At 39.2% G+C, this 975,811-nt stretch overlaps 39 protein-coding genes, 8 long non-coding RNA genes and 2 pseudogenes across 105 annotated transcripts; 27 read left to right on the top strand and 22 right to left on the bottom strand.

The window, feature by feature from the left end:
• Positions 1-8,977: 8,977 nt before the first annotated feature.
• Positions 8,978-11,650, top strand: CPR22 (cuticular protein 22). The gene is made up of 2 exons (XM_033336574.2): positions 8,978-9,122; positions 10,934-11,650. Exons 1-2 carry the CDS (start codon positions 9,108-9,110, stop codon positions 11,312-11,314), a joined length of 396 nt encoding a protein of 131 aa, XP_033192465.1. The 5' UTR covers positions 8,978-9,107; the 3' UTR covers positions 11,315-11,650.
• Positions 11,651-14,456: 2,806 nt separating this feature from the next.
• Positions 14,457-15,964, bottom strand: LOC117158006 (endocuticle structural glycoprotein SgAbd-8). Its single transcript, XM_033336429.2, has 2 exons — positions 15,873-15,964; positions 14,457-15,361 (listed from the first exon to the last, which is right to left on the bottom strand). The coding sequence occupies exon 2, from the start codon at positions 15,333-15,335 to the stop codon at positions 14,937-14,939; it is 399 nt and encodes a 132-aa protein (XP_033192320.1). The 5' UTR covers positions 15,336-15,361; positions 15,873-15,964; the 3' UTR covers positions 14,457-14,936.
• A 3,398-nt stretch (positions 15,965-19,362) lies between these two features.
• On the bottom strand, positions 19,363-26,718 carry CPR14 (cuticular protein 14). Its single transcript, XM_033336537.2, has 4 exons — positions 26,611-26,718; positions 21,721-21,854; positions 20,129-20,406; positions 19,363-19,773 (listed from the first exon to the last, which is right to left on the bottom strand). Exons 1-4 carry the CDS (start codon positions 26,623-26,625, stop codon positions 19,769-19,771), a joined length of 432 nt encoding a protein of 143 aa, XP_033192428.1. The 5' UTR covers positions 26,626-26,718; the 3' UTR covers positions 19,363-19,768.
• A 4,236-nt stretch (positions 26,719-30,954) lies between these two features.
• LOC117158052 (uncharacterized) lies at positions 30,955-37,029 on the top strand. The gene is made up of 3 exons (XR_004464348.2): positions 30,955-31,187; positions 32,784-32,890; positions 33,389-37,029. It is a non-coding gene; the product is annotated as an uncharacterized LOC117158052 (long non-coding RNA).
• A 418-nt stretch (positions 37,030-37,447) lies between these two features.
• Positions 37,448-38,826, top strand: LOC117157933 (dTTP/UTP pyrophosphatase). Its single transcript, XM_033336288.2, has 4 exons — positions 37,448-37,830; positions 38,074-38,315; positions 38,393-38,539; positions 38,621-38,826. Exons 1-4 carry the CDS (start codon positions 37,741-37,743, stop codon positions 38,757-38,759), a joined length of 618 nt encoding a protein of 205 aa, XP_033192179.1. The 5' UTR covers positions 37,448-37,740; the 3' UTR covers positions 38,760-38,826.
• Positions 38,827-39,250: 424 nt separating this feature from the next.
• On the top strand, positions 39,251-41,852 carry Fis1 (Mitochondrial fission 1 protein). The gene is made up of 4 exons (XM_033336289.2): positions 39,251-39,501; positions 39,958-40,167; positions 40,248-40,353; positions 41,138-41,852. The coding sequence occupies exons 1-4, from the start codon at positions 39,457-39,459 to the stop codon at positions 41,227-41,229; spliced, it is 453 nt and encodes a 150-aa protein (XP_033192180.1). The 5' UTR covers positions 39,251-39,456; the 3' UTR covers positions 41,230-41,852.
• Positions 41,853-42,153: 301 nt separating this feature from the next.
• Positions 42,154-324,163, bottom strand: LOC117157932 (uncharacterized). The gene is made up of 6 exons (XM_033336287.2): positions 323,502-324,163; positions 253,997-254,062; positions 140,780-140,863; positions 89,694-89,762; positions 52,492-54,161; positions 42,154-52,428 (listed from the first exon to the last, which is right to left on the bottom strand). The coding sequence occupies exons 1-6, from the start codon at positions 323,592-323,594 to the stop codon at positions 51,858-51,860; spliced, it is 2,553 nt and encodes an 850-aa protein (XP_033192178.1). The 5' UTR covers positions 323,595-324,163; the 3' UTR covers positions 42,154-51,857.
• Positions 167,487-168,781, bottom strand: LOC143302877 (uncharacterized). Its single transcript, XR_013058712.1, has 3 exons — positions 168,572-168,781; positions 167,927-168,154; positions 167,487-167,719 (listed from the first exon to the last, which is right to left on the bottom strand). It is a non-coding gene; the product is annotated as an uncharacterized LOC143302877 (long non-coding RNA).
• Positions 324,164-337,611: 13,448 nt separating the features above from the next.
• Positions 337,612-606,958, top strand: nAChRalpha6 (nicotinic acetylcholine receptor alpha6). Its single transcript, XM_076619170.1, has 16 exons — positions 337,612-338,043; positions 340,142-340,736; positions 410,847-410,986; positions 421,798-421,842; positions 467,252-467,361; positions 484,745-484,925; positions 507,583-507,658; positions 511,623-511,817; positions 528,524-528,610; positions 546,777-546,863; positions 594,406-594,515; positions 596,130-596,310; positions 596,477-596,492; positions 597,887-598,087; positions 598,278-598,412; positions 599,616-606,958. Exons 2-15 carry the CDS (start codon positions 340,601-340,603, stop codon positions 598,360-598,362), a joined length of 1,650 nt encoding a protein of 549 aa, XP_076475285.1. The 5' UTR covers positions 337,612-338,043; positions 340,142-340,600; the 3' UTR covers positions 598,363-598,412; positions 599,616-606,958.
• Positions 464,740-465,465, top strand: LOC143302780 (DNA-directed RNA polymerase II subunit RPB2 pseudogene; annotated as a pseudogene).
• Positions 606,959-628,728: 21,770 nt separating the features above from the next.
• LOC143302861 (uncharacterized) lies at positions 628,729-632,672 on the top strand. Its single transcript, XR_013058687.1, has 2 exons — positions 628,729-629,977; positions 630,065-632,672. It is a non-coding gene; the product is annotated as an uncharacterized LOC143302861 (long non-coding RNA).
• Positions 632,673-649,527: 16,855 nt separating this feature from the next.
• Pka-C1 (Protein kinase, cAMP-dependent, catalytic subunit 1) lies at positions 649,528-681,009 on the bottom strand. The gene has a single exon (XM_033336404.2). The coding sequence runs from the start codon at positions 679,889-679,891 to the stop codon at positions 678,830-678,832; it is 1,062 nt and encodes a 353-aa protein (XP_033192295.1). The 5' UTR covers positions 679,892-681,009; the 3' UTR covers positions 649,528-678,829.
• A 3,590-nt stretch (positions 681,010-684,599) lies between these two features.
• LOC117158036 (Decondensation factor 31) lies at positions 684,600-686,776 on the top strand. Its single transcript, XM_033336533.2, has 3 exons — positions 684,600-684,791; positions 686,102-686,292; positions 686,482-686,776. The coding sequence occupies exons 1-3, from the start codon at positions 684,772-684,774 to the stop codon at positions 686,640-686,642; spliced, it is 372 nt and encodes a 123-aa protein (XP_033192424.1). The 5' UTR covers positions 684,600-684,771; the 3' UTR covers positions 686,643-686,776.
• Positions 686,777-688,680: 1,904 nt separating this feature from the next.
• On the top strand, positions 688,681-697,771 carry LOC117157991 (putative ATP-dependent RNA helicase DHX35). 2 transcript variants are annotated; one of them, XM_033336398.2, is made up of 12 exons: positions 688,681-689,014; positions 689,314-689,528; positions 694,809-694,988; positions 695,125-695,265; positions 695,359-695,521; positions 695,794-695,955; positions 696,060-696,206; positions 696,347-696,488; positions 696,590-696,876; positions 696,980-697,285; positions 697,365-697,518; positions 697,610-697,771. In XM_033336398.2, the coding sequence occupies exons 1-12, from the start codon at positions 688,984-688,986 to the stop codon at positions 697,734-697,736; spliced, it is 2,055 nt and encodes a 684-aa protein (XP_033192289.1). In that variant the 5' UTR covers positions 688,681-688,983; the 3' UTR covers positions 697,737-697,771. The 2 variants fall into 2 exon arrangements, with proteins under 2 accessions (XP_033192289.1, XP_033192291.1); XM_033336400.2 differs by lacking the exons at positions 688,681-689,014; positions 689,314-689,528 and adding an exon at positions 694,050-694,185.
• On the top strand, positions 689,586-694,118 carry LOC117157992 (Ceramide phosphoethanolamine synthase). Its single transcript, XM_033336401.2, has one exon. It carries the CDS (start codon positions 691,833-691,835, stop codon positions 692,907-692,909), a length of 1,077 nt encoding a protein of 358 aa, XP_033192292.2. The 5' UTR covers positions 689,586-691,832; the 3' UTR covers positions 692,910-694,118.
• Positions 697,772-697,928: 157 nt separating the features above from the next.
• On the top strand, positions 697,929-700,438 carry LOC117157965 (WD repeat-containing protein 89). Its single transcript, XM_033336344.1, has 7 exons — positions 697,929-698,355; positions 698,853-699,079; positions 699,143-699,477; positions 699,558-699,683; positions 699,767-699,861; positions 700,018-700,120; positions 700,196-700,438. The coding sequence occupies exons 1-7, from the start codon at positions 698,192-698,194 to the stop codon at positions 700,349-700,351; spliced, it is 1,206 nt and encodes a 401-aa protein (XP_033192235.1). The 5' UTR covers positions 697,929-698,191; the 3' UTR covers positions 700,352-700,438.
• On the bottom strand, positions 700,393-716,294 carry cyst (rho guanine nucleotide exchange factor 18 cysts). Of its 5 annotated transcripts, XM_033336340.2 has the most exons (17): positions 716,146-716,294; positions 715,740-715,831; positions 713,308-713,643; positions 712,808-713,184; positions 712,501-712,650; positions 712,230-712,423; positions 711,285-711,422; positions 710,387-710,462; positions 710,200-710,312; positions 706,923-706,976; positions 706,284-706,836; positions 705,957-706,186; positions 705,328-705,872; positions 705,036-705,241; positions 704,599-704,778; positions 703,829-704,535; positions 700,393-703,740 (listed from the first exon to the last, which is right to left on the bottom strand). In XM_033336340.2, exons 2-17 carry the CDS (start codon positions 715,777-715,779, stop codon positions 703,497-703,499), a joined length of 4,143 nt encoding a protein of 1,380 aa, XP_033192231.1. In that variant the 5' UTR covers positions 715,780-715,831; positions 716,146-716,294; the 3' UTR covers positions 700,393-703,496. The 5 variants fall into 5 exon arrangements, with proteins under 5 accessions (XP_033192231.1, XP_076475182.1, XP_076475183.1 ...); XM_076619067.1 differs by lacking the exon at positions 711,285-711,422; XM_076619068.1 differs by lacking the exons at positions 715,740-715,831; positions 716,146-716,294 and adding an exon at positions 714,438-714,551.
• LOC117158070 (uncharacterized) lies at positions 716,035-721,924 on the top strand. 2 transcript variants are annotated; one of them, XM_033336591.2, is made up of 10 exons: positions 716,035-716,079; positions 716,834-717,327; positions 717,478-719,288; positions 719,395-719,734; positions 719,825-719,991; positions 720,061-720,531; positions 720,610-720,907; positions 720,994-721,156; positions 721,277-721,536; positions 721,690-721,924. In XM_033336591.2, exons 2-10 carry the CDS (start codon positions 717,228-717,230, stop codon positions 721,773-721,775), a joined length of 3,696 nt encoding a protein of 1,231 aa, XP_033192482.2. In that variant the 5' UTR covers positions 716,035-716,079; positions 716,834-717,227; the 3' UTR covers positions 721,776-721,924. The 2 variants fall into 2 exon arrangements, with proteins under 2 accessions (XP_033192482.2, XP_033192483.2); XM_033336592.2 differs by lacking the exon at positions 716,035-716,079 and having other exon boundaries at positions 716,799-717,327; positions 717,481-719,288.
• A 1,897-nt stretch (positions 721,925-723,821) lies between these two features.
• LOC117158071 (solute carrier family 41 member 1) lies at positions 723,822-733,226 on the bottom strand. 8 transcript variants are annotated; one of them, XM_076619074.1, is made up of 8 exons: positions 732,982-733,226; positions 730,157-730,259; positions 729,166-729,306; positions 728,404-728,854; positions 728,113-728,292; positions 726,551-726,990; positions 726,199-726,419; positions 723,822-725,696 (listed from the first exon to the last, which is right to left on the bottom strand). In XM_076619074.1, the coding sequence occupies exons 3-8, from the start codon at positions 729,252-729,254 to the stop codon at positions 725,356-725,358; spliced, it is 1,722 nt and encodes a 573-aa protein (XP_076475189.1). In that variant the 5' UTR covers positions 729,255-729,306; positions 730,157-730,259; positions 732,982-733,226; the 3' UTR covers positions 723,822-725,355. The 8 variants fall into 8 exon arrangements, with proteins under 8 accessions (XP_076475189.1, XP_076475192.1, XP_033192484.1 ...); XM_076619077.1 differs by lacking the exon at positions 732,982-733,226 and adding an exon at positions 732,556-732,746 and having other exon boundaries at positions 729,166-729,303; XM_033336593.2 differs by lacking the exon at positions 732,982-733,226 and adding an exon at positions 732,556-732,746.
• Positions 733,227-733,783: 557 nt separating this feature from the next.
• Positions 733,784-738,009, bottom strand: LOC117158075 (solute carrier family 41 member 1-like). 2 transcript variants are annotated; one of them, XM_033336614.2, is made up of 7 exons: positions 737,876-738,009; positions 736,039-736,468; positions 735,472-735,943; positions 735,217-735,364; positions 734,920-735,122; positions 734,709-734,857; positions 733,784-734,609 (listed from the first exon to the last, which is right to left on the bottom strand). In XM_033336614.2, the coding sequence occupies exons 2-7, from the start codon at positions 736,429-736,431 to the stop codon at positions 734,424-734,426; spliced, it is 1,551 nt and encodes a 516-aa protein (XP_033192505.1). In that variant the 5' UTR covers positions 736,432-736,468; positions 737,876-738,009; the 3' UTR covers positions 733,784-734,423. The 2 variants fall into 2 exon arrangements, with proteins under 2 accessions (XP_033192505.1, XP_033192506.1); XM_033336615.2 differs by lacking the exon at positions 737,876-738,009 and adding an exon at positions 737,731-737,864.
• A 158-nt stretch (positions 738,010-738,167) lies between these two features.
• On the top strand, positions 738,168-741,774 carry LOC117158074 (uncharacterized). The gene is made up of 2 exons (XM_033336611.2): positions 738,168-739,145; positions 739,739-741,774. Exon 2 carries the CDS (start codon positions 739,769-739,771, stop codon positions 741,383-741,385), a length of 1,617 nt encoding a protein of 538 aa, XP_033192502.1. The 5' UTR covers positions 738,168-739,145; positions 739,739-739,768; the 3' UTR covers positions 741,386-741,774.
• Positions 741,775-742,185: 411 nt separating this feature from the next.
• LOC117158073 (alkaline phosphatase 4) lies at positions 742,186-748,855 on the bottom strand. Of its 2 annotated transcripts, none has more exons than XM_033336609.2 (8): positions 748,722-748,855; positions 747,644-747,750; positions 746,696-746,916; positions 746,422-746,614; positions 745,236-745,402; positions 744,572-744,883; positions 744,050-744,479; positions 742,186-743,578 (listed from the first exon to the last, which is right to left on the bottom strand). In XM_033336609.2, the coding sequence occupies exons 1-8, from the start codon at positions 748,748-748,750 to the stop codon at positions 743,385-743,387; spliced, it is 1,653 nt and encodes a 550-aa protein (XP_033192500.1). In that variant the 5' UTR covers positions 748,751-748,855; the 3' UTR covers positions 742,186-743,384. The 2 variants fall into 2 exon arrangements, with proteins under 2 accessions (XP_033192500.1, XP_076475193.1); XM_076619078.1 differs by lacking the exon at positions 748,722-748,855 and adding an exon at positions 748,034-748,057.
• A 402-nt stretch (positions 748,856-749,257) lies between these two features.
• LOC143302790 (uncharacterized) lies at positions 749,258-751,929 on the top strand. Its single transcript, XR_013058581.1, has 3 exons — positions 749,258-749,834; positions 749,899-750,056; positions 751,336-751,929. It is a non-coding gene; the product is annotated as an uncharacterized LOC143302790 (long non-coding RNA).
• Positions 751,930-752,064: 135 nt separating this feature from the next.
• Positions 752,065-754,033, bottom strand: LOC117158060 (small ribosomal subunit protein uS15-like; annotated as a pseudogene). Its single transcript, XR_013058592.1, has 3 exons — positions 753,924-754,033; positions 752,762-752,879; positions 752,065-752,372 (listed from the first exon to the last, which is right to left on the bottom strand). The product of XR_013058592.1 is annotated as a small ribosomal subunit protein uS15-like (transcript).
• On the bottom strand, positions 753,619-771,041 carry Mitf (transcription factor Mitf). 5 transcript variants are annotated; one of them, XM_033336559.2, is made up of 8 exons: positions 768,904-769,739; positions 766,552-766,759; positions 765,602-765,949; positions 759,075-759,264; positions 758,388-758,463; positions 756,976-757,255; positions 756,669-756,760; positions 755,072-755,210 (listed from the first exon to the last, which is right to left on the bottom strand). In XM_033336559.2, the coding sequence occupies exons 1-7, from the start codon at positions 769,593-769,595 to the stop codon at positions 756,680-756,682; spliced, it is 1,875 nt and encodes a 624-aa protein (XP_033192450.1). In that variant the 5' UTR covers positions 769,596-769,739; the 3' UTR covers positions 755,072-755,210; positions 756,669-756,679. The 5 variants fall into 5 exon arrangements, with proteins under 5 accessions (XP_033192451.1, XP_033192448.1, XP_033192450.1 ...); XM_033336560.2 differs by lacking the exons at positions 756,669-756,760; positions 768,904-769,739 and adding an exon at positions 770,430-771,041 and having other exon boundaries at positions 753,619-755,210; XM_033336557.2 differs by lacking the exon at positions 756,669-756,760 and having other exon boundaries at positions 753,619-755,210.
• A 317-nt stretch (positions 771,042-771,358) lies between these two features.
• On the top strand, positions 771,359-775,459 carry CtsL4 (Cathepsin L4). 3 transcript variants are annotated; one of them, XM_076619080.1, is made up of 5 exons: positions 771,359-772,293; positions 772,536-772,712; positions 772,984-773,343; positions 773,908-774,068; positions 774,577-775,459. In XM_076619080.1, the coding sequence occupies exons 1-5, from the start codon at positions 772,156-772,158 to the stop codon at positions 774,800-774,802; spliced, it is 1,062 nt and encodes a 353-aa protein (XP_076475195.1). In that variant the 5' UTR covers positions 771,359-772,155; the 3' UTR covers positions 774,803-775,459. The 3 variants fall into 3 exon arrangements, with proteins under 3 accessions (XP_076475195.1, XP_076475196.1, XP_033192459.1); XM_076619081.1 differs by having other exon boundaries at positions 774,607-775,459; XM_033336568.2 differs by having other exon boundaries at positions 774,612-774,768.
• A 183-nt stretch (positions 775,460-775,642) lies between these two features.
• Positions 775,643-781,450, top strand: daw (activin beta chain dawdle). The gene is made up of 4 exons (XM_033336562.2): positions 775,643-776,694; positions 777,210-777,467; positions 779,124-779,506; positions 780,189-781,450. The coding sequence occupies exons 1-4, from the start codon at positions 776,211-776,213 to the stop codon at positions 780,354-780,356; spliced, it is 1,293 nt and encodes a 430-aa protein (XP_033192453.1). The 5' UTR covers positions 775,643-776,210; the 3' UTR covers positions 780,357-781,450.
• LOC143302789 (uncharacterized) lies at positions 781,301-783,832 on the bottom strand. 3 transcript variants are annotated; one of them, XR_013058579.1, is made up of 3 exons: positions 783,736-783,823; positions 783,163-783,373; positions 781,301-782,356 (listed from the first exon to the last, which is right to left on the bottom strand). It is a non-coding gene; the product is annotated as an uncharacterized LOC143302789 (long non-coding RNA). The 3 variants fall into 3 exon arrangements; XR_013058580.1 differs by having other exon boundaries at positions 783,163-783,360; positions 783,736-783,806; XR_013058578.1 differs by lacking the exon at positions 783,163-783,373 and having other exon boundaries at positions 783,736-783,832.
• A 265-nt stretch (positions 783,833-784,097) lies between these two features.
• Positions 784,098-785,818, top strand: Fibp (acidic fibroblast growth factor intracellular-binding protein). The gene is made up of 6 exons (XM_033336564.2): positions 784,098-784,232; positions 784,356-784,557; positions 784,642-784,869; positions 784,955-785,182; positions 785,250-785,504; positions 785,594-785,818. Exons 1-6 carry the CDS (start codon positions 784,148-784,150, stop codon positions 785,670-785,672), a joined length of 1,077 nt encoding a protein of 358 aa, XP_033192455.1. The 5' UTR covers positions 784,098-784,147; the 3' UTR covers positions 785,673-785,818.
• Pdhb (Pyruvate dehydrogenase E1 beta subunit) lies at positions 785,765-788,264 on the bottom strand. 2 transcript variants are annotated; one of them, XM_033336566.2, is made up of 5 exons: positions 788,101-788,264; positions 787,923-787,985; positions 787,313-787,519; positions 786,579-787,209; positions 785,765-786,496 (listed from the first exon to the last, which is right to left on the bottom strand). In XM_033336566.2, the coding sequence occupies exons 1-5, from the start codon at positions 788,107-788,109 to the stop codon at positions 786,348-786,350; spliced, it is 1,059 nt and encodes a 352-aa protein (XP_033192457.1). In that variant the 5' UTR covers positions 788,110-788,264; the 3' UTR covers positions 785,765-786,347. The 2 variants fall into 2 exon arrangements, with proteins under 2 accessions (XP_033192457.1, XP_076475197.1); XM_076619082.1 differs by lacking the exons at positions 787,923-787,985; positions 788,101-788,264 and adding an exon at positions 787,577-787,705.
• Positions 788,265-792,577: 4,313 nt separating this feature from the next.
• On the bottom strand, positions 792,578-803,746 carry Cadps (calcium-dependent secretion activator 1). Of its 5 annotated transcripts, XM_076619677.1 has the most exons (16): positions 803,643-803,744; positions 803,344-803,504; positions 801,188-801,710; positions 800,931-801,098; positions 799,756-800,247; positions 799,164-799,570; positions 798,509-798,973; positions 797,543-797,899; positions 797,215-797,454; positions 796,796-797,098; positions 796,161-796,327; positions 795,425-795,876; positions 794,865-795,023; positions 794,642-794,758; positions 794,332-794,567; positions 792,578-794,238 (listed from the first exon to the last, which is right to left on the bottom strand). In XM_076619677.1, exons 3-16 carry the CDS (start codon positions 801,608-801,610, stop codon positions 794,043-794,045), a joined length of 4,182 nt encoding a protein of 1,393 aa, XP_076475792.1. In that variant the 5' UTR covers positions 801,611-801,710; positions 803,344-803,504; positions 803,643-803,744; the 3' UTR covers positions 792,578-794,042. The 5 variants fall into 5 exon arrangements, with proteins under 5 accessions (XP_076475792.1, XP_033192444.1, XP_033192447.1 ...); XM_033336553.2 differs by having other exon boundaries at positions 794,642-794,755; positions 803,344-803,746; XM_033336556.2 differs by having other exon boundaries at positions 794,642-794,755; positions 796,161-796,317; positions 796,798-797,098; positions 803,344-803,743.
• A 1,120-nt stretch (positions 803,747-804,866) lies between these two features.
• LOC143302886 (uncharacterized) lies at positions 804,867-806,344 on the bottom strand. The gene is made up of 2 exons (XR_013058740.1): positions 806,248-806,344; positions 804,867-805,220 (listed from the first exon to the last, which is right to left on the bottom strand). It is a non-coding gene; the product is annotated as an uncharacterized LOC143302886 (long non-coding RNA).
• Positions 806,345-806,505: 161 nt separating this feature from the next.
• On the top strand, positions 806,506-810,117 carry LOC117158021 (beta-1,3-galactosyltransferase 5). Its single transcript, XM_033336480.2, has 2 exons — positions 806,506-807,247; positions 807,416-810,117. The coding sequence occupies exons 1-2, from the start codon at positions 807,106-807,108 to the stop codon at positions 808,519-808,521; spliced, it is 1,248 nt and encodes a 415-aa protein (XP_033192371.1). The 5' UTR covers positions 806,506-807,105; the 3' UTR covers positions 808,522-810,117.
• Positions 810,118-811,276: 1,159 nt separating this feature from the next.
• On the top strand, positions 811,277-815,979 carry su(w[a]) (suppressor of white-apricot). 2 transcript variants are annotated; one of them, XM_033336706.2, is made up of 8 exons: positions 811,277-811,568; positions 812,457-812,626; positions 812,710-812,912; positions 813,004-813,226; positions 813,490-813,572; positions 813,713-813,883; positions 813,973-815,384; positions 815,570-815,979. In XM_033336706.2, the coding sequence occupies exons 1-8, from the start codon at positions 811,372-811,374 to the stop codon at positions 815,730-815,732; spliced, it is 2,622 nt and encodes an 873-aa protein (XP_033192597.2). In that variant the 5' UTR covers positions 811,277-811,371; the 3' UTR covers positions 815,733-815,979. The 2 variants fall into 2 exon arrangements, with proteins under 2 accessions (XP_033192597.2, XP_033192598.2); XM_033336707.2 differs by having other exon boundaries at positions 811,429-811,874.
• Positions 815,980-818,311: 2,332 nt separating this feature from the next.
• LOC117158133 (uncharacterized) lies at positions 818,312-833,881 on the bottom strand. The gene is made up of 3 exons (XR_013058639.1): positions 832,201-833,881; positions 830,854-830,980; positions 818,312-818,792 (listed from the first exon to the last, which is right to left on the bottom strand). It is a non-coding gene; the product is annotated as an uncharacterized LOC117158133 (long non-coding RNA).
• Positions 818,418-821,700, top strand: Miox (Myo-inositol oxygenase). The gene is made up of 6 exons (XM_033336732.2): positions 818,418-818,556; positions 819,039-819,222; positions 819,619-819,827; positions 819,964-820,100; positions 820,174-820,404; positions 820,677-821,700. Exons 1-6 carry the CDS (start codon positions 818,539-818,541, stop codon positions 820,783-820,785), a joined length of 888 nt encoding a protein of 295 aa, XP_033192623.1. The 5' UTR covers positions 818,418-818,538; the 3' UTR covers positions 820,786-821,700.
• On the top strand, positions 825,382-837,255 carry mav (TGF-beta domain-containing family member maverick). The gene is made up of 3 exons (XM_033336723.2): positions 825,382-826,733; positions 831,927-832,047; positions 834,918-837,255. Exons 1-3 carry the CDS (start codon positions 825,801-825,803, stop codon positions 835,748-835,750), a joined length of 1,887 nt encoding a protein of 628 aa, XP_033192614.1. The 5' UTR covers positions 825,382-825,800; the 3' UTR covers positions 835,751-837,255.
• Non1 (nucleolar GTP-binding protein 1) lies at positions 836,763-840,521 on the bottom strand. The gene is made up of 9 exons (XM_076619335.1): positions 840,391-840,521; positions 840,208-840,299; positions 839,846-840,120; positions 839,535-839,772; positions 839,206-839,448; positions 838,881-839,132; positions 838,502-838,780; positions 838,144-838,422; positions 836,763-838,032 (listed from the first exon to the last, which is right to left on the bottom strand). The coding sequence occupies exons 2-9, from the start codon at positions 840,253-840,255 to the stop codon at positions 837,733-837,735; spliced, it is 1,914 nt and encodes a 637-aa protein (XP_076475450.1). The 5' UTR covers positions 840,256-840,299; positions 840,391-840,521; the 3' UTR covers positions 836,763-837,732.
• ova (ovaries absent) lies at positions 840,454-845,322 on the top strand. Of its 5 annotated transcripts, none has more exons than XM_033336721.2 (8): positions 840,454-840,518; positions 842,518-842,797; positions 842,925-843,065; positions 843,157-843,354; positions 843,444-843,617; positions 843,699-844,206; positions 844,328-844,584; positions 844,682-844,849. In XM_033336721.2, exons 1-8 carry the CDS (start codon positions 840,469-840,471, stop codon positions 844,697-844,699), a joined length of 1,626 nt encoding a protein of 541 aa, XP_033192612.1. In that variant the 5' UTR covers positions 840,454-840,468; the 3' UTR covers positions 844,700-844,849. The 5 variants fall into 5 exon arrangements, with proteins under 5 accessions (XP_033192612.1, XP_033192607.1, XP_033192608.1 ...); XM_076619333.1 differs by lacking the exon at positions 840,454-840,518 and adding exons at positions 840,900-841,809; positions 841,903-842,066 and having other exon boundaries at positions 844,328-845,322; XM_076619334.1 differs by lacking the exon at positions 840,454-840,518 and adding exons at positions 840,900-841,809; positions 841,906-842,066 and having other exon boundaries at positions 844,328-845,322.
• On the bottom strand, positions 845,323-848,091 carry PIG-T (phosphatidylinositol glycan anchor biosynthesis class T). 2 transcript variants are annotated; one of them, XM_076619336.1, is made up of 9 exons: positions 847,892-848,091; positions 847,597-847,813; positions 847,351-847,528; positions 847,026-847,257; positions 846,788-846,955; positions 846,424-846,721; positions 846,197-846,349; positions 845,810-846,056; positions 845,323-845,720 (listed from the first exon to the last, which is right to left on the bottom strand). In XM_076619336.1, the coding sequence occupies exons 2-9, from the start codon at positions 847,772-847,774 to the stop codon at positions 845,465-845,467; spliced, it is 1,710 nt and encodes a 569-aa protein (XP_076475451.1). In that variant the 5' UTR covers positions 847,775-847,813; positions 847,892-848,091; the 3' UTR covers positions 845,323-845,464. The 2 variants fall into 2 exon arrangements, with proteins under 2 accessions (XP_076475451.1, XP_076475452.1); XM_076619337.1 differs by lacking the exon at positions 847,892-848,091 and having other exon boundaries at positions 847,351-847,503; positions 847,597-847,767.
• A 145-nt stretch (positions 848,092-848,236) lies between these two features.
• On the top strand, positions 848,237-850,309 carry BORCS6 (BLOC-1 related complex subunit 6). 2 transcript variants are annotated; one of them, XM_033336734.2, is made up of 4 exons: positions 848,237-848,525; positions 848,636-849,163; positions 849,263-849,423; positions 849,513-850,309. In XM_033336734.2, the coding sequence occupies exons 1-4, from the start codon at positions 848,436-848,438 to the stop codon at positions 849,562-849,564; spliced, it is 831 nt and encodes a 276-aa protein (XP_033192625.1). In that variant the 5' UTR covers positions 848,237-848,435; the 3' UTR covers positions 849,565-850,309. The 2 variants fall into 2 exon arrangements, with proteins under 2 accessions (XP_033192625.1, XP_033192626.1); XM_033336735.2 differs by having other exon boundaries at positions 848,239-848,530.
• A 3,311-nt stretch (positions 850,310-853,620) lies between these two features.
• On the top strand, positions 853,621-912,426 carry Slip1 (SLo interacting protein 1). 2 transcript variants are annotated; one of them, XM_033336711.2, is made up of 7 exons: positions 853,621-854,406; positions 907,375-907,755; positions 908,540-908,710; positions 909,219-909,317; positions 909,656-909,691; positions 909,766-911,217; positions 911,313-912,426. In XM_033336711.2, exons 1-7 carry the CDS (start codon positions 854,386-854,388, stop codon positions 911,691-911,693), a joined length of 2,541 nt encoding a protein of 846 aa, XP_033192602.1. In that variant the 5' UTR covers positions 853,621-854,385; the 3' UTR covers positions 911,694-912,426. The 2 variants fall into 2 exon arrangements, with proteins under 2 accessions (XP_033192602.1, XP_033192603.1); XM_033336712.2 differs by lacking the exon at positions 909,656-909,691.
• On the bottom strand, positions 879,160-884,159 carry LOC117158135 (uncharacterized). The gene is made up of 2 exons (XR_013058638.1): positions 881,965-884,159; positions 879,160-881,875 (listed from the first exon to the last, which is right to left on the bottom strand). It is a non-coding gene; the product is annotated as an uncharacterized LOC117158135 (long non-coding RNA).
• On the bottom strand, positions 912,411-917,643 carry Ipo9 (Importin 9). 10 transcript variants are annotated; one of them, XM_076619331.1, is made up of 14 exons: positions 917,513-917,643; positions 916,862-916,957; positions 916,411-916,667; positions 916,096-916,329; positions 915,651-916,020; positions 915,330-915,574; positions 914,965-915,226; positions 914,561-914,880; positions 914,269-914,488; positions 913,906-914,177; positions 913,374-913,782; positions 913,001-913,149; positions 912,855-912,921; positions 912,411-912,729 (listed from the first exon to the last, which is right to left on the bottom strand). In XM_076619331.1, exons 2-14 carry the CDS (start codon positions 916,869-916,871, stop codon positions 912,515-912,517), a joined length of 3,030 nt encoding a protein of 1,009 aa, XP_076475446.1. In that variant the 5' UTR covers positions 916,872-916,957; positions 917,513-917,643; the 3' UTR covers positions 912,411-912,514. The 10 variants fall into 10 exon arrangements, with proteins under 10 accessions (XP_076475446.1, XP_076475440.1, XP_076475439.1 ...); XM_076619325.1 differs by having other exon boundaries at positions 916,411-916,792; XM_076619324.1 differs by having other exon boundaries at positions 916,411-916,795.
• A 1,051-nt stretch (positions 917,644-918,694) lies between these two features.
• LOC117158126 (tetratricopeptide repeat protein 39B) lies at positions 918,695-924,691 on the bottom strand. Of its 9 annotated transcripts, none has more exons than XM_076619627.1 (13): positions 924,551-924,691; positions 922,692-922,790; positions 922,207-922,413; positions 922,049-922,118; positions 921,942-921,970; positions 921,690-921,870; positions 921,483-921,615; positions 920,902-921,034; positions 920,715-920,814; positions 920,582-920,647; positions 919,778-920,499; positions 919,462-919,695; positions 918,695-919,387 (listed from the first exon to the last, which is right to left on the bottom strand). In XM_076619627.1, the coding sequence occupies exons 4-13, from the start codon at positions 922,070-922,072 to the stop codon at positions 919,285-919,287; spliced, it is 1,725 nt and encodes a 574-aa protein (XP_076475742.1). In that variant the 5' UTR covers positions 922,073-922,118; positions 922,207-922,413; positions 922,692-922,790; positions 924,551-924,691; the 3' UTR covers positions 918,695-919,284. The 9 variants fall into 9 exon arrangements, with proteins under 9 accessions (XP_076475742.1, XP_033192618.2, XP_076475741.1 ...); XM_033336727.2 differs by having other exon boundaries at positions 922,670-922,790; XM_076619626.1 differs by lacking the exon at positions 924,551-924,691 and adding an exon at positions 923,322-923,557.
• Tbc1d22 (TBC1 domain family member 22) lies at positions 924,594-929,063 on the top strand. 4 transcript variants are annotated; one of them, XM_033336730.2, is made up of 8 exons: positions 924,594-924,682; positions 925,466-925,639; positions 925,754-926,313; positions 926,387-926,517; positions 926,607-926,861; positions 926,953-927,202; positions 927,295-927,518; positions 927,622-929,063. In XM_033336730.2, exons 2-8 carry the CDS (start codon positions 925,557-925,559, stop codon positions 927,760-927,762), a joined length of 1,644 nt encoding a protein of 547 aa, XP_033192621.1. In that variant the 5' UTR covers positions 924,594-924,682; positions 925,466-925,556; the 3' UTR covers positions 927,763-929,063. The 4 variants fall into 4 exon arrangements, with proteins under 4 accessions (XP_033192621.1, XP_033192620.1, XP_076475749.1 ...); XM_033336729.2 differs by having other exon boundaries at positions 924,662-924,739; XM_076619634.1 differs by lacking the exon at positions 924,594-924,682 and adding an exon at positions 924,753-924,958.
• Apoltp (Apolipoprotein lipid transfer particle) lies at positions 928,453-946,160 on the bottom strand. Its single transcript, XM_033336694.2, has 23 exons — positions 945,980-946,160; positions 945,487-945,750; positions 945,145-945,189; positions 943,928-945,062; positions 943,168-943,531; positions 942,632-942,941; positions 942,054-942,556; positions 941,631-941,926; positions 941,003-941,510; positions 940,711-940,852; positions 940,474-940,647; positions 939,848-940,393; positions 938,687-939,614; positions 935,553-938,502; positions 934,952-935,301; positions 933,431-934,818; positions 933,133-933,317; positions 932,867-933,021; positions 931,496-932,667; positions 931,203-931,414; positions 930,059-931,087; positions 929,497-929,940; positions 928,453-929,413 (listed from the first exon to the last, which is right to left on the bottom strand). The coding sequence occupies exons 2-23, from the start codon at positions 945,572-945,574 to the stop codon at positions 929,330-929,332; spliced, it is 13,008 nt and encodes a 4,335-aa protein (XP_033192585.2). The 5' UTR covers positions 945,575-945,750; positions 945,980-946,160; the 3' UTR covers positions 928,453-929,329.
• Positions 946,161-947,271: 1,111 nt separating this feature from the next.
• On the top strand, positions 947,272-950,277 carry Rnf11 (Ring finger protein 11). Of its 2 annotated transcripts, XM_033336737.2 has the most exons (3): positions 947,272-947,909; positions 948,222-948,612; positions 948,834-950,277. In XM_033336737.2, exons 1-2 carry the CDS (start codon positions 947,778-947,780, stop codon positions 948,573-948,575), a joined length of 486 nt encoding a protein of 161 aa, XP_033192628.1. In that variant the 5' UTR covers positions 947,272-947,777; the 3' UTR covers positions 948,576-948,612; positions 948,834-950,277. The 2 variants fall into 2 exon arrangements, with proteins under 2 accessions (XP_033192628.1, XP_033192627.1); XM_033336736.2 differs by having other exon boundaries at positions 947,275-947,909; positions 948,222-950,277.
• A 446-nt stretch (positions 950,278-950,723) lies between these two features.
• Positions 950,724-958,867, top strand: LOC117158115 (leucine-rich repeats and immunoglobulin-like domains protein 3). Its single transcript, XM_033336700.2, has 14 exons — positions 950,724-951,318; positions 952,448-952,519; positions 952,630-952,773; positions 952,862-952,999; positions 953,096-953,236; positions 953,322-953,609; positions 953,682-953,825; positions 953,908-954,146; positions 954,250-954,396; positions 954,483-954,797; positions 954,883-955,164; positions 955,260-955,535; positions 955,615-955,920; positions 956,021-958,867. Exons 1-14 carry the CDS (start codon positions 951,023-951,025, stop codon positions 956,146-956,148), a joined length of 2,916 nt encoding a protein of 971 aa, XP_033192591.1. The 5' UTR covers positions 950,724-951,022; the 3' UTR covers positions 956,149-958,867.
• Positions 958,868-975,811: the final 16,944 nt, after the last annotated feature.

The following is a 975,811-nucleotide window of genomic DNA, read 5'->3' on the forward strand; positions in this document are numbered from 1 at the left end:
CATTCGTCGTGTTCCTCGAAAGCGAAACAGCGTAAATTCGGCTTTATGGAGTTGCGGGTTACGAGTATCTTTGCACGAATCTCCAGTCGTCGGGAACACGCTGAACGCGGAACAGTGGAGAACTGGAAATATCTAATCGGCGCGGCGATCATGCCGCATCCTCTTCGTGGTTAGGGGTCGCGTCATTGCACGGACAGAATAGTCCCAAAGGTCGTGCAACAAGCTGGATGGCCAGATTTCGCAACCGCAACTAGACCGGCAAATCTAATTGCTCGTATCGAGCGAGCTCTTCGATCCTAGCAAAGACACATAGCAACGGAGAAAGTCTTCTATTTATCGTCTGCATGCCCGAGATGCGGCCCGTTCTTCGCTTCCTCGTCACGACACCCGCGGAATTCCACTGACAAGAAAACGTCGCAAGAATAGCGTCGTGGATATCGGTCGAACGACTCACGTCGAATTTTTCTACTCTGATCATGATGGCGTGACTGCGTATTGTTTTGAGGCTTACGTAAATATCGTGATATAAGCGTAAATACACGAGTTAATTCTATGCGTTAGGAAATATGGTAGAGTAATTGAAATTAACATGGAATAGAATCGATCGATTACATGGATCAGGGTATAATTAAGTTTGTCTTAGGTTCGAGCCCACAGATTACGTAAAAAGGAGTATCGTTCGCGCGATTAACGTTGCTCGCACAACTGTGAGCATTGTTATCGCAACCGACACGCGATAAAAACTTATTCAGCGAATCATTTCTTAAATATCATCTGTTCGTTGAAGTGAGTCGTATGAGGGGAAGAGCCGAAATTTCTTTGACAATCTCGAGTTATAAATCTCGATGGCTTATGAGCCTGAGGTAGATGTACAAGACGAAACCCGATAGACTTTACGACTTCATCTACGAAGTGATTAAATTTTAGAAAAAAAACGAAAACGACGGAAATAGTATGAAAAGGAGAGAACATAAAGAGAAAGAAGGAAAAAGAAAGATATTTCTGATTTCTCCTCAAATAAATTATTGGGTTTCGATATAAAAGAAGATAAGGATATAGTAAAGGAAGAACGAGTAAGAAGGAATAATGAAAGATCTTTTCAACTGCTTATTAAGGGAATTGTTAGGTTTCGATTATAAAGAAGGAAACAATACACGAGAGAGGAAGAGAGGTAGAGAACGAAGGAGCAAAGAAAGCCTTCTCCCGCTCTCTCAAATTTTCCTACACGCGCAAACACATTTGAAATATAATGACACAGTGGCTCGTGGCTCGTCCATCGTATTATGTAACGGGAGGTGCGTGGAAAATCATTGTCATGTTATGCAACAAAGTAAATAACGCGACACTTTAAAGATACGAAGCCTTTAAGCGAACTCCTGCTAGCTGCTCGTCATGCCTTCAAGCTGAATAACTCTCAGCCAAAGACGAGGACGAAGGGTAGCTGAAATTTCAGAGTAATTTTATGCGAGAGCAGAATTTTCGGATTTATGCGCTTAAATGCGGAACACGTAGTAAAGCTGATAGCGCATACGTGTTCCGTTCGGATAAGAACGTATTAAGTAAAATACACATACTCCGGTATACTAGCCAGCGGCGGCCCGAAATATTATTTTAATGGTAGAAATAACATTTAGAAACAACTTGTTACGAACGCGTTACGCTTCCTATTCCCTTTGTTCCAGCCATAATGAACGTGTACCCTGAAATATCTGTTTCCCTAACAGCTTTAATATTCTAATACATCTTTTATGATATACGTGAAAATGTGAAGCGGATGTTTGAGAATAAGAGCTAGGTATTTTTTTAAATTTCAAAAACTACAAATTAGAGGAAAAACGAACGAGCACAGGGGAAGAGGGGAATTTTGCGTATCTTCATTTTCGAGAACCGAAATATTTCTAGTCATTCAACTATCCTCTGTTCGTGTACATTGCTTTTTTATAATTAGTAGGTAGATAATTCCTGCTGTTTCCGGATCTTGAACTTCTTGCACCTTTCAAGGCATGGCTCGTTAAAACGAGAGACGCGAAATGAATCGTATTTCTGCCCGTAATCTTTGACTAATTATAGCGAAAATAAACAGTCGCGCGAGTTAGCAGTATCGGATTATATAAAGCGGTTTTAATTAATAAAACGTTGTTAATATACTCTACTCGAGAGCCGTTAATTATCGACTGTGTGACATCTTTTCGTAGACGTTTCCTCCATAATGCTTAGTTAAGAGAATCCGCGAGATTTTCTCGATTATGGCGTTCCAGAGTCGCGAACATGGCTTCGCGATTTAATTCACGATGAAAGAGACGCTTTAAATCGACCGATAAAATAAAATGTTGCATCAGGAATTTCTAAAGGAGATGATCGATAGCGACTTCGCGCGAGTATGTCGAGCCTCGGGGAATCGAAGACGGTAATGAGCGCGCAACGCAAATAAATCGTAAAACTGACGAAGAAGTTATGGTAGAAGACGACCTTGACATATAAGCGTATACCGCGAGCATTCTAAGAGAGCGCCTAGCCGCAGGCTAGAAGACGTAACCCGTGCCAAAATCAATTTCACTTTCATCCATGGTGCAGGTAGTGCGACGTACGCACGTGTGTCTTTGTATACTTTGCCTCGAGGACGATTCTCATAAAAAATCCTGTTGGGAAAGTCGTCGATCGACCTGTGTTTGCTCTCGTGGGCCTAGGCTCCGCGAGAAAGTGATTCGATCGATCGTTACATGGCAATCGTCGGTCCAGCGCTCCGTAATTCAGCAGTTGACGATGCTTGAAATTGAAGAATCGACTGGTGCCGCCTTTCGACCGTATTTTTCTAACTTCAACGAGCCTCTGTGTACATGACCGATATAGACATTTCCTCCTATCGTTCCACCTATCGTTCTGAGAGCATTCTTTCTTTCTTTATCTTTCCTGAAACCTCGACCATTTGACAATTTAAAAAATGCTAGAATTTAGAATAAAAGAGGGGAATAAATTTTGTTCTTAGGTGTTGTAACTTATGTATACAGTTTCGATATTACAGCTACGAAATAGTTTAGGGTACGTGTGAACATTAGTGAAGTAATCGACGATGAATCAGGCGTCAAATTGAAAGTGTTAAAGTTCCTTTCTAAGTTCTTAAAACACTTGTTTCTCGTTGACTTTTCTATGTATTAATCTACTATGTACTATAATATTTTATGTACCAATCATAGCGTGTATTCTACGTACTATGATTTAGTGGGGTAATTGTCTGAAACGTACGAAACTGAATAAATCAATTAATCATTTTTTCAAAATTAAAATCTCAAGAATTGGTATCTCCTTCTATTGGAATTCTATTTCGTTGAATAAGCAAAAGTGTAATGTGGAAAGAATGTAATTTGCGTAAAATATTCCATTTCTAAGCTACTCTATCTGCAAGTATTTATGAATGTAAATTGCTAATTTATGTATAAGTACCATAATCTATCTGAAACGTAAAATTACGTTTTTATCTTAAGTAGATACGCTTTTACGCTACCTTTTGGTATTTCACATGCGAAAGGTATGAAAGTATAAAAGTTAAGAAAAAGTATACAGGCTGGTCCGGGTAAATCGTCGTCAAATTACGTTTCTTTTAAAGAGTTCACGCTCCGTTACAAAGGAAGACCCGCTAACTCATGAGAATAAGTACAACGAGTGCCAAAGAGATTGTTGTCAAGGGTTCGATCGCACGACTCCAAGAGTCTGAAACTACCGCGCAGACTGCTTTCGAAAGTTCGCAAAGGAAGAACAGCGAGGAAATTTAAAATATCAGATGGCAAGGTAATGCATTTCCAACGGCCTTATAAGTACGATACGCGGCACGGTTGTTGCAATAGACGGTTTTATATTTACAGAAAGGTTACACGCGGATGCACTTACGAGCCCTGCGCATTCCGAAGAATGCGTACTTGAATGAAAACCCCACGCGAATGTAGACGGATAGAACGAGAGGGGGAGTGGGATGAACGTTGAAACGGAGATGGAGATACCGGCTTGGCGAACATTGTACGTGACACGAAAAAGGATGAAAGGAGAACAAGACACAGAGAAAGAAGCAAGGAGATGAATTAAAATATGTATGAGCGCATAAGGTGAAATTTATAAATGTTGATGAGAGGCAGAGAGAGGGGGAGAAGGAAGATGGAATAAGTGAAGATTATGAATCAGAATGCGAAAGAATGTGAAAGAGAGGAAGGGAGAGGGAGAAAGTCAGAGTGTATCAGCGGGATCGAACAAGCGAGTCAATGAAAGCAACGAACGATCGAAGAGAATCATCGACTTTATTGCTGGTCTGTCATACGATTACCTTTTTTCGGAGAGTCGAACGACTTGGTCCAACGAACATCGGAGTTTCTATGTTCCGTAAATATGGTCGGCTCTTGACTCTCGGGCAGTTCTCGTATTCATCGTTGACATTTTAACGATGATCAATGCCTTCGTTTATTTCCTCCGAGGAATTTTTTAAGCCAGGCAATCGCCTAAAGTAAGAAAGAGGTTCAAATTGTTCGACCATCTGCTTCGTAACATCAGGAATTTGTTTCTTTTTTTTTTTTTTTCTCATCGGAAAGGACTATCATAAATCGTCGTTATCGTTCATAGATCGAATCACTTTACTTCCCTCTATTACAAAATACAAATATCGATTCGATTCTTACCTTCGCGCATTTATCGTGGAGATACTTTCTGCCATAGGAACGCAATTTTACTTTGCAAGAAAGGGCATCGTAACAAACATCGTAATAGGATAAGGAGCTAACAGATCTGTCTACCGAGCTATAGCACTTTATAATAGTGACAAATAACACTCGTTATTGTTTTTAAACTCAGTTTTGTCATTCGCTTAATCGATCGCTTCAGGCCATAGAACGTTATTAATCGGGTTTGTACCAAAGTGTAAGCAAGATGCCGTGACGCAAGTACATTTGATTACTCTATACATGTTGGTTATTCCCTCGGAAGACAAGATAATGCTCGAGCTATTGCATCACTAAACTATTATATGTTTAAGTGTATACGTATAACCTTTCGATCTACCGTTGACTCTTAAATTTTAATCTCGCATTTAGTAAATATTTTGCGTAATATTGCTGAGCGAGGCAGGATATAAAAAGAACGTTGAAAGAGAACGGCATACTAATGAATAATGGAAAGTGAAAATAAGTGTATGGTAGGAAACGAAAACAATGTGTGTAAATATCGTTGGTTCGCTAGGAAGATAACTTGTTTACAAAATCGAACAGATCCTTATTAAAGATTTCCAAGGTAGCGATCGGTTCTCGCAAATTCTCGATGAGTCAGTTATTTCGAAACGAATTTTGACAAGGGACAGAGAAAAAAAAAACAAGATAAAAATGAGGGAACGCGAAAGCCTTCGCCGCAGCGAAATAACGAGAGACTACCGAGCATGTTTAATCACCAATTAAAAAAAAAGAATCGCAGCGCTTCGTTAGGGAAACGAAAATTCACGATTCCTTCGCATCGATGGGTTTCGTGTCGTTCAGTCTGTGGCTGTTGCTTGCGTGGGCTGGCATTCAAAGCGGTATAATTTACAAACCGTGAATTCAGCTCCCCGAAGTCCGGGTATTAATCTCGAGGAAGAAGTTATTCCGCGAACGAGTCACGGACGCGGTGTACCGAATACAGAATAGTTTGCCACGATGCTTTTTGCTCGGAAATTATAGTGGTATAATTTTCGATGCTGCCTTTGTTATTCCTCAACGTTTCATAATACGTATCGTGTGAAAGCAGCAATTGATTTTCAATCTCATCGAGGTGTTTTATCGTCGTAAAGTGGAAATCTAGCTACTTTTCTAATTTATCTATCCGCTACCCGCTACTTTATCGCGTCTCCCACATCTGTGTTGTACGATATCCGCGAATATAAGATCGAACGATTAAGATTGTAGTATCAATTTACTGTATTCATCGTACAGCAAACGTTCCGTGTAAAGTTATTTTTACATCGATGCGTTGTTACAAGCAGACCTGCTTGCTAGAAAGTTTCTTAACTTCGTACGAGAAAAAGTAAGCTACGGAAAGTGAATTTTCGTAACGAAGTAAGAATGTAGAAGAACGTAGATGTAGAGGCGACTCGGTTCAACCCCTCGAGCGACGCTCCGGTCAATACAACGATATATTCTCGAAAGATGGTACCTAGTCCGCTACTTTCACGAGTGATATTTATGCACGTATCTTTTGTTTGCACTGGTCATATTACGTAACCCAGCTAATTAAAACTTCAAACATATCGTGACAGACTTTCCCCTATATTTACCACGCTACTATCTGGTATCTGGTGAACCGGTGACTGTTTGTTTTGCATCTTAACGTGTCAATCGGTAAATCATGAGCGTACGGTGATTTACAGCTTTCCTTGTTTGTTTTGTTTAGAGTGTCACACCGAAAGACTACGAAGTACGAAGATTATGATACTTTACGATTATAAATTACAATAAATCGCAAAGAAAAGTATTCTTATTTCTCTAGCATATAAATTCCACTTTACCTCCAGTCACATTACCGTACATAGAAATTCTCTGGCTACAACAGAGCAGCCGTAACTTGTAGTATTTTTTGCGTTGCTATATCTATTTTGTACTTGAAGTTTTTCCGCAAACAACCACATGTAAACCTTAGCGATTTAGTTTTACGAAACTTTCATAGAAACGGAACAAAATTGTTCTCGTAAGGCATATCATGTTAATTATGCGCGATGGACTGTAAAAGTTAGTTTCTTCTGATTTCAAAGGGTTAACGAAATAGAAAAACGTACGAAAAGGCGTTTCTATTAGTTAAGAGGCTGCAAGTTATTTTTTCTCGTAGTTGCTACCTCGTGTGGTTAAAAATGCCTGTATCCGGACAGAAGCATTGCTCGAAGAAGATTGTCCATAGATATCGATGACGTGCCTCAGTGAATCACGCACTATCACAACTGACGTTTCCAGCAGGGTACTTGACATTCCTAAGAAAACGAGAATTTATTACAGCTTCGCGTATTCCTTGTATTTTCCATAAAAGAAGCGGAATAACGTCTTCTGGTATATAATTCATCGTTCTTTGGACGATTTAGCCGAGTGATTTATCAGTTGATTCGATTATAGTCAGGTCTAGCGATCGTAGAAGGAAGATGAAAACTCTTCTTCTACAAGTGGAAATATGATTAATATCATCGAACACGATTATACGCTAGTTTTTAAACCGTATTTACGGTTTAGTACACGTCATTAGAGACAATCGCTCATTTTTCTCTCGAGACCACCTCCGAGGCATCGCAGAAAATTAATCGTAAAGGTAAACATTCGATCGGATTACGACCTTTTGTATTTCATCGCGTAGCTTACATATATCGTTGATTAAATGCAGATTTTAAATGCCACGTTCCATTATAACGTGTACGGCAAGTACCACGGTCAGGTTAGATTAACAGAAATTTTTTTTTATGCAAAGCAAATTTGTATGGAAAAGTATTATGATTAATATACGATCGATTAATATCTATCGATGATCAACTCTTGACGTTCCAATCGGGTAACATTGATTAAACAAATGCACGCCCATACTTAATTCAAGGTAATGGTGATGCAGCTGGTATGTTTCAAATAGAATAGAAAGATACACAGAAAGTGTTGCAAAGTGCCTTCACTTTGTCCAGAAGGAACGAAAGTGAAATGCATGGAATAATGCCGAAGAAACTAAATACGACGTAAACGCGAGACATAAGAATTATAGAATGTAATTGCGCGTTAAACGCTATTTAAATAAAATAGCACAACGATATATGCTTATTACGTGTCGCGTAATTATCGTCATTGACGCAAAATTCTATCTACGCATTACGTGTTCGATTTAGGAGTTTTATTCCTAAGGAGGAAATTAACGACGATGTAAATAGTTGGAACATCGACCAGATATCTTACGTATTATTGCGTATAATTAAGCGCAACCAACGAAAGACCACCGCTGAACAGTTCGTGGTATGATATTATATAATATTCAGATGAGTAAGATTTATTCGTGATATTCAGACTCCTTCGATGGTATCGGTAACGTAGTCCCGACTTTATAATTAAATCAAAAATACGAATAAGACAAATTTACACGATCGTCAGAGTGCGAATCGTCTCATCAGTTTGTCGGTAATAATAAGTTATAAGTAATAAAGTCGGTATTGATTGTGTCGATAATCGTTATACGATAAATTTGCATAGTTTCGATTTTCAGGATAAATGGAAAATATTTTCCTCGTTGAAAAAGATAAACTCCCTCCTTTTTCAATGTCAGTATAAATGGTAAAGTAAATTTTTCACAGATTATATATGAGTATGAGATGCGTCATGCGTCAGCCTTACTTTAGAAACTAAACTATATACATCGGTATCTTCGGACAGTTATCGTTGTTACTCGTTAGTTGTACAGCATCAAATTGTACGATCGAATCTTAAGCTGCACGATTTCCGGCTCGACTATGGCAAATTATCTCGGTATAAGACAAAGCCGATATAAATCATTATCCAACGTACTCCTATTAGAGCTCTCGTCTTCTATTACGCGTCTCGGTTACCAACTCGTAACCCTGTCCGAATCGGTTTGACGCGAATCGATAGATGGCAAGTCAACCCTCGAACTCGTCTGATAAACGTCGACCTAAAGGGCCTCGATGGCATGGTGGCGCGTCGTTAAAGAAATTATGACAATTGAGCAAGCATCCTTTAACGGGGACCCGATGACATTTAGCGTAATGTGACATGCTGATCCCCGGCAAGGTAATCTCTCTCCAGGTGATGTACAATGTGTTGCTGTCCCTGTACGTTTCCTCGCATAGATACACACGAACGCGTATCGCGCGCGCGTTAAACGAGGATCCGTGTAACCCCTCTTAAGGTACCTCTACCTCTGTGTCACTATCGTTCCCTCTCTGTTCGTCTCGATCGTGCCTCTCTGTCTGTCGCCGTGTCGTCGTGTCCCATGTGCGTCCTCCTAGGTGCACGGTGGCTATCGTTACTTGGCCAAACGATCGTATTGGTGATGCCTCCAGGGGTATATATACGACGAGCGCTGCGGGGCTTGATAAACACTTGCCCATCAGCGATTACTGCTGCAGCATGTATACGTCACTGGTAAGCGTAATTAAGAGAAAAATCGCCAGCGGGAAGATCTCGGGACGAGGAAACCTAGGGTGAAACTCGCGGAAACGAAAATCCGGACCAATCGGAACGTCGTCAGAGTGAGCTCTCTGATCCACAGAGATTCGTCGAGTGATCCGTCGAGACCACGATTTTTTCGTTTCTGTGCGTGATACATTCCGGGATATTGTGATACGCGTTGCCTGTGCCGTTTGATTCGCTCGATTCGGGGACGTATTGCGATTTCCTACGCAAGTCTAACGAGACGAATGGTCGAGAGGTGAGTAGGGTGGAATGTAGAGAGGCCTGCAGTTTTAACAAGGATCGTGTGCGCTTGGTGTATATCCGTCTCGGGCTTCAAGATCTCTAAATTATCTCGTTGGATAGTCGATCGAAATTTTGTAACTCACCGCACAATGTAGATAAACACGTACGTTCTTGGCACGCGATTAATCCTTTAGTATTCTTGTTATAGGTAATATTCTACTTGTTTCGTTATATGTTCGTTATCAACTCGAAAGCAGTTTCGATTAATCTTTGCTTATACAGGGTGGTTGGTAACTGGTGGTAAAAGCGGAAAGGAGGTGATTCTACGCGAAAAAAGAAGTCGAAAATGTAGAATAAAAATTTTTTTTTTTAATCTTTCCATCGAGACAACGATCTACAGTGAGATCCGTTATAACGAGACGTGATAAAGTGCACGCGTACCGAGCGAAAATTCAAAGTCGATTTTCTCGAAAACAAAGCCTCAAACGGAAAATTTTTGTTCTATATTTTCGACCTCTTTTTTCGCGTAGAATCACCCCCTTTACGCTTGTACCGCCAGTTACCAACCACCCTGTATATTTCTCTAATTATGTAAACAGTTAGCAGCTTCGATGTTTACGCGGAAAGGTATCGATAGCAGAAAATGTTATTAACGCGATAAACGTTCTAACAGTTACGAAACGCCAGCGACTACGTCTGACTTAATAAACGTCATACTACCATTCGAGTAGTGGCTGACTCGAAACGGTATCACTACTGCGGCAAGCTTCCCGCTGTTTTCGACAATACGAGCCACTCGTAGTGCACACGGCCGGATCAAACGACGGGTAATCTCGCAATCGATTTCTCGAATCGATACGTGATCCGTTCTACCGTTTAAATCGCGCTTCACCGGCTCGTAATTACGTGAAAATCGATCTTTCGCGACGTAATTTATAGGTGTTTAAACGCAATAACGTAAACACTGAGCGAGTATATGTATACATAGGCGCGCGCGTTCACGACAGCATTCCACCCCGATCCATTTGTCCTGACGTCTTTACGCGAAATTGCGTGTCGCGTTTGTTTTACCGCTCAGCTATAACGACCATCATTGCGTTAAGGACTCTAGCAAACTTTGAAATCGCTTCAATTAAATGCGTGTCTGCCGGTTCGATGCAGGTGCTAAAGCTAGACGCGTCATTTGCGAGCTAGAGAGTGATTCGCGCGGGACGTTCGAACGTTGTTTCGTAATTTTGTTCAAATTGGGGCAACGTAAACGTACGCAAGTTGATAGCGTGTTGGACGAATCAGATATTGCATTCGCTCTACCGAAACCGTATAGATTCGATTTGGAAATAACAAAAGTCGGTTTCCTTGTTCCGAGTAGTGCTCCAACGCGAAAACGTCGGAACGTGCGATTTATCGTACTGTTCGAAATAGAAGATAAGAGAAGAGAGTCGAAGAACAATACGGCGCGATCTGACGACTCGATGTTAGGCGACGTCGAGAACGACAAAGGCAAAGTCGCGACTTATTTCTGTTTTTCGGATGTTCAGGTAGTCGTGATCGCACTGGCAAGCTGCGTGGCAGCTGCCCCAGCGGAGGACGTGATACCAATTGTCAGCCAAAGTCAAGAGGGTCCAAATCCGGACGGCTCGTACAAATGGAGCTACGAGTCCGGCAATGGGATCAAAGCGCAAGAGGAGGGTCATCTGGAGAACGCTGGCCAAGAGAACGAGGCGATGAACGCTCAGGGTAGCTTCAGTTATCCGAGCGACGACGGTCAACAAATCTCGTTGACGTATGTTGCGAACGAGGAAGGTTTCCAACCACAGGGCGCTCACCTACCCACTACACCAGAAATACCGCCGCTCATTCAAAAGGCGCTCGAATGGATAGCGGCGCACCCAAGCAAGGAGGACCAGAATCAGGTATAAAGGATGAGACGTGTACCGTCAGTGATCTCAAAACGAGCTACGTTCAATTTTCTTCTAACGTGAATTACGATGAATCGCCCCGTCGTCACCTCTTGCAGTCCAAGCTCTAACGAAACGCGTACTACTCTGGTTCAATCTGTTGTAAATATTTATTGTATACTTTTACGGACGTATATGTGTATTGTATATCGATATATTATATCGTATTATATATGTATCGTGTATTGTAACACATGCAGACGCGAGTATGTACCACGGGCAGCGAACATGTACACAATCGTTGCCAGGTACGTACACATTACGATGCATACGAAATAAATGTTGCAATTCAACACACACCCTCGTCTTATCTCTTTGCCTGTCGTATTTACGTATTTTTATTCCCGTACATTACGTATACGAGAATGATACAGTGATATCGAGACTGATTTTTACGTTAACCAAGATTATTACAAAATAGAAACGACTAACGTTACCTACGTTATTGCGTCAAGTTGTACGAAACGTTTCTCTGATTGCCGAGACGTCTCGCTTACCGGACGCAGCTTGAAAATTTGACGACAATTTGCTTCTCCGCTTGGCAAAACAAACTTGTCGAACTGTCAACGTTAACTTCAATCGTAACTTTGTATCAAAACAGTATTTATTCTTTGGCCCCGAATTTGTCCACTTTGGCCGGAACTGTTAGCTGGATCGAATGTAAACGCAGATTGAATTAAGGCTAGTTTACAGTCGCTTTAGGAAAGGCTAGGACAGAACGGGTCAGCTACGGGTGCAGCCTGCAACTACAGAGTCACGTTGTAAATGCACGCGAAATTCTCTTCTCTGTTGACACTTCCTTGTCATCATTTACGATTCCGCTCCAATTATTCATATCAGCGCCGGCTCGTTTCGACGAAATAATCCCGCGGCACTGCAATCGTAAATACAAAATACAAATTCCGAGCGCAATCTGAAAGAGGAGCGTAGTTTCTTCGAGGAATTTGATTCGTTCTCGTTTGATCCGTGCTCTCTAAGGTACGCGCTGATTTACGATAGAAAGTTTCAGCACGACGCGACGTAGTACAACGTTTTAAGCACGTGCTCGCTGTAGAATTGCCTCGACATCGTTAATCAATCGCGATACCGCGGACATAAAGGACGTCCTCCGGTAATTTATTCGAAGACGACGGTCTTGTGGATAACGCGGTCTCGTTTGCCTTTTGTTGCATTCCCTTGCAAATGAAACAGCAAATTGTCGTAACTTAAGAATTATATCCCACGCAAAGTTCAACCAACATAGTAGTAGTAGAATTGATAAGAATCAACATTTTTATGAACAGAATACTATTCTATATGCTTGTATCGGTATTTGTTCTCTTAACGCGTTCGCGTCGTTTCATTTAAATCAACGGTACGATATTATAAATATAAAATGTTAAAAAATAGGAAGAACAATAAAATAACATTAGCATATTTCGCAAATAGCATTAGCATAAATAACATATTTCGTTCTCTATTTTCTTAAATTTCGTCAAGTTTGATAGACGTGAAATGTCATGGAACGATCTTAATTATTACTAATTGCTGACTTGATCTAAACACGTGTTAGTCAATTAGCCAGACGTAACGCCAAACTTTCTCAACGAATCGTCTTATATCAGTCTCGTGTGTCAACGTCTCTTCGATGACGCGACGAAGGATTATCGATTGTGTCTGAAACTTTCGTTGAACTTTCACGAACGACAGCGTTATACACTTCTATTTTAGTATACCTGAGATATGTTCCACGTTTACAATGGAATTACATAATGCTTGGCCGTTCCAACTTCTGTCATCTATGCAAAACCATCGGTGAAACTTTTATCTTTAGTATATACGATAGCTTTCCGAGGGCATCATTAGAGTACGTGTCAAGAGTCATAAATCACGTCTTAAACAAAGATGAATTACCGAATATATTTTCATACCTTCCTTCATGATATCGAATAATCAGCTTCATTTACGATATCTTAGAATATCGCTAAGTTCGAGCTAATAAACTTTATATATTCAAAGTCTATTAAACTTTAGTGTCGGGTATACTAAGAAACTTTTCACCGAATCTACCGTTTGCATCGTTAGGAAATCAAGATTTTCTAATAAATGCAACAGGACATTTTGCCATCTATAGCATAATGCAGTTCGATAGCATTGGATGACATTTTATTACTTGTCGATGGATACATAAATTATTTCTATATTTTTCGTTTCGAGACAAAATTTGATAAAGATAGCATTTATTCTTCTTCTCCTCATAAGTATCTCTTCCGACATGAATTATCTTCTTTTCACCCTTGCCTTCTTTGTATCAAGTTTCAATTTATTGCTACTTATTTAGTCGTCGATTAATTTTAATTAGGAATTATGGCAAGTGATAAAATATTAACGATGGAGAGGCGTTTTCTTATAACGCTGAAAACATGACAACAATATCAACCTTTTGATCGAAACGAATCAAATGTTCAAATACTTATAAACGCTAGTGTACCTACTGTACTTTTGTCGCTGTAACCACAATACATAAGACGTAAGAAGAAATGGACACCACTTATTACACTTCGACCGAATGACATTTTCGTATTACAACGCGCATGAGTCTATATTATTTTCATTGTCGCCATGCTAGCGCAAACAATTCAACGAAATAATCCGTAAATAGGCGTAACGATGGGCGCGTGCTATTTACACGGTTAAACGGTTTTCTGCGTCTACCAAGGCGTGTGTAATCCAAACGAACGAGGACAACATCGTTGACAGCAGCGATGCAGGTGCTGCAACGAGCAACTTTCGTACTCTGACACTTATGCCATATTTCTCTGTCTCCTTCGCCGCAACGGCAACCTTCGACCTCGACTTCCGTGTTATCGCGTTGCACCTGTCGCGAGCTATTTTGCTTGCAAATAGATCGCCTACGAAATCCGCGTGTTGTTTCGCCGAGATTCCAGTGCCACGACAATTCGCAGGACCGACGTTCGCCTTTTTCTTTTCAGTTCGTCATTTATCGTACACCGAGCTAGCATTATAATTCGGAATGTTGTTAATTGCAGCGTATGGATTTTACTGCCATATTTTTGTCAAAGTGTTTCATTTAAATGGAATTAAGTAACAACGATAGATCATCTTGTTTGATTATCCTTTATATTTTTAGTCCATTTTCCACTTAATTTTACACGAACACGATTTGTTTCTTCATTACCGTTGAATACTCGTCGCGCGAGCACAAACGACTTTATTGTAATATAAATCGACTGTAAAAGTACTATATTACTTAGGTTATTTACAAAGCAATCTTTTAATTAATCGATAGCGAGGTACGAATATATTATGGCGATCAATTAACAACGTCGGTTCATCGATCTACAATACGTTTAATCTAAAGGTTTTACATCTTAGTTCTTACGAAATGCTTTTCTTCGTCGCATACTCTTCGAACAATTTACACACGGATAGCGTGATTCGGTGAATTCCAGGCAAGAGAATTCAAATTTCCAGAGAGACGTACGTACATAAAGTCAAATTCTTTAAATCATTCGGAGAAAAAAGCACGCGGTCGACTTCTTCGCGCGATACTGTCCTTTTGAGAACGAAACATAACGGAAAACTACAATCCGTTTTTCGCGTCTTTGGAGGGATGTGCGGCTATCCAGTCGAGGGCACGCTGGATGAGAACGGGTATTGGTTGCGTGGGTGGTGGCGTTGGCAGATGCGGCCCTTGAAATGTGGCACCGTTTTCGTTAGCTAACCAGCCGAGGTTGATTTTCGTACCATCCGGCGCGGTCCACGAGGCCGAGCCGCGAACTTCTTCGGCTTCCGCGTCCTTTTGACCACGATTCTTCAAAACACCCTCTTCCTCGACGGCAATGCCATTAGCGGTTTCCCATTTCGAGTAAAAACTTCCATCCGGACTGATATCTTGACTTTGACTGACGATGGCGATCGGTTTGTCCGCGGCTAGCGCCATAACTACCACATTCAGCAGGCAAATTGTCCGGAAGTGCATGATGCAAGTAACGGGTGGAAAAATGTCTGAAAAAAGTCATTACGTGTAATCGTAACGTGTTAAGGTATATTATTCTAACTTGACTCAACAGCAGAGCTTTGTTCGTCCGAATTCTATTTATTGGAATTTTAATTAAAATTAATTAAAAAATTAATAAAAAATCCACTAAAATTCACTAAAATTAGAAAATAAACGATGACGTATATATGAACAGCTATGTGTTGATCTTTTTCATATGCACTGTATCCCCGACGTGTAGATACGCGTAATTCTATCTGTATTACGTATTATACTTTCGTACCGGTTAATTATCGCGTATCTCGTTAAAACCGTGACAAGTGTCCGATCATAAATCTAAGTAACGAAGTAGTTATCCGTTTAGGCCGGTTAATTCAATTAAGTCGTTTTACGAACGTGATGATTAAGTTAAGCGTTGAAATGTGGCGTAAGTAGTCGCAACGATACGCCTGTTAATCGGTAATCGATGGAACGTGTGCGCGCCAAGATAACGATCGAAAGTCTATCTATCGATCATACTTGGTTATTGACGGTGTCCACGCGATCGTCCAACCTCGGTTTCTGAATTTCCAGATAGCGCGTGCAAAACCCTACTGGCGAGTGCACATCTATCGCATGCACCTTTTATAGTTTGAAATACTCTCCGCTATCACCGACATTTTCCGTCAAATGTCACTCGGTGATACCGGTTCAGCCTTCGTATGACCGGTATCGCGTAATAAAGAAAACCTTCCCGGCTGGGTTATGGCACGGGCAACCTGCAATCAATCCACGCCTAGATCGTCAATTATAGTAACCGTTACCGTGGATACACACTTGCTATAAATATACAAATTGCTTGGAACTTGTGTTTACTTCTGGAGCTTCCTTCGAGGAGATTGGACAACGCGCATAAGCACCGTGTCAACGAGTTCGCGTCTCTTCTCTTTAAAGAGCGTGAGAAGTCACTTTTATGTAGTTTATTTGTTGTTTATGTATCCCCTATTACTTTTATCAACGATCAGTTTCATGTTTTCTTACGCAATATACGAACAAAACAGATGCCTGTTTTCACGTTTCCATGTTTCCTTTTATTTCGCTTGTTTTTATACAATACAAAAGTAAAAATTTATGCGTTGGACTAGCTTGAAAAAACAAAAAACCCTCGCTTTCCGATCGTACGATACATATACGTATGTCAGTTTTAAATGTATACGCTAAGAGTATCGAAGTACGAGAAGTAGCAAAAAGTGTTTCAAATGAAAGTTGTTTGACTTCATGGGCCAAACTCAACAGGATATCTTGATTTCTCTTTATATTCGTCTTTAAAGAGGCTTCAATGCCAATGTAACGTTTTTTAATTCCCTGCAAAAAAGTATCAAGGTACTTCGATTTGGGTCGAAAAATGATCAGTTTAAAAGATATTTTAGTTTTCATCTTGCAAAACTTGTCGTACGAACGACAAGGAAAGACAACGTGGTACTTTTATGTTTACGTTTTTCTTGTAACATTATAAACAGAAGGTTATCTTCATGCGTCTGAATACAAAAATCAATTACTCGCTACATCAAGAAGGGAGAGAAGGACATTTATTTCGAATTTATAAGAATTAGCAACAGCTAAGAAACAAAAGTTGTCGAAGAAAAGAATCAAGCTAGATGGTATATGTGCTTATCAGGAAGAATATGTTGCGGGGCACTTGCAACAAAGTTGAGTACAGTGTACGTATAGGGTGTAATAGAGGGGCGCTCGAAAACTGTAGAACAGAACAGAAGAACTTAACTATTTTCGATTTTATCGTTGTTAATTTACTTTAATCGCCAATACCGTACAGTGTATACGGTTTTACCCATTGCAGAGCTACAAAATCGGGGAAAATAGAGCTTTCGTTTTATTCTTATTTCAAGTACTAAAACGCAATTTGTTAGTTCTATTTTCTTTTTTCTTTTTCTCTGTTTCTTGCTCGTTATAAAAGTATCTAATAAATACAGGTTTGCCCTATAGTAAAATAAAGTACAGTATGCTATATGACACTTTCCTCGTTATTGACGTATTGTTATTGACGTTATCAATCGTATCGATAATGCTGTTACGTTTTGACAAATACTCGCTGTCAGCTACCTCCAGATTCGAAAGAGGAGTATTACGTCATAACGATATATATCTGACTTCGTCGACCGTTAATTTTTTAGCAACGGTACGCCTACGTAATGGTTCGGAACGAACCTGGATGTAGAAACATTTTTTATAAAAGAAAGGCATATTTGGTAAAGGTATACTTGTGAGAAAAAAGAATGAGATTTTAGCAACAACGAAAGTTTAAGAAGCGTGTCTGAACAAACAATGATACATACTTGAAAATAATTAATCTCGTGATTTACAGTGATGTTACGCACACCGTGGACTGGTTCTTTTAAAAAATGATCTGTCAGAGAAAGCACAATTCTAATGAGCGGAAACAGTGGCTTTTGAATATTTCGTACAAGGTATTATACTGTCCGACAGCACTACCCGGGACTTTTCATTGCGACAAGTGCAATTAGTCATCTCTTTATTTAAATATTCGAAGCACTTTAGAGACCGCGTAACTTGTAGAAGGAAAGAAGAAGATTTAAGAAATACGCGTTTCTTTTTTTCTTTTTTTCCAAGTCTGTGAGGCAACGATGGGTCAATGTCGAATGAGTCACGGTTCAACCATGGTTATTAGAAATTTTGTAATTGTTTCACGACCTTTCTCATTCTAACTATCAGTTTGCGTGCTTCGAGCGGTTTCAAGCGGTCTTTCGAAACTTCTGACAAACCTAAATTACACGAGGACCTAGGGAGAAAAGAATTCTCGATGAGCTAGAATTAGGAATTCCACTAAAAGATATTAGCAAAAGTGAGGATGTGTTGCTTCGAACGTAACAAGCTAGAAATATTTGAAGGATAAGATGATTAATTCTACGAAGAAGACTTATGATTTATAATTTTAAATCGAGTTTGGAGGACAACATGTCTCCGGCACGAATAACTCGTATTTATGCGATCGTTGCTCTCTCCCAAAGTTAACGGAAGATTTTACAAACTCGCTATTTCGGTTCTACCAGGTATACGCTGTTATATAATTTCATTTAGGTTCCTAACAATAACTAATTGATATAAGCATTGACACGCGTTCAAAGTTGTTACTGTAATTAATTAATAGCTTGTACCATTAATGGCATCGACAATGTCTTTCGCTACCTTTCACAAAGTTACTGCTTCGGATCTTCGTTGAAGCTTCCATCGCGTTTGCCGCAGAGTTTCGACATGCCCGCTGTCTTGTAATCGATACCCTTCGAACGATAACATTTTCTTCCCGTGATAATTCCCGTGTTTTACTCCTGGGCAAGAAGCAAAATTACGCCTGACTTTCGTAACTCGCGGCTCTGAAATGATGTAAAACGAGCGTGCTACTGTAAAATTTGGGGCGATGATTGGGAACTATTAAATCTTACGTAGCAATTAACTTTAAATATGAGAAGAAAATTTGAAATAATTTTCCTATTTTTTTTCAATTTTCAAGTACATAACGAGAAAAGGTACGTGACTATAAAATTTAGAATAATATCACCACGAGAGATTTATAATTTATAGTATGTTATCGCTTTCGGAGCCAAGTCACAGCAAAATATTATATAAAAATTTATTCGATGTACGTGTTTCTTCAATTAGATATAACGATAGTGTAAAATTACGTATAACTAGGCTTTGTTGTCTTCTTTTCCTTTTTATTTCTCATATTTTACAGCGATTTAACTATTTTACACGTTTTATTTCCGTTTACTATACAATTTGAAAACACGCAATAAAATTGTATAAAAACTACCTGTAGAAGTTGCCAAGATACAATAATTCAGACCGATTAATTGTTTTCGTGATAATCTGGATTAATTATCACCGCACGATGTGACGATGCAGGCCGTTTAATACGTATAAACGAGGGCCATAACACGCTTCAAGAGAAGGAGAAAGGGAAAGTGTGACAGTCAGACAGACGGACAGAAGATTCTTCGGCAAAACGTTTTTATTTATATACAAAAATCACAAGTTAAAGTATACGTATATTATTATGTACTATCGACGCTCGATACGCGTCTTCGCAGCTGCGGTGGCGTCGTCGTTTTTTCGCGTTTTACGTTTGTGAAAGCAGCGTGCGCGCATCGGCACGATCCTGTCGTAAACTGCTGAACAGTGCGCATTACTTTCATCTATACAGGTAAGATAAAGAATCTCGAAGTATACAGTTATTATATACCGGCTGGCTCGCGCCTTATTTTTTTCTGTTATGTATAATCCTAGATTAATATACCACACTATATTTATTTTTATGGTCGCATCGAAGGCTCAGGGTCGGTTCTGTCCATGGCAAGCTGGCTCGAAATCAGGTCACGTTTGAGGTATAGTTGGGCTGATTAACCTACGGGACGAGAAACCTGTTAGACTCGATCGTTGGAAAACATATATTTTGACTGTTATAGCCGTACGTCACTGCGTATACCATCACCGAGAAATTTCATTTTAGTCCACGTATCGTTACGATTTATTTCATTCGATTACGAAGTAGAAAATGTAAAAACATGCCAAAGGATAAGAAATGCTTTTTTCTGTAAAATTGACATTCAAAGAAATAAATGAACTACGCAACGTACAAATTCGAAGCGAATGTAAAATGTGAAAATCGATCGTACAGACTCGTTGCGCGCGAAAACGAACAATTTAACCGGAGAACGTAAAAGCGTCGTTAATCATTAGGGTAGGAAAAGAAGACGTACCTCGGCCAGGTGGTCGTGGTTGACCACCGTCGTCTTCTTCTGGGTGAGCCGCGTTCCACTCGAGCGCCCTTTGAATCTCTGGCGGTATCGGTGGTGCCGTGGGGATGTGAGATCCTTGCACTTGGAAGCCATTCTCGTCCGCCACGTACGTGATACTGACTTGCTGACCATCCGGCGCCGTGTAAGAATCAGAGCCTTGCGAAACAACTGGTGTCTCGTTGTCTACTTGTTTAGGTTGTCCTGATTCTTGGTGACTGATTCCGTTGCTTGTCTCGAAGCTGAACAATAATTTGTAGTTTGATTAACGCTTCACGCTGCTTAATGTCTGCAGCGAAGGCTACGTCCTTTCGGAACAGCAGATTAATGTTTCATCGGTACTACATTTAGCTTCATTAACACGATACCGATGCTGTACTGATGCCGCGTCCAGACGTCGAGCGAAGCTAAATACAACGCTGACGTAACGCTAAAACACTCTTCCAAAGAGACACTTTAAACTTTCATAACTTGGGCGGTATTCGTTTACGACATTTTAAAGAATGACGCTTTAATTATTTTATCAAACGCTTGTGTAAATATAATGTTATTTACATATCCGACTAACGAATAACATATATAAATGTTGAGTAGAAAATCGTTGAAATAAAAAATTTATTCAGCAAAATATCTTAATCGAATTTTGAACGAACGAATTTGACAAATTGAACGAATTCGATAAAGAGAAGCTGAGGTTTTTTTTTATCGAATTCATCGATCTTGAGTATAAAGATGCATGAGAGTAATCGATAATAATTATCATATCAAGAATCCAATGGCGTTAAAAAAAGAAAGAGACACAGCATTCTAATTGAAAGAAAAACATTCAGCTCGGTAGCCAGTCACTCCTACCTATGGATAGCTACGTATTTATGCAAAATAGAGATTGCAGTTGGCGACAATGCGAATCGTGTGAATAAACCAGTGCCATTGGACTCAAATACCTGTTATCCTCCGTCTATTGTCTTCGACGTCTGTGATTACTTTGTTCGTTACACGTTCGCGTTCTAGCAATGATCAAAGGTCTTGTCTTGACTCGTTACATGGCAAAGTGTCCGGCAGACAATTCAACTTTGAACTCGATTTTCTTTACGCTTTCCGCAAGTTGATCGTTTGTAATCCATGCAACTGGTCTGGTATGAAATTCTCTCGAAAAAATAGAAGCTAACTTCGTATGAAATCCTTTAAGTTTTAAGAAACGGCACACGACATTTGTCTTATACAAAATATGTTAATGAAGTTGAAACTTAAATTTCTAAAAAGAAATCTACCTAAGAAAATTTCATTTATTATATTTACATGTTGCGTATTTGTTTGTAGAAAGCAAAAAATATCGTCTCATTTAAATTAAAAACCTACTATATAATTTCTCTTATACAGATGCTACACCTTTCTATATTTCCTGCGTTGCCCTGACCTACTTTTCTTCTGTAAAACTAGTGTCCTACATTAAGAAATAAAACGACGAGGTAAGTTTGCCGTTAGTTGTAAACCTTTTTGTAAGAAATCAGTTGCAACAAACTACTTCTTTCGATGATGTTCTCCCATGAACTTACTTATTGACGTAAGTGCCGTCAAAGTTGACTTCGAGCTGCTGAGATGTAATTATCGCATCTTTGTCAGCGCCTCCGCTAGGTCGTTGAGGAAGAGCTAATATCGCCGTCGTACAAAGTACGACCGCCACTAACGCCTGAAACAATCATGTTTCTCGTTAATATATTTTTCAATTTCGAAGAACTTGTATATATATATACATATAAAATAATCGGACAAAGAAGGAATATGTAGTTAATCGCTGTATCGATAGAAAAGGAAGCGTCGCATCTACTCAAAATATGAATTTTGTAAAAAGAGGCAAGAATAAAAGCTGTTTTGTGAAAAAATAAAGGCTGTTTTGTGAAAAAATAATTGCGAAGCAAAGTGATCGCAGCTACACTGACCACGCTACGAACGGAATATACAAATCTACAACCTGCAATTGTCTTAATTCGATGAATAATCGTATTACGAGCACTCGCGTTACACGTTACACGGTGTACATTACAACAAAGCCATCGTAAATAAGCGCGATCGAGTGAGCGTCGTTCTTGAATTGGCGTCGAAATGGGATTCGCACCAATTAAGTTTAATTGGAATACGAGTTTTTAACTTGCATTGTCTCTCGTGACTGGCAAAGTGGAGTAGCGCCTGGGAAATCCGTAGACCATGAGAAATGCCGATCGCTAACACCATTTGTAAAACCTTTCGTTCAAATATTCATAGAATTCGTGAAAGTAGCGCTTGGCGACGATGGCGTGGCACTGTGTGGTGCGGCTGCAAAGGGCAAGCGAAGACGATAATGTCTAGAGACTGCACGACGCGGTTACATCAGTTGCAAATGACATTATGAAATACAACGTAATGGCAGGACGAAAGCGGTACCCGTGTAATGTGCCCGTTTTTCTCCGCACGACCGTGGAACGTGTAATTTCATTCAAGAATTCCGTCAACCGTGAATCTGCTCGAGGAAAAATTCGCGAATTAAATGTCAGCCCGATCGGATCGCTTTTCATCGTTGACTCTTGTCTTCTACAAGTATGCACGGCCATCTTCATAGATCGCACTCTATACCGGTCTTCCAACACGATGAAACATTTTCACTTCTATTCACCGTTAAACGTACGATCCGACGAACTTTCACAAAATTGTTTCGCGAAATACAGAAATTTTTGCCGACGTCCGTCTGCGACTGTTTAAACTTCCACTCGTGAATGACGCCGACAAATGACAAGATGCTAGTCGTCCAGCACGATCGAAGATCGAATTACGGACTCGTGGCTCTTATTCCAGTCCATAACGCGTTTCTAATTACCAATCCCGAGCAACAGCGCCACATCAATGAAACGCTATCCAAGACGAGATTTCATTCTCGTAACAATGTAATCGATATTTCGATTCTCCTTGACCGTATGACCGAGCTGAAACAAGCGATCGCTTCCTACGTGTCGTGTTCACCGCTTAGACAATGGAACGCGCGGAAGGCCAAGCGAAGCCAGTCACCAAGGGGGAGAGGACAAGGAAGGAAATCGAAGAGGTATGCCGGAGTGTACAAGCGGACGTAGCCTGTCTTGATTTTCCTCTCTTTCTCTCGATCGATATCGGCCGTTTTTCGCTCGCGATCCCTTATCACGGCGCGCGATAGAAAGATCTCGATACGAACGAATCGCTACTTGAAATGTTAATTGCACTGGACCCCGTTGTTACGTGGTTCAGTCGCGAAAATGACAAGGCGTGGAAAGTTTCACAAGTGTCGCGCGGAATGAAGGAGGAATTACCAGTGGCGGTAATGATGCGCCGCGTAACGTGCAATCACACGGATTATGAAAGAACCGGAGAGACGCGAAGGCGCTTCTTCTTCTCATTCATAAGGTCAAACGATCACCGAGGGGACCCTGTCTGAGAGGTGCACCGACGCGTTTCGATACGTTCGTTGATTGTCAATTTCGCTCCGCCATCGCTCCGCCATCCGTCGTAGTTGTGCAGTAACGATATTGGTATTGGATTTCGAATCGAAAAACTAATTCAAAACCATTTTTGATCTTCGACGGTGGTACCTTTTTCGTATTTACTTTTATATGCAATCGATGTTTTTGATACGGATGCATATATCTGTCTGTCGAATTTTATTCCTTGTTTTTCATCGAACATTTTCCCTTACATTTTCTTTCCCTTCTTTTTCTTTTGGAAGTTGTGTTTTACGATAAACAATAAAAAACAACGAGAATAACGAGAATCTATTGTTTCTTTCTAATCAATTTTAGCTATTCAAAACTTACAAATAATACTACTTTGCATTACTTTTTCTGCTTTTTCGTTGATACTTTGTTTCATACTTTACTTACTTGGTAGTCGTTCGTATAGTTATCTATACATTATACATATATAAATGTGTGTGTGTATGTATATGCGCATATTAAAACTAGTTAAGTCGCCTTCGAAATTAGCTATTATTTTCTTGTCACGACTGCAATAAGCAATCATTTGTAACCTCGATAATGCGGAAGAACGATTTTGCACTATTGAGACACGCGAGAAATTTTATCGTCAACGTGGAAAACGTACATAAGATACAAAAGATTTTAGTTAGAATAGCGGCGATTGTTTTTTTTCATAAAAACTATGAATAATATTCCTTTCATTGTTCGATACCCGTTTGTTGAGCGTATTACCTGGCCCAGTTAAATGGCAAAGTGGCGCGAGAAATGACACAATTGGAACGCACGCGTGTGTGCACGCGTACACGAAAGTATTCGGGATGTTCGTTGGTGTCATGCTTTATTCCATCGCAATTGTCCTACCTCGAAGAAAAAGGTGTCGACACGAGTGTAACGTGACGCAATCGTGCTAGTCGTTCGTCGTTCGTAATTGTTATGATAATTCTATTCTTAATTTCACGCCTGTCCTCTGTTCCCTCGTTCGAATTCCGTTAATTTTGATTGTATGCAATCGCAACAGCGATTGCTAATGAAGATCTTCGAACGCCTCCTTTTAAATCCTGCATCGAGAACGAATCGTTGATTTGAAAAAAAAGATACGCATGCAGCGTAAGAGAAGAATAACGAGCTTAACTTGCCGAGTATGAATATTTTTCGTATCATTCGCAGAGTATTATTTGTACATGTTTGACTACGAGTTCTATTAATAAAATATATTTTCAGCTCAATTCGATTAACAGGTTCGTTTCAACTATCGTTGTGTACATATGTTATGTACAATTTCTACAATTTGTTGAGTAAATGAAAAGGAAGGACGATTCTGTTACGAAAAAATGTTTCGAGTGGAATACTTGTGCGTAGAATATTCCTGACAATGTATGTAAAAATATCTTTAGCTCGATGCTAATAAGGCAACAGCGATGCGACGAAGATACTGCTATACGAACAAAAGAGAAAAGTCGTATCCGTATATAAGTGACATAACGACAGTATCAAAGTCGCACGAGCAAGTAATCGGCTTTAAAGTTATCCTGATGTAACACCTATCTAATTCGAAAGCTACATACACGGAGCGAAAGGATACGACTTCTGTCAATAAGCCAGATTCGTACATGAATTCAAGTTTCAAAATTCGATAACGGCGGATATTTCGAACGTGAAAATATCGTGACTCGGTATTTTTTTTCTACAGAAAACCATAGATATTAAGGCTTGTCAATGACCATTTGTTTGTCTCGTTATTTCTATAATAGAACAGTATCGATTAAAATATTTTAGGTATACGTGCAATTCCATTTGCGCGGCACGAAGAATTGCAATCACCGAAATGAAGAACAAATTAATACAAAGATTAATAAAATGAGCACGTAAGAAATGTGATCCACGTTGCGTGTATTGGTATTGTATTACCGTGGTTATTGTACGATATAATAGGAAATATTTCAAGAATTATAAAAATTAATCGGATCGATACACGCGGAAGAGCTTTCGTTATCAGCAAACTCAATTCTTACCATATAAATATACAATATTAACATTTATAACACGAATATCGAATTTCGCGGGAACTTCGATGTTACAGGTACATATCCCACTAGTACCGTCGCGTTTCAAGCTTTCTATCCCTTTTATTTTTTAGAAACATATATCGATTGAGAAAACCGTTTCGTTACATGCGCGTTCTGTGTTTGTCCTTCGTGTTTTGTTTCACAATACGTAGATAATTTTGATAGCAACGCGTTATGGCGAGTCATTGTCGCGTTAATGGAAGGCGACACAACAAAAAAAAAATTACAAAAAATTATACGATTCAAAATACGATATTATATCATTCGGAATAAACGCGAAGGGTTTTCGTTGCTTCTGTTCTGAAATAACCCTGTTTATCGCTGGCACAACTATTTCATGACGGAATACTCGTTCATTGATCAATCCTATTAATTCAACATTGATTATTCGCATGTACATCGCCGACGTATTTCAAGAATAAAATAAGAATAATTGCGTAATTCTATCGAAAGTAAAGTCCAAAATTCCAAATAATCAAGAAAGAAAAAAATGATTGCTACACCTACTTGAATATTATTTCAGGCTTGTCAAACTACAAAGGAATGAAAGAAGGATATGTAATAGTTATTTCATAGATACAAGTAACAACGAACAGTGACTTGAAATCAAGTTGTAACCACGTTTAAGCGATATCTCGATATCCATAGATCTTCCTCTGTGCTTATCGTTAGAGTATCACACCGATCGCGGGAAATGTATGCGTGACGAGGGACACGCTACCAACGAGAGTAGCCAATTTTTCCCCATAGCCAACGTAAATCAAAGCTTCGACCCGTGTACCTAACACCGATGGTAATTCACGGCCAAGTTGGTGGCGTTCAAGTCAGAAGACTTATCTCGCCGTATGAAAACCGTGTATCGCGGACAACTGTCGGGCGCGTGTATTACGGACTGAGTACCTACCTTGATAGTGAACATAATCTCTCTGTCACACGGACACCGGCGATGAAGCGGTTAGGATGCAGATGGGTTGGTACTTGTGCTTCTTCGTCAGATGCTTCGCCTCTTTATATACACGACCGTAGCAACGTGGTACAGTGAAAGGGGTCATCCCTGCCCTCTTCACAATGCACTTCTTCTGACCAGTGCATCTTCGGAAAAATGTGCTCGGATGAATCGAGGAATTGGAATTTTTTATCTTGACGCTCGATACGTACAACGATGGTCCATGGCCCGTCTATTAATTTTGGTACAGAGAAATTATCCATTGTATGACTCGTGACTATGGATGATATCATCCTCATGGCGGATTTATTCTTCGCTCATCCTCCGGAAGAGCAGCGCGTCCAAGAATTTCGGACGTTTCGAGAAACACACGAGGTCCAGAAATCAAGTGACGGCTGTCGCCTTATACATCGGCGAAAGATTTTTTAAAAGTTGCTTTACGGATAAATGATTTACGGATGAAACATTTAAGGATTTAAATACCAGACAAAACAAGGTGATCATTAAAATGTGAAAGCAAATTGAAGAAACTTTTTGTGCGTATGGAGCAAGCCGTAAAATTAATTAAATGAAAGATGTCAAATATAACGACGAAAATATAAAAAAGGAAAAATCTTTTTATCAATCAAAAAAAAAAAAAAAATGTATTAAAGAATAAATTATTTTATGAACGAAATAAGAAACGAAACATTATTCAAAAGTGATAAAACTTACGCGTATTTCCGTAATAAATCCGTATAAACGTATAATACAAAGAATAGGTTATTAAACGAAATCGAAATTTTAAGTAATTACTGGAAACAATAAAGAAATAAGGCAGAAGGTGAAAATTCAGAATTAAATAACGTACGGTAAAAAATTACCGTGAAAACTATGTTTCAATGAACAAATCCGAGTGTATGATTCATAGCACAGAATTTTAATTTCAATTTCAATTTCGTCGATAGCATCAATTGTGAAATGCAGTAATATAACAGAGAAATACAAACAAGAAATACAAAAGATACGAGAGAAGTAGGAAGATAATTGCCATTTGTTGCAAGGTTCTACCGGATATTTGTTCAGAATTTTTATAAAGTCGAACAAAACAGGCTATGATTGAATGTATGAAGGGATGCAGTGTCTAGGTCACGTACAATTGTGTTAGCTGCGATTATAGAAGAGGAAATCTTCGTTTCCTTGAATCGTTTCTGCACGCACGGCTCATGACACGTTTATACGTATAGATGTACGAGTTATATACATATAGCGTCATTTATTAACATTGCATTTACCTGACGCAATATTAATTTCATTTCGATTACTTTTAAAAGCAATTTCGATATAGAGTTCGCGCTTTGTCATTGCTTTTAGTAAAATTAACACGAATAACAGCGTACTTTAATGTTTGAATAGTAATTAAGAGTTTAAAAATGTTGCAAAAAATAACGAATTGTTATTATAATCTATTTAGCAATTTTTTAATAAAAATATCCATTTCATAATAAATTGCATATTTGAAATAATATGATATTCAAAAAAATTTTGGCTTCTTTTCCTTAGTGAATTTATTTAGCAAAAATCTTCGATAATCCAACAAGTGAAAGTCTTTTAGTATCTAAATAAGTAGAAACGACGTAGTCTTTTCACTAGAACTATTTATATCTACTACCTAGATTCTCAGAATTAAAACTTCTTTCTGAGACTTCGCCGATTTAAAATAATATTTAGAAACCTTCTCCCAATCAATCGAAGCGACTTTTAACGACAACGAGATTTAAAAATTGGCAGAAATCAACGTAAAGGGTCAACGCAACTCTTTTCCCTATCGTTGCACTTTGAAGCTTGTTACTTTTGCCGTTTCTTCGTCTTAATTATAAAATATTTTCAATAAGTACATGCTGACATTTAACAACTACCTATCAGCTCTACTATTAACATATTTGCAACGTTTCAAGCACGCGATACCGAAACAAAACTCGGACGAAACAAAAAAAGTAAATTACCCAGAATTTCCCGCGATATTGGAATATCGGTGTTCTAATGCAACGGTCTTTTGCTTAACCCTGACATTTGCGGCGTAAGTTACAATCGGCGATAATGCATCGACGACTATTTGAACGTAATTTTCATAAATTCGCCAATAATCGTTTTTCTTGCCTCATCAAGTAGATACGATAATAATTACAAATACTTTTTCCTTTAATAGAATCGTAACTTTTCTTGCTTTATAAGTTGCCAAATACAAATCTTCCTTCTTTCTCTATGCGAAGTGAAAATTACATCTAACACAACAATATTTTCTAAATAATATCAAGCAAATTTGGATAAACGTAGCCGAATTATTTATTTGTTTGTTAATCGAAAATATACTAACTGATAGAAGATCGATTACGCTTGGATAATGAGAAATTTACCTAATATCGTTAAAAACTGTAATATCGCTTTTAATTATGCTTTTAATAGAGATTGATTTCCCTTCAAGAATCACGGTGATTAACGGCATTAATTTAAGTAAACAACGTTCGTAGTTAAAAAATTACAACTTTACTCTTATCTTAAAAATAGCCGCATGTTATCTTAGATCAAAGTCCCCACCCGCATGTTATTAAGATGTAATTTCACGTATTCTGTGCATCGGTTTTTTTTTTCGTCGCCTTGAATAGCACGAGTAATCTGTATGATGCTTCTTCGATTTCTTGTTACGTGATAGATTTGATCTCGTAATGATTAACCGCAACGGATTTTTATTAGTCTTCGTTTCCTGCGGCAGGCATGAACATATCTACATGGCAGTACGCCACGAAACAAGAGAAAGGTACATACACACTAGATATATTGTTTTGTGAACATGAAAATTAATGGTTCGACCATCGATTCGTAACTTAATTATTAGAATTCGCATGAATCCAAGTATAACGAACCGAATTGTCGGTTCCATGGATATATGTAAACGTGGTGAATATGGTATGATCGTACGAATGCCCTGTTTGATTGGGAATTGTAGCGAATTCTTAATAAAAGAAATTCACTTTGTAGACACCTTTTTCATTCGTGTAATCTTTTACTTTGTTAATTATTTGCATAGAAATGAAACGTGGGACGGAACATTGAGAACAATGTAAAATATTACGTGTTTGATGACGTCGTAGTAATACCACATTTTTTATGTACATATAAAATCCGATTTTATGTTCAATATTGTATTATTAGGCGATTAAATTGAACGATGTAAAGTTTATTAGCTTTTGCGTCATAATTTAAAGAATAAATTCTAATACGAGATTAACTAACTGTTTTATTTATATCGTTAGCAATCATCGACGACTTCGCATTATGAATCACTGTTATATCGTTCAGTGATTCGAGGATCGACTCTCGCGACAAAGGCGCATTTTACTTGTATCCGCTTTCGTATCTCTTATCTCGACATGTAAAACCATCTTACCTCGTACAGGCATTTTATATGGGTAATTAACATGCTCGGATAATGCTAATAACGTGTATATAAATATTGTAATATATATTTTCAAAATCGTTGGTAAATAGATTTGAGCAATTATCGTGTTTATTTTATTATCATTCGATGGATATTTCGCTAACATACTTCAGATTTAGAAAACAAGCACGAAATAAATTATAAAATAAAGAGGAGAAATTATCATGCGCTATTTAACTACAGACAATTTGTTTAATATTTTCAAATGGTAATAGTTTATTATGTAAGTACATTGAGATTTTCTTAATCTGCGTATACGTGAAACTTCGCCGCTATGCTGTTGTTTAAAAATCTTTGAATACAAGTTGCTAAAAATATCATACAAAACTTTAAATAATGAAAACAATAAAACAAATTATATCTTCCATTTCTATTGCTCGTATCTTTCCTGTTTTAATTAAATCGGGAACGATCGCAGCTACCAAAGTTGTTCGTTAAATTGTTCGATAGAGTCAACGATCAATCACTTTCATTTCTCGTTAGATACATGTTTCGCTGATATCTTACACACTTGTCTTCGTCGTACAACTTTATGCTTTTAAAAATTCAACGCGCGATCAACGTTGATCGCATAAGGTCAAAACGGGAGCATTCGTTACATAATTTGTCACTGAAATATGTACGGTACGAAATCATCGCGTGGAGGTTTTCGGTGAAATTCATTTGTGACGTTAATGCTGATCGGAGATCTTGATTTGTTATTAATGTTCGGCTCGAATGTACCAGCCTTTCTCGTAGGATTCCACGGCCATATACCGACATTTACATCGTGTCATTCATGTGGCGCGACACGACGTCCTACACTATACAGTGTAGTCGTACAGTATGCACGATCCTTTGGAAAACAATCTGCTTCCACGAACTAGGGAAATCGTGTACGCTTAATAAATGTAACAAGTTCATCTATTCAGCTGTTAGACGCAACTAGGTTCCTGGAATGTATACGTCTTTTGAGTGGAAATCATCGGAGCGACAAACGAGGACGCGCAATACCGTGCGCTACTGTTCAGGATGAAAAGCGAAATTAGCTCGCCTCATAAGCAATACGATTTTTACGGTATGTACATATATTAAGTGCAAATAAACAATTAATCCTTGAAAATCGAGAAGCTTCGCTGTTAATACATCTCACTTGCGTTATAGAAAACAAAAGAAACGGAAACGCATGAAGAATTTCTTATATTTCGGTACATTTTATTTATCACGACTGTAACTTGGAATAATATTTTGCATTATATTATATTACATTATTATAATGCCAGTCACTAATCAGATAATATTAATCACTATCCAGATCAGCAATTGCCGATCGTTAAGAGTTAATAGCTATTTGTATTGGTATTATCTTATCGTTTTAAATTCAGTTCTAAAAACAAGAGCGTTACTTATGGGATGACCTAATAGAATGGTAGGACCTTTTCCTTGAATCGTTGGAGAAACAAATGGGAACGAAGGGTAGACAGAGTATATCTGTTTGAAGATTGAAATGCCAGTGTTTTCAGTCCTTCGCGGCGGTCGACCGCTGCTTTGAAACTAGTCGAACCGCAATTCCGTTTCACGTCAGCCGAGCTTCTTCTTTCTTTTTAATGACAACTGAAAGGTCAGAAAAATACTCGCTATTGTGACAGAAGGTGTGTCATGTAGATGCTCGGGAAGTCTGCGAATGCGCCTTTGATGTTCGACCTATCTATCCATCTATCAGAAACAATGGTGATAATGTGAAACGTATTTATTTATTCATTTAATCTTGAAATTTTCGGAAGAATCATAGTACATTAGATATATAGAATACATGTACACGTATATTTAATATCACAATTATCGGGATCGTAAAAGTAAAGAAATTAGTCAATAAATATTTGGCGGTTATCTTAGTTGCGAATGCAAAGAAGTTAATGAATATTAAGAAAGAAAGAGAGGAAATATACGTGATATCATTGATGATGAAACTCAGGTACAAAGAGGAGGCGCGGGCCGTTGACGCATAAGCGAGGGAAGATTCTTCTATCTAACAACCCTAGAAAGATTAGGTTACCAACTACGACGAAAAGAAGGCTGATGCTGCTTAAGTTACATGTTATAGAGGAAAAGGCAGTAATAAATTTATGTGTGACGCTTAATATCTCGTGACTCTGAATATTTTCGACAATAGGTAACTTGTATCGCAATAATTCGTTGCAACAAATCATTCGTGATTTCAATTTTTGCGCTCCTTTTTCATTAATTCCCATCGGTCTGCTGCCGATGACAGTCAAAAGAAGCAACATCCATCGATTGGATGATCCGCTCAAAGGCTCTTTGGTCACAGTAGCGTTTAACAATCAGAGTTAGACTAATTAAAAGTCATAATGTGCTTTGAAATGTTAGGTCACGTAGAAAGGGAAGTGGTGAATTCTTTCAATTCGTTTCATATAACAAAATTATAACAGATATAGCAAGCGTATGCAGCACCTCTGTAAACGAATATTTTTAAACAAATAATTATTTTTCAAATCCATTTTACATCACTTCGTAATTATTTTGTAATATTACCCAATCATATGACTACAGAATTTCTTTAATGGCTATATTACATTCTTCGCTTGGAGATATTTTAATCCATCTTCCCGTATTCGAAAAGTGCAATTTACATTCCATTTCTATTTCAAAGTAGGTATCGATCAAGCGCAACTGCCTAACGAGACTGTACACGCAAGTATGGACAAATCATGCAGCTGTCTATAGCCTGTAGAGTCAGCTGAGAGAAGATGAGACGATCAGGTAAGTTATATACGAATAGATCTTTCGTATACATCATGCAAGTACTAGTATCGACGGATAGGAGCGGATTAATAACAATTATTTCTTATAATACTTTCGTTAATCTCTGTTTGAACAAAATGCCATTAACTAATAACTATAAATCCGCAAATAATTCTCGGCTTATGGTAGATTTAATTATTTTTATTTCGTTTCGTTTATTTAAATTCATTCTGTGCGATGTATTTCGAAAGATTATCTCGTTACACTTTATAAAGTATATCTAAAAATTATTAGTAAAATAGATACAACATATCGTTTATTTGTTCTCCTTCGTTCGTAACGTTACGGATACATTGTATGTATATACGTTAATTAGCACCTTGTTCGTCCTACGTTAATTCTTACATCGTTAAACTTTAAACCAATAATTTTCGGACACAAGTATTTTATATATACGTTTTCCATACAAAATTAGGAGATACTTTAATTGATATACGAAAAAATTCCATTCCTCAGTTCCGTTAAAAAAATTTGACGTCCTTCAAATATTTGAAACGCCTCCACTTCCGGAGCAAACATACCTACACTGCGTAATCCATCATTTGGAAGAAAGAAGTTATTAATACACAGTTTTCATATTGAAAATATGAAATATTGAACATAACATTATACATAACATTACATACATAACATAACATAACATTATACATAACATTACATACATAACATAACATAACATTACACATAACATAACATAAGATTATACATATGAAATATTGTACATATTAAAAATAACTTAAAAATTATAATTCTGATGAACTACTATATATGTGTAAACTATAACTCTCCGGAACTATCTACGGTATCAAATTCTACTGGAAAACTTATACGAAAATAAAAAACGACGCAATAGTATCCAACCTAACAAAGTGATTTTATTATCCGCGAGGTATAATCGCGGTACAGAAAAAAAAAGGATCACCGTGTTCCGGGATCGAATTCCGTCTGAATACGCCCCTGTTCGCAGGCGTATTAGCTGTAATGCTAAACGCAGACACCTCGAGGCATGACGTAGCGCCCCATAGAAACGGCTACGTGCCATAGTGTCATAATGCGCGTCCTTTGAAGCCACTTTTCGAGTTGCGTAATCACATTTAATAACGACAGCCTGGCGATTACCGCTGCATCTCGACTCACCAGCCACGATTTTACCTGATTTTACCATACGACGCCTTAAGGCTTAAGGGATGTCGGGAAGGTGAATCTTTACTGCTTCAACGTCGAATTAAATAATCATAAATTGCTACGAAAAAGCACGTTTCAAAATGTGCTGACCGATGTCAGTAACTCACAGACGGGATGAGCAGTAAGCGAATTCGTAGTAACGATTAAACAAACGAGCAATTAATGAAACGAGCAATGAAATTTTTGAGAATCACCTTTTTAGGTAATAACGAGATTTTTGTACAATTATTTTGAAAAAAGTTAATTTTGCTTCGATAAAATTATCTTTTTCCACGATTGAACTAGTATCATCAGCGAAGTTTTACAAGTGACAAGGTATAAATTAGCAATGCTGATAAATTTGCTTATATAATAGTAACTTTCGTAATAAAATATGCGAAATTCTACGAATGAATTTTACGAATTGCAAGTTGATTGTCGACGTAAAATTGCCGTACAATCGACGATAGAATGGCGATCGATGGAAGAAAAAATTAATAATTTTAGAGATAAAACATTTAATAACTTTAGTCTAAGCGTAGGACGATGTCTAAATGTGAAGAGATAAAACGAGAGGAGAAGAAGAGCAATAAGACCAACACAAGTTGTTGCAAATTTGTATCAATAGAATTCGTTATTTGTATTCGATAACGTTCCAAACTCGATATATATAATACTGTTATGTAATGTCCAATGCAGAAATGCGGTGCAGCATGGTGATAATTAATTACTCAAACGATTTTTACGATATCCACGCAATGTTTCATCATACGCGTAGAAATAGAGGTTGACCTATACCAGTAATTTCACTTATTAGCTAATTCACTAATTTCACCACATTTAGTATACGACTTCGCAAATCCGCCAAACTGGACGAGCCAGAACATCTCACTTTCTTTTCCAATTGTCGGCTCAAGGATTGCATACCACATACTTATGATGCAATTCTTGTCATCGTTTCATAGTTTTTAACCAAAATTGTCTCATTTAACTTAATTTTCCTATTAACCTTGATTATATGGTAAGGAACAACTTCAGGATACGGATGAGGCAAATTCAGACTCGGCAGAGATAAGAAGGATATGTAAAGTTAGTGAAAGTACGAGAAGACGCTTCGTGCTTATTAACGTAATTTATTTCTCCGTGGGACCGAGAATACTTTCATAATTTTTAATTTTCATAATATCTTACGATCATTGGTCATTCATTGGAAGTTCCAATATTCAGAAAATAAATATATGAAAAAGGAAAAAAAGAAAGCGACATGTACCTATCATATTTTCTTGTTCCTTTCTCCTTCTCTTTTAATATACATATATTTGGTTGTATTGCAGTATATTAGTATCATATGATATATATTAGTATATATCTTATATAGATATAGGTATAGATCCTATATCTTATTGTTACGCGTTTCCTTAACTAAAAGTAATAAAGAACAAAAGGATTCTAAAGGTTCTTCGTTTTGTTCCTTTTTTTTCAAAGATTTACCTCAGATTTGATTATTAGGAGCTACTAAGTTTCACTGTTTTTACAAAAATTGCAACAAATTTCCTCTTACTGAAGAATGTTCCCCGCTGTCCTAAGATCTTTGTTTCCATTTACAATTCCGTAAAGAGGCAAACGTATGAAGTAACAATAGCGTACATCATCTACGTTTATCTTGGCATTCTGTCTATGAATACTCTTTAATAACTGGTTTTTAATATCCTGCTCGTCATAGTCTTTGATTATGTAGATCTTCAGATAACCAATGTTGTTTTCATGAAATCATCTTCGAGAATTCCGGGTAATTTGCATCTTCAGCTGCAATCAATACGTTTCCGCAGATTTCAATTTCTTTGAAATTATAGTAGTCTTTATGCAAAGAAAGTACATATTTTAATCGGTTCGAATCTTTTCCGTAAACTATATAACTGAAAGTTTCTTAATGACTTCAAATTCAACAGCAATATGATTCTAGACAGAATTAAGTACGCAAGTAATTTATTCACAATGAACTCAATTTTATGATATTATCTCAAGTACGGTCAATCAAATGTCGCCATGAAATGTCCATTGTACAATAAAAATCATAATGAAATAAAATAACACAACAGATAAGCATCACAGATGCTGTTAGAAGTAAGGCTAATTATAAGAATCGTGACAACCCCCCTCCCCCCTCCCACCACTCAAAAAATCGTTTTGAATTAATTAATGTAACTGTTAAGATCGTTGCACCGTCGAAACAATGCGAGGTATGGCGAAAAAATGCCACGAAATCTTTGTTCAGTTGGAAGGCTACGGCGTAAAGATGGGTCAACCTTTCGCCTTGCGATTATGTAAGACCTCGGACTGACTGACCTTTAGGTTCGTTCATGGCATGCGGCATTTACGTAATTTACCGATTACGATGTATTAGAATCTTCTGTGTCTAGAAAATAGTTCTCCTTCCCGCTCTAATATTTTTAAGCTGCGCTATATATTCACCCTATTCCCCTTTTACTTACCCTTTACGCCTTTAATCGTCTTCTCTTTTGTCATCCACATTCAATTATCATCCCAACTTCTAGATGATTCCATTAAAACACGTAGGCTTAACACTACGTGTACTCGATGTTAGTTTTAAAAAAATTCCATCCATTTTTTATGACAGTATATTTGATTTACAAATTAAGTATGTAACACTGAAAATACGTCTTATGATAGCAAGTAATAAAAAGGTATAGTAAGGTATAAAAGACTAAGTTTGAACGATATGAACCGTCCGCTTATCCTCCACTTCGCTTTCTCGTAACAGCCGTTAATGAATATCACGAGTGCGTGTTGCCATGCCCGTCGCTTTTACGCACTTTTAGTCGATTTTAATTTCATCGAACTGACAAAACGGTTACACGATATCTTGTTATATGCCACCTCGTTTGTATTTCTGAAATTGTTTTAATGCAACCGACGATTTTGTGTACTTTTATTTATTTATGTAGATATATGTTTAATTAAACATATGTTCCTCCAATTATTACTGATTAAATTTCAAATTTCCAATAGGAATATAATTTTTTATAAACATAGTCTACTTAGTAATAAATAATATATTTTTATTTTTCTATGAATGCTATAAATATATATATATATATATAAATACTACTAAACCAAACTTAGATAAGTGATAGACGTAATCTCTGTAATCATATTAAAATAGATAAAGAAATAAAGATCTTAAAATCGAAAATTAAATCTGATTTGTTACAGTGAAAAATAAAATGTTCCTTTCAACTCAAAATGCCAAATAGTTTCCTATGGAGTATTAAACTCGTTAGCAGAAAACTTCGTAACTAGCGACATCTGGAAACATTGTATTTATCTTATCATGTAACAATAATGTGACAGCATTGACTAATTGTAAGGACAGTTCTGTACGTCTGTAATCTGTGAGTTGTACCTCGTCGGTTGACCCATACAATGATAGGCCTATGTATTCTGTATTCTGTACCTTATGAGTGATTATATAATCATCTTGATTGAATAATAAATTAATTTGTATTCTTAAAAATGATAAAAAGATATAGATAGAAAGATTACATAGGAAACCTTAATATTGAACTTTTGCAAGACTTTATTCCTAAAGCTACTTCATTAATGCAATCTGAAAAGAAAAAATAATGTTTGAACAAGTAGTGCAAGTCTTGACAGCAGGTAGAGTTGTATTAGCCAGTGGATCTCCTAGACGATATGAAATAATGAAGCAATTGGTAACTTCTTTATAACATTCATAAACACAGTTACTATAATATCAGAAAATATTTATGTATTATTGTAACCTTAGTAAATGACATAATAACCTATTTAAAAAAGCAAACTTTACATAAGTCTAATTTGTCATAAGCCTTAATATACATATAATTAAATATTACTAATTTGCGACAGTACTATAACTATACTAATATAACTATACTAGTACTGTAGTACATGGATATATCTATTTTGTATGTTAGGGTATAAATATAGAAGTAGTATCATCTACGTATGATGAAAATTTAGATAGATCGGCATATAAAAATTCTGGTGACTATGTACAAGACTTGGCAAAATATAAAGTGCAAGAAGTATATGATAGATTAAAGGAAGATGTAACACCACCTTCCTTAATAATTGGTGCAGATACTTTGGTTACAATGGGTGATGTCATTTATGGTAAACCAAAGAATAACTTACATGCATTTGAAATGTTATCAAGGTAAAATATAACTATATATTACTTTATACATAAGTAATATTAACGTCAACTTAATTTAAGTAAAAATATGATTTTAGTTTAGCAAATAAGGAACACATAGTTTATACCGGAGTATGTTTAAAAACGCCAAAGAAAGAAGTCAATTTTTATGAATCTACAAAAGTAAAATTTGGTGACATATCGGAAGAACAGATATGGGCATATATAAAATCAGGGGAACCACTGTGAGTAAAATATTTCATCTTTTTGTAAATGTTATAATCTTAATAATGTGAAAATATTGCTAATTATTTCTTTTTTTGCAGAGATAAAGCTGGAGGTTACGGCGTACAAGGTCTTGGCGGTTGTTTAATTGAAAAAATAGACGGTGATTTTTATACAGTAATGGGCTTGCCATTGTATTCATTGACAAAACGATTAAATGAAATGTTTGGTAATAACTAACATGAAAAAATATATATTGTTAATGAACTACGAGTAATTGATTTCATAATAAATGTTTGAAAAACAGGATAGTTTGTGTTATTTGTATCTTCTTTCGCTCAGTCTTCCATTTCCTTACTTATATTAATTTTAACACAAAATATACATTAGGATTTTATCTGCTGCAGCAGCGTATATTTCTTTTTATATCATTTTTTATTTTTTACATGAAACATTTTTTACATATAACTTATGAAAAATAGATTAATTTATTTATTTTTAAATCAATTGTTAATATTTTTGAGTTACCACCACAGCGCATGATTAAACGAACTTTTTCTTTCCTTTATTTTAAGATTAAACATATACTTATTGTGTTAAGCGAAAAGTTGTATTTTTTAATCTAGAGACGTTTGGTTTAGTTTGGCACTGCCAACATCATAAAATCAAAATGATTTTGTTAAAAGAACAAAGTCCAATATACATGTATATCTTTATGGTCGTTTAAACCATACATATAATGGCGCCTTGCTATTCTTACCAATAAGTAGTGACTGTAAGTAGAAGCGCATATGTGAACTTGCTTGTTTCTTTGCCTTTGACAGCTCAATTGCCGGACCGAAGTTGGTAGTTTTGTAATGAGTTCTTTGCTTTTAAGGTAGAATTTAGAACAGGATAAATTGTTTTTCGTAGTTTTCTTGCGAATTTGTATTAGAAGATGGAGGACGTTCTTGAAGAGGTTGTTTCTTCTGATGATTTAAAGGTACACTCTTTTAATAACGAATACACGAAAACCATTCTTACTTGTCGACTCCTTAATGTTTCAATCACATATTTTAAATATATAATAAGTAATATAATAATATATAATTAATGTATGTAGTATGAAATATTTTTAAATATTTGATTATTAAATTTGCAAAATAAAATTTCCATTTGCTTATACTGTAAAATAACACTGAATGTGTCTATATAGCAATAAAGGTTATGCGATTTCTATTCATTTTTCTTTTGATATAAAATTATGGTAGGCTTTCTAAGGAATTTTGCAATTATATTTAATACATAATGTCTTTGTACGAAGCTTGTAATAAGTCTATATATTAAGCTCTAATCAAAATAAAATGACAACATTATTCATCGGTTACTCATACTTCAGAGATACACAAAAGTATTACATCATAAACCGAGAGATTAAAAAATGATTTTTCTGTTTCAGAAATTTGAACGTATATATAACGAACAATTACGTTCATCTGTTATAACACAAAAAGCACAATTTGAATATGCTTGGTGTCTTGTTAGAAGCAAATATCCTGCAGACATCAGAAAGGGAATAATGTTATTGGAAGATTTATATTGCAATCATAACGATAGTGAGAAACGAGATTGTCTCTATTATTTAGCTATTGGAAATGCTAGAATAAAGGTATGGACTTTTACGAGCCTGCTGAAATTTTTCAAAATAAACAGCACTGTTTAATTAGTATTTATTTATTTTCTTTATAGGAATATACGAAAGCTTTAGCATATGTCAGATCGTTTCTTCAAGTTGAACCCGGAAATCAACAAGTACAACATCTGGAAACATTGATCAAGAAAAAAATGGAAAAAGGTTTCTTTTTTATAAATTATTATTGCTTTAGACAGATAAAGTTTGTTATTCGTTTGATGCTTCGTCGTCAGTTTGATGCTTTTACAGTCAGCATGTAGTATAAATCAATCATTTTATCTTTATTTTTTACAATAGTAATACTTTCATGGGTTAGTAGTTATTACATTTCCTTTAGTCAAAGTTAACTGATATTAATTTCATTTAATATCTTATACCTGTAAATAACTTAGATGTTATATCATGAATGAATCAAAAAGTCTGCACATTACTAACATGATAATTTCATTATGTTCTCTATACTAGGAAAGTACAAATGCTCTGTACCTGTGTATATATGTATACATGTTTATATTAAATGATATAGAAATTGCATTTTGCATATCTTTGATCTGAATTATTTTAATGAAACGAATAAAGAACGGACTTGCGTACTTCTAAAATGATAGCAGTATTTATCACATAGGTCTTAATACAATTTTATTAGGAGTATTCATTTCACACTGTTGACCTTTCCTTATTAATATAATTATATTAGCTCTTCGTGTTAATACTAGAAAATTGTGTTTGCTACTCTTTCTGTGTGTATATTTTACATGTTTAATAAAAGTAGTATTATATATGAAATTTTTTCAATACCTTTACAGTATTCAACTTGTGTTTGTTTCATATACTTTAATTCTAGTCACAAGCATATCTTTTTCTTTATGGCATTTTGTAATATGAATGAAGCAAAAAAGACAAAAATGTTAATTTTTAAATTATTACGAGGATTTTTTTTTTACAGAAGGTCTATACGGTATGGCCATTGCAGGAGGGGTTATTATCGGTATTGCAAGTATTCTCGGCCTCAGCTTTGCTATGGTCAAAAGAAACTAATTTATTCACGTGAAAAAGCTTATGACTATTGTGTGATATGAAATAGTTACTTTGTACAATGTGTTATATACAATTTGTTAATTAATATCACCAAAGATTTTATTTAAAAAAAAAGAGACAGGACAATAGAAATAGTCTTGTGTTGAAATTAAGTAAACTGCAATGCGATTCGTAATGTAGAATGTCAAATTTATTTTTACAGAAAAGCAAATAATACGTCATATAAGCAATACACGGTAATAAATATATATGTGTATTATTTTTTAGATTTTCGTAAACTCAATTACACTCTCTCATGTATCATAAAATCATATGTATCCTCTTTTTAGATTGTCAAAAATAATTTTTTAATAATATATACGTTAATTTATAAAAGAAAGACATTCCGAATGTTTCGTGTTTTGTTCTGTGTTTAGTTGTTTATAAATAAGATATATATATGTATCAATGATTTAAAGATTTATTTAATTTAAATCCACGTACGTCAAAAAAATATATTTATGCCGAAACCGCAGTGCAGATAAACGTAGCTTTTGTATATAAAAATAAAAGTATTGTATTGTCTTATTTATGTGTATTGTTACTTAAATCTTTGATGAAATAAATATATTACGTCTATATTACATCTTATGTTCACTGATCTATATTCCATAACTATGCCCAATGCCTACATTATGCCTTAAATATTTAAATAAATATTGTATTATTTGTATAATACGATCAACATATTCTCACACATGAGACACATCACAAACTATATGCCAATTTTTCTACAATATATGTTTGTTAATAAATTTAATAGGTTTAAAACGGATCAATCTAACACTTTAACGATCTCATTTTATTAATCCGATGTATGGAGCGAGTATATTTGAGAAAATATATAAAATAGGGGAATAGATATCGGAAAGAAAATTATACGGATTGTCTTTTTATATGTAGATTTATTGATGACTTCTTAATATCCGTTGATAAAGTTGTTTATGTACAAAATAACGCTGAGATATTCCTATAATATTATTATATTTAGTGACCTATGTTATGGCCCAAGGGACTCGCTAAAACCACTTTCTCCCCGTTTGGTTTTACGAGTTTGCACGTTCGCTTAATTTTTACGCCAAAATATGGAGCGCCGCTACTATTTTTCTCGAGCACCGTCGTGTTTCCCTCGGCCTCCTCTTTATTTTGTCTTTTCACGACACATATTTACATGTTTGACGGTGTTGAGCCGCGGCAAAAGCGGTGAAGAGGAAGCTGGTGGAACCGGGACTGCACTCACGTTTTTATTATATACTTCAATAAAGATTCAATAAGTAGGAGAAAATTGTATCGTATAGGCGATGAATAATTTTTATACGTACTATTTTCGGTAGTGTATTTACATACGGGGTGGAGAGGGCTCTGACTGCCGCCCACGGTAGCGAAAAATATGTATATGTATGCAAATATTATATTGCGCGATATGATATAATTTTCGTTTGGTACGTTCGAAAAGAAATATAAAATTTGGTAATTTTTTGTAAAAGTAAATACATAAATAGTGAAAAAATTAGGTGGCAGTGTGAACGATCGAAGCGACCAGTTGGCTGTGAAAAAGACAATGTACGTATAAAGTTTGAAGTGCTATCCGTGGGTTACATCGGTGGTCCTCCAAAAAGGTGATCTTCTTCAGTGAGTTTCGCGATGACGAAGCCGCAGAAGACGATCCCCATTTTTCGAGAATCCAGATTGCCTCGATATTACTTAGCATAGGAATTAATTATTCAAGTAGAATTAGCAGCTTGAAAATACTTTAAGCAGTTTTTTTTAAAGGATGCATATTGCTTTCTCAATAAGGCTCCGCTATGCTTTACACGAATGTACAGTGTGTCCGCGTGCATGTTAGATTTCGTTTGCCGGCTGATCCTCTAACGCGTTTCCTCGCTCCTTCCTTCCCATGTTGACAGTTTCGTGAAGCCTCGCGAGTCCTTTAGTCTTTTCTGTTTGAAATTGGAAACGATTCAGAGTGCACGTGGTCGAAGAATTGGGATGGACATCGAAGTCAGCCGCTACTGCATAGATAAACTAGCGAGAGTTCTTACTTGTTCCAGTGTATTATATCTTCCTTTAATTCTATTAATTGCGGTTTTAATGATAATACCATCTTCGTGTATAAAAAGTACTTACGAATGTTTATACGAAGATGTACTTGAAGAAATCTTGCTAAATATAGTCAAAATTTATCTATTTACGTATTAAAAAAAAAAAAAAAAAGAGAGAGAGAAGAAAGGAAAAAGAATTTGGTATTTGGTGGAAATATTGTCACCGATCGTGATTTTTAAAAAATGGTCGGTAATAAAATACATTGATATAATCCTGTCTTACGATTTTTTAAAAGCTACTTAAGTCAACTTTAGCTATTCGCTGTTTCAACACCATGTTAGATATAAAATATGGATAAATTATCGTCAAATTATAATTCAAAGTACATTCTGTTTCAAATATTATATTATCTGCGTTTGTTGAATCGGAATCATAATGCGTAGGATAGTTAAAGAAACTTGGGAACCAGTCAGAACTCCAGCTTGTCTCTCGTACGCGAAAGGAACGTGAATAAATCGTGTGCATAGATACGAGTTTACGCGCCATTCAACTTAGCACGATAGTATCGAATAGATCGTACGTTATAAACATAAATGGATCTCGTACAAGTAAAACGATAGGCCTTACAAACTATCGGCATTAAATTTTGTACAATAATTTAATATTTCTGAGATGATTAACTTACTCGATCTTGCTCTTTACACCACTCTCGCCGAATCGTCGTCTATTCGTCTTTATTTTTCAACACGTGTCGATTGACTAGCAACACGATACGATACGACGCAATTCGTTTACGTAATTATTTCTTCTTTCTGCTTAACACAACAGCCATATCCTAAAATATACAATTTTCTTCGCCCATTTTTTTCTTTTTTTTTTTTATCATGATAGAGTAATACTCTGTTTTTCTACATATTTCCCCGTCTATCTACGACATTTGACCCGACATTTACAATATATTTAATTACAATCGGACATTCTACTTAGGGTTCTTCCAATGCATTCGCAGATTCGATCGTGGAAAACACAGGTGAACAGTGTCAAGGAATGAAATTCAGACATCGATTCCCTGTGTTTTCTTACATTCGCTCTCAGGGCGTCACACCTATGCGCCCGCAAACTCTTGCGTTGCTTAAAAAATAAGATCTGATATATTTAATGCTGGCTTACCACTACATTAATTTTTGAGTTACTTGAATTCGATCCCGACCATTCCGTCGGAATACATTGGATAGGATATCAGCAGTTTCTCCCTCGTACAGAACAGACGTTAGGGACGTTTTGCGAACACGTTTCGTCATTTCTTCCACGCCTGTTACGCGATCTTTGCGAAGAAATTTCACGAATTTATGAGCGAATTTTTACTATATTTTCGATAACGGAGACGATCGATAAGATTCACATTCGCGATTCTATACGTTTCACACGACATATCGCGCTCAAACGAATTTCAGTACGTAGATAAATGTTAGATAATAATGCGCTCGACATATAGAAAAGAACGTTCGAGATAAATATTATTCCGCTAACGTGATGTAGACATATATATCCGATATTAGGTATAAAGGGAAAATGATTACGAATCAGGTAAAAAACAACGGTTTAACACGCTCACAGATCATGTCTCGGATTCAAATCGGCATGGAGTTCTTCGCAATGCGTATGCAAAATTTTGTACGAAAGGAAGATATAATTTTATGACGTAAGATTATAATTTGGCGAACAGTGGCATCGACAATGGAAATTGATCAACGGTGGACGTGTTCATGCCGATTTCTCGATACGATACTCTTTTACCGGTGTTAGCGAACTTCAACCACTGAAAAGCTACGCGCGATAAGATTTGTGCGAGTATTTTGGAAAGCGTCCAACTTACGAAACTAGATGCATCGTTACTCACGGTTGATCGCTTTTATATGGATCTAACGGGTATGACGATCCATTTGACAGTTCGAACGCGAATCACCTTCGATTTGCTGTTTTTCGTATTTAATCTCTTGATTTGTCAGACGAGAATCGACAATGAATAACGAGAAACAGTCGACGCTCGAGATTCTGTTTACGTTCGAATGACAATGGCGATTCGATTTCGCGTTAAAATTATTTCTAAAATGTCGCGGAACGATGATTCTTATGAACACAGAGGGTGTCGGATATTCCGGTTAAGTGGCAGTACAGTGATGATACAAAATTGAAAGCGAACGGAGCAAAACGATATAACTTGCAGTTTTTCGTGTAAACTTCATTTATCTTTATTGTTGCTTCAACTAAAAATGCTATTTTCCCGTTAGGATATAACGGAAGGAAATTTTTGTAAAATCTTAAATATCAAAGGCTCTTGCCTCGAGATAAAATTTATATCTACTTTTGTGTGTGCACGTGTAAAGGCGATCTGTACTCGATTGGCACGGATTCCAGATTAAGTACGAAAATTAAAATACGAACGTTTCTACAAAAAAAAAAAAAAAAAAAAAAAAAAAATAGTTTCTTAAAGTACGCATGTCCGCATAATAGATGCTTATGAATATTTTATTACAGATATTAGGTTGCTTCGTAAAATATGCCGCAACTTTGATTACTTATTCCGTTTTCAATTATCTCTTAACCACTTGTTGAAAACACGTCTTGATCGAGGTTTTGTATACGCATATCTTTTTCTTTTATATTTCTATCGTCCGTTCCGTCTTAATAAAATAAAGTTTTAAGATGCTCAATATTTCCGGAGACACATTAGCATTTAATTGCTGATTTATAACAGCGAACAACTGATCATAACGCTTCTCGAGACATCGATCGAACATATTTTTGAAGAAATAGTCGAAATTTTAATAATTACGTTGGAGATTTAAATGGTTACGTTAAAAGAAATATATATTGCAACAAAAAAAATACCAATTTATTATAAGATAAAAAATTTTAATTAGAATAAATAAATTAGTAGGTAAAAAAATATAGAATAGTACGAAAGACTGGTAATCTACGAAACGTATGTTTCGAATACGTTGGTAAATTGCAATGGCACTCGATTTCTAGTATCATATTTAAATTTATAATTTAAAGGATCACGCAAGAGAATCGAAGCCGATTAATTTGATAAATGTTTGTTCTAGCATAATAGAACGAAGTATATGACATATACGTTCGTTTTACAAAATACAAAATTTAATATATCCGTTACTTAATCTCGATTATTCGAGAATATAGAATTATCGCCTGATAATTTAATCCATGCGCTTAATTCAATTGTCTTCGGTTGTAGAAGCGAAACGTTTGTAATTTTAGATTATTAGTTCAACGAGATCTATGGGATAACTTTTTCAATTGCTTAATCATTTTTACCATTTTGTCGCAAGTTAAAGCAAATGGATACCGGTCGCGATTAAACGAAATATGAAACGTATCAGGTACTCATATCGGTGAGCAATTTTTTCTCTCTCGTGTACAGAATTGGGAATCCTTTAACAGTCATCGATTTAACGTTCCCAACAAACAAAATGTAAAATACTACGTACACGCGTGTTAATCCATTTTCGAGTTAATAAATGTTTTTCACTGACGTTTATGAATGAAAACTTTCCCAAACACGATAGTGCGATCGAAACGGATGGGTCAGACTGACATGTACCGGATAGATACTGAATTTTTAAAAGCTACTTGTTGCGAACACAGATACTATACTGACATATTCTGTCGGACAAAGTTTGTTCAATTCTGAATGAAGCGTTGAATGCTGAACTGTTTGAATTGCTCTTTGCATTTACCAGCATCGACGCAGCTGATTGTACCGCGCGCCTATCGCTGTATTATCGCTATCCGATTACGGATTTTCGACGAATGCTCGATGATTCCTAAAACGAAATTATTAAATATCGTGAATTTAGAGTGACACGTCCGAAGAAGTAAAGTTCTTTCAAAATGTCCGTTTGAAGTAAAAAAATCTTAAATAGGGAATTTGCACGCGCGTTTTCCCGCATGAAAACCAGCGATTAGGAAACGCGCACAGGACTTTCTCGTTCTTCTTCGAAACAATAACTGGCGAATGGCTGCTCGAAACCTATTCCGGAATCGAAGCTCGTTCAAAGGCCTGAACTGGAATTTAGCTTCTCCACGGTTGGGATCCGCGCGCGAGAGCCGATTCAAGGTGCAGTCACCTTTCTCGACCGGGGTGACCGTGGAATTCCACAGGGTACACTCGGCCGGAAAAATAATCTCGTCGCGCGAGCTTCTCATCTTTTCCAACCGAGCTCCGCCGAGTTGCAGCGCGATACACATGCGCAAAACCGCGTACAATGTGCAATCAACTAGACCAGCTAAACCGGCTAAATATATCTTTTGTACGATTTCTATGTTCTTTCACGCTACCCATGTTATTATAACGAGATTTTAAGTAATTTCACTCTCGACGAGCCCGTCTATCGGTTGTAAATGTCAGTATAGCGTTTTTGCGTTCCATAACGTAAAATTCATTCATTGCATGTATCTTATCATAAATTTGCCTTTCTGTGTTTTCGTAAGAGAGGAAATGTGTTTTTTAACGTCAGCAACTGACATTGTTGACACGAATTATTAATTTTAGTATACGAGCGTCGGCCAAAAAGTTTGCTCGCTTACTTTAGAGAGCATTATATATATAGTCATCGATTATTATCTCAAAGTTGGCATTTCTTTTCCGTTTTATATCCTGAATAGGAAAAAGTTTGCGTAGACTCGAACTGGATAAAGAATGTCTCGAGTATCGTGTCACCAACGAGAATGCTTAACGTTGTTGGTTGGCCGATCGAAAGAGAGATATCGTTCGTGCTGTTTGAAACAGGATTTTGATGGTATCGAGGGACGAATTTAAGACGTCTCTCAGTCACGGAACGTCGGTTACTTTCGATAACGAGCCGAACTATGGATCGTGGTTTTTCTCGTCGAAAGTTTGACTTTAGAAATTAGAACGACGTTTCTGACAACGTTCGATCGAATACCGATAAGCTGTTTTTATCGTATTGTAGTCACGTAATTGCAGTCGCGTAATTAGCAAACGGCGAGGCAGCAACAAACCCGAGACGAGGAAATACCAGTAAACTGAGTTATCCGAATGATACTCTGTACTTGACGAAGATACACTGTATTCCGACCGCGTGAAAAATGCATATACACCTGTTACAACCAAAGGAAATCTTTGTAAACGATATAGGTAATGTTATTTACAATCTCGAGATATATAATATCGCAGATATTCTTTTATACTTTTCAGTTTGATTCTAAAAACCAGCGGACGAACGAACGTGTCCGAAAAGAAATCGGGAGCTATTCGAATATCGTTAGCTTACGATCGTTTTTCAATGCCTGTGGCTCTGTCTCACCGCGGCCTATCATTGTTCACGATATTCCGTATCTACACGGAACCAATAATTTTGCATCGAGATACCGAACACCCTACACCTTTAATGTCCACCTATGTCCCAGTGGGATAAAAACGACCGCCAGCTATTCTGAAATGTACACGGTTCTGAATAACAACGGAAAAGTCTGCTCGAGCTTCGATCGCTATCGAGTTGGCGGTGAAACGATCGCGGTTAAAGTACGAGTACACGTAAATCGTAAAATACGTTTCAATACGTTGATAAGTTTTTGCTTCTAGTCGGTTAACAGCTGGCCGGGCGACCAGAATCGTGTATAGGTATCGTGTCTTGCCAATCGATTTTCACGACGGGTACAGCATTGCACGACAACCGAAATTTCTAGCTTTATCGTAAAATTCTTTACACTCTGAGGTATTTCCTTGCCTTTTTCCCTTTCTCCTCTTTTTTTTCTGGTCGTCGCAGTGAAATAGTGAGTTTAAAAAGCAAAAGTTTAGCAGCCAGGGAAGCTTACAGGCTGTCGAGACACTTTGATTAGCGATACAGCAGCTTCGAACGGTTATCTTTATAGCAGGAATTTCGACGTTGGCAATGATATACGTATCTGCATCGACGAGACGCTACAAATTAATTCTTAAATTTTAACGATCGAAGAGCTACGACTTGTACGGTTCGCTGAACTATGTCACGCGTCTACATATTCACGCTTCGTTTGGAAAATAAAATTCGCTCCATTAAAATATACTATATATAGTTACGATTCTACGTCGAACGAGAATACATCTCTTACGATACACATTTTATTCTCCACAAATGAAAGCGTCTTCTAATAGTTCGATTTGTTAATGCAGCCATTGTTCGATGCCAGAAAATCGAAGGATCTTTCGATGAACGTTCGACAGCACACGTGTAGCTTTAGCTATCAACTAGAACGTCGACTCGTTGTTGAACCGGAGCGAGGTTGAAACGAATAAGCGAAATGTACGTTCTATCGAATGAAACGCATGGAAATTAACATAGAAATTTCTTCTGTTCTGCAGTTCAAACTTTTCTTTAGAAGTAGAGAATAGAATAATAACGGTAGTACGAGTCAAAGACACACGGACTTAAATAGAAAATTGTTTCAAGCGCTTGTTTTAAGTACAATTGGATGGCGATCCGAAAGAGCGTGAGACAGTGTTGTCGTCCTGAATAGTTGAAGCCTAAGTTCACGATCAAGTTCCAGTTTCACGAAAGTTCCTTCCGGTCCAAGAAAGTTCGTTATACATTTATGTTCCAGATTCGCGAAGGAGAATATTCCAGTCGAGCGATTATTCTCGGTAGTCAACTTCGTCCAAGTTACTTTCGATCTTGAAGGTTCCTTTGATTTCATCACGTAGGTTGTGAACTTGAGACCGTCCTTTGTTGTGATATTTCACGGTTTAGGTATAATTAAGCGGTCGACTTTTTATTATATCTGAAAGTACACGAGCACATGCAGCGGAGTTTCGTGCGAGCGTTCATTTATTACGAATCGTACTCAGAAAATAGGTGTTCTATTACAAATTCGTACATTTTTTCTTTGTACACGACTAAATTTAAAAAATATCTTTACAATAATTTACAAGGTTAATCAGCTCGACTCTTCTGGGAGAAAAAATGTACAAATCTCAAGGAAATGTAAAAAAGCAGTCGGTTGTTTCCTTAAATAATACAGAAAATACAAAGATAGATATAAAGTTATCTAAAACCACGCCAATAAATACGAAATATATGATACATACGTATAACGTATGATACCAGCCGGGCATATACGATACAACGAATGATCGAAACGCTTAGTAGAGCATTCCGAATACGACTCGGCGTCTTTCTTCTCAAGTTATTCGCTTTCTAAGGCGCTTGAAAATTCACCGCGATTCTCACCATGAGCGCGGTATGATTCCCGAAATGATTTCGTCGGATCGTTCGCGAGCGACAGCGACGAGAAGGGAGCGTAACCGACGAGTCTCGTTTCTTTGGATTTCGATTCGGTTGTTTCGCTCTACGAACTTTTCAGAATTACGTTTACAAACGAGGTGCTTTTACGGTTCGAACATTGGCACGTTCGTCGAACGTCGTTCTCAGCAAGTTCGTCTGGAACTTTCATCTTCCTTCAACCTTCTTCTCTTCTGCTTTCGCCTTTACGAATTCTTCGCGAAAGATCTTCAAAGTCATCGATGTGTCGAACATGCGATTTTCTTTCTGTTCACGACGAAGACGACCGTTCTATAGTTGCGCGTAAAACCATTGCGGTAACGTACACTGAACTCGTCTTCCGTCGGTCTTTTCGACACAGTTCTTCACGGACGTTTCACACGCGCGCGTTTCAATCTGATCCATCTTGCCTCGTAGAGTCGGTTTCCTTTTACCGTGAAGTCCTTGGAGCGCTCTTAGAGTCACTGAACTATCGTGAGGCGAACGTAACGTCCACGTCTAACCAAACGTATCGATACCTTCTGATAATTCTCGATAGCCGGTCGGCCTTTCTTCCTATCGACCAATTTTCTTCGGCATCGTGACGTTTTCATTATCGACTCTCTCGTTTGATTCGCATGCGCGATTAATCCTTCTTTCTCTTCTTATTTCCATCGGATATACTCTTGTTCTTCGTATTCCTGACGCGAAGCATCGTTTCCGTTAAAATAACTCGCGTATCTTTCTATACGTTCCTTTCGGTTGTTCTTTGCAGCAAAAATTGGAGATTTCTCGTTGAGCCGTTACAACGACACGGTACAATCGACGTTCAGAGAAACTGCATCGACCAAAACGTTGTAATTTGATTGAAATTGGTGTTGGCCGATCCCAGCGAAGACTGGCAGACAGGTGATTGGAATGTACCGGTATCGGTTAATTACTTGTCGATATTGTTCACCGATGTCCGTCGTAATCAGTCTTCGATTTGATTTAGTCGTGAGTTGGCCAATTCCATCGCGATTGCATCGATATCGTTTGCTGGCTAACGCTTCGATGCATCTTTGCCTCTTCGACCGTATCACGTGCGTGCGCGAAAATCGGACGGAGACGCGTAAACTGCGGTCTATTTGAATCTCGTTCACCCGCCAGATAGTCTCTATTCGACGTTCGAATTCAGTCTTCGATTCAATTCGCTCGGCCTATCCGCGCTCTGGCCTTCTCCGAAACGAGTTCACCTTGTTCCCGTTTTCGTGCTGCGTATCTTTACGCTCGATAAGTTCCTATTTCGCCCATGTCCAGCCCGTCGCGTATCTCCATCTCCATCTGAAGATCTCGGTGCTTGTCGGACCGATGAGGGACGGATTGCAGGCCTACGTCCCGATCGCGACTCCTCTCGCGAGCCGACGATCTGTCTTTCTCGCGTGGGAAATGATGGAACTGATGAGTCGCGTGGCCGTTCATAGGCAGGGTAGGGTAGGAAGATTGGCTGCAGGACGATTGGTGTCTGGAAGGAAGGGGCGGAGGCGCACGATGGTGTCCGGGTATACCGTTTTGAAGCCTCGAGTCGTTCTGCGTTCTTTCCGAGGAGCTGTCGGTGTCGCGAGGTGGCAGATGGGGCGGTTGCGGCGTGCGGCGTAAAGAGTGATTGGAGTAATGTAACCTGGCGCCGGTCGACGAGCAATTATCGCCGGCGACGCTCAATGGCGTGGAGCCGTCCTCTATAGCGGCGGCAGCACGATGTCCGGACGTGCCGGAATTGGGCAGCGTTCCCGGACGGCGCATTTGACGCGCCGTCTCCCCGTCGATGTAGGTGAAGCCTTCAGCGAGAGTAGTGCTGCCATGGGGCAAGAACCACACACCGCCGGTTCCAGGGCTCGCCGCCCGAAGTTCTAGCTACAGTTCCGTTACAGGTATAGGTTTAATACCCGCCGCTATCTGCGAATGCTGTTGCTGTTGTTGTTGTTGTTGCTGTTGTTGCAGCTGCTGCTGTTGAAGATGGTGATGGTGATGATGAGAAGGGATCTGTTGCGACTGAGGTTGATGATGATGGTGGTGATGGTGAGTGGACGCGGATCTGACCATGTACTCGTCCTCGGAGAAAGTTTTTTGATACTCGTGTTCCTTGCGGGAAATGCCGCGATTCTTCCATTTGTAGTCCTTCAAGGCGTCCCTGACGTGTCTACGACATCTGTAGTAGAGGATCAGAGCCAAGCCGGTGAGCAAGGCAAGGCCAGCGACGCTTAAAGTCGCTAACAATGCTTGTTTCCGGGGATCGGAGAAGGCGCAGCCTAGTTCGTCAGGTGTCATACCCTTGATGGGTTTCCCTTTTGATTCAGGAGGTTCCGCGCATAATACCGGACTAGAGTTTCTCGGGACGAGAACCTCGGCTAGCCAGAGCAAGCTACAATCGCAGACCAAGGGATTCTCGCTTAAATCCAGTCGACGCAGTTCGTTCCAGGCTACCAAAGACTCTGAGAAGCCGGTGAACGCGTTGTCACGTAGCATTAAATGCCTCAAGTTGGGTAAACCGGCCAGAGAACCGTCCTCCATTGTAGTCAACCGTTTGTTGCTGTTCAACACCAGGGTCTCTAAATTGGCGTTGTCCGAGAATGCACCCCGTTCGACGGTGATTAACAATTTCGCCGCGGATATATCCAGCTTCTTCAACTTGGATAGACCTTGAAAGGCACCGGATCTCAGAGTCGTGAAGAAGTTTTGACCCAAGGTGAGTTCTTCGAGGCGAGGCAGAACCGCCAACTGTTTCGTCGGTACTTCTCGTAACTTGTTTCCATCCAGTTCCAACGTACGCAAAGCGTTTAAGCCTCGAAAAGCACCGTCGCTGATGTTATCTAAACCAGCACCGGTAATATCCAGCACGGTCAACTGTTCCAATCCCTTGAACGCGTCATCCGGAAGCGACGAGAAGGCGTTCCAACCTATATGCAACTCAGCCAAGGCGTTCAACGGCGCGAGAGCTGGCGACGGGATGGTTCTCAACTGATTATCGTCCAGATGCAACACTCTCAGCGTACCCAATTTTTGAAAAGCTCCTGGCTCTACCTTCGATATGCGATTCTTTCCCAAGTCTAGTTCCTCCAACTTTGATAACGAGGCAAACAGACCGTTCTTCAGACTTTCCAAGTAGTTGTCCCGTAGATTCAGTACCGTCAGAGATTTCAAACCTTGAAACGTCTTCTCGGTCAACGCTGAGATCTTGTTGTGTCTGAGATGAAGCTCCACCAGTTGCTTTTGCGCGTCGAAACTCCCGTTGGGAATGGTAAACAGGTGATTGCTCGATAGATCGACGTTTTTCAGGTCCCCGTAGAATTGAAACGCCGCCGCGTCCACTATCTTTATCCGATTTTCCTTCAACACTATCCGCTGGATACTCGGGTTCAGGGCGATCGGTATGACGTCCAAATTCGCGCCTATACAGGATACCACGAGGTTGTCGTCGTCGCAGATGCAGCCGTTTGGACAGATCGCAGCCGTTCCGAGCGCGAACGTGACAGCCAGGACGAGCAGGTGCAACAGCGTAGCCGATACGGTCACACGGCAGCGTGGCGTCTGCGAACGATAAACAAGAAACTTTTTATTAAGTAGGTTCACTGACTACGGCTTATCGTCGAACGTGATTTAATTTAATTTATCGTCGAGTTTTCTACCAAGACTTGGTCAAACTATCGTAGACCCGCGATCATCGACTACCGTGATCGACGCAAACGAGCAAAGTTATCTTTGCTTCGGTTTAAGTTTAGTAGATCAACTTCTATACGTTATGCCTTCCACTTATTCCTTCGTACGGAGTTATTCGTTTTTCGACTATACAGGCCAGCCTGAACATAATTACGAAGATCACGGATATTTTTTGATCCATCCAATCCTATCGGAACTTGAAATCTATTTCGAAAGATTGGAAGTTTCTCAGAGAGGATAACGCGTAGTAGAAACGAATCCTAGAGAAGATTCGTCCGAAAAGCTAGGTGGGTTGGGTTCAACCGCGATGAACGTCCCGTGAAATTAGGCTCGCTGTTCTGCGTACGTATGTTAATCTGTACATGAAATGCGCGGAAAACACGAGAGGGCTTGCTTTTAACGGTGCTGTACGATTGCGACGTGTCAGCCGCATTTAAGGCTAAAAACGGGTGCGTCATTAGGAAAGGATTATACGCTCGCAATACCGAACTTACTTGCGAGGTCACCGCGGCACTCGACTCCATTACTCATTTCCCATTTCAGCCGTATCACGAGATTCAGCCGCCATTTAATAAATCGAGGTCCTCGAACGTGCTCTGATATTATTTATTTGAGCATTTCTGCATACTTGCTGGCAGCACGCACGTGTTTCGTGTGCAAATCTTTAGCGGCGTGTGTGCTGAATAAATCGACGGCACGCTCGCAGATGCCGAGTATGATTAGGCGACGTTGTAATTTCATGAAAATATCGCCGAGACTCATAACCTAAGTGACCATATTCGACCTCTTTGTTATCGTTTCTAATCAAATGTAATATGCAAATGTCATCGCTTTTTGGTTTTTATTTAACGAGCCTTGCTAGCGTTATTCGATTGTTGGTTGGTGTCGGTTAAATTTGATCATGATTTTTATAAAAATAAAATATCATAAATTCGATTGATTTACCGGGATCGTGGGTCTACTATCCACATCTACCCTATCCCTATCTATCGTGGGCTCCATGCGTAAATAAATCATGCAAATGCGTAAATAACGTAACGTAATTCTAACGAGATATAATTAACGAAAAATTTATCGCTGCTTGTGACTTGTATTATTTCCAAACACGTGATATCCGTAACGTTACAAACACACGTTTATCGCAATACGTATAACTTCCTTTCAATATTTTCAATTTAACACGGACCGAATTGCTTCTATTCGTGTATTATTTACTGTTCAGCAATCAGTCGACCGTATTCCATGATTCAACATGATTAAAATTAATACCATACTTGTAACTACAATTATAACATAAAGTAATATAATATCGGTAAAATGTATCATATTCGTAAACATTTTTAGGTGTTAAATAAAGGACATAAAAGAGATGGGAACATTTCGAAATAATTAATTTCAGTACTGTTTTCTGTGCTACGAGTTTTAAAAAAAGCAGCGCAGTAGCAGCTACGAGTCGAGAGCAACTCGTTAATTTAGAAACAGAGCTTCCCTCTTTCATTAAAAAAAAAAAAGTAAATGGAAAATAACGCTCTGGATTTATATTCATATAAATAAAGCGCTAAACGTATTGGCTCTCAAATTCGAAAGAAGCTCTTCGAACGGCTGACTTTTCGTATTCTGACGCGATCGAAAGTTGCACGGGATCGAACTCGCAAAATGGACACAAGTTTTGATTACTTTAAGACCGGTAGACAGCTTTCTCCCTTTGAGGTCAGCTGTATTCGAATGGGAAGGAAAACAGCACTTCGACGCTGCGGCAGGTCGATACAATTATAAACTCGACAACGAACAAGGGGCAAAAGAAATTATGCAGTGTGTATGGAAGAAACGAAAGCGTTTCGTATTCGTGGAAACTTCGGCCGACAGGTTGTTCGCCGTGGTGATTATTAGGAACGCCGCATTGCTCAAGTTATACGTAGAGTTAACGACATCGCTGTCGCGTTAATCGCGTGAACGACGTGTTAATCAATCACAACGACAATAATAATAGCGACGTTTAATAGCGATAGGGGAGACGGGCTTTTATCGCGGCGAGAAACGAGCCAATAAAAATGTGACACCTGCTAAAACAGGATGAGAGCCTCCGCTAAAAGCGGCTTTGCAGTCTGACCTAATACGAATTATAATAGGGTTAGCCAGAGATAACGGTGCGGTTACTCGGTGTTGCGTGAGTTCACGAGCATATAATTACGATTGCGTTGAGATGCTAATGGCGTATTGTTTCAGTCACGGAAGCAACCGGCAATATTATCGCGGTATGTTTGGTTAAATTATCTTGTGTTAATCCAAAGTCACGTACAGTGATGATTTGAATTTCTATTCAAGAATCATGTTTATCGATGATCGTGACAACGTGCACGTCGAAATATTACTTATTTCTACTGATATTTCTATCAGTCTATCAGACTATCGAAAGTTGCGTCTTGGCAAAGTTAATAAAACTTGCTACAAAAAGAGAAGAAAATACGTAATGTTCGTTAACGCCTATGGATAGCGTATGGCAGGTTATATGCTACAAAACAACCTGTTATATAACATTGTTTTACTATGTGCGTAGATATATCGCAGCATAGATGTATTAGCTTAACAGATGTTTTGTTATTGTGGCTTATCGTGGCACGTGTTTGATCCTCGTTGTTGGTTGTATTAATGTAAAATCATATGGTTGAATGAGTCCGGTAAATTATTATGGATATCAGATGAGCAATTAATCAGAGTAAAAATAATAAGCGTGCACGAGGTTGTATGAACTTGCATTGCTCTTGTCACTGCTGGCAAACAACGGCAGCGATCGTTAATTCTGTTGCGTGAAATTACCATAAATGCGGTGCCGGAGTGTCATCGAGATTTTATCCGACTGTCACTGTTTTCTCACATGGAAATTTAATCGCACGTTACAAGTAATTTATCGTTTTCCAAGATTTATCGAACGTTTTCGTTCCGAAGTTAATGAACAGAACGATAAAATTTGCAGCAGACTCGAGAAGTTTTTACTAACGTAGGCAATCGTAAAAAGCCAATCACACGAATTCTCTCGATAAGATGAATTTTACGAGTAGCGATATGATCTATACACTCTTAAAGATATCTCATTTTTTTATCATAGATTACTTCTCCTTCCTGAAATTTATTAATTTTTTTACGCGGTAGGAATATCGCATGTTGTATCACGTTTTAAGCACACCTGCTGTATTTTGCCCATTCTTCATAATAATGTTCATACCGATATAACACTATTAATCTGTATTAACTAAATATCTATGATCTAATTAGAGTATCGTATTAGATTGGTGTATATGAAATTTGTATACGTATTTGTACATGTAATTTGCCCGTATCGTGTATTTAATAAATATGACTTTATACGCATTAACGACGAAATAAGTTCAAATGGCTTCGTCCTTCTTAACTTTTATCACTATATATATTACGTATGTATACGTTACAAAATAACGAAACCGTCATATTCTAATGACAGTTTAAAAAAAAAAAAAATTACTCTGGTAGAAACATTAAAGACTAGAAACCAATGTTGATTTCGATCGATCGCGTCTAACATATGTTTACTTCTCAAAATTCCTCCATCTAATAGCTACTAATTACGCTATACTCCGATCGTTTCCGTACGTCGATCACCAACACACCAAAGGACCCGATGCTAACTAATCGAGCAAATGGTCGATCAACAGCGAACCGAACGCAGACGCTGGACTCCTCGTGGATCTCGTCAGCCGCTTTAATTCGCGCAGTCTGTTGGAGAATAACGTGGCCACGCGTTTGTACCATTCTATCGCGATAAAATCTTGGGTCTCGTAACGAGCACGCTTTTCCAAGACGCGCCCCAGGGTCCATCGGGCAACGGCTCTTCGGACGAAGAACATCGCGCGTCGATATCGCGTATAACGTGACACTTAGACGAGAGGTTTTTGTCTTAATTACTGCGCAACTAATTGCAGCCAGATAACAGCGCTGAGAATACGTCAGACGTCTCGACTTATCGTTCGTACTAATCATACCGACCTCGGACGGCGGCAGGGTGAAAGGGCTGGAACGGAGGGTGGCTGCGAATCGGTGTTCGGGAGAGGGATAACGTCACGCGTACCACCGCTTTCGGGGTGAACACGTCAGATTTAACTGGATGTAATTAGCGATTACAAATTACCCTTTTGTCCATTAGCGCGACCGCGATACACGCGGCAGATTTGCACAGCTGCCGCTGCGAATGAACATGCTCTATGGACAGGAGCTTCTGCAGCCCTCTCCCTCTTCGTCTGTCTCTTTATCTCGCACATACACACCAACTGTCTTTTTCCGTTTAGATGCTCGCGAACGTACAACGTTCTCCAAGTTACCGAAAACAAGAGTCGGAGTTGTGAAATCCGTGGGAGCTTTTCGAAACGTCAGTCATTTAGCACAACGTTTTCATCCCTCTGTGTTCCTCTTTTTCTGTTCGACGGTTGGATCGTGGAGAAGATGAACGGAAAATTGCGAAAACCGAACGAACTCATCCGTAAACTGTGACCATTTAACGCGTTCGCGAAACAGTTGAAAAGTAGGCCAGCGGTAGCACCGTGTAAAGCTGAAAGCGCGGAAAACGTGTGTTTGAGTTCCTTTTTATCGCGATAAAGCGAGGGCGGCTATGGCACAGGTAGAGCACGGAAGGTGATACTTTATACACGTGTACCTTTTGAGATATCGAAGGTGAAAACTTTCAATTTGATGAAATTCCGTCTTCCGCCTTTCCTGTTTCTCCGTAACAAATGTTTTCAAAGCAACTTTATAACGTTATGGAAGAGAAGGGAGCGTTTATGTTACCCTCACCGTAGCAACTCGCGCGAGTACGAGGGTTTGCTTTAACTCTTTGCCTTTAAATCACATGTGATTTATAGCGTAGCCATTCTTCTTGACGTCCGAATTGGTATCACCCATCGCAATTAACTAAATCGTATCGAGCTTCGTAGAAGGTGTTCAAAGTGCCGTTATTATTCGGCTAAAATTATGTATTCGCATAGAGAAAACATTTACTTTCGCGTAATATCTTCACCCCTATACTTTGGCAAACACGAAATCGTAGTTTCGCGAAGCCGAAATATTCGTCCGTCGTATTGTTTTTCAAAAACAGGAGAAAAAAGCGAGATGCGGAGGATGGTAAAGCAGAGTTGAACATTGATTTTCTGACTGGACAATGGATACACGTCCAAGTAACAAGCATCGACGATTTTTTGAAGATACTGCTTACAAACGAATTCCGTCAGCTTTGTCCGCATTTCATTTTTGTTTCGACTCTTTCGAATTTTCCAAGCGACCGTTTAAAACATTCTGTAACATCCGACGTATTTGCTGTGACAAGCGAAATGTTATCGAATCGACGATTTTCCAGGCATGGATAAAAGTTTTCAGGAACGGATCGCAAATCGGTTTATCGAACAATTTGTTGTTATTTGTAGGTTTTCACCACGAGAATCGAGCGTTGTTGAAAAACTTTTGAATATCAACGCGTGTCAGCACGCTCCAGTGTTTCATTGGTTTTTAAGTGAGAGCATATGTAACCTTCGCAGGTGTAGACTAGTTTTTATCTACATTTAGAAAACTCAGACGAAATACCGCAAAAGAATATTAGAATAATTCTATCAATTGCGATTCGGTTTGAATTTTGATGGATTTTCAGCCTCTGTTAGCGTTAGGCAAATACGACAAAGAACGGATGATTTATTCGCACAACAGGTGACTTATCCCAATTACGTAAACAAACAGATTGGAGTAAGCGTATCGATCTACAGCTTCTTCCATTTATCGATTATTGAGTGAATTTTTAATAAAAATAAATGAATAGATACAAGAAATTCAAGTTGTATAATTGTCGATGTTCGATTGATTGTAAGCAGTAAGTTTCTTATGTAATAAAACCATATAGATAATAGATCTGATAGTAGACCTGTTGTCCATATTTTCCAAAGAAAGTTAATATAATTTAAGTAACGTTTTACCTTCAATCGCAAATTCTGCTATTTCTATTAGTTCATCTTCGCCACTTCAATTATATCATTTCTCTCGCAGAAACTACGTATCGCGGTGGCAGCTCCTGTCTAAGCTCGTGTTTCATTCGTGTGGAAATTAGAGTGACCCGGCCTGTATCGTAGAATTAAATAAAACCAGGTTTCACAATATATCCTGATTACGTTTCATCGAGCTGGTGTTCGTGTTGCTCGGTTGGTTTTTAGCAATTCGCAGTCTTCTTCTTTTCACCAGAAATGTACAAAACCTGTATGTCAGCTACGTCGACGGCTCAGTTATTTGCCATAATCAACTTAACATTTTTGAAAAATAAAAGCTGAAGTTCTCCTGTATCGTGGCCAAAAATGGGCAACTCGCGGATGATACAAATTTTTCGCATTACTTTTCTGAAAGTACAGACGGTAGATATCGCGGTCACAGTCGCTAATCCTCATACGTCCGTACATTTTACACATTTTATATGGTTTGACTGATAAACTGATTAAATATACCTAAAACTACGAAAAGTAGGATTCGTGTCGTGTAACAGGGACGACGCGTGTACCACTGACTGCATCGTTTCGTTTCGTTTCAAACATCCAGTCAAAAACGATATATCGCTAGTCTGCGCTTCTTGGATTCATACGAGGTTCGTCGTAGAAACAACTGGAATTTCATTCCTCCCATAACAACGCCGTGCGACATATTTCTCTCTAGAATTGGGTTCGAAGTTTTCAATTTCGTTTCCCGGCAAGTTTCGAATTCACAATCGTTGCTAGACGAGTCACCATGTAAATGACGACATAAAGTTTTCCACGCGAATTTTTATGATTTTTAAGCTTTATACAATGAAACTAAGTTTGCCGAATTCCGAAATGTTCACAATATTGCAAGTTGGAGAGTTGCGCAACTTTGAGTTATAAGATTCGAATCGTTTTAGATTTCGAAGGCGAGCGAGTTCGACAAGTTTGATCGTATGGGATTAAAGCGGGTTCTACTTTAAAAATTAATCTAAAATCAGTTTCAGACTTTTGACACTTTTCACCGAGATATTCTTGAAGAATTTCTAGGTGAGACAGCAGTGCGAAAATATCGATAAAGGCTTTCGGCAGCAGTTCCTGAATCTTGTATACGCCCTGCATAAGCCTGGTACACGGTCATAGAATCTATACAATGCAGCAACGTTGCTCATACCCCTGACTTGGGCGACTGGTCAGCGGTGCCACAATCCTTGTCCCAAGTTCCACGTTCTCGCGGGCTTACAATATGTAAATTGTCGTATAAAGTCAAAAGATTGTATATCCTTCGAGTTTCCAAAAGTATTTTAAAGATATATAAAAGCGAAATTACGCTTACGTCCAAATAGATCGAAGGGTACTATTAGAGATTTAACGAAAAATTATTTTTATGACGCGACATTTGCCTCTTCGTTAAAGGTATTTTCCACGTTCAACATTTTCTCTTCTTTCTCTAATTCAAGATAAGGAAGAGTAATTTGGATCCTGACGTTAAGCGTTAGGAAGTTTATCCTGTACAATTTAATCAAAGAGAACCATAGGTAATGAACACATAGGTAAGGAATTGTGGTAATAAGAAGATAACGTAGTCATTTTATACGTTAATTTCATACATCGACGATATCGCTTCGGTTTAGAAGAAAAAAAGGAAATTCTTTAGAACGGATGCTACCTTCTTGCAGACACATGTACGTAAATCTAATTGACACGACGATGAAATAATCCTGATACACACTGTATATCGCATTTTAATAGATACTATAATTAACAATGGCGCGCGATACAATTGCTAACGAAGTGTTAACCTATCGAGGTCGAGAAGGATATTAATTCTTAAATAGGTCGTAATGTACCAACGTACAGTTAAATGATCACAACTGCTGTATGACTGCTATAATAGCAGTAATGCATTTTCAGTAGTAGTTACGAATGCTTACCCAATACTATTATATTAATCACTGTACATTAATTTGACAGAAAATTTGTATATTTCCTGCTTAATGGAACGAGAATGATTAGCGAGTATTAATCGTTATTTCTATTATCAAACAAGTAATTTCACGATATCTTCCACTATCATAACAATGCGTACGAGTGAAAAATATGCGATCGTTGCAAAAATTTGTACACATTTTGTAATACGTACACGCATCATAGACACCTACTTGCAAGCACAAGATTCTACGTTTTTAGCCGGTTAGATGGAAAAATGTTGTCCGTTGAGGGGTTAATTTTCATGCTGCGCACAGGAATCATTATGTAATGAAAGAGTGGCTGCTCGTGCTTAGTTGAGAGGAGCCTGGCCGTCCGGCGTTCAATCGTGCACCCCTTATACACGAGTCGTGCACACCGACTGTTATTCACTGTTCTGTCGGCAATGATACAGCCGAGCTGTTCCACGGCTGTCTCCCGCTCCATTGGATAACGCACCGTCTGCTTCGGAAATCAGCCAGGGTTGATGGCATTTCACTGTTTTCTCGTTGTTGCGTCGTCTCCTTTTCCCTGATACGAATGAGACGCGTAATGAGGCTAACGGAATCGCGGAAAAATAACAAACGCGGAAAAGCACGCAACCACTTGTTCAGACTTCCGGCTGACTTGCTCGAAAATCGTCTTGTATTTCCTACTGGATATCCACGAATACGGCATGGAACTTCGTTGCGGTTGTAAAGGGATTTATTTGGCGAATTTTGCTTGCATTCTGCCGTAGACGTTACTAGTTTAGTAGGAGTTGAGTACTACTTTTAACATAGTTTTAGAAGTAGAATGGTGTTGGGAGCAGAACTGCTTTACAGCTAGAATAGCTTAGGTGCCGGAGAGCCGCGGCACAAAGGTCAAATCGTGAGTTGAGAGTAATTTTCATAATTTATGTTTCATAGCATCTATCTCTTTGAAGGAACATTTTCAAAGGTGAAATGTGTACGAAAAATCTCATTACAGATCGCTAAATCGCGTTCCAATTAAAGCGAAACAGGCGAATTAGCCGGTTAAACCTGGGATTTACAATCACATATTTTTGTTAACCGATTCTAAATGAATTTTTATAAGATTGCGTATTTCACCATACAATTGCTGGCATATAGCGCCTACCTGTAGTAGATAAAACATAGAAACAAAGAATTTAATATTCATTTCATTTCATTCGAAAGTAATGAAGAAGATTCGTCTTGTGCTATTTTATTGAAAGGCGAAAAAGCGAATATTTCATAAATATCCTGTGTTCACATGCTATAAAATCTTCTTCCCAGTCATACATTGCAGATCTTTGCATTTCGTTTTTCTAACGCGTATGAATAGTCGAGAATAATTTGTCTCGCTATTATTCAGGGGGATGCACTATATTCTCAGTTCTCTTTTGCATATGCCCATTTAATACTCTAAATAGCACGAGCACTTTAAATTAATCTAACGCACGGATATATTTTATCAAAATATTCTGCCGTGTTTTGACAGCTAAAAGCGGCCAAGGAAGATTATTAGTCCTGGCGTTTTCGCATCCCTTACAAAAATAAATGATAAAGTTGTTTTACGTTTTAATGAATTTATTCATAATTTTTTCACAGCAAAAGGATAGTTTAGACATACTTTCCCTGCAGATACAGCACTAGTAAATATGTATAATGTAAAGCATAAAATAGTGGCCCAAGTAATATACCCTGTTGTATTTTCAGCTTAGCATTTAAAAGCTAATTTATATAGATTAGACGGATTAAGATTAAAACACAGATGATTATTACTTCCTCTATTTGAGAGTATTATATAGTCATCATTTCTATTTAAATAACATTCGACACAAATAAACAGTATATTTACCTTCGTTATCCTAAATCAGAAAGGGAAGCTATGATATCTAACTACCGAATGAAAAGAGTATGCTGCTTTTAAATCCTTAAGGTACTTTAGTTCAATACGAAACGATCATAAAACTAATCTGGACGTACGGAATGCCACTATGGAGAACAGCAGCAATGAGCCATATAAGCAAAATGGAGACAATGCAAGCTAAAGTTCTTAGAACAATAGTAAACGCCCCATGGTACGTTAGAAACGAGGACATTCGGAAAGACCTGGGAATACCAACGGTCAAGGAGGAGATTAGCAGGTGCGTAAGAAGGTACAGAGAAAGAATAGCAACGCACCCGAGCCGGCTGGCAGCGAAAACGATCAACACATCAAGCATAAAAAGAAGATTAAAAAGGGAACACCCAGCAGATCTCATAAAGGATATAACCTAATAAATACGAAGATGGTACCCCGCTGAGGGTAGCCACCCACATGATAATCAAACAGATAAAAAATTCTACCAAATGTCCAAATTGGACAAATTGTGAATGTGAAATATTAAATAAAAAAAAAACTTTAGTTCAAAAATATTTATGAAGAAATATCATAAAAGTAAGCATTAAAGTAATAAAAGTCATAAATTAATAGCATATATGTAAACTCCCTAAGAGTTCAAACGCGGATAAACAAATGGACTTTCTCTGTTTAACGGAAAGTGTGGCCTTATTTGTTGTTACGGACAACCGATTTGCCAAACAGTCATTACACAGACAGACGGTTAGAGAAGAAGAAGGATTTCGAGCGATCATAAGAAAGAAACTATTATTTAAAGTATTGAAGATTGACAGAGGGAGAGTGGTAGTTTAGGACGTGGAAAATCGATTCTCGATTTTCAGGTAGACCTTGTAGAAAGCTTTGTTATTTATTATTATTTATTGTTATTAATTATCGTTAATTGTTATTTACCACTGTATTTTATTTAAGTATTGTTACAATGAACTCGATTTTCAGATTTTCAGAATCGATCCCTGAATTATACTAGTATTGAACTTTATATATATTATAAACAAAAACTTTCATATTTTAATATTGAAATTTTGTTTCATCCCTTATAACTATCTCAACGAATAAAAGAGAAGAACGATATTTGGAACTTTCACGTAACGGTAAACCATATTTCAAAGCTATTCAAATTTAAATATAAAACACGATTTGTGCGGCTTCGCTATTATTCTCAACTTTCTATCAAAATTGTCCATTTAGTTAATCGCCTCGCTTTTTCTCAATCCTGTAGTTTTTGAAGAAAATCTTTAAAAACTTTAGCTCGCACAGGTCGGTACCAATTAATGTAGCTGTAAAACCTTTTCCTTTTTTCCTACCTAACTGTATGTAGTCAGACTACATGTTTAAATGCTATTACGCTTTTAAAGAGGCAAAAAAGGAAAAAAAAAGAAAAAAAAAATAATAATAATAATAAAATCCTACTACCATTTAAATTTTTAATGAAAGTAGCTAAAAGTTATTTTAATACCTCTATTATTAACCCTTACGCCATTAATAAGACATACGTGTGATTTATATAATTTTCAAAAATTAACAAAAAAAGTACTACATCTTCGCCTCGAGTTTTCTCTTCAGTCGATTACTCGTCAATATTCTCTTGCCCACCATGAAAATCAATTCGGTTCCATTATTCGTTGTTTACTCATATCCGTTTCCGAATTCAACTCGAGACTATGGATCGGTAGACTAAGGAAATCGACAAAAATTAACAAGTGGAAAACAGGAATGGCAATCGAATTAAGTATTTATCGTTAATCACTCGACGGAATTCCCCCGTTAACGAGAATAATTATCGTTATCCAACGATCATAATAACACGCCTACTTGAGTAACACGGCCCGATTGTTCCCGATACTCTTTTGGTCGATTGGTTAACGATACTCCTTGTCTCTCTTCCGGAAATCGGCTCCTTTTAACGGATGGAGTTTTCTTGTTTGCTCGCCACTCTGTTTACGTTTTTATCACATCGAACCAATTGAAACGTCGAATTTATGGAAACCGGTTAGCGAAATGTTTAATTATTATATACACATTGAAACCGGAGGAAGTTGATTTATATTTTCCTGCCCATCGACATTTCGCTCTCTGTTGCAAGCGAATACGAGGAATTGAACGAGAGACACAAAGAGACATTATTGACATATTTCATTGAAATATGTCGAAGAAAAACAATTGAGCAAATTGAAAAGATAAAAGGTTGGTAGCCTAACGAAATGGTAAATTTTGTGCTATTATTTGTTTATAACTTTGACTTTTCGAAATATCTATATATGATTTTGAAGCTGCTCTTCGTATTTCTTCAATATTATTCAATAAAGTTATTAACGTCGTGATAATCGTAATTATTATTTAATTATTTAATTATTTTTTAAAGACTCACGCGGTAATCAAACGAAGTATCTTAGTTTTCGAAATATTTGTTATCATACACGGTATAAATATCGTTTCACGATATTAAGTTACTTAGCACGTCGTTTTTATCATTTCATGCCTGTTACGTCGCGTGAGATGGTCTGTGCGACGCCCTTCATTGTCTGACCGTTAAGGCCCAAGCACCATTCTACAGACCCCCAATAAACCTAAGGCCCTACCATAAACCGAATCTTATTAGCTTGCAGGAACCTTTAATCCTGCAAGTATTTTCGGTTTAAAACTGGTAAACAGTCCTTGGGTTCATTGCACATTCTTACAAATTACGGAGAAAGCGGATATTTGTCTAACAGAAAAGAAGGTTTTTCCTGTAAACAATGTCGCCCATGAGTCACGCCGGTAAGAGGCTTCTTCCTCCTCTCTTCATTCCTAACGTTGGTCATAACCAATCGGCATTGCGGATCGTTACCCTCACTTTCCTGACGAAAAGTGTGAGCAACGAATCCACGTTCTTCGTTCAAAGTACACACCCTTACCGAGCTTTCCTCCGTGATCACATGAGAACGAATTTCACATCCTCTACGACATCAGGAGGGTCAACACAACTTCCACTTGTGCTCTAGACTTGTTTCACAGTAACATTCACGTAACAGTTAAATCTCATCAGTTAGTCTACATCAACTCGAGTGAAAGGACAGTGCAAGGAACAGCAGGAGTCGGAAGTCAAGCAGAATCTACAAGTCGAAGACAGTCAATCGACAGAAGATATATCATCACCGTCGTCAACACGAAAGCAGTCTCAGGTAATACTCGTTCGCAGTTGTTATTTCACCTACTCAATCTTGTATTACATTGAAGTCGTACCGTCCCATTGTCGTTCCACATTCTGCTAGTACTCTCGATTGGTAGAATCGTATCTTCTTGCTATCCCATCACCACCGTACTCTCTTCCACGCATTGGTTGTTCTCGCAATTCATAATACAGTCGGGTTCACCAGGCAGTTTTGGTACGATCGTCGAATTGATCCATTCGATCGGCCTGAGAAGTACCGCTGCGCAATGCATGGCCGAAAAGACGCTGTGCACGAATTGACCAACTCGATTCACGTTCGAATTGGACGATTCGCGCCCGGTGTTCTGGCGGCCATACACATTGCGCACCGGAACCCTTAGGCCGATCGGATGGGTCACTTCGACGATCGTACCCAAACGGCCTGGTGAACCTTACTGTATGATGAATTGCGAGAACAATCAATGCAGTGAAGAGAGTACGGGTGTTAATGGGAGAGCAGGAAGATACTATTCCACCAATCGAGCGTACCAGCAGAATGTGTAAGAAAGCTTGGCAAGGGTGTGCGCTTTGAACGAAGAACGTGAATTCGTTGCTCACACTTTTCGTCAGGAAAGTGAGGGTAACGATCCGCGATGCCGATTAGTTATGACCAACGTTAGGAATAAAGATAAGAGGAAGAAGCCTCCCACCGACGTGACTCATGGGCGACATTGTTTATGGAAAAAACCTGCTTCTATGTTAGAAAAATATCCGCTTTCTTCATAATTTGTAAGAACGTACAGTAAACCTAAGGACTGTTTTAAGTACCAGATATAAACCGAAAAGGATTAAAGGATCTTATTAGCTTGTAAGATTAAAGGTTCCTGGGCCTTAGGTTTATTGAGGGTCTGTATAATGGTGCTTGGGCCTTGATGGTTAATGAAGGACGGTTAATCTCACGCGACGTAACAACGCCATTTAATTTCACGTGACAAATAACGAGAAGATTCAAAACGACGGTTTTCTTTTCGTGCCTGTTAGAACCATGACCTAATAATTTTACCAATTACGTTTTTCTCCTCTATAACTCCAGGACTATATCGACCCTTATACTTTTGCCATTCGTATTATGAAGTCCTTTATTATGCCGATTGTTATTTGATTCTATAGATGCTGCAAATGAAAATGTACAAAATACAATCCCGATATTACATTTAAACGTTTGTTTGCTTTATAATTGAAAATATTGATTTCCAAGTTCGATAATTCCAAAAAATAAAAGGAATATTATAAAAATGATATAAACGGTGCAGAATAAAACGTCGATATACGATTCTGCGATGTGACTGCGGCTAACTCAAAAATTTGATAAAAGCACAAAGTGATAAAAAGTCGGAACTATATCCTCGTACATTTTGAATTTTTAAGTAAATGAAGATCACTTTGTCGCTTTGGCCGAAGCGAACCCAGCTGGAGCCGTAAAATCGAAGCGCGTAATAATTCAAATTGAAGAGATATTGGAAATTAAAATGTATTATGAATTACGTTTCCTTTCCATTAATTTTTTAAGCGCATTAGTCCGTTATGGATCCGGACAAATATTTACGTTAAACAATATAACGTTAACCGAATCGACCCTTGTATATCTTTTTGAATGTTTATCTTGTTTGCATTACATTAATCTCTTGCAGAATAACTATCAAGTAGCATAAGAAAATGGAGAGACAGTATCGTTTTAGCAAGTACTTTAATTAATTTAGTTTTTCATGTTATCCATAAATCCTTTATACGTAAATCTTATATTTCAAGCGATTGTCGCTTGCAAAACGTTCCATTTACGGAATATACTGCTTTATACGTCGAGTTTAAAGTTCGGACTGACATGAAATAAGCGTCAAAGCGGTAAGAGTGATTACGAAAAGTATATAACGATTGGAATATCGGTCGACTGGGTTTCAAAACCGAGATTTAATTTATTTGGTCCGTACAAAGTACTTCTAAAGTAACATTTTAAATACGTAAAGTCCTTTAAAATATCATACATTTGATTAACGTAATTTTCATGCGATTCCGTTTCGATAATTAACTAATTTCATTATTTGAAATTCAAAAATTATCGCAAAACTGTCTTCATAATTACATTATTACGAAACAATTTGTTTAGCTCTTTGAAGTAACAAAAGGCAGTTTCCAGAAAATCTTGAAACGCGTCATTCTTGAAATTTAATTATCAAGTACCTACGCTTCGTATACGGGCCGATCTAATATTCCTCGCTTTTTATTCGTTCAAGCATTCCGGTCAATCAAGCTATTTAATCTGTTAGATATAAATTCTTCTCCTCTAGTTATCTATCTCGCGAAGAATAGCTATTCGCCTCGTAAATAAAACGGTACAGTTCGCAGCTGAAGAGAACGAAGGACGCTTTGAAGCGATTAAAGGCAACCGTACCTACATATTCCAATAAATACGCATAATAAATGGAGCATGTTGCCTTTATTTCCAACTATGTGTCCGTACCGCGTATTGAAAATAGCTACATGTTTCAGTAATCGCATGAACGATCGGAAAAAGAGGAAAAGGGTCGCGAGACTCTCGGCGAAATCTGGCGTTCGTGAAATTCTTTTCGCTCGGACGACTGCTTCGCTTCCCGACGGTTCCTGTCTTTCAATCTTTCAGTCATTTATATTCATCGACGATTATCGTCGTCGGGCATCGATTTTCAGCAAAAGCAAATCGCGTTCGTTCGTCCGAAACGTATTTAAATCTTTGAACGGTTTCCGTACCCTGAGTATTCAAAAATTATCTTGTCACGTGTACATTTTTCCTTTTCTTTCTTTTTTCTGTCAGCCTTCTGGTATCGTTTTTTCCATTTATATTACTCGCATTAAGTATTATTCGTAGCTTCGAACAACAGACGCGCATTCGAATCGCGGTTAGTCCAATTACGATTCGATCGTTGTTCCGTTTTCCACAACGACAGTTTTTTCTCTCCTTCTTTATTTAACTTTCAATAGAAAAATCGCCGCGTCGCGAATTTACCTTGAACGAACGAGCAACGTGAATATTTTTCTCTTGTATGAATGTTTCAATGTTCGAGGAGCTACGTTTTCCTTGTACCCATGGGTATCGTTCGTTATTCTGACAACGATAATGGCGTTTCGATTCAAGAATTTGTAGATCCTTAAATGGTATTTTTGGAATAACGAGAGCGTGGTGTAAACAGGAAAAATTGGTTTCACGGCAAAATTTAGCAAGTACACGTGTATGTAGTTGTGGCTTGAAAACAGAGAGAGTCAGAGGGAATGGGGGTGGGAGGGATAGAGGGAGGGAGGAGGAGGGAGGGAGGGAGAGACAGAATGAGGGAGGGAGAATAAGAGAGAGGGAGGGAGGGAGGGAGAGGGAGAATGAGGGAGGGAGGGAGGGAGAATGAGGGAGGGAGAATGAGGGAGGGAGAATGAGGGAGGGAGGGAGGGAGAATGAGGGAGGGAAGGAGAGAGAGAGAGATAGGGAGGGAGAGAGATAGGGGGGGAGAGAGATAGGGAGGGAGGGAGTGAGAGAGGTAGGGAGGGAGGGAGTGAGAGAGGTAGGGAGGGAGGGAGGGAGGGAGAGAGATAGAGAGAGAATGAGGGTGGGAGGGAGGGAGAGAGATAGGGAGAGAATGAGGGTGGGAGGGAGGGAGGGAGATAGGGAGGGAAGGAGGGAGAGAATGAGGGAGGGAGGGAGGGAGAATGAGGGAGGGAGGGAGGGAGAGAGAGAGATGGGGAGGGAGGGAGGGAGATAGAGAGAGAATGAGGGTGGGAGGGAGGGAGAGAGATAGGGAGAGAATGAGGGAGGGAGGGAGGGAGGGAGAATGAGTGAGGGAGGGAGGGAGAGAGAGAGATGGGGAGGGAGGGAGGGAGAGAGAGAGATGGGGAGGGAGGGAGGGAGGGAGATAGAGAGAGAATGAGGGTGGGAGGGAGGGAGAGAGATAGGGAGAGAATGAGGGTGGGAGGGAGGGAGAGAATGAGGGAGGGAGGGAGGGAGAGAGAGATGGGGAGGGAGGGAGGGAGAGAGATAGAGGGAGAATGAGGGTGGGAGGGAGGGAGAGAGATAGAGAGAGAATGAGGGTGGGAGGGAGGGAGAGAGATAGGGAGAGAATGAGGGTGGGAGGGAGGGAGAGAGATAGGGAGGGAAGGAGGGAGAGAGGGAGAGAATGAGGGAGGGAGGGAGGGAGGGAGAGAGAGATGGGGAGGGAGAGAGATAGGGAGGGAGGGAGGGAGGATGAGGGAGGGAGGGAGGGAGGGAGGGAAGGAGAATGAGGGAGGGAGGGAGAGAGAGAATAAGGGAGGGAGAGAATAAGGGAGGGAGGGAGGGAGAGTGAGGGAGGGAGAATGAGGGAGGGAGGGTAGGAGGGAGAGGGAGAGAGGGGGAAGGAGGGAGGGAGAAAGGGAGAGAGAGGGAGAGAGAGAGGGCGGGAGAAAAGGAGGTATAGAGGGAGAGGGTGGGAGAGAGGGGGGAGGGAGGGAGAGAGGGGGAGAGGGGGAGGGTGGGAGAGAGAGAGAGAGAGTAATAGAAAATTACATAATTTTAATGCATCTTACATATATGTATAATTAAATGACAGGTAGGTAACGTATGTGACCGACGATTGCTTGCTCCTTGATGCTGTGTAATTTGACTCTAATCTAATGGAAGCATAAGACGTTAACTGATTAGCTGGAGATTATTCGAAACCTGGTTACTGCTAATGAGGGCGAATGCACAACGTTCGAGCTACTGATTTGGCACAAATTTAGCACGCGGTTAATGTACGCCACGTCTACCAATATTACGCAGAGGTGCGAGGTTCGTTATTTATATTGTCGTAAGAACATACCGTTTAATATAATACAGTGTTTTCTGTACAAATCTAATTGATTCTTACTCATAAAAAAGGAATCGTTCGAATCGATAACCAGCAAATAACGCTTAAAACGCATCTTTTGTCTTTTTATTTTCACCTTATATTCAGTTGCGGAAGTAGCTTTCTAACTATTTGTTAATTACGGTACACTTTGCATATTTAATATCACACTGATCCACAAGATTCGCGTTAACAATGTGCAAAGTTTAAACCATATTGCTGACGCGGACGTTGCGTATTCTCATAAAGCTGACTTTAGAAGCTTAATTGCTCGTGTAAATAATTCTGTCCTATGTCTAATTACTCAGTTACCAGCTAATTAGGTTCTAATCCTCTCCGACAGAACTCAAACCTTACCCGTGTCATACCCTTGGTACATTTTTCGCGAGAAGGGAACGTACACCTATTGTAGCATGTTAAACCGTGCATGAAACTTTGGCAACGACGCAAACTTTCTTTTAGACTTTAAACTCCCCGTCGAACGTATCGATTCCAGCAACTGTTAAAAAGTAATTTCTATTTTAGCCTACGGAGACTGCCGAGTTTATCACACCTCTGTTAGCTATCGATGTTGGCAAAAACGAAAATTCTACGTTTCAAGCGGTTGAATTTTGCTTTCCGTCGCCGGCCAATGATTTTCATTTCGTTAAACATTTACGTCGATCGTAAATAAAAAATTGTTGCACTCCTAGATACCTATATAACGTTAGTTCGGTAATTTCGCTGGAAGAAAAATTTGTTGCTATGTAAAAGAAAAACATGAAAAGTGTGACGCCGAGGAAAAAATTTAATTAAAAGTAGAACGACGAGCTTTATTAAAAAAAAATATCTGCAGCCGATTAAATATCAAAAGCAAGTCTCGCGTCTTTGCCGGCGTTTATATTTCGCGTTCAACCGCGTACGATCGAATGAAAATACGACCGATATCATTGGTTTCGTTAAACAATTAAGTGTCTGCGTGCACAGTTTCGACTTTCGTTCGATCAAGTTCAATGTATTCTTCCCAACCGAACGATTCAACCAACCAACCAACGTCTCGAAACGTTAAAAAGCTTTGCATTTACAATGACAACAATCGCCCGGCGAATCATAACAATTTTGACCCATTTTCCCGGCTGTTTCTCTCGTTGCAGATCGCCTGAAACATTAATGCGTTCGTTGATTGAAAGCCACGTCGATAGTTCGGCTCGGATTTTCGTTTTAGCCAAACCATTCGGGTGTAACAGTTCCCGGAGCACGTATAACTTCGCGAGATCGCCAGAAATCTGCTAACGTTCGTCTATAAAACGTGATTTGAACGAAGTGTTCGCGAATGATGAGGGCTATTTAGCTCCGCAGTAATCGAACTACCCGTGTTTCGTGGAAATTTTAACCACGCTTTGATACTGTTCGATAAACGACGAATCGTGTTAGTTACTCGCGTTAATTATTAGATCTTTCGAGTTTTCTTGAATTTCCAGTTACCTGCGAAGCAATTTTAAGCAATTGATGAAATTAATTTGCATCGCTTAGAGAAAGAAACGAGACAAGAAAAGGGCATTGTCAACTGTTAACAGTTAAGTTTTTTAAAGATGTAAGAATTGCTCTAACATCTTTATATCGCTAGCCGAGATCTCGTCATATGTACATATTACATTCAATGTATAATCATGTAAGATTAAGGTGACGCGTGACGTGTATGCTGCTATTGCAATCTACGTTTGCTATTGCAAACGGGGCAGAAATTATAAGCAGGTATCTTGTACGTTATTCGCATTCTTAAAACACGAATAAATAATAATAACGCGAAATATATCTACCGACGATGTATTAATTATAGCAGGACGTTTCTTACTAAAAGCTTTTGACGCGAAGATGAACGCGAAAGCTCGAACTTGCATCGGTCAGTGATAGCAAAACGACAAACATCGACATCTAAATGTCCTACTAAATGAAAAGACGTTACATTCAAGGGGACAACTTTTTTTCGGAGCTTTTACAAAAAAAAAGCCACGCACTTGGACCGGAGTTTAATTAACCTAATTTGCAACTTATTTGCCGGTGTCGAGGAAAGCAAAGCTGTTGAAACTTTTGCAATCTCGCATAAACTTTCTAACCAAACTACGCGTTTCGATTGGCGGGAAAAAAGGAAATCAAAGTGTCGTTTTTAATTACCGGTTAAAACACGGTTTCTCTGTTGCGCTTTCGATGCATCCGTTATTCCACGAGGATTCGATCTGTCAAACACAAGTCGAAAATTTTTTGGAAATCTCGAATCTCGGCAATTATTCACGATGAAACACAGGGAAGAAGGAACCAGCGTAGGAAAGCGAAACGGCACGTGTTTTCGTGTATGTGCGCGAGAGAATGATAAAAGGGGAAAATAGAAGAAAAAGTAAGGAGAGGCTTTGTACACGAGTACCGGTATTTTTATGGCAATATCGTCGCCCCGTTTGTATTCCGACTGTCAGGCAACAGTCTATCGACATTTGGCCGATAGTCGAGCCAAGCGTCCGGATATGGATTCGAGGGAAATGGCACGTTGCTTCTTTTCCGATGAGAATGAAAAACAACGTCACGAATCCGTTTTGTGCCGCTAAAAGCGATACATTTCGCCTGGCTTCGCTGAATCGCCGCCCGTTACTCCACCAATCTGGCCCTCGGATTTCCCTCTTTTTTCGTCCCGGATTTGCCATTTTATAATCGCGATCAAAGGGGGTGTAATTGCATTTGCCGCGAATGCGGTACCCTACGTTCATGCTACGAATCCTCCAGTCTGACCTAATGTAATTTGACCTTGACGAATTTATTCGGTTGAGACGCGACCGGCCGGTATTTATTTGTTAAAGCTGCCTACCCCTCGAACTGTCGCACGTGCGACGCCGTATGTCCGATATTGCCCTTGTTACGTCATTTTCAAAAATTTGTACGCAAGTATATTTGGGATCGGGCTTGCGTAAGAAGTTGTACAAACTTGGACGCAATTTGTACATGAGTATCGTGTAGAATGATACTAACAGAATCGAATGAAATTTATTTTTATACATTTTCGCAAATGCAAAGTTCAACGAATGTCGTGCAAGTTCGTTCCTTTATTTCTAATAAAATTTTATGCCAATGCTTCAAGCGCAGAAGAAAAGGGAAAACGTAGATGTCGTATCAAAGCGTTAATATTTCTCAATCTTCGCGTTATTGCGATTCAGGGACAGTAGGTTGTTACGGAAAAATTAGGAAAAATAAGTAAGAGACGTACGACCGACAATTCCGTATTCCTAATTTATTATATATCGACATTTAGAATTTTAATGCTCCCCTCCTCGACATATTTCTATATAAAATTTATTTACATTGACGCAAGAATTAAACGAATGATTTAAATGCAAATGTATCAGATTTGCCCTCGCAGGTTTTACGATATATGAAACGTCTAAAATATCGTTGCACGGATCAGGAGAACTGCGAAACTGGTCGACGAAAAACCGTTCATGCTTACGAGAAGGTTGGACGTGTGACATTTCGGCGAAGGAAGCACCGAAAAACGGTCGATACGAAAGTATCGGTAGCTCACGCCAAGCGAAATATGCGACGACACACATCGCACCCCACGCTTCTATCCTGAGGAAACGCTAGACAATAAACCGAGGAAATCCATTGCAGCTGCTTCGATCGTACATAAATATTTCCGAGTCGTGACTCGGGACGAAATTAAATTTCGCTTTCGTAGAAGTTGAATCACTTTGGCGGCTAGGTTGGGTACACGTCAATTAATTCAGCCTGATACTTGATATAATTCAAGCTAGAAGCGAACCGCCCTGCATATCTGTCCCTCCGCGGCCGCAAATTCCGTTCAATTCCGTGAATTATATTTCCAACGTGCGTCACGCGTTTAGAATATTATTCGGATTCTCCTGTCTCTAGCGATTGCACGTTGTTTTAGCGGGATCATGTTTGTCCACGGATGAGATTTGCCGAATGGAATGTTTGAATACGCGTTTCTTTTTTCCTAACTGTTGGATGTATGCGGAAGTAATGATCGTTATATAATATTTGTGTTGGTATCGTTGACTCAAGATTTAGCTCAAACACGGGAAAACGTTAGTCAACAAGGTCGGACAAGCACCAGTAACCAGATACGTGGAAGAAAATTTTAACAAGGGAGAAGGTGTGCCTGATCGCGATACCGGATCACAACGAGTAAGCACATGCTTGTCGTTACAAAGCACGGAAAAAGTTTCTGTGAAAAGTTGTAACAAGCGACGGGGGACGGATGTATTCTAAGTCAAATGTCTATATTTATGCCGATGTAATACGCAATAATATAGAAAATGTATGTAGGGACTATATAGGAGATATGCTATATGCATACGCGTTGTGGTGTTTTATTTATCTCGATTTATTATCATTTAATATTACAATACGTGCGTTAGCGATATAACATGTATCCTAATGATGTAAGCCGATACCACTTGTTCCTTAATTCTTTCATTCTCAAATTATCGATTATTCAATATTTATTATTTATTTTTCGTCGTAAATGAAAAATGTATGCGATTCGTTCTCTGTGAGAAAATCAGAGTAACGAAATAGGAAGCTAACAAAAATTGTGCGAACATCTCGTATCGTAACATGACGAAAAATGTTACGCAAAGTATAATATTTCGTGAAATTAAATTTTTCCACTTATTATTTAAAAATATTGCATCACGGGAACGCCATCGCTTCGTACTTTCTATGCACGAATATTTGCAGACAAATAGCACCGGCACGAGGAATTTATTAAACAGGCTAACGAGACGATGCTACCAAAACAAAGTAATTAGCAAGGTAGAGAAAAAAGAAAGGGACGATTTTTGCAACCTCGACGATTCGAACCTCCAAGCTACGCCGAATATTTCTTTCCATCGCGTGACTTCGCATTTTCGCCCCTCTCACCTTTTCTCATTGTTTCGATGTACCCTTCCTTCGCTGGTCGGAACTGGACCCTCGTAAGAAATTATCTCTCCTTGTATCTCGTTATGACAGGTCGCTGTCACGCACGAAGTCGCATTTCCCTCTTCCACCCACGAAAGCGATGCTCTTCCACAATTTTCCCGCTTATCGGCTCGTACGTCACCAACTTTCGACGATTAATTCACCGACAAGTTGAAACCGCCTCGTTTCCGGCTTGTCTTTCGGACCGGTTTTTTCCCTCTGCGTCAACGATTTCCTCTGTCCTTTGTAATTCAACGTAAAGCAACGCTTAGCGCGGAAGGATTTTTCTGCTCGTCCGGTTATATCGTTTGCTCGATGTATTCTATTGATAGAAGCCGTAATTACCGAGGCGAATGCCATGACATAGTATCGACAGGCGGCATTGTTGCAAACTCTATTTATTATGCAATTAACCTGCAAACTAGATTTATAAGTGAACGTGCCACGGTAGTGTAATGGAGTTATCAATCGTGCGATTGTAATTACGACTATCGAATAATCGTGGCATCGTTTTCACGGATTTCCGACAGGGCGCTATTTTATTTTTCGCTTTAAATCATTTTTCCAACAGTCTCTTAAAGTCCTTTATGCGCTCGTTCCGAGTTAATATGTTACACGGTTTGCGTAGAATTCGAATACAGTGTTTGGCAGGAAGTAGATCGTCGTAACGTTATTTTCTCGAATCGATTCCGGATATAAAAACTAGTTTATTAAATATACGTCTGAAGAAAGTGGGGCATGGGGTCAGAAATAGAAACCGCAGACTGTTATTTCGCAATTTGCAATTTTGTTTAATCTCTTCACCGCGATACTCGTTTCTCATATTCCGAGTGTTCATTTCTCGGTCCACGCTGGTAACGTCACGCGCAGAAATATATTTTCGCTTCGCTTCAGCGAAACGAGTTAACGAATCGGGAAAATAGCGCTGTGCGAATAGTGTTACGAATTTAAGCGTTAATCGCTTGGATATTTCCACCAAACATGCGCTATATTTAATCTTTGTTTTTATTAAATATAATGCGTTATAAAAATATACGATTAAATTAAAAAAAAAAAAAAGGAAAGAAACTATCTATCTCGTGCTTCTCTCTCTAGCTTATAGAATGCTTTAAGTTCATCAGTGAACTGAATTCATTCGTAAAAGAATTTTACCGAGAGAAATTAGTACACCTTCTTAGTACGGCGGAATAGAAATATTCGATTGACAAAAAATCGCAAGTCAATGTGTTTCGACACATTAACTAATGCAAATTTTCAAACAAATTAAGGATATTATTTCCGTCATACCGAAAGTAGGTACGAGTTTGTAAAGATAAGAACGCGCGTAAAGGTATATTTTCAGCGTATTATCGGTATACATGCTTCGTTTATGATCTTGTTATATATATATATATACGAAGGAGTGAAATTCTCACCAGAACGAGGAAGGGAGTGACGAATAAACGGGGTGATAAATTCTTTGGTAAAAAGGGCGGCAAGTTTGAAAGGAAACAGAGCGAGAGGCGAGAAGTGGGCGAAAGGAAAACGAGAAGGAAGAGGTTATCGACAACTCGTCACTCCCAAGGACCAGGGGGAGTACGGTGATAAAACAAACGACGAAACACCGTAGCTTCGCGGGGCGAAATATCGTTTCAACAGCCAACGAGAGGCTGTTCAATATTTCGAGAAGTTCTGGCTACGAGGAGCAAGAATTTGGCAGGTCGTCTTCGCTTCCAAGTGGTATACAAAACGTATCAACGAGGGCTTTTGAAACTTTTTTTCGAAAAATTACATATGTATGAAAATAGAGATATATAACTCTATCGATCTGCGCCATTTTTATCCCATAAAAGTACATTAATTGCGAGTGCTGATAATCACAGACATCATAAATAAATAAGATAAATAATAACTTGTATCAACGCGCACAGATATGTATACTTCGTAATATTAAATTAGCCAAAGTACACCCTGATTATTCGTTTGATAGTCCTTTTTTCTTTTACAAACAGTCTTTAACAAAAGTGCAAAGCGACGAACCTTTCTTTCACATTGCCGATGAAGATAATTCGCCGTAACGAAATTACAACGTTCTGTGAAACATCCTGTACATCGCGATTCGCTTCTTACCAGCTGTTTGTCAAAGTGTGACAGAATATGTGACGGTAGGATTGCATTTCGTAGAGCGTCTCGTGGAAAGCGAGAAAACAAGAAGAAAGAAACGCTCTGTCGACGAACACGGAATATACATACGTTGCTTCGTGACGTCAACCAAAACGCATGAACGCTCTTTTCCCTCTTTGCTACGAGAGCCGAGAGTTACTTTTTCTCTTCTTTTATGCTTTTTGTAAATGTTCTACATAAAATATCGGCCATGCTGCAGCCTCGTAAATTCGTAACTCTATATCTACGTACAGTTGAACGGGATCGAAGATTTTAGCGGTATTTTGTTAAAAAATGAACTTGGTCATATCGATACCTATTCAATCGCTACTACTGTTCTTTAAATCTTTTAGATGTCATCGACGTCTAAAGCGAAATAATTAATAAAATTTTATATTTATTTTATCGTCTGATTATTTATACTTTTATTCGAATAAAATCAACAGAAATTTTCCACAGAATCCAATTAAATGCACCTTTCGTACCGAAAACATGTTACGTTTCCTTTGCTAGCGGCTGTTTCTTTCCGTCGGCAGGAAACGTTTCAATCAGCTTAAGAAGGATTACTTTCCTGATTCGAAGGCGGTGGAAAAAAAAAGAGGGTCGTATCTTCCCGTCTGTGACAAAAAAGTAGCTAGATACGGCCATAAACGGGACACTATATCTTGATACAAGTCCTCGGGCTTGTATCAGTAACTGAAAGGGATAAGGGATAAATTATGCTCGCAACATTGCTAAAAGATATCTATCGGCGATAATAAAAATAGTATACTTTCCGTATCTAAGAGATCTCGATAAAGAATACTCGCAACTTGTTCGACTGTGGAGAACGTATTTTTCACTCTTTTCCGTTCGCTCGCTTCTTTCGTATTCCCGTTGCCGTTCTACGCGAGAAACGCTACAGCGGCATATATGATATTCCGTTACGATTTGATAAGTCACTACCGCTATATTGCACGCTGCTGTATTTTTCAACGTGCACGAGCAGATAAGCACTCGATCCGTGATTGTGGCCATTTATTCGAATCGATGTTAGTACCACGTACCAATTAGTCTACGTGCATTTAAAAGGGTGTCTCTTTTATTTTGGAAATTTCATATCGTTGCTCGTTTTGCGCTAAACGGATAGCAGTTAGGTTACTTAGCAGTTAACGTAATCACCTGAAGACCAAGAGACACGTAAACTATAACGGTACACATAGCATGTAGATATTTTCCGTAATATTGAAAGAAAAATTGCCAAAATCGTTTGTACAATTTCACATTATAGTATAAAACAACACCGAAGGTGTATAACAAAGAAAAATTGTCTTCTTTCGAGGTATGGAAAATATTAAATCTTCTCTTAAAATTCTGTATTTGCCTGTGAAAAGACATAAACACGATGTTAATTTCGTTACGTTTTCGTTCGATATTTAGTGGCTTTTTCTTTATTTTCGATTACTTCCATTAAACTGTTAGGTGCACTATCCACCAACTTATTCACAGTTTCGTTTTGAATAAAGAATATTCGCGTATCTTATTCCCCTTTTAAGTTCACCGATATTTTCTATAGGTGACTTCTCCTGACCGTAAACTTTTCTTGCTAAAATTTCCTATAGGTTCTCGATCGAGTTCGGGTCAATGGTTCAGGACTCAATACTAGCCATGGTAATAATCCTATTCCGAAATCTTAAAAGCACATCTTGTAGTGGCAGCTGTATGAAGGGAGAAAAATGGTCTTTTATTTCAATTGCAAAAGGCAATAATTCGCCATGTACCATCTCCTGATATTCTATAGCGTTCAATTTACCCTTTACAAAAACAATTTTACTTAACATGTTCAGGCATGATCAGTGGTTTCTTGGAAATATCGAGCAAATAATGCGGAAAATGTGTTTGAATCGATAATTATTCACAGCGCCGTATATCGATACAACTTCCACGAAATATGGCTTTAATAAAATAATTCCAATCAAATAGAAGAAATATTGTTCGAGTAACGGAAACTTTCTACAGGCTCGCCTGCGAGTAAAGAAATCGTTTATAAACATAAATTTACGGTTTGATGAAAATGAAATCGCATACAGTGAAATTATAGAAAATTCGTGTTCTATTCAAAGGCTACGAAACGCTACGAAACCACGACGTTCTTGTAAGTTGCTCCTCCTTGGAAGGAACGGGAACAAGAGAATTTTTCGAATTTCCATCGGTTTCCTTAACTTGCGATTCTCGTTTCCAGGCGAAATTCCGGTTAGCAGAGTTGTAGTGGCGCGTGAAGATCCATCCCCGTTGCACCTTCGACAAAGCGTTTGACGAATTTCACCGAGATTGAAACGTGCTTTATTCCTTCGTCGATTCATCGACGCGCCGTTTGGTTTAGCGGCGTACAAGTAGCAAAAAGGTATCAAAGTCGTCGCGAGAAAGGATAGCTTAACGTTTCACGGGCAGATCCGCGCCATCCAAGCCAGTGCCCTCTCTACAATCGGACGGTTTTATTCCGTTTCGCGGTACGATCGATTGAAAATTAACCGTCGTGTAAGTTTCGCCCGAACTCGAGTAGAGCAACGGACTGAATTCAATATCGGCTTTTAATCGTTCTGAAAGCGTCTGAGCTTTTCAAGAGCTGGCGTTCGCGGTCAATCGAGTTGTACGCGAGTCGAAGATCGATGGTGTTTAGCGAAATCTCGCGATAAATAACTTGCCGGAGGCAATTTGGAAGATCGACGAGCGCGAAAAAGGATGGGAAAGCGACGTTACGTGACGACAGTTCCGCTCGTAAGAAATGTATCAAAGCGTTTGCAACGGTTACATCGTTTCGCCGAGATCTCGCTTGGAACAAATTCGCCGACTGGCTGGAATTTTACGTATACGAGTTAAAGTTTTGAACGTTCGGTTAGCAGCGTTAATCCTCCGCGACAGGGACGATTGCGCTGAAAAATAAAGGCGAGGGGGGCAAAAGAAAGCGGAAGTTTTCGCGAAAAGGGGAAAAAGTCGGGCGAGCGTCAACGGCGAGTCGCTGAATTTAAGAGCCTCGCAAGATAGAAGAAGCTTTGATAAAAACTCGTCCGGTCGACAGGAAAGTTCGCATCGCCGATAAAGGCAGACTGTATTAAAATAGTGTATAATTAAAACGAAGTTTCCCGGGGATGGTGCGATGCTTATCCGCGGCTTAAACCGAATTTAAGCAGCTGGCTTGTCAAACTCAAAAAAAAGAAGAAGAAAAAAGAAAAAAAGAAAACGTCTGAGTGGAATACCCGGAGTCTCGGTCTCTTTTCAATTTGCTCTCTGTCGGTAAAAACAGCGGATATAACTGAAAAGGCGATTTATAACTGGAAGTTTCTTTTTCGTTTTAGAGAACGGTTTGGCGATTTGGATAGAATTCAACCGATTCTCTGTCGTTGAGCGATTCTAAACCGAAATAAAGATTTTTCTTTATAGAAATACAGTTTCTTTTTTTCGTATTTCTCCTCTTAACTGCATAAGTGTAATCATTACACGTATTCGAGAAATAGAAATATTGTATTCGTCGTATCTTGTACGTTATTCGAATATTTGCGAATGATAATATAAAATAGTTCTGGTTGTATAATATGTTTGTTTCTTATTGGACACGAGTGACTGAGTTTTCCTTCATTTTTATAGTTATTCGAATATTCGCGAGTTTTTAGTTCGCCTCATAGCGATCAAAGTTTTAGCAAAATTGAGAGTAAGTCTGTCGAAATCCGTAGTGTACAGAATTACGAATAGAAGAAATCTAGGCTTTTGAGTTGGAAGATTCGGACGTTTACCAAGTTTCGTATTAGATGAGTTTAGCAAGTTCAGCAACCGAAGTTTAAAACGCATCTGACCCTAAAAACTGATCTAAGATTGTGCATAACTTTTGATGATTTCCTTCGAGATATTCTTGAAGGGCTGCCGCTAAAAATAGAATCGCGAAGAACGTAGATCGTGCGATCTGTCGTTTTTCTTACATTTTATACGCATTCTGTGCAAACTCTTCGATGAAACACGTATATTTGAAACGAAAGCACGGATCTTTTATTTACGATTTTGTATGTATATGCATCTGCCATGATATAAAACCTCATGTAATTAATTCCAAACAAAACCACTAAAAGATATTTTTAGCTAAATAAATATGTATGTACTGTGACACGGTTTCTCGTTACAATAATTATTTTATAACGAAATCGTAACAAAGATTAATATTAACGGAGAATATTTATGCAGAAAATATTCTTGAAAAGCTTTTGAAACAGAAAAATGGAAAGTTCTAAACCATTGATAAAATGAAATATAGTCACGTAGTATCAAAATTTCAAATTTCGAGGCGAATCCCTCATTCGGAATATGTAGGTATATCATTTTTTATCTCGTCTCACACCTGTCAGCATTCTCAATATATGTATACACATTAATCGAACATTTTTCACCCAGCTTCACGAGGATCGCACACTGCTTTATTCGTTAATCGCAAAACGAAATAAATAAGTCAATTTCACTGTCTATTTTAAAACAGCCGGTAATTTGGAAGTGTACAAGGGAAATATTTATTGGTTTAATGTGTCAGTTCTTATTTACAGAACAACGCGATAAATATTTTTGTTAGATGCAAGTTGTTTGACGGAACGTAGGACTCGAATAAGAAACTGACTGTTTTCTCTCTGCTCTCGACACTTCCGTGTTTCCTATCCGCGAAACGTTTCGTGAAAATGCAATCGTGTCGTATCTCGCTTTGTAGACGTCACAGTTTGACAGCTGTCACGAGATTCGGCAATATTATAGCTTATATTTTTCAGCCGAGAACACCGATTCGTCGCAGTTTCATCGATCCGGCGCGGCGTTTCCATTACCAGAGTAATACGCGTTTATTTGCACGCGTCGTTTTCGCGCACAACCATTACGCTGAAAATTTACGACATATTTCGAGCCCTTCAATCGATATGCCCCTTTGTTGTACTTTCGCGTTAATAATAAATGATCGCGTTGGTAGCGCATGGTTTTACAGCATCGTGAAATCAAGTATTGGTACATACATCACGAGACGTCCAGATATAAGGTCTATTATAGAAATTTGTAGTCAAAATTATTTTGCTTTTTATTTAAACTGCAACCAACTGTATGGGAAATTTTAAAGATTGACGTTATCGACATATAATCAATAGTAAGATCGTATAGTACGTATAATATTTTTCGGTAGCGTCGATAAAAGTTCCGCGGTATACACGTACTTCTTATTTGTTAGTAACGGAAGATTAAATTACGGCGTGATGCGAAGATTACTGAAAGCAACGTAACGCTAAAAACATTAAACTCGCACGATCCTCAAGAGTACATGACGCGAAAACAAGTTTGAACCTTGCCGTACTCTCTTGAGACTGACTGCGTTGCAACGTAGTGAACTGCACCACTCTTGCTCGGACTTTGATGCCGTGTGCAATAAAGGAAAGTTCTGAGCGATGATGTACAACGACGATAGACAGATACTTATTTAGAAACAATTTCGAGATCGGTAACAAAAATGTTTATTCGAATAGGCGTCTTTCAATACGTGTTCTCCGAATGCAAGAAGACGAAGAGCATCGACTGAGAAAAGAGGCAAAAGTTCTGACGAAAAGACATTACGTAAATTTCTAACGTGTAATTCCCCCTTTCTGTGTAGGATATTAAACGAATTATTTTTTATTACCACTGTCCTTGGAATTTATATTCAAAACAACGCACACGCAGATCCGCACAATTATTACAGCGGCAATTCTACGTAATTTATACGTTCCGTGTAATCGTTACAATCGTTGCAATACGATTGTTACAAATGTTACGTATTACTCAGAGCATATTGGTATTAACTCGTGCAACCACTTGTTTACACGGATCTGTGTTATCAAATATATTTATTTATGTTTGAAAACATAAGTTTTACTTGTATGTGTAATCTGTCAAATTATATTATTTGCAAAGGGAATTTAATTACTCGTGACGTCGAATCGTACAAATACCGACACATGTAAGCGATGTATTTTCAGCAAAATATCATGTACAGTAAAATCGACGATTGTTTTTGGTATTTGGAGACGATCACCAATATAAAACGATAAATGACACTCCACCGGCACAAACGATTCAACAGAATATCGTTATGAAGTTCATACAATTTCGCTGTGTAATTAAATTAATCGTATGATATTTCATTTACTCTGAACAAGTTTTAGAAAGTGGTGAGAAAGTCTGCCTCTCGAATTAACAAATACATAATGGACAGGTCGAATATTTTGTTTGAATATTTGCAAGTTTTTACGCGTCATTTTGCGAACCATCGTGTTTTGTAAAGTGCATTAAATCCAGTAAATTTCAAAGTTCCGGAGTAGCAAGTTTGAAAATTGTAGAGTTCAGAAGTTGCAGGTTCCAGAATGTAAAGTTCAAATAGCACGGGTTCGTAACAGGCAAGTTCAAAAAATATGAAACTCACTTTTGCTGTTACGATGCTGTAAACGAAATAGGTACACAGACTCGCTTTGCACAATACACGTGACAAATCGCTGCATAATGCACATAACACGACCGATGGATAAATTTCTAAAAATTCGTATAAACAGTTAATGAATTTTCCTGAAGTGCAATTTTCATTCGGAACTAAATATACAATTGCTTATAAAATATACGTTTTTAATTTTCTCCCTTATACACGACAGGTTTCATAGATATTCGTGTGAATTTTACCGGGGCTTCGTTAATTCAGGAAAAATTGGAACGTTAAACACTGGAAATGTTTGATTACTTTAGAAAACGGGAAACAAGCGAAGCATAGTTTTATTTAAAAGGATTGACAAACGCTCGGTTTCATCGAAACCGAGGGAAATTTGGGATAGAATCTGCAAGTGATTCGATGGCGAATTCTGCTGCAACGCCTCTCTCTCTCTTTCACTCTCTCTGTTTCTCTCTGTATCTCGCCCGCGTCTCCGTTTTCATGCTTTTGTGAAACGCAATTCCGCTCATATGAGACGACCGTGCTTTGACAAGCCGCAGATACCAGAATGAAAAGTGTGAAATTTTTTAACAATACCCTTTACGTTGTTTACTCGTGTTAACGGAACTTTATAATGCACAACGTATCAAGGAAATGGTCGATGTCAATGTTGCAAACGTTAAAGTGATTGTACAATTAAAAAAAAAAAAAAAAAAGGAAAAAAAGAAGAATGAAGGAAGCGAAGAAAAGGAAAAACGCAAGCAGTTCCCTTTATTCGACAAATACTATGACAAGAATAAAATGAATCGAGTAACAAGGATGAGAGATCTAAAATTGAACGATAGTATAAAACTGTTCTTATATATTGTATTATTACACTTACTGATATCTGTAATTGTTTATGGCTATTTATATATTGGATAGCAAAATATTTTTTTACAATAATTTTTACTGTAACGTATTACGAACCAAAAAACTTAACCGCAGCGACTTTTCGTTATATCGTATAAAATTTTAAAAGGCGTGTAATATCGCAGACTTAAAATAGATTCAGAATTTGAAAATTCTTTGTTTCGTTGCATTTTAAAATAAAACGTAATATCATCGCATGATAAATATCTCAACATGGAGAACAATTCCTGATCATATTTATTAAGAAAATACATTAATGCGGTAAAAATGAATTGAAATTCTTGATGTATCTTTTCTTTTATTAAATAATCGTGTTGTATTTTAATAAAATTTGTCGTGTACGTTATGATCGTAAAAGAAAGAGAAGTATCGCACAGAATGCTCTACATTAATGTTAAATGAAATGGAACAGAATTAAATCACAGCGGTATGTTTTTAACACCGAAAAAGCGCGTGCAGGACGTGGTTTTACGTTATTACGAACTTTCATAATTATTCAGCACGCGGTAAAGGTAAAAAGATGAAATGTAATGGAACATAAATATAAAATGGATAAATATTTGAAACAGAGGAACATTTCAATTAGAAATTTCTAAAGAAAATAACTCTTTACATTGTGTTTCTTTCGATGGGACAGTGCGATGAAATATGAATATATCATTTTATAAAACGTGTTATTGTCCTTACCGTGTAAATTTCACAATGATAATAATCATTTTTATGATACGCTTTATAATCAAGCGAATACTTACGTACATAAGGTACAACAAAAATTTAAACGAGAATGAAATATATACTTCGATTCGATATTCCAATAATTTCATATGCAGCAATGCGAAAAGTTGATACTCACAAAATAAACGTAAGCCAGTGATAGTGCTATAAAAAATCAAGAAGAAACATAAATGCGAGAGATGAGTGAAAAAGTTGAATAAAATATAATGGCCTCTCGATAACAAAATACTCGCAGAAACCATATTTGACGGTAACAGAATTTTTCGAACACCGGGTACATCCACTCACGGGTCCTTTTGTGCAAAACGAATAAAGTGGCCAACAACGGCAGCTGTTCTGAATTTATCCGGACCTAAAAACGCCCCTCGTTATTCTATGTCGGCCCTAACAAGCACGTAACGAAACATTAAAATGTAAAAACTATCAGAAACGTAACCATAATTCGTGGCACGGTATTCATCATGGTAATCAAACCGCTCCTATCCGTAAACCTTTCACAAGAAGAACGAATCTAAACCTCCCTTTTGTCCCTACTGCGAGGTTCTAATATACGTTGTGGTAACAGTGTAATTAGCTCGTTTTTTTATTTTTTTATTTTTTTTTTGCAAAAGTATTCAGGAATAGTAATATTATCAAATGGAAAAGGCAGTAAATTGCAAAGAGTAAAACAATCTTTGAATAATTGTGATCATTGATTTCCCATGTGCGCATTGTGCAAATGTATCGTTGCCTTTGTACTCCGCATTTTTATTATATATAACATTTTTTTTTTAAATCTTTAAATCGCCTCCTATGTTCGTATAATATCTTTCGTTTCGTTATCTACATTCTACGAAACGCAACTACAAAATTTAACTGTTAGACCCTATGTACTTACATCCTCACTGTGACATTCACATACAGTCAGCGTAAAAAAGTATTCGTGCGTTTTTCAAAGCGGAATAAGTTTTTCTGAAATTGGACCAAACGACATGATTTCCCTTTTTCTTTTTGAGAACTTTGAAAAATAAGATAACCGGTTGATTTGATCTGCGAGCGTTTAAGAATGGCGAATATTACAATTTCTCACGAGTTCTGGCCTATAACTCTAAAAATCTAAAAATTTCAACATTTACCGCTGTCAATTGCTTTCTTCTGCATCGACCGGTTTCGATAAAGTTTCCGGCACTGATATAAATGTACAGAACGTACTGTATAAATTTTCATTTTATAGACTCAGACGAGAAAGTTATAACGAACGATCTTTACTATTATCTTTACGATTCGGATCAACTGCCATTTTTTTAGAATTTAGACTAGACTAATCTAGACTAATCTTTCTATCATCTTGCGAAAGACTCGAGTCGTTTGGTCGAGTTTCAAAATTGTTATCCCACTTTAAAGGGCTTGCAAATACTTTCTTCATTGACCGTATAGTATCCGTGCACACGCAATTTCGCAACTGTTAGATCGTACTTTGACGAATTTCGAGTAGAAAGAGATGTGACAGAGAAGATAGAGGATGGATGGGGGTCGGAAGAGATATCTCGGAACGTGTTACATTTTTTAAACGATGACAAGGCACACCGCAGTCTTTGGGTCGGTCGGGCACGCTTTTCGCGAGAGACAGCCCGCACACCAACCGGAAAATCGGATTACGTGCAAACGCCAGCACCGGGTTAAAGCCTGGCCGAAGTTGAACGGGGCGCATCGCCCGGTGAATCGGCATCGCTTCAAAGTAACGTCTGTAACTAATTACGAGCCTTATCTATAGGCCATCTAAAAGGCGCTGATTAAACGTAGATTCTCGTTTCACCAAGACGATTCGATTAGACAGCTGGCCTTTTTTCACCTGCTCGAAAGGACCTTGCCCGCAATCTACGAGGAAAGATATCTTTCGAGCGAGCCGCTGTTTGAAAGAAAAGCTGCGATACACGATCTGTTGATGTTTGCTAGGAGATTTACGTGTTTTCAGTTTCGTGAATGGAAAGCAGACTCTCTTCTTTCCCTTTTTAGCCGATAATGACAAGGGCAAGCAAGGGGTAAAGTCTGTAAACGAGTTGAAATTTAGTCGTCAAAGAGAATCTCTCTTTTCCAAGGAAGAAAAAATGCAAATAATGTCTCGATCTGCTTGCGACAAAAGCGTACCGCTTGAAGTGTTTTAAAAGGATATTCGCTTGATTATACACGCGTTATTTCTCGCAGAGACGATTAATAAGCATATAATACATCGTTAAATCCGATCTTCCTTTTTCGTGCCTTATCGCTGTCAAATAACCGAACGAAATAATAATATATGCGCGATTATCTATGATCAAAGCGTATACGCGTACATATTAAAATCGAAATATTTACCTGTGAATGAATGTCCGACAATCGACTTGATCGCTTGACACCATGATACGTCGTAGTATCTGACACAGCCTGAAAAATAACGCAAACAATTATTTGTAAGGAACGTGACTTTGAATTTTACGAGTATATATTCGGTACTTAAATTTTGAAGCACAAGTTTCCGTTTGTTAAAGAATCCATGATTGTTCGACAAAAGAAACACGTCCATTTTTAATCGCAGAAAGTTATAAATTGAATTATAAAATAACATTTACTGTGACAAATAATCCGATATTACTACCGGCTGCTAATAATAATATTACAATGTATTAAATTGCACCATTAATGTTATTATAAAAGACTCAAAATTGGATTATATTTGTTAAATCGAACAAAGTAAACGTTACTTAAATTTGCGTGACATAGCTGACCATCGATAAAATAAAAGTTGAACGATTATTCTGGAACATGTGCGCAATGTAAACAATTCAGTGGAGTGAATCAATAATTTTGTAATAAACGTAGGAATAAATTACATTTCTATGAGGTTCGTTTAATGAAATCGACAATTACATCTGTACCGATATAAATTACTTTCGTTCTTACCAGAGGTATACTACATTTAAGTCAAAGATGATACATAATAGATTTAAATTAAAGATATGCCAATTCGCGATGCCGCGCGTTCTGTGCCTTGCGGAAATTGAATAAAATATTCAGGCCCGTTAAATGATATTTGACTGCAGGCAATTTCCCCAAACAATATTTAGAGAGGGAGATAGTATCCTCCCTTTTGAGCACATCCGGCCCAGCGATGTTTAACTGTTGACTGCTGACTGTACGCTGACTACTAGTAGCTGCTTGTTTGTCCTACTTATGTACTCTAACTTGTTTACATTTTGACATTCCGTCTGTTATATAGGATTTCAGGAAATTGCTTTTTACTCGTTTTTTAGATACACTTTTTACGTATTCCATTACTTTTAAAATATAACGTAGAAGGCAATACATACACATATAGAAGAATAGCTTTTTTCCTTTTCCAATAAAATATATCTACTTTCTCGTCCTACTTTTCTTTTTAAAGAAAGCGATGCGTTCGCTTCGTTCTTCCCCTTTCAGAAAAATTAATGTATTTTATTTGTTCCTTTCTTTTACGTAACGATATACAGTTTCTGTACTTTGAAAGAAGAAGAATGAGAAGGAGAGGAACAAGAGATATTTCATATTCTATTTTCCAATTAGAAAAAATAATGTTTAACTTACTTTCTGTACGATATACGAAATGGCTGTGTAGAAATAGCGATATTAAGATTTTTCCAAAAAGCTGCACTATTCGATGCAATAGATAATTAATAGATAATTTCGATCTGATTATTGTAATACTCGAATAATCAAATAGATATTACTATTAATTCCGATATGATGTCCTAAAATTTACACAAGGTACAGGTCCTTTGTCATCGTAATTATGCTTTATAGATTATCCAGTAGAAAATCTAAAATCGCAATATCAATTGCAATCATGTACCTACATAACAAATTACTTAGATCCCTATTATATTGTTAGAAAAATATATGAAAAATTAAATTCATCGTTTGTATCCCGATTATTTAATCAGTCCAATCGATAATTATTATACCAAACATACGTTTTTACCACGTTGATAATATTCATCTATTACATTCTCGCATACATATTACGTACATTTATCCATTGTACCTATCAATTGTAACTTCCTTATTGTAAAACCATGATGTCTTTTCCGTACAGTTGATTTTCCATTTTTTTGTTCGCTGTAAATAGGTACGTGAAGCGTATGTTATAAGTTTCAAGACGCAAAAGATAAAAAACAACGACGTAATATGATCGTCAAGCGTACATCGAGTAGCAACGATAGCAACAATAACAACAATATCGGTGTACATCTGCGTTTTTAAACAAAGATGGAGCACCTACTTTCATTGGTATAGCTTAATTATCACGAGCTTAATTGCATTATGGTCGCTCGCCACGAAAACTGACAATAAGTCAAGCGTTCTCAAACTGTTGGCCAGCGGGATGCACGAACGATGCGCCGTAATTTCGTGCTCGCTTAAAGTGTTTATTCGCAAACGGCTTGAAGCCCGTGAAGGGTTCCTATGCAGAAAACACGAACACGCCGATACATCGACGATTTACTTTCGCAGAGCAACTGCAAACGAGAACGCAACTTTCAAGCTGAAACTGGCTTTACTGCTCGCTTCACTATGTGGGTTAATCGGCTTTCATGCACCAACATACGTATAAATACGATTTCGCGGTAGACCTTCGACAACGCAATTAACAAAATATTCGAAAATATTGTCAAAGTTTATACTACGAAAATGGAGATTTACTATTTCGCAGACTTTTCGCATATCGTAAGGAAGTACTACGGAAGTGACAGGATTTCGTCGAGCGGGCTAAGAGTCTTCGGAACAGAGCGACGAACGTTTAAACGGTGCGTAACAATCGATCAAAATCTATCTCTTGAATCATCGATATTTGCCTAAACTTGAATACTTTGGGAAAAATGTTCGTGACACTATAGCGATGAAAATAAATAAATCCTGACAAATGAAATTAGTTGTTGAAAGTTGAATATTGTACGCTACAATGTATATACCATACAGACAATTCCGAAGAGGAACTCAGAGGATGGACAATGCGGATATAACGGTACCGAGTTGTCATGAAAAGCCACCACCTTTGTTGAAATTCCATACATCAACTGTGAGGCTGATCGGTCAACGTGTACAAAAAGGATCCACTAATCGTAGCTAAAGAAACCGTACTCTCAAGAGATGCAAATTTCAACGTCAGCGTCTAATCAAGTCTGAAGACTAGAGGCGGCTGATAGTAGTAACACGATTAGTTTCTTCATTTTGTTTCGGTCAAGAGAGAATTCTTTGGAAAGAATTACAACAAGTACAGTTACGCTTATGATTGTACATTTTTTTAAAACCAAATATTTGGCAGGAAAAAATTTCGACTCGGTTCGTTGGAAGAAACGAAATTTTTGTCACGAGTTTGCCGTGTCGTCGACAGAAGAGAGTCCGGTAATCGTTTGTTTCGATTGTACCGCGTTTAGCGTCGACGGAAAATCGAGAAACAGAGTAAAGAAAAAAGGTCGGGAAGAACGTGTAGCCTAGCCGTGGCGAGGCAATTCGGCGCCTGGCGTGGAACGAAACAGGCATCCGTGTAATCTGGAAGCAAGCAAGGAAAAAAAGTTCAATTTGGCGCACACCTCGAGACTTGGCGAGGAATCACCGACCTAGCCATTCGGAGCGGTCCTAAAAATCTGAAACAGCATTCGCGTCAGAATCTGGTGGAGATGGAAGATGCGTGGAAATTAGAAGTGTCAAGTCGATCGTGTCGGTAAATTGAAACTACTTCTCTTGAATTTTCAGGCGTGTCGAGAATCGAATGTTTTCCTTTAAATAAACGTAAAAAAAAGAAGAAAAGAAGGGAGGAAAAGAGAAAGAAAGGAAGAGGGAAAGGGAAGAAGAAAGGAAGTAATACATACAGAAGAGAAGGGAATTGGGAAGCGTGTCGGCAGATATTGAAAGTATTAGCATGTTAAGAAGTTTTAAAGAGAGATCACGGAATCACGAGCGCCGACATCCCACGCCCAAGGATAATGAAAATCTCTTCCTCTTCTGCTTTTTTCAATTTGTTCAAATTGATGCTTGAACTCGCTCCTTCAGTATCGCCCGTACGAATCGAAGTGGGAAATCGGATTACAGAGATGGACGAACCGGAACAAAATTTGACATCGTTGTGAACGCGGATGTAGGTAGTACTTACATAATTTGCTTCGGTTCGTTCAATTTGTGCGAAAAGTGTTCGAGAGATTGGCAATCGAAACGAAGAGGTAAGCCGTAAGTCGTAAGTCGACGTAGGTGCTGATCAATGGATTAATACTAGTTCCAGTCCCGTCATAATTCGTAACAACATCGTAGCAACGGTATAGAACGTTTTGAAATTATAACATTTTATATAAACGCTGTATCACGTACTTTAATACAGAATGTTATCATAATTATCTTCAAACAATTCATCGTCGATTTATAAAAGTCGTCTAGACGGTGCGTAAAGCAGATTATACCGTTTCACGAAACTCTGTATACAGCAAGTCTTAGATCTAAACCTGTCGCAGAAATTACTAGGACATTTTGGTTGAAAATCGAACTACGAATACTATTTTCTCCTTTGTTAACGAAATGTTTCTCAAGATTTAACAGGCAATGATGAGACTCGTTTATATCTTCGAACATTAATCGTCATTAACAACAGAAAACAAATTTTTTCTCTGAAAAGAATCAGCGACGATTTCGATATTTAGAATATTGACGAGATAAAACGAAAATATGATATATTATTATAACGGAAATGAAAGAAGTATTATCGAATATGTTTATCGAAAAATCTGATTAGCGTACCGTCTTTCTACGGAAATATAACGACTATATGAGAATATAAGAACTACGGTTTTATGGTACAGCATAAAAATGCAACGGAATCTAGAAAAAAATTTAGAAAGAGACTTTATTTAATGGAATTACGTGATGTTATGGTAGAATCACATTTTACACGGGAAACGATTACCATATGGTAGACCAACTAACAGCATTATGCAAAAGGTTCAACAAAATTATACGAATGGCTCGGCAACTCTATGTCCTCTAAAATTACGAAAACGGGCCCGCTGTTTTTTTTGTCTATAAACAAAAAATGCAAACAACGTTGCTGAAAAATGTAGGTAATGGATTTACGTAGAACATCACGAACAATGTGTCACGTATGTTAGAATTTACAAAGGAAACAAAAAACGGGTATTATCTACTTAAAATTATACGTATATTACATAAGTTTCGTGTCCCAAAAGCGTAGCGGATATTTTGATCTTTATGACAAATTAAGGATCGTCATTGATCCTAAACAACGAGAAGGCTGTGACAACAGCTATGATAAACATTCTTTCAAGCGCCTACGATACTGGCTGAATAACACCGTGAAATACTAATCGCGCAATGAATTTCTTGTAACCGACCTTATAAAATTGAAACGATATGACACTGGGATCAAAATTACGTGCGCTTCGAGCGTCGACGCAGAGGCATAAACTTTTCCAATTATTATGGCAAGCGAAGCTCGGTCGAAAAATATCGCCGTGTCCTTTACGCGAGCACTTGGCGAAGGCATTCATCGCGTAACGCAAACCTATATTTCCTTGCTTTTTAGAGCGTCGGTTACCCAACACCAGTCGGAGTAGCACGTAGTCGGAGGTTGGTCGAAAGCGGGCAGGATAAGAAAAGGGCTAAGAAAGGAGAGGAGGAGAGAAGGAGCGAAAAGAAAGAGAGAAAAGGAAACGATATAGGCAAGCAGAAAAATTGTGTAGGTTTTCGTGCAGGCATCTGGGCGCAGCTCAAATTTTATTACATACAGGCCGGGTCTTTGGTGATTTACATAAATGAATTTCCTTTTGCAACAACATCGCTACCCTCCACTTCGTTACGCACTCGCCCGAAAAAAAGAAGGTCGACTATACGAAGCGAGTTTCGACACTCGTTACACGCTAAGATGAGATCAGCTACTTATATTGCAAATAGCTTGAAATTTGACTGAAAAGTTTCGAATACCTCGGGGGAGTGAAAGAATTACCAAATAGCTGGAAGATAACCAAAAACAACGACAAACATTATACTAAATACTATTTAATAGAAATTTCATATTCTTTAACGGAATAATAAAGACAAAGACGGAACGTTCCGATCGATTCAATTATATAAATACATTCTCGAACGTCGCAGGTATCGTTTGCGTAATGCGAGCAACGAAACGTCACCTTTTAACGATAGTAATCGAATTCTATAAAGTGAAATTTTTGGATATACTGGAACAACTTGGGATAGTAAGCGTGTATTGCATTCGAACTCGTTTCTACTTCTCGTCTTTAAACGTCTTCCTTACAAACGAGCTTTTACACGGCGTTGCCGACAGCTACGATCAAGATGAACATGGAAGAAAAACCGTCCAAAATACGGGGGCGAAGGTGCGTAGTAGAGGAGAATAAGGTGGAATATTTCCCCGCTGTCGATTAATGGCTTCCATTCGAGGCGTGGGATTCGATTATTCCGCGACGTCCGCTGTCAAGCAGAAAATCGGATTACAGCTTGCTGACGGACGGGACGGGGTTTAGAAGAGTGGGACAACTAATTACGGCTAATTACTCGCCTTATCCCGGTAAAATGCGCCCGCTAAAAGACTATCCGTTGTGGAGGTGTCGATCGAGCGTCGAGTTTGACGCTCGAGTTTCGTCGATAAGGCTTTTGAAGGGGAAAAACGAGACTCGAGAATCGTACGCGTGCGGCAGTTCCCAGTGTGACCGATAAGCAATCTCGCCAGAAACGACCGAGACATATCTCTTCTTTGACGCACGAACGGCCCGCGATTGGAGAGAATCGGGCGAAAAAATCAAATTTTCAAGCGATCGAAGCGATTCGATCGGCAAGCTGTAAAGAATTCCAACGATTGTCTTGGTATAAATTTTTCTGACGATAAATAAGCGCAGGAAGCAATCTGCATCTTTCGCAAACGTACGATCAACTGTATAACACCTTTTTGTTTGTTGTAATTCTTTCTTTCATTTTAGTTGCTCTATTAAACGACGCTTGAGGATCTAAACTACGTGTTAAATTATTTATTTTAGAAAAGATATATCGTATCCAAATTATTTTCCTATTTGCAGAGAGAGTTGGAAAGAGGAAGATAAAAATAAGACAAGATCGTTCGAATATTTCTTATACGCATCAACACATAAGTGAGAAAAGTTCAAACTGTAGTAAGCTTTCGGTACTTTTGAGATACATGTACGTGTACTATAGAGAATGAAAAGTTTCACTCAGATTAGTACGTATAATCAGAAGTATAAAGTTTCATTAAAAAAAGAAAGAAATTAGAATTACACTTTTAAAATGTAGCGATGCGTTAATAAATGCCAAATGTATATTTCATATCCGTTTCGAAGATACAGTCTGCCCCAGTTGCGCGAATCACGCTGTGGTTTAACTTTTATTCGTTTATAAAGTTTTTAACAAATGTATTATATTTATCTGCGAAATATGTAACACGATGAGAGGATCAACGTTTTCCAGCTGATGCACGGTACTCCACTATTCTATGCCAGATAGCGAAATTTCGGTACAGTGCCGTTAATCTACCGGCAAAAGTCACGGTATTTTTACATGTAAGCTTTTCCATCGCCATTGAGAGAAACGTACCGGCGTGTTTTTATTTTCTCGACAAAAACGTTCTAGTGACATTCGACTGGTAATGCATCCCGACACGTTCCTCCATTGTTACCAACCCTAAACCTTTCCATCGTCGAAATGTTCTAACGGTTCCGCCTACGTGTCAGCCAACGAGTTAATCTTTCGGAATTTGACGGAAAGAAGATCAACGTTTCAATTCTGACCTACTTGCTATCTATCGGTTTGCATATTGGCAAACGTCGACGCGCGCTTCATCGACCTGCTTTTTCTCGTTTTGCCTTTCGAGAGTGCTCCAGGTTACTGTATTATTATCGAGACGAAGCGTTATTTCGCCTTGGAGAAGAAAAACGCAAAAGGGAACGGGAATTTTTAATTAATAGAAAAGGGGCACGTTTGCCCGAGTGGAGGCAAAACATTTGCATTTTATTGCTTCCGATTCAGTCCGTTAATATCGATAATTAAAAGGAAAATGCTGTCAACCATGGCAAATTGTTTGAACTTTTCAGTTTTCAAAAGGATAGCATCGAAAATAAACTCGGCCGAATAATATATTTGGCCATCCGATCTAGTTATATGCAATGTACGGAGAAGACGGAAAGATTCTATTTCTGCGTCCTTTATATACGATGTTGAACGATATACTCGATGAAATATCAGGGAGAAAAATTAAATATCTGTTTGACCTGATTTTCTTTAATGTTGCGAAGCTTTTCATCAAGATCGTAATTTTAATTTCGATCCGGGAAACCGCGTATCATTTGGAGCGCGTTTCTTCCTTCCATGCTTCGCCATATATAAATATACTTTCCGCGTTAGTTTCGTGTTCACCTTTCAAACGAGTCTTTTGCATTATATGTGACGCCAGATTTACTAACTTTTCTACTATGATAAAACATCGTTTCGAATAATAAAATGTCTAATCTAGGTAACGTGATAAACGTCAGAGATACGCAAATAAGATCTTGAGAACTTTTCTTTTCTTAAAGTTTTCTTCCTGGCATCGTAAATTTATAGCCTGTTAGTTAAGAAAGATGCTGATCGCCAATATTCGAATTTAATAGCCTTTCGATGCCTATTATCGTTTTATCATGTACCGTCTGTGTTGCGTTTAATCATTATATTGACATACATCGTACGTCCACAGAGATTGCTACCTAATTTTTCACAGTATAACGATCATTCTTACAAACAAACAAATATTTCAGATATCTGTTACGTAATCGAAGAAAAAGCTTCGGCAACTATCAACCGTTTCCATTACCGTGAAATTACTCTAATATTAAGATACGTCGATACAGTTACTGGAAAATTAATTCACCATCTACTGAAAACTAATTACGTCAGGCTCGTGAAACTAAAATACATCGATACAAAATTCGTTACCTCTACTATACTACTAACTACGCGTTTCATATACCACAATTGTAACTTTCCCTTTTGAGTCTGACAGCTAGTCGATTCGAATCATTATTTCCTGCGATACGTTTCTCTCTCACCAGTGGAGACATATCGTTGAAACGAAACCGCGGAAACTTAATTACAATTTTATTATCGTCTTTCAACTTCGTTATCATGCAACGAGATACACGGGGAAATGGATACAACGAAAAAAGGAAGGGGCGATCGATAGAAATTTTTTCCTACTTTATTTAAGACAGCTGTAAAGCTCGTCGATTAAACGAATATTCGTTTCTTTCGTGTCATCGTAGTATCGATACAGGTAGCTAACTTTGCTACGTTCCTTCGCCCTTTTTCAGGTATTAATTTCCAATCACTTCTCTCTGACGAAATGAGAATGCGCGGTCCCTGAATCCCATTGGAACCGGACATCGTAAGCAATAAAGGTAACAAGCAAATATTTACCCGTACTATGTATTGCGACCAAGTTACGGCAATTCGATTTTAAGGAGTATCTGCGTGCCCTTCTAAAGACGATTCCTCGTGCAGCTATACCGTTTATTTGATACCCTTATACCGAGGCAAGTCAAAGCTTCCTGCGGTGAAATATGCTGCAAAAATATTGACTGTTGACCTGTTTTCCTCTGTATTTGATCTCATGTTTCGGATAAAGAAATTTGACAAAAAGGTCGGTCGGGGTTTGTCCATCGGAGAAGGCACATAAAATAATCTATTGGAGCGAACCTTTTGCCCATAAAACGACTTACACGTGTTCTAATAAAGGTTTTATTCTGATCCTTGGACGTATCGCGGCATTGCGAAAGCATCGTTTTTATTCGATCGCCGAAAAGTCATCTTTGGTCTTCCTACAGAATTTGATGGAGAGATTTTGCGATACTCGTTGAGATGTGTATGTGCGCGTGGAAATCACTTGCTGCGAATTTTATAAAGCAGATAGTTGCTTTACATGAGTTGCTCTGAGAACGGAGAATTTTTCGCGAATAGCGGTGCTATCGAATAAGATTTACTTTTTTGTCGTTTTATATTTTCGCATTCTCCAGAGTGTCAAGTATTGTACTTACACGTTGATTATATTTATTCGAATTTTACGTGTCTTTAAAAATACTCGGTGCATTACAATTTACTTTTAGTATTAAGTTTGAAGCAAAGAGCTTGAATAGGTGTTTTACAAAAATATGTTAACTGAATTCTTTTCCTATCGTTCAGATTACCGAATAGATCACCGGAAGTAAATCTACCAAAGTTCTAAGATATAGCAGAATTTTTTAAGCATCGCTCGTATTAATATTTTGTATTTCGATATTTTGATATTCAATTTTCCGAGATAGATGTACGTAAACTTCAATTCCTATTTGCGAATGAAATATAATGTGTTGACGATAAAGTTGCCCGTGGAGTTTGCAGTTAATTTTGTGTCACAGATTTCAGATTATTAATGTACATTTAATTTCCCACGAGGAAGATTGTGTTAAGAAAAAGTGAAAACTAATTTAAGTTTATGGGAGCTTTTGGTCGGGATTACTCGAAGACTAATTTGCGTGGCTGCATAAAACCGATACTGGGTAAGAGATACGTATTTATCTAAGGCGTAAGTTTCCGTCGATGAAACATTTTAATGTAATTTCACTGAATCGTATAGAAACAAAAGATCTGAAGATCAATAATTCGATGTGCGAAAATCGATTGGAGAACGATACAAAGAGATGCGGTAAATTGAAAAAATTGAACGAAGGCGGCGTTCTAAGGAAATTTTACAAATTCGACGAGCAATTTGCGACGACACGCGAACGCGAAAGAAACGTAGATTTAACGAGTAGTAAGAAAAGTAAATCTAATAAAAGAACTAGTTTTTGCCGGTGAGAAACCAGCAACGAAACGACGTGGATTTATAATCGCTACTCTTTCGGAGGATGTAAAACGTTACCGTGTGATGTAATCCCGGAAACGACAGGGATAACGGAGCCTTCTATACCCTCGTATTTTCCCCATTTACGGCTTTAAATTTATCTCGACCTGCGTCGCTTAAATCGGATTACAAAACGTCATACCTGAATCGAGCGGAGATTTCGTCGCCAGCACGATAAATAATAATCACGTGTAATTATGTATTTCGTGTTTGCACAAACCGTTTGCAGGAGAGCGATCTTTAGAACGAGAAAATGATTCGATCGAACGATTGTTTTTCTAAATTAACTTTCGCTTAATGCCACATTTTATTGGTATAAAATGCAGATGAAGCGAAGCTCGAGTGTTTTCTTAAACATCTTGTGATATTAATCTATATTTTCTCTTCAAAGAAGATGACAGACTCGAGAAAAAATGTATCGTATAACGCGTATCTCGCAATAGAAGTTTTATGCCGGTTAAGAGCGTAAGATATCACTGTATTTCGTACAATATACACATTTTACAAACGTTAATAATTTATCAATAAAATAATCTTCAGCTTTCTATTATTTCTTGTTGTTATCGCAATCGTATTTAGAGATAATTAATACAAGAAATGGTTTTGCCTCTTATTATGAACTTTATTTCTTTTTAATTTATTCCATTTATTTAATTAGAAGTTATATCGCGTACTTTCTTAGGAAATATATTGTCAAGGACGTTATAACAAGTTATAGAGTACGTAACTAGATTTCATTCCTTGCAGAATCACGAAGTCTATAAATCCGTAAAGGTAGAGTTCAGTATTTCGTGATAAGTGAAATATGACCTGCGTGGAGAAACTGCCTGAATTTGTCAGATAGATACATCAAGAAATGGATTTTTCTCACAGACGTTTGAAAATTATTCCATCTAAGAATGATATACGTTCGTGAGAAATATTACAAGTTATCGACAATTCTATTAAACACGTTCAGATGAAAATCTACGGTCGATGGTATTCGGATAAGTTGGTACAACAGCTTTTACGTAAGGGAAATGTAATCGACCTTTTATTACTTGCTAACGACTTGGGACAGACATGGTGAGGGTATATTTTATATCGTAGAAGCATTTCTTCGAAAGAAAGTATTTATATAATTGAGAGTTTTCATTTATCCATATAAGAAAATTGAATAAAAATGATAAAAAGGCAAACTTTTAAATTTCAAATTTAAATTTAAAAAATTCAGTAATAATAATTTTATAATAATATTATAATTATATAATAATATTATCAGTTCGAACAGCAGACCTACCAGAGTAGTGTAGTGTACTGTGTGGAATATTAAATTGCTTTACTGTTATTATTTAAAATATAAACAACTTTACAAATATAACTCTATAAATATCCGTAAATAATTTCAAAACAACACGATAAAATAATATTATTGTAACATGTACTTTAAAGAAAGGCATTTAGCAATCCCATAATCCTTGTTAGATGAAAACACAACTTAGAAAATAACCTCAACTACAGCCTGATTACATAATATACGTAGATAAGAGAAATAAAGTTATTTGCATAATAGGGTACTCACTTTTAATAGGGTTACACACTATGATAAAACTAGGCGAACGATATATGTACGTACCCATTATTTGTGGCAACTTGTACTGCCTGTAAATCATTCTAATAAAAATATAGATTTATAAATACCGTAATTATGGAAAAATGATATCCATAATAACATTTTTTATCGTTATTTTTCAGACAAAATTTCAACGATATTCCTTATAAATTTGCAACTTAAAACGATACAAAAACAGTTTTCTCGAAGGATTTTATTATTTCTAAAACACAGAAATTTCATTCGATCGAGAGGAATGTATAACGAGGATCTTTTAAAATCTTATTGCACAAATTAAGTTACGTTAGCGGATAAGACATATTCTAAACAAGCTTGGACTAAATCCAAGCAGAACGAACAAAACATGATGAAAACTCATCTCTAACTTCGAAATGCTGCTAATTTCTTCATTTTGAACTTCTTGCAACGGATTTAGATCCATTTTCGCATAAATTTAATAAACTACGAATTTATACCTTCATCTGCTTAATGCTATTCTTACTGTTACATTCTTCTTTTTCATCATAGGTACCGTTTAATCAAAATTCCCGAAAATAATGAAAATTAAGTTTTTCTTTACTAACAAAAATATAATTTAACATTCGATATATTAATTTCGTAGCGCAAACCGCTCCGTGAATATCGTTCTTCGGTTTTATTTTAAACGGTGTCCGTTCAGGTCAAGACTTCTCTTTGAATCGTAGTAACAATGGCTAACGTCAACCGTCCTATGCTATATCGTTGTTGTTTCTATACTTGCGCCTATTATAAAAGCTATCCCATGAAGTTTAGTAGGTATAATTCTCTATAATCGTGGCAGATTATTCCACGCGAGAAAACCAATTGAACCGCGTATTTCCAATAAGTAATCTTGGAGGCTATAAAAGCTTAGACCGTTTGAAAGAATAGTCACAAAGGGCTCTCGGCAACTAATCATTTCGATTGGAGGTAGAAGCGGCAAAGAATCGAGGCAGAGAAGCGTTGTTAGTGCCACGGGAAACATGAATATTCCAGCGGAGAGCGAACGAAAAGGGCGGGGACGGGAGGGAAACCGCTTTCGTAAATTTCAAAGCGCACCGGAGCCACGGACGTTTCGCATCATCGTAGGAGGCGAAACTTATCCCGTTCGATCGATTGCCGGCACACGTCGGTGGCCGGCTTCCAAAAGGTAAAAATCATTTGGACCAACTGGTGGCGCCGACATGCCACCAAGGAAAAGGGTTTTCCACGATCGAGCGCCACGGCAACCGATTTATGGAACCGTCGTAGCCATAAAGCGGCGCCGATAAATATTTACGAGACTTTCGAGGAATCGAACAACGGCCGGCGAGCTCGCAATATCGGTTTAATTAATTAATCCTCAGGCTGCGCCGCGGCGTGCCATTCGATCACCAGTCGCGTTCTTTCAATCGTGCCGATTTAATTTATTTCGTCCTCCTTTTCCGAGCCTTCGCCTACTCCCTTCCCCCCTCTCACTTCCCCTGCCCCTAACCAGCCCTTGTGCCGCTGCACCCGCTCTTTATTCCCATTATGGACCCCCACCAGTTCGTGAACCGTAGACCAACTTCTATCCATTTGCTTTACCGTTTCTACATCGAAACACCACGGTATTACGCCTGGAGATGCCGTTGCTGCACAATTGCAAGCGGGCCAATTACGCATTTCGAAAACACGCGTGTCACTACGAGACAAGAACGTGGTAAAATAAATCCAAGATCCGATTACGTTCACCTATCGCTACCAATCGGTCTAAACGATCGATTGCGGGTTATCGAAAGTTTTTTGGAGAACGACGAATGTAGTGGATCGTTTGCTATCCGATCGCTTCGCGTTCTTTCGTTGTACGTTTGATTCGATGATTCGTTCGAAACGATATGAATCTTTTAAAATGTTCATCGTAGATGCGGCTTTCAATCCGTTAGGGTGAATAAATGGTGTTGGTAGGTATGGTCGACTTAAATGGACGAGAGATATGAATAAGACCTTTATACAGCATGAATTATGCAACTGGGACAGGTGATATCGATATTATCCCTTTTTCGGATACACATAGGAGAAGAACGAACCGAAGAAAAAGTTGAATTTTCAAGAGGCGAATCCCTGAAGGACATTTTCCGATCTTACTTTTCCACACTGACACACATACATAGATTTAATGAAAATACAAGTTGCTTTGCATAAATCGATATTTACCACTCTATCAAATAGTCGCTTAAGTCGCGATCGTCGTCCCAGTTTTCTTATTTCAGACCGACTATTGCTTATCTGTAACTAAGAACTTTTCGAAATGCCAAAGAAGAGCAACATGAACGAAAATACCAACAAACGTTGAATAACACGGTTAAAAGTTCCGTGTTATCGCAAATCGTACTATACGAGACTTGGAATTCATACAAATGTGATTTCTTGATATACTAACGTGTTACTTGATATGCTATTTGATATCCATTTATACGTCCTTTCTCGTTTTATCAAAAATAATTTTAGAAAATTAATTGCCCTTTTCCACGAACAACGTGATAGCTTAACATATTTTACACACGTATACGTACATCTGACAGAATGTCCAAAGTATTATCTACGAACTATACGAAATTTATAGTTTAGGAATTAACAGCGACAGCGTTAATAACAGCTATGATTACATACTATGACATTCTGCCGCTATTTCATTAGCATAGTATTATCATTAATTACTGGAATCAAACCTCATTTATTATCGTTATGATCATCATTTATGCTTCATCCCTATTACTACGCTGAATCTATAAATCCAACTTCCTCTCATTTACTTTCAGTCGAACGACGTACAAAGAATGGAAACAGATAAGAACATTCTCATTCTTGTACTTCTTTCATCGAATATTACAAAGACACTGGACGAAATGTGCACAGAGAATAAGTCGCAAGTTTTCCCTACTCGTAAGCAGAAACGGTGATAAGTAGAGGAAGAAATAAAAACAAAATAGAACGGACGTAAGGGGTCCGCGAAATTGAAAACACGAGCACGGTTTTCGACTCTCTCTCTCTCTCTCTCTCTGTTCGCAAGGCAATTTCACTCTCTCGTGCACAAAAACCGTCCAGTAATTTCACAAAGCTCGGTACTTGACCTGTTACCGCTAGATACGATCCGCGTTTCTGGTTGCGCGGACTAGAAAGTGGTACGGCGTGATCCGGATCCGCAAATTGCCGCGTTCATTCGACTCATTAAACGCAAACGAGGTGTAAAAGAATAATGCAGAAAAGAGCGGTCGAACGGACTATACACGACCAAGTACTTGATTCACCTTGAGTTGCCCAGACACTTTTTCCCTGAACCGTTCACCGAAATTCCCAAGCACCAACGCCATCGTAGTATTTTCGCGTTTGCATTAACGCGGACGTAGCTCGCCGAGGATACAGCAATAATATAGATTTCTCCCAGCAAACTATCACAGGTTGGGATTAGGTTGGGTTTAAGTATCCTGATATCTGACGAATAACCACACGGGGAAAAACAGGCTCTGTATACACAGGTTGTTTCTAAATGTCCCAGCTGGAGAATCGAATCGACGTCGAGATTAGACGACTCACGACGTCTCTACGCGTGTACGGTTACGTTTATTATCAAAATTGTAAATATTTTGCAATAATTCCGCGCTATCGCGTTTACGCGCAATTGAAGTTTATGCAACTTTTACTCGCTCTGTTACGGTTATCGGAGTCATAATGTAAGCAGCGAAAACTCATAAATCTGTAACTTTTCGTAGTAGCTCAGTTAAACTGGCTTTGAACGGAAGAAAAAAGAAAAAGAAAAGTGTTACCTAAAATTTTATTGCGCGAACTTATCAGAATCATGTTTAGGAACAAATCCGACGTGTTTTCCTCTCGAAAAAGAGAAGCGACTGAAAAAATTGTACGGGCACGTACAGGTCGATGTTTAACAATAAAGACGGTATTAAAAAAAATAGTTGGTCTTCTTTACTTCAGCGAACTTTATTATCCATTATTATCAATTTTCCTGGTCTATCAAATACTTGGAAAATAGCAGGATTCTTTCGTGAAATACTCGTATTACGCAACGTTGAAACGTTGGAAGTTAAAAATTTATTTACCTTACTTATCAGCACTGTCGTTGACAATAACTTTCAGACAATGCAGCTACAAATCTTCTATATAATATAAAAACGCTGAAAGATGCATGAAGCCATTTTTTACGTTTTAACAATCGGACATTGAATATATATAATCCAAAGAATTGAGCAAAAATCACGCGCTATTGTAATATATATTCAAAGTAGTTTTAATAAATGATCGAAAAAAAGATAAATAAAAGGACAGAAACACAAGGGAAAAGAATAAAATTATGCACTGCGCGAGAAGTTATCGTGCATCGAATGATTTATATTTCCGCAACACTCCGTTCCACGGTCTTAACATACATATATCGTCGAAAACACGCAGTATTTTAAAGAAAGTCGTCCTTTCGCGCGGTTCAGTTGTATTTAGACTAATAATAAAGGAAACTTAGTAGGGCTCCTTCGTCAGAGGCAATCCATTGAATGCAACGCAATATCTTTATAATGTACATTACTCGCGGAACCTGTTTATTTACGAAGTGAAAATAAAAGTAGCACAATTTATAAAGTAAGAGTACCAGTGACATTTTGCAATTAATCTTATTTCTTCGATGCTTTTTAAAACTAACAAATATCAACTATTTCGTTTTCGTACTACCTTTTGCAAGAGAAACTACGCTTATTTGGTACATAACATTTTATATAACTTCGATATTTTTCGTTTCATATTTATATCTTGTATTTACAACTGTAACATTGATACGTAAGAATAAACGAAAACATTTTTATGCTATATTGATACTAAAATAAAAACTGGCGACTAACGATCATTTCATGGTATCATAGCCACTTACTTTCATCTCCAACTATTATATTATATTATATCTGCGATCTCGTTTAGTAAAATTTCGGAAACGAATCAGCAGTAGTCTCCGACATTGTTCGTGAGAATAAGTTGCAACGATCTTTCATGGAATAAACTTAAGGTAAAAGAGACTCGGTAACGAGTGTGTATTAGTTCTTTATCTGTACCAAAGAACATCGCTCCAAACAATGGATTTAATTCTTCAAAAGCACACCTTTGTCGCCCTTTTAGTAAACGGCTCTCTAATTTCCAAATAATGAAACGTTGCAAGTCTCGTTTACACGCACGTACTATCAATTACTACAGCACGGAATAGGTCGGCAATTTCGCACAACCGAATTCGCTAAAGTTTCGATCGAAAGTCAATAATTGCGCAAGCGGATTTGAACTCCGTGTAATTCGACGATGAATCGGATGACCGCTTTCGTACTACATTTTCGCTTTATCTTCGCGTTACTCGACCTTATACGATCCCACTGTCTGTCACCGGACCGATTAAAGCTATTACCTTAACGCGGTATAGATAAACGCAGACTCCTACCACAACCGTTGTATCTGCATTCGAATCAAAGAATCTGTAAAACGATCAGCATTTTTATATCTCGCATACGTGATCCGATGATTCGACGTGTAGTCGGTTCGTCGATTCAACCCGTTTCCGTTCTTTCTTCGAAACATGTGTACAGGCATGAGAAGTTTCTATGATCCGTAACGTTTAGTTGTAGCTTCGTGAATGCCTGCAACGCAAAATTGCGGCACATAAACCAAATAAAAGTACCGAACGTGAAGCGAATGAAATCGAAATTGAAAGTTTATTGTTTATCCGTGATGCGTTCAGTTGGATCCCATTTACGGTACCGGAGATGTTATGTGTCGGACGTTTGTATTATCCGGTCTGTTGGCAGTTTGACGCAGGCGCTAATCAGTCGACGCTGGTAACAACTTACACGTCTTTAATGTCAATTAATGAAAGCCGTGATTGGTAAAAAATATCCACTTCAAAAATCTTTACACGCGACAATTTTTATTGTTTTTCTCACTTATCAGAAAAGAACATCTCAATAGCGTTAAATCTGTTACGGACAGATACTTAATCGCGTCTTTATGCCAACGAACGATCCAAGATGAACACGTATTCTCGTATAAGTAATGAAATCAATGGAATACGATATTACCAGAGTACCAAAAATCTGTTTTTATTAGTATCTACGTTTTACATACTTTTTGTACATTTAAATGAGTTTTATTTGCATAAACGCAAATTACCTCGGAATTTACCGACCGGTGATTGCTAACACTGAAATAATTTTTCATTTTTATTGCTCGGTGCATGCAATTACTTGCGTAATAACGTTTAATGCATTATAGAGAATTAACTGCATTTAAAAATATTGTCGTTTTCAAGAATATATTTTCGAATTATTTTGAATCTGAATCTGAGCAACGGAATAAAATGTAAAATAGGTTTTCTACGATGTATAATATTAATAAACGTGTCATGATAAAAATGAAAAGGGTTAATAGCATTATATAATTGAAAGCGTGTAGCATAAACTGCTCTTTAGTAACGCGATCGCATCTGATTTTAACCATGTTGTAAAAGAAACGTAGAACAAGCTAACAGCGCATTTGCCAAACATTCTCCTTTATATAAAAATACATCTGTATAAAAAAAAATATCTGCGAGTGTACTTTGAGCTCGATGAATGGTTACGTTTTACGCGATCTTCAAAGAAAAAGGTATAATCGCTTTTTAACGAAAGTTTTCGCAACGTTTTAGAAATCACCTCTTCAATCGCTCGTAATAACTGAATGGGATCATCGGTGAATTACCATTCGCTTAACGATAAAATGGTTTCTTTTTGAGGTAACCTGTCGTTTATGGACGTGACACGGCAAAAATGGGGGACACCGAGGCCGCGGGAATTGTTCCCTGAACCCCGAGGTCTTCGTTATCGAGCTCTTTCTTCGGGACGTTCTGATATATGCTTCTGAAAAGTCTCGAAGTCGGTCAAGCGAGAAAGGAGAGCCGTAAAAAGCCCCGGTTCATTTACTCGGTTCATCTCTGTCCGTAATTTTTCCACTGCGAAGATCGACCAGTTTGCTTTCGTCCAACGTTCACCCCGTTCGCTTCCTGACACTTTTTCGAAAGTTTCGACCGCTCAAGCTCTCTCCCCCTTCTCTATCCCTTCGTCCTCCTCGTTCTTTCCTTTTCCGAAAAAACTGTCTCGAAACGTTTTCGAAACTGTTCCAGGATCATCGGTCTGCTTCTCGCGTAACCGTCCAACTTTGCACTGCACCCTTTTTCTTTCTAGTCAAGTACAAGAATCATCGATCCATACCCTTGACGCTCGCCTTGATTTACGAGACGAAATGATAAAAAATATATAGACGGAGATTTAATTTACGCTGATTCGTGACGACTAATAAGAGACAACACTCGAGAAAAGACATTTTAAATCAAGTAAATGACTGCGTTCTTAAAGGTTATTAGGTGCTTAAAAATTCAGATAATTCGACTGACGCGTGGACGACGTTTCGTCGGAAAATATCTTGTCTGAAGACATAGACGCGAAAAGATTTCAAAATACAAAAATACAAAAATACAAAAAGACGTGGCGAGTAAATTTTGTATTCCCGACGTCATCAGGCGTTCTCGGCTATCCACGTTAATGATATTAATCGATCAACCCATCCCTTACTCTATGTTACTCTTCTTAATTCAATACGCTTTAATTCCGGCAACGGGCAGGAAGAACTATCGTAAGCGGATCAGGGCCCGTCAAAATCGCATTACGCTCGGCTTAAATAATGATAAAATAGGCTCACAGCTTGTACCATCGCTTCGTCATTCATAAACGGCCAACAAGATTATGTATTTTCGATAAACTATATTCGATGTAGATTTCATCAGGATCGAGGATTAAGCTGGAAGTTAGTCGCGACCCGGAAAACAAAGAGACGAGTATGTTTCTCGACTGGAAAACCGCATCGATTATAATAGACAAACCTTGTCGAGGCGACGAGCCGATGAGCTTATTCGACAGCTATTTGTCATCCCTTCTGATAGACGGTTACCTCCGCTTAATCCATAGTCGCTAAGATTAATTTCGACCATTTGCTCCGTTAATCGTGAGATACACAGGACGTAAGACGTTGCAAAAAGAAAAAAGAACGGGTCTAAGACTTAGCGAGTTTAATATTTCTTCCATACCTCGTATCTTATATAATTTATCGGCGATGAATCTATCGAGTAGCGTTTGTGCTTGGATGGTATTCGGTGATGATGGCTGTACTTTGTTATCCGCCAAATTAATATTGGATGATTAGTTCACGAGTGAGAGTAACGGATTCTCGACTGCTATACCATCAAACGACTAACGGGCGATTTTACGATTCCTGCTACACGAATAATTTTATTTCAATCTTGGACAAGATGTTGAAAAAATCAGACGATTTTTGATGACCATCGACCATTCCGGATGTTGAAACGATTCTTTTCGTTCAACTGCTCGAACGATTCTCCCCGAACGTCGAGAGATGTTAACAATTTGAGAACTGGAACGATTCCTATAAGATTATTCGTTTAAGCGGCCATTATTTGCTTGATTGTTGGCGCAAATTCAGGTTCGTTGTAACCGTAGCCTCACCTTTTCCGACATAGCTCATTATCGATGACTTTGAATAAATAATTGATCAAAAAGCGGGAACAACGTATTCACCTGTATTCTGTCTTATAAATATACAAAATAATACAATTTAAATTTAAATGCTCTGGATGGGCGCTATAATCTCACTAAATCATAGATTCTCTTTTTGTAACACTTTGTGTGAAAGCGGGGTAGGTACTCGTAAATCGCGTTCCACCGGCGCCTAATTGCAATTCACACTCGACCATATACGCTAAAGATGTCATTTACACGGACGCGGTATAATTTGCCAGCATTAATAACAGCTCGACGCGGCATGTCGAGATACAAAACGAGAGACGACTGTATAAGAAGTATCAACGGCTGCGCATGTTAATTAGTTGGCTCGTGGATCATCAAATATTGTTATCACGATGATTACGATTTAATCCAGCCATGGGTTTGTCGTATGTTATCGTTCCTTTGTTTGTTTCACAGATGAAATTGATAACATCGATAGAATGTTATATCGTGTAACTCTGAGTAATTTGGAACGAACACGAGATGGTTATTTATAATATTAATTGATCGTAGCAATCTTATCGTTCTATCGATAAAATTCAATTTCCCCTATATCAGCTATGCGATATCGACTTTAATTTCGATATGTGAACATATTCATAATGGAACTTTTTACCTTACGTTTCATTTATTCCTAATTTTAACTTTAAGCGTGGAATCAAATATCAACTGACTTTAAAATCACTGCGCTGTGCAATTCAAATATATTTGTAAATTTGCATACGTTCAATAAATTGAAATTACTTTATATAAAAATATCGTTCAAATATCGTGTTATTCAAAATATAAAATCGAAAATTACATTTGGAAATATACGTATTCGCGAAAAACAGGGAATCACGTCACAGAGTATATGTCTAAAAGTAAATAAAAAGAGATATCTGCGAATGCGATAAAAAAAATTGTTGGCCGGTAATTATAGGATATAGGCATGCCTTTCAACACACGATGTAAAATAAAAATTTCCCAACTCAAAAATTGCAAAAGTTATGAAACGATAGAAATGCGTGGAAATTGTTATCACAGTCTAGATAAAATAAATTCCATTATGTAGGTAAAATAATACATTTACAGAATGAAAAATGAAATCGGCTGAATGTGAATTACGATAACAGGTAAATATATCCCTGAAAGCGTGTTATAACATGTACAAATCAAAAAGAGATCAAATATTTATATTTACAAAATATTATCTGGCATTTCAAGAAACACAAAACTTCATTTTTAACTTTCTTTGTAACGAAAAAAAAAAAAAAGATTTCATGCATTTCGTACGCATCACTTGATAACAGTATTAAACGAGAAGATAAAAATTATTAGACTAAAAATTATCAGTTTGTATACAAAATTTACATATATTTGATATTCCTCTCTTTTCCTCTCCATTCGCTTCTTATACTTTCACTATAAATTTTATATGACTCACCTCTTCCAATACTCTGCACGTGACATGTTAATAAAATTCAATATTTCCACGAAATATCGAACTCCATAAATTCTCAATGCCTTTGAGACGTCTTTTCTATATTCTCGAAAATCGCAAAACTTTTGATTTTTCAAAACGGCGATCTTTCTTTTCGCATAACAGTCGTTTTCGGAATTAAAAAATGTTAATTATTTCGAAGTTCTTTCTTGCTACGTGACACGTCGTTCAAGTGAAAAATCAGTCTTTATATATTTTTCGAAATGTTTCGGAAAAATGAGAAACGTTCTTTCATAACGTTTGACGATTGGCGTGTGCTGGTCACAACGTCGAAATCGTTCGAAAAACGTGACTGTGCGCGACGCGATTCGTATCGTGAAAGATGAGCGGATTGGAAGGCTCGCGGCCAAAAAACAACCGAGCTTTTAGAACAGCGAAAGATGCGTACGTAATAAACACAGAAACGTCCGTTCAAAGCTTTCCGCGGCTTCTGAATCGTGCGAACGAGCACAAAGCTGCACGCCGATCAAAAGACTGCGAGATCGATCGGAATACACGAAAACCAACTGAAACTCGTCCGACTCCTTGCATCTACGCGACCATCTAAACGGCAAAGCCTCTTCACGAGCACCGTTTCATCCTAAAACGTATACTATGTAAGCATAGAGGTCTGTGGAAATTTGATTAAAAACTTGACCAAAGATAACATATGAAAAAGATCGCGATAACAATCGAAAATAGTTTCGTGCTGTTAGTAGCAGAAGATGTAACGATATATGTATATACAAGGCCAAATACGTCCGTCTTGCTTCTTTCGTGGAAAATTCTCGAAAATGAAGAGATCGTCGTCGGATGCGGGTCGATAAAGTCAAAGTGTTTTCATCGCCAGTAGTTTGTCTTTGTACTTTCAACGACCAAAGTTTAATCGTTCTAGCGCTGACCATTCCGCAGAAATGTAATCGCAAAGATACAAGTACGCCAACAGGACAAATAATCGCAGTTAATGCGAATTCATATTATGAAAACGTTAAAACGCTTCTGAAAAAATAGAGGATATTCGTACATGAACTAACAGACGGAGCACATATATCACGTTGTTGACTATTTGCAGCTAGAGAGCAGCTTTTGTTTTTTCGCATAAAGCAGCTATCTTTTATTTCTAGGAATATAAAACGTCGCGTCGCTGGCAAAAGCTCGTGTAATTTCAGTTTACCTGAAACGACGAATCTATATTTCACTTTTTCCTTCCCTTATTCTTTCGTTTTATCCGTTCGCGATATTTTATCTTAATTGAAATAAAATTAATCTTCGTCCTTTATTGCGTCAATTTGACACGTCACGACAAATTTAAAATAGCGATATACCCTGCAGATTCTTTTACTATTCGCCAATACCGTGAACAATTTTATGCCTGAACGTACAGAAACCTCGTTCCTTGCCTTGCGATAAAAAAAATTTGCGTATTTAGATATTTACCTTCTCGCTGTGTCGATCTTCTCTCGTTGCGTAAGTGTTGAAATCGAGGAACAAATTAAATCTGGCAAATGAAGGTTGCGTGAGAGACGAGTGCGATGGAAAGATACGATTCATTTGGCGTGGAACTTCGATTCGAGTTTCAAATTGTTTCAAAGAAACAGCTTATCTCGGATAAGACACAAGAGCCTATCGAATCGAACGATGCACTTCTTTCGTTATTTGCCAACTGCTTTCGGAATTATCCTCGATTATAGATCATTCTTAGAAACGTAATCGATAAAACGAGTTCGTCGAAAGAAACTCTTCGAATTTAAGACTCTCCGATCCCAAGAAATCCTTGATACAAACGTCGCTCTTTTCCTCCTTCCTAAACCACTTGTACGATATGAAGGAAATTAAGCGGAAGACGCTTAAGAGAGAACATAGATCGACCTGGTGTTTCGACTGGAATTTGCATCCCATCTGGTGATCGCTACGCCGCCTTTCCCTCTCAGTTCTCTGGGGAACAATTTCCTCGGGAAACATTCGCGGAACGGTGGACCCTGGTCTCCGAGTGACACTTTCGCGTTATCCCGTGCTTTCTGCGGAACGAGCTGGTGAATAGCCGCGAAACGGAACGGGGGAAAAAGCTAACAACGTCGGAGAGAAAAGGAGGTGGAACGCGACAGCGAACGAAGCAGGGAAGAGACAAAGGCAAGGTGGAAAAAGCCAGACCGAGTAGCATACTCGCGGTGAGTTTTCACGCGAACGTCGCGACCGTCGCGACCCTGTCCCCTGCGTCGACGTCGCGACGCATTTTTCTCTTCAGACCTGTAGCAGGGAGCTGCTATCCGCAATAACGATCAGAGCCGCACACGAGCGTATATACGTGTCAGTTTAGTTGCCATGGGAAACCGGGGTCGGGGCTATCGAGCAAGAGATAGACCTCGGGAGGCGTCGTGGCGCCAAGACCAGGGGCATCCTCTGTTCCGTCACCGGCAGGCTTTGAATTTTCCCGGAGACGCGGATGAGAAGTGACTGGTGCAGGCGCGACTCCGAAGGGCCGTTACTGTTATCCCCGATGAAGCCCGGCTACCAAGGGAATAACGCGTTAAAGCTCCGGAGGAAGTCGACTGGAAGTACAACGAGAGCGGCGGAGTAGAGGAGCTGCTTTTGACTTTCCAGTTTCTCCCACTCTCTACTCTAGCCATTGGCGAACGAAATCGTTTCATGCTGAGTGCATCTAATTTTATGTATTATTAAAGTTAAAGGTTGGACCGTACGATTCGTCGGATGAATCCTGCTGCAGGGGCTTCTCCCTTCTTTCGGCGTTCACCACGATCCGAGTGTTCCTTTGCAAACCTTTTGTGCCAGGGAATAGAACGTTACCGTGGGGTGTCTCGAAAATGCAAGTCTGAAATTGAACGGATGAGTCGAAGAGATCGTGACGTGGGTAAAAATGTGTTCGTTGTTCGCTATCTGTCTGTGCAAACTCTCAGTTGTATGGACCGAAATAATCTGGATCTTTAGGATTCGTGTAATCTTGTACGGCTAGCGCAAATGAAATATATATGTTGGAATACAACATAGACACATAGACACAAACAGTCTTATACAGACACCTACACAGGCACTACTGTATAGAGAGTGGGGTTCAAAATCTTTTAAGGGACCATGGGTCACTACGTACAGTCAGTCTGAGAGTAACTGGCCAACTGTCAACAATCCATAAATTCTTTATCTGCACACTTCTTTAATCATACCATATCACTCACTTATATTTTAAATACATTTGGTTCTGTAATTCTGTTTAATAAATATCACCTAATATTATTTCAACACAAACATTGTGTCTTCCACAGATTATTTATCTTGACTTTAAGATTAAATTCTAACAATATATATAGCGGAGTCTTGCTTTCGAGACATCGTACGAGGGCGTTTAAATAGCGTAATTACCATCGCCGTGTACTTTCTTATCGAGATTCGTTTCAGACAAATCTCGGGACCGTCTTTTGAAAACGAGCTGATCTTATCAACCTTTGATCAACTACTGATCGGAACATAGGGTAAGGAAGAAAAAAGACGCAGCGTGAAAGTACACGAGATAAGTCATCGTCGATTAATACTTTTATCAGAATTGAAAACGACTATTAACAGTGACATAATTCGTAAAACGGTATTATATCTAGTAGTTGTAACTACCGATATACTGGAATATGCATCGCAGCGCAGCTTCAATCTTTGTATAGTTAATAACGAAATACGGCATGGTTCGGTCTTAAGCAAGTTTGGTGTCTCTTTGGCTAGTCACCTTCGCGACCTAATTACGTTTTAGCTTCCTGACAATTTCGTCACGCCTTTAAGAGAATCTCCATTCCTTTCGATGGAGTTGGTTACAGGGGATTTGCATTTTCTCGTCCATATATTTTCATCCACAGCTACGTTATTCCAATTAAGAGGTTCTTCAAGCATAAGATTCATCGAAAAATAAGCGTACGTTTTATAATATAGACTCGAGTTACAATAAATGCAATATATCAGAGCGTATTGCTGTTACTGATATTATCTAATTCTATTCTATGAATACTTTTACAAGATTAGGTACCAGATATTGCGCGATAGAATAGTATAAGATATTTAGATTTCTTATATTTTTTCTTATAACGTTTCCTAGTAAATAAGTTCGTATTTCCGACTTTCAAACGCTGCAGTCGCATTGATCGAAACTATCGTTTATTGCGAATTGCTTTCGTAGCCAATTCTGCAAACTTGTTATAGAGAACACGTCAGTTGCAAATACTGCATAACGCATAATATGTATGTAATTGTAGAAAGTGGATTTTACTGTTCGTGTGAAATTCGATAGTACCGCGCGAGGATTACACGACGTATATAAGACAATTTTAATATTCGCAAACTCACCGATACAGGTAACGCTGACGGTTAATGCTTTTGGGAAACAGGTTCCGTAATAGAATCGGCTATCTCAATTTCTCCAATTTCCCTATCAAAATTTCTCCTAACCCTTATATCAATGGCACACAATCGCACGTAGAAATCAGTTCCATATGTACCGTTCCGAGCACATTGTACGTGTATTTGATTGGAATTGATCCGATCATATAACTCCACTAAAATATAAAACGAAAGATAAAGCGAAATCGTTACTTGCGTTATTTGTAACGTTCTACAGCTTCCAATTAACTTTACAGAGAGCATATAACAATATTTTACACTTGGCAACTGACAATTTCACAGCTAAGTTGTACGAGGAAAATTGCAAGAGCAAGTGAAAATTTTATCTCGATTACCTGTTACTTTGGTTCAAGAGAATCGTTTATCACCCAAAAACTCCTTGTAACTCGAAATTAAAAATTAACGAGGCAAAATTACTTTCAGCCAGTTTAGTTTTCTTTAAAATTTCTATTCTTGCTTATACAAGTGAGATTTTTCTAGCGAGTAAGATTCTTTCCAGCTATACCTTTGATATTAAATTGATAACAGCGAAGTTTATTAAAACGATCTTTCGTGTGAAAATGCCGAAATATTTCGATCGATCGAACATACGGTATTTTAATAAGATTAAGATTTTCATGTACTCGGAGGAGTATTTAAATCGATATATCTCTCGAATACACCGCGAGTTTGTACGAAACTTTCATGCCACGAACTCGGTGGAATTAATTTTAGCTAACTAAGAACTCCGTTTTATAGAATTTAGATGTTACTACGAGCAAACGACATTATATAATTTATCCAATTAAAACGTAAAATTCCAAATAATTGTTTCCTCGAATCAACGAAGCTTAAGAAATATACGTATTTGTCGAGCAACATGATCCAAAGAGCGCAAAGTCTCGTCGAATTTCCATGAGTTACTTTAATCCTCCTAATTGTTCTTGCAACCGAGCAAGAACTGCAACTTTTCAGCTCCGATGTACAGAATCATTGGCGGCGGAACAGCGATGGAAACGGCAAACAACAAGCTAGTGCGTGCAGCCAAACCATGTATACGTTTCAATTTCAACGTACGCTCGTTACGAGGAAAATTAGCTTCGTTAAAACGGCAACGCCCGAAGAAACAACGCTTCCGTCCGGGCTGGGGCGTAAGATTAATTGAGAATAGAGCTTTGAGACTGCAAAACTGACTCGGTGATTCGCGCGAGTTGCAGCTAATACAGAAAGCAGACTTGGAAAGGCCGCCAGAGTTGCATTATCCCCTGGCAAATGGAATCTGAAGGAGTCGGTGGGAATAACACAAGCCAACTAACGAGTCGAACGTATTGTTATTTCGTTAGTTCGTGTCAATCGTTGTTCTATACGTACATCGACATTTGGATCAACGTTTGAAACATATACGTAAGCTTCGTGAAACGAAAAAGGACGTAAAAGGGTTCCACGAGCGTTTAAATACTTTCCTCAGCCACTGTACGTGTACCTGTATCGCATCGTGGTACACGCTTTTAAGATAAACCAATAAATACCTTAGCTTTCCTTCGTCGTTAATAATTCCGTATTTTCCTTCCTGAAAGATATCGGATAAAACGGTCCCAAAGTACGAGTTGGTCGGGTCACTGTCCAAGCGTGGATTCGTCCGTGGTAAGTTTTAAATTTGAATCGATGTCCTAATGGTCGTATAAACATGGCGCAAATATGGATTGTCGGCCGACCGTAGTTGGAACACGTGGCGCGCTTTATTACCAGTTTAATCTGAAAACGCGGTTACCGCTCGAAAGAGACTGCCTGATAAATTCGTTGTGAAGCATAGTGCCTATTTACCGGAGCAACGAATAAATATACATATCGAGGGCAAATAATAAGGCTACGGAGGGCAGAGAGCGAAAGACCGTGGCTGGTTGGAAAAATCCTGGCGAGAAATCGAATATCTCTCACGGATATTCCGGTACGCGGTAATAAACGACAAACGAGCAACGCCCAAACCCCAAGAGATATCTGCTTCTTACACGAGATCGAATCAGAGTGATTAAAAAGCGGCGGATAACACTCTTATTTATTTACCTTTCCTTCTGACTTTTTCCATCTTTCTTACTACCGTTCTGCTAGTGGAAGCGAGAAAGGCAGGTCGAGGCAGGGTTGCTCGTAATTTTCGACGCGCATTTCCGATAATACACGTGATTTTAATAAATTACCCGAAGGGGATACGTAGGAAATTACATCGTGCACCGTCACCCCGGATTTACGGAGCGCGTTTAATTTACAAATTTAATTTCAGGACAGGAGGGATACTCTTAAAAACAGGGAAAAACGATACCGGCAGACAAGATATTGCTGACGATGGAGTAGCATTTCAGCGATAAATCTACGGCCACCGCCAACTATGGAAATTAAACTCTCCGAGTAGGAAGGAAACGTTTCAATTATTTCAATCTTCAGAATGAGAACGCTGGTAAACCTATTAAGTTCTAAGTGTTCTAACAAGCCTGTCAAATTGTAACACGTACAACATCAGAGTAGCGATGTGCCGCTGAATTCATAACAGGAAATATTACGTTGTTATATACAAAAATAGTATGCTCCTAGGAAACGCCTTCGAATCTTTAATATCCCTCAGCTTGTTTTACTCCGTGTTCTACCATTACTCATTATCGCTAAGCGTATCGTATCAAAAACTCAATCGAAACGCTATATCGTAAAATAATAACTATAACGATAACAGTAACGATAACAATAACAGTAACAATAGCAGTAACAATAGTAATAGTAATAATAATGAAAATATTCATATTTTATTTATACCAGTCTGCTGGAAAAAATATTCTCCTTTCGTATCTTTCAAAAGGGACATTTTCAAATAGAGAAATGAAAGCAATTTAAGATCAGCCACGCAAAATATCCAATGCTTAACGTTCCACGGAGGCTGTTCGTTCTTTCATTTTCTCGTTGCACGTGAATCTCCGACCAACCACGCTCCACAGACTCGAAGATGATTAATTAGAAATTTAAGAGTTCCGTGCGATGTTCCCGGTAGTCTGGAGGCATTATTGAATCACAGCAAGTAGTCTTTGAAGCAGTTGCAAGAGGATACATTCCCAAGAGGAATGAGCACCACGCCCCTGCCGCGGGCTAACTTGAACCAGAATAAACGGGGGAGATTCTCCGTGGATTACGGAAACACGCCTTACCCGTATATCGAGATCTGTGATGAAATTGCGAAAGAAAGTATGAAGTAAGTAAGTACAATCGAGTCTATGATAAGAACGAGTTACGACGCCTAACGAGCTGTAATAACAGTTCGACCGTATCCTCGCGCGTTTCGTTCCTCCTCTTCTGTCGTCCCATTTATCCCATTCCAATTCCACGTCATTACATAAAACACGATAACAACGAATCAACGAGAAGCACCGGTTATTTACGCAAAATAAGATACGATCGGTATTATGGTCGCGTTCCGTTCGATTGATCTCCGTAGTAAAAGAGTCATGAAAGTCAAGATTGAAAACATAATCGTGCACCGCTCAAGTTTCCGAGAACGTCGTCTAGCTCGGTAAAAAAGCGGTCAATAATGTGTTAATATTATCGGCGGAAAGGAGGTATCGCGTTGCTCGAAAAGCACATTTCCGGGAAAGTGATGAGCCAAGTTCACCAAGTCAAATAGAAGCCGGCTAGATTGCGGTTTCGTCTGGCGGCAACTTTCTTAAAACCGTAGAAATGAAGGTTTTCCACGGGAACGATACCTGTCTGTGCGAAAACGTTTAATCGCGTTTCACGGCAAGTTGTCATGGTGCGAGTAATTTCGTGAAACTATCGCCGAACCTGGCAAACGAGAAACAAAAGAAAGAGGGAGAAAAGGACGGCAAGAAAAAACAAAATTTCCATGGTCGAACCGTAAAATGGTCGGTTTTGATACTCGAGAAGGCAACCACGTAAACGAGAAGCAACGTAGCTTAATTCGATCCCTTTTCAACGGCGATCGTTCTTAGGAAACTGACGAGTATTAACATTATTAAATTCTTACGGTTCGCGTGGCGCGTGGCGAATCGCGTTTACATTCGCAACGATCATCTGACCGGAAAAGAATTAATTGGTAAACTTGGGATCTTGTAAACCGAAAGATATTATTATTGGATCGCTGTAAGTCGCGTACCTACACTTCGAAGGATCTACAACTTATCATTCCCCAAGGCAATAGGTACTACGAGAGTAACATGGCATGCGGAGAAGTCGAACTGAAATAAACGACGGAGACTCGGACATGGGACACGAGAACAAGGTTCAGTTCTTGGATATCAGTGGCGAAATGGTAAGGTAGAGAACAAAGCGTATTACTACCTCTAGGAATTCCTAGTGACCTCTATTATTACGTGACTGTATTCTACCAAATTGGACCGGGTATTTCGATGTATTCTATTCAGTCGTGTTGTCAGACGATGTCAGACATTTTTTAACAATCCCGCGTTTCATACGATACTATTAGCTATTCGCCTTTCGTTTCTCCTTTTCGATTAAAGGGCATTCTTGTATCCGTTTTTTAATAAATTTATTTTAAACTTCTTCTCTTGTTAGATTTTTAACTACATTTAAGATCAAACGATATTTACGCGATAAATAAATTACACAGTTAGAAGGTGCTCGTACTATGTAAAGATTAACGCAATTAGTGATTTCAGCCAGGTATATAGAATCACTGAATACGAATATCCGAGTTTTATCAATTATAAAATACTATTCATACGGATAATAAAGGATATTATTTAAACATAGATAATTTAATTCTAAAATAATATGCGTACGTATAATTTCGTTTGGATATGGTGTAATATACATAGTTGATAATGAGAGGTAAAATTTCAGTTGAAACGCTCCGCAACCGTTCTATCCAATTTCACTTCCATTATTTTGCAAGTACAATAATTTGAAGTTTTAAGAAAAATAACGTTATACGATACGAATCGGAAAAACGTTCGCATTAGATTGGGCGAATTTCTACATATTTGTAATTTCTAGAAATCACATACAATGCTCTATATTTTCTTTAAAATTGCCGAGATTTCAAAAGCGGAAGCCGATTTCTGTCTCTTGTTATTCTTATATCTCCATAACCGCAATACCGAGCAAATACGGTTCGCAACCATTTTTTCTCACTATTATTTGTCACGCATATAATGTTAAAAATTTTAATATCCCTTTTCCCTATCAATTTATCCCTCTTATTATTTTTCTCTGTGCATACGCGGCGGACTAATTGCACATTATGTTCGATAAAGCCGGGAATCGTTTTAGACCGGCGGAAAAAGGACATCCATGAGCATTACGAGCAGCGATGACGGTGGTGGCGCAGCGCCGCAATTTTACCGATCGGTATGGTTCGCTTTTAAAAGTGGTTCCGTCGTTAGTTCGGACGTCCCGTCGAGATTCGACGAAATTTTCATATTTAGAAGAAGGCTGTAATTAATTTCATTCCAGATGTCGATCAATAGCGGAGCAGTTATTAAAAGCGCTAATGAGGGTCTGAAAAACCGAGTGACACGGTAACTCCGTTATCGCATTATCCAAGGTTTATCGCGACGTAGCGAAGCGAATTTAAGGTGGCCGAAAAAGTAATTATCGGTTCCCATTAGCGGTGGAGTAATATTAAGTTCTGTGGTACGGCGCGCTTTCACTCTGTCGCCGTTATTGGAAGATAATGGCAAAGAAAAACGAGAGAGAAAGAGAGAAAGAGAGAGAGCGGGGGTGGTAGAAAGGGGAAGCAAAAAGAAAAAAAGGCGCGATGCTATAGCTTGCAGGAAAAAACAAAGGGAAAAAAGTTATTTTCCAGGTATTCTCGTCGTGTGATAACCGGAAATATCTCCGTTGGTCTGCAGAAGCATCATGTTCCATCGTGCGAGTTGCTTCGTGATATATCTGGTTTGTTGGCGTAGTACGAAGTATAACACAACGTTTGTCAGACGTAACGCAGAATTCGAGATTTCCGACCTATGCAGTGACCGAAAAGCATGGAAACTCGAGTAACGTCCGCGGATTAGCATAAACGGTATTGTCTTTGGAGGATCAAATAACAGCTATAGTCAGCAAAGGACTCGATAGGATTCGGGGACTCGGTTGAAATAAGCAAGCAAGCAAGCTTCCATCTAACCCTGTGGAAATACAGTTGTACGAAAGGTCCTGGACGTACGATGAATCACGGAAAAACAACACCAAACGGATCACCGCTCGTATTATATATAACCGCTGTATTTCGCCCCACAATCCTTTGCCTTTTGCCAGGATTGCTGTTAGAGAAAAGGAAGTTTTGATTAACAAGAATAACTGATGGATGGCGGTACTGTCGATATTGGCCGAACTTTCTTCGGCGATACTTTTTTCGGATGAACTAACCCAACCAACAATAAAGATCTATAGCTTGTTTAACGTTGGGGTTAAAACAATTCGCGGATTACTATATTCTTACTGTTAAAATAGTATAATGCGATCGTATCAGATGGAAAGGCGGTACTCTGATGCTAGAAAATAGTTCTCGACAGAAGGAGTGTGTTGAACGTGCCATCGGGTTTAAACATAAGGCACAACGCGGAAGAGACAGCAGAGGTCCCAGGTATTTCCATATTGCTTTTATATTACTACAATTTTCTAACCGAGAATCTCGTAGACGCGGGAGCACCAAGCTCTTAGCAGAACTCCTTAACAAAACTGGAAAGTCTCGCGGAATATGGCAGCATCCGAGGTGCTCCTTTCGAGAAGGATATACAATGTATCAGCTGCGACGTTCGTACAGATATTGCCTGTTGTAATCCAATAGTTCGGATCCTGTGTGACGTATAGCGTACGTATTGTAAAACTCATGATGCGAACGGAATATGGGTTGGAGACACTCGCAGATCCCTGGGAATTCTGAGATTTATATAGCGTACCTATGTACAGAGGTATTTTCCCTCTTTCACTCTTCCCACGTCAAAAGTCGAATCGAGTCTCATGAAATATTCCATGGAGAGCTACGTGGTAAACAGGATTAATACAACGACGATATTTATTCCATAAATTCTATCGCTCGTTTCACGGAAAAACACGGTAGTTAATCGATCGAACGAACGGATTTTGTCTCCGAATGTGAACACGTGTTTTGACGCTTTCGTCAACGAGGACGCCAGGTATCGGCGAAAAATTTTTCTCGTTTCCTTCGATCGAGAAAAAAGAAAATTATCGTGACACAGGATAAAAGCTTCGAGGACTTACAAACAGTCGGGCTCCCGAGAGACGCGAACGCCACGGGATCCTGCGTGTCTGGAAAGTTGAGCGAAAATAAACGAGAGACCTTCGATGTAGGTTGAGGGAATGAGGTTAAGTTCTAGGATACCGGAATCCACGATGGAGGAACAGGTAGAATACAGACTTGGACGAAATTTATGCCTCAGACTTCGTCCAAATTTATGCGTCAGACCTCGATGAAATTTAGCCTTCAAACGGAACGACGTTCGATGTCCTGAGGTGGTCGATTAACAAGTAATGGAATTGTAAAAACAACTTTTAACATTCCCTAATATGTTGCTCGTTGTCGGGTGTATTTTTTACAAAGTATTTCTGGAGAAAAAAGATGTGGAAACATAAACCTATATACTTATCGTACACCTTCTACTCTACATGCTAATACACGCATACCGTGGTAAGTGTGTAAAAACAAAGCTATGCATTTTTTCGTAGTCAAAACGATATCGTTCCATTTACAAACCTTATACCATAGAACGCGTGTATCTTAGTCTGAAAGCATCATAATGTTAGATATAGCATTCAAAGGATCGCCATGGTTTACGACCCAAGTCTCGCGACGCGTGTATAGCATTTCTTAGCGCACAATTTACAATTTCTATCTTCTCCTTCTTTGCGATCTCCAAGTTGTTACATTTGTTTGAGACGCGCGCAATGGATCTCTTGTTGCGCAGAGTTTATTTGAACGTGGTTAACGATCATCCGACAGTCCATAAAATGTATTCTTGTTTCTTATTCTCATTGTCGACAATTCGACGAAATTTACAAATGCACATGTAGGTATCTGCTATGTTTCCTTTTAACGAATGGCAAATCTTTTGAAGCACATAAACATTTAAATAGCTGCTATAAGAACACACGTTCTTCAAATTTGCGGTCGTTTTAACAATTTTTCAGAAAAGTTTGAAGAAGAAGATTCAGAAAAGATTATTTTTTTCTTGCTTCCTCGTTTGACGTGCTTCTATTTTGACGAACAGCTAGCTCTCTTCCCCTTCGAGAAAACACAAAAATAGTCGATAGCGGCTTACACACTCAACGTCCGTTTTATTCGCAAACGACACCAGAGGGAAAGTGCAGCAATCACCGATTATCGGTTAATCGAAACTTTCACGATGAAACTGGAAGAACTTATCGAGGAATTGGATCGAAACTCGATCAAAAATATATTTGACAGACGATGTGTTCCTCGGAGTTGGGAATTGACCCGCTCTATTCACCTCGCGAGGCTCGTTGAGAAAAGAGAGGAACTTTCCGTGATTTAATTCATAACGAGCTTATACAACAAGCTTATTATTCGGTTGCTGGATGACGCGTTTCTTCCTCTCGAATTTTTCCTCTCGGGGAGACATTTTCGGACGGTTGATACACGTTATCGGATTAGAGGGCGAGGCAAAGCGAGCTGTCGACATGGACGTGTCGCGCCGAATATATACGTATTATCTGGGAAAAGTGCAGCGGTCTAGTCACCAGGCTGGAAACTAGACGAGAATAAACTGGAGAGCCGTGAAATGGATCACGGCAACAGGGTCAAGTTTTCGCTTGTATCGGGATTCACGGCAAGGTGGAATCGAAACGAGTACCGAGCACCGGGTACCTACCAGTGCAAAGGAAATGATATTTTTAGAATAATCGGAAAAAACGCGGCAGCTGGAGGCGATACACGACGTACGGATGAAACGTACCAGGGACGAGGAAAAACAAGAAAAAAAGTTACGACACAATCGTACAAACAATTTTGATGCGAGTATTCGTTTAGAACGGTATTTCCCTTAAATACCATGACCACCTGTTTAAAAGTAGGAAACTTGTAGGAACAATAGGGTTTTATCGAAACGCTAGAAAGTATCGCGAAATTAATTCAGCTGTAAATCTGGTACATTTGTTCAAGCTGTACAATAACTTCGTTAACGCAGATCTGTTTTAATGAAAAAAGAGAATCTCGATATTCCCAGAGACGATGTCTTTGAACACGTGTCCATTATCCCAACGTAAAATCGATTTATCCATTCTACGTATATACTCTGCATTGAAAGCATTAATCAAACGGAGCACGATTAACAGTCGCGTGTTCCTGCGTGTCGTGCATCTCGGAATGAAGGGAACAGTCGTTTCACCGCGCTACACAATACCGCAACGTGGACACCCAGAAGCTAGGACGTATTCCCGTGGAAAAACCAGCCTGTGTGAAGGTAAATGTCAAGCTGGTATCGGGTAAAGCGACTGGGAATAAAGTAGGAAAAGGGACACGGGAGACAGGGAAAGGGTGCTTTGAAACGGGGCTGCGGGTACAAGGTTAAGTACTGAGATATCGGAACGACTGCGTCGGTAGAAAAGGGACACCGTTTGAATACCAGATGGTGGCCGAGCCGAAGCGAGCGAAAACATCGAACGAAACTGAAATCGCGCATGTTCAAACTGCGGAATTTAACATTCAAATCTCAGACCATGATATAGGGTAAATGTACACAATGCATACGATGATTGTCGATAAAAGAAGGAGGAATAAATAAATAACAAGGAATAAAATAATTGTCATTGTAAATATTTTGTTTTACGGTGATATGTAAGTAATTTCCCTTATGCGTTTCTGTGCCATTAATACACGTTTAAAGAATCCGGAAAGCAAGTTCTTCTGATTCATTTTCGATTCGGTATGGAACAGCGAATGGCGGCTGAATTGAAATTTCACTTAATCGCTACGATTAACGTTCGAACGTAAAAGGGTGGAACGTTGCTGAAACTTATGCAGACTTGCAAATGCCTTTCGAGCGTAACTGTGTTGAAAGACGACGGGAAGAGCGGTAAATGAAGAAAGTTGCGCAAAGATTGGTGGGTACAAGGAACAGGGCCAATATACAAATTAGTTTAATAACACATTCCATCGATTCGTAATTTACTTCCATCTGTCGATATAGGACACGAATTGCTAATATCTTTCGATGGGAACACCTCGTTGGCTTTCGCTGCGAATTATAACGCGCGACAAACCGTGATATTCAGATTTTGGAGAGAATTCAAGAACGTGATTTGCTCGATTGCAGATATTGCGGCAAGAGTGTCGTGTAACGTACAATAACAAGACTCGTGGAATTAATGCCAGCTGAACTGCACTTTACTGTTTAAAAAGATACAACGGCAATTAAAGCGTTATCGTTACTGCACGTCTTATTCTATACCTTGAAGGTTTATGGGTTAACTAAGTAAAGACTCTGCGTTGTCTTTTACTTAGCAGACGTTTCTGTAAATTGCAAGTCATCTTGTGATAGAAAACGTGCCCTTGGAAGGCGATCCTTTTCTATCGTTAAAGTACACATGTACGTATTTACCTTGACAACTATTTTTAAAGGTACCAGGAGATAGAATTATTACGCGTCACCTGTACTTACGTTGTTGTACCGCTATTTTAATCTCGCCGATAATTCAACGTTAATTTTTGTTAACCGATTCTATCTCTTCTGGCATAAAAACCTTATACCTGACTTGATATAATTTCTTCGAACAATTACGTACAAAAAACGTCGGTCTTAGGAAAGAAGAGAAGAGAATAAAAACGAAGCCGAATTCGTATATTTCAATATCGTTAATTCCATATTTCGTACGTATATTTCAATATCGTTAATTCCATACGATTCGATCGGCGAAAGAATTTGCCCGAACCAATTCCCAGACTCGAATGTAATTACCGAATCAGGAATACTTAAAGTTCCCGAACAAGAACGCGAAGACAAAGACATTGAACGGCATGCCGCAATTCTATTATCCTGCCGTGAACAACTGGCACGAGAACTCGCGGCAGCCAGTGAAAACCATAAGACAGTGAATAAACAAGCAAATAGATAGAGAGGGAACCGGATCGATAGAACGGTAACGATGTAAGGAATTCTCGTCGGAGATTTTTGGTTAAGTTGATGCTCGAAGCAAATACGTTTCCAAAGGATAGAGCGGTGCAGCCGCGAATATCGGAATTCACAATACACGTATAGCCGGGTGAACCAAAGTAACCGCGAGAGTGCTTTGAAATGGGTTGCGGGAACAAGGTTGAGTTCTAGGATATCAGAATATACGGCCGAGTAACGGTGCAAAGTACGTGGCACGATGAAATTTATGATACGAACGGGAAGAGCTCTCTTTCTCTCTCTCTCTTTCTCTCTCTCTTTCTCTTTCTTGCTCTCGTTCAACCGGCGCACTCCGTTCTCCAACGCCTCCGAACAAAATTTTTCGGTCTTCGTTGCATTTCTGCCGTATAAAATCTAGGATCTTTACATGCCACGATCGTAACTTCTTCGTTGAACTGCTCCTCCTCGTCGACGGATATAAATTTGTGCCGGTCGAAACGAGAAAAATCTCGATACTCTTGCTCTCCCGCGAGAATCTCACGAGCAACGCGCCGATCGTCGAGATAATTCATTTTAGAATATAGAAGACGATAACATCGCGCGAGCAAAAATTATCTTTTACGTTCTTCCGCGCTTTCATCTGGATCTGAGAGATCCACGCAAAGACAAAGTGTCAAAGTCTTCGACTAATCGAATCATATTCTTCCTGTGAAATACGTTTTCCGATACTTTAGTTGCTGCTGAGCTTTTTTTCAGATGCGCTATACATGTTTCTCTTATCTATACGTTTATCTTATTGTATAGTATCAACGTGTACGTTTGCCCCTTAGAATCTATTACCATTGCTCGCATAGTTAAGGTAATTACGAACCGACATATAAATTTGCAAAAAATTATTCGTATAGACGATAACTAGATATTCGTGTATATCTGATACCGGATAATATCAACGTGCCTATTAGAAACCTACTCAGATATCGATTATTTCGAACCGTCTATCTTTCAAGCTTCGAAACGAATAAATATTTCATTCGACATCTATGCGGCAAGATCGAACACATTTATTACGTAGTCAATACCGAACGCATCAAAATGAATAAATACTTCAATCAGAATGTGTATAATAAGCGTTCGAAAAGTTTCCCTGTTTAAGCGGAAACGCAAAACGAGCTTCCAGTGGAAATGGAATATACGCGTGCGTCGAGAACTCTTCAAAAAAAAAAAAAAAAAAAAAAAAAAATGTTGAATCACATGAAACTTTCAAAGCAATCGTTGCATAAGGGCAAACGAAATGATAAATATATGAAAATTAAAAATGTTAATAGATATCAGCGGAAAAGAAATTGTCAAAAATTCATATTGCACGAGTTATAAAGATTTTGATTTATAAAATGAACAACGTACGAAGATTAAAGTATTCTTAACCGATTAGCATCGCTGTGTTACCTAATTAAAAAGCTAAATTATAAAGAAAACTATCGAGTCGTTGATTACCGAATAACAGGCTACACATAAACTTTGTAATCGAACTGTTCTTCCCAGAATTACCGTTAATAGACTCGTGTATGTTCGTGAAATGTTCAAACTGTCCATAAAATGACACGGCAAACCCTGCGTTTTCCTAAGATATTCGTGTCTCCGAAAAGAGATTTCCTTCGAACGAACCAACAGTCTCGTGGGAAACAATGGGCAAGTTGCACCAGACAGGTTTTCGGAAGTTCTCCAATAACAGCCAAGTATTCGGTATAAATATTTGACGAACGCCACGTTCGTTATACCAGGCAAGTTCTATTTAAACTCGAACGCGACACAGCCTGCTTCCTGCGGAGCAAAGACCGGAGCAGACTACGGAAATTTCCATTTCAGAATATCATGGTTCTTATTACATATTTGAGTATTTGAGTAGACGCAGACAGCTTGAGACTTTCCAGATAATGTTTGATCCTCGCGGCAACGACGGAATATTTCCTTAGCGTCATGTATTCGTGCGGCTGAAAAGCGTTCGCGATAGTCGAGTTCGAGTAACCAATTATCCTATTAATGACCAACGAAACGACACTCTGAATTAACAAAATCTCCCACTTTATCCTGTCCGTTATTTTTTTCCGCCCCCGTGTAGATCTATTTTCACCCCTCTGAACTTTTCTTCCTGAAAACCCCGTAACTCGTTCCTCTGCGAAATAAAAACCGAGGGATTTCAATCAAAAAGCGTTACTGTACCGAGGTGATTCCATAATCGATTATCCAGCCATTCGCTCGTACGCTTTGATAAAATTAACATACTACTACTACTACTACTACAAGTCGTAGAAAGCGTTTGGACGCTTACGAGCAGTTATGAGTGATAGCTTAAATTCTAAGGAGACGAGGAAAGCGACAACTTTCGTCGGATATTTTGCGGAAGAAAAAGTTCCAAAAGCATCGGTCACGAGTAACGGTGGAACTTTGCACGTGCAATTTTACTCTCACACTCGATTACGTACACGAACGCGCGAATATGCTAGACACATGATAACAATTTCATCGTGGCACCATGTACAGTTCTGTAATTTCAGCGTAGCATAAAATATACGTGATAAAACGTGACGAAAAACGGGAGTCTCGTGAGTGGAGGCAATTATAATTATTTTTACAAGAATTGCTCCACTCACTATCCACTTACTGGACAATTTTGCGCGCGCTGTTCGACTATTATGGACGGGTATTAAAATGCTTTATTTTCGCGAGCCCCGAGAATTATTCGATATGTACCACGCGTTCAAAAGCAACTTACAGCGCGTTTAATGAACGCTTATCCCACCTTCAAGATACTCGCAAATACGCGATAAGGATAAAGAAAAAAAAAAGGTTGGACGTTTGAATCGGAGTGACGGAGTTTGAACGGTAGTTTCAGAGAAGAAAGCTTCGAACTGATTCCGATCCACCGCAGGCCGATTCCGTTGAAACGCGACCAACTTGCAACTATTCGAAAGTATCGATCAACATCTATCAATGGTATCCGAGTACCATTTTGCAGGTTCTACTTACACGATTTCTCGATTATTCAAACACTAGGCATCGCACAGCTCGCGCGCAAGATCAGTAAATTTGATAGAAACTATCCAGTAAAAAAAAAAAACAAAAAAAAAAAAAAAAAAGAAAAACAGCGGAACTGCTATCTGGAATTACTGCTTCGTCGAAATAAAAAGCAGGTTTGATTGAAAATGGTCAATTTTATGTAGCTCGGGCACGAAAAATATTTATAGGACATCGATATATAGATTTGTACATGTAAAGAATTGTACAAGTACGATATTTTGCTGGAAATATGATGGAAAAGTTGGAAAAAGCAGTTGAATTATGAAGCAAACAGAGCGAAAAATTGGTAGTCGGTAACTTCAGATGATCGTAACTTCGTAACAAATAGATGAAATTCAAAAACACAAATTCCGCTGGTATCGTACGTCAAATATAATTGACAAAAATATTTCTTAACGTTCCTAGAAAGCGAACTTAGTGTCTTTATAATTCCCTGGAGTCTACGGAATAATGTCCTATAAATATTTTTGGTGCCTGAACGACACAAAAATTCAGCATTTTCTATCATCCTCCTTTTTGTCTGCGAACGAAATACGTAGTTCGTTAATATTACATTTAAAGCTATTCCAATGGAAATTCGTATAATAAGACAGAGAAAGATTGAAACTTGATAATTTTGGTCTATTTTAGCTAAGACACGTGTTATGGTTTTTAATATTGTCCGCTTGCAACGAGACGTTTCTTCCAACTATATGATACACTAGCAAAACGTGATCCCACCGGAGGATACGAAATTACACGCTACGTTTCAAATAACACGTTTCGAATAGCAATAAAAAGTCTACTTTATGCGATTCTTGCTTCCACTCGATGTTTCTTCTGCGAGTAAACCTTTCAGACGAAACAGAACGTATTTATCTCGTCGCTCCGTTTATTAACAACTATTTTCAATTAGTAACGATATATCGAATTAATGTCTGTATTCCTGTATTTCGTGCTGATCTGTATTAACATTTTCTGCAGTTTTTAATCATTTATCGAACAACGAAATTTCTTCGACTAGCAACTTCCAAACTTGCAATCTAACAGATATAAAATTTCGAAAGCTTTCGTTTTACATTTAAATACAAATCGATTAGCCAAGTAGCATTATTAGTAAGTATTTTTGACCACATAAAACAATTTAAGGAAAGATAGCTAGTACTAGTACGTACAGTACGACGTACCAGTCTTAAAAGGATAACGATTGACAGATCGATCGGTAGAATCTGCGCATGTAAATCGTTTTCCATTGGATTTTCCAAACCTACGTAAAAATTATTGTAAAAAAAAATACACCAACGCTTTAACATCAACGAATATTTTATACAAATTTTTGGTATCGTTACCTTAATGTAATCGTTACCTTCGGTCAACAGGAATCGGTAATCTTCCTTCTTTCCATTTTACATTTGCATTGCATGCAATGGTAAATACATTTCTATTTATGTATTTTATATGGAATACTTCGTTTCGTATCTAAATACAGCATGATTGGAAAAGAGGAGCAAGCAGCTGAATAAAGCAAAGAAGAGCAGCCAAGGAAGCTTTACTAGTGTTCGTTGCCCTAATCGAGGAGCAAACAATGATCCTCGATTCGATCTGACGGCTTTCTAAAAACGCGTGAACTCCTTTAAAACAATGTTTCCCGACTCTCTGCACGGTGGCGGCGCAACAAGAAGATTGCCGTAAATTGCCGTAACGATCCTCCTTACGACGGCTCGGATGGCTAGTCGTTCTAAAGAGGTGAGCGAAGTACCGCGAATTGGCTCTGGTTCAAGTTGAAACTCGAAACCGACACGACGAAAAATGCACGTGAGGGCGCCGTCGAAACCGTTGATAAACGCTTTGACCGCGTTCGAGAAGAGCGAGCACGATTCTCCAGATGCAGTTCGCCAGATTTCTTTTGCCTCCGTGTGTCTGGCTATTTCTCGTCGAGGCGAACGATCAGAGCAACCGGATTCACTCGTTTATTCGGCTGAATGTTACATATTCCGTGACTAGCCACATTTTTTTAACCGATACATACTGTATTAAGGGAATATTGTAAAAGATAGCGTCGTTTCAAAACGATCGATTTTGCTCGAGATATAGGTTTTCTCGTTTTCTAACAGAAAGTTCACGTATCTATGAAACGGAGAAACTGAGATTTAATGGTTGCAGTTTGGCGCTTGCGCTCCTTCTACGCTCGAAGAGAAAGCAAATATGTCAGAAAGCTAACACTACCGGAGGGCAAAGCAAATTAGTTTTTAATGATTGTTGGAATCGATATGTCTGGTGCTGGGAAACTGAAGTTCCACATCGTTATCAAAGTTTCGTCACCACAGAACTAAGGACAAGTACTACTGCGATCCATCCTCGGCAAAGACATGATATCGGTACGGTTGCAGACAAGGTGTCCTCGAAACCAAGAATCAGTTAGATCGGTAACAAACTGAGCAATTTACCTGCTCAACGATGATCACCGAACGATCGTGATTTGTTCCGTAGCGATAACATTTCAATTGCAGTTAAAATAATTGAACAATTTGAGCAATCCGTTCTTAGTGATCTGCTATTCGCGTTAACTCGCCGGGATATCAACTTATTGTCAGACTCATTTTCGCCGACTGGTCTCGAAGACTAAACAGGTTTCCCTGCAACGATAACTAAGATATTACAATCTTAGTTATCGTTGCATGTAATAATTTAAAGCCACTTCGTTTCTTGAAAAGGCACTTCGCTTACCAACCGGTAGCTGGGATTGATTTTTTCGCGGTCAGAATTGAAATGTCTTTCAAGAAGAACTGTGTTCCCTTCACGGATCGAGGTAACTCTCGACGAAATCGTAAATTCTCGCATTTCGCATGGAAATAAGAGGGGAAACAAAAAAAAAAAAAGAAAAAAGAATTTAACTCATTCTAGTTCCGGAACCGACAACTTCAGACTTTAGGGAGAAAGTTTTCCATTATGGACCCATAATTTCGACTTTATCGGTATTCGGAAGCGAATCGCAACTCCGGCAAACTGAAAGTGGAATCAAAACCCTAATTTTTCTCCGCTATAAGCTTTATCTTAATCGTGAACTTTTACGGAGAATAGAGAAAACCACTTTGCAGCGTTCTACTTCAACCACGTGCACATACATTGGAGCGATCATCCACGAACGTGTCAGGATCACAGCAAAGAAGCTTGCGATTAGTAAATTCTTTTTTATTGATTTCGTATGCTATGTATCGAGGTAGACCAATACTACTACCATTTAGTACTACATTCGCTAATACTATCGATGAATACTGTCAGCGACTTTTGCAAGTCAGAAACCAGACCAACGCGGAGGATACTTTTTGACTTTCGCGAAGCAAAACTTCTGTCTTCGAATAAGAAACACCGCGATTGATTTCACCGTGTAAAGAAAAAGATTTTCTTCGATATGTTTCGACAACCCTCGAGCGAATAACTGTGAGGCAGTATGCACCGATAACAACGTTATTTTTCGCGAGCGTAAACGCTGGTTCGCGTTTCATTTCGGTGTATCGTTCCGAAATTGCTTCAGCGATTACAGAAGATGGATCATTTGCATCGGGGTTGTCGTTATCTTTCAAATTGACAGGAAGTGGAAAAACGAAAAAAAAAGAAAAACTCTTTCGAGAATCGAGTATAACGTTTACAACGGAACGTCGATTATCTAGATATATCGATTGTCTCGACAACTACTATTCAGAACGTCGATTATACGGAAATTGATTCTCTGATTATCGATTATTGGGGCATGTAAATTGGAATTCCAAATCAGCACCAACTGTACACAAACCAATAACAATATACAATCGTAGCAATACAAGATTACGTGCGAACATTTTTCCCCTATCGAAATGATTCGATAATATCACAGATTAAACGTTCGTTAGATAGTCGACTGTTTGTTTCCTTGTACCAGTGCCCGCTCTATCATTAGCCCATGATACAAACGTATGAATCCTCTGTATTGCAGTATGAGCAATGATAATATCTATTTATTACAAAGCCTACTTATTAGTCCGTTTGATGAGCCGACTTTGTAATATTAGACACAATTTGCAATATCGATAATACAGACAATTTTTGTAAATTAAAAGGAAAGCAAACAGAAGGAGAACGGAAACGTCCATCGATTGTTTTCAGTTACGGAATTGTTCCCGGAAACCGATAATTGACTGTGACACGAGATATTGGCTGGGTAATACGAGTTGATTGACAGAATAATGATATTCTTGTGTCGTCGAAAAATTAGTTTCGTCCGAGCAACGAAATTTTATACCCGTGAAACGAGAAGCGTGGTTGTCATTTTATTAGGAACTGCAATTCCCGTTAAAAAAAAAAGCATCGCACCAGACATCCTTGCCACGTGTGGTATTAAGGAGATATTAACGTGTCTCGTATGTAGGCTACATTATCGCTAAAGGAACATTTTTTACATCACTCTTTTCTTTTTTAAATCTTTTTCTACTACATTTAGCATGAAATTTATCTACTAAAACATATTTTATAAAAAATAATGTATTTTAAAAATAGGAATATTCTATTTTGAGCGTAATCTGTTAGAAGAAACACTGTGACTAATTCATTCATACCAAAATAAGGACCGTTCCGTTGTCTTCAATAACCTTTCGTTTCCATTCTGACGAAACGCTTCTTTCAATTTCATAGACTCGCTCCAATAGCGAAACTTAGCATCCCAGGTCTTTGCAGAAACTTGAGCTTCACAATGAGAATGCATGACGTTCGTGGCAAAAAATAAACATAGTTATAATATCACAGTTATCATAGCAATATCGTAGTAATATCATATAAGATATCATAATTATATCACAATTGTAAACACGAAACAGCGTTGTATACCCTTCCTCTGGTAAACGTAAAATGAAGCTTCGAACGAAAACACAAACATCTCCATTGTACACACAGCGTGTTCAAAAAACAGCGTATCGATGGGCAAAAATAAAAGAGAACCAAATGAATCTTAATGAGCAAAGATTAAATATACCGATGAAAATTTGCGTCGCGGGGGTACGGGTGCGCGTGAGTCTGCAAATAATCGACTAATTATCGGGCCGATATATTCTGTTTCACGAACCGCGTAAATTTGAACAGGAAAACGTTAATAAAACAACTAATGCGATTAATCATACGCGCGTAGACCCCCGGCACTGTCGACCTAATTCCAGCCACCTCTTTTTCGTTTTTCGATCATGCTCGGCCTGTGTTATTTAACGTCATGGAGAGGACAGTGAGCGTATAAATAACAGGAGGATTTTGTAAAATCGTACGATAAAACATCGTTTTCGTTGCAGTGGAAAAACTTCCTAAACATAGATACGGTTTCTGTGACGAATGTTCCGTACGTTTATCGATGTAACGATCGAGGTACACGCGTTCTATAAAATATCATTTTCAATCAAAGATAATGAAAGACTTGCAAGAAATATTCACAAGAAAGGCGATTAATTCTTGTCAGAGATAAAAAAAAAGTGAACCACTCGACAAATAAATTGAAACGTTAAAATAAATTATCTATATAGAATGTTCAGTACCACGATTGGTCTACTTAGATTATCGATAAATAATATTGTTCGAAACTGAATGTTCGACATGTAAAAAATATTTCCTGATGGATAGAATAGTTATTACATAGCTTGTAACTGGATTTTTTATTCGATTCGTTACATCTCGCAACAAATTACAGTTTTGACCGATGTAACCTGCCATCCATAATTGACGATAAAATTATTACTGCCAATAATAATACTTTAGTAAAAATTAAAGATTCGATATTTCTATGTTTTCTACAATTTTGCATGGAACATTTTCTAACCGTTAAATTACAAATTAATAGCAGCATCGTTTTTACAGAAAGTGTTTGTCTATTAACGTACGCTCGCTAATCACTTTTATCGGAATAATATACGATTTTTCTGTTTCAGTAATACAAATTATACATGTGCTTTGCTTGCCAATCCCACAGCTATAAATCAAGAAAAATAATGATTTGTTGCATGAAACTCTTTTGCTGTTTTCTACGTCTGTTTGTACGATTGTTTTCACACGACTTTTGTTAGAACACGATTGTTACTTCCTACCGCTTTCGTTTCTCATAACAAAAGAGGAAACGAATGCCCTTTTCTTTTATCGAACAAAGAATAGTGCTTTGAAAGACTATATTGTATTTATAGATTTTCTGATTAACTACATAAGATCCTACGATCTTTAAAAATTTCATTCGTAAAACCTTAAAAACTTTCTTCTTAACGTTATATATCTATTTTCCATAACATACTACAAGGTATTTGCACGTAAATCTAACAAATCTAGTTTCTTTCAACTGTCAAATAATAATAATAAAATATCGAAATTTCTTAGCTAATTTCGCAAGATTCCCATACTCTCAAACCTTCATGGATAAAACTTTAAAAACCATCTTTTTAATATTTTATGGATTTACCGTGATTCCTCCTGTTTCTCTTTCTATAAAAAAGATCATAATAAAGCACAGAAATGAGGTTCTGTCGAGACAGGACATTAGCCAAATTAATTGGCAGTCCCCACCGCGTTGACACGGTTCGTTTCTTCGCAAAAACGAAACCAGAGGTTAATAAGCAGTTACGTACCGCCGAAATTGGCATGCGTTCAGCATAAAACTCTAAGGACTCTGCGAAACGAGTACTCGAGTCATCGAGAACACTACGCTTTCGTTGCGATTGGCGTGCTTTCCCCCAAGCATTCTCGAACGCAAATTTCTCCTATTTATAAATTTTTTTCTTCGTTTTTCTTTCCTCTCTTTTTCACCCCGTATCGCGGACATTATCGACTAATTTAACACGTTGACTGCCATGCGTGTTTTCAAAGGAATCTCCGTCAGGCTACGCGTACAACAGTACCAAGCGTTCTCTGCTAGGTGCTCCCATCGATATTTTAGTAATGCGAGTCGCTCAAGTGGTGGTCTCAAGAATGATCTTTCGTTTCGTTTGTTCGCAACATTGAAACCACTAGCTGTTGTTGAATATAATGAAGGACAGCGTGGTATAGATTATTGCAACCAAATGATTTCTTATGCCACCATAATTAAAAAAGGAGTCAAATGGTACAGAAAACTTGGCGTTCAATTCCTTCTGGGAATTTCTGTTGTAAACGCTTTGACGGTTTACGAAATTGCAACAAGGAAAAATATAAATATTAGAATATTTAGACAATTATTAGTTGCAAAATTATTAGAGTTGTTTGAAAATACAAAAAATCCTTATCTTCGACGGAGTCAGCGTAATATCGCCGTTCGGAAAAACGATTCCGGAAGAAGCATTAGACACGCATGCAAACTATGTTATGCAAATAAAAGACGTCGAATGAACCGAACAAAAATACAAAAGAATTTGAAGAAAACAACAACTTATTGTCCAAATTGTCCCGACCAACTTCAGCTATGCATAGAATGCTTTAAAGTTCTACATTCTAAATAATTTTTTTAATAAACCATTTCCGTATTTTTATGTTATAACAATTCAACAGTTTTATTATTATGGAATATCTGTTCAAATACCTACGACGATCCTTCGCAAGTAGTCAAATAAGCGAGACCCGAATATGAGTTACGCGGCCTGACCAGAAACTTTACTGACACCCGAATGCGGGTGTCGTGGCAGTCAACGTGTTAATACGACGACAACCTGGCGCGTTGTTAATCGAACCGAATGCGATAGTAACCTATGTGACGATTTATGATGTATTATTCACGCGATCACGCATCGTATCGTTTTTTCCCCAACGACGATAACGTAATCCAATGGATCCGACAGGATTATTAACGTTCGTAAAATTGCCGATTTACAGTTTTGTTCGAATTCAATGTACCCCGCGATGTGCATTTGCGTCGTGTAGCTCTATCCAGCTGAAGTATTTCCGTTATTGCAAAGAATACGCGAGAATGTACGCGAGAGTGTTTAAAGTTCAGATAAGCAAAATCGTATCTCCTGTACGTATCCACTTTCAAGAAACCGCTATCGCTATATTATGTATTCCGTTCAAATTTCTAACTTTTATTCGACACATTTTCGCGTATTGCTTGAAACAACGAAGATATTTCAGGCGAACGAAGTTGTTGCGACACGCTGTATGCATATTTTACCCTCCAGACAATCGGAAAACCTTTTCCTTTTCTCTTAATTCAAGTTAATCGTACGATATCGATGTCAATCAACGCCTTTCCCCCTATCGACGGTTAAGATTTTCTCAGGATTCACTGGTGTTACGTTATTGGTAAATATGGCACTATTGCGGTCTAATCGACATGGCTCGTTTACCTCATCAAGGAGAAACTAGCAGCTGACATGCAGTTACACGTATACCAGAAATTGGCCAGCGTTCAAGTCAGGACTCGAAACAATATGCCCGGGAACATGGCACGCGAGATCATTCGACGACATGATTAACTTACTCGCGTGTATTTTCGTCGCTGTTCGTTCGGCGAAGTCGAAAGCGACTTCTAGACAAATACGAAGAAATTATCAACCTGTACGCCTGACGACGAACATTTTATTACCACACTAGGAGGAATAATCGTGCGTTGTGAAAAGAATTAATATCGCAATCCGCAGATAGAGAAGATGAGAGAATGCGATTAACGATAGATTCGTGAAACGAAAGACGCGATGAAAGATGCAACGGTTGTTGATTTAGCAAATTTAGTCATTTCTTTCGAAACGTCTTCTCGCGATCCTGCAAAAGGTCGTCCTCGTTGATTAAACCCAACGCGGAAAATACAATTATCTGGAAAACAATTGCGAAAATTAATTAAAAGCCACTTCGTCGATAAAGCATTATTTTCGTCAAAATTTTAACGTTCTGTAACGTTAATTAAGTTAATTGGACGGCCCCGGCCGAGCCATTTTATCCTCGCGTCTCCGTTTATTGCGAATCGCGCCGCCACGTAAATGAGATCGACTCCTGAAGATACAACTTCGACGGAGGCTTTCGTTAATTTCCAATTAAATCAGCTGCCTCCCCTACCTCTTACCCTTCTATCATCGATAGAATAATAATTCCACAACGCCGTCGAGGACGATGAAGGCGATATTCAACGTTTAAACGAGCCACAGCGACAAACTGAACTGCCGACGATTTCCTCGAGTCTTCTATTGTTCCACGCATCTTCTGTTTATACCGTCGGCAAGTCGCTTACGGAAATGGCGACCCCACTGAGCTAACTCGGACAGATTTACGATAACGTTTCGACTTTCCGCGAAATCCTTTCAACCCCTTATAAATTTCCTTTTGCGATCACCGCTGCAGCTTATGGTGGTAAATATACAGAATTTCCAACGACGCCATCTAGTCGTGTGCCATTATGGTTTCCTATGTATGATTTAAATCCGCGAGATATTCTCATAAAAGCATAAACTCGCGGTTCGATAAATTTCAGTACACTATGAATATCATGAATACAATTATGGAAGACACAAGTCAAGTCGCATGTAAAGATGAAATCCTGTATTACCTTTGTATTAACGAGTACGAAGAGCGCACCAAGTTTCGCAAGATATCGTACAATGGAGATATCGCGTAACTATTGTTCTTGGATTAATCGTCCAACTCGGAAAGAAAGGAGAATTATTTAAAAAATTTGCAAATTTATAGATCTGTTACGAGTTCGTTCTAATAAAAGCTGAGCCAAGTGTCGAAAGAATAACCGTAAGAATAAGAAAATTCTTCCGCCGTACATATACGTAATTAGCTTAGATTAAAAGATTATTTCAAATCAATTTTGAATACATCTTCCCAATCATTTTTTTTTCTTTTTCAATGCGACCATAACGTATAAATCGCGATCTATATTGAAATTTTGTAACGTTAGTAAATTTACTCGATCCTTGAACTATTTCGATAAACAGAGCGATTAAAAATAGGGACGAAATATCGACTATTGGATTCAACGATCAAAACACAGATGGAAATCTTTATCGACTATCTCGTGGCGTAATGTATCGAATCCTTGATAAGCGATAAGTCGATGTTTAAAAAAAAAAAAAAGAATTGTGACATTTAACGATCCGCGACTTGAAATTGCCGACATTGTTTCTTCTTTTTAAGAATACGCTACTGGGAAAGCATACTCTCACGTTGTAACGGTTAACTGAAATATTTATAATATTGCGGCGTTTTCTATTCACGCGAGTAGAGAGACAATCCTCCGTAAACGCGATAAAACGTTGTAAAAGACTCTTTGAAAGCGCGATACAACATTCCGAGCTCGTCTTACCCTTTCTCGACACAGTCGAAGAAATCCTTTCATCCCTGTTACCTCGGTTCGACTCTCTGTGTTTATTCCGCAGAATGCGGGCATCTAAAACAAAAAGAGAAGAAACTGTTAGCTTCTATCCCATATGAGGCCGTATTGTGCAACAACGAGACGATAAATAACGCAATTCCCTATCGTTTACAGGTTCGTAAAGAGCGAACAACAAAGACGATGATATTCAAATTTTATGTTATTTTTATCCATCCCACTCTAGCTATTTTTCAGCTGAAAACGGCGAAGCAAATCTCTTTATTTTCCTCGCCGTTCCCTGCCCTTCCCGCTGTTCTTATATTCGTTCTCTGAAACGTTTCCGTTAAACAGCAAAGGCGACACTAAGCTTTATTTCGTTCAAATCACAAACGGGCCGTATATCCGCGATATTTGTTATCGAACGCTTGTCACAGCGATCTTTTATTTTTATTCGATCCCCCTCTCGTGAAACACAAAATAACATATACGCTTTAAGCTGTCCCGTTCCTGCGTCCTTTTCTCTGTACACTTGGAGGAATCCGAACGATCAAAGTTGCGAGTTCTTCTCCCCCGTTCCTTTCCCGATAACGGAACGAGACGATTTGTCACTTTCGTTGAAGAAATAGGCCAGCCCGGTACTTTGGCAATTTACAAACGTTGTTTTAAGCTATCCTTAGAATTTGCTTTTAAAACGATTGAAACCTGTAGAGAACGCCAGACGTAGCGTATTAAATGAAATGCTGAAAAATGAAAATTGCTGAAAACGCCACTGTTCGCTCGCAACTCTCGTTTGCCCTTTAATTCTATTACGTTCGACACGGCGTGATTCTAAGTTCGCAGGAAAAATTAAACACAATACGGAAAATACGAGGATACGAACGTTTTCGTGAGCACGCGCTCGCAACGATTAAAAACACTAGTTCTCGTATGAAACTGTTATCGACGCAACATACTTATTTCGGTAATTATTATTAGGACCGCCGCGTTCAAATTTCTACAGCTTATTTTCGTCGACAAAGTTTGTAACAAACCGGCGAAACAAAAAAAAAAAAAAAAAGAAAAATTGCCGCGCGTTAAACGTCCGCCGTTCAAAATTATTTACTCGCTAATTTTCAACATGGTCGGAAACTAGTCAAAAATAATTACAGCCACGCGAGCAGCAACGCATAGAGGAAAATATCCGTTCTGCGAGCAACAAACGCGCGTGCATACTTCCAGGCAATATTTAGCTCGGCGTCTAATGACTATTTATACAACGATTAAGGTACAAAGTATCCTCTAACCTAACCGCTATCACGACGCCCTCGTCCTACCGAACTCTGTCAAGGCAACAACGACGATATTCAAATTTCATCCAGCTCCCACCCTCCCGCTCCTTCTACCCTCGGTCTCTAGAAAGCTCCAAAACAAATCCTTTTATCCTTCGCGTTCCCTCGACGCTGCGTCTAACCATTCTGTAGGATGTGTTGGTAGGAGCAAAAGGAAGCGCTGTTGCATTTCCGTGCCGAGAGAACACTTCGTCAACCGCCGGGAGGAAGCGTACGTACGTATGTTGCGCAACAACACGGTAGATACATCCAAGCAGCAGCGTGTTCCATTGCGATCCGATCCGTTCCGTTCGCGACCACGAGCAGGCAGGTAGAGCGAAATGGCGTGAAAGCCAGACGATACGTAAGTCGAAGGTTACCATTCACCTGCGGCACGCTGGTAAATCACGCATAAACAAAGTACTCGTCGTTGTTTCATCGAACGGTCACTGGATGGTTCAACAGGTACGTTCCTCGGAACGATACGCGCGTTTCGAAACTGGAGGAAGCGGCGAGAAGCGAGTAACGAGAATTAAAAGAAAGGCGAGAAGAAACGAAAGAGGGAAGAAGAGGTTACTTAGTAGCAATGTGCGCGCACACTCGCTGGCCCTTATTCGCCATCTTTTTCTTCAACGATACTGGAACGAAACAAGAGGGGTTGAACATCGAGAGCCTTCAGCGGAACTGGCCCCAGGCCAAGGCATTATTTTTCGAGTGAACGGCAGAGAGAAAAGGAAGGAGAACGATGAAGGTACAAAGCAGGGCGCGTGACAGGCGCGCGCGCGCGAGAGAGAGAGAGAGAGAGGGAGAGAGAGAGGAAAATGCAGGAGACTAGGGTTGGTAGCCCAAATGAATATTTAATTTCTGCATATCTCACCCCGACTAAAGTTTAGCACGACGAAGCAGCCGTCTCTCCCAAGGGGGTGAAAGGAAGCTACGTATCCCTTGTACCCGTGGCGCAACCCCATCTCGTGATATAGGGTAAAGTCCTTGCGGAAATCGTGTGCTCCTTCGTTTCAGTTTAGGAGACCCGTGCACTGCCTATTTTTCTTTATCGCGTGTTTACTTATTTTGCTTTCTTTGTTCTTTGCACGACCACCCTGGTTTCTCTCCTAGTTTACATTTTTTAACCACTTCCTCTAGCTCGCTGTGCTTGTCTTTCGCGCAGTTTCTTTTCCTTATTTTTAACCCGTCTTTCTACCCGTACGCCTTTCTTGCCGATACAGTTTGCGTTTTTACGTCTCTTTCTCCGACAGCTCTTTGGTTCTCTTCCGTTACTCTTTTATAGACGCAGTTTCCACTTTCTTTAATTCTTCATTCTCGTCGCTGCTCACGTACTTTCTCGATTTTTTACTTTCCCCCACCGCCCGCTTTTCCTCTTTTTCGCACATAATTTCTCTTGTCCCATATTTCTCTCTTCACCCTCTCGAAGTTGGCCATTTCTTCGTCCCTTGCTTCTCCCTCTCTCCCACTCGCTCTGGTTTCTTCTTTTTCCATTCCCCTGTCCCCCTCTTGGTCCGGCTTTTAGCTCCCTGTTTCTCCATTCCCACCCCTCCCCCCTCACCCGCACCCTGCTCTCGTTCCGTTTCACCATTTCTCTATTTCAAACTCTCCTTATTTTTCCCTACTTTTTTCCCCGCCAACACGAACTTCTTTTTGCACCCCTTTCTTTACCCGCTCCCATTTGTCCACATAGTTCTCCATTCCCTGCTTTTCCTTTTACTCTTTTCCTTTCCTAATTACAGTTTGTTGTTGCCCTATTTTTCTCTTCACTTTCTCCCTCTTCCTCTCCGTCTCGAACCGCAGTTTTCCTACTTCCACCGTCGTATTACGCCTCCGTGTTCTTCCTCCGTTGATGCAAATCTTTCTGCCTGTGCCACCATTCCCTGTTTCAGTTCCCGTCCTCGCCTACTCGTTTCTTGCTTTTCTTCCTCCCTTGTCTCCCATCCTCCACCTTCCATTCACAGCCCGTCCCCTTTCTCCGATTTATACACTTTCTTTCTCGCTCTATACCGATGCTTTTCTCCTCGTATCTGTCCTTTCGGCTTCTTACTTCTCCGTTCGTCTACCCCCTAAACACGGGCAGCTTCTTCGACTGCTACCCTCGGCTCGTTCGACCCTTACCCATTCGCCGCTCCCTTTTCGACTTGCCCTGAAGGCCGGTCGCGGTCCAAGGGCCAATTACGAGGTTCCTTGCGATAGAACGTGGCAATGTCGAGGGCGGAAGAGCGCGATGGGGAGCGAGAAAAAAGGACCAAAGGAGAGGAAAGGTCGGAAGATGAGACGGTGGCAAGATTCGCAAAGATGGAGCTCCCCGCTTTGCCAAGAACCAACGAAAGTGGAGTACAATTGCGAGGGGACGGTCGATTCGAGTAGTCGAAGGTCGGGCAAAGGTACGACGAGAGGACGTTGTTGCTACTGAAATCCGTGGTCTGAGACTCACGCTGTCCGAGTTAAGCTTCGGCTTAGGAAGCTTCGCCCGTTCTCTATCTTCGTTATCGCGATATAGGAACGCTGCGCCGTTTTATAGAAGAAATACGTATTATCCAGTGAACGTGTTTGCTTGCCGTAAGAACGCGTTGGTGCTACTAATGACAAGTGGAACGAGTCATTCTTCTTCGATGAAATATTTCTCTGTTTAACTACTTATTCGTTCGTGCTATTTAATTTATTTATTTCGTTTAAGTTACGCGAAATAACGGTTTCCTTTAACAGATTTCCGATTCAAAGTTGAACCATTAATTACGCGCAGAGAAGCTGTATCGTTACTCTCGGTACCGCGACCACCATAGCGTCGTTTAAAGAAACGCGGTTACGCTGGCGCGCGAAAGCATTTCCTTATAAGATAAATAGCATTTCGTAGAATGAAACGCGTTGACATAACACGCCTGCATGGTCGGGATGAAAAGTGGAAGAAAGATTAAAACGGTGAACGAGCGCATAAAATTTAAACAGGCAGATTGAAACACGAAATATTCTCCGTTCAGTCCCCTTACGTTTGTTCGGAGATTAAATAAAGAAGGGGCGGGGGCAGGGGTGACGAGAGAGCTGGTGAAGCCAGAGAGAATACAAAATATGCATCACCGTGAGACGAAGTTGGGCGATAGATATAAACCAGCAATGGAATTAAAAAGTCCAAAGAAAGAAACACGGAAAAAGGCGAGAAGATAAGATTGGATGAATGGACACACGGGGAATTTTTTTTTATGTGTACCTACAGGGAATAACAAAAGTCAGACAAGAAACGAAGAGAAATGATAACGAGTTGATCGAGGGTCGATAGAGAATAGTTGCTATGAAAAGAAAACGGCAGATATGCCGAAGTTTAACAAAAATACGACACTGTCAAAGATAATGAAAGTACATATATATGTATGTATACGGGTATTGACTCAAAAAGAAAACAAAATAAGAAATATAAAATCTGAAGGGAAACGATCGTACGTTTCGATCGAAGGTCTCTCGACGTTATGCCATTCGCTGGTCAATCTCGTCGAAACTTTCAGGGAAACGAAACTGTATCTGTATAAACATCGTGTTATACTAAAATGGAAGTGGGGTAAAAATCATCGAGAAGGATTAAAACTTATACCAGGGAAGATGAGAACGTATTTCACTGAAAGCAAGAGAAACGTAGAAGAATCGAAGAATGCCGGTGAAAGGGAAAAAGAGAAAGGAGAAACCCCGTGGTGGGTAATCCGGATTTAGTCGTCTATTCGCTCGAATCCAAGACGATATTAACGGCAACCCGCATACATTCGTTTTTTATCAAAGTCTACGTTAATAATCCAAGATGTTGTATCAAAAGTTTCGTGATTCCATTGCGTTTCTTTGTGCGAGACACGTTTCGCTGTATCTTTTACATGACAATGGACACACGAAGTAATATAAAAGATGGAAATGTAAAATATATTGTTGAAAACTATCACAAAGAATATAACATTGATATCTAATATAACGTATTACATTCTTGATACTCGAACGAGTCTCTATCCTATTTTAGTTAAAGGATAGTAGATTGATCATAGTATTTAAGAAACCCAAGTTCGAGCAATGAAATTTTATGTAAGAGAATGTTCCGAAAAGCAATAAAATCTTTATATCGTATCGTAAAATACTATACTATAGTGTACTAGACAAATTTCTATATTACGCTATAAATTTTTATAAATTTATTTTAATATTTCACGTTTAGTATGTTATCAAAATTCGTATATACTATGCTGTATAAAAGTTTATACCTCTATAAAGAGTGAGACATACGTAAGAGGAAGGTAAATTGTTAAATTGCAATTATTAAATTGTTTCAAATTGCTGCATTTACTTATCGATCCTAGATAAGACAAGATAAGAATAAGAGAAAGATAAATAAATATCATCGGACACTGGAACTTACGTAAAAATATTTAAAAAGTATTTTTAAAATACTTCGCGATGACTAAATACAATGAAGGTAACAACGATAATCGATTTCTTATTCGCGAGTGGATCTGCGTGAAAAGCGATAAGCAGCGTAAACTGGCATATTAGAGCAGCGCGTAAATGTCGTCGATCGATAAATCGTTGTTTCTCGGTCAAAAATGCTGACAGTTCCTGTGCTGGCCAGATACAGAAATCTTCCTCGGATATGCCAATCCACGATCATCGATGCCCATGTCGTGTAACATTAAACGCATGAAAACGTGTAACACCGTTATACAACGCGTATGTACGTAAATTTCCAAAGGGCCAGTGAAGTGAAATTCAAATAAAGAATACTAACGGCGAGGCGGTATTCCCAGGTAGCGCGCAAGAGGGACGAGAAGTTAGACAAAAGGAGGTGGGCGGGCTGTAGCAGACTGGAGGAAAGGCGATACGATGGTCGAGAGAAAGTAAAGAAGAAATCTGGTAAAAAGAAGGACAGGGTTAAAAGAAAAAACGCAGACGGCGAGAGGGAAGAACGAAGAAGAGAAAATGGAGACCGGTAATACTGGCCAAGTCGACCGGTTTAATTCAAGTTGCCGGTGGAATTTAACGTGACCGTAGTACTGCGACTAAAGCCTGTATACTAATCTGTGTAAGCAGACACTTCGAAGGAAGTGACACGAGTATAATCTGAGCACCTGTATCCGCGCGTATGTATGTATCGCAGAGTCACGTATAGATGTGTCTCGGGTACAATGTCTTCTTTCTTTCGGTAACGTAGTCGAACGACGCCAGTCGATAAGACGGAACGTATTCAAAAAGTACGGGAAAAAGGTAAAAGTTGGTAAGAGCGGAGTGGAGTGGCGCGTACCGGATGAAATGAAATCCGAACGAGCAAAAGAGGAACAAAACGACGGGTATATGGTAACTCAAAGAGAGTAAGGGATCGTGGTAAGCAACGGTAAGAACGGCCTAATGAAAATAACTAAAGAGATAGATCCTACGTCCGGCCAAATTACCTTGTAAAGTAAAACCATACGATAAAATTAGTCGAGGAATTAGTATTCCCTAGGAAAAAGACGAATATTTCGTAAAGCTGTCTGACAGGATTATACGCGGAGATAGAGATATCCGGCGAGACCAGGGGCTATATAACCGTACGTTCAATTATAAAAATTATAGAAACGTTCTAAGAAGAAGGAGCGTAATTATCGAGCAAGAAATACAAATAGCTCTGAATAGAGAAAGAGCGTCAAAAGGAAAGAGCTTCTGGAAAAAAAAAGACGAAGACGAGCAACGATAAGACTCGAGAAGAAATAGAGGAAAGGATGAGAATGGAGAAAAGGTAGAAAGTGGAGCCTAGTAATTCGGACTGAAGCGACCATCTACTTTGAATCCAGGCTACTACCGAAACCGGGCTACTATCTACGGGGAACCATTCTTGTGCTCCTTCGTCCTTTCATCACGATATGCCACTGGCACATCTCCGTCCTCGTCGACGTCGTCGTATTTCCAAGTACCCTAGCTCCCATGAGAAGCCCCGGAAATTGGAATCTTAAATCGATCTAAATCTTCTTTATCGCCGAAGGAGTCAGCGGCCGATCACGGACGAATTTTCTACGGTTCCAGGATTGCCTATATCGTCGCCTGCTACTCGACCTGTAAATTTAACGCCGATTGCGTCCTTCGATCTTTTATTAAAAGGGCTGCTGCAACGTGCGCAACGATTCCTCCGTTGCGTCTGTCAAGCTGCGGGAATTTAAGGAATGCAACGCAAACGTTCTTATAATTCAATTTCCTTGCCGATCGATCGTCGTCCAACGCATCCATTTGCGTTGATTGTCCGCTCGCAGCATAACGAAAAAGTGATTGAATTTATGCAAGCGTTCTAAAACTGTCTCTCACCATCTAAATTTTCAGCACAAAGTAGGTTAAATCGCTGGAACGATTGGGCAATTCGGAGCGATAATTCGATCGATCTCGATCACAGTCTGTTTTCAAGTTAGACAACGTGATACCAACTTTGGAAAACTTTCACATTTGTACGGGGATATCCAGGCGTTATCCGCCACAGTTATAACAAGTTGATATTTCAATGTATGAGAGGTTTACTTCAGTGATTTTCGCGTTTCATCTGAAATCCCATACTCTGCTATCCAGTAACAGATGTTTACAGTTGCCAATTTCTTTGTAAAAGTGAAAATATACTCCAAAATTTATACTTACGAAGAAGTATCCTCTCTTGAAACTATCTTCGAGTTGGTCTCTCACTACGAGCAAACAAATAATAGTTGAACTTGGCTCGTTATATTCAATTTTGTACGTTTACCTCGGAATAAGAGATATGAAGCGTAAGTGAAACAGAGTGTCTTGATATCTACAATCGCGTCCTATAAATATTGCCTATTTTTTCATTTTCTTTATAGCAGCTAAAAAATGTTATCATTAAGCGCCACTTAAATTTTTATTCCGGAACAATATCGTCAATAACGCGTCGTAAATAAATAACTTTTAGATGGAATTTAACGAGACTTTTTTTTACAATTGACCGGAGCTAATTAAAGATCAACTAATTAAAAATGACTAGGGGAATTGCGTTTGAATTACGCTTATCAAGCAGAAACACGGTGAAACGCAGGGACTAGAGATTCGCTGCAAGATTTGCAACGTGTTCCTTCGTAAATTAATATCGATATTTCGTCTAATACTTCGTATTTCCCTATATTACTCGCAACACGCATCCATTTGCCTCGTTGCGGTCCTCGTAACCTTGGCGTCTGCCACATTCTCGTCTAGTACACATTCCCCGTTCCTTCAGCCAGTAAAATCATCACGAAACAATCTACAGTACCGGTACACATCGCATCAAAATACGGAACTGAATTAGGTACGAGTTTAGGCTTCGCAACACCAAGATACTTGCTTTCCTCCAAATTACACTAGTATCTGCGTTGGCTTTCGTTGGCAAACTAATCGAACTTTTCAAAGACAGTTTGTCAACTCGTCAAACCCCGAGGTCGTTTGACAAGAGGAGGACAAAACGAGAGCATTTTGGATAAAATTGGATTCGATCCGTGTAGATCAGTTTAATTATGAAATAGCAGCCGCATACCAGATACATTCTCATCTTACGATACCTGTTTGTCTCCTTATATCGGGCCAATGCGTTTTCACGTGTAATGTGATCACACCCTTGCCCTCTTAAGCCGGAACCACCAACACTATACACGGAAACAACCACAAACACGGGTCGAGGGTGAATCGATCCACGTGAAATGTATCCGCGCGTCTCGCGTCACGCTCGAAATTTCGAGCACCGCTATCGACACGTCCCGTACCTTGAACACCGATAATGTGATAGATTTGCCGATAGAGAGCCGAGCTTCGTACGTATCGCGAGCGTGTAGGGCACCGAACAATACGATCGATTAATCGTTCTTAAAGACAACGTCTCGTCGTTGCGATTGCTTGCCATTCACGGGACGATACCGTACCACTTTGGAATCGTTGCTCTGGGAGCCTCTCGCTTCCATTAATCGATCAATCCACGTATCGTCTTTTTTCTCTTCTTTCCTTGTTTCATTTTCTTTTTCTATCGATTCTATCGGTTTTGCCACTGATTGCTAAACGACGCTCTTTACTACCGTGATTTTTACTCGAAGGTTTGTATTAAGCGCGAATATAAACGTCTACGTATATTCTAAAAGCATTCGTTTTAATCGAATTATCAAAGACACGCTTCGAGCAATTATCGACTTCGTACGTCGAGTTCCGATAAAAATATACTGTACGGATCGAGCCGACTTACGGGCATCCCTGTTATTTCACCTATGTATTCAGTTCGGGCCTTTTCCCAATGCAAATAAGCTTGAGCTAGAGACTGTATTGTCCACGCTGTTTGACGCAAATATCGTCAGAAACCGTTTGCTTACATTGTTGTTGTTCCTCTCTCGTGGTTAAACCGTGTTTCGCGATCAAACGAAACTAACCCCGTGAACTAACCTCGCGTAACAGAGTTAAAATAAAAGTAACGCGGTCGAAAGAGATAAAAGGAAATAGGCCGACCACGTGGATATTTAAACAATTGCGATAGAAGGTGCTGGAGGATGAACGAACTGAACCGAAACGCAGTGCGATGAACGCTGTAATATCGAAAATAAGTATTATATCGATCGACAGTTTGGGTAACTGGATGATGGAATCAGGACAATCGGGCATGATGCAAGGTGTCGAAGTAGATGCCAATCGTGTCTAACATCGCGTGTCGCGTTGTAAGCGTCGAGGATCACGATCGACGCGTCAAGCATCTTGAAGGCTGACAATGTCACGAGAGAGTTACACGTTACAGAGCAAACAATATACGGTCGAGTTTGAACAGCCCCGCATATGATGTATCTTATAATTTTCTACCGTATCTAGACGCTTCGTTTTATTTCACTCCGGTGAAGGTCTGATAATATTTGCGCGTGTGCTGCGATGCATATAAAACGCGATTACCGCCTGACAAAAATATCGATTTATCGTCGTGCACCACAAATACATTTGCCAGCAAAATCATGCGAATATTTCGCGACGGATACTCACACGCGAGCGCCTGTTTTTTCCTTTCTCTTTTTCAAAAATATCGGATCGCTAAATGAGAATCCATTTCGATCGAACGCAGTGCGTCAGTGGTTATTCGAACATTGCGAGCCAATTTCAGCAGAAGTCGTGAATCGTTTCCTCGATAACGGACGAAGGCTAATATTTCAAATATCATCCATACATGTAGATACGATATACCTATCTTTTTGCTCTTTATCGTCGCACGAGAGAAAATTGCAACTTACATCTATCTTATTGTTCAAAGAATAAATAGAATCGACGATATTGCCAGACTTTATTATTTTTATCTCAGGATATTCTAATTTCGCAGAAGATAAAATAAAAAGTAAAATACAGCGGAATGTCTAATGTTTCTGACAAAAAAACGCTGCTCTGCTCTCGTCTACGTTTTCAAAGCTTATTGAAGTCTCATGCCCGCTGCACGAATAAATTTGCATAGCAACTTGCGACAATTTCGAAATCGAATTTCCTGTCGCGAGAAACTTGTTTTCCAGTGATTCGTTTAATTAAAAACACCTCGGTCTCGTAGCTAATTACGCGGAATGCAGCTATAAATTGCCAGGCCGAATGGATATAAGCGCGTTTCTATTATTTTCATAATCAACTGACTCGCTTCCATCGCTGTTTCGTCTATTCGAGATCTTCCCGTCGTGTTGAGCCGTTCGATCGATAGAATTTCGCCGATTAAGCTTTATCAGACTTTCTTTTAAAAACACGCTCGATATTTTCGTTCTGTCATCGAAACTCAGTAGGTTTTTCTGCTCGAATACGTAACAGATCCACCATCCTATCGAGTAATCGGATTGAATCGGTCGCGTATCGAACCACGCTTCCGAGAATAATACACGTTCCTTGGACCATTCATTAGGCGATATTAAATATTCTTGAAAAATCAGGAATCTCATATCTTTTGGCATATGATTTAGTTATTGAAAATGAAACGCGTATATCGCGTTTATATCTGCAAGGAATAAAACCGACCAAACTGAAATTTACTTGTCTTTGTCAATTTTTAATTCTCCGATTATAAAAGCTTCTGATTAAGAAACGACACGGATTAACAAATTGAAACTGTGTCGGTTCCTCTACTTTCATCGCTTTTACTTTTAACCTTGTCCACGCGACGAGATTTCGTTCTTCCTTGGAATTCGCGTGGACGAACGATTCCTCGTCTTCGTACCCATGTTATCACGCGTAGTTACCTTCTACAACCGGACTTAATAAATTAGTCTACTCCGCCCACGCTCCTTCCTCGTATTGGCTCCATCAATTCCGATGTCGAGTTTTATGCGCTGGAGATGTGCATACACGCACGCCTTGGCAATATCTAGTAGTCTGTGCCGAGATCAAATAAATTACAGCCTTCCAGGGAAGCTATACCGGACTAGGTAATTGGCTAATTACTGTTACAACTCTCCTCTGCACAGTGTCAATCAGACACTTGGCAGAATTTGTGATCGTTAGAGGCAGACGCTTCCTTGCGTTAAGAAACGTGTCCCTTGTTGAACTATACCGTTTAATGTAACGAAAGTCGGTACCTAAGCAAGTTAATTTTTAATAACAAACTGCTACGATCGGTAACATTGTTGGAGGATATCTCACCGATTTCGATGATCTTGAAACACGTTGTCAAGATGAACGTTCTGAGTATTTCTTCCTATACGTATAATCGTCGCACAGCTTCAGTTTCCAAGATATTGAAAATAAAAAACTTCAATTGTTTAAATTACGATTACGCACGAATAGCCAATATATTATTCCGATTGTTAAGGTGTCGTTCATACTAACTTGTACGTAATGAAATACGTAACGACGTGACAAAATTAGCTCCGAATGAACGGAAACAAATCACGTAGTTAATTTGTTTGTTAATCTTCCGTCGTAAATATTCTTAATCGCTGTATGAAAAACTATTTTAAGCGTGAAACTTTTAATTACTATTTGACTTAACGCACGATAAACTTGATGATCGATTCGAAAACATTCGTGTCGCTTCATACAGCTGTTGCGAATAAAATATTTGTATCGAACTACGACAGTCAGGTACTGACGGCGGATTTTTACCACTGCTGCAAACGAATCGCGTTAAACGAGATGCGTGCAGTATGAAAATCCTGTACCAAAACCAGGCAAACTACTCAACTAATTTTCCTCGAAATTGCGAGTTAACGAGCTTTGCCTGTGCAACAACCGAATCTCTTTCTACGACCCGAAATACCAAATTTGCTTCTCAGCACGACGACGCCTTTATGATGTCTATAGACGTCAAAGCAGGAGTGCGAAGTTTTAATATTTAACCTTTTCGCATGTATGAACGAAACAACCTCACGATGAAATGTCATTTATGCGAGACTAGGGATAAAATATTTCGCATAGGCATCTAGCTTTTTCCTGAAAAAATGATTTTACAGACTAAATTTTGCAGAAACCTACAGAGTTTCCCAGCAAATCTACCGATCCTTTTTTCTTTTTGCGAGCTTTGTACACAGCGTACAATCAATGTTTCAAGTAATTTTATGCCAACATAGAAACATACGGTAGAAATATATGTATATGTAACGGGTGAACGTAAAGGTTAGCGTATCTATAGGTAAAAGCTTCCACAATATGTAATATCGTAATTTATATTTAATATAATTGTTGAAACTTTTTCTCAAAACATTACAAATACCTTTTTGTTCGCTGAAATAAGAGCAAGACCGAAATGTAAAAATTCAAGTATATCTCATCGAAATATCCCTCGTTCGTTCAAAGCATCGCGTTAACGACATCGTTGCGACGTATTTCGTTCGTGGATGCAAGGTAATTAAAAACTCGTCTATCTCGGTGTGTAGTTATTTAATCCGTATAAAATGTAGTAATATATAGTTCGGTATAAAATGGGATTAACGTCGTCTGTAAAATGTAAAACCACAACAGAGAATTCGATTTTGATAGCAGAATTTATTCAAATAGATTTGTTCGAGTATTAAACTCGTCTCATCGAGATTACAAAGTCTCGTTAAATATTTCTGTTTATTTGCGAGTGTTCGAAGAAAAGGGCTTTCTGCCCTTGAACGTAACAATTTTCTTCCGCGAACGAGGTTTGTTACAAGGAATACACGGCTGCTTGAAAATTGCTTAATTTTCTTTATCAGACGATAATTATCAAAATATTTTCCTACTTTGCATTTGATAATTCTCCATGAAATTGGGTGATAGTTTACTTTAGATAGGATGTGAATATGTTATAATATGTGCATTAAGAAAATAACGAGACAGTGTTTCGGATGTTGTCGTTCGATACCGAAAACACGTCGAGAATAAAATTCACCGTGTCAATTACTTTCTCTTCTGGAATCATCTTTCTATGCGTTCCAGACACCTGATTCGAAATTCCTTGTAATCAAACACGTAGTAGCAACGAACGCACGAAGCGCAACGGTTTGCAACAGCGAATCGAGTTTCAAACGACTACCAAATGTTAAAACACGTTCAGCACCGGTTGGTGCTGTTGTTACACCAACAAAATCTCCTTGTTTTCCAACATCAACTACGTATGTCGGAGAAGAATGTCAGACGCAGTAATCCGGTATCGGGTTTGTTTAATCCAGGACATTAGGTAAAATCGTAAATGCGAAGGACATAATATACCGTCGATGAATCGATACTGTATTTTACTCTAAAAACTTTTATTTCTTACGATGCAACAATCCTAACCAAGTATTCAATGTACCACCTTGTTCGATCGGCGAAACCTTATCGTCCAAGTTATAAAATTCCCTTTTCATCGACCCAAAGAGGATCGATCACGTCGCGTGCATACATACGTTCAATTCGTATAACAAAGAAGCTCTTTGAGAAGATGGGGACACATTTTTCCGTGATTTCCGACGTTTTATCCGCAGCCGCTTAAGAATTGCAGCTCGAAAAGGTTTCGAGCGTGAATCAACCCGACAGCATACGCGATGACAACGCGACCGGTAATCGTCGAGCATAACAGAAAGAGAGAGAGAGAGAGAGAGAGAGAGAGAAGTATAACAGAGTCGGAATTCGGTGGTAACCGAGGCTCGATACGGGCACAGACACCGACCATGTACATTCGCCACACAGGATTTACTGCCAGATAGTCGATTACATGGTTCGCTTGCTTATTGCGCTTTGAACGGGCGAACCTTGCCGTCTACGCGTATAAATGCTGTCTCCGCCCCCTTGATGTTGGCAGAACTAAAAGATTCCGCGACTTTTCCGAAAAGGGGAGATAAAAAACGCGACTGTGCACGAATTTCGACGCTGCGATACGTCTCCTCCGCCCCGCTACCGTGTCTACGTTCCCCATTGTGTTTCCTGCTCCTTTTCATCCCGTGATTCCCTCCACAGCAAGAAGAAAACTTGAATTTTTCTTTTGTCCTTAATTTCCTGCCGCTTTTTCTTCGTTTCTATGTACTTTTTCTTCCCCTTTTTATCTTCTTTTCTTTTCTCTCCTGTCTAGTTTTCACGAGAATGCACGGACAGACGCAACGGACGTATCGAAGTCGAGGATCGTCCCTTTCATTTTCGAACGCCGAATGACACGTGGCTGGGACAAACGTTTAATCGATCGAAGATCAATCAAGATTGTCAACCTAGAGTGAATCTAGTTTCAGGACCGTCGAAATTCCGTTAAATGCGTCCATCGTGGTACCTCGTTATTCCGCGTTCCCGCGTCGAAAATTCGTTCGTTTGGTCTTTCTTTGATTCACCGCCATCCGCTTGAAGTTGCGAATTAAGGACAGGTTAACGAGCTAATGCAGTACTCGCGAGCGTTCCACCGAAAGAAACAAAAGCATATGCGCTTGGCTTTGCATCGGACAGCTTTCACAGCGAGCGAAAAACTCTTGCGTTCAAAGTAAATTTTAATTACGTGGATAAACCTGCTGAAAAGAGGCCTGTATAATCTGCGATACGAAACGAGAAAGGTATCACCGTTCTAGTTGGTCGTACATAAATGTTGAGAACCTGATTCAAAGTAAAATCGATCAAACGCTTCTTTTCGCTCGTAAATATCCCCGATTCGGTTTTCGATCGACCATTTTAAAGCATGGAATTCGTTAATTTTTCTTCTAACATTTCTCGACACTGTCTCTATCGCGTTATGCCAGGCAAATTCAAAGACGACGAAATAGAGAGTATGGCTGAAGCCGATTTCATTTGCTAGAAGGGACGAGTTAAAAGTGTCCCTCGAGCCGAGCGAAATCAGTACTCTTAGCAACCAGAAATTCACTTTAAAAGTCGACCATAAAAATTCTCTAACCGAAGAAAGAAAAAAAGAAACAGAGAGACGCCGTTTAATCCTTTATCCTTAGGTTACTACAGTAACTTTAGAGGCGGCCACTGCGGTGCAACATCGTGCACTTATTGCAATTCCGAGGGACGGAAAGATGGCCGTTCAGGAAGATATGCAAATTGCTCGCTACAGGGGTGGTTAAACGTTCGTGAATTTGAACGTAATAGGATTGCATCGATTGCCTTTGGCCAGCAGTGTACTTCCTCTCTCCGTTTGCTATCCGTCGGATAGAAAAAAGGGGACGCATCGAATTGGTGGCGATTGTAATAAAGTTGGCGTGCGTCTGGCAGCTCTAACGATTTACGTGCAAGTATTGCGAATTTATCGGCCGTCTGGCCGGTAGATGGTCAGATTTTCAGAATCGCCGGTTTAAAATCACACGCTGTATCGATGCGGCTGATCTTATCCGGCTTTTAACGAAATCCAACCGTTCGTCCATGCGGGAATCGGCCAAAAATTGATAATTAAAGTATCACGGAAATTGAACCATTCTGTGCGTATTTCCTCCGATGTATTTAAATTGAAAACAAAAATCGCACCATGAACTTTAGCGAAAGAGTTCGCGGAATTTATTAACATATATGTGTATTAATTTTTCGATATCGATCGAATCCGTTTCTAAAAGAGATTTAAAAAACGAAAACTAGTTTTGCTCTGGTATCTTACCTTAGATTCCTTAGGTAGATTTTAAGATACCTTAGATTCCTTCAACGTATAATATTTGCAAACTTAGTCTCTTTATTCGCGTAAATTGGTTTTAAGTATAAAATTCTAAATCCTAAGCTGCGAGTTGCGTGACCAATCTTTATCGTGCTTCTCCTCCTACGTATTAGAAGCGCTTAAAGCTTTAGGTTCTTATTGTCTGAACATCTTATATCCTTTTTCAGGACGATACCGTATCCGCTATTAATCACGTGCAGGAAGCCCGGTGTTTTATTCACGAGTTCCAGCCGTCGCTTTAAAAGTATTATGTTTTGCGATTTGTCAAACGTTGTAAGGGGAACAAGATTACGGCCGAATCTAGGGGAAGCTCGAACGAAGCAATCCAGATTGGTAGCTCGGTCAAAGTAATGCGACGGACGCGAGGATCGGCAAGTTTCGTAGAGCCGCGACTAACCAGACAGGGGACAAATAGTTTTCGCGTTGCACCGCCGGTAATCCTGTTTACAATAGCTGATTGCAATAAAATTTACATGCACCCGTCCACTTTGCCCTTCCCTTGGTCCACCATGGCCGGTGCGCCTCTCAAAATTTACATGCTGCCCGGTTAAATTCATGCGCGTCCAATCCTCCACGATTTACATTCGCCATACGCGGTTGCGAATTTTATGCTACGCGTACCGTTCACACGTGCTTTATTTTCCCTGCTTCTGGCCAGGTTCAACGCATTTTCCCTCCCCCGCCTTGTTCGCACTACGTCCTGCTACCCAAACGGATAACACATACACGTGCGTGCATTGCACAAAAAAAAAAAAAAGAAGAAAAATAGGTTTCGAATCGGAGGGAAACAATTCGCGATACCGATACACACGCGACGAAACAACGTCCAACGTGACACGAAAGTGTCGTCGACGATTCGTTTGCGTCCATCAACAATGACGTTTATTACTCTTTTTAAGAGCGCGAGAATCGCGTGAACGGTATACGCTTAATGGATCGCAATTAAATCGACCTGCTGTCTGTCGATGCTCTTCTAACACGTGTGCGTTAGATATAAAGCGTTCTCGATATATTTTTGTTTTTCTTTCATTATTTTCCCGGTCGTGTACACGTACGCACGAGTCGCGAGGAGGTGGCGGTAAAGCATGGAATGGATATCGATTGGGTGATATGTTAATTCAGGAAAAAACACGAGCCGTCAAGCTTTTACGGCGAGATTTCCGTAGAACGACGGTGGAAAATGTTTGCCTCGCGTTTTGTTGACTCAACATAAACGCATTTAAATTTCGACCGTAATAAAAAATGGCGCAGGTGTGCCGAATGAAAATTTCAAGCGGGCTTTATAATTTCCTGGCCGGTGTACGACTATCAAGGGAAAAAGGTAGCTGGAAACGTTGGAAAATTGAACACGCGGGTACCCCGTGTTTATTCATCGTCGAATATTAGACAAACCGGCGTTGTAATCGAATAAACTATTAATTCCGTCGAGAGACTAATTTGAGTAAAATACATGATTAAACGGTTAACGATGCCGAAATAAGAGAGAATCGAATCGAGTTGATAATTTTGCAGCGGAGAATGCTTTTTTCAACGTTGCAGCTTCCATCTACAGAAACTAGACGGAAATAGAGATATTACGATTATTATTATTTAGAATTTCTATTTAGAACTCGTGTTATGAAATAAGAACGATAGATTCTATATCTAAGCTACGTTAAATTCTATTACGAGCAAAATTCGTTCAAAGTTTCGGATAAGCTTTACCTCGATCATAGATAAATGTGGAATGAAACTTTTCGCTTTCAATTTTATACTTTCTTGCTTCAAATTCATCGCTTTAATGTATCTATGGTGCAAAAAATTCAATTTCTAGCATAACGTATCGTCCAACATACCGAAGTAACGGTAGATAATTAAAAATATCCCCATATTCACGTAACGTACAAAAGCTGGCGTTCTAAGAAACTCGGCTACAAGAATCACGCTCGAAGCGTATAAATTCAAGCGTCGATTCATTCTGCTCGCAGCTAGGTACAAGGAATTTTTTCCATTGCAGAATCATAAATCATAAGTAACGATCGTCCCTTTATTTCCTTTCAATTATTTCCAACGGACCATTCTTAGACGATCCACTTCCTTAAGAATACATCCATCCTTTGATACATTCATGGCCTCGATATAACCGATATCCGTGCAAGAAATTTTATTATTTCTGCCATAAAGTTTACCGTTTGAGACACGTAGTGACTAGGTGAGCCAGGTCTATTCGGCGTCAGGAATATCGTCGTTAGAATGGTCACTGCGGAACCGTGTCAAAATTGCGTCCTATACTTGTAAAATTTATTATCAAAATTTTACTGCCATCGATACGATGTCAACCTTATCCGTATCTCTGGATAGAAGACAGAACGTTCGCACGCATCTTTGTTATTGGTTTCCCCGTGGATAAAGCGATACCGTCTCTTTCTAGTTTCCTTTGTATTATCGAGTACATTCGTTTCACATAGCCAAAGAAAAATTACCAAAGTACTTAGAAGGGAGGATGAAGTGGAAGAACAGAAGAATACTGGCAAGGTTCAGATGCGGAAACGAGACCAAAGCAAGGGAATACTGGAAAAGGATGCAGACTATGCAGAAGGAAAGAAGGAGACGTAAGACACGTAATAGAAGAATGTGAAATAACGGGAGGAGCAAAGGACACGGGGAAAACGCTAAACGAGACTGGAGAAGGTTTAGCAGAACTGAAAGCAATAATAGAGAGGAGAAGGGCAAACGACATGAAGGAGGCTAAAGACCAAAGTTGCAATAGCTTTTAGTCATTAGTTGCTAATTTAGAGTTTCTAATTTTTAGTTTTTAGAGGTAGAATAAGTAAGGTAGTGCGATAGAATAGAGTGGAAAAGAGGGGAAAAACCGAAAGTTCGTCCAAAGCCGAAAGGGACGGACTAAGCAATAAAAATACATTCGTTTCAGACAATTCGAAAATTTAATCGAAAGAACGACCATAACGCGGGAAAGGAGAATAAGAATGCCAGTAAATTAAAACAGAGAGAAAATAGCATTTGCAGAGCACAAACAGCTTTTTAATGTGTAAATTCCATTTAATCGTGCCGGATACAGAAATCTAAACGAGTCACAATTGTTTCGCGTAGTCGTGGCTATATGGAACATCGTGATTCAATGTACACTAGTATCGATTCTTTTTCCGGCAAACACGAGTAACCTTCTTTTCTATTTGTATTTAAAAGAACCAATTTTAAGAAATATATTTATATATGCAGTAATTTCTTTAATTATGCTACTATAAATGTTAAAAAACGATATTATACAAAGTTATAAAACGAATTATAGAATACAAAGACTGAATACAATGACCTGTACGGCAATCTGGAAACATACGAGAAGAAAAGCAGACGAAGAACAATCGTGCAAACGCACGCTAGAAAGAAGCTTACGTTCTTTCTTTCGTCACACGCCAAATTAATATTATGGGAGTACTTTAATGGTAGGTAGGAGGACACGTTCGTGTTTCAAACGAGACTAACGCACGCGAGAAGTTACTTCTTTCCTACAAACTTATTTGAGGTATAACTGCGTTAATTTAAAGGATAAGATGCAAATAACTTGTTGAAAATTAAAATGTAACTGGAGTCAACGCGTGCTCGAAAGAGACTAATTTGCTTACAAAGTAGGATAAAGGATAAATTTTCTAAAATTTCAAAGATCAATTGTTGTTACGTTGCCATAGCAGAGCAAAAAGTCATCCCTTCGTACATTACATACATTCTCGCAAGTTATTCGCGCACGAAGTTCTACTATTTAACTAGGAATTACGTCTACTTTTAAAACACCCACTGCATACTTGACTAAATGTAAATAAATAAATAAATACAGTACTAATTTGACTACAGAATTCTATACTTGTTTCGTTGAACAAATTCGTGAGAATAAAATCTAAGAATTTCTAATACAAAACTGAAGCAAAGAGAAGCTCGAGTATTAAGAACTTGTAGAAACGATTCGACGACTACAGCGCGATTAGTCCTTTAAATCTCTTTTCGTAATCAGTGGCATTTCGTAAAAAATGGCATTTGCGTAAAAGTCCGAGCGAAGCGCGAGTTTTGAAAAGCAACGAATATCGTTGGAATACACAATCGAAAGAATAACAGCGATTATGGACTTATCGCGATCGTATTAATCGCGGCAGCGCATCGATCATCCATCGACCTCTGTTGATCGCATTTCGGTGACGGAAAATGAACAGTCCCGTGACAGAATTGGAAGCTCCGTTGGAAGGAATCGCTCGAGCTTTCGAAAGACAATCCCGTACAGTCTCGTATCTCCGCGACGGACAAGGTGGAAGAGAAGCGAAAGATGGCGAGAGAAGGGAAAATTGGGCAAGCAAGGCGAAACAAACTACTCCGTGGAGAAAATAGAAACGCTTCGAACGTTCCTACTGCTGACTGTTACTGCTAATAGGTAGCTATACGGGCGCGCGGCAACGACAGGATTTCTTCTATTTACTCGGAGGATTAAAAGTAACTCGCGAAAGGGGAGCAAAGACATCGACAGCCTCTCTCTCTCCCTTTTGGCCCTCCGTCGTCAACTTTAGCGAAAACAGGCGAAACATGCGCAAGAACCGGCCGAAGAAGCTAACAGGGCATACTGGAGAATACGTTGTTTTCACGCAGGCCACAGACACAACGAAAGTGAACAGCGCGATACAGGATGCGAATCCTATATTACGACCACCAGGCTGTTGCCTCTACTTCTTGCGCAACGTGCATAGAAGCATAATGGGCGCATAGTGGTTGGCTGACTGTTACATTATTAAGTAGTTGAGTTCGCGTTAGCTGCGAAGTGCTGTCAGCTTCGATCGAGATGCGAGCCAAGCAAAACCAGTAATTTCACGCCAACCACATACTCGCGCCTTCCCGATTGTCTCGCATCGGTCGCCGACTTTTATTTTCGGTGTTTTCCTGCCCCGGCCGAGAAGTTTCGAGTTTCCACGCATCGCGTACGAAACAAACCACTTGGCTTATCTCAACTAATCCTTACTTATCCACGTCGGAAACGCCACTTAGCGTATTACAACGAAACAATCATATCGCGATATACGTACGTATCGTATAAACGTTCAAATCGCCTTGGCCCTGGCAAAATTGTAAAAGCGTATGACAAATAATTGCTGTCTATGAACTGTCCGGTATTTAGTCAAAAGTGTCTCGTCGATAGAACGTTAAGTTCCCTGCAATCGTGTGTAGTATTACTAGAATATTATTTTCTCTTTAAATTATATCTTTTTTTTCAGGTAAAGGCAAACTCTTGCAAATTTGTAAATTTGTCAATTCCACCTACGCGTATATCGTTCTATCGATTCTCGTCTTGAAACGGCAGTCAGAGAATTTCGTAACGAACTTTCTTCCTTTATCGCTTGCGTTCTATCGTAGATCGTTGGAAACAGGCAAGCGTAACCGACTGCCAATTATAAAAATTATATTTGTCTTCCAACGATTATTCACATCCCTCGCGCTGGAGGAGTAACAATCATTTTCCTTTACGTTGAATAACATTGGTTTGATTGAATTATTTCACGCCTAAACGACGTTCTTTTCGCAATATCGTCCGCGACATAATCCCTTTGAAAAGAACGCTGAATATAACGGATGCATTAGAGAGCCCTCTGTCCTTAATAATAATTCTAAAAAGTGGGCATCTACTAATAACTCGACGCTAGTAAAAGACAGCATTTCCGCAAAGAAAAAATGAAAACCTTCGAGCTTTATTAAGCTTTATGAGTGATATTGGAGAGCTTTTAATTGTCCCTGTATCCGTGAATTTTTACTTCGAAACCGGAGTTCGATGAATATCTTCTTTCCAGTAGATTTTACGCGTAAATTAACAATATTATGGAACGGCGTATAAAAGAAATATTGCAATTATTTGATAATAAATTATTCTTCTTAAATTACAACTTGAAAGAACAACACAACTACAAATAAAAATATTAGCATCGAATTATACGAAGAGAATAATTTTTTCCCATGTTTCCCTCGCAAAATGTTGATTATAACGTGTAATATTTGAAGCGGTAGAAGTATATGTGTACTGTCTGTTGCAGAAGAAAGGTGTAAAAGCATAATAATGTATCGATATTTTTTCTTTTTTTTTTTTTGTTTTGTTTTTAATTAATCAATATCGCATGAACAACGTGGTTAGTAGCGACACCTTAGGGAGCGCGGTGCGGAATAGCGTTTTACATTAAACTAATTTATTGACCAACCCTGTTTCCTTCAAGAATTATAGTTAAGTCGTAGATTGTTTCATCCCCTAAGTTTTCCTTGAGGCAAGACTTCCACAAATGTTTCTCGCAGAGTGTGTTATGTTTGCGACAGTTCAAGATTAAGCGTTTTATCGTGATTCGTGTACCGTATTCTTTTGCTAGGGAGTGGAGTTTGCTAGGCGTCTAGGCGTCGGTGATCTTGGAGCGCCGTATTCGCATTCGGCTGATAACTGTTTGATCTCTTCTCGGCCGTACAGTAGTCGCCTCGTATTTTGCCATCGATTATTACCGAGGACGTGAAAATACCTCCAATTAGGTACTTGCCTCGGAGGCTGCGACGTTGTTCTATCGGTGATGATTGGCGAAGCACGTGAAAAGATCCCATCGTACCTTATTAAATACTAATTATTCTCTTCGCCGTCTGTTCCTCGTAAAGGGGTATGGGACGCGAAGAAACGAAAGGAAGCATCGACGTACTCGACGACTTCCTAAACGAATTCGCGACAATCAAGACACGGATAATGGAACATCGAGGGTCTGTGTCGTTCGAAACAATCGTGGAAAGCGATTAATCCTGTCCACGACTCGGGTAACCTGAATACAACAGCTTCTACGTTGCTATCCTTCCTCCCTCCTTTTCGACGTCCCTTTTTACACGTAGTCGAAACGCGATAATTTCTCTGCCAATGCACGTACGTACTTACATGAACGTACAGCTATGCACGAGTGTTCAAGTTGTCGCCGACGACGATAGAAACAAAGTTGGTTATCGATTTAGCGACTGCTGACTTAACTCGTTCGTTGCGCAACGTAGAGACATCGAACTACGACCAAGCTTATCTCTCGCTCGTATTATACCAGCCCAGATATGTTTACGCGTCGTGGATTCCATTATGTTCCCCTTAAGTACGTTGCATTAAAGTTCCTTGCCCCGTCTTGTCGCGCAGAACGTCTCATCTCGTAAACGCAGGGTTCTCTTGGTCTGGTCGGGCAGGTGGATACGCGAACGTACAACAAACGTACGTACCGACATATTGGAGGATCTTGCTTCAAGAAGGAACCGCAACTTTTTAAAGGCGTTCCTTGACGGGTATTTAAGTGGACGACGTGACACGCTTCTTCCACCAGAGAAGATTCCTCCGATTTAACGCAGGGATCCAGCAAGCATCGGAAGAAACTACGCCGTCGAGGCTTTTCAATGGAAATTCAATCTCGCGCAGCAGCTGGAAAATAGTTCCATGAGCAGAGCTTTTTGCCGTTCTTGCAGCAGCGTTCTTGAGACGCGGGGATTAATCCTTTGCTGCTTGGCAAGCTGAAAGCGACAGTCTATGGTATTCGAGTATAATGTTTAAATGACATGCTTATAGGCTCGGCTAGAGGGAAACCGAAGTCCGAATGACCTAATTTAACGTGCAGAATTTTTATTAATTTAACGCGCTGCGAACGCTTTAAAATATCATTTTCATTAAAAATGTACCTACTACCGTATCGTTAGGTTCGTAGTACCGTTGTTTGCATCCTGTAACTGCATAAAAATGCAAACAATTCTAAAATCTGCGTTTTGGCATTTCCGCGAACGTTGCGAAATACTGTCAGAAATGAAATCAAAATATTTGTTAAAACGAATATTGTTTCGTGAAAACGGTAGGAAAGAAAATAGAGAATAATTAACGACCGATCATGTTGAAATTTGCCGATAACTTGTGTTCCTGTCGTTGATTGAACGAAAACCATCAGAATCGTCCGAACGTTTCTATTTCCTTTACGAGGGAAACTGTTGTGCACGAAGCGGTTTCTATGTCGCGTTGAATCATACCGCGTGCTAAAATTAGATGCGGTTCGCGCGGTTTAACTGTGGTTCGCACAGTGGATGGAAAATATGTTCCACCTGAACGAACAATCGACATGGTTAAGACGTTAATACGATTCGATGAAGCAAAAATAATCTTCTTTCTTACGGAAATCGACTATCCTTACGGAAGTACAGACTTTTCGTGAATGAATGAATATTCTACGGTTGGAAAACCTAATCTTCCGCAAATGTTCCACCTAAATTCACGAGTAATATTATTACGAAGAAGATTTAAAGCACCCTTCAACTTTCCAATTTCGTGCAGCGCTGTTCTTCGAGTGTATATGATCTTTAGGCATGCAGTATGAGAGAATAACAATGTCTTTGAAGCGATGTATAAGACGAAAAAGCATCGAAATCCAACGAGTATCCCCTAAAGCCCAGGCAGTAGGGAACAAAGAAATCTTTCCGGGGTTTTGAAACGCCGCTTTCAAATTCCATTCCAATCGATTAGCCGCAATTACATGGTAGCCTATCGAAGGGCCAGCAACTCAAACCGATATTTATCATGGCCCACCTATCCACCTATCGACGAACGAATGTCACGAACAGCAGAAAACGGTGGATCGCCGGTGGACAGTCTCGTTGCATCAATTACGGATATCCATTAGCTTAATTAAGCTCCGTGACACCCGTGTAGAGCGATTCGGTCAAAGCGAACAGAAGCGATAGAAAGAGTGAATGACCGTCGAAAAGGGAAGGGAGGAGAGGCGGAGAAAAATGCATTTTCGATTGCCGCATCGAGATCCACGCTAACGGACAACTCGATGCTACTTTAAGAGATGTAACGACGTAGACGCTGCGCTCGTACGAAACACACAGATACAAATACGTTTGACAAAAGCGAAGTACAAGCTCTCGATCGGTCTTATGGGAAATTACACGACGAGCTTTGCGGATTACTCTAACCTCGTCTTCGTAACCTATCTCCGTTCCACGGCTTCTTCTTCACCCTTCAACGAGCGGCACTCCTACCGTCTAACCTCTCCCTTACTCCCTACTTATAAGCTATTCCATATCCTTCCAGTTCTATCATCTCTTAACGCCCGCCACGACTTCTCGCTAAGCATATTCGAAAGGTATTGATGCGATGCTTAAGTAAAAGTGATAGCGGGAGGAAGTGAGGAAGGAAGAGGGAGAAAGAGAGAGAGGGAGATGGAACGAAGATGATAAATTCGGAGATCAAGCCAAGACGATGGCTATCCCGAAGCGGTTGTCTAATTCGAAGTAAGGCTTTAGGCCGCGAGGCTGAAGTTCTCTTTCTTTCCTTTTATCTAGGCAATTTACTTGGGGATAAATCGAAATATGTTTAATTGTAAACAAAGCTCTTCTCAATCACAGAAATTCTATAAAGTGTTTAAGTCTAAAATGTAACTGAGAAACGATGGAATTAATACGAAGTAAAATATCGGAATAACCTTATTCACATAGAGATATACACTCGTATGTTTAATCGATTAATTAACCGATTTTGGACATTTTACTGGAAAGTGCAATCAATTTCCGCATCGGATATTAGTGAAATTCTCTTTTCTCTGCAGTGAATCTCCAACCAATGGCACTTGATTAAACGTACTTTCTGCTCGGATACGAAGCTAGTCGAGTAGTTTGAACATCTCCGATGCTTAACCTCAGTCATTTCAAGCATCCTGCATCCCGTAGTATTGTCCCCATGAAGCATCGATCGTGAAGTGAGATTCGGTCAGCACAACACACGCTTCGAGTTCGATGTTTGGGCGAGGTAAATGCACCGTTTTCGCGACATCGAAATGAAAATACCGAAAAAACGTAGCACGTCGCAGTTTCAACGAACAATCGTTAAAATATTTAAAAATAATACGTATTCATTTAAAAACAGAAAAATTAAACAGTAGTGTTTAATCGCTAACAAGGAAAACAAAAAATTTAATTTTATTGGCGAAATCCTCCTGTCCAAAATATCTTCAATATTTTCATAAAATGATGAAATTACACGTGTACACATTCACTTTGTTAATGACATGATACCAAATCCAATATCCGAATCTTTTTAACAACAACCTCAGTTTGTCAAAATTTAATCTTATTAAAACATATCGTACTACGCATAACTCGATGATGTCGAATATTTGGCGTTATATTTAAAAAATTACACGATTCGGAGGGATCGTTCTAACGGGAAGAAGAGACGATTCTTCGTGATATAATATCTTTTTCAGACGATAATCGTTCTTATAATTGGACGTGCACTTTCGACAGACAAATTGCGAAAAGAGGAAACAAGGGAATATCTAATGACACACGTAATCAAAACGACAATCGGAAGAGAAAGAAAGCGTAGGTCCCGCGTGCACGTAATTAGAAGCGCCACACGATGGCAGACGCCCTCGCCGATGAAACTTACGCGAAATCAGACGATGATCCTCCGTTAAACCCTCTTCCGCTTTTGCGACGAAGCTGGTCGAGCAGTTCGACGATCCTCGATGTTTGAACTCGCTTAGTCCAACTGGCATCCTACATTCACAGTGCTTGTGCAGCCTAGGGCGTGGCGGACGAGTAAAACAGAGGCGGGATGAAAAAGAGGAGAGATAACAGAAAATCCGTGAAAAAGAAATGAGGAAAACAAATAAAGGCAAGAAGAAGAAAAATTGTGTGTGTGTGTGTGTGTGTGTGAGACGAGGCAAAATGTGTTAGGTATAGGTACTCTTCTCTCCGAATTCGATCTGTGGTCTAAGCCCTTAATACCTGCTTATTCGCTCGCCTGGAAGAGGATCCCGAAGAGGTATCTAAACTTTTCGAATGTTCCTCCGAAGAGAGCTAAACGGCGAACGATTTTGTAGCTGCGAAGGCGGAGGAAATACTTCTTTTGATCCATTGACTAAGTCACGGCAATCGTCCGAGTCGACGGTACATTTTTCCCAGGGCTTCCGAGGACTTGGTATACTGGCGTTTCTGTTTGATGCGTTCACCGAACTAAAAACGTAAGTAAAGTAGATTTTTGACCTTGTTTGACCGAATTTTAGGAACTGGGAAAAGCAACTTGGAAAGATTTCCAACGAGTTTATCGTATTGATACGCGCCGATGTGTTTGTCGAACGAGGATTATACGTAGAAAACGCGCGCTAACTTGCGTGTCCAACTGCGATTTTCACGAAAACAACGTACGCGGAACGATATGCATCGAAGCTGGAACGATAATTCCGCTTCTCATCCTCGAACAACGCTAGTTTCTTTTATTTGTTAGTCATTATATCACGATAGATCAAATATGAGACTACGATCCGGTATAAATGTCAAAATAATGGACAAGTAAGCCGATTACGTCCGCAAAAAGAACGTTTATTTTCTCTATAATTTACTATTCCGTTGACATAGTATAACTGCTTTTACCTAGTTTTTTACCGACTGCAGTAGCACGCCGCAAAACTGGCGCATTTTTCACTACTACAAAGACAAACGGTAGAAACGTCCAATAATATACAACGCTCACACGATAATAACACGACGGCATATTTGTTTCGAGTTTATCTAGCGCCACGATAATGCGACGACTTAGAACGTTAAATGGTGTTATACATTGAAAAAAATTTCTCGAGTATTTTCCGCTACGTGTTTTTTTCCGATAAAACTCGAAACTGGGATCGTCTCTTTTGTCGGAGGTCGACGTTGGACGTTGTTGAATAATGGGAACGCAAGTGGGAATAGGGCATTTAAAAAAAGAAACGAACAAGATTGCAGTAGTACTGCTAATGAAAATGCTTCTTGCTGGATGAATTTTTTTTCGCATCGCAAAAATATCATTGGAATTAGAATATTTCTACCAAACAACGGAAAACTGTTTTGCGTCGCAACGAGTATTTTGATTAAATTGCATCTCCTGTATCAACAACTCCGTCGAACGAAAGGGTTATTTTTTTGATCATCACGCGACACGAAAATTATGATCGAACGAAATAATAATACAATTTTTCCTCAAAACTGTAGCATTCTTATACCGTCGAATAATGTCGTGTTAAAAAATGATGGATAATACGAGACAGCATTTATACTGTAAACATCGCAACTTTCGATTATCTACCTCTATGTTTACTCAATTAATATATATCGATAAATGAAAGCAAATATAAACAAATAAAGATAAACATATTTTTTTGACGTTTTTTAAATTGTAGCGAACAAATAGAATCTTCGTCGAATTCGTTCGAACAAAACGGAATTATCGTTATCTCTAACCCGGAGCTCGATCATCCCCCGAAACTCTCCAACTCCTATCAAATCTTATCACGCTAATTAAGATGAAACAATCAACATCCCCAAAACTTGGTTACTCTGATCTAATCGTTACACGCGTCCACCATTCGCCAATGATCGGGATACCAAAGCGGCAACTTGTAAGCAAGAAAGATTCAGAGCCGGTTCTACGCTCCGTCCCATCCGAAACGACACGTCGATTGCCGTTTCCCCTACCCGTCCCCTTCTCCTTTTTTTTTCTTCTTCTTTTTATCAAAGATCCGTAGCACACTGGTGTTCACCTACACAGCCGCGCTTTGACGTTCGGCCGAACGCTTATCGATCGTGGAATTTATTTCTTTTCGTATCTCTCGAGTCTACCGCTATTGTCCGCCTCTATCACTCGCAGGTTATTCCGTTTCTCTTGCTTTAACCCCAGCATCCGCACCACCGTCGTTCTTCCCTCTCTCGTTTTCTCCTTCTCAAATGCTCCGTTTCTCTCCGGAACGACCTCTCATCCAGCCACTATCACCGATCCCGCTCTTTATCCCGAATCACCGAGAGCCCGGTCGGTCTCTCATTCCCATTTTGTTTCCCACTCCCCCATGACTGTACAGATAGGTGAGATTAAGCTCCACAATGACGCCGCTGCGGTTATCAGGAGATTGCATTTTAGCATAATAGGTACGAGGCTGCATTGCAGCCGTTTCGAGCGACGCGCGTCGCGAGAGTGATGTGCGTCGGGCATTTATCATGGTCAGGTATTCCACGTTTCCAACCGCTCTCTTTCTCTCTTTCGTCCCTTCACCGAACCGGGATTACCGCCACGCATACGCGCAACTCTATGCAGAGGGGCACCTGACGCGTTCATCCCCGATGCATGGCTGCTCTTCGTATTCGATGCATTTTGAGAGCATAATACCTGATGGAACACCGGTGTACGCCTTATTTATGCAAATCGACCGGTGTGACGTAGTGCCGCGCAAATCTTGCGTTATCTTGCCGGTATCTCCCGGTTCGAGCCAAGTCGCGTCAACCTCGAGTCACGGGACGCATTCCTGTAGAATTTCGAATTCGTAAATATAGAAAAATCGAAATTTTCATTCCATACGAATTTACGCCATATTTCCCTTTCTACGTTAAAGAATCTCGCTGTACTCGAGATTCGAAATGGTCATCTTATCGCAGTCGAGAAAGAGAATATCTCACGTTCCTTCATTTTAGTTAGAGCAAAATAAACAATGAGGTATTCGTATTACGTCAAAGTTTCCATTCGCTCATCCACGTTAAAACCGTTGTGACATCCATATCGCTATAAAATTCTCTTATTCTATTTTGCTTTATTTCGCTTCATCGGGTAATTAACTACATTCAATGTGCACACGTGCCACCGGAACGACACAATTTTCGCACTTTAAAAGCTCGCTTTGGTTACGAGCATAGCCCGATGACATGATAATACGTATGTAAATAAATCGTGTGCAACGTTTTAACTTATTTACACATCCCATAACTTTCATGCGTGTATTATTAAGCGGTAAACTATCTATCAAATGGCAAATCTCACTTTCTCTTTAACATAAAATATTTCCACTTATTAAATTGTACATTATTAATAAAAAAAAACTCGTTTAAATCATCAGTAGTCTATAAAGCAAATCAGATCAAATATTGTCCTATTTAGTAGTAAGCAAACCCTGTCTAAAATATCTTATCCAAGATCGTCTAAAATACAAACAAATTAAGATCCACCGAAGAACGATATCGACGAGCTGAATTTTTCCACCATTTTTACACCGGTACTCGATATTTTTCCACACATTCGACAAGCATCCGTGCCTCTCGTCGTCGAAAAAGATATCATCGACTCGTTGATATCTACGTATCGTATACCTGAGTTTAATTAACTCTCATACGTATAGCAGAGACTGATATTTTTTACTGGCGGCATAATAAATTTCTTTCTGTATCCCATATATACACGACCGTACAGAGAGACACACGCGCGGCACAGTCGCGAATATGTATACACGATGAAACAAGAGTGGCCTCGCCGCGCTTCGTTTGCCTTTGTCTAGTTAGGGCGCACTCTCTCCTTGCAGGCTCCATGAGAACTTCACTTCGGCGGTGGAAACAGCCGTGTTTCATCGTTATGTAAGCTTAACTTGGATTAATATTTCTTCCTTTTAAAGCCTCCGTCGAGGTCCGTGAATTCTCGGGGCCATCAGGAGACTACGTGACAACGACGTCTTTCGTGCCGCACCCTCATCTTGATTCTCCGAAAGCACTCGTATTCGCATCCATATCGCGACGACTTTCCATTTACCTCGCTGCCTTCCAATTTCTTTCCTCCGCGATACACTCTTATTAGCCGGGAAACAGACACGTTGCCGGCCAACAGTTCGTGACTCGACTTTTTTCTCTATCCTTATCGTCGGATATTTTTAACGCCGAACGATAATCGTAAAATGGGTTGCGTTGCGATCGCATGGTATCAAGGTGTTTGCAACTTCCTACGGATCGGTCCGTTCCGGGTTAAAGTTACAACGTACAATTTTTATACAATTTGTGCTGCCACTTCTCTGACGAGTCTAAAAACAATATGTTTATCGTTGTAGTTTGGATAGTAATGACTGTTTATACCTGCCAATGCACGTTTACGACGATATCGTGAAAATGATAAAATTTTGAGAAGTGCAGATGCTGGGAAGAGAACGACGGATGTGCGAGCGATAAGTCCGTATCGGATCTTGCAGTTGCTGTAAGCTTTTAAGTAAGTAAGAAGCAGTATATCGTTCGTGTGCGTTTATAGAGATTCGCTTGTAGCAAATTATTGGAACATCGCTTATAAGAAAGTGGCACGAACTTTCCGGATAATCGAGTACCTGGTACATGTAGAGTGGAGAAAGATAGACAGATAACGCAGAGAGAGTTAGTTAGAAAAGTTACCGAAAAATTAGAGGTGGAATCCGAGTTAAGAATACAGCGTTAGTTTGAGAGAGTGGAGAGTAAGAGTTTTGCGCGATCGTATCTTTTACTATTTTATTTAACGTCTCGCGAATAAATGCCTGTCCGCGCGCAGCTCAATCTTTCTATTCTGCAAAAATGAAAAAGTTTTTATGACTTCGCGAGTAAGCTTCTTATTTTTCTTCAAACCTATTTCATACTACTTAACTTTCTATCTATTCGTTAATCTCTGCCTTCAGACTCTAATTAAACTTACTGCTTCCATCTGTGAAGCTATTCACGACTCAACCTCGTTCAAATGCAAGCAGTCGTTCAACTTTTTCAACTCGTTATTTGAAAAATTCAGTTTACGCCTGCTCGAATACATTCACCTAAGGCATTAAACTAGGCTAGTAAATTCATCGATGTTTTTTTACTTTTTTTACAGCACGCGCACCTATCTTTTATGTTAATGAACCGTGTTATTATTGCTCTCAGAGAAACCGTAATTGTCGCTCGACGCGCCATTTCTATTTCAGAACGATCAGCACGTAACATAACGATCGCAAGAAGCTATTGAAATCCGTATCTGTGGCAGAGCCTTCGTTTATCCGACTTGACGTCTGCCGACTGTTTTTCGCGATGTCGCGTCGCATCGCGCCGCGATAATTTGCTTAATCGCCAGTGACTGTTAATCATCTTGGTCGGAGTAAACCCAGATTTCGAGTGCCGCGGCACGATCATTTCCCTGCTTCGTTTAACGATATTAATTTATTAACCATAAATACAACGAAATAAAGCTACTTTCTATAATATCCTCTGGACGCGACTCGAATCAGCACACATTGACAAGCGATAGGATAACAAGACGAAATAAAAGGCTAAACCTGGACGCCTTGGTGCCGAGCGTCCGAGGAAAGTAAGATTTTCGAAGGACGAAAGAAACGCGGTAAGAAAAACGAAACTCGATAAACCGCGCGTAACCAGACGTGTATATCTAGAAGAGTCACGTTCCTCACGTACCTCAAACACCGACACTGACGTTCATCTCTCTGTCTGCAATTTCAACCTCAAAAGACTTGTAAAGCAATCCCCGAGCCTTCGTAACCCGTGCGAAACAATCTCTACTTCCAACGCTTGAAACGCTGCGGGAACCGGCCTCTGAGCATTCCCAGACTTGATACTTGCGACGTTTGATTCTTTACACCCGCGTAGCGAACGAGCGACAAACGAAACTGCGAAGAATCGGCCAATTTACTCGCAAATCTTTTTTCCACCGGCAGCAACGATGCGGATAGCTGCAGGTGGTATTAGAATAACATCGGGAAATTGCAATTTTTCTAGAAAAGTAATAAAATCTTCTGCCTGAAATTAGATTCGAAGTCTAATTTTACGGATAATGAGTTTTGAAAACCGAGAATATCGATCGGCACGTAAGCCGCGACTGACGAACGTGAAACGCAGCGTAGACTGGATTTACTCGTGATCGGTATACGCGTTAATTGTACGTTTCGAAACACAGGGTATGCGAATAAAAGAATTTTACTGAAACGACCGTACGATTCGTTTCTGCTTTTTCCGTCCCGCTTGGATAGAACGGCGAAGCAAACGCTATAAATAATGAAAATCGCGCGTCGATAAGGCCGTGCGACGATTGCTTTGCATCCCTAATCTTCGTGGCTCATTACCGCTTTTATTAAGTCCTGGAATTAATTTCCGCTCGAAGCTTTTTCCATAAGATTCCTTGCGAGTTCCCGATTCGACCAGGTGCAAAAATTTAACACCCATTTGCAACGGAAAATGAAATTTTACGACCGATGCCGCTTGATAATTGCTAGAAATTTAATTAGATATACGAGATGCAACTTACACTAGGACAAAGTGTTAGGAAATTCAGAGGATCTAGTGGAATTCGTAATTTTGCAGTTAACGGAACAGGCAACGTAGATACAAGTCGATACACGCAATTACGTTAACTAAACAAGCAACCTTGCAAAAAGAATATTTATCTTCTACGTTTACCTCTTCTGCTCTCATTACGAAACTGGTAGTGTAAGTTAGAACTACCACTTCATACAATCTACTTTTACTATGACAAACTTAGAAAGCTAAGTTTTATGAGAAAATGTGTTTATTCTTACTGTAATTTCTCAAACAACGCGTAAAAGTGACAGAGAAGAAATGTTCTTCTTTTCTATTTTATGCTTAATTATAATCCGCTGTCTTTTACATATCTCATTAAAAAAATGTTAAAGAAACTTTTAATACGCAAGAAAACAAGGTTATTTTCTCAAAGTTCCAATGTTACGAATAAAACAAATAACAAACGTCCGATAATAAGCTCATAACTGATTTAGGAAATTTGCAACTTTATCCGATGTGGTAATTAGCACGATGGAACTTTGAATAGATAAGGCAACTACTAATGCTATTGTAGATGCTACAACAATTATCCGCCTCTCCACTTCTTCTTAATCACACTGAAATATCATTTTCTATTATATACGTATCTAGAGCGAAATCTTTAAAATTTATGGCATCGGAACAGATTGCGATAAACACCAGAGCGGTCTGCAATTTCTCAGCCAGTTGCCCTTTCGTTATATCGCCGAAAGAATAATCGAATAGTCACTGATTACAGCCGTTTTCCAACGATATTTACCCTATTAGAGGTTTCATTGCCGTGCCGAACTTTCAAACGACATCAAATATTCGTTAACCGGTGAACCTCGATGAACGCTAAATATCTTACACAGCTAGAGATACGGGAGGGCCCAAAGGGAAGCAAGCGCGACAGCAAACATAATAAACTAATTACCGCATGGCCCCGTCGAATTCAGTATCGAAATTAATCCGAATGTCCCGGTCGGTAAAGTCAGATATCATCGATAATTACCGGACACGCATTATTCGTTGACATCCTAATTACAACAAACACAGAAGCGTTATAAGCGGCACGTTCCGACGAATGCACGCTGATTGGCCGAAACCAATTACCCTCCGCTGCTCGTTCGCGTGCGCGCGTGAGCGAGCTAGCGAGCAAGGAAGGGAAGCTTTCGGTTAATCGGTATTGCCGGGGTGCGTACACGGCGCGCCAGTCCGTGTTTCCAGCTAAATAAATAACGCGAAATCTACTTCTGTAGCTTGTCGTCAAGCAAACACCGGAAAACATTTCGAAACGATCGGTGACAAGAGAGCGCGCGGTATTGTATCGCTCGCAACCGTAAGAGGAAACCACCAACCCAGTCTCTCTTCTCCTAGGCGTCGCTCGGGGCTTTCTGTCTGGAGGTGCAGGAAGTCTGTAAATTTGATTCAAGCCATCTTTCTCCGTCCGTCGAAGGGGGTAAAGCGTTCCTTTCCGTCTCATCTCTTTGCTCCTCGGCCGTATATCGTATCCTGCAAAGTTACGGTTGCGTGGTTCCCGGCTCTCGGTTATAACGAATTCGGGGATCGCCGGACGAGGGAGTGTACGAAAGGGTAGATTGGGCTGCGGAAAGAGAAAGAGAGAAGGGGAACGAGAGAGAAGAGAGCAAGAGACCGATAGGCGGAGCGGGACGATGATTCGAGGATATAATATGCCTCGACGGACTTGAAAACGATTCGCGCGATTCGCACGAACGACGGAGGAACGGGGAACGGAAATTAATCGGCGGAAATCTCTTCTTTTTCCCTGGCGACCCTCGGTATTTTATTCTCCAAGATAGTTTGGGGGCTTTGATAGAAGAAACAGAGAAAAAAGGGGAGGAAAGAGGGTGGGAGGACGGGCTGGATGCGCCATTTCAATATTCGAATAGCAAGAAACTGAGGGAATGTGACCGACTTCGAAGATGTATTGACCTGCTGCGGCTTTGAGTAACGTACATAATGCATGCGGTATTCGACGAAAGCGATTTCAAGCAATAAAACGTTATAGACTTTTTTCCTGGGTAAGCATGCAACGTACGTTTTAGACTGTGCTATCTGCTCGTCGTATTTTATTAACAATGTGACTACCTTTTAGCTAATTCCTCCATAGTAGGTATTCGTATGGAACTGACAGCTCTCTTTTTTTCTTTTTTCTTCGTATTTCTTTTTAATGGCTTTTATAATATTCATTTACATATTAAACGAATATCTATTAAATTATGCCGGAAAGTAGTACATACGAAATATTTTTTCAAATTTATGTCGCTAGAAATAACGTTAGAGAGGAATACATGTCCCCATAATGTACCTCTTGAATATTATAACAACATCGTGGAAATTCCATTATTTAACAGTACATTACTTCCTGAATTTCAATTCCATTATTTTCATGAATCATCGCGCAGGAATATTCGCGTAACCTTTTTATGAGTTTAAACGTTGAAAAGGCATCGTAATAGCTACAGAGAGTATGAATTTAGCATTTGAAGAAGCTTATGTAAATGTTAGGATAGTTTAATGTTCGTTTGTAGAATTCAACGCTGATCATCTCTTACTGCGAAGATCCAAAGAAAGATCAGGAAATGCTATTGATAATATCGATAAGGAAAACAACGATATTTTAATAAAAAAGACTATAGTCACAGGTAGGATCACAGGTAGGATATTCGATCACTTTTCCTCTTCTATTGCTCCAGTTTCGTATTTTCGAACTGCGAATTTCTCAAACATCAAGAAATGTACTATTTATATGAACGTAACATTCACCTACTCAAAAACGTTTCAGGGTCGTCGTACATCAAACAGAGGCCAACTCGCTGTACGTTAATAACTTACGAAGAGTTAAACAGACAGTTTCCTGGATGCTGGATCGAACGAAGTGCAGACATTTGATGGTTTACGCGTTCACCAGATCAAATACTAAACCTTTCTCTGCGAGGTATCATAAAAGAGGAAACTCTTTGCTTTATTTTACGTCGGCCGAAAACATATGAAGCTACATTAAAAACCGCATGCGCCAATATTTATATAAAGAGCTATTGATTTTAGCTACACAGTTAAAAGGAATGTAAACTGCATAATATTTTTTCGATTAGAGGTGCAAAGATATATTTGTTGATCAATTCTTATAGAAGCATCGAAGTGAAATTGGTGCGAATAAAGCTCAAAGGATGGAAATGATTTCGAATTCAACATATTGCAAAATATGCAAAAACGCGTGGTGAACAGCATGAGTTCAAGAATAATGCGATTAACAGGACAAATGAAACAACACGAGTGATAAAATAATCCATAAAAGTGTCGCATTTGAAACTCCTTGAAATCGATAATTCAACGGAACCATCGAACCACCTCCCTTTCCGAGGTATAAATAATTAATCTCGAGAAAAATGTAATTTATAAACTATGTCCGAGCTGAATCACGAAAATTACGACATCGTCTACTGTCAGGCGGAAACAGCTTTAAATATCCGATCAGCAGGGTGCCCGTTAATAAAGAGCCTCGAATGATTTAATATCAGAGCGGTAGGTCGAGACAAAACGCAATAGTGTGCCTAGGATATAATACGCCTGAGCGGGCCCGAAAACAGTCGAGCACGATTCGCACGAACGGCGGGCGAAAGAGAAACGGAAATTAATCGGCGGCAACCTTTCTTTCTTTCTTTCTCTCTCTCTCTCTCTCTTTCTCTCCCTCCACCTCCCTGGACACGACAACTCGCAGCATTTTGTCCGGGTAGATAGAGATCGTTCGAAGGACGACCACGATGACTAGAAAATGTATCCATATGGTAGGAAAATCGCACGAGAAATCTGCGATTTTGTTCCCAAAGGGGAACGGGAACGTGAAATCGCTTACCATCGAGGTGAGGCGACGTTCGATTTTCCAACCCGAGGAAATGACGCGTCTCTCGAAACTCTCACCCGTCAGGGAGATTACACGGTACGCGCGATATTCGAAACGCAGCTCGGCTTAATTACGAATCAATTAACGCGAAACTTTCCGCCCTTCGACGATAGTCGAATTCGAAACCGTTCGAACGTAGAGAAAAACACGTTCGATCGAACGAATGAGAAAACAAGAGAGTGAAAAATACGAGGAGTGAAATTTTACCACGGTGAGTCGATTTGCCAGAGTGCGGGGCAACTTCCATCGCCATTAATACGTATTTTTATAACGAAGTATTCAGAATCCACATTTTTATATCTGCATGCATCCGATTCGTTCTGAGAGACGGAAATGAGTGTGAAAATTAATAATGTACGTATCTGCGGCGCACTCTATGGCGAAAAGGGCGAATGTAACTTAATCAACGATAATCCAAACTCCGAGATTTCGTTCCGAGAAAGTTCATTCGAGGAATATTCCTGAATAAGAAAGAAAGAATTCGCATGGCCGAGAGATAAATTATACATTGATATTAGCGCACATATCTGTCCGTAAAAGACCCGTGGAATTCGCGTGGAAATCTCAGCTGTTAGTGTAACGATGCTGCGAGTGCTTGTTGAATACATATCATGTGAAGAAGAGAATTACAAAACTGTTAACGTGAATATATCGATTGCCAATCAATACGAATTCTTAATGTGTTTCCTTATAGTATTACGATATCGTATATCGGAAGGTATTATTGCAGCACATAAAGACAAATTCTCTTTTTGTGCCGGTAATAAATAATATACAAGTGGCAACTTGTTACGATAATTAATTAATTTCATAATTCAACTTTTCGAGCCCTAAGCGCAACAGGAGAATGCATTTTGAACATTCCACGTAGTAATTATCGTAATTATTATTATCCGCTATATCTTTAGTAGGTTTATAGATTCCATAACTTTTGTGACACAATCTATAGTTTTCACGTTTTTTTTTTTTCATAACTTTATTGTTTTATGATTTTCATTACATGGTACCATATATCGTTATACATGGGAAAGTTAAATCAAAGAGTTGGAATTGGTTGGACCCGACAAATAGTAGGAGTATAGTAGAAAATTACGAGCTCGTTGCAGACGCGCATTTATAAACAGGCAACGACACGGCCGAATGTTAAAGTAATCAAGAAACACACGTCGGATGAGGGAATAGAGAGGAAGGCAATAATGAATCCCGAGTACAGTTCTGTGGACTCGAAAATAGACGTTTTACACGAACGACCGTGCACAAGAGAGAACCGGAAATAATGGACGAGAATCACTTTTTTTATTTTCGCGTTTAAGTCCGCCGAGGGATAAAAATCATCGAAGAATGGTATCGATGGCCAGACTAACGAGACAGGTGTAATACGTGTGCACACACGCGGCTACGTAACTGCCCGATGACCAAGTGCTAAGCTACGGTCGCGGTGCTAGCAAGCATAAATTACATTTGCATCTTGTACCGTATTTTCTATCTGGGGATAACCGCGCCAAGGGATATGCAGATCAGGGTATGAATAATATATTACATTCTGAAATTAAGCGGATCGCCTAATCCCGCGACTTTTGTAATTCAGATAGAGGCTGGGAACGCGGTCGAAACGTTGGCAGACGGAAAGGGACGACAGGTCACGTTTAACTTGCAACAACGATTATTCCACGCTTGGCCGAATTTTACGATTCATGATCAATTTTTCATCCAATCATTCATCGAATGATTCCATCTGGTTATTCAATTAGCGATCGGCTCGACGATGGGGGATTTAATTCGAACATTAAACGAACAATTCCCGTGCTATTCGTATTATAATTTCAGTACAATCGCATTTGTTCTTTATTATACCCAGTTCGCTGTCTGATCCGTTTCTGACGATTTTGCGCTACGAATGCACAGAATCGAATCGAGGAGAAACGAGAAGATATTTGGTCAATCCAAGATTCCATCTGGATATTCTATTTCAGCCGATCGCTCGAATACTACGTAGCTACATTTCCAACTAATCAATGGAAAATAATTTGAAAATTTGTTTAAAAACGGCAATAAAATACCTAAGCATTTTATTCAAAACATGGCAACTTTTGTACTTCTTAAATTTAAGAAACGTAACATCACGAATAAAAGTTAATGTCTAACTGTTATTTAACGAACCATGATCTTTTCGACTGTTGCAATAATAAATTCAACGTGAACCCCTACGTTTAAAACATTAGCGCCAATGTAACAATTTAAGGCGTACAAAAGAGCAATCCAACGCAATTATGAGCGTTCAAGAGAACGCTGTGCGACAACGGACGCGAAAATGGAGGCGAATTTAACGCGAATAGTAGACGATAGAGCAGCGAAAATTAATCCCAGAGGAACTCCGTTCTATCGAGCTTCGACATTTTCCACCAAGTGATGAAAGCCATACAATAAGAGATAACGAAGCTTTCCGATGAAAAGTACGAAGAATAGATTAGTCACTTCCGAAATGCATAATCGACGACAAGCAGCGTAGAATTAAAATTGAATCTAAATTAGTCCTAAGTTGATAGCAAACGTGTTAAGCTATTTAAATATGTATAAAAAATTGCAACTCTTGCTACAATTGTACAAAAATCAAGATTAACATAGAATACATTAAAGTTTATCAAATTAGATACTACAAATTACGGTGTAACATGCTTCGAAGCTATGGAATATGTGACAATTATGAGAATACATTAATAATGAATTTAAAATATGTATTATCAAAAATTCGTAGTTTAATTTAATCTTCTACAAAGCCAGAAAATGCAAGTAATAAAATCGCTAATGTACATAACGTTTTAATCGATGAAGGTTAAATCGTTTTATAATAATCGGTTTCAGTAATAATAGCAGAAATTAAATTGCACGTATGTAATATTTTCTCTAAGTGTAGGTTATAAAATACCTGTTACAAACTAAGTAATTAATAGCCACTGAAATCATACCGGTGCTTATTTCATAATATTCGATCTATGTGTAGCAAAAAAAAGAAAAAAAGAAAAGAAAAGAAACAAAACTCCAATTACATATGTATTTACAATATCGTCTTAAAAGCGGCTTAACACTTAGGGAACGGTTTTAAAGATAAAAATATGGAATTCGGATATACTCGACCTCTGCAATAAAACACGCAGTTACTTATCATAAAAAGAAAAAACGATACACTATTCCAGAAAATCAGCTTTCGTAAATTTTTCATCATCGAATACCTTTGAAGACGTACCACGATATAATATAAATGTAAATACACGTGCGGCGTAACTTTAGAACTGCTTTCCATTACTGTATAGCCCAGCAAGACTATTATCCGCGAATTGCTCGCGGTCACGAGATAAAAGTTCACAAGGTGAAGGAAAAGATCACGTAGATAGATAAATCATATTACGTCGCAAGATGCATGAAATGGTGAGCAAGTTTCAAGTAGGTGATGCACTTATAAATAATTAATAACTCATAATGCATAATACAGGAGGCAGGAGAAAGATGGAACAGCGGTTGAATAAAGGGAAATGATGCGATCGAGGATATAATACGGCTCGGAAGGATGCAAAAGGTGCAGTTCGCGTACAACAGTAAAAGAAACGAAGATTAATCGACGAGAATCGTTGTTCCTTTCTTTTTTCTTCTCCTGCTCTTCCCTTTTTTCTTCCTCGCTCGTTCTTAAGCGCGCTTTTTCGCCCAAAGTAGAAACATTCGAGGATCCGACCACGAAATAGCAAACCTTTACCAGGAAAATTTATCGAGATATCGAGGAAATCTGGCGCCGCGGAAACGGTTAGTCGCTTCAGGTAAAAAGCTTCGTTAGAAAAAAAGAAAAAGGAGAGAGCGACCCGATGTTAGATACTCTTGCGCCAGGTGAGTATTCGCGAACAAAAAAATTAATCGACGGTACGGAAAGTGAAAAATATGGTCGACGATCGTTATGCGTCTTGAAAAACCAGACCGAGCTCCGGCCCATTCGCTTTGATATAAAATATCGTGTCATTTCCTTCTTTCGTTTTTGGTACATTTGACCGGTTTGAACCTTCCTTAATATCACACGCGAGAGTAGCGGCACGGTACGACTCTTTATCGATATTTAAAATTATTGCAATAAGACGTATCGCACGGTGTCCCTCCATGTATCGAATGGTCAAAATCAACTTGAACCATCAGATTTTACAACTGGAAATAAAGTTTGGAAGTTCGTAGAGAGATGAACTTCCGTAAAGGCATTTCGGAATGTTAGCCGGAGTCTCACGTTCACGACATTAAATTGATCCGATCCGTGCGTGCATCGCTCAAAAACCCATATTTTTCCGAGCGTGTTTGTAAATCGCTTTATTTCCGAAAGTTAAATTCCGAGTTTCTGAGTGAACGTACCGGAGATATCGAACTTGAAACATCGAACAAAGTGAAAGGCAAGGGAACTCCGCACGGCAATGTTCGATAAACGTTCCGCTTGCTTTACCTGACGATGCATTCAAAGTAGCGTCACACTACCTGCATCTTCTCAGGTAGTTGGAAAATTCCTATGGTAAGCTGTATTTACGGTCCGGATAAGCCCTAAAAATGGTTTGAACAGGTGGTACCTGCACCAAACATTGACGATTTACAGTGATTTATAAAACGCCATTTAGAAGCTGGACGAAATTAGATTAAAAAAGTACACACACGCGCGTGCACCTTTATTTCCTTTATCGCGAAGTAGACACATTCGTAGAACTTGTACAATTTTCGTATCCTGTACGTAATCATGTAGTATTTTTACATTTGTCGTGTCTCGTTTTATAATAAATTCCACATCATTCAGAATAACGGTATAAATGAACAAGTTAAAGAGGAAGAAATTTGATCATAATTTAGTCATTTATATCACTTTTGCTTCAAGATTTTGAATTTCGTAATAGAGTCAGGCCATCTTTCGCCAGACAAACCAGAGAAGCATCGTTCGAGTCTCACATCAACAGACCCATCGACCAATTTATCTTTTTTCTTTTTCTTTCACAAAGTAACTTCACAGTGGGTATCAAGTTTTTGTCACATCTTCGCCTAGGAGTTTGGGAATAGAGAAGAGTGACTTTCACTTTCGAATAAAATATTCTATTCACTACCATTACAACTCTAACTCGTTCGAAACATTTCAAAATGCATGTACTTGTCTCTGAGAGAAAAAGCGTGTCTTGCTGAGAAAATAACAGTTTTTTGTGAACAAATATCGAAAGTATGAAACGTTTATTAATCATTTTTAACACATGTCCCATACATTTTAAATATTCGTGATTTCTTAAACTCTCGTGCCTCAGCTAATTTTTCATTCTTCGAATATACATTGGCTACATCCAGTATATTTCCCTATGATTGTAAAACTTTACAAAGAAGAAAGAAACGAGTTCAATGCGTTCTCGATAAAAAGTCAATAAATTCACCGATAAGCGAACGTAATGTTACAAAGTGACATCTGTCTCCGTTTGTGGAGTACACTGATCTACGCGCTCGAATGACAGGCAAAGAACGACCAGATAAACGACAAGACTGGAATAACTATACTGCGAGATCCTATTCTGTTCTCGTTGATTATGTATTCCTTTACGCCTGTGTATTTTTTTCTTGCACGCTTATCTGATAAATTTGGAAACAGCCGGCTGTCGGGAAATTCTGCCGCGACGATGATACCCGTCCGTTGTTCCATCGCCATAACTTCTTTACCCTGTTTCGTGCTTTTTAAAGGACCGATGCACGGGACGACGGAACGTCGCAGGTAAGAGTCTCGACGAGAACTCTTCTCGTCGCGCCACTTTACGGCGAACGAAGTTTGATTCGGTTAGCAATAAAAAGAAATTGAAAAATCAAGCAACCCTTGACATGGAAATTGAATTTCGCGAAATCCACGCTGGCAATTTTTATAGACTGACAAAAATTGGACATTTGGTGAGATACACGTGCGAGAACGAATCAACTTAGTCGAAAATTTTCTTAGAGTTCTTAGTGTCGTGTACGTTAAAAACGTGCTAATTCGTTGCGTAAATATGTAAATCGTAATGTCTATATTTGCGTTTTTAATGAAATAGACAGAATACACACTCACCGCGAATCACCGAGGAATCGACGAATATCAGTTGTCGCACGAGGCACGTATTCCACAATTTCGCTATATTCATTGTCCGCACTCACTTTGAAAAGGAACTTAACCTCGTATGAAAATATCGCTCGAAACATCGCTCGCGCTGGAAAACACAGGGGCCGAATACCGCTGTCATCGTCTGGCTGCGTCCTAATTTCTGCTTGAATTAACGACTCCTTAGATAAAAGGTTCGTTCTGTAACGTACACGAGCAAGAAACTACAAGCGACGGACGCCAATCGCCAACGTAAAATAGAAAATCACGACTAAAGTGCACTAAAACGAACGGTTTATTAGAGGTAAACAAGCGTAGACTTCTGCAATCGCATTCCGAGTAACGGTCCATGGCAGCGTACGATGCAATGCGATCGTTAGACGGCAGAGCCATCTATCGATGCGAAGGATCGACTATGATCGACGCATCTCGGTCGTCGTCGTGTCGAACGCCGCGCAAACAATCAAACGAATGCCATATCGATATGCTCGTCGCTATCCTTGATCGTTCGTTAAATTCTACGGTCGAAGATCGCTTAAATACATCGAATGCTGACCGTTTCGCGAATCTTTCCGTTCGATCGTATCGAAACAACCATATCGCAGATATTCGACTTCGCGGATATCCGAGTACTCAAAGCCTCACCAAAGTACCGTTCCAGATGATCCGCTACTATTCCTCTGGCTCGCGATCCACAGACAAAAGCGTAGCGGAAGTTAATCGACGGGAATCCCTTTTTATCCGCTGCCAGCGTTTTGCTCGGCGAGATAAAATCATTTAAAGAACGACGCTGGATTCACAGTTATCGATGGAATTCCGTTTTCTCCCCGTTTCTCTGGAAAAACGTTCGAGGAATCGAGCGGCTATTCGCAGAAACGGAATGAAACAAAGCGCGAGGCCGTGAAGCGAAAAAGAACAAGAGAGACAGAGATATATATACATATATACAATAAGTACATACGTGTATAGAGAGAGCGAAAGCGGATGAGTGTACGAGCAGGTTAGTACATACGTCGACTTTAAAAGAGAAAAGCCAGGAAAATGGAAGACCGGCGAGATCGATGGGTGCCAGAAAAATGTGCACCGAAATTTATATAACGAGGAATTCCATTATGCCAGGCCTCGATACCCTTGGAGCCAACGGTGATGGCGATGGTTGCCTAGTATCGGAATATCGAACGACGTGTTTCATCGACCGAGATAAGATCCGTTTACATTTCGAACCCCCCTCCACCCCACCGACCAGCCACTTCGTCCGTTCTCATGCATGAATCACGTCAATGTCGTAATTTAACGGAAAACTAATTTTTCGTCTCGCCAGTGTTCACCAACACCCCTTCAAGCGGATCCTCGTAGTCGGTGTTCGGTCGACCCAACGATTCCACTAGATAATGGAGGGCGGTTGACGGTCAAAGTAGAACAATGTGTAATACGACCAAAAGCAGATCCCCCCGGCATTAGAGTAACGTTTAGAAGCCGATTTCAGACGAAGAAGAATAGTCGGAACTCGTACTCGTTGCTTTGTACACGATAAACGGAGGACAATGGGGATTCGCCGGAAATGTACAGTCTACGGAATGCTGATGAAAACCCCTACTAAGTGGACGGGGAGGAAAGAAAGAGCGTAGTGGCGGTATTACGAAGAGCACTGACCGTATAATTACCGGCCTATTTGAATTAAACGTTCCAACGAAGTTTCTGATTTGCGCTCGACTATGACGAACGACACATCTAAGTTATATCGATTTTATACAGGGTAGTTGGTAACTGGTGGTACAAGCGGAAAGGGGGTGATTCTACGCGAAAAAAGAAGTCGAAAATATAGAACAAAAATTTTTTTTTTTAATTTTTTCCATCGAGACAACGATCTACAGTGAGATCCGTTATAACGAGACGTGATAAAGTGCACGCGTACCGAGCGAAAATTCAAAGTCGATTTTCTCGAAAACAAAGCTTCAAACGAAAAATTTTTATTCTATATTTTCAACTTCTTTTTTCGAGTAGAATCACCCCCTTTCCGCTTGTACCACCAGTTACCAACCACCCTGTATATTTATGTATGTACATGACGTGTCGCTCAACTAGTGGCGCACTGTGCAAGAAACCGATTCTACGTAAAAAAAAATAAGAAATATCTATCACGCAGTTCATTTCGTTCGAAGTATAAAATTTACGGCGTAAAATTGAAAGAGAGAAAAGAATGCTCGAAAGGGGAAATTATTTACAAAAGCGAAAAACAGAATCCTTAACAATGTTTTTACCGAAGAAAAATACGCAAGCCATTGTTATACCGGCGAAAGATAATTTGTTAGCAAAATTTATCGTGGTTTTATTATTTTCTGCAATATTTATCGTTTGTCTATAGAACGTTGCCCGAAAATGCCCATATTCGATAAATGTACGATAAACGTACAACGAATCTTTGATTTATTTGAAACCGTAGCTTAGATTGAAAACAGCGTTATTCTACATCTCTGTTCTAATTTTCTCACGTAGAATCATCAGCCTTCGATGATATTCCACGTGTTTATAGGATTACCACCGCCGTTAAAACTTGTTTAAGCAAAAATCCGCAACTTTCCGTATTTCGGTACTCCGAGTCTAAATTACGAAAGAAAAAGAAAAGCCGACATTGCGAAACTAGTGATGAAAACAGATGTTTACAGCGAAGTAGAGACGAATGCATTAATCTGGAATTAAATCGCATTAGACCAGACAGCTGAGAAGTAATCGTGGAAAGAAAGGAGTAATTTGGATAAACGAAAGTCATTGTAAAGGACGCGAGGTGTTATTATTTTAATGGAACCATTAGAATTCTATTGAAACAGAAATAATGTCAATACGCATATTTGAAAACGACAAACTAAAGGTTCCGCGATAAGAGATAAAACGAACACACAGAAATTCGCTAAATTAATGTTATATGGAATATTCGGCGACTCTTCGGAAGTGAGTTCAATTTGACAGATGCACCGTGAGTTTTGGGAGCAGCGGCGTCAAATTGAATTTTAACTCGAATCGTCCGCCTGTCGTGAGCAGTTTTCCCTCTCTCGTCGTTGAAACCAGTTTTCCAGTTCGAAAACGAGCGAGCCTAAATCACTTTTAATTAGAAACGATCATCGAGTCGCATCAAGTTGCACTTTTGTCCGCCTTTCGAGCGCTTATTCCACTTGAGGTGCAGTTCACGTCGATTTTCGAGGTGCGTGCCGCCAGCTTTCGGAACGCTTGCAAATAAAAACGACAGCTCCGGATAAAATTTGCAGAATCAAATATCGAAGGTTTGGCGAAAAAACAATGCGGTGGACCGATTTAGATTTCATTTCCTTTCTGGCTTTTTTCTCTCCTTGTTTCCTCTTTGTCTTTTTTCATCGTCGATAACTCTACGATTATCAACATTCGCGAAATAACTTGAATTACGAATTATCTAGTTGCTCCCCTGCGATCACTGCTATTTTGTCACCGGATTAATCCTGCGTCTATAATTAACAAGTTTACAAATACAATGCTTAAGCCATATTTAACTGAAACTGAATTTTCGATGGGTACACCCGTTAATATTCAACGTGTTTAAATCCATATTACGATAATACCCTGTCGTATATAATTTTCGTTTGCGCATACGATTGCGCCACCGGCTAATTTATTCGGCTGCGGCAGATTCAACCAATTTCAATCAAAAGAGGAATACTTAATCCAGTATTAACTCTATGAGCTGTTACAATATCGCTGGTGCGTATTTTCTATAGATCCTTTCTGCAAGTATCCGGGTCATATCGATTATCGGAATTAAACGTAATGCTAGTAATGGCTATCAGCTTACATACTACGTAACTTCGTATTTCGGAAGAAATTCACGCTGTCAAAGATAGTCTGACGAATTAAGATGATTAACAAGGCGTCGCTTTTATGAGGTAGTTTATCTCCGTTGATCGTGTTTATTTGGAAATTTGAAAGCCAATTTATAATAAAATAGAGGAGATTCTTTAAGCATTTATATACAAGTCATATATAAATTATAAACAATAAGACAAAGAACGTTTCAGGGAAATTTGAAAACCGTAAAATCCCCGTAGGATTGATGTTAGCAAGCTTCGTCTCGTCGAATCAACGAACTTCTCGATAACATTTTTCTTCGCATGATCCACAATCACAACGTACGCGTTGATTGCGTACATTGATTGATGAATATTCTTGCGCTCGCGCTAGTTTTTCCCGCGGACATTTCAATGTCCGGTTCGTCAAGTATTCCACGACGCCAATAAATTTTATAAACATCAACCAATGTAATAGAAATTTCCCATCCACAAGCAGTAGCAGCCCCGCGGAATGGTTTGAATCGAACGAAAACTGCACGACGATACGCTTTCAGGATGCGCGCATTAATGTTAAATATGTGCGTGTAAATTGATACGTATATGCTTGGTCGGCAAACGTGTGCGCTCATTTGGACGATTTAAATAATTCGTATAATATCGAGCGATGGAAAGCGTGGCAGCGGCAAAAGGAAAAAGAAACGAACGCATATCGTTGCGATCCTCGAGAAATATTCATAACGTTTAACGCGCATCTCGTATTTCCGTTCAATCGACGAGTTAATAATGACACCTCGTTGGAGCAGAACAGATTAAAATGTTTCGATCTCGCGTTTGAACGTCGGATTTCAGGCGTAAAATTTCACTGGTTAAATCCGACGACCATAGTTCGTACGACGGAGGGAATTGGACCGATCGAAACGGAGAGTAAAGGAAGAGCGGCCGAATCGAGCGTTAAGCAACCACCAACCATAAGCAGCGGACCAAGGGCGGCAGATTGTATTTTAACGCGAATCGATATTTAGCCCGGCGTGGCGCGAGCCGACGATTTTTCCTTCATTTCGATGGCCACAGATGTAGTTCTTGGTAGCGCGTCGCGTACGAGCTACGATGTGGTCGTTGCACGAAGACGAGCATCACTGCTTCGTATATCTCTCTTTTCCTCTATTTTTGGTATCGAGTGCCCTAGATGAAGATTCTTTGAACGCGCTTACTTCGTCGTACATTTTCATTTCTGTGTCCACGAGTGTCGAGTCAAACTCGTTTGGTTCAGAGAAGAAGAAAAAAGGAAAGAAGGAAAAAGCAGCGAATGAAAGGGGAGAAGAAAAACGCTACAATCGGCATTTTACTAAATTTAATTGAAGCATGGATATTGTTCCGTATCGCGTTTGAAGTTGAATCGAACGCGATTTAATTTCGGCGCGACCGATTCATCGAATTCTATGATTGAATTTCCTAGTTGGATGGAGCTACTTGCGTATTTAGATGTAAAAAGGTGCACGTTGGCGTCCTTTCTTTCTCTCTTTCCATATCGACGTTCGTCCTCCGTATATTTAGAAAACGAAGGAGGATGTTGAATTTTTTATTGCATTCACGTTTAAATGCATACATCGATGCCTGAGAGCTTAACGCAAGCATAATTTGTTTTATATGCTTTTAAAAGCATGACGGAGTAACTAATTGTGTTACATAAAGTAATAAAAGATGTAAAAGCTACTATGTAAAGTGAACGAAATGACGTTGTATCGTTATTTAATTAAAAATTTCAATAGATTACGAGGTAAACAAATTAATTAGGTTTTCCCTCTATGCTCAAGTAGTTAATTTCATCGCAATTTACCGTAAACTAGGTTTACATAGGATCTCTGTCACATTTATCTTAGGCAACATCGTTCGGCGCAGTTGTCTATGGTACAATTAATAGCGAGCGTAACGGAGAAAGTTACAAACTTACTCGACCACGTTACGTCGAATAATAAATCTATTATTTATTCCAATAGTCGTAATTCCAAAATTGCTCGAGTTTTAACTGTACGAAAATGTCTAAATATAAATCATAGTTTCTAAATTAATATTTCCAATGGAAAAGTAGTGCTTTTTACGAGAAAGTCGATCCTTAACGAGGCTAAGTACAAAAAGGAAGTAGAAAGTCCGCAAGCACTCCTTGACCCTCCTAAACTTTCCAAGCAAAAAAAAAAAAAAAAAAAAAGAAAAAGAAAAAGAAAAAAAAGGAAGAAAAAGAAAAAAAGAATTTTACAAGATTCCTACGAAAATGTGGTGAATTAAAAACAGATCTTTGCAAAATAGCAAACGGTATTTGAAAAATGTTGTACAAAGAATTTAACGCTTCGTTGTAGGGGACTGTTTCTCGAAGAACCGGTGATATTTCGAAAATGAGTTCTACTCGTCGACGGAAGTGCTTCCGTTGCAAGCCGAGGAACTTTATATTTCTAAAAAAAAGTAGATAAAAAAAATACGCCTCTCAGCTAATTAGTAGCTGCACAAACGTGACTTTGTCAACCCCGTTTCCGGAATGATTTTTTAATTTCGTTCGTTTACTAGTTCTGCCGACGAGCGTTCCTCTCTAAATCTTCTGAAATGGCACACGCGATTACATGCCGCATTACCTGCACAGAATTTTCGTAGCAGCATTTTTGACGTAGAGATTATGTCTAACGATAATTTGTTAGTTTACTCTATAAGTATGGGATGAATTGGTAGTCGTTGTACGAAACTTCTATACAAGGTTACATACGTACTACGAAAGCGCAAGCTAAATTAAACGAAATTAAAAAGAGATTTCTTAAAATTAGAGTTACGTAGTAACATCATAAAACTAAACTACTTATGCTCTTTTCACTAATGATTTTGCTTGGAGGTTGGTAGCAGTCGAGGTTTACAGCGACGAAATTAATGTTTCCTGGACGATCGCCGAAAAATGCTTTCCCAGATCGTCGTCCCTTCCAACGAGACCATCGCCCTAACCACTTGACACGCGGTCATGGGGCTACGTCGGGATTGCATGTGGATGCGTCGAGGGCAGACACATAGAGACGGTGGAGGAGATGACCAGAGGTGAAAGGATCGAGTGCCATGTCCATGGTATGGTACGTGGTATACGCTCACGTAGGCCATGAACTGTGGGCGACACGACATGTCTGAGGGATGCAACGAACGGCACAGCATGGAAAATGTAAGGCGATAATAACGCGCTTTAGCGCTCGATCAATCGGATTAGCCGATATATACGCTATAGCCGACTATTATTACGGGCGCGCTCGTACCTCGAAACGCTGTCACGCTTCGTTTTATAGAAAGGTATTTTCCATGGTAGTGGGTGTGCACACGTGCGACACGGGAACTCGCATACCGTCTCTCGGCACTCTGCGCGCAGACTATTTCGACCCTGTCGGTTTTATTGTCCGTTATGGAAAAGCGTATCCGGGACCGAACGATTACATCGATCAGGTAAAATAGATCAGAAGAAAAACTGGTTCGATCACACGGTGGTTGCGTCTCGAAATTCCTCGTGTTTCGGCGCGCTTGGATTTTGGCACGAACGGAAGCGAGTTATTCTCAAGAAATGATCGATCTTTCGCCCTTTGGCATGGGCAGGTACGCGTACGATTAACATTGAATACAACGACCGGAAAGTGTGAAATTGTGGCAATAACTTTAATTAGGATTTTACATGGCTTGAAGTTGCCTCCTTCTCTCGTTATAAATTATAACAAAATATTTTATAAGCCGCTTTTATATCGACGAAATTACTTAACGCCTGTCCTGTAACATTTTCATTCTGTATGCGTCCTTTACGTCCTTTGTAGAATAAAGTAAATATTGCATAATAGAATGTACAAGTACGAGAAACACGTTTCAATATTACGATGGAAACGAGAACAAAGGATAAATATAACAAGTGAAAGAGGACGACCGTACAATATGTATGCGTCCTTGCGAAGCAACGAAATTAAAAATAATAGAAAGTTGACAATTTCGATAAGAAAATATCTTCGAATCTCAGATGTTTGATTAAAGACTAGCAACACACGGCTGCTACACTCGAAAACGATAAAAATAGTAAGAATTTTTCGTCTTCAATGGTAAAAACCATATAACGTCACAGGAAATGCTTACTACGAAGAAAGAAGAAAAACGCGCGTTAAATATCAACGATCTGAAATACCCAACGCGTTTAACGTTGAAACGCGAATGAAATGCGCCAAGGAACGGTTGTATATAGATCTTTATGGTGTTAACACGGTTTCAATTTTCCGGACGATCCCTGTGGGAACGAGCAAATTTTGTTTTCATACGCGTTCGTACTTGCACTTCCCCTGTGATATAAAGAAGAAACATAACGACGCGTGCTCTGAATATTATAGTAACAAAGGGGACGTAGGTGTAACGTCGGAAATGTCAACGAAAGGAGGAAGAAAAAAGAAAAGAAAAGCGGAAGAGGAAAAAAGGAGAAAAGGTGGTCCCGCGAGTGGATCAATCGTAAGCAATCGTTACAACAGCACTTCCCTTTAATTTATAGCATGATTCGCCTGAATTTCCCTCTTGTTGTACCCACATGCACAAGGAGAATTGAATTCGTTCGTTCCCCGAGTAGTCATGGATTTATCTTTTTGGGGGCGAAAGGGGAGTAGAGGGGATGGTAACAAAGCAATTGCGAGAGTCGAGAATTTTAACGATCGGTGGTAGATTATCGTGGAAACCGCTTGAGCGTTTCGGAAATCGCAAACTGCTTCGACGTTTCTGAAATGTTTTTTCCACGAGACTCGCTAACGAATCTTTGTTTATCGGAACAACGTCCCGTCTCGGCATTTAAAAAATTGACCGTGTGAATATATAGTTGTCTACATACCGTTTTAAAAATACCGATATCCCCATTTCAGTTTCCATAAGGAACGCGAATTATCGGCATTTACAACGTTCGAAACAGATGAATTTTCGCAATACTTATGTGTATATCCATTGATCGTTTGATCTGTATCGTCACAAATGGGCCGCAGAAAGTAAGACAAATAGCACCGCCTATCTTACCGTTATCTCGCTCCCCCGGACGATTTTCTGAGAATATCCGTTTCCAGAAATTCCGTGAATTCAGCCTCTCGATGTAATCCCTGTCGTTTCCACGTGGTCTCATTCACCACGCGCAAACTGTTCTTCGTTTACGAGCAGATTGGCGGCGAAGCGGGGATTGGTGGCGGTTTAACAATTCCGGTCATATTTCGAGAGTAACGAGCCGTTATCCATCATGCGATCGCGAGTCAATAAATTAATCGCGTGCCGTGTGCGCCCTCGCACACACATAAACCGACACAGTGAAAGCCTGTTATCCGCGAGATTCACCGCGAATTCACCGGCTGATTTTCTGTAATTGCCACGAGCGGCAAAATATAGTTTCTCTTGAGCTGCTTTCCGCGTGCATCTAGCCCTCGATCCATTTCCTCCCCTGTCCGGCTAAAATCCAGTTACCTGGCGGCGTCGATCGAAGTGTACCTATCGACGATTGTGTGTCCCTAGCCTTACCTAGCCTTTAATGCGACTAATGAAATTTCAGAGACGTAATTGCCGCGGTAATTAGATAATTGTGTACCAGACTTTACGACCGCTCGACGGTGAATTCGTAACGAAATAATCGTCCTATAAAAGTCGGCCTCTGTAAATGCATTTACCAGCCGGCGCCGGGAGAGAAGAGGGCTTTCGCCGTGTCGATTGGTTCTTACATTGTTCCCCAGAAGTGGCAACCCGTTTGAAACCGAGAACCAGCAAATCATACACAATTCATCGCGCCGCACCGATCCGTCGCTTGGACGCGATTGATTGAATTCGCCTGGTTGCTTCGCCGAACACGGGGCCCTGTCAATTTCCGACTCGTTGTTTTTATTAAGCTGCCCCTAGTGGCTGCTTTAAGCGGTGGCACGCGTTTGTTGGCGTTGCTTCTTTCAATGCCCGCCTCTTGGCCCGTTCCAATTCACGGCCAATCGGTCAACGAATTTTGTTCTAGGACTACCGAATTTCTTCGTCTTCAGGTAATACAATCTGTTCCGTTTTGAGAAAATAACGAAATCGAAACTTTCAAATTTCGAAGATTCTCCCGCGATAGAATCGAAATTTTACACTTGATATAACCATCTTAACGCATGCTCTTGCCCCGATGAAACGTGATTTTACTCGACAGTTAACCGAACCACTACAATATTTTTACGTTTTCGCCAGAAATATACTTTTGCATATTTTACTTCGCAAGTGGATAATTTCGGAATTGCTCCATTAACGTCGACCTCTTTGTTTTATAAGGCTGAGAATCTCGTTCGAAGTTCGCCAAGTGCAAAGTTCAAAACTATTTTTCGCGAATCTCAAGAATGTGTGCAGATAAAATTCATATTGGACGCTTCGTAATTCCATCGAGGAAAACTATATCACGACCGCAGAAATGTAACAATTTTCACGCAAACGATAAAAAAAAAAGAAAAAATACGCAAAAGCGTATGGGAATTATGCGATAAACGGTACCTGCTACTATTTCGAAGATATCGTAATTCGATCCTAGCGAAAATAAGCTGCCCGCGAAAGGATAAATAAGCGAAAGAACAAGTAATCGGGGAGTCTTCTTCTTTGAAAGAATTACTTTCGCATCAACCTAATAAGCTGCGAATAAGTAAAAATGGAATTCTAATTATGCGAACGAGGGAGTTGGAGAAAAACGAAATTATTCCCAACTAATTACATCGCACTTCTTCCAATCCCAATTCTCCTCAGCGTGCACTTCTCTGTCGTCGGCTTCCCTTCTTCTTTCCCGATCCATTTCTAACGAAAGGTTCTTTTCATTAACTCAAGCCGGACGAACGAACCGCGTTCGCACGATTAAAAAGCCGCAAGATTCCGTAATATGCTTCGAATCGTGTGGAGTTTGCGCGACAATAAGGAAATTTATCGAAAAGAAATAGCGCGCATTCTTTCTTTTTCTTACATCTGTCTTGTCAGGCCTCGACTCGAGCTCCGTTGACTGAATCTCGATCAAAGGGGAGGAAATTTTAAACAGATTCGATAGATCGACGATTCTCGTCTGAAAAACGGATATTCGATTACTCGTATGATTTGTTCCATCGTTCGTTCGACTCGTACGTCACGTTGAAACAGAAGGAACAACTAATTTCTACTGGTAAACGTATTTTTGATAGCTGAAGCGTATATCTTGCAAATGGAAAAAAATGAATTTTGGAAATGGAAAAAAAAATGAAAATATTAAACTTCGGCTCCTGTATAATGGCGTCGCGCTTCGATCAAAAGAAGGAAGGAAGGCATTTTATTGTTTTAGATAAAAAAAAGCATCGGAAGTATGGCTCCTTCGAAGCATTTTTACAAGATTTTGTTGGTTGGCATCCTTCCACGATGTTCGATGTTATATTCTATGTATAGAATACTATAATGTAATTCTTCTCTGTATTTTTCTCTTTTACCGTGGAGTATTTTCCATGTTACCAAAAAATAATGGAAATTACGATCCTACTACAGAGTAATTTCGATGTCGTACAGATACCTTTGCTGAAACATCGCGAAAGATACAATTTTTCAATAGATCTTCGATATATTTTAAAATTCAACCACACAAGCTTGCATCGAGATTGTAATAAAATAAACTTTTATTTCAAACAATCGGAATATGCGATTTAGTTCTGTAATGTAACACCGAATTATTGCCCATGGTATATAAGCGCATATTTCTTTTCCATTTTTTCTCTCTATCACGATTATTTCAATTTATTTGCGATATAATAAACAATTAGGGATCGCAAGCTACAAAGTTACGTTATTAGCGATTAAATCGCAGAGAAGCCTTATCGGGATTAACTGGATAGGTCTGGCGGTCGACGAAGCTTCGATCAAAACTCTTCGATCGGATGATCCCCGTTATTCCTTGCTTCAGCCATTAATCACCTCGTCGAGCACGCTCATAGGAACGGCATAAATACGAAGAGGTAATTAACGTGTCTAGACACCGTCTCGCAATATCGTGTCAACGAATTTTCGGAGATCATTCAGCACGTGAAAGAGTGGGGGCACAATGGGCGTACTGCGCGGATAGCGCAAACTCGCGATCCAAACCGTTGCAAGATCAATACCTTAGCGAGAACCGGTTGAACATTTTCGCGCTAACGAATATGTTTCTCTCGCGGTTGCACCGCACGATCTTTCTTGATGACCTTTCATCTGGATCTTGGCGGTGAAAAATTACTAAGCCGCCTCGGTCCTAAGTACTTTTTGTTCCACGCTGTTCTGTATCCAGTTATATATGATGTATGCATGTCGCGAAATACGTTAGAAAAATAACAGCATCGTTATTGTTACGTTATCGACGCGAACGAGAGTGCCACGGCAGACGGATAAGGTTTAACGAAGTCGTTTTAGAAACAAATAACGCAGTTTGGAAGATTCGATGTTCGGTCGGATGCATTTTATCGCGAAAACCTTGCTTCAAATGTCTTTCTTTCTCGGCACGACTTCTGGAAGCTAGGTAATTTTGCTCCGAGAATTTCATCCTTATCTTAATTAGAACGAAGGATAAGAATTTCGATCTGATGTGTATTCTCTATCTAGATTGCTTTAAATAGATTACGAAGCAGCAAAATGTTTTCTAATAAAAAGCAAACTACCGGGGGAGCCATGTATGATATTACGCACCGATTACAATGGAAATTTCGCAAATGGGTAGAAATTCAACGAATGTTTATTTCTGCTTGTTCGCGTAGAAATTCGATGATTTTAGCATATGCAATAATAAGCATTGCGGCCACGAAACGTTTCGAACACAATTTTACCAGTTTTCTCGTATCTTTAATTCATGCAATAGCTTACAAACGATAATTTAAATGTTTTACAAACAGCTGAATATTTACGGAAACAATTACATATTTTTTAATCCTACATTTGATCCATCACTTTCTTAGAATTATCCTTCTCCTTTATAGATGTTCTAAACGTTTCTATCGTGTACTTTTTTTCCTACGTGACGAAAGTAAATCTTCCGCCCTTGCTATGCGCAATAATAATATATTAGTAGGTTCTTTAATTGTACACATAGCTTCTCGATCGATCCTCGAACAGGTACAGCTACTTGAATTATCGAGGAATATTTTGCAAAGCTAGCAATATTTCTCAAAAATTAGGGGAAAGTCCCGTTGTAATCGTTACGGGCCATCGCGTGAAATATTACGCTAACATTCTATGCATACAGAATATTAGTGCAAAATAGACAGAACGTAATCGATGCAACGATAAATCATGGCAATTTACGATGTATCGTAATGCATTTCTATCAGGTAAAATGACCAAATAGATAGCTATTTCTGCGCTATCATTTTACATATATCTATATACATTCGTCCTTTCTCTTTTTTTTTTTTTTTTTGTATTCGAATAAATAGCTTCAGTCCGAGAAGATAAAGCAACGCCAAATTCAATTAAGATCTTCAGGAAGGCTTCGGTTAAAAAAGAGGGAAACGCCAATGGTTATTACTACGTTAATGGTTTAACTTCGCGGAAAATCCTTCGATTTATTTCGTCATGATTTAAGAAGTATAGGAAAAAGAAGAATGGTACAGGTGCGTTATCCGGTCCGTAAACGATCTTGTTTACTTTTTCCACGCGTTACACGCAATTACACGCAAGGATATATCTTGGTCGAGGAAAGCAAGTGGTAGAAAAACCACCCTTGATCTATTTCCTTGCCTCCGATTCACTCTCCACCCACGCACTTTCCCCGCCTACGACCACGTTTCTGTCCATTCCACTGTTATATTTCTTCCTTTTCTTAAGACGTTCTACAGTGTGGTCATCATGGCTCGCCGTCCTCGTAGAGAGATGTAAAGAAATTCAATTTCGTTTTTTTTCCATTATCTCCGTTTTTTTTCTATTTTCCTAAAGGAAGGCAGACAAATGAAACGAACGGTATCAGTAATTACGCCATCGATCAGCGCGGGTGAACGTTCTTGAGCCACGAACTTGCCATTTTTCATTATTTTTGAAAATTACGAAACGCTGAAATATCGTTCATATCGAGCGGGCAATATATTTTTGCACGAGAAAGAAAATATTTTTTCGACGGTACGATTCCATTCATTTTCTCTTGAGCTCGTGTTTTCTCTTTTCTCTCGATTTAAAAACCGAGTCAAAGAATCGAATTGGTATAAAAACCTTCTTTAGGATAGATACGTAACGAGAAAGCAAACCAGAAGCGTTTCCGATAAGTCGGTTAAGCGATGCCCGTTCCAAATAAATACATCAACGACGAGAGCGTTCGTTTGCGAAAAAAAATGGAACAAGAAGCAAGTAAAAAAGCTATGCAAATGACGCTATTGTAAAACATAGTCAAAGCAATTAACTGAGCTTAAAATATTACGATAGACTAACTCGATACGCGAGTGCTCGTATCGTCGAACGGTTTGTTCGTGAATTAACAAACGTTGTTCTCGTAATCGTCACACGTTTCGGTTCTTTACGAAAGCCAGAAATTTACGTGTCAAACGTACGGAACCATCCGACGTGACGTTTGACTTACGGTACTGTGATTTCTCGCATCGTTCACGGTCTTGTTCACCTAGTTTAGAAAACAAAGCGAAACATCACAGCCACATCCGACTGTATTTTCAACCGTTCTTCGCTTCATCGCGCATTAACATGCGCCTTTTTGGCCCCTACTCTCGAAATCTTGTCTTTCCTTCGCTCTTTCTGCACTGTTTTAAGTCCACTTCACTTCCTCCTCTCCTCCCGCACTCGACTCTTTTCAACCTCCTTTCCTTTCATTCGTCCCTTCCAAATGGTTCCTCCATGTTTATTTCATGCTTTTCCACAATTTCCCCTCCTATTATTCCAATCCACATTCGTCCCTTTCGATCTTTTTCGTTTTTTCTATTTGTTTATCGCGATCTATTACCATTTTATCGTCTCCATTCTAAATTCTACCCCTTGTTTCTACCCTAATCCTCGTGCAGCTTTGCTACCCCGCCCCCCTCTTTCCCTCTCTCATTATTCTTTACACCATATCAAGCTCCGCCAACTCCCCTCGATCTCTCATATCCATTCGTTCAACTCTTCCTCCGTGACGAATCTCTCGTACTTCTCCTCGCTTTTATTCGCCGTTTTCCAGGTTCCGCACGTCCTCCTCCTCTGCACCACCGTTTCCCTCGGTATGTTCCTCGCGCATCCGCGCTTCCGCTTTCCTCTCGGAGCACCCCACGATGCAGAGTACAGGCGAAAAAAGCGCGTTTCGCGTTGTCACTGGAGCTTTCAGCGTCCACGGAAGCAAGGACAGGAGAGGCTTCGGGAAACGAGCGTAGCTGCGAGCTTCGTGGGGGTGGTTTTAGGGAGCGTCTCTTTCATCCTTTGCCCAGCCATTCGTATCTATCGAGGTATAAACAGAAACGTACAACCAGCCCCCTATTTTGCGAATGTAGCACCAGCAGCAGCGAGTCGTCGAGTGTCGAGCATTAATGTCGAATGCATCGCACTCGAAGAGGGAGACAGAGAGACAGAGACAGAGAGAGAGAGAGAGAGAGTAAGATCGGCAGCGAGCAGAGCTAGTGTGAAACATTGATGGAGGGAGACACAGATGGGCAGACGAGAGAGCACATGACAGAATGCCAGGAGAGGGCAGATGCAGCGGTAATGCACCGCGTCGGTGCACGTGATTGCATTTATGCGCAGTTGATAACCGAGGGATGTGTAGGGAGATGCGAAGGGCGAACGAAACCGTGCGACCGTTTCCCTTCGTCCGCCACTCGAACGTGTATTGTATAGGTAAAGGAGAGTGTTTTCCCAGGTTGGTGATAAATCGTTTAATTATTGGCCGTTTTCTCGAGAAAACCGCGGACGAACGAGGATGCACGGCTGGCGGACGCGTGTCTCCGTTGATCACCGCAATCCACTTGTCTGGACGGGACGACGATCGTTTGTCTTCCAATTTCGTTGGCCGACCAGTGCGCCACGATGTTCCGTGGGGCGATCGTGTCGATAAAATCGAAGCGTATCAATGAGGAGAATTTTACCAAAGGACAGGGACAAACGACTGTACGCTATGACGCAACTGACGCGTGATTTTCAGATAAACGGATTATGTGCGCGAATCGATCGGCCATTGAAAGCTTCGTGTAAAGGCTAGTTCAGATACGTTCAGTAATTTAGTCAAGTGGCGAGTAGCCGCTTAATATGAAACGGTTTAGTGCGTAGAAAGTGTCCGAATTAATACGGTTGAACTCTGGAAATCACGAGAGATGGACAGACGACGTAATCGTGCGGCGTAACTAAATAGCGCCATCAGAAGCGTTGCTCAGATTTTATTAGACGGAACGAACCGTGTATGGGTTAGAAAATGGACAAGTGGAAGAGATTCGTTGAAAACTTCGAGTAGTCTGCTCGAAGAATTGGAATTAGAAGATGCTACGGGATGATACTTGGACACACTGAGAACGTCGAAAAACTCTTTTCATTTATTATCGAACAGAATCGAAGCTCGAATTCAACTGAGAGATAGAACACGTGTTCGAAGTACGATTTCAGCAAAGACGAAACTGCAAATTAAAGGATTAACAAGCCTTCTCGACCAGAAAAATCTAGCAAAATGGATCTACTCGACTAAATCGTTTTACTAAAATGTTCGATTAAATTTTATCGTCCGCGCGCACGATAAGTTACTAAATTACTCGCTACTCCACTAAATTAGCGGACGCGTCTAAACGAGCCTCGATAGCGAAGTCACATTAGGACGCGTGTGATTCGATTAATAATGCGCGCTTGTGTAAATTTAGGTGAAAGTTTCGGATTAGGCGGGGAGGCTGGCATGGTTAATTGAAAACAGATATAATCGAATCGCATGAAATAATACGTTAAATGGAACGTGCGCGTTCGATGAGCCGGGTAAACGATCGATTTTTACGCACAGCTAATTCGCTTGGTTATTTGACGAGGTTAAAAGGCTCGCGATCGAATCATCCAGCAGGTCCCAGTTCAACCAGCTACCTGTTCAACCTTTGCACGGATGTTTATTTTCAGCGGAGACACGTTAATGGAGCTGCTTCAAGGCATGCCTCTCAGCTTTGCGGCGTTCATAAAATTACAGGCCGCTCTTATACAAAGAAACGAAGGACATTTCCATTTGTCTTGGAAGAAAACGACGACCTATAAAGAGCTTTGGTGAGCGACTGAAATCCCAAGAGCTGCTCGACTGCATTACTTTCTTTGCTGCCTTCCAACGAGTCGTCGAGAAAAACCTTTCGACGTGCCCGTTTTACTTTTTGTCATCGCTATGATAATACGCGGTCCTCTTCACGGATATTAGAATCGAACGCGCGCATTAAGGATACATCTACGGCTGGATTCGAAATAATGCTCGCGTATAGTTTTATAACTCGACAATGGATATTTTCGCATTTATCGATTTAAACATTTTTGCACGTAATATGCGCCAACGTATAAAATATCCGAAGTAGAGTAACCCTGCCATAAATATTTATAAAACGTGAAATATATAGATTTAAAAAATTAAAAGCGAAATGGTTTTTGTTCAAAAATGTACTAAAAAGAAGATGATTTTCTCCGTCACGTGTTATTAGCGATCGACTGTGACGATAATACGCAGCGAAAACTGTATGTTATGTCGAACGCACGCGATAATTATATACACAACAAGGTATCGCCCGATCGTTGAACTCTTACTACTAAAAGTAAAAACCTGCCTAATTTGTTGCTATTTTATTGGATGAACTTTTTGGATGAAAAAATTCCTAACGAATTTCTTCGACGATTACAAGGAAAAAAAAAATGGAAAACTCGAAGAATTTTCGCTTAAATCACGAATCCGAGATTTATCCCGTCAAATAGAGAGTCTTTGAAAGCGTAAAAATTCGGAGAACATTGGAATTAAACTAATGAGCCTGCCAACTTCTTATTTTTAGTCATATGAATTGGACGATCGAGCGATACTCTGTTATGCGATTACCGCGTGTGCTTAACGTGTGCAGATTTCCCTGTATACTGCTATCACATTCAATTACTTAACGATACCGGATTAAGAAAATTACTTTCTTCTTTTCACTATATTTTTAAATAAAAACCATTTTCTTTGTCATTTCTTTAATTTATATATTTTATTGTTTACTTTTTAGTTCTTAAATGTCATCCGATAATATACATTGGGCCCTATTGTGGGATGAAGAGAGTTTTTCAATTTCGCCTCGGCTAACCAGACAATTATCTCCAATAAAAAAGTTGTCAATTTTTTGAAATTATGTCGCATTGTCATGGAAAATAAGCATGCGTTCCAAATTTCAGCTTTCTAGCTGGTCGGGAAGTGGGTGAAATTTCAATTACAAAATTATACACGGACAGACAAACAAGCAAAAGAGTAAGCTGAAAAACGTTATCAGTTTTTCCAAACTATATTTTATCGTCGTCGAAAATGAGCTTGCGTTTGAAATTTTAGTCTTCTAGCTGTTCCTGAAGCGAATGAAACTTCGATTACAAAATTACACCCAGAGACAGACAGACAAACAGGTAGACAAATAGAAAAGTAAGCTAGATAAAAATCTTCGAAATTTATATGTCTCGTACAACTTCTTGTATGTATTTTAGAATATTATATTCCTTTGCAAAAGAATCGTTGCCTGTTTCATAAAAATGTTGTTTGTCAACATCGGTTCTCGATATTGCGCAAGATACTTTTATACAAATATCAGTTCAAAAATTCACGAATACGCGATTAATAATTATCATCGAGACCGCACGTGCAACCTATAGATTAATAATTTCCATCGAATTTAAACACAAGGCGTGGTCGATATACGCGATATATGCCAATGCGCAAAACGCTTCGAGCACACTTTTCTGTTAAAATAAAGAGACGTGATATCGGAAAATATAAATGTTTTTTACCACACGCATGGACAGGCGGAAATGTTCGATCGTGTGTGTTGCCGGGAACGCGAAATTTCTTCAGAACTCTAGGAAATGGAAACTCGAAACGTACATACCTACATGAAATCCTCGAATACCTTAGTTAGATCAAGCTCAGTTACACTCGAATGAAATCATGGGACGGATTCGCTGGCGCATTTCCTCCCAAGTTCCGGCGTTCGTTGTTTTCCCGTACTTCGATTCGCTGCGTCGTAGTTTAAATAAAATGTACAAATTCGCGTGAACGAGAGATGCCGGCGATTCGCCGACTATTCCAACTATCCGCTAGAAGACGAAAAAACGAGAAAGATCGGCAGAACGCGGGAATAATTACTGGCGAGAAGTATTTGCTCATTAAGGAAAGAAGGCATTCCTTCGTTTTGCATCTAATATCGATCTCGGACGTTTCTCATCGTTATACATTCCTTTCGTCGAGGTAACGAGAAACGTACGAAAGAATTGCTGACTCCTTCGTGTAAATTACTTGCAATTCCGTCGACCTTTCACCTGCGTTTGTCTGTTCGACAAATATTACCGACCAGCTGGATTCGATCGTTCGAAGAAGGGTATCGAGCTTTCTATCGACCATTAAACCCTCTTCTCTCTCGTCAAATACATCCCGATACCTATCACCTTATGTTACCCCGGATTTACGCGAATAAACGAGACGTAGCGCGCGTACGTGTACGATCCACCGAACACACGTGCGAAGGGAACGAAGGGGCGCGCTGGGACATGGGGTTAGTCTACGGATCTCGCTGGTTCGATGCCATTTTTTATTTGGTCACTCCACAATTGGTTCACCCTTTCAACGATCCCGCGGCTGTCACTGTACAAGTCAAATTTTGACGTTGACAAACGATTAGCAGACTATAAGCGTATTAATATCTCGCCGTTTATTTTCTTCCATATATAGACTACGCGTCGGTATTTAGTTACGGTGACATTCGTGATAACTGTGTTAATTCACCCTGATGTACGATCAAATTCAAGGAAATTCTTCATACAAGTATAATTTAATTTCCTTCGTTCTTGCTTGATATTCGCGAATAGTGAACATTTCAGCGAAAAACGAGTTAGAAAGAGTAAAATTAAAATATTTCTTGTTGGTGACAAGCGTCATTCAACTCCTTGGTGCCAAATGACGTTTCTGGTACGTCCTTGTATACTTGGATGATATAAAAAGCGCAAGATATACCAGATGTTGCGTGTCATCGCTACTACCCTAACGCTACGATGTTAGTTTCGATTAGATATTTTGTGGCAAATATGGGATAGACGGCGGGTAGACACGTGGTATGATGTACCGTGTGCAAAATATCCAGCTTAAAAGTTTTAATGAATGAGAGTGAGTTACTTGGTTGTCTGCATTGTTCATCGTATACCGAATTGACAGAGTGGATGGTGCACGGTGCCGTAGTTTCGAAATTCAAAATTTACGTATTCGTTTCCCTGTTGGATTTATCAATTCGTCATGATTATAATAACTTTGGAACAGAGATATTTGTACTGTTCGTGTAGTAAAATATTTTTGGTACGCTACAAGCTTTAACTTTTCAAAGTGACCAACCATATCGAGGTAGTGAATTATTCGCGCAAAGCATTCTCGTAAATAAGTAAATTCCGAATCAAGACGAACCGTGTACTACGATATGTTGGTTATACGGTAGAATACAGAATATCCGACGATCTAGATAATCGAGATGCATCTTCAACTTAAAGACATTTTAATACGACGTAGCGTTATAAGCATTTGTAAAACACACAATTTTGACATCCTTCCATAGAAATGCAATCCTATCGAAATGAAATTGGACACGTCATCTAGCAACGAACAAAGTCCTCCATTCGTTCGAGACGATCGACTACACGACACGAGTTACACTTTCTCGCAGCAAAACGAAACAGCAACGCTTCGTTAGTCGGAATGGAACGACGCAATTATCTCTGGCCTACGTTAGAATAGAATACTCGAAATGTCCCAGTGCGGTCCGTTTCCCTGCATGCCCGATGGTCGTCGTTCACGCTCAGAAATCTACAACAACGTAGCACGGCCGATTCTGTCCGTGACGTGATATATCCGCGTTTAATATGGGAACTCGTGCACGTGGGCCACGTTTGTTCCGATTTCAACGATACCGAACGACATCGAGGGTCGGATTTTGATTAATGGTCCTTCGTTTACGCGAGCCCGTGCGTTTCCAGACGAACACCAGGACTTCGACCCTCTTCTCTGCTTTTTCTCTCGCTCCATCCATGGCTCTCCTGTATCTTCTCGTTGTTCGTTCGACGTGCGTGTTTGTACATACGTTCGTTCACTACCTCTTTTTTATATTTTTCTTTTTCACGTTACACAACGACAGCGGATGATGTTACAGTGGTTGTAATGTCAAGTATGAAACATTACACTCAGGTATCTTCGCGCCGGTAGTGTCGAGGGGAAACAGGCGAGACCGTGCGCTTCCGGTCGCGGTTATTGCCCAGGAAACCAGTCTTTCCACACGGCACTTTCTTTGTGTGGTTTCCATGAAATTGGGATAGAGGAATCTCGCTGGTGTTTCATTGAATTCGATCGACAAGCATGAAGGCGTCGACCAAGTCAGTTGCCTGGGCTTCGAGAATTTATTTCCGTCGCTCTGCTTTCGTGGTTCACCGATTTTTCAAAGCCCTTTTTGCGTAATTCTTCGTAAGAAAATGGGAACGTTTCGTTTCTTTGTACGTCTCTGCGTGCATTCCTTGTTGTCGTCAGAACGCGTACTCGTTATAATACCTTAAGATTCCAACTCAAAAATGGCCCTTCTTTACGATCATGCTACGAGCTTTGCCGGCGGGGAACCTCGCGTTGTTCTTTTCCGTTTACCAAACGGAATAAATTTCTTTCAAATCTTCAACTCGAGAGAGTAATTTCCAGAAACCATCTTAGATAGACGGTAGATGGTTGAAAGAATCGACAAGAGAAAGGTATCGTTATATCTATTGTTATCGAGCCAGCAGCGTTCGAGAAAACATTGAAACGTAGGTGATTCCATTTTTATTTGAATTTTAACACGGTTATTTATTTATCATTAATGCCAGCACGCACGTTTCATTTTTATTATCGCCGTTACGCTAGGATTATCATTTTTTCACAATTCTTACGGTAAATGGTATTTATTTGTATCAAATTTCCAATTCAATTTTCAAACCATCCAGAGAATATAATTCGGTTGAACGAAAAATATCTTTCAATTTATCGATTCGACTTAACGATTAAAATTAACAATTTTTAATAGTCTATCCACGTTCTATCAATGATTTTAATTGTCTTTTGAATTTGAGAAAGGAGAAAGAATTCGGTAACAAAAGCTATTCGGTCGAGCTCTATTTTATGTCTCTAACGGTTAATAGAAAACGTGGTACTTCCAAATAGTTCGGGTCGTTCCGATATGTACGTTTAACCTCGTCCTCTATGGCGATCGATGTTTGTTACGGGATATCGACGCGAGTTGGTCGCTCGAACAATCTAATAAATCAGTAATTTTCAACCAAGAGAGTCTGAAAATGGAGGATAGCGAATTACTCCGTTGTAATTGCAAAATTAATATCGTGAGACCTTTTTCAGCTATTAATTCGAAAGACGAGGTAGTAAATCCTTTTTTCGTTCTTTTGGACAGAATAGTTTGTTTATTCGACGATACTCTGTTTCATATGGTGTCGGTTTACTTCGAATAGAAATAATATATTTCAAATAAATCGTATTAGTCCCATATTTGTACGAGACAGAAATCTTTATCAATTTGTAATTCGATTAACCTGTTAAAATAAATTAAATAAAGAATACTACTGATTATGTCGCTGTATAAATAACAATTGGTAAGAATCGTACATATATATTTGACGAGCTTTCCAATAATTACGAGTCTTAGGACCAGACATTCCCATTATAATTTAATCCTGCATAACACCGTGTGATTTATAAATTAATTATGTACGTGTATCTATATTACTTGATTTCTTATTTCATTTATCTACAATGTTACGTTTTATTCGCATTGTGTTTGCGCTGTCAAGCAGACGACGTAGAAAAATTACTCTATAAAATTATTCCAAAACGATAAACGATGGTTTTGTTTTTATATTAATAAGCATAATACCAGTTACAGAGGATTAAGAAAAAATTGAACATTGTACTGGACGATCAACTACTATGCGACAGAAAATAAGGAGAAAAGTCTTCGAGCTTACTTTCGATCTCCAACAACGAAATTGGAGATAGAAAGCCCGGTGAAAATTTCGTTTCACGAACGAGCTGATATTTCTACCGGCGAACAAAAGTACAGACTCGCGGTACCAATTGTCCGATAAATCAATGTTTGTCATCGCACGAGATGCCTTTAAAATCAATACCGTCTGGCCCGTTTGAATGACGAATTTATGCACATCGGAATGTAAATATCGCTGATGAATTTACGATCGCGTGCAACGGGAGCATTTACGCCGTGTCTAAGCCGACGAGCGCTTGTTATCGGCTGCTTTTCAAAATTAACGCCCTTCATACGACCGGATGTTCGAATTTTCTACCCCTGCTCATGCGAGCGCAACCGCGAAATTGCGCGCGTGTCCTCGATAAGCAGCCGGTCACTGACACCTCCATTTCGCTTCGCCCCGATAATCTTATCACAGCCGAGAAACAATAGTATTTCTTCGATGCCGTCGCGACATTAGATAACATTACCATCGGTGACCAACCGAGTCAATAAAAGTTATGGCAAGCATCGACTATCGTCTACGGACCATGTGACATCATATACTTTGTACTTTCGTAGAAAAAGTAGGGAAACGTTCGCTGTTTCTCTTTATCTTCGTTAATCGAAATGAAAGGAAAATACCAGAATGACGAATTTGTATAAAAAGTGTAACGAGAAGTTTTCTCTTACGTGAAATTAAATGAAAAGCAAGCAAATTAAATTAAGCGGATTAGCTGAATTTTTAGAAACGTGGTTGCCCAATGAAAGGAATGAAATTATAATGGATAATTTTACCGAAAAACGAGAAATAATTTGATCTAATTAGTCCAATATTATTAAATGAATATGCATTAACGAATCTGGAGCACATCTTTTTAAGAAACAACTGCATACGTAGTAATAAAGTAGCCAGGTGTGCGTAAACGCATGTTCTTTGTTAATTAGATTTTATTTTCGGATTATACCTGGCAACACCTGCGAATATACGACACGTAAATCCATCGTTTAAATGCAAGAGAAAGTACAATATTTTTGCACACAATTATCTCCAAAGAATGGAAATTCAAACAGAACAGTGTACCATTTTAAAATTCGAAACGATATGAATCTGAAGCGCACAGTTACGTCTCTACAGAGACTTTTCGTTTCTATTACTTTACATCAAAAGGTGAAATTCATACACACATTAAAATGCGAAAGTGAAAAATCATACTGAAGCAGCTAGCTCGTGTCCGATATTTTTTCACACCATCTCGTCTAATTTAACGAGGCACATTTGATCCATTGAACAGGACGAAGTGGAACGCACGTGCAAGTGCAAGAATGAATTGGTCAAAAAAGCGTTTTATTCTCCACCGATGGCGCGCAACAGTGAATCATATTATCGCAGGACGATAGCGCACCGAACAACTGTTATCAATCGCGGCATGTGTCACGCACATTATCGAGCATCGAATGAATTAATACAAGCGACACACGAGACAAACGCCTCGCTTAATCCAATCCTGTAACAATTCCTACGGTAAAGGGATATATTTAATTATTATCACGCTTTGTAACGTGTTTCACTTGGATTATTATTTCGGTCACGCTACGTAGCGACGCAATTTTTCGCCCGTTGCCCGATTAAAATGTTTTGAGAGGCAAGAGTCCAAATATCAAATATTCAGCAAGTGAACAAATTATGTATACGAATCTGTATTAATATATTACTAATGTATCGTTATTCTACTGCATATATGTAATAACAAGCGTGTTTAAGAAGTAGCAAATTTACTTCCAAATTCGTTCTTCTTTTGTAAAGTAATTTTAAAGATCATTTATTATTGTTCTTTGTATCAAAAGGCATGGGAAATTTGTGAGTTGTTCCTTACTGTTGTTATTTCTATACTCAGAAGTAGGATCACAATAATTATTATTTTATTGAATGGATAAATCTATCACATCGTTGTGAGCCAAAAAAATCTTTATTGCACGCGCTTATAAAAACTAGAGATAAAAACAAAAAAGCATCTTAAGCCTATCGATTAAATCTATCGATTGTAATTAGGATTATCTTCTATTTACTATTTTTTATAACTAACGCATCTGCGTAGGGATGGCGAGCACGAACTCACGTTGTCATTTTCAACACTTACTTTACGCGTATAAAGAAAAAAATCACCGCCGATGTCTGTCACTTACCTGAAACAGAGAAAAAATTATACGCTTAGTAAATCGTGTGTTATACGTGAAATAACGAACAAGCATAATATATGGAGCTAGTATTACTAATAAAATTAAATGCCTGGCATTGTATATAAATTGTAAATAAACTGTAAATAAATTGTAAATAAATAGTAAACAAATTTCATGCGCTATGTAAAAAGTACGTACAAATTTTTTTCAATTTAATTTAATGTTTACCACCGTGTGAAGCGATATAACGCAAATACATAAGTATATACACATGGTCGTATGTTTTCGTTGCAAGTGAAACGCACCGGGCGAATGTAAAAATCGCAGTTAGAGATAAAAGCAAGCGGAAATAATTTTTCGCTAGCAAACATGCGAGAAAAAAAATGTAACTTCTCTTATCTACTCCACAAGAACATTCTTCGTCATAAAAAAAGGAGGTAAAAAGAGAGGAAGAAAAAAGGGAGGAAAATTATACAAAAGGGACAGGAGAAAGGAACGTTGCGGGGGAATATCTTCAAAGCATTCGTTTTAATTCAATTATCCCGCTAGATTGTTACATTTATGAAATTCGCCTCGTGTTAGTAGTTAGAGAATTAAACGCTTGTCGAATGTTACGTTAAGATCCAAGTGCGATGCCAATCAGCCGTAAAATACTGGAAAGCACGGTCAGCCTGTCTTACGTTATAATTTTAGAATTATAATAATGTCGCGATGAAAATGATTTTCTGGGATGTGCCGGCGTGCATGCGAATCGAGATAAAACTGATTAATTTCCGCGCGCTCGTAGATACTTGATAAACCGATATCGTTGTAAATTCAATGTTTGACATCGTTGTGCCATCTACGAACCCTTAAATTGAAATGGCTCGTGTTTCACGGAAAATAAATCGATATTAAGCAGTGGAGAAATTACGTGCCATGTTAATCGAGGAATGTAAAGCAGATTAATTTAATTGGCTATTTCACCGTTGAAAATCCATTAAGATTTATTCTAATCCGATTAATAGTGTTTCATTTCACGCAATCGTTTGATTAAACTTCCACGATCAGATCGGACGCGGTTATTCGTCACCCTCGGGCGGCGAATTAAAAACCGCGAGCAAATTTGAATTTCATTCGCCGAGCGAAAATCTCCGAGCTTGATCATAGCTGGTTGTCCGTTTTGTAGATTTTACTCGATCAACCTTCGCGCAGTACGTTTCGCTTTGTAATTGCTCAACGTATAATTTTAAGATCGCCGTATCTCAACTTTCTCGTTCTTTTCAATTCGGCAAGCGTATCGTATCTTTCTAAATTATTTTCTAATTTCTGCAATACAATTTTTCCGTACGTATCTTCTTAACGATTAAATACGATCAGTTTGAAAAAGGTATATGTATATCTCTACTATATCAAAGCTACATATTTAATCTTAGAAATTTAATACACTCTTCTCCTTAAATTTCTTACTTCGTGATTGTTAAGATCGCAGAATATTCGATAAACGATATTCGATAAATATTTGGATTAAGTGCGAATGGAAAAATTTGATCAACGGTATTGTTAATATCTACGAAGGATCGTCTCGGATTGCAATACGAATAAATATATCGCATAAACACAAACCGTGCGTAGTTTTTATAATTTCAATATCCCTGCTGGAAAATATCGATGTTGTACGTTACGTACTTGAAAATGGAAACTAAACATTGAGCGAACGTACAATCGAACTTGAACTGCCGCAGTCGTGTAATTCTCTCTCTACGCTTTACATAACTCTATTTACATACATATAGTTTAGTCGCGTAGCAACTGAAAACTATGTTTCCATAACAGGAGTATCTTTACTCACACCTCAGAAGTCAAACTAATTTCCACGTGCACCGAAACGCTCTCGCGAAACGTCTTTCGTTTCCGGAAACCACGGTTCGACCGCGATATCCGACAGGGACGGACAATTCGTCGTGGCTGTCCGCGGCACATCGATCGCGCAAGGACGAACACGAAACGTGAAAAGCGTAAGGCGGTTGCCGCGTGGATTGCTCGTCAGGATTCGGGTCGACGCAACAAGTTCGCGGACGACGACCAGGGAATTCGAGGTCTGACACGAGTGTGGAGAGTTCGGAAGACAATGTTTCGAAACATGCGACTAGTCGCCGCGTCTGGCCGACTATAACTGTAAGAACCACTCGACTATATCCCTATAGAAGGATGCGAAGCGAACGTTATTCGGATACCTGTCGTTCAGATGAACAAGTTTATAGCTGAGCTCGGTCGCAATCTAGTTTTACTCGCGCTACACACGTCTTACGATAATCCGTGATTAGGATTCAGATATTCGTTTGGTTGACAAGCCGCAAAAGCAGGTTCGTGTCGCTAGCGCGAAATGAACTTATACTTAGGTGACCCAGAAAGTCGACAGAACGTTTCGCGACATTCGTAATATTAATGATGCGTCTAGCTCTGTACGCAGGAATATCGCGTTTTCTAAAGAAATGGATGGCGACGGTTTCCGATCGCGACGACGAGACGCGACGAGACGCGACGCCGTCGATATCGAACTTTGGTTCGCCTTTAAGAAGGATCTTGGACTCTTGGATTTAGAACAGATAAACTTGTTCTCGTGGTATCTAACGTTAACAGAGTAGAACATTTGCTATTCGTACTAGTAGCAAGACAGAATTGTCTACAAAATCGTAAAGTCTTTTACGATTTGATTTACAGGTAATAAATTCTTTTATCGTTTCTACAAAAGAACGGAGATTTTTTAGACACACGCGCGAAGCTTTTCGTTCGATGTGTAAGTTGCTCCGTATCAAGCACGCGTTAAATCAGATCACAAGTGGAGCAAATCAACTCGACGACGCTACGTTCGCGCTGCTTTTATCTCGCGAATGTATAACACGCAGCGTTCTATACAAATTCGATTCTTTCTTCAAGTTCGTTATAGATGATTTGGAGTCGGCAAAATTTCGAAATGTTCAGCCGTGCCAAATAAAACAGTCGTTAACAATTGCGCTGACAAGTACAGCATACGATGAGACAAATACGAAATTGCTTCTGTTCTGCTCTAATTTGACACGCGCCCTCGTTTAACGTGTTTTTAAATAGTCAAATCGTATGCGCTTTATATTTTGAAAATACCGACACACCGATTCTCTCTTTCGGTGTCCCTTTATCGACGATCTGACTCTCGCATTTTAATTACAAATTTATACACAGCCGTACGCGCTAATCTTTCAATTTATTTACGATTTTTAAATGTTATTACTGTTCGGTAATGTGTCGAATATTGAATTTTGAAAAATTTAACGAAACGCGAAACGAACGATTCGAACGACGCGAAAGCTGCGTTTAAATATGGAAAACGAAGGAATAAATTCATCGGACGAAAACGATTCGTAGTGCGTTTTTACGCTTCATCTAATTTTATCGGCTGTGGATTATTAAAATTTGAAGCTGCTTTTGGGATTGTAGAATATTCAATCGTGGAAAAGTATTGAGTAATTATTACAACACCCAGGAGTGGAGTAATTCTGAAAATCGTGATACGATTATTTGGAATGTTAATGCTTTAGATTCAACCCATTTAACTTTGTATCGAAGTTGGACGGATACAAGTTTTTATTAAAAATTACTTAAAAACGATAAATCCATCTCTCTTCGTATCCTCATCAAATTGTACATTTGAATTGTTTCTTATTCGTGATTTTAGTTTTCCGAACATAATTCGTGATATCGTCAATTCCGGCCTCGTATAACGTCCAAGAGTAGAAAAATAAGAAGCAAGTTTTGTTTTAATTTTGCCGTTAAATCAAAATATTTTGCATTCATAAAGGCAATCCCGGGCATAAAACTGTTTTCGTTCGAACCGTCAAAAATTTGAATACGCGTTTGTTGTTCTGCGCGGTACGCAATTTAGAGATATGAAAGATTCAAAGTTTGCAGAGCCTATAAGTTATTATAAGCTACTGACAATTACAAAGTGATAGAAAATTTTTCACAATACTATGGCTATTCGAACGCGTAAAGTATAATAAACAGAAAAGACTTGATCTTTTCAGAAGCGAATTTACTAGGAATAGGGGAGCAAAATTATTTTTTATGTTTCTGAAACAAATTATAGATCACCGTTCGAAGATTTAAATTCTGAAAAGAAGCTTTTTTATAAATTCTTTTGTAAAACCGCGTCGTTGTTTTAAAACAATTTTCCGCTTGTTGCTCGTAGAACGAATGAACGTTCGGAATGAACGAACGAAGAAAAAAAGAAAAGAACGCACGGTATTTCAGGGTAAAGGTATAATCAACGACACAGGGCAAGAGGAGTTGCATATACAGGCGTACACGGTCTTATGAAAACGGAAATCGCGATGGAATCGCGCAAGGATCGCAACGTTCCTCCGGTGATTTTCATTTCCTACGCGTAAAGAGTCGTCATAAGAGCAATGGGATACAAATTCCTCCATTTAAGTTTCAAATTAGATTTTTCCTTGGCAATCCCGGCCGAGCACTCGGCTTACATTCAAAGCCCTCTCTTTGATCAGAATGGCTGATCGATTTGGCATGGAACGTCCCACTTACTTCCCGTCGTTCGTTCGTTCGTTCTTTCGTTCTCTGGCTTCGTTTCTCCGTGAGACTGCCGTGGCCCGTACCTCTGGCGAATCTCAACGACGTTGCTCAATTTACGTCACGCCGGAAGTATATGGCACTACGGCACTGTTCGCGTTGTCGTCGCGATCGCCGAAAAGAAAAGAAAAAAAAAAAAAAAACGAGCGAGGAAAATGGAAACGAAGTGGCGTGGTGAGTGGCTTTATTAGACTGCTCCGTAATGAATCTTCGGAGAATGGCCGTGTCCGAGTAGATCATAAAAAGCGAATTACGACCGCGTCGCGCCGTTGTCGATATACTTACAGGTGTGGCGTCGTTGCAGCGGCGAGACGAGCATCCGAAAAACCCGACTACCACCGGTATTATCCGCGAAATGAAATTTCGTGCTGGGAAACTTTTTGGATTGATCGAACAATCGGAAGCTGGCGGTCGGCATATAAATATCTCGAATATTCAAGGACTTATTTCGAATTTATTTTACGAACTTTTTTACGGGCAGTTGATGGAGCTTCGTTTCGACTTGGTGAATCGAAACACACTGCGTTGTTGTCCGTCAATGAAATATTTTGCGAATCAGTGTACAGCAAATAGTTTTATCGATAGATGATTGGAAAACCGTGTGACAGGCTTTTGAAATGGCCTTATCTACAGCTTAATTTAGTAAAATATCGATACATCGTACCTATGAGTGTATAGAATTGCAACGTGTAGAATAATATCACACGACCAGATATAAATTAGCTATGACGTTCGATATCATAGGTGAAGGACATATCCATTTATTATCAACCAATACCGCTACAAGTAAAACTAATTTACAATGTAATGCGTTATGCATTCATTCCGATATCGTAATTGTATCGATCCGATATACGCGCGGACGTTTCTATTTCAAAATAATCTGATAATGTCGCTATCAAAATAAATCGGTTTTACTTTTACTTTAAACTATATTTTCCGTTATTTTAGGCACGGCAACGGATATCGATCGACCGTTGTTGAGAAAGTTCGAACCGGCATGACGGAACAAAAGGGCGTAGGTATTTTTAATCTACAAAATTGAAAAGTTCTCGGCGGCGCGACGAGTCGAGCTCGAAGGATGGTGTTCGTTTCGAGGTGCAAAGCTGCGAGGAAGAGTCGTATACGACCGTGAAATATCGTTATTGCGTAGTTTCTTGTAGCCATTTAGAAGACTCCGGGTATCATCTTTATGCGCTAAAAGTTTCCCGAAAGATAAAAAGTTCTCGCCTCGACAATGAAAGAAGGTAAAGCCTGTAATTATTTGTCGATGATACGCAAGCGGCGATATTTTCTACAACGGACTGCACAATAGTGAAAACGAGGCACGAGTAGGGCGAAAGGGATGGTACAAGGGTGGTTGAGGGACAAAACTTTCCACGGCACGCTGTAGATTGGTAAGAAACCACCGGAGCGTATGGCGCCAAGTTTGCGTGACAGATGGCGACCAAAGTCTGGAATTTACAGCAAACGTCAGCTGATGTTGCAATTATTTCAGCCATCTAGTTTTGCTGTAACTTGGAAACTGCCTTGATTGTGAATTGCGTTGCGATTGATAATGTAATTTCGATTATACGATTTAGAGTGGTTGCTCCGTTTCCGCTGCTCCAGATCAACGAGTCTCGAAATACCTGTACTCTCGTTAGGATTAAGCGACGGTATATGTTCCGAATTTCTCTTATTATTAATATTGTACACGTAGAGAAACGTGATCGGCGAGTTCGGAAATTTTAATTCACGTAATAATTGATCTCTTTGATTATTAAATACATATATAGGTACTTAACATTTATGCTTCGATCTGTCATTTTCGATGAAAAATAATTTATTCACATTTCATTACGTTTATTCTAACATATTAATTCTGAGAATAATATATTAATGTAGCGAATTTGTTCAGGATTTCTAATAAAATATTGCTCGCCGTTGAAAAAGGAAAAGAAAATAAATCCATACAGTTTATGGGTTGTGACATTTTTCTTATTAGATAGTATAATTTTAGTAGGCAAGATTACCCCCATTCTAGTAAACCGACGATACGATTTCACATAATTTATTATATAAACGATATTATTTTACATTTCTCTCGAGTCATATTTCTCCTGAAACGAAGAAATGATTTCTACGAAAGACGGCTTTAAATACGATGTTACGAACCATGTAATAGATACAAATAAAAATAAATATGTTTAATTCAATAAGTACGTCCGCTCGGCGCGGCGCCCAGATACATAAAGGATTCATGCGGGCCCAGCTGCTTCGTCTAATTCAATACCGAGGTTTGCTACGCGGGTGAAATAATAAAATACCCCTTTCGAAGCGCAACACATAATTTTTGATTTATATCTTATGCCAACAAGACAGCAACGCGTAACGCCTGTGCGCTTAAAGTCATCGCTTCTTTCTTCGTTCCTTTAACTTTCGAGTTCATCCACCATCTAAATTTGCCCGAAACTACTTTCAACGATTCCTTTAGTCCCAACAAAAAAAAAAAAAAAAAAAAAAAAGAAAGAAGGAAAAACGTAAAAATAACTTATCGCGAAAATTCTCGTTCAACTTTTAGTTGCCCGTTAAAACGGGACGTTAGAGATTAGAACCAAATTAGAATCGCTTCTCGATCTACATCCGCAACAGCGAAACGAAACGAGCTTTTCAATCTCGGCGATATTCAACCGAGTAAACGGTGTAAGTGGATCGCGCCAATTACGAAGAATGATTTATACTCGTCCGGCGTTATCAACCGCTTATTAAGGAACAGTATGCGTGCATAACTGTCTATCGGTTACCATAACTCATGCTGACCCCGTATTATACAATACGATATCAACATCGTCGCGACCGACTTCTACTCATTTTATCGTATATCGGTGCAGAACAAAATCCCAACCTCGCGTAGGTGCACGGCGCCGCTCGCGTCGTGCCGCCATCGTTACGGGACAATTATCATACCCGCCACCGTCATTAACCTCTGATTTATAGACATCCCTGCGTATCCAGTGTCACCGGTGGATCGTGCGACGCGACGCGAACCGAGCAGCGCACGTCGTGGTGGCATTAGAGAAAATATCAGAGTCGACTTTGCACGTAGGGTTCATGCGGAACGATCCTCTCCGCGATTAGTAGTAGGACGATCTGACGTGCAGTAAAATAAACAAGGAAAAATACGTTCGGACAATCTCGAGCCGATTCTCGTCATGATGTGGGGGTACTTTCGTAGGGCTCTCATAGGGGTTGAACGAAAACCATAATGCCTAGCGACGATAATTCGCAGAAGGGGATCGTCGACTGGTCCCTCTCAGCGTGGGGCATGAAAATTTAGGGTGACGCTGGTCACTTTATTCATTGAAATGTCGAGCGACACGCGTACAGCTGCCTGACAGTTTGACCGAACCACGTGTAAATATCGATTACGGGACTGCCGCGATTGAACGACCTGGCAAACGCATCGAACCGACTGCTCGCGGACCTCGCGTTAATTGATTCTGCCGAAATAATGGCACGCCTTCCGGACAGTCGTAGCTTACATTTTTTTGAAAAAAAAAACTTGGATAACTTTGATTCGCGCGTTCTTCCTAAATAGCAATCGCGTTGTTATTACTTTTTTCACGTTTGATATTCCTATTACAACTTTCTGATCAAGATGCTACGGTTCTACTTGATCGGACCAGATCCGCAGGCTGAAGAGACACTACCAGCTAGACCTAAACGCTAGATCGAATTAGTTATCTAAATTAAGTAATATTTACTTATTTATAATACTTACTTATAAATTATACTTATCTATAATAAGTATTAACTTATTATAAATAATTAGCCCTGTCACTGCGCCACGCCAGAAAAAATTACTGAAAATTCTCAATGCGAGAATTGATTGTAAATTTTAATAAATTAAAAAAAAAAGATGCTGCGGGCGACGTATATAAAGCTTTATTGGAAGACGATAGCAAAATTTGTATGGAAACCGTTGTGCCATATTGAGCAAACAAGAATGTTATTACATTTGTGAAATTTCGATCGTAATTAATCATACGAGAATATCATCGTGCTAGATATCATATTCGTTGAAAACGATGTATGCAAGAAACGCGTAAAATCGCCAATGTATATACCGAGAAAATGCTACCGGCAAATTTGCCGAGAGAGAATGTTGTCGAAAATCGAAAATCGAAAATGGGTATGTTTTACTCGAAGACAATGAAGGCTCTAGCGAATTGGCGGTAGTGTGATCGACGACAACGAATTTACGGAAGCGATTGATTCTCGAATGGAAGCAAAAACGGAAGAGAGATTTGCAGTTCGGAAGACAACTGACCTAGGAAATATTCATTGCCTTGAAATGGCCCTTGAGTTATACGTATGGGTTTCGCATAAGTGGATCGCCGAAACCTACCGCGACTTCAGCTATCATCGTTCTTGCCAAATTCTCGATTTGCTTTATCGATATTAGTACTGTGCTGAGTTTATCGATTTGCTTTTATCATATGGCGATTATTAGGAATTGTAAAATATAAAAGAAGTTTTTAACAATGATATCAAAATAGCTTATACAGGGTGTAACAGAACATATGTTCAGAGAGTTTCGTATAAATACACGCTCCGTGTGTCTCCGATTGTGGGATACAAAGAATTTCGTGCACGTAATTGAAACCTATTTAAAATATCGAGATACCAAGGTTCTGAATAGGACAAGCTTTACGACAAATTCGGGAAATGCATAATTCAGGAACCCATTCAGAGTATAACCGGATTTACGACAGGCTCGCCTTGAAATGCAACACGATCGTTCCGAGCATCTTCCGTAAAGATAATTAGATAACGCAAAATCGAAACAAAAATTTCGTTACACGAAAACGGATAGAACATATGATTGCATGAAGCTTTTTCGTCGTTTTTTAGGTTCCACGTGTACCGTTACACCCTGTATAATAGCTTGCATCCTAAGCGTGAAAAATTTGGTGGTAGAGAGGTAACGAAAAGACACGACAGCGATAACGAAGAGTACGCAGCTGGGAACGAACCCGTCTGGCGGTCTTTCAATTTTCCTCGATGAAATTTCCATATTCATCTGACGTGATATTCCGAAGATTCGCACGTTATAATATTTGGCAACGAGCTCTTTAACGTCACCGCGACTCGACACTTTCGACCCTCGATGACTATGCCGTAATTCCACGTGTAATCATCGTGTCTTTATCGATCGAGGGCAGTCTGTCGAATCGATTAAACAAACACTGGTTCGGGTATTTGTCCGGACGCAAAGACCGAAAGCACGCTCGTGTGCTCCTATGAGTATCGGAGCGTCGTTCCGCGATCGAACGAACGGACAAACGCGTTCCAGTTCAAAGCGATGACGATCAAGATCGCATTATCCGACCACGTTCCAAGGGTATAACGATATTCCCGTGGCAATAACGAAAGAGCAAGCTAGACGAAGAGAGGGGAACAGAATGGGGAATAGTGGGAGGGAGGGAGAGAGAAAGAGCGCGGTGAGGGGGTCCGGTCGGAACGAGCGAATAATTTCCACGTCATTCAGCGGCCAGAAAATGATCAATTAAATGTCTGGCGAGGTCGGCATCGGCTGATACGCTGCTCGCTGCCCCTCTTTGTTCCGTCATGGAAAAACCTCCAGGAGAATTTCCGCGGACAACGTGTCCGTACCGCGACGAATTCGTCGAGCGAGAAAATTCAATTTCCGTATCCGTGCGAGCAAGTCGTCGTTTGCCCGGAATCTGGTTGTCGGAACCACATCGAACATCAATAATTCTGCCGATGGAACGGCATAATTGGCCCGCCCCGTGGACCCGATTTATCGTTTACACGCAGCTGGCCCGCGCGTATTTAGCGTCCCATGGTACCGTTTCGCTCGATGTCTCTCCCACCTTCCTCTTATATTTTTCTCTCTCTTTTCAAACTCTTTCTGCTTTCTTTCCGTTCCTCTCGCCTTCTTTCTTTGCTTTTTCTTTCTTTTTTTTTTTATTATACCACGATATCGAATTGCGTCCTGCTACGAAATAGCTAAGCGAGCATCATCTCGGCTACGCGCGGGCGTTATTTGCGATTAACTCGCGAGAATTTCCGCGAAAACGGTCTTTCGTCTGGAATCTTCCCTGGAATTTCGTTCCAGGTCGCGGAACATCGATTTTCCCAGATGAGGAGACAGAGAGAGGCATATATAAGGCAGGAACCAACCGCGCCCGTTTGACGAAAGACTCTCTCGCTTCTCGCCCATAACCCCACGAACTATACTTTTTCCACAACCTTTCGTATTCTCCGGTTGTTTCTTCCGATTCTCTCCGCGGTGTCTTCCGCCTGGCAAATCCCTCGAGACCGTTCCGTTCCCGCGGGTTCTCTCAATTTTCGCTATTCCCAATTCCCCTTTCTTTTTCTAGCACTGCTTTTCATTACCCTGTTCATGCTCATTTATTTATTCGTTCCTTTATATCTGCAATTTGTCTTGATCGTTTCTCAGTCTCTTTTCGCTCGTTTATTTTCACTTTTGTTATACTTTCCATCGAAATACTATCGAAAATCCTTTATACTTTATAGATCGAGTATTTTCTATCGATCTCTTTTTGGCCTTGCGTGGCAAAAGCTTCCATCTTTCGTCGTTTGTTAGTTTTTTCATTTTTTTCACGCGTGTCACTCGCCGGTTGATATTCCGCCTTTCCCTCCAGCCTATTTCTCTCTTTCGAGCTGACAGAAAATCAAGCGGATCCGAGTCTCTCTCGCTCGGTCGGTCGACGTCGTGCGGTGAAATAATTTAAACTTTCGATAAACCGCTTCTGTAACTGAGAGCAGAGCGAGGCCTCTCGGCTAGGGAATCCAATAAGAGTCGTGGTCGCTCCGCTGCACTAAGAGAGAGAGAGCGCTGGAAATGAATTTCCGTCTGGTGCAGTCCCATCGTCGCGTGTTTAAGCGAAATACAAAATTAATAGCTGACTAAAGCGCTAGTCCTGTGTCCCTGTCTTCACTCCTTTCTGTGTTCTCTGTTTGTATTCTCTCTCGACGGTGCTCTCTCACCCCGTATTCTTTCTCCTTTTCTGCTAGTTGCACAAAAGGTTCAACACGTATGGCTATGACAGATCTATATGGCGACAGTCTCGTTATAAAGTGCAGCAAGTGTCAAACCATCTTTTTACGTCAGTCACGGGAAACAAAAAGCTGTCAGAGAAGACTCAACAACGATGTATCGTTATCACCGACGAAAAAAATACAAAAGAAAAGGAAAAGGAGAAAATTTGCCTGAACAATTTTTATCGATGACGACAAATGTCTCGCTGATGTCGCAATATAACGATGCAATTTACGATCGAGCGAATCATTCTTTCTCGAACATTCTCCTCGTTCGAGTAACGCTTTTTGCGCGGACTGATTTCTATGTCGCACATCGACATCGTTGGAGCGTTTAAATCGACGAGACACGTTCGTGGCCTAAATATGCCTTTGATCTCTGTACAGAAATTTTTATCAAGTTACGCGATTTTAAACGTGAAAACAAATAACGCAAACAAATAATTTCACCGGGCGCATACTAATTAAGATTAGAAACAGTTGAGCGAGATAAACGTATCGGTACAACTAAATATCGTTTTGCGGTAGCAAAGAAACGGGAAAGCAGATTAAAAGCTGTGCACGGTAAGACGTGGATCTAGTAGCAGAACAGCAAGGGAGATTCTCCAGTGATAAAACGTACAGACGTTGCCTGACCATCTTTGATCTATTCATCAGCCACCCCGTTATACCCTCTCTGGAACCCGTACTATCCCATTTTCACCCCAATATCTGCGACAGTCGCCCTGCTTCATCTTCGAAACAAGATTTCCCTGACCAATCCTCCTCCATTTATCGTGTCGAACTTTTCGCTTTCGTACATCTGTTTTACCACCGGTCGTACGATTGATATCAACGTCTCAAATTTAAGGGTATCAGAAACAAAAAAGGCAAAAGATATCTTACACGCGAGTGTCCTATCTTTATCTCCGACGATTTCCACCGGATTCGCATTTCTAAAAATCGACATCGATTTCAACGAAATGGAAACTTGTTCGCGTTGCGCGAATGAAACTGGATAGGTTCGATTGGTTCGCCGGTCACTCCGCTTTTCAAGCTGCGAACGGGCGAATTTTAAAAGCGAGTCACAGGTCGAAAGACCTGTCGATCTTCGAATAAAGTAGCTAGATACAAACTGATTACGACGAACGATGGTGAATTTCAAATAGGTTTCGGGGACCGCTCGATCTTGCCGGGAAATGTGAAATTAATAATCCAAAGAGGCACTCCCTCGGAAGTGCTTTCACCCTTCCCGACCGAATTAGCCTCGGTAAAAAGCCCACTTCGTCTTCGACGAAATTAAAGGCGAGCGCGTCTTTCTCTTTCGTTCGTCCGGCTGGCACGGGTCGATTCTCTACAAAAGCGATTACGATCCGTCGCGACAGGATTACCGAAAATTTCGGCGGACGATTTTTAATCAGTGACCGAACGACGCCGAAAGTCAAACACTAGCAGCCAGATCCCGATCCCTCCGCTTTTCGTCTCGTATTAAACGCCGTTTAACTTGCTCTCCTGGCGTAGTCGAACGTGTCTAATTAAGCGCAAAGAAGCGGCGTAGAGGGAAGCAGAGTATACAACAATTAACCGGATTAATTCACGTGGCGTTCCAGTCGAAGACGTTAGCTTAAATTCACGGTAAGCTTGCGTCGTCCTCCTCGTCTACTAGTCCGCTTTGAGTTTCTCCCTTCTCCCATCTCCCTTTCTTCCGCTTTGGCTCCCTCTCACTTTGCCGCTTCTCTACCCTTCGGCATATATACAATCTCGGATAAGTATACGAGCGTGTATCGTCCTGTATAGTCTCGCACGGCGGCACAGAGAGATGCAGCCGCCCGAGCTCACACCAACCAACCAACCAACGAACAGGCATGCACTCCAACCCAGTTAAGAAAGACCCAGTTTCCAGCTCTGCAACTAAGAACGACGTGGAGTTCGCTCGCGACGACAAGAAGCAACGAGTACAATTAGCCTTCACGGGAAACGAGACAGCGTCAGAATCCGTACGACACCGACCGCCGCGTTCTGATGAGACGAGCGCGCAGAATTACTCGGAAAAACGAGACTGAGAAACCGGCCGAGGAAGGGGCGAGGAAAAAAACGCTACAAATACGCGAAGCTGAACAGAACCGAGGGTAGGGATAGCGGAAAATACAAGAGGCAATAAAGACGGAGCGTGGAAACGAGAAGAAAAAGAGGAAGAAGGGAAGAACCGGGGGAGAACAAAGACAGGGGTTGTAGCGCTCGGCTTGAAAAAAGGCCAGAGAAGAAAGGGGTGGGTTGCGCGGGAACAGGAAACGTGGCTCAGGGAGCGCGGAAGTGCACGGAGATCGTCGAGGGTGCAAAAGAGGAAACGGCAGCGAGACATTTTCCGAGGAAGCCGATAAATAAAAAAGTTGCTCAGATTCGAGCATTATATAGCCAAGAGGAGCGGAAGAAAGGGCGAGAGACGAAGGAACAGCGACGACAACGATCTGAAGGACACGTCGCGTCGCGCCGCCCAGAGAATACAGGACGAGGCAGCATGTATCCAAGTTCCTCGAGTTATGATATCGATAACTCGTATGTCGCGCGGAACACACGACTATATATTCCTTTCGATATCCAACCCTTTCGTCGTTCGCTCGAACACGTCTCTTCTCTTTATTCCGCTTCGCTTTCCCTTTCTCCTTACCTTTTACGATCCGAGCAGCGACGATGTACGTGTTGCCATATTTACAAAAACCACGCGTTCCCCTCGACTCTTGCGGCATCGCGAGACCACCGTGTCTCTTCGTCGCGGTTCGCTTTTTTTTTCTTACGCTTCGGCGTCTTCGCTTTTCCGCTTGTCCTCGAAACTCGAATAGCAATTATACCAGCAGCCGTAATTCGTGTATTTTCTTTTCGGTGTTAAGCGAATCGTATTAACGTTACGTATCTTACGATCAGTTTTATATTTACCTTGCGTAAAATTTCGTCACATTTCGCAAGCCGTCGTTTTCTTCCACAAATACCTACACCGTTTCGTTTAATCAGACAGAAAGTTCGCGTAGTTCGCAAAGGCAACGTTTTTTCGAGTTGTAATTCCCAACGATGATATTCTTCAATTTCACCTTCCTATCTCGTGACCCGCGATTAACGCCTTTCTATTCGTTAACACTGCAAATTCGGCGCGACATTTAATTTCCATCGACGGTTAATTTCAAGGGAGCTTGTTATAAATTAATGTCCTCTGCCGCGGCTAACGGCAGCCCACCTAACTCTTCCTTCCGTTTAAACTAATTTCACGAGATAATAACGGAGACGACAAGCTTTGAAAATGAACGATGGCGGATAATCGATGCGCAGCGACACAGTGCTATTTAGTTAGCCGCCGATTTTCTGACCGCCCGCGACGTGTTAATAAAGTAAGCATCGAAATCATCAATTTCGCTACTTCCGATCGTATATCGGCCGGTTTTGCTCTCTGTATAACGAGAAACTTTTCGCGCTTCGAGCATCTCTATTCAACCGTTATTTTCGTCGTTCGACTCTCGCTCTCTCGTTTCAAACTAATTCCAATAAAACTGCACTCTCGGCCCGGCTGGTAGAACGATAACCCCGTATTGGTTTTCCACACTTTCAAATGGCGCACGGGTCGCGCATTAAACGATCTGCGCTTGTTTTTCATCTTGCCTAGATGAACATGAATCGATACAGCGTGCAACCATGGAACAACGTTTGTCTTCGATCTGATATAAATATATATATCGCAACTAGTTTTACGAATCTTGCGCCAGAAGATTGGAATCGCGGAGGAACGCGCGAACAGGAGACAGATGCGCATCCAGTAAGAGGGATGAGCGAGGAACGCGTACACCGTGGGGCTTTGACGAAAAGAGGCGGAGAAGAGGGTGATTAAGCGTTTCCGTTGGATGTTTCTGTTTTAACCGAACCCAGGCCATGGAACGCTTAATGAAGCGAGGCTGTTCGGTATTGGCCGCAGCGTGTAACAAGTGTGCGGCAATATTTTCGGAAGAGGATTTCATTTAGTATTTTCCTGAATACTCGTAATAAACAAATATCACTCGTCGACTTGTTTATTACGTTATTTAGATCGAACACGAATACTGACATAATACACTGAATAAAGTTTTCTCAGTAAAACGTAACACCCTATTTTTTACACGTACAGTTATTACTTTGCTTTCCAGTCGCAACATTCGCTGATCCATAAACGATTAACATCTACAGGTTAGACTATACGAACGTGTACCGTTTACTGTGTCAGATAAGCAGGAATAAAAAATGGGCACTTTTTTTGTTGAAAGAGTTAATTTGAAATATAAATTCTCGAAGGTGAAATTAATTTACTTCGGCTGTACAGTTTCTCGGTGGTTTTATTTAGATCTTGATTAACTTGCGAAATGGTCTGCTAATATCAAAAAATAATACATGATATTTTCTTTAAATAATTTAAGGCAATGAAACGAAAACTCGAATTACGTTTTAATACTTTTTTTTTAATAAGAGCGTTCTAGGACCTGTATGTAATTTTGACCACGGAATCGAGATTCATAATTTTTTTTTAGAAGGAATTGCGTGTTACGAAAAGATTCGTTATGTTTAAAGAATATTGGCATAAGATTTAATTTATCTCCTAAATACTCCAATTTCCAGCGAAAATCGTATTTTATCGAGCCAATAAAAATGCCAGTAAAAGTCCATTACGAAAATATAAACCCGCGCTCACATTTTTATCGGACCCATAGAAACTAGTTTTATCGCGTTACCTACTTGCGGACAAACAACTTTAATCCAATTTCAAGGACCGCAGCACGAACATTGCCAATCAATTGTGCAGCTAAAAAGGAAGGAATACCGGTTGACACACCAGTTGTCTTTATAAACCATAAACACAAATACTTATGAAAACACACGGCCACCGTAATGCCGGCTGTTACGGCGTACACAGTGTTCTGGAAGCGTGCCATAAGTCGCACACAATTTTCTCCCTTAATTCTCGCCGAGCATCTCCCCTATCGCGCGTCATTCCGTCTTTGTCGCGCTCCTATTTTCTGTTCTATTTATCCGCGCATCTGTTTTTCTCGTTCTGTCTCGATTCTGCCGCCCATGCTTCTTCCCGCCCCTATCCGCTTTCCTCTGCCAAGATACCGAACAAAACAGAAACAAACCGTGGTACGGCGTCAGACAAAAAATTCCCCGTAACTTTCGAACCGGCTCTCCGCCGAGGCAGGCACGCACCCGCCCTCGCGTCACCGAACGCATCGTGGAGAAATAGATTCGAGCACGACGATCGGGAGGCAACGCGCGCTAAGCACGGACCAGAAAAGAAAAAGCGATAAGGGAAACTGAGCGAACGGTGCAAATGAGAAACGAAGGGGAACGAGAGCGTGGTAAATTCGCGGAATTGTGGCAGATTAAGGGAGGAACGAAATCAGACGAAGCAGGAGGAAGAGAGATAGGGCGAGATTCGGAGCATTAGGGGAAATAGAACGACGCGGCGGTTGCTCGTCCGAAACAGCCATCCGGCGGGCCTTTGGGCCCTTTTAATCGCGCTGTGCTCGACCGTGCGGTCGTTTCGCGCTTTCGAGAACGAGATGGCCGTGTGCAGAAATTTCCTTTACTACGTTCGAACGTAACGTTAACATTCGCTGGCTTATTCGCGTGGGCGCGTTTACGATTTTTTAATCGGCGCGCGGTACGGTCTGGGCTACTTGATGCCACGGCTCGTGTGGCATTAACGGATATTTGCTAATTTTCGAACGGCTTGTTTCGTGGCCGGCTATGCGCACTTCGGTATAATTAACAACGTTTCCACGTGTATTACGCGTAACGGTCGAACCTCGACTACCTGTACATCCCGCTTGTTCCATCACACAACCGTTCTCGCTTATCATACAGATTCTGAAAACGATCAATCCGCGCGCGTTCCACGCAAATGTGAGCATTACGCGGTTGATTCTTTCGAATGTCACCTATGCTCCAACAGCGTGCACCGACAAAACCACGAGATAGAAGGCTACACGTTTCTCACAACCTCATTTTGATTTGAATGAACAAGTGGAAACGTCAAACGTTGATTATCTCCGACCTTATGAATTTACCGCCGCGACGTGTCTTAACGCTACCACGGAGGATTTGCGGAAATCGATGGGGAAATGGATGTAAGGAAAAGCTGACTAGGAATAGAAATAGTAATTTACATGAAATTCAAGATCGATAGAACCACCACGTTATGACACGAACGCGATTGTATTTAGCATACACGTAATACGCGCACACGAGACATTTAATTAAATGTTTCGATTTAAAACTCACCGTCGTCTTCCCTTTGCGGTTATTGATACGTTTCGTTTTTAAACGACAATGTTTTGGGAACGGGAAAATTTCTGCGAGTCGAGCGCTTCATTGGCATAAACGTTCGTTAACGGAACGTTCGTGGCTCGAGTACATACTTTTATCAAAGATCGTAGAAAATGCGAAGAAACAGTTACATTTACCATGCGGTGATTATGTGTAACCAATGTAGGAGATTAAACTATGCTAGGAATATCCTGCGTTCGTTTAATATCTTGAAAGCGCACGCGCCAGAGCTATGAATTTAAAAAATATCGAGACGGGAAGGATTCGGTTCTTTCAGGACGATCGCGAACTGGCACGCTAGCAGTTTCTTTTCATAACCGTGCCACGGTCTTCCAAGCAAGCTGTAAAGCAATCCAACAGTTGGAAGACGAATGCCGACAGGTATATTTACGATCCTCGTGCTCCTTCATCGGCCTCACAAAAATATCGGCTCGCCACATTCATCGGGAACTCTCAATTACGCGCAAAATGCACCAACATAGCGAAACCGCAATTGCAGATCTAGCCGTGCAAAAAATGCTCTACAAATAAGTAGAGCATATTCAGATATACCTGGAATTTTTAGAGATAAGTCTTTCATGAGTTTTCTTCGTCCGTAAATTTTTTACTGCACCACGAATTACAGCGGTTTGGAATATAAAACGTCTTCCTTATTTGGTCGTATTCAAGTTACCCAGATGAATGTTAACAAATTTTAAGTCATTTAACGGTGGCTATTATTAAAATTTGCGAAGCTTCGATATCGATTCAAGCTTACGAAGAAGATATCTTTTTATAGTCGTGAAATCGACGTTGGAGAATATTTCGCTATTTATTTTAACAAAATTTGGATGAATTTCTCTTTCCCTCTCTCTTCCTATCTCTTTATTAATATTCGCGTTTATGAGTAATACGTTTCGTAGGACGTTCCTTTTGTCATCAAAAATAATAAAGAATTATCGATATTTATTCATAGCATTCCATCTTGCGGAATGAGATCTCGGAAACAACATTCTTGATTTACCTTCGTGCTCCTTTTCTAAACGTAAAAGTATGATTTTCCGCGTAGCGGAATAACGATAGATGCCAATAATAATAAGGTCGTGTATTATTGCGACTAAATTCCTCTAAAATTATATTTACAAAACTTCTGCTAATTTCAGCTGCGTCTAAGAAAATGTGAACCTTTATCTTTATTATTTTTAAATTGACAACGTTTGAAAAATGTCGAAAGGCTCGCATCGTGAACAGCTATTAGAACGACTTCAGTAAATCGAAATCAGTAAATTATTACGGCCAACATACACATACGGATCTTAACGAACGAGAAAACATTTCGATTTACGTCGTAATCAAACGCTACGGTAAGAAGATTTTTTTATTCTTCAAGATAAATTTATTATATTCTTGCCGACTCTTTAAAAACGAACAACGATGATAATGAAAACAAAGTAGATTTATTTTTCATAGCAATTAATCATATTCTAGTTCTGTATTGTATTTTCAAGGATAACGATGTTCGTGTGTACTCACTAAATGTTACGATCAACGAAGAGCAGACACGCGGAGATATTTAAAGTTGCCAATGGGTATGTTTCGAAGGAGCTTTATCTCCCTGATTCCATAGAGTATGCGAACTATCGATTTTTACGTCCTTCCTGCAGAGTATCGGGAAGTTCCCAGTGTTCCTGAAATTCACTGCCAATCCCTGACTGATCTGATTCCCTTTCATTTTCGAACGAAAGAAACTTCTCGAGGAAAAATTCTCCGACGAATGGAGTTTCCTAATATTACATATTTTCGTCGTGAAATTTTCTTTAAAAGTACCATAGACCCTTTTCTTGTCTTCAGTTTACAAGTTTCGCCTTGTTATCGATATTCGTTCAACCGGTCCGCGCTAAATACTCGCTCCGCCTGATTAGTCCATAAACGATCTGAAAATAAAACATTCGCCCGACACTTTCAACATAAACGTTTCCCTCAATACTGATATTTCGTCGCAAAGTATTTAAGCAGAATATCCCAGCACGCGACCAGATGGATGTTCTCACGTTGATGGATCGTGTTGCCCGGATTCGTAGCAGCAACAAACATCGCACACAAGTCCGGTGTTTAAAACCGCGCGATGAAATTCGCTGCTTCGTGACCAAAGCAGAAGTTCAGCCCCCTGCCAAAAGTGTACAGCTTAATTCCTTTCTTTGGTAAAACGATTACGCTTTAATTCCCCGTGATAGCCTTTCATATCTAACCGCGTTATTCATACCTCGTGCGCTGCGTCTCGTCGCGTATCGCAACCCTTCTGGCTGCGAACGCACCAAACAGCGGCGAAATGGCACAACAAAAGTATCCCGCGCACGAGCACCACCGTCTCCATGAAAAATTATCCGCCGGAACAATTAAACGTTTTCCAGCCGCGCGGAGGAGATATTTTTCCTCGGTTCTTTCGTAAAAGCAGTCACGTTCGCATGAGTTTAAGCGCGCGTTTCAAACGAACCACGCCGGATGTGACTAAACGGCAAACTTTCTGCTGCGACGTAAAGTGACGCAAGGCCGGGTTTACAACTCTCGTATACATCGCGGTTTTCGAATAAATTATCAACCCAAGCGGAGCTTTCGAAAAGATGACGCTTCACGAATGATTAGTTTGTAAGCGAGTTCTATGTTACGAAAGAGAGACAAGACGAAAAGAGAAGATGTTTTTATTGATTCTCTGATTTTCGAGAATCTCCGTCGCGTTTCGTTGCATTCGAAATCGGTTCTCGACGGAGAAACGAACGACGACTAATTTCCCGTGGAACGTTCGACAAAACGTCGGTGGTCGTCTGCCGTTGGCTCGAGCGGCAACGAAATCTTCCGAACGGTCCGAGCACATGGGCAGATATTTTAACCGCAAGCGGATACATTCCGGGGCAGTTTCATTCCCGGCAACAGCGTTGAAAATTCGGACTGCAGGGCACGTAGGCTATTGATTGGCGAACGACGAGCTCGTATCTCGCGTGTGTGCACCGGAGAAGACTATGAACCGGACGGAGATAGAAAAAGCACGAGGATAACGCGGGGTTGAATCGAGCCGAGAGGGACAACCGAGGTCTCGATTTGACCCTTGTATGATAATACGACGGCAGGTAATTTCCGGATTCTGATACACAAGGGTAGAGTAATGGGAAAAACGGTAACCCTTCTGTCATATCCGTTATAGATTCATTCGATTCGTCCTGGCCGTGGATACGCGACTGTTTGTATTTATACGCTTTACACCCCTGTGCGGACCTCCACCCTACGCAAACATATATTCAATCAGTGTTCAACGTTGCGCGTGTACGCAGTTTGAATGATAATTGCTCGTTTCAGGGGTTAAGTTAGGAACAAATGATAGCCATTTAGCGAGATCAAAAGGTTTAGTTTTCGTTGTGAGTAATAGCGGACTTTTATCGTTGAAATTTCACGCGAATACAGTAGATACGAGGTTCGGTCAAAAAATACTCGACCTGCAAACAGATTTCAATTTTTTAGCAAATAGAGAAAAAAATAGATGACACGATAGTGTCACGTTACCTTTCAACTATTGACTATCGTCGAGTTTTTAAAATAAAAATATCATTTATAATTTCATTTTTTCAAGCTGGCAATTTTTCGCAACTGTGCATCTCGCAACTTCCTTTTTCATTCTCCATTTACTTTCTCGATTTAATTCGATTGCCCAATATTTCTGAAAGATCTTTCTCTTATTCCCAAAAATAAAAAAACGTCGTCGATTTTCACCCAACGTTTTCGATGACAGATCCCCGTAGATCGTTAATCGCAATTTTAACAAATTTAACGCACTCGATCGTACGAGATATTTACATTTATAACGTGCTGGAAATTGCACGAGATAATATGTAGTAATACAAGTAAGCAACGACTGTTTCCTTTAGTTATTAACGCGTTATATCAATTACGTATGTATATGTTTATTTTAACGTAAAATAATTTCCACGCTTCATTTGTACTTTGTTATCGATGCTGCTTGAGCTATTTCTGCATTCCTCGTATTTATACGTGCAAGAACATTTAATCATTCTTATGAATTAATTATCTTCTTTCGCCTATGGGTCAGTTATAGAGCTAATTTTAACGAGACACGTACTCGCGCCATGGTAAATACTTGTAAAGCGTAAAGAACGCTTTGTACTCAATTTAAAAAATTACATATAAATACGGATTGCGTTTTATTTCATGTACGATCAGCTCGTACGATTAAAATCTCGACTTCTGAATTTCAGTTAACACACACCTGCTTTATCCGGTATCTATACTCGTACATCTACATAGATGGATTTTGTCGATTTCTAAATGTCATTAATTTTAATCGTGTCGTTTCAGCTTCGATCGGTGATGTCACTATCACCAAAATCTTGACCACGCTACCGTTAATCATTGATTGCAATATTCGATTCACCTCGACCATCCTGTCTTCCTGGTTCCGCTATCGCTGCCATCAAAGTCACATACTAACCACGCTGTTTCCGCGATTAAAACGGAAACTTTTAAATGTTTGCCTTAAACTGGCCGTTTGTTCCTCAACGACGCCCGGTCGTAGCTGAAGCATCGGTGTGTTCTCGCGAGCTTCGCGTACACGTACAGCAATACGTTCTATTACGGTAATAAAAGAAGGCGGTAAAACGCGTTCCACATAGCACCGACACGGAAACGCAACGCTTTTATAACCGCGTTCGATGCGAGTACGAACACGGGTCAAGAAAGTCTGCCGTTCCATTGTAAAGTTGCGGTTTTCGAATGGTTGCGAATTTGACGAGCGAATATTCGATATTTGGCTAACCGGCCGAGTGTGTGAAAAATCCGTAACAGAGGACAGGAATCGGCGTTGTTCGCGACCATCGTATTATTCGTCACGGATGTTCTTACGGACAGTTGTCCGGATTGAAAGGACACGGGGCTCGTAACAGTGGTTCCGTTTTCGCGTCGGTCGTTACGAAAATACGGGCCGGTAAATATTTTACTAGCCGGTGTCGGAACAAACATTACATGGCGCAGTAGCGTTCTTAGGAGAAATTCCGGCTGGTTGACTGGCGTTTACGATACGGTCGAGTCGTGAAACATTTATCGAAAGCCACGCGGAATGCTCGGGTCTCGTATTAGCGGCTCTCAACAATTACGCGTCGTTACTATTTGATTATCGTCCCAGGGTATGTTAAACGACGATTCTCCATGGGGTTTAGGTAGCCAGTTCTTCCATTAAAGCAGGGATGAAGAGGCCTCTCGAGCGGCGGCGGCATTATTCACCGGAGGTAAAGACTAAAGAGTTCGGTCGATCGACCCAATTCCTGTTTTTCCGAGGCTCCGAGATTTGCCTTGCCTCTGCACGCTTTTATCCGTATAAGAGCGTCTCTCTATTCACGGATTAGCGTGGCTTATCGATGTAATTTGTTTGAGGAGAACGGTAATCAGTTCGAGGTGGACCTTTCGTACCGGGTCTTTAACGGTGCTTCGCGAGCCTGCGATGCCGTAGAACGCGCACAACCTAATCTATGTATACGCTTTTAATTCCGTACACTCGAGTATTTCTTCTACCATTGACGGCAGAATCAGATCGATGTAATACGAATGCCGCTTGGAATTTCGCTCTTAAATAAATACGCATCGATGGAATCGATCTTTTTCGAGTATTTGCAGAAATTTCGATATATCCATTTCAACGTTACAAGAAATTATACGATCGTTTTGGAATATTTAAACAAATTTCATAGCCTTCCGCGAAATTAAACGTTTTTGTAATAGGATACCGAATGTTAAAAATTAATTAGTATTTCTTTCTTCGTTAGTTTCCATCGATCGTTCAGCTTTTCGTTGAAAAAGACTAGTGCAAGAAAATGCACAGTCATTTTATAACTCGTTTCATCGGAGCATCGATTTTCACTTTAATTTGTATTTAAAGTTCACGTGGAAAGTTCGAGTAATTACGCGAGAGTTATTTTTGCTTCGAACTCGCCATGGCCCATCAAGTGTGGCGTGCAATAATTATTTAAACGGTTCGCGAATTCCGTTCCATCTCAGGGCGATTAACGATCCCCTGGATTCCAGAAATTACCTTGTTGTTACTTTCCAACCAACGTCGTGTAATTTTTTTCCCCCTTTGACGAGTGCTTGTTTATCGACAAAGGATCGTTGTAAAAATTTCGATAGCTTCCGGAAGTCCCTTCCTATCTTTATAGAATCGCTGTCAACAAACTGATAAACGATCCACGCATTGCTCGTTAATGCTTGATTAGACGAAGCAAACGTTGCTGTTTCATTTCCGGTTCGTATTCCGTGTTTGGGGACTATCACCCCCAACAAATCAATTTCCAGCTGCTCTTGAATTCTTATTCACACTTGTAGCATTTTCCAGGCTACGTTTCTTTTCAGGAAAGTTCACGTATCATTGCGCAATAATAAGAACCAGCTACGTATAGGTGCATATAACGATGACATCGAGCCTCGTTGATGCACACGTAATAATATCGGCCAGGAATTTATTTGACGTACTATTTAAACACACGTTTACGGGTGTGTAACGGAAAATGATGAAATTGCACAAGTGCCTTGAAACAACGTTTTTCCGGGTAATAGCTTCAATAGCTGTCAAATACAATGTAGTAGATATTTATAAACAGATTTTTATTACATTTTACGAACAACTCTCGATTAAATATTATGTAAACGAATGTGTGAAAATATTTTTTGGAATTTCAAAAAAAGAAAAAAATATAGCGATTATAGATATTGAAACGAAGTGATTCGTAACATAATATTTACGAATAGGTTTATACTTAAAATGTAAGGGAAAGCGCAAATTGACGTATTTATACTGTTCGTTATAGCTAAAAAGTGCCTACGGTTACTATTACAGTAAATTATGCTGAATTACGCGCTTCAGCGAAGCTACGTTAATTAATTAACAAGTCCATGATGATTTACGAATTTCATTAGAATCGCAAGCAATTTCGTAAGCAAGTGATTTTTACTTAATCCATTTTCAGTGTACGATACGCGCCTTTACAGAAAGGTTTACCGAAGTGGTCCACTTGGAAAAACTACGTAATCGAAATTCGAAATCGAAATCAATTTCTACATATGCGAATATATACGTTCGAGCAATAACAAGTTACATAATTGCGATATAAAAATCTCATCGCACGAAATTTGATCATCGCTCGTAAGAAGGATGTTTCATATTCTGTATTGGTTAAGTACGTCGATCGTGCAAGTTTGTTATCTCAATTTCACGCAACGATAACCAAAAACACTCGTGAACTGTTCTTTATGCGTTAACAGGCAGCCAATGAAAGATTCGTTTTATTAGACGGAAAGCTATTTATCTGCCTCGGTAGCAGGGTACGGTAAATACGAATTACCAGCTGGGTGCAATGCGTTTCACTGGCATTCGGGATCGTGCGAAAATTTCACGCGCAACGAATTTATCGCGGAAACACGTAATATCGATAGTTTAATCGTTCCAGTGTCGAGTCCGCCCGGCCAGGACGAACGATATTCCACTTACAGTTTCATTCGGCAGCCGGCAGCGTCGCCTTATCGGAAACAATTTATCAAGCATCTCTGACGATACGATGGTTGCTGGTCCCCGGCACGATCCACATAATTTACCCGGTTATTTTACTATTTGCTCGATATACGCCACGTACAATTACGCTTCTCCTCTCAATCGGATTTGGATTAATACGGTTACTTTACCGCCGGATGATTTATCGAAGAACAGGTAGTCGCAGATTCGGTCACATTCAGTCACGGCCTTCTTCTCGAGACAATCAATTTTGATCGGGATCTACCCTGGTCGGTCGTTCATCCTTGTCAGACGGTAATTAACGTAAGCAAAGATCGTTATCTCCTTTGAAGCCGGCCGTCTTCTCCACCTCCGTCTCGGCTCCCTTTTCTCTCCCTTCTCTCTACCCTGTTTCTTTTCACCCTCTTGCATACGTACTACGTATATATCGAGCCTCTTCTTCCGTGCCACTCGTCGGCGTTCCCTCGTGCCTTTGCTCCCCAGTCAGCCGACACTCTTCGTCCCTTTTAGCCACCCTCGTGCATCCATGTTTCTCGTACAGTCACCGGGCATCGCGTCGTCGACCGTCTGCAACCTCTCCAATGCACCTTCCGATTCCTCCGCGTCTTCCACTCGACCCTTTTCCTTCTTTTTCCTTTCTCCTATACTTCCTCTATCTCTTTGTGTTTCTTTCAATTCCTCGACTTTATCCAGCCTTTCTTCTCTTCTTTCTCTTCCTTCCTTCAGTCACATATTTGTCCGGTTGCTTCGATCTCCTGTCGCGGCACCAGCCTTTATTCCAATAATGTCATACCCGGATGAGTAGGGAAATTAGAGGGAATTCGAATTTACCGTGCGATGTGATTTTCATTGGACCGCAACAAACGCCGCGTTCCGAGCGGTCCAACGTTCGTGTATTAGTGCATGTGCGCGCAAAGTAGACGCAAGTATTTAAGCGCTTGATCAAACAGCCGGGGAAAAGGGGCAGGGAATGCTGTCGAAATTTCATCGTAGGCGTTTCAGGTTTCGTACCAGCGGCGTTGGCTATTGAAAAATTAGCCGTGGTTGTCGCAGGATTAAAAGCGCGGGCGATCGAAAAATGCGGACTCGGATGATTTTTCGTTTGCGGCTTCTGTGGTTGATTTTCAATTTATAAATTATAAACGAACGTCCTATCGTTTCCGACGTTTTGCGCGATGAAAGACATCGCTGCTGAAGCAGTTGCGTAAATATGCACGATTCTTTTTCGTTTTTACTTTAATTCTTGTTTATTCGTTGTCGTTAATTTCGCCGATGAAGGCTGATTACGCAGCAATTGTTTCTGCAGAATCGTCGTTCGAATTATCGTCCTTTCTACTTTTCCTTCGAAGGAACGTTTCATCTTTGTCGATGTCACACACAGGAAACAGGGAATCGTAACAGTGTCGTTTACGACATATTGCCAGATTCTGTTAATTCTAAACCACACAACCAAGCGCTGACCCATTTGCTCGATAAACCGCGACGTACTTCAGTCGTTTGAACGAGGACAGCAAAAGCCGCTATTTTATATCGCGCTTTTTTGGAACGTACCAACTACGCATAAACCTCGATTGTTATTCTTTACTACTTTTTGAGGTTGATCTGCGAAAGCCTTCGTAAAATCCACTTTCAAGCTTTACGAGTTAATTCGATCCTGTAGACGCGTATCTACCCGCTGTTGCGTCAGTCAGTGCGATAAAAGTGGATGAAATTTTCTATCGCCAGCCGCATGCATACGTGTATTCCACCGAAACTATGCTACTATTTGCTGGTTACGTATACAGACTACAGTTGTATACACGCATATGCACACTAGCCAAGGAATGGTAAGAAATTTTCTTCGCAAAGTCCGATCAATTAAATAAATTTCGTCCCTTCACTTGCTCAGCTTTCGCGAAATCAAACGGGGATATCAGTTTTACTTGTATGTAAGTTTAAATCTTAGCGTAGACGAAGAGATCCTATTGCAATCACGATTTCCTTTTTAAGAATACGACTTGCTCTTTAACCGCTTAAAAATTTTTCGGGACTTAGTACGCGAGAGTTAACGCGAGCAATTTACTCTGCCCTGTAACGTTTCGTACTTTAAAACTAGACCCATTCTTCAAAGGATTAAAGAAAAGCAAACCATTATTCCAAGGTCTACAATTTACTTCGCGGCAGTTTGAGGTTTGCAATTACAGAGATCTCGCTCTTGCTCTTATTTACTATTTACTGAAAATTTAAGCTTAAGCGATCGGTGTAATCCGCGATCTCGCTAGTTTTCCCAGCTTTGTTGCAAACAGCTCGTGGAAATTGTTTTCAAACGAGTCCGCGTTAATCTTTGGCGGAATATACCCACGATTGTTAACGTTTCTGTCTATCCTATTCGCTCGTTCACATTTCACAGTTTCCATGCAAACAGCAACGACGTAGCGTCGCCCCTGCGTCGCGGGCCACCATAAAACTCGGCCGAAGGGAAACCCATAAAAGCTGGTGTGTTAATCCAGGGTCACTAAAAAAAAAAAAAGACAGCGAAAGAAAAGAGAAAAAAGGCCGCACGCAAGTTAGTAGGCACGAAATAAATTGACGAGGAACCGCGTACCTTCGGAAAGTGGAAACGAGCACGATTCGTTTTTGCAAATGAAATTTTTCCCCTCGCGCGACGTTCCCTCGGCACGATGATGCGAAGCACGCCGCGTGAAACGGATAAAAACGTCGGACGTGAAATTTCTCATCCGTGTTTCGCGTCTTCTTCGCTTCTCTCTGTACCTACTCTCCGCGTTCATTGTCCGTTTCCTCCTGCGGGACCGCGTTTTGCGACCGTAAGAACGACAAACAAAGGCGAACCGTAAAACTTCATGCACGAACAGTTCGTTCTTGCTCCCCCAATCTATGTCGGATCTTAAAAGAGGGAGCCATCGCGAGCGGCGGAAGTGACGTCAGGGATCAGTCGCGGTGGCTCAGCTCGGTTCAGAAAACGGGCGTGGAACACGACCACGCACACAATTACCCACGGCCACGCACTCTGTCGCTTGGGGGAAAAGTGGTTGAGGATTTTGTTTAACGATGTGTAGGACGTTTCCCAGTGTCGATGTTTTTACACCGAGATTTTGTACTGTACTGTGTCAAATCGGAGAAACAGCAAACGCGATTCTTCCTTCTTTTTCACGAGTGAAATCATCGATTCTTTGGCATACTGCGACGTCGAATCACTTTCGATTCGCTTGGTAGCCCGCATATTCGTTGAGTCAGAGATAAAAAGTGGACATAGTGGCACAAGGTATAAGGAATTTAATATAAATGCGAATCGAGCATGTAAAGTGACATTTTTTTGCAATTTTACAGCATATTCACCGTCTTAGGAATTAATTCAATTGTACATAGACGTATTAAAACAAACCCGCTGAATATCTTTCTAGGTAAGGAAAGTATCAATAACGATTATACATTCCCTTTTAAACGCGCTCCACTTCCCAAACTCTCGTTGTAAATTTTTAAAGTACTCGAACTGTCTGGTATAGGGAACACACCCCCATACCTAGTTACATACATTCGCTATATATATGCCCGTCCTTCCAGTAAGGTATGTAACTTTTCTCTCGCAAATATTAACATTAGCCGAACTTAAATCGGACGCTAATTTAACGCTTCGAGAACTTTTAGTTCCTTTGTAAATGTCGAACAAACGATTCCTTAACGATGATACGTATAACATTGTGTAGGTAACGCTTTAAATTTGAGAAGCTATACAACGTAAATAGATGAAAGAAGATATACGAAGGGAAGCACGTAGAATTACGATCAAATCTCGTACTTTCTAGTGCATCTAGGGACTGTCGATCAAAAGTATGGCAGCTCGAACCGCATTGTGTAAATAAGCACGAATGTCGACTTAATTTCGCAAACGCGTGGTTACGATTAGACGTTGTTAAAAGCTTGAAACAATTATTTATTATACGCATTGGTCGCCGACGAGTGCACGCGAGATGATCCGACGAACAAACGCGTCATCTATCTACCTAAAGCTCGCCTGCATCTGTCACGGATGGGGAATATCGGAATTGGGGACAATCTCGATCAACTAGGGACATTTGGTGACCATGATTACTATCCTGATGAGGAAGATATTAGGAGGCTATAATTACAAATTCGCGATAACCCTCGCTGCTATAGAGGTAATGATCGACTCTGACCCCATGATTAATAGCCACCGAGGACACGATAAGGGTAAATATGAACTGTACTGTATTTTCCACTCCGTGGAATGCCTCTAAGCCGTAATTACGCTCTTTATATTTACCGAAACATTACCATAATTGGATTCTAATTCCGGCTTTATATTTAACGCCCCGAAACATTCCGTGATGTATAGCCTTTACGTGTTCGCAATAACCACACGCGGATTATCTTGCAAAAATAATGGTCGACACGGAGGAAAGAAATGGGCGAGAATCGAGTCAGTAGCAACCACTGGCTGACCAGTTGCTATTTATTACCGCCCAAGTTTTAGATCGTATCAGCGGAAACGATAATAATATGCGTTGTACGACTCCTTACCGTAACAATATGCATTTTATTGCATTAGTTGCATCGATCGTAATGCTGGTGTTTACAATAACTTGAATAGATTGCTGCCTTTCTCGACTGGTAATTAAAGGATATTATATTCGCGTAATATACGTTACCAAAGTTATAGTAAACATGGTACACGAATGATCGTTACGTGGTCCATGTTCGTTGTCTGCGATATCCCTTAAGAGGGTAACTGCTTAGACTGTGATAATCGTTCATGGAATCATTTATGCGATACAAAATCATAAAAAGAAGATACTTTGTGTTTTAATAAAATAAACAAATTTCGAATCGAAGCTAAATGTATTATCTTCACTCGACAGAATTCACAACTGAAAATGGCGTACGTACGATTTTCTTCGATCGATATAATCTCTATGCTTGAATTATTATTTCATATTGGGATCGTATTAAGACGATATCTTGTTGTTTTCTTTCCAAGAGCGATATTATATTCCGTACGATCTCGAACGGATTCTTCTACTACAATCTGTTCTCTCCGATTCACAGAATCAGTATAATAAATTACTCGAAATGTCGGCCATGCACGTACCTACGCACAACTATAAATGTTCTAAATTAGAACATCTTAAACCTCCTGAAAGAAGTCGAGCAAACCATCTACGAAGAAACTCTCGGAACTGAAACTCACACAATAATCCACGAATATCCGTAAATCTCGGTAATCAACGTTTCCCCTTGCCAGATAACAAGGTAATTCAAGCACGGATTTTCTCTCAGATTTTCAGATTTCTATTTTAAAACAGCACCGCTGAAAAGCTAAATATTCGAACTTGCTTCAACGGAGCAATCGTTTATTCCTGTTTGCATTTGTTATCGTAAATTGACCGATACGTGTTTCTTTATATTTTCCGAAATTTGTACGCCTTACCCCTTTCAGTGCGCCAAACATTTAATTTGCAAACACAAAATAAATAGTTCCTATAAAATATATATGGTAGCCGGTAGGTGTGATCTTTCGATAACACGTTCCGCAAGAGGAAATAAATTGTCTAGGTTCGTGATCAACTACTTTCAAAATTCTATTCAACGTATATTTCTACTATTTAAATGCGTTCGAATGCAATGGACAAAAAAAGTAGTTTCATCGCACCGTGTTGAACGGTTATAATAAATTAACATTTTCTCGCAACCTAGTACATCGACTCGGCACATATGTAATCTACTCTTAAGGAAGCCGTACACTAGGGTTTAATAGAAAACAGATGTTTCACCGAACGTACTAATATTCGTGACATCCAGCTATACTGGAAACTATTACCGTGATTCGGAGCATCGTCCCATTCGACGTTCCATGCATGCCGTGTGTTGTCGAACTTGTTTCCTACATTAGCCATGACATCGCGTTGATAAAGACGTATCGCCTCGTTTAAAAAGAACAATGTCGCTGACCTTGCGTAGACGACAACCATCCAGATATCAGACACAGGGAGAGAGGATCCATCCGACCAGCTCAATTGACCGCAGCATTCGTCCGACAAGGGAAAGTGTTATTCAGTCTGACTTGGTTTGATGAGACAAAAAATTGCAAATACAAGGTTCTCGTAATTAAACTCGTTGTTCTTACAATTTCTACGTTGAGAAAGACACTGTAGACTTCCAACATCTGAAAATGTGTTCTCTACAATGATACACGAGACTCACGTACGCGATTCTACGCTTATCACTTTTCTTCTTCGCGGGACAACCTTTTATTTCTTTCGGACAACCTTTCGTTTATATCCTAGCATTTTATTTTTAAATACTGCTCGCATAGTCAAAGCCAAAGGTAGTCATCAAAGCGTTCCTTCTTAACAAATCGAGGCGTTAGAAATAATCTCCGCATATATGATTCTGTCACGTGCGTTCGATATGGCTGCGTGAATATCATATATTCAGGTTGGACAACACGTTCCTATTCTTATTTATTTCACTCGTCTCTCTCCTACGTTTAACTTTTTCTCCTCCTCCTCTTAAATTCTTACAAGATCCAGAAGAAACGTAAACGACGTCATAGGAACATAATCCTTCCGGTGCATAGCCGAACCGTACGATTCTTGTATAATCGAAACATACCATTTGAAAACTGGAATTAAACTGTACAGTTTTCACTCGATGCGCCAACAAGAAATTACAATTATCCTTACGGCTAGAGTATTTGAACGTTCGATTTCCGATTTGGCAGAGAACGGCGATAGCCAAACGGCGGAAGAACGTTCGTGCTGCTCTTTAATTTGATTGAAACAGGGAGGTCTAATAAGCACGATTTCTAAAAGCAGTTGCTCGAAGGACTTCTGTATTCCATTAACGGGCATATGAATCAGGCCGAAGGAAACAATTTCTCTGTCGAAGGTTCGATCGTGTCACGAAACGAGGGGATATTCGGCATGGTCAGGATAAACTGAGAGAGCACCCGTATATCGCACAGGTGCGTACACTGATTACTGACGTATATTTCCGTCACGTACGCGCGTTTCAGCCAGGGCTGTGTGGGCTAAGGTATCGTGATGATTATCGGGAGCGGGGTGAGTCCGGGTGGACAATAAAATCTACCACCTAATGGCACGGCGCGCCGGTTATCAACGCCACAGAATTACCAACGAGCACGCACCGACAGTGACACTGGCGTGACCGCGTTGCGCCCTTAATAATGGCCACTCTTCCAAATGACGCCCCAAGCTTTGCCTTCGTACGCATTAATTATAATTATGCTCGTGAAAGCGTCACGTAGTACACCAATGAAGTAATAAGCTCGAGAGCGTGCCACGCGAACTCTTCGTACTGGAACCGCGGACGTTGTTACGATCGTAGTTGCCGTGATAAGCTACCGTGACGAAACTGGTAATGATAAACAACAACTTTCGAAACATCAAATATTCCGAGCGAAGTCATACATGCGTCGAAATGTTTGATTCGCGGTACGCGAGGCGAAAATTTCCTTTCTGACTATGCGGATTATGGGAGAAAAACAATTATTCGGACAAGATAAGCGAGCAACATCGTTTAGAATTTCAAATAAATATAAATTTAAACTAAAAGTACAAACAACTTTCTAAATTGAACGACTATTAAAATATTACGCGAAGGAGTTTCTAACTAACCAGCGCACGCATTGTGTGTGATTAAGACTGTTTCCGGACCCGGTGTCTCGTAATTTAATTATTACTCTGGAATTAATGGTAAGAGACGATACACGCCAGCCGGCAGGACCGGTAATTACGTTAATTTAGCAAGTTGCTCCGGTATTTTCATTACGCCACGTGGACCACATGCAAAATTTGACTTTTCGTTTAACGGAAACCATAACCAACGCGGAAATAGTCGTGTAGCGATGAATTCCTGCGGCTCCTTGTTCGCCTTGTTAAAGGCGGTCGGTCGATTCACTAAGAAAGCGCGCTTAACCAAGATGCGTTTTGCGAACGGCGACTAAAGTCGGGAATCGCTTTGCTGGAAAATTCGATCCCATCGAACGTTGCTTCCTCGTGGTTCGCTTGGCCTCGTTGTAAATAATAACTGGCAGCGAGTATAGATTCGACTTGCAAAACTGCAGCCGCGAACTTTCAACGCTTCACCGATCCGTGAAAAAGCCCACCAAGACGCGTAATTCGCTGTTTCAACTTTCTATTTACGACTTAGAAAATTCGAAATAAATTAACATTTTCCTCTAGCAAATGTTCTCTCGATGATGTTTTTCCCCATGGGGAGTGATTTACGAGCTCGGAACACATCGTTCTCGTGCAGGCAACGTATACTTAATCCGAGGTGAGTGTAACGATCCGTAGAACGGGCTTGTCGTGTCTATCAGGTTGCGCGTCGTGAAAAATGTACACGATGTTACACACGAGGCGATATTCCAATTGTACACAGAGCTTGTGAAATTATTAAACCGCGTCTCACGTGGTCACTGGCTGCCGCGCACTCTTTTATCGAACGGTTTATTCAGGTAAATAACCTTACGATAGCCCGAACAAAGGTTTCGATTATCGTACACAGTACAGGTCGTACACCTTTGTGTCTATACCTGCTGAATCGGCGAAACGGAACGAGATACGCTAATCACGTTACACCGAGATGACGTTTCTGTTGATGCTCTGCCTCCTGCAAAGGGACAACCGGCTTTGCTTCGTCCGTTCCTTCTTCCCTTCACCCTTTCCTCTTCTCCTTCTCTCTCTTTTTTTTTTGTATCGTTGCTTTCGTTCGTTTAGTTCCAAAACGATGAATTTCAGCCTCGTTCGGGCAAAGCAAGCAAGAGTCACCGATGTCGCGCTGATACACCGCAAAGGCTGCTCTGCTCGTCGGGAAAATCACATTAGTGATGTTTCGGTAATCGCTTTTATATCCGCCGCTCGTGATTGACAGCGTCGACACAATCAGTTTTTCCGCCGCGTACAGGGAAATATCGCTACGCGTTGCAAAATCGACTTTTTAACTCCCGACTCGACGACCAGACCCGTCGCGATATCGCGCCTCGATTTGTTCAAAATGTTCGACTACTCGTGAATTACAGCCACGCAACTGATTCCACGATTATACATTTACGAGATACGCTTTCCATTCGCGTCTACATTTTTTCTTTGCTTTTACTTGTGTTCGATGCTTTGGAAATTCAGCTGGTTCTTGTCGTGGGTAGTCGAAATAAGGTGGTCGGATTCAAGGCGAGATGTATCATTTCTTGGTTAATCAAAGGAGGAGAAATTGTTCGTCAACGGATTAAGTTCGTTTCGCCTTTCTCTGTTTTCGAAGTAATTTTCACGTGAATACGTATATGTATAGGTGGATTTTAACGTAGCACCGTATTTCCGGGCAACACAACTTTATTCCAGAGCAAATTCTATCTTCACGAGCTTACGGAAATTATTAGCGTGGAGGAGTTAACTCGTTTCTCTACCTATCAATTTCGCGGAAAATTATTTAGGTGGCCTATTTCTGAAACGGAAAACGGAAACTCTGCCTGATGCAGAAACCTCATTAAAATTTAATTACATTGTACGCGGTATCCGCCATGTATTAATGCGTCATGATGCAGAAATTAAAAAAAAAAAAAAAAAAATCACGCGTACGATGGAAGAAACAGCCGGAACGCGCAAAGGAATTGAAATTTTCTAGCTTTCGAAGTAAATCTGCATGATATTTCGAAGTAACGGTAATATCAGGTCGGATAGTTGATATCTTGCAATAATTCTCTTAATAATTATTTAATTCGCAATTTTAATTACGTTTAACTCCCCTACAATCTTTCCATTCGTTCTCACGCAACTTTCTCATCAGTTACGTTCTTACTTGCAGCTCCTGATTCAACAACGTTCGCTAGCCATAAAGATAGAACAACGCGAAAATTAAAATCAATTTTTCAACCCGGAAATCACATTTCACATTGCACATGTCGCGGCGAAACGGGCAATATGTTTAATTCAGCGTCGAGCTTCGTTATCGTTTCAAAGCTAGCAAAAGAAATACATGAATATGTATGTTCAATGCATGTCTCCTCATCTTTCCACTTTTCGCACACTTACGCAAAACTCGTTGCAGCGGACCGAGCGGTGCATTTTCCCAGCGTAGCTATAGTATCTTTACGCGATAACCGTCCGTTATTATCTCCTTTATAGCGGTGCTTTCGTTGACGCGTAATTGAAGTGCAAATGACGGGCGGCGAGGTATCGCGCCGCTGAAATTACGTTAGCCAAGTTTCAACAATCGCATTTTTATCCGAGCTCCAGACCGTGATTGACGGTGTCGATGCAATCGAGTTTCCGTGGCGTTTCGCGTCGACCAAGATATCGCTGGGCCACAGCGTGGAAACTCGAGTGCGAATAACAAATCAATCGAATCGATCGCGATTAACCTCGAGTACTGTTCGCGCCGAGCTTCCGTTAAATATCGATGTCACGCGCGCTAAAATCGCCGTCCGTGTTCGAATAATTGCGGTGACGCTGTATTTTGAAATTTGTCTTAATCCTTGTGCTCCTGTAGGCCGATTTCAGCCGATTTGATTTACAGCCGGCCACGAAAATCTGCACGTACGTATCGAATTATGCGTTTTTTGGCAAAACCGAATTATGCGAAACTACCAAAGGAGCTACATACGCGCTTTGTCACGATATTATGCACACTTGCAAACCGATAGAACTATTATCGATAGATTTCTAAAAAAAAAAAAAAAAAAAAAAGAAAATAAGCAAGTTGAAACATTTAGCTAGCAAAAATCTTGGTAGAAAATTACTCCGAGTAGATGGGATGACGCGATATTAATACGACGTTAAATCTACTATTTTTGCAATTCTCTTGTTGAAATTAGTTAAGTAAGTGTTTCAGAGAAAAGCTGTAGACGAATTCGTACAGCTGGCGTGAACGACGAGTTTACGTGAGAAAGACGCGGTATTAAATTCCTACTCGGCTGAATATTAAAGGTGTGTACGAATTAGCGTGAGTGCTGGGTGTGACTGGAACGTTTTAACAGATACGGAGATCGTGTAATATACATATTTCAAATTGTACTAATTAGTCTTGGCCGAGAGTAATCGTTCTTGGGATCTGATAATGCGAAACAGATGGCAGAGAGTGAGAGTCGAAGCAAACAGTTAATTCGGTACATTTTGTAAAATATCGTACCACAGTCTACCATAAACACAGGTTTACGGTATATTTTCGGAAATGCTCGCTTTTACTGAAATTCATGCGGTTTTTTTTTCATACGTATGCAAATTACGAAGTAACGGTGGTGCAGCTACTGTTAATACAAACAAAATATTTAAAGGAAACACCGTTAAGAAAGAAAAATACCGCCGTTCTTTGCAAAATTCCGTTCTTCTCTGATTCTTCTCTGTGAAACGATTTGTGCGATATACCTAATACTTCGGTAGATGAGGATGCTTTAAAAGCACTGAGGGAAAACGATCCTCGTGAAACGCGAAGAGAGTTTGCTATAAAAATGGATGTTCATCGTTCAACTATAATACGTCGTCTTTCTTCGATTGGCAAAGTCAACAATCTGAATGAACGGGCATCGTACAACTTAAAAGATCGAAATAAATTTGATCGTTATCGATTCACTATGATAATTGTGAGCAATATTCGACGACTTAACAAAGTGTCCTACACATACTTTAAAACTATTCTTTTATTCACGAGGCATATTGTTGGAATGCGACTGGAACAAAAGATGACATCGCGAAGCAAGTTTTTTTCGTACGCTTAACTGTTCTCTTCGTATTCTAGTCGCTGGTTTCTTTCTTTGCATTTTTATATCTTTCTCCTTCTTTTCTCATTTTCGAGCATTAATAATTATAAGAATTATTTTTTCGTTTTAAAGGAAAGATACATGTTACAATTCTTTGCGATAAATCAGTCATAATTAAATGGCTTTGCGATCATTATAAAATTCTCTTGTTCATAAAAAGATTAATTTATACGAAGCTGTTTAATACAGTTAACTATTCTCTTGTGTATTACAGCGTTTCTTTCAATTAAGGCGGATATTTCATTGTTAATAATCGCATTTATTCTCTCGTTTCTTCTTCTACCGCTTCGGGTAAATTGACCACCGAACAATGAAGTCGTAACAGTATCATCGCTATAATTCTTTTGTTTGCGCCAACTTCTTCTTTCGAAAGTTAAAAACCAACGATATGTACGTTCACCAAGGCCGGATCTTCTTCTACCAAGTATAATCTTATTTAAATACCGAAATAATAATAAGATTTGAGGAATAGTAAATTATCTAACGAACAAGCGAGTTTCCATAGTAATAAACATTTACGCGTTATTCATTAATCCACTTATCGTTACGATGCAACAGGAATTTTGTAAATCTGCAAATCCCGTACATTTCAAACACTAAAATTTGTTCGTTTAAGGCTTTATTTTCGAGAAAATCACGTTTGAAAAGTTGTGGAATACGCACCAATACGAAGTTGGCGTTTGGAACGAACAGCGTAAGGACCTTTAATAAAAATCAATAACGAAGAATCGATTCTGACGGTGAACGCATGATCTTTAACAGAATTGTCCATGCTGTAAAAAGCTCGGACGAAAAATACTTTCACAACGAAGGAATCAGCGGCAAATGACAAACGCCTTCGACTTTCCCACATGCGTTCAGCTTTGATCGATAACCTCTAATCAAACTTGTACAACAAATTATCTTGTATCGATTGCTTGTTGAACATACGGTATTGAGTATCAATTTTAGACGGTGCTAGGTATCAATTTGTGGCGTGGCAAATTTCTGTAACCCGGGTAATAATGATTTTCGCGCGCAAATAATGTCCATCGAATGCGCGTGCTTCTCTGTCAATTCGTTACATATCTGACCGGTTATTCGTTAACGCACGGTGTATCAGGCGACGGAGCGAAAGGCAAGAAAATTGCATTAACGAAGTTTCGATAATCGCTTTTATATATCCAACTAGCGGTGATTTACGGCGTCGTGGCGGAATCAGCTTTCGCGCTTCTTCGCTTCGCGCTGTGTGCTTCCGTGAAGAAAGAGGAGAGAACCAAAGAGGAAAAGTCCATCGCGTGGTGGCAGATCGATCGCACGCGATCGTGACCGTGATCGCAAACGATTTAAACCCGAAGGAACAAGGTCCGTGTTTCGTTGTCCTGTAACAGCGAATAGAGGAAATGTGACGTCGAGGAAAACACGTAGCGTTATCGTTTCGACCTGGTTGTCACATCCTGACATCATCGATTCAGTCGATCGACCATTTACACTCGTTGTGGAAACTAGGTGAGTTAATACAGCACAATGTTGTCGCTTTTAAGCTTAATTCCAACGAAAACAAAATCATGCCATTCTTCAAACGTTTGCACGCATTGATTAACCTCTTTGAAAAGACACTAGTCGGGTAGATTAATCGTATAAATATTTTTTAACGACAGTATGTATTCTACGATAAACAAAAAGTTAACAAAATATATATAAATACGTATGGTGGAAGGGTAGTATTCGGCTTTTCAGCCACGTTGAATAATTATTAACAACGGATAATGAGTGATCGAAAATTCGTTACGGGATGTACATGTTGCTAGCTGTTCGATAACGATGTGCATATACAATCATTATATTTAATTAGGATCTAATATCGAAAAACTTGAATTTTTAAAGCTAAATAATTATTATTACCATTACGAACAAATGTGTAATGATACTTTAATCATATACGTAGAATGCTTCACGTTGAACTAGTATAATCCATCAGTGTGCGATAATCTGAAGTAAAATAATTTATATTAATAATATTTTAGTCGTACGAAGCGTAATTCTAAAAGAGAGAAAAAGAACAGTAATTTTGAGATACCGTGGAACACGTGCGTTAAATACATAATCGCATTATAACACGTATGCTGATTAATCGTGTTACTGCATTAAACCTGTTATGATTTATTACATTGTAATAATTCTCGTAACAAGTACATCGTGATAAATAATCATACTCCAAGATTTTGTTCACTTCAGGATCGATATAACATTCCATCATGACGCAAAGATACACGACAATTGTGCTTCGCGTATTTTAAGATTGAACGTTTGTCCTTAAGAATTATATCGATTGTAAAATCTTTTCTCGTAGAATAAAGTATTTAACGAAATCCGTTTCAGAAACTTCCCACCTTCTTCTCCTTTTTATCTTATAGTAATAACTCTTTGATTCAGTTTATCAACGGTGTCAAGGTGGTGACGACGAAAAACAGGTTTTTACCGGTTTCTTCGTGGAAAAACGTGACTAATAAGATTAACGCTTCCTACGAACCATCCTTACGACGTTATCTTTGGCAGAGAACAGCGCATCGAAAGGGACCAGATTCTTCTGTCGATAGATGTGATTTACTGGCAACGTGGGTATATCGATTTCTCTATCCAACCGGCTATAGTTAGTTTTAAGCTACGGAAACGCGATATTATTGCACCGGTGGCGTTATTTACACTAAATTCAGTACCGTCGTTGTTCCATACGTTCGTTGCTGTATTCAGAAGAATAAAATGACAGCGATCGTAAGGATATTTTAAAATAGAAGTAATACGTCATATTCTGTATTTTTACTACTTTCTATATGGAATAATTCCCCTAAATCATTTCGATACGTATAAGAAAACGTCTACCATTTGTCCGGCGCAGCGAGCTATTGGCAAATGGAAATGTGTTTCGAGAGAAAAGTTTCGCATGAAGAAAAGGAAATCCTTCGTATTATCGCCGTGTCGATCGATCTTCCATCGACTCGTCATGAAAAATGTACATCTTTTAACGCGAATGATAAATCGTCTTTCTCTATTGGTAGCACTGTAATTTATTCACGTGTAATCCATTGTTTCCACGAGTGTATTAATATTCATTGCTCTAGGCCGCAAACAAAAAGATGAAAGATTAATTGCGCAAAGTTCTCCGCTGTATGCGGTGACGCAAAATCGAACGTAGAGAATTATAGGTGTATAGGAATCGATATCGGGAGACGGTTGCTTGATTTTTCTGCGATAACCTCTGGCTTATACCGTACGAGCCTTCTATTTTTGGTGGAAAATTCGCAAGTAGTTATTGTGATCGAATGTCGATAACGACAGCTCGCTACTGATACATATATCCATTGGATATGTCGTAGGGCAAAGCGAGTAGATGGACGTGACGCGATACCTGACGCGTTTAATAAGGTCGTGCACCTTATTGCCTCCGGATGTACGCGTATTCGCGAGACGGCGTCAACGCACAGTTTGGGAAGCTGTTCAGCCGTTCATACCGCGAATAATAGAGCGAAGAATGGATAGAAGAAATCTGGGCCGTGAGGAAAACTCCGCTGAAAATCTGGCGTTCGTCGAATATCACGTTGTCAAGCGCGAAATGCTATTGATCCTTTCAGAGGCCGTGGACTTAAGCTTCTCGTTCAATCTTTCACGAAACCTGAAAGACGTGCATCCACATATTTCTCGCGCGGATGTCGCCGTCCTCCTTACCACCACAACCGAATGCACGGTAAATTTATATCGAAGTATCTACATAGGTATGTACTTCTAACGAACTCTCGGTGAATTCCGCTTCTGTCCCATTTTTTGTTGTTTCCACGGGAAAAGTTCAAGCGTAAAACAGATTGCGCCTGTTTCTCAGAAACATCCGACTTTTTTCATGTACGTCGGTCGTTAAGCGGTATTTCGACGGTTGAACGCTTGTATATCTTTTTAAGTGTTTGTTCAACGGTAAATAGGTTATACACGTACATATACATACACCTGCGGAATAATTTACGCGAACGAGATTGGTTTGCGAACTTCATAACGATTAATCGAGAGCTATTATTTTTAATCAAAGGGAAACCATAAAATGAAACATTTAGACATTTCCTGCCGCGCCAACCTTCATACTTTAACGTTTCTTCAGTCGAGTCGTTCGTATCTTTCCTTCCTGAATATATAATACGTTGTTTATGCGCTTCTAGAAGATAACTTTGAACGACGAATAAAACAACGTTACTTATGTAAGCATAATAATAAACCTACTAACAACTATTATTATTATATTAAGACAAATTTTGAAAATCGGTCGACACTCTGCTGGTGTGCAAACATCTTAGTTTAAGTCACTTTGCCAGCCACAAATTGTGAAAAGAAAGACCGCGATCGATCATTTTAAACCGTAAAGATTGGAACGAACAACGCGCCACAATTTCCAGTTCGTATTACGACACTCTGCTCCGTCGTCCATAATCGCGCTCGACGAGAGAACCAGTTCAACGGGCATTTTTAATAAGCCGCTGTCGTCCGTAATGAAGTCTCCGCCGCTGGCAGACATCTCGCGAAATTTATTCCCGCGTTCACCGTTACTCGAGCAGAAACGCTCTGGATTCAAGATATAAATCGTTTTCGACGACGAATGCGACGTTTGCGCGCGTCTTCCCATCGAAGCAGCGTTGCTGCTTGCGGAGGCTGTTTGCGAATTGCGTATCACGATTCAGACGTTGCTTCGAGATCGACCTGGTTCGAAGTAGCTCGTTGATGTTACTGCGAACGCGGCGTGAATCGGCCGAAGAAAAATCGTGCTCGACGAAACCAAGGGAAGGGCGGGCCGCAGTGGCGCAAGTTCTCAGGGAGAAGATACGAGGTAAATCGGTCGAATTTGACGAGGTTATTCGCATCGTTGCAACTCGTTTCCGGTCTCATATCCTCGCGTTGCTATCGCGGTCGACCAGGTCGAATCCGCAGGCGACGAGTCTGGCGAAACCGATGGCGCGCGGTAACCTGCGAATTACCAGCTATCGCGCGTAATTAGACACCTGCGATGTCACCTAGGCATCGCGTCTGTAATTCAAATCATTATCTCCGTCTTTGAGGAAGATTCGCAGCCCACGACGCAGGTAGTAAATTTCCAACGTCCCGTCTCGTCCAATCGAAGGGTAGATAAGATAAAGCGAGGCAAGGGTCGAGACACTCGGCAGCCGGTATACCCTGGAAATTAGCCGATTTCTCCGTTAACGCTGTGCTTCGCCCGACGATTCGAAAGTTCGACCTTAACCTTCGATCCGGCCGTAACCCCAATCTGGCTCCCATAAGATTAACGACGCGTTCCTTTGAACGCGGAATCTCCGCCACGATAAGTCTGATAATACAGACCAACGGCAAAAAAGCTATTTAACTTTTACCGAGCGAGAGGGTGGCTTTCACGGACTATCGGCCGTTGACACGATGACAAACGACGAATCTCTCTGGAGATAAGGACCCTCGAAACTAGGTGACTAGATTAAAAACAGTACTGGAGAAGAGGATATTACGATGGAAGCGTACCCTAAGCCCCAAGGAGTGATCTTCGTTGGCTCTCCGAAGACGTATACCCGGTTGATCGAGCAGAAAGAGAGAGAAAGAGAAAAAGAGAGACGGAGTCGCGGTAGGACATTCTCCGATAACGGACCTTGCCACGATCCTTATAGACGGTAATCGAACGTGCAGCCACTGCGAGAGACCGTACTCGGGGTGCAAGCGGAATAAAATTGCCTCGGCACGGGATACATCCTCGAGATAGAAACACACAGGGGACCAGAATGTTAGGCGAGCAACATCCCCGTGGAATCTATGGAAAAGGGAGGGAACAAACTGGAAAGCTACTGTTGGGCGAAGAGAAAGGAAAGCAGGCGAGATAAATCTGTTTCCAGGCGAAGATCATCGAAATTCCGGAGACGTAGAAGCACGAGGGTAGAGGAGCGCACGTAGGGTAGGCGAAACCGAAAGCAGATGGGGATTGATTGGCTCGTGTCTCTTTGGTGCTGGTGCAAAGGCAGCTTCGTCGAATCCCGAGCACACAAAGGGTCTTATGCACGCATGCACGCAATCACGCACACGTCGACTAGCGCGCGACTTGGTTCGCTCAGGCCGAGCCTCCGTGACTATAGCGACGACGCGACGCCACGCCACGCCACACCACGGACAGCTGGTAAACACGCGTGTATCGCCTACATAGCCACGTTAGCTCGCTTCGCGTCATTGCGTCGCGCGTATATCCCTAGGTCACGCGCATCCTAATATACGTAATTCGCGTGTGCGCGTACTCTACCCACGGTATACCGAGTGACGTATATAACGCGTACAACTCCTAGACACACGCAAAAGTACACAGCACGCGTACATACGGGTGAACAGGCGTTTCGCTTGCGCGAGATGGATATCGCAAGGGAAGACGGGCGGGCGAGCGAGCGAGCAAACGCGCGCGCGTACGCTCGCTGATTTACGCACACCCGACCGAATCGCTACTCACACATGATCGTGAATCTGTGCGGGACGCGTAACACGAAGCGTACACGAGCACAGGCGTATACGCGGCCAAGTGGAGGCGCATAGATCATAGAGACACATGTGCATGGGGAAGCACGCACACGACCCTATATATCAACTGTGTGAGGACACACGCGATAAACCGGCCGTAGCTACACGTACATCCGCATTAAGAACACGAACACACCGCGGGCCAGCTTTATGGACACGGACAGAGGGCATAAGTGCAACGAGAACGAGCTGGAACGAGCTGTATCGAACAGCGGCTATTGTTACGGGTATTATTTGCAGCTAATCGGAATGGCCGAGCGTACGTGACAGAGGGCGAGGGGAGAAGCAAGGGAAAGTCTCGTCGACGGTGAATGCATTTGGCGAGTGAATGAGCGAATGGCAGGGAAGTTCGTCGAGCGACATGGCAGGTTAACCTGATTGCGGACCGGCTCGCTACCACGCCCTGACCCACGAGATTTTCAAGATATCCGACACACGAGCCACAAGAGGGTCGCCAAGCACGAGGTCAACCAACTCGAACCCTCGCCATCGTCATCAACGTCGTCGTCGTTATCGTCGTTCTTGCGCCGTTGCAGCACGTTCTCTTTCGCGCAGCTTTCGTACGCGTACTTTTCCAAACTTTTCTACGTGTTCCACGCGTCCTTAAATAGTAATCAGGCTCGAGAGTACGCAGATCGAAATAGAAACTCACCCGTGACGAGCGTAGTTGCGAATCGGCCGACGAACGGTGCTTCGATGACTCGCGTTGGTGATTCATCTGAAACAAAACCACGGGTGCTTGTTAGATTGATCTGCAGCCTGGGGGATTTCGAGGAACCGGGACGCCGAGTGCTGCCACTCGAGACAGAATCCAGTAAGCACCGCAGGAAGTTATAATTCTAAGCAAATTCCTATTTTTCACGTCGTATAACGCATAATTTTGCGGTAGACTTGGATATCGATTGTCGTGTGTTATTCTACTTTGCATATACCACTAAACGTTTAGCAGAACTCGTGTTTTACAAATTGATACGGTTTTATCGCTTCTAATGAATTAAGAGCGACACTGAATTAAAAGCAATCTACAACGACGATTAGTTTCTCTAGGCAGAAATTGCCGATCTAATTTTCGAATGATGTACACGACGTTTAATGCAATAATGTAACGATTAAAAGATCATCGTTACGGTTCACGTATAACATTTTCCGTCGCGAAGCTGTTCGCACACTTGGACATGTACAATTAATTAGCCCGCTATTTAAATTCAGATTTCGGTTAACGAAAGATCCGCTAATCGCGCTCGAACATATATGATATATGCGAGATTTTATAGCAGACAGATTTTGCGTTACAAACGATATTACGCTTTTTATGCGGTGCGATTAGAATTTTCATTACGATACAGAGCGTTCAAAAAAAAATTGGGCAAAAATTTGAATACAAGTCCTATACTTATATCTCAAGCTAAGAAACGAAATTCACATAAATTCGCATCTACAAGCTGAAAAATGTATTTATTTCTTGGAAAACATAACACCGGTGTTTATGCAATACGCGTAGTTCTTATTGTTCGTCTTTTACGAAGCGCAATTCTCTCGTAAAACCACCGAGAGTAAGAAAGCGCTCGTTACACAAAGACGTAGAAATGTTCGTTTTGCGCCCCTGTTCGAGGAAAGGCAACGTGAGTCGGTGTATTGGCGAAGCACGAAATGGCGTAGAATCATTTTGCGCGTAAAAAGAAATTTGCACAACGCGAACCGTCGCAAAAAGTTCATCGAGAACGAGAGGCCAGGTGAGATGGAAAAATTGCATCGTTAACGATTTAAGATTGTCGCCGCAAGAAAGTTTAGCAAACGCGACTACTTTAGCAAGCTGAATGCGAAATCACCGCTATGCATAAAACATCGCTGACAATTATTCTTATTACATGCTATCTCTCCGACGTTATTGTCGCTTCTTGCTCGCCCAGTACCCCTTTGCATCGTCGAATTTCCGTGCAAAGAAACCGTTTCTACTCGTGCCGCTCGGATTTCCACGGTTCCTGTAATCGCCGGAAGTCATCCTCCACCGCGGAGTCGAGAATAATTTGCTGGAAACTCGCGAAACTGCAGAGGGGAAAAATGAGAAGGAGCTGAGGAGGAGAAAGGAAAAAATGCAGCAGCGTCTAAAACTTCGGTTCCTAGCCTCGTTTGTTTATTGTTTGAAACTGCGAAGCTAACGGGCAGAGGGGTGAAAAGTTGCTCGAACTCGTTGGAACATCTGTAACGAACGAAGATCGCGTTTCAATGGCCGAATCGAAGGGAAATTTTTTTTCCTCGATGGAAAAAGAAAGAATTAAGAGCGTTCGTCGGTGAGGTGATCGATAAGCTTGTTTCTTCTTCGCGAATCTCGCGAAGCAAAGGAATCCTATCGAATACGAACTGAATAAGAATGAAAAGTTGCTCGGTTTGCGATGTGCGTTGAACGAAATTAATTAAAAACAACCGCAACTTTATCCTATCCGTCATTAGAAATATATATATATATATATATATATACAATTAAAAGCTTCCACTGGATGCAACGAACGATCCAGTGCGCGTTACGATCCGATATTTAACGCATTGTGTTGATAGAGCCTCTTGCTCGCGTTTACCATTTATGTACTCTTCCATCTTATTGAGATATTACCTTTTGTTATCGTATTATACCGCCTAGGTTCGGTACACATTCGTACGAACACAATTCCAACGATACTACGTGTCGGTATTGTTGCGCGCGTATTGCCTCTGCTATCCCATCAAGCAGAATCGCAAGACGTTACAGAATCACAAATCCCCGTCGAAGTCATTGCTCATTGTGCACCGAGATTCCGTGTCTACGCTGGAATTCGATGAAGAAAGTACAGCGGAGTTGCGAGATGCAGGAGAAGGAGAATGAAAGGGGCGAGGAAGGGAAGCAGGACCGATCTAATCGACGGAGCTGGTTCTCGGTCGGAGTGTTCGGAATAGTTGCCGAAGAAAGCTGCAAAACTGACACCGTGCGCCGCAGCTATGTAAGGGCGAACTGGCGCAGTAAAACCGACAACTACGGCTAATAGAGAACGGGAACCACCGTCTCACCGTGGATTGTACACACCGTTAATTCGATAGCTCTGTCACGGACGTCAAGAATGTTCCGGAATTCCATTCGAAGCATTTGGTATATAGAGGAGGATCAGCGTAGCGGCGACCTCGATCTAAGGATTTTTGTTGCAGCTAGCGTCGCTGACTGGCATCCGATCGATTTCTATTCGCACTGAATTTACCGAACCTCTTCGACTATTAGTATCTACTCGTTGCCAGAGAATCGCTTTGAAAAATTGAGCAGTGGCAAGGAGAGGTGGATGGTCGATGCTTCTCTCAAAAAATGCATTACTCGTGTGGTCTGCGAGAGTTTTCACCGCTGAATTCTCTCGTTTCCGATGTGCTCGCCGTCGTGGAAACGCACCGCATGATTCATCGGAATAATATATTCTCGACGTTAAATCGGAATCTCGGCTACCATTTTCGATCAGCTTTTAATCATTTATCGATTCTTCGCGTTTCCATTTAATTTTCTCATTATCTTATCCATTAATTTATGACGTACAAAATATAAAATATCAAATAGGCACGCGACGACTTCAAACAATTTATCATCGATGTCTCATCGAAAATTACAAATTACATGAAAATTGGTTTTCGTAACGTATATGATATACGTAGACGTTAATTGCTATTAAAGTACATTAACTCGAGAACTACGAAATCTGTGAAAATGGCAGATTCCAGAGAAAAGCAGATTTCCTATTATTATTATCGTTAAAAGAAAACAACTACTTTTGACAAAATTAATTCCAACTTTTATTCGAACGGAAACATAAATCATACGTACGTATTTATTTTAATTATCGCTTATTAACATTATTGCTTATGTTATATTATTATTATATTTAACTTACATTAATTGTTATCACTTTAATCATAACGATCTATACGTGCTAAGTTTAGTAAAAATTTAGTAAATATCTTCAAACATATATCTACGTACATATTAATCGTTTGTTAAATTACATAATATAGACGTTCGAATCGACGTTTCCAATAATACTATCAATGGTAACTGCTTTTGATATAATTGACCGGGAGTTTCACGCGAAATGTAGACAGAAATTATAATTGAAAGTCCGTCGCGAAAGCCCAAAAATTGAAACCGTGCGCGGTTATCGTTAGGTTACGAGTGGAGCACATGCACACACGTATCTGCTGATTTGAATTATTAGTATGTACGCGACGAACAAACAGATAAGACACAGTTGCAACGTTTCGTACATCGATAGATGCATTGAAAATCATTTCGCGCCAGCGAATTTTATTGTTGGCCGGATACTATAATACTTCAACTCCACTCATGAACCCATTCGTTTCTCTTTTTTATGTATACCATATTAAAAATGGTTATTTCTCTTATCAACGAGTTAAGTTTGTTAAATGCGTCCGCCTACTTCGAAATCGACTGTAGTCGTGACATAAATTGCATCGAAGCTTTCCACGAATACCTGAAGAAGCCAGGCCGAGACACGGTAATCTGTATGGGAAAAAGTTGTGCAGAACGTGCACCTCGACGACATATTTCAAGATCATCGAAATCGGTGAGGTGTACCCTGTTCTATATAATTATCATAAAATATTATAAACGGATGAGTTACAAACGGAAATGGCATAGCGTAGCTGCGAACGATAAATAACAGACCGAAAGAACGCGAAGATAATGAAAGGCCGAGAATGAAAACATTCAAGTTCAAGAGATTCCGTAAGTCGTATGTTTTCTCGTTGTAATTTGAGCAAGAGGGCAGAATGTAACGAGAATCTCTTTCTCTTCTACGTGTCGCTGCATCTAAGGTTTCTAAGATAATCTGTTATCGTTTGCAGGATTACATAGTAACGCGAGTGTCTTCGGTTTTCACTCGCGTGACGATCGTTTCTTAAACGATCATTGTAACAGCGTTCATTTTAATAACTTGTCGCATTTCGATATAAAATATTCAACATAAAGTTGGATAATACTAAAATATCTGCGAAGAACTGTTATTATCTGTATTTTAAAGATGCCATAAATACATTTCCATGGTAGGGGTTAAATTAATAACCCTTAATAATAACAACATAATAACAATTTCAAATTAAATTAAAAGTCTCCACGAGTTAAGTGAAAGAAGCAGAATTATGGTCAGAGAAATCGCAGCAAAGTAACGGTGTTCCTTGTTGGGAAATCCATCGATAATATCGTAGTTCACAACGTGTTACGATGCGGCGATTTAACTTTTAGTCAACATTTCCCTCTGAACTTAGTTTAACTGAACTTAACCCAGTTTACTGCTGTAAATTTCATGCCTTCTACTATCGCTTCTCACCGGTACAACGAAATATGTACCTCGCGAACAACGGAGACCGAAAGAACGTAACAGCGGCCCTCCCCGGAAATTCCGCGAGTCGTAGACGCTGTAACACGAGTCCGAAGCTAAGGATAATGCCGCTTCGATCCACCCTCTTCGCTACTACTCTTCGCTCTGTAGTTCGATACGTTTCAACGAAAACCTATAGCGTCGACGAACGATTATTTTGTTTGCCAATGTGTGTCTGTGTCGAGCAAACTCGAGTAATCGTAATAAGATTAAATTCAATGGAACTTCCTGTTCTCCGTAGAATTCGACCCATACTGTTTGACTAACAGGCTTTGAAACTACTATGTACCGTGACGAACACTTTGAACTGTGAATATCGCTCGCGTGTTGCAACTCGCTTGTCAATCTTTTCAGTTTGTAAGAATTTGCACCTGTTACGTGGAATAATTTACATTCTCTTGAAGATGTCTTTAATTTTAAGGGGATGCATCTTGACTAGATATTACGCGCATCTTTAACTTTCCATGGAAATTAAGTTCTAACACGTGAAACTGTACGTACGTTCCATCATCAATACGGTCTATTATTTTCAGACAAGTTTTCTCCTGAAATCGAAGTCGATAATTCGCATAGACAATCATCAAGCCACAAACAGTTTCGACGATGATCTTCTCCGAATTTTTAACAGATCCTCGACTCTCTTAAAATACATGGTTAAGAAGTCGTGCATGGCTGGAAAACGTTATTTCCATTTATGGCTTCTGAGTAAATGGGTTTATGGATTTATGTCGGGTCATCAATTTTTTTGCCAACATCTCGTTATCCGTGTAGTTGTTAACCAACTCTCCTTTGACGCTTCTCGGCCAAAATACCCTTAAAACTGGGCTAATGACCAAGCGGGAAAATTTTCGATCAACTATCTGTTTCCGTTTTGTTCTTGCACGCGTAGCTAGCAAACGCTGAAGGAAACACAACCCAACAGCGATAAAAATCGTACCATCCAGATGCTATATAAAGCATGTTATAGTCCCGTGATAAGTATAAGTACATGTTCGTCCAACTAATCGCGGAAAGCAGACTTAGCGTGTAACAGCACGGATTACTATAATTCACGATACGTTGCATAAAATAATCGCGACTATTAAGATCAACATACGCTATACGCCTTATCGCCGATCGCACGTTACAAAAAGAACGCACCTTTCTACTGCCATAACAAACTACGTACTCTTTTCCGCCCTTTTTTTTTTTTTTTATTTATGACAGTAGCCTTTCCGATGTTCGATATATCATCGGCAGACTTTCCCCGCAACAAATCTACAGCCATAAATCCACCGAGAACAACTGTTTTGCACTTTCCCATAAATTCCGCCAAGAAAACGAGCGGTTAAACCCTGCGCAGGCGGATAGAGCGTATCGCGAGAGAGCAACGGGCGCAATTATAATTTCTTTCGCCGTATAATTGCGCGGAGCGTTGATCGCGTCGGGCAAAGAGGAAACATCGAGGGCGAAAACACACGGGCCATCGTAGCATTGTCGAAGAGAACGGGCGAGGATGGAGGGACAAGAGGCAGGATCGAGGGAAAGACGAGGCGAATTCTAGTTTCGCGGGAATTCTATGGGCCGTAGATTTCAGCCCGATGTAACGCGAGCTTCGGGAAAGTAGAGGGTAACGCGGGACCCGAGCGTTTCTGCCGCATGTATTTCGATACGTTACCATTTCCAGAACCTATAGCCGTGGGGTCGAGCTGGGAGACGATTGCTTTGCACTTCTGTGCACGCCCCCGGGGCAATCGTAAGTTGAGATACCTACTGAGAGTCTCCCTTCTCTCCTTTCCTTCGTCTCCCTCTCGTTCTACTTCTCCGTCCCCTTTCTACCCCGTTTCTTGCCACCCTTCGCCTTAGCTTTTCTCTCTCAGCTTCTCTCTCTTTCCATTTCATCTGCCCTTATCCTCTTGCAGAGGCAGGTCGCGCTTCTCTCCTTGCGACGTTCAAGTCTCGAGCCCCGAATGCAACCGGCACCGCGAACTGAAGGAGCTCGTGTTGGTGTAAGACTCGCTAAGAGGGTGGGCCAGACCGAGAGATCGATCGCTCGAACGTGCTTTCGGCATCCTCGAATATTACCCTCCACCTATAACCGACCTATATCGGCCGGTGGGTGCACGTAATACCGTTGCCTGTTTGTGCATAGCTATGTATTTACTTACGTAGGCTCGAATATTGGACATATTGATGCTTATATGCGCAGGCCATCGTCTTACACATGCATTTATGTATGTGTGCTCATATAGATATATGTATATTATATCATATATGCTTATATAACATAGCGTTCGTATAAATGGGTTACTATGTTAATGCGTCTTCGTATATATATATATATATATATATATATATATATATGTATATACAGATGTAAATGGATTTTAGGGACGTGGATGGACGTGAATGGACGTGGAAGGGTATAGCGTTCGATGAAAGATCGACGCAAACAAAATGCACTCGGAAGCTTCTAAAGTTTAAGCTGTTGAAATAACGTAGAGGATGGAATAATAATATGAAAAAATTATTCCGCTTATTTTGTAACTTAAAATAGACCTAAAACAGGTACTAGAGTATTATATTCGATAGCGACGAACGTGTCTGCAAAGAAAAGTGTTTTCATTTTCCGCTCGTTTCTATAGAATATCGCCATGGAGGAGCGTAAGCGTAGTCGAGAAGAAAGTCGACTCGGACAGCATCGGCCTATAGGGAACCTACAAGCGGATCGCTATGCTACGCAGTACGTAAACGGGTCCGTAATTTCCATTATTAGGTCCGCGAATCTACATATGTATGTAATCACCTTGTTCTAAGGTAAGTGTACGCACGTACTGATAAAATATGGCTTTCTATATGGCGGTTGCATAACGTATATGATATACGTATAACGCGAGTTCTGGGGAAGAGTTATAGAAGAAAGTGCGACGGAGAGAGAGAAGGGAAAAAAGAAAGCGGAGAAAAATGATGCGGTATTGTCGAGTGACGATAGATACGAGTCGCGAGCCATCTGTCCACCGGTGGTGTGCGGAAAATCGAAAGCGATGTTGAAGGGGGCGGCATCTGGTACATTACGTCCCTGGTGTTATCGCGAGTGCAGCCCTCCGATATCGTGGACTCCAACTTAGGGAAAAGAATTTTCGTTTAGCGCGGGAGAGAAAACCTTGTCGGTAGAATCGAGTAGAAAATTGGAAAATGGTTTATCGCGAGATTCGATGCATTTTTGTAGCCGCCAGATTTCACCGGGTTTCGATACGTTCTACCGCATTTTAATAAAATTCCCGCCTCGTCTCGATTATGAGCAGTCGCGCGCGACGTACTAAAAATTTTATCGAAACGTATAAAAGTTATACAGAACGTATGATAAACATTCGTTGGAAAATCTCTATAATTTTCTAGCGATTTCCTAATGAAATTGTATCGATCGAATCTTGTTGGGGAATGCCGGTCCAACAACGGGTGCAAATTCTCCGAAACTCCAACGAGTCAACGCCTCTTTGACATACGACGCAGTTGACACCAGGGTATACTAGAGACAACATTGACACAACGGGATAATAGTGGTATATACTGGAATTACATTGGCAGTTACGAGTTCGTACATTGTTAGCGAAATTGTTACGCTTTTTACGGAAATGTCGGAGAATTTGGTTAAAGTTTACGATATAGGAAAAATTGATAAGTGTTATCGTCGAGAGGGAACAGAAATCCTTCTTTCGTTCCACGTCGAGGTTCAGACTGCAGAGTGCAAATTACAAGCAAGGTCGAAATGCGACGTTTAATTTTCGTGAAATTTCGCGATGGCCTGCGGTCGGATCCGGCCAAAGAGCGCGCACGGCGCGGTTCGTTTTTTTCTGGATAACCCATTTACTTCTAGCGAAATGATTTCGCGTTTGGTGCAATCAGCACGCTACGCCGCTTTTGTAGTCTCTGTGTCTAGCGCGAGTCGGGTCGAACTAAGCTGGCAAGCTCCTAACAAACGAAGCAGTAACTCGGATTGCCACGATAATTGACTTTTTCAACTCGTCCCGATTTTTTGTCATTTCTCTTCTCGCCAACGAAGAACGCTAACCGTCGACTACTCCTTCCACTTCTTTCACTTCTTCTGCCTGTACCACCGCTATCGCTATTCTACTTCTTCCCCCTTTTCTTTTTCTTAGGACGCCTCACTATCCCGCCAGAACTTTATTTTCCCTTCGCATTGGCTCAAGGATCCCTGGCGCCGCGTTTTTAAAGTAAATAAAACTTTCCGCCAACTCGTCCCTCTTTCTATTTGAATCTCTGAGTACCGATGACAGACGCCGTGAATACGCGAGAACCCCTATGAACAACCGAGACGTCCGACGCTTTTGCATGGATCTACGCGAGTCTCCATTCTCCATCGGTGACGTAAGAACCGGAGGAACAGAGAAAAGGGTGGCATTCTCGAGTTTCGCGTAACACGTTTCACGATCGTACAAAGGAAACGTACCTTCGATGATTCTTTCTCGAATTACCGCGGAAAAATATCGAGCCAATGGTGACTTGATTCACCGAGACGATCGCTTTATGGAGCCACTGCTATCTCTACGGGAAAATAAAAATTTCATTTCAAGCGTTAGAAACGATCCTTCTGTTCGCCAACCATTGATATTGGTTCTATATATTCTAGAAATCATTGCTTTCATATTTTTTATCGATCTATAAATTCTAATGGAAAATTTCGCGCCCTTTACCTTTTCTAATTTTCAAGTGTTTTCGAAAAAAAATCTTCGTAAAAGTCGTTTCTTTTTAATACCAACGCTCGACCTTTGTATCGATGTTACTAAATCGCTACAACCGAGTTTGGTAAACGCGTATAGGCGGCGATCAAACACAACTGACGTTTGTGATTGAACACGGGTTCCCACACGTCAGATGCTCATTGTCGAAGATCTGCCGTCGAAATCAATGATTGTTCGCAATCACGCGTTATAACAGAGGACGTTAAAACATAGATCTGCTAATCGATATATAATTAATTAATATTATTCGAAATGTAGGGAATAATCGTGAATTGAAACTGCCATTTAAGAAAATAATTGCCACAGTTGACTATGGCATTTTCCACGTTACACTCGAGAGTATCTTTTCGGTATTACAAATCAGCTTTTATATTTTTTGGCCAATTTCGTTTCAGGCTGCGGTAATTTAAAGCGAGAGTATTTAAAAAATATGGATTTTTCGAATTACCGTGGTAAAAAAGTCTGTAAACAAAGATTGCGGAACTGTCGCAAGCGATAAAAAAGAACTTTCTTCGTGGTGCTCAGTTTATTGGCATGGTCGATACAAAAATTGAAAGTTTTACCATTCAATCGCGCGAATCGCAGCCGAAATATCTGCACGTGTTACTGGCGAGACAGGTTGTAAGAATGATCTAATGATTCGTGGAACGAGGTTACACATTGTCAACGAAAATATTACTCCGTATGATAGTTGCATGACGGAGTAATACCTGCTCGGACCTCGTAACGTTGTTATTGTAACAGGCGGATTGTTATCGCAACAAATAAAAAATGCAACGTTGGACAGGAATCAATCGTTGGAAAAAGATAACGGAGAATACCTGCGCTTCATCGGTATACATAAAAATTAAAAGCTCCCTAAGGGGATCAAGGTAATCCGAAGGAAGTGGCTCGATGAACGTCGGCTAATGCGCTTACAAGCGGCAAAACAGAAACTGTTTAAGTGGCGTTCCGTTAGGAAGCCAGTGTCGGTTGAAAAAAATTGCTAACACGCCGGTGTTAAACTTCGTATCGAGCAAGCAAGTATCGATCGATAATTAAGGTTGATAACGTATTCGTCGTCGCGATCCGCTTATACCTTACTCTCTTACGATATTCGCTGGCTACGCCGCACGACGTTCGTTCGTCCTCGAGCCAGGAACCCTCCAGACTTCAGACCGACGAACCCTCCAAGGATAAGTGTCGATTTAAGCAGAAACGCGCGTAATTTGCGCACGAACCACGGGAAGCGATCCTCGGATATACTTGCATGGATAAAATTGAGAGGGCGTTTTACTGAAAGCGCGTTTCAAATTTCACGGTATTCTTTCCGTGGTTTTTCTTCTGTTTTTAAATTTATTTACACCAGAGTGCAACGTCTGTGGCTATTATAGCGACCATGGAAATAGCTTATGTCGATGAAAATTTCAACCATCCCGAAGATACCCGTCTCGCGTTACGGCAAATTCATTTCGGATGGGCAATCTTAAAATAAATCGTGAAACAGATTAAGTAACGCAAGCGAGAAAATTTAACTGCGGTGACCATGCAGCCCGAAATCACGGCTGCCGGTTTTCAAGGGTCTGCGAAGTGTTAATGCAATTTAAGCGGATGAATGCACTGTTCGTAACGTTGGTCTGTTAGCGAACACACGCAGTAGCCGGAAACTTTAGCGAGGCGCTGTTTTGCTCGATTTAAATGCGAGCAAACGAGCCCGGTAACCGTCGTTCAAGCTACTTGGAAGATCTCGGCCAAGAGCTATTCCGTGGATTGCTCCTCTGGGAACATAATCGAAGACTAACTTGCAAAAGCCGCCACCAGAGATACCGAGAGGTTGTTTTCAAAGTGCATGAAGCGCGTAACAGGATGCCCGATACTGCTTGTTTCGCGACCCCCAGGTTGCGCCACGTCCAAGACACGTAGCATACCATTACTTATAACAGATTCTATGCCCACGTATTTACCGTATTTCGTGTGTACCTTAACGCATTCGCGATCGGTAATTTTATGGAAATCCTAGGAAACCCCGCAAGTTTCTACGATTAACTTGTTTGTCGTTCGTTAGCTGACAATGTGTCGCGATAGCTGTGTGGAAAATTTTAGAAATTTTATTTTCAATTTATTTTACGTTGTCTTTGTGTATAGTACCTACGCTACTGTCCGGAAGCGTTTAGACATTTTGTAGCAAAATAAGATGCGTAAATTAATGAGAAACTAATGGTCGAGAGCGATACATCATTTATGATCTTCTAAAGTTATTGTAATTTTCGTGATCAACCGGATTCCGGAATATACGTATCTAAAATATAAATATTAATATAAATATAAGATTTAATAAAAACCTCTTTGCAAAATCGGAATTTCAATGAGAGTACCACCTTAAAGCTGTAGATACGAGACAGCGAAAGTAGCGATGAATCGTTGAATGTTTAATCGTCACGATCTTTCTCCCCGTCCAATATGCGCACCCAGTTTCCCGATTTTATCGATCAACTTTGGTTACTGTATAATAAATGCATGGCTTTTTTCCTACTCGTCGGCGATTTATCGTCGCTGGCCAGTTCGTAAAAGTTGGAAATGTAAACTCCTCGTTAGAGATTTAACAAACGCAGATGCAGAATGGAAAACGGCTTGAAAGCCTTGAAACAATATTCAAACTCTGCGAACGTTTCCTAATGATGCGCGACATAATTCGGACGACGCGCAGCCGGAGCTAAAGTCGACGAGTTTCGTCTCTAAGCAAAGTAATTAAAACGATTAAAGGGCGAAAAAAGTACACGGTTACGGAATAGGCACGTACGATGACTAAAAACGGTGTATAACACCAGCGACGCGAGCAAAGCTGGCTACGACAATAAAACAAAAGAAACGATAAGATAAGGAAAAAGGAAAAAATAGGAGAGAAAAGGGAAAACACGTACGAGCAACGATGCGAGATACGAGTGTATTTCCGAAGTTTGTTTTACTAATTGGACCGTGACCCGAAACTGTCGCGTTAGAATTGGCTATCGCTTAAAACGTGCTAAACGAACAACGCGAAAATAGGGTAATACACGGTGCTCGAAGTTTCAACCGACCAAAAACTCGACACGGATGAAATCAAGATTTCACGATTGGAAGATCATTTGCCTTTCGTTTGTTCGAGCGACTCGAGTTTGGTTGTCGAGCAATTTGATGGTACGATCGACGATTCAACAACAATCAGCTGCCGCGATTGCCTACTGATATATGCGATGTTCTCCACTGCTGGAGAGGTGGATATTTACAAACCGCCAGCATGAAACCGTCAAAACGCAAAAGCATGTATCGCCGCGAGCGGAACGCCAGGATACGAAACGCGGCGTAGATAACTATTGTACAGAGTGAAATACACCGGGTTCCGGAAATCACGCAAATATAAAATTAAATGGTGGCGTCTAGCCACTGAAAAGCCAAACTGGCTGGCTCGCATTACCACAACCATCGTGTCACGGATTGGTTGAATGATTGGACTCCGGCTCATACCCGTGGAACCCTCCGCTCGAAAATGCGAAAACGCGCAGGAAGAGACGTGCCGGATGTCGCGCGCGTAGTCGCGATAAACAATAATTAAAAGTTGCAAAAGAACGAGCCAGCGGCAGGGCGTGTAATAAAAAAGAGTCGCATTGCCGGCAGCGGTATGCAATACGCGCGCGTAAATTCGCCGGAAATATGTGTATTATTGTGGGCCGCGTGCTGAAGTTCGTTAAATTCGCCATGATTTATCGTCATGCGGGGGATAAAACACGTTCGACGATGCAACGTCGACCAGCTCTCGTTGGACGCGACAAACATTACGCGTGGACGCGTTGTAACGCCGAGCTGAGTTGAGTAACGACGCGCATTTTTCCTCGTTTTTCTCGCTCGCACGTTTTTGATTTCGGCTTGGTTTCCGGTTCGAAGGCCTGTTTCGTGTTTCAATCGCGCAGCTTCCATCGAACCGGATCCGTGTCCGCGTGAATCAGCCCGGGAAGATCATCGTTACGAGTTCTTGGCAGTGATTCACCTTCTCCCGGTAACCCGTTGCGGTCGCCCGAGGCTAAAGACACTTTAAGCTTCGTTTCGAGTGGACACCGAAGTGATCCTCAACGTCCAAGAATACAACGCCGATGATATTAGCTGTTGGCCCGCGTACTCGCTGATCGCACGCTTCTCCAACTACACAGCCGAACATCAAGAATTAATTGGCTAGCGCTACAAAGGTCATTGACGTGTTCTTTTACGGCATTTCTATTTCTGTTTTTAGCAATACGTATTAGTCGTCCCACCAAAGATAGATGAATCGTACGAAATGAAACAAACAACGACTTCACCGAGTATGGTTTGCCTACCGCGTAACACTCTACTTTATTTTTCCTATTTTCCGTCACTCGCTCACGGTGGTGCAGGCTGCGCTGGCGATCGAGATACAACTCGAAGAGGAACCCGCGTCCAACGGAATTTGGCATTCGGTATCGTGTCACCGTTACGGGGTCCAGCATAGCAAAGTAATTGCGATCCAGACGTGCTCGATCGTGGTCGATCCTAAGGGGAACAATAGAGCGCCTGCCGAGATCTCTTGCTTAGACGCTATGAAAGCACCTTTATTCGTTACCGGCATTCCGATGAGACTCGCGATGCACGCAGGCGCATCGCTCGCCTCCATCCGAACGAGGAGTCATCAGCGAGTCGGCGACAGTGGCAGCAGCCAAAACAGGTTTCAGAATTTCGGGAAGGAGAGGAAGATACGGGTCGACGTGGCTCGATGCGATAAGCACGAACGGCTCGACGGAGTATGTACACCGACTAGCTTGAACTATACACCCTGGTTGTATAGCGCGATTCGGGCGTTACCCAGGCCTCGCAGAAATCTCACGTGCGAGTACAATGCCTCTTTTGTCACTCTGAACTGGCGCGCGCGCCAGTTACTCGGGGGTGCTTTGCCAGCCAGTGCAGCGGCAGACGTCTTTTCTTGCGACTTTAAGAAATTTTCTTACCGGTCGAGCCCGATATTCCTGGCCCTTTGTCGACCATACAATAACGTAGACGTAGCCCGCTTCTTTCGACTACTCGAGAGACGGTGCGATGTTTTGAAACGGGCATCGTCGTTGGACTGACGTACAACCTTGGCAATTTGGTGAGCGGTTTCGCGATTACCATCGGCGCAACGTACAGTCGAGGAAAAATATTTCCGTACGCGACGTATCTCGACCAGTTTCTCCGCTGTGTCGCTTCATTTTCCATCGTAGCGAACTTTTATTCGTATTTGTTTTTCTATAATCGAACGATAGAATTGGAAACTTTAAATCATCCGATCCCTCCCGTATCTCCTATTTTTGATATTCTCCTTTATGTTCTTTTTTTTTTTTTCTTCAATAACTCGTGTTTTTTCTATCCTACTATCAATAAATGAAACCTGAAGCTGAAAAATATATCATACGGAATAACATTCCTATATTCGGAGAAACGTATTATGTACGTACATACTTAAACTATTTAACAAAGTTACGTAATATAGCTATAAATTGAATACGAATAACGCGATACGCTTCGATCGAATATCGATACGAATTAGTAAACGAGCATGACTTTTTAATTAATTGCGCTCGTAGAAACAAAGCACGACTTTATCTGCTCGTGTAGCTAGGCATAACAATTAACGCAATTACTTCTGCAAGCCAGAGCTAATTTTAAGCGCAATTTAGGTCGCTTTGCCAATTACTTTATGAAAAACTCATCAGCTAGAACCAAACTGCGTAATACCTATGGATTCAAAAAACGTACCGTTCGCCGTAACGACGTTATTATTTCGAAAGTACACACAAACTTACTCGCAATTTATATTTCCAGTTTACTCACTTTATCTCGGCTGTTAAATACCTAGCCACGGGTGTTTAACATTTCCACGTGTTTTCAGCATTTTTACGAGCGTCTGGTGCTCCCTGCTTCTCGCGAGTGCAGCGCTAAAAACATAACGTAGTTGTTTATATCTCTTTAATCCCGTAATAATCGCAATTTCGTACGTGCCTTCTTCCCCTGGCTTAACGTTCCGCAAATAAAAACGAGTAGCTCGTTATCGAAGCATTCCTTTTCTTCCAAATACAATTTCGTCCAATGGGAAAGCGTAATTTCGTGCTCGGATACGATGCAACTTTGCACCATCCTCGCAAAGGGAAATGTCCTTCTACGGGACAGTAAAAGAATAAAAGCTGGTTTCGTGCGAAACGTTGTAATTCCGATCAATCGACCGCGTGTCGTTGACGTTCGCAATTGGAGATAACAAAGCGAGAACTTAGCGGACAAGAAAAAGTGTGCTAAATATGCGCTTGCTAAAAATAGTAAAACGAGTATCGCTCTTACAAAAGGATTGTAAGATATTTTACGTACGAATATTTTATATGTTAATTAGGAATTTGTGCAACATACCGTGAAATAACGAGGATACATTATTTCTCATATATTCTCATTTTCGAAAAATATATAGAGATACGATCAAAGTCGTACGCGACTAAATCTGTTTAGCGATATAGAAACTATCAAACGCGATCGATCATCGTATTTCAGTTAATTATTTGTTCGGTTACTTTTCGCTATGTACACAATGTACAGGGTATATCATAATCGTAACATTACTCCGCTTCTCAGCGATCGCGTACGCCTATATGTACGCGCTAACGTACATAGATAAGTGTATCTGGCCTTAGTTACAGTACATAATCTTTGGTATATCGAAGGGTGAGACCATTCTCTCGCTCGAATATCATGGTGGTCAGCAAGAACGCTGGTAGATACTTATTCCACATCGAGACTTATGAGCGGACGTGTTCGTGCTTCAGAATCGACGACAGCACGATAGTCTGACCGAATTTCACTCACTTTTTCTCGCCCAGGGTTCAGACACGGGCGCGGATCGAGACGACATAGTGTTGGTTAGCTGGGTGCAAATGTCATGGAAGTTCAAAAAGAATATCGACAAGTATCTTTCGAGGGCAGCCCGAGATCGGTAACGAGTGGGTTTTCGAGTAACCCAGTCGTACAATTTTATAGAGGACCTTTATGACCCGCTCAGGATCCTCAATTTGCTTCCCGCACATAACTGGATCCTTTCTTTTTAACAATAGACCCTGATCCCGGCAAATTACACGCCGCAAAGTGATTTTCAAACTGGATCGGAAAGAGAGCTGTTACACCTACATTTGTCTTGATGCTTGATTTTTAAACGTAACTTCGAGATTATTTATTTGAAAAAAGGACCTAGGTGTGAAAATAAGACGAGACACCCGACGTTTAAAAAACATGCTTTTTCTCTAAATTGTCCAATATTGCCGGCAAAATTGGTATTTTGTGGTCAGCTGATATTTTGGAATAGACTAGATGCCAACAACAAAGGCGACGCAACTTTAAAAACCTATTCTTCATCGTAGAAAGGTTTTTACACGTACAAATTGAAAATGACCAAAACCACGCTTAATCCTAACATACGATCATTAATATTATCAATAATAATATTATTGTGTTCAAATTTTTTGCATCCTTTTTTTTCATTCTCGAAATAAAGATGCAAAGTAGAACAAATAATGACATGGGATGATAAATCGTTCTAAAGGAGAGCACAGGTTAGAAAGGAAAGCACACCAATTACCGAGAGAAAGGCAATTTCGAATAGTCGCCAAATATTTGGCGAAACTTTAATGAGACACGTGCGCATTAATACGAGACCCGATGCATCGTCCTTTGTGCAAACGTATGACATAACGATGCTGGACGTGCTCGACTAGTTAGTTACTCGTGCCACTTTCTCTGTCTAGCGTGGCCTTTATTTGCACGCAACTATTTCCAATCCAGGAGATGTATAGAATTAGAGACAACGACGTGCAAACTCCCAATGTCCCTGAGATAATCCTCGAGTTTGTTTATTTACAGCAACGAGACCGGCGCAGCAAGTTACTGCAAAGGATCGCGTACGAAAGAAACGTAATACCCGAGCGGAAGACTGTTTTGCATTCACGCGGCGAGATTCTCCCACTCGGGTGGGAAAAAAAAGAGATAAAAGGAAAAGGTTGCGCGGTTCGTGCGCTTTATGTTTATCACGTTGTTCATTAGCGGGCTTCCTCTGTTTTACGTGAAAATGCATTTCAATTCTCCCAGTTAAACGTACTCGTACCGAGGTTTTGTTATCATATATTTCTCGAACGTATCTTTTGTCCCTCCAAGTACATCGTTAAAGGATAATGCACGTGACACGATGTAACGATCAAATGATAGCAAGGACTAGTATCGCGTTCCAATTTATCGCCATTTATATCCACGCAGAGGGACGCAGCGCTTCTTTCAATAGTCAGTTACAATTGCTTTGTGCGCTGAAACTTTATAAAAACGAAAGAACAGCGAGGATTGGCGCGAAAGAATGTAACTCTCGTTATTCCTGTTAATTACTATATTTAGAAGGAAAAGGCAAATTAAGCGAAGGTGTAAAGGAGAATTGCTACGAGAGAACGTTCGGTCCTAAACGTGCTTAGCCAAGCCCAATCGTTAAAATGGTTCCGTCGGTGTGAAAAGTGATTCCTTGTTTGAACGCTGTAATCCCAACGGTACCGGACCACTAGCTTCGATTACGAGCAGGTCTATCCATTAATACGGGCATTAGACAACTTGAAGAAACCAATACGAAATCTCGAGTAAACTGCGCGTCTTTATCAAAGCCTGTGAAACACGAGCAAAGTCATCGTCGACGTTCATCGGGGAAGGGAGAATAGGAAGACAGGAAGAAACAGAAAGCACGGCCGTTAAACTGTACACAGTATCGTTTCCTCTCCGTAAAAGCCGTCCGGCATTTTGCTCGACCCCCTAATTAATCGATACGATCTCGCAGGAAGCCGTCGGTATCCTCCATCGGAAAGGCGGACAAGAAACGGGGGGAAAAAAAGGAGCACGGCAGCAAACGATAAGCCAGCGACAAGCTCTCGCATGCAAGCGTCGGTGATGCAACCGACCGAACATCTTTCCTTGTCGTAACCTTTCCCTGGCTAGACCGGTAATTCCAGCGAAAAGAAGAAGAGATCGTAATTAGGTAGCTGTCGTTTCTCGTGAACAGGTCACAAGACGATGGTGTGTTGTATCGAAGCCGGGGAGACACCGCTCTCGAAAGGGAATAGGAGGTTCGGGGAACCCTCTATTGCCGGTCGCGTGGTGCTCCAATTAGTCGATAAGATCTTTCGCTGGGGCAGCCAAACCCTCTGCGCTAGCCTGCCAGGCGGAATCGTAGCTTTTTCAACGAGAATCCCCGACCGTCTCCTTACGGACACGCGCCATCATCTCGGTGTATGCGCGTACCACGATCTTGATCGGCGAAAAACAGCGCTAGGATCGTTTCGGCGCCCCTGAATCGTGTACGTTGCGCCGTTTTGCGTTATTTCGCGAGGCTAGATCATGACGGGAAACGGTTGATCGATTTACGAGAACCGAAGACAGTTACGAGGTACGAATTCCGAACGTTGGTTAGAAGTTTCGGCTTGTTCACCGATAGTTTGGTTAATGTCGCTCGACTGGCTCGATTGCGATACGGAACTTCTACTTTCTCGTTTGTCGTTCGTAAGTAGACTCGTGGGCCGACGTTCGAATTGAGACTACTTCGATTGGCGATTGCCACGAGACTGCTTCTTCTTCGGGCAGATGAAGTTTAGCATTTTTATTAATACGTGTATATCGAGAATTGATAGAACATACGGATCTTGAGTAATGGTTTCTTCGGATTTTAATCGTGTCTTTAGAACAGTTTTTAGACCAAAAAACGTCGAAACAGGGCACAACGTGCTAATACAAACACGATTGAAAGCGGAAGAGCCAGAAATATGTCATTTAATCATCGTGGAAGTTTAAAATTTAAAAAGATGTGACTTCTTCGGAATTGTGTTGCGACAGTTCGAGACGGATCACGCTGTTTCCCGCTACGCGTTAAACTTTCCCAGAGAAGTTGCCATTTTCGACGCCCTAAGAAGAATGTGGTCGTTCAGGCGAATCTTAAAGAAACGCGGTCACCGATAGCGCAAGTATGAGAAGTTTGTTTACAGTGCAACAGAGAGCAGAGCACGATTTTCTGGCTGAATTTTAAAAGCCAGCAGATCCGCGGGGAATTAAAATGCAATGGCCCTTTTCAACGGAAATAGGTTGCGCGCTGGCGGACACACGGCAAAGCAACATCGTTCCCGAGAAATGGGTTAAGATCAATATAAATATTTAAACGAGCTCGTGAAAGCATGGCCAGCGATTATGTGTCCTTTGAAAGCATAGAGCGTTACACGTGGTATACGTAATACACCTTGTTACCCGATTCCAGCACAACTATCCCGATATTGTGTTTTTAATGGCCGCTGCCGTGTCGATTTGGCTCTGCCATCGTCCGATTTCAGTGTTAAGGGAAAGTAAATCATCCACTTTGAAACCGTTTGTCGCACTTTCCCCTTGGTTTGACGTCGTTGATGGTTTTAAGAGAAGTGTACACAACGATATGTGTACTGTATAGTAATTTAAACTTACGGAACTAACTTACTAACGAAAATAAATAGGCGCTAAAAAGTAGCAGATAGGAGTAAAAATTAATTTTGCATCTTTTATCTATGATGTGGAACAAAGGGAAACCATTTGACGTGTATGGCGTATGGTATTTGCTAACAAATAGCCGAGGTATGATGCGAGCGTTAAATTTCTCATTTGTATATTCTAGTATTATGTAAAAAGCATTTTTTGCCCATTACCCATCTATTCAAGATTATTGTATTAAGTTGTCTTTTTGTACCTCGTTAGAGATGTTTAAAGATAAATTTCACCTTGAAGACCTAAACTTTATCAAAAGACAGGAAACGCTCGAATAACGCGGTTAATAATAGATGCAAATGCTTCATGGAGAAAGAAACATGCTTTTAATCTAACAAATTTTAATCGAGTCACGTTGCGTGTACGTTATACTGACCTAAATTCAAAGAACGTAATTTCCAAACGTACACGAATCGTGTTTCATTTATACGTACCTTCCGTATTTCGTATTTAAAAAATTTCGTATTTAAAAAATGTTGTATTGTTTTCTAAGAGTAACATCCCGTTTCCGAGAAAAACCATTTTCCATTTCCGAGAACATTTCCCATTTTTTCTGCCCAAAATAGTATTTAACGTTCGTAAAACTCGAAAATATCAAATAATACTCTTCCGTTTAACTCGCAACTTGTATCTCGAAAACTATTTCTCGCGAAACTCGCGGTAATTTTCGTGTTGGAAATTCGAAAAATAAGATCCTATAAAAATTTGTCTTCGCCAATGTAAGATACGATAAAATTAGACGAGCGTGAGCTTGCGTTATCTTGACACTCTCTTTTCGATACAAAATTCTCGTAAATTGACTAGTATAAAGCTAATACTATTTCGTTTAGAGTTGCACGAGAATTAACCCACTTTCTTCATCATTCCTTTCCATCTCTACGTTATTCTGCCACCAAATAATCTACGATATTAGCTTCGAAATCTTAGAGCAAACTAACAATCTGTAACCGGCTATAGTTTTCGTTTTCGAAAGCAAACGAAATGCCAATTTTAGAGAGTTGAGACACTGCCGTAATGATATACGCGGAGTAAAGTATCGAACAACCGTGCCCTATTCGAACGTTTGACGTCCGCCAACTGGAACGAAATAATTCATCGGATAACTAGAAATTGCATGCAAACGAGGCAGCGTCTCCCGCCGTGTAGACGCGAAAGTGTTTCAGGAATGCCGTAACGACATCGTTTTGACATATGGTAGTTTCTCGAAAGCGTTGCAGCCGTCTATCGTGAGAGGACCGTCTGCGTCTGTGGCACTCGAATTACGTATTGCTAGCGTAACGTGCTTCGCGCCGGCTTGCTTACTTCGCCAGCCAGCGGAGACATCGAGAGTCGAGAGCGGTGCATTTCACGACGATCAGGTCACCATCTGCCATAAACGTGCATAAGGAGTCGAACACGCTGGTGCACGTGCCTACACGCAAGCTTTCGCACCAGCTGTTGGTCCGTCCTAAAACGAAGCCACAGCTGTCGCTGAACCTGCGACGATCGACCCATCGAATTTTTATCGCGGTACATTGGACGGAAAAGCGAGCCAACCGAGACGGAAGCAAAGAGAAAGAGAACGAGATGATTATCCGCGTTGTTGCTCGCATAATGCCACCTCCGACCGTGTGATTTCAACTGTGAATCGAGTCGCTCTCTGTCGAACCGTCGAGTAATCGCGGCGAAGCAACCAGCCGTGACATTTAGTCGATTCGAAGCTGGTCGGGACATTTTTGTTGACGTCCTTGCGCGATCGACGGTCTGCGAGAAAGAGGTCACACGCTTTCGATGTCGAAACTGTTCTGCCGCTTAGGCTGTTGATACGAATAAAATCGATTTCGTGGAGAAACTTGTCGCTTATTGTCAGTAGGAATAATCGTGGCGTTACTGACGACGATACGGGTAAACATTAGGCAAATTAATATTTTCCTTCAAAAGTATTTCGTTGACGCGTTACGTATTCGTAATAATTCGTACGTTGTGCAACTTTAGCAAACGCCGTAAAATGAAGCGAGCCGAACTGCGCAAACTCTTCTTCAAAATTGAGCGCGCGCATCGTCGCGTTATTACATGATATATTCAAGTTCAGACGCGAACTTTCATCCAGCTGTTATCCCGAATACAGGCGCAGCTGCTGCTAAACTTACAACGACCGATCCTTGGCATTCTGTTCGATATTCGGTCTCGCTCGCGGGATAACAGGCTGCAACGGTGATGATATCGAATTCTAGACGAACGAGAGACAGCTACTTCAGCTACACGATAGATTCCCCAAGATCGAAATAGAAGATGGTCGTGCATCCAAGAATGGAGCTTGATGAATTGCCGACACGGTGGATTAACGCGCTTAACGAGACGTTTAATTAGTCGGGAAAAATTGGTGCAACGCCGGAATCGGACGTCGACGTGGCAACAGATACTTTAACGTTTCACACGCATGTTGGAATTTTGCAGTAGCTCAAATAATAAAGTTTATATAAACGTTGTTATAGCTCGCTAGCGGGTAAAATGTTTTACGCGATGAAGACCAGTTTACTATGCGATTGTTAGGCGATAAAAATCCACATGGTGTATAAATTAAAATTAATTAATTTAAATTACATCGCTATCGTGTGATTAGATACGATCCAGTTGCGATATCAGTCGAAGGTACATCAGTTGTTAGTTAGCACGGGCAGAAGAACGATCGCGTTTCCGACCATCGATCCTCCGCGTTGTCATCGAAATCCAAAGGAGAATGAGAAACAGAACACTGTTGCTCGCGACGATATTGTGCGCCGCGTGTCGTTCCACTTGGCACACGCGCAATGTTTTAATCTTTGCTGGTGATCGTAAACAGAGAGCAGATTTACACGAACGAAGGCGCACACTGGCATTGCCTCGAAAACAATTCCACGGTTAGGCAAATAGATACGTGCCTGGCAAAGGACGCCATGAATACGTCAACCTAAATGGACGCGCGTGAATCTTGCAGTTTCGAAAAAAATCCTGTTTCCAAGCCTCTGCTTCATGTTCCATCAATTTACTGGAACAATTTGATCGTCGAAATGGCGCTCGGTATCCTGTGTAATACGTAGACTGCGAACAGTTATGCAAATTTTTACCTACTAAATATTATTCCGAGTATTTCTACCTTGGACATTCATATATTTTCGCATATAATCTACATTCTGTATATCGTTGCACCTTTCAAGTTGCCATAAATGTATAAAAATTCGCAGTCTAGTAGGTTAATTAGCAACGAGTAATAAACTATTTAAGACGTTACATCGAGCAATCGTTAAATTCTTGGAGTATATGCATATCATGGTATACATTTTGACGAGAATTTTGTTGTTCAATGTATAAAATTCGCGTGTAATGTACGAGGGAATAATTAATTGAAACTAGAGTTAAATCTAATATTAACTTAAAAATAATTAACCTAAGTTAAAGCTATATTAAATCAAACCCAGGAATTTACAAATTTATAATATATAAAAAGCGTGATAAAAAATTAAGAGTGCTTGGAAAAAGTTAATAAACGTAAATGAACTTAAAATAATTCAAATCAAATAATACAAACATCGTTATATATCACGCGTACTTTATACTTTCGTTTGTTTAATATTTGGTAAAATCATACTATATTTTTTAATATCATCTGACATAAGTGCAGTTTCAACGTCGTCGTTCAAATCGCATTAGCTTTAAATCGTATACGATACGAACGAACCGAGCATTGCAGTTATATAATCGCAGAAAGTTAATCTCATACGCTGCACGGTACGAGTATCGATTAATAGCTTGATCGAAAACACCATGTGCAGGGAAACGTTTAAAACATTTACCAGTGACACTCAAAATCCGACTTGTTTAACGGTGCGAATAGAGATGGTGGCTCGCTAGAGATACGAAACGTTAATTCACGATCAATTTCCAGCTCCGCTCGCTCTTCCGCTTGGCCAAGACGGCCGTGTGCAACAGACACGGAGCAACAGAGAAAAAGGGAGAGGGCTCCTTTTAAAAATCGCGCGTGTATTATATTAGCGTCAGTCGCAAGATCTCGCGCGTTGCTGATTTTGCTTAGCATCCGAGGGAAAAAGAGCTTTAGCCCTGTGATTCAAAGAGGCCGACAAGAAACAAGAGGAAAAAATGAACGACGGACAAGGAACGGACAAACGAGAGAGACAAAACAAAGAGAGTTAGAATAGAAGGGTTGAACAGCGACGCCAGAGATACAAGTGAAAATTATTCTCAGAGAATTTCACTCGAACAGCCGGTGCTGTGATGCGATGCCTAAGGAAGAAGAAGAAGAAAAAGAAAAAGAAGAAGAAGAAGAAGAAGAAGAAGAGGAACAAGTAGAAGAAGAAGCAGTGGTTCGCCGGCCTTTCCTCTCTTTTTTTCCATCCGTCCCTCCGAGCCTCGACCGTTTCTCTTTTTGTTTTCACGCTAGGCGTCCCGAGGGGGATGCGTTAAAGCCCGGCTGTAATCCGGCCGATGCAATCAAGTAGATGAGACGGGACTGTAACCTCCTCTCTATCCTCTCTCTTCTTCGCCTTTTGCTTCTCCCTCTCAGCCTGCCTCTTTACTCTCTTCACCCCCTTGATGTCACCTTGCTCTTCCCACTTTCTAGCAGCTTCTCTTCGTCGCTCCTCGGTTTAAAACCGTTAGATCTCTCTTCTATCGCACACGCTCGTTCACCGATCTCTCTCTCTCTCTCTCCTTGTCGTTCCTTCGCCCCGAGTCTCGTATCGGTCTCGTCTCGGACTTGCCTCCTCGACAGCACGGCAGCGCACACGGCATACTCGCCTATCCCCCATCTCGCTCGCTCACCCTCCTTTCAAAGCAACCTTCTTCGATCGTGTGCGCGCCTCCATTTGCCTCACCGCGTAGAAGAGCCGCGGCGGTAACGAAGCTTAAGCCACCCTCGCAAATCATTCGTTTTAGTCGCTGGTCGGAGCATTAGTACGTGCCGTGTTTTGGTCCCTTTCCACAAGCACGGGGTGCACGCTGCAGGAAAGATAGAACGCGGAGTAGAAACAGAGATGGAGGGAGATGGAACTAGAGCGCGAGGGTGAAAGCGGAGGGCGACGTCATTGGCAGCGCCCCTTCGAGCGAGCCGCGTACGACGCACTGTGAACGAAGTCGCGCAATGGTTGTCCGGAGTGCAGCTATGATAAGACCGTCGTCAAACTCACGGCGAGAGACATTCCGCGGAAGATTCTTCTCCACCCCGATTCTTTCTTAGTTGGCAGACAGACGACGTAGGGTGGGATGCGAGGGAAGAGGTTTCAGGGTAGAGAAACGAGTCTGGTGAATTGCCTCTCGTTCTTTGAGTGCTCATTGGCGCATAACCAATGAGCGCACGTTTAAAGAAATTTTTTGCACGGCTCCTTCGTTCACGGGACAAAGGGGGAAAGGACGAGGAGAGAGGGTGAGAGTGCGTTAGAGAGAAGATAGGCGGGATGATAGCGGCGAGATGCGGGGAGTCCAGCCACCGTAATTGTGACGGCGGGGACGAGAGGGTGGAAAGAACAGGGTTTCGAGTAAATAGAGCGACGTCATAGTTTATGAAACACCCGTATTGTAGCTACGGACAGTGATTTAAGCTACCTTCTTCTAATTAGAGGCGGTGTTTGTTAATTGCTTCGTTTACGGTGCGATAGCTCTTCTTCTTCTTTCTTTTCGCGACCCCGTTTGAGGACGAACCGTTCGCTTTGAACGACTGCACCTAGATGACAAAGAAAACCGAAGAGAACTGGAATCCTTTGAAATTGGGTTTAGAATTGCTTGGACGCGAAGTAACGCGCGTAAACGTAGTTTTTTCCCTCGAAGCTCGGGTATTAATTCAATGTTAATCGAACTTGTTGAACGCGATTAAACGAAAGCGGTTTAAAGCAAACAACTCTGAGCGCGCAACGCGCTAAAATTTAGATGGTGAAAAGCGAAATTGCCGATAACGCGCCTCGAATAACCGCTAGAGGATCCCATTCGTTGAAGACAGTTCAACGCACTTCGATAATTAATTATAAAGTATACGCGTAACAGAAAAGCTCGGCTCGCGGATCGGGCGGCTTCGCAATGAAATCATTCGTCACTTGGTACAACGTTAACAATGCAAGGTGCAAATTATAACTGAGAACCGCGGAAAAAGCAGCAGTAGAACCGACGAATATTTTACACAGTGCGTTCATAACGCGTGAACAATAACACGTTGCTAAATGCAACAAAAGAGAAAAAACCGTTCTGAATTTTAACAAAGGATCTCCGATCGTAAAAAGCTTCTATTATTGTTTCCGATTTCCTTGTTTCCCTGTATTCCTCTGTTGCATTCGAACGAACGCGTTATTATTACGCGGCGCGCCGTTTAGAATAATCGCGTACGTGTTTCCAGGTAATCGAATTAGATCGTTATCGAAGGACGGTGGCGGCTACCCGTATTACGAAAGTCGGCGTATCCGCGAATAGATTGAGTTCTGGACGATGGCAACGAATCGAATGGAAAATTTTGTCCAAAGCAGCTCAAATTCCGAGCGATCGTGACAAAATCGTACGATTTGACGAACAGGAAAAGAGATAACGAGATGGATGGGTCGACAGAATAATATCGTCGAACGATGTGCATGGTACGGCGACAGACACAGCTGACGATGGAGCGTCGAATGCGGTTTGGAAAATCGGGGCAACGCAACTATGCCGCAAATAATTATTGGCTGGGCCAACGCGAGCCCGCGTTTAATCGTCCGTACGAATGCATATTAATAATGGAGAGACGTTCGATGTACGCCCATACAGGCATCGACTGCAGTTACCCTCAACGAACGTATATTTTTTCACCGATTCGATCGATATACGTACTTCGAAATTTTACATGCTCCACTTTCGATTCTAACGGCCCTGTCTCTTGATAAAGAGACATCTACGACGTACATTTTTACCAGCATTTAGGCAGAGACCTTAACGTCGCGCGAGCAAATGCGCACGTTTTGTGCCGATTCAGAGAAAAAAACTTCATTAGAAACCGGAACAACTTGTGTTTATCGATCGATGCGCCATTATATTTCATATTATTCATATATATATGTATATTCTAATTATTATTCTAGAAACGTGATCGCAACAATGTCGTTCATATGACATTAGCGTGGCATCAGTTAGGTACACGGGAGATCGCACGAATTTATATCTTTCTGGCTAGCGAAAGTTGTAAACCTCGATTTCAATTAATTTTATAATTTTCATTAGCGACATCATAGCGATAAATCAATGAAGCGTTGATAAAGATGTTCCATTATTTGCTTGATTTAAAGCGGTGATTTTTTATGACTTCGTTAGTGTTCTTTCCATATAGTTGGCGATATAGATACAAAGAAGCGTTATTTCTAAAGTGATCTGCACTCCGTTCCAATTTATCGTTATTCCTTGCATTCAAATTTCGTTTCATTCAATCGCGCTAATCCGTGCAATTGTTTAAAATGAACTATTATCGCGGAGAAACAGTACACACATGTTGACCTCGCGATGAAATATCCAGCGGCGCTGGAACAATTTGTCCGCAGACGCCTCGCGGAAGATAACAAAATTTATACAGAGAAACACGTAAACAGCCGTATAGAACGAAACATTTGTTTCGTGGAAATTAAAAAGCAGCCGAAACGATAAGGGGTTGGTAGGGGAGAAGGCGTGGCGCGTGGAACGATAAAACAGTAAATTAAAAACGAGCAAGATTTCGCGAGACTCGTACGAGCATATTCGTACAGCGGTCCGCGTTGCTGTTTCAACAACGGGAATACGCGAAGCGAAACCTGCCCGACGAAAATCCTGCTGGATAAACCGACCGACGGGGTGGAGAGTGCACACCGTACGTCAACTATCCACGCTCGTTATGCTACATGGATCCTCGTAAAAGAGAATAAAAGATCTGCACTTGGACGCCTAACGTTTTCGGAACAAAAGCTACACAGATATACGCGTGGATACACCGTTATAAAGAAACAAAGGAATTCTAGACACGGACACGGTCGTGGAAACACAGACGCGGCCGCTAACGTCGCGTGCTAACGCGAAATCGAGAAAGCGATATCGTTTAAGGACTTTAAGGACCGCGTGGCGAGATTTTCCCACGCTGTTGGCGACACTGGCGTTATAAACAAACGACGGTAAATACACGCGACCGGCGTCGTCGTAACGTTTCGCGAGCGCCGCTTCGAGCGCGAACGTTGCTCGAATCGGAGGAATCCGAGCGGTGGAATGCGGAAGCCGAACATAATCGTCTTATGAGAACGAGCTGAATGCCGGGGAGTTGCTATCGGAATCCATATAAAGATGAGTCTCGCTTTTTTATATCTCCTCTTGCCGCGTTTAAAGAGCATCGTAAAACAGCGTAAATACGAGCTGCACGTCGCGAGGATCGCTCTTTCGCGAAAATCGTTTCTCGATTCCCCTCGCGCTTTCGCGCCCCGCGATCCGTAAGAATTAGCGGAAATGCGATTTTTATGGACGATGAATTCGCGCGACCGCCCTCGAATTCTGATAGAACGGTCGATTGGATTTAATTCGATCGGCAGAGTCGAGCGTAAAGGTTGAATGTGACCTCTATCGTAGACGGTACTTCTCGACGGTGCTCTCGATCGTTAGATTCGCTCGAACTAGAAAATCGACCGGAACGCGATTCATATCGAAGACCGGTCAATTACTGATCGCTGGCTCGTTTAATTAAACGCAATCCAGATCCTAACTAAATAAGAGAGAATCATCGCGAAAAGTGGATTCGTTTGTCCAACGGTGAATCGCGCTATGAAAATAGAGGGGGACAGGCAATTGCTAAACTTTGAGACAGGAAAAAAGAAAGGATCGGTGAAGTTTGAAGAAACGTCGAGTAGTTTCATGGAAAACGTTTCGAAGCGAAGTCGAATTAAACGAAATTAAAGAACTCGGTAAGTTGCACGAAAATAACGAGAATATCGCTTCGCGATCTTTTCTCCTCGAATTTTCACCAATGATACTCCACGCATCGCCGGTAAAAACTCGATCCGTGGCCAGAAATTGTCTGGATCCTTTCCAAGGGTTCATTTCGCAAGATCCTCGACTCTTATCCGACACTCATCGCCATTCATAGCATCCTCGTCTTCGTCCCTACGCCGTCGCGTCGGCCCGTCTTCCTCCCAAACAGTAGCAATAGCAATAGCAATATCCCATCTTCTCCAGCTTTACAGCTTTCCAGGGGCTTTATGCGTGTGCGCGTGCGGTTTTTTTCACTACGTTGTATTCACCGCTGCTCGCTTAATGCAAACGCAACTGCGTACAGGGATAATAGCCACGGTATATCCCTTCTCCCCTTATTTAATCCTATAGCCGGCACAACAGCGAGACTTAGAGCTTTGCATTAAAATTTAAGGACTTTTCAAACGGCTGCACAACGCACAGCCCTTTATATCAGAACGGCCACGTGTACTAACACGCGCGAGAAATTCACGCGAGCATTCGCCGCCATTGCCGCCTCAACGTGTGTGTCTCGCGCTTCCGGACCGCCCCGACAGGAAACGCACCGAGTGCTCTTGCTTTATATTCGCTTTTTTTCTCTATGCACGGCGTACGAGCGTGCCTATCGCCGCGCCGGCCCGATCCCTTTTACTCTCGTCGCCTGGCCGCTAGTCGTCTGAAAGCCACCGTCGTATGATGTTTTAGGTTTAGGGTAACTAAGGGACGGCGGATCCAGTTCTCGCGGTTTCAGGCACGCCCCAATGGGCTCGACCGACGCGTTCACTTTCTCTCCTCTCTCTGCTCTCTCGTGCGTCGAGCTTTTGTAACGGGCATCCGAAAGCTGCTCGCTCGCGGCTAAATCGGCTCTTTATGCGGCACTTTTTCCGAACTAACGTCTCTTTAGAAAGGTCGAAGAACGAGGGAGAGAGAAAAGTAATTACCCGAATCCATTAAGCTCGATTCCGTTGCACGTAAGTTGGAGTCGCTGCGCTCTCTCTCTCTCTCTCTCTCTCTCTCTCTCTTTCTCTCTCTAGAAGGAACGACCAACGAATGCGGGGGCAGGAAGAGCTTTCCGATTCTTTATGATTGCCAGCTGCACCAGGATCGATGCAAAAGGAATTCTCCCCGATCCTATCTGCGCCTCTGTTTAAAGTAACCGCGCCAGTCCTCTGTTCCGAGAATAAACCGACAGGAAACGTACAGAGTGCTTTCAGTTTAACTAACGACCGGTGCCCTCTCAAGGATCGTGGTTATTCTTCGTTTCAACCGAGTTCCGGCTCAATATTTTGCGAGAAAAACCTCGTTGATTCTCCGTTGCTGATGTTTTCTTTTAATCGAAGAATGTTTCTCCTTTTCTGTATGGCCGCGCGCTACTCTTTCGCTATCGCATAAAATCGTAACGCGGAAAAAAATCGCCCCGTGTAAATAGCGTTTCTCGTAAACACCCATTTATTTTCTGGGCGAACAGAAATAAATGTATAAAAAAGAGAAAGGAAAAAAGCAGTCAACAGCTTCCAACCTGATCGTAAATAACGAAAAAAAGCGACCTACATCCAAGAAAACAACTTTTTGCTACGAATGTTCGGCAACGTCTTTCGCGGTCTTATGTCAGACCGAACTTAACTTCGTATTACGCTCGGTGGCGGTCGTTTCGGTTTTAGCGTAAATTATACGCTTAATACGCGTCAGGGAAAAGTTTTTTGCCCGACTCGAGTTTCGACTGTTCAAGAATACTTTTATGTCTGCGGTTTAGGGCAACCGTGACCCTCACCCTTCCGGTTTCGTATATTCCTTGGACCTTGTCGGACCCATAGGTGGATGCCATTAGATTTTCGTACATATTTGGTTGAAATGTGACTTTTCTTCTTCCTCTTATAATGTCCCTCGTTACTTCCGTCTGTCTCTTTCGTTGTTATCGATAGTTATAAAATATTCTTCGGTGCAAGTAAAGGACAAACATATAAACGAAATATACAGGGTAGTTGGTAACTGGTGGTACGAGCGGAAAGGGGGTGATCCTATGCGAAAAAAGAGGTCGAAAATATAGAATAAAAATTTTTCGTTCGAGGCTTTGTTTTCGAGAAAATCGACTTTGAATTTTTGCTCGGTACGCGTGCACTTTATCGCGTCTCGTTATAACGGATCTCACTGTAGATCGTTGTCTCGATGGAAAAATTAAAAAAAAAATATTTTCGATTTCTTTTTTCGCGTAGAATCATCCCCTTTCCACTTGTACCACCAGTTACCAACCACCCTGTATAAATCACGATAATTAATAATTCTTGCTACGTTTCGTCAAATGTTATTCGCATCGTTTCCATTTATTTTCAAACCGCCTATCAAAATGATCGATTCTTCGTTCGAAACGTCTTTTGACGTTAATTACGATGAATATACCTTTCGTCTCTTCTCGTTTCCCATCGATCGTTCCATCTCGATAAACCGCTGCCGCGCCACATCCGTTCGAAACGTCCAATATTTTTCCAGACAACCTAATAAATTCGATCGTGAACGTTTAATCTATACGTCGAACAGTATTTCGTCCCTCGTATATTTTAATCGATTGAAACCGCAAACGATCCCCTCCTAAGTATCCTCGAGGAAAAGCGTTCCGGTTATCGGAGCAACGTGTTCGCGATATCTCACGGCGGGAACGCTCCGGCGATATTTCAACACCCTATTACTGAATCGCGTCTGGAAGCTCGTCAGGATCCCTCCCTTATTTTATTCTCAAACTGGCTCGCGACGATAACTCGCGGGATCGTAACAACGGGGGAAACTCAGTCCTTCGCGCTGGTTAACTTTTTTTACTGCGGAATCCCGACTATCACCGGCCCGAAAATGATTATTCCCCGCTTTACAGCTTTCTTGCAAGCGCCGCGAGAGAAGACACATAGCTCTCTGCTCTCTAACACCCGTGGATCGCTCGTGCGCGCACACACAAATACAAGCGCGCGCGCTTTCCAACGTTACATTTCCCACAGGCGCACTAGTCTCTACGTGAATTGCATTAGGAATTCGGAATATCCGGCGAACTTCCTACGCGCTGATCACTTGAGAATTTCAGCAAAGCGCACGTCGATTCGAAGGAGCTTACACCATAAATTTCGTCGTACGTGTGTAACGCCCACTTCGCAAGTAACGTCGCATTACAGATGCAAAAGACGAACGTAGTCCGCTCAACCGGCAGAGTATACTCCCGCGACGGCTATTTTTGCGCGAATCGTTTCTCGAACCGTCGAGTTCTCTTGTCTTACACCATCGTGAACCTCCGATTATAGCGTAATTGCTCCTTGGCATCGGTAAGGTTTGCGTGAAAACATACAGAAGGAGTTCAGAGAACAGGGATGTGTGCAAATGCAAGTAAAATTCAAACAAACGATCCCAAACCTTTGTGACCTACGACTCTCGTCCAACAGCGAATCAAGCTTGCTGCTATGCATCTACATTCGAATGGGCAGAAAGTACGCCTGCATCTGAAATTTCTGATGGTTGTAAGCGTAATCTTGTTGAAATACGCTCACCAAGATGAAATGAAGATAAAATAGATGCCGGTCGATGGAAGTTTCAATGGCAATCATTTTTTTTCCTCTTTTGGTTCATCCACAAAATACGTTAACACGGACGTTAAAGAGTCCTACGACATACGATGAAAAGTTTGATTCGTAGAATCGAGTATAGTAAATCATTTTTTCAAAAGTAAAATCTTTGAAACGGTTCGTATTTTGCCGACCGCTTTTAAGTCTCTCGATGATAACCATTCCTTCTCGGAGAGAAACATTCGTGAAATAATTTGTTAATAAGGTCGTTTCGCATTTTTTTTTTTTTTTTTTGCCAAAAAGTCTCTATTCGGTATCTCAAGAAGCTAATTCCCCTTTTTTATCATTCTCGTCGTAGCTCGTTCATTTTAAGAAATTTTAATATGAAACTTTAGATAAATATTTTAGACAGATTATATTCTCGAGTAAAAAGATATTTTTGAGAAGTAAAACGGCACGAAATAGCAGGAGCCTATTTTCCATGAGGCAGTGTATCAACTTAAAAATATCTATTCAGAATATGGAATTGCGTGTAACGTCTATAATTTACTGGAATTTTAATACGGAAAGATTTATCGTTAATAATAAATGAATTATATATGCTGTTATATGGTGATTTTAGTGTAATTCCATTGATAGATAGAAAATGGGAAAGCGATTAATAATCCGTGATAAATGTTCTATTTCAAGTTGATCATGCATTAAAATGGGTTTAGCCTCTTCTTCAAAAAGATAATAGCTTACTGACGGCGGCCACAGATTTATAATCGCGCGGCACCAGTTATAGCTCCGGCGAAGATAGGCACGTTCTATTTCTCGTCAGATTTCAATTTCTTTCCTTAAAAGTAGAACTGTCTAAGAAAGATTAATTAAAATTCACTTACTCGGGTTTCTTTTGAAAAATACATTTCCACAGAACAGAGCAGGCAAAAGAGAAGAAACATCGTTTCATTTAAAATGTTGATTGCTAAAAATATACCGTGGTCGATTGCTTCTCTTGTTGCTTTATATCATCATCAGGGATATTTTCCGTTCTTGAAATATGTTTGACTATCGTAGAACAAATTGATTCTTTTCTGTTACATTTTATGGAAACAGTCGTAACAGTATGGGTACAGTTTATTCGTTCTTCTTTGTAATAGATTTTGGGAATACGCGTTTCTAGAAACCGAAACGACTGACAGCAAACGCGGAAATTCACGACGGTGAAGTAACAAGTACGAAAAAAGTCATTAATTAAATAGTTTATTAGATCTAGTCTGACGCGTCGTTCAGCAACTACTCTCGTGCTCGCTAAATCATTTTTATCTTTCAACGCATGACGCCACGAGTTGAATACGCGACCGCTTTTCTACCTCCAACGTTTCCGATTTTCCGCAAAAATTCCCTTTGCAGACGTCATTCTCGCCAAACTTTCCTTCGATTTCTTCCCCGCAAATTTCTCGAGTGCGGTCGTAATCGAACGACGACCGAAGAATCAGATCGGCGTATCTACGCGACCAACGTCGATGCAAATGGCCCCGCGAACGTCTTTCAAGTTTCTGCTATGTATAGTTGGCGGAAGAAATTTAGTAAAATCGTAAGATTCAACAGAAAGGTTAATGGTTAATAAGATACTTTCTCGGTTTAGGATTCAAAGAATTTCAATATGACGCGACGTCTTGATCAAGCAAAAATGAAGTCCCTAGAAGGAGTTAGAGTTCAAAAGTAGGACATGGACGGATTTGCAAAATATTCCAACAACAGTTGCTTGACTAATTCTAAATTTCATTTCTACTTGGCCGGTAGATACGGTGGATACGAATACATATATCGATGATTATGCAGACTATTTAACGCTTTGATTTACGATTTTGTTGAACCTGTTATGCCTCGACTATGCATCACGTTTGACCTGTGCCAGAAAATATAGCGCAGATTGTTTGGCGCGTTGGTTCCGTGGCTGGTCGAAATTCTCTTATGCAGCGGCGCATCGCCTCGTTAGCCTGATACACCCGCAGCCGCCATTAGACAGAATAAATTATTATCAACAATACAACGGATAAATGTGAGTGAGCGGCGTGGCCGGCAGGGTGCTTGGCGGATCGGAACGGTACGTGAAAAAGGAGCGTTAATGGCATAAATTGAAGCTCCTAGCTAGTCGGTAATAGACGCGCGAGCACGTTACGGAATAACCTGGTTGGCAGTAGCCGCTTTATCGGACGCGTTGCGTCCTATGTGGCGCGAGTTAATGATTCCGCTCGCGCTCTGTGTGCACGCCATGCCCGGCCACCGTCGGGTGACACGCGTCCGTAGAAAATTCTCATTTGAATTGCAGAAGCTGCAGTTGCGCGCGCTCGAGCCCGTGCGACTGCAGTCGGCTGATTGATTCATCAAAGCAGCGCGAGCAATTACGTCACGGCACGCTGAGAGCCAGGTGCAACCGACCAAAAGATTTCCCCACCGCCGTAACCCGCTGCCACACCTTCGTTTCGTCTGCGCTCGCACAGACCAATTACAGCGTGTCTTACACGCGCCTGCCGCGGTGAGAGCGTACTTACGACAGGATCGCAGATACCTGGAAAGTTGGTCGCACTGGCAGTTCCTGTTCACCACTGGCCATGCACGAAGAACGGAACACACCGCTCCGAGAAGGCCGCACATCTGCGGGACACGACGTACGTGCATTCCAAGATTCACGGCCGGTCAGAATTACGAATTACGACGCTTCTTGCCTAACTAAGAGCCGTTCCTATCTCTGTCTCATGTCGAAGTACACGGTAAATCGCACAGTAAGTCTCGCCATCTTCGATAAGACTCCGAAATTATTCTACTGGCTGATAGAACGACGGAGGGAATACGTGATTCCAAGATTATCGATGAATTGAATTAGATTTCTTAACCCTACTACGCGCTTTGTATCATTTTAGAACCAATCGAGATTCTATATCGCCACGAGAGCACAGGTCGGTTGAAGTCGCTATTTTACAAGGATTCGTTAAACAGAAGTCGATTAAAGTCAAAATTTAGGTATACGAAAAATAACGAAACACTTCACGTATGGGTTGACGCGTTGAAAGCTTTCCGATGAATAAAAAAGCGTTCCTTGAATTTTTCATTCACTGTCTGTTTGAAATTTCAAACCGCGTCATCGTATATTTTATCGTTTTAAATCCTTACTTTGCACGGAGAAATTTTCCATAAAATGCAATGATCAACCGTTTCACGTACCACCAAACCCGCCAGAGAGTACAAACTGCCCTCATAATTTACAAGCTGCTAGCATCGCATTAAGAACGCTAGGTCAACAGATAATGGTATGGCAGTAAGTTGCCACGGTGAACGTTAAATTATCGCTTTCAACGTACGCAAAAATAATGGCAATTGCACGAAATTGTTCGCTCGATCGACCAAATATGGATACGGCATCGAAATGAAATTTATCAGAGGACGAGCTCCTTTCCCACCTACAGTTTGTTACGTCGTTCGACGCCGTCAATTCAGTTTCCTACTTTAAACGAGTACAATTCGATCGATGAAAATTGACGCTTTAATCGACCTGCTACGCTCACCTGTCACTTTGCATTAACCACCAGAAGATTAAACCGTTAAGTGTATTATGTACCTATCTACATACGTATATCACGTATATGCCTACTCAAGTTGAAGTATGTTCGATGAGCATCCGCAATCTTGCATCTCGTATCTGTATTTGTCCTTCTTGAGGTAATTTTCTTTCGAATTGAAACGTTAACAATAAAAATTAGGTTCTCTGACAACAACGTTATTTTGGTATATGAAACAGATATTATTAATAGAATATTTATTATATAATAGATAGAAGTAAATATACCAATTGCTGTTAATTAAACGATATTTCGAACAGTTCGAGTTTGAACTAAACTAAGAGCAGTGGCCTTTCAGCAGACAATTCATATCATATATTTACGTAGGTATATATTAAACTATAGAAAATCCGATAAATTGACGCAACTTTGTTTTACCGCTGTTTATTTGCTATTATTCGCAAAACAATTAATCTAGTAGAGAATTGTATATCCGCGTTTATTCAAAATTTTATTCAAAAATTCATACACATTCAGTTTCTTTCTTGTCAACCGCAAACGTCGTTTGTTACACCGAGGCTAGTTCGCTATTCTCGCAGTTTTGCAATAGGTAACGTAGCAGTTGTAAAACCGACGATGTCTCGCTAAATAAGTTGCGGTCGTTAAAATTCATTTCCCGCTTGATGCGTCCTATAAAAGATCCAACAGCGAGCACGACACATCGCGCCAAACAGTTTCGACTATAACAATTCCATAGCAACTTTAACGGTATTTTTCGACTCGAAACAGTCGTCTGAAATGCTGAATGCTTTGTAAAATTACGTACGCCGTAACATACACAAGCAATTTAGTTTTTATGGTCAGCGAACGTTAGTCCGATACCGGTGCTTCAAGGACGTATTTTCTCATCCGAAAGATCGAAGTTTCTCGTCGTATTTTTAGAAATTATAGTTTCGAAAATATATCGTTAACATTTCATATCGTCGCATGGTAGAGAGTTTTTTTATGGAAACAATAGATTTTTTTAGATTGATAAATTGCAATAGATATGGTACGCCAGACAAGGGCCGAGGGAAGACAAATAAAACACAAATGCACATGGCCTATACATATTATATATATTCCAAATGGAAACATAAAATTTTTTCAGAATTCTATATTTTGAATTCTATATATTCTATCTAGAAGTTTGTGACTTGTACGATATTTCAAAAGGTAATCGATACCTTTCGACGAATGCTACAAATTTTACATACACCGGACATTTGAAACAATTTTTTCTCTTAATCCTCAATTCTCAAAAATACCTTAAATAACAAGTAAACTGCGGATATTTACTGCATTCTATATCACGATAGTATGTAGATCGTAAAATATAAAATATTTGAAGTACTCCGCTAGGTTCCATTTCTTGACTTGCGCTCATGAAAATATGAATTTGTATGGACACCGGCGGTGTGGCAATAAAAATTCAATCGCCAGTGAACGTGTTAAAAATTGATGCCTCGGATAAAATATATACCTTCGGAAGTTGGTCTGTAAAGTAAAGTGGCGATTGCACGGCACATCGATGGATATTGTGAACGGATAGTACTAAACGAGCGCGACTTCCTGTCGAAACCTATTAGAAACGATATAGTAAAGAAGTTGCCGCAATAGCCAGGAAATTTTTCGACCCTCACGCGACTGCTCTTTGACATCCAGCGATTACACACAAATCCCCGAGTCCCATTTAACCCTTTCGAATCGTATATCTTGGATCGAAGAAACAGTTAGCGTGATACATTACTTTCGAATGGGCTGGGCAGAGATGCCGCCGGGATCTACACGGCTAGGTCGTCACTGGCAATAATTCTAAGAAACGGCTGCGTATTGAAAGGGCTAAGAGTCATTACCAGAAAAGTCGGCGCGCGCCATCCCGACGGAATATACGCGAGTAGATGAACGAGCCAGTTTATCTTGACCACGATCGAAGAAAAAGAGAGAAGCTGCGTTTAATGTACGATCCTAGTCGAAAGAATCGAATATCTCTCTCGTTTAAATATTTCTCTTGTAACCAGTGCCGACTTCGTTCTGTATTGTTGAAATAGTATCAGGTACTTTGGTATTTTACGACGGTCTTTGCGAGTGGCTTGTAGACGTCGAGAAAATATTGGTACGAAAATACACGGTTATACGAAACGTGCATCGACTATAACGATCTGGCATTGAAACTGACGAACAGCGAAGAGGAAGCGCATACACGTACAGTAAGTAAACCGATAGGTACGTAAAACTTTTATTTCGATTAACCTGATCGATGATCAAGTGATAATTTAATCCTACTGTGATTCTCCAATTTCTATATTTCAGTCCTACTCTCGTTTTCAAAACAATTTTATGGCTTGAAGTCAGAGAAATGAAATAAGAGAAACAGATATTGTTAAAAAATTAATCTGCATCGCGTCGAATCGTGTAAGAGCTGCAGAGGCAATAAAATAACACCGTACCCGCTATTACAATAGTTCGATTAAAACATACTTACGTAATTTAAAATAACATCGATTCGTTATCCTACTTCACAGTGTTATTTTAACGAACGAAACACGCGCTTTCTGTTTTATATTCGTATTAATAATATTACATTGAAATATATAATTATATTAATGCGTGGAAATAAACGTTTTCAAAATATCATCGTTTAAATATCTAACTCGTTCGTTTACTCGCATACAGTTGCTTATTAACTTTCATTTCGGGACAACACGAGCCACGCAGCAACGGACATCGCACATTTTAACAGTTGTACGAATTGAACAAACGAACAGACGAGTAATTATCGGAAAATATTTGTACCGATAGGATAGAAATTTTCCATTTGAGCCTCGGTCAAAACGGTCCAAAATTCGTGCAGCCAACGAATAAATCTTAGTTGGCGCCTAGATCGAGCGATCGAATAAATAAAACAAAACAAACACTGCCAGCAGAAATAAAAACAAGGAAGAAAATCCTTAGCCGCGATTATAACGCGTCCCGATGGCGGACGCAATGGCACAACTCCGCCATTTCAATCTAACCGCGCAACGATCGCTTTATTTCCCGTGCAATATTCGAACACGGGATTTTCGCGGATGGACGTAATATCTGTTCTCACCCTGGGATCCGGTGTAATCCTTTCTCACCGCTAGAACTTCGAAATGCCCAGTATTAGACAGAAGCCGGGCAGCAGCGAGCGCTCGGCTTAATATTTGCGGCTCGTTTTTCTTCGTCAGGACGTTCGCGAAAGAGGGTGGGGCCGAGAAACGGCGTCAGCGTCGGCGTCGGTGTCTGCGTTAGTCGTCGTTCGTTCGAAGCACTCGATGTAAGCGTAGGTACGCGTAATTTACGACGGGAGTTTTCGAAGTCCTTAAAGCTCGACTCGCTCTTCGTTTAATTACTCGTGCCGCGGCTCCGTTCCTTTTCGGCGGGGTATTTCTAGCGGGCCGGTCGAAAAGTCACCGAGCAATTGGATCATCAGATTCGAGCGTGAAACGAGTTGATCCGATAGGATTAGCTCTTTGTGCGAAACTGCGTTTCAAGGAGAAATATTAGGGGATGTTGGTATGGTAGTGACCTGACAAGTATATTTTATAGATCTTTCTTGGAAGCACCGTGGATAAATCAACTATCGGTGAAGTTCATATAGAAAATACAGTACGTTCGCGAACGAAGGTAAAATGTGAAACGTGTATGAAAAATGTCAGTCGAAAATGATTAAGTAACTTAATTTTTCCAACAAAAATTAAAGCAAGGAACGCGCTCGAAAAATTTAATTTTCACCATATGGATTGTTAAATTTAATAATTACGCTGCATTATAATAAAATTAATTAACAATATGGTTTCGGAATGCTGAATTTTGGTTTCGTATAATTGGAGAAAATTATATTACCGATAGATGTAACTGAATTATAATTTACGAATTTTAAATGGTGATATTTTACACTTTAAACGAATGTTCTCTCGGTTAATTAAAGTTTCCAATATCTTGAAATTAAGTAATTGTTTTTAACACGCAAATAAACAGAAGAAAAGACTGAAATAAAGCGATTGCTAGCAATCGATATTCTCGCAAGCAATTTTCTACGAGAGACAGCTACACATATATCTACATCGTTTGCTTCTTTTTTATAACTAGGCATTTTTTAACACGAAATAAGTTTCATCCGTCTGAAGTTTTATTTAAAAATTTAAAAACAGTAGGTTCCATAAATCGGCAGGCAGATTTTAATTACACATTCCATGATTCTTACGATGGGCTCGAGTTACGTTAGATTACAAATTGCATATACACACACGTATAATTGAATTCTCTAGGATGCACGCAATCTTTGTTCTGTTAAATATATGTCGGAGATGAAATGAAAACCGGAGCCTTCCCTATGCAATTTTGAGGAAGCCTTCTAATGCTTTAGCCTAGATTTTATCATAACTGTAATTAAGCAATTGTCATCTGTAATTGTTTGACATTTGTGAAAAGCGAAAGTGGGTTCGAGGTGACAACTGGTCGCTGAACGTAGCCACGGTCACGGGATAAACGTTTTGCTTGATGAAGGTGTGGATTGGTTGTATTGTTCTCCCTAGAATTCACATAGAATTGTACTTTAGAGATGCTGATATAATGGGACACGTTGTATTTGGAATCAATCTCCAGACAGAAATTGCCTAGTATCGGCGTTTGGATCTTTCTCGATGTTTCCAAAGAATATACAACAAACTTTTGACAGATATTGCCTAGCAACAACGATTGGAACCTTCTCGATGTTTCCAGCGAGAATATAACAAACAAATGCAGTCGTATAACGAAAAAGATTTTAATCAGATATTCATTCGTGTGATCGCCTTGGAAAGTGATACATCAAGTAATTTACCGAGTGATTCAGCAAACGTATTTTTTGTGTTATAAAATTATTTAAAGTTATCCCGTTGACCGTGGATACGTTTAGCGACCAGTTGTCACCTCGAACCCACTTTCGCTTTTCACGAATGTCAAACAATTACAGATGACAATTGCTTAATTACAGTTATGATAAAATCTAGGCTAAAGCATTAGAAGGCTTCCTCAAAATTGCATAGGGAAGACTCCGGTTTTCATTTCATCTCCGACATATATAATACGTAAGTATACATATATGTATAATGTATTATACTAAGTATATGTATTGTACTTCAAATGTATCTAATAGCAATACTAATTGTGCTTTTAATACGAGACACGTTTCTCTCTGTATGTTAACGAAATCAACATGCTAAACCCCGATCACAAAGTTAAGTTCGAATATTCATTGATATTCTCGTGTTATTGCTCGTCAGGCTGTTAGTCGATCCCTTCTGACACTGCGGAAGATCGTAGGCACCGTGGAAATCGGGTCTGCGTCCCGAGGGATCACAGTGTAAAATGGAAACTTATTAAAACGTATTACGGTCGGGACTAGGATCGTGGAAAGTAACAGTAACGGATACGATTGGAAGTTTAGGTGAGATTAGAAACACGGAGTAGTATGATAAAGGTTCTTTGGTTACGAGACGTATAACCGAAATCCGTTAAAGTGTTATTAACGTTTGAATCCAGGCGGAGAAACGAAAAGACCCAAGACTTAACCCGAAAATGATAAGTTACCGAGGCTGGTTCACAGTGGAAATTTACGACGGAGAAATTAAGATTCTATTGGGCCTTTAATATATCGCCTGGACGAAGAATATATTTCAACGGGATGGAGGGAATAAAAATTCTCGTGTCCTGGCTAAAGGCGTTTCGTAACGTCTTATCGCGGTAATATTCGCGCCAAGTAACTGCAACGGTACTCACTGCCTGGGTAATCAGAGTCCAACGTGGTGCAATTAATCGTTAATTCGTCGTCGAGCTACGCGATGAAGCAATTCGTTATCGCAACGAATAACTGCGATCAGTTTTTATCTTCGGAACGAGAGAATCCGCAACGAACGTAAAAAAAAAGCCGGTACGCAGGAGTTTTCGCTGAATTCGGTTCGATGATGAGAAATTAAAATAGATTATCGGGACGCGATCATGCGTCACATTCGTTATAATTTTATCGATAGAACCGAGCGTATGAGCAGCCGAACCTGTGCGGCAGTATGCAAAGTTATCGTTTACAGAATTTCTACAAAGCGATCAAATGAAATTCATATCGGCACAAATGACTGCTATCGATTAATGTCGGCACGCTTATTGGGATATTTTCTGCGCCGGCTCTATCGAGCGGAATAATTGCGCACTAAACGTTAACATTAAATATTTGGTAACAGAGTTCAACTGCGCTAAAAACAAAATTGTTGAAATAATTTGGAGATTCTGGTACACAGTTACTTTGCTGAATAAAATCATAACGTTAATAATGCGATGAAAACTAAAGTCAAAGAAGCCACGAGATTAACGTCGATAGTTTGTAAAAGTTTGCCGATCAAAGACAGGAAAGCGTCGTCGCGTCGCACCTTTGACGCTCCGAGCATACATTTTAATTCGATCGTGACCTTTCGCGATTTGCTCTTATGAAAGATTCAAACGGTCGTTACGCAAGAATACGGCGAGATGCAAACACGTTCGTTGAGAACGCAACACGTCGCTCGTGAATATCATGCAGTTGTCGCGGAACTGGTGCCTCGTTCTTCGAGCCGAAGGTCTGGAAGGCTTGTTAGCCGGGAACCGTAACGCAAACGACGCGTTTCGCAAGAAAGAGTCCAAGTTAGCGATGCGTCACGACTCCCTCTGGCCTTATTTAGCAGGCGTGCACGTAGAAGCTTTTAATTGATCGATTTCTCGAGAGACAGTGATGGATCTCGCGTCTGCATTTCGCGGAAACGATCGCGGCGTCTTTTAACCGCGCTAATGATTCGCATGCCAATTGCATTACCCAAGCTCGGTTTTCGCCTGCTTGATAGACGCGAATAATTGTAATTACTTCCTGTGACAGCAACGATACACTTCTACGTAAGTCTAGTTCAAGATAAAGGCTTAATCACACTATACGTTGGTGGAAATAATTTGAAATTCGAATAGGATTCGCCTGCATTTAATTAACCATGATTTTGAACAACTCGTTTCGTTCGTTTATTCGTTGCAAAATCGTATTTGATCTTCAAAACATTGAAACATAGTTGAACCATAAAACTACCGAAAACATACAGTTAACAAGCATTTTAGCCCAATGTTAAAAACTTGACGTTAACGGTTTTGATACAACAAACAGAGTTACAGGAGGAAAATGCACGTTGCTAACTGAATAACAATCAGGTATTTAGGTTACGCAAGGTATTCGCGATCATTTATAGCGAGAGATACATCGCGCTGCCCTTGGGCCGATACTTAGAAAAACCTGGAGCTACAACGCTACATTTTGTAACATTGATATTAACAGGAACAGTAAGCACCGTTCTCCGATCAAATTTCCAAGAAACGGTGTTTCTGTGAAACCTCACCCGTGTTAACATAGCGAATACTAATCTCGTTCATTGCGTCGCAATGAGGATTATGAGACAGATTCTTGAACAACGTATAGTCCAGCTGAAGATATAGCGATAACGGATAAACTAAACGCCTTTACGAAAACTTGAGCATTTTGATTACCATTTGGAATAATCCGAGCCTCTGTCTGTGACTAAATAGCCACTAATTCACCATAAAGTTAATACATGCAACAAAGCCACGCTTGTTAGCGTGTGTTTCAAAGGCTGACAAAATTCTTTATCACTATCCAGTAGATAAGAAAGAAAAACGATTTAAATAAATTAGAGAGAAGGAGGGAACGAGAAAGGGAAATTGTAACGCGAGCGTGAACTTTTGTTTCGGTAAATCGTCTAAATTGCGTTGATAACGAACTGAATATTTTCTCATACGATCCTGGCCGAGTCTCTATATCTCTCCTTAAACATGTTCGATTTAACTCCTGGCTTATTTTATGACCCCGCTATATGTTTGCCGAGATTATATCACTGAACGAGCATACGAGTACGAAATTCTTGAACGTGGTTAGTTCTTCAAACGTTGGTATCGCATTCGAAATATCGCCAACTATAAGATTCTAACACGATAAAAGTAGCGGAGTTCGCGTGTACAATAGTGTGCACGAGTGGGAAAGTTGGTGCGCAATGGACGTCGCATAAATTAATACACTCGGTGGCTACGAAAGGAGAAAATGCGCGTATGGAAACGTCGGCGTAACAACGGATTCTTCAAAAGGATCGTTTCGTTGACGCAGACAAACATTATTCGCGTGTATTATGTATATCGTGTGCACAATAACGAAGCAGCAGGGCCGTGGGCTGCTTCGATTCGACAACGTAATTTTTTCTTTTTTCACCACCCCTCGGTTCCTTCCCTCATTCTCTTGCACCGTGGAACGAACTCCGAAATACGGCGTTAGCATACTGACTAAAGAGAGCGAAAGTCGCGAGAGGAGGGTAGATAAAGGTGCACGCAAACCGATGTAACGAATGCGCAAACAAGCACGTCGGTACCCGCGACGGTCTATAATGAAGTTAGGAAAAGTACACCGTGAAGCCTGCTTGAAAAGCGTGATTCGAAGACTCGAAAGAACACGCTGGTGTGCGCGTATCCGCCTGTATACAAAGCGTGTAGTCGACGTCTGTGTTCCGCAATGGCGCATGTTTGCATCTCTAGTGTTAGCATCTAGGGGTATCTGCATCTCGAGGGTAAATACGGGGGAAACCAAGCGCCACATCGCAAAAAGTATCACGCGATCTACTCGATACAGCAAACATAGCTAATTATCGGATGAATGGGTTACTAAATTTCGTTTACCACGTATCGCCGTGTATGGCATTAACTCGGTCGAGTCATTGTTAAACATTGACGTAGATGGCGATAATAGAGACGAAATTTCACCGAGTTTAGATATAAAATAGCAAGAGAGTTATCGATACGACGAAACTTTCTTGGTATCGGTAATTAACGTTGGATAATCGAGAACGTGATATTTAAGACCTGGTACGTGCTTGTCATTGGTATGGATTAAGTCTATATTTAAGCCTTCGGTGAGAAGGGTTGTACTATTTATATAGCACGTAAGCCTGATCTTTTTCATTCGTCGTCATCTGGCGCACGATCTTATACATATGTCTGTACTATAATTATCGATATTATACAAAACATTGCAATTACTGGTTAAAGTTATGAAAGAAACGATTGATCGGCGACGATTTAATAAACTATTTAAACAATTAAACAACCATGTATAAATTTCAAATTTATAAGGAAAAGTTTATTGAAATAATAAATAAACTTAATATTATCTATGTTTAAAGGAATTTAGATAATAAGATAATTATTCAGGTTACTGTTGGCAAAGGAAAAGGGAAATTAAGGAAGAATATTACGTTCTTTCGTTCGTCCATTGACCAAAAGCAGAAAGATAATAATCATATTTCGACTGAACTCGGGATTTCTTACTTTCGCAAGTTAAACAGAAAATAAGATTACAAGGGAGGAAGGAAGCGCGTATACTGGCACAAAAACACACAAATAAGGGCGAAGAGGTCGCGATTTGAGGGTGGCATAATGAAGTTAGGAAAAGTACACCTTGCCATTGAAACTTGGTTTCCGGCGTGACTCAAGGACTATTCTTGTGCGCGCTTCTGTTTTCGTCTACACGGCAATGCATGTTTATACAGGCGTATCTGTATCTCAACGATAAATGCGACAGAAACTTCAAGTTGTTCCGAGCATGGTTTCCGAATCTGCCTCGCGACTTTCCACGTATTTCTTTATTGACTACCTTTGCATAATTTCCCATTAACTGTACACGTAACAAGTTGAACGTCACTCTATTAATTAACACTCTAAACCTATGAATCTTCTCTTTTTCTCATTTGTCTTGTATCTACAATGACTAAAGTATTTCGATTCCTCGTTCCAAGTAAAGAATTCTCTTTCCTATTTACGTTTCCAATAAGATACATATATGTGGTATTTATAAAAAGGTACAAGTTTTTAAATCGAAGAACTATATATTTCTGGTCATAAAGTAATCCAAAATAGTAAGCAAATATATCCAAATTGAATCTCCAAACGAATATAATCGAACCGGGAATCAATAAAAGTTCCACTATTTCTTCTTTGGCAACGAGCAAACAAGGGAAACGAGTGTATATCAAAAACCTACGGATTACGTAATCAGTAAGAAGTTGCGTGTATGCCGATGCAATCGGGAATGGGATAACGAAGTTAGGAAAAGTACACCATGGGGGCTACTCACCAGCCCAGTAATTCGAAGTCTTGCGCATGTGTGTTTGTCTCTGTTTACAGGTTCCACATGTTTGCATACGGGTATCTGCATCTCGACGGCAAATACTGCGAGAACTCGACGCGATGCAGTTTGTAACTTGTTTCTCAAGCACCTTATGTGTCCCTCTAAATTGCATGCTCTCGAATACCGTTCTGCTTCATATCGTTATATCGTCGAATAAATAGAGACTGTGTCGTTGGTGAAATCGCAAAGTTAGTCCGGTCAAATAATACTCGATACATTTAAACAACAATGGTCTTCGAGTAAATATAAAATATTCGTAGGTACAGAATTTTCCTAGAAAACGATAAACAAAATGCGCGCGCGTGTCTTGCGATAATTTTCACGAGAGAATATTCCACATCGTTTTAAAGAAAGAAGCACGATGAAACATACGAGAAACGAGTGTTTGCGATAAACGAACGATCGTGTTAGGAAAAATACACCTGAGTGTAGGGATGAACTATAAGGGTGAAAGTAGGGATAAACTTTCAATGTGCTTCGAAGAACCACCAGTATGCTTTCCCTATATCTAAGTTCTTAAGTACAATCACGTGCAAGTTGGTGCGTATCAGCGCGATAACCATTGCAGTTTATACCATGATTTTCGATTCACATGTACCTTCTGAGCATATTTTTTCTTCAAACGCAACACCAACACACGGTCGTTCTCAGACATTTTGATCGAGTATCCTCGACAAACGGAACACTACTTTACCTTTGCGTTTATCTCGAAACTTCGCTTAGTTCGCTGTCTAACCGTCGCCGAACACTATTTTACCAGAATATCGTCGTCTCGCATCTTTCGTCGTGCGCGATTAAAAATACGGCAAATAAAAATGGCCTGTTTTCCTCTTAATTCAAATTATCGTGGCAAACGCACGGGACTCGCGAAAGAGGAGTCCGATAGACGATCGAATCGCCAATGCCAAGAATATATCGACATGGACGCCGATTTTCACGGTGCACCGCCGGTTCCAGCATGTATGTGTTTGCGCGTACACAAGTCTGTACATTCCCATGCACGCGCGACTGATGTATGTTTGCTCGTGAATATCTGCATCTCTACGGTAAATACGACGAGTTATGCCGTACACGATTTTCGACTCACGTCCTGCCTGCTACACCTCTAGACCCGACTCGTTTCCAGATATGTATCGCTTGAAAGCGCTTTGCCGCAACTCTGCTGCATCCACGACGACGAAAACGGCAACGACAACAACAACGACAACGACGTCGACGACGACTAGCGCGACGAAAAAGATTTGTTGCTACCTAGATAACAACCGTGGTAACTACTTGGACGATAACAATTCGCGTTCAAGTGCCAGTGATTCGTGTCATAGCTATCCACCAGCCGTGTGGCAACGTAGTTTCAGCCAACGCCAATTCTTGTCACGCGGATACAAACTGTTATCACCGAAACAGTTACCATCGCCGTTGCACCGGTGTATGGCCGATTTTTCCCGCCTAATACACGCTTCCATCCTTCTGTACGTACAAGTTAACTATATACATCCACCTTTGCTACATCGAGTAAACGTACCACCACGATCTGTGTACGCAAATCACTTGAACCAATAGGCTATCGACGCGTGTTCGCGGAATGATGTAACGCTTCGATGCAGCGCGTGTTCTCCGATAAAATTCGATTAACAGACTCGTGTACGATATAGCAAAAAATCCGATATCGTTAAGAGTAGAAACTGTAAACAAAATGACGAGCCCCCGAGAACTATGGCTTGCATTTGACAATGCGGTACAATGATCATAACGCGAAATTATCAGCACGAGAGGCATCACGATCCAGCTACGGAAATTTGAATTTCTATCGCAGACAGTTTTCGATTTCGGTCTCGCGTCGTAGATTCACCTCTGTCGTAGCTTTGGCGCGACTGTACCATTACCGAATGATTCGATACACAGCCGGAGTCTCTTCTATCCGTCAGTTCCTCGAAATCGTACTTGTTAGCATCGAAGAGACTGAATTAATTAACGGCGCATCGTTAAATCGAACAAACAAAGTACCGCTGTCGACCTTCCGGCCTTTGATCAGACGCAAGCTCTACGTCCACCGGGATATATCATTCTGTACATTTGTCCGCTTACCCCTACACGAAAGCCGCGTGATTCGAGAGGCAATAAGCTGATCATGAGTATCAGGGATTTGTCTGAATTAGCTCCGGTTTAGTTCCCTTAATCGTATTTATGAGTACGAAACACAAAATCTTATCACCATAATCGTGTGTTGTTGATAAATAAAGGGATAGTTAAATCTTTGTTGCACCGCTAATTAATTTCTGTGGCGATTAAAAAATATAAATCTGACTTATGCAGAAAAAATGTTCGTTTGCAGCGTGTTTATAAATACGATTGGAGCGTTTAAAGATATTCTTTAAGAAATAGATAATCGCATTGATATTTTTATTCATAATTATAACGTTCTATTAAAGCGTATTTTATTAGAGATGACAGTAACTTATAGGAAATTTTATTTATGACTCATAAACGACAAATTTTTTCCTTTCAAATGAGGAACTTCTGCTGGCATAATCGAATGTACCGCTGAATCAAAAATCCCTTAATCACCGAAATCATTTATTTTCCATTGAAATTTATTACTCGTGAAAAATCGAATGGCCGAAACATTTACGAACTATTGCGTGTATCTGTTACATAAATGTGACTACCGAAAGATCTGTTAACTGTGATTAATACCAGTAAATACCGATGAAAACCAGTGACCTCCACGCAACGCTTCGCTTGTAAAGCATTCGATAGCGTTTATCGAATGCTATCGAATGGACCATTCCCATCAGTGAAATGAAAACGAAATGAAAACGATCAACGCACGAGTGCACGCAAATTTGATTCGCGTTTCGCTGTCGGCTGATATTTTCTTCAGCCGCGACAGTTTTCTCTAATACCACCGGGATGAAACTAGCAAAAGTAAAGCTTGAAGGCTAGTCTCTCTAGTTGGAATTACGCATTTGGACGCGCCCGTATTTGTGTATCGTGCAAATGAGAAACTCGACGTCGCGCCTCGTCGCCATCGTCGTTGTCGTCGTAGTCGTCTTCGTGACCGTGGAAAAGCAGGCAACCTGGCGAGCAGGCAGCTGCTACTACTTCCAGGCCTGATGAAAATACGGTTGCATCCCCAAACTTTGCATTTGGCTGTCCTGCGGAAACGTGTAAATGTTACGAAGCGAGATTCTGCCGCTAATGAATTAGGAATGAAGCGCATTTCACTCAGCAAGTGCGGCCGGATACGACAATAGGGAGCATCTTGTCGCGTGATTCCGTGCTCCGCTTAACGAGGAAACGCGTTCAGCCGTACTTCAGTCGCTGCTGGATTTATTTTTCCATCATTTGATACAGTACTCTGTCGAATGCCAAGAATTTACTTGACACAAGTGAAAAAATATTTAGTCGTTTATTTTTGGTAGCTAACCCAAGAATTTAATTAGTATCATTGTCAAATACACTTACTCGAGTATTATGTATGTTACTAGTACATAAATCATTCTTCAGGATAGGAGTAATTTAAAACATCAGTTTTCATTAAAGAATTCCGATTTTCCGTAAGGTAGCTTAAAAGTGATCTAAAATTCTAAAAGTATTCTTCTAGAGAAGTATTCTAAAATTAACAAGATTAGTTTATATTCATAATAAGATATAATAAAATAAAACATGAATCTATCAAATTAAAATTGAATTGAAATTAATTTACTCTGTTTGTAACTATTAAGATTTGCATCTATGTATATCACGGTTTCTCCATTAAATTTCTCCTGCATATTTCAAACGCTCGCCGCGGTTCAATATCATTAGGTAGTGGTGAGGATAAGTGCTGCTAATCAACGAGGTTCACGTTCTCTCATGGCATGCTTGACAGATCCTAGCATACATATATGAATACAGCTAGTGGAGATGGAAAGAAGTCTTCTGGAAACGGTCGTTTCCGACACATACCTCATTTACATATCCAAACCAAAAACAACGTGACGATAAACGCGTGACGACGAGCGATAGAGGCTATAAAGAGCAGTACCACCTTTTCCCCTGTACCTTTTTCCGATCTGCGTATTAATCTCCGTACATAAGTTATACAGTGTTGGTCGTCGTAACGAGGCTTCTATCGCGTGCAACGTACAACAATTCGTCATTCGTGATGCACTTGAAATCAAGCGTGCCATATCGGAACGATGTTTACAGATTCACGGAATAAAATTAATTTCCAGATTGCACAACGGTCGCGTGCTACAGAGAATTAATGCTTCATATGCAAACAAGTTCGCATAATCAGAGTTCTAGGCCAATTTCAATTTCACGTGTCATTTGCCCGCAATAACGCGCGAATACACACCGACCGCAGCTAATGTCACAAGAGAAAAGCAAACGTTTGAGCCTGACCCGATGATTTAAATTGTGGCTGTTCCCCGGTGAAGTGCGTGAATTTCCAGCAACACTGCAATTGCATTTTAAGAACCGAGCGATCTAATTGCGACACTTGCTTGAAATTGTAATTGTCCTTGCCAGAATGTACGTGAAATTTTATAACGTAAAACACAAGCGTGTATAGCTTTTCATTTTACATGCGATATTCCACTAGCTAACGAATTATATCCTTAAAATATTTTATTGCACATAAATTTGAAATCATTACCATTTTTGTTACCGTGAATAGCTTGCTACTTATCCCGTACTTTTGTTATCTTGTTCGTAGAAGTAATTTATCGCGAAAGAAATATAAAACCATTTGCATACTCCCATGTATGTATCAAGTGGTAATTAAACTCTAGAGGCGTAGTTGTATATTAATCACGTCCTTCTAGTCGCGATAAAACAATATTATAACGCCCCGATCCACGTATCCAGCTATTAACAAGCGATAAATCGCTTAATGTTAAAGAAACATATTTATTCGATACCGTGATATCTTAACACCTTACGACGAAATTCACAAAACTTCTAAAACATATAAATAAATACAAGATAAATTTGTTAATAAATTGAATAAAAATTGCAATTGCTTTGAGCCACGAAATATTTTATATTTCAGCTTTCATTCTACCAAAGCATCGATACTGTTTCTTTCCTAATAAAACGGTGCAAGAATTCCGTGCAATATTCTCCGAGAAACGTTCCGTTTCTATAAACAATACCTACAAATCTCAAGCAGACAGGCACGGCCTCTATCTTTCTTAACCAGTCGTAAGAATTTCTCGTCGTAGCAGACGCAACAATCAGTGTCTAATTGGCAAGAAGCATCAAACGTTATACGACACGCATCAACGAGAAAGCTATCTTCCTTCGTTCAGCACTTTCGCGTACATCTAAGTAGACGCGTATTCAGCTGTGTCGTTTAATTGTTCCCGAGAAGTCTGTTTATTATCAGCGACATAGTCGCGCAACTATCCAGCGAAAGAAAATAGCGAGTTTCAACAGCGGCGTACAATTTATCTGCAACTCCTGGCGGATAGAAGAGTAAAAACCGGTAGAGATCGGCAGTACAATAAAACGCACACCTTCGCTCCGACTAAGCACCAAAAAGGTGGTGCGTCGCGATGGAAGGAAACGAAAACAAACAAACGATCCTCTTGGTTGCTGTTGTCGTCATCCGTGGTAGTAGTCGTGGCCGTCGCCGTGGCCGTCGTCGTCGCGATGGCACGGCACGATACAATACGATAAAAACGCAACCGTGGAAACTCACGGAAATATCCGGCAAGGGAGTAGTCAAGGTAACGGTGGTTTATTTCGTGCTACGGGTAAATTACTGACGCTAAAGGGGTGATGGGGGGAGTCAGGTTTGGACGGGGATCGGAGACGCTAGGGACGTGAAAAGAAAAAGTAACGAGGATAAAAAGCGTGTTTCGGAGGAGGAAAGGTATGCGTCGACCACCACCGCGGCAACCGCTCCCGTTTTCACCCTCACGAGCATTACACGCGCCTCTCTACGTTCGCCGACACAATCCAGCACAAATGTTAATTGCTGAAATAGAAAGCGTACAAACTATTCAGCCCGACGACACACAGCGTGCATCGCATCGTGTCGCGTCGCAGAGTTTTGTCTACCGAGTAATTAATGTTATTCCCACCGAACCGACGCCGGTTAAAAGTTTCGACGTGTCTCGTTGATCGACGAGTAAACGAGACTACCGGCAAGCTTCGATTCGCTAGAGGATAAAACAACGAGAAAAAGATTCGAAAAATCGGCTCCTGGATTTGACGAATTCTTGGATTGTATTCTAAATAAATATTTCCTCCCTTTGTTCACTAGTATTCGTCACGTTGAATCGTTGAAATAAAAATCATCGATTATTATTGGCTGAAAAATCATTCGAATGGAAAACGATGCTCAAACAGAGTGAATTCCGATCGTTTGGTTAATATCTAATGATTTGAACAAGCAATATATTTTATACGACAAAACAAATTTGATTTCTACGATATCTAGTACAAACGGTTAAAGAGTAAATATTGAAAAGAATATCGATTTTTAACGCGTTTTGGTTCCATTCAAAAATGTGGAGCACGCGTTGGACGAAATAAAGGGAATGTAGCTAGTAACGGCACGTGCAGAAATAAATATATGAAATATATAAATAATATAACAACCAACCGCTTAACACAGATTAAAAAATGTGGAAAAGTCCAAGTCGTTCAAAATTTCAAGAACTTCAAACGAAGCGTAACTGTGAAGATACGAAAGTACGTGGGTAGGTATGTTTAATCATACATTTAATTCATTGTAATAATACGGAGTTAAAATGGGAAGTTTATTCAAACTTGCGAAAGTAAAAATTAATTTATCGCTTCCATATCGGTATGTACAATATGTAACCAACATGACATAAAGCTAATAATTGGAAAAGGAATTTCTTCGAAAGATAAATGTGTTCACGGCAGTATCGCACGAATGAATATAAAATAACGTTCACGCGTGTTAACGATGAAAAGCAGAAAATTTTACCTGAGAACGCGAACGTTTTGCGATTGAACATAAAATCTGGAAGGACAATGTATCGGGTAAGAAAAAGAGAGGAAGAGAAAAGAGGTAAGCGTATTTACGAATGGAAGTTGCTGGCGCAATTGAAAACAACTAGTAAGTCTTCGTCTCTTCGAGTTTCCTGTTCTTATTGATTTCGCGCTACCTCGCAAATTACTCGAGTGCACTGTGCCGAGAAACGCAGCAGAATACGCTAAGAAGAAACCGATACATACTCTACGTGGAAGTTGTTTCTTTTTCATCGGTCGCTTGCCGGTATTATCATCGCGTCGCCCGGTATTACGTAACTTTCACTCATAAAAAACATTAATATGCATTACACTGACAGGAAAATTAATGTGACACGCGATCAATCTCTTAAACTGCAATTTCCATTAATTTCTCTGTAATTCCGATTTATCGTCCTCCAGCGTGATAAAAATAGACGGCACTGGTTAGTTTTAACGAAACAATGGAAAATCTAAATAACATAAATGATGAAAATAAATAGCGCTTCTACCGCGCCTTGAATCGAATAACTTTGTGCTGCGTGCTATCGTTATTCGATTTTTCCAATATTATCATTTTATATCATCTCGCGCGATATCTGCTCTACGTGAAATATCTCTATTTTCACGTCATTGAACATTCGTATGGTGCGTCACCTTACTTTCAAACTTCTATCATGATTTACAATTACTCGTGATTCAAAACAGTTACTCGATCTTTTTCACGGGATTCTAAATAGCCATTTCCAGGTAAAGAACTTGGTAACTTTCATAGCTAATACAAGAAAAGTTTATTCACTCGGATGTTATATTTCAAGCGGGAGTATCATTTCACGTTGTCACCGAAAATACGCAAACATATTATTCTAACTGTAATCTGTGTCTGCAAAGTAATTTATATTCATGCGGAGAAAGCAGCCAAGGGAAGCTAGTCTTTTGAGCTATTCGGTGATTTACTGCAGTCTTTAGAGCATTGCTGATGTTTGTTCTTACGCGATTTTACAGAGCGCATGAACTATTTACTTCGCTGTGTTACTTTCCAGCTACGCGGTCTCCGCGACTAACTAATTCCAGCTTTTAATGCCAGAATGTTTCTAACTACCGCTCACCTCCTGCTTCTCCCAGCGGAGATTCCTATTCTTACGTAACTCATGAATATTTATATAGCCTAATAACTTTCTGTTTTCTTTCAACACGATGCGTAAGAACTTTGTTTCCCGCGAGTATTGTTCTGCAAATCAGCCACTCCCTGAACAAGCAAACAAGGCTTTAACCTGTATGTGAAATTGGATTAAGGTCCAAAATCTTGATCATCGCTGTTTCAATATCTTTCGTGTCATCGGAGATTACGTATAATATATAGATTTTGCGCAACGAATCGTCGCTAATTTACATTTATTTACGCTACAAATATACACAGGCATTGTTATTTTAATCTCCGTTCTATGCTGCTAATTGTATAATTAATATTTTGATCAAAATTTTACAGCGAAGCGTATTTTTCTGCTTATGCTTTTCAGATATTTTCTGAAGCATACACACAATATTAACCTACTTATATACACGCTTTTTAATTTATTATGTTTCGCGTAACGTAACGAATCTAATGGACTGCTCGTCTTTATTGAGATGCAAGTATTTTCATAATTACGCTCTGCAAATAAATCTTAAACGAACTACGCTTGAATTATAAAATCCCTACACATAATTCCTATATACATACCGTTCGTTCGTAAACGTAGATTCGTTCATACGCGAAGATTCCAGCAACCGTCGCGAAGAATCGTAACAGCGAAAGAAGAAAGAACTAGCATGTTGGTTTTTATTGCGAGTACCAGGAAACGAAGTCCGTAACGACGCTTTAGTTCCCAGCGAGTTTAGTCGTGTACGCAGTTGAACGTGCAATTTTCACTCATAGATGCTTAAGAATTCGCGTCCGTACGGTTCCCTCGGAACGCACTAGAAGAATTCCGCTTTTCGCCGCTTCGAGATCTCACGTTTTCTGTGTTCCGTTCGACGGCTATAGTCAAAGAGATGACGGTGCGACGACTGTGACGACGGTTTATGTCTCATGTCAGTACGAGCAAATTACGGTAATGCAGTCGTGGAAAAAAAAAAAAGAACGAGAACGAGTAATAGAAGGAAAGTGCATTTCGGAGGATGGGGAACAGGGGATAGGGAACAACTACGCCGTACTTCTCTTTTTTTCGCGCTTGCTACCCTTATGAGCGTCAAACACGACTGACTTCAAAAGAGCTCGCCGACACGTGTTCCCACATCGCGATATCCTCGCATAATAAAGAGCAAAACTCTGCTATACGTCGTCTTCTATTATTAGGTAATCCGACGAAGCGTGTGCAATATTTAAAAGTCGCAGAGATCCCGTGGCTAGTAAATATTTCGTTAATTTAAAAGGCATGCTTATAAAGCTTGATTCAACGAGTGTCACGAGGACGCTCGTAGACAACGACTAAGGCAGTCGCGTTTCATTGTCCTTCCTTGCGAACAAAGGAGCACTCAAAGAGGCAGCCAGCCGCCGTTTTGTTTCGCATCGTCAAATTATTACGGTGCAACGAAGCGAACGGTGGAAAAGGAAAACGTAAACGAGCGCAAGCATCGTATTTCGAAAAAAAGCATAAGGGTTGAGCGCGGCAACCTGCGCCAACCTGCAGTCGTCGCCTCGTACCTTCCTCCAACGTTCGCACCCTTTACGTTCCTCTGCGTTCGCCGCCCCCCCCCCCTCCCTCCGGTTTTGCATGCATACGTGTCGTTAATTGCTGGCACAGAAAGTACCAACTTTTGGATATACGGACGCGCGGTGCGCGATGCAGCGGACAGTCGTAATTAATGTCGCTTTTCCACAAAGAGCATCGGGTACGGAGAAAAAAGGCGAGGCAGGGGGCGAAATGTCAGAGAAAGTTGAAAGCAAAGGAAGAGGAACGGGTGAACCCAAGGTGCGGTGACGCGACGGAAAGGAAAATTAAAAATGCAAAGAGAGATGCCAACTGGGAGGGAGAGGCGAACAAAAAGAGAACAAAGGCAAACAGGTGAAAGGAAAAAGAAGAGGAGGATAGAATCGGTAGATAATGAGCAGAAACTAAGCAAAGCGACGTAAGATCGCGGAGGTGAGAAAATGAGGAAATACGATGCGGAATTGGAAGAGAGTGGGCGGTTTCAATTCGTCGACGATCTGTGGCATGCTAGCGAGCTATAAAAATTCGCTACCACATAGACAACTCGAGTGGAACGGAACAAATAACCGATAATGAAATGTTTAAAATACCTGATAAGCGTTATCGTAATTCATTTTCAACGAACGCGAAACGCGCCCGCTTCTCTGCGTTAAGAAAAATAGATATAAAACACGAAATATCGAAGAGCGTAAACATATTTTCCACAGCGGATGCATAAACCTTGAAGCAAAAAGTTCGTAAAAGTGTAACAGAGTACGCAAATGCGATACAATGCGAGCTGGTATTAGTCTTGCCGGCATGGCGTGCGCAGCTACAACTGCCGCTAACAATGTTAGCTGGTACTTTTGCCGGCTTTCTCGCGTTTCCTTTTTGCAGTTGGAAATGAGATATAAAAGCGTCGCGACGCCCGTTTCTCAGTGAGAAACTCGCCGCGATAGGCATGGCTGGTCCATCGCCCTGTGCATTCTCTACTCCGTTTTCGCACCTCCATAAAATTTCGTTTCCATCACGATTAATTCTCAAGAATGTCTCTCATAGCGTGGAGAAACGCTTCTTCCTCGAAAATTGCGCTGAAGTCATTACATCTGGATGCTCTAGCGAAAATTTCTGACTACATTTTGTTGTAAAACCCTGGAAGACACTACATAGGTATCTAGAGATCGAGTTATATGAAAGTTAAATGCTTTTACTTCGACATAGCATATTATTGGTTAATTTTGATATTGGATATATCTTGTGAATGTAAGTGGAGGAAATTCGGGTCAGGTAATTTTCTCATGCAACGCGAATAAGATCTTTCGCTGGGGAAAACCCGATCAAATCGTCGTTGAGATATCTCGAGCTTGTTAAGAGTAATGTCGCGAATATTTTCTTGCGCGCCATGGTCGAGCGATGGAATCGTTACGCTGGAACAATGCCAATGTCTAATTTCGCAGAGTTTCGGTGGAGGTTAGCGACACGGTAGCGCCGAATACCATTCCTAGAAAACACCAAGTACTGACCTACTATATAAGCGTTATGTGTTACATACGCGGCGCATACGAACGCGAGCGAATATCACACGATAACCGAGAATCGGTTTCATCGGATCACGCAGCAACTTTATACGTATTGGTGGATTAACGACTGTGTACGTTACTCTACCGAGTGATCGCTGGTCGCGATAGAGCGAGAAAGGAAAACTTTTTAATCCGATACTTTTTAATCAAACGACTAGAAAGAAATTCCATCCCGGAACAACTTCTACTTTGAAACTAAACATTTGATTTGAATCGATCAGCGCGAGAAGCACGTCCGATATTTCTCGCTGTGGAATTGCGTAAACACCGATTGAGAGTCACGTCCGGACGAACGCCACGCGCATGAAATATGCAATCGCAAAAACTTCTTGCTGTCGTCTACTTCGTTTGCTCGTTTCGCCAAGCGCCTCTAAACTGGATTTTAACGTGTTTCCTTGCGCCAAGAGAACGAGTAATTTCCTTAATTTCATCCGATAATGGCATTCAATTGGATCCGATTGGAGAGGATTGATTTGTCCTTCTCTCGCGTGTACATATAACGTATAGGATATCCCACTCGGTCTGCGTCTGTTCCAAACTCGAAGATCCATTCCTACGATATTTTTTCGATACTTTTCCCAGTTTAATTGATTAAATAGGTTTAATTTAGTTTATCGGTTCGAGAAAGCAAAGGCTGAGGAATGACCGGTATTACAGTTAGGACTGAGGCTCGCGAGGGATCGTTAAACAAAATTAGTCGGCGGTAAAATTTTCTTTGAACGGTCGAGTTAAAAACGTACGAGTTATTCGTTGTCCGGGTCACCGGTAGAACTCGACTAACGGTCTCGAAGTTTTAACTAAATTCAACTCCGAACGGAGAGTAAAAACTTCTGCGGAGAATATTCGCATCCTTATGGAAAATAACTCGGCTGGCTGGGTATCAACGCGCAAGAATGCACGGACGTGACGGTTTCGAGTCACATTATCCGCGGTACCACGGCATGAATCACTCGGAACTTTAGCTGGCTGGAAGCTGCGGTAAAACCTGTCGACGTCGTCTATTTAATTTCGCGTTACAACGACCCATTGAATCACGTTGTTAAAGCGAAAAAGCTGTCGGAGAACGATAAAACCATTAGGAGCGCGTGCCCATTGTTCCACTAACTAATTTATAACGCGATAGCGAAGATAGCACTTTAGCGTTGAATGCAGCTGAATTTCGATAGGCTGGAAATACATCCGCTAACTACAATGCCGAAGACAGGTGTTGAAACAACAGAGATATTACAGACACGCTCCAATTATCTTATCGGCTTACATTTGCCGCGATTCTGGTTAATCAAACCGTGAACAGTCTCCAACCGTTACGAAGAAACAAAGATCGCGTTCGATCAGCGTATATTCGTATATTCCGTTATTCGAGCGTATTTCCTTAGCGAAAAATAATAACATTTTTTTAATTCGATACGATCTTTGAAAATGGTTTGATCGAAATAGCGTACAATTCACATTAATATTAAATATTGGAAATATCATTTTCCTCTCCATTATAAATTATTCCGTGCCGTGTGTTTAATTGGTTAACGTATTACGATTGAAACTGGTAATTGAAAAAGACAATTTCTAAAACTTACTTCGTTTCGCGTACAAGAACGACCAGTTCAATTTAAAAATGCCATAGCCGGGATATTCTTTTAACTGCACGACGTCAGAGGTTTCTCCATAGCTCAAAAAACGGTGGCTGCAACCGCGGCCGTAACCGCGAAAGCGTTAATAACTCTGCTCAAACATGTTCCTCACGTACCACCCGATATCGTGTAGAAACAACACATGAAATTACTCGAAACATCGCCGGCCACCTCGTAAACACCGGAAATATATATGAAACGTTTTTATCGTCGGTCGAACGAGAAACTTGGTATCCCGGGCAGACGTTGGTGCTACAACAGTAGGCGAATGAAACGAAACGAAACGAAACGAAACGAACGAACGAATGAACGGGCGAACAAACGAAAAGGGAGCCGCTGGACACGGGGGCTGCTGCCTCCAGGGAGTCGTGCCAAAATTGTTAACAGTCGAGACAGCCGTGTTATAGGTGGCATGTGCTTCCAATCAGTCGTCGAACGAATCAGAAAAGGAAAGGCAGAACAAGAGAAAGAGAGGCGGAGACAGGTGGTCGGCGTCCCTGAGATACCGGTCACGGAGCCGAAGCCGTTTTATTGAACTCGCACCCGATAGAAGTGCATGGACGACGCCCAGTGCTCGGCCATTCGGAGCTATCGCGATGCGCTCGCTGTTCCGCGATATTTTCTATCTCAGCCTGCGGAAATTATCCAACTTCTTAATATCCGCTTGTTTTCAAACCCGGATATTCGTATCCGTCGCAAGTACCGCGTATTCGAATGGCCCCAAGTACATCCGTGCGATATATGCCCTGTACATATCGAACGGGCAAGTTCTATCGTCCTTATCGTTCGGTAGTTGCTAGAGATCGTGGCTAGATCGTGGCTAGATCGTCGTACCAGAATTCATAGTGTATCGTATATACGTGTTTACACGTTGAATGGCGGCAAACAACTTATATCGCCAGTTTCGAACTATACTTTTGATTAGAATCCGCGAATCGGATTCGACACCTCCAAATGGATTACCGATACCATCATGTTCATCGATCGACGAGCATGCAACCAGCCGTTACACCCGACCATGGTTCAGTAATTTATGCGATCCTTTGCAGAGAAATAATCACCGATGCGGAGAAACGCGATGATCGTCGCGATCGACGAAAATAGGGCGTTTAAAGCGCGTCGTATCTGTGGACGGGGAACGTCGTTAAGCGAAAAATCGATACGATAACGTGGTTGTTCCAGCTACTCGAATAACCGGATTACGCGCGCATTGTTATTCCTGTAGAGAGTGTAGAAGAATATCCGGGTACGCGAAGCACACGTTTTCAGCGCTTTTATTTCGAGTATCGAAGAAAACCGGGGCGACGATTCCTTTTCAGACGGCTGCGGTTCGGCAGTTTGCAAGCACGGCTAGCAAAGGAACGAGAAGACGGAACAACAACGCTGCGGGACATCTGCGGTCGTTGAAGATCGAAATACGAGATACCTCTCGCCAGTTGCGCCGTATAAAGCGGGGTTACAACACGGGAAACATCGAGACACACGGGCTGACATCGACGACGGGATATTCGAGAAATTCGTTTGTATATCCGAATAAACGGCTCTTCGCGGATACCTGGCGAGATACAATTGTGGCGAATCGTTCGAGGATGCGAACACCTCCTCCCTATTCTGTCGAACTTTAATATCACGGCCACCAGCCCTGGAAAAATTCGCTTCCCGGAATTTTCGCCGTATTTCTATAACGTATTACGTGAATCACGCTGTTTCCAACGCGCCCTGCGCGCCTCTGAGAGAGATTGCATTACAAATGACGCGGAAAATGCATCAAATACCTTCCGATCGTAAAACTCCATTTCAATTACCGGAAGGATACGTCTGACGTCCCGTGTATCGACTTCCTCCCTATATAGAGGCAGTTTCCCATATATGTACGAACAAACGCGTTTGGTGTATCTTGACGGCAAATCCCGTAACACTCTCGCGGACAGTAACGAGACACGGTTTAATTAAGGAAACAACATCGGTCATTAGAATTTTCAGAAGACGTACTCTTTCATTGCGTACGCGTGAGAACCCGAGGGCAGCGAGTCTAGTGTCCTTCAGAGATTTCAGACGTGCTTTTACCTTTTTCCCCTGGCTCCACTTGCTGGCGCTTTGCTTTTTCGTCTGTGTAGTGGTTTTTTAGAAGGTCGAAGGGGCCACATCCCCATCTTGAAAACATTAATGAGCTCCCAGAACCACCTGCACGCACTGTACGTATATACGTACATGCATAGCTGGCACTTGCATACACGATGCCTGGAAAAAGGGTGGAATGAAGAAAGGTAAGAAGAAGAAGAAGGCCTGAAAGAGATGTTATATTAGAGGACGCGTCATCCAGGCCAGAGACACGGATTCGTGTCGTAACCGATCTTTGCACCGACTTCATCGCTCGATTTCCTCCTTGTAGTAGTTGGACGATTTAATCTGAGGATAAGAGGACTGTCAAAACGCTACGATACGTTCGTGAACCGATCGGTGTTCGCAAGGCTGCTGCACTGTTCTTTTTGCAGCGTCTTGTTCTTTTTCTTTTTTTTTTTTTTTTTGTTAAAACTCGTTTACGAAATATAGTTGATCCGAGATTACAGTGACCCATCTAGATACAGGACTAGGAGCATTTGGCTTCTTCGGATGCTTTCGGCCGTACTGCGGGATTATTCGAAAAAGCTATAAATATGCTGCGTTCAAACCGGCGCGGTGCGGCACGGCGAGGCGAAAGGACAGAGGATTGGCGTAAATAGGGAAATATTCACTGCAGGATCTATGTATACATGCGAAGTGAATACTCTTCATGATGTCGTGAATGGGACTGCCGAGAAAGGTTGAGAGTTGAAATTTACGTCTTCCCCCGGTGTGTGTACGGCTGTGTTATCGAATATCGCAGAAAATCTATAATAACCGTTCCGGCTTACGAGTGAAATTTATTTTCCAGGCAGCATTGCCAAAGCACGATAAACGGAGAAATCGAAAAATTCTTAATCGACTTAGACGTCGTTGGTTATCAATGGAATGATTCGTTCAACTTTTCCGAGCGTGACGTTAGATCGCCGCAAAGGTAGTAATTAAAACGCCTTCGAGTTCGAAACCGATCGTTCGATGTTAAGCGAACGAAAGTTTGCCATTCAAGGGTTCGTTCGCGTCTGCCCGGCCGACAAAACCATACTTAAACCGGTGAAGCGCGAGGAGAAAGAGCGAACCGATAAAAGGGAAGAAAAGGAAGGAATTTCCTTTATCGTGGAATTGTTCCAGATTTATGAGCTCCAGGAGTTCAGCCATTCAAATTTTTCAACTGCTCTTTCTTGCCTACCCACTATAAGACCGCAGCTCTTAGACGAACGAGCTGCGAAAGGCCGGGGAAAGAAACCAATATAGAAATGGATGGGAGCAAAGTCTTTACACAGACGAGCGGGTTCCATGTTGATGAACTTTAATAACTTCCATCTAAAAATTTGAAATTTCTACTTTTTTCCACGAGCAATTGGCCCATCGCGTCATCTCGAGATATTTCTCCTACCTACACTACAATTGTACACTACAATTAACGCGACGTCCGCCAATCGCTCACGATAAATCCTCGTTCGTTATTGGTTTCTCCATTAGCGAAGTTTATCATAACTGATCGTGACTGTAAGAAACCTAAATTCTTCGAAAGTTGTTTCAAATTCGAACTAAATAATACTTTACAAAGTTAAGTATTAAACGGTTTACTCATTTGGCGAGTATACGAGGAAAAAATAAGACAAATTATTTAACGTTTAACAGTCAGAAACTGTAATTCCTGCTTTATTACCGTCAATCAAGCGAAACTATGAAATTTTATCGCGTTTTCCGTAAAACTCTCGCCTCCCTCTTTATCGATCGTCATCGATTTTTTGTTACCGGAAGAATACGTTAATAGGAATCTAGTTCGATAGAATAGAAATTCGAGTGTTAGAAATGTTTGTAAATGACAGCTGGAAACCCATTCAGAAGATATACATATAGTTCCGAGCAATAAAGACCAACAGATAGAAAGTTAATAATTAACATTAGCGGTGGAAATTCGATATATACAGAGTAACAATGTAACTCTTTCTGCTAATAAAACGAGGTTTTTCTATTTCGACCAAGAAAGACGAACGATCCCATATCAAAGATCACGTTGATTTATACATATCCTCCGTATTATGATACCATATTCAAGATCTTGTCCGCGTGCAGCTTTTATCCGATTTAAATTGCGTAAAGTTGAGATTATCGCGTATAAGGTAACAATACGATCGCGCCATTTCCAGTTGATTAGAATCGTTAACCACTCTCCACAATGGTATATACGCGCGGTAACTCAAGTTACAGATTAAAGTGGTGCCGATCGGATTGGTCGCTGTTAATCGTGTAAAAAATTAAAGCTTGTTCCAAGAGATGCTTCAATAGCTACAATCTCGGCCTGCAGCACATTCAAGATTGTATACATTACAGCTGGTTTATCGTATTCGTTCATCGATTGGACTCGTATACAACGTGTTTCATCGATGTATGCCTTACCTCCTTCTACATATTACCAACGCGGTATGATTTATCGATACTTTCACGGGTATAAGTTGTTCGGTGCTTCAATTTTATGTCTGATCGTTGTATAGTATAACTCACGTATTTCTCATACAACGTATAAACGCAATAGCGTCGAATAATAATTCGATTTAACGGTGAAAAATTGAACTCGATTTGATTTCAACATATAAATATCAATCTTATTCCAGAAGGGAGAAAATATAACTTAATCGAAAGAAGAAGTTTAGGATAGCGACCGAAAATATTCTGCGTTTCATTGCACGTGGGGTGTTCTCAATTTCGTCAATCACGAATATATCAGCGCGTCGGTTATCGTATAAGTTTATGTCAACTTGCTTATCAACGTGACTGTGACCCAAAATAAAAAGCAAACTCGAGCACTAAAACGTAAAGTGGAATTCGAATCGCGTTCACAGAGGCCACCGAGATACCATCTTATTGATACTGCGGTCAGAGTGACGCTGAAATTTCAAGACCGCCTGCATCCTTACGTCGCGCCCTGAATACGGATCAAAGATGATACGTTGAAAGTCGATAAGGCCAACTTCGAGTGTATAAACACGAAACCGGCATACGTAGTATACGCTCTCGATGCTGTTCCGAAGAGAACAACGATACTGGTTACGCGTGCAGCCCAGTGCGTGCTAGAGACATCGAAGTCGTCACTGAATCGTCGTTCTGTGGTAATTATTATGCCTTCCACTTGCACGGCAAAGTAGAAAGCAAAGCTTCTGCATACTGCACGAACACACGTTCCTTTGGAAAAGAGACCAGGTAGGCGAAGAAAGAATGGTGGAGAATTTCTGACGCGTGTCTGTATGTGTGGCCTGCGCTCAGAGAACAGAGAAAAGCAAAGGAGGGAACGGGAGAAAAAGCGGTAGTACCGGTCTAGCTTGTCCTCGGCGAGTACTTTGGCACGTAGGTAGGCAGACTGTCTTACGCCGTAGTTATGTTAGTCACATGGATACTAAAAGTATTCTCTACTTGGCTATTTTCACCTAATTTACAACGAGCAAATCAGAAGCGAAAAGTTGAATCTCGTGCACCACTACTGAGACGCTCTGACACGCCCTATAATTTCATCCCTTGCTTCTTGCTAGCCTCTTAAAAGCGAAACCTTTACAACTATTGGTCACGTAGTTTCATTTAAACCTTAGGTCATTTACGCGCATTAACGAGTTTTTATTATCTTTTATGAACGTATAAAAGTATTCTTTATTTGTTAATTTATGATATTTATTACGATGTTAAACGTTCATTAAGAGGGTAAGCGTATTTTTCGACGCTGAAACAATACCGAGAAAAAGAAGATGAAATTTTAAAGAGCTTAACACGCAGTACTGCTTTCTTGTAAGAAGATATTACGATATAATCTTTTACCAGATTTTTCAAGTTATTAAAAGGTTTGTACCTCATGCGGTCAGACAAGAACATGCCGATTAGCTCGTTGTGGAAAAATACTAATAGCTTTACAGAGTTTATCGATATATTTGTGGAACGTACCAATTGATAAACCTAACGATGATTTTTACACGTATTAATTATCATGTTCGCTAGTCAGATTAACGTTGATCAATATGGTACACTTAGAAACTTCCGTTTTGACTACCATGTAGTATTTCCTTCCCGTAAATGTACGTATCATATCCTAGCCACAATCGCTATCCATAATACAGCGACTCGCCGTGTTAATACCAATCAAAGGTTTTTAAATGATAATTTGATTACTCTAATCGCCAGTCGAGATTGTATAGCGTACGTGGCTGCTGATCTTTCACATACAGAGTTCTCATGATAAATGACTGTGAACCTATCAAACATCGACACAATGTGTTCATATATATCAACGTAATAAACTGTGCAAACTGGATTATTCGTAACAATATCATTACCTGACCGTCGATGCTTTCCGATATTGGAAACCGTATTTCAAATCCTTGTGTCAAAAATAATCGACTCTCGTTACGTCAATTTCTTCGGATTCCTTTAACAACAGGGAGTAAATGTGTCAACCAGGTGTTATTAATTACGCGTTATTAGCGGCACGGCTCCGACGCGGTACAAAAGCGTCGCAAAGGACACGATCACGAGTACACCATGTGCGGTCTGAAATATATGGCACCTCCTATGCGGAAAGCTTATAAGTGACATATGCGCGCAGTATACGCGCTCCCCTAGCTTCTCGGGGTGCCACTGCATGCGTTAATGCAAGATAATGCTTCATCATTTCGTTCCATTTCATTTCTATTTACCCCTAAGGTTCAGGTGTAATTTTTCCCTACCGAGAAGGACGCGTAAAGAGAGAGCGCTCGTTCCCCGACGCGATCTCCCTTTTCTGTTAATTCAATTATAGCTAGCTTAACGCACCGAGGAGCAAAAGTTGGTCTCCAGTTAAGCCAATTCACGGTTAAGTGCGAGACCGCGGCTCAAGCCGCTGATAAGAAAAGTCTAAAATAGTAAAACACGCGCGGGACGTGTTATCTTTGCTTCGAAAATCGCGTTAGAAGAGGCACGACGCGACATGCTACCAGCTTGTTATCTGATCCGATGAACGTATACACCGATTCAACTACGCTCTCGGTATTTATCACCGAACTAAACGTAAATTGTACTCTCGTTCATTTGTGTGGAATAAACGGCACTAGCGGCAACCACAGATACGGATCAGTCGGTAATATTTGACTTCGACGGTTACATTTTTATACGTTTTATATTAATTCGATATAAACGTCAGGATTCATCTGCGTGCGAACCCGTGGGTGTTCGCTACAAATCCCCCGAATATTTGCCTATTAATTGGCGTGCAAAAGTGGACCAAGCAAATAGAACGATATGTTTTGTCGCGTGTACAATTATCGAGCCTGATGTCACGCGTTCAGTGAAAAAGAATAGCCGGATGGGGAACGATGGAATTTCAACGCGATACGATAATAATTCGATAATCGATGTGACAATTACCTCTCGTTGGCAACAACGAGACGAGGGAGCGCAGGGTATGTCTTCGCCCCTCCAAGTGAAATTCTCCAAGGTGCCGATAACACGTTGATGAGGCAATTAATATTGATGTAACACGAGGCGAATCCCCCGCTATTGTTACCCGAATACCGAACACCGTCCGGATTAATATTTAATCCGCGCGATCACGGAGTTTCCGAGAGCCCGGGACGGACGTTGTTCATGCTCGTCGAATTTTTGACGATCGTGTCGCGGAATTCTCAATGCAGCCTGGTCGAATATTCAACGAGCTCGTCCCATCCACGTAATAAACTTCTTGAAGGTTCGCCGGTGTGCGACAACACAATAATTATTATGCACCGTTAAGAAACAAGTTCTTCTCTTATTCTCTTCCTGTTTCTCTATGTTCGCCTCCTTGTTCCTCTTATTGCTTGCGACCGTACGAGAGGAACGAAGTATAGCAATTCGAAAACGCGATCGTAAGCCTCGAATAACTCGGGCTACTCGAGATAGTTTGCATGCCTTCTCGCAATCTCGGATCGCTTAGTGGAAACTATTATGCTTTCTTATGCTCCCAGTACTTATCGTTTTTATTCCCGATGTCACGAATATCTACCACGAAGGGAAAGGAAGAAGCTCGAGAGATCGCGGTTTCGAGAAATCGAAATTTCTACGATAATTAACGACGACCAGCGAAAAAATGATAGATACTGGTAAAAGAAAATGAGAGACACGACGCGGTTTTATCTTTAAAACGATTCGCGACAAAAAATTTGAAGTCGGTATTAAACGATATTTTATACAGTTTAGTTTGCTGAATGGTTATTACGCGAATGAAACGTAAAGGAAACGGGAAAATTTGAAATGTGTCATTTTCTCGTTACGTTTGATTCTTTGATCGTATGAGATTTACGAAAAAAAAATTGACAATTTAATGACAATTCATGTTTGAAACGATTGTCTCGAATAGTTTGAAAGTTTTAACAATCTCAGTTGAACAGAAACTTGTTTCTCAATCGATGTAGTAAAATCGCGCTCATTTTTACGACTAACGTAATTTCGATTCAATGAAACGAATAACAAAACAATATTTTAATAGGGTATTAGTCCTTAATTAATTAAAGAAACCAGATAGTGTATTTATAATTTTTCCGTTAGAATTTCGAGAAAGGATGATTAAGGTCAAGTATTTTAAAGAGACAGGGAAACCTATTTTCTTAGTCGACGATGACGAAACATCTTTGATTCAACAAGATGAACGGCTTAGGTTGGATAATCTTTTATTATTTTATGGTTCGTTGTCCATTCGAATAATCTCTAGACAAAAGCTTTCAATTCAATTCCTTTAATAAAACAAACATGAAATGTTTCTTTCTATTATTGCAATGCTAATTAGGTATAAAAACAATAACGTATTTGCAAAACCACACCCATAATGACTCCTTCTATATTTCGTTTATACTTCCCTATGTAATAAAAATGCATCATACTTATTTAAAATAAATCGATTCCGATGGATATAGCGATTAACCTGTCTGGAACATCCTGTATACATGTATATGTAATTACGTAACTAGATTTATATGTACAATGTTCGTAGCTCTATGTTTTAATTAATTTTAATTATGTACGTACTATACTACGTATATGGCCGATGTTAAGCTGACTGGAAGTAAGAAAAATGTATGTTTTAGAAGCGCTCCAAATACTTCACTATGAAAACATTTCGCACTTGCGAAACAGTTATATAATTTATAATGATTAGGTATAACAAACCGTGATATGTGGCTAGTGAAGCAGAGATTGCAAACGTTTGCGAAAATATTATAACAGCATTCGATGGAAGTATACGAGACGATGTCAAGTAGGAATACTTTTATGCGACTAATGGCTAAATAAGAACACGAGAAAAAACGTTGATAAATTCTTCTGTGATCAATGCGAAATTTATTTAGTCTCACAGTTTCTTTCGTAAACGACAAGTTTGTGAAAAGTTAATCGATTAAGAAGCGTGTTGAATTCCGTCAGTTAGAGAAGTCAAACAGAGTAGTATTTCCATGATGGATGAATCGTCTTAGATTTCTCAAGCACGTTTTCCCCACCGGCTGAGTTTGACATTTTCGATCCGTCTTTATCCGAGATTCTATCCCTGGTTGCGATTGACAGTTCGATCGCGCCAAAAAGACGATGCAACTTCAATCGTCGCGCGCGCGCGCGTCTTTAATCTTTCATCCGCGTAAGTACGTGATTCAATGTCGGCACAAAGCGGTCTCTCGTCTCTCGTCGAGTGTAATAATCTAAACGCGCTAGGCGTGCACATTTCGATTCGTCGAACTTCGAGGCGTCACCTTGTTCCGAACGGTGAAAAAAACGACCGGAGAACGACGCCAACTTCTCTAGCCAGTCGAGAGCAAGGAGAACGGAGCGTGACAGAGATAAAGAGAAAGCGCGCGCACTGATCCGACAGAGATAACGAAATGCAATGAGAAAGAGAGCGCGCACGGATCGGATCGAGAGAATTCGATGAAAGAGAAAAGGATCGAGTGACCACAATAGTCGTCCTCTCTCTTCTTCCGATACTCCGTTTCGATCCCTAACATCGGCCTTTTTCTTAGCCCCGGTTGTGGTACCATCCCTAACCTCCCGAGATCGAAACAGTACCAAGCAGAGGAGAACAGAAATCTATGTTATACACGGAAGAATGACAAACACACAGACACATCGTACCGTAAAAGAAACTAACGAGAAGATAAGTTGAGCAGACTTACTCTTGCGAGTGGCAGGGTAAGGTCGATTTTTCTTCTGTCCGTGGGTGTATCCTTTACGAGCAGGTCACTAACTAGCCTGTACACATCACCCATGACTCTCGCGCAACCAACTCGAGTAAACAAACAAGAATAACTTTTCCTACTTTTGCTCCTTTTCTCTCGCTTCGAAACACTTGATATTTTTCACACCGAACACACTAATTAAACAGCGGATAAAAGACGGCAAAAATCCACGCGTGATCTAGTCAAAGTAGGTATAAAAAACTTCTCCAAGATCATCGCGTCATATCGCGATTCGTCAAAGCGTCGTGCGAACGAAAACGATCATGTGGGGTCATTCCTGGAATCGTTGCCGGTTCTACCGTTGTCTTCTTTCCTCGGCCACTTTGCACCGACAATTTTTTCCTTCATGTGTCGAGTTCAAACGCGTATGAACGATTATCGTGATCCGAGATCGTGCCGATCGAACGAACCGTGCGTTAATGTCACTTTTTTCTCACGCGATACCGCTAGGAGAACGTGTAACGTCACAAACAACGATCAAAATCACACCCGCCCCGTCCAGGCACACAGGGCAAACTGTCGTCTAGTCGGCGCTCGGCGGCCCGCAGCGACGTACCGAGAACAACGAAAAGCGAAACTCGATGGCGCCACGGCTCTACGGAGTCTGTGCCGTGAATGCGCTCGGGCTCGACGGTGGCGCCACTACCGACCGATCTTCGTACTACATCGCCGCTACACATTCGAATCTTACCAACACGATCGCGGCCAGTTCAGTAGCGTACACATACGGAAGCACTCGACTTGCTACCACAACCGTATCTCGTGACGATGCCTGCACGTATACGCGATCTCGCCAAGTAGCGTTGGACAAGTGTGGTCGTGGTCGTGGTTGAGGTGTAGAGGGAGAAGTAGGAGGGTGAGTTAGTAGTTACCCCCACGAAGAGTGTTCCAGGGCCGGCGCAACCGCAATTCGTCGATTGCAACGACTGATTGTGAGCGCGATTTAACGGAAGTCGAGCGAGCTGTCTACTTTTAAAACGCGCCTGATACGACGGAGTTATGTATAGCCGCCGCCTAAATTGCTTTGTCCGAACGATTTACATTCTTTTCATGTAAATGAGTTTACGCGATTCGTTCAGCTCGTAGATGCATCCACGCGCCAGCGCGTTGTAACGTCATGTTAAACCTTCCCTTTTTTATCTCGTCGATTGAAATTACTCGACAGCGAGATGGGAAACGATGCATAGGTACATATAACAGCGACGTAACGAACAAAGCCGGGTTATTCGGCTGCTTTAAACGGAAGAGATATAAAATTCGCTCGACCGAAGACGGCCCTGTCGCTGAAAGCACGTCGTGAAGCGTCAGTCGCCCTTTTCTCCTCGTCACTCGGCGTAGCATACGCAAGGAGTTAATTAGTAGTGACACATAAGCGATGACTGTAATCAGAATAGAACGAAGGAAGAGGATCGAATGGTCGGAATTAGCGCGACGTCGCGCGTCGGGTCGCAGTTTGCGTCGGTAACGAACGAAAGGCCGGAACGCTGTCCGATCCGTGGCTCATCAAAATTCAAAGCAGCCTCGTTACAACTTCCGAAATTACGAATGCACCTTTGTCCTACAAAAGTTGCAAAATCACCCCTGAGTTAAGCACTCTAGGTGAGAGCAGACGCGTACACTCTCCGCTACGACTGTCACTGCGATTAGTAACTAACAACATTCTCGTTTATGCATTAATAGCACGTGCACGCAAAGAGAAAGACCATCAGGGCAACAGGGAGGGAATGGGTGTGCGCGCGAATAAAAGAGAGACGAAATTGCAGTTGAAAGTAAAACGAGCGACAAAGTAACGTTAGACCGAGTTTTGCGCTAAGTAACGATTATGGGGAATGGATCTTTAAACCAGAGTTTACACTGTTTCGCGATATCAGACGGAAGGCTGGAAGAAATATTGGTTGAGATTTATGACACCATGTGACTCGGGCAGTTATGGCTGAAACCGAGGAAAACTGTAAAATACTATGGTTATTTGTGGAAGCATGCACTTCCGCACGATTTTTGCCACTGATTCTCCCTCTCTCCCCACCCCCCACCCCCCCTCTTTCTCACTCTCTCTATACGATTCTTTTTCACGAAGCCCTCAAAGGCGGAGGGGCTATACGTTTGCCGACGATAGCATGGGATCGGTGATTCTGCCGGCAACTCTCGACCGCTTCTCCGCCCTCCAGCGTATCTCGGCCCCTTTCCTCTTTCGTCTTAACCCTCTGGCCGCACAGCCGCCGTTCCTCTTGCTAGAGTCCCTAGTCATCCAACACCGGGCTGGCGCTGCTGCTATCCAAGGCCAGCCACGCTTACCTAGCTAAGTCGCCAAAAGCTTGGACTCCCCGTGGAATTCAGCTTCCGTCATGCCAGAGGGCGTATTGCGTGGCATCCCCCGGTGTCGACGATGCACTTCGATCCGTTGGGATCGAGCCTCGTAAAATTGGATTTGCGCAGACAGTATGGTACTTCGACGTAACGCGTACCCTTTATCAAAGAACCGACCAACATAACTACTCATTACAGGATCGTTCTGTCGTTACGGTTGCTTCCTACGGTGACGCAATTCCCTGCTTTGTTGCCGCTTTTCAATTCTCCGTGCGATTAAACGGTGTTTCATTCGGAAGAACATCGATCGCGAATTGTTGCAGTTAGCGGTACGCCCTTGAAATTGTTTTGAACGAAAAGTGTTTGCCTTATAGCATCCTTAATTGTAAACTTAATCGATATATTAAGAATTATTTTACCAAATTATAACATACGATACCTATATAACTAAATCAATCTGCCTATTTCCTAGCGCGAAACTATCTCTGTCGAAATATTATCTTGGCCGTATGCAAATTAAAATGGATACACGTTCTATCGGTTCTTGTGTCTCAATATCTCTGCTGTGCCTGTGATTAGGAACACTATGAGAAAGAGATGACTCTAGTCGTGTGACGCACACACTTTTTCCTGCGCGGATCCGGCGTATGTATCGCGGGTGTATCACGACGGTTTAATGAAAACGTACGGCATGTTTTAATTAAAATTGCCTTCACTACCGAAAACAGAGCACACGGATGAGATAGTTCTGATTAGCGATTTGTAGCAAACAAGGCAGAGCAATATCCTCTCGATCTCTAGCCTTCGTGTTTATATACGCGTCTTTAATTTTGACTTCTCTGCCACGTTATTCGTTATTGCGGCAGAGAGTTTCGGCGTTACTTTGTGTTTACTGTGACTTGCAAGAGGCGAGGCAGTGTCCAATCGATTCTCCATCGTCGAAAAAGCGCACGCTTTTCTCTCTCTCTCTCTCTCTCTCTCTCTCTCTCTCACACACAAACACACACACGCGCGCGCGCGCACGTCCTTTCTTTATGTGTGCATACGCCTGGATTTCTGTGACGCGTTAAATCCGTGCCTGACTGCACAAAAGTGTACGGTCTCTTTGCGTCCGAATGCAATGACTAGTTTTTTTTTATATCGTCCTATATCATCGCCTTAAATCGCGAAAAAATCATTTGTCAGCGGCGAGCAGATTCTAAAGAGGTTCTGAAAGCGCGGAGAAAGAATTTCGAGAATCTCGACGAACTTCAACATCCCGCGGATGTGTCACGGTTTTTTCTAAAAAGGAGAAGGCAACAAGGATTTTTCTCTCCTGCGGACCATTTCGTGGATATCTCCAACGGCGTTGCGGTGGAAATACTAAACTTGTACTTGACAATGATTTATGAACATTTTTCCATCTACAATTGGCAACAATCGTGATACGCTGAAGATTGAAATTGATCGAGCGAGACTTATCCTACGTATCAAATGCAGTTTCGTTAGCGCTTTAATCAGGACCCGCCTGTTTTTCTCTTCCTTCCTCCATCTGTTGTTCTTTCTGTCTTCTTACCTTTTCGATTCATTGGGAAAAGAGAGCGAAGGAAGGAAATCCACGTTGCAAAGGAAAAATGGAAAAACAATTACGCCATCAACAATCGAATAGCGAGTTCGGTTGCCAGTCAATTCTGCGGAAGCCTCGGACAATAAGCAATGTAGATAATAGCTTAGCGGTACCTTATCTACCGCCCCCATCCGCGGGCGAAACGTTTGCCGGGATGATAGAAAGTATTTCACGTGGCGGGCGGATGGAAAACTTACAGAGGAAAAGAGAAGTTTTTGCGATACCGCGAAGAACCGTATCAGATTTCCTGAAGCTAGGCGAGAGAGGTTCCCATCGCAACTCGAGTTCAATCCCTCCTCCCCGCTTTTAAAGCTCGGTTATACTTCGTACTTAGTTTTCGCGGCAAGCGAAACTTACCTAACAGATACGAGTCGTTGGCCACGATATGGAATCCGAAGAACGAGGAAGTCGACGTTCCGCCCTTTCTCGGTGATGGACAAATCGTCCCAAGGACAGAAATTGAATGTCGAACTAGTTTCTAACTACTTCGAGGTGGAATAGTTTCGTTAAGTTGACTTCTGCGAAATCGCGCACGACGTGTCTTTTTTTTCTCTCTCTCTGTCTGCCAGCCTCTGCGGCGAACGAGCGCGATCCATTCCCTAGATCGTCCTCCAGCAACTTTGCGAATAATACTAATTCGGTGGAGAGCTAAGGGGAATTTCACGCAGGTGAATTCGTACAGCGAGCGGAATCATTTTTCGACCGTCTTCGGCAGAAGTGTACGTCGAACGTGAAATTGAATTCAGGCACGGTTAAACTTGAAAATTCTGTTCTTATATCGAGGACATTTCGGTTTGTCTTCGTGCAGGCAGAAAGAAAGAAACAGAACGAGAAAAAGAGAACATAGGATTAATACCTATTTCAAAATTCAGCGAATAAGCGGACCGGTTTCTCGTTCGATACCGCATCGAAACACGATAGTGCAGCAATTCTCAAGCGAGCATTATCTTCAATGATGTAATCGAGAAACGATGTCATATCGCTAGATATCTATTTGTAGAGAACCACGAAGGAAAAGAATGCTTTTCGTTATATTAATATATGCATAACGAATTCCTGATATATTCATCGAAATGAAAGAAAATCAAGAAGAAATTCGTAATCCGATAGATTCTATATTCCATCGATGTCAATTCCGTGTTTATAAGAATCGACTGCCTTTCGAAATGGAGCTGATGTAAATGACGCAGTTCCGTTTCATCGAACGAAATATCCATCCATATTGCAATTTCGTATTTCTGCTCAAATCTTTTGATAGATTGGATATTCGGTGTAACATTTTTCCTTATTTTTACTCGTAGAGTACGCTAACACCGTTTGCCGAGTAAAATCTATATGCGTAGTAAAGACCACAGACTATTATAACATCTTTTACAATTTTTGTCCCATGCTTTTACATTGTATTAAGATATTTGTAGAAAACAGGAAATTTAATACATTGGAATTTGGTCAATATGCAAGGAGAGATATGTAAACTCTTAGAAGAGAATATCCGCTACAGGAAATGAAATATCGAAAAACTATTTGTCGAAGGACTTACGGCTGTAAAAGTCACGCTGTTCTTAAAGTTGTATTCATTTTCTTGGAATGGAATGTATTTTTGATATCACGGTCATGTAAAATGTAGGGCATATGAACACGAATACAACCTAACCCCAATCTACTACTTAAACTTGGAACGATTTTAATAGGCAACGCCATCGGTTCGATACTGGTAACAATCACCGTCGCTATTTAATTAAGTATTCAGCATTGCCAGTCTGAAATAGCCTGTTCCAACTTCCAAACATTTGCATATAGGTATGACGTATACTGTACAGTATTGTGCAAAAGTAGACAAACTATCTACGTTACTGATCTTCTAATAGCCAACTAATAATAAAAGATACGATTAGTTAGATAAGCAGAAAATATCTCTACGTGTATATAATTAACATCGATAATAATATGCGTGTGTATTATTTTGTAAAAAAAAATTATGCTGGTCGAGAATCGTTCTGCGCAAGATCATAAAAAAATGTTATTTGGCTTTTCCATTTTGAAATATCGAGTTCTACGGAATATATTAATTTCAGAGTTAACATTTAACGTTTATATTACCCGCTAATAAAAGCTATCGAAATGGAAATAAAAACGATTTTATCACGATATATTTCGATTAGATCTTTTAACTAAATATTTCATCCGTCTTTATTCGTCCGAAAAAAAATTGGAAAAATTTCTTTGGAAAATTTGTTTAGTAGAGTGACTTGTTTCATTTAAATAGAACACATCAGCTTCTATCGGTTATCAAACTCATACATTAATTTGATTCCATAACAATATTTTACGAAATGACTATCTCTTCACACGGAACTCGGAACATTAATTCAACGATCAGCCATGGTTCTGCGAATTTCGCTCCAATGACTTATGTTCACAAACGTACTTTAATTTTAATGCTTATGATGAGGTTTATGACGTAGTTTCTGTTCTATGCGAGTTTCATGTTAATAAGTTCGACTGCTCTTGCCGGCCTCGCTGCTGCGCACTTCGCACTAAAACATGTATCGTATAGATGTAAAACCCCGATATACTGACAAATTTATCGCGAAATGATTGGATAGAGCGTTAGAATATGTTTTTTACACGGCAATATAAATTCCTCGCCGTATAGAGCCGTATCCCTGGGGAACAATAGGTATTATATGTACTCGAATTGAGTCGTATTCTTGCCGGTTTTTCCTCGCAAGATACATGGTAGCGCGGTTAATTAATTCACAGGTCGAACCTCTCGTCGGCGAAGATCCCACAATTTGGCGTATAGTTACAAGCCACGTGAGTGGTGGCTGTGCTCTTGTTCGTTCCGCGCCGGTTTTACGTGTATGCCATCGCGAAATAATCGTATTCCCCTTACGGCCATAACCAGGCCGCGGTAAGACAAGTACGTTTTCTGCTTCTGCGGTGAGTTTCGGAGGGTTTGTCCTCCCACGAGGAATGTTCCTCCTAATTTATGAAACGCAACGAACGTTATACCGTTTACGGAGGCGCCCTCCAAGCGACTAGGTTAGTCCGAGTTGGCGCGCAAAGGGAAAACTTTGCAGGTAAGTAGCAGCCACCGACGCCGCCGGCACCGATGTCCGCTGGCTACCCTTGCACGTTACATCATCGGCCAGCATTTTCTTGCTACGTCATTAGTATTCCGAGATATATACAGAGTCATTGAAACAAAGAAGAACAACGGGGATAAGGAAGGACGAGCAGTTTCAGCTAAATAAGTATCCCACGCACAGAGACACGTTTCTGTACTCGCCCTACTTGCTGCTTCGTAGCAGCAACCCCGCTTCGTATACCTATACATGTATACATAGCCTCAACTCTTATTCTTCCTCTGCTCTTTCTTTCTCTTCTTCTTACTGCCGCCTTCTTCTTAGCGAACTCGTTTTGTATAAGCGCGACGAGAAAGGAACGCGAACTCCCTTAACGAATGCTTTTCTTCGTCACTTGCCGTCGTTCAGTATACGACCGGTCGTCGAGTTGCCGAGAAATATGGTCTGTCTTTGCCTACCGTGCTTCTTGCAATCAACGAAATTAATGAAGCGTTTATGTTGCTCGAAATACATTCAGTGCGGTTTAATTAGTGCCGGCGAACTGGAACGCAGCGGAATACACCGGTAAGAAAGGATTATGCATAATTACGAGTCGCTCGGAGAAAGATCGTTAAGGTAGATACATGGGCGGACAACTTTTCGAGCCGTTGCTACGGCTGTGACGTACCGAATAATCTTTCCTTGAAATTGCTTCGGGCCTCGCGAACGTGCAACGTATCAACAGGCAGACATTCGTGTGGCTTTTTCAAGTGGCATGAAATTGCACGCGAAGTAATTATCGTTTCCTACTCGATAGTATCTACTCGGCCATTTCGATATTTTTCCTTATTAAACGAATATTTTCTATCGTTGCTTTATGTCTTACTGAAACAGTACGAAATCTCGATTAACATACCGACAATCGTATATATTGCCAGTAACCACAATTTTATGTCGATTTAATGGAACAGAGGTCGGCTTCGTGTTTCATCCCGGCGCACCTGCAACAACGCACCTGTTCCCAGAAAATGATTCGAACCAATATAAGGTCGAACAGAAAATTGTTTTTACTCCGAGACCAGGAATGTTCAACGGAAAAATTCAATCTGGAAAACGCAGGAACGCTTTGAGACGACCGGAAGCTTTCCTCGAAGCGGTGCGTTCAAAGGAGGATCGAGCCAACGGCCGCTTTCGTTTTATTACAGTTCCATACTCGTACGTTTATACGCGAGTACACATCTACAGAGCAAAATCGCGAAAACGATACGACCATGAATTATACACAACGCAACTAGATATCACCGTAATATCTCTGCAACGTGTTAATTGGCGAGGAAACATTTAAAACGATCGACTCGCCAGTCGAACCACCCAAATTCATCATTTTCGCTATCCAATGTTTGACCGAGGCTTTTTGGCCTCAAATCCGATCAATTTCACGCACCGTCCTTCGAGCAGGGAAACTTGGTAAAAGCGACGCGATGTGACCGTACAACTCTCTTCTTTGCAAATAAACGTCCGAGAGGTCTCGTCAATTCGTCCAGTGCTCCTCCCATTCGTTATTAAACTCCAATGGGCCTGAAAAGAAACTGGAAGTCGAGCCTTAGTCGACAACGCGTCGACTTCGAAGCGTAAAAACGTCCGTTTCGGACGTACAATGACCACAATGATGTTCGAATGCTCGGAGATGTTACAATGGATGAGGGCAGAATGGTAAGGGACGCCGATTTCTCCGCAATTTCTCTTATTTTGGTTGAATCCGGAAAAGGTCCGAATTGTAGAAGGGAAGAAAGCGGCTGTAAGGAATAGATCATCGACGGGGAGATGGGGAGAAGAGTGTACGAGGCGTGAGTTTAGAATCGTCCGGAGTGCCAGGTGCAACCTCCTTCTCTTCTCGTTCCTATACCTGTGCCCTCGATGAAACCTCTATTCTTTGAAATCGTTCCCGACCATTTTAACCTCGACGATCTCAAGGATATTGTGGAATACAGACGACAGTGATACTCGTGGTTTGACGAATCGATAGAATTTTTTATTTCGAACGACAACGAGTCACCGTTTAATGCCACAGTCGAGAAGAAACGACAATGAGCGTCGTATTTTACGAAATAATTCATCGCCATGCGTGTATGTTCGTTTTAATAATTCAATGACTTTTTCCTAGTTCGTAACGCGTTTGTTCTGCGTGTCAAAAGAGGAATTTTTCATAAAAATTCACTAGCATTAGGTATATTGCTATTATACTATATGGCACAACAGAAAATAGTAAAATAATTACTTCGCCACGATATCAGAGGTAATTAGATCGCCGTATCGATAAATTCTAACAACGATTTAGATTACAGCTGTATGAAATTGGAATATTTACGTTGACGACGTTTACGACGAGATGGAAAAATTCATTTTGGGAACGAAGACAAACTTTGAACAGTCTAAAACAAATACTACGGGTGATATTTACGTATGAAATTTTAATTGTGAATAACGTGCGCGACGCCAATGGAATATACAATAAAATTAACAAAGAAATCGATGCTAACTAAATTGCAAGACAGAATTTGGAATGTATAATTACAGATTAATTATAAATATATTTATTTCTATACGATGAAATTCTGCTATCGATAGAATTTTCACATACATATGTAATTACGTAATCAATGTGTGATCATATAAAATTTCCTCGCTGGTTTAATTATTTAGCTGTTCAGTTAATACGACACCGGTTTACTTATCTTGCCTTCTGCTTTATTTATATGTCTGTTACGTTTTTACTTCTACTTATATGTCCACGTATGTACGTTATCTCCGACTGCTAATTACCTTCATTTTTCGTGGGATAACAGCGCATGCTAAAGGATAATTTGTTTAATTTTCGTGTAATATTTGCTGCATTCATAGATTGTTTTGTCTCGTTCACTGCACGAATATTCTGCGGACATTATGAAAAATGATACTTTTGTATAGAATGAACGTAAAAGTTATTTGCATCTAGATAATGTTCTGTAGCCCACAAGAAAATTATACGCTACATTTTTACATGTATTTCCATAAAAATCATAATATTAACATATTCTATCAAGTTTCTGAAAAAACTTTATACCTGATGACGTATGCGGCAAATAGAACAAAAATATATTAGGATAAGGAAAGTGGCTAATGCAAATTGCGTGATTAGATATAGTAACAATTAGATTGTGTTTTTATGCATTTGCGAGAAATTTAGAAACGTAAAAATGCACAGAAAGATCATAATACTACTATCTACAGATACATCTACCAATGTTCCTCTTTTTTAATTGTATCTATAAAAATATAAATTTACACAAATACTCGCAATCTAATAATAACTCTTCTAATAAATCTACGATATCCCAGATTTTTTTTCTTAAAAAACGTCGGTATATTCTGTGCGTAAACATAAAAAGAAAGAGATTATATGTATAAACATAGACAGATAAATGCTTGGTTAAAAAATCGCAAGAAAGGCGTAAAATAACGACAATTTAGCTTTTAATAGAATGGTTAAATTTGTGATCTAAGTTTGCGGTATTCACCGATGACTGGAACCTTGATCACTCGTGAAAAGAGCGCTTCATCGGCATCCCATTGCGTCATCGACATTCGTTATAACAATTATCATAACGTGTGGATTAAATTCACTCGTGACACAATACGTAAAACATCGATGTCTACAGCGGTATAAATAAATACAGAGCATAATTACTCACTAAATTTATATTTGTCACGTGTAAATCAGTTTATTCCATAATACGTATTGCGAATTTAAATTATGCAGATTTTCAGTGCTTACGTTTTAATACCATCGTGCTTCGTTCATTGCAATCATTTCTTTTCTTAAAAACTATACGTATGAACGTAGGCTGAATATAAATTTTACTCTACAATCGTTTCATTACGATCATCGACATATTTTCTTATGCAGTTTCGTGCGTAAACGTATTCGAGTTTTAGAATTAAAGATCTAAGTACAGATCTTTGTCCAAACGAAGTTATCGAAAGCGCCGTTGATTTTGCTTCATTGTTCGTTTGAATTTAATTAACAAATACATCATTGTGAAGTTTAAAAATAAATTTATTCATCGATCGACGTAAATTAACCTGTAATATTAATGGGAGATGATAAAACGCGTTGAAACAAACGTCTTATCGATGCAAAGCGAATTAGGAACTTTAAATAATTGGAATATTTGGAACGCTCTAATTTGCTTTGCATCGATAAGACGTTTTCGAAAGAAAGATTACCTACTACGAATAATATTAAATAAAATGTGAGAAAGGGGAAAGCTAAACTGTCGAGTATAGATAAAAGCTGCGCGATTATGTAGCCGGTACGGATAATATAATTTTCTACCTTATCCGCTCTTGATATACACATCCTTAACGATTCTTACTGAAAATGTGTCCCTAGCCCGTATCTTGTCTGTGTTAAAAATACGTAAGAACCCTATATTCGCCGTATCGAGTCGCAGATGGCGCAGAAAACATTCTGTTATTTTTCAAAGTCGGTGTTTTAGAACGTAAAACACGAAGTTCGATATAACGCGGGTTATAGTCAATGATTTCGCGCTCCATCGCGCCTCGTCCGTGACCGTACTACGTGAGTTAAGCGCTCCGATGAAGTGCCTTCACTTACGATATGCGACAAAATCTTGCATAACGCCATCTGTCGATACCAGTAGATTTCTATAATGCCGATACAACAATACACCCCATAAATAAAAATTTAGTTAATTTAAAGTTTTTACACGTGGTCGATCAAGAATTTAAGTTGCGTTAATTTCGTCGCGTTATTATATTCGATCGCATTCGTTAAGTTAAATATCGTTCGTGCTGCAACCACCGGTATGCAACAAGTACTCTGGCATATGTATATGTAAGTTACCGCGACGTTTGCTGAAAAGGTGGCCCTAAACGATTACGATGAGAAATATTTTAGCCAGGCTGACCGCGTAATCGTCGACTGGGCTTTCACGAAGGAAGGTATTCCGAAGGAGCACTGTGCGGCCGATGATCCAGTAATTGTTGGCACTGTGTCATCGGCATAATGCGCACAGGTGCGAAATCGATCGGTCGGTTCATCAACCGTGTCACCCTAGTACGTTCCACTTTTGTCGCTCGCGTTAGCCGGCGTACAGAGTACAGCGATCCGACGCTAGCCCCGGGAGATCTGGACTCGCGTGGCGTATTCCTCTTAGTAGGCTCGGACCATGCTCGAGCGTCATTTGCGAGTTCCGTCACCGAGGAATCAACGATACTTAGATACATGTATACTTAGCGTACGCACACATGCTGCTCACGTACATACGTAAAGGTGGTATTCGAGCCCACGCACGATCTATACACCTGGCGTGCAGAAGGGGATGGCACGCACACGCTGAAAGTCACTCGGTAACACGTCGGTGAGCTATGGGAGTTCGCGAGGTGGTCGAGAGGGAGAGGCAAGGACCCAGCATCCGGGCGAAGGAGGAAGATGGAAACAAGGTTCTCCGGTACACGGTGGTGGGCAGAATATTGATCTGTGGGGTGGGCTTCGGGGATGGTGTCCTCGAGCCCTCCACCCCAGACCACCCACTCTACCGATCCTACTTCTCTGTCTCACCAGAGCACCCGGCCGGTAGCCGAACCGGTAGTGGGGAGGACGCTAGTTGCGTGATGGTCCAGTCCGCAGCTTCCCGCGAAATCGTGGTGGGACTGAAGGTGAGCGGTAGGGGTAGCACGAAGGAAGGGATGGTGAATGCATAGGGTGGTGGAGGGAAGGTTGTACTCATCGCGGAAAGCCTTCCTCGCGTCTATATCGCGGCGGTAGCTGCGAGTCGCGAGAGCTCGACCGGCAGCTCGTACACGACCCCGACCGCCTTCTATTTCAGCGTACTTTCAGTTCCGTTTGGATACCCGATCACAGAACGAGGCGGTTTTCTGCCCCTCTTCTCCGTCTTTGTCTATTACCCTCTCGCTCGCTTTTTCGCTCGCCCTCTCTTACACTTCTCACCCTCTCTTCTCTCTCCCTCACCCTAGCTATCTAGCTGTTGCCCCCTTGGCTCTATCCGCGCACACGCCTCGCTTCTGCCGTCCGCTTCACCTTTTTCTCCACCGCTGTCTCAGTGTACCGCGAGTCGCCTACGTCTGCTTGTAGACCTCGTATCGTCCGCGTGTGATAGTGCGTCAACGATCGTAGCCCTGTTCGCTCGTACCCGTCGTCCGATCACCCAGTCACATCGGCTTCGCTTCGCCACCGTAGCGGCCGGTGCGTACGATGACCGATCCACCTACCTCGTCGTATCTTTCGAGGACGCGTTTGAGGAGCAAGTGATCGCGAGCCTCGACGAACGCGTCGTAGTCGTGCAACGTCGAGCGACAACGGGGTAAGCTACGCGAGCACTAGCGTCATCGTCTTCGGAGAACTATCAACGGTAACGATGACGAGGCGTCGTGAACGCGAACCAGCGGTATCGTCCTAACCGAATCTCGAGTCGAAGATTTCGTACGCGAATCTCGAGAGGGACTGGGCAGCGATAAAGCAGCATGGTTTTGCACAAGGACGAGCGAGTTAGCGGACGTGTAACGAACGAGAAAGGGAAGAGGAAGCGTGCCGAGAGGATTTGATGTAAGAGAAGCAAGCCTGCAGAAGTGGGAGCAGCACGCTTGGCCAAGTTGCCTGGATACGGCTAGCAGCACCGTGTTGCGCTCCGCTGAAGTAGGAGGAAGCGAAGGAGGTGGAAGGTGGTGCTAATACACGAAAGGATGGAGGGTGCAGTGGACAGTAGTGGGACGAAGAAGACGATGCACGAGGCCGACCAGGCTACGAACGCAGGCTCGTGCCGCGTCCAACAATCGCGATAACATAGCTGCCTTCTTTGGATACGATTGCCTATGATAGTCGTGCCAGAAGCGTTACTCGCCGAGGCAACTCGCCGCGTCCAACTCTTCGTACTCCGATCTCCGCAACTGCTATCCCTTGAAAACTCATCAACACGTTCGGCGCAAATCATCGTTCACCGATACCTTCGATTCGAACTGTACAACCTTTCGCTTCTCTCACGATTCTTCCTCGATTCTTGTTTGAAGGTGGTCGCGCGAATTCCCAATGAGAAATTTCGATAAGGTCGCGGACCAGAAAGTAGCAGTGTCAAGAAGAAACGAAAAGTGTGTTCGTAGTATTTCGTTCCTCCGATCGTACTTCCATAAGGGATGAGTGTATTCGTGCCAGTGAATACCGTATTCGTAGTTGGATAACGAAAGAGAAAGAAAACGTATTAGGTCGAATACACGCGTCTGTGATCGATACAAACACCTGTGAAACGAGCGCGTCCGAAAGACGTATGGAATTTTCTTTACGTATCCGGATACAACGGTCCTCTTTTCGTAAACGACGCGTCCGCTCGACGTGTACTTGATACGCGAAGCTAGAACGTTGCCGTGTAACCGATAAATTGATAAACGATACCGAGACGACAGACGCCGAACGCAATCGTAGGTACGTTCGTACTAACAAGTTACAAATCGCTATTGCAACTTTCCAGATAAGAATTCCTATTTTTGTGTCTCTCGCCAGACCACTTTGTCGTGACCAGGCAATGTATTTTCCGTGTTTCTCCGATTCGTAAACGAATAAGGTTTCGAGAACGCTTCCCTTTGACGTTCAAAAATTGCGTCACAAACATGTATATTCAAGCATCGTTTCAAGGGATGCTGATTAAAGCTGAGCACCGTTTAAGTAGCGCGAGCAACGCAGCGTTACGTAGAATTCTCGAAAGATTCCATCGAATATCTTTGCAATTGCACGAGAGATTTTTCGAAGCCCGTTAGAATAATTTCAAATTTCGATTACACCGTGTATTCGGAGCAGGTTGGCGTGTACATTTTTGACATTTGTCACTTCATTTTGTATGCAAGAAGTAAAGGCCTCGTGACGGTAGTCCCTGACGAAACAATCTTTCTATTCGAGGCACGTACAACAGTAAACAGTAAACGAAAGAGCTAGCCATCGTTAAAAATGATCTTTCATTTTCTGGATACTCGTAAGCTTAATATCAATACGCGGACGAACTCTATTTCCTGTTAGCTTCGGCTTTTAAAAGCTCCGATTTTCGTGTACCGTGTTACGTAGAACGCAGATGCGTATAAAACCGTCGTTCGTAATATTTTTTGAACGCGGAAACGCATAGATCTTTCTCGCAATTGCATGGAAACAAAGATCGCAATACTAGAGTTCCAACATTTATTATATGGATGGCGGAGGCTAGGAATTTCTCTGGGAAATTTCATTTTCAATTTTTGGGTAAAAATGTGAAAGGCTTGTGATACGGTTTCGAGTAAAAGTTGCTTAATCAACAGGTATCGAAAAGATCGAACTTGCCGTGATTGAAAACGATTCCAACGATACAAATAATTCGTTTGGCGCGATGAATAAATGCGGAACAATTTAATCGTATTCTTGATCCATTTTCAATTGTTATCAGTAGGTTACGTTGTCTCGAGTATCTTGAAACGCCTCTGTCCAAACTCGAGACATTTCAAGATCGTTGACTCACTGTAACTTGCTATAATTTTGCATGTTATTTATCGTTATACGAATTATATTTCCTCGATAATCGATTTAACGAATAAAACATCGGTTCTGTAAGTGTCGAATTATTCGCTTGATACCGTTTAACATCACGATCGGAGTATAATGAAATTTCTTTCACGACTTTGATTTGTGGGCTCCCCTATCGACGATGTAATATCAAATTTGTATTTTTGACTAGGTCGTAATATCGAAATTAATTAGTAATGCATGCAAGTGTAGATCCAACGACTAATTTAATTATATTACGATAAATTCGAATAACCGACATTTCTCACAAAATTTCCTTCGTAGAGTTCTCACCGTAATGCTTTTGTTCTCACTTCCGTTACATTTAAATTGCAGCCATCGCTTTGTTAACGCGATACGAAATTAACTTACCACGTACAATAACGTGATTAAACACCGTAGCTTTTCCTATAAGAGGCAAATTAAATATCGTCTAAACCGTAACAGGAGGCAAGGAACAACGTTCACACACGATAAATTATAGTAGTAACGCGTTTGTTTCAAACACCGAGTCACAAAGATCGATATTAATCGAATGAGATGTTCCTCGCTTGATATCAATCGGTCATAGGTGACCGTAACGGGATGAGTTCGATCTAAATTAGACTACCTCGTTGCAAAATGTCCAAGTTTAGTCTGTGTTCCTTATCTTACGTGATAAATGCGATCGATCGATTTATTTCAGACCATCCTAGGACACCTATGACTCGATCGTACTAATTAACAATGATCTATCGTTCGAGCTTCGGGGTACGCGATGTTCTGTATTCTCTCAGCATAAAACGTTTGTTTTTCTTGTAAACAAATAAAACAAAAGGTTTCGCGCCTCCAATCCTTCACGGGATTTCCGTTGCACCAAGCCAAAAAGAATGGCAATTTATTATTTTCGAAGTAGAAAAACTTGCAGAATGTCGCTTGAAGACGAGAGATAGGAGAAAATAGGGTCGTGGAAGTTGTTTAGTCGATCACATTGATACGATGGCACAATTATTTTCAGGTGCTTAAAGCGAGCATGCTCGGCGCGTGGAGAGGTTCGATGCGGATCTAAAACCGTGGTGTCGATAGGCAGCAGCGGCAGTAGCGACCAACGAAAAGTTTGAGCGAGTACGCGTGTGGCGGGTGGTTGTACAAAGGAAAAGTGTCGAGGACAACGATTGGTTATGACGGCAAAGTCAGGCGGCATCGTTTCGGGTGCATCGTTGTGACGATTAGCGTACAACTCGCGGTTCGATCGTTTGCCTGTCGACAGGATGATCAGAATCAGGAAGACAGTTCGCGACGAAGAGTTCCCGGGCGACGTTCGAGACGGTGATCGCAGTTCGTAAAAGTGACACGAAAAATATATAGTGTAGTGCGCGCACCAGTGGAGAACGGACGGACGACGGAACAGCGGCTGGAGAACGAAAGGAAGGGAGCATTCGCCGGATTCCGGGTGGCCGACTCTTGCGAATAGGAAATGTCGAGCTGGCCGAGTCTGCAAAATTCATTCGCCATGGCGAACCAGACGAGAGGTCTGCCACAGATGCGAATAAAGCTTTGTACGGTCAGCGCCGGTCTCCAAATAGTCCTCTTGCTCACCGTCCTACCTCAAGGTAAGTTCCGTATCCGCTGATTTCCTCCGATCTTCCGTTATCGTTCGATTCGCCATTCGATCGTTCGACGTCGTAATTTCCTACAGTTGAGGATTTTCTTCGTCTACGGGAGAATACACGCGAGGAAAAGCGTTAATAACGTTCGATAGCATGCTGAAATTTTCTCTTCCACTACGTGACAATTTTTAAATAACGCGAGGACGATATGAAAACTGACTGCTGGTGATTCTTGAAATGTAGTATCGTTATCGACGACATTATCGCTCTTTAAGTTGCTTTCTTCTACTTTTCCTGTTAATTAATTTGTATAATATACAATACAGTCAATATAGTCTGGTCGATATTCGATGAACGATAGATTCGATTTTCGTAGTTTCTGCTACTTTTATGTTCAGCTTTGTCAGTTTACGAAATTAATTTGCAGAAATTGCCTTACGAAAGCCGCTTAACTGTCTCTTCCAACGCAACGTCTAGTTAACGGCTGGAAAGTGTACGTTACAATTCGATTTAATCAAAGCGATCGATCGCAGGAACACGCATATTCCGTTATGCGACCAGCTCGTAACAATTTGCATTGTGTATCGGTGTTTCTATATGCAAATACTTTGCACACTCGAATATTCTCAAATGTTTGTAGTAGACCCGCAGGTTATACGCTTGCGGCCGTTGGAATTAAATTCTGGTATCTCATTTTGTTTCTGACGAGTTTTAGAATCGTTGTTTCTTATCAAGAATGCATGCACATGGTACGTACATATCGAGGAAAAACAGTCGAATTCAATAATTTTAGAACGACACCGATAATTTAACCGTATAATACAAACGATTACGGTCATTACTTATTTTCATTTAATACAAGCTATAGAGAAAGTAAAACAAAGTAATAAACAATCTAAATTTTCTAGTATTTTCTGTGTTGACGATATTAATTTACAAAAAGCTTTCTGTATTAGTCATAGTTAATTATAACGCTCGATTAATTATAACCGTTATTAGCTATTATTGTTAATCATCATTATTATCGTATGTATTTACTAATACATTATCATTAATCGTTAACCACCCATCGTAAAATAATTTACACATAGTCGTTACAAATTTCGTGCACACGTAGCTAAACGATATATCGGTGTGTTCGCGAACTACCCGCAACAAATTTTTGGCAGAGAATATTTTGTTATACGGTAGAAGATAAGACTGTGCTTTTATTGATTCGTAAGGAAGAATTACGAAACTCTAAACCAGAAAAAACCTAATTCAACGAAGAATTCATTTTTCAAAAATAAATTACGATCTTACGTGCGATCGAAAGTCGAGACAAGGATGCAATCGTAAAATCGTAGCTTTTCCCGATCGTCGGTTCGTTTCGTCGCAAATTGAACTTCTTGTAGTTTTTATTCACAACTAATCCTCCCCTCCTCTGTGCCAGAAAACTTTTGATACCGAAAGAGACAGAAATCGTACGACCCCGTTTTCAGTTCTGCCGTAGTGGCTCGGTTCCCACCTTGTAAAGTGGAAATCCAACGTGAACCTCAATTAGAGGTGGTACGCCGAGCTTATCGAGACTCGCTTTCAAAGCTATTTCCTCCATCTCGAACCATATCTCCATCTTAGCTTCTGCCCTTCTTACGTTATACGTATATTTATACAGGAATCGACACATATACATAATATATAAATCTATCGCAGTACACGTAAATATAGATACGATGTAGATGTTCATTTGTCTATGTATGTATTTTCTAAATAGAATTCTGCATTTTCTCAATTTTCCTTCGATATTCTGTTTTAGCTTGTTTTTAGACTATTTTAGGTGAAAGTATACCGTCAAGTTTTTAGTTATCGCGTGTCAATGTTAAATGCAATGTTCAATCATCATAGAGTGTTAAGCTTAATGCAAAAGTTGAATTTTATTCGCGAAAATTTCAACGTTGAACATGTTCAATTTTAAACGTACGTATACGACCAAGTTACGAACCTTTCGAGTTCGTTTCTCGTCAATCAAACGTTAATGAAAAGAATTTCACGCTCCATTTTTTAAATATATCCATATTTCGACCGCGACCGTACTAAATTAATCATCGATTGACGGGCACTTAAGCGAACACGGACGTGGCAACACTTAAATTTTCACCTTCGCTACCATTTTTCCGCATGGTCGGTGAAACGGACATGTCCGAAATTACATCCGAAATATAATGCTTCGCGTCTCTGGCCGTTAGAGAACTTGCGTACAGCTCGTTACATCGAAAGTGGCGTTCAAACGCGTGTAATATATCGCCTTGTCAATCATAATCAAGGTTAGCAGACCCGGTGTCAGTGTAGTCGGTATAACGAAATCAGTCTCGCTTCACATTGTTACGTCCTGCCATTTGAATCGATGTCTGATTTCACTGTCACCAGGAAACCGCGTTTCCCCCTTTTTTCCGCCGTGATTGATAAACGCATGCTCTTTATTTCGTTTCTATTTGCTGGTATAAATCGTTGCAGGTAATCTTTTCACTAGCAACTTTGAAGTAGATCGTATGCTTTCTTTATTTCTGTTGAAGTTGTATTCGTTTCCACAACTGGCTCGATTCTTCACTCGGAGTTTATTCTTAGAAACGTGGTTGGAATTTTGGACACATCAGGGTCGATGCTTGGAACATAATTTACGTTTAGTAGGAAGATAGATCGTTTGGATTATTCGTTCCAGTGAGAGTTAAGTCTGAAACAATTGAAGAAAACGTAGTACACGTGATAAATACGGTAATTTCTATCTCTTCTATGATTAAAGACTGATTCATTTCTTACAGGTTCTGAATTCACAAGCTATTTTAAAAATTACCCTTTCATGAAGTTCGAGCGCTAAGAAAATTATTTGCACATAGTTAGATTTTCATAGACGAACGAAAAATGTGATAACGTAACTGATAATACGCAAATTTATATACATATAATATGAAAATTTAAATTTCAACCATGCAAGGTAATACAGGGTGGTTGGTAACTGGTGGTACAAGCGGAAAGGGGGCGATTCTACGCGAAAAAAGAAGTCGAAAATATAGAATAAAAATTTTTCGTTCGAGGCTTTGTTTTCGAGAAAATCGATTTTGAATTTTCGCTCGGTACGCGTGCGGTACGTTATAACGGTTCTCACTGTAAATCGTTGTCTCGATGGAAAAATTAAAAAAGAAAAAATTAAAAAGAAAAATTTTTATTCTATATTTTCGACTTCTTTTTTCGCGTAGAATCACCCCCTTTCCGCTTGTGCCACCAGTTACCAACCGCCCTGTATAATATGAAAATTTAAATTTCAACCATGCAAGATAATTTAATATTATCAATGCGAAATCAGGAATGTCGTATCGTGACGAGTTACTTTCGGTATTTGAAATCATAATTACGTATTCTTTCTTGACAATTACGCGTCGACTCCACTCTGATTAGCTTTTAAGCAGTTTCTGCAAATTAACTGCTCATGGTATTAGTAGAACAAACGATCGTCGATAAAACACGCGTCATGAAACGTGGTCTGGCTGTATTCGTGACGGAAACCGAGGTTACAGGCGGCAGTAGATACGGAATATCGAGCACAGACGCAAGGAACAAGGAACAGGTTAATCGGCTGGAAAGTATTTCTTCTGTACAAGAATACGGAAATGTTCTTTAGGTTATTAGTTCGAATTCAATCCCGAGCATAGCATGTTACAAGTATCTTTACACGTTGAAATCTTCTAATAAAAATATAGTGTTGTGATAGATCGTAGAGAGTTGCTAAAAATGCACCGTCACAGCAAACAGGAAATCGTTCTTCCGTATTCCGTTCTCATCCAACGTTTATATCGAAAAAATGTTTATTCCAGTTTTTAATACTTCCTCAAGCAAGAATCTACAATGTCTCGGACGTGCATTAGCTACATCGCCTGGCGTTAAGTATATGAGTGGCAATAAAAGAAGTCTTGAAATATCTTGCAGTTTAGCGAAACGCTCGTATAAAACTAACTGGTAAAGAGTCAGAATTAAAGAGAGATCTGTTAACCAGTTATGCAAAAGTGTGATATAAGAGAGCATGAAGTATAATTAATCTTTGTATCTTTTTCTCTCGTATGACGAATAAAGCAACGGAAACTACACTCGGATGTAAATGAGTACAGAATTCGTCCCTTTTACTGGACATCGTTTATTTCTAAATTCACGAAACTCTGTTTATAAGCGTTCTATTCAAAGGGTAGCGCATGCCAGATTTTTCTCTATGCGCTTTAGCGACCACTCTATCTGCACTCCTAAATTCACGAGGTTTTTGTTTAAAAATATTTTACTCGGGAATAGTAACACGCACAGATTTTCCTTTTGCGCGTTTCATCGCACACTTTAATGCAACCTGGAAAGTCGCCTAATATTTTCATCCCACTTGCATTTTCTCGACATCGTTCGAACGTGGTGATCGACGATCGAAGAAATGCACGGAACCTCGCGTAGTACAGAAACTTCCCTTCCGATGGTTTTTGTGTGCTATACGTTACGCTAGGTAAACGACAAAAGAACGTGTAAAGAAGCGCTAAATGCAACAGTGGGTTGGCTCGCTGGTAAAGAATGTATTTTCGAAGGTCGAAGCTCGCACATTTCTTCGTTCGGCCAGGAGATTACAGCCGATAATAAGTCATCCGATTTATCGGCATGTTCTGGCTGAAATATCTTCTTGAAGGGGCCAGATTTCAGAGGTATCCACCCGCAGCGATGCTCGCGATTGTGAGTTATTTTCATCTGAAAGGCGGAAAGCTCCCTGTAAAACTGGCCGGGACACTACGTATTTTTCCATTTTAAGGTTTACACTGACCAATGGCGGTTTCTCGATTATTTACGCTGGCAATAAGATTCATTGCTATCTGTATATGGTTATGGTATGTGTTTTCTCTGATAAATAACTAAAAAAAAAAAAAAAAAAAAGAAGACGAATGAAGACATGAAACAAACAAGTGAAAAAAGATTCGTTTCTTCCTAGCTTCTTCATTCATATCTTAGCGATCTAATTGCATATTTAATTACGCTCTATAATTCAATAATACAAGTGTCTCTTCTCAATGTGAAGCTAATTCATCGGGTAGAGACGGTTAGTGTAAAAATTATTCTTCATCATTGAACGATCGATTGTCGAATCAAACCTCTGGACATCTGTCAACTCTACGACAGAACCGAAGACATTATCGAAGAAAATAATCGCATTAAAGATGACCATTGCTTCGCAAGCATGAGGAACTTTTGAATGATACTGTTAAGGACAAGGATATAATGTACAAGATGTTCGCCAAGTTCGTGCCGTTTTCAAGCGTGTAGTTTTGTACCTTCGGTTATGATAAAACGTAGCCTCCATCTCCTTCCGCGACTTCTTTCTAACAGTTTCGTTTGAAAATTCTTTTACGCGTTCCTGTTCTCTCTCTTTTGGCAGATTTTTCCTAACAATGGACGTTGTAGTGACCTGGACTAATAATAGTCTAACGAGGCAATCTGGGGAATATTCCTGATGCTGTAAAATTTCTCAGTCGATGTCCTGCAGTAACATTTTCACGAAAATCCACAATACCACGGTGGAAGACGACTGCCTTTCGATTCAATAATTTTCCTAAATATAATTTAAGTTTTCCCGTAAGCTTGAACAAAAATCTGATCTTCTATCAACTAGGTGGTGATCAGTTAGGTTGCAACTGTTCGCTTGTGGTCGCGAACCTTGAACGATGTTAACGTTCAAGGTGGAGGTAGATTAAAGATATCTACTAAGCTTGTGTTCAATAAGTTTATTTAAACTGTTTAGTATAAACGGAAAATTACAAACTGAACTTAGGCGAGCGCGTGATGAGTCTCTTGTCTCTTGAAACGTCTGGTGCCTGTATCCTAACTGTCAGTCTAGGGGGTGTGTTTTAGTCAACGTTTCCTATGAAGTGGGAATCTGTTTCTGTCCAATCCTGTAACTGTCGACCTGTCGTGGGCGTCTCTCATGTGACGCGCCTTGTGCGTACATGGTCGAGGGTGCGTAGCGTAACGCCAGTTGGCGCCCTCGTCCTTGGTCGGGTGTTAAGGCTTAGGACACGTGGTTCAGCTTAGAGCGGACCCGTCGAATACTTACGATGCTACTTAGCCTCTCGGCGTGTAAATCGTACAACTTGCGACGTGGCAATTTCCAACTCGCTAAAAATTAGCGGATGTGCCGTCCGTCCTGCGAACTGAGGATCATCCAAAATTCCGAACATCTTCGTTCATTCTTAAACAACCAAATTAAAGATATATCCATCGACGAGAGAGAGAGAGAGAGAGAGAGAGAGAGAGAGAGAGAGAGAGAGTTTTAAAAACGCAGTTTTACATGCAAAGATGGAGCAAGCTCAGCTTTTAGGGTTTCAGGGTTGGTAGAACTCGAGTTTCATCGGTTGGTGCGCGCGTTCGATTATGCAGCTGTTAGACGTCAAGATTTTTACATCGCATTACCAAGAGGCTGGAAACACATCCATAACGTTCGATATTGATTCGTAGAAACACGCGCTCTCCTCCTGCCCTCCGCCCCTCTTTCGACCGAGCGTGCACGGGCATTAACTGAAAAGAGCGCTCGAGAGGCTTACGAGCGAGATTTCACCAAGAGGAAAAATGTTTTTCAGTTCTGCGTGCCTTGTCGGCTTAACCTGTCGTCTCTCTCATTGTATTAGCTCATGCCTGCATTCTTTCATGCCATCCACACGATTCCATGGCCTTTTGGCTGATTTGACTTTAACACGTGAATTACACAGCGTTACACTGTAATTACTTGTTTACTAACACATGTTAAAGATTCAAGTTAACTGCTAAAAGCTGTCGCGTGTGAAAGTTTACCGCAGCACATTCTAAAGTAAAATCTCATTTTAAAGTAAAAGGTTAATAATAAAACGGAGCATAAAGTGGAATTAAATATTTCATCATTGTGTAACATTACGTGAAAGGGTATTTGTTGTCGTTGTTGTTGTTTTTATATAGATCTTTTTTTAAACGATAGAGGGATCATCGTTAGACTTCGTTGAAATGATCAAAAGATGGAGAGTACAATTTTCGTTACTCTTGATAAGATGTTCTCATTTGTATGGAAATTTATCGGCCCTAATCGTGCATAAAAATTAGCTGATTTTAATGCAAAAAATGTGTCAACGAGCAGTCGTAGTTGTCAGGTTTTTGCAAAACGTTTTCCGTTTAACGTGTTTTGCAGCGTTCGAAAAAAGTGATACCCTCCAACAGCGATGTTCAGCATAGGTATTATGGTCGTGATCAAATTGATCACTGAAACTCCAATATTTTTTGTTCCGTGAGGTTTGTCACATGTTGCACTGCATTATCGCATCACGCGAAACGATCTTACGACAGACAAATATAGAATACTGTAGTGTGCAGATAACATTAAATTACTTGTAATTTAAAAAATAAGCCACGAAGGAAATTTCATCATTGTCTGCATAGAATGTATAGAATCAGACTCTTTTTTCAACGCTCTGTATATTTCGCGCGTTAATAACGTTCAGTTCCACCAAATTCTTTCCATTGCTAAACGTATAACACGTATTTACTTACAGAATGCATTCCGTTATGATCTAAGAACTGAAACAGCAACTTTAACTTCCTTCCATGTAAAGATCAAGCTTTACGAACCTCGAGAACCAATTTCGCATTCTATTATTATATTACTATCGTACGAGTCACATATTTCTTTAGCTGCCAGCTTCTCGTGTCTGTTAGTTAAAAATGATATTTTAAGCACGATATTTATTAGCTTCGAATCGCTAACTGGCAAATGGCAAACGTACAAGCAAAATACACGAAGATGTATTATTGAAACGAGCTACGCGTTGTTTTTCAAGAAAATAAGCTTCTTCTACCTACAGCAGAAGTTTATTTATGGCTGAGCTCGATAAAACAATCGCGATAAAACAACCGTATTATATTTTATCGCAAAAGGCAAAGTGGAATTAGATAGAAACACGAAGAAACAGCAAAGTACGTGTATTGCGATACGGTTAATTTAGATTAATTTCCCTTCGTTCCTACGTTTCTAGTTAATGTTACTTTAATGTCTCTCTATTTTAATTGTTTCAAGTGTATGTCATTGATAAAATTACATTGTACAGTACTATGAAAGTTTTAGAGAGTAATTAAGATTTATGGTTGGTCTGTGAAAACTTTGTTGTTTATGTATCATATCATTTATAATCATAAAAGATAGTAAGATTAAGTGCGACATCATTAACACGATATGTAAAATAAAATATACCGCAGTGTACTTACAGCGTATAGAAATAATTCCTTTATTGACAAATTCGAACTATTCAACATACGGCCTGAACAAGCATAGCTACGCATCCAGGAAGCTCACGTTAAAAAAATACTGGTCGTTAAACATTCACCGAAGCACTCGACTTTCAGTAGATTAGCCTTTAATCGATAACCGTTCGATCAAAATCGTTTCGAAGTAACCAAGCTTCGACGACTTAGTCCTTGGTAACGAATTTCAGTTCGAGTTATTGTCGACGATCAGATTGCGATGGACGCATGTAATATATCGTAGAACAATGTCAGTTTTTACAAACAACTATCGCTATCATCCGCTTGTCATTCTGCAGCATTCTATAGGATCGATAGTGAATTCGATTATGTATTCATTTGATTACAAGGATCATCTATGTAATATTCAGGATGTTTCAGCTTTCTCGCTACGCTTTATCAAACTTTATTAAGAGGTTACGACAAAAGTACAAAATAAAATCGAACTGGTTCTTCGTACGATACATTAGTTAAACGGGCATTACTTTCAACGGCGAACAAAATATTTTGCTGACTGAGTATTTTGTTTTAGGTATTTTATATATTTCTTTTCATTGTGTGCATTCCGTTTCGTTCAAATTATTTATTCGATATTCTACAATTTATCACAAATGTGCAAACGTCAAATTTAGTGATTATAACAAGTAATCGATTACACGCTATGGTTTCTGTGACAAGTTTGTAAAATGCTGTGTCCATAACATTTTTTGCAACCGGATGTTCTTTTATATTCTTTGTTGCTCGTATATAATCTATCGTTATTAGCTCAATTATGCTTCTCACTGTAATTATGAAATATATATTTTCACTGCATCTTCGCATTCCCAGATAAATAGAACCAACGTACGACGTTGTCAGATGCACGATACGAAAGCAAAACTCTTGTCGTTGATGCGACAAGATGAACATCACGATCCGTATTAACTCATTCCCTATACGTTATTCTGGACGACGGTATAAATTTCATTCTCGAAAGTTCTAAACGCGTTCCTTTGGGTGCTGGCCCTTGGCAGCGTCGAAATGATTAATAATCTGACGTGAAGGCAGAAATCCTCGTGGGATTCGGTTAGAGAACGCTACGGCACCTTCATCATCTCGTTCTCACGCCGAACTTTCCCAAATTTGTACCGCGGGGAAACGTAAAAGAACGAAGATTTAGCCGTACTTTTCAAGGTTCCTTTATAGAGTCGTTTCATATTGAAATTGCCGCCATTCGTAACGTCAGCTAACGTTACGTGCCTTTTAATGGTGATTTACGATCGCTAGTCCACCAGCTTATAGCTCGGTCAGTCCATTTTCAGCAATTTGGGAAGTCGGGGATGTGTCGAAATCGCCCGGCTGACAGTCTCGTAATTTAATATTATTGCTTGTTAGCGCGATATTTATCTCCGAAGGTAATTTACGTGTAAATGTATATATGTAAATACGATCGTAGAAAACCAACGAATCCAGAAGACCAAAATCCGCATGGTATGGTAGAATTTGTAATACGTAATATACACTTTTAATATGTAGGCGATATCCATAGAGTTATAGCAAAATTTATTGTTGCTATTCCGCAAAAAGGTCGTATATTATTCACAGATAACTTGCACGCTTTGGTCAAATTCAAATAATCGTTGCTACAAATTGCCCAAAGTGCTCGGACACTTACGAACGATAGCATATGAATATCATAGTATCAACTCTTGATAATTCGTGTCTTTTAAAAGAAAACACAGAAAAAGAATGTAATTTGACGGTTTCGATTTATCGCATGGCCTTGTTAATGATCGTCTTATCATCGACAGCGCGTCTTGAAAAGTTACAAAAGTTCGAAGAAAGCAACGTACGAAGGTGCTTCTGGTCTCGATATTTCCCAACTTCCAATCGCATTAAAATTTTTCAGAGAGCTCCGTCGTTCGCTGTAACGTGGTCTCCGGCCTTAAAGTTTGGCCACATTTTTCAACCCACGCCGATTCACATTTAAATCCATTTTTAAACCCACACCGGCTCGCGTTTAAATCCATTTTTCAACCCACGCCGGCTCACGTTTAAACCCATTTTTCAACCCACGCCGGCTCGCGTTTAAATCCATTCCGCACCCCGATAACAGGAGCCAGCGTGTCGTATTTCCGCACGGTCTTTCTTCTCGGGTGGGATCCGCGAAAGGTCGGCGGCGCCGCATGTGCATAAACCGTAAGTTTTCCGCTTTCCAGCGGAAGTTCACCGCACCAATCACGCGCGGCGCTTGCGTGCTAGCTCGTATATTTATTCCGGTGGCACGGCGATATTTCCTCGCGAACGTCTCTGCTCTCCGATCTTCTCTCCCACATATTTACTTCTCCCGTTTAGCGGTTTGTAAATAAGCCAAACTGCTTGGGGATCATTGCCAGAAAGTTTCGCGGATCTCTAGCGAACGAACTTTAGCAGCTATCCAGTATATACTGGATCGCCTAAGAGGAAGTCGTCTGTCCTCAACTTCCAACGGAAGAAACCTTTGCCGCGCTCTGCTACGCGAGTGCCGTGGGTTTCGAAATTTGATTGCAACTTATCTAGTCCAGATACGTGTTCTAGACGTCCGTAGTATAAGATTTTTGATTGTTGCGTAGGTTGGAAGAAATCGTTTTCTATAGACGATTTAATTTAAAAAGACGAACTTCGAGCAAATATAGTTCACATAAGAGCAGCGTTTAATTTCGAAAAGCTATTATTCAGCTCGTGAAATAATTGACACTCTTTGACCTGGAAAAGTCGAAGTCACGGTCTTACGTATGCCGTTTGATGAATGAAACATTTCTCTGGTGCAGATGGATCGGTGGTGAAGAAAATTCACGGAGTATTAGAATTTGAATTTCTTATCACCTCGAAAGATATCTCAAGATCGACTCTCGATTGTAAACCTACTATCTCGGTAGAATTCATTTCACATGAAATATCCCACTGGCCTTTTTGCTCCGTTATATTTTTTTATTCCTTCCTCTATTTCACTTCATTTCCATTGCTTTTCTGTATACGTAAAATTCAGTAATAAATTAGTTGGAACGGTGGCCAGAGAATAGACAATTTCGTAATTGAACTGTTTCAATCGGTACAGCTTTACGGTGAAGTATAATCTACGATTTTAACTATCTAGATTTCCAATGTCACCGACTAACTAAATAGTAGCTTCAGTCCTTGAAATTGTCATTAATCCTTATCCATTTCCATTAAATGCGAACTAGTCGGTCGTGTATTTTCTCCTTTGGGCTACTGGCGATCAAAGCGATTCTCAGGCAATTTCATGCAAATGCTAAAGAAGCTTAGACAGAGGCACGACGACAAAGCCAGTTAAATATTTAATTGCACCTCGAGTAAAATTGTAGATTTAGTTCGCTAGATATCGCATTAATCGGACTTAGAGTAAATCGGTGATCTTAACGTACTACCATTTCGAATTCTTCGATCTAATTTCGCCGTGTCATTTATTCAAAATTAAGGGACAGACTAGCGAAACGAATCTCTTATAACTAATTGGTCGAGTATTCCTTTATTTAAAAAGTGAAACCTTCCGTTTATGTTCTATTACTTGAATTATATTCATAAAAAGACGAGATTTATAGGAACATCCGCAATTTAATTATGTCGTATTAATACTATTTCTCTTCGTTGATCCCAATGAGGAAATCTCATGTATCTTTCAACGTTAACACCGATATTCCGATCGGCAATCCTCTCATACATAAAACTCTCTGCTAAACGACGTCATTTGTGAAATGTTCTATCAGCGCGTACGAACGTAGTTGCCGGTATTAGCCCCATTTTCATGCAAAGGCACGGGTATCAGCGTTGAACGGTGGATTAGATGAACGCCGGCCGCGCGGATATCGATACATCATAATCGGTCAGAACCGGTAGACAAGAACGTTTACAGCTAGCCAGTGGAGTTTCCGCTATGGGACTGATCCCCTGGTTTCCCCTACCTTCTCGTTCTCTTCACGAACATGGTCGTCGAAGTTGCAAAGGGGAAGCAACAGAGCGTCGGAAATAGGCTGACAAAGAGAGAAGCGAAAAGATCCCTTTTATAATTAGGCCCACGGGCGACACGTTGCTCCTCTAATTACCTGTCCAACAATCCGGCAACGAACGAGTAAGTGGATCCAGCCTCGACACTAGTCGCCTTCGTCGTTACGAAGCTTATTTAGTTATACGAACAGATCTGTAAGCAACCCGTCGACGTCCTTATGCAGCTTTTTCTTCGCTGTACAAACCGAGCCGCTCCTGGGGCACTTGAATCGACCTAGAACTTAGCCAGTGCTGCGGAGAAAGGACGAGGCGACGAAGCTCGAGGAAAGCTTGGAGGAAAGGTTCGAGGAAAGCCCGAGGAAACGACTGGGAATCGTGAGCGTTCAGCGTTATGGAAGTACGTAGAAGTGTATGGCGGTGTAGATCGACTGGGAAAATTCGGAACAACTTGGGTAGAAGCAGAAGCGTAGTTTTCTTGGGTGAAAGTGATGCTAAAGCGGAGGTGAATTGAGAAGGCAACCGGCTATCGTAGAATCTTATTCTGATTGCCGTATTTGATGTTCTATTTACCGCGTGGATGGTTGGATTCCAGATTGAACCAAGTTACTCGGGTTTATTGTTAAAATATGTTTATGTTGCTATTGTTATGGGAAGCAGCATTATTGCGGAGAAGAATTTTCCGGTTTAAGTTTTAGAATATACAGCAGCATATCAGGTTGAGATACCTTAACGTTATTTACAGTCTCCATAGCGTTCGCATTTTTTAAATATTGGGTCGTTTATCATTTTGATACATGGAATACGATGACAGTATAGGTATATTCAATGCTACCTTTTCTTCGAGTTTTCCGTCACTAAAAGATTCACGAAAAAAACTAGTTTTTCTACAAACAAAAAATAGAGTTTCGTTTATAAGCTGTAACAATTACTTTTTCGTATTTATCGTCTTTGATGTTCGATCAGAATCAATGATATTGGAATCAGAATACCAATTTAGTCGAAATAGAAAATTACTTGTTTTTGTTGCGTTACTCGTCGTTGACTTTTTAACTATGACGATACATTACAGTTTTCTCAGAAACAGACCATTTATCGAACGACCGAAAGTCCTACGTATTATGCTTTTCTTCCTTCGTTTTTACGACATAGTTCAACGTCACTATGCAAAATTGCGCCGAGTTGAACTTCTCGATGCTACGTAAAAGCTGTTCGTTGAGTCGCAACTATTTACCGACTCGAGAGGAAAGTTTGTGTAATTTAATATGCGAATACTTGTTCCAATAAATAATGTAGGCGAGCAAGAGTGAGAAATGCCACCTTCTTTTTACCCAGTTTTGTTAGTACGAAACACACTTTGGAAATATGTAAATAATAAGACAGCGCTTAGTTACATAAATAATCGAGGATAGAAACGAAATATTCGTAACGCTGTTTACGGTGAAGAATTTTGTTCCCGCATACTCGTGAAATCAGAATCGGAGAACAGAATTCGGTGGTCTTTCTCGATAGAGAGACATAAACGTTGCTCGCGATCTCTGGAATATCTTACAATACGTATATACAAGCGTATATAAACCATGAGATAGTAACGAAGCAAGATAAATAGAAATATCAAACGAAAAATGAAGTAGCGATTGCAAGAGTAAAACTGTGTTTTTAAAGTCTTCAGACTTTAAGGTTCTAATATGTAAGCTTCTAATTACTTCGAGCAGTATAAAAAACACGCTAGTCTAATTAGGGTGCTTTAAAAAGGGTCTGGCACATGGCGCAAAACGAGTGGCTTCTTCCATTGTTACCGCTTTAAACTTCAACGTTAATCGTCAAGACGTACTTAGAACTTCATCCTCGACGTTTGTCGCTGTTTTTTTCGCCCGACATATTAACGTTGACAAATTAAATCTCGCTCTCGATGCATTAACAATGCTAATTGCTTTAACACGCAAATGCACTTAACGCGATAAACAATGGAGTTACGAACTAGAGAGGCAACGTCTGATTGTATTCTCCGTGCCGCTATCGAGAAACTTGCTTCATTGTACGAAAGACTCGCCGTGTCTTGCCAGGCTAACGACGAAGGGTATGGGGTATCGTGTTTTTGATGTTATGCGAGTCAAGGTTCTTACGATAACCTACAATCTACAGTCACCGACACCAGGCAAGAGGAATACATTTCGCGCGATTTCGACGAGAAGTTGGCACGCTTTCACGGTTGGCTATTCGTCGAACGAAAACCACTAGAGTGTAAACGATCGTACAACACTCAGGATGTGCAAAGACGTGTGTAGTTATGCTAATACACGGTATAGCTTGAATGGTGCACTCGTGTAAACATGGAAGTTGAATGTAAAACAGCGAACGCAATAGTTCGCAGAGACGTGTGTTCTGTAGCGTGGCAAGTGTTAGAACTTCAATAATCGATATCAAGCGTTTCAGCGTTGAATAAGGAGCCTCGAAAATTTGCTCGCGCTACGCTATTGAAGATTTATTATTTTATCAGTGTTTGAGGAAGTTTCCGAGATGACTATAAAAATTCTGATGAAAGTCGCTTCCTTTTGTCCCTGTTGTTTAAAACGACTTTCAATCACGGTCAGTGAGACAAGGGCTTCGAGTAGACAACGCGTATGCAGGGTAAATTGCTTATTCTATAGCAGAGGCATTATAGGATAGCAACATCTGTTGTCTGCTAGCCGTAGAGTTGCCTGATGCTGGTCATGACTTTGCAACGCTGTGCATAGTTTGAACTACCTGCTAGATACGACTGGACTATTAATTATAGTCTACTGTAGCATCGGAATATTAAAAAAATGAGCAAACCTTCTTGCGAAATGACTCAGGGAATAAACTGCCATCGTACATAATACATGACTAAATTAATTAGTAAACAAATTAATATAGAAGTTTGATGTTGTGATTTAATTGATATTATAATTTCCACCGTTCGTGCTATTGATCGATGATCAAAGCTACTGGTTTTTGCTTGTTCTTGAACGATAGCGATCAGAGTGACGGCAACAAGACGTTAGGATCGATAGAGTAGCACGCTGAAAAGCGGTAGCCAAAGTGTTTATCCAAGAGTCGTAAGCCTCTGTGATTTGAGTAGCCAAGGCTGCCTCGATATCTACGGCCTCTTAAACGTCGATGTGCATATACCGGTTGACCCAATAAGGATAGAACCGTTGCTTCTGTCTCTAGCCTTTTCCCCCAGTTAGTCTACTTCAAACTAGAGGGCACTGTAAATCCTGGAAGAGGTTCCACGCTGCTCGACATACGTCTGCCTTAATCCTTACCAAGTAGCAAAATTACTTAGATGTTAGGACTATTTTACTCGAAGTACGTTTCGAGAGAAATCGTACTAACAGAATTAGATGTCTATCCGTGGGCCGCATTGTGTCTCTTTGAAATTGCCCACCGATGAAATTTTAACTGTAATATTCTTGACACAATTTACTTTTTAATTTTCGATCACCGACATGTTGAATTATGGCATACTTTACGCAAATCCAAATTTAGCCAATGCCAGAGAAATAGCTAACGAATGTTGCAAAAACGGGTACTGCACGCGATAAGCTCGCACAGCTAGCAGAAGAAAGAATCGGTAAATGAACTGCACGATCGTAACCTTCGTTGTAGAGAGCAGCGTTGTTTGGACCGAGTCAGCTTTTCTCACCCTAACGAACCCGATACAACCGCCCTTGCAAGCGCCGCTAGCACGCCACCGCTTTTATCGGCTACTCACACATCCATAATCGTCGGTTGAATCGTAGTAACAGCAGGTATGTAGGAGCAGGGGTGATGGCAAAGAAGGGAAAGAAGAGGGAGGTAGCGTACAGTGGGGGATGATGGAACGCGACGTAGGCTTGTTGCTGGCGTGGCGGTGGAATGTGGAGCAGTGTGTCAGAACGACACCCTTCTGAACCGTTCCCACCGTCACCCGGCCGCTTAGTTCTCCGCACTTTCCAACCCCCTTTCACAAAGACTCTCTCTCTCTCTCTCTGACCCCCTCCCCTCCACCTCGACAACGGCGCACAGACTACAACGCCACAGCTCTCCGTCTCTTCTTCTCTTTCCTCAGTCCCTTTCCCGCTCCAATCTTCCCTGTCCCCTTTCCTGCCTCTTTTGCCTGCCGATACAGCTCACGCAGACACCGATTTTCTTACTTCTCCTCAGATATCCGACTAGCCCTGCTCGATTGTTTTTGCGCCTGCTCTTCATCCTTGCCTTATCCTTTAACGTGAACCACTTCTCCCAGTTCCTCTTTGGAATGTCCACACCCGGCGACAGACCCGGACGTCTTTTTACCCTGTCCTCGACGTTAACTCGACGCCACGTCCCTCCGCAGAATTTTCGACGACGCAGATATTGTTCCCGTCCAGGCGTTTCCACTTTGACTCGGCGCTGTTCCTTTCTTCTAGAGACTCTGTCGTCGTTTTTGTGGACACCTCCATCCGATCTCGAGGTTGTCGTTCCTTGAAAGTTTTTAGTTGATGCTACTCCATTTTGTTTGCATTTAATCCCCCCGTCTCCCCTCCACCGCCCCCGCCTTTGACCAATTTGCCATTGTAACCCTTTTCTAGCTCGTTACGCTCCGTTTCGCTTCGTTCCTTTAAACCAACTTTGCTTGGTGTCTTTTGAGATTTGCCCGGCTTCGTCTTGTCGTTTCTTTCACATCGCCACACGTGGCTTCCAGGATATTGCTGATTTACACACGATATTCCAACTAATTCATTTTCACATACACGAATAAAGCAAAAGCCACTATCTGAAATTATTTTTACGTTGTACAACTTTCAGTTCTATCTGATGTAGTTCAATTTAATTGTTACTGTTCTCTATCGATGAAGTCTAATTACTTTTGAAATATGATTATGGTTAACACAATAAATGAGTAATCTATGAAGTATTTATCAATTTCAAGCTATTTCGCTAATGACAATTTTGTTAAGATTATTAGTGGATCGGTTAGCACAATACAAGTTTAGTTATCTCTTGTATAGCTGTTATCAAGAAAATGCGATCGTTAAACAAATATTAACGAATAAAGCTACTATTAAAATTTCGTCCATTTATAACAATTATCGTATGTACATTGTATCATTCCATAGAAACATAGTGGGTCACCAGTGTATTAAATTGCCCTAATGAACAAGTGACAATACTAAAATAGGTTGTATCAGACCAACGAAGTTGACGAAGAAACAATTAATTCGTAATTGGAAGGACATTTCGCTTGGAGCATACTGTTTTGCTTTATACTTCTTCATCCAGCTATTAATATGCTATTATGCGTATGGTGAATACTGATCAGGATGACTAATCCGGACATGTATAGAATTATAAAAGTGTGAAATTACTTATAAAACGAGAATTGTGTTTCTGGAATGAAAATAAGATTGCTTTGCATTATATGTCGAGCTTGTTGTTTTATTATATCTTCCTCTCTAATCGCCAACAGATTATCGATTATAGACAATTTCGCTATCGATGTTACAAAAGATCTTTCCCTCAATCATGCTTTCACATTTTATTTTGCTGTAACATTTAAAATAAAATATTTTTATTCTGTAAAATCTGAATCGCCATCCTGTGATACCGACGCGAGAACGTCGCTGGTTTGGATTAAAAGTTATTTGGCGATGTTTCATACATCAAGTGCGCCTGACATTTCGTTGAAAAACCGTATAGTGCGATCGTTAATTAAGAAATACGATCGTTTAAAATTTCGTCCGAAATTTTACGGACGTTCTACTAGACGCTACATAGCTTGTAAATGTTCTCGTCGTTTTCGTCAACAAATGGCCATAGTTTTTTATACTCTGTAAGTAAAGTAAGATCATTCGTTTTATAAATGAGTTGCGTGTTTTCACAGCGCAAGGCAAAGTAGCAAAAATACGACGAAGAACTCCTAAAATTGAATTTAAGGAAACAGTGGTGTTCAAAATTATTTGCTTATACAATTTGTGAAATAAATTCTTGTAATTTTTTTAAGAGATTCTTAGAAACTTAAATATTGTTATTATTATTATTCCACAGTGATTCCCGGCAAGGTTAAACAATTTTATTCTGATTATACGCAAAGTTGTGTAAAACGTTATGAAAGGTGTAAAGTGTAAAAATAAGCTTGCGAGATTACGCATAAACAGAAAATTTAATCATCGATCAAATTTTTCCTACATTTACCAATAAACATTCGATTTTCACACGTAATTTAACCTTCGTTTCTCTTCGACGCACTATTTGTTTGGAACAATAAAGATTACCAAAGAGTAAATAGAGGAAACTACGCTTTTCTCGGATTATAGATTTACAAGCGTTGGTGTATAAAAACTGCAGTATCCCGACTCTTGAATTTCACACTATAGCCAAAACAAACGAAAGTTCGTGACTTTTTATTAAATACTATTAAATACTGTGCATTTTATCTACAAACTTCTACTACCGACTTATTTTAAGCACTATCGTTATGATCTGACTAATGTCTCGTTTGAATAAAGGAGAAAGTAACGAAGTGTTCGAATTATTAATTGCGTCCTGCATAATTTGTCAGAAGAGCGATATATTCAAAGAATCGATAGTATTTAAGGTATTGGTAAAAATGAATTCCAAAAGTGAGATATTTATTGAAACATAAGTAAGCATAATAATGATACAAACGATACTTTCACTATATGTATAAATAAATACCGATGTAAGAAACTGGCATATATTTTCCAGGTCACGTATTCTCAGTCGAAATTCTCAGAAACGTATACCTTTTCCTTTAGTGGTGCGGGGATTTGTTCAAAACATCCCTTTTAGTTAGATTTATTGCAGAATGTGACGTGGTCGTATTTCGGTAAATGGATTTCCAGGCAGTATAGTCGGAGTTACGCATTGCTGGGAGTAGAAAAGCAGAGAGGCAAAAGGACTGACGAGAGAAAAATGAATGTTGAAAGAACGGTCAGCGTTAAGAAAAAAATAGCGAAACGATTACTTCTTCTACTCTACGACTGTGCACTTCTATCAACATGACGTAACGTTGGCAAAGAGCTTTTCGATATCTTTGGAGCCAGGAGAGGAATGGCGGAAACATTAATTACATCTTAACGTGGTATAATTCATTGTTAAAAGAAAATGGACTTTTACGATATAGTTTCTCGTTCGTGTTTTGTCTTTCCATCGTGAGAAAATCTATGGAGAAGAGATTAAAGAAAAAAGTTAAAATTGATAAATGTCATTGCCTTAAAAGATATTTACGAGGTTACACTAACGATCATGTTTCTTGCATTTTCGATATTCGGAAAAGGATTCTCCTGTTGTATTAAATAAATTTATTACAATCTAGAACACGTGGAAATAGCGGCGATTAATGGTGAAAGAGCTTAGTATAGTATAGTATAGTATGGCAGAGAAGGTGGCGGCGGAGAGAAGGCTGGAGAGAAAAAAAAATATTTCAGCGACACTGACTGCGACGGAAAAGCAATCGAGGCAATTTCGTTCTCCCTGCAACTGCAGCTGCTCGGTGTATTTCCTCTTGCGCGCGCCTCCAAAGAAAACGCTTTACCCGCCTCTGGAGGGTAATTGCTATCTACGGATGGTGAACCTTGTCATAATTACTCGCCGTTTAATCTCGCCTCGCTTTTTCCATCACCACTGATATCTCTCGCTTTGCTGTCTCGTTGTGTATAGAGTTATACAGGTGTTCGTGGAAACATTATGTATACAGTTTCTTTTTTTTATATATTTCACTCTATACACATGTGACTCTGTGCGCCTGTGCTCTGTACGCTATTGATAAACTTCAGAGTTTTCGGTTCAAACTCGGCGAAAAATGTTGATCGATTGTTCGATTTGTATTTGTTTCGCGCAGTTTCCGATTTATTTCGAATAGAAGTTGCAAGTGTGGACTTTTTCAGATCAGAGTCGCCGATTGTTTCAAATTCTATATGTCGGTCGAGCATCACGAAGCATTTTGTACTTTATGACTATTTATTCTACCAAAGAAAATAAAAAAAACAATGTACGTATTTTGTACGTTTTTATATATTTACTTCTGAGAGTTTCTCTCATACAGATGGTACAGTTAATTTACAAAATTAGGCACGTGACACATTCTTTTATGCTACTGACGTACTTGAAAGTTTAGACTTATTACGTCCTGAACACGATTTCCATTGTTTGATCTTTGTTAACTCTACGACGACTTGAACATAAAGCATTTAATTGGGCGAGCCTATCAACGTCGTTGGCTACGCGAGAAAATTTGATTGCCAACAAAACTTTCACAACGATTGCTTACGAGCGAGATGGTGAAAATTAGAACGGCAGCTGCTCCGAGCATAAACTTATACCTTCGTATATACTATACATACACATATGTACATTGAAGTGTACATATATAATCACTTATATCATTTCATCGTATACGTATACACGTATATCTGTTATATACAGCTGATATTTTCTCTTATCGATCTCTTCTGAAGAAGAGGGTAAAAGAAAGGCAGGCAAAAGAAGGGATCAGGGGCGGAATTTTATTATCTATAATCTATATCCTCGACAAAGTATCCCTTAAGAACACTAAGCTAAATAGCAAGAAGCGAATTTTTTTACATACATACTGTGTATTAAACGTCGAATATTCTCCGTTTAATATTGTGTACAAACACTGGCCTACGTTTGTCAACACCGTGAAAAATTCAACCGATCGGAACTGAATATTTATAGGCAATATCAAAGGAGAACCGATTTTGTATTCGTGCCTGATATTGATTGCAGCAAAAAATAGCGTCTCATTAAAGCGTGTTGTTAGATGTTTTAATATTACGTAACGCCCGGACCTTTGTTTATCGTACGTGCCGATTACGATAATTTTCCCTTAAAATCAATTTCAAAAAGATCTTTTAATATTCAGACACGTTGCTCGACGTAATTATCTTAATAACTCGTTGCAAACGTTTACCACATGATTATCGTGTATTATTTAATTACTGTGCAGATTGCTGAAAGGCAATTACGATAAAGCAACGAGAGATCCACGCTGATAGAAATTTTCAACGAAGTGTACGATACTTTGATTGAATAAGAGTTTCGTACACAAATCCTAGAAATAGATATTAGATTCTCGCTTGTGCAACACAAATATTATTTAATATTCTAACGGAGTAGAACAACGAACGACGATTCGCCAAGTTAAACAAAAACTTTTTATCGGTAGAAACGACTATCCGATGCGGCGAAAAGAAGAACAACGTTAAAACGCTATCTGTTTGCTGAGAAGGTTCATCAAAATTCCGAACAAGAAGAAATCTCGTTGCGCGTCTTGTTGAGGAGAAGTCACTTTTAAAGAGCAAAGTAACGTTTCTGCAAATGATTCAAAGTCCGAATATTTTTTCGTTCCTGTTACTAATGGAATTGTTTGCAGATCTGCCTGTACATTTTTCATTTCTTTCCTCTGCGATTACAGGTGGGTCGTGAAATAAAAATAAAATATTTTGCGTTTGTTCTATTGCCGTAAAAAAAAAGTCACTTAGCTTCGAAAATATGTTTAGTCACGTTTTTCATTTTGTATTAGCTTGTCCGTATTCGAACTTTAAACAAGCAACGTTTTGCTGTAATACACCTTTGAAGTTGGACGATAAGGCGAGCCAGCATCGATTTCTATATTTTCACCGAACAGATACGTAACGAAACTGGGGAGAGACTCCGGGGAAATTAGGAATCAACAGCTATGGTCATTAGGTTATCTGCTGGTAAATATCAGCGTTTTCAACGCCTTCCCTTCTACTTAGGTTCTACCAGGGCAGCACGGTTAACGATAATGCAACTGACAGTCGAGATTTAAGATAATTGGATTTCAGTCCCAGCTTAAAATGCGGCTTCCAGCTACCGTTTAAAAATGTCGCCGAAACGAGGTGGGTACACGTGAAAGTTTTCGTGAAAAACCAGACACTTGGCTGTGAAATATCGTGATAGAGTAAAAATTACATTTTTCGACGAATTATTACTTGCAATAAAAAGTAAAAGCTGTGAGGCAAACAATTGTTGAAACGATTTGAATATACTCAGTGATAGGTAATGTTTCGAGCTGCACAAAAGGAACAAATACATCAGGATACGTAAGTCTAAGACGAATAAATGCTGAAGGAATTTTGTTAAACACGAATCAATGTGAATCGATTGGTATATTTTTATATTATTTTTCGTTTATAGGTGTTTCTCTTCGCGATAATTTTCAACGATGATATTTTTCTCTATTTGCAAGTATTCACAGGGAAATCAATAAAACTTACCGTATAAAAAGGTTTGATCGTAAAATACTGCGGTTCTAAATATGTCGTTTCTAAAATAAAGTCGATCTACATATAAGACAAGATTTTGTCCGCAAACAAAGTGACAGAAACGTAAAGAGACTGTGGCAAAATCATAGGAATGGGAAATGGTATAGTCAATGAAGAGATACGTGTTGTACGGGCTGGAAACAGGTTCCTCGGATCGTTTACGCACCCCTAGTGGCAAGAGTACAGGAAAAATATGCTTGGATCGAATATACGATGGCGTAACCTATCTATCCTGTCGAGCGAATAATGTCGTGCATCCATGATACAAGTGACGAGCTCACCACCAACGATACATGTACGTTGGTATTTGAAAAATACCTTTTTTTTTTTTTTTCAAAAGCGATTACGTGGCGTTAAATCCGAACACATGCCTGTATTACTTGTGTGGAATTTGTTTCTTTGTTCTTCTGTTTGTTAGGAAAATGACATGAAATTCATTCTCATTTTATTTTTATTATTACATTTAAGTTTTAAAGTTTAAAGCAAACCATATTAACGATCGCATTAATTACTTTCTCTTATGCGTGGTATCTACATTTTTAAATATTATCAAATGCATAGAATATTTAAGAAACAGCATTTCCATTTTTCCAATTTTATTCCATTCAGCTTAGTTTAATAAGTGTGTATTTGATTAATGTTTCTACGAGATTAAAGTTAATATCGCTTACTTTGCACTGTTCTACGTGGTCAGCCTTTTTCCCTTCTTTTTGCCCATTCTTTCAACTGCTGGCTGATTGTAAACCGATTAGACTGCCGTCGAGCACCACTTCTGCTTTAAATGCCATTTTTAAGGAATAAAATCAAGAGCGCTTATTTATTTCATTCTTCTCCTATACTTATTAGCATTAATTATTCTCGAGAATTAGTAAAGAAAGCATTCTCGTAGCTTAGTAGAATTTTTCACGTTGGCATTGCAATTGTTATTCCATACGAAACGTTTAAAACAAACAATATGATTTTCATTATTTCACTTTACAGTTGCTTGCTCCATGTTCAAGTTACATCAGATAATAACAGAACTTCAAAAGAATGATGCATATAGATCTTCGTGTACATCTCAGCAATGGAATTTGCAACGTAAAACACTGAAAGCTCAGCAGCGGCACTCAAGCACTTACGAAGTGTATTCAAATACCAAATTATTCGAGCAACCTTAGCCCTATTTCGAAGTATAGCAAAGCACTTTGAAAACAAGTTCGCGAATATTAAGAGTGACCCAGTTACGCTTAGGACAGGGGTTAATTAGTTCAAGCAACGAGCATTATGTCAACGTCGTTTCAATGGGACTTAGTTCGACGTGAAAATGAAGTGGACGTCTCTTTCTTCCCGGATTGCATTATTCCGCTCAGGAAACGTTCAACTTACGTTAGTTGTTCCGCGAACCTTCCTTCGAGCTTTGTAATTCCTGCAAGTTTTTAAAGAGAGTTCCGACTCCTCCAAGTCAGCACCTTATTAACGCCACGAAACTTTTTCCACCTACTAAGGGAATCGACAGACGTTTATCGACAAATATTTGCCTTGGAAACAAACGCGGTCAGTTGCTTCGAGACAAAACCAACCGGGACGTTCGGTTAGCCGGCCATTTTTAATTTCAATGTCGACCACTGTTAGCGAGCCATGCCTATGGATTGGCAGCAGGTAAATTAGTATTATCGTGGATACGACCTGCTTTCAGAGAGGAAAATGGCAGAACGGTTAAAAGATTAAAGCATCGTTTCTCGACTTTATTCCGACTTGAATTAAATGGTTTTGTCAGCGAGAATTTTTCCCTTTTACACGGGTTTTTCCCTTTTGCGGCAATAAAATTAGGCAAAAAATAATTCATATGTCAGTGAAGAAATAGGATTACGTATCATTTGATTTGTTCGCTTAGGTGCGTCAACTATATGTCATTGTATAAATTGCCCTATGAATTTGAAAAAGGAAGCTTTTATTTCGGACAGTAATTGTAACTAAGCAGTAGCTAATAGTTAAAAAATCAACGTACATTGTTCAAAATTTTTTATAAAGAATTCAATCATTTTTTTTATCGTTAAAAATATATATAGCATTTAATGTAAATTCTGCTTAATTCAATTTAATTCGCAAAAATATCATAAATATCCACGGTCTAGTGATTATGTTTCCGCACCTTTTCGTTAAATTATCATTGTTGGAGTTTCAATATCAATAAATTCGATTTAGTCACTTTCACGAGCGTTTATACGCGTTCAATTTCATTACGCTTAATTACTAGGGTCCGATCCTTTTATTTTCTGGTACGATGGATCGAGGCCGATGCTGATGTTGCGAATAATTTCGTGGCACGACGGTCAATCAAATACGACTTCCGTTTCCGACAGGATAATTCTGTTACCCCAATTCGATAACACGTGGATGGCGAAATACCGTGGTGAGCATACTCGAAGATCAAGTTTCTAGAATTATAGCTACAAAGGCAACCGAAAGGGCAAGGAAAGCGTATCTTGCTGGGCGACGTCGCTTTTCATGTCTTTCCAGTTGTACTAGCGTGTCCCTCGCTGTTGCTATGACGACGACACGAGGGGTGGCTAAAATACTAACGTTTCCTACGAGCTCGAACAGCCAGACTCTCGAAAATACTTTCCATCAGCACAAACAAATGCTTCTCTCATCATTGATCGCTACTTTCATCGTATTGAAATTTGTCTCCTTTCATTCATTTACATAAAACTAATATATTCAGACATTATCAGCTTATTCGAACTCAGATTCCTACAGAATAATAAATCTTCATTATCAAAAGTCGATTATTCGCTATTAAAAATCAATTCTTCGCTATTATGTTAATTATGAAAAAAGTCGACGACTTCGCGTACATCGTTTATGCGGTGAAGTTCATCTAAACGATTGCGAATATTTCCAGGGCTATTTCGTTTCGACGAAGGCGTTGTTGTAACGAAATAAGGAGGAAAGTAATCCGGGAAACGAGTTTGCGTCCCGCCAAGTTCCCTTGATTATTTCCATCGGAGGCGAGAACAGAAAAAAGAAAAAAGAGCAAGACGGAAGAAACGTTTTCGCTTGCGCTTTCGCGTCGATAGCTTTCCCGGGATACTTTTAATCGATAAGTTTATTTCACAGGAAACGAAATTTCGCGGCCGCGCTTTCGCAGGGATCCGCGAAAATGTTCCCACCGTTATCGATAATCAATAACGTCCGCGGTGTCGGGTAATTACGGGAAGAGGAAATAATTTTGGACGTGTCCAGTTTTAATCTTCGCTTGAAATTTTCATAAGGTTTGGTTGAACAGAAGAACGAACGAGCTGACCGAGTTCGATCATTTAGAAAGAAATTTCAGTTAGAAAAAAATTCTGGATAATTTATATTTGAAAAGCTGGTACGCTAAATTAATGAATAGCGAAGTATTTGATAAGTTTTCTACGATTTCGGTATAAACCGAAAAGTACATCGACATCGCGGTGTTGTCCCTTGAAACATAGTAGTTTGTAAACGTACATTTTTTCTACTTCCAGTTCGAGCGATTTTTTTTCCGTTTACTTTTCTCAGAGAACAGCTTCCGTTCTCTCGTATTATTAAATAGACGCGTCAAGGTGGAACAGACTCTTGTAATAAAATCCTTTTTATTACTTAGACATGAAAGCAGCATCTTGATATCCTTGGGTCAACATAGTCTCTACTTTACCACGCTCGTGAGCCAGCTAGGAATTCTAAAACGAACCAGCTCGAAGATGCTTGCGTTCAGCGATCAATGGAGGAGAACTGTTCTCAGTCGCTGTTCTCGGAGTCGTAATAATAACGCAGCGAGTTCTTCTCCCTCCGGGTTTGTCCGTTGATTGGGCCATCGTTCACGGCAGTTTCACGATTTTGCGAAATCGCTGAGGCGCACGGCAAAGGCTTCTAAACTGTCTTCCTCTTTCGGGAAACAGTGGACCAGGTCGGATCGAGGCCGAAGGATCGAATTACGAGATCGAAGCGAAATGAGCTTGAGTATGTCTCTGATAGAGAAAGCGCGGGATGAAAGTCAACGGTGAGAAAGAGAGGTCGAATCGAAGACGATGAGAAAACGGAGATGAAGGATCAGCGGATTGCTAACGATAGAGAGAGCCGAAGAAAGGAAGAAACGGGATAAAAGTGGCCTGAGCTTAGCTATCTGAACCGGAACGAGAATCGAAGTTTCTCTTTGCTCGTTGATTTTCTCCTTTCGTTCGAACCAGAAGATCTTTTCTTCTTGCTTCTGTTGTTGCGCCACTCCTTACCTTTTAACTCGCCGCTATTTATCTCTCTTCTCATGCGACTTCAACAAAATTCACAGAATAAGGGAAAGAGAGAGAGAGAGAGAGAGAGATCCGCCGTACAAATGGGGGATAGTAGAAAGGGATAGAAAACGAGTGGAAAAGTATCGTTGAAGCCGGTAGAGGAGGGTCGAAGCGGTAGAGAAATTGCGGCGGTCTGACAGCGAGAAATGTTGACACTGAAGGCAAGAATGCACGCGTGTTTCGCCGTAGATAGAAGAACTGAGAGAGTTTGAGTGTGAGGAATCATCGAGACCTCGTGAGGGTTAGAGGGTCGAGTTCGAGGGTTGAGAACGAGGATCGTGAGAGATTACGAAACGAGAGGTGCGTGAACCCAGGCTGAAACCAAGTCGGAAGAAGATGGACGGCCAGAGGCAAAGGATGGGCAAAAGGGACGAGAAGGATTTTGGGGAATGTCTGTTGCTATGGTGACTATTCGGGTCTAACTGGTCAACGATAGAGGCTATGCTTCGTGCGATATCGTTATCCGCGCGCTAGGGAAATCATATTCGATTTTGCGTAATTTCTTTTCACAGGCAGTCGTATTGGTCTTGGCATCGTTCCGTCGCTTTTTCCTTCGTTTACGATTTGGGACATTCGACCTGGAATCACGCCACGTTTCTATGTATTCTTTCTGCGGCGCGTTTTGCGTTCCCGCATTTGCATGGAATGCATTGGACGTGACATGTACAGTGGTAAAAGCGTTGATCAGTACGTGCCACAATAATTTTCGGATTTGTGACGGGTGGTTTGAGTTGGAATAATTTAATATTTTCATTAATTAATAAATATTTTAGGATTTCATTGAATTTTCATACTTCTAGTTGCTAATAAATATATTTAAAATTCTAAAAGCGATAGACGTAATAATTATTAATAACGAATTTATTCCTAAGTTGACAATCACCTTTACGATAAAAATGATTCGATGTTGCACGCAGGTTTATTTATTATTTATTCCTTAGCTGACGGAAATCGATTAACAAGTCTGTAATATGATGTTATACCTTGCCTTTGATGTGCTCTCGAAAAACTAACTGGAACAAACAAGTTTTAGAATATGTTGTATATATACCAGGTATGTTTATGCCGCTGTTTACGGAGCATGAACTTTCTGGGCGTTTACTGGGAGTCTTTCGGCTCCATAACCGCGATTTGCACCCCGTTGAAATTATGGCACGTTTCCAACCGCTTTCACTGGTTCTAAACATTGACCATTGTACTTTCTCTATTTATACTTTACTGCCATGTTATCGACTTTATATTTGCAGCACGTTTAACCCTTTGACAAGTTAATATCGCAAATGAATTTGCATGAAACGTGTCCCGATATGTATTGGGAAACATCGAACGAAATCAAAACTCTAAACGCAATTTGTTTGCAAAAAGCATGCGTATAACTACAATAATATAAACGAACAAACTGACTAGAATGTAAAAAAGTGACTTAACGATGAAAGTTATCGCTCAGCGTGGACTAACTATGCTCATAAAAAATGGAAAACACATTCATAAAGGTAGAGAATTTGCATGCCATTTAAATAAGAGGGCTCTGAGGAACAGCAACGTATACAAAGAATTCGGCTTGTATAAACAAATATAATTTATTTTACCTTAAAAAACAGCGAGTTTTAGAAAAAAATATTAATTCTTCCTCGGTTTATTTCTCCTACTTTGAAAATCTATGATATAGGTAACTTTGATTTTTGAGTAATGAACTTTGACAGCCATATTACGACTATAATTTTCTCCGAAACGATGCTCTAGCGAATGTGCGTTTGTACGGACCTTCTTGTCTTTTCTCTGTTCTTATACGAAATCTGTTCCTTACAATCTGATCCGTATACTCCACTCGTGTGATCCCTTACAAGCTAAGTTCATATATTAATACAAGATTGAAATTGATATACAGGGTGGTTGGTAACTGGTGGTACAAGCGGAAAGGGGGTGATTCTACGCGAAAAAAGAAGTCGAAAATATAGAATAAAAATTTTTCGTTTGAGGCTTTGTTTTCGAGAAAGTCGACTTTGAATTTTCGCTCGGTACGCGTGCGGTACGTTATAACGGATCTCACTGTAGATCGTTGTCTCGATGGAAAAATTAAAAAAAAAAAATACCAACCACCCTGTATTTACGCTAAACATCTTTACGCTAATCATTTAGTTGCTCGATCCAGAACCTCGATACATTTGACGTTTCAGAATACACTTCGTTCACGTTCATTTGCCACAACATGCTATTTACCTACATATTCATGAATCATAACGCGATACTCTCTAAATACGCAAGAAGAACGTTAAGCAAATACTAGCTTGGTTCCGTGGTAGTTTTATGAAGACAACAGAGATGCTTATCTCCGCTCTCCACTCGTTCCGGGTATATCTACGAAATCATGGCTCGTTTCCAAATACCATCCTTCGTGTTCTGCTTGTCTCTACAGTTGCAGCGCAATGTTGTCGATGACACTTGTGGCACGATTTAATCTACCCGCGGTTGCATCGTTCCAGTAATCGCAGCGAGAGAAAAAGAAGAACGAACGGAGTAAAAAGGGAAAAGTACGTTCTCATTCACATGCAGGATGCATTCTCGGAGGTGTCATACATATTTTAAACGGAGAATTCTCTTTACAAGGTTACGTTTAATTTTAATGTACAATGACCTTTCGTATTTTAGTCATTATTTAAGAACTTTGCTATTTATCACATTCTATCACGCATTGTATAAACATTCAGAAATCAATAGGAACAAAATGAATTTTGTTAAAAGCGTCGTAGTAGATTGGACGTCCGTCTTTACTTTTACGTGGAATTATTTAAAAAAGTGAGAAAAAAGATAAGACTTCAAGGCATTCGAAAAGTTTAATGGAACCTAACCATTTTTAGTATTAAAAAAGGGCTGTTTTGTTATTGTTAAACTGACAGAAAATATTTAGTTTTTCAGAAATTCAAAAAGGTAGATTTGAAAAGTGTATTGTTTGAGGTGGAGGCACAGTTTTCCTCTCGTATTTCAAATCGCAGGGCTCGACGATGTGTAGTCATTTGTTTCCGAGATAAATGAAGTTAAAGATCAACATCCTTCTCCTTGTCGTTTAGGAATGGAATACTGTCGTGAAAAAATCGTTTTTCGAATTCTCACGCGCAAAATTAGAAATTTTAGCGAAGAGAATGGAAACGTTCCGTGCCATTCGATAGTTTAGTGCATTTCATGATGTATCCACTTGGCAAGCAATCGACGAAAATTAGATTTGCTGTGAGACAACGAGCAAAGTTAACGATTAAATATATAGGTAATTTCCGTTTTAGCATTCTTCGAGGAACACACCTTGGGAAATAGAAATTGATTTTCATTACTGAACCGACCAGAAGATTCCGTCGATTTTGTAACTAAAATTCCCTTACTCTGCCTTCACTTTAAGCAACTCTACTATGTTTCTCTCTCTGTTTACTAGACTTGACAAGTTACACTCCCTTCTAGATGAATCTATATTTTCTTGAATTATTCTAATCCCTTTCGAACAACACAACGTTCCTTAAAGGCACGCAATGAAAGTGTTACGATGTTTGGTATTACTAAAGAGCTTTAAATGTAATAATCGTAGTCGATATAATAGTCATTACTAGATCCTTTAAGAAGATGTTTCGTTTTGAAGTGGGAACTAATGTTATTGGAAGGAATTTGCAATTTTCCAAGATTAGAAGGGAGCAGCACGGAGTTAATGTACAAAATCGACAAGTCATCGCAAATTCAACGGATACGAAAACAGGCTATATCTGTGACCTGCAGCGATCGAACGATTAAACGAAAGTGATAGATGCATGTAAGACGAGAAAAAATCGAGATAAATGTTGCGTTTCTAAAAGTATGTTTAGACATACAGGGAACAATTTTTTCACGATTAACTTTGCGATGACAAGTCGAGAATCTTTGATGTCAAAGAAATAAATTAAAGGACAATAAATGGGCAACAAAGGCTTCTATCGTCATCTTATACAACTAGGTTACGACAGAGTATCGGATAAATCTAATCGTAACGATGAATCTGAAAGCAACAGGGCAACGAGTATCAATTTCACCCCATTCCCTTTAAGGTTCCGACAATCAAAAGCCCCCATTATTGACAGAGCGTCGAAGTTTTACGTCCGTAGGAAGCCACGAAGCACACATCGATCGATATAAACGTTCAATGGTTTGTATCTAAATTGATTGCACGTAGGTAGCGTCTTGCTACTTGCCGGATTAAGTTCGAATTGAATCTACATCATCGTGATTTTGGAATTCCACGACCATTTACATGCATCTATCGCCTCACTTTTCCCTTGTCATTAAATCGCGAGTAAATAACAGAATTCGCTCATTATTATGCTTAAATGCTAATCGAACGTTAAACTGTATCGTATTATTCGCTTAAAGTGTTATAACTTTAAAATTATACACACGAAGTTGCTAAAAAGTATTTGTATCTATATAAACGTAAGCGTTTCTCTTGAATTATTGTTAAAGAAAAATCAGCCGAAATTTTGTAGCCAATTTTTGTAGCGTAAATTGGCTATAAGATAATTCGATAGGACATATCGTTTCAAGTGAACCAAATCCCACGAAACTGTCTTCTTCGAATAATCTTCGAAGCAGGTTGACGTTTCATTTCCATTCTTTCGTGTACTGTTTTTTAAATTTTCAATCGCTTTGTCACCAGGGCCATGCAACTTTGTTCTCCGTTCCCCTCCGTTCCTCTCGCCGTACCCTCTATCTCTCAGCTTATCGGCAATTCCGATTGATCGGTCGTTGATAGTGCACAGTTGCAATTCCAATCACCGATCGTAGAGATCAAAGTTTAATGTAACGAACTCTGGAACTAGAAGTTGCCTGTGTGTTCGGAATTTTAAAGAATCGCTAGCCGTTCGTTTCTGTTTAACGTTTCGTGCCGTTTGCAATTTCAAGTTTTGTTTACACAAAGTTTTCTGATACTTCTGCCCACCGAAAGCTCGATAAAAGGAATGGAGGCAATCGTAACAATGTTCTATATACTTTGTTCCTTTGAAGCACGGTTTTAATGGAATACCTAATTTTTTCACACTATGAATATTCATGCAACAAAACGAATAAATAAAAAGTCTCATTTATCGAGTAATTTTTGCGAGCAACATTTTACTATAAATATACATATATTATATGATTTTACGTTTGTACCATTATAGCTATAAAATAGGGAGGATAAGTAGAAAAAAAGCAATTCGTTAAACCTTCGTAATCTACACAAACGACCTACATATTTCATCGTCCCACTTAAAAGACCATTAGGACTCCATCCCTAGAAGATAATAATCAAATTAAACCGGCGTGCAAGAAATTTCAGCCTCTCGGTTATTCATAACTTTCAACGTAACTATGATATCAAATAACAATGAATTAGAGAGAGGTAATCGTTCATTCATGATCATCGTTACGATCTTGAAGACAAGTTCCGCCGATTCTGCTTGCTTTCCCAATATTTATCTTTACGCGATGTCAACCACCTTTAAAAGTTCATTAGGTACACAGAGAAAGGAAAGTTTGTTCCCAAGTGGTGATGGTCCGAGGTACTTTCCATTAAGAAAATTTTGTTCCCATTAATTCAGTTCGATGAAAAACTTGGTATTCTTTGTGGAAGTTTCAGGTGGTGTCAGGTCAAGAGCGCAATTGGCTAACTTCATACATACTATAATGCTACTTAGAAAATTCATACAAAGACTGTTACTAATTTAATTAATTTAAGAAACATTATCAATTATGACTTATCGAATATAGAATAGGTGAGACTAAATAGACATTAAAATTACATTTATGTTACAGCTCTGTGTCAGTGCATTAATATAAAATCATTCGCCATTTTAGAATCGATTCTACGATTTCTATCTCGCGACTTTTGGCATTCTAACTCTTTGCTACGATTCTGAGGTACTTCGAGAAAAGATTGAAATGGATATTCGTAAGTCATGACTGTAAGTCTCGACGTAATTACCGAAACGGTTAGCCTCATTTATTATTTGGCAGCATTAAAATTATGATAGTGTTTACAACGTCTAGGTTGTTCCAGCATCCCGACCTAACAGTTTAGGGCTAATACAACTGTGGGGTGTTAAAAAGACACTAGGGACTGTGAATACATACATATATGCGCAAACAGTTTGGTTATTGAATGTGCGAATAATTCTAAAAGGATATCTCACATTCATATAAAACATACACTACAAAAGTTACTTCGTTAACGGCAGTTTCCTTCTAATTACATTTCCGAAAGATGTAATTCTCGCGTTGCGACGCGTTTATCTTATACTCTGGCGGCATTAACGTCGCGAACGTAGCCAGCAACTAACGGAGCAGAAGATTTAGCGAAATACGTATACGTACTTTCAAAGTTTCGTGAATCCTGGAAAATTCCAGAGAGCTGAAACTTGCCGGGCAATGTTTCGTTGGGTTTCCGCTGTGGCTTGGAAACACACGCGTGTAAGGGCCAACTATCAATAACAGAAGTCATAAATATTCAATGCGCGTTCGGAGTCGACTTAAGGTGATCTATTGAAACGTCGATATTCGATCATGGGTCTGGCTGAGGCTCGTGGAAAAGCTGCCCGGCCTCTGTCGACCCTGTCTCCTCATCCCACCTTGAAGCTCCAAGTATCAACAAGTCACTGCGGCGCTGACAGAAAACCAATGAAAGGGTTGCTTACTGCTTCGATCGGCCCATCGGTCGGTGCCTCTTGTTTAAAAAGGAGCTCGCTACTGACCTTTCGCTATACCGTTCTGGCATTGCAGGTGCTCATCATGAGTACCCTTCGCTACAGACAAAACTTCCATGGACCTCGTAGTTGACAAATATTGGAGTGGACCGCTCGTTCCATTAAAATAGTGTTTAATTAAGAGGACGTAGCAATGGCTATTCTAAGTCTATTAATTAATTTTAGATTTAATCGTTTAACTTTGAAACAGTTTATTTTGGAACGTTGAAATCGTGACACTGTATAGAATATACATTTGTATACTTATCGTTGTACGATCACGAAAAAACTGTGATTCAACGAACGATCGCAGAAATTTCAGTTACATCCTGTCGGAAAATTTCGTTCAAGAATTTTTTAGTGAAAATTGCGAAGTCGAGTAACACGTTAAACGATATCCTCGAGAAAATTGGAGAAAATATTCGAGCTGGAAACATCGCGTTAACGTCGCTCGTTTCAGGTATCGTGCTACAAAATGGCGAGCTTTGAAAGCTTGAACGCCTACCAAATTGACTATTAATCTTCAACTGCGATGTTGACGGTGAGAATCCATCTAACTTTTTCCCTACAGAACAGAAGCCTGTGTAATTAAGGGAAGCAAAATCCGTGGTTAACGTTAATGAATTTCATCCAATATCTCGCGCGAAACTCTCGTTCTCTTATAAGACTAAGGATGAGCACTCGGCTACAGCCGTGGCGTAACTCGTTTGTATTTTGCCGCAGATGTTAGAAAATTTGGACGTCGTTTCTGTCGAACTTTTGCTCGAGATTTCGAAAGTTATTATTCGTTAATTATTCGAATCACTACCGTCGGCAAACGTCATCGCTAATTTTCTCTAATTATAAGCGAAAACTTGCAATTGAAACAACAATGACGCAACTAAATGATATAGAAACGAGAATTCACGCTTTGATCGAACTGCGTTCACGCGAAATCTCGTATTTTCCCAGGATACACACACATAGACGTAACGAGCGCTAACATCGATGTTTCCTAATTTCCTTGAGCCTCGCAAAGTAATTATGCTTTCATCAAGGTCCTTGTGCAATCGGTGACAATTAAACTCGGTACATAGTCCTCCATTATTCTCCGACAGGGTGCGAACTAAGTATGGTTTCGGGGTGAAGTTTGGCGGCGCGAGGGAGTTTAAACTACGTTAAACGTGGTCTCGGTGTCGTGAGTCACACGCTTCCTCGGTCGGATTACTTGTTCGATTCGTCGTTCGCGGTAGCAAGACTGCGATGAAAGCGCGGGCTAAAATCGGGCTACGTCAGATTCGAGCACATGTATGTAGAATCGACGAGAAATAGCGGAAGGGAAACGAGAAGAGAGAGAGAGAAAGAGAGAGGAAGAATCAAGGGACACCATGTAGTGTTTATGCTTGACGATGTCAGCGCATTATCCGCAGGCAATGGTCTCTGTTCTCTTGCATATTTCATCTCGAGCTTCTCTCCCTAACGACGGTGCACTAACGAGATGATAATAAAATATTTGGCGACCTCTGTCCCCTTTATGGAACGAGACTTGACACAGTCGTTTCAGGGGGCGGCATGTGCGCTCGGGACAAGTTACGAATTAGTTGAACAATTGCTACTTGATACGTTCTATCTGAGGTTATTGCACCTCTGTCTTACTTTGTCGAGTTCCTTGCAGTGTTCGAGACGATATATGATTCGGAATATTACATATAATATCAGAGTCATTTCTATAGTAAATATTACTACCATTTTCAATATTGTATCGAATAAACGGTATATAATATTGGAATATCTAGTATAAAGCAATTGTCATTGAATCAATCGTGTTTGTTTCTAGTTACATTTTGATGCGCTTCAAGCTCGCAATAGAATTTGCTGTATTAAAATCATTTAGTGAGTCATTAATTTAAAATTACACTGTGTAATTTATCAAGCTTCGAAATCAATACACATAGACGATAAGGTAAACGCGTGTTATTTATTTAAAATTAACGCACGTAATCTATTTCGTCAAATAAAATTAAAACATTATGAAACCGAGGATACGTAATAAAATTAAACGATACTGGGAACATTATTAATCTCACCGAGCTTGAGAAATTGTATCTATCATTCACAGTGGGAATAAATTCATGAGACCAACAGGTGTAAAAGTACGTATAATTAGCTTTAAAACGATGCCTAACTTATGCTTATGACGATGGCTCTGAATGGGCAATTAGCTTCAAAACGACGCCTAAACGATACTTAAAAGACAAAGCTTTCTCGCGCTGTTATTAGCACTGAAGACCAAGCAGCAAAGTATTTTACTATAAGCACGAGGAATTATAAAAAGAGACATAATAAGAAGAAAGGAATAGGAAAGTATTTAAAGCGTTCTTAAACTGTAATAATGCTTAAACTAATAGTTTTAAGACATAAGAATCTTAATGTTTTTGTGTAGAGAGTGAAAAGCTAAATCATTTAGATAGATAATCAATAAGTCTAAAGATATATACAGTTCAACTTAACAAAACAGTTGTTTGTGTCAGTGCAAATTAATTCCAGACTGCATGTAGGTACTTCTATTAAATTCTATTTTACATTGTAACATCTTTTCCATTTTAATCATTTTGAAAATAGTTTTGTATATTAGTTTCTGTTTAGGGAAACATTTGCATTCTTGATTTTCAAACATATGCAGGGACGATAGATCAAGATCAAGAATTGCTGTATGAAACGAGGACAGGTGTCTGATGCAGATAGTAGTATGATAAAGTAAATTCTCCGTCATTTAATATACATACACGTTCATGACGTGGTACGCGCACTATGTAACATCAGTCGCCCTCGAGACTGCACGAAAGTTCTCGTATGAAATTTCTTGTCTCCGAGAAGGCTGCAGTTAACACTCTTGACGTGTCGCGACGCGTATAATAAATAAGTCTAGGAGTGGTTTAACAGCTCATAAATTTTCATGAACTTAACGGCAACCCATTTTGTCACTTTGCGATGAAGTGGTTACTCGTTAATAAAACTATAGAACGATGAATCTGAACATGTGAATTGCATCGATTTTCATCTCCTTGTTTGATACATTTAAATTTGTCTTTGGTATTAATCGGCAGACATTTTGATCGCTTTGAGATTTTCAAAGATATTTCTAAATTTGTAGATTTATTTTTTAAAGTTTGCGAATATAATACAAGCGCATGTGCCTGCTATTTAAAACTCTACGACGACAACAGCGTTTTCAAAGTGCTTTCTAGATGTATCAGGGAATGTCTGTGAATACATCTGAAACATTCAACTTTCTTTACAAATGGCTAACAATTAATTTTTCCAAGAGAGTAATAAAAACAGTCGAAAGAAAAATTTCAGGTCGATGCGAAAAAAGCGCAGAAAGATGGTCCGACTTATCGGTGGCCGTTTAAAGAAAATCATCCCAAGAGAAAAACTTATTGCCCGCGTCTGACCTCCCTACGCTAACATTCGACGTCTCATTATCTTGAAAAACGGGGTTCGCTTGGAAATGTTCCTAGCCAGTAGGAAGTTTCCAGGGTTTCTCAGAAATTTTCGGGCAAATTCCAGGTTTTTACTTATTCGTAGCCTCGAGGCTTTTTCGTGGGCGCTGGGAGATTTAATATCAACAGAGTATTCGACAACCTTGACTGACCCGACCTGTGCATACGTCGACGAAATATGCCGTGTTTATATCTACGGTCTAGGGAAATCCAGGGTATGATTACCCACGGGGTTTAAATTGCAAATAGACGTACAGCGAAATTAAGCCTGTGATGGAACACGATTGCACCGTTGAAAATCGGCATAAGTCGTGTACGAATTAGTAACATCGTCTTTTCTTTAACTATGTGTTACTGTATTTACATACATCGGTCGACGAAAGTAGTCGAGCACTTAGCATAGAAAATTTTTATGAATACATTATGCGTGTTACACGGGATTTTTTTACGTTTCATTAGCATTATAATCACGTAAAAAGATATCCAACGGCATAGTGCCATTAATGGAATATCGCGGTACGTTAGTACACATGTATGTAACTGATTTTCTAAGATGTTTTCCTCGAAAACAAAACCTCATACGCGAAAGCATTTTATTCCATAGATATTTCTGACCTACTTTTCCACGAAAAATCATCCGCTTTTCGTAGTTGTACATACAAAGGGACACCCCGTATATTCAATGCAGATATCATCGATATCCATACCATACGTCGCAAGAACGAAAAAAGCTATCGCGTGATTCGTACCGATATGGCGAGCCACTCAAAGAAATATTCGGAAGTTGAATGATTTTGAGTTGATCGCTGGCGATCCACGGGGGAACTGTATCTGTTCAATTTATTCCGGAGCAACCGGCTTTTGTTGTAAGCGGATTCGAGAGTCCGTCCATTTGCCGGCGGAAGAGTCTGCCACGGATAGAATTCATTCTGTTGTGCATATTATCGATTATTCTCGAGTCCCATTCACCGCTCTTACGTGTCGTTTTGACTTTGAAAGCGCGCTGCCTTCTATTCTCTTTGTATACCGCTCGGCCTGTCCGTTGATCGATATATGTGTGTGTATGCTTACATACATACATACATACATACATATATGCATGCATGCATACATACATACATACATATATACATATATACATACATACATATATACATGTGTATATATATATATATATATATATATATATATATATATATATATATACACATGCAGATGAGTTTCATTACATGCGATCAATTGGAGATCGCATTTATCGTCGTCCATTGCGATCATTATTATCCGCGACGTTATTGTCGTAGACGATCATTTTGGGTGGAATTTCACGGTCCTTTTAACACCGATCTCGATGGCGAGATTTGGAGTGCCACACACTATTGAGCAGAATTTCATTTACTAGAGTGGCACGTATATTTCGTAATTTTTGTTTCGTCAGATTATAAAAGCGTGTCCTCCTTGGTGTTCGTGAATCGTTCGCAGACAGTTGATCGTCTGTCATCTGCTTGCGCGCTGTTCGAGAATATGACCGTGAAACATAGTCCTCGGATGCATCTACGATATATCAAAGTTCTTACGACCACGGTGTAGTGGATGTACCATAAAATATTTTTATGGATTTCAAGAACTGTTCGCGAGTTTGTTAAAAGCAATGTTGGCGAGAAAATTACAAAGTGGTCATAAAATGTTTCTGAACAGGTTTGCTAGTGTATAAGCGCGTTAACACGAACGCGTTACAAAAATGTGTATGCAGACATAATCGTTCTTTGCCGTAAAGTACCAATTTTTATCGGTAAAACGAAGAGAATTTGCATTAAGGGATTGAATGAAACTTGAAATTAACGTATAAACGTCGAACCACTTGGTAACCTCCAACTGCATCGAGTACCGCTGCAAATTACAGTAGCTGTAAATGCGCACGGTATGCCACAAAGTTTATGCAACGCGGTTTGTGTTTATACAGATTGTATTCGGTTAATGACTCTCTGAATTCCTTTTCGTCATGGAATTCAAAGCCACCTTTCAAGCATCGTACAGGTGACCGACGTGCTATTCGAGCGGATCGATCATAACGCTTCCGGCTAGGACGTCTCGTTACATCGAGCAAACAGCGCGTGGGCGCGTCGCCGTGTTACACTTTCAATCACCGTCGTCCTTATCGCGAAACGAGGTCGATGATTCTGCTGCATTTTCTACCCCTTGTCACGTCCACGATGGCTTCACAGGGAGACTATCCATCCTCACAATTAGGTGGGCGGAAGCGGAAATAACACAATGCGGAGAGGCGAATAGTTTGTTCGAAGCACGTTTGCTACTTTCGCCAGAAACGCGAAATCGTTTTAACGTCTCGATTCTAGGAAAAGCGCTGGTCTGCGTGTCTTTTTGACGAAAGAACGATCGCTGTGATGATGGCAGTGAAGCGCGGATACGGTTCGTGGATATTAGACTGTTAATTGGTGGATAATTAGATTAGAAGACTTATATTGCTGGATATTAGACTGCGGTGATATTTTTCGTTTGCGTGGATATGTATGGACGTACATGTATCTGGGTTAAATGTTTCTTAACAGGATAGAAATTATTCGAATTCGCGTTATACGCTACAGATTCGATTACAATATTTTGTAAGCGTTGTTTATTATATCGCCTGGGCGATTTATTGGTAAAACTCGTCGAATCGTGATCGACGGTACCGATATAGGGGATACAGAAAATTACGAATCCCTGACTGTTTCGTTGGACGGAAAATAATGATAACTCGGGCGTAATTACGGGTCATGGTCGCACAGGGAGGCAATTTCACGCGTATCATCTTGCATGTCCTAAATTCCCGACAGAGGTGGAAACCAATCCAATCACACGGAATTCCAGCGGTGACCGATCTGGTAATACCGAGGCAGCTCTTCGAGTACAGATGCTCGTTATTCCTTCCTGCTTCTGCTTAATGCCACACGCATATTTCTCGATGACCGATAAACCAGAAATGCCAGCGATAAACCGAGATCGGTTAATAATATGTATTTAGCAACTTGTTTTAGAATATGATCGTTTGAATGCTTTGATTTTAATTTTTGTAAAATATGGAAATTCTACCTACCGCTTTACTTTTATCTTTTCTTATCATTCGTTCCTAAAAATATTTTATCGAGGAATATTCTGGAAAATATGATATTTTATTTTTTATTGAAACTACGTACGTATGAAAGGCACAAATTATTTTACTTTTTTCGTTGTTATCGCTATATACCTGTCATTGCCATTATAATAGAGCAAATTAGGTCCGAGGAGTTGCGTAACGAATTGCCGGAAATACGACATCGTCGACTGTTCCGCAATGATGTGTTTCGAGAACGTATAAAACAATGGCAGAAGGGCTGTTAGAAAAATCATGTTTTAACGTGGCTCTCAATCGAATAGATCTATCGCTCAAAATTGCAAACGTTTCGTGAAATTTTCCGTGCATCGCTCGCCATTTTCTAAAGGATCCTATTTCGAAATTTATTCTGATAGAATACATTTATCTTAACCCTTCGGTAGAAGCAAAAATATATAGTCAAATATGTTTTCCTGTAAGGAACAAATACTTATCATACCTGTGTAAATACGTTTATCAAACGAGTTGCCGTCAAAATTGAAAACAGATTTTCCATTCAACTTCGTCTGCTGTAAGCTCTGACACACAATAGAGACCGTCTAAAATCCACATGGTCCGGATAAACGAATGGACGTACGTACATATATAACGTATTGTGCATACATTCGCCTATTTACGTATCAGCATATAGATATCATCGTAGATGTGTTTCCGTCTGTGAAAGGTATTCCTATTCCGCTTGCAGGCTTCGGGACAACCGTGTGACACAAGGATTTCTCTTCGACATAGCGCAGATAGAGCGCTCACCCATCTTGCTTGAAGAAAGCGATAGAGCGTTGCGGTATTTTCAAGGTTGACAGGAGCTCAATGATTCGTTAACGATCGAAGTAATACGCTCTTCTTATTTCTCAAACGAGAAACCTGCTTATCAAGGAAAGTCAAATTTCCAGCGCCGGTTTCGTCCATCGAATTACCAACGTTATCGAACAACTTTCATTGAATCTTCCCAATCATTCGGATACGAGAGAGATAATCCTGGTAGCCTATCGTTACACTTCCATGATTGGAATTACAAGAATCAAACTGCAGTGACAAACGATGTTATACCTAGGTAAATTATTCATTCGTAGCAAACTGTAAAGGAAAGATCTATACACCTGACAAAGATAATCTCTTCCAAATATTAGCAGTACATCATATTTTGCATTCCGGAAAAATTGGAAGATTCCGAACTTTTTAATAATCATTCGTCAACCTATCCGATAAAATCGATCAAAATGGTGTTTCCGATATCTGTGGAAAGTTCGATATCAGAAAACGCGCGACGAAAAGGATCTCCAATAATTGATTCGAAGTTTAGGAATCTTGTCGCTATCGCGTAATGTCTTTAACCTACGAATCGAGGAGTAGAATCGAGGAGCCTCTCGCGAAAACTTGTCGCATCTGATACTTGCTGCCATTGTTTCGTAAGCGGCGGAAGTATATAAAGCAGTTAGCGTTCATTTACGACAGAGGTGTAGCTCTGAAACAACGACGAAAGCGCGAGTCGGTCGATGGTCGATGCGTGTGGCTACGATCTCATTTGCCAGCTCGGTTTCACGTTCGCTCGATTCGTTGATGTCAAGTCAATTAAAGCATAGACAATGCCCGACTCTTATTGTACGCGTAAACTTAGGAACAAAGCTCAAGCTGTGGCTGCAGACTAGGCCGGTCTATCTTGTTCGCGAACAAGCGACGGATAACGTCATAATCCATTCTGCGTTGCATAATGTTCGTTAGCGAAAGCGTCGAAAGGAAAGACAAAGAGAAGGCAAACGAAGTTCAAAGACTTCGACGCGGAACTCGAGTTTAATAAGAGAAAATCGCGTTTCGGTCAGTCCACTGGATCGAAATTGATATTCGATCGTGGCAGAAGAATTATGGCGCGAGGGAAATCAAATTGTCGGATAAATTTCGATCGCAACTTGGAACGAACGGAGTCGCTTCGCGACTATCGCGGATCGCGCTATTTCCCGTTTCTGAACTTTGGAACGATTTATTCTAATTAATCCTCAGTTTGTCATCCTCGACGATCGTTAGTTTGTCATTGCATGATCTCATTGTACACCTATTTTTCCTAAACTAAATTTCCTATGTGCAAGATGCAAGTTTATTTTCTAACGCGTAACAGCAGCTGGTAATGGATACGGGGGATATTTATTGACGAAATGGAAAGGACTGGCGTCAACGTAATATCGTATTTCCTGTTTACTGGATCTCCAGGTTGAAAAAGAAAAGAGAGAAATATCGAAGATGTAGCGGATAGAAATCGCGCGATATTAGACACGCTGCGAACACGTGGAATTTTCACGCCACGTTATAGCATTTTAATCCGAAATTTGATACATTAAGCCGCTGGGGAAATTGTCGATATGCGTATCGCAGGATCACGCTAGATATAAAGGGGATCGCGTGTACGCATATTAAAGTCGATACTGTAGCGAATGAAAATTGATTCCCCCCGTGCTATCTCGTTTTGTCTTATTGGGAATTGTTGGAGCGGTTTTATCTGATCAGTTCTCCTTCTTGTTTCATCCTATCAGAGACAGTTGAAATTAGAAAGGCGCGTTATTCACAAATCAGTATTGTTAATATTTTGTGAACTTTTTAATTATATGCACAATATAATTACTCGCTCATACTTAACTATACGCTTATTATAATCATTTACCGTTGCAACATCGTGTCAGACTATTAATTTCGGAATACAAGTAGAGATCACGTGGTGAAGACTCTTGGCGTCTGTTTTTCACGATTTCTGCGCTAATGTTCATTATCTTAAAAATATTTAAGTTTGCTACATCTTTAACACAGTTTTTATTAACACTATGTTTACGGACGAAAATACACATTTTTCTTTAAAAAATCGATTTATTCAAATTAAGTCTGAAAGGAACAATATTAGGCTTCACGTTTAAATAAATTATTAATAAATAAAAAGTCTTTTTTTAAATTATCACTAAAAAAATAATAATAACATTAACGGTACAGGGTAATCATATCTATTGAAATCCAATTGAAATCAAATTGACGGGTCCTGTAAACCTAGTGTTAAAACGAAATTATAACCCATATTACGAGTCTCGAGATGAAGGAGTTAAAGGATGCAAAAGTTAGCCAGGTTCTTTTATAATTTTTCATTTTTCGTAACTGTATACCGTATGTATAGAGAAATAAAGACAATGTAGACGAAACAGTAAGTTATAGTCGCACATCTTACACCAGAAGTCACTGAGTGCAATAAGCAGCCACAGACCCCATGTATACCGTATATGAGTTTCCTGGTTACAAGCGCCGTGCACTTCCATATTCTAGGCAACGTAATATCAGTGGAGAGTAACAGAAGTAATAGAAGTAGCAGTAGCGGCGTGTAACATACATAGAAGATGCGCTCGTATAAACTTTAATAAAACCAATTGTTTGATTTTGGGAAGAGGAGTATAGGAATGGGAAAGATAGAAAATATGCACGTGTACAATTTTGTGGCATCTGCAGTCGTAACACCGATTCTTCACGATTCCTTTATTCCTCCTTTTGGCATATATTTAAAAAAGATATTCAAATAATCGTACGAGTTAACATTTCATTTTATCAGATTTAAATCAAAGTAGTAAAAATGGTATAAAAGATCAATATATAAAAATTCTTAATTCATGTCCCGACAATAAGAAACTTTGCCGTTATTCTTCAGAGTACAATTACGGATCTCCATGTTGAAGATCGCATAGAAGTTCTCACATATAGTTCATTCGTGACTTTGCAAGAACAGCCATCCACTGGCTTTGCAATTTCCTTTACGTAACTAGCTCCAGTGTTGTAAAAGCGTAAATATGGCTGCACATCGCTTGCAGCAACCGAGGTCATTGATCCGTACATTTTGCATCATTTATATACATGCGTATATACGTATGTATATACATGGTGTTAACTTTGTAACGAAAAAGTAAAAAGTAACTTTCTTCTCACGATTTTCTACGTTCTGTTCCTCGATGTTTTATCTTGCTAAAGTAGTCGTAAAAATTATGCGAATCCTTCCACGGTATTTTTAACGATCGTTGGCGAAATTTTTTAGTAGAAGTATATTTTGTTTTTGTTTTGCATTTTCCAGGTTTTATTGGAAATAACATTAAACGTTGTTAACGATCTGTATGATCGATACACATTATATATTCCGTTATAACATTTGAGAGTAAGAAAAGCGATAAGAGAACATCGGAGGAAACAGGTGCGATACAGGTTATCTGCATCCACGATATGTAGTTACAAAGGGAAAAGGCGTCAATAGGTTATTCGGATATTCCATCTAACATGCAATCCCCCCTACGCTTTCCTACCTATATCCTGACGCGTGTGTACACACGTGTGCAACCCTTTAAGCGCAACCAGTCGCGAATCTAACTCAAATACTGGTACGAGTTTCCGGGGATATTTGACTTAGTCGAGTATATTCGATTGTGCCCGAATACTTGGACCACGTTCAATTTGACAATGAGCTTGTCTCGCAGTACACAGGATCTTTATTAAGTTGTTCGTACATCTCCATATTCGACATTCCGCGCACGAATCGCATTTTCCTTTCTATTTCACAGACAAGTAGATGATTTTGTTATGTAGTGGATTTGAAAAAGTCGAAGCTTCAACAAAGGGATACATATTTACAATCTGAGAATTTATGTCTCGAGCGTAGAAAAATTCACAGATTATTGACTAATAATCAGCTCCTTTATGCACTACTGTAATATTTAACGATATTGATGTTTCTAAATAATATCTTAAAATAAAAAATCAGTTCATTATCTTCCTCTGTAAGATTCACTTCCAAAATTACTTTCTACTTTATGAAACAATTCCATACGCTGTATACTCGATGTAAATCATTTGATACGAGCTGTTGATTAATTTCAATTTAATACAAATTAACGATTTACTTTGACGAGTGGAGCACGTTTACGGAAATACCGAAGCATTGTCAGCCGGAATGGTCTTTTCTTTGGTTTTCAACGAGCATTGGTACTACTTCGGTTATAACGATCGCATTGTGAGAAACTCCGAGAATAATTATCGAAGCAAGAACCAGCCGTAAATCGGGACGGACTTTTGCAAGACACCTCCTTTCGACTTCACGGTGGGAATTCGCTTAAACTTTCGTCGAGTCCGCAAGTTTCTCTCGTAAAATTCAAAGGGAAACACACGCGAACGATATTACTTTCTGGACCCGTGGCCATTATCCCGGGTTACCTATGCGTTTAGAAATACGGCACGATCGAAGTAATTCAATGAACGGAAAGACCCGTGCAATCTACAATTCAATCTCGAACGATTCTCGAGTGGACTTGCACGATACAGGTTTCAATCTTCCTATTCACGGACATCGTCGTGTTACGTGGATAAATGGAACGCAGTAAGAAGATCTCTGGTACGTGCGAGATTGTCGCGTATATGGTAGGGAATACAGATACGTATTATCCTCTACGGTTCGATATCTGAACGTTGGAGAGTCGAAATCTCATCTAAATTTAGATTCGTAATGTGTGTGGAACAGTGGATCGTATAGATTGTGTCATAAGATCGAGGAATCTTACAAGACAAGCAGTTGCCGTAAAATCTTTTATTACCTTGGATGTGAAAACCTGTGTCGCGATACACGTTGTTAGGAAAGCAAGAAAAAAGGAAGTACGATATTATCGGATTTTCCAAGCTCCCTTTTTATTTTCGTTACGTAACTTTGATATCGTACGGTGATATACTGATACCTACCTCGAGATCGTCTTGCATCATTTTGCTGTGACAGTAATCGTGTTTGCAACATATTTTGAAACATGAACGATGGAATTTAATTTAGGAAGCAAATTAAGCTTTATCAATTCCAGTCATATCGGAGATTTTAATGGATTTCTAATTTCAATTTCATGTAATGGGAGCATGATTATATAAAAAAGGATTATATAAAAATCAGAGAAAGGAGGAAATATATCGTGGAAACCTAATGAAGTAGTAAATTGGAAAAGGTTAAAGTGCCCTTTTATACGATATTACATAAAAATAATATCCATCGCTTATACATAAGTTAATCACGAGAAAGGAGTTACTTCGTCCTATTGTAAATTTATATAAGAAAAGACCAATAAATATATTTTCTTTTCATATATTTGGTTATTGGCGATAGCAATTTAAAATAAAATATATTATAACGAATGAAATTTTATTATACAGCCATGAATCTTTTAAAAAGTACACTCGTACTTTCAATATATATTTAGTAACGATTATTGAAATATCGACGGATTATTATTCAAAATTCATTTAATTTGGTATCTAAGACAAAACTCGATATTCTTGTGGGCAACTAAGATACTGTACATAATACATATCTTTCTTTCTTTTCGTATAGAAAATCTAAAATAAAAATAAAATCACGATACAAACATGCAAGGAACCATTTCTCTGCAAAAATAATTAGAAAGTGCAAAATAGATTTTATGGTGAAAATTCAGTTTTTGGGAAAATTTAAGGCCATTGTGTTCTTGTCAAAGGAAACAAACACGATAACGAAGATAGAAAATTGATTCTGAAAGGATGTCTAAAGATAATACAGTGTAATCTTTTCCACTTTCTCTCTTTCTTCTATCCTTTTATGGTATACAGTCACGACAGACCATCATGGTGATTTCACAGAGAAACATAAAAATCCTTCCTTCATGGCTTTCCGCTAACTGTGTATCCGAGAGCTTTCCTCATAACGAGATTTCGATTCTTGCCAATTTCCTGCGTCTTGCTGGTAGAATAACACGAGCTTGCCGGAGAACGACACCCGTGAAAGGGTTCGATGTGATTCTCGACGTTTGCCACAATCTCCTTGAACCCATCGAGAAACGAATCTCCTTGGCTTCGTGAAGTTTCTCGAGAAATTGGTTTCATTCCATCTAAATCTTGCAGGAATCTATGCAGTTTTCTCGAACAATACTTTGCCCCTTTTTCTGTGCTTCGTGCAGAACGAATAATTATAATTAGTAGCTTTCAATGCTTTCGATAATCTTATTTCAATATATGGAACAGGTGAACGAATGTAACGGATAACGTGTAAAACATAAATTCATCTCGCGCGAGATTTTTTCGCGTATCGCCTGATGGATTTGTAATTGCTTTTCCATGAAATATTCCTTTCAGCTCGATCCGCTCTTCTCGACTACAATATTTTCGTATCACATATTATCACATATTTATTTCAAAATCTACCTTGTTTTAACATCGAGTCCTGTTCGTTACTATAATCGGTGTTAATTCAAACAAAAGCTTCTGTCTTCAGATGTTTTTCTATCCCCCTCGCCCTCTCACGGTTGTTCTTTGATTCACGTAAAAATTCAGACTCCTAAATGCTTTCGCAGAAAAAGTATGTTACCCGTCAAAATATCGATATTTAACCCTCCGTCGTACGTTTTGCGGAAAAAGAAGCCGTGCGTGTCTTACGTATAATCGTTCTATTCGAGCGTAACCTAATACTACTAACGATATTTAAAAATTATATATATTTTATCGATATTTCGAACGTATTAGATTGATTAACTTTCCTCATAATAGTCAACGAGTGCAAACATAATTTTTTATAGAGAATTTTTCAAAGGAACGTAAAAACCTGGACAGATTTGCCACAGGATGTCGTGTACGATTGACGTCATGAAGTGCAATGCAAGCCGCGCGTAGTGTTTACGGTCAACTCGAAACTCTCTACGGTCTGGAAATCAGCCGCTGAATTACCTCTGATTCGTTAAATCAGTCACGGATAATGAACGCAACTGCCGCGGAAACAATGCATATGAAGCATAGTATACAACGCAAATCCTATCTCGTTCGCGCCATGAAAACTGTCGCTGAATCGAACGGTTCGTTTTATTTTGTGAGTATGCGTCGAGGTTGAAGATAGATTAACTTGATTTTCGTGTCCATATTGACAAAGGATAGATAGCAAAACATGACGGAAAATGCCATACCACCCGGATTCGAAAGTTATGAAATTTTTTGAAGACAACTACGCGTGTGTAAAAGTTCGATTAGTGGAATAATTTTTTTTTAACAGCAAACGATATCTCGTTAACTTTGAAAAGGAATATTCATTTGGTTACAAAAATATAGTAAGACAATTCATAAAAATTGCATAGGTGTAACGTTATTTAAAAACGTACGTACAATAACAAATATATCGTTTTGTCGAGGTATAATAAATGCAAAGTAAATAAATAAGGAATAAATAAAGAGGAAAAGATCGAAAAAGCCGAAATCGATGAATCGACTGATATGTGTATAATAGCGATGGCTGTGTTTACCGAAATGCAGAAAACACGCGACAGGAACGTTGTGATTGGTCGCGTCGGTTATGTGAATTATGACAATCGATGCTGCTATAGAAGATTTGAAGATCGATCTTCGATAAGTTGTCGGCACCCGCACTGTATTCCACACACGTACAATACATAAGCATAAGTGGGAAGTACCTGGTCTAGTACGAAGCAAGTGACCCGAATGCCTGAAGCGGTATTTGATTGAACTGAATAATGTAGGGCGAAGGGCATCGATTCTCTCGGCTATAATCACCTTGAAATTCCGACGCGTTCATTTAGGGCAAGTACTATAATGAATTTTCGTCAACTCAAAGGATTCCTTCGAAAATGAGGGTCGTGGAACTTTGATTATTCGGAAGACTCCGATGAAGTAGCCTGAATTATGGAAGACATTGTAACGCAATCTACTACTTTTACATGTGTAAGTACAAAATAAAGAAACGAGATATCTAGATATCTTTGAACCATTCTACAATTATAACATTCATCTCTGATATTACAACAGTGTTGGCTAAGTAAATTCAACTATCCTTTCGCTTGGGTAAATTATATATGTGTGTGTATTATTGCCAACTCTGTGTGTACATAATTCTAGACAATATTAAGTACACAATAGGTATATTTAACGAAGTTACTGACTATGCAATTGTTTCGTTCGCGTATATAGCATATTGTATTTAAGTATGTACGGTAGAGCTTCCCTTATCCGAACATCCATTATCCGGATACTTTAATATCCGAACGTTCTATTATCCGCATATAATATTTCCCAGTAACAGATGCCTTTATCCGTTTCAAATATGTACATATCTTATTAGTGTTCATGCACAATGTATTCCCTCTTTTATTTGGCCGACTGAATTTTGATTATAAGAATTTAGTGTGAAACTAATAGCGTTCTAACTGTCGAAACAAAATACGACATAATTAAAAAAGAAGCTCGAAAGTGTCGTAAATGCAAGAGGATTAGTAAAAATACATGGACCTGGAAAAGCCACGATCATGGACACGAAAAGCAAAAACATGATACTAAAAATTATCCAAAGTACCTAGATTCCTCGGATGCTGGCAACAGTGGATAAACCTTAAATATACCGATGAGATGGCTTCATTGCTACGAAGATGGTAATAATGATAATTTACATACAAATGGAAACAGCAAACGATATTAGTACTGGAGAGGTTTCTTCTCGTACCGAAAGCATTCGTGGCATTCGAGAAAGGATATCAATGGCTCAAATTCCGAAACTTACTTAGGTTGAAAAAATTATGCGACATAGTAGTCAAAAACATATGGGATTCGTAAGTATTTAAAGAATCCGTCAATTAATCTTGATCTGTATTCGAAAAAATGAAATTTCATACGAGGAAAGTGATCATTCTTCTACTATCAAAGAATTCCATTATTAGAACAATTTCGTCTGCCTCTTAGCTCAGACAAGGGCGACTCCACTGTGTATCAAACCACTTGATTGTAGGTACTTGAGAACAATATTTCTGAGAGAAAAATTTCATACGAGGAAAGTGATTATTGTTCTACTATCCGAAAATTCCATTATTAGAACAATTTCGTCTGCCTCTTAGTTCAGACAAGGGCGACTCCGCTGTGTATCAAACCACTTGATTGTAGGTACTTGAGAACAATAGTCGTTTCTATTCGATACTTTTGAATCATATACCTTGCATCGCTCGGAGAGTTCGTTCCGATTTTTAAGGAATTTGGTCGACATAAAAAGATCAGATTGAAAAGTTTCTCGTCGAAAAACCTGAGATGTTGCGCAAGGATGGATGTTGTGTGTGAACGGTTGTATGTACATAATCTAATGAATGTATATCGAATAAAAATGTAAATCGGAACGATTCCGAGCGACCCGGTAAATTGGAACGTGAATTTCAAATAGATCTTTCACATCATATTCGTAACATTACAATGTGAACTATCCGTTTAGTTTTACATACTTTAAATCGACAATAATGCATTCCAAACATTTTGGCGATGAAATTTACGACTTTCATAAGTTACCACCATTTCAGATACAAGAAGCCACGTGTGAACAGATCGAGAAATCGTTTTACATAGATATATTCGAAAGATATTCGGGTTAATGGCAGAATTCATAATATAAGCGGCGAAATTCGCTTTCGAACTTCGATTTGAAGTTCCTCATGGAGGCACTTACTTCTGTCTGAGCTTTCGCGTGAATGCTTCGCATGCAAACGTGCTTCTCTCTCTTTCACGCGCATACACACACACACACACATACACGCAAAATCTTATAAAAACCACTCATGCAGTAGGTAATGAACGAATTAATATTCAAAGCGTGGATATGAAATCACACGCTGTTACTTGACCCGTTTTCAAAGAAATTTTCTCCAGTAGATAATTCTTGTATTTCAAAGCCTTATTTTTATCGAATTATTTCCACGTACATTTATGTTTTGCACAAGCACGCGTTCTTTTCTATTTAAGACAGAATTTCGATAAAGTTTTGCTAATGTACAACCTTCAAAATTACATACAACATTTAGATTCATAAACATTTTGAGATTACAGGAACCCTATTACCACAAAGAATGTCTAATTTGAGAAGGCCTTTGTAATGATTCGTTACAGGATAAATCATTTCCCCTTAGACAAATTAATATCGATCGATAAACATTAGACCATTCTAAGAAAAGTTCCCAATCGAGCGCAGTAAATCAAATGGTAATAAAGAGCATTAGAGGAGTCAGAATGGTTGAACAGCAATTACCCGGACTTAGGATCCTCCACATAAAATAGAGCGAAAAATATCGATTTTCTATATTCTTTACCGTTCGCTTCAAAATGAACTACCATCTATCATTGTCCGTCCATTGTTATCCAATCTCTCCGCAAGCCATATAAAACACGAATTCATCGATTATCGTATACTTCGTTAATTCTCAATTTGTTCGTTTGTTCACATTCCATCGTCATCGCTTTCAATTACACCCTTCAACATAAAACTGAAACGAACAGAGGTAATGAAAATTTGTATAGCACCGATTATTTAGGAATCGCACTACGTTTCAAGTATCTTGTCCTGCACATTCGTAAAAGGTGCATCCTCCCGAAGAACATGGTTCTTGGAGTTTTTACGCAAATTTCGAGTGTGTCGCAACGAGACGTCGAGAGTAGGAGTATCGAGAGAACGCGATGTCGATCGCGGTGCATGCAAATCGGCTGCTACGGTAATCGTTCGAGCGGTAACGACAGAATTGATCTCCGAAACGTGGATATGGAATTGCTTGGTCGCAGACGTCGCAGCACATCGGAATACAAGGGTTTATGATCTTCGCGTGCTGGCACGTTGCCCGTAAATCGGTCTGACCTAGCCGCCAGGCTGTAGAGAGACTCGGCCGCGTTCCTGTCACGAATCCGAAGCTTTTCTACCATCCACACGTGCTTCCAGACACCTGTAATCTGACTCTCGAAAAGCGTGTGCACAACTCGTTGCGAAACTTTCTTCGAATCCCCCGACATTCTTTCCAACTGCGTTCCTGTAAAGTTTCCATGGTGAAAGATGCGCGTGTAAGTGTGGGTGCAAGGTTTACGTAGGCAGAAGGACGCATGTACGTCGACAAATATATACACGGATTTGTTGGAGAGATGTCCGTTGGTTCTGTGGTCCTTTGATCAGGATGGACTTGTAAATTGATAGGTGAATCGCGTTGAACGAAGCACTCGAGGGAGTTTGTTACGTTTTCAGCGGTTCGAGATTTGTTGGGACATACTCAACAAGTAGGAAACTTGATCACATACACTGACCGACTTAAAATCGCTCGCTTTTAGTCAATTTTACAAATTATTATTATCATGTTAAGAATTTGCAAGATTACAACCGTTCATTTTTTCATCGTATCGATCTTTGTATTACTGACATTATATCGATTTGAAACCAAAGAATAAATTAAGTTGGGTCGAAAATGATCGGATGTATATCTGTAGGCAGAAACGTAAATATTCAACCTTCGTTGTACAAGCAAACTATGACGTAAGAATTCGACTGAAAGGATCGAAGGAAGAATTTCGTCGCAAAGATTCTCACGAAGCTCGAAGAAGAAAGAAACAAGTAGAAAAAACGACGACGTGGCGGGCGAATGATTTGTGCTCTATGTCTGAGTCTTTATTCCCGCGAACGTATCATTTTTAACGGTGTACGTTGTTCGTCCACGCCTTGTCAGTGTTTCTTTAACGATTTCGTTCTAAGCGGAAGGCAAGATACGATGACGAAAGTTTTTGCATTTTGTCGCGACTCAAGAGAGGAAGGAACGTTAATCCACTTACACGGGGTCTACGTGTACCGCGGCTTCGTTAACATAAGGTCGGCTAATTAATTTTTTTTCTCCCGCGTCGTCCGTGTATCCACGAAGAAAAGTATGTCACGCGAAGTAATAAAAAGTTGTTGGGATACGTTCTGTCGCTGTGCGCGCGGCTTCGCTTCCGGTATCACGTTGTCGCTACAGAGAAAGGATTTTCATCGGTTCGTTGGAAATTTCCTCGGTGTAGAGAAGGGTCTTACATTTCCGGGAAAACGCTGTCACCCGGGAAACACGACGTTGTAAAAATTCTGCAAAATAGCCTGGGTTCAGGAACGCTGTATGAGCATGTATGTATCACGTGTGTCGTTACCGATGCTATCGATTCTTCTTTCCTGACAGCGTTGCCGCGACGAATTTCTACTCCGAAAGACAAGTTATTTGTTTTTTCCTGACGCTTGATGTGTATTGTCTGTGAGAAATATGCAAAATACTCCTTCGTTATCGCTGTTCTTAAATTATAGAGCTAATGACATTTTTTACACCTATCGAAATCAAATTTTGTTGACTGTGATATCGTAGTATCGTGGACGAGGGGTCTCGAGGGGGGTATCATGCGAATTATAAACAAGCGGTTGCTGAGCATGTGCATGATGGGGCTTAAACAAAAGATAGGACAATTCTTCATTAGGACAAGTCATCGTTGTCGTTCAATGAGGTTTATATTTTCAATTATGTGTACAAGTGTTGATTTAACAGGGTTTAACAATTTAACGTGATTATTAGACACTCTTAAAGTAAAGACGATGTTCTTAGGTTCAAACGAATCCACGGTCAACGGGATAACTCTTTGTACAAACTCAAAATGACGTTAGCTGTGACGCACGGTATCTTTCTGACTGACTGACCTGACGCTGTGAGTAAACCCTCCAAGGAGATCATAAGAATAAAAGACTGACACGATCACATTTGTCAATTGCGTATTGACCGGCGTTATCAACAAAATTCCAGGCGCCGTTACTAGGCAGACCCGCGTAGAGCCTGCTCCTGCCCCGGGGCTTGTTTGTTAATACAGCGTGTGTCCCTCGATATTGGTACTTCTACTGTTAAGTAAAAACGTTCATTCCGTGACCGTGGCTACGTTCGGTGACCAGTTGTGTCACCTCGACCCCAAGCCCACTGTCACAAATCTTGGGCAAACATAATCAGATCGTATCACAACAACTATTTCTAAGTTCTACCATTTAAGCGCAGCTATAATGAACAGTTTAGACCAAAGTATTGAGAATCTTCTCAAAATTCCAAAAGAAAGGCCCGTTGTCCCTACACCTCCGACAGATATAAGACAAAAGACAAAGGATTGCTAAGGGGCGTTGTCGAGATAGTGTTGTTAGCGTTGTTGAGAGAGAGTTGAATCTGTGTTGACGAGAGTAGTTAATTAATTATAATACGTTGTTACGATTAGTTCATGTTAAATAACCATTGTTTTCTGTTTAATCCATTTATTATTAATAAACTAATTATTATATTTACGATACTACAATATCGAATACATGGAGATGGCTTACAGAGAGATTGTTAACATTCGATTTGAGATATATTTGTAACCAACTTTATTTGTTACTCATCAGTGTTGCCTTTACAGTATTGTATTCGTGAAATATCGAACACTCTGTTTTAAATAAGAAGAAGAAACGTTCTGTGAAAAATATTCTATAAAACTTCCACAGGAGCTGCTAATAATTCAAGCTTAGCTTTAAAATTGATTAAAATACTTTGAAATTTTGAAGCTTCCTCAGCATTTCGAAGGAAAAACAAACGCGGAACTTAAAACACCTCTAGTCTAGTCACTGCTCGTTTCATAAGTTCATTAACGCGCAGAAGACTAATTAACTTTTTTATCTGGTTGCATAACTTATCCAGGGTTGTATAAAGGATTTAAAAGGAGATGACTAAAAATTCGCGGTACTATAATACCAAGGGTCGATGAAGTTAATTGGTAAAATTTAGGAATAAGGAAAGCATTGAATAAAATCGGAAAGAGAAAGGCATTTAATTCCACTAGCTTCGAGTATTTTTTTTTTTTTTTTTATAGAGGAATATGTAAAAGCTTGGAGATAATAACGTATTTATGAGCTTCGTTACAAGATTTGTGGATGTGCCTCGCGAGAGGAATGCATTATGAAAGAACCAGTAGCTGGCGCAGGGATATCTTGAAAGTTGCTGAAGAAAGTTCCCAAAATTAATTTTATAACAGTGCTGCAACGAATTTGAAACTTTCTGTTCAAAGTAGTTCCGTTTTTTCAAACTTGGCAAAACGCGTTAAAAAATCTCGTTCGCTGCTCTGTTTTACGTGCAATTTTGGGCCTGGAGTTTAACGCACGACTGTGGACGTCCATGATCAACCGACGCAATGTTCCATGATTTTTGCAGAGATCGGCGATTCACGTTTTCTCGCGAACTTACAGAATATTTCTCTGTAGACCACGCGGAAAATCTATGGTCCTCGGAGTAGCATTAATAAAATTCGAGGAATTAATTTGGATTTTAACGCATATTTGCACGGATGCTACTTCCGTAAAGTATCGCGTCGATATTTCTTCAATTTCTTAGAAAAGCAATTACATAGTCGAATAGTATTTCAATGCTTGCCGACTTATCACTGTCGTCTATGTTAATTGAAATCGGATTCAAGTTATTCATAGTGAAAGGGGCGAAACGCGATTGCTGCCAATACCGCTTTTCGGACCGCTTGTTACGCTTTAGATTTTCCACGAAATTGCATATCCAATCTCAATTTATTGCGTTGTATTGTACCCATGCTGTTTAAACGATATAAATTGCAGAAAGCCTTAACTGCGATATAGTGCTGTTAATATTTATGAAATGTTACGAGGCAGTAAGCTTAAAGTAGATGATACGAGTCGTTTATAATTCGTCCCTGATGTTGCCTTTAATCCTTTAAGACGCAACGAATTATTGGCATGCAGCGAAGAAATCCCGAAGTCGGCTTCGCTTCGTAATGAAAAACTCGAGTGTTTCCATAAGTTTCATTGCTTCGTTTGGACTTCTCACGAAATTAAGTGTATATAATGGTACGTTTTAGCAGGCAAGTTTTCTCCGTTTCAGTGCAATCGTCTTCTATACATAGAGAATATAAATAAAGTTTCCCCAAGAAACATAGTAAAAAAATTTATTACATCGAAGTCTTATATATCATTGCAGAGTTAATCAAATAACATCACATCGTTGTAGAAAAATTATATGTTTTGTATTGACCTCTTATTGAAACATTCAATGTGTATGGCTTACAATAAGATTCTAAGATAAGATAATATAATGTACAAGTTGAACTAAATCTTATTACCTTACAAAACATTACTAAATTAATCGTTATAGCGAGTTATGGCGAGTAAAGTGATACTGAACATTCATAATTTTACGTACGTAGATTTTTGTTGATTGTGTGATTTTAATGTTACTTCGTGGCCCAAAAAGAATATTTTAATGTACGATCGATACGAAAGAAAGGATTCTGTTAGGTCCAGTCTTTCATATTACGAACGAGCAATCCATAGTGCTTTTTAACTTTCGTAGAATTTTTCAAGAGTGTCATCAGCGTTTCAGAAATTTCGAAATAGCACGAAGTAGCTATTCAAATTAGACAAGAAAGGGACGCATAAATTGGAGAAAAAGTTTCGAGTACGCGGAAAGTCTGTTACGACCATCGCACGATTTAAAATGTGCGACGTGAACTGGGACAAAGAAAATGCCGAACAGTCCGACGTTCTTTCAAGCCTGCTTTGATTTCTTTTGAAACCGATGAATATTCAATTTCATTGCGATATTCGCGACAACTCTGTTCCTCCCGAGTTTTCCTCGCTCCTTTCCCTGGTCTCTCTCAGCTTCCGCGTAACCCAATCTTGTCTTTTCGGTCTGCTAATGGGTGCCCACAAAGAAGATTTAATTTAAGTTTGCTCGCGCCACTTTCGATTTTCCGGTCGTCACAGAACTCGAATAATGCTATCGCGTCAATAATCCATTCAGGGTCAGTCAGACGAATTCCGTGGATGCTTGAACTTTTCTGGAGCACAACAAATTTTGTTCAATTCCTGCATGATTTTCTTTGTCTTAGATAATGTGTAGGTAGATAATATGTAAAAGTTAACTTTAGATTATTTTATTATATGGCGAAAAATGTAGATAGAATTGTGCGTAATGGAAAGTCTGTGCATTGGGAACAGGACTGATCAATAGAAAGCTTCTGCTTACGCCAGAAATCCAATTAAAGCTTTTGAATAGCGCGAGCCGAAACTTGAACTCGCGTTTGATGGTTCTCTTCCGGTTGTATGCAACGTTACATCGTGTTATGCCGTTAAGCATGACGTGCAGGTAGCAAATTATAATAACAATCGTGTAACAGAGTAGGCCGCATGTATATTGTATAGCTTTGCGAATCGCTGTAGAACTGATTTATTTGCATATCGAATGCGTATCAACGAATTGGGCATCCCAATAAATGCGCTGTAGAAATTGTAGTATGATCAGATTATTCGCGAAATCGTGAAAAAGATAAGCTAATGCTTTAGAAAATACTACGAGTATTATTACTAGTAAAATCCGTATGTTTCCAGAAATATTTAGTACATTTCTTTAATAACTCCAGATATTAGCAATTTATTTGGATAATTTAGACATTTTTTTTACATTACGCTGTACGATTATGCTGTTTGCATGATATTAAAAACATATTTATAGAACATGTAAGTCGTATCTAAACGTATATGTTTTGGTGTGGACGAGCTTCAAGTTTTTCATTTTTTCCCCTTCTCTTTAATGTGCCATCACGGTGTTGCAAATTTACAAGGTTAAAAGACATTTTGAATCAAATTTACACTTACAAAATATTTACGACATTTTTCTTCTGGCTTATGTTAAATTACGTTTTACTTACTAAAAGCTTCCAATGTAACGATAACTATTGGCGAGAAGAAACTAATTTCGATAAACAGCAAAAGGTTACAAGATTCAATTACACATTTATTCTACAATAGTCCAGGTAAATATACGGTAAGTAGAAGAGAAAAGATTCAAACGCAAACGCATGTCTCATTATCTCGCATGCATTTCCGAGTTAGGTGGAACGTTAATCGCGGAAATGAGTAAGCCGATGGCAAAAGGAATGAAAAGAGAGGAAAAGAATTTCACGATGAGGGTTCGATACGCCGCAGAAATAATAATCGCGCGGAACATCTATCGGATCGGAATAATCAAATTTCCGATGGAATCGCGGGGATTCCAGAGAAAATCCGCGCACAGACAAATGAAGGCAGTCGTGTTAGATCTCCACTGGTAGAAACCCAATTAAGGCTTTTGATTAATCCAAGCCAAAAGCCGAACTCTAGGTACTATACGTCGGACACCTTCCGGTGGCGTAGTTCCGTTCCGCGGCCGCACAACTACTGTACGCGGTCAGTAAGTACATGCCGCGTGCAGGAATACGCTTCGCCGCGTTAGTTTCGCCAAATTTCTCTACCGTCCCAAGTTTTGTCACTTGTGTCCGCTCTGCTGAGAAACGTCGCTTACGTGTTTACAATTCGGCGAAGTTGCCAGTCACGCGGATTTCTAGCTTGAATTTGTTCGTGACAAGGAGCCATATTTAATAAACTGATATTTCAATACGAATTATTTTCAATACGAATAGAAAAATACGTAATTATAAAATCATGATTATTATTAGTAAATTATTGTCACCGTCCTCGTGCTATTTTGTATGGAACTTAATTTATTTTGTTGTTAGCAATTGATATTAGAAAATTAATGAATTTCAAGGCTATAGAAAGTGAGAATTTTCACATAAAACAGTATTAAAAAAAATGCTAAATTATTAATTTCTTCGTTAAGACATGTTTAGAGAACCTGTCTATTAATTACAAGTAAATTATAAGTGCGGAAGATTTTGCTGAAAGAAATTTGCAAATATATTCGTAAACGAGAAATAAAATACGTTTACGCGATTGTTATTAATTATCAATCAAGATATTAGTTTTAACGAAACGAGTACGTCGTATCACATTGATGTATGAATACTGACATTGGCGATGCGTCGAAATTCAGAGAACCACGGCGCTCGTTATCGACGATGAACGCTATTCAATACATATTGGCAACGCCAATACATATTATGTTATTGCACGACCATATATATAATGGAATTGGTAATACCTTCGTATTATTGATTTACATGGTTACCATACAGTAATCTGGCAAAGGAAAATCAGTAAATCTATGAGTAATAAATGTAATACGAAACAATACATCGTTAAATTTCTTTCGGAAATAGATCATTTCGAAATAATTAATAATTTCGAATCAAATTTGTTAATTTAAAGTCATCGACAATTTTATTTTAATTGGATAAAAAATTAAATTACGTGATATTATTATTACTATATTTTAAGTATGTAAATAATTATAAAATTACGAAAAAAAAAAAACGTTTGTAGCAGTCCATAATACCGCTACCTGTAAAGTTGTAGATTTCTTCGCGTCTAAAGTACCCATACGACGAAACACTATCGTAAACACGCGTGAAAGCTGAATTAGCGGACAGTGTCGACCAGCACACACAAGAAATGCACTTATTGAATTCTCCAATATCATCAGTCAAAGTCTCTCTAACGCTACCTACTTAGTATTCATCACTCGCCATCACTTACACAAGATTTAGTCGGCGTGTGACATGCAACACGTTGAAACTTATACATCGCTTATCTCCATCCTCCTATCAACTTGCAACCTGCAAATAGATTTCTAAGAGAGTCAATATTTAGAAGGGGAGGAGGTGGACTGAACGTAAGCGAGAAATACTTGCACGCTCATGTACACGGTACATAATTATGGTTACGTGCTATGCAGCTGTAACTGTCAGCAATATAGGTAAAAGTTCGAAGGGACGAGAGAGGACAGTCAATCCTAGGGATGTTCTGTTTACAGCGCGATCAAAGTTACGATGTAGACGGCGTATATTCCTCCTGGATCAATGATGCTTCGAGTCTCCGCCGCTTTACCCTTGCGCTTCCTATTTTTGGCTTCGACACTCTTCACCCTTCTGCTTCCGCTTACCTTATCTTTGATCGTGTTACCTGTTCCTACGTACCAACAAATTGCATTCCTTCTCTGACGATGACGTGTTTTTCGTGTAACAACTTATACATGTCATTAACATCTCTCGTACGAACAAACGTAATATACAGATAGTATCGTGAGTTGAACGAGCCGCGCTCCACAACTTTTTAGTTCTAGGAGACTCGTTGCAAGCACGATCGTGTTGTTACTCGCGAACAGCGTCGACAATACGGAACACCAGAAATTTTACTCGAATTTAACGACGCTGGAATCGTTATTGGTTTGAATCGCCTACTCTCTCGATGTAATTTTGTTGACATTTTGCTTCGCGAACTTTCGAACAGCGGTTCCGCGATGTTTCGGGTGGAATTATAAGTACATTTAATTATGCAGCTCGGTAACAACGCTTGTAAGTCAAGTTACAGACTACACGGTCCAGCGAGTAGGGTGTAAACGAGATTTCTAATTTCGGCTAGTTCACTGCTCTAATCGATCGATTCTTTGAGACTATCGACCTTTTGTAATATTTAACGAGTCTATTATTTAATCGATTATATCGATCTCTATGTATGGAAATATATAGGTTTTGTTATAGAGAAGTCTAAGAGCCCAGAATTTCGTTTTAAGCGCAACGAGAATCAAAACGATTAGAAAATGTATAGGATCCATACTATGAACGACTAGCCAATATATTTAATTAATTTCTTCCTACTTTCACTTACGATTTTGTAATCTCTAAATCGCAAATGCTATCCTACCGTGTAGATCAGTTCCTTGTGCTTCGCTATCGCTTGAACTTCCAAAACTCGCAGAATTTAAGAGCACGTTAAGCATACGAGTAGCACGGACTTTGAAACGCGCACTTCGGAGAAATGCATAACTGAATGATAACATCGCGAAGCTACCGGAACAGCAAACAACATCAGATATACGCGATTCGCGTATAGTCTTACGTAAACAGAATCATACGAATGTATCAGTGTGTGCAAGTTTCGCGTATTTGCCGACTATAACGGTTTTGTGTTTGTTAGCAGACCCAGAGACTGCGCCTAATCCTTTAGGTGTCCCGATTGGCCTGGTCCATGTTCCCCAACAGGAGATCGCGTTCTGCACGTTGTTAAAGCCGCACAACGTTTCTGCAATAATAATTTTCAGCGATGCTTCGTGCCGCGAGCGAAATGTAAGCCACGCGACGGAGAGGTAGACTTGGCCGTTGGCAATTCATTGCCAATGAACAATAGCGGTATCTATTCTATGAATAGCTTAGTGCGATACAGGAGCTTTAGCAAATTATTGCCTGCTTTGTTTCTGGAGAAACGGGCAATGCGGTCAGATTGTTTTCAAGAACTATTAGGATGGTGCATATAATCGAATTTTCGCAATCCAGTCTCAGGTATATAAATTTGACGAACCAATACCGCTCGTAAAATTTTGCCTCGTTGTCGCTTCCTATGTAATAATAATTCGAGTAATAATACATATACGTATATATATACCGATGCAAATAATTTGTTATATGATTTAGTAAATTTCCTTGTTCTCTACGATCGTCAAATTATAAACTATAATAAATGTACAAGCATCTTTGAACAAAACTAAATTCCTTCGTAATAGATCGATAGAGTCTTTGGAAATTCTATAAGCCGCGAGAGGATAGTCCTGTGGAGAGTACTTTTGCTGCTTTCTGTAACGCTATCAATAGCGCATCTACATTGTAACGTAACTGATAATAGCATGCTACTAATACGAGTGCAAAACTTTAAACCAAATTTCGTGGCGAAGACAGTTTCATACTGAAACCCTGATGCGAACTTCTCTAGGATTCAGAATTAGGTCTCACTACAGTCAATTTACTGCAGTCTGTAGTTTATGCTGGCTATATTAGCTCGATAGACAAGATAACAGGAATAGTATATCCGAGTTAAGCTACTGAAACCGCATGACTCGTGGATCATCAGCTTATGAATGCAATTTCATCAAGCACAGGTGTCAACCTGCACGTGTCTGCGTTGATGCAACCCGATGGACCAATTAGCGTTTCTATTTACCAAGATCGTCATTCATAATGAAGATCTTCCGTCCCAATCACGCGTATTAATGGCGTTCCTCATTGGCGTCGAAGGCGAATTAATCGAGACACGTACCTAATACTTGCGGTAAAATCTAATATTTTCTATTATTGTATCGTACAGCAGTAGTAGGTTCTTCCGTAAATAATAAAGTTTCTCTGAGAGTTGAATTTAGAAATGGTGAAAATGTCCAAACGACTAGAACTCTGCCCTTGATGATTATTCTTGCTTTATTTATCCATAATTTTCGTAAGAAGATTAAAAGCGCATTCATTATAGACTATAAACACGCTTTACGAACGTACCACGTGCATTATAAAAAAATAAGCAATATATGCAATAATAATTCCTTCGTATAGTTGTAAAGTCTTTTTTTGCACCTTTTGCATGTACGGTATAGAAAGATTAGTCTCTTTATTTTAATTTATTATTATACAAAGTTGCTTTTATTAGGGACGGAATTTATGACACTACTATAATAATTAAACGAGGAACGGATAACGCGATGCTTTATCATATTTTTTAAAGTATCGTTTATTATTAGTCCTCGTACATAAACGATAGAATACAGGAACTGGTAAGTTTACGAAGCGTTCGTCCACGATAAGCAGGTGTTCGTGATCCGTTACATTGTACGCTCGCTCGAGCACGTATATGCGTGCAGGCGCGTATGTAATGCCCACGCGTGAAAATTACGTGGGCGATCTGACGTTCTCACGCTCACAGAAACAGACGACGTAAGTACGTGTCGTTGCTTTCCTCTCTTGCACCAGGATCCTTTGACGACAACATCGTTGTCAGCTTTACACAATCTTAACAATTGCTTTTTCATTTGAGAGGAAATATTTTTGGCAGTTTCTTTGCCTTTCAGTTTATCGCCTTTCCTTACATGGTCTTTCCTAAAATCTTCCCTCTCTTCAAACATGATCTTACAAATGGCATTAAGAGATTCCTCTAATGACAATAACGATATTTATGTGAATAACGTAAATTCTTTACATATATCTATTCGCATTATACTGTTCGAACTATTTAGCATGTCAAGGAGTGATGGTTCACGTTGTTTATCAAGAGATATCTTTGAAAGATCCCATGACTTCTTGCGTTACGTTTCTTTGTACCGTAATATTTTTGTCATAAGAATGTTTCTATCGAATTTGGTGAGAATGCTAGGAAAAATCGTCGGTATTATTTATAAAAAATATTTATTTATCGTGTAGGTCTTGAAATAACTTTCGCTATCATTTACAAAGCACGGAATAGTACGATCTTCCAAAAATTGTAAGCCATATTATATACGTAGATTTCCCAGAACAATTTCGTTTCGCGAGCGATCCATAAATTCCAACACCGTCTGCCATTGTTCCCAGGCTGGTCTCGGTTTTGGTTTACTTTCACGAAGAACTATCAGCCTTTCAGTCAGGCCTCAGACCACGATTTACGGTCCGCTCTGTAGATAAACGTCGCGCGTGCGAATATTCGGAAGGGTGCGATTGTGCTTTTATACGGAGAGCGCCATTCACGCTGCTGGTTCCCGCAGGCTCCGCCAACGAAGAACGTTGACGTCGAAGGTGCGAAAAAGAGACCAACCAGCCATTCACTCTGACACCCGTTAACACACATATTTCGTCAAAGGGTAGCGTCTCGTAATCAGTCTCTAAGCGACATTCCTGCCTCTTTTCTATTTATCTTTTCTCTCCTTCTCCCTCTATGTACCACGTTTTCTTTCTCCCTTACGCTCGTTCGTTCCTTCTCTCTCCGTCTGGGTTCTTTGTTCCCTCGATGTACCCTTCCAGCGACTTTTTCAACCCCTCGCAAAGTCATTTTCATTAATCTAAATCGACATTGATAATGTTCGTCTGAATGAAGCTATCGCGATCCCTTTTCAGTCGGCCTTTGTGGCTAACTATTAAAAGGCTCATCTACCGTCTGGTTAACAGTGACGGGTATTTGCGGATCTGGTCGCGGACAGAATTGTCACGAACGATTATTTGTGTTTCGTGGCATCGAGTTTTTAGGACTGGTGCGACGATGAATATCTTTAGATCGAAAGTTTTTTATTTAGTACGCGATTGTCGTTTCACATTACTTTTGTGGTATTAGTGACTGAACAAGAAAAGTCGAACTACTGGAGTGTTAAAATTATTTGATTTATTATTGAAATTTGTGGAATGTTATTGTTTCATTCGTCGACTCGAAGAGTACCTCTAATAATAAGTATGCGGATTATACGTTGGTCAGAATGTTTGAAAAACTTTATGTTCAAGGATTTGGAGGTTTATTATTTCGTTACTAGCGTAAACATCGCAACGTTTGGAACGTCGCGTCGCGTCTGTTGAAAATAGCGAACGTTAATTCGCTCGAGATTCGTCTTGGGTACTGAAATAAAATTTTTAAAACAGTAAAGCAATTCAATTACTTCCATTTGCGGAAGATTGAGAGACTTTCAATAGAAAGAAGCCAGCTTTCCGGCAAACTCAGCCATTTCGTTTAAGATTCTCGCTGATTGGAACAGGTAAAATTCCATCTGACATCTGAAATATGAGAACTACACCGATCGATAGTTTCTCCGAGTCTAGATCTTTCTTTTTAATCGACATTAGTCAAACATCCTCTGAATTCCGAAGAGTCAGAAATACATATGTCGTTCTATACTTTTTCGCAATTACTAACTTTCTCCATATTTGCGCAGTATAAAAATGAAAAAGAAGATTTGACCACTGCTTTCAAACTTACCTTTTTCAGATCACTATCGAATATACAGGGTGGTTGGTAACTGTTGGTACAAGCGGAAAGGGAGTGATTCTACGCTGAAAAAGAAGTCGAAAATACAGAATAAAAATTTTTTTTTAAATTTTTCCATCGAGACAAAGATCTACAGTGAGATCCGTTAGAACGTACCGCACGCGTACCGAGCGAAAAGTCAAAGTCGATTTTCTCGAAAACAAAGCCTCAAACGAAAAATTTTTATTCTATATTTTCGACTTCTTTTTTCGCGTAGAATCACCCCCTTTATGCTTGTACCACCAGTTACCAACCACCCTGTATAACAATTTTCGATCTTTTATACATATAGAGGAACTCCGTTCCACTCGTCGATAATACAACAACCGGCGGCGTCTACTGCATCGGTCTTTAATTCGCGTATTATTTGTTATCGTTCGGTCTGACAACGCACGTAAATCAAGATGCTTCTGGAAAAGCAGCCTGTTCTACTTTCATGTTATTCGCAGCTCATCAATTATAGCTACATATCGTCTTTCGGCTGAAATATGGTTATTGCGCAAGTTCCTGCTTCTGGTCGGCCCGTCTAGGGTTTAGGGCGTGCTTTGAATCGAACTAATCTCGAGAGAAGGATCGTTTAGAGAGAGAGTGACCTAGAATCAATCGATCGTATCACCTTTATTTATAGCTACACTTTTACCTTGACGGAAAATAAGACTAGCCTGGTATCGTGTGCATATACAGAATGCATGGATCTTGCAAAGCACGAGCATGGTTACTAATTTAGTTGGGCTTTTCAAAAATGATCGATCGATTTCCAAGGTTTCGGTAGTTTCGGATCGATACAGCTAGAAAATAACAGGATTTATGTATATTCGACTAGTTCTTGATGTTTACCAGCGACAGGTATCGAATTCGTAGCACGTGTTTCTCTCGTTGTATTACAAAGGTGATTAATCAGTGCAATGCAATATGTCGCTACTATATAAACTTCAGTTCAACACTGGATCAATAGCACATAATACATTTGCCTAATCTGATTAACGATGACATTGATTTCGTTCGAACGATGAAATTTCACTTCAACGTGCCCGCATTGGCCTAATTAATTCCGACAAGAGGAATGTAACGTAATAGGGTACGTTGTTTCTTTTGCTTCTAGTTCGCGGTGTGCAACCGTTTGACCAATACATGGTAGACCGTGAATTTCCTTTATGCTTAAGAAACGTTAATCGAGTTCGTAAATTTGCTCTCTAAAATATGTATCGACGATAAAATGAAATAAAGTATAGCGTACGTTTGAATGCATTAAACAATCGAAAATAAAGGAAGTTTATAGCGTAACAAAGTATACAGATCTTTTTAGGACTACAAGTTTAATGGAGCGTAGGTATGTCGTTTCGCAATGAAGCAAAATGACTGAAAGATCATGGTAGAAACTTTGTGTTGTAATTTTGTAAATTCGGCTCACCGGTGCTAAATCTTGAAATCAACATTTCTCTTTATAATTCATCATGTCTTTTTACCACAATTTGTTATCGACGGTTTATGAAATTTATTAAAATTGCTGAATTTTCTATTATACAATTTAGGAATTATTTCGTGCGTTTGGACAGATTGAAGTATATAAGCCATAACTTGTGACTGTATGCCACAATTGAATAAAGAAAGAAGGCATATAACGTCAGTTATAAAATATAAGGTCTCTCATTCACGAAGTACCGAGTTACCGAAAAAGAATAGCATTTTCCTGTTCAATGAATTCTTTCACACATAACGCGTTCCATTTAAAGCATTCGTTTCCACAAAATGAACGAATAAGTTATTGTAAGCGACACTTGCGTATTTTTCATAATACATTTTTCGTATTCGAAATACTTTCTTGAAAATATCGCGGAATTAAATTTACTTTATAAAGGCAAAAAAAGATAACTGCTGTATTCTGAATAATAATAAACTTTGACATAAAATATTTTTATTCTGTATTGTATTATACTTTTATCGATTATATTTAAAAGTTAAAAGTACAATGCTGATATATATATATATATAAATGTACTATGATGGTAGAATCTTTGATTTATTATAATAATTATTATTAGGATAAGTACGATTCAATAAATCGTATAATTGTGACGAATTATTCTATTTCACGCGAAAATAATAGCCTTTCTTCGTTGTTTTTTGAATATATCCCAATTACGTCTTTCAAGTACGTTACGGAAAAAATTTCATTGAACATTATCGAATAGTTTACAGTGTAAACATATACATATATGTAAACTTTACACAATCGTTCTACGCACTATGAAGTGCTCTTAGTACGGAAAGTTGTTATTTCACAGGTATTTTATAGTATTGGATAGTTTTTATTGGATTTTTGCATGCGAAAAACATTGGAAATTCACGTTCTGCGAAAGAATCAACGAAGCGATGGTCACTGTACAAGTACATCATAATGAAAAAAAATTGTAGCATGATTGATAAAATGGAAGTTGGAACAGTTGAATCCTACACGAAAGTTCGAAAACTCGACAACAACGAGAATACCAGAATGCCAATGTGGTTGTGGAAGCGAATCGAGAGAAATCGATATATCGGTGCGAAAGTTAGATGGGGCGAAATAAAATTAAGATAGATGTGTCTGAAAGAAAAAGTAAAACGCGGTAGGAAATTAAATTTGTGTGGATATAATGGTTTCTTCGAAATTATTTTCCTTACTTCTTATGAAATACAGTAGTTTCGACTCTCTGTGTCCAGTGAAGAGATGAAATATATCGCATAAATAAGGGAGAGAGAGAGAGAGAGGGAGAGAGTCTTAATTTCAATGAAACATCTCAAGTACCTACGAAAATTGATAGGAAACTTTTTCTATAACTTGTTGCTGCTTAATGAAAGTATCCTTGATTCTTCTACAAATTTATAATATCCACATATATTTGGTACAGTTCTGGTAGCGTTGAGTTCTCGCACACGAACTGCCAACCTTGGAACCGGGCTCGGTACCGCGGCCGAATGCGAAATGCAACAGGATTGTGTCTAGAGGGAGAATAATGGTTGTAGTCGAAGCCGAATTCGACGCACGTGCACCCATTAAAGACAGACCAAAATATTGCGGGGTTACGACAGATGCACTTGCTCGTGAACTACCCCCTGCTACGTCCGACAACACCGAGAATTCAATACTCCTCTCGCTTTTTGTTCCTTTTACCTTCCTTTCTTTCTCCACCTCCATCGCCATTTCCTCCTCCCTGTTCTTTGTCCGGCGTCTTCTTTTTGTCTTCTCCGGCATATTCAGAGCCCCTCTGTTGTGCCTCGATGTGCTCGCTTGATCGTAACCATTGACGTTAGCGTTTTGTGTGAGAATTACTCGCCTTTCGTTTTCTTCTTCTTCTAGCCAGGATACATGTTGCGGTATTTCGCTTGTGGGCAACTTTGTTAAAGATATTTACATATTTAGCAGTTTATACGAAATCAATCGAACAGGATTATAATTTATTTCATAATTGTCTGTTTCATAATTTAGTGAATCACTATAAATTCATCTTCCGCAAAATTGTTTATTTCAATTAGTCATCATCAATTCTTATCAATTAGAATTATAAGTAATGAAATTAACGTGCAACAATATCGTAGAGAATAATTTCAGTTGCTTTCAATTTGTACGATAGAATCTGTTATGTGATTGGAATGGTCAGTGTTAGGCTGATTAGTTTCTCGATATTTCAATCCAAATACCCGCGTCGAAATATTTCTGTTTATATTCGACGAGTCAATAGCGTGATGACAACACGTTTGCACCAATCATCATTAAGAGCAACATGAAAGAGTTGTGTCTCGAGCATTCTCGTACCTTCTCGACATCGACTAACGCGTCTCTTTCTTGTTCCGAGATCACTGCTTCCTGTTTTTCTGTCGCGTGATTTTCCACTTGCAGGTAAGTATTTAGCCATTTGTAGCTGACTCTCTGTTAACAACTAGTGTGTTTTTAATCTGCGGATATTATTCGTACAACCAGTGCATGATATTGATCGAATTGCCACAGTACAACGAAACGTTGATTATAACGAAACCAGTGGCTTTACAATTAGAGCACTCACAGATCACAATTTATTTTTCCTTTCGTTTTTAGCGATGCATATAGCGTTCAGATGGATAACCTGAACGTGAGATATACAACTTTCTCTATAACAGTAAACTATTTCATTGATAGCATGTTATGGACACATTAAAAAACATTAAAATATGAGGCGAAGATATTTCCATACATTTTCAATGTTAATGGTAATAATTAAATTTTGCTTTTTTTAACGGCGATAACTTCATTCATGATACTATATAAATGATAGACTAACGTGTAATCTATGGTAAATTCTAACATTTTATGAGTCTAGTTTAAATAGTAGGTGGATAAAGAAAAGGGCTACAGGGGCCGTAATTATGAACATGAATTCTAAACACAGACTCGAGTGATTAAAAATTCGCGTAGTTTCAATTCGTTGCGAACAGAATGTGTACTAAGCTTAGCAGGTTTGCCAAGGGATTATAGTGGCTTACTCGCAATCGTTGCTGTGTAATATATCGAATCCGTACTCGCAACACGATCCACGATGCTCGCCGGGTTGAAACGAATTTTCGAGCAAACTATCGCTGAAAACGGAATTTTATGCAGCAACAGAAGTTAATAACGAACTCGCGTATGATTAATTTAAAAAAAGCGGTGTATGTCCAAGAAATATATCTACGTATTTATGTATGTAGTCCCGAGATGTTCCCGCTTAAGATTTTAATGGATGTACGGATTTAATATACCCGATAATAGGAGAGTACGAATATCATGCTACATGTCACAATTATGCTCTATGGCACGAAACTCCTCATTGATGATTTGGGGAATTTAAAATGCAATAATTTTTAAATGGTCCGCGGAACTTTAATATTTCCCTCCTCATTTAGTAAATTGCATTTAATTCTTTTAATTAGAAAAAATATAGCTTGCAAACTAGGCATCGTCGTTAATTATTTTGTTTTTAATTAATTCACCGAGAATTTTCTCAAAAAATTGTAATGGAAAATGCAGAGAAATCTGATAAAAATGAGAAGCTTTTTCGCTCGCGTCGACTGTCCCGCGAATATCTTGTCTCGAGTCGCGTGTTCGGCATAACAAAAATGTTTAAGATCATCATTTTCACTTCCTATGGAAACTACAACTCTCGCGATGAGCCGCGACAATATTCAAATTTATGGCAGCTACTGGCGAGTTGTATTAGCACTGTGGAATGTTTCACTTGGATTCAGACAAGTTGTTTTTGTTGCAGAGAGCCTGTGCGGACGTCACGAGAAACGTCTGTTGAACGAGCTGCTGTCATCATACAACACACTGGAGCGGCCCGTTGCCAATGAGAGCGAGCCTCTCGAAGTGAGATTTGGCATCACGCTGCAGCAGATCATAGACGTGGTAAGTTATTCCCCTGACGCGACGGCTCCAACGTCGTTAATCATTCGCTGTAGCACGTCAACGATTTATAAAGAACTAAACTGCCGGAGTTCTTTCGAACGAACTACGAGCTTTCTAATTTTTAAATCGGACAACATCGCAAAATGTTTGCTACTAAATCTCCAAAATCAAAACTAATAAAGTCTGTAAAAAGAAGAAAAAAGTAAAAAAAGAAAAAGGCGAATAGATCGACAACTCTTCCTTGTCGTCAGACTTAACTGCATTAAGCGCTATCGACCATGTTACTTTTCGTTCAAATACCTCCTTTAACAATTGAACCGGTTAAAAGCCATCATAGCCAGAACGATTTGATATTCTGCTTTCTAATTTGATCCGCGTGTAATCGCATTTATATTAAGGGAATTACCAGTCGAGCACATTTCGCTAGGTTTTCTTCCTTTCTTAAGGAAATCGCATTAGAGAGGATTTACGACGGGAGCATTTTCGCTTCCATTGGCGGCAAACTGCACAATGGCTAGTAGTTCGCATATGCGCGCATGCTATACGTTTACGTATATACCGTTCCATCGATGGAACTTCCTTACGAAAGATTTCCATTATAACCCGCTGCTTTCTTTCGCTATATATGAGAAGTTACCTGAATCCTATACGAATACCATCTGTTACCGTTCGATCCGATTTCTTTCTTCGCGCATTCATTGCTCGCTTATCCCTTTTCCTCCGCGCATTTGTCCCACGTGAAAGGAAATATCAGTGACGCGAAGAAGTGGCCACGATGAAGTAACATCGACATTCCAAAAAATAATGGCACAAAAGTGTGACCAAAGTTTCTTCTCCGTCCTCCTTTATTCATCGTTACAATCACACCTTTTAAGAGATTAACAAGCCTTTAAGTTGTTAAAGTTAAGATGGCAACCCTTTAAGACTATCAAAATCTGTAAAATCTTTCCATAAAAGTTGCACAAGTTTCTCAGTCACCAGCCTCTGCTTTTATTTACAAAAAATATATCAAATCATCGTATTCGTTGACTCATTCCCCCGATCGAATACAGTTTCATCACATTACGTGGACAAACAACTAGCAAAAGGAGGAAAAGGCTCGATAATGACGCATCAAATATTCAGTGTCAATGACCACGTAATACTTCCGGGTATTACGTCGACGGAATATTACGAAAGTTACGGTGGCACGGGGTAATTTCCGTGGCTGATGCAGTCTACAGGGCGGCTAGCAATCTTTGCGTGAATTGCAAAGATAAGGAGGCCGAAGATTAGCTGCGCAAGTTTTTGCACGTCAAAATATCGGTCTTATCTAAACGAGACCATGGCTAACAGTCGAGGGTTGGATAGTGTAGCGGTATAGGGGCGGAATGAACGGAGGAAGAGGCAGTGAACGAAGCAGATCGCATTATGTGCTCCATCTTGCCTCGACTGGCCTTGCCTCGGTCATTTACTTACTTTATGCAGCTTTCCTTTCGGCTGCCATCGCACGAAGCATCGCACCGTGCCGTTACACGAATATCTTCAACGTTGATAATCGGAAACGTTAGTACAAACTAGGGAAAATTTTCCTATGTAAAAGCGTAATTGACAGCAATCGTCGCACATTTCCATCGCTTTGAAAGCATTCTCATTGTAATATCTGTTTATACCTGACTGTTTTATTATTCTACGTATCAGATGTTCGAAATAGTTACAGGATATTTGAAGTTCTAACACATTCGCTAGGAACAATTCGTTTGCAGTTTCCTCTTATTTATGTTACGTTACATACTTTCAGCGCTGTTATACCTTTGATCGTGCTATTTATATATAGAATCTTTTATTCGAGTCGAACATCCAAACAACGCTAATTGTTTTACCATTCGAAACTGAAAATCTGGTTGAAAATATATATTATACACGTATTTACAGTATCTAGAACTGTAGGTTAAATTATCTTTAAATATCGTACTATTTTGTATGGAAAGTACCGTGCACGGTAACATACAATTCTGTATATTATTCTGTCCCTCTCTCCGCCCTCTCTCTTTGTAATACTCAATCCGACTAATGTTTCAATGCTATGCGCGGGCATATGAAGCGTAATTACACTCGACAAGCAAATATTTTCCGGTCCATACAATTTCGCGTGGAATAAAGCGCTACCAGCGCTGGGGAATTCCGATATACGACTTACTTGCTATGTAAATGCATGAAACGTAATTATTGCACATGGCAGACAACCGTTCATATTGATGGGAGTTCCTGTGCACATACGGGAGAGCCCCATAAAAAAGGTTAAAATTCTGATGTAAAGTAAAAAACGAGGAAAAGGGAAACGTCGGGTCGCAATTGAATTGAAAGTTACCGCGAACCACGGAAACACGAAAAAATGGAGTCCACGTTGCCAAAGAAAATGTCTTCGTCTCTCAGGGGAAACAATATCTTTTATGCGAAATCCTGCGGTTAAAGTTCACTGAAATCAATTTTTTGTGTTATTACGGCTCCGGTGTATCGTGGATATTAAATTTTTAATCGTTGTTACTTCATGAATATTTGGTCTTTGGCTTCTCTGTACTCGTGCCGGCTCAACCGTAGATTCATCAATTTTTCTTGAACATCATCTTCTCTCTCTCTCTCTTTCTCTCTCTTCAAAGAGCACGATTGCTTTTGAAATGGACCTCGGTTTCATTACGCGAATCGTAACGGATATTCACGGAAATATTTTTATTTTCATAACCCGTTCCTCCGAGTGGTAAAACAGATTCGATTTTTTCGCTTATTTGAAGGGAACGTTTACCTCGAACGCGAATGGAACGTATTATTATTCGGGATATTAAGTTAAATCGGACGTGAAATAAATCGATCGTATGTACATATAAGTGATCGGAGAAATTAGAGATGACATTTTGAAGGGAAGAATGCAAATTGAGAACTTTCGTCTGAGTTTGTATTTATCTTCCAAATAGAACCATACGAATAAAAATGGATAAAGCGAGCAAGAAGTATCTACGTCAATATCAACTTTGGCGGACCTGTTTTTGCAAAATGTTAGATAAATACGGGAATCGTTAAAATTTGATTATCACTATTAATTTAGTTTTTAGTCATACCACTCGTACTCTATTATTACTGAAACTATTAAAATTATGTTTCAATGACTGAAAATTAAACGAACAACAAACATCATCGTTCGTGACCATTCGTTGGGAAAACGAATTCGTAAAAACAGAGCTCCCTTTTATCCTTCCACTATATCGATAGTCCGGAAGCGTTTTAATTGGATATTTCGAGACAGAACTGAATTCAGCCAGGCAAACCGTACGTTCTGGCCGGAAATCCAGTTGGACCAAAACGGAATTCGTGACCAAAACAGATGGCGTGTGATCGTGAACAGGTTAGTACACAGAATTTCCATTCGTGTTCTGTTGATACACCGACGTTTATATGTATTCTGTTTTGCAAAGTGCAGCAGGCTGGGAAAAGTTCTGCACTGCGATAGTGCTGCAAGATGACGATTCTATTCGGTGCACACGAGGATACGTGCTGTACGTTTTGATAGCACCTCACAAAAAAAAAGACAAATTTTTTTCGTTTAGTTCGATATAACATTGCTTAGAACGCTTCCAGAGAATAAATTCTACGCAATAATTGTTTTTGCAATTGTTTTGGTGCGCTCTGCTTAGCTCCTAGTTTTTGTATCCCAACCGTTTAAGCTGTCGTATCTGTTTCTATATCATCCTTGTGTCATCTTGATCATTGTATGTATGTATTTCGAATTTCGAAGATTCTAACAGCGATGCTCCGCTGGCTTCGACAGTGTTCCGCTGCTCGAGGGCTTAGCCCTCTGAATTATCAAAGTTGTCAACGGCGGCTGGTAATCGCTTTTCCTTTCGCATATTAATATACGTATATTATGTACGAAATTTTGTTAAGTTAACTTAAAATTTTATAGTAAATTCTTGTTTAGGAATAGTCGCCTCACGTCCGCGATTATTTCAAATCGCATCTGCCCTGACGTAGCGTGGACGCCTTCGACGCTACGTTCTAAACAAATATTCAATATATTTAAAAAATAACAGAACGTTGTTTTATAACTATTGGGTAAAAGAAGAACGATAATGAAAGTACACATCGATGACGAACGGTAAATTAGTTCTTGCTGCGAGATATCGTTATCGATAAAAATGAAAACGGTAAATTTCGTTTCGATGGTAGTGTCGTTTGACCATGAACTCTGTATTTATGATGGGCATAATGGAAATTGCGTGGCGTCATGTTTCCTCTTTCGTTCTCCAGTGGCGCGCTGTCAGCTCTTCGCAATGTATCGTGGCGTCCTGCTGATTTTCAGTTTCCCTTCGCGTTCTTCGTCTGCTCCCGTTCGTGCAAGCTTGTTCAAAGGCGCGTCCACAGCAGCGCAAAGTGACGAGATGCTTTTTCATCAGCGTCGCAATTATAAAATGGTAAAGCAAGCTCATCTTATTACTCGGCCTTCGCCATTTCACGTTGCAAGTTGTACGTGGGTCGGAATAAAGGTACTGATCAGTGAAATTTCGCCTCGACACGACCTTATTTTCTGCTTTTGTCGTCTTCGCTTTCCTTATCTTCCTCTCGTCTCTTTCCTATTCTGCCTTTTCTAAAGTTTCTGATTAATTTTTCCACTTCATACGCGTGCCGCGATTTCAATTCGGAAAGTTCGACGTTCGACGACTAATATACGGAATATATTAATAAAATGTGTTTCGACCTCATTCTCGATCGCGCCTCGTGAAATTCAATAAATTAAATTTATCATGAGAATATCGAATATTGTCACTCTACGCAAACAAAGTTTTATACAATCTGTCATACTTTTGTAGATGCGATGATTTAAATGTAATTAATATTTGGCTGTTATTTAAAAAAACTTCAAAGTTGTTAGAAACGAAACATCAAATTATTTTCTGATAATTGTATCGCATGCTGTATAAATTATCTTCCTCATGTTAACGCTAATCGTAACTGATTGTAATTGTAATGAAATGAAAATCGAAAGCTGTTGACTGTGATATCTAAAAATAATAGGTAACGGAGAAAATTGGTGAACTCTTATTGTGCGAACTTCAATTGTACAAACTGTTCGTCCCCTGACATGTTCGGATAAATGGAATTTTACCGTGCTGCAATTATCGTTTGATCAGTAGGATGTTTCTATCACATAAACATTTAATAGAAAGTTAACTGTTATTTGATGTTTCCTGTCATCTTTCTTGCCTGCTTATTCAATCTGACGTTTTACACGTAAAAACAACGCGTTCCAAACAGCTTCGTGCATTAAAGCAAGAGATATTTCTAAATGGAGCAAAATACATCCCATTACTCAGCCTGTTTCCCCTTCCCACCCGGTTTCCTTAAGTCGCGTTACTCAAGCTGCTTCGAGTTTTTACCCTTCCTTCCTTCCTTCCTTCCTTTCCACCCCTTGTGCCTTCTGAACGATCGTTGCAAAGAAAATTGCAAACTGCTCACGTTCCCGTATTTTTTATTTATTCAACCGGAACGCGTTTCATATTTTCGCTTCCGCGAGTTGAACGATTTTTTTGGTCGTTGATTATTTTTCGGTCGCTAGGGAACGCTATTTTTTCTGACAAGCTTCAGCCACTGAATCTGTTTTTCCCTTTCAAATCGCCACGTTTGACCATTTCTGCAAATCATTTTTCAACCTGCACTTGAACGAAAAACCGTGAAACAACGCCTCTCCTTCGTTGAAGAATTTTGATGCTGCCTTTCGTCCTTCGCTCCCGCATTTATATTACGTTTTTCTTGTATTTCAGCAGGAAAATAAAACAAAAGTCTAGAAGATATCTTTCTATCGATTAAAATACAACAATGTAATTTCTTTATAATATAGTCGAATATATGTATGAAGTAAATTTCTAATCGACAGAATTAAACGAAATTAGATAAAGAAATCTAAGAACTTTTGAAAACGAAAAGTAACTGCTGAAAAGTAAAAGTTCCGAAATATATTTCTTAGAAACAAAAGAACCGGTGGTCGTAATTTTTTACGCGAAGATGGTATTGTAAGCTATTACGTTTGTCCATAAACTTTCGTGGTTTTCGCTCTCCGCTTTTCTTCTTTTCTCGGCGTCCGACCAAACGCGTGAGTCACACTACTGGTTGGCTCGCAGCCCATGCATTCAGCCAAACGTATACATGTTGCATACCAAAAAGACCACAAACCACGATCCTTGGTTAACCCTTCGAAACAATCTTCCCATATTTCTTGTCCTATCGTTGTTCTATTCGCAATTCTTCGTTGCAATGTGAAAAGAACGAATACTTGAAATTAGATATAGTGTTGGCTGCTTTCATTTGAATTGTAACATGATCGAATTGATCGTATATTGTGTATTGTTTGCGCGCTGATATTAGAATTCTAGTTTTTTTATTCGCTAAGATAATGCGGCGCTTTACATAGTAAAATAACAAAACTTTCTTACTTTCATCTATTTTTTTCCACGAAAATGTACGAATATAGCACCGATTCGATGGGATCGTCGTTTTGCGTGTGCCGGTAATTTTTATCTTTCTCCGAATAGTACGCAATTTATCGCCTGCAAAGGAGTTAAATTGTTCGAAATGCAACTCTTCAAAGCGTTTATACTGCGCGTACATAAAAGCGAATACGATGAGTTGTATCGCGGCGAATGTTTTTCTCTTCTCTTTTACATCGTGTACGCTGCGCAAAAATTAATCATCGCACAGAACGTGTACCTACTTAGTTTCTCGTTTGAAAAATAGTTACGTTATGCCAGAGTAGCTTATACGGCTCTGTTTTCGGCGAATGCTTTTATCTAATTTTCCACGAGGTTAATTTGCCAAGCTTTTTCAACAAAAGTTACTATTTCGGAATTTACTGTTGCTTTTCTGTGATATCTGTTCTACGAAAACAAACGACGCTGCAGAATTTCCATTTTATTAATTTTGATGTCACATCGAGTGCCTGTTACCACTACGAACATCAATTATTTTAACAATCTTTAAAAGAAGGATTCGAATAGCGTGTTGTACTATATTATCTTGTTTAATAGTTTGCTTTTTTCCCAAAACTATTAAGCGTCAATATTGCATCAACGTAACGTTTGGTTTAAGCAAAGGCAAACTTGGGTTCTGTTTAAAAATATTCCATCAAATTTAGAAAATTTCTGTTTCACCCTACAAGTGCTTAATCCATACGTAGTACGGGCAAGGCGAAAAATTTAATATCGCTAATCTGAGATGCATAAACGCAAACAATCGCAAACATGTCAACGATCTAAAGCTAGTATAGAGTTGTAACGTATGTATATTCGTCTCGTGATCTTCGTTTACAATTACATACAAAAACGTAACAGATGACTGTTGCAACGTTACAAGGCAATATTAATCGAATCTCCTTAGCTCTAACAGAAAGACATTTCCTAGAAAGTATACCAGCCACTCAAATGAAGCGAATCATGCAAAGACGATATATCGTTTGTTGCGAGAAACGTCTAGATGGAAAAGGAATACGAAAAGAACTACGATATTAATGTTGAAAGCGTGATGTCGATTCGAAATATTGCTATTATATATGTAATATCAAAAAAAAGGGGGCTATACGCTTGGTCTATCATATATTTAAGTTCGAGTTTTCTTGGGGTAGTATGTTGTAAATTTAAGGTATAAACTAAGAATCGTAAGAGTGCTGGGGAAGAAAGAAAGAGAGAGAGAGAGTGTGTAAGTAAGAGTCTTGGTGACGTCAAGCTAAATGAGAGAGGGAGTGAGTGCGAGGGTTGAGGTTCAGCATTTTTTGACCTGGGAAGACAGAAGTTGTGAGCCGAGTGTGAGAACGTACGAAGATATTGTAGTCAGTTTTTGCATTGGGTAATTGCCTGTTAATCCTTTCTTGTCCTTACTCTAGACTATGTAGGTACTACATATATAATAAAGAAACTATTAAAAAAAAAAATAAATAAAAAGTAATAAAAATGTACGAAGAAACACACATTTTCAGACTATATTATTAGAGGTAATTTAAAAGCCGCTTTTTGTAGTTTTAATCGGCGTTTAAATGATTTTAAAGATCGACTAGTTTCGAGTCGGACGAATTTACTATTTTCGACTGAAAGCCTCGTGTGTCCCAAATGTAATGTCTCACTACGTTCGAGAGGGAAATTTCAGCGTGAAGGGTTGACCTGTTTGAATCGACCTTCGATTTGTGTCCGCTTTGAAGCGAATACGAGCGCAGATTACGAGGGGGCTATGCGTAGACCGTAACCGAAGGCGTTGTCAACAATTTCGATTAGTTTCGACACCTGCGTCGTAGCCTCCCGTTGTGCACACGGTTCCGTCAAATAGTGACACGACTGTACTCTGTAAACAAATTGTACAAACGTTCCTCGTATTTTACGAATTTCGTGTATCTTTCGAACATTATCTGTCATTCATTTATCTGTGCACTGTTACCTCTATAAGCTATCGCGTTGCTCAAATATAATACATACTAGCTGATTATTTCAATAAGAGTACAAAAATAGTTCTCTGGTAAATACTTTTCAAACGACACAATGATAATGTTAAATACGATGATACGTACGTACATACGATGAAAAGTCAGGAATAAATTATCAAATTAAGTTATAATTCCAACGAACGATGTATTTGCATTATTTAGCGGATTATTATTTCACGGAGATTTAAATATATTAGCGAACGAGTCTCTCTGAAAACCATACATCTTTTGCTAGAAACATTTTCTCGTACAGCAAATAATATACGAATTGTACGAAGTTATCCTGTTAACGAGACTCACTCTGTATATGTATATTCATTCGATTTAAAAGGTTCGATTTTGTTAAACAGCCCAGCCTGATGGTAAAGTAAATTTCCTTCGAATCTCGTAATTGCAAACGCCATTAGGTGTGAAAACGAAATTCGTGTTTGCAGGTTTGACGACAGAAATAATACCGTGAATTAACACGACGAGCAATTCTCCTCTAAAACAGGAATAGCGAGAAAAGACTTGTAATAATCTAATAACCTGTTTGGTTAGCGCAGACATCTCTGGCGTGATTTGTTTCACAATGATTGATTCGATAATTTGATCGCTTATTGATTTCCGATAATTCTCTGGTCTCTTCCACTGCGAAACATATTAAACAACGATTAATCATGGCTGCGACAAGCACGGAATTATTTTCCTAATAAAATGGATATATGTACATATATTATCGATCTACGCAAGTTGAAACTTATTATACGCGCTATTTAGGCCATGAAACAAAATCTTTAAATTCAACGAGCATCAAAATGTTGAACACGCAAAAAATTTTGATTTCGCAATTTTCCTCTGTCGTGTTCTTGATCGGAAAGCTTTATACATCGTCGATAGTTTTAATTTCACTTTCAACCGAACGGAAAATCGACCTTGGACCCGATTCCACGTTGAAATGAAAATCGAGCGCCAATTCGATTTCACTTTTTAATATGTTTGACACGCGCGTAGGTCAAGGTTGCGATTAACAAATATGCCAACGAATTCGGGCAGATGTCTAAACATTCAACGTTAAGCTATCGCGAGATCTCCGCAAAGATTCGTGCTTCAAGAAAATCTGATTATTTTCGAGATTCGTGGTCCCTTGGGACTCGCGTTTAACGCAAATATATGTATCGTTTTATCTCTTTCCAGAGTGTAAATGTACCCTATTAAAATACACTATAAAATTTTCTGACCAATGAAACTTTTAAAATCAATTCTAACCTCGCTTTGAACATGTATAAAATGAAATTAATTTCTGAGACAATGGGCCATGCTCGGTTCGTGTTCGAAAATGAAATAATACGTTCACTTAGCACTCGGGCTATCTGTTAATTACATTCTTCGTCACTTTCTTGCTATTACCGCGTCCTAGCCGAGTTTTATGAGATTAACAGGCTATTTTTATCACGAATAGTTAAACTTAAACCGTTTGATACTTGTTGCGCTGGTCGCGAGCTTTCCTTCTATTCTATGCAGCTTCGGGATGCACACATACATTGACATGCAAATCTAGCTTCTTTTCGTCTCGAATCGAGACACGCCTTTGAGATTTATTTCGTTCGTGGTGATAGTTTTGAAACGTAAATCTTTTGTATAAAGCGTACAATTTTTATATGAAAATTATAAACTTAACCTCTTGTGTAGTTGTTTCCCTTTTCTTATCATTTCGTTTCATTGCTTTATTTTATGTGTAATCGTTCATTTTGCGTTATATAATATATTTATTCGGCAATTAGTTGTGCCATTAAGTAATTCAAGGAAAAGCTCGATATGTATCGGATAGAGATATGAAATTGCAGAAACGAAAGTGTCGCGGTAAGTAGTTTTGGTCAACGACCGGTCAATTCGTTCGACACGATCGTTTACCAAGTGGTTTGCCTGGTTGACAGTATCGTTGAAGTGCACTCGTTTTATAAATCACTTTGAACTTCTGATGATGAGTCTGTGGTAGAGTGCGGTTCCCTGCAGAGCACTCGGGAAACGAACGATCGCGGCAGCAATTTGTGGTTATTGATCCTAGTTTTTGGTGTGAATTTTACAACTTGCGCGTCTCACTCTCATCATTCTCTCTCACGCTCTTCTTTACGCGTATCTTACGGAATTTTTTCTCGCAACAAAGTAATTCTATTATATACATGCGATATACTCGTTCTTTCGTTTCGAGAAAATTGAAAAAGAGATGATCCGTATATCTCAAATTTATAGAACTAATTTTATTTCCTACTTCTATAAAACGATTCGAACACTAAAATTATACTAATTTAATGTTTCTCTTTTGTTTTTTTCTCAGGATGAGAAGAATCAAATATTGACGACGAACGCGTGGCTGAAATTGGTAAGTGGTTAATTAACTATACGTTAACGTCTACAGACCGTATGGGAAAGCACTAGTTTCTAAAGCCTTTACGTAGTTTTCAGCTTAATAAGTAGCTGCTCACTATAGTATTAACTCCTTGGCGTTCGCAGTTTCTTGCATACATATACCGAATAGACAAGAGCGCCAATGAGTTAAAGAACTTTCTTCTAGAACATATTACAGAAGGAATTTCAATCTAAAATCACGTACAGTATCTTCGTTCTAATTTCGTAATTTTTAAGAACCATAAACTTAACAAATATATAAGTATGAAATAGCTGTTTCTAAGTTATTACCAGAGAGACAATTTGTAATAGCTCGTGTCGAGAAACAATTTGACACAAGAGACGCACCGACAAGAGTACCGGTAATGGGGTTTGCGGTAAAAAATGGGAAATTTAAAATGCACTCGCGGTAATATCGTCCTTTTCCTTTCTCCAAACACCGTGGTGCACCGGTTCGCTTACAGGTTTACAGGAAATCAATATACCCGAACTAATACTCGCCTGTCACGGTTGCTATTCTCATTTCCATCGAAGTGGTATAACGTTCCCGTTGAAGAACGCGTTCTATTAGCGGTAATGGTACGTGGTGCGAAAAGAACGACGTTTAAATACCTTGGGCTAATTACTCGCGCAATAAAGAGCATCTTCAGAAACTTTATAACAAACTACGGAGTTTCAGAATAAAAAACAGAGTTTCCTGATAGAGAGTTCGAAAGTCGTTTACAAAATTTACAGATCGATGCTTGTTAGTTTTCGATTTTTATACTTTTTATTCGTGTAAATTATTTCATTAGAAAATACGCTAAAGTATATTTCGATACTCTTTCTTTATATCTTACTCTTAATATAGAGAAAATTCTATGCCTCGAGTTCTGCATTATATTTTATTATTTTCACCGAGATTTTTAATTCTCAAGCATACAGATATTCGTTCGTAACAAATTATTATTTTTGTCCGTGTTCAGGAATAATCAAAGAAATTTATTTTCCATGCGTATTGTAACACGTATGGTGATCAATCACTCGTAATTTTATATGACTTCTGTCAGGAGGATTCGATTGCTCCGGCAAATTGAAATTTCAATTTTGTTAAAATACGAATACGCGCGAGCGAGAGCCGAAGCAACGCGCGTAGAATATCATTTCCATTTTAATAGAACCACAAGTCGGTGCAGCAGACTTGCAAGTTCCTGTTGTAACAGATAGGGAAAAAATGTTGTCGATTGATGGAATCGATTATTCATTTACACTGCATTCGTCAGGCAGACTACCGACGAGGCGGAAACGCAGCTGCGGCCGTCAGTATTAGCTCTTTCCCTATCGAGCGCTTGTCAGAGAATTTTTTGCAATTTCTGCTTAAGGTACGTCTATTGTGTACTACTACAATACTATTGTATTGCTCAATCGTCAATGCAGGAAAATGAAAGACGTGGTCGGTTTCTTCTACTTTATCCTCGAGTTCGGCGGGAAGTACAGTGGCTGAACTTCGTATAGGACGCAAGATGGCAATTATTGCCTCTGCTTATTAAGATTGCGCTTATCCGATAAAAAAGAGAAACAACGTAAAGTAAAAGGAGCGATGGAATATTTAATAGATGTTCGAGACTAACTTTGATCGATACTTGTCAAGTATAAAGGGAAAATTGGAAGTTAGATTGAAAGCTCAGGATAATGAAAATCCACGATAAATTAAGAAATTATCGATAACGATCGACTAAAGTTTGTAATTGCAACGATTGTAACTTTATTATTATCTGAATCAATCGAATCGATCGAATCGTATTTAATTAATGTACAAATTAGCTAAAACTCGGCCATTTCATTCTTAACGACCGAATACAACTCCGTCTAATAATTGATTATTTAATTTCATTAATTTATCAAAGCGTACCACGCGCTTTAAAATGCTCACGTTTCTTCTTGACTTTATTTGTAAAAATATTTATTAATAATTTAATAAACTATTAAAAATATCAGAAATCAACGGATCGATTGAAAGCACAGCTACGCTTCTTTTCCACTTCGACATGACCAAGAAATTTTCAAGACTCTCCGCGTAAAGAGCTCGATCGATCTTCAACGACCAGTGGCGATGATCTATCAAATGAGATCGACAAAATTGATCCCACATGCTACTATCGAGGTACCGGTGATCGAGGAAACAAGAAGGTGCATGCATCACAGTCGATTCAGCCAGTTCGAGTCATCCTTTTCGTGTTTCCTTTCCCGCGTGGCAGCTTCGTGTTTCCCTCGGGTACGAAAGGAACGTCGTACGGGAAAGGAGGTGGTTGGCGGCCACGAGGGGATGGAAAGTAAGATAAAAGGGAACGGCAGCAGGCTGTACACGGCAAAGAGGATTCGAGAAGATCGAGAGAGTAGAATGATGCACTCTTGCGTCTTTCTGCAACTCCGGCTGGATCGAGATGAAAAGCACGGGGAACGTTTTTTGACGTTGCTGTCTGGAATAAAGAAATGGAAACGAAAGGTCCGGGAACGGTAGCCGCGTGCCGGTGACGTTTTGGCTTTCTTGCGCGATACGCGACAACTACACGGGAATTTATTCATAACTCACGGCGCTGCTCTCTCGGGGTTGCACGGTCTATAAATTTCGTGTCATACTCTTCCATACATTTTTTTCTAGAGACAATTGTTCCGTGTTTATTTGACGGGAAGACTAAGGTGCAAGAACACGAAGCTACTGTTAGCTTCCAATTAATATTTGCGTTTAGTGCTCTTGATAACAGATTCCCTTGAGAAATAGACGACGTAGTATTTATTACGCTACTTCTAAGATAGAAAACTGAGTTTGCAGCGACGTAAACGATCGCATCAAATTTAATTTAGTAATTTCCATGCCACGTTCACGCGCGTACAAACGCATTCGTATATCTTGTAATAGGGTTGAAAAAGACTAATGTCAAATTACGAGTGCAAACCAACTATTACCCATTTCCGGCCCATCTGTTATTTTCATCTGGTCCCTAAATCATATCGTGTCGATATCACTCCGTTTCCCGGTTTATAGCTATTTTATTGTTTCTGAAGAATTGATTTCCGGCGGAGGTAAAAAGATTTCCTTCCTACCTTTCCACCGTCAATTCGTCACATCCTCTTTTATCCTCCTTCGCTTCGTCACCTTTTTCCATCCCTCCAACTGCTCTGGAATTCGATTGTATCTCCACTCTTTTTGATCTGTTTTTTGTTTGGCTCCTCGTTGTCGGTAATCGACGGTAAAATCTTCGAGAAGCCATCGAATCTCTTCTCGAGGAAATATCGATCGTCGATCGAGCACTAGAGAAAGACGATTATTTTTCGTTCGATTAATTAGCTCCAAGTTCTTCTTGCCGATTCTTTGCCGCCGTCTATATCTACTCGGAAACATCGATTTTTTAATTCCATCCGTATCCGCTTCCTCGGCAAAAAAAGTAGATATCGGAGAAATGGAAAGATTTAGGAGGATGCAGATTTTTAGGAGAAAAGTCCCAATCGACCAAATGAGATAGTATTTAAAACGAAAGTCACGTTACACCCTAACGCTTTAAATATCGCGAGATTCGAATAATTCGAGACGCGACATAAATATTTCCAAATGTTTAATAATTTTAATCAATGAACTGCATTATGCAATTTTCCCCCAATTCGCAGAAGATACGCAGAATGGCGATGTGAATGCCAATGAAAAATTCTCACGTCCTTGCTATGCCAACATCTGCTAATTGTACCGAAGTTACTCACCTTTGAGAACAACAAGCTTAATAAAGCCCTCGATTCCTTGGTACGGACCATCCGTGCATTAAAATTACATCGTGAAATTCTCGGCTAATGACGAAGTTCCACCGAAGAGTATTATCGTCGCGCGACGTGGACCGCTTTGAGGCGGCCAATCAAAAGTTTCGAACGTATTAAGCCGAATAGAATTTCGAAGCAACCCTTGTGGCTGACACGATTCGCCTAATTTTGCAATCTGTTATAAAATAATCAGCGCAGAGCTGTACAGGCATGGCGCGTCCCTTTCGTTCCGGAAGGCAACCAGTTGCGGAACAGTTCAGGACCTGTTGAAACCGTCCGTAGTAATTCATCCTTGGAAAAGAGCCGCTGAATAGAGCACAGGTTATTTCTGTCCTTTCAGCGAGAAAAGAGCGAGAACTGCACAGTTAAACGAACGAATTGATACGAACTTAATCCAGATCCCTCTCGCGTTGGAATTTATACTAGTCTAAATCTACCGAGAGTCTAAAGTTGTAAACTGGAAATCAGCGAAAGTAACAACGTGCTTGTTTAGGCAACAAATTATTAGAATAGTTTCTGATAAGCGGCAATTACGGTAAAAGGAGCGTTACGAGCATTGTAAGCGGAATTTCAATGAAATTCGCAATTCAATCGGCAAATGGATAATTTCACTCGAAGATACGTATGTGAAAAGAAATATTTAAAATATATCCGATACACCTTAAGAACAGCTATCGTTGTAAAAAAACATTTGTTCTACTGGTCGCATAGAATTCGCCGAATAAACAAGAATCTGACGGGAATATCGTAATAATAAAAGCAACAGCTCTTTGAAAAATGCGAGGAAAGAGAAAAACGCTGGCTCGTCAAAAAGGATGCCTGTTTTTGCGTTTTACATGGGCAAAAGTGAAAGCACGTTTTGAACGAGCACTTGTGCGCGCGAAAGGCCGAAAAATAATTCAAACCGAAGTCTACGCAGCCCGGATACAAAATGTTGAATGCCCTCCAGTGGAAACATTTGTGCAGAAAGCATTCGGACTAAAGCTGTAGGAACTCGGTTGTGCACGACAAACCGGCGGCCGAACGACGAAACGGATTCCGGTTGAATACAAGCTTCCGAGTTTTCCAAAAAATTCAACGACGAGCTCGTCGTCGTTTCAGCCGTGTATCTTTTTTATTTTCTCTTTCACCCGTCTAGGCGTTTGATAAATGAAGCTGTCGATCGTTGAGACGCATTGCGAGTACTGTAGATATATATGTCTGTGGATGAAGGAACTCTTGTACGTTTCTGACGAAGAAGTTTGCTAACGTCTGCAAATTTCTAATGGAAGAAGAAATTAGAAAAGATCGCGATAAAATACGGTGGAACCCGATTGGTCTGCTTCGTTGGAATCCAAACAACTCGGATAAATCGAGATCTACGACAAAACACGAAACGTCGACCGAAATTCATAACGAAACAAATCTTCGGGTGGAAGAATCTTTAGAAGAAGTTTGGTTTGTGCAAACGTGATAATCGAGTGAAGTGAACAAAAACCGAAAGTGAGAAGTAAATCCTTCCCTTTTCCTAGCGACGTATGATATCTTAATTTTCTTGAATTTCAAATATTTATATATCGGACATAAAGATGCCAAGACGCACAGATATCGAGCAATTTCAGCGACAAATCTCTTTAAGCAGAACGCTTTTCGGAGCACGAATTGGAACAACGCTCGCTGAGGAAACACTCGTCTTCACGAGCTGCGAGCAAAATTTCGTGCAACTTTCGAACGTTCAAGCTGTTTTCTCAGCAAACGCGGCGCAAGCCCGCTCGTTGCAATGTTTCTCGTACTACGCTCCGCTACCTTTTCCGTCTTTAATGGAATTCTTCCAGACATCTGCTTTGGAAGTTCATCTTCAGCTATCTATTCGACTCACCCTTCGACTTGGAATTGCAGGCGACGTGACGCTCGCGAGACATACTCGAACGTTTGAATTTAAGTATCCTATACCACTGAAAGTTACAAGTGCCTCCTCTCGAATCTTCTCCAACTTCTGCTTTTACAACGACTTGTCTGATAAAGTTTGTCGATGAAAATCCTCGAGTATCTCCTCGTTTTGATGCAGTTGATTTCAACGTTTGAAACATATCTTAACACAGCATTGAACGCTGACGTATCGACTCGTCCAGTTTGCTGTCCAAACGTTACAAACTAATGAATTGATTCATTTGTATTTGGAGAGGCTTACGATGCAAATCATGAACTTCTGTGAAATTATAAAAACACGCCGTTGCAACGATCGTGTTATCGTCCGCTCTTTGGCGTTACCTTTTTCCTTATTTCATGACATTCTTTTGGTATACCAAAAGGAAATTCTATTATCGTGAAGCGATAGGTAGCATTTTTTTTTAACTAAACGCGAAACTCGTAAAATAATCTGATATTCATCGATCTTGCCGTATTCTTGATCGAAGAGGTACTCAACGAGTCACAAGTGTTCGATCGTGTAACGTCTCGCGAGCGATGCTTAGACTGCAGTGTTCAACGCATTTCCGACTATGTACGCTGCAAACACGCTTATCTCGCGCGATCGCGTTTCAAAGCTGGTCACAATCTGCATCGACACGCGCAGCACCAAAATAATTGCGCGTACTTTGTCTTTCCTCGTTGGGAAACCTGGATTGACGACGGTGTACTGTACATCTTTCGCAATGAGTAAACGGGAATGATCGGATAGCGGGATCGTAGGCAGGCACAGTCGGCCACGGTTAACATCATCACGTAGCGAACACGTCGAGCGTGTGTTAGCACAACGTCGCTACTAAATGTATGGAGCGGAGGACGTTGTCGTAACACTCACGTTTCACTAGCACGAGTGGCTGGAATAACGTGCCCCTAGCATTCGCATTTTAGATCAGTTGGCCTGCCTCTTTGCGAACCTTCGTAATCGACAACTCGGAAACGAAATCTTTAATGTCGCTCTCTTACGCGACGACACGTTCGTGGCTCGTTTCTCTTATCGAGGTTCCTCTCGTGCATCGAAGCTTATTTCTCTTTGTACGCGTATACAACTACTTTGGCCGGAACGACGAGATCGAGACCAATGAAAATCGTTATTCGGGTTATCCGAGTTATTGGATCTCCAGGGTCGACGGAACTTACTTAACGTCGTCCACTTTGTATAGTACATGCCACGATATAACGGGCGTGTAAATTAAATTAAGTAGCAGAATTAATCAGCGGTTTAATAACTGTCTGATGTTTGTAGGTTCACCTAGCGTCGTGCACTGCATTCTGTATGAAGGTTCCGTGTAATAAAAATTATGTAAGTTAGAAGATGTAAAAAAATAAAAAAAAGAAAATAATTTCCTTAATCAGATTTCATTGTTAATCGAATGTAATAATAATATACGGGGAAACCTCACTTTGTATTAAATTTACGATGCATCTTCCATCCGATCAATCAGATCTTCTGTTCTTTTGGATGAACTTTTCGGATAAAGAAATTTCTAACGAAAGCAAGGAGGACAATTCTCTAACGATTAATTAAAAAGAAAATTGTTAATTTTTTGAAATTACATCGTGTTCAATTATATTCATCGGAAATCAGCGTTTGTTCCAAATTTCAGCTTTTTAGTTGATCGGTCGGCCAGACAGACAGACTGACAGACAGAAAACTAAGCTATATAATTATTGTTAAAAAAAAATGATGACTTACGAGGAGTATTTTATTTAAAAGTAGAAACATCGCAAATATAGCGCTATTTCTGTGTCCCTTAAGAAAAGAAATTATAATACGAATGTAAATTTTTATTAAAATGTACTGTCTGTCTACATTTTAACATACATATTAACTCTGTTACATATTAACTCTGTTCAGTGGTGGAGCTATAAATTACTCGGAGAATATATTTTACCATCTGCTTCCCCTATTGAGTTTTGCAAATTTTCCGTAACCATGCTAGGACGCTTGGCAACATTAAACTCGTAAGGTCAGCGAATGTGTGTTGAATTAAATTAAAACTGTCGTAATTACCTACCACCTATCGATATCAGTCGAGGGTAAAGTATTTATTAGGTACTTAACCAGGCTTAACATAATTGGTTTTACATAAGTTAACCCTTAAACGTGACCCGAAGCCATCGTTACGATCAAGCGTGACGAGGATTTACGGCCTCGCGAAATTTCAAAACGATAGATCGCGGTGTACGAGATAAGTGGTGCGCGCGCGATCATTTTGAAATTACGCGAGCTATCAAAACGTTCGATCAGCCAGTGGAAAGTTTGGTTAAGATTATACCTTCCTGATGATTAAACAAAAAACATCTTTTTCGTAAAGGAAGAAAAAGTTGTAAATAAAAAGTACATTTTTCTTCGAAATCTATCCACAAATTTCAGAGAGCGATAAGATTTCGTTGGAAAGCGGGATTTATCGTTGCAAATGATCTTTCAATCGAATCGTTGTTCAAAGAAGGGTCGAATCGAACTATGAGATAGCGCAGATATCTAGCTTCCCGTTATTGCGCATCAATAATCCTCTAAACGTCTCTTCCACTATTTCCATTCCGTATACGAAGCAGAAACCCGATGATTTCAATCGAACGTTTCCTTTTCGAAAGCTGCCCTTGCGTTTTCTTAAAAGGCACCATTGGGTATACATAGATATGCACATTGAAAATGCAATGAATTTAACTTATTCGACGCAGCAACGTTATCAAAGAGCGATTCAAATGTATCATGGTACAATAGAATTACTTTTTAAAGGGCACTACGTAATCACAAAATGATTACGCAACAATTATGTTATTTGAAGAGCTTTTTATTCTCAAATTGTTTGGTTCCTGTGTCGTAGATACAAAAGACTCTCCTAAAATAGAGAGACCGAAATATCGAAACATTTAAAATCAGTGACTATATAGATCAACGAATTATCTATTTGATATAATAATAATAACATGATAATAAGTTTACCTTTAGCTATTAATTTTTCATCGATTTATACATTTTAAATTGACTACGATACCCTGATACTTATAGGCATAATATAATAAGAGCAGCAAGCGTACACGAAACACTGATCAAATGTGTTTTATTAAATATACAGGGTGGTTGGTAATTGATGGTACAAGCGAAAAGGGGGTGATTCTACGCGAAAAAAGAAGTCGAAAATATAGAATAAAAATTTTTTTTTTAATTTTTTCCATCGAGACAACGATCTACAGTGAGATCCGTTATAACGAGACGTGATAAAGTGCACGCGTACCGAGCGAAGATTCAAAGTCGATTTTCTCGAAAACAAAGCCTCAAACGAAAAATTTTTATTCTATATTTTCGATCTCTTTTTTCGCGTAGAATCACCCCCTTTACGCTTGTACCACCAGTTACCAACCACCCTGTATAATGACATAATTTATTCTGTTATTATTTCGTTATATTGAGCGCTGATACATACTACACAAAGTGTTAGTTAATGACAGCCAAAGTCAACGTTGAAAACGAAAGAATTGGAAAGAGTAAGCGACTGAAAAATAAGGACAATGTTACAGTTTTGTAATTAGAATTCTGCTGTATCGAGCGAGCCAACTTGGCGATAGCAATCAAACGCTCATATTCTCTGCACAAACTCGCTCTCGTTACTGAATTTGACGTCTGAAAGCGAGGGTTAATCGTGCTGCACGTCATAATGCCGCGCGTAATCATCGATGTTCGACAAAACAAAGGAAGCGATTGCCATGCAGAACATATAACGATTAACGAAGAAGTAGCAGGTGGCGTTAAAATTGTTCCTAATCTTGACCATTCGTCATATTTCTCTTAAAAAATTGGTACACTGTATTATACGTATAATGCATAAAGTCATCGTTCGAGGTGGAATTGACATTTCCAGGTTGTTTCATCTATAAGAAAAGTTGTACGCGAGCGTTACTAGAAAATTTGTTTGAATTTGGAATAATAAAGTGGTACGGTTGAGAGGCAATGTTATTGTACGAGCCGAGGAACAAGGAAAATTGAAATTAAGTCTACCATGAAATCAAAACCGTCCCCGCCGCAAGCCGCGGCTGCGAATCTATCGGAAAAAAAACAAGCGCAAGTGGGATGGTAGCGGCACAAATAAGCGACATAATTAAAATTAAGTCGGCTGTATAATCAAAAGCAAGCGCGATATTTCGGTCATTTTCGCTGCACAATCGATAGATGTTAAATATTGGAACAAGTGCATAAAAGTTAATACGAACTTAACAAGAAAAATAAAATAAATCAATTAAATTATGAATGAGCAACAATTTCGCTTTTTCACGCAGTTGATGACAAATTTAATGTTCCGCTAAGGCATTCCTGAAATTAGGCATCTAAGGACATAGATTAATTAGTTCAAACGTTGTTGCCTTTTCTCGCATGAAGCTGAAAGTGGGCGACACGCCAGCCAGCCAAAAGCAATGAGCGACAGATGGAGCAGAAATTTTCGTGACTGTTGAATCGTAAATTCATCTATACGATTAAAATTAATGACGTGCGAAATAACGGACATACAAAAAAACAAAAAAAAAAAAAATATGAGGACAAGTTAAGCGTTAAATAAAAAGGGTACACATATATTTAGCGGCGAATAGAAACTGAATTTTAGCAGCAAGTAGTTACGTTTTACTGAATTTAACTAAAAATTGAAACGCGGCACTGTAAAATATATAAAAAATTAAGATATCGTTACTTGCGTCATGTTTATTATACTGATTAATTTTTAATACTGAACGTTTTTATTTTCTCGTCCGTAAAGTAACGCTATTTTAAAATAGCTAACGTTTGCTAGGAAAATTGTTTTCCCTCTTTTTTTTTTATAAGGCACATCTTTTTTTACAACTTTCTTCGTAGAATAAATTTTATCGCTTCGCGCGAACACGCGTACTCGTTTCAACATGATTTGTAGTGTAACGTACGTGTGCTAAAGCTACTAATAAAATTGTAGAGAATAATCTGAAGTGGTAGGCATATATGTGCAACTCTTTCATAAAGTCTTTAACAAACTCGTTATTAGTTTCCAGCTAATTAAGCTTCGATTAAAACGACTAATTTTATTGAACGCCCCTGAAGTTTCCAATTTTATCTTTTGAATAATTATACTCCAAGTAATCGTAGTAAAAGCACGTAATATTAACACCAACGTAAACCTTTTCTAAAGCAAACAACGAATATTCAAATTACTTTGGCCGATTTAAACCTTCCAAATTGCTGGAAATTTCCATGAAATCGCCCCACCGGCTGTTAAATCGCCATTGCGAATTCTATAAAGCGATCTTAGCGAGATTGAAATGAAAATATAGCATTTGTGCTTCTCCTTTTCAATCGTAAGTTAACCATCAATCTTTGGCGAAACAGGTTCGAAATTTATTGCCACAGACTCGCTGCTCGACGATACGTCGTACGGTGAAATAATTTATGCAGTTTAACGATTATCTCCGTATTCGAATCCGCTGCCATTACAACGACGCGTATTAATCCCTGCGACGATTCCCTTGGCCAATTTCCGCCTAGTCGACAATAAATTTTAACGTCATGTTAACGATATCGTCTCCCCCAGCCGTATTATCAAACATTTCTGCGATGGATGTTGTGAAATTGTGTCGTTACGGCTCCTTCGATAAACTTGTCTCATTTATGTAATATGCAGCGCAATCACGAATTGTTTGTCAACGTTGAAAATAATAACCCTCGTTGCTTTTAGTGGTCGCGTCTTGAGTACACTTGCCGTGCTCTCGTGCTTGATAAAATTCACGTTGAAGACAACAGATAATTGAAAAGGGAAATTAACGCGAAACATAGTGCTTAGCGTGATTGAATTTATGATGCAAAAGCATTTTAAGATATAGCGTATGGCTATACATCTACGTTCTCTCCATTGCGCTACATTTTAGATACCGTTTCCTATCGTTCAATCAAGTAATTGGATCGTAAATTCGGTTTTGTAATCTGACATAATAAAATATTTTTTGTACAATACCTTTCAAAGTATCGATATATAGCGTAATTAAGTAGAATAATAACAAGATTAAGATACTAATTTATCGACAGTGGAATTTCACGAAGCGTGTGGAAAAACTGTATTTTTTCATCAACTAATTACATATCGAGCCGGCGAATCTAGTCAAGTTCTCTGGATTCATTCTCTCATTTTACCATGACCCAGTTTAACATTCAAGGGACACAAAGGTCTCGAAAATGCACTTGGGGAATCGCATTGCCTGCTAAAATCTCAGTTCATTCTGGAGATCGAACTTCGAGATAGCATTAGTCCACGATTGGCTAGAAAAAGAGAGACGAAACGTATCCGCAGCTTTTCATCAACCTCTGCAAGTTTCTTCCTGATATTGCTAAAAGTCCTGGATGCAAATCAAGTTCACGAACGGACGTGACCTGGAAATCAGGTTCATTCGTGAGTTTCTAAAACGGGAAAGCGTACACGTACGAGCGGTGGAAAATGATGCTCCATGTTAACGATCTTCGCGCAACAGGTTCGATTCGAACATAAATTTATCTTATCAATTGCATCTAAAAAGTATGCGACAGCATTCCATCGTAAATAGATAAACGGGAATATTTGTTAAAAATTATTTTTCAAAAGTGTTTTCGTACGAGATGTCTGTTTTGCGAGAGGTTTACCTTCGGTTATTTATCGATAGTAATCGATGGTGTAAAAGGATCTATTTCTTAGAAGATTTTAAAACGTGGAGCAATTTTAATTAATCGTGCTTGTACTACTACCTGTTATTTACTATTTTACTATCTACTGCTCACTAACGATGTTCTAAGTGCAAAATGTTGTTACGATTGTTGCAACTACAGTATGTATTTCTTGACAATCGCTATATTTATTGTACGCCATAGTGTAAAGTATCTTCTATTCCGCGATAAGGAATATTATTTTTCTGATATTGAGGTCGCCTTTGAGACCGTTGAACCTATGTACAAGTAGGCTGGAGACCGTAATACAATGTACTATGGCGATAGAAACATTCAACAGGTTCGGTTATTCGATTGGTAGGATGGGTTGAGGCCATAAAAATTTCGTGCTAGAGTTCAGTTACGATACATGTACCAATTAAGTTGCGTTTCTACTAACCGATTTTTAATAAACGGTGAATTAAATCGATTAGAAAAATTCAATTAGACGAGCGATAATTAACGAAGTAAATCTTTCATCTTAACAACGAACTAACGTATCTCTTGAAAATTTATATCAGAATATTCTTTTAGCTATTGATATTATCAAAAGTTTCATTGGATACAACATTCGTAAAGTAAAAGATAAAACTACGTACGTACATATAACAATTATATCATTCATTGATTTGACGTAATAAGGAATAATAATAATTTCAAATGTAGATACAAGTACACGAATGCTTAACAAATTTTAATAAAACCAATGGAATAATCGCTAATGACAAAGGTAATGGAGAAACAACAATCGTATCATGAGTCGAGTTCCCCTTTTATCTTCTTTAACAGCTTCTGTTCGCAATACCTGAATCGGCTATCAACTGCCGGATAGCACGAACGTTGTTAGAAAGAGAATGAACAGTTCCGAGATGATAATAAACTCTGGAAAGCGATTAGTACGGAAGTCCATTTGATCGACTATTGATCGGTTGCTCACTGGATATATTCAAGTTCCTTTGTAGTCGATCGTTTCTTTGTAATTGATCGTCTCTTTGTAGTCGTCCTTGTTTTCCTTACTGTACATTCTTACGTGAGGTCATTGATAGAAAACTACACGAGGTGATATAAAGCGATTTTCCACATCTGAAGCTTACTACAAGTCACATTACAACGTTACAGCGAGTGCACTTAATTTTAAATATTAATAATCATTATTTCAAATTGCCATATTCCTGTCGCATAAAAATTAAATTCGCGATGCGAGTTGTTCTCTTTTCGCCAGAAATTTCACTACTACACACGGTATTCACAGTGACCCGAACAACAAATCAAACAAACGGCTAACGCGATTTACTTCGTTTTTTTTCAGAGAACGCTGTAGACTAGAGCTTTATTCCGCGGTTCTGACTTATAGCTAAAAGTTCGACCATGCGACTAATCCCCTGCAGAGCACGTTGCAATTCTCGAAACATTTCCCAAATAATCGTAAATCATCGATCGCGGATTGAACGGTCGTTTCTCCACGTGGAAGTGAAACGCGCCTTTCAATTCTGCATCGTCAAATATTTGCATACTTGCTGGATTTATTGCCGGGCTGTCCATTGACTGACTATAAAACCGATTGTACGAAAGACTAGGTGCATTCAACTTCAGGAATATCGTCAGTTATTAAAACTACAGAAACGAAACATTCTTCCAGGTAAATATAACGGAGTCGGTATCGTCCACTGAGAAGTATTTCGAACGTTGTTAATTCATATATCTAGGAATGCGTAATAGCAACAACGTTTTATAACAAATTCAATAGTAACGGTCATTCTTTACAGTTTACGTCGTACTTTACTTTATACATAATGTCTTTTGGAATGAAATATTACGTGTTTGTAAGCCATAAAATATTCTAACTTCAGAAGGCTAACGACACGGTTACCAAAGCCGCAGAAATAAGGAATTTCTGGCAAATATAATCGTGTCAGTATCATCCAAGAGAACAAACTAATGTAGTCGAAAGAGAATATTAAGTAAAATTTACATCGACGTTCGGTATGCAGTTCCGTAACGCGTCAAATTGGCGGAGTTTCGTAAGGAGGAAGCTCGTCCCTGTATCCGATAGTGCGATATTTCGTAGGAAAGCCAATGGCTGTGTTTAAATTTTATTCGCCGCCTGCTAGAGTACCGGGACTGTTATAAAGAAACACGCGAAACTATCGGCAGCTATCGGTAATGCGTTACAAGTTACAACGCAACGATGCTCGAGAGACGCCGGAAAAACGTCGTCGATCGTTAACCGATAGCTGGACAAATAGACTCGCGTAGACATAAACAATCCGTTAGCCAGCCAGCTTTTCACCATTCGTTGTTCAATTTCGATCGGCTTATCGCGGTCACGAGGAAAATTTCGGCCTCAACCTGGCATCTCTCTAAACTATCGGCGTTCCTCGGACGTATTTAGGAAAAATTTAACGACCCTGTAACCACGATATTTCAAGCTGCACGATATAACGTATTCCATGGCAGTATCTGGCGCGCCTCCTACTATTTATGGGCGTGATAGAGGCAGCATCTGAGGAAAAAGAAGGAAAATTGAAGAATATAGAAGGCTTTGGGTGCGGTGACTGCGGGTAAACGATGCTTTATCGCGGCTTAGTCGTTGCTACGGCTAACGTTCCATTGAATCGTAATATATGAAACGGCTGTTTGCGCGTATAAGTAAACGTATATTTTGTCGAGAGTGTGCCTTCTCGCGAAGAATCGAAGATGAAGTAGTCGAGGACCAACCAGTGAAGCGCGGTAATTACGTTGACGCAATATTATCGAAAGACCTAAATAAAGTAATCTACATATTGTTTGGTCGAAATGCAAAGGATACATTACGTTGCTATCCTTAGACGAAACGTCTTACTTAGTGTTTTTCCATCTTTGAAGTTATTTTATGCAGATTATGCTGAAATAACGACTAATAAACTTGTGCAGTTATTATAACGATTATCGACTACTCGAGTTAAAATTCCAACAAGTTAAAGGTTGATTCGGTTGTTCCTGACTGCTCATGTTCAGAACTCAACAATCGACTTTAACGACCAAACAGTAGCCAATATCGTATCAAAGCTGATTTATATCGGTGTAGTGTTCAATTACGCTACGATCGCGATACAATAATCTGTATTCACACTGTAATACCAATCGCAATTCAGTTGAGGCTATCGCGACTGTGACAAGTGTGACCCTACCTTGACGTAACGTAAACTGTTGTCCGATTGCTCCTGTTCCTCCTCAATTATACGCAACACTTTTAGGAATTTGAATGTCTCGAGAATCAAAATCAAACAAATTTGTTCAGTGTACTGTATGCAGGAAATGGCAAAAGTTCTCAGAAGATGCTGTTTCCCTTTCAAAATATTTCATTTATCGTTGACCGCTGGAATTAACTTTTATAGCTTCTCTTGTAAGTTGAATATTTTTCATTTATTGTAACGAAATAACAGTTCACCAAAGATTTGTTTCAACAGAATTCATTGATACAGGAATATACCGTATATAGATTCATAGAAAAGAGGCCAAGTTCTATAAGCTCATGAATGCTTGATCCATCCTTTTTCAATTCTCCGCGGGCTGAATTTAATCCCAATTTTAATTGCATTACGGTCGCCAAACATTCCTTCATACAAAATTCAAAGTACACGTTATCGTTTCTATCCTCGTTCAAATTTCGTTTATCCTCGCGTTTAATTCGGATTCTATCCGATTCCGCACATTGCACGATGTATACAGAATCGTGTGCTTAAAGCGATACATCGACGAAGAGAGCGGCACAGAGTAAATCTTCTATTACAAAGGAATTCGTTTCTTCGTACAGCTGGTAATGCACGAGTTTCGATATCTAGTTGCGATAGACTGATTTACGAGTTCCTAAGCGGAACAGTAGAAAGAAGGATTCGAAGATCTCTCGGGAACTCGACTCTCTCTGTATACAGATACCTACAGCGATTTCGAACGATCTAATTCCCTCGTATCGTGCGCTGTTAGTTACTTGTCGCTTCTAACGACACCCTGTAGGTTTCGTTTATCGACGTATTCCAGGGATCTTAAATTTTGTTAATCCCGACGTGCCACACGTTGAGCTAATTTTTTCGTTTTTCGATCTCTTCTTCGACAGATCGAAACTGTTCGAACGAAACAAGCGATTATTTTCCTATGTAGAATTATCGACAAGGCATTTGACAGAAATGCGTGTATTTCAAACGCAGTGTTTCAAATATATGTTAAATCGTTCGATGCAACGAGTCACAGAGATTAATAAAATGAAATTCAATTTTAAATATAATTTACGATTCTACTTGGCACTCTTGAAACTGATTCTCTCCGATCTTCTTTTTGGAGGAAGATATTGGTATTGGATGTAATTGGAAAAATGTTAAAATCCAATAAAAGATAGTAACTGGATGGAGAGCGTCATAGCGAAGGAGCGTCCGTCCGACGTAAAGTAAAGCACGTTTCACGTGTTGTTGAGTCCTAGTAGCTTTTCATGACAAACCGTATAACATCGTTCTGAGGATGACGGTGTCCTTGCATCGATCTAATCTACATGAAGTACATCGGCGTTCAGAGTCTATTAAGCGTACATCTCTTGACCCAACTTCTTCGCTCGTATCGGACATTTATCGATTTTTTCAATGTGGAAGCGGCGGAAAAAGTTGATCGTAGAAACAATGGTAGAAGTTTGATAAAAGGGTGAAACACTCGTTCTATTAATTACCTTCGCAATTAAGGCTTGACTTTTTATATTATATTATATTATATATATATATAATATTATATTTTAATGCGTTCGTGAAAATAGGTTCTTTTATTTACAAAATTTAAAAGATCGTTAAATCGTAGAAAAAGTCGTGAAAAGAATTTTATATTTTCCATTTCTGCGAGTTGTCAAAAAACGTTCTAACAAAATTACCGAACGCGTCGAAACGAAGGAAAAAAAGCTTCCTTGAAATGAAAATGCCCGAAGCGGAAAGTAATTTAACGATAAATTATTTTTAATTGAAACGGGCGGTGTGCCGGTAGCATCCTTCGTGGGCCAATTTATTTTCGTTATTCTGCATCAGATAACTTTAATTAGCCGAGAGAACCGCGCCGGATATCATTCCTTCAGCTTTAATCGAACAGAGTAATTAATACGATTCATCGTTTTCAAAATTGTTTCCACTATTTTCACGAAGATTATTAGAATTTCAGACATAGAAACACCTTCCATTTGCAGCTCGTCTCTTTATCCTACGCGAATTATAGATCGCAATGTATATCACGATCGTTTCGATCGAACCAAACGATCGAATTGATCGAAGCGAAGCGACATCTCAGACACAACATTCTTGAAACTCCCAAAGAAGTCAAGTGCGTCGCGAGGTAAACAATTCTCCCTGGTCTCTTCCCATCATCGTTCGCGTCTGCTTCTGCACGCTTTGCCTCCTTCTCCCGTCTTTCTTTCCCGCTTCAATTATTCGCTTTCGTCATCTGTCTTTATTCTGTTTCGATGCACTTGCTTTTACACGCGGTGGAACATGCGCGCACACCCGTAAACACCGACATACAGACAGAGGGCGAGCACCCCTCTGTGGCCCACTTCCGTTCGAGGTCTGCATTTGAGGCCCTTGATGCCACGAGAATCTCTTCTGGCTCGAACCACACGGAAACCATCTACACACGACCTTCCGCCACGCCGCTCTAACTGTATTGATAACGACGACTTGACAGGTCACTATAGCGTATTATGAGCTTCACGATTTCTAGGTCTCCATCGGGTATTGTCTTCACTGTATAAAACGATTTTCAGCAGACGGATGCGATTGCAAGTCCAGAGTATATAGAGCCGATGAATTCTCGAACGAAGATGTAAAAGGTATTCGTAATAAATTCTTCGATCAAGTCGATTAATCGAGTGACGCATTATGATCAGCGGTGAAATACCAACATAGAAAAGATATTGTAGCATTTTCATAGTACCAGCATAAAGTGAGTAAAATTGTAACAAGTGCGCTTACTTAAGTAACTTTGAAAAACGTATTACAGATCAATGTATTCGTCTCGGAATTCGTTACACGAATCGATTACCCGTCGAGCATAACTTTCACGAAAATATTATATTACTGTAAATGATATGCAATATGTACGATAATACTGTAGATATAATTGTACTCGAAAAATCCAAGATCAGCTTGAAATCTGGCATCTGTACCTTTAATTACTTACAAGCAAAACGCGTATTATTTAATAGCCTATATTGGCACTTTAAGTTTATACTTTATTCAACATTCTTCGTAGAAAATGACCTTTAAATATCGAAGTTAACACGATTTGTAATTTTTAATGACTGCATGGAAAGTTCTGAAAACGCTTTTAATAAAGCTTAATTGCACGAAATTCGATATCGATGTACATTACTGCAACATGGTCTTATTACATGGTTATGTCTTAATTATTCGCTAATAGAGCGAGAAATGGTGGAACTTTTAGTTTTAATTAGCATTCGATTAATTAGATTTCTGTCGACTGAATCCATTTAGTCAAACATAGACTTGCATTATTTAAAGAAAAAGTCACGTAAATGCGAAAATCTACTAAAGGGATTAACATCAAATTGAAAATCATCATCGCACGTATCGAAAAGTTGCGCGATACCCAACGCTAAATCTTCTCTCCTGTAGATGCAAAATTTCACTCTTCCCAAGTTCGGTAAAACATTTTACGAAATCACCCGAGACGGGAAATAATAAATTTTTCCGCTACCAGTTACACTCGAAAATTCAGCGCGGCCTTTTACCCTTCTCGCGCACGATTCCAGGAAAATTCTCAACCGGTTTTCCATTTTTCCAAAATTCACATGCATCTTTATTCACACACGTTACACGCGCGCTAGTCGCGGAGTTCATCCCCTAAGCGCGGCACATTCCCACATAAATTCTAAATTCAGCCTCGTGCTAGGAACCAGCGTTACGCTTCTCGACGTGTCTGCTAGAGAAAAGTGTCGTTACGAGGACACTAATCCGCAAGTATTAAGCGAAAAAGTGTACGCCTCGCGAGTTTTACAGGCACTCGCGTCGAAACTCGCAGCACCATCGGGTATGAACTCACGACAGATCTCTCTTTATCGTCCGTAGCAGAAAGTTTTTCGACTTTTTTCCTCCGGGCGAGAACTTCCAACGAGTCCTTTCCGCGGTACGGTCGGGACACTTCTCTGCAACCAGAGATCTCATTGTACTACCTCTGCGTAAATTCATTAGCGACAACTTGGCCGCGATAAGGCTCGTCTCGTAAATTGAATTTTTCGATGCATTTCTCGCGCGTGACAGATTCATTATCGATATTAAGAATACCAGGTTCGAATTCAAGAGTTCTGTTCGCGCGACGAATTCACGTAACAACTGTGAAATGTAAATTCGAAATACTTATTTGAAGAATAAACGTACTACTTGCGAGAATTTCTCTATAATCTTAAACAAATTACCACTTTCCGAAGTAAGCAAATATCAGCGAGAATTGATATTCAAATTTCTTGTGCAACAGTTATTTCTCTTCTTCAGGGAGAAATCGTGCCGAAGAATAGAAATTTTCCACAAGGTACACCTTACAGCCCGGAAGCTCTCCTTTTATCTATGAAATTTCGTTTTACGGCGACCGGATCAAAGCGACCATTCTTTACATTTTAGATCATCGAAACGATAGTCGAACGCTTTGGAAGATTTCCCGAAGCATCTGCATATCGAGTCAATGCACAACGTTCACGAAATAGCTATTCCAATGGAAAAAATTCTCTCAGTAATTCCATAAATCGTTAAAATAGCATACTCGATCAGAAACCATTCCGAATCACTATGGCGTATTTAAATTTTCGAGAAATTTTCGAATCGACGATCCTCGTCGATTTAAAATATATCTCGTGCCTTGGTTCTTTCGATTACGTCGAAGGTGCTAGGAGTGTAATTTGCTAGTGGACAAACCAAGTTCGTATACGCGTGAAATGAAATTTTTATTTCATTTCCTTTCACGAATAATCCGCCAGATCTCTTGGTAACAAGTTCAAAGGAGCTACGTTACTTATACTACGTAGAAGCGAAATTACTTTCCGATTTCTCTGGCGCTCCATAATCTAGGACGAAGATACGCTCGTTCCGCGTGTTTGTAACGCTTGTTCAACAGTTTCGTACGTTCCACTGACTTAATTAAGCCTTTTAACGAAGATCTTCGTCCGACGTGAAGGGAAAATTGCGAAGAACATATCATTTTTACAGCTTATTAACGCGATAGCGTTGTAACGTAATGAAATATCATGGCCGAGGTATTTCTATAAATTAGTGGGAAATTAAACGGCATTTACTATAAGAAACGTAATATCCCAAAAGTCATATGCCTACGAGAATATTGCTTTACTCGTTCTGGGCTCAAAGTGCAGTTTAACTTTGATATGTTTCTCTCAACTGTTATAACGTATTAAGATTCAGAGACCAAGATCATAAAGTCTATGGCGTCCCTCAAGGATACATAATAAATTTATGCTTTGTCTTCCTCTCTCGAGATTTAGCGTCATATCCTACCATGAGGCATTAACTACATTTCTGTTTAGAGCTTCGATGTTAGAGACGAGAACGAACTAGACATTTTGCGTTAAAAACGCAAGTTTGGCATTTAGATTGAAACTAATTTAAACGATATAAAATATTTGGAACGTATTTGTTGAAGTATATTCGATTTAAAGATGCCAGAGTATTCTTACGCTCTCCAGAGGGAAGACAAACAGGAGCAAAAGCCATTTTTATTACGAGCTTTTCAATTATTTTAGTCCAATTGCAAAGGGTAAAAAGAAGTCCAGTTTTTTTTTTTTTTTTTTGGTAGCAAAGTGGAATTAAGCTTGAGATATGAAACTCGCAAATGGTATTCTGTACGTGACGAAAAAAGCTGAACTTTTTCGCTTTTGCTGGCAAAATAGGTCGATATCTCGACCTGCTAGCCCGTCAACGTGTAACGAAATCGCAGACGTATGCGCAGCAAGGATAAATTGGCTCTGGGAACCACAACAGATCCACCCAAATAAAGCGGCAACACAGGCAGTCGGTGCAAAAGCTAAGAGGCGTCGCGTCGAGATTTACGTGGCATTCACGGGGCCGTGGTCGGCTTTATACTCGGCCCTTTGCAACGATAGGACAATAATCTCGATCGTCCTGTGTTTAACGACTCGCCAAATTTACCATGGGCCGAAAGTACCGCTGTAACATCGTACTTGACGATCCCGACATGTAGCTTCCGATTATCTTGTGCCATTTTCCACCGCGGAAGTTCTTCGTTAGACGATTTCACCAAACAAGCTTGTAGCGCTGAAAATCAGCAACTTTGTAATTCCATGTTTTAAATCGAGCGTTAGCAACTCGTAATATGGAGCTTGGAGCATGCAATTTCAAATTGTTCGCGAACTGAAGATCTTCTTTTGCAACGGACGTGGTACAAACGTACCAGTGAACCGAACGTCGCTTCAAAAGCGATTAGTGACCAAATAATTTGAAGATCGATTAATCGACGCAGAATGAAGTAAAACGTTCCTGAGTTTGTGCATCTCTATGTTTCTCTCGTATGCTGTGATTCTCGTGTTGGTCTTATAATTGGTTCAATGAACTGAACTGAAACGCTAATTCGGATAATACGAAGAGTTTGTTAGAATTTAAGCAAAACGTTGGAAAACGGAGTTGACTAGGAATAGCAAAGTATAGTTTGGCAGCAGTTTCTTGTTACAACACGAAGTATTACGGAACTTTGAAACTAGATTGACTGGATGAATATGTAACGCGAACGAAATGTTGCTATGAATGCAAATTTTTAATGTAATTGTAAGAATCGGAAGTAGATTACGTGTTTGATGAAACAAAAGCTACTTGAACTTTTAATAAGGTTTTTAGTTATTCGAATTTAATATTTACTCGATATCTGAAATAGAAAGTTGGTACGTCTAGAAAGTAAATAATTTTAGGAAATAGTCCTTACTAGTAGGGAAACTTTTTATAATACTACGCAAAGCGTGTTTCTGAGAAAAATGATCTTCTTAAAGTATAGAATGTCGTACGAAGGATAAACCAAAGTGAACGACATTTTATCCAATATTTTGTTAAAATAAATAGATGCAAATGTACGTATATTTATTGTATATATAATGCAACACATACTATACTTGACAAATTCTTATTTTCATTTCTACTCTTCGACTCTTACTTGATGCGCACTACTATTTTACCTTTTATCCCACGACACTATTTCCCTTTTATTCGCTTACTCGCTTATTCAGTGAGGCGCGGACATTTCTCGAATATATTCTCAGTCGTGTCTAGAAGCTTGATTTGTTGCGAACTCTCTTTTCGCACCCTAATCTCAGTCACACAGTTCGCTTCTAATGCTCGAAACTCTGTTACCCGCACATATACGTTTCATAGAGAATTCGTACTGTCCCCAAAATTAAAGGAGTGGTTACCTTTCTTAAACGTAACGGAAGAAAATAAGCCCCTGAATACAATTCCAAAGAGCTTAATAATTATACTCACCACGGTATGCTAAGTAGTTAGAAATATCGTTCACAGAAGCGGGTTCACTTGCAAAGGACCCTAAATTCACGTCGATATATTCCAGGAGCATTACCGAATAGTCGAGAATATCCGATAATCTGCTGGTGAAATCTCGTTAGCGCGGATTATCGGAGTTCTATGCTATAATTGTTTATTCTAAATTCTAGAGCATAGTGCCAAGCAGTGGAATGTCCGAAGATTTAGCATTATGTCTCCTCGAGCCGCGTTTAATGTCGGAAGATTATGGGGGAATCTTTACCCACAAAGCTAATACATTTTCATGGCGTTAAGTTACTGTATGTGAAATTACATTTAAGTAGTTTACAGTTATTACACCACCTGTTCTTATTAATTTTTGATAGTTGCCTTCCATTGTTGTACGCTATCGAAATTGTCACTCTTTGCTCGAGTATACTTACGCGTGACAGTATAGTCCGTGCAATATTTTTAACAGACTGAAACCGAATTCACGAATCAAGCGAAATTTTTTGCGAAACTTCAAGCGTGTCTCTTTACGATATTCAAATATTCCATAAATATGCAATTTTTACAAATAACTTCCTACGACGCATAAATGAATAGAGTAGTATCCCTCTCATCGTTGTAACGGTTTATCTTCTATGCATCCTCGATAATGTTTGATATTTATAGCGGCAATTAAAGTTTAGCGTTTCGTGACGTGAATAATTTCGATCGCGTTTTAACGCCAATTTCAAAGGAATGCTTTTAAAAAGCCGCCGAGGAGACCTTTCTGCCGACGTCACGAGCGTTAAATCGCAAAATTGCCTCGTAAGGAGATGCAGACAGATCCGTCGTTTTTAGAACGAAAGAAGTTCTCAAGTTATTTGGCGATAGCGCGAACCACCTATAGAGAAGATGTTATTATAACGAACTTCGCACAAACTTGACTCGAGAGTTCGTTTTATTTGAAACTAACTGGTATATCCGGCCTTTGTCAGGCACTTTATACGATAATCTTTTTTAATAACGTAGCTGTCGATGAATTTCCACTGGCTCGGTAAACGTTCGGTAGTTGGTGAAACATCACAGCAAAGTTGTGAAATTTCCGACATGTCGCGCACCGAAAAGAGAAAGATATTGCTCAGAGAGGGCATTATATTGCCTCGCTGCAATATCGTGGCAGCGATTCTAAACAAAACACGATCACAGTGAAGAAGGTCGCTATTGCGTTGCGAATATCCGTAAATTGTCTGTGGTTCATATTTTCCACTTCTGCTGATTCCTGCTGAATCCTGCTGACTCCTGCTTCCTTTTGTCATAGGTTTCACACGCCTAAACCTGACTCGAGAAACGCTCTTTGAAATGGTGAAAACCGCGTGAAAAATACGTCCGGTGGTTCTCGAAATTAGGCAATTTTATTTCATACTATTTAGAGATATTTAAAAAGTTATAATGATCTTCAATGTTTATCCTGAAACTTAATTTTAATCAGATAAGTTTCAAAATTGCGTGGAACTGTGATTTTTGGATATATCGTAGAAATCAACATTACGAACAACTTTTTCCTGTGCGTGTAACTATCGGTCGACTATACAATCGTAGTATCCGAGATATTCGCAAAAAGCTAGCGATGCCATTACAGTAAATTCTGCTTATAGTTTTGCATCTGTAACAGTGCACGCGTTAGTATTAGTTGCCCGCTGCCTATGTTTTGTTTGTAGTATACAGGTATACACGTAAATGAGAGTTAGGCGAGCTTAAAGTCCCGTGCACAACTGTGTACGCAAGGAACTTTTTGTAAGAAATACGTCTGTTTTAATCCAATTAGAAATTGAGTTAATATCTTGGTTATTAAAAATATCGTCGATGTATTGGGTTTGGGTTAGCTTTCCCAATCCGAGCGTTTCGAGGCATAACGCCTGCGTAAAATAATAACAAATTAATTCCAGGAATAGTATGGGAATGAATAATTGATATTATTTTACGAAATAGAAGAATCTACTCTTTCAAGGTCGCCGTGTGGCAGCCGGATCGACGAAACCAACCCAAGCCCAATACATACACTGGTGATATTCATTTTCAACTGAACGATAACAGACTTTTCTTACAGTCTCGCATATGCAGTTGTGTACGGAGCTTTACCCAAACTCACCTACCCTTGTCTGTGTACATAAACAGAAGATAAGATAGGTCCCGACCAGGTCATTCTATCCAGTCGCTGGCAACTAATAATACTAATACAGATACATACGCTGCCGTGGTCGCACAATTATAGGCAGAATTCGCTATAGTTGAATCGATAGCTTTTTGCGAATATCTCGAAAACTGTGGCTGACCGATAGTTACATGTACTGGAAAATGTTGTTCAAAATGTTGATACTTTACAACATATTCAAAATCATCATTCAAATTCAAATTCAGATTCAAATTCAACAAGATCGGAAAGAACGTGGCTTTTCTACAGTTTCATCCAAAATTGTATAAAGAGTCTTTTTGTAATTCGCAGGCAGAATAAAGTTTTGCCAATATATACTGTTTATTGCTTTCTGGAGATTGTACTATCTGTTCATAATTATACGTATCCATAGTTGATTGTACTTAATTAAAATTCGCCAACTGTCCCGCCTTATAATTTCGTTAAACTTTGTGCACTCCGAAATAGAAACGGCAGCCATCGAAATTTAACTGTAAGCGCACTCCGTTTCATTTACATAATCTTGATTACAAACGTACATATATTCCTTGGTTAATTTAATTATTTCCAGTAAGATGCAAATGTACAATTTTTCATTAACATTCGTACCTACTTGAATTTACGGAATGAGGAATATTAACCTCTTTGTTTCCTTTAATCTTACACTCAACGCTATTTGATCGTTGCTGATCACTTTTCGAAATTAATAATAAAAGATAAAAATCAATCAGCTATACCGATAGAATTTGTAAATCTTATTATATTTCAAATATTTCCGAATCGAATTTCTTATTTCAAAACATAAATTATATTTAAGAATAGATTAGAGATTTGTAAGATGCAATATATCATATTTTTGAAAATACTAGCACGATGAAGATATGATATCGAGGAATTATTACACATACAAGTAATATTTCACACGATGCAGTCCGAAAGTTTCATTTTTCTTCCACCTCTTCATCTCCCCCATTTCTGGGACACACATTTTATGAACGAAATCCTTCAAAGAATAGCGAAGAATTACATATTTAATTCTACACGGTCTTTATTAAAATTCATAGCTTAGCAGAATCAGGTGGTAAGTTAAGAGACGTTCGAAGCTATATGTATTGTCCATCGTAAATGCATACATTAACGATGGTATTTGACGAAGCTAATAGAGCATTGCATTGTTATTACCGCGAAATTACGTATGCACGCATAATAACGTGGCTGCTAGAGAATATGCACATCGATTTGCTTTGTAGAGTTCGACAGGAGATCGTAACGTTTAAAGGGAATACATATACATATACATATACGTCGTTTTTATGCGCATGTATCGATAGTTAATAAACTTACTTGACGTTTCTTTGCTTTGCACTCTTCCAGTAAAACGAGCCCATCTCGTATGACTTTGCTTTGCCCGAACTAATGCTAGCAAATGGAATATGTAATTTTGTTAAAAAATATAAAAAACTATACCAAAGATTATTTTTTACAAAACTTTCCTGTAATTTGTGTCTCTTAATATGTATTAGCCATTATTCTGTATGATTTTATTCCCTCACTCGTATTATTATTTTGTTCATTCTTCATCTCGTTATTTCATGTTACATCTCCTTCTTTTTTTTTTTTTTTTTTGAGAAATTATTAACTTTCTGCTTTTCATGTTAAATAATATACGTAGGTTTGGAATATAGGGTATCGGATATACAATATACAATGTATAGAATTTTGAATTATACGGTCGTATACATAGTTCAGAAGGAGGATTGTGTGATCAGTTACGAGATACATACATTAGCGTCGCTAGATGCTACGATCCCGTCCTTCCTTTTGTTTCGACAGCGTTAATAGATTAGAGAAATAGCGTTGGGTAAGAGCTCGCGAACTTCCTAACGTTGATTTTCAGGGCGCAAGAATCTTAAGCGCTGCTGCTTCTCATCATCTTTCTTATGGTTGAAACTCTTCCCAAGTTCAGAGATTTTGCACGTAATGCATGGCGATGACTATAAATTATAACTATATCAGATAATTTGGAAATATTCGCTCTACGTACGTAGATATAGATACGTGTAAATTGTAAATTAGATCGGACGTAAAACGATACGTGTTCGAAAAAAGATCGTGGAATAACTGCTTCAAGAAAACGAGCAGAATATAAGTAGCGATACGAAATATTTCGTGCTTTTAGTCTCAGGTGTACTCTAAGAGAGCCACTGGAGCCCTTGCATTTTTAATACACCAACTTAATCTTGTATGAAAATATTTCATAGATTGTTGCATTTTGCATTACTGTGAATCGAGTTTATCCGTCGTTTTAATCTTCCTACTTTATTATCGTTCCATTGAATTATATTTACTTGTTTGTAATATATTTGCTGGATCGATCTATAAGCAGTATGAAGCAGATGGTAACATCACCATCGAATCAGTGGATAATTCCAACTTGGGAAGTCCTCTCAAGTGTCCGTGCATACCACTCATCTGAATAACTGAGAGGTTAACAAGGTGATTGTTCAGGTCAACCGGGAATCGAGGTCCAACGAGAAGTGGATCTCTCGTGCTCACAAATTATATACTCCTGCGTCCTGTCATGGGGTTACGGTGGCTATTGACAGTGCCCTAGTCGTTCATTTAATATATACACAGAAATGCTGCTTTTATGTTTCCATGCAATAATTTCTGGACCCTTAACATCTGGCTCTACCGTTTAATACAAGTTATTAATTAAAATTTCCTGAAAGATAGACAGTATCGTGAAATGTACAGTTCAAATATTTCGATTAATTCGTAATTGATTTTTTATTTATTTCGCTCTTAATATATTATTTTTTACGGCGATTCTTACTTTTTCGTCTGTCTGTGTTAAATACATTTTCATTTAATTTTCTGCTACGAATTAATACGTTCCACGATGATATAATATACGAAGAACGATAATTCACTTTATTACGGCGATACTTTGACGATTTATGAAAAGGTATTGCGAATGTAAAAAGAATAACAGAGTTTTAGCGAAATAAAAATAGATAATAATGTTCGAAATGTATGTACACGCATAGAAAGAAATCTTTCTTAAGAAATAAGAAGAATAAATCGGAAAGTTTCTGTTTGGATGGATAAATACGACGATAACCAAGATTTATTTCCGTTCTGGAAAACCACCTTTCTAGGAAAACAGCGTGCTGGAAAATGAGAAACCCTTTTTTGCTCGCGAATAGAAGGGAACAATGATTACTTAAAACGGAGGGAAGCGAATTCCTCAAATATTTGTTCCGTTGAAAAAGCTGTAATTCACCGTGAACCAAGGGAGGGAGGGGAGAGGTAGTCAATTTTTCTAAGACATCGATAAATTCGCGGACATCGATAGGAGACTTTCAGACTCACCGCCTGAATTAAAACCGTCTACACTGAATTTCACTTACGGCTCTTCCCCGCGCTTTCAATTTTTTCACCGATCTCAGCAATTCGGCATTCAAGCTTCTACAGAAAAATGACAAACTACCCGATTTCGAGCTTTGTACATTATTCTCAACTAGTTACGCGAAATAATATGTACATCGTAAATACCTTTACCCTTTTAAAATAAAAGAAATTTGGATGATCTTTCAAATGAGAAATTTCTCATAAAAGCGATCAAGAAATAAAGTTGTTTGAATAAACACACAAGGTTTGGCACTTTTTCATAAAAACGTTGAACGTAGTAATTGTTACAAACATTACTATCATATCCAGTATCTTTATACTTCGTATCTGACGCTCGTTACGCACCGTCTATTGCTTCAAAATTATATGCTGTTATTGATAAACATTCTTGCGAATGATTTGTAAAGTTTTATCTGTTTAGACGAAACAGAACGTTACCCTTAACCGCGGCATAAGTAAAAATATTTCTTTATTCTCCTTAGATTATTTCCGTTCTAGGCTTCCAGAACACTTAGCAAATTTTAGCATAATTATAAACTTTTCTATCACGTTATACGATCGTTCGATGGGTCAAAATTTCGAAACTTTTTTACAGTAAAAATAAATATTTGGGGGAGAAAATTTCAAGGGTGAAACTTCGCTCGAGTTGTTGACGACCCAATTTATTTACGGAGGCTTAAATGGATGATGTGGATACGTTCAACGTATTAATAAATTACTCCGTCGTGTGTTGCGTCTAACGGCTACTCTAAAACCGAAGGTAACGAATGTGATGAAGAAATTGCGGTACACCATATAAATAACATACATAAAGAATAATTGTGCTTTTATCACTTAATTAACGGTTTAATCTCAGAGCGTTAAACATAATAGTTTGCGAGGACATTGTTAACCACGATAGTCGATACCATATCGTAAAACAATTTCCTTTTAAAATGAGATTGTAAAAGCGAGAATAGTCAACGAGCGAAAGAAACTAGTCCCATAGGAAGAACCACCTGGTTAGCCGTCGCTGCGAGGGATGGAGTGCATGGATTATTTGGAAAATAGCCTGATGAGAGTGAATAGGCAAGGGCGGATTCATTCATGCATGTAAAAGGATGTAGCAAATCGCCTGAGAATGTGCTAAGAGTCGCCAGGGTATCGTGAAACGAGAGGAAATTGTCAGAACCGCTTAAATCTTTAGTCGCATTGAACGTGTTAACTTGGTATAATTACCACGCATTCATCGGCATCTGTCATTAACATTCACAATAAAATTATCGCTTTGAAACTTCACGTTTGGAAGAGATTTACAAACAAAATTTCTGGAATATTACAAAGAAGAAAAATGATATTGAACGTTGATATACCTACGCTTGCGAAAATTGCATTTTTCTCCTCTCATGATTGAAGAATTCTATCGAAGAGCGTGTTAATCCGCGTCCGACTTCATACGGCGTCCTTTCGTATTTAACTTATTCTAAAACAATGAATATTTTGTGCTTCCCTAAAGTTACTTCGTTGTATCCAAGTTAATTAACTTTAACTTGGCTTCTCTCTTGCGAAGTACGATTCCGAGTGGCTACCGATTTCGCGGGCTGATAGCTGTTGGTGTTTCCCAATTACATTCTCGGAGCATCGGATTCCTGTGCAAACCGGATGAGATCTTATTGACAAAATAAACTAAGCCGAGACAGAGAGAGAAAGAAGAGAAATTTTATTCAGGAGCAAACGAAAGAAGCGTGCGAAGGTGAAATAATTGTAAGTGATTAATGTTAATTGCGTTAACCATCGTTTGGTATCGTTGAGTTGTGGGTAAACCAGAACCATTTTGGTCGTTATGTAATTTTAAAATATTTCATTTTAATTTGTATTTCGTACTACAAAGCAGTTGATTTTCAACTAATTTGTAGTTTGATAGCAAGTTATCTGATGGTCAAAGTCAAAAAGCAAGGTGAAATTTTCATCAGCTAATTTAGCTTGCACATTATTAAATACGAAATACATGCACAAAATACGTAGGTTGTAGCGTGTAGTCAAACTATGTTGTAAAACATCATTAATCATTTTGGTACCTATGTATAACAACAAAAATTGTAGAAAAGAATCTAGAAATTAAAAATGTGGGTGTGTGCTTTTCTTTTTAATTTTTATTAAATTAAATAAGTATGGAAATAATTGTTAACTAATTTTAGATTAGATGTTAGATAAAGTTTTAGTGTCCTTTTTTTATTATTCCAGGAACAGAATATTTTTTTATTAGCACATAAGGGGATGCGGATTTATAGGCGTATTATTCCTACATTTTACGTCCAACGAAAGTCACATTACTCGAAATGGATTTTGGCTCTATCTTATGGTAGTCGCTATTAATCACTTTTTCGACAAATGGATAGTCTTCGTTGTCGTAGATTTATGACACGATCGAAGTTCCATCGATAGTAATAATAATATGTAACTAACGTGACGTGTGGTACAATTCCAAGAAATGTCGATTCAACTATATGAAACATTTTTGAAGATTAGCGTATGTAGGTTCCTAATAGATTTGATCGAAAAACTGAAATTTTAATGGTATAAATAACTAGTAAAAAATATTAACTCAAAAATGTAGATTCACTGATATGAAAAGACTGTATTAACTACTCTACACGTTTTTGTATAGATAAATGTGATAGATCAGAAATATGGTGTCAAGATTCTTTTGTACAAGTGTGACGATGACAATCTTTATATGATGAAATGAAGAGAAGTAAATGACGTTAGACGCTGCGACGTGTTGTTAAACAATCATCGATCTATCGATACGTCGAGGGATAATTAACAAGCTGGGGTGAGGATGTTAAACTTAGTTATAAAATTTTCTAATTAATTTTTTCGCAACTGTGGTCAATGGTTACGTGTCAATGGCCATGATTTCACTGTATTTGAGACGATCAGATTCAATATTAGATTTTTCTTTTACTAATAAAAATTGAAATACGCTATACCCTTCGTGCCCACGTTCCACCAGATAATTATAAATTCTGCTACGATATATAAATTTATTAGAATAAAATGAACGTTAAAATCTCCCTATCGCATCAACTTCGAAAAAAAAGGAAGATATCTCAATTCGACGAGTACATTTCTATTCCCTTTCCTTTTTTATGTATCTTCGTTGGTTTGTCCAAAACTGCTTGACCAATCGGGATGGTTTCCTTCGCATCTTGCGAGGTATGTTCTCCTGTTGGTCCCGTTAAAAACATTTTGTGGATCTGTTTATTTTCAAATATGCTTCCTACTCAATTTCATTACAGATCTGTTACAAATGCTTTCTGAGTTATAATTCTGGACGCAAGCAAATGACGCGGCAACTGGGAAGCTTCTTTTTTAATTTACATGGACAAACCTTCAAAGATACTGGCGCTAAAATGTTACAATTAATAGACGGAACGTCTGCGACCGTTATAACGCAGATTGCACTCGTCCCTGCTTGTTTGCACGTCGTATATTTGCATAGGTGAATATTAACATCAACATCATTATGCGCATATACTTCATGAAGAATTATAGGATGGTAATATCTGTAACAAAGGTACGTAGAAGTGCCTGAAACACGGAAAATAATAAATTTGTGAATTTTATACATTGGAGGCGTGATATCCTACTGCGAAAATTATGTAACATCTTGACACCATATAGTCGTCAGTTGTATTGCGACTAATTTCTATCGAAGTGTATACAAATAGGAAGTCATCAGAAATCTTGGAAAAGGAAAGGAAACATCTAAAGGAAGGGAAGTACGCATCGAATTGGGGCAAGTAACTTTACGTCGTACGTTCGTCCGAACGTGTACACGGATTTAAAAAACCCACGTTCGCGCTCACTTTATGTGTTCCACCGTTTGCTTTTAACGAATCTATATAAATATTCTCGACCTGTTTCGTCATCTGACGACCATTATTGTCCCTTCCACCCCTTTTGGCTCGCTGCCCACTAAGCCTTTCAAGTTTTGTCTTGCTAGCTGGCCGTCAATACTCAGGAGTAACGCGCGAAGTGTTCAACTTATAATATATGAAATATAAGGAAATATAAATGTTTCTCTCAACTGAATGTTTCTATCATCCCTTCCACGCCTTCTCGGTCGCTGGCCACTAAGCCTTCAAAGCTTTGTCTCGCTAGCTGGTCGCGAATTCCCAGAAGCATGACGCGTAGCATTCAATTTATAACGTAATATATGAAACATAAGGAAATATTAATGTTTTCTTATTTTAAAATACTAATGAAATATCATAATTTCACCCGAATTTAAAATATACCGTACCAACACAGCTAGACTGTTTCAAGCTCGATGCAGCTTTTGTGTTCTCGAAAAGTGCAAAGTAGCCGTCGGACTAATGCATCGAAAAGCGACCGTTTTTTTTTTTTTCAGACAAAACACGATATGCTTTCGTGCGAAAATATATAATACTAGTGCAGGTGCTCTCAGAAAAGAAGTAGTTTTGCAAACACGTAGTAATTTACTTAAATGCAGAAAAAGGAAATCTATACCTCTCTTTGTCTTTACTTTCTTCCTCTGCCAGTATTTATTTAGCATAAACTGATTCGTTATTACTATATATATATATATAACATATATAACCAGTGTGTTAATTACGGTAATTAAATTAAATGTATCTAACCCTAACTATGAACTAACTAGTACCATTAATTACCACGAACATCGCTAAACTCATGTATCAAAAGTGCACTTCTCCAGGAATTTTGGCCATTTAATAGATAAAGACTGATTTCCTCCCTTAATCATTTGCTGAGTAAGTGAAACTTTGAAACTAATTTAGGATTTGAAGTCGAAGACATATATGATGAACGATGATGATGAATATTACTTTCGAGAATAATCGCAGCTGGTACTAACCGTATAAAAATAGGCATTTATCACAGCGGCTAATTATTCGACAATGTTTCGACCAACTGAACTGTTCGAATGCTATTTCGATTTACGAAATACCAAATAAAGAGGCGATTCTGGTCGCGCGATTGATCGAAAACGTGGTAAAATGTAAAATTGCTTTCAATTGAAAAATAGGAAATACGAGTTAACGTATCGTTGTAGTTCCGATATGAAAATCATCGATCGATTAATGTTGAAATTTAATCTGTGACACCGATCCTTTGATCTTCCTTGATAACACGTTTTCACAAGCATATATATCAAGCGAAGCATGATCTCTGCCAAATATCCGAACATAGGCGAATGATATTACTAGCGTACTACCTGTCAACGTGCACACGCTGATACGTTCAAGAATTCACGCTACGTTGGCTATGATCCCGCGCAATTAGTGGCAAGATTCGGTTTCGCGCGTGTTATCAAGGAGACATTCAGTCAAGTGTACCACATCCACGCTATCGATGACATTACCGGACAAACATTGGTCACAGGTGTTGCAAATTCAAAGGAAGACGGGAAACGATCGTTCGACGTCTAAATAAACGCGCCCCGGTATACGATAAATAACCGAAACAAAAGATACGACTTTCTTTCGTAGTTAAATCGAATTCTCGACTTTATCATCCGTTATTTACCGCTTGATTGAACATGTGATTTTGTTTAACGCGTGATTTCTCGGATTCTCCGCTCCCTTCACATCCTTACAAAAATTATGTTATAAATGAAATAAGACGTATTTACAGATTTTAGTAATTAAGCTACATGAGCATGAAGCATCGATTTTTAGATAATTACAAACCGTCCATAGAATACGCATTATCGTATTCTTTTATAATAGTAACTCTTCGTGATATTTTAACGAATATTATTACGACGTACAAATTTAAAATAACTTTGACTTTCGAGTTTTGGTACTCGCTCGCACAATAATTTTTACATTCAATTCTACTTTTATCTATTTCTACTTTCGTTTAACGTTCACTATTCGCTCTCCATTTCAGACATTTCGTTCATAAACTGAACAATAATCACGAGATTTCAATGAGACTACTGTTTGTACGACCGAATTCGAGGAGAACGTCTGTCTGTCAGACGTGACGCGAATAATTTAAAAAGCGGAGGAATCGCCGAGATCGAGGGAGAAGCTTTCCGATGACCTCAAAATGGCTCGGGAGAATCGTTCCTCCGTGTTAGCTTTGCAACAATGATATTGCTACCAGGTCGTTATCGTTTCTTTTCATCGGCTTTGTTCCAACGAAATGGATCCGGCTATTTCTGTCGGTACGTTACTTTAATTAAAAGACCTGGTCTTGAGTCATTCAACGATATTTCTGTTTAGCTGTAGGACTTCAGCGCGCCATAAAGACCAGATGAGAAAGAAATCAGATGGACGTACAGGATATTTTCAAACACGAGCACGGTGGATTGAAATTTCTCGAGGAAATGTAACTCTAAGTGAGAAAGGTCTAGTAAAAGCGTAGTTGTAAATAATTTTTGAAACATCTTTGTCGCGGAATTACAGCAAACATACTATTTTTTCCGTTTAAAATGAGAAGTAAAGAAATTTTACTTAGAATCATATTTTCGTTGAGATGACATAGATCGTAGTTGACCATATGCTTGAAAATATCCTATGAAATAAAAAAAAGCAATGCCTAATTTGGAAATGAAATGAGAGCGAATTTCAGTTATCTAAGAATAGTATTTTATTCAGACAAAATTGCCAATGCGTTAATACGTATCTCATACGTTGGATAATATTCCAAATGGAGGTTTATCGTTGTTTGTAACGCAATTAGCGTAATTATTAACACGAAACTAATAATTGAAACGCATCAGAAAGAATGAGAGTAAGTTCTATTAACATCTAAATAGTCCGTTGTCCGTTTAGACTATCGAGATCTGCTACTTTTTATCAAATTTAAGACGAAGTCAAATGCTAAATGTTACGAATGACGAATTAACATTTCTTAGAACATTATCTTTCTTTTATTTTAATCGTAAAATAAGAGATCCCGTAGCAACGATGTTTGCGCGAAAAATTAGATCTTAGATCCTCAATGTATTTTCATATTTTCATCTCGCGAAATATCATCGTCAAAACGTTTAATCTAACAAATTTTCAATTTTTGTAAACTTACCAATTTGATGATCATAAAGGCAGATGATTTCCCTCTTTTGCCATGGCCGTGTCCCATTTCATTTCCCATTTCCACAGAGCATACAAACTATTTCAGAACCGTTACTTTACTTTCGCTCGTATAACGTATTCCAAAAAGTTTGCCAGCGAATTTTCGTCAAAACATCAGCGCAATAAAACGTGGAGCGAGCTAGAGTCTGCCAAAAACTGAAGAAAACTAATTTCGTCTCGAACAAAATCTATAAGCCGGGCTTCGCCACCCTCGTTCGAATTCCAATAACGTTTTATTGTCATCGACGTGCACAATCGATCGTACAACGAGTGAGATGGTCCGACTCTATCGCGCCAAGCGAATTCCGTGGCTTGCGACCGAAGTAACAAGCCATCTCCCTATCTGTCTTTGTCGAATTAACGAACTTCAGAGATCTTTCACGTTTGAGTGCGTTTAATCCAGGGGCCAGAGAAGCGAGTACTACGCTATGTATATCTGTGTTTGCGTATATGTGCATATATACAGAGGTAGGAACAAGGACCAGGGCGGCGTCAAATGAACAATTCAAGCGACATACGGCATGTCCCAACGTTCTAACCCATTCCGAAACCCGTCGGCCCATAATCTATCCTGAACCAAGCTGCACACAAGTTACCCCGTGCCAGAGCAATCTCCTTCGCCGCATAACCCGATAATTCTAATTATCCTAACAAGATCAATAATTTCTGGCGGCTTCTGAGCGCGCTGTCGTGACGCGTAATCGTTCTGTGAGATTTCTATCGATGCCTCTATCGCACGAACTGGAATTTCGCAGCGGAATTCCTCCTTTTCTCACAGAAGGAGTTCCTTTGTAAGAAACATGCATTGGAAATACGAAGCTAGATTATCTTGCCAAATTTTCTATTGTTCCAAATAGACGTAAACTGAGAGAAATTTTAGTACAAAATTATATTATAATATGATGGATTTTCAGCTTTTATTTATTATACATGAAAGATCATCGATACGTAGTAACTGCTGTTCATGTTAATAACTGCTAAAATTTTCATAACTGATATCTAAAGGTTCCATGAATCATTTATGAAAATATCTCATGTATTTTTTTTTCTTTTTTATATACATATATACGAGGTGTGTATATGATTTAACAGTTTTAGTTTTCATGAATATAAAACAGCCCGTATTGCTTGATGTTCTTTGCTTTCACGTATGAATAATACGTGTACACGACATTGTTTACTTCGTTGTAACAACATCGTATATTTAAAATATATTAAACATATAACTTTTATCAGGAAATAAAATAGGAAATACAACATGGCGTGCAATAAACATTGCTACAGTGTAATAAATTTGTAAAGTTTTTTACGTAAAGCTAAAGGTGATAACTGTAACAAATGTTTAATTTCATATTTGTTAAGTAAATATAATTATGAAATTAAAATTTTAAAGTTTCACTTATAATTAAGAATTTGTAGGAGCGCGCGCGACCGCAAATACGTAACGCTATAAAATATAAATTTCAATGAAAACAAACGTTAATTTCGCAAGAAAATCGCAACGAGGTTTATGCAGAAAGTTATTACCGCGCACATTTTATTTTACATCGAAGCGTCGTTCTATATGTTAATGTCGGTTAAAGCCGTAACTCTCACACCTAAATTATTATTAATCAGCGTTTCAATGTAATTTTATACTCACAGCCGAAAATGTCGACAACGCAACTACGAATGCCATTAAAAGTAAATTAAAGCAAGAAAAATGCATTCTCTGTATTTATTATATGTAATATATGTATGCAATTATCGGTTTAACCATCGCCTTAAATTAGAACATTCTACAATTTAAACATTCTAGAGCGTAATTACCTATGTCGTTAGGAACAATAAACTTCCTTTTTAAAGGGAATTTTTGTTTTACTTGGATACGACTTCTCGTTGTCGAGATATCTCCGTTTAAAGCGAATCATAATTCCAAATAATTCATTGTACGCCTCTCTCTCGCACAGTCCGACCTCTCGCTCGTATGCATTCACTGCCCTACCCTAAGCGTAGCACCTGTGCGCTGGTCAGCAATAGACGTTGGCCATTGCTTTTTTAGCAGTGGTAGTACTAGTACCACCACTATTTGGCTGAGATATGCGTATTTCCAAGAAAAAAGTAGGTCACTCCCAGAATTTCGACCGCCATTCAACATACCCATGCATTTGCGACGATTTAATAATACGAAATTATGTATCGTGGAAACTAATTAAGGTAAAGACTTGGAACAATATGCTTTTCGAAAATATCGTCTCTTGCATCAGTTGAAATAATCGGCTGTTTAATCTCTACAGTATATTAATTTCGGTTTGAATTGGAAGTTTGTAATAAATTAGCCATTGTGTATTGTGGTACATAAAAGGCAGCTTTATTACGACATGTAAGCTTCATACGATGTACGCGTTTCTTGAAACGAAGGAAAGAGAAACGGCAAAAATTCCTAGGCAATTGATTCAACTAATTTACTAACGTTTTATCGCGATTTACATAGCAAATGGATAGAATATGAATATTAATAATAGAGAAATGTTTATCTACAATTACGTAATAAGTTTGCAAAATCTCACTATCGTTTTTCTAGAATTTATCGCTATTCGTCGTAGTTCTCAAACCAAATTGATTGCGATTACTTCGAATAGAAACACTGTTTCAAACAACATCGTATCGGTATCGATCTTCTAGAACCGATTGAGTCCAACGTCACCGAAAAACGAGGTCTTCTGGGACGAGTTCTCCGGATTAGTATGGTCGATGTAGATTCAGGGTAACACTGTGGTCTCGCAAGATCGTCATCCAGCCTCAGTCTTAACCGAAAGCACGCGTTGCATTAATGCACGTGAGAGAGCCGGTCAAGTGCATGCACCCACTATTGTGGTCATCCGAAGATAGATGCGGCAATCCGTTGCAGCTCGAACGATGGGCATTTACAGAGACCGATCCGATTGAGATATGTCTCTTTTTCCTATATGAATGTCAGCCATTTCCCGATAGCGACCGTAATATATGGAAATACATTCAAAAGCTTCGTTCTTTCGAAAAATTTGAAATGTCTTTATTTAAAAAAAAAAAAAAAAATAGATATATATATACAAGATATTGTGCCATTGTATCGTTTTTACGATACTGGAATAATAAATTCATCATATTTTTGTTGTATCTACATAACTCTGAAATTCTGGAAACTAATGAAATTTTTTAATTAAATAACACCGTGCACATGGTAAGGAGTGACGCAATAAATTTTTGGACTTTTGTTTGTAAACGACACGAGTTCAGACGAAATTAAATTTCACACGAACAATAATTTCTCTAGAAATCTCGGCTTTTTTGTACGTTTTAATCGAGCACAAGTGTTGTTGCAATTATATATTTCTCTACGTAAACTATATCAAGCCACGTTCAGGTTAACCGAGTTATCTGGATTTAAGCGAGTCGAATTCCTACACTCTGAAACTACCTTACCAACGTATTTTATTTCATTTGAAGTATTTTTTTACGTCATAATTAGTCGATTCATTTGCTTCAAGCGCAGTATGTACTTAAATATAGAAAAGTTAGAACACAACTTTCACACTAGATATTAAAATTAATACTTTATGAAATTCTTCTCTCCCTCTTTCTCTCTCTCTCTCTCTCTTTCTCCAACAGAATATTTGTGGATTTCCAAACCACTAGCTGACTAGTTTTCAAGATCACGTTCTGCCGGAGGGACGAGTAAGCCCTCGAGAGGGATAGTAACATTGCTACTTGATCACTTCTAGGACCACATAATCCACAAACCCAAGTGCTAGTGCGCTTCGTAAATGTAGAAATATCGTCCAATGGAAAAAGTATTATGGCAAGTTCTCTCGCACGAATTCTTTCGCGAGCCTACTTTCATTGTTCCTTTCCACAGATTTTTACCTTGAGTTATTAAAAATCCCCTTAATCGTTCATCAAGTATGCTAAGAAGGAGTTTGACAAAATAATCGTTTCATACAAAATAATTTTGCACACTAATCGTGTAACAAAGTAATCATTTACTTTCTACGTTATCTTTAATAAGAGATTTCGCTTTATACTTATCACGAAGCATATTATACTTTGAACGGATTAAAATTAGATAATCCCAAGGGGTGCATTACATTTTCCACACCGAGGAGCTGTTTCTCCTGATAACACGTGCTAATGACACGATTTGAAATTGTATATTACAATTATATTACAATGAGTCATAGTAACCCGAGCTATGCTGTGTAACGCAGGCATTATTTCGAGTGTTTGGAAAAAGGACTCGTTCCGTTGCCTGCTTAAGCGTTAGTTTATATCTCCTTAAACGTATCACGGTAAATAAAATTATGTAAAAGACTACATTTGAAATGCATCAAAAGCATCGGTTTTGTTTTATGAAACTCGATATGAAAAATTTCTGCAGAAAGAATTAGTTTAGTTCAAAGTGTGCTTGCCTAGGAATTTCTTTATATTAAAAGTACAATTACGTTCTCCGCTCGTTACACAGGGATACGTTTAATTCAAACTTTATGAAAGTCGTTTGATACTCTGCCGAAGTTTGGTTACAAGAACGTGGTATGCGAACTTATAATATTCTTCCTTATAATCATCCGCCTTCAGATTCGATCGTTTTCTCGTAAAGTTTTTCGACGCATTCTACGAAAAGAGGAAAACACCTGAGACCAGAAGTTTTCTAATACTTTAAAAGAAAACGATTTACTCGTCAATCGCGATCTTGAAGCTTAAAATAAAACAACGAGACGAACTTTTCTATTTGGCAATCGACAAATTAAGTCGCGAATAAATATCGAAGCGAAATTTATTTCAGTTCGTGTTTCTCATTTATTTCGTGTTTACTTGTGTCTGATTTTTTATACGCAGATCAACACGAGAAAATACTTTAGACACGCCTACCACCCTCCTGAAAGGATCGTCCTGCGTGAATGTAAAATCACGGTTAATCGATCGTTCACTTGTAAACGGGGGTGTATGTAATAATTATGTAAATATCCATTTACAAAATTGCGTAGATTTAATCGAGATTCCTTTATTTTTAGTCTCGATCTTGCTCGATAAAGTATTTATTAGAAATTTTCTCTTTATCTCCAAGAGTGATTTGTGCTCTTTTAAGAAATGCGTTCATGCATAAGGGTAAGCGTAAAGTAGAAAACACGAAGACACTCCGAACAAATCTCGTATATTGTTAGCAGCGTTCTTTTCCCTTCTTCTTCGATGGGTCTTCTTTGACTAGTCCTGCGTGTGCTCGGAGAAGAATCAAGAAGGGATTGAGATTCTAAAGTAAGACAGGGATTATACTATACTTTGTTAAATGTTGCTACCTACGCTGCCATGATTACAGAAGGATCTTGTATACGACGTTTAAGGCTTACGACGTTTACTAGTAAATTGAAAATCGACTTTCAGAAAATATCCTTGGACAAGGAAATTTGAAACACACGATGCAGATGAATGTAACGAGACTAGCGGAAAATAAAATCTGCGATATAAAATTTAGCGAGACAGCTTTCATCAGGGCTGTAGCGAAGCAATTTCGCTCGATGATGAGGAGAAAAGAAGTAATTATGATGAATGTGAAATGATCTTTCACGAAAACGTATATTGCAGTTAAGTGACATCGAATAATAGATGCATCTTGAAAAATCGCAGCTAAAGACGAATTTCAAATGCGGAATTCGGCTAAAAACTTTCTCCGTACCGCCTATTATTAAAACGTCGATTTCATAAAATTAACATAAATGAATATGCGAATGAACAATTCATATATTCATATAAATTGTACGGCAAACTTGTCAGTGTAAGTCATGAAAATGATCAATCACCAAATTCTTTACGCGTTGATTTTCAAAAGTTTGTGAAATATGGAAACTCTTTTTCGTTACTCGTTTTATACGAAAAATATCATCTATCTTCTCCATCGCAATACACAAAACTATCATGCAGCACAGTCATGCACGAAGCTCATAAATCACATGACGAAACTATGTATCTTTTGATTTCGAAGAATATTAAGAAATCCCTGTTATTGCGATATTAATCCCATTTGTCGATAAAAGTTAATAAGGGGCTGTATCGAGGTACGTTAAAGGAATAATCGAAAGAAATCGAGGTCAGAAGTTATGTGAATTGCGAACGAAAGATTACGAGAGAAACTTGAAGCTATTGGAGCTATCGTAAAGATTCCTACCTTTGCATATTTTATACAAAAAGGAAACGAGACTATTCGATAAAAATTTATGTGGAAAAGTTATACTTAACAAGATTTCGTTATTTGACCGTCGTTCTAATCCTCTAACGCGTCAGTAAGATAAAAACTAATTCCGAGAAAGACAAAACGAGATAAATCTGGACCACCGTACCACTGGATAGGCTTCTAATATCTCGAATTATATTTCGAATTATATTTCGAAAGGTTAAAGTCCTTCGATGGTTCTCGAGGAATAAAAACCGGATACCAAAAAAGGGAAGAAAAAGAAAGAGGGAAAAAGAAACAAAAGCGAGGGAAAAAAGCGAAAGCGATCCTTTAATCTCCGAAAGCGTAGAACTCCTTGCGGAAGCTCCAGCTGGCAGCAAATAGAAAGCACTCGGTGAGCCGTTGAGACGAAATTTTATTTCACCGGGGAACGCCGAAAGAGCGTTCGTTACGCCTCGTTTCCATGACTCACAGGAAGCCGTCGAATCGCTGGGAAAAGGAACTTGAAAATCTCCAAGCAGACACGACGCGTCTCCCCGCCGCGCCCACGCAAACGGGCAAGGCGAACTTTCACCCTCTGAATTCCTCGTTTGTGCAATTCAGCCGCGTAATCTAATGAGCAAACGTCGAGACTCGGCCGTCCGGACCCGGAAATTGAAGTATACATTATAGAACACCGCGTTTTCTATGCAGCTTGCACACCGCCGTCATAAAACCAGGTCGCGCATTCCTCGAAAGTCGCTGCGCTTAAAATATACACAACTACCGGCCGCAGTTCACTCTTAGCTCTTTGCTTCTGTCCGCTCCCTTTGCCCAGCTTAGTAATGCCGCGGTTTTCATTTTGACGCCGCGCACCGGCTCAATCTGACGTTAAACTCGCCGCAATTTACCGGCCGAGCACGCATTGATTCTGCACTTCGTAATTCATCCAATTTGTCGGAGTACATTTAACGAGGGAACGCTGACCTAGAGAGATGGGTGTGTAGCTTTTTATTCGAACCGATATAGGCGATAGATGTTGTGCGGTATCGTGTAACGTAATAAATGACGCTATGGGGTATGTTATGTGCTGCAGAAACCCCTGAAGGTGCTGCAGTTGGTCTAGTAAAAAATTTAGCATTGATGGCTTACATTAGCGTTGGATCTCAACCTTCACCAATTTTTGAATTCTTAGAGCAATGGTCTATGGGAAATTTAGAAGAAATTGCACCAAGTGCAATAGCTGATGCAACAAAACTATTCGTAAATGGTTGTTGGGTTGGTATTCACAGAGACCCAGATCAATTAATGGCTACTTTACGTAAATTAAGAAGACAAATGGACATTATTGTATAAGAAGTATCTATGATAAGAGATATTAGAGACCGTGAAATCAGAATATATACAGATGCAGGAAGAATTAGTAGGCCTTTAGTAATTGTTGAAGGACAAACCTCACTATTAAAGAAAAGACATATTGACATGTTAAAAGAAAGAGATTACAATAATGATGGCTGGCAAGAATTAGTTGGTAGCGGAGTTGTTGGATATATTGATACTTTAGAAGAAGAAACTGTTATGATTGCAATGTCTCCTGAAGATTTGAGACAAGAAAAGGAATATGCTTATTATACAACATATACACATTGTGAAATTCATCCAGCAATGATTTTGGGAGTGTGTGCCTCTATTATTCCATTCCCTGATCACAATCAAAGTCCAGGAAATACTTATCAAAGTGCTATGGGTAAACAAGCTATGGGAGTATATATTACAATAAATAACGCATGATCTCGCGTGATTTGCGTTTTCATCCTGCTACGTTCCTCTGGGTTATTTCCCGATTCAATTGTGTTCTTTGATCGCTGAGACTTTTTTTTTAAGTTTAAAGGACGTTTGAAGAAATAGTTGTAATTCTCCGTCTTCACCTTGTTTAAGTTTCCCTTAGAACGTTAAGCTTCCGTGTTTATTGAAACGTGAGCGAGATTAGATCGCAACAGTTCGAAGACCGTAGGGAGACCAAAGTAGTATTAGGGACGTATAGTCAGCCATAAATATCTCTCGCATAGAGTAGACAGAGTGCAACCGAAAGTATACGTCGTTACTCGTAAAGTTAATAGGTAACTCGCAAGGAATCTTCCTTTACGGAAAACTTACATGCTAAGAAGCATCCAAACATCCAATCGAGGTAACCTGTTCGTTCAGTCATTTCAACCTCGATATTGTCGCGTTATTTTTCATTACATTTCGCTTAAATTCGTTCCTCCCTGTGGAGCAAACAAAAACGCACAAAGGGGATGTTTAGACAATTTACATTTAAAGTGCTTCATCCAACGTTACGACGGTATATTCAAGGAACGATGACAATTATCCAAGCTCTTTGAAGCGTCTTGTCGTTAGACCGTAATTCACTAGTACCGATTTCCGTTATTCTAGAGCTCTTGGCAAATTTATCTCCTTGAACACGGTGCTTTGTGGATTACTTTTGCGCGTGCCTGCAGACTAGTTATTTTGTGAGTCATTCTTCAGCCACGGAGACAACGACGAAAGCAAAGGAAGATGAAAGTTATTACGGTTCCATGCGAACAGTTCGACAAATTCAATTACGAAGCTTACGGTCGATACTCGTTGTTTCTTCGTGGAATTTGACTTGGCCATGCTCGAGCTGGTTCCGCGTTAAGCCTTTTATACAGATCGCTGGAAGAAGGATATCTCCACGAATAATTAATTTTCCACCTAACGAGGATTAATTAATTTTACCGATTTCATGCCCCAACGAAGTTCTCGTGACTTTTCGTGCTTCATTATCCTCGCTAGACTATGGAAAATTGATATTCTTCCTAGCTGAAGTTGTCCCCGATAACGGATTTTCAATTTTCGCAGGATTCAATTTTAGTGATTTCTTTAAATAAATTATAACGTACGTTGGCCGTTGTAAATTTCTATTTACAAGTTATAACGTGGATTGATTTTCCATTGGAGTTAATTAAATTCATATATTATCACGTTGACATTGTTTGAACGATCTAGATTGTTATTTGATATTTGATTCGTGTTTGGATAATCGATAGATCAGGGAATGAATTATTAACGTTCACGAAATATTATATATCTGTGCAAAAAGTTGCACTGAACAATTCATCGAAAACGCATCGTATGCATTTTTTAAAGCACCTTCAATGGATACAACATATTTACGACATAATTCTGTTCGACTATTTACACCAAATAATTTTGCAAATAACAACTTTGTGAGAAAAGTTGATTAGTTTAATTATTGAAACCTAACCAACTAAAGTAAATTACCAAGAAAAGGAAAAGTAGTAACGTCCATACTCAGAATCAAATCATATAAAAATTACTCATTCCAGAGAATTTAGAACCCACCTGCGTAGACTGTTATTAGATAATTACAGTACAACTGCTACTTTTCTTTGCCCAAAGAAGAAAGTTCCAATCAGATGATTTGATAAATGTACATACAAGATGTTTACGTATGAAATATACCAGCGGAGATGGGCTGTATGTAGCTGATAATCAAAGTTCGTCCATTTACGATAACTGTTCATTGTTTCAGGAATGGATGGACTACAACCTTCAATGGAACGAGTCCGAGTACGGTGGCGTGAAGGACCTTCGAATTACACCGAACAAGCTTTGGAAGCCAGACATTCTCATGTACAACAGGTAACAGAATCTTGTTGCATTTGCATAGGTAATTTGGTCTCGCACGATAAATCGATCGGCAAACCTAATTATCGCGCGTGACAAAGTAAAACCCCAATGAATGCCTGCTCGTTAAAAACGTATTCGGTTACTTCCGCGAACGAAAACTCGATCGACGAGCCGTTAAATTTATTTCATTAAAGTATTCGTGGTTGGTCAAAGTATCCACGGAATAAAAATGAAACGCGAAGAAAGAAAAAATGAGAGAGAATTTTTCGAGTTTCGATTAAATTCGTTATTTCGCTAAAAGTAAAAGCTAAACTCGATCAAACATGAATTCGGGCATTCTTTAAATAAATCCCGCGTAAATTTAATCGCCAGTTTTGTCTAAAGGATTCGAATTCCATCGCGACACTCGTCATGTTACCTGCACGCGTTTAATCCGTGGTCGTTACAGCGTTCATGAAAACTTGCACATCCGGAAACGTCGATAAAAATAAACGTACCTTTGATCGTTTCGAACCGTCACCGATACCGTTCGCGTATCGTGTATCACGAATCGCTCGATTTTATTACATCCTAGCCAAACTTCGCTGATTAATATTTGCACCAATGCTTACAGTGAAAAAACATATAAATAACGCTTTCCGTACGACTCCTATTTGTGAAAGATATCGTTACTTTGCCAACTGTTGTAAAAATAAAGAAAGAACAAGGTGGCCGTCCGAAATATGCAGTTACGTATCTTTCTTTGTTGAGCAGCTTTGTTGTTGACTTTCTTTAGGAAAAAAACAAGTTTGTAAACTTATTATTATATGTACAAACCTGCTTTGTGCGGTATGGGATTAACGTTCAACCGAATAAAGTTTGACTTGGCGTCTTTCGATTTTCTTTTAAAGCAAATTTCAAAGCGTGGAATCAAATTTTCGAACACGAGGCCTTGCTGTTCCTTTTTCTTGGGAAAATCAAGCTCGTAAATTCTCGTGTCAAAGCACGGAACGTGATCAATTTTAGTACTTATAGAACAGTAGCTATTGTCTATTTTAATTTTTCGAATACGATCTTGTCTTATCAAACTTTCCTTATTAAAAATCACTGTTTATCGTTGGTACTTTTACAATACTTTTAACGATGCTATCGATAAACAAACAGAATGGGTGAAGCACGATTCTATACTAAAAGTTAGAATTAGTTATGCTCATGTACCCGATGGACTTTAGAATTCCATTTTGTGCAGCCAAGATAGAGCTCCAGTGCAAAATGTCGCTACGCGTTATTTTTAAACGCAAGGTCGACTATTTCATGCCGCATGTTCTCGAAAAACATCCGATGATTAAACGAAAGCAAAAATTCAGTCTTATCAGAAATGTACAGGCATCGGTGATTCGTAAAAATAATTTAAAACGGTGTTCAAACGCGTGTGCGCGAGTAATCTGCATCAAAGCAATTCACAAATCGAAATTCTACCCGTGGCATTTTTATCCACAATGGGATTGGAAGCGACAAAATCGAGTTAATTCGTGGTACACGCAATACGTCCGCGTAATCCGATACATTCGAGTTGCAATTACACGCGGTTGGTCGACCGCGGAGTTTAAGCCGTGCAACTTTAAAAGCTCGTTGCCGAATTCGGGTCGTCAATATTTTACAGTCGAATTCCTCGGTCAAATTAAGCGAGAGCTTGCAGCAATAGGAACTCGCTGGAAACCAAGGTTTCCGTTCCGCCGTAAAACTGCATTCTTTGTTTCCGAAGTCATGCTCGACCGCGACCGCGTAAGAAGCAAGAAGGGACGCGTGATAACGAAATAAACGGAGAAGAAGAGAAAAGTAAACGTAAAAGGGGGAAGCGTAAAATCGTTTTCAGAGCGAAACGTACAACTCGAGACGTTAAACTCGGCAAAACAACGGATCGAATAAAACGTAAAAGATCACTGGCTAAAGAAAACCGTCGACAAGCCCGGATTAAAAGCTGCGCGTTCGATGCCCCGAACCGAGAGGAACTAAGATTTTCAGAATGTTTCAGAAACCCACGGCGGCTACACATTATGTATGTCGTCGATTGCGTAAAACGAATATACATACGTTTCACACGACGCTTACCTTTCCCTCATTTTCACACGACGATTTTCCCGACTATTTAGATTTAAAGCGTCGAGGGTACGTAAACATAATCCCAGTGTTGCTTCGCATCTCTTACGAAAATTCTATACATACTCGATTACTATATACACATTCTGTCACGAACATACATATACATTATGGTTTTATATATATATATATATACATATATCGAAGTCTCCCTAAAGTGCATGCGTTTTCTTGAGTCCCAACAATACACTATCTTATCCAGTACGTACTACCTGTATATTTACATTTCTCATTTGTACATATTTTATACATTATAGATAGATCTATCTATGCACATACTCTTCCTGCAGAATATTTCGATCCTAACCGTAGATACATTTTTTGGGACGAGCCGCCTGGTATTTCGTATCTCTCTTTGGTGCCTCTTTCCCAATTTTTCCATACGATGCAGGTGTGTACATACATCGCGAGAACGTTTTTACTTCGCAAAAGTTTTTTTTTTTTAACGCGGCAGTGTTTAGAGGCGAAATAAAATGACCGGTCGGCTCGTGCGTATTCTTTTCGTACATACTGATACATGAATTGCGATAACGCAGAGGCATTAATCGCATATATTTCGATCATATTCATTTTTCCAAAGGTCGCGAGGGCCACGGTGTTACGTCGTTTATTTATAAGAACAGAAGGGTACTCAGACGCTCCAATAAAGGTAGAAAGTAACGTTAGAAGATAAAAGCGTTTCTGTTTACGTTTCCATCGCTGCGTTCACCCTTCCAATTACAATTCTTCGTGTATCGAAGATTATTCCTGCTTGAACGAGAAAATCGTCCAATTTCCAAAATGACACGTCGGGGATCAAAGGAAATTGTATTCTCTCTAAATCAGAAAATTGTAGCTGCCTTCGTGTTTTCCGAATCGTCAGTTTTTCTTTCTCCATTGTCATTCGAGTACCGGAAGTAAATGTACGCCATACATTCGCGATCGCGTGGAACCGCGAAAGAAGAAGAAGCAGCGGATTCCCTGATGCAACGATTTCGAGAGAGAAATCCCCGAAGCAGATGGAGCGTTCTCCATCTAGTTTCCTCGACGATTAACGCCGTGGCTTCCTCTCGTTCTCAGCCACTTGCTCACACAGCCTTCTAGATTAATTAGTTATAGATTATTAATAGGCAATGCAGCAGCAACTCTCTGCATATATGGTAGGCGCGAGCAAGCAACACGCGGAGCGTCCCGGCGCGTTCCACGTTCTGCTGGCCCGCAATATTGATACGCCCGCTACTCGGCTGTCAGCCGATTCCCATCGCCGCTGGAATCGATCGCCCTCGTTGAATACACCCGCCATTCCGGCGAATTATTACACATTCTCACAGTGATACCGCGTCACGTACTACGCGTTGCATAGTGGCGCGAGTTTCCGATCCGCTTGCTGAATAATGGATTAACGAGCGAGGCCGGCCGCGATTTAAGCCGCTGCGATCAGACGAACGGTACGGACCTTTCGGATAACGCGCTCCGACGTGAACTATATTTTTCCGGCTTCCAACCCTCGGATCAATGGGATTTGACGTTTGAGCAGAGACTTTATTTCGCGGCGACACGAAATCCGATGCCGATTTTGCATCGGGATTCGGCCACGGAACCCGTGAAATTTGGCCACGATCACGACCAGATGAATAAAAAACTTTTCCTTTCCTCTGAGAAGTGTAGATTAGGCGTTGGTTTCCGCTTGTACTTGTTTGTGTTTTCAGATTTACAGGCGAGATTAACTTTTGCAGATTCGAATTTATTTTATAAATAACGACCTTTGTGTTTGGTGGTTCTTTATAGTTCGTATTAATTCGAAAGTACAGGTCGTTTATCAAATATTCGAACGTTCAAAGATAAAACTTCTTTCAGTTTTTGAAAAGCTTGTACGTTCGTTTCTTGAAATTTGCGATCGGTCGTACACGAACAGACACCAATGGCTTGTACTCCAACCGTAAACAAAAATGGAGAAATTACGTTTCCACGATGAATCGTAGCTTGAGATTACAGTAAACAGAGAAACGCGGGAAAGGCGACTTTTTTCGTTCTGATAAAACTTTGTAATCATCGGAGCCGAGTGATTGCTACATAAACAGAACTACCCTACCCTTGTAAAATTAAAGTCAACTAATAATACGTATATCGTACGAGAGAAACGGGAATTTTATGTCAAGTCCAATTTAACGTAATTAGTAACCGCAAGGTTAGACGATAGTCCCTCCCTATTCGCGTTCCTGTGTCAGTTTATCTGAAAATCACTTAATTCTCGTAATCGCGTTGATCTCCTGAATTCCTCGAGGAACTCCTTCGAAATTCGGTAGCTCGCAGGAAATCCGGCGAAACTGTTCCAGCACGTGAATAGCAAAAAACAAAAAAGCAAAAAACAAAAAAGACAAAAAGAACGAAAGACTAAAGCGGCAAGAGAGATAGCCGAGGATTGCGCAGACGCGTATCGAGCTCGTTGTAGAAGGTAAGAAGAGAAATGGCGGGATCATGGAGCTCGTGTTTGAGGGGACAAGAGGGACGAAACGTTGAATCTTCTTTCAACAGTACCTAACGATTGACCACATTGGTCAACCAGGGGCTAACAAGAGCTGGGAATTTCACGTGAATTGTTACCTCCGCAAAGCGTGTCAGATCGTTTCGATTAATTGATTTTGCAGAGTAGAGAAACTTTGATTACTGAACGTTATCGTGAAACTAGTGATTCTATTCGGCCTGTTGTTATTTCAACCAGATGTTTTAATTCCAATACCGATTCTATATAATGACGGTACAGTGATAACGTAAGATTTGTTAGGTAAAGAAAGGGAAGCTTTCGCTTAAAAATGCCTTAACGGAGAAAACGAAGTTTATGCGTAAAGCAAGAAATTCCAACGTAAATGAAATACCAACGAAACGGTATACAAAGAAGAGACAAATAAAATAGAATATACGCTAGCCACATGAAAACTTCCTAACGTTTAAACACTCTTAATAATATCTTGATTTCAATTTGTAATTCCAATCTTTATTCGTTCCTTCCACGTTTGAAAAATTCACATTTGAAACACAGAGTATGCAAACATGGAAGTGTTTCCCGAATAGTCAATATTGAACATTGTTAAGTAAACCGAACTTCGATCTTTCGAATCCTCGAAATATTACGTCGCCTCCAAAAATATATCTTTTCGTTTCCAATTCGATTATCATTCCAAAAATTAATAAAGTCTCTGGACACGGTCGTACGCGATACCGGGTGTATCGATCAAAAAAAGAACGATCGATAAAGCAATATGAAAGAGTAAACGTATCGGTACGTTCGCACGTACTTTCAAATTATCATGTACAGGTAGGACGAAAATAATAGGAGCAGGGCATGCGCCCATTTAGCAAGACAGTGTACATACCCTGGGGAACAGTTACCACGAGTAGTTCTTTCAAAGAGAAAGGTGTTTCCTGCGAAACCGTAAAGCGAATCCCGAACATCCCGCTCCGAGGTACTTTTAGTCGGTACTACCGAATTTAAGCTGCTATAACCTGGAGGTTAAAGCTTCGAGACTGGCGTGCAACTCGTAAAATCCGTTTCATTCGAACACCCTCGCGAATGTACGTAATGCACTGCCTTGCCACAGCCATGAATTGATCAGGTCCTTATGAAATTTGTACCAGACTAGTCGATTCCCTTTATATATCGATCAACGTCACATTTCATTACTTAATTATCGGACGAATGAATTTTGAAGGTCCAAAGATTTGAATCTTTATATTGTAGGCTCGTTTATTGATATTAAGAAGCTACTCTTTTTGTTATTATTATATTATATATATTATCTTTGTATATTATATTATTATTATATTTTGTTATCGTTGAGAAAATTCAAAGCGAGTCGAGAATCTAGAATTTGCTGAAATTAGCGATCATTTAATTTTGTAAGTTTCATTCTGCGGGTTTTATTCATTTCATACCTTCGTTTGAACAATTTTCATTAACGTTTTTATTTTCATTAACAATTTTTCGTCTTCGTTAACAAAATCGGATAATCTTTTACGCGGAATAGAGAGATCCAATAAGCATCGTTCAAAATTAGGACGCGAAACGAATAATTTATTTCTAGTCCGTGTACAGATGATAAATGATGACATCCGTGGCAAAGAGAAATAGAAATTCAATCGGCCAATACCGAATTCTATCCACTGCGAAATTCACTCGGAATGTGTTGTTACCTGGAAAACATTTCCGTAACGTTAACATAACGATGTATATATGGTCGATGTTTGGTCAACGGAATTTCACCGTCCACATTTGTCAAAGTAATTTCCACTTCTACCTGTCGTTTTTGTTAGGGGAATGTTACGGGTTTATGTACCAAAATTTTATCGTTCCATCATGTTGCTTTTGACAATATTTGTTTAAACACGCTTCCTTTAAACAATTGTTGCAACGCAATGCTTTTTACGCGCGATTAAATGCGTTTCAAATTCTGTTACTCGAAATGCATACGGATAATCGATATTTTGAATCGTCCTCGATCCCCATCGAATGATTCTCTTCGAACGATCAACGGAAGGAAAGAAAAAGATCAGTCACAACGATACGCATAATTCGGAACATTTGACGAGTGTCAGGCATACGCGTAGTTTTCAAAATGCCTCGTGAGACAATATAATAAACGACGTAACGTTAGGGAGGAATTAGCAGTAAGAGAAAAAGATGATAGTAGCAATCAAGAATTTTAACGAATTGTCATTACTATCATTGAAATTACTTGTAAAAAGTGCTTGGAAGAAAGTTATTACGTACTTATAGGAATCGAATAAACAGATATAAATAAGGTATTTTGATGAAGATCGTTTTAACAATTTGATGACGAATAATTTAAAAAGAAATGCTTCTTTTTCATCGGGAAGAGCGCAACCGTAAATGTTGAAATCGATAAAAAATTAATTTCTTCAAGAGCGATCGTAAAATCACGAGATCATCTTCTCACCTTGTCACGTATCCTCCGTCGAAAGTCTATCCAGTGGCGCCCTAATACGGTCACGAATTTGTCATAATCACGTTACACGCTGTTCTCTGCGGTAATCACTCGGCTTAATCGGCTTAAGGACGCGGATGGAATAGGATCGTTGGTCGCAGCGGCAAATCTGGAGATCGTTGATCCCACGAATCCACGTTAAAACTCTGGTCGAGATCGATCAGGATGAACACATCCTTTTACACGAGTCTTTTATATTCGCACGCGAATCAATGAAACTGCCACGATACCGTCTCTTACGTACCAATGAGGATGCAGATCGCGGCGGAAGTTGCTGGACGCGGCGCTGGCGAATACGGCTTACAGCGGGTGGCGGTTGTAATTATGTGAATAATTAATAGAGACGCGACGTCAGGCCACCCCGTCACTGCGGGCCACCGCAGCACCGGGCCCGAAACCCGCCCCCTCAAAACACGCGCAACACGTAGCTACGTTTTAGCATTCCTGCGGAACGACCAGAATACCGGCGAACGCAACTACTCCAGCACTGCGATCGCGCCAGACCGAGCCACCGATCTATCTACACGCAGGTCACGTACGGTTCGACGTGCACGCGCGGGTCAACTCTCCGAGCTATGCAAACTATCGTCGCCGGGATTCGATCGAGATTCGACCGGTCAGACGATGTTTTCGTTCGCGGTGTCAACGCGTTAATTTTATACGCTGATTTTAACTAACACGCCGCACCGGTACAGACTATGCGGGCTGATTGAAATTGCGCGACTGGTTTGGGGGAATCGATTTCCCAGTTCCCTGGTTGGATGCACGTATTTGACTGGTTGCACGGAGAAATGTCTAAACCGTCGTGGAAATAAAAATGTATTATGTCCGGAGAATGTTTTATTTGACTTTATAAATAGTCTTGCGCGGTAAGGTAACATCGGAATTGTTAATAAAGTTTTCAATTTGGAACGCGTGAATAATTTTCTCCAATTGTGCTACTTCTCGATTCGCCCATTTTCGGAATCCACCTACGTTCGCAATGTAGCCTGATCGTGTTACATTTATACAGTTAATATTCAATCGTATTATTTAACGCAATTTGTGAAATTAGTTGGTCACGGTTGTTTGTATAATTAAGGAAAAGTTCGCGGAGTCGGTACTGTTACAAAATATGTTAGAATATTACATGGTATTCAATTTTGTCATTACGTAGTTTACAAAATTTCGAATATTCTTCATTTTGATAATTCCATAATTTATCAAATGATTTACAAAGGCAGGAATACTTTGATAATTTACATATTTGAGAAATCTTATTAATACTGTCCGTAATAAATTTAATATCCCGATTGCAATAATTGAGAAGATACTTTTCAATTGAACAGCTAATTATATCGCGTAAATTTATCGGCAATTGTTGAGAATGTCAATTTCAATTATTAAGAATTATTATATTGAGAGAACATTGTATCGATGAAAAAGGCTTAGCCATGCGTCATCTATGTACGTACATTAGACGATGTCCAAAAATACAAATGACGTACAAGTAAAACAATCGGTTTCTCAAAGCATAGAGTATAGATATCTCTTTCTCGAAGAGTGCCATCAATATTTTAAGACGCAAAGATCTCCCGTGGTTTGATTAATTGGAGACGATTAACAGACAACGAAATAGATTCAGGTGGTTGGCGAAAGAACAGCGAGATTTATTTACAATTCAATAGGTACACTCGTTTGGATGATATCCAAGCCATAAATCGCCAATATCTATTATGGAAAAGGCGAAGAGAAATTGGAGAATCGAAAAATTGGAAATTGTGGAGTGAGAGAAAATTCTATAAAAATATTTTTCAGATATTTTGTCAGCAGTTTGTGATATTTATTAAAATAATAGAAATATCAATGTTTGATAGAAACATGGAACGATCTCGGATTAAACTTACGTTTTACAAATTTCCTCGATCGTAAGACACAGTTGGATTGAAATCGAATCGAAAACGATGTTCTTTCGCGGATCACGGGTTATACGATCGCTGAGTGCATTCCATCAGAAATTATTCCGCTCTAAATAACGCGTTTCTGTCGTAAAGTGCTTATCTGAGGAGCGTATAATATCAAATTTTCGCCAGAAAATATCACGGCAGTCGTTTCGAGGCAATGCTCAGGGCACATCGTGAGTTGCCGAGTTTCGAGCACGCTTCTACCAAATTAATGCTACGCCACTGTGTATAGGCGCTCATGGTGATTTGGCACCGTTAACTTTCCGACAGTTTGCCCGACATTTATGATGGTCGAGTTGGAACACGGTCCGCCGCCTCGTTGCATCGTTCCCACTATTTACCGATGATTGTATAATAACCCGAATGAGTACGCGCGCGCATAGACAACCGTGAAATTACTGGAGATATGAGAAACATACAACGATGAAGATTTTCCTAAAGATTCTCGTAATCGAATAGCTATTTTATGTTTATCGATTTAATTGCGAATTTCGATTTCGTTGATCTTTAAAATCAATTATAAAATTATACGTGGTAATTCCGCAATAATCTTTTGTCCATACCTATTCGTAATTTTATAACATTTATATCGAAGCTATCTAAAGGAGACTTTGAAGGAAGAGATTTTCAGAGAAATTCTTCCCAGATATAATTCTCAGCAATTGCGATTTAAAGTGCAGAATTCTCGGAAATGTTCGATCTTTCGTCCTAGCGGAGAAAGAAGGAAAGTCCAGATAAGTTAAAATAACGTATAGATTAATGGTTGGGTTAACGTCGTTGCACCGATTATCCAGGATTCTTACAGTAGAAAGAGTATTTCTGAGAAATAGGGAGGTGGTGCGTGGGTATCGTTCAGTGGAATTTTCTCACCCCCAAACCAGTCAAAAATAAATTTCCTTCGACCTGCGATAACTCTTTCAAGACTAAACCGTGATATTCTATTATTAAATTATTATATATTCAAATTGAATCAACGTATACACGTACGTACATAGACGCGTGTTTAGAAACGTGGCTAGTTCGAGGAACGCGAACGATGCCGGAGGAAAATTCACGAGCAAGTAGAAGCAGTAGGAAGTACTTAAGAAGCGTGGAGAGAGAGAGCGGGTTTCGTGGCATGGTCGATGAAACCTCAACCGCCTGAATTTCTATGCAAGACGCCCACTTAAAACCCTACGCATCTTCCGTCGCCGAAGGTGAATTTAATCCTCCTCGATAGGGACGTTGGAGGAAGCTAAATCCCCGACCGCGCCGTCTAAACTGGCGACAAATCGCGAACGTAAAGCGAAGCGAAGTCGAGGGGAAAGAGTTGATCGATCGCGACCCCGCGGCCATTTCCGGTGGATCGGACGTGGTAACTCTATCGCGAGCAACACGCTCTTGCGGACAGCTGGCTTGTTAGCCGTCGACAAGTAAAGCTCGAGAATACCGAGTTTCTCGATCGCTGTTACGGTGGTTGTTTAGAAGTTATCTCTCGGGACGAATACTTTCAGGTGTCTCGAGTTTCGCAGAGTTTTACAATACCCTGGTTAATTGCGAAGATGGAGGAATCAGGTTAGAAGATTACATAAGTGGCTTATCACGATTGAGTATAAAAAGTACAAAATATAGTTTCCGCGACAAGTAACGAAGCGAGTTTATAGATTTCACGTACCAGCTAGATATTTTATATTACAAGGAAATTGTATTTTATTGGAATACGCTCTTAACTTTTTGTAGGAAATAAATATTAATAATTATGCTACGTATGATGACGTATAAGATACGAAATCTATAGTACTATGATTAACAGCTTACCGAGGTTTCTCTCGTACCAAACGTAAGTCGCGTAAAAATTGAAATATAATCTAACTATTAAATCTTTGGAGAAACATTTCGCGCCCACCAATCTAAGAGTTGATTTTATAGACAATGAAACATAATACGTATGTGTACACGGACACGCGTTTTAGATATTACGTGAAACCTAAAACGTTGCCAATCAATCTAAGCTATCCTACTCCATTTTCTACATCGATCAACGAAAATTTCATACAAGAATGAAATTCCATTGATCGAAGTTTGTCCTACCTCGAGTTGCATCGAACGAACTAGCAAAAAGCCTGCACCAAAGGAACTGTCATTAATTTCGTCGGCTCATCCTTTTTGTCGAGAAGACCAAGATGCGCGATCGCGGATATAGCGAATCGATGCTAAGTGGCCATCTCGTTAATATCGTTGAAATGTCCGAGTAATGGAGAACGGGAGATGGTCGTTACTCGCCGAACAAAAGGAGAGAATGCCTTCGTCTCTAGCTTACTTGTTGCTCGCTGCAGTCCACGCTTCTTCTCTTGAATATCGTCATCTGCAAGCGCGACATTCGCGTTGCAAAAAGGAAGAATCCTAAAGCGAGAGAGAGCGATAGAGGGTGGGAAGGATCAGGGATCTTAGAGGACAGGATTCATTCGGAAGATAGACAATACCTGCCGTGCAGAGATCGTCTTTGTGCGAGGAGCCGTTCCTTAGAATTTATAAACGACGCTGCACACCGCGACGCTTTGTAACAGCGAATGACGAAGGGGAACGTCGAACTAGTACGAGAAACGTTGCAAACGGTTTGTTACCTCCATCCTATTGATTTGTATTATTGCATTGGACGTATTTCCGGTTTGATTGGAACCGACTATTCTCTAATTAATTCATTGATTATTGATTATCTCGGAATTGATTTTGAGGCTGGTTTAGGTTTGAAAAACATCAAATAGACAGGATTGTAACGTTCGATGCGTGTATGATAATAATGGCATTTTAGGGGCAGATTTAAATCGAATATAATTCAAAATTGTCATTATTATTAATATCGCTATACTACAGATATTTTTGACAGATAAATAGATCTGATTGCGGTAACAGATGAATACATGAATTAAAGAGAATATCATTTCCTATTTAAGTTCAAAATTGAAAATTGACGAACTATCATAATATTCATAAATTAATTATCAGTTATAAGTTAGTTATTTAGAGAAATACTTAGAATATTATCAAAATATCACAATTTTTAATCATAACTTCCCCAGAATCATTTAAAAGAATGATACAAAGCATTGTCTCGATCTTATTATTGTTATCAGGTTAAAGTTGTAATTAAAATTAAAAGACAGCACCCGTTGGTCGTCGATTACTTTGGTTTGCTTTTTAGCGTTGCGACTAACTCGTTCGGAACGTTCTTGCAACAGGCTGCGCTTTTTCCGTTGACTCGTCCTCAGTTTTCGAAACCTGCAACGCTCGAAATATACGCGAGGCGTTGCGATTGTTCGGCGGCGCGACGTCGCAACGAGCGCGAACAAAAGAGGAAGACTGCCGTTTGTATAACAGGCACCGCGCCGCTGTGAAAAAAGCGAGAATTTCGCCGGTCTCAATTACAGACGCTTCTATGTTTCTCGTTGAATTACGCCAATAGCGTACTTTCTCCCTTCGCCTGATCGTCTGTCGTGTGAGATGCAGGAATGTGGACTGGGAAATTCCGAGGTATTGTCCGCGCTCGAGACGACGATTCGTCTGTGCTTTAGTCGGTTCATCAGATTTCTGGTGTACGTACATATTTCTGGCCTGAACGTATGGTATAGTTTCTATGGTACATATATATACACATACACACATAGCTTTATAATAGATTTCCTTTCAATAAGTGTAATGAATCAAGTAAAGGGTAATTAATACGATAAACGGTAATTAAACTGGAGGCTTTCTATTTCAAATAGCAATTCGTATTTAATACACGAAACGATAAATTCTTTTAGAAAATATCAACAGAAATTAGAGAAATAATATTAACAGCCTAAACAAAACTAAAATCTTCTAAGAATAATACCAATTTCCTTCTTAACGGAACTCGAGTACAATCGCAGCTATCGATTCTGACATCCTCCTGCATCTTCTCTTTCTGTCTTCTTCTTTAACAATCAGTGATCAAGCCGATTTGCTAAACAGGCTATGTCGAAACTCTACGGAGCGGGAAGTAGTTGGAAGTACTTAATACCCGTTCGACACACTTCTCCGCAACTATTTCAACGATCAGAAGTATTAAACGAAATTCGGAAGTTCCCAGTGACTCCCAGAGTTGAACGGCGAGCCGAGCGATGGTGTTTTAAACTTTGACGCCTTATTTCCTTGGGAAATCCGTCGAATTTGCATGCATATGAGAACGGCTGATTATAATATAACATTCCGCATCTGTGGAACAGTGACGTCGTAAGGCTGAAATTAAGGCTTTTTACTACTAATTCGGGAATTATCGTGTCGCTCCGAAATTATCGCGACATGGCGTCGAAGCTTATTCCGGTTCTGCGTCGTTGTATTTTTGGTGCTGTTCTTACCATGCCATACACTTTCTCGTTTAATTGCTGAGTAAATGGCCATAATTTTGTTTGAATTCGACGAAGATTTATCATGCAATTTGTGTTATATAGGCACGACTTTTGCATGTAATTACGGTTGGTTTCATTTTCTTTTGTCTGCGGAAGAATATCACAGCTGCATTTCCTTTTTGAGATTGTATCTGGTTTCGTGTCTTATCGCTTTTATGCGAACAGCGTGAATTAGTAATATAAATTTTAAAAATATGGTAAAGATCTCCGAGGTCTATCAATCAAAAATCTATTGGATAGAACACATTTGAAAGTCCTTAAGTGCTTAGTTTCAAATGCATCGGATAAATGTAGGCGAATAAATCAATTTATATTGATTGTACCTATCATTAGTAATATCCATTTAAAATATCACTGTACCTGTGATGTATTGTTGGCAACGTTTTGTAAGGTTTCCAAAGCAATTTGAAAGCGTTTTCTGGATCCTTGCCCGATTGCTTTGTTACACGTATCTGAATGGCTTTGATATTTTAATGATCATGCTGATCGTATGTCTATATTCGTGAAAATTGAAAATTGAAAATACGACGAGTAGGAAATATGTCGCTGCCTGTAAATGCTATCGTGTTATTTAATGTTCGTTAGTTAAATAAACTGGCCTCTTATTCGATAGCGCAAGTATAAATAGGACAAAGCAATAATACTTTCAATCTCGTTAAATGATTAGATGACTTCTATATTCTGTGTTGCAAAATATCAATCTCCAGTATATGAATTTCTACGTATAAGTTTCTTGTATTAAGATGTTTACTCGCTCGTTCCGCGGAATTTTACTATTCTTTAAATCAAGCCATTCAGCTATTCAGACACATTATTTCCAGTTCTCAATGGCTGCAAATTGCGGGAGAAGCCTCTATTTGTAACTGACGAATTATCCAGGGAAAAAGGAAGGAATAGTAGTTGGAAACGTATGGATTTGCTAATAAATCTCAGCCTGTAATATATCGTGGACATTTATTAAGCGGCCGTAACGGAAACCGCGTGCAGCTGTTCGCAGAGCGACGTGCTATCCGACAACAAAGAGACGAAACGGATAATAATCGACACACTAAATCGGCACAATAAGCACCGATAGTCATAATTTCGGTATTTCGCGAATCTATTGTTGCATTTAATAAACGCGTAACGCGTCGTTCGACGACTATTAAAACACTGAGAGATTAAACTGTACTTTTAATAAAGTATCGCGCGATATAATCTTAGCTTCAACTTCGTTAAATCTTCGTTTCAATCGGAGACAGAGACATATGGCAAGATCAAGCTGAAGGTGGTAAAAAATGAATGGATCAGTACGCTTCGTTCCTTGTGAGCAATTAATTGAACCGTCTCTTCACTATCCCCTGTACTTTATTTCCGACCCTTCTTCTCTTGGCTAGGATTTTGACGTACCTTATCTTCGTAATATTCGATTACACAGATTTTTGATGAATCTTAATACGTTTGAAACTTATTCGAGGTTATAATTTCTAAATAAACTTCAGAAGTAAAATTAAGCAACAGGCGCATAGACAACAATTGCATAAAAACAATAATATTCATTCTTCAATGTCACAAATATTTCAGATACGTGACTAATTTATTCTATATTTTTAAAGAAGCGTCTTATGATAATAATATCAACGTTGTAAGTTGCACAGAATGTGACTCATTAGTGAGACAAGTTTGTCAGCTATAGCGCGTCAAGATCATCAGATGTATGCAGTTAATTTGAAGCTAATAACAACAATGCATAGTTTGAAATTACGGCTACTCTGCTTTTAATCATTAGCACTGGTAATGATTTCATTGTATCGTGAGTAAATAATGATCACATCGAATCGCTAATAACTTGAGTTAAGTTATTAGTAGTTAATTGATCAGTCTCTGGCAAGTGTTTATCCGTTTACATGCATTGGTACGGTGAGCGAAAGTCAGCGAAATGCTGATTCGTTTGTGCAAGTGTAATGTTTGATTATATAGTTACCGATGTAGTAGCATATATTGTCTATATTAATTATCGATGCGTCCTGTACTATTTACATTTCATCATTGCTCGATAAAATCATGTTTCCAATCTCTATCGATATGAAGAATTATATCGTTTATTTTGTTCGTTACTGTTATTTTATAACAATCTTATATCAGCATAATACCTGTACTTATTATGAATGATTCAAATTTTTAGAAATATTTTCTCTTCCAGTAAACATATACAGCTTAAAGAATAACAGTAAACAATCAAAGTGTCGTGACATGATCATTCTTCTTCATAGTAGAATTTCAATCTCAAAGTATCTTTTCCCTTCAAACGTATTCGACACGAATTAAACGTGCATACGATAGATCTTTCGATAAAAAGGTCACGCGTTGTGTCTCTATATTTCCGCGAAAGTCGTTTCCAATCCTGTCGTAGCGACAACATCGTTCGAATATTTCTCACCTTCTTCGTTTTTCTCGAAAGGAAGCGTGCTGTAACGCCGGAATTACTCTCGCGAGGTGCACATTTTACGGGAAATAAAAGCGCCGGGGTATTTTGATGTCCTCAAGCTCTCACGAATGCATATCACGCCCCCAGCTTCTTCTTCGCGTCTTATCTGAGACATTCTCGGGAAGCATACGATAAGCTGCTTTAGTAGACAAATCTCCCGCAGAATAGAAGATGCGCAGTGTTAAATTGTTAAACTGATTCGATTCTGTTACTTTGCTTTCCCAGGGCGGAAAAGTGAATTCTTACTCGACGCGTCGTGTGCAGTAGCTAATTGAAAATATTTAAACATTAACCATAGAACACTTTTATGTCGATGTTATACGTGTTACATAATATCAATATGTAATATGATTATATGATTTCATTGGCACTGCAACGAGAAACGCTTATGATGATTAAATTGGTAAAATTCGAAACCATTTTGAAAATGTATATACATAAAGGTTACAAGATATTTACCGCAAACGTATATTTAGTAGAAAATCAATATACAGCAGGAACAGTCATTTTAAATATACTATTAGGACTGAAGATACCAGATAATCGAGCGTTTAAATACTTTTTAATTATTTAAAGTTAATTAAATATCTTGCAGTTTCTATATACGAGTCCACATTTATTTCAAACTTTGTCAGTATAATCATGACATTAGCACCTCGTTACAGTGTTAATGAAATTTCAAGATATCTTGTATAATAAATAGAATATATCTACGAAAGGTTCCTATATGTACATAATATATATATGTACAATATGTGGTAAAGATGTAACGTCAGAATCATTCTTTGTCTATCGTAGGTTTCAATTTCACTGGAAAATCACTCGAGCTTACTCGTTTGTAATTCACAAGCAGATTTCACTCTGGCGACTTAACAAGCTGCTTTTATGGATAAATATACAGGGGAAGAAAAATATTTCTCGTTGGTGGAGCGTGCTTGAACGTCTCCTTTTACCATTTGTCGTTGTTTTAAACGTCCATCCTAATTCTTCTTGGGGAATTAGCTTGAAAGTATAGGATTCAGAGCACATATTTTCTTTCCACTTTTCTCTTTTTTCGAATAAAACATATCCCGAAGCGATTAACGTTTTAAACGTCGTTAGTTTTCTCTTACTGACGTTCGTATTCTCCAAAAAATAAGAGATAATTTTCAGAAAATTGTCTATATACGAAAATAAAATTATAATGTTATTTCAATGACTACGTTTTCTCTCAATAAAACAAGGAACGAAGTAGAAGCTTTCACTTGCTCCGTTCAAGTGTACATCGATCATCTTGTTCTTGCCAGAACAAAACAGACATCGTCGAAAAAGAGGAAAATTAAAAACTATGGAAACTACCGGTCGAATAAACGTAATAAAAAAAAAATCGCGTCTAGGGAAAGGAAGAAAAATAGAAGAAAACAACGCGATCGAGGTTGACGATGATTAATTAATGATATCATATAAACACGTTAGTGCGGATGAGGGTTTCGACGGGACGTACCAAACAAACGTGGTGGTCACGCATAACGGCAGTTGCCTGTACGTTCCTCCGGGCATCTTCAAGAGCACTTGCAAGATAGACATCACTTGGTTCCCCTTTGACGACCAACACTGTGACATGAAGTTCGGATCCTGGACCTACGACGGCAACCAGGTACACTACTGTCTCCACTAAACACTAAACACGCTCAGAGTACACACAAAGCACCAAGAAAGTCTTTTTACTGGTCCCGAATTCTTCGAGTGGTGCATCGAACGCGCCATTTCCTTGGACGGTACAAACGTGGCTTCGAAATTGCCGCCTACCGACTTCAAAAGCGAGCGTTCAGACGTATGAAACGTCCTCGTGGAGAGAAATTACATTTAGGTTCTCTGGTTCATGGTTTTCATTCTCTATCTAAATCAAATAAAATCGATTTCCCATACGACAAAACGATAATCTTGTGGAATAATTATATCGAATAAAAAAGTAGGTTTTTGTTAAGTTATCGAAGTTGATTTGTTTACGACAGAGTTTATACTCGCGTGGCGGGTAATGATACACGAAACACATAGTAGAATATATTAAACGAGCTAAATGTTCCAATACCGCGGCAGAATAAAGTTTGACACCGGTAGGTCGACGTACAACGTTTTCTCTCGCGTTACTATACTTTACATCGGCGTTGATCTATTTCCATTCCGATGGAATAAAGTTTACCAAATCGTTACACCGATTCCTCGGATAATTACTGTGATTTGGACCGAACGAATTCTGTTAATAATCGATAGTAACGCTAAAACAAACTACGCGATGAAGATATCATAACGATTTTCCAATTGCTGTTAAACCAGCGTCACGTATTTTATCGATGAATGTTACTTTAGGCGTGTAGCGAGTCTACGGACGGAAAAAGGTTCGACATATTCTCCTGACGTTGCCATTCGTACGTCAGGCAAAGAAACAGAGAATAACGAGCATTGTCAGCATCAACGTCACATCTTTCGCCGTTTCCTCGGACATAGTAATTCATATACTCGGCAAGTACGGTGTCACGAGTCGACGACAATGGCAATATAACGACGTTCTCTCGAAGAACGTCTCGTTTATTGCGCGAGTCTGACGCGTCGGTAGAATAGCTCGACGATTCTCTCCATGGCGGCGATGCGTCGTTAATGGAAACGCGTTTGGAGTCCGGTGGCGGCACTGACGAATCCCGATTGCCACGATATCCAAGCCCCTCTCTCCCTGCCAACATCCCAAGAAAGAAAAAGGTCCTCTTGATGCTATACGCCCATGAGCTGCCTCCCGAGGCTTCTTTGTCCGACACAAGAACTCAGTGCAACACAATAGCAACGCTCCATAGATAGCCGTTCATTCTCACGCTTCGTAGCTTCAGCTCGGATCTTTATATATAATATAGGTATATTACATATATATGATACGATATTATGTATATTATATTCTTTACGTATATATGATACATGTAACACGCACATGTACCAACATATGTGAAATATCGAGAAGTGTGGGAAGAGAAGGGGTGGTGAAAGAAAAGCGCTAGTGATAGCATCAGCGTGGTTAGGGATACGCGATGTCCTCTCTCGCTGTTCTTATTCATTTTCCTTTCTTTCTACATTGAGAAATGGGGAAGAACGTCGATACAAGAAAGTTCGGAGGGAAAAAGCTTTCAAAGAATATTCCAAAACACTACGATTGTTCACGAAGTTTAATAAGTAACTTCATATCGTGTCGATGAGAATGCATCGATAGTTTCAGACGAATAGCATTCGTTCAATCAAATGAAACATACCCAAACTATGACGGATTGAAGGTTTGAATCCCGATTGCTTCTCGCTGATATACGGCAGAAAGCCGCTTAATCAGACAGCTGAGACCGATAAATCTGCAATAATACGCCGATTATCGATCATACGGCCAAGGTTTTTAGACGAAAGAAACCACGAATAAAGTATTAAACGCGACAAGTTTTGGTAGAAATTAGTATGCAGATATATAAATCTAAAATTCAAATTCGGGCACATTCGCGACGGTGCTACGTAATTAGCAAAACTTCTTGCAACCCCGAAACCGATGATACTTGGCTCCTGAAGTTGGGCCCCAAATTTATTAAACGATGTATCGCGAGAAAAGATCAACGGCTCAACGTGCGAATAATCGAAAACCCGACGAATGTGAGTTTGCACAGCCGTCATTTCGTTGTAATATTTTCCTGTTGGTAGGACGGATAGAATTGGAGGCAACGATAGTCCCCGGTTGGTAGAATAATTAAATTCGTTATGCGGACCGCGTGAAATAGCCGCGAGTATTATTTAATGCCGAAATTTGTCGTCATGCTCGGTCGAACACAGGTTGGGTAAGGGAGAGAGATGGCGAGCGGATTCCCCGAGCACGTACTCGCAGTCGCGGTTCCGTTAATTGTATTCCACTTTCAGGGCTGGTTACCGCGCGGAAGCGCGCCAACAGCGCGAACCATCGCGACACCGAATTGGAACTCGTCGCATTCAATTATTACGAAATTGCAGCTAACTTGAGGTAATCGTCATTACCGAAACGATCGGTGGCTGTTATTGACGCGTTACCGCTTGATCGTTAATTGGCTGCCATAATTGGAGCTGTAAGACGCTCGTTTGATTATCGTGCCGAGCCAGATAATTAATTGATCGCTCAGTCTCATTGGACGTGTAACGATGTTACTGATAAAATTAATCTCTTACCCGCTCTTTGGAAATGTTTCAATTCTCCAGGGTACGCTCCTCAAATATTACCAAAATTTTCGCTTCGTCCTTTCGTTGTGACACGCCGTACAAGATATTTCCAATTTTCTAAGCGAATTGCCAGCATATTTATCTCCTCTGTTTTCTGCCAGTTTTATTTTGCGTGTGACGATCAACGACGCGTGTGATACGAATTTCGACGTGGTAACGCAGTACAGTTCGGAAACCTTAGATTCGCAGTAGCAGGATCGCAGATTCATCCGAGTTAAATTATTACTGACAACGCGTTTGATATATTATCGTAGCATAATTTATCCGTAGATCGGTGTTATGGGGTTATCGATGGCGCAGGAATTTTCTTCTACCCGTAGATTCATGCCATACGAGGCTCCAGCGTAGCAGATTCCACCCGAGCGACATTAAACCTCGTTAAACGCGCTCTGCCCGACTGTATCCGAATTTCGGAGAAGTTGAGATAATCGCCGTTAATGGAACGACGTCTGCATGTTGCGTCATGCGACAGCATTCCATCGTTAATTACGGTATTTTCGTTTCGTGATTCGAAGGGTACTCCGTTAACTTCGCTTTATTTTACTCTCGATTTGGTGCACGTCTTACAAAATGCACACTTCTCTCCTATAGGTTTCTATATAGGTATTTGTCAGTCCAAGAGATAAAATGCAACATGTTTCATTGAATGTGCAAACAAAAATCATATATCAAATGTGAGTAAATTATGAATAAAGTGTCCTAGCTCGTTAGAACTTTTAGAAACGCTCGATTGAAAATGAAAAATTTCATTATCTAAATGATAACTTCGGAATAAATAATTCTCGTTACAATAATATTTTTATATCGTTAAATCGCATTCGCAGTGGCTCTACAATTTATTTTCATTTCTTTTTACGTAACTTTTCCATTTATACGTAACGTTCTTCTACAAATTTCGTTGTAATTTCAACGAAACTATCGGCCAGCACATTTCATCAAAATACGCTCTCGAGTCGTTTATAACGTGCGCAAATTCGCGCAAGGACTGTCGTGTCCCGTGACGTCCTACTGTTCAGACATGAAATGATAAATTCATTTCACTTAGCGTTTGACCTGGACAATTTGCAGCGGCTGTCAGGCCTCGCGTTTCGCAGTATACATTGAAGAATCACACGGTTGGTTCTTTATGCGTTATAGCGTTATCCGTATCGTGACGGGAATATAGAAGCTGTGAAATTGCCACGATGAAGTTCGTAAAAATGAATTTCGTCAACAAGATTTTCTCAACGTATTTTACTTCCTTTCTTAAGCTTTTTAAATTAATCGAAATATTTTCGCGCCATTCGAAGTATTTCAACGGAATAGAGGAGATTAGGCGGTTCGAATAATCTACTCGTTTCATTTTATTTAAAATCATTTTGACTTACGTCGATCGAACTCACCGTTCGGTCAAAAACACCGGACGACAAATCGTGACGTTTCATCTCGAAACAATACCACGAAATGACTAGCATGCCATAAAGTTCGGTAATCATTGGAAACGACGAAAGAACGGACTCACAGTGATGATGACACACGGGAAACGGAAGCGAGCGGTACAGAGCATAAAGGGTGAGCGATTTATTGTTTGGATCGGTATTTCGACGTGCGTCCACCGAAAAATGTTTGAGTTATTTCGTTCGGCGTCACGCGAAATTCATAGGTTTTCGTTGCACGTGGATCAGGTTTGAATTAGAGTTTTGTCGTTTGCAGCGCTTAATGTTCCCTTAATAAAAAAAAAAAACCTATTTACCTGATAGCGATATAAAAGCGTATATTTCTATACTTACTCGGCGCTATTCGACATTTTGTTCCTGTTAAAATTAACGTGTTTCGATTTTCCTATATTTGGGAATTATTATCGATTGCTATCGAAAATTATAAATACTTTCTTTCTCGACAGATATTATATACGACGAGAATATTACAAACGAAGTATCGAGATTTACATTTGAAAACTTGCAGTACTGACGTATTTCACGTGTCCGATTAATGCAGACTTTAGCTACTAATATCCCGCGTAGACACGTGCATTTATTGCATATAATGCATTATTGTATATAATAGTATCGTATATAACACACTCATGTTTCGTATTACTCTAAATAATTATTATTCGATATTTATTAATTATTACAAAACTTTGATAGTATATTAAAAAGACAGCCAATGTAACAATACGGCGCTAATGAATGGCTTTGATTCAGAAATAGCTGATAAATACTTCATTATTGCAAATATTATTTATTACTGCCTGCATTTAATTCAATTTATAATACATTATCGTGAGAATAACGCAAAGTCAATAGTGTTAAACAAAATTCAATATTCATATTCGGCATTTAAATTCACGTTCAAACGTCTGTCGTTTCGTATATGTAATTCGCGCAGTTTCATTTGATAAATTTATTTATCGATGGTTGGACGTGTATCAAATACACGTCTGATTTCGACCACTTCGTTTCAAGATACAAGATTCCAATAAATATTTGCCAGATGATGAAGCTAAAACTATCACGCAAATGCAAGGTATAAAATGATTCGCATAGATGTCTGACAAATTTGCCGATCCAATTAGAGACGAACATCTCTGAAATCGAGCTTCTGTGAAGATCTTCAGGGGTAGGCTAAGAATAGATTTGTTACGTTATTTAAAGACGTCGGAGGAAAAATCGTACAACAGACAAAATCTTTAATGTTGGAAGATAGAATTATTGGTAGCTGTTTTACTTCAAACTATTGACAAACTGTAGTTTCACTTCTCATAGATTTTAAATGCGAGAGAGGACTATCGATCAGTAAAAAAAGTTGTTAAATCGGAAGAAAAGAGACGAAAGCAGAGTGAAAGATATTTTATGGCTTCGTTCCACCCACTTTTCGAAGGCTTCACGATTGGCTGGAATACAAATTTCGGTAATGTGCACTCGTTTAAGCGTGAAAGGTCTGCTTAAAAGCGATGTCTAGCGACATCTTAACGTTTCAGACGATTTGTTATGCGTGTAGAAACGTGCATCGAATATCATTATTTCGATTATTTGCAGAACATTTTTTACGTTTAACGATGTTTAGCGGAAATTATAGATTCGAGGGTTTCTTCAAAATACGATTTTGTTTCCTATGATTCTACGATACTATTATAATTAAAACAGAAAAAAATTGTTACACCGTTTGTCACCTCGATGCTGCTCAATTTTGTTTAGGAATTTAAACCTAAAATTTAATCGTATCTAACTGACAGTACGAAATCGTGTTTTACGTAACCCTTGATACGATTTAAGAACATTTCTACTAATATTACGTAGAAACCAGGAAGAAATAACGAAGTATAGCATAAAAAAAGAGAAGCTTGTGAAAGTACATTGTACGCTCGATTATACAACGTTATGTAAAATTATTATTAGAGCAATAGACTCTGTGTCATAGAGATACCATGAACGCGCATACCGCGGGTACTCGATGAGTCGATTGTACACTAACGCACAAAGGGTACACGCATAACAAGTCGACGAACGCAATCTCGGCACATAAATTGGCTCTAAATGTGTTGAACATTATATACGTACTCTGGTGTCGTAATTAACCCCTCAAATAGATGAGGGGCGCTACGATGGGCTGATGTCGCTTGCCGGTGTTTCTTGCTTTCACGGGCTTATAACTACGAAACATATCGAGTGAGCTTCCACTATATTATATATATATACATATAGATATTATATACGTACATATGTATACGATATATACAAGTACGACCATGTGCAAGAAGCGAACTCAATAGACAAACAAGGAAAGAGAAAAAAGAAATGAGGAAAGCGCGAGAGAAAAAAAGACAAGAAAGGGAGCAAATGAAGGAAGAAGATATCGTGACCCACCCCCTGCCCAACCCCCTTCGGGAATATACAATACATATATGTACTACTTGCCCCCTACCCCCCCACAACCTCCCCTCGTGGAGATTGATAAAAGAAAAACCAACACAGAGATAGCGGACGTAGGGAAACAGGATGACCGAGAACACAATGACCCAGAATATACTTATACATGTCTCACACACAGATACATCGACGAGTCAAAGCAGGGACCACGTGATTATGTCTGAGCTGGAAATTGCGATTTCGCATGGAACACATGTTCACGTCACTCTACTATCGACTCCGCACCGATCATTCTCGACGATCCTTACGACAAAAAATCCTCCAGATTCACCCCGGAAAACCTGTTCCCGGATTTTCTACTACTATACACCCCTGCTATCTGCTTTCGAACGTTTCTTTTTTTCTTTCTTTCTGATTTCGACTCGTGTTCGAGTCGCAGAGTCTTGGTTCGTCGCTGCTTTCTTGTAAAAATCAAGAAGATTCGGAACGCATGTTTGCAATCCTTTTGCGTAATTATAGTTGCGTGCATGAATACGAATAAGTTGCTGTTTCACGGAGGAAGGTGAGCCTCTCATTTTATATACATTTTGCGATTGGTATTTGAATATACGTAGATCGAATAAACGAAAGATTTTCGTTTGAAACTAGAGGTTTGCATTGGTTTCTTTTTTCTTTTTTTTTCTTCTTCTTCTTCTTTTTGCGGATAATAAGTAATTATAGGGAATATAAGAGCATGTTTATGATACTTCTGCGAATAGATGCGTATACTTGATACTGTCTTCTTTTGTAGTATGTTTTGCGCTGTTTAAGTTTTACTCAGTAGATGAGAATTGTTAAGATTGTTAGTTGATAATCGATATTTCATAGAAAATAAGAATTTGACATTTATATAAGCAGGAAATATTGTAAATAATTCTGGTATTGCCAGTTATCTTACAAATTTCGAAATAAGCAAGCGATCCAAATTTTACAAATTTCTCATAGACCAATAGATAACACTGTTACGATCAAATCATCAGAACGATATTGTTATTTATTCCTGTATTCGTAAACTGCAGATAAATATCTCGAAAGAAATGTTTTATTCGATCTAAATAACACGAAAATAATTATTCTCCTTTTACTCGTTAAAATTTAGTCTACGGTAATATTAAATACTGCAAATGTAACTACTAATTAATATTGTCAATCGCAACGATAGAAGTAACTGCTAGCGTATATAGTTTGAGCATGAAAATCTCTAAGCTTCCGTAATTTTGCTTTCTAATTAAATACAGGATTTTTCTTCAAGGTAATCCAGATGACATCGTGTATATTTGTATGAAACTTGCGTTTCATCGGTTGTAAAAGTAAAATTGAAAAACATATGAAAGATCAAAGATTTAAAAAAAAAAAATGATTTTAAAGAAAATCAATTTAAATTTCATCGTGTGTAATCTATTTCACTTTTGATCGAACTATTTGTTCTTGAAATTTCCAGGAACGAAAATATTTCAGATATGCAACTTAAATAGAACATCTTGCACAGTGCTATCTATCGGTATACTATCTTTGACATTTATTAATACAGAATTGTTTACAAATTTTAATTAACTCAAGAGTGTACGTAAACGTGATCCAGCTCAATAAAATTTCTATTGCAAAACTTCCACGATTTTTTCAACAGAATTCTTTAGACAACTTCAATGGAATTTCTCTCATTCCGAAACAATTTTATTCACTGTCAGTGCTCAAAACTGAACAAAACTCCAACGTTCTTAGTCTATCGCGAACCATCGCGAGGATAATAAACAACGCAAAACAAAAAAATACAAGGTTTACATAATTGCCAAATTAAATCTCAAGGAAAATCTTAAATAATTATTCATTTTTCACGCGCCAATCCGCAAAATGTCAGGGACATCGCTTTCCTCCAAGAAATCGGCTCGTTCGACTTTGCTTCGCGTCACGAAATTCTTCGTCAGCTTCGATCTTTTTTACGATCATTTTGTTCGACAAACTACTCGAGAAAATCTCTCGCAGCCACAGCTAGACTAGTCAGGCTTCTTCGATCTATTTCGTTTCTTTCTTCATTTATGTTTCCATCGCTGCCGAGACTATCTCGATGACGCGATCCTCGTGTCTCGCAACACCGGCAACAGCGACGGACACGAGGATCAAGTTATTTGCAATCTGTCGATCCGTTGTCCAGAACCTAGGTAAAGTTTCCATCGTGGAGTCGATAGCTGAGTGACGTTTCCATGCCAGCCAGTAGCGAGCTTTTGCTCTTGAAATTCTCCGGTCTACTAGGCACTCATGAGGCCTGGTTCGGCAAATCGATTCCACGCGACGACATTTGCTCAATTTACTTTTATGAAAACAAACGATTTTACCAATGATCAAACGACACGACGCTTTTTTATTCGACTTGTATCATTTTCGTATAACTCGTTAATCTTATTTTCTACCTACTGTTTTCATTTAATTCCCTTTTATCTCGCTGGAAATATTCGTATTTTTTTGTAGACTCGTTTTTTTTTTTTTTACTATTTTCACTTCAATTTGATCCGAGCGAGAACGTTTCATTTGAAACAATTATTATCACGCGAAGAGTGCATTATATACTCACGGAAAGTGCTACCGTTTCGTTGAAAATAAAAAAAATATTAAGAGAGAGAGGTGGATGACACACGCTTCACTTTTCTGTGGATTCACTGGTTTTGTAAGTATAACGATACGCCTGCAGTACGTACTTGAATATGGTGTTTAGCGGAACCATCGTATCTTTTTTAATATATAAATCGATTTTTCTTTCTGTTATTCTGTGTATAAAAAATATTGGATGTTACAACGTTAGAATATACCAGAAGATGTTTCAAATATATCCGATTCGAGAAACATCGTTTGTTATCGGTAGTATTACTCCTTTGCATGTATTCAATTCTCCGGATGTTAGTATCCAAAATAAAGTGTGTTTAGCTATATGTATATCTGTTTGAAAAGTTTGAAAAGTCAAACTAAGCTAATAATTCAGAACTACAAAATTGATGGAAAAATATAGCAGAAATGATATTTACGAGGTATCAGTGCGACATTTAAAAATGTGAAATACAAATCGTTTGGTAAGAAATAGATACTTTACAATGTATAATGTAAAAATCGATTTATATGTAGACAGAGAATATATCTAACGATTCTTTACAACCGCACCGTTATACTTTCGAAAAATGTGATGTCATAGATAGATAGTTCATCATACAGTTCGCTTTCTCCCTTTTTAGTTTTTCCTATTTTCAATCGAGCTATCACGATACACGTTGATGTATAATGCATTTCGCAGTACTTTTGTTCGATGGGAAAACCGATAACAACGTTTCATCAAAAAATAAGTATTATAAATACGATATAAAATTGCATAATACCAAATCAATATGATACGAAACAATAACTTTACAAGCCGATTCAAGAGAAAGGTATTACCAGTTCAGATCCGTCAATTTCATCGTGAATTATATCATTATCCTCTTATTAAGTATCAATAGTGACTTTATCGCTGTTATTTGTTAACAGCAGCTGCATCAAAATTGTTATGAACTTCCGCGCAGTAAAATCTCGGAAGCTTTCAAAAACGAACTATTCGTCGATTATGTTGAACGTTTCGGATATAGCCAATCCGACAATCAAACTAAGACCAATGAAATCGTTACGGCGAACAAACTACGTATTAAAAGCCGTGTCGTTGAACGATCGTATCTAATTGTTTCAGCGAAAAGTACGTAAACCAGCTGCACAGAATCGGCGAGTGAATCAATTTAGAGAGGTCGTTGGTGCGTCGGTAACGAGCGGGCAATTAGCGTTTTACGAGAATTCCGGTACTCGGGCTCGATACTAGGTTTACGATTGTCACAAGACTGCTGATAGACAGCTCGTAAATCCGCAAAACTGCACCACGGGGCTGGATCATTGTTCGCTGACCGTATTTGATCGCCGCCGTTAATCGCGTTTATCCACGGTTACTTGATGATTCTTTTCGGATACCGATCCAATGCAATCTTGATGCTGTTTATATCGGAATCAAGGTATCTAACGCCATCATTTGTTATAAATTTTATTTTTTATTATCAAGATAAACACCAACCGATTGTATTTAGGATTCGATCGATTGTTATAGGATGCAAATGAAAATTAGTGCTGTGATTTTTCAAAAGAGATAGTCTGACGTAAAATTCGTATTAAATCGGAAGAATAGTATTAAGAGATCAGGATAGTATTACACTCAAGAAATATGTTTCAATTTGTCAAAACAATGGCGACATGAAAGGTCTAATGAAATTCAAGATAAATTGTCTTTGATATTTAATAAAATTAAAAATGTTGTTCTAGTAGCCACTTGTTATCCTTATTTAGAGCGTATGTTCAGTGTGTCTTTCGTTTATTTTAACACTCGGTTGAGCACGTTTCATCATACGTCCACATTTGTATGAACATCTAGACAGTAGGTACTTTGATGTGTATATGTGTATTGTTATTGTTACACCACAATTACTATAGATAATTTCTTACTCTACAGACTTTAAACAAATATGTATTCGATTATCTAAACGATAACATCACACAATCCCGAGAAAAAATATTTTTCTGACAATGTTCGTTAGGATTGTCCTTGTTCTCATGATTAGTATATATCCCAGATGTTATTTCAATATGTAGCATCTTGTACGTTTTATTTAGGACACAGGAAATCAAACTGTCTGCGATACTCTGTATAGAAACGAAACGATAATACGTATCGCATACATTGAGAAAATGTTATTACAACATTCTGACAATTCGTGTTAATATTCAAAATTATTTGAAAACAAAACTTCCTTCGCATAAAAAGATTTATTCGTCACAAATCTATAGGAAAGTAAGATTCGTAGCAATTCATTCGGAAAATAAAAAATGAAAGTACACGCTTTCTTGCAGTTGCTCGGGTAGATAAACTGATTATATCAGACAGAAATCGATGCGCTGCTGTAACGAGTGCGTATCTGTGCAGATATCAAGATATACGTCTACGAGCATGTCGGACCTTAAGCACACCACATAAAACTGAATATCAGAATCTTTACCTGAACGACGCTTACTCAGTTCACCAAACGATCGAGTTTCATCGCCATGTGATACATTACTCATGAAAGTTTCACGGGAACTGGTAATACTTTCCACGAGATTTTTGCTATAGTAAAGAATTTTACTACAATTAAGAACATAATCTTTGTACATAAATTCTCAAAATGGAACGAAACAAAACGGTTATCATATATTTACGATCTGTTGCACGATCAGATCATTCTCTGTTACGATACAGAATATAAAAAACGAAAAATAAGAACTACAAGTGTACGTTGTTTTTGGTATATCTCGGTTGATTTTCTACATTAGAATATTCGATTAATTTGTCAGTTATTTCATTTTGATATTCATTTCGATATGATCGTTCTTGAACCGTTCTATTAGTTTGATGATAACGCCTCTGGTAATTTAAAGAATTGTTTCCTATTTTTCTTTTCTGTTTCGTTCGACAGATACAAGAGAAGAAATTTAGCGATACAAACTGTCAAGATAAAGCTTCTACTCTACACTGTCAATTAAATGTCACAAACTAAACTTTTGAAATTTGAGAAACGTTTGCTACATGGAGATTTTGAAGAGCAAATGTTCACTGGCTAAGCTTAGGCTAAGTACGTATTTGTTTCGCACACGCGTGTTAAATATTACAATCTCTGCAAGGTTCATGGTAAAAATTAGCATATGCTGATAGGAAATAGTATGTCCCGTAAACATGAAGAAATCGAAGCTTTACCAAGTGGATCGTCGAAAATTATAAAGTTTAGAAATATTTTTATTATTGTGAAAAGAACATTCCTCCAGTACTATGTGTCTAATTTAGCAAGTGGCAGTATAACGAGCATCGTTAATTACATGATGTCCCATCAAACTTATAACACTTCCGCGTAGTACTTGTTAAAATAACATTCCATATAAAACTTGTCGGATTTGTTTCGATAGTGTTAGAAATTTGCTTTGTTAGCAAATAAAAATACACGATCAAACGATCAAAAAGTTGTCTTTGCACAGCCAGACGTGTTACGGATACACGATAAAATGCAGAAATTCCAACAAAGTCGAATTGCCAGCACTATGTAACCCATAATTTTCATGCATACTTTTATCAAGTCTTTTAGATTAAGATTTTTGCCACATTGTACGTTTTCAGAAGCGTAATCGATGCGTTATCGACCAATCCTTTTCTGGCGTGTTGCTTCAGTTGTTCAACGTACTAATAATAAAATAATACACAGACTTTCACACAAATTCGCTTCTTCGAGATTTTCTTAAGAATACGGTTTTCTTAACCATCGGTCGGCGCCACAGGTGAAACAAACGACCAATATTTTTTTTTTAAACGATCTTGTGATGGTCTTTAAAAACAAAAAAGGCTTCATACACAATATGACAATATTACGGTTCCAACGTTCTTCCCAACCTTCGACAAAACATTTACATTTCATCGCATCGGAGAAACTTTGCTTGAAAACTTCTTTTCTTGCTGTTCCTTTTTATAGCAATCGTAACGAAGAGATTAATTTTTAAAGAACACCGCGCGAATATTTAACGGTGTACTTGTTCTTCGCCAACTCATTACTTTCGACAGAGATCGTTAACATTCCATCGCGTTTCTACGGAGAATATGACTTTAAATTTATTTTTAAATGAAATCAGCGATTTGTATTTTTCGTTCCAAAAACTCATATCTATTCGTTATTTAATTAGCGATAATGTTAATTCGATAATTTAGAAATGTAAAAAGCTTTAAATGCTTAATGCATGATCTTTCTTGCCTTTTATCGTCCATTATCTACTTGCAATTACGTGTACGTATAATTAAAACACGAGTGTATGAATATTCTACATTTATTAATTACTTTGCGTACAAGATTAGATGAAAACTATGGACATAAAATAAAGTTAAATTAAATGTATACCTACGAGAATTTAATCTTGAAAAAGGGATCTCATTAATGACAAAATAAATCTCAGCATAAAGTACAACAACGTGTCTTATAAGTAAAAATCATGTACTGTATTATACGAGTAGAGTAGACTATATTTTAAAAGATAAACGCGTGTAATAGTACATATTCTTACGTGAATTCGCGTTTTATTTCGCCAGTCTTTATCTTAAGCGAATGCATGTTGTATATTTTGTAGCGTGCTTAAGTATTTGTCAGTATACGATTAATTTTTACTTTTGTTATCTTTGATAAATAGAAGTATGGGTACCTACTAGTTTGCCACGTTATATTGATTTACAAAGATGTGGATTGTGTACAGTATAAAAACGTATGTATGCCAAGTATACGTATAAGGAAATAACGTGATTAAATTTTCTTAAGAGTAAGTTCGGTTTATTAAGAACTTGTATGTTAAAATGTGTGTTAAATTCCTCTGATTGTATATAAACTATAAAAGGTGAAAAAAAGAATTTAAGACCTAATAATCGATAAACAAACTTACGCCGTGTTTTCAATTGGAATCTTTAGTTTTGATTTTTTTATTAGTTCCTTTATTACTTTGTAAAATTTAACGTTTGAAAACAATGATGTTAAAAAATGTCATAGGTGATCCAAACAGTTTAGGTTGGATTTCAGCTACTTGAAGATATTCAGCTGCAGATTAATTAATTTCCAGTTTACACGACGAAACTGACATAAAATAAAAGTTTCGTCCAAATTCTTCTGGATCGCCCACGACTCAACGATATCAATTGAGATTTAGCACAAAACAGCTTCTCGAATTTTACTCAATTTTTAAATATTTTTCAATTAAAGGGCTAGCTATTATCAGTATATATCTGTACACACCACATTTAGAAAAACCTCGTCTTTTTATTTTGCAATAATTTGCTTTGCAATTAACATTATAGGCATTGGTTATTTAAAAGACTTAGACAGTAAATCTATAAATATTGCTAATTGTACTCTTATGCTGGCAGAGTAGCGATACAAAACTTTGAACTTCTTTTATGATCTATCCTACTGTTGCTGAAAGATCGGCAAATTTTCTATTCATTTCGCTACCTTACTAATTCTACTCAGAGTTACCGAACCAAACTCTTAAGAATTAATAACACCTTAAATGTGGCAACAAATTGACTTTTTCATTTCCATTAAGCCACAGGTCATGCTGCATCGTGTCTCAACAATATGCTAAAGCGGGATCTAATCATCTCCTCGACATACCTCGTTAATCATCGTCGCTTGAATCCTGCACACAAAGTTAGCAAACATTCGAAAGTCCTTCGATGGAATTTTTCTTCGACCAAGGATCGAATAGCGTGAAATAAACGAGCCACTTGATATACCTAACTTTCACCTGTTGCACGTGTGTTCCTACCAGCGCCACGACGTTCCGAAATACTTCACCCTTGGCCAATCTATTCTTTTCTTGTTAGAATGACGAGGCCACCGCCGTTAGCCTAACTCCGTTTGTTCTCGTCGCGTATCCTCTTCTACGCAATTCGTGAACCGCCGTGTTACGAAACTTTGCCCTGGTGAAGTACTCGCACGGTGCATAAAATCAGAGCGGAAAAGAAACGAACTTCGCAACTAAATACATCGGTAGATAGAAAGTTACATAGAAATAACGTAGAAATGTAAGAGATATATCGTATAATATTTTTCTATCTTTAATCAGTTTAAGAATACGTATGGTCGAAACATCCTATGCGCGTTTTATCTATCTTGTCAATGACCCGTGTAAAGTTTCAACCAATTTGCATAACGGTGAATCGCAGATTTTCAAAATACGAGCGAAATTTAGTTACAGCTTAAAGATAGGTGAGTGAAATTAATAGGTCGGGAGGAAGATAGTTTAACGTATTTATGAAAGATCTCTTATTATAAACGACGTGCCTCGTAATGACATCGATTTTCTTAGATATAGGTTTTCTCGCGTGTAGCTTATCTCTGGGAAGGAGAATAGAGAGTCTAAAAATCGATACTGTAGAATCTGATTTTTATGTACGTGTATCGCTTTATATTTCCACTTGCTTTCTATGTATCTTTCACATCTTCGTTCCTGTCTACATAAATACGTGGAATGGATACAAAACACATAAAAATTAAAAATTTACACAAAAGTTGTATACAGAAGTTGGTATACGGAAGTTGTCGAAATTAACGAAAAGGAGATTTACTTGGTCTAGATTTCAGAACTCGTGCTACCCAGATAGACAAATAGCGCCTTACTTTCATTCGTCGAATATTTGTCCGCATTAACATAATGGAATTCAACGCCATGGCTGTCGTTACAAACGATTTTGACAGAATTTTTTCAGGAAAATGTCATTCCTACATAGGAGACTTTCATGTCGTACAGTATCCGTAGCAATAAAAAAATTGCTTCAGCTAACAATTAAGGTATTTTCCCAGGATGAATTCTACAAAGGATAAAAACATTCGATGAATTGCTAATTATCGGGGAAAAATCAACATTTTATAGCTGAACGTTTATCAAACGCGATTCATTATACGTTATATTAAATGTCCATCGATATTAATCAAACCCACGTGAGTGTGCACAGGAGCTTTATAAATAACACGACGATCCACTTAATAACTTTCACTCCCGTAGAAAGTCCAAAGAACAAGAGAAAAACAAACGTGCTACGAGCTAACCGACTTACTCGTGTGTGCGAAGCAAATTCATTCCGTTCGGATGCGCTCTTACATGCGTGCCTTGCGATCGAGTTAGCTGAAAAGGGAAAAATGAGAAGCGAAGCCGGTGACACACGCGATGATGAAACTAATAAAAAAGAAAGAGTCAAGGAAAAACGAGATAAAACACTCGAGACACGGCACTCGCGTAAGATTTACCAAGCCCGAGCATTTACCAACCTCCCTCGATAATACATTAAGCATCGTGTTCACCCCTTTAGACCTTAAGTGTTTATCGTGGAGAAGTTGGTAAAACGATAAAAGAAGATCGTTCGTTTTTTCTATATCGTTTAATCGTGCATCTTTCAGACTCTTTATCTAAGACTATCGGATTACAACGTTTAATTAATCGATACGCTTGAAATAATTGCTTGTATCCGTTTCCAAACATCCGTATAGAGCACCATAAAGCGGATCGTTTACGGATAATTACGACAGTCGCATAGTTAATTATTTCATTCGTACGCGTTAATTAACGCACGGAATTATTGAATCGCGAGAAACGTGTTCCTCGACTGATGTATAACGACTACCGAGTACAACGTTTCATAGACGAATGATCTATTCGTAGAAGTGAAATAGTAAACATATGGTTCTTCGAATATGTAGGATATGCGTAAATTGAAAGAAAGAACGGACATCGTCGAAACGAACGATTTTCTTCATATGTGTGCATATCGGATGAAAGGCTCTCGGACTGCATGACAGAGAAAAATGAAGATTTTCTGTAAAAGTTGCTCTAACTAATTGTCTTTACTTTATATGTACGTATATTAGAACGTAGTGGCAGCGGTTTTTCGGTATTACGCACATCTATTCTACACGGTAGATCAATCCGGTGAAACGTGACAGATTCAAAAGAAAACGATTAATTACCTCGTTGAAACATGTTTGGTCGCAGTGATAATTCATGATGTTTGTAAAGGATTATTAATGGATTAATTCATACGTCTATTAGGAAAAATAGATTCAGACTATCTTTTAGTTCGTGACTGAATTTTTTTCTTAAAACCTTGCTCCGAATCTGATGAAATCGAAGAAAAAGAAATTTATTACGAACATTTATCAAATAGTAAAATGCCTCTACGCGTACTTTACAGATATAATAGGAGACTGTGCGGTAACAAATTGATCGACCCGATTTTAACGCTACTCGAACTTCGTACAAACAAAACTTGTCGCTTTACGAAACGATTACCTTGAGATCTCCTCAAACGGTACGACGTAAATTTTACGTTTAGGTTATCGAATTAGCGCACGAGGCGTTTAATCCCTATAAACTTGCTCGACTGTGTGGAAGCACGGTTGCGAATCCGCATGGTAGATTAATGATCCGCGAATTTTCAATGTGTACGGACGTGGTGATCGAAGCTGCGCAAACAGAAACGATGCTGCGACGCTTCGAAACACGAGACTCACGTAAATGCAGAACAGAAACGCTCGTGTTCGCGACTGCCAAGAAATTTCGGTGGGAAAACAAACGGTCGTGGCACGCGCGCGTTTCTCGAGCTTTCGACCGGCTGCCATTGCGAACCCCGTGGAAAATGCAGTCCGGGCGCATTTCATCGATTACTATGTCGCATATTACGCGCCCGCCATCGCCTCCGCCTCCGCCTCCGCCCCCCTACCACTGCCAACCCGTACACAACCCGCCGCCTCCATCGTTCTCATCGACCAAACAAGTCTGTCGAATCTCGTAGAGAAAACGGAGAGAGGAAAGGAGAGTGTTCTTTTTCGACACAGCAGACCCTGTATCACGCAACAACCCCGTAATTCTGGTTGGTTCACTAGCCCTTGGCTCTATAGCCTCCTACAACCATAGGCTAACCCCACACCCAAACCCATCGACCTCTCGAGTACATCACAAGAAATCAACATTCGAGCGATTAGTTATAAGTGTACAGCGCGTGTGTCGCATGCTCGGTGTGTATATGTATGTGTACATTTATGTGCATCTACGTTATGCGTGTATACACGTATACGTGTAAATACTCGGTCAATGTGTAATCAACGTGCGTTTGCGACACGTAGATGCATGCGTTCCATTCCCGACCAGCAACGATCCAGGTGATTCATACACCACTGCAGTCCCATTTATTATCGCGCGTCTAACCAAATGTATTTTTCTTTATTCGCGTACGTATACGCCAGAATCAAATTGCGTGCACATATTATTTTAACCAACTTTCGCGCGAATGCGTCATGCTTAGAGCTGCGGGATTTATTACGTTGCTTTCATTACGAACCTCTGTGCTCTTGAAAAGTTCTTTGAGAGATATTTGCTTTCGTCGAAAGCTATTGCGAATACGATCGATAATGCGTAATATTCGTATCGCCGCCTACTGTTTGGACGAGACGAACTATCCTTGCATACACGAAGAACGGTACAGGCGTAGATATCGAAACGTTTTATAATATATTCCCTGAGACATGTAACCCCATTCGAACGGCAATATCTGTATTATTCGTTAATGTGGATATTCGTGTTCTCCAGACGGTACAATATCGATATAAATGTTTTCGAGCGTTTCGCGAATGCTCGATTTGGCGAGACTTACCCGTCGAGTTAAGTCGATGAAACAGTATCCAGATGTTCGCAACCCTACGTGAATGGGGAATGTTCGCGCGTATATTTGTCGTCGGAGGCGCGGGCTGGTCGATCGCCCTCGTCGACGAGCTTTCGGTTATGCGAGCTGGTCGTTTCGACGATGCAAATGCTACCCGAGAGTACGCGTTATGCTCGTCTACATAAACGAGTGCGATCGTACTTGCCTGTCGAGCTCTTTCCATCCTCCCACGCAGCGACACGCACGATTTTATTCGCGGGATGAAATCTTTTGGCCGAAGAGTCCGGCGCTAATCGCGTTTCACGTTCGCACACGGCGTTGATCCTGGATCGGTGGCTCTATTCAATCAAGTTGATCACTCTGGGAATTTGGTAATTATCGTCGAACGCGATTACATTCGGGCGAGGTTAATTCTCAGTTGGCGATTGAATACATTGATCGGTGCTCTGGGATGAGAGCGTCGATTAAGTCGGAGAAATTATCGCGATTATCGACCCAATGAATATTTATTTGTATAGGTGAATCGCGATTATTTCTCTTCTTCGTCTTTTTTTCTCGTCGCTCACGCATTCCGTTTCGTCTATGGTAATCGATATCTCGTCTGATATGACGGACGTGTCGGGACAAAAACGATCAAGTCGAGTAACGTGAATCACGCTCGAGTCACCTGTCCACCGGTTCAGGATTAATCGTCAATCGCGCATGGACCGATAAATTCCAGGCAGACCTGAGTCCACGCTTTCTTGCCGGCTGATGGAAAATGGCAATTCGGAACGATGAGCGTATCGTTCTGAATGAAATGTATGGCGCCGCGACGTTTCCACGATCGTCTTTGGAACCGCTTGGGAAATCAAGATTTTGCAACGAATTACGTTTAATTGTTCAAGCTTCGACCAGGATGTCCGATTGAAACGAGAAAATTGCAAAACTAACGCGACGAAAGTTTATCAACTGCCGTACATTTTACTTTCGTCTAAGACGAAAGAAGGATCTATAAGCAGAGATTTATCTATTATAGAATAATTCCTATTTTTACACAGAACTCTCAAGAATTCATCGTCCGATGTGGATACGAGACAAATGTTACCTTTCGTTTTGTTGGACCAATCTTTTATCGTTCTTTTTATATGCAATTCAGTCGAAAATACGACTCGTGAAAATCATGTAGATTCCATTTCAAACGACAAATTACTTCAAATCGTAGATAAGTTAAAAATTTGTTTGCGCTCGAAGCAATAGTCTGTAGCTTAAGAAATATAGTATACGAGGTTCATACGTTATTTTACAATGTACATTACATGCAACGTATTATAAACATGTATCATCGGTGTTGCAATACGTAACTCTACTAAAATATCAATGCACGTATGTGCAATTGCTATCCGACGATTAGTCTCGATACAGCAGCCAGAGTGCTAAGCCACAATCCCTCGGGTTTAAACGTTCGAATCGGGTCACCTCCGTGAAATATACGTCTCGCGATGAATTACGAGAGACCAACGTTCGGAGCCGTTCGGATTCGTTCTAATGCCCAACGAGCCTGTGCGCGACGCTATGCAAAACGCGATCCCGAAAATATCATCGAAAAAAGAAGGAATTCTGCTGGCTTGAAAATGCTGGCTGACATGATATATCGGGTGTTCCAAGTAACGGTAACCATGAGATTATACGTCGCAATTTGGCTGACTATGAAAATGTTCATAGACGAAATTAAGCACTTTCGTGTTCCTTATATTTACGTAGAAAATACCAATTTTCCTAATTTTCTGATAATAATATTCGTTACGATTTATTGTCATCTTTTCGATAGTAAGAAATTTAATATTCTAGAGGTCGATTAACGCCTACCACTCGCGCTTGAAAGAATTCGTTACGAACAAATGAACGATAAACTATTCGAAAAAGAATTGCAAAAGTTGTTAAGATATTGAAAGTTCATCGGGAAAGATCCATATCCGAATTTAAAGATCCAAAACCGATAAAATATTAACTTTATGAAAATAAGTAGTCGATGCATTGAAAAGCAAATTTGCGCTTAAGTTCATCACGATCCAGAATCTTTCCGTTCGTTCGTTCCGGTATAAAGTTTTCAAAATTTCAAACGCGGAACTCGGAGCAATTAATTCGAACGACTTTGAATCGTCGAGAGAAGTAGAGTTCGTTCTTTGCCAACTAAATCGAAGGTGGAACGCCTTTCGATGCGCATAATCGGCAGAAACGCTTAAATCGAGTCAGTGAAATTTCAATTTAATATCGGCGTCTCTTTGAGGAAAGTTAGTTAGGTTCGACCGTCGTTTTGTCTCTGATACCCTTGCGCGCGAGTTTATCGAGAAATTTATTCAGTTTCGTCGTTTATTTAATAAATAAAAAAAAGAAAAAAAATCCCCAGAAATCCGTCCAATAAATCGTATCCTTTAACCGCGTACTCGAAATACGAGACAAACGGGGAACACTATGTCGAACCGGTTAAACGATCAAGATGCCGGATAATAGCAGGAAGCGTAGTTTAAGGGCAGGCCCCGAGGATGGAAATGCCGGTCGTAAAAGTTAGAACACGCTGAACCGCATCTCGTTTGGCTCTCGATCAAAGAGCAACAGATAGACAGGAAGGAGGTAGCGCCGAGCTTAAAGGGAACCGAAGAAACGGTTTAAAAAGCATTCTACGATAGAACAAGTGTTCTTTGAGGGATTCCTACAGTATTCCGTCCGGTTGCTGCTCAAGTACTAAATATAAGAAAAGATGCAAGAAATGCGTTAAAAAGGAGAAGGCAAAGGAACTTTACGAAATAATATGTATACAGTGTGAGCCAATATTTTAATTTTGTCAATATGTTTTGCGAGTATACGCGAAGGCAAGATACGAATGTTGCTCGTTAAAATGCTACAACAAATATACGAAATATGAACGAAGCGATTCTTTGATTTTCAATATAAGATTACTTCTTATTTATAACCATAGAAGCAAAAGATAGGTCAGAAAAATCGGGCCACCTCGTATAAGTAGAGTTACGTATTGTGCGACAGCTTCAAATTTTGGAAAGAACGATAAAGTTATCGGTAACTTACACAAACGTTAACGACAAGTTAAACATCGTAAGACGAATCCAAGTGAAAAATCAAAATAGCGTTTCAAACTTTGGGATGTCGGTAATATCTTCCTTTCGAAGAATATTTTGAAATTTCGCCAGCGACACGGTGAACAAGACCGGCCGGTGAACTAGTATAGGTGAAATAAAATAGTATATCAGTGTATGGTGGTTGATTGCGACGTCGATGAAGCAACGAAATACTCGTTCTAAAGGGAACGAGTGTTCAGAATGGGAACCGTAAAATCGAACCTGCGAGTGGCGCAGAAGCTCCGAAGGGAGAAACGGGATGAAAGATATCGAAAGTGCTTTGCTTTAATTTCGTATAAAAGACGCGTGAATAAATACGCTGAACGTCGAAGTTTCTCTTTGGGATAGACAAGTGGAGAATTAGATTCGGTATAAAAGCGGATTAAGCGGTTCTTGAAACGTCGCGAGTCGCTCGACGTTAGACAGCGGCAGAAGGCGTTTCTCTCATCGTCGACGAGAATCCCAGGCTTAGTCTGTCGATCGCCACGGATTTATCCTCTCCTTTATATACCAGATACGCACACGAAATGTCCTTCGCAACACGCCATCATCCTCTGAGCCTTCTCCTTGCACGATTTATCGAATACCGACACTGCCGCGCCACGTTGATCTGTGTGCATAGCTGCGAAAGTAGTCGTAGTCGTACCGTAGAAACGAAGTGACGTAAAGCTGTCGCACGTGCATGCGTGCCCGCTTCGTGTGACCTAGCGAAATGCCACGACCATAAACGTACGCCCGTGTTAATCGAAACTTTGTCGTTGCTAGGTCGACCTCGTGCTCAGCTCGGAGAAGGGCGGCGACCTGTCCGACTTTATCACGAATGGAGAATGGTACCTGATCGGTAAGTACTTTGAATACGCGATTCTCTAATTAAATTAAATTAAATTAAATAAGTATCCCTGTGTAATTAAATTATTTGACACGTTCTAATATTATTATTAAATATGACCGTTATAATTTCATTGGAAATTCGACATGTACAACGTTCTTATACTATAAGAATTTTTATATATCTATAGCGCCTTACATTTTTGCCCAGCCAAACTATAGTAGCATACTTTGTGGATATAAATACGAAAAGAAATATTACATGAACTTTGACACTGCAATTCAGCATCGTAGTTAACTGGAAATTCATTACCGATTCCTTTGTATCTCCTATTTGGGTTACGTTTATGTCTACATCCGTAGAATACACCGATAAAGTTTGGAAAATGCTGGAAAAACCCTGTGTGAGGTATAAGGAGAAAGCATATATTTAAGATTTAAGTATTAACGCAATTTTCATCGTTCTTTTCAAAACTTGAACTCATTTCCTCGCAATCTTCCTCGCCACAACAAAACTCCTGCAAATAGCGTTCCTTAATAATGTTTCAACAGGGAAGCCAATTTTCAGGTTCCCACGGTAAAATGCATTTTTCGCCGGACTTGGTTTTCTCGCGCGATATTCGTGTCACCGGCGCGTAAAGGAATGTTGATGAAAATCGTTAGGGTGGCCACTTCCGCGTTTACACGCTGCCAAGGATGTTGCCACGCGGCAAAAACGTCTCGCAAGTTTCTGTCTCGCGTATCCCATAAACTTTCGAATCGATGTAGCGATCGAACGAGCATCTAATCGCTTTACGAGTCTTCGATTTCGCGCTACCATGCTCGACTCGCTGGCTCTTCGCCGCTTGACGATATTCCTCCTTCGCTGCGAGGACGGTGATCGCCATGAACTTCCGTTATCTTTTTCGTTATCTTCTCGAGGCTACTTTGACGGTGTTATTCGAATTTCGTTCACGTACGACGATTTTGTCGATGCTAGCGCGAGCTTCGCGTATGAAAACGCGAGGCCAAGAATGTGAAATGCGACCGATGAATAATGGAGAGTGGCGGAGAGAATCTTAGCGGATGCGACTGGGCGAAATTGCATTAATAAATTTAGCTTTCCTCGCGATTCAGCGACACGAACTCGGTTCGAGAGCCTGCAACCCGAATACTTTCCTCTTTTATGGTTGCTGGCTTATACAGGGAATTTTCAGCGGTGGTATTTGCCTCGAGAAACACGCTAAGGTGATTCGTTGAGAGTCGGGGTAGTTTTGGGGATGGGGGGTTTATTGTTGAACGTGTACAACGTAGGGCGACCTGATATGCATAGGTGTCGAGGCGCATAAGACTACGTGCATAATATTCTACCTGGTGGCATACAAATGCTAGCGCAAACCAAAAGGGGGCGATCCTGCATGGACGAATAATCCGAAACGATGCTTTGGGAATTTTGAAAACGTTATGCCACATTTTTCACTTACTACTGCGCGTAGAATTAGCGCAACTTTTGTGACGCTTGCCGCAAGTTGTAGCAAATAAGTTCATCCGAATTCCATTAAGAAACGAGCTCCGCTCGCTTCTAAAAATCTAGTTCAACCCGATACCAATTCCACACGCCAACGAAGGGCACTCGACTTTCGACCGAAAACTTTTTTCTTAAGAATTCCTCGTTCGTTCGCTTCGCTCATGTGTGAGATTGGTATCGGGATTGGACTAGATTTTTACGAGCAAGTGTTTCTTTTCTATACAAAAATAAGTAAATCCTGTAGATTTACAAATCAGTTTTTGTTAATAATTTTTTAAAAAATAACGCACGACGGCTAGAACCTTCCGAAGTTTACCCAGAAGTGTCCGTATATCATACGAGGTCCCGACCATTCGTCAAGATCAAAGCAATTGGGACTGGATCCCCTTTCGTCAACATTTGCCAAACGAGATTGCAAACAATTTATCCTAAAGGTTAATTCCTTTTTTTTTAATCCCCAAACTCGAGTACAAAAAGGCACAGAACAATGGAAAGCAAAGTTAAACATTATGCATTATGTTATTCATTTTAAAAAAGCACGAAGAGGAAAAAATGGCTATTATATATTTCGAATAAAACTGCGAACAATAAAAGTCATCCGTGTCTCGTACAGAGACGCGCCGTCATCGAGGTCATTAAAATTGCATATTTCCACAATAAGGCAGTCACAGATGTAACTTTTATAATGTTTGCAATTAGGGCAAACGCATCGCGTGGGAAATTAACGTCATCCGAATGCAAATGTCTGGCAAAAGAATTCCTACGGCGCTGCAACTAGCGAACAAGCCGCCAGTTAGAATTTTCTTACCGATTGAAAGTAATTAAGGTAATTAAAAACTATCGACTTCCTCGCGCTGCAGAATGTTTAAGTGCACTTTTTCCATTGTTTTATTTTTCACGATATCGGTGGTATCCTTATCAGCTGTATTACTTCGATTGACGTTAAAATGTTTCATGAAACGACGAGAAATTATGCGTCGAAAGGGTAAGACGGGATACACAGACACTAGATCGGTGTATATGAAATTAGTTTCTTTGAAATTTAAATTTGACTGGCTATTACTTACCAACCATTAAATTTTTTCCAGACACCAATTATCGACCACATTGCAGAAGAAATTTGCCATAAATTGCGTGTATTTGTAATAATATTTGTAATAAAAATATGAAAACCTCGTTATGGGCACCACGAATAATCCAAATATTTGCGCTGTCACGATTAGGCATTAATGGGACGAAACATTGGAGGCGATCGACGAAGGGAGAGGGTCGCGTTTATAACGACAGCGTACGATTTCAAACGGACGTAGCCAACTAATAAAAGCAGTTAAACGGAAATCACGAGGTACCCTGCTCGTGTTTCCGCGGTTACTTCTACTATGACTAAGCTTGGCTACCTCGACGATGCATGCTGCGCCCAGTAATTTGGAATTAGTCTGAGAGTTTGTGTCATGCTCGCGATGTACGTTGCTCGCGAAATTAGCGAACCGTGTAAGCAGTGGCAGAGCCAGTTTGATCAAAATTACAGGTTGGAAGCTACTAACGATATTCGCCGATTTCTACTTTCCGCTTGAAGATGAGCTGTATCATTGCGGTGTTCATAAACGTATATTTGGTATTTTATTTAAGCCAAACGATTGTTTATCGATTTAACAGCAGGTTTGCGTCGAATATACAAATAAAGATCACGAGTTGTAGGATATAGCGAAACCTGTGAGCAGAGAGATTTTGAGCCGAAAATGTTAACAATTTCTCAACAGCACACTTTCGGTTCTGCGGAAATAATTGAATCTTGTCGAGCGAATGAAGAGTGTTTTAGAAAGGTTTTTGATGGACGTGCCTGAATTTCTTTTAAGAGCGTCTGCGTCGAGGGAAAGAAGCAGGAAAATAGGGAAAGAGGAAAGATAAAGAGATAAGTGGCTAGAAAGGATTAATCGATCAGAGTCAGAGTTCAGAATCAGAAGTCTAAAGCTAGCCAAGTTGAAAATAGAGGATAGGGAGAAGAGGAAAAGGAGCAGAGAAAGCGGATGAAAGATGGAGAACGAGAGAAAAGAGCTTGTGTTATAAACACGAAGTTACTGCAGTTATCGATCTTGATAACGTACGTGTCTCGATAAAAATCAAATATAATCGTCCTGGAAGCGATTCGCAGAAAATTTATATCGACTTCCTATGCTTCTTTCGAGGCCAAGGAAGCCCGCGTCTCCATTTAAGGAAACATTTAACGCGATCTTCGTATTCGGGGCACAAACGGCTACTTAAACTCGTATCGGAACTTGCGCCGTGCCAAATTACACCATCGCGCGGAACAATAGCCAAACTCACTTTCGCACACGGTCAAAAGCAATTAAGCTTTACAACAATGCCGGCAGCAATGATTTGAATTTCTGCGTTGTCGAAACGAGTATTACTCCTCTTGGTATCGACGAGTATCAATTTCGTAACATGGTTCGATGCGCTTTCGTTGCAGGAATGCCGGGCAAGAAGAACACGATAACGTACCAATGCTGTCCGGAGCCTTACGTCGACGTCACCTTCACCATACAGATTCGCAGAAGGACTCTGTACTATTTTTTCAACCTGATCGTGCCGTGCGTGCTGATATCGAGCATGGCCCTCTTGGGCTTCACCCTGCCGCCAGATTCCGGGGAGAAACTCACCTTAGGTAACGTAACTCGTAGCATGCCTTGCCTGCCAGTATTACACCAGCCAGACAATATACACCTTGTTCTTTTTCGTTTCTATTCTTCCGTTCGTTCTTTATACTGTCTCTTTTTCTACCTGTCTATCTCTCTTTGTATATGTATGTATGTACACATACACTTGGAGTCTTGCGACTGTTTGATTGATTTAGTCGGATTATGTTTCTACGATATATACCACGTTGACCACATATCGCCACTGAACGCTGACTATCCCGCGTTTCTTTCGTTTCGGACGACGAAAAAAGGAAGCGAGACACGGCGCGGACGAGCGATGCACCTGACGTCGTTCATTCTGAATTCTTCCTGTCGTATAACAGCGACGTAAAGTGCAAGCGAGAATCGATGCTTTACATTTGCACGTTGTGGAGCAAAGAGGTAGGCGCTAGTAGAACACGATCGAAACTGGGAGAACCATGGATATGTCAAGTATAAAGTTGCAAAATCTTGCTGCTACGTTATCCCTAGGAAATCGCAACGACGTCGCATCGTTCGTTTGCGCCGGGTTAAAGATCGAGATCTACCACCGATCTTCGATCTCGCTGACAGCCGGACGACATTGCGAATACAACACGTCGGACGACATTTTCGACGTTTTACGGTTCCTCTGGTTATAACGTAGAACTCGCATTTTCCACGATTCCTCCTTGTCTAGAATCGACGAAAGTGACGTTCAGGTTATAGGGAAACTTGGAAAGTTTCGTTCGCGAACTTGCAGATCGCGCGACGAAGCTGAAACGTGACGAGACTTTTTAATCTCGAAGTGGGAAATCGTTCTTAATATTGAAACATTTGGATCTTTGCTTTCCCCCGATTCGATGGAAGATCTGAATCGGACACTTGAATTCGCGCTTACTTTCCGTAACATCTGCTTCGTTTCATCAATCTCTGTTCCGATGCAACCGCTCTGGTATCGAGCTTCTTCGATCTTCCACCCCGTTTGATTAACGTTTCGATCTAATTGCTTTTGTTTGCAGAGTGAACGAAAATTACGACGGCTTCTTGCCGATTATGGATGAATATTACTTCGTATTATAGGGTAGTTACTGTGTAGTAGTTTATAATGGTCGTTCAGGTTTCAAATTTACTCTTGTAGATTTATTCTAGGATACCTCGTGCATTAAATGCAACTCGAACATCAAATTTAAGGGAAATTTAATGGGATGTTATAGTCTTAAATATGCCGATAAATTCGATCAAAGTATTCATCGAAATCGATCGAATATTTCACGTACATTGCCGTCATAATTGTTTATTTATTCGCTGGTTTATTTTTAATAAATGCCTACTAACGGAGGAAATTGCAGAACCTGGAAATTCAAAAAGTTCAATACTTTGGATGCCTTGATCTTTTTCTTTTAATTCTCTACACTGTCGTAGTTTAAAAAAAAAAGACACGCAACTCCTTCTCAAGTTTCTTTTTTCGATATTTCTCATTATTTTCGAGATAATTCGAGGAAGAAGGAAATTCTACATGTTTTCCAAGATACGAATTCGCATTGTAGTATCAACGAAAAGTACGTTCACGTTATGTATGATTTACTTGCACACAAAGTTTTCTCTTGTACGACGAATACTAAATATATAAGGGTGTAGCGTATTGCAACTAGAATTTGTCAAATTTGCATCGCAAATTTGTATTCCGTATATTCAGTTTCCGGGGTACGAAATTTAATGTTTAATTTCCACGAACCGAATTACACGTGTAATTTGATGCATATTTTCTCATTTACAAGGATCTGGATCGCTTTTAATACGTTCATTATGTTACATTTAGGAAAAAGAGGAATGGGAAATTCAAAAAATTTGACGATACTTTAAATCGACGATTGATAACGTGTCTGTATTTTATAATGATTTCAAAATCAATAATGCAGTAATTCTTGGTAATTAATGCAAATGAAAACGTACAATTAACACCAATCTATACATATTACCGAATTCTATGCAGTAATTTGTTAAAGAAGTATCGTTATATTTCTGATTACGAAGTCGATAAGAATAAAACACAGGATAAGTAAAAAGAATTACTAATTTGTGTACAAATTATTAAAAAGCTAATCACTGTTTAAAAAAATCATAATTTTTAAATTGCGAATTCGGTCGTTCTCGTAGTTCAAAAATTTCCAACCTTTTGTAAAATTCTAACGCAGTCGCAAGTTTAGCTCATTTAGCTCTTCTCGTTTAATGATATAACGTCGAAGATAAATATCGAAGAAAAGCTGAAACGCGTACAACAATGGATATGCAGCAAATATTTTTTACAGTTCCTGACAACAAATTTTTCATTGGATTGATAACTATCGACTATTTATCGACTATTGTCTTTCCTGCTAATTCTATTCCCGCGAAAGTGTTCTACAAACAACGTGTTTCGTATTCTTTCGACGTCAGTGACAGAGATAGGTTCCCTCGTAAAATGGCAATATCTATGAAGGGACCGTGTTCCGTCGGTATTTTCGTTTGCCATACGGTTGCCAGTCGAGCATGTTCCCGTCGGGAACGTCACCTGATCTCAATTTTGGATACGGTGCATCTCGCGAATTACAGCGGGGAAAATCTGCACAATACTCCGTGCATTATGCACGCGTCTACGCTGAAGTTCGCCACGGTCTATCTATGCTTGATGAGGCTGCAACTGTTGACTTTGAAATACGTCTTCTGGGATGGTCGGCTGGCTCTGTGGTCGCAGACTTATAGTTAACTATTAGGTAACCCAGAAATAAATTACAGTTTCCCGGCACGAAGTTCTATCAACTGTGTCGAGAAACGAATTTCTTTAATCCTATTTCCTAACGAATCTTTATTTCTGATAGAATCTTCGTTGAAAATGGATAATCAGATTTGAGATTTGCTATCGTGGATAAAACTATCGTTCGGTGTCATTTTCCTTAGAATTTACGCTACCTCTTTATAGACGCCATTCGTGCGTTCTCGTGTAAGAAACAAGAAATTGCCTGAAAACGTTGAGAAGTGTAGTGTCTGTAAAAGGAAGCTACAAATGTTCTTTGCACCTGTGCATCCGCGTAAACGCAAACATAAAAGAATATGAAGGAAAGCTGCAGTTGAAAATATTACGTCTTTCTTTATTATCATAGTTTCACTTGAGTAGTTCATTCAAGGAACCATTCAAACAGTACGGTACGTTCTAGATAATACGATAATGTGCTTAGTGACTGTGAAACAGATTGAAGTGGAAAATATCGTAGAATAAAAGTTATCACGGGGAAGCAACAATTAACGTTTTAATTAATTAAAAATAATGAAAAAAACTGAAACAATCTTCGTGCGAAGTTGATTTCCTTTCCAAACTCGCTAATAAACGTACTTTCATCGAATCGTCCCGATGCTTCGTTTAATGGATAAATCACTCGATACAATGGCGATACGCGTGATAAACTTTCGACCTGTCGTGTTAGTTTGTTGAAACACGTCGAGCATCGAAGTGGTCTAACAAGAATAATCGTCACATTTTATCGTTCACCTTTCCGATAGAACGCGTAATTGAGAGGTCGAACGACGTCTGCCAGTGCATCCAGTGAAAATAAAAAACGATCCGTTAGAAATATTGATTTCAAACAACCGTTTCATAACTATATGCACCAAATAAAATTCTACGCTCGTTTCGCCTACACGTTGTGCTCGTTTTTCCCAACCGTCGAATTAATTCTTAATTCTTTAATATCGACGGGCAATAACTTTCGCTGCCTTTTCGAATGGAGCGAGACGCTTTTTACGTGAAATAATCCGATGCTTGTGCTTCCAATATTTAGATTTATGGCGAGAGACGTTGCGTATGGACTTCGACACGTTTTCTTGTTTATTGTACTTTACACGCGAGTCTTACTGCGATCTACCAAATGATCGATGGTAACGTACGATAAATTGTCAAATTGTCAGTGAGATCGTTAAAAGTAGCTTGAAGAAGAAGAAAGTGTTCGAGTTTCGAGTACGCGAGCTTTAGTATCGATTTATGGAATGAAAAGAACATATATACAGGGTGGTTGGTAACTGGTGGTACAAGCGGAAAGGGGGTGATTCTACGCGAAAAAAGAAATCGAAGATATAGAATAAACATTTTTTTTTTTAATTTTTCCATCGAGACAACGATCTACAGTGAGATCCGTTATAACGTACCGCACGCGTACCGAGCGGAAATTCAAAGTCGATTTTCTCGAAAACAAAGCCTCAAACGAAACATTTTTATTCTATATTTTCGACTTCTTTTTTCGCGTAGAATCACCCCCTTTCCGCTTGTACCACCAGTTACCAACCACCCTGTATATATCACGTGCAAGCATACAAAGAGGACTTTAAAAGTTTTAATATAAAATACTAATGTACTTACGAGAAAAGGCATCCTTGTCCAAGTGCGTGTGATAAAACAAGATACGGAAACGATAAAGGGATCGAGATTACGCTGTTAAATAGACGATTCTCTTTTCCGAAATGCGTAACGCTTATAAACTGTAAAAAAAGAACTGTAAGTTGCATATGCTACAAACATCCTAAACACGTACGCGAAATGTAACAATGTACAGTAAGTAATTAATCGTAGAAATTTATTTAACAAAGTATCGGAAAAATAATTTGTCTGTTCCAAAAACTCTTCAACCGAGATAATCATTTCAAATACGCTTGAAACAGTCATTGACAAACCATTTGCGTAAAGCAAGAAGAATCGTTTAGAACCCATACTGCGAACAAGATTAACTTCTTGCGCACGTAACGATATAAATGCGACGATGAAGCGTTCTGAGAATGAGGTTTCGAACAGAAGGCGGGGAAATTCAATTTTCATTGGACGCATCGCAGGCAACGACAGGACAAGATCGATGTTGGCAGGGATTCGGACTCTCGTCGACGTTATTCCCCGTACACAATTGCTGCTATACACACAAGACCGTGTATACACACAAATACGAACGTGGTCTGCATGCCGCGTGTCCCGTGAGCCTAGACCGGTATATAATTTTCCGAACATCGTCCGTTCTGGGAAAACACCGTGAAAATGCTTCGTCTCCGGTCCACGATCCCATTTGGGGACGCGCGTGCCGATGGACACGCCGTCTCTGCGGTGACGTGATTTTTATTCGATCGAGATCGAGCCACAGGCGTTTCACAGAGTTTCAAACAGCGCAGTTATTAGAGGCGGCGTGTTTTCAATAAAATTTCGACGCGTTGACGAACAGTTGGTAAATTAGTTGCGGGCATAGAAGCAGTTTGCGATAGAGTAGTAAAAAAGTTGTAAAACGTGGAATTTTAAGGAAAATTCAAGGGTTGCAGGCATTTTTTCCAGATTTTAATGTACGTTCGAAAAAAAAAAGATGAGCCCACGTTACTGTGCAACACCTATGCACCTTTTACAATTTCCTTTCGCGTTGTGAAAATGAAGCTACCTGTACCTTCGGCGATGTAGCGTTCGTTATAATTTTGGTGCAAGAAAGCCATTAGGCTTAGAAATTGTCTGATACTTGCATTAATTTGGTTCTACGAATGCTCACCGGAGACGATAAAAAAATATTCGAACAATTTTTTTTAAAACGATGTTGTTGGTTTAAGTAAAGGACAGTTCTATATCTCGAAACAGGTATCGTTTATCTTTTCGTAGCGAAGGTTTTCCTGGGACCGATATGTGTTCGCAGAATGCCTCAGGATCGGTTTAGCAGAGTTTCTACTTTTGAGAACAATGAACCAGCATTTCCTCGTTCTTCTCGACAACTGTATTCCGAACTGCTTCCTACGAAAGACGCGACATTTCACGATATAATGACCCTGGTCGAACGAAATGTACTTACCTCCTAGCGGCAAGTGGTATTACGAAAATATGCCGAAATAATCGCCAAAAGATGGAAATATAATTGAATAATACCAGTAGCAACAGCATTTTTCTAAAATATTCCTATAACCTTAACTGTTTTCGTATTTGTAATATTCAAAGTATCAACTAAAATGATTTGTTCGCAAAAATATATCTTTCTTTCAACTAAACCTACAATAGAAAACAGTAAATTAATCAAATTTGATGCAAGAACCAGACAGTTGCAAGATTTATTTATCGCGATGTATAAGTACTAAAAATTGAAAATTTTTGCTACAAAATAGAATGCATTTAACAAGAAGGTCACGATTAATATATTGACAAGAAGAAATATTTTAAGCAGTTTTTTTTATTTCGTGTTAAATTAGTAAAATTACATATGCATGATTCCTGCATCCGAAGCTTCGATTGGACATAAAAATTTTAGCCGTTCGCGTTTAATGATGAAAAACGAACGTGAAACGTCTAGTTATCAGGGGCGTAGCTTTCATCTGTAAATACTGATGCGAAATATCCCAAATGCCTGTAATTCGTCGAATTTCCCAAACATGTTGATAATATCAAGTTATTCGAGATATTGCACCGGCGTGCATCTACTCTTACCTAATACCAGTACTATAGACCATTGGTCGAAGGAGGACGAGAGAGAGTGTAATATCATAGAAATTCCATTCCATCCGAGTTTCATCATCGCCGTTAGCCCAGGTAGACTCGATGTAAAACGAATTCCGTTCGAACCCGGTTCAGAAATAAGATTCTCCTTAGAAATTCCGATTAGTCGGACTGTGCATGCATCGAGATGCTGGGAAGGCGATGTTACAATCCTCTAATTTCTTGTCAATTTCCGCGATACGATTGAACGAGGTAAAGAACGTGACCTGACGCCAGCTATGAAACGTATTGCAGTCGAACGTCTGTCTAATTCCGATATTGGTCTGTGCGATTCTACATCGGAAAATTCTTAAGCGAAATTTCGTGTCTCGGAACTTAAGACTGTAGATCGAGAACCCTGGATTGCGTCCACAGAATTTGCTAATTGCCTGCTGTAAAGCGATCAAACGAAATTTTAATCTTCTAACTTTGAGTTTCGTAGTTAAACAGTTTCGAAACATGGCAGCGCAGGATACGCAACTGATAGTGCACGTGTAAGGACGCGATGCAGTAGATACGAATACGGAAAGTAACAATTGAATCGAGGAAGAGCTTGGCGGTAAAGTTCCGGAAAGTAGCATAAGGAACCAGGTAAAGATAAGAAGCAACTTGAACGATTAAACTGATTTTCTGATAAATTTTCAGCGTCTTAACTTTCTTATCTGCAGCAAAGATTCTTGTAATTAAATCGTAAACTTGCTTCATAGGAGATAAAAATTGTACTTGTTATTTATTATATAACTTTGTTGTATTATATTATATAACTTTGTTATTTATTATATTCGCTTCTGCTTATAAGGATCCCATTATTTGGTAGGATATTTTCTAAACTTGATACGCTATTCGATTTACAAACAAATTATTAAAATAAGCATTTTACGTGAATTAAGTTCGTCAATGGCATATTAAAGGCTTCGTAATTACTCCAGATCTTTCAGTAATAAGTAACCAATTAACCGATTCGACTTTGTAGCGAATAATAAAATTAATCGAAACTCGATTTATCGCTACAAGGAAGCTGCAAGATTAAAAAACTATCGACGAAGAAAACTGGTTTTATTACATTCCTAACAAGTGTTCCCATCACGTGTGAAGCATATTTTCATTCAATTTTTCAATTCGATCAATCACGCGCACTAAATTCGTTACGAGCAAAAAATGTAATCGACCAAACTTAATAGAAAACGCGTCCCAACTCATTCGAGGCTGAAACCGATTAATCTTCGCGACTAACTTATTTCACTGTGATCGCGAACGAACGAGACGAGGGAACTGTGACGAAAAAAAAAACAAGAGTAGAAGAAAATCGAACGGTCTCCGGTTGCAGGCACTTCCTAAATCTGACACGGACAATAAATCCAGCCCCTTGCAGTGCCGTCTTGATTTATTAAAGAACGTTTTTCCTTCTACCTATGTACGTGTAATTCTCGAAAAAGAAGGGACGACAAAAAAAAGCCGACGCGTAGAAAGTGGCCTGAAAGCTTTTCGCCACAGAGAGGAACAAAACGCGAAACGTTGCATAATCAAATCCCTTTGAGAACGCGAGGAATGCGTTGGTGTGTGCCCGTGACACGGGCCACGTCTGTGATTTCAGAGTCGCGTGGATGTTCGCTCGTTGGCAAAGAACAAGGTATATAGAGTCGGGAAATGGTCGGAACGGCGCAATTAAAACATAACTGCGGCTCGTTTGACAGACTATGTATGTCAGAACTGCGCTCTCTGGGACGAAGGTGGGACTTATTAAAAATTGCTTCCGTCTAGTGTAATTTTAACGAAACGCGAATGTGTCTTCGAGACTCCGGAACAGTCTGCCACAACGCGTTTCACCTTTTCTTTATTTTTCACCCAATGTCTTCTTTATTATATGGTTGAACACGAAAGAAGAGGGTATAACGCGTCTTGCGCAGAGAGCTTTAAAGCTATTTTATAAACGTCAGAATTAACGGTAGCCACCGTCAGATTCACGCATTGGCGACAGAATACCGAAAATCACGTAAATTTTCTTCGAGCATTGCCAACTTTCTGTATCTGGAATCGCGATTCTATACGAAGTGGAAGCTCATTAAGAATTCGAGGAACGAACGCGACTCGCTTTTTGAAGCCTCCTTTAGCAGAGGAAAGACTTCTCCGTGTTGCACGTCTTGAACTGATACGCTTGATTGTGCCCAATTATTATATATCGACGTATACCAGCCCAATTTCCGTCACAAGTGCAGCGGAAGCTCGTGGCAATCCTTTTCGAGGTAGCTCGAAGAAAACGTGGAGCTTTGAACACTTTCTCGAAGAGAAGAGCACAAAAAGAACGTCAATTACGCGAAGAACCCATAATTTCGCGGTAACATATTTCCTCTTTACCCTTTAAATTTTCTAACGTTTCACGTTCCAAATATTTCTATCAAGGGTTTACTTTCCTTAAAATTGCCACGATGAATTTATCGATTACGAAACAGAGTAAGAATTTATTTTCCGTAAATAAATTATATGGCTCCCTTATCGTGTTGTGTATAAATTTTCGTCTCTGATAGCCTGAAAATCGATGTTAAATCCTTGTAGAAGGAAAAGGTAACACGTAATAGTAGAAAAGAAAAAAGGAAAGGGAATGGAAACACTCGGTTGTTTCGCACCTCGTTAACTTTCTCCAACTTCTATGTTGAAACGTTCTATCTGAACATAACTGATGGGTCTCTTTGAAAGTCTCAAATCCGAACCTAGTGCCTATTCACATTCGGCAAGTAATTACGAGTTAGTCTCGCGAGGAAACGGAAGAAGAATTGCCGCAGGAAATCTGAATAAGAAAGATCGAATCTCGCGGTATCTGCGCCTGGCGCTCGCCTCGTTTTCCCGTTTCCCTGTCATTGTTATCGGACCATCGCTTCTTTGTCCTTCCGCCAACGCGTTCTCCGTCATTGTTGTCGCTTTCCCGCGGCATCTCACTCATCCGTCGGTCGATTTAAGCCCGAAACCCGAACAGACTTTTCGACGAAACGAGAAACGCCGGTACTCCCATGGAAACTTGACGAATACCGGCGGTGCTATTTCTTGTCGACGTTAAACAGGTTTGGTAATTGTTTTACGGGATTGCGAGAAAAGCGATTTGATCTAAGCTAGCTACGGATGAAAACAAAGTTAAGACAAACAAGGCTTTTCGAGCTAACTTAAATAGAATTAACGTTCACGTTGTCTTCCAGCGCAACACGCTTCTCAGTGCTTCGTTCATCCCTAATGAAGGCTTTCCCTTAGTCCGATATTTAGTTATGTTTGTGGTGTTTGAACGTTATATTTGATACTTTTCTTTTACCCGTGTTCTCTGCGGAAGACGAAGTCTGTATTATTATAGCGAAGTTTCGTTTCCATCTTTAATGGAATGAAGATAGCTTTTGACTCGTGACATTTTTCTTGTGAAATAACGTAATTTTATTAGATGGAGTGCACACAAATTATGTCTAACACAACTCGTTCCTATCTTTAGCTACCTGTGCGAAAAAATCTACCCAGTAAAATATTTCTAACTGTTTAAGAATTCTCAGGTATCGTGCAAAACTGTTCGAATCTATAAATTTGTACGACGTTGCAAATGCAGCAGCTTGGATTCCCTCCGCTTGCCGAAAGTTTCAAGTTGAGAAAAAGTTTTAGGGATAATATTTTGACAGAAGTCAATTTATCAGAACGCGCCATCCTTCATTCTTAACCCGTTTTCTTTCTCGGACTTCGGGTTGCTTTTGTTCCGTAATTAATCATCGAGCAAGTTCGGTCTCTCGTGCGCAAGCTTTCTTTCTAGTTTAACGCCGACTGAAAGTTTGCTAGACGAGATAGGTCAGAGAGCATGGTCGAGTTCAGTCGAAACGTGTTACAGTCTCGGAAAGGTCGATATTATGTACTCAGAATTTTAACAGCTGCAGCGAATCGTCTGAAATTCCATCGACGATACTCTGCGCTATTTCGACGACAAAATCAGCGCGCGATATTTTTCAAGGAATATATTTCGCCTTAATTACCATTCATTCTGGTTATACGCGTTATTTATTTTCCATATTCTATCGCAAGTAATATTTAAGAACAAGAGGAATACGAATAATCTGTATATCGTTTGTAAAATCGATTTTATGCGAAGATTACAGAGGAAAACTACAGAATAAGTCGCATTTCCTATTTTTGCAGAGAAGCGGCTTTAAATTCAGTAGAACGTCAGTCAACGTTGCCAAAATTATCTGTATATTTGATCTTGCAGTTAAACATACGCTTTTTATCCTCAAAATTTTAAAAATATCGACGAGGCATATACGATTCGATAAAATGCTACTGCTATAGGAATACATTGTCCTTTCGTCCTTTTTTTAAATTTCGCGAGGAGCTCTTAACGCGCAGTCCATCAAAAGTAATTACGAGCAAGTGGCCGAATATTTTTGAGCAAGGATGTACTATTAAAAAGCGTTATCATCGTCGATCCAAGTAAATACACAAGGAAAATCATTATTGAAATCGATGGCGAAAGGTGTCGTATTATCTGGCGCTAATTGAAGAGCATATTTTAATAAATATCAGCGAAGAAAACTGGAGGCGGCGTCCAAGCTTTTCCTTCGACAACAACAATTTCCATCCTAGTGAAGAGCTTATTATCACGGGCAAAAATGTAGCTCTTTAGGCACTCTTAGGCATTATTGCGACGTCTATGAATGAAATTTCCATAATATTATGCCGCTGTAAATTCCGAGCGGCCCAGCCACCGGCATCGTGAATTTCATTTACCGGATAAATACGGAGCGAATGCATGCGCAAGGACTGGCGTTAAGGCCGAGCAAAGTGACACCACCCTCTTCGTGGAAAGTGCATTTGATTGAACATTAGCATGACAAAGGGTTGGGACGAGGCCCGCGAACAAGCATCCACTACGTTCCGGATCGGCTGAGAGTATATCGCCTCTCACTTTGCCACGATTTTCACGTCACGAGCCACGATTGTTTGAAACGTTTACGTTCGAACGTTCGAGGATGCTCAGATGAAACGGAACAAATTCTACTCTCTCGAGGAAATCGTACGCGGATAAATTGTGTTTGATGATGCGGTGTTTTAACAGCTTGCGTTGAAAATCCGATTTTCGTATCTTGAAAATCGAAATTTTCTACTGGAAATAGCAAATGAGCGCGACGTTTTCAGTGGTTTCGTATCGTATAATATCTCGACAGAAAGATATTGTCCGAAGATTAATTTGTAGTTTTAAAACGTGAATTTTTCTCGTATTGGTATCTGTTATCTTTTATATCGATGGTGGCTATTAAAAGAACAGGAAACTTCGCTTACTTGCACGATTTCTGCGGACTCTTTGGTTAAGTAGTCGTTTGGAGCTCGAGAAACCAAGAAACATGGCTCTTCGTATCGCTTTAACCGAAGAAAGTTAATGGATTTTGATCAGAAGAACGAAGTGATCATACCGCAGAACTATTATCTCGTGCGATCTATAATAATTCAGAAATATCGATTAAGACACGAAATAATTTTTCACGGCGAAGCTTCGTTCACGTTGATGCCACATCTAAGCCTTCGATGGAAGACATGGTAGATGTTCCAATGATATCGAAAGTCTAAGAAAAATACAACCAAGCTTTTCTCTGTGTTAGAGCACGTTGAGACGTAATGAGACGTGATGAAACATACTATCGCGATAAATAAAGAAACGTTATTACAGACACGATAAAATATTAAAAAACGATACGACTGTTTGACCCGCTAATTAGAATTCATAACGCAACTTATTCGTTCGGAAGTTGTATATTAATTCGAACGATCCATAAACGAAATTTCGAGATACTACATAACATTATGAAATTGGTTGTCTTAAATGATTTATTCCGCATATGCTTGTTCAAAGCTGTTTCTACTTGAATGAATTCCGATGTACGAGATTCATTCGAATTTTGTTGATTTCCTGTACTCTACGTATAACGAATTCTGTAAACCTAGACGAAACGGTGTATATATTTCAGTTACATAACGGGAGAAAGCTAGGGAAAACTTTGGGAAACTTTAAAATTAACAACAGTCCCTCAGCCTTGTACAATATGTATTGTAACAGCCAGGTCCTTTGGCTAACGTGATTTATGTTTGATCGTTTTCACGTTCCTTTGAAAGTTCTGTGAAGCTCTGACTAGCAACAACGTTACAAACTTTCTGTTTTAATCTCGAAGGAGCTATAGCGGTTACTAAAACTGCACGATTGAATAACACGTACTTGTTCAAACACTAAATGACGATGGAAGAGGAAAAGCTAGTTTCTACGATTGTTTAATTAATTTAGATCTCTGCCTCTCAAATATCGAACACTGTCAACGCGAAAGTTTTGGAAACGCGTGCACAAAGACCTACAACAGCATATGTTCGGTGTCGTAGCACGTTTCGCGCAATTCCTAGCACCGGTTGTTTCCAAGTTAGTGTAACTAGCGATCTCAGAGCGATTCGTAAATGATCCGTACAAACGATGTGATTTATCGGCAAGCACACGGCGATGGTTCGCGACCATTCGACCAAGAAAACAGCGAACGTTTCTCTTCTGGCAAATCCGTATACTCGAGATGCAAATCCCTTCTACGAATGAATGTATGCTTTCTGCGCCGGAATTAATCGAAAGATTAATGTCACGCGACGAGAACAACGAATTTTCTTGCAACGAGTAAAGTAACGTATTGCCCTGAATTTCGATAAATCCCCTTTATGGATATTCAATAGCTTTTACAAGTTTCTGTATAAAGAACGTTTATCAATTTTTTTACCGAACTTTCATTCGACATTTACTTTTCATATTTCCTTAAAAAAAAAAGACACGAATTTTTTAGCAATTTCTTAGCAAAATTATTTCTTCCGCTTGATTTCTAATATATTTTTGAAATAAATTTGTAAAAATTGTCTAAGATCAAGCAAAATCAATAAAATGAACGGAATCGTTCGCAATTTTAAATTGTTCTCTTTCATCTTCGATTGAAAACAAAATTTACTGCAGCTCGAGCCAACAGGCTCAGCATGAAAAAGCTAAATTTGCAATATGTACGTGGCAGCTGAAGCTTCTATGAATCAGCTTTGCATATTAATCGAATGCGCATCGGCACGCGTGTTGTATAGCCACGAAGCCTGTCGAACGGACGCTCGAGTCTAATCGCAAGGAACTAATTACGCTCTCCACGGTCCCTGATCCGATTCTCGACTTCCTGGCCAACAAATTTCGATGTTATTGGCGGTTTGCCACCTGCAACCGATGCATCTTACAGCCGTTTCCGCTGCGCGATTTCGCCGAGACGCGATCCCGAATTCTTTCCCGGATCGTGTCGAATACTCCCTGCAAACGAACCGAGATATTCGCGAAAAGAATCGTAATCCAAATTCCAGCAGGAATCCCTGTCGGACGAATTAAACCTTTTTCTGTCCGATAAAGTGGAAAGTTAAGGTTGCAGTGGCGAAATATTGGCAAACTTTCGACTATTTTGCTCGTAGTTAATCGTCTACTGCGTTAGATGTATACTAAATAGTGGGAAAAAGTATATTTGAGAATTCTGATAACACTGTCTTTGCACAAAGTAGGATGTAACTGAGAGACTGAAACTCATGTGGAAATTTATTCGTGTTTCTATATTGTAGACACCTAATATCACGATTCTATTTGTATAAATAAAAATCGACGAATTAAGAAACGAAATTTTACCTTCGTTCAAATAAACGTAATTTCGAGAAAGGTTGTCGTGCGCAATCACAGCGAAAACCCGAAACAAATCGACGATGTGAAGCACACATCCGATCAAAATATTGTAACCGCAACGCGTTAATCCGTCTTCTAAATTCTCCATTATGAAGGCTATGGAAATTTACGTAGTCTCCTGTGTTCGATAACCGCCATATTTGTTGAACGTGAACAGGCAACTAATGTTTATCTTGGACCATGTAAATTCTCTGATAATGGACGCGATCTAACGATGATCTACCATATGCCATATAAACGTCATTCATGTTCAGTCAAACTCGTTCATGCAGAAAGTGATCCTCAAAAGTGTAATAAGTTTCTATAGCGATGTGATCGTATAGAACATTTGCCTATATTTTACAATCTCTCTGTTATTTGATAAATCAAGGGTCAACGAATCGACGATTCGTCGAATTAGCAAATCTACATCGAGCTGAAATTATTAAAGTTATTTTACCAGTAACATAAGCTATAAAAAGAACTACGGCGAAGATATTTGATCCACGATTAACCCTTTGCACTCCTATGTCGAGTGTAATACGACATCAGTTTTTATCTCAGGAGCTCTTTTGTCGAACCCCACTCGACGTTCTTCCAGTGCCACCTTTTTTGTGAAACGTGCGGAAGAAAACCAGGATTTTATCCTGGAAATTGTTTCGAGATATATCATACATTGAAGAATTACAGAATACAACAATAGTGCGAATAAAACTGGTATTTAAATGAATTTCTTTCTTCCTTTATTTATTTAAATTGTCTTATTTTTTAGTTAAAGTAAATTTACAATAAAACACTTATAAAAGCGTTGGCAGCTGCTGCTAACGAAATTGAAATAAAATTCGGAGTGCAAAGAGTTAACGCAATGAAATCTTCGTTTTTTTTGTCTTCTGTCCACAAAACGAGCTTAAATTAACGACAAACGCCTAGGTGGACGCGAATTATCGAGACGCCCCTGTAAATGACGGTAGTTAACGCGTAATAATGTAATTCCAAACACATTATCCACACCACATAAAGTTATTAACGATTGAGCTGACTCGGTGTTCGCAGTATGGGAACAAGTTACGCAGCCCGGAATACTCGCTCACGCGTGGGATTATGATCACGCAATCGCATAAGCTAGCTACGGAAATTACGAATACGCGCCCTTCGGCGCACCGATATACTCCATCTTGTGTGGTTTACAATAAAGCACGCGTCACACGTCAATTTCATGCCGCCTAACTATCGAGCATAGGAGACGTATCGTAATAAAGTCCTAAATAGAGGAATTTGTGCAGAGGTGATTTTTCACGTGAACCGCGTCACAGTCCTACGTGAACCAAGATATCGGTCGATGCCTCTTCACGATAGCTTAATTTATAGCCTCGCCATATCTGTATTGTGCCTCGATCGGCGTTATAATCGCCGGAAGAAATATAGCAAGTGGAAAAATAAAGTTTTAAATTGAAGAGTAAAATAGCGGCATTGATTAATGCAATGATACTCTGAAACGCGTACAGCGTTCTATCTTTTTCAGCGACGCGGCAATTTTGATTGATTATATTTTTCGTTTTGGTACGAAAGCGGAGTTTTGACATATATCTTTGAAATATATCTACAGAAAAACCTCCTAACTATTCTAAAAGTATAATATACCTTGCAAAATATCGCGGGATATGAGTTTTCCACCGTCAAGAAAAGTTAAATTGTCTCGACGTTTAGACTACAGCGTATAATCGATCTCTTCGATCGTTTCCGTAACGCGGACAAACTACAACGCGGCTATCCATCATCAAACTTACGTTCCACCGACAACGTTACGAAATTGTTAAATGTTTCCGTCTGTCGATTCTCCTACCTTACGCTGGATCGTTGAAATTCCATGTGGAAAATCGCGCAAAACGCGAACATGAAGTACCAAGCTCGACCGGTAATAGAGAAAAATAGTAGTTTGAATTTTGTTTACCGCAAAATCTTCTATCGCTTCTATCAACTCGAAAAAAGAATAAAAGATAGAGAAAAATGAAATCGTATACTTTCCTAAATCGATTCGAAGCGGACGTATCGTCCTCCAAAGTCTAACAGCAACGTCGAACTTCTATCGTCAAAATTCAAGGATTCGATTCGGTAAACAAGCGGAATCCTCGCGTCCGGCAAACTCAACAGACTCGAGTATTCGTCGAAGCGCACCGATACGCGATACTCGTGCTCGCGCGTTGGAACGTTTTCGAAAGGTCAGAACGCTTCTGCGATGGATACCCGAAGGACCGAGAACCGTGAGCTTTCGAAGGCAAGCAACCGAACCGAACGACAATATTATCCAGAAATTTCTGGAAGAGGCGATCGTATCGTCTCGGTGTGTTCGTTGCACGACCTGGTTGCGCACGTGGATTCCTAGATGAAAATCGCAGAAACTCTTTACAGAAAGACAGAGAACTCATCTTGATATGTACGTTACGTGTTGTTTCTCTTTTTTTTCCCGACTATCGCAGGAGTGACCATTCTGCTGTCGCTGACAGTTTTCCTGAACCTCGTGGCAGAAAGCATGCCGACGACCTCGGACGCTGTCCCTCTAATAGGTACCTATGCTTATCATCACGATAGTTACGCAAGCGTGTGTTTGACAGTTTCTGTTATCTCCATGTTTCCATGTAAATATGTACACGTGCACCGTAATTGTGCCTGTCGTATCGAACCGTTCCTGTTCAGGAAGTAAGACCCGGAAGAAACGCGAGGGGAAAATCGCGTGGAACGGGTAAGAACCTCGAAGGTCGTTCAGACTGAGCGATTTTTGTCATTTTCATTGACCGGCGAATCCTCGAGATCCATTTTCGAGCAGCGAGAAAAGAAGTTCGTCCTTCCGATGGGCGGGCGGCAAAGTGGTTAACATCGACCGATGAAAATGGTCGAAACGTTCTCTAACATTGGACCCCGTTGAAGGAACTGCAGTTCTGCTGCGGGTGGACGAGATTACACGGTTGCCTTCGACCGAGAAACGGTTTTACTCGCCGCTCTAACGCGTCGTAATAGCGACTGCCCTGCTTGTTCTATGGCTTTTCGTTCTCGGAATAATGTCTGTCGCGTCTTGTTATTTGATGAAAGGATATTTTAAGGATCAGAGTTCCGTGGCAACTTCCATCGAAACTTTACGGTTTGTTTTTCTATTAGGTCAGACGACGACGTTTAAAAGCGACGCGAAACGTTGTGGAAATAATCCTCAGATGCTTTGGTATTTTAAAGTTAAAGATATTTTACAAAAGCATCTATTTCCAAGAAGACGATGGTTTGTTAATTTTTAGACAGAGTTCGACGTGTTTAAGTTATTCGTTGTTCGAAAGTGTCAATTTCCTTTCACGCAAAATGTAATTTTCGGAAAAAGATCATCAAGCTGGACGTAAATATCTGTTTCCTTTTTAATTTCACGTTGCGTGATGGCACAAAAATTGAAATATTGAGATTTCCAAACGACCGAGTTCCGCAGATATCACCAGCAACAGTTGAAACATTAATCAAGCCTGACTCGTCTATATTTTACGCCCTTTTGACCGAGCGATTTCTCAAGCTGTGCCGTAGTAGGTTGCGGCAAGATTGCACTTCAGTTGGCGCCAATCTTTAAATTACTCGTCTGAGAATGAAATTCGTCGTCCAATTAAATTATATTTATCAGCGAAATATTATCGCAATTTTCACGATGTCTGACGATCAATGATAGACTCGTCTCGTCGTGAATATCCGTTTTAACTTCTTCCCGCACGGTTAACCGCCGTGAGGAATTTCAATTCTTACGAAAGTAGCCAAGCGAAACATCCTGGCTAACCGCGTGTTCCGGACCGCCGAACTTTCTGTACTTTTCCAACTGAAACGGAATAGAAAATCGTGCTATCATCGAAAGATGACCGTCCTACTCGGCTGTGAAACGTCCCAATGATTTGGAATGAAAATAACCGAGCGGGAAGAAAATGCTGAAATCGTGTCCTGCAAAATCGAGAGCAAATTTTGGTTCTACCTTGAGTTTGCAAAATGATGGAATACTGCAGAGATAAAGACAAACATGCGACATTTTTTCAATGAATTAGAAATTTGAAAATATTTCTGAAGTATAAACAAAGAGTTCGTATATGTCGTAAACCAAATATCTGAATAATATTATGAAATGTTGATCAATATTATCGCAAATGACAGTTCGCACGTGATGATGCATCAAAATACAGCATCGAATGTCGCTTAAAGTTATTTGTTTATTCGTTATTAAAATTGACGATGAAATAAAACAAACTTTAAAAGAAACTTCAGATTGAAATTCATCGAAGATGATTTTTATTTATGGTTGAGAATAATAGCGTAGTAATGTATCATTTTATCGATATTAATTATTTAAAAATTGCTCGGTATTGTTGTCTCTTTCGTAACCAAAATATTTTAATTTCAAAGAAATGATAGATTAACGCGTATATAGTTCGTGACCTGGAAATGTCAATAAAATTCAGCGAATACGAGGAATATTTTTCTTGGTCGTGTGTCTGGCTTTTCCTTTTTGATCAATCACCCTTGAAAAATTTTCATAGTGAATTATCGAAGAATATTTCTTCAAAATTTATTTCTCTTGAACCGTATTATAATAATCGATATTTATTATATAAAATATCATACATCATTCTTAAAATATAACTTAGCCTATATTGCTATTTGAACAAACAATCGAAGTATACCAATAATATTTAACTTATCGAAGATTCCCCTTAATTTTCGTTCAATTAATCGCGTACCGTTGATCTCGTTCTAAATTTAATTACCAAAAAACTAGACGTCGTCATGCGATAAATCATGAAATAAAATGCCATGGTTATATGAACATTCTTCCTCGAAGACAAAATTGCCAGTCCCCGTGTCATTGAGTCGTATCCCGTGCACGAGTCCGTGTACAAGTTTTAAGGGTCATTCAGGTAGTTGGGACGCGTCGTTTCGGAAGTTGTAACGCGTTTACGTCGGACAACTTTCCTCTCGTTGCTCGGTGCAAATCCTTTTTGCGGCCAGTCGGACACCGGCAATGTCTCGGACTGTTTTCTCCAACAGACAAGCACATGCACACACCGATTAGACAACGCGTGCGAACAACCGACTCGAAACGTTTTTCCACCGTTTAAAGCTTAATCTATTCGCGATGAAAACTGTATACATCAAATTTTCCTGCACGTTGTAGTTCCACAGAGAACGCGCTAACGAAACGGACGTTTGTTTCGCGTATTTTTATTTAAAGACAAAATAACTTTTTCGGATGGTTTCGCTTCATGAATGGAGAGGTAAAAAGTGCAATTGAAAAATACCTGCAAGCACCTAATGAAAAAATAGTCGAAAGCCTTTCTGGTTACACGAATAATAATGAATATTTTTCTTGAAAGAAATATAATCCGAAAAGCATTATATTTTTTCAGCTTTTAATTTCTTTGTCGGATATATCAAACGAAAGCATTATCGTAAATTTCAGAACGAAAAGCGGAACAAGCAGGGAAATGTTGAAACAAAAATACGATCGTATGATTTCTTTCGCGTCGACTCTTCACTTTCTCTGAACGTTCCTTCCTAAACCTCTTCTATAAGAATAACCCCATAGGCTTGTGTTACATCAATGTTTAGATTATTACCCCGTTCTATGACGTAACTTCATGACAAGTACCAAAAATCTTAGCTGCCTAAAAAGCTATCTATCTATAAAGATAATGTAAACAATGACAAGTAATCGTACTTGGAACGATAGTACGCTATATTTTTAAACGGTGGGAAATTATTTTCGATAAAATTGTAACGATCATAATCGTATAACTGGCTTCAAAATTTAAAGAATTTTCCAATCGTCCTATATAAATAGTACATTTTTCTCGCATCGGATTTTATTAAAATTGAATAAATATCTCTCTTCTTTTCTACGCTTCTCGATATAGGTACAGTAATCGAAATTCTACCAACCGTTAAAAAAGATATATTTACATAGTTGAGAGCATTAATTTTTCCAATATCTTAGGCATCTGTATTATTGGTACTTGAGTTGTTCAACCCCCTTGAGAAACGTGCACGGTTCTATCGTCCCCCATTTCTTTGATGTATTGTATTAATTGTTCTTAAACTCGAACGAACGAGTTCGTGTGTTTAGAAGAATAAGTTAACTAACTTAATTGTCCCTGTGTCCCCGTGTCATACTTTAGAGAATTACTCGTAGCACCGAATTCCTAGGTATACTGCAAGGGTCAGTCAAATATTAACCGGACTGCGTGTAACATATCTCCACAGTCTCACGTATGAAAATGATATCGCGTAGGAGTTCAAATAGGCGTATCTTAAAGACGTTTCAGCTCACGTGGTGATTTATTTATCCTTTCTTCGATAGTTAACAAAACGAACGAGAAAACAGTATCGTTTTTCGTTGCATAACGCATAATTATCATTCGAGAGCACGAAACCTGCTGAAATTTTGCATAGGTTGCGGCTACAGTTTGGGGATGAAACGTTATCAGGAACCCAAGTGTTTGCGTGGCATAAATCGTTTTCTAGTGGACTCGAATACGTTCAAAATACACCGCATCCGCTACGTCCCAAGACAGGCGTAACGCTAGCAAACATTGGAGCTGCTCGGCAACTGATCGAACATGTTCGACGCATAGCAATCGACGAAATTTGCTCGGAAGTTAATATTAGTCGTGGAAGAGTGGTCTCTATCGTTCGAAACGAGTTCAAGTTCCGCAAGATCACGACCACCTAAAGAGCAGTTAGGAGGTCAACTTTTCAACAGCAACGAAGTAGTAGAGCAATTCCTGTGCGATTGGCTTCTAACCCAGCCCTCCATTCCCTTGGAAACTGGAATGGAAAAATGATGAAACCAACGGCAAAAGTATATAGAGAGAAACGGAACGTAGATAGAAAAATAAGTCAATTATTCTTTTTGAAACAAAACATTTGACTGAAATATAAAGTTACAAACAAAGTTCGGTTTATATTTAACTGACCCTCGTACATTGCTGTTAATTGCCTGTTGAAAGGTCCTATAGTTTGCCCATAGCCTGCCGTTTCACCCCTTGGGGGTTTAGCAAGGGATATTCCATCAGTTTATCGGAAAGCCCGTGCAAACAGTAAGTTCAATTTCATGGGCTGATACGCTCTACTTCCTTTCTAACGCGATCGGATGTTGTTTCAATTTTTCGCGTAGAAGATACGTCTAGCGATTCCATGTTGAGTTAACGTTTCAGCTCCTTTGCTTTCAACGAAACCAACGGCAAGTGCAACGCAAGTCCATACGCGTGACTTGATCTTAATTCGAACTTGACATCGCAGATGTTTATCTAATGTTACTTCTGCTAATTGATATTAATAATTGAAATTTCTAACTAATATACTAGAGAGTTTTCGTTAGTCACGGAAGAAAAAATTTCGTCAAAAATGAGAAATCTGAAATAAAAAATATTTTCACGGCTTGTAGCAGAATAATACGGCTTCTGATATTATTGTAACAGGGTTTTTCTAAAAGAACTGATAAAGTGAGAACTTTTTTGCGGCGATAAAAGAAGATGTATTCGTAGGAAAAATTAAAAATTTGTTTCCATAAGCCTCGCCTGAACGACCTTCGTGATGCGCCTTTTAAGATGAAATCGTATGCATAACGTAGAGGTGTAATTTATTTGCTGCTCAAAGCTACAGCCTGTAAGTTGAATAACGTGTAGACACTTCTGAAAGATTAGCAAAGTTTAAAGAGTTTAATTATCAAGAAATAATTCCGGTAATAATTAGCTCTACCGCTTTACTGTGAAGAAATGAATTAAAATAGATTTTCCAAGTTAATTCGGCGATACCTGCTCGCAGCATTATGGAATTATTTTAAATATTGGAAATGTTTTTATCATGTAATCACATCGAGCGTAATTAAATTATTAACAATCATCGATTCTTCGTTTCAGTGCAGTAAATCGACGAGAAAAAGCCGAATGTTTTATTGTATTCACAAACAGAACGATCGTTATCGGGAGCAATTTATTATCCTTCGTGCAACAAGTATTCCCTTAAAAAATTTACCTTTGAATAATTTTTCGCGCTCATCGCAGCGGAGAATTTCCATGCGACTACTAATCAACCTATAAATGAGCCACGAAAAACTAAGGAACCTCGTTATCTTCTACTATGCGCCGATTAAGGGAAGTATGTGACAGAAAGCGACTCGCGAATCGATCGATCTCCACGTTACTTGGCTTGTTCCTCATCTGTCCGTCCGCGACAACAATCACTCAGCGGGATAACTGCAGAGAAACAGCGGAGGAAGAAGAAGAGGAACGTTAGACAGAGATCAAGGGCCCGGCTCGTTTGAAAGTGACGGCCAACGAAAAAGAAGAAATGGTTGAGGAAAATTTAATTAGAACTTAAGTGGTAGGGTAGAAGAATATGCGGGACGTACCACGAAACCGTAGCCCAAAAAAGGTCAGTCCATGGCAAATTCGTTTACGGTTTCTTTATTTTCAACGACAGTCATTTTCCTGCCAGCGGCATAGTCAGTCGCCTTTTTTCACGATCCGTCTGTGGTCGTCCTCCCTGCACAGCCCGTCGCGTGTTCGTTTTCTTTCTCGATTTTTCTCTTGGTCGTATCAACCACCAGGGAAACCAGCGACCGCGAGTGCGGCCATGCTTCTGAAAATTGCTCCCAGCTGACTGAGAGCAACGACATCCCGTCCCGACGACGAACTTTCTTTCCCAGGCAATTAGCGACGCGCGTGCCGCGAAATTAGTTCCTAACGAGCAATCGACAGAATCCCCAGGTTTTTCGAAGCTGTTGATCGAGAAGAGGGAAATTTCCGTAATGATTGTTAACGAGCATCGAATTCACTATCAATTAGAGTCTTGCTGATTTATTCGAGTGTCCAAGGTGGGGACGAGTTGTTCTGTCACAGAGATGGTAAATAGTTTGTTCGTCGACGGATGCTGATGGGAAAAGATTCAGCTACTCGTCGAGTTAGCAACATCGCGATCGAAGGATTATCGAATGAGAGGTATTTAATGGCAATCGTCTTTGAGGATTATTCGTTGCACTTTCTTAGGTCTGTCGTGAGTGTAGAGATTAGAATCCCTAGAATCATTTTCACTCTAACTTATAATATTGGTTTCATTAATCAAGTAATATCTTTATGGTGAATTGTAAAAGTGTTTCATCTCTGTCTCCTGAAGCAGACACGTAAGTTGTCATAGTTTTGTTAAAATATTATATTTACGTAAAACAGTATCAGCTATCGTTTCGATACTCTGCGTCGTTTCCAAAGCCACCAACGAAACTTCATTTCCTACTAATTGCTCTGTTTAATTCATCGATTTCCATCAAATCCTTCGTCCATTTCTTTACAAAATCAATTTCCATTTATTCGGAAAAGGGAAGGAAGCAATAAAATAAGAAGACATGGTATTAATTTTAACGTCGCTAGAAGAATTTTCCTAATTAAAAAAGAAAAAACCCACGGTTGGTCAGTCCTCGCCAAAATCACATCCAAAGTATAATGACGTGGCATTTCCATTACGATTGAAATTTTCCTGGCTCGACAGGCAAGTGTTACGCTACATACGACCAAGGTTCAACGGTCTCTTTGGTCCCTATTATTCGGCAATCACATGCCATTATTTTCCGCAATCGACGTTGGTCCCGGCTGGAACAACAAGCCGCAGTAGCATCGCGACATTTGGAATGGCAAAATGGAAATAAATCGAGACAGGATTTCCGATAACTGCATCCACGGTGTCGCGTTACGATAAACAGAATCGTCGATTTTTCAACAGAAAACGACAGTCCAAGTGGACTTCTCGGCCGTTGCTTCAAAGGAACGAATAATTTCTCGATTATCGTTATGGCAGCTGTCCCAGGCAATTAATGTTATCCCGCAGAAATATCCCGTTCGCGTACCTGTTATCGGAAAACGAAATCTTCTTCGGTGAAACGTTCAGAAAAATGGTTGGTAAGGGAATCGATTTCCTGTTGGATGTTTTTCTCTGATTTTCTCCATTTTTCTTTGTGCTGCTTCCTCCTCCTTTCTCTTTTTTTCTGTTTTCCATGCTGTCTCTTTTTTTCCTATCTTGTGCCCAGTCACCTTCAATACCTCGCAGCGAAATCGAGAATCCATTCTGTTAGTCCTCAACGTGCCTTTCAGTGGCGTTTTCAAAGGTAGATCACTTTAACGAGAATAAGTAACAAAGCCAATTTCGAAAACTGCATCGAGAACGTCGAGAAACTAATTAACTTCCTTTCTCGTGTTCCTGCTTTTAAGCGTGACATTCGTATCGACTTCGGAAGGCCATATTTTTCCAACTCCAAACAAATTTTTCGTCAAAATCGTCAGCTCGAGCTGACGTCGAACGTGCTAACGATCGCGTAGAAGCGAAATTGCTCGAAATTCGTGGCTCGAATCTCTTGTCAGTTTCGTCGGTTACCGGCATTCGATCGGTCATAGCGTGGAAGTGGAGCGACGCGAAAAATTCGTAATCACTCGCCGCATCGTTTATCTCCTCTGTGCGCAACATTCCATTTACTTCTTACGGCGATCCATTTATTAATTCGACACCGGTGGTCGACCCAGTTCTCCGCTTAAACGCGAAAGCCCGATGGAATAATGCATAAATGCCGGCAAGAAAATGGCGTCAGGTGGAAAAAGCTGATACACGAGCGACTGGCCCGGGACGCCTTTACGCTGATATTTTTTTGAGCGGCTTGAACAAGCGGCTCGATCAACGACACGCCATGCAAATTTATGCGAAAACTTGCTGCTAGCGTGGAACAGTCGACTCGGAAGGCAGGCCATCAGCAGCGAGCTTTTACGCGAACCTTGATAGCGAACCTTTATCGTGTATACTTGCGTATGCATCAGCCTGCTGCGTGACACTCGTAGTGCACAATATTATATTTATGCCAATAAGTTGACTTTTTTTCCAATTCTAAATGATTTTTTGTCTCGCCAGGAAAGTGGAGGAGAAAAACTATTCAATATTATATATTAAATTATCAGAGTAAAATATATAGATATATACGTACTAGTTTTATCTTTCCTGATTCGCTAACTCGTTAATAGTCGAAGCATCGTAAATGCATATTTTGAGTAACGCGGATTCTCAGCTCTGATATATTAATTTGAAAAGAAAAGAATCTTGCTTTGTATAGGTACCTTATTTCGTTGCTTAAAACGTTTTGTATCTTCTTTGATCTTCCTCATCTTCTGGAAACGTTTCTACTTCAGAGCAGAACTTTTCTGTTTCAACACTATCAATTTCTTCCATTAGTTACGTTTTTTTTTTTCTTTTTCTCTCTTCCCTCTAAAATTAATTACACATTTTTTACGGCATATTTCGTTGCTGAATACCGACGACACGTTTGAAAATTTCCATCAGCAATTACATTTTTACTTGAAGTTTTAGTTGAAACTTTAATGGACGAACGAGTGGAACTATGCGGATTGAAACTGGAGCAATTAACCACTGTATGATACCATATGAAATGAATCGAACAAAGAGCATCTTTTTACCTAATGGTCTTATCGCGATCGTTTCAGTTACACGTTCCTTCGTTAATCTTTCTTTTGTTTCATTAAGTGCGCTTTTTATCAATAATCCTCTTGTAGTCCTTTAACAATGAACTAAACAAGCAAATAGATGCTCGTGTCGCGAAGAAACGATTGTAAGATACCGTACAGCTGACAATTATGAAAATAACAGACATATTGCCTATTGCTAAGTACCACTAATGCTAACTACCTTTCTGTACGTTTCTGCACTTTTAAATTCTACATTTCTCAAGTGCGCAGACATCCACAGTCTAATAAGGAGAATAGCAGTGCATAAGGCAAACTTTTATAAAATTGTTTTTAAGCACAAAATATAGGAAGAAAGACTATTGTAATATCACATTGACGATTTTCGTTTGACGATTTTTATTTCAAAATTCATTTCAATTTTAAGGTATGTCTTTAATCCGACACAGAAACGCCATATGAATATCCGAAGTTCTCTGATTTTTCCGCTTACTTGATTCGACCAACTCTTCTTATATGTGTGTACACTGTACACGCTGTTTACGTAATGTTCAACATTAGAAATTTCAATTTCCATCGTTGTTCAGGGCCCACGATATTGAATCTGGAGATTCGAGCCGGACGCACCGACATCGACCGATAGAAAAACTTTTCGAAATATCGGAAATGCTACGGTACAAGCGTCTGCGAATGAAACGCGACCAAACCATAAAGATTTATCTGTAATAAAACAGAATTCGAAGTTGCAGTTGACACGACTTTCGCATCTTTATACGGAGAAATAAATTCACAAAATTTTTTAAATACCTCGTTTTCTTAATTCAATTAGGAAAATAACGTACGTTTGTATATCGTGTAATTTTGCTTCTTTTACCGACTACATTTCATTTGTACCTTTTTCGTTGTTTTCTACGATCGCATTTAAATCGTTGATTGTACGAGAAAGGAATAATTTTGTAAGTAGAGGAGTAATTTTACGAAAAATTTAACCCTCCGCGCGGTCCTTTTACATCGATATAATTGAACACAATTACATTTCAGTGGACGTACTCGATGCAGTTTAAACGTAATTAGAAAATCGAGTTCTTAATCGTCAGGAGTTCGAGCACAAAATTGAAGAGATTAAATTTCGCGACCATTAACGAGCGGTAACCAGAAGAAATTTACTTCGAGCGAAAGGCCGAGACGCGAAGTTCCTTCGACGAAAGTATTACAGTCCGTCGCGTCGTTCGAGGAAAATGTCCGAGGGAGTTGCTGCTGCCTTTCGCAGGTCTATTCACATGGAAGTTATTTGCTTATTTCTTGCAGAACAGTTGAACGACACAAGGTTGGGAAACTTATTCGGATCCATCGACTGCGATGCTCGATGCTTCCGTCTTTTCATTCTTTTTATAACAAGAGATTGAATTATTTCGCATTGCAGATTGTTGAGAAATTTCATGTTTAGAAATCGATAAAGTTGTTTTTCCCAAACAACTACGGAATATAATTAATTTGTCGAAAATATTATTAATCACTCAAGGAAATAATAACACATATATATATATATATATATAGGATCTATATATTAGGATCTATACGAGAAACTAGAAAATGAGTTATAAATAACAAGCAACAATTGCGGTAGTAAATTGGAAAAGTAAATACAAAAACTGGTTGACAATGTTCACACTTAAGACAAATTTGAATTTGTTTTAAGCGTGTCCGATACGAGGGAAACGTTTTTATAGTTCGACTTGAAAGAAGTTGACACGAATAATCCGCATTCCTATAATCGTTCAAAAATAGCAAGACAAATTCAAACAAACAACGTTGTAGCTGTAAATTAACCTTAAATAGTCGCCATCTGTAGCTACGGTAGCTGTGCCTATGTATGTCACGTATGCTGACAGCAGTTTCAACAATCGAGTTCAAAGTTCAATATCGAAAACGCCTTATCAGAACTCGTAGTTTCCCACTGGGAGGAAAACATATCCGCGGAGCGAGACTACCCAAAGTTCAAGACGAGTTTTCGTCGTCGTGTAACTGTTCTTTCTCTGCGGCAGGATGTGTAAATCCCCATTCGAATTTCTGAACAGGTCGCCAAGTAGTTTCTGCGCCAGTTCGTGCATACGTCTAACGCGACGTATGGCGCATGTCAAGTTCAGAACTGCTGACAAGGTTATATTTAGATTGAAACAAACCCTTAGAGCATGCTTCCGGACGGCCAAGCAATTCTAGAACTCCCGGGGCTCCTGAATTCTAGGATTCTTTAAGAGTATAAACTTCGCATCCTATTAAATTATACTACATTTTCATCCGACTACACTGATACCATGAACCCTGAGACACCCTGTGCATTTTCATCGCTATTCTCCATTTGGTATTTGAACTATTTTCTGCGTCAAGTCGAGATAACGAGTTTGAAGTCTCCACAAATTGCATTCCTCCGATCGTAAATCCTCGGTTCTTTTTTAATCAACTATTTTCTTATCTTTCCCGTAATCCGGTCGCTATTTAATGCTGCCCTAACTCGTAGTCGATTTCAAAGCGTTCCTGGATAGTTGCAGAAGCACCCAGCGATAACAGTCGTTTGCGAACTGCAAATAACGTTCGCCGAATCGATTCTAACGACCCTGGCCGCAGGCGTGTCTAGTTGATACGTGAGAACTACGTTCCTCCTTTAAACGCTATATTTCCGACGAAGGAGCAGCGTTCGATTCCCTGTTTTGATGAAACCCTCGATGTAGTAGAATGCCGTTTAAACGTTTCCATTTAGATGTTCCATAACGGGGCCATTCTTCGAAGCGAAGGATGTGTTCTCTGACCTCTCTAATTTGAATTGAAGATGACGTACAAGTACCCACTTCAATTATACGTGCTCTGCAACCGGGATGCTCTACTACAAGGATTAGGGATAACAAAGAAGAGCTAGAGGTAGACAAGCGATTAAGAAAATGTCAAAGTTCCGCAACCGTAATTAATAGCTTAATTTCTCTTAATTATCGTTTCAAACGGGTAACAGACTATTTCAGGTTATTACCGACTCTGGACAACTGTACGTGACAACGGCTTGCTCGTAGACATTATACGTATTTCACTGAGACTCTCGAAACGAACTGCGTTTCGAGTAACATTCGACGCGATACGCTCGATTGCACGCGCCAACTTGCCAACTTTCTGATTAGGTAATGGATGCGGTTAGCAGAAGTTCAGAATGAACTTGAAATTAATCACGTGCATAAGCATGCGTGCGAGCTTTTCTAATTACTCAGCCATTCCAGATACCCGCGAAACCTATTTCTTTGTCATTTCCATTCGGAACCACATGTTTGTCAGCCGAAGACATTCTACACGCCTGTCCCCAACTTTCCTTTGTTTCAATTTATAAGCAAATGGTAGGAGACTATGTTCGACAAACCTTCAAACAGCTGATTATAATTGGTGTTGATACAAAGTTCGTTTCGCTATTTAGGGAGGAAATATTTAGATTTCGATGGTTAAACGACAAAGGGAAAATATTCCAATTTAAGTTGCATTTATGAAAAAGGAAATATCGAGTATTATAGTTTCGATTATCAAACTTTAGAGCATAGGTGGGTCAGTTTTCAGATTGAATGTAATTCTTTGTCGACGTTCTGATCAAGTTTGACTCGAAGAAACTTATTCTTCGGAACTGCGTTTCGGTAGAACGCAGCGAAATCGTGTTTCGCCACAACTCTGATTGTTGCCTAGCATAATAATCCGCAAACGTTCCACAGGCGATGAAAATATTTCAGCCACCGTGGATTACATTGGCGAATTCGATTTTACCGAATGGCGAGTATTTTATTGCATTTTACAGCGGCCATGCTTCATGACACCAGGGACCGGTGTCACGTATAAATTTAAATTCCATCGACGTAATGTCCACGGTTATATAAATCGCGGTATACGGCGCAACGCCGCTTCAAAAAATCATAATAATCGGAAATTTAATTCTCAGCGTCTACGCGCGTGCACACACACACGATTTAATATTTTTCTCACATTGGTTTTCAATCGCACGAAGCAACCAGAAACGCGATCTCGAGTCGCAGATCGTAGCAGGTAAATCGCAAAGCAACAAGAAACGAAGATAAGAAACAGAGAGAAAAATATAGGATGTTTCAGAACCATAGACCGATCAACTAGGAAATGCTAGAGGATGACAGAAACATACCTGTCTGTGAAATATATTTATTTTGCTTTCCAATAACGAAGCTTTGAAGATACAGGTTTTGAGTGCCTGCTGATGACCGATCAGCCATGCAGGCACTCTATTTCTTTGGTTGCATCTATAAGAATATAAATTTGCATAAACATTCGCAGTTTATCAATGACGTTAGGTACATACTTTGGAATTCAAATGCGACAACGAAAGTACATTCTTCGATGTATAACTGATTGAACATCAGCAGGTGCAAGAAACCTGCGTCTTTACAGCTTCGTAACTAAATAATAAGACAAGACGAGGTACGAAAGCTGTTTCTTTTGCCATCTTCTACCATCTCCTGCTTGACTGGTCTGTAGTTCTGAAACACCCTGTATAAGACACCTGATCAATCGTACTAATATCTGAACAAGAAGGGAATAACGAACGCCAGCTCGGGGAATGTTCGTTTGTCTGCGATACTTGAAGAGTCGTTGAAGGTACAGCTATAATGCAAGTTGTAAGCTGAAAGGAAGCAGAGATTAGCTGAAACGATTTCGCTGGCCGTTCTGTACCAGTTTTCGTCGGGAGACGGTGTAATTGAATTAATAAAACGACGCTTAGGATTACTCTGGCACGAGTGCACAATCACACGGATGGATTCTTTCAAGCCTCGTGCACAGCTCTCGATGTACTTATTTAACTCTCGAGTCACGTTTAATGCGATGAATCGTCATTTTTCATCTCGTCCAAGAAACTTCGTCGAGACACATTCGCGGTACCCGATGAAAAATTGAAACATCTTCGGATCAATGGAAACGGCACTGAATCGCTTTAATCATCAGCCGTACGATAATCGCGATGTATCAACGGAATCAGAACTGTTTAATCAGTTTACGTGTTAACCGATTCGGTATTTATTCGGTGGCGATCGGTGCAATTGCAACACAAAGCATTGTTTGATTAAATTATATCGAGGGATAGTTTCGAACCTGGCAGGTATCATCACGCGTGGGTTCGGGAATTTGCGGAAACATCGATTCATTGCGTTATTGATAAAAGCGGTTTGATTCGGATTCGGTTACTCGACTATTCCAAAGCCGAATTTACGCTGTTTCGTTTTGGAGGAACACGGCGGATGAACGCAGCTTTCATCAGTCGTGTTCCTCCAAAGCGAAACGGTGTGAATTCGGCTTAAGTTATGAGAGACAATTTAAATACTATTACGATCTGTGCAAAGTTAATAATAATTTATATAATTAAATGTATAAATTACCATATAATACAACGTTTTTCCTTACCCTCGTTATTGAAGAAATAACTAATCGCTACATCGAATCTTGCAAAATTATCTTATAAAAGGGAAATAAACGCGCAGCACAAGAATTTAGCAAAATATTTCGTTTCTTTTCACGAAGCTAACTTTCGAAACTAAGGAATCCTTTCGTTTGAGAAGTACTTCTTGCGTATACACCGCACGCATCATCTAATTACCGAGCTCAGAATGAAAATACCCCTTTCCCGTCTCTCAACGTTCTTTTCCTTTCCTTTCTTCGTTCCTAACTTTTAACGATAACCGTGGCTACTATTCGAACTTCGTACACGTATCTACAGGCCACTCTATTCTCTTTACCTGTGATTTCTTTAACGTAGCAAATATAGGAAACACTTTTCGAGATAGATCTATAATCGTAGATTGTTCCAAAGGCGCAGCTGTTATCTTTCCGTTATTAAAATTTTTGTAGAAGTTAAAGAATTTATAAAAAAATGTATATTTTACATATTTATTGTATTTTAAACAAACGAAAGTAATATTACATTAAAGAGAAATACGAGACCTTTATGTAAAGCTATCCGACGCGATCTCCATTGAATTTCATTGCAAAATCGAAACACAAAACAAATACATATCTACTAAAACGAGATGGCACTGTGTAATTACCTGCAATGTTGACTCTCTTTATTCGATCAAAATGTATAATTTGCTGTTCGTTCCCATTCTTGTTTTCCATACCAATTACGTCTTCAGCACGGTAGACGTTACAAAGAAATTTATATCACTACCTGCACGCGTTGTAACAAAACGTTATCTGACACGCAACATCAAACAACCAAAATAATACGTATTGATACTCTCGGATGAAAGACCACTGTGCACATAAAAATAAGTCAAAAATAAGGAACACGATTATTCCGCAAAAATTATTTGCAAAAATTGAGCTAAGCATTTATCGAAATCGTATTTATTTGATTTGTTAAGATTCAGATAAGTAGACGTTATTTCGTGTCGTATTTTCCAATATTCAGATATCTCACAAAGCTCTATATTTATTTAAAAATTTCAGCAAAGCTTCATAAGCACACAAAATTAACGTCGACTGAGCAGCAAATAAAAACACTTTGCCCTGTAATAACATCTCGATATTTCCAACTAAGTTGTAAATCCCGTAGCAGTCGCAAATAAGCCAACGTTTTTCCGTCGATGTCGTCAACGATATTTCCTGGAATGGAGTTTACATTGGATAACGGGCATCTACATCGTCGATTCAAAGCTTCCAGTTTCAGTGAGTTTGTTAATCTGAGCAAAAATATCTATCGATAAATCGATGCCCGATGGAAAACCGACGGACCGAAACCTGTTATCTCGAATGACAGTTTGTTTTTCAGAAACTTCTGAACGACAAAACTTGTCCAATAGACGAACGCTTGCGCTGTTTCAAGAGGCGAGAAGTACTTCCCGTTGATAACAATCGTGAAACTGGACTTTGATTCCTTTATTTTGTCGCCCTCTTCCTATTCCTTTCATTCCACTCTCTCTTCATTTGATAGTCACATATTATCTTTTCTTTGCCAGAACATTTTCGTTTACCGGCATATCGTAGCTAGTTTTTATCTTTTCATAAATATGCATTGTTATTATCCTTTATCATTGTGTCAGCAACATAACGTTACCTCTTACATCTAACATTTTTATTTTTCCTGCCATTTTGCGCTCCCATTTCTTTCCCCTATTCATTATTCAACTGCCTCCCTTTTTATAAAAAAAATACCATTTATTCTCTTTTCTTCCTTCATCTACTCCATCATTCCTTGTCTTCAACATTTCTTTCTCCCCCTCTGAGTTCGGTATTTCAAGACGTTAAATTTAGCGTAAACGCGAAGTCTGGGCAAGAAATTAAGCGGAGTGTTGATATCAAGAGTGGATTTATCGATGCGCTCATAAAAAATACTTTCGTGCTGTTCCCAACGCTTGATATTAACGCTTTTTGTACAGTATAAAATGCAGAAGTTTGAATGAAAATAGGAGCCGACGGCTGAGTAGGGAAACAATACAGCGCGTTTTCGCGCTGGAAAAAGCCGACGATTTTTCTGCTGTTTCGCGGACCGCCCCAATCCACTACCGATGTAAATGCACCATTAATTTTACACCGTACGGAACAAAGAATTGTAAAACAGTCACTGCTCGAATCACCCCTTTATTTACTACGATTAAATAGAAATTCTCTGATACCATTAGAATTTATAATTATGCCGTTTTCGCGACACTTCGAACGTTTCATACACAAAAGAAATTGCAAAATGATGCTTACTCTATTCATACATAATCTTTATAGCAATAAATTCGTTCTATTGGCCACCATTTTTTAACTTAAACGAATAATAATTCAAGAAGTGGAACGTGTAAAGAACTGATGTAAAATTCTAGAACAAAGTAAAATTATTCGACTAGTACAAAATATAAAAAATAAAACTATTTCAATTTCATTGTTTATAATACATATTTTTATTTCTGATTCCATCGAACCTCCTATTTGCATTCGAATGTTTTTGCAACTACAATATTCAACAAATCTTACATGAAATATGTAAAATATTTTTATACATATCACGCAGTTCCACGTAAATAACTTTTTCTCGAGACGAGCAGATTTCGATCTATCACTTTTTTTCGATCATTATTTTTCAAGGAGGAAGGGAGAAACGGAAGAAAGCTCCGCCGTGGCAATATCTTCTTGCTGATAAAAATGTCACCGTGCAAATCACCGTGGCCACTGTTCGAGTTCACCCTGTTGCATAACCTTCCTCGCTAGCTACCCGCGTTATTTATTATTTAATCCATTCCTCCCGCGGGACTCGATAAACAGCGGCTGTTCCTCCGCAATAAAACTCCTACGATACTACCGTTAGACGAACTCTATTTCCGGCTACGATTCTTCTTCGTAAAATATCGGTCGGTGTTGTGTTTTTTTCATTTGTCTTGTAAATAAAATTTTCTAGACTATTCTTTATCGTCAAAGATACTGAGTTCTTGTTATGTAACTCAGCAATGTACATTTTAAAATGTATGATACATGTATGATAGATCGATATGCAAGGACAGAAAGTATTTCTTTTCCTTTGATCAGGATTACGAATAATACGTACATAATAATAGATCAAAAGAGATAAATTTTCATTGGCTTGGTTTATAGAATATCAAAGAATTATTTCTTGCAAAAAGCTACAGCTAAACGGCTATTGTATAATACTTTAATATTCCCCGAGCTGGTTAGTAGTATAACTGAGATACACGATTTCCAACTCGTGCATGCGTGAACATTGCACAACCGAAATCACCAACACTTTGTCAACAAAACATCAAATAAACAAAATATATTTCAGAAAAGTTTCAAGTTTCAAGAAAGAGCGAATCCCTGAAATTTATCTAAAAAAAATTATATTCCAATTCCTTATAAAAGAGAGAACTACGAACGATGTATCTTATAAAAGTAATATTACTATTTCAAAGCTCCTTCTAGTAATCCTCTTTCGACCTTAAGTATCAGTTTAAGATCAAGTAAGTTTCTGGACGGAGGACAAACACTGCGAGTTTGGCTGTTTTAAAGCTGGGGATTCGCTTGAATCTTGATCCTCGAATTGTCGGTGATCTGGACGATCAGCGGATAGAATCAAGGGACGACGCTTGTGCCAATGGATGAGCACGATCGTCGGTTTACTTGCTTCGAACGCGAATACGAAATGGATCATTGAACAAGCTGGGCTCTACGACTGTTTCAGGAGTGACCATCTTGTTATCGCTGACGGTGTTCCTGAATCTCGTCGCCGAGACCCTGCCCCAGGTCTCCGACGCTATACCACTGTTAGGTACATTGAGTTTCTACAAACAAACGAGTGCCAGTGTGGATCTCTATTGTTGAGAATGGACGTACCCTTTTTTTTTTTTTTTTATTTGATTCCCTTTATTTTGTGTTTAGTGTGTAATGAAATTTTCGTTGGAGACTTTCTTTACATAAAATTAGTTCACACACGGTATAAAACCATACAAAAAAAAAAAAAAGAAATAAAGAACAACATTTTTTTATTTCCTTTTTTTTACCTCTTTCTGGTTCTGTCCTGAACTAATTTTATAATTTCATGTTAGATAGAGTATTTCTATTGAAGGGTGTTTTTAGCGCTTTTCTCTTGTTTAATGGGATTATTGTGTATCTCCCATTTTAACAATAAACAGTATTCAAAATACAATCATTGGGGTCTAATAGCCTTAAATGAAACGGTGCACTCAATATCTGGATTTCTTTGGAATATATTTATGACAACCGGCAGTTATATTTTTTGCTTTGATTATTTGCAATATCATAACAGGTATGAATATAGTCGAAATTTTTATAAAATGCCATGTTATGTTGCAACCATATATTGTTTGCAAAACAAAAAAGCATAACAAAATCATATGAGGAAATATTCATAAATAATTATCATTCTTTGAAGAACAACGCACTTTTTTAATGAATGACAACTGATTATTCTTTCATATGATTCTTTCTAAGACCGACTATAGTTTATGTGTAAAAAGCAAAAACAAAATCTGTCGGAACAAGCCAAACCAGTAACAATAAAAAAGCAATATTGTTAGACTGGAATAATCAACAACTAATAAACTGCAAGTTCTATTTAAGAAGAAAAATAAAAGGAGAAATTAACATTAATATATGTCATAACAATATATTATGCAAGAAAAAATGTAATATTATTCTCATAAAAATAGTACGATTCTTTGCGGTATTTATTATATCTAACCGAGAATATAACTTAAAATACGAACTAACCTTGAACAGTAATACAAATTTTCTAACATTTCACTATTCAAGTTAAATTATATAAATCCCAACATAAATTAAAATACTAAATTATAACGATTAAAACTTAATTTAATTCTTTTGATAATGTATCATTCAACCCAAAATTACCGTAACTTTGTTAGTAGCACGTACTTTTCTATTATACATAACCTCAATTATGTCCAATATGAAAACGATGTCACTACAAAATTCTCAATTTCTTACCTTCTCTCCAGCAACGTAGAGACGTTGAAGGAAATCTCTTTTCTCCAGTTTCTTCCATCTTATAATTCGGAAACTTTCGCGGCACCTTTCCTGAATTTAATTGAATAAGTTCATGTCTCGAACAGAATGATTCGACGTTTGCCTGTATATACTTACCAAAATTCCACTAACCCGGACACATTCCTGTACGTGCACCTGGTTTCATCGCGTTCTTTTTTCGCCAAGCCATTTACGTTCACAGACCCACAGATAACAACAATCCGATTAGTTTCATCTGAGTCGCGACAAGCTCGTACTACTTGCTGCATCGTTTCATCGTTTTCTTCCATGTTCGTGGCGCTGTAAAAAGTTTTTTAATTTAAATCCGCCTGTGGCAGTGCGCGTGCTCAAACTGCGTTTCGAGAACTCGATATATCGGTATTTCGAGATTTTGTTAGTCGATCAGATTACGTTATTTTATTAACCCAAAGCCATAAATAGTGAACCGTTCTTTCCTTAGCATTTCGTGGTTTATTTTCTATTTACAATTGTTATAATTTCATCTTTCGTTTTAGTTTGGTAAGATGAATTAGAGCACACGTGTATACCCAGTGCAAGTTCGTGAAATTCGCGAGTTCATAACGGGTACACTATCGTTTCGTTTTATGTTCACGTGTTGATGAAATTCTTGTTTTATTACTACTTTTTCTCTACTATTCGTCGCACGACGAGATGAACACGAGTCGGTTAAACGGCAGGAGTTTGCTGTAGTAAATCGATAATCGAGTAAGTAGATATCAATAATTTTAGAGCACTTATTTACAGAAAGTATTTGGTAATGAGATCAGAGATTATCGAATATCGATTAAATTTTAAATATAATTTCGTCGGAATATATAGCACAATATTTTAATTAAAGTAACCTAAATAGATGCAATAGATATAATAAACTAGAAATTGATTATTTTCTGAAACCTTCAGATATTATTTCAGGTTGATGTTTGATATGAATCCATACTAGAACATATATATATATATATATTTATAAATATAATACGACGGATCGATTTATATTAACCTCTTGGGTAATACCTAATTTTAGATACTTTTTCTTTTGTAAATAATAATCAACTTTTATCTGAAATACCTCGGTATATTATAAAATTCATAGTTTCTTTCATATCCCTCGTTTGAACGACTTTTGCGCAGATTTTAAGAGATCTCTCAAGTTGCATATAATTGTATATATACGGCGTGATCCGAAGTATCGACACTATCTGGAAAACTTCCGAGATCAAACGTAAGAGAAGCGCAAAACATCGATGGAGGAAATTCGATTATTTGCGTATGACGAATGGAAACGAGTCTATTGAAACTATCGAGAATGCTCGTCAATCTTTCGTTCGAGACGTTCAACTTGTTACGTATTACACCGAAACTCTATCCCAGTGCAGAAACGCGCGATCGTGTCGAATTTCGACGTCTGTCGGTTCGCGTGACCCAACCGTATATATTCTTTTCTTCTTTCTTTTTTTTTCTCGATCAGGCCATCCATTTAGGCTTTTATCGGCGATCGAGGTAAATTAAAATACTCCGGTGCTTGTTCGACTTGATGTCAGGGCCTGTCTTTGTTCCGCTGTCGAATCTCGTTCCTGATTCCGAGGGTAGATGCGTCTATGCCGAAGAAATCGGCGTTTCCTTCGTCGTGGATGACACCGGCGATATTGGAACGCGGAAAATTAATTAAAAGGGAGTCAGAACAGGCTGAAGGCACACTGAAAGTGGTGAAAAGGAAGCGGGGCAATTTATCTTGAGGGACAGAGAATGGAAAGGGTGGCTGGCAAACGTTCGATAAATTCGTATTAACGAAAGATATGGACGGAAATGTCTGAATCTTTCATGTCCAGAGACTGACGAATGTCGATCTGCGAAAAATTGATAAAATTGCCCTTTCGTCCTTATTATGCCTAAGGATATCGTGGTACGCACAACAACTAGAGAATTTAGGCTATCTCACGATATAGCAATTGACAACAGTTAAAAAACAAAACAAGTTTTCGTTAATATCGTTTGATGCTGATTGTTAAATCACTTGCTGACTTGTCACACTTGTACATTAATTCGTCAACGTCAATTGCTTGATCGTACAAAGATATGACACCTAAATCAAATCGCTTCATATTTTCAAGCTCAATGGCAAATTTAAAGCACATCTTTCTCCACTAAACAACGCAACGTTTTAACCATAATGCTCCGCTTAGTACTACCATTTCTTTCCTCGCTGCGAATGATTACACACTTCCTCTCGTCATTTCTTTCGCGCCACTTTTTATCACTATCATTCAATTCGTTTTCTTTCTATCTCCGGCTATTACGACATACGCCGACTATTCCTAAGGCGAATCCCATTTCCGCGGTCGAGAACGAGAACTTTAATTATCGTGGCCTTTGTATTCGTGCGCGATGTTATAAAAGGGCGAAACGGTTGCATTCGTAAGGGCTGACTACCGTCATTTGTCGCGAAGCGCGTTCTATGCTTTCAAACTCCTCGTTACCGATATAGCCGAATATTTCACGACGCAGCAGAACCCTCGGATCGTTTGGCAAATTATAAAAGCAAATTTCGTTGGATTCCATTGATATTTTGTTGAAAAAGTATACGTATATATAATTAATCGTGATTGCGTTCCGAGTATATAATAACAAAAGTTTAAATTTTATTTTGCAAATTAGTATTGTACCAGTTTACTCTTTTAACGACGTGTTCCATTTCTTATGACAATTTACAACATTTTTATACAGTACATTATATTTATATTTTGTACATTACATAACTGTACATAGTTCTAACTGATTGAAAATACTTTTGCTACTTCAATTTTTAAGTTGATTACATAATATTAACCAAGAGTACAATGTATGCAATATTTGAGTGAATTTTGTATATCACTCAGAATTTGTATCAATTTTCTATGAAGGAGTGCACCGTTTTATTAAAGTCACTTAAAATATTCCCAATTAAGCTGTTCAATTATAAAATGCGACTATGACATCCTTCAGAAAATCCACTAATTTCTGATTAATTGCTCATTATGATACCTTAAATGTGCGAATGCCTGTGGAAAGTGTACAAAAGGAATGCAATCGAATGCTCGACCCTTTCACTCGATTCCTTTTTCAATCGTCCCTTTTCAAGCATAATACATGATCATCAAAGATACTCAGAAATCCTTTCATCCTGACGAACATTCTCGTACAACTTGTGTTTAAGTTGGATGTTCGGAATTGAACGATTTACGTTAAAAGTTTCCATTTTGCCAACAAATTAATATCCTAGCGAACTCTATTAGCCAATAAAAGAGAATTATTTGAAGACAAGGCGACTCGACATCGCAGGCCGCTGTTCTCGTAACATGAGAATAAATTCCACCACTCGTTTCTCTCCGATATTCTTTTCTTCTTTTGATCCTTTACGCTCCTCTGTTCCCTACGTCCTTTCTGTTTCCAGTTGTTCTTTGTTTGTTTCCATACATGAACGACCGCGATTCCCGTTTTCTTATTTCCGTGAAACCGGCAATTGCCTGGTTTTGTGTCTCTGTCAGATGAAATAACAACGAGATACGGTTTTCAAGCTCATTATCGTTTCGAACTTGACTTGGCAATTAATATAATTATCCTTTAACACCCACCCATTCACGGTGTCAGCCAATACATTATGACGTTAAGCGATACCCAACATATTATGTCAGTGTCATCATATTATGGCAATCAATATTGGATCATATGTTAGGAGACCTTCGCCCACTTTTTTAAATCGAAATTTTCTTTAAAAGAAAAGGTACTTTGCACTTTGCTTTATGCGAAATACTTTCCTTGATATTCCGTGTTTTTTATTGTGTATTTATAACAACAAGAGACACATTTGTATACATTGTATACACGACATTGTATACATTGTATACATTGTATACATTGTATACATTGTAAACACGAATTTAATAACAGAATCGTTTACGACGAGTCATTGGAGCCATGTTTTTCCTACAATGTACAAATCTCGAGTCAAGAGTGCTTGTATTTTCAGCAACGCCATTTGAATGGGAAAAATTAATTTGAGATAAAAGCGTGTATATCAATAACGTTCCAATTGTATTGAAATGCTTCTCTTCCATATTTTTGTTTAACCTGGAAACTGTGCAAACTCGAATTATCGTAACACAAACTATTATCGATATGTTGCGAAATGAGAAATTGAATTGAAATATATTATTTTTGCGGTATAAACGAGAGAAAAAATATTTTCTACGAATATATTAAAAAACGAAAATTACTAATAAATAATTTGCAATTTTACGCGTAAATAAATTATATAGCTACAATGTGCATGTAATGACGTGATGTAAGCGCGTGCAAGCAAACGCTCAAGAATGGCGAGAGGATGAAACGAGCGATGAAATACGACGGGAAAGTCTGTCAACTCCAGAATGTAAACGTATCTCTATGTACACAGAAACAGGGATAAATTGCGAGCACTACGGGTGGACATAACTCCGAAAATAAGTCTGTTATATAAAAATAAGAATTTGTGGAAACGTTTGTTTTATCCATTGGTAGGTTCTAAAGGTTGCATTAAGGTTTATTTATTGGTTTCGATCAAGAACGACGAGTGCATCGCACATCGTGGGTATTTTATTTATCGATTATTTAGTTTGTTAAATGAAATCAGCGATAACATATTAGAACGATATACACATCAGTGTGACTAACTTTCTTATTATAAAATTAATTATGAGAGGGGTAGCACTATATAAGAATTATGACATCACAACATCTTGATCTATTTAAGTCTATTAAGTAATTATTAATTAATATATTAATTAAGTAATATATTTAAGTCTATTATCACTTTATTATAGATTTTGTGTGTTTCAAAAACATCTTGAACAACCAAAATTCTTAAATACTGTCCCATGTCTGTAGAATATTATCCAATAGATTTTATTGCTACACGTTACTTTAATTTTGTTAAACAAAGCAAAATTTCGACAAAAATGTGGAGAAAATAAAAAATTACTTAAAATTGAGCAAATGAAGTTTAGACCTAAATAACGTTTCCATTTATGCACATATTTATATTAGCTAGAACAAAAACGGCAGCTATTTAAAGTTATATTAGCTTTGAACTTACATTCTCAGAAGTAGAAAATGTAAAATTATTGTGCAGAAAAAATTCGCGGGTTTTGTTCAACAGCTAACACTTGCGATTGCGAGTAATACAGAGAGAAAATATGAAATCTGAATATGGAAATAATAGCAGACCTTTAATTTAAAGTTAGGAAAAAAAGAATATGTAGTTAAGGAACATATTTTTCATATTACATTTAACACTTTGTCAATTCGTGTATCTTTAATTTACTTTCATACAATCATAATTAACAGTTACAATGAAGATTTGTAAATAATTATCGTTATAATAGGGAAATATTAATTTCGTTATTTTTACTTATCTATTAAAATATTATCATATGGTTTAATTAACATATTCTACGTCATTATTATACATATGTACGTGTCCTTTTTCTTTTTTTTTTTAACTGAAATATTGCATGTAACAAATCACACATTGGCAAAATCGCTTTCGCTAGGAATGTAATTAGAACGAACAATCTATATTTGTTATAGAATGTCGTACGTGTAAATTCACGGAAACTAATTTAATGCTAAAACTAATAAATCAATAAGTTAATAAATCCTGCAACAGTTAAAAAAAATGCACTGCAGGTTATAACATTATTAAGTTCTCATTAACAAATAATAAAATGTAATAATATAAATAAACCATCAAATATCAAATTAAGAATATATAACTAAATATATCAAGCCTGTAAACGTTAGAAATATCCATTGCAATACAAATAGCTTGCATTTTAATTACTATTGATTGAATAAATATCCAACTTTCCTTTCTAAATAATGAGACTCAATTTGCATTTAAAACAAGCTTCTATAAAATATCATACGCATTACATACGCTCTCTCCAAAATTTGTTTACAAACGTCTGTACGCATAAATAAATAGCAATCGACGAAACAAAGGCAAAGAGCATATCAGTAAACAGACCATCTCTGTTACCTGCGATATGTGAAAAAGTATGTGCAAGCATTTGTTACCTTACTAGTCACGTTCGAACGATTTCATGCCGGTTGTCGCTAAGAACACTTCACGTTCGTTTTCTTCCTTTCGTTTTCACGTGCTCTCCTTCCGGTTTTTCCACCTCGCGAAAACATGACATTTATATTTTACACGTAACTTGGCCTTGTGTCCCAACGTGATCTCGTTAGTACGACCATCGATGCCGAAAGAATCGCGCCCCTATTTCTGCGATTTATCTGTCGTTTCTTTTGTTTCCCACGGTTGATTGATTCGCGTGTCGAAACGTTTATTGTAATTCTCTTGATTTCCCTGAATTCGCACCCAATGGGATTTTAGCAGCTCTTTAATAATACGTGGACGAGATTGAGGGGTTAAAAGAAATTTGTAAAATTAAAAGGAAAAATGTGTTAACATGATATATTATAAAATGAAATAACCTGAGAGGAATTGCTGTTTTGGGGGGAATGGATTTATTTCCTAATTTTAAGTTTTCAGACCCTAATATGTATATTAAATAAGAATTGGATTTTAATACTTTTTCAATAATATTTAAATCTTGTTAGCCATTTTCCTTGAGGAGTAAGATCGAAATCTACATGGAATGGATTGATTGGAAGTTTTATAAACTACTCTATTTCGTAATAAAGTAATTGAATTAAACATATTTAAGCGTAATATATCTCAATTTTATAAAGCAGTAATTTAATATATGAAAATATGTATATATGTATTAAAACAATTAATGTTTAAACCTTTGAATTAATGTTCAAACATTCAATGAAATTATTATTCATTAACAACCTACTGAATGCAATAATTTCATTTCAATGACAAGCATGAAGTTTCAAATCATCCGAGCTTGTACGATTGATTTTATTAATCGATGAAATTTAATTAAAATACAAAGACTAATAATCTGAAGAGTTATTTTGTTCCGTTACACAAAGGCTGATACCGTGTGGGTGAATTTACGAAAGATGTGTCTCTGTAACGTTAAAAATATCTTTGCAACTGGTATCGAAATCGAACGAAAACGATTCCGGGCTTTACCAGACGATTGACGGTTTATTTACTGTTGCGGCAACTTTTATTTCTATTTCCAAAGATTCAACTGTCGTTTTGCTCACCCTCTTTTGTCTCTTTTCCAGTTACGTGGCTATATATTTTCTACACATTGTCCTGCACAATGTACTCCCATACCTCACTGTTATATTTCAATCACTTGGTATATTCGTATATCTATCAACCAACATGTCACTAACATATGATATTTTTACACGAACAAATATACAAGCGCTCTCACACACTCGTTACTTATACAAAAGTACAACTTTTTAATGCAAATTTTCTGTAACAACTGTATTTACTGTAAATATACATAAAACGTTGAAATTAATTGTTAGAGATATTAAAGTTTGTATCAGTTTTATACGTAGAAATTAATACATTGCGTAATTTATTTTAAAAAATACGACATTTGTTCGGACGAGTCTTTTTTTTGAATGATATTTAAACGTAGAAAGGTAAAGGTTGAAAGTGGACTAGAAAGTAAAAACACGGAAAATTAAAAGTACGATAAAGTGACAACGAAGGAGCAAACAAACAAGATAGGAGGCATTGGTTTATTAAACTACGTGTAATAACAGTTTTAAAAAAAGACGTGAATTTGACAAATTCATATGTGTATAGAAACATTAATATGTATAAGTATTGCATTTGCAATGAAATCGGAATTTCAGTAGAGTTAGGTTGACAAATATTCGATTAAATTTCTTATTCAAATATACCTGCGTCATATTTACGAATGCACGGCAATTCATTACAAAATACATTAATAATCGATAGTAATAAAAATTTGGCAACTATAATTTCTGTTTCTCTTACAATTTTAATTAAAGCTCTAAATAATTAACTTTATGAGAAACAATCTTTTGAACGAACATATAATTTAGCTTTCGTATAAAAGTTCTGAAAAATTTACAGCAGATATTTTTATCATGGACACTTCTATTACGACATTATATTTTTATGATAAAATAAATGCGCGAATATATTGGCGAAGACAAATGTAGTTGTTCTTTCCTCATCAATAAATCGGAAGTTACGCTGGGAATGTTCTGTGATGCGACGAATTTTTAATTAACTAGGACATGTATATGTACGCATACACGCTCGGTACACTTCAATTGCAGTGCATTACGGTGCAATCATGTAACCACGCCCATTGTGAACTTCGAATCTAGCTAACCATTGTAACGATGCGCCACATAGGTCATAATTCACCCCTTGGTTAACGTACAGTTAAGAAAACCATCCTAATTATTCGCCATGTATAATGAGCAGGCGGCCGTTGTAACCGGTAGTTGGCTACACGAGAACCAGTAGTCTTTTATACAATTTATAGACAGTCAAGTGAAAAATTTATGGAATTTGAAATTGTGCGAACAATCGACTGGCAGAAATACGAGTTAGAGAATAATGATATGAAATTTACCGAAATTAATTTCGCACGAGCTTCCGTGTTCGAATTTGTTTGGAAATTTTATCGATACCAAGCAACGCAGTTAAAAGGAAAATTAAAAGACGAAGAAGCGAACAATTGTGGACGAATAGAGGATAAAATAATTGTATATTTGAAGAAAGAAAGTGTTTGCTTTCTTCTGCCATAAATTTCTCTTGCTCCAGACTTTTTTTTTTAGTTTAAAACAGAAAAAGAATAAGTGACATTAACTCTGATAGATCCGCGATTATTCTCTATTCGTGTGAAAGAAATAGCCTGAAAGAACGCTTAACTTTATTTTAAATAGGCCGACATCATTCTCTTACGTACTCGTAGTCTTCGGCGAAGCAGCTTCCCTCTTGCTTAACAAAAATAATTGAATTATTCCATCGAACGGTCAATACTCGACACGATACAGTGAGATACGAGACACGGTACAGTGAGATACGAGACGCAAGAAGACAGGCGAACCTCCATCAGCGTTCACCAGTAACTTTTGATTAAAACTAATTGATGTTAATGAAACGCAATGAACGCGTCACGCGTATGTTCCTAATTTTCTTCGTTAATTCCGGTCAGTGTACACAGTGATCAGATTTCGTTAGCTTCAGGACATCTTGTCACCTGTCACATTCGATGAAATGACATACCTACGCGACGACCATTTCGTTTTTACGATATAAAATTAGAATTCGACCTAGACAAGCGACTTGAACTCAAATTATTCAGTTCCTTGTTAAATTAAAAATATTTGCATTCTTACGATTACGGATTTCTTTTGGATATATTTATTCATAATTTTCGAAAATTAACAAACTTTCGATTTTCGGTTTCGAGCAGATACTATCTTTGTTCCAATATGGAATCTTTGAAAGTTTTAGAATAAAATTATTCTCCGAAGTAACTTTGCTGTTCAAAGTTTTCTATTATGGAACTGGTGCGATTAATCTACTTTTCTTTCTTTCTTTTGTCTCCTCCTTTTTTGAATATTCACAGTAACAGGAACGAATTGGCGCTTTCGGTTTCCAGAAACTGCGGCTTTCACGATTAAAAAAGGCCTACATTATTCTCGTGATATCGACCAATTTTTTCCAACAACCCAGAAAGATTACCGCACAATTAAAAGGGAACAATGAGGGTGCAATAACAGAAACTCGTAAAGGAGATTAAATGGCTCTCTGTTTTTGCTCATGTGAAATTTAGTAGCGAGTAACTTACTCAGAGGAGAACAATAACACTAAATTCTTTATTAGTTGTTTGCACTGTGGATACAATTTTGTTACGTATTTAATCTATCTACTTATCTTCCCTTGATTTCAAACGTTAAGACAACCTTTTACATACTTCAATAATAACATTCGAAAATAATAACAACTTCAAGGTAATAATTATTAATAAATCTTCGTTATTATACATTATAATACCCACTGGTTAAAATATGTACGATTCAATCCATTAATAGATTATTCCTCAGTAAACGTTTATTCAGCCATTTTTATAGTAATATCTAAGAAAGCAGTTTCGATGTTTCGAAAACTTGGATCGGTCAAACATGGGAAATGAACGATAGAATAGACAAACCTGATTTTACGCGAATTAGTTTTGTTTCTTTTTAATTCGCAACGGATTACCAGGCGATTGCAAATTGTTCCAACTTAATTTATTTGATTCACGGTTTGTAACGAGCGTTTTCACATTCGACGTTTTCAACAACAGACCGATTTGCCCCTCGAAATTTGTAAATTAGCGAGTAAAAGAGAAATAGATTGTAATTTAACCATGTGTATGCTGAGATAACATGATAAATTAAAATTAAATTCTCAACGAAAGATATACAAAATTAATTAGGAAGATACATAGTAAGGAAATTAATTTCTCCTTAAATTACTATTAATATATGTATGCTCAATATCCCTGATAACGATAAGAAAGAAAATTATAACTAGAAAATCATGTATCGTTTTAGCCAGACAACTTTGCTTGGTTCTGAAATCCATCCCATTGATACAAAATACTTATATGCTTCAAATTTAACGAAATATCCTTAACCGCAAGTGCTGTTGACGAAATAATGCCGCTCTAAGTTTCATTAAAATTTGATCTCGCTAAAGAATTCCGCCCGCTAGCAACTATTTGCGCAAGACGTCGAACGACAATGAATTTGACACCAAATACAAACTCGAAGCGAAGCATCGCAGTTAAAAGGGGTCGGGCTACCGTAACATCTTTTAAAAGAGGGGGGAAAAGTAAAATAAAAGAGAAAACCGGAAAAAAATTGAATTTTTTTTGCTGTACCTCGTCGCACTTGTCCCATTTTTCAGATTCTATAATGAGGAAAGAAAGACGACGTTGTCTCGCCGGGGAGAAAGGAGCTGTCGCTTCGAATCTTCGACGAGCAGCGAGCTAGAAGTAATCGACGCAAGAATCGCGTCTCATCTTCGTTAATTATAATCACGTTCTTGGCCGATAAACGCGCGAAGTCCTTCTCCTCGAAATTACTGTTCTCCTGAGCGGATACAATCTTGCTTAGTTGACAGGCTGTTCGGTTCGTTGTTTAAAACTTGAAAAGCTTTAACTTTGAACGTTTCTCTAGTTACTTAAACGATTCGACTCCTAACGTCAGAGATATAATTTCTTTCTATCGCGTTTCGAAAGTCCATATAGATAATAACATTGTTAAATGTTATCATTTCCTTTGGCAGTGACTACGTTCGTAAAATCGTACGATTTGTTTTTGCCCGGTTCTTTGATGACCACATCGGTACACCTCTTACAGTTCGCGTTTAACCCGTTAACGATGTGCTGGTGGTACGTGTCCCATAATTTGCCTTTGATTCATCCATGAAACTCTAGTACGTTCCTGGCAATTTACACTGATTCATTGGCAACGTGCCGACGCATTTCTGGCTGAGCTAAACGCGAGAAAAGATCACGTCGTTAAAATATTGAATGGGGATGACGCTGAAATGACGCACAGCTGGTTTTGTCAAATTCACGTTAGATACTTTACGAGGTAGTAATTAAGGGCAGTTTCGACTGAGTAATCTGCGAATTGATTAAACAATTTCGTACTCTCGTTGATGCCAATATCTTTGATTAATCATCCATTGAAACTGGTATTTGAAATTCTCTTGTTTACGCGAAATGTTATTACGTATAGCCCTCCAACGATAAGACCCCATCAGGTTAAATTCCAACGCCAGTAACTAGTACGGTTTCTGGAATGTCGTATTTTTCCTATCTTTACGGTAGAAAAAAGGGTCGCGCTGTTAAACGCGTGTCAGACAAAGACACGCTGTCTGCCACATCGTCGACTGGCAAGATTTTTGCAAGTTTTTATCCCAGATAAAAGACCGCCTCTAGTCTTGCCCTACGACTTCACTCGTAAACTTTTACTCGTCGTTAAACGACCACACACACACGCACACACACACACACACACACACACGCAAAATAAACACGCACAACTCAGTAGCATATTCGCGGTGACGTTCGGCATAGGAAAAGATCGTTTCTCTTTCTCTTTAATTAATTTCAAAGCTACTCGCATCACTTACCGCAATAGTTCTGACGATCTTTGCTCACTTGCATGACGTCGTGCCGTACTACTTATTATTATTATTATTATTATTATTATTATTATTATTATTATTAATATTATTATTATTAACATTATTACTATTCTATTCTTTTCTTATCGTTATATTATTGTTAGTGTTATTCTTATTAATGCGAAACACTTAGCATATGAAAGAAGACACACCTAGATTCGCTATGTTTTTTCTTGTTGTTGGTATACGAACGTCCACGAATCTTTCTTGTGTCGAAGTTGTCTGATGGTCTGATATCGATTTTGTGTATCTGGCGAGCTTTTCTCTACTTTCTTATCGTCTCTTTAGTTCATCTCTCGGTCTGCTGCTGCATAATGATTGTCAATAATGAAATATCGAATATTCAGTAATACTTCTGTATTATGTCCATCTACCTTTCTTTCGCTCTAATACTTCTCTCTTTTTCCTTTTGCTCCCTTCTTTTCTATCTTTTTCGCTCTACCTTTATTTCGTATACCAGCTCTTTCTCTCTTCCTTCTTCGGCAGCCATCTTTCTCTATCTCTGTTCTCTATTTTTGTTCCGTTTACTCGCTCGCTCTATCTCTCGCGCGCGCCACTTATTTATTCTGATTTTGGTTTCGTCTATGCAAGCTGCTGGCTCATTGGGTTTTCTGAAAGTGCCTGTAATACTCGGACATTGCCTGTAACACTATATGCTTTCCACATCTACGTTAAGTATACACGTGTAATGTCTGTTGATTGATGTTGGTATGTTTCGTACAAGCGATATAGTAATATATAATATTATATACATATATATATTTACACATATAATTATAAATATTATATATAACAGCTGATTTATATTGGTTACGTATAACTGTGTTCGTTATATATAATTAACATAATACTTCAATTATGTATACAAAATATTTAATGGTTTGTTAGGTCGATAACGAGCATCGTGCACGGTATTGCGACACACTTTTATGGGAAAGTATTTTCCAACATATTCACAGTACATTCATTCAATGCACGTTTATAAAATATAATAATAATAAAAAAAAAACAATAGAATAGATCGTTTGATAAACGATTAATTTGATACGATCTATCGTAAATCTATGCGATCTTACGATCTATAGCAATTGGAAAAAGTACATACCGAATGCATTGTAACGTTGATGTAACGTGGTAGTACTATTTAGATCAAACTAATTGTAAGTAAGAAAAATTCAATAGATTCTGTTGATTAAATGCGCTAACAGAATGCAGTAACGAATTATATCGAAACTGAGATTCGAGTACGTATCCCTTCATTTTCATTGCGTGACCTGGCCCTCGTAATTATTTCGTTCGTTCCGTTCTCTATTAATTATCGAATTGAAAAATATAGTTCCTTGCACTGACAAACATCTTTCGTAGCGATGGTAAAGCGAATTCGAAGGAATCGTTATCTTCGAGAAAGAAACGAAGATATTTTGCAAATACGTATTAAAATATCCCTTTACAGAATCTTAGACGCCTGAAATTCGTCTAAATACAATTAAATCTTCTTACTACAACGCTAAACTGACAATAAAGAAACGCACACGTAAGAAATACTCATCAAATACTCGATTTTACAAATGTGTAATAATATATATAACATTGCCTCTGTTCCTAAAATCCTCCTCGAATAGATCTCTTCCACAACTACAATTCTAACGAGGTTTCATTGATCATTCGGTATCACCGCCATTCTTTCGACGATCTTTCACTCTTCGAAGGAAATCGCGAAATGGTCACGAAAGTTTCAACTTTACGACCACCACGATAATAATTACGAGGCCCAGCCGCAATTACGCAGGCGCATTAATTCAAGCTTTATAGACCGTATCTGTCTTTCTTCGTGCCGGCAGCGACATTTAGTGCAATATGCCGTGGCGCCTGCCAGAATTACCAGCGCAGGTAAATGAAATTGGCTCGAGCGTTTCCTCTTCTCTCTCTCTCTCTCTCTCTTTCTCTCTCTCTCTCTTTCTCTCTCCCTCTCGCCCTCTATCTGTCCTCCACAGCTCATCCGCCATGGTTCCTCGATCTTCCAGTCTCACCCTCGATCGCTTTTAATTTCTCTGTCTCTACCTTCTTCGTTTTCCATCGCTACACTTTCACTATAGTCCCAGAAGTTAACGGGAACTTGGAGAATTTTACGTAAGGGCGCGATCAGATACTTAGGGGGTGCTACTTTATGAAACGATAGACCAAAAGGATGGAGTAAAGTCTTCGTGCACGGAATTGTACTTTCTAACTGCAATTTAGAAGCAATCCTTTATACGCAGAAACTTTTATTAAAAGTGAAAGATACATAAAAAGACTGAGAGGAAATATGTACCTGATTAATACGAGTAGAATCGTTGCTAGCGTACTCTTCCATGTTTAGAAACCTCGACCCTTCGTATCGTATTTTTATTGTTATAACGTTCAGTCGTATTGGACAACTATTCTTAAATTATTATTACCATCCGATATAACTCGAATCATCCCAACAAGTTTTCTCTATTCTAATCCTTCCACCATTTTCAACTCATCCTTTTCTCCTCAATTTTACCATTCTACGTCCTATGTGAACTCACACACATTTTCCCCCTTCGCTTTACGTCCGCGCACCGGCTATCGTTTCTCCTCTTTTAATTTCATTATCATTTTTCCTCCCTCGTCGTTCTACTCCTTTGGTTACCAGTCCGTAATCCAGCAGCCACCTCCGTCTACTTATCTACGCTGACGTTCCTGCATTTCTGCATTTCTCTCCCGTGGCATTCGCCCCTCGTTTTTTCATTTAATCATAATCCCTTCTTTGCCACCCCTCTGCGAGTTTCTCCGGTCCTCGAGCGTTCGCGATCTATTTACCCCTGTCATTCTCTGGTGCGCGCGAGCTCTTTGAAAGCGTCCCCTCGGCCCATCGAGTTTCTTGCCTGTTTCCCTGCTAAGCCGCTATCAGCTCGCGTCTTCACCCTTCGTCATCTTAACTCCGTTACCTGCTGCTCTTCCCTGTTTACGCGCCATTTCTCTTTATCTCGACTGGCGCGCCGTATCCGCCGATAACCGGCCCTTCTTCACCCTTTCATTCTCCACCACTTTTCTGCATAAAGAAGGAACGTGCCGACCTGATAACGAGCGACCGTGAAGAGAGCGGAGGTAAGACGGCGAATGCCTGCTAAAATTGCGGATGTCAGTTTGCCACGTTTATGGCTCGCCACGGAACCTCGTGCCGCTTGGCAAAGAGTCACAGAACGAAGAGTAGCGAGAATCGTATAGATCAGAGTCACGATTTCGTTGCTTTCGGTAAAATTGATCTGTAGATAAAATGTTCGTTAAATTGTTAGGCTGTGGATGTTTATATTTTCCGGAATACAATTAAAAAAATGGAACCTAGTCGGAGATTTGTTGCTACCAAACTTTAATAAAATTCTTAGCAAGTACTTTACGTTATAATTTATACGTCTTTGCACGTTATGTGCATCTTTGAATTTTCAGATTTTCTATAAATGGATAAACATCTGCAGTTTAATTAAACGTACATCACCGATGCTACACTTACTTTGAACAAGTTTTCTTTTATGTAAAATATTCGAAAGATTTAACTTTAATGTAGATTTTTAAAAGATATACTTTTATTGAAATATTCATAAAATCGGGTCAATAAATTTGTGATAATTGTTTGAAATATAGAAAGAGAAGGTTATGTTGAGAAACGTATATATGTTCGACATATCCATTAAAATATTTGAAAATAATAATACATAGAGAGTTCTAACGAGCATGTGCTCCAAACTTTCGTTTTATTATAATGTCGACTATAATTAGTACTTTACTTTTATGCTTTAAATTTGTCGAAAATGAGAATTATCGTGAACCGTCGCTGGTATCGTACAAGTTCGTAAAGTTGATTTACTTCGCTTTAACGTATATTAAAATTCATAGAATAGTAGCGAGAGAGTTTGACAGAATAGTTTTCATATGAAAGAAAATAGACGAAAAATTTTTGTAAGCATATTATGCAATACCTACTTAAATTTACATGTGACTTTCCCAGTAACTTCGTAGACAAAATTGTAAAAAAGTAGTATGAGGGTGCGTCAAAAACTATGTTCGTGAACATTGTTCGTAAAATTTTCGATAAACATTTTATAGTCACTCTACGATGTTGTCGTGAATATTGCTTGTAACAAATTCACGAGTAGCAGTCGAGGTTCACAAACATATTTCACGTACCTACTTCATCGTGTTTGCAGGAACTTTGGTGTAGACGCTTCCGAGAGCTATGTATGTATGTGCATTTGGAACAACGTTTACGAACATTAGATATGTAAACAGATGAGAACGACGATTTGTTTGCGTCAATGAGGACGCGCCTTAAGGTTACATACGTAAAGCGGAGTGGCTGTTCTATGGACTTTATAAATAAATTAAGAGCTAGACCGAATGCAAGCTATAATAACAAGGCCACAAATTAGTTTACCCTTTATTCAACGTTTTATCGATTTTAATTTCCAACTCTATTGGAAACGGCTGTACTTATTCAATGTGCATCAAATGCGTTGATCTAAAATGAAAGGTAACATAGCGATTCACTACGTTATCCTTACTGACAAGGAAAGGAAAACATAACGTCTACGAAATTATTGGATAAATATCGCACAGCATCTAAACTCCCTGTATATCATCAACCGCTTGTAAATCCTTGACGATGCAAGTCCAACATCCTGTCGGGAAAACTGCTTCATCGAGTTCTACGAAGGAAGATCACGTGTGTTCTCACGCAGCGAACGAGAGGCTCGAGCGGAAGCCGCGTGTTTTTCCCTCGTGACTTCGTGTCTCGCGCACAAAAGGGGAAAGTGCCAGGATAGATTAAACGAACGTAAAAACATACACGTACATATGTACCTAAGTATCGTGGAAATCCGTGGACCAGAAGATCACGAAAGGAGAAAGAGTCAGATGGTAATAGCAATCGAGCTGGAATTCTTTAAATAGAATAGCAACGACAAGTCTAGTCGACAACGGCTATCGATATCGTAAAAAGAATCGCGTGATCTGGACCAGATATTTGTTGTTTCCACGTTTCCTCTCGGGGAACGTTTAGGCACGCAGACATCCAATTCTTGCCTCCTATCGACATTCGCGTCAGACGTTTTCCAAAAATACGAGAGGAAAAGGATTTGAATTGTCGATGGACTGAAAAGCTGACAATATGAGGACGTGACTGTCATAGAACGGTAAATCCGATAATATCGTGCTTTGTGTCGATATTAACCCTTTTACAGTGCCTGTCTTTAATAGAGATTGGAAGTCAGGAGCTTGAAAGTGATAAGTTAAAAGGATTCGCGTCGAACATTTCGTTATGGCTGCAACTGTATGTATGTTTTAGCGTTTGGAAAATGTGTGACGTACATAGATAACGATTGATGTTAAAGAAATTGGAGAAGGTACAAGATACGTAACAGGTTCGACTAACGTAATAATACCACGAATTACCGCTGTTCTTAAGAAATGATAAAAGCGATTCGAAAAGTAAGCACATTTAACAGTCATAATTGTACTTAATAAAGTCGATATTTAAAAAGGATAGAATCGAATTCAATATTTGGTGTAAGTTCAAACGTAGTCCAAATTGATATCGAGTTATCATAACTCACAATTTCGATCAACGTATCAGAGACTAGAAAAGCTCAAAGAGACGAAAGAGACTTCCACTCGCTAAAGGGTTAATAGCGCAAAATCATACGTCTCTGACAAATTCGTTTCCAACGTACGAATGATCGTTCTTACCAACGAGATGTCTGCGACGATCAAATACGGAGAAGAACGCCTAATTAAAAGCGTTACGGTAATTGAAAAGATGTAACCGCGAAATGAAATTTGCCCGTCATCGAGCGCACAAAGACGGAAAGTGGAAGGTTCGTTTTTTCGATTTCCTGCTGTCCATTCGATACGTATGATATACGAATTCAGAGGAATCTGGTCGACGACTGGTCCGAGACTTTTCGAAAACGAGCAGCTTTCGAATACACGTACGTTCGTCGACCAACAGCCTAACTGGTAGATCGTGAATAGATTCGGGGCACGATCCCTTTGATCCTCGCGAAATTTCGTTACTCCGTTGTGAAATTGCATGAGAGATACGCGCGGGCGCGAACCGTGTGCGATAAAGCTTAGTTTGCAAACGATCAGATACGATCGTCGTGTTCTTGAATCGCGTACGGGCGAATCAAAGTCGAAACGAGAAATCTGTCTGTCTTCGAGTAACCGAAAAAATGTCTTGTCTTTTTTTTTCAGAGATCTAGAGCGTCCATTGCTACGTTAAACTGGTTCTCTAATCATTTTTTTTCTTTAATCTGTTTGTTTCGTTGTGGCGCAGACGACGTGCACGACGTTGCTTCGTTCGCGACGATCGCGAGACTGTTGACGAAAATCGATCGGTACGACGCGTGAAAATTCGAATAACCGAAATCGAATCTATTATAGAATACTTGGTAATCGCGCAGAATAGGATACATCTGGTTGTTTCCGATGATCTCGAGATATGTCGTAACTATGTTGCAACTTACGTTGGATGGTACCGAATATATCCTCTATAACCTTCGATTTTTTTATACAGAATTGTGTTTTCGGATTGTAGGTGATGAATTTGTTGAGTGCATACAGTGGTGAGAATACATGTATGTGTGCATAAATGAGAAAATGTTTGTTTTCAATTCGATCGATCTTATTGGTAGCGATTGTATTTTTATTTATTTCTGGAACATATTGTTAAAAAGTATAATTTCCATACTCGCGAATAATTATAATAATCGTATGTTTGCATTTGATGCGGGCAATTTATTGACAAGAGCTTTGCATGATTAGAAACTTTTGTATTTGAACTTGACTTAGCAATGGATCTCGTAGCATAGCAAATATCTAATATTAAGCGATCCTATATTTTACTCTTCAACTATTTTCATATATTTAGAAAATATGTTATGCGCTATTCCGTATTATTTTTTCGAACGTATAAATCATATTTTCTCATAACTTAATCATAACGTATACCCTCACCACTGTATATTGGAATTAATTGCATTTCTATTATCATGAATTATGATTCATACCAAAGCAAACGCTGAACTAATGCTTAATCATTGAACGTGTTTCTGCCATTTTCTAACTTTCGATCCTTACTTTACTATATCATTAACGATAAGCCTTCATACGAAATTGAATTATCATATTCGATTTAAAGAAACCAACGTTAAACTTTTATAATTATGTAATATTGGCAATGAAATGAATAACAATTAACGAAATTTTTGAATTCCGAAATCGGATGATTCAGAGAACAGACTTCAGCAGGTTATAGAGGATTAAATTCCGCCGCCAATGACATCAGCGCGCGATCGAAATCTGTCACGTCGTAAAACAATCATTTGCCCGGCACTAACGAATCGCTGCCACCAATTACACTTCATCAGCGACTCCGTCCTGGATATCCTTCAGCCAAATCGCCAAATATTCCTTGTGAAACGTGAGCGAACCTCAAAAGCTGCTCACCACCCTCCTTTTACGACCCATTATCCTGATCCTCGTTTCGCGCGCACTTCGATCCTGACGCTTTTCATACTCAGCGAGGAGACGGCCGAAAAGGGAGACAAAGGGAGAGAGAAAGCAGGGTGAAAGTCGACGGGAAGTAGAGGAAAGAAGAAAAACGCTGCGTCAGAAGGCACTACGTTGATATGCTATGGTTGCCGCGGAAGCGAACAGACAACGAGAGCGTTGCCTCGAACAAAAGGATCCTTCTCCTTCTCTCCGATTCTCCGCTTACTCCTTTTGTCCTTTCGAGAAGCTTTTCACGCCGATCTCCGATGCTTTCGACGCGAGAAACATTTATCCGTGCACGCATCGTTCCTCGTTGACTGACAGTCGCGTTAACTCGCGCTGCTCGCGCGATCGATCCGCTCGCATTGGCGCACGAGTGCACGTCGTCTACGTTGATCCAGATACCGAAACAGGCGTGTGTGTGTGTGTACGATGTTGCAGGTGTGACCATCCTGTTGTCACAGACGGTGTTTTCCCTGCTGGTGGCCCATGTGTTGACGCGAACCTCCGAGGCGGTGCCACTTATAGGTACCGATCCACCTTTCCTACCTACGCCCTCTTGCTCATGATCTCTCGCTCGCTCGATGTGGGGAGTCTTTCTCGATTCTAAATCGATTATTCTATAATTGATTCTTAATTAACAGATAAATAGCACATAAATTAGTCGCCAATCTTAAAATTGCTATTACGAAGTTCTTTATAATCGTTTCTTATCTCGTAGTTTCTAAGTGCTATCTTTTCACAAAATTAACTACTCTGCATTTTCATATTTAATAAAAATACCTTTGCTAATATCAACGTTAACGTTAATATTCGAGTAAAATATAAAACGCGAAATTTTGACAGAGAAAAGCAATGCTACTTTTAAATTAACTTCAAACTGCAAGGCGAGGAATCGAGATGAATTTAAACCGAAAAGAAGTTCATTTATCAAAATGGAATCTTTGTCAAGCGAGCTCGAGAAAACTCCCCGCAAGTTCTATGACTTGCTTTAGAATTACCTAGTGGTCTATCCTTCGTCTGTCCGCGTTTCTCTGACTAGTCGCTTGTCGCGACAATTCTTTCCATTGTCGCACACATCTATTTCTTAAAACGAGACAACCTTCCCTCCAGCGGGTTTACGTTGCGGAAATTGTCTCCGGCGCGATTCTGCCGATACAAGAACGAATCCGTGTCTAGGCGGTTCGTAGTTTCTCTGGGATCTCAGTTCATTCGTACACGAATCTTCTTTGCTAGAGATAAACTAAATCTTACAGAGCATTATTCTGCGACGTCTTTCTTACCGAACACGGCGATACTGACTTTCCAAACGATAATAAAATGAACGATTTGTTGTGAAACAGTATGACCGAGATTTCGCTGAAATCGAGTGGCCGTAAAGCGAGCATTGAGAAAGGAAGTATCTTTTTCGGTTCTTGTTTCCGTTTTATTGCACATTTACTTTCGTTCCGACATTTATCAAATTATTACGATACAATTTCGAACGAACGGATTACTTTTCAATGGCTTCTTAGATATGACAATTCTAAACTTGGATCGAGAAATGCTACAGGAATGTCTTTCTTCGAGATTTAACGATTTGGTACATGACGAATTGCAATTAATCGTATCAAACGAATTCAATGTGGGATTTAATCGCATTATTGCGTGTTATATCGTTGTTACGAATATCGTTACTACGTGTCAATCGTTTACAACAATGAAAAATTCATATTTGTCAATTGCCAGTTCACTGATAACGTTGCCTGCTAAGATACCGTTCAAAGAGGCTCGGATCTCCAGCGAAAGAAAAATACAAGCGACATTCCTAAAGTCTAGAAAGATCGACGTCCGACAAACCGTTACTTACAAATAATTAGACCGTAAAAAGAGTCTCGTACTAAAATATCGAAATGTCATAGGAAAAAAATCACGATCGTAACTCACGAGCTCTTCGCGTTGAACCCTCGGCAAGCAATTTAGAGAAACACGCGGTTCCATTCGTCGACGGAGCAGAAAGGAAGGGTGAAAGCCGCGAGAAGCGTGAAAGCAACCGAGAGAACGCGCATCCCGTTTCGTGTTCGGTAAGAAGACGGCGAGAGAAGGTGGCACGGGGAGGAATGGTTTCCCCTTTCTCATCTATGAAAACACCTAGTGCGACGGGCTCAACGTACCGCGAACAAAATCGCGGAATGCTCTTCTCCTCCTCGTGCTCCCGGCAGATTCGAAAGTAAAATGGAAGGAAAGGCGAATTGAATGGCGTATCGTGGGCGAGTGTGCAGCTCCACGGAGTTCAGTTGTATGTATAATACGAACAAATGAGACGGGGATGGTGCGTAGTAGTGGTTGCGTTACAGCCGCTGTCTCTGCTGAACGTATAATCACGGTATAACGCGTGCTCGCCCGCGAGGGGTGGTTGTCGTGTTAGCTCTGCTCTCAGGTAAGGACAAGGGGCCTGACAAAACACGACAACCGCTTCACTCGCGAATCGATCAGTCGATGATATTTTTTCCATCGCTCTCTTTGTTTCTCCGACTGTGGTGGATCATAATCGCGAGTACGTTCGTGAATCGGCCAAAATCCCTGGAAATTGTCCTGTTCGCGGGATCAATTTTCATAAAACGTAGTAGAGTCGATTCCATTAGTTTCGATCGGTACAACTTGTGTTTGGAGTAGTCAGGAACGCGTCGTCTATCAGTGGATCGGTTCGTTCGTTGAATCGGACTTCGATCGAACGGTAAGACGACGAACGAGCAGTTCCTGCGAAGCCGCGTTCGATTTTTCTCTCTGCTTCCTCTCTGCTTCTTGACTTTCTTTTTTTTTTTTTTTTTTGTCTGTCACTATCGCCTATTTTGCGACTAGATTTGTCAACCTTACACTATCCGCCTACAGACACGATCATAAGCATCACGACACGCTGATGAGATTGATGTCCTTAGGTCTTGGGCAAGTTCATTACTGAACGATCCGCGTGATAATTCAATAGGCACGATAGATCACTATACGCTGTTAAATCGTTTCTTTGAAACTTCTGTATGACGCTCAAGTTCCTAACTGATTTCGTCCGTTCTCACTTCTCTATTAGACATTGACCTTCACTCTTTTTCTTTGCTGCTATTTTGCGAATGAATACTTTTATTCGGGTGATACGGGTTTGAACATGAAACGTTCGTGGATATGTCACGCATTCATCTTCGGTTCCAATGATTTAGTAAGCTCGTAAATGCCGAAGAATGAATGTTTTAACAACTTAATTTATCGTTAAATCGTAATATTTTAATTACTTGTTACGTTTCCGATCATTGACGTGTACAACAATTTTATTGCAAATTATTACAAATAATTTCATGCAAATATAAAGTAATATGAAACGGCATTTCATAGACACTTACTTGCAATTAGTTTCGAGTATCAAAAAGTTCGAAGTAATATTAATTACATATAAATGTCAAAAACCAAGAAAAATTGAGTTTCAAGAAATTTAAAGTGGATTCAAAACGAAGTAAATGAAATATCGAATAGCATAAAATTTCGTAAAAGTCAAGAAATTACGAATGAACGAATTTTATGTGTAGAAATTATATACAGACGACTACTATCTTTTGAAACAAATAATGTAAGTTATTTTTGTTTATTTATTATTAGAAAATTACGACGTTTACAGCTATGCTTGACGCGACATGCTGGATCTTTGCGATAAACTTTGATCTCTTCTCTATTAACATCAAAACTGTGAAACTTACCTTAAGTAGCAGACTTCGATACATTCTGCTTTTAGATTTAGATTCCAAGTACTTGTACCTTTTCTTCTTCTCGTATGTCATGCAAAAATACTCGCGTTATACATGAAAACACGAAAACGTAACTAACACAACTGTTGTACTTTCATTTCACGTGAAATCAAATTCCAAAATTTTTTAATAAACCACACAACTAAACTTCACAATATCCGTTGACTTTCCATTGATCGAAATACTCAAGGTTTTCTAAAGACCACCGCATCTACAAACTTATCGCTAGTACTTGTCACGTAATATACGCAATTAGAAACAATGTCGTTTAATATTTTTATCGCAAGAACGCAAGGACTAACGATTACGATATCTAAAAAGGGTTCTTTTCCCAAACGCGAAGTAAAAGTAAAGAATAAGCCGAACGTTTCAGTGAAATATAAATTCGATATCAATTCGATAATGAACAATCGTCGGTACTTATCGTAATATAAATTCAAGTATCTATTTCATCGGTCGCTTTAATATAGAATTCATTTGGCGCGAAGGAAAGAGAAACGAGCTAACGTACGATCGATGTACGGTCGAATGGAAAAGACGAGATTAAATACGCCTGTAATGAGCAAGTAATGTTCCTTCCATCGAGCCTGATCGTCCCTTTGCTGATTGAGTCGCACAGCATTACGCGTAATAGCTGTAGGTTAAGACGAATGCGAGCAATAAGAGAACAACTCCGGTGACGATGAATCGTGATTATGAGAATTTGCGCAAGGTACCACCGGATTTCCATGCAATTGCATTTTTATACTTGCTGCTCCTATTTTTATCGTGATCAATCGAGCGAAATCGGTCACGCTTCAATTAACAGGTAATCCTTGGAATTGAACCGGTGCTCTCTGAACGAACGATTGTTCGGGCATGAAGAAGGGATTACGGAGAAAAAAGCGGTCGTTTAAATAGAAGGAATACGTCCATGTAAACGTACGTTCTATCGTGGCACGGATGTTTCTATTAAAATCTAATCTGCCGTGTCACCGGGAGTCGTTTCAACGGTTAACTAAAACCAACGGAGATCGATTTGTTCGGATTCGTATTGTTTTTAATTGGCGCGTCGTGGCAGAATGGATTTTTAAATCGTGTCTCGTTCTGTATAGTAGATGCTATATTTCCAACGTAAGTTTAATGTTATATTTAAAAATGCTGAACACTAGAACCGGCACGTTAGTTGAAGTGACCGATGATCGCAAATTGAAATGTAAATCGAAGAATAGCACGATATCGATGAGATCCTTTAAATTGAATTTTTAAAACAAGAAACGGTAAAAATAAACAAACGGGACGTAATAACAGCAGTGATATTTTGATTCGCGGATATGATTTTTAATTGAATATAAAGAAACGTTGAATCGGCGCACATAAACGAATAAAAAGTATAAAATGATAATAGAAAACAACAATTAAAGAGACCATGAGAAATAAGATATTTTAGAGAATTAAAGCAAAATGCAATGGCTAACTTTCGCTACTATTCTGAAAATTGTCAAGTTTTGCAGAAAGGGAGGAAAGAATAGGCAAAGTTTATAAATTTATATTAAACGTTTCGAAATATCGAAACTTGGCGAGTAACGATCCAACTAACTGGTCGCGAGTTATAACGTTACAAATACATGTATCGTTCGTATAGCGTTTCACGTATTTTACTCATGGCAATTTCCTTCCTTTTCTTATTAATTATGTCACTTGGAACGGTCGACGTGAATCGCACCACTTCGTCGGAACGTATTGCTCAGGCTACCTTCGAACTCTTGCGTTTGCTTAAGAAATTTACACCGCTCAAGGGAAAACGATTGAACTTTACCGAGAACGTAAGATTATAAACTGATTGCGAATTAAATTTTCCAACGTTCGGTTGTAGATAGCGGAGACTCGGAGTTTTCAATTGATAATTGTGAAACAAAACGCGTAAGACTTTCAAAGTAATACCTTTTTTCGCTAGTAATGTTCAAGATTACTGCCACATATGTATATTATTTGCCTGATACGATATAAATTTAATTCGTCGTTGACTAAATAGATTTTATGTAAAAGTAAGGATCTTCGATGCCATTAAAAAAAATGTGAATCAGCTTACTACAAAACTTGATGTTATGCATTGACGATTGAAATTTTGAAACTTTATTCAAAATTACGCAAATGTCGTCTCGCTTACTCAAACTTTTTAAACAAGAAAGAGAAAGATACGATTAACTAACTTATAACAGCCTAGTTGCTGCATAGAATCAAAAAGTTATTTAAACTGCAACGAAAATGAAAATTTTCAATGCAGCCAGATAGAATATCTCGTCGTATCGTCACGAATTTATCAAGTGAGATAATGCGAGGAAAGTTCTCCGCGTATCGCAGACAGTTAATTGGAACGCTAGATTAATTAATCTGAAGGAAACAACGAGCGACATATAAATAAATAAATAGCGCATAGCGACATGAATTCTTTAAACCACTTCGTTTATACTTACTCTGCTTCCTTTGGGATAACGATAAAAAATAAAATGAGAATGGAAGACTTAGAGTAATTTCCAGTGACATGCACCTAAACCAACGCGCAATGAAAGAAGCGTGTTATGAAAATCCGGGACAAGGCACAGTGTGTTTCGTCCAGTTTTCGTTTCCTTTCCTCGTCTGATCTTTGTTCGATCGAGTCCTTTTCCTCCCGCTTTTCTTATCTCAGATGTTTCGACGTTTAAACTGTTGCTGTCTTGTGAGTGATACATAGGGCAAGTTGAAGCAGATAGTATAAAAAAGAATCGAACGATCATCTACGTAAAAATGGAAAAGTGAAAAGTAAGACACGATCGAATTATACGAGAGTTCGGTCTTTTAAAAGAATTTCTAACCGAATTCTATTAAAAATAATGAAATGCTCTAAATCCACTGATGATCCATCGAATAAAGCTAAAGTAAGAAACGATATGCGTTGTGGTTATTAATAAACTAGTTGACAACTTAAAATTACAGGAGAAACATTCTCGCCACTAGGTTTAATCGAGGGTCATTGCGATAAACCGAAATGTACCACCAGCCTCGATTTCCATCGACGCTTCAATTTTCCCCACATCTGTGAAAGAGTGGACGACAATTATTAATTGCTTCCTAACTGTAACCTTCGCGAGATCGAACGTGTGTACAATGCGAAACGCGAAACGCGAATTTTCCATAATGCCGAATCTCGTCGCATACGAATCACTATGTTAGTGTGTACTAACGAGACGAATGAAACGAGTACGCTTGTGAATTTCATTATTATTGTCCCGTGTCAAGATAGATCAGCATTTCGCGCTCGACCATTCAGTGTCACGTTGCTAATGTGATTTTGCAAAATTCGATCCGTGCACCAATATCGTTGCACCGATGATTTTGCAAATATCTGCGTATCAAGTTCCGAACGGTATATTCGACGTGGAAGATTCTTCGTTCAATTCGCGAATGATTACGAATATACAACGCAGTTACTGATTTTACGGTTCGTTCTAAATAGTTCGTGAGATAGTTTCGTTACAACTAACAAACTCGGAGTTGCAAATCGTGATACAAGTTTAATTAACTTTGGTAGGACGAAGATGTACATCTTGGATAAAATTGTCGTCTTGTCGAATTACGAACAGCGAATGAAAATTTCAAATTATATCTGAAAACAAACAGCTTGAACATTATTCTTTTTATTTTATCCACTAAATACACGAATAGGCTAAAGGTCAAGTATAAATCAAGTATGAAGATTAAGATCAAGCACATGCTGCTTAACTATGGAAAAGAAGAGTAACTGCAAAAAAAGGTCTCTTTGTAACTTGGAATAGTTTTGAACATTTTGTGTCTTCGTTTAATGTGAAATTGGAGCAAGATATAATATTCTACTAAAAAGTGAGTAATATACTTATTACGCGAGCAAGGAAAACGGTATTATAAGGTAGAAAAGCTTTAAAAGTCAATATCGATTTGCCATAAATTAGTTCTTTAAGAATCGATTTTCTTTATAGTTGGATTATCCAGGAAAGGGATAAATCTGCGTGAAAGGATACGTTAAAAATGTACAATAACACTTTTTCATAGAAAGCTCCATTTTCGAAAGAGTCCACATTGTCCAATTCATCGAGTACGCGTATATTTTTGTTTATTTACGTTTATGGCTATGTTAAAAAATTAAACAAGAATATTTGCTACCTTCCATAAATCATAATGTTTTATTCAACTTCATTTTTAAATCCGATAATACAAATTTTGTGTAAAAAAGAAAAGTGTAACTGAAACCATACACAACAAACTGTGAAAGTGAGTAAAATGTCTAGTTGAGAATGAAAAACGAATTCATATACCATGTTAGCGGTAATTTAAACTGCCAAAGTAGCATTACCAATGTCCAATTATTTTTACCATAAATTCCAAACGGTCTATGTTTTAGCTTTTTCGTCTGTTTCCTGTTACTATACCTAACCCCAACTATAATATTTTTCAACCACGATGAACGATCGGTCAAATCGACGTTCAATAACAGTTTATATCCGTTTTTATCGCGGTATTTATCGATTTTCAATGACATGTTAAATCGTAGTTTTTGCGGCAGTTAATATTTTTAATGGGGCTTGTTAGGTGTTCCATTGGACGGTTTATGTTTTCAAATTGCAATATTGTTGAAAATCTATTGGAAAAATATTTATCTACTTGTTGCTAAATAATTACTATTGTCTTTTCGTACGGGTTATTCGGATTTTATTAGACAGCATTATTTCATTACTTAGAAGGTGAATTGAATTAGATTTTAATCCCAAGCTGGAGTTATTTGGATCGGTTAAGCTTGAACACTTTAAAAATCAACCTTGAATTATGCAGAAAATAATCACGTTTGTTGTATATTACGAGATATTATCAGTGACATTACTAGACATCGATAAATAAATCTTTACATGAAATGAAACAATCGGTTCGTAATTTTTTACTCATTTATTATCAGATCAATTAGTATTGCGTAAAATGGTATATTAACGATGTTAATTGGTAACCTATGATTTCCAGAATGTTAAGCTTTTAACGATATTGACTGAATTATGCAAGGGTGCTATATCGAGCACTTTCGAATCTTGAAAATCAGCTACTCCCTTTCATTGCGTTTTCATGCAAAATCCGGCTCTGTCCATCGAGGACAAAGCTCGTCAGAATGACCAACCGAAGATCAAACGAACCACGAAACTTTGACGAGTACGCTCGGTCGAGAATATTCGACGTCTTCAATCGAGAACGAGTTTTACATATTTCATCCATATTAACGTGCGACTATATCGAATTCGATAAAAGAGTATACATAAACGTTAGTTATTAAAATCCCTGGCGAGAACGAAACTGTGCTTCGAAATGAAGGACCGTGACTTCCGTTTAATTAAAAGAGGATTAAACGAAAATTGGCCCCGCGATCGAGACCGTGTCTTCCGTTTTTGCTCGAAACGCGTAATCTGGTCAGTCGGACGGTTGCCACCGACACAAGTCTGTTTAATACATCGTTGCACAAAGAAAAGTTATTAATTACATTTTAACGGAGATCGTAATTACGCGTTAATAAAGTTATTCTGCAAATTCACATCGAATAGATACAAAAACCCATCAATTATCGTTAATTACCATCAAATACACGCACTCAAACGGATAATAATCCATTCATTTTGTTTGTTTCAATGATATTTCTTTAACCCTTGAGCAATATGATGTAACATAAAACATTTTCAAATCGCTACTTTATATGCTATGAAAATCGAAAATTGAATAAATCGAATAAATGGATTTAGCGATATCGATCAATGGAAAGTTTGACGATATTTCATATTGTCCCCGATTATATAATTTTACATGACAATATCTGCTGGCGAATTATCATGATACACTGCGAGAAAGACTTTTCATTTTCCAGTCGTTATAATTATTCGCAAGTTAATTATATATATCCATGTTTCATAAATTTACAGTACTTTTCATTGTAACTGTTAATTTCATAATTTATTCCGATATTCCGCATTGTTCATATAGAATTACGTTGCTGTTCATAAAAGGATATCGAAACATTACACTCTCTATCAAAAGTAGCTGCGTAAATAGTTATACAGTGTGGTTGGTAACTGGTGGTACAAGCGAAAAGGTGATTCTACGCGAAAAAAGAAGTCGAAAATACGGAATAAAAATTTTTCGTTTGAGGCTTTGTTTTCGAGAAAATCGACTTTGAATTTTCGCTCGGTACGCGTGCACTTTATCACGTCTCGTTATAACGGATCTCACTGTAGATTTTTAAAAAAATTAAAAAGAAATTTTAAAAAAATTTTTATTCTATATTTTCGACTTCTTTCTTCGCGTAGAATCACCCCCTTTCCGCTTGTACCACCAATTACCAACCACCCTGTATATTATATGAAAAATGTAATATTTCAATCTTTCCAAAAATTAACACAAACTTTGGAAACTACGATTATTCCTTTCATGATATTTTCATTACCATTTTACAATAATTATTCATATCATCTATATCATACTAAAGTCAATTAACGTAAACAAATATGTACCAAGAATTTTTCTGCAAAATGATTGAAAAATATTCGTCAGCGTTATTTCTGAATTAAAGAAAAGAGAAATATTATAGTCAGCACAACTGTGTATTGCTGTAAAATAGTATAAAAATGTATCGCACGGTTACAAGCGTGAATCGACGATCTCGATCGTCGAGGCGCGCGACTTAATCAATTTTCCCTTTGTCACTATGGCATAGCCGTGCGCGCAAGAACACAAGAAATAAGCAGAGAGCTTTGGTAGAATAGCACGGACTGCTTTTGTAGCGCGATAACTCGCCGTCTACGGACTTAACACAATCTTACGATACAACGGGACGAACGAACCCGATGCATTTTTCACTAGGCATTCCGGTGTCATCGCGATCCAACCTTGTTGATTTAGCAACAGGAAACGGCGGAAACTTTACGTCCGGCGTTCTATGAAAGATTAATAGAATCCACGATTAGAGTAAACGTACGTAGACAATTTTCATGGCGGGTGGTAGTTTTCGTCGTGAACTGGCGAAAGAACATTTTACGATTAATCAATCTGTCCTCGCATAAAATACAACGGACTTTCGCCAACGAAATGTTTGCTACAATGAATTTTTATGTTGATCTACCAGATTTGAAATAGTTACGAGTTAATTCATTCGAACGAGCAAATGATTTCTCTATTCAAGTTATTCTATTATTTAGTTATCAAATTAAATAACTTTTTTTATTTCATTTCATATCTTGCATTTGAATAAATGTCTCTGTGAAATAATTTCTCAAGTAATGTCTGATTCGCGCATATATTTTCGATACTGAAACGATATTTGAATCTTGTTCCTCGTTACGTCTCTTATCGATATTAACAAATGCAAGATTGGAAATAAATCAAAAGCGAAAAAATAGACTGAATTTTAGTTAAGTGCGTCCGTATTCCATAAAAATATTTGAAGTTACTTTCTCGCGAATAAATCTCTATTTGCCAAAATCTTGTTCACGGAACACGATTTATTTTTCCACCAGAATAACCATTCTGGTTCTCGAGTGTACAAAGATATATGTATATCATAACGAACCACCTTGTGTATTAGTATGCACGGGGCTGTAGTTACGTACATACGTTAATACGTTGCACTGCGAAAGCTTTGAAGCAGAGAAATGATCTCTTCCAGCACCGTTTACGCTATCTCTTTCTTTCTCTTTCCTGTCTTTTCTCTCCTTTCTCTCTGTCTTTTTATTTCTCAAGCTGCGTTTTAACTCTCAAGTGGTAGTTTCGAGACGATATGCTATTACGACAGGTTAGCTACAGCGAAGAATAACTGACAAATAAATATCTGAAGAAATAAGAATACCAGGAAAATAGGAAAAAGTTTTTAAGCAATTATTACTTCTATTTTTAACGAATACATCGATCCGGTCACAAAATACAGTTACGCTTGAGATGAGAAAATTCTGATTTCGAAGACACCACACAAACGCTTATTATTGAAAGAGAAAATTAAGCTTTGTGCTTTATGATTTTCTGTCGGTATCATTTGATAATTCGATATCAGTTATTATTTGATTGTTTGATAACCATTTGACATTTCATTATTCCTTTGATTTCTTAAGTCACTCTATTTCCAGATCGATTCCTTCAATCACGTTTCACGCATTGCCACGAACATACTTAAATTACTGGAAAATATAAGATCACACGCATTACGCTTTCAACCCTTACAATTAAACATTTCTGATTCTCTAGATCAATATCATAATCTCTTAAGCATTTAAAACCTTATTTTTTTCCTTTCATTATACATTTTGTGTAATCTCCTTCGACTTAGAATTACGTTTCTATACTTACACTACGTCCGATTGTTGCCCGATTGAATCAATATTATCGATGAAGTTTTATCAAAGTTAAGCCTGCATTAAACAAAATACGAAAAGGAAACGCTTAAAGCAACTTATACACAGTAGGTATCAGTAGTCATGGAGCATGGAAGTATACCAATAATGATCTCTTTTCTGAAAAAACACGCATTGGCCGACAAGAGATAGAAAGCTTTGCGAATCGAACAATAAGAGATAGAAAGCTTCGATGAGCTTGTAATACGCTTGAGGTACTCGAGATGCTAATTACCAAACGATCAAATCTGCGATTTGAGATCGCAGGTGCGCCTTTAATACCACTCGAGGGTTAATTTCTTTCTTGGCTGATCACACACACACACTCACCCTTTTCTACTACTTACTTGTAGCCTGCGTATTGTCGCTGTGCAATGGCAAATGTTGAACTCTCGTAGTCATATCGATGATTGAAACACGCGAGGAGGCTGGGCTGATCACTATATTATCACTACCCCTATCGCTGTCTGCTAATTGCTACTTTGACTATTCTGCAAGGCAGTTCTTCCTCCCTATTTCCGAGATTGCGTTGTTGGCCAGCTGTGAATCTGTTTCTTGAAAGTCGCACACATCGCAAGTCTGCCACGAAGAACGTCGTGGCGCGATCTTAAAACGACTTGGCTTTATTCTCCATGCAAGCATGGTCGTGAATTGGTACGAGTGGTATTATACATGTATGCATATCTAACGATATAAATATTATACAACAGTAATATGTAAAAGATGTAAAAGAAACAAAGAGTTCGCATTACACGTTTATTGTCAATTGTTTGTATCTTTTTAACGTAAAAGTGCCTACTTTGACCGATGAGTACCGGCTTCTTGAAAATATTGTCCGTTTAAAATTCTTGGAGCGTACAAGGAATTCACGATCACTCGCTGCATCACTCTTCCCTCTGTAACTGAAAGTTGTAGACCGCGGTCCGCTTCCTGTTCAGGACAAATAAAGACTACGGAGATTTAGTTGGCCGAGCATCCAGGAATTTCCAAGGTCTTAGCTAGGCTTACGACACGCCGCTCTTCGGTAACGAGGGTCGGAGCGTCCATCACGTAGCAACTAAACTCTCTAAAGTCTCAACGACACCGGTTATCTGCGTTGTTCATGAGATTCTGGAACGGTAGTTCGCTGTCGAGCATGGAAGCACTTTAATATCGTTTCCAACAAAGCAGGAACACGCGAGCATATTTGTTAGATGACGTACCATCTCTCCGAGCAGTTTTGCATCGCTCAACTCTTGCCATTTATTCTTCTTCTCCTTCTTCTTCTTCTACTTCTTTTTTTCCTCCTTCACCTTCTCTTCTCAACGACTTTTCTTGTTCTTCTTCCCCTTTTTCTTCTTCTTCTTCTTCTTCTACTACTTCTACTTCTTCTTCTTCTTCTTCTTCTTCTCCTCCTTCTTCTTCTTCTTCTTCTGTTGCTGCTGTCGCTGCTACGTCCTAGAACTACTTCTTTAGCTTCACTCACGACTTCTGTACACGAAGTGGCACCGCTGAACATGCAGGCGTAGTTACTTTATTACCATGAAGCTGGGCAAAGGTTTCAAATTGCGGAAAGCACGCCGACCGAGCGACCGTTTCCGACGGGCGACCCGTCCGCGTTTCCTACTCGACGACCTCGCAAGACCACCGAATAATAGCGTTATTTAACGCTGTTTAACCGTCTTCGCGCTGCACATCCCCGACAAGATTGGACGAAACTAATTGCCACCGCTGTTTTTATATTCTCGCGACCGCGTCCGTGCTTCTTGCTAATTCGCTAGCTTGTTCATTACCCAGGATTCATTGCGTTTACCGCAATTAGTCGTAAAAAGTCCGCGCCTTATGAAATATTGCCAAGCATATTCCTTCACCACTGTCCTCACCTGTGCGTTTCGATCTTCTGGCTGATTTATTCTCCAACGTTCGAACGGCATCTTTCGATACTTTTTGTCTTGCTCAAATAATCTCACGAAAAGACGGGAATTTTTCTAAAATATAGAACGCCGGATTTCAAAATTCTTCCTAATCTTGCGTGAATTATATCTGTTTACATAAAATGTGATAACAACGTTGTTATAGAAAAAAGGGTAAAATTGTAAAAAAAGAAAAAGCATTGCAATATCAATACGAGCAATTTTCTGCTTAAATACCGTTGCTATCGGTCGCAGATTTTGTCGACCGGTTTAATTTCGTGCAGAGCAATTTTAAAACAGCTAGCACGTTATCCACGAACGCAAAAATTCGCGTAATCAGCTCGTAAAACTACCAGCGTGCCATTGGATTATTGGCGCGTATCTTTAATCGTGCGAAACCATCGAATCGAATCGCCGCAGTTCCATTAACTCAATGTTGACTGCGTGTGCCGTGCCGTATCGATATCTTCGATATCGATGGTGATACGGTCACGTGCGACCAATCACATATTAAACAGCCCAGCAACGAGCGTTTCAATTAAGCGTAGATTCTCAACCAGCCAAAAGTGCAGCACGCATCGGTTAGATCGTTCGTTGGTGGCAAAATCGGGACGATCACAGGAAACCGGTCGTATCGGTCGGAAGGGAAACGATCTTCGCGCATCGTAAAACGGAAATCAGAGGAAGATCGATCGACTCAATTCGAACGAGTATCGCTTCCCGCGGCGAAACCGGTTATTATTCGATTATGAACGCTCGTTTTCGTCGAGACGAGATCCAGACTGCTGTTTTTCAAACTAATCGTGACACATTGACGGATCTTCGAACGAACGCTATAAATTAGATGCTGTTAAAAAGAAAGGAACCGGATAATAGATTGCCCGTGAAGAAAATAGTTTTTAAGATAAACCGCATCATTATCATGTTGCAATTTGCGGTATAGTCGGTATTATTACTTACGATGAACGTTATTCGGATATCATATCCATGTAAAAGAGAGCGCATCGAAAAAGAAATCCTATTAAAACATGCAAATTTGCTTATTTTCTATGCATGTATCTGTAGCTTCGCTTGAGACGAAGATACGCCAAGCCAGGCCATTGTACGTTACAATAATTTTCGATGGTAATTACCACGAACGAGTGGTAGAATATATTTAACGCAAAGTTTGTAACCGTAGTTTCTAAGCTCAATGTGTCACGATGCAGGAAAATTGAAAAACGACATACTAACTCAGTGCTGTCCAAGTTCAGTTTTGAAACACAGGAACTATCTTTGTTCTAGCTTAGTAATTACGATGTCAGTTATACGTCCATCAAGCTTTCTATGTGCAACATTCTGTGCGGATGTATAGAATTATTGTTCGCAGATTGTATCCATTCTCGTTTCTATAAATTGTGCACAAATTGTTTCTTTCAATGTCAAACGAACGATAGAACGTCAGCTATGGACAGCTCTGTGGTGAGAAACGCATTATGAAACACGTATTAAATGAACCAGAGCTGTTAAAGCTTCGTATCGTCGCTTTCTACAACGAAGAACCTTGATTTAAATGCAATTAAATTTCTTAATTTAATGGAGCGACGTGTACGATTTTAACGAGCTACAAAGAAAACGAGAAACATTGAAAATCGCCATCTTTTCTTTCCACAAATGCATTTGACTTTACTTATAAATACCGACGAACGCAAACAAACTAAAGAAACCTCGCGTTTCGTCGTTGGTAGCCTGTGAGAGCTCGCGAAAAATGAAACATCCGAAGTCGACCGCTATTTCATCGAGCGGAAGTCACGTACGAGACGATCGAAGTGCTCAAATTAATCAAGCCGGGTGAACGAGCAAGAACGGGAAACAAAATGAAATGGCGAAAAGAAACGAAATCGAAATTTTGTACGTGCAGTTTCGCAACCGTGACACTCTACAGGCTGTAATTTCCCGCGGAATCTCGGTGGCGAACCGAACAGATCGTAATGCATCCCGGAAATGATCGCCACGCACGCGGAAAACACGTTATGAGCGCGGTAATGTGGAACAGGCGGCTACATGCGCCATTACGCGGGTTACGCGGCTAAAATAACAAAACTATAAGGTTCGACGTCTGATTTAGAACAGCGTAGAACGAAATAAGAGGATTCGTCCTGACCGAGTTGCTCCATAGAGGCTGGCTAAGGCATTGTCGAATGGTATTTCTTGGTTCGACAAGATAGTGTTCGATGAAAGTCACTGCAGATAACTAAAATTTAAGGATAATTGCCGCACTGAAACTATAATTCTTAGTATACTAGTTTTTATCTTTATTGGATTGTTTATTAGTAACGTTTGAGTTTGATGATTAATTATGTCGGATTATTTTGACAATGATAAATTCAACGATACGTGTATTACTCATCTCTTTAAAAAAAAATGTAACTATCTATCTTAGGTATTTCTTAAACGCCGAGTTTCGTCAAAACTTAATTCTGGCAGTAACCTTCGCTTCAGGTTTATTTAAATTCTAGTCTTTAATGGAAAAATACTCTTTAATGGAATGCTGACACATTTTCGCCTTTCAAATATTCCCTTTCCGTCCTTCCCCGTTTCCTTTGCCGTAGAATACGCCACCAGCAGCGAAATAAATTTTAACCTGTGTGCAACTTAATAGCCATGTATAATGGAACAAGCACACATGCGAGTAACTGAATATACATCATCTTGCTACTAATTAATTCCTGTGTTTCATCGCATACCGTCAGTTGCCTTCTTCTTAAATTTTTATTTCTTATCTGTAATTGAAACCACAGTTCTATCGACTCGTGTTGATTCAAAAATAAAGAAATTATCAAAATGTTCAATAAATATTTAGACGAAAGCTCGAAGAAGAATAAATTACTATACAGTTAGAAATGTAACTTTACCTTCATAGAAGATTTTACATCTACAAAGAAATTATCACTGATTACATATATCCATAGTTAGATTCGCATTTTTCAGGATATTCGTCTGGATTTAACAAATTTAACGAATCGTATTCAATTCTAAATATAAAGTTTATCCATATTTTCGTATGGTCGTTCCATATTATACGATATAAAACGCTTCTTTGTCCCTCACAATGAAACGTCATCGTAAACAGAATCTTAAAGCCGGAAACGAAAGAAATCACTTTCAGGACCAAGACAAAGTTCCTCAAACAACATATACAACATTTGCATCCTCGCGTATGTATTTTGCACGTTCGCAGACAGTACGAAGCAGTAATCTCTCGAGATAAAATACCCTAAAGAAAATTTTAAATGCACAAAAGCAAGTCAAGATTTCAAAAGTCACGCCGAAAGGACACAGACGACATTTACACGTTGAGCACGTTGTACAGAAATCTCACAAAGGTGTCGCTAAAATGTCTTATTTAAAACTCGTATCCATCGATCTGATGCGCCAGAGACGAGAATGAAAGACACCAAGTTTCGCAGAAAATACGTAGCAGAATCACAGTCCGCAATCGCAGATATTCTTTCACGGTCGTCTCGGTTTCCGTATCCGCGCGTTCGTTCCCGAGACGAACGTATATTCGAGGGCAGCTTCGACGAAACATCGCGAACGCTTCCCCGGAAGCGAGCGCACAAGGTGCTTGCTTTTCCCTCTCGCGGCTGTCTTTTCCATGACGACGCGAAATTGCGATTGCACCGTGAGAAACGATCCTTCTTCGTCCATGGGAGAACTTTGCAGGATTTGTTCGCTGTTGCGTTAGAGACGTTTCACGTACAGAGAAAGTAACGTTGGAACGAATGGGGTTGTGCAACATTAACGCGGTACTCTCAGGAAGCACAGCTGATCGCCGTGATTCTTTCACTGGATCGTTTCAGAAGTTACGTAGTGTTCTCGTTAGTAGCAGGAGATTTTAAAGTATCGCACTAAAAGTTCCTTTCGTCAAATTTATGTGATAAATACATATACTTATACATATACATATACATATACTTGGCTGCAGACACATATACTTACATTTAGTCGTCAGGTGTGTTCGACAGAAAATTACGGAAAAAGCACAATACTATGAGCTCAATCGTTAACGTTTTTTTTTTTTTATTTAAAATTTCACATTCACAATTTGTCCAATTTGGACATTTGGTAGAATTTTTTATCTGTTTGATTATCATGTGGGTGGCTACCCCCAATGGGGTACCATGTTCGTGTTTGTTAAGATATATCCTTTGTGTAATCATTAAACGTGTCCTTCGTTTTCTACCACTTTTTCTTATAACGTTGATTAACAAAGTCCAATTCGCTATAGTACAGCGATCGTCTTATTTGAAGCAATATTTTGAAGAAAGTGGAATTCAAAAATCTATCAGAACATGAGAGCTCGATTAATTTTTAACTAAATACAAGCGAGCAATAGGTTATTATAGAATAGGATATTACGTTGTATAAAAGATAGACGTTTAGATCGAACAAGTATCATTATCTACAATATGAATGGGTTCCGTGCTTGAGATGCAAATAAGGTGAATTCGTAATACCAAATGATAGAAGAGCAATTACAAAAGAGGAAAGACAGGAGGAAATAAAAGACAGAAAGAACGGAACCGATGAAGAACATTGATACAAAGAAAATAAAGAAACAGTTCTACGTGACGATGAAAAGAACGTGCTTATCGCGACAGGCAGTCAGAAAATAATAGAGCGACTATGGAAAGGATTGTGGATGAAAAATTGTCGATTTCTCAACCTCTGGGACGATATACGTGTATTATGGCAAAAAACTTGCCATAAGAGAAACCAAAGAAAGTGTCGCATACATAAACACAAACTTGCGACTAAAAATATTCAACATTGATACGAATCAGTCAAACTGTAAATGAACAATATACCAGAGCTTTTATTTACTCGTTTTGTACCACGTATGCTTGAGATACGGAAAAACTGTAAACGACGCAAGACAAATGTATAGTGGTATTCGATCGTAAATATTTTAACGACGATTAATCGATAAACAGCTGTAAGGGAAAACTGATCGAGAGATAAAACGAAATGGAAAACAAGGATGGCGGAGAAAATCTGTGGAATGAAATTATACGGTCAAAAGAAAAAGTAGAAAGTAAATCTGCTAAATCAAAGTGAATAAAAAGGAAAGAGAGACAAAGAGAGTAGAAAGAAAAGAGCGAATCTGTCGCAGTGAAGTAATCAAGAGACTGATTGAGAGCATAAAATCGCGAGCAACCGAGTGGACAGCGGGGACGAATAGAAAGCTAAGAAAGAGCTATAAAGAAAAGGAAAAAGAGGAAACAGCTAGTTGGATGAAGGAACGAGATGAACGAGTTGTACGTGACGTTGTAACCAAAGCGATGCGATGGTTCGAAGTAATCAAGGGTCAGAGCAAAATAAACGAGGACCTTCGATGAAAAGGTTCGTGCCGGGGGTGAGCTTCTCTTTGAACGGCGAGAAACTGAAAAAGGAACAAAACTCGAAGGAAATAGAGAAATAGAAACGATGAGAAATTGGGAACCTGAAAAGATAGATTATAGGTGTCGGCAAAGGACTTTACGATGCTTGAGTTATGAAGCTTCGAACTATTAAAGGAAAAGACAGGTGCAGGTCTGTATATCGCAGCGATACAAAGAACATCAATTATGGATACAATCTGGAAAGTAATTTGAACTTGTTAAATCGATGAGAATACGCTGAACGTTAGTTTGCGGATAAATTTAAAGAAATATGTGAAATTACTACAGAAAGAAAGGGACGTAGGTGATTTATAAGACAAAATGGATAATATAAAATTAAAAATACTTTTGAGGATATCTACGGTGAAAAAGAGACAAAAGTATTTGTAGTAAGTAAAAGAAGCGATGCTTCCTGTATCACTGTACATATAGTACATATAGTAATTCAAAAATTTCAAATATTTATAGGAACTTTATATATATGATATAAATTGTTGCGAAAAGAATTCACAAATTGTAAATAATTTTACAAATTTATTTCCTCGCGCTTCCGAAACAGAAATAAAATGTGTTTTAATTAGACAGTTGTAAAACATCGTGCATTGTTTTTATGGAATCCAATGAAATTCGCAAATTTCACTGTTGTCAGAAACACTGTCAACACGTTGACATTCTCATTTTTAAAACAGAGAAGCGGGTCACTCTCTGAAAATGTCAAACAACGTGGGTTGAGATCGGCCATCTTTAAAGCAAATAACAGTTAAATTAACAGGCATTTCCTTTGGCAACGAGGCAGTAAACAGAGAGAAGTAAACCGAAATAGCAAAGTATAAGACAATACTATAATATTATTTCTCGTTATTACCTTTAAAATCATGAGTTCAAGATCATAAATTCATCCATACATTTTCATCCTCTTTCCTTCGCTATTCGTATCTTATTTTCAATATTTGCGTACTGTCAATGAACTTCTACGAAAAGTATCATAATAAATGGCAGAGTGAAAAATGGAAAGTACAAGAATGGAATAATTTTAAAGCTATAAAATGCAACGATATAAATCGCAACGTATGTGACGCAAAGCCAGAAAAATGAAGGAAACAAATAAACGAACGAACGAACGAATATGAAGTAACTGTAGTAAGCTTCCAGCTAAAATATCATTTTGTCGTTGATGTCCAGCTCTTTTAAAAGAACAATTATTGCCTATCGATATCGTGTAAAGATAGTTACGTTATTAAAGTTTAGAAAATCCTTGTTTTCCAAAAATTCTGAAGTTCGATCTTCAAAATGTTTGCTTTTCCTCCTCCACGTTCCTCTTCCAAAATTGAAGATGTCATCTTTTGCGATACTATTTTACACGATATTTGTTTCGACACGGTACATGTATCAGAGTTGCATCGTACCTTTCAGCAGACGAGCAATGCTCAGTCACAAAAAACTTCGTAAAATCGATCGCAACGAAACGAATGATTCGAGTTTCCGGAAAAGCACGCGACCGTCGAACGATGGAAAGTAATAATAAATGTTTGATAGTAGCGTAACATGTGACCTACATAGCGTACTTCGGATACGATTCCCATACAATATTTAACACGCTCGTATTTTCCCCTATGCTGTTATTTTTCCGTAATCAGAATCTTTTAAAACGTGCCACAATTTGAAATACAACTTTCTACAAAAAGAAATTATTTCACAGAATCGATCTTTAATTCTTTAACCTCTTATCGTTCTGTCGGAACTCGTTTCAACTTCAGTTTTATTTGCTTACTAACAGGAAGCTTAAAATAATCGAACAATCAACCTACTTACAATATTCGATCGTTATTTAAATAAATTTCTTAATCTAAAATCGACGTTTAATTTTGAAACGTACTCAGTTTTTACCTGTATCTCGAAATATATCAGTTTTTCATAAAGAAGACTATGCATGGAGAATAAAGAAAGGACTATAAAAACCGTAAACAGAATCACCATTTCGCATCCTATTCAAATAAATCTCTTGTTTAAACGACGAGGAGGCACACAGCTTGTTGTTTGTCGCCACGCGATACAAATACTGGTATTTAACAGTTAATTAAACGCGTGTTGCTAACTGGACCATGTAATGGAACGACACGGTCCATATTGACGTTATATCAGCCGAAAAAAATTGCGTATTCTTTCGATTCCGAACGACATGTGTATCATCGAGCGGATCAATCGGACGGAAATTTATTTCCGCGACCAGGACCATGAAGTTTACTTGCATCGCCAGTTTTATGATACGCTAACGGTACACCGTGGATGAAAACAACATAACTCGATCGTTGAAGGAAAGCTAAAATTTACATTTCAACGTTCATAGAAACATTTTACAAAATGATACTATGATACAAAATTCTTCGAAATTTTATTAGTGTTATAACGAGACAAGCCTATCACGATTATACTGAAACAAAGCCGAATGAAATCGCTCGGCTGAATTATCTGCCTCCACAAAACGCGTAGGATTCTGGATGACACTACGTCAACGTGCGTTCCATCTTAAAACTTTGGCATATAGCAGCGTTATATCGTTTCCATTTACCTTGGCTATCTCCACCTTTCGCGCATTTTCATCGAATAGTTTGTGGGAATGTTAGCCAGCTGCGTTACTTTTTTCCTGCTTCGTTCACGTACAACGGGAATTAACGCGACCCCGCCTCGTCAATTCTAACGAACGATCGAGGAGGGTGGAGCCATCGTGCACATATTAATGAAGCTGCGCGAAAAACGTTTTCCCTGTATGCAGCGATCATCGGAATTTGCGTCTATCGTGCGAACCGTGCAGCTTGTTTGCTTACGTGTGCACGTAATAAATACGCCTGTTTGCCCAGCCTTGTCTCCGACTGAGAATATCATTTTCTGGAAATTGTGCGTATACATTTAAGATTGTACGATTTTTAGATTTCATCTGAAAAGTGGATCCACGAGAAGTAACTTTTCATCTGACTGAGAAGAATTTGCTAGACAAAGGTGTCGAGAATGGATATTGAGCGGAGAATTTGATCAGCGAATAGTGTTATCAGTATTTCTGGAAATGTCTTTATTCGTAATTCTTACCATTTGGAACGTTTAATTCTACCATTTAACCATATAATTCTGATTCGCCTCTAATTAGAATTAATCTCTCGCTTTGACGTGAGATATTACACGATGATAAATTGAACGAAATATAAAAAGAAGGAGGCAAAATTCAAGATATACGACTGGATTTTAATTGAAATTTGTAGTAGAAGAAAATGGAAATGGAAGTAGTAAATCTGAGAAATCTGATAGGACGTAGATAGAAGGAACTCAGGAAAGAAGAAGAATTAGGGTGGCTAGTCCGGTTGATTTGTAGCTTTACAATCTTTCTCTATTCGACCGCGCTAATATATAATAATAACGGAATATAATTTTCCGACCAAAATTTCGAATATCTTTAAAATAATCAAGAAATATACGGTTGATGATTCGACCGGTGAATTATACGAACGATTAAATCGAATAACTTAACTTACCGCTTCTTCTGAACACCGCTTCTTATATCATTCCGCTTTGATATTAAAGGAAACATTTGCGAAGATTATAACCCCAAGAATATCTTCGATCCTTACTTTCTACAGTCGGAAATAAGATTTTCGAAACGACGGACCACGAGTCAGAAACTTGAATATACATGGAAAAGTGAAAAATGAGTCCAAGTCGCTTGGATCCCTTTCAGCTAGGGGTATCTTTTTCAATTAACAGCACGTCGCGAATTTCCATTTTCCTCTAATATCCAGCCAACCACCCGTCCAAACTTAACAAGTCGTTACAAGCGACAAAGGACCGAAAGGAAGGGTTGTCCGTGGTGTAAGCGAAGCAAAAGTTGTAACCATCGTAAATATGTAGTCCGTCGCGCACTTTGGGATTCATTAATAAAGAAAGAAGGGGAAGGCAACCGCTTTCGTATACAACGATTAATCACGTCAGTGACGCTTACGACAGCCTTTATGGAGCCGTTAAACTCGGCTATGAAGATAATCCGGACTTTAAAAGCCGTCCTCTTTAACGTTGCTTTTTCTCTCGCGCCGTCGCGTCGCCGAGATTAACCCTTTCCTTCTACTTTCTCTTTTTACATTTTCCACACTCTCCTCCTTAACGTTCTTGGTCGTTATCCCGTTCGGTCGTTTACCGGAAAATCGCAGCTCGATGATTGTTTGATCGTAACGGTGGATTTGCATTATCAAGGTTTACCGATCGAAGATAGTACAGGGTCCAACAAAGCGAATTAAATCGCAGGAACAATGATTTTTAACGAATTGCGAATGATTTCGAGCGAGGAATTGCGAAGATGGAAAAAGATCGTTGGAAATATTTCTGTAATGAAAAATATTTGTCGTAATACGCTATCGGGCACTCGTTAGAACTTTCAATCTTATCCAGATAATTTTAATGGTACTTTTTAAGATAAACGGTATATAAAAGGCTCGTTTCACACAGACAAAGTGTTATTTTGTACAACTTAGACAACATATTACATGTATTATGCTACGTATTAAAATATTTAAAAAAATACCCGCATATAAAATAAATTCATTTTTTATTGAAGAAACAAACAATCACACTCTGCACACTTTTCTTCACAGTTTGACGATTTTCTGCATTGACATGGCTATGCGTATTCTATGCAACCTTAATTCTATCTATCTTAGAGACACGTATGAAATACAAAATTCTTTTGCAAATATCTAACTAATAATCTTCAGAAAACAACATCTGTCACAAAACGCTGTTCAGATCAAGGATATACAGTAACAACTCCCAGTAAGTCTGTCGCATATTAACGTACGGCTTTCCTCAACGAGAAAAACAAGCCGTAAAATTAATGTGATCATTAGTCTAGGAGCAGCTTGAGCCTCTGTGCAAATGTTACCGCTCCGTTCGTCTGCATCCTTCGTATACAACGTAACAATATTCGTGCCATAATACCTAGAACATAATACTTGTGCATCCTCGTGGTAATTGCATTTCGTAGTTGCATGCCAATGTGTTAGATGTTTCCCTTTCAAGATATCAGCCAGGCTGCCGGTACACATCACCACAGACGATTTGAGAGGATACGTTATTAAAACGTTCCTTAACACTTCGTTACTCGTATCCTTATCGTTTAAATGTGCACGTGCACGTATAACAGGTCGGATATTAGGTTCAGCAATCTACGATAATATTCCATAACGTTCAAGCATTCGCTCGATTGAATTTACAATCACAGTTGAGAAATTTAAATTCAGCGAATCGAACCTACCTAAATATACAAAATCAAATTCCCGAATGTAAATTTTTCAAAATCCGATACAACGCGATAGATTAGAAAATAGGTCAAACGAATTTACGAATTGAATATTATTCAATTGACGACGAAGTCGCATAGATTTCTTGAAAAGGCGAAAAGGCGTGCTAAGGAGCTCGCAAAATACTTTCAAGAATGCTATTGGCGATTAGGTTAAAAACTATATATTTTATTTTTTAAAAGCACACAGTGAGCTTCAAATAGAATTTTCCTGACTCTATGTATTCAAATATTTTTTAATGAATACAAAGAGCTTCTCTTCGTCCATCAATACGTTGAATTGCGACGTACCGACGCGTAATCGTCGTACAAAATAACTTATTTAGCTTTCCTCTGCTTCTGAAACTAAAGCTAGCTCCTAAACCAATCGCCAATGACATTTTCTTAAATATTTTTACGAGTCTTGCAATACGTTCTTTCGATCGATATCAAGGAATCTACGTGATTTCATCGTCGATTAAACAGTGCTACTTGTTAGACGTTTTATCTATGAATTCGAAATCATACGTCACGAATAAACTACAGACAGTTCATTATCGCGATCACGCCGTAAAAACGAGACTTTACAAAACACACACGGTATATGCCGTGTGTCCGCAAGAATCAACATAGCAGGCCAGAATACACAGCGAACACGCGTTAAGGGACGTGGTAACAAGTCCTCTCGTCGTCGATTGCACGATGGCCGGGCAAAGCCTAAATTAAAACGTTTTTGCGAAACCGCTTATTTGTTTTCGCGAGGTGTGCGAACGCGCGCAAATAAGTACGCTTTACCCGTTTTATATCCGTTTACGAGATACAGCTCGGCTCTTCCTTTCTCGTTCGACCGTGCTGTACGCTTCTTTTACGATCTTCTCTTCGTTCTTCGCTCGCCTAATTTCTTCCTCTCTTTATTTTCTCGCCTCTGTGTTTTCTCCTCCGTTTGGAACGATCCTCCGCAGAGGACCGACGAGAACGCGGCCTCGGGTCGCCGAGAACGAATGCGAAAACCGTGTGATCGTGAAAATGTATGCCCTTCCTTGGATCGTAAGGTTAAAACCAGAGATCTAGGATCGAGAGTTCCTTCGAAACAGCTAGATAACTCCTAGATAAATTCAGTGTGTGTACGTGAGTGCGTGTGTGTACGTGTATAGAACGCGGAACCAGCAGAATATTCGACGTGTTTCCACCTGTTTGTTCCACGAATAATCGATCAGTACGTGTGTTCAAAATTGTGCTTTAAATTTAGAAACGAAATTTTGCTCGAACAATCGAGCAAATGTTACGTTACAGTTCATTTATTGGCAACTTATAGGCCAGTATGTATATTACATGATGTAATATGTACACCACGCGAATGTAGATAAAAATGCTGTAAACAAGAATAGATTTAGTGTTCCGTGTTGAAATATTAATAGTCGACGCTACTCTGCCTACTCTCGATCCTTGAATCTGTCTGAATGAATCCCTTGTATGCGTGGAAAAACATAGGTGGTCGTTGGATCGAATGAAAGATTATAAGGGGTGAAACCTATCGGATAGATAAAGGAAAATAATCTCACGATTCGATAGTAATCACAAAAGTATAGTCCATTGTGTGTGAAACTTGCGGAAAGTAACCCTGCGGTCTTTCATTCTTAGTGACGAGTCGAGCAGATCCTCTATCCATTGCCGTGACTAATCGCCTCTTTTTTATGTTTTTTTCTTCGGGGTATCTTCTGGAACACCCCGAATTCAGGGTCGTACTTCAATTGCATCATGTTCATGGTGGCGAGCAGCGTCGTTCTGACGGTGTTAGTACTAAATTTTCATCACAGGACGCCAGACAGATACGTGATGCCTCAGTGGGTAAGAAATCTGTTCAAACTACATTTTAATTAACTTTTTTCGACTTGAATTTTGTTTAAATATAATTTCCGGTATTACAAGATCTCTGACACGAAGTATTTTCCATTTTTCTTTGCGTTTTATTCACCTTTCTCGTTTGATCCTTTCATGACTAAGAAAGATAAATAAATCAACACGATGTTTCTCGCTTAGAGACAGGATAATTATGCTTGCTTTTGATCGGATGTTTTATTACCTTCGAGCAACAAAAGACAAAATTCAAGTTTGCGTGACCTGCTTTCACTATGAAATACAGAGGGTGAGAAATTAGGGCAATAAGTGTTATATCTAAAAAATCTACTTCCAACAATTGCGCATTTTTCGTAAAAATGTCTCGAAACTAAAGTACAAAATTGTAAAATCTGTCTGTCTTTCTATTTCAATCGGTTCTTTAAATCGATCGATAAAGCAATCGGTAAAAAGAATAGGTAACACCGAAAAAAATGATAAATTACCACTTAATGATACTTCGTGTGGGTAATATCGAAGCTTTTAACGGATAACGAAGCGAAAGACGCACGCTTTCGGAACTCGTTCAGTTTACCAAAGCGCGAAAGGACTTTGACAGATGTATGCAAAATGTAGCTAATGCCATCGTTCATAATACTCTGCCCTTATCCGCACTGGCCATTACAGCCATTAAAGACAGTGCTTTAGTAGCTGAAAGTTTAAAGTGCCTTCGAGGCGTTAGCGCTTCCTCTTGGCCGTTCGTTGGTTACTAGAACTTTCATAAACCAAGGGGAAACGTACTTCAACCGGAGACAAGAATCCTACGGGCTACGAAAAATTCCGCGCGGTACTTTCCCGTGCCATTATTTCCAGATGGAAGCAAGCACCGCGAAACAAAGAATACCGATCTCCCGCAAACGTACAAGAGAAAAGTACCATGCTCGGTGTATATGGCATTAAGTAATTCCAATTGCGCGGAATAATTTCACGAGAGAAACGAAAGATTTCGTATTGGTTAAATCTTCTACCTACATTTATATTCGATGAAAATAAGCGTGGCTTATAGAAAAGAAATTTAATTTCGTAACAGAAATAAATCAATCTTTCATGCCTATTAACGATACGTGTAATTAATGTGCTCGTGTCTCTACAATATGTTTAAGTGGATACGAGTTCATCGTACAAACACGTTCTTTTCGACAATTAACCAATATCTGTTTTCAAGATCATGAGTGGACTGTACACTGTACGATTCATTAAATTGTAATTATTCAGAATCCATGTTTTACGCTTTTATTTATAAATAAGAAAAGCGAGATACTCTTGTTTAATTTCAATATCGTTCGTTTTTGATTATCGGTGGCTCGACTGTTTCGACAGGTTACAGATTACTGGAAATGGACTTATACCACTTTCAAAGTAAACGCGCGCTCCGTAACAAAAATAGCTTACGTATATATTTTTACGAGAAATGCGTGCCAAATAAATGTTCGAGTGGATTTCATAAACCGTTAGATAAATACAATGAATATAAATTCTGAATATAATCGGTTTTAATTATAAGCGAATAAAAGTGGCTATCGATTTCAAGTAACACGTATAAATCTTGTTCTCCGTTGCACATAGATTAAAACGTTGTTTTTACAATGGTTGCCGTGCTTGCTGCGCATGAGTCGTCCAGGGAAGAAGATCACAAAGAAGAACATTCTGGGAGGAAACCGAAGAGGGAAGAGTATAGAACTGAAGGAGAAGAGTAGCAAGAGTTTACTGGCGAATGTTTTAGACATCGACGATGACATCCGTCACAAGAATAGCGCGGCGAATCCTCCTTCCGGCTACATAAGGTACTACATTTGCTCAAAATTCTCGAGTTTCGTAATTCTGTTCCGTCATGCTGTTCCTTTTTACTGTAAAAATTCATGCAATGAAAAGTAAGGAATATCTTAATCTATTTCAACGTACCAAGGAAATTGCAATATCCGGAACAAAGTTTGTAGAAATCTTTTCTAGAATCTCTAACATACTCCCTTGTGTACACGTTTATGCGCAAAAGTACAGAATGCCCTACGGATTCCTCTGCAAACTTCGTCATTCTACGATAAAAATTCATATTCTACAGTATCCTGTGGTTACTAGAAATTTATCTCTACTGAATATTCTACAATTCAAATTAATCCATAGCGTGGTTGCCACTTAACAGTGATAAACGGAATTTTTGTATAGATTTGGTATCATAGGATGACGATATCAACGATTCTTACCGATCATTCGAATAATTCTTACTAAATCGACGGCATTTATACCGCAGTTAACAGGCGTCAAATAGAATATCATGATTTAAAAACTCGAGCGACTCTATCTACCTACTAAAGCTTAGTGCATGGGAAAATACCTAACAAGGTGAACCAATACGGTAATTCGTATTTTGTAATTTTAAACCATGCTAAAACACTCTGACGAGAAAAAGCGCATGACTCGCAAAATAACAAGGTTTTCCATGGCATGCCGGATATGTAAATTCAGTGCGAGTGAACGCACGGCTGAAACGCGTGCTTTCGAATCAACATACTTGGCATGACAATGTAATTGAACCCGTGTAATCCTCGTTCCAGCACATATTCTGCAGTCCGACTGGATCTCGAAACGGGATACGATAATATTGCCAAAATTATTATATCGTTCCCGTGCAAGAAATAAAAATTTAATCTATCGTGTTCTTTGCCTGTTGCCTTCAAAAATTATAGATACTTGTACAAGCAACAAAAACAATAAAAAAAAATATACAAGCGACGTTGTAACATGAAAAAAACGTGTCTTTAGACGACTATCCTGAAACGTGTTAACAGTGAGTTCGGTAATTTCAATTTTAAAAGCCGTATTCGTGTCTCCATTTCCGTTGAATATAATATGTCGAGGATATAGATTTTTCCGGCTACACAGTCGCTGTTCGTTTAAATTTTCAGTGTATCGGCCCTTCGCGAGGACATTTATTTTCTCCTTCTCTTTGATGGTTGTCTGTCATACCTTGCTGATATCAAACGCTAGTTGAGACATTTCCGATAAAATAATTCTATGTGCTCTTCGATGTGTCCGCCAGATAGAACGACGAGACAAAATTTATTTACGAAACGCTTGAACGTGAAATGTTCGATGAAAAGGCATTAACATGAAAGCTGTGTATCACATCCCTGCTTGTCTTTATTTTCTCTTTTGTTTTATACTTGCTTGTATTTCACTCTAAAGTAATATCGAGAAAAAGAGCATATTTACGCTTAGTTTGACAATCCGTTTTTCATTATACTGCCGTCTTTCAACGTTGCTCGGATTTCTTTTAGAAGTAGGCCAAGAATTTTCATTTAATCGTTATTTTAATCGGACAATAGGTCGGCGTTCGGTACACCAATATCTACTGGAAGGCCTGCAACGGTCGAAGATACGTCGGCGTCGTTACCTCTTAGCGGGATGCAAGAGGAACTGCACACGATTCTTAAGGAATTGCGATTCATCACGGATCGCATGAAAAAGGCGGACGAAGGCGATGAGATCATTAGCGATTGGAAATTTGCCGCCATGGTGGTGGACAGGTACATTTTTCACATAGTACTATAAGTTGTTGCTTATTTCGATTCGTCATCTCGTTTTATTACTACGTTATCGAAGAAAAACGTAAAATTGTAACATATTTGTTTGAAACACTTGTAACATACGATATAAAGTTTCAATGGACGTATTTCAAATATATACTAATTATAATCTCGTTTTTGTTAATTACAGGCTTTGTTTGATCGTCTTCACGATGTTCACGGTTTTGGCCACGATAGTGATATTGTGTCGTGCGCCACACATAATCGTCCAATAAACAGACTGCCCCGGTCAAGTCACCGAAAAAATGCACAAAAAATGCCAAAGGTAAAATCACAGCTAAATATATTTGATACTTGATCGTTCCAAATTTAATCTTTGTATAAATAACTGTTGCAATTTGACCAACGACTAATTGTCGAATATCCTGAAAATATAACGAAGCGTTCCTGAAACTATGTCTTATATCGTGACTTTATGTGTATGCCAATACGCGTTTTTCAGATCTCATATTTTGCATTTGATCTCTCTTTCATATTTTTCTCCGAAGAATAATTTTGTAGTAAATTTAAGGGCGCAACCCGATAGAAAAAAAGACATAACTTTCACGGAAGGCCAAAATTATGTTCCCTGGTTCTGCGCGCGTTCAAATTTTTCAAATTCAGCGCTATCGTCATAAAAAAAAAGTGTGAAATTAATCAAACTTCATTTGCAAAATATACCTACCGTTCGTTGGAAATAACAAATTTTTACTTTTAAAACTCGCCATTCTCGATTACGTTGTTTCGTTGTAACCAATGTGTTACAATAGAACTTCCGTGTGATTGCTGTGTCGAAACGTTCATGATATCAACAACGTAAAAGAGATATCCACTGCCCACCAATTTCTAACGAACAATGCCACCTGCGTGTGTACATCGGTTGTTGCATTCGGGTAGCGTGTAACGTTGATATTCGCACGACGCGAGTCTCGCCCAGAAACGAAACTAATATAGTACGGAGACGAGAATAATTCGTTTTACATGGCGAGCGTAATTCGTTCGTTGTTATCGATAATTTGACGCGTGTATATCATTTTTCGCCAACATTAGGATACCGGTATCTACGAGAATGGTCGATCGAGCGAGATGAAATTTTCAGAAACTTACAAATATTTTCAAAATTTAATTTCAATAATTTTAACAATTTAAAAAATGAATATACTAATATTTTCATCTTTATTATTACAACAATTTTGTTGCCGCATTATTGCTTATATTACGGTACAACTTCACCGTTACGAGTCTTTCAACTTCGTCCGATGTTTAACTCGAGCCAATGTCTTTAACACTTTTCCTCCTCGGTAAACATTTGCTGACGTAGCATTGAGAAAGAATAAGAGCGCGACGAAACCATACACATTGCATTGGTTACTAATTGTTGGAAACGAGAGCAGGAACAAGTACGCTACTAGTCGATACACTACTCGACGATAGAACGATACGTAACAGGATGGACTCGATTCTGCATTTACTCGTTTCTCTTCCACAGAAACGACGACACGTGGGTTTCGAGGAGGCTGTCAGGATGAAGCGACCAAGGGACGAAAGTACGAAGAGGACTCGTTGCTTCGTACTTCCTTTCCTCCCGCTCTCCCTCTCTCTACGTCTCTGGTCTCTCGTTTTCTACTCTAACGAAGGAAGGAAACGAAGGAATTGCACGCGAGGAAAACGTGTGAGACGGGCTTCCAGCTTCGACGAAATTCCAGGAAAGAAAACGAAGAAAGGAGAGCGAGTCAAACGGAAAGAAAGGAAGAAAGAAGCAAGAAACGGGAAGAGACCGGAAGAGGAAGACCCGCCAGAGAGGTCGTCGTCCGTTCGGTTCTTGCTGGTCGACCAAATTTTCCAACGTTTCGATCGTTTCGAGTCGTCGTTGAACACGAAAGCGTTCCTCGCATGGAAGAACCGAACCAAAAGTACGAAAAAACTAGGCAGGAAACGAGTCGAAGGAATAGGCGATATAGTAGACGTTTTGCGGATAGAGGAGAGCAATGAAGGCGCCTCGACACGTTATACGCTATTGACAATACACGGCCATGTTGTGCGTTCACTTTCTTCGACTAACTTCTTCTCCGTTTAACCTAATCGACCGCCGACCGCTGTCGCTTTCTCACTCTTTCTCTCTCTCTCTCCCTCTCTCTCTCTCTCTCTCTCTCTGTCTATCTCCGGATAGGTGATCGACGCTCGGTGTCGTATGGCGATCCGTAATTTTAATTATGTAATATATCGAATCGCTAACGAAAGCGAGCACGTCGATTCGTACGAGACTATTAGGAGAATTGGGAAAAGCTGTGTGTTGTACACATTCCTCGAGAGAGTGTTGTCGCGGCCTTTCAGTAACAATAGTAACAGATGCGAACGAGAGAAAGAAGAAGGGCAACAATAATAGGAATAATGATAATAACAATAATAATAATGATAATGATAATGGTAACGATAATAATCGTAATGATTAACGGTAAATAATATTAATAACAAATAGCTAATAATAATGATGATGATGATTGAATAATACTAATAGTTATACTATTGTTAATGATATAACGTACATATGTTAATAAATGAATAGTAATAATAATAATAATAATAATAATAATAACAATAATAATAGTTATAATGATAATGATAAGATAATGATAATCGCTTTGTGTGCGGGCGTTACGATCGAATCGTCAACATTATCGCGCCACTAAGGGTCTCCCGTGGAACTGATACGGTCTTTAAATAACTGCCAAATAAAAAACAAGAAAACTCGATACAGGGGCGTCCAACCTCTTTACAGGTAGAAACGTAAGCTGTATTTCGCGTAGGATTGTAAATGTTACGAACTATAAATATGTATATGAGCTACACGTGTTGTTACATGTTTTAAGAAGACGGAGCTTTCAAAAAGAAACATGAAAATCAGACAGGATACTAATCATCGTATTGCGTTTAATAGCAATTTTAAATATCGATGCCGTAATTAATTCGATCATGTGTTAACGAACAAATTTGCCTTCTAAAATAACTTAATGGAGAATAACTTAATGGTCGAATAGAATAAAATTCGATGGAAATCGTGGAGGAAGCAAAGTATAGAGGACAAAACTGCCAAGTTGGACAGCCCCTGTTTTCCGTACAGACACGAATCCGAATTCTTGAAAGATCTTCGATATGTCCGCGACAAAGGGTTCCGCATCGAGCTATGACTAAGATCTGACAGAGATACGTCATTGATCGCGTAATCGATCACCCGATTACCCTGCTATCGATTTGCGTTCTCCGATCATACGGAAGTTCTCAATGACTGTACTCTGGCCACTCGAAAACTGTTCCTCGAGAAACGTTCTTGTTCAAATTGTTTGCTTACGCTCTTCCTATGTTGGCTAATATTACTTTCCCTGTTAGCTACCTCGTTCCATGTTAGTTAACATTCGCGTCAAAAGCTACATTCGCTGGCTTTCGATTATAATCAGAGAAATTAATGTTGCAACTTTCGGCACGGTGATAGCAAAATACTTTTCCTTCCGAAAGTGAAGACCTTTTCATTCGTTGTTTCTATTATTTACTTTTAACTCTAATTTAACTCCAATTTCCTAAAACTGAGGAAAAATTCAATCGGTTCTCGTATTTTGTATCCCAAGCAAGGCTTGGTAAAGTGTGATTCTATCGCTTGTTAAATTACAACTCAATGAGTAGCTTTTGACTCGTATTCCCAGGAATTCGAAATCTCTAATTACGTTCTCAAATTCAACGCGTTACGAACGTACAATCCGGGGGAAAATGAAAAAAAAAAGACAGCCATCTTCGTCAATCGTTACCGCAACGTGCGACAAAGCAGAAGTTGCGCTGGGTGTCTCTCGTGACTCGGAACAATGGGTTGTGCGAACAGACATTTGTCGGTCTGGTGCGTAATCCTAGTGAAAGCTCGACGAAACGTAGGAATTCGATGTCGCGGTGGGTGTACGCGCTTTTCTACGCGCGGATCCCTCGTTATTGAATGGCGGGAACTTCAGTTTAAAAGCAATGGCTGGATTTCACGGTGTATCGTCCAATACAAAGACCGAAACTCGACCTATTGAATTTATTTAAAATACGTTGCCTGCTATCAACGGGATAAGTATGTTACTGTAGGTATACTATCTTAAACTGCGGGAAAACAGTTATATTGAATAACGCTAACCGGAACACACGTACTCGAATTCAAGCGTCTTCGCCAATTTGATGAACGAGACTTTAAAATTGCTGCAACACCTAACTGAACGTACGAATAACACACCGACAACGCGCATTGATACCGGACACGTTAATCGCTTCGTACTCGAGCGAATTTTCAAATTAACATAAATTACGTGGTCTTGAGATATATTTCAGCCCTTTTGCATATTATTAAAACGGAATTAACGAAGGAAGATGGACGATATATCTATATATATATATATATCTCGATGATATTTCTACTATGCAAAGTTTCTACATTTTAGCCACGCATTCGTGTATTTAATATTTAATTAATATCTAATATTTAATACATAACAAAACGTAACACGTTGTAAACGGATACGTTTAATATTCTGACGAGATTCGGCGCGTATCTGCACGGAACAGGAATATCGCGTTAATCGTGTTAATCCCTTTTTACTCTATGGGTAATTATAATTACCCATCTTATCGTTATAATTCTAATTACCAATCTCGTCGTAAGTAATGTGCACAGGAGAATTAAATTAGGACCGTGAAACTGATATCGAGAAACATATTAGGTTACGACTAATTTTGTCACTTTTCAAGGAGAATTCGAATGTTTTAGGAGGATATCGTGTATAAGATTGGACAGATTAATGGAAAAGGCGATAAGAAAAGATTATAGGAGGTACGGCAATTGCACTCCTCGTATCGTACAACGAATGTAAAGTTAACAATATTCACACGAAACATACGCAAGAAATAATAATAATCGTAAATACAGAATCGTTTTCCGCAACTGCGTCGATTACGTTAACGGGACAAAAAAAAAGGATCGATCAGAGGTTGAGAAATAAAACGACAGAATGCAGAAGTACAGTCATTGATCTTCGTATCGCACAAAGAAACCGCCAAGTCCTTTGCTTAAAACTATCGAAGCCCACTCTATTTTTCCAGTAGCGAGGCTGTACGGAATGAAAGAGTATCGATTAATCGTTGAAACGACGCGAAGAAAATGAAAACATAATAATACTGAATAAACTTCGAGGTGTTCTGATGAAATACTCAAATAATTCTGTACATAGAAACATGATTGCGTGGCGTGGGACTCAATGCGACGTAAATAGGCATCTCGAACAGTGTCAGTAATAGTAATCGTAAGGATAAATATAAGTAAGAATTTAATCTAAAATTTAATATAACGCCATGTAATTAAAGAAATGAGAAACAATGAAAACCAAGAAACTTCCAAGATGCGAATACAGTGTCAACGTAAAAGTAATCTCGCGATAAATTTAATAAAACGTATAAAACGGATCGTTGGTAATCTTCCTTAGGAAGATGCGTTCGAAAAATCGACTCCTAGTTCGATCGTTGTAAATGGAAGCAAAAAGAGACAGCAAAAGGAAGCTACGTATCGTCATACGAGGGAAAGAGTAAAATTTTCCAAAATATCGTCTCGAATAATTTCTTTCCGTCGAAACTGTTCGTAGTCACCGACAATCATTTCAGGCGAAGTAAAACGCGCGCGCGATTTATATTTATAGGACGAAGCGAAAGAAATTATTATAGTTTCTTCCTATTTCTTTTTTTTTTTTTTTTTTTTTTTTTTTTTGAAAAACCAAAATGTCTAGAAACGTGTGACGAGAGACTGGAAGACAGTTTCGAGAACAACGAAAATACGTATTGAACGTTTAATAAAACGCAAACACAAATCGAATCGAACAGGAGAGGATTTGAACGACGATTTTACCGATTCCAGGGGAATGTTTCGGCCGATAAACGTGCTCCGATCTACGACCTGGTGTAATTTTCTAATTCGTAGTCTCGTTTGCCCCAAACAAGTACACATATACGCGAATAGCAGCGATATCGGTCTGAAATCGTTTTGAAATTGGCAACGATCGCTCGTTATTCCAACGATTTGTATGGAGATCGTCGATCGCCGCTCGGAAAGTTTGTTTCGAAAGCGAACTCGATCGGAGCATCGGCAGCACACGGTTGCAATTAAAAAAGAAACGCAGACCACGTGAAAATATTAAGATAGAAGAAAGAGGAGAAATAATCGGCGTGGAGGAAAAACGCGGTGCTGGCATCGTAAAATCTAGCGAACAATTTATCCTAATCGTATTTAACAGACAGATTTTATATTAAAGAAGAAGGAACACGGCGTAGAAGAGGCATTTTTAACACGAATGCTCGTTAAGTCAGCCTAGCTAGTATCAGCTAAGAAATTTCCCACGGTACTTGTAATATCATTTAAGGGATCGAACACGCGTTAGATTTCGTCTCGAAGGATAAACGATAGCGTGTATCGAGTTGTAAAAAATAAAAGGACGAATATAAAGTCCGTGTAACGAATAAGAATTAACGATATTCGCATTCGGTAATAGTTTCATCGGTATGCGAAAGCGTTATCATTTTTTGCCAGAGAAACGTCATCGTTAATGTCGTCATTACAACTACTACTATTACCACTATTATCACTAACTTACGATACTATTAACGCTACTAACGCTATGAAACGTTATTATTATTGTTATTATTATTGTTGTTATTATTTTATCATGTTTCTTCTTATCGTCAAGATCATCATTATTATTATATATATCATCGTCATCATCGCCATCATCGTTACTACTATTACCAACAGTATTATCGTAACAAGGAAAGGGAAACATGATTATGCGAAATGAAAGACGACAAACGGCGACAAGCTTTTTCGTTTCGTTTTCCGTCGATCGAATCGCGACGAACGAAAATGCCAAAATTAGTTGCGTAAATAGTTTAAGCGAGAAAGGACATTTCAAGGAATTTGTTATCGCGTTAAAAAAGAGAAAAAAAGCCGACATCGTTCCAAACATTAGGCGTTCAGAGAAGAAAAGAACAATGTCGCGTATTTGAAAAAATGCGCCTTTGCGTTGTGGCGAATACTTTGCTCTTGCGTTAAACTAGAAAAAAAAATGAAAAGAATAAGTGACATTCATGGAACGAATAATACTATAGGTAAATTTTCCGAAAAATCGCAACTCGATCTTTGATTACGCACGTGCGTGTACTCGAACGATTTTTCACGTTTCGCCGATCGACGTATCGAAATATCGCTCGAAGCTTGGCCAACGATAACTCTTCTTCGAGTCGAACGTAGCATATATCGTCGCGTGAAAGAAGAGCAAAATCTCTCTGCCGTAGGATCTGTACGCTAAAAGAAGCAGAGTAGACGTCTGCAAGGACAACGGGCAAAAAACGCGCAATTTTCTCGAGTCTCTTTCCGATAGGACGGCTAGATTTCTTGTCTGTGCTTCGAAGAAAAAAAGGGAACGCGAACGAGTAGTCGATTCGTTTGATCGAGCATCGATCTCGCTGGAGATCGGATCGATCGAAACTTGTATCGTGTAAATAACTTCTGTGATAAGAATTGATTATTAAATCGTAGCCGAACGCGAAACCCCTTGAGATGAACGTTGCGTCGGTAGCTGCGCCATCCGATCGGTCCGCGTCTCTGAAAACTTAACCCGATCTTTGCAACGTCTCCGTGAGTCTATCTCGTCTTGTCGAGAATCACGCACATACGTAGTTAGAAGCGTAAGAGAATCGGCGATCGCCGCGTTCAGGCTGTCGGATCGTTCTCGCGTAAATAATTCGTGGATCGAATTATCGAGACGAATCGTCGAGCAAACGAGTTATTTTTTTACGATTTCTTTCGCAGCGATTAAATCGAATCACACGTTTCGTGGCATCGTACGCTTCGAAATCATAGGAACAACACGCGCATCGGTTGTTACCGATCGCTCGTCGATAATTTGAGAAAAGTCAGCCGGTCGGAATGAAAATCGCGGCAACGACTCGTCGATGAAATGAAAGTGTTAGGCGACTTCGACCGCGTCGATTTCATTTCACTCTAACGAACCAGCCCTCCAGTGCTTCCTTTTGTTCTACCGTTCGAGGCCGTTCGATTTGTTTGATTCCATTTTGCGGATTCCCGTTCGACCGTCACGAGTCTTCGAACACGTATGAAACGTATTTGGTTCGCGCGATTCCGATACGTCGAGTCGTTTGGCCCGGAAAACATAATGCGAAATGGCACCGTTTCATCCGATTTAGACCCATTCAAGCCATAATTCAACTATGATTAACGAATGAATTCGATAGTCCGACCGGTGCGCGCAGTCAACCGTATTTCCAGTCGGCTGGCCGGCTGATCAAAATCATCCGCGTCTGCTGTCGGATGAAACCGCGTTTAAAACACGTCCCATCTCTTCTTTACGCAAGCTCTCCACTTTTGTTTTTTCTACATTTTTTCTACGCCGATCAATGGACATACTTTTCCGGACATGACCAAAGAAACGCAAGTGAAACAGAAATTCGTTTTATCTCGTACAAATTATAACGTGTACCCTACTTTGGATATTTCATATATTTTTATATATTGTACGTATTCTGTCCGTTTCTCCATCTTTCTAACTTTCTAAGATCACCGATCCACGGACTCGTTGGTAAAACTAAAGCGGCCGTTCGCACCGTTTTAAACCGGACACAGGATCATCAAAATTGTAGGGTTAGAGGTAGACGTTGCACCACGCCGGCGATCGTAAATGTTTTACGAGTACTTTGGTCGAGATTGAATTATTTGTAAAAAGAAGCTAGAAGTATAAAAAAGGAATTCCAAGCACGTAGGTTATTTGATAGTTTGTTGTTATCCTTTGAATACGATTTAGAAAAATTGACTATTGGTAAACCGACGCGTTGATTCCTTACAGACTTCGGTTAACGAAAAGTAATACCGTAAATAGGATAAGCAGAAAATTTGATTTCTCGCAACATTCGAAAAACTACTGCATTTTTCTACCGTTAAATTTAGAACGACGAGACGAACGAGCGGTACAGATCGTGAGAACAATGGTTTCGCGTTACGTGGCAGAATCTAACGCGTCTTCGTTCGTGGCTAAACGTTGTCAATTACGAACAGGTATGCTCGACGAACGAAGGCGGGCCTGATAGCGGAAACAGCGAGGCTTAACGTGGAAATTGCCAATCGTCGTCTAATTTACCGGCTTGCAGCCAATTTCGAGTCGATACCGAAGATGCAGAGCGTGAACCTTTCGTCGCTGCACGTGTTTGGAACACCGTCGACAATCGAGGAAACCTTCGTTCCAGTTCCTACCAGTAATTCGGTGATAGGTGAAAGAGCGAGCGAAGACGAAACGGGAAGAACAGGATAATTCCATCTTTGTTAATTTTCCTTTGCATCGTTCAGCGACTAAAGGATTATTTCAACGTCATACGGTTGGAAACTATTCTCTCGTATTCGCTTCTGAAAACGTTCTTAACGAGATTTTCGTATCTTTCAAAGTGTCGGAGATTCCGAAATATTTTCTTCGAAATGTGTCATTCTACGTATATTCCCGCGATGTCTTTCTAACGATAAAATCGACTTTGAGATCAAGGGCGGCGATTGGAAGCAGTGACAAAGATTGGATCGTTTCCAAATTATAATCTTCTTTTCTATCGATCGATCGCACTTGTCGTTGCGACGATTGCTAAAAATCGCTATTTTTGACGATTCGTAAATTCATCGCGCTTTGTCGCGTAATTTTACGAAGCGGGAAAACAATTGCAAACTACGCGAAAACTGGCGAACGACTTTCGCCGATGTACGATCGATTTTTCCATCGCTGTCGAACGCTAGAAAAATTCTCACAGCGGATTTTATCATTCCCCGTGCTTCGCTGCGCTGCTTTCGGTTAGCCTCGTGGAAGACGTGGATGCGTTTGGATCTCGGATGGCGTGGCGATCAGCGTGCAAGAATCAGAGCGCGTGGTCGTTAAAGTACTTGTTACACGTTTAAGCGATTTCGTTTCAAGCGGACGCAAACACAAAAGAAAAAAGAAAGAAGAAAGAGTTATTGTAAAGCGCATCGTATTAATAACAAACATGCATATACATATACGCATGCTTCGGCCCCGCGAATATACATAAACGTATAAATATAGACGCGAGCGCGTATGAATAGATCCATGTATATTCATCACGTATAAATATATAAATAGGCGTGTGCTTAGGAGACAACGTTATATAAATACCAACTCTATGAACGACGTATAGTTAACTAAGAAAAATATACGTACGTTACATACACGCATACATACACACGCGTGCGTACACTTAGCGAGAATGAAAAATTATACAGGATACCGTGTAAAAGATGTCCGGAACGTTACGGAACGCTACGGAACGCTCGATGAAACTCGTAACGTTGAACTATACATATATCAAACACGGTTGATAGCGCGAAGCATTGATAGAAAGAAGAATTGTAATACTTTTAAGGGAATTTATTGTACAGGGTGGTTGGTAACAGGTGGTACAAGCGGAAAGGGGGTGATTGTACGCGAAAAAGGAAGTCGAAAATATAGGATAAAACTTCTTTTTTAATTTTTTTTTTCTAATTTTTCCATCTAGACAACGATCTATAGTGAGATCCGTTATAACGAGACGTAATAAAGTGCACGAGTACCGAGCGAAAATTCAAAGTCGATTTTCTCGAAAACAAAGCCTCAAACGAAACATTTGTATTGCATATTTTCGACTTCTTTTTTCGCGTAGAACCACCCCCTTTCCGCTTGTGCCACCAGTTACCAACCACCCTGTATACATATATATATATATATAAATATATTATAACGAACTAAATACAAAGGAATTGAATTAGGTTACACGGGCAACCAAGTAGTCTGTTCCCATATTCGTCTCTGTTCCTATTTCTCTGCAACGTACTCGCCCCGGTGTACGACGGGGACATTGATTTTGTATCGTTCTTCGTCGTCGTCTCTCGATCGCAAAACGGAGAAATATCGCGAGACACGTTAATTAACGCGAACTTTCTGTGATCGGTGTTACCGTGACCTGGACCGCGTATCTTCGGCCATCGACTCGCTGGGATTATTTTTAATTTCGCAGCTGGAACGTTCCGCCGCGGCCGTTTCGTTCGATCGATCGTCGAACGTTCGTCGCGATCGTCGCTGCCCGTTACGGATAAGCCAGCCAGTCCCCGGCAGGACACGTTTGTTTACATTTATACGAATACCACGTATGTATTATTAATACGAAATAGGCATATCGCGGGAATGCGACGAAATCGAAGGAACTCAGCCGCTCGACGTTTAACGAGAACCGGAGCGGAGGATCTGTTTCTCTGGCATTTCGATCGCCGATTCGTTAGGCCGTAAAACGAAAAAGGGGAAAGAAGGTGAACGAAGCTGGGTCGTAAGCATAAATCGAGATCGTCGTTTTCTAATAGACGAGAAGAGAATCGCGCCCTTTTCCCTCGTTTTTACGCCCGTCTCTATCTATCTATCTCTCTATCTCTCTCTCTCTCTCTCTGTTACCCTGTGAACCAGCTTCGTCCGCCTTCTTTCTCTTTGCAGGAACACGCTCGCGAGCCAACGTAAACTCGCGCAGATAAATAAAACGAAAGGAGAACGAGAGCGAGGAAAAATATAGAAGGCAACGCGAGATCCGAGTTCGCGCGATTTATCCACATACCGATCATCGTCATGTCATTCGAAACGACGCACAATGACGAGTAATCGTTACGATTCGAGAATTTAAGGGAAGACAAAACAAAGGAATAGGGAAAATAGCATCTGGTGCATCTATCGACCATTATATATATATATAAATATATACATCTGTACGTACAAGAATACACGCGTGGAGCATAGGTGAGAAAAGGCCGCAATCGCGAAGCGAAACCGAGTGAAATGGTAGGTCAAATAATAATTACTAGACCGGTGGAAAGCTACGTTTCGTTCGATCGCGGGAATCGCGTCGGAATCTGTTTTTCTTTCCTTTCTTTTTTTTTTTTTTTTTCGTTTCTTTACTTTCTACACGCTGCGAACCGTTGCGAGATCTCGCCAAAGATAAATACAGATAATCGCGGCAACGATTACGCTGCTACTCGTTTCCCCGCGGATTTCTCTCACTTTTGTACCGATTCAGCGCCTGTTTCACGGATGTGACGCGAAACGGGATCGAAACGCAACCGAAGTTTTCTGCAGGGTAACGCGGTATTTGTTATTTGAAACGCTGTTCAGCTCTCTCGTAGACTAGCCGTCGAATCGATTCACACACATAGGCGTTTAAACGTGGTTTTAGATATTACTACGGATACCTATTAAATGAAATATCGCTCGTTCGGGCAGCTCGTGCAGTCTGCGCGAAAAGAGAAACAAGAAAAAATGGGAAATCCAAGGGGATACGCGATAAAAATAAATAAAGTAAAATATTGATAAAATAAGAGGTAAGAAAAAAAAAATAATAAAAAATGAAGCCGCGCGGTATGCTCAAAACGTAGAGGAAAGTTTTATCTCTGTACATGCGCTTAAGAGAATCCTTACCTAGAAAATATATTACGATTATTACGATGTTAAAAAAAAGAGAAAAAAAAAGGAAAAAGAGAAGGGAAAAAGATACGATGAGAAGGGGGGAAAAAAAAATAGAGAAGATGTAACGAAATTGCGACGTTCGATGCGGTGCGAACGAATCACGACTCGTCGTGTTTTAGGATTAAGCTGTACCAAGGAAACGAAAATAACACGAGGGCTGAGTCAGGATATTCGATGAGGATCGCGTTCGCATGGCACAATAATATCCATTTATAAGTTTACGCGGAAATCGCATGACAATGTAAAATAAAGAAATAAATATTAAAAAAAACAGTGTGCAGATAATTTAATGCTTCGATAACGCCGGTAATACTGCGAGGTTACCGCTTAGCGATTCTTTCCTCTTTTTTACGATCTACGTGCTTTTCACGCGTTCTTTCGCTTCCGTTGAACTTTCCAGAGAAAGATCAAAATTCTCTACGTTTGTCAACGGGTAACGTATCCGTCGATGATTAACGAGAATTTTCGCACGATTCTATTTCCTTGTACGAATTAAGGTAAGCTAAAAAAAAAAACCCGAGATAAGACCGTTGAAATTCGCAAGGCAGACAGATTCGTAAGACGAAATTTTTCTCCAGCGCAGAAGCTGCAATTTCGAATTTTCGACTCGAGATATTTTGTGCTACGCGAATCGACGTTCGAGTATAAAGTTGAGACGAAGCAAGGAACGAAAAAGAAATATATATATATATGTATATGTAGGTATATCGGAAACGTCCTATCAGCTGCGTTTTTTTCCGCCCGAACAGGACGAGAAGGAACGACGGCGGGACGTAAACGCGACAAAACAGGAGCAAATATCCGAATACGTACGTGCAGCGATAAAATAAACATCCGTATTATCTTCCGAACTAAATATATACAATAATACGAAGAATTTAAGAATACCGTTAACGATTAACGATTAACGATACGTATTAAATAGAAAGGGGAAAAAAGAGAAAATAAGCCGATCAAGAGGCGCGCAGGATCGATTCGCCGGACCTTGTTTGCGCTCGTTCTGCGAAAATTTGATTCCATGAAACGTTAATTTTATCGGTCGCGTTATTTACTCGTTTCGTATAAATTTTCTACCGCCGATCGTAATCCTCGAATGGAAGTTACAAATGCAACGATTAAAAATCATTCGATCGAATTCGTTCTTTTTACGAACGATATTATGTAGAAAATTAATAAAAATCTAATCTAAGTCGTGTAAAAATTCCTGAAAGAAAATTAGTAACCATTAAAAGTTCTACGTTAGACCTTTCGAGATACCGTGTATCGTGGATGAGTCGCTTCTTTCCGAATTAAAGTAATCTCCATCAGCGTTTCTATTCGTTTCTAACGTAAAACGAGATTCGTTGATTCGTGGTCGTTGAAACGGAAGATTATAATCTGGAACTTCGCAACGATCGATCCTGCGCACGAAACGTTCGGCTCGCGTACTCCTAATTTGTATTCGAATTTTACACAACTTTATTCGATGAATATTTACCGTATTCTTTACGAAAGCTTTTATTCTATAATCTGTACACGATTTAATTACGGCCGGGCCACGACGCAACGGCCCGATGGCGTCGGGGCGCGGCTGTGCGCCTCGAACACAATTATCGACGATAAAATATATGTATACATATATACATACATATGATATATTTTGTGCTAGACTCATTTCCACCGTACAATGACGAAGGCAGTCAATATCGTTTGCGAGGGTAGCTCGTCGGATAGTCGGATATCGACAGGCGTCCATGCTTTGGTAAAATATTATTTCGTCGCGTATTTGCGTGTAAATTGTCAACGATCGGCCGCAGGCCGTATAAAAAATGAGTATCCGATTCTGTTGCCACGTTTCATCGTTGCGCAGCTTGTTTCCGAATGCTTTCAAATTTATTCCACTTTGTATCAACTACCGCAAACCTGATTGTATCATATACGGTTCAATCGGAAAAAAGAAATACAGCTTTCGAATCTAAGTTGAAGAAAATGGAAGAACGAAGCTTCCTTTCTTTACGTGTTTCCTACAAACACTTCGACTGCCACGCCGAAATCGCCTGTTTCGCTCAGGACGCCACAGTGTTTTAACACAGTACACCGTTAAATGCAAGATTTGTTCTTATTTTTTTTTTTTTTTTATTGATGTTCTAATAAAAATGTTTAATCGTTCAATGGGGCACTTTTTATTTCAAAGTATCTTCTATTTATCGGTTATATTCGAAATGCCCTAACTGTCAATTTTCGTTCAATGTTTACAATTGTAAGACGTCGAGCGCTCCGGTCACCGTGGCGGTCAAAGTGATCAACGAATACGCGAAACGCGAACCTTAGCGACGAAATTATCGTTACAAAGGATACTACGTTTTCTATGCTTGAAATTCCATCGATTCGAACTTATCGATCGTAGGATAAATTCGAGACGCTTCGGGAACGAGCGACGGCCGATAATTACTTTGTATAGCTAGCAAAAAGGGTCGCTGGTACACGATCGTGTGGTACGAGAATTCTGCGTCCAGATGTATAGCTCGTAACTTTAAAGCCTGTGTATATAGCACGAACTGCCGCCAAGGGAAGTGAAGTCTCCTAATATCGCATCGCCTACAATATTAACACTTGCGTGACCGCTCGCCTACGGACGCGAAATTTCGCCAGTGGCAATTTCCCATGAGTTTCTAGTTAAGCGACCGTTCGACCGCGTTACGTCGATTTAACTAGCGAAAATAACTTCGATCGAGAGGAAATACAGAGATAGTCGCTTACTCGTGTCTTTTCTTCTCCATAGACGATTCGATGAGAATATATTTTACTAGCTACTCCGACCATGAAGCTATCGCGTAAAATGCCGAGTATAACGTTTCATTTAAATCACAGTTATCGCTGCTGCTTAACGCATCGTCGAACGATCGGCGGAATATTCACGTTGGACGCGTACACGTCGATTGAAATTCTCGTGGTAGTGTCGTTGGTTACGCGAAACGAACAAAATTACGGTGTCTCCATCTTCATTCAACTAGGAGAATACGCGATAATACGCGCTCGTTTTTACGCCAGACGAATCGGGCGACGATGCGTTGACGATCGGCGATTCTCTTCGCGAAAATCGCTAGCGGTCACGAAAGCGTGGATGTCGCGTGTGCGATTACTTTCGTTGTAAATACGTCTAAAATCAGCGCAGACGATGTAATTCGTGTTTGTCGTTATCGAAGAGCGTATTCTGTATGAATTTTATAACGAACGACAGAACGAGATATACTATATATACTATATATATATCCTTCTTCCTAGAGTTACGTAAATTACGCGTGATACCTAACCAATCGAAGAGATCCGAATGGTCGAGAAAGATGGAAAGAAACGAAAAGGGAATCGTTCAAACGAAACGATCGTCGACTGTGATCGACCCATCCTCGGTCGATTATCTGTAAACACGATTCCGCAAACCTGCCTCGAATCGTTGAACGTAGCGCGTCATTTTTTCCGATGCTTTCGCTGTACGATGAATTCCGTAAGAGCGCGTGTAGCTTATACATCGTACGAATAGAACGCGTCGTTCGATTGCGTTGCAAGGACGATCTTATTTATAATACTTTGTATGTAGGACATCAGGTGGAACGTGCGCCATTAAATTGCAACCAAGTTATTGGATTACTTTATGCATAATCGAAGCGGGCGCATTGCCTTTGAGCATTCACTTTGAAGGACTAATTGTAATATCGATCGTCGCGAATTAATAAACTGCGCTGCGGCGAAATAATTCGATAGTAGGACGCCGCGCGCGCACGCTTAGGCGTTAGACGTGCGTAGCGCGCGTGGCGAAAACACGAAACATTTGTTCATTCTGTCGCCCGTTTTTTAGAACAGACGACACACACCACGTCCTCGCAATTCCTCCGAATCGTGTAGCGTGTAACGTTTTTCTACGATTTTATTTTCACCGTGTCGCGTCGCAGACATCCTTTGTATATCGAGCTGATTTTTCTGTACATAAAAAACGACAACAACAATAACAGCAGGAACAACAACACGTGCGTCACACAGTTGTGTTAAACGAGAGAAATAAAATGTCTTATTGAAGTTCGATCGATCGAATTCATCCCTCGATCTCAACGCCTGAACCACCTCAACCTACCGAAATGAAATTCCAATTCCGACGTTTCACCGTGTGCTTTGCTTTAATATCGTTGAACAACGTAACGGCAAAGTTTATTGAGTGACTTGAAAATTAAGGACAAGTATTTATTTGTATTAACCGTAATAACGCATTCTTACAACTAGAATACGAATGCAATTTACATTTGTCGTTCTTACGTCGTCTCTTTTAACGTTAAAATCAAAGTATTAAAAATCAATATTACACGTTCGAGCAAATTCGATACTGCCATCTTGTAACAAGCCGTTGAACTAAGACTACGTATTATCGGCGCACGTTATCACGTAGACAAGATCGATAAAAATTCCTGTTAAAGTTACATCAAAATTATTCATACCTAAGATATCGATAATTATCTATTTGATAAACGTGAATAAAAATTCACAAAATTTCGATAAATGAGTTAACGATAAAGTTAGAAGAAAATACAAAACGAAAGGAATAAACTTCAAGATTATACGATTATTGCTCGGCGAAGCGTTGTATCATCCGCGTAATCGTACAAAATATAAAGATACGATAATACGACAAACGTTTCTATATTCTTTGCAACCATGTACGCACATATATGGCTCTGTTGAAATATTCTCCGGACGCAACGTACGTATGTACCAACGAATTAGCCAACTTGCGCTATGCTGCAGCGCGATCTAGCGTAGGTACACGTACCAACTAACAACACAGCGATCTAAGCATACGCGTAGCAGCGAAATTTGAAAATATGTGCACGCGTTGTTCGATCGCGTATCTTAAATATCGAAAATATAGGTTGAAATGACCAGTGATGATTTTCCTATCACATATATCGCATATCGGAGCGACATTTATTTCCAAGAGTGCATAACTAAGTTCATTTTATGCTATTCATTTTTCTCCATTTTTATTGCTTCAACACAAACTTATTTATTCTTTGCCTGTTCTAACAATACCGTGTTTTCATCGTTTTACTTGAAAAACAAAGGCGTTAAGTGCGGTTCTTGAAGCGTTGCTGTAAAATATTTTGAAAAATACTTTTTTGTTTATCCTAGCAAGAGTAAAATTGAAACATAAAAATTCGTAGGTATGGTTAATGGGTGTTATCGTTTAAGTCCGAATTTTAAACTCAAGCTTCGAACAAACGAAATCTCCTCTGTGTTAAAATAAATACTTTTTTTTTATTCTCGTTTCATAACTGCCGCGATACGGCAACTGTCGCTATATGGATAACGCGAAACGCAGGTTTTCTGGCGGGCTTTTCGAATTTGGAAACTGATATCGTTACTGTTGCGCTAATGGATGTAATTTTATTTATATCGGAACGGTAACGTTAAACCAGGCGGCATTCAGTGGGATAAGATTGACATATAATTATTGTCCCAGCCATATTCTACTTTCTACGGTGTACACGTATGATATGAATTGTGATATGATACGAATCGCGTAATAATTTATATGTCACATATACAGAAGCAAAGCAACATCGACAAACATAATAGAATAATTTTTCACGTATCCGAAGAAATCTATTTTCCAAGTAGCGGGTTTCATGCAATCGGATCGTACGTACCTCGTAACGTGAAATACAAAATACAGAAAAATTTGCTGAAATTTTGCTTTCCAATAAATGTATATATACGATAAATTGCCATAAATGCGTAAACACCTACGATCTAATTATAATCATTACTTGTCCTTAAATTATAAATTAAAGTAGAAAAATTACAGTCGTTCTATAGGTTGCAAATACTTGTTTTCAGATGGATTTCGGTTTACCAGGAAAATTCTATTTACAAATAATCGACTACAGCGTCAAATTTGCCCCATTGATAACTTCCTGGGACGATGCTCGTTAATTACAGGCATTTCTCCCTATACAAAGCTGTTAACGCGCGCAATATTTTTGAATCAGCCAGTATGCGGGTAATTGCATCGCCTACGAACGCGTACGCATACTAACGACGAAATTTTCGTCTTTCACGTGGATGAGCAGAGTCAATACGTTAATCCCGATACTCTTTCGCAACTACGTACGATTTATAAAAAAATTGGCGAAACATTTACGCGTTATGATAAAAAGAACGGCCGTGTGTTTTTACAATTGGCAAAAGATCTGTAAAAATGGGATATTCACGAAGGAAATTTATTTTTCACGTTCTACGAAGAAATGGAGGAGCGATGTAATAGTTTCTACGTTTTATATCGAAAAACAAAATTATATATTTAGGAAATGACGACCGGCTGCGCTGCTACCGGCTCGCTCTGATCGATTTCTTCGAAAATGGTAAAGTAAACAGGTATTTTCTAAATATTTCAAAAATCCTAATAAACTCGCAAGAAGATAAATTACAAACACGATAAACAATCGTTTGCGAAGCGTAAAATCGAAGATGGAAAGAGCAGGAGCGTTTCTGATAAGAAGCGAACCATCGTTATAAATAATAAATTCGACGATAATAGCGTCCATAAACGTGCAATCGATAGCAGCGCTCGTTCTTCTATTTTTACGTATGCCATCATCCCCTTTCTTACCTTAAAAATTTCCTTCGTTCCCGATTCGTCGCTCGAACGTCTGCTGGAAATTGTGTCGTCCATCGTTGGAAAATTTAAAACGTAGCGATGAATGTGGACGTAAGAGACGCGATTGTTTCCAGATGCGATAGATAATGTTAATTGGAAAGACACGTGCGAGTTTTCCGGTAAACGCGACAGATTCCATCAACGCGAAAATCCTTGGCAAGAGAGGCTAATTACTAATTAGTAAGACGAATGTAGAAACGCGGAATAATTAACGAGAGCGGGTAGGCACTGCGAATTGTTAACTTCGTGTCGCCCGGTTATAACCAGTTAAATTTCGAAGAAATTCTCCGCTTCGTTCTTGATTACCGTTTAAACACCGGTTTCAATTGCTTCGTTAATCATTCGAACAATTCGGCTCTAATCCGCCAGGCTATTTCTGCACTTCAAACAAATCGAGAGTCGTGGAAATATAATTGTAGAATAATTTTCTATCGCAAAGTATTTGAAAACGATCTGCTAAACGATATCTGGTTTCGTTGGTTGCGTCGTTGTTCCAACGAACCGACGATACGTAGAATATCGAAAGAAAGTTTCATTAAATATCGGATTATCTTGATTGTACGCTGGTAAATGTCAGTGCATTAATGGCCGCGAACAAGTAAAGTAGGTTACATAGATTTGTTACTTTGTGTACCAAGGAAAATCGATAAAAATAGAAAATTACACAGTTCTTTCGGATATCGCGTAATTCTTCCCACGATGTTCGTGGCAATAAAGTGCGCGAGATACGTTACGAGCCGTTTAAGAAAGAAATTACGTAAAAAAAAAGAAAGAAAATGGTTGCAACGATCGAGTGTATCAGAACGGAAAGAATTTCCATTTTAATCGATAATCGATCGGCAATGATGTATGTTCTTCGGAATCTAAACGTTTCTATTTTTAAGCTAATGTTATTAGCGAAATTTGACGAATCATTGCCAATAAATTCTCTTAGGTAACAATAATTATTCTCTTACGTAACGTACGTTCGGCTAATAAGGCAAGTTCTAGAAGCGAATTTTATAAATTATTGGATAACCGATTTTCCTGTTCCGTGTCAAATTGTAAAATTGTAAAAGCTGCTTGCGTAACGGTCATCCATAATCTACGGCTCGTCGCTTGTCAATTCGCCAATGTTATTAGCTAGTAAATTATCGCGCAAAATAATCCCGATAATTCTAACGAAATTATCGAACGACGTATGTTAAACGCAACGCGATCAAATTTTCTTACGATCTCTCTAAATGCTAAATGTTAAAAGCAGCGCGCCTTTACTTTCTTACGCCTTGCAGAAACGAATGCCGCCTGAATATAAATTTTAAATACCTTGACTCATGGAAGGGAAGATGTTCCGTCAAATCCATTATAAGACGAAGAAGATAAATGGATAACGTCCAAACGCGTTGAAATTCATCGAATGATGCAGCTTCGTACGAACGCGAGAAACGACACGATACAGAAATCGTGGATGGAACAAAAGGAAATGAGGTAGACTGCAACGATTCGCGTTGCACGTTGTATCTGAAATTTCCTTCTCAGGCGAAATTCCCAATGCAATTTCTCGTTGAACCGCGAACACGAACAGCCGAACGTCAGGCGGAAAATCTTGCAATTTTCTATCAGCCACCCTTTATCGGCCATCGAGGAAGCATAACGCGCGACTCGTTGGAACAAAGTCAAAGCCGAGCTCGTTTCACACTGGACTGCGAGAGAAAACGAATCGTTGTATACCCGTACACGTTTCGAACCTTCAAATTTATCGTTATTTATGGAAGTTTATCGCGATGTAACGTTCCAATTGAAATTTCTATTCGCCGATAATGTTTACGCGATTCTCGTATGGCCGCGTCCGAAAAATTTCGTCCTACCTCCCTCTATCCACCTGTACGCGCGTAAACGCAAATTTCCGCCCACTCGAACGTTTCCCAGAGATTAGACCGGGGCCGTATTTGCTCTCGCGTTTCTCGTCCATCCTTTTCCCTTTAACCCAGTTTATCTATCCGCCATTATCGCTTGCATCCCTCTCCATCAAAGATCCTCCGTATCCCTGTGAAACTACCCGTTGCCTCTTTTTGCTTTTGTCACGATCTATCCTCTGCCCCTTTCCATATCATCGATTCTATCTAACCGTGTGTTCCTTCGTCCCTCTCTTTCTCTCTGTCATCTCGAAATCCCCATGCACGAATACGACTCTCTTCCTCTAACTAGCGGTTTGATCACCTCCGTCGATGCCATTGAAAGCCCTGCAACACGTTATGTCTAAACGCCAGTGAATAAAAGCTCGAAGCCAGCGAAGTGAGTATGTATACGCTTCGTCACTTCTAATTTTAGCACAAAGGGTGCGGCGATTCTGTGTGTACACGTTTTTGCGCGTGAACGTGTGCGCGCGTGCACCGCCTCCTGTTCCATCGTAAAACACGTACACACACCGATAGTTGGAAGACGATTGTGTCCGGCCAAGTTGTGTGTGCCATATCGAAGGGGTAGAATATCTACCTATGGATTTCCACTAGCTCGATGGCGTTCGCCAGGCCATTTTTATAGAGTCCTCTTCGATCACTTTCTCGTTCTTTCTTTTTCTTTTATAGCTTTCTCTTTCTCTCTCTCTTTCTCTCTTTCTCTTTGCCCCGGCTTTGCCTTCTTGCCAACGAGCAGCCTGGACCGGCGGTTCGATCGAAATACGATTTCCGTCTCGCTGCGTATTGGCGGAACGCGGGCACAGTTTAGTTATCAGGACCAAATTGGACTTTGGCGAGATAGGACGAGCCGAAGAGCACCGAAATGCAAGCGACTACCTATTAGCCGGGTTAACGCGGTGTTAAAGCGAACGCGTCAGATATAAAAGCGCCATCGCCAGATCGTTTTTTAATGTATCGCGAAAAGCGAACCGTCCATTGTCTCCGGTAACAAAGCCGAGTTTGCTTAATCCCGATGTCCTTCGTAGTTGCCTGCGAATTTTTTCTTTGAACGCGGCCGTTCCCGTTGCCAAACGTGTAGGTGTCTGGAAAACAAGAATATCGGAATTTTTCGTAAAGAGAAAAACGCGTGATAAAATCCCGTTGGTTTAATTGTTTCGTCGTTAACGTTTTACCTTTCGCGAAACGGAATCGATAGCGTTGGTATTACATCGAAATTAATTCGTGAATTCCATCCATTGCTTCCGCCAAGAAGAAACATCTTCCTCCGTGAAAAAGCATTCCCCTTAGCTGTCACTGAAACAGCGATCGTAAGATCTCGAACTTCTTCCCCGGAAGCTGCAAATTATTCAGGACGGTAGATTCACTTTGATGCTGGGACGGTTCATTTTGAAGCTCGCTTTGCATTCCTATCGAACAGAAGGTAAGGGTGTTGAATACGTTTGTCGAAATAAGCGTCTGCTTACTCGATTCGCCGTCCCTGACCCAGAATACCTGGAAAGCTTATCAGAGATAAGTAGCTTTTAAAACAATTTCCTTGCCCCCTTCAAACTTGCCATTTCCACAAAGCGTTTAACGTTTAACGTCGGCATCTGTTCAGTAACGATGTTCGGCAAATTACGAAACTTTTATAGCGGTAAGATCAGATGGAAATTTTCTAGATTAGCAAAATATTTAACCAAAAAGTTTCCAAATTTACGATCCTATTATCTACCCACCGTACCGACCGTGTACGCTCGTCTTACGTTCTTCTTCGTCCTTATACCGTTTCAGCAGCCACGACCGAAACATCCAGTTAACAAAGTCACGTATCTATGAGAAATGGCGATTAACGAGCTCGACCTTCCGCGTGCTTCTTTCATCTTGCCGAACGCTTGTCACGATAGCTTCTCGTTTCTCGTTGCCGCATCGTGATAGCACACGGCGTATCGCCATTCACGGTCTCGCGGAATGCGGAGGATTTCCGAGTGGTCTGAAAGGGGCTACGTGAACGGAGAAGCACAAGAGCGAGTTTCATTTTCCTTTGACACGATGTAACGCCATCAACAAGTGCCGCTATCCCGCAGTATTCTTGTTCTCACGCCGCAGTTGCTACTCATCACGTGGGAGTGATAATATCCGCGGACACGCGTATTCCGAGGGTTTCACTTCTTAAGCGACAGCTTACGAATGCTTTTTATCCGGAATACCGTTAGGGTTAGTCTCGTTGTTCGCTTCTTTTCTGATTTATGTGGTATCTGACGCGGTATTTACACTGGAAATCTGTAAACGACAGATTAATCGGTATAACGCGTTATGAGATAAAGAGGCTTAAATGGAATATTCGCGTTATCAAGAAGCGTTTACGGCGCAACGGGGTAATTTATACATTTTCCCACGCAGAATTATCGCCGTGACATTTCCTGGCTAAAATACGAACGATCATAAAATTCCGCTACGATCATGGCTGCTTGCTCTTTTCCCGATAATGCGAATCGAGAATGATATCTCCCTGTTGTTTTACGACGACGACATTCTCCAGGCTATTCTTATAAGAAATTCTGTTTGCCCGCTATCGTTCGCCGAGCGAATGGAAAGGTCTTTCCTCTTTATGTTGTCGCGCAAAAGAATATATATTTACCGAGAAAAACAAGATCGTAAGCGAACACCTTACTCCTTTTGAAGAATTAAAAGCAATATTATAAATCCTTCGACGTTACGTATTGCGTATATTCTTATAATATGACTTCTTGCAAAGAAATATTTCCTTTCTTCGCGCAAAAGGTAATTTCGCAACTTGTCTACTCTTGAGAAATATCGAAGAATATTTAGAATATCGAATACATATACAGGGTGGTTGGTAACTGGTGATACAAGCGGAAAGGGGATGATTCTACGCGAAAGAAGAAGTCGAAAATATAGAATAAAAATTCTTTTTTTAATTTTTTTTTTTAATTTTTCCATCGAGACAATGATCTACAGTGAGACCGAAACGACTCAAACGAAAAATTTTTATTCTATATTTTCGACTTCTTTTTTCGCGTAGAATCACCCCCTTTCCGCTTGTATCACCAGTTACCAACCACCCTGTATATGTATTCGATATTCTAAATATTCTTCGATATTTATATATATACATACTCGACATATTCGACATACTACGTATGTAAAATAAACTATATAGGAGCCGACCGTAAATCGGCCAGCAATTCGTTGTTTCCTGATTATTCCTATAATCATAATCATCGTCGTTGAGATAATTTCTCTTCGTGTAAATAGTTAGGAGGAATTTGGAGATGCGAAAATGATGTTACTCAGCCAGCTTCTGTTTCGTCTGTTTATTGGCTCGTTTGATATAAAAGCGATGGGTACGTAGAAAGGAAATCGTATTTATAATAGCAGGCGGAAGTTTTTGAATGGAAGAAGTGAGAAAATGAGATTCGGGTTTTCCCCGTTTAGTTGATGCGCCATTAATCACCGCTCGACTTCTAAATTATGGAAACACCTATTTTCCCAATATACCGATCTTCATGTAGTGCGTACATGATGATTCTCGTTTTAACAATTTCTACCAATGGCCATCTGTGGCCTGATAACGCTAAATGGTAAAAAACTAAACTTTCGTTGCAACAGATGAAACTCGTATAAATAAAGTTTTACAATATAATCCTACTGAACCGGTATAAGCTATAAAGCGAACACATGTATATTGCCAGTATCATTCGCGTTGTATGTCGTACCTAATAGCTTTCATTGTACCAAATTTCATTTGTCCGAAGAAGCTTGAACCAACGACGAACGTACACTTGCTCTATACTGGTAACTTTATTTTAAGTTAGCAATTAATTTCAATTTGCCCGATGACGAAGCGCCATCGTGTCGCTGTCACGGAGAGAGGGTTTTAAGAAAACAAACTCCAAGCGAATAGACTAGACTTGCCCAATAAATACTTATACAGCGGCGTACACGTGTACATATATGTTCAGGCAAAGGATAGACATTAACATTGAACGTTGCAGAGTACAGACAAATGGCGAACAACGGCCTTCATGGTATCTAATTTCATTTCCTCCGACGATTTCTCGTAATGATGGTTCTCTCTCTCTTTCTCTCTCTCTCTCCCTCATACGATTTCCTTCGTCGTATTACGAATGGCGCGTGGATCCAAGTAAATCGGTTGTCTCTTTGATCGCGCCACGAAGAAGAAAAATAAGAGGAATTATCGAAATCGGATGATCGACGACGTTTCATATCACTCGTTTGAAAAAAGTAGGCTCGTCATTCGTCTCGTCGAAGCTTGTTAAAATCAGATTAATTCCATTTATAGGCTTCTACGCTATTCGTGAAGTCGTGGTTATTTAACTCACGAACGCATAGTCGCACACGCATAGTGCGTGTGTTTCTCAAATACAGAATGTCGGTGACTGGAAACTTGGCTTATTAATATATTTCGCGTGATTTCTTTTATACGAGTGTAAATTTCGAAAAAGCGTTTTCGAGAAACGAATGTTACGCTCGAAAGAGATCCATTTCGCAATGTTATGCTCGGTGCGATCTACTATCCTTAACATTAACCTTCGTTTCTCGAAGCTCGAAGGTTCTCGAGCCCCTCTTTATCATCGAGCAAATTCTTCTGCGTACACATGGGATGCACTTGCGTGACATTTCAAGCGCACACGCACACGAGGGCGAGATAAATATATTCGCACGAGCCAAGCGAACCGAACTTGCATTTTCAACGCAAAAGACAGTTGACGTAAATCGAATCTTATCCCCTTCGACTTTCTTTCTTCTGTTCTCCGGTCATATGGAAATATCCGGGGAATCTAGTATCTTGGGCCTTCTTTTCCCCACTTTGTAAATTATACAGCGGATATTGAAAGATCAGAGAATCTTTATATTCTACTCTTAAACTATAACAATGATCTCGAAGCATCAACGACTCTTCTCCTCTCTCCTTCTTGTTATAAACTAAAGCAAATTTTTATCACACTCGCAGATATAACGCGAATATCTAAAAATTGTAAAATAATCGCGAATAATATAAAAGATCAGATTTCCAACGAACTCTGAAAAAATATTAATTTCTCGAGGAAACACCGCGAAATTATTGTAAAGGAAAAATTAGGTCAGCGCCGTGGAAGCTCGTAATGAGTTTGCCGAAGAAATTGGTTTCCCCGTAAAAAAAAGAACGCAATAAATAAATCGCGTAATAAATAGAAAGGAATTGAATATCGTTGAAATACTTGCGAAAATAATCGTCGGCTATTCTAAATTGCCCTCTATCACTAAAGTTATACCATGGAACGTCACGAAGACAAGGATTACGTCGCTAAAGAAAAGCATAAGCGCCGGCAAAGTAAATTAGGGCAGGAGATTGAACTTCGAGGAAGTCTGGATTAAGGGAGATAAAATTACACTTTCCCAAAGGAAAAAAATACCGGTATTCTCGCTTGAAATTATATTTCATTTACCTTCAAAGAAAAAACTACCAACTTTGCATTTTATAATTACATCATTGTACAAGTAAATTTCCAAGCGAAAATAACCAACATGAAATTTAATAATAATTCAATTCTCATTTATCAGTTTTACTTCTTACGAACGTAAATATAACGTGACGTACTTGCGCGTAACACCGATATAAAAATCGAATGAAAATGATGGATCGCTAAATAAAAAAATCACCTCAATTTCAAGATATTGGTAAGACGAAAGAATAACGAGTAGACGCGATTCGTCTTTTCCGGTCGTCCCTTATAATTTTCTTCTAATTTAGAGCAACGTGTGTGTACAACAATTTATCGCGCCATCGAGATGCTGGAAATTTATATTTTCGACGCTTAAATTCGTTTACCTTTTACGATGGGCCGTATCTTTCCACGTATTTCCTTCCACGAGGAAACCATAGAGGTACTCGTCGAGACAATACGAACTTCTCACAGAGTCGTTACATTTTCCTCGAGTCGTTGTACTCTACAACTTTACTATCGCCTTCCTCATCCTTGAAACACGTAGCGCAGAACACAGTCGTATTGGAAAATAACAAAACGTCGATGGGACACCGGCGGTCGATTTGCAACGTAAAATTGAACATTATTTTGCCATACAAGAATTAATTTTCGTGGCTGCGTGTTACGTGTAAACGCAAGATGAATCGAAAAGGAAAGGTTCAAAGTTCAAATAACTTCACGTATTTTATTTTAATACGTTTCGTCTCTTTCCATAAAACCGCTCGACGAATGTGTTTGTATTGTTGGTAACTGCTAAAAATAAAAAAAAAAAGAAAGAAAGAAATTTAACTTAAAAGGGTTCGAAAGAAAATTGTCGACGCGAGATAAAATTAATTCCACCATAACGGTAATAATTTTATCGTAGATAAGGCTCGATGAATATCGTCGTGAATAATTCAACGGCTTAATTACGGCTAGGAATATCTTGTACAACTTCCTTTAATTCGCTGATTATCCCTGAGAAAATATTTTGGTATAAATTAATCGGTAATGAAGCATCGTTATTTCACTCGTCCATAGACCAAGACCGATTAACTCGTCTCTATCCGCGTAAAAAGTATCACAAGTTATGAATAAATAATTTTCTCCGTCATCGTTGACTTATAAACGAGCTTTAACAGTTTGCCGAGTTTTAAATAATAATTGTTTCGATAGCAACGTTCAATAAGATTACAATAACGATACGGCTATAGATATTGAAATTAAAGCGGAATATTAAATCCGATAATGATCTATATAGTAATATTCTTCCGTGAAAGCCGTTCAATCTATTGGAAAATGTACTCTAATTAAAATCTATGTTTCATTACAGCTTCGATTCAGATATAGAAGAACAACATACTAATAAACATTGATGGACGTAAACGTGTCGTATTTAGTTTGCATATCATTTACGTCAGTTAGATGCCGTTTGCGTATCGCATTTCGAGACACATCGGGTATATTAACGAAATTGTTTTTTCCATTAAATCTGCTTTTATGTAAGAACGATTAATACTTGGCGACTAATATATATATATTTCTTTCAAATTCATCCATCTCCGACAAACTGATTCATCGATACCACGATTAGGAAAAATCTGGAAGACCTTACCATTTATCATTTTATCGTCCTAACGGGTCTTCTAACGTATCCATAAGTTTCTCAAGGCAAGAACGACGGCTACGTTTGAAGTTTGTTCGTTTCATGAAAATAACTTCTAAGGTGTGATATTCGATAAAAGCAGTAATGGTATGTAGCGAATATCCGATAATTTCTCTTCGCGTTATTTTTGTTTTTGAAAGTTGTTGAATTACTAATAGAGAAATTATCTAGAAATCGTTTAGACGTGAAACAATGGATGGTCCTTTTGTATTTCTCTTTTATATCTTTATATCTTTAAATGAAAATTCTATAATACACTCACTGTACATGGCAATACCAATTAATCACTTCGAATATCATTTTATTCGATATACGCCAGATGCTCGGTACGTAGGACAGAAACAATCGATTCTATTTGATTAATTAAAACCGCAAGTAATTAATTTACATGAATAGAACATTGAATTGCACTATATCGTTCTATTATAAACATGTATACTGTTAAAGAGTATGCTTAATTGGTTAATGGCAGATTAATCGTTCGATGATAAATATAACAACGTGCTTTATTTATTTGCCTTTATCGAATGTTATTAAATAACCGAACCGATATTTCTAGCGTTTAAACGACACATTAAAATTATGATTTACGATCGTTATCTCACGCGCATCTGCTTAATCTATTGCAAATACTCAAGAGTAAAGTTATACACGTTCTTCTACACGATTCACGTTAATTTCAAATTCTTAAAAATATTTCGATAATACTTCGATCACACTTATGTTGTCTCGACTAAAGGACTTAAAGATAGCAAACATCGATCCACTTCATAATTCCACTTTACAATTCGATAAAAGAAACGATAAAATATCCGTTAGACTACTTCGTAGGAATACTTAAGATAAACGATAAGAAAACATTTGCCAATAAGTATACAAATAATCATTTTACACACAAGTCTTACGATACTCTAGAAATTACTCGAATCGATAGCGTCGCTCTTATCAAACTCAGTCGACTAGTCGATAATTTATTAAAAATAGAAACACTGTACATCGTCGTGGTCGATGGTTGACAACAATCGCTGCAATTATTCGTTTTTTTTACGAAATAGGAAAAATTACAAATTGCTTTGTAGCAAGAAATCGCGAAAATTACACCAGATTGATAATTCAAAGGGGAGAACATATAATTTTATTCGCAACACGACGTATAGGGGATGAATTCTAAAAATAGAGGTCTATCGGTAAGGAGAATTTCAAGAGTCCAAGAGAGAATTTCAAAAGCGGTACGATAATATTTATTTTATTTCAGATCTACGTGATTTATGACACGGTCGAAAGAAAAGGTATTTTTCGAGAAAGATATTTTTTGCTTTTATCGCTCGTGCTTAACCGCTATCTACCTTAGAAAGGGTAATTATATAGATCTTATCGCGAAACGAGTAGGAAAATCAGCGAACAAGGGAATCTCTGTAAGCATCGCGACGAATCAACGTGTGCACGCATTTCCCAACGTGTTTCCCATTTGCTGATCGACGACGTTGATTGACAGATAATGGAGATCGATATTTCGAGGCAGCCACGAAGATTCTGTTAGCGGCGTTTGTTCGTCGAACATCTCTCGCTAGGCTACACGGTGTTCGTCGTTTCTCGCGCGATCCACCTGTTTAATTAAACGACAGCAGCCGGCGCGCTCGGTTTCATTAAAAATTTAATAGTCGCGATTGCGAATCCATCGACGTATTCGGCTCGATGTAAATCGATCTTTAGCCGAGATACGCTGGGCCATACGGGTTACCGTGTCACTGCGAACGATAATGACGATACATTGGATGATCCGTGGCGAGCACCATAATACCAAATGCTATCTATGTTACTGATATGTATTTATTAAATTTAATGCCTATCGATACGTTCGCTGTTCCCGTGTTAAATATAAACTTCGATCGTGCGCCGGATTACCGCGTATCATCTGGAGCTTATTCAATAACGCGCCGTAAATTCGGATTGGCGGTAACGTAATTTAATAGCCTTGAAGCTCACGGAGTGGTATTTAGATCCGTGACAGTTTCTCGACGAGTCGAATCTCCGAATGATCGAAGACGATCTTCAAAGAGCCGGCGTTTGAAGGCGACAGCATTTCAAATATTCATGATTCTTCCTAAATAGCGAAGATCGTGTCGGTATCGAAGTTATTCTGGCGAATTACCAAAGACTTTAATAGCTAGGAATATCGGACAAAAGACGCGTTATTTCATTTGCAACGAATGCAGCCACCCTGCATCCTATAGCACGATCGATCCAAAAAAAAAGATTGAAATTAAGAATTTAACGAAATTTTACAAATCACGAATAAATTGTCCTGTTACTATGTGTCAGATAATCGTGCGCGGGCAAAATTCCACCAGCTTACGAACCAATCCGATACAAAGGAACAGAGATGTGTAAAGAAACCTACGCGTGTACGTCGAACAAGCTGAGAAGGTTAAGGAAAGGAAAAAAGAAAGAACGAGCTGATTCTCGATTGTTCGCTTTAAAACCCGACCGTTCCTCGAGAAAAGTGATCGAAGGCAAGGTATTCTGCGTGGAGCGGGGCTACGACTTTACAGCTAGCACGAGGAATAGGGATAGCTGTGACACAGGACCAGGGGAGGTTTTGACGGTATTGATTTCCCAAGCCCGGGACCTCGTACCATCTGTAACTCAAACTGCTCCACTGAGATACCCTTACGTGCTCTAACCGAGCCGTATAAAATCGTACATACAGCTAACTCTATATCTCGTTCGTTCCATCAACCATTTCGTCAACATTTTGCACCCGATTCTCGTCGGGGTATGCGCGATTTTACTGACGCGCTGTAGCAAGGCAGAAAAGGCGGAGGAAGAAAAATTTCTGACGAAAGTTTGAAAGGAAACAGGAGTCGATGGTACGTCTAAAAGGAAATTGGCAAGCTGCTCGACAGAAGTTGCGCAAGTTTTAACGAAATACATATCTGCTCGTGCAGAATGCTGCAAACAAAAGGACGCGACTGCTTCATTTTACTTTGGTATTACATTAAGGTAGAAGAGCGTTGTCTAAAGTTTTTCATTTGAAAAGTAATTGCCATCCTTAATAGCCAATTTGTGAGTTTAAAAGGACTAGCCTTTAGAGATACAATTTATCAAGCATTCTGTCCTTTTTTATGTCCGAGTATCGCGGATGAAGAATAGATGGTGACACGATAGTGACGTGATAGATTAAAGCTATAGAGCTTGAATAGAGTTTAAAGGACAAATCTTTTTCGGAAAGGTACTTTTTATAAGAAACGGTAGATCGTGGCAATGAAAAATGCTTTCAAAGTGAAAGAAAATACCAGTTTCGATAGATTCGAATATCTTTGGGATACGCAAAGAAATCTATCCGGCCATAACTTTCCGGCATCGTGTAACGTTCGGGTCGAGAAGCTTTCCAAATTTTCCCATTGCTTTACGCGAATATCAATTCCCCAATTTTCCTATCCTCCATATCTTTTCCTTTTTACGTATAAGATTGGCCAAAGGAGCTGTCTAAACTGGATTCATCTGGAGCTAGTATTTATTCGTAAGTTGCAATTTATTTATTTAAGGAATAATTATAATATCCTTTCTATAACATTTACGTGAGTTTCCATTTCCATTTCCCTTTCAGATGGATTTAAACGGTGCAAGCCACGTATAAAGGAATCTCAGGAATAAGAAAATGTGTTACTACTTCGATCCACGCAATCTGACTGGCTTCGACGCATGTCGCCTACGCATCTTGTCGTTTCATCGTGGAAACAAAGGAAGCCCGGTTACCGGGTCAAAGGTGACAAACCACCAATTCAGAAAATTGCCCTGCTAATACATACATCCGCGTAAACCATACATAGTTCTATATTCACCCAAAGTGTTTCCAAAAATCTACTCTATGAATACGAAAGAACGTAAGATAAAATTAAAATTAAACGAACATAAAAAACAGGAAGGAAGAGAAAGAGCAATTGGCGGTGAATACGCGTGTGCCTTAAATGTATACTGTCGATAATTCGATTAATAATTTAATAATAATGCAAATGATATTCTGCCTCTTTCTTTCTTTTTAGAGAAACATGTTCTCCGCTTTTGTCATTTTCAACGTTCTTCTTGAATATACGCGAATACATCTCATACGCGATCTTTGAGATGTTTTCTTTAAAATCTTATCACGTACTATGTAATCGTGTTTTCGAAGAAAACCAAAGCTCGCCTTCCATGCGAGCGATGTTTTTAATTAGTTTTACTGCAACCCTAATCAACGACAAGAATTACTAATAAACATACGTTTCACGGCTGAATTATAAACAAGATGATAATTAACAACTTCGTTAAATTTCTCGAAGGCGAGCCTTGATTCTTAGCTTACTATTATTTGCGATATATTCGGTTCAAGACGATGCCCAGAAATATCGAGAGTTTCGAATAGTCCCAATTCGGTGAATACCTGAACTGCTACGTTTGCCGACGATACGGCTGTATTAGCGTGCGATCGAAATTCGCGTGAAACTTCAAATAAACTGCAACAACGTCTCAACGAGATAGAATATTGGCTAAAAACACGAGGAACTGGAATCAATACTACGAAATCTACACGCGTGAAATTCATCGTAAAAAGCGAGCATGCCCTGCAGTAAAATTAAATTACTATCACAGCTGCTATACTTTGACAAAAAATTATCATTGAAAAACGCAAGAAAATAGAGCGATTGAACGAACGGCAGAAAACTTTGGTGGTTGATCGACAAGAACTCACAGCTAAGAACAACGCTAACAACAAACTTGCAACAAACTGCGGACACGCAGAACTATTTTCAAGCCCGTGTGAAATATACTCCTGTCGATTAGGGGAGCACATCCGCGAATTCCGATAAAATCAATAGAAACATGACAAAACAAAAAATTGAGAGGCGTTTTGAAAACAGATCGGTACGTGCCGAACAAACAAACAAAGAAAGAAACCGGTAGACCCACCGTAAACTAAGAAATCAGCAGACACAACGGGTTATATCAACAACGGCTGAAAAATCGTCCCAACAATCTGGCTACGAAATTACTGGACACCACGGGAGAATAGGGAAAATCGAAGACACCTTTTACGTCTACCAAATAGATTTAACCACGTAAGCTGAGTAACATCACGACGATACGTCTCTGGATGTGTTTATATTCGTGTCGACTTAAGTCACCGACCTGTGCCGATTATCGTTGTACGATAGATCGCATATACGAAAATTATAACAATAAAAAGAAAAAGAAAATAAAGAATGGGATTGTAGATAGGAGAAGAGAAGAGCGAAAAACTGATGATGGAGAACGCATGATGAAGGTAGATCGTCTTGCGAAGAAGCTTGACGCGGTAACGTTCGAACGGCGCATATATCCGTGGCGTTAAAAGGAGCCTCCTACCTTTTTACTTTATTTCCGTACGTAATCAATAGGCGTTCGATCGGGTCGGTACATTTCCGAAGTGGCGTCTCAACGTTCAGAGGAGCGCCTCGCCTCCTTTATCGAGGTTGTCGGCGTAGAAACGAGCGAGGAAAGGATACATATAGGGAGCGGGAGCAAGAGGGAAATTGGCAGAAGTGTGTAGACCACTACATCTTCTTCAAGAATCACAGATATCGTATATAAATAACCAACCGCTTATTTATCATGCTCTATCGAGAAAGGAACGGAAAAGAAGGGGTGGAGGCAAAAGGCCATTTTTATACGATCGGTATGGTACACTACCGCTCAAAGAACTCGTAGTCTGATGCTCTTGCTCATTTTTTATAGGATGCATATTTAATTACAAAATAGTTTGCAGTAATTTTGTTACGACGCGATAATATTAGCTTTTTAAAACTAATATGTTACACGGTAAAACTATATCAACTTGCATCGATGAATAAATAATCGATGTAACTGAAGTTCGTATTAATTTCACTTACTACAATTCATCCACAGTTTGCTACGGGTACTTTTCTTCGCATAATAGAAACTTACCTTCGGAGACGAAAGAAAATTCGCTTTAATGAATGAAATTCTCGCTGCAAACAAAATCGATGCTCGGAATTTAAGGCCACAGTGATAAGATACGATAAGTTATATAGTTCGTTCTTCGTAAGGAAGCAATTTTTCAATCGAATATGCCGATAACTATTCTCGTGGTAGTAAAATTGTTTCTTTTGAAAATATCGCTTGTCATGATATTATTTAAGCCCTTAGCTTTTAATAAAAATTCGGAGATATAATACCCATCTTTACGAGGCCTCATATTTTTGCACATAATAGCTTCTTCCCCCTTTCCGGCGACCTGTTATGCCACATTAAAATACTCCCTCTTAGCTATCGAGTAACATAAAATCAGAAAATAAAGATGAATTTGCCATATTTTTGTCTTATGGCTTTCAATTTTCCCAAACGTTTTATCATTTAAAGAACCTTTTATCGTCGCCTTCTTGCACGATTGAACTAACATTATTATCCTTCTTTTGCAAATAGCGATGAAAATGTAACGAAGCTTATATTTAGAACGATACTTAATTTTAATTCGTGAAATTGAAGCCTATTAAGCACGAGCTGCGTGTGAAGTTTCGACGTCCTTAATCTGGTACGCTGTTTAAACACCCAGTACCACGATACACTACATATATAACCACAACAAAATGACAAAAATAAAAAGATAATCAGGTAAAGTATAAAAATCGTTGTTCTCTGCGCCTGGTTTATTTACGCTGCTTCATACAGTTTTAATCACGTCGCATCCGATTATCGCGTTTATATGGTAAAGTAGCAGCGATTAGTATAAGTCAGCAAACAGACATACGTATGCATAAAGGACCTTTGTATCAACGTAAACGGAGAACATATGCCACATCCAACGATAAAAGAAATTAATATTTCGGTTAACATATCGTAAACCCGACGAAAATTACTTCTCGATCTATGTTCGTTATAAGCTTTTACTCTACTTGGAACAAATATCCTAAAGTTCGGACGGAGCTACTTCGTTGTGTTGCATTTTCGAAGAGGACAGATTGCCTCGGGGTAACTCCACGCTTCGATATTGATAAGTTTCCAAGTTCACTGGAAAGGTTATTGGGAGAAAAAGTGAATTATATTCGGAATCAGAGCATGTACAATACTATACAAAACGATTGGATGTTTCTAAAAGAAATTGACTAAGTTTGTTTGAATAGTCGTAAACCGTAATGTTCATCGTTGTCTTCCGAAACTGTTATATCGGGTGGAATAAATTGTAAGTACACGAAATTATTGCTACCTCCTTCTATCTCTCTCTCCCTCTCTCTCCTTCTCTCTACTCAGTCTATCCTCTATTAATAATATTTTCTATAATCAATGTAAAACATATTTACTCTGTTAAATGATGGCGAGCGAGCTCTATATATAACGAACCACTTGTTTATCGAACATTTCTAATAAAACCAACAATGTTAATATACGTGAAATTTTCATACTATTAATTCGAAATAATTGGCTTTATTAAATTGAGAAAATCAAAGAATTTATACGACAATTTATAGCGGACTCGAAGTAATTGTTATATTAGTATAATTAGAATATTCTTATGCTAATACGGAGAGAGGTCTTGGAATATTCAAAAATCCAAACGCGTTGTATGTATAAATTAGTCATGTAATAAAAATATTACTTTATCAAACGGATGAGTCTTTCCATCACTGACTAATTTCATTTATTTTCCTTCGTTACTTCTTGACGGTATTCTCGATATTCCTCGTGTACGTAACTTTATCGAGAAATTTCATTGCGTATCTTTCGATCATCGAACGCCGCGTTCGACGTTGTTGCGAGGTAGCGCGAAGAATCTTCTTCGAAACGAAATGAAAAGGGAAAATAACGCTCGGCGGGATAAATGTGAAAGTTCGGGTTTTATTTGCTATCAAGTTTTCGCGGAGGAATACGCGTTTATTAATAATACAACGCATTTTCCTTGAGAAGCGCAGGCATCGTTTATAAATAACCAACTTATTTGTCGTAGCCCAAGGAAAAAAGACAGGATCGCTATTGTGGTGTATTTTTAAAAAAAACGGCACACAAGGGGAGAGACTGGAAGTGGCTTTTTACAAAACGTCGGATACTACGGGCGATTTAGCATCGCTATGACAACGCAACAAAACGCCCGGTGAAAATTATGTTTTTCGTTGTTACGTCCATGAAACGATACGACGAATCAATCGGTTACTGCAAAAGATAGCGATAATATAGATACGCAGCTCGGACTCGAATAACATTTGACTCAAATTACAATCGAATTTTAGAGAAGATATATATATATATATATACGTAAAACTTGTTGAAAAGAAAGCATTAACGCTCTAATAAAGAATTTGAGACACCTGATAAAATCGCTGATTGTTGGGTAACGTAGCGTCATTGCGATGCAATCTACTCGCGTATCGTAAGTAACGTAACTATTGATATTAATTTTTTCACAAAAAGTCAAAGATGTCGGATGCCAGAAACGTAAAAAGTCTTGTCGATGAAGGAATAACTAGTTTCCAAATCGTTCGCTCGAGACGAAACACGCGCGCAAAAGCACGCTTAAAATTCGTTGATTTATTCGTCTGGCGGTGGTCCATTTCGCGGTAATTTTCCTGCTTGGAATTTATCTGATAGGTGGCATTAAAACGCGATCGAACGGTCTCGTGGTTATTGATCAACGTGATTGAAATATTTATAAAATCCAAGGAAATTCGCGATCGACCTTTCCGAACGAAATCACTGCCCTCGTGTCGTCGCCGTGGCAAATTCTAAGGTGGCCTGAAATAAATGTCCGTAGGCGTAGTAAGCACGAGCAAAGCCCGCTTGCACGTAACATAACGTGACGTAGTCCCATGAAAGTCCTCGTTATGGGGATTTGGTGAGCCGTCTTCCCGTTTAAATATCATTTCAAACGGCTATAATACGTTGCATGACGAAGAGAAACACGATAATAACACGTGCAGAACACAGGAACCAGAGCGACGAATAAACGGAGACGAGACCTTGAAGTGCATCGCGGAAGCTTAAACGTCTAAAGAAATGGGCAGAGTAGGGAGAGAGAGAGAGAGATGTGGAGAGGGAAAACTGAAGGAGGGTGAACTCGGAAAATCTGGCAAAGATTACGGAACATTTACCACACCACGGTCCATCTACCTTTTCGTTTGTCACCGCGTATCCACGTCTAACGACGACCACTTAAACTACCTCCGTTTCAATTTTCAATCGGACAAGCATTTAATTTTTGCCTACAAAGAAATAATTAAAACGATCATGAATTATAAAAGCAGAATAGAAGCTCGCAGCAGCTCACTGACTAGCAACTTGTGTAATTAGCGTATGCAGAGAAAACTACGAGGTACTCAGCCAGTAAATCTGATAGACCGATCGATAGACGCTTTTTCGATGGAAAGATCGTCTGTGTCTATGCGATATTCGACTGTACATGAAATACAAGAAGTTATCTATAAGAAACGACGTTTTTCGTAAAAGTTGTCAAGCTTGGATAAGCTATTAAATATATTTAGAAATCGTAACTATAAATAAACGTCTGTTCCGGAAGATATAAAAACTTATTTTTCTTACTCGAAAGGGATTATAAGATATGAAAGAATAAAAAAAAAAACTACAAGAGAATAAAAGAACTAAACATGTGCGTAATGCGCCAACGAAGTGTCGTCATGGACAATGGCGATAAATTAATCACCACGTTCAGCTGAGAATAGTGACGTTGCCTTGTTTTTCATCAAAACAATTTAGCGTAGAAGATCAGAGTATCGCGAAGGATTACGTGTATAATGTGTTGCGAATTAACAGCCTACGGCCACTACTCTGTACTAAAAATAGTAACAAATTTATCATCTGTCTTCCTCGTGAAACTTCGAAGAAAATAGCTGCAAAGCGTTTACGACATACGAGCATCCACTTAATCCAACTTTCTTGACTCTGTATTTTGACAAAACTTTAGAAAAACGTTATCGCGATAACCAAAGGATTAAATAAACGCACAAAAGGACAAAAGCTGAACTGCTGAGAAACACCGTCGTTGTTCAGAAACTTCCAAGAAGTACACTCGAACGTATCGGAGACCCGAACGAGGCTACGAGAGGCATCGTGGAGGAATACTTAAAATTTTCCGCTGCAAAGGAAACGACCATGATCGTCGTATTCCTCTCCCTACTTGCGCAAACCACACGACGAACAAACGAATAGATTCCATACGAAGGAGAAACAGGTTCACCAGACGAAGATAACGCGTGTACGTGTACTCGCATGGTTTCCGCCGGTTCTTCGGTCACTGCTTTCGTTCATCCTAACCCATTTCTATATCTATGTTCTCGTCGGTTGACAATTTCGTATGTTTCTGGTAGGACGAAACGTGGACAACTTGGCCAACTAGGTCTCGGCTGTTAGGACTAGGGCAAGATACGTTTTGCGGTCCTTGTACCGAGCTGCCCGACCGAATTTAGTTTCCTGTACGGATAAATCTATTTCCCGCGTTGCCAGATACCGCGTGGGATGAGACAGCGTCTGTGACTTTGATTAATTCGAATTTCGAACACGCGAATTCGATGCTTAAAATATTTCCAAGCGAAACGGTGGAAACTGCTACGTGGAGGAACGTTCGTAAATTCAACTAGGTAACGTTATATACGTATGTACTGCGAAGGAAGAAAGTATTGGGACAGCGTGTTAGGAAATAGTTGATCGTGTAAGGATCGTACGATGTATTGCCATTTACTGAAACAAATTTATACCGGTATTTATATTGACATATATATGCGTGTAGATGCGTTAAGCTTGCGCAAAGTTGAAGAAAAATTCAACAACGTGTAAACAAATTGCACAGCGTTCATTACGACTGAGTTTATACGTTTTATATCCGCATCGAAATTGGCATCAACGGTTGCTACATACCTCGACGAAGAAGCAATCGTACAGTTATGCGAAAAAATGTTAATCGATACATTGAAATACGTAATAATAATACATAATAGATTGATATCAAGGAAAAGAAAAATCGTTTGCTCCGATGATTAACATTACTTGCAGCAATGAACTTTACGATCAATTATCAGTCGAGCGTAGAATATACGATGCGAATAGAAAACTTATCGCAGACTTTAATCTTTGACTGTACGTTTAAAGGAAAATAAAATTCACGATAAACCATTTCGATGAAAATATCCTACAAGTTGATAGTTCCGTAATTATATCCGATAGAACATTTCAAACAGCCATGTTTCAAACACGAATGTTACGTTGATCAACATCAGGGAAACAGGTCTTTTTCGCGAAAAAGAACAAAACGAGAAAAATATTATCTCTCGGATCGTGATGAGAATAGTTTCGTTTGCAAACCGTTTCGATGAATTTCAACAAACGTGTTAACCTATGCGATCTAAATCCGTTTTCGAGCGTCGGTATGCAAAATAAAATCAAATACGTATAACGATACCACACGCCTGTTACGGATCCTATCGTAACTATATCGAATGTCAATTCACACAGAGACAGTTAAATCCATCGGAATACTTATCGAAACGTGACAGGCCATGCGAAACGCGCACCAAGTGTATGTATACGTTTGCGGTCTAGCGGATATTCGCGGCTATCGATGATATCCGGCGACGTCCTTGCCCTGATAAACGACGAGATACCTGTTTATCCGAATAATCACGGCTTTATCTTCTGGTTCTCGCCATCCCACGTTTCCTAGGTGTAAAAAAAATTCGGTGCTTTCATTTTTAGCTTCTACGAAGAAAACGTGTATCTGTATCCTTCACGATCGAAATATCTTTTATCACTGAACCGCGAATATTCGCGCGTTTGTGAGAAAGACGCGGAAATGCACGGAATACGCGTAACACGCAAAAATGTATATCGCGTAAAATATCGAAACGATAGTGGTACTCGTTGTGGTGTTTAATATCAGAATTTAATAAACAGGTCCATCCTTAGGTTTCGTTTCTGCGATTGTATTCGCTTATAAATTCGTACAAACGTTTCCATTTTGGTCGCAACTTTTTATTCTTTCCTGTCGCTAAAAACTCGTTGATAAAAGTACAAATAACGAGAGAAATAATCGTGGTAAAATATAAAACTAAAGGACACAATACCCTTTTCTACACCCAGCACACATATAGTTAAAACCCAGTTTTCATTTTTTTACTTCGTTCGTTTCATTTTCATTCACGGGCATTTTCCTTTTCCTCCTTACTCACCCTCCATTTCTTTCGCCGTTTCCCCTTCGTTCCCGGAAAACGAAATGGGAAATACCGCGTTTTCTTGCCGCTTGGCCGGTGCAAGATGAAAATAAAGCAACGCAGAAATAGCGGATGAGAAGAGGAAGAATGAGAGAAACCGGCAACACGGAAAAATAGAAAGCATCAGCGCGCTCTTTTCACCTTCTGCTCGTCGGTCAAGAGCAACAACGTGGTCCTCGGCTTTACCATCTCACCAGATCTCATCAGATTTTTGTCTCGTTATCGACTACAATTTATGAACCGATAGACAGACCGTGTAGTCGTCCGAGGAGTCTTATACCAGATGCTTATTACATCTAGTCACAGGAAAGCACGCGAATGGTCGATTAGGCTGTCGAGGCGTAACGATCAAATGAAAATTGATGACAGTGAAATTTCTGGCCTGTGGTTTACGAAATCTCAAGTTAACGCACAGCTGACAAAATTGCGAAGCGTCCGTAAGAAAAATGATCTTACGAGAACAATTACGAGTACGATGTAATACTACATTCGTAAACTTCTTTTCCAAAGCCTGCTAGAATATCGAAGTGTCTATAATTATGACTGTGCGCCCTAAATTCGATGTCTGCGAGGTGTTCGATTAAAACAATCCGGATCGAGCTTAAATTCAGCTGCTACATATGTAAATATGTCAGACAGTTGTTCAGGAAAAAAGCTACAGACGTATGTGTATCGCGAGATCCGATCGAAGGAACGAAAGATGGAAATTGTGCGAATTCCAACGCGATAATCCGTTCGAAACGTAAAAATGCGTACGGTATATCTACGAAAAAGGCAACGACTTGATATAACTGAAATATACAGGGTGATTGGTAACTGGTGGTACAAGCGGAAAGGGGGTAATTCTACGCGAAAAAAGAAGTCGAAAATGTAGAATAAAAAATTTTTTTTTTAATTTTTCCATCGAGACAACGATCTACAGTGAGATCCGTTATAACGTGCCGCACGCGTACCGAGCGAAAATTCAACGTCGATTTTCTCGAAAACAAAGCCTCAAACGAAAAATGTTTATTCTATATTTTCGACTTCTTTTTTCGCCTAGAATCACCCCCTTTCCGCTTGTACCACCAGTTACCAACTACCCTGTATAAATGTACAAACCGAAACCTGTAAAACATTTAGAAAGATATTGTAACGTATCTAACGTAGTGTCGTTTAAGTAGCTTTTCTGCGATCAGCCAGCTAATACCTATCGAATCGCGACAAGCTTGCGCGTGTAACAGTGGCAGTGAAGTGGCTAGAGACAAGAGAGAACACAGGATTTACGAAACGTGCCACTGTTGCAAACGAGAGGTGTTTGCTGACATTTTCGACGATGAAGTGGCGTCAAGCGAGAAAAGAGAGTGGCGCGAAGCAGTGAAATCTTTATAATTTTCACAAGGCAAACGAAAGGCTGAACCGGAGGTAAAAAGGACCGGACCGATCGCGAGTGTAATAACGAGGCAAACATTAAGCGCAAGAACGCCTCGGGTTGCGCCAAAGGTCCCCTCTTAACACACTTAATAAATATGTTTATCGCTCCAGTGACTTCCGTCTATCGGCTGAGTGGATCCAGTGACGTCACTGGCGCTTCTCTAACGTCATGTCACGATAAAACAAAACCGTCGTTGTCGGATCGCGGCAAAATAATTGCCCGTTATCGGCCTCGAAAAGCACGTTGTATCCCCACGCTTTGTCCGACAATGTATTCCCGATTCTATTTACGCTCCGCTTCACGACTATTTTTAACGAAAACGAACAAAGTCGGGGGGCAAGCGAACGACGAAACCGCCATCCGACGACTTCTTCGACGCAGAGTGCAAAGTCTGCCGTGCCGAATCTGAATGAGAATGTTCTATTTATTATCGGCCGTCTCCTCTTTAGCGACTCTGTGGCTCGAGAATAGCGATATTTTATTACAATTTATAATTCTCATTGCACGATCGTACGTTTTTAGATGAACGTATATCTGTATATTTTCGCGCTACGATATCATTCAGATACGATAATCGTTAACACCCTGTATAAGAGTTGATTTCATCGTTCGTAGTATGCAAGTATGTGTATATTAATAAAACTGAAAATCGTGGGATTATAGAGGAAAGTACAATTATAACGAGATTATTTTATGTTGGAGTTAAGGCGTTTATTCTTATTTAGTACGGCAAAGGAGAAAAAAAGATGTAGAATATCTATTTATACGTTGTTTGCTCGTACGTGTTGTTCTATTCAGCTACGACAGGTGGAATGAAAAATTCCAGAAAAATCGATTATTAGAGACAACGCGTTGTAAATGGACGACGCGTTGCCTTGTCTCTATACTTTAGCCTCTCTACACCAAAGGTCTGTTTATTTCGTTAGATCCTTCTTTCAAGTATCTCTGAAACGTTTTCAACAGACGTTGGTACGTCTCTCGTTCCTCGCGCAAAGCATCTTAACAATGTTTTCTTAAACATCATAGTAAAATCCATATACCAACTCGACAAGAAGAAGACACACACTACGTGTTTAGTAAGTCGTTATATTCGAGTAACTTGCATCTCGAGATGACACGACTGTGCACACAAATACCGTGACATTTCAGAACGAGCAAAAGTAATTATTGACTATCGTTCGTGTTAATAGTATTTGGAAGTCACCTGACATCGCAATGTTACAACTTCTATAAATACGTATGTATATTATATGCATTTGAATACGAACAATGCGAATGTGTTTGAATAGAAGTAAAAAAGGGCATAAGAAAGAAGTAGCTGCATTGATACCGATTCAAAGTATTCGATGTTTATACTTGACGACACTGATTACGAATACAATGCAAAAATATGTACATATCCGTATCTCTATCTCATAGTAGTGTAACGGATACTTTCAATTTACTATTGATCATTTCCAGTGTGTTACGCGTCGTATTTTCAAGCGTCTTTTTCGACTTTCGTTATTCTCGAACGACGAACGATATTTACGCGAACAAATAAAATTCGTCGAAACGGATTTATAAAGAGCTGAAAGAATAGAAACGATTTAACAGAAAACGATCGAGTCCTCTTGAAACGTTAAACGGTAGCGAACTATAAAACATAAAAAAGAAATCAAGTTGGAAGCTTGCGGGGTCATCGAAAAGCTCGTCACCTCCATTGTACTCACGTAAACTGAAACAATCGAACGGTATCGACAATCAATAGTTGCAACTCGATTTACGAGCACGTTCTGCAAACTATAGGTAAACACCCTCTAACGAAGATGCGTTTTGAGTTTCGTCGTTTTTTGTATTCGTATCTTTCTATTTTTGCTTTTCTCTCTCTCTCTCTCTCTTTTTTTTTTTGCTCGTTAAAAAGGAATATCCGTCGTTTGAGGGAATATCCATCTTCTCTGGAGCAACGTGTCTATTTCTGACACGTGGCTCATACATCAAACTCTCATTCTCTACGTACTGTACTGACCCACATATGTTACAAGCAACGTCCCGTATAAAATCCCATACTCTGATAAAATGACGAATGTAAGCTTCATTTCTATTCGACGATGTTTTGTCGTTCCATCATGAACGTATCGCCCTTCTCCGTGTAACTGTTTTACAAAAAATGATTCATATTCGTGCGGATACGTCAGAACGAAGAACGTACCATACGGTTGCGTTGGTGTCGATCGAACGTTTATTGTTATATTGTTTCGTGGTAATTTAATATCATCGTTCCATCAGTTTAATAAAGAATACACGGACGTCGTCATAACGACTCGTAGCAACGGAAACGTCGGTCGTAACGTTAATATTCATTTTTCCATCATCTACCGAGTGATACGCTTAAGAAATAGCATCGGCGCGTTTCCAATAGAAGACAAATTTCCATAACGTTAGGGGAAAGTCGATGGAGGAAAAATTATAGTAGTGAATCGTGCGATACTACGACGAGATAGGAATTCGATGTGTACGACAGGCACCAGATTTATAAAATTGTTTGTGCGCGATTATGCTTACGTTATGATTTATATTATGCGTTTAGTAGATAAAAAGAACAGAGTGCTGGATGTCGGGTCAAATCAAATTTCCGAAACCCCACTTTGACCTTCGGTAGACATCTTACACCTGTATGAACCTCAAGATTAGCTTGGATTTGTTACACAAGAACGGCGATGCGGATCAAGGATGAACGCGCTGAACCGACTCAATAACGTTCATAGGGTTCGGAAGCGACGACACGTTCTATTTATTCTTAACAACTACTTCTATCAAACGAAGTTGTATCGTACTCCGCAAACACGATGCAGAAATTCCGTTTACGTAGTCTGCCATTGAAAATTACATTTTCTTTTCGATAAAAGTTTGCCTATCTTTCGTAACAAAAGGGTACGAGTTTAATGGCTTCTAACATGTACGTGCCTTGTATCCTTTTCTATCACGCAGCAAAGTGATTAAAAATGAAATAAAACGTTTGAGAAGCGATACAAAGTTGTTCTAAATTCTATTAACAAGCCCAAGAACAGCTGGATTTCTACAACGCGAAATGATTAACGTTAAACCATTGATGGAGAAACATATTACGATTAGCTTACGAGTTAAACGTATTTGCTTGTTCCTTCATGACGAAGAAAAATACGATTTTTATTCCAATCGTTAAGTATGTACGATCGTAAAGAATTCGTGAAACCGCTTGTAAAAAAAGGGTCTCGTCGTCTAATCTCAACAAATGACACGATACAGTTACACCGTGTCAACGAACTCACCTCGTCCTTGAACAACATACGCATTCTAATGGACGCAAGTAACTCGTGCGTCTAAGTAAAAATTGACGTTAGTTCGTTACACGACACCTTCGACGAGGTTAATACCCGTTTAGGCGATTCGTTGTCATTGCCCTCGCTGCCATTTCCGCTCGTTGCCTTGAGTACTTGTAAATGCCGCCCAAGTCGATCGAACGTCCACGAATAATCATAGGCAATTTATTCCTCGACTTGTAATTTTTTTTCTTTTTTTTTTTTTGGTAATTAAGCGTTTCGCGCGAAACACCTCGTATACAAGCAATATTTAATTTTTCGCACGATATTCCAGAGGATATTATTATTACGTGTATGAACGGATAGATTAACCGGAATACGAATAACGCGAGTATAGTGAAAAAGGATTTGGAATAAAGATGAAAAGGGGCATAAAGAAGAAGAAATCGTAGTAATACCGATTGAAAATATTTCGTTGTTCGTATGCTATAAAGGTTGTGCAATGCAAATGATGCACGTCTCACTTTCGTGTTCGATGACCATTGAAAATATACATCTTTACGCTGATTGATACGAAGCTTTGCACACGGTGTTCCGAGAAACGTTTAAATAAAAGTGTCTTTGAATAAATTGAATAAATTGAAGGATAAAAAACGAATAAGTAGTAGCTGCACTAATACCGATCCCAAGCATCTAAACGTTTATACTTCACAAAGCTGAATACAATGGAAAATATCTGCAGCTCCGTTTCACGTGACGCAAATTCCCGTTTATTCTGTTTCTATCCACCCAATCGACGACGCGGCGATAGAAATACGAACACAGGAGGCGTGCGCTTCATTCATCGATCCTGGCTTTTAAATTTACTGAAACCACGTAACACACTACCACGTCGTTTCGAGGGCGTTACGCAACGCGCGGTTAAAAAAGATGCAACGTATAACACGATCAAGTCATCCAGCCACTGCGCTTCCCGCCAATTATTTTGTAAAACCTGCAAAAACGATGCCACGATATGTCCCGTTTGGAAACTTCGATCTAATCGAAGTAACGTTTCAGCGAAACTCTCGGTAAAGCGAAATTCCACGAAACGGCCACGTTTTGCTTCACTTTTCGCACCAGCCATCCTTCGCCGTATACACGCGCGTCGAGTTTGTCTCGTAACGTGCAAACGTTCGATGTTTCCTAAAGAATCTTTTCACCGAGTCTGAGTCGATGGACGATGGATCGTGCGACCTCAAAAATTATAATTCGACGAATCGCTGACGAACGTACTCACGGTGGCTACGAACGATTCCGATCGATCGCAGTCGCCCGATGGATACGAAGAAGTGGACTGATACAGGACCTCGCAAGTGTCTTACGATGCCTGTGCACGAGCGAAGACATCGATCCAACTTTGGCCTTTGGAATATATCGTACCATTATATAATTACGTAGACGTAATGTTACATCGTTACGCAAGCAAAGGACCGTGGCACGGACACGATCATCGTACTGGCAAAGAGGCTAAGAGGCAGTTGGTCGCGTAGCTCTAAAATTAATTGTGTGCTATTCGCCAGAAGTTTGCTGATTTGCGATCGAAGACCGCGAATTTCTAGCGACTCGTCGCGTTCGTCGTGATCACTTTCGGCACTCGTGCTGCACAGCGTCGTAAAAGCGTCATAAAGACGTACAGAAACTAAAGCGTAAAATGTCCCTGCCTCGTCGTCGAGTGTCCGTCGTTGATTTTTGTGAATCAAGTCGATTGTTTTTGCCGATCGAGGAACGTGTCTCAATGGGGATATAATCAAACACAAGGAAAGATTAAGTTTACATCGAGTCGAGAAGAAATTTCTGTCAACCTGTTCTTTCGCAACGAACGAATTTGATCGGTTTTTCGCCACGAAAGGAATCAATCTGTACGAACATCGAACTACTTTGCCGCCTATGGCCATAAAAGATTGACTATTGAAAAGACCATTCTTTGAAAAAATACAGATATTTTCGTTTCTTGCGTCTGTCCTATTTTTGAGAAGCTCGTTGCATAAAAAAGCAACGAGATACAAAAATACGCTGACGTATTTCTCGTGAAAGCGCGTGAATCGTACCATCTATCGGCAAAAATCAAAATGGGATAGACAGAAACGAGTCAGCGGAGGAAACTCTCGAGCGATCTACTTTCCGCTGGACAACGACGTCGATGCAGGAAGAACGCCGTAAATCGTAGACCCATAAAACGATCTGTTTCGTCGGTCGATGTATCGATCGAATCTTCTTCCTTTCGTACGATTTACATCTGATCGCGATCTATGGCATACGGAGTTCCATGGGAAATCGACGTCGAGAAGGCGGAAAACGTGTTCTCGGCGAGATCGACGTAGAGATACGAGGCCTCGGGCTGGTCGATGCAGCAATTAATGGTCTTCGCGGTTTCGACGAAGGAACTGGCTTGGCTTAATCGAACAATTAGTTTAGGTAGGTGTTCGTCTCGTTCGAGCATGCTTAAGACGATCTTGCGTTGACATTATCATCTTCCGATTTCGCAACGTAATTATCCGAATGATCTACCTTTTTATTTCAATCCAATTAGATGTGTGAATTTCTTCCTTGGCAATCCGAGTCTTCTATTTCGCGTTATTCGAACATCTTAATCGATGTGTTCTTTCTTCCCGTGTACTAACTACGTACATTTTACACTTTATTCGTGGAACAACGTATATGAAAAGATACATCGTTCTAAACGTAGTCGACACTTGCTAATAGGAAAATTAATGTAAGCAAATATTTCCAGTAATTTGCAACATCGAGTTTGTTCGGAATATAATCATACACAAAGTTTAGAAATCAAACAGAAAGCAATTAAAAAGAGATAACGACTAGCAGGTGAGTAGAGAGACAATTACGAAACCAAGGTTTTACGACGTCCCATTTCAGAAACGTGTTAAGTGAAAACAAATGGCCAAGAACTGATGTGTTATTAAATCCATGCATAAGTTTGCACCTCGTTATCACAGCTAATTACGCATTATGATTCTATGATAAAAAAAAATGTAATTCCAGTCCAATCGAAAGAAGAACTCGGATATCAGATTGGAATTTTAATTAGAATATCCAACGCGATACATTTTCACATGCATAAAGATCTCTGTTTACGTGGAAAGATAAATACGTATTTGACGTATCACGTTCGCTAGGAGAATTTTCATTAAAAATGTCTCGTTACAAAGTTTTATACGGAAAATTAAAAAAATCTATTCAGGCAGCATATTGTCTACAACTGACCCCTTTGGTGTCGCGAGGTGTTTTCTAGCAGTCGCCACGGTTAGTTGTTTCCAGCTGAATATTTTTAACGCTAATTAAATACTAAGTTAGAATTATATTTTGAAATGTCCATTCTTTTTTATATCTTTTCAGCTTGTTAAAAATGTATTTCTTTTGAATGAGAAGTCGAAGTTTCTAATATGAGAAAATTATAATTTATAAAATATGATACAATTTCGTGCTTTTCTATTTTTGTCAAACATCTTCCGCTTCCTGCTACAGGAAAAACCTTAGCAATTAATGATTAATAACGCAAACATCCTGTACAGCACATATAGAGAACATTAATTAAAAAATATCCTGCTTCCACGCGTTTGAAAATATAAAACATTTGTTTAAAAAAGTAAACGATATATATATATATATGTATAAGTCCTTTATTGCCGAGTAAAAGATTCCAATCGTCACCGAGAAATTGCACGATATTCCTCTGCAATTATTATATGCATATACTTATTGGAGCGCGCGTTACGGATGTGCAGCTTCTAATTGCTTGCGAAGTAGATATAACACAATTATTACGTTCACGCTTGATTCTGCTCCCCGTTGATACATCTATAAGTCCATGTTGAAACCGCATCGACCGATGTGCACACGCGTACAAAGTAAACGTTACGTTTCTGCATGCGCTCCTTTGTGTGCAGACTAAATCGAGTTGGTGCTCAATTTGAAGCTAACTTCGATTCACAGCCGAGCTCGGAGAAGCATACGTTTAAACAATAATTGCGCCATTCAGACGCGTGACATCGTTTAATATCGTTATTCAGCACCGGCCGATGAATGTCGGAATACATTCTTCGGTTCTTCAAGAATCGGCAAACCCTGCCTAATTGGCAAGCTTGTCTTCGAATTATTTAGCTACTACAAACACGCTGCAAAACTCACCATTTTCTCCCTTTTCCGTTTTACCGCATCTTCACGGTTCCCTTAAAACAGCCAAGTTACATAAAAGGGTGGAGCTGATATGCAGATGTTATGCAAATTTCACGAATACAAAAACGTACGTTATTAAACGTGTGTCATAGACGAAATTTGAGCAACTGTATATAACAAACCGAAATTCCGAACGCCTTATCGAGTGTGACCGTCCGGTCAGCACCCGTTCTCAGCCGCCTGAGTGGCATTCGATCACTCCAGCCGTTCTCCGAATTTTACACTAAGTATAAACAAAACCTTCTCCCACTCCAACGAATGGAAGAATATAAATGCTCCCTTCAAAATCATCCAGTCAGTCTAATAAAAAAATTCTTAACTAATCCAAGTATCGAAAGTGTATCATCGCGAACCGAAAAAATTATATAAATTGAGTAAAAAATAAAAAGAACTTAATCTCCTTTTCAGAAATTAACAAGTTCCTTATTTTTACCCTAATTTTACACGACACGTGCGTGGATAATTTCTGAAAAATTACATTGCAATTCGAATGGTTTATCAGTTGATAATTACTTTGATATTGTACTATGTGTATTATTATGTGTATTATACAGGGTGGTTGGTAACTGGTGGTACAAGCGGAAAGGGGGTGATTCTACGCGAAAAAAGAAGTCGAAAATATAGAATAAAATTTTTTTTAACTTCCTTTTTTTTTTAAAAAATTTTCCATCGAGACAACGATCTACAGTGAGATCCGTTATAACGTACCGCACGCGTACCGAGCGAAAAATCAAAGTCGATTTTCTCGAAAACAAAGCCTCGAACGAAAAATGTTCATTCTATATTTTCGACTTCTTTTTTCGCGTAGAATCACCCCCCTTCCGCTTGTACCACCAGTTACCAACCACCCTGTATATATGTACACTGACTCTATCAAATAAAGATATTCATATCGGAGAGTAGTTTAGCGATATAGGATATAAAGCAATTGTAAAAACAAACATGTAACCCAATGAAACGAATGTGAAAGAATTTCACTCTACATCTTTAATTCGTTGCTCTCGTATCGAGTTAATTTTTCTACGGTATCAGCATCGATCACGCGCGTGTAATATCTGTTAGGAACAATAAACACTCGAATTCATAGGTGCGGAGAAACGAATTACTCTATAACTTACGAGCGCCGATATCGAGCAATTTGAATTTGCACCTACAATTTTTACAACCGTTGTAACGAAACGGAACGTTCGCGACGATTATTACGATGATTATTACGCAACTCGAAATTATCCTACTTCATTCATGTATTGTTCGTCTAATCTTTTCTTTCGACGGCGAAGAGAATGTAATTAATTATGTAATCCGTTTAAGACTCGAGCGAACTAAAGGCAATTCCAATTGCGATAAGCAAATTACCGAGATACGAAACTCGTATCTCGATTATTTAAGGAGCTGCTCGGATGTAAAAGGGAAACTGAACTCTGCTGATATTCAGCAATGACGATACTGTACAAGGCTGACTGCGTACGAGCGATATTTTATTGTGCGAGGCCCACGCGACTATATATCTTTCTTTGTGCTGCTGTTAAGAGCAGCAAAGACAGACGCAAAGCGTCGTTCGTGGAGTTGGCGTGTAATCGTCGCGAAATACGATTCAAATCGAAAATAAGAACCGTGTAAACGATACGTATGTCGAAATAAATGTTTACAGCTACGTTACAGCGAATAAACGTCACCGGAACGCACATGCTTGTAGAACGAAAGCTAATCGTTCAAATTTCATGCTAAACGTGCAATTAATTAAAAGCGCCGTTGAATCGGTGCAACAAAGATTCTTTCGATACGCATACAATTTCCAGCAACTTACCTGATCGATCGATAGAACGGAGATTAAATTGAAAAGTAGAGAATCCTGTAAGCAACGCGTTACATCGTGGTAGAAAAGACAAATTAATTAACTATTTAATTAATTTATTTGTATTTATCGTATAATCACTCGTAAGTACCAGGGATACGTAAACAATCAGCTCAAATTAGTTTAAATACAAATAGCCTAAAACACATCTTTGTTTACATACTTGATATTATATTCACAGACAGACTTAGCCACGTTTCGGTTTCTGATTCGATAGTATTATCTATATTTATACATATACAATTGACCCGTATTGTCACGGATCATAGACGTCAAAGAGGCCGAATTGCAGCGAACCTCAGGTAATTCGGCGACTTCGATCCGCACTTAGATTCTTTATTATTTCTTTCTCGTTATATTTATATTTATATATATATATTTACTTATTTATATATTTATTTATATTTATATTCATTTAATTTATAGGTACATCCTTACGGGCGATCATAGCTGCGAATCGAAAAGAAACAGCGAAACGTGCATCGAAGTGACGATACGATACGATTAAACGTTCGTCCCTTGCCACGTAATTATTGCTTTGAAAACTAGTTTAACGTTTATTGTATTCGCTAAAGGCTGGTTCAACGATCCTTTCAACGGTATATCATGGCAACGGGTATTCGCGTATTTTGATTCTTCTAGATTACATTTGTTTGCGCATCGCTAAACTGGCGATCTGAAGCTGAGATACTCGATCAACAGCATGTGATATCGGTTGCCTCTTTGTTCGTAGTTTCTAGCTGGATGCCTGGGCGAGCAAATGGTCGGTCATCGAACGATCACAAGCATCGTTTCGTGGTTTCTTTTCGTTTCCTCTTGCGTCTGTTCCAGCAACAGCAACAGCAGCAGCAACAGTAAGTATGCGGCCCACAAAAAGGTACCTTGATACAAGTTGACACTTAAACGATAGCTTCACGATAACGGTCGAACGATTCAGGAGTACACTAAAACGGGTACAGCATTCTTTCTTTTGTTTAAATAATCTTGAAAGATCGCGTGAGATGTCGTTTCGTGCGAGACATTTGTCTACTGGGCTCGGTGGACGATCTACTTTAACGACGAGTGACTATCTAACCAAAGGTTACGTACAGATCTCTCTTCGTTTAAGTTTAAGTTACACAACGACGATACGTTTTCCTCTCGCCCCAAACACTCCAGAAAAATATATACGTATTAAGCGACTTTGGTTCCATCGTCGAGGTTCTGCAACTTCAACTTCCTCCGCCGTGTATTACATCTCTGGATTCGCAGCTGGCCGCGAAAACCAAAGTTTTACACGCCGAAACACCGGTTTTCGCCATCTCGCGATAGCTAAACGCTGGAATCGGATGGGTCTGCCGAGGACCAAACTCTATCTGCGTTCCACTAAGGGAAGACCCTGTGGCGTAGGATGAATCGTACAATTAGCTGTCCGCTCTTTAAACCCATGATCGCCCCTTTTAACAGCGATCTACTTGCAAAAGCGGTGGCTTCGGTCGGTTGCCTTCGAGAGATCGTTTCGTAGGAGTTGCGGCTCGAGTCGATTTAACCCTGAAACGGCGCGTGGATCCCGATAGCGTCATCCAAACGCACGTCCAAACCTCGTGCTTCCTTGCCAGTAACGAGTTCAATTTCGTTCGCGAATGGACGTGAAATTTTCGAACGACGGACGACTACGAGCGTTCGTCGTTCACCGAACAAGAAACGGTTAAACCGAGTCAAGCTGAAACTCAAAGCGAAAGGATCGATCCCTGTAATCGCGAGTTAAGCTCGATGACGACTCGAAACGATTCACGGGACGTACGGGCGACCGGGATTAATTATTTCCAACTGGTATCGACATTGGAAAGATAACACAGCACGTATACGACACATTTAATGACAGCTGGGCCTGCTGCTAGTTTAACGAGCTTCGACGAGCGCTATTAACAAAAAGCACGCTTCAAGAGCCTGCAAACGATTGGAGCCGACAATTGGCAGGTCATCACGCATACTCGTTTCGTTCAGACGAATGCCTGAAGCATTCGAATCGCCTTCCTTTGGTCGTTACGTGCTCTGCCTACACGCGTGCCTCTCTGCACGGCGATGCGAATTGAAAAACAATTTGCCGGTTCCGCTAAACGTACACCAAAAACGCTATCGGCTATACACGAGACAACGTTGTTAAGAGACGGTTTTTCAAATTCTGGCAGCGACGAATTAATAACGATATCGGTTCGTACACGCTTATGGATCACGGATTTAGATACGAAGGGAAAAAACATGGAATTTATATGTTCGCTGATTCTGCCATGTACACCGTATCTTGGCTTGTTGGATTACGAAGCAGAAATATAAAACGAATTTAAAACGACATTGCTTAAAAATGATCGTTTGGCGCACCGGTTAAAAACAAGATCCACCGTTCCGGTGAAACAAGACACAGAAAATGTTGCCAATTTCCTCCCACTTCCATTATTTTTCGTTAGTCTAAGATCGAATTACGCGATTCACGTACGTAACAAGCGAGCGCGCAACGATGCATCTAAGTACATATTAATAAAACGATTGGATATTTCTCGTCCTGATAACAATGGAAGCAGACATTTCTCATTTTGTTCCACCGTTGCGCAGTTTACAATTGGAGAAACATCGACGTAACGTGGAACGGTTATCGTTTTGTTCGTATTTTCACCGATTCCTGGTAAAAAGCATCACGTCATGAACAATATAAACTTACCGAACCTATGTTCTTTATTGGCAGACCGAAACATCAAAGTTCATCTTCCTCGATAAAATTATTTCGTAACGTTCCTTGTTCTTTCCCCTTATCCGTTTTACGTACGTTAGAATGACATGAAATCGACCAAGTGGTTCAAAACTGAAGCGAGAAAAGCCAATTAAAATCGCGTCTAGATTCCATCGTAGAGAATATGTATTCTGTGCATTTTCACGTCTTTAAGTTTCCTGTAAATGTATCAAATTTCGCGATCCATCGACCAATGTTAGAACGCATTGTTATCATGTAATTTCGCAGAGATTGAGAAAAATGTATCTTTGCCGAATTATACTCGATGCTATTCGGTAACGTTCAATTCTGAACCACGTATACAGAGTATCTCCAAAATTTCGGAACAAATCGTGCCACTTAATATTTCTGCATTTTTTAATTAAAGTTTTCTAATTAAACTATGAATTTACGTATCAAATATGCACGCATAACATTTATCGTTACATCTTACGTTAGTCTTACATTTCCGCCACAATCGCTAGAAACTCGGCAAACATTGTCCACTTCTCAGAAGCATCTCATCCGTAAAACGTAACAATTACGTTTTAATACATTTCTGATCCCTGCTTTCCGTATCCTATCGCTACAAATCCGCCCGTTGTTGAAAAACGCATTAACAAAATAAACCGACTATACATCTATATTACACCCGAACCTTATTAAACAATTCGCAGTAACCCGAATGTCTACATGAAGTTTGGTAAATTCTTTCCCTAAATATATCATCAACCCCTTAAACATTCGAGCATGAAAGCTTTTTCTAAGCAGTGCGAGAATCAACGTGTTTCAAGATTTCGTGCAAAAATTTTGCGAATGTAAAGTCGCAACCGAACTGCAAAATTGTTCGTTAAGGAGCGTCATAACGTTGCACGTGGTTTTCGCTCAAAATGAAATCAATCCGGGAAAGAGCAGATACGCGACAATCTGTGTCCATGAAAGTAATAGATTTTGCAACAACTCGTGCTTACAGATGTAAAATTTTTCGTTCCAAGAAGAATGGAAGCACTTGTCGATGTTATCTCTCAGCTTTGGCTATCTTTGAATTTGAAACGTATTACTACGCGAGGTAAATATACAACGCTTTCGCGTTAGGATAAACAAATACATATGGGGATTGTTCGAACAGTTCGTAGCGAAGTTTCAGAAAAATTTTCGAGCAGGAGAGGAGAAAACACTTTTCTCTTTAATTTGTGCATGTAGTGTTCGACCAGCGTGAATTCAACGTTTCGCTATATTTCATCGAAACGTCAGCTACGTATCAGAACTTAATCCTTTCTTTACACAGAAGGTATTACATTTGCTAAAAAAAAAAGCATATGTACGCGTTCTATAGAACATCGAGTTATCTCTATTTCTATTTTTACTTATACGTGTCACATGTAGAAATTATATAAATATTCGTGCATATGTTTCTCTCGTGTTACCAAAAATTAGTTTAAACGAATTTAAGACGTTGAGAAGATCAACACTGATCGTGAAAAAACGCTATGAACTTTTCAAACAACCAAATAAAAGATCAAAGTCGTGTATAAATTGTTCCTACGATTCACCGACGTCTGTACAAGATTCAACAAAGATAAAGAAAGACGGTATATCGATGTTCATTGCTGTATAAGCGCCGAACGAATTTACAAGCCGTCACCAACGATACCCAATGAAATACTTAATCAACCATTCGCATTTTTACGCATCGTCGAAGAAGAAGCTTATTCCTGAGGGATGGGAGGCGGGCAGATATGGTTTAATTTATTTGTTGAATTTAACTTGTTGGTCGACGCGTTCAATCGACGAGTTGGCACAGCACGCGATACCGTACCCTCGTCGAGCACATCCGCTTGTTCTCGTGGTAATCGTAAAATATATGCGTAGCTTATTATTCTAACTTAACGCATATGTAGAGATAAACGACGGTAAGGAACCACTTTGTGTTGGAAATAGAAACTTGCACGATGGAGACACGCTAAAAATAACGAGAAGTGCCGACTTCACACGCGACAGTAGAAACGCTGCGCGCCTCGTACCTGAAACAAGCTATCTTGGGAAGTACGAAAATTTTCACGTCGATCGTACGCGAAGGAACGCCACGACAGGTTCGTTAGCGAGACACGGCTATTAATAAAGATTTCCAGCCGATCGGTGTTACCTATTAACGTACTTTGGACCCACGCAGCTCTAGTCTCGATCTCCTACGACCTAACAGCGTAACAAGTAGACTGCGAATTAATATCGTTCGATTAACCGTTGATGGAATGGCGTAAATCTTCTTCCGTTCCAATCAGTGAACTTGTCTTCCACAGACTGTGTGCCTCGCCGTAACGTTAGAAACTATATACGCGAACCGTTGTTCGCTGTTTCCCTAGCGTCGATTATACACGTGGCGAAATTAATTTCCTTTGTATCCAAGCCGATACGAAATTACGTGCCGTGTTCTCGAGCAAAGCGTATTTTCAGACTTCAACTTGTTAATTAGCCCAACTTTTTCTTTCTTACGAACAGCGTACACGTATAAACCGTTGAAGTTTGATCGCAGCCAAGTTCATCCTCGCGTTTATCCTGCCTACGATCGATCCACCTGTGAGAAAATTCGTGATATTTCCGAGCGAAACTTTTCGGAGCAGATACCGAACAAATCATCGCCTCGGCATTCTCATTGTCTTTTTACTTTCCGATCGAACATTAGGTATATTCGACGCCTAATAAACATCTTCCTTTGAAACATCCTCTGACGAAAAGTTGCTATCGTAACGAACGTCGATGAAAGTATAGCGGAAAGATGGTTCGCAAAAAAGAGAAATAATTTGACAACTGTCGATAAATAATTTCCGTCGGGCGTTTCTTCGTCTTCTTCTTCTTCTTCTTCTTCTTCAAGGAGGAGGAAACAGTTTTATTCGATTCTTTATTCGGTTCGACACGCATGAATCATCGCGTTAATATTATGCAAAAATTCAGAGATAATTCACGCGATAACACGAGTCACCGTGACATCTGTGAACTAGACAGATCCACCATCTGACGCCCGTCAGCGAGATAACAGCGACGGGAAACGCGGTCTTTTAACCTTTCCAACCTTTCCAGCGTGAACCGATTCCCGTCCGTCTTACGAACACCGCGTTTTTCCAGATCGCTCTGCTCTTTATTAGCCAAGTGAACGGACTTAAATATACGTTTCCATGGCGAGTGAAATACGTATCGCGATCAATTGTTAATCACCTAGCTGACTCACGGCGTCCTACAACATCGCGCTTCTCGCTACAACAAGAAACTCGATACCGTCGCTTTCTAAGCAATAACACACTCTGTGCAATTCGCGAACGTTTTAGCCACACGCTAACAGGCAGCAAGATTTGTGGCTTTAAAATTTCCTTTATATTACCTGCGATTTTATACTTAGACAGAGGAAAATCTTAGACTGCGGCAAAGATATCTGGCTGTAGGTTGACGTTCGGCAGAATTGTCGTATAGAGTCGTCTAATTAGATAGTTGTACATTTGAAAAATATCGATCAAATAAAAGCAATCGATGAGAAGCAAAGTATCGTTGTTCGTCCGAAGGAAATCATCTCGCTGTTGCTCCGTGGCCAAGCGAATAACGCGAATCAACGGTATTTTGCCAATGAGTTACACAGTCGCAGAGAGAGATTTTCAAGCGGAGATCGGTTCGGTTGCCAAAGAATTATTATCGTAGATAGGAAGGATAAAAATAATTAGACGAAAACGAGGCGAACGTAAGTAACTATGAAGTTTCGGGTTTCGATATGGCGAAAGATCGGATGTTCATTGTTATATCTAGAAAACGAATTAACACGAGTACGACGCAAGAATGATTTCGTGACACGAGGAAAGTCACTTGTCTAACGTTCTTTATGCTTTCGGAGCATCGGTGGACGATGTATCGTTGCGGAAACATTATGATTGTTCGTGCACACGGGAGTGGTACGAATTTAGACGCAGCAACAATCTATAGATGAGCCAAGGTCGTGCCGCTGGCTTTTTCACAGGGAGCCACTCCTCTCGTCCGCCATTCTATTTCGAGGATTTTCTAAAATTTATCGTCCGGCACCGGCAGTCATCGTTATACCGCTCTAATACACCGACGCCGTCAATTCGAAGCTACGACACGGTAAAGCACAATGTTCATATCGTGTTGCTCCATGTACACTACCATCCATAAATATTTAGACACTGATAAATTACCGCAAACCTGGAAAATGTATTTCGAACGAAACTTTTTCGTCTAATTCTGTAGTCTCTGATCGTATCTCAAGCGGCAACGTACATGTAATTAGTATGGAGTAATTGATGCTACGTTAGTTAGGTAACTGTAAACGTATCTGTTTAATATTAGGACCCTAGAGTGTTTATAGTTACATTGTAAATTCGATAATGCGGATATATTCCGTACTTCAGTTAAAATTTAGCAGGGAATGCGATCCCAATTAGGACAAGAGGAGGTAGAGAATGAATAATAGGAAAATGTTCTGCGATCGTTCTTCGAAACTGTAACGAAAATATCGAACACTTGATCAAATTGCATCAGTTACCCAAGTACCGATGCATGGTAATGTACAGTTCCGAGTCGACTACGATTGCAACATTGCAGCTCGTAAATTTGTCCACGATAAGAATGTACCGGGCAATTTGTAATCGTTCGAACTCGTGCCAATAATACAACTGCAATGAACGTACATGGTACTTTATCTTATTAACTTTCGTGCATCCATGAGAAAAGAAATTCGTCCTACAACTCGGATGAAAACATCGATTGAAAGATACCGTAATTGAGAAAATTCATCTGTATCGAACGAAATGCGTTTTATTCGCGTTATTCGCTGTTAACAATCGACTAAATTTAACGATGCAACGATATTTCGTTTCGAAATTTTCCGACAGATTCCGTATTTTTAATGTCTTTTGTTGCAACGTATATTCGACCAAAGTAATTTTAGTCAACAAAACCAGCAAAGAAATCGCGAACGAGCGATCTAGTACGACGTAATAAACCTAAGAGATTTCTGCGAAACTTTTGTACAAAACTTTATCAACTTATGTAACGTAGCTTTTGCATAATCGATACATATAGCTTTATTATTCTATTTATATGTATATAAACGAAGTAACGAAAATTTTACGTGACTTTTACGTAACTTTCAAGCTTCCGCGACCCAACGTTTCATAATTTATATCTTTCCCGTAATCCATGTTTTTTCCCAAAGAACGTTTCAATGTTTCGCCAGCATCGCAACACAGTTTTATCGTACAACACCAGGACCAATGCCAAAGTTCTCCGATCCATTGAAAACAACCGCAATGCTGGCGAAACGTTAAAAAATTTCAAAACTACATGACCTATAACCACAAGTTCCCACTTTACAACTAAATACGACCGTCGATCCGAATCGTGTCCAAGGAGTTAGACCGTTCCCGAAGGATTCGATTAGCACTTTGGAAACCACTGTTTTGTTCCGCGTATCCTGTTCAATCTCGATACCGATACAGATGACGGAAAGCCAAGACTGAGCATCCGATATCGATAGCGTAACCGCACGACCGCAATCTACCGATGTTAGCGCGAGTACGATGATCGTTGTCGATCATTCGTAAATCGCACGAACGAATATATTCGTAAATAAACGATTTTGGAACATTTCTAGAATATCTTTCAGAGAAATCTAGCACCTAAAGGCTATCACGAAATTTCACGCCACGCGATTTTTATTTTAACGTTATCGTCGTGTAGTATCGAGTAACGATAGAACGTTTAATCCCATTTCCTTTGAAATTGAAAAGGACTTGCTGCGATGAATTTTCACTTATAATAAAAGTCTTCGGCCTTATAGGTCAGCGGAGAAGATGTATATAAACCGTGGAGGATCGAGTCTTTGGAAATGTAAAAGGGAAGATACCTAGAACCGTACACGGTTATTGAGAGTTAACGATGGCTTGGTATCTGCAGTTACTGAAAATAACGGTGTTACGTGTATTATATAAGACGATGCATTTGTTCCTATTTTATGAGTGCACATGTAACTCGTAGCATTGAGCTGAAGGAAACACGCGATGGAATATAATGATTTAAAACACTTACGAACCTTGATAGATGTACGAATTCTGTTTAATTCGATAATACCGTTGTTTCGTAATTTCTTTGTCCATGTTATTATTCGAATTTCATAATGATTAAATTTATTAATACGTAATAAACGCGCTAGACGTATATGAACGAAAGAAAATGATAAAAAAGAAATTATTTGAAATATCGTAGCAAAGTTCTGTTAAAATGACTTCTAAAGTTGGTAAGGAAACATTATCACTTCTAAATGGCGAAAAAAGGTAATATATTGGAAAAAAAGTCAGAGATTAATATATCGCGCAAATTACGTTTCTTACGACTCGATTTATGCTTCGAAACTTTTTATTCCTTTTAATGAATATGTCACATTTTATTCGCATAGTACAACGTAGAAATATCGTTTGATTAAAAAAAAAAAAAGAAAAAGAAAAGGCCAATTCTATTGGACTAATTTTAATACAGGAAACTTGTAAACTATTAACAAAAAGAATACTATAGTTAATACCCTTGAATATAATACATTCTTGCCGTAAATATTTTTCTTTAATCGTCAAGTATCACATTTATAAGACACTAATGTAATCACATGTCATTCGTGTCGGATAAAAATTATTTTATCTTTAAACGGACAAACGTTTCAACGTATGCGCTTCCTTTATATTTGTCGAAAGAAGCGTTCAACAATAACTTCTTCGATTACGCGATTTTAAGATGCGTAACACCTATTATCGTTGTCGAAGCAACAGTAACAATGTTTCGTTAGAATTCGTTCGTCGATTACAGAATCGAAAACGTTGTCGCACGATGAAACGTAATCGCATAAATAAATTCTAAACTCTGCACGCATTTTTCACTTTTTTCTTCCCTGCAGATAAAAAGTGCTTAAACTAAAAAGAGAAAGAGAGACGTTCCGTTACGTATTGATCGAAATAATACGATACCGTGAAAGTTCCGCCGCTATTTGCAAAATGAAAAGCGTACTAACAGTGTACGGTAAAGACGCGCCATTGCCAATACCAATTGCCAAATTTTTTATGTGCTTTTTTTATGTGAAACGAGGCAGGAAAGATATTTCATGCAGCATGGACGAACGAAGGGGAACAGAATAGAATAGAAAAGAAAAGAAAAGAAAAGAAAAGGAAAGAAAAGAAAATGAAAAGCGCAACGGAGAGGGAGGATCGAAGGAATACGTGCAGTAACGATTGACTGAGAGAAATCGGTAAAAACGTAACGATGGTTTAAATTATACAATCTTTACAATAAGATTTATTTCTTTTTAAATTAATATTTACAAAAATGAGATTAGTATATTCATCAACGAAACTTCATAACTCATCATCGAGTGCTAAGAATAAAATAATACAAGTCCGTTTCTCGAAGTGTCTAGAGTACATATACATCGTATTATAGGAATCGTAAGTCGGCTACAATTTACAAACATAAATGATCACAAGGCGAGGAAAATTCCCCGTTTTACAATACTTCTGATGCAAAATAGCGATGATATTGATTTCTTCCCCTCCCTTCTGTCCCTCCCGCCCTTAAATTTCGTTCCTCTTTTTCATTCGAATTTTCCATACTCGCAAAAATTTTTATCGCGTCACCCATTATCGCGGTACACATAAATTACTTCACAAGTACGTACGTACTTTTTGACGCAACAATATATCAACGAACAAGCTAATATTTCCATTGTTCTTTTTTTTTTCTTTTTTTTTTTATCTTTAGCAATCGTGGTTTTGTTTTCGACGCAGTATACCTACGTATATATAACGATCATGGTGCTTACGTTCCGTTCCATGCACGGATAAAATCTCTGCACGGCCATCGATACGTAAGAAGGAGAGACTCGCGTTGCTATCGCTACGCGAAATCATTTTGAGCCTACTTATTATAAGAAAAAGGTACGTGGAGATTTGATTGGTGCGCCCGTGGTAAACGCGGCAGCAGGGTCGGTTGAAAGCCGACCCGTGAAAATAACGTTTTTTTCAGCGTAAAGCGTTTTCTCGATATCTACACGAACCGGAAACGTGTAGCACGCGGCGTCAAGCTTTCGCGGCAAAGATCGACAACGACGCTCGCGTGCCTGACAACGCTTTCGTATTCCGATTTCGCCTCGAAATTCGCCATCGATATTACAAGGGGATTATCGAACCGAATTTCCACTGGTCAACCATCGACAGCAATTCGAACGTCACTGGCTAATCCTACGAAATACCCTAATAATAGCCCTAATTGCACGGGCCAACCGGGCGAATCTCGAAACTGTCGTGTTTAATCTGGCCAACGTTTCGAGGTTACCGACGACAAAAGTACCCGGAGAATTCACGGGCTCCGCTCTTTCGCCACACACGACAGCGTCGAGATTGCCACGTCGAACTTCCGGCAACGACTCGTGAAATCGTCGATCGATCGGAAACACGCGACACGCTCCCGTTCGACGTTGCGCCGTTGCCGTTATCGTTGTCGTTGTCGTCGTCGTCGACAATCGATGCAGCATGATTTCCTGAATTTACCGGTCGCCACGCGCCCGGATCTCGGAAAATCGGCGTACCGGAAACGGGCCGGCAGCGTACGCGGAATCTCCGAAATTATGGCGAACGAGCCGCGTCTAGATTCGCCGGTACAAATTTCCAAATTATCGATAACGTATCATCGGTCTGCGAATTTCCCGGCGAAGCGGGCGAACGACACTCTTTCGTACGTGTGTGTACTTTACTCGTGACTGCGGAAAATCAATACAAGCGCGGCTATCTGCTGCCACGTTTTACTAGATTTCGCTATCGCTGTACGTTGCATCTATTTTCGGCCTAAGGCTGAACGGTCCGATTTTCCTCCTCTTTTCTTCGTCTCCGAGTTTTTTTTTTTTTTTTTTTTTACTTCTTCTCCCCTCCCCCTCGCTCACCGTTTTCTTCGAAATATTCGCTTACTTCGCAATTAGTTTTAGACACGTGTCGACTACACGGACGACGACAGAGGCAGACTATGGAAAAGAATGGTCGAATCACGGAGAGAATCGGTTTTCATTTACGACGAGTAGACAAATTGCACGTTTAACAGAGAAATGCCGTAAGAGGGAAAAAAATCATGCGACTCAGCCTTGACGCGTCACGAGCCACGACTCGTGTTCATCGTATCGCCTGCTTGTATAGCTCTCTCCCTGTCGAATGCTCCGGACAAGTCGAAACTCGTCCAGCCTCTGCATTATTCTTTCCAACTGCATACGTATATCTCATCTACGAGGCAACATACGTAGGAAGCTAGAAAGGAGAAATTGGACGCGTGCGAGCGAGTAAGCGTTCGATATGCGTGCAACGACACAACCAGATGATATCGCAGATACGAGTTAATTAATTTTCGTCGAACGTTGCCAATTAATTTTCGGCGAAACAGTTAATTAACGCGAGCTACACGATCGAACGAGGCTCGGTCCGTTCGAAAATACGATGCTGCAATTCTCAAACAACCATCTCTTCGATATTACATCTTAGCAACTGTTGGAATAACCTTGTTTCTTCGAACGTCGTTAAGAGATACTCTTTCGCAGAAATATCGTTGATCGTTAATCCTCGTACATCCCTGTCATCTTCGGTAAGAGAATTTGCAAACTCGACCGGTCGTTACATTGATTTTCGTTAGATCGATGTTTTATCATTGTCTGCTCTGACTTAACACCAAAGTACGAACATTAAGCGGAGAAAACGAGCGGACGGACGAGGATTAATCGAACGACCGACTTCTTGAAATATGTTTTCAACGGCGTGTGACGGTAGCCGCTTTATAAAACTACGTCGTTGGATAACGCAAAAATTATCGAAGAAATCTGATCTTCTGGTTACGTCATCGTGCCAGTTAACGATCGAGTCGCATATTCGGTGCACGTTATCGACGAAGAGGAAAAATCTGCAACGACGAATAACTGCGATCGAACGATAAGAGAAGCTGTTCGTAGGTAAAAGCATCTTCCACTTTGTACACGCGTATTCGATTTTTACACAGACGTAGATATTTCGGACGGTCGTTTGAATTATTTACACGACCGTGAACACTCGTTTACTTTTACCAAGAAAACACGCACAACGCCAATTATCGTCGTTCGCATCCATCTTCGAAATTCGATTGCCAACGACGCACGACAAAAGTATACCCTCTCGTTCGTACCTATCTATCTCGTTATCGCGAGTAAATACCTCGAAGAGACATAAATTGGTACGTAATGAAATTGCCGTAGAATAAATAATATCTGTTACCCGTTATCGAGCAACGTAAGGGACGAACCAACGCCGTTGCCTTTGAGATTCTGGTAAATTTTTTAAGTAACTTTAATTCGCAAAACGAACGTCATTGGTAAATTGAATTAATAAGTCGCCGTTGTTCAAAGAAAAGCGCGGCTTGTTCGGTTACGCGGTAAGAATCGTAACGCGAAAAACTATCGTTTCTCAGCCGCTCGGTATTCCGTAATTTCTTTTCTTTCCTGTCCTTAATCCATCGTATTAATTCATTAATTCATTTTGTACGACTCGGAAGGTGTTGGACGGTGTGTAATTCTCTCCGAGGTACGTAATTTCCTATTAGATACGCGTTACATCTATTCGAGGTTCACAATGTTCGCTTCGATCCTTAATATCCCGTCACGACTAGAAATAGGGGCGATATAATAGAATTTTCTTCTCGTTTTAGTGTTACGTACGCTTATTTAATGTATTATATTTATATAAGTATACGTATGTATGCGTGTATTACATGTACAAGAGCATAGAAAAGTAAATTGGATGAATGCGGTGGAAGGACCGTCCTGTCCCTGCCCTGACACCTGAGATTCTCCACTCGATGATAACGAGATTTTTGTTACAAGCAACAGCTCGTGTGCTCACGTGGAGTACCGATAAACGTTATGTTTGGTCTAAATCGATCTTACGAACGACTTCTTCTATCTATTTACGTATTTTTCAAGTCGTAATTACGTACGTAACTCGATACGAGATTCGATAAGTTAACGTTACAAGTATTCCACGTATTACCTAGCGAAAACGTAGTTATCTAACGCTAATTAAGAGTTGAAACGTCGATGAGGAAGAATGAACGTAAGGACTCGTCGAACAAATAGCTAAAAATATTGTACGCGTTAAACCGAAACCGTCTATCGAGAACAACCAGATCGTTCTTTCCTTTCCAAATAAAGAAGATCCGGAGAAAATTCAGATGAAAAATCGACGACGATTACTTCTCCGCTTCGACGAACTGAATTAAATCTACGTTTTATATATATATATATATGATATATATTAGGATTCTCGTCGAGAACGAGGTTCCATCAGGTTTCCCCGAGAGTCTCGATTGTCTTTGTACGCGACGTTTCCAGTTACGTGTCATTTGCAGGAAAGAGACGAGTCACTCTAAAGGACAACGACGGGAAACATAAATAAAAGGACGAGTTTTTAATGCCACTGCGATGCAACAAAAAACTTGGAAATTTCTTAGCTCGTCTTATATTTGGCTAGCAGATCTAGAACTTGGAAGGAACTTGACAAAGTTCGAACAAAACCTAAACGTTCGCAACGAATTTATTAAATCTTCGGTTTTATATCGGACAGACAAGAAGCTATCGATCGATTTTCCTGTCTTTGCCAATTCCACTCAAATAAAATAGAAATTAACCAGCGAGTTTAATCGAATACCCACCCGAACAACTATGTCCAGACTGACCAGATACGATCTATCTCCGATCGCTAGAGAAATCTCGATATCGTCGTTCAAACAGCGTAGACCTATAAAAGAATACGAGTCTTTGGAAAGAAATCTTAATAAATCGACGATCCATGCATACACCGTAGTCCGTAAAATTAAGCCCAAATTTTGTATCGTACGTGGATTCGTTGGAACCTTCGATCATCGGTCCAACGAGAAATATCGCCATTTAAGAAATATTCAGACTAAGAGAACCAATCTATCCTTGTCTCCGAGACCAAGAGGAATTTGGCAGAAATTTGTATTATCCGTCCTTTGCTCTAACTTTTTCTCATTGGAATCTTCCCCGATTATTTTTACTTCATGCGATCTGATCGCGAGTAATAAATACGAAGCAACGAAACGTTATATTCTCTCGGAACAAAATCGTACGAACGCGTCGTGGTATGTACATATTTCAGTACGAATTCTAAATACATGCGCCATGGTGAAGTACAACTTGGAGGCGGGCCTCGATGAATCATTTCGGTTCGCGTTGAGCACACACCCTCGCAAAGTCGAAGCATTTAAGTACATGTACGTTCATCGAACTAATAGCCAGCGAACTATACGAACGCGATTATCACACAGCTTCCAATCGGCCGATCCTCGATTTTTCGAAATTATTTCGCAAAGATTTCGCGTAAAAAGATTATTTGTATGTAAAGAACGTTAATTAACAAGGCGGAACGTAAGAAACGAACCGTGTCAAGGTTTCGAAGAGGTGTTACATGTTCTAACGTTTGAGGCTCATGGTAATTGATTTATCGTTAAACGACTCGAGAAACTGCAAAGTGTCGATACTAAAACGCAGCAGGGCTAATATCGAATAATTACAATGGTCGTTCGCTACCGAGTGTCACATCTGGAGGCCAGACACGAGGTCGATGCATAAAATTATAGTGACTAACGACGGCGCATCGTAGCTATTGCTCGAGTTAAAGCACACAGTTAACGCTCCGACTTCGGATCGAGACGTTAGATCGGCAAATCTATTTCTACCGACCGAAGTATAGCTGGATAATTGTGCTCTGGGACGAAGGATAATTTTAATTCTAGTCGCAACTTCAATAACAATTTCCCGTTCTAATGCGTTTTCAGGATATTCCACGTATTAATCCATTTAACAGTGTCGTCTGAAAGAGACTCGGCCAACTTGTTAAGTATACATGGTACTATAAATGTCGTATCTTAAACGCTTATGTTACTTCTAGTTTCATACAAAACCATTCGCCATGAATATTACTAGAAAAAGTTTCGAATATGCAGCGACTGCGAAAAGATATTTGCACGTATCGTTGAATCTATCGTGATATTTATATCGATTTTATCGATATTTCATGTTTATTAAATTTACTAGAATTTAGTAGTACGTTGGTACAATCAAGAAAATGTCATATTATGCAAATAAATAAAAGGCAAAGCGTAATTAAAAGATGCCTCGTTCGGATGCGCAAATACTTTTCCTAGCCACCGTATATCAAAAGGAAACATAATACTGAGCAACGCTTTGATCGTTCTAATTTAAAATGGGAATTAGGTATCGGTTGAATTAGATTTGACTGCAGACGAACAAGTAATTGAAGCTAATATAGGTAAGTTAGTATAAGTAACGAGAGTGTAAATGATACTACGAGTAAAATGTCGAAGATAAATTGAAAAATGTATTTTCCACAACATATTCGTATCTCTTCTTAAAATACGTACGAAAGATCGTATTTAAGGAAACGGCGCGAATGTTTCGTAGTAAGTAAAAAGAAGATCAAGTCATAGAAAACTCAAACTTAACAACGACTAATTATGGAGGTAAACGTGAATATTGCAACGACGATTGCACACGATATCCGTAACGGTAAAATTCCAATCGCTTTCGCTTTCATATTCGACGCAGGAGAACAAAGACGTCGACGAGAAATATCAACTGTCGAACGGGCTGCCCTTCCTCGTCTCCACATTTGGAAGGGAAGATTAACGAGGCCAGCGAAACGGCTTCGTTCGTTGGCGACGACAAAAAAATTCTGCGGGCGGCTGAACGCCTAACGAATGCAGGTAGCCTTCAGAGGTCGAGACATTGCGTACGGAAAAGCAACGAACTTCACCAAGGCTGACTACTTTGCCTATGTACAAGCATAAAAGGCTCCCACCTACTTTTATTTCGCAGACAAAAACGCTTACTTTGTCTTATACACAGCAAACGCGACACACGAAAACACGTACTCGCGGACATAAGCGTACTCCGAAAAAACGCATAAATTATACAAAAAAAAAAAAAAAATTGGCGAACTGACGTCTCCAAAGTTTCGTTAATTCACCATCGTAAACGTTATCTGATGATACTTCTCGAAAACCTAGCCGTGACGGCCGAAAACAACAGAAATCGGATATGTCTGTTTCTCAGAAAATAGAAAAAAGTTTCCTGAACACGACGACGCGTCATTTCGTTGACCAACATCGAACTGGCGTTTGTCGCTTTTACTTTATTAAGTGTCCATCATTATTTCCGTAACAAGAATGCTATATATAAAATACAAAATGTCATGCATTCGCTTCGACGGTTCCTTCGCCTAATTTAACGAGACGCCTAAACGCGATACGTTTTTCGCCACAGACAGCAAATTCAAATGCTGGACGAACGGCGAACAGCGCGAAATAATTCGACGGGAAAAGTGCGAGACTCGATTTCTCGATCGTTAGGAATATCGGGACTGATCATAGAGGATGGAGACGAGAGAAAGAGAAGGGGACCATACTCGCGATATCGTTCTTCTGTCGCCGATCGAACACGTCGAGAACTACGTTCCAACAAAACTATGTACTTGGCTTTGAATCGAAGTCGCCTTCCTTCCGATAGAAGACCGTCTCGCTGTTCCACTTACATCGCCATACTAAAATCACGCGATACGTCAATGAAGTGTTCGACAGATGGAGAACGCCGTTACAATTGCGTCGAATATTCGCAATCAAAACAGTTCCTCGCACGCTTCTTGCTCGAACGCAATCTTATCTGGTCGCGCGATCGAAAATCGTTACACCTTACGAGGTCGTTATCGGTAGCGCGTTCCCGTGATATCTGCGACGGCAACACACGTGCGTCGATAAAAACCAGAAGAGTCGAAGATCGTGTTACGTTTAATCGATGCAGGTAGAAAAATATTTACATGTATCTAGAAGGAGAAACGATAGCAAATATCTGTCTTAGATCTTAGTTTGGCAAAAATTATCAAGCAATTCGATTAATCCTGAAAACTAATCGGTTTTATCCCGTTTGCGCGAGTTTACGACTTGGCGAGAAGGAAATGCGACTGAATATTTCCCGATAATTACACGTGAATTATATCGTGCGATAATTACTAATCGACCAACTAAATATTATTTCCAAGAAAAACGATAGGATTTCCTCGTGTTTGCAAGTTCGCCCGTAAATGCTCTACGATACCCAACACGACGTACGCTTATCTATTACGCAATCAGACAACGACGAGCTAAATAAACGCGAGATAAGCGGCGATAGGAATAGAATGGAATCGAAGAAACTCGCGAATCGAAACATAGACGTCGTCGTTTAAAGTCGTATTTACGAATATCCGTACAACTAATACGTATCTGATGAAATCAGAATACATTTGTACATTTAAGAATCAAAAGTTTGATATTGTACTTGCTACGTTGTATTCTATTGATTATTACGAGGATGAAACGCGTGCAAAGTGGATTTTTAACGATGCAATAACTCGAAAACGAGCGAAACTCGATGATAAATTCTCCGAAGTAGATGCTTTCGTAAAGAAAAAAAAAAAATAAACATGTGACTACTTCTAATTCACGAATATAAGTCCTTCGAAAATCCCAATCGCGATAAGAACTAAGGAAGCAGATCAAACTATTCCTCGGCTAAAAAATTCGCAGCTAAAAAATTCGCAGCTAAAAAATTCGCAGCTAAAAAATTCTACCAAATGTCCAAATTGGACAAATTGTGAATATGAAATATTAAATTAAAAAAAAAAAAACTATTCCCCAAGAAAGTTCCTGTGGACGAAAAAAAGTCCATATTGCTACGACGCACAAACGCGTGAAAATCCGGTGAAAATCTTACATACTTGGATTCTAGTTTTCTACGTCACACATCAGACAGAGGAATATTTCTAAAGCTGTGTTCAGAATCAACGGTAACCGTGTCATCTCATTTAGAACGGCGATGTTTCACCGTCGTATCCCACCACTTTATCAACTTGTATCTGACGTTCGTTTTGGTCGTTAGTTCCCTATGTTTATAATGGTCGTGGAGAAAACGTCGTTCTCTCTGTATCGATCGAATGGCGATTTAGCGCGTTATCACACGCGATGGTGTACGTGTTTCCAAAACTATAAGTCGCGTGATTCGTCGATTAACGAAACGCGTGACGCGCGCGGATGGAACGAACTGTCGGTGTTTCAACTGTCGTCTCCGTGTTTCACGGTCAATGAGAAATGGAATGTCGACGAAACGGATGAGGATACGCGATACGAAGAAGCGATTTCTCAGCTTCGTTCTTCGAACGCGCTACCAATTAACACAAAGCTTACCGAAAGAAGAGTTTCCGTTCTAAGAGACACCTGGCCGATATCCTCCTAAGATTCACAAGAGTCGGTCATCACTCGCTGATCACACGCAGCCCCCAAGTTTCCGCGAAACTCTTGGAATTTGAACTTTTTCACAACTTCTGAAATCTTCTCGACGATCTGTCGATGCCGATCGCGTTCAATCCGATTCGATCGGAACTTACGATACGATCTCGAGAACGATATCTTCTTTCGGACTGGTTGCATCGTCGCGTAGTCAGCTTCGACGCTTGTCCGTTCGATAGACAAAATGTCAAGAAGGAGAATGAACCTGGCCAAGAGTGGAAACTGCCAGCTCGACGAAGCGATACTTCCGACGCCGGTTAACGGATTTTCAGTTTGACGAATTTCAGTTCGACGAACGAAACTACGAGCCAGGAAGGAGACGAAGTTTGGCCGAGTGTGTGGAAAATTGCGGTTCCTCGAGATGTCGGCGAGGATGTCACGGGGACGTTTGGTCCCATAAACCGGGAGACGCGCAATGTAAATAACCTGGTACGCGTAACCCTTGTGCAACTAGGAAGCGGATCGAAGCCTCGCTCGCTAACGAGCATCACTGGTATCAGCATGAGATAACGCGGTTTATTCGCGTCGAAAGCGTCGATAGCGACTATCTACATATCAAGACGAGCGACGATAACATCCGAGAAGCAGAAACACTATCGTGAGCACAGCCACAGATGAGGAACGTCGGCTGAGAGGACCGACGATTAATTTACTACGGATAGTCCTTCTTTGCGCGCTTGATAACCTTGCTGATCGAATAAGTCGGAATTACTTCTCAAGCCGGATCGAATAATCTTGTACCTGATATAAAAAAGACACGACCCTACACTCGCAATGGCATTGCCTGAGTCGGTGGAAAGTGGATTTAATCGCGTAATTCCCGGGATAAAAGGAAATAACGTAGTTTCGAATTGCATACGGTAAAATTAGTTGGAGCTCGGAAACTCTTACGAATTTCAATTTCAAGAGATCGAAGATGAGCGGCGGATCGTATCGATGCGAAAGTTTCGCCGCTTTTTCCTATAACTATCTCTCTAGAACGCTTGAACGCGCTACAGATTTCTACGAATCGAGCAACTTCAATAGATTTTCAATGATAGAAGAACGTCGATAGACTTTTATTTACAAATCTATTTCCATTAAAACGGAATTACATCGGCAGAACTTCCGGTCTAATCCGGTAAAACAAACGAACGTATAAGAGAAATTCTCGAATAAAGATTTTAATAGAGAAGAGGGTTCGATGTTTCGTTAAATAGCAAAGTAAATTCAAGATCCGACGTAATTTTAATTTCCTTTGATCCCGCAATTATAGACCTATCGAGACGTTCTGTGCATTACGACGTGCACTGTGAATATTCCAACGAACGAAGCATAACCGTGATGTCGCAATCGCTATCTGTTACAATGCAGAATGAGTTTCGCGTTGTAGGCGAAACAACCGAAAAGAGACGAAACGACGAAACCTTTTTATCAGATTCAAATCAAATAGAAGCGCACTGCACGAGAGCAACTTAGGCCTGTGAATTTTCATTTCATCGATCGTAATTACCACGCTAGACACTTCCATTGCCTTCGAATTCCTTAATTTCAATCTATTATCCGACGATAAGTACCGAGAAACGAAAGAGGCAAAACGACGCGTTCGCTTTAAAAGAAAGCAGCCTGGAATTATACGTGAGAAGTATAAATGGTACAAGCGTATTTCTGCGATTCTTTGTATTACATTACGATTCTCTGTGACGCAATACTGCGGCAATCGACCGCCAAAGATAAAATAAAATAACAGAATACCAACGATAACGAACGATGAACAACTTTCGATACTAAGCGACAAAGAGACGCGTAAATCGTTGGAAACCTGGAGAGGAAAATCGAAGATCTGAAAAGAAGAGAACAAAAAGGAAAAAAAAGAATGCATTTCATTAAAGCTGGCTTCTTTCAAAGTGTTCCATTCCACAACTTCGCTCTTCGTCCTCCGATCAGAATTTCTATGCTACGAATAATCGAACGTTTTACTTCGAGGAATTATAAAATACTCGACGTTGATCGCTAATAAAACTTGGCGTAACATCGGACAACTTTTTTTAAACGACTTGTTGAATTTCACAAATTTAAGCAGATCGAAGAGCCGAACGGAATTTTCAATGCCGATCGAACAACTCGAACGTCATTCTGCGATCTCAAAAAATCGATACGAATTACCGCGCAGTTTTACGTATTCTGTCCGACTGTTCCACTGCACGAACAACAACGATTTTCAATTATCTATCGAGAACTCTGCAGAATTCGTAAAAATTTTCCCAACGCTGATTAACAAAAAAACGTTATTACGTGTTCCCTATCTAAAATTACAATATGCAAACAAAGAATCGACCAGACATCGCCGTTAATGTAAAACGGATATTACAGCAATAAATACGAAACGGAATTTTGATCGATAAATCAATACCGCGCACGGTTTACAAAGCTCGATATGAAAATAATCTGCGAGCACGTAGATTTTAAAGAAATCTTTATACACTGCAAGTTATTTCCGAAGAATGGCACACCGCGTAACTACTACCACGCTCGCCTTGTCTCAAACTAAATTGATCGTTAATAGCCCAATCGTAAATTTTACGAGCGTGCTTGTCATAGACGTTCCAGCATGGTACATGCTTCGCTCTTTAAGATCATCGTTCTCTTTCGTTCTCTTTCCCCTCTGCGCTTCTCCCTTTTATTTTCCAAATAGCGATCCTTCGTCGTTCTACGTAGAATTAGTTTGCATATTATAACGGAATTTACTCAACTACTTTATCGAACTTCACTTGTGCGCACAACAATCTCGCAGCGTCGATGTTTCATATAAAAATATGAACGTGAATGTTCCTGATAACGACTCTTACGAGCAGAAAGTAACCTTCGAGGATCATCTTCGTATCTTTGATCGCAGAAATATTTTGATATAATTATCGACGGTACGTCGATACAAAATACAAAACGATAAAACGCGTAACGATGCAAAGGAAGATATCCTATTGTATTACGTAAGGAAAGTACGCCTGGAAATTCACGAGAACATGATAAACCGTAAGAAAGTTGGAATTTTAAATACGAATAGCCTGGCAAAAGATACGCAGAGATAGACGCGTCCTAATATCTCGTATATATAAATTACTATTGCACCAGTTATTATTCGGTAGATTTAACAACCTATAGAGCGCAAGACAAACACATCGATTTTCGAAGAAAGGACAAAGGTAATATCAATTACCGTTGAGTTGGCTAGTTGATAAAACTACGATGATGGGAAAATTTCCAAGTCCATATATTCGCCGACGTTCTATCGTAGCAGTTCAATATTATCGAGTACTCTCTTAACCTCTATCCCCCTTCCTTCTTCGTTGATTCTCTTATTAAAACGTCGCAACAGTTTGTCTGTTACACGAAGAGGGAAGAACCAATGTGTCGGCTAAGAGAGAGAGAGTGTGTGCATGTGTGTGTATGTGTGTGTGTCCGTTTCATGAATATTGAATTTATTAATTCGAAACTGCACCGTCTCGACCGAACCTGATATTTCATGCCAATATTCCCCCAAGCTCTTCAAAGAGATTTGCTTTTACCAATACTACCATGTTATGGTGAAATATAAAAATACAAAAGTATCGGTGAACAGTTCATTGGTAGGTATTTTTACATTTATAAATATTTCACTGACACGCGTTCTGTCAAATTTTTCTTATGCTTCGATTCCAACGTTATTTCATACTAAACTTTGAAATCGTTCGCTATTTTATGTAAAAACAAATAGCTTCGAAGATACTAACTGACGGATAAGCTGATTCTTTTACTCATTAACATCGTGTATAAATCGTATTGAGAAAAATTGATAAAAGTCGATACATCGTTAATCGACTGGACGAAGTCGAATATGAGATAGGATTTCGAGAAAATAATAATTGCTATGAATATCCTAGCATAAAAACAGATCGATGAAACAGGTCAAACCTTGTTTTAATTTTGGATACCCATAGGACACTGCGCTACTGGCTATAAAGACGTTGGGTAGCTATTTTTGAGATGCAAAGTCACCGTGAATATCCGAAATCCGTTCACCATGGTGATTCGGATATATTACCTTTCCAAAGAAATAACAAGAAAATAATATTATATCAGAAAATGAACATTCGTAAAATAACAAAGAATAATTTACTCCCAGAATTAATTTGCTACGAAATGAAATTACTTGGAAATATCCGTTTGTTATTTTTCGAGTGATGTAGGTTTTTTAACCCTCAACTAGAACCATTGCATGAGAAACGACCACGTTAGCGTCACATTTATACAACATTTTAGGATATTTCGTTCTAATTTGTATCATACTTCGATCATCGATCGATGCTAGTTCGATCGCTGACTATCTTTATCACATAAAATAGAAAATACAAATTAAAATAAAGTATCCTAAAATTAATCTACCTTACTGTGAATTATCTACAACCCAACGATACCAATCGAAGACTAAGACATCAAATTATCCAATGCTAATCGTACTGATTACATTATCCTGAGTTACAAGCCAGGCCACTAAGAACGCTATGATCATAGATACAGAAACGTATCAAAAATGAACTGCCACTGATTCCGATCATTATAATTCACCGGAGATATTTAAAATAGCGATTAGATAAGTTGTCTTATTCGATCCGATTCACTTCCTGCGTAGAATCTTAATAAAATACACTACGCTGCAAGCAAAAACGTTGCGACTGTTCTGTTCTGTGCAACGATATTTTAATGGGCGCCGAAGGCAAACCGTTACATGACAATGGATGAAACAATAAAATAACGCAATTGACCGCTTTCCATGAGCGGAATTGCACTTGATTTACGTTCAATAAATAATTAATTCCAATTTGAGAGCATACGGGTAACAGACGGAAAGTAACCATCGATTCGCATGCACTATCAGTCAGAAGTTTAAGACCGCTTCTGTCGCTGTATTACAAGCTACGCGTAATAACAGCAAATGACACCGGATATAATTGATTTTCGATCTTAAATTAATCAATAATACGATGCAACGTAACAGAAATAAACAACTTTTGAAAAATGTATAATTAGAAAACAATCTTTTGATTACATGATTCTTGAAACTGTGGAAAAAAAAAACGTTCCCCTGTTACAGAAAAATCAAATTAAATTTCCATCGATATAAGAATCCATAAAAAACATGTAACAAATTATATGAAATAAAGTAACATAAAAACCATAAATTAAAAAATTGATACGAAATAATACGTTTCTTCTCTTCTTTTTCTTTCTTAATTTAATCTTCTTTTCTTTTTTTAATTTCTTTTCGCTACGGAGTGGCCTGAAACTCGCAGACGTTAAAATATTTCTGTACATTCGAGGCTTTAATATCAAATAGAATTATATTCGTTCTCTTATTTGCCAGATTATCTGACCGTTGACAAATTTCCTCTCTATGGTCGATTAACTGGTTTTACAAGAGAAAAGAAAACAAGATTGCTTAGTGGTTAATAACGAGTCGTAAAATAGATCCTTCCCTTGATCGGCGGGTACAATTGTGCAAAGAGATGGCAGACAAAAGACAAACGTAAAGTACTAAACACAAAGCGGAACAAAGTGTTATTGCCAGAATGTATGCGTCTGTAACGCAGGCAATTTACCACTTACGATATGAACTTGAACGAAGATACTTTTGATACGATTACGTAAGTATTTATACGTGTGATTGTTTAAAATTTTATCGACACACGTGGGTCAACGATTGCGAAACGATCATTCAGAGAACCAAGGGACGATCTATTTACGAATAGAGCAATAACGGCACGTATTGCACGTCGAATCGAAGAAGAAAAAGTGGAAATGGATAAGGTTGAGGAGTGCGATACGTAATTGAGAATCGACTTAACGATGCGTTCCGTGGCAAATTCTTGAGAAAGAATCGCTTAACGCAGCAAAACTACGATAAACATAGCGGTATAATGTGGCTTTAAACGATCGCTTACAACTAATATTTACAAAAGAATCTTTGTACACTCGACGATCGTACACGTTCTTCAAGATTTTCAAAATACAATGAAACTATCCTGTGTAACTTTTATTGCACAGATATGACTCGACGGTTATTATGCGTCGAAAATAAATATTGTTCGAATGCATTAACGCTACATTAAGATGCCGTAATCTACAACCATTTGTAGAGAAGCTATAACGAAGAAAATAATACGCGACGGTGAAAGAGGCCTTATCTCCTCAAATCCTCACGTTATAGCGATAAAGCTTAGACGATTGCCTTGTAGTTGTCCTAGGACAGTTACGAATAATCAATCAGATAAAGGTTGGTAACAAGAAGCGTAGTATGAAACGCGTAAGATTATCCGATTTACAGAGGTGCCACGATCGATTAACGACCTTTTATAGCGTGCTGTCCTTACCGAACCAGAAAAACATACAAAGAAACATCTTCGAACTAAGATCGATAAAATATAAAACCAATTGCTCTAAACATTGATAGATCTGATCCTGCTTGTATGACTTGTAGTGTATCGAGCAATTCAATGTGCGCTAAATTTACAGCGTTCAGCTATAACGATATGCACATAGGTGAGATAACGTGGAACTTTTATGAGCAAAGTTCCAACGCGAATCATGGCGATTTGCTCCAACTTGGAGATTAGAATACCGAGCGAAATGAATTTGTGCTATTCAAACAATTTTACCGAGTCATAGGTTTACCTTTCTTTCTGAACATATCGAGAGAAACGGTTTTTGTAAAATGTAGAAAAAAGATGAATTTTATAGGCGTAAGAAGCGAAACCAGCGATCTAATTATTCTCCAAATTACAAATATCGAAGAACAGGAATAAACGACAAGCTAATCACGATACTGGTAGTCGTGTCGCCGCAACGTTTCATTGTATACATGCGTGTGTGTATATGTGTGTATGTGTGTGTATATGCGGATAGAATACCAGCCAAAATTGGACGATTTGAAAGCATAACCTGTCTCGATCGCGCAATTCCTTGCCAACAACTTCCGTGCTACTTTGTTCGAACCAAGCCTATTCTTGTTTTTATTTATTCAACACTGCAGCATGCGCGAGCGAACAATGTGCACGTGTATACTCAAGGTAGGGATGGATTATACATCCTAAAAGTCACCAACGCGACAAAAAAGAACATACATTCTTTTCTCTGTCCAGTTCTTTGTACTTGCGCATTGCTATGACGCGCTCGTTTACCGCAATAGAGAGAGAGAAGATTTCGCGTTTTCCAAACTGCGATCTTTAAACATAAATTTTTCGTGGATATACGTTGATCGATAAAGCAGCTCGTTCGATTTAGGAAAACTATACGTATGGTCGTTAATTACATTCTTGTTGAAAGAAACTCTATTCAAAAACAAACACGCATTTTTTACGTTATATACATATATGTATATATACATACATATTATATACATGTATATATATAACTCTTATCGAGAATATCCAGATACGAGCACGTTCAAAGCACGCGGCAAAGTAAGCCTCGTTATAATTTGACTTGTTACCCGTTACGTTTCCCTTACCCCGTTCTACCTGTTTTTGCTCAGTTGCAACTTTGATCGTTAAGTTTCGTCTCGTTTGCAAAGAGAACGAAACTGGACGAAGCTAAAGGAAACTGGAAACCGCGGTAATCGTATACCCGATGTTACCGCAACGTGTGCCACAGATTTATCCGAATGTTTCGCATTCTCTATCTTTTTCTTATTACATATATCTAAGCTGGTTAGCTAAAGCCTTGACCAATTCGCCGAAATCGGATTGATACGACGTCCCCGTAATTTAAATTACTTCGTGCCTACGATCAACCTTATAACTTTTCTTATCGCGTAATAATCGAACAGCCCTTTGAATTCGGATCAGAAGTGACAATCTTATGTCATGGCGAAACCATTCGCAGAAAATTTCGTAATATCTGTATATACGCACAGTGTGTGTGTGGCTTGGAACGAAGCTACGCGTGTGGCGGACCTTCTCGTGCGTGTTTCATTGTAAAATCGATTCTCGTTATACGATCGACGCGTGTCCAATCGTCGACGCTCAGGGTTCGTTGGTGTTGGTGATTCTCTGATTCTCGCGTTCCTTATGTTAACTGGCCGTTGAATTTCATTACCGCCGAGATACGATGCCGTAAAGTATCCCATACGCTCCATGTCGAAAGGAGGTGGTTTTAATGGATTAGAACAAAAAATAAATTAACAAACGCGTCTTCCAGCGATAACACTCTCGCTGTCATTGCTACTGCTGCTGTTCTTCGTTTCGTTATCGTGTCCCTTTGTTCTCCTTCGTTTACATTCCTTTGTTTGTTTTTGTCCCTGGTTTCGTCATTCGTTTTATTTTTTTGGACAGTCTTCTCGCGATCATGTTTTAACACGCTTCTGTATCCCGTTAAATGAAATTTTCACTCCACGTGCACGTACACGCGCAATTTCCTTTGGCCATTTCGCGCGTGTGCGTCGTTCGTTTCTCTTTCCTCTTGCACAAATACAGGATTGTCCATACGTTTACATTTCGTACTAAAAGTGCAGCTCTATATAAAAGATAACGTTGCTTTTTTTGCATACAGCAACTTAAGGCGATATAATTATATACGAATACTCTTATAACGTATCTATGTACGAACGCCGGTGGTCCTCTATTAAAAACGTTCCAAAAATGAATCCTTATTTTGCTCGTACTCCCGTCGATCGCATTTTCACAAATACTCTCATTTTCTCGCTCTTTCTCTCTCTCTCTCTCTCTCTCTTTCTTTCTTTCTTTCTTTCTTTCTCTCTCTCTCTCTCTCTCCCTTTCGTCTCTTCGTTCCTATTTTTCCTGTATCATTTATGCAAGGTACAATATAATTCAACAACGAGCATCTGTAGCCAGTATATAACGAGTATTTTTTTCATTTTTTCTCTTTTAATAAGATTCATAATATGCTATAATAAAGGTCTACCTTTCTCTCTCTCTCTCTCTCTCTTTCCCCCCTGTTCTCCCACCCTCTCGTTCTCGCCCTTCTCGATCGATGAAAAACGAGTCATATAAATATTACTTCAGCAAAATAATCGTGTGACGACTAGCTATTATAAATACGGTTCGTATCGTGGCAAAAACTTTTCTCCCAACGAGAATGAAGAGAAAAATGCTCGTAGACAGATAGACAACAATGCACGACATGACAATTAATTGTTGGTGTATTTTATATCCATTTTCTCCCGTCAAGTCCCTTTTTTATAAACTTTGTATGTGCTAAAAGAGGCAGGACGATGGAGTAGAGGGGCGTGGTGTAAAAGGGGGTCGGGGAACATTCATAAAGATTACAAGGACACTAGATGTATGTACAAAATAATTCCGGCAAAACCACGTTTTCCGATATTAATAGTACTTATCGAGAGCAATCTTTACACACGCCGCCTCTAATAAACCGGATAATAAAGCCATCTTAGGGAACACACACATATACGTGTAAATATATACATATATATTTATATATAATAAATAAATAAATATATATATATATATCGTCATTCTCATACGTCAATAATGTCAGTTACTTGGCTGAAAAAAAAGATGTTTCTCTTGTAAAAAGTCGTAGTGGTGACAGTGACTATGAGTGTGAGCACACGCGTACGCGTATGTGTATGTGTGTTTATATATGATATCTGTGTATGCAATATATCGTAATTTTTTCCAATATATTATATCTCTTTTATTTCTGTCAATCTCAATACGTTCAACGACGCCGATTACCGTGTTTCCTTCGTATACTCTTTCCATTTCCGCTCTTCTCAGAAGTCCACAATCACAAAATAAAGCGCAAAATCTGCCATCTGCTTCTTACGTGCTCGTCTTCCTTAGTTTTCTTTCCCTTTCTCGACTCTTCTAAGCCACCTTCCTTCCTCTATAAAACTATTGCATCGAGCGTGCCCGCAAACGCACAGAATCATACACGCGCACGCACACACCTGTATACGCTTTCTTTCTATCTTGCATACATGTAATACATTCTCTCGTTTACACTACTCGCTCCCATCCTCCCGCTCTCTTACTTCATCTATATCCCTCGCCCGAAGAAAAGCGAGCAGCGAGCGACGAACCATCGCGTATGAATGTATACGCGATACGTGTGACCATCTTGAATCAATGTGGGAATTCAAAATTCGGCGAATTCCTTGGCACACTTCTCCGTCAACGAAATCCTCAGCGTCTCCTCCTCGTAGTCATCGAAATTGCTTGTGTCTCCCGGCCCTTTGCATTTTGGTATGAACGGGGCCTCGATTTTCTTTTGGAAGACAGCTATCCAATCGGTACTGGCGAACCACTTGTGACCCTTGATATCGTTTACACCGGCCTTCAGATTACCGTACCTCTTGGTTAGATCGACTTGCAGCAAATTACGTAGTAAGTCTTTCAGATCGGATCCAAAGTGCGAGGGAAATCGTGGCTTTCCGCTCACGATTTTCTCGTAGATTTGAATTGGTTGATCAGCGAAAAATGGTGGATAACCGGCAGCCATCTCGTAGACGAGGACACCGAGCGCCCACCAGTCTACAGCTTTGTTGTATCCTTTGCTGAGAATTATTTCAGGCGCGAGATATTCCGGCGTGCCACATAAGGTCCATGTTCTACCCTGTACCCTTTTGGCAAAGCCGAAATCCGTGACTTTCAAATAGCCCTGTGAATCGATCAACAGATTCTCCGGCTTGAGGTCCCTATAGATTAAGTCGAGGTAGTGAAGGTACTCGAACGCTAATACGATTTGTGCCGCGTAAAAGCGCGAGTGTGGTTCCGAGAAGCGACCAACCTTTCGTAGATGGCTAAACATCTCCCCTCCTGGGACATATTCGAGGACCATGTAAAGATAAGAGTTATCCTTGAAGTGAAACCGTAATGAAACCAGGAACGGGAAGCTAATCGCCTGCAGTATCCTCTTTTCGTTAAGCGTGTGTTCAACTTGCTTAAGTTTCACGACCTTCTGCTTGTCGAGTATTTTCATGGCATAATACTCTCCGGTCGGCTTGTGTTGCACTATCATGACACGGCCGAACGAGCCGGTGCCCAGTGTCTTGATTCGTTCAAAGTCGTCAAGGGCAGCAGTATTTGTAGGGTTTCTTTTCCATTTGTCCTCGAACTCTTTCTTTGCCTTGTCAAGAAACTCCTTGACGCTCTCGGCAGCGTCAACCTTTTTGTTTGCAGTCGCGGCATTGTTGCCCATCTTAGCAGCCGCGCTCGTACACGAGCCTGCCAGGGCTCTACACAGCTCAAGAAGTTCCAGAAGACCGCGTCTTCGTTTTCGTTTTCGTTTGCCCTCTTCCGTAGTCGAGCCTACCACGGCCCTGCCAATCTCCACTCTCTTCAAAATTGTTGCTACCTTCTACTACTTTCCTCCACTATCCGTACTCTCTTCTATCGTCACCGACGATTCGCAACGTTTCTATCCGATACTTGTCAATGCTGGCCCTACAAGACCTATAAACGTCCGAGAGAGCACTCACACTTACGCAAGAACAGGGCACACGCGCGCACTGCACGATGGATACACTCCTACCGATGGCGGACTATCCTTCCCTTTTTTCGCCAGTATTCGATTCACTTAATAACAACCGTACGACTTCTCGCACTCGGTACGAACCTTCGTGGTCCCTTAATTGTACGACAAAGTGAGACCGAGCGATTTCGCGCGGAAAAATGGGTCAGCATTAATCCTCGTCCGCACCTTGCGCCATCTTTCCTGTCAATTGTACTAGCCCGTCGTTGTCGTCGTCTACTAGAGCTGTCTCAGTCTTTCCTTTCTTATCCTTCTCTCTTTATTTCTGCCTTAACTTGTCGCTGTACTCTCGTACACCGCAGCAACTTTCTTTGACGTGTTCGTTCCACTGGTTCGACAAATCAAAACACTAAACACTAGTCGGTTCTCACAGTAATAGTACCGAGTGGCTAAATCGCAACTCAGGAACGACAGTTTGAAACAAGGGTCGAACGGAACTAGAGAATGACGTCGGTTTCGATCGCTCTCAACCCTCGGAACGCTTGCGAAACGTCGTCTGCTCAACTTACGCGACACGCACACCACAAACTTTGACTCGGACGTATTAAATGAACATCGCGAACAAACGTGTATCGCATCTTCTCGCGATAGAAAACAAAGTACGCGCTATCGCACTAAACACACGAATTCTTTTACTATAGTCGCGGACTGATTTTAAGCTCTTAAAGCGAAGCAGGCGGCGATAGCGGAGATAGTCGGTACCGTTCCTAAAGATGGCGACGCGGCTCGCTCCGCTTGTTCGTTCGGGATTTCGCACGGATGCGAAAATGACGAAGTATCGCTCTACGAAGCGAGAGAGCTACTGTAATGCACAGATCGGATATTGCTTCCACTTATCGCCGATAGATGTAGCATTGGAAGGTTTAACGACTTCCTCGATCAGTGCTGCCACCAAACGAAAGCGTCAACGTACTTTCGATTCAAAGTAAACTCGTTCTTGCTTCCAAATCCTCAAGGTTTTCGTACATACTGAATCACGAAATGTTTCGGACAACTGCTTGTGTCGCTATTTCAATGGGGAATGTGATTCTCTGAGTCATCGCGAAAACAGTTACGATATCTTGTGAATTATCTGTCGAACTTATCATTGAAGTTCATCCATTTAATAATACTAATTATTAACTTTTAAATTCTTATATTAGCTTGATTAAATTCTATGGTTACCATGTAAACTTAAGGTTCGTTCATTGTACTAAAACTTCAGTGATGTCATCATATATATTTTATAAAATTTTTTATTATTTTTACAAACTACGTATTATAGTTTTATGATATTGATATTTGTAGTAAAGATAGAAGCCTGCTTGTCTTAATGTGTTAAGCTATTTTTACTCGCTCGGAATTGATATACGTATTTTTTAATAATCTAAAACAACTGCAAGGTTACGACTACGTTTTTATCATTGTATTTAGTGTATTTTACTTAACTAATATAATCTATATTATAGTTATTTTGCTATAAACTAATCTTACGTTGCGTTTACTATTAATTTGGTAGTTTCATGGTTATTAATAATAATCGACCTGCTTGTGGTATTGAACCGTGGTACGCACACGGAAGGTTGAACACTCGCTGACCTGTGATAATCCTTTGGCAATTAGTTTCTAACTGTAGGTAGGCATATAGGCACAATTTTAGAGCGGTAGATACGGTCGAGAAAGCTAGGTGGAGTCGGTGGGGGACGGGACGAACCGGTTACGATCGAGTCAAAAAGGTACGACCAGGTCAGGCCTTTCGGATATATACAGTATTTTTGTGTACAGCCCTAGTGCATTGCACATCAGACTAGACAGAGATGACAAAAGACACGTCCATCGAGGTTGCAATCGGATGCGTTACTTATATTAACTTTAGTTTGTTTCTACCCTATGGGATGCGCGCGACCACGCGTTCTATTGATTCCATGACCCGAAGCTGAAAGTGGTGTGCCAATTTGTGGAAGGAAAGTAGAATCGACTCTACTATATCTTGAATACTCTTTTCGAAAAATTGTATATACAGTATACTTTAGTAAATTTGAACCCCAAATGATGTTAATCTATTAAAAGACTGAATATTTAATACTAAAAAAAAACACTATCTACATATAAATTACAAAAATGGTGTATATATTGGTATAAAATATAAAAAAAAGCGTATATAAATAATTGTTACTTTCGCATGTGTGTATGTTTAATACTTTTGAAATGTCTCGCTTCCTTTATTCGTTTTGCTTCTTGACACTTTCTAATGCACAAAGAAAATAACGAAACAAATGTAATAGGCAAAATAGTATATAGCGTGGTGAGTAAGAACGCATCAAGAAAAGTGGGAATTTAGTCCAGCGAAATGAAAATTTAGATGCGTGGATGCTATCTTTAGTTTGACACTGCAAAGCCAGTGGAAATATAGGTTACTGTCATCGAAATAGCTTGTGGCTGAACACTTCCACTGACCCACTAAACGAAATTTAATTTTATCAAGTAATACTGCATGTCACCAACTACATGGTTATTTTCGTTAATAAAATATCTTGAAACATTAAGAAAGTTCTATAGTAGTTGCCAATATATATATGCATGTATCATGAAGAAATTTGCTTATTAAAATAACTTTGTTAGAAAAGACAAAAATGTACATATAAAGATAAATCCAGTTCACAACGTTTTGAACAAAGAAAAAAAGACATATGTATATATATATCGTTTCTTTCCTATGTAAATATCGTGCATTTATTTGTTCCATATGTAACATAAATAAAAGTGCACTTGAAACACTTTCCTTTTGGAAAGTTTCATTGAAAACCTAACTCAATCTGATATAAATGTGTCTTCAAGGTTTTACCGTGTAAAGGATATTCAAAAAGAAGCATCTGCTTTGCACGTCTTCACCTGCATCGTCTATAGCAGCTGCTTGGTGTTATCTTCGTGCTTACGTAGACCTCTGGCACGTGGCATGTTCGGTAGGACAAAAAATACATTTCTTAACAGACTAAACTAACACGTTTGCATGATTTTTGCAAATATGAAGATTGATAAATCATCGAATATTCGTTTTTATAGATAAGATTATCAGAAGAAAGACGATTCTTTACCTTCGTTTTCGAAATTATTACATCTCGATGTAAGTATAGGATAGATTATTGTATTCAAACTTTCTGCAGTGTGATGGAATAAATTTTGAAAACGAATTTAATATCTACTTCTTTCTCATTTATAGAAAAAAATAAAATATATTTATATATGTATATATAATCATATATAAAAGTAATAATTATATTTCTCTACACTAGGTAATGAGATATCGATATATATAAATATGTATTAATTTTTATATGTGTATGTACATCTATATATATATACTAGCATACACATAGTATCTAATGTATGCATATTGTGTATCATAAGGGCATTTAGAGTGTCATCATGAGTTAAATTACACCTCTGATAAAATGCCCGTAAGACTTTTAGAACTAACGTCGCAATAAAATAATACTGTAGCGAACAGGAAATGTAATCTTTTACTATTTTATGGCTAAAAGCAACCTGTAACATGGACGTAAATACAGCAGAGCCTTTTAGACGGGTGCGTGGATCAACCTGAAAGCATCGCGCACCTTTTAATATACACCGGAAATAGAACCATACGCGAAACTTCTAGAACTTTCTGCACCTTGCTTCCGTTTATATCTTATATATTATCCATAGTATACATTAAATTTCATTAGAATCGAGCTAATATCTTAAATCATACATAAGATTTAATAGACATTATTTTGAAAGTGATGCGGGACAAAATACATGTTTCTCAAACAATACAACGCTAGCGCCGGAAGTACGGGGATTTTTTACGAGCTTCGTAAGACATGATCCAATTGGCTAGTGTGTTATTTGGAGGGGCATTAACAATGCGGTAGTGGCGAAGCTACCACTACCATGAACCTAAAACCACATAATCATTGACAGATTTAGATAAATGTATTGTACTTCACATGTGTCGTATTTTTCATTTGAAAGAAAATAAAACTAATACCATAATTAATTACTTGCATTCCATATTATTTGTGATCCACAGGCATTTTTCGAAGAAATTTCATTGAACCATGATTCATGATTAAAATATAGCGGCAAATTATTTATACGTATTCTAAGGTCATATTCGTCGGAAAATAAACTGAGATTAATAAGTACCATTGATATTATTTACTAAACATATTGCAGTAATTCTTTGCTCTTCTGTGAAAGAATTATATATCAACGATTTCTAGTCATTTTAAAATTATATTTACAACGAATAGTTTAATAAGGGACCGAATCGTGCGCCATCTGTAAACGAGCGGGAAAGAAAAGTGTTTGAAGGCCGCCGGCCTGCCGGCCGGACCGAGTAACTCGGGTCTTGGGCGAATCAGTGTGCGAGTCTCTCTGCCATTTGCGCGTCGGTACGCGACTACGCGGCAGTGGTGATACCAGAATTCTACGTCTGCTTACCGGTGCGTAAAAAACGCAGGCCTTATTAAGTGCGTTTTGTATCTAAGTGCTTTATCGATCACACGATTAAATTGATCAGCATGGCGGATACAGAAGCTAAGTAAGTACTACAGATTTTTTTTATTGATCTATCGTAAGGAAATCACACGTTTTCACTGAATGCTTTTGTTATGTTTCTTTGCTGGATACAGTAACGGCTGGTCAACAATGCTTTATAATCCATATTCTTTACTTATCTGTTTTAAACGATTCAAGTTTGAAGTCGATTCTCTTGTTTTGATAACTTTATTTGTATCGCAATTGTTTGTGTACTTTTGAAAGCGTACGTAGTTTGTACAGTCACGAGAAAGGGACCACAGTGGAGGAAGAGGGGATGCTCTCTCTCTACGTGATATTCTCAGCTTGATTCGTAAGGCGCGTTACGTTCTCAGGATTACCTGCTTTTGCCATGACATGTGCTCTACTTGTAGAGTCGCTTTTCTGGCGGTATCGTTTACCCTTTTATTTTCCCCACTTGTAGCTTCAGTTATATGAGACATGCGATAAGAAACTACAACGCGTGTTCGTCTATTATTAATATTTATTTTATGAATATTTTAATCGTAAAGACCCCAGTTATTTGTTATTTATGAATCATTCGATATTTTTACGAATATAATGGATAAACGTGACTGCAAATTAAAATAAAATATTTTATAATGCGTTAAATTGTAATTTTTCAATATTAACAATAGTTCGAACATTTTTATATAAACACATAGAATGTTGATTACGCATGTATAAAAAGAACTCTCGCTCTCTCTAGAAATATTTTGCGGATGATTGTACACGTATCACCTTAAAAAGAAAATGGACAACGTATCGATCTGTTCTCCCTTACCGACTAAATGTCAGGAATACTCGCATTTTACTTTTTACTAAACATTTCTAAGAAAAAATACATAATATTTGTAATAATAAACATCAGTAATATTTAGGTTTATTTAAGTTCCGATAATATGGGAATAAATACATATGTAACATTGATGTATATATTACGGTCCACGAACATCCACGGTTTGCCGCGCCGAAACAGTCTGTATGTATTGCGTACGTATACGTGTGTAACGTTCTGTTGAAAGGAGTATGTTGCGGGAAGGGGGAGACGAAAGCAGGATAATATTAACATCGGTAGGTGCCGCTACGGTTGGCGTCCTATCTCTATTTCTTTTCCTTGTCATTCCATCTCTGTCTGTAGCTATAAAGTTTAGCCGCTCTAAAGAATCACGTATCATGATAGAATAAGTATTTCATTCATACGAATATGAATGTCATGGATATTTTCAGTACAGAATATATTACATATTCTGTTTTACTTTATATGAATTATTTTAAAATTAATGTAGGCACATAATATATCTCAATTTTTAGAGACACCAAAGTTGTTACAACCCCAGAAAAGAAAGTAGTGGAGGAAGAAAAGAAAACTGTTCAAGAAGTTGACGAAGATTCAAAAGCATCTGAAAATGGAGATGCCAAAGAAACCAAAGAAAATGGCTCAAACGAGGAAAAAGAGTTAGAGGAGAAAGAAGTAGAATCAACAGAAAATGGGGATTCTACAGGTAATATCATGAAAATTACAACAAAAAATTTTTTAATTTGTGATTAAATACTTAATATGTTCAATTGTATGCATATTAATAATTATACTAAGAGTAAACTATATAAGTAGTTAATATATTATTAATGACTGTAGAAAATGCAACTTACATTTATAAGAATAATATTAAAATGATTGATTCTATTCGTAGATGCTCCCATTGATAGTTGTTGTATAAAGAGGAAATCAACGACTTTGAGTGAAACAACGGAAGAAGCTGCCACTGATGGTGCCAGTCCTGAAAAAAAAACAAAACTTGATGAGAAGAGTGCTGAAACGGAAAGCAATGGAGAAGCAGAAGCTACGGCCTAATATTTTTTATGTTTACTGCAGATTTAATCTATAGATGCAATTTTAAGCTAACTGACAAGTCAGAACACCTAAAATTTGTTATCCATGCATCGTCATGGTAGACGAGCATTAAAAACGAAAATTTCAATATTGTATTAATGACTTTTTGTGTTCAGACATTTTATGTGTGTTTATTGCAACCATTTTTATGTCTTTGATTGGCAATAGTATATATCCATAACATCATTACAAATTACCATCTTAGATGACTACCATTCATGTTTCCTAAGTTCTCCATTGACGTCCATACATTACACGTGTATACACACAGATTTAATCTTACAAAATGAGGAGATTACAAATAATATAAATAATATATTTCTGATACGTAAAAGTAGATGATAGTGTGGTGCTTGAGAATGATATTTGTACGAAGATGTTTCATATATAATTCTCATTCTTTCTGATGCACAGACATATGTTAACACTTTATATCGAAGATGGAAGAAACAATATTTGTTTGCAAATCAAAATACATTCCTAAAATACCTTAAAACTCACCCAGTGTTCATTAGTATTTTTTGACGAAAGGTGTAAAACGAATCCTATTTGTGAATTCTTACAAATACTTGTTTCACACATGTATGTACATATATAATTTGACGTTCACCAAACGCAAAACAGAAATTACACAAATTGTAAAGTGTGTGAGTGCGCTGACGTTAATACGATATATAGTTTAAATGATTTGCAATTAAAATTTAAACTACATTTAATAAAAAAAGATATATATACTATTACTCAATCATCAGAATTATCGAAATACTTAATATATGTAATAACTTGTATGTACAAAAAAATACTGGTGAGCAAAAAACATGTAATGTTATTTGCAATAACAGCGACGGAAAATACTATACTAACAGTTTTACTTTAGTGAAAAGTTGCATATCAAAAGTTTGAAGTTTATGCGTGAATAAAATAATATAATAGCATACTTTTAAACACAATATGATAAGTGCAAAATTAAAAGCAATCTAGTGTATATGTACCAATATAACCAATTGATTAATAATGTTAAACACGAAGATGTTACTATATCATCATTAGTCTTCTTTAGTTACTATCTAGTACAAATTGTTCTCATATAAAGTATGATAAAATCAGAATAACTCTGTAATATTATTTCTTACATAATAAATATTACATGTGAATTGGCAAAATTGTATAAAATTATATTAAAACATATCCAGGGACAAGATAAAATTAATTAAAACGCAATGTTATTATATTTGTGTTAGATTTCTATATTCTTATAATTTACACAAAATACGAGATGGTTGTTATTAAGAAAACTATTTGTGTACAAAGTAATATATCTATCTTTGTATATAATATTGCAATTTATATATAATTCAATAAAAAGTTATTTACTATCAGTTTACAGAACCTGAAAAATTTTAACATAATACATTAAAGAATTTTTTTGTACTATTTGTATTTTGATTTCACATACATGATATACATATTTCTATATACATGTATATATAATGTCATATATCGCTATTGATTTTAAATCTAAAGGAACCATGTATAATTTCCATATTTATTATTTCATTTACTTTAATACTATGTATTTATATTATATCAACTGAAATATTATATTCATGTTTTCCTATATTAGGTCTTCAATTTTTTTTATATATTGTTGGTCCAGTTTAGAATTGAAATAAAATTAAATAATTTGCTGAAATATATGTATATGTGTGGGTATGAAATTGAAATTTCTGATTCAATCAATTCAATTAAAAATAAAAAATATTTCCTACCAAGCGGATTTTTTCCTGCTGTTTATATAGCTAAATAATATAAAATATAATAATTATAAATATTCTTATAGTTAGAATTGTTTAAATATTTTTAAATCACATACAGTGTCATCTATAGGAAAATTACAGTTTAAAGGAATATGACAGGTGTGAGAAATATGTATATACTGCATTGTTCGTAAGTGTCGTTATCAATTCCAATGGCATAGAGGCAAGAGAAGTACTGCATTATATCGCTCATCGTCATGCGTTGCTATATTGCTTTATTTGTATCTGACACTTTCAGCCAATACGCATGTTTATCTTTATGATTGTGTTGAGTCTATCGGAAATAACCAATTAGGTCCGCATTCCTTCCGTCTGTCAACGTACCAGTAACGCATTATGTGTATTTACTTACATATATATCGGGCGGTAAAATAGTTGTGTTTATTTGAATTGTGTGATTATTATGTAAATATAAGAGTTTATAATCTGGTGATATATTTGACAACTAATTTTATCTCGTTGTATTGTTTACATAATTATATAAAATGAATACAAAACCGACTTTTTCTAAACCTGGTAAGTACAATTGTTTTTGAACATATCCGTACAAACATGTAAAAGCATAATGTTTACTCTTTTTTTATTTTTATTTCCTAATATTGTATTCTTTTTAATTATAACTGATTTAAAAGTAGTATTATACGCTGACATTATCATATGTTGTAAAACTTATTCTTACATATATATATAACAATTGTATGACATAACCTATTGAACTTATGAATTTTGTACATATATGTGCCTTATTTCCATATGTTTATATATATTATATCGAGAAAAATTTTATATTCATCTGATAATTTTTTTAATTACAGGTGATAGTATGTGGCAAGAGGATAAACCAGATACAGAAGCCCATTCGTCCACACAATTTGTATACAATGCTCATCATTCGCTTGCACTTAATATGCAACGTCAACGATTGCCTACATTTAAGTATAGAAGTCATATTATATACTTACTGGAAAAATATCAAACATTAGTCTTAATCGGTGAAACTGGATGTGGAAAGAGTACGCAGTTACCTCAGGTATGCCTTTATTTTAAAGGAATTATATTATAATATAGGGAGGTGAAATTTAAATAAATAACATTGTGATGATATGGATTTTATTGTATGTAGTAATGTAATTCTACATGAATTTATGATATAAAATATAATGTAACATATACATATATAACATATTTGCTGTTGCCACTTATATAATCTTTTACAGAGTTATACATATTTCAAACATGCACTTATAAAAATTGGGATATTCTCAATATGTCATAATTAAATTTTTCTTGCTTATTTTTTAAATTTTATGTAACATTTAAAGTAGTTGTGTAATATTTTTGAGTGAGAGTTCTGATTTTTTTGATTGAGAGTATGAATATACATGATTTTCCAAATAACTTAATTGATTGTTTTTCATATACATAAGATGACTCGTTTTGAATCTATAAACGTAAATTACTCGTACACCATCTGATGTAAATACATAGTTTTTCTCTGTATACGGACACATAAAGCTCATACGAAGATGACACGTTTTTGTATTACCTATATACCATATACCTATATACCATATTACCTATATACCATATTAACCTATTTATATCGAAAAATCACTAGTTTAGCAGATATCTTAACTTTAATATGTCAAATATAATGTATGAAAGACAAGGAAAGACGCGGAGCGGTATTCTTATGTTTACGTTGTCCTTGTTTATGCGTTGTCTTCAAAAGAACTACTTACACCAGCTTATGGCTCCTTCGAAACCATTCACTTCTTATCTGAGCTATTTTTTTATACAATTGATACATTGTTGTAGGAGTAATTTGCGTATATAAATTAAAATCGGTCACTCTGTATATACAGAGTGTTATTGAACTGGTACTACAAACCGAAAGGAAGTGAATCTACATGAAAAAACAAGTCAAATATATGTAATAAGATCCTTTCATAAGAATTACATTCTTTTTTTTCCGAAAAAAATAAATTTGAAAATTTATTATGCGCGTGTACCAAGATAGCTCTTAACTAAACATATGCAAACTCTATTTTCTTGAAAACGAGGCTTGAAACAAAGAAATTTTATTTTAAAATGTATCGTGTACGCATATTTAGTTCATGATTAGTTAAGTTTAAGCATATTTGACAAATTTTTTAATTCAATTTTCTCGAAAACTGTGCATTATATGACAAAATTTTATTCTATATATTTTTGACTTTACTTTTCATGCATTTATCTTCTTTTGGTTTGTACCATCTGTTCAGTAACACCCTGTATATTATATTTACTTATTTAGGATTTCATTTACATGATATATGTACAAATATCATAAAAATGTTATTTATATATAATATATATATAATAGAAATTTTGAGTAATATATAAACTCGCGCACGCGCACAGATGAAGATCTTGTTGTATCGCCATTCTGTTGTGGTCAAACAAATTCGACAGTACATCATCATCTTTTCAAATTGTAATGTGTGTTAGTCAAATTTTTCGAGAACTGTACTTTTCATAATAGTTATACCTAATAACTTAGTGAATAATAATGTGTCGTAAAAAAAAATATCATGGAATAACAATTTTTATAGTTCGCTATTTTGTTATCGAACAATTAAAAAAAGAAATTATCTGACAACAGTGCGATTGAAATATTATTATTATGAGAGAAACTCATGCTATTTTGATAAATAACGTGATAATGTATTAAATAAGGTATTTGAAACGTTTTCCAACACCAAACGTTTTCCAAAAAAATATACCGGCATGGTATCAGTTAATCGATCAAAATAGTATATTCGGAATCTGCAGATTTCATCTAGCCATGTGTAGTCACGGCACACTGATCCGTGTCCCATGAATACGTCGTCCATGAATATTGCAACATTATTAACAATGGAGCAAAGTACTGTTAATTATTATGATAATTCCACTGTACTCGTAATCCTGCAAAAAAGTATGGTACAAAAATCATCGTAATCAAATTAGTAACGTGATGAGTTTGAAAGTTGAAAGACTGTATTTTTTATTTGCCATACACAATTCATTATATCGAAAAAGTGAATATCACAATAATATTATTGCTTCAAAATAATAAACGAACGTGTTTTTTTATTCGTGTTATATTAAAGAAGTATCTATAATAAAATTACTGAGCAATGAATTTATTGCTAATATTTAATAGCAGTGTGCATTTACATTAACTACATATCTCTAATATATTTGGATCTATTATAAAGAAAGAAAGTGATAATATAACATAAGGAACATGTTATAAAGATATAACAATATATTTACCAATTTATACAAACGTGCCAAATTTATATACAAAATGTTTGGTTCAACAACTCTAGTAAGCAGGTCATTCCTAGCAATTTTGATATTAATGACATTATACTTCCTTGGAATGGATCTTCTATTGTATTCTAGAACACAAAATTATGATATAAGACCTATATCAAATGGTACACAATATGTTTCAATCATACCTTGTGATTTTAATCCATTGTGTACAGTGACTGTAAAAGGATTAATGCTTGATCATCCAAATCATTTTCTCTTGAGTCCTCTTGCAGCTATCATGGATGATCTATTGCATATAAGCAGTTCTTGGATATGGGTGACACCAAACACAATCAGTTGTTTCCATGTATTAATAGCAGTGCTGGCTGGTAAATGTGTTTCCAGTGATTCGTTGTCTTATAGACGTTTAGGTGTAATACTGTTTCAAGCAAGAACATGGTTGGATGATTTGGATGGACATGTTGCTAGAAAAAGAGCAAATATTAATGGTGAACGATCAGACATTGGCTCATCTGGTTACATTATCGATGGTATTTGTGATGCTTTTGGATGTGTTGCTTTTATTATTGGCTTATATCAATTTCTTGCTCGTAACTCAAGTAGACGTGGAGGTTACGATAAGCTACCACAACTTCCTGTATCTTCAGTTTTGGAACCTGGAAATGTAACTTTGAAAACTTCAAATGCAGCACTTCGTAACATATTACTTATAACCGTCCATTTGTTCCTCAGCAGTGCCGCCTGGAATCGATATATATATTTATATCAAGATCTTCTTGAGACTGAATATAGAACAACACCGATTAGTAGAGAACATTTTTATGCTAGACAAACAGCTATATTTAGAAGTTTATCCTTTACAATAATAACCCTTTGTTGGAAATTTTTGAATTTTCATGCTGTCATGGATTACTTGCTTTTGGCAATATTTTTTGATCGTATGCGGGAGTATATTAGACTTGTAAAGTGGTCTTTATATGTTCTTGTATTATTACTTGTTTATGTAACTGAATTTCATTATTTACGGGCCTATACATACATGCAAGATGTACCATCATTGATTGATGAAGAGATATCTTCATCTGATGTCTACATTCAAGGATGACAGTGTGAATCTTGGAAAGCATTGTTTTCTACTATTTGTTACTGGTGATATAATGACTAAGATGACTATTGTACACTGAAATTTGCAAATTTGTCTACGAAAGCAATATGTTGATAAAATTTTTTGTATTTTCTATTTTTCTGCATGTATTTTATATACACAGCAGACTGATGTATAAAAAAATGTGTATAACCCCTTAAATGATAAGGTAATAATACTTTATTACGAATTAGCTTTATAAAATATATGATATGTTAATGTTCTATTATAAACAAAATTTTCAACAGTAATTTTCCTAAATTATTTGTAGATCGTAATATGTATTAGTTCACATGTTGCTCTTTTAGATAAACATAATTATTAGTAATAATTAATACTGATTTACATCACTAAATATTTAATAATACATTTGTCTTCCTAGTTAAGCATTTATATAATATGTCTCAATTTCATATTTGTAGAATATGGTTATTAAAATATATTGATTAATTGTCATAGATTATTGATTTTGGTGGTATTGCTGTGATGTTCGATATTATTGGAATACTTGGGGATAATGTTAATATCTACTTATACGATAATAAACAATAACTTACACATACTATTGAAAAATAATGATGGACCTTAGCGTAAATTTTCATAAAATGTTTTCATAAAATGTCAAACCTCATAAAATGTTTTTAGTATGTTTTTTATACCTGTACTTCAAAATATCGCATATTTTGACTCATTATTATATGCAATAATATTGTATATATGCAATAAAATTGTATTATATGCATAACATAAATATGTATTTATATTAAATATAAGAGTTAAGTAATATATATTGATACGTGATAATTATTAACACAAAGTGCATCAAAGTATATAATTTTATACTTTTTATTTGTAATAATTAACAACTTCTTGCCTTTATCCGTATTTCTAGCGTGATCCAGTGTCGTGAGTTACCTAATTAGAGTACTTGTAAGTTTGCCGAAGTCGAAGTAAATCGTTATAACAAGCTTTCAATAAAATCCGATATAAATATGACATTAAACCACAAAGACGTAATACATGTAATATTCCGCCGTTACCGATGTGCGCAAGATTAAAGCTGGTAGTAGATTTCAGAGAATAGAACTTCACGTTGAACTTGGAAAACGATCAGTGCATTCAACAGTGTACTAATCAAGTTTATGTGAAATATAACTTTTGCTTATCTGACATATGGTGTTACTTTACTTAGCCTTAGTCATTCTGCGATAAGAGTATCAATTGATTTTTATGTTAGGTAAAGTTTTATAACTATCGAATATTACGTAATAACACATCAATGTCTATTACAAAACTTTTTGTCTAAAATAAATGCAGAACAATAGTTTATTTATATTGAGGCAATTTACTTTTTATAGTTTTCGCAAAATGTATTTCGTATCTATTTGGTAGTTCCCCTCAAATATGAGGAGAATTACATTATTAGATAAAATAAAATCGTATTAGTATTTTCAAGAATATAAATGTAATATTGGATTTTTTCGACATTCATTACATATTTCTTTATTATGCATTTATCATTATTCGTATTACTCATATCATATCATTCATCATTTTATTATTATTATCATTATTATCTTAGAATGTTTCCAGTATCAATAAGCGTTTATTTTATCTTTTACTGTTTCTTTTGTATTTATTATTAATAGTTGATATTTGTTTTATAAAAATTATTAGAAGCAATAAAATTTTGATAAAAAATCAATAAAATTTCGGTATTCCTAAATCATAAAATGTTTAGTATATTTTCTTAATGTACTAAACGTATATTACTATAATATTCAATTAATTACAAATGTACATATATTTATTTTTATGAATTGCATACATAGGAAGTTTTATTTTCTAAAATGATTACAGTATCTTCTTGAAGCAGGATGGTGTACAGATGGGAAAATGATTGGCATCACGGAACCAAGAAGGGTTGCGGCTACATCTTTATCTAATCGTGTTGCTGATGAACGCAATTGTATTTTAGGCACCGAAGTTGGTTATTCTATACGTTTCGATAATTATACGGATGAAACGACAAAGATCAAGGTATTATTTTAGACGTTAATTGAAGCAGCAAAGAAAATAATAAATTAAAATAATAGAGAATTTTAATTATCAGAAAACTAAAAAATAATAAATGTTAAATGAAGTCAGTAATTATATAAAATTATATTATTGATAGTATATGACAGAGGGAATTCTGCTTCGTGAATTAATGAGCGATCCTTTGTTGACAAGTTATTCTGTAATCGTGGTGGATGAAGTACATGAAAGGACCCTTCTTACGGATATTATTATGGGACTTCTGAAAAAAATAATCCGGGTAATTGAACATTGTAAATTCATAAACATTTAATTTAATTTAAGTCTAAGTAAAAGATATACTAATTATCATGAAAAATTTGTTTTATTTTAGAAACGAAAAAGTTTACGAATTGTCGTTTGTTCCGCTACGGTCGATGCAGAACAGCTTCGAGATTTTTTCAATACAAATACAACGAAGGATTCCGCAAAAGATACTGCAATTATACTTACCGTCGAAGGTAGACTTTATCCAGTGGATGTATTCTACATTATAGGTATATCTATATATATACATATATAAATACATCACATCATTCTATAAATAATACGTTAGGTCAATTGATAAATGAAGCAATTGGTTTACAATTATTAATCATCAATATCTTTTTCTTGTTTTCTACAATGATTTTTTACTTGTTTCCTAATGTTTCAATTTTTTAAACATGTTTTTTTATCTCCGTTTCGAGTTTTTGTAATATATATATTACCTATGCGACGTCTTATAATTATGTCATGAATATGTTCTCATTTTTGTATTTTATTTTAGAGCCAGTAGCTAATTACGTGACCAGTGTCATAGATACTGCTTTGAAAATTCACGAAAATGAAGAACCTGGTGATATTCTAGCGTTTCTTACGGGTTTGGACGAAGTAGACCAAGCAGTTTCTCTTTTATCAGAGCATGCAAAGCTCATAAAGGAAGGCAAGCGTGAGTAGAATACGGAATGATACCCTCGTCATCATTGTCCTGTTATATAACTGTCCGAAGCTTAAAATAGATCTTATCAGTGCCTTTGTATTGTTCTTTTTCAGAGAAACTTTTACCTCTGGCTATGTACGGATCTCTTCCGAACTCAGAACAACTGAAAGTATTTTGGAGGGCTGCCAAAGACACTCGTAAAGTTATCGTAGCCACGAACATTGCAGAAACATCTATCACTATTCCAAATATTGTTTATGGTATGAACTCAATAAAACATCGATTTTGTTAGTTGTATTCTAAATAAAATATTCCTATTTTTTATTGTTATTGTTTAAATATACATATAAGACTTTATATAAAAAAATTCAGTTTAAACAAGATTGAAATTTTTATCTAGTTATTGATTGTGGCTTTGTAAAAGTTCCATGGTATGAGGCTGAAACTCAGACAAATTCTCTCGTAATTGTTCCTGTGTCCAAAGCATCCGCGAATCAACGTGCTGGTCGAGCGGGTCGTGTCCGAACAGGAAAAGCATATAGGTATACAATATGTGTAAATGTTTAAATTATTTAAAAATTTAATAAAAATTTATTTGTTGGTTTATATTTTCATATTTTGCAAAGTTTTATCTAAAATCTAGATTGTACACAAAGGAAGCATACTCAGAACTATTTGAGGCAACGCCACCAGAAATGCAACGCTCGGATTTAGCACCGGCGATCTTACAATTAAAAGCTTTAGGAATTGATAATGTATTAAGATTTAACTTTCCTTCTGCTCCACCAAGTAAAAATCTTCTTACTGGGCTGGAATTACTTTATGCACTAGGAGCAATTGACAGTAATGGAGAATTAACGACACCATTGGGCGTAACAATGGCAGAAATGCCATTGGAGCCTGTTTTGGCAAAATCTCTTATAGTATCAGGTAAAGTTTAATGAACAGACTTGATTCCTCATAAATTTTCCATATAAATCACCGAAAATTATTTTAAATAATTTATTATGTAATTAGCTTCTACCCTACGCAGGTGAAATGGGATGTTCCGAAGAATTATCAACGATTTTAGCTATGCTTCAAGTACAAAATGTTTTTGTAAGACCTGCAGGAGGCCAAGCTGCTATAAAAGCAAGAATAGCGCATAGAAAATTCGAAGTTGAGGAAGGAGACTTATTAACGTTGCTGAATGTATATACTGCTTATGAGAAAAATAGAACACTTAGTTGGTGTCAAAAACAGTTTCTTAATAACAAAGCTTTACGCAGAGTTACGGAAATTCGAACGCAAATGCATTCTATGATGAAGAAATTAGATATACCGTTGGTTTCGGCTAATGGTAAATTAAACTAAATTTTATTGTTTTATATATAGTATGAATTATAAAAATTTTCTGATAATAGCTCATTTCCTTCAAGGAAATTTACAACAAATTCTAAAATGTATAACTGCTGGACTTTTTCCGAAAGCAGCGTACTTGCATTATACTGGAGTATATAAAACAGTACGTGGAAATAAGGATTTGTACATACATCCAAATAGCTGTTTATATACACTTCAGCAACCTCAATGGTTTGTACATCAACCTTAGTGTAACATCTTGTATATTTCTATAATAACGCATGTACATATCATACTAAATTTTTGTTTTTTCTTTTTCAAGGTTACTATTTTATGAAGTTTTACAAACAAACAAAACGTATATAAAGGACATAACTGTGATACAACCAGAATGGTTATTAGAATTAGCGCCTCATTTTTATGAAAAAACATCTCTTGATCCTATTTAATATAATTTTTGTATGTACATACTTAAAATAATAATGCGGTAAAAAAAAGAACGAAAGTCTATTTAATTCAAATACCTTTCTTTAATTTGAAAATTAGACCACTTAAAAGAATGCTACAAACACAAAGTCACCTATCGATAAAGTAGTATAGTTATCATAACTAACACTAGACAAACTTCATGGTTTACGTTAGTTTTTGTTCCTACTAGCGCCAAAAAAGTTGCGTCTTTGTACGATGCAATCTGATAAAACTCGCAGTTAAAATAAAAAAAAAGGAAACACGTGTTGGATAATTTTACACATCAAAATAGAAAGTTAAAAATAAAAAATCTAATAATCCCAATTTAGTTCAAAGTGGCAGATATTTTATATTTGAAAAGGCGTATGGCTACAATTCGAATGTGATATTAACCTTAATTTTGTGATATCTGCTCAGAACCTCGAAAACGAGCAGCATGGCTAAAATTGTTGAATCATTAAAAAGATTAAGTGTTGAACATGGTGCACGTAAGCATGATGACAATCGAACCATCAAAAGAAAAAGCGAATTAATATCGTCGATTGAAGAAGCAGTATCTCTTGATCATAATTATATTCTTGCTATCTGTGGAACTCAAAGGTAAATCTTATTTATCCTTATGGAGCATTTTACGTCAAATCTATTTTAGAAAAGTATGATATTTAAACAATTTTTTTAATTTTTACGTGAATGTTTATTATTACATAGTGCTATGCAATTTTTCTCTTCATTTCATTTAGAACGTGCTGTTTGACAATTCCATAGAGAAATCAGTATTTTTAAAAATGTAATTTATTTAATATATAATAATTTTAAAAATTTGTATTTGGGAATTAGTATTTTATCGTAGTGAATGAAATATTAATATTATAAATATATTTAATTTTTCAAGCATTTTAATATTTTTGCTTAATTTACAATATATCCAATTAAATGTGAAATTAAAAATACCATTTTTATAGTTACAGAAAATATATTTTCGAAGTATAGGTATTAGATATTTAATATTAGACTTGGATTTGACGTGAATTGACTCATAATTATATATGTTTAAAAGATATCATCAAAATATCTGATCAATTAATGTTTATGTACAGTGATCCAGAATTTAGAATTGGTACAGCCTTATCCAACCATACATGTGTAATATACTCTGTCGGGGAAAACTTAAACCAAACTGCCACATTAACTCATAATCAAACACCTATCGTCGGTATTAGATTTAGCCCTACTTCTAGAAATATTTTATATACAGCTACAAACAGTGGAGAAATTACAACATGCGACTTGAGAGCTAAAGGCAAAGTTGTTGCAAGGTTTAAAGGTATGTAATGATAAATTTTACAATTAAGTTTGTACATTTAATATACTTCTCCTTTATTCTTAGATATTACAGAAGATGGCAAAACAAAACCTCTCTGTAGTTTTGATGTCAGTTGTGATGAAAAGCTTATAGCAGGTGGTACTGAACATATTGGAGGAGATACATTTATTTTATTTTGGGATGCACGATATACTAGTTCAAAATTGGGTGACAAAAATAATCTTCTTGGTGGATACTGGGAATCTCATGTAGAAGATGTAACCTCTTTGGCATTTCATTCTAGTAAGCAGGACGTCTTAGCATCTGGTAGTACAGATGGATTGATTAATGTCTTTGACCTTACACAGCCATCGGAAGATTCTGCATTAACTTATTCCTTAAACACTGAATCATCAGTGGTAAGTTAATATGCTTTATAAAATCTGAAATGTATTTATACTCTAAAAAAAATTAGAATCCATTTTAAACAAAAATATAGGATAGGATAGGTTGGTTAAATGATGACAACCTTTGGTGCACAACACATAATTCACTACAACTTTGGGACTATGATGGAGCAACACCATATGCTAAATTTGATCGCAGTAATTTAGTAGTTTCTCAGGTTAATAGGATATGTATAATTTATATTAATATTAATGTTTATAAAAATGATAAACTTTACGTAATTTATATCATTCTTTTCAGAATGATGATCCAGATGATTGTTACATAGTCAGATTTCATGCTTCAAATGCTCTTGGACAACCGTTTCTTCTTGCAGGTGCCAGTAATGTTAAAGGGTAAATTACTATATAATTAAAAAATTTAATAATGTCAGATAGTATAACATCAAAGTTAATGATGTTCTTAACAATATTAATTAGAAACTTGAACATAAACAATTAGTTTTACATACTGACAATATTTTTCATATATTCCTTATTAAAACATTTTAGGCAAAACTTGAGATGTTTAAATGTTATAAATGATCAATTAGAAACATGTTACACTATGATAGGGAATAAACAAATAGTACGTGATAGCTGGCTACATGAAAAGGTATAATTTTAATATAAATAAAGTTAAAATGAAATTCATATTATTTTAATTAATATTGTCTAATATCATTTACAGAGCGGTTCTTTGATAACAGTAGGTGAAGGTGGACTTATAAACATTTGGAGGACAACTGAAACTATACCCATTCAACAAAATTCTAGCCATAAATTGGTGGCGAAAATTGGTACTGGTAAAGTACGTGATCGCCAGCATAGAACCAAACCATATTAAAGTAAAAGTGATAGGATAAAAATTTGTAAATGCAAAGAAAGTTTTTGTAAGTAAATATAATAAACAGAAGAGAAATATTACGTGTAACATTAACATAATCGTACATTTCCCTCACGTTTTTCTTTATTACAATAACAGTTGTATGTACATTTATAATAAATAGATATTATTTCTTTATGCGATTAATGATTTAACGGCGATTCATGTATCAATCGAAAAATGTAGCATATGTATATATATAAACGTTAAGGAATGTAAATCACATATCAGTATGTATATATTTGTATAGAATTGAAAGAGGAAGAAAAATATCGTAAATATTTGTTTACTCTTGCCACGTAACAGATTAATTTCTATGGATATCGCCTTCCGGAAAAATCATTTCATTTTACAATATAAGGAGTTATTAAAATAAGAGTTTACGTGCATTTGTTATAGAATAGACGCATTTAGTGTATCGCGAATAAATGGTAATCTTGATGAAGTAATCAAGCAAATAACACAATGATAACAATTAATATTAGCATATAACCGACGTAACGGCCTTTAGTTTAAAATCGTTAAACTCTAAGAGAATTAATGCTGATGTATCAAGTGAACGCGTCTTAAAACAAATACGCGTTTACTTATTAGGTGTAATTTTATATTAACGTTTCCAAATACGATCGCAGCTGCGAGTATCACAATGATAACAGTAATATATAGTTTTAGAGTAAAATAGTAGGTACAGAGTAAACGTACAAAAATACTTCCCATGAGCGTCCGGGACGTAAAGATTCACTAAAACGTGGAAAACCGCGTTACTAATAATTCTTTATATCCTCTCTTAAACTTATGCTGTCCAGTGACCTCAAATATTTTAGATGCCACAAGACGCATGTAGGCCGCCGCACTACTCCTTAGTTGTTATCCCAATTTGATTCTTCGCGTTACCCTGAAGATGGTGTGCGACTTCATTGTATAAGGATAATATTTAATAACAATAAACTTTAATAGCATGAAGTTACATTTGACATGGTGCAACGTTCTTAATGTATATAAAGAATACATTCTTTAATATATATTAAATTATATATCTATATATACATATATAATTATATGTATATATATATATACCTGTATAGAATATATAATTTGTAATATCTATTTGGAATAATTTCGTGGAATTACATTCCAGTGTTAAAACTTACTTTTCGCATATGTTCTATGTTTTTTTCATAATGAGCATTATGATATTAAGAATATTTTAGTTTGTGTTAAGTGTTTTTGAAATGAAGTCGTACACCCATCCATGAAGGCTACTAACAGGTTAATACAATATTATTTGCGAGCTAATATATACTCGGCATTGTTTTAATAATAGACTTGTAAGAATTCAATTATATTTTTTTTTTCTCTCACGCTTTACATCTTATGGAAATACTTTTAAGAACTATTGTCATCACGATTGATTGAGACAAGTTGATAGCATTACTTATGTTTCTTCACGAAGATAAATTAATTAGTCACGTGTTTTATCATCGTGCTTCGACGACGCTGTCCTTTTATTCGATCATATTGCACGCTACAGCATCTTTTGAGGTAAATACGTGCAAAATTTAAACAAGACGTACGTATCAAAACAAACAATTTTTTACCTTATAACGACGATCTAGATTATACAGCCACATTTTCAAGATTACTTTTTATCCAACATCTTACAATTAGACGTGCAGTATGATCAATCTTTGTATAATACTTTCTCTGGAACTTTTCCATCTTCACGAAATACTCAGTAAGTCTTTTCATCAAAAAAGTCTCGTATAAAGTATAAATAAAATAGTTTAAACGATCAAGAATTATCACTGATCTTACATAATGCAATAAATATGTTATTAAAAAAAGGGGAAAAGAGAAAACGATTACAGATTAATGATAATGGCAGTGAATAATCTCGAAGAAAAGTATCAAATATAAAATATTGCTTGAATTGCTTTCGATTCAATTAAATTAAAAATGATTTATACCCGTTACAGGAATGATGTAATGAAATTCAAATAATTAACGATTTCGATCTGTGGCTTGGCACACATAATAGCAATGCATTATTGTTAACAGTGGATCTTACCCGTCGTTTTAGCACGTATTAAAATACTTTTAAAGTTATGGTATAAGAATAGCTACCGCGCTCACACATTCATACACATACATGTACAAATACATATACACGTATACGTGCCGCAAAATGAAATTGTTACGTACGAACGTACATTCAATATTTCATTCATATGCACAATATACTTCCGCAAGTCTCATTCTCAACATACGTACAAGTGATGTCATACATATGTCATGAAAAAGTATATATATATACACATCCATGTATATATGTCTGTATATGCAACCCTAATATAATGTATTTTCTCTATTTTGCATTTTCAGCAAACTGCAACAGATTTGCTTAAAAGATTCGTCTAAAATCATGTTTCTAAAACTGTCAGTCGGCTTAATAACATAACGAGTAAGAATTTAACAAGATCGGCTGATCTATTTCACTAAGCCGGCCATTTTAACATATTTTTTTTCGTAAATATTTCTGAGCACTAATCATTATCTCTTTATTTCTTCACATATTTTATAGTTATTCTCCCCTTATGATAGGTTCTGTGAGAATTTGCATAAAAATGATATTATTGCCCTCAGTAGCAGTTGAAAAGTAACACTATCTTTTATCAATTCATTGAGAATAATATAGTATATCCCTTTTTTTATTTGACAATCATACTGTTATTATGGACACCATAAATGCATCACTTATATACTATGTTGCATTTCAATGTACAACACTAATAAAATTTTTAAGAAAAGAAAAGAGAAAAAAAAGATACGGGCAAGTAAGAAGAAGAAAAGAAGTGGTCGAGGAAGAGCTTATCATAAACACGATACGAACAAGGAAGAATTAAAGATAATAGTAATAATGAAGAGAACGTTAAAAATAACGTAAATCTTACCGAGAAAATGTTGAAAGTCAAAAAGACTTTACGCGACTTCTAGGTTGAGCATCTTTTGATTGGCTTCGAGAGGGAGTTAATGTAGAAGTCGGGGTAGCTTCGCCAGTTGCAGGACGAGAAGATCGAGAATGTTTCCGACCAAAACGAAAGAAACGTCAGAAAAAAATGACTTCTTCTTCCAATGGTTGCTGCTGTTCCGTTCTTTGATGCTGTTGCTGATGTGAATATTCCGGAGGAGATCGTGTAATTCTAAGTGAACGATTTGAGGAATGACTTTGACTTGTAGCGGCATGATTGTTTCCTAATTCTGGTGAAGAATACGTAGAGCCAGTTACGATTGCTGGGCTGCTTCCCGTTCGTGAATGTCGATCTGGACTATTATTACTCGTACTTCCACTTCTATATTTTTTATTAGATAAAAAATGTATATGCATGAAATATATTTCGTAATTTAAACACATAATTTCAAACTAATATTTATACTTACCTACTATTATTGTTGCTTCCACTAGCAAGTTTTAGAGGCAATTGTTGCTTGACTGGAAGATTACTTTGCACTTTTTGCTGATTAGTAGCACTAATTAAATTTAATGGTATTCTTTTAGCATCCGGCTGTGCTTTCCGCGTCTGCACAGTGGTATCAGTTCCTTGCGTCAAGTGGGATAAGTGAATAGTTGTAGAACTAGGTGCAGAACCTGTAACTACTGTCAATCCTTGCCGTTCTAATGCCTCGAGTCGTCGGTATAGCTGATCTCGTTGCTGCGTAACATCTCTCTGTTCTGCTGCTAATTGTTCACGTTGTCTTACTAATTCGGCTCGTTCTTCTTCTAGCTGCTTTTGTTCTTGTTGTGATGCGGCGCGAAACGCTGCTTTCTCCCGACTTAACTTGTCTTGTAAATTACGTAATTCTTCTAATTGGCGATTTGGATTAGGTCTATTATTTGATTTGCCCATACTACCCTCTTTACATGCTGCTAATTGAGCCTGTAGACTATCAATTGTTGTCATCTGATTACTAATTATACAGACCAACCTATAGACATGATGAGACAGACGAATCGCTGCCCATTGTTGATCTTTATTTATTTCTGTATCTTGATTTCCTTTTTCTTCTAGACCTTCTTTTATAAATTCACTAACCTTTGGAAGAGAAATTACAGAATGAATTGCAGACTCTCGTAACGGATACTTTTCCTAAAAAAAGAACACAATATTATTATATTGATTTTAATTGCTATGTATGTATTGTGTATTTACCTTGTTATGATCAAAACCCGCAAATGTCTCAGCTCTTCGAGGAACACAAAGAGCAGACGGAACATAGGCCTCACTATGTCGCTCTCCCGCAGAACTTAAACTTCTCGAAAGAGTAGCGCCACCCGCAGTAAAAGATAATGAGCTAGCAAGTTTTGTTGCTTCTTGCACAGCAACAATCACCTACAAAAAGAATTACTTTTTCTTTAGTTTTCACTGCACTTATATGTACAGGATATTTAATTTAATTCTATACATATGATTAATTTATTCTATGCATATGATTAAAAATGAAATAAAAATGTTATATAAGTTTGAATAATATAAGTTATAATATCTTATAAAGTATATACAGAAATCCTTTATAGTTATATGAATATCCTTTATAGTTATAATTTAATTTGAAAATATATAAAGTAGTATATATAAAACATAGTAACCTCTTGTCGTAACTGTGTAGTATCTGTTCCTTCATTGTGAACTAATCTTGTATAATCTGCAATTTCTTTATCAGCTTTTTCTATTTTCTCATTATCACTACTTTCGTTCCCACTCCAAATATTAGCAGCATGTAAGAGTTGCATTTGTAAGCTGATTTTCTCTTCGAGTAATAACGCCTGTTCTGCATCCTTTTTTCGCAGTTCACCTAATTATAGTAATATAAAATGATTTAATAACATATTCACGTTTTTATTAAAATATATATATTTAATAACGAAATGTCGCACGTACCAACTATCTTAAGAACATGTAACTCTTTAGTTTTAACTAAACGTTGTCTTTCTTCAACAGAAAGTAACGATATAGAAGAGGAACGTGTATCTCTTAATTCATTATTATTATTATTTTCAGTTAATATATCAGTTTCATTTTCAGATTCTTGTGGACAGGCTTCAACTGCTGATCTAATTGCTTGTATCCATAATTGTTTATCTTTCGGTTTTTGAATTTTCAATTCGAACATCTCAGGTTCAGCTGGATTACTACTTATTAAATAAATTCCTCTAGATTCTTGACCCGCTTTTTCACGAACTAGTAATTTTTGAAGTGATACTATACCAGCCTTATTGTCAGGCACAAAAAATGCATACTTCTGATCTCTCTCAGCCAAGAAAAATAATATGTCAGAAAGAACAACCACTACAATGGCAGTCATTTTTCCACGACCTTGCATTAAATATGCAGTTCCTTCGAATTTTAAGATTCTATTAAATGCCATGATGTCTGATTTTTTGAACTTGGCACCACGATATGTTGCAAAAGATTTTGCGTCGATCCTAAATGATAATAATAAGAGAAATGTTATTAATAAGTATGAAAGCATTAAAAATATAGTTTATAAAATATATAATTTTTTTTACTTGTTATAGATTTCTAATTTTCTATCTTCTCTTTCCTTGTCAGCAACACATGCATCTACATTTGCTAAGATTTCTTTAACAAGAACCAGGGCTTTGCGTAAATCTTCACCTTCTTCATGTGCAATAACTGTTTTTATGAGTGGCTCAACGAGCAGTGGATACTTTGTTAAACGTTGAGTAACAAATAGAATGCACTCAGGAATTCCTTTCTTCTTCAGCAAAGGATGTGACTGTATAAACGTTAATTATATGCATCTTCATGTTATTATATATATATATATATATATATGCAAATGAACAAAAGAATAAATGCTCTACTATGGTTACCTGACATTGGCGTACGAATCGTGCAAATCGAGGGTCATGACGCAAATAATACTTATAAGCTTCAACAGCATCTCTGTGACGACTACAGAATTCTCCATAGGCACTCTTCATACGTTGCGCATTCTCTCCAGAGAATTGATCCACTAATATATCAGCAATTGTAGGAACAATAGAATTTGTGTTTTGCCTCTTACGTAACTTTTGCAGAAATCGTAAATGAATATCAATGAGATCGCGTAGTCTTGGGAACATGCGTTCCAGATCTGCTTGACCCAAACGAAAGTGACGTCGCAGACCTTCCGCAAAAATTCTTTCCATGGCGAGAAGTACCAAACAGTGATGTTTTTCCGTAAGTACAAATTCATAAATGTGTTCTTGTCTTTTCACTTTTCGTTCACAGTTATCAGCTAATCGTAATGCAACGTTATGTCCAATGGCAGCACTCCAAGAATCAGGTTCTTCTTTAGCTAGGCCTAATTCAGGATCCAAACCTTCCAGATCGCCCACTGTGAATTGATAAGCGTCATCTCCAAAGTCAAATCCTTCTAATCCACTGCAATATTATTTTAAACAAAAAGCTCTTATAAATTAGATATTTTAAGATAAAGAAAATTGAATAATACACAAGTTTCTACAAACCTAGATATATCACGATGTTGTCCATCTCCATCTTTCTCCTCATTTATTGTTTGACTGAAAGAAAAATATAAGTCTATATTTTTAAATACTGCTTCTATCATAAAGAAACAAATGTTGTGTTTGTTGTAGTATTCCATAATTAAAATTATACATTATAAAAGACAATTTTATCTTAATGCTGATTTGAAAATTAAACACTAGTGCCACATTTATCATAACTTGAAGTAATAAAGGGTATAGTGACACAAAATTATTAATGCAATTCTAATTAAACAAATCTATAAGGTCAATATGATGTCAGATATTTTGAACATGTTACAATTCTTTGATAGTTTATTTATCAATTAGGGACAGATGTTTGTATATTAATTGGTCAGTACTGCGGGTACCCGAAATTAAAGTATGACCTGGTAACGAGATGATATTCAAGACATGAATTCTCATGTAGCCCAATATTTTCGGACTAATTTGGACCGATTCGTATCTCTAATTTTATGAATAACCGTGAGCTCTTAACTTCGAGATTCAAAACCGATCATGTCCGACCAAGTCGGATGACTTCTTTCTTTTAATCGACTCAAATCGGCTTGAGAGTGACAGGCTATCCGTTCATTTGTATATCTTGGATATTTATCCGAGCCTGTTCGACTCTTTTGAATCCGTAATCTCAGGTATCTGCAAAACTTGGATAAATTATATATAAAGAATTAGATACTTCTTGAATAAGATCTATTTGGCAACTAAGTGATTGCGGATTTTGACATTAGGTGGTATTGACAAAATTCGCAATCACTTAGTGGCCAATCCAATAAAAATAAAGTGGCAGGTCTCATATCCGTCCCATATGTCATTTGTACCTACCGAAGGGTTTCTTTAATGTCATTCAAATGAATATAAAGAAGGAGGGTTGTGTCACATGATGTGTCTCAACATAAATTGTAGTCTATATTCACTTTATTTTCTGTTTAGTTGCGCTGCTAAACTTTGAATATTAAAGGAAAGGTTTAATATGGAGAGAACATGGAATGCGAGTAGTACGAACAACCGACCATAATAGCGAAGCATACAGTCCGTTTACCTGAAATAAGGTGCACGTGTTGCACCGTCTTTAGAAGCTGAATCAATTAAACATTTTCAAAAACTTCATCGGGGAAAGGACTTATTCTTTAACTAAAATTTCGAGGAACATTTCATTACATCTTCTTAAATTTAAAAACCACACGATTTTCGGACAAATTAAAAGAATAGGAATATTTTAAATAATATTTTCAACATTACAATACGTCAAGTTCTGCGAATAGTTTCTGAAATCAAATTTTTTAAGTGTAACTCATTTTAATGAAAACAGGCAAACATTCCAAATTTCGCAATATTTTTAAATAAATTAGAAATTAGCAAAATTATTACTTAAATCTCCTTTTCTCTGATTTTACGTGCACTACATCATATTTTATTTTGGAAAATACATATTAGTAACATAAAGAAATAATTAATTTAACATGAAATCGCCTATCTGTGTATAATGATAGAATTTTCCCTAACTTGACACCTAAAATGTTTATTATTAATGTATTTCTACAAAAGTTTTATGAGTGAACAATGCTGAATGTAGATTCTGAGATACATTTAGTAGCACGGGACAGATTGTAAATAAAGCTACAAATTCATACTATGGAGGGAAAGTCAGAGTGCAGGGTAATAAAGAAATTTATATCAATTGGAAGCACGAGAGTACTAGATGTTCATTCTTGATGATGCTTGATAAAGAAATTACTTAGTTATTTAACAATTGTATGTTTATATTATAATGATTGGATGAAGTTACAAAGAGATGTATACATAAAATATATCATTGAATAATCAGAAATGATAGAAGCAAGCATATCAGAAGCATAGGCAGGGGCAAGGTGATGTCTCTGTCAATACAACACAAAGAGGCAATACAATTGCCTTTTGAACAATGTGTGCAAGAAAAGAATCGAGAAACGATAGACGCGGGTCATCCTACTACTGTGTAGGACTTAATATACGAACAGAAACGTACGAACGCTTCGACAGAATAGGAGGAACACATCAGACTTCTGAGACTTACTTGACTCCGAGCTTAGTAGCAACTCGCCGCCAAGGACTGTAGCTTGTCACGGCTTTCTTGCTGTTAATTTCCCTTTAATCGTCGAACAATCGATCGGTTTGTCGTTGCACGAGAGGGAATGCACGGGGGAAGGAAAAAGCACACACTGCATTAGGGCAACCTTATTTTGCCTTTTGTTTCCCTTCCTTCTTCAGTTTTCTTACTCTATTACGTTTCTCAGTTTTTATATATCACTTGATAATACACGCTCTTTTATAGGTAAACATTACCTTTTCGAAAGCATACTTTAGTGCAATATAGAACATATAGATATGCATTTTTAAAAAGATTGTGTATACCCTTTTCGAATTGTAAAAACTACCATTTTTCGTTAGTATCGTATCTATAATTTATGTTGAACTTGTAAAATCAATATCCGAAGAAGTTTGGGTATAGAAATTTGTATGTTAATTAACATGTATATGCAAATGTTTTTATCAATTAATGTTAGAGACGCGAGGATAAACACGCTAAAGCTTGCCATACTATTTGGTTAAATTGCAAAATTAATTAGAAATAATAAGCTTTTGAGCCAGCCAAAGCTTCTGAATAATAAGCAGATACAATACTTCCTCTAGCATTTATCCTATTCTATTTGTTTTTCATACAAAATGTAGAAATTCAGTAAGAGAGACTTCTCAGAGTAAAATGTGAAATATAATAGATTAACAGAAGTTTTAAATATATATAAATATTGACATATCAAAATTTTTTTGGCAATTAATTATATTAAATTATCAATTGATAAGTGGCAATTAACGAAGTTTAATTACTTCTCCCAGATGATACATTTTTATAAAAATCTAATGAGCAAAGAAAAGTAAAAAAAGTTGCGTTTTTTGCTGAGCGCAAATATGTGTATGTATTCTTTAAGTTATACAGTACAGTAGAATCTCTAATATCCGAAGATCTATTCGCTATTAGAAATTTGATTCTCTGATATTCAAAAATTTTCTCATTTAAACAATCATGCCTTCTTAATAATTCGGATGCTGGAAGTTCTCCTGTACTTCTATTGAAAATAAGAAGAGTTTGTAATAAACTCCGAGTTTAGGCCTAGTCATGCCAATTGCGTGCGAATCTTGAACCACAGATACGCAGATCCAATGCAAGAAATCTATAATTCTAATAATAAAAGTTATTTACCTTCCACTTCCAGAGGACGCTGGTAGGGGTAACGATGCGGTAGATCCTCTCTTAACATTATAGCTATTTGAAGTTGTGGATATGCTTGATGTAGATTTGATGGAACTCTTATCCTGCAATTTCATTGTAATTTTTAGAATTATATTTTATCTATATACTTGAATCTCCTATATCGTAATTTTAATACCTTTTTTTTACGAAAAAAGATAGAACCTCGTTTTCTTCTAGTTTTTTCTGATTGATGATCGTCATATACAACTCCACTAAAAAGAAATGTACATATATTTATTTATTATATCTACATATTATAATTAATATATGTATAAATGTAATTAATTTAAATAATTTACAATATAAAACAGTATAGTATGAAAATGATTAGCAGTAAATATTTACAAGCAGTACTATGGTGTATTTACACTAGTGATTACGATAAAAATAAATTATAAGTTATGACTAAATGCGTACATTACTGAGCATTTTAATGAAAGAGTAAAATACACATAGAAAAATCTAAATAATATTATAATCTGATTGTCATGTATATACGATATAAGAAAAAAATAATTAATAATAAAGCTGATACAAACCAGTTATTTTTTTCCTTGTGCCTTGTTAGCAGAATATACTGTATAAAGTGTTTGGTAACAAATGATAAATAACTGCTTAGACAAACCAAAATAAGACTAAAATGCAGAATAAAAAAGTCGTGTACATAATGTATCTCTTTTGTAATCATACAGACAAATTCGTGAATTAGAGGAGATGATAGTCTTTCCTACTTAGAAATTCCATAGGGTAGATTGATATTCTCTTATGGATTTTTGTGAGTAGGCAAGTTCTATATTCAATCTATAATCTTTCTTAATAAAATGCATTATTTATGGTAGTAAAGTCTTCTCTTAATATTCTATATTATAGGGATATTGAAATTTAAATGTCAATAACTAATAAAAAGAAATTCAAACGTAATTTTATTATTTTTCTTTTTTGTCTTGTATAATAGAAGCACCCCTTAAATTGTTTTCTATCTGTTACCACACACCTTATATATATGTGAAAAACTGAAAATGTATAATACTCACTCCGTTAGTAACTCATCAAAGGATATCTGAGCATTTGGAGTGCCTTCTCTGTCTTCATGGAATTCATGGCTGTTTGGAGTGTGAAGATCCTCAGTTTCAGTTTCACTTCCACTACCCTTTTCGTTTCTTTCACGTCGGCTGTACCATGCAGGATGGTAGGAAATTATCAAGTACAAACACAAAGTATGCGACTATTGTGTAAAAGATGCAAATCAGATATTCTCGCGTGGTTTTCCACCGAGATAATAGTGCCACAAAGACGCACAGTTAAACAGAGTATACGGAATATCATTTAAATGATTATTTAATGATTACTTAGATTATTCAACGTGAGATAAAAATTTTTGAAATAATTTTAGGAATCAAATATTATGAGGATGAAGTAATATTTTGACTTTAATATAGGTGCAATGTAGTCTTAAAAAATTGAAAATTGCTTAAGTATAGCAATAAATGGTGCAACCATGCTAAAATACTTTCATCTACAAGATGCAAGCATTCTTAAATGTAGGCGAATTTTGAAATCTTTTATAAACGTATTAATAACCATGCAATTTGTTTTTACTATTAATTTAAAAATTACTTAAGTTAAAAGAAATATATGTATACACATATCTTATACTTCATATATACATAAAATATGTGTTACTTTATATGCTACTTGTATATGATATCATAAAAAGATTGCAAGCTAGATCATAAAACATGAAGTATTTATAAGCAGTTGTTAAAAATTGATGAAATAAATACAAAACTGAAAATAAAATCAAAATATTATTAATATACTTCAATGACATTTCAAAATATAAGACTTACACTAATAATTTTATTACAAAAAATATTATTGTTATTTCTTAAATGTATTAAAAGACAATGCAATAGCTTACAAATTTGCATCAGTATTGATCTAGCTGTACAATCTAAAAATATTTTTATTTAGCTTACGCTGTAAGTGACGGTGTTGTTCTAGTTACAGTTTCTGCCAAGTGAGCATTAACTTGAGGTGTAACAATTGAAGGCGTTGAAATAGATTTCTGAAGAGGTAAACGAGAACCTGTAAGACCAGGCATTAAACCACTGCTGTCTGCTAATCTTTGACTACCTTTGAATCGTTTTGTAACTATCTTCTGATATTCGCTCTGTTAAAGAAAAATTTGCAATGCACTTCATTACAAATTAAACATATAAGAAACTTCTCAATATGAGCATCCATTACCTGTACAAGATCAGCTTCATTGAGAGAATGAGTACTTGCTTGCGATCTGCATGCTCGACTAGCAACTCCTACAGGTCTAGTACAAGATTTTCCATGTAATTCTATTTCCATTTCACTGTCTAAACTGCTTAAACTAATACTGCGTTGTCGCTGCAATTGTAATGGTTATACAATGAATATAATAATGGAAAGAATAGTCAAAAGCTTGAACAAAACATATTAAAAAAAGCAATGAAGCTATTAAACTCATCCCACAAGTGTACAATGAATAAAGTATTTCTTTAAAAATGTATCAGACAATATTAACCATGTTTTGTGCTTGTAGATGATTTTGCCCAGAATATCTGCGACGCCCACATCGAGTGTCTTCCAAGTCAGTCCAGCTGCGTCTTCTGTCTATACCTTGTGCATTCTGTGAACGAGGACCTACTGATGGAAAATGTGTGGGAGAGCTGTTGGTAGAACAGTTAGCAAGGAGATCAGGATCAGATCCTGTATCATTATTGCTTGAGCGTGGTGCAATTTCAGGTGAAATGAAAGGACATAGGGAAGGACATGATGAAGTTAACCGTTGAGGTACATCATTGTGAGATGTGCGGTGATTATATCCCCAGTTGCTCAGCGTCAGATCTCTCATACGCTGAATACAATCATGGATTTCATGCAGATGCTGCAAGTTGTCCTCTGCAAGGAGGTGAACGAATTGTTAGCCACAAAAGCACATAAAATTTTGTAATGTCAAGTGATACTGAGATCAATGAAATGTAATGCATAGAGTTACATAAATCAAAAATCAAAAATATTTACCTAAAACTGGGTAGTTTTTAGCAAGACCAGGTGAATGAGGTGTGACACTAATAATTGGCACCAACGGATTAGTCTGAGCTTGACTACTAGTGCCAAGTGTAAGCAGCGAATGCTGCTGTTGCTGTTCATCTCTTTCAGTCCCTTCAGACATTGTAATAGCCGTTTTCTCTGTATTGTCTTTGGTGTAGCCGGTCTCAGTAATTATATTTCCATGTAAATTTAAACTGCCAAGATCTCCATTAATAATAGGTATACGATCGCAATCAGAATGCGATGATCCTAAATAATCAGTTATTACATCTTCTTCACTATCCTCCCCACTATTTGGACATTCATCTATAAGCATATTAAAAACAAATCATTTTTTATTATTTACGACTATATAATACAGAGATGAAATATAACAAAATAATTATTATTTAAACACATTCAGTGATCAGTTTAAGTAATAACAATACGTTATTGTATGGCACAATATAAATTACTCAAAAATTAGATTGTAAGATAATCTTTCACGAAAAACGGTACTGCAACAAGGAATATCGCACTTCATGAACTGCATCGAGATATGAGAAAACCGATATCCAAATGTCCTCGCGTCTATTGACTGCGAAGAGAACAAATAGGGGACCCGCTCGTGACAATTGCAGCAGCCTCCCGCTCTCATGTCAGTAATGTATAAAGATATATTCAATGAAAACCAGGTCAAATTGTATGGTATATATATTTGTATTTTTAATTTTATAAACGTGTGAATATCAATACGAATAATTTGTTCAGTTCTTTTATCGAAACGAACTTAATTGAAAATAGTAGCTATATTTTATTACATTAATATCGATCACAGATAATCCAAGGTCGTCTGTCAAATGTCACAATTCGGAAACAAGTATGTCTTATTACATCGATTTAACGTTAATTGGTAATAAATAAATGTAGGACTATTATCTTGATCTTATCACTTCTACTGATAAAACCAGTTTTCTTATTATATTTGATCGAACAGTTACATGTTATTGTAATTTTATCAAAAAAGAGAATCTAATATAGATGTTGGTCACATGAATCACCCGGATAATGACACTCCTGATGAAAATATTCAATCAATTAACATATTCTATTGTACCTACATATTGATTTGATGAACTGTTTATTGTCATCCTAGTATCACGAATAAATAAAAGAGATTAAATCGTATCAAGTACTTTTCCGGGAAGCAAGGGGTAGACACACTGTTGCTTTTCCCCGTAGCTCCCAAGCGCGAATTGATCCGTTGGTCCGCGCGTGCCACCCCACCTCCATGCACCCCCGATCCTTAACCGACCTCCAACCTTCAACCTAATACTTTTATTACCACCCTTTTCAATAATTTTATCTTTTGTTTCCGTATTCATAATTCATATCTCGCGATTAAATATCGTTTACAATAGTCATTAGGCTTTAATCAAAATATTTTTAAATCTAAATTGTATCTGTTTGGAGTCTCATCTTAAACTAACTAAATTATTATTTAATCCGAATAATGACGAATTCATTATTTGACCATATTTTTAAATTTTTTACTTAATATTTTTTAAATGCTAAATAATTTTAATATAAAAATATCATTTAAATTTGTTTTAATTTTTATATTTTTATTAGTAAAAATATTATACATAAATTCGAAATACTTTGATTATGATTTAGCTACGCTTAACTATAACTTATTTCAAATATTTTCTATTACACTTCTATATTTTGAAGTATTGATAAAATGTATAATTTTAGAATACCAGTATTGTATCAATTTTATACTCATGGAAGCATTGAATCCAATCATGTGAAAATTAAATATACATACATATATTCTCATCCTATAAATATAACAAATGACAAGTTTCTGTAGAAAATTGTTATTTTAGAAAATTTATTACAACTAAAATATTAATTTAAACAAAAAGTTATAGTTGTTACAATAGAAATTCGTTTTTAATTATTAAACAAAACCATAATAATAATAACAGATTATTAAATAAAATTGCATATGTATAATATAATATTTATTCGATTTAAAGTCACAAATGAAGACTAAAGAGAATTAATTTATTTTAAAAAGTTATGAAAACAAGACACACATCTATACTACAACCTTAATTCTACTTTGAATTAATATACATAACTGTATTTGTATATTAAGTCAATAACATTGAAACAATATTGGAATATATATTCCATAACAAATATATAAAAAGTTATACATAACAATAAACATTTATACTTTTTACAGGAGAAAGAAAGGCTTTAGTAAATAAAATATAGACAGGATATCAACTCTCTAAGAAATATTATGTTCCTTCTTTCAATATTTTATTACATACAATGATGGTATCAATAAATGTATATAATATAGACAGAGAGAAATTACTCATGTCTTTGTGTTAGTAGCAACTTACCAGAGGAAAACGGAGCCAATATTTCCTGTCGTTTTTCCATCTCTTTTATTTCCGACGATTAAGTGATTATTTAATTTTTCCGAAATCGGATACTGAAACATTTGTAAATATTACAAATAGCGTTACATTAAGTTTATCGTTTCGAAAACATTTCATAAAACATGTAAATTCGAGAATCTTTATACAGTTAATGAAAAAATTCGCAAATAAAAAGTACAACACAATTACGATATATTTTAGACTTATTATGAGTTGGGAAACATCAGTTATATATGCAGTCTTTCACACTCTGATAAGGGCGACGTACACACTTTGCTGCCAAAAGAAGCCGTATTGACAGGTGAACGCTCGACTTAATTACTTTGCTTATTGAAAGATATCACTTAACATTAAAAATAATACACACCTGAAATGCAATAACCTTTATAAATCCATTAATATTACACGTAGTGTATTGTATCTAATTCCTTCATGAGGAAACAAAATGTTGTATCTACCAATCTGTATCATACAGTCAAGGCACGTCGACCATTTTGTACTAGCTGAACTATAGGTAGTAAGAAATCGTAGAGATGTGGTAACGCATGAATCGCTTGGTGGAAATAACAATATAGTATTAGGCGCGTACTTAAAATTTATGCGATGCAAATCTATTTATCGGAAGATGAAAATTATTTAAAGAACACAAGGGATACTGACAAATTAAAACGAAAACCTTATTTTTCAAAATATATTGCATTTTATTTTTATGTTAATATTCTCAAATATTTAACCAAAATATTCATTAATACCGAATTTTCGAAATATAAAACTTTCGAAATATATTCCGAATTAATACACATATTAGGTTCAATTATTAATAAATTCCGGATTCATTTTTTATTAGATTTAAAATATATTTAGATTATAAGTTCCTAGTTATAAATTTAGTGCCATATTTTTATTAATTTGAATCAAGTATTTATTTAGAATATTGTATTGTTTTGTACAGTTAAATTAGAAAAACAATTACAATATACGACCGCACTTCTTATATATTTGCACCCATTGTTATAATAATAGAATTGTTTTACCGTCATTATTGGTCATTGCAGATTTGAAAAAAGTACGAAATAGAGGAAGAGCAGATGGAGGAAACAGTAAGATGTCGTTAGGGTGGTTGGTTCTGGTGGGGAAGGAAGGGATTGAATACTTTCAAACAAATTGCAAATAGGGAAATGTACTACTCAATTGTACATAACCTCTGTTCTCGGGATTCGCTTCGCTTTGAGTTTCGTGTTTTCGATGTGTCTAATAAAACTTCATAAATCTCTTGATTTATAATAATCACACGTGTCCATTAATTAAATGTAAAGAAGAATAATGTTTGATACATAAAGCAAGTTTACAAAGGTTGGTTTTGTTTAAAAGCCAATGTTCTAATATGACTTTATACGATACCATTTCAAAGAATGAGTGATCGAAAGTATAAAATATAATGAAATAGTTATGTTGCCTTCGACTGGTTACTTTAAAGCTATAAACTGTCCATTTTATGAAAATGGAGCGTGCGATAGACCTTACTGTCATTTCAAGCATTCGAAACGAGGTAAGTTCCTTTATTGTTCAGCTTTTCCTTTATCATAAATATATTACGCGTGATATTTTATATTGCTCGAGAAATTTATTTCGGTTTTATCTCAGTGTTTTCTAGCATAAACCATTTATCTAAAAAATATAAGTTTATATATTGTTTTAGAAGATGTTGGAGTTACCACAGAGGCTACAGAGACAGTGGAAAACCATTCCGCGGGTCAAGCTGAAGACTCTAAAGCTGTTACAATGGTAACATCTGATTCAGGCGTTTTACAACAATTAGTAACAGAAGCTGTCAAAAAAGTCCTAGCTAATCGAAGTGTCACAGATGTAGATAATAAATTGTCTTGTCAGAATGTTGTTTCTCAGGTAGTTGAAGAATTAAAACCAACATTAACCACTGGATCTTCTGGTACAGTAAACAATGTTAACGCCACTATGGTAGAAGAAAGAACAAATACACCAGCATCAGTTAATATGCAACCATGCGTTTATAATCCAACACCAATTGCAGAACTAAAGAAACGTCACATACCGATAATATCCTATATGCCAACTAGAAAAAATACAGTAGCTGTGAAACGTAAATCTTCTCCGGATGAAACTAAACCTTGGTTAAACATGGGCAATGAATCTGCAGAACCTCAAAGTGTTGAAATTAAATACAAACCTACTGTGATAATCACACCTGAAGTTCGGGATACTATGCAGAGTTATATACCTACATGCAAATCAGACTCAGCTTCACTAAATTCATCTAAGGATGGTAGTTCAAATGAATATTTACTTAAACTCAGGGAGACCTATTATCCAAAGAATAAAAAGAAAAGGGAAGAATATGTCCCAAAAAAAGTGAAAACTCGACTAAAAACGGGTGACGGATTAAATGAATCTGCACTGGATCATATTGAAACAGATCTCAATATGATGGATAAAGTACTCACATGCTCTAAATCAACTTCTGATGCACAGTCTAGTAAAATATCTCCAGATTCTTCTTTAGATATCGAACCAAAATTTTCTGACGATGAAGAAGAGAATAGTAATGATTGCGATAACACTGACGATCATGATGACACAAATAAAAATAATACTGCACACATTGATTTTAAGACTATAAAACAAAATGAATCTTATCCTGATGTAAAAAAATCTGACTATGTGAACAATTTACAGGATATGTATTTTCCAAAGATAATAGATAGCACTGATAGAACTATTAATAAAGAAAATCATAATGAAAAAATATTGACATATAGCGATACTCTGAAACAAGAAACGTTCCCTAGTGATGAGAGTTCTAAATCTTCACAATGTGAAAAAGGAAATGTATCAGAGGTAGATTTGAATAAAAGTACGGTTAAAAATGTAAAGGAATATAAAAGCAAGGATAATAATAAAGACAAAAATCAAAGGGATCACAGTACATCTCATAAAAGGTATAAAGAAAAGCATGAGTCAAGTAAAAGGTCGCATTCCAGTTCGCATAGTAAAAGTAAAAATAAAAATCATTTGAGACACAAAAGCAAAGAATCAAAAGATAAGAATCATGATAAGGATAGGAGTAAATACAAACATCAGGAAAAGGACAAGGTCCAAGATAAAGATGACAGTAAACACAAATCTAAGAGCGATAGAAAGGACAATCATAGGTCTGGGAAACATCATGGGCATTCCAAGAGTTCTTCAAAAGAGCACACTAAGAATAAAAGTGATAGAAGTAGCAAACATTTGAAAACGCATCGTAGGTTGGACGATACAACAAACGAAAAATATGTGAAGAGTAAGGAAAAGAAAGATTTAACCGAGAGATTCGGAAATTCTTTAGAAAGCATTCGCCTGAATTCCATGAATGACAATGATGAAGAGAATGATGATCATCATAGTAGTATCATCAGTAATGATATTGATGTAACTTTTAGCATGTCTGATTCAGACCATGATGTACAAGAAGAGTGTTTAAAGATATTTCAGGTATGTGTAATAAATTGATCTTGTTACAATTCTGGGGACTTAAAAATTGCGATATAGAATGTATTAATTTGTGTATACTTATTTTTATTGGGAATGTTGTTACAAGGAATACCAAGTACCAGAACAATCAAGGGTAGCAGAACCATTGAAAGTCGGATCATCTGCATTGCACGAAAAGGAAAAGGAACAGGTAGAAGAAATTGGCAAGAAAAGAGTAGCACATCCTTCAGCAGCTGCATGTGTTATCAGGCAAATTGGAGTTAATCAACAGGCGAGAAAATTTGTAAATCCACAACAGAAAATGTACGAAAGGTGGCGTCTGATGCGCGATGCTGTAGCAGAAAAAACAATTTCTGCAAGTAGTAGTGCTCCCAAGGATGTACGTCGTAATTGTACCGAAGCGATAGGTATAGCGAGTAACAAGGAATTGAAGTTAAATGGGAATGGTACATAACTATTTTTTTAAGAAAGTATTTGCATGAAGATATTTTAAAGTATAAATAGAAACTGTTAATAATTAATTACATATTCGACAGGTCGTGTCAGAATTGCACATGTACCGTATGCTAAATCCTTAGCACTAGAAAAAAGAAAGGTAACAGAAAATGTAGGAAAGTTAGTGGAACCGAAAGCCGCAGATAATTATAAAACAGCTGCACAAACGGCGAAGAGTGGTGTACGCATAGCTCACGTTCCACAAATGGTCTGTATTCCTTGTCTTTTAATTAATTATAGGCGTACAGAGCTGTATAATGTCTTGGTTGTGTTTCAGGTTCCTCAGTTAATTCGTCCTGAACCATTACAAGTAACCACGCAGAAATTTCCTTTAAACGTTCGTCAGTATTATGTGAATATGATGCATGACGTATGTGTATTAATTTACACAAATGCCGAGGATGCAGCACAACGTGCGATTAAAGAAGAATATGCTTGTCACGAAAGATGCAAAGCACTAGCTGTTTACAAAAATTCCTGCATGCTTGCTACGCATAGATTGAGAAAAGAGGCTGATCAAAATTCATCTGTGGATAATAATGCAATAGTAATTCCAGGTAGTAGTACAGTTTCTCATGAAACAGTGTTGGCTGGGAAAACTAAAGGTTCGTGGAGTGTTCTTAAAACAAAAAGATCCATTACGAAATTTAAAGGGGCAGCTTTATATGGTATGCTAAAAAAATGGATAATGACGGAGCAACAACTTCAAGATAACGGGTTTCCTCGTCCACATCCGGATGGTCAGAAGGTAAACCGAGGGAAAAAAGCTTTTGAGAAATATAGTAAAATATTCGTGAAAATATCGCTCAATTTCTTTCAATTGCAGGGTCGTGCCAAAGTCTATGTAACTAACACACGAAATCAAAGTGTTCTGTCAAAAGTGCCTAACGAAAGAATTTGTAGTCGATGTGGTCAAACCTATGCGATTGATAAACGAGGATTTGCTTCGCGATCACAGAACTGTATATATCATTGGGGGAGAAAATTCACAATCAGAGGTGAAAGCAAATACAGTTGCTGTCAACAATATGGTTCTGCAACTGGTTGTTGTGACGCGAAGACGCACGTTTGGGATTATACAGACTACGAAAACCTTCGTGGTTACGTGAGAACTTTACCGAAAGGTAATTTGTAAATGTTTATTTATCTCTATTTCCAACTCTAGTTTATATGTATTCTATTATTTGTCCTCGTTGTTATTATTATTAAGATACGCCGGTAGAAGAACAAGGGGTATATGCACTTGATTGTGAAATGTGTTATACAACTCAAGGATTGGAACTAACCAGGATAACAGTCATTGATGATGATTGCAGTGTAGTATATGAGACGCTAGTGAATCCCCAAAATCCTATAATCGATTATAATACAAGGTAAAAAATATAAAAATATTTCTTCTTTCATTTTCTCCTGTTCCTTTCAAATAAAAAGAAAAGTAATTTTTCATACAATGTTTATAAATAATCAAATCAATATTAAAATTGCGTATACAGGTTTTCTGGGATTACGGAGGAAAATATGAAAGACGTGACAACAACATTATTAGATGTCCAAGCAACGTTGTTGACAATGTTTTCAGATAAAACTATATTAGTGGGTCATAGTTTAGAAAGCGATTTCAAAGCTTTAAGGCTTTTGCACGATACTGTCGTTGATACAAGCGTGATGTTTCCACATAAAAATGGTTATCCACAAAAGAGAGCATTAAAGAATCTTTGTTCCGAATATTTAAGGAAGATTATTCAAAATGACGGTTAGTTTAGAATCATATACTTTTTTATTCTTTTTTCATAGTTCAATGTATAGTTCAATAACGATATTTTATTTCGTGATTTCTTTGCACGTTAAGGTTTGTGATGAAGTAAAAATAATTCTTCTATAACTAATCTTTTGTTTCATATTACAGTTGGTGGACACGACAGCAAAGAGGATGCTGTTGCTTGTATGGAGTTAATTCTTTGGAAAGCAAAAGAAGAAGCAAAATTACAATAAGCGAATCTACAAGCACTTTGTCAGACTGAATTGTGTACAGCTTATGGTTTTGTGGTATATGAAGCGATGATAACTTTTTTTTAAATTATTGTATGCGTTGTATTATAGTTTTTCATGTATAAATATGTGATATACATGTGCCCAGTTAATTCTAGAATCGATTATTATACAATCACCACTCATCTTCGAATTTCATTCATTATTCTAATTACGGTAGATACACGTTTGTTCTTTTGATTACGCGCAATTCATACTTTTATAAACTTCTACTGTAATTATTTACAAAGCAATTGACCGCTACCGATTTCAATGGCCTTGAGATATGTTACCAAGCCAACGCGTTGAGTAGTTTTACTCTATCCACGTATAACTGTCAGTAGGCTTCAGTTTCAGATATAAAAGTGAAAGTACATAGATAAGCACAATACTGCGCGTAAAAGTAGTTGCATCTGACAATGAGTAAGTATTTCGAGAATTCAAGTGACCGCAGCGGAAATAATAGGCGTTAGTAAGATATTGATACTTAACATAAACAAAGCATATATACATCGCTGACAATTCGATGCCATTATATGCATATTGGATTGTTTAAACGCATACTTTTTCGCACCTGTTTCGGTGCAGCATTGTTTCTATTTTTTTCAAAATCAGCTGCATTTACGATAATGGCGCGTTCAAAAAATATGTGTATATCCAATCAATACAATATCATCGAATCTAAAACCAAGTGACGATTGTCTGGAATTACTCAGTCATTGAGCTTGACAATATATATTAAGGTCATATCGGTGAAGTATGTATTATTCTACATAATTACCTTCCAGATTAATGGTAATAATAATTTCGTAAGAAATTATAATCATGTCTTTTATTTACTACCTAAATGAAACCTAATCCAGACTCAGCCAAATCCTTAGAAGACATGTAAAATAATAAAAGACATAATGGGATACATAGTACCGAAAGTACTTTTGCAAACATTTTGAAGGCTGATGCTGAGCGGCGCCTGTATGTATAGACGATGTTACACAACATATAGACCTTGACGATATATCGCAAGGTCATTGAAACCAGCTGGATCAGGGTAATGGGCTTTGTAAATAATTACGTTTTCATTGTACTTTGAAGTGGTACCTGCGTTGCATCTGTCTGTTTAGTTGTTTTCGAAATTATACACGATATAAACTTATTTTTGGAGATTAAGAAACCTGCAATAAAGTAACTTCGATATTTTGTATGCGTTGAGGTTTTCAATTTCTTTTACCCTTCAATAATGTTTTAATATTTTGATAAGTGGAATAGAAAGATTAGGATAGGTAAAAAATAATTTAAACGATAATGTAAAGAAGCACATTAGATTTTTTTTTCATTTAATTTTATTATATAAAACTACTATCAATGTTTCATTCAAATGTGCGTTCAATCGCTTTGTACCAGCATGGCATCTCGATTTTAATCACACCATTAAAAAATGGTTAACGCTCCTCTTACTTGACTCGTTCGATCGAACTATGACATTTTAGAATGCGTATACTTTGACGAAGAACAGGTACCATGACGTGAATAAGCGAGCTCGTTTCGCCATTTACGTCTATAGTTCGTAGCAGCTCGCATGCGTTTTGCCGTCGTAAACCTACTTTCTTTTCAGTAGCACCGTATTAAAAAATAATTATCATTCCTTTTTCATCCTCTTGAAATTTATGTGTGTCCAAATTTAGTTTTGCCTCTCTCTTCTCTCTTTCTCTTCCTCGCTTTTCCTCTGTTCAAATTTTATTTTCTTTTCGTTCGAGTGTTAGGAGAGACTCGAAGGAAAATATTTCATCATTCGTATCATTATTGTTGGCACGTATGCAAATATATACATATCTGTTTGGGGAAAAAATTAAATTCACTTAAAAGATACTGGTTAAGCAATGAAGTATCTTCCTCCGAGTTTTCCTAGAACGGAACGTTTATCGTTCTCGTGAAATCTGTATCTATATTTGTAAAAGGAAGAGTTTTGCTTTACACCTTTTGTTCGTGTTGGGTAAAAAATAGTCTATCTGCCTCCTTGAAACAAACATTATTGTCAAGATATATTTATAGCCTAATCTTTGGTGTGGTTTTCCTACTGGTTTTTACAATGTTTTTCAAATTTTAGGCATATGCTACGCTCGTGTACGCGTGTTAAGACAAAAAAGAGACAAAGTATATGTTTGCATCGTTTGCATTTCAACATGCGCGTGTATCTATCGGCGACACTCCTAAAAAAACCTCCTATGACGAAACCTAACTCGTTTCGAGGTACATATTCAATATAATCTGTGTACATAGAGAAAATACATTTTGCAGTGTCGATAATCGTCTAGCTTCGGTGGAAGACTCGCGAAATTATGGACTATAGCAGATGTGTAACTATCATAGCGAAATATGAACTTCTACAATGCCGCACTGCGACTGATTTTATTGAGTGATCGAGAATGCGCTAATAGTTATTACAAGGAGGGTCGCTCAGTGTCCCGCCCCCTTAACTTCGTTAACAAGTTATTCAAAGCGTTCAAAAATAGTTCGTGTGGACATCACTCGATATTTAAATTACCTACTTAATTCCCATCGTATACGAAGGCAACTATTCGAAGACACGTACACATTGTATCGATGTTACAAATATTAGGTATGCGGATTTCATTCAGTTCGTAACATATGCGACTTAACGACTGATCAACTAAAAACAAAATTCAGTGTAGTATCCAAGCTGAAATAATATCTCGAATATACTTTTTTCTTAAACTGTTTCATATCCGGATTCTGGGATGCCTTTTCCTTCCTTTACTTATCTCTGATCACAATCTTCGCGAAAACGCGGATTGCCCATCGATCTAAAATTATTTATAGCTAAAGACTATCATAAGACCTCGTGTACATACATAGTCCAATTATGATAAACTTAATTTCTTCACGACTAGATGAACAAGGAAAAATAATATCGCGGAATCATTGTAGTACGGGACTAAGTAGTGAATCAAACCGAATCGAACTAAGTTGAATCGAGTCATCTGCATGAGAATTCGGTTTAATTCAAACAAAAATATTTCGGGCAACAAGGTATGCTCTATATTACTATACAATATATGTACCTCCGCAAAAGCACAGCCTTATTAGGCATTGGCCTTCATTCAGTTACATATACATTTTTTCGATGTATTGCTTTCTTTCGTGCAAAAAAAGTATTACCTTTCCACATGGCGTACTAACAAAGCGATTAACTAACTTGTAATTTTCCTTATACAAGGAAAAAACCATAGAATATGTAACGACGATAATAACCACGGAAACTATGGCGACGACGACGACGACGACGATGGCGACGGCGACTATGACGATGACGATGACGATGACGATGATGATGACGGTGATGGTAACGTTGATGATGATAATGAAGATAACAGCGACGACGACGACGACGACGATGGTGATGCCGGTGACGAAGACGATGTCAATGATTTTTCGAGAGAGGATATTTTGTACGACGCATCGATAACTATAGTCGCCTCACAGGAAATAATCGACGAAATCTTCGCAATCTATTAGAACGCAATTTTTATGGAGCGATCGTCTGATCAGAATCCTGATCTCCAACGAGATAGAGGAATTGGAAAGCGATTGCCAATAAACTGATGCCTAATAGGTCCCCCATTGCCGTCAAGTACGGAATTGCTGAATTATCGGGATCGATTTTTCGCTTCCACATCCAGTGTATCATTATGTAAGCAATGTACAGGAGAGCAGCAACCTGCAGCGTGGAGGCACACAAGTAAACAAAAACGAAGAGTGGCGTTAACGAAGTGTTGCCGTCCTTCATATAATTGATCAGGTAAATGAAAATGATGTGACCTGGTATAACCATCGCCATTAGGACCCTTGTTGTTCTCGCGTGCATACCTGACAATCAAAGAAAGAGGAAGTAATTAATTCACCTTTAGGTTGATATTAAGTGGAGACAGATGCATATACACCGTCGACAATGAGCACTAAGACAAAACCACGTGTTACGTTTACTGGGAAATTTTACCATGTTTCGCTTTATTATTTTATTAAAGGCTGGTATTTTTCTTAAAATACTGTTACAAGAAATTCCTTGCACTTTTCCAAATTACGGAAACGTATCAAAGGCATAACTTAATTAATTATGAAACTAAAGGAACGATTCTTGCACGATTTGAAACAAATAACTAAATGCAAATTCCCAATATCTTGATTCGCATCACCATGGTTTCCGATTTGCCATACGATGACAATGAAATAACAGATTCATAATATAATAAGAAGAAAATAAAAGCGGTAAATGGCAATCAATTTGTACTAAATATCAACAAGCGTCTTGATACTCGTGGTCGTCGGTGTAAGTCTCGACTCGTGAGTTTCGTTAATATGGCTTAATTACCTTTGCCAAAAAAGTTAGCGATAGGTGTAATGAAGATAACAGGATGTGTGTGACCCGGTGGAATTAGAAGCGTTCCCAGTTCGGCTTGCTTATGAAGGGCCGTCGATATCCTGCTTGCTTGCACAGCTACCAAATTTCCACCGACACCGTTGATCACCGGTTGGAAAACGGTCAGGTTTTCGAATCGCGACACCATGAATTCGAGTATTAGACCACCGCAACTGCTTGGTCAACAACAGCGGTCGTTCGTGTTCACTTTAATAGTTAGTTCGTGCCTTCTTTTTCTGTTTACTTTCCTGAGTCGTTCTTGGCACTCGCAATAATTTTAACGAAACGGAATATCTGTACTCACCTGCTGATCAACATAGCGATCATTACAGGAGTCCATCCGAAGTAAAGGACATCGTTGGTGTACTTGTTTCTCTTGGCGATCCATACCCAGAGCGGCGTGACAAGGATGTAACAAGCGATCACCAGAGGCGCGACCCAATCTTGTTTATTTATCGATTCGTAGAGAATCGTGGATATCCAAGAGAGCAGGGCTAAGGAAGTGATGTCACCGAGACTGGCGGCGATCGGTGTCGCGACGTTGTCCGGATTTATGTGACAATGACGGGAGAAAACAATCACACCTGCGGTGATCAATCCAAGGACGAAGGATGCCAAAGAGGCGGTAACTAGGCTGCTTGCACATAATAGGTATGCATGATCCAACGAGATGGTACCGTTTCGGAATGCTCCCATTACGATTGCCACCACAGAGCCCAGAAATCCAACCACTATCGCCTGGCACTGCCAACACGAACTGATCTTCTTTACACAAATATCACGCCAAACGGCAGAAATAACGGCTGTATAAGACATATTACTAAAAAACTGTTGACCAGAGGAACGGAGACAAATAAAAGTGAAAATTACACGGGAAGAACAGGATGAGTCCATTTTTATCAACTTTCTGAGCTTGATGTCGCTTGAAAAGAGGAATCTAGCAAATCCGGCAGCATCAAAATAGTTGACGAGTCTTGAAATTTTACAGAAAATCAATAAATATTCTTAAAATCTCTTAAAATGTATTTAGTCCGAAAACCAAAGAACAAAATGGTTTGGCAGTGCAAGGTCGAGCGACGGCACGGCGAATTTGGAAACGAATCCTCTATAAAAACGTAACTTGTCGCATTCTTCCCTTGTGGTCTTCAAATAGAGATGTGTTGCGCGCATCTTACCCATTTTTTGCATGATTTTTCGATTAAATATTCAGAGGATATATCGTGACTTTTAGAAATATAGCAACGTTTCAGAGTATCAAGATAAGTCCGATAAATAATTAGGGAACTGTACAACGTAGATATCTTTAATGTTCTTCCAGTGAACTGCGAGTGTTCCCAAGATAAAGGATGTCCTGGTTAATAGATTAATAAAAAATGAATATTGCAAATTAAAACGTATGCATTTTGTGGTAAATGATCGTACGATCAGGTGAAAGAGCGCAAGTAACATGACGTTTACACTTGAAGGTCGTTTACCGTTGACGCGTTGAACGTATAATCAAATAAAATTGTGGCGCCAATGATAAGGCACCTGCGAGTCGTACGTCTTGTCAGTTCAGGTATCTGACATGGAATAATTTTTGTGGCCAATATATCGTAAGATGTGTTGACAATTGCTAGAGTTTGTGGAAAAAGTCGTGGAATTAACGAGTAGGAAAAAAACGAGATAAAGGAGACGACAAGATGCAATAAAGTAACAGACGACGCGTTGGAATAGAAAAATCGACAATGATGTGGAACGATCGCAAAAAGCGATAGGTAAGTGGAAGAGAGAATAGAGATAAAGAGAAAGGGAGAGTGCACTTGAGACAATATTTGCGGATAAAAAACAAGGAAAGATTAAAAATAGAATGTGAATCCGACTCACTTGAATCAAGACGAGATTTCCGACGATCATGTGCCACTGTTCTTTCGGCGCGTCCATGTGTCCGAGATTTGCTTGAGTCGAAAGACGAGATGCGAGAGTCATTTCCAAATTTCCTTTCAAACCCAACAGTGCTGGTACCAGAATGATGAGCTCGCTCACTTTCTCAAACACGACCCAATGCTGTGGAAAGCAGCGACGTATAAAAAGGATGTTAAATCTGAAGCTGTACGGTATTTAATCCGATTTCGATGGAAGAGATAGAGGAAGACGAGGGAAAAAATGTTTTCATACTTGAACCAAATCTAGGACTAATCCAGCTCCAACCATGCCAAGGCCGGCAATAAGAAACGGTATAAAAACTTGAATAGTGATCGCTAGGTACGATTCGAGGGGTTCATCCCCGTTTACGCCGTAGATTTTACTCTCAGCGACGACGTCGGGGAGGCGGCCGCTATCGGTGGTTCCCTCGTCGAACATGGGTACCTCGACGCAATCTTCCTCGATGGATTTGTCGGTAGGATCGGTGGTACTATTCACCCCGACAACGGTGTCCATCCATGCATTCGCATTCGTGCCCGTTCCCATAGCCGTCACCGCAACCATACTCGTGCCTGTGGCAGAAGTTGTGCCCATGATCGTGTTTCCGACTGTTGATTCTGAGATAGTGCGCGAACGAGCACGAACTGGCGTTACCCTGTGGGTAGTTTGCTTCTCGGAAAGCAAAGGTTCCTTACATTGATCACTGTCAACAGAAAGTTAATATAAAATGCATATATTCATAATATACATGTTTGTAGCATATACATGTATTTATACCCGACGGTAGATAAACAGGTATTTTTATGAATGTGTAAACCGAATTCCAATCAAGAAATGTAATCGAGTCACAGATATGGCAAAACGTACGCCTTAATTCTATCAGCGATATCTCGTTCAAGATCATGGTTGTCAACTAGTCCGTAATTTATTTATTATCGTGTACGCTTCGAGGATGCACGAGCTGCGTATCAGATTTAAGATTGAAAACGAAATAATGTCAGTCGTTGAACGTACTTTTCAGTTTTGGCTCCTGTAACATCGATATGGGCGTGTTTGTCGGGAGGTAGTCGTACCGGATGTTGATGCACCTGGTCCTCTATCATCTTCTACTGAGGACCCCGTGTGACTCGCTGCCACGGATATATAGCCATTCTCCTTTCAGAATGATAACGCTTGTCTAAATGTTCGCTCGTTGTAGTTGTATTTCAGGACAAGAATCGAGCAAATTACGTAACCAGCGAGGGACGATATCTCTAGTCTGATTCGCTCGGAACCACTGTAAGGCACGTCGAAAATTAAAACACATCGACTTTTAACGTCGTAAGCAAGTCAGATTTGGTGTTACGAATTCTGCAAACTGTTCTTTTGCTCGTACCAAACTATCGATGATTCGATCGGTGCATTCATTATATTCGACACGTTGTCTATTGCCACTCGTTACTTTCGATATCACTGTTTTTTCTTTTCTATCCATTTTCACTAATCTGCATCTCTCATAATTTTTCATTGTCTCATTTATCTTTGTCACTAGTCACTTTATAAAAAAAAGAAAAAATTAAAATCAAATATCGAATCAACCTACATTTCGTTCGTGTTATATCACGTAAGAATATGATCGTCTTTAAAACGATTCTAATAGTCAAGTATATTATAATTTTACGTGAAAAAACTTGAATATTATGGTTATTTAAAATCGTAAAATACTTCTATAGTCGATGATCACAATTTTTATTCGGACATAGTTTCTTCGAATGAAAATTAAGACAAAGATATGAAACGTTTGTTTTCTAGCTTGAAAAAGGTGTCAAAAGAGAAAGAAGAAAAAGAAAGAGGAAAAGAGAGAGAAGATGAACAACTCTAAAGTGTAGTTTGCGGATTATAAGATATCGATTAGCGTCCCTGCTGTTTACGTAACGAATACGTTTCGGCAAAGGAAGAAATATGAATTTTGGAAAGATGTTACATAAATATCATACTTGGATGTGCATCGATACTTTGACCATACCTGTACCTCTGTAAGGGAATCCTCGATGGTGTGTCGAATCGTGGCCAGATTCATAGACTCGAAAAATCTGATTTTTAATGTTCTCAAAACTGTTGTATCGATTCTGATAAAAAAGAAAATCAACCGTCGTCACGCATCTGGTGGTGTAAGGCTGGTGGCCTGGTGCGAGGCCGTTTCACGCTATGGTTACATCGCGACTGATCTCGATCATGCATCACGTTTGTCTCCTTTAAACTCACTTAGGACTTTTACCGGGAACATACGGTAAACGGAGCAAGCGCGAATTTATCGATCGTCAGCCCAAGTAAACCTTGATTGTTCGTCTACCTTACCGTCTGTTATTCCTCGCCTATCTACCTGTCTGCTTTTCTGCTTTCTTGCTTGTCTGCCTAGCTGCCTGCCTACCTGCCTGCCTTCCTATCTGTCTGCTTGCTTGCATATCTCTCTTACTTTTCTGCCTTACTCTTTATCTATTTACGTTTATCTGTTATTCTAACTGTTCGTTCACGCAATTAAATATCCATTCGCATGTTCGATTATATTTCGTTCGCTCGACGAGGTTACTTTTTTAAACTTGTTTATCGGTTAAACCCTCTCGTTGTCTCTTTCTTTCCCTCTCACCACCTCTTCCTCCCTTTTACCATCGCGTTATTTTGCTCGATCGACCTTCGCGCAAAGAATCGATACCTTAATCCGTTTCAAATGTAATCTCCTATCGAGATTCGATTTTCTATCATGTAATCGATCAATCGACAAATGTTTCATCACGATATCGTTTATACCGGGGCAGAATTTATTTGAATTTAGAACGTAGGTGCGTTTTCTCGGTAAAGATCACGAACTCGATATTCATTTATCACACTTTGAAATCTCTAAATTTACGGTATTAATCAGTTCGCTGTATACATTACTAGATCGCCTATATTGAAACTTATTCATTCCGCGTTTATCATTTCAACGTAAGTTTCCACGACTGTATTGTACGATTTAAGTCAGATTCTATCATCGCAATGTTTATTTACTATTTAATTGGATCTGCTGTATGTGTACGTATTATTATATCTTTATCGCACTATGTATTCTTATCTATTCCCTAAAAGACCGGTTATGTAAGATCTCTTACAATTAGTCGTCCATAAATCGAGTGATTCGCTATGACATTGAGTTTCAACTCTAGACTATGTCGTGATGCCACGATAATCTACGTTTCCCGTATTTTATTAATTCAATGTACTTTCCTTACTCACTAATTAAATCGACTTCCGTATTTTGCCTGCGAATTCTACTCTTTTTTTTTCCTCGACGAGTTCATTCAATTTTAATACAGTAACTCGGTTTAAACACATCTTGAATACGAATAATGTTGACGTCGCAATTGATCTCAAACACGTGGTATAGAGAATTAATTGCTGCAAGTATAAAATTACAATTGCATCTACAAAGTGTGCGATCTTCGAAGGAAAAATTGTAGAATTTTGACATCGTTACGTATCCCACTTAGATATATAATAATTTATAGATATTAAAAATAATTAAAATAGTGTCGGTATTTCTTTCGATAGATTTAAGCACTCTCGATAAAGTTCGAAACAAATTGATACAAATAACGCAAAAGAGATTGAAACGTATCGAGTAAAGTTTTAATAATAATTAAAGATAGAATAATTACGATTTATGGCACGAATATGCAAATGAGTAAATTTATAATGCGATGGAAAAATGGAGTGGAAAGAATGAAGGTACAGAAAAAGGAAAAGAGAGATAGGAATGCCGAGGGTGACTACTATTATCGTAATTGCGATACGTTATGATATCACGTGTACTTATAAGTGCGATATATCATTTTCGATCGTTCTACAGCCGCACGACATATTTCTTCAAATGTAAGTACGTACTTGTTAAATCAATATCCAATAACCACAACGTTGTAATATTAATCGTAGAAGTATATCTGCAGATGAATGAAATAATAGAAATTGTGAATAAAAAGCGCTGTTCGTCTCATGATGTTATAAAGTCGGAAGGACATCGGGTAATCAGAAGTATCTTAATTATAAAAATGAAATGATCGTATGCGGTCGGAAATCGAATATGTCCTGCAACATTCATGCATCGGGATTTGCAAACATTGCCGTTTAACGTTAACGGCGCGCGAGTACGAAGCACTTCCGTAACATATTCACAAATTGATAAATTACTCCACGTGTTTAAGTTCGACCATGAGGAGCAATAACTTAACATACGTTTTGATACTTGGTTCCCGTGACCCGTGAAGCGTGCATTCAATCGCATCTCTTTCGTTTATCATGGAAGGCCAAGAATTTCGTTCCTTCGTCCCTATAGTGCCCTCGTATCTCATGACAAAGGGGGTATAGTAGTTGTGTCGTAATTATACTTACTCACGGTTGTATCGCGAGGCGGAACGGTAGTAAACAGCAAGGAAATACGTAAGAAGAAAATAGATCACGAAACAATAGATTCACGTTAAAACGTGTTTTACAATCGCCTTTCTTCACACACCGTCAAATTGCATTTTTCTTTCTATTCCAATAAAAACTTAACGTGTTATGAAAATCAATGACTGATATATAATTTTCTACTTTGATAGTTACTTTCGTTCTGTATTTTATTTTGTCTTCTTTCTTTCTTTCTTTCTTTCTTTTTCGTAATTGACGATGAGTAAACGAAGAATGAAGGACAGAGTACGAAAGACGTATGTATCTACAACGTACGAATGGGGGACGATAAGATACAAACGAAAAAGAATAACACGGATCCGAGACAAAAGTATAATCGACTGAGCGGATTTTTATTTCTTCCGTTACCCTTTCGTTATTACGTATTTAGTAGAAAAAGGGATCCAAAAGAAATATAGAAACGGATATTCGACCGGTAACAATCGACTCAAGGTTCGCGACACTCTCTCCCTTTCTTCTTGAGAACTAGAAGCTACCGCGGCGGACGTAGGGAGGTCAGTACGAGAACAGTTTTAGAAAACGACTTAATCAAGCAACGCGATAGATAAAATCTAAAAGGCTCCGCCGAGAACGAGGCGATAGTTGGCACTGACAGATCTAACTATTTCATTGACGGAGACAGGCTGATGTGCTTCTCAACCACAGCTTGGTCGTTTCGTTTGTACGTTGTGCGTGTGCGAATCGTTGACTAATGTTGATGTGCACGTGCACGCATCATGATGTATATTCGTTGAACGCACACGCTCAGATGCTGCCTCGCTTATGCGATTACGCTTACAAACCTTTAAGCCCTATTCGTAACTCGATCGTACAATATCGTACGAAAGAAAGACACCACTGTTACGGTCCAAGTAGAATTGCGCTTAACTCGAACCATATTACAATTTGGCCTATCTGCGGCTGCACTCATAGCGTTCTTACCCCTGTGTATATCTTATCGCGAAACTTCTATCTACTCATACTTCTCTTCTACTTTTCCTCATTTTTTTCTCCTTCTGCGTTTCCTCTTAATCCATTTCCCCTTTAACGTTCATTCTGATTCTGGATTACATGCTTCAATTTTTAAAGCAATTATAATACCGTACGTAATAAAAATAGAACAGGAGGAAACCTGGAAATTGATGAGAAATAGTAAAGGTGCAACGACGTATATATTTTAGTCGAATTTATTTCGACTAGTAAGTACAATATTTGGTACAAAATAGTTGAGCATGTTGCGTTATATACGGTATGCTGGACGTGCTCACTTTAAAAATGGCAATTGAAATGAACGCTGTGTTCGTCGAATGTTATTAACGTTTGTACATACGTGTTTGCATGATGGTATTAAGAAATACAAACGATAAGTATGTATCTTTATACATTAATAACATACATGTAAAAATACGTAAATATTGATATTTAAGAATCGAACAATTCGATCACATATCGTGTAAACTTCACGAACGTATTGCCTATGAGATGACTGACTTTAAAACAATCCCAAGATTTGCTCCAAGATCAGATAATTTTCCTCCGTCCATAACATTCATCACTTTTTACATTTGTATCAAAATCAAGAAAAAGTACTGTACAACGAAAAGTGGCAAAGAAGAAAATAAGCTATAAGAAAACAGCGAAGAAAACAAAGAATAAAAGAAATAATAATATGGCTTGTTACAGAATACAATATATAAAGATAGGAATTGCATGAAATATTTCAAACTCAATTAAACATCACACAAAATCGTCAATGTTCTCTTTTCTATACACATTCGGTATCTCACGCGAGCTCCAAATATAAAATCCAATCAGTCTCCAACATCAGAATCTCCATCTCCTATGGCATACAGTAGGTGAAACGCGATTCCTAGTAGTGCTGTTCCTATTAAATCACCTGCTGCAGTTAGATATGGTATTGCAGAACTATCTGGGTCCATTCCTCGTATCCACATCCATACAACCATCAATTGTGTGATGTATAACAATAATACTACCTAACGTTCAAACGAAAATACGAATGCAATGATCTAATTGTTCATTGCGTTTTTTATTGATTATATAATACAAGCGCTGATGAAAAATTGGCTGTATACCTGTACTAAAGCGGCAGTCAGATAAACAATGAGAAATATAGGTGTAAAGGAAGTATGACCAGCTTGGAGGTAACTAATGGTATAGCTAAATATCAAATGACCAGGTATTACCATTGTTAACAGAACTCTAGCAGTTCTTGCGTGTCCGCCTGCAATACATTCCCATTGTACCATATGGAAGACATCTTAAGTTTAGTTATAATTGACGTACCTTTGGTACAGAAAACGTAGAACGGGTTGAAACGAACGACGGGTATTTCTTGATTATTAAATCGGCAATCTTTATGCAAAGACGTCGATATTCTACTAGCCTGAACAGCAGCTAGATTACCACCAACGCCGTTTATTACTAATTGAAATACTGCTATACCTTTGTAATTGGATACCGTATAATCTAGTATCAAACCACCCATACTAAAATTAATAGAAACATTGCTGTTAAGCGACCAATGTTGATTTTTGCATGCGACAATTGCATGCATTTTCAAAATGAAGAATATGTAAATACCTGCTAATTAACATTGCACATATCACAGGTGCCCAGCCGTAATCTAATATTTCCTTGGTAAATGGATTTTTAGCTGCGATATAATACCAAAGTGGCGTGACAATGACATGAAATATTATTAACATGGGTGCTATCCATTGTGCATATTCTGAAATAATGTTGCGAATGTTTGGTTAGTGGAAAGCTATTCTACTTTTAAACAACTGTATACACTTTTGTGTTTACATATACATATATACAAATATACATATTTACCTGTTGCTTTGAATAGAAGAGATGCTATTCCTGAAAGAAGCATCAAAGTGGTTAAATCACCAAGGGAAGCTGCAATCGGTGTTGCTATATTATCTGGATCGATGTTTATCCGCTTGGATAATAATATAACTGCGACCATCACCAAGCTCAACAAAAAGCTTGCTATGGATGCAGTAACTAAGGCACTGGCGCATAACAAAAGCGCGTGGTAAATATCAAACTGTGCTTCTGGAATCCAACCAAGTATGATAGCAGCTAAAGAAGCCAATAAGCCTACTACGGTTGCTTGACATTGTATTAAAGCAAGATTTCCAACGATCAAAGTCCATTGCTGTTTCTTTGTATCCATGTGTCCAAGATTTGCATGAGTTGAAAATCGTGAAGCTAATGTCATTTCCAAGTTTCCTTTCAAGCCAAGCAATGCTGGCACCAATATATATACTTCGGATACTGTTTGATATACAGGCCAATGCTACAGGAAAGAAGGAAATCAACCGACGTGTGCGTTTAAACATTTTCTCAATGTTTTTATATTGCGCTCCTATCAAATTCGGTACTCGTACGTACCTGCACAACATCCAGTAACATACTGGCAGCCACCATACCAAAACCAGCTAACAGAAAAGGCACAAACATTTGTATAGATATAGACCAAACATTCTCATCTCTGAATTGCCTAAATTGAGTGTCTCGTGTAACTGATTTTTTCGCATCATCGTTAATACATTGATGATCAATTGGCGATGGTATAAGTCGCTGTGTATGTTCTCCATCGCTTTCTGTTTCTTCATCAGTTTTAATTTCCACTTCCATGGTAATATCGGAAATATTCGATCGAAGTGATTCATCACTATCTAGTCCCACCATTCTGTTTACGCGAAATTTCTTTTCTGATTTTCTCTGTCGTATGTCTGATAAATTACTTGCGTTCACCTTCATTCCTACATTAGCATGGCTCATTCTTGATAAATCGCTTTCCAAGCAGTACTATCGAAAACTGTAACGAAAAAGATGATCGCTGCTATTCTTTTGAACTCTGACAAAGATTGCGAATTTGCATCTTAATCAGAAGAATGTGAGTGTAATTGTTGTAACTGATGTGTAATTAACGAGCATTACTATTATTACTATTATTGTTATCATTATTGTTATTATTATTATCATCATCTACAGCATCAACGTCTTCATCCTCCTGTTCTTCATCATCGTCATTGCATTTATCATTATCATTATCATCATTATCATCGTCCTCATTATCATCATCATCATCATCATCATCATAATCATCATCATTATTATCGTCATCATCATCATCGTCAATGTCATCATGATCATTATCACTGTCATCGTTTTCGTCATTACTACCACCATCGCTATTATCATCATTAACATTATTGCATTGCTCGAGAGTTTCCATCTTTGATATATTTTCTCTCTTCACCATATAATTAACAATAATTACAATGCTGTACAGTAAAAGAAAGATCTCTTTTCATTGCACATAGGACAGCTTATCTTTTTATTCTTGCTGTACAAAACTGTCAAACGAAAATTAGCATCGTATAAGAAAAAGCATGCATTCTGTACAGAAAAAAGTATTTATTGTGTGTTCATTTTGAAAGTACATAATATTTCCATATCTTACGCATCGGATGACATTAGGCGTGAATTGACTAATTCTTAATGATCGATATCGATATTTGCATCCATTATCCATTTGGGATGAAGTCAAACGCATTGCTTTTTACCTGTTTTGTAATCGATTGTTTCGTAATCATGATCGAATGGAAAATTCGATGAAAACAATTCATAACGGAGAAACGAGAAAATGAAAGACAATGAAACACAATTTCATGGTCGTGAAGTTAATGACAAGATCAAAGTAATTGGCGAATATGATACGAGTAAAATTATGAAAGTCAAAAAATGAACGACAGTGAAATTAATAGAATTCGTATAATGATACGTTTAAACATTTAATAGATATCTACCGATATAAAATTTTAGAAATAATAATATCCAGAGTAAATGAAGGTTCGTTATCTAAAAGATTGCCATAAAATAGAAAATGGTTATAGCTTGAAATAAAAGTGTAATTGTTTATAACAATAATCTATCATGAAAAACGATATTATATTGTACAAAAAATTTGATCGAGATAGGGATGCTACAGGTTAAAATGCCATGTTTATGTGTAAAAAAAGGTGTTTCCATTGTAATTGCATAATTGCATAGCTTAATATTTTTGATTTTACGTACGAGATATTTAACATTGATAAAGATATTCTGGCTGTTAGTAGTATTTTTATAAATAATCTTTTGGCAATAAAACAAGGAAATACTGTATTGCCAAATTGATGATGTTTCAACGTGGAAAACATAACCTCGATGCCGTATAACCTACCTTGAACGTATAGTACGGCTCCATATTCGTTCGTCGTTCAACCACGTGGAGGCGTTCTCAGTTACCAGCGAAAAAGTATGAACAGCTGTAATACGAAACATTAATAATCTAGTTATTGAACCGTGAATGATGTATGCACTCTTTCATGGTACATATGTACGTGTTATATAATATTCACGCAATGCAATATGTATATCGACGAGTTCAAGTTTGACGAGTTTAAAGTTGTAATTTCGAACTATTGAGTTAAAGATGTACCAGAGATACGCGAGATCATATAGATAAAAAACAGACAATTGGATAATAAATGGTTGATGATAAACGATATAACTGATTTTATTGTTTGTATGGAAACGTAACAAAAAAGGAAATTTACTTTACCGATACGTTTCAGTTTGTAAAAATGATAAAAAGCGAAACTAATCTGAGAACGAATTTTCTGAATATTATGAAAATCTATAAAATAGGATTAGTATTTTATGTTGCAATGTTAACGGAGGTGGCAGTTGTCATGTACTCTTCCATAAATGAAATTGTTTCTTTCGTTAAATATAAGAAATTAAATTTACATAAAACAAACAGGAAAACAGGAATATGCTGAACATATGTTTAGAATGCAAAAAGAAATTTTTATAAAGTAAATTGGGAAATTAAAGTAATAAACCAAAAATTATACAATTATTTATTTTTGTATATATTCTTTCACGTACGTACGACTAAATGCATAATTTCCTAAAAATGCAAGAGAAAGGTACATGCTTAAAAAAAAATGTAGTCTTGTGTTGAATAGTAGAACAAGAAATTTAATAAAAGCTTTGATGATCGTAAAATAATGCAAAAATATTGATTTCGGAGGAAAATTCAATAGGAAATCGAAGGAAGAAATAAAGAAAACACGCAGCTGCTTTGTAATAAATTCATCTTATTACAAACGAAGACTAATTAATTTAGATGCAAGTTACCCTGGGCATAGGGGATATACACGGGGGAATGATGCTCGAAATACTTTATCTGGGCAATGGGCATAGTGCCCGTAAGAGAGTTCTGTCTAGACGATGCATGCGTATTATATGAGACTTCGACGAGTTAGTTTGCGTCCATTGTGCGCCTTTCTATTGTCAAATCGATCACACGTTATTTACGTCATATCATTTGAAATAGAATCGGATAATTGTTTTTCTTTTTAATAATAATGGATTCATATACATCATAAATATTATTTAGTGGTTTATTACTCTTATATTATCAAGATTTAGTGTAATATTACAAGGTAAGAGAATTTCTTATTTATTCGTGTCTACTAAATTTTTAGTACAAATTTTAATCTTCTTTTCTCGTATCCCCTTTTTTTTCTCTTTCTCTCTCCTCCCCGTGTATTCTTAATCGGATTCGTTTGCTCGTTCATTTGCATTTCTTCGTTACACGCTTTCGATCCAGATAAAGTTAGATCCAACACTTGTATATAATTGATTGCATAATTAAGAAACACTTGAAAGCTCTTTGTTACATAATACTTTCAATTAAAACAAAACTGAGACATTAAATATACAGCTACATCACGCGAGAGGTGACCCTATTAATTTATCAATGTAATCATGATAATCGTATCACATTGTACGTGCGAAATTTTTTGCATAACCCATATATTTAAAGACAGTTTCCTTAAGGGTTCACATACTTTCGCGACTGTTCAAACGTTTCCCACTATAGCTGATTAATATAATAAATATCAAATTATGGAAGAGAGAGAGAGAGAGAGAGAGAGAGAGAGAGAGAGAGAAAGGAAATAAGAGAAAAGAAGGAAATAAAAAAGCACGAAATAAAACACGTTAGTACCGTAATTAATTTCAAATTTGAATAAAGTGACAGTGCACGAGTTTCGAAGAATCTGTGATGGGTCGCAGAAAACATCGGAGCAAAGGAAGCAAGTTACCACCGTTGAGATCGTCGAAATGTAACGTCGCTTGTGAGAAATCAACGACTTGCGATGAAACGAAAGCGAAGGAAGAGAGAGAAAGAAGAGGAACAACAGAGAAAACTATAACACCCGATGTTATGCGTTACCAGAAAGAAAGGACAGACTGTTTTCACCAAACGAATGATCTAATCGGTGTACGTTCGCGATTAACGTATCCTTTGGTTCAGCTGTCTTTATTAATCAACTCATCGATATTATCAGAGGAGAATGAGAGCGTAGAGGACGAATGCATCGAATTAAAGGTAAAGCCACGGTTCGTATTCGTGTCTAGCCTTTGTATGGTTTGCTCGAAGAAGTCTCAGTTATTCTGTGAGCGTTGCCAAATGGTGTCTTATTGCTCGATAATGCATCAAACCCAGGGACTGTCGCAGCATCGTGAGTTGTGCGAAGCACTGACAGAGATTCATTCGTCCATCGTCTTGACACTCTCTGATGGTTCTGGCGTGCAATTGGACGCGGACCAGTACCGTATTTATCGGCTAAAATTGCTGGCGATACTCGAGTCTGAGGTCAAAAGATCGTTGGATCTTTGGGAAAAAGAAATCATATTATATCCTAGAGTTTGTCGAGTTTGTCGTCGATTTAGCGAGAAACTGATCTGCTGCGTGCACTGCGGAATGGAATTCTTCTGCGAGGAACATGGTGACGAACATAAAAATTGGTGCGAAGAGTTCCGAGTTTATCAAAGAATTTTGCACCTCCAACACAAACACGGTTACGTTAATCCGAAAATTCCGAACGTGCATCTGGAAATGTTCGTGGCGCAGCCAGAATTCGATTTCGATAAATTAATGCATCGAATTTACGGGAATTCTTTATATTATCGTCAAATGGATTGTTATACGTACGCTCTGTTATCGCATCTGTGCACTATCCCACTGACAGCCCTTTATTCCATGCAGATTTCTTGCCCCGAATGGCGAAATAGAACCGATTGGACTATTCATATACTCGGCGCGGAATTCCAATTCGAAGGTATACACTTGGACGTCTGGGAGAAACTGTTTCTTCATTTCTTACCGAACTTACAGAAGCTCCATTTGATTCTGATCGGACCAGAGTTACAATTACCGAAAGACGTCCCACCTAGATTTTTATCCATGGTTCAACTTTGTAAGAAATGTAAATCCGCTGGTCGAGCTGTTATCGTTACGTTTAAACCGGAGAAGCTTTATCACTGCTTGGTTCGCGACCCATCGCAAACTCTTGCTACTCCTGATTTAATTTGTCTCTACAATCCTGGTCTCTATCGGACGACTGGGTTTGCAGGAAAAGACACATGGCTCGAAACGATACGCGAGTTTTCCAAGACGTTAGCTCCAACCACCATCACGTCTTACACTGCGCAAGAAATGCTTTGGGAAATAAATCGAATAAATTCCGTCGCTGATGTCGAAGTTCTTTTACAACCGTGTAAAAATCCATTTGCGTCGGTCAAGCCAGACCGAAACTTCGTTAGCGATAATACTAACCCTCTTATCTATAAGAATTACTACATTACCATTGTCAAAGGGAAATCGATTGTACTCTAGTCCTCTGTATCGCACACGCGGATAAAGTATACACGCGCGCCTTGTATACGCTCTTATCGTTAGATTTACTATGTATCAACTGCAAAGTGTATGCTTTTACGGCTTGAAAACTCGTCAAGTATAGGCGAGTTTGAGAAATTCCCAACTAGGTAGGAGCAGACAATTGGCAGGACATTATTTTTCATTCGGAAGTAGGTAAAAAATGTAGAGTAAAAGAGTTTTCCGCTTTGAAGAAAATAAAGTTGGAACTTGTATAATCAAGAATTAGTCTGATAGTACGTGCGTACTCGATGAATCGAAGAGCTCTTGACAAACTCGGCTCTAGCGTCTTTATGCATACTTATATGTACATTTTTTTACCGTTTTAATAAATCATCCTCACGAGACGATTTCTCCTGTCTCCGTGTATTTTTGTATTCCTGATTTCCACATGTTCAACGTCGATTCGCATAATTTTTCCGATATCAGAACGACCGAACAATAAGTTGATGTATCTGAGGTACCAGGACTGTGCTCTCGTTCCTCTTGCATTTCAGGATTTACGTTTAATTACGTAGACGAATTAGTTGATTGAAATGTGTGTCAGGGGCATCGTTGATTCTTTTCAGAAAGATCGAAGTGGGATCGGAGTGGAATGGAGGAGGAATCGACCAAGACGGGCGAACGTTCTCGCCGAAGATCGAGTAAATGAAAACATATACGTGGCATTGAGCGCAAAAGCGAGCTAAGCTACTTCTTCTCTAAATGCGAGTTTACAACGTTGTTTTATTCGCTTCTGCTCTCAATGTTTCGTATCGTCGTACATCGGAAACGGTTTTCCGTTCGATTTTTTTTCGTTTGGTCAACTGTAAGTGAACCGCATATTTTTCAAAAACGAGTACAATTATAGTTATGGTTACGATTATCAGCTAATTTGCGTATATATCACAGATGAAACTGCATTAATTAAATAACTTAGGTTCTCTGACACGCGCTTACAAGGGCGTTATGGCCCGTTTCAGACGCGTTCGTTAGTTTGGTAGAACGATTTTGTCGAGAAGATCCGTTTTATTAGATTTTATTGCCATAATACTATGGATACGTTTGAAATACACGTACGTTCGAAACGGATCTTTCTACATCCATTAGAAGATCGACCAAATCGTTTCACTAAATTACTCGACTACACTTTCGTCCACACACGGTAAGTTACTAAAATTACTCGCCACTCGACTAAACCATTGAAACGTCTTACTAAACTACTCGACTAAATTATTAGTCGCGTCTGAACGAGCCTTTACATTACGCACGCATACATGTACGCAAGTATATAAATATACTATAGTAAGTTGAGCCAGACATTGAAATACAATATGAATCGTGAAAATTATATACAAAGGACAATTCGTATTGTTGATCACTGTATTCTAGATCAAACGTACCAGTAGTTATTTGCGAATATATTTGCCGCTTATGCGTATGTGTACATTACCGCTCGTAAGCGTTCGAAACAACGCTTTAGTTGATTTACAGTTTATAAAAATCCTTCTTATCTCATCTGTGTTTCAGAGACGGTAAAACCAATTTTATCGTGTTGTAAAGATAAAATAACAATAATACAGAATGTAGCCGTTATTTGTTAACACGTAACTTTGGCTCGTGATCCAGTAATTAAATTACATCCTGTGGCAAAAATAAGGAAAAGAAGTTCGAATACTTTCGAGCGGTATACACGTGTGTCTTTTGTACTGCTTTCAAAATCAAAGAAAGTGATAGAAAGGAAAAAGAGGAATACAGAGGAGAAGTAACAAAGAGTAGGAAAGGTATCAAATATATTTGACGCGTAAATTATAATTGGCTATGGAAGAATTCAACGATTGGAGAAAAAGAAGGGACAGACGAGACCCAGGCAAAGGATATTTGAGCGAGAAAGAATAGCGAAGAAAACGCGAAAGTACGATCAGCAAGAAGAAGCATACTCGTCACGTGCGTTGTTCGTACTTATGGTTAATACATACGATTAATCGAACCCGGTGACGATTAAAAGCAGCACGGACGTCAAGAGAAACACAATAGGGGAACTAGTAGGTTGAGTTACCGAGTTGTGAGAGTTATCACAGTGGGAAGGCCAGTTTTTGAGGCACGCCGCATACGCTACCACGTGAGCGATGTAATTTTGCTCGAAAGTGCCACGAATCAAGTGGGAGTACGGACCTGAAAAATATTTAAGAATTAATTATATTTCTTCAAGTAGAATATAGAGTCAGAAATTGAAGAATATAAGTTTGATAGATGTCTGATTGTTTGAATGTTTGATTGATAGAAATTGATAACACAAAATTGTATTTTGTTTTATGTTTTAGAATTATCGTAAAATATTATGACACAATAAAGCTACCTTCTGGAAGTTAATCTGCAATAAATAGAATGGTATCTGTCAATGTCAAACATACAGCAATTTCGTCAGTTGAACAGTGCATTATGCAACGTTGATTGTCGAGTTATATAGATAAGATAGAGACGCTTTTTCCAATTTCATGCGCTATCTTAATTAATTTTAGCGGTATTATTTACAGCAGGCTAGCTCCTACTTCATCATTAATATCCAATCGATAAGATTTGTCGTTAATTTCCATATCTCGATAACGTCGGTAGACGAAAGCAAGCAAAAGTAATATATTTTACCTATAGCGTAGACTCCAACGTCTTCGCCCCCGTGAGTTTCATCTTCCAAGTATATGCCAGCCATATGGGGGTAATATGGTTCATCGCGTTCCTTGTCTTGATCGACAGGTCTCCATGTCTCGTTAACGTTGTTACTATCGTTTCGCCTATGATGATAGAATCCCGGACCATTGATGTAGCTGAGCGTTTCGTAGGACTGTATTTTTGGGTTGTTTGGATCGTTGGCGAAACCAAGGATATCGTTTCCACGTTTCGGATAACCATTCATGGTGAACGCGTGCGAGTGATCCGCAGTTACGATCACCAACGTTTCTTCCAGTTTAACTTCCTGCAGAGCGACCGATATCGCTTCTTCGAGTTCCGATAATTCCCTCAACGCTAGCTTCGCCCAGTTATGGTGATGCGCCATGTCTATTCTTCCACTCTCCACCTATGCCCGCAACGAATAATTTTAACCGCTTTGAACGAATGATTTTGATAAAGTTCTGGCATAAAGTTGGATCTGTTTAATCATTCACTCACCATTAAAAGAAAACCTTTGTCATTTTTCTTAAGCAACCGAACAGCCTGCTGAGTCATCTCAGCTAAGCTCGGTGTTTGCTCCGTCTTCACAGCATGGTAAGGGAGATGACTAGGAGCAAAAATTCCGAGAATTTTCGACGTATTAGCGATATCGACGGAGAGAAGCTGTTCGAGATTGGTCACCACTTTCCCGTCGGGATTATTCTCAGCCCATACATCCGCCAAATTTTGTCCATCTCCTCTGACACACGTATCGGGATCTATCGGCTCCATTGGTAAGCCCATATGTTGCGCTCCACCGCCCATAATCACCTAACGTTAATTAAACGATCGTTAGACGAACGTTCGAAGCGGCAACGAATACGTATGGAAATGTAGTGGCTCGCCAAAGTATCCGGACAACTGATCGTGGAATATCTTTGTGAACATATTATTACGCACGCTATATAAAGCATTTTGAAGACGAGGAACGATCATCGCGATTATAACAGTACAGAATTTGAAACGTATATATCGAAAATGTGCATTGTACGATAAAAGTTTACGACATCGTTATTGCAAACACGTACGCTTAACGTAAATACGAATAGTAAATTACGTGTCCTAATACTTATGGCGAACAGGGTACGCGAAATCAAGGGAAAGGACAAATGCATTCCCTTACCTTGAACTTGTTTCCTGGTTCGTCTTCGATTAGTTGTCTCGCGATATCCTTTACGCAACCTTTATATTGCGCCGGTATCGACGTATCGCATTCCCAGTCGCGATTATTAGTATGAGCGTATAATCCACCCGGAGTAGCATGCGTGATCCGAGTTGTCGTGACAAACCCTGTATTTCGCCGAACGATCCAGCAAAAAAGGAAATGAGAAAATCATCCAAAATTTGTCAACGACCGAGTCGCTTTATCTTGTATTAACGCGTCTCTTTCGTTTCATATTTGATGCGAGTTTATACTAGGAAAAAGATGCTTGTTCTCGCGTTTCCTTCATTCACCGACATATTGGAAAGTAATGGCGAAAAAGCGAGAGTTACGAGCGTTATGCCCTAGATAAAGCGGAAAGTTGGCTCGCGACCTTCTCTCTGCCGTGTCGTTTTCGAGCTCGTCCCGGCAAGGTCTATTCGATACTGATGTTTAATGTTTAACACCGGTAGCTGGCCGTGAGTAGGTCGTCGTTGCTAACGAGTCACGTTCACGTCAGTCCCGGTTCTATCTATGCGTATCGACCATTCCATTTGGTCAATTATACGTATGTATAGTTACGCTTGATACGTGCATCTACATGTACCTATATATATAGATATACCATATATATATATATATATATATGGTATATATATATACAGTATATACATATATACATATATATGGTATATATATTATATGGTATATATATATAAGGTATATATATATATATATATATATAAGGTATATATATATATAGGTATATATATAGACATATATATATATACCATATATATAAGTATATATATATATACCATATATATATATATATACACACCATATATATATACCATATATATATATATGGTATATATATATATATTTAGAGTGTATATGTAGAGAGAAATTTAGAGTGTATGTGTGGTGTATATATATATATATATACCATATATATATCATATATATATATTTATATATATATATATATTTATATATATATATATTTATATATATATATATATTTATATATATATGGTATATATATGGTATATATATATATATATATACACCACACATACGTCTATTTACGTATTTGCAAGAGGTTATCAGTTCAGCCCTTTGCCCTATCATTTTCTTCTTTTCGCAAGGATAAAAGGCGGCTTACCGGTATCCATGCCACTTTCTTGCGCCCAATCTGCGACAGTCGTAACTTTGCTCTCCTTGTCGGTTTTGTTATTACACCGATTAAACGAAGCTTTCGTATCTAATCCAATAACCTTGTATCGGCATTTAACACCGGAAAATATCGCGGTAGCTGTCCCAGCTGAATCGGGTACTTGTTTGTCGGTGTTGTACGTCTATAAAGAACAGCTCGAATAGAAATTTGTCCGGCTACGAAACTTTTGCAAACCGCTGTACGCGTATACGCGTATAAGTACCTTGGCGAATCCAGTGTTAGGAAAATTTTCGAAAGCCAATTTGTATTCCTCGCCGGTGTTACCCTTGATTTGGCCTTTGTATATTCGACCAGCTGTGATCGTAGATACTCCCATGCCATCACCGATAAAGATAATTACATTCTTCGCGCGATTTTCGTTGTTTCGATAAGCCAGAATTCTTTGAAGATTCTCTTGGCCGGATTTTAGCCAAAAGGACATATCTGTAAAGAGTAAAGAAACACGCTCGTTTGTAATATCATAGCGAATAACTACGAGATTACCGATGTTTACGTAAATTTGTATTTTTATCAGGGACCGTAACCGTTATGACCCAAATTTAAGAAAGCTACAGAATACGAATTCATATTTTACTTGGAACGATTTTGGCTAGGATTAACCATTAAACACGACTAAAATTTTGTTAGTCGTCATTATCGATAAATATTATGGACGATACACGTTTTTATTGGTTATCGATAACTATTATCGATAGGAGAACTATCCTTTTAGTAGGTACCTGTAACCATCGCCGATAACGAAAAATTATTTTTCTGCGTGCTTTCGATCATCGTCAATTTTTATCGAATTTGAACGAAAACGAACCATTTCGTTTCGAGTTACTCGAATTTAAATTGCTGGAATTCAGGAAACACGACCGATCTGGACGAAGCTCGAAGTGCATGCACATGTAGTAGAAACGTGAACGGTGTTTAATAAGCGATTTAAAAGCGTGGAAAGTGGCGACCTTGGTAATGTCAGTTCACGAGTTCGTGAGTCTTGGATGCCACGTAATTGTCAATTCGAATAATTATAAAGATAATCGATTCTTATCAACATGCCAGGACGTGTTTGTCGCAAAGAGCGACAAGTACTATTTTATCTAATATTCAAAATTTGCTTTTTGATAAAAGCCGAAGTGGGTCAAATAATTTGGAAATATCAACAAACCTTCGTAATGGGTAGCATTTCGAGGTAGAGAATTTGCGAGCTCGAGAAATCCCAACAGAGAACACGCTAATACGGCCAGACACCTCATCTTTGTGGAATTTGTAAATCTGTAACAGATTTTATACCATGTTGAATCGTATATCGTATCGTTGGTTCTTCGGTAACGCAACTTGTCGCGAAACGATCACTTAAAGAATTTAAGTTATTTTCGTATATGCTACTTCCATATCGGTGGTCGATATATGGTAATGCAATTGTTTCAACAATTACGAAAGAATGGAAACAAAAGAACTTTTATCACTTGTTCGTTAAATAAATAGAACAAAGATTCAATAATACGCGACAGAGGCAGAGAAAGAAAGAGATATAGAAACCAGAGGTGGTATTTACAACTACAGTATGATGGATTTTGTGGTCAATGACTGGCCGTTCTTCTAGGTAAACATATATATATTATATATATATATATATATATATATATATATATATATACACATATATGTAACAGTAGTCGGCTATTGTAAGTTAATCGTGGCTGTTGGTTCATTAGTTATAATTTAAGGTTTCTTTGATTCGTGCATTGGCCGATTGAATAATAGGCGGCGAAAGAAAGATAGGAAGCGTTTTTTCTCGATGAGGCGAGAACAATTGGTTTGGTGTTTGCGCGTATCGGACAGGTTGATAAAAAGGGAGAGGGATATGAGGTGAACGAGTAACAGGCAATGAAAAGGGGAGCTGGTATTCGGGTCAGTCAGCGGAGTAGCGAAAACGTGCCGATACACATCCTGACGTTCGTAACAAGGCTACTGTATAGGTAGCGCGCGAAAAGATAGCAAAGATAGGAAGACGAGTCGCGAACAGCGAATGACTATTGTCTTTAACCTATATAGCTGCGATACACGGTCACTGTGCATACCGACCGAGAGTCGAGAATCGAAAGTCGATAGTCGAAAGTCGTTCGAATAGTCGTGCTCGATCGTAAAATCGTTGTCGTGCTTGACGGTTCAGCGCTTTGAAGCGGTTTGGCGGTATTTTGCTGGCGCAATAAAGGGGAACGATACTCGTGAAAATTACCTACCCAAATAACTCGATCCGTAAATGGATCATGCTACGTGACAAACGTCTTCTTCCGCCCGTGTGGTACGTTATAGAATAGGTTCTAGTTGTAGATCTCACGGCGTTTACTGTCGTTAGCAGGCACGTGTTTCGAGTGGGATCATCCTTCAACGGTTGACGAAAAGGATCACCGTGGACGAACGTGAGTTAGCAGTGAGAAGGCGAATGGATTTGTCCGATTTGATCGAAATCGGTTGATCCTGTTCGGTGGCGATGTCCCGAATTTTTACAAACACAAAGAGACAGCGATGAGAGCAGCAGTCAGCGATAGTAGCAACAGCAACGGTAACAGTCGATAGAAGAGTAACAGCGCGATATCGATGATGCGAATTAAGAACTGTATCGTCGTTCGGTAGATTTTATCCGGCGGTTATTACCTGACCGGAACGTGATGCCGTATTAACGCCAATACAGCGGCACTGAGGAAGTTTGTCACTTTATATAGCGTTTCAAAGGCCCTGGTAGATTGTGCACGAGGTGGAGAGCGTGCAAGGGACACTGAGAGTACAGATTCTCGAGGAGAGAAGTGGTTTGGGGAGAAGGGGAACCCCTCGTGTACTGCTAATCCGAGCGTAATTGAGCTGCTCGGTGCCATTATGTCTTATGTCCGCGAAAGATTAATTCGAACGCGGATCTCAAAGCATCTTGCGAGTCGCCAATTCTCCACTGTTGCTCTTCATCGCTCTTCCTCGCCCTTCTTTAGCTTTGCCACCTTTTTTCCCCTTCCTCCCGCCCCCTCTTCGTCCAATTTTTCCTCTCAACGATTTTTCGACAACCGCTTTCGAGCCAACGTCGCCTTGATTTTTGTTTACGCCCTCTTCGCTCAAATTAATTTGTCGTATGAAAAACTGTTACAGCGAACTGTTGCAGAAACCGATCATCGACCGATCGATCGACAGATTTTAACGATTGCCGATATCGAGTAGCGAATTTTCAATCGTCGTAAAGTGAAAAGGCAAAGAAAAAAACGCAAAGCGAGGGGAACAGACACGATCGAGAAAAGAAAAAGACAAGAAGAGGAAAGAGGAGAAAGATTTTGTCTGCGATAAAAATCCCGATATTACATTATATGCCGGTATCCGTTTCCTTTTCTTCTTCTTTCATTTTTTGCTAGTTTTATCGCTAATCTCACCTTGCAGCGACATATCCGACGCGAGATCGGGAAATGTAACGAGCATGAGATCGATGTGCTCGCGCATAATCTCACGAGTGCCGTGTGTCAAAAACAATGACAGCAAAACGAAGAGGGATGCAGATTAGCCAATCACGATTTCCAAGTTGCCACGAGCCTTAAGAGGTGAGACGAAAGTTTGACGCACGATTGGTCGGAGATAGGAACTCGCGTGTTGATTCGATGTTGATCTCCACGTTCTGTGCACGTGACGAGTACGAAATAAGCAACTTTCAAAGTTCTCACGACCAATGCGTGATCGGCGTTCACATTTCACAAACACCGGCTGAACATCGTGATCACTAGCTGATAACGATAATCACGGGTATTGTCATCGTGCGTGTTAAAACTCTCTGCATTTCTTCCTACTTAATCCACTGCTTTTTTCCGTGCCGCTATCTATTTTCTACGATATGTCGAGCTGAGTTTTATTTCGGGGCACTCCGAATTTGTGACTCTTTTTACGACGCAAGATAGTTTATAACGTAAACCAGTTGACTTTTTTCTCTCGATAGACTATCGAAATAGTTCACCGCAAGTCCAAACTGCTCGAAGATACATACATCTTTCTATTATCGCAAAATAGTACTTCGTTTGTACGAACTTCATTTGCTGCAACGAAATCGTAGTTGATGCCTGATTAAATAAACGTTGATCGGATTCGCTTACTTGAACGTGAATCGTTATTACGTAAACGAAAAATCATTGGTTGTGGGGATAATCAGAGGATTCTTGTTACCTAAACTCCGATTATACTGTCGATTATACCAATATATTATCTTTGGTTTAGCAATTTTACATAAACGGAGTTCTACCATATATATCTGACTTGTGAAAAAGAGAGGAGATTAATTGATACGAGCACTTCCTACTTACTATTCGTTGTCGATGTCAGTACTGCATTTGGTATAATACCGGCATCGACAACGACTAAACTAAAAACTAAAGCCATTACATGATCATCCATCCATGAGACGGTGAAGTCATAATTACGACAACGATTTCCATCGATACCTCATAATGCATTTATTATGCAACTTACGTTTCGCATCGTTTCTTACTAAATGTGATAAAAATCAAATAAAATGCAAAGTTAAGTATTCTTTATAACTTCTTACATACGCATACTCTAGTCCATTCTTCTTAATATGCTATATAATAAAAATTGTAATTAATAACAGAGATACAATACTACGTATGCGGGATATATATTTTACGAATGGATAGTACTAACTTGTACAATACGGTTCGAGACTAATTTTTACCTTCGTGTACATAGATAGAGTCGTATTAAAGAAAAGCATACCATAAGCTTTATCGATACTTTGAGTTTCCAGTTAACGAATTTCAGTGAATTCTTACATCTTTATTGCCTAATAATTTTATATCTTCTACTCTTGATAAGGGAAATAACAACCAACTGTGATTCAAATATGGTACAAGCAAGATTTTAAGCGATCGCGTATTCACGCGCGCTTCCGATCGTCAACATTCGGCCGTTTTCGGGCGATTCCGCTCACCGATGAAAACTGCAGCACGCCTGCGCAGAAGTCGATGCAAGGACCGCGCGAAGTCGAAAAATGAACGCGATATTCAAATCGCAAACGTTTTAGACTATCCTACAAATCACATTGAGATTCAAACTGTCGTTTGTTAGCTGCACGATGTTATGATATTATTTTATTACGATACCGTCTTTAAAATTAAAAGCACGACAAGCCGTAAATATGATCAACAAAAATTGGCGTCCATCAATCGTCGCGTCAATTCGAACAATCGTGAATTCGTTCGTTAGGGACGTGTAGTAATTTTTGTTTTATATTTGCGCCTTGATATTCTTTTTGAATTCCCAATTTTAAGGGAAATTCAGTATCTTGGCTTCAAGACCTTAACTTTTTAATAATAGACGATTAGTGTTTCATTACTTATTATAAATAATATTATACCGTGGTGATCTTTACGCTAATAAGATTTTTCATTTGTATTTAAATACCAATATTTCATTCCAGATTGGTAGTAACTATATTTAGGTTGGATATACATAAATGGAAATAGAGAATTTGGAATGAATTGGTTAGTAAAACACAAGTCTTATATTTAAATTTTTATTCTGTTCAAAAATTCGTAAAAGTAATTAAGCGACATGAACGCTAGCAATCGAACTCTCACCATATTTTCAGTTTGCTGGAAGAATTCCCTTGGGTTTGTAATATCGAGCAAGTCGATGGATTCTAGACTCCAGAAGAATCAACATGCTGTTTTTGTCTTCGTCGTTTCTTTCCAAACGTTTTCTAATGGCGACTGCATTTTTTTTAATCAAATAATATGAATCTTTTGGTAAGTCTAGGCCACGACCCATCACACTTTTGACGGTTCTGAGAATTTTATTTGCACTGGGGAAACGCATTTGAACCACTCCATGAGAATCTCAAAGAATCACACCTAGATAATTTAATTACATACTTAGTCATTGCTGTAATGATTATATATATTGTATTTTTCAATAAATAAATAAATTTAATAAATATAGTATACGTTAACTTTTAAGTGTTGGTGATTACCCATAATAGCATGACAAAATGTCATAACTATCTCAAAAACCATCATATTTTTAATATTGCAAACTATTGATAAGAATCAACGATAAAGCATTGAATCTTAATCAGTTTGCTTGAAAAAGATTAAAACCGAAAGAACGTTAATAAACAAGGGGAACGAGAGTTTAATTTGGACTATAATAAATATAATATATACATAAGATATTAGTATGAAAATTTCATTTTTAGAATTTTCATTAAATTAACTGTGTATCAAATGAAGTAAAAAATTACCTATTTGAGATGGATGCTCCTTTTTAGCTAGCTCAATTCTTTATAGTTTTCTGGTATCAGTTTCAATCATGTTGGAGCTTTGCGTCTGTAGAGTAGAGCCGACTGGAACATACCCTTTCTGTAATGTTATAAGTTTTTATTACTAAAATATATGGTTCCTTTAATAAAAATTATGTAATCAATTACATAATTGACTACATAAAAAGAGAAAAGCCATTTAGAAATATTAAAATAACTAAGAAAGACAAGTTGGAGTTATGTATAGAAAAAAAAACGGAGATTATGACACATTTATAAACTACTAAGAATGTAGTTACATATCGGAAAATAATTATCTTAAATTGTCACTTGAAATAAGAAACACATGGCTACTCAGAAGAGACTGTTGTGATAACCTTTTATCCTAGAAACTTATGAAATTGTACTACAATAATAGAAAAAATTCAGGCCATGCAAGACAAAAAATAGCTTTTAATGCTAAACATAATAATCTATCATGCTAGAATCTAATTAATTTTCCGACCTATACGACCTATCTCTTACATAATTTTTGTACGTAACAGATGGCTAGTGGTCTTTCAATTCGTTCAGTAACTGGTAGAATTATAAAACAATTTAAAATTTGCCCGGAAAAATGAATATTGTAAAAATTACTACGCAGAAACGATTGGAAGGTATTGTAAATGTAAAATATTGTATACCAAACGAAGAGTATGTCTTATTTTGGTTAAATTATTAACATAAATTTGTCAGGTACTTGAGCACATCGCTAAGATGCTAGGAAGAATATTGGGAATATATAAACAAAAGAAAAAGAAGAAAAGGAAAAGACAAAACGTGAAAAAATGATTAAACACTTTTTCTGTAACGTCTCTTTATATACTCTGTAGTTTCGCGCGGTCACCGTGAAGAATTATCACGAGATTCTCGCACGGTTTTCGCGGATAACAGTGAGCGAATAATACGCATTAACGAGGTAAAACGCGATAGTTACATATATTAAAAGGATCACAGAGCGACGGGAACAGCAATATTATTCGCGCACACGAGACATCTCCATGGAATAAGAGCATACATTATTCACTAGTAACATTAATCACTTGCTGTTTCCGACGCAAAATACTTTAGAAAATATATATTCTGCCGCAGGCTTTTCTCCTACGTAAGTTTTCGTCTTTCAATAAATCGCCTCCTCTTATCTTGTTTACAGCACTTGTTCAAGTTTTCCTTCGAGTTATCGAATCGTCTCTTTTCTAATTGATCGATTATCATCTTAGATCTACGTGTCAAGTTTAATTAGCCCGTACTCGCCATTATATATCTATATCTGAACGTATGTTCACTAATGTCTTTTTAAATCGAGAAATTTTATAGGAAGAAACGAATAATCATTAAAAATGGTCAACGAAATCGTTGGATGATGAAACACGCAGTTGATTCTCTTCGCACATTACGAACAACTAAGACAATGGGTAGCGAAGGAGAGTGACACAAAAAAATTAAAAGGCACTTGAACGAACCGGTTTGAGTATTGCAGTATGCTTTGCTCCTAATAATACGACGAAACGCAACATAATGCAATACAGTAAAACACTGACTGTAATCGAACTGGAAAAAAATTAGAAATTAAAAGGAACATCCAAAGTATTTCTCGCAACTTTGGACAACTCCAAAAAGTATTTTAAAGTATATTTCAATTCTTTGTTTGTTCGTCAATGAACTCGCGACCTGCGCGAGCGCTTATTTATCGTAGAACTTCGGTGCTGATCGCATCCGTTATTCATTATGTATATCCCATAAGTATTTGACACCTGTAAGGGATCGATGGTTGCCATCGAAAGCAACCATACGAATACGAGTTCGAGAATCTTTTTGCTTTTGGAACTATTTGAATGAGTGAAAGTACGTGAATTTTCTCAAGAATTATTATACGATTATACTAAGTAACTTTTTACATAGACTTACGATTTATAATACGTATGTATGTAACGGCCAGCCGTTGAAAAAAAGGACAAGAACAACACATAACATGTATGTTGTTAATCAGACACAAGGATGCGACGTTCGCGAATCGCTATTCGTCTATTGCATCGCTTAGTATCGATTATATTGCGTTTGTTACTTTCTCGTTACGATAAAATTCGAATGTCCTTCCGATCAAAAAATATATAAATTGATTATTCGGAGCGCTATTAACGCTCGCATCCTATTACGCGACAATATCCATATCGGAGGAGGAATTCGGTGTGGTTGGTGCCAAACTACCAAGGGTATCTTCGTCTGGTAGGGCATGTTGACAGCCAGCCTGTGCTGGACTTAGCGGTGGTAAATGAGGCGAGGAGAGCATCGGGTCGCCGCTATGAATCGGACCGTTTCCATCGTCCTCCATCAGATCTTCCAGCTGCGACATACTTAAGCTCGTTGCGTCTTCGGTAACCAATTCTGGAATCTATTTAGTACACAAAAATAACATGTCTTTACAACGGACGATCTATTTCTATTTATTAACAAACGAAGATCACACGAAGAAAGAACGATAAGTACATTTCTGTTTATTCTTTTATATCAAATTCGTAAGAATGGAAAGACCCTGTTAGGTCCAGCCAAAGGAACAGTTGTTAAGACAAACGGAGCTTTGGTATCTTCGAAATTTTAATACAAAACAATATTATTTTTTAATTACGAAGAAGGTAGAAAAATACATACATGCTAAATCCCAAAATCGAATAAAACGACAATTTTGACAATGTAAGATTAGTCGAGACAATATTCTGATTTTTAAAACTGTTGTCTCGCGAAGGTTGGAAAATGCGACCTATCGTGTCTTTCCCTTGTAATCTTCGAGTGCGATAACCGAAGCTAATCGTCATATAATATCGAAATATTTTCAATTCACGCGAATGAACGATAGAAATAAATTATACATGTATATACAGTGCATATTATTCAACACTTTCGTTCGATGTAATCGCGAACGAACAGCAGCGAGAGACGTTCGCTTTATTTTGTTGTTTGAACATGCGATTCAAATTGCGCTCTTATCAACGTTCGCATTTCATAGAACCGACAAATCGCTTATTGATATACCGACTAGATTTTATCTACAACAATTCACCAATGTGTCGTTTCGATATTTGTATTCCCGTGCGTGGAATAGTCTCACGGTTTTCGTTTCGAAAATCTTTTCCTTCGCTTAAACTCGGGAGACTGACAACAGCCCGAACAACGAATCGACTCATAGTCTTTTAAGACTTTTACGGCGAATTAACGAATTAACTCGTTTCCGTTGTCAACAAGCGGATATTTAAGGAAAATACAATTAGACAAAAAAGAAAAAAAAATAGAATACCGAATGTAAAAATATACCTAATGTTTCCAAATCACGATAAGATAAGTCATTTCCGCGATTGGATAGTTCTGTAACGTAGGATTAGAATGTCTGATACGTGTGCTCGACGTGAATCCGAGAAACGCGAGGTAAAGCAAGAAGAGCGAAGCGATGCAGAGGGAAAAAGAGAGTAAAATATTACAACGACAAACAGAACAAAGAAAAGACAGACTGACAATAAGAATACGCGTACAACGGAAGAACGAACGGAAACATGGTGCTTGGTGGAAACACCAGTAACAAGGGAGAAGAGGATGTGATATCGACGATAGAACTATTTATTTGTACACGCACACTCGTAAAAAAGGAGACAGAGAGATGGAACGGGAGAGAGAAAGAGAGAGAGAGAGAGAGACAGACAGACAGACAGACAGAGAGCAAGACGAGCGATTTCGTAGCTGGCAGTCTGATCGGAACACATGCGAATTATGAAACCAGTCTCGGGAACGAAGCGAGCGTTTATTCGGATCAAGGATCGTGAAACGATCAGCGGTACATATCGGTGTTGATCGGCATAACCTTGACGAAATTCATAGCAGCCGCGATATCGTGACAGTCGTCGTTGCGCGAGGATGCACACCATCGAGAATATGTACATATTCACCTCGTTCCTGAGAGAAGACAAATGACGTTCGTGATAAAAAGCAAGAGAGAATAATATGGGCCGTCGAATTAGGACCACGGACAAAAATTTGAATTTCTTTTTACGCATAAGCTTGTAAATGACTAAGAAGTAAAAGCAGTAGGAGATATCCAATTTTGTATTAAATATCAACGGATGTCCTAATTCTGTCATGACCGGCGGTATATGTAGAAATTCGATTACCTTGCGTTGTTCGAGCTTGTTTCGGGGAAAGGTGTTCAGCATGCTACCGGAAGTCGAAGCCCAACTAAAATCAGTCACCGGAAGACCATGCGCCTTCGCTTGCAACTCCAACTCTTGAACTCGTAAAAGGAGTCGACGATTCTGATGTTCCAGTTGCTTGTGTCTCAGCTCGTTCTGTTTCATCCTTGTCAACTCGTTTTTCAATAATTTTATGTACTCGACCGAAGACTTCAGAATCGTTCCCTTGTTTGGCCTGACGTCTCGGACGATTTCATAATATCTGGAACAAGTGAAAATTAGTTGATTACGATGTTACGCTGTTCGAGTCGCGTTATTGAAGATTCGTCGTGTCTTCTTTTCTCGTGAGATATATTCGATTAGACGTTCAATCCTTAAAAGCTATCACGGAAAGAAATCGTTCGAACGAATAAAAATTCCCCCGAGATGTATTCCTATTTATTTAAAAATCCCATTGATAAAGTTAGACAAGTGCAATTCGATATTTTCTTATCATTCGATGTTAGATGGAAAAGTAAAACAGCGGTGTAAAATTCGACTGGATAAAATCGAACACAATACGAGACGGAAGATACATACGTAATGCCAGCCAAGAGACATCGATCGGCGGTGGGAAAGAGAGAGAATTTTGGAAAACGGGGTCGTATCAGAATGTTTGCCATTGTACTTAGACTCGTTTCGTTATCGAGGTGAGACTCGAGACACGGTAACACCGTCTACTCGCAGTTCCGTACATCTTTCTTTCGTACGATGCTAATCTTAGAAGGAGGCGATGCTTTGGTACTCGACCGTACCAAGTATCGCTCGCTATTTCGTTCTCCGGAAATTTATTACGCAATGCAAGACGCAGGATACAGGGAGACACGAAATCGAACGAATTTAGGTTGGAGAAGTTGTTTCAAGAACGAATTATCGTTCGTTTTTCGCTGCTCTTTCACCATTCCATTCTCTGATCGATCTATTCTTAAGATTTATAAGTTTAATATCGACTCATGACGAAGGAAGCGTAAGCTGAGAAAAGAAAGGAGAGAACATGTCAAGAAGAATGACGTAAACGTCATTTTTGAGATACTCGGCCTACTGGCAATGAAAAACGAGCAGAGATTAAAGACGACGAATAAGCGACCCATTGATTAAATATTTCACATGGAAAAATATTAACTACGTTTTCACTAGCAAGTTTGTTTTCCAAAAAATTGTCTACGTACGTTTTTCGTCTGCGAACGATATATTTTGCACGACGAGCAACGCTCTTCGTACATAACGTGTTTGACGAATCTTATCGAGCATTTTCTTCTCTACAAATTACAAAGGAGTTACGCGTGAGTTGCTTGTTGCTGCCTTACCGCTAGCGATACGTGGTAAACGGTCGTGAAATTGAAAAACGTACTTACGGGTCGTTAGTTTTAGGCAAGAGAGTGCCGAGCTCTTTGATTCTATCGTTGATATTGAACCGTCGCCGTCTCTCGACTGAAAATCATAATAATAATATGAATTATAATTAGGATATCGCAGTTGCGTCTGAAAATATTTTTACATATTTTCGTATCGAGTGCCGGCGCGCGAAAGCTGGCGTTCAGATGGTAAGCAGCATCGACAGCAGCCGTGTTGATTAACGACAACCATGTCGGTTACTAATAATAAATAGACAAAATTATCTCCTACTCTAATTTTATAAAATTGCCATTTCTAGCCGTTTCACGTTATTCTGCTGATTTCTTATTCGCGCCTATACAACCTATCGTATTCTACGTTAGTATACTTTATATATTCGCCTACGTATGAACCAACAAAAAGAGTTATCTCGTTGAAGAAGCACGAATATCAGAAACGAAGCGATTACGTTCCGCTCCATGGATATTTGGCGTGGATATATCAGATTTTACACGATCGCAGGAAGAGCAATCCGTCTCTAATTCGTTTACAATTCAAATGACTGTTTCAGTTGTTTTAAGCGAACAACGAGCACCGAAATAGAGACATACGAATGTATTATGGTTTTTCGCATACTGCTAATAATTAATAGTAACAGGTTACCGTCACCGTATACGTATAGCCAATAGTCGATCGTATTTACTTACTCATATTATGATTATCTTTCTTTTGTCGATCTTTGGCAAGCGCGTGTATCTCGGCATCGGTAAGCAACAGAGGTTCGGGCTTGATTTGTAATTCTGGAATATTGGACAGACTTCCTGACTGGCTGTCTTTTAAATTATCGCCTAGGGAGTTGGCTTCGAACGACAAGATGTCATCCAGAAGATCCTCCGCCTGTAATCATACAAATTTCATATGACCAAACGATTAAACTCAACTTTCGGATCGTCTGCGTTCTCGGACGATAAATAAAAATTCCATCGTGATATGTACTTTTACGCACAACAGAGGGTACATGATTCTATCGTATTTCAATCGCCTTAGAATGCCTTTTCAATTTATACTTTATCGATGTATCGATGGAAGGAGGACTGTAGATGCGATTTTGCTTCGATGCGGGGTCAGCAACGAACGAGTTCACGTTAAAATCGCTGTCAAAGCTAATTGTTATATCACATTTTCTCTCTAACATTTCCTTTTTTTTGTGTTTTTCCTCTATCGATTCATTCGCCGGGTATCTGATCCAACCTTCGAATGAGAGAAATATCATAGAGGATGTGATATTTTTGAAAAAACAATTTGATTATATCATGCTTAGTTTGCCCTGTTAAGCAGATTTGATAACAGGAAGAACGTTCTCACACCTATATCGTACACACTGCCACGATTTTATCGAATCTCGTGGACTTTATTCGCAATTCTTGATATTCTCTCCATTGACGATCGCCGATTCAATTGCTGTCGATGGTCAAAGAATGTTTTAATGGGACAGTGGTAGATCAGGTTTGAACAAACGATAGTGAAATAGAGAGAGAGAGAGAGAGAAAGCGTTAAGCGAAAAGAGAAAGACGATAAAGACGATAAAAAGGCAAGAAGAGAAATGTGATAGAGAAGTTGAACGGTTATGAAAAAGGAGGGCAGAATGGTGAAAATTCAGAGGAAACGATATGAAACGGGTTGAGATCGCAAGCATTGGTGCTCAGCGTACGGCGCTTATGGCTATTCAAGTTGCGTACGTGTAAGTTACGTAAATATTACGTAACAACAATAACCGATGTCTGTCCGTGGAAGAACGTGCCGATAGAACGTGTTGTGTCAGAAAGACAACGGTGGCAAAAGGCAGAGCCAAAGGATACATTTAAGTTGTACGAGAGAAAGCGATCGAACAGATAAAAATATGAAAAGGTCAAGAGATAAGAAAGAATGAAAAGAACGAAGTCGATTGATAAAGGGAACCAAGTAAACGCCTTAATAAAGGGAACCTAGTTGATCGTTGGAATTTCATTTATGTTTCAGCTACCGATAATCTAACTGCAAGATTATGCGATAATATCAAAGATATCAGTAATTAGAGATAGTCGGAGAAACACAGTTGGAAAAAATGATCGAAATCGCTATTGTTTATGTCACATCGGATAAAACAATTATCATAGTTGAAGTCGTGTCTGGTCTTACGTTCTAATGTTTCATCTCGTTTCGTCATATCGTGTTATATCTTTCGCTACGCAAGTGAAAAACGACGTTAGCATTGTATTGGATACACAACGTTCTTTTTCGTTCGTACGTTCGTTGAAAATACTATACGCCTTAGTAGACTGCGAATATTTTTGCAAATTCCTATTTTTACCAACCTAATTAAACAAATAGAATTTAACTAGAACTCTAAAATATTATAGTCGATATTTTGCTTCAAATATTTTATACAATTTGCGTTATATATTTATGTGTCATATATTTCTGTACGTTTTAACGACTTCGAATTTCCCATAAACGCATAAAAATTCACAGACTACTCGTTAGCTGCAATAGAAGCTATCCTTGCAATCGGCTGAGAGCGATTAAACCAAAATGGTCGGAGGGCGGTTTCCGTAATAAATATGCTAACACGTTATACATATGTGCATTTCCATCACGACTGGCATCCTCTCGCTGATCCGCCGTCTATGTCTGCCTGTTCGTATTGGTATCGGTTATATGTTCGCGTTTCTGACTTCGTCTAAACGAAGTTGCTCGTTACGAAACGTAAGTATGGCATCGCTCACAAATATTAGCATCGCCCAGAATGTTCGTAGTATTTAGGTGTTTTTACCTAGATAAGCTGTTATCGAGGCGATTGTCGTTATCTTGAAAAGCGTTTTCAATCCTTGATCGAGAAAGATTTATATGCTCGCCCAAGCGGTCGGAAATGCTGACGCTTATCACGATTATCTTACGCATCCTCGCCGTGAATATACGTTGAATAGTAAAAGAAAATTAAGAATTGCAAATTATAGCAACGAAGTTTCGTAAGATGAGAGGTCACGATGTGCTGTTACCAAAGATCTACCAGTTGATGATTACGCGAACGACATCGATCGCTGCTATATCCTATATATATATCTATAAAAATATATACGTATAGGTATACGTATATGCAGAAAATGCGAAATACAGAAGATTGAGGATACGTAAACAATCCATCGCCACTCGTGAATTTTTTAGATGTTACACTTACGATAGTCTTTTGTTAAAACGATAAAGGACGCGATAAGCGCCGATTACACCGACTTAATCGATATCGATCTTTGACAGTTGATTAGTTCGCAAATACGAATCGATCAAACAAGGCGTAAACTTATTAAATTTTCCTCAAATTCATCTTGCATCGTCTTGCCCTTCGCTTCGATCCGTTCAACGTCTCATCCGTTCGTCTACTCGTTTGCGTTGTGAAATGCAGCGCTGATAACGTAATAACGCGATAGCGTGATAACGCGATAACACGAGTAACTAGATGCAATTAACGAAAACGAAGCGTGTCGAGATGCGCGTAAAATACGAGCAAAATCAGTGAACGAACGTATCTTGAATCGTTTCGTTGGTAATAGTTTAACGAATCGAATGAGACTCACCTTACACCTTCGGGTTATTATATTGAACACTGGCATGTTGTCGTTGCTTGAAATGGATCCGATGAACGAAAAAGTAACAAGAACCGTATATTCGTGCGGTCAAGTACTAGAGACATGTGCGCACGTGTAGTACGCGTTCACGCACGTGGCTAGTAGCGCGCGATGGTGGCGTGGGGCCGCGTGGGTTTGAACTCACAAACGCAAAGAAGATTGGTAATTCAGTAAAATTCGCTTCTCCGCTGAATATTAAAGAAGCGTATATACGGTACGGTAATCATCCCAACCGTTAAAACTATCTTGAAGCGAAGCCGACGATGGAAATTATTTCCTCGCGATCTCAGATCAGATTCAACGTCGTCGTCATCGTGGTTATCGTCGTCGTTAGCATCATCACTATCGTCGTCAACGTCATTGCCACCACTTTCGACGTCATCGTCCTTCTTGTTCTCTTTCCTTTCCTGCTTCTCCGCCGCCCTCCGTCTGTCTTCTTCTTTGCAAAAGGAAGATCCTCGACGCCGATCGTAACTCCTGATAAACGTTGCGTGTTCCGCTAACTACTCTCCGCTTCGTCCATCCATTTCCGGGAAATTTTGTCGTAAAACTGATTGTCGCTCTCCTCATGAATAATCGTATTTACCCGTTCGGTGGCTGGCACTCGAAACGTACACGCGCGCGATAATCGAAACACCGAGACAACAGTACTCGCGAACGAGAACAAGAACGAATACGAGTAGGAGAAAAAGAAAGTAAACGTCGGTTAATCGGTCGCGGTCGCGAAGGATACTCGAATATAATTGTAGCTACAACCTTGATAACGGGGTGGATTGGCATTCAAGAGGACAAACGATTCTTCTTGTGCGAAGAATACGTGTCAAAGTAACGGTGCTAGAACGAGCGCGAAAGCGAATACGAATGCGGATAACCGATCGAAGAACGAGTGCATTTTTCGGACTCGGGCTTGGACTCGAAGGTTTTGCCGATGCGACGACGTTGTTTCGTAGCAACCTTGCGTTTTCTCCTCGTACCGCCACTCCGTCGCGACTCAGCTACCTACGATTAAGCGTACCTCAAGGTTGCGGTTACCCAATAACGTATCTCACGATCTCGGCGAAGTGAAGTGGGATTCCGAGTTAAACGGGAACGGCGGGAGAGTTGGGAACAGGCAGCGGATGATAGATGACGAGTGACGAACAGGTGTAGTATACGCGAAGATAACTCGATATTAGTCGATAGTACGTCGAGTTGAAATATACGTATACGTCACGCTTTAGAACGATCTATCGTCGAAAAGAGTCGTTATCGGTTCGAATTGGCAGCGATAAACTTAAAAATGATCAGCGTCGAACTCTATCCTTCTGCTTCGGTTCTAAATCGGATCTGTCGTAGCCAGAAAATCGTTTTTACCGTATCGATGGATGACAAGTTACGTGCTGGTCGTCGGCTTAAAGCCGACGTTGTTCTTAACCAGAGAGAGATCGTTCGGCGATTCATCGATCGCGGTACTCCTCGTCGTGAAACATCGTTACCGGGTGTTGCCACACGATGGACGCGTTGATCGCGTGGAAAATTTCCGCGTGGAATAATCTGTGGCGGGAAGATCTTTTCTCTTCCTTCTTCTCTCACCCCTTGTTGGCCCGTCGTGAAAACGTCGATCGCTCTGACAAATCGAAGAAACGAGACGACACGGAAGATCGCTTCGCGAAACAAACATCAAACCACCGTCGAGGTAAACGACGCTCCACGAAGGTTTGCTCTCGCGCGAACCCGAACCTCCACCGTCGATCGGCTCGTTTCGGTACTGCTCGCTACTGCTCGCTACTGCTCGCTACTACTCGCTGCTGCTCGAATGCCCGCCACGCGCCACGAGCACCGCCATGCCCCACGCCCGCTGCGCTATCGGCTATCGTTAAGTTACCGCTTCTACCCATTATCCCCTACTATTAGGCTACAGCTACGGCACTACGGCCACATGGCAGTCGCGCATTTTCATTTCTATCATTCGCCATTTAAGCCTCGTTCAAATTAGTCCAGTTAAATCGAATCCAAACGCCTTGGATTCCAGTAACTCGAAACAGCTTGACTAGCGTGAACTTGGTATTTATCAGATTCGAATGCAATATTCTTTCGAATCTCTACGCTCATTGGTCCAGTCAATCGCTTCGACTCGTTGGAATTCAAACTTGACCAATGAAAACGAGGCTTCGAAGTAGGATATTCGCTTGATCCCTTTCGTTCTTCCATCCTTTGTCATTTATCCGTTCATCGTCTCAGGCTTTCGCGAGTCGCGGAGAGTATTTGTAAATATTTTCCTGGCTACGCGAATTGCCTGCGATAACAAAATTTCTAGTTCTAGCTCGTCGCCAATATCTCGTGAACGACATTTTAAGTTTTGGTTTTCGCCCCGGAGGTATTCGCTTCTCTATGCGTCGCTTTTTTTTTTTTAGATTCTTCCTATCTCCTCACCAACTCGCACTCGATACGTTCTTTGCTTAAATAATTTTACGACAGTTGTTGAAGTTGTGTCGCGACCAATTTCTCCTATCGTCCAGTACTATTATGTATTCTACTCTCGCACTGACCGTACGACGCGCCTTAGGTATTCTCCGTTAACCCAGTTGTGTTGCGGGATCGAAAAATATCGCATGCAACGACCTCGTGAGCATAGCTAAAAAAATAGCAATGTAACAGGCTTCGACTGATAAAATTAACAGCAAATTACGAAGAGAGCCGCGTTTACGTTCTTTGTTCGTTTTAACGGAGATACGTGTAACGTAATCCGTTTCTGACGTAGTACTAAATACTCGTAGTAGTTCGTTCCTCGTGTTATTCGTTTTTAAGAGCCTCGATAAAACGTTAAATGAAAATTCCGACAAAAAAATTGTCGATGTAATAAATAAAAAATAAGGCAATAAATGACATTTACGCATCTTATAAAAAAGAATCAATTGCAAATGAACCAGTTATCCTCGCGGTGATATGACACGTGTCATCGTCGAGCAACTAATAAAAAGCATTATAGTTTCCGCGAGACTTTCGATGCCGCACGAATAACAAAGAAAAAGAAAGTGAGCGAGCGAACGATCGATCGATCGATCGGTTCGACCTTCAAGCTGCCAAGTATGATCGTAACTATGATTTCCAGCCGTTTAATCGTTGTTACGTTCAGCGAACGAAACAGGTGAAAGTACGTTCTACGGTTTTGTTTTCACTTTAAAAAGCCAAAATTCTGTTACACTCTTATGTACACGTACATGCTCATACGCATGATTCGGCAGATACGCGAAGGAAACATAGCGATAGACGCCTGTGGCATCGATAGATTCTTTGCGGTTCGTCTCTGCTCCAATTTTCCTAAATTTCGTGTATTTCTATTACCGTTTACCGATACCTTGTACGAACTGAACGTCCTAGAGCAAAGCAAGATTATTCGAGTCGAGCTAAGCAATCGTAAGAAGATTGAAAATTGAATCGTAAGAAAAATGACTTTTGTCTTTTCGGATAACAGTACATTTTAGTAGCAATTCGAATTAGCTGGCTCAACTAATCCTTTGTTGGACGAATTGAGAGCACGAATTTGATGACAATGATAAATCGATAGGCAACAGGTAGACGTATTAAATTACCTCGGAGTTGCTGGTTGCGACACTGGAAAGTCCTGGTGACATGGCACCAGTCGCAGGATCTGGACTGGCCGCAAGCGGATTAACGTGCGACAATACCGTGGGACCATGTGGGTACGAGGCCAGGTGAGGATGCTGTGGCTTTGGATGGTGTACGGTTGGTCCCGGTGGTGCGCTCTGGACAACCATCGGCGCAGACGTCGGCACGGCTTCCACTGAATTTCTTCCGAGAACGCTTTCGTCCCCGGTGGTACCATTGCCGCGAAACGACTCGTGAAGATACTGTCGCACTTGATTCTTCTGCTTCTGAACAACGTGATAACGCGTCGGATTTTCCAATAGCGTTCGTACCTGTGAACAAAAAGTGGCGCGTCTCGTTTAATCTATCGACCCTCTTTCTCTTTCTTTAAACCACATTTCGCGTTTGTTTCTATTCGAAGAAACGACTATCAGTTTCGGTGATTGTTACCAAGTGACACGTGTTTCTATTCTATTTCTGGTCTTATCGGCAGTGTTGGCTAAAGCTTGGAGAAATATGCAATAAGGTCGAACGCCGTAGGTTTCTTACGCTATTACTTGGAAAGTGCACCGGAATCGTATTAGTTCGTCTGTCTTTATCGTGCCTTCAGCTAAGAAAAAGACGGTATTTTATGTTTCTTCCTCTCCTTCCGGCTTGAATTGTGCTACGCTGTGAAAACGTTAAAAGTTTGAATCATCTGTTTTTCTGAAACACGTGTTTGCACACACGTTGCATTGTCACGTTCAAGCGTACACGAGCGCGTAACAAATATAAAAGAAAAGAGAAAAAGAGTATTGACGGGACGATACGTCGTATAAAAATAAACTGCATCTCGTACACAACGTCGAAATAAAGTAGACGAAGGGCGAGGGTAGAATTGAAGTCAATGATAAGAAGATAAGAGAAATGATAAGAAGAATACATACATACATACCTGTAAGACTTGCGGTGGTACATCTACCCCGATAGTCGACAGCGTAGTAGTGGGTACGGGTCTAGGAGGGGCGGTAGTTGGTCTCTGTTGCTGCAAGTTCTGACGGAATTCAGCCTCTCGCCTCTCTTGCTCCTGCAGCTGCTCTCGCATCAGCTGGAGCTTCAGTTGCGTACGCGATGTGGGCGTCGCAGTTTTAAACGTCGGTGGACTGAAAGCCATCGGAAACGAATCGATTTTATGCATCAAATTTTAGCTTTCTTCTCCAAGCTGATGTACGAGCCGCTTATACGTTGGACACGATTAACGAATCTTTGTTAGAACCAGCTACTCATTTTTAACTTCGTTACTAGCAGCGACGACTAATCAATTTTTTTTTCTTTTTCGTAGGAGTGAGAGGAAAATGCCGAGGAAATGTCGAGGGAGCAGTACCTTCTCTATCCCATGATCGTTCGATCGTTTCGTAGTTTGCTCCACGCATCTATTCTATTATCCTCGACTAAAGCGAAGAACGAAATACGGAAATATTTGAAACGATGGCGCCTGTGTACGCGCAAATTGCAGCAACATGCGCGCGATACAACCGTCGAAATGTAAAAAATCAAAGAACGCGCGTATCAAGAATCAAGGCGTGGTTCATTAACATCAAAATCTACGACACAGCGTCAAAACGATTTTCTTTTGCCGTTATTTCCGTAACTTGGCGCGATCATGTTCCTGCTAATATTTATAATATCCGAACAAAAGTAAAGAGACCAGTTCGGTTGATCCGATGCTTGCGTATAGACTATAATTGATACGAGGATCGGTAAATGGCAAAGGTGTAGAAATCTATGCCCATTTACAGAGCAGAGTTCTATGCAAAAAATAGACGCGCAGAAATCGCATGGCGAATCGACGGTTTATCAAGAGGAGGTGGTACCAGTCGCCTAAAAGGTATTCCCGGTTTGGGAACACTGCCAAATTATAGCCATAAGAAAACCAAAATAGAGATATTGTGCAATTTGGATCGAGATGCGATTCTTGTCCTCCGAGTGGCGATCTTCTCTTCCGAACAATACATTGAAAGCACAACGCGGTTCTGTCGCTGCTTTCTGTCTCGAAGCGATCGGGATCCCGTTCATTTCGCATGTTTGTCGCAACTGCGTTACGTAATCATCTTCGGCGAAAACTAACCGAGTTGCTCTATATCTATTCGTTGCTTCTCTTTCTCGCCCTCTCTCTCTCTCTCTCTCTCTCTCTCTCTCTCTCTCTAATTGTAAGTTGTTCTTACGCTTTTGTGCCTTTCCTCTCTATCTCGCTTTTGTCGCGTTGGCAATCAATTATTTTCATTTCTATTCATCTAGCCTTTACCATAGAGGGAAAATACCGACGAACGTTATTCTTCTTTTCGAATATATTTATACACTCGTGAGAAATTGAAATGGTGGTATAGAATTTCTAAGGTAAACTTTTATACTGCCTTTCTTTAGCTTATAAAAGTATGAATTTACATAAAAATCCGCAGTCTACTGAACGCATATATTGAGAAACGATCGAAAACGACTCGACAGAGATATGTATCTATCGTTTGGTGACAGTGAACAAATTTCGAAAAAGAAACAAGGAGGGATAAACGTAACGTAACGTGTAAAATATATAACGCAACGAATTGCGCACATGTAAAACAAAATTTACGATTTACCGGCCAGCGATATCGAGTCGCTATAGCCACTGTCGGACTTCCTTTTGAGAAAGGAACATTATTTTCCTTCGTCTGTGACAGGATAGAGCGATCGAATCTTCTGCGTGTTTAAAACCAAATTGAAAAACAGGAAAAATATCGGAGACGAAGGGCACAGACGCAAGGTAACGACGAGACTCGTGTGCACGATACTTGCGGTACGCCGCCAGGTTCACGAAACACATCTACGTGTAAGAACCAAGGACGCATTTATATTTAGATGCAATGTTTACAGTCGAGAAGAATGTAGACGTAGCGGTAAACGGAAATGGACACACATGTTCGGCGAGAAGAACGATCTTACGAGGAAGATCTCGCTATTTGGCGAGCAAGGTTGAACAAGCAAAAGCCAGAACGAATAAAAGATTTAGATAGATAGACAGATAGATAGACAGATAGATAGATAGATAGATAGATAGATAGTAATGAGCAGACGAGCAAGAGCGGGAGCGAGATAGAGACGGAATGAGAGAGTGGGAGTAGAAGGCGTAACGGTAACTGGGCAGGAGAGTAGCTGAAAAAAACGAAAGGACGTAACGTAATTGAAAAATCAGGTTGAATACGGATATGATAAGAAATGAAAAGATGCAAAGCGTTGAATGAAACTCGAACCGTTTTTAACAGTTCTGTACCAGCCTTGTGGGCGAGTAGATCGTAATGGTCGGGCAAACGCAACGTGACCGTTGTTCCGAGAATTGCCGTGCAACGGAGACGACGTCGGCGTTCCGTCAACGATCGACGGATCCATTTCGAGGATCATGCGCAAATCCTCGTCGATACCGATGTTCACGCGCACGCGTTGCTCTTGCTCACGTTGTCCAACCTTCCCGTCTTTCCGTTGACGATCCAAGGTAGACGAGAAATTGAACGCACGATCAACGGCGGATTTTACGGCAGATTCGATGTCCGAATGCGCGGACGACGATAACGACAATGGAATTGAGCTAAACGATGGTGATTGCTGTTTGCTCGCAAACTCTACCGATGCCGACGTCGACGTTGGCGCCGACGCCGGCACAGGCACCGTACCCAATTTTGATACCGATTCCGATTCAAATTCAGGCACTGATCCCGGAGCTACATAACGCGGACCTAGCAACGAGTCAGTATTACTCGTCCAATTGGACAACGACTTTGTCGTCGTTGTTCTCGTTAACGTAGCCGTTATAGTTGTTGTTGGTAGTGTAATTGTGGTCCCGATTCTTCCTTCGATAACGGAACGGTTATTGGTCAACGGACGTCCAACGTCGTTTATTCGATTCAATCGCGACACTAAATCCTCGAATTCGACGATTTGCCGCACTGTCTCGGATATTTCTTGCATGTCCTCCGAAGGAGGTGAAGACGCTTTACGGCCAAACTAGCCGACGCGACGAGCCGCGACGCTACTAAGCCAGATGTCTTATTTTGTTATCTTCAACATCGTCGACGACCACCACGCTGTTAGCTATGAAAAAACCAACGATCGTTGCTCTAAACCTGGATCCGTTACTCTTATCTCTTTTCCACCCTTTCGATTTCGCTCGCGCATCTCGCCACTGTCGCGCATTCGCGTATCCGCGCCAAACCTCGTTCGTCGCCTAAACACCAACTATCAACTAGACATCAACATCGCCGATTTGAAGAATGCAAAACGCGGCAATTAAATTACCCAACCACCACCTAAGGCGTTTCTTTTGGGATTTTTAGGTTTGTAGCGAATTATTTCGGAAGATGATTTGATCGACGAGCACGTATTATTTTCAACATCGACACGTGCCCATATGTCGCACGAACCAATTTTCCACGGAATGAAACTTTTGTAAATGTTTTGGCAATAGAGATTTAAATCCTACGGAACGTCAGAGGTACGGATTATTCCAGAATCGAGAGATTTTTCTTCCAAGATCGAAATTAAGATCGAAAGTGCGAGAGCGGCGGTAGACAGACGAACCAAGCCGAATCGAAACCGAGTCGACTCGATGTACGACGAACCGAGCCGACTCGAGCCGAAGCAAGAAACGAGCGCACAGATGACGGAGACGAGTAAAGAATGTAACTTCAAGAAGTTGCAAACGGTGAATTGATATCGTGGAACTGTTCGGATTAAGAAACAATTTGAACCTTGACCCGTATAACCGTGCTCGTGTATCGTGATCATAAGTTCGAAGCAACGTACCTGTCGATATTCGGCGCTCGACTTTTTAATTCGTAGTACATGATGTCTTGCAGTGGTGTCGAGAGAAAAGATAGAGCTTGTTCCCAATCGTCGTGGTTGTTTCTATGCCCATTGTCTTGTTTATTACCGCAATCTGATTCATCGATACCAATTATTCCATTCTGTTTCTCCTGACATAGACGATCGCAGAGATCCGCTTCGCGATGTTCCAAATCAGCGGTAATAGCTGCCAGATCGAAACCCATGTCGATGCCAGATTCGTCCATTCTTATACTGTTACTACTAGCGGATAATAAAAGAAAGCCGCGACGCGACGCGACGCGTCGCGGTCAATAGCGTCGCGACGCCTCTTACCGCGAACAAACTACGATCTTCGATACTTTTCTCGGTGAAACGATCGCGATTACGAGACAACGATGTTCCCGAGTTTTGCTTTCTAGCGTGGCGCCTCCCCACTGGTAGAAGCTAGGACGCGCGTGTCGAGCGATAATCGGACCGAGAGAGAGACGAGAGAGACAGTAGTCGCGAGTCGTGCGAGAACTTTTAACCGATCGGAAACGAGCGGGGGTCGCGTTCGTTACTCTCGACTATCCACGCTACTCGATGCTCGATGCTCGATGCCCGATGCTCGATGCCCAATGCCCAATGCTTTCGATGTTCCATGTCCGATCTCGGCTCGATGCCCAACTATCTACGCAACGAGGGGATAAGAGACGAGCAGATCACGAGTTTCTCGCCAACATCCGCGATCTTTCTTCCTCCCCTCTCTCATTGTCTTTGCCATTCTCTCTATCCCGTCCCGCGCAACTACATCACCAACCACTATCACTGCTAATATGTATTGCAAGCGAAAGCGAATGAGACGCGGCTAATAGATTTAGCTGGCGACCATGCATGCATGCGCGCGCGTGTACGCGCTCAAATAATTCAACCCTGCAAAAAAAATTTAATTCGTAAATTGGAAGAAATTAGACATGTCAGTGCAGAGAACGTAGAAACGCAAACCGTAAGCGAAATGTACAGTACAAGCGGTCGGTTATGCGCAAACGGTACGTGAGTTAATGAATTAATCGTCGGTCAATGCATGAGTGTGTGTGCCTCGAATTCCTTATTTCTAAAAGTTGCGCGATTTCTGCAAGTACAGCCATCTCACGACGAATTTCTCAATCTTTCGTGTCGAACGCTATTCACGATCTTACGAACTCTGTTTGAGTATTTGTTAGCTTTGCTTCTCGCGTTTCAATATCACTCGACGGTACAAGCTTAATTTCTCTGAAGAATATAGCTGATAATAGTCGAGTTTTCGTGCAAGCTATATGTATATAGAAAAGCTTGCTCGAAGGAAAAGTGCAGGAAAGGTTGTGAAAGCAGATCTGTCATTTGCTCTTTGACCCATTTGCGGTGGAAGCGATGTTCGTATCATATTGTAGAGGCATTAAATCGGGCACCGCAGATATTATTCTGCAGACTGCTAGTAAATATACTTACATATATTGCACTCAAGATGACGCAAGTTTTGCGGTTCAACTTCCCTCGTGCTTACGTACGTACGAAATTTGTAAAATTGCTGACACTGTAGTTACAAATTGGATGTCAAATGAGAACAGCCGTAAGGTCAAACTGCATTCGAATCGAAATAACGAACGCTTGAGTCAGTTGATCAAACTACAGAAAAAACAACGATTCGTGTGTTATCGAGTCGATTTTTAATACGGTTGCATTCGCGATGTCTTTTCGTCTTTGTGTCCTTTTAGTTCTCCTTTTAGCTATATGGGGTAACTATGGCATTCAAGTGTTTGACAAACAAAATCGTTTTCCTCAAGAAGTATCGGAACGGCTAGATGAATATTGGAACTTGTACAAGGTACTATAAGCGTCTTATTTGAATATCTTCGATCAATATTACAATTAGGCTAGATTGTAATGCAAATTAATATCCTTACAAATATACATAAAAGAAGTAGGGAATATAAATAAAGGACTGATTCGTTTATTAAATATTACGAGGACCTTATTGAATTATTAAATATTTCAGCAAAATTTTTTACTCCATCGTACGTATCGTGTGTTATAATACTTTACTCTAAGATATTACTGTTGCCGCAGACTCGTTACAATAAAAGTTACTCTGGAAATCTCGAGACTAACCGAAGGATAGCTTGGGAAGAAAATCTAATAACGATTTATAAGCACAATATGATGGCAGCTGCGGGTCATCACAGCTATACATTGAGAGACAATCACATTGCCGATCTCGGAACTAGGCAATATATTCGAGAAATGGTTCGTATTCTAAGAGAGCTATCGTAAAACGGATATTATTCGGTAATAAATAAATTCTAACTAGAGATTTGTTTCATTTCCTAATCATACTATAACCAACAGTATAGAGTACCATCTAGCGGAGATATTCTCCATATTTTTTCATATTATGCGCAGCACGCACATTTCCACAAACTTAAATTTTAGATAAACATTCAGTTACGAGAAAAATTGAAAGAAAATTCTTCTTTGTAGTATAACGGTTTGGATTTTTCTTTTCTTTATTCTCTAGGTAAAACTAATCCCTAGTCGTAAGCGGCGTGTATCGAATGAACCGATGGTCGGAGCGGTTTTACATGATCCTCGAAGAATTCCACCACAGCTTGATTGGCGCGAAATGGGATTTAAAACGCCGCCAGAAAACCAAAGAGACTGCGGCAGTTGTTACGCGTACTCGGTAGCCACCAGCATTCAAGGGCAAATCTTCAAAAAAACAGGAATGTTAATTCCATTGAGCGAACAACAGTTGATCGATTGCAGTACGTCTACTGGAAATTTAGGTTGTTCAGGAGGTTCTCTGAGAAACACACTGAGATATCTCGAAAAGGCAAAAGGTCTAATGCCTCAAAGCCGTTATTCCTATACAGCGAAAGTACGTTCCTTTCTATTTTTCCTCTTCTTTGTCATTTTTCTTTACGATAACACTGACATACGAAATGTTGAAGCAAAACACGGACTGTTCTCAATCCTGATAATGCTATATTCGGAAAGACATTCTTTATTTTATTCCATTATACTTCGACTATAACGTACAGTGGTTAGAAAAAGTGTTCGCACAACGTTATGTTTGTTAATTATACGTACAAATTCTTCTCGTAGCTACTGTAGGTAAGTTCGTTCGCAGACTATCGGTATCGAGATTTCCGTTATTCCGTTATCCCTCGTGTTTCATAATATATCTTATCTCCAAATGCTGATTTAAGTATACGCTCGTGGCTGAAGTAACAAGTATATTTTTAAACAAAATGTGTACATTAGGAATTCGCGAATGTCAACAAACATGAGGCAACGAAATCAATATCGAAGAAAGTCCAAACGATATCGAATTACGTTCGGATTATGTGTTTTATGTATCGTAGATTAGTATGTATACATGTATATGTATAGGAGGGAAAGATAATTATCCACCAATGATATGTTTGCTTTTGGAGGATAGCAAGGTCCGTGTCGTTTTGTAGAAGACTTGAGCGTAGTTAACATCACTTCATGGGCAGTTTTACCAGCACGTGACGAAAAAGCTTTGGAAGCTGCCGTAGCGATCATAGGTCCAATAGCTGCTTCGGTAAATGCCAGTCCAAAAACGTTTCAACTTTATCAGTGAGTATTTTTTATTCCAAGATTATCGGGTCTGTTAAGGCAAACAATATCGTGGTATTCCGGGTGATAGAAAAACGAAAATGGGGTTTGAAAGGGAGTAGAGAATTAAACAGAGTTGTTGTAATAAAAGAGCATAGAAAGGAAACGGACAAAGCGCCTTTGACACCCGACCAATCCGTGTTTAATGAATGTTTACGCGAAAGATGAAAGTACGAAAACTCGTATCATCCCCCTCTGACAGATGTTCAAAGAAATTGGTCCATTCGTACGATAACCTTTGATGCATCGTTTATGCGATGACCCTGAAACGACAACGAACCGAAGTCATTGAACTGTCGTTTACGAATTAAAAAGAGGCGCGGAAGTTTTTACATACTCGCAAAAATACTCGTTGTCACAAGTTTTTACGATTGCTCTATCGAAATCTCAGTACGCGATCTTCTGTACCTTCCATCCTCGCATTTCCTTTCTTGTTATCTCATTTTCTTATTCTTTTGTTCTTTCCTAGTTACAAAGGTAAGAAAATTTTGTTTCGCAGCACAGGAGTCTACGATGACGAAGTTTGTAGCTCGGACATGGTGAATCACGCTATGGTGATCGTTGGATACACGCCAACCGAATGGATTCTGAAGAACTGGTGGGGTAACGGATGGGGTGAAAATGGATATATGCGTCTGGCTAAAAACAAAAATCGATGCGGCATAGCCAATTATGCGGCGTATGCAAAAGTTTAACTCAATATGAATCGGAGAACGAACCCATTAAAAGATATTTATTAAAATCTATTATTTTTAAATTAACGACGATACCATTGTACATCTCTTCGTGTCATTCTCGGTCATTAAAGGAAGAACGTATAGTGGCATGAACGTATAGATCGGCGTGTATGGGTGCGGATGATCCGAAAACACGATTAGGTCGAAGCTCGCCAACTCTTTCAAGACACTGAAGAGATTTACGTACTTTCACGATTTTTCCCACCTCCGAAAGAACAAGATAGTATAAGTATAAAACAGTAAGAGTTTGATCGCTCTCGGAAGCGATAGTTTAATCAACCTTGAATTCAGCTACAGATTACTCATTTTCTCGACGATTAATTCTTTTTGCCATTTCTTCTTATCTGGTAGACACTTGAAATAAAATTTTAGCAAGGGGTAACCGTTTATCGAAAAGAGTAACGTACGCGTGGGCAATCGTGGATCGAGAAAATTTTGTCGACGAAATTTGTTCCACGAATTCGTCCAGTAGTGCGTTTATGGAAAATAGACGACGCGCGTTTTCGCTTTACGTACCAAATGTTCTAGTAATTTGAAAATCTTCCTTACCAAACCGAGCACATAATTAAGAATTTAGGTGAAAAAGATGAAAAAACGGACTACAAAGACGACGAAGCACAAAGCATGTTCGTGGCGCGTGTTTCCCCCGACGATATCAGTACGATTCGTCTCCGTCCAATCCGCTGTATCCCCCGCTGATGGAGCAAAGTTCAGACTGTACCAAGAGCCGATGCGTGACTAAATAATGATTTAACGAAGTGTCTTCAGTCTTCGCGGGTAAGTTGCATGTGTTGTTGGATCAGCGAAAACGACCGAATCAATCGAAAGGTAGAGCCATAGCGAATTATTGATTATTACGTGGACCGAATAATAATTTTCGCTCGTTTATCGTTCAAGCATTCTGCGTCGAGCCTGAGGACAATATAGTGATAAAAAGACAAAGAAGAAAGTAAAGAAGGAAGAAGAGAAAGAGGAAAGCAAGGTTGAGAGAAAGGGGGTAGAAAGGAGCAGAATGGGAGGAACCTGAGAGAGGAAGAAAACGCGGTAGCAAAAAAGGGAACTAAGGAGGAAAGGAAAGAAGGCTAAGAGGGAAAATAAAAATGTGGATTAATCGAACAAGAATATTTTTTAAAACACGGTCGAATTCGAGTTTGTAGAATTACTGACGATTTTATTAGCGGTCCATGCATTCGATAGCTACCGATAGCGAGATAAAAAGAAGAGAAAGGAGATCGATGTGCGACTTGATGGAAAATCAGTGGGTATTCCTGGATCGATGAGATTCTTCGAAACAATGTTAAAGGGGTAAACGAATGAAAGAAAAATATCTGTAGGAAAACACGTGTGAGTGGGATATTCATACCCGATGCAAAATATCGACACGATGCGTCTAATTCAACAGCTGGTATTACTTTCTATTCTCTTGTTGGATAATCAGGTGGAAGTCACCTGGCCCAAGGCCGCAAATCCCTTGCCTTACCTTCGGTGGGCATCTAATTTACGATCAGGCAGTTCGACCTCACCGAGTTCTTCTTCCTCTTCCTCGTTTTCTTTATCGACTTCTTTCGAGGAAGAGAATTGCGCTGAATGTACACAAAATAAGGTTGGCATACTAACCGTTACCGATCCGATTTTAACAGAGCTAAGAGTCGAGTATGTCAAACAACAAATACTGAAGAAGCTGAGACTTTCCAAGCCACCCGAGATATCGATGCCGCTGTCGACCTTGCCGAAGCCTCTGATAAATGGTCGTGTACTCGAACTTCAACCCGGAGCACCACTCGAACCGGAAAAATCAGCTGACAGTTTTTATGGAAAAACAGACCAAATTGTTGTTTTTCCGAACGAAGGTCAGTCCCTGTGAAACTGAACGATCCGTTTCACGAGACGCGTGTATCTCTGTGAAATTAAAGCGAGGCGAAAAAATGGAAGGAAGATACATCTAATCTTACGTTTAACGAGTATAAATTTTCAAGCGACTATTTATGCAAGTTGGTATTTTTACGACAATACCGCAACTAAATACCATTGTTTCGAGTATTTCAGCGCGTTACGTATATCTCGCGGATTTCTGCGTATCAAAGTTTTCTATAAATGCATAAACATCTGCAGTCTGCGAATTATTCGATCACTTCAAATTTCTACATTTAATTAAACGTTAATTAAAAATCTCGCATTTAAATTCCATCGATAAGATGTTTACGCGCGGCGATTAACTGACATTAGACCTTCTCTTCTGCATTTCGCTACTGTAAGCATCTTGTCGTCTTTATTCCATCGTTAACATGTTCGAATCGGACAGAGACCACTTTGCGTTTTTTAGTAACGGCAAACCGAACACGAAAATAAATGGCAAACTTTTCAGGTATTGCCGATTCGAAAAAGTGCCAACAGAAATCGAACCATCTGACGGGCTTTAATCCGGCAGCCTGTTTCACGTTTTATCTACCGAACGAAATGCAATTCGTGGATGTGACCTCGGCGCAACTTTGGTTTTACAAGGAATACGACGAAAATGACTACCTAAATCAAACTTTCGTGCTCTCTGAGCTCGATCATTGGGATTTGAGCGGCAACTTCGAGAAAAACACGATTATGGCTATCTTTGAAACCGATATCGGAGGTAGGTAAATCGAGATACTTCCTTTTCTTAGGTATTCGCGCACAGGTCCCCGTGTAAAAGCTTCGTCTAATTCTCGTTCTTTCGTGCATCTTTCGTGTTTTCATTTCTCTTAGATACGGGGTATACGACGTTATCGTAAAAATACCGAACCGAGTGAAATCGACCGCTTCTCTTCCTGCCTCTGTCCCGTTACATATCATCGTTACAGCAAAACCATTTGCCATGTCGTAATTTTGTCGCGTTTACATCTGTCGACACAGTTTATCGTTTTATAAATGAACGCTTTAAGCTTGAAGATTGAACAACGATTTAGAGTAACAACGTGGATACTTCGATCTCTTTTCTCATAAAATTGTAGAATTTCGCCGGAAGATATAGTGACGACGGAAAGATTTAAGCGAATCCTTGGAATTCCCCTTCCTAGTCACGATGCTAATAAAAGCGGAATTCGACGATGTAAGCGAATTGATCGAAAAGAAATTGTCAATGATACGTTGCGTTAACGCAACGTTCATCCTTAATGGGATAAACTGTTTTTAACCGAGTCGTCCTTTAATCGGAAACTTCTACAATTACCGAATCAAAATTGAGCAAAAAGAAATCGATTTCGGTCAACTTTTAGTCCCCGCTGATATAACTATGTATTATATAATTTATTTTCGACAGAATGGAACGATACATAAAAAAAAAGGTCGGAGATCTCTAAATAAAAAAAAATGATTCCTCCGAACAGATTTACGATCTAAATAATCGGTTAATTCGACTTGCCCCAGGTAACAGATTAAAACGTTGGAAATGTTGCACCGAAGTCCATACACCGAAAGTACGGGACAAATGCTAATCTTAAAGCATATTTTAATAGATTTAGTTAGCGAAAAAATTATAGGAACATGAGAGCGAAAGAAAGAAGATGAGAGGGCGGACGGGAGAGGGGCAACTCGTTAAGATACACGAAAAGAATCGGCGAAACTGAGCGCAAAACTATGCAAAGATATTTGTTGACAGTTGGTAAGGACTTTAGACCGTGAAGTGGTATGTCAGCAAAAAAATTCAACGCTCTCACGGTATAAAGTCACTTCATGCTGTATTACTGCAGTATCGCGATTACGAATCGACCAATTTACAGGAATCGAACGCGAAATTAAGTCGATCGTGTCACGAAACTTTCTAACGGTCGTGCGGTTATTCGATCGAATTGGGGGGGGGGGCGAGTGTCAAAATGGAAAGAACAATGGCAGCGTAGTCAAATCTTGTCTCTAACCTCTTCTCTCGTGCCACATGTACCATCGCCACCACCCTCCACCTTCCCACGCTTCTAGCCATTCGCAATGCAATTATGCATTTAGAATCGCGATCGCATTGAAAAAAGAAATGAAAAAAAAAACGGTAAAACAAAGAAAGAAAAGAAAGGAAATATACGGAATATAGAGATGGTAATGGACAAAATATCGATGCTCGCAGATACAGCAACATTCTCGATTGTGCGAACGAACAACGATGTAGTCGAATCGAAACGATAAGAATAAGAATAAGCGAAATGGAAAGGAGAGGCGAGGCGAGTCGAGGCTAGGCGAAGAGAGGAGAAGAGGGACGAGGCGTGGCGCGACGATACGAAGCGATCGCAGGTTAAAACGATCAGGACGATCGCTGTTTCAGAGGGATGGGTGAAGACCGACGTAACTTTCACGCTGAAGAAATGGGTGGAAGAACTTCGATTGAACCACGCGATACAGGTAGCTTGTAGCACCTGTTCGATAGATCGGGACACAGCGCCTGTATCCGTTGAACAGACATTAAAACCGTTCCTTGTGATACACACGTCGCCGTTACCGCAGAAAAACAGACCGAAGAGGAACTCGAATTGTCTGCCGGAAATGAAGGAGTGCTGCAGGGACGAGCTCTATATTAATTTCAAAGACATCGGTTGGAGCGATTGGATTCTTCATCCGAGCGGATATCACGCGTATTTCTGTCGTGGATCGTGTTCTTCCGCAGCTTCGTTGACCATCAGTGGATCTCCCTACAATAACGTGATCAGAGTAGGCATCCTCTTTTATCTTCTCTTTTGCTCTTGATGCTTGAATTTATGATTGGATTTATTGGATTTATTGCTTGGTTGAATTTATTACACAACGTAATGCTCTCAAACCTGACTTATTTTACGATCTCGCAGTATCCTTCCCCGCCAAATAATCAACAGAGACTACCGCCAACGATTGTATAGGATGCGGCCGAATAACACGTAAGAAGTAAGAAAAAAGATATAGAATACAATTTTTCTCCTATGACGCTTCGTTTTCAAGAGAATCAAGTTTGAACATTTTTCAGCTATATTTTACCCGCCGATAAGCCGACTGGATACGAGTAAAAAATCAACAGGTTATTTCATTCTAGATGCGAAGATAAGTCAAAAATGAGAAAAAAGTTTTTTCGTTGAAAGCGTTTCATCTTGCAGAAAACAGAGTTTGAAAGCGTTTAGTAAAAATGCCGTTGATTGCTTACTTCTGTTCGGTCCAGATGTCACTCTGTGTTCAAATATACTTGATCGAGTTCCAAACTCGATTTTCTCGAAAACGAAGTATCGTACGAACAAATTTTATTTTATATTTTCGTCTTACTTTTTCGTAGAGAATCGCCCGATGCCTGCTTGTACGTGTTATTCGGCCATACCCTATATTGAACTTTTTCGGAGCATTAATTTTTTCTCTTTTATTGTTTTAGAGGTTATTGGCCAAGAATGGTAGCACAACGCGTCGTAAAAACGAGATCATTCCATGTTGTTCACCTACGCAATTGTCGCCGATTCAACTGCTCTACGTTGATTCGAACAATACGATCACGCAAAAAACACTGCCAAATATGGTAGTGGAAGCCTGCGGTTGCATGTGATTTACGAAAGTCGCTGAAATTCTTCCACAAATCCCCCGAAAATACCCTACGTCGGCTCGATCGATTCGAATTCGAGGTCCTATCGCACCTGATTCAATCGTTTCCAAAGCGACGAGAGTTTGATCCCCTTCGTTACCTGAAACAAGTTCCTTTTGAATAAATTTGCACATGCAACCTCTTCGTATCCTGAATTTCAAAGGAGCAAAACTATATACTAAAGTGTATAGAACTCTCGAATGTTCACCGTTTCGTTGAGAATTTATCGAAACATTATCGCGGAGAAACGCGATGCTTCTGTCGAATCGAATGGACTTCACGCGTAGTTTTATGGTTCGCAGTGAAGAGACTAGGAAAACGTTTAAAGTTTAAACGTTGTGAACTACAAATGCTCTCAGAAAGCCCGTGGAAGGCACGAATACAGAATCGAGAAAGAATGTACACGCACGAGTCGCCTTTGATTTTAGTTTCCACGTCGAATACAGTTGTTTATACCTTCGCGTACAGAGACTCAAGAAAGTATTTAAACGGTTACAGTAACTTCATATTACGCAGAACATTTTGAAATATTATTAACACGACTGTCACAATTGGTAAAATTTGAAACGAATTTAAAAATCTATATATATATATAGATTTATATATATAGAAGTTAAAATATTTGAACAGTCAATTATTCGTTGTATTAATGAACCACGATATTTAATGAGATCATTTTTAGCACTAATTATACGTTTAACACCACTATTCATGCTGTATACATACTAATTTTTTGACATGTAGATTGATATATGTACAGTAGCGTTCGGATATGTGGCCACGAATTTGTCCGCTCGTATGGCCACAAGTTATCCCCACCAATCCCTGGAACTGCTGGCGCGAGGCAGGCCTCTGCGTTATCTATGATCCGCATCAATGTAATTCAAATCGGAATAAGAAAAATACAATGTTTTTTATTTTTTTATTATATCGTTACGAGATAGCCTCAGTCGGATTATTGAGATTTGTACAAACATGACTATATCTGATCAACAATTGTTAACTAAACTAATGAAATATGTAATATACGACTAGGAGTAAAAAATGATCTGGTTCTACAGTATCTTATTACACTCTACCTATTCTGTCTCACTCGCATTGTCTACTTCTCCCTTTTGCCTTTCATGCACGGACAGCGAAGTGAGCAGGAGTCAGATAATGTGGGCAAATTCTCGGAAAGTCAACTCCCAGGATATATGGTCAAACAGGTCCCGATCGGTGGCCATGCATCCGATTTTCGTATTGGTTTCAAATTTTACTAAAATAATGACGACGACTATGTCTCGTTACTAATAAAATTTTAAAAAATTTGGTACAATGTACATAATACATTCATCAAAACTTTTCATTTGTGTTCAAATACTTGCGTTCGAATACTTTTGTGAGCAAGTGCACGTATAGTATCCATCTTTGTACACATATGTATACACAAAAATAGACCGCCTCTTAATTTTTCACGTGAGAACGGTGCTCATTAATAAGTTAAATAGAAAGTTGCGTAATGCCGATAAGAACGAACATTATTTGCACGTTAAGTCATGCGAATAATTGAAACAGTATTCATTTTCTAGCCCTACTTACCGCTAGCGTGAAAATCGCGCGCACCACGTGCGTTTAAATTAATTGTTCCATATTTAATCCAAACGTAATTGCGTAATCACGCACGTTGATAGAATGTATTTATTATTAAGTCAAATCAATTATATGTATATTCTAACAGACAAACAACCATCGAGGCGAGCTTGTTTCCTCCCGTTGTCAATTCAGTTAATACGCTTATTCACCTCAATGCCTCTATATTTACTGAGAGAATTACGATCAATATCCTCGCCATTGTTTATTGAATGCATGAACCAAATAGTCGAATGATCGAATTGGATCCAATATATGTAGAATATTAACCACTGGCTAAGTTTAGGATAGATCTTACATCTTAAGGAACTTCGTGACTCGTAACAAATGTTCTGAAATATAAAACATGTAAAAAATCAGAGGTCTTGCTGTGCCCTTTGCGATTTAAAACGATGAGTGTAGCGATTATATTGAAACTATAAACAAGTTTCAATAGAAACTATAATTACGGTAACGAATGAAATAGACCTGACATCTTACGGGATTTGATATCACAAGTTCTGAAATACCGACCGTTTAACTTAACTTAGAGTTCAGAGTTTAAGATAATAAATGTAGAAATTACATTTATAAACGCAGAGAAGGTACCTGATGAATTTTTGGTGATTCGTATAACAAAATTAAATTTTACTATGAAATTATAAATAATATACAAGCAATGATATCTTACAATTGCAGTTCGAATACCTCTACAATATTCGTTTATCTTAACACAGAATTAAATGTAGAATTTAATACGTTGTACTTTACTCAACAACTATCAGATAAAAATCTATGCTTGTATAGAAATCAGCGAAACTACTTAGTAAATATTCTAACTACATAACACAATCAACCAAGCAGCTCATATTATTTGCTATACAATTCATAATTGTATCATGTATGTGTAGTTGTCTTTAAATGGGAATAAGAAAGAAAAAATATTATGGAAGGAAAGCAAAGTCAGCGTAAATAAAGTGATCTTCACAATCAATCAATGATCCGTGCAAAAGAAATTATAGTGCAAACTACTGGCGATTTTGACAATTAAGTAAGAGACCAATGAAATGCGAACAAGATGAGTTCGAGAAACTATTTAACTTCGATATAGCATTATCTAAGAAACTATTAAATAAACATATATATTCGTTAAACAAACCTTGTAGTAGTTTATAAGGGGCGAAGAATTACTACGTTATGGAAATCACGCACTTTTAAACAGGATAACACGCGTAGAGTGTAGATGTCATGCTTTTAGACATGGAAGTGGTGCTTTGTCCTGCCAAATGTTTGCCTAATTGATCGCTAATTGGCTGAGGCGGCACGGATTCTTATCAATTAAAACCGACTCGAGAAACTGAAATATTGCACTAAACAATTCTTTAACGAACTATGACATTTTCAAACCAGATAGTTGTAAAGAATTTTTAACGTTTAGCTTTCTGATTAATAATTAAGGAGCTTGTGTACATGCTAAGTGGACGATTCCTTGAGAAAACATTGAATGGTATGAAAGAAAGGAAAAGAAAAGGGGGAAAAGAAGAAAGAAGCTAGGAGGGAGATTATCAGGAGTGAATGAAATAAAATATAATGACAAGAAAGAGGAGGGAATAAGAAAAGTCGAGAGGAGTAAAGGGGGTAAGAAATGAGAAAGAAAATGGAATAAAAAAAAGACCAAGGAAAAATGAAAAGAGAAATGATATGAACAGTAAGGGAAATAAATTATACGTACTTTGTCTATAATTATAACACAGAATGGATTAGCTTGCAATGCACATAATCTAACATGACACATTTTCTAACCTAACCTTATTTTATATTGAATCGATAACGTCGGAAGTGACATAAAGATGGAATTCTAACCCAGACGAGTAATAAACACAGATCTGTATGAATACATAGACTATAGAATAGACATATTACTACTAATGAATTATCGTCTGTAGTTTTTAGAATGTATAATATATACTATCCTTAATTAGCATATATCTCATTTATGGAACAAGACGTTAAACGCAATCGATGATATAAATACGACACACCTAAAAGCTGAAAATGTACGTGATGTCTTGAATCGATGTGAGCTAAGCCCATTTACGGGCCTACTTTTAAAGTGTGAAATTAAAAGACACTGTATCTTCGTGATGTTGTCAGAAGTCGATGTATTTATCAGTAATTATACTCTTGTCGATCCTGAGATATATCAGCTTTGGGTCGATGGCCATTCATGTAAGTTCGTCAAATACATTTGTATAAAAATAGAACTTTTTGTTAAATAAAATTACCAATCTACTTGGATTGTCGAGTATAGATATAAGTGAAAATTCACAGGAATCTTTCTTATCCGTTTAGCAAGCGAAGCAGTAAATATCTTACATCAACGAGGAATATGTCAACAAACGAATGCCTCGATTGAATTAGTAGCTTCTGACATCCTCGATCACTATCGGACTTATGCACTGCTAGAAAAATTACTTCACACGCCTACTAAACTGGCGAGCGAACAGCTCGCGTTTCAAATAGAACCACAAACAAGTCAAATGCTTATTGAAATGTAACCAGATCTTTTTATTAACAATGTTATTTATATATACATACTTCTTCTTAAAACGCGTATTCTCTCGATTATAATTCGCAGGTACTATGAATTCGATGACGTTGTTATTAGAGAATTATTAGGTAAAAAATTAACGTCAAAAAGTAGGAAAGATATGGATGAGGTGTCAGAAAAAACAGGCATAACATTAAAGAGTTGTCGTCGACAATATGATAATGTGAAAAGAGTCTTCAAAGTTGTTGAAGATCTGCCAGGTTCCTTGGCTGCTAATATCGAACAACATTTTTTGCTCTCAGAAGATCTTGCCAAGTACAATATAAAATTATTACTTTGCATTGTTCTTCCATATATATGTAAAATTTATCTTAGCAGCTATGTTTTTATTATCCATCAGACGATATGCTGCTGTGGTGTTCATAGCGTGTCTTAGATTTGAGATGAACAAGAGAAAGCTTCAATTCTTAACGTTTCCTGATTTATATCATTGTGCCAACAGTATGATGTCATCGTGGACATACCGTTGTGTTGGATCAGAATATTTTGACACTGATTTAGATAGAGAATTTTTGTTAGAGTTAGCAGAATGTAGGGTGCTTTTAGAAAATGATAAACATCATAAACAGTAAGATCTTTTTTGTTGGATATATAGGATACACATTGTGTTTAGTTTCTACTATATTCCTTTACAGTTTGGTGTGCATCAAGCTTAAACCTATGCTTTTAGAACGTTCGTTTCAAGAAATAGATACTAACTTTCGTTCATATACAAGAGCTATCCTAGGTATAGGATGTAATCTCCATCGCACCAGAGATTTACGATTTTTTTTCTTGGAACTGGTAGAAAGATGTATAGAACCTTGGCGTCAAGTGAACTGGACACACGCTGACCTCAGAAATTTCATGTCAATATATACTCAATGTGCACTAGATATGGATGTACTTAGGTGAAGGCCAAATAGATTACTATAAGAAGTAAAATAATTTTTTGAAGATATTTTACTAACTTGTCTAATTTCAATATTTTATTTTTTAGGGATAATGAATTAAGAGACGCGTTTGAACGTTATATGACTGTTGTTACATGCTGTTTATTGCGCATGTATCATACATGACCATTAACAAATGAGGAAAATGGAATACAAAAAATTAATACGATTGGGAATGATGACAAATGAGCCATAGAAAATGAATGAAATGGAGAAAATTGTAGTCATATTGGAATTTATTAAGTTTTCATAATAAATAATTAATAAACAAATGCGGCATGTTTATTCGTTCATTTCGTACACGCTAAAAATTTACAATTTTGCCTATCTATGTAATACATTTGAAAATTATCTTTAAAGTTAATTTAAAATGAGATTAACTCATAGTAGCATCTAATAAGATGTGGCAGTATTTCAATGACTTATCTTTCATGTACGAAGGACATTCTGGTATTGTTCCAGAAGCAGTAACGTTAATTTGTTTTAGTAAATAGTTGTACTATTTTGAATCAACATGTACAAGTATACAACCTTGTACGCACTAACGTCACACATTCACACATACGCATCACTTAATTATGTGTAGATCTGTGGATATAGTGTACAAGTACTGCGAATTGAACCCTTTTTCTATCAGCAAAACAACTTTCTACCATCTTATTATCGTTAAACTTTGTACTTACTTTCTACCTCATGAGGAATCTACTAGAGGCCGTAACGTGAAATGATACAAAGACCATGTGAAACTCAAAGAAGAAACAAACAGCATTTTTCATTTTACCTAGAGATCTATATAAATAATTACTCCAACCCCAATACTTTATTTACTGCGAACACAATATCACTTGTTTGCGGCAAACATGCGATTTCCAATGATTTGGCATAGGGCATTGGCGCGTCAACACCTGTGACACGAATTACTGGTGCGTCAAGATGATAGAAAGCTTCGCCTGAAAACGAATGTGAAACGTGAATAAAAATTACACGCGATGATTAAGTTGCTTATACATCAATTGAATTAGGAAAACTTACTTTCTGAAATTTTAGCACTAATCTCCGCTCCGATACCACAATGTGGCCAACCTTGTTCCACAGTTAAACAATGATTTGTTTTCACTATTGATTGTATAATGGTATCTATATCTAATGGTCTTAAAGATCTAAGATTTATTACTTCTGCTTCTATTCCTTTCCCTGCAAGCTCATTTGCTGCTGCAAGAGCCTCTTCTACTGCTTTGGAATGTGCCACTAATGTAACATGTTTTCCAACACGTTCAATCTTTGCTTTACCAATTGGTAAGACGAAGTCTTTCGATAAAGCCTCATCAGACATAGGATACTGAGCACCATATAATATTTCATTTTCTAATACAACAACTGGATCGGGATCTCGAATGGCAGCTTTTAGCAATCCTTTTGCATCTTCGCTAGTATAAGGTGATAGTACTTTTAAACCAGGACAATGACTATACCAAGCACCGAAGCATTGAGAATGTTGTGCAGCCACTCCAGCTGCTGCACCATTAGGTCCACGAAATACAACTGGTACGTTTACTCTTCCAGCAGACATGTAAAACGTTTTAGCAGCAGAATTGATAATTTGATCGATAGCTTGCATTGAGAAATTGAATGTCATAAATTCACATACAGGACGTAAACCAGCCTAAAACATTTAATTAAACAAAGAGCATTAATTAGGAAAACAAGAAATTATGAGTTTTCAGAAAAATGGAAGAAATATTATACAAGAGGAAGTAGGAACATACCATAGCTGCTCCAACAGCTATACCAGCAAATCCTGCTTCTGTAATAGGAGTATCAATGACACGTTTGTCTCCATATTTTTTCCAGAGGCCCCTAGACACTTTGTATGCTCCATCATACAGTGCCACTTCTTCGCCCATCAAAAACACTTTCTCGTCTCTTTCCATTTCTTCATCCAGGGCTGAGTTCAAAGCATCTCGAACCGTCATCTACATCGTAATTGTGAAATCAGTAATGAGAAAAAATACGTTAAAATTTAATGTTACCTTTTTTCGATAACAGTAGAATCATTGCGAACAACGTATAGTAAGAACTGTTATCATAAATTGAAACGCTTAAGTCATAATCAAATAATTGACATCGGAAATAGATGACCTTTGTCGTCCTTCAGCATGTAACAACCAGATCGTATGATTTATTAAATGAACAATATAAAGCAAATAAAATCCATCAAATAGAAAGAAACGAAGAACCTTTCTTTAAGAAAGCTATTTTTATTAAGCGACAAGAAGGTCACACGCAAGTACAATCTTGTCAAAGTAGAAATAGGTTATGTCCGAACAAATGATAGAGAAAAAGAATAGTTGTACAATGTACAACAATAATTTTTACCTGCTGTGCGCCACTCCATTTTGACGTTGAAAACGATCGTCGAACAACCCTCCTTACCGCTGACTAAAAATAATGAATAATGAAAATTATGAGTTTTTCATTTTTTTTTAAACTACCAATATCATATGTTCTATAACATTTAAACTCGAAGTTGGTTTTTATGAGAACATATATTTACCGAGAACATTGTAGGCCGTTAATTGTTTTTAATAATCTTAAAATTTTGGATCGTTTCGATCGTTTCAATCGGTTCAATTGCTCCTACTCGTTATTCACGTGTGTCGCCAGGGCCTCTGGTTCGTGAATTTGTCTTTAGTCTTTACCATAGATCAAAATGCTGAACCAGAACAATTCAAGGTCAGTAGGCGAGCTCTTATGAAACATTTTTACTGTAATTTATATCTTTACATTATGATTTTTAATAAATTACCAAAAAACGAATTATTAGCCATCTAACCTATCGTTTTTTTAAACATTCCTATGATCTTTTTTTATTTTACATAGAGTTTTAAGAAATTGTACATAAACGTAATATATCATTTGACTCTCATAACAATGATGACGATAAATAGAAAGCGCCACTTTTTCAAGCCAATGATAGTTAACCGAGTTCATGATTTAACCAATCACGGCAGGATTTAATGAGTCGGTCTCTTTTTATTAATGTGTCCGAGCAAGATTAGCGGTTAGTCCCGAGTATGATGAACGCACGTGGTACAGCACGTAACAACATAGTAAAAACGGTCCAATTAAAAACATGCTTACCATTCAAACAAGTGAATTAATTTATTTCTCTTAATTTATATTTTAATTTCAAGTTCTTATATTTTGTTTTACATATTTAAAACGATGGTTACATATATACTTACACGAAAACCACAACAGTGTGCATTATATTATCCACTTTGCAGTTATTTATTGTCGATCTCGATTATGTAAGGGAAATAAAAAAGAGAGAAATAGGGAAAATGATTTAATAATTCGTTCATCAAAAACTGTATTATATCATATAACGTATCGTTTAAGCATCTGCGAATGTATGCGAATGTACATGTATACATATACGTGTTGTCTGTATATTATACAATATGAATGAATGAAACAAGATCATAGAATTTAGGCAGTTTTGCGAACGATGGCGACGTGAACTGAACGTATTGATTAGGAAGCGAAAATAAATATAAAAATATCGTAATGTCATATTGACGTATCGAAGTTATCGCGTAAAAAATATATCGATGGTATTTTTTGGATGTATCGATCGATAAGGAATCCGCGTCAATCAAATCCGCGATTCGATCGATAATATATATTTGAACGGAACGAAATTGGCTTACGAATCCTTAGATCAAGGAGACAAAGTACCAACATTAGCATATTGTTTATTTACAAAAAGTATTCGCTCATGGTACAATGACAATGCTATGTGAAAATGCGTGTTGCGTGCGTGCATGAGGATTGCTTTTATAGAAAATGCATACGTTGTTAACAATCATACAAGAACAATGTATGCGAAGACATTGTTTGCATCGTGACTGTGTTTAGGATCTTGTTTCGAGTATACGTACAGATTCTCAATAAATCGGCGAAAAGAATGCTCGATGAAACGTACTACATGAACGAATGACAATGAAACATCTCCGTGCATCGATATCTCGAGAAGGAAATTCAGTTTGGGTATACGTTCTAGACCGTAATAGCTTTTTTTTTCTTTGTCGGACTTTTTATTAACGAGAGAACAACAATTGCATAGAAGTTTAATCGAGTAAAACACTAGCTAGAGTAAAAGATCTTCTGTTTAGTCTGTAATTAAAATTATGATAACACAATCGAGGTCCAGTGAGATAAGAGAACGAAGAGAAGGCCCAAAAGTATGGGACTTGTATATATGTCTACTAACTGTTAGGTACTTGTTTTTCTTTTGTGTGTATTTGTATCGATCTGTGTATGTATGTATATACGTGTATGCGTTTACGTGTATGCGTGTATGTGTCTGCGCGCAGATACGTCGCTTATGGCTGTAAGAAGGCATAAAATGAATTGAAATAAAAGAAAGATACAAAAAGTAAATAAAATAAGATCGAAAAGAGAAGTAGAAATCGTGGTTGATGTAAGAATACTGCCGTCGGAGCAAAAAGAGATCCTTTCTTGATCATCCTAATCTAATTAGCCGTAGATTGCAGAAGAATCGTCAATAGTAAGAATGATAATGATCATAATAATTGTAGTACCGTTAGCATCGGCTGTAAGTACACTACAACGATTTAACTTCAGTTTTGATAACGTCCACTACTCTCGGTTGTACGTTTGTTCTTCCAATGTGCCCGAGTACCGAGATAAATGCCCATCTCGTTGCACATTTTGTCGTCGAATAAATGCTGGCACAATATTTTTCTGATTAAATCATAAACTTAATTCGTTTGATGGCATCGAATCGTTTAATCGTTTTTCGCGCGTTTACTTCACGTTGATCGTTGTGCACCCGCGACAAACGATCGCAACGAATGCAAGCAAACCACATTCCAAGGAGGATCAAATTTTCCAGTGATTTTGACTGTGATTTAATCTAGGTATACATACTTAATAATTCGACGAGAGCTTGTCAAATTGCTCCGTGCCAATTAATCGCAAAACGCGTAACAATCTACGAGTACAGATGCGTGTATACCGAGAGTACGAAAGGCATCTGTGATAAGAAATAACAAGGCATAACTGACACGTGTTTACGCGTCGAGAGAATCTGTCGAAAGAATAATCTAGGAAATTTTTTACACGAGTCGAATCGAACAATAGAGTTCCTGGCTAATCGGCGACACGTTGAAGCGCGCGAATGCGGGCATGGGCGCAGGCGTAAATGCGCGCGCAGACACAAGTTCAGACGCAAGCGCAGTAGCAGGCGCCAGGCCGGAATCGGCGCACGTGTCATACGATTGGACGCGTAAACATCATTTCAACGCGCTAATTTACACGATATAAAAATCTCCTTTCCTTTGTATCATTTTTCGCTAATGTATGTACAAATAAACGGCTACCGATAACTCTTTTCGAATGCAGCGCGCATTCTCTTCGAACAAAGTATTTTTAAATAGAGTTGTCCCATTTCGTTCGTCAACGTTTCTCTATTTATTTAATGACAAGCGTCTGTTTTAGTCTAAGAGCTGGCTATATAAATTTCAACGTTACTTGTCGTGATTCGCATCATGCAGCTGTGATTTCTACACGGAAAGGTTGGACTACCGTTGCCAGTAACAAAACCTGCTAGGTAGAAGTTGGTGCGCAAAAGATGGGTCTTGAAAATACGCGTAGATACAGTAAATAATAGTACACACATGGAAAAGTATCGGCGGAAGTCTAGGTAGAAGATAAAATGTCGCCAAAGTTGGTAAAGTCAATGATCGTACAAGAACAGAACAAGTATACGAAGCACTGTCAAAATCGATAGCGGCTAATCAATTACCACTTTCCGAACAAAAAATAAAAGAGCTTTAGCGAACAACTACAAAAATCGAATATAAATTTTAGTCTTACAGCTTCAATCGTATAAATGAATCGCTGGGACCACGAAACGATTCGTAGTATGCGCACACTGTATACGCCGCGCTCATTATTAACTTCATTAGCAACGATAATCTATTCAAGTAGAAATAACTGCGCCGAGTAACGTTGAAATTTATTGTGTAGCCAGCTCTTGGTCTATTTCCTTGTACGTTGAATGGGAACAAAACGATTAAACGTACGCGTATGTATTTGTTTCACGCACACTGAGATGGCCAAAGTACACGTCGATCGGAAGATACATCGAAATCTTGTTATACTTTTGGCACTACCCTTGTTCGTTCGTTTCGTTCGTTTCGTTCGTTTCGTTCGTTTCGTTCGTTTCGTTCGTTTCGTTCGTTTCGTTCGTTTCGTTCGTTTCGTTCGTTTCGTTCGTTTCGTTCGTTTCGTTCGTTTCGTTCGTTTCGTTCGTTTCGTTCGTTTCGTTCGTTTCGTTCGTTTCGTTCGTTTCGTTCGTTTCGTTCGTTTCGTTCGTTTCGTTCGTTTCGTTCGTTTCGTTCGTTTCGTTCGTTTCGTTCGTTTCGTTCGTTTCGTTCGTTTCGTTCGTTTCGTTCGTTTCGTTCGTTTCGTTCGTTTCGTTCGTTTCGTTCGTTTCGTTCGTTTCGTTCGTTTCGTTCGTTTCGTTCGTTTCGTTCGTTTCGTTCGTTTCGTTCGTTTCGTTCGTTTCGTTCGTTTCGTTCGTTTCGTTCGTTTCGTTCGTTTCGTTCGTTTCGTTCGTTTCGTTCGTTTCGTTCGTTTCGTTCGTTTCGTTCGTTTCGTTCGTTTCGTTCGTTTCGTTCGTTTCGTTCGTTTCGTTCGTTTCGTTCGTTTCGTTCGTTTCGTTCGTTTCGTTCGTTTCGTTCGTTTCGTTCGTTTCGTTCGTTTCGTTCGTTTCGTTCGTTTCGTTCGTTTCGTTCGTTTCGTTCGTTTCGTTCGTTTCGTTCGTTTCGTTCGTTTCGTTCGTTTCGTTCGTTTCGTTCGTTTCGTTCGTTTCGTTCGTTTCGTTCGTTTCGTTCGTTTCGTTCGTTTCGTTCGTTTCGTTCGTTTCGTTCGTTTCGTTCGTTTCGTTCGTTTCGTTCGTTTCGTTCGTTTCGTTCGTTTCGTTCGTTTCGTTCGTTTCGTTCGTTTCGTTCGTTTCGTTCGTTTCGTTCGTTTCGTTCGTTTCGTTCGTTTCGTTCGTTTCGTTCGTTTCGTTCGTTTCGTTCGTTTCGTTCGTTTCGTTCGTTTCGTTCGTTTCGTTCGTTTCGTTCGTTTCGTTCGTTTCTTCGACGATTCGGTATGTTTCTTATTTCTTACGTAGGCTGAAATTTTCCGTGGCGTCCAGGTTACTTATACAAGGACAATTTGAGGTAGTCAAAATATTCGAAGAGCTCGACGGTCAATGCGATGTTACCAATCGTTTAAAATTATCGATCATTTCGTATTGATACGAGAAGAAACGCGATCGTCTATTAAATCATTATTACGCACAGATTGAGCCCTTTTGAACTGTCGCGTCGTTGAACGCTTATTCGTACCAAAAATAATATAGCTTTCGTTGACAAATCTTTGTTTTTTTGAAAACAATATCTATGTATATTATAAACACGATTATCAAACAACGTTAGACATTTTTACGATAGTGGCATTAGTATGAATAAAGTAGGGATTTGCAGAGAAATAGAGATGTGAAGAATAAAGAGCGAAGATAGAAACAGGAAGAAACACGAAAATATGGCAACAAATAGCTGTAACATAGATATGATTAGTGAATTTACAGATCGGTTTCTCTCGCGATGCGAACACCTATTTGAAATATTCATCCAACAGCAACAGCAACTGTATAGGATCGTTTAGAATATAAATACACAGTCGATCGGCGCGTTTCCTATATGTATAAATGAGAAACATGATATCTATAAAAGTTTTGAACGAAAGAAACGTTTATCGATGCACAGATGGTAGAGAAAGATAAAGGAGAAGATCTTTCGACCTTACAGCGGTCGCGTTCGCCAGTAGTTCTCGTTCGAGCAAGTGTATCAAATCGGTAACGATTCGAAAAAAGACGCGTCACACTCTCTTTGGACGAACGGCCGAACGTAATCGAACAACGAAACGAAGATTTGTCGAAAAGCCTGTAGAATCCATGAAAATTAACACAAACACACACGTCTGTGCGATAACGATAAGGGTTATCCTTTCGATCGATTGTACCGAATAGTGATTCTTCTTCGAAGAATGCTTCGTTCGAACAAATTTCTAAAGTGTACTATGGACAATCTTGTCGTCGAAACTCTCGTTTTGTATGTACATATGTATAGACAAAACAATCTATTCGTTCAATGTAAAGTTGCCGACTGAATATTAGAAGTAATAGTAGCTACAGTAATAACGAAAGTAAATTGATAACGATAGCAAAAAAGAAAAGTATTAATAATACGAATTGACGGTAATTATCGACAACGATATATATATAACATAACAACGTATAACAAGGATACTGACGATCATAATGATAGAAAAGATAAGCAAAGTATGGAGGAAACAAGAAGAAACAGAAGGAGAAATTAAGATAAGCAATAATACTAGACGTAATAAGAAGAATGATCAAAACCAGCTAGGTCCGCCAAACTTCGTCGAAAGTCCACCAATGCCCTTGCCAAACATGCTTCCAACTTTTTCAACAACGTTCGAAGTAACGTTGCTGATTAGATTCGCGTCTTCGCTGTTGACCGTTTCGACGACCGTTACTTTTGGCTTTGGTCGTTCTACCTCGTCGTCGTTACCGTTCTCCGAAAGACCTCTAAATAATAAGGGAGAACAAGATTGTACAACTCCGTCGTATCGCTTTCGTTTACTATAGGTATCGTCGTTCGATCAAATTACGAGTACTCACTCTTCGTTCTGAACGCTCGTTAAGGCACAAGTCGCTTCTTCCGTTTGCATCCTCTTAAATATAGTCTGATATGTTGTCGAGTTGAGTTTCTCTTCTATAACACCTTGCAGTTCGAAGTCCGAGTAAATCTTTTTTACGATGTGGGCCAAACAGGTACACTGATAGAGATGTAGGCTGTGATCGAGTCTTTCCGAAAGCCATGTGCACAGCATTTGAATTTGCGCCGTATACCATTGCTAAAGGGAAGAAGAACGAGTAGAAAACAGTTTTACAGAGAAGAAAAGTTTGATCAAGCTATCTGTATGCATACCTCGAAGAACGTTAAAATCCATAATTCGTCCAAGACTTTTCCACGAATTTGGTCCATACAGTTTCTCGTAAAACTCACATAGGCCTGTCCCATTTCTTTTCCGCTTCCCGATACCTTCTAAAAAAGAGTTTCGTAAATAGCTCGCGAACGAACGTGTTAATTTCTATCTGTTAACTTCTATATTATCGGATTTTCGTGATTTAAGAAAAAGATAATAAATTACCGTTAAACTGAGAATGGAACCTATGAAAGATCCCTCGTCGTAACGAGATAGTTTGGATAAGGTAGTCTCTAGAACCGTGACCAGCTTGTTGATCATTCCTTGGGTCATGGAGGCCAACATTTTTTCTATCAAATCGTCGATATTGCCATGATATTGGTGCTGAAAGGAAATCACAATCGGTGATAGTCATTGTAGCAAGGATTAATACAATCGGATATGACCCGACGAGGAAACACACTGCGCCTCGTAACTACAAATCCAAACGTAACATTTACTTACACCGGTACGAGGTACAAAATACAAAATGCCAATATCTGATTAGAAACGTACAAAACTTGAGGAATAACTCGAAGTTGCTGCTACAATTTCATTTGCAATTGCATTCCGAGTTTCATGTTAGTATAAACAAAATATTCTGCTATACTGGTTCTATGGTTACGAAACGAGAATATAATATATCTTTTTGCAGAAGAAAAGACAAATTGCCTTTCAACATGATTCCTAACACGGCACACTTTGTTCTTTATCAGTGGTGTATTTTAGATAAATAAAGAACTTACCACGTCCACACCATCGATGGTGCACAATTCGAAGCTTTGGTTTTTTGCATCGAGAATAACGTTCACCATCGCGCACATTTCCGATGGTATGATGTAATCAGTCGAAATAAAAGTTACACCTTTCTTCAACCACTGTTGAAACGCGGCATCTGTTCGTTGCATGCAAGTTTCGATCATGTCGCATGCCATCAACGTTAATCTTTGTTCTAGATGCTGGCGAAATTCTTGGTCCGGCCAATGAAGGTCACGAATGAAAGATTGAAGCGCATCGAGTTTCCAGAACAATTCGCCGGACGTAGCGCATCCATTCCCTTTTATCTCCCAACGTTCCTTCTCGAAACCTTTTAAAACCGATTGTGCAATTGAGGTTTCCATCAAATCCACGTAACGCACCACCATCGGAGAGAAAGTATCGCGAAGATGCTGATGAAACCTTCCATTCTTCAAATTATCTACGAATCGAGATAAAGAAAGTTAGCCTTGATCGGAAGTTGACGGCGGTAACGATGAAGATCAGAAGGAGAACAAAAAGAAGAAGAAAATGGCAACGATAAATAAGAAAAAAGCTATGAACTTGCAATAAAAAAAAGAAAAACAAGCTGTGATCGAGTCAAAATTCGCGTAATAGATATGACTATATTTCTATATAATAGAAATAATAAAAGTGAAACATTTTGGCTGTAAATTGATCACAAAAGGAATAAAAAGTATGGAGGAACAACAAAAGCACACGTACCATCTTCCCTCAAGTAGTCGTTCAAGATTTTGAAGAGCGGGAAGCTGTCCCATGTGTCGCGCGGTTGTTCGGCAAGCACCTTGTCCATGTCGTCGGCGAACAAGGACCAGAAGATCTCGGCGTGCTCCACCATAAGATCGCTAAACCAGGCGAACGCCTGCGGTACAGTGTAGTAGGAGCGGCTCGTGAAAATATTGGACGTCACACATACATACGGCGGGTATGAGCAATATAAAACTCAGGGCGATGGGACTTTCGCCCTGAGGAAAGAATCCTCGAGTATACGTAGGTACGATAAGGCCTATTTGTCGTAATACGATCTTGTACATAGCGTATATGTATTATGCATTTTGCCTACCGATTCTAAATAATCCAAATGGCTCGAGGAATTCATGGAAAAACAGCAAGCTACGACTTAGTGTTTGTTGGAATTTTTGAAACATGCAGCAACAACAGGCAAATAAAAAAATTCTCTTTGTTGCTTCAGCGAGGACGTAGTCTGAGCGTGAACGCGATTCGTATGCAGATGAATGTGATCGTGATTACCAATACTGTTTGCCTTTTCCTTCTCGTCAATGATCTTACTTCTCGAGGATCCAGAAAAGATGACATTCAGTTGTAGAAACCCAACTAATACCTTCGAATAGTGCTCCCCGTTTTGTTGAAGCAGATCCACGCACATTTCGGCCAGATGAATGAGATCCTCGAGCTTCTTGCTAGGCGAGGCACAAACCTCACCGCTGAAGTCATCTTCGATCTTAGCTTCGGCAGAAAGTTTCGTATAATTAACAAGAGCAGCTTTCTCGAGGCAACTCTTGATCAGAGCCTTCACTTCCTCGGGAGGTACGGAACTGACGCCATCCTTCATCATTACTCGTTCCAAAAGAGACAGAGTAGCTTTCAATGCACCCTCCGGCCGACCGAAAGGGAAACTGTATCTATGTATTTCGACAAGAATTCGATTTTTTATCACTTCAGCAGAAGAACGAAAGGCGGGAAGAAAGAGAAAGACAAAAGAAATACAGAGTAATTGCTATTAACTACAGTCTCTCACCTAAAATTAGTAATTTGTTCTTCGAGGATTTGCCTGAGCCTTTCTTTCACCTCTTGAAATTTCTCCTTCTCCTCGTGAGTGATAGAACCGACTCTGTCCGTGCGGCTGCCGTAGACGTGGCTGGCGCAAAAGGCGAAACTAAAGTGAATCAGAGTTGGATCGATCATGAGTCCGCGATCGATTCTGTCCAGTAGATCGTTCAAGTAGCACAAATGTCGAAAACAGCCTCGTACTCCGTATCTGCGAAGGCAAGCGGACGAGAGCGCAAGTTCACGATGTTCTGTTTCAGGTACGGGAGATCTTTTCTCGCATCTCATAATCGCGTTACCTAGCGCAATATTCGTCCAGAACGAATAATTGACCGGGTGAAAACCAGCCAAGGGAACAGTATGGATCATTCAAGCGATAATCCAGAATCAAGTTTTGTAAAAACTTGAAGAGAACGTGGTGATCGAACTTGCAAGGATCCGCGCTAATGTAATCTTCCATCCCGTGCTTTTTCGCTCGATCGGCGTCGCCCTGTATCTTACTGATGGTGGAATTTTTGTCCGCGGAAACTGGTGGAGTGGGTTTGTGGGACTGGCCAGTCGCCCTGTACATGACCATCACCCAGGTCTGGCACTCGTTCTCATCGTCCGTAGCGAACACTATGCTGTCCCCTTCGCGAACGGCATTAAAATAAAATCTGCAAAAAGATGATCATTTTACGCTCACTGTCAGTCCAGTTATTCCATCATTTCTGTATTTCTCTGTTTCGTTTATACGCGTTTCTTCGTTTAACTGAACTTTTTGAAACAAATTCTAGCCCGTAACCGAAATGTTTAGAAATTTACAAATGGTGGTATTTTGGATTAATACATGCACCGATAATCATTCAATTGTGCGTTGAAGAATATACTGTAACACCCGACAACGTGTACTTTCCGAATGAACGCGAAAATCAAAACTCTTAAGGTTTCATAAACTCATCGCGTTATTAGTTGCAAGTCGAATAACTACACGCAGATGCTTGTAATCGTTGTGATTGCAATCGCGAGTATTACCACGACCATTCGTGTATTCAACTGTATCCGATCGTACATCGATCGTAATTCGCGTGAAATGTATAGATACAGTGGAGTGTACCGGAACGAATGTAATTAATTCAGGAATACATATAGCATACACCGAGATATCTGTGTGTATTTTGTTGTACCAAACTGATTCTCTTGATAAACCCTGGTCATGCGTGTAGCTAGCATACGTTCGTTCCGATAACATACTCCACTGGTACATGTACACAGGTGATATCTACCTTCCGTCATCTAGATCCATGCCAACCATAAGATTAGCAGAGGCAGGTTCGATATAGTCAACCGTATAACCATCTAGCTGCATCATCTCTGAGGGTTCGCTTCTCCTCTCTTTGTACGAGCACATCGCGAACGTGTACTGAGAAACTTGAACTAGTACGTGGTATCGTTTCTTCCACTTTTTCCACACAGACTTGCCCATTGCGTAAAGGTAGCCGCAGTGTTTCATGTTAAAGGGTTTGTCCATTCGGCAACCAACTTTGATGAGGAGATCCTGGTCGGGACAGTTTTTCGGGACGGACATTCGATACCATTCCGGATGTTTGCAGGAGAACGGTGTAGGTTGCAGATGTACCTTGCCTAGCTCCTTATCCTCGAGCGCGAGCATCGCCGAATTTTCAGTGTAGAGTCGAACCTTGACCAGTGGCAGCGGTTGCATGGTGGTAAAGTCGCCCTGCGTGTCCCACCTGTAAATCGACGCGGCCAAAGAGAGAAAGAAAAAAAAACAGAGAAGAAACGATGTAAGGGCGAGTCGGTGCAATATGCCAAAACGTGGATGCAAAAAAAAGAAAAGAAAAAAATAAATCGAACTTTCGGTTTAGCTCCGCAGAATTTAGCTCTAGCGGTGGTCTACTTAATGCTCGGGCTACTACTCACATAGGTTTCGAAGCCTCGGCGTGATCGGTTTGCAGCTTTTTGCTACGATCGACTTCCATCGTGCAATAAACTATCTTGTTCGGCGGCAAACTCTTCAAGCCCCTGACCTCTACAACTACCACAGCCAGCTGGAAGGTCAGGCCTACGTCCATTTTGGTTAACTGCGGTTCCGAGTCAGCGGAGTCGCTCTCCAATTTAACGAGAGAACCCTGACCGCGGCAGCGGGAGCGCTCACGTCGATGGTTGCAGCGCTTCAGCTTCTGCAGGCCGTATTTGCTGTCTGTCGAACCTTTCGAGACCGGTAATGACTCTAAATTAGCCATCAACAGGTTGATAGACGACTTGAGTTCCTCGATGTAGAGCGACTCCATTTCTTTTAGAAGGAACTTGGGCATAAGCTTGCGGTTCTATCGAACAAGAGGAAAACAGCGATCGTAACGATCGTGCGTATGTGCGGAGTAGAATCTCGTTTATCCGAAGCTAAACATTAACTTGTTCCTATAAACGAATGGCGAATAAACGAGGTACTACCGTACTTGGAAACATATAAAACAAACGCAAACAGACGAATGCATGCATCGAAAAGCGTTACCTTTTCCATGTCATTAACCCTTTGGAGGCGACCATCCAGCTCCCTCCTGATGGCGGCAGCCTGTTCGTCGGCTGAGTCCAACAGGAGGGCGTTGAACAGAAGCTGATGTTCGAACTTCTTGATGCCAAGAATTTGCTGAAACATGTCGTACAGCTGCTCCTTCGGTAGAATCATCTCCGAGATCAAAGACTGCTGTTGCATCCTGGAGGGCCTCTTGGTCTCCTCGTCTCCCGAACCTTTCATGATACAATCGAATTTGGCCAACCAGGACGTAAGTACAGTCTCTTTGCTCAATCCGTCGATTTCCGGGAAGCGTAGAACACGTATCTTTATGTTCTCCTTGAACACCTCGCGGAAGTCGAGTTGTGAGCAAGCACCGCTTTGCACCATTTGCAGCACTCGATCCGACGTCAGAAATACGTCGTAATAATTCTGTATGGCATTGCGGAACGCTTCATCCGCCATTATCTGCGTTTCTCCTTTTAGAAAACTCTGTAAATCATAACAAAGCATATGAGTCTTTCCTTCACCCTCTCCATTCTTTCTCCCCGTCTCTTTTTCTACGGATTACGAAGTCGAGACGGATCGACTCGTGTCAATCGCTCTCCTTCTATCAGCCACTCGAAGGTGAAGGTTACTCGTTTGCGACGAATTCGTGCATAAAACGACAGTATACGGCTTCTTTCATCGCGTTACATCTTCTTAGACGGGTTTCTTTCGTTCGCCCTTTGATCTTTCGATCGTTTATACGTATACTCGCTGGAAACGATATAGTATGATCGTTAATCGAAGCTTGAAAAAGAGACAGCCGTTGACATAGCCGTACGCAGGACCATAGAAGCAATTATCTTACTTAATCTTACTTGTTATCTTAAAATGCAAAAGTTATTTGTAAATTAATATTCTGCTCGCGATCTTTCGTTAATCTTTCAAAATTGATCCGTAATCGGCGAAGATTGGGACGTGTGCTTTCGAAGAAGACACGAAGAAACGGTCCTGAGTCGACATTCGCACGACTCCGAACGACCGAGTTATATCGTACGAAGATGGGCAGAGACAACGTGCGTATATCTGCATATACGACGGAGAACGGGAAAGAAACGAACAAAGATGGAATATCTGTCGGTTGATCGTTCGCGGGCAAGTCGATGCGAAGAAGAAACATCGATGATTACCTGAAAACGAGAACATATCGTTTCGAGTTGCTGCTTGGTCACTTTTAGCGAACGTTTCGTCATATCCAGTGGTTGTTTGGCGTTAAACGGATACGAAATGCATCTCGATACGAACACGTACAACTGTATCCTAGTCTTCCTTTCCTCTTCTTCCCGCTCTTGTTTATCCTATGCAGAGCAAGATCACGTTTGAACGTAAAAATCTTTTGGGCAAAGGACAAAGTGTAAATGAATGAGACAAAGGTATAGATAGATACTTGGAGATCCGCTTCGGTCTTCTCGCTGGCGACGGAGGGCGAAGGGCTGGTAGGTCTCTGAGCGTAACTTGCCGCATCCTGGGCGGTAGACATCGACGGCGACAACGAGCTTCTCGCTGTGGTGTAACTAGATGCATCCAATGTGCCATCCTGGCTGGTAGCCGTGCCAGCACGAGGTGTCCCGACCGGTCCGTGGATCGATCCTCCTGGTGAGGCCAACGAGCTCACGCTACCCGATACGGGACCGCTCGCGCCACCAAGGCTAGCCCCAGGTCCGATCTGTCGCCGGGATCCGTACGAGCTACCGCTCCCTGTGCGAACTCCACCACTACCTCCGCCACCTCCGCCGCCGCTAACACTCCCGACATGCTGCGAACTTTGATCCTCCTCGCTTTCCGACTCCGACGAGCTCGGGTCAATCATTCTGCTTCCTCAGGATATACTTCCCTTATGGTCCAGGAAGCCTAACCTTCCCTCTCAGTTACGGATCCGTTCTTCCTCCGCTTCTTCTTCTCCACCGCACCTACGATCGAACCAGTTTCTTTTCATTTTCGTATGCCGTATATACATGCTCTATCTATCTCCGTTTTTTGTCTACTTTCGTATTCACGCTCTTTCTTATTTCCATTTGTTATTTACGCGAGACTCGAGAGAGCAAGTACATGCACGTAAATTCCAACGAGAGAGCATTAAAAGAGATAAAGCAACAACAAACGTTTGCCGGTTCAGATGCAACGAATATCGATTGTCCACCGTTTGTTCGTCTCCGTTCGACTCTATTCTCTTTGTTGCTCCTTCGTGTCACTCCACTTCCTTTTCGATCAAGAATTGACTTGCGCGCGTGCTCGCGCGTCAGACACGCGACACGGAACGCGACGAGAAACCCGGCGACAGATTCTGATCAAGCAACGCGCCGATCATCGATCCTCTCGCACACTCGTGTATCGAAGAGGCGATACGGCACGACGCGAGATTCGGCGCCAGCACGGTAAAGGAGATTCACGAATTCGTTATAATCACCCGTATATGGGTCTTAATTACATACAGATATGTAAATATTTCTGGCGCAACGGCGATAAGCGGTGTCACAGTCCGAGCACGAGTTTCGATTCGAGTCGAATAGAACGTTTCGTATTCACACACATCTTTTTCACGACACTTTCGTTTCTCCTCCATTTCAACGTTTTACCCACGTGTTCCACTTTTTTACATTGCCGATTTTTACGTTTTCACAGATTTGCCATTCTACGAATAACGTATTTCGAACGAAAGAAAAACTTCCTCCTCGATGCGTTTCATATCGATTCTTTTTATTCTTAGTGCATCTAGCGTTTACACGGATCGTTTCTCTTCGCCCGGCGTTCCTTGTTACTGCCTCTCACGCGCGTCAAAACCACGAAGTAAACGTTATATTTAATTAACTAAGGATCTCTTTTAACGAAAGCAAGCCTATCTATGACCAAACGTTGGTAGTTCGCGTTGCTCCTCCGATATTTTTTATCCAGGGAAAGTCGAGATAACAACGTGAATCAACGAACGCTCGTTTCGAGAAAGTAATTTGCATCGATACAGGGTAATACGCTTATACTATACTACAGGATATACTAGTTACCGACACTCCCGTTTCAACCGACGAATAGAAACGCGCGCAACTACCGGCAGCGATATGCTTCGTTATCGCCGCGTATCCTTTGCCTGCATATCCTTCCGTCGATTCAGATGTTTATCGTCGTTGTTAAGTGCGTTTCTGCTACGTTCTATCAAAACCTGTTTTAACATTCGTGTACCACATAGACAACCGCGAGCTAAACCAAGTTGAAGTCAGACGTTTCGGCGCGAACGTTATCTATTGATTTAATGCGAAACACGAAAACGAATTGGAAGAATGTACCGTCGTACGGTGTTCGTTGGGTGTGTCACGGTACATAGAGGACTTTGGAAACGAATCTACTTGTTGGAGTGATTTTTTCTCTCTATGTATACCTATATATCCACCTATCTAGCTATGTATTTATCCCTTTTCCTGTTTCGCTTACTAGCGCACAAGCTCGCTCGTGTTCGTATTATCGTTTGCTCTTTCGCACTCTCGTTCTCTTTCGTGCATGCGCACGTGTCACAGCTTTCGCGATCGTTATTGCGAACCCACTGAAACCAACCTTTTTTTTTTCAAGCGATACGCGGCCACAATGACCCTGAATATCGGCAGATCATCCTGCGTTCATGCTATCACGCTGCAATCCACTCCGAGGTCTTCCTTCGTGTCGCGAATATATTGGATGAATTTTCGTAATGCGTACCCGTAACGCGACACTGCGATCTATTGGCAAGAGAAAAAGGAAGGATAGCTGATTTCCTTTAATACACCGGCTATCGTACAAACATCGACCGATATCGACAAGCGTGAACGAAGGTTAAAGAGAGTGAACGGGACGAACTCTCAACGAACGTGACGTACCTCAACGTACTCGACCGCCTTCGTTCGTCTACTAACTAACCACCGAGATCATAGCGCCGACGCCGATACCGACACCGACGCCGACGCCGACGCCGACGCCGACGCCGACGCGGCTGTCCACACCATTATGGAAACACTCCGAAAGATAAAGACAAACTGTCGTAAAGCAGACGAAACAACGGATTGATAAAAAGAAAAGAGATATAAATACCCAGAAGTATGTGAAACTAAAAATGAAATGTGTTGCAAGCAAAATATTCAAAAGTATAAAAAAACTAACGATGAAAGTAAATACTAAGTGGATTGCTATGCGTAACGAAGTGTTACACGTCTTCCTCTAATAAAAAGGCCAAACAAGATAAAGAAATATGATTGTAAAGATAAACGAACGTATTTTAAAAATCAAATTTAAGGTAAAGAAGATAAGAAGGAAGAAAAATTTTTTATGAAAATAATTACACGAAGTAAGTTGGTAAAGATGAAGTGGAAGCATAAACTACGTCGAGTCTGAGAACGGAAGGACAACACGGAGAATGGGGTGTGTCGAAGAAGAGGGTTAAAAAGAGAGGTAAAGAGAAAGTAAGAAAGACAGGCTGTAGGCAGAAACGATTGGCAGTGGGCCATCGATTGGGTGCGCGCGATTGTCAACGTTGCCGGCCATCCGGCGTTACTACTTCTCTTTTCATATCGATACTTTATATCTGCGCTTAAACATACTCTAATATGTAGTTAATTCTTCCTTCTTATTCTACCTTTTCGTTAACGTTTTGTAATTCCCACCTCGCCTCTGATTTTTTACATTATTCGCTTATCGATTACTAGGTTAGATTATCAACGTATGCGAAGCAATAGCTTCATATTTTTGTTCTTAACGAACCCTCCGTTTTGCAAGGAAACAAAAGTTTCACGTAATTTTAATGAAGAAATATTCTGTTCAACCACTTGCTAACGACCAACTCGCTTGCTGGGTTTTTAAGGTCAAGTGACTTCTCTCTAGAATCTAGAGTCTAGAGTCTAGTATCCAGAATCTAGATGCTTCGAAATACTTTAAATTCGAGATAGAAACGACGCGTCTGTTTACGACACGTTACGAGTCAATATATCCTAGCTCTATCCTAATCTAACACATTTCGCGTAAATGAACGTAAAACGCTTACATTGTAAACTCGTCTTTCGAACAATTGTCGTTGTCAACCAAAATGAAACTGTGTTGGACTAGAAACGTACCAAAGAAAATAATGTTTTATTCAAATAATGCCAATGAATGCGAATAATGAAAACAATTGTCTGATATACATTACGCTTAAACATACGTATACGTGGTTGTCACTAGGTTCGCTTCTGCTTCTGGTAGGAACACATATGTATATCCAGATTATTGTAGATCGATATTTAATCAAGTAAATTAGAAGTGCTGTAATAACTTAGTTACAGCGGAACAATTCAACGATTTTGCCGAGGTCTCGTTATTAATTTCGCTAGTCCAGTAAACATGAAAACATTCGTGACCTAGGATGAAGTTACGCCATTTGCCTTCACAGAGTCAGCGTATTCACTTGAAATCTGGCACTCTGCCAACTATGGAAAAATAGGTTATCGATCAATCGCTCGTATTTCGCACCAGCTGCAATTTTAAATTCGTAAAGAAACATTGCAAGATATTTTATTTTATATTTATTTTATTCTATCTTTGAATTTAATTCTTTTTTAGTTCATTATTTCCGCTTTTCATCTGTCTTACCTTTTACTCTCTCATTTCCTAATACCTCGTGATATTATGGTTATTCTTTACTTTATCAGCACGACTACATCTAACTTTAAACGATCGGTCGATTTCTCAAATTTACCATATCAAACTGTACGAATAAAAATCGGTACTCGGAAGATTATTATCCGATTGATTTATCATTTTCCCGCTTTTCGAGGAACGAACGATTGAATGAAAGTGCGTGAGTGACAACAACGACATCTCAGAGGGAAAAAAGGAAATACGACTATTCGATAGGTGTATTATTCGAGAAACGAATTTTACGATTTTCGATAGGATGTCAATTATAATTAATGATCGAAAATCCGATGTGATCGATATGACAAATATCGATATAATAATAACGAAGATGAAAGAAAACTATGAACAAGAAAACTATAAACTATGAACAAAAAATATAAATTAGGTTTGGGTTAGATGTCATTTGATCCGTCACGGACGCACAATTATAGGCAGAATTCACTGATTGGTACCGACAGTTTTTTACAAATATTTTGAAAACTAAGACCGAGCGGCAGAATAAGAAAAAGTTATTCAGAATCGTGCCCCAACGATATATTCAGAAATCATCGATATCAGTGCAATAAAGACAAACTGCTGTAATAGCAACAATAATAATATTAATAATAATTATCAGAAACTAATTACGCCTTCCTTGAAACCATTCAACTTCTATCTGAAATATTTTTCATTGAAATCGTTATTTATATAGTAATCCAAGTGGTTCCAGTTACGTGTCTCACGCTGTATTTAATGAGATCGTGCTTAAATAAAGTAAGAAAAACTGCTATCGTTAAATCATTGAATATTCTAAGATGCAATGTAATATATACGTACATATTGTATGTATATATATCATCCCTGGTGTAATCGTCTAATCACGTGTACCGTGTAACGAGAGGGGTATTCTTATCGGACTTTTAGTCGTGTACGCTTTACTCCTTTAGCACTTGTCTGTGACTTTATCAACTTTAGTAATTGTATTGAATGTAATTCCTACACTTACCGCTGTAAATCGCAGAGGGCGTAAGAAACAGTACGATTTTTTACACGATCGGTATTTCAGAACATGGGACATGATTCACGAAGTGCTATAAGATGAGAAGTCTGTGCTGCATACTCGTCTGGACAGGACCGTGTATTTACTTGGATCTTGGATCGGAACCACAGACTTCTATAGTATATAGAACATTCGGAACTTCGGAATAGTAGTCAGACTTTCATGTACTCAAAACGATTCCTTCGTCCAGCGAATATGAAAGTTACGTAAATTCCTCTGTATAAATATACTTGTCTATTTTTTGCCGGATAGTATTAAAAAACTGTGCGTATTAATACATGGTAACGCATCGGAAATTGACGTACCTTGGTTAAAGAATGGTTTAAGGATATGAAGATTACAAAGAAGATTTGAACTGTTGTTGTACCGACCATCTGTTCTAAACATGTTTAGTACCATAAAAGAAACCTCGGAGGAAGATCGACATGTTACTCTTATAATAATTTCAAACGAAACAATATGAGGATAATCTATTTATCTAAATACTTGTCAATTTGTTTCGCTGAACTCGCCACTACGATGGAAAATTTCTGACGAACGAATTATTGTTTGTAGTGGATTGAATATCACGACGATGTAGATGAAGAAGAAGGATTCGTTTTAAAGAAAACAAGCGGAATAAACGGGCAATAAAAATGATCGCCGTGTGTCAATTACTACATCTTCGTAGTCGCTCTTTGCGAACCCTTATTCTAGGATTGATCTGTTTGACTTTCTACGCGTATTATCGTACGACTCTCTACGATGTTCCTCAATATACTGTACCACGAAACATTTGTAAGTATTGATTCTTTTCTAATATTAAATAATATTTCGCTCACATAGGATTACGAAATGATTTTAACATTTATTGCTATTGATAATAGTTGGATCAACTATTTGTAATCGTTGGATAACAGTTGAATATGCGTCTACATGTTTTAAGAAATTTTATATTCTATTTAGGTCGACCTGCATCTCTGGAGATTTACAAGCAACGATCAAACACCAGCATAGAGATTCATATAGGAACTTTGTCTAAAAATGACTCTCCAGAATTATCTGTCATTGATCCTTACAGTGTACAAAATGCTAATCTTTCGAATGCTCTGATTACTACACAGTCAACATCTTCTAGTTCTCAAATTGCGAACGTATCAATCGTTGTTTCCAAGCAAAGCAGTGAAAAACCACCTACGCAAATGGACAAGGTTATCAACGAGACCAAAGCAGTCTCTGTGCTTCCCAATGAATACTCTGCACGTGCTATTTATGAAGCTGGCCATATGGTACCAATACCAGAGAAATGTCCAAATTTTGGTAAAGAAATGGATCTGGTAATAATAATAATGTCTGCACCAACTCATCTAGAAGCCAGAATGGCAATACGACAAACATGGGGTCATTTTGGTCAGAGAAGCGATATTAGTATTTTGTTTATGTTAGGTGCAACTATGGACTCCAAAGTGGAAACAATTTTGAGAAAGGAACAAAAAACTTACAACGACGTAATACGCGGGAAATTTCTAGATTCATATTCTAATTTGACGCTTAAAACAATTTCTACTCTCGAATGGGTAGATAGTTATTGTTCCAAGGTTAAATTTCTTTTAAAGACTGATGACGACATGTTTATTAATGTTCCACGTTTGCAAGCTTTCACGATTAAACATGCAAAAGAGAAGAACGTAATATTTGGCAGACTAGCCAAAAAATGGAAACCAATTAGGAACAAAAAAAGCAAGTATTATGTATCTCAAGCACAGTTTAAACATGCCATCTTCCCCGACTTCACCACTGGACCAGCGTATCTTTTATCCAGCGATATCATACGTAAGCTGTATGATGCTGCGTTAGACCAAACATATCTTAAACTAGAAGATGTTTTTGTGACTGGTATAGTTGCAAATAAACTGGGTATCAAAAGGACGCATGCTAATGAATTTTTAAATAAAAAAATATCGTATAGTGCGTGTAATGTTCAACGAGGTATAAGTATTCACATGGTCAAGTACAGCGAGCAATTTGATCTTTGGAAAAAATTACTCGACGGCAAAAGCAAATGTAAATGATAAATATTCAATAAGATAGTAGATATTATATCATTGATTTTTTTATTTTGCAACACAATTACTCCGAAAAAATCAATAATATGATATCCTATCACTATGAAAGCTTGATAACTACAGTAGATGTTTGAGATTTCCAAGTCACACAACAAATAATGTTAGTCATTTATTGCAGTATGAAATCTGTTAGACTGTGTTAAATCAATTTGTAACATTTATTTCTCTTCTTTTTTTCTTTTTCTTTTCCCTTTCCAAATCAATTAAGAACAGAAATCATGATTTCATATTGCATACTTGATACGTAATGTACTTTTGCGCCTCGTCATAGTGATGAGTCTTGAACTGTTTCTCTAAATAATTGTACGTGAATGAATGACTCGTAGTTTCATGCATGAACTATCTAATATTTATAATACTCAAACATCACAATCAAACAACAGTACTCATAATATACTTAATATTTTAACATTTATGAATATACGAGAAATAGAAGCTTCCTACATGCACAATTGCGCGATCATTTCGAGTAATATCTAAGTATTTATCATAAGAAGATCGAGGATTTAAAACTATTTTCTCCGATCAAATACTTTTCACAAAGCTCTTTGTTTGGATATAACGCGGAATGATTTAATACGATTACATAATCTATCATTTCGTTACGCAGTGGTATATATGTGAACAAGATACGCCCTTCCCACGATGTAAAAAGCGATAAAAAAAATTAATAGCGTATTATTCAAACATGTATTGATAATCTCGATACGCTTTCAACGGTAGACATGTGAAAATAATGTTTCAACAGGAATCCCCATCGAGTAAACAGCGCGTTTAATTACTAAAGTACGTGATTCAATTCGTATCAAAAGTTTTTTCTTTCTTCTAAAAGAAAAACAAAGCAGAAAATAGCTGTACTTAAGATGCGTTTCAGAAAGAAATAAAATAAAATAATTAGAATTCGAAGGTGTATACGAAAAAGCGCGTTTATCGTATAAATATATGTACTCTGTGTAAATCTGAGATATATCGAATTTGAATTTTTATATAACTGGAGAAATGGTATTTTAAAAATCGTATGCGCAGTGTATTATTTAAAACAATTCATTTTTTTCTATAAAGAAAAGACATGAATGAAATAATGACATTACTCAGATGAATGAAACGTACAATAGAAAAATATTGTACATGCCAGTATTATAAACTATTATAATACGCGATACAATGAACAATGACTTAACGATTATGACATGCCTTCCGGGATGACCAGTATCGTTTTATACCAACGATTGTGTAACGTATGTACGGTCATGAGATACCTACATTCCATACTTTTGCTGAACTAGTTACTATCCATGAACAATTTGCATTTTATTTTTATACGATTCTATTGCAAATATATTCTGTGAAATTATACTATAATATGTGTAATTGTTACGCGAACGATCCGTATACCGATTTTTCGACAAAATAATTGTTATTACTTCACAATAATTTTATTCTGAAAACAAACACAAATCTCAATTTAAAATTAATATCAAAGAAACAGGTACCAGTGTGCTATCATTTTACAAAACGTAAATATATCTAATTTTCTAACGATATCTGTTCATTGATTTTTACAAAACGTTATCAACCCTTAATTATAGTTCATAACTCGTCTATTAGAATCGCAGATCACCACATAATTGAATCGTGATTAATTATGTTGGTACATAGAATCAAGTATTATTTGTATCATATGCTATATATATAAGTCATGCTAATACACTAATCATGTAATTTGGAATAGACTTGAGAAATTAAAACGCTTTAAGAGAGAAATCGATGAATTTGTCGGTGTAATAGAAAGTTTGAACACGAAAACAAAATATTATTCATTTTATTTATTTATGTTTCGATCTAGTAACTTGTCCATGAGTAAATTAGATATTATAATCAATGGAAGAAATATAGGACGCTAAAAATAATATGTTCGTACGAATTATCAGAAATTTGAGAAAATAGGAAAACCAAACCTGACTCAGTCAGGGCCGCATTGAGATATATAAATATCATGAACATAGGCAATGACAAATATACATATGTACATATATATATATATATATATATATATATATATATACATATATTTTAATCTTGATTTCTATTGGAAAATTTCTACTGTATGCGATTATAGGTCTCATTATAATTAATCAATATTGTTATTTGATAGTATAACTTAAGACGTTTACATCTCTAAGCTGTATTTCTCCCATTGGGTGTACCCTACCACTAATCCATAAACAGGTTTCGACACTCGGGAAAATCATCCAAAAATTGAATCGTAAAAAATCAACATGAAAAACAAAAGTTGATTTTCATGACTCAATTTTCGGACTGTTTTCTCAAAGTTTCGGTATACGAATATTGAGATCTATTAAAATGATCATGGTATATACATATTTAATAAATACGTAAATACAATGTACATATGTACAGTGAAGGAAATTTGATTGGAGTTTACAATATTAGAAAGCGGGCGATTTATGCCTTGGCAATATTCTTTCCTATGGTAAAGAAAGTAAATACGAAATTTGTGAGTGATCACACTTATTACTGACCAATAATTTTGACATTTAGTTAATAAATTTGTTAAATAATTTCTATTCGTTGCCTCGGATACGCTGTTGCATCATGCAATATATTCACGCTAAAGAGAGCCACAGGTCTTCAGATTTAAGGACGAAAGAGTTGAAAATTATGATGGTACGTTTGGGCAACGTTCTAATCTCGCAGCCAACTTCATGTTTATTGGCTATTTCTTGACATGTACAATGTACAAGGTGGAACGCAAGTAGTATCAGTGGATAGAAAATGGCGACATCGAAAAGTCAGCGTTGGATGGTAGATTCGGGGATTCTGCGTAAAAAAAATGGAGAAGAGGAACCGCAGGAGCTGTTGGTGTTTGGATATAGCTGCAAATTATTTCGAGATGATGACAAGGCGAAAATGATTGATCAAGGAAAGCATTTGATACCATGGATGGGCGATAGCACATTGAAAATAGACAGGTCCGTTTCCCTAACCTAGACAAATTTATCATCTAGGATATTTATTCTTGCATAAATGCACCGTACATGTAACCTTTAGAAGAATGATATCAATCGAAACTAAGCAAAGTGCAGCAGTTGGAAAAATTCAACGATAAACGGTTAACGTACGGATAAGCAATCTGGAGACTGTTTAAGGTTTCTGCAGGTGTCTTGGCTGTGAACAGGCGGTGTGGAAGCGCGATATATACGCGCTTTGCACGGCCGTAGAGCAACGTGGTCTCATCACGTTGGTGTTTTGTGGCTGACCGACGGCGCAGCAGCAAGGTGAGACACAGCGTAGAGAGACAAACGGCAGCTGACGATTGTAGGTACTATAATCGTTCAGCATGGTATGTATTTTAGCGTTCTAGAATCGAGTGTATCTACCTACATAGACGCACAACGCGGTTCCTGTTATTCGCCTCTGCTTCTGGATCTGTACAAGATCGAATTGAACGATGCTCAATGCAAACGATTATACATTCGCGAAACAAGAGAAACTCTAGCGTAATGTCATTCGTTGTCCGCTAATAATAAGTAAAAAAGAGTAATACCTTTTACACAACTTTTTGGATCGATTACGGAAGTTTCCGCGATGTCTATAAATAGTAACAAATAGTTCGAATGAATAGAGCATTTGAAATCGAATTGTTGTCGTTGTTATTGTATCGTTGTCGTTATTATTTTGTAAAGTGATATAAACGGGACGTGTGTGGTATAACTATATTCTATTTCAGAGAAATTTTGAGGTTGACTGAAACAGGGTTTGCTTCGTGACACAATTTTCAGATGCCGCAATCGAGCAAATTGCTATCTGAAACACATAACATCTCTTCTACGTTTAAATCAATTTATGTATGTGTATAGGTACGATGGACGAGGTGCTCTGGGGGACTTACGGATATATGAACCACCGACAGGTGGTTTCGATCATCGAACGATCCTGACCGAGGATGAACTGAAAGTGGAGCAATTATGCGACGAAGAGCGGTATCGGTCTCTCTATAATAATGAAATGGAAGATGCTGTACATCATGGTAAGTGGATCGCGTATATGGTACACTCGTATTTACTATTAGTGCATGAAATCAACAACAAAATATATATGGTCGTCTTTCAGAGGAAGAAATAAAGAGGCTACATCAAGCTCTGGATTCAGAGAACACATACACTCAAGTAGCATATGACTACAACGAGGAAGGGAACGGATCAAAGATCGCGTGCGATGATTCACAAAGTCCAAAACAGTCTGAGGGTTCCCAGGAGGAGGATCAAACTTTCGTTCCACCGCCTGATTTGGAAATTCCAGAGGGTATTTCACTGGTTGGTAAACAAACAGCAATAGATGTGTTTATATATATAATTCATATTTCTGTTCATCATGCTTATTGTTATTGTTGTTGCTTCTTAACAGCCAGAAACACAAAAATTGAATGCCATCATAACAAAAACGGCGCTATTTATAAGTCGTCAAGGTGGCCAAATGGAGATTCTAATTAAAGCGAAGCAGGCGAATAATCCACAATTTTCCTTCTTGTCAATAGACGGACGACTTCATCAATATTATAGATATATACTGGATGCGATCAAGACTGGAAAGTATAATCCTGAAAAGCAGCCGGAGAAAGAAGAATCCGGTACGCATATTGTTTTATTTAAGAGATCATCTTATCGCAACATTCTCGAATGTTGACATTATTATGTCGTGTTAAAATAATCCAAGAGATTTAAAGCAGGATTTATTTACCCACATCTACTTTGATTCTACTTAGCTTTTCCATCTGTAAGTATTTCTATGTTACATTTGTTAATCCATGTTAATCTCTATAATTCATAGGAAGTATTAGTAAGCCGGTATACAACTGAACGTTTTATTAACTTGTATTCTTTTTAATGATAGAACACGAAGAAGGATCATCCGATCAAGACGATGAACCGTATCTTCATCCGAGCTTGGCGTCGTCCTTAACTAAAATAGAAGCGGTATGTAACTTGCAGTTAATGCGTTCTGTGCCGAATACGTTTCGTACGTACGAGTCGTTGATTGTGTGTTTCGATGTTCGTGCAGTTCTCGTAAACTTGGCTCGACTACAAATCAATCTCAAATTCGTCGTTGTTTACAGGCTCCCAGTATTCCAAGTATACAGTACAAACCATCAGCGGACTGTGCTTATTCGATGCTTGTAAATAAAATAACCGGAAAACCACCGCCTTCGAAAGCACCGCCGCTACATCGCGAAACCACGGTTCAATCAACAACTAGCACAGGATATTATCATCCTGTGCCAGGACAGGTAGGAGATTCAGATCGCAAAATATGACAAGCAGAAACATGGTTAAAGCGAAACGCGATGTAACGAGCACCCCCTGTTATTCTTTATAGAATTATAACCCTTATTCAACTTCGGTTACTGCGATGACTGCAACGGCTACAACTGCTGCCACACCTGTACAATACTCTCATGGTCCAGTAATATACGGACCAAACGGGCAGATACAATCACCATTACAAATGGCTGTACCGAACTTATTAACATCTACGAATGAAATGTCGACGACACAAATTACAACGAATGAGTCACAGCCACAATTGGTACCATACGGATCCACATCTCAGAAACAATTAAGTAGACCTTCATTTATCGTTCCACCGGCGGATGTACAAATAATTATAGATAAAATGGCGAGTTACGTGGCGAAGAACGGTAGAGATTTCGAAGCGATCGTTAAAAACAAAGGAGATCCGAGATTCAATTTTCTCGAATTATCGCATCAGTACCACGGTTATTATGCGCACAAATTGACAATATACGAAGGTGCGGTAAACCCGAAAGTATTGACAGAGGAAGAGCTATTACAGAAACAGGAGCCGCAAGAAGAAAAGCAGAAGAAGCTGGAGGAATTGCAGAAGAAGCAACAAAGAATGGAGGAAGTACAGAAAAGAGTGAAGATGATACAAGCGAAAAAGAAGTGTGAGCCCAGGATGAAAGAAACAACTACGACATCGACGACGACGACGACGGCCTCGAACACAGAAGGAGTGAAACAAGTGACGACAGTTTCGTTTTCGATAAAAAAGCCAAAGGACGGGGATACCGGGGTGATTGAAAAGCGAAATGCACTGCCGTTGGAAGAGAGTGACGATGAAATGGAAGCCGAGAGCAAAGATGGAAATTCAAAACCAAGCTCGCCACAAGATTCGAACGAACAGAATTCGCTAATCGGTGTCGGGATTTCAGTTGACAAAGATAGCAGTGGAGCGTGGAAGTCGGAAAAAAAGTGGAAAAACGAGGAAAAGGAGTTAGTGGACCTTACGGACGAGATTCTGGAAGACTGTCAAAAGGAGATTAGGCACAAGCAGGCCGAAGATAGGATTAAGGACAAGCTAGTTGCTGCAGCACGTGACAAACTGGCTGCTACTTCGAGAGAGAGGCAGCTTCAATTGGAAAGGAAAAAGAAAGCGGCAGCGTTTTTAAGTCAAATACAGAGCTCCGGTTTACCGAAAGGTAGTGGAACCGTAGCGACTGTCGCGAATCAAGTAGGAACGAGGAAAGACGACTCGGACGAAGTGCACTCCGTCCCGTCGCCATCCCCCTCGCCGTCGTTGGAGGACGCAAAGTCCTCTTGCGACTTAAGGACCACCGGTGGAAACTCTTTGATGGACAGGCTGAAGAGCGCAGACTTGACCGGTAAAAGATCTAGACCGCGATCGAGGAGTCCAAGTGGAAGTCGAAGTTACACAGATAGACAAAAATTTCACAAGAAACACAAAAAGAAGAAAAGTTCCCACAGAAGGTACGCGACTTTTTCGATCGATTATCACGTCTAATACTGCGTACAACGTAGTGACAGTTTATCTATGCCTATTCGTAAATACAGCCAAAACCACCGCTTCGATTATCTGTAATCGATCTCTTTTCTTCGCTCTCTCTTTTATACTCTCTTCCTCTGTTTCTCTCGCAATCGTTTGTTTGTCACAGCAACCACGACAGTCCGAGCAGTTCTCGGTCGCATAGATCCAAGAAGAGCAAGAAGTCTTCGTCCAAGCATAGGTCACCGTCGCAAACATCATCTCGAAGACATCATCACAGTGCGCGACGAAAGGGAAGCAACTCCTCGTACTCGGATTCGTGTTCATCCTGAAAACGTGTTGTCCTCATATTCGCGTATTATCGACAAGCGGAGATGTATACCTTACAAGTGTACATTTACATACGCGTATATATAAGTGCACGCATACGAGATGTAAATATGCGAGTACATATGTATACGTAGTTTCGTGCATACATCGGTAATTAAAGTGTCGGTGATAATTTTAATACGACCACTGTCCAAGAAAAAACGAAAATAAGGAAAGATTGAAGAATAAAAAGGTTTTGCCAAGATTGTATATGACCAGCCGTAATTTATTTATTGCTTTTCCTTTGCCCGATTACTCGTAAATCAAATTACACTCGAATATTTTGGAGCTGGTTACGATAAAAATTGTAAATAAGAATAAACGTATCGAGAATACAGAAATTCATCGAATGTCGTTCGAAACGAGCTAAATTTGTTTTACATCAATTTTCGTAGATTATAAAAACAGTGGAAAAGAGGGCGGATAGAGAAAGAACGAAGATGCTAAGAGTAAAATAAAACCGATTATATAATAAGAGTTTGCCATTATGCGAAAGAATGTCAAAGTAGATGCCGTCATCGCGGCAAACGTCGATTGCCGTCACAGTTTCGTCAGTCTGATGTAAGGAAAAGCGGAAACACTGTTGGCAACTCGATTCGTATTTTCTTTTTTTTCCGTTTCTAGATATTTGAAGGAAAAATATTTAACTTTGAAAATATATCATTTGCGTAATACCAAAGGTTATCGATTTAAAATATTCCATGATTCGGCATACGCGCGGCATCAATCGATTCAGTGTTACTACGAGAGAAGCATTCACAGATGTCAAACAGTAATCTATTCCGAGTTCTTTCCACTCTTTGTCTTCTCCTTCATCCATTTGCTCGCCGCTTCCCTGCATAGTCGTTGAACGTTTCTATCGGCTAAATAAGTAAGCCAGTCGTTCTTCCTCGATAATTTGTGATATGAAAATAGCATCGATGTGTTATGCATTTAACACCGATCGCATATAAACTGCCCCGAGGATTTATTTCCTTTTGCGCCAAATCAATCGTCGTCTAATTGAGTTTAATAAATCGAGAACGCGTCGCTTGAACTACGTCCGCAGAAGGCACGTGTGCCGTCGAAACAAACAAAGAATAAAATACCAACAAACACCTGTTTAACGATGTTGTCGCATAACTGTGCCAACTGTACTCGTTCAAAATGCAATTTTCCTTGTATTTTCTCGAAAAGTCGACGACGTAGTGCGAGAGCAACAACGTTGTTACTTTTAATCCTGCCGCGGCTCTCAAACTTTTATATTTCAATTTCGACTTCAACAAATCAAAGACTTTTGATATTTTAAGGAAACGTTTAACAGGAAATCGCGTATCAGTAACGACTTTCTTCGTATTTTCTTCGAACTTGAGATATTTTCCAATGTTAGAAGAATACGAGTGGATAGAAAATGACTGAAAGTGCCCGATAATTCGTAGACGCGCAAACTCGATCAAAAGTAGAAACGTGTACCACGAGGTAAATCGTTCAGTACTAATTTGTAATCCAAAAGTGTTAAGCACCAATTTCATTTCTTCGATTTCCAGTCAAAAGAATTCAGGGTCTATATCGTTACAGGCTAACAGAGTAACCTCTGTTTTTTCTCCTCTTCTTCCTCCTCTTCATCCTCTTTCTCCTCCTTCTGATCCTCCTTCTGGTCCTCCTTCTCGTCCTTGTAATTTCAAGAAAGACTTAATCGTTGATGAAATAGACTGTCTTTTCACTAGCCAATAGAAAAATATTGTTACGCGACTTTTTCGTACCGTTCCTGGTACAGTTCGAAACATCTTTATCATAATATAAAGAATGCCATTCACGAGCCCGCACGATATCTTTATGCGTCGCTTTTCACGCGATTACGTCCAATTGTATGCTTTGTTAATTATATAACGTCATGGATCGATTCGAATCGCGAAATACATTTTTATTTTCGTCCAAAATAATGCTCCTTTGATAAGAAGACCGTTAATAAAAAGAGAAGGAGAAGTATATTAAAGTAAAATAGTATAAGAAAATAGCGTCCCTTTGATAAAAAGGACTCGCTTACGAAAGAAAGGAAGAAAGAGAATTGGAAGAAGAAAAGAAAAATGCAAATGTTTGTTTTCATCCAAAGTAATATCTCTTTGGTAACAGGAACTCGAACGAAAAAGAGAGAATAATGGGATAAAAGAAAGGAAACTGCACTTTTATTTTCATCCGAATTAGTATCCTTAGTTTCATCGCGAAACGAATTCCAGCAAAAAGGGAAAAATACGGGTGAAAGGGGAGAAAGAACGTTAAGAAAAAATGACGACAAAAAATCGGTTTTATCCAGTGAATCGAATATCAATGGCACCAGAATATTACGTGAGCGAAGTTAAAAACTTTCCAAGCTGGAACGCTGACAACGAAAGGACAGTAAAAGAAAATATTACGCGAGGCATGGAGAGGAGAAGAAGGGAGAGAGAGAGAGACAGACAGAGAGATGGGTTGGTACTGTGAACGGTACGGAAGAGATAGATAGATTGATTGGACGAGGAGTTCGAAATGGGGAGATCCGTAGAATGCACTACTGCAAAATTACTAAATTCCACGAAATGCTTTTTATTTTGTGGGTTCGTCTGTTTAAAAACATATACGAATGTATGGGATCGAGATAACGCGTATCGGGCATTACGCACGTGACCATACTTTGATGAAGCAGAGGTCAAGGGTTGAATTGCCTCAGATTTATAAGTTAACTCGGTCGCATGGGACTAGTTAGTCGGTGTTGCATACTCAATACCAGTTGGAACATAGCCGCATAGACAGATGTCGGCTAAAACGCTCGTAAGTATTAACAGGAGACGATGAATCGAGTAGTAACGATGATCGTTAGCTTCTTCGATCGAATTTGCCTCGATGATCGATCGTCTTGATCTTTAATCGTCGCCACGGTAATCGAACGCAATTTTCCATTTCTCTTTCTCCGGGACGTCTCCTTTTTCACTTCCGTGTCGTTCGTTGCGGTACAAAATTTTTCGGTTGTCGATGTACGGTGTACGGTGTGCAACGGAAGATAAACCCTACGAAAAAAAAAAGACGACGTCGATGAACACGAATCACGATCGACTTTCACGAAATTTGGAGGCAAACGTGCTTCTCCTTTGCTCTAAATTTGAATTACGAATCCTCCTTTCAAAGGAGTCCTCCGACATCGATCGGAACGTAGGCAACGACCTCGGTGTTTACTGTTTTCGAAATCACAGGACAAATAGAGGGAAGCGAGGAAAAAGCAAAAAATATTAAGTGTGATTGATATGTGACGACAGGCACAGCCGCAAAGGCAAACCATCCTGGATCCTTCGGACAAGTATCGACCAGAGAATGTTTACGCGGGAAAACTGGAGGGCGAGTTCAGGGATTTCTCCGAGGATCCGACCGACCCGGTGAAGGAGCGGGTTCGACAAACCTACGAAAAGATGCACGCTAATCAAACCGTCGAGTTTGTAAAGTGTGAGTAATACATAGTAATGTACATGCATGTACGTGCACTGACGTAAGTATCAGGACACCTATTCGTTACGTACAATGGAAAATTCTATGCAGTTTTACTTTATCTTATTTTGTTCAGCGTTTTAGACTATAAAGTACACGCGATACGAATGAAATAATGGATTTATAATAAAATAAATGTAGTAGCTAATTCAATTACTAAGCAAAAGATACTTGTACATTAACGGATATCCTAATATTTATAATCGTATCGTAAGTGCGCCTAAGTTTTGCTTTCGTGTCGCGTGTTTCCCGATCAATAGATAACGAACGAGTAATTTCGAACAACGGGAACGAAAAGAAGGGAATAATCATCCGGTGAATCGTATTCGTAATCTTACGACTCTTACATTTCAGCTCGCATGAAAGAATGGCTGCGATTCGACAAGGCCAAGATGACTATAAAGGAATCGTTGATCAAGTTGAACGACTTGGTGGACGAGAGCGATCCGGACACCAGTTTGCCAAATATCGTTCACGCTTTCCAAACTGCAGAATCTATCAGAAAGGAACATCCTGACATGGATTGGTACCATTTGACCGGATTGATTCACGACTTGGGCAAGGTAACGTATCTTGGAGCTTCTGTAGATTAGAAACCATGCTAAAAAATGGCAAGGAATTAGTTATTTCGTACTTGAGACCGTATTCTTTAAATAAAATACTTCTCTCTTAAGTAAATGCTAAATTCCTCTGATTTAGATAATGGCGTTTTACGGGGAACCGCAATGGGCAGTCGTGGGTGACACGTTTCCCGTGGGATGCGCTTGGGCCGATTCTATCGTCTACAGGGCAACTAGCTTCGAAGATAATCCGGACGGTAGAGACGCTCGATACAAGTAAGTATCGAAGAGAACTGGTTCACTCCTCGGAGAAGGATCGTGGTAAAACATTTTTCACGTTTCGCTTCAGCACGAAATACGGCATGTACAAACCAAAGTGCGGCATCGACAAGTTACTGATGTCCTGGGGTCACGACGAATACTTGTATCGCGTCCTGGTGCACAACAATACCAAACTACCGAAGCAGGCTTTGGCTATGATTCGTTATCATTCGTTTTATCCATGGCACGCGGGTGGCGACTACATGCACTTTTGCACCAACGAAGATATGGAGATGCTGAAGTGGATCAACGACTTTAAGCGAGTATCCATATTCAATCACCGCGTTTTGTCTTCTTTCTTCAAAAAGACTGAAACTAATGAAAAAAGGAAACAAAAAACAAAAGAAATAAGAAGGAAAAAATGGTAGAATATAATATACGCGGAATGTTAATATCAGTTTCTCGAATAATTTAGTGTCTTTGATAAATACGTATCAGGCAACCGTCGATTTTATCGTCTTCCAAAATATATATAAAAAGAAGAAAGATGAATGATACGCTCTGACTAACCGTTTGACTATTGCGTTTCAGTAAATACGATCTGTACACGAAGAGCGGCGAAGTCCCGGACATCGAGAAATTGTGGCCCTATTACGAGAAATTGATCGACAAGTACATCCCAGGTGTATTAGAATGGTGAAAATGGAAATCTTAGATTTTTGCGCCGTGCGTGTTACGCATGGACAAACGATTAGTCCGCGACCGATTACCGGCTATCGTTTACCTGCTTCCAACCATCGGGCATCGTGCTGTCGACGAGCTTTCCTATCTGCGATAACGATAGTACAATGGATCGGACGATACTGTACTTATCCCTTAGTCGCTAGCTTGATACGCAATCCGCTTCTCTTTTGTCCGTTCCCGACGAAACTCGATTGGAAGAAAGCGCGATGAAAGAGAAGTAGTCGATGCCGAGTCGAGTCGAAGAGAACGGGATCGGTTAAGCAAAGCGGTGGAAGAACGGAGAAAATTGTAGCGTGCAGGAGCGAATGAATAACGGGGAATAACGATGAGCGACGTGTTCGCGTTTCGTTCCTTTTCATCGATTATACGACTCCGTGACTTTCAAGCTTCGAATTTCGAAGAAAGTTCGCGGTATAATCGATAGGATCAGGGATCGGCGCGAAAGTAGGACTAATGTTGATCGAATAGAAAATCCAGCGATCGTGAGTTCCGAGAAAAGAACTGACTAAGACAGGGAAAAAGAGGGAAAAGTTGGGACAAGCTGGAAATTGTCGTATCGACCGGAACAGTCATAAAATTCTTGCGTTTACTACGCTTTTCTTTTCTTCCTTTCGTTTTTGTTTCCTCTTGCTCGATTTCTAGCACGCGCCCTCGTTTTACCCTTAGCTCTCGCCGCTTATATGTTTAGCCATTTCTTTGCTTCGATTCGCTCGATCGAGTACCGCTCTTTACCATTTCGTATTCCAAAGGAACGAAGAGTCGTCAGCGCGAGACTCGGTGGTCGATATAATATAATAATTTATGCGTTCTTTGCGACTAGTCTTTGTTTAATATTCGTCGAATAAAGAATTCTCGTTATGCAATCGCAAAATCTCTCTTTGTTTTACGATCTTGGCAGATACTACTATTAGCGATGACGAATCAACCCTCTATGCTCGATGCACTATGGTCCGTTTACGTCAGCGCCTAATACTCTTATCGTCCTAAACTTTCGCATAATCTTAAACACACAATTCCCATTGAAGTTTTAAACATTACGTTATCGATTTCTAAGTAGAACGTTCGAGAAACGGGATGAAGAAATTCCAGAGCGAATGACGATACTTTGCAAAGCAAAGATTTCGAGTCGAGGGAGAATTCCTTGGTGCACCCCGTGCTGCGATGCACCGTATCCTTGGTGCGCGAAAGATAGTATGGGAAGCTCTAGAAACCACGGGTATGCGTGGTAATCGAAAACGCATCGACTTTCGAGAAGACCCATCGTGCACCATCAAACGATGGTATTCGCTTAACCCGCCCGTCGCGTTCTCTCGTTCCCACGTGGTGCGATTAGCCTTCGCTAACTTGCTGCGCTTTTCAAACGTTCACGTGTTTCCCGTTACTGAACGTCAGATTCAAACGATTCGATTCGAAGATTCGGTGAAAGACTGGACCAGGAGAAGAGGGAGAGAAAGGGAGGGAGAAAGAGAGAGAGAGAGAGAGAGAAAGAGCCGGTTAAAACGAGAGAGATCGTTAAAACGGATTCCTACGTCTTTTACACGCTACGATGACATAGCGGCAAAGAATTTGGTTGAGAAAAATCCGGAAGTACGGTTTCGAAGGTTATTCGCGGGACATTCGCTCGTTTGGTCTTGGGAACGGTTGGTGTCTCGAGCCGCGTCGTCTCTCAAGTTCGTTGGACGCGAACGGGAAACACCAGTATGGGGCTTCTTTATTTTTAACGCGCGATTCATCGGCGCTCTCGTGTCGGCTGAGGATATCCGAGCGGAGGCGGTAACGTTCGTGTTGGTATCGGTGCCAATGCCAATGCCATTGTCGATTCTGATGTCAATACCGATACCGATGACGTGAACACCGACGATAATCACGACAGTGATCAAGTACGATACCATCTGGAAGGATTTGTCAGTGACGAAGAATGAACGATATTCCAGGCGATTCGTAACGAATAGCGCGTAACGGTGCCGAGAATCGGCGTTATATAGTTGAGGATTTTCCATCGGCAGAGATTCCTCGAAAATAGCGCGAATCCTTCGTAACTCGCAACGACGCGCGTTACGGCGATGGTGCGCGTAGGTTGCCCGTTGTCGAAGGAACTCTGCTCGCGAAATTGGCTTAGTCATCGACGTATTACGGGATATTACGGGGTATTAGCGGGAACAGCCGCAACGACCGGCAACGACCACGACTTTCTAGGCGGACGTGCACGAGGGGCGTGCAGGAAGGACTGGCCGTCCCCGGTATTCGTGAATCATGCTCTACCTTGCAAGTCCGCCGGTCGCCGTTTCCAAGAACAAACAACGCGACGCGATGTGACGCGAGGTAAACCGAAGAGGTAGGAGCATTTAGCGAGGCGCAACGAGGCAAGGCGGGGTAAGACTAAGCAAGCGTACCGCGCCATGCGAGGTAGAACGAAGCGAAACACGAAGCGACGTGACGGAGCGAGGCGCGGCATCGTGCGACGCGGTGCGGTATGTCGCGTTAAACAGGACAAACTAAATACCATTCTCGTACAAACTATATATGTAGTTACGTGTCGTCCTTTCTCTTCCTCTCCCTTTCTTTATGCAGTGTCTCGTGAAAGTATCTCAACTTATCGTATATCGTGCGTTTTGTATGAAATATTTGAAAATTTCATTAGCGCCGTAGCGACATCCGACTATCAACGATAGCGTTGATAAAGTCGAGGATGGTCCAATAGGAGTTTGGATAAGTGTGCGTACATTCGCGAGTAATTTTATCTGTTTCTCTGTTTCTTTTTCATTCGGCCGCGGAAACTTTCTCTCGCGTTGGATCGTCGATTTGGATGGACGAAGGGCTGAAACGTTGTTCCGACGAGCAACGAGATCCCTCGGATGACGCGTCGACTGCCACGAAAATGCGACGCAGTCGTTGCGTCGCGGTCACGCGAACTTTTCATTCCACGAAAAAACGTGCGAGCCCGGGGGACACGAACGCGCAACTCTAGCGCGAATTCATTTCACCGATCAATCGATTCCCCGAAATCGAGCAGCGTTTAACTCTCCGAAGGGTAGTCTGCCGTACTTTTGAGGTCGCGTGCGTAACCGGTTAGCAGTTGCGTCAATGTTGCGAATCGCAGTTCCGTCTGCAAACCGTTCCCTGCATCGAGATACGTATTTCGTTGATTGGATGGCTTGAAAAAAGGATATCAACCGTTTCGCGACCGAATATCTCGCGTCACAAAAACGAACAGGCACTCGTCGTTTCAAGGCGACTTTTGACCTCGCGAGCGATTATTCCAATCTCTTGGCTGACCGTCTCTCGATTTCCTCGTTGACGTTGTCCTATTTAACGGTCCTTCCGGTGATAAAGAAGCACGGACTAGGCGCCGCCTTTGCTTCCGTCACACGGACGCATTTATCGCGTAAAACTTTGATGGTTACCGATAAGAACCGCCACTCGACAGGAATTCCTGTACGCTTCGTATAATCCTGTTTGTCCTAATTTCACGCAATTTTCAGAATCTCCATTCTGGCGACTACGTAATACCGCACAGCGTTGATATATTGGCGCGTAACATCGAAACGAGACTCCATGTAAGATACGATCGACGATGTCTGGAAATAAAGTACCTCCGTATCTCTGTTACTTTTAAGCTGTTCTACCCTTTACTCACGCAGTATACCAATTTTTCATGAAACAAAGATTCGCAACGAATATTTTCCGATTTGTATACCTATGCTTGTTCGGATTAGTTTCGAATATGATCGACGTGATCGTTACGGTCGCGTCTCTTTACAGCGCAAACGATACTTTAAAACGTTTCACGTGACCCATACGCAACATATATACATGAAAGATTTCAACGATAAGAATCGGGAAACTTTGGTGAACCACCGCGTGCCTCATTTTGTCAGATTCCATGGAGGAAAGATCGTTGCTTGGAAACGATAGACGACGAACACGAGACAATGTGGTCAACGGGGGCTACGACGACAGCAAGGATAGCAGCAGCAGCAGCAGCGGTGGTTACGACGTCGAACTGGACGCCAAGAGATTGGAAGCGCGATCAGCCGGCCGGCGCGCCGGCGGGGAGTAGTAAACGGGATATATACGCGAGTGCGTGTTGCCGAGTACGGTATTCGGCAGTCGACGCGCGACGTCCGAACGGAGCGGGTCGTATTTTCTCGTCCCGTTCCGTCTCAACCTGGCCGTGTCCAATAAGAAGTTCCTCGTGTCATTCGATATTAAATATCTCCGACGAGTCAACGAAGAAGAGGGAGACAGGGAGCAAAGGGCGCCTAGAATCATTGAAAATCAGTCGACAATCGTAAATGTTCGACCGGCCTGTGTTTTAAGATGACCGCCTCGGCACTGTCTCCTTTACCTTCCTCTCGCTTTCTTCGATCCTTCTCCGCGTTCGGTTCTATTCCGTCCACGTCAACGTCGTCGTCGTCGTTGTCATCGTCGTCGTCGTCGTGGTCGTTGTCGCAGTCACCGTTACCGTCGCGTAGGAAGAAGAAACCAAACGAGCGGACGATCCATCGTGGTCGGCATTGTTTGGCATTACGCGTTAAGAGGAGCGGATGAATCGTCGCGTGGCAGAGCAACAGTGGAAGAAAGTGAAAGAATCGAATACGGTTCGAATAGCGGTCGGACACTGTCGTAGGATTTGGAAATCTCGCAGACCTTTGCGTACTCGTTTCCAAGTCGATCGCCAAACGCCGTCTTCTCCGATTCGTTGAGATTCGCGCGAGTCTCGGCTGACATGTTGGTCGACGCGTTTAATGGTTGACAAAAGAGTAAAAGTTAAAGGTAAGAAAAGCGACGCAAAGAAGATAATAACAGTAGAGACGAGAAAGATCGAAGGAAAGAAGGAGAGGAAAGAAGGCGAAAGAAGAGAAGCGTAGGAAATTAGATATAGAATCGGTGCACGATAGCGACGAGGTGCTTCCCAGGGAGGAGGTACCCCGGTGGATCGTGCTTAAACTCGTGGATCAGGAGCCGGCTATGGGAAAGCTGGCAACGGCTGGTCGACTCGTGACCCGTGACAACGAGCGGCAAGAGGCATCGGTGTGGTTGCTCGAGCGAAGCGGCGCCAGTTCCGGCCGCGCTCTCGTCGCGGTCCCTATCGGCGGGGTCGCAGTCTGTGGCGTGATCGTCCCGCAAGTTGAATCGGAAGCACCGATCGAGGTGACCGGCCGAAACGCGTTTACCGGCACTGCGTCCAGTTGCTTGGAGAACGGTGCTCGAAAGAGGAAGAAGGATCGCCGAACGATAGCCCTGGTTGGAATTTGTCGGACCAGACACCAGGCGCTGATCGACGATCCAGACTCTCGATACTTGGTCGAGACGGCAACCGGCGGCGACGACGGTGCCGGAAGAGATGACGCGGTGGTTCGCCTCGGAGATTCGTCGTTCGAGTCTTCTCTAGGTCGGAAATCCGGATGGTGGTTCGACGACATCGTCGAGCAGAATACAAAGGAGAAGAGAAGAGACATCGTTCGGGAATATCGTCCGAGAATTTCCAACGAATGGCGACAAGTGGCGCGTAAAGAATCGTTAAATCGGCGAACGATCGTCGAGGGAAGGAGGTGCGAACGATGTCGTCGACGTCGGTGGCTGAACGGAAGCAACGAATCTTCTCGTCTGTTTGGAATAGCGACGACGATCGTGGCGGTTGTGGTGGCAGTAGCGGCGGCGGCGCTTTGCGTGCCGGCCGCGTCGGCCGTGCCGATGCTGCCGCGGGAGAGTCCGCTCTCTCGAACCGGTCCTCGACACGACCTCGACCGCTCGACCGGTCTCGAGGACGTCTACGAGGACGCTTTCCGAGAAGAGGATCGACCGACGACGAGCACCGTTCTCGACGAGACTGAGCTGGATATTATCAGAAGGAGCATCGCGCGAGGTCTTGGCCTCAAGAGGATACCCGACCCTTCCAAGGTGAGTAGTCTTTTGCTTCTCTCTCTTCCCTTTTTCCTCCCTTTCTCAGTTCGCTTTTGCTTCTCTCGTCTCTCGTTCTGTTCCACTCGATATCGATGCGGATACGGAAACGGCCACAGATATGCATATTCATGTCGATGTTTCACGTGACAACGTCACACGTCCGTTGGAACACGTTAGTTGCGTGATCCATCTGGAGTTTTGCCGATTAGGCAATGGATTGTTGGTCTGTAAAAAATTCAGACAGCAATACGTAATGTCAACGAGAAAGTTGCTTGAGCGAAGAAAATTGTTACTATTATTATTGTTGTTGTTATTATTATGAGATTCTATTTATTTAACAGGCGAGACAAGCAAGAAGAGCTCGCGTTTCCTTTTATATATTTTATACCAATCTTTTATACGCTAATGGAAATTTATTCCCGTCTATGGAATGAGTAATAACAATAATAATAATAATAATAAATAGCACGAGAAAAATGGGAAAAGCAGTTGGAAAGTGAAAAGAAAAAGTGAAGGGAAGCCGGAACTCTAGGTGGAAATAGAAGAACGCTGGACGTAGAGAAGGCAGAGAGTAGCGATGGTGGCGGTGGCGGTAATGGCGGCAGTCGAGTTTCGCAGAGGGTAACGAACAATGAACGAAAAGGAAGAAAGGACTAAAAAGATAGAGAGGGTACAGAGAAGGGGAACAGATGGCGAGAGAAGGGAATGCAAGAGAAAGGAAAGAAAGGGAACGGAAGGGAATCGAATCGAAAGGAGCAACTCGACGGCGAAAGGGTATTATGTGTATACCGTAGAAATCGCGGGAACGACATGGTGCAAGCGGCAAGTAGTACGTAAACAACGGCGAGTCGAAGACGAGGAACGTGGGTGGTCTGCGTTGCCCCACTTTCGCTACGTATGCACGAGCACGTGCGCATTCCTGCTGGTATGCAGAACCGGCTGTCCACGTGCGTACGACGACAACGCCGCCGCTGCCATGCTCTCTTCTTTTCTACTCTATTCAACTCTTCTTCTCCCCTCGTTCCTCTTCGCTTTTTTTCATCTGGTCCCTGGCTTTCTGCTACTAATGAAGATGCAGCACGTTGCCTATGATGAAACTGCCGGACCTGCCGGGGTCGTTGGACTATCGATACAGAATCGAGACAGGTTACATCGCATCGAATCAACTAATTCCTGTCGCAAAAGCAAGCGACGTCTCATTTGGATCAATCGAGTTATACGCGAATTCGAATGAAGCAATTCGACCAATAAAAATAAGTATAAGTTCGGGTATAAAAACTCGATGGCCGCGGGATGATTTAGTTGGCGACGGATCGAGATCGATGGAGGGTTAGCACGAGATGCAGAGCGATTTTAGACGTACGCGTTTCCATCTAAATTCGGAGCGTTACGTGAACGTTGGCATCGATCGTTCGGAAATTCCCAAGCGATCCGAGACGATCGGTGAAATCGGAGGAACTTGGACTGGCGATTTCGGTAGGAAAGTGGAAGGAAGGTAGGAACGGCGATTTAGTCGATGACGATGATCGAAAGAGGTCTCGTTCCGGATCTTGAAAAGGACAAGAGCGGGAGAAGAGGTGGCGGGAGCGACATCGCAAAAGAACACCTGTTGTCGCAGCCTTTATAGCCGGTAGGTTCGCCGTTATGCGCGCACGCGATAACGAACGTCGATTCTTGGCCGTCCTCGAAACTCGAGGACATCCTCGACAAGTGTGAGAGAGAGTACGCGTGTCTCGAACGCAAGCACCTACATATATACATACATGTAGGTATGTAGCTCTAATGCCAAAGGGAAGATAGAACCAGTTATCTTTCTGGTTTTCTAGTTTTCAGGTCTTCTGGTTGCGTGCGCGCGCAGACATACATTCTTCTTTTACCTCGTTCGATGATCCGCCGCACTTAACGCGTACCCACCCGTCCATCGTTCACATTTATATCCAGCTTCGTTGGTTTTTAACGAGACGAAAGAGTCGATCCGAGACGAGAAGAGACGATGGGACGACGATGGGACGACGGGACGACGAGACAAGAACCGGCGACGTCGAGAACATACAATATGTCCAATTAACTTTCTTTCGCATTCGTCGCAATCGATTTGCAAGCACTTCGTCGTAGTGATCAGAGATAGTTTCAACACGATTGTAAGCAAACGACGTCGCAGATTGCATATTGCGCTGTCCGTTGATCGCTTCTGTAATGTTGCAAATATACTATAACATTGTATTAGACTTTTCCTTCGGCTCTAGTAACGCGAATTTCTATTTTATACTCGTGCGATTTCTATGTACACTTTATACTTTTTGTACACCGACGACAGGTAATTCGGTATACGAAGGAAACGTTAATTCCGTTTGCAAACGAAAGTAACGAGTTACGAAGCAGAAAAGTGGCGATCGTCTAAATTTATCCAATCGAATCGGATGATTCGCGATTCGCAACGATCATTCTGCTCGATGAACAATGAAATCGAGCGAACTTAACGATCTCGGAAGATGAAAATCGCAAATAGATATCTGTCTGCTTAACTTTCCGCGACTTTCACCGCGTTAGACCATCTCGACCTCGAGGAAAGAATGATACAGCGAGATTCATGGTCGTTATGGTTGATACTGGAGAGAAAGCTATGGGAGAAGAGCGTGATGGCATTGGCTCGCGATCGAACGTGTTACAAACGCGCGCCCGACATCGAACGAAATCGAGTTCGATGAGAAACGTTCGAATCTGAAACACGATGACGCGCATTCCCGCCGCGTGTTTCGTCGAGCCCTCGAGCCTCGAGGCAGAGGGGCGAGGGTTACGCGAAGAATGCGGCCTGACTCGTCCGTCGATACACCTAGACGCGATGTGCGTTGCTTGCGAAAGATCTTTCTTCGAGACGTAGGCGTGGGAGGCAAACGAGCGTACGTGGTTGCGCGAACGTTTCTTCAAGGTCGTCCGCATTCGCTACAACGTCACCTATGCCCTCGTTGCGCGTTTACATACACTTGTTTCCAGATTTCTTTCCCCAAATACGTTATATCTCGCGAACGGATCGTGCAGTCGTTCGGTCGTCGCACCGACCACGCGATTACACCCATTCGCCAATGTTGAAGTTACGTCGACGATTCTATTTTCAAAGTGAATCGCTAAAACCAAGAATGACGAAGTTGCGTCGGATACTTCATTTTCTCGGAAACGAGTTCCGATTTTCAGTCGTCCTAACTCTATTTGTACTACGAATTTAGGCCCACGGCGTACAGAAGATAAGTTCGATCCACTGTCTACGTCGTTCAAAGAACCTTAAGATTCATAATTCGTGCAATATCTTACAACGAATCTGGTCCATACCGTTTCTCATACAGCTTGCACAGGCCTATCTTATTTCCTTAGCCACGGTGTATTTTTCCAAGAAAATAATACAAGACTATCGATGAAAGTGATACGCGACGTGGTTGCGTTTAGATTCTGTTCCTTTTGAATTCCGGCGCACGGTCAACGCTCGTTGGAACAACATGTACATACCATACGTACGTACTATGTATCGGGATCTTTCTACAATTTCGTTCGTGTTCGAAGTTCGCGCAGTCATACCATGTCTACATCTTCTTACCCCTCCTCGCACATCCTCTCTTTACCCCATTCCCTCTCCTCTCCTCTCCTCTTTTCCTTACATTCTCCTACCTCTTTGCAAGTAGAAACATCTTCGAGTTTCGTGATAGCCATTGAGCAAGCGTGCGCCAGTCGAGTCCAACTACAAACCAAGACGAAAGACCAACGAACGCGACATCGATGACCGACACTGACCGACCTTTCGAACCAGTCAAGCGGTTGCACACGAGTCAACTCGCTTGGGGTCGGCAAACGACGTCTCGGTTTCAATCCGCAACGAGCGAAAACGCGTGTCTCAATCGATTTACGATTCGCCACACGAGTCCTTCTGACGGACTAACGATCTTGTGTCGTACATTCCGGTTGACGAGGGTTATCTTTCCCTCGAAGTATGCAACTTCGAAACCTTGGCGAATACTTGACGCACGAATGACGCGACGGACCACCGTCTCGACAAACCGGAACTCGCTCGAATCCACTAACTAGCCGACTTTAAAGAAAACAGCCAGTTAAACGAGTCCATACTTACTCGACGTATTGCGGAGGCGTCCGTGTGTCTCCGTTTCACACGGCTCACGGCTCTGATAGCTCGCTGAGTCATCCTTAACGACACGATCCTTCAGTACTCGTGTCCTCCTTCCTTTCAACCTCACGATCTGTGAAATTCATTTCATTTATTAAACGTCTTTTCACTTATTAATCGTTGCGTTGCGTTATGTTGGTCGGCTCGTGCGTTATCTCGCGTACCGCGGCTAGCTAGAGCCGCGCGAACTGGCTAATTTTACCGGAAACGTCTAGCGTGTCTGGACTTTCTCACCATGGAAATTATATACCAACACGAGTGACGGCGAGGGTAAAGTGGCGAGGGACGTGTTTCGAGTGGATCTCGAAAATTGCAACGATGCTCGAGAACGACAAAGGGATTTGAAGAATAGGAAAAAAAGTACAAAGGGGGACCGGCGAGCAACGGGGAAAGAAGGCGAATGACGAGTGGCGAGGAAAGAGAGAGGCAAAGCGAAGAAAGGTTGTTGAGCCGCGACGTTGGGAAGATGGCAGACACTATATCAGTGCCTCGCCCGCAAACTAATTATCCCGCTTGAAGATCGATTTCAGTGAAACGTAAAAGCGTACGATTCGGTGAATTTTTCCATAGGTCACCGGAATTTTGCTTTACGTGTCCAACAGAGATTCTATCGCGTTTTTCACGCAATCCCTCCGATATTCAACGACTTTATTTCCCTTACCAAATTGATTAATGGAAGTACGCTGTCCACAACTCCTTAAACTAATTATGTAACTCTTGCGTGTTAGTAAGACCGTTGAGATCCTCATAATCATTTCTCCCCATATCCTTATTTTCCAATAAAACGATATTGTATCAAGTTCTACGTTCTATTTTCATAGCTTCATTTTTGTAGAATTTCCATTCCACATAACCTGACTTTCGCTACGCTTGCTCATCTTCTTATGCATTTTACGCTAATTTCTTGTATGCTAATAAAATTTTATCCTGTCTGTGAAATAAATAAAACCATCATACCTACCACTGTGCGTTCGTTAGCTGGTCAATAAGCCATCCTTACATATTTCCTTTTTTTTCAGGCAAACGTCAGTCAAGCCGAATACGAAAGAGCACACAGAGAGTACCTGATGAGAATGCAGTCGCCATTCGACGAGCGAACTTTTGAAAGCAAGAAGTTGCTACATGTGTTTCCCGCTACAGGTAACCAACGATAATTGATGACGATTGATCGATAGTGTATTGGGACATTCTTCTTCGTTCTCGAATCACTGATAATTTAGTATCGGTTGAACAGAACCGGCGATCTTTGGAAACGCGAAATATCTTACGATCTTTCTGAAAAAATATACATACCCACGCTATAATTACTACTTGTGTAAACATCGAGCATCCTAGTTTCCGCCAGTTCGGCAACGTCGACGAGATTTTACCAGGCGTATCTGGAATCGATGCGTATCGAACCAACCGCGATTATCGATCTTTCGCATTAACCTATAAACTGAGAAAGACAAGTCAATTTCTTATTTTGATTGTTAATATCATGATAATTTTTCTTATTTACGCATCTTCTGTTTTTTTTACATGTCGTTTCACGTTTGTTTAAAATAAATTAAAAGAACGTAAATTTCATCGTAATTGCGAATAAATAACGTATCATCTGCTTTTCCCTAAATATTTAACTATTTCACTTTCTTCGTCCTTTTTATTCTGTTACCTCTTTAAGATTCGCTATTTTGTTAAATTTCTTATAGCTTGTTTATTTTACAACTACATTGTTGTTTAGATCCTGTAGTGATCAAAATAAACGAACATCTGTCGGTACTAAGTTTAGAGGATAGAGCGAATAACGCAACAATTTCCAATTACATCATTTTAAATAGTTTATCCAATGTTTTCTATGCTACTAATCATTCTCATAGTAAAACAAACCTATTTTCTGATTCATTGGTATTGATCTTTTTTATATTGATGTTATTTGCGATCTTCCTAATAATTAATTATAAATTTCAGTAACTACGTATTTACCGTTTCAGTTTATCGTAGAAATTCAAAGTGCAAAGCATGACTGACGTTACTTATGGAATGACAAGATATAAAGCGAATGAGTTTACAAATAAAACGCTTCGTTTCGCTTAACGTAATTCCACTTCGGTTTATCTCGATTCGATCAGATTCCATCAACTCGTATCTTCGGTCTATTTTCTCCTTTTCCGTTTTCGCGTTATTCCGCTTGAGAGGCCTCGCCAGAAGCATCTGCGTTATTATGAAAGAGAAATTCCGATCGCCACGGAATGCCGAGTAACGAGTTTCCGAATGCAATAAGAACGAATCGTCGAGAAAGATCAATTTGTCGACGACTCTCGCGCGTGACTCTCGACAATCGATTGCAGATCGCCGGTAATTTATACCAAACCGACCCTTACTGTTTTTCGTCACGAACCCAGACTCTAGTATCTAGACGAATGGAGCCGTACCGATTCTACGAAAACTAAGCCAAAAATATCGTAAAATACTATTTATAAAAGATATACCCACAGACTAAAATATTTTAGATAGCAGTGTGGTGCAAGGTAAGCTATAATTGGTGCGAGTCAAATATTCAGAGAAACCGTTGAATTTCCATTCAGTGACGGAAACACACAGGCTTGCTCGATTACTTACACTGAAATACTTAACTAAAATATCGAAATATCACCAATTCCTGAATTTCACTTCGTTTCGAGTTACTTCACAGTTAGAATTTTCATGATTGATTTCTGTTATTGATATATATTTACTACGATAATCGTGGCCAGATCATTTCTTTAGCAATAAATCGACTCAAAAATCTTTTTCAAACATTCCAAGAAAAATAGAAACATTACCGAATATATCTCGAATCGTTTGTTATACATATACATAATACGGACTGTTTCGAGACATCGAGTCGAGATAACGTTCGAGTCGAACCGTTGCGCGTTGTATATCGTTGCCGACATACGACGCATACCCAGATAACTTTCTCAATCTGTTTTGTCGTATTTTTACGATTATTCCTGACAGATTTATTTCCTAGGATCCGTAACGCGAGCTTCGTATTACACGATGTTTTACGACTGCTACCGAACGAGCCGATCTAAGTGACGCGACGCTAATCCGTCGGTGTTGTGTTACAAGAATGCCACCGTGTTTTCTCTTACCAAACCCAACATCTATTTTCCAATTGGAGAGATCGAATATAGATCGAATATATCGAAATAATCTAACGAATAAGTTGCATCGTAACTATAGGTATCAATTTTCTTCTACGAGATCGTTGCGTGCTTCAATATGAAGGTGATTGCGTACAATCCATAATATTCTCAATATTGTTTAGCACTTATCCACGAAAATTTAAATGTGTAAATGCGATATAACACAACTTAGAGCTTATTATATATTGATAAGAATTAAATATTGATAATAATATTGAATCATCCCATAAGTAACGCGGTTTTTCTGAAAGTTAAGTTCAAAACAAAAGACAAGTTGTTACTATCGGACTTCTATAAAATTGCAAAAGAAAATGTAATATATCGTGAACGATATTGATCGTGTACGGGCCACATTACGCGGAAAGAGATCGAAGATTCGATACGCCCGCGAAGCGAAGAAAAAGCGAACAAGGACTCGTGCGTACGTGTACCAACGAATTACCCCGGAATTTAATAATTCCACTAATTAACCGATGAAAATGGAACGGACGAGAGTTGCCGTTCTCGTGATCTCTAGCCGGATACGAGTGAACGTGTCCATTCTCATAGGTCATAGGCGGTTCTAACGATATTTTCGCGTCCATTGTCAAATCTCTTAACGTGCGTGAGGTTAAGTCGATAGTCGCGACGGGAAAAATGAGAAGGTGAAAGATAAAAGACAAGTAGTTGAGAATGCAGAGATCGTGGATTCCATTTAGCGTCGACATACCAACAGGCGAGAGAACGAGGAGGGAATGTAGCGATAGAAGATCGAAGACAATTCAAGGTTTTCACTTACGTAACGTTACGCGTTACGCGTATCAATTGTTCATGTTTATTCGTTCGTGATTGTTACAGCGTATCCTGGAAACGAATCGAGTCGACTGGATGGAACGAGCGAAAAGGAAAAACCCTATCGTCACTGGTTGTTCTTTCCCGTGGAAATTCCTCAGGAGGATCTGGATCAAACGTCGGTGGATCACGCGACGCTGCGACTGCTGCTTCACGGGCCGACGACAGATTACTACACCGAACGTTCCGAGCTGGAGGTGTTGTTCTATCTTCGAATTTCGTCATTTCGTCGCTCGAGAAAGTTAATCGGTCGTAGAAAAATTCAGCTGCAGGACTCCCGAAATCCGAGATGGCTCGAACTCGACGTGACTCAGGCCGCTTCCTCGTGGATCGAGACGCCGCTCGAGAACCTAGGAGTCGAACTGGAATTTATGATAGACAGCGAACCGGTGACACGTACCTTTTCCTTGCCGGTTCTTAACGTGTTCACCACGACGTATTCGGGCAGTGCCAGAGTAAAACGTTCTTCACCCAAAGATGTGATGTCTCTGCACAAAGGTCGTAGGACAAAGTGCAAAGGCGAGAGTAAAAAGTGTTGCAGACACGAGCTTACTGTCATGTTTAAAGACCTGAAAGGTTTCGAATTTATCGTTTACCCGAAAACCTTCGACGCTGGATACTGTAAAGGGCGATGCCCGCCTAGATACAATCCAGCTCATCATCACGCCCTTCTGCAAAGTCTGCTGTGGAAGGAAGATAGAAAAAAAGTGCCTAAACCATGCTGCGCGCCGAGTAAGCTCGACGAGTTGATGATCGTTTATTTCGACGAGAACGATGCTACTCAGTTGAAAAACTCGTACTGGAAGAACATTCAAGTACTCGAATGCGCTTGTTCCTAAAAATACTTTGTCCTTTCTTCCCGAATGGACGAACCGGCTAAATGACCGACTGAGCAACAGAGCTAACTAAGGTCATGTTTATAGTGGATACTTATTCGAACGAACTTGAGTTCTAACGAATGAAACATCTGAAGACTGCAATGCATATAAATATACTCATAAAAATCTATATACATATTTGATTAGGCGGATGTATCTTCGTCAGAATGTCAGTTTGTTCGAATACCCATCCACTGTAACCACAGTCTAATTCAATCAACTAATTAGTATATGTACATGTGAACGAACAGCGAACGAGCGAACGAACAAACGAGTGAATGGGAGCGAACGATAGAATATATATGTACACGTTCGATCGAAACGACACGATGATACGGACCAGTAAATGCTGCGATTAAAAACGTTGGTTACAGAATGACGAAAGGACAAGGGTTTTCATAGTCGCAGACGACTCACCAAAGAATCGTCCGAATACTGTTCGGTTGTGTCACTTTTTCGTCGTTACTCGCGACATACCGAAAACACTTGCTGTTAACGTATCACGCGAAACTTTCCTTTTCCGCTTGACCCCTTGTCCGCTTGGCATGTACATTTGCGAACGTTTCGATCGATAAAAGTTATTCCGTAAAACGAATGACGAAAGATTTAATCGTATCGCTGATAAACGTTCGATTCGGTTCGACTCGAGACATCATCGAAAGTCCAGGCTCTCGATCCAGGCTTTCGCATTGACTGTGATACTAAAAGATATCTGGCGTTTCTGCTTGTAGTAATCGTATTTCACACTTTCATCCTCTTTTGCCTTATTTCCTCTTCTCTATCTTATTTTCTCGACTACTTTCTATATTCTCTCCTCCTCTTTCTTTCCTTCTTCTCTTTGTTTTTCTATTTTGATATTGAAGAACCATTAAGTGTATAGAGTTATTCACAACGAGAAGAAAGAAATACCGCGACAGCAATGTTTCGATTATTTGATTAGTGTCACTCTTAAATGAAGTCTTAATCGGAACAATTTAATTGCTTATAATTTATTGTTCGATCAAATATCGAACGATGAAAACTGTTACATCTTTTTACATGCTAAAATATTATCGAACGAATCTTTGAAAGATTGTGCATTTTTTTTTACCAATGAAATTATGTTAATGTTGTACAGAGGATTTGATCGAAACTTGGTAGCATAACCGAAGTTTGTGCACGGCGGAAATCTCGCGTATGCTCCTGCAACTATATATATGTATAACATTTATGGACTATCACCCAGAAGACTCTCCTGTTTCGCCTTCGTTGTAAATGTACAAACGCATAATCGAAATTATAATGGTCCCGCTGCACCTCGATCAAAAGTTTAAATGCGTTCTCATGTCGTGACGCGAACATGTATCGTTCGCTGAGTCAATTTCGATCACGCACCATAATCGTAACCTCGCGTTACATGTATTTGTCTAATCGACTACTATCGATGATGTAAAATAAAATTTTATTCCTTATTTATAACCAAATAACCCATAACTGATCCTGATTGAACAAAATGTTTCATTCAACAGCCGGCATAAAGAGTTACTCGATTTTCTAACGCAACAATGATATGAAGCGACAGTATGCATTGCACAACATGACACATTCGATATAGGTTACACAGGAAGGAATACGAATCTACGAATAAGGCAAACTTTTCAATACCGTAGCATGTAAAAGGTTATCACCGTACGACAGCAATAAACTTTCGCTGAATGCGATGTTTCTTACCCTACGTACGAAGCCAAAGGTCGCTTTACTGGCACTAAATTATGCAATCTAAGACAATTCATTCACATTGTTGCGTTATCTTTCAACGAGTTTAACTAACCTTTTACGGATACTATCGTAATTACAAAGCAACGTCGATTTATTCACGCAATACATGTGAAATGAATCATTCGATGAATCGATTCAATGAAAATTTGACAAAGATTTTCGAAAATAACAATTTCGAAATACCACTATCTCCTGTCTGTTTTTCCAACACCTCGTTTTCCCGAAAACAAATGTTTTGGCATTTTCGTGCCGATGAATCGATCTGCTTCTCCTTTCAATCCCTTCTTCGCGATCTTTTTCTTCAAAGCTTTATGCGCAATGTTCTTTAATTTAGTCTTCATCGTCGAATCCTTTACACCCATTTCGTCGCGAGCAGGTTTTGAACTACTTCGAGCTCTTGACTGAGACTCGGATTGCAATCGCATACGTTTCCTAGCTGGTTGCGATAGAGACCTTGCACGTCCTCTAGTCTTGGTAAAGTGCGCCTGTTGGAATTTAAATAAATAATCATATACGCGAATCTTATACACATTTCGTTCCGTTACATATCGTTATTCTTAGTATTTATTTTGATTATATTTCGATGCGTTACTCACATTTTCTGTGTCTTCCATATCGATGCCCAAGTCTTCCATTTGTTCTTTCAATTTCGATACCGATCTGTCTCGAAGTTTCGCCGCTGCTGTGCGCGGCATTACAGGCTTTGTAGAAGCCTTCAGTATTCGGGCTTCGTCTTTCATAATAGCCTTCTTTTCTCGAATTTGCTTAGCTATTTGTACAATTTCTTGCATCGTCTCGGACAACTCGGCCACTTTATAATCGTACATTCCCGCCTCTTCGCGAAGCTGCTCCTCTTTTTCCAGCTCATTTAATTTCTACCGTAAAGGATAAAAATAAAGTTCTATCCAAGCAAAATGTCATACGCGTGTTTAAAACGAATAAATATGTACAAACATCAAATATTTCTGGATCGATGTAATCAGCGATATTGTGTCCTTCCCAAATCTCTGGAATAACATCATATTTTTGATCGCCCTCGATGTCATAATTCTTCTTCAAATCAAGTACATAATCGTCTCCCATTTCTTCCTCTATTTCTCGCTCTAATTTTCGTTTTACCTTTAATCCTTCCTTTCTCTTTCTTAAAACGCTCTCAGGAATACAAGGAGCGCGAACTTTATCATCTCTCGGCACAGGTTGTGCAACGTGTAAACGATTAAGCAGTCCCTCTACCTGCAGTCATAAACGTTCAAGAACTTGAACCAATGTTTTAACGGCTTTTACATTACTACAAAGCAACACAAAAGAGGTGTTTAAAAAGTATTTAACTTACCTTTTTTGTTCTTATCTTCTGATCAACACGGAAAGCTAACAAACGTTCACACGCTTGTATTTTCACGTCCATTACACCAAAATCAGTAATTGTACTCATTTCCAACACTGGGATATCTTTATCCTCCAACGACTTTAAAAGAACTCGTTTTTCGGGCGGAAGTTCATCCAGACGCAAAATATCCACTTTATTTGCCACAACTGTCAAAGGTTTGTTAGCAAACAGAGGTTTAATCGATTCAAATAATTTCACCTAGAAGATAAAACTGTTGAATCACACTTGAATAGAATGTATACTTTGGTTAGCTATGAAGCCAATACTTTACCTGCTGGTCTAAACTATGACCACATTGTTCCGATATATCGCAAAAGTAAAGTACAGCTGCTCGTAAATGCGCGAGTGCAGTTATTGCCTGCATTTCTATTACGTTCCTTTCTTCGAGTGGATGATCTAGAATTCCAGGTGTATCAACGACTTGCCATCTTAAATATTTATAATCCATATGACCAACGTATAATGACTTTGTTGTAAATGCATATGGTTGGACTTCAACATCAGCGCGAGTTATCTAAATAGAACAATTAGCACAGTTCATAATGTTCCCTGTGCATAATATGCATACATAATCTGTTAGTAGTTATTAAGTTAAATTACCTTGTTAATGAAACTGCTTTTACCAACATTTGGGAAACCACATATTATTATAGTGCGTGTATAAGGATCTATACTAGGTAATCGGGCTAAATGCTGACGAACTTGCTCCAAATATGCCAGATTTGCTGCTTGCCTTTTCATAATTGTTGCCATACGACCTAAAGCAGCTTTTTTCAATTGTTTACATCGGTATAAAGAGTCTCCATATTTCATCAAACGGGCATAATCCTTGGCTACACTATTTTGACAATATATGTGAACTTCATTGAAAAACGGTGGTAATTGAAAAAATACTATTTCAATATACTTACTTATCGATTAAATGTCTCGCTATATTTATTTGACCAAGAGCTAATTTGTAATGATCTTTGTCATAAAGGACGTTCATTAAATCAGCATAAAATGGATGAACATCATCTAGCTTAGGAAATTCCTGTATAATTTGCGATAATCTGTCATGAAAGTTTTGTTGCGTAAATCTCACTTTACGCAAATAAAATGCACGTATTCTTGCAATTTTATAATTTTTGTGTATAACGGTTGGAGTTTTGCGTTGAGTTTTTGATAAAATTATATCAATAAAGTCCTAGACAAAAGTAAATATTTATTAAATGAAATTTGAACTACAATTGAATTAATTACCAAATAGAAAATTAAAAACAAAGTTGCTAACCTTTGCGGTGGGTACAACCGCGATTTTCTTGAAATTGTATAACGCCATTATTGTGTTGTTCTCTCAACTTATCGTTTTATAAAAATCTTATACTTGAAAAGTTTGTAAAAACTGTTTAATGACCAAGTTTAAGTGTAAAATAAGTAAAAAATTCACAAAGCGTATACAACCACGTGTACATACCGAAATTTTACATCATTCATCATATGAAGACAACTTTAGTTGCGATATCGGCACTCTGGCGGCAAACGTAAGAGACTAATGGTACTGTCAGATACTGGTTACATGTTACATCAAGTTACACCAGAAAGGTTACATTTACACCAAGTATTTGTTGAATCTCTAGTTCCTCACTAACATAATCTAAGGATTTGAATGTAAAATTAATATTGAATTTTTTGGTTCTTCTCTGAACTTACGTAAAAGCTAGTACATAATTTTTCAATTTACTGCGCTCTTTGAAACATACGTGTACATAATGTATAGGTATGAGACTCACTTACATATATATTAAAAACATACTTATTTATATACGTACATCTTAAATATTTAACATAAAATTTATTCAGCTAATAATTTTTATTAAAGAGAAAAATTGAAAAATAGTGTTATTTTCGTTGTATATTATTCGTTAATTTTGTTTAGATATAAAATACTGTACAATTAAATAAATAACATAAATTTTGAATTTACGAATCGTTTGAGTAGCTCATTGAATGATAGTGGAAAAATATTTGACGAGTTTATTATTAACAAATATTTACATTTAGCTGGAATGACCGTAGCCGAAACCACGGTCATATAAACAGGTCTGAACATTTCTATACCGAAAGCATTGACGAAACTGTCTGCCTTTTGAGTCGAAAAAAGTCAAAGTGGAGGGTAAGAAAAGGTCTCGTTCTGGGTATATGCACATGTATATACATACATGCATGCATACTACGTGTGCATATATAAATTCTATGAATGCTCAGACAGAGACAGAGACACTCCACTCATTTTATCTGTCTTGCAGAACGAAACCTTCTCGTGCCCTCCATCTTGAACATTTTTCACTCAAAAGACGGACGGTTTTCCCTAGCGAATGTGACTGCCTATATGATCGTGACCAGAAACGATAGAGAGGAAGAACAACCACCGATGAATGGGGAATTTCAAGAATTTCAAAATCTTCCTAAATCAGTTATCGGTATTTTTGTATTAAGTAAGAAAAAGTTGTACATGTGATGTGGCATCATTAGTAAAAAGAAAAATCGAAATAACAAGAAAGTAAAATAAAACCTAAAAAGGAATGCATCATGTGAGAAGTAAAATAATTTACGAACGATTATTAGCCACCGCGAATTAAGCTGATTCGTTCCGCCATCTTGAATTATACCGTGCTTTATCGTGGCAAAATATTCTGTTCAAGGAGGGAACCACGGAGGGAACTGTCAGTACATGTATACATACATCTGTAAATTCGTATTAAGACGCGTGCCTTTCCACTTTCGAACCTCAATCGAACGGGGTACAGACTAGTTTTATAATTCAGATGTCGTTTTTACCACTTACACCACATCTGCCAATTTAAATAGTAAATTAACTTTTACAAAAGTACACGTAGGTTGCACATTTAAATCCGTATTCGTCTTAAGCTTTTTCAAATTTTAACAAATATTACAAAGATAATGCGAGGATGTATCTTCATTATAGCAGTTTTGTCTTAAAATTATTCGATAATCTGGTTATTGTGCAACTTATATATTAAATTGCATACAAATTGTAATTTACAAATCAGTGATCAGGAAGATTTTTAATCGTGTGGAATATCAGTCTGAAAATACGGAGGAAGAAAGATCTTTAGATCGTCTGAAAAGGTATACGATTGCTAGCTGTAAATTTGTTTTTTTTGTTTAAAAAACTAATTAATTTTTTATATCTCTTAACATGTATATTGTATTCATTTTGTTCGGTTTTCATTCTTATGATATATTTCATTAAAATCTAACTTTCATCTATATTTGATTATAATTAGATATTAATAAAATATAAACAAGATGAGTTGATCCATGTAATGCTTCATGTCATTTATTTTCTAGTTTTCACAATTTCTAATTGTCAGAAGTACGCATACAAAATTGTTCAGTACTTTATGTATGAACAAAATTATGAACAGTACATATAAATACATCAATTTGTTTCTTGATTTTGTGAATAGATTTTAATTATAAGTAAAAGTATTTTATGTTCATCACTTTTTTCCATTGTTATTTTAATTCACAAAATAAATAACATCTGTAGCCTTCAAGACAATATTTTCGTATGCAGAATAAGCAGAAATGGAAAACAGCTTTATAAAGGAAAATGTACCTTAAGTGAAAATAATGCAGATAGCTTTGAAAACATGAAATACTCAATGTTGCAAGAACAAGAATACGGGGTAGGTTTACCTCAAAATCTGGTGCCCAGTGAAATGAACGAATGTGTGATGGTCGATACAGATCCTATGGAAATAGAAAGCAGTTCTTTGGAGGAAGCTTCTGTGGTATCTAATCTTCCGCTTTTATTTGCCAATGGACATCCAACGTCATTGGAAAAAATTACTGTGGTAAGAATATTACTTTTTATACTTATACATTTAGAATGAATTTTAAGTAATCATGTGGTAATGAAACTTATATTTTGTAATAAATTATTAGTAGTATAAGTATTATAAAGGTAATGTTTGATTTTAGACACAATTAGAACGTTTTGTTACATTCATGGTTAAATGCTCCTTGGGCCATGATACTAACGAAGTGATCAGTGAACCGAGGTGGTGGCCAAAAGAAGTTAAATTTTCAAATCCTTTAACAAGACCTAAAAGAGTAAACGATGTAAGTTAATTATCTGAGTAAAAATATAATGATATAATTGTTTCCTCAATGGTAAAGTATTTAACTTTTAAAATGTAAAATTATATTTTAGAACTGGATGGCCAATTTAAAAAAATTAGTATTTAGATGTTATACATACCATAGAAGTGAATATCTCTTACGTTTTTGCTCATATCTTGCACGGTACTCGCAAGAAGATCTACAATATGTTAATAATTGGGACTCTACAACAAGTTTGTATCACAAAAGTACTGGCAAGCTATTAGTGACATTTCGCAATGAAAATATGGTTTGTTCTTGTATTCACATCTTACTTTGCTTTGTAGAATACTAAAAACTTTATAAAAAATAAATAAAGAAATTTTATTTTAATTACAGAATTATGATAGAACTTGTGAAAGTCCACGAAAGAAGTTGTTATCTTGTAGAGGAGTAATTTCTTCCTATACGAAACAGCAACAGCATTCCGTTATGATGAATCATACACCAACAGGAGATATTTATCTATGTGATAATTGTGATGCGGAATTTATAGGCCTAGAGAAAATGAAGGTACACACATCAAATGTGTGTGTTTATATGAATTCTAATAAAAAACATAAATGAAATTAATAGCAATTTTGTATATTAAAGGAACATGAAAGTGTATGTTATGAACAAGAACATAACGGAAGCAATTCTCGATCTACAACTCCGGACTTGTCGATTGTAGAGCCTGAATTAAGGCAAAACCAGTTCTTGGAATATTTTCACTTGTGTTCAGTGAAATTGGAATCGAAATCAGTTGAAATTCGCAATGATGCTACAGTTAATAACAATAATATCATTAGCCGAACCTCCCGCCGTGTTAGAGGGTTTGTAAATTTTACAAGATGTCCGACTATTCCTTTTTCTTCTCCTGCTGGTATATTATTAGCTAAAAGATCCAAGGCAATGACAGAAGAAACGCAACAAGAAAGGCTAGAAAGGATAGAAAGACATCTCATTGCTCCTGTCTTAAACAGCTCGTCTAAACCAAAGTGGTTGCAAGCGGACGTTGATAACGATAAATGGAGTGTTACATATAAACCAAATCGAGATAAACTGGCATGCGATTATGTGCACCAATATAAATTTGTAAATTCTGTTAAAAAGAAACCAAGTAAGTGCTTAATCTTTGGGGGAGTTTCATAGGGTTTCGTTTCCCTTATTTCTACGTTTTTTAAATGTTATTATAATATGTTTTCTATGATATATATAAGAACTGTTCTTTTCCTTTTTAGTGTTGAGCATACAATCACAGTTACTGTATGTTGTTTGTCGACCTGTTTTTGTTATTCTAAATCGATTGACCCAGGAACAAATACATGATTTTAAACAAAATCAGCCAAAATATCAATGTCTTATTCAAAATGTTTCTATTGTAAACAAGAAAATGATAACACATAATGAAGGAAAAACAGGACCAAACGTTCCTTCAAAACGTAAAGCTCCAAGTGATGAAAGTGACATAAACACGATGAAAGAAAACGTAGAAAAGGTAGTTGGCAATGAAATTATCAATGTAGAATTAATTGATTTTGGAGGTAAATGTTCTTCTGGCGAAAATAATACGACTACCATTCATTCAATTAAAGAGATCGCATCGTGTATAAGACCGTCGGAAGCGATTGCAGTAATCGATCTATGCTCTTCGGATGAGGAAGAAAATACATGTACTCCTGCATCTTCGAACGAAAATAAAGATTCAATGAGTTGTTTATCTCATGATGTCAAAGGTGTAACAGAATCATTCTTAGAAAAATTTTCTTCAACTAAATTTCAGTTAGAACATGAAAAATGCGAGTGGATATCGGATAATATTTTAAATAACGATGTTGAAAATTATACAGACAAGTACCATAGTACAATGTTAAATACATTTACAAATTTATCCCCAATCCTTAGACCAGCACCATAAAATAATGATTATTTAGTATATAGTATTCATTGTATGCGTGTTACATTTATTACAATATTTATTATTTCACTTTTATATGATTTTAAAATGCGTAAAATAACGTTAAATCATAATGTTTTATTATTTGCAGTAGACTGTCAATCATTACAAGAAACTCTCAACTGTAAAATAACAAACTCGGTATTTTCATTAAAGGGAAATGTCAAATAATATTTGTTATATAATAAAAGATAAGCCTACGCATTTTTATATATTATATACTATAGAGAAAGAGAAGATGTTAAGGAAAAGATAAATAAAATCGAGATGAATTGTTAATTTTCTTTATGATGAACTTCGTTAATGTACCTCATTGCAAGATGATTGTATTTGTATTTTGTTTCCATTTATATTTTAACAAAAATTTTTGTCTTATTTAAAAATGCATATATATTTAAAACCAAATAATAAATTACACTTTTCATTCTTCTTTCTTTTTTGATTTAACGATCTTTTTCATTAAAGACGATAATAATTTTTCCTTCCAATCCATTTCAACACGTTTCAAAACTAATCTTTTAGTTGAAATGTTATGAAGTGGACCAAATGCTAGGGCAATTGCTGTACAGGCTAAACAAATTACATTGTAGGGCATACTAAAATCAGGCGTTGGTAAACTAACTAGTAAAGATTCAGTTCTTAGCTGTACTAGATAGCCTTCTCTTGAAGCATTGAAACTGAAAATTTAATTATGCTTTAGCAAAACTTGAGTGTTAAATATTATACATATGTTGTAATATTAATTACTAATGTAGACATTTTTAACCTTGATGTTATGGTACTTCCATCGAGTGGTAACGCAGTATAATTTCTTGCAATTGGAAGTAATGCAGTGATTATAGCAGGACCCATGTAAAACCCATGATTTGCATCTGGCGGGTATTCTTGCCACTTAAGAAATGAATAATCCATTTCTATAGAAAATTTAGTTACTGATTGTGGTGGTAAACGTAAAATAAGTTCCAAATAGTAAGGACTTTTTCGTTCCTTCCCTGGTAGATAACGCTGTGTCACTATATACAAAATTTCAACAGATTAAGACAACAAAGAAAAGATCACAGAAACAAAAAAAAAATACAAATAATTACAATGAATATATCACTGCCTATGATGAATACAATGATATATGATATATGTGAATACAACTACTCACATGGTATAATATTTTTTGCCCCACAAATTATTTTGACAGAATGTAAATATACTGGCAAATACCATGGAATACTTTCTAATAAAATAATATCGAGTGTTTGCCAGTAATTATTGTAAATTTTTGTTACTAAACTACCTCTTTCTTGTCCATATCCTGCAGAAAAGAATTTTTATTTTGCTATTTCTCCCCACATATGTATCTATTATAATTTAAGTAGTATTACAAACCAATGACATATCTATTTGCATATAGAATTGAAGGATAATTTAAACCAGCTGTATGAGTAGTATTATATAGAACTTCAATATTAAATATTCCTTTTAAAGAAAGCGATCTAATGTCATAAACAGCTATTTCATTTAATTGTCCTCCTCGAAGACTAACGACCTTCGCACTTGGAGGAGGTATTAACTCATAAACTTGATTAGTATTATTATTAGATATGTCAATATATACATTGCTTAATGTAGCAAGAGGGCATGCTCCTCTAATACCCATTCCAAAAAATTTTCGAACTGACCAATTCTGAAGGAAAATTCATATGAGTGCCAGAAATTTCTTATAACATACAAAATTTTGTTAAAAATTTACCTGTGATACATCGGTCATTGTGTCATATATCAATGAAACAGACTGACGTAACTCTAATGATGTTTTAGTGCAGACTGTGTTTGAGCATATAACTCGAAAATGTACTCCAATGGAATGATAGTTTGTGTTGTGAATATAAGCAGAGTTTAATAAGGTTGCCAAGCCTTTCTATTAAAACATCATATATATCAGTATCTGTTACACAAAATAAATACAAGTCTCTATTTTTCACATATACCTTAGAATTACATGGCAATAATTTTTTAAATGGTGTTAAATTTTCAGTGCAAACTATTTCTTTTGGTAATGATGAATAACGTAAATGACTAGAATTGATACTGTGATCTACTACCCCTGTAGGACGGAATGTAAATTCTGGAGACATACTGTTTGCAGGATTAATAAAATTCAAGGAAGCACAAAATAAGCCAGCTAGTGCATTTGTTAAACCTTTCCACTCATCATCAACACTATAACAATAAAAAATAATTTTGTTATTAATATCATTCATACAATTTTTAGAGTAATACATTGTGTTTATTGAGTTCAAAGTGATACTCTACTTATTAACATCTTCGTGGAACCATGAATATATTTCAGCACCAGGACCAGCATCATGATAAGGATATCCCCATTTTTGGTAATTCCACAATCCTTTGGTTAATGTAAGATGTAATTCATTTACATTGTGACGACTTATAATTTCACCAAGTCCTCTTGGAAATAAATGAGAATGTTGAACTGAAATATTAACTTCTACTTGCATAAAGAAGAATTTTATATTTGGTAACTTATGTCTTGTAACTTACATGTTGTTATGTCTTTTGTGGTTTCCCATACAGTAGTAAATTGAAAATATGCATAGACATGATTGCTTGGTAATGGTTTTAGCATTAGTTCTTCATCAAAGAAATCATTTTGCGGAAACACGCATTTCATAAGGGTGACAAGGATAAAAAATAATGGTATTCTAAAATGCATCGTCATCAAATGATTTTGATAAAGTTCAATTTAATCTTGCTTTAACTATAAAATAATTTTCACACATTTTATATCTGTTATAACAGAGAAAAATAATGATTTAGATCAATAAACAATATCTGCCTTTTAGTACGCTGAGTAAATCATATTTAATTCACTTATGGGTAAATGTGGAAATGATATAAACATGAGATGACATATTATGGTACATTATATCAAATGCTATTAAATCTTTCTTAATTTTCAGTCAACTAATCGGTTAATCAGTTTCAGTCAAATATTGGTTGTTCAACACTTACAAATGACAACAGACAGCATATAGCTATGAATTAACTAACCTGAAAATTCGTCTTTATATCAATATGATATCAACGAATATAATTTTTCGTTTAAAGGCGAGTTTTCATTATTATAGAGGATTGAGATAATATACCGTAACTCTAATGAAACGTTTTTGGAACAGTTGTATAATTATTTCTTTATTTAAATTTATTTCTTAAATTTTAAGAGAAATTTGTTTCAGAAGAACTATCGTTTTAGTAGAAACGTCCCTTAAGGATCGATAATTGTGACAGTATTATTTCATTATATCAATTGTGACGTACGTCAAATAAAAGGGACGTTTGTTTTATTATAAAGGACTGGAAAAATAAATTGTTTTTTAAATATGGAATCAGAAGAAGGGGAAACATATCCGAAACAAGGAACAACAATACGTAGTGAAAAGAATGCAGCTATCGACTACGATGAAGACAGAGTAAGGTTAGACTTAATGAATCCTGTGTAAAAAAAAACTGTTATTTATATTTGCAAAATGTGATTGATCGAAAAGGGCAATACTAGGGACATTAACTATAATTATTTCAGCTACATGAGATGACAGCGTCATATTCGGAAATATCATTCGATTCACAATCATCTCCACCCGTTTCGGAGTTAAGATCGCTGATCGATTCACCAGATATTGATGGAACAAAATTTTTAGATGGTAGCCTAGAGAAAATGAACGGAATTGGTGGTAGACCAGACCAGCTAAATTTAAGGAATAGAGAATCTAGTCCAATAGAGGACGACGATATAGATCCCCCAAGTTATCACAAAGCCATGGGATATTTGCAACTTGAGGGGACAGTAATGCAAGATGGTGATATGGTACTGTTTGTTGCGGAAGATTTAGAAAACAAAATTAAACTGTCAAGTCCTGTAACAAAAAAGGGAGAAACTCCATCTTTTCCGGGTTCTCGCAGTTCTACTCCTTGTTTGTACAGGCAAGCCTTAACGCCTCAGGTGCCTCTTCTTGATCATAATGTGTTAAATGAATTAGAGATGGAAGCGAGAAAAGTGGCCACCTCTGTTGATGCATTAACAGAAAATTTGGCAGCCATTTTGCATAGTGTAAATTATCTTTTCCAATTATATTTCTTCTTTTTTGCTTTGTGAAAATTTTTCCTTTCATTAAGTTTTCAAAGGGTTTTGCATCAAAGTTACTTTTAGGCATCTGCACTCACCGTAGGCTGTTTAGAAACATATAGGGATGCTGTTTGTAAAACGTGCGATGCAGTGGATCACAATATTAAATCGATGTATCAGTTAATGGCAAAATGCGAAGAATTATCGAAATCAATGGGACCTGTATATAAGCTAGCAGAACAAATGCGAGTATTAGAGTATCTGTTTTTACATTTGTATTGTGTATTCCAGTTCTGTAATCATACTAACATTTATTCGTTTTCTCAACTTTTAGTAAAGAGATGAAAAGGATGTTGGAGCTATTTGAGAGTGCAATGAATCTGTAATTTATAAAGGAAAAAGATTTTAAGCTTTTACTCTAATATGTTTATGCGATTAGAGCTCTTGTCTTGTTATAGATCATTTTGGAAGTTGTCTCAATTTTGAAATTGTTTAGTTTGAAAAACATATATTTGCTGAAATTCAACATTTGTTTCCTTTACACAAATATTATTACGTTGAATATATCGTCACAAATGGAATGCAGGAGTATTTATTTGATACAAATATAAGGCTAGACAAATATGTTCATTTAATTATGATTTTGAGTGACAGAGGCGTCTTTGATAACCTCCATTATCTACAATTGATACTTTAGTAACTATGAGAATCAACAACATGGTCCTGACTGTCTGCCAAATTTCTTGTGATTTTCAAATTATCTTGCATCTCAATTTAACCTTGATCAAATGCCGAGGATTTCGAATGACACGATTTCATCGACCTTTTATGAATATTTATTTCTTTGGATAAGTGGTTTTAGAGAAAATTACTTCTGAGAAGTGAATGATGTGAATGTTTCCTAACAATCTTTTCACTCGATACACTTGTCGAAAAGTAAGAAAATAAATTCCCTTGTATCATAATTGTAAAAGATATATAATTCTTATTTTGAAGAGAAATACTGACTTTCAACAATAATGTTTTTTCATAATCTTGCATGTATCATAAAAATATTTATTGCAACAGATTTTATTATCCTAATGTACATAATTTAATTAAATGTTAGCAATGTTAATCAACCCTTCAAAACGTGTATTTTTTAACCTTTAAATATTAATTGATATTTCGAATATGATATACGCATAGTAATCTTACAATTATCACATAGTGCGAGATCGTAGTGATATAGTATCCGATAATGGTCCGAAAAGCAATATCCAGTGTTTTGCTTTTATGCTTTATACGTATTCAGTGAGCGCATCTTCTCTTTCAACGTAACGAATAAAATTTACTACCACACGTCGCATTTTATATCTCTTTTATTTCTTAACGGTATATACAATGTAGGGAGGAAGTAATTCGCGTGGATTGCGAGGTTCAGTGGCGATCTATTGTAAATCACAGCTGTAAATAACATTATCAAAAAGCAACAGTGGTAAATACGTCGCGACGCGCGCCTCATTTAACGTATTCGGTCGGTATAATTATTAAAGACAGAGTGATTTTAATCCGGCTTGGAAAAAGAGTGGTGATAGCGGACAAACACCTCGTTAATTTATTCTCCTGGCCCGACGCCTATTGAGATCGCGGATAGGTGTGTATGTGTATCACTTTCGTACCACTCTCTACAAACGTGCTCACGCGTTCGCTCTTTTGCACGTTTTGAATTCCCGTCGATGAACACCGATTCCTCCTCCTCCTCTTCCTTTTCCTCTTTCTCAATCCTCTTCCCTATTTCACATTTCCACACGGCCTCAATGAAAGGGAGCACGTTCCTTAGATTATAAACGAAACGCTTGAATTACCAGTATATTTTCGATGTCATTACATGCCGTCGCGTATCAGTCACAGGTATTGCATTGTCGGTTTCCTCTTCTTTCAAAGAAGAAAGGAGACCCAGATCATATATCGTGCATTGATCATTAATATATCTCGATCATTAAAGAAAAAGATATTACATATTTCGTTGCGTCGATCGTATATCGCGATTGCGACGATTTAAAGTTATTTCATTTGTGTTTACATCTACATATCTATACATTAATATAATTTACGTTATATTATATACACAAATAATTTATTTTTATGTTCTCAAGTATTGTTTCGATAGAATTATGTATTCTTTATCGAGAACGCAGTTCGATTTGTTTATCGTGGTTAGGTTGGATATTTTCGTTTACGTTGTATACTATGTATGTTCTAATTGTAAGATTAGAGACATAACGAATTATATTTCATCCTTCTTCTGTTTCTTTCTTAAGAAAGAAGAACTAAATGAGAAATTGATATTTGAAAATGTGGCATATCTAAGGAGTGGGTGCGCGAAGTGTGATCGACTCGCAATCAGTCGAGTACAAAATTGAGGAAGGAGAAAAAGAATGAAGAAAAGGAGAAAGGAGAAGAAAGAGGAAGAATAGGGAAGGGTGAATAAGGAAAGCAAAAATGCTTGGCAGATCACAGACAGCCTAATTAAAAGGCTCGCCGTCACGCAGAATTTTCTTTCTTTCGTTTCAACAAGAGCAGCTAACGGTAAAATCTCAGGAAGCCGACATCTCTCTTTCCTTTTGTCCTGTCTTTAACCCTGTCTCGCATACGTATCTATGAACATCCGTTCGTGGTTGCTTGGTAATGAGTCGGAGGTATCTTCTTTCGAAACGTTGTTGCCCTTTCTTACAGAAATGAAGATAAAAGGAGACATACGTATATCTACACTCATATGTACGTATGTATATTATATGTATACTAATGCGCAAAAGTATGCCATTGCACACACAATATATAGATTGGAGATGCTACGATATTTGCCTACATATGTATTGTGCTGTTTGTAATTTGTTTGAACTATTATATCTATGCTGTAACTATCTATGTTGTTCGGTATAACCTATTCTTTTTGTTACAGGCTGGTAACCAATTTTTAATAATTTCCTTTCTTCTTGGAAACTAACTTTTCTTTCATGAAAAAGTATTTTTTTTCTTATGTTTTATAGCATTTGCTTTCAATCATATAAATCGGTTTGTTCGTTTACGCAACCACTGTGTTGTTTTCGGGAATGAACTGAACCGAACCATCGTAAAATCCTATTCCGTGAAAGACAAAGTTTAAAGAACCTTCAAGAACTGGCCAATTAAATTGCGATTCGCAAATTAACTTTGGTAATTATGAGTGGGCTTCGAGAGCAGTGCGGTGAGGAAGGGTTGGAGAGTTGGGATTACAAACGAGACGGCGCCGCGGGAACTTGGTAACTTTTCAGTCGCTTTTTATACAACTTTTCTTGTTAAGATCGTGATTATGAATTTTCTATTTGATCACCTCTTCATAAGCTAGCGACGTATTTATTTTGTAGTCTCTTGCCAAGACTACGCGCGAGTTTGTGATTGACCAAAAACGTGACAATATTACAGATTAGAGAAGGGAGAATAGAAAGCGCACAGAATTGTACCACTGAAGTATATTTATCGTACAAACAGTAAACGAATGAACGAATAAATTTATATTTTTGTGAATGCAAAGATATAGAATCTACTCAAAGATTTGTTGCGTTTATTAAATATCACGAGCAGTATCATATTTCGAACATTTTACTATTTTTATATCCTCCTTACATTTTGTGCATTTTTGCATTTAAAAATTTTTTATAAATGCATAAACATCCATTAAATATAATATGACGATGATTTTTATCACGTAACTTTTATGTATCCACAAGATCGCTTATCGAGGTTCCGTGTTTCCAGTTGCAACTAATCAAAAAGCGTTGCATTGAAAAAATTGAAACGGAAATTGATTAAACGAAAGAAACATTAGTACGAATCGTGATAAGTCGATTGTAAGATTCGATGGAATGGAACGGAAACATAAGAAGAAACACGAAGCACACGATAGGTATCGTTAAAGGGAAGAGCTATCGGTGTCTGTGCATACCTACGCTATCGCAACGGTAGCGTCGCAAACGGTAGTTTTGGATAATCAGCATTTGTGTAACTCTCTTTTGCTCTTTGTGTCATTCGTCCGTTTTCACGAGTCGAGGTATGTATGTATCTCATTCCATTCCATTCCGTTCCGTTCAATCCCGTCGCGTCCGTTTCTCCTGAAACCATTTCTCTCCTTTTCTCTTCACTCCATTTCGCCGCGCTCCGCTCTGCTCCACTCCACTTCACTCCACTCCACTCCACTCCTCTGCACGCCGTTCAACTCCCTCTAACAGTTGCAACCAGTGTGACTATGGTCTCCGACGGCCGGTCGCGGCGGTCGCTCATCCTTTTACCCGTCTCTGTCTAACGCAATGAAAACTATTCTCCCCTCTGCCTCGCACTTTCTTCATCCCTTCTCCGTCGCGATAGTATACCTCGGTCTCTTTTCATCGTACACTCGAGACACGCCTCCCACTCGTGGCGCGCGACTGCCGTTGAATTCAGTCGACGCCAAGCCGGCACGCGTGTTGGCTGAATATTTTTCTCGCGTGTTACAACGTTGCACCGCGCCGTTTGCCTTCTTTTACCTCGCCTCGTCTCGCCGCGTCTCATCGTATCGTACCTCATCTCATCTCGTCTCATCTCGTCTTGTCTCGTCTCGTCTTGTCTCGTCTCGTCTCGTCTCGCCTCGTTTCGCTTCGTCTCGCTTTGCCTTGCTTTGCCTCGCCTCGCCTCGCCTCGCCTCGCCTCGTCGCTTTTCGTTTTTTCTCGCGTACAGTTGTGAGTTCTCGAGAGTCTGTCTGCCTGTCTCTCTCTCTCTCTCTCTCTCTCTCACTCTTTTTTTTTGTCAACATATAAATGCAAAAGTTGCATTCGATGCAATGCGAGTAATCGGTCCGTTTGCATTTGTGGCGTGGAATCGCGAGGAGGCGTGCTACGACGATGCTAGATCATCGAAGTAAGGACGATCTAGCCACCTCGTGCCGTGTGTGAGTGCCAACGTCGATATTCCTCGTTGTTTCGAACAAGTGGAAAGAAGTGTCGAGTGGGAGGTTCGCCACCGTAATTGCTTTCGTTCGGTTTCCGTTTGATTCTATCTGATCCTTCTTTCGAGCTCTTCGTTGTTCATCTCTGGTACACCAAACCAAGCACGTCCCGACCAATCTTGACTTCAACGTTCTCATCTGCCATCGCTTTTCTTTGTAAAACGTCATTAGCACGCCTCGTCATCAACTCCAGTCCTGCGAAACATGGATTTTGTCATTTTAAAGGTAAGCACAATTTTCTGTGATCCATTTCGTCTATTTTTCGTTATTTATATGTTCGATTTTAAGATTCGCGGTACAATACACATTTGGCGAGTTTCATAGGGGTGATTTACAACGTTGTGTCCAAAGGACGTATACACACTTAGTTAATTCGAAATTGTTACATGGAGGTATACTCCATTCGAGTATAATCTCCAAAACGGCGCACGTCAGTAAGTAATGGCAAATATGGTACAGCGATTGTTAGCGAATAATAATAATAAACTTTCATAATTGTCATTGAGGGAAGATGATTTATTGCGAATAAGATAATACAAACTATCGGCTTGAGAAATTGAAAAAGGGGAGATACAGAAGAGTGGAGTTCATAGAACAAGATGATTTAGCATTCGCGAATAAAAGATCAACTCTGCGTATTATTTTCTCTTTTATTTTATATTGCGTGCGTGAGTATTCTATCGAGTGTGCTTTCATGGATAATTGCTGTTGTCGAGCGACACAGTTATTGAATATATGTGTATATTTCAAACCTCTCTGTACAATAACATAGTATACATCGTAGTATCAAATTTTAATTCTTTGGATTATTATCGATCGAGTAACATGTTTTTATCGTTGGAAAATTCCCAAACGTTTAAAAACTCAAAAATCAGTTACGAAAATTGTAACACGAGAAAGAATCGTTATTGACAATATTTGGTTGATTTCTTTCTTGTTTGAATCCTATACTAAACATTTTCATAAAATACTAGGAGACTATTTTTCGATTGAAACTAAACAGAGATATGAAGAATTCTGTGGCCATATCAGAGTTAAGCGAAGACAATCGACGAAGATAACGATAATTTTTATTCCCATATTTTTGATAATGTGGCATTTTACAATAGACAAGGGTTATGGGAGTGAATACGTAGCAAGGTGTCTGAAAAGTATTATTACGTAATTGTAGTTTCAGTTATTGTTTTAGTATCAAAAAGAATGTACGTTATGTTATGACGTACAATCACGCAGGAATGTAAGATAAAATAGAAGCACAATTGTGGATCCTCTGACGAAGTGTATCTTTGGTCATACCTGGACGCGCTTACCTTTTATTCTTATCGTATTCGAACTAGTGAAGCAAGTACGCTTTAAATAAACACGACGATAAAGAAATTTCCAAGAAACACAGTGGCCCGAGGTGTGTTTACCAACGTTCGTCGTTTATCGAAGTTGCTAGCCCTGCCGTACATATACGTTTGTATGCGTTCCGTTTAATTTTAGCGCTCACGTTGCGATCTAGGGGATGCTGTATTATTTTTCTTCTTTCTTTCGTTCTTGCGTTCCTCTCTGTTACACGTAATTTCGAATGATCCAAGTTACGAACGTTCTATCGAATCGGTTTTAAAGATTCGATAAAACGATAAATACGTCGTTGAACTATGGTTAGATCGTTATCGTTACCAGCGTTCAACATTCTGCCTTATAACCATACGCGAAGAACTGAATAAAAGGGCTTCTTATTTCTATCGTATCTGATTTCTCATTTCAATTCTATGTCCAAAGCCAAATGTTGAGCCTTCTTTTTTACTCGTTAAAGTAGAGGCAAGATCGAAATATAAAAATTTGAGAATCGCAACGGAGTTAGCTGCAGGCGTCGCTTTCTGTACTTGATAAAGCGAGAATTGGAGCTCTCACCTTTCCGGATGTATGGATTTGATCGGCGAAGGAAACGGGCGTATCGCGCTTTAATATCGGAACTTAAATTAAATGCATATCGTGCGACACGATGCAACTTCTGCATGCTTCTCTCTCGTCTACCTAGTCGGGAGAATGGACGTATTATCAGACGAGAATAGCCTCTCTGTAAAAGGATGAAAAGGATCACGCTTCGTCTTTCGATTTTGCAAGATATTTTGAAAATTTTACTTTACCCTTCGATGTTATATCGGCAATGAAGTATCCCAGACGGCAGCCTCTATTACTTGTAAAAGTTTTACCTTTCGTATGGATCTAACTATATATAGCACTTATTGTTAGAAGAGTTCGATCTTTTCTTTCGCTTGAATGCGCTCGCGAACTTCGTTAATGTTCAAAGTTGTTACGTAAGTGGTTATGAATGATTGGCGAGGATTCGTGTGTTCGGCACACGAATTTTAAGATAAAATTACTTGTAAAAGTATTCAGGCAGTGATGATTAAGGCGATATAATAACGTATCTGGGTTAAGCGAAGGTCGTAGCGAAAAGATCCAACAAGTACATACATTTTCTTAGTAGAAAAAATAGCGTAATTAAAAACAAAAAAGAAAAGGGGACGTGATAGCCGTTTCTACTCTAACGTTTTGTTCCAACTTCAATCAAGAAGGAAACATAGCTTGTTTCAGTCATGTGAATCACTCTTTACAGTTAAATCTTGTTATAGTCGTTGTTAGCATATAGTTAGTAAGTTATTGGACTAAGTACTTCTCGGAGTAACTGTAAGTAATCGGCGTATGGAAAAGGGAAGAGAAATTGTCTCGTTGTGGAACGGTGTCGCGAGACTCGCAAGATTTCCAATTAGTTTGCTAGTAGACGCATGTTATAACGACTCGATTGCGTCGATGAAACGCGTAAAGTGTTCGTTACAGAATAGCGATGAGGGGGGACGAGTAGAGGGGAACGGAGAGTAGAGGATGAAATTGCAAAAATTACTTGACAGCTGGGAACGGTGGAAATATTTTAATTCTTTCCTTCGAACACTCCTCGTACTCCAGATAATTGCCATTTGCGCCAATAAAGTCGGAATCTCGGCAGTTCCTCCTACCTACCCCTCGCGCTCGTCACCGTTGTTTTCTCCCCTCCTCCCCTTCTTCTCCCTACCTCTCACCCCCACGCTGTTTCTATTCCTCGTTTTCGTTCTTTCATTCGTTCCTTATTCTGTGTACGTGCGCGAGAGCGTGTGTATGGTAACGGACAAGGGACACAAAGGAAGAAAAATTTAATCTTATTAACGGAAGGTATTTTTATTATAACGATTTCTTTATTTACTTGAGATGTCGCTAATGTCTGCCTATCCTGATTCAAAATGTCCAACGAGGTAATAATTCTTCGAGGTTAGTAATTTCCTAATAATATTTGAGGTTAATTTCATTCTCCATCGCGATACTTACGATCGATGGTGAACATCGATTACTTTTAGTTTCACATTGATCAAGATATTCGGATGAAAAGCGGTCCGGTAGTCGCGTGTATCGAAAAGGGTCGAAACAGAGGACGAAACACCGAACGCCGAATTATCGCTGGCGATCAAGTATTCGCTTGTCGTGGCATTGTTTACAGCATGCATGAAAACATAGTCGTTATTCGATATATCGATACTGCATGCAGTTCGATCGTGCGTGTATTTTTATCGATCTGTTGGACACTGGACACACGTGCGGTGCATGTTGGTACCGTAATAACACCGTTACCACCGTAAGTTCGTCGGGACATTTTAATTAAACGGCCACCAGTATTGGTAACAGTGCTATCGCCGATACAACCAATACAACCACAACCTCCACCACTGGCAACAGCGGCAGCAGCAGCTTCCTATCACGATTATTAGTCACGAAATTTTGAAATTGCCGATGAATATCGAATTGGATACGGAAGCGACGATTTAAAGCGGCACGCTTCCTCGTTGTTTCTCTCCGTTTCCTTTTATTCCGGAATATTTACTCTTTCTCCAGCCGCGTCAATCCCATTTCCGGACATTTTAACATCGACTCGCCGAACAATCGAACGATATAGTAAGCACAATCGATATACCGCAATTTTAAGGTTAGAACTTGTTCTATCCATTACATTTTTTGAAACATTCGAGACGCAGAGGTATCTTTCATTTTCTTTTCGTAATCTTTGTTCCTTCTTCGTTCGATTAAAAATATTCAGTCGTTATTTTACAATAGCCTATCGAGGATCTTAAAAAAAGAAGAATCTGTTCCTTTTAGCGGGAGACAAATTTCTGTAAATATACCGCGAAGCAGGAACCGGTTCTAAATTCCCAATACATTTACGAACTTTAATTACCGAACGATTTTACATGCTTACTGTATCGTTCTCGCCTACTATACAGGAAAATTATTGGTATGATGCACCTTATCGATCCAGTCGCATTCGATGCTGTCGCACATGGAACAATCGCTTGACTAAGGTCGACGTTGATTAGATCTCGAAGCGTTAGCGCGATAAAGGGTGAGTGATGCACAGTTAGAACCAAACAGACAGACAGACAGCCAGGCAGACAGACGGATAGGATAGATAGATAAAGGCGGACACAAGCTTCGAAGGACAAAGGGCTGCAGATGACCGAAGAAGTAGCGAAACAGCAGCGAAAATCTGCTACTAGTTGAATACTGTATTTCAAAGTAATCGAAAATTATGATAACTAGACGAGATTTTTTGCACGCGTATCAACGAAGTCTTGTATCAACATGTACGATCATCGAAGAAAAGCACCGTGAACGTGTCAGAGATAGTAGGAAATGGTGTTTTTATTGGGACAAAGGGACGGCGCATCGTATACGCACAAAGTGTCCTGTAACTGACGATAACGAGCAGAAAGGGAATGATTCTACATGGAAATGTAAATTAAAGACAAAGAATAGAATATTTCCGTACGAATCCAGTGCTTTCGTTCAGTATATTTGTTTAGCGTTTTTGGACTTTTTCTTGCATAATTGAGCTAATATCAGTATCACCCAGAGCGAGTGAAATTACGGGTAATAGACGAGAGATAAATATCGTTGTAGTAACTTTGGTAAAAACAATCAAATGAGATTATTCGATTATCCTATTCGCAAAATTGGGAAATTGTGAAAGAGGATGCGTAAATTACGACCTGTAACGAAGGAAATTTAATTCCATAGATATTTAATAGGAAGAGAAGAATCAAGCATCTATTTGGCAGAACGTGAAGCGTTTCATATAATTTCTGCCGTGATTATACCCATTCTTGCGAAATTTCCGGTTTCGTTGCATATTCTCCGGTATACAATACGCAAACACGGCAGAGGTGTTAGTTTAACATTAGTTAACATTCGCTCTCGTAAAGTATTTAACATCTCTTTCCCTCGACTTATTAATTAACGAGAGAAAATTTACATTTGTTACGATTAAAAGATTTGCCGATCGTCCGAGTCCGTATCGTTATCCTTCTAGGTATTTAACGTTTCACCATTTCCTGCGGAAACTTGATGCTTCAAAGATTTACATAGGCTGATCGCGCGCGAATATTTTTAATAGGAAACGTTTAAAATAAGAAGGCAGATATAAGGAAATATCTTTGAAAGTTTGTACCTAATACGTAATAAGATTAAACCTGTAGTAAGATCCATATTCGTGACGTCGAGAATTCGCAGTTAACTTTTTCTAAAACGAAACTTAAGCCGCGTAAGAAAATGTTACTTTACGTTTTTAACTTTTGCACTCTTCTTTTTTTCCTACTTTTCCTATTAGTAACAAGTCACCCTGTAGACATATGTAGGTACATATTAGGTTGTCCGAAATGTTTCTTTCGTTTTATAAAAAAATAACACAACATTTATCGTTTTATATTATTTTATCGAATTACGTATGATCGATTTTGTTCTATCAAAATAAAGATCGAAACGTTCGACAGATTAGGTTTCGTGTTTGTATAAAGATGCATCGTTGTAAAAGACGTGTCTGTAAAAGAAAGACAACTTAATACTTAGCTACACATGTACCGAGACTCTCGAATCGATCTAGAATCGACGAAAGAACGTTGCAGCGTCGAACGATTTTCGTTCTGCTTCTCGGATTACGTGGATACTCCGAAATATGGGCTGCGTGCAGCTGGCAAAACCGAGAGAGTCGAGAGCGTGGAGAGTGGGCCGATATCAGCACTAGAGAAATAGAAGGGAAACTTTTCGGCCGAAAGAGTGTATCGTATGTCCATGGATCTGTGTATAAACCTACGTTTACCCCGGGCTCGTCGTTACTTTCCCGTATCTCGGATTTCATCCCATGGAACCGAGTGTGCGTACTTTTCCAACTCATCGTCGTGTTTTCCAATTTCCGAAGGTTAATGTGCGCGCAATATCCACCGTATGCTAATGTTTGCATCGTTGACACCTACCATCAGCTTCCTCCTAGTCATCCTCTCACAATGCTTTATCGACTCTACCGACATAGCCACGTCCCTTCTTTCTGCTTCCCCTTCCACCTTCCCTTTCCCTTTCCCTTTCGCCTCGCTCTCTGTCAGTCGTCGGTGCAGCAGCATATTTGTACATATGTAGTTTACAACAGACTGCAACCGGATATTTTTGGGGCTGCACCTCCGGTGTCGAAGGTCCATGATTTTTGGGGGGACAGATTGACGGCTCTGCGAGACAACAGGAGGTGTCTTTTAACCTCGCTGCGGTTCTCAAATTTTCACGCTTCAATCGAACTTCTATTTCCAGCGGGTACTTTGGTTTAGAATGTCACTGTTTAGATGTTTTTCTAAGAAGCCACGACTTCTTTTCGTCCTTCTTCATCGCGTATATATTACACATGGATACTTATCGATTGCCAAGAAATTTAGCGGAAACGTAAGTCATCGACGACCACCGTGGCAGGGTTTAATTTCGCCTCCGGTTGAAATCGAGCTTTATTTCTCCGAGCGGGAACACTCGACGATACAAAGGATAGAGTACGTAACCTGTTTTGAGTCAAACGACGGACGGTAGTCTAGCGAGTAGTCTAATTTTGAATCTAATAGCGGGAAAAAGTGTGAGTGAGATTACTCGTTTATTCGTTTTTACAGGGTAAGACGAGCGAAACGTTGAACTGCTCGTTGCGATTCGCTCCGCTCCGATCCGATCCTATGTGCGATTAATTACTTTTCTCGAGCTTCTCGATCGTTCGACGAGAGACATCATTAACCGGATATCGATCTTGCTAGCAACCGCGTTCAGTGTTTATCGAAAGTGGATTCGTCGTGGTTGGAGCTCGTTAGCGTGCTAAAACTCGTTTAGTAGCGATAATAATGCGTGTCAAGCAGCGCAAAAAATCGTTGGCGTAAAAAAAAAAAAAAAACAAAAGAAAGAAATAGCTGAGAGGCGAAGAACGGAGCAAAAAAAGAAGAGAGGATTTCGCATGTATTTCCGAGAATCGGCTCTATTCGACTCGGAATCGGTCTAACGATCGTTCTTCGTTCACTGGTCCGCTCGTTCGTTCGTTCGCCCGTTCCTCCGACAATTCAGGTATAAATGACGCGTTTAGCAACGAAAGGACGAATGAAAATGAAGAATAAAAAATGCAAAAGAGAAAATAACTCGATAGTCGGTTTAATCGCGTGGAATAGGACCCGGACTCGGTATTCCGTATCGTGGCACATTTTTTACTCCTAGCACGTAAAGTTCTATAAGTAAGTTAAAATCCTGTAGCGAAAATTCAATAGAAACCTGTAGTGTTTCGTTAATTTAGAATCAAACAGGGGTAAGAAGCGTATACAAAACTGTATCTGTACGCGTCTCGCTCACTACCAATAAGCTATTTTTAAAAGACTCGTACCATCGAATCCTAAGGCCGTGATTATACAAAGAGCGTCGAGGGGGTAAACGATAGGCGGAAAAATTGGCATTTCCAGCAGTGGTAATGACCGTGCCATTGCTCGATTTGCCTATTTTGCCTATCACTTGTATCGCCCATTTTGTATAAATCTACAAGTTTGATTTATTTTCTGCCACCTAACCTAACCCCAACCTAACCCCTCTCCGTGTAATCACGACCAAACGGGTTGTCTTTCTTTTCAATTGTGTCACATTAAAATTCTCCCGTTTAATCGCAAAGCGACGTAAAAATCAGAAGATCGATAAAAACGTATTTATCGGACTTTTCTTCTGCGATCTTCGGTTTATTGTCTTTTTCTTTTTCTTTACCAGTCTCGTTACATTCTCGCTGTACCGCGTGCATCGTGTTGTATTTAATAATAAAACCGACGGATTACCTTGCGGCGATAGATTTTCTTTTTTCTCCTTTTTAAACGCCTCTCCCTTTCTCCCTTTTGTTTTCCTTTTTAACGAAGAATCGAACGATCCGCAGGGAGAAATAGGTCGATTCAATTGCTAAAACGAGACGTCTAGCCGCCGGCGAAAGAGCGAACGAGATAACAGACAGAACACGAGCGTTTGCGCGCGCAGATGCATTTATCGTCTTTATTACGAGCGTCGAGAATCACGAGTAAGCGGTTATTCAGTAACTATATTCGAACACGAAATCATTAAATAAAGTGGGCTTAACGAATGCACAAGTGCATAATCGTTGCGGCACCCGCGCTACATTTGCACGCGTTTTCTCGTTTACTTCCCCCGCGTGACAGCCTCGAATCTCGCCAAATTAATTTCGTCGACCGTCTCTGCCTTCCATTATCGCGTATATTCCCACGGAACTAGAGAACGCGCGAGCGAACAAGAGAACCGGCAGAAAGCTATTCCCCGAGCCATTTTCACTCCTCGATTACATCTCACGCATCAACGATCTTTGTTACTCTTTCCGATCGTTCTCTGTTCTCTATTCCTCCTTTCTTATTCCTAGTTGCCCATTTTTCATCTGCAAGCCCTCCGCAATCTGCCGCGATCGATTTGTCGGATCATTTTTTAGAAGCCTCGCTTCTATCACGCTACGCACGTAGAGCCGAAGAATCGTAAAATTTGACGCCGATCGTTTTTCTTACGAACCCTTCGACTTTCCATCCGATCGAATTGTCCTGCAAACAGACCGCTTCCTCGTCCGCTTTAGTAAAATTGAGGTGTAAACGACCGTTCTTTGGAAAATCGTAGAAAATCGCAAATGCTCGAAAAGCAGCTTTTTTGAACGTCGTAAATGAGATTACGAACTCGTGATTGTTCGATGACCGTTTACGCCAAACGAACACGACCGAGAACCCTTTTGCCCTTGCTCTGTGTTTTTTTGTTCTAAACTCTCCTGAAAGTGTATCGTCGTGCGTTGGAAAAGTTGTGTAACTCGCAAGGTTAATCTGCTCGACGACCCAGTTCAACGCGTGAGACGAATCAACATAATGAACGAATCCTCTTTCTTTCTCGAGATGCGCGGTGAAGCATCGTTGAAACTCGTCAGAGATATTAGGAAATGCCGGTTTAATGGCAACCAGGAAACAGGTGTACGTGGAAAGAAGAAACACGCCGAGGAATATGAAGAGGTCGACTAATCGGATCACGGGACGGTGTACGCGACGTTTCGAGTACGCGACGCTGCTCGAAACTTGGAAAGTACTTGGACGCCTGCCTCGAGAGCATAATTTACGTACATAGTTTGCAAATCGCTTTGTAATCGCGTTAACGTTCCGGACCGTGTTTCCACGTATTTCGGCATGACGCCTAAAGCGATCTCTAAAGTACGTATCAAATTTTTAGTATCGGGCAAGCTACAGTCCGACGTTTCTCCAGCACTGCGGCTATACACACGTTTCCATCAGAGATCAAACGAACCTCGATATTCTTCGAGTTCTTCCTCGAGTTCTTCTTTGAGGTCTTCTTCGAGTTCTTCTTCGAGGACGCGGCTTACACCTCGATTTAAAAGATTTTGCAACTATAGTAAACAATGTGCAAATGTCTGACGCTCAAAGTGTTTCACTCGGTATATCCATTCGCGAGAATTTTAACACGTTGAATGCCACGGGGCATTCAAGCATTCAACTTGTCGGTAGCGCCGTAGAGGTCACACGTAATCGGCGCGCCAAGATTAGTAGAAATACGTAACTTGAACAAATGTAAATAGTTATAAATTTTTCATTATTATTGTTGTTATTTCCGTATTTAGAGGTAGGATCATAATAGCTATTAGTTTATTCTTTGGATAAATCTATCGCACGGTTCGCAAGCCGAAAAACCTTTAATCGCACTTTCTTACATGGCCTAGGGATAGAAACAAAAGAACATCTTAAACCTATCGGTTGTATCTAGAACTATCTTCTAGTTACTATTTATTGTAACTAGCGCATCTGCATATAGATGGCGAGAACGAACTCACGTTGTCATTTTCAACATTTACATCGTTACTACAATGTGTGACGAAATTTACGCAGTACGTGTTAAACAAGGAGAGATCATTTTGGGCAGACGAATAGATAGTTGGTTACGAGCTCGGGAAACGCGAAACGACGATGATGCACAGGCATTGTTGGAGGAACCGTAGAAAAAGAAACTAGGCTGGGGTTTGTAGCAGGTGGAAAGGATATAGCAGGGTGAGCGTAGGTTGTAAATGAAAGCTGTAAGAGGGAACCCTCGTTAATGAAGCTGCATCCAGGACCGTGCGCGTTTTCTCAAGGCAATTAAAATCTCGTATTGCAGAAATTATTGACACGTCTATGTTCTATCTCTAATCTTTTATCGTGCGTATATGATTTTAAGTCCGTGTTTCGTCCTCTTAAATGACGATTGTCGTATCTGTGAAGATTAACTGGTAGTCGTTAAAGGTTAGGACTCGTATTCTCGAAAGAGGCAGACAGAAAATTTTGACTAGACATCGTTCGATCTTGAAAACCCTTGAAAACCCGAAACTCTCGCCCCTCCAAATGGGTTTCCAATTACGTATTAATACGTTTCGCCGTTAGAAACGCGTAAACTTTAGCTGTCCGTGGATTTCGCGTACGATACGTAAATCGTATCGATGTGAAAAGGACAAAAATAAATGTCCTCGGGACTAAAGAAGGTAAAACTGTATTTTCGATTGATCATTAACGATTAACCGAGTGAAGCGATTAAAAGACGACGCGACGACGTAATTTATTCTGCTCGTCGCTGGCTGGTAGTTGGCAGATCGAAGATAGGCGTCTGATTGTAAGGTATAGACGAAAGGCTGGGTATACTCGCGAGAGCTTGAGCTGCAGCTTTACGCCGACTGTCCGCTGGCGCGTTGAATGTGATGCATTCATAGAGGAAAGGTTCGTGGGTCTGCGCAGACCAAGCAAGAAAAACGAAAAGATAGCATCGCTGTTTGAAACGGTTTAAAAGCAAGCAAGAAACGACACGTCGCTCTCTACCCTTCTCGCACGCGAGATCGTGTTCGATATGTTTGACGCGTGGCGTGAAATTAATCCAAATTTTCGATCCGTTTCACGCCGTTTGTTCGTCCCTCTGTGTCCAACCGCACCTACCGTTCTCCCTTTTCGCTCGTAATAACGCAACCGATGATCGGTCGAGCGTGTAAAATATTCATCACGATTGCAGATTGATCGTTACAATGGTAAACGCAATTGGTATAATTAAAATAAATTCAAAGCGCGGAATAGCCGACAAATATTTGCTCTTTCTCCTTCTTTGTCTATCTCTTCCTTCCGACGTTTATTTGATAATTCTTTACCGGTTAACAACAGCACGCGATTGTGCTACGCGTCTATCGATCGCGGTCCGATACGACCGATGGTCGAATCTCGTGAATTATCGTCCTTTTGGCTTTTCGATCGACGCCGAAACGTATTAGCCTTTGATCTCGCTGGTATAATTGGAAGAATAAGATTAAAAGGAAAACGAAGTTGTGCAGTACGTCCGCGTGTACATCGCAGCGCGATTGATGACAGAAAAGTTTTTTCCGACCCACCTTGGTTAAGGCGTTCCATCTGCCATTTCAGGACAAGAAAAAAAAAAAAATAAAAGAAAAGGAAACGAGACTAACTTCTTGCGTAACTTTCTTCGCGGTATCTTTGTTTCCCTTCGTTCGATGGAAATTAGATATTTTCGTATTTTTATTTTTATATTCATTAGAAAGAAAAGAACGAGACTCTCCTTTGTACGATTGTTTCGATAGAAACCGCGCATGTTGTGGTGACACGACTCTGGTACGTATTGTACGCGACTCTTAATCTTTCCAACGAAATGCGTCGAATGAGCGCGTATCGAATAAAATACGCGAGACCGAGCAGTGTTTCGCGGTTTATGCGTTTCGTAGCGGTGGGACGCAACCGCGGTGAGCTGGACTGACGTTGTAAAGCGGTTCGGTGATTTCGGTGAATAGGGAAAGAGGGAAAAACAAGGGGTCAAACTGGCCGAACAGAGGACACAGGGAATACGGGATCTGGTTTGAATTAAACGAATAGCCTGTCGACGCGTTAGCGGACCAAGCGACATTCGCAGGGCAATTCGCGCGCAGTCGATTAAAAGGTGCATCCCTTTTTCATTGCACGCGCATGTTACCCCCTAATGTCAACTTAGAATACGAGCTATCGAGCGCATTTTATCGCTTTTCGTTTTTATCCCTTTTCCTTTTCCGTCGTTCTGCTTTGAAAGTTACGAGGTACGTTGAGCATCGTCCGATCGCAATTATCAGGAAAATAGTTGTCCCGTTTGGTAACGATCGAGTTTAATTTTCCGATGTCCTCTGTTCTGTGCTTCTTAGCGCTTCCGTCTTCCAAGCTCGCTTTCTCTTTATTCTCCGCTGTACTTTGTCCGCTGTTCTCTCATTTATCGACTCGAATCGTCAACGACCCTGTTTGTTGTAACTCAACGCTGCTACGAATCACTTTTACAAATGGAAATTTACGATCAAAATTTAGTTACGTACGCTCTGATTAACCCGGTTACATGGAAACCTGACAGATATTCGTACCATTTTGTTACGTCCGGTGACTCTTTACGTTCGACGCGGCCACCAGAATTAAGCGAATCGCAATAATCCTAAGGAACTGTCATAAAACGAGGCTTTTCGATTTACCGTTAAGGCCGTCAATTAACATAAAACATCTTCGAGTCAAGTGGTTCCTTATGGTAATTGCTCCATAAGGTAAAAATCGTCACCGAACTTCACTGTTTTATCATCTTTAGAACAGGCAACATCTCTTTACCGCGTTTCCACCCTTCAATCATTCACCTACTTATATCTTACGCACCAGCGTAACTATCTTTTCTACAAAGTTGTTGGAAATATATAATATCCTTGAACTGTTAATCAAGTATTTGTAGCTGTATTCGACACGAACTAGTGGCAGCGCAGTGGTTAGCGCCTTAGGTTACGAACGTTTGAGTTCAAATCCCGGCAACCGTAATCCGATTTTTCTTCCGCGACATCTAAATGAGAAGAAATGCAGCAGTACTACCCCTCAGCGCCATCTACATCAGCAAGTAGCACTATCATCACAACTACACACTAACAAACTACTAACACTACACCTCATATTCTACTCATGAAACCACCTCTATTATCCCAATCGAAATAGGGGATCGATCAGTCATGGCGTCGATTGTAAAATCGTAACGGGAATTTACGACTCACGTTGACACGCTTCCTCGCGATCGCGTCTCTCCGCGAACGGTCGAAAAAAACACATTTATTTGCTAGAATATTCTGGATCGTGAGAGTTACTCGTCCTTTGTACTCGTCCTTTAAAATTTGTCATTTACGTCGCGATAGCCACAAATCACGCGTATCTTTCTTACTAAACGACGTTAAACGCAAAGTAGCGAGCGAACGAAGATTCGGCTTTGCCATCGAATGAGACACGGTCGACGAGGGTTCGGTGGCCAAAGCGATGGTCGAGAGTATTCCTAGTACTATGAATCTGTTAAAGCGACAATTGCGACGGTATATGCGAAGCGATGGGTGTTCGGTTTTAGAATAGGCTGGCGACAACCGGGATAGAGAGGAACCGCCTGGAGAAGAGAACGTTTGACTCTGCGAATGCGTATTATAGGTATACAAATACAGTCTCGGGAGACCAGTTCAAAATGTAGCGTATATCCCACTGGCCACGCTATTCTATGCGTACAAAGCGCCTCAGTGCCGCTTCGTTCAGTCCCATTCCGTTACATTCTCTGTCTCTTGACTAGCTTGCATTTGCATACGCGCGCGAGTCGCTGCCTCTCGTCGCTGTTTCTATTTCCATGCGAAATCGTTGATACATTTGTCATTTTATCGCTAAAGTATATCTGTATAAGTACACAGTCTTCATATGCTTTATCTCGATCCAGTGTCCAGTTCTCTTTTCTTTTTTGTCTTGAGACGTCACACTACGCTTTGTCCCGTTTCTCGACTTCGTACACGAAACATTTTTCATATCGTTCGATCTTCGCACATTCTACCACGGGAAAGGAGAATATATCACGTAGTCCAAAAGTTTCTTTCGTTTTATAAGGAAATAATAGACGCACAACATTTTCCGTCTTATATTATTGTACCGAATTACGTATGATCCATTTTGTTCTATCAAAATAAAGACCACAACGTTCGATAGGTTAGGTTTCATGTTTGTACAAAGATGCGATGTTGTAAAAGACGTGTCCGTAAAAGAAAGACACTTTTCGCACACCCTAATACGTTCTTAAAAACGTTTTCTTAAAAAGTATTTTCCTCGGCTAAACCTAACAGAGGATCGAAAGAATTATACGTGGCGTCCGTAGAAACGTAATTCTTTAAAGGCAGCAAGTTGATTACGTGAAGCGTAACAGGATACGAGACGGTCGTTGGCGATTCGAGCCGAGTCGCGTTCGCAGATCGCAAGCTGGACGAAAGAAAAATGGCGACGATGCCTAAACAGAGGCGATGGTCTCTCTTGCGTGTTGTTGTCACAAAGGAAAACGCTTGAAAGAATATCGAGGTCGTTCTATTCCCTGTAGAAGGAGCAACCTCTTTTTGTGTAAAGTTGGACAATCGCGACGCTCTGTAGAATGTAACGCGACAACGTGCAAAGATTTCTTTTCCTCGAACGGAAGAAAGGCACCTCGGTTAAAAGTAAGAATCTCGGTCGAGTTACTTGGATTGAAAAAATTTATACTCGCAGCGCACTTATGGCAAGGCATTTACTCGAAACGTGTACTCGCTGGAACAATTATATATCGCGATTTATGCTGATTCTTGCGACAGAGACAAACACGCGTTTCGATATAGACATCGATAACGGATGACGAGCTTTGCCAAGAGACGAAGAGAGGGCAAGTATGGTAGTACAGAGAGAAAGTGGAGCATATTGCAACGATGGTTGCATCCATTGTCCGTCGTAGTCAGGAGAATCAGACCCTTTCCCTCGTTCTCTCGTCCTCCGTTTCTTGTCGCTTCCTCTCATTGCGATTTCGACTCGCTTTGCACTCGTATCTCAACGTTCCTCGCGCGTTTCCTCGCGCTCCCTCCTTTTTCGTCTCGATCCACGCGTCTCTCGCGTTCTTTTCTCCTTCGTTTTTCCTATTTATCTTTAGTTTGCTCTAGACGTTCTTGTCGCTGCCGGCAACTACACCGTCGTTCAAAATTCCCGCGCCTGCCTATTTCTCACACGATGTACCTTCATCGTAAAATTGCGGAACAAATACGAGAAGAGAGAAGCTTCAACAAATTTGAACACGCAACAGAAGGAGAAACGTTTTGATTTATTTGATTGTTAAAATCGTCAAAACGCTTTCATCTATTCCCTGACCAATTCGAAATGATACCACGACGAGCGCGTGGCGATAAGTCGATGGAAATAACACAGGCAGTTTCTCGAACAACGGTGTAAAAATGGTACGAAACGAAGCGGACGATAAACTCGTAATTCGCTGGCAGCAATAAATCCAGAATCTGACGATTTTCTACGGGCTTCGTATACTTGTGAAACATGGTGTACATCGACGCCAACACCGAAGAACCGCGTCCTCTAACTTTTAAACACGGATGGCTCGATCTCTCGTTCTCATTTCCGTAGTTGCTTTTCTCTCGCTGACCCATTCGGGCTTTTTTTTTCTTCCGCCTTCGAGCGAGAACTTTGCAGCAAAGACACTAGCAGTTTTCAATTACTGTTGCAACTGCGCGCCGCTGGATATGTACGCAACTGTGTCGCTGAGAATGACCGACAGATCTACGGCGATGATGAGACGAGAACGAATGGATGGATTCGAAACGCGTATTTGGGTTACTGCGAACAACCATCTCCGAAAGCTTCTACGCTGATTCGAGTCCGCGATATTACTTCGCGATAGTCGAATCGGAAGCTGGACCGGTGCTCCATTTCCGACCTTTCATTCCACCGAGGAAAAATCGGTTACGTATTTCCTCCCAATGGTATTGGATTCGATGGTTGTGGAATCTTCTTGCTACCTTCGTTTTCATCGAATTTCGATGCTTTTCTTTCGTTCACTTCTCCGAGCGGACGCGCTCCTTACGCTGTTCTCTTCGCTTCGCTGATTCTCTTCGCGGACCTTTGCATAATTTTTCCGACACGTTCCTGTCACAAATCGTAAATGTGCTCGATATTTGTAAATTTCGCTGTTCGTGCGAATCTAGCGATTTTGCGTCGATAAAGGTTCTACAACTGCTCTATACATTCTTCACTTTGCAATTTGCTCCGAAATTTTCCAATTCGATCTCGGTACTCGTATCTCGCTAACGAAATTTCAGAAGTTTCGCACGATACATTCGTAAGAATTGTCCACGGTGAGCGTTGAAATACTTTCGCGAATAAATGAACGTACCTTGGCATAAACGCAACGTAATAAACATAGGTCTCAGGTAAATAAGGCGCCAGTTAAATACCGTTGAAAGTACGAACGTAAATACACGTGGTTTGATCGATCGTGTTTAAGCTACGTCCCTTACGTATTGTCAGAGCTTTGCTTTCGCTTGGAATCGCGTCTGGTCACGAACGAGCAGAGCTTCGATATCCGGAAACGCAATTAAGAAAGTTTCGTGGCATATTAAAGCCTAATTTTTCCCTTCTACAGGGAAGAGAGGCGCGGTTGGGTATTCTCTGGTTTTATACAGCCGTTGCCGCATTCAACCCTTGTCCACTGGCAATGCACATTGTTCGGGCGATACGAATCCGCGTCTATTGACGTTGCCGTTTGTCGAATGCTCTGCCAGTCTCTTTCCCTCCCTTTCTCTCTCTCTCTCTCTCTCTCTCTGTACGTATCTTTTTTTCGTTTCTCTTTTATAACGTAACGTTCCTTCCTACCACTTACTCTGTCTCCCTCTTTCTTTCTCTGCTTCTATGCGGCGGGTGAACGCGTAGCCCCGCGCACTGCCGGCACCCTTCCTCACCCTATTCTATTTCTCTGTCTCCTTTTAGCGTCGTAACACGGCAGCAAGCGCGACTTTATTAGAATTTTATTGGATCGCTGTGGCCGCTTTCATTAAGCTGGATGTAGCTAATTGAGTCGAGGCTTTACTTCCGCTACTCTTTCTCTCAGTGTCCCACGAACCACTCCATCTCGTCGACGTAGGTCGATACAAAACTCGTTGTAGCTTACAGCTCGACGAAGCACCGGAACTCGAACGGTTTCTACGAACCGCCGTCGCATCGCGTCGCGTCGCGTCGTCTCGATTCCGCCCCCGTCTATCTATTTCCTTTTTATCCTTCCACCCCGACTCTACCCCAACCCGGTGCCACGCAACACAATCACCCTCCTCTCCGCTCCTTTCTGCCGCTCGTCGTGAAATTCTTTTTTTTTTCGTTTTCTTCGTTCCCTTCGTTTCTTTCTTTCCTTTCGCTTCGCTCTCTGTCCCCAGTCTGGACAAGAACGCGGGGGCGCGGGCGTTTAACCTTCGGGAAAGATGAATGCGTCGGATGACTGGCACGAAGCTCGCAAAAGGGCACACCCTTTATGTCGACGATAATCCTCGCGACCGCTCCCGCTCCTTGTTTCGCGCCCCATCTCGTCCCGCGTTGTCTCCACGCATTCACCACCGTTTCCATCCTCTCGCCGTCGCGCCTTTCTTACCGAGACCAGTTCCTCTTCCTTCCGCCGAGCAAACTACCACTACCCTACTTCGTTCTGTACCCTCTTCGTCCCAGTGTCTTTCTAATATCCGCGCGGTTTTCCATCGACGCGTAAACCACAAGACGTTCCTGCCTCGCGTTATTCCATTTCCCGCGATTTTCCACCAGACACGCACGCTTCCGCTCGCAAGTATCAGGACACGGAACTTACGTATGCGCGCTCCATACCGCGACAAGCGTACGACGGAGTTAAATTTCCGATTCGATCGTCAAACTTTCGTTTGTAAATTTTTCGTCAAACCAGGGAAGGACGACCATATGTGTTGGTCGAAACGCACCGTTTCGCTTCGAGCGCCGCTTATCACGTTGACTGCCACGCGTATTTTCACTGAAATCTCCGTCAGCCCACGCGTGCCGCAATATCAAGCGTTCTCAGCTAGGTACTCCCATCGATATTGTAGTAATGCGAGTAAATAATTTTTTTAATAAACCATTTTCGTATCACTTTTATAACGATTCAATAGTTTTATTATTTCCTCTGGAATATCTTTTCAAATACCTATGTGGCGGCACTCGACAACAAATACCGCCACTCGACACTAACTTCTACCGGACGACGGTAGCGCAATGGTTAGCGCCTTAGGTTACGAACGTTCCGGGACCCGGGTTCGAATCCCGGCGCCCCGTAGTCCGATTTTTCTTCCACGCATCTAAATTAGAAAAGAAAAACAGCAGTACCCCAGCAGTATATAACCAGCAGCGCAACAATTATTTCGAACAAAACAACTACACCTCACCTACGACGATCCATCGCAAGTAGTCAAATAAGCGCCACCCGAATACGGGTGACGCGGCCCTGCTGCAAACTTTGCTGTCATCCGAATACGGGTGTCATGGCAGTCAACGTGTTTTAAAGGCGGCACCCGCGAGATGAGCCGCATATTGGCGACGAATCCTAAGTCCGGCACTTCATATCCAAATCATCCAAATGATGTATATGTAGAGGACTTGTAGAAGATCGGTAGTTAAACTAACGAGAAATTGCTGTTGCAACCCGACAAATATATCTAAATTTAAATAAATTAATAAATATAAATATTGAGACGCTCGTACAAACGTATTCGCTAAGAGACAGTGTATAATCGCTGATCGATAAAAACTCGTAGATACTCGTCGATAGCTCGTATAACTGTCGCTTGCGATCGCGTCCGTTTATTTATACTGATCGGGGGAGAGCCGGAAAATTCAAGTTCGTCTTTGTTCGACGGTTGCACGTAGCGGCGACATTGTTTTGTCCGGAGTTTATTTATTTTTACATTACGTGATCCTAACGATCTTGATACTCCGAGGTAAAACAACAACGTGATTTGAATTATCCTCTATCTCATGTGCCGCTACATATACAGGGTGGTTGGTAACTGATGGTACAAGCGGAAAGGGGGTGATTCTACGCGAAAAAAGAAGTCGAAAATATAGATTAAAAATTAAAAAAAAAATTTTTTTTTAATTTTTCCATCGAGACAACGATCTACAGTGAGATCCGTTATAACGAGACGCGATAAAGTGCACGCGTACCGAGCGAAAATTCAAAGTCGATTTTCTCGAAAACAAAGCCTCAAACGACAAATTTTTATTCTATATTTTCGACTTCTTTTTTCGCGTAGAATCACCCCCTTTCCGCTTGTACTACCAGTTACCAACCACCCTGTATACAAGTGCTATCTGTAGTCAACAATATATTTTTTCGTTCTCGACAGAACATTTTCTGTTGATTTTATTGACCTATTGGATCAATCACTTCTTAAAGTTACTCATCGTTGAAACATCAAAACGTTTCGCGTAATATATTTCAAACATCCAAACGATCGTATACTGTTTCATGCTAAAAAAATCTATTGAATCCATTGACAGTGAAACGATATTTCACAAGAATTATTGTTATTAAAGACATAGAAAAACGTATATACAGCAACCACGCACACTGTGCGTATTTCTGGCGCGCGTTTCCGTTCAGTGACTGTACTTCGGTGGACTGGACTGCCGAAGCGAAAGGGTTAAGGGTCCAACGACAAAGAAAGTTCTCCGCTCTTGGTGAAGATTCCGTTAGGGGGAGTAAGTATCTTTGATCGTATTACGCATCTTGCTACATCCGATGTTAGTAGGATAGTGCGTGTACCGAGGGTTGAAACGTGACGTTGCCCGGTTTGTGTACCATCGATGGTACACGATCGGGAGTAGAATCGGCCACGCGTGCCTCTATCGGCAGAAAGTACACATGTAAGTACGAAGCAGCAGGTCTCCTCCGCGATAAGATCTTCGTACAACGAATCTAACGACTTCCTTGAAAATCGCATGGCAAATATTAGCTCAGCTATTGTTGCGCTCGAGCATTCTATCGGATAACGGTCGAGTCGATCGCAAACCGATTGCAAGAGGTTTTTCTGACTTTATGAAATTGCGAATCGCGTTCGGTGTACCTAGCGTTCTTTCTATTTGCAAATGTAACTGCTTAGAAAGGATCGACATCGACCTCTTTTGTCTCGCGATCTTTTCTACAGGATATAGTTAAGTAGTTGATCGTATTTTCTCTTCTACCTTCTTTCCTGTATGTTATAAAAACTTGGGATTTAGCGTGACCGATCTATGTTAGATACTAAATCGATCAACGTACGATAAAACTAATTTATCAAGGCTAAGCTTCGTGTAAGCGAATAAAAATTAATCGTACGAGCGAATAAGAATTAATGTACATACGAGTGCCACAGTTTCATCATCTTTGACGTATAGCAACTATTTAATTTATCGAATTTAGTGTTAGCTAACACTAGCTAGTGTATCACAGACCACGCCCGTATTCTCATAATCGGGCAACTAGGCTGATTAGAGCGTCGTTGAAGATCTTTTTTATTATCACTGTAGCGGTATACGAGTCAACGGAAGATTTGAATCAGCAGAGGGACTCATATTATTGTGCCTTGGAATACCAACGTTGTTTTGGTTTGCTAGGTTCAAAGGTAAACGAACTCCAGACAAAATATTATCGTCGTTATTTGTAATCGCCAACCGGAGTTACATTTGGACTTTTTATAATAACACCGGTCGATACAAATAGACGAACGTGCTCTCTAGAACAAAGATTAGAACGAGTCAGTATAGCGAGTCATACGATCGAATAGCGACGATTATGACCGGCATACGCTATCTCTGTATGTTACGTTCGAGGCGACCACCAGCTGTACACATAGAATTAAGCGGATCATAATAATCCTAAGGAACCGTCATAAAACCGTTAAGGCCGTTACGTGACATGAAACATCTTCGAGTCAAGGGGTTCCTTACGATTATTGCTCCATCAGGTAAAAATTGGGGAAACGTAGGTTTTCCCATGTTTCCCGGGATTCTACCCGCAAGCGACCAGTGGTGGGGCGATCATCACCGAGTAGGAGTTTTCCTTTGCAACAGCATCGTCACGGGACTCCACTGATTCATCGTCTTTAGAACAGTCAACATCACTTTACCGGGTTTTCACCTTTAGATAGATCATTCACCTACTTAACTTATACCTTACGCAACAGCGTAACTATATGTTGGAAAGTTGTTGCAAATATATAATATCTTTGAACTGTTAATCAAGTGTTATACTAATTAAAGCACCTCTATTATCCTAATCGAAATAGGGGATCGTTCGTGCTCCGCGACTGATCGAAAAAACACTGTACTTGTACCTACAGTGATTTTAATATACACCGACTATTACAATGTTATCACTCGTCTCTTTGATAAACAAACCAACACGTTTAAAATCCACCTCATTACGCATTATACCACGTTACGTTCGGTTATTTCGAAAACAAAAATTCAGAACGTTCGGAAACATATGGAAATAAGGAGCGCGTGTTAGCAAGGACGTAAAGCATAAAGAATCCAATTTTGGGAAGAGAAATTATTAACATGTACGGGTTTATAAATCTAATCGATGGATGGAGCATGCTATCGGAATTTGCTCCGTCAATTTGACTAGAAACGCGAAAGGTACGGGAACGTTTCAACGATCCTAACTCGATGAACTTTGGTATTGTACGTCGGAAAAGAAATGCGAATTCCAAGGAGAATAAAATTGGTGCACGGATACGAGAACGTGATTTCGACCGGTGGTAGTTTGCATTGAAGGAAGAAAGGGACGAGGCTTGAGGGAGCGAAGACGAAGTTGAAAGAAACCGACGAAGAAAATCGTGGTCGTGAACGCGGATGAAACCGATCGTAAATTATTCCGCGCGTTTAGGGGGTTAAGCGACTCGCGTCCCTTTCAGCCACTAGCAGTCTCGTTGCTTTTGGTCGAGAAACCCACCCATTGACCATCCTTTTCCAACCTAGCTCGCGAAGAAATGCGAATGCAAGAGGTAAATGGAGGGTAGAAATCTATGGCGCCATCAGTACGATCCTTCCTTTCCATTTTTACCTATTCCATTTCTCAAATTTTCCGTTTGTCCAGTTATTTCCAGACTGTCGTAAACAACCGCAGTAGCTCGCCAAAGTATTCGAAATCTTGAATCTTCGTTCCGGTACTGCAAGCGTTTCCCGCTTGGCTATAGACGCGCATCCAACGAAAACGATTGCGGTGGACGGTATGCGTGTTGTTGGTTAAATCCATAATGAGGCGAGTTGATTTAATTAACTATATTTGCAGATATTTTAAAGTGTAGAATACAAAGTCAATGGCATTATTTGGCAATATTAATGGCAATATTTTAAAGTGTAGAATACAAGGTTAATGGTTCGCTTGATAATACTCGTTATAAGATTGATTCGTTATACCAATTCGCTCGACTGACTGACTCACTGACTCGATACTGATATTCATTCGCACTACTACTGACTGTGTCTGGAGAACATGGTCGTCTATTTATACTGGTCGAGGGGAGTACCGGAAGGTTTGAACTTGTCGCCGGTTGTAGGTTGCATGTAGCAGCGAAATTGCTTTGTCCAGAGTTTGTTTATTACATTATGTGCGTCGTACAGTGCAAAACAATTATGCGAGGCATCTTCGTATCGCAACGTCCTAAGACTCATACGCCGCTACACAATGTTACTGAATTTTTTTCACGCCAGTCGAACAGATTGTATATAACAACGCTTCGATGTGGCCAACCAGAAGGCTGATTCCCGTGTTGCTAATTTGCTTACGGGGCGTATCCATCCACGTAACGTCGATCAACGTACTCAAAAGTTTGCAACGCGCGTGCAGACGTCGTCGCTGTCGACTACGTTACTGGAAACCAAGTCTTCTCCCTTTTTCTATCTTTCTCCTTCTGTCCCTTCCAACCTTTCTCTTTTATTCGCGAATCACTGGCACTTAATCGTCGCGCTTGTATCCTTTTCCTCGAGCAATTAGATCCACTGGACCTGTTTGAAAAAAAGCGCGTAGTCCAGCGAAAGCTAGGAGGTACGATAAACGCGTTTTCATGAAAGCGTAACCGGTAGTCGAGGTTGCTTTCATTTATAACTACTGCTTCAAGACTTTGACTCGGCCGAGAAGTAGTACCTCATTATCCTACATACTGACTCGTTTATGCTCCATGTTTTCAAGCTCGTACTTCAGCTTTTACTCCGAATCTGTCTAACGTTTCTTTCACTCTCTCTCTTTCTCTATCTCTGCTCCTTTAATATTGTCCTTGCTTTTTCCCCTTATTTTCTAATTTGTCTTTACTTTACTTCTCGCGGTAACTCGCGCAAATTCAATTGAAAGCGTTTGCCGTTCAAATAAAAATCTTCCGTTTGGCGATGTTCGATAGTCAACTCTGGCGATGTTTGGTCGTGTTTCAGACAATTTTCTATGTTTAGTTTACTCTTCGAGGTTTGAAAGGACACAGAAAGGGAAGAAAAGGGGAAAAAGCTAATACGGGTAGGACAAAGGTAGTTACAAAAGAACTGGAATGATAAGTGGATTCGTTGGAAACGATGGACCCGGGCCAAGGTATAACGAAGTTATGGAACGAGTCAAAGTAATCGCGTTGCGTGTATCGGAACAATGGGATTATAACAGAGAAATATGGCGATTTAGTGACCCGAAACGAACCCTCGGCCAGAGCTCTACGTACGAAGAAATATCTAGTCCAGTATCCCGGCTCGTTCAGTTATATTCCGGATTTTCAATCCGTGAATCGTAACCTCTAGGAAGTCTTCAACTATGTTCCACGCTTTAAAGAATCCTGCTTATTAACACTAGAATTACCATACCAGTCAAATTGACTGGTCTTACAATTTTATTTTAAAATTTCTACTTCGTGTTATATTTTCCTTCCACAATGATGTAACGACTTTCGCAACGATAACTAAAGGAATAATATAATGAATTTTATTTTGTTTTTTATGTATTCAAACTGAAAATAATTTTGTATCAAGGCTACTTGTACGAATAGCAGTCAAAATGACTGGTTGTACAATTTTATAAACGTGTCAACCCTCGTTTAGGGACGATGGTCCCAGGTGGAGTAATAATGCCAAAAATATACTACATAGCATGGAATTGCTTCTGTAAAAAAGTAATAAATCAATAAATATAAAAATATTCTATCACTGGTTTTGGTAGAAATAGCTTCGTGTTAGCTATCGGTAGTTCTAGTGTTAAAGATTTCTACTTAATCCATTTAATGTAATACAGCTACGTAGTATCGCTTTCTCGATAATCTAAATTAACCGTCACGTTTCCTGCGAAATCAGTAGATGTTGCGATACTGTTAGGGGAGTGTACGGGTTCAACCGTGAAAGGGTTGATACAGAGTACGACGTATTAGGTTGTTCGAAATGTTTCTTTCGTTTTATAAGGAAATAATAGACGCACAATTTTTTTTGTTTTATATTAGTTCATTGAATTATGCACGATCATAATAATAGAAAGATAACGAAATGCATCATACCTAATTCAATAAAATAATATAAAACAGAAATTGTTGTTCATCTGTTATCACCTTACGAAACGAAAGAAACTTTTCGGATAACCTAATACAATCCAAAACGTGGTCGCTCAAATCGATGTTAAATTCTGAAGGATCATATAAACCGATTTGTGGTGGACGGTGAGACGTGTTGTTGGTTAAATTAATAATTAGACGAGTTAATTTAATTAAATATATTTACAGATATATTAAAATGTAGAATACAAAGTGTTAAAAATGACGTGAGTTCGCGCTCGCCATCTATGTGCAGACGCGCTAGTGACAGTAAATAGTAACTAGAATATAGTTCTAGATACAATCGATAGGTTTAAGATGTTCTTTTGTTTTTATCCCTAGTCCATGTAAGAAAGTGCAATAAAGGTTTTTCGGCTCAAAGAATAAAATAATAGCTAATATGATCCTACCTCTGAATACAGAAATAACAATACAAATTTAATCGCAACCTTTGCTCGCTCGATGATATTCGTTATAAGATTGCGCGATACTGCGGTACTGATACTAATTGTTATGCTGATTCGCTAGACTGATTCGTTGTACTTATTCGCTCGACTGACTGACTTCTGGAGAACGTGGTCGTCTATTTATACTAGTGGAGGGGAGATACCGGAAAGTTTGAACTTGTCGCCGGTTGTATTCTGCTTTGTGCAGAGTTTGTTTATTACATTATATGCGTCGTACAGTGTTAATCCTCTGTGGCAAAACAATTATGTAAGGCATCTTCGTATCGAAACGTTCTAAGGCATATACGCCGCTACAGATTACTAAAATTCTGCAGCGCACCAAAAGTATATTATACTTGGTCCGAGACAGGATATTCGCACTGAACAGTCTTTGTTCGACGATCCATGAGAAAGGAGGTCACCTCCGCCGACTAATTGCTCAGGATCTGAACTATTGGCTTGGCAACTAAGTGATTGCGGATTTTGTCGATACCACCTAATGACAAAATCCGCAATCACTTAGTTACCAACCAACCCAATATAAGATCGTTCGTCGATATCGGCGAGCAAAATCGCTGCCTTTCAAAGTATCGCATTTCGTTTCGGAGGGGGGGGGGGCGATTGAACGTTGGGCGCTGCGAGTCGTTGACGCTTTCCAACGCGCGATCGTGAGTCGCAAACGAGTCGGAAAATGAGAGAAAGGGCGAATCGGGATCGAATCGAAGTTTGTGCTCGCGGGGCGAACGAGACGAAACGAATCGCAGCAAAACGGGACGGTACGGTACGGTACGGAATGGGACGAGTTACTTTTGTCGAGGTTTGCAGGTACGATGGAAGCTTAGCACTCGGTACTTGGTCGTAAAAGCTTTCGCAGACAGTGTCGGGGAGGAGGTCAACCGATCCCGATGCACGTACGCCTAAGTGCTCTGCCGTTGTATGCGTTCGCTATAGCGCGTTTTGTCTCGCCGCGGCGCGACGAGCATTTTCACGACGCGCGTTGTGCCGCGCCTTGTCACCGCGTTACGTTATACGATTACCGGCAATGAATCTGCAATTTGCAAATTTTACCGAGTTGCAAGAAGAGAAGGAAAACAGGAGCCAAGTTTGAAAGCAACGGAATGCTGGTTTTTAGCCGCGAAAGATTCTTTGGAACAAGTTTCGTTCGAGCGGCGAACAACTAACTTTCGGAATTTACGTCGGACGAACGACGCGACTGTCTCCTTTGACGATATTTCTTATTGTCGAAGTACCGCGGGCTACATCGCTCTCATTACTCTGCTTGTAGCAGTTTGCATGAATTTTTGTTGTACGACGCCGTCGAAAGTTGGTGTACGATACGGTTTTGTGGGAGAGCTCGCCTCTGATCGAAACATGATCGCAGGATACGATAGGTTTTACAGCTAGTTAATTATACAGAGAAGCGCGATACGGGCAGAATTAAAATGTTCATTAGCATCGAATTGAATTACGTAAAGCGGAAGATATGGTGATTCACGCGGGTGATTTGAATATTTATAGGAACTTGCTGCGAATTTATTACGAAATTCCGAGAATCCGGATTATAAGATCGTTCGCAGCGTGTGTGGGATCGCATAATGAAAAGATATAGTTGATAATTAGATCGCGGATGCTTACGCATTTATTAAGGATGTACGTAATTTACCAGAGTAGTTGTAAAAAAAAATATTCAAAGTAGAATAAAATAAAACAAATCTCGATTTAGTTTCAATCTTTTCAGTTACGTTCGTAAAACAACGAATTTGCAAGAACATCCACGATGTAATAATAATCGCGCGAATATTTAAATCGATCGAGGTAATGATTTTTTAACGCGTCCGATCATCTCTAAAAGTCCGTAAGCGCGACGAAAAGTAAGAAAGAAGCAGAAGTTCGCCTAGTTTCCTGCCGAGCCCACCCAACGATCGATCGAATAAATTTCCCAGGTTTTTCGAAGCAACCGCATCATGCGGCTAGGGTCAATGTCGTCATTGATACCGCGTTCACATCTCATCCAATTGTACGTTGTCGCGATCCAATCTCAATTCCAATCTCGATTCGGGAGCTAGTCTCGGGAACTCGCTTTACAGTCCCTATTCCTGATATTTCCTTCCCTCGACCAACCGCTCTTTTCTCCCTTTTTCCCCTTTTTCCCTTCTTCCTTTTTTCCCTCTCGAAGATACACGCGAATCCGGGCGCGGTCCGGGCGTGGGCGCTTTTCTTTTTTCTCTTCCTGCCTCGGTATCTTCGTCTTTCTTTTTCCGCTTCTGTCATCTGGGATATCCGCGAGTAATCGACGGTTCTCGCATCGTCCATGTCGTATCCCGTGTCGCAATTCCTCTCCCTCCATTCTTCGTTTTCGAATTTCGTGACCTTGAAACTTCCCGAAGCTCGTTCCAGTTTATCGAAAATGCAAACAGCCCGATTGAACGTTACTCTAAAATAAACTCTGTTTGTTTCCTTTTTTTTTTTTTCTTAGAGGAAGAGTAACTTATTCGTCGGATTAACACGTCGACTATCACTTACGCGTACATCTTGCTGAGGGAGCCGCGATACATCGAAGTATACTTCGCCATAATGTTTAATCTTCGTGTTGAGAATTGTGGATCTTCGAGGCCGAAATAATGTTATAGGGACACTAAATTTATACCGAGGATTAATATTAAAATAATGAAATATTTATTTCATGGACGATTCCTTTTATATTCATCGATACACATTTGCACGCGTCTCAGCATTTTCTTCTATACCCGACTGTAAACCGACGACTCTTAACCGACTGAAGAGTTTACATTCATTTGTTTTCGAGACGCTTCGAACACACATACTTCCACACACTGATATTCGCATACAAGTATCTCTACTACGCATTTAACCTAGTGCAGCAGAGAAAATTATACATATCTCAACACTTCGCAAAATATCACACGATATTTACGTACATCCTTCCGACCATATTTATCCAAATTGCTCGCATCGTTGAAAATTGATCAGTCCAGGAACTCGATCTTCTTTCGATCGTTCTAAATGAATCGTAAAACGTCCTTTGGTCCGATCATCGCGGGCGATCGACGCGTTAACCGATCCGTGTACAAATAAGACCACTAGGCATCGGGTGACGGTAAACGAGCCACGATGACACTCCTCTTACACCTATACTCTGCCGAATGACGTATTCCGATCGACGAACAGCACACACTCGCTTGTTCGGCCACTGCAGCCTTCGATATCGCGCGATGCTTTTTACTTTTCACGAATCGATGCGACGTCGCGTTGATACCGACGCCACGGTGCATACACCGTGGCGCGCCGCGGCGTTCGCGCACAAAAGAGAAGGAGAAAAAGCGTCTGAGTGCTGTTGATGGCCGATAAGCTGGAAAAAATACCTCGTTAATTCGCACCCTCGATGAAGATGCAGGGGAAACGATAAATCGACGCAGGCGAAAGATGCTTAGGGAGACGGATAATGTTTCTCAGAGCGTGTTCGTTAATTGCGCCAATGTCGCGGACCGCTGCGTTAATTGCTCGAGAATTATTCGGCGACGTTTGCCCTTCGCCAAGAAGAAGACGCAAGGGAGGTCGCGATCGATAGTTGGGTCGATCTTTGGATCGGCGCTTTGCCTCGGGTAGCGAGCTTTTATTCCTGAAATCCGATCGGAACTATGGAAAGGGAAGGTGGAACGCGAGGAAATTAGTTTATCCCCCGATGGCTACCGATCGAATTGTCAGATATATCCGAGGGTTTCGCTTCGTGGAACGGTCCTTTAATCGAATTCTCGATACAAAGACGGGACGTCGATACGTCGTCGCCTCGTGAGTGCGAAGCGATCGATCCGCGAGCCTCTTGCGAAAAGTATACGATGGCGAGGTTGTAAAATCAATCGACTCTCGGACTACGTATACGAGTTTTAATCGGCGGAATAAAAAATTGCATCGGTCGGAAACGTAACGTCGATTCGCGGATGGATCCTTTCTGGATGTATTTTTTACTTAGCTCTGGCACTCTCCTCGCACGGTACTCTTCTTACGCGGGTTTTTAACGCGTTTTATCGTTTCAACGCGAACGACATATTTCAAGCGTCTTACGCGAGTTCAAAGAGACTCGAGTTCGTTTGGACAAATTTTACGCAAATTTTTCTCTCTTTACGAACTGTTTCTTGGGAAGAAAGACGATCGAACGAAGGACATTTCGCGCGATGAAAGCCGATTTTTGGGAAAGAAATACTTTTTCGATCTTCCTTTACGTACTGCGTTTTTGCTTTCTTTCTTTTTTTTTTTTTTTTTTTTGTTTGTTTTCCGCATGTCTGTCGAACTAAATGTCATTATCGAATGCGCTTCTATGTTTTAAATTACTTTTTCCCATCGTTCGCTTCAGTTTAGCGCAAGTTTTATACTTTGCTGCGAATCGATTTTCTCGCAGTTCTCTTTTTGCCTGGCTTTTTTTTTTAACGCTACTCATCGACCGTGTAAAAAGAGTGCCGCGTGTATTTTTAATCTGCGGATTAATCCCACGGAGTATGCACATGCATTTACGAAACACGCTGTATATCGTGTATACGTGTACGCAGTTAACGTGATCGTTGCTAATAGCCGCCAAGTTGACGCGGCTTTGTGATAAATAAATAGATAAATAAATAACAAAGCAACGATGAGAGCTTTGCCCGCGAGTGTTTTCGTTGCGATACAGCGACGCGACAGCAACAGCGGTCTACTAGGCGAGTTCTCTCTCTTTCGCTCTCTCATTTGCATCTGCATTTGCATCTACATCTGCATCTGCATTTGCATTTGAACGGGAAGGTTTGGATCGTGGAAGCGGTTTCGAAAGTGCGAGGAGATAACGGCGGAAGCGTGGAATCGGTCGTGGCACGCCGCGCTCGCTGAAAGAGTCAGTCTGTAGCTTGGTGGAATGGTGGTTTCGCGCGTACACCTTCAAACGTTCGCGGGTTTCACGATGGTTTAGATCCCTAGAGCGCGATAATATTGTGTGTCGAAGCCAGTATTTGCCGAGGGGACCGTCCGAGCTCGGTCAACCGTGCTCAGAGTTCTCCTCGTGGTCGGTATCACTAGCAAGAACCTTTAGAAACACGGAAACTTGTTTCATTGCTGCCACTCTCTCTCTCTCTCTCTTTCTCTCTCTTTAGGTTGCTCCTCTTTTTCTCGACGCGAGATCATCCTCGCACTCTTCTTTCAGCGAAGCAGAAATTCCACGCTCCGAGTTCCTATCCAATTCGTTCTACGTCTTGTGTTTCTGATTTTCTTGGGATTCGCAGCTACGATCGATCCTGTCGATCTTACTTTTCTCTGATTCGTTCGTTTTTACTCTGCTTCCTTTAACGAATCGATCTTACGAAAGAAGCTTGAAATTTTCCAAGAAGAAGAAAACAATTCTTAAAACGAGATCGTGGCATTTACGACTACACACGGACCACGGTTCGAGATCGGAGAAGATAATTGAGATATAAACGCATCGTGTTTCTCGCGTAACGTCGATAATGCGATGCCGACGCTGGCAACTTCACGCCGGTGAATAACTGTTTCAAAGTCGTGCAAATCCATCGATGAATACGAAAAGTGATTCGCGATTGATACGCGATACGTCGAATATATCGAAAGAGATGTTTCGCGACCGATTGAACGCGATCGTAAAACGCCAAATGGAATCAAAGTAGAAACTCGATCGACGTTTCATTGGATATCCGGTCGAATAAATAGACAGCGGCAAAAGCGACGAGGTAAACGTCATTCGGTGATTAAACTGCCTATTGCGAATAGCACCGTATATCGAATTAGATACCACGTTGCATTACGTATCGCTGCGCGTTCATCTATTTCACGGCGTTTACTGTCTCTTTCTAGCGAGGTTGTAAAACGAAACGTCAAGTAAAGTTATCGATCGATCGATGTAGTCGTAGCCACAATAGAGGGAGCTACGGGAGATCGAAGCGTTGGATTCCGGTTGACGAAACCAGTTGCAGCGCTGTACGTACAATCGTTAGAAGTAGTTTTATTCGAGAAACGAGCGCGTTTGATGTGTCGAGAGTCGCGGAGGTTACGACATCTTGTATTTTCTATGGTTTTCACGATTTACGTAGGACGTAAGTTTGGCAAAATAACGGTCAATTTTTCGACTTTGCTCTTTGCGTTACTTGTTCATTTCCCTGTCTACTAATCCAGTAGACTGAAAATATTCCCTGCAGAATTTCCAACCAATATTCAGCCCCATAATGGAACGATGTATGTTACATCAGGCGCGTTTGAAATTAAGAAGCAACGTCTTGTATTTTCTATGGTTTTTGCGATTGATATATACACACGTATGACGTAAGTTTGGCAAAATAACGGTCAATTTTTCGACTTTGTTCTTCGCGTTTCTACCAAGCGTTACTCGTCCGTTTCCATGTCCACTGATCCAGTGGACTGAAAATTTTCACTGCAGAATTTCCAGCCGATATTCAGCCCCATGATGGAACGATGTATGTTATATCAGGCGCGTTATCCCGATATCGACCAAGGGCCGGTAGCCTACCGCATCACCGCAACGTAATGAACCGCCAGGTATTCGCAATCGGTAGGACCGGTAATTACAGAGCTATTAGACAGGACCTTTGCGGACATCGTCGCGCGCTTCTATCAGCGCTCCATACGAGAATCGAATTCGAATTAATTTACAGAATCTGCTGCAAATCTAGTGAAACGTTCGGCTTTGAAAATTTTTCCTTCGTACTAGCCTACACAGGATTAATATAGGCTGATGTAGGAAATTTGCGCGTTAACGGCTTATTAGTGCGTTACATGAAAATGATTCACGGGAGGAAAAGCTCGAATAGCGGTCAGACTGTGTGCGAAGAAAATTGAAAACGGCCGTGTACGGACGCATCGTGCGGATACGTTGAATCGAGGCAGGTCAAGCCAGGTCAGCATAGGCATTCTGCGTGAAATTCGCCGAAAATATGAACGACAGAGAGAGAAAGAAAGAAAGAAAGAAAGAAAGAGAGAGGGGGGAGGGAGAGAGATAGGTTGTCTGGGGAAGATAAAATAGAGACGTAGGAAGAGACGGTGGCAAAGTCTGAGGATCGATGGGTCGGCCAGATCGCTCCATTATACAAGGATTTGCTCTCGGCGACGTTGATGGGATTTAGGGAGGAGAAGGACCTCGTTCGTCCGGCTGGTAATGCTTTAACTACGACCATGATTACGGAGACCAGATCGTGACGCGAGCTTTGGATTCACGGGATCTTTCGAAAATCGGTAGATAAGCCGATATATATATATATATATATATATATATATATATATATATATATATATGTATATATTATATATTTTTCTTGTTCTTTTTTTGTCTTTGACACGGTAACGAATTTTCAGTTACCTACGATATTCGTTCGTAACACGTCACAGATCTGCAACTATCGAGTGTGTTCTTTTCGATCGTCGGTACGATCGTATCGCTTTTTTACCTTCTAACCGATTGGTCGCGACTTCGTTATTGCCGGCTTGTAAATATCGCGAAACGACACTAGGAAATCCACAGATCGGAAGGAACGACACTGTCGACACCGATCGACGAGACCGAACTACACGGCGGAGACCCTAGCTTGGCAGTGAAATTCTCACATGGCCGATCATTTCGGCTAGCAACGCTCGAATTCCTGCTCGACGTCGTCGTTTACGTGTCGACGATTACCTTCCGCGTTCGCTCGATCGAAATCCTCTCTCAAGCGTGAAAACCGAGGGATTAACGGTTACTGTCGTGGAACGAGTTAAACGGGTGTCGTTTGCCTTTGGACTCTACTTGAATATTCTGGAATTTGTACCGCGCAATTCTTTGCTCCGGACGAGCCGCGTATACCGTGCCGACGAGTATTTTCTAAGCGAAATCGAAACTGTCGAAGAAAATTCGATTATTACGTAGAATATGCTACATCTTGCAGTTTCGATGGTTTCGAAATGTATTTGTGTATTAATTACGAGATATATTTGAAATATATTTTCCTGTATGAAATATAGTTGGAATATGTCAACTCCGTTGGAAATTTATGGGAAATTTCAAGCCGCAACAACGCACTATAAAAATGTATAAAATATCGATATCGTAGCACTCGATAAAACTGTGAATTTGCATAGATATCTGCGGTCTGTTTGCAAGGATCGACAGCTGTCCGACTGAATCTAAATTCATTTTCAGTCCGCCACATAATTGTCGAAGGTTGATCGAACGCGCCGTGTCGCGTCGCATTCGAGCAGACGTTCGTCTTCCGAATGCGAGGAAAATGTGGCTTCCGCTTGCTTCCGTGGAAAAACTTTTCTCGGTTGCCGAAGAAGCGGAAAGACTCGGAGAAGGCAAAGAAGGGAAATAATTGCGAGAGAGGGTAGTTTCGACGAGTTCTCGGTCGAGCTAATTCGCAATCTCCCTGCGACAACGCAACGGTAGTATCCTTAGCCCATGGCCCTCGAACCTTTCGTTCCTTCCACCGAGTCTAAATTCAAACTTTTCTCCCTTGAGAAAATTATTAGGAAGTCGCTTTCGCGACAAGGTCGGCCGATCTTCGGAAAGTCGCGAGTAGCTCCCCACCGAATAACTCTTTCCACCATTCACGTTCCTTCAACGCTATCTATACGCCGCGAGCCTAAATTCGTGGTACAAGCGAAGTCAGGAAGATCTTGTCGCTGGAAACAAGAACGACGAAATTGCTTTGGAAGCTTCGTTTTCGATGGAAACCGAGCTTGTCAACTTGTCAAGATGTTTATCCCATCGGTCGAATAAATCCTGTACGTGCCTTCTGGTTGTAAAGAAAACTCAACGTTTCGTTCATTTAGACAGATGGCACAGACGAAAGCCAAGGAACCGTTAACTAACGTTTATCGACACTTGTGTTTTACTCTGTAGAGGAGACGTTCTGACATCTCGCGTTTCTTTGTCTTCCAGCATTATATTAATAACTATTTCGAAAGAGAGGTGGCACTTAAATTCTATACCGCGGTATCCTCTCGTCGATACGTAGAACGTTTTTCCAATAGAAATGTTGAAAATGACAACGTGAGTTCGCGCTCGCCATCTATATGCAGATACGCTAGTTACAATAAATAGTAACTAGAAGATAGTTCTAGATACAATCGATAGATTTAATCGATAGTTTTAAGATGTTCTTTTGGTTTTATCCCTAGTCCATGTAAGAAACTGCAATAAAGGTTTTTCGCCTCAGAACGATGTGATAGATTTATCCAAAAAATAAAATAATAGCTACTGTGATCCTACGTCTGAATACAGAAATAACAACAAGAAAGTTGAAATCTTTCAATTTTTCCACTGACAGCGTGTTTCTTCGACCGTTCGCGGGAAGACGCGATCTCAAGGAAGCGCGTCAACGGGAGTCGTAAATTCCCGTTACAATTTTACAATCGACGCCATGAAACTATTTCGTTTAAGATAATAGAGGTAGTTGAATTAATTATAACGCTGAGGTAACATCTTATAATGTATTCTTCATTCCAACAACAATTGTAGACAATATGATGATGATTCTTCCTATGAATTCATGATCGTGATACCACAGAAGCTTGATTGTCGTCGGATATTCGTTAATTATTAAAGACTATTTTCTCTCTCGCCCTTTTGCTTTTTTTGTCACCAGGCAGGAGAAAGCAGAAAGCGTAGCGGCAGCAAAGAGGCGACTGAAAAGACGCGACGATTCGAATTAATCCGATTTCGCGTTCACGACTGGAACGAAACGTGGAGACGCGTTGTTGCGATTCGCGGCAGAGCTTCGACGCGTGAAATTCGTGTGGCTCGCGCACCACGGTTTCCTCTCCCTCGCACCTTTGTCCAATTTATTCCTCGCCATATCGAATTAGGATCGCTCAAAGCTTTCCGCGCTCGCCACTGTTTTAATGAAATTTACAGACCTGCATGGATTCCAATAGCAGAGATTATTAATCATTCAGCTGTTATACGCGCGATACACGGGCTGTCTGCCGAGTGTTCCAAGTTTGACGATCTTCCGAACGTCTCTTTGTCCTTTAACACTTTACCGACTGATGGCCGATTAATCGGTTTTTGTCACCAACGCTTACCGACCGATAGTCTATTATACGACTTTTTGTCACCGACAATCTTTCTCATCATTTGAGCAGTAATTTGTTATTTAATAATAAGATACCTTGCTCAGTTGCGTTGCTTCGTAAGCTCCCACCAATTTGAAAAATCTGCTCCTGAGCTACCGGTCAGACGTGCGTATGCTGTTGAATCGCTAGCGGTTGAATCGGTAAAGTGTTAAAATTAATGGTTGCGAATCTTTGAACAAATTCGTCGCATCCTTAAAAAGAGAAGCATCGAACGTTTCGCAAAGATTTCCTATTTCCGTGTAAAATTCTTATACGAAGTCGCAGAAACGTGTTTCTAAAAGGTTTTCGACTATCGCGTTCGTATGGGGCGCCACACGTGTCTGACGCGTTTATAGGAAATTCCACGTTCTCGCAATTTTATTTCATTTGCAAAACTCTCTTAATTTAAACGGCGTGCTGATTTCCGGTTCACTAGGTCCATACCTTTTGCTCTCTTCACGCTGCACCGTGTGGAAATGGAATTGGAACAAGTTTGCGAAACCCGACGTATCCGAGCGAGGAAAAAAATAAAATTTCTCGTAGAGAAATTCACTCGTTTGACGTAGAGCGCACGGAAGGTGGCGAACAGCAAACGTCGGATGACGGCAGCGGTACAACGTTCGGTTCGAAGCGTAGATCGATCGATTAAGTTGGCGCTAATTACGGTTTCGTTGTGCAAAGGTTTCAATGGCGATCGACGAAGAGAGGAAGAAACGAGAAGCTACAAAGGCTACGAGCGGGAAAGAGTTGGCCAAAGACGATGTCGGTACGGAATTTGCGATGCAATGGTGGAATGGCGAGGGTGGGTGAATGCGACCAAACACGGGACAATGGTCGCGAGCCTTTGTCTCCGCCACTTACGCGTCTTCCCCGCTTCTTAGCCAACGACGGTTATCGTCGGACGAATATCGCTCTATATGGAAACCGTGAGGCGCGAGGAGAAATCGATTCCAGTGTTTTCATGCTGAACGTTCCCCGCGAACGAGCAAAGGGCCGGGAAAAAAGAAAACGTCGCGTCTCGTGGGTCATAAAGTTTGTCGGTCGACAAAGTTACCGGCTCGCCCAGCGACGAACGCGCACCAGTCGCCGTGCTCCAACGAATTAGTCGCTCTCGTTTTTTCAAAATTTAAAATCTAGAAAAAGTTTAGCTGCTCGTCGTACAGTTAAGGATCACGGCAATCCTCTCTCCATCGTCTTTCCGCAAATAACGAGAATATTAGGTTATATTATAATATAGGTTATAGGTTATATTATAATATAGGTTATATATAATATAGATTAGGTTATAATATTATAATATATGTACGAGACTCTTAAAAATCGCGTATGAGAAGCTCTTTTTCCGATGGTCGTGCCGTTTTCCGATTCACCTGCGTGCAGATTGCACACGGAGTCCTCTCGACCGATCCGCGCGTACAGAAACATCCCCTTGCGTCGCTACGTAAAGCTGCCACGGAGCTTCTGCTCGCCACAGAACTATCGCATCGTCGGCGTATTCTGAGAAATATTCTACTAACCACAACATGGTGGAAATCGATATTAGGAAAAACGATCCGCGTATATCTCGATAAAAATAAAATTTAGAATTTTTAATTACAGAACTTCCCTTCCGAAATTTAACAACGGTTGCGCTCGCGAGAATTACGTTATCCGATGAGTATTTCTGTTAGAAAGATGGAGACGTATTAAAAGAAAACAAAAGACGCTAGAGCCTCCTTTTGCTTCGTTTGTATCACAAGCTGTTTTATCGACGTTGTTAATGTTTGCCGTGCAAACTGCAGCAGACTCTTCGGAATCGCAGCAACGATAAGAGTGGATTCCAAAAACCATACCGAACTCGATGTATTCGTTGCCGATTGAGAGCGGTGCAGTGGCGCGGTCGGACGAAAAGCGCGGACACGCTTCCGGCGTTTCAATGGATTTTGGAAAGGAGCGCGAACAATGGTGGGTAGCGCGAAACGATCGGGACGGCCCCTCTCGTTTCGACGAAATTGGATCGCGTCTGAATACTCGGCCGATAAAAAGCGAATCGCTTGCACACCGGACATTCGAAAGAGAAAACAGCAACAAGGGGAGTCGCTGGCATTCGTAAAAAGGATGACTCGCGTCCGTCCAACGATCCTTCCGCTTTTTGTCTGTTTGCCTTCTCATTCTCGCCTCTTTTCTCCTCTCCCTTCCTCTCCTTCTCTCTCCCTTTATCCTCCATCGCTATAGCAGAAAAATTGGCCGGACGCTTTGTCGACGCGTAGTTTCGCCCGGCGTTTGATTCGTTTCCGTTTGCGCTTCTTCCGTACAACGAGCTCGTGATCCGACGTGCGCACCTACGCAATCGATCGTAAGTAAACTAGCGAATATTTATCGGATCTTTTCTAAAAGCTCGCATTTACAAATCGATGCTAACTCAGCGTAGCCTGTTTTTTTTAACTTTCTACGAATCGCTGGCTTTATCTGTCGACAATGAGAAAGTCCGAAAGACGCGTTCTCCTCCCGCCCTTGGCAAACGTCGAGAAAGTTAAATTTCCTTCGGCTTGGACGATTATTCGTAACCAGTCGAGGAACAAGTTGACCGATCGGTACTCCGTTGCGCGCACAATTTTCCAGGGTGAAACGGTGGGGGAGAAAGGCGAAGGTGACCAAGCGGAGGGAAAAGAAGGGTGGCGCAGGGAAAGAAGTAGCGAGAGGGGAAAAAGGGAAGAATCGGCCGCCGCAGGGGACGTAAAGCATAAGCCGTGGGATTCTCTCGGCTGCTTGCTAAACGAGAATGTTTACGCAAAGTGGCACTAACAACGCTATCATTAAGAAAATCTTGCTCCTCTCCCTTCGAAACAAACTCCGTGCACACGCTTAAGCTTACCACTTTTCTTCCCTGCTTCTCCTCTTCTCCTTCTTCCCTCCCGCGTCACCGTACATGGTTTTAGCAACTGCTTTCACCTCTCCACTGGTATTCGTTTCGCGTTCCTCGAAAAGGCAGCGATGGTGGCTTCGCGAGAAACGCGAAACCTTCCTGGTTATGGTATATCGTTCAACTATCCGCGAGTCCGTATAGTAGTAAATGGAAATGATATAGCGTAGTTAGAAACTGTTGAAGCAATTATTTCAAAAAAACTCTACATCTTTATTTATGTATATCCCATTTGCATGATGGCCCTACTTAAGAGGACAGTTGAAGGTATTACTCTAAGATCCGTAATAAATGCACCTTGGTATGTTACCAACGAAACAATACATCGCGACCTTAAGATACCCACAGTTAAGGAAGAAATATCCAAATTCAGTAACAGATATAATATAAGAGTTAACAACCACCAAAACTCATTAGTTACCCAATTACTTGACACGACGGATCAGACCCGCAGGCTAAAAAGACATTACCCTTTAGATTTAAATATTAGATTTAGCTAGAATCAAATATACGATAATCACTTATTATATACGATATAGTACCACGCCAAAATAATTTACTTATAATTCTCAATGAGAATTGATTGTAAAAATTCTACCAAATAAAAAAAAAGTTGGAGGCATCAGCGGCTTTCAACTGACGACTGGTCCCTATCACCGCCCGCGCGGTCGGTATAGTAAACGACATCCGAATTCTTCATGGAGTTTATCGAAAATTTACTCTTCAAAACGAATAGTAGACAATGTTACTTCGCAAACATCGCATCTTACATTCTTTATAACAGAGGAAAAAAGTAAAAATTATTTATTTAAAAAAAAAATTATTTAGATTAAAATGGAAATAAAAAAAAGCAGTCGCAGCGCGTGGATTAATCCGCGCTTGGATACAAATTGGAGACCGCTATTACGCAGAAAATGTTTTAGGTTACAAGGTCTAGGAACAAAGGAAGAAATAAATAGATTTTTATTTATGTTCCTGTTGAGAATTGTGGATCTTAATTGCCGAAATAAAAGTAAAGGAACACTAGGGTTACACTTAGAATTCATATTAAAATACTTTTAGACTTATTCAATAAATGATTTCCAGGATCTTCGTCGATATGCATTTGCACGCGTCTCGGCACTCTCTTTGTCCCTCCATCTTCTATACCACACTGCCAACGGAACAGTTACATTCATCTGTTTTTCGAGACGCTGTGTACACACATGCTTCCATACACTTATATTCATATACGTGTGTCACTACTACGCGGCTAATCTAGTCTAGCACACAAAATTATACATGCCTCAGTAGTTCCTTGTAGCCTTTAGCTAGAGCTATAAGGTTAACTTTTTTGGTAATATCCTTTTCCTATAAATATATGAACGTGCTCCCCCTATCGATTCTATTGTATTGTAACATTGTGAGAGCGAGGATCTGGATCAGCATAAACTTATATTTATATTTATACTTATACCTTTATTTATTTAAATATATTTTTCTATCACAAATTTATCCACTCGTTCTTATATCAATTAACCTCAACAGAAACTAAAGCTTTAGAAAGGAACATCCGTTGATGCCATATACAGAACCGTACACTATCGCCTGTAATTATCTGGACATTTCCAAAGTATCGGGAATACGCGAAACGCGTTTGAAACGTTTTCGAGAATACTTTTGCACGCGGTTTCATGGTCAATCGGGTCACGCACCCCGTCAGTTGTCTGTTTATGCGCTTGAATCGTAACACTATATCCGACAGAGATAGAAACTTTGCTCGAGGAATCGGTCTTCGCGTTCACTCAAACTGATATCAAAGAGAATCTATTAGGTCGTCCGAAAAGTTTCTTTCGTTTTATAAGGAAATAACGGATGCACAACAGTTTTATATTATTTTATCGAATTACGTATGATCTGTGGCGGCACTCGACAGCACAAATCCGACATAAACAACTAACAAACGACGGTAGCGCAGTGGTTAGCGCATTAGGTTACGAACGTCGGAACGCGGGATCGAATCCCAGCGACCGAAGTCCGATTTTTATTCCACGATTCTAAATAGGAAGAAAATATAGCAGTACCCCCAGCAGCGACGACATCTACAGCCACCAGCCACAATCATCACGAACACGACTTTATACTATTCAGATCCATTTTGTTCTATCAAAATAAAGACCACAACGTTCGACAGATTAGCTTTCATGTTTGTATAAAGATGCATCGCTGTAAAAGACGTGTCCGTAAAAGAAAGACACTTTCCGGACAACCTACCTAATACATCATGAACAAGACATTTGTTCGTCGTCGATACCGAGCACGAGTCACGTCGAACAGTCAGGCGATTCCATCGTCGATCGAGTAACCTTCCTCGTGAGACGTTTCGCGCGTGGTCGATCCCTGAGAAATTTGCTCGACGGAAGGAAACTGCGAAGCGGAACGAACAGGGCTCCATTGGTTTCCTCGAATGGACACCGTCGAACCGTAGATAGGTGGTGGTTTATCGACCAACTACGCTTCGTTAAATCGCCGTGTCGTCGGAATGAATTTTTCACGCGGAGATTGGCAGAAGTTTCGGCGAGCAATCGGCAGCTGCAATTAGGTGGGTTCGAGCGGTTCGAGGAGCAACAACCGGAGGTTAATGGACTGTGATAGAGGGCTTAATCGCATTTAAGTTCGCGCACAGAATTAGTCGCGCGCACTGGAAACTGCAATCGCGGAAACGCGTTATCGAACTGGTAGACTCGTATCGGATTAGAGGCGTTCGGCCCTCAGCGGATTGTACCGTTGATATCTTCGTTGGCCAACTACCCTTCTATTAGCAGCGATTCGCTTTCGCGGCGGGTGGTATGTGATTTCGGCTACCAGCGATTATATCGGTGTCACGAAGTAGCGGCACGAAGATTATCGCAAAATGGAACAGGCGTTCGAGCAACGTTGTGCAACGTCGAGTAAAAGTAGAGATATGAATTTAAAGAAACGCGTGACAGTTCCACGGCTGCAATAAGACGATTTTATATACGTTATATCGATCTTGTGGGGAAGTAAGACGACCTTAGACATTTAAGCTCTTAGCGTAATTCACTCGGAACTAAGCCGAGTAAGTCCCTAAGCTGCGTCGCTTACCTGCTTAACCGTTTATGAATCATAGCTAAGAGCGAGGTATTAGTCATTCAACGATTCGTCGCCCTGGTTCCTAACTATCCCATCTGCATCTTTCAAAAACACGTAATCGACCGATTCACGCGTGTTATAATAATTGCCTTGGTATAAACAGAAATTCGCTACGACACGACGAAAACTGTACTCGAAAGGCAACGAACGTTCGCTTCCTTTAGATCCCATAACTGCATTTTCTCAGGTTACAGACTGGTAGAGACAGAACAAACAGCGACGAACTGCAATCGTCCAAGACGTAAGATTTTCCGGGAAATTTGAACGACCGTAAATATCAACCCGCACTATCAACGAAAATCGATTGGACGCGTTTCTGCGAAATCAAATAATCCAGATGCGAAAGTAATTGTACGCCACATCGCGAAATACATTATGCAGCGCGTTGGTTTTTTTATCTTTGTAAAAACCGGATGCGCAGTAACGGAACGAGGGAAATTAAAATTCCGCTTACGGCCGTTGGTTCGGTGGCGCATTGGCGTGTAAAGCACGGGTCTCTCGAACAGTATCACGACCTTTTCGTTCCCTCTACAGGCCGGCAACGAACCAGAGGAGAGAAAGGGAAGATCGTAAAAACCATCCGATGCAAACTCACTCACCGATAAAAGGCTCGATGTAGCTTTGTCGCGCGAACGTTTCACGCGCGTTTTAACAGTACATTGGATTACACGTGGAAAAATACGTACGTACGGCCGTGTAAGCCGCGATGTCTCTCGCGTTCATAACGGATAAAAAATTGACGCGCGTCTACGATTCCCTACATTTCTCTACAACGCACGGTTTATCGCCAATAACGAATCGAATAATTCCCTTTCGAACGCGCGTCCTTTAAAAATCGTTCGCAGGCGAATTCCTCGAGTTACCAGAGAAATTACTCGACTGGTTCACGACGAGAGTGACTCTGCGTTACCCTACGCGTTAGCGCAACGCGCGCCAGACTTACGCACGAGAAAACACGTTCGCCTGTATCGAGCCCGAGCGCGTAGCGTCAGGTTTTCGAGACAAAGGAAAACGTAGAAGCGAGAACAGCGGCTGGCGACGTAATCCGGGATGACGTGTTCCGTGACCGGTCGTTAGACTGTCACGTCGCGAGTCTAACGGCTCGCGGGTCGCGGTCCTTTCCTTTCCTCGTCACGGTGTCTGCACGCGGAGCGCGTATACGTTTGGTGGGTTTGGAACGCGCTGGAGAATAGCGTGGAAGACGATAGCGGGTACCGGGACGAGGAAGCGAATCCAGAGAGGGAGAGTACGCGCGCTCCAGACGGAATAAATTAATCGAGAACGAAGAGCTGGCAGACCTCCAGTTAGTCGCGTTTCCGTGGGAGTCGCCGACCGTCTCTGTCCCTCGACCGTGACGCATCGCGGTCACCGGTTGTTTCGAACGAGGCGCACGTTCCTTGGACGCGAACGAAAATACCGAGACGCGACGACCATCGCGATCACGATCGCTGGAAGGTCGGCGAAGCGAAGCGGAGCTCGTCCACGCGTGCCGCCGGCCGTTGCGCAGTGCAGCGACGAGGTCGAGCAACGTCGAACAGACCGGCACGCGCGTTACTCGTCTGCGATCGCGCTCGATTGCTCTCGCACGGATGATCGAGCGGAAAAGCATAGTTATCCGCTTGGAGAAGCTGCGAGACACGGCGGACGAAACCGCGATCGTTGAAACGCGTTCGTCGCTGCAGAAACTCTACAGGGCGTCGCAAAATACGCGGCGAATATTTAGGGGCAGACAGAAAGCGCGCGAGTCTTAACACTAGAACTAGCGATAGCTAACACGAAGCTATTTCTACCAAAACCAGTGAAAATGACTGGTCTTTAAAAAATACGTAGTAATAGAATATTTTTATATTTATTGATTTATTACTTTCTTACGGAAGCAATACCATGTTATGTAGTACATTTTTGTATTGTTACTCCATCTGCGACCATCATCCCTAAACGAGGGTTGGGTACATTTATAAAATTGTAGAACCAGTCATTTTGACTGCTATTGGTATAAGTAGCCTTGATACAAAATTATTTTCAGTTTAAATACATAAAAAACAAAATAAAATTCATTATATTATCCTTTAGTTATCGTTGCGAAAGTCGTTACATCATCGTGGAAGAAAAATATAACACGAAGTAGGAATTTTAAAATAAAATTGTAAGACCAGTCAATTTGACTGGTGTGATAAGCAGGATTCTTTAAAGCGTGGAACATAGTTGAAGACTTCCTAGAGGTTACGATCCACGGATTGAAAATCCGGAATATAACTGAACGAGCCGGGATACTGGACTAGATATTTCTTCGTACGTAGAGCTCTGGCCAAGGGTTCGTTTCGGGTCACTAAATTGCCATATTTCTCTGTTATAATCCCATTGTTCCGATATCATCATATCGAATGATACGTGGTACAAATTTTAAAAGCATGTGGGAAGTTGTATAAAACGAGGAAACTGGTTAATCGGGGTTCGATAAACAGATTGCAGGATCCTTTTACACTTTAACAAGTACCAGTCATTTTGACTGCTACTGGTATAAGTAGCCTTGATACAAAATTATTTTCAGTTTGAATACATAAAAGACAAAATAAAATTCATTATATTATTCCTTTAGTTATCGTCGCGAAAGTCGTTGCATCATCGCGGAAGAAAAATATAACACGAAGTAGGAATTTTAAGATAAAATTGTAAAAGCAGTCAATTTGACTGGTGTGGTAGTTCTAGTGTTAACTTGAGAGGAAAAGAGAGTTAAACTTCTAGAGGAAACGGTTTTATGGTATCGTTATGATACAACCGCGCTATAAAGATCGTATTATAACGACTAAATTGCATACGTTATACGAATTGCTTTTAGCGAAATGCGGTTTACACCGATTGACTTCTGAACCCTAATATCGAGAAGATATTAAACGTTGGCGAAGAAAAGCGTCGTTTGACGCGGTATATAGAAACACGAATTAATAGAAAAGAAAAGGAACGTCGGTAAGTGCGTAGGTAAGCCGACGTCGTACGACGCGTCTTTGTAAAACTCGCGTACTCGCTTTTGACTCTCACTGTACGCTCGCACACTCGCGCGTCCCTCTTCTTTATAAACCGTGGTCAGATACGCGATCTTCTCCTTTAAATTATAGGTTTTCCTTTTGATTATGAGCAAAGACCACACGCAGGGAACGCGATCGGTGTGCAAAGGGGACGGCCGAGGTGTCCACTTGGACGACGTAATCCGTTCGTCCTTTGCTCTTCACCTCATTTCGTTCCACCCTTGTCTCGTACGCCTTTCCACCCTAGATCGCGCACAAGCGGAGAATCGCGAGGGTTGTCTCGCGTCGTGTCCGCTTAGAAGCAACGATGCACGGACCACGTATCGACAGCCTGGGACAGCTGCAGACCTTCGCGATGAATTCGACAAAAAGCGAGTACAAATCACGCGTAGCAGCGCGTCGACTCTGTTTCTTATCAGAACGGAAAAAGAGCAACAGTCGATCGTTCGAAGAGTTACAAACGAAAGAAAGCGCGAGATACGCCAAGGCAAAGCCAGCAGTGCGCAGTTTCTTAAATCGTCGATCAGCAACGGTATCTGTATCATCAACGTGCAAAGATATATGAAATATTCAAGATGAAAAAGATCTCTAGAGTCTGATTCCATTTTTACCCCTTTTCTTTTCTTTTTTAGTTATATTCGTAAAGATACGAAATCGCATTGAAAATCCGCGCTGCAGCGACGAGACGAGTTTACGTCCAGAGACGACCGCTCCCAAGTCGCGCGTCCCGCCTAACTCTGGCCAGTTCTTTCGCAAACCGAAAGATCCCCTGTGTCGCTTTCGTTTTCTCAACGGGCCGTTTTTAAATACGAAACAGAACGACGGGAAGAAGGACGAGCGAGACGAAGCGAGGCGAGGCGAACCGAGGCGAGACTGGATGAGAGACGAAGGGTCGTTGGACGGTCTCGTCTCGCGCGACGTTCCTCTCGCCTGTCTGTTCTCGGCCTATTCTATCGGCTACGGAACGTCGAACGTCGATTCCCTAGGCGATACCGTCCAAAATACGTGGAATCTCGTTACCGTTTGCCCCGGGGGTTTCTCGGCTCGGCTCCTTCCCGCGTCGATTTTACGATCTGCGGTTACCGCGAGAAAGCGATCGAGAAAATTCGATAACGACAGAAATTCGAAATAGGACCTTCCGGGATAGATCGTTGCTGGATTTTAGATTTTAGTCGCTGGGGATTCGGCGAGAAGATCGTTGGAATCCCCGTGTGACGGTGCAGTGGGATCACCAATGAAACGTTTGTTGATTTTGACAACGAAGTTTACAGTTGTACCGTACAGTATCGTTTGTACAACGATCGACTGACTTTCGGCTTCGATGAACTTGTTCGAGTCTCTCGAACGGGATGCGAACCCGATTAAAAAATCTCACTTTTCCTCGGTATCTTAGCTTCGTTAAGCGATCAGTTAGTTAGAGAACGAGCGAATCGCTTGTCTTCGTAAATTTGTTCGTCTTGTCGCGACGATACGAACAACGGTAGACTTAAGACACAACGTTCCTTGACGTCGTCGGTTTTCTGTATTTCTCGATATACAGAGTCGACTTTTCAACGGTTTGTACGAACGTACAGAAGGTAAGAGCGTCGTAGAAAGGGTAGGATAAGAACGCATCGCAAAAGAGATAGCGATTCGAAAATCGTAAGCAATTAAAATATCTCGTCGAGTTTCTTGTCGAGTCGAAACGATCCGACTGGTTCGAACGAGGCGTTAGTCACCGAAGGAACTTTGAGAGAAGCAAAGATCGGCTGACGAAGGGATAGGAACGAAATAGGTTGACATGGAACGAGACGAAGCTAGGACGATAACGGTAAAAGCGGTAAAAGTTTAAGGTTCGAAGGAGAACAGGGTGTAGGTAACGAGCCCTTCCGAAGAAGAGGCACTTGGCTCGTCACAGCGGAAAGGGAGCGACTTAAAACGTTTCGCTTGCGTACCGAACTACGCTCTTCTTCTCGCTCGGCACTTGTTATTATTTGCCGAGCAGAAAAGAAAGAGAACGAGGAAAATCAAACCGGCGTTGTCTCGTTCGCACCGAAGCTGTGCTTTTTCCCTCGGCTTGCCTGGCGAGGATATAAGGGATGAGAGGGAAGGTAGATGAAAAGTAGGAGAAAGAGGCAAGGGGAGAAGGAGGAAGAGAGAGAAGAGCGGAAACGGGGGTTTTCCCGTTAATCCGAGTCTAGAGTCGGGTCGGCGTATAGACGAGCGCGAGATCTGCCGACGTTTTCATGGCTCTCGGCCTATGCCAGCACGCATTTTCCCCTGTTCGTTCAATTTTCTCACTCGCGTTTCGCTGTGGGCGCGGTTATTTTCGTCGTCCCTCTCTATCTATCCATATCGGTGGCTATCGGCGAAATTATCGACGTCTTTCTCTCCCAAGAATCGACGTATCGAAGTATCGATCGTAAAAGCCCACTGAACTGTTCATCTGGCCGTGTACTAATAAGCGTGTATTACCGTAAAATAAAAAAAGAAAAACCAGAGAAACGATGAGAAGGGAAGTGGTAAAGTGAACGAGAGGGAGAGAGTAATTACGAGAAACAAGGACAAAAAACGACGGCAGAGAGAAGAAGGATGATACAGGGACTCGAGATCGACAGGCTCGAGTATCGTGCTTTTACGGTTTTTACTTACGGGGATAAACGCGAAATACTGTTTTTATGCGCCGATACACGGTTCCGTACACGTTTGTTCGCGTAGAATTAGCCTTGCGTTTTCACAAATCTACCTACGCGTCGCGAACGTCTCGTAAACGCATTCGAAAAACGCGCGCGTTCGGCGATTTTCAATGCGCTGTCCGAGCTACGAGAAACACGGTGGCGACATCAGCGAAGAGAAAAAGGTACACACTTTTCTGTATCTTCGTCCGTGAGGTCCGACTAAGGGCCGAAATCTCGTGGTCGTAATTGCGCCGCTGGTCGAGCACCTTGGCAAGCGTCTATGGAGAACGACGAAAAACAGCGCATTCCCTTCTTTTTCTCGTTGATCGCCGTTGCGTGATTCGGTTCGGACGGTTTCGAGCAACGGAACGAATCGAAACGTTTCCTCGTGCGACGTTACTCGCTCGGAATTGCGCGCAGACAGGAAATTAAAGAGGGAAGCTCGAGCGAGGAGAGCAAATAGCGATAACGTTGCCTTTACGCGGCAACGATCGATATCGAGGCTTTCCACGTACCAATTAAAAACGCACCCCGCCGCCCACGCCGCGGCCGTCCGCTCCAATCGAACTCACGATCGATCGTTGTGATCCGTTCTTGCTTCTTTTCATCGCTAGTTGCCAAATATCAGTGACTCTGTAGGAGAGAAATTGAAGTTCGCAACAGTCGCCTCGTAGCTCTGCCGGTTTGTACTTTACGCGAGTACCTCTCGTTGAGTGACCGACCACTTTTACCGACCTTTCTGTTTGACCCAACCTGCTGCTGCACATTCTGCGCCGAATTAGTCTATTTTCACGAGGTTGCAAGGCCAGGGTTGGTCCGAGCTGGTTATCGACGATTCCTTTTCTTCTCTACGCTGTCGAGGCTCGCAAACGAACAAAGATCGTAGAGAAATTGACGACGCGAGTGTCAGAATCGAGCGCGCAGATGTTTATCGCAATGTCGAGTCACGGTTTCTTCGTTTTAACCGGTTGAGTCGCTGCGATCGCGCTGTTTAGATTTTGCGTCGAAAAGTTCCAGTACGTTCGAACGCTACGGACGGTGTTCTGTATTTCATTGTTATGAGGTGGTTGTTATTGGTGAAGGTGCCCACAAGAAACACTCTTGATGTTCAATAAAAAAGGTTTATTAAACTATTAACAATCAACAGTCAACGATTAACAATCAAGAGTTAACAATCACGTATCTCGAATGTGTTTGCTTCGCTATGACGCTAGACCTTTCGCACTACGCAGCTCGAGGCAGAATGAATCTTTTGTTCGAAACCAAGCGAATTCTTTTCTTTGTTGCCCCTCGATATCCCCACTATGCACGCGTTTGTTAGATGTCCGCGACAGTTGCCGCGTATGCATTCTTTCGAATATTCGGCGAAAGAACCGTAGGGATATCGATGGTACATGACTAGGCATGTCGGCCTTACGCTTTGAAGGTATAGCGCTTTGTGTCGCGAAGCCATAGGGAAGTTCCGTGGTCGAGTGCCGCCATAGTTATCTTCTCAATAATGTTTATCGGACAAAACTTGAAATATTTATAAACTAATAGTATTCATACATAATAATACGGATGTATTTCATAAAATAACAAATATGAGGAGCGATATTGCGCCGCTTGTTTCTCTTCGCCATCGCGCTGTTCGGCATTTTTCGACAGTGGTTTTTCAAAGCCCCTGAGACTCAGACGGTTAACACTTTACCGACCGATAGCCTGTTAATCGGCTTTTTGTCGCCAACAATCTTTCTCATTATTTGAGCAGCAATTTGTTATTTAATACTAAGGTGCCTTGCGTCAGTTGCGTTGCTTTGTAGGCTGCCACAGTTTTGTATCAATTTGAAAAACACCGTTCGCGATGAACGAAAAGAATGGTATCGGATAGTCTAAACCGAAACTGAGTTGTTGAACCGCTGGCGGTCAGTAAAGTGTTAAGATTCCGTAGCCTTTGAGTAAACCAACAGATGGCCGTGAATCTCTGCGCGAAATTAGCCTAAAGATCGCGAGGCACGGTTCCAACGTCGTTTCGTCTGAAAATTCGATTCGCGGTTTGGAGAAGCGGATAAACGAGACCAAGAGGGAAAGTTGCTTTCACGGCGTATAAATAACGATCCGGAGGATCAAGGGAACCGCGAAGGAACGAAGGGCGAAAGTGAAGAACTGTAGGACGGGTGCGAGAGGATAAGCGTCGCCGAGATAAGGCGGAAGCGCGATTTTAAATTATCCCTCGTCCGTCTCTGTCCGCGTCCGGTTAGCGGCGTCTGATCGCGATTATCGCGTTTCCTCCGCGAAACCTCCCCTTCATCCTGTTTACGCCAACTCCATCGAATCCATGGAAACGAAACAACTTTTACCGACGCGAGATCGCGAAATCGCGCAAGTTGCAAAGTTCGTTCCGCGACGGCGCCGATCAGCGTCACCGCGATTTACGATTTATTTCCGTCTTGACGCGAATCCTTATCGACGTTGAAATCCCGATGGGCGAGATTCGACGGACGAAGCTAATTATCTTCGTCTGATTTCGACGATGTGCTCCTGCGCGTTCCAAACGTACGACTCTGAATACGATTCGCGGAGCCTGCACAAATATTAGATAATAATAAATACCAAGCTGCGTACGCAACGACGAACGAAATTATCGATACAGAGCGAACTTCCCCCTAAGATATTTGTAGAAATCCGTGGAAATATAGGTAGGATTCTTTGCGAGACGTAACGTTAAGAGACGCAGGTTCGCGGTAATCCGTAATTTTCCGAGGCGAAAGCGAGTAGACGCAGCACGTATTTCCCATAAGTGTCAGAGATCCGTGTCTGTACGCGTTCGGTGCAACACAACCACAGAGATTTCCTATCGATGTTAGATGCTTCGCTGCAATACGTGTACGACATCTTCCGCTACGGAACACGCTTTCAAATGGTTTTCAGCTGTTGCGTTCGCGTGAAACGTACGCGTCCCACGCAAATACACGGAACCTCACCTTAACGTATTTAAGCGTAGCAGCTCGGTTGCTGCTTCGTCGGTCGGTGAGTCAGTGATTCGTAGTCGTCCGACGTGCAAGAGCTACAAAAACCTTACCCTCGGCGATGTCGATGAACAGGGGTGGGACCGAGTCGACGCGATATCACGAAGAAGGAGAAGGTTCAAATTTACGATTCCTATTAATACTTTGGAAGATTTCGGGGCGATGTTGGCGCGTGCCATGCCGCCACGCCAGCCAAAACGAAACAGAACGCGTAGTCGCTGGTCGGCCGGTTTTGTATATTACGACCGTTCGAAACGAGGAAAACGCGCGATGCGGAAAAAGCTTAAATTTAAACGAGTACGAATTTTCCAGTGATTTCGACTACGGTAATTGCGATCGTCTTGAGAACGTTTGTCGTGGTCGTAGCGGTCGTCGTCGTCGTCGTCGTCGTCGTCGTCACCGTTCGGTAGTCGTCGGTGTTCAAAGCCCGACTACTTCAGACTTCCGTGTTTACGGAACGCCAGCGACTGCTTGACGGCTCCCTTTTTCCTTCCTTGTACGCGATTCCTTCACCCTGCACTTCCCTCACCACCTGCCTCACAATCCGCGCTTTGCCGACAGAAATGCCAGCTTGTTCGCCTCTTCCCGCGCCTTGGTGCTCGCCCCTGCTTTACCTTCTCTTACGCCCTTACCTTTGCCCTCTGTCGCTTCTCTCTTCTCTCAATCTCCTTTTTTCTCTCCTCCCGTACCTTTGCCGCCTCGTCCCTTTTCGCTTCTCCCATTCCCGTTTCCGATCCCATTCTTTCTCTCTCTCTCTCTTTCTCTCTCTCCTTTTTCCTTTCCCCGGTTTCCCCCTCGCTTTCGTCATCTCGCTCTAATCACCTCGCGAGCACGAACGATATTTTTTTCGCGCGGGACATATCGCGCGAAATATATTTCGCGAGTTTGAAATACTCGCTCGTTGTTTGCGTGTTAAGAAGTGAGAGAGAGAGAGAGAGAGAGAGAGAGAGAGAAAGGGGAGAAAGTAACGACCAACGGGGAACGCGGCGCATCGTGATAAGTCTGTTTGCGGGACAGCGACGTAGCTCGTTCCAAGAGGGAAGATTTACGCAATTCGCGAACGTTTGCTCTGCGTTTTAGCCGCGCGAAAGCGTTCCTCTTGCTTGGATAGGATTGTTTCCCTGGGGCGCGTGGAAATTCTTGATTTTTCACCGACAAACGTTCCAAAGTATTCGGCCGTTTTTTGCTTTTTTCGCGGATTTCAGGTATTAGAATCGAGCGCAGCGCTTTCAACATTCGACGACGAGGTTCGTTCGAATAAGTACGTTGCGAGCTTCTACGATTATCTGAGTTCTGTATCCAAGTGGGCGTCGACTAAAGTAGGAAGTTTCGAATTACTTTAATATTTTAATAATCTCCGCCTCTCTCTCTGTTATGGTTCTCGGCACACATATTCTTTCTTCTCGTCGAATAAAGCTAAAAGAATATTGCTATTCCGATTCCGCACTCGGGAATAGAAACGTCGATTTTAACGACCGATCGTCTTTCGATTTGGATCGCTTTCGGATAGAATTACCGTGACCAAGACGCGGTTAACGACGCGTCTCTGGTAACGATTCGACGAAACGCAGACGCGTCGATCGTTTCCTCGACGAAGAATAAAAACGGCGGGGGGAGGGGGGGGGGGCTCTCGAGTGTTCTCCGTAAAACGGTCGAAAGCATCCTTCGGTCGTGACTAATGGAACGAAAGGACGAGCGACTGGGTAGTCGAGTGAACCAACGAACGAACAAGCGAGTAAACTATCGATCGAGAAATTACAAAGACTGACTTCTTGGCGTCGAAACGACTCCGGTCCCCGTCCGTTTTTCCTTTGCTTTTCTCTGGCAATTATTCGCCGATTAGGAGGTATTATTATCCGTGACGACTGCCGCTGTTGCCCTCTACTCCAGAGAAAAATCTATCGTCCGAATCGGTCCGAGGATCCATGTTTTGTATCGATCTTACCATCAGAGCTAGTCTGTAGCTTAACGCGTGTCTTCCGTTTTAACACTTTACCGACCGATTTCCTATTAATCGGCTTTATGTCGCCGACAATCTTTCTCTCTTTATTTGAGCAGTAATTTGATATTTAGTATAAAGGTACTTTGCTCAGTTGCGTCAGTTGCGTTGCTGCCACAGTTTTATACCAATTTGAAAAACGTACCGTTCGCGATGAACGAAAAGAATGGTATTGGAGAGTCTAAACCGGAACAGAACCGGCGCTAGGGAGAATCTGCGCCTGAGCTAGCGGTCGGTAAGGTGTTAAGACGAGTTATTGGCAACGATACGTGGAACCGCGACGACTATGACAAACAACGCTGTACGACTATGTCGGAGAAACGAGGAAACTCGCGTTCTCCGGCGAGATTATAGAGGATGGTCTCGTAATCGATGGTACAACCGGGAATTATAGAGGATAAAGGAATTATAGAGCAACGAATTACGGACGATTCTTTCGTATGCAGCTCTGTTTGCGGAAAAATGAATCGTTAACGTTGCATGGTATACGTTGTCTGTGTATATCTCGGCCGAAAGAGCCTGCTTATAGACGGCGACATCGTTGTACGGATACTCGCGATTTGGGACAAGCGAACGAAGAAAAGAACTTGACTTGAACTTAAGAAAAAGAGACAACGGAAACGAAGACGAAATTTCATGAAATAGCGAATAACGAGAAACCGGAGACCTCTTGATTTCGCGTAAAGCCGCTCACTGGGTCACCGCTGAAATCCTCAAGCACCATGACGGCTCTCGTTGCCAACCGGAAGAGATAAAAACGCGATGAATATCCGTAATTCCGTTAATGAATCGTACAGAAAATTCGTCCTCGAACGTCGTTATAAAAGACCGTGCGCCGTGCTGCACCGTCATCCTCCTCTGTCTCGCATTTAAACGACTCTGAAGAAGCTCTTTCCACTCTACTCTCTCTCCGCTCTCTTGCCAATTGACCTCGTCGCGCCTATTGATATTTGCCAACCGTAAAGACAACCCGGTTCCTCCTCTATCGCGTTACTCTTCTCAATATTCGCGATCAAACGCAGATCCGATTTAGCACGCGGGATAAAGCTAGTTCTAGTTAATGTGCAGTTTGCTCGCTTTGTTGCAGGTAAATGGTCAAGATGTATCGAACTCGAGTCACGAAGACGCAGTGCGTTGCTTTCAATCGGCCCAAGAACCGATCATCGTCGAGGTATTGCGACGACAGCCAACTCAACAGCAACAACAGCAACAGCATAGTCAGCGAACCGGATGGAAGGAACAGGAGAGTCGAAGCACAGAACCGGAGAAAGAATGGGAGAGAACGGCCGAAGGTGGCAATAAACGCGATCAACACGCGATCAACACCTGTCCGAATCTGGTGTCGACCGCGGTACAGACCGACTGGGCCGGACTTCTCGAGACCGAGGAAGAAGAACTGCTGCCGGTCGTCGACGAGCAGCCAAACGACAGTTTCGAGGACTTTCTCGCGCACGACATCGATTTCGAGGTAAGTTAGGCGGAAATGACACGCGCTATCGGACGACATAGCAACTATCCGAACGACATACAGGTCGATGGACGTTTCTTAAATAATTTTAATTTAACGCGTGTACATCTTCGTTCGTAAGTACGTAGTCACCGTGAACATTCTGACCGATTCTTGTCAACAATGGCCGATCGTTGCTTGCGATATTACGAATCGACGAATCTTTCTACTTGTAATTTTGCGAGACGAGTAAGCGTCCGTAGATTTTCGAGCAGATGGTGTACGTATCGATTAACACTTTACCGACCGATGGCCAATAATCGGTTTTTTGTCACCGACGCTTACCGACCGATGGCCTATTAATCGGCTTTTTGTCGACAACAATCTTTCTCATTATTTGAGCAGTAATTTGTTATTTAATACTAAGGTACCTTGCGTCAGTTGCGTTGCTTTGTAAGCTGCCACAGTTTTATGCCAATTTAAAAAACGTATCGTTCGCGATGAACAAAAAGAATGGTATTGGAGAGTCTAAACCGAAACAAAGCCGACGCCACGGAGAATCTGCGACTGAGATGCCGGTCGGACGTGCGTAGGTTGTTGAGTTGCTGGCGGTCGGTAAAGTGTTAATTGGTTACGACTAATTAAATTTCTCATCGTTCGATTACGAAAATGAAACGTACGTAGAATCGGATAAAGACAAAAAGAAGAAGGAAAGACAGTCGATCGGAGAAAAAGAGTACGTGGAAATATTTTTTCTTTTTAACGTTCGAGATTGGACGAATTTGTAACGAAAGCACAATTACAGGAGGTGACGTTGCGGAAGGCGGGCAGCGCCGAGAAGCTAGGACTCACGGTGTGTTACAGTTCCGGATCCGGCAGCGAAGACGCCGACACCGAGGTCTACATCTCGGAAATAGTTCCTGAAAGTCTGGCAGCGCGCGATGGCCGATTGCGAGAAGGCGACCAAATCTTGAGGGTAAATCGCGAAGACCGCGGACTACGACGAATCGAAGCGGTTGATTCGATTACGGGAGAACCAGCCGGACGAGCTCATCGCGTTTTCTCCTCGCGATTTCCTTCCAATCTGCTACCCTTCTAATCTCGTTAAGCGGATCGTAATCGCGGAACAAAGACTTTGCGCTTCGCTCGAGGGAAATCGGATGGAAGAACGACCCACCGTGTCACGGATTTCTTCCCTCGATTTTCCACGTTTCCGCGAATCCGTCGAGCAACGTCGTTGCGGCAGAAAAATTCTCTTACAGTTCGCGAGGCTCCAGAAGAACCAGGCTACGATCGCGCTGAATAGGAAATTTCCGCGAACAACCAAACGAACGAATTCTAATTATTCCGCCGTTCTTCGTCGAAATTTCTTCGTTCTTATACATCGACGAGCGATCAAACTCGTTTCAACAGCGATGAAACTTCGCCACGAAAACACGTTGCGACCATCGTTTCCGCACTAAACCACGTTACTCGTGTTACAGGTGAACGGAAAGGACGTGGCGAACAAAGAACAAACGGAGAACCTGTTCGCCGAAACGAAAAACGCCGTGACCATTCTCGTCAGTCGATGCCTTTATCAGGTAAGATCTCTTTGTGGGCTACTGAAATACGATGCTAAGAAAATCAAAGTATGGTAAAGTATGCTACAACGAACGCCTTCGAAACGAACTCCAAGAGACGAACATCGTAACGAGCAACTTTTGCCAGTAAAGTCAAATTGCTGCATCAGATACGAAAAAATATTCATAGAAGATGCCTTCTTCTTTTCTAACGCGGTTTACGATCGATATAGTTGCAAGTTGAAAGGAACCAACCAGCCTCGTACGTAATTCGTTCTAACGTACTCCACCGGCTAGCCGATCCTTTTATCAGACTTTGATCTTTCGAAAACTGTTTCTTTCCTCTTTTCCTCTCGTAGGAGGACGATTACAAGGAGAGGCGCGTGTACCCTCGGGTGAGTAGGGACGATCGTCCTCCGTATTTCCGATACTCGTTACAAATTCATAGATCCTTCTGGTCTCTGTGCAGGGATCGCCGCTGCTTTCGCCGGACCATCTGCCTTCCTATCAGAACAGCCTGATCGAGCAGCTGATTCGGCAGCAGCAACAGCAGACGGAGGAACGGACCAAAGACACGGAAGAGGACTGTTCGACGTTGAGGCCGCCGCCGCCACCGCCTCCACCGGTGCCCTGTCACACGCTTGGACACCAAGCAAACAACAACACCCCTTCTTCGAGCTGTTCTTCCCAAACGTCGCAAAAATCTTCCGGTAGAAACGCTGCGTCGCCTGCGCGACACGCGGATCACGATCGCAAGCAGTGGATGCAGGAGACGTTGAAGGATTGCTCGAAGAAGATGGAGGGTCTCTGTGTGCGCGGTCAATCGCAAACAGGTTGCGGAGGCGGAGGCGGAGGAGGAGGAACGATCGCGGTTAGGTTGGCAGACGCTTACTCGAATCACGTGTGGAGCGAAACAGAACACATCTACGAGACTATACCAGAGTCTGACAGCGAGCCGATCTACTCGTCGCCGTATGAACATCACAGACATTGGCATCATGCGAATCATACTTCTAGCGTCGTCGCTACTGCGCAGCCAACCATCACCACCGTCCCTCCGCCACCGACGACCATCGTCTCTACCATCGCGATCGCTATCACGACTACTGCAAATACCACCACGTCGAACACGGTAATTCAATACTCGCAGAATCAAGCGAACCAGAGTGGAAGATGGTACTGTTCGTCGAAGAGCAACAGCTCGGGCGAGGAGAAGGATAGCTCGAGCGCGTACAACACCGGAGAATCCTGCAACAGCAATCCGCTCACGTTAGAATTGCAACGCGGTGAAAGGGATCATCACAAAAGTACACTGGTGCTTTGCCCCCCGAAAGCGTTGGCTGTACAGCAACAACAGCAGCAGCAGCAACAACAGAGGCTCGGTTGCACGTGCCCCGCGTTCACCAACAGACAGACAAGGAACCAATCGAACAAGAGAGGCTCGAGTTCTCATTATTACAGAGATCGTGCGACGGATCCAACCAACTTGCCTGCGGATACTATGTACACGAACATGGCTAACCTTCAGCAAACGATGCTTCTGCAACAGCAGCTGTTCAAGCAGGCTCTCGACCGGAGAAACTCGACCATCGGTGGATCTAGAGAGAGCAGCAGCGTTACCGCGGTCGCTGCCGGTGGCACTGCGAAAAAGTCCAGGTCTCATGGTAATTTTCAAGCACCGAATTTGACTCGGTACCAGTTTGTCGGCAGTCAACAGGTGTGCGCGTCCAGTTCCTGGATACCCCCGGAGGACAAAGCGAACGACGTGCAGATGGAGTGGAAAGTGAAGAGGAGAGCGGACGGAACCAGGTACATCGCTCGGAGGCCAGTCAGGAATCGCATTCTGAGAAATAGGGCGATCAAAATATCGGAAGAGCGAGCCGGTCACAGCACGGAAGACGACACCATGTCGGAAGTGAAGGTGACAGCATCGAATTCAGGCCAACCTTTTATCTCTCTTCTCTCTTCCTCTCTTTTCCATAAGCTGTAATTCTTATCTGTTCGTTCGTATTTCAGGTTGGCAGATACTGGACCAAGGAGGAACGTAAGAGACAGCTGGAACGTGCTCGCGAACGCAAACAGAGACAACAAGAACTTCAGCTGCAGCAACAGCAACAGCAACAACTTCAACAACAGCAGCAACAACAGCAACAACAGCTTCAAATGCAGCAGACCAACGAATTGTTGACGTGCGAGCATGGCGAGCACGAGAAGCTTCCGAAGAAACCGTTGAATATCGTGGAACTGAGTCACAAAAAAATGGCTCGTAAAAAGAACACCCTGGACGATTTCACTACCGTTCAGGAGATGTTGGTTCATGGAAACAGAATCGGTAGCGCGGGAGGTCCCGGTACCGGTGGCAAACTGATGGGTCTTCTTTCGGTAACGACCGTTTGAACCGTATGACCCGCGATATCCAAGGAAACGACGAAAAGTAACTTTTTCCTTGTTCCTGCGTGTTTCCTTTTGTCGCGTTATATTTGTCTTGCCACGGATGATCTCGTCACTGTTCGATCGTTTTTCAGGTTCCGTAATTATAATCAAACTTGTAATTATATATTTGATCCACACGTTATCCTATCACCGCTCCACGAGTTTCCATTCCTCTTTGCGCGTCGATCTCGTCGTTTCATTTTCGTGTTATAGGGCTACGAAAACCATGACCGAGCAGCTTTATCTCGTTTTCAATTCGCAGTAACTGAAGCGAGTCGTGTAATGCTCGTGTCGTGAAAGTAGCGTAAATACGAACAAGGTTGTACATATTTTTCGTATAACGATATAATAAATGTATGTAGATTATTTTACACGAGCTGAAACTTTTGCAGACAAAGAAAATAGAACGAGTACGCTTTTGTAGATATGTACAATAAACGTAACGATGGTATGAATAAATCGCGGGTGAAAATCGTGAATCATGGCCCTGCGACCTACTGTAAGAGAAGGATAAAAGGAAAAGAATGTTTGCATCGCTTCGTGCCATCTTTCTTTGCACGCGAGTCGTCGATCGGACCATGCGAAACGTCGAGTTGCCACGCGAACAATGTAAAACAGGTAAAATGTGCCGTAACAAAAATATATATAATATATATACGTATATATATACATACACATATATATACGAAGAATCACATATTTTATTACGAAATTCGAAATTCCTGATTATCGACATACGTATATCTCTTCATGCGTCTATTTAACCATCTTATTTATCCATCTATCTATTGCATGAACGATGCGTTGATGTTTAAACTGCTTAAAATCTTTCGTTCCGGAATATTTAGATGCTGAATGTATGCCGGAAAACAATGGTGAGTCGAAAAATTTAATAGGAAGTCTTGCAAATATTGATTCAGATTCAAGTGATAGATGGAATCTTGCAGCAAGTCCGGATCGTCCTCGTCTTCCTCAGTTTCGGGCACAGTTTCTCCAAGTACTAATTCATAAAACGATAATTTGTCGTGTGTTAAATAACGAAAATATATTATAACGTTAACGTTAGCGAGAAAGATTAATGAATCAAGATGTGCCGAAAACACCACGGAATCGTACCCCACTTACCTATCATATTTTCGTAGCCAGGATCTAAGTAGGTGACCTCATCTTCGTCTTCGTCGTTGTATGAATCCTGCGCGTTAAAGACTGATTAGTTCGACCCGTGAAACAAAGATAAAATATGAAAAATATTATTCTTTATTATCACTAACATCCGTGTCATGACCAGCGGCGATCGCTTCGATGTCGTTCGATAACTCGTTGATTATCAGCTTGAATATTTTCACCAAAACAGGTATAGTGGTCCAGTGATAAGGCTGTGATTCGGCTTTACTCCTAGTCCTCACGCCTTCTTCGTTTCCTACGTATTCTCGAATTTTAATTAGTCAGTCGCTCTTTTGGGATAAATATTTTATCGACATCTTGTACTAATTAATGAAATTAATGAATTGAAAATAAACATTCGAAAGGATTAACAAAGAAAGAAACAACGATCAAAGTGTTTTCCCTGTGTACGCTCGTAACGCGTTTAATTCGTCCGAACGTTTTCGTTATCAAATTCTCTACGATGCTTCAAATACGAACCTGGGAATACTTGGTCTCCCCTGACTATGATCTCGTTCAATCGACTATCGTCGTGAGTAACGCCGTACTCCAATATCTTGCAAAGCGCGACCGTTGCTACCTTTCGGTCGTATTTACCGAAAAACAGGTGTTGCCTTGTGACCCATTCGGAGAGCACGAAAGTGAGAGCGCTTTGTCCTGTCGGACCGGGTACGGTTGATAGAAAATTTAGGACAGCGTCAAACTCTGTGTTTATGAGATGAGCGTATACCATGAGCAAACTTTGTACCACAGTCAACGTCTGAGCTCGCTGCATTTTGCTCAACACAGCCTTCAATAATAGATCGAGATTTTCGCCCAATGTGTTTCCCGCTTTCCTAATCAACGTCGTCACCAATCGTCCGACAAAAGTCGCTGTAAACTCGCTCGACTACAAATGCCACGCGCCTCGTTAAAAAATCAATTCGTTTATAATATAGATTATGTGTCGATCATCTGGTGGAATAAATCAACAGAGGCGGATCTAACCGTTGAATCAGGATTGTCAAGTTACCTGCGGGTTCAATAGCTGAGCAATGATCTGCAGTATGTATTGTAAACCCGTTTGACCGTCATTGTCTCGATGTACCGTCACCTGCCGAGCCGCGACCGATAGGTAAGCTCGTATCACTTCCCCGCCACTTTGCAACGTTTCGTTGTCTTCCGAATTCAGAATACAGTGGCACGCAGCAGGAAATGCAGTTTCGACTAACGCGCTGCTCAGTGGTTTAGGAGAGTAATGCACCAATACTTGCAAAACATCTAGAGCTACGTTCCGACATCTCTCTATTGTACAAACAATCGGAACGAATAATTACAATTTTCATGTCATGTTACTGCCTGTATCCAAGTATGTCTAATTTTTAATAAGACTTACCGTCTTTTAATTTATCCATAGGCGATACGGCCATCATACTGGTTAACGTTGGTATCAAACGTGTTTGTAATGGTCCTATACAGTCAGGATTTTGTGTCAGATTTTTGAATATGTCTTGACACATGTACAAAATATCATGATCGCTATAGAACTTCAAAAATGCAGCGATAGTTAAGGGGCAAATCTTATTTTCTACTGAAGCGGTAAATGCTTTGTCCAACTGTAAAAACAAGCAAAACCTGATGCAACGAAGATGGATAAAGGCAAAGAAAGATGATAACTCGAACATTACCGAAACCAACACTTGAAAAGTTTCCATTACTAGTGTAAAAATTTCCGTGGATGTTTGATTAGCTATATTGAAAAGTCCTTGAAATATGTTCGGCAAATGCGATCGTATAATATTGCCGAGAGTATTGTTATTCTCCGCCACTGAAGCTTTGCAAAACCAGTAAATAGCTTTTACTGCACTGATGCGGATACACGAAGGCTGATTCTCCTGTAAACCATTAACAGTTGCCTCCAGGAAACGTGAACTCATTTCTGGTGGCATTATTTCAGCGTATTTGCCACCAATACACAAACAACGGCCAAGAAGTAACGGCGGTGAACCTAAAAATTGCCGGTACGATACGAAACGACAAACGAATGAATACCGAAGTAGAAACAATTGTCATTTTATTGAATATCGGATACCTGAATCCTTTAAAGTAGCTAAAACGATCGTATCTAAAAATCTAATAATATCGAATTGAAGCATTCCAGTTTTATGCCTCTCCACAACGATATCTTTTACTTTACTTAGGGCTAAAATAGACGATTCTCGTAATTTCCAACACGTTTCACTGTTTCCGCTTCCATTATTTGCAGTCTGTAATCTACTAGTTGCTTCGATGTGACGCGTTACAACCTCGCAAAGTGCATTTACCGCTTTTTCCTCAGAATAATTTACTAAAGCCTGCATTCGAACAAATTAATTACAGAGAAAAGAAATTCAGTTTAAACGTTCTATTATTATCAACAAAACTAATCCAATTGTTCCCTAGAAAACATATATTTACCGTTAAGAGTTCTTGCGCTGAAATACGAACATTGTAAGTCAGTACGTCCTCTTCCTCCACAAACTGGTTGGGGTTAGTTGTCCATAATTCAATTTGATCGTCGGTTATTTGCATAAAAATGATTAAATAATACATTACTTCTTGTAAGAAACTATCCAAAAGATTTGAGAATCGTTTACGATCCACAATAGAATGAACAAACTCGAATATGGCAATGATCAAATTATTAAAATTAATTATTTCACCTGCAAACGTCAAAGCAGATTGAAAATAGATTAATCCTAAACGATTACAAATTAAGACTGCAAATGCAAAGATTACCATCTGAATCAACTTCCTTCTCGTTTGTATCTCCCTCGCCATTTACAAATTCTTCCTGATAAAGCTTCGCGCTTTGCACTAAAGTTTCCCAAAAGGGCGGTAGCATTTGAGGTAAAAAAGTTGCGATGTATTTAGGTAATCTGGTAACTAGGCAATTTATAGCTTTGATAACATCAGTTTTAAGACCACTATCGCAAGTTGAACCATCAGGCAGTCGTAAACAGTAAACGAATTTTTCACAAAACATGGGTATAACGGGCTGTAAATATTGCTCCGCAAATCCTTTTTGGAACAGTTCCGTAACAGCAACTAATGACGCGATCGTCGTAAAAATTTCAACGGCACGACCACGAATTCTAATGGAATATTGCTAAAGGCATAAATAATCATCGTCATTATTATTATTATTGTTGCGAATCAATGCTTGATAAAATAATTAACTTACATTTTCACTTTGAAATATTCTATACATTTCTTGAAGGATTACTGGTCCCACATTAGGCAACTGGTTATCGGTAAGGTCTGAAGTAAATTCTGTTAAAACCCGCATAGCTCCATGAACGGCATACTCGCTTTCCCCGCTTAAACAGCTGACAAGTATATCAAACAAACCGAGCCAATTTTCTGGCCAGTCCCAGTGTGCAATTGCTGATATCGCATAAGCTACTGCTGCACGTACCTGAAATATGTAACGAAATAAAACATTTTTACATGTAATGTGTACAACGTATATACATATACATAATTATTAATGGATTACCTTACTAATGGACTCACGGAGACCTATTGGCAGTAACTCTTTGATTCTTTCCTTTGTTGCATACTTTATTTCAGGAGGCCGAAATTTCTCAGCCACGGAAGACCAATGAGTTTCAACATATTGCTTTAACAATACAGAAGCTAACTGTCTAATAGGTAAATGCCCATTTGGATCTACTACAAATTCCGTTAAATGTATACCAAATTCTTCTGTCACTTCTAATGCTTGAATTCTCTGTTCTGCTGCTTGACGAGTCTCTGTATGAGGAGACAAAATACCACTTAAAGTTTCATACAAAGCTTCTCTCAGTGAACCTTGAACGTCCATCGTAATTGTGCTTATTGCAAAAATTTCTGCTCCCTTATTTTTTATTCCTTAAATGCTTCTTTTTATAATACAATTAGAATCTATATTTTTAATTTTACATTCAATTTATATGATATTCATTTACCTGAGCACATGTCCTTGGTAAATTATTATTGTTCTATTGCTAGTACAAGTACTTCTTAACATTACCAATCATCTTAATCTCTCAAAAATAATTTCTCTGCAAATAATAGAATAACTATTATAAATATAACAAAAAGGTAAAGGAAATTTCATATGAAGATAAGTAAAAAATCAAATGACAAAAATAAGTACATTGTTGCTAATTAATAGTTATACAACCTAAAAGAGATCAACGTGTATATAACTTGTGTTAGAGCAAACCACTTGTACCTAATGAAACGAATTACTTTTAAAATACATAAAGTTGGAAAGAAATTTAGATGACAAATAATTTACTTTATTTTCCATATGCTGACTTGCGGACAAAGCCGGCTTAATCGAATGACACAAAAGGTTAAACCATATCTGAGATAATATAAAGATAAAAAATGAATGCTTCTCACTCTTAATATTATGTGAATAAAACGTTTATACGTGTAATTTATTTAATTTGAAATTCCTTTATAACAATAAATGCGTACTACTGATAACTTTATAAGTTTCTATAATCGAAATCATACGTACGCGATTGAAGTATAACAGTACAAAACGACATATCGAACATCAATGTATTTGTGCACGCGCGTCTTGCAATTCAGAAATTAATTCTTACCAGCGTATGTACATATCCAGTGGATATTACCCACACATGTACATATACCCAACTAAACGAAATCATTTAAATACCTATCTTATTTACTATTGTATGAAAAAATTTCTCAGAATAAAGTCATACGACTATTGTATAAAATGTCACATATTATATATATATATATCTATGTGTATATATATATATATATATATATATATATATATATATATCCATATGATGGAAATATATATATATATATATATATATATATCCATATGATGGAAATAGCTTTCTTCCATGTCATCTTTTTCACGAAATTTCTAGGTTCTCAGTATTTTTTTAAATAAAAAATTAAATTTACTTCCCGATATCGTTTGTAGAACGTGAAAAATCAAATTCACCGGCCTTAATAACCATATCGTTCTCATTATTTAATTTTGAGATATTTATCTGGTAATATAAATTAATTATATTCAATCGATAAGTAGCAAAATTAAAAAATTCCAATTTTTCAGCTCCTAGGTAGGGTTTCTTAACTTTCGAGGCTCAAATGAAAATTTAGAATCAAAAAATTATTTAAAATTTGTTTTGTCTAAATATCCCCCAGTTTTTTAGTAATAAGATGTTATAAGTTTAAAAAGTTGTCCAATAACCACCTAGTGGTGAAATAGTGGAACTAATATTTTCATGAAGAAATTGAAAAGTGAAATTTTGTCTGTAGGGCGACGTCCAGATCAGTTCAGGAATCAAATCAAACTCCCAGAAATTATTTTTGTATAATATTATTCAGATTTTTTCCTAATTAATTAATTACATACCATTAGTGTAATTAGTGTAATTAGTGTAAAAATCGCTGGAAGTGTGTAATTTCTTCCTTTATCATGTTCTCGTAATCTGAAACTGCAAAACCGACCGAGAAGTTTCTTGTTCGTATGGTAAATTTTTTGCTCTCGGATTTTCTAAAAAATGACATCATCTCCACGAATTTTCAAAAGTTTCGAATACCTCTTACTCTCTTGGTATCTTATTCTATTCTCTTGATACTCAGTAATACTTACCAATATTCTTGGACCCTTTCATAGTTTTTTACAACATAATCTGTTATCTATCATATTAAAATTATTATACGACAACCAGGAAAAATATGTTAAATAAAATAATGCAAAAGGCAGAATTATAAGTCAATCATTTTTGTAACAAGTCTAATCAGCAATAAATTACTTTTATTTCCATTTCACCCCCTTCTTATATTCTGTTTGATTTACAATTTATTAAACACTGCAAATACAACATATGTAATGGAGAACATATACATATAAACAATAGTGATTTCTATTCCCACCAATTAAACTGTCGCATTATACTATCGATACAAATTCGCTAATATCTTTTACAATTAAAATAACAAATTTAAAAAAATCATTCAATCTTTAAATCTTTCTCTAGATCTTTTCAATGAATTCAATGAATGATATATGCACTAGATACTTAATAAATATCATCGTCAAAGATGGTACCTTTTAATCAATATCATTAAAGATACTCGTTGATATGTAAAAACCAGCAAAAAATATACACAATGTAAATATACTATACAATAGAAAAAAAATCGATAATATTAGACAGGAATTCTAGAAATTATTACTTCCAAAATGAGCATTAAAGATCATTAATAACTTATTACATAAAAATAAAACTTTAACAAAAAATTAATAGTGCCCGAATCTGCAATAGTGTGATGCTATTGGTAGTAATGAATTCTTTTTCGCAGAAAACTTATCTTTCAGGTACTATTATACTAAAATATCTTCGGCCTTCCTTCCAGTCAATTTCATTAAATCGGAATGGATCCTAAACTGTAATCTGGATTCCAACAGATATCCAGCGAATGTTTTTCTGCAACGAATAAGAGTTAACAACTGAATAACAAATGTTATGTGAATGTCTAAAATGAATCATATAGAAATTACTTGACGTCCTCTAAATATCCAATAGCGAGTTGAATATTTCCTTGATCTTGTGCTAGCAAAGCTAATTCTACTGTTGCATAAGGAAGTAAATAGGTATCCTCTTTGATCGATTTGTCCAACTCGAGAACGCGTTTTAAACAATTTTCAGCTAACAAAGGATGTTTCATTTGTCGTAAGCAAGCACCCTTTAGAAGCAATAAAAGTGCTTCATTATCCGTGTGATATTCTGTTTTCCTGTAAAATATTTGGAATTTTTGTATATTACCAGATAAATATTCTGAATTAGATTAGGAATGAAATCGACCGGAAGACTTACGAAGCTTTCGCAAGTTCCTTTTCAGCTTCTTCGATTACTTTAAACATGTTTAGCGTCAAATCTTGTCGTTTGCCTACTATGCGAAACAAATTCCACACATACATAAGTTCAAATATAGGAAGGACCAGGTTTTTTTTTTGAGCAAAGTACCGTTCAGTTTTTTTTACTATAAATTTTTCCATTGGTAATGACTTCCCTGCAATACGTTGTTTAAAGGTAGACGCTTGCATCATTAGAGTATCTATCATTTGCTTCTCTTCGCTTTGTACCGGTGGTTTCCGCATCATAAGTATCGCAGCTCTTTGATACAAATAAATTGTACGTGACCAATGTGATTCTTTGGCTAAAGCATCTGCAAACGTTGCAGCTTCATCCCATTGCTGCAGCGAACAATGTGCCCACATTAATTCCCAGAAACAAATATGATGAAAGTGAGGCCATAGATCTTGACTTTTCCAAGATTTTGTATACCATTCTAAAGATTTCTCAAAATTTCCTCTCGTTAGTTCTAGTCTGCCTTTAAAAAACAAAAACCATATACCGTTTGGATAAAGACTCAGTTCTTCTTCCAAAACTTTTTCACACCAGTATAGATCACCGTCTGTATGACTCAGAACAAATGATATTATTAAATTGTAAGACAAAAGAAACATCGCGCACAACACGTGCCTTAATCCTCTTCTTTCTCCGTATCCCGCTTCTAATTCCGACAAACCATATTCCTATTGATGAAAATAATATGTTGTCGTCATAAGATGGAAAGATTTATACAAAGATTTTTTATAGTAAAAGATATTTTAGTACCTTATCACCCGAAAATCCAATGAATTCTAACAGTTTGATAATTTTCGCTGGCAACAGGGAAATCATCTAAAAAATTCTCAAAAATAGTTATTGCAATTTATTTTGTATAGTAAATATTGTTAATACCACATACCAAATTAAATGCACCAATACCAGTGCGGACACCGCTCTCAAAATGTATCTTATGAGCATTATTTTCCCATTTACGATTATTTAAAATTGATAAACATTCTCTGAAAAAAAATAATGTACATAAGTAATATACTATTTTTTAATCGACATAACATCTACATAGATAATTCACACTATGATTCGTTTACTTATACGACAGAAAGCAGGTACGAATTTTCAATCCAGCTTTAACAAAGCTGACCAAAGTCTCGTCCTCCACAAACGTGAGCATCGATTTTAAAAAAAGTGACTCGGCATAACAGAGTTCCGCATGCACTTCCTCTGCAATAGTAATTCGATATCATTCCTTGCATGCTTAATGATTTAGTAATATCAGTGCCACAACATGTTATAATATGTGGGTAATTTAATTATTAAAAATGGAAAACTTGTTTGTTAGTAAATAAATTCGTACATCAAAATACTTCGCATTAGATAATGAACTATGACTATTGAATTATCCAGATTGATATATATGTATATAACAAATATAACAAAATGTCCTGACAATATTGCATAATTTTGCTACAAAGAGGAGATTTAAATGTTTAAATTAGTACAAGTTACTGGTAGTGAAACGGTATCTGTTAATTTGAAAACCGACTTACATATAAAGTATTACATGCTTTCCAGGAGATTTTGTGTTGACAATGCATTATAGACAAAATAATATGACTAGCTTGATAAGACATGATGGTACAGATCAATCTGGTATAAGTGTATACATTACCAATTGTATAAGCATCGTAGTTAGTCTTCTTCACCATTTTGCCAATATTTTGTGTTAGTGTAACATGTTTACGTTGTTTCAAGCACACAGTCATGCATTGTTTTACAGCTCCAACCGCCTTTTCAATGCATTTCTAAGCAATACACATTACAATGTATTATTGAAAGACATATTTTCCGAATATCACAATTTACTGTGGTTTAATACTTGTTCAGATGTAAGAATAGCCTCGAGGAATGCAAATATACTTGTTCCTAAAGAATGATACATGCTACTGCCTGCCCAGGGCTCCATAATCTTTCTTGCTTCTTCAAAATCATTATTAAAAAAATAGTGTATCGCTTTTTTTGCCTCCATTATTGCTGTATCCAAATCCATAGAACTAGGCCTTGAAACAAAATATAATTAATTTAAAACATATAATGTACATATATACAGGTATATCAATAAAATACTCACTGTGGTAAAGATTCTTGAGCATCTTGAAACTAAAATCATGAGAATGAAAATTTAAATAAGATACTGCTATCACTATTAATGAAACAACCTTACTTATGCATACATACCTCATCTTCTTCGATGTCTGACATTTTGAATTAATGTTTGAATATATTTGATAATATTTGAATTAATATGCTAAAGAGATAAAATATTGTATATTACTATTTAATTTATTGACACTCAATTTATATGTGAGATTTGTATAAAAATAAAATAGTCTCACATTCAATAAATATACAGCATAGAGATCTTATATTTTGTAAGATGATCCTTTTATGCACCAGATATGTTAATTATTAGAGATGAAAGATATATTCCTTAAGACAGATTTCTCAATTGTGCTTTTATCTTTAATTTTAGGTCGTTATTTCTCTAGTTCCATCATAAAAATTACATTTTGTAATTTGTAAATATAACTATTAAAAATAAACTACAACAAAAAAAATAAAAGCAATTTCTTACTATAACATATCCTTACTTTTATAATTTATCTATGTATTTTGATATATAAAATTGATTATGATAATCATACAAATATCAAACAGGTTTATAGATTAACATATATTGATAGAAAAGATACATTGATGATAAGATAAAATATATTTTTCAGAGCAACATTATCATTTCTTTAAAGATTGTATTAATAAAAACAACTTAATTTTTAAAGAACAGTGTCAAATGTTTACCGTGAATGATATAGATATATACTTTTATCATGGAATGTTCTTGTTATTATATTCCTAGTTTTGCAGAAAAGATACTTTCTTCAGATATATCCAGGTGGAAGGTGATAGTAGAGTGATAATGCTAGAAATGAAAATTATAGATAGTAAATATACATATAGACAATATATACATGTACGTATAGAAACAAAAACCAATTTACTGATCTTTTTTGATATGTGCGAACTATATGTAAATTTATATATGTATTTAATTTGAATTTAAAATATTTTAAAGTGAAGAAGATATTATCATATTAAATAAACATAATACATATTGTAGTCATAACTGTTATTAAAAGTGTAAAAACCTCAATCGCAACCTTATTACTAGAATTCTTTCTGTTCTATAAAATAAACTGGCAACTACGATACATGAACCCGGAAGCGATCTAAAGTAGAATGTTACAAAGAAAGTAGTATAACTGAATTACCGCGATGGTACCGATAGACCTAGATCGCTCATATAAATTCACGATGAAATCATGGCAATCGATAGATTGAATACATTACAATTAATCAATGCCTATAAATTAACAAAATCTGATCTTTTTATAATCTATAACTTCTAACAATAATATAAATTACTATATGTAAACATTTCAACGTAGCTTACCATGAATCCATAAAATGTCAAAACGTAGCTGATCCGATTCACAAGGAAAATAAGGAAACTAATACTTATTTAATAACATTTCTAAGTTAATATAATCAGATTCTAATATGTGTATATGTTACAATGTAAAAGATTATAAGTAGACGTTTTTACATTTTTGTTCAAGATTTGCAAGAATTCTTGTAACACGCAGCTACAAACATAACGGTGTAAAACATACGCGACTGACTGACAGAACACTGATTATGTTGGTATCGGTCAGATCACATACGATGCAATTGTACACGTGACACTAACTCTACACAGTATAATGGTGCTCGATATACATATATATATATATATATATATATATATATATATATATATATATATATATATATATATATATATATGTAACATCGAAATCACAGCTTTTAAAAGAAAGATTTGTTAAGAACTTCTTTCGAGATCATCAACATATGATCAGCACGATGACAATTTTGTTTAATGCTTGTTCTTCATAAAAAATAATCAATTGTATTTTTATAAAGGTGACAAATTTAATTATTAAAAATTTCAAGAGTCACTGATAGTCACGTGTAATCTTTCTAGATTTCGAATCTATGAAATTCTATACCTTAATTATACATGTATATTAATATTTATGTAATCTATCACATATCTAATCCTTCTCAAGACTAAGAAATAACAATATAAAGTACTAGAATGGTATACACAATTTAAAGAAATATTTTCAATTAAAACATTTCTTCTAATTCGTAGGTTCATAAAATAGAAAATAATAAATATTACATCAACACTTTTATGTGACACATTTATTTTATAAGGACATATACAAATGATTCTATATAGATTTTACTTTCAAATGAGATTTTAAAGTTTTATGTTTTATAAAACCAAATGTTTAAAGTTTGTATATAAAGAAAGTTGATATATGTATTGATGTACACTAAACTTTTCTAAATATTGAGAATCGCTGATTTCCTAGCAGACTGCTTTCTCTACCGCGAAATTTCATTTAGTCGAGAAACTGTTACTGTTTTACATTTATTTATTGTTTGCTATTATTAAAAACCATTTTTCATAACACTATTGTGCTTTATAACATTAATGTTTTTATTTATAAGTTTCGTGTTAGTTTAATTGATATCAAGAGAAGGATATTTTTTCAGAAAAGAGGTTTTAAAATTACTAGTATAGTTTTAACAAGAAAAGAATATTGTACTTACGTATATGGTATGTAAAAAGGTGATGTAGTGGAACGAATAGTATTGTACATATGCTGATATACCTATGCAAAATTTAATTTAGCCATTTCTTTGATGGCAGCACCAGCAAAGACGTGTCATACGTCAAAAGCAGTGAGTGTACATGCATCAAACAAAATTTTGTATCATATCTTATTTCTTGTACATTTGGTAAATTTTTAAAAAGTCATCTAATGTTATATAGTTTATAGTGCACTTGTTTTAACATCTTGATTGAAATGTTGAGTGCACTAAAACAAGAAATCAAAACTAATTCGCCTTATACGCACAGTGTCCCATACTTTAAACCTTACTTAATGTTAAATGCCTTTTTAGTTTGTTCATTCTTGACGTAACTACGCTATTGCATAAATATTTTTAGATATAATGGTATTATCTCCATTCTTCCTAGTCACTCGCTGTGATCAAAATATTTGTACAGTGTAACCTAACCTGTTCATAATTAAAAATAATGTGAAGATTTGATGTTACAATATTTTTGTTTTTCTATATCTTTTAGAGATAGTTTGTTATTATAACTTATAATTTTTAATATAATTTTTATATATATACCAAATAAATGTTTCTTTTTATCCTATACAAAATAGCTGTATATTATTCTTAACTATTGATATATTTATCATAAGATGAACAATAAGTTGGATAAACTTATGTATTAAAATTTATATAATATAAAGTAACATGAATTAGAAAAAAATAACAATTACATAAGTTCACTAATGTCTGTTATTTTTGGCGCTTGTATATGAACTGATATGACCTTTGTAATTTTGTATATTTAGCATAACAATGACAATAACCCAAAGACTGTAATAAGACTGTGTAAGACAGTGTAACAATAATAATAACAAACACTATCATCAAAATTTGTTTCAGTAAACTTTTCTAAGGGTATGAGGACTTTGTACCATTTTTTTAATTATTTGGGAAAGGTGACAGGTGCTAGTTAACATAATTTCTAATAATTATGGAAAATCAGAGTCACCAAGGCGAAGCCTACCAAACGTATCAATCTTTTTGGAAAAAAAATACTCGTGCTGTTCCAGGCAGGTATGTATAATAATATTATGCTTCTAATAATGGTCAAAATAAAGTTACAATTAATCTTTAGTATTGATTATTGAGAATAATATAGTTTTTTATATTTTACATGCATAATAAAAGACCAAGTCCCAAACAAGATGGTAAGCTTGGTAAAATAGGTAGTACTACACTGATGTCTGGCAGTTCAGTTAATATAATATCTACAAGTGGTGGAGTTATATCAGGAAGCAGTGGAGGCTCTACATCATTTCAAGATTTTCAAGAGAGTGTAGATGATGCTTGGGATTCGGGAGATGATGAGTTTTGCACAGTCTCAGATGTAAAAATATCAAAACGAGTTAGCCAGTCTGCTGCTATCAGTGTCATTAATAGTCATAGGTCAGGAAAAGCATGCATAGATTCAGGGACAAATGTAAAATCTACGCATCGCGTTCAAGAAATTATTCCGGAGGAAAAACGGGCGGAAGCTCTCCAAAGATTAGCCGTGCAACCGTTGCATTTGCGAAATGCTAATTTGTCTATGCATTCTCAAGTGAATAACAGTCAACATTCCACAGAAGATGTGGGTGTAAAGTACGGCGCTTCCCCGCAACATAAACCAACTCAATTTCCAGGCAGACCGCAACCGCTAAGACAAACAACCGCGCCTACTAAATTTTTTGTACCTTCTAAAGAACAAGGTGCTTATGGAACAATTTTTTACATCCATTTATCTTTAATGTATCCTTAGTTTTGATTTGTTAATAATTGTAGATGGGGAAAGTAAAGTAGATAAATTTCAGTCCCTTCTGGAAGCTTCTGTATTAAACTTAGACGAACTGAGGCAGTTGTCGTGGTCGGGTATACCTGCAAGACTGCGTTCTGTTACATGGAGGTTATTGTCTGTAAGTAATAAAGGTAAACTGTGTCATATGTTTTATGCATAATGATAAAATTTCGTAAAAAATTTTTAATTTTGTTTTTTGTCATCCAGGAGTATTTACCAGCTAATTTGGAACGAAGGCAACACGTATTAGAACGAAAACGATTGGATTATTGGAATTTAGTGAAACAGTATTACGATACTGAAAGAGATGAAGGATTCCAAGATACATATCGTCAAATACACATTGACATTCCAAGAATGTCACCGCTTATTTCGTTGTTTCAACAAACAACAGTGCAATTCATCTTTGAAAGAATACTCTATATTTGGGCGATTCGACATCCCGCCTCTGGTTACGTTCAAGTATGTTTACGTCCGTTGTTCTACCTTTAATTGTCATTTTCAAATTGTTTTTATTTTCATTTCTTTTTCTTGCAATTTTCTTTGTTTTTAGGGAATGAATGATCTAGTGACACCTTTCTTTCTCGTGTTCTTACAAGAAGCAGTGCCTGTGTCAGCGTGGCAAGATTTAGAAAATTATGATGTTGCATCATTACAAAAAGAACAACGAGATATTATAGAAGCAGATAGCTTTTGGTGTTTGTCCAAGTTTCTCGATGGTATTCAAGATAATTATATCTTTGCTCAATTAGGCATTCAGCACAAAGTAAATCAGTTGAAAGAATTGATACAAAGAATTGATGGTTTGTAAATCAGTCGTTTGGAACATTCTGTTTTTCTTTCTTTCCATTGTACCTTGTTTTTGGATAATTACAGATGTAATTCATTCCTTTAGTACCTTTGCATCAGCATCTACACCAACATGGCGTGGATTATTTACAGTTTTCTTTCCGATGGATGAATAATCTATTAACAAGAGAAATCCCTCTACATTGTACCATTCGTCTATGGGACACTTATTTAGCAGAATCTGATCGATTTGCTTCGTTTCAACTTTATGTATGCGCCGCGTTTCTTCTTCGTTGGAGACGTAATCTTTTATTGCAGCCTGATTTTCAAGTAAGTTCAGACCATAGCACTAATGCAAACTATAATTCGATGTAAAGCTTTCTTTCAGTTATTAAGTAAAGAAAGATGGAGATAGTTTATTATTACTGTTTAGGGGCTAATGTTAATGCTACAAAACCTGCCTACTCAAAATTGGACAGATTCAGAAATAGGAATATTAGTAGCAGAAGCATACAAATTAAAATTCACATTCGCAGATGCTCCCAATCACTTGCAAGCTCACGATACCAGGTGACCACTTTCTAATGTGTTTAGATAACGATATGAGAATTGCGGCCACGAACATTGACACAAATGATTTTGTGCTAAATTGATACGCCTGTTTTTATAGTCATCACCTATATTATATAATATATCGATGACTCTCAGGACCAGTTTCAATTGTTTTCTAACTGATTCAAGTTATTAATTTTAAGTCGCTTTTGTAGTTCAAAAAGGAAGCTCTGTTTTCGTTATGTTTTTCAAAGACTCAAAGTCTTTACAAATTTTATTACTATATTATATGATATATTTTATTATTATCATTATTATTATTATTATTATTCTATCATTATTACTAATAATATTGTAGCAATTATTTGTAGAGTTACTGGACGATAATCTATGAACAATAAGTTTGCTCGCCATTTCTCAATTTGTGAAAAATATATTTAGATGCATCCTGAAATATGAAGATGTAATGCGGATCAACCGCCACTCATGGTTCGTGTTACATGTGTATAATATATTTAAAATTATTACATACATCGGTAACAAATAAGCAAAAGATTTTATAAACCAGTTGCAATTATATGACTGCTATTTTACGTAGCGATTACAAGTTTTCTTCTACTCGTATAAATTTTCAGTTTATGACCGATTTCATTTAAACAAGTTAGTATATGTAATTTACAATATACAAAACACGTAAAAAAAGTAGCACATGTATTATGATAGTATTTATTTCCATTTCTGTCAGTTTTTCTTACTTCAGAATACCCTTAAAAAGAGAACAGGCTATTGTTCGGAATTTAGAATCTCGTGTCAAGAGATTTCGATGCAAATCTTTGCCATGTTTATGCATTGCCATAATACAAATATTACAGAGAGAGCTCCTATCTTTAAATAATCTGTACGTTATTCTTAGTTATCTATGAACATCTTACAAAACAATTAGAATGTATGATATTTTGTCCTTGGTCAGTGATTCAATTGACTTTCGAACGAATGACATTGCGTTTATATACACACAAGAGTTTAATAGAACGTAAAAGTATCGAAAAATACTTGCCTGATAATTTGCATGTCGAGAAAGACTAATCGAAAATTGTATAAAAAGGAAAAAGATATAAAAAATGCGTATTTCATAAGATGAATTGTACTCTTAACATATGGCACGTATTATTATTATTTACTCGATGTTGTTATGTTCTTTGTTGATTAAATTTAAAATAGCGTAATGTTTTTTGATTCTTCGATTCCAATTTTTTGATCGAAAACTTGTACACATAAAGCGTGTTGCGTCGTCGATTAATAAACGAGACTGTCTCTTTCTTACTTATGTATCTATATAAATATAATATTCCTTTCAAAGTATCTCGAAGTAAAAATCGGACTGAATATTACTTTATAAATACATGAAATTATTTACTAAACGTATGGTATCATTATGATATTCTTAAGTTCAGAATACGTCTTGAATACTCATTGTCGAAAAATGTATGGCATATACATTGGTAAAAGTTTTTCGTTCGAGCGAAATTAACAATACCTACAAAATAAGTAAGAAAAAGGAGGGACGCGTGTGCCCATTTAGTGCTTCTTCAGCTGTCATCGATATCGATTTGATCATAATCGATGTTCAGTGACTGTATAGATGCCAAAGAATCGTTCAAATTAAACGTTTCCTGTAAAAAAAAAGAAACATCATTATATTCTTATGTTAATATAACAACAGAAATACAGATGAAAATGACAAGAAGAAACTTACGTAATCAACAGAAACCAGAGTTGGATAGATGCAAGGTATACATTCCATACGTGTGACGCCATTATTATCAGCGGTGCATTCGCAGTTTTGGCAAGGATTAGGTTGCGCCGTTAAAGCTACCCTCTTAGAGAAAACACTGGCGAATTTTTTGATCGAAGTCAGCTTATCGAAACGTAATTTGTTACCGCTAAATATTGTTCCATTAATTTCCAGAGACAAAGGCGTGCAATAACCTAACGCACTTTTTGAAAGTTTCACTTGTCTTCGTAGGTCGATATCACCGATCAACGTTCTGGAATCTTTTTTCGTATACGATTTCGTCGCGTCCAAACCATAGAAGATCTTATTCAGTCTCTCTTTTTCGAATTCGAAATCACCATCCATCAATATGTGAAGCGTAATATCGTGTTCCAATAATACTTCATGTACCACTGCGTAGTCAAGCTAAGAGAGGAAATTTGTTTGAGAAAATTAAGGAAACCGATTGATCGAACGATTCGAATCGAATTGTAGTTCTGAAAAGCACAGGTGCCATTCAGAAGAATATCGTCGAATCACTTACCGTCTGATTTTCCGGCTCGCAATGCGAGCATGGCATTAGGATGAAAGTTTTTGATACGCCGGTTCTGAACACGAGTTTCGAGGCAAACGCGATTGCTGCGAAAATATCGCCGCTTCCATCGCCGATCGGCACGTGATCGAAGTAATCGACAAATCGCGCCACGTTTTTAGTAAAGATTTGTCCATCGAAGACGACGCTTCTCGGATGATCAAACACTCCGTCCGCTCCAAAGGTAACCAGAGACCATCGATTATCCGTCAGACCTTGATCGTTGAGCTCCTTGTTCAATTGAGTGACTAACTGTTCGATGCTACGATTTTCTTTCACACCGTGGTTACATTCTTTCCCCTCGACGATGAACACTACGTCGGTCGAGCCTGGTACTCGATCACCTTCTAATTTAATGAACTGGCCTTCCGCAACTTGACTACCGTCTATCATACTGCAACTACTACATACGTCCGGTATTCTGAGATACGTGTCATGGAACATACAAATCTGCATGTAGGATAACGCCACGGTGCAGGCTTCCGATCTGCTCTCGCTCGCAGTACATATTTTTGAGTATTCTTCCGGCTCTATTACGTGGAAGCAGCTAAGGAATTCCGAACTTTTGTTCACGAACAAATCATTACAGAATTCTATGACCACCGAATCCGCTTTTGATTTTGTTCTTGGATCGGAATTATTTGTCGGGCACTTATCTTCGGTTTCTTGTTCGATCGACCAACTTTCGGCAAATACCCTCACGTTTTTCGTTACGATACCATTCGATGCGATCGTATCGTCCATTGGCTCGTAGTTCATCGTTCCGAGAATACCGGCGGTTTTGCCGTGATACCAACCGGATAATTCTAATGTACACAGATTGAATTTCAAATTGCATTCGAGTCGGAACTGATTTTGCTTGCGCTCCACGGTAACCACGCTTTCTGCCTGATAGACATACGTCGTTCCATTCTCGAGTTCGATCGGAAGCGCGAGATTATTTGCTGTACTCGACGATTGTCCGGAGATGAGTTTGATACTCTGCGCAAAGGTAAATGTATCATTAATCGAATGCTATTTCACAAGGGAAAGAAATTTGAGCATATCGCTAATTATTGTTATTGTTCTTATTATTATTATTGTTATGGTTACTAACATCGTTGAAGAAGTTGAGTTCGAGAGTATCCTTTCCAAGTAACACGATAATCTTGTGCGTAACTCGATTGGATTGTTGCTGATACTCAAGGAGGATGGCAAAGGTGTCATGCACGAAATCGCGTGCTAACAGGTACGTACAAGAACCGATGAACTCTATGTGTCTTCCATCGAAGGTAATAAAGTCTTGCAAACCAACGATCATTGCTTGTGCTGAAATTAGATCGATTGAAATTAGATCGCCGCGAAATTAACAGAATGAAAGAGACACAAGAGACTCGATCATGTGATTACCTCTGAACGGTGGAAGCCAATTAGACGGATCCATGTACGGTCTGTACCGATATAAACTCCAGAAAGTCACGTCTGAGGACGCGAAGTAGGAACTTGCGTCAGAAATGGCTCTGATTTCAGGTATCTCGTGAAATTCTGGCGTTTGATTGAACGAGTGCCAAGACATGGGAAGCTTTTGCTCCAAACACATCAAGCCCTGTCTAGGATCGAAGATGAATTTCGTTTTGGCTACCCGGTATCTACTTTCAGCCTGGAGAGCTGTCTGACTTATATCGATTAATTTCAAGTGAATTAATCGTATGGCACTTTCTATTTTCGCTTGTATCTCGAAGTAATCGTAAGCATAGCACACCTTATCGTACACTTGTTGCATCTTCTCTAAAGCGTAACGTATAGACGGCAATTTTTGTAATTCCTTTAGCTCGTTCACGATCTCGTCGATCACGTCCTTCAATTCTTTTCCAAATGGTACGAAGGTGAAGTATCTATCTTTCAAGAATTGTATTATCAAACTCGAGTATTTCTGAATGTTGGTGATGATATCGTTGCCCTTGATGTCTCGGTAAAACTTGTCGATATCTTGAGTGAAATTGGAGAAATGATCGAAATAAGGAGAAGAAATGAGGTCGTTTCTTCGATCGTAGAGGAAGTCGAGGAATTCTTTGCTCGTCTTCCAGACCACAGTTTCCAAATAGTGAATGAAACGAATGAACATCGGCTCTATAAGCAGTAAAAATCGATTCCATTGCTGCGAGATCGACTGAGAAATCTGTCCCCAAAGATTTCCTATGTACTTGATGAACGACACGTGAAGATCTTTCATAAACTTGTCGTATTTTTCGAGCAGCTGATCGATTGTGCTTGCCACTTGAGAAATCATGTCACCCCTTAGAATCGCTGCAGTGATCTCGGGGATTTTGTTTAACGCGCTCTTTATCGTTTCAATGATCCAGAGTAACGAGTTCCTGATCGCTTCCCCAGATTCGCCCATTATTTCCCATATTTCGTTCAGGATATTTGGCAGGGATTCTATGTGACTTCGTAACGACAGCTCATCTATTATATATCCTCCGTAAAGAACGATATCTTTAATGTAAAAATCGTTTGCGTTGTAAGAATCATTTAAATAGTTCTTCAACTCTTCTAGATCTGTCTGAACTTCCTTCAGATTGCTATAACATAAACAAGCGATGGCATGACTATGACTATTGTGGCTATCGTTTGAATCGTCAAATACTAGAAAGATTCTTCTGAGCGATAATGTACATAAAATAGATTTTGCCATTTTAGTGGTAATTTATACAAATATAAATTTACATAGATATCTGCAGTCTATTGATACTAAACAGTAAAACGATGAAAGTTACTCACTTCCAGTCATCGATAAATTCTCGAAGATCCAATTGAGCGTCATCCCAAACATCCGAAATTACGTTCACGGTTTCGATTTTAATATATTGTTTCCAATAATATATATCGTTGTTTATACCATCGTATGCATCCATTGCCGTATTTTTCAAAAGAGCCTAAAATTAAGAGCACATATATTTATTTTCTTTCTTCGTCTTCTTCGAAAACTTGTCTATTTTCAAGTGAAATTTGAATGAGAAAGGATAGTGTGAGAAATGGTTGCGTACAATAATATCGGCCTTGAGCTCGGGTCTCCAGCGCAGGGTGGAGGTAATCAGTCGGGAATGATTGAGCTTTAAGTAGAAAGAGATGTCTGACACGGTAAAATCTTCATCGTAAGTTCTCCAAATATCGAATACAGCATTCCGTGCGTCAGGAATTCTACCATACATTCGTAAACTCTCCACGGCATCTGTTAAAGAATTTTCATTAAATTCATTAAAATAAGTTCACATTAGAAAGAAGCAAGATTTAAATCCAAATAATTATTGAAACAATGTTTCTCTTTTTAGCTCGTGCGCTAACCTGGAGTGTAGTTGACCATCATCCACGTCAATTTTTCAGTCGGATCGAGAAAGAAGTAACCAGTAGCATTTAGATTCGGTGTATTTATTATACTACCGTTCAAAACGTATTTACGGTCAAACGGATAATACCGAGCGTTTAAAAACTTGATCGCATCGTTATACTCTCGCTGGTAAAATATCTCGTTGCGAATGAGATCCAATCGCGCATTTAGTTTTCCAGTATCTCGAGTTATGAATCCACGTTTGTAATGTCCGTTGTTCGCCATTCCGAACAGCCTGCTATTCTGTTCGTATACGAATCCTTCGGCGCCTAGATCGAATTTCGTACTTGGATGCTTACCCACTATTTGGTAAGAATATTTTTTAGAAATCGGTGGCTCACTTTCATTTCTAAACGACGCTGAAAACTCTAACCACTTGTTCGGATCGATAGAGTAATTAGCGACGAGAAGAATATTCATGGAGTCTCTGGGATTGCTATGTTTTACTTCGCCTATCAGAGCGGCTTGTCTCAGGAAACTCGGATGGATCAAAGCGAAGGTTGCTCGGTGATGCATGCCAGCTTTATCCTCCGAAGAAAGTTTCGTCCAGTTAAACAATGCTCCTATGGTTCTAGGTTTCGTCGTTTTTTGATCCCAAGCGAGTTTCACCGCAGACCTCAACTCTTCGCTGCTGATCCAGTAAGAGCCGTCGAGGCTGAAATTTCTACGAGGATAAGAGACGTTCAGAACTAAGAATTGATTATCCACTTCCTCGGTAGTTTTGTTCAAAATGTTGATACTGTAAGAAACCCAAACGTCGTCGCCCAAACTGAGCCAGCTGGTTTGCTCGAATTCGCCTGGTAAAACTTGATAATCGGTCTTCAATTGCACAGTCTTGTTCAAATGTATCGCCTTCAAATGGATATCCTGGCCTGTGTGCGACGTTTTAATCCTAGATTCGCCGACTACGTTGAACGCCGTCTTGTTATCCAATCGGTACAGATTAACTTGTTTAAATTCGACAGTCGGATAGTTGGTCCCTTCGTTTCCTGCGCTGTACTCAAATTGGTTTATGTAAAGAATACCTATCGGCTTGTATGCGTTCTCAATCGTAATTTGAGTGTGATCTTTCTCGAAGCCAGCTCTCGACTCGCTCTTCGAATTATATTGACCGTGAAGAACTTCCTGACCGTTGTACGTCAGTTTGGAGTAACCGCTGGTCATTTGTGGTCGTTTCTTGTAACCGTAAGTCAAGTGGCCGATGTGACGTGTATTCAGAGGAACTTCAGCGTGCAGAATTCCTTCCAGATCCGAATTCAATTTCTCGCTCCGGTAATTGTAATCCGAATCCACGACCGCAGTGTTTTGTGGCCAGTATAATTTCACGTATCTCTTGTTTCGTTGCCTGCAACAGTTACCATTCGTTGTATTAACCCAGACGTACCTTCGACGTAACTTAATTGAAAAGAAATACGACCCACTATATGTAAAGACAAAGATATAGATCTGTGAACGCATAAATGACGCGATTTACTTACAAAGTAGTGAGAACTGTGAACTGACATCCTAACGACGAGATATTCGCCATAGGTAAGATGGTGTTGATGGTTCCGTTCACGTTCTCCAGACTTTCGTACGATACATTTGCCGAAGCTAATCGCGTGTTAGCTGGATAATAAATTTCAGCGCCTATGGAGCCTTGCGTGGCGCCGTAATCAAGCAAGAAAACTAACGTTTCTTGTTGCTGAAACTTTGGACTGTATAGCGAGTATTTCAGTTTGAACTCTTCGTTGATGCTTATGTTCAGGAGATTATTCACGGATTGAACTGGTAGCATTCCCCAGGAACCGCGAAGATGTCCGTTGATGTCTTTCTCGTCTATGTGTATCTGTGGTAAAACCGAAATGAATTTTTCATTTTACAGACTGTTTTGCTTGTCTTGTATTCGTTAATATGTTTGTAGTGTTGCCGCTAGAAAAAATTATGTCAAGGCAAAGTTAGTCGATTCGGAACGATGAAGAGATCTGCAACGGGTGTCTAGGTTTTCGACGATAACGTGTACAGGCAATGACAGTAAAAGTATTGAAATAAAATCTAAATATTTAAGGATACAAGATAAAAAAATGTGGAAAGACAAACCGAGCCATCGGAAGCGTAGTTAGTTTTCGCACGCAGACAGTTGTACCCGATCACGTAAGACACATCCTTGAAGCCTCCGTTGGCGTGATAGCTAATAAGAAGACGATGATCATCGTTATCAGGAGGTGGTAGTCTAACGGTAAACACTCCATCGATGTTCTCATGGTTGCGGAATCCAACAGTAGCGTTCGCCGCAAATTTCCATTTTTCACGATCCACGTCCAAATCGAAACCTACGTCAACGTTTTTGAATGCTTGACGAGGATTCTTGAAGAATAGCCGGGTATCGACAAGCCTGTTGTCAAGATCGGTCGGTCCTTCATATCCAATCAAAACCCTTCCGAACATGTCTGCCATATAGATCAACTTCCATTGAAGAATCGCATATCGAGTGTACTCGTTCAGCCAACCACTTGCCCGAATATCACCGCTATTGTTGGACATCAGCATGCTTCCGGTAAGGGTGACGTTGCGAATATCCGGTAATGGTGTTTCCGCATGAACATACAGTGTCGTGTTACCGTTCACTTGAACGTTCATAAACGTGATAAATTGCACCTGACCTTCCACGGTCGATATTTTGTCAAAATTTGCACGCGCTCTCACATCCCAGTTCAAAGGGTTAACGAAATTCGCGTCCAAAGATCCGTTTATCGGGTGACCAATTAACGCAATGTTTAATCCATACTTTTCCTTCTTCAGTTTCAGAAGTAAACTGTCGTTTTGACCGATTTGGGCTTCCTTTGGCTGGATCGTTATCTCGACAGTGTGCAAAGAGCCATTCTGCGTCAGCTCGATGGTACCGAAAACAGTGGACACCTTTGAAGTCATGTGATTTCGTAACTGGCCGTTCAATTTGTGTATAGAATCGCTTTCTTTCATCGTGTTGCCGTGAAACTGGAGATGCGGTTTCCCGTTCGAGGCAGGCGTATAGAACTCAGACTCGATCCTGTCACCGCTATAGTTGCCCAATAGTTTGTATTGTCGGTCGAGTAGTTTCGCTAAAACTTCTAGATTCGCGGTACCGTTGTTCGCGGTCGTGTTTGGATGATACGAGACGTGAACTTTGATGTTCTTTAACGATTCTATCCAAGAGTTGAAGAGAACGAAAGCTTTAATTTCATCTTTCGTCGCGTGCCAGCTCGACAGGAAGGAAAGTCCGGCAGGTTCGGCAACGTTACAACTTATCTGCGTGTACCTTTTTTCCACGGTAAATTCTCGTTTCGCGGTAATAGTAGATTTCGGTATCTTCAGCAATGGTGTATCGACCTTGATAACTATCAACGTGTCCATCAACGATTCTTTCGTTTCCAGAAATCCGTTCACATCGATGGTACTGTCCGGTGCGCGAACACTGAACTTAGGCCTGTAAAGGCTGCCAGAGACGCGCAGGCTGCTGTTAATGTTAATGAATTTCAGAGACTCTATCGGAGTTTTTATGTTCAACTCTAGCACTTGCTCTTCGCTTTCGCTTCGATAGGTGTAAATAGCGAGTACTCCGGTTTCGTACCAAGTCACATTCTTTTTAACTTCCACAGTTGCTTCCATCCTGTAGATGAGTTTTTCTAGGTCCACGATAAACGCATTCGAGCAGACGATCTCATTGACGAAACCGAACGGAACGACCAAGTTCAATTTGTTCCGCATATTGAAAAGATCCTCCATCCAAAATGTATCGTGCAACAGGATTTTCTTGTCGTCGAAACTGCCCAGAACAGCGGCGACCTTGTAAGTCGGTCCTTCGTTGTCTATATCTAGTTCTCCTACGATAGGTTCGATAATTATAACACACACTTCGAATTCACCGTGCCAATGAAGGCTACTTTGCTCCTCGTAATCCTCGAACTGATCCAGCTCGTCTTTCTCGACGTTGTCCTCGTTCTCTGTCAACTCCTTGCTACCGTCGTTCTTCACTTCATCGATGTTCGTCTGGTTACCCGTGATAATAATCGGTATAGTAATCGGCGCAGGTTTCGGACCGGCTTTAGCTCTGACACCGATTTTCACGTCTGCGTATTTTTTGTCAGACATCCTTATGGAGAATTCCGTATCGATGTCGACAGACTCGTTCTTATCGCGTGCTACGATTAACTTGGCAACGATTCCGTTCTCCTCGAAACCTTCCACAGGCGTAAACAGTACATAACTGTAATGAAAATCAGTAATATTGCGATAATGCCAAATACCCTGGAAGCCAGCGAGTATACGGTTGTAGCCAACACGGAAGTCGGCCTCTCGATTGTTCAACTTAGCGACCAAAAGTAGCCTTTGAAGTATTTCCAATGGCGTCGCGAGTGACAGTAGAACGTTGAAGTTGTAAATCGGCGTGATGAACTGACAGAGTATCTCGAAACCGATAACGCTAGCTGGAGTGGTCACTTCCGCGACGATGTGTCTATTGCTTTCCGACAGACCGAATCTTCCACGAACCAAAGAAAACTTTTCTAACGGAGTGGTAACGTTGAATTCCACCATGGATTCCTTCAAACGATGAAGATCGCCGATCAGTTTGCCAGTATAGGTTTTTACATCCAAATCCAAGTTAGCCGCCCCTAAGAATTTCCAGTTTGGTAACACTTGCAGCTGACATTTCATGTCGCTCACTTTGTAGCGAGTCACCGGCGACTCGAGATGCAGATTACCAGTTAGATTGAAAACGTCATCGGACTTTTTGTCCAAGTGCCAAATACTCCAAGCATTGATCACCTTATCCGGGTGATATTTAACTAGTAAACGAGTGTTCGCGGTTTCCCAACCGATAACCTTATGAGTAACATTGACTGTGGTCGACAAAATGTCATGAATGGAGCTACTTATTCCACAGTTGGCTCTCCATTCTTTAACGTTATCGTGCTCTTCCGTACTGCCGTCCAATTCCGCCATCAATCGTTGCGAATCCTTCCAGTGAACATTACCGTTCAATTTTATCTTGTTTTGTTCCTGCTCGTACCTGTAACCCAATTCGAACGAACGAATTAATCGAGCCAAATTGACTTATACGTTCTTGTATTAGATTTATATATTACTTAAATAAAATATTTGAGAAATGATTCGTTAAAGGACACGTTATTCTATCTGGATAGACGTTGTTTTAAGATAATTCAAAGATAACCGAAAGAATTTTCGTTACTTGCCTGACGCCTAAGGCCGTTTTCCTCCAATTTTCAAATGGCATGAGCAATCGAGTGTCCAGGCTGATCGATTTTATCAACGGTTTTACGTTATATTCCGTCGCGATGAACAATTTTATCGCTTCTTCTGGATTCCAATCGATCGTAGCATCCACGATGTAATTGTAGTATCCCCGCGCGGTCACGTGGCAGGAGCAGGCTAGTAAACGACCAGGATAGGTCAGAGTGACCATTGTGCTAATATTTCGTTCAGTTAATTGTTCCTCAGCGCTCGAAAGTGCGGGCAATTGAGCCTTTTGACAATCTAACGAGAAAAACAACGCTAGTTTCAACGCAGGATCTCGATTTGCGTCCCATTTCACTTCCGCTCCGAATCTCTTTTCATTTTCCTCGTTCATGCTAATAAACGCTAAATGAACGTCTCGCCATTTGTCCAAGTGTATCTGCATTCGAATCTCTCGTTGCGTGTCAACTTCTGTCATCACCGAATACACGTTTCCTTTGTATCTTCCTTCCACGTACGATATAATGTTTGTCGGTGATGCTACCGTGTGATTTAAGATGAAAGCGTACCTATCCTGATTCAGCTGCTCTACGTGCAGAGCGATTCTAACGTCGCTGTAATTTCGATACACCTTGCAATTCACCAGGAAGTCGTTGACGAAACTTGGAGATTTCAATATCAGCTTCAAGCTGTGACTAAATACGGTCGCCACGGATCTGTCCGAGTAGGTGCCACGTGCTGTTATGTTGTGCCCGCTGAACCAAGTTCCAGCAAGATCCAAGTCGTACGTTCGCTTCATTCTCTCTGTGATTCGTACGTAGACCAGCATCGAATTAAAGTTCGGAATCGTCAAGTTTACGCGACTCTCCATGATGAACGCCAAGCCGCGAGGCATTATCAAGTTCACTATTAGGTTAATCTCTTTTCCTAAACACAAAGAAATTGAGATGAGAAGACGTGGTAAGGGTTTTATTCTACGTCAGGAATTGAATTATTATATACGAGGCTGAATCAATATCAAAAGAATCACAACTGGAAATAGTTGAATTTTGCGTTAGAAGAAGATCGGAGGAGGATTTCAGGGACTAGGGATGAGAAATTTCATTTGACCATTGTTTTCTAGAGCGTTTTTTTCCCGACATTGTGCGTTTAATTCTAACCTGGGGCGTATCTTATCAACAAGTCCGTCTTCGATTCCGGTCCCATAGCATAGTGAATAATTCCAACTTTGATGTCCAAGTTCTGAATGGGTTTTGTTATGGCGAACACCGCGTTTACTTTCGTATCTTGATTTTGAAAATACATTTTCGAATAAAAGATGCTCAATAACGCTGTAAGCTTGTGACGATCGTCCTTGAGATGTGGACTCGAATTCACTTCCGCGCGTAGCTCCAACTGACCGAGCGCTTGTTTATACGATCCTTTGATCTCCGTGTTCAATTGAGGATATGCGCTAGATTGTAACTTTAAATCGACCGTTTTGTGCGTTACAGGTTTCAACGAACGATTGTAAGCTGACAGCTCGAATATGAGACTTTCCTTCTTGGGCATCTTTTGTATCTGATACTCCAATTGGAAGGCGCTGGTCAAGCTCACGTTTCTTCGAACGATGTATCCCGTGAATTTGCTCCATACCCTTTTCGTTTGGAAAGTCAGGTCTATATCGCACTGAGAAACATTGCTTTTCCAAACGTTTCGGATTTTACCTTTAATAAAATCGAAGCTTTGGTTAAACAAATCGGATTAAACCAAGTAATTGATGATAGGCGAATCGATAGAGTTAAACCTGAAAGAGCCGCAACCCGTTCGTTGTTCACGATTAAGTACATTTGTGGGTTGAACGTGTATCCATAGGGAAACCTTTTGATCGCGTAACCTAAGCTTGCGTCCAAGTGCTTGGTACCATTTATGTCGAAACCAATGTCCACGAATGTCTCGTTTTCCGTGCTTTTGTAAGTACCTGAAAGCAATGAAGTTAATCGTCGATAAGTTTACTCATAGCTTTGCTAACGTACGAGCTCACCTTCGGCCACCAGAGAATTTCCAGCAGATTTTAATAAAACCGTTACGTTATGAGTCTTCGTATCGAACGCTACCATTGCGCTTAATTCTCTATTAACCAACGATCCAGGTGTATCGAATGCGACTCTAAAAATATTTCTCTCCTAAAACGAGACAAACGAAAATACTGGATATTAATGTACGCTACGTCTCCCATAATTACAAAATCATCGTAAAATCTTTTATTCTTATACAGATACGAAGTACGTGTAAATTTAGCGGTTTTTGTAAAACGAAAATAAAAGAGACGATACCATTGTCTTCTCCCATGTATACTTCAGCAAGTAGTTCTTCGCGGTCGGATCAGCTTTGATCAAAGAGATCTTGAAAAGCGTGGGTCCGTTCAAAACGAAGTAAGGCGCGTTCGGATCTTTCGTTGCGTTGGATAGCTGATAATTAACGCACATCTTTAAACCAATCAATCTATCGAGTGCGGCCCAAGTGCAGCTCGTGTTGCTAATCACATTTTTCGGGATTGGTATTAAAGCTCGATCGTTGTTATTTTGGCCGGCGATTAAAATGCCTAGTGGCTTTTCCACTAATTCGGCGCCGTTGCCTCTTGTTAAAAGGATGTCCGTGCCAACGGAAAATACCTCCATTTGTTTATTCGGCAGGCCCAAACTCAATTTGACCGACTGTAATCCTTTTACCTCCAGATGAATTTGAACTGCTCCGGAGGAGTACACGTTCGTTCGTAATTTAGTTCCAGCAGTCTTATAAAAGGCGTCTACGGTCATGCTACCGATCAAGTCGGCGCTCATGCTGTTCACACATATAGATATTAGTTTCATACATCATAATTTCATAATGCCGAAGAAAATAAAGGCAACAAGAGAAATAAAACAAGGAAGATGAGAAGAGAGACGATGCATTTAATTATACCTAGGTGCAATATTACTGATGAGTTCGATCTCTTTCTTAGAAATCCTCTTGGTGTCCAATAACCCTGACATTTTGAAATTGCAAGCCGCGGAGCCAGCAAAATCCAAGCGTACAGGTAGCCCCGATGTCATCGGGGCCACATAAGTGGAATCCAAGAACATTATTGCATTTTCGTAGCGAATCTCCTTTCCAGAAGCAATTTCATTAAACTTCTCCCATGGATTAATACGCGTTAAGGCTTCTCTAATTTCACGATCGCTGTTATACATAGAATATTTCAAGTCGCTTCCGAAGATCTGCAAACGAAGCGAAAAACCATCGTTTCGTACAACGCGCAAATAGACGAATATCGAACATCGAAATAACATTTATAGGAATCCATCGCTATGCGTGATCATTAACTGGTCACGTTCTCTATCTCACCTTATAACTAAAGCTGATTCTGGGTTCGTTGAAATTATTTTCGATAACATTCGGTAGCCTTTTCACGCGTTTCCAATAGTCTTCCTCTTGCTCCGGAGCTGCTCTGAAGTTTCTGAATAAATGTTTGAAGAATCCCGACACTTTCTCGTTACTGTACGGTCCATTAGGACCAAAGAACTTCTCCGCATAATATTCGAAGCCTTCGAGTCTGGTGGTTATTTCAAAAACGTTCACAGATTCGCCGAACAGGTCGAAGGTCAAGTTGAACGTAGCGGTTCTAGGTATATACGATTTAGGAGAAAAAATTAAATTTCCTTGGTAATTTCCACCGAAATTATATTCCTCCGAGAAAAAGGATCCGTCGTAGTTTCGTGAGAACTTTCTTCTGTCTTTGTTGAACTTGTCGTCGAGGTCGCGATCCGTCAAAAGACTTTGAACTTCGATTCTGGTCGGCGAAGCGGAATTATAGAGATTGGTCAAGTGGCTCCAAACGAAGGTCCCGACTGTGAACGAAGTTTCGAAAAATTAAATCCGATTCTATTTCAGGCGAAGATCATAGAAGAGAATTCAACAAGTACCTTGGTTAATTTCTTCCGATTTTAACGTGTGCTTGATTGTTTTAACGACGTTGTAATCGGGGCAACGCATTACTTGCAGATAAGACGCGATACGTAATTCCGTATCCAAGGTAAAGTTCCGGTAGTAGTTCAGAAAGTAGAGATCTCGCGTTTTCTCGCAAGACGGCATTCTACGATGAGCGTCGATACTCGCTACGCGAACCTCCGTGGATAAAAATCCTCCTACGTCATCTATGCATTCTTTCAATAGTTTTGATAGCTTCTCGGTTTCCAAGCCCATGTTTCCGATCGCTTTTAACGCCTCTAATGTCTGTAAAAGCAAGGAAGAATTAGGTAAGCCAATCACCTCGCAGCATCTTTCGAATTTCTGCTCATAGGTCAGCCGATCAAAAATTGTTGTTCCAGCTTAAAATTTTTGAACGAGTGAAACACTTGAGAACCAAATTGATAGTTTACAGATTCTAATGTATTCTAGTAATTTTTACAAAGATTAAAGGGTTAAATAACTCACCGAAATACCTCAATATTTAACGTACCTCTTTCGTTGTAGAAAGTGAATGCGTTCGAGGTGCACATCCCTTTTCGATCTTTTGCTCGAGGTATGAAAGGAATCGTGTCACCTGTTCCACATTGGTACAACTTATGCCGTGAGTGGAACAGAAGCCATAAATCGTCGTGGAGTAGCTCAAAATGAACTGGGTCTCTGGAATTTGTTGATGAAAATCAAGAAGGGGTGACAGAGCCCTGATCGTATCTCGATTTGGCCGAGGAACTAAAGCAAACGCGATGACCCACTTGTCGATCGTCGAATGATTGACGTATCGTTTTATTATCAGATCTTTCATTACGTTCAAGGCTGCGTTACTGCCAATGAATGGCAACGAGTCGACAATGTGTTTTCTGTGGAATTAATAAAAAATAAATTCGTGTATTCCGAGGAATCTTGGATTATGTGCCTTATTACTCCAAATGGGATCGGTAACCAATCGAAATGAAATTTGATATCGTGGAAAGATACGATAACTTTGAAACACGAGTACAGTCTATTGGAACAAACTGGAATTTAAATTCACAGACATACAATTTTTGACTTGGTTCAGCTTTGCTTTCACGTATGGCCTCACGAGGGAACGATGCCTCACGTATAGGAATTTGCATCATTCGAACGCACGAATCTTCGAAACTGAGATTTCATATTTCAGGTTCACAGTTTCTCCCCATAATACGTAACAAATTTCATCTCGATCGGTGTCTTTCGGAAGTATAATCTTTCCTTTTAAATTCAACGCTACTCACTTGCCAGTTTTGCAAATACCGTGGGCCCTGACGAATAATTGCGACAAGGATGAATAATCGAGAAGTCGCGCCGACTGAATGAACGCAGTGAATGTCTCGGGAAATCGTTGCTGCAACTCATCCGTACTCACTCCTAGTCTACACATTGTCTTCAGCAAATCTCTGGCACTCCTCAACTCGCCGTGAATGGTCCTCGGTGTTTTCGAGTAATCGTACAACAAATTGGTTCTTCTCGCGCGACTGTGTCTGTCCTTTTCATATTTTTCCTGTTCCTCTTCGTCCTCCTCTTGGTCGGACCCGTAATTGTCGCTTTGTTCGTACTCGTTGCCGTAGCTATAATCGTCTTTCAATTCTTTGATCAATCGAAGGGTAGTGGTCGATTCGGTTCTTGCGCCTGTACTGCCACTCGACAGCGGCACCAGCACGTGAAACTCGTTGCACACGATCTTCTCGTAGACGTTGTGATCAATCGTTAACTCGCAATCGCTTCGGGACTCGAGAAGAGGATGACGAGGACCGTGAGCGCCCGATCGCGGACTCTTGTAAGCGTTTGAACGAATAACAGAGAAATGTTTTGGCCCGTGCATGCAGTTTGACAAATTTTTCGTTTTCTTCACGACCAGACTGGTCTGTCTCGCCTCGTGGAATCGATAACTCGTCTCGCAGATGCCATTCACGTCTAATTCTTCCGCGCGATAATCCACGTCAAATCTGTGCATGCTGTTTTGCAGCGTAGACAACACGCCTCTCTTCAAGTTCAAGGCCCAGACTGGGTCGCGTTTGTCCGGACATAGCTCGTCTATCCGACCATCGTCGTAGGCGAACTTCAACGCGAAACGTTCCAGGTTCTTCTTGAACTCCGAGCCGGCACGGTCGGGAAATTCTGGATTGTATTTCCGAGGATCGTGACTTAGGCTCACGTTGTGGAATTTCAAGCTTCCCTCGCAAGGATTGTTGAAGCGAATCACCAAATCCGCATCCAAACGTAAGGTGGACTCGTTCGCAAGGAAATCCGATGACGGCGGCATCGAAAACGACGTAGACGATACATTGCCCAGATTCGTGCTCACGTCTACCGAATATCTGTACCAGTATGACACGTTCTCTTCGTATTTGAATTTCTTCGTCGCTGTCACTGTAAACATCGATCGACATCAATTATCCGCCTCTTCCCTTTCGCTATACGGCTACAACAGCTTCTAAATCGTATCAATTACCTTTGCATTTCGCTCGGCCGCACAATGTAGGATCTTTGACGAATTCTGTAACGAAAGTTTCGTGATCAAATACGCTCCGTTTCGTGATTCTTAGAAATACGTTCTACGCTTTTCACGCTGAACTGATAACGGTGGCCACCGATACCCGCGAATCGAGTACTCGACGTAAATTCTTGGAAGGAAACGTCAAACAATAAGCGGCACCGATAACCAGCCGACGAAAAAAGATCGACGCGAAACCGATAAACTATCCTATAAATGAATTTCATTCCGTTCAAATTTGATCTTACGTGGATCGAAAATCGTCGGTTGATCTTTCGGTTGCTAAAAACTTGAATTTACCTGGCTGCGCTGTACCGAGGACGAAACAGATCGCAACGAGAAGAAAAATAGTAGCGCGTCCCCGCGACCGTTCCTTGTTCCAAATCATACTGCTGGTTACGATAACAGGGCTGAATGTCTGCTTATTTCATCTATACGCTCGCTCCTTCATCCCCTTGCGTTCCTCGTGGATAGACTTCTTGCAGCTTTTAAATTGAATGAGATGACCCGCGGTTTAGCACTAGCACACCTCTGACCGGAACACGATCAGATACTCGAACCCTCCTGCAACATTTCGATCTCGTTACCTCTCTCCTTCTCTCTCTCTCTCTCTCTCTCTCACTCTCTCTCTCTCCCTCCCTCCCCCTCTCTTTCTCCTTGCCTCTTTTTCTGACTGGTCCATCGCCTTTTGAACTTTGCTTTGTACACGAAACGATTTAAAGGATTCGATCGGCGAATAGAGAAATGATGGAAATTTAAGACACTACATGAAAGAATATAATGTAGCTCGTACCGTGTCGAAGATATCCAAAGATTGCGTTAAGAAATCACTGATCGAGGGGAATGATCGCACTAAGAACAGGATTGGGGTGCAAAGCAGGCCGCGGTCGTACACGCTTGATGGGAAGCACGGGTACACGATAGATCGGTTAAGTAAGTGCTTCCTGCCCCGACTATGTTCGCTGACCGAATGGCCAACGACATCGAATCAACTACGACACTGCTACTCTTTTCAGGGGGGAGAGGATCAGTATCAAAGGTCTTCTTGCTTTTCGTGCTTATTGGAGGTTACAGGTCATAACTAGATAAGATAACAACAAAAAAGATTATTCTCGGCCACCTAAGATTTTTACATTAAGCTGCAACAACATAGTTCATACTCTGATCACTGACCATACGTACTTATAGCATATTTTCTTTCTATTTCGTTCAGAAACGTTAACAAAGTATCGGCACATTTTTGTCTGTTATAATGCGTTAACGATAATTACATCGTTGCTTTTCTCTTGTTGCTTTTCAAATTTAATGTGCCCCTTGCTTCGAAACAGATTCGGTTTGATGAACCGTACCATTTTATAAAGTTATCGATCAACGCATCGACGCCGCTCTGTTATCGTCGTTGAAGTTTAACTAAAGATTTCACAATGGAGAGCAAAGAAATCGTATTTGCTGAAATGAATGCTTATGTGGTATAGTTTTAAATATTACGTATTCCCGCATATCATCGAAAGAAACGAAGATCCACGAATCGTTCAAGATCAATAGGACAAAGTCACAAAGGTCAGAAGTGCATAATAAAGTGCATAGTATGATAAATTCTCGTATAAACATCGAGAGTTTTTGCAACTTCCGCATTCTTCTTTAAATTGGAGGAATATCGATATAACGTCAATTTACACAGAAAATATCGCAAATAAAGAAACAGTAACAAAAATGAACGTAAATAAATGTACAGTATCAATCAAACAGCATTTGTACATATGTATTTAATCTCACGCTATCCGTACGCGGGAACATACCACAGTCATTCTACCGATAAATTATTTTTTCAAATTCATTATTCACATTTACCGATCCATTCTTATTATAATAACCCCATCTTTTGAAAGTATTCTAAAAAATGGGAAACAAATCGAATGGAAAAGCATGTTTATCGATATTTTTCGCGAATCGCTTCGAATTCAAAAATTTAAATTAAAGGCACAGTGTAAACACGTTGCTTCACGATATGTCGGTGTTGGTTTCGAACCAATCGCATGTTAGTTGCCGAGTGTCTTCTGAACGGAACGTACGTAATCTTTTGCAAACTCTTCGTATCACACGGAATCGTTTTTCGGTGATTGGAGGTTGGAAAATGCGACACGGTTGTAACGACGAATCACAGCGAGGTATTTTCTACGCAGTAAGATGAAAGCGGTGGTGTGTACTAAACGTTTGAAGAACGTCGCGTGGGGGATGTGAAAAGTGTTTTTTTCACAACCTGTGACTAACTGGCCCGTTTTTTTTTCTCGTCACGTTTTGTTGGATACGTCGGGCGCTCAGCTGTGGTACGGGTATGTGACGGTTGAAGATGTTTTGATAGTAAAGATTCGTACGTGAAATTTTCAATCGAGACACAAAGTGTCATCCGTTCGAAGGCCGAAACGGGCTTTGTTAAGTGTATCGGCGGAAAAACAAGCAATTTATGATGGGGACAAGTTTCGGAATATCCCACGTCGAAGTTATCGCGATCGTTTAATCACGACGTTGGGATTGACGAACCGAACCACGTTGCCCGAGAAACGCGAAGCTAGAGTTGACGTTCCTTCAAAATGGGGAATTGTTTGAAACGTTCTGGAAGCGGCCACCAGGATAATACCACTTTGCTGAGTAACAATACTGATCCTCCTACGTTAACTAGCGGTTCTTTGCAAGAAGGCCTTGGACCTCCAATACCTAACAATGTAATTTCATTTCTTCCTATATTTCGACCAACCGTGATTCCATTATCCGAATGGTGTTTATCGTTACATTAATCGTACCTACTGTGTCTCTACCCCATTTCTTTGATTTCATTTGTGTATTTTTAACGATGAAAATATTTTTTGTAAAAATGCTATCAAGATATACGAACGATTATAATAATAATCTATTTTTGTCAAATAAGACGATATCTAGCTAAATTTTCGTTTCTCAAGAAGTTAATAAGATATATCAATGCTAAAAAAATTTGCTTAGTATACTCTAATGAAACTTACTAATGCTTGATTCTGTAGGAGGCAGTTACCTTTTCCTATGCACCAGTTTTCACAAGGGAACTTCATCTTCAACAAATTGGCATCGGTGTTAATCTAGGACCAGGTAGCGAAGAAGAACAACAAGTTAGAATAGCAAAGCGCATTGGACTTATCCAACACTTGCCTATGAGAGAATATGACGGAACTAAAAAGGGAGAATGCGTGATATGTATGATGGAGCTTCAAGTGGGAGAGGAAGTGCGTTATTTACCTTGTATGCACACTTATCATGCTGTATGTATCGACGACTGGTTGCTACGTTCCTTGACTTGTCCATCGTGCATGGAACCAGTAGATGCAGCACTGATTAGTTCGTACCATCCAACCACTTAACACCATGAAGATGGGAAATGGAATAAATAGCTAATCGGTAATCAAACAATATTATTGCTGAACAGAAAAATTGAAAGAAGAACCATTAATTTTATTACCACGTGTAATGGCTTCTAATTAGCAAAGGGACCTTTTCTTGTTAATGGTCGATCATATTTGCCATTGTATCCACCATACCTGCTCGTATGCTAAGTAATAATAATACTTGTATTATAAAAAGTTTCAAATGTCTTCTACATAGGTCATTCCCTCTTACAGGGTAATGTTCTACACATGGATCATTGATAAGAAGTAAAGTGTATTTACGATCAAAAAGCAATCGCCATAGTTGTTAATTTTCTGCTAAATCTAAAGAGTAGCTTTTCTTTCATATGGCTGCAAAAGATACACTATCTAATGCTCGAATTTACGGAGCAACCGAAGATGTGAGATCTTGTTAAAAATACTTTCAGTTGAAGGAAGAATAGCATCTACTTGACTTTGGTGATTTGGTCGAGTAGTTATAGCCAATTGTATGCATTGTGAATATCATAAGTAATATTATGTATCACAAAAAATATCGCACTATGTATATTTTCAACCATATTTATGATGGTTTCATGTTTCCAAATACTAAAAACCTATTTTCGGAATATATCTTGTGGCATATAAAGTTAATCTTATTGTTTTTAAATATAATGCCTCTTATTTTCATGTGACCTGGCCTTAGATTATGAATAATCTTTCTTCTGAAAATAGTACATATTGTAATCGAAGAAATTGTAAAGCAAAGGTATTGGTATTCCGTGTCTCTTATTTATATTCCGAGTTATTTCACAGAAGGAAACAGGCTGGTTGGATTTTATATTTATACTAGTATCTATCGAGTATCATTTATATGTACTTTTTATATACACATAGTTACACTGCATTCAAATTATTTAAAAGTTTAGATTTATTAACCCTAATGGCCTTATCGGCAAAATTTTTATACGACTGTAACGACCATTATACGTATTGTTTCGTTGGTGCTTTCGTCATAAACAGTAGCAACGCAATTATCAAAGTCTCATTCAATGCAGTAATTAAACACGTCTTACTTGAATATTTTTCCGTTGCGTTTTCTTACTAGTAGTAACAATAATCGTGTATCGCAGTAGGTATCTACGTATAAGAAATTCATTCTTTATTTTTATAAAAGTATTCATAAAGAATATACAATTTGGGAGATTTTGTTGAAAAGCATTATAAAATTCAAAACACAATTTCGATTTCAAATGGAGGAACGTAGTTGGTATAACAGTTTAAACTCAATCTATTCCAGTTCGATATAATCGTAACTTAAACAAAAGGCTGCACGATTTAACTTAGATTTCTACATGGACTTAAAGCCCATAAATAAAATTTTCGTAAGAATAAAAAAACTGCAACAGTTATGATGGTTTTCCAGCCCATAACGTTACTAGAAATTGGACGAATCAGTCGATTTCATACATAGAATATAAATGTATATATTCTTTTAAGAGTACATATACGTACATATAGTATATATACATACGTTTCCTACTTGGACGAAAATATTTTAATGTTTTATGAAAGCTTCATGTGTAATGTTAATGATTTGTTTGGAAGAAAAGTAAGCGATGCTGTGAAATAGTGATTTACTGACAAGATATAAATATTCAGATAGAAATTGAATAATAATAATATAAATATTTAGTAACAGCTGACGATTTTTTCAACAATACCTATCCTTACTTTAGATAGATATGCTATTTTGATAATAACTCAGAAATTCATCCTACGAGAATTTTCATATTAGTTAAAATGTAGTGAACAAAACACTGAAATAAATGAACGAAAGATTCAGAATATGTTTATGCTGAAAATAAATAAATTCTTACGTTTCATATATCTTACTATTAAGTATTTAAATAGTTTCTAAAAATTTACTTTGGTGGCGCTAGAAGTGTTAAATACATTCTTTCATCAAGTGAAAGAACATAGACTGTCAACAATTCATTTTCATAACATTTGTAGTACCGTTCGCATACAGTAAGAGCTCCATTAATGAAAAACGTAAAAGTAAATTTTCATTACCACTTCTTGATACATACTTCTAAATCTGCATCTGTATGTATATATGTATATATATGCTGTCCGATGCTATCAAACATAGAATATGTTACTAGCTAGGAACTAAAATTCTAGTGATATAAAGGTTGGAACGTTGCAAAGAAGTAGATGGATACACGAAGGAGAAAGAGAGAGAATGGCATCGCGCAATCAGTGAGGGAGTCTCGCATCGGTCCGTGGGCGTCATCATGGTGTGTGGGTTGAAGCGTTTTTGAGAGACAAGTTTGTTTTTAATCGATAGGACGTAGGCATTTTTATTATTACGGTGATGGTTTTACGGGAAATGCCATTGTTATTCCGCAAGCCGCTATGGAGAAAATCATTGACGCGCGATGTACAATTACGAAATAAATTTTAAGCGGAACGATACAACGGTGCATACGATGTCGAATTCGGAACAAGTTTTTCTTCAACATCGACTTGTGTGGAGATACAAATGGATGGTTGTTACATTGTCGGTGTTACTCGTAACACCATCGAACTTTACAAAAGCCGACAGGATATCGTACGATAGTACCAAGGGTAATCAGTGTCCCGTTGAGTGTTCGTGCCTTGGGAATGTAGTGGACTGCAGTAGCTTACAATTGATCGGAGCACCCAGCGGGCTACCACCATGGACAGAGATCTTGTAAGTAAATAATCGCTCGTTATTCTATCAAGAAGAACGTGCATCATCATGACGCCACGCCGTCTTGTCTTTCACGGATTGTTTCACTTGATTCGTTTCCGAAAATTTACCGAGATGCTACTATGTTCCACTTCTTCGTCTTAACGCTGATTGTCATTTAGAAATCATATAAGTTCATTTTTCTTAATTTTATTCTGTTCCAATCGTTATAACGTCACGTTATAACAATTATCGCCAAAATTTAAACGGGTAACTACATATACCCAGTGTAACATGATCTAACCAGATAAGATAGCGTACCATGAATTTCTAACAAAAACGTTAATGTACACAATAATAACATTGACTTCATTAACTAAACGAAAACAAATACTTTTCATGACATCTTGTTAATTTGTTGTTTTCTCAAATATTTTTATTACTCTTATTGTATTTTTATATATCATATTCTTTATATTCTTATTATGAACTTACGTGTAACATAAATAAATCTAAAAATATAATATATAGTATAGTAATATATAGTATAGATATAGTATATGATTCCATTCTTTAATAAGATTGTGTACAGAATAGTTCATTGAGTAAGGTAAGATAGGCTAGCAATAATAAGAAGTGACTAATTTTTTATTTAAATAGTTATTTTAGTTTAATATTTGTTAAACAATTAATTTATACTAGAGTATTTTAATATTTATCAAAATAGTCTTTATTCTTTAAATTATAAATAAATCAAAATAGTACAGGCAAGACACGTGTGTAATTGTATTCCAAACATGGGAAGATTTTACATTGAAAACAGGTTTTTGTTCCCAAATATGCTGGCAAGGATTTTTAACTATATATAGCAGTATGTACTGACATAAATCGTTTGAGACTACATGGTGTTTAGAGTCAAGGAGATCAAGATCGAAGTGGAAAAATCCTTATCTTAAATTGTCTTAAGACCACTTATATTATCTGCTACGTATAATTGTATTTATAGATATTATGCTTGGCATTATGAAGAACAAAAGATGATATATATATATATACATATATATATTAAGTATAAAATATTTTCTATTAGAAGTAAAATAAAAAAAGTGAAGAAAAAAATTAAAATCAAGATTATTGTTTTCCTTTGTAGAGAGTTAAGAGAGAACAACATAGCTAGCTTGGAGCCTGATGTATTATTACATTTAACTAAATTAAAGGAATTGTGAGTATCTTTTATAAATACCTTTAAAATATTATTTCAATCACAAATATATTTTGAAACAAGAATGTTTTATTAATTGTAATTGATGTTTTGTTTGATAATTATTTTAGAGACCTCAGCGCCAACAAATTTGGAGACAATTTTACAATCATTCTACCAGAAGATACACATTTGCAAGGGCTTAAAATAAATAAAAATCAATTAACGGAGGTACCAGATATGTTTTTTGTTAAAAACATAACACACCTTGCATTGTGAGTATATCAATTAGATACTATTGTATAGTGTATACATAAAACTATTATTTTTAACACAGAAGAAAATAATATTCTGTTTTTGTAGAGCTCATAATTCTATCACTGATATAAATGGAACTGCATTACTTACTCTGCAGCTACTTCAAAATTTGGACATGAGTGGAAATAAAATAAGTGTTATTCGGAATGGATCCTTTCTTGCTCCTAATTGCCTTACACATTTGTATGTATTGGTTACTATTTATTTGTGTAACTTATGATACGTTGTTGTTTCATAACGATAATTACGAAAACTTTCGTATTTTCTATTTTCTTACAGAAATTTGAACATGAATCAAATAAGGATAATTGAAAACGGAAGTTTAGATAATCTAACTTCGTTGGAAGAATTGCGTTTGAATAAAAATCACTTGACGCAGCTGAAAGATCTCTTTACGAATTTGAAAAAATTGCGTATATTGTAAGAAATTGTTTCGTATGATCTTTTGTCGTTTATTATTACTTGTGTTTACGATGATGATAAAAGTACGATATTCCTTTTGTAGAGAAATAAATAAAAACGAATTGCAAACGATCCAAGGACTTAGTCTTACAGGTTTAAAAAATTTGAAAGAATTACGTTTGAAGAGAAACAAGATTGAAACGTTACATGATGGTGCGTTCTGGCCACTCGAAAATTTGACGATCCTGCAACTTGACTTTAACATGTTAACCGTTGTGAGAAAAGGAGGCCTTTTCGGATTAGAGCATTTACAAAAGTTAACGTTGTCGCACAATCAAATAGGCACCATTGAAATACAAGCATGGGATAGATGCAAAGAAATTGTGGAGTTGTTAGTAATATTTTCATCCCATAATACATATAATATACAATAAGACGATTATAATCGAGAATTTGATTGCAGGGATCTGTCGCATAACGAAATGAAGAGTATTGAACGAGATACTTTTGAATTTTTGGAAAAATTAGAAAAGCTCAAACTGGATCACAATCAAATTACCTATATTTCGGATGGTGCATTTGCTTCAACTCCTAATTTGCAGATATTGTATGTATAGTATAGTATAATATAATACACTGTAATGATATAAGACCTTGTGAAACTTTCAATAACTATCTTTTTATTAAAGGGAACTAAACTTCAATAAAATTTCATACATGGTGGAAGATATCAACGGTGCCTTTGATCCACTTGGACAACTATGGAAACTAGGATTGGCGCACAATAGAATAAAGTCGGTAAACAAAAATGCATTTACCGGACTAAGTAGCGTAACTGAACTGGATTTAAGCGGAAACAATGTAACGAGCATTCAGGAAAATGCATTCGTTTCAATGACTAGCCTAACGAAACTGAGAATGAATACAAGTAAGTACGAATGTGAAACGTGTTCTTTTGTGATACGATTTAAATCGAAACGAGGTACTCAAAGTATTCGAACGCAATTATCATGTTTTCTTTACATGCACAGGAGCTTTAGTTTGTGATTGTGGCCTGCAATGGTTAAGTATGTGGTTACGTGAGCACAGTTACAGTGATGCGGAAGTTTATTGCGGGTTTCCACATTGGCTACAAGGAATGTCGTTGACTCAGCTTCATCATAAGAATTTTACATGTGGTTAGTATATTATACTCTAAGTTAGAATTCATACGTAACTTTACCATAAACTAGTAACTATTAACGAGATTTTGTGTGATATTTAGATGAATATCCAAAGCCAAGGATTATTGAAGAACCTAAAAGTCAAATGGGCATTAAAGGAGATAACGTGACGCTAGTTTGCCGAGCAACGAGTACTGCCAATGCACCACTACATTTTACCTGGAAGCATGATAACGTTGAAATGGATGATGTTAATCTGCAAATAAACACCGATTCTATGGAAAACGGTGTAACAGAGGCATCTTCCATTTTACATTTTACTAATGTTACACACGCGAATGCTGGGAAATATCAATGTATGGTAACCAACACATACGGAACGACATATTCCACAAAAGCAAAAATAAGCATTTTAAGTAAGTTTTCATTTTAAATAAGTTAAGTAAGTTCCTAATATGAAACTGTCAAATGTAAGTATAAAATGTTTTATCCTCGTTGTAGTTTATCCATCATTTTCGAAAATTCCGCACGATATACGTGTAATCGCTGGAAGCACTGCTCGACTCGAGTGTTCCGCGGATGGGCATCCATCGCCGCAAATAGCGTGGCAAAAAGATGGTGGTAACGACTTTCCAGCGGCAAGAGAGAGAAGAATGCACATGATGCCTACTGACGATGTACTATTCATCGTCGACGTGAAAACAGCGGATAGTGGCATTTACTCGTGCACTGCGCAAAATCTTGCTGGTTTAATCGTCGCGAATGCTACTCTTACGATACTGGGTAAGTGTCATGTGCTTTTACACAATACAGTTACAATTACTTAATGTAGGCAAAATTCAATCGGATTTATGATATCTAACTTTTTCTTCCAAAAGAAACGCCATCATTCGTAAAACCAATGGAAAACAAAGAAGTGACAATGGGTGGTTCGATCGTATTGGAGTGCATGGCAAGCGGTATGCCCAGACCAAAGTTATCATGGCGTAAGAATGGAAATCCTCTGCAGGCGACCGAGCGACATTTCTTTACAGCTGAAGACCAACTACTGATAATCGTCGACACTAAAATTAGCGACGCTGGCAGTTATGAATGTGAAATGAGCAATTCATTGGGTAGTGTCGTTGGTGCATCTCACCTTACAGTGAAACCAGGTGAGAGATCTTCAGTGAATTAGATCTTTCTTTCAAATTTGAAATAAAATCTAATAAAAAAATATTGTACGTGTTGCAGCTCCGATATCAACTCCTAATCCTATGTCGGTAAACGAGGATGATATACTAGGTTTGATAATAATCACCGTTGTATGTTGCGCTGTTGGTACATCGATAGTATGGGTGGTTATAATCTATCAAACTAGAAGACGGTTGAATGCTCTTACTCAGACTAGAAATTCACAACCGTCGTCAGCTATAGCAGCTACGGTAGCGGACACGCAAACACATATATATTTGGAAACGAGTTCGCAGCATAGTAAAGACAGCGGTACAGGAGACAGTACCAACCCTAGTAGCGATCAGTTACAATTATGTTTACCCGGTACGTACAAATATTTTTGTCATTTGTTCCGTTTCATCTTTCATTTTATTCTCGTCTTCTGTTCCTTTTTATCTTGAAATTTGGCTATTTCTATTTGTAGAAGAGATCGTTACATGTTCAGTGAACAATGAGGAAGAAACAAGTGCTGTGGTGAATGTAGGAGCACCGTTGTTACGATACACGAATCATGAACGACAGGTCTTGGAGAACAAAGACTGCGCCGTTTAAAAAACAAAAATTTCAAATATGTCTTCATCATGATCGGTTCGTCGCAGTCCGTGCATAAACGTTCTTCTTTACCATGTGCAAAAGAACGATTGAAAAATCACAAACGATCGAACGTTGTTTCAGCCGTTTGATAACAAACTATTTGCTACAGCAAATGTGCAATTTGTCAATCCTCGTGTGTCATGAACATTAATGTCGTGGTGTACGATAGGGGTACAAGCGACAAGGATCCCGATCATTGTCGTATTTATTATAAAAACGTTTGTCAGAAGAGCGATACGTAAACTAGAAAGTACTAATGACGTAAGATTTGTAAATATTTAAGAGTAAGGACTCATCGTAATTAGTGTGTAACTGAGTGCCGTCGAGGAAAGGGTAAAATAATAAGAGTATGTTGACACTGGGAATTACCGTAACCCGCAAAAGCCACTTATATCGTAAACCAGTCTTTTGTGATAGATATTTATTTTTAGGATTACTTAATTACTATTAGATAATGTTTGTATTTATAGTGCCCCATGACGTCAGTTTGTCTTAAACGAAAAAGAAGAAAAAGAAAAAAAAACAGATGAAATGAGAAAGAGAAACGTACATACGTACACAAGTTCACGCACACGTATTTTACATATACAACAAACGCGTTAATTGTGTATACATATATACGTACGAGCGAACGGGTATGCGTGTACAATTGTTACGCACCAAAGTGCTGATATGTAGACACTTCATGATTTGTCTTCCTCTTTATTTTTTATTCATAGCTAATGGTTACGTCGCACCTAGATAAACACTTTGATACAATTTAATCCGATAACGATTGCTCATCACCGATAGATATCAATACCAGTTTTCTAGTATCTGCCTGTGTATTATCATCGCTTAAAGTCAACGATTTTCCTTTAGTATTTAATTTACTAAAATTTATAGCGTCTATACATGAAAAGAATACTATATTTATTATAGTAATTTCATGAAAGTTCGCAAACGTTGTCACGATTGCGTTTTATCGTCGTTTTGATCGAGGAGAAATTAATAGGAGAAAACACTTTCTTCCTTCGTTTTTCTTCTATCAATAATTTGTTTCTTGTGTATTCGTGCGTTTTAATAGAAAATCTAAACGTAAGATAAGTAGATTTGTAATTAGTTGAGCGATCAAGCGATAAGACGACGGTAGCTGTGTAGAAAAACTTCAGTGGATATTATCGTTTTTGTGAATTTGAAGTTCATTTGTGATATTACCGTGCTGCGCACATGCAATTTAAAATGACCGTGAACATACATGGTATAAGATATGAAACAGGAAAACGCAAATCTTTGGTAAAAGCCGACGCTTGCAAAAATTATTATTGTGATACTTTATCGTTTCGCTATCATGTCGCGGTTAAAAATACATCCTTCATAATCATCTATATTTTTTTAAATCATATAATTCGAGAAAGCGAAAGAGAAAAAGAAGATTAAGCGAATATTGTCATTCTTGGTTGACGCGATACAACGCATTATATCGCGTAGTAACGTATCACAAGCGATAAATGGTTGTTCGGTCTACGATCAACTTCGTTCATTAGTTCTTTCCCTTTTCGTCATCAATGACTTGTAGCATGCGTCGTTTTTCATTCTACGGAAGATTTTTATCAAATATACAGTTATTTTGTTCTGCGAAAGAGAAGAGGATGAAAATTCAATGTATCGTCGCCGGTGGATTCAGGAATGAGTCGCGAACGATTGCGAATTAAGATTGCGTCCAGCAGGCCAGCAGATCCAGTGGGATCGTGCAAACTTACCACTGACAAGTATTAAACCGTATTTTGCCAATAAACAAGAGAATCTGTCGCGAAAACGTTGATTGACTCGTGCCTGTGTGTGATACACCGAATAAGGTGTCCTCGTTTAATTCAGTATTTTTCCTTGTTGTTACGTGGTATATTATAAACAAATACAAGTAATCTATCAGAATAATGTTATATAGTCAGTCAACAAACAAACTCCCTCATCTTTCCTCTCTATTAACATTTCGTTTCGTTTCTTTTCTCTTGAGCTTTATTTACCAAACGAGCATACTTTGTTAAAATATACAATTGCTGATACATGTACATGTACATTCATAGGAGAAAGAAAGAAAAAAGCAGACGGATTCGGCAATCTTCTTAGAAACATTAAAACGATACGCCAGCGTATCATAACCATTTGCTTTTTTTTCCTTTCTTTCTTTTCTTTCTTCCTTTCCTTCTTTCTTTCTATATTCTTTTTTCCTTTTTCTTTCCTGCTATCAATGAACGTATCTGTGCGGGTGTACATATTTTGCGCGATTGCAGCCATTTCTCGATTTCAAATATTCCTGTTTACACTACATCGGTGATCATGAAAACACGCATCACACACATATACAAGTGTTCCCACGAGATATTAGTTCTCTAAGGGTTAAAAAATACTAGATTCGCATTCAGATGAATTCAGAATTGATTTTTTATCATCAATCTGTTGGCGTTGATGTCAGTCATGAACGATCGATAGGAACGAAACCCCTTCGATGATTTTGTTACGCATTCGCGATTAGAATCGTTCGAAGAAAATAAAAGGACGCGATGTCCGATTCGTTTAAGAATTAAGATCTTAAGAGAAAACATGATAAGTACTTTTTTCTTGATTTTTCGACGTTAATATCGTATTAAAACCGAAAAGGAATATTTTAATATAAAATAATTAGAACTGGAAAGAATCTGACAGATATGGATAGCCGGAAGTATGATTGTTAAGATAAAGAAAATTTTAATATGTTCAATACTTTAATAACTTCAAGCAGTGCTTTTCAAACTATGAATAAAATGGAAAAATATATGTTTGGAATAAATATTAAATAAAAGAACAATTTTGATAACGCAAGATTAATTAATAGCATAGTGAATTTTAAAACTACAGCATGATAGAAAAGAGATGGGAAATATGCTTATCGTGTTTTTCCTCTATACATAGTTTTCAAATGCGAACGAAAGAAACAAGAAGTTTGGGGCGGGGAAAAGAGAATTAAGATGTAAGAAACGTAATACATATATAACGGCACGTGGGTAGTTACTTATTTCCAAGTATCACAATGATCAAAGTATCGTACATATACACAGTGTGTGTTAAAATTGTCGTTCGATTCGTTGACGCAAGAAGTGATCGTTGTTGATACCCAGGTTGCGAATATTTATGTATTTACGGAAAATAAAAGAGAAAAATATATAAAATATTCAGAGTAAAGCACAATTTATAGCATTTAATAATTGAAAGAAATCTATATTTATGTTTCAGTTTGATAAATATTTGTGTAAACATTCGCAATCTGTTGGTAACGTTCATTTCATGCGATGGTAAAGTAGAATCGTGCTTTTCTGCGACGCGATTAAACAATAAAAGAAAACGCGTGGGTTATGACGCTTTAAAGGACGAACAATATATAAATAAATAAGAAGAAAATAGTTTAGTTAAGTAAAATACATCGTGTGGTTCCTTTTAAATGGGGAACAGCAACATCTTTGATGGTAAAAAGCCACGATATCTCTTGCGAAAAATCTCTTGAAGTTTGTTGTCGTTAATGGAAGGAATTTACCAACAAATTAGACTGTTCGGGAAATTCGTAATGTGAGTTAAGAAAGATCTAAATTAAAAATTTGTCGTCTTTTTCATCAATGAACTTCGCATAGCTTTTACAGGCTTCTAAAGTATTTTTTATTTCATCTTTGACTTTCGACTAAATTTTGTAAAGATCACAATAAATAATAACGAGGCCGATAGAGACAAACATTCTAGATACGATTCAAAATTTGAATGTATAACGTTTAACATTGTCCCACTGAAAAAGAGAAACATATTTTATTAACAAATTTTGGATACTTCTTCATAATTTTCTTTAATATCCAACCAAGAGCAGTATAGTTGTTTAAACATTTTATTATTTGATAAACGGAATTTGTAATAAAAATGCTACGAACTTTTCGAACAATCCAATAAAAGGCGTTGAAAATTGTGATATTCGCAGGAAAAAGAATTGTTCGATTCTTACCGGTTCCGTTTTATCTGCAAATCGCAAATATAATTACTTAATATCCTGCTTGTTAAACATGATGCGCATTCTGACTCGGCGCATCCTGAACGAACCAGGCGATTCGTCTCCGTCGTTAAACGGTAACGCGAAAATAACAGATTTATTTCACCGCAAAATATGTACAGGTTTCGAGCGAATTTTCGTCGGTAAGACGGCGCGCGATGGTTTCAGAATAGGCATGCGCGTGCGCGAAACAGTCGCAGCTAACGATCGAGTCCATCCGACCGCGTCGTCATCCTTCGTGATGCGGTAAATTTCCTCGTAGGATCAACCGCGATCATTCTTCGTCGGCTTTCGGCCGATTTTTCGTTCACTCGCAAACACAAAATTCTCTATCTATCTACCTAACTATCTATTTATCTATATATATATATATATATATATGTGTATATGTATATATATATATAATATTTGCGTCGCTCACAATAAAACTAACATTGTCAAAAATCATTAAGACGCGGTGCTCGTTGGTCGATGCTCGTCGGCCGGCGATCGATCGCGATTATCGGAAGATGCAGATATCGCGGTAACGTTCTTCAGTCTCGAACCAGTCGATCTTCGATTCGTCGGTTGACGCGCTTCGATGACGGTTCGTCAATAACTCGTTCCGTGGCCATGCTAAATTTTGTTCGTTCGAGCTTTCTGATGCGTAAATCTGTCTATAAACAACGATTGTAGTCGAAGTAACGGTTCAAATTGTCTTATGCGTATGGCCAATTACGTGCCGCGTATCGACGTTCCAAATCGTCGAACAACGAAAACACGCATTACTATTTACAAGAAAAGTTGGGCGAGCATAGAGTTCGAATTAGAAACGACGTCTCGTTTCGATGTTTCGATTCGGTCGTTACAAACGAACGAGGATAGCTCGATGCATTTTTTACAATTAGACGGATACAAAGCACGAAGATCGGTTCTTGCGAAATCTCGTCGTCGGTAATTGATCGTTCATCTCGTCACCGTTTCTGGATAGCGATGCGCACCTTGCGGCAACTTCGCGCGACTCGTTTATACAAGTCGATAATAACGTTCAAGCGAATTATCCCGGATGGTAAATAGCAATCAGAACGCAACTTTCATCAAACGTACAAGCTGCTCATTATACAAAAATATCCTCAAAGATACGACATTTTTATCTACAGAATCGATTATCTAAACTCACCTATAAACAATGAACGTGGAAGTACGTGCCACGAAGCTTGGTCGCAAAGTTGCACATTCTTCATCCGAGCTTCAACGCACGCACGTTGTCGCTCGTTTCCATCCTTGCACCGCACAGCTCTTCACACCATCATCCGTGTTCAATTCCGCGAGTTCCGCTCGTCGCCAATGTGTTTCGAAATTATAAGGTAATTCAAGAAGGATAAGCGCGTGATTGCAATACAGATAGCTGTCGTGTAATTAGGCCGAGCGCGTAGTGGAAGGGAAGGGTTAAAGTGGGGGAGCCCACGACGCGAGCGGACACCCGTCGAAGTCGCGGCGAAGCTTGGCGAGCGAAACGCACGGTTTCCAGCGGTTTTTAGTGCCGCGCTGTGTCGCGTTCCAAATCGTTCCGCACTGCCGTCTCTTCTCGAACGTTTTCCTTCGGAAAAGTCGAATTTTCGCGCTTTAGTCTATCAGCGACAGAATTGTCCTACAAAGAGTCGTTAACGTGTCACCGTGCTACCGTATCACCTTCCCCGCGAATGTAGCGCGCGCGATCCACTTACCGAACTGAAAACCGAGAAAGAGAAAAAGAACTTGAGACGGACGCGATCACGCACGACCAACGTGCGAACTTTTGTTACTAATATCCGGCCGTAAAAACGTTCGAGTCGGAAGATTCACCGCGATCGATGCGTGCACGAATCAACGGCGATGATGTTCGCGTATTCGAATCGTGCGAGGACGATCTGAAACCGCACACGAATTGTTACCAAGCTTTCTAGCCTTTGGCGAGAAAATCGAAAGCGACGATCTTCGTTGGTTGGTTCACGGTCGATTTTGATCGCGATCAGTCAGTAATCGACGGTTTCTGGTTTCTAGTTGGTGTCCTTTTTGCGTCTGCGCTCCTTTTATCCTATCCCCGGTCTTCTTGTGCTCTTGTTGCGCTTTAAGAGTCTTTTTAAACGAATCGGCTTTCTAAAAGAGCAACGGTCGTCAATCATTGTTCATGTCCTTCAATTCAGTGTAGGCGATCCTCTTTCGATAAACGTTTCCGGTCGGTGAGATCACTTTTCTCTTGTTTGGCATCGTCGACGGTCCAGGAACATAGTAGTGCCGCCTTTTGTAAACCACCATTCTGTAAACGTAGCAAACGATTCGATTAGTCGATTGTCAATCGCGATCCCTAATTCCTATTCCATCGATTTGTATGCGAGATATTTAAGAATCATCCACCGTTTGCTATCGACTTTGCCGAGGGAATCGCGTAATATCGTTCTGTAATATTTCAGGAAGAAACGAAGCGCAATTGGCGATATACGCGTTAAAGAGGATACACCATCTTGAAGATCGATTCTGTGAGAACTCGTGTCAAGTGCTTCGACGATGCGTTCCCGTCACGTCCGTATGAACACGTGTACGTACAGTGATGAGAAAAGTATTTGACTCGCAGAAGTATTTAAACGTTTATCGTAGAAAGTTTTTCAAAATATATTACGCATATACCTACAACATACGAAACTTTTCGAAATTTTATAACGAATCACAAGTATCGTAATCACGGTGATAGAATTTGAAAGCAGTCTAAAAATTTACATAGGAGTCACAAGATATTTGCTGTAAGCATATAGTTTGTAAAAATGTAATATAATTTAAATACATTAAAAATGATAATAACATAATAGATACATGACTGTTTAAATAATAGCTTTAACGAAGCGCATGTTTGCAAGAAATATCTTGTAACTTTTTCAAACTTGTTTCAAACTTTATCGATGATCTCGTGTCATGCAAAATCTTTTCCATAATACACGTAACATATTCCAAGAGTTTCTACGAGTGTTCGAATACTTTCGTGAGCCATCGTATGTGAGCGTATGTATGTTAATGTTAGGTCCATGGGATTCACGCGACTCTACGCGACCAACGCTTGAAACGTATCGTTGTTCTATCGATAAACGATCAAACGACTAATAAACTTTTGTTCGACGTTCTCAGATCGAACGAATTGTTTTCGTTATCCGTTTACTAATAAAATACAACGATAGATTATGTAGATCGTGTAGAATCGAAGAGTCGCGACGAGAAAATGTTGTTTCGCGTTGGTTTACCGATCGCGGTTACGTCGGCGCGATATAGCGAGCGTGTGTTACGTATATCATTGCGACTTCCGGTGTTCCGTGCGTCGCCATGAAATCGGCGTAACCGTCAGACAGTCAATGTCGATTGTCTCGACAATACGATCGAGTTCTAACGTCGTCATTCCACGTTCTCGAAATGAGTCCATTTTATGTGTTTAACGATAACAAAGACAAACAGAGAAAAGAGATAAAAGAGAAATGTTATGCGAGAAAGAGTCGCGTTCACTTTTATGCGTCGTTTTTCAGCACGATCAACCGGCACAGTGGCGCGAATAAATAGCTGCAGTTGGAAAAATGCGAGTTTATTTAAATGGATATGCGAAATGGATTTGGATTTGTCCAAAGGGATAAATTTTGAGGATCGGAGAGACGATAGGCTGCGTCCTCGCTGAAGCAACACCGAGCAGCTTTTCGTTGCCTGTCGTTGCTGCATGTTCCGAACGAAATTAAACAAATATCGAATCGTAAAATTAGACATTTGGAGTTCTCTTTTCCGATTTCAAAGCGAAAGTTGTTTTTAATAAATCGTCTACATCCAAATGCGTTGTAAAATAGTCGACAAACTGTACACGTTGAAGGAACGTTCGTTTCTGTTGCAACGCGTTGCTGCGTGTTTCTTACTTTCAGCCGCGGTCTTCGACATTACGGAAACAGGCAACAAGCACCAAGCTTCGTCATTAGCAACAGAAACGCGAGGGAACATGAAAGAACACCGAGCAACGACCCGTAACTTTTTCATGCAACTTGAATAAGAAGATTCTCGTTGTTCAATCGCTTCAACGAGGACGCAACTTTAGAGGAACAGGTTAGGTAAATTTTCTGATTAATATATACTCTTTATTTAAAAATCAGCACACACGCAGGTAAACCTAGGTAAGAGGAAGCATGCCGATATCGTTGACCGGAAACAACCGAAGACGGTCTCCGTTTACCTTTTTTATACGAGCGACGTTTCTTTTACTCTGTCTCGTTTGTCGTTCCTACTTCGTTTCGTCGTCCTGCAACCATCACCCCCATCCTGCTTTACGGATCGATCAACGACCCGCTAGGACGCGTGGAACGAACGTATTTACTAATAAAATTTACATATTCGAACGATTCAACTACTATCACGAAATAGTTGGTCTAATTGTAAGCGTCGAGCGTTACCAGCGAACGCTATACTCTGTTACGTTAACTGTTACGTTACCCTTTAAATAAATATATTGAAAACTAAGACGACAAATCCTGACGTATTGCTAATGCAACGTGTCGATACTTAAAAGCGAACTTACACGCTATATTACCCGATACTTGGAGATCCCGTAAATCTAATAGTAGCGATTATTCCAATAAAGAATCGTCATTGCTAGCCGTGAAACGTAGAAAAATAAATACTTCTTGAGGAGTAGCCTGGTTCGGAGATGGGTTCTTGATAAGGTCTCTTTGGTACACGCACGATGTAGCACGGTGGTCGGATTGACTAGACAAGATCTACTACAAGGCGCTACTATCCTCGCTCTCGATCCTTTCACCATAATATATGCAACAGGTGTTTTTCAAAGTCAACAACATTTGTCTTACAACGTTTAGACGCGGCGCGCCTAATTCAAAAATACTTCTCAGAATACTCCGCGTACTTCGTCGGTGCTATACATACTTTACGTAAGCTTTCGTAGCTATACGTGCTTTATATAAGCTCCTCCTCCCACCCTTTCCTACAAGATTTCCTTACACCGTTGTTATTCAAATTCATGCGCGTGATTCGCTTTTCAGCTGGATACGTTGGCGGCGACGCAAAGCTATACAACTCAATTAATACTGAAAGTTATGGCGAAATCCCTCGTTCGGCTATTCCTCTACGCGAATTAACGTACACGTTAATGCGCACGTGGTCTGATCCGCGAGTCAACCGAGTTGAACCGAAAGATCGTTATCGTAGAAGCGCGTCCTCGACCAGCGAAGAGGCGCTACGAAAATCACAGAATATTGCACGCGACACGATGCGGAGACACAGGATGGAATAGAGAAATATGTTGTAGCTTGTCACGATACCGTGCTCGAAAGGAATATCATCGATAATCTCGAGCGACGTTCGTTTAAGATAATTGCTAGATAATTAGCGGCAACAGGGAAACGTTACGACTTTGGATAAACCGTTTATGACCGTAACAATAGCCAAGATACGTCTCGGCTTTTCCCTTGGACGTCGACCTGTTAACGCAAAGGGAAAAAACGATCGATAGCAAACAGGGATAATTCTTGGATCTATGCGTTTACGATCGATTAATACTACTACATAGTAACGATAAAAGACGGCTTGATTTCGCAAAGATTCCCCTACAGATCGACAGATAGACGGATAGATGCGACAGACCGCGCACGTAAGGATATCTGAAACATAAAGCAAAGAGAAGAGACGAGTGACGTATTATTCAGCGATAGAAAGGCCATAACTAATTCCACACGTGTACCGTGATACGTGTACGAGATACGTGTCCAGGAGAGAAATACCCACGTGATACAATATTTAATTGTAATAGAATGGCTGGGTGTCGATTATTTGTTTCTTAGTTGGAAAACTAGAGAGAGAACGATGAGATGTTTATGCGAATGGAATAATTTATTACACCATTCCTAGGTATTGTGAAATTTCTGTTTCGCCGATGTAAACGTACGTAGGCACTTCTGAATCTGATTAATTTTCCACCTTTTTTTTTATTCTTTCCAGCGGTGATAAGTACCATCGACACACGTATCCCCGTACGGAATTAAGCTAAGGCTGCAGCTAAAAGACGAGAGGGGAACGAGACTCACCTCACCCGATGAATCCCGCGGCCAACGATATTACGAGGGCGAGAATACCGGTCATCACTTGACCGGCGGTCGAAACGACGACCGCTGGTGGGGCCAAGCTCTGCACTATTACGAAACGATCTTCGGCTGTCAGTCTATCTCCGTACTTGTTCAGCAAGTCCATGATGATCCCGTTGCTCCAACCGAAACCTAGTTGCACCTCGTACTCACCGCCACCTCCGTGACCGCCTGATACCGTGGCGTCATACTGTGAAACGAACATGTCACAGACGGTCTATTCGTTTACAGTTACCTAAGTTTACCTAGATCCCATGAAATTTTGCGTTACCTTCTCGAACATGCTGTGCGTCTCGTTGAACGCCTTCCAGTTGCTGCGAACCCATCGTTGGCTGATCTCGTAGGCGAGTCTCTGCGCCCACGGGTCTCCGGTGTTATTCAACGACATGATGACGAAGTATTGCAAGGGCGGCCAGGCATTCGGGTAATCCCATTGTTCACCAGAGTGTTCGAGGGTGGTCGGTATACCGCCCAAATTTAACATTATTTGATTTTTCTCTAGATACTTGAGCACCTTCGCTATGTATTCCTCTCTCTTTGCGATGTCGTAACAATCGGTCCAAAGCGGTAGAACATTCGTCGGATAAAAATAATCTCTTTTGATGTCGTTCAGTAAGTCGTAATCGAGCCAAGCACCGACTTCGTCGTGCCACAGTACGGCCGTGACCGCTCTTTTCCAGTCCTCTGCTCTTTTCCGGTAGTACGCGGCCTTGGTCTCGTTGCCCATCCTTTGATTGTATTGTTCTAGCAGCTGCGCGTTTCGATATATTATCGAATTCAAGTCCACGGGAATAATGTATCTCGTTTTCAAGTTCGTCAGGTTACCTAAACAAGAAGTTCGTAGAGTGGCCGCGTTGCTACTCATCGTGAATGGGACACGGCGACGCTACAGGATACGATACGCTCGACACAGACGTGGCTACGAAAAGTATTTGCATATACCTTGTCTTCCGATGAAAAGTTTTATCGAGTTCCGCGTTTCGTGATTGTAACGTTAATTCTTTGTATTCGTATGAAATTACGCACGTACTACCGAGCGATACGAGAGTCTGATACGAAGTAATCTCTAATCTCGCTGTTCTCCTCGTCTACTTTACGCTTATGCACCTCCGGACGTCTTTTTTCCGAGAATCTACCTTCCTTTTCGAAAATTACGCATCATCTCGTTGAAAATACGCGTTGCGATATAATTCGCGCGTTCGATCGCAAAGAGCCGCGCGGAGAACAGCAACGACGCGAGCGAAACAGCGACTACCGATCGTCAACGGGACGAATCTGAGGAATCGTTTCATCTTCGAATTCGCGAACTTGGACTCGCTTTCGAGACGAGGCGAAAAAACAACGCGCGGCTGCTTTACCTTTGTTCGTGCCGTCTAGTATGAACCATCGACTAGAAAAGTCCCAGCCGGACTCGGCCGCGGTCTTCAATTCCGCGTAATAGTTGTCCTTCTCTTCGTTCGTGCGAAAACTTTGGCTGGTCAGGTAATCCTCTCTGGTCGGTAGAAATGTGCTCGTTAGAACGCGTTACGAGATTCGGTCGCGACGAAGGATCGGCGACGAAAGCACCGAAGAAGGAAGAGAAAGGCAGAGGTGAGAACGAAGAGGACGAGACAGGACTGCGTAGGGAAAATCAAGAATCCACTCTTCTCTTAGGACATTCTGGTCAACTTACTTACTTGTAGGATTCTGGTCGAGGTCCCGAAGACTCCTCGAAGAATCTGGCTAAAGTGTATTTGACTCCATCCACTTCAACGTCCACCGTCCTATTGGTCATCCAAAATTCGAACTCCTTCTCTAGAAGGTGAAGATTATCTTCCAGCCATTTGTAGTCGTTGGTCACCTTCAGATACTCTTCGACCATAGGAATCAACATGGGAGGTTGAGATCTCCTGGCGTAGTAAATTCTGCCTCCGTTCGGGATGAAACCGATCTTGTCCACCAGCGAGACGAAATTGGTTAGCATTCCTTTGACGGTGGTGTACATCTCCGAAAGCAGCAGCCCCTTCACGATCCAGTACGAGTCCCAGTAGTAGAACTCGCGGAATCGGCCGCCGGGGACGATCACTGGATTCGGCACGTAGATGATGGAATATCGATCCTCGTTGATCCGCACGTCGTCCTTCATCTTTCGTCCCAACATCTTCCAAATTTGGTTCAAGTCAGAGGCAAATTTGCGAAGATCGTGGTCGTGGATTTTGTTAAGAAACTTCGGTTGGCTGGTCCAGTCCACTGGGTTCCATTCCTCGAACTCGGATCCTTCTTGGTCGAACGTGTTGTTGATGAATTGTTCGATCTGGTTCCTGGTCGGTGCTTGATCCACGCGTTCCATGAATTCGCGAAATAAGAGCAGCGTCTCGTTCGGCGAGTATTTCATCTTCATGTCGACGAACGTTTTCGAGTCCTTGTAGATCGAGGCCATCTGTATCGTGTGCAGCAGCTCGCCATGGCAGTAAATATCGCTGCAAGCCACAGAAACGCACGCGTATGTCCCATCAGTATGCTGATTTTCCGATTCATCCACGTTCGATAGAATCAGACGACAAATTCCGGTCGAAACGAGCTAGAATTCGCTAGCTGTGCGTTTCGATAAGCTTGCGTCTCGTTCCTACCAGCCCTTATGTCTTGTGGTCCGACGCAGACGAGCGACGTTTCTTTCGCCAATTTCACGCGCGTTTCATCAGTTCGTTAGATAACGCGAGAAGCAAGTAAACATATTTACGATTGCAAACGACAGTTTTATTGCTTTGTATTCGCTCTAGGAATATCAATTTAATCGAGCCACGGTATTCTGTTCGATGTTATATCGTAAGATAAGATCGTAGCAAAGCCATTTACCCGTAGTTTTCTAATTGAAATAAATCTTCTCAAGGAATACGCGTCGCTCGTCTACGTCGAATCCGTATCGTAGAAATCTGCGGATTTCCCCGAACTCGTCGTATTCTTCTCGTTAACGAGGCACCGTCCAACGTCACGAGCAATTTCCGATCACACGAGTCTCAGGATTTGGTCAAGGATTTACGATACTCTTCCACGTAAGCGTGCAACGAAAATTCCCAGCGATATCGACCTCCACACGTGTCGCGCGAATATCCGAACGACGAACCGTCTCTCGAACGTTGCATCGTTTGAAACATTCGCGCGGGATAACAAATGGCGATAAAAAGAAAAGTTTCCGAGTATTCGCAAGTTATAGGATCTGCATGGAAGCAGCGTCGACCGAATTCGTGGAATTTCTTTTCTCTCTTTGCAACGTTAAAAAGTAGACCGAAAAGAAACTAAATCGATGGCGCAAAGTTGCAAATGATACGTCGCGTTAACGCAACGTGGTCCCTCGATATTCGTCGTGACCAATCTTTTCATAGACCAATCAATTAACCCGGTGGCTCTTATTTTGATTAAAGTCACGTGTAAATAATCCGAAGCTGGAGCGCTTCGTCCAATTCCATTTTGTTTCGTTCAATTTCATCGCCATCGTGATAATCAAATTTTCCTGCGGACGCGTTATAGGAACGCACGCGGTGTAACGCGTCGTGCGAATCGAACTAATCACGTGTGCTTTGGTTATCGCGCATCTCGTTGGCAAACGAGAGTCTTTGTAAAACTGTGATCCCGCTACGATAACGTGGCTAATCCATTATCTCGTTCGTAGCTGATGTTTACCACCTTTATGATAAGCTATCGTACGCGGCTGAAACGCAACGCCTCGTTCGGATCAATTCGAGTAACTTGAAACCGTTCTATTTACTTGGCTTGAAATATTCTTTGCCAATTTCTGTTCTCGTCCTCGTTGATCACGGCAATAAAATTCAAGCGCTTAGAAGAACGTTATTGCAAAGCTCGTTTAAAAAACGTCGATACAAACCCGTTGTTTTACTTGGATTCCGCTCGTCTCGCTAGAAATCCGCTTTCTAGCTTCAAACGAGGATGCGGTGATTTCTTGGAAGTAACAGCGATCGCCAAGCTTATTGTATAACGTTATTTTCAGTTTCGTACTCGCTAATATTAGTTTTGAAAACCAAGCCGATTTTTCCTTGGCTCTGTCAGCCAGGTCTATTCTTATTCCGTTCAGATTGTAATCAAGCTCGTAATTAACATTTTGCAGATATTCCTGTCCAGAAGCATAAGCATTTAGTCGATTCTAAGTTATAGCAATGACTCGCGAAAGCATTCGAACGTTTATCGTAAACAAATTTTACGTATGCGACTTCGCGACGTTACGTATAAGACACGCACACGTGTTCGTAAAAAGTTTACACGACTGTTCCGATACTTACTACGAGCGTTACAATGGTTTACTATGCGATCATCATATTACGTGTTACCCGATGTTTATTTCTTATTTTCTATTAAAAATACTCGACAGAGTTGAAAAAACACGGGTTTCGTGTAATTCGACTAATCCGAACAAAGAAACGTTCAGCGAAACATCATCGGCCTCGCTAGCCGAGCCGAGCCGAGCCGAGCCGAATAGGGACGAGCGAATGCAAGAGAAATCGCTCGTAAACCTCGCAAATACGGTGCTCGGTTCGTTCGACGTATCGCGCGTTAAGGTCACGTTCATTGTACTTGCGGAACACGCTAATTTAGGCGAGGCACGCGCAGCTTCGTTCGGCCAAGTTCATTGTTAAGGCCGTTTCTGGCTGGCTGCAACTTCGCCGGGATCTTATAATTCGCGACGATTCCGCGATTCGCCGAGGAAGCTGAGAAAACGCGCGACGAACGAACCAATTTCGTTGGCATTCTCCTCGACGATGAATCAGCAGGAGTCGTGCGTTCGCAAATAATATCAACTTGCAGACGATCGAACATCTATTTCCGGTCGATAAGATTAGTCCGGCTTGCGAACGAAAGAATCGCGACTAATTTCGTCGAAAGTCACGCGATGAGATCGCGCGTGTCGATCATCGGATCGCCTTTTGCGCGCTGCCACGAGTGACGACAATGCCGGACACGAGAATTCCTCGTTTCAATGGCCGGGACTCGCGAGTCATCCGGTTACGCAACGAGCGCGTGAAGTGCTAGCTTCGCGCAGACGATACACGGTGGTCTCGGATGCGCTATTTCGTCGCCAAAATTACAAACATATTTATACCGATGTATTATTCTGTCCGCGAGAGAAGCAACATCTAAATTTACTAGAGTTGACACCGATGGTACGAGCCAGAGAGAATATACGATCGATCGATTTGTATGCACGTTAAGCCGCATAAAACAAATAAAACAAATAAAATTACAGATAAAATAAAGCAAAAGTTTCTTTTAGCGCAAATCGTTCGTTCATACTTGGACGGATTTACGGTGGCGACTGCAGAAAGTATTTTGCCACGCCATCGTATTTCTTAAAATATTTATGTACTAATCGGTTAGGCCCGAGTATATTAAATTTCGTACTGTGAAAATGACATGTATAGAACACGACGAAGAACGCTTCACGATGATAAATAAGGGTGCGTGCCAATATTGTTTGCAGTCACTGTTCCTATGGTGTATAATATCAAGAAAGGCGTCCGCTTAGAAATGAACGATCACCAGTTGGTGTCTATCGCGTTTCTCGTTACATGTTGCCAGATCTCGCAAGGTACGTTCGGTATTGGCTTCTCGAATAGCAATTTTTAGTCAACCAATAGCTTTTACGGAGTGACGTTCAAAGTAAAGTGTATGCCAATACGCGGAAACTAATGGATCAGGCGAACGATGCTATTCGAGAAGCCACGGCGAACGTATCTCTCGAAACCTGCAAAATGAAAGAAGAAACGCGGTCGACAGGCAATGACTTTATTCGACGATGAAAGACGGCCATTTATCTTTATGCAATAGATAGCACGCATTAACGTCCAAGTACTAATCTAAGCGATTTGTGCAAAAAAGAAATACGTTCGACCATCGTCAATTTCTATTAAACAGCGTTTAGTTCTAACGATAAAGCTAGCGATGGCGAAGAAGCGAGCGAAAAATTCTTTCGTCGTCGGAGTTAGTTTCGACCAAAGTACGAATTTTTACGCCATAATTTCTGAAATTTGGTACGCGTAGCCAGAACGTGAAAAATTGCTCGGACGTCTGTTTGTTAGGGTTTGCGAAGATTTAAAATTTGTTGGAAGTAAAATTTACACGCTCGTGTAACTCAACATCGGTGTAAACATTCGTATAAAAAAGTCCGACGCCCATTACTACCAATTATCTTTTTATCCATCTTCTCAAGGTTCAAATTACAATAAAGCTTACGCTCTTTGCACGCACGTAAATAACAAAACGTTCATAACACGCACAGGTATGTAAATAACTGTGCTCGCGAGATATATCTGTATCCGCGTATTTACACAAATATCCGCAGTCTGGTTACGAGACGCGGCAGTTGTACGAGATTCTTGCTACGAATATCCAGTTTCGAAAGTTCGATTTTGGCCGCGAAATGCCGCTTCTGAGGCCGTTCTGCGCTATACGATAGATTCGATGGCAAAAAAAGACGTTGATTAACGCGCGCCAACGGAACCGCGCGAGGAAAACGGGACGAAAGGACGCGTGGCAGGGCACGAGGCGAAAAGAGGAGAGAAAGGTAGAGAAAACGCGACAGCGAAGAGCGGTTCTCGGCTCGAGATACGAGCATCGCGGACACGGCTACCTCGGCGACTTCTACGCGTTAGCTTCTAGATGGTGTACTTACCTCTGACACGGAGGCGGTTTCACGTAGCTTGCCTTCTCTGTGCTAGCGTAACACGGAGCAACGACGAGAAACGCGAGGAACACAGCACTCAGCAGCATATTCGTCGAACCGCAGCGCGTGCAGCTGCAAGCCATTTTTTTCTCCACCCGGCCGACCCTTTCACACGATCCCTCTTCTTATCTCGGTCGACTGTCTCTTCCTTTTCTTTGTCTCCTCTACTTCCCTTCTTTCAACAAGTTCCTCTTTTGCTTCGAATTCGCAAGACAACGATGCGGCAGTAAGCGCGCCACTCGAACCAACTTTCTTAAATTCTTCGTTCGATCGTCTGTGTTTACCGCTGCAACATACCCTGTATAGTTTCGACGACCTATACACCGTCTCAGTTCGAAAGCATTCGTTTCTTCGCCCTTCCTATTTCAGTCTCTGCTCCTCCTTCTTCTTCTTAGCTCTGGTTACCACCTGTGCTCTCCGTCCGCTTCTTTCTGTCGCCTCCTTTCACCCTTTCTCTCTCTCTCTCTCCCCCCTCTCGCACGCTTAAGCTCTGCTTTTTTTTGTATTCGCTCTTTTTTTTTTGTTTTCGTAACGCTTTGTTCTATCGTTTCGTTTCTGATACTCGAGTTGTTTGCGAGTACGCTAGCAACGTGGAAAGGTCGAGACGCGAGACGATATTAGAGCTTTTCTTACTTTTTGGAGATCGGTTGTGGTACCGGACCTTCCGTCTGACGCAGTCTGCGGGGCGGTCTCAGCTCCAAGGCCGCATCATCCTCCCTGAAACAGAAAATTCGTGCTTCGATTAATCTTTAACACCCCCACTGTCGCGCTTGGTTTATACGATTTGCCTGTGGCACGCGACGTTTCACTTCTGCCAAATATCGTACTACGATGTGAAGACTTATTAAGCATCGAATAACAGGTTTTCCACTTTACGGCGTGTGTTATCTAATTATTCGCGTTATTTAACATTTTTCAGTGAACGATACTCATCCTACTTTAACCCATCCATTGCTTACTACGAGATATCTCGTACTTTGCGCTGCAAGTTTGGATTGATTGCGATTGGAATAAGTTTGAGTTGAGAATTATTAGAAAGGATGACAGAAAATTGTATGTAATAATATTTAGATAATAATATACAGATTTTGTGAAATTCCACGTTTCCTTTAAAAGTTAATCAACGTTACTTGTTCAGAAATGTCCATGCCGTAAAGCTCCATTTACATGAACGAAATTTCGCTTAATACCAATTTATCTGTTTATTAGCCGAGCTCTTGTCGTTTTAAAAAATTACCAAACTCCCGTCGTACGAATATGTAAATTGTAAGAAACAGAATCATAACTTTGCTTCGTGATTTTATTATTCGCACTTTTTCCGATTACAAAGGAGATAACGTTATGTACAAGAAACTGGAAATCCGAGTAACAAGCCAACTCGTTTTTCCTTGTTAACTCATTGACATGCACATTAACAGCCAGGAAATCTGAATCATTGCGGCCGTCTCTTGTTAATTGCCACAATAAGTAGACTGCTCCATTTCCCAGTATTTTGAGTAAATAAACGAAAGACCTTATAAATTTATAATCGACTGATATTCATGCAGTAATCGTGTAGTGAACTTTCTTTCTCTTCCGATAAATACAATTTAAGTATAGAAACTATCTCCTTGTTGATGCAAATTGTCCTATCGTCACTCCCTCTCTATAAATGAAACCTCACAGAGAACTAAATCATAAATAAAAAAAATATTACTCCAATTGTGAGCTGTCTGAATCAAAATTTCAATGTACGAATCCACTCATTTTTATTCGGGATCGATCGAGCCGACGAATAAAAAAATTATTTGAAAATCAAACGGAATCGAGAGGCGAGCGACGAAGCTCGACCACCCATTTGATGCAACAGTCGGAGAAATGGCCGCAACGAGGGTCGGCAGAACCAAAGAGGAAACGGAACAAATCGCGCCATTCTATTCGCGTCTTTGAATAGAAGGCGAAAGAGCTATTGGCGGTATGACCGCTTAAAAATAACGTGCCGGTTACCAATCACTGACGCGTAATCGTAAACGCGTGTTCCTTCCGCTGGTCGGTTGGACCGATGTTCAAGATTCGTCGAGTGGAAAGAAGAGCCGATTATCTCGTCAACGTGTATACCCATCTGGATCGACTCGCATTTTCGTTGGCTTTGCGTCAGAATCGTTCGTCAAGGTGATAAACGACGCTATCGACGAGCGCAAAATCGACCAACGATCTTGTTGGCGATACGCGCGATCGCATTAGGCCGATTAGGGAAATTTCCATGAGAAACGAACGAGCAAGGTCGAATACGCATCGCGAATCGCTTGGAGGATTTATCGCGGCGCCGTTTCACCAGCAATCTCGTTAATTGGAGGCCGTCGGTGAAACGGCGAAAGAAACCGCTGCGAAATGTTGCATAAAGAGTGGCGAGCGACAGAGTTGGCACATGTAATCCACCACAGACAGATGATTTTATTCACCTGTGAAAATTATGTGTATTTAGTTGTCTCGTTATCTGAATTTCGACGAATCAGAAATATATGTTAGGGTTTTATCTTTCAAACAAATCGAAGATTTCATTTCTTAAGACACGACACAATCGAAAATATGCGATAGAATTCTATCTCACAATATATAATAGAGACAAGGTGTACAATCTCGATTGAAAGTTCACGACTTTGAAATAGACGGTGCAGCTGGCGAGAATGAAAAAACAGGTGGGAATTAAAAAAAAGAATGACGATCACGAGGACAATATGCCGCGAA

Source organism: Bombus vancouverensis, chromosome 6, assembly GCF_051014615.1.
Source record: "Bombus vancouverensis nearcticus chromosome 6, iyBomVanc1_principal, whole genome shotgun sequence".
In the NCBI taxonomy this organism is placed as follows: domain Eukaryota; kingdom Metazoa; phylum Arthropoda; class Insecta; order Hymenoptera; family Apidae; genus Bombus; species Bombus vancouverensis.

What these genes read in the sequence shown, in the direction of transcription:
- LOC117158070 (XM_033336591.2), top strand. Translation starts at nt 717,228, where the DNA reads ATGTTGCCTTCGACTGGTTACTTTAAAGCTATAAACTGTCCATTTTAT. An exon ending in TAGCTCACGTTCCACAAATG is followed by an intron (nt 719,992 to 720,060) that starts GTCTGTATTCCT and finishes GTTGTGTTTCAG; the next exon opens with GTTCCTCAGTTAATTCGTCC. An exon ending in CACATCCGGATGGTCAGAAG is followed by an intron (nt 720,532 to 720,609) that starts GTAAACCGAGGG and finishes TTTCAATTGCAG; the next exon opens with GGTCGTGCCAAAGTCTATGT.
- LOC117158073 (XM_033336609.2), bottom strand. Translation starts at nt 748,750, where the DNA reads ATGATCCATTTACGGATCGAGTTATTTGG. An exon ending in AACCAGGAAACAAGTTCAAG is followed by an intron (nt 744,884 to 745,235) that starts GTAAGGGAATGC and finishes AATTAACGTTAG; the next exon opens with GTGATTATGGGCGGTGGAGC. An exon ending in CGTTGGAGTCTACGCTATAG is followed by an intron (nt 743,579 to 744,049) that starts GTAAAATATATT and finishes AATATTTTTCAG; the next exon opens with GTCCGTACTCCCACTTGATT.
- Ipo9 (XM_076619325.1), bottom strand. Translation starts at nt 916,737, where the DNA reads ATGGACGTTCAAGGTTCACTGAGAGAAGCTTTGTATGAAACTTTAAGT. An exon ending in AGCTACTTTAAAGGATTCAG is followed by an intron (nt 914,881 to 914,964) that starts GTATCCGATATT and finishes GGCAATTTTTAG; the next exon opens with GTTCACCGCCGTTACTTCTT. An exon ending in TATGGATAAATTAAAAGACG is followed by an intron (nt 914,178 to 914,268) that starts GTAAGTCTTATT and finishes TTTGTACAATAG; the next exon opens with AGAGATGTCGGAACGTAGCT.
- Slip1 (XM_033336711.2), top strand. Translation starts at nt 854,386, where the DNA reads ATGGATTTTGTCATTTTAAAG. An exon ending in TGGATTTTGTCATTTTAAAG is followed by an intron (nt 854,407 to 907,374) that starts GTAAGCACAATT and finishes GCTTTGTTGCAG; the next exon opens with GTAAATGGTCAAGATGTATC. An exon ending in TCAGTCGATGCCTTTATCAG is followed by an intron (nt 909,318 to 909,655) that starts GTAAGATCTCTT and finishes TTCCTCTCGTAG; the next exon opens with GAGGACGATTACAAGGAGAG.
- LOC117157965 (XM_033336344.1), top strand. Translation starts at nt 698,192, where the DNA reads ATGGCTAAAATTGTTGAATCATTAAAAAGATTAAGTGTTGAACATGGT. An exon ending in TAAACACTGAATCATCAGTG is followed by an intron (nt 699,478 to 699,557) that starts GTAAGTTAATAT and finishes ACAAAAATATAG; the next exon opens with GATAGGATAGGTTGGTTAAA. An exon ending in GTAATTTAGTAGTTTCTCAG is followed by an intron (nt 699,684 to 699,766) that starts GTTAATAGGATA and finishes CATTCTTTTCAG; the next exon opens with AATGATGATCCAGATGATTG.
- Fis1 (XM_033336289.2), top strand. Translation starts at nt 39,457, where the DNA reads ATGGAGGACGTTCTTGAAGAGGTTGTTTCTTCTGATGATTTAAAG. An exon ending in TTTCTTCTGATGATTTAAAG is followed by an intron (nt 39,502 to 39,957) that starts GTACACTCTTTT and finishes TTTCTGTTTCAG; the next exon opens with AAATTTGAACGTATATATAA. An exon ending in CAAGAAAAAAATGGAAAAAG is followed by an intron (nt 40,354 to 41,137) that starts GTTTCTTTTTTA and finishes TTTTTTTTACAG; the next exon opens with AAGGTCTATACGGTATGGCC.
- BORCS6 (XM_033336734.2), top strand. Translation starts at nt 848,436, where the DNA reads ATGGAATCAGAAGAAGGGGAAACATATCCGAAACAAGGAACAACAATA. An exon ending in TCGACTACGATGAAGACAGA is followed by an intron (nt 848,526 to 848,635) that starts GTAAGGTTAGAC and finishes TAATTATTTCAG; the next exon opens with CTACATGAGATGACAGCGTC. An exon ending in TATAAGCTAGCAGAACAAAT is followed by an intron (nt 849,424 to 849,512) that starts GCGAGTATTAGA and finishes CTCAACTTTTAG; the next exon opens with TAAAGAGATGAAAAGGATGT.
- Mitf (XM_033336557.2), bottom strand. Translation starts at nt 769,595, where the DNA reads ATGCAAGAAATATCCGAGACAGTGCGGCAAATCGTCGAATTCGAGGAT. An exon ending in TACCACCGCAAGTCTTACAG is followed by an intron (nt 765,950 to 766,551) that starts GTATGTATGTAT and finishes TTTTGTTCACAG; the next exon opens with GTACGAACGCTATTGGAAAA. An exon ending in TTGCCTAAAACTAACGACCC is followed by an intron (nt 757,256 to 758,387) that starts GTAAGTACGTTT and finishes CACTTGTTCCAG; the next exon opens with ATATTATGAAATCGTCCGAG.
- ova (XM_033336716.2), top strand. Translation starts at nt 840,469, where the DNA reads ATGGTACTGTCAGATACTGGTTACATGTTACATCAAGTTACACCAGAA. An exon ending in CATCAAGTTACACCAGAAAG is followed by an intron (nt 840,519 to 842,517) that starts GTTACATTTACA and finishes TTTCGTATGCAG; the next exon opens with AATAAGCAGAAATGGAAAAC. An exon ending in CATTTCGCAATGAAAATATG is followed by an intron (nt 843,355 to 843,443) that starts GTTTGTTCTTGT and finishes TTTTAATTACAG; the next exon opens with AATTATGATAGAACTTGTGA.
- nAChRalpha6 (XM_076619170.1), top strand. Translation starts at nt 340,601, where the DNA reads ATGTCGAGCTGGCCGAGTCTGCAAAATTCATTCGCCATGGCGAACCAG. An exon ending in CGGGGAGAAACTCACCTTAG is followed by an intron (nt 511,818 to 528,523) that starts GTAACGTAACTC and finishes CGACTATCGCAG; the next exon opens with GAGTGACCATTCTGCTGTCG. An exon ending in CGACGCTATACCACTGTTAG is followed by an intron (nt 546,864 to 594,405) that starts GTACATTGAGTT and finishes CCCCGAATTCAG; the next exon opens with GGTCGTACTTCAATTGCATC.
- LOC117157933 (XM_033336288.2), top strand. Translation starts at nt 37,741, where the DNA reads ATGTTTGAACAAGTAGTGCAAGTCTTGACAGCAGGTAGAGTTGTATTA. An exon ending in ATGAAATAATGAAGCAATTG is followed by an intron (nt 37,831 to 38,073) that starts GTAACTTCTTTA and finishes TTTGTATGTTAG; the next exon opens with GGTATAAATATAGAAGTAGT. An exon ending in ATAAAATCAGGGGAACCACT is followed by an intron (nt 38,540 to 38,620) that starts GTGAGTAAAATA and finishes CTTTTTTTGCAG; the next exon opens with AGATAAAGCTGGAGGTTACG.
- LOC117158006 (XM_033336429.2), bottom strand. Translation starts at nt 15,335, where the DNA reads ATGCACTTCCGGACAATTTGCCTGCTGAATGTGGTAGTTATGGCGCTA.
- daw (XM_033336562.2), top strand. Translation starts at nt 776,211, where the DNA reads ATGCAAAATATCGACACGATGCGTCTAATTCAACAGCTGGTATTACTT. An exon ending in CTTTGAAACCGATATCGGAG is followed by an intron (nt 777,468 to 779,123) that starts GTAGGTAAATCG and finishes TCGCTGTTTCAG; the next exon opens with AGGGATGGGTGAAGACCGAC. An exon ending in CCTACAATAACGTGATCAGA is followed by an intron (nt 779,507 to 780,188) that starts GTAGGCATCCTC and finishes TTATTGTTTTAG; the next exon opens with AGGTTATTGGCCAAGAATGG.
- Miox (XM_033336732.2), top strand. An exon ending in TGATTCACGACTTGGGCAAG is followed by an intron (nt 819,828 to 819,963) that starts GTAACGTATCTT and finishes CCTCTGATTTAG; the next exon opens with ATAATGGCGTTTTACGGGGA. An exon ending in AAGTGGATCAACGACTTTAA is followed by an intron (nt 820,405 to 820,676) that starts GCGAGTATCCAT and finishes ATTGCGTTTCAG; the next exon opens with TAAATACGATCTGTACACGA.
- LOC117157992 (XM_033336401.2), top strand. Translation starts at nt 691,833, where the DNA reads ATGTTTGGTTCAACAACTCTAGTAAGCAGGTCATTCCTAGCAATTTTG.
- LOC117158071 (XM_076619075.1), bottom strand. Translation starts at nt 729,254, where the DNA reads ATGATAGAGGACCAGGTGCATCAACATCCGGTACGACTACCTCCCGAC. An exon ending in ACAGGAGCCAAAACTGAAAA is followed by an intron (nt 728,855 to 729,165) that starts GTACGTTCAACG and finishes TTCTGTTGACAG; the next exon opens with TGATCAATGTAAGGAACCTT. An exon ending in GAAATCTCGTCTTGATTCAA is followed by an intron (nt 726,991 to 728,112) that starts GTGAGTCGGATT and finishes TCGTGTTGGCAG; the next exon opens with TGCCAGGCGATAGTGGTTGG.
- Tbc1d22 (XM_033336730.2), top strand. Translation starts at nt 925,557, where the DNA reads ATGGAAAATCAGAGTCACCAAGGCGAAGCCTACCAAACGTATCAATCT. An exon ending in TTACATGGAGGTTATTGTCT is followed by an intron (nt 926,518 to 926,606) that starts GTAAGTAATAAA and finishes TTTGTCATCCAG; the next exon opens with GAGTATTTACCAGCTAATTT. An exon ending in TATTGCAGCCTGATTTTCAA is followed by an intron (nt 927,519 to 927,621) that starts GTAAGTTCAGAC and finishes ATTACTGTTTAG; the next exon opens with GGGCTAATGTTAATGCTACA.
- LOC117157932 (XM_033336287.2), bottom strand. Translation starts at nt 323,594, where the DNA reads ATGGGTGATGTGTACAGGCTAGTTAGTGACCTGCTCGTAAAGGATACA. An exon ending in TTCGACTGTGTCGAGAAAGG is followed by an intron (nt 89,763 to 140,779) that starts GTAAGACGAGCT and finishes GTTATTTTTCAG; the next exon opens with GCTGTGTCAGATACTACGAC. An exon ending in CCTATACCTGTAACGGAACT is followed by an intron (nt 52,429 to 52,491) that starts GTAGCTAGAACT and finishes GCCCCATGGCAG; the next exon opens with CACTACTCTCGCTGAAGGCT.
- CtsL4 (XM_076619080.1), top strand. Translation starts at nt 772,156, where the DNA reads ATGTCTTTTCGTCTTTGTGTCCTTTTAGTTCTCCTTTTAGCTATATGG. An exon ending in AATATTGGAACTTGTACAAG is followed by an intron (nt 772,294 to 772,535) that starts GTACTATAAGCG and finishes CTGTTGCCGCAG; the next exon opens with ACTCGTTACAATAAAAGTTA. An exon ending in AAAACGTTTCAACTTTATCA is followed by an intron (nt 774,069 to 774,576) that starts GTGAGTATTTTT and finishes GTTCTTTCCTAG; the next exon opens with TTACAAAGGTAAGAAAATTT.
- Pdhb (XM_033336566.2), bottom strand. An exon ending in AATGGAGTGGCGCACAGCAG is followed by an intron (nt 787,520 to 787,922) that starts GTAAAAATTATT and finishes ATTACGATGTAG; the next exon opens with ATGACGGTTCGAGATGCTTT. An exon ending in TAGCTGTTGGAGCAGCTATG is followed by an intron (nt 787,210 to 787,312) that starts GTATGTTCCTAC and finishes TAAATGTTTTAG; the next exon opens with GCTGGTTTACGTCCTGTATG.
- Rnf11 (XM_033336737.2), top strand. Translation starts at nt 947,778, where the DNA reads ATGGGGAATTGTTTGAAACGTTCTGGAAGCGGCCACCAGGATAATACC. An exon ending in GACCTCCAATACCTAACAAT is followed by an intron (nt 947,910 to 948,221) that starts GTAATTTCATTT and finishes TTGATTCTGTAG; the next exon opens with GAGGCAGTTACCTTTTCCTA.
- LOC117158115 (XM_033336700.2), top strand. Translation starts at nt 951,023, where the DNA reads ATGTACAATTACGAAATAAATTTTAAGCGGAACGATACAACGGTGCAT. An exon ending in TCATAAGAATTTTACATGTG is followed by an intron (nt 954,397 to 954,482) that starts GTTAGTATATTA and finishes TGTGATATTTAG; the next exon opens with ATGAATATCCAAAGCCAAGG. An exon ending in TGCTACTCTTACGATACTGG is followed by an intron (nt 955,165 to 955,259) that starts GTAAGTGTCATG and finishes TTCTTCCAAAAG; the next exon opens with AAACGCCATCATTCGTAAAA.
- PIG-T (XM_076619336.1), bottom strand. Translation starts at nt 847,774, where the DNA reads ATGACGATGCATTTTAGAATACCATTATTTTTTATCCTTGTCACCCTT. An exon ending in GGCAAAAAATATTATACCAT is followed by an intron (nt 846,057 to 846,196) that starts GTGAGTAGTTGT and finishes TTTTGTATATAG; the next exon opens with TGACACAGCGTTATCTACCA. An exon ending in GGAAGTACCATAACATCAAG is followed by an intron (nt 845,721 to 845,809) that starts GTTAAAAATGTC and finishes TTAAATTTTCAG; the next exon opens with TTTCAATGCTTCAAGAGAAG.
- CPR14 (XM_033336537.2), bottom strand. An exon ending in GACGGCACTTACGTCAATAA is followed by an intron (nt 20,407 to 21,720) that starts GTAAGTTCATGG and finishes ATTATTGTTCAG; the next exon opens with CTTCGAGACAAGCAACGGAA.
- LOC117157991 (XM_033336398.2), top strand. Translation starts at nt 688,984, where the DNA reads ATGAATACAAAACCGACTTTTTCTAAACCTG. An exon ending in CGAACAGGAAAAGCATATAG is followed by an intron (nt 696,489 to 696,589) that starts GTATACAATATG and finishes TCTAAAATCTAG; the next exon opens with ATTGTACACAAAGGAAGCAT. An exon ending in ACACTTCAGCAACCTCAATG is followed by an intron (nt 697,519 to 697,609) that starts GTTTGTACATCA and finishes TTCTTTTTCAAG; the next exon opens with GTTACTATTTTATGAAGTTT.
- LOC117158074 (XM_033336611.2), top strand. Translation starts at nt 739,769, where the DNA reads ATGGGTCGCAGAAAACATCGGAGCAAAGGAAGCAAGTTACCACCGTTG.
- LOC117158036 (XM_033336533.2), top strand. Translation starts at nt 684,772, where the DNA reads ATGGCGGATACAGAAGCTAA. An exon ending in ATGGCGGATACAGAAGCTAA is followed by an intron (nt 684,792 to 686,101) that starts GTAAGTACTACA and finishes CTCAATTTTTAG; the next exon opens with AGACACCAAAGTTGTTACAA. An exon ending in AGAAAATGGGGATTCTACAG is followed by an intron (nt 686,293 to 686,481) that starts GTAATATCATGA and finishes TTCTATTCGTAG; the next exon opens with ATGCTCCCATTGATAGTTGT.
- LOC117158075 (XM_033336614.2), bottom strand. Translation starts at nt 736,431, where the DNA reads ATGAGCCATGCTAATGTAGGAATGAAGGTGAACGCAAGTAATTTATCA. An exon ending in TGTTACTGGATGTTGTGCAG is followed by an intron (nt 735,944 to 736,038) that starts GTACGTACGAGT and finishes TCTTTCCTGTAG; the next exon opens with CATTGGCCTGTATATCAAAC. An exon ending in TGTGCAATGTTAATTAGCAG is followed by an intron (nt 735,123 to 735,216) that starts GTATTTACATAT and finishes TATTAATTTTAG; the next exon opens with TATGGGTGGTTTGATACTAG.
- Non1 (XM_076619335.1), bottom strand. Translation starts at nt 840,255, where the DNA reads ATGGCGTTATACAATTTCAAGAAAATCGCGGTTGTACCCACCGCAAAG. An exon ending in TCGATCCAGAAATATTTGAT is followed by an intron (nt 838,423 to 838,501) that starts GTTTGTACATAT and finishes CCTTTACGGTAG; the next exon opens with AAATTAAATGAGCTGGAAAA. An exon ending in ATATGGAAGACACAGAAAAT is followed by an intron (nt 838,033 to 838,143) that starts GTGAGTAACGCA and finishes AAATTCCAACAG; the next exon opens with GCGCACTTTACCAAGACTAG.
- Pka-C1 (XM_033336404.2), bottom strand. Translation starts at nt 679,891, where the DNA reads ATGGGCAACAATGCCGCGACTGCAAACAAAAAGGTTGACGCTGCCGAG.
- Fibp (XM_033336564.2), top strand. Translation starts at nt 784,148, where the DNA reads ATGTTGTCAGAAGTCGATGTATTTATCAGTAATTATACTCTTGTCGAT. An exon ending in CTCTCAGAAGATCTTGCCAA is followed by an intron (nt 784,870 to 784,954) that starts GTACAATATAAA and finishes ATTATCCATCAG; the next exon opens with ACGATATGCTGCTGTGGTGT. An exon ending in AATGATAAACATCATAAACA is followed by an intron (nt 785,183 to 785,249) that starts GTAAGATCTTTT and finishes ATTCCTTTACAG; the next exon opens with TTTGGTGTGCATCAAGCTTA.
- Cadps (XM_076619677.1), bottom strand. Translation starts at nt 801,610, where the DNA reads ATGATTGACCCGAGCTCGTCGGAGTCGGAAAGCGAGGAGGATCAAAGT. An exon ending in CTGGACGAATATTGCGCTAG is followed by an intron (nt 797,455 to 797,542) that starts GTAACGCGATTA and finishes TTGCCTTCGCAG; the next exon opens with ATACGGAGTACGAGGCTGTT. An exon ending in GGGGAGCACTATTCGAAGGT is followed by an intron (nt 796,328 to 796,795) that starts ATTAGTTGGGTT and finishes CTCCTACTACAC; the next exon opens with TGTACCGCAGGCGTTCGCCT.
- LOC117158126 (XM_076619632.1), bottom strand. Translation starts at nt 922,072, where the DNA reads ATGTCAGACATCGAAGAAGATGAG. An exon ending in CAGACATCGAAGAAGATGAG is followed by an intron (nt 921,971 to 922,048) that starts GTATGTATGCAT and finishes TCATGATTTTAG; the next exon opens with TTTCAAGATGCTCAAGAATC. An exon ending in ACCTGCTTTCTGTCGTATAA is followed by an intron (nt 920,815 to 920,901) that starts GTAAACGAATCA and finishes ATTTTTTTTCAG; the next exon opens with AGAATGTTTATCAATTTTAA.
- mav (XM_033336723.2), top strand. Translation starts at nt 825,801, where the DNA reads ATGGGAAAGCTGGCAACGGCTGGTCGACTCGTGACCCGTGACAACGAG. An exon ending in GGATACCCGACCCTTCCAAG is followed by an intron (nt 826,734 to 831,926) that starts GTGAGTAGTCTT and finishes CTTTTTTTTCAG; the next exon opens with GCAAACGTCAGTCAAGCCGA. An exon ending in ACATGTGTTTCCCGCTACAG is followed by an intron (nt 832,048 to 834,917) that starts GTAACCAACGAT and finishes TGATTGTTACAG; the next exon opens with CGTATCCTGGAAACGAATCG.
- LOC117158021 (XM_033336480.2), top strand. Translation starts at nt 807,106, where the DNA reads ATGATCGCCGTGTGTCAATTACTACATCTTCGTAGTCGCTCTTTGCGA. An exon ending in TACTGTACCACGAAACATTT is followed by an intron (nt 807,248 to 807,415) that starts GTAAGTATTGAT and finishes TATTCTATTTAG; the next exon opens with GTCGACCTGCATCTCTGGAG.
- cyst (XM_033336340.2), bottom strand. Translation starts at nt 715,779, where the DNA reads ATGGAAAAACGACAGGAAATATTGGCTCCGTTTTCCTCTG. An exon ending in CAACATCGTGATATATCTAG is followed by an intron (nt 706,837 to 706,922) that starts GTTTGTAGAAAC and finishes ATAATATTGCAG; the next exon opens with TGGATTAGAAGGATTTGACT. An exon ending in ACATGTTCTTAAGATAGTTG is followed by an intron (nt 705,242 to 705,327) that starts GTACGTGCGACA and finishes TACTATAATTAG; the next exon opens with GTGAACTGCGAAAAAAGGAT.
- Apoltp (XM_033336694.2), bottom strand. Translation starts at nt 945,574, where the DNA reads ATGATTTGGAACAAGGAACGGTCGCGGGGACGCGCTACTATTTTTCTT. An exon ending in CACTTTCTACAACGAAAGAG is followed by an intron (nt 942,942 to 943,167) that starts GTACGTTAAATA and finishes TTGCTTTTACAG; the next exon opens with ACATTAGAGGCGTTAAAAGC. An exon ending in ATCAGTAATATTGCACCTAG is followed by an intron (nt 941,511 to 941,630) that starts GTATAATTAAAT and finishes ATGTGTGAACAG; the next exon opens with CATGAGCGCCGACTTGATCG.